Genomic DNA, 1,103,983 nt, shown 5'->3' on the forward strand with positions numbered 1-1,103,983 from the left:
TACTCATTATACCATGCTTGTAATCTAATACATCAGGTAGCTTTGATCTCATATTTTGAAAATATATCTTTTTGTAATTAAAATTCCAGAATTAGTAATATATAGACTTCTTATGTTTAATTCAAACATAATCGTATGTCAATAGCACATCCAATTTGATTGCAAGAACTGGAGAATAATAAATTTAACACTAGAGGTTAGCCTACAGCAGGATATTTTTTCTTTATTATCTTTTTTAACAGAATAAAACTAGAATCATTTTTCTCTTTCTTAGATACAGTGAAATATTTTTGTATAGATATACCTGAAGTCAAAGTAACTCTAATCAGTTGGTGTCATTGGTGTTTTAAGGAGGCACTCAAAAACAAATAGATTAAGCAATCCTCCAGTCGTCCAAAGGTGCTTTTTTGTTCAAGAGGCAACTGGACTGTCTGGGTTTTCTTTTATTTATTTATTTATTTATCACATTTATATACCGCCCTATCTCCCTAGGGACTCAGGGCGGTTCACAGGCAAGTAAAAAATACATATAAATACAAACTAAAATAACAGTTAAAAAAACTTATTCTACATGGCCGAATTATTAAAAAACAATATAAATAATAAAACCCATTAAAACAGTATAAATTTAAAATCTAATCCAGTCCTGCGCAGATAAATAAATGTGTTTTAAGCTCGCGACGGAAGGTTCGGAGGTCCGGAAGTTGACGAAGTCCTGGGGGGAGTTCATTCCAGAGGGTGGGAGCCCCCACAGAGAAGGCCCTTCCCCTGGGTGTCGCCAGACGGCACTGCCTAGCTGACGACACCCTGAGGAGTCCCTCTCTGTGAGAGCGCACGGGTCGGTGAGAGGTATTCGGTAGCAGTAGGCGGTCCCGTAAGTAGCCCGGCCCTATGCCATGGAGCACTTTAAAGATGGTTACCAAAACCTTGAAGCACACCCGGAAGGCCACAGGTAGCCAGTGCAGTCTGCGCAGGATAGGTGTCACACAGGAGCCACGAGGGGCTCCCTCTATCACCCGCGCAGCTGCATTCTGAACTAACTGAAGCCTCCGGATGCCCCTCAAGGGGAGCCCCATGTAGAGAGCATTGCAGTAATCCAGACGAGACGTCACGAGGGCGTGAGTGACCATGCATAGGGCATCCCGGTCTAGAAAGGGGCGCAACTGGCGCACCAGGCGAACCTGGTAGAAAGCTCTCCTGGAGACGGCCGTCAAATGATCTTCAAAAGACAGCCATTCATCCAGGAGGACGCCCAAGTTGCGCACCCTCTCCATCGGGGCCAATGACTCGCCCCCAACAGTCAGCCGTGGACTCAGCTGACTGTACCGGGATGCCGGCATCCACAGCCACTCTGTCTTGGAGGGATTGAGCTTGAGCCTGTTTCTCCCCATCCAGACCCATACGGCTTCAAAACAGCACTTCGATAGCTTCGTTGGGGTGGCCCGGTGTGGAAAAGTACAGCTGGGTGTCATCAGCATACAGCTGGTACCTCACACCGAAGCCACTGATGATCTCACCCAGCGGCTTCATATAGATGTTGAACAGAAGGGGCGAGAGAATCGACCCCTGCGGCACCCCACAAGTGAGGCGCCTCGGGGTCGACCTCTGCCCCCCTGTCAACACCGTCTGCGACCAGTCGGAGAGATAGGAGGAGAACCACCGATAAACGGTGCCTCCCACTCCCAATCCCTCCAACCGGCGCAGCAGGATACCATGGTCGATGGTATCAAAAACCGCTGAGAGGTCTAATAGGACCAGGGCAGAGGAACAACCCCTATCCCTGGCCCTCCAGAGATCATCCACCAACGCGACCAAAGCCGTCTCCGTGCTGTAACCGGGCCGGAAACCGGACTGGAACGGGTCTAGATAGACAGTTTCATCCAGGTGTAGGGGAAACTGATATGCTACCATACTCTCTACAACCTTCGCCGCGAAGCGAAGGTTGGAGACCAGACGATAATTACCTAAAACAGCCGAGTCCAGGGAAGGCTTCTTGAGGAGGGGCCTCACCACCGCCTCTTTCAAGGCGGCCGGAAATACCCCCTCCAGCAAAGAAGCATTTGTAATCCCCTGGAGCCAGCCTCGTGTCACCTCCTGTGTGGCCAGCAGCAACCAGGAGGGGCACGGGTCCAGTAAACACGTGGTGGCATTCAATCTACCCAACAACCTGTTCATGTCCTCGGGAGCCACAGGGTCAAACTCATCCCAAACAATGTCACCAAGACCACCCTCAGACGCCCCATCTGAATCGCCGCAATTTTGGTCCAGACCGTCCCGAAGCTGAACGATTTTATCGTATAGATAACCGTTAAACTCCTCAGCACGTCCCTGTAACGGGTCATCCCGCTCCCCCTGGTGAAGGAGGGCAGGTCACCGAAACAGGGCGGCTGGGCGGTTATCTGCCGATGCAATGAGGGAGGAGGCGTAGCAACGCCTCGCTTCCCTCAGTGCCACTAGGTAGGTCCTATTATAGGACCTAACTAGTGTCCGATCAGCCTCTGAACGGCTAGACCTCCAGGAACTCTCTAGGCGTCTTCTCCGGCGTTTCATCCCCCTCAGCTCCTCGGAGAACCAAGGAGCCGGTTTGGATCTACGCTGGGTCAGAGGCCGCAAAGGCACGACACGGTCTAAAGCCCCAGCCGCAGCCCGTTCCCAGGCCGTGGCTAGTTCCTCGGCCGTGCCGTGAGCCAGACCCTCAGGAAACAGCCCAAGCTCCGTCCGGAACCTCTCTGGGTCCATCAGGCGCCTGGGACGGAACCAACGTAGTGGTTCCGTCTCCCTGCGGTGTTGAGTGGCGGTCAGAAAGTCCAGGCGAAGGAGAGAGTGATCTGACCATGACAAAGGTTCTGTGACTACATCTCTCAAGACCAGATCCTTAAACCACTGACCAGAGATAAAAATCAGGTCCAGTGTGCCTCCCCCGATGTGAGTGGGGCCATCCACTACTTGAGTCAGGTCCAAGGCCGTCATGGAAGCCATGAACTCCCGAGCTGCTGTTGATGACGAACCGGAAGATGGCAAGTTAAAGTCCCCCATGACTAAAAGTCTGGGGGTCTCCACTGCCACCCCAGCAAGCACCTCCAGGAGCTCGGGCAGGGCAGCTGTCATGCAGCAAGGAGCCAGGTACGCGACCAGCAAGCCCATCTGACACCTATGACCCCATCTCACAAAGAGGGATTCACACCCGGCAATCTGAGGTACAGTGGTCTCCCTCGGCCCTAGACTCTCTTTAATAACAACCGCCACCCCCCCACCCCTACCCCACCCCTACCCTGAGCCCTCGGCTGATGGAATGCGCGGAAGCCCGGTGGGCACATTTCAACCAGGGGCACGCCCCTTTCAGTGCCCAACCAGGGCACTTTGAAGATGTTTTGCTTCTCATCCAAGAAGCTTCTTCAACTGAAGAAGCTCAAGACGTTTCTTGGATGAGAAGTGAAATGTCTTCAAAGAAAAATCAGAAAGTCCATTTACCTCTTGAAAAAAAAGCACCTTTGGGACAACCATGACTGAATGACTGAGAATCTCCATAGACAATCGTCCAGTCATTTCTTAAAAGGATATCTTTCCACGTTTAGACTTTTAAAAATGTCTATTAGTTTAATATGGGTGGTTTTTGAAAAGTTCTTTTCATCCATGGATGATGATAATGCCTAGTTCATTGTAGGGAATTCAATTGCAGAAAACAATCTATTTATCTATTGTAATTGTGATGATGACGCTACATATTTTCATATTTGGTGGACTTATAAGAATATTAAGGCTTTTTGGATAAGAATTTGGTAGATATGCATGCCATCCATATAATAAATCATAACCTTCTATATTCAAAATTCTCTCCTCCATTAGATTAAACCAATCACTTATTACAGAGCGAACAGCTGCTTCATAATATAATTTAAAATTAGGCATTTTTAAGCCTCCCCTTTCCCGTGAATCTTGAATTATTTTCATTTTAACCCTGGCTTTTTTACCTTCCAATATAAATTTGTTAATTCCAGTCTGCCATTCTTCCAAATTTTTATCTTTCTTAATTATTGGTATCATCTGAAAGAGGAAAAAAGTCTAGGTAAAACGTTCATTTTAATAGCAGCTATTCTCCCCAACAACGATAACTGCAATTTTTTCCAAACCGTCAAGTCCTTCTGAAATTTTTGCCATAAAACCTCATAATTATTTTTATACAATTTCACATTTGATGGTGTAATATAAACCCCTAAATATTTAAACTTTTTTACAATTTCAAATCCTGTTATTTCCTCTAATTTTTCTTTCTGTTGTTTGATCATATTTTTTATTATCACTTTTGTTTTATTCTGGTTTACTTTAAACCCTGAGACCTTTCCATATCGATCAATTGTTTCCAAAAGAGATACACTTGAATTTATAGGATTTGTTAAAATAATCACCAAGTCATCTGCAAAAGCTCTCAGTTTATATTCATGTTGTCTAACTTTAATACCCTCTATCTCCTTAGATTCTCGTATTTTATCCAATAATGGCTCCAAAGTTAAAATAAACAGTAATGGTGATAAAGGACATCCCTGTCTTGTTCCTTTCGCAATCTTAAAAGCTTCAGTTAAGTTACCATTAATTATTATCTGGGCTGTTTGCTCTCCATAAATTGCTCTAATTATTCTTACAAAACCATCTCCAAGTTGCATTTTTTCTATTAATTTAAATAAAAAATCCCAATGCAATCAATCAAAAGCTTTCTCTGCATCCAAAAAGATAAATGTTGATGATATAAAATTTTTCTTTTCTAAATACCCCACTAAATTAACAATCTGCCTAACATTATTCCTCATTTGTCTCCCTTTTATAAATTCAGATTGATCAGTATGAATTCTTCGCTGTAAAATTAACATTAATCTGTTAGCTATTATTTTAACAAAAAGCTTATAATCATTATTTAAAAGTGAAATTAGCCTATAATTCCAAGGTTTAGAACAATCCTGTTCCTCTTTTGGTATCAATGAGATAAAAGAAGTTCTCCATGAAGGGGGAATTCCCCCTCCTAATTGTATTTGATTAAATAATTCCTTAAGTGGATCTAACATCTCTTCCTGTAAATTCCTATAATAACTTACTGTAAACCCATCCGTACCAGAAGTTTTCCCCATTTTTAATTGTTTTTTTTTTTTAATTCAAAAAGTTTTACAAAAATTTTTCCCCCCCTTTCCCCCCTCCTCCCCTCCTTCACCCCTCCCCGACTTCCCGGAACGAGCACAAGGTATAGTTAAAATAAAACAAACATATGCTAAAAATTTTCGTCCCAACTTAATTATACCCTACAATCATCAATTCCTAACTTCCCCAAAAGCAATCAAAATAATACATCATAATCATTCAAAAACAGTCTGATAACTCTTAGTCTGATATCTACGTTGAATATAGTCAATCCATTTTTTCCATTCCTTTAAGTATCTTTCTTGCGTATTGTCTTTCAAAAAGGCTGATATCTTCGCCAGCCAAATTGGCAACTTTCAATATCCATTCTTCTATTGTTGGTACTTCTTTTTTCTTCCAATATTGTCCTATTAGTAATCTTGCTGCAGTTATTAGATTTAAAATCAATTTAGTCTCAATTACTGTACAATCCGTAATAATTCCCAACAAGAAAAATTGCGGCAGGAACTTTATCTTCTTTTTCAAAACATTTTGTAAAATCCACCAAATTTTTATCCAAAAGGCCTTTATGTCCTTACAAGTCCACCAAATGTGAAAATATGTAGCGTCATCACAATTACATCTCCAACATTTTGCTTGCATTTCTGGATACATACGATAATTTTTAGGATCTAGATGCCATCTATAAAACATTTTATAAAATTTTCCTCAGATTCTGTGCCTCGTGAATTTAACATTTCTAACCCAAACTTTTTCCCACGTTTCCAATAATATTGGCTCCTGAAAATTTTGTGCCCACTTTATCATACAGTCCTTTACCAAGTCCCTTTCAGAATCTATTTCAAGTAACACATTATACAATCTCTTTATATGCTCCTGAGACTGATTTCTAATTTGCTTTACCAAATTTCCTCGTTCTGCTCTATACCAATTTTCTGATCTCCTTCCATCTAGCGTAGTTGCTCATATTGAAACCAAGTATAATTTTCCTTCCTCTCTTAATACTTGCAGAGATTTTAACTGCAAATTACCTCTTTCAGTATACAAAAGATCTTTATATGTAATCATTTCCTGATTCTGTTCTATGTTTATATTTTCTACTGTATGTCTAGGACTTGCCCATATAGGAACCTTATAATTTAGTTTATAAGAGTATTTTTCCAAACATGAAGGGCATTTCTTAGCACATGATTTTTAAAGGCCTTATCCACTTTTTGTCATAAATTAAATATGCATGCCATCCATATAGCAAATCATAACCTTCTATATTCAAAATTCTGTCCTCTGTTAAATTAAACCAATCACTTATTGCAGAGAGCAGCTGCTTCATAATATAATTTAAAATTAGGCATTTTAAACCTCCCTTTCCGAGAATCTTGAATTATTTTCATTTTAACCCTAGCTTTTTACCTTCCCATATAAATTTGTTAATTCCTTCTGCCATTCCTCAAGATTCTTATCTTTCTTAATTATTGGTATCATCTGAAGAGGAATAAAAATCTAGGTAAAACATTCATTTTAATAGCAGCAATTCTCCCAGCAAAGATAATTGCAATTTTTCCAAACAATCAACTCCTTCTGAACTTTTGCCATAAAACCTCATAGTTATTCTTATACAATTTCACATTTGATGTAATATAAACCCTAAGTACTTAACCTTCTTTACAATTTCAAATCCTGTTACTTCCTCTAGTTTTTCTTTCTGTTGTCTGGCCATATTTTTATTATCACTTTTGTCTTTTCTGATTTACCTTAAACCCTGAGACATTCCCATATTGATCAATTATTTCCAACAAAGATTTACTAGAATTTATAGGGTTTGTTAAAGTAATCACCAAATCATCTGCAAAAGCTCTTAACTTATATTCATATTGTCTAACTCTAATTCCTCTATCTCCTTTACTTCTCGTATTTTATCCAATAATGGTTCTAGAGTTAAAATAAACAATAATGGTGATAAAGGACATCCCTGTCTTGTTCCTTTCAATCTTAAAAGGTTCTGTTAAGCTACCATTGATTATAATCTGTGCTGTTTGCTCTCCATAAATTGCCTTAATTATTCTTAAAAACCATCTCCAAATTGCATCTTTTCTATTAATTTAAATAAAAAATCCCAATGCAATCGATCAAAAGCTTTCTCTGCATCGAGAAAAATAAATGCTGCTGGAATAAAATTTTTCTTTTCTAAGTACTCCAGTAAATTAACAATCTGCCTAACATTATTCCTCATCTGTCTCCCTTTTATAAATCCAGATTGATCATTATGAATTCTTCGCTGCAGAATCAACATTAATCTATTAGCTATTATTTTAACAAAAATCTTATAATCATTATTTAAAAGTGAGATTGGCCTATAATTCCCAGGTTTAGAACAATCCTGTTCCTCTTTTGGTATCAATGAAATAAAAGAGGTTCTCCATGAGGGGGGAATTCCCCCTCCTAGTTGTATCTGATTAAATAATTCCTTAAGTGGACCTAACATCTCATCCTGTAAATTTTTAATTGTTTAATTGCCAAAATAATTTCTTCAGAAGTTATAGGCCGATTCAATTCTTCCCTTTCTTCTAGAGTTAAACTTTTAACCTTATAATCTTTCAAATAATTATCAATATTCATATTCAATATTTTATCTTTAGCATATAAATTTGTATAATATTCTAAGAAAGCTAATTATATCCTGTTGATATCTCTCTTTACCTTTATATTCTATTTTTTTCTATAATATGTTGTTTCTGTTTTTTCCTTAAAGTGTATGCTAACCACCTACCAGGTCTATTTGCATTGCAAAAAGTATTATGTTTGGCATATTGTATATTTGTTGTCACTTGGTCAGCCATTATCATATTAAATCTGTAATATCTTTATGCATCCTTAATTTTTTGGTCCTGTGGGTTATGTATTAATATTTGTTGTTTCTTATAAATCTCCTCTTCTAGATACCTACGCTGTCTTTGTTGCTTATTTCTCTGTCTATTATTAAGATATATTAACACACCTCTCATAAAAGCTTTTAATTTTATCCTGTTGATATCTCTCTTTACCTTTATATTCTATTTTTTCTATAATATATTGTTTCTGTTTTTCCTTAAAGTGTATGCTAACCACCTACCAGGTCTATTTGCATTACAAAAGTATTATGTTTCTAATATAAGTTCAGTAGCAAAATATCTTTCGTAAATATCTGCCTCTATTAACTTGGCTGGTATATCTTTTCTCAAATATACCACTATGCCATGTTTTTTGTCCAAAGCTGAGGCAGCAAAATGTTTACCTAACTTTAAGTTTATTAAGTATTTTTGATCTGATAATTTAATATGTGTTTCTTGTAAGCAAATCACATCAATTCTAAATTGTTTCAAATAATGAAATATTTTTCTTCTCTTCTGAGCTGAGTTCAAACCATTGACATTCCAAGTCAAAATTTTATTTGCCATTACTGGTCTGCTGAAGCCTTTGAGCGATCAGCTGAAGATCGTCCTCCCGTATCTTCGGCCTTGCTCCTCCCACCGCTTCTGTAGCAGAATCCTGACCTTTACTTTGAGTTTGTTGCTCCTTTTCTTTACGTTTGAGGACTCCCCTCGTCACTCTTTGCTCTTGTGGTTGTTCCTCAGATGGTAACATCACTGGGATCACCTCAGCTTCCACACCAATTTGAGTCTCTTGAATTCTTTTTCCTATTACTTCTATTTCAACTTTCAGCACAGTAGAAAGAAAATCTTTGGCCTTAAGCACAGTATCAATACGATATCTTCTTCCTTGATAATACACTGTCAAACCAACTGGAACTTCCCATCTAAATTGAATCTGGTGCTTCTTAAGTTCTTGTGTAAAAAATATAAAGTCTTTCCTATCCCTTAACATCTTGGGAGGAATCTCTTTCAAAACCTTCAGCTCCTGTTCTCCTATTTTCAAGTTTTTCTGATATGCAACTTGCAAAATCTGATTTCTCATTGTCCTTTTCAAAAAATAAACCACAATGTCTCTAGGAAGTTTCTTCTGCCTGGCAATCCAGGAATTAACTCCATAAATTTTGTCAATTTGATAAGCAACCTCTTGGGAATCAATTTCAATAAATTCAGCCAGGGCTTCTGATAAGATTTTTTTTAATCTTCACCTTTTTCTTCCTGTAATCCCCTAATTCTCAGAGCTCCTTCCACCATTCTATACTGCATCACCACTACTTGATTTTCATTTTTGTCCAATTTTATTTGCATTCCTCCCATTCTATTATCTAATTGCTGGTTTGACTGAGCAATTTCTTGCACCTCCTCCTCCACCCCCTCCAGTCTTTTTGCCAAACCTTGAAAAGCGATCGAAATATCTTCTCTTATCTTTTTATTATCTTCTTTTATATCTTCTCTTATTTTCTCATTATTATCCATCATCTCCTTAAACCTCTCTTCAAACACTTTCCCTTGCTTTTTAATCAAAGCTTCCAAAGCTACTTCAGATCCCCTTCTGCCAGCAGTCTTAGGTGGTTTAGTAACCATTTCAATTTTTAAAAGTCACAAAATTTAAGTTTAAAAACTTCTCTTTTCCCCTTTAAGTATAGAAGAGCTCAATTCGGTACAATCCACAAGTAATGTTTCTTAGCTTCTTAGTTACACAGCCTGCTCACTTTCACTTCACTTCACTTTCACTTCCTCTCAGACGCCATTTTAAGCAGTCAGTTAAAGCAAGGAGAAAAAAGTTTCTCTTTTTAAAAGGTAGAAGTCAGGAAATCAAAAATACTTGTTCACTTGTGCTTGTTCCGTCTGCATATAGAAATTCACACAAAAAATCGATTGGGCAGAGATGGACACTTTCTTCTTTTCCTGCTTTTGCAGGAGCGCGCTGAAGATTGGAGCTTGGCAGGATTTCAATGGGATTCAACCCTCCGGGGCTCTGCATAACAAAACAAAGCCCCTGGGGTGATCTACCACTCCCCCACCGCTCTATCCTCTCCCTTTCTCCCAGGGAGAGAAATTGAAGCCGGCAAACAGCTGTTCTTCACTGTTTCACTGGCTTTTATGATATTCATTGCGGAGTGCCTTAATTAGGCACTCAGCGAAGAAGGTGGCGCCACCAGAAGCCACAGTCTCACTGTTCTTAATAGATCTGTGTAGGTGTTCCAAGTCTTTAAAGCAAGGTTTCAATGAAACTTTCCTGGGATTAAACATAAATGCTTATCTGGAAAAGAATGAAAATATATTTGCTATGAACTAAAGGCAGGAATAAGTGGAATTAGAATTTGGTAGGCACAGTTCCAAATCTCAAGTGATAGAAATTCATGCTCCTCTTCCCAATTTCATATACTAAGCCTCCTCTATTGTTATACTTTGAAACCCAGAATTCTTAGCAATGACCACATTTGTGGGAAAAGTCCAAGAATTAAAGTCTATGCTTCCAGAGATGTCCATACTGGAGAAAACTACTTTAAACTTTCCTTCCTTAATCTGACTAATGTGTCAGCTGCATCTTCTATAATCCCCTGCATATTGGAAGGTGATGGAACTTAGTCTAACACAAATAAAAGATATTACACAACTATTTTCTTTCTCATTGCTCTGCAAACCGAAACAAAATCATTTGAATACTATTTTAAAATTATTTTGTGTACTCTAAAGTATTCTGAGTGGCCTGGCCTAGTGGATGCCCCTGGCCTAGTGGTGTAACAGCTTCCCCCATCCTCTTTTAACTACCCCTCGGGACTGTATAATGAGGGGTTGGTGAAACTGACTGAATCATGGCGGTGTTATCCATCTACCGCCCAAGAACTATTCCTCAACTGTGCTCACCTGGAATTGCCGGTATTATCAGTTGTCATCTTGACTGGTCCAGGATGGGCCTGTTTGCCGGACTCTTACTATGTGGACATTCACAGCAGCTGACCTTCTTGCCCTGTGAGATTACCCTCTCTCGCGGGTTTGGCCCCCTACACTATCGAGGGCCCATCTTGAGGACGGGTTTTGGAACCCCGAGAGGTAGCATGCCAAAAATAGGAGACTTAGGGGATTTTTAATTAACTGTTTTAACCGTTTTTTAAGGGGAGTTTTAATGGGAATTTTAAGGGGGGGGTGGATGGGTGGGGGGGCAGGGAGGGGGCTAGGTCCACCATGTGTTCGCGGCGGTAACTTAATAGGTCCTAGGATTGTGGAGAGGGGTGTCGTTCCAGTTTGTCAGGGTCGAGCTATTACTACGGTAAGTGGGAGAGACAGATATGATGGAAGGCACATCAGGTTTTGGGGGCTCGCTCGCGCTGTTTACGAGCGATTGCGTGCTCCGGACCCCCAGGAATTTCCCGTGACCCGAGTGGCCAGAGTAATCGGGACCTGGGCCTTCGGCTGATGTTATGTAATGCCAGGTCCGCGGTTAATAAAGCCCCCCTGATTTCAGATCTTATTCAGGAAGGGACCGCGGACATTATGGGCATTACGGAGACCTGGTTGGGCACCGAAGGGGGGTTCCCCCTAGTGGAGATGTGCCCACCAGGTTTCCGAGCATTCCATCAGCTGAGGGCCCAGGGTAGGGGTGGCGGGGTGGCGGTTATCATTAAGGAGAATCTGGAACCGAGGGAGACCACTGTGCCTCAGATAGCTGGGTGTGAATCACTCTACGTGAAGTGGGGTCATCGGACTCAGGTGGGCTTGTTGATCACGTACCTGGCTCCTTGCTGCATGACAACAGCCCTGCCTGAGCTGTTGGAGTTGCTGGCCGGATTGGCAGTTGAAACCCCTAGACTGTTGGTCATGGGGGATTTCAATTTGCCATCAGCCGGCGTGGCATCCTCGGCAGCTCAGGAGTTCATGGCTTCCATGATGGCCATGGACCTGATTCAATTAATTGACGGCCCTACCCACGTCGGGGGAGGCACCCTAGACTTGATTTTCATCTCTGGCCAGTGGTCTAATGATCTGGTTTTAAATGATTTAGTTGTCGAACCTTTGTCATGGTCAGATCATTTCCTCCTTCGCCTAGACTTTCTGACCGCTACCCACCACCGCAGGGAGACGGAACCAATGCGTTGGTTCCGTCCCAGGCGCCTGATGGACCCGGAGAGGTTCCTGATGGAGCTTGGGCCGTTTCCCGAGCACCTGGCCCACGACTCGACTGAAGAACTAGTTGTGGCCTGGGAACAGGCCGCGGCTGGAGCTTTGGACCGTGTCGTGCCTTTGCGGCCTCTGACCCGGCGTCGGTCTCAACCAGCTCCTTGGTTTTCCGAGGAGCTGAGGGAGATGAAGCGCCAGAGAAGACGCCTAGAGAGTGTCTGGAGATCCAGCCGTTCTGAGGCTGATCGGACACTAGTTAGGTCCTATAGTAGGACCTACCTAGTGGCAATGAGGGTTGCGAAGCGTTCCTACGTTTCCTCCCTCATTGCGTCGGCAGATAACCGCCCGGCCACCCTGTTTCAGGTAACCCGCTCGCTCCTTCAACAGGAGGGGCGGGAGGACCCCCTACAAGGGCGTGCCGAGGAGTTTAATGGTTATCTATATGACAAAATCGTTCAGCTTCGGGATGGATTGGATCAAAATTGGGTAGATCCAGGCGAGGGTTCTGAGACCCTTCTTGTTGAGGTGGTTTGGGATGACTTTGATCCTGTGACTCCTGAGGACATGGACAGGTTGCTGGGTAGGCTGAACGCCACCACATGTTTACTGGATCCGTGCCCCTCCTGGTTAGTACTGGCTACTCAGGAGATGACACGAGGCTGGCTCCAGGGGATTACAAATGCTTCTTTGCGGGAGGGGGTCTTTCCTGCTGCCTTGAAAGAGGCGGTGGTGAGACCCCTCCTCAAGAAGCCTTCCCTGGACCCAGCTGTTTTAGGGAATTACCGGCCAGTCTCCAACCTTCGCTTCATGGCGAAGGTTGTAGAGAGTGTGGTGGCATGTCAGCTACCGCAGTACCTGGATGAAGCTGTCTATCTAGACCCGTTCCAGTCCGGCTTCTGGCCCGGATACAGTACGGAGACAGCTTTGGTCGCACTGGTGGATGATCTCCTCTGCCCTGGTCCTATTAGACCTCTCAGCGGCTTTTGATACCATCGACCATGGTATCCTGCTGCGCCGGTTGGAGGGGTTGGGAGTGGGAGGCACCGTTTATCGGTGGTTCTCCTCCTACCTCTCTGACCGGACGCAGATGGTGTTGACAGGGGGGCAGAGATCGACTCCAAGGTGCCTCATGTGTGGGGTGCTGCAGGGGTCGATTCTCTCACCCCTCCTGTTCAACATCTATATGAAGCCGCTGGGTGAGATCATCAGTGGCTTTGGGGTGAGATACCAACTGTACGCTGATGATACTCAGCTGTACTTTTCCACCCCGGGCCACCCCAGTGAAGCTGTCGAAGTGCTGTCCCAGTGTTTGGAAGCCGTACGGGTCTGGATGGGGAGGAACAGGCTCAAACTTAATCCCTCCAAGACGGAGTGGCTGTGGATGCCGGCATCTCGGTACAGTCAGCTGCAGATGCGGCTGTCTGTCGGGGGTGAGTCATTGGCCCCGATGGAGAAGGTACGCAACTTGGGTGTGCTCCTGGATGGTCGGTTGTCCTTTGAAGATCATTTGGCGACCGTCTCCAGGAGAGCTTTTTATCAGGTTCGCCTGATCCGCCAGTTGCATCCCTTCCTTGACCGGGATGCCTTATGCACAGTCACTCATGCTCTCGTTACTTCTCGCCTGGACTACTGCAATGCTCTCTACATGGGGCTCCCCTTGAAGAGCACCCGGAGACTTCAGCTAGTTCAGAACGCGGCTGCGCGGGTTATTGAGGGAGCGGTTCGGAGCTCCCACGTAACACCTATCCTGCGCAGACTGCACTGGCTACCAGTTGTTTTCCGGGTGCGCTTCAAGGTATTGGTTACCACCTTTAAAGTGCTCCATGGCCTAGGACCGGGCTATCTACGGGACCGTCTACTGCCAGCCTCTATCTCCCATCGTCCGGTACGCTCCCACAGAGAGGGACTCCTCAGGGTGCCATCAGCCAAACAGTGTCGACTGGCGGCCCCCAGGGGGAATGCCTTCTCTGTGGGGGCTCCGACCCTGTGGAACGAACTTTCCCTCGGACTTCGACAACTACCTGACCTTAGGACCTTTCGCCGCGAACTTAAAACTTATTTATTTCGTATGGCTGGACTAGCTTGATTTTTATCTTTAAATTTTAAGTGAATTTGATGGGTTTTTAAAGTTTTGTAATTTTATGGGGGAGTGTGTTATTTTAACATTTGGGCAAATTTAATTTAGTTTTTTAAGGGATGTTTTTAACTATTGTGTGTATCTGTATTTTATCTGCCTGTTCACCGCCCTGAGTCCTTCGGGAGAAGGGCGGTATACAAATTAAAATATTCATTTTTATTCATTCATTCATTCATTCATTCATTTTATTCTGTGTATTGCTATCATTTTAACTGATATTACATTAGCAGCAAGTTGTACTCTAACTAACACAGGAGGAGAAAATGAAGTTATTCCAAGAAAATTCTTTCTAGTATTTTCAAGGTCTTATTTCCCAATTGTGCATTTAAATTTCTGATCCTCACTTTAGAATATTAGAATAGAATAGAGCTGGAAGGGACCTTGAAGATCTTCTAGTCCAGCCCCCTGCTCAAGAAGGAGAACCTATACTGTTTTAAATAAGTGACTATCCAGTCTCTTCTTAAAAACCTCCAGTGATAGAACGCCCACGATTTTGGAATGCAAGCTGTTCCACTGATTAATTGTCCTTATTGTTAGGAAATTTCACCTTAATTCCAGGTTGCTTCTCTGGTTAGTTTCTAGTCCTGCCCTCTGGTACTTTGTAGAACAATTTGACCACCTTTTTTTTGTAGCAGCCCCTCATATACTGGAATACTGCTATCATGTTGCCTCTAATTCTTATTTTCTTTAGACTAGCCAAACCCAAATCATGCAGCCTTTGATCATCTTAGTTGCTCTTTTCTGAACTTTTTCCAAAATCTCAACATCCTTTTTGTAGTATGGTGACCAAAATTGGTTGCAGTATTCCAGATGTGGTCTTACTAGGATTTTATAAAGTGGTACTAATACTTCACATGAACTTGATTCTATGCCTCTGTTTATACAACCCAGGATTGTATTAGCTTTTTTGGTGGCTGCTGCACATTACTGGCTCATATTCAAGTGATCATCCACTAGAATTCCAAGGTTCCTCTCACAGTTACTGTTTTTGAGCCAGGTCTCGCCTAATCTATGGACCTATCATCTAACTCCACACTTCGATTCATACTGTGCTACAGAGCCCCTGACTACCACATTACTCATGCTAATATTTTAACCTCACTACTAACATGGGCTACCTCTTGCCCATATCCCCTCATTTTCCTGGGTGACCTAAATTTACCTCTCATTAACTGGACAACAAATGAATGTACAACTGATCCAATCCATACTACAATATACAACACTGTTACAAACCTACGTCTTGAACAACTTGTAACTAACAGTACAAGACTCAACAACTGCCTTGACCTCATCTTCTGCAACAACACCAATACCATTTATGGACTACAAATAAAAGAACCCTTTTCCAACAGTGATCACTGCATGATTGACTTTCGTCTTAATATACGTCATGACTTAAATCGTCATATCAATAACATTCCTAACTACAACTTCAAAAAAGCCAACTATGACCTTATAAACAATGATCTTTCATCTCTGGACTGGCAAAATCTGTTCTCAACCTGTATAACTGCTGAAGACCACTATAGAGTTTTCCTACTTGAAATCAATAGAGTCATCAAACTATATGTACCACAAACTACCACCATGATCAGGAAAAGCAAACTACCCATATCAATAAAAAAGCTTCAATCTAAAAAAAAATCCCTCTGGAAAAGAAACAAAAAGGGCTATGTAGCAAATTTTAAAAATCGCTACAGAACTATATGCAACCAAATAAAAACCGAATGCACTAATTATCACACCAAGCAAGAAGAGGATCTTCTGTGCACAAATTCCAGTCGTGCCTTCTATAATTTTGTTAACAATAAGCTTAAAGACTCTAGATCCATTCCACCACTAAAAGATTCTAATGACAAAGAATACAATAACGAAACAACTAAAGCAAACCTCTTTAACAAATTCTTTGGCTCAGTTTTTGTCAACAGTGATGACACATATCCGACATTCCCAAATCGTACAAGAAATGAGTATGACGACTTAACAAATATAGATTTTACTGAAGATAATGTTGGAAAAGCTCTTCGCAACTTGAAACCATCTCTATCCATTGGACCTGATGGACTTTGTGTCTACTTCTTAAAAAAACTTTCTAGTAATTTAGCAGAACCCCTAAGTATAATCTTTAATAAAACTTTCACAACCAGTTACCTTCCCAATCTCTGGTCACAAGCCACAGTCATTCCAATTTTCAAAAAAGGCGACCCCAGCTTAGTTGAAAATTATAGACCAATCTCCCTATGCTGCGTCGCTTGCAAAGTAATGGAATCCATCATCAACCAATCCATTACCTTGCACTTAGAATTACACAACTTACTCTCAAATAAACAATTTGCTTCCGAAAAAAATTATCATGCAATTTACAACTTCTCCACTGTAAAAACCTATGGACTACAAATCTTGATCTAGGTAAAACAATAGATGCAATATACATAGATTTCTGTAAAGCTTTTGACTCAATAGTACATGATAAACTTCTCCTAAAATTAAAATCCTATGGCATTTCAGGACCCTTACACAACTGGATATCTGCTTTTCTGTCGAATGACAACAAGTGGTTAAGGTTGGTAGTGCTATATCAAATCCTGTTCCTGTCAAGAGTGGAGTTCCTCAAGGTAGCGTTCTTGGACCAACTCTCTTTATAGTATTCATAAATGATCTTTGTGATCACATCTCAAGTGACTGTGTTCTCTTTGCTGATAATGTCAAACTTTTTAACACCACTGACAATACATCTACAATTCAAAAAGACCTTGATCATCTAACCGCTTGGTCTAAAATTTGACAATTACGAATCTCAACCAGCAAATGCTCAGTCCTACATATTGGAAAAAAGAACCCAATCACTAAGTACATGCTTGATGGACATTACGTCACAGATGACCCCCACCCAGTCAAAGACCTTGGAGTTTTTATATCTAACGACCTAAGTGCCAAAGCCCACTGCAACTATATAGCAAAAAAGGCTCTAAAAGTTGTTAACTTAATTCTACGTAGCTTCTTTTCCAAAAACACCACGCTACTGACCAGTGTCGTGTCCCACTCCTCCACTGACAGCCGGGTCAGGGAAATCCAAATCAGGCGTGCCTCTGCAGCTCTGCCCAAAGTCCTAGCAAAGTTCTCAAGGCAGGCAGGAGACCAGGAAGTGACTTCAGCAATATAAGGTAGACTTTGCCTGACTCAGAGAATGCCAGAAAGCAGATCCTTTATATAGGCCATGGGGTGTGGCTCCATGACTTATCCAGGCCTGCCCCTCCCTTCCTTCTGTTGATGCCGCCTATCAATTCTCCTGAAGCGAGGGTCACTCCAGTCTGCAGCTGTTGGTAATTGATCTTCCTCAGGCTCACATGCTGTGGGGGAGGGGGAGGGGTCTAGTTGCTCCGTTTGCCTGGGCATGGAGCCAGAGCTGGGGGCTGGAGGCACTTCTTCCTCCTCGGCCTGTCTGGGCATGGAGCCAGGGCTGGGACCGGGAGGCATGCTAGGACATTACTCAGCGTTCAGAAGCAGATAAGACGGGCCCGGCTGCGGGGAAAGCAGATGAGGCACAACAACCAGAGCATATAAAACTTTTGCTAGGCCAATTCTTGATTACTGCTCGCCTGTCTAGAACCCATACCATATATCTGATATCAATACAGTTGAGCGTGTCCAAAGGTATTTTACAAGAAGAGTGCTCCACTCCTCCGTAACCAATAAAATACCTTATTCCACCAGACTTGATATCCTGGGTCTAGAAAACTTGGAACTTTGTCGCCTTCGACAGGACCTGGGTTTAGCTCATAGAATCATGCGTTATAATGTCCTTCCTGCCAATGACTACTTCAGTTTCAACTACAATAACACAAGAGCTACCAACAGATTTAAACTTAATGTCAACCGCACCAGTTTAGATTGCAGAAAACACGATTTCTGTAACAGAATTATCTATGCTTGGAATGCATTACCTAACTTTGTGGTCTCTTCTCATAACCCCAAAAGTTTTATTAAAAATCTATCCACTGTTGACCTCACCACATTCCTAAGAGGACTCTAAGGGGCGTGCATAAGAGCACAAATGTGCCTACCGTTCCTGTCCTATTGTTTCTTCCCCTATATATTTATATATGCTTATACTACCTTGTATCTCCTCATATATATGTTTATATATTGTAAAATCTTTTGTGTTATGCTTGTTATGCTTGTGTATATTATGACAAAATTAAATAAATAAATAAATAAAAAAATCTGTACTTATACCTTTGATTTTTCCTGTCTAAATGTAAAACTTCGCTCTTCTGCACATTAAAAATCATTTTGTTGAATAGGGCCCATTGTTCAAGTTTGTCAATATCTTTTTTGATCCTGAGCTTGTCTTTAGGAGAGTTGGCTATTCCTGCCAGTTTAGCGTTATCTGCAAATTTGATGACTTTCCCTTCTATTCCCTCAGCTAAGTCATTTATGAAGATATTGAAGAGTACTAGGCCTAAGATGGAGCCCACTTATTTCTCTCCATGTGGATGTAATACCATTTAGTACTACTCATTGAGTACGTTTAGTCAGCCAACTACAAATCCATCTGGTGGTGATGTTGTGTTTTCCACATTTTTCTAGCTTACCAAGAAGTAGGTTGTGGTCTACTTTGTCAAATGCCTTACTGAAATCTAAGTATACTATGTCCATATCATTTAGCTGGTGTACTAATTTAGTCACTTTATTAAAGAATGGAATAAGATTGGTTTGGCATGATCTGTTTTTAACAAACCCATGCTGGCTACTAGTTATAATGTCAGCGTTCCAGAAAACCCCTCCTGCAAACTTTATTTGCTTCTAATTCACAGATCTGTTTCTTGATTATCTTTTCCAGGATCTTCCCAGGTATTTATGTTAGACTGATTGGTCTGTGGTTTCCTGGGTCTGGTTCACCCCTGCCTTTCTTGAAGATGGGAACAACATCAGCCCTTTTCCAACCCTCAGGTACTTCCCCAATGCTCCAGGATTTTTGACAGATATGGTACAATGGTTCTGGAAAACCCTCCTCTCCTCCTTTCCCAAGAAAGTATAGACTCTTGAAACATGGTATTGCAAAAGGATTCTTTTATTGAGAAGAAGTTATAGCAGGACAAAGCGAAGCAGACTCTAAATTCCCTCCCAAACTATACAGTTAGATATAGGACTTTAGAATCCCTCCCTTCAGTCCAGTGTGGATTCAGCCAATCCACAGGTGTGAAGATGTTATTGTAACGGCCATCCTGAGAAACAGATAAGGAGCTGTACCCAGGGCCTTCTTCAGCTTTCAACAAACTGAAACAATCCACATGGCCCTCCCTCCTTATTACATTCCAAAAAAGGTGAGAATACTACAGGCTGCTTAGGCACGAGGAAAAAGGTTATAAAATACAGGTTATCCCCATGCTCCCCCCTCCCTCCAATTGAATGGCAGTATCACATTAGGGATCTGACAGGTTCTGGGATAACATCTGTCAGCTCCTTCAGAACTCTGAGATGTAATCTGTTGGGTCCTAGTGATTTATATTCGTCAAGGTCAGATAAATATTCTCTTATCATTTTCTTGCTTATTTTAATTTTAATTTCTAATTTGTCTTTTACAGTAGTATTTTTGGTACTTTGGGCTATAATTTCTTTTTGCATGAAGATTGATGCAAAGAACAAGTAAAGCAGCTCTGCTTTCTCCCTACTGCCTGTTACTAACTTGCCATCTCTCTCTTTAGCGAACCCTACTTGATTTTTTTTCTTGTTATTATGTTGAAAGAAACTTTATTTATTTTCTTTGACTTCTGTTGCAAGTCTTTGTTCATTCTGAGCCTGTGCTTTCCTGACTTCCATCTTTGCATGTTCTGGATGTCTGCTAATAATCAGCCTTAGTTATGTGTCCCTCTTTCCATTTTTTTTACTTTTACTTTTTGTCTTTCAGTCTATCAGAGAGATCTTTGTGCAGCCCTGCTGGTTTCTTCTTGGATTTCTTGTTTTTCTTTTTCAGTGGTATTGTGCTGGACTGGGCTTTTATGATCACATTTTCCCCACGTTGTTTTCTCCTTTAGAATTTTTGTCCATGGAATCTTTCCTGGCCTCTCTGGGTTTGTTAAAATCAGCTCTTTTAAAATTTAAGACACTGGTTGGATTATTTTCTATTGCTTGTGTTTGCATTAAATTGAATTCCACTTATCAACAGGGGTTCATTATTTGGAGTAGCACAGTCTTTCTTATGTCCTGTCAGACATGAGGTCCTAATATACCATGAGGTCAATCTATGTTGTGGCCCGCCAGTGGTCAGTGGAGCTGGCAGCAAAATTAGACAGCGATGAGGTTGGGGAGGAACATGGACCAGTCCTGGGGGCTGGGGAAAGCTTGGACGAGAGCTCTGCTTTGGAGGCAGAGAGAGAGCTAGACAGAAGTGAGGCAGAGGAACAGCTGGAGCCTTTTTCCAGTGTGTTGTGTCTCGTTCGCTTTCCCCGCAGCCAGTCCCTTCTTATCTCCTTCCGGATGCTGAGGAATGTCCTGGCATGCCTCCAGGCCCCAGCCCTGGCACCATGCCCAGACAGGCCGAGGAAGAAGAAGTGCTTCCAGCCCCAGCCCTGGCTCCATGCCCAGGCAAATGGAGCAAATAGACCCCTCCCCCTCCCCCACAGCATGTGAGCCTGAGGAAGGTCAATTACCAACAGCTGGAGCCTGGAGCGACCCTCGCTTCAGGAGAATTGATAGGCGGCGTCAACAGAAGGAAGGGAGGGGCAGGCCTGGATAAGTGCTGAGTCATGGAGCCACACCCCATGGCCTATATAAAGGATCTGCTTTCTGGCATTCTCTGAGTCAGGCAAAGTCTACCTTATATTGCTGAAGTCACTTCCTGGTCTCCTGCTGTCAGGCTGCCTCTGATTATATCTAGGAAAGAAATACACCTTGACTTCATTTGCAAATAAAGAAAAGTACTTTTACTAGATACATCGGGATAGCAGTTGCGTTTAGAGGTGGAAAGTTGAATCTGAGACAAAATATGGCTAACAATCTGCATCACCCTATTCCTCCCTCCCCTTTCCCAAAAGGTCATCAGGTCTGGTCCAATGCCAGCTCCTTCCCGGGGTCCCGTGGTAATCTTCTTCCGCAGGCCTCTGGTTGTCAATCATATCAGGAATGCAATGTCCGTTAGAGTTTGCGCCAAACATTTTTGTTGAATTCAAAATAGCAATCTCCCCTCCCACCTTTAATTATGTCAGACCGACACTCTTAAAGGGCTCTCTCTACTTAACTTGAATCCAATAGCTATGTACATTAGAAATACAATCCCATACTATCTACCACTAGATATAAGGAGTACAAAGAGATACGAAGGTTGGAGTGGAGGCTGACATTCGGCCCTCCTGCAACAAGGACGTCAGTCCAGAAGGTCTTCATCGGACTCTGACGTGGTTTTGCTGTCATCAGTTTCGGTCGATGCTTCGCAATCCTCCCTGATGGGCGTGCCCTCCTTGGCGACGCCCTCTCCCACTTTTGCCGGCTTTCGCGCCTTAGCCGTTGGTTTCACTGGTTCCTTTTCACCACCAGAGGTCGTCCTTGGCACCAGCTTCACCTGACAGTTGGCTGCTCAGTGGCCTTCTTTCCCACATCTGTAGCATGCAGTCGAACGTTGTCTCCCTCCCTCCGGTCTAGGAGCGTCCCTAGAAGAGCCTCCAGGAGAATGGGCAGGGTACGGTCTCCCCATGCGCTGTCTTTTTTTGTTGTTGTTGTTGTTTACATTTATACCCCACCCTTCTCCGAAGACTCAGGGCGGCTTACAGTGTATAAGGCAATAGTCTCATTCTATTTGTATATTTTTACAAAGTCAACTTATTGCCCCCCCCCAACAATCTGGGTCCTCATTTTACCTACCTTATAAAGGATGGAAGGCTGAGTCAACCTTGGGCCGGGCTTGAACCTGCAGTAATTGCAGGCTTTGTGTTCTTAATAACAGGCTTTACCAGCCTGAGCTATCCGGCCCCTTCTGCCACGGTCTTTCACCAGTTCGATTTCCATATCTGCTGCCAGGGTATACCAGCCGTACAACGTGGTTGGAGAGGCTCGTGCCCGGCACAGTTCATAGAGATCTCCATTCAGACCATCTTTGTAAATGTCGACCAGGGTCACCTCTGACCATCCTCTCATCAAGCGAACTACATCACTGAAATCCTGGTTGTAATCCGCCACCGGCCTTCTCCCTTGCCTGATGGTTTTCATCCGGCCTTTGGCCTTCTGCTCTGCTAGGGGGTCCACGAACCTTCTCCTCAGTGCAGTAATGAAATGTTCGTAGTTTTGCAGTAAGGGGGAGTGGTTGGTATATAGTGACACAAACCATGCAGCTGCTCTTCCGGTCAAGTTGTGGGTCACAGCTCTAACTTGTGCCGCCTGTGACCAATAATCTTCCCCCCAGTCTATCATGTGGTCATTCACTATCGCCAGGAACAGTTCCAGCTCCATAGCATTTCTGTTGTGACCCAAGTTCCTGGACCCGGACTCCTGGACTCGGATGATTCAGAAAGTGAGGGAGAAGACCTGGCCAGCCCTGCTTATCGTGAGCCCTTTCCCTCCCTGGCACCCACTCAAAGGGAGGAGGAGGGGCCGGCAAAGCCTGATTCCATGGAGCCTCCTTCTGATTTGGCAACGCCCCAAGAACAGTTTTGGAGTGATGCAAGATTACGAAGACGTGATCGGCGTGCGCAGCAGCGGAAGAGTTGGGACAAAGCCAAGTCATAATTGTCATGCAGTGACATCTGCAGAGACTATAAATAGGAGGCGGGACTTCCTGGTTTTTTGTCTTGGACAAAGTAATGAATTTGCGCGGGCAATCTGTATCAATGGAGGGAAGAATATATTCGTGAGTAATTCTGGCCTTATCGGTAATTTCCTTGTTATCTCCAGAAACTTGGCAGGCCCTTGGGTAGACGTAGCCAGGACATTTATATATATGTAAATAAATCAGAAAAGAGGCCTCTGACTGACTCTTTGCTGGGAGTATTGGGGGAAGGGAAACAGAACATTTTGTCCAAGACCTGACTAAAACATCTTCCACCAAAGATGGACCAGCAGCAGGTACAGCAGCAGTTACAGCAGCTACAAGCGGCTAATCAACAGCTCCAGCAGCAAGTGGCTCACTTGGCAGGCCAACTTGCTGCCAGGAATGTGCCTGCAGCCCCCCCCCATCCTCCCACTCCTCCTCGTCAAGTGCCCGATAACCGTGCGGATAAGTTTTCTGGGCAGCCTGAGATGTTCCCGACCTTCTTGGGACAGTGCCAGCTCTACATGGCTATGCGGCCAGAGGATTTCCCAGACGACCGTGCTAAGGTGGCCTCGTGATTAACCTTCTTTCCCGCTCGGCTGCTCGATGGGCCACGCCCTCTTGCTCCAGGACAGCCCCTGCTGGCGGACCAACAGCGTTTTGGCAGCACCTGCGCACCATGTATGAGGACCCGTTCGAATGCTGACGGCAACCAGGCGCCTTAAGGAACTCCGTCAAGGAAACGCCCCTGCAGGAGTACATCGCCGAATTTCGTCTTTTGTGCCAGGACTCTGACTGGAATGATGCAGCGCTGGACAGCGTTCAGGAGGGACTCTCAGAGGAATTGCAAGACGAGCTGGCCGCGTGGAGGCGCGGACCCTCGACAACTTGGTGCCCTTTGTCTCCGCCTCGATGCCCGTCTGCAACGGCGACCCGTCATCGCACCCCCCGGGACCCGCCATCGACATCTGCATCCCCACTTCCTGCGCCACCAGCGCCCCGGGTCACCTTGCATTTTGTGGCTGCGTGGCATGGAGTTGGGAGCGGCCAGACCTCACCTGATGGCCCAGGAGCAGAACCAGAGGTGCCAAGGGGGATTGTGCCTGTACTTCGGAGAGCCCGGCCATTTCTCCGCTTCTTGCCACAGAAAGTGAAGTGGGATGCGCATGCTGGTCCCCAAATCATGGCATGACCAACTGGGAAATGGACCAGGCCCAACCTCGGGGAAACCCTAGGTCAGGCACATACCAAACCCCCACTGGACGTTGTAGAAGTAGACTCTGGGCCCCCTCGGCATCTGATTCTGGACACATGGGTGTGGTTGGGGAACTGGTTAGATGGGCTTCAGGTACATGTCCTGGTGGACTCAGGGGCCACAACAAACTTTATGGACCAGGCCTTTGTGACCCGGTTTGTGGTCCCTGTGTTTCCGATGGACCCTCCAATGTGGGTAGAGACAATTGATGGGTGAGAACTGGTGGCTGGCCCCATTAAATTCGCCACCCAGCCTTTGCACTTGGCCATTGGGGACCATGAGGAGGCAATCCAGTTTTATGTCACAGTGGACCGTCATTTCCCCTTGGCCCTTAGGTTGGCCTGGCTTTGGACCCACGATCCTCAGGTGGCTTGGTTGCGGAACGCCATCTCTTTCCCGAATCTGCAGTGCATCGACCACATCCGCCACACCTGTGCCTGCCAGGATGTCTCCACCCCTGCTGTCTCCTTGCCTCTTGAGCTGATGGACTTCGCCAACGTGTTCAGCGAGAAGGAGGCGGACCGACTACCCCCGCATCGGCCCTACGATTGCTCCGTGGACCTTCTGCCCAACGCACCACTGCCTGTGGGATGCCTGTATTCCATGTCGGAGCCCGAGTTGGCCGCCCTCAGGGACTTCCTGGACAAAAACCTGGCCCGAGGGTTCATCCGGCCTTCAAAGTCCCCTCTCTCGGCCCCGGTCCTCTTCATGAAGTAGAAGACAGGGGACTTGCGCCTATGCTGTGATTACCGCCGGCTAAATGCCATTACGGTGCGGAATCGCTACCCCCTGCCGCTCATCCCGGAGCTACTGGAGAGGTTGCGGGAGGCCACGATCTTCACCAAGCTCGATCTCCGGGGGGCCTACAACCTGATGCGGATGCGAGAAGGAGACGAATGGAAGACGGCATTCGGCACCCGATACGGACACTACGAATACACTGTCATGCCATTTGGGTTGACCAACGCTCCCGCCGTTTTTCAGCACTTCATGAACGACGTGTTCCGAGACATGTTGGATCGGTTCGTGGTTATCTACCTGACCGACATCCTGATTTACTCCCGGTCCAGGGAAAGCCACCTTCGACACGTCGGTCTGGTTCTGCAACGCTTGGAGCAACAACTCAATGCGGCTGGAGAAATGCGTCTTCTTCCGGACTTCCATAGAATTCCTCGGGCATATCATCTCGCCCGAGGCATAGCCATGGACCCATGTAAAGTAGAAGCTTTGTGTAGCTGGGAAGCCCTCGTCGGGTGAAGGATGTTCAGCGCCTGCTGGGCTTCGCCAACTACTACGGACCTTCATCCCGGGCTTCGCCACACTGACGGCTCCACTTACCCAGCTCCTCAGGAAGAAGGTTGCGTTCGGTGGGGTCCCCGCAGCAAGAAGCATTCACAGCCCTCAAGAAAGCCTTCGTCACGGAACCCGTCCTGAGGCATCCCGACCCGCTCCGGCCTTTTGTGGTGGAAAGCGGGCGCGTCAATGTGGCTCTGGGAGCGGTGCTGCTACAGGCTCCGGACGAATGGTGGCACACTTTTTCCTGTGCTTACTACTCCCGGAAACTCAATCCTTCCGAGCGCAACTACACTATCTGGGAAAAGAGTTGCTGGCTATCAAGGCTGCATTCGAGGCTTGGCGACACCATCTGGAGGGCCCGACATCAGGTGGAGGTCGAGCGGACCATCGGAATCTCGAGCACCTCACCACAGCTCGGAAGTTGAACCAGCGGCAGATCCGGTGGTCGTTGTTTTGCCGGTTCAACTTCCGCGTGACCTACATTCCCAGCGGTCACAACTGGAGGGCGGATGCCCTGTCCCGCAAGCCAGAGTACCTCTGCGCCAAGGACCCCCTTCCTCCACGGACAGTGCTACCGGCAGAAGCCTTGGCCGCAGCACGGGAGCCAGTGGACTTGCGGGCCCAGGTGCGAGAGGCGCAGCGCCAGGACGCCTGGTCGCAGCAAAGGAGAGCGGAGGTGGGCCCCACGTCTCCTTGGACCTTGGAGGAGGACTTACTCAAGTTTCGGGGGCGATTATATGTGCCCACAGGACCACTCCGAGCCCTCGTCATGACCCAGTGCCACGACAACCCTGCAGCAGGACATTTTGGGTTCTTCAAGACCCTCCACCTGGTGACACAGATCTTTTGGTGGCCCCGAGTGCGGCATGATACACATGCCTACGTGACATCCTGCGTACCGTGCTGGCAAGCCAAGACCGCCACGGGGGCACCTCCCGGGTTCCTCCAGCCCTTGCCGACACCCGACAGACCCTGGGGGGCGATCTCTATGGACTTCCTGACAGACCTGCCGCTGTCCTCTGGGTTCACCACGGTGCTGGTGGTGGTGGACATGCTCACCAAGATGGCACACTTCATCCCATGCCGTGGACTGCCCACAGCCGCAAAAACGGCCCGTCTCTTTCTGCAGCACATCTTCCGCCTCCATGGTCTACCGGACAGGGTGGTTTCGGACCGCGGAGTTCAGTTCACAGCCCGCTTCTGGAAGAGCCTGATGGCCGCGTTGGAGGTGCAGGTATGTCTGTCGTCATCGCACCATCCGGAGACCGACGGGGGTACAGAGAAGGTCATCGGTATACTGGAACAGTATCTCCGTTGCTTCATCAACCAGCAACAGGACAACTGGGCCGACTACCTGTCCCTGGCGGAGTTTGCTTTTAACAACTCTCAGCACACCTCTACTCAGATGACCCCGTTCTTTGCCAATGTGGGGTACCATCCGCGGCTCTTCCCTCTGGCACCACCGGACTCTCCTGTTCCCGAAACGCAGACCTTCCTGACGGAATTGCATGCGGTCCAACAGTTGGTACGTCAGCAGCTGAATCGGGCAAAGGAGGACTACAAACGGTCCGCCGACCGCTCCCGACGGGCAACGCCCCCGCTGGCAGTTGGAGACTGGGTGTGGCTTTCCACCAAACACCTCCCGTCCGACCGCCCGGTAAAGAAGTTGGACCACCGATTCATCGGCCCGTTCCCTGTCGAGGCAGTCATCAACCCGGTAGCCTACCGACTGACCCTGCCACGATCCATGCGGATCCACCCCGTTTTTCACCGGTCCATTCTGGTTCCTGAGGCCACGCCGAGTCCCCTTCGGTGCCCAACAGCACCCGTCACTGTCGCCGAGGACGGATCGGAGGAATACAAAGTCCACAGCGTACGAGACTCCCGCTGGCTGAAGGGTCGTTTCCAATATTTGATCGCGTGGAAGGGATACGGGACTGATTTCTCCTGGGTAGATGCCTCCGACGTTCATGCCCCTGACCTGGTGCAGGCCTTCCATGAGCAGAACCCAGCCCGACCGCATCCCGATCGTCAGCCCCGGGGGAAGGGCCCTGCGGTGAGGATAGTGTTGTGACCCAAGTTCCTGGACCCGGACTCCTGGACTCGGATGATTCAGAAAGTGAGGAGAAGACCTGGCCAGCCCTGCTTCTTGTGAGCCCTTTCCTCCTGGCACCCACTCAAAGGGAGGAGGAGGCCGGCAAAGCCTGATTCCATGGAGCCTCCTTCTGATTTGGCAACGCCCAAGAACAGTTTTGGAGTGATGCAAGATTACGAAGGCGTGATCGGCGCAGCAGCGGAAGAGTTGGGACAAAGCCAAGTCATAATTGTCATGCAGTGACATCTGCAGAGACTATAAATAGGAGGCGGGACTTCCTGGTTTTTGTCTTGGACAAAGTAATGAATTTCTTGTGGCAATCTGTATCAACGGAGGGAAGAATATATTCGTGAGTAATTCTGGCCTTATCGGTAATTTCCTTGTTATCTCCAGAAACTTGGCAGGCCCGTGGGTAGACGTAGCCAGGACATTTATATATATGTAAATAAATCAGAAAAGAGGCCTCTGACTGACTCTTTGCTGGGAGTATTGGGGGAAGGGAAACAGAACAATTTCCATCAAATTTCTCTGATATGGGGGGAATTTTTGGCTTTTTCCTTCCCCTGCGCAGCCTTGCTTGATCAGTAGGTGGCGTGTGACCCCCCATCCAATTCAGCTTCCTCTGTGAAGAGGGTTCCCGGCTCTGGCCCTTCAGAAATCTCTCCGCCCTGGGAATCACCTCCAGCTGGCCCCTTTGTATTATCTTCCTCCTCTTCTCCCTCCCACCTGGAGGACCGAATAGGGGATTCATACCTTTGGCGAGCTGCTTGCCTTACTTTCACTTCACGGAAAAGACGCAAGGCCTCCTCCAACTGGAGCTTGTCCCTTATCTCTTGTTCTGCTTCCGAAAGTCTTTCTTTTTCTTTTCTTTTCTTTTCTTTTAGTTACTCCAGATGGAAGCTCTTCAGGATTTAGTTTCCACCCTTTCTCTTCCAGCTTTAATTGCTCTATCCACCGAGCTCTGCAATCTTTCAGTTCAGGGTTAAAAGTGTCAGCAGAAATTCCTCCAGACGCCTCCCTCGGCTCAGCTAGCGTCTGGCTTTCCATCAAATTTTTCCTGTTGGCCCCCTCGGTATTCTGGTTAGAATCCTGGATGGTCGACATGCTGTGAGATTCAACTTAATGTCAGGCTGCCTCTGATTATATCTAGGAAAGAAATACAACTTGTCTTTATTTGCAAATGAAGTCAAGGTGTATTTCTTTCCTAGATATAATCAGAGGCAGCCTGACACCTGCCTGCCTTGAGAACTTTGCTAGGACTTTGGCAGAGCTGCAGAGGCACACCTGATATGGACTTCCCCGACCCAGCCGTCAGCGGAGGAGTGGGACACGACACAGTGTGTGCATGCACAGAGCTGCTGGAAGACAAGTACAACTAAGAAAGCAGGGTTGATTTGGGAGTAAATCCACACCTTGGAGGTGATTGGCCCTTCCCATAGGAAACAAAAGAGGAGTGAATGGGGAGTGGGCTTTTGCAGGAAACAATTTGGTCATTCGGTCGTTTCAAGAGTGGAAAGTTCTATTCATGACTCTAAGAGACTCTGTGCCAAGTTTTGCCTTACACTGCTTTTTGAAACTAGTTATCTGGCAGCTTTCCAAGTGAGATAAGGTTTGTGTTGATAAATATTCCTCTGAACAACTGTTTGTCAAACCTTGCTGACTGTGAATGAATGGGATTCACAGTTGTGTAAATAAAAGTTTTGCCAGGACCAAGACTTTGCTTCATGCTTTTTAAGGAAGTCTAGGTCAGAACAATCTATTGTAGAACAGAGTTTCACCAAAAAGTAGAATATCTGCAATCCAGTAATTGACATGGTGAGTTTTATATGGTACTATATAAAACATAATCAGCATTTGAAAGTAAATCAATATGTGCTCCTGAAGAAAAGGTAAGTGAATTACCACTCATTTACTGTTGGCTTGTAACATACTGCTGTATGTGTGGAATAGAAGTAAGAAAAGTTACTCCCGGGAAAGTGGATTTTGGTTTTTAAAATAAATGACATGCAAATAATTTCTGGAATTCTATTTTTATGTAGACTGGCACTTTATATTTTAAAAAATAGAAGACAATTGTTCAATGTGTAAACATTGCTTAAATAAACAGATTCCTTATCTCAATGAACATGTATCAATCTCCTTATAACTTTTATTTGAATACAGTAAGAGTTAGGCTGTCTGTCATGATCTCTATGGCATTCAGTATCCATGTAGGTCATTTTCGGAACATCCTAGCTATGTTTACCATGATCTGAAAATCTAGCATAATTACTTAGTCAACCTCTGCCAAAAATCATCAAAGGCATGAATGATCTGTTTTCTTGTAGGTTTCTTGACAGAGTAATTAGTGGATTTTCAGATATGAAAAGTTGGAAACTAATGATTTAGATAATTTAGATACTGCCCATCTATACAATATACTGGATTTATATACTATATATTTATATACAGAAAGATAGTGTTGATAGATAGAATTTTATTAAATTCCAACATGGTCTACCTGTAGTAGGAAGCAAGTAGGAAATAAGGCAATACGTACAAGTAGAAATTGAAGTGAGAATCTGGATAGGAATATGTGTAATCTCATTGCCATTTTTACACATCTTGTTTATATTTTGATATGACTTTTTGTACAGTACATAGGCTAGAGAATCTTCAAGAGCTTTTCAGTTCTACCTTACTAAGAGAAAATACAAAACAAGACCCAGCACAGTTAAATTGAAAAGAGCAAAGTAATCCTCACCTGCTGGCAATGGTTACCAGAATATGCAAGCTGTGCAGTGGTGGGATCCTGCTGGTTTAGCAACCAGTTCGGTGATCACATTTCATGATTGTGTTTCACCCGAACTAGTCCGAAGCAGCTGAATCCCACTCCTGAAGATGTGGTAATCTTCTGATCAGGGCAGGGTTATGAATGGCTCTCTATTATAGCAATCTATAGTTAGGAATTGGGTTGGCCTGGAGAAAGACAAAGCAAAGTGGGTCAATTTTGCACTTGACAAGCTTTCAACTCTCATGGACCAACTAACATGTAGCTTAGTTCTTGCTCTAGGACGCAGTGCATCTACTTCAATGTTTTTGTATTTTGTCTTTCATATTGTAGCCCTTCCTCTGGGATTGTTTTCTATTATTGCTTTAAACATTTTTGTCCTTAAAAATGTAGGGCAGTTTTGCTGTATCAACGGGAGAAAGAAATGTTCCCTTTTTGACATTTGGGTTACATACCTCTATTGCTTAGAAACAGCAGGGACCAGAAAGAAAGTTAGAAGATTTATAACTGCAAGATTTTCTGTAGATTATGGAAACAGAGCAACCTGAAATATATTTGTGCATAATGACTGATCAGAAATGCAACCAATTCACAGTTATACAAAGAATTAAAGTGTTTATGTTAAAGAGTAGTGAGTGTTGATTTTTAGAGCTGTTCAAGTCCTTTACAGTAAAAGATAGAATAGAATAGAATAGAATAGAATAGAATAGAATAGAATAGAATAGAATAGAATAGAATAGAATAGAATAGAATAGAATTTTTTATTGGCCAAGTGTGATTGGATACACAAGGAATTTGTCTTGGTGCATATGCTCTCAGTGTACATAAAAAGAAAAGATACGTTCATCAAGGTACAACATTTACAAACACAATTGATGATCAGTATATCAATATAAATCATAAGGATTGCCAGCAAAAAGTTATAGTCATACAGTCATAAGTGGAAAGAGATTGGTGATGGGAACTCAAAAAAAAGATGTGGCTCAGAATGACACAAAAGCATTTGGAAACAGCTTTATCACTGTTAAAGCATTCATACAAAGACAACAAGGAGTAATTGTTAAAATTATTATCTGAATCAGAGCTTTTTCAAGGAGTGGGAGTTCATTCAATCAAACAGAAGCCCAGCTTAAGAGCTTCACTTTCCCAATGGAGGATGGAGGAAATGACTCAGGGTAGCCACATCCCTTTCAGGATTTATCTAGTAAGTTAGAAGTTACAGCTTTATTTTGGCAACATTCTGTCCATTAGGTGTAAGCAAATAAAGGATTGGGCTCAATTGGATAGTGTAGTGCCATCTTTGAGCTTGGACCTGACCTGACCAAAAGGATGCTACAATGTTCATAAGTATAAAAAACCAGTTGTAAGTCACTATTTCAGCTCAGTCATAACTTTGAATGGTTGTTAATCGAATGATCATAAATTAATGACTATCTGTTTTCTGATTCTTGAGTCTTCTTGCTTTCTACATTACTCAGACACTCTTATGAAACTTTATTCTTACTCATTGACATGATTCCAATTTAGCTCCCTCTTTCATCCCAACCATCTACTCCATGACAAGAGTCACCAAAGGACATTTATTGTAAGTTGATATTGTGAATTGTGTATTACAGTTGCACTGGATTTTCTGTTGTCTTCTGTTAAGACTGACTTGAACTTTCACCTATATTCCACTTTGCTCACAGTTTGACAAAGAATGGAGGGTGGATTGGAATGCAAGGATTGGAGGAATGGCCTCCAAATATCATTGGTTCCCATGAGTCATTGCCCTCTCTCAAGGACACCCAGAGTAGATGCCACAGCTGGTTCCCAAACTGGCTGGTTCCCAAAACAAAATGAACAGAAGTGATTGGTAGACATAATGGACTTTAGGTGGCCCATGAGGAAAGGGGAAGTGAACTATGCATTCATTTGTGCAGGAAGCCGAGAGCTGGTTTCGCTTCTTCTGTGCCAATATGGACTTATTCAGCAAAGTTTATGCTTTTGGTAAAATAACTCCCAGGAGTTTCTTTTTCTGGATTTGTCAGCTGAATAGCTGACATTAAACCAACTCTCCCAGTAGCTGCCTACCTAGACCCCACCAGTAATAGGGAGTTTCGGGATGTTGGCAACCAACAAAGGAACAGAAGGTGGGGCAAAGCCAAGGGAAGCCTCCTCTCGAGAGACCCCAGTGGTTGCCCAAGCTGAAGGTGGAATGCAAGCAACTGGCACATGCCCCAAACAGAAGCCTGAGAAGCCTGAGCAACAACCTGTGCTAAAGGGAGAGAGAGGGATGGATGGACCCTATTCAGGCCGCAAGGGCTGGTGGGTGAGCTATGTGGGAAAGGAGGTGGAAGCAGAGGATCAACCAATCCCCCCTGGTATCACAGTGACCTGGGAGAACAAGTGGAAGGTTAGGTGAGCAGCCGAGTGGGATGACCTAGCTGAGTGGAAGTTCCCAGCTGCAGCTTGAAGTCCATTGATAGACTTCTGAGGGTGAAGTACAGCAGGTTGGAGGTTTGGGGAGCCACCTCACTGAGGGTGGCAGTCACAGGAGTTGGGACAGGGGCCATGAAACTATTGTCTACCGCATGTCAGCCTCCACTCCAATCCTCACATCCTTTTGTACTCTTTATATTCAGTAGTTAGATTGCATGGGGTTTTTATGTGTAATGTACATAGCTCATGAATTCAGTTTAAGTAGAGACACTTTAAGAGTGTCGTCTGACATGAGATAAAGGGGAGGGGAGATTATTAGTTTGAATTCAACAGGAATGTTAGAGCGCGGGCTTTTAATGGACATTGCATTCCTGAGATGATTTACAGCCAGAGACCTGCGGAAGAAGATTACCACGGGGGGCCGAGAAGGAGCTGGCATTGGACCAAACCTGCTGATCTCTTGGGGAGAGGAGGGACTAATGATGGGATATGGAATGTTAGCCATATTTGGCTCAGATTCAACTTTATACTGCTGCAGTCATGAAGTATTTAGTAAAAGTACTTTTCTTTATTTGCAAATGAAGTCAAGGTGTATTCTTTCCTAAATATAATCAGAGGCAGCCTGACACCCCATCCCATCCCCTCCCCTCCTTCAGCCCATGGTGCCAAACTGACCTGGGGTGGTGGGAGCCCCAAACCAAGGGACAGCAGCTCCCACCCCAGCCACTGCTTCATTGGGGGGCAGGTGGCAACACATGAAGCCCCAGCGGCAGCTGATATTCCCATTCAAACACCCTTGGCCTCAATGGGGGTTGCCGTCTGGATACATCCTAATGCGAGTGTCAAGGTTCCAAGTAATAACCCCAAAGCAATCAAAAACAAACTGGCTATGTAGCTAACTTTAAAAACCACTACAAAAATATATGCCACCAAATAAAGACTGAATGCACCAATTACCACATCAAACAAGAAGAAAACCTTCTGCGCATGAAATCCAATTGCGCCTTCTATAATTTTGTAAACCACAAACTTAAAGACTCGAGATCCATCCCACCCCTAAAAGGACCTAACGGTAAAGAATGCAATGATGAAGCAGTTAAAGCAAACCTCTTTAACATATTCTTCGGCTCAGTCTTTGTAAACAGCAATGGCTTATGCCCAACATTCCCTAGTCGTACCACTAATGACTACAATGATTTAACACAGATAGATTTCACAGAAGATAATTTTGAAAAGGCACTACTTAGGATGAAACTGTCTCTATCTATTGGACCTGATGGACTATGTGCATACTTCTTACTTCTTAAAAAGCTTTCCACTGTTATAGCAGAACCCCTAAACATAATCTTTGAAAAATCTTTCAGGACCAGCTCCCTACCCAACCTATAGTCACTAGCCATGGTCATCCCTGTCTTCAGAAAAGGAGATCCCAGCCTAGTTGAAAATTATAGACCAATCTCTATATGCTGCATCACCTGCAAACTCATGGAATCAATCATCAATCAATCCATTACCCTCCACCTAGAAACAAACAACCTATTCTCTAACAAACAATTTAGTTTCAGAAAAAAATTATCCTGTAAATTACAATTTCTTCACTGCAAAAACATATGGATTACAAATCTTGATCAGGGCAAAGCAATAGATGCAATTTACATAGATTTCTGTAAAGCTTTTGACTCAGTGGTACACGACAAACTTCTCCTAAAACTAAAATCCTATGGCATCTCCAGACCCCTCCATAATTGGATAACAGCGTTTCTGTCAAACAGACAACAAGTGGTCAAAATAGGCAGTGCCCTATCAAATCCTGTTCCTGTCAATAGTGGTGTTCCCCAAGGCAGCGTTCTTGGACCAACATTCTTCATATACATTAATGACCTCTGTGACCATATTATAAGTAATTGTGTTCTCTTTGCCAACGATGTTAAACTATTTAACACTACCAACGAGGCTCCAGTGACGTCACCGCTCCTGCTGGGTGCTCTAACAGAGCACTCCGTGTTAGAAGATTGTAAAAGTCAGTGAAACAGAAAAAAAATCACTGTTCACTGAGCTTAGCATACCCTCTGGGCAAAAGAGGGTTATCAGAGTTGTGGGAAAGTGGCAGGTCTGACAGGGGGTTTGCTCTTAAGAGCGAATTTTCCTGGATTTATGACCCCACCGAATTCCACTCCCTCCAACTTCAACACGCTCCTTTTTTTATCAGGAAAAAGGAGTGGGAGAGTCGCTTCTGCTCAACAGGACTTATTAAATTGATTGATTTTCTAAGCAGACGGAATTTCTGGCGTTCGATCTTTGATGTAGAATCAGCACGGCAAGTACCGACTCCCTTTTTGAAACTTGAAACCTTTCTTTGTCTTTGATTAATTGACTTTTAAAATGGCGTCTGAAAGTGAAAGTAAAATTTTTTAGTACGATAAAGTAGCGTTATTTGTGGATTGTTACAAACGGAGTTTTTTTTTATACTGAAAGGAGGGAAGGAGAGTTATTAAGTTTGAATTCCTGATTCTTTTGAAGACAGAATGGCAGCTAAACCTTTAAAGCCTTCTGGAAGAAGGGGATCTGAACCAAGTCTTGAGGAAATATTGAAAGAACAATTAAAACTTTCTGAAGATAGGCAAAAAGAGATGATGGAGAATTTTAATGCAAAAATAAGAGAAGATATTCTCATGGCAGTTCAAGGACTGAGTAAAAAAATTGAGGGATTGGAAGTGGAAATGCAACAGATCTCTCAGTCAAATAAGCATTTAGAAGACAAAATGAAAGGTGTTCAGAAAAAAGTGGATCAAAATGAAGATCAGGTTGTGATATTACAATATAAACTTATGGAAGGAGCTCTTAGAATTCGTGGTATGCAAGAAGAGCGAGGAGAAGACTTAAGAAAAATTATATCAGAAGCATTGGCTGAATTTATTGAAGTGGAACCCCAAGAGGTAGCTTACCAAATTGATAAAATATAAAGAGTTAACTCCTGGATTGCAAGACAGAGAAAGCTTCCTCGGGACATTGTGGTTTATTTTGTGAAAAGGACTATGAGAAATCAGATTCTGCAAGTTTCATATCAGACAACTTTAAAAATTGGAGAACAGGAGCTGAAGGTGCTGAAAGAGATTCCTTCAAAGATGTTAAGAGATAGGAAGGAATTTGTTTTTTTTACACAAGAACTTAAAAAACATCAGATTCAATTCAGATGGGAGGTGCCAGTTGGACTGACAGTATTCTATCAAGGAAGGAGATATAGAATTGACACTGTTTTAAAGGCAAAGGATTTTCTTTCTACAGTTTTGAAAGTCGAAATAGAAGTGATAGAAAAACTTCAACAGATTCAAGAAGGCGTGGTGATCCAAGAGCCTTCATTGCTGCCAGTATTAGAGGAACCACAAGAGCAAAGGGTGACAAGAGGAGCTCTTAAGCGTAAAGAAGAGCAACAGTCTCAAAGTAAAAGTCAGGATCCCAGTATGGAAGCTGTGGGAGGAGCTAGACGGAAGATACCGGAGGAGGAGCTTCCGTTGTCTGCTTCAAAGCTTCAGGAGGCCAGTAATGGCAAATAGAATTTTGTCATGGAATGTTAATGGCTTGAATTCAGCTCAGAAAAGAAGGAAAATATTTCACTACTTGAAACAATTTAAAAATGATGTGATTTGTTTGCAAGAGACACATACAAAATTATCAGACCAAAAATATTTAATTAATTCAAAATTGGGTAAACATTTTGTTGCATCAACTTTGGAAAAGAAGCATGGAATTGTTGTATATATCAGGAAGGATATACCAGCTAAGTTAATTGAGGCAGATATTCAAGGAAGATTTATTGCTATTGAACTGGTGATAGATGCAAAAAAGACTTTGCTGATAGGTATTTATGCACCTAATCAGCAACAAGAAAAGTTTTACAAAATGTTACACGAGAGGTTGACCCTCTGGGATTATAGTTCGTTTATTTTATTAGGAGACTGGAATGGAGTAATTGATACAAGAAGGGATAAGAGAACCTCCTCCAAGAAGATACCTATACATGCAAAATTACCAAAATCCTTTTTTGAAATGATGGAAGACTTTGAGTTTAGAGACATATGGAGGTTACGGAATCCAGATGAGAGAGATTTTACTTTTTTTCCCGATAGGCATCAATCTTTTTCACGTATTGATTTTATTTTAATTTCTAATGACTTGCTTTCTAGGGTGAAGAAAATGAAGATATTTCCGAGGTGTTTAACTGACCATAGCCCAGTATGGATGGAATTATTACAAGGGAAAAAAGGTGGTAGAACATGGAGGTTGAATGAAAATCTGTTTAGATATGAGGATAATGTAAATTATTGTAAGAAACAGCTGAAAGAATTTTTTGATTTTAATATGTACAAAGGGACACCTATAGGAACTGTGTGGGAGGCGAGCAAAGCGTTTATTAGAGGGATATTGATTTATTTGGATAATAGGCAAAGGAATAATAAACAAAGGCAGCATAGATACTTGGAAGAAGAAATTCAAAGGAAGCAACAGTTATTAATTCAAAACCCACAAGATCATAAACTTAAAGAGGCTATAAAAATATTACAGAGTCAATTTAATATGTTAATGGCAGACCAGGTGGCAACGAATATACAATATGCTAAACATAATACCTTTTGTAACGCAAATAAACCTGGGAGATGGTTGGCATATAACTTAAGGAAAAAACAGAAAGCACGTGTCATACAAAAAATAGAATATAAAGGTAAAGAGATATATCAACAGGATAAAATTAAAAAGGCATTCTCAGAATTTTATACTGCACTATATGCAAAAGACAAAATATTGAATAGGGACATTTATGATTATTTGAAAGATTATAAGGTTAATATTCTAACATTAGAACAGAGGGAGGAGCTGAATCGATCGATAGCTACTGGAGAAATAGTGGAGGCAATTAAACAATTAAAAATGGGGAAAACCCCTGGTACAGATGGTCTTACAGCAACTTATTATAAAAAAACACAGGATGAAATATTAGGCCCACTTAAAGAATTATTTAATCAGATACAATTAGAGTGGAATACCCCGTCATGGAAAACATCTTTTATTTCACTGATACCAAAGAGGAGCAAGATTGCTCTAAATCTGGTAACTACAGGCCGATTTCACTTTTAAATAATGATTATAAGATTTTGTAAAATAATAGCAAATAGATTAATGTTAGTTTTACAACAAAGAATTCATACTGATCAATCTGGTTTTATAAAAGGGAGGCAGATGAGGAATAATGTTAGACAGATTATTAATATATTGGAATATTTGGAAAAGAAGAATACTTCAGCAGCACTTATTTTTTTGGATGTAGAGAAAGCCTTTGATCGATTGCATTGGGATTTTTTATTTAAATTAATAGAGAAAATGCAATTTGGAGATTGTTTTGTTAGAATAATTAAAGCGATTTATGGAGAACAAACAGCACAGATTATAATAAATGGTAGCTTGACAGAAGTTATTAAGATTGCGAAAGGAACGAGACAGGGATGTCCCTTATCACCATTATTGTTTGTTTTGACTCTGGAACCATTATTAGATAAAATACGAGAATTAACGAAAATAGAGGGAATTAAGATTAGACAACATGAGTATAAAGTTAGAGCTTTTGCAGATGATGTAGTGGTTACGTTAACAAATCCTATAAATTCAAGTAGATTTTTGTTGGAAGTAATTGATAAATATGGAAAGGTATCAGGATTTAAAATAAATCAGAATAAAACAAAAGTGATAATTAAAAATATGTCTATACAACAGAAACAAAAACTAGAGGAAATGACAGGATTTGAGGTAGTAAAAAAGATTAAATACTTAGGGGTTTATATTAGTTCATCGAACAAGAAACTTTATAAGAATAATTATGACTTGCTATGGCAAAAAGTTCAGAATGATATGAGTGTCTGGAAGAAATTGCAGTTATCCCTATTGGGAAGGATTGCGGCTATTAAAATGAATGTGTTACCTAGATTTTTGTTTCTGTTCCAGATGATACCAATAATTAAAAAGGATAAAAATTTGGAAGATTGGCAGATTGGGATTAACAAATTTATATGGCAGGGTAAAAAGGCGAGGGTTAAAATGAAAATAATACAGGACTCACGGGAAAGAGGTGGCTTAAGAATGCCTAACTTTAAATTATATTATGAAGCAGTAGCCCTTTCAGTAATAAGTGATTGGTTTAATTTAACAGAGGAAAGAATTTTGAATATACAAGGTTATGACTTGTTATATGGATGGCATGCGTACTTATTTTATGAAAAAAAAGTGGATAGGGCTTTTAAGAATCATGTGTTGAGAAGTGCTCTTTTACGGGTCTGGAAAAAATATTCCTATAAATTAGAATACAAGATTCCTATATGGGCGAGCCCTAGACATGCAATAGAGAATATAAATATAGAACAGAAACAGGAAATGATTACTTATAAAGAACTTTTGTATGCTGAAGGAGGTAGATTGCAATTAAAATCATTACAGGTATTAAATGAAGAAGGGAGGAATTATACTTGGTTTCAATATGGGCAAATAAGTGCTAGATGGAAAGAAGATCAAAAAATTGGTATAATGCAAAGGGAGGAAAATTTAATGAAGCAAATTAGAAATCAGACCCAGGAGCATATAAAGAGATTGTATAATGTGTTGCTTGAAATAGATTCGGAAAAGGATTTGGTAAAGGATTGTATGATAAAATGGGCACAGAATATTCAGGAACCAATAATGTTGGAAACATGGGAGAAAATTTGGGTTAGAAATGTTAAGTTTACACAAGCACAGAATTTAAGGGAAAATTTTTATAAGATGTTTTATAGATGGCACTTAGATCCCAAAAAATTATCATGTATGTATCCTAATATCCAAGCGAAATGTTGGAGGTGTGATTGTGATGACGCTACATATTTTCATATTTGGTGGACTTGCAAGAAAATTAAGGTCTTTTGGATAAGAATTTGGTGGATTATTCAAAATGTACTGAAGAAGAAGATAAAGTTCCTACTGCAATTTTTTCTTTTGGGAATTATAACGGATTGTACAGGGATTGAGACTAAATTGATTCTGAATTTAATAACAGCAGCAAGACTGTTGATTGGACAATATTGGAAGAAAGAAGAGGTACCTACAATAGAAGAATGGATATTGAAAGTCATTAATTTGGCTGAGATGGCTAAAATCTCAGCATTTTTAAAAGACAATACGCAGGAAAGATATTTAATTGAATGGAAAAAATGGATTGATTATCTACAAAACAGATATCAGATTAAGAAATATCAGATTGCCTTTGAATAATTAGAAAGTTATTTTATGTAATGGGGAGGGGGTTGGGAGATGAAAAGCTTTGGATGTGGTTATTTGGATTGGAAGGGAAAATTTTATTCTATGTTTGGTTTATGTATAACAATACCTTGTGATTGACCCGGGAAGCCGGGGAGGAGGGGGAAGGGGTTTTGGGAGGGGGGGAAAAAGGGGGAAAATGTTTTTGTTTTTTAAAACTCTTTCAATAAAAAAAAACAAAAAAACACTACCAACGATACAGCTACCCTCCAAAAAGACCTTGACTTTGTGTCGGAATGGTCAAAAATTTGTCAACTCCAAATCTCAACCAGCAAATGCTCTGTCTTACACATTGGAAAAAAGAATCTGAACACTAAATACAAGCTTGATGGACATTACCTTGTAGATGATCCCCACCCCATTAAAGACCTTGGAGTTTTCATATCAAATGATCTAAGTGCCAAAGCCCACTGCAACTACATCGCAAAAAAGGCTTTAAGAGTTGTAAACTTAATCCTGCGTAGCTTCTTCTCCAGAAACACTACACTACTAACCAGAGCATTTGTTAGACCAATTCTTGAATACAGCTCGCCTGTCTGGAACCCATACCTCATTTCGGACATTAATACAATCGAGCATGTCCAGAAATATTTACAAGAGTTCTCCACTCCTCTGATTACAACAAAATACCTTATGCGACCAGACTTGAAATCCTGGGTTTAGAAAATTTAGAACTCTGCCACTTTCGACATGACCTGAGTTTAACTCATAGAATCATCTGTTACAATGTCCTTCATGTTGAAGACTACTTCAGCTTCAATCGCAACAATACACGAGCACACAATAGATTTAAGCTTAATGTGAACTGCTCCAAACTTGATTGCAGAAAATATGACTTCAGTAACAGAGTTGTTAATACCTGGAATGCACTACCAGACTCTGTGGTCTCTTCCCCAAAGCTTTAACCAGAAACTATCTACTATTGACCTCACTGCATTCCTAAGAGTTCTGTAAAGGGCGTGCATAAGAGCACAAGCGTGCCTACCATTCCTGTCCTAATGTTCCCTTTACTTGTATCCAATTCGTATAGTTATTACATACTTATGCTTATATATATGCTTATATATCGTATGGTTATTTCATGCTTATGCCTATATATACTGTTGTGACAAATAAATAAAATAAATAAAAATAAAATTTTAATCATTGAAATTCTACCAATCATCGATATTTGTAATTTAGACCAGGTTTCTAAATCCTTTTGAATTTTTTGTGTAGCAGTGTGTCATAATTATCCTTTTTTATTGTGGTGCATTTTGCCAATATCTGTATTCCTAAATATTTAATTTTTTTGACTCTCGAAATCCCCACATTCTCCTCTAATTTCTCAATTTGTTCATTTGTTAGGTTTTTGGTCAACATTTTAGTTTTATCCTTGTTTATTTTGAGCCCTGCCACTTTGCCAGTTTGTTTTGTATCTTCAAATAATAATTGTCCAGATTTTAGGGGCTCCTCAACAATGAATACCAGATCATCGGCATATGCTTGGACTTTGTATTCCTGTGATTTAATTTTTAATCCTTTTATTTCTAAACACCACACATAGCTGTTAAGTGATATAATATTTTCTTTTTCCTTTTTTTCTATGCTTTTAATGTAAAAAAGTTCAATAAAGTATATATATATATATTTCTAAATTTTCTCTAATTTGTGACATTAATATTTCTTTTTTTTTTTTTATTACTTTTTTCCAACAAACAAAAAAAGAAAATACATTATTACACCCTTGTGCTATACATAAAAAAAAAGGAAGATTTGGCTCTTCGGATATGTCCTCATGATTGCCAAAATCCACATTCTCGAGGTACAGGTACCGAAGCATCCAATTTTCCAAGCGCAAAGTCTACAAATGGTTTCCAAGTCTTCCAGAAAATATCTTCTTTATACACACCACTTCTAATTTTAATATCACATGTCATTTTATCATTTATGGCTAATTTCCACATTTCAGAATTCCACTCTTCTATTCTAAAAATCACATCTAATTTCCAATATCTAGCTATTATAATTCTACCTATTATAATCATAATTCTAATCAATTCTTTTTCATATTTTGTTAATTCTATTTCCTTAATTACCAACAATAATATAGTTTCCACTCTCAATATTATTACTTTCCCCATCATTTCAAATATCATTTTCTCCAATTGTTGCCAAAACTTTTTAACCTTGTCACATTTACACCACATATGTTCATAAGTCCCCAATTCCATCTCACATCTCCAACATTTTTTACTAATTTTTTTATCCATTTGTGACAATCTTACTGGAGTCAAATACCATTTCCAAACAACTTTATAATTATGCTCTTTAATCCTTATAGATAAAGTTCTCATAATTCTACTATTCAATTCACATTCCAATCTGACTCTGGTATTTCAATATTAAGATCTTTTTCCCAATTTGTCCTCATCACTCTTTGTAATTTTTCATCAGAATTTATAATCTTATAAACCCTACTAACGAGTCCTTTTAGCCCAATTTCATCTTTCATAATCCGAGATACTAAATATTCAAATTCAGTTTCACATCTATTTATCAAGTAATTTTCCTTAATTTTTTGTCCATTTTCTATCTGTATTTTTCAAACCAACTTAACCCTAATTTTTCAATAATTTCTTTATTCCTCCTTTCATTTCCATAACTTTTATCCAATCTCTAATAATTTCTATATTTTCCTCTTTAATCACTTCATTCGTTTTATATTATTTTAATCGGCCAATTTCAATTGTCTCCCCAAAAGATTATATCCGAATTAAAATTTTAACAAATTTATTCCACATTTTACTTAATCCTTTAACCAATAACTTCTAATTACACATTTTGAGTTTGCTTTATCTAAAACCACCTTGATCCAAATTTCTCTATATCCTTAACTCTAAGTCTCTCCAATAGTTATCTTCACCTTTAAATATTTTTACCACTATCCGGATACCATACGCATAATAATTAAATAATTTGGGGATTCCTAATCCACCTTCCTTTTGATTTTGATACCACATTTTCTTCACTAATCTAGGTCTTTTGCCACCATTACAAAATTTGTCAAATTTTTCTGATATCCTTCAATATCTTTCTCTATCAAATTTAGCGGTAGCATCTCGAATAAAAAGTTGAACTTGGGCAGCAACATCATCTTACACATTGCAATTCTACCAAACCAAGACAACTTTAACATTTTATATTTATCTATCTTCTTCTCAATTTCATTAATCACCACATCATAATTAAGTTTTTCAATTCTTTAACCTTGGTGAAAGCACTATACCCAAATATTTCAATGTATTTTTAATCCTTATCCCAAATTGCTCTTGTATATTCTCAGACTCATTACCATTACTATCCATCAATAATTCTGACTTTGACCAATTTACTTTCAATCCTGTCATTTCCTCAAATTCTATCAAATGCTTATATATCTTTTCAGGTCTTTCTCTACATTTTCAAAATAATTAAAGTATCATCCGCATACAAATTTATCTTATACCCCTTATATCCTTCTAATTCTTCATCTTTTTCTATCATTTTTGTCAATATTTCCATAGCCAATAAAAATAATGTTGGGGACAGGGGACATCCTTGTCTCGTACCAGCTTCTAATTTTATCTCTTCAGTTAATATTCCATTCACCTTCACTCTTGCACTGCTCTTTTGGTACAATTTTGAAAAAACATATATAAACTTATTACCAAAACCTAAAGCCTCCACAATTACTTTAATAGTTTCCCATTGTACAGAATCAAAAGCTTTAAAAATATCCAATGATACTATACCAATTTTATCACCGTTATATTCAGCTACATCTATAATATTTAATACTCTTCTAACAATATCACTCATGTATCTACCCTTCACAAAACCTACTTGATTATAACTTATATATCTATCTATAAATCTATTTAATCTATTACTTATAATGGCAGTAAATATCTTTGCCTCCTGATTAATTAAAGAAATGGGCGATAGGACTCAATCCTTTCTAAATCTTTATCTGGTTTAGGAATTAGGGATATCACCGTTCTATTCCATGACGAAGGTACTTCTCCACCATGTAATATTCCATTGAATAATTTTTGCAATCTTGGTATTATTAATTCTTTAAATTCTTTATAAAACTCAACAGGTAATCCATCCTCACCTGGAGCTTTCCCTAATTTTAATTTTTGTATTATTCCATTAATCTCATCTTGTGTTATATCTTCTTCCATCAATTCCTTATATGTTTGATCAATTTTCACCACATACTTTTCTAAATAGCTTTGCAATTTTCCCCGATTAATTGGTTTCTTTGAATATAGATTCTGAAAAAAATTTCTAACCACTTCACATTTCTCTAATTTTTTATAACATCTTATACCTCTATCATCTATCAAAGCTCCAATTTCTCTCTTCTCTCTTTATTTTTCGCCATCTTTGCCAATAATTTAGAATTTCTATTACTAAATTCAAAAATTCCTATTTAAAATCTCAAATTTCTTTTTACTAACTCTGTATCCTCTTCTATCATTTTATTTCTTAACATATTAAGCTCCTGAAGAATTTTTTTCTTTAGTAAGCAAAATTGATTTTCCAATTCTTTAATCTGATTTTATCTCTTTCCATTTTAATTTTTATAATTTTTATATTTCCTACTTGATAATTTAATACTCTCCTCTAAACACCGCTTTCATCGCATCCCAAACAATTTCAAATTTAACCTCCCCGTTATCATTTAATCTCCAACTTTCCTCCAATTTTTTAAGTATCCATTTTTTATCCTTTTCATTTTTATACAGTTTCTCCTCATATCTCCAATAACTTCTTTTTTTCTCAAAATTAAAATCTAAATCCACCATAACTTCTGCATGATCAGAATCTTTAAAAATTCCCACATCTACCTTATCTACATTATTCAACAAATCTTTAGAAAGAAAAATATAATCAATTCTAGAATATGTATTATATATCTTAGAGAAAAAAGTATATATTCTTTCAATTCCTTTGACCTCTCTCCACACATCCACCACGCCGTTTCAAAGCATCCACGTATTTAAAATCCCCATTTTATTTGCTCCTCCACAGCGGGTGGGGTTAGTACTATCTATTTTATCTCTGATTAAATTAAAATCCCCAGCCACAATTACTTTCCCTACACTTTCCTTCTCCAAAATTTTTGTTATTTTTTCAAGAAATTCTCTTTGTTTTTCATTCGGTAAATATAAATTAACAAGTGTCACTTTTTCCTCATTAAGATTTCCAACAATTATTACATATCTTCCATCTTCATCCAAAATTACCTGATGTTTTTCAAAATACACCCTATCTGATATCAGTGTTGCAACTCCTCTGGCTTTTGAAGTTCCAAATGCTTTTTCATATATTTGCATACCTTTTATATACATTCTATTTGAATCTTCAGATTTCTGATGGGTTTCTTGTAAAAATAAAATATCTGGTAAATCTCTTTTAATCTTAAGTTCCAATCTTCTTCTTTTAATCTGATTCCCTGTACCCTTCACATTCCATGACATTATTTTTATGACTCCCATTTAAAATATAAATTTTCAATCCTATCCCCGCATCTTCCTTTCTGTGTCCACAACCCAACATTAAACTTCCATATAACCAACATTTAACATATAAAAAAAGATAAGAAAACCAAAAAAAAAAAAAAAAAAAACAAGACAAACAATAAAATACAAACAATCTTCTTCCCCCACATCCTCATCGGTTTCGCCTCTATAAAGAGAATGGGGGAGAGGGGACGTGCCAATGTCCGGGCCACTTCTTTCGGGCTGTCTATTTAAATTCATCACTCAAGAAAAAAGATAATGATGGTTCTCTCCCGCATTCGGCTTCATATTTTCCAAGACTCTTATCTGCTTCTTCTCCTGCTGTATCCTCGCGACTTTTCTTCTGTTCAACCAACACAGGTGATATTTCTTTCCTCTTTAACCCTTTAGGGTCTTGCCCTCCAATAGCCCCTTTTTGTTCTTCTGGGGTTGATGTTTCCGCGTATGTTCCACCCATCTTAAGCATTTGATCCTTTATCTCCATTAAATCCTCCATCTCAATCAGTCCAAGCTCCCGTAAATATAATAGTGCATCTATGTCTGGGGTAATTGTACGCATCTTTCCTTTATAAAAAAATTTCAATTGTTGTGGTGGCCTCCAATTATATTTAATTCCATTATCTCTCAAAACTTTTGTAATTGGTTTTAAAAAAAATCTCCATGCCCTTTCTTCTCTTGATATATCCAGGAAGACTTGAATAGTCTTCCTTCAAACTTCAAAGCATCTCCCAACTCTCTCACCTTGGCCATAACTTCCAACTTATCACCAAGATTTGCGAACCTGACAAGCACATTCCTGTTAGAACCATTTTGCCTTCTATATCCAATTCTAAAACACTTGCCAGATCTGCTATTGTAAACGTAAGTTGCGTATCAAGATCATTAATCCATTTCAAAACCCGCTGTTTCAATTTGTCCTCCTTTTTGTTCTGAAATCCTCGGATAACCAAATTATATTTCCTCATCTCTTCTTCCAAAGACAAATTCTCTTATCTTGCTGCTCATTTTTATAAAATATTTCACCAATTTGCCGGTCCACTTTTACCTCATATACATGGATCTGCTCCATTTCATCTTTAATAATTGTCATTTCCTCTCTTTGCTTTGCAAAATTTTCATTCATCTCTGTTTTCATCTTTTTCATTTCAGATGTCAGTTCCAATGTCATATTATCCATACGCTCTGATAGTCCTGCTATTTTTTCCCCAATTTTATTTAAAGCTGCAGCAAGTTGTTGCGTTTCTGAAAGTTGTTGAGTCATTTTGAAAAAACCTAAAAAAATTTCCAAACTAGTATTCCAAACCAATTTTACAGAGGGTCTTGATGAAGATCAAGGGACAGCAATCTTTTAATTGAAGCGAAGCGGCTTATTTGCACTCGTTATCTCTCAGTAGCGTGACTCATAGTCTCTCTCCACAAAGAAACACAGTTACCTCACAGCTTTTAAACATTAATCAGCGCCATTTTTTCTCCACGTCAGCAAAGGAGAAAGAAAAAAAAAACCAACTTAGACTTCAAAACAAAGTCCTTTTTTTGTTTTCTGTAATATAAACAAGCTATTAATTTCTTCTCAAAAGAAAAAAAAATTAAAAAAAATTATCTGCCCAGTGAAATCTTATTGCTGCCAGTCAGTCCAACACAAAAGATCGGTTTCTCTTCAGTTAAATTCTTCTCATTAACAAATTCAGTCTTTAATATTCACTCCTTAGCCTCAGCAATAAAAAAAAGTTTTTTTTAACACAGAACACGATAGTTATAATAGGGAAAGCAAAAGACAACAATTTATTCCACACTCATCGTGTCTGCCAGTCGGCTCGGTCACCCCCACGCTGTAAAAACTCCTTATTTCAAGCAGTTTCGGATGACCTACCAGTTTTAAATTCAGTCTGCTGGGCTATTAACACTTTCACTTCATGATTTATTAACTTTCATCCATAACGGTGCATTCCGAACAGCATTAATCCTCATAAATCTTCATTAATAAGCCCTGTGAAGTGAAGGAAAGGTCCTTACCCCACCACGGTCATGGCCACGCCCCGTGACATTAATATTTCTATGGACAGAATGAATAATAAGGGGGACAGAGGACATCCCTGTCATACTCTTTTTTCTATATTTATAATTATTTTTGCTCTTTTGGTGGAATAAATTGCTCTAATCATTTCTATAAAGTTTTTCCCTCAATCCATTTCTATTAATTGGTTAATCATAAAGTCCCAGTTCAGGTTGTTGAAAGCTTGTTCTATTGGGCATTTTGGTCTGATTTAATAATTTTGTTTAATATACCTTTAATCCTCTCTGCTATTATGGCCATACATATCTTATAATCAACATTTAACAGCGAGATGGGTCTATAGTTTTGAATCTTTTGTTTTTCGGTATTACTTTTGGGAATAAGTGTTATTAAAGCTTCTGTCCAGGATTTTGGTATCTTTGCATTCTCTAATACTTCATTGTATGTTTGTAATAATAACTTATCTAATAATTCTTGAAATTCCTTATAAATTCCTTTTTTTGTTTTTGTATTGCTCTTTTCAACTCAGCTGTCGTTATTTTCCCATTTAATATTTCTTTAGTTGGATCTGGTATAATTGGGTGACTCCTCTCTCTTAAATATCTCTTAACATCATTTTCATCTATTTTTTCTTCTCTATACAGAGCTTGAAAGTAATTTGTCACTATAGTTTTTATTTTGTCTTTCTGAAAGTGTACTGTCCCTTCTTCATCTTCTAAATTTTGTATTAATTTATTTTCCTTTTCTTTTTTTAATTTCTGAGCAAGCCATCTACCCTGTTTGTTGGCATTTTCGAAATAGTTTTGTCTGACTGCTCTAATCTTTTGCGCCACTTCTTCCTGTGTAATTAGATTTAATTTGTGTTTGGTAATTTCTTTCTGTTCTTTAATTTCCTGATTTAAAGGTTGTTCTTGTAGTTTAAGTTCTAATTCTCCCAGTTTTTCCTGAAGGTCTATATATTGCTTCTTTTTATTTTTATTTCTTCGGGCTGTATATGTAATCGATATACCCCTCACGTATGCTTTTAGTATGTCCCATAGGTTTTGGGTGGTAGTTTGTTCGTTCCAATTTTCTTTTAAAAATAATTCTAGCTCTTTTTTTACATATGTGACATAACTTTTTTCCTTAATCACCCTCTAGTTCATGGTCCACCTCCCTTTCTTTTTTATTTCTCTTTTCCATTTAATTTTTATTGGACTTTGTTCTGCCCAGATGTTTGTTGCCATTTCTATTTCCAATATTTCTTTTGCTGTTTCCGGGTCCATCCATACCATGTCTATTCTGGACCATGATTGGTGGGGATTGGAGAAGAAAGTATATTGGGTCTTTTGTGGATTATTTTCTCTGCATGTATCTTTCAGATTTAATTCTTGGATCATATCAAAAAATACTGTTGGTAGGGTTTTCCTATCGTGATTTTTTTTTGTTCCTGTTTTATAGTCTTTTTTTAGATCTACCATTCCATTGAAGTCTCCTAGTATACAAATATTATCAAATTCTAGTGTTAGTAATTGTTTGTGTATTTGCTATAATATTCTTTTTGTCCTATGTTTGGTGCATATATAATTGCAATTACTCTTTTTTGTTTTATATAAATTTCTATTAGTAATGTCCTTCCCTCTTTGTCTGCGAACAGTTGTTTAGGCCTTAGTCATTCCTTTATGTATGCTGCTATTCCCCATTTTTTGATTCAGCTAATGATGTAAATAACTTTCCTAACTTGGGGGCTTCCAAAATATGACTTTTTCCTTTTGTATGTGCACTTTCTGTAGGCATATGATATCCATATTTAATTTTTGTAACTTTGTTATTGTCTGTCTTCTTTTTATGGGTGAATTTAATACGTTTATGTTAACTGAAAACAAATTCACCTCTTCTTCCATCTTGCTACTTATTAGTCAGTCCTGCTTCTCTTATCTCCTTTTGGTGTCTCATCTGTACTCCCTCTGTTTCTTGGGGTCCCTGTTTTGTTGCCTCTCTCAATTCTTGGACTGTTTCGCTTTCCTCTGTCAGGTGTTCCTCTTGGTTCTTTGATTCAAGTTCCTCCCAATTCTTCTCCAAAATATTGTTCATAGAACTCCTGGGCTTTGTCAATCGTATCTACTCTTATTTTTTTCCCCGCCAGGATATTAACATTCCTTCGGGGACTAACCAATGAAACCTAATTCTTTTTTAAATTAATTTTGAGGAAAGGAACTGATAATTCCTTCTTTTATCTTGAATCCTTTTTGGTAGTTGTTTTAGTATAATAATTTCCTTTCCCTTACAGATTACTTGTTCTTCTCTCATTCTTCTATAAATTTCATCTCGTACTGATTTTTTTGTGAACCTTACGTGAACTTGATTCTGCGCATCCCCAAGATGGCGCTGTTTCCGTGAGTGTGAAGGGGAATGGAGATTCTTGCTTGGCCAGCCCAAACGGGGGAAGACCGTTTCAACTCTTTGGTCCCCCTGCCTGATTAGCTGAACATCTCGCCAGCCTGGGAGAGCAGGGCTGGTGAGAATTGTGGCCGAGGGAAGTCGAGGGAGGTCGGAGAAGCCGTGGCTCAGTTGGTGGGGCCTTTTGATGGCTGTGAGGGAGGTGCTCCTGGCGTTCCCGGGATGACGACGGCGTTACTTCCAGGGTGATGGAGGAGGAGGCGGCGGCGATTGCGACGGGGATGGTGGTTTCCCCCCCCCCCCCCGGACTGAGATCACGGAGCCTTGGAGCCCTGGAGGCTCAGTTTGTGGGGCCTTTTGACAGCCGTGAGGGAGGTGCTCCCGGCGTTCCCAGCGACTATGACGGTGTTGCTTCCATGGTGAAGGAGGAGGAGGCGGCGATGGTGGTGGCGACGGAGGTGGCGGTGTCCCCCCCCCACAGACTGAGTTTACGGAGCCCTGGAGGAAGCCCTGGAGGAACCCTCTTGGGGCTTGGGGGTGTGGCCGCCGTGGTGTGGCTGCTGCGGTGGCCGCGTCGTCGTCGTCATTGCCCGGCGGCGGTGGTTATATCGCCAAAGTTTTTGGTGACAGCGGCACTGTCCCTGTGGTGGTGGCGGCGGAGGCGGCAGCGATGGTGCTGGCGATCTTCCACCACCCCCCTGGAGCCCCAAGGAGTCCCAAGGAGCCCCCCTCTCCTTTATGGAGGGGGCCCCAGAGGCCTGAATGGCTGGACCGGGTGGTAGCTTTGGCTGCGGCGATGGTGACGGCGACGTCTTCTGGTGGTCAGCGGCGCTCTCGAGGCGGCGGTGGCATTAGTGGCAGTGCTGACATCTTTTTCCCCTTGGGGCCTTGGATTAAATGTCATCTAACTTTGTTCCTAATAGGAGATTTATCATCTGGACTGGCCAGGATGAGAACACTTGCCATTTCTCAACTCACATATGTACTCTGCAGTGGAACTCCTTGGTCTGCGAGACTCCCCCTTCTCGCAGAAGTGGCCCTCCACGTTATCGAGGGCCTACCTCGATGACGGATTTTGGAATCCCGAGAGGTGGCATGCGGCTAAGAAGAGTCTTCAGGGTTTTTTAAATAAAGGGTTTTTAAGGGGAGGGAGGGTAAGGATGGGTGTTGGGGGAAACCCATCGGGGAGAGGGCCAGCCCCTGCAAGGGCTCACGGCATAGCTGTAGTAGGTTCGGAGGTGAAGGAGGAGGCTCGATCTAAATTCTATGGGGGCTGTTCCATTGGCACGGTAATTGGGAAGGGCAGATATGGCGGAAGCAGGAGGCTGCATTTTGTTCGGGGAGTACACACTCTCTGTTTGCGAGCGATCGCGCATTCCGGTCCCTCGGACTTCTCTCGTTTCCCGAGTGGCTGGAATCCTCAGAGCCTGGACATTCGGCTGATGTTGTGTAATGCCAGGTCCGTGGTGAATAAAGCCCCCCTCATCTTTGATCTTATACGGGGGGGGGTGCGGACCTAATGGGCATTTCGGAGACCTGGTTGGGCACTGAAGGGGGGGTGCCCCTTGTGGAAATGTGCCCACTGGGCTTCCGAGCATTTCATCAGCTGAGGGCCCAAGGCAGGTGTGGGGTGGTGGTGGTTATTATTAAGGAGAGTCTGGATCCAAGGGAGGCCACTGTACCACAGATAACCGGTTGTGAATCCCTCTATGTGAAGTGGGGTCAGAGGATGCAGGTGGGCTTGCTGATCACGTACCTGACTCCTTGCTGCGTGACAGCAGCCCTGCCCGAGCTGTTAGATGTGATAGCTGGGATGGCGGTTAATACCCCCAGACTTATGGCTATGGGGGATTTCAACCTGCTGTCGACCGGTGAAGCATCAGTGGCAGCTCGGGAGTTCATGGCTTCCATGACGGCCATGGACCTGACCTAATTAGTTAATGGTCCCACTCACACAGGGGGAAACACTCTGGACTTGATTTTTGTTTCTGGAAAGTGGCTGAATGATCTGGAATTAGGGGAATTAGTTATTGAACCCCTGTCATGGTCAGACCATTCGCTCCTTCGACTTGACTTTCGTACCGCCATCCAACACTGCAGGGAGACGGGGCCAATGCGTTGGTTCCATCCCAGGTGCCTGTTGTGTCTCGCTCGCTCCCCCTGCCGTAGCCGGGCCCCTCTTATCTCCTGCTGGACGCTGATAGTTCGGAAGAATGTCCTGGCATGCCTCCAGGCCCCAGCCCTGGCACCATGCCCGGACAGGCCGAGCAAGACGAAGGGCCTGACGTGCCTTCAGCCCCCAGTCCTGGCACCATGCCCAGGCAAACTTAGCAACTAAACCCCTCCCCCACAGCATGTGAGCCTGAAGAATGTGAAGCCAGTCATGAGCTCAGATTACCAACAGCTGGAGGCTGGAGAGATCCTCACTTCCAGAGAATTGAGAGGCGACATCAAAAGGAAGGGAGGGGCAGGCCTGTATAAGTGCTGAGTCATGGAGCCACACCCCATGGCCTATATAAAGGATCTGCTTTCTGGCATTCTCTGAGTCAGGCAAAGTCTAACTTGGATTGCTGAAGTCACTTCCTGGTCTCCTGCCTGCCTTGAGAACTCTGATAGACTTTGGCAGAGCTGCAGAGGCACGCTTGATATGGACTTCCCCGACCCGGCCATCAACGGAGGAGTGGGACACGACAGTGCCTGATGGACCCAGAGAAGTTCCTGATGGAGCTTGGGTCATTTCCTGAGGATCTAGCCCACGGCTCGGTTGAAGAACTAGTTGCCACCTGGGAAAGGGCGGCGGCTGGGGCTTTGGACCATGTCGTGCCTTTGCAGCCCCTGACCCAGCGTCGATCTCAACTGGCTCCTTGGTTTTCTGAGGAGCTGAGGGAGATGAAATGCTGGAAAAGATGCCTAGAGAGTGGATGGAGGGCCAGCCGTTTGGAATCCGACCAAACACTAGTGAGGTCTTATATTCAGATCTATCTAGTGGCGATAAGGGCAGCTAAACATGATTATGTTTCTGCCCTTATTGCATCGGCAGATAACCGCCCAGCTGCCCTGTTTAGGGTGACCCGCTCCCTCCTTCATCAGGAGGCGCGGGATGATCCGTTGCAAGGGCGCGCTGAGGATTTTGGACAATATCTGCTTGATAAAATTGCTCAGATTCGGGATGGTTTGGACTCAAATTGGGTAGATTCAGGCGGGATGACGGAGGTAAGTCTGGATGATATTATCTGGGATGAGTTTGATACTGTGACTCCTGAGGACATAGACAGGATACTGGGAAGGCTGAATACGACCACATGTTTATTGGACCCGTGTCCCTCCTGGTTGGTACTGGCCACACAGGAGGTTACACGAGGCTGGCTCCAGGGAATTGTCAACGCCTCTTTGACTGAGGGTGTCGTCCCTACCGCTCTGAAAGACGCAGTGGTGAGGCCCCTCCTCAAGAAGCCCTCCCTGGACCCAGCTGTTTTGGTGAACTACTGTCCTGTCTCCAACCTTCGTTTTGTGGCGAAGGTTGTTGAGAGTATGGTGGCACGGCAGCTTCCACAGTACCTGGATGAAACTGTCTATCTAGACCCGTTCCAGTCCAGTTTCAGGTCTGGGTACAGCACGGAGATGGCCTTGGTTGATTGATGATCTCTGGAGGGCTCGGGACAGAGGTTATTCCTCTGCCCTGGTCCTATTAGATCTCTCAGTGGCTTTTGATACCATCGACCATGGTATCTTGCTGTGATGGTTGGGGAGTTTAGGAGTGGGGGGCACCGTTTTTCGGTGGTTCTCCTCCTATCTCTCTGACCGGTTGCAGACGGTGTTGGAGGGAGGGCAGAGATCGACTGCAAGGCACCTCATGTGTAGGGTGCCACAGGGGTCGGTTCTCTCACCTCTCCTGTTCAACATCTATATGAAGCCACTGGGCGAGATCATTCGTGGTTTGGGGGTGCAATACCATCTGTATGCTGATGATACTCAGCTATACATTTCTACCCCTAACCACTTCAACGAAGTCGTTGAAGTGATGTCCCGGTGTCTGGAGGCCATGCGGGTTTGGATGGGGAAGAACAGGCTTCAACTCAACCCCTCCAAGACTGAATGGCTGTGGATGCCAGCTTCCTGGTACAGTCAGTTGAAGCCATCACTGACTGTTGGGGGCGAGTCATTGGTCCCAATGGAGAGGGCGCGCAACTTAGGTGTTCTCCTGAATGGACGGTTGTCTTTTGAAGAACATATGACGACCGTCTCCAGGGGAACTTTCTATCAGGTACACCTGATCCGCCAGTTGCGCCCCTTTCTAGACCGGGATTCCCTATGCACGGTCACTCATGCCCTCGTTACTTCCCGCCTGGATTACTGCAATGCTCTCTACATGGGGCTCCCCTTGAAGAGCACCAGGAGGCTCCAGCTGTTGCAGAATGCGACCGCGCGGGGGATAGAGGAAGCGTCACGTAGCTCCCATGTAACACCCCTCCTGCGTAGTCTGCATTGTTTACCGGTGGACTTCCAGGTGCGATTCAAGGTTCTGGTTATCACCTTTAAAGCACTCCATGGCATTGGACCGGGATACTTATGGGACCGCCTGCTGCTGCCAACAGCCTCCCACTGTTCGGTGCGCTCTCACAGGAAGGGCCTCCTTAGGGTACTATCGACCAGACAGTGCCGGTTGGCAGCTCCCAGGGGAAGATCGTTCTCTATGGGGGTTCCGGCCCTGTGGAATGAATTACCCGTGGGGCTACGCCTTCTCCCTGATCTTCAGACCTTTAAACGCGAGCTCAAAACTTTCTTTTTTCATCAAGCATGGCTGGCCTACCGTTTTTATTGAGGGTTTTTAGTGGGGCTTTTAGTATTTTTAGAATTTTATATCCCTATTTTAATTATTTAAAGCATTGAATCAGTTTTTTAATCAATTTTGTATTTTAACTTTTTTGATATCTATGTTTTATTTGTGATGTACACAGCCCTGAGTCTTCGGAGAAGGGCGGTATAAAAATTTGAATAATAAAATTTGAATAATAAATAAATAAATGATCTAAGTGCCAAAGCCCACTGAACAACATTGCCAAAAAGATATTAACGGTTGTAAACCTAATCTTGTGTACCTTCTTCTCCGGTAATATTACACTATTAACTAGAGCATACAAAACATTTGCTAGACCAATTCTCGAATACAGCTCATCTGTCTGGAACCTGCACTGCATATCGGTCATTAATTAATTGAGCGCATCCAGAAATATTTCACAAGAAGAATCCTCCACTCCTCTGCTTGCAACAAAATACCTTATGCCACCAGACTTGAAATCCTGGGTTTAGAAAATTTAGAACTATGCCGCTTTCGGTATGACCTAAGCATAGTTCATAAAATCATCTGCTACAATGTCTTACCTGTCAAAGATTACTTCAGCTTCAACCACAACAATACATGAGCACACAATAGATACAAACTTAAGGTAAACCACTCCAAACTCGATTGCAGAAAATATGACTTCAGTAATAGAGTTGTTAATGCCTGGAATGCACTACCAGACTCTGTGGTCTCATCCCAACACCCCAAAAACTTTAATCTAAGACTGTCTACTGTTGACCTCACCCCAATTCCTAAGAGGTCTGTAAGGGGCATGCATAAGAGCACCAGTGTGCCTACCATTCCTGTTCTAATGTTCCCTTTAATTGTATTCAGTTTATGTATTCAATTCATGCTTATACTGATATATATTATCTAATATGTACTCGACAAAATAAAAATTAAAATAAATAAAACTCTGAGGCCTAGAGTTTCCTCAAAGCAAAATTTTATTTGGGATGTCATATTGCCATAGCTGGGGAAAACCTGACTCTGAAGGACCCAGGGATCTCCCCACCCAAATCAAAACCCAAAGTTCTTGCTCCTGGTCACATGTCCATCACATGGTCCAATCAGGTCATAGTCCCAACTTCGGCTGGCTTTGGTCCATGCCCTTCCAACATGCCCTGGTAGAGTGTCTTCGCTCCCATGGGAAAGATTACTTTTTTGGCTATACATCCCCCAGCTATTTCTACCTCCCCCTCATGTTCCCACAACTCCACCTAGCCTCACTTTGGCAGCCCTGAAGATGCTCCCAAAGTGGCTTCAGGGCTGACAGCAAGAGGACTGACTGCCACCTCTCCTAGCAGTCTGGTTTGATGGGAAACCTGACAACTTACTTCCTGACCCAAGTCTGGAACTACATGGAGTGCCATGGAGTAATGTACCCAGAGAAGTGTGTCCAGGTCAATGCCATTGCATTAAATCTGGAGGGAGATGCAGAGGGATGGTTGGTGTCATTCCACAATGAAGGGGCTCTGGAGATAAAAGACCTGAATGCTTTCATGCAGATGTTGAATCTAAAGACCCACAGTAGCCCAGTATGTAGAAACCAGTATCTGCTCCCGATGGCAGAGCAAGCAGCTGGTGGCAAAGTACATCCAGGATTTTCTGAGCCTGGTGGCTCACTTGAGCATTTGGCCTGAACATATGCTGGTCAATTCCAGGAGGGCTGAACAAGAAGCTGTATCACAACTGCCTGCCCCAGGGAGTGCCCCACGACCTTTGAGCATGGTACCAGCTAGCTACAAACATGGAGCTGAACCTGATGGAGTATCAGGAGCACATTGTGCATGAGAACTGGCCCTGCCAAATGCCCAAGAGATGCCCAGCACCACATGGAGGGAGAGGGGGCTCAACCCCTACTAATGGTCCCACTGAACAGCCTGGAAATGTCTTTCCAATGTGGGAAGGAAGGCCACTGGACAGCCAATTGCCTCATGCCACAGCTGGCATATGCATCACGAAGCCCAGTCCAACTAAAACCAAGAAACCCACCCACCAACCAACCAACCAACAAAGCCAAAGGAAAAAACACAGGTGGTTCAAAAGGTCATGGAAGGGGAAAGGACCTCTTAGACTCACAGAAAACCTGGCTTGATCTTCTACGAAAGCAACAGTGAAGGGGAAGATGCTAAATGGCACTATCACCCTTATGATGGCCCAGGTGAAAATTTTGGTGCCCTCCTCAGGAGTAAAAGGGGCCCTCGTGGCCTTTTTGTACTCAGGGTGCACTTGGTGCCTAATTAACCTTCAGACAGTAGATAAACTGGGACTGAGTCTGAGGAAGGTAAAGCAGCCCATGGGGTTCTCCCAATTAGATGGTTCACATATAGGAAAGGCATCAGCAACTTGCCTAATGGAGCCAATGAATCTCAGGGTTGGGACCCACAAAGAGATTATTTGTTTTATTTGGCTCCTGGAATGATGGAGACCATGGTCCTAGGACTTACATGGTTGAAGAAATGGAATTCCTCAATAGATTGGGACAGCAACAAGTGGCAAATGAGAAAGAAAGTGGCTAGCCAGCAGGAGCCAGTGAAAATGTAAAATGCCAGACATGAGCCAACAATTAGGAAAATGAAAGTAGAGTCAGAGAATGCAATAAAAGGGAGTGAGGTTAGAGCCACTCATTCCCTTTGACCTAGCAGAGATGTCCAATGAAAGGGAATGAGATGTGCTCCCATCTCATCATCCTACAGACTGTGCTACTGATATCCTGCCATGACTAAATTACCCAAGCCGATGTATTCCATGATGCCATGGAGATGGAGGAACTTTAGAAGTTCATAGATAAGAACTTAGCCAAGGGTTTTATCTAGCTAGTGAAGTCAATGATGGCTGCCCCTGGACTTTTCAAAGAAAAAAAAGATGGGTCTCTCAGATTATGCATGAATTGCAGGGGACTAAATTGCATCTAAATTATATCTCCTCCCCTTCATGAGGGACATGCTGGGCTATCTGTCAAGATTGAACCACTTTGCTTCTTTCAAATCTCAATTTGTCAATAAACTGGGGAGAGGGAAGGGTGAAATGGAGTGCTGGGAAAGTGTGCATGGACTGTGAGAACCTGGAAACCATCAAGGTCACAACCGCAGGTACCTGAGAAGGAGGTGGACTGTTCTCATAACAAAAAGACATCTCATAATTGAACAATGTGGTCATCCAGGGGTGGGAGAAAAAAAGGTAAGCTATTGTTCAACTAGACAAGCATTTGTGTGGGAAGATCAAAGCTGGTTTTGATTCTTCAGTACCAAAATGGTGTATCCATTAAAGTTTTACTTTTGAGAATTGGAAGCTCCCAAGAGTGTTTTCTTGTTTTGGACAGTCTAGTTGGACACTTGACACTACCTAGCCAAGGGGAAGATCTTTACTAAGATGAACTTATTATCGAGTGAGGATTAAAAAGGGGAATGAGTGGAAAACTGTATTCAACTGCTCTCTGGGATGCCAGCAGAATGCATGCAATTAATAAATTAGGTTCTGCATGAACACCTGTACAAAAGGGTGCTGGTATATCAGAGAGAGAGACACTCTAATTTATACCAAGGTCATGGAAGAGCATGTCAGGCTAGTGAAAGCAGTACTTGAGAAGTTGCTCAAAGCCAGCTATATGCAAAGCTATCTAAATGTGACTTCCATAAGACCAGTCTAGACTACCTGGGATATTGTATTTCCAAGGACGGGGTGGAGATGGACCTGGCCAAGGTGAGAGCGATCCTGGAATCGAAAGCCACTTGAACCAGAAGGCATTTACAGAGTTTCCTGGGATTCACAAACTTTTACCAGCAGTTCATCCTCACATTTGCCCAGATAGCCTTGCGCATAATCAACTTGCTCAAGACTCAAGGAGAGTAAAGCCCAAACCGAGTCAGTCACTAAATTGGTCCATCAAAGGCCAGGCAGCCTTCAAAAAGCTGAAGTGGCTCTTTTCTGATGATTCAGTCCTTTTGTGATCCAGGCAGATGCCCGTGATGTGGCAGGAGAGGCAGTTTCACTCCAGAGGACTGAAAAGTAAAAGTTGCAACCATGTGCCTGCACATCTCACAAGTTGTCTGATACTGAGAGGTGATGGACCATCTGGGAGAAGTAGGTTTACACAGCCAGATGGGCTCAACTGGAGGCAGTTCTTAGAGGGCAGTAAGATTCCATTTGAAGACAGACCACAAGAACCTGGAGGTGTTAAAGGCCCCAAGGAAGCTGTCCAGGCAGCTTGCAGTGCCAACACTCATGAGGCAGCAGAAAACAGTCTCCCCACAGCTGGCTGGGGACTCAGTGATGCAACCACTAAAAGATGCTTTGGGGATGGATGAATGGTTCCAGAGACATAAAGGTGAAGGAGGACTTGGCATAGAACAGGAGTAAAGTGTACATCCCAGCCAGTTAGAAAACTTTGGTCCTGCAAAGAAGCCACGATGCAAAATCTTCAGGGCATTTTGGGTTTGTGAATCTGTTGAAGAGACAGTTATGGTGGCCAAAGATGAAAAAGGACATAGAAACCTATGTGGTCAGCTGTCTTATGTGTGCCTCCATGGAACACCTACCTGGGAAGCCCCTAGGCTTACTACCTTGGTAGCCAGCCCAACTAATCCATGGGAGGAGATATCCATGGACTTTATCATGGAGTTGCCTGAGAGTGCTGGGAACACAGTAATTTGGACTGTCATCAACCTGTTTTCAAAGCAGGCACACTTTGTGGCATGTCCGAAGATTCCTTCTGCCCGAGCCCTAGACAAGATGTTTGTGCAACGTATCTACAGACTACATGGGGTTCCAAAATGCATTATCTCTGACGGGGGGGGGGTGAAATTCACGGCAAAATTTTGATGGGAATTTTTAAAATTGATAGGCTTAGCTCCATCTACCATCCAAGTATAAATGGAGCAGTTGAATGTACCAATTCAGTGCAATACCTGCATTGTTATATAAATTATCAGCAGATTAATTGGGCCAAGCTCCTGCCTTTCACAGAAGTGGCATATAACAACTTGGTGCACAGCAGTACAAGTTTTACCCCTTTCAAAGTGGCCATGGGAACTGAATTTGTGTTCATGCCAGAGCTCCCACAAGAAATTCCATCCTCAGTGTCATTAGCTGACTGTATGGACACTCTAAAAGCTATGTGGCCCGTTTTGTGTAAATAAAGTTAGGGAAAGCAAAAAAAGGCAAGCCGATTTGAAAAGAGGTATCAAAAGAGAATTTAGAGTGGGGAATAAAGTCTATTTGTCCATCAAGTATCTAAACCTGAGACAAGCTTGTAAAAAGTTGGATCCCAAATACATAGGGCCTTTCCAAATCATCAGGATCATGAATCCAGTGAGGGTGAGCTGAAGTTGCCAAGAAGCCTCAGGTAATCCGGTATTTCATTGCAGTCTTTAAAAACCCTTTTGGGAATCTGGCTTAAGGCCAGTTAAAGAACCACCTCCTCCCATCCTAGTTAAGGGAGAGGAGCACTTTGAGATCAAAAGGATTCTCAACTCCAAATATCACAAAGGAAAATTACCGTACCCAGTAATTACTGTGAAAAGGCTACCCGTTAGCAGATGCTGAGCTGCTGGCTACTCCAGATGTTAGGGCTGTAAGAGGTTTCACTCTAGGTATCCTTAATATCCCCAATGAGGAATGTAGCAGAAGTTGGATTGTAAGTATTAATGTGTATGTATGTTTATTGTTGTTTCAGGTCTACCCTTCTTTCGGGGGTTCGGCATGTCAAGACTGACTCAATCTTTCACCTATATTCCACTTTTTTCTCAACTTGACAAAGAGTGCTGGAGGGGTGGATTGGAATGAAAGGGTTGGGGGAATGGCATCCAAGCATCATTGATTCCCATGAGACACTGCTTTCCCCCAAGAACACCCAGGGCAGATGCCACAGCGTAATCAGCTGGTTCCCAAAGCAAAATGAACAGAAGTGATTGGTGGACGTAATGGAGTGTGAGTGGCCCATGGGGAAAGGTGAAATGAACTATGCATGTGTTTATGTGGAAAGCCCAGAGCTGGTTTTTCTTTTTCTGTGCTAATGTGGATTTATTCAGTAAAGTTTATACTCTTGGTAAAATAATGTCTCAGGAGTTTCTTTTTCTGGATTTGGCAGTTGGACAGCTGACACCTGGAAGATAACATAGAAAAAGACTTTAACAATATTTCAAAAGCTGGTCATCATTTTACCTTTCTCCCAGTTCTTAGAAAGACAACAAAATGCTTTAATAGACATTGGGATATGGGATACATTATTAACCCATAATTTGGGTATGGGTTAGTAATGGGCTATAAATGGGGTCTCCTGCCCAAGAAGTAAATATCAAATGATGTTTGGCTTACATTCTTGTTGAGTGGGAAACATTTCAGTCATCTTCAGACAAATGCCACTCAGTTGCTCCTGTTGGAATATTTTAAGAACCTTTCTCCAACCTAATTCCAATAACACAATCATATATAAAGGCCTGCAACACTGGCCTTTTGCCAGTAACACTGCAAGGACAAATAAAGGTGGCAACACAATCTAAACTTGATCCTGCTGTGTGTTAGTTGGCACAACTAGCCTAATGTAACCTTATCCAGTTTATATTCCTTCATTTCCTAGGGTGTTGATTCATGGAACTTGATATGTAATAAACTTTATGGAAGGGAAAAAAATCACTGAAGAATAATTTTACAAATATCTTTATATTTTCTTTTAGAAATTTTTTTGCAATTGTCATGAGTGAATTATTTTTCTTAAAGTGTTGGTTTCTTTCATGTTTTCTTTAAAAAAGAATGCATATGCATTGTCAGATTTCTGGGGCTTACAAGGTCAATACAATGATTCAAAGAGGCTGGGAGTAATAAAGACAGAGGTACTCAGAATATATTATCTTTGACCTTTACAATCCTGCACTCATTTGTTTCATCACAAATCCATGTGAAGGATCTGCACCATTGAAAACATCTCCAGAATATGGTCATCCCACAGCATCAGCAGTATTAGAATACTAAGTGATTTACTTCCATCTCAGCTGCAGAACAGCTGAAGCCCTGATTAAACTAGGATGGTTGTTTTGGAGACACTGTGGTTCCAATTCTTTATTGCAGAAGTTGGGGCAAGACCTCCTCATGCTCAGCAGCTTTGAAGTATGAATGATTACATATCATTCTTTATTTCTGATGGTTCTGATCACATGGTGAGAATGTTAAAGTATGCTTTGAAGTATTTACAATATTTTGTTCTCATTGGTACTTAAACTTGTACCATCTGAGTGGCATAAAAAATATGGAACCCCAGAAGCTTCACCACATAATCAATTTGCTAAGGGAGTATGGCAAACAAACTAGGGAGAGTTTCTCTGTGATTTATCATGTCTTTTGAAGCACAGATAGCAATTGGTTAAGAAGTTGTTAGAAGAAAGTTATGCAAATGCTTCTGATTTAACATGAAAAGCTAACACTTTACATTTATTGATGTTACTGTCTGCTTTCTATTTTTTCTGTTCCCAGTTTTTCATTGATTATTAGCAGCCACTTAAATTTTTAGATAGTTCTTTGTTTAAGAATATAAAAGGAGGGAAGTGAAGAAAACAAAGGGAACATATAGCAGAGAGAAACATTACTAACATGAATACATAACCAAGATTTAATAGATCTTTACTTTAGAGCAACACAATCTCAATAGTTTCTTAAATGAAAAAAAACCCACATGCTGATTCACGTTAGCTATTTTAGGATTATTGCATTAAGAACAATAAAGAAAACAATAAAACAATAAATGGTCTTTCCATGCAGTTTCAAAACTCTGTTTCAATAATATCAAAGTTGGGAGGGGTGGGAGTTGGAAGATTCACTTCCAGAAGCATCAATCTTCTGCTCATATAGTTCTGACCATTAGAAATTTAAAGAATTGAGAATTCCTTCTTTGTAGCTCTCATTGTTTCTATTCAGCTTTCTCCTGATGGAAATATTCATCTGGTTCAATTACAAGCCGGGAGAAAGACACTGGAAACATGGAGGCTGACATGGAGTTGAGAGTGGGGTTTTTTTATACTTTCTCTTGGGCTTTGCACTTGAGCTTCCTGTTCCTGTGCAAGAACATGTATGCTATTGGCTGTTGTCAGACTCCCATTGCGGTCATGTAGGGGTTATGTAAGGATCATAGGTGGTTCTATAGGCAAAGTACAAATACTAGGTGTTTTTCTGAGCTAAGTTTGGTTGAAGTTTGGATTGCTCTGAAAGGGTGTCAGGCAACTCTTGTAGCTTAATGGCTTTGCCCTGTGTTGAATCTTGAGTGAGGGCTAATCCTACCATTCAGCCTTTGTTTCAAAATATCCTGTCTTAGATGGAATAAAATGCAAATCTGCTTTTCTAAAATGTGGCCATCTCAGTTTGGTTTCTGAGTAGGCTGGCCCAATCTTTCTTAATGGGCACAAAATATCTGCTGGGGCTATTTAGAAAGTGGGGGTTGCTTTCTGCCTCTAATTTCTCCATTTCTCCCTTTGGGAAATACAATATTCTGCCTTTTAAAAAATATTCCTTAAAATATTTCATTTTTCTAGGTGGGGGGGGTGGCTTCCCACAGAGAGATGGATGTTTTTAGATTCTTCCTTTTGATTTTTCCTTAAGAAAAATTAGGATATTTGCTTTTTTATTTTTTTTATCCACATTCTATGAGGGCAGGAATTTCAGAGAAGCAGAAAGATGTAACTATCTTTATTAAGCCTGTTCTTGATTTATCCTTATTTATATACACACTCCTAATAAGTTTGGTTTCACTCTGCTAAGTACAGGATGAGAGGATTTCAACAAAAGTTACTTCAATATTTTCCTTACAGTAGGAGGGTCATGAATAATTTTCTAATTTTAATCATCACATTCCTGATACCAGCTAATGCTACAAGCAAATTCATTCATGCTATTGACAGATTGAAATACATAACCTCCTGGGGCCAGTAGGCCCACCAGTGGTATCAGTAATGCAGAACTTCTGTTGGACTGAAGGTTGCACAGTCTTTGAATAATATGTTGGAGACTACATCAAATGATATAAGAAATGGAAAAAGGATAAATCTGTATTAGCTTTAAGAGTTTCCCAATTTTTAGTATGCCACCATGAAATACTTTTTATAAGGTTGGCAATACACATCATCTCTGTGATTAAAGTGATTTAAGTCATTTTCTGCCATTATGCTATCAGTTTCTCCCTGAGTTTTGAGTTCTGAGAACTCATCTTTTCCAGTTCCTCTAATCTCTCTTCAAATACATTATTTCTGATTCCTTGATCACCTTCATTCATTTCTGTTAACCTATTCTCAAAGTATTAATTCTCAGAACAGATCAGAATATTTGGGGTGGAATTTGACCAGGGTAATATTTTTTAAAAAACTAATTCTATTGTTAATCCCTACTTACCTTTACTACTGGTTTGCAATGGGACTGCCTGCACGCACACTTCTGTGCTTGCACAGAAGCTTCCTGATGACATCTGGGTGGGTGGAGCCTCCCAACAGTTTTACTACTGGTTCTTGTGAACCAGTCTGAACTGGGGGCAACCCACCACTGATTCACATATATACTGTGTTTTTGAAAATACATATTTTAAATGGCTTTTTAAAATCTTAACTTATCAAAATAGCTACCTATAATTCAAGGGAAGAGTGCAGTTTGAAATTAACAGACATTGTGCCAGGGGTGACATGCTCCTCGATCGGACCGGCTCGTGCGATCCGGTAGTGATGGCGGTTGCTGGTTCAGAGGACCGGTAGCAAAAATCCCTGGCCCCGTCCCCTGCCTCTGCTGAGCCGCACCATCTGCAGAGGTTTGTTTTTTTACTTTTAAAAGCCGGTTTTGTTTCAGCCGAAACATGCCTTTAAAAGTAAAAAAAAGCCTTTGAGGATCCCGCCCCTCAGCTGAGATCGGCAGAGACTTTAAACTTTAAAAAAAAAATTAAAGTCTCCTCTGGCGATCTCACCTGAGTTCCTCATCAGCAGAACCTTACTTGTACTCTTGTAGAAAACATGTTTTCTACAAGTAAGAGTAGAGATTCTAAGGCACTTACCTGATTACTGATGAACGCATGGCTCTTTTTCCAGCCTGAAAGCTCTAGTTTCACTTTCAGCCAGACAGAATCAATCACTTAGCTAATCTATTTCCTCGGTGATCAACTGGCTGGCTTTGCTGGCTGAGGAACTCTGGGATTTGAAGTCCACAATAAAATAAAATAATAAAATAAAATATTTGTGCAGCTTTCTGAGATTTGGTGTGTTTCTGTAGTGTTTCACTCTAACTACACAAACACACAAAATCTCAGAAAGCTGTATGTGGCATTTTGTGTGTGTGTCAGTTGTGTGTGTGTAAAGTGTGAAAGTTGGTTTTTGAGCTTTTTGTGGCTGTGTGAAGTGTGAAGTGCAGCTGCTTTTACATTGTGTGTGAGTCAGTTGTGTTGTGTTGTGTTGTGTGTGTGTAAAGTGTGAAAGTTGGTTTTTGGTACCTCTTATTGTTTTTTATACTTTGTTAATTATTTTTATTATTTATTGTTATTGGCCACGCCCACCCAGTCATCTGACCACCAAGCCACGCCCACCAATTAAGCCATGCCCACAGAACTGGTAGGGAAACTTTTTAGATTTCACCCCTGCATTGTGCCCTTAAAACTGAGGACAAAATTCCTGTTGCTGGCATTGGTGTCATTTCATCCACCCACAGCTGCAAAGCTCAGCATTTAGAATGCTCAGTGCTTAGCAGCAGCAGAAGAAAAAATTCCAAATGAAACTGCAGGGAGAATGTGTGTAGGCAGAGTATAATTACTCAGATTAGAATGTAAGTACACTTCTGTGTACCTAGAATTTTAAAGCAAACTTTAGGTCTAATCTTGCCCTATCCTCAATAACAGTGAAACTTTCCAAGTGAATAAAATCCCATCCTAAATTATCTTATCCTGTATTATGATTGGTTCACATAGTCAGCCATAAATTTAGACTGGACCTATTCCTCCCAAGGACCTGAAACAGATAGGTGTTGTTTGATGATGTTAAAGGTATCATTATAAGATGGACATTGTTCCAATTGCCTTTTGCAATAGCCTGATGATGATTTTGTCCATGCAAGTTGGTGTTTAGGTGGTGGTCCACATTTTTGGGGTCACATATCCTACTGGCACCTATTATTATTACTACCTTTGCTTTCTATTCCCATTACTACAATTACTCCTACTGCAGGTCTTTGTATTTGGTGATTTTCTCCAGTGCTTTCTCTTCTATTTTGCTCTGTCCAAATACTGCAGGGTCGACTATCCAGATTTCTTTTTCTTATCAACAGTTGTTAAGTCTGGGGTGTTATGTGGGCTTGTCTGTTTGAATTCTAAAATTCCAGAGCACTTTAGCTTTTTCATTTTCTATTACTTTGTTTATGTTGTGGTTCCCACTGACCAATTCTTGCCTACAGACAGGTTATTTCTTGAACATATTCCAATGTACTCAGCCTTTGTTTGTGGTCAGTCTGAGTGATTTTTTTTTTTTTTTTGCAGCAGCTAAGTGGTCCACTGTTTCTTCACCTTCTTTGCAATGGCACAATTAGCTTTCTGTTGCTGTCTTTTCAATTCTGACTTGATATGCATTTGTTCTTAAGGCTTGGTTTTGTACAGCCAGAAATAGCCCCTTAGTCTCTTTCTTCAGCTTTCTAAGCCATTGCCAGGCTTGTTGTTAGCTGCTTTTCCTGCTGTTATTGTGGAGAGAAAAATTAGTGCAATGGCAAATAAGTTGTGATGAGAGTGACCTCCTTGAAATATTCCTCTCTTGAAGTTAACCTCTTTTTCTTTTTCTTCCTCTATTAAATCCTTTCATTATCAAAAGATGCTTTCTCTCAGTCTTCTTCTCCTTCTAACATTTATATTTTCTTCCAAAACCAATTTTAAGTCCAGATGGAACGTTGTTTCTTTTAGGGCTTTTGTCTTATAGATCCTCTTTACTGTTTGCTTCCTTTCACTTTAAGTTTCCGAATGCCAATTAGCCGCTAATTTCAAGCCGGAAAATTTTTGAGCTTTAAAAGTTTTTTTCTTCTTACCTGTGAGTTGGCCAATTGCTTGCCCAGTAACAATACTCTGTTCTGATCTCACCTCCTGTTCAATCTTCTTGTGTGGCTGTCCCGACTTTGGAAGATTCTAATGGCTGCCTTTCCTGTCATTGGGTCAAAGGCTGGATGCCAGTGCTGCAGGGAATTTGCAACTTCCCTGTTCACACCGGCCAGTGCCTTCTTTCTTCGCTGTCCCTCCATGACAGCTATGATTCATTGAGAACCCCCAAAATGGCAGGAATTTTGGCGTTCACCCCAGAGCATGGGGCACACCATCCCATTGTGATGCTGGCCACGCCTCCTCTCCGCAAAAAAAAAAAACACCTCTTGATTCATTATCAAGAAATCATTTCAGAGGTTTTTGTGGGGGTTTTTTAATCCCCCTCCATTGAATGAATTCCAATTTTGACTGAGAAAAATAAGGAACTTCTTGAATTATCATCATTGTAAGAAATCTGAAACAGATGCATTAGCTTTCTTGGGCATTGGGATGGGTGCCTATGGCAGTCAATTGGAGGGTGGAGAGTGATATTTCCTTTTCTCTTGAAATAAAATAAGATTCATTCTGCCACCACATTTAATTGAAGTTTAACTTCCACAGAATGGAAAAAAACTTTAGAAAAATAGGTGATTCCCTGAGGATTTTTTACTAACTTCTTCTCCTCCAGTTGCTCAATATCTTCTCATTGGGTTGTATGTGGAAGAAAATTTCCAGGTTAACCTGATATAATTTATAATTGGTGCATAATTAGATTTTTTCTAGCATTTCAGGGATAGAGAAGACAACTATTTGCAAAAATTTACTTTTCTAAATGTGATCAGTTGTGCAGTCCTGACTACTGTTTTCACATTGATCACCCTTCTATTATATACCCATTCATTTGGTCATCTTCATTTTTAATGATCAAGGTTGCTTAAGAGAATCAAATCATGTGTTCCTTCTCTGTTGCCCCACTCCCAGCTTGGTTTAACTTAGTAAATAATTTATCCAGAGTTCACTTAGTTCTTTTAAATGTCACACAGCCATAGACACACATGTGACTTGGAAGCCGCAATAAGCTTTCCTCATAGCCAAATGTTAACTCAATGACTCACTCTCTAAATTATACTGATATCATAGATTCATATTCTTATCTGAAAGTAAAAAAGTATTTCAACATAGAGCAGCAGCATTAACACAGTTTCTCCAAAATGGGAACAATATTTACTACTTGTACAGCCAAGAGACTCAATGTGTTTGCATACGAGGAGTTTGAAAAGAGCACATATTATAAAGCAGAGTACATGCTCTATTTAAGGTGTGCTTAACAGATGATCCAATAACCAAGGGCAAAAGTCAACAAAACAAAATATTTGAACAGTTTAAGTTTCATTCACAGAAATTCAATTAGAGGGTTGATCAACAGGAAAAATGTGATTTCAAAAGTGAAGTCCAAGAGCAGTCTAGGCATCAAGGTCAATAATCAGATTGGATCAAAAAAGAGGCAGAAACAAGTTTTTTAACAGAATCCAAAGTCAGCCCAGGAATCAAAAGTGAGGAACAGTGACATGATATGAACAGTCATGAGTACCACAAGGTCAAGAGCTTTTAACAGAACATTTTTCTTACACTGATAATTCAGAAAGAATAGAATAGAATAGAATTTTTTATTGGCCAAGTGTGATTGGACACACAAGGAATTTGTCTTGGTGCATATGCTCTCAGTGTACATAAAAGAAAAGATACGTTCGTCAAGGTACAACATTTACAACACAATTGATGATCAATATATCAATATAAATCATAAGGATTGCCAGCAACAAGTTATAGTCATACAGTCATAAGTGGAAAGAGATTGGCAATGGGAACTATGAAACGATTAATAGTAGTGCAGATTCAGTAAATAGTCTGACAGTGTTGAGGGAATTATTTGTTTAGCAGAGTGATGGCCTTCGGGAAAAAACTGTTCTTGTGTCTAGTTGTTCTGGTGTGCAGTGCTCTATAGCGTCGTTTTGAGGGTAGGAGTTGAAACAGTTTATGTCCAGGATGCGAGGGATCTGCAAATATTTTCACGGCCCTCTTCTTGATTCGTGCAGTATACAGGTCCTCAATGGAAGGCAAGTTGATAGCAATTATTTTTTCTGCAGTTCTAATTATCCTCTGAAGTCTGTGTTTTTCTTGTTGGGTTGCAGAACCGAACCAGACAGTTATAGAGGTGCAAATGACAGACTCAATAATTCCTCTGTAGAACTGGATCAGCAGCTCCTTGGGCAGTTTGAGCTTACTGAGTTGGCGGGGGTCTTATAAGATTAGCACAAGTGGGACTCTAATTATGCTCCAGCTGCCAAATATCAATTGTTTCAAGAGAAATTATGACTTGCAAAACCTAACTTACCAGTCATTCTCAGTCATTCAGGTCATGGTTGTCTCAAAGGTGCTTTTCTCAAGAGGCAACTTGACTTTCTTGTTTTTCATTTGGAGATGTTTTGCTTCTCATACAAGAAGCTTCTTCAGCTCTGACTGGATGGTGGGGAATAGAAGGATTTTTCATATTTTTCGGCACCTTAGTTTTTGGGGAGGAAAATAAGAAAAAAGCTGATTGGTGGTTGGATTGGCTTCCTGGAATACCCCCAATCAGCTGTTCCCAGAGGTGAATTTTAGTAACAGGTTCATTGGTTTTGAGCTCTGGGCCTTGCTTTTTTTTCTGCCTCTGAAACTTCTGAAACTCCATTTCCGAAAAAACTTTTTTCTGCCTCTGAAAGCCTCTGAAACAGAGCTTCAGAAAAAAAAGGCTTTTTTTTCTGAAGCTCTGTTTGGAAGCTTTTTTTCTGAAGCTTCTTTCAGATGCTTTTATTCTGAAGAACTATCTGTTCAATCTCCTTTCTTTGGTATTGGTATATAGATTAACCTCTTCTGATCTGTTGGTTATTGTGTCATTCTCCAGATTTGTTAGAATAGTTTGGTTAGAACTTTTATTGATTCTTCTTTTGTTGCTTGCCATATTATTTTAGATAAAAGCCTTTCAGAGGCTTTTTTTCTGAAGCTTCTTTCAGAGGCTTCTTTCAGCCTCTGAAACCTCTGTTTGCGAGGCTAGGCAGGGCTACATTCGGAGTATAAGATTCATCCAGGTTTTCACTCTCTTTTTTGGGGGGAAAAGGTGCATCTTATACTCTGAAAAATATTGTATATTCTTTTGCATAATGTCAAAAGAATTATGCAATTCTTTTGACGTTAAAAGGTGTATTATTTCCTAAATCTAATCAGAGACAGCCTTACATTAAGTTGGATCTGAGACAGAATATGGCTATCATCCCATATCCCCTCGTTAGTCCCTCCTTCCCACAAAAGGTCAGGCAGGCCTGGTCCAATGCCAGCTCCTTCTCGCCCCCCATGGTAATCTTCTTCTGAAGGTCTCCGGCAGTTTCTTATCTCAGGAATGCAGGGTACGTTGGAAAGCCCGCGCGTCTGCTGTTTATGCTGATTCAAACATTTGCTGCCCCCTCCCCTCCTTTTATGTCAGACGACACTCTTAACGGGCCCTCTTCTGTTAATCTGAATAGGATAGCATACATCTTAGGTTCATGGCTATTTTACATTAACATACTGACACTGCAATCTAACTACTGAATACAAATTGCACACATATAACACAAATAGAGTGAAACTTGTAGTGGAGGCTGACACATTCTTTTAGAGAGTTGTAGAGGCCACTTGGAGGTTTATCTGTGTTCTCAGGGTTACATCAGTAGTGCAAATGGATGTGGAACTTTCTTGGAACTGCTGAAATGACTGTGTTGTAGACTGGAGATAGATGATACTGTATCCCATCCCATCTGTTGAGAGAGGGCTGTTCAGTTTTGACACAGATGGTCTCTTTGAGCTCTTTCAAACCAACAGTCCTCTCTGTCCAAAATGTGCACTTTGCTGTCTTCAAAAGAGTGGCCTTTGTTTTTTAAATGAAGATGGTCCAAATCTATTCTAGAGGGCATGACAAGCAGGCACCCTTTGGATCTTTCAAATAGCTGGACATAATTGAAACTGGAGACTAATAATATCTGGAGAAGCACTGATTGCCCACTTATTCTACAGAGATACATTGTAAACTGTATTACCAACTTTCTCTCTCAAAATACCCAATTTTGAGCCCATCTCAAACAAAGGCTTTCTGAAGCCAAAATGTCAGCCAAACTTTAGAGTGCACTGAATCAATCTTGCAGTGGGATGGGGGATATGAAAGCACATTAATAAATGTGACTTGTAACAAGCAACAATGATCCGAGGAAGCAATATACATAGAAATGGTACAACTTCAGCTGCATGGTAGGACCAACATTTTGCCTCTTATACCCACTCTATAAACATTCTTGTGTGAATGAAAGAGTCCCATTTGAATGTTAAACTGAACTATGTTACTTTCAACCCAGTTTTCTAAGCTAGGCAGACATGTTTAATTTTATTTTCATCTTTTCACATATTAGCTTTTTCACCCAATATGATGTCTTCTGTAAATATTCTCTCCAGTCTTCAAGCAAGATATTAACAAAAAACAGTGAAGAGCATAGGACACAGGAGTAATCTTTGTGGGCATCTCCTCCAAAGTCCTATCTAGCATGATAAGGAATGACTTTGAGCATGTTCTGAACCAATTAATACACTTAATTGACAGACCATCTAGTCCACACTTATCTTTGGGTTCTTTGTCAAATAGTTTGCTCTCAGAATCTGTTAGGAAAATTACCCAGTCAAATATAAGGTAAGATTAGCCTGACAACTGTGTTTTTGACAAAGCCATACTGATTTTTGGTATTTTAGGCTCCAGCTAGTCCAGAATGCGGCTGCGCGGGTGATAGAGGGGGCACCGCGTTGCTCCCATATAACACCCATCCTGCGCGGCCTGCACTGGCTGCCGGTAGCCTTCTGGGTGCAATTCAAGGTGCTGGTTACCACCTTTAAAGCACTCCATGGCTTAGGACCGGGGTATTTGCGAGACCACCTTCTGCCACCGATTGCCTCCCAACGACCTGTGCGCTCCCACAGAGCGAGCCTCCTCAGGGTGCCGTTGACCAAACAATGTAGGCTGGCAGCCCCCAGGGGGAGGGCTTTCTCTGTGGCAGCACTAGCCTATGGAACGAGCTACCTCCGGGGTTATGCCAACTCCCTGACCTCTGGGCCTTCAAACGTGAACTGAAGACTTTATTATTTCATCGAGCGAGACTAGCCTAAGATATATTTTAGCAAAATTTTAATGGGTTTTAATCGGTCTTTGACCGTTTTAGTGATTCGGCCAATAAATATTTGTTTTTAATAGTTTTTTAAATATTGTTATTTATTATACTTATATTGTATTGGTGTGGGTATTTTAACATTGGCTGTAAACTGCCCTGAGTCCTCCGGGAGATGGTGCGGTATAGAAATGTAATTATAAATAAATAAATAAATAAATAAATTTGCTACATTCTTCTCTCATCTATTCGTGATCTGCTGTAAATTGTCCCAGTATCTATGCTGGACTGATTTTATATTTTACTGGGTCTTTCTTCACTCCCTTTTTGAAGGTAGGGACATTATTTGTTTTCTATCTCTTTAAAGCACTTGACCTGTTTATTATTTTTTCAGAAATAATATGTAATATGTATATAATGGCCAGGCCATTAGCTAATTCTTTTAAAGTACAATTTATTGATTAATTTGATTTCTATAGCTGCCCATCTCAACAAGCACTCTAGGAAGCATGCATCATAAAAACAATTAAAGCCATACAAAATAAATATGTATGGTCATGGGTAAACCTATTGCCATGAATGTAATATATACTCTAGTAGAGGACATTGCCTTCCAAACTCCAACAACTTGAAGTACTTGTGCACCAGTTATCCTGTGTTTAGGGCACTTTTCCTGAACATGTCAATATAACACTAAGACAGAAAGCCAGGCTAAAAAAGACCCCCACCTCTTCTCTTTGAAGCACAAGGCAGCAATAAGGTCCCCTTTCTCAAGCTGCATTTACTATGTTTAACAGTTTTTCTAAGGTTGACACAATGGCATTGGCTCAGGGATAATGGACAGCTGCCAATCTCCAGTGATAACAATAAACAACTGGCAAGGATGAGAAAGGATGTTCTGTCATCCCAGTTTTTGATAGGGATCTATTATGACAGCAATTATTCTGGGGAATGACTTTTTATATGCCAAATTATAAAGAGGTAAAGGCAGTGGTGGGATTCAGCCAGTTCACACCACTTCGGGAGAACCAGTTGTTAGTTTTCTGAGCAGTTTGGCAAACTGGTTTGTTGCAAAAAATCATTAGGGCAGAGAACCGGTTGTTAAATTACTTGAATCCTACCACTGGGTGAAGGTAATGACATATATTGGATTGCAATGGGTTGTATTGTAAAATGATAAGATATTTTCTTAAATAGATTTATTTAACATGAAGCTGACAGAATAGATTGACTCAGGAGGCAACATATTGATTCAATTTCCACTTTTGCAGAATTTTCTCCTATAAAATCATTGCTTTACCTGCTAGTAGACTACATTGCCCAGAAGTCTTTTTTATGCAGTGCCAATGATTTCTCAAAGCCTTTCATTTGGGTCTTTGGTGGTTTGGCATGTCATTACCTCTAGACACTATGGATTATTGGAAATCAGCCAGGAAAAATCATGGTTGGCACTCACCTAGAGTAAACCCATCAGCCATAGACTTCATATTTAATGAGTATGTGAAATGCTTCAAAAGCTCAGCATGAATGAACGTTTCCTCGGAGGTCAGTCAATTAAGCTCCGTTTCAGAGTGACATGGATTGTAGCAATACAAAGTGAATCCATCCTCTGAGGTGCTTCTGATAATACATACATGGGACCTGATTGTGATTGATTCTAATGGTATGCTTGAAGTTGCAGCCTTGAAAGATATTGTAACAATGGAAAATAACTCATGGGAATCCTTAACATTTTTCTAACTCAAGAGTCTCAATACATTTATGCTGTTGTTGGGAATAAATATGTGGGCAGAGTATAAGCACCAAGACATGTCTGTAGTTTAATAAAGGATTTCTCACTTGAATTTTAAATAGTCTCCTTTATTGGTACTTGAACTTTTCAGAACTTCCAAAGAGAAATAACACCTCTTAAAAAAAAAAAATCTTACCATGTCTTTGCTTTTGTTTTAATGACAGTTCCAAAGGAAGGAGCATGGCTTGAACTTGAAATTGATAGTTTATCAAATTCCCGGGTGTTCCTTGAATATCACTACTATCCTACAACAAACATAAAGCAACCCAAGAATGCATCATTGCCAGGAAAAAAAAAAACTTCAATGTGATTGAAACACCAAAAATTTTGATGATCTTTCCATTCTTTAGCCTCACATCTCTGTTAAATCATGTACAGTAATATGTATCACTTCCTACTTTCTTTGTCCACAGAATGCAGGAAGAGCCATATGTGCAGTTCCCTTACCTAATCATAACATAACATAACATCAGAGTTGGAAGGGACCTTGGAGGCCTTCTAGTCCAACCCCCTGCCCAGGCAGGAAACCCTACACCATCTCAGTCAGATGGTTATCCAACATTTTCTTAAAAATTTCCAGTGTTGGAGCATTCACAACTTCTGAAGGCAAGTCGTTCCACTTGTTAATTGTTCTAACTGTCAGGAAATTTCTCCTTAGTTCTAAGTTGCTTCTTTCTTTGATCAGTTTCCACCCATTGCTTCTTGTTCTACCCTCAGGTGCTTTGGAGAACAGCCCGACTCCCTCTTCTTTGTGGCAGCCCCTGAGATATTGGAACACAGCTATCATGTCTCTCCTAGTTCTTCTTTTTGTTAAACTAGACATACCCAGTTCCTGCAACCGTTCTTCATATGTTTTAGACTCCAGTCCCCTAATCATCTTTGTTGCTCTTCTCTGCACTCTTTCTAGAGTCTCAACATCTTTTTTACATCGTGGTGACCAAAACTGGATGCAATATTCCAAGTGTGGCCTTACCAAGGCATTATAAAGTGGTACTAACACTTCACGTGATCTTGATTCTATCCCTCTGTTTATGCAGTCCAGAACTGTGTTGGCTTTTTTAACAGCTGCTGCACATTGCTGGCTCATATCTAAATGGTTATCCACTAGGACTCCAAGATCCCTCTCACAGGTACTACTATTGAGCAAGGTACCACATATACGGTACTGGTGCATTTTGTTTTTTTGGCCTAAATGCAGAACCTTACTTTTTTCACTGTTGAATTTCATTTTGTTAGATAGCGCCCAATGTTCAAGTCTGTCAAGATCTTTCTGTAACTTGAGCCTATCTTCTGGAGTGTTGGCTATTCCTGCCAGCTTGGTGTCATCTGCAAATTTGATGAGTTCCCCATCTATCCCCTCGTCCAAGTCATTGATGAAGATGTTGAAGAGTCCTGGGCCTAAAACAGAGCCTTGGGGTACTCCACTGCATACTTCCCTCCATGTGGATGTAGTTCCGTTGAGGACTACACGTTGAGTGCGGTTGGTCAGCCAGTTACGAATCCATCTGGTGGTGGTGCTGTCTAACCCACATATTTCTACTTTATCTAGTAGTAGGTTATGGTCTACTTTATCAAATGCTTTACTGAAGTCCAAGTAAATTATATCGACAGCATTCCTCTGGTCTACTAATTTTGTCATTTTGTCAAAGAATGCGATAAGATTAGTCTGGCATGATCTGTTTTTGACAAACCCATGTTGGCTTTTGGTTATTACTTTGTTTGCTTCTAGGTGTTCGGTGATTCGTTGCTTGATTATCTTTTCCAGAATCTTCCCTGGTATTGAGGTCAGACTGATAGGTCTGTAGTTTCCTGGATCTGTTTTTTTTTCCTTTTTTGAAGATGGGAACTACATCAGCTCTTTTCCAGTCCTCTGGCAGCTCCCCTGTGCTCCAGGATCTTTGAAAGATATAGTTCAGTGGTTCTGAGATCACGTCTGCCAGTTCCTTCAGAACCTTGGGGTGTAATCCATCCGGTCCTGGTGATTTGAACTCGTCTAGGGTAGACAGGTGTTCACTTACCATTTTCTTCCCTATTTTAACTTGTGTTTCTAATCTGTTTTTTGTAGTGCTGTTTTTGATAGGTTGGATTGTTTTTTCCTTTTGTGTAAAGACAGATGCAAAATATGAGTTAAGTAGATCTGCTTTCTCCCTGTTGCTTGTCATCTTCTTGCCACTTTCTCCCAGCAATGGGCCAATTGTTTCCTTGACTTTTTTCTTGTTTTTAACATGTTGGAAGAAGCTTTTTGTTATTTTTTGCTTTTGTCGCTAGCCTTTGTTCATTGTGAGCCTTAGCTTTCCTCACTTCATCTTTACAGGCTCGGGCTATTTGCTGATATTCTGCCTTAGTTATTTGCCCCTCTTTCCACTTTTTATATTTGTCCTTTTTGTCTTTCAATTTGTCAGATAGTTCTTTATGCATCCATGCTGGTTTCTTTTGAGATCTACTATTTTTCTTCTTCATTGGTATTGTGTTAGACTGTGCTTTTATAATCTCACTTTTCAAAATTTCCCAAGCTTCTTGAGTTGTTTTCCCCCTGAGGATTCTCATCCATTGAATCCTTCTCAAGCTCTCTCTAAGTTTATTGAAATTAGCTCTCTTAAAGTCCAAGACTCTAGTTTGACTTTGTTCTACTACTTGTATTTGTTTAATGTCGAATTCCAATATTGCGTGGTCACTTGCCCCCAAGGTTCCTGTAGCTTCAACACCTTCTATAATTTCATCTCTGTTAGTGAGAATTAAGTCCAATATGGATGATCCCCTTGTCGCCTTCTCTATTTTTTGGGAAACAAAGTTGTCTGCTAGGTTTGTTAGGAACCTGTTGGATCTTCCATTTGGTGCAGGATTTGTTTCCCAGTTGATGTCAGGGTAGTTAAAATCCCCCATTACTACTGTGATGTGCTTCCTACATACCTTAATTAGCTGACTAGCAAAAAGTTCATCTACTTCCTCTGTTTGGTTGGGTGGCCTATAGTATAGACCTATGGCAATATCGTTTTTCACCCCTTTTATATTGACCCAAATACATTCAAGATGATTTTCATCATTGTTGTGCTCTATTTCTGTAGAGATGTAGTTATTTCTTATATATAGTGCAACTCCACCTCCTCTTTTATTTGGTCTATTTCTTTTAAATAATTTATATCCCTCTAGCTGTATGTTCCATTTGTCAGTTTCATCCCACCAAGTTTCCGTAATGGCAACAATATCATATCTACCCTCATTTACTTGGATTTCTAATTCACCCTGTTTATTCCTCATACTCTGTGCATTGGTGTATAGACATTTGAGTCCATTTGGATTGATCTTGTGTTTACTGTCTACATAACCTGTGTTGACTGCCCCTACTTTCTTGCCACCTGTTGGTTTAGTGCACATGGTACGGCACTCACTGTTAGGTGCTTGGTTTTGTTTGATAGCATGGTTGATAGTCTTACTCATACAGACATCTATGTTACATGCACTGATAACCCTTTTAGTTTTCAATTGCTGGGGACAGAAATTTTCTATATCAGTTAATTCTCTGTCCCCACTGTTCAGTTTAAATGTTTATCCAGAAAATCTGTGAATGTATTGCTAAGTAATTCAGTCCCTTTCTTTGATGGATGCAATCCATCTCTTTTGTACAATTTTTCATTGGACCGGTTGCAGACATATATATAATCTACATATAAGAAGGCATTAAATCAACATTGCAGTCAATTATAATTCAGGGCACCAGAAGCAATTGCAGTATTTTTAGGTTAGACTCTTAAATCTTGCCAGAGTGAAAACTAGACATTTTAAAATGTTGTATTTTTTCATTGTTTACACATTGACTCTGGTTTTATTTATGTTGATAAAATAAAAACAAAGGAATCATGTGGCACTTAAAATGGGTATTTAATAAGACATAAGCTTTGGTGACATCAGCTATAGTATTATAAAGTATTATACAATATTATAAAGTATAAAATATTATCCTGAGCTTGGAAGTTATACAATGATTGTGTCATGGTTCCAAGTAACACCCCAATGACTCAAAGGCCAGCATTTCCTCATATTGTCAGATTGGCAAATCTAGGGAAAACCCAAATCTGAAAGCTCCCGGGTTAGTTATAAACTATATACCGTTAGCTATAAACTATAAAGTCCATGGTGATTTCCTCCCATGGTCGGCTGGGGCTAGCCACTTGTTGGAGAAGTCCAGGAGGTTTCCCTGGTCTCATCTTCATGGCAGCCAGGTTACACAACTCCTTACATAGTCCTCCATGTCGGCCTTCATTTCTGATGACCAGAATTGTCATCGGGCCAGGTGAAGTGTTTTTAGGAAGCTGAAATTGCTGCCCAGCCGTGAATCTTGGCTGTGCTGTAAAACTTGCAGCTTCAAACTGGTGAGGACATACAGTTTGGACCCCTTCCAACTGATTTATTAGTTAATATACAAGATATAAATATTGAAGCAAAACACATGGGCAGATCATAATCCAATCACAATTATATGGAATGGACAAAAACAGAGATCAAGATGGACATTAAATCAAACAAAGAAAAAGAGTTTCAACAATTTATGGAGAAAGTATTGACTTTCTTTTTCAGAGAAAATAAAAAGTAAGATACATCATTTAAAAATGTGTGGGATACAGTGAAAGCATGCATTCAAGGATTGGCCATGACTTATTTGGGAAAAAGGAATAAAAAGAAAAGACAAACTCAAAAAAAATGGAAAAGGAGTATAAGAAATTAGAAATGAAACTACAGAAAGATACACAAAATAAGAGGATTAAAAATCAAATGGATCATAAAAACATGAATTGAATCTAATTGAAAAAGAGGATTTGGCACTCAAAATAAAAACTTCTGAGCAATTTTTTTTTGAAAATGCAAACAAGCCAGGAAGATGGTTGGTATACAAAATGAAAAAGAGAGAAAAAAAGTTAATCAATCAACTAACGGATGAGGAGGGAACTGTATGCTATCAAAATGAAGAAAAGAAGAAAATAATACAGAATTATTACGAGAAATCTATAAACAAGAGACAATATCAGAAGAAAGGATAAAACAATACCTCGAAAAATCTGAATCATCCAAGATACCAGAAGATTATAAAAAGGTATTAGAGGAAAGCATAATGATGATGGAACTAACAGAGGAGATTAAAAACAAAAGAATGGCAAAATGCCAGGTCCAGACGGACTGCCAACAAAACTATATAATACATTACAAGTTGCAATAAGCAACACAATGCTGGAACTATTTAATGAACTCTTTTTGCTACCAGTACTGTGGGCGTGGCTTGGTGGGCATGGCTTGGTGGGGGTCATGTGACTGGGTGGGTGTGGCTATGTGACTGAGGGATCAAAAGACAGAAACTCACTAACAATGTCCTGCTGGAGCAGGGTTGGACTAGAACCGAGGTCTCCAATCTTGGCCACTTTAAGACTGGCTGAGGAATTCTGGGAGTTGAAGTCCACAAGTTGTAAAGTGATCAAGGTTGGAGACCCCTGGATTAGATGACCTCCAGGTCCCTTCCAGCCCTGTATTATCCTCGAAGCTGCATCTAGTGCCAGGTTTGTACCCCTTCCTTCCTCTCCTCTTTCCTTCCTTCCTTCCCTGCCTCCCTCCCTCCTTTCTTATTCTCTTATTCTCTCTCTCTCTCTCTCTCTCTCTCTCTCAAAAATGACCCCCCCACACCCTGTTTTTCCTCCCAGCCTACCTGAAGCCTGCTAGCCACACCAAGAAACGGGGAGGGGGGAAGTCCGTTTTTCCTCCCAGCAGAGGAAAAATGGACTCCCCACCCCGTTTTTTGGCTAGCACCCAGCTGAGCCTTGCGATCATCAGAGGTTTGGTTTTTTTTACTTTTAAAAGCTTTTTTTTTTGGCAGAAGAAAAATGCTTTTAAAAATAAAAAAACCAAACCTCTGATGATTGCATGGCTCAGCTGGGGCGGGGGCGGGGCAGGGATTTTTACTGCTGGTTCTTTGAACCACCTGCCACTATCACTACTGGAGACCCCTGGATTAGATGACCTCCAGGTCCCTTCCAGCCCTGTATTATCCTCGAAGCTGCATCTAGTGCCAGGTTTGTACCCCTTCCTTCCTCTCCTCTTTCCTTCCTTCCTTCCCTGCCTCCCTCCCTCCTTTCTTATTCTCTTATTCTCTCTCTCTCTCTCTCTCTCTCTCTCTCTCAAAAATGACCCCCCCACACCCTGTTTTTCCTCCCAGCCTACCTGAAGCCTGCTAGCCACACCAAGAAACGGGGAGGGGGGAAGTCCGTTTTTCCTCCCAGCAGAGGAAAAATGGACTCCCCACCCCGTTTTTTGGCTAGCACCCAGCTGAGCCTTGCGATCATCAGAGGTTTGGTTTTTTTTACTTTTAAAAGCTTTTTTTTTGGCAGAAGAAAAATGCTTTTAAAAATAAAAAAACCAAACCTCTGATGATTGCATGGCTCAGCTGGGGCGGGGGCGGGGCAGGGATTTTTACTGCTGGTTCTTTGAACCACCTGCCACTATCACTACTGGATCGGGTGATCCGGTCCAAACCAGGAGCATTTCACCCCTGGATAAAAGCAAAGATACTAAACTCGTGGATGGAGGCATATATTACTCTTATACCAAAAGAAGATACATACCTGCAACAAATAAAGAACTATAGATCAATTTCCCTGTTAAATGCGGATTATAAGATATTTGCATCAATAATGTTTAGATTAAAGAGACTGTTAAATGAATTTATACACATGGACCAAAATGGTTTTCTACCCAAGAGACAGATTAGAGACAATATGAGAATATTATTTTTTTTAATTGAAAAAGTTTTACAAAATTTTCCCCCCATACATCCCCCCTCCCCCCAACCCTAACCCTTCCCCTCCCTCCTCCCTCTTTCCCCCATCCCCTCCCCTCCGACTTCCCAGAGCAAATACAGGGTATCGTATCTAACAATCATAAACTAAAATATGCTAATTAACATAAACTCCCATCCCTCTTCTTGAACCTCATCTCCCCTTTTCTATAAAAAAGAAGAAAAAGGAAAATATTAATACTAATACAATTACATTCTATTCATTTAAAAGCTATTTAGTATTTTGTTATTTCAATCCAATATTTTTTTAAAAAACAAACAAACCGTTTCCATTATATATATCTTTCAAAAATAATCTTTCAAATATGCTGATAATTCTACCTTCTCATCTAAATCCATTAAGTTTAAAGTCCAATCTTCTATAATAAACAATATTCCATCTTCCAATGTTGTAATATCAAAAATTATTCTTCAGTATACCTTATAATCCATCATATTTGTATATCCATCATACATAATAATAAACATCATCTTTTCTTATATAATTTTAACATTTACCTCATATTCTTCCCCATATTCCCCATACTATAAATTTCTAAACATTTTACACCCCATTTATCATACAATCCATAACTAATTATATTTCTTATCCCTACACAATATTACACTATGAAAAGGTTTCAATATATCTTATATTCTCTCAAATTTATATATCCATCATACCCTAAAAACTTTTGTACTATCTAGTTCAGCTATCCTTTTTTATATTCGGAAATATCCCTTATAATTTACCCTATCCCATGAAAGGAAAGTCTTTTCATTTGAAGATATTACTTCTTTACTCCTTGCTCTTTACGTTTAATAGTTACAATCATACTTTGATCCTCCCCTGCAGCTTTCTGTGTTTCTTCTCCCAAATTTACAGCCCCAATTTTAGGTTGTATTTGCTTTGCTTTCTTTTCCCCTTTTTTAACCATTCCCATCTCTTCTTCCATCTTAACTTCTAACAATGGCAAACTTCCAACCTTCAATACTTTAGTATAAAAATCTCTTGCTTTAAAAACTGTATAGCTTTAAAAACTATCCCTTATAGTTTATTGTTAATCCAGCTAGTACATTCCATCTATACTGTATCTGGAAATTTCTAAGCTGATCCACCAAAAAAGCATATTCTTTTCTATTTCTTAACATTTTAGAAGGAATTTCTTTCAATACCAATACCTCTTGTCCCAATATTTGAATTTTGTTTTTATAAGAAACTTGTGAAATTTCATTCCTAATCTTCCTAGATGTAAAATAAATTATTACATCTCTTGGCAAATATCTCTGCTTTGCAACCCATGAATTAACACGATAATTTTTTTCTATTTGGATTTCAAAGTCCACTGGTTTCTGTCAAATCAGCTGTGCAAAAGCCTCTGCAAAAAAATTTTTTAAGTCCTCTCGTTTATTTTCTTTCAGACCTCTTACTCTCAGTGCAAATTCCATAACTCTGTATTGCAATAAACCCCGCTCTTCTTCTGCTCTCTCCGCCTTGATCTGGAGCGCCTCTATTTTATTTTTTTAAGTCCAAATTAACTTGATTAATTTCTTCAACTCTATCATCCAACTGCTTTATATTCTCCATCTTGGTCTGAAATTCCTCTATTTTACTTTTTAAGTTCAAATTAACTTGAACAATCTCTTCCACTTTTTCATCCAATTGTTTTATATATTCAACCAGAGTCTTAAATGCTGCCACCACTTCTTCTCTTATCTCTTCATCCTCAGCTGCAACAAAATCTTTAATTTTTAATATTTTCTCCTCAATTTCCTTAATTTTTTTATCCCAAACAGAAATTTGAGCCTTCAGAAATTCCTTCAGCTCCTCTTGTAACTTATGTAGTTGAATTAATGGGGCTCCAACTTCCTTGAAGACAGCAGGCTGTATTTGTACAGAAGCCATCTTACTTTGATTTTATAATTTAAAACAAAGTCAAATCTTTTCGTAAACACAGTATTTAAGTTGAATAAATCAGTTGTATAATCATCCAGATTTCACTTTATAGTTTCTTCATATAAACGTAAAATCCAGCAAGTTTAAGCAAAGTTATAAACGGTAACAGTGTTAATAAACACTTCTTTGACTTTCACTTTCATGCCCATTATACTCAGACGCCATTTCATTTCTTTTCAAATGGAATCCACACATGGGGTTGAGGTCTGGTACTCACATCTACCTTGCCTTCTGACATTGCTCTGTCTTGTTAAATCAAAAATCCATTTAATCTCAATATTGATCGCAGATGTGGTCGCGGCATTTTGCTCTGCCAAAAAAGACAGAGCCGGAGCTCTTTGGGTTGCCAAGGGAGCTCTTCCCTTTAAGCCTCCAGGATCATTCCTGGTGCTGTTGGGGGGGAGCTCTACCTCCACCCGATTGCTCACCTTTCCCTCTTCAGCCCGGGGGAAAGGTTTCCAAGCTGCTAGACAGCTGATTTTCACTGTCTTAGTGGCTCTATGTGATCCAGGGCTGGCGGTCTAAAAAGACCATCCTCAACGACCAGCTGAGCCACAGGAAGTCAATATGAGAATAATTCTGAATACTTTGGAATATTATTATTATTATTATTTATTATATTTGTATACCGCCCATCTCCCGAAAGACTCAGGGCGGTTCACAGACAAAAAACAACAGAAAACATATAATAGATAAAAAACAGCTAAAGAATAGATAGTTAAATTCAATTGATGCTCTAACTTTTAAATACAAATTTAAAACCTCATTTAAATCCCCCTTTTTTTAAAAATCCAATTTAAAACTACATTCAGGCTAGTCCTGCTCTTCGAAACAGCAACGTCTTCAGCTCGCGGCGGAAGGACTTGAGATCGGGGAGTTGACGAAGCCCCAGAGGGAGCTCATTCCAGAGGGTAGGGGCCCCCACAGAGAAGGCCCTCCCCCTAGAGGTCGACAGCCGACATTGTTTAGCTGACGGTATCCGGAGGAGGCCCTCTCTGTGAGCGCACTGGTCGGTGAGAGGCTAATGGTGGCAGTAGGCGGTCCCGTAAATATCCGGCCCTAGGCCATGGGCGTTTTAAAGGTGATGACAAGTACCTTAAAGTGAACCCGGAAGACCACTGGGAGCCAGTGCAGATTACGCAGGAGGGGTGTTACATGGGAGCCAAAAGGTGCTCCTTCTATCACCCGCGCAGCCGCATTCTGGACCAGTTGGAGTCTCCGGGCACACTTCAAGGGGAGTCCCATGTAGAGAGCATTACAGTAGTCCAGGCGGGATGTAACAAGGGCATGAGCGACTGTGCATAAGGAAGCCCGATCCAGAAAGGGGCGTAACTGGCGTATCAGGCGAACCTGATGAAAGCCTCCCCTGGTGACGGCTATCATATGATCTTCTAAAGACAGCCGTGCATCCAGGAGGACGCCCAGATTACGAGCCCTTTTCGTGGGGGCCAATAGTTCGCCCCCAATGGTCAGTGATGGAATTAGCTGACTGTACCGGGCCGCCGGCATCCACAGCCACTCGGTCTTGGTAGGATTGAGTCTGAGTCTGTTCCTCCCCATCCAGACCCGTACGGCCTCCAGGCACTGGGACATCACTTCAACAGCCTCGTTGGGGTGGTTAGGGGTGGAAATATAGAGCTGAGTATCATCAGCGTATAGATGACAACTCACCCCAAGACCACGGATGATCTCACCCAGCGGCTTCATATAGATGTTGAACAGAAGAGGCGAGAGAACCGACCCTTGCGGCACCCCACATAAGAGGCGCCTTGGGGTTCCATCTCTGTCCCCCCGTCAACACCGTCTGCGACCGGTCGGAGAGGTAGGAGGAGAACCACCGATGAACAGTGCCTCTCACTCCAAGTCCCTCGAGTCGGCGCAGTAGGATACCATGATCGATGGTATCAAAAGCCGCTGAGAGATCTAATAGGACCAAGACAGAGGAACAACCTCTGTCCCGAGCCCTCAAGAGATCATCAACCAGCGCGACCAAGGCTGTTTCAGTGCTGTGACCAGGCCGGAAACCGGACTGGAATGGATCAAGATAGACAGTTTCATCCAGGTACTGGGGCAACTGTCGTGCAACCACACTCTCGACAACCTTTGCCAAAAAGCGAAGGTTGGAGACCGGACGATAATTTGCTAAACTAGCTGGGTCAAGGGAAGGCTTCTTGAGGAGGGGCCTCACCACCGCCTCTTTCAAGGTGGCAGGGAAAACACCTATGAAGCACATTTAGAAAAACAAATTACGTTGATGTTTCTTGATGCATAGAAGGCGTTTGACAACATGAATTGGCAATAAAATAACTACAGACTATGGATTTTGGGGGGAGATTTATAAATATGATTAAAACAATTTATTATAAACAATCAGCAAAAGTGATGGTAAATAGAGATATGACAGAGAAGGTTAGTATTATGAAAAGCACCAGACAGGGATGCCCTCTATCCCCATTATTATTTGTGTTGACATTAGAGGTATTAAATAGAAATATAAGACAAAATGAAGAGACTAAAAAGAATTAGAATTAAAAAAAGAAGAATATAAACTGCATGTATTTGCAGATGATTTAGTTTTTATTTTAGAAGAACTACAAGCAGTTGGGCCAAAATTAATGGAACAAATAGAGGAATATGGAGAAGTGGCAGGGTTGAAAATCAATAAAGAAACAGAAAAGGAGTTAATGGAGAAATTGGATATTCAGATTACTGAAAAAGTAAGATACTTAGGAATTCAGTTAACAGCAAGGTGTATTATGATTAAGGAGGATAATTACTATAAATTGAACAGACAAATTGAGACAGATTTCGAGAGATGGAAGAATCTATAATTAACATTAATGGGAAGAATAGCAACAATTAAGATGGATATATTACCAAGATTGTTGTTTTTATTTCAAACAATACCGATAAAAATAGAAAAAAAAGTATTTTGAAAATCTTAATAAAATAATAATGAAATTTATATGACAAGGGAAAAAAGCGAGAATTAATATAAAAATGTTACAAGATGCAAGACTCAGAGGAGGGTTTGGACTGCCAAATTGGGAATTATATTATCAGGCAGCAACATTATCATGGATGAAAGAATGGATTGAATTAAGGAACACAAGGTTATGGACATTGGAGGGTCATGATCTGCAACTCAGTTGGCATGCTTTTTTGTGGTATGGGAAGAATAAGATACATAGTTATTTTCAAAGACATTGTGAAAGAAATGCTTTATTATCAGTATGGGAGAAAGTTAGAGAAAAACATTATTTGAAAATACCAATATGGCTTTCAACAATGGAAACATTAGTACATCCAAATATTATTAACATGGGAAATATCATTAGATATAAAGATATTTTATCAGAAAAGGGGGAATTGAAAACGAAACAAGAATTAGAAGAACAAGGGATTGATATGGAGTGGTACACACAATTGCAAATAAAATCGAGATATGAAAAAGATGCAGAGTTATACAGTTTTTATTTGGAGATGACAGAATTGGATGAGATACAGGAACAGATGAGAGAATGATTAAAAAATTGTATAGTTACTTTCTATTAAATTAGATGAAGAACAAATGAAAGAAACAATGACAGCATGGCTATCATTTGGATATTTGGATACACAATAGCGTTAGATAAATGGCAGCAACTATGGGAAAGAAACTATAAGTTAACAATGGCAACAGCATAAAAAGAGAATTTGTATAAAATGTTTTATAGATCAGCGGTCACCAACCGGTGGTCTGCGGACAACTGATGGTCCACAAGAAAATTTTGGTGGTCCGTGGAGTAATCTTCGTATTTTTGCCGATGCACTCTGGTGGAGGAGCTGGTTCGGGATGACCAATGGCCCAGTCCTGTGAGTGAGATTACTACAGCTCTGGAATATGGGACTAGCCGTCGCAGGGCTGGAAATCTCTGCCCTGGGGTGGCACATGCAATACGCAAAAAGGAGTGCAGCTCTCTCCATCAGGAATGAAATAATGGTGCTGTTGCTGCGGTGGGGGAGGGGCAGTGCAAGCGGGCCGAAGCAGCGATTGCAATAGCTGGAAGCTGTGGGAGTGAAGCACTACTTGCACTTGCACAGCATCAGCATTCTGTCTCCGTATATTTGCCCAGCTGGTGGCACAAAGCAGCCCTCATCTCCTGCCACTTGGGACTCAGAGTGGTAAACAACGTGTGGTCTAGGGAGCAGCCAGATTTTGCTCTCCATTCCAGATGCCAGATCATCCCCATGCAAGCTCTTGTCTCTCGAGGAGTGCTCACTGAACTGTCGCAGGAAATTTCGGCCGGGCTCCTCGAGAGACAATCTGGCATCCACAATGGAGAGCAAAATCCAGCTTCTTCCCAGACCAGACGCTGTTTTTTTGTTTTTTTTTTACATTTATATCCCGCCCTTCTTCGAAGACTCAGGGCGGCTTACAGTGTATAAGGCAATAATCTCATTCTATTTGTATATTTACAAAGTCAACTTATTGTCCCCCCAACAATCTGGGTCCTCATTTTACCTACCTTATAAAGGATGGAAGGCTGAGTCAACCTTGGGCCGGGCTTGAACCTGCAGTAATTGCAGGCTACTGTGTTCTAATAACAGGCTCCTTACAGCCTGAGCTATTCCGGCCCGTTTACCGCTCCGAATCCCAAGTTGGCAGGAGATGAGGACTGCTTTGTGCCACCGGCTGGGCAAATATACCAAGGCAGAATGCTGATGCCGCACAAAATGAAATAGAGAAAAAGAGACAGAATGAAAGAGAGAGAATGAGAAAGAGAATGAGAGAGAGAGAGAGAGAGAGAGAATGAGAGAGACAGAATGAAAAAGAATCAGAAAGAGAGAGAATCAGAATGAGAGAGAGTGTGGGAGAGAGAGAGAGAAAGAAAGAGAGAGAATCAGAGAGTGATAGAGAATGAGAGAGAATCAGAATGAGAGAGAAAAAGAGACAGAGAATCAGAAAGAGACAGAATGAAAGAGAATCAGAGAGAGAGAGAATCCAAAAGAGAGAGAGGGGGGAGAAAGAGAGAGAATGAGAGAATGAGGGGGGAGAGAGAAAGAGAGAGAAAGAGTGGGAGAGAGAGGGGAGGGGGAGGGGGAGAGAGAGAGAAAGAGAGAATGAGTGGGAGAGAGAGAGAATGAGAGAGAATGAGTCAGAGAGAGAGAAAGAGAGAGGGGAGAGGGGAGAGAGAGAAAGAGAAAGAGAAAGGGAGAGGGAGAGTGCCTGAAAAACCCCATCCCATCACTGGGAGTCCACGCACTTCAGCAAGCGGCGCTCTGGATTCGTATTAGTAATCCGTGGGATTTAAAATTATGAACTTGGTGGTCCCTGAGATCCACAAGGTTGGGGACCCCTGTTATAGATGGCATATGTCACTGGAAAGATTGGCAAAAATGTTTAAAGATAAATCAACTAAGTGTTGGAAATGTCACCAGACACCGGGATCATATGTGGTGGACATGTGCAGAAGTGAGAAATTATTGGGCAAAAATTCGGAATTAGTTAGAGAAAATGACTCAGCAACATATTGATTTAAAACTGGAGCTGTTTCTGTTAAGTTCGGGAAGTAACGAGGCTGGAGACCAGGGTAGTGACAACAGCTCTTTAATATATGGTGAACCCAGCAACCTGGCTGGGGAAAAACCTCTCCTTATATACTGTTTAACCGGCGGCTTCAACCAATCAGCAACGTGCTTGTTTCCCGCCAAAACATTTAAAGATACATAACACTCCTCCCCTCCCAGAAAACACTTTACCTATATTTACATATTATTTACATGTTATTTTTCGACGTAGTCACGCAAATAACCTGGGCGTCTCCTGATTCTTTCGGACCTGCGCGGTTCAGTCCTTGGGAGTGGGTTGAGCTGGTCGGAGGGGCTGTTTGCTCCTCCCAGCTCTTTTGCTAGGCCATCCGGCCCTGGATTACTTGCAGACTCTTTTTCTAGGCCATCCGGCCTTGGATTACTTGCAGAGTCGTCCCTGCTGTTTCAAGGGGAACCTGATGGCGTCGCTGGACCTCCTGGGACTCAGCTAAGTCTTGCGCCTCTCCGGTTACGGTCAGCTGTGGGTTCAAATAATGTGTGGTCATGGTCTGTTTCATTTAGCTCGGATTGTTCGCTATTCGTTTCTTATTTGATCTATGTGGCGCCTCCATACTCGGTTGTCTTGTAACTCAACTAAGTATGACTTTGGACGGTTGCTTTTATGATTTGCCCTGCCAGCCAACTTGGGCCGTCCCCATAGTTGCGGCCCACACTCGTCGCCTATGCCCATTTCTCTAGTTTTTCCAGTTCCCCTTGTAACCCTCTGGTGTGTAGTGGGGGTTTAAGCGGTTGAGTGGGCACCGGAGCTTCCGTCCCATCAATAATTCGGCTGGGCTTCTGCCTGTTGCAGTGCTGGGGGTTCTATGCTGAACGGCCAGAAAGAAATCTATCTTTGTTTGCCAGTCGCCTGGCTTGAGTCTGACAATGCCTCTTTAGCGCCCGGACGGAACGCCTGCAAGGCCATTCGACGCAGGGTGGAAAGGCGCAGAGAGGGCATGTCGGATGCCCTCATCTGCCAAGTATTCCTCAAACTGGGTTGCCGTGAATTGCGGGCCGTTATCGGATACTAGCGTGTCGGGCAGCCCGTGGGTTGCAAACAGGTGCCGTAGGGCTGCGATTACCGCCTCGGCTGTCATGGATCTCATGAGAATGATTTCCAGCCATTTAGAGAAGGCGTCGACTACCACTAGGAAGGTTTGGCCGTGGAAGGGGCCAGCAAAATCAGTGTGGATTCTCGACCAGGGCCCTTGGGGTTTTTCCCATTCCCTGACTGGGGCTGTTGGGGGTAGTGGTCTGGATTCCTGACAGGCCAGACATTTCCTTACCTTCTCAGCAATTTCTGAGTCCATTAGGGGCCACCACACATAGCTTCTCGCCAGCCCCTTCATCCTTACGATCCCTGGGTGGCCCTCGTGGAGGATGTCCAATACCTTTGCCCTCAATTTCTCCGGGATCACCACTCGATCCCCCCATAGCAGGCACCCCCCTTGAGCCGATAGCTCCCCACGCTTCTTCACAAACTCCTTAAAACGCTCGCCCGGCGCAGCGGGCCACCCTCTTTGTACCCAACCCAGTACCGTTCTCAAGATAACGTCCCGGTAAGATGCCCGAGCCACTTCCTTAGATGTGACTGGGCCAGAGTCCAGAGAGTCAATTAATAGTACGGGCGTCCCCGGAGTGGGGTCCTCGATTGCCCCTGGTAGGGGGCATCTGCTTAATGCGTCTGCATGCCCCAACTCCTTTCCTGGTCGATGCAGCAGTTTGTAGGAGTAGGCGGCCAAAAAGATAGTCCATCTGGTCAATCGGGGTGAGAGTGCCACCGGCGTTGGGCGGTCGCCAGCCAATAACCCTAACAGGGGTCTGTGGTCTGTGACAATTTCAAAGTTTCTGCCAAAAAAGTATTCGTGAAACTTCTTGACCCCTGACACTATAGCTAGGGCTTCTTTGTCCAACTGGCTATAGTTCCTCTCGGTTGAGGACATTGTTCTTGAATAGAATGCTATTGGGGCTTCTGTGCCATTTGGAAGTCTGTGGCTGAGCACTGCCCCCACTCCGTAAGGGGAAGCGTCACAAACTAGAACCAATGGCAAATTGCTGTGATACTGGATTAGCAAGCTATTGCTCGAGAGCAGGTTTTTTACTGCTTCGAAAGCCTTTGCTTCCGCCTTCCCCCAAGACCATGCAGCATTCTTTCCCAACAATTTATGTAGCGGCTCGGCAATCGTTGCCTTATTTTTTAAAAAAACCGCGTAAAAGTTCACTAAACCCAGGAAAGCCTGTAGCTCTGTTTTGTTTTTGGGCGCTGGAGCCTTTCTTATTGCCTTGACCTTGCTCTCGGTGGGGTGAATTCCCTCTTTGTCAATTCTGTATCCCAAGAATTCTACGGATTCTACCCCGATTTGGCATTTGTTCACTTTAAGCTTTAGACCGGCTGACCGGAAAATGCCCAAAACTTTTCTCAATCGCTCCAATTCCTCTATATTTTCTGCCGATACCAAAACATCATCGAAATAGGGGACTACTCCGGGGAGCCCTTGCAAAAGTCGCTCCATTAAGTTTTGAAATAGACCTGGTGCCACACTCACCCCAAACTGTAACCGGGTACACTTGAAAGCCCCCCTATGAGTCACGATCGTTTGGGCTTCGGCGGTGGTTGCGTCTACGGGTAGTTGTTGATAGGCTTGTGCTAAATCTAATTTAGCAAAAATTTGCCCTTGTCCCAGTGAGTGCAGCAAGTGTTGCACTACGGGAACTGGGTAAGCGCTCTTTTGCAAGGCTTTGTTTAACGTTGCCTTGTAATCAGCGCAGATTCTAACTGACCCATCTGGTTTCACCGGGGTGACGATTGGCGTCTCCCATTTGGCATGGTCGACTGGTACCAGTATCCCTTGCCTTATTAGCTTGTCTATTTCCTTATCAATTTTGGGCTTAAGGGCAAAAGGTACCCTCCTTGCTTTTATCCGGATAGGGGCTACCTGGGGGTCTAGATTAAACGAGATAGGGGTCCCCTTGTACTTGCCCAGGCAGTCCTTGAACACATCTTCGAATTCACTCATGAGTGCATCTTTAAGGTTAACGTCACTTCGGTAGATGCCAGTCACTCCCATGCCCAATGCACGGAACCAGTCTAGCCCCAACAAACTTGGCAGGGTCCCTTCGACGATCGTGATGGGCAGGGTCTTCTTGTGTGGTCCGTACTCAACTCGGACGGAGGTGGTCCCTCGAACAGGGATGCGATTCCCTTGATAGTCGTGGACTCGTAGCCGTTGTGTTTGCAGGTGTCGTTTTGCTACTGTTGGCAAAGCTTTCGCAAGAGTGTCCCAGGACATGATTGTGATCACTGACCCGGTGTCCACTTCTAGTCGGCAAGGCACTCCTTCTATTTTGGGTTTGGTGAAGATTTTCTTCTCCACCTTGGTTGCGGCGCGGCCTATGATCACGGTCGTTCGATTCAAGTTTGCGCCTTTTTTGTTTGAGCCAATCACGGGTCGCCTGGCCGATCCCGCGCTCTGATTGGTCGGTTTGAATTTTCGGCGGGAAGGTTGGGGTGCTCGACAGACTTGAGCCAGGTGCCCCTTCTTCTCGCACCGCCGACATGTAGCGTCCTTGAATTTGCATTGTTGACGTGGGTGTTGTCCTCCGCAACTTCCGCATTCCTCCCGGTCTTCTTTGCCACGCTTCGGTACGACAAACCCCTTCCTCATCCTCGCCGCCTGATTCGGTCTGGATCTCTTCTTGGTGCACCGGGTTGCTTTTGTGTTTCGCGTGAGTGGCTTTTGCAGGGTCTCTGCCACTTGGGTGGACATTTCATGCGCTCTGGCTTCGTCCAGAGCGTTTGCCAGCGTTAGATTGCTTTTTGATAGCAGCCGCCTCCACAAACGCATGTCTCTGACCCCACGGATGAGTTGCTCTAGCAGCGCCTCGTCCAGGTCTCGGTACCCGCAGTCTTTGGAGGCTTTCCGCAGGGCGGCCATGTAGTCGCTGATGGATTCGCCTTCTAGCTGTCGGCGCTCTCCAAATTCAAAACGCCGCACGTATTTGGACGGCGTTGGCGCGAAATGGTTTTTTAGCAGGGTTTGCAGAGTTTGCCACGATACCGATTGTACCGGCGTTGGCTCTGCCAGGGCTTCCGCGATGTCAATGACCTCGGGACCGCAGTGGCTCAAGAAATATGCCCTTTTGCGGTTGTCTGGAACTCCTTGCAGTTCGTTTGCTTCTAGGAAGCTTTCGAAACGGGTCATGTACGTTCCCTATTTCTCTCTGGCTGGGTCAAACGGCGCGGGCGGAGTGTAACTGGCCATCTCCGCGTTTCTGCCCTGGGTTTGCTGGGTTCGGTTCTTCCGTGCTTCAGCTCGGTTCTGGTGCTCCTTAGCCTCGGAATCCCATCCTCGTCGCCAGTGTTAAGTTCGGGAAGTAACGAGGCTGGAGACCAGGGTAGTGACAACAGCTCTTTAATATATGGTGAACCCAGCAACCTGGCTGGGGAAAAACCTCTCCTTATATACTGTTTAACCGGCGGCTTCAACCAATCAGCAACGTGCTTGTTTCCCGCCAAAACATTTAAAGATACATAACAGTTTCTGTTGGGTATTTTACCTGGGAAAATTACTAAAGAAAATGTATATTTGATTATTCATGTAATAACTGCAGCGAGAATTGTATTTGCACAAAATTGGAAAGTGAAAAAAATACTTACAGAGGGAGAGATAATTAAGGAAATATTAGAATGTGCAGAAATGAATAGATTAATATTACCAATTAAAGGGAAGAAAGAATCGGAATATTATAACATACGGGGACAATTTTATTATTGGATAGAAAATGAAGATGGACAAAAAGCGGTGCAAAATTAAATAAATCCGGAAGAAAAATGTTTTAACAGGAGATATATTAAATTGAAATGTAAAAGCAAAGAAATATAAATATTATGATGGAACAAAATTTGTACCCAGATGACACACTGAATGATAAATGATTTAATGATTTTATATATATAAGGCACCGGCTCTTTTGGCTGGGTACCCTGTCAGTGCTCAGCCTTGATGGCTTCTGCCGCAGCCACCACAGCCTCAGAGGGGGGAGTATTTATTTAATTAATTTATTCATTTATTTATTTATTTATTTAAACTTTTATACTGCCCTTCTCCCGAAGGACTCAGGGCAGTGTACAGCCTACATTAAAACAATTAATATATACACTAAAATAACAATTAAAAAACTTATTCAATAAAGGCCGAAATTAAAACCGTCCAATTGACCATATAAAATACCCAATAAAATATTAAAATTGAAAAATTTAAAATTTAAAAATTTAAAAATCAGGCCAGTCCCGCTTGGATAAATAAATAAGTTTTCAGTTCCCGGCAAAAGGTCCGAAGGTCGGGCAATTGGCGTAAACCGGGGGGAAGTTCGTTCCAAAGAGTAGGTGCTCCCACAGAGAAGGCCCTTCCCCTGGGGGCCGCCAGCCGACACTGCTTGGCGGACGGCACCCTGAGAAGACCCTCTCTGTGAGAGTGCACGGGTCGGTGGGAGGCATGTGGTAACAGCAGGCGGTCCTGTAAGTACCCGGGCCCTAAGCCATGGAGCGCTTTAAAGGTAGTAACCAAAACCTTGAAGCGCACCCGAAAGACCACAGGTAGCCAGTGCAGACTGCACAGGAGTTGTGTTACTCAGGAGCAACGTGTTGCTCCCTCAATCACCCGTGCAGCTACATTCTGGACTAGCTGGAGTCTCCGAGTGCACTTCAGGGGTAGCCCCATGTAGAGAGCATTGCAATAATCCAGACGAGAAGTGACGAGAGCATGAGTGACCGTGCATAAGGTATCCCGGTCAAGAAAGGGGCGCAACTGGCGGACCAGGCGAACCTGGTAAAAAGCTCTCCTGGAGACGGCCACCAAGTGATCTTCAAACGACAGCCGTCCATCCAGGAGAACGCCCAAGTTGCGCACCCTTTCCGTTGGGGCCAATGACTCGCCCCCAACAGTCAGTCGCGGTTGCAGCTGACTGTACCGGGATGCCGGCATCCACAGCCACTCCGTCTTGGATGATTGAGTCTGAGTCTGTTTCTCCCCATCCAGACCCGTACGGCTTCCAGGCAACGGGACAGCACTTCGACAGCTTCGTTGCGGTGGCCCAGGGTGGAAAAGTACAGCTGAGTATCATCAGCGTACAGTTGGTAACTCACCCCAAAGCCACTGATGACCTCGCCCAATGGCTTCATGTAGATGTTGAACAGGAGAGGCGAGAGAATCGACCCCTGAGGCACCCCACAAGTGAGGTGCCTCGCGGCCGATCTCTGTCCCCCTGTCAACACCGTCTGCGACCGGTCGGAGAGGTAGGAGGAGAACCACCGATAAATGGTGCCTCCCACTCCCAACCCCTCCAACCGGCGCAGCAGGATACCATGGTCGATGGTATCAAAAGCCGATGAGAGATCTAACAGGACCAGGGCAGAGGAGCAACCCCTATCCCTGGCCCTCCAGAGGTCATCCACCAACGCGACCAAAGCTGTCTCCGTGCTATACCCAGACCGGAAGCCGGACTGGAACGGGTCTAGATAGACAGCTTCCTCCAGGTACTGGGGGAACTGCCATGCCACCACACTCTCTACAACCTTCGCCACAAAGCGAAGGTTGGAGACTGGACGGTAGTTACCCAAAATAGCTGGGTCCAGGGAAGGCTTCTTGAGGAGGGGTCTCACCACCGCCTCTTTCAAGGCGGCGGGAAAGATCCCCTCCATCAGAGAAGCATTTATAATTCCCCGGAGCCAGCCTCGTGTCACCTCCTGAGTGGCCAGCACCAGCCAGGAGGGGCATGGGTCCAGTAAACATGTAGTGGCATGCAGCCTCCCCAGCAACCTGTCCACGTCCTCGAGAGCCACAGAATCAAACTCATCCCAAACAACATCAACAAGTAGAGGGTCTCCATGAGGACCTAGGATCTGGTCCCGGTGGCTCCCTCAGTAGTCGCCATTCTTTCCTCCATCTTCCCTGAGTCTTTACACTGCCTGGTGAACAGGTCAGCGTTCGGAGCTCAGGACCCCAGATATGGTTTGAGTTTTAAAAGAGATTCGGGTTAATGTCAGGGTTCCAGGTACCACCCCCAACCAATGAAGACTCCAAGACCAGCAGTTCTTCAAAGTTCCATTTTATTAGAGATGTCATATGGGAAAATCACGAATCTGAAAGCTCCCAGGTTTTCCCCATCCAAAGGAAAGTTGAAGCCGCTTCCCCTGCACCCACATGGCAATCACATGGTCCAATCAATCCACCATCCCAACTGGAGATACCTCCCCGTCATGCCACTCCAGGTGCAGGCTCAACGTCCTTGACTCTCAGAGAAAAGAATGTTGTTATGGGACGATGTTTGATTGGAACATGTGATGGACTTGTAGGTGTTAGGCAAGGACTTGAACTTTTCTTCGGGTGGGGAAAACCCAGAAATTTTCAGATTCGGGTTTTCCCAGATGTGCCAATATGATAGCTCTAATAAAATGTAACTTTGAGGAAACTCAAGCCTCAGAGTATTCTTTCGCTGGGGGTGTTACTTGGAACTCTGACATTAACCCGAATCTGTTTGAAAAAAATACCACCTCCCCAGATACCAGGGTGCTGTCTGGAGTCCTGAGCCCCGAACACTAACCCAAAACTGGGCGGTGTGAAGACTCAGGGAAGATGGAGGAGAAGAAGACCATGGAGGGAACTATGAGGGATGGCACCACGACCTTCATTGAGACCAGCTACTACCATGCTTGGAATGTCAAGGCAGACAGGCTAGTAAATCAATTCCATTATAAGTTTCCTGATAAGCCAAAGGATCTCCTTGGGGGGGAGAGAGAGATGGTTAGTATACTGGCTGATTAACCACTGTTACTCTCATTTCAGGACACACTTTTCTGATGGGGGGCGCTGTCAAGCTTGGAAGCCATATTTTGCACTAGGCCCATGATAATGAACCTATGGCATGCACGCCAGAGGTGGCATGCAGAGCCCTCTCCACTGTCGCCCCAGGTCAGATCTCCATGGTGTTTCTTTCGTGAGCTTCTGTTTCCCTGCAAATAATGAAACAGAAGCTCATGAAATAAAAAGATCTTGCTGCACTGCCAGTATTGGGATGCCCCGCCTTCCGCCGACCAGCTGGTCTTTGGGTCTCTGCTGCGCATGCATGCACATGTCCGTGCATGTGCATGTCTGTGTGTGCATGCATTCGTGCATGCACACCTTTCAGCTTGGGTATCCTCGTGTGCACAGTTTGAGTACTTGGTGTCTAAGAGGTTCACCATCACTGCACTAGGTCTTCAGATCTGCCACGTTTACCACTGTGGAAAACTGGGAGGGGGGATTGAACAGAGCCGGGATGATATATAGTCATACTAACATTCCTTTCTCAGAAAGTTAAGGACAAATTGCCCTGCACCTGGAAGACTGGGTCTGGGAGGCATCTCCAGTTGGGATGATGTTTGATTGGACCATGTGATGGACTTGTGGGTGTTGGGCAGGGACATGATCTTTTCTTTGGGTGGGAAAAACCTGGAAACTTTTAGATTTGGGTTTTCCCCAAATGTGCTAATATGACATCTCTAATAAAATGTAACTTTGAGAAAACTCAAGCCTTGGAGGTTTTTTTCATTCATTACTTGGAACCCTGACATTCAAACCTTTTGGTCACATTCACTTTTTACATACATTATTTAATATATTTTCATAGAATAACTCACTTTTTGCTTTTAATTCATTTAAAAAGCATGGGGGGGGAATAAGGAAATTAAGATTCCTGTATTTAGATTGCCATTTATATACTGTATTTTTCGGAGTATAAGACGCTCCAGACTATAAGATGCACCTACCTTTTGGGGGGAGGAAAACAACAACAAAATCTGCCTCTGCCTCTGCCTCCCAGCCATTTGCCTCCTTGCAACAAACAGCAAACAGCCTGCTTTAGTTTCATTTTCATTGTCAGCTCAGCCTGATTAGCACAAGAAAAAAAATCTGCCTCCCAGCAATTTGCCTCCTGGCAGCAATAGGCAATGGCAATCCCTGCAGCCTGAAACAGCTGAGGATCAGGAGGCCGATCCAACCGACAATCAGCTGCTTGTGCTAATCAGGCTGTGCTGAAGCTGAAATAGGCTGTTTGCTATTTGCTGCAAGGAGGTAAATTGCTGGGAGGCAGAAGCCAAAGGGTGGGGGCTGGTGGGTGTGTGAGGCTACATTTGGTCTATAAGATGCACCCAATTTTCACCCTCTTTTGGGGGGGGGAAGTGCATCTTACACTCCGAAAAATATGGTAAGTAAGATGCTCTAGCCACAAAGTAATCATCAGAACTGTTTTAAACAAAGGCAATGTTTTCACCATGTACATTTAGAAGACATAATTTCCTGCCCTGCCTATTTGGATGGAGTCATTAACATTTTAAGTTTTGTACTATTTTTAATGTTTAAAGCTACATTAAATGATTAAATGAAAAGAGTGGGACAAATACTGTATAAAAATAGCAATATAAATAGAGACATGTAATCAAAATATAGTGCAGTTTTTCTCAGGACTATACCATTTAAAAATTAGACCGAAATATCTGGCTTTTTCATGTTAAAGAAAAATCATTTATTTATACCAGTATACAAGAGAGAAAGGTAGTTATATTAATCCCCCCCTCATGTTAATTTTACATTTACAGAAAAATATTTCTAAAATAAGAAAGTTACTAAAAAAAATACAATTCACTTCTTACAATTAAAATTCATGCAATTTAAAAACTGATTAATTTTGTTCTGAGACAAAAATTAAAGAAATTTAGCAGGTTTCTTGACTATCATATGACCACTATCAATGCAGCAAAGTTTAAAATTGAAGAATGCAAAAAAGGAGGAGAGTTGGCTATATTGATATATGATGAACCTGTTAAAATATTACTCATGCTTATGATTGAAAATCAGACTCTCTTGGAAAACTTGAATGGCTTGTACAATCAGTTGCATTACTTCATAATCTAAATATCTGACACATACAACATAATCAATCATCATGAAATTTCCTACTGTGTTATCAAAAGTTGAGACTTACTTGGATTTTCTAAGCCCTGGATAACAATAGCAATAGCACTTCACTTATACACCTCTTGCCTTCTCTAAGAGGTTTACAGAATCAACATATAGTCCCCAACAATCTGGTTCCTCATTTTACTGACCTCGAAGGATGGAAGACTGACTCAACCTTGAACCACTCAGAATCAAACTTTTTAGAAAAGCCACTAATCTCTAGTTATTTATATGTCATCTGGCTACTTTTGCTTTTCCATTCATATTCAAATTCAATCCATTAGTAATCTCTTGATACTTAACTATAAACACATTAGTTGGGAGGTTACAGTTTTAGGTATAATTTTGTCATCCTCCAAAAGGATTTGCATGTTGCTCTTGTGATTTGCATTCAAGTCACTTACTGTCAGATGCTTTGAACTGCACTCCTTGCAAAATGACTGCTTTATCCTTCCTCATTTGCTTACTCTCCCTCCCACCCGAATGCTTTCAGTTCAGCACTTGGACAGTTATGATAACATGCAATGTTTGCAGTCTATTCTGGTCACTGAGATATGATGATATCATATAAGCCAAAGGGCTCTAAAATGTATGACAAATTAAACCGCTGAGTAATTGTAGTATTTTGTTATCTTCTACTCCCAGGTTAAAGGTTTACATGTTCACAGTCTTCCTGCTCTTATCAATAGGTGCTGATTTGACTTTCAGTAGAGACTTCCTTCAAACAAGATCACCATACTTGGCTTGTTGCCTCATGGGAATAAGAGCTAAAATTGTCTAAGACTGAAATACAGAGCTCAGGCAAAAGCCACAGCAAAAAATAACCCTTTCTACTTTCAGATGCTTCCTGATGCACCAGCAAACCCAGAAGTTCTATTTAATCATCTATAAGAGAAAGAAAAGCCTTGAGAGATATCTGAGCTGATGAGAAGCTTCACTTAATGCCATCTAACTCTCAAATTGATCATCTGAGACTGACCTAATAAGAGCTCTTACATTTTGTGGATCAACTCTCTTTTAACAGGAAATAGAGGTGAGAGAAATACACGTTGAAGGATGATACTAGAATCAGCTTTATGAAATGAATGCATGAAATAATAACAGATGCTAAATTGAAGAGGAATGTAAAATTAGTATGTGAGTGTCTGTCATCAGGGGAAGAGGACATTTTTTCCCAAACCTGAACTTTGCACATTTCCCCCCTTCTTTCAACACTGGAGCATTTTGTGCTGCATAATGACTTATTTCTTGTCTTATTGCAAAGGACACTGCAGTGCTGTATTGTCTCAATACCAAACTCTCCGAAAGGAAGGCTTGCTCTGTGACATTCTGTTAAAAGTAAAAGAAAATGAATTTCCTGCACATAAGTCTTTGTTAGCCTGTTCCAGTGATTACTTCAAGGCCATGTTCAAGAGTTATACCAAAGAATCAAAGACTGCTATTGTTCATCTGCAAGTCATCTCAGCCACTGGGTTGCAACATGTTCTGGATTTCATTTATACATCCTGGCTTCCTTTGTCTTTTACCACCTTGGAAGATACCTTAGAAGCTGCCACCTATTTACAAGTACCTGACGCAATCTGTTTATGCAGCCAATACTTGAGTAACAATCTCAATCTGGAGAACTGTTGTTTTTCAGCCAATATTGCAACAAAATTTTATCTTCCAGATGTTGTATCTGCAGCAGAAAAATATCTTATTATTAACCTCTGGAAACTATTAGATCTGGATTTTGCAGGTCTGCTGGAACTGAATTTCCGGTCTTTGAAGGCAGTAGTTGAATCTCCTGATATACTTATGGTGAGAGAATCTAATTTGTTAGATCTATTATTAAAGTGGTTAGCATATGATAAATTGAGGCTCATCCACACTACTAATCTTTTGGAACATGTAAGATACAGTCTAATTTCTATGGAAGATCTGAGAAATATCTATACTCAGTCAGAAGTGCCTCTAATGACTCCTGTAAAATGTTTAATTAGAAAAGCAATAAACTATCATTCACTTATTTATAAACAACCTATCTTGCAGGATAAATACAGCACTTTGAGAAACCAGAAGATATGGATTATCCTGCTTGGAGGTATGATTGCACATGAAGGGCTTGTCACAGAAGTGATGGCTTTTGATGTTTACAATCACAAGTGGCAAAATTTAACACAGTTACCAGATAGGATACAAAATCATTGTGTATGTACTATTGGAAACTTTCTATATGTGCTTGGTGGAGAAATGGAAGATACGCAAAGTGATCCTATCTTGAAAGTTACAAATAACGTCCATCGCTATGACCCAAGATTTAATAAGTGGATACAAGTTACTGGGATGCTGGAAAAAAGGTGTCAATTTTCTTGTTGTATCTTAGAGAATGCAATCATTGCAATTGGTGGACAAAGTGAAGATAAAAAATTGCATTCATCTGTTGAAATCTATGACATTAGTAAAGACAGGTGGACAAAACTTCATGATTTGCCATGCAAAGTACATGGCCATGCGGGTACTGTTTGTAAGAATACTATTTATATATCAGGGGGCAAATACATGGGTCAAAGTAACACAAGTAAGGATATGTATGCTTTGAGTAATCTTGAAGGGGAATGGAGAAAACAAGCCCCAATGAGCATTGCTCGTTTTGGGCATAAGATGGCCACAATCCGAGATTCAGTTTTTATATTTTTAGGTTTTTATGAACCATTCTCTGAGATTGAAAAATATGACCCTGACCAGAATCAATGGACACGTTTAAGGCCATTGGTATACGATCGATATAGTTATGGTTTAGCACTAGTGGAAGAAACAGCTATCCTTATTGGAGGGAAGAAATGGCAAGACTCTCAGGAAATCCCAACTCAGGATGTTGTAGGTTATGATATTGATAATGACTGTTGGGAAGAAATCTGCAAAACTCCTTTGCCTTGGTATGGATTGCAGTGTGGAGTTCTAGAACTTTCTGAATTAGTAGAAGGTAAAGACATTCAACAATAAAAGTGACCAAATATTGAGATCATACCTCATTGAACTAAGAAAACAAGGATTATGGAAGGATACAACATCCATTATTAGGGATTAAACAATTATTTTATATACATATATTTAAATTATACAATCTACATCAGATGTGACAAACACATGGCCCACTGGCTGGGTCTAGCCTGCAATAGGCCATGGAGTTGGCATGCAGGGCCATCCTGAAGAGGGCGAGGGATCAGTCTCTGTTGCCCTTGGCCTGGCCATGCCCACCCCAACCCCGCCAAGGGCAAACAAACTCCTGATGTGGCCCACGATAGAATCGAGTTTGACAGCCCTGATCTATATGGTTAAGCATAGATATGTTACTGTTTAAAACAACAAGTTAGCATGTATGAAATTGTATTTTTTGTTGCTAATAGAGAATGGATGAATCTAAGAAATGCAATGTCAAGATTTTCACTATGCTATAATAAAACTGGTCTGAAATAGGGACAACATTATTGTTTTATTAAAAACAAGATACATACTTCTAATTTTGCAATTTTGTGTGGTCCACATTTTTAAACAATGCTGTCTAATTCATAGGAATATCAAACAGTACTTCCCTCATCTTTATTTAACCATGAACTGAACAAATAAATAAATATGATTGTAAGAGCTGTTATGATATTAGGGATTCTTAATTGTCTTTTTATTCTATTTAAAGGTGCAATTATTCTTTTCCTGATTTGCCAACTGTTCTTATTACAATCTAGTTTTATCCAAGTAGCCACATAACATCAACATGTTCTCAAGCCTATATAATTCATTTTTTACATGCATAAATAGGCTGTTCATCTCAGGAAAAATGCCACTTTTCGACTATTATTGAAATGCTAGGTAGAATTACTTTGTAAAATGTAATTATAAACACCATAAAACACCAGCAGAATAACTGTTGCAATAGACGAGTGGTGGCCGCTTGGGTTTGGAGGTGGAGTAGCGGCCCCATGGAGCCCTAGATGTCCGCGGTCCGTCCTGCCAGCCTGAGAGCCCGCTCTGCTGTGGTTGACACCTTGACCGGCTTTGACGGGCTGCTTACCGTACTTTTTGATATGCAAAGATTTTCAACTGCGGACCTTCTTGCCCTGCGAGATTCCCCTCTCTCGCAGGTTTGGCACTCCACACTATCGAGGGCCCACCTTGAGGACGGGTTTTGGAACCCCGAGAGTTGGCATGCTAAATCTAGGAGACTTAGGGGATTTTTAACTAATTGTTTTAATAGATTTTTTAAGGGGAGTTTTAATGGGGATTTTAAGGGTTGGGGGAGGTTGAGATGGGTGGGGGGGAAAACCCACCGGGGAGGGGGGGAGCGGGGGAGGGTTAGGGCGGGCGTTGGGGGTAGCCCGTCGGGTGGGGAGCCAGTCCTCGCGCGTGCTCGTGACGGCCCTTTAATGGGTTCGGAGGTTAAGGGGGGAGATTGCGTTCCTGTTGGTGAGGGTGGTCTGATTTGCACGGTAAGTGGGAGGGGCAGATATGGCGGAAGGGGGGGATCATATCGTTCTGGGGGGCGCGCGTTCGATGTCTGCAGGCGATCGCGCGCCCCGATCCCCCGTCCTTTTCCCGTTCCCCGGATGGTCAAGACCCTCAGAGCCTGGGCCTTCGGCTCATGTTATGCAACGCACGGTCCGTAGTTAATAAGGCCCCCCTGATACACGACCTTATTCAGGGGGGCGCCGCGGACCTTATAGGCGTTACAGAAACCTGGCTGGGCACGGAAGGGGGCGTGCCCCTTGCTGAGATGTGCCCGCCGGGTTTCCGTGCATTCCATCAGCCGAGGGCTCAGGGTAGGGGTGGGGGGGTGGCGGTTGTGATTAGAGAGAGCCTAGAGCCGAGGGAGACCACTGTACCTCAGATTGCCGGGTGCGAATCCCTCTTTGTGAGATGGGGTCATAGGTGTCAGATGGGCTTGCTGATCACGTACCTGGTTCCTTGCTGCGTGACAGCTGCCCTGCCCGAGCTTCTGGAGGTGCTGGCTGGGGTGGCAGTTGAGACCCCCAGACTTTTAGTCATGGGGGACTTTAACTTGCCATCTTCCGGCTCGTCATCGACGGCAGCTCGGGAGTTCACGGCTTCCACGACGGCCTTGGACCTGACCCAAGTAGTTGATGGCCCTACTCACATTGGGGGTGGCACTCTGGACCTGATTTTTCTCTCTGGTCAGTGGTTGAGAGATCTGGACTTGAAGGAAATAGTCATTGAACCTTTGTCATGGTCAGATCACTCTCTTCTTCGCCTGGACTTTCTGACCGCCATTCACCACCGCAGGGAGACGGAGCCGATACGTTGGTTCCGTCCCAAGCGCCTGATGGACCTGGAGGGGTTCCGGACGGAGCTTGGGCCATTTCCTGAGGGTCTGGCTTGTGGCTCGGCTGAGGAACTTGTTGCGGCCTGGGAACGGGCCGCGGCGGGGGCCTTAGACCGTGTCGTGCCTTTGCGGCCTCTGACCCGGCGCAGGTCCCAACCGGCTCCTTGGTTCTCCGAGGAGCTGAGAGGGATGAAGCGCCGGAGAAGACGCCTAGAGAGTTCCTGGAGGTCTAGCCGTTCGGAAGCTGATCGGACACTAATGAAGTCCTATACTAGGGCTTACCTAGTGGCACTGAGGGAAGCGAGGCGTAGCTACGCCTCCTCCCTCATTGCATCGGCAGATAACCGCCCAGCCGCCCTGTTTCGGGTGACTCGCTCCCTCCTACACCAGGGGGAGCGAGATAACCCGTTGCAGGGACGTGCTGAGGAGTTTAACGGTTATCTATACGATAAAATCGTTCAGCTTCAGGATGGTCTGGACCAAAATTGCGGTGACGCGGGTGAGACGGCTGAGGGTGGTCTTGGTGACATTTTATGGGATGAGTTTGACCCTGTGGCTCCCGAGGACATGGACAGGTTGTTGGGTAGACTGAATGCCACCACGTGTTTACTGGACCCGTGCCCCTCCTGGTTGGTGCTGGCCACTCAGGAGGTGACACGAGGCTGGCTCCAGGCAATTACGAGCGCTTCCTTGGTGGAGGGAGTCTTCTCGACCGCCTTGAAAGAGGCGGTGGTGAGACCCCTCCTCAAGAAGCCTTCCCTGGACCCGGCTGTTTTAGGTAATTATCGTCCGGTCTCCAACCTTCGCTTTGCGGCGAAGGTTGTAGAGAGTATGGTGGCATATCAGTTTCCCTTGCACCTGGATGAAACTGACTATCTAGACCCGTTCCAGTCCGGCTTCCGGCCCGGTTACAGCACTGAGACGGCTTTGGTCGCGTTGGTGGATGATCTCTGGAGGGCCAGGGATAGGGGATGTTCCTCTGTCCTGGTCCTATTAGACCTCTCAGCGGCTTTTGATACCATCGACCATGGTATCCTGCTGCGCCGGTTGGGGGGATTGGGAGTGGGAGGCACCGTTTATCGGTGGTTCTCCTCCTATCTCTCCGATCGGTCGCAGACGGTGTTGACAGGGGGGCAGAGGTCGGCTCAGAGGCACCACACTTGTGGGGTGCCGCAGGGGTCGATCCTCTCGCCCCTTTTGTTCAACATCTATATGAAGCTGCTGGGTGAGATCATCAGTGGCTTCGGTGTGAGGTACCAGCTGTACGCTGATGACACCCAGCTGTACTTTTCCACACCGGGCCACCCCAACGAAGTTATCGAAGTGTTGTCCCGGTGCTTGGAGGCCGTACGGGTCTGGATGGGGAGAAACAGGCTCAAGCTCAATCCCTCCAAGACAGAGTGGCTGTGGATGCCGGCATCCCGGTACAGTCAGCTGAGTCCTCAGCTGACTGTTGGGGGCGAATCATTGGCCCCGATGGAAGGGGTGCGCAACTTGGGCGTCCTCCTGGATGAACGGCTGTCTTTTGAAGATCATTTGACGGCCGTCTCCAGGAGAGCTTTCTACCAGGTTCGCCTGGTGCGCCAGTTGTGCCCCTTTCTAGACCGGGATGCCCTATGCACGGTCACTCACGCCCTCGTGACGTCTCGCCTGGATTACTGCAATGCTCTCTACATGGGGCTCCCCTTGAAGGGCATCCGGAGGCTGCAGTTAGTTCAGAATGCGGCTGCGCGGGTTATAGAGGGAGCCCCTCGTGGCTCCCGTATGACACCAATCCTGCGCAGACTGCACTGGCTACCTGTGGCCTTCCAGGTGCGCTTCAAGGTTTTGGTAACCACCTTCAAAGCGCTCCATGGCATAGGGCCGGGTTATCTACGGGACCGCCTACTGCTACCGAATACCTCTCACCGACCCGTGCGCTCTCACAGAGAGGGACTCCTCAGGGTGCCGTCAGCTAGGCAGTGTCGTCTGGCGATGCCCAGGGGAAGGGCCGTCTCTGTGGGGGCTCCCACCCTCTGGAACGAACTCCCCCCAGGACTCCGTCAACTTCCGGACCTCCGAACCTTCCGTCGCGAGCTCAAGACACATTTATTCATCTGTGCAGGACTGGCTTAGATTTTAAATTTATAGGGGTTTTAAATTGGTTTTAATATTTATATTTATATTTTTTAATAATTTGGCATTAGAATAAGTTTTTTAATGATTATCTTAATTTGTATATAAATGTTTTATGTGCCTGTGAACCGCCCTGAGTCCTTCGGGAGATAGGGCGGTATACAAATATGAATAATAAATAAATAAATAATAAATAAAACAGACTGTGCCTGACTGTTCCATCCTCACAATCTGTTGGCATGCACTTGCTTTGTAGGAGCCAGCAAGATAGCAATTTCTCAAGATGGTCAGATCCCTATAATGTCTCATGTTACACAAGTTTAAAGCTTTCTTATGCACTGCATTATCTCCCATTTTCCTATATGAAGTGCATTTGAAATGTTAGCCTACATCTATAGCTGTCTGAAGATGTGGCTGGTCACATTTTTCCAGATTATGCAAATATGCTAAAAAGCCATTAATGTTTTCAGCTTCTCAACAGACTTATCAAGAACCTAAGTACAGTTTCTTACAATAAGAATAATTGGTATAAACAAGTATTTACATGTAGTTTTCAAGATATTTCCCAAACAAATATATTTTCTGCATCAAAGAAACATAGAACACCACTTTCTCCACTATACTCAGTCATTCATAACTGCAGGTCGCTCTATTTGTAATAAATATTGAGATAAAAATGATTAATAAATATTGATCACAAACATATTTATAATATATGTCTTGGCAAAAGACTTCAGTGTACCACATACAATTAATACTAATAATAGCAATATCTGTTTTCTAACTTGATTCCTCATCTATGTGGAAGTCATGCAGCAATACATAAAAATTAGGCATTGAGACATTACAAGAAAAGCCCAGCAAGACTTTAGAATAAACATTGGAAACAGAATTAATTTGAGATCAAGCATTTTTAAGTGAGAAATATACAAAATATCACGAATTATAACGTCATGCAGTCACTAACTGTTTATACAAACATATTCTTCTAAATGATATAAACAGGTTACTGGATCTGGAATTTTATACAGTCTCAATGCATGGTTTTTCATTCTGAACTCAACTGAATAGATATGCACTTAAATGAACTGAAAAAGGCCGCTCTCCTGAATAATTGTGCAAAGTTCGCAAAACATTTGCAGTCCAAAATGCCTTTGAAAAGAAACAAACAACACTGCTCTTTATTTTGGTCCCAAGACCAGAATGTAATAGTGCTTTTAATTTTTTTAAAAATACATTCACTGAGCTGAATAGGCAAGAACTGGAAACAAGTTGAGAAAGAAAAGTACATTAACTTTTTTCCTTTAAAGGAAAGACTAACCTATGTCTTACAAGCTTGTATGTCAGTTCCTCACATGTGCAGAAAAGCATCAAAAAGCCACATGAACATTTTTGCCAGGATAAAATTCAAAGTGCTGATAAAGGCAAAAATATATATGTTTTCTTTTGCATCCCTAGCTAAGCACAAATTGGTCTTTCCAGAAACATTTGGACTTTTGTGATACTTTACATTGCTATATTGGGAATTTTGCTATATTATAGCAAGAATAATTTTGTGATATGCATGTTCTGGAGAATGCAGACATCACAACCATATGATTTTTCATAAACTCAACAAACTGAACACTGGCTTGACTGAAATATAATTGTGCAGTAGATGCTTCAAGCAATCAATTAGGATATAGTAAAGAAATGTAATGACACCCTTCTTCCTCTTTCTAAATGGACAACTGAACTTGCTGTTCATCCATCAACATCATTTTTAATCTCACATGATATAGATAGATAGATGTGAGAGAGAGAGAGAGAGAAAGAAAGAAAGAGAGAGAGGCCATTTTCCCTTAACAAAAAATCAAAACAACTGTTACAGGTTTATTATTCTTCATTGGATGAACTTTACTGCTCTTTTTCTTCTCCCTTTCCCCTCTGTTGCATTTCTTGTTGCTCTCTAAATGCACTTATGAATACAGAATCCCAGTCAGCTTTGTTTTAAAACAGAAAATAATACAGAAAAGTCTTGTCGTATTTGTTTGGGCCATTTTCCCTCTTTATTCTGGAAGAAGATCAATACTTAAGCAAGGATAGTGTGTGCATCCACATAAACAGAAGAATAAAACAAACTGGAATTGGCAGTGCTCTCTCTGTTCATTTCTGAACTCTAATTACAATTTCAGGACAAAATGTTCCCTTTGCTTTCTGTCTTAAAAATAATTGAATGTGCTATAGTCCCAATTCTAGAGCAAAGGCAGGAATAATCATGGCACAGAAGTGGTTAAGAAAGGGGTGGGGAAAAGCAATTGAACACTATGCATTAGTTCACACTCAAAAGGTATTTGCTTCATCTATGCTGGAAACTCAAGGGAGAACTATAAATTAATATTTAGAAAAAAACACCAAATTTATTATTATTTTTTTTTGTTTACATTTATACCCCGCCCTTCTCCGAAGACTCAGGGCGGCTTACAGTGTATAAGGCAATAGTCTCATTCTATTTGTATATTTTTTACAAAGTCAACTTATTGCCCCCCCAACAATCTGGGTCCTCATTTTACCTACCTTATAAAGGATGGAAGGCTGAGTCAACCTTGGGCCGGGCTCGAACCTGCAGTAATTGCAGGCTTTGTGTTCTTAATAACAGGCTGTTCTTAATAACAGGCCTTACCAGCCTGCGCCATTCACCGGCCCTTATTCATGACATCCTGAACAAACGGGCATACAAAAATTAAAATAAATATTGAATTTAATCGATTTAACCAATCTTTCTCTGTTCTCTGCACCTTTAGTAACTTGGTCATTTTTTTATGGCACCTTCCAGCCCAAGAATACCTAACAATTCCATTTAGTAGGTAATTAGAGCCAAATATAAAGAATCTCATGATGCCCCTGTGCTATGGTGCTATGCTATGGTGGATTTGGGAAGCACAGGAGTAATCACTTAAAATCAGTAGCAACTGAATTAGTAATAAATTATGTTCCAGTGATTTTGGGTCCACATTAAGGGTTGACCAAAATTATCCTTCAGACACTTGGGAATGGAATAAAGTTAGAACAACTAGATAATATTTCACTATGAATGTTCATAAGTTCTTCAATCTCATATGCCATGTATGTAATTTGCTACAGATTGTTCTAGATCTGATTGTTCTAACAATTAACAATTTACAATATTTAAAATGATCCCTGAGAAGCCTTTAAAATCTAGGACACTGATTTTATTGTGAATAATTATGCCTCTTGAAGCTGTTATATTGAATTAAGTATAACTTTCCCCCAAACATGGACTGTCTAGTAGATTAGCAAATAAAGGCCTTGTTAATAGTCAGTTTTTGAAGTTTTTTCAAAATTTAAAATATGGTTTCAGCTGTCATAATACTGAGGTTTTAAAAAATAAATTAATGAATGGGATACTTTGGTTGGTAAAGCAACATTTTTCAGTATAATAGCTTTAAAAATCACCCAATGATAGAGGTCAGTCATAGTGCTCTGAAGATTTGTGTTAAAATCAAAACAAAGTGAACCCTTTATCATTATTAATCTATGTTATAAATTGTCTGCTAATAACACCCCCCCCAAAAAACCTGGAAAAATTAAATTATTTTTTTAATATTCAAGCTTATGAAAGTACATTTTTCTTATTCCCTGACATTTTTCCTTAAATGTAATCATAATCACAGCATTATGCTTCTTCTCTAATTTATGAAAATATCTAAAATATCCCACTAAATATAAAAGTTTAATTGTCACATTGGCTAAAACAAAGGCTGCACTTTGAAAATGTAACTCATTACAACAATTACATATTATTAAAACAGGAAATAGAATTAATATTCAGTAGTAAACACTGCTCTTATGCCAATTTTTTCTTGAGAAATCAATGTAATCCTTTAAAATATATAATAATTATTTTTTTAAAAAGATGGTAAAGACAACGGATTTGATCCAAAGAAGCAATTTAAGAAATTCTGTTCCATTTAAAAAGTAAACTGACTTATCAGCAGTGAAGATTGTGTCAGTACCAACATCAAACAAAATGCCTATCATTCTATTCCATAAATGCACACTCCTTTGGATCATAGCCAGCATTTGTAAACATAAACATAAACTGAGCATCAGTAGCATAAAAAGGATATAAGTTTGTATTCCTACAATGACCATTAAATTGTACTTTACTCGTCATAAACATTAAAATAGATATCCTATAATGTGATATAAAATCTACTCTTTTGAGTAAAAGTCTGGAGTGTCAAAAAGGGCTGAAAACAAAGTATTAAGATGTTTAAAATTATTGTTATACATGTGTTTCAGTATAGGAATGGGTGTGTGCTAAAAAACCTAGAAACACATCAACGTCATCAGAATCATTTACTGGATCTTGTGCTGCATTGTTCTGAGAACTATCGAGGAAGAGATCAAGGTACATTCGTTTCCAGTCTTGAAAGTCTTTAGATGTCAAATCTGGATTATATAGAACCTTATCTATCATAGCTACTTCTTCTTTTCTGGCCTTGAAGAAACAAAAAAGAAAAAAATGAGAAACCCCCCCCCACATATTTGAATATTTAGGACACAGGTTTCCTTAGAACATTAATCCTATGGTCGTAATAATTGAGAAATAATTGACTTTGATGGAAGGTTTTAATCATTACTTTATATTTAAGAATTTTCTAGTTTTATGTCTTACAAAATAAGTAAGTTATATTAACAATACATTTGTTTCATTTTTGGTCTTCTCACTTTAATTGGTGTGTATATTAAAGAAACAGAAAATGTCAATCAAAAGAACACAAAAACCTTCTGTGGATTCAGAACCCTTGTTGGACATGCATTTACTTTGGAAAATTTCTTTTTTCATCTTACCTTTAAAGTGCTTTTCAGAATTCGCAATTGGTGCAATTTTTCATTGATTATTGGGTCACAGCATCTTTTAATGAAAGATTTTTTGTATTCCATTTTGGTAGAAATTTGTCGATCTCCTAGAGGAGACAAACTAGCTAGTTCCAAAGATCGGTACAAATCTTGCAATGAATCTGCAGGTTTGTCTTTTAAAATTTCAGCTGCAAGACATGAAGAAAATAAACTTCATAGCTTTAATATATCCATCTATATCACAGTTCTAATTATGACAGCATCTCTAGGTGAAATGCTATTTTAGCAATTCAAATGTACAAAACAATATTGCTTTGAAACCATTTCCTTATGAGAAAAATAAATTATGCTGAGATTTCATCAAAGGGTATTCATAATGAAGTACAGAAATTCATTTAGTATAGAAGAATCTCATATGTATAGTATTGTATTCAGCAAAAAGATGCTCACATGATTTTGTCAAATTGATGCTAAGTTGCAAACTAATTTGTTCCATTAAAACCAATTATAATGGTTTGCTTGATTAGAGCTTGAAACATTGACTCCATTTAGGGGTACCATGAAGGGGGAAAAAAACCCTATCAACATCTTAAAATGTTAGGAAACAATATTAAATTGTAATCCATACAGTGCTACAACATATTCACTGGGCTCTTAGGTCTCTTAGAGTTTAAAGACAACTTAGTTGAGTGTTCAGTATTAATGAGGGCATATACAGTGCTATTCTATAAGCTAAAAAAGAAATGTTGCATATTGGATTCTAAATATTTGTTTTATAATTAAAACCAACCACAGATAATAGAAACCAGAAAAATGGAATCTAAGGGATTTTCTTTAATATTCTAGGCAAACTGTATATAAAGTATAGTTTGTCAAGACTTTATTTCTAATCTTGTACTTTTCAAGACATCAGGAACAAAAAACAAAAACCACTTTAAATAGTAAAAAAAGGGCAACTGAACATTTATGTTTCATTAATCTCATGGCACTGAAAATATACAAAAGTCCAAAATGCTGATACTCTAGACCAGGGGTGTGGGTGATTAAATCTGGCCCACTGGGCTGGCCTGGAAATATCAAAGGACTGGCCCATGGTGTCTCTGCTGGCCAAAATGAGCTGGGGGGGGGCTGCGGCCCGTTTTTGGCTTCCAGAGCTTCCTGCAACACTCTGCTGGCCAAAAATGGGTCACATGGATGCCTCCCTGCAGCCTGTTTTTGGCCATCAGAATGCTGTTGGAGACTGAAAACAGGCCCTATGGAGGCCCCGTGGGGCCTCCCCGTGGCCCATTTTCAGCCAGCAGAGTGCTGCAGGAGGTGTTCATTCCATCCCACCCTGTGGCCCCACTCCCAGCCTGTGGAGAATGACAATGCTGATCCAGCCCTTGAAGAAATCCAGTTTGACAGCCCTGCTCTAGACATATTCCTCCTCCCTTAAAAATCTATTCTATGGGGGTCAAACACATCACATCATGTTGATGTCACATGACATATCACAATGTGTTTTGCCTTTATGGAGTTGGCCTGCATGTGATGCATCCAGCACGTGGGCCGCCAGTTTGACACCCCTGCTGTAAACTATACAAAATCTATACTATACAATACTATAGCCATCTTTTTCCAGCCTGGTGGCCATGAGCATATTGGGCACAATGCAGGGGGGAAATGCTCCCGGTTCGGACCGGCTCACCCGATCCGATAGCAATGGCTGTGGGTGGTTCGGAGAACCAGTAGCAAAAATCCCCGGCCCTGCCCCCTGCCGAGCTGCACCATCATCAGAGTTGTTTTTTTTTTAAACTTTTAAAAGCATCTTTTTTTCAGCCGAAAATATGCCTTTAAAAGTAAAAAAAAAGGCCTTTGATAATCCCACAGCTCAGCTGGGATCATCAGAACCCTTTAAACTCTTTTTTTTAACAACCTCTTCGGCCGAAGAGGTTGTAAAAAAAAAGATTTTAAAAGGCTCCTCTGGCGATCCCAGATGAGTTGCCTGATCATCACAGGCTTTTAAAATCATTTTTAACAACCTCTTACAACAGCCCTCGTCCATGCTCACCCAATACCCCCTCATCACTTACCTAATTACTGCTCCTTTCAGGCTCGCTAAAGCCTTGCTTTCAATCAATGCAATCAGTTGCATCAGCTAGCAACTGAATCTGCCTGCCTGCAATCCATTTCCTCAGTGAGCAACTCAATCTGCCTGCCTCCAATTGGTAAGTAAATGGGGGGAGCTTTAAAAAATAGTTAATTGGGATTTTATTAAGGAGTTGTTGTTTTTCAGACAGCAATTTAAAGTTAAGGAAGTTTTAAATTTAGCTGCTTTTATCTAAATCAGGGGTCTCCAACCTTAGTAACTTTAAGGCTTGTGGACTTAAACTCCCAGAGTTTCTCAGCCAGCTTTCCTGGCTGAGGAACTCTGGCAGTTGAAGTCCAAAAATCTTAAAGTTACTAAGGTTGGAGACCCCTGATCTAAAAAATATAAATAAATTAAAATAATAAAATAAAATATTTGTGCAGCTTTTGAGATTTGGTGTGTTTCTGTAGTGTTTCACTCTAACTACACAAACACACAAAATCTCACGAAGATGTATGTGGCATTTTGTGTGTGTGTGAGAGAGAGAGTCAGTTGTGTTGTGTGTGTGTAAAGTGTGAAAGTTGGTTTTTGAAGTTTTTGTGGCTGTGTGAGGTTCCTGCTGTTGCAAGGGTCATTTTGAGTGAAGTGCAGCTGTTTTTACATTGTGTGTGAGTCAATTGTGTTGTGTTGTGTGTGTGTAAAGTGTGAAAGTTGGTTTTTGGTACCTCTTATTGTTTTGTATACTTTGTTTATTATTTTTATTATTTATTGTTATTGGCCAGGCCCACCCAGTCATTGGACCACCAAGCCACGCCCACCAATTAAGCCATGCCCACAGAACCAATATGGAAAATTTTTAGATTTTACCCCTGGCACAATGGTGTCATCAGAATTCATCATGACATTCTATCTACGAATAAGAATTGGAGGGTGAAACATCTGGAAAGCACAGTCAGGATAGCCTATTCCTATAGTCTTATTTAATCTTCAGAAAACACGCTATTCCACATTCAACATCCCATAATCTCATAAATGAATGCAATAAACATTAAAGCTGAGAATCTAGTCTATTTCTTAATGTAAACCTTCAATATTCGATATTAAAGAATACACACACACACACACACACACACACCTGACCAATATGAACTGACTTCAAATGGAAATGAAAATGACAGAGACATTCTTATTTTCATAGATTATTTTCCAAACCCTAAATTCTATTTCTGTGGGAGCAATGGGGAAAGGAAAAAAGAAAAATAATAAAAAAGGAATAATAGAGAATATAATATAATATAATAATAGAGAATAATAAAATTATTTATTAATTTTGACTATTATTTTAAATAGTCAAAACTCTGCAATGGCATTATCATTATTTTTAATTAACTTGAAAAGCTCTTATGCTAAAATTTCATTGCCTTGCTTTTATTCCATGGATAAATATTTTTATTACCAAGTAAACTTTCGTCTGTCTTTCTCTATTTAAATGAGTATTTCCTCAGTCCATTTTCTATTAATCTTGTGACTTTCTGGTTTCCTATTATTATTATTATTATTATTATTTATTATTATTATTATTATTGTTTATATTTATATACCGCCCTATCTCCCAAAGGACTCAGGGCGGTTTACAGGCATTTAAAAAACAAAAAATACAATAAATACAATTCTAAAAACAATTAAAAAACTTATTCAAAAGCCTTAATTAAAAATATAAAAATTAAAACCCAAGATAAAACCCACAAACTAAAATCTAACTCAGTCCTGCATACTCTACATATTAAAGCATACTCTGTTCATTTTTGGAAAGGATAATACTCATGCTGTGTAGAAACATTCCATTTAACTCAGCTTTTTTGCCAATATAGCATTCCATTCCATCTGTTACTATAATACAATGAAATATTGCAATATGTTGCTTTTTGCCCTATTAACGTTTCATTTAAAACATTCATAAATATGCCTAAATTTTCAACAGTATGTCACAAGGAAATTATGTGGCTGTATTCAAATTAGTATTAATCTAATTAATTAATTAGTATTAATTAGTATTAGTATTAATCCTTCCGCCGCGAGCTGAAGATGTTGCTGTTTCGAAGAGCAGGACTAGCTTGAATGTAGTTTTAAATTAGGATTTTTAAAAAAGGGGTTTAAATGAGGTTTTAAATTTGTATTTAAAAGTTAGAGCATCAATTGAATTTAACTATCTATTCTTTTAGCTGTTTTTTATGTATTATATGTTTTCTGTTTTTGTTTTTTTTTTGACTGTGAACCGCCCTGAGTCCTTCGGGAGATGGGCGGTATACAAATATAAATAATAATAATAATAATAATAATAATAATAATAATAATAATAATAATAATAATAATAATAATAATAATAATAATCTACAAGTCTTATTATATGTTACTATATATCAAGCCTACTATAAGAAGACTCAAAACAAAATTGTCTAGCATTCTTATATTTCTGCAAAACACTTAGGACATGAGGATATTTTTAACTCATTACATTTGTCAAGCATCAAAGTATTACAGAACCATCTATAAATAACAGCTAATGCCTGTGGAGAAAGGTTTTAAGGACTTTTCTTTCAGTAGATATATTTAAGAATGAGTACATAATTTCAACATCATGAATATTCTTCTTAATGTTTGCTATTGTTTCAATAGTAAACATATCACTTTTTTACAAAAGTTTGCACCTTATTCAGAAAAAAACCTATGCAAAATAGAATCACAGAAGTCTCACTTGCTACATATCCACTGCAATTATTTTCCCCCTCTGCCTTTTTGAAAAACTACATAAATGTTGATTTAGGTACTAACAATACTTTAGCCTATAGCACTGATGATGAACCTTTTTGGCACTGAGTGCTGAAAAGGACACACGGAAAAGTCGTACGTGCATGCATGCCCTCGTCGGGGCTGCAATCTGGAAAAGCTGAACTTCCGGGTTTTAGCATGCCTGTGCGCCAGACAATCAGCTGGGCAGCGTGCATGCACACACCAGTTTTCGGCACTGCCATGCATGCAAAGGGATCGCACTTGGGAAAAGCCAAATTTTTGGGTTCTGGTGCGCATGCGCACCCGACAATCAGCTGGCCAGCATGCATGCGCACACCGGTTTTTGCCACTGCCATGCGCACAAAGGACAGCTGATCATCATGTGCGCCAGGAACCTGGAAGACAAACAGGCAAAGGCACACGTGCCAGGTGAAATGGCTTTGGATGGCACTTTGGGCATGCATACCATAGGTTCACCATCATGGGCCTATAGCAGGGGTGAAATCTACTTACCTTCCCTACCAGTTTGGAAGTGCATGTGTGTGCATCACATGCAATTTTGGACCCTCTGCGCATGCGCAGAGGGTAAAAAACAGGTAACTTCACAGTTAAAACCAGGAAATAATGACGTTTGGGTGGGTGACCAGAGCCTCACGCTGCAACTGCTACCGGTTCTCCGAACCATCCGCTGCCACCTCTACCAGTTCGCCCAAATCGATGAGAACCGATAGCGTTTCACCCCTGGCCTATAGTAAAACAGAGCAATAGGTATAGTCTTGTTTAAAGTCTTGCTATCAGTCTCCAAACTTTTCCAAGTCCGGTTTTAATTCACTTATTTTTTATTTCTTTATTTGATTTACACTATCCGCCACCTCAGTTCAGACTTAGTATAGTCAATAAGTTATTTGCACAAAAATGTATTAAGCCAATCAATATTCTGTAAAATACAAAACAGCAGGAAACCCACATGCTAAAATTTTTGTAATAAACTGACCACACTATTATAGTGTGTACTTCATGTGTTTTCTATATGAAAAAAACTGATATAAAAATTAGTTATTAGTTAATTAGCCTCGGGGGTGAGGTTGGACAGGCAGTTGGATACAGGAAAGATAGCCACTCAAATTTCATCTCCTAGCAAAATTAGGGGAAAAATCATTTATAATTTCCCATTGTAAAACTTACAAAATAATAATATAAATACTACTTTCTATCATATTTACAAAGATTTTGAAATCACTGATAGGCTTAATGGATCCTATCTAAACTGTTTTAAAAATAAAACTTTCAACTAAAGGACTTTTGATTATAAACAAATTTGAAATAAGAAATATTCCATATTCTCAAATTAGGGATATAAATGTATTGATTTGATATTAAACTGTAAATCCCTGACTGCCAGGCTGAAATCCAGCAGGTTCTGACAGGTTCTGGAGAACCGGTAATGGAAAATTTGAGCAGTTCATTGAACTGATAGCGGAAATTTTGAGTAGTTCAGAGAACCGGCAAATACCACCTCTGGCTGGCCCCAGAGTGGGGTAAGAATGGAGATTTTGCAATATCCTTCCCCTGGAGTAGGGTGGGAATGGATATTTTGCAATATCCTTCTTCTGAAGTGGGGTAAGAATGGAGATTTTGCAATATCCTTCCCCTGGAGTGGAGTGGAATGGAAAATTTTGCAGTATCCTTCCCTGCCACCCCACCAAGCCACACCACACCCACCAAGCCACGCCCAGAGAACTGGTAGTAAAAAAAACTGGATTTCACCACTGCTGACTTCCTAATCCCTAGTATACAATCTTCAAAAATTACTTAGCTGAAGTTTCAAAGTAAATGACTTAAGACCAGATTTGAGCCATGGCCATTTTGTATGTTAAGTCACATTGCAATTTACACAACATAAGATCTTGATCATGTCAGTACAGAGAAACAGCCAATGTTCTTACCTGAATGTCAAGAGGCAGCCATTAACAAAAAGTGCAGAGAATAATAATACAATTAAAATTTATATCAAATTAGCAGAAGACTAATAGGTTTCTAAAGAATGTGCCCGAGATCTAGCACATTTGTCAAAGCATTTTAAATAACATAAATACAATTAAGGTCATGGGAGTATTTAAAAATTGTATTTAAAGAATCACCTTATGACAAAAGGACTCAAATGTATATTATTTCAGTGAATCCCATTATATTTTGATGGCAAATTTCAGATTAATAATATAAATACTACTTTCTATCATATTTACAAAGATTTTGAAATCACTGATAGGCTTAATGGATCCTATCTAAACTGTTTTAAAAATAAAACTTTCAACTAAAGGACTTTTGATTATAAACAAATTTGAAATAAGAAATATTCCATATTCTCAAATTAGGGATATAAATGTATTGATTTGATATTAAACTGTAAATCCCTGACTGCCAGGCTGAAATCCAGCAGGTTCTGACAGGTTCTGGAGAACCGGTAATGGAAAATTTGAGCAGTTCATTGAACTGATAGCGGAAATTTTGAGTAGTTCAGAGAACCGGCAAATACCACCTCTGGCTGGCCCCAGAGTGGGGTAAGAATGGAGATTTTGCAATATCCTTCCCCTGGAGTAGGGTGGGAATGGATATTTTGCAATATCCTTCTTCTGAAGTGGGGTAAGAATGGAGATTTTGCAATATCCTTCCCCTGGAGTGGAGTGGGAATGGAAATTTTGCAGTATCCTTCCCCTGCCACCCCACCAAGCCACACCACACCCACCAAGCCACGCCCAGAGAACTGGTAGTAAAAAAAACTGGATTTCACCACTGCTGACTTCCTAATCCCTAGTATACAATCTTCAAAAATTACTTAGCTGAAGTTTCAAAGTAAATGACTTAAGACCAGATTTGAGCCATGGCCATTTTGTATGTTAAGTCACATTGCAATTTACACAACATAAGATCTTGATCATGTCAGTACAGAGAAACAGCCAATGTTCTTACCTGAATGTCAAGAGGCAGCCATTAACAAAAAGTGCAGAGAATAATAATACAATTAAAATTTATATCAAATTAGCAGAAGACTAATAGGTTTCTAAAGAATGTGCCCGAGATCTAGCACATTTGTCAAAGCATTTTAAATAACATAAATACAATTAAGGTCATGGGAGTATTTAAAAATTGTATTTAAAGAATCACCTTATGACAAAAGGACTCAAATGTATATTATTTCAGTGAATCCCATTATATTTTGATGGCAAATTTCAGATTAATTGGCAGGGTATTTTTTAATTTCTGAGATCAGATAAAATTTTTATTGACTTTATGGTACATCATCCTAGATGCCTGGTAGATAAAGATGCAATGTATAGTAAATAATATAAGATGGGGTTTTTTGGATGAATTTAGGCAACCACTGTTGCCTAAAACAAATATTCAGTTCAGAATAAAGAACATACATTTTTTCAGATCAGAAATGCTACTTCAGATACTGTAATATAGTTTATATATTTGGACATTGCCTTTTGCTCTGCATGTAAAAAAAGTTTCCTTAATAGAATAGCTGAGTTCAGCTTTAGTGAAGGGGAAATTATTTCCCTTCACTGATTCACTCACTCAATGAACCTGAGACATTTTCTTTATAAATATGGCAACTATATATATGATTCAAACACAAATATTTTTCATTTCTATAAGGTTAAAAAATCTGTTTGCCAGTCTGCATAATTTTACTGAACATACTAAATAAACTCATACAAGCAATCTGTAAATTATATTCCATGACAGTACTAAATGACTTAGCATAACTTTTTTATTGGGTATCAACACAGGTCATATATTGCTTCTATACTATTACTGTGGTTAGCTTTCTGCAGTATATTAGGCAGATGTTCCAGGAGTACATATCTAAGCAACTTAATAGCATGTGTATTCTTGCACGTTGCTTAAATAATATGCCTAGATTCATATGTTGGAGACACAATTAACAAGAACAAAAGGTGATAATAATCAGAAGACAATAATCCTTCAAAACCAAAACTATACTTCCTTTGTTTTGGATCGATAAGTCCAAGAGCTTATTGCTTTCATAGAAATGATGGGTGCAACATGTTGGAAATTCTATGTATAGACATTTTGCTAAGATTTTCCATGTCGAATAACAACCCAAAGCCTTTCATTATTTATACAGGAATTGTGCAAAAATACTTTGAGAAAATATATAGGTTATATTTCTTTTTAAAACTGGTTTAAGAACTACATCAAGAAAATTCTGAATCATTGTATGATACCCTGTCTCATCCACTAAGTGACAATACAAACATTCTTATTAATTTGTTTCCAAGATATAGTTATGAAGTAATTTATAATATCTTTTCGCCTTTGTAAAAACTGTTTTATCTCCAAAACAGTATAATACAAATTTTGTTACTGACAATACAGAGAAATTTGACAAAGTTAGGCACATTTAATGTAACAATCAGTTACATGCTCAATTTTGGAGGAAAAAAGCCTATTCTAAAATTTTAATACATTTTGATATCACTATGATATCATTTCTGCTTTTGACAGTGTAGCAAATGAGCCATTATCCAAAAGTAAAATGGCAATCTATATATTTTAAGTTCTAATTTGAAATTTTACCTCCCTAATCTTTTTTTCCATTTCTATTCAATTACAATATTTGGTCATAACGTTTCATGCCATTTTAGTGTTAAATTGTTCCATCTACAAAATCATGCATTAAGCAGTGATTTATAGAATCCAAATAAGGTATTTCAGTGGAAATTTTATATAAAGAACTAACATTTGCTTTTGCTCAGTAAAAGGCAGCAATAACTTAGAACATAAAGTGGTTCCTTAGAGTATATATTAAATAAAAACAGTCAGTATGCAACTTCATTCAATCAACAATAGTCAATGAACAAATAATTTAATAATGGCAACTAATGAATTTCATATTGCAACTAAGACTGGAATTGGAATTGAAAAATTTTGGTTTCCAGGGAAGTCTATTTTTACAAAAATGGCATCCAAAATGCTTAGCCTCAAACTGATCATGTCTAAATGTGATCAGTTTGTTCCTGTTTTAAATACCATGGAATTAATCATTTATTTCAATAAAACTGTACATTAAATTTGTGCTCATAAAAACTAATAGAAACTGAAGTTGTTTTTGTTTAAAAAAACAACACCTAAACCAGTCTAGTAATGCTGCATGTAAACTACAGGGATTGTAAAAAAATTCCCACTGGTTCTTCTATGATATACAGCCTTTTAAAATGCATATTAAATTGCTAGGATTTTCTTACATCTATGTCGTGTATGAGTATGCAAATGTATATGGATTCACTTACAAAAAAAAATTACAATTCACTATTCTAAAGAAAGTGAAATATTGTATAAATAACTATATATTTTATTGGTATCAACATAATGTAATACTGTACATGGACCTGACAGAAATAAAACATTTCAAAATACATTTTAGAATTTTCTGTCCATAGTATTGTACAAAATATCAAGAATTAGCACTGATATTACAGAATATTTTCAGCCAAAAAAAGAGAGAAAAAACAATATCCAGTCACGGAGTTACAGGCAAACAATGATTCATAGGATACTGTATACAATAATGCTAGACCATTCTCCAGCCTCATACCTTTCAGATGTGTTGAACTTCAATTAACGTAATTTCTAGTCAGTATGATATTTGGACAACTTGGCTAGTGATAATAAGAGTTTGAAATCCAATATACTTGGAGGAGAATAGATAGGGAATCTTTTGATAAATACGTTAAACCTGGCATTTGGATAAAAAACTGCCTGCAAATCTGTCTCTAATTAGACAGTAAACTGGTTAAATTAGAGAGCATTTCATGTAATTGATGCAAAGTGGCACCACTTGCATTAAAGTCCTACAGTGTACAGTGATATAAAGTTATCTGCACAGTTTAAAATATTTTATGGTGAACCTTCATAAATAGGAATCTGTGGATCATTTGTAAACTGATCCAAACTCCTAAATAACCTTATTTGAAAGCAACAGTTAAGCAAGAAGTAACAGTGATAGGTCTGTTTGTTTATAATTGGATCTATTCCAATCTCGAGTAAAGTTTTTAAATTGAAATGTGCACATGTATATCACTAGTATCTGCATATTTCCTTCTTCAGGCTCATCTCTGTTTCTCAATTTTGCCTTAAAAGAAAATCTGAGAATACAGAGTGCAGGAAGGAATCTATTAGCAAAACAGCTATGCTTCTTTCTTTCTTTTCTTTCTTTCCCTCCCTCCCTCCCTTCCTTCATTCCTTCCGCTTATCTTAGGTCTGTTGCATGTATAACTTTAGACCAAACCTTAATGAAAATAAAAGCATTTGATTCCCAGAAAATACAGTAGAAATACAGTGCACTTACAGCTGATTTTGACAGGATGCATTTAATTAGTATTATACAATAATTATTTTCCTTCACTAATGTGGAAAAAACTATTAGTTTTTTCCACTTTAGATGGAAGTCCATTTTTAAAAGAGGAGCTTTAACTGCATTTGATTCCTCTTTCCTTGAAGAATGCAGAACACACCTGAGTAACACCATAGTCTCTTTCCTCTAATGACCCTCTTTCCCCTTCTATTTTCCCCACACAGAAGGCTGAATTTTGTGTAAGTATATTTCATGTAGCCTTGATCTGATATTGTGCCTAGTTCCTCTGTAGAAAGGATGTATATTTGAAAATAAAATCAATACAACTGGTAACAGGCTTGCCCCTTTCCTGGAGGCCCCTTACCCAGGCTTTTGATTGTCTATATTTTAAAGTCAGTTCTTGCTTATTAACATCAAAGTTATTCAAGAAGAATTGATTGGCTTCTTGAATGCAGGATATTAGAGGTTGCTTGTAAGAGGCTGAAGATGAGTCTCCGTCGTGCCAATTCTTTCCGATATAAATTCTCTAACCAATACTTTATCAATCTCTGTGTCCAATCGATTCAGTGCCAAGAGAAGTGGATCCAAGTTGGCATGGAGAAGTTCTATCAACTCTCGTAGTGCTTTAGCCTAATACAATAAAGCAGTGATACAAGATGATGAAAGAATTGTGATGGCCCATTCTTATATTAGTACTGCATTATAATCATGCAATCCTAATTAAAAAAAAGAGAAAGGATATGTGACAAGATTGCTCCATGTGGGTTTAGCTCCACAGAGTTCTTTTGTATTAGCATGCAAACATTCTTAAGTAATAAAACCATGGCATATTTTAAAAATAGATTTTAAAAAATTCTGCCACACGGAAAAAAAACTAGCTGGACATAGATTTATATTTTCAATTTGCAGTAGCACTATTAATCAACAACTAGCACAAAAGTAAATTAAGTAGCAAATATATCATACCAGGCTTCCGAGCATTCCATCAGCCGAGGGCCCAGGGTAGGGGTTGGGGGATGGCGGTTATTATTAAAGAGGGTTTTGAGCCAAGGGAGGCCACTATTCCTCAGATAGCTGGATGTGAGTCCCTCTTTGTGAAGTGGGGCCAAGGGTTACAGTTGGGCTTGCTGATTACGTACCTGGCTCCTTGCTACGTGATAGCAGCCCTGCCCGAGCTACTGGATGTGATAGCCAGGATGGCGGTTGACACTCCCAGACTTATGGTTATGGGGGATTACAACCTGCCCTCGGTCGGTGAAACATCAGTGGCGGCTCAGGAGTTCATGGCTTCCGTGACAGCCTTGGACCTGACCCAGTTAGTTAATGGTCCCACTCACATCGGGGAAAACACTCTGGATCTGATTTTTGTCTCTGTACAGTGGGTGAACGATCTAGAATTAGGGGAGTTAGTCATCAAACCCCTGTCATGGTCAGACCATTCGCTCCTTCAACTCGACTTTCGAACCGCCAACCCCCACCGCAGGGAGACGGAGCTGACTAGTTGGTTCCGTCCCAGGCGCCAGATGGACCCAGAGTGGTTTCTGATAGAGCTTGGGCCATTTCCTGAGGATCTAGCTCATGGATTGACTGAAGAACTAGTGGCTGCCTGGGAAAGGACGGCCGCTGAGGCTTTGCGGCCTCTGACCCGGCACCGATCTCGACTGGCTCCTTGGTATTCTGAGGAGCTGAGAGAGATCAAGCGCCAGAAAAGACACCTAGAGAGTGGTTGGAGGGCCAATCATTCCAAATCCGACCAGACACTAGTAAGGTCTCATATTCAGACCTACTTAGTGGCAATAAGAGCGGCAAAGCGCGAGTATTTTTCCATTCTTATTGCATCGGCAGAGAATCGCCCAGCCGCCCTGTTTAGGGTGACTCACTCCCTCCTCCATCTGAGAGCACGGGAGGACCCCTTGCAAGGGTGTGCTGAGGATTTCGGACGATATCTCCACAATAAAATTGCTCAGATTCGGGATGGGTCTGGACTCTGACTGGGTGGATTCAGGCAGGGTGATGGAGATAGGTCTTGAGGATGTTATCTGGGAAGAGTTTGATACTGTTGCTCCTGAAAACTTGGACAGGATACTGGGGAGGCTGAACGCGACCACATGTTTATTGGATCCGTGTCCCTCCTGGCTGGTATTGACTGAATATGTAATTGACTGAATTACTGAATATGTAATTGTCAGTGCTTCTTTAACAGAGGGTGTCTTCCCTGCCCTCTTGAAAGAGGCCATAGTGAGGCCCCTCCTCAAGAAGCCCTTCCTGGATCCAGCTGTTCTAGCGGACTATCGTCCCGTCTCCAACCTTCGCTTTGTGGCGAAGGTTGTAGAGACTGTGGTGGCGCAACAACTCCCACAGTACCTGGATGAAACTGCCTATCTCGACCCATTTCAGTCCGGCTTCCGGCCTGGGAACAGCACGGAGACGGCATTGGTCGCATTGGTGGATGATCTCTGGAGGGCTTGGGACAAGGGTTGCTCCTCTGTCCTGGTCCTATTAGATCTCTCAGCGGCCTTTGATACCATCGACCATGGTATTTTGCTGCGCCGGTTGGAGGGGTTAGGAGTGGGGGGCACCGTTTTGCGGTGGTTCTCCTCCTATCTTTCTGACCGGTTGCAGACGGTGTTGGCAGGAGGGCAGAGATCGGCTGCGAGGCGCCTCATATGTGGGTTGCCACAGGGATCGGTTCTCTTGCCTCTTCTGTTCAACATCTATGTGAAGCCGCTAGGTGAGATCATCTGTGGTTTTGGGGTGCGATGCCATCTGTATGCTGACAATACTCAGTTGTACATTTCCACCCCAAACCATCGCAATGATGCTGCTGAAGTGATGTCCTGGTGTCTGGAGGCTGTGCGGGTCTGGATGGGGAGAAACAAGCTCCGACTCAACCCTTCCAAGACTGAGTGGCTATGGATGCCGGCGTCCCGATATAGCCAGCTGACGCCATCGCTGGCTGTTGGGGGTGAGTCATTGGCACCCACGGAGAGGCCTCGCAATCTAGGCGTCCTCCTGGATGCACGGCTGTCTTTAGAAGAGCATATGACGGCCGTTGCCAGGGGGGGCTTTTATCAGGTTCGCCTGATACGCCAGTTGCGTCCCTTTCTGGACCGGGATTCTTTATGCATGGTCACTCACACTCTCGTCACTTCCCGCCTGGACTACTGTAACACTCTTTACATGGGGCTCCCCCTGAAGAGCACCCGGAGGCTCCAACTGGTTCAGAATGCGGCCACGCGGGTAATAGTGGGAACAACCCGAGTCTCCCATGTAACACCTGTCCTGCGTGAGCTGCATTGGCTTCCGGTAGTCTTCTGGGTGCAATTCAAGGTGTTGGTCATCACCTTTAAAGCGCTCCATGGCATAGGACCGGGTTATTTACGAGACTGCCTGCTGCTACCAATAGCCTCCCATCGACCCGTGCGCTCCCATAGAGAGGGTCTCCTCAGGGTGCTGTAGGTCAAACAATGTAGACTGGTGACCCCCAGGGGGAGAGCCTTCTCTGTGGGGGCTCCTGCCCTCTGGAATGAGCTGCCTCCGAGGATACGTCAACTTCCTGACCTCCGGACCTTTCACCGCGAGCTAAAGACTTTTCTATTTCATCGTGCAGGGTTTGCTTAATGAAGTTTTTATTGGGGTTTTATTATAGTTTTATATTCCTTCAGCCTTTAATTTAAGTAGTTTTTAAATGTTTTTTAACTTTTTTGAGTTGTGCTTTTACCCTGGCTGTAAACCGCCCTGAGTTCTTCGGAAGAAGGGCGGTATATAAATTAAATTAAATTAAATTAAATTAAATTAAATATATTTATACAAAATATATTTACATATTTAATTTTAAGTAAAATTAATTTTAAAGAATTGCCTATTGTCAACAAATACAGTATGTCATATATACTGATCAACATAATGAAATTAACACTATAAAGGGTAAGAATAAAGCTGCAGGTTTTGGGTTTGGCTAATCTAAAGAAAAGAAGCATGAGGGGTGACATGATAGCAGTATTCCAGTATTTGAGGGGCTGCCACAAAGAAAAGGGAGTCAAATTATTCTCCAAAGCAGTGGAAGGCAAGACAAGAAACAATGCTTGAAACTAATCAAAGAAAGAAACAATCTGAAATTAAGGAGAAACTTCCTAACAGTGAGGATAATTAACCAGTAGAACAGCTTGCCTTCAGAAATTGTGGGCAATCCATCGGTGGAGGCTTTTAAGAAAAAACTAGACAGTCACTGTCTAGTCTCTTCTTAAAAAGTATAGGTTCTCTTGCTTGAGCAGGAGGCTGGACTAGAAGACCTCCAAGGTCCCTCCCAGCTCTGTTCTGTTCTGTTCTATTTCTTTGAGTCAGTAAGGATTTCTGATGACTTAATGACATATCCATATTACTTTTTAGCTACAACATGGAAATGGTTTACTATTGCCTCTTCTAGGGTGTTTCTCCAACTTTTAGTCCACCTTACATGTGTAGTCCTAGACTTACAACCACAATTGAGTGCAAAATTTCTGTGGTTAAGTAAGACATTTGTTAAATGAGTTTTGCCTATTTTATGACCTTTTTTGCCACAGTTGTTAGGTGAATCACTGCAGTTGATAATTTGGTAACCTGGTTGTTAAATGAATCTGTATTCTCCATTTACTTTGCTTGTCAAAGGATTGCAAAAGGTGATCACATTATCTTGGAACACAGCAATAGTCATAAGTATGAACCAGTTGCCAAGCACCTGAATTTTGATCACATGATCAGGAGGATGCTACAAAAGTTGAAACTGAAAAATGGTTATAAGTCACTTTTTGATCCATAAGTGTGAATCAAGGAACAACAGGACTTTGTTTGTTTTCCTTGAAGATGTTTTGCTTCTCATCCAAGAAGTTTCTTCAGTTTTCAGTTCAGCTTCTTGGATGAGAAGTGAAACGTCTTCAAAGAAAATAATGAAAGTCCAGTTGCCTCTTTAATCACTACACCAAATTGGCTCTCAGAGTAGTGATATAGAATTGCTAAAACTTCAACATATAACATATTTATGGAATCATAAATTTATAGGGCTGGAAAGGACCTTGGATTTTTTCCAATCCAACCCTCTGCTGCCCAATCTTTTCTTGAAGGCTTCCAGGAATGAAGCACCTACAACTCTGGGAGGTAAGTTGTTCTTATGTTGTTCTTACTGTCAAGAAATATCTCCTTACTTCCAGATTTGAACTCACTTTAACAAGCTTCCACCCTTTGCTTCATGCCTTGCTCTCAGGTGCTCAGGTCAACCCCCTCTTCCCTATGACTGCCCCTCAAGTACTAGAAGACAACTATCACATCACTCATATCCTTTTCTTCATAAGACTAGACAGTTCTTTAACCAGTCATCATATGGCTTAGCCTTAAGACCTCTTATCATCTCTTTTCTGCACTCTTTCTAAGGTCTCAGAATCTGTTGTGTTTTGTGGCAAACAGAACTGGAAACAATCTAAGTGTGGCTTTACTAATGCGGTATAGAGCAATACTATCACTTCATGTGATCTTGATGTTGGTGCAACTTAGAGCCAGTGGTGGGATTCATCCAGTTCAGTCCAGTTCGGGCGAACTGGTTGTTAAAATTCTGCATCGCCCTGCCCCGCCCAGTCACTCCTCATTTCGTCCGCTCACCCGGCATAGCTGCTGCTGCTCTCCATCTGGCTCCCTCACTTGCCTCGACCACATGGTCTCCGAGGGCCAGCCAGCTTACCTGCCTTTGGCTGCATCCCACGTAGCACTCTCCACGCGGCAGAGCTGAGCTGCCCTGATCTGCCTGGCAGCCTGGGTGAGCCTGCAAGCAGCAAGGCCCAAATCCTAGCCTAGCTGCCTCCCACATGGCCCAGCCAGTTTGCCTGCCTCTGTGCCTCACCCGCTTGTCTGACTTCACCGTGGCCTACCATGCCGGCCATACAGCCTAACTGATATCTGCACCTTGCCCACTCTGCTCACCACAAAGGCAAGCCAAAGAGCCATCTTGCGGGGGACATGGTGAGGCTTGGCCACCTTGTGGGCCTGGCTATCGCCATCCTTTCACCCACATGCTGCCCACTAGCCCTTCGTCTCAGGTTGGGCGATGCACCAGTTCCTGGTTCTGGCCCTTCCTGGAGCCTCTGCCCACATGCCACCCATTTGCCCTTCGCCACTTCTCACCCCCACCCCCCTGCTCGCTCCTGCAAATTTCCACTGCGGTATCACCCTTTGCAAAATCATCTTGCTTACCTCTGCCCTGTTTCCCCTCCTTCAGAGGCCCCTAACTCACTCTCCCTGCTTCTTCCCCATTACCGCCTCTTTCTTTGTCCCATGACCTTACCTTCCTCTGGCAGCTGGTGGCAAAGGGGAAGGTGAGCCAGGGCTGACCCGTTGCCACTCAGGTCCCGACCAGCCTGCATCTCGCCCCCCTGCCTGGATTCTCTGCATCTGCTGGGACTTGCCTGCTTGGGGGGCGGGCAGTGGGCAACAAGGGAGCCTGATGCGCCTCCCTCCCTCTCCTGCCTGCCATCACACACGCTTTGGCTGAGCGTGGGCCGCTGCTGTGAGAATGGTCTGAGCCCCATGGGCTGGAAGGTAATGGTGATGGCGGGGAGGGAAGATATGCTCTGGGCTTGCTGCACTCAGCCAAAGAGCTGCCTCGGTGTGTGTGTGGGGGAACAGCGAGGCTCAGCTGCCTTTCGGGCCCAGCTTCAGCTTCTGTGGGGCCTTCCAGGTGGGAGTCCTGAGAGAAAATGCCTCCCCTGATGATCACTCTCTTGCCCATCTGCCAGCCAGGCTGGCCTGGAAGCAGCATGTCCCCTTGTCGCTGGCTGGATGCAGGACCTGAGGTGGAGCAGAAGTCGAGCAGGTGGCAGCCCAGAGCAGGGCCCGAAAGGCAGTCAAGCATCACCATAACAGATCTTCCTTCCCCGCCATCAGCCTTACCTTCCAGCCCATGTGGCTCACACCATTCTCATAGTCGCAGTCCGTCTTTGGACAAAGCGCTCGGCCCGGAGAGAGAGGGGTGGCTGGCAGAGGGGCTATGCAGGTGACATAACCTCAAGCTCCCCCTGGCAGGCGAGCCCCAGCAGCTGCAGAGAAACTGGACAGGGGATGAGATGTGGGCTGGTGGGGAGTTGAGCAGCAATGGCTCAGCCCAGGCTGGTTAGCCTTCCTCTCTGTCACCATCCGTGGGCCGGAAGAAGGTATGGTCACAGTTCGGAAAGCCAAACCTCTGCCTAGCCCAGAGCTGCAGCGCATGCCTCGCTTGAAGTTTCCAGCCCTTTGTTTAAAAATCTCCCCAAAAGAGCCGCCGGGGCAGGCAGGGAGGCAGCAAACTCCCTGCAGCCCCGGTCTTCCCCCGCCCCCCAAGACCCACCGGGGAGGAATGGCAGCTGACATCAGCTGCCCCAAAGCCGGAGACAGCCATAAGAATTGGGCAGGAGAGGAAGCACAATTTTTTGGAAGAGATATCGAAGTCGGGTGAGTGATCATCAGCTCACCGGAAGGCATGGAAAGCAAATTTGCCAAAAGCAGGTTAAGAAAAAACATGAATAGTGGCTAATTGAAACAGGAAAAGAAAGTGGAAGGAAACAATTAAAGAAAATTAGAGACCTAAAACCTGGAATGAGAGTCTAGAACCTATCTCAAGGGTTTTAATTAATTTTGGAGAATTTTTTTAATTAAATATTTTAACTGCAACTGACTTTGGATAACTTTAAAAGTTTTTACTGGCTAACTAACTTTGGACAATTTTAAAACGGGGGGGGAGGGAAAAGAAGAAAAAATGGATTTGATTATGATTTTAAAACTTTAAAAATGGACTTTAATTGATTTCATCTTATTCTCCCTACTTGGCTCAAGTTTGACTATAAAGGATTACAATGTAACTAATTTTGGGACTGAAAGGAAGTTATAAATTGCAACAACTTGAAACAAGGGAATTTGGCTTCAAAATGGCTACTTTACTATTCTGCTTAACTACAGTATAAAGGAGACAAAGGATTGTGACTCTAAAATGGAAAGGAAAAGAAAAAGGAAAAGAAAAAATAGATCTGATCAGGATTTTAAAAATGGATTTTAATGGATTTTATCTTTACCTTTCGATTTTTTATAAAACTTTGAACATAAAGGATTACAAGAAATTGAAACAAACTGAAACAAAGGATTTTGCTATTTTACTATTTTGTTGCAGCATAAAGGTTGACATCTAAAGGCAGAAGAAAGAAAGCAGAAATAAATGACTTGACCTTAAAAGGGATTGTTTGTTAACTGTGGATGGCAATTGTAGTATAAAGACTGACACCTAAAGGCAGAAGAAGAAATGCAGAAGCAATAAATGAATTGAAACAAAAGACTTGATGATAACCTTGGACTGTAATTGTAATATAAAAAATTAGAGCATCCCCAAGGAAAGACTTTTATACTCAGATGTTTGATCTCTAAGATTGATAATATTAAATAAGATAGAAAATGAATCTAAACAACTATTAAAGTATGACACTTAAAGGTAGAAGATGATGTTTAAGAGGGGAATATCTTTGTGATTTCAGGGCATTCTAAGAAACAACACTTAGATAGTTGACTTTTAAGAATTATATTAATTGAATTGTTAAGAAAATACATTTCTGAGCACATGCAGTTTGAGCAATGTTTTTATGATTTTAGAACATTCCCAAGGAAAGACTTTTGTATTTAGAGAGTTGACCTGTAAGATTGACAATATTAAAAATAATATAGAAAATGATATTAAATAATTATTAAAGTATGATACGTAAGGGTAGAAGAGGATGTTTAAAAGGGAGATGCCTTTGTGATTTCAGGGCATTCTAAGAAATAATAAAGCACTTAGATGGTTGACCATTAAGAATTATACACAAACTTTGATAGTTAAGAAAATATACTATTTGAGCACAGGAGGAGGATGGGGGGCAAACAGGGAACTCAACAAGCAAAATTAAAAAAAACCTGATGATAAAGCTTGTAATGAATATTTGAATATGAATAATGTGAACACTGTTTTTTCCTTTATATTTACAGTTAGGCCGAAGATAGAAGAGAATTCTATTTTGCTGTTACTTTTTAGGATAGGGAGACTCTTACTTTTTCTTTTTCTTTTTTTATTTAAATTTGTTCCTTTTTATGTTGATCTTTACTGGAAGGGGATTTTTGAATGATATAAGCGTTGGGAGACCTTTTAATTAAGGTGAGAATGAAGGCAGAACAAATTTTTATTTTAAATATATTCGCTGTGTAGAGCTTGTGTGTGTGTGTGTGTGTGTGTGTGTGTGTGTGTGTGTGGTGTATGTCTTTGTAAGGTATTCCCATGCTGTTACTGCTTATGCTTCCAATCAACAACTGGACTTAGGAGAGCCTACTCTTAAACAATAAGCAACTAGATACAGAATAAAAACAAAATATGGATAAAAATATAATAAATTAAAGATAAAAGATCAGGAAAATCTGAAGAATTAAACATTATTTCAAAAAGTTATTTTATATATACTGATTTTTGTATTAAATTCTAGTAATTTTACTCATAAATGAAACTAAATTTAGTCAACGTTACATGTAACTGCAACACTACTATGACTTTGCAAGTTCAAAGTTAGTCTTAACAGATCACAAAAAACTCAATTTACTAAAGTAAATGATTGTCCCAGTCCATGTATTTATTTTTACTAATAAACATGCAAAATAAGGATCAATTTTAGTTACTAAGAAATAGTTAACAACATGGGTTGGATTTTATTTTTACCTGGGTACTGGAAGATTGTTTTATGTGTTCTCACTCTGTTCTCACTCACTGTTACCTCTAAAGGAAAATATTTGTAACTCAAGATTGAAATGGAGGATCCTTGGTGCTCTCTGAGTTTGCTCGTTTTCTTGCAGACATTTTATTACCCAAACTAAGTAATATCATCAGTGCTAGTAAGGAGTGCAGTTTGCTGTCAGTTTATATTCTGGTGACTTGCCTGTCAGTATTTGTGGGGGTGGTTTTAGAGATTCTTTGGTTGGGCTGTTTACTATTGGTTCTTTGGCAGTTTCTTGCTTGGGGTATTGTTTACTTGATTGTTGGTCTGAAGTTAACCTTGGAGTTAATCTATGCCACCAGAATATAAACTGATAGTAACAGCACTCCTTACTAGCACTGATGATGTTACCTGGTTTGGATAATGAAATGTCTGCAAGAAAACAAGCAAGATCAGAGAACACCAAGGACCCCCACTATTACCTCTTATCTTATATTCAAATTATAAGTAATGGAAACAACCAAATAAAGTTAAAAGAAAAGAAGAAAGTTCCCATTGTTATGTTAAATGCCGATTTTGCCTCATTTTTATTGCTATGACAATAAATTTAGCTGCTGTTTAGATGGTTTTGTGGTTTGAGTTTGAAAGTAAAAAGTGGGAGTAAAAATTGTCCATTCTCACAGGTGCACCTGGTAAAAAAGATGATTATGGTTTCCTTTCAAAGGAAATTAATTAAGCCCTGCTCACCATCTGGTTGTACGAGGTGGGGTGAGGCGCAGGCATAAAAAAAAAAGCTAGGGTAAGGGGGTGTGTGGAGCTGCCCCACATACCCTGCACCTGCTTACCTTAGGACAGTCACAGCAAGGCCTCCCACGCCCTGACATCTGTCACACAGCTGCCTTATTTCTTCTGCAGCCGCTTGTGACTGCTTGTGGCAGGATGCCAGATGGCGTATCGGGCTGGTGCTGCTGTTTGTGGCAGAATACCAAAAGCCTCGTTGGGCCAGTGCTGTCGCTCACAGTAGAAGAAGACACCATGAGGCTCATTGTTCCAGTGCTGCTGCTCGTGGCAGAACACCACAAGCCTCGTTAAACAGGTGCCATTGCTTGTGCATGCAATGGCACAGCACACTATGCAGCCTCCTGCTGCGAGTGATGCAAATGGCGCGATGAGCCATATGGCGTCTAGCCGCGAGCAGCTGCAAGCGAACGCAGAAGTCAGGCAGCAGTGCAATAGGTGTCGGGACATGGGAGGCATGGCTGCGGTTGTCCTAAGGTAAGTGGGTAAGACATCCCCCATAAATAAGACCTGATGCTTATTTTGGAGCCGAAAAGAAAATAAGACCCAGTCTTATTCCCGGGGAAACATGGTAGCAAATATCTGATATGATTTCTGTTTCACAAAAACTGGGTGTGCAAATAAATGTGTTTATACTATTACAAGCTGTCTGTACTTTTCAAATTTATTTTTGTAAAGCTGTTTTTAATTATCTGTTTTTCTGGTTTGACAATTCAATTTATCCTAAAAGGGACATAAAACTGCACATGCCATATAAAATTTGGTTAGTATTTTTAATTCTGTTAATAAATCTGAAACTAAAAGTATTTTATATTAATTGAAAGAAAAAGTTGATAGGTGACAGCTGTTTACATTTAGGCACTATTATAAAATCCCTATCAAACATTCTGCAAGAGCCTTGTTTTACATACTTATTAGTATACAAACTAGAAAGCTTCTAACTGAAGTTATTAAGAAAGCATCTGGATCTCAAAAATATAATATGCTACACTTAGCACTGTAATTAGAGAAAATCAGAAGTAGGGATTTTATTAGGATGCTAATTCTTATTACAGGATTCAAGTAACAAAATGTCATGACATCTCCAGTGTAGTATAACATTATTTAAAGATAGAAACAGCCAAGAGCATTGAGATTGGTCTCTGCCTTTGCAGCTTGTTTTTTTTCTGTTTACAAAACCATTTTTGCTATATAATCAAACCAATATATAAACAAAGAAACATTAAGGGGAAAAACAGAAGAAACATGTTAGGTAGCACACTGTTTTAATTTTGAGAAACCACCAGACACATTTTTAGGCATTCTATTTCACTGCATATAATTCTCATGATTATAGTAATCTTTAGCTCTAATTTCTAAGCTCTTTAGCTTAGAAAAAAGCTTTTTTTTTTTTTGCCTTTATCTGCTTCATTCCATCTCTTTCCTGAAACACCTTACAAACCTATAGGGAGAATTTAAGGTTCATATCTCTGTATATGTGCAGGTATGCGTCCATACTGATTAACTGGTTTGTAGGTACTCAGTGCTGTTGCACCATCTGCAGTCCATTGCCTTCAACCCTTCACTCTTTCCTCTGGCTCCATTTTTTCTATTCCATTTAAGCAATCCTATACATTTTCCTCCCTTTGTTCCTTTTCTCAGCAACTGAACATCCTGTCTGCTAAACAAGAGCACATTTGGTTCTAGGAATAAAGAACTTGAAATAAGGATTGTGAATGGAGTTTATTTTCATGGCTAACTACAGCTGGGCTTAAATAATGGCTTGCAATGAGAACACTTCAGAATCACAGCTGAGATATACTAAAATGGAACTAACTCCCAACATCTTGCACATTTACTTATGTCCACTGCATTACAGTGGACTGTAATCCACACTCGTGGGAAGGCCAAACAACAACCAAGGCATGCCTGAAATGACTCATTGCATCTAAAGCTGGGAAACAAACCTAAATCTAGGTCTCACAAACTCCAAATCTACATTATCAATTGGATTATATTGCCAATTCTTGTTTAAACATAGTCACAATTTATACAGCATCTACTCTTCTCTCCTAAATGAGAGCTGTATAAATACATAACTAAACAAAAATGAATAAAGCAGGATAATATTTACAGTGCTTAATAAAAATTACTATATTATAATATATGATATATTATATCATAAAAACTATTATACTGGTTTTCAGTTTTCTTAATTATTTCTCTTCATTCTAGGTTTTGGTTAGGCATACAGAGAAAAGGGGGGGAAAAGACTGCACAGATGCAGATTAGAAATGTAATTCAGGGCTTGTGTCTGAGAAGATCTTAACCTAAACATTCCCACCCCACCTCAGGACTGCAGGAAAGGAAAGGAAAGCTGCATAAACCCAGGAAAGGAAAGGAAAGGAAAGCTGCATAAACACAGCAAAAACCACAGCTTACATATGTGCCCATGCATATTTCAAATCACAGCCTGTCCTTCATATCTATATCTTTCCATAGCCCTGATATATAAGTCTGCAAAGAAATCAAGTTGTTTCTGAAAAAAAAAACTTTTTCATTATACAAGGCCTAACATGGCAAATATCTTCGAAGTAAGAACACATTTGTTAGTGTTCAAACAATCCACCTGAAATATTTGATCTCAGATCTCAATTATGGGGGCAGACACTTGTTGCCTTGGAGATGAGAAACTGAGTGGGAAAAACAGAAGAACGTTTCATAGTTCACCACAAAAACTAGCAGGGCACATTGTTTCCTATAACGCAGGAAATGATAAAGCCTAAGTGTCATCATGCTGTTATCTAAGAAATGCTGTCATGGCAACATTTAATACAACGTTTTTCTAACAATAAATTAGGAGAAATATACCCAGGCCTAAGTGTTGGCAACAAAAGGCCCACATTCTCTGACTTGCTTGTGTTTACTTAATTGATTAAAACCCCCAGAAGATAAGTATGAAGAAAATAATCACACAAAGATACTGTGTGCGACCAGAAAGTCTGCCGCGCCAGCATGCCAACCGCATTCAGAGCAAGCAACAACCGGGTGCCGCTACCGCACCGGACAAGAGGAAACCCAGCCCGTGGAAACCCAGGCCATGGAAACCCAAGCGCAGAGAGAAATCTCCTGCTGCTGACAGAGAGGCATACCAGACGAACATTAGAAAGACCTGCTCGTCAGACAAAAACATACATATAACCATACTGATCGAGGGGATGGAGTGTGAGATGGAAATCAACACGGGATCGTCCCTGACTATTTGTTCTGTTTCCCTCCCCCAATACTCCCAACAAAGAGTCAGTCAAAGGTCTCCTTTTCTAATTTATTTACATAGATAAATGTTCTGGCCACATCTACCCACGGACCTGCCAAGTCTCTGGAGATAACGAGGAAATTATAGATAAGGCCAGAGTTACTCACGAATATATTCTTCCCTCCATTGATACAGTTTGCCCGCGCAAATTCACTGCTTTGTCCAAGACAAAAAACCAGGAAGTTCCGCCTCCTTTTTATAGTCTCTGCAGATGTCACTGCATGACCATCATTCTTTGGCTTTGTCCCAATGCTTCCTCTGCTGCGCAGGCTGGTCACGTCTGCGCAGTCTTGCATCACTCCAAAACTGTTCTTGGGGCGTTGCCAAATCAGATGAAGGCCTGGGAGAATCAGGCCTTGCCGGCCCCTCCTCCTCCCTTTGGGTGGGTGCCAGGGAGGGAGAGGGCCCAGGAGAAGCAGGCCTTGCCAGGTTTTCTCCCTCACTTTCTGAATCATCCGACTCCAGGAGTCCAAGTCCAGGAACCTGGGTCACAACACTATCCCTCACCGCAGGGCCCTTCCCCCGGGGCTGACGATGGGGATGCGGTCGGGCTGGGTTCTGCTCATGGAAGGCCTGCACCAGGTCAGGGGCATGAACGTCAGAAGCATCTACCCAAGAGAAATCAGTCCCGTATCCCTTTCACGTGAGCAAATATTGGAAACGACCCTTCAGCCAGCGGGAGTCTCGTACGCTGTGGACTTCATATTCCTCCAACCCGTCCTCGGCGACAGTGACGGGTGCTGTTGGGCACCGAAGGGGACTCGGTGTGGCCTCAGGAACCAGAAGGGACCGGTGAAAGACAGGGCGGATCCGCATGGATCGGGGCAGGGTCAGTCGGTAGGCTACCGGGTTGATGACTGCCTCAACAGGGAATGGGCTGATGAATCGGTGGACCAACTTCTTTACCAGTCGATTGGACGGGAGGTGTTTGGTGGAGAGCCACACCTGTTCTCTGACCACTAGCGGCGGCGTTGCCCGTCGGGAGCGGTTGGCGGACCGTTTGTAGTCCTCCTTCGCCCAATCCAGCTGCTGACGTACCAACTGTTGGACCGCCTGCAATTCCGTCAGGAAGGTCTGCGTTTTGGGAACAGGAGAGTCCGGTGGTGCCAGAGGAAAGAGCACGGATGGTACCCCACATTTGCAAAGAACGGGGTCATCTGAGTAGAGGTGTGCTGAGAGTTGTTAAAAGCAAACTACGCCAGGGACAGGTAATCGGCCCAGTTGTCCTGTTGCTGGTTGATGAAGCAACGGAGATACTGTTCCAGGATACCGATGACCTTCTCTGCACCCCCGTCGGTCTCTGGATGGTGCGATGATGACAGACACACTTGCACCTCCAACGCAGCCATCAGGAACTTCCAGAAGCGAGCTGTGAACTGAACTCTGCGGTCCGAAACCACCCTGTCCGGTAGACCGTGGAGGCAGAAGATGTGCTGCAGGAAGAGACAGGCTGTTTTGGCGGCTGTGGGCAGTCCGCGGCATGGGATGAAGTGTGCCATCTTGGTGAGCATGTCCACCAGCACCGTGGTGAACCCAGAGGATGGCGGCAGGTCCATCAGGAAGTCCATGGAGATCGCCCCCCAGGGTCTGTCGGGTGTCGGCAAGGGCTGGAGGAGCCAGGAAGGGGCCCCCGTGGCGGCCTTGGTTGATGGTGGGTACACAGGATGTCACATAGGCATGTACATCCTGCTGCACTCGGGGCCAGCAAAAGATCTGTGTCACCAGGTGGAGGGTCTTGAAGAACACAAAATGTCTTGCTGCAGGGTTGTCGTGGCACTGGGTCATGACGAGGGCTCGGAGTGGTCCTGTGGGCACATATAATCGCCCCCGAAACTTGAGTAAGTCCTCCTCCAAGGTCCAAGGAGACGTGGGGCCCACCTCCGTTCTCCTTTGCTGTGACCAGGCGTCCTGGCGCTGTGCCTCTCGCACCTGGGCCCGCAAGTCCACCGGTTCCCGTGCTGCGGACAAGGCTTCTGCCGGCAGCACCGTCCGTGGAGGAAGGGGGTCCTTGGCGCAGAGGTACTCCTGCTTGTGGGACAGGGCATCCGCCCTCCGGTTGTGACTGCTGGGAATGTAGGTCACGCGGAAGTTGAACCGGGCAAAAAACAACGACCACCGGCTCTGCCGCTGGTTCAACTTCTGAGCTGTGGTGAGGTGCTCGAGATTCCGATGGTCCAATCGGACCTCCACCTGATGTCGGGCCCCCTCCAGATGGTGTCACCAAGCCTCGAATGCAGCCTTGATAGCCAGCAACTCTTTTTCCCAGATGGTGTAGTTGCGCTTGGAAGGATTGAATTTCTGGGAGTAGTAAGCGCAGGGAAAAAGTGTGCCACCATTCGTCGGAGCCTGTAGCAGCACCGCTCCAAGATCCACATTGGACGCGTCCATCTCCACCACAAAAGGCCGGAGCGGGTCAGGATGCCTCAGGACAGGTTCCGTGACAAAGGCTTTCTTGAGGGTTGTGAATGCTTCTTGCTGCGGGGGACCCCACCGGAACACAACCTTCTTCCTGAGGAGCTGGGTAAGTGGAGCCATCAGTGTGGTGAAGCCCGGGATGAAGGTCCGGTAGTAGTTGGTGAAGCCCAGCAGGCGCTGAACATCCTTCACCCGACGAGGGGCTTCCCAGCTACACAAAGCTTCTACTTTGCATGGGTCCATGGCTATGCCCTCGGGCGAGATGATATGCCCGAGGAATTCTATGGAAGTCCAGAAGAAGACACATTTCTCCAGCTTCGCATTGAGTTGTTGCTCCCGCAAGCGTTGCAGAACCAGACCGACGTGTCAAAGGTGGCTTTCCCTGGACTGGGAGTAAATCAGGATGTCGGTCAGGTAGATAACCACGAACTGATCCAACATGTCTCGGAACACGTCGTTCATGAAGTGCTGGAAAACGGCGGGAGCGTTGGTCAATGGCATGACAGCGTATTCGTAGTGTCTGTATCAGGTGCCGAATGGCGTCTTCCATTCGTCTCCCTCTCGCATCCGCACCAGATTGTAGGCCCCCCGGGGATCGAGCTTGGTGAAGATCGTGGCCTCCCGCAACCTCTCCAGCAGCTCTGGGATGAGCGGCAGGGGGTAGCGATTCCTCACCGTAATGGCGTTTAGCCGGCGGTAATCACAGTACAGGCGCAAGTCCTCTGTCTTCTTCTTCACAAAGAGGACCGGGGCAGAGAGAGGGGACTTTGAAGGCCGGATGAACCCTCGGGCGAGATTTTTGTCCAGGAAGTCCCTGAGGGCAGCCAACTTGGGCTCCGACATGGAATACAGGCATCCCACAGGCAGTGGTGTGTTGGGCAGAAGGTCCGCGAGGCAATTGTCGGCGAACTCCATCAGCTCAGGAGGCAAGGAGCAGTGGGGACGTTCTGGCCGGCACAGGTGTGGCAGATGTGGTCGACACACTGCAGACTGGGGAAAGAGATGGCGTTCTGCGACCAGGCCACCTCAGGATTGTGGGTCCGAAGCCAGGCCAACCCAAGGACCAAGGGAAAATGAAGGTCCGCCGTGACATAAAACTGGATCGCCTCCTCGTGGTCCCCAATAGCCAGGCGCAAAGGCTGGGTGGCGAATTTAATGGGGCCGGACACCAGTTCTCGTCCATCAATTGTCTCTACCCGCATCGGACGGTCCACTGGAACCACGGGGACCGCAAACTGGGTCACAAAGGCCTGGTCCATAAAGTTTGTTGTGGCCCCTGAGTACACCAGCGCATGCGCCTGGAGCCCGTCCGACTGCTTCCCCAACCATATCCGTGTGTCCAGAATCAGATGCCGAGGGGGCCCAGAGTCTACTTCCACAACGTCCAGTGGGGGCTTAGTATGTGCCCGACCTAGGGTTTCCCTGAGGTCGGGCCTGCTCCATTTCCCGATTGGTCACGCTGTGTTTCGGGGACCGGCGTGCGTGCCCCACTTCGCTTTCTGGGGCAAGAAGCGGCGAAGTGGCCGGGCTCCCCATAGTACAGGCACAATCCCCCTTGGCGCCTCCGGTTCCACTCCTGGGCTGTCAGGTGAGGTCTGGCCGCTCCCAACTCCATGGGCTCTTCCGCAGCGGTTACAAAACGTGGGGCAACCCGGGGTGCTGGTGGCGCAGGAAGCGGGGGTGCAGATGTCAACAGCGGGTCCCGGGGGGCGCGATGGGAAGGTCGTCGTTGCAGACGGGCATTGAGGCAGAGACAAAGGGGCACCAAGTTGTCGAGGGTCCGCGGCGCCTCCACCCGGGCCAGCTTGTCTTGCAGTTCCTCTGAGCGTCCCTCCTGGAATGCGTCCACCAGCGCTGCATCATTTCAGTCAGAGTCCTGGCACAAAAGATGAAATTCGGCGATGTACTCCTGCAGGGGGCGCTTCCCTTGACGGAGTTCCTTAAGGTGCCTGGTTGCTGTCAGCGTCTGAACGGGGTCCTCATACATGATGCGCAGGTGCTGCCAAAAACGCTGTTGGTCCGCCAGGAGGGGGCTGTCCTGGAGCAAGAGGGGCGTGGCCCATCGGGCAGCCGAGCCGGAAAGAAGGTTAATCACAAAGGCCACCTTAGCCCGGTCGTCTGGGAAATCCTCTGGCCGCATAGCCATGTAGAGCTGGCACTATCCCAAGAAAGTCGGGAACATCTCAGGCTGCCCAGAAAACTTATCCGGCACGGTTATCGGGCACTTGCGACGAGGAGGAGTGGGAGGACGGGGCGGGGGGGCTGCAGGCACATTCCCGGCAGCAAGTTGGCCTGCCAAGTGAGCCACCTGCTGCTGGAGCTGTTGATTAGCCGCTTGTAGCTGCTGTACCTGCTGCTGGTCCATCTTTGGTGGAAGATGGTTTAGTCGGGGTCTTGGACAAAATGTTCTGTTTCCTTCCCCCAATACTCCCAACAAAGAGTCAGTCAAAGATCTCCTTTTCTAATTTATTTACATAGATAAATGTTCTGGCCACGTCTACCCACGGGCCTGCCAAGTCTCTGGAGATAACGAGGAAATTATAGATAAGGCCAGAGTTACTCACGAATATATTCTTCCCTCCATTGATACAGTTTGCCCATGCAAATTCACTGCTTTGTCCAAGACAAAAAACCAGGAAGTTCCGCCTCCTTTTTATAGTCTCTGCAGATGTCACTGCATGACCATCATTCTTTGGCTTTGTCCCAATGCTTCCTCTGCTGCGTGCGCCGGTCACGTCTGCGCAGTCTTGCATCACTCCAAAACTGTTCTTGGGGCGTTGCCAAATCAGATGAAGGCCCGGGAGAATCAGGCCTTGCCGGCCCCTCCTCCTCCCTTTGGGTGGGTGCCAGGGAGGGAGAGGGCCCAGGAGAAGCAGGCCTTGCCAGGTCTTCTCCCTCACTTTCTGAATCATCCGACTCCAGGAGTCCAAGTCCAGGAACCTGGGTCACAACACTATTGTTGCATGGAACACCATGAAGAACACTGTTCCAGGCATCTGGAAAAGAGTTTTGAAACCGCAGCAATTGCAACTCAAAGACTACCAAGGAAACCGCATTCCCATTCTGGGCAGTGGGACATTCCAAGTACAATTTCGGGGGGTTTCCGGCCCTTTGAGGATCACCATGATTGAGGGGGCATTGCCAAGCTTGCTCAGCTTGGACTGGTTCGAGGCCCTGGGCATGGTTGTGACCGGCATCAACACCATCGCAGATGATGGCACTGAGGACCTCATGAAGGAATTTGAAGACGTATTCAGCAGTGGCCTAGGCAAGTACAAAGGAACACCTATTTCCTTCAGCCTAGACCCCCAAATAGTGCCCATTAAAATCAAGCCTCCCAGGGTTCCCTTGCAATCAGGCCAAAAATTGACAAAGAGTTAGACAAATTAATTGGCCAGGGGATCCTTGAGCCGGTTGACCATGCCCGTTGGGAGACCCCTATAGTCATGCCTGTCAAAGCAGACAGCTCGGTCCGCATCTGTGCAGACTATAAGTGTACAATCAACAAGGCCTTGCAGCAGAACACCTATCCTGTTCCCATCATTCAGCACTTACTGCATTCATTGGGAACTGGAACAATTTTCACCAAATTAGACCTCGTGCAAGTGTACCAACAACTCCCAGTCAATGACAGCACGGCTGAGGTGCAGACAATTGTCACCCACAGGGGTGCTTTTAAATGCCACTGCTTGCAATTCGGGGTCAGCGCGGCATCAGGACTGTTCCAAAGCTTAATGGAATGGTTGTTACAGGGCATCCTTGGAGTGGTGCCCTACTTTGATGACGTTCTGGTGTCCACTACAGATAAACCTGCCCTATTTGCCCAGGTCAGAACTGTCCTGACCAGGTTCAGGGAGGCGAGCCTTAAAGTAAAGCATGAAAAATGCCAAATTGCAGTGCCCCGGGTAGAGTTCCTTGGATACATGATCGACGGCTCAGGGATCCACCCAACGAAGAGCACTTGAAGAGCACCCGGAGGCTTCAGCTGGTCCAGAATGCAGCCGCGCAGGTGATAGAGGGAGCAAATCAAGGCTCCCATATAACACCACTCCTGCGTAGGCTGCACTGGCTTCTGGTGATCTTCTGGGTGCAATTCAAGGTACTGGTTACCACCTTTAAAGCGCTTCATGGCATGGGAACTGGCTATTTACGGGACCGCCTACTGCAACCAACGGCCTCCCAATGACCAGTGCGCTCCCACAGAGTGAGCCTCCTTGGGGTGCCGTCGGCTAGACAATGTCAGCTGGCGACCCCCAGGGGGAGGGCCTTCTCTGTGGGGGCCCAACCCTCTTGAACGAATTACCACCTGGTTATTCGCCAATTCCCTGATCTCCGGACTTTCCGACGTGAGCTGAAAACATGGCTGTTTCATCACGCAGGACTGGCCTGATAGTTTTAATTGGGAATTTTAAATGGGTTTTAAGGAATCAGCCTAAACTTAAATATTTCATTTTAAATCATTTTAGTGTTTGTAAAATTGTTTTAATATGGCTGTAAACCACCCTGAGTCCTTCGGGAGAAGGGCGGTATAGAAAGATAGATAAATAAATAAATAAATAAATAAATAAATAAATAAATAAATAAATAAATAAATAAACGAAATCCAAAATTGCCACCATTCAAAATGCTCCCACCCCTAAGAATAAACAGGAGCTTCAAGCCTTCCTTGGCTTACTAAATTTTTATAGTATTTTCTTGAGGCAAAAGGCCACCATGGCCGAATCCTTACATAAGCTGCTTGGAAAGAAGACTTCCTGGAATTGGGGCCCAGCTGAAGTGGCTGCTTTTGCCACCATAAAGAATTTGCGGACATCTGACAGCGTGTTGGTCCATTACAGTGACTCCCTGCCCCTAGTCTTGACTTGTGATGCCTCGCCATTCGGGGTGGTGGCTGTTCTCAGCCATCAGCTTCCTAATAGCTGGGAGGCTCCTCTCGCTTTCTATTCCCGCACTTTGTCTGCCGCCGAATGCAACTACAGCCAATTGGACAGAGAGGCGCTGTCTGCTGTCGCTGGGGTCCAGCGGTTCCATGACTATTTGCATGACAGACATTTCACCCTGGTTACGGACCACATGTCCTTGCTGGGATTGTTAGCAGGTGACCGTTTGACTCCGGCTGTCATGTCACCTTGAATGGTGCACTGGTTGCTATTCCTGGCTTCCTATAGCTACCGGCTAATTCACTGGCCCGGAAAGTCCTCGGACCATACTGACACACTGAACCGTCGCCCCCTGCCTGCCCTGGTGGAAGACCCTGTGCCGGTCCGCCAAGTCCTCCTGCTTGAGGACATAGCTTCAGGGCCTATCACTGCTGCTGAGATTGCTCGGCATACCGCTAAAGACTCTGAACTCATGCAAATCTTGAGCTATGTGTAGCGGGGTTGGCCCCATGCACCTGTTTTGGACTCTGCTCATCCATATTTTTTGCACCATGAATTATCTGTTTTGAAGGGTTTTCTTTTATGGGGGGAAAGGGTGGTCATTCCCTCTAAGTTATGAAGGGAAGTGTTGGAAGTTTTGCACGAGGGACATCCTGGCATTGTCAGGATGAAAGGGCTGGCCAGAAGCTACATCTGGTGGCCCAAGGTGGACCAGAACATGGCAGAATGGGTCACCATCTGCTCTCCGTGCCAGGAATCCCGACTGGCTCCACCCATTGCCCCAGCCAAAACAGGGGAAATGCCAGGCTCCTTGGGCCAGAGTGCATATAGATTTCGTGGGGCCAATAAAAGGGCAAACTTTCCTAAATGTGGTCGACACTTACTCTAAGTGGTTAGAGATAGTCCTAATGACTTCACTGCTGAAGCAATCATTAAGGCGCTTAGGAAACTGTTTGCCACACACGGCCTCCCCGATGTGCTAGTTTCTGACAATGGCCCACAATTAATGGCCATGCCCTTCGAGGCCTTTTTGGCAGAATTGCGCATCAGACATGCATTGCAATTTACTAAGGAGGCTTTGGCCAGAATGGGCCCGGGGGATTGGCAAGCCCAAATTGATAAATTCTTACTAATTCAGCATATCACCCTTTGTGCAGCCACCAATAGAAGTCCCTCAGAATTCCTCATGGGTAAGAGACTCCAATCTTAATTAGACCGATTGCATCCAAATTATGTTGCTGACACTCCACCCGATTCAATGGGAAAAATTCGACAATTTGAAATTGGGGACAGGGTCTATGCCCACAATTATTCCGATGGCACCCTCTGGATTCCTGGCACGGTTGTGGAAAAATCTGGTCCTCACTCCTACAAAGTTGAGCTGGAGGACAGGAGACTATGACGTCGGCACTTGGACCAACTCCGGGGCTGAATTGCAAACTCTCTGCTTTGCACACCAGACCCTGACTATCCAAAACTGTCACAGCAAATGTCTAATACTAACACAAACCCGAGTGTACAGCTTGATTGCCCACCTGTGGAAGCAAGACTCCAGCACAGACTTCCAGAAGGGTTGGGCCTTCAACTTCCTACCACACCCAGTGACGTGTTCCAGGAGGTTCCATTGGCAGATTCAGAGATTGCAACTAATCCACCCACTCAAGTTGACGCCCAGGAGCAAACTGAACTGCACAGATCAACTAGGCCTCGCACCAACCCCGCCCACCTGCATGATTACATCTGTAAATATGTACATAATTATTCAAAGTAACTTTATTCTAGGAGGGGAGGGGTGTTATATATCATATAAGGAGTGTGCATAGTTTTCACTCAAGTCCTCCAAAAAGGCGGGAAAATACTTGAATCTCATTGGCTAAGCTGTCCAGCAGCCCTCTATATAAAGAGGACACTCTGTTGGGTTGTACTGGTCTACTAATAAAGAGCTGTTGTTACTGAAAGAGCTGTGTCCGTCTCTTCCATCATCGGATCTAACAAATATAACCTTTAAACTGAAGTGAATACCCTCTAATTAAATATAATAAGCCTCTCAAACTAGATAGGTAAATATAAAAGTCTATAAGGAAGATCTTTAAACAAAATATTTAAAGTTAAAAAGTTAAAAAAGAACATCTTCCACTGATATTAGTCCATCTGAACATGGACTAATTTGTTCCAGTTTAGGTATTTGCTTTAGTTATTTCTCATTGACACCTGAAGTTAAGAAATCTTTTATATTAAAAAAAATAAAGAAAGAAGGAAACGAAAAAAAAATGGCTAAAAATTATTATTTTAAAAAATCAAACTATTATCAGGGAATGACAAAAGCATTAGTCAAAATTTCAAAATTAAAAACTCCTGCCTGTTTCACAATGCACATACCTGTTCAAACCAAAAGTATGGGGGACATTTATTAGAATTTTTAAATAATATTGAATAAATGTAAAGCAAGATATCTACTCTTACCTTAACAATTGTATTGGGATTTGCATGATAGGCACTTAAATATTGTAACTATCCTAAAAGATTACTTCCTTCTCATTAGGAAGCAAACCTATGATTTCTAACAGTTTTGGAAGGAAAAAAGCAAAAACAAAGGAAGGCTCACCTAAAGCCAAGTTATGATTCTCAGTCTTCAGAGAGGAGTCATCAGGTCAAATATTCAGTTACAATCTAAACAAGATCTTAGGTTCTACCTCATAGGCAGGAGTGTATTTAGGCCACATTACAAGATAACAAACAACTGCAAATAATTAAGATTTATTGAATAAAATTGGAAACCATAACCAAAGTGTATCAGTATTTCCAACAATTCAAAAATAAGTCCTGGTTATAGAAGCAACCATCTAATATTTTGATTTCCTTTCTACATTACATAATGGACCTCTTGTCCCTTTCTTTGCGATGGGCTGGTTTCTTTTGTCCATTTTTGTAAAATTCTGACTCATTAATCATTAGTCAGTTCTCCTGACTACATCAAAACTTTCATATTATCTCCTTCTAAATTACTTCTCTTTCCTCCCTTGTGCCTAGAATACCTTGAAACTTCCCTTGGTCCAGGAACTAAATGTGATACTCTAGTAGCTGTTCTCTGTATATTTGTAGAGGTTGCAAAACTCTTCCCTTTCCCTCACCTGTTCCAAAGATAACTGAAAGGTCTATTATTCAATCTTCACTTCCCAAAGAGTTGGGGAGGGGTCAAACCAGAATTTGTATCTTCCCCAAAGCGGAAAGTGAGGCATAAGATTTTCAAACATGCAGACCTTCTGATCACATTCATCTATCCCAAGGTCTAGCAGAAGGAGAAGGTAAAGTCTGTCAGGTGTGAATAAGAGCCAAGTAGAAAAGAAATGTAAAATCCAATTACAGGTTCAGTAATTTACTTATTTTCTCTTATTGCCCAAGAGCTTCTCTGATTGACATTGACTGGAATGAGTTAGGGTCATGCATTTATGGAATTGTAAACTTAATTGGTGAAGGAAGCATTCTGCTGCTTTGCATGTTCTGTCTCCAGACCAATGAATTGGATAACCCATTCTGGATTTTCTGCATTGGAAATCCAAGATATATTTTATCTCGAATTTCTTATTTCTAACTGTAACATGGAACAGAGGAATAAGGGGCACAGAGGATATCAAAGGAAGATTGCAATGGGTGGCGGAAACCTAAGTAGTCCCAAAGCAAAATCAGAATGTGGTCAGGAAATTAAATCTGAGAAGCCAACCTGGGAAGCTAATCCTCCCCAACACCTATTTAAGTGATAAAAAGGTATGTCACACATCTGAATTCTACTTAAATAGGACACTTTTAGTAAACTAATTGAAATTCTTCCAGAAGCTGAAAAATAATGTATGAAGTGGCAATGAAAGTTACAAAACCCTAAGGAGTTGTAAAACTTCTTAATATTTCTCAAGGGCAGAGGCAGAGTAGAACAAGGTGGAATCCACTTTAACACAATCCATTTGGATGTTCTGAGAAAAAAATCCCAAGCTGTGCTGTCATTTGTTCAGCAATCAATATGGTAGGGTATGTGGATGTGTGGGTTTATGTGTCAGTTGCTATCATCTGGAACGAACTTCCCCCCGGCTTGCGTCAAATATCTGACCTTCGGACGTTTCGCCGGGAATTAAAAACTTACTTATTTATCCAAGCGGGACTGGCCTGATTTTTAAATTTTTAATTTTAACCTTTTTAAATTTTATATGGGCTATTTTAGGTTGGGTCAATTGACGGTTTTAATTCGACCATTATTGAATATGTATTTTAAATTGATATTTTAAATCTGTATATTTTATTGTTTTTATCTTTGGCTGTACACTGCCCTGAGTCCTTCGGGAGAAGGGCGGTATAAAAGTTTAAATAAATAAATAAATAAATAAATAAATAAATAAATCATGTGGATTTAGTTACTCAAAGCCTGTTACAACTGAAAAAAGAAATTGCTGAAATTGTTACAATGGAAATAAAAAAATGCTGAAATTGGCTGTCAAGCTTCATAACACAGGTAGAAATGACCTCTTAGACCATTTCACATAAACCAAGACCTAGGTAAAATTTACTAAGGGAAATAAGAAACCACACTGCAAGAATATGAACAAGTTCAGTACATCAAGAATGAATGTTGGAAATAATGTTCAATTCTTCATTCCTGTTCTAAGAGATTATTTGGCCTCCTCTTTTTGGCCAGCCTACTTGTCTCTATCTGCCTTCAATTTTTCTTATTTTTCATGGCCGTGTGAGAATTTCTTATAACATAGTGACATCCCTGAAATTATAAAGGTATGGAGAAGAGCAACAAAGCCTATTTCAATCTAGGAAAATTTCAAACTCTACTTCAGGTATATTCAATAAAAACTTCAAAGTCCTTCACATTGAGAAATTATATATATTCTATGCATTTGTAGTGCATTTGTACACTACATTTATTTATTTATTTTGTTTTTGTTTACATTTATACCCCGCCCTTCTCCGAAGACTCAGGGCGGCTTTACATTACATTTTAGGGAGCAATTTATAATTTAAAACAGTGAAAGTCTGTGTATGAATACCTAGACTGGCCCAGAGATTAATGCAAGATTAGAAATGATAAACAGCATGTGAGAGGGATATTACTTGGATAAAGATCATTTACAAAGAGAATGTAAAAAAGCAGGTTAATGGCTTTTTAGATGGCATTTGAATGATACATGACTCAATTGTTTTAATGTTTAAATAGTAATTGTAGGAACCCCAGTCACAAACAAAATGTTGGATATAGAAGATTAGTTTAACACATTCTTTCATGCTAAAATCCTGGTGAAAACTGCTTTATTTTTCCCCTCTAGGAGGAATTTCTATTTGTGTCAGTGGAAATCTCATTAAATAGAGGTTATTGTGCACCCCTTACATCTCCATTGGGCTTCACCATGATTGAGGAATGATGGAATCCTTGTTCAGACTAGTTGGCAGATGTAGCTGCACTTTTGTTATATACAATCTGCCCTTGTGCTATGAGATTAGTAAAAATGATTCTATCCTTACCAATATATACTTGATAGGAATAATCCTGTCCATAATAGGTAGCGTATTACACATAATATGTAAAATGCCTTTTTGAATCTTTTCAAGAGGACTGACTATTCATGAGACTATTCAGGCAGTATTCTACTTACACTCTGCCCTATATTGCTTTAATATTTATTAACATTAATTTTTAGATATGTGTTGTTCTTAATATTAGACAAAAGTAATCTGTCATATAAAAGCCTAAAGTGAACTGAAACATTTCACAGTATGCTCTTGTATTCCAGGTCCATTCTAATAAATGCATAATCAACAGATTTAGCAGTTTATTGGATAATATGTGCAGTGCTTAAGAAAATAGGCTAGAAACTCATTAGGCACAAAGCCAGCTGGTAATCTAGGGCCATATTCCATCAGCCCTAGGAAGCAAGCAACGGCAAGCCACTTCTGAAATCTTGCCAAGAAAACTGTAGTAACTGGTCCAGTCAGTCAGTATGAGCCAACAGTGACTCAAAGGTAATAATAATAATAATAAAAATTGGTGAAACTGAGCGAGCTCAGTAGTTGGATGATCTTCTCTCCCACTATTAGCAGGAGATACTGTGAAGGATTAAATCGCACCTATAAAAAAGTGAGGGGGAAAAATATCCTAACAAAAATAAAAAAGCAGAATCAAATTATTTAATTTTGAATATGCTAAACTAAAAATGGCTTTTTAAAAGACAGACTAATATTAAGGATCCTGAAATTTATATTTATAAATCTAATTCTAAAATATATTTTATTATTTACAAATGTTATCAGAATTTGCAATGGATTTCCAAGTTGTGAAGTTCAGTTCAGTTCATCACATCTCCTGCAGGACCAATTGCTTCTGGTTTTCCAATTGTAACCTAGTGATAACTACGCTATTATGTTTTCATCATGTTAGTCATAATATGATTGTAACTTTAGGAATTAGCTGCTGCTTCATACCCCCTCCTCCGATCCTTTCCGTAAAAGTTACACTTTTATTTGTAAGCCTGAAGGTAGAGATTCATTTTTTATTGCTGCACCAGGACAATTTTTTTTTGCTAAAATGCAATATGAAAATTCTATAAAATTAAGCCCAAGATACTTATATATTTTACAGTTAATTCAGAAACATGTTGCAGTATATTCAAAAAAGCATATATGAAAAATACAGACTGTATTTTTGTACTTTGTACTAGGTGTGTGTAATTGTTCCAGGATGTTTCATGAGTATAACAGTTCCTGGAATTTTCTGAAGCTGTGAAGCAGCCAGAGTAAATCAAAGTTATGGTATGGCTGTTTCATAGCCCTCCCCCAATGTTTTCTATGCATATCCATGTGTGCCAGAAAACACTTTCATTGCGATAGATCGCAAAGCCATTTGAAACCTCTGCAGAATGGTTTAAACTTATACAGTGGTACCTCAGTCCTCATAGGTAATTCGCTACAGAAGAATACTAAAACTGCCAAGTAGCAGAAAATCACGTGACTTGCAATGTGGCCCACTATTTTGGCCAGAAGAAATAATGAGTCATGAGGCAGCCAACATCAGCAAGTTCTTTCTTATATGTCAACTATCAGGAGAAAGACAAGCATTGGGACAAGATTTCTGCTTCAAAATGCATTGAATACTGAATTTGAGGGCCGAAGTATGATTGTTGACGGCCGAAGTATGACTGTTCTAATCATATATGAAATCCCCACAATTCTAATTAATTTTTATACTATATACAGCCACTCCTAAAAATAAAAAGAAAATGTGTTTTTTAGTTTTTACATATATACTTTGGAAAAGTTTAATTCTAAATTATTGTATTGTGGAAGAGTGATTTTTGTACCATATGTTGTGCACTTTCAACCATGTACTATAACTTATTAGATATATGTGTATTTATATACATATCCATTATCCTAATCCATTTCATGGTAAGCAACATGATGCAAAGCACAGAAATATAAGGAGTGAACCAAAGAAATTATAGACATAAGAGAAAATAAAATCTAACCAAATTGAGTTTAAACTAACACCTTTCACTCTAGGTCTCCATACCTATTTAATTATCAAGCATGCTTATTTCTATCATGTCCATATTCTTCATTAGACATTGTCTTTTCTTCCCTACGTTTGTCTTTTCTCCTGATAATATGGATCAACTTAATTCCACCACATTTCCCCCTTTCCTCATAATCTTTTAATTTTTTCTACATTTATTTGCTTCGTAATTTGTTTTGTATCTCATACATTCAACCAAGTATCTCAATATATTTATTTTGTATTAATTATATTGTATTCAGTTGATATTCATTTATCACTCACACATTCTAAACAAACCAGGAACATCTCTATTCTATTACAATACATATTGCTTGGTACCATTTTATGACTTGGGGCATCCAAAACATTGTGTCATTTGTATATGTTTACTATACTAAAGTGATATATTATCACTTAAGTCTATCCTATCCAGAATTCAATAGGATAATTTACATACAGGTAGTCTTTGACTTTTTTGTTGTTAGTTGTGAAGTCGTGTCTGACCCCATGGACAACGTTCATCCAGGCCTTCCTGTCCTCTACCATCCTCTGGAGTCCATTTAAGCTCATGCCTACTGCTTCAGTGACTCCATCCAGACACCTCATTCTTTGTCGTCCCTTTCTTCTTTTGCCCTTAATCTTTCCCAGCATTAGGCTCTTCTCCAGTGAGTCCTTCCTTCTCATTAGGTAGCCAAAGTATTTCAGTTTCATCTTCAGGATCTGGCCTTCTAAAGAGCAGTCAGGGTTGATCACCTCTAGGACTGACTTGTTTGTTCGCCTTGCAGTCCAAGGGACTCGCAGGAATCTTCTTCAGCACCATAGTTCAAAGGCCTCAATTCTTTGGCGCTCAGCCTTTCTTATGGTCTAACTTTCACAGCCATACATTGCAACTGGGAAAACCATAGCCTTGACTATACACACTTTAGTTGGCAGGGTGATGTCTCTGCTTTTTAGTACGCTGTCTAGATTTGCCATAGTTTTTCTCCCCAGGAGCAAGCGTCTTTTAGTTTCTTGGCTACAGTCCCCATCTGCGGTGATCTTGGAGCCCAGGAAAATAAAATCTGTCACTACCTCCATTTCTTCCCCATCTATCTGCCAGGAATTGAGAGGGTGGGATGCTATGATCTTAGTTTTCTTAATATTGAGTTTCAAGCCAACTTTTGCACTCTCCTCCTTCACCTGCATCAAGAGGCTTTTTAGTTCCTCTTCGCTTTCAGCCATTAGAGTAGTATCATCTGCATATCTGAGGTTATTGATATTTCTCCCGGCAATCTTAATTCCAACTTTTGATTCCTCTAGCCCCACCTTTCTCATGTGCTCTGCATATAAGTTAAATAGGCAGGGCGATAGTATACATCCTTGCCGGACTCCTTTCCCAATTTTGAACCAATCAGTGGTTCCGTGTCCAGTTCTCACTGTTGCTTCTTGACCCTCATACAGGTTTCTCAAGAGACAAATAAGATGGTCTGGTACTCCCATTTTTTTAAGAACTTGTCACAATTTGTTGTGATCCACACAATCAAAGGCTTTAGCATAGTCAATGAAGCAGAAGTAAATGTTTTTCTGGAACTCCCTAGCTTTCTTCATGATCTAGCGTATGTTGGCAATTTGATCTCTAGTTCCTCTGCCTCTTCGAAATCCTGCCTGTACTTCTGGTAGTTCTTGATCCACATACTGCTGGAGCCTAGTTTGTAGAATTTAAGCATAACCTTACTAGCATGTGAAATGAGTGCAATGGTGTGATAGTTTGAACATTCTTTGGCATTGCCTTTGTTTGGAATTAGAATGTAAACTGACCTTTTCCAATCCTGTGGCCACTGTTGAGTTTTCCAAATTTGCTGGCAAATTGAGTGTAGCACTTTTATAACATCGTCTTTTAAGATTTTGAATAGCTCAGCTGGAATACTGTCTCCTCCACTAGCTTCGTTGTTGCTCAGATTTCCTAAGGCCCATTTGACTTCACATTCTAGGATGTCTGGCTCAAGGTCAGTGACCACCCCATCGTGGTTATCAGGAATGTTAAGCTTGTTCTTGTATAGTTCTTCTGTGTAAATTTGCCACCTCTTCTTAATCTCTTCTGCCTCTGTTAGGTCCCTGCTATTTTGGTCCTTTATCATGCCCATCTTTGCATGAAACGTTCCCTTCATATCTCCAATTTTCTTGAAGAGATCTCTGGTCCTCCTTATTCTATTGTTTTCTTCTATTTCTTTGCACTGTTCATTTAAGAATGTATTCTTATCTCTTCTAGCTATTCTCTGGAATTCTCCATTCAACTGGGTGTATCTTTTTCTTTCTCCCTTGCCTTTCGCTTCCCTTCTTTCCTCAGCTATTTGCAAAGCTTCCTCAGACAGCCATTTTGCTTTCTTGCATTTCTTTTTCTTTGGGATGGTTTTAGTTGCTACCTCTTGTACAATGTTGCAAATCTCCATCCATAGTTCTTCAGGCACTCTGTCTATCAGATCTAATTCCTTAAATCTATTTGTCACCTCTACTGTATATTCATCAGGGATATGATTTAGTTCATACCTGAGTGGCCTAGGGCTTTTCCCTACTTTCTTCAATTTAAGCCTAAATTTTGCAAGGAGAAGCTCATTATCTGAGCCACAGTCAGCTCCTGGTCTTCTTTTTACTGACTGTATAGAGCTTATCCATCTTTGTCTGCAGAGCACATAGTCAATCTGATTTCTGTGTTGACCGTCTGGTGATGTCCATGTGTAGAGTAGTCTCTTGGGTTGTTGGAAAAGAGTATTTGCTATGACCATTGTATTATCTTGACAGAATTCTATCAGCCTGTTCCCTGCTTCATTTTGTACTCCAAGGCCAAACTTGCCTGTGTTGTGATTCCAGCCCCCGAACCTGGCCCCATGCCCGGAAGTGACTTGGAGCCGGGCCTGCTGCCAGAAAGTGACTTGGACAGTGAGGGGGAAGGGCCATCAGGACTTACCTTGGGAGCACCAGCTTCCCTGGCTCAGCTCCAGGAGTCAGAAACAGGCCAGGTGGAAGAAATAATGCGGCCTAGGAAGTGCTGAGTCATGGAGCCACATCCCACAGGATATAAAAGGCAGCGAGAGCTGGTGTGTCTCTTTGTAACAGGCAAATCCACTGATTGACTAGAGCTGAAGTTTGTGACTCACCAGCGTCGTGGAAAATAACGAGGGCTCTTGGGAGATGCTGGCTTTTTTGCCGCCAGAGCTGATAGTGCCGGCTACTTAAGCCATCATTCGGACAGAGGCGGAGGAGGACAGAACAGCCTGATTCCGGTTATCTTTTAGCTTCTTACTTTAGTATTCCAATCCCCCATGATGATAAGGACATAATTTTTTGGTGTTAATTCTATAAAGTGCTGTAGAGCTTCATAGAACCAGTCAATTTCATCTTCTTCAGCACCAGTGGTTGGGGCATAGACTTGGACTACTGTGATATTGAATGGTTTGCCTTGGATTCGAACTGAAATCATTCTGTCATTTTGGGGATTGCTTTTTCTACTCTTTTATTGATTATGAAGGCTACTCCATTTCTTCTGAAAGATTCTTGCTCGCAGTAGTATATCTGATGGTCATCTGAATTAAATTCACCCATTCCTGTCCATTTTAATTTGCTGATTCCTAAGATGTCGATGTTCAGTCTTGTCATCTCTTGTTTGACCACATCCAGTTTACCTTGATTCATGGACCTTACATTCCAGGTTCCTATGGAGAAAAAATCTTTACAGCATCGGTCTTTCCTTTCACTACCAGATACATCCACAACTGAGCGTCCTTTCGGCTTTGGTCCAGTCGCTTCATTCTTTCTGACGCTATTGTACTAGCCCTCCGCTCTTCCCCAGTAGCATATTGGACACCTTCTGACCTGAGGGGCTCATCTTCCAGTGTTATATCTTTTTTCCTTTTGGTATTGTCCGTGGGGTTTTCATGGCAAAGATACTGGAGTGGGTTGCCATTTCCTTCTCCAGTGGATCACGTTTTGTCAGAACTCTCTGCTATGAACTGTCCATGTTGGGTGTCCCTGCATGGCATAGCTCAGCTTCATTGAGCTACGCAAGCCCCTTCGCCACGACAAGGCATTAATCCATGAAGGGAGTCTTAAAAAGTGACTTATGACTATTTTTCACACTCATGATTGTTGCAGCATCAACAGTGTTCACATGACCAAAATTTGGACACTTGGCAACTGGCGTAGATTTATGAGGGTTATTGTGTCTCGGGGACACGTGATCATCTTTTGTGACCTTCTGACAAGCAGAGTCAATGGGAAAGCTAGTTTCACTTAACAATCATGCTAGTAATTTAACAACTGCAGTGATTCACTTAAAAATTGTGGCAAGAAAGGTCGTAAAGAGAGGCAAAGCTCATAATTGTTTTGCTGAGCAATGGAAATTTGGGGCTCAGTTGTGGTCATATAGTGAGGACAACCTGTACTACTTACCTTTAGTAACGTTTTAGCCAACAATTCATAACATTCAAATATTCTACTAAATTCATAAGGGAGCTAGAAAAAAACTATGATTGTTCTAAGTGGGGAAGATGCTACTATTATTTTTTACATTCCTTTTTATAGCAACCATTTTCCTTCTTTGATGTACAGTGAGTACAATGTTGTTAGCCACAGAAAATATATGAAGATTTCAAACCTTCCTTCATGTGTGTGAAAATGCAATAGTTATAAGCTTGGAAATTATAACTAACTGTGTTTCTCAAAAATTTCCATTTGCTTTTGAATGCAAGGCTATTTTAAATGCATTCAGGCAGAACAACAAAAATGTAGCAGCCCAACTGCTACACATATGTGTATGTATGTATGTATGTATGTATGTATGTATGTATGTATATATATATATATATATATATATATATATACAGAGAAAGTAAGAGTCAGTAATGTGAATATAACATTGGTAACGATAGTAACAAGGCTTCAGCTTCTGCACTCAGCATTTAATATGTTTATACTTTATATTTGTTTTTTTTACTGAATTCAGCACATAGAACAGAAAATATTGTAATAGTGGAGAAAAAGCCTTTCATTGGATATTTACCTTTTAAATTAGCATCCAGTTAGAATTAATTATTTCCTTCATATGACTGTACAACTGTACAAATGCAACCGATAAATGATTCCAAGAAAACAACATGAAATATACGAGTTGCTTGTTAACTACTATGCTGTAATAGACTACAGGCATACTTTTCAGAAAGATATTACTTTACACCCTAAACTTCATTGTTTTATGAAATGAAACATTACCATATTCCATGAAACATTTATTTTCAAAAATTCTGCAGATCTTTTAAAGGAACAGAATGTAATTGTATTAGTATTAATATTTTCCTTTTTCTTCTTTTTTATGGAAAAGGGGAGTTGAGGCTCAAGAAGATGGATGGGAGTTTATGTTAATTAGCATATTTTAGTTTATGATTGTTCGGTATGATACCCTGTATTTGCTCTGGGAAGTCGGGGGGGGAGGGAATAGGGGAAGGAGGGAGGAGGGAGGGAAAGGGTTAGGGTGGGGGGAGGGGGGGCTGTATGGGGAAAAAAAATAAACTAAAAAAATAAACTACCATACTCAAATCATACATATGTCAGCAAACAAGGATGTGGCCAAACAAGAATAATTTAAAGTCTCACATAAAGTATGACAATGCCTTCATTAATTACTATGCAGTAAATAAAGTTTTGAAATATATTTTATGAAGTATTGTGCATAACTATATTTAAAGATATATTCTGCACCATGTGCAGAATGAAGTAAATTTGAAATTATATATTTAATCTAATTTTTTTCAGTATTCGATTATTTCTATGAAAATTGTTTTAATGATGGGAGTATGAGTCATGCTTACTTTCATCTACTTGATTTTCTTCTGCAATTTTTCCTCCTTGTTCCTCTTCTTCTTGCTCTTTTTGTGGCACTTCTTCTTGATGGCTTGAAGCACTGACAGAAAGTATATGGCAGCAATGATTGAACCCACCATCCCGTGGCAGAGTGTAACTACGGGGCTTTCCCCCATTCCCGTTTAAAACTTGTATTTGTTCACCCTCTAAAGGAAAAGGACCATAGTGATCCTGCAGATGACATTTCTGGGTAGGAAGAGTTGATTGCCGCCTGTGTTCTGGAGAGATAACAGCAGAATCAGAAAACACTGAATCCTCAAGGGGCAGAGTCTGAAGGTAATGTAACCCTGAGCTTGTCAGTGGGGTTTCTATTAAATCCTGCCAAGACCGACGCTGGCTTGCTGTTTTGTGGATGGGAGATTCAGTAGTACTCCCTACCAGCTCCTGACGGAACTCTTCATGTGAAGATTGAGACTGGGAAGTTTCAGTAGAAGACAGTCGACTGTGTTTTGTTTCCACAAAAGGGCTTGCACAACTCATCTGCAACAGAAATTTACATTCTGGCTTGAAGATAATGATAAAATAAGTATACAATATATATTTAAGTAACTGATTATAATTACAGCTCTCTTAGTTATACGTTGCTTTTTTAAAAAAGCATGCATAATAGGAATATGCATTAAAATAAACTGCTTTCATAAAGATAATTCAGAAAATGTCCTTCAGACTGCTCTGTTAATTGTAGATCACAGGAGAATTTAAAGCAAAATCATCCTTGCTATTTCTTGAGAAGATATGTCATATTTCCTAATAAGATATGTCACATAAAAATACACATTGGAAGAGACTAGAAATCATAAGTATTGGCCCCGAGGAGATGCTCAGCACTAGGAATGGTTTATGGGATAAGAAGAAGATTTCATTCCTCTGCCATTTAAATCTTCTTGATTCTAGTTCTTGATTTTTTATATAGTTTTTCAAATTTTAATTGTTTTTATACAGTATTTATCTTTTTGCTGTTTGTAAACTGTCCAGAGTCATCTTATTGGTGAGATGGATGGCATATACATTTAATTAATTAATTTTAAATTGCTTTTCACCTTCACCTATTGGCCTCTCCATTATTGATTATTTTATATATTTTAATTAATTGTATCTATCTTTCAGATAATGTTCTTAAACTTTAAGGTGCAGGATAAAATACATATAATCCAACAGATTTTGATTGATTAGGATGGTTATTTATTAAATAACAAATTAGCTTTTGGCTCCATCTGATACATCAATATAGATGATATGTTAATAAGAACCAGTAATTGGAGGATAGCCTATAATCATTGATTTCAGATTTGAAATCCCCATCAGAGCTCAAGAGATCCTTAGTTGCTATAGATCAGGAAGCAGACCCAGGAAAAGGATCTCAGTATTCATAAGTACCTTTGAAATTCTCTTGCACAAGTCCCCTTTTTAGCAGTTGAAGTTATTTTCATCTGTTTTCTTTGCTTTTTAATTTCTTTTATTTATGTAAAGATCACTGAAAATTACTTTGATTTGACTATTCAGAACAACGTCACTAAAAAAACTTAGTCACTTCTGTGGTACTGGTTTGAATGAAATTAAAAAGGAAACCCAACAGATAAAATTGAAATATTGAAGGCAAGAGTTGAGCAGAAAAGGACATCTATGTTTAATTAGACTGCTTAATTATCCAGTAAATTATATACTACTTTTGAATCAGGACCAGATGTACATTATTTCTGTAAATATTAGTAGTAGAATCATCACTTCTTTAGAACTGCTAAGTTAATAGCAATTTCTAAATTTATTAACTTCTTTAACTTTTTAAAAATAATAACTTTTAAAAAAATAACATTATTTATTGCAATGTCAAGATTTTTATACGGTAAAGAGTTCTTTAACAAAACTCCCTGGAAAGACCATGTTATCACAGTAATTGCTCCAGGAATTATGCGTAAGCATCACTTATCTTCATAAACTTGAATGCTGATGGAAATGGCTTTTAGAGTTGTTGTTTAAAATACAGAATACAACATCTGGCTATCTTGTAAGTTTAACATCCATCTTCCAAATTAACCTTTTTCCAAGTAAAAGGTTAAAGAAGTGATCTATTTTCATATGAAGATACATACATACATACATTTCTGAAAAATATTATATACTGGTCAAAGCCATCTTGCTTATATTTTAGTTAAGTTTGGCAATATGCAATAAAAACTAGTTCTTTTTTTGGATATTCTAAGATTTTAACAAATGCTGCTCTGCTATTTAAATGGGAACTGAAAGTTTTATCAGCTTTAGCTAACACTTTACAGGTAGTCCTTGAGTTATGAATGTAATGGAACCTGCCCATTCCATTCATAATCCAAGGATTCACAGGAGTGAATCTCGTATCTTGAACTCAATCACTCCCTCCTTTTGCCCACACATTCAATAATCAAATGAGTGGCTCATTAAGTGCACATGAGGTATCTCGGGATGGGAAGGCCATCGGGGAGTCTAATGATGGAACAGGCCACCTGCTTCAGACCACCCAAGGCTTTCCCCGACCCACAGTTGCCTCATTCTCCCTCTCCTGGGGTCCCCACAATTGCTTCCCCCACATCCTGCCATGCCAGGTGACTTATTTTATGAAGATCTGTCTCCTCTCCAGCCTGTTTCTTTGCTGCTTCCTCATTTCTCAACAGTAAAGGGCTTGATGAGGCCTCTGGTGATGAAAAAAGGAGCCAGGAAGGTCTCCTTTCTCACCAGCGATATGCTTGATGAGACTTCCACTTGACAAGGCCTCCTTTTTCGTTACTGGAGATCTCTTCAAGTGGATCACCAGTGAGAAAGGAAGCCCAGAAGGCCACATGTAGCCCTCTGTGCTGTTGTGGTCTGCAGCAGCCTGCGGAGCTGGCAATGGACAGCGATGAGGCCAGGGCCATCAGGGAGCAATGTGCAGACTACGGAGCCTAAGTACTGAGGCAGAGGAACAGGGGGAGCCTGTTCCTAATGCATACATGAGAAGAGCTGCCAGAAGGCAAGAGCAGCTAAAGCAAAGAGGACGACTTGGGAGTATGGCCAAGAGATGATTGGCCCCACCCATAAGGCTTAAAAGACCAGCAACAGCGTTTGGACTCTTTGTCGGAAAATAATGTTGATAGATTGGCTCCTTGTCTTGCTGCATTTATTTCTTGTCAGCGTCTTCTGCTTTTGAACTTTTGCTAAGAAAAACCTTTGGTAGTTTGCCTAATTAGACCAAGGTTGGTGATAAGACTTAGGAATTGTGTTATGAAGAATTTGCTTTGATTTGGTTTGGACTACGCTGAGAATGAGTTAATTCTCAGCTGTTCTAATAAAGTCTGTTTGTTTTTGAACTGATTGTGTTTACTACTACCTACTTGGGCCTGGGTCACAACAGCTCCTTTCTCATTGCCAAAGCGCTTGAGGATTGTATCCCTTTAGGCTTTGGCAGCCCTTTTCAGAAAGCCTTTGCCACGAGGAACAGAGCTTCAGAGGGACATGCCCGCTCCTCCCAAGCTCCACTGGTGCCAACAAAAGCTTTTTGCAAAGAGCTGCCAAAGCCTGCAGGAATCTAGGCTTTGGCAAGGAAAGTGCAAACGGAGGGAAGATCTGAAGGACCAAAGCTTTCCATCTGTTTACAAACATCCAGGCATCAATTGGCAAAGAATAGAGGCCTAAAGTGAGATCACACGAGATCAGTAGCACGAGATCTTGCACTACTGATTTCACATGATCTCACAGTACATTAGGCCTCATGAATGCACTCAAAACCTGAAGCAATGAAGCAGGCAAAGAAAGTGTGACAGAGAGGAGATTTCTGCAAGTTAAGTGAGTTTCCACAGTCAAAGTTCCTATGAAGACCTGGTTGGGAGGTAGGGGAAACAGGCGGAACAAATGTTGCAGAGCCTCTGTGATCATTTGTAACAGCGAACAGTGGTACTGCAATATTCATAATTTCAGGACTTGTTTGTAAATGCTAGGGGGCTCTAAGCACATAACTTCAAACGTTCGCTAAGGGAATGCTAGTAACCCGGGATTACCTGTACTTCTGTTGTTCTTGTTTCTGAACCAATTTAGGCTGTTTGCCTATATTTTGATAGAAAAATGTACAAGCAGGATTTCCTAGTAGCAAACATCTACAAAAGATAATTTGGATATCATCCACCATGAATGCTCATATGTGCTGTAAATATGTGGTGCTTGAATTTGAAAGCATTTCTAAACAAGATTTTTGCACACAGCTCTAAATAATGACAATTAATTATTATATATAATAAACTTACTGAAGGAGGTCGTGGATATGTGTCATATGGTGGAGGTGGACTGTCTTGTTTAGGTGTTGAAGGTGTGTCTACTTCTTCCTTATCACTTTCACTCCAATAATCTAAACAAATTAAAAAGCCAGAAACTTGATTTATTGTGAAGTAAACACAGATAGGTGTTTAAACAGCATCGAGCTATAAAAATGCCTTAAAAATAATTAATAATGAATACAGATTTGTAACATAAATGTGGCATGATTTTCCCATTAAGAAATCATATAGACAAATTATTTCAGCAATTCTTCTGAAATTTAAGATTGCAGATATGTCTCTATGTTAGACCTTCAGGTATTATCAGTTGCTGCTTAAAATAGAGAAGAATATATGAGACTTAACATACAGGTAGCTGTAGAGAAGAGTGATGTGTTTTGAAAATTTCACCAGATTTTTAAAATACAAAGAGGAAAAAATAAAAAGAAACTTATTTATTTATTTATTTAATCATATTTATATACCGCCCTATCTCCCGAAGGACTCAGGGCGGTTTACAGGCACTTAAAAAACACATAAACACATAAATACAATATAAAAACAATTAAAAAACTTATTCTATAAGCCCATTAATTAAAATATAAAAATAAAACCCAATTAAAACCCATAAATTTAAAATCTAGCTCAGTCCTGCACAATTAAATAGGCATGTTTTAAGCCCGTGGCGGAAGGTCCGAAGGTCCGGAAGCTGACGAAGTCCGGGGGGTAGTTTGTTCCAGAGGGTGGGAGCCCCCACAGAGACGGCCCTTCCCCTGGGCGTCGCCAGACGACATTGCCTCGCTGACGGCACCCTGAGGAGACCCTCTCTATGAGAGCGCACGGGTCGGTGAGAGGTATTCGGTAGCAGTAGGCGGTCCCGTAAATAACCCGGCCCAATGTCATGGAGCGCTTTAAAGGTGGTCACCAAAACCTTGAAGCGCACCCGGAAGGCCACAGGTAGCCAGTGCAGTCTGCGCAGGATGGGTGTCATGCGGGAGCCACGAGGGGCTCCATCTATCACCCGCGCAGCCGCATTCTGGACTAACTGTAGCCTCCGGATGCCCTTCAAGGGGAGCCCCATGTAGAGAGCATTGCAGTAATCCAGGCGAGACGTCACGAGGGCGTGGGTGACCGTGCATAGGGCATCCCGGTCCAGAAAGGGGCGCAACTGGCGTACCAGGCGAACCTGGTAGAACGCTCTCCTGGAGACGGCCGTCAAATGATCTTCTAGAGACAGCCGTTCATCCAGGAGGACGCCTAAGTTGCGAACCCTCTCCATCGGGGCCACTGACTCGCCACCGATGGTCAGCCGCGGATTTAGCTGACTGTACCGGGATGCCGGCATCCACAGCCACTCTGTCTTGGCGGGATTGAGCTTGAGCCTGTTTCTCCCCATCCAGACCCGTACGGCCTCCAGACACAAACTCATTATCAGATTCACAATAAAGATTCACAATAAACAATAAACAAAATAGAGATTCACAATAAAAATTAATATCAGGATTCACATTAGGTGAAGGGATGGTTGTGTATCTTTCCAGTCATGTAATATAGAAATTGGCTTACTATCCAGAATCCTTTTGGATGCTATTTGTTTAGATTCATGTCTTCATTAAAGACAAGAATGAAGCCAAATAAAAATATTTGTTGACATTATCATCTGTCTGTGCTCCAGAATTTTAGTTCTAGCTCCCCCCGCAATACCTTTCCAAGTCAACATTCTTGGTACCTTGGAAGTCATCTGGTCATAATGGCTTTTTCTATCATGAGAAGTATTTGTTTCTGCTTGCCACCTTATTTTCCTAAACTACTGCCTTCTATATTTTCTCCTTGCCTTCCACCTCCAAATCTAGATAATGTCAGGTGCTCCTCTTCCTGATACTTTCTGGATATGAGTGGCCAGGGGGCAATACTCTTCCTCACCCTTCTTCTTCAGAAGAATGAGTTCTTCTGCCTTTCAAACTCCTCTATTTCTCCCTTCTCCGAAATATAGTAGGAAGAGTGAGTGAGTGAATGAGTGAGTGAAATAGTAGGAACAGTAAGTGAGTGAGTGAACGAGTGACTTGGTCAGTCAGTGAGTTTCTGTCTGTCTGTCTCTCTCTTAATTGGAACTCTCCCATTCCAAAATTCTGTCATTTGGTGTGGGTGAGCGCATCCATAGATGGGATTTGCAAATGTGCTAAAGCAGAAAGAGAAGCATTTAAAGCCAAAAGTGAATTACAGGAAGCTGAGTGTTTTTATTCTTTGTTCTTTGTTCAAGTTACAGGCAAAAGACTACAGAATTGATCTTTGCATTAGTCAACTTGTGATACAGAAAAATCTGGTAGAAAATGAGAAGTAATCTATAGCAATGATTAGGGGATTTCATGAGGTTAGTCAGTTGCTTGAACAGTAGATCCTGGCTTGGAATGGTGGGGGGAGGGTTGCACAGATTTTTCTTGTGCATCATTTGAACCCAGTTCATGATTGGGAGGCTTTGTTCATGGTGACTTATAGCTTAGTGATCCTTTATTACTGTAATGGGGCTGACCTTGAAGACCACTTGCAAGTTGTAGTTGGTCCAAATATATTTACACTATGTGCACAATTAGGCAAGTTGTATTTTGGAGGATTAATTTTATTATTGAACAACTGCAATGCTGTCGGTCAATTCAAAATGTTAATAAACCTCAAACCTGAATATTTAAGAAAGTAAAAGTGAAATTTTGGCTTTCTTAGGAGAATATCTATATAGTACAATTATTGGGCAACTATTAATGTGCAGAATTATTATGTAACTAAATTAAAACAAAAATTTGCCCATTTCATTTATTTGCATTTGTTAAAATGAACATAATAAACAAGCAACTGAAGTGTGTGTGTGTGTGTAATATATCAGTGACCAATATAGCTATCCTTCTTTTCAATAACAGTCATAAGCCTTCCATTCATGGAGTCTGTCAGTTTCTTGATCTGTCAACTTTTTGTGCAGCAGCAACCACAGCCTCCCAGACCCTCCCAGAGAGGTGTACTGTTTTCCTTCACTATAAATTTCCCATTTAAGAAAAGCCCACAAGTTCTCAGTAGAGTTTAGGTCAAGTGAGGAAGGGGGCCATGTCATTATTCTTTCATTTTTAAGGCATTTACTGGCTAGCCACACTACGGAGTATTTCAATGCATGCAATGGAGCATTGTCCTGCATAAAAATCATGGTCTTCTTGAAAAATGCAGACTTTTTTCTGTATCATTGCTTGAAGAAAGTGTCTTCTAAAAACTGGCAGTAGGTTTGGGAGTTGCTTTTGAGTCCATCTTCAACACAAAAAGGTCTAACTACCTCATTTCAGTTGGTCCAACTACCGCATATCAGTACCCCATCTTGACTCCTTGTTGGTGTCTGAGTCAAAATGGAGCTCTGTGCCCATTACTGATCCAGTCATGGGCCCATCCATCTAGTCTGTCAAGAGTCACTCTCATCTTATCAGTCCGTAAAACCTCTGAAAAATCTGTCTTCAGATATTTCTTGGCCCAGTTTTGCTGTTTCAACTAATATGTCTGTCAGAGTATGAATATTCATAGACTGGAATAGATCAGCCAATGGGGACTGTTTAGAAACTGAAACAGTTTTGAAGGCTGGGTGTGGCTTAACTTCTGAGTCATCTCTGCTGTTTTCTCCTCTGCCTGTGTTGCGACCCAGGTTCCTGGACCCGGACTCCTGGATTCGGATGATTCTTTTTTTTTTTAAATTTTTTTATTACTTTTTTGCAACAAACAAAAAAAAAGAAAACACATTATTACACCCTTGTGCTATACATAAAAAAAGGAAGATTTGGGTCTTCGGATATATCCTCATGATCGCCAAAATCCACGTTCTCGAGGTACAGGTACCGAAGCGTCCAATGTTCCAAGCGCAAAGTCCACAAATGGTTTCCAAGTCTTCCAGAAAATATCTTCTTTATACACACCACTTCTAATTTTAATATCACATGTCATTTTATCATTTAAAGCTAGTTTCCACATTTCTGAAAGTTGTTGAGTCATTTTGAAAAAAACCTAAAAAATTTCCCAAACTAGGATTCCAAACCAATTTTACAGAGGGTCTTAGTGAAGATCAAAGGATGGCAGTCTTTTAATTGAAGCGAAGCGGCTTATTTGCACTCGTTATCTCTCAGGTTTTCAAGGATAATCTCTCAGTAACTTATGACTCATAATCACTCCACAAAGAAACACAGAATCTCACAGCTAACATTAATCAGCGCCATTTTTTCTCCACGTCAGCAAAGCAGAAAGGAAAAAGAAACCAACTTAAGCTTTGAAACAAAGTCCTTTTTTTGTTTTCTGTAATATAGACAAGCTATTAATTTGCTCTCAAGAAAAATAAAATAAAGAAAAAATTATCCGCCCAGTAAAATCTTCTTGCTGCCAATCAGTCCAACAAAAGATCAGTTTCTCTTCAATTAAATTCTTCTCATTAACAGATTCAGTCTTTAATATTCACTCCTTAGCCTCAGCAATAAAAAAAAATTTTTTAACACAGAACACGATAGTTATAATTGGAAAAACAAAACACAGCAATTTATTCCAAACTTATCATGTCTGCCAGCCGGCTCGGTCATCCCACGCTGTAAAAACTCCTTAATTCAAGCAGTTTCAGATGACCTACCAGTTTTAAATTCAGTCTGCTGGGCTGTTAACACTTTCACTTCATGATTTATTAACTTTCATCCATAACGGTGCATTCCAAACAGCATAAATCCTCATAAATCTTCATTAATAAGCCCTGTGAAGTGAAGGAAAGGTCCTTACCCCACCACGGTCATGGCCACGCCCCCCTGGACTCGGATGATTCAGAAAGTGAGGGAGAAGACCTGGCAAGCCCTGCTTCTCTTGAGCCCTTTCCCTCCCTGGCACCCACTCAAAGGGAGAGGAGGGGCCGGCAAGGTCTGATTCTCTGGAGCCTTCTTCTGATTTGGCAACGCCCCAAGAACAGTTTTGGAGTGATGCAAGGTCACGTGACGTGATCGCGCGCAGCAGCGGAAGAGTTGGGACAAAGCCAAGTCATAATTGTCATGCAGTGACATCTGCAGAGACTATAAATAGGAGGCGGACTTCCTGGTTTTTGTCTTGGACAAAGCAATGAATTTCTTGGCGCAAACTGTATCAATGGAGGGAAGAATATATTCGTGAGTAATTCTGGCCTTATCTATAATTTTCCTCGTTATCTCCAGAAACTTGGCAGGCCCATGGGTAGACGTGGCCAGGACATCTATCTATGTAAATAAAAGGAGAAAAGAAGGCCTCTGACTGACTCTTTGCTGGGAGTATTGGGGAAGGAAACAGAACATTTTGTCCAAGACCTGACTAAAACATCTTCCACCAAAGATGGACCAGCAGCAGGTACAGCAGCAGTTACAGCAGCTACAAGCGGCTAATCAACAGCTCCAGCAGCAAGTGGCTCACTTGGCAGGCCAACTTGCTGCCAGGAATGTGCCTGCAGCCCCCATCCTCCTCCTCCTCCTCGCATAGTGCCCGATAACCGTGCGGATAAGTTTTCTGGGCAGCCTGAGATGTTCCCGACCTTCTTGGGACAGTGCCAGCTCTACATGGCTATGAGGCCAGAGGATTTCCCAGGCGACCGGGCTAAGGTGGCCTTCGTGATTAACCTTCTTTCCGGCTCGGCTGCTCGATGGGCCACGCCCTCTTGCTCCAGGACAGCCCCTGCTGGCGGACCAACAGCGTTTTTGGCAGCACCTGCGCACCATGTATGAGGACCCCGTTCGAATGCTGACGGCAACCAGGCGCCTTAAGGAACTCCGTCAAGGGAAACGCCCCCTGCAGGAGTACATCGCCAAATTTCGTCTTTTGTGCCAGGACTCTGACTGGAATGATGCAGCGGACGTTCCAGGAGGGACTCTCAGAGGAATTGCAAGGCGAGCTGGCCCGCGTGGGCGCCCGGACCCTCGACAACTTGGTGCCTTTGTCTCCGCCAAATTTATCCAATTTTTCTGATATCCTTCAATATCTTTCTCTGTCAAATTTAGGTAGCATCTCGAATACAAAGTTGAACTTGGGCAGCAACATCATCTTACACATTGCAATTCTACCAAACCAAGACAACTTTAACATTTTATATTTATCTATCTTCTTCTCAATTTCATTAATCACCACATCATAATTAAGTTTTTCAATTCTTTAACCTTAAGTGAAAGCACTATACCCAAATATTTCAATGTATTTTAATCCTTATCCCAAATTGCTCTTGCATATTCTCAGACTCATTACCATTACTATCCATCAATAATTCTGACTTTGACCAATTTACTTTCAATCCTGTCATTTCCTCAAATTCTATCAAATGCTTATATATCTTTTCAGGTCTTTCTCTACATTTTTCAAAATAATTAAAGTGTCATCCATACAAATTTATCTTATACCCTTATATCCTTCTAATTCTTCATCTTTTCTATCATTTTGTCAATATTTCCATAGCCAATAAAAATAATGTTGGGGACAAGGGACATCCTTGTCTCGTACCTGCTTCTAATTTTATCTCTTCAGTTAATATTCCATTCACCTTCACTCTTGCACTGCTCTTTTGGTACAATTTTGAAATAACATGTATAAACTTATTACCAAAGCCTAAAGCCTCCACAATTACTTTAATAGTTTCCCATTGTACAGAATCAAAAGCTTTAAAAATATCCAATGATACTATACCAATTTTATCACCATTATATTCAGCTACATCTATAATATTTAATACTCTTCTAACAATATCACTCATGTATCTACCCTTCACAAAACCTACTTGATTATAACTTATATATCTATCTATAAATCTATTTAATCTATTACTTATAATAGCAGTAAATATCTTTGCATCCTGATTAATTAAAGAAATGGGCCGATAGGACTCAATCCTTTCTAAATCTTTATCTGGTTTAGGAATTAGGGATATCACTGTTTCTATTCCATAACGAAGGTACTTCTCCACCATGTAATATTCCATTGAATAATTTTTGCAATCTTGGTATTATTAATTCTTTAAATTCTTTATAAAACTCAACAGGTAATCCATCCTCACCTGGAGCTTTCCCTAATTTTAATTTTTGTATTATTCCATTAATCTCATCTTGTGTTATATCTTCTTCCATCAATTCCTTATATGTTTGATCAATTTTCACCACATACTTTTCTAAATAGCTTTGCAATTTTCCCCGATTAATTGGTTTCTTTGAATATAGATTCTGAAAAAAATTTCTAACCACTTCACATTTCTCTAATTTTTTATAACATCTTATACCTCTATCATCTATCAAAACTCCAATTTCTCTCTTCTCTCTTTTATTTTTCGCCATCTTTGCCAATAATTTAGAATTTCTATTACTAAATTCAAAAATTCCTATTTAAATATCTCAAATTTCTTTTACTAACTCTGTATCTTCTTCTATCATTTTATTTCTTAACATATTAAGCTCCTGAAGAATTTTTTTCTTTAGTAAGCAAAAATTATTTTCCAATTCTTTAATCTGATTTTTATCTCTTTCCATTTTTAATTTTATAATTTTTATATTTCCTACTTGATAATTTAATACTCTCCCCTCTAAACACTGCTTTCATCGCATCCCAAACAATTTCAAATTTAACCTCCCCGTTATCATTTAATCTCCAACTTTCCTCCAGTTTTTTAAATATTCATTTTTTATCCTTTTCATTTTTATACAGTTTCTCCTCACATCTCCAATAGCTTCTTTTTTTCCTCAAAATTAAAATCTAAATCCACCATAACTTCTGCATGATCAGAATCTTTAAAAATTCCCACATCTACCTTATCCACATTATTCAACAAATCTTTAGAAAGAAAAATATAATCAATTCTAGAATATGTATTATATACCTTAGAGAAAAAAGTGTATACTCTCTCAATTCCTTTAACCTCTCTCCACACATCAACCACGCCGTTTCGAAGCATCCACATATTTAAAATCCCCATTTTATTTGCTCCTCCACAGCGGGTGGGGTTAGTACTGTCTATTTTATCTCTGATTAAATTAAAATCCCCAGCCACAATTACTTTCCCTACACTTTCCTTCTCCAAAATTTTTGTTATTTTTTCAAGAAATTCTCTTTGTTTTTCATTCGGTAAATATAAATTAACAAGTGTCACTTTTTCCTCATTAAGATTTCCAACAATTATTACATATCTTCCATCTTCATCCAAAATTACCTTATGTTTTCAAAGTACACCCTATCTGATATCAGTGTTGCAACTCCTCTAGCTTTTGAAGTTCCAAATGCTTTTCATATGATTCTGGACACACGGATATGGTTGGGGAACCAGTCGGACGGGCTCCAGGCGCATGCGCTGGTGGACTCAGGGCCACAACAAACTTTATGGACCAGGCCTTTGTGACCCAGTTTGCGGTCCCGTGGTTCCGTGGACCCTCCAATGCGGTAGAGACAATTGATGGGCGAGAACTGGTGTCCGGCCCCATTAAATTTGCCACCCAGCCTTTGCGCCTGGCTATTGGGGACCATGAGGAGGCAATCCAGTTTTATGTCACGGCGGACCTTCATTTTCCTTGGTCCTTGGGTTGGCCTGGCTTGGACCCACGATCCTCAGGTGGCCTGGTCGAACGCCATCTCTTTCCGAGTCTGCAGTCGTCGATCACATCCGCCACACCTGTGCCGGCCAGAACGTCCCCACTGCCATCACCTTGCCTCCTGAGCTGGCGGACTTCGCCCGGCGTGTTCAGCGAGAAGGCGGACCGACTACCCGCGCCCCTCGATTGCCCGTGGACCTTCTGCCCAATGCACCACTGTGGGCGCCTGTATTCCATGTCGGGCCGAGTTGGCGCCCTCAGGGACTTCCTGGACAAAAACCTGGCCCGAGGTTCATCCGGCCTTCAAAGTCCTCTCTCGGCCCCGGTCCTCTTGTGAAGAAGAAGACAGGGACTTGCGCCTGTGCTGTGATTACCGCCGGCTAAACGCCATTACGGTGTGGAATCGCTACCCCTGCCGCTCATCCGAGCTACTGGAGAGGTTGGAGGCCACGATCTTCACCAAGCTCGATCTCCGGGGCCTACAACCTGGTGCGGATACGAGAAGGAGGCGAATGGAAGGCGGCATTCGGCACCGATACGGACACTACGAATACACTGTCATGCCATTTGGGTTGACCAATGCTCCCACCGTTTTCCAGCACTTCATGAGCAGCGTGTTCGAGACATGTTGGATCGGTTCGTGGTTATCTACCTGACCGACATCCTGATTTACTCCCGGTCCAGGAAAGCCACCGACACGTCGGTCTGGTTCTGCAACGCTTGCGGAGCAACAACTCAATCTGCTGGAGAAATGCATCTTCTTCCGGACTTCCATAGAATTCCTCGGGCATATCATCTCGCCCGAGGCATAGCCATGGACCCATGTAAAGTAGAAGCTTTGTGTAGCTGGGAAGCCCTCGTCGGGTGAAGGATGTTCAGCGCCTGCTGGGCCGCCAACTACTACGGACCTTCATCCCGGGCTTTGCCACACTGGCTGCTCCACTTACCCAGCTCCTCAGGAAGAAGGTTGCGTTCGGTGGGGTCCCCGCAGCAAGAAGCATTCACAGCCCTCAAGAAAGCCTTCGTCAGAACCCGTCCTGAGGCATCCCGACCGCTCCGGCCTTTTGTGGTGGAAACAGACGCGTCAATGTGGCTCTGGGCGGTGCTGCTACAGGCTCCGGCGAATGGCGGCACACTTTTCCCTCGCTTACTACTCCCGGAAACTCAATCCTTCCGAGCGCAACTACACCATCTGGGAAAAGAGTTGCTGGCTATCAAGGCTGCATTCGAGGCTTGGCGACACCATCTGGAGGGCCCGACATCAGGTGGAGGTCGAGCGGACCATCGGAATCTCGAGCACCTCACCACAGCTCGGAAGTTGAACCAGCGGCAGATCCGGTGGTCGTTGTTTTGCCGGTTCAACTTCCGTGACCTACATTCCCAGCGGTCACAACCGGAGGCGGATGCCCTGTCCCAAGCCAGAGTACCTCTGCGCCAAGGACCCCTTCCTCCACAGACAGTGCTGCCGGCAGAAGCCTTGGCCGCAGCACGGGAACCAGTGGACTTGTGGGCCCAGGTGCGAGAGGCGCAGCGCCAGGACGCCTGGTCGCAGCAAAGGAGAGTGGAGGTGGGCCCCACGTCTCCTTGGACCTTGGAGGAGGACTTACTCAAGTTTCGGGGGCGATTATATGTGCCCACAGGACCACTCTGAGCCCTCGTCATGACCCAGTGCCACGACAACCCTGCAGCAGGACATTTTGGGTTCTTCCAAGACCCTCCACCTGATGAACGGACCTTTTGGTGGCCCCGAGTGTGGCATGATGTACATGCCTACGTGACATCCTGCGTACCGTGCCGGCAAGCCAAGGCCGCCACGGGGGCCCCTCCTGGGCTCCTCCAGCCCTTGCCGACACCCGACAGACCCTGGGGGGCGATCTCCATGGACTTCCTGATGGACCTGCCGCCGTCCTCTGGGTTCACCACAGTGGTGGTGGTCATGCTCACCAAGATGGCACACTTCATCCCATGCCGTGGACTGCCCACAGCCGCAAAAACGGCCCGTCTCTTTCTGCAGCACATCTTGCGCCTCCATGGTCTACCGGACAGGGTGGTTTTGGACCGTGAAGTTCAGTTCACAGCTCGCTTCTGGAAGAGCCTGATGGCCGCGTTGGAGGTGCAGGTGTGTCTGTCATCATCGCACCATCCGGAGACCGACGGGGGTACAGAGAAGGTCAACGGTATACTGGAACAGTATCTCCGTTGCTTCATCAACCAGCAACAGGACAACTGGGCGACTACCTGTCCTGGCGGAGTTTGCTTTTAACAACTCTCAGCACACCTCTACTCAGATGACCCCGTTCTTTGCCAATGTGGGGTACCATCCGGCTCTTCCCTCTGGCACCACGGACTCTCCTGTTCCCAGCAGACCTTCCTGATGGAATTGCATGCGGTCCAACAGTTGACGTCAGCAGCTGGATCGGGCAAAGGAGGACTACAAGCGATCCGCCGACGCTCCCGGCGAACGCCCGCTGGCAGTTGGAGACGGGTGTGGCTCTCCACCAAACACCTCCCGTCCGACCGCCCGGTAAAGTTGGACCACCGATTCATCGGCCCGTTCCCTGTCGAGGCAGTCATCAACCCGGTAGCCTACCGACTGACCCTGCCACGATCCATGCGGATCCACCCGTTTTCACGGTCCCTTCTGGTTCCTGAGGCCACACGGTCCCCTTCGGTGCCCAACAGCACCCGTCACTGTCGCCGAGGGCGGATCGGAGGAATCTGAAGTCCACAGCGTCTGAGACTCCCGCTGGCTGAAGGTCGTTTCCAATATTTGATCGCGTGGAAGGGATGGGACTGATTTCTCCTGGGTAGATGCCTCCGGCGTTCATGCCCTGACCTGGTGCAGGCCTTCCATGAGCAGAACCCAGCCCGACCGCATCCCGATCGTCAGCCCGGGGAAGGGCCCTGCGGTGAGGATAGTGTTGTGACCCAGGTTCCTGGACCCGGACTCCTGGACTCGGATGATTCAGAAAGTGAGGAGAAGACCTGGCAAGCCCTGCTTCTCTTGAGCCCTTTCCTCCTGGCACCCACTCAAAGGGAGGAGGAGGGGCCGGCACAGCCTGATTCCATGGAGCCTCCTTCTGATTTGGCGCCCCAAGAACAGTTTTGGAGCGATGCAAGATTACGTGGCGTGACCGTCATGCGCAGAAGCAGCGTTGGGATAAAGCCAAGTCATAATTGTCATGCAGTGACATCTGCAGAGACTATAAATAGGAGGCGGGACTTCCTGGTTTTTTGTCTTGGACAAAGCAATGAATTTGCGCGGGCAAACTGTATCAATGAAGGGAAGAATATATTCGTGAGTAATTCTGGCCTTATCTATAATTTCCTCATTATCTCCAGAAACTTGGCAGGCCCATGGGTAGACGTGGCCAGGACATCTATTTATGTAAATAAAAGGAGAAAAGAAGGCCTCTGACTGACTCTTTGCTGGGAGTATTGGGGGGAGGGAAACAGAACAGCCTGTGTGTTTTGCCTATAACTCTCTACACATTGGAAGAATCTGCTGTTGGTATTATATGTGTTATTATGTATATAAAGAGAAGTTAATGAATCCTGCTGAATAAGTTATCTGTGTATTCTTTTCTGGATGTGATTTCTGCAACAAACTCTGATAAGTTATGGGCCCAGAGCATACGGAAAGACTGAAGTGTAATTAAGCTGAGAGACTGCCTGTGTTTAAAATGAGAAACAAGGAAGAGAAAGCTTGCAGGATGGCTGCTGTTGAATTCAAGGAGAGGTCTCTGCCTTGTTTGGGACAGAAGAACTATATAATTTGGGCTCTGAAGATGGAATGTTTCCTGAAGGCTAAGGAGCTGTGGGATAATATTGTTAATCCACCCCAGGCACCATTAACCTCTGCAGATCATAGGCAGCATGATAAAGCAATGACTTATATCATCTTAAGTTTAGAAGATGAACAATTTCTCAGTGTAGCCGGTCTGGCTGAAGTTGAGAAGTGTGCACGCGAGTGTGTCAGTATGCAATATTGTACAATTACCAAGAAAATTATACAGAGCCACCTTGAACCACATGATTCTGTGGAACAGCATTTTGTACAAATGAGAACTTTGTTTATGGAGTTAGAACAATGTGGAATGCAGTTTCCTAAATCTCAAAAGGTGTTGTTGGTGTTAAACAGTCTGGATGAAACATGGGACATTGTTTCTGCAGTATTTGAGTGCAAACCAGAGCAGGAATTGTATTTGGAGTATTTGAGTGCAAACCAGAGCAGAAATTGCTTTAAAGGCTTATTTGATTGCTGAGGAGAACTAGCGCCATTTTAGAAAGAGCCACAAGGAGAAATTCCTGAGGTGGGGGCCCAAGGAGCAGAGAATGAAGAGCAACAGAAAATTCCACAGACTGGATGTCTGCAAAGAGAAATGTAGCAACAGAAGATATCAAATTACAGCCCAGCAACAGAGGTGGAACATCATTTGTGGTAGAAAAACACATTTGAAGAAAAACTGTTTGCAAAGAAAAAACTGTTTGCAAAGAAGAAATTATTTGTAAGACAAAAATTGTTTGCAAGGAAGACAATTAACTGATGAACAAGTTGCTGTGGCAAAAGTCAGCTATTGCAATAGCAGAGACAAATGGTTGATAAGACAGTGGGGCAAGTCAAATAATTGTTAACAATTTTAAATTGTTTTACAGCATGGATCCAGCTGCTGAAGATACCTTGGCAAATGGCCAGAAGTCTAAAGTCATTGGAAGAGGAAGTGTGCACATTTCATATCTGGAAAAGAGGTTTAATGATATGTGTGCCTGAAATGGAGCATAATGTGCTGAGTGTCTCTAGTTTAGACAAGCAAGGATTTGAGACCCCATTTGCAAATGGGAGGTGTCTCATAAAGAGAAATGGGAATGGGAATGTATGTGCACAGGGCATGTATGTGCACAGGGCATGTATGTGCACAGGGCATAAAAGAGGATAATATTTATGTGTTGCAGGGACAAAAGGTTCAATGTGCACATTTCCAACATTTGGAAATGTGGCAAAGCACGATTCATGTCTTCATCTCTTGCACAGGAAACTTGGCCATGCCAGCTTCAGAGCTTTGCAACAAATGCAAGAATTTGAAGAATGGTTGAATTTAAAGGGATGTAAGGCATATTTGGACTGTGCAATATGCAAATCTTAGAAGTCCGAAGCGTTCCCAGTAAGCAAGAGTAGCACAAGGCAGACAACACTTCCTTGACCGGGGTGCCCTATGTACAGTCACTCATGCTCTTGTTACCTCTCGCTTGGATTACTGCAATGCTCTCTACATGGGGCTCCCCTTGAAGAGCACCCGGAGGCTCCAGTTGGTTCAGAATGCAGCTGAATATATGTATGTGCACAGGGCATGTATGTGCACAGGGCATAAAAGAGGATAATATTTATGTGTTGCAGCTACTCGTGGCTCCCATGTAACACCACTCCTGCGCAAGCTGCACTGGCTACCTGTGGTCTTTTGGGTGCACTTCAAGGTGCTGGTTACTACCTTTAAAGCGCTCCATGGCTTAGGGCCGGGTTACTTACGGGACCGCCTACTGCTACCGATTGCCTCCCACCGACCCGTGCGCTCTCACAGAGAGGGACTCCTCAGGGTGCCGTCCGCCAAGCAATGTCGGCTGGCGGCCCCCAGAGGAAGGGCCTTCTTGGTGGGGGCTCCCACCCTCTGGAACGAACTTCCCCCGGGACTCCGTCAACTTCCTGACCTTCGGACCTTTCGCCGCGAGTTGAAGACTTACTTATTTATTCGCGCAGGACTGGCATAGAATGTTTAGTAGTTTTTAATATTTGGATTCTAATTTTATTTAATGAGTTTTATTGTTTTAAACGGATTTTAATTTGGCCTTATATTTAATAAGTTTTTTAATTATTGTTTTCATTGTGTACTTCTTTATTGTTTTACTTGGCTGTGAACTGCCCTGAGTCCTTTGGGAGAAGGGTGGTATAAAAGTTTAATAAATAAATAAATAAATAAATAAAAGCTATAGAGCTGGTACATGCAGATTTGGTTGGGCCAATGCAAGCCAGTTTGGGAGGAGCAAAGTATGCGCTGGTCATTGTAGATGACTACAGCAGGTTTGGATTCTGCTATTTACTAAAGAGTAAAATAGAGGTGCTACAGAAATTTAAGCAATGGGTAAGCTTCGTGGAAGGAGATATAAACAACAGGTATGTCAGTTGCAAACTGACCGAGGTTCAGAATTCATGTCAACAAGTTTTCAACAGTGGTTGGGACAGTTAGGAATAAAACACAGATTTGTACAGACAAATCCGTACACAGCAGCTGAGAATGGTGTAGTTGAGAGGCAGAATGGAGTCTTACAAACCATGAAGGACTCACTGCTGGAGGATTCTGGTCTGAGTAGGTCATATTGGGGTGAAGCCATGTTGACTGCTAATTATTTAATTAATAGGCTGTGGAGTTCATCTATTAATGATACTCCATATGCAGTGCTATATGGGAGAAACCCATCTCTGGCACATTTAAGGGTTTTTGGAAGTAATGCAAAACCAATTAGAAGAAAGTGACAACCAAAGGCTAGAAAGCTCAGGTTTTTGGGCTATGAGCCAGGTTCAAAAGGCTATCGCTTTAGCAATTGAAGCAAAAGAATAGTCATTTCAAGGTCTGCAAGCTTTGCAGAGCAAAATTGGAACAGAATTGATGCAACTTTATGGAATGATCCACTTAGTGACAGTGATCCACTTAGTGATGGTAACTCAGTGACAGTAAGTCACTTAGTGATGGTGTCAGCATTCAGGGAGGAGAAACTGCAAAAGATATGAAGCAAGAGAGGGTTGAAGCACAGGAGCAGTCAATGCCACGCAGATCAGAGTGATGGAACAAGGGGATTCCACCTGACAGGTATTCTGCTAGTGAAGTTAAAGTGTGTAATGTATGGTATAAGCCAAGAAACTATAAGCAAGTATTGGCATTACCTAAAATTGAACAAGTAAAGTGGAAAGAAGCCATGGACAAAGAAATGATATCCATGGGTAAACATAACGTGTTCACATCTAGGACTTTGCCACAGGATAGCAAAGCTGTAGGTATCAAAAAAGAAAGTACTACCCAATAATGAGGTACAATATAAAGCAAGATGAAAAATGTGCACTATGATGAAGTATTTGCACCAACTGTAAAGAGTGAAAGCGTAAGGCTGGCACTACTATTGGCAACGGCACATGGCCGTAAAATTTGCATTCCTCAATGCAGAATTAGAGGAAGAAATTTACATGGTTCAAGCACCAGGGTATGAAAGTAAAAAGCCTAACACAGTATACAAATTGAACAAGGCCATTTATGGGCTGAAGCAGTCCACCAGGAATTGGAATATCTGTCTAGATATTGCACTGAAGGGTTTTGGGTTCAAAAGTTGCAAGGTTGATGGTTGTATATACACTGGAGATTGTCAATTATTAGCATTTGTGGATGATCTGTTTCATTGTAAAGGATGTATCACAGGTAGAAGAATTTGATAATAAGTTAGAGAAGAGCTTTACTACTGCACCAACGCAATTGGATTGGATAGGTATCAAAAGGAATTTTCAGGTAGTTGAAGGGAAATGTGAATTTGAGTCTTCAAATACAGGTATCTGAAGAATATTACTTGGATTTATTTCTATTCCAGTTATGAAGGGAGGCATGTCAGAGTATGAATATTCATAGACTGGAATAGATCAACCAATAAGGACTGTTTAGAAACTGAAACAGTTTTGGAGGCTGGGTGTGGCCTAACTTCTAAGTCCATCTGCTGAATTGAAACAGAAACTCATCTCTGCTGTTCTCTCCTCTGCCTGTGTGTTTTGCTCTCTACCACATTGGAAGAATCTGCTGTTGGTATTGTATGTGTTATTATGTATATAAAGAGAAGTTAATGAATCCTGCTGAATATCCGTGTATGCTTTTCTGGATGTGATTTCTGCAACAAACTCTGTCAATGTCTTCTTCAGTAGTGATTGGGTTTCAGCCTTCCTTATCTTGGCCTTGTCTCTGAGCACTGATCCCCTTGTACTTCTGAGCACTCCAGGTAGGTTGCAGTTCTGGAATATGACAGCACTGGAGGATAATGGGTTCCTGGTAGTTTCACATTTGATTCTTCTCAAATCTTTGGCAGTTAATGTGTGTCTTTTTTTCTCAACATGTTTCTTGCGACCTTGATGACTATTTGCAACAAAACATTTGATGGTTCTGTGATCACACCCCAATATCTTGGCAATTTCAAGAGTGCTGCATCCTTCTGAAAAACTTTGTATAGTTTTTGACTTTTCAGAGTCAGTTAAATCTCTTTTTTGCCCCATTTTGTCTGAGGAAAAGAAGCTGCCTAATAATTATGCACATCCTGATATAGGGTGGTGATCTCCTTAGGCCACACATTTCCCCATTACATAAATACACATCACCTGTTATGCTTATATTCACTAATTATTCAAATTTATATGGTTTGGAATTGGAAAATATGTATAAAAATTATGATCTGGTCAAAATACTCATTGTGTGCACAATTACTATTGCCTAATAATTGTGCACACAGTATAGTCAGAATAGAATAGAATAGAATAGAATAGAATAGAATAGAATAGAATAGAATAGAATAGAATAGAATAGAATAGAATAACAGAGTTGGAAGGGACCTTGGAGGTCTTCCGGTCCAACCCCCTGCTTAGGTAGGAAACCTTATACCACAAATGGTTATCCAACATCTTCTTAAAAACTTCCAGTGTTGGAGCATTCACAACTTCTGGAGGCAAGTTGTTCCACTGATTAATTGTTCTAACTGTCAGGAAATTTCTCCTTAGTTCTAAGTTGCTTCTCTCCTTGATTAGTTTCTACCCATTGCTTCTTGTCCTACCGTCAGGTGCTTTGGAGACTAGCTTGACTCCCACTTCTTAGTGGCAGCCCCTGATTATGATAAATGCTTTATTTTCTGCTGACATGTATTTTAATTTTGTATTTATTTTTTAAATTATGTTTGCTTATGTCAGTCACTTGGTGAGATGGGGTGGTCTACAAAGTTGACTGACTGACTGAATAAATGATTTAATTAATCTCATACATAATATTGCTGTTCCATGAGCTACGGAGATTCCCAGTAGGCTTCTGGGTACAATGTAAGATGTGGTCATCACCAATAAACCCCCTTCTTGGCACAATGTCAGACTACACACTTCTCATTTCTACTTACCCTACCAGATCTAGCAGAGAGACCCAGACTTACTCTGGGTCCCTTCTATGGAGCAATACCATATTGTTGTCTCTAAAATCATCTCTTCTCAATGGCAACTACTTAACCTGTGAAAATAGATTCAGATCATCCCAATCCCATTAGCTTCCTACAAGGCATTAAAGAACTGACTGTTCTCTCAGACATTTTCCTTACGTAGATATTATTGATGTCAAGTTTTTTTTCATTTTGTTTTGTGAGTGGAATTATTGTTTATTTTTGGATACTAGATTGGTGATGGGTTTTCTAAATTTTAATTTTTATAAGCCACCCAGAATCATTTGTATGAGAAGAGCAGCTCTCTCTCTCTCTCTCTCTCTCTTTATTTATTTATTTATTTATTAATCATACTTTTATACCGCACCATCTCCCATAGGACTCAGGCACAGGCATATTAAAATACAACAATATAATAAATAACCAATTTAAAACCCAATTAAAACAAAATATTATAATAGCCAAATCACTAAAACAGTAAAGACCGATTAAAACCCATTAAAATTTAACTAAAATATTTTATTCTTAGGCTAGTCCAGCTCGCTGAAATAATAAAGTCTTCAGTTCACGCCTGAAGGTCCGGAGGTCAGGGAGTTGCCGTAGCCCTGAAGGAAGCTCGTTCCACAGGGCCGGTCCTTCCTCGCTGGGTGCCTAATTAAGGCGCTCCGCACTGGATATCGTAAAAGCTGGTGAAAACAGCAAAGAACAGCTGTTCCCGGCTTCAATTTCCCTCTCTGGGTGAAAAAGAGAGAATAGAGCAGCAGGGGAGTGGTAGATTCCCCCAGGGGCTTTGTTTTTGTTATGCAGAGTCCCGAAGGGTTGAATCCCATTGAATCCTGCTAATCTCCGGTCTTCAGAGCACTCCTGCAAAAGCAGGAAAAGAGGAAGGTGTCCACCTCTGCTCAATTGATTTCTTTTTGTGGATTTCTACATGCAGACGGAAGAAACATGAGTGAACAATTATTGGATTGCAAGTATTTTTGATTTCCTGACTTCTACCTTTTAAAAAGAGAAACTTTTTTCCCCTTGCTTTAACTGACTGTTTAAAATGGCGTCTGAGAGGAAGTGAAAGTAAAGTTAAGTGAAGTGAAAATGAGCAGGCTGCATAAGTAAGAAGCTAGGAAACATTATTTGTGGATTGTAACAAATTGAGCTCTCCTATACTTAAAGGAGAAAGAAGTTTTTAAACTTAAATTCTCTGACTTTTAAAAATTGAAATGTCTTCTAAACCACCTAAGACTGCTGGTAGAAGGGGTTCTGTAGTAGCTTTGGAAGATTTGATTAAAGAACAAGGGAAAATCTTTGAGGAGAAGTTTAAGGAGATGATGGAGGACATAAAGGAAATAAAAGAAGATAATAAAAAGATAAGAGAAGATATTTTGATCGCTTTTCAAGGTTTGGCAAAAAGATTGGAGGGGATGGAGGAGGAGGTGCAAGAAATTGTTCAGTCAAACCAGCAAATAGATAATCGAATGGGAGGAATGCAAATAAAATTGGATAAAAATGAAGATCAAGTGGTGGTGATGCAGTATAGAATGATGGAAGGAGCTTTGAGAATTAGGGGGTTTAAGGAAGAAAAGGGGGAAGACCTAAAAATTTTTTTATCAGAAGCCCTGGCTGAATTTATTGAACTTGATCCACAAGAGGTTGCTTATCAAATTGATAAAATTTACAGAGTTAATTCTTGGATTGCCAGGCAGAAGAAACTTCCTAGAGACATTGTGGTTTATTTTTTGAAAAGGACAGTGAGAAATCAGATTTTACAAGTTGCATATCAGAAAAACCTGAAAATAGGAGAACATGAGCTGAAGGTTTTGAAAGAGATTCCTCCCAAGATGTTAAGGGATAGGAAAGACTTCATATTTTTTACACAAGAACTTAAGAAGTATCAGATTCAATTTAGATGGGAAGTTCCAGTTGGTTTGACAGTGTATTATCAAGGAAGAAGATATTATATTGATACTGTGCTTAAGGCCAAAGATTTTCTTTCTACTGTGCTGAAAGTTGAAATAGAAGTAATAGAAAAAAGAATTCAAGAGACTCAAATTGGTGTGGAAGCTGAGGTGATCCCAGTGATGTTACCATCTGAGGACCAACCACAAGAACAAAGAGTGATGAGGGGAGCCCTCAAGCGTAAGGAAAAGGAGCAACAAACTCAAAGTAAAGCTCAGGATTCTGCTACAGAAATGGTGGGAGGAGCAAGGCCGAAGATATGGGAGGATGATCTTCAGCTGATCGCTCAAAGGCTTCAACAGGCCAGTAATGGCAAATAAAATTTTGACTTGGAATGTTAATGGTTTAAATTCAGCTCAGAAGAGAAGAAAAATATTTCATTATTTGAAACAATTTAGAAATGATGTGATTTGCTTACAAGAAACATATTAAATTATCAGATCAAAAATACTTAATAAATTCAAAGTTAGGTAAACATTTTGCTGCCTCTGCTTTGGACAAAAAACATGGTATAGTTGTATATTTGAGAAAAGATATACCAGCCAAGTTAATAGAGGCAGATATTCACGGAAGATATATTGCCATCGAACTTATATTAGAAACAAAAAAGATTCTTTTGCTTGGTATTTATGCACCCAATCAGCAACAAGAAAAATTTTACAGAATGTTGTATGACAAGTTGATTCTATGGGATTATAAATCATGTATTATATTAGGAGATTGGAATGGAGTAATAGATACATGAAAGGACAAGAGAATTTCTTCTAAGAAGATACCTGCACATGCAAAGCTGCTTAAATCTTTTTTTGAGATGACAGAAGATTTTGAGTTGAGAGATGTATGGAGACTGCAGAACTTGGAGGAAAGAGATTATACTTTTTTCTCTGATAGGCATCAATCCTTCTCACATATTGACTTTATTTTAACTTCTAATGATTTGCTTTCTAGGGTGAAGAGAATTAAGATATTTCCAATATGTTTGTCTGATCATAGTCCTGTCTGGATGGAATTGCAACATGGAAAAGAAGGCAGAAGAACATGGAGATTAAATGAAAATTTGTTTAGATATCAGGAAAATGTAAATCAATGTAAAAAGCAGATGAAAGAATTTTTTGATTATAATTTGAATAAGGAAACATCGATAGAAATGGTTTGGGATGCCAGTAAGGCCTTTATGAGAGGTGTATTTTATTTTTTTTTACATTTATATCCCGCCCTTCTCCGAAGACTATTAATATATATTAACAATAGACAGAGAAATAAGCAACAAAGACAGCATAGGTACTTAGAAGAGGAGATTTATAAGAAACAACAATTACTAATACATAACCCGCAGGACCAAAAGATTAAGGATGCAATAAAGATATTAAAGAGTCAATTTAATATGATAATGACTGACCAAGTGGCAACAAATATACAATATGCCAAACATAATATCTTTTGTAATGCAAATAGACCTGGTAGGTGGTTAGCATACATTTTAAGGAAAAAACAGAAACAACGTATTATAGAAAAAATAGAATATAAAGGTAAAGAGAGATATCAACAGGATATAATTAAGAAAGCCTTTTTAGAATATTACACAAATTTATATGTTAAAGATAAAATATTGAATATGGATATTGATAATTATTTGAAAGATTACAAGGTTAAAGGTTTAACTTTAGAAGAAAGGGAAGAATTAAATCGGCCTATAACTTCTAAAGAAATTATTTTTGTAATTAAACAATTAAAAATGGGGAAAACTCCTGGTACAGATGGGCTTACAGTAAGTTATTATAGGAACTTACAGGATGAGATGTTAGGTCCACTTAAGGAATTATTTAATCAAATACAATTAGGAGGGGGAATTCCCTCTTCATGAAGAACTTCTTTTATTTCATTGACACCAAAAGAGGAACAGGATTGTTCTAAACCTGTGAATTATAGGCCAATTTCACTTTTTCACTTTTAAATAATGATTATAAGATTTTTGTTAAAATAATAGCAAACAGATTAATGTTAGTTTTACAACATAGAATTCATACCGATCAATCTGGATTTATAAAAGGGAGACAGATGAGGAATAATGTTAGGCAGATTGTTAATTTATTGGAATATTTAGAAAAGAAAAATTTTATATCAGCAGCATTTATCTTTTTGGATGCAGAGAAAGCTTTTGATCGATTGCATTGGGACTTTTTATTTAAATTAATAGAAAAAATGCAATTTGGAGATGGTTTTGTAAGAATAATTAGAGTAATTTATGGAGAGCAAACAGCCCAGATAATAATTAATGGTAATTTAACAGAAGCTTTTAAGATTGCGAAAGGAACAAGACAGGGATTTCCTTTATCACCACTATTGTTTATTTTAACTCTGGAGCCATTATTGGATAAAATACGAGAATCAAGAGACAGAGGGAGTTAAAGTTAGACAACATGAATATAAAGTGAGAGCCTTTGCAGACGATTTGGTGATTACTCTAACAAATCCTATAAATTCAAGTGTATCTCTGTTGGACATAATTGATCGATATGGAAAGGTCTCAGGGTTTAAGGTAAACCAGAATAAAACAAAAGTGATAATAAAAAATATGACCAAACAACAGAAAGAAAAATTAGAGGAAATAACAGGATTTGAAATTGTAAAAAAGGTTAAATATTTAGGGGTTTATATTACACCATCAAATGTGAAATTGTATAAGAATAATTATGAGGTCTTATGGCAAAAAGTTCAGAAGGACTTGATGGTTTGGAAAAAATTGCAGTTATTGTTCTTGGGGAGAATAGCTACTATTAAAATGAACATTTTACCTAGATTTTTATTCCTCATTCAGATGATACCAATAATTAAGAAAGACAAAAATTTGGAGGAATGGCAGACTGGAATTAACAAATTTATATGGGAAGGTAAAAAGGCCAGGGTTAAAATGAAAATAATTCAAGATTCACGGGAAAGGGGAGGCTTAAAAATGCCTAATTTTAAATTATATTATGAAGCAGCTGTTCTCTCTGCAATAAGTGATTGGTTTAATCTAACGGAGGAGAGAATCTTGAATATAGAAGGTTATGATTTATTATATGGATGGCATGCATATTTAATTTATGATAAAAAAGTGGATAAGGCTTTTAAAAACCATGTGTTAAGAATTGCTCTCTTGCGTGTCTGGAAGAAATATTTTTATAAATTAAATTATAAGGTTCCCATGTGGGCAAGTCCTAGTCATACAATAGAAAACATAAATTTAGAACAGACTCAGGAAATGACTACATATAAAGATCTTTTGTATACTCAAAGCGGTAGTTTGCAATTAAAATCTCTGCACGTATTAAAAGAAGAAGGGAAAAATTATACTTGGTTCCAATACGGGCAATTAAATGCTAGATGGAAGGAAGATTAGAAAATTGGTATAGTCCAGAATGAGGAAAATTTGGTAAAGCAAATTAGAAATCAATCTCAGGAGCATATAAAGAGATTGTATAATGTGTTACTTGAAATAGACTCTGAAAGGGATATGGGAAAAGACTGTATGATAAAGTGGGCACAAAATTTTTAGGAGCCAATATTATTGGAAACTTGGGAAAAAATTTGGGTTAGAAATGTTAAATTTATACAGGCACAGAATTTAAGAGATATCAATAAATCAGAAACAAATGCTCCTTATTGCAATATATGCCCCAAATAATAAACAGGAAGATTACATAAAAAATAATAGATATAGACTATGAAAACATATGCTTAGGAGACTTCAACACAGTTGTGGATGCTAAAAAAGACTACAGAAGTAATAAAAGAAATTTTTAAAAACGTAGAATACTTTCAAACACATTCTTTGAGATGATGCAGGAATTAGACTTACAAGATGCATGGAGAGAACTAAATTTAAAAACAAATCAATATACATTCTATTCAAATACACACTAATTGTGGTCAAGAATAGATATGGTATGAGAGTAGACATCTAAGAGGTAGACATAACAACAAACACTTGGGCAGACCACAACCCCATAAAAGTGATATGGAGGGGACAAAAGAAGAAGCGGAGATGGATAATGAATCAAAACATTTTAAAAGATAAGGAATACATACAAATGGTGGAAAAAGAAATGAAATTCTTTTTCAAGGAAAATAGGAAAGCAGAAGCATCATTGCAAAATGTATGGGATACGGCAAAAGCATATAGTCAAGGATTAACAATAACATACATCGCAAGGAGAAATATGAAAAAGAAACAACAGCAAAACATACTACAAGATGAACTCAAAACACTAGAGCTAGACCTACAGAAAGACCCCCCAAAAAATAAAATAAAAGAGAAAAGGGATTTAATAAAACACAGATTGAATTTAATAGTACAAGATGAAATGGCACAAAAGATTAAAATGGCAAAACAAAATTTATTCGAATATGCGAATAAACCAGGTAGATGGTTAGCATATAAGGTAAAAAAGAGGAGAAAATGATACACTAACTGCAGGACGAGAAGGGAACCCTTCATCATCAGAATGAAGACAAAAAGAAAATAATCCAGGATTTTTTTAGGAACTTGTACAGCCAAGAAAACATACAGCTCTGTGGGAGCTCCTACGCTCTGGAACGAACTTCCTCCTGGACTACGTCAAGTGCCTGATCTTCGGACCTTTCGCCGTGAGCTGAAAACGCATTTATTTATTCAAGCAGGACTGGCATAATATTTTTAATATTTTTAACATTTTAAATTTTAACTGGGGTTTTATCATTATATGGTTTATAATTTTAAATTTTAAACTTTCAAATGTGGCCATTTTTTCTAATATGTTCGGTTTTAAATTGTCGTTTTAATTGTACATTTTGTTGTTTTTTACCTTTGGCTGTACACCGCCCTGAGTCCTTCGGGAGAAGGGCGGTATAAAAATTTAATAAATAATAATAAATAATAATAATAATAATACCAGAAGACACTACTAAACAATATTTGGAAAAAGCTGGTCTAATCAAAATAACTGATAGAATGATGTTAAATGAAAGAATAACAATGGAAATAGCAGAGGCAATTAAGAAACAAAAAAAACAATAAAACTCCTGGTCCAGACGGATTTCCCGCAGAACTGTACAAAACCATGCAAGAACTGCTAGAACCTTTACTGTTGGAGGTCTATAACGATGCATTATTAGGGGCCAAATGACCTAAATCATGGTTAGAAGCATACATTACACTAATACCAAAAGAAGATACAGATCACAAACAGATAAAAAATTATAGACCAATATCACTGCTAAATAAATGTTGACTACAAAATATTTGCCTCCATAATTTCAGAAAGACTAAAAAGATTTTTTTTTTTACAAAAAAAATTCCCCCCCCCCTTCCCCACCAACCCCTCTCCCTTCACAAACCTCCTCCCCCCTCCCCCCCGGCTTCCCGGAACAAACACAAGGTATAATTAAAAATAAAACAAACATATGCTAAAAAAAATTTTTTTCCCAAAACTATTATACCAATTCTCCCTCTCTAGCTCTGACTTCCTCCTTACATAACCAAAATCCTTCAAAAAATTAACAATAAACAGTAATAAAATATATAGATCAGTAGAACAAATTAATCCTAAAACATTTAAAACCAGCTAAAGCATAAAAATCCAATCCAATTCAGAGAATATCTCCCTTATAGCTTCTATAACCATATAATTTTCCCCCCAAGTCTTTCTCACATAAGATCTTTCGAGAATATTCTATTTAAAATTCAGTACAACAGATTATTAAATTTCAATACAGGGAAATTACAATATCTATTCAACTTTAGTCCTTCCTCGTCAAAATCCAGTATAAATCCAAATATCTAGTCTTTTATGATGGTTATAAAACATATAATCAACCCATTTCTTCCAAATCTTCCTTACGTATTGTCTTTCAGAAACGCTAAAATCTTTTTCTGTTAATATTTCAAAAAAAAAAATTCTTTCAAAAATGATACTTTTGTCTCTTGCCATTTTTGATGCATTAGTCTCTGTCTTTCCTTCATTACTCCTTTTGAAAAGTCAGTCACAATATTTCCTAATAGTTCCTTATGTCCAAGAATCCACGAGTTACTGCCGTATATTCCCTCAATCCGAAAAGAGAACTCTTGGAAAGCATTAACCCTGTGAATTTTTCCATTTCGGGAGACAGCCTCCTGTAGCACAAATTCAGGCTTTTCATCCAAACTTTTTAAAAAAGGCTTCTTTACATCCATTCCATATTCCAAGTCCTGATTACTTTGGTTAATTTCCTCCAAACTCTCATCCAAAACGCCTCCATTTTTTTCCAATTCGTATTGTTGAGTAATTAAATACATTCTTTCTGTATAATCCTGTATAAAGTCACGAATCCATTCTTCTGAAAAAACCTTCATGGCAAAGTTCTTGCTGAAAATCCCCTTATAAAATACTTAAACAAACTAAAATAATCCAACAATCCACAGTCCAGTACAATAAGATAAAATCTCCATTCAGTTTCACTTTCTCAACAAGTAAACGCCATTTTATTTCATTGTGTTGATTGTAGATGAGAGAAAAAAAGATTATTTTTTTTAAAAAAGAAAAAATAGAAGTCAGATTTAATACTTGCAATTTAAATGACTGATCTCCTGTGTTTTATTCCGTCTGCTTATAAATATCCATAACAATCAATTGAAGCAGAAGTGGTCGCTCTCTTCTCTGTCTGCTTAAAGCAGAAACACACTGGGGCTGGAGCTTTGCAGAAGGAATTCCAGGGAACTTTCCCTTTCGAGTCCCCCAAACAGGGCCTCTAGAGAGAGCTCTACCTTTCCTTCTTCTGCTCTTTCCCTTCTCCTTACCGGGGAAGGTACTTTCAGCCTTTGATTTCGCCGGCTTTTACAGAATCCCAGCGCGGGCGCCCTTAGGGCGTTCTTCGGAGAGAGCGGAGCCACCAGAAGCCTCAAGACTAAAAAGATTTTTAAATGAATTTATACACCCCGACCAGAATGGTTTTTTACCTAAAAGACAACTGAAAAATAACATGAGAATTATTATGAATGTCCTGGAATACTACGAAGCCCACCCCGAAAAGCAACTAGCATTGATCTTAGATGCACAAAAAGTGTTCGACAACATATGCTCTCAGTGTACATAAAAGAAAAGATACGTTCATCAAGGTACAACATTTACAACACAAATTAAAATTAAAATTAAATTAAAAACGAAACAGGAATTAAAGTTGACTTTGTAAAAATATACAAATAGAATGAGACTATTGCCTTATACACTGTAAGCCGCCCTGAGTCTTTGGAGAAGGGCGGGATATAAATGTAAATAAAAAAAATTTAAAAAAAAAGATCAGGGAATTGATTTGGACTGGTGGCCTTATTTGCAAATACAGCAGAAAACTGGATTTTATAGTGAACCACAAGAAATAGACAAGATATTACACGGGGCAGATGAAAAACTGATAAAAATGTTTTACAATTACTTATTGAGGTTTAAAATGGAAGAAGAAACAGTAAAGGAAACTATAATAATGTGGGCAAAAAATTGTGGGTACATTATAGAATTAGATAATTGGCAAAAATTGTGGGAACGAAATTACAGATTGACAATGTCAGCAGCATATAGAGAAAACTTATATAAAATGTTCTATAGATGGCATCTACTGCCAGCAAGACTGGCAAAAATATTTCCAAATAGGTCACCAGAATGTTGGAAATGTAACAGACACAGGAAAATACTACCATATATGGTGGACCTGTCCATTGGCAAAAAAATATTGGGCAAAGATTAAAAAGTAGCTAGAGGAAATGGTAAAACAACAAATAGACTTAAAGCCAGAGCTATTTTTATTAGGCATACTAACAGGGAAATATCATAAAAATACTTAATATTTAATGCTACATGTAATAACAGTGGCTAGAATTATATATGCACAAAATTGGAAAAATGAAAATATACCTACAGAGGAAATGGTAATACAGAAAATATTAGATGGCACCAAGATGGACAGGTTGAAATTAAAGATAAAGGAGAAACAGAATATTATTTAATTTGGGATGTATGGCACAATTGGTTAGATAATAGATGCAAAGATTAGAAAATTAATGATGAAAGATTATTAACAAAACAAGAAATAAGTACAAGTATAACGATAGAAGAATATTTACTGTAAGCAATATTATGGCAAGATGGTATAAAAGTATAAAGTAAAATATTTAGAATGATAGATATATAGAGATTTATGTTAGAAATATGGATATTGTAGGAACAAGATTTAAATGGTTGCAACTAGGAGGTATAATAGTATGCATATTGTAAAAAAATGCTGATACAACCAGAATATTGCTGTTGCAAAGTTGAAACTGTGATGCAAAACGAAGAAAAACGCTTAATAAAAATATTTTTTTTTAAAAAATAGTACTGGACACACTCCTTTTCAAATAGCTACAGGAGTGGAATTTTTACCTATGCCAGAGTACCCAAGAGAACCTCCCTCATCAGTAACCCTAACGGAGTGGGTAGATTCTCTCCAGAATGCATGGGGCAATATAAAAAAGGCCCTAGCTAAAGCAACAGAGAGTCAAAAAAAAACAAGCCGATAAGAAATGTATTCCCCAAAGGGAGTTCCACATAGGAGACAAGATGTATCTGTCCATGAAGTACTTAAAACTGAGGCTACCTAGCAGGAAACTGGGTCCCAAATATGTAGGGCCCTTCCCCATAGTGAAGGTGATCAACCTGCTCATGACAGAATTAAAATTGCCCAAGATATTGGGAAAGGTGCATCCAGTATTCCATTGCACTTTGCTGAAACCAGCCCAAGCATTTAACTTAAGGCCAATGGAAAAAGATGTCCCAGGTCCAATTACAGTGGGAGGTGAAAGACACCATGAGGTTAAAAAAAATCTTAGATTCCAGGCATTATAAAGGAATGCTGCAATACTTGGTGCAGTGGAAAAACTATCCAATTTCAGAGGCAAGGTGGATCAAGACCCACAATATTAAGTTAGAGCACATAATAGGCAGATTCCATGCAAATTACCCTCAGAATAGAATAGAATAGAATTTTTTATTGGCCAAGTGTGATTGGACACACAAGGAATTTGTCTTGGTGCATATGCTCTTAGTGTACATAAAAGAAAAGATACGTTCATCAAGGTAAAACATTTACAACACAAATGATGGTCAATATATCAATATAAATCATAAGGATTGCCAGCAACAAAGTTACAGTCATACAGTCATAAGTGGAAAGAGATTGGTGATGGGAACGAAGAGAAGATTAATAATAGTGCAGATTTAGTAAATAGTTTGACAGTGTTGAGGGAATTATTTGTTTAGCAGAGTGATGGCCTTCGGGAAAAAACTGTTCTTGTGTCTTGTTGTTCTGGTGTGCAGTGCTCTATAGCATCATTTTGAGGGTAGGAGTTGAAACAGTTTATGTCCTGGATGTGAGGGATCTGTAAATATTTTCACGGTCCTCTTCTTGATTCGTGCAGTATACAGGTCCTCAATGGAAGGCAGGTTGGTAGCAATTATTTTTTCTGCAGTTCTAATTATCCTCTGAAGTCTGTGTCTTTCTTATTGGGTTGCAGAACTGAACCAGACAGTTATAGAGGTGCAAATGACAGACTCAATAATTCCTCTGTAGAACTGAATCAGCAGCTCCTTGGGCAGTTTGAGCTTACTGAGTTGGCGCAGAAAGAACATTCTTTGTTGTCCTTTTTTAATGATGTTTTTGATGTTAGCTGTCCATTTTAGATCTTGCGATATGATAGAACCTAGAAATTTAAAGGTTTCTACTGTTGATACTGTGTTGTCTAGTATTGTGAGAGGTGGAAGTATGGAAGGGTTTCTCCTAAAGTCTACCACCATTTCTACGGTTTTGAGTGTGTTCAGTTCCAGATTGTTTTGGTTGCACCACAAGGCTAGTCGTTCGACCTCTCGTCTATATGCGGATTCGTGATTGTCTCGAATGAGACCAATCACTGTTGTGTCATCTGCGAACTTCAGTAGCTTGATAGATGGATCGTTGGAGATGCAGTCATTGGTATACAGAGAGAAGAGAAGTGGGGACAGCACACAGTCCTGGGGGGGCCCTGTGCTAATTGTACAGGTATTTGATGTGATCTTGCTTAGCTTCACCTGCTGCTTCCTGTTTGTTAGGCAGCTTGTGATCCACTTACAAGTCTGTTCCGGAACTTGTAGCTGGTTTAGCGTAGTTAGAAGAGTGTCTGGAATGATGGTATTGATTGCTGAACTAAAGTCTACAAAGAGGACCCTTGCATAGGTCTTTGGAGACTCAAGATGTTGTAGGATGTAGTGCAGAGCCATATTAACAGCATAATCTGTTGATCTATTTGCTCGGTATGCAAATTGCAAGGGGTCTAACAGCAGATCCGTGATGGTTTTCAAGTAGGAAAGCACTAGCCTTTCAAAGGTTTTCATGACTATAGATGTTAAAGCAACTGGTCTGTAGTCATTCAGTTCCTTGATGGTGGGCTTCTTCGGCACTGAGATGATGGTAGAGCATTTGAAGCAAGAAGGAACATAGCACATCTCTAGTGATTTATTGAAAATATGGGTGAAGATGGGGGCCAATTGGTCAGCACAGACTTTTAAGCAAGAAGGAGTTCTCTTGTCTGGGCCTGGAGCTTTTCCTGGCTTTTGTCTGTGAAATAGGTCCTGCACTTCCTTTTCTGAGATCACTAGGGGTTGTGAACCCAATGAAATGGGGTCAGTTCAGGGGTGAAATGCTCCCGGATCAGACAGGATCGCACGATCCGGTAGCGATGGCGGCTGCTGGTTCGGAGAACCAGTTGCAAAAATCCCTGGCCCTGGCCCCCCTGCCTCTGCTGAGCCGCACCATCTGCAGAATTTTTTTTTTTACTTTTAAAAGCCGGTTTTGCTTTAGCCGAAACCTGCCTTTAAAAGTAAAAAAAAAGCCTTTGAGGATCCCGCCCCTCAGCTGAGATTGGCAGCCTTTAAACTTAAAAAAATAAATAAATTTAAAGGCTACTCTGGGGATCTCACCTGAGTTCCTCATCAGTAGAACCTTAAAAAACATGTTTTCTGTAGAAAACATGTAGAAAAACTCCTTTTAAAAGAGTCTAAGCCACTTACCTGATTACTGGTCGATCTCATGGCTTTTCTCACAGCCGGAAAGCCCCAGATTCGCTTTTAGCACTAGACTGAACTAATCTAAATTTAGCTAATCTATTTCACCACAGAGTGATTAATGCTGTCTGGCTGAGGAACTCTGGGAATTGAAGTCCATAATAAAATATGAAGTGTGAAGTGCAGCTGCTTTTACATTGTGTGTGAGTCAGTTGTGTTGTGTTGTGTTGTGTGTGTGTAAAGTGTGAAAGTTGGTTTTTGGTACCTCTTATTGTTTTTTTATACTTTGTTTATTATTTTTATTATTGTTATTGGCCACGCCCACCCAGTCATCTGACCATCAAGCCATGCCCACCAATTAAGCCACGGCCACAGAACTGGTATGGAAAATTTTTAGATTTCACCCCGGGTCAGTTGTAGGAGGTTTGGCTGTTGTTGGTGTGTCTGAGATGGGGGTTGTGGAGATAGGTGGCTGTAGTTTCCTTTCAAACCTGCAGTAAAACTCATTCAGGTCATCTGCCAGTTGTTGATTACCTTCAGCCTGGGAAGGAGATTTGCCATAGCCGGTGATATTTTTAAGAGTTTTCCACATGTTTGCTGGTTCATTTGCTGAAAACTGATTCTTTAGCTTTTCAGAGTAGCTTCTTTTTGCTGCTCTGATCTCCCTTGTTAGTGCATTTCTGGCCTGATTGTACAGCATTTTATCACCTTTTTATCACCTTCCTCTTTGGAATGTCGTAGCTGCTTAAGTTTAGGTGTGAACCAAGGTTTGTTGTTACTGTATATTCGCAAGTTCCTTGTAGGCACACATAGGTCTTCACAGAAGCTGACATATGATGTTACAGTATCTGTGAGTTCATCCAGGTCTGCAGAGGTATCTTCAAAAATATTCCAATCAGTGCAGTCAAAACATGCCTGTAGCTTTAATTTTGATTCCTCCGTCTAGGTCTTCACTGATTTAATTGTTAGTTTTGTGATTTTAAGTCTTTGCCTGTAAGCAGGTACAAGGTGAATCATGCAATGATCAGAGTGTCCTACAGCTGCACGTGGTAAAGACCGATAAGCATCTTTTAGTGTTGTGTAGCAATGGTCTAGAGTATTCTTGCCTCTGGTGGGACAATTGACGTGCTGAAAGTATTTTGGTAGCTCTTTCCTTAAGTTTGCCTTGTTTAGATCTCCCAAAACAATGGCCACTGAATCAGGGTGTTTGGCTTCAGCCTCCATGATTTGGTCAGCTAGAGTTCGTAATGCCTTGTTTACACAGGCTTATGGTGGGACAGAAACAGCAATTAGAAGAAATGAGGAAAATTCACGAATAGAATGGTTTGCAGTTGATAATTAAAGTCTCTAAATTGTTGTCACAGAATTTGTAAATTATTTTAAAATCTTGACACCAGTTGCTTTTAATATATAGGCATAAGCCTCCTCCTTTCTTTTTACCAGATGTTTCTGGAATCCTGTCTGATCGTTCAATCTGAAACCCTGGAATGTTCAGGCTGCTATCTTCAATTGATTCCTTTAACCAGAAGCTATGGCCCCTCCATGGAGGGCTTCACAGTAAATGATAATAATATATAATTATTGTTTTCCAGGTACCTCCTACATTTTAGGGGGGGTCCATCTGTCAAGTTTTAAAGTACGCTTTTGCTGTTGCAACCATTATCACTTCTCAGCTGGCCAATGAACTAGGGAGGAGGGAAGGGGGAAATGGAATGTAGGCTCCAGACATCAAGAAGACAGACGTGAGAACCAAAGACACTTTGGTTGGTGTTCGCCAGAGCCAAAGACATTTTCTCATAGCAATATTGTTATGGGGCTACGCCCACATTTCAATTGAAAGAGAAAAGACCACGAAGGATTGGAGAAACAGGAATTATTTATTTAATTATCTGTGCAAATAGGTACAGACTTCCACTTGCGTGAAAAAGCACAGTCTGGACACCTGGCACTGCCCAAGTCTATACTTTTATAGCTTCTGATACAGAAAGTAGAAAACAGGAAAATACCAAATGATACATAATTGGTTTACAGTTAACTTGTCTATATATGGAATTATCTTACACCTTATGTCACCTTTCATGACACGAGACATCCTCTGACACGTGTCATTAGTCACCTTCAGTATCCTATTCTTGTTCAGTATGTTCCAGGGGTTAAAATGTTAAGAAGTAAACAGTTACAATATGTAGAAATATTCCTTTAAGTTTGCAACACATGCCTCTGCCAAGCAAGATAACTTCTGCTTTTACATAGAGGTAATTTTCCATCAGCATTACAAAATTATATGAACAGTAAAGGTACACACAGAACTTATTGGTGTTTTAGGGTTGCATAGATATTGGGGTCCCTTATCAATATAATGAGACTCAATTGGACAATCTGACCTGCTCTAATAGGGGGAGAGAGAATCTATACTTTAATTATGTGGGTTTGCGTGGGAATTAGTTAGATCTGGTTTTGCCCTAACCAGTGCTGAAATTATGTACTCAATAAAGTTTTGCATTCAGAGATTGGATCATCTCGCTCATGCTTGCTTGATTGGGTTTGTCTGTCGGAACATTGACATGTGCACTGAAAATGAATTTGAATTCTAACACATTGCTATATAATGCTAATCTGTCTGCATGTGAAGGAATATTATAATGCATTTTCTAAAACAATAGTTCATTTTCACTAGAGGGTAAACTGAAGCCGTTAACTTTTTACCTTGTTCTTGTTTGATCCTTTCCCTTTCTGCATATCCAGCAGCAAGCATATTAATTCTGTTCAACCATCTGAAATAACATGTTTATTGAATTACTGACATGACTGACACATTTATAGGACATTTATTAAAACTAAAACATCTGAATAAGATCAAGACAGAAAAGCTCCTTGCTAAATTTATAATTAGGTCTTCAGTAAGTTAAACTTTAAAAATGGTTTAAGATATTGAAAGCTTCTCTAAGTTATTTTTTTACAGATGCTAAATTATCTAAACTATTGTTCATCATACCAACAAGAAGTTTAAATATAAAATGGTTTTGTATGTTCCTTTTAATGCTAAAGTTCATGAATCAAGTATTAAAACAACACAGATACAACTGAAAGCATTAAACAGGGAAAGGTAAGGAATCCCTTCTATGTTAAACGTAATAACTTCTCTATGAAGCATGAAGTGAAGCAATACTGATGGTACTGAGAGAGATAACAAGTCTATTACTCTAACCTGCACATTTTTGGTATTATCATTATCCAGAAAGTACAATTAAATAAGGTTCTGAGCACCCAATACTTCTGTCAACAAGACAGTCATATGTAGTAAAATTAGACTCTTTTTATATAGATTTGTCAGGAATATAAATTTACTATTATTATTATATTTCTATTCTGCCTTGAGAGAGACAGAGACAGGGACAGAGAGAGGGAGGGAGGGAGGGAGGGAGAGAAGAGAGAGAGAGAGAGAGAGAGAGAGAGAGAGAGAGAGAAAGAACTCAAGATAGTGAACATACAACCATCCTATGAAGTGGGCTGGGTTAAGAGAGTGACTGGTCCAAAGTCACCCAATTTGGAGGTCTAGAACTCAGTTTCCAGTTTCTTAGCCAGCACCTTCCATTCTATTTGTGACACATGTCATAGAAAATTAAAGTAATAATACCACCAACATTTCTTTAGCATTTTATGTTCTTCTAACACAGGAGTGTCAAATTCAAGGCTCGCAGGGCCTGCAGGGCCAGCCTGGAAATATCCAAAATGGGGTGCGGGGGCTGTGTGTGGCCCCCCACACCCTGTTATCTGCCTGGATGACCTCCTGTAGCACTCTGCTGGCCAAAATAGAGCATAGGCCAGCAAAGTGCTGCAGGAGGCCATCTAGGCAGAAAATGGGGTGCAGGGGAGCCACACACACTCCTGAGCCCATTTTGGCCAGCAGAGTGCTGCAGGAGGCATCTGTCCCATCTCCCCCCATTGGCCGGCCCACGGAGGAGAACTACAATGCTGATCCAGTTTGACACCTCTGTTCTAACAGTAATATTTTCCCCTTTGTTGTAGACATTTTATATAGAAATATTATAATATAATAGTTTCAGAAATGAAAGGTAAGTCTTACTCCATTTTGCCATGAATGAAGAAAGCGGACTCTATTGGTTAAGCTGAATACTTATAATCATGAATGGAAACTTACAGAAGACTTAATGACTTCTATTGGTAAAAAAATGATAATGCAACAAAATTTTGAGGATTTTTTTTTCTGCCAAAGTATGCAATAATGTGTCCATAGACCCTTACCTTGACATCTCTTAGTTTCTATACCATGGTTATTTTTAAACACTATTTTAAACAAACTACAAAAATAAAATAACAAGCTTGCCTGCTGCAAAACAGCTGTTCAGAAAAAAATAGAAAATAGGCTAAGGTAATAAGGAATGGGGGGGGCTAAAACAACTTGTGAGAAGCAAATAGATCAGTGTGCTTCCTTGTAAATGTTTCATGACAAATATACTGTAGCTTCTAGCCCTTTGTGAAGCATCACATGAAAGCTACTGTGTAAGAGGGTATTGTAACAGTAGCGGGTTTCAAATCCCATTGCTACTGGTTCGCTCGTGGGTGCTCGTGGGCGCATGCGCAGAAGCGTCCGGGTGGAGCCTCCTGCCGCTGCTGCTACCAGTTTGCCCAATACAGGGCGAACCGGTAGCAACCCACCACTGTATTTTAGATAACTAAAACTAAAATCCTACGGCATCTCTGGACCCCTCCATAATTGGATAACTGCATTCCTGTCAAACAGGCAACAAGTGATCAGAATAGGCAATGCCCTATCAAATCCTGCTCCTGTTAATAGCGATGTCCCCCAAGGCAGCGTTCTAGGACCAACACTGTTCATATTATACATAAACAACCTCTGTGACCATATTATAAGTAACTGTGTTCTCTTCGCCGATGATGTTAAACTATTGAACACTACCAACAATTTGTGTTGGAATGGTCAAAAATTTGGCAACTCCAAATCTTAACCAACAAATGCTCTGTCTTACACATTGGAAAAAAGAATCAGAACACTAAATACAAGCTTGATGGACATGACCTTGTAGATGACCCTCACTCTGCCAATGACCTTGGAGTTCTCATATCAAATGATCTAAGTGCCAAAGCCCACTGAACTACATCACCAAAAAGGCATTAAGAGTTGTAAACCTAATCTTGCATAGCTTCTTCTCCGGAAAGATTACACTACTAACCAGAGCATACAAAATATTTGCTAGACCAATTCTTGATTACAGCTCATCTGTCTGGAACCCATACTATATATCAGACATTAATACGATTGAGAGTATCCAGAGATATTTTACAAGAAGAGTCCTTATGCCACCAAACTTGAAATTCTGGATTTAGAAAATTTAGAACTATGCTGCCTTCAGCATGACCTGAGCATAACTCATAAAATCATCTGCTACAATGTCCTTCCTGTCGAAGACTACTTCAGCTTCTACCACAACAATACATGAATACACAATAGATTCAAACTTAAAGTGAACCGCTCCAATCTTGACTGTAGAAAATATGACTTCAGTAACAGAGTTGTTAATGCCTGGAATGTACTACCTAACTCCATGGTCTCATCCCAAAATCCCCAAAACTTTAACTTAAGACTGTCTACTCGTGGCTCCCATATAACACCTCTCCTGCGCAAGCTGCACTGGCTGCCTGTGGTCTTCCAGGTGCACTTCAAGGTGTTTCCATGGCTTAGGAGCGCTTTAAAGGAGCGTTTATTTACGGGACCGCCTACTGCTACTGTTCGCCTCCCACCGACCCGTGCGCTCCCATAGGGAGAGCCTCCTCAGGGTGCTGTCAGCCAAACAATGTCAGCTGGCGGCGCCCAGGGGGAGGGCCTTCTCTGTGGGGGCTCCCACCCTCTGGAATGAACTTCCCCCAGGACTTCGACAACTTCCTGACCTCCGGACCTTCCGCCGCGAGCTGAAGACGTATTTATTCTTCCCCGCAGGACTGGCATAATTATTATAATTATTATAATTATCATTATTATTATTAATTTTAATGGGGTTTTTATGGTTTTAATGTATTTTAATTATGGGCCAAATTTAATAGGTTTTTTAATATTGGTTTTAATTGTATTGTATCTATTTATTGTTGGTTTTATCTGGCTGTAAACCGCCCTGAGTCCTTCGGGAGAAGGGCGGTATAGAAATTAAATAATAATAATAATAATAATAATAATAATAATAATTATTATTATTATTATTATTATTATTATTATTATTATTATTATTATTATTACTGTTGACCTCACCCCATTCCTAAGAGGTCTGTAAGGGGCGTGCATAAGAGCACCAGCATGCCTACCGTTCCTGTCCTAATGTTCCCTTTGATTGTATTCACTTTGTGTGGTTATTTCATGCTTATAATTATACATATTGTTGTGTTTGACAAAATAAAATAAATTAATAATTATAATAATAATTTATAAATAAATAAATAAATAAATAAATAAATATTTATTTTATTTTATTTATTTATCAAATTTATATACCGCCCTATCTCCCGAAGGACTCAGGGCGGTGTACAGGCATTTAAAACACATAAATACAATGTAAGAAATATAAAAACAGTTAAAAAACTTATTCTAAACGCCTATTAATTTAAAATTAAAAATATAAAATAAAAGCCAATTTAAAAACCAGTAATTTAAAATTTAAAATTTAGCTCAGCCCTGCACAATTAAATAAATGTGTTTTAAGCCCGCGGCGGAAGGTCCGGAGGTCTGAAAGCTGACGAAGACCGGGGGGTAGTTCATTCCAGAGGGTGGGGGCCCCCACAGAGAAGGCCCTTCCCCTGGGCGTCGCCAGACGACATTGCCGCGCTGACGGCACCCTGAGGAGACCCTCTCTGTGAGAGCGCACGGGTCGGTGAGAGATATTCGGTAGCAGTAGGCGGTCCCGTAGGTAACCCGGCCCAATGCCATGGATAAATAAATAAATAAAATAAATAACCTCAAAGATGCCTTGGAGAAAATATTTGGTAACGTTACAAAAACAGGCATTTTTTAAGCTCAGGAAAAGAGAAAATGTGAGAAAGAAACTCAGTAAGCTAAAATGAGAAAGTGGGGGGAACAGGCAGTCAGGCTCTCAAGTTTCTGTTACTATAACCTCCAGCAGTAAAGCAGAATGCCAGTGAAACCTGTGGAGACTGATTTAATCCATCTTTTTTTTAATACAAGTTTTATTAGTTTTTTAAATTCCCCCCCTCCACACAGACACAATTCATGAACAGAGTATTGAGATTGTCTTATTTTATACAATTCAAAATATTCAAATATATTTTTCTTAGTTACAATTTTTGCCAAAATATTCTTTTTTCCATAGTTTTTTATTCCTTTCCTAATATTTCCTTGCTCATTTTATTAAATCACATCTTTTTTCACCCTTCGTTTTCTAATTTCTCCATTTTTATTCATATTCATTCCCTTTCATTCCTTGTTTTTTTAACTATTTCAATTTTTATTCTTCAAATATTTTTGGGGTTGTCTTCCCTCCATTTCCTTTTCACAGCAATCTTTTCTTCTTCTTACACTCCTTTCCCTCCCTCCTTTCTTCGTACCTACTTTCTTCTCCCCTCCCCTCCTACTCCTTCTCTACTTCCCTTTCCCTTCTCCTCCTCCTCCCTACTTTCTCCCTATCTAACTTTCTCTCCTACACTTATTTCCCTTAGCTTTCCTCCTCTCCTCTTCCCTTTCTTCTTTCTCTCTCTCTCTTTCTCCCTTCTGTCTCTCTCCTTCTTCTTATCTCTCTCCATTGCTGTATCTATTTTCAATATCTCTAATGTCCAGACATCCCCAATTCTCTCATTTATTACACATATTTTTCAAACCTCCTCTCCTATATTTTAAACCTTAACATTGTCTTCATCTTATTCCATTTATATCATACAGTCAATTAGTACAACTTTCCACCTCTTATTTTCTTAATATTTCTATTCAAGATTCAATACTTATTATTTTCTTCCAACAATGTACATCATTTACTAACATTTCAATTTTATTCCCTTTTACATCTTAAATTTCAATCATCTTAATTTGTAAACCGTGCCATTCCAAATTTCCTCTGCTGGGTTTCCATTCTTTTATAAATTTAAAATTTTTCTTAATCATCAACTTCAATTTTTTCTCATTCCATGCATTGTTCAACACACACAAAAGAAAAGAAAATGAAGGAAGCAAATCCATCACTACTTTGATTTCTTTTCTTTTATTCATTTTTCTCCTATTTCTAACCATTTTCTTTCAGTCTCTCCCAGATCTCTTAATATTTTTCTCCCTTTCTTCCCTTCTTTCATTTTCTTCTTTCTCCCTTTCTTGTTTCCTCTTTTCCACTTTTCTCCAACTTTTACTCTTTTGATGTCCCCCCTCAATTTTTCTCTATTTCCTCCTCTTCTCTTTAATCTTTCACTGCTAATCCCAATGTAATCATGTTTTTTTCACTTTTTAAATTTTCCTTTTCAATCTTTTCTTTTTCGCTCCCCCCTCTTTTTTAAAGTTTCTTTCCCTCTCTCCATTTTTATTTTTTTACTATCAGTCCCAATATGGTCATCTATATTGTCCTCATTAATTTCTTTTCCAGCATTATATCTCATAATTTCCTCATCTTCTCTTTTTTTATTTTTAAGCCATAATTCTGCTTGCTTGTTTCCATTAATAGACTCTCGGACGATCAAAAGCATCTCCCATAATTCCTCCCAATTCTCCATATTTTCAATACAAGGAGAAAGACTTTTTAAATTTATTTATCTTAATTTATGTATAGTCTAAATTCCAGTTTATTACTTTAACAGCCCAAATTCAAGTCCATATATCTCTTTTCTTCTTTGTTTGTTTATTTATTTATTTATTTTATTAATTTGATTTCTATACCGCCCTTCTCCTGAAGGACTCAGGGCGGTTTACAGCCAGAATAAAACAGCAAAGACATAAACAAAAATTAAAACATTTTAAAAAACTGATTTTAAAATTGACCATAAGTTAAAACTATCATAAAAACCCTCATAAAACCCCCAATTAAAAATTTCATTAGGCCAGCCCCGCACGGTGGAACAAAAAGGTCTTAAGCTCACGTTTGAAGGTCCAGAGGTCAGGGAGTTGGCGTAACCCCGTAGGCAGCTCATTCCAAAGGGCAGGAGCCTCCACAGAGAAGGCCCTCCCCCTGGGGGTCGCCAAAATATTTTAAAACTGTTTCAGTTTAAGTCTATTTGTTCTACTCCCGCTTTTTCTTTTACAATCTCACTAGCTGTTAAAACAACTTCTTTCTGATTTTCCCACGTTGATCTGGATGGTGTGATACTTTCTATCCTCCAGCAGATGTCTCCTTCCAATTCACAAATACTTCAGCAACAAAATGTCTGTTGTTAATCCACAAAGTTTTTTATTCTGTTTTAGTTCTTTTGTTAGCAAACAATGTTTTCTTTCAATTTTCTGTTCCTTTTAGTATTTAATCTCTTCCAAAACCAAATTAAAATTCAGATGGAAAGTCCTTTTTGGGGCTTTAATTACAAAGTTCCGTTTTACTTTTATTTTCTTTATTTATACTTCCACATGCCAATTCAGCCACTGATTTCCAATTAAGAACTTGTTTTAAGCTTTAATAGGTTTTCTTCTTACCTATGCGTTGGCAAATCACTTTTCTGGTAAGAATACTCCGTTCAATCGCCTCTCCTGCTCCAATCTTTTGGTGTGGCCACCTCAATTTGTGACAGCTCTAATGACTGTCTTCCCATACCGCTGAGTCGGAGGCTAATGTCGGCGCTCTAGGGAATTTGCCACTTCCCTGTTCGCGCCGATCCGTGCTTCCCTTCTTCGCTGTCTCTCCAAGACAGCTATGGTCCATGAAGGACCCCCAAAATGGCTGGAATATCGGCATTCCTCCGGAGCCCCGGGGAATTGCCATCCTGCAGCAGCGTTGGCCAAGCCTCCTCCTGATTTAATCCATCTTGAAGAGCTAACATACGTATATATTTCCGAAGGTCTATTCATAGGCAAAACAAAATGGAACAAAGCAAACTAAACAAAAAAAGTCAATCTGAATTTTAGATCTCACCCTTATGAACCTATTTCTTTAAATTTGATAGGCTTCATATCCAGTGAAGTGTACACTGTGCATTTATTTTCCTATCCATCCATCCATCCATCCATCCTGTAATGTTGCTAGGAGTTTTGCCAGTGATTACATTCCAAGAAGAGTAGAAAGAAATTTAAACAATACTTGAAAAGACAGTGTAACCCTCTTTTCCATAATCTGAGATTTCTAACATGATGTGATATACATAATTTTTATTATTGTTTTATAATAAATTAGTGGTCCAAAGAACCACTAAGGACAATATTATTAGTAAAGGTAATTTGTAATACTGTGCTTCCCCAAAAATAGGACATGTCCCAAAAATAAGGCCAAGCCTGATTTTTGGGGTGGGCGTAAATATACGCCCTCCCCTGAAAATAAGCCCTAGTGACAGGGTGGGCGTGGCCAGCAGAGGACCACTTCCCTGGTCATCTCAGGGCTTCTTGGCCCCTTAATCTGATCAGCTGAGCAGCTCAGACCTTCATTCACAGCTGATTCATGGGTGCCATTCAGGCCGCCGCCTCCAGCAAGTGCAGCTGCTTTTGAAGCCAATTGCAGCTGCAAAAGAAGCCGGAGGCCAAGCAATGCACCCCATATGCCTCACACCCTCCTTACCTAATGATGACAATCACAGCAGGCAGTTCGGGTCCACAGAACAGCTGCCTCATGGGTGCTGCTCTGACCGGCACCTCCAGCAAGCACAGCTGTTTTTACCATAGATTGCAGCCACTTCTGCAGCAGGAAGCCAAGCGATGCACTCCATGTGCCTCATGCCGGCCTTCCAAAAGGTACTTTAGCAGCAGCTATCCACATTTTTTTTACCCTTATTTCATCCTGACCGTAATGGGCCATGTGGGTTGGGACAAAATAAGGATTAAATTGTGGATAGCTGCTGCTATAATACCCTTCGGAAGGCTGGCACAAGGCACGAGTTTCCTGCTGCAGAAGTGGCTGAGCCTGAGGAGCTCTTTTGGGAGAGAAGGCAAAGAGAAAGCAATTGCTTGCACACTCTTGCCCCACTCCCACCTCTCCACCAGCTGACTCCTGGCAGCCCCAGATGCCAAAAGCCCGCACCCGCCCAGCTCCCTTTTCCACAGTGCCTGAATCTTTATCGAGGGTGGTGGCAGGTGGGGTGGGAGAGAAGTGAGATGCATGGAGTGAGACAGGGATCGCTCCTCTTGCTGTCTCTTCTCTCCCTCTCACCAGGTATGGCAGGGCTTCCTGCCCCTGCCCAAACTAGATGAAATTTGGGGGTGGCAGATGGGGAGGTGTGGAACTGGGGAGACATGAGATATGTCTTACCTGCGTTGTAGCTCCGTCGTGTGTCTCACTATTGTCTGCAGGCAAATAGGGTAAAAAACTCATGAGTTCAATCAAACTTCTCGAACTTGTGAGAAGTTTGGTTTTACCCCACAATGTGTTTGCCTGCAGACAATGGTGAAACATGCAACAGAACTGCAAGGCAGGTAAGACGTGTGTCTCTCGTCTCCCCAGCCCCTGGTGAGAGAGGGAGAAGAGACAGCAAGAGGACCGAACCCCGTCTTGCTCCACACATCTTGCTTCTCCCCCACCACACATGTTACCTCCTTCAATAAAGAGCTGGGTGCTGTGGAAAAGGGAACTGAGGATTTGACCAGAAGCGTCACGGCAAGACAGTTGGGGATGAGCGAGCTCCGCCGAGCTTCACGAATTCCCAGGCTGACAAACTGTTGTTGAGGGGTCTTCGGACCAGATCTGTCCTGTAGGGACAGAGAAGAAGGAGAGGCACCTCGGATGACCAAGAGGAACCGGCAAGTTCCTCAGAGGTCAGAGGAAACTTTTTGACTTGGTGGCAGGGGACGGTGGCCATAGCGGCCATAGTGCCCCATAAGCTGGGGCAACTGGACCAACATTTTGAGCAGGAGCAGTAATTTGGATGGAATATTGAAGCCGGATGAGTGAACACCAACTCACAAGAAAAGACTTTAATTTTAATTTGGAAAAAAATATCTTAGCGGTGGAATAGCAGCTAAATTGAGAGAGAAACGTAAACACAGCAAGAAATAAGAGAAATGGAACTATTTACCCTAAAACCCGAAAGGAACTTGGCTTTTTGAAATTGAATTGGAGATTCCCCAAGTAGAAATAAAAGAAAAAAACCCCCTCAAATAGAGCTTGAGAAGTTTGGAGATTTTCAGAACACTTTTGCAGATTATAAAAGAAAGCTGGGGGATTTAAAACTACAACTTGGTGAAATTTCTCTGACTTTCTTTTTCAACTGTTAGTTGGACTTAATACAAATTTGGACATAGATTTTAAACTGAATTTTTGGGAGAAGTAAAAAGAAAAAGAAAAACAAAGTACAGGCTTAAGACTTAAGGCATATGACTTTAAAGCGAGAAATAAAAGAAATAAAATAAAATAAAATAAAAATAAAAGAAATAAAAGAAATAATTACAAGACCTTATGGACAACTGAAACCAGAAGAATTAGGAGCTACACTGGAACTTACATAAGAAAATTGAGAAACCATGAAGCAAGAGAGTGTTTTGGAAGACAAAGAAAAAATACTGATTGTGAAACACTAAATGATTGTATGGGGGGAGATGAAGGGAAAAATAAGGAGGGGGAAAATAGAAAGGGTGCAAAGAGGCAAAAGGAGAAAGAAGGGGAAAGAAAAAGCACAAAAAATTTAGAAGATTACACTGGGATTGACAGTGATAAAAGAGGAATTCTTAAAAGGGGAATAATGAGAGTAACTGGAAAATATTGCAAATTAGGAGGGCAAACAAAAACAAGGAGGGAAGGAAGAGACAAGGAGAGAAAGAAGGAAAGAGAAATACAAAGTTAAATACAAAGTTAAAGGATCATACTGGGATTAACAGAGAAAAGATAAAAACGAGAAGAGGAGAAGAGGAGAGGAGATGGAAATACAGGAGAAGCAAAGAGAGTAGAGAATTTTAAGAGAAAAAAAGAAAAAAGGAGAAAGAAAAAAAGGAAAAGAAAAAATGATTGAAACATATATTGGTTGAAGCATTAATGAATTTTAAAGCATAAAAAAGAGTTGGCAATATATTAAGTGAGCTAAACATTAATAATGGAATTTGAAATCATAAAAAGTGTTTAAAGGTTATTATGGAATTTACTAAAAGTATTAGAAATGACATTATGAAGAAAAACTGAGTTTTCTCCTTTTTTCCTTTCCTTTCCTTTCCTTTCCTTTCCTTTCCTTTCCTTTCCTTTCCTGTCCTTTCCTTTCCTTTTTTTGATTATGGTTAATATTATATGAATTGTCATTGAATTGCAAATATATGATTTATCTTGATGTTTGATTAATAGAAGATATAAAAAGTATAAATATTAAATGGGAATAAAAGGTTTTAAAATAATGGGAGTAGAAATGGGGGAGAAGAGAAAAGGTTTGATAAAGAATCAAAATTCAGGGTGAAGGGTAAGATTAAATATACAAAGATAAATAAAAGAAGAAGAATAAAAATGAGAGAAAATATATCAATGAAAGCATGTAAGATGTGTTGGAAAATAACTAAACTTTGTATGAATATGAAACCTGGCCGATATTCTGTTCAGAAAAAAATGCATTGTATGTTGTTGTTTGTGTGTTAAAAAATAAAAATAAAAAACTTTACTAAAAAAAAGAAAAAAGAAAAGGGAACCGGGAACCGGATGGTCACAGGCTTTGGGCGTCTGGGGCTGCCGGGGATCAACCAGCGGAGAGGGTGGAAGTTTCCAGGTGATGGGGATGGATGGATGGATAGATGGATGAATGGGAGGCGGGCAAGTGTCAAGAATGCTGGGGAGATTCCCACCTTTGGTTGCTCCAGTGAACAGCTAATGAGCGGCTGTGTTGCGCTGCCACCGCAGCACAACACAGCAGCAACCATGAGGTGGTCAGGCTCGTCGCCTCCTGCACCCCCAAAATAATAAGACACCCCCACCGATAGTAAGGTCAAGCCCTTATTTTGGGGTTCAAAAAATATAAGACAGGGTCTTATATTCAGGGAAACACGGTAATATTTTAACTATAAGAGTAAAATACACATTTCATTATAAAAGCTAATTTCATTTCACAAATGGAGGAGGTGTTTGCCTTCTGTCGGGGTACCAGTGCTGTTTTCAGTGTTCCGGGTGGGGAAACCTTTATCTTCCAGGTGGATTGCTCTCCTTCTAATCCTGTTGTAACGGAAACCTGAACAACTGGGCAGGAATGCCGGTGCCGTGAGGGACCAGGAATACAGTGCACTGTCTCAGAGTGAGTATGCATTTAGCTTATGGATAACTTCTCTGGGGGTTCTGACTCCTTGAATGTCTGGTGCTGTGTGCAGGTTGAGGAGCGGTAGCTGTGGTTAGTACACAGGTCAAAACCGCTAATTTGAGCTTTTCTCTGGGGTTCTATATTTTGGGGGACTGGAGTGAAGAGAGGCTAAGTGTGTTGAATGTGTTCAAGGAGGGTGGCGTCGGCATTTGTGATTTGAACAATTGGAACAATATAAAAATAGAATACAGGATAAGCAATCATGGGGCTCCATAATGCAAAGTTAGCTGAGGATCCTAGGAATACTACTAGTAGTGAAATACCCTCCGTTCCCCCTCTTTCTCCCATGTGGGGGAAGTTATTACAATGGAGATAAATTTACAGGAGGAAACATATGGAAATTCCTTCAATGTCCCCTATACTACCTTGATGAAGGGAATATAGGTTCTGTTCTGTTTCCCTCCCCCAATACTCCCAACAAAAAGTCAGTCAAAGGCCTCCTTTTCTAACTTATTTACATATATAAATGTTCTGGCCACGTCTACCCACGGGCCTGCCAAGTCTCTGGAGATAACTAGGAAATTATAGATAAGGCCAGAATTACTCACGAATATATTCTTCCCTCCATTGATACAGTTTGCCCGTGCAAATTCACTGCTTTGTCCAAAACAAAAAACCAGGAAGTTCTGCCTCCTTTTTATAGTCTCTGCAGATGTCACTGCATGACTCATCATTGTTTGGCTTTGTCCCAACACTTCCTCCGCTGCGCGCGCCGGTCACGTCTGCACAGTCTTGCATCACTCCAAAACTGTTCTTGGGGCGTTGCCAAATCAGAAGAAGGCCCGGGAGAATCAGGCCTTGCCGGCCCCTCCTCCTCCCTTTGGGTGGGTGCCAGGGAGGGAGAGGGCCCAGGAGAAGCAGGCCTTGCCAGGTCTTCTCCCTCACTTTCTGAATCATCTGAGTCCAGGAGCCCGAGTCCAGGAACCTGGGTCACAACACTATCCCTCACTGCAGGGCTCTTCCCCCGGGGCTGACGATTGGGATGCGGTCGGGCTGGGTTCTGCTCATGGAAGGCCTGCACCAGGTCAGGGGCATGAACGTCGGAGGCATCTACCCAGGAGAAATCAGTCCCGTATCCCTTCCACGCGATCAAATATTGGAAACGACCCTTCAGTCAGCAGGAGTCTCGTACACTGTGGACTTCGTATTCCTCTGACCTGTCCTCGGAGACAGTGACGGGTACTGTTGGGCACCGAAGGGGACTCGGTGTGGCCTCAGGAACCAGAAGGGACTGGTAAAAGACAGGGTGGATCCGCATGGATCGTGGCAGGGTCAGTCGGTAGGCTACCAGGTTGATGACTGCCTCGACAGGGAACGGGCCGATGAATCGGTGGTCCAACTTCTTTACCGGTCGGTTGGACGGGAGGTGTTTGGTGGAGAGCCACACCCAGTCTCCGACCGCCAGCGGGGGCGTTGCCCGTCGGGAGTGGTTGGCGGACCATTTGTAGTCCTCCTTCGCCCGATCCAGCTGCTGATGTACCAACTGTTGGACCGCATGCAATTCCGTCAGGAAGGTCTGCGTTTCGGGAACAGGAGAGTCCGGTGGTGCCAGAGGGAAGAGCCACGGATGGTACCCCACATTGGCAAAGAACGGGGTCATCTGAGTAGAGGTGTGCTGAGAGTTGTTAAAAGCAAACTCCGCCAGGGACAGGTAATCGGCCCAGTTGTCCTGCTGCTGGTTGATGAAGCAACGGAGATACTGTTCCAGGATACCGGTGACCTTTTCTGTACCCCCGTCGGTCTCCGGATGGTGTGATGACAACAGACACACCTGCACCTCCAACGCGGGCATCAAGCACTTCCAGAAGCGAGCTGTGAACTGAACTCCGCAGTCCGAAACCACCCTGTCCGGTAGACCGTGGAGGCAGAAGATGTGCTGCAGGAAGAGACGGGCCGTTTTAATGGCTGTGGGCAGTCCACGGCATGGGATGAAGTGTGCCATCTTGGTGAGCATGTCCACCACCACCAGCACCGTGGTGAACCCAGAGGACGGTGGCAGGTCCGTCAGGAAGTCCATGGAGATTGCCCCCCAGGGTCTGTCGGGTGTCGGCAAGGGCTGGAGGAGCCTGGGAGGGCCCCCCATGGCGGCCTTGGCTTGCCGGCACGGTACACAGGATGTCACATAGGCATGTACATCGTGCTGCACTCGGGGCCACCAAAAGGTCTGTGTCACCAGGTGGAGGGTCTTGAAGAACCCAAAATGTCCTGCTGCAGGGTTGTCGTTGCATTGGGTCATGACGAGGGCTCGGAGTGGTCCTGTGGGCACGTATAATCGCCCACAAAACTTGAGTAAGTCCTCCTCCAAGGTCCAAGGAGACGCGGGGCCCACCTCCGCTCTCCTTTGCTGCGACCAGGCGTCCTGGTGCTGTGCCTCTCGCACCTGGGCCCGCAAGTCCACCGGTTCCCATTGTGTGGACAAGGCTTCTGCCATCAGCACCGTCTTTGGAGGAAGGGGGTCCTTGGTGCAGAGGTACTCCGGCTTGCAGGACAGGGCATCCGCCCTCCGGTTGTGACTGCTGGGAATGTAGGTCACGCGGAAGTTGAACCGGGCAAAAAACAACGACCACCGGCTCTGCCGCTGGTTCAACTTCCGAGCTGTGGTGAGGTGCTCGAGATTCCGATGGTCCGTTCGGACCTCCACCTGATGTTGGGCCCCCTCCAGATGGTGTCGCCAAGCCTCGAATGCAGCCTTGATAGCCAGCAACTCTTTTTCCCAGATGGTGTAGTTGCGCTCGGAAGGATTGAGTTTCCGGGAGTAGTAAGCGCAGGGAAAAAGTGTGCCGCCATTCGTCGGAGCCTGTAGCAGCACCGCTCCAAGAGCCACATTGGACGCGTCCATCTCCACCACAAATGGCCGGAGCGGGTCGGGATGCCTCAGGACAGGTTCCGTGACAAAGGCTTTCTTGAGGGCTGTGAATGCTTCTTGCTGCAGGGGACCCCATCGGAACACAAACTTCTTCCTGAGGAGCTGGGTAAGTGGAGCTGTCAGTGTGGTGAAGCCCGGAATGAAGGTCCGGTAGTAGTTGGCGAAGCCCAGCAGGCGCTGAACATCCTTCACCCGACGAGGGGCTTCCCAGCTACACAAAGCTTCTACTTTGCGTGCGTCCATGGCTATGCCTCGGGCGAGATGAGATGCCCGAGGAATTCTATGGAAGTCCGGAAGAAGACGCATTTCTCCAGCTTCGCATTGAGTTGTTGCTCCCGCAAGCATTGCAGAACCAGACCGACGTGTCGAAGGTGGCTTTCCCTGGACCAGGAGTAAATCAGGATGTCGTATAGGTAGATCACCATGAACTGATCCAACATGTCTCGGAACACGTCGTTCATGAAGTGCTGGAAAATGGCGGGAGCGTTGGTCAACCCGAATGGCATGACAGCGTATTCGTAGTGTCTGTATCGGGTGCCGAATGCCGTCTTCCATTCGTCTCCCTCTCGCATCCGCACCAGGTTGTAGGCCCCCCGGAGATCGAGCTTGGTGAAGATCGTGGCCTTCCGCAACCTCTCCAGCAGCTCCGGGATGAGCGGCAGGGGGTAGCGATTCCGCACTGTAATGGTGTTTAGCTAGTGGTAATCACAGCACAGGCAGAAGTCCCCTGTCTTCTTCTTCACGAAGAGGACCGGGGTCGAGAGAGGGGACTTTGAAGGCCGGATGAACCCTCGGGCCAGATTTTTGTCCAGGAAGTCCCTGAGGGCGGCCAACTCGGGCTCCGACATGGAATACAGGCATCCCACAGGCAGTGGTGCGTTGGGCAGAAGGTCCACAGGGCAATCGTAGGGCCGATGCGGGGGTAGTCGATCCGCCTCCTTCTCACTGAACACGTCGGCGAAGTCCGTCAGCTCAGGAGGCAAGGAGGGGTGGGGACGTTCTGGCCGGCACAGGTGTGGCAGATGTGGTCGACACACTGCAGACTCGGGAAAGAGATGGCATTCTGCGACCAGGCCACCTGAGGATTGTGGGTCCGAAACCAGGCCAACCCAAGGATCAAGGGAAAATGAAGGTCCGCCGTGACATAAAACTGGATCGCCTCCTCATGGTCCCCAATAGCCAGGCGCAAAGGCTGGGTGGCGAATTTAATAGGGCCGGACACCAGTTCTTGTCCATCAATTGTCTCTACCCGCATTGGACGGTCCACCGGAACCACGGGGACCGCAAACTGGGTCACAAAGGCCTGGTCCATAAAGTTTGTTGTGGCCCCTGAGTCCACCAGCGCATGAGCCTGGAGCCTGTCCGACTGCTTCCCCAACTATATCCATGTGTCCAGAATCAGATGCCGAGGGGGCCCAGAGTCTACTTCCGCAACGTCCAGTGGGGGCTTAGTACGTGCCCGACCTAGGGTTTCCCCGAGGTCGGGCCTGCTCCGTTTCCCGATTGGTCACGCTGTGATTCGGGGACCGGCATGCGTGCCCCACTTCGCTTTCTGGGGCAAGAAGCAGTGAAGTGGCCGGGCTCCCCACAGTACAGGCACAATCCCCCTTGGTGCCTCCGGTTCCGCTCCTGGGCTGTCAGGCGAGGTCTGGCCGCTCCCAACTCCATGGGCTCTTCCGCAGCGGTTACCAAACGTGGGGCGACCCGGGGTGCTGGTGGCGCAGGAAGCGGGGGTGCAGATGTCAACAGCGGGTGCCGGGAGGCGCGACGGGATGGTCGTCGTTGCAGACGGGCATCAAGGCAGAGACAAAGGGGCACCAAGTTGTCGAGGGTCCGCGGCGCTTCCACCCGGGCCAGCTCATCTTGCAGTTCCTCTGAGAGTCCCTCCTGGAACGCGTCCACCAGCGCTGCATCATTCCAGTCAGAGTCCTGGCACAAAAGACGAAATTCGGCAATGTACTCCTGCAGCGGGCGCTTCCCTTGACGGAGTTCCTTAAGGCACCTGGTTGCCGTCAGCGTCCGAATGGGGTCCTCGTACATGATGTGCAGGTGCTGCCAAAAACGCTGTTGGTCCACCAGCAGGGGGCTGTCCTGGAGCAAGAGGGGCGTGGCCCATCGGGCAGCCGAGCCGGAAGGAAGGTTAATCACGAAGGCCACCTTAGCCCGGTCGTCTGGGAAATCCTCTGGCTGCATAGTCATGTAGAGCTGGCACTGTCCCAAGAAGGTCGGGAACATCTCAGGCTGCCCAGAAAACTTATCCAGCACGGTTATCGGGCACTTGCGATGAGGAGGAGGAGTGGGAGGATGGGGCGGGGGGGCTGCAGGCACATTCCCGGCAGCAAGTTGGCCTATCAAGTGAGCCACTTGCTGCTGTAGCTATTGATTAGCCGCTTGTAGCTGCTGTACCTGCTGCTGTACCTGCTGCTGGTCCATCTTTGGTGGAAGATGGTTTAGTCCGGGTCTTGGACAAAATGTTCTGTTTCCCTCCACCAATACTCGCAACAAAGAGTCAGTCAAAGGCCTCCTTTTCTAATTTATTTACATAGATAAATGTTCTGGCCACGTCTACCCACGGGCCTGCCAAGTCTCTGGAGATAACTAGGAAATTATAGATAAGGCCAGAATTACTCACGAATATATTCTTCCCTCCATTGATACAGTTTGCCCGTGCAAATTCACTGCTTTGTCCAAGACAAAAAATCAGGAAGTTCCGCCTCCTTTTTATAGTCTCTGCAGATGTTGTTTGGCTTTGTCCCAACACTTTCTCTGCTGCACACGCCGGTCACGTCTGCACAGTCTTGCATCACTCCAAAACTGTTCTTGGGGCGTTGCCAAATCAGAAGAAGGCCCGGGAGAATCAGGCCTTGCCGGCCCCTCCTCCTCCCTTTGGGTGGGTGCCAGGGAGGGAGAGGACCCAGGAGAAGCAGGCCTTGCCAGGTCTTCTCCCTCACTTTCTGAATCATCCAAGTCCAGGAGTCCGAGTCCAGGAACCTGGGTCACAACAGGGTCCCTGCATGCGCTGCTCAGGGTAATAATTTAATAATCCTGTTTGAGGAGATGGAGCATCCTCAGGGCAGAGACAGGTAGATAAAACTGAGATTACTGTTAAGAAATAGTGATGTGTGACAGAAAATTAAGAAAACCTCTTGGCTTGAGCTTGGAGCTGTGGGAAATGGGCAGTGGTTAGGACCCGAAATCATATTTTTTATTAAAAACCATGTCCCAAGGTTTCCCACTGCTTGAAGAATAAGTGTTGTGTCCTCCTCGACTCCATCTGAACGATGGCTTAATTAGCCAGCTCTTATCAGCTCTGGCAGCAAAAGAATCAGTGTCTGCCAAGAGCCCTTGTTGGCTGCCAAGATGCTGGTGAGTCACAACCTTCAGCTCTAGTCAATCCGTGGATTTGCCTGATACAAAGAGACACACCAGCTCTTGCTGCCTTTTATATCCTGTGGGGTGTGGCTCCATGACTCAGCACTTCCTAGGCCTGCCCCTCCCCTGCTTCTGTTGTTCTCTTCTCTCCTGCCTACAAAACCTGGGATTGAGTCAAGCCTGATTGCTGTCAGCTGGATCTGCAGGCATGGCCTGGGCGGGGGGAAGAGTCAGGAGAAGGAGGCCTCGTTATCCTTTTCGCTTAGCCTGCTTCTGGCTCCTGGAACTGATCCAGGGAGGCCGGTTGTCACGTCCCACTCCTCTGACGGCCGGGTCTGGGAAGTCTTTATCAAGCGTGGCCACGAAGCCTCTGCAGCTTTGCCCAATTCCTGTCAGAGTTCTCAGGGCAGGCAGGAATCCAAGGTGTGACTTCAGCAACCAGATGAGACTTTGCCTGACTCAAGGAATGCCAAAAAGTTTAAGGGAAAATTTTTATAAGATGTTTTATAGATGGAACTTAGATCCCAAAAAATTATCATGTATGTATCCTAATATCCAAGCGAAATGTTGGAGGTGTGATTGTGATGATGCTACATATTTTCATATTTGGTGGACTTGCAAGAAAATTAAGGTCTTTTGGATAAGAATTTGGTGGATTATTCAAAATGTACTGAAGAAGAAGATAAAGTTCCTGCCACAATTTTTCCTTTTGGGAATTATAACGGATTGTACAGGGATTGAGACTAAATTGATTCTGAATTTAATAACAGCAGCAAGACTGTTGATTGGACAATACTGGAAGAAAGAAGAGATACCTACAATAGAAGAATGGATACTGAAAGTTATTAATTTGGCTGAGATGGCTAAAATCTCAGCTTTTTTAAAAGACAATACGCAGGAAAGATATTTAATTGAATGGAAAAAATGGATTGATTATCTACAAAATAGATATCAGATTAAGAAATATCAGATTGCCTTTGAATAATTAGAAAGTTATTTTATGTAATGGGGAGGGGGTTGGGAGATGAAAAGCTTTGGATGTGGTTACTTGGATTGGAAGGGAAAATTTTATTCTATGTTTGGTTTATGTATAACAATACCTTGTGATTGACCCGGGAAGCCGGGGAGGAGGGGAAGGGGTTTTGGGAGGGGGGAAAAAAGGGGGAAAATGTTTTTGTTTTTTAAAACTCTTTCAATTAAAAAAAAAAAAGGAATGCCAAAAAGCAGATCCTTTATATAGGCCATGGGGTGTGGCTCCATGACTCAGTACTTATCCAGGCCTGCCCCTCCCTTCCTTTTGCTGACATCGCCTCTCCATTCTCCAGAAGCGGGGATCTGTCCACTGTGTCTTTTTGTCCTCCTGCTCAGCTGCCGGCAATTCTAGCTCGTGGCTGGCTTCGTGCTTACACGCTGTAGGGAGGTTTGTTTGCTCAGTCTGTCCGGGCATGGCTGGGGGCTGGAGGCATGCCAGGCCATTCTTCTTCACTATCAGTCTCTGGCTCAGATAGCAAGAGATGGGAGGGGTTGGGAGATGAAAAGCTTTGGATGTGGTTATTTGGATTGAAGGAAAATTTTATTCTATGTTTGGTTTATGTATAACAATACCTTGTGATTGACCGGGAAGCCGGGGAGGAGGGGAAGGGGTTTTGGGAGGAGGGGAAGGGGTTTTGGGAGGAGGGGAAAAAAGGGGGAAAATGTTTTTGTTTTTTAAAACTCTTTCAATTAAAAAAAAAAAAGGAATGCCAAAAAGCAGATCCTTTATATAGGCCATGGGGTGTGGCTCCATGACTCAGTACTTATCCAGGCCTGCCCCTCCCTTCCTTTTGCTGACATCGCCTCTCCATTCTCCAGAAGCGGGGATCTGTCCACTGTGTCTTTTTGTCCTCCTGCTCAGCTGCCGGCAATTCTAGCTCGTGGCTGGCTTCGTGCTTACACGCTGTAGGGAGGTTTGTTTGCTCAGTCTGTCCGGGCATGGCTGGGGGCTGGAGGCATGCCAGGCCATTCTTCTTCACTATCAGTCTCTGGCTCAGATAGCAAGAGATGGGAGGGGGCCGGCTGAGGAGAGGAGGGTGGGCGAGGCACAACACCGGTGCTTCCAAGGTAAGTCCTGATGGCCCTTCCCCCTCACTGTCCAAATCACTTTCTGGCAGCAGGCCTGGCTCCAAGGAACTTTCGGGCATGGGGCCAGGTTCGGGGGTGGAAGCCAAAACAATAAGCTACAAGATGCCAAGAACTGAAACAAAATGAAAAGTTGAAGAGATAAAACCTCCCTAGGTTTTATTCCAGGTTGGGAAATATTGTTTATGTTATATATGTGTGACTGCATGTATGTGTAATAATTTCCTGACCTGACAGGAAGATGAGACCCTGCATAGTTTGATTTCAGGACGAATGTGAGTGTGTGTGAGAAGCCCTCACACAAGAGTGATAAAGTGATCCCGAAACTTGTGAATGCTTGTGTGCTGTTTCCTTCGGAGGGTGTCCTTTTGTATAGAGAGACAGTAAGTGGCAGGGGTTTCTTGTTAATGTTGTTGTTGTGAGGGTGATAGCAAGGGAGTGAGAGAGATTCTATAGTGATGGCGGAGAGAGAAATTGGGATATGTCCGTGAGTTAAAAATAATTATTTGTGATGTTGAATGATGAAAGGAGTAGTATCCTTCCTCCTTGTATACCCCCCTTCTTTTTGCTATAGAAGAAAGAAGTAGGAAAGGGGGGGGGTGCAGTTTGTTTTCACTTTTACACATTTTTTTCTATGCTGAGTCTGTCTGAGAGAGAAAGGCAGGGCAAATGCAAATTCCTGCAAATTTGCTTTTGACTGCATATGGCAGCTATTCAGATATGAGTCCTTCGGGAGAAGGGCGGTATAGAAATCTAATAAATAATAAAATAATAATAATAATATATTTTCAATCCTGCTCTGAACTATGGTTCTGATTTTTGAGGTGTTTAAAATCATCTTAGATAATAGAGACTTTATGTTAAAATTTGGGACGAATATATTTCAGAGCAGAGACCCAAAATATAACGTGACCAGACGTCCCGCTTTTGGCGGGACAGTCCCGCTTTTTAAGAATTTGTCCTGCGTCCCGCGTCATTTTAAAAAAGTCCCGATTTTCGGCGGCACTATAATTTTGGAGCAAGTGGGTGGAGCACTCTGTCCATACTCAGGGGCACTGCGCCGGGGTCAATGGGTGATTTCTTGATTGACTCTGGCTCAATGAGCCTCTTCGCCCTGCCTACTGCAATTCCTATTGGCTGAGGGCGATGCCTGTCTAATTCGAATCTTTTTCCCACCTTTCACAGCCTGTCAATCACTGCCGAGCACCCGATTGGCCGGCCGAGATATCAGCCGCCTCCCGGTGCTTGCCCGGTGATTCGCTGCGAGGCTCGCGGCTCCTCCCCGGGGGCGGAGGAGGCGGCGAGCAGGAAAGAGGCCGCTGGCCGTGCCTGACCCCAGCACTTCTACCCTCGCCTTCCTCGGGCCGCCTGGCTCAGCTCCTCGCACCTCCCCATGTCGGATACACGTGGCGGCAGTGACAGCTGTCCCGACGAGACTGGCGTCGAGAAACAGGTGAGGGCGGGGAGAGGCCGAAAAGCGCTGGTGGGGGAAAGTGTGCAGAACGTCTCCAGACAAAAACTATATCGCAAACATGGTTTCAAGTTCATACCAAATACAAAACAAAAGCCAAGATGAATGAATATGAAACATTTCCCCCCCTTAAATGAAGATGATATCCACATATTGCTACTTTTTAGTAGACTGACTGTATCCATCTATATTGTAATGTCCCAGGTTTTCAGGCCTCTGATATAGTCCTTCCATCTTTAGAGGAACATCATTTCAAGTACCATAGTTGTTCAGGAAAATATTCAGCCCATATAGATACTATTTGCCAAAGTATACTACAAACAGATACATTGTTTTTAGGTGCATAGGGAATAAATTAAAATACTGGAAACTGCTTTCAGGGAAGGCATTTATTTGCTGCATCTAGTTCTGTATTGTCTACATACTGATTGTAAGAGCTCCTCACTGTTTCAGAGATGGTCCTATTAAAATTGAATTGCATATTTGAATGTGCTACTCATTAAAATTGGAATTGTTATCATACCAGATTTTCATGCATTATTCTGTTTGTGAATTAAAAAAGAGGAAAAACCATTTTTGTTTGTCACTTGCAAATGTTTATAATATATGTAAGTATAACTTTTTCTACTATGTACCTTAAAAATGTATTTATTCCTGATATAGTGGTGGAATGTATTTCAGAATTGCAGGATTAATGTTAGGCACACGGAACCAAGAATGACACACACAAGGAGTTACTCCAGAGTACAGTAATTTCTTCATTATGGAGCCCTGGTAGCACAGTGGTTAGAATGCAGTATTGTAGGCTACCCATAGCCAAGGGTTCAATTCTGACTGGCTCAAGATTGACTCAGCCTTCCCTCCTTCCGAGGTCAGTAAGATAAAGATCCAGATTGTTGGGGGCAAAGAGCCCCTCCCTGCTGCAACTCCCAGACTACATTTCATCACAGATACTACTTTTAAGATTATGCCTGTTGTATATACTTAAGCCTAAACTAGGGGCTGTGGCTCGTCTCAGGCGAGACTGAGACTGATCAAAAGTGCGAGAACCTGTCAGAAATCACTTTTTTCAGTCCTCTGGCTGAAAAAAGTGATTTCTGACAGGTTCTCACACTTTTGACTAATCCTCACACTTATGACCAGTCATCATTTATGCCTGTTTCAGCATTTTGTGCATAGGGACTACTCAGAGGGCTGAAAAAGTTATTTTTGACCTGTCCTCACACTTTTGACTGGTCCTTACACCTACAACAACATTTTACATTTTGCACCCTATCTTGTAACCATGGTGAAGAGAAGCAGTTGTGAAATGAGTGATATGGTTGTTAAAAATGCTTCAATGGGCACAAATGTGAGGATGGTCATAAGTGCGAGGACCGGTCAAAAATTACTTTTTTTAGCCCTCTGAGTAGTTTCTATGCCCATAGCCAGGGCCACCCAGTCACATGAGCAGCTAGCCACGCCCACCCAGTCACATGAGCAGCTAGCCATGCCCACCCAGTCACATGACCACCAAGCCACACCCCAAAATAAGCCACGCCCACAGAACCGGTACTAAAAAAAATTAGACACCCCCCCCCCCCCGGTCAATGCTGTCCCACTTTACCAATGTTAAAATCTGGTCACTATACCAAAATACCTCATGTAGGTGATTTCTTTTTAATTTTGGGGGGGTGTTCTTTTTATCACCCTCTTCTTTTATGTTTTTATGTCTGTGCATTTTGAATGCTAAAGGGTTGAGGAGATTTCTAGGATAGTCTGGATGTACAAGGGGATGGATTTTGAGGGTCTTAACCCATATTCCTCAAAAATGCTAGCTCCTACCCTAATGGATGTTCCCTTGAGGAGAACTTACTTTGTTTTGTGGATGGAAAGAGAAAGTAGTGGAAGGTAGGGATGGATGTTTGGTTTGGCTAGCTAGGAAGCTACCTGTGATTAGTCTGTACAGACTTGTAAAGTATATGCCTTAAAACAAGCTTCGCATTTCTTTGAAGCTTGAGGCAGTAGTGTAGCTGGCTTGTGATAGATATGTGACAACCCTCAAAAGTTAGGTATTTATTGATGATACGTAAGTACAGTAATAAGGAAAAAAAGGGGGGGTTAAATTCCTGTATGAGGAATTGCTGAAAGAAGAGTCATAGGAAGGAAAGTGATATGGATATACTAGAGGTGTTAAAGAAGGCTATGATATGGGCTCCGGTGTTGAGCCTGCCTAATTTGAAAAAAAAGTATTTTCACTTGTTTTTAGCAATGGAGGATGGTATTGTGAAGAGAGTGTTGGCCCAGATATGGGCTGGGAAAAAGAAATCTGTAGCGTTTTTGTCTAAATGGATGGTGAGAGGTTGGCCTTTGTGTATACAGGCGGTAGCTGCTATTGCTATATTAATTGAAGAAATTAGGAAATTAACTTTTGGAGGGGCATTGGAAGTGAGTAGTCCATATCAGGTGCAGACGATCTTGATGCAGAAAGTCCAAAGGTGGCTTACCAATGCTAGGCTTTTGAAATATCAGATTATTGTATTGTCTCAAGAGAACGTGGTTCTCTCGACTGATAAGAATTGAAATCCAGCAGAATTCCTGACACGGGAGAGGAAAGAATGGGACAATGTGGAACACAATTGTGTGGAAGCAATTGATTTACAAGCAAAAGTCCGAGAGGATTTGGAAGATAGACCTATAGAGGGTGGTATCAATGTATTCATTGATTGGTCTTCCTGGGTGGAGAAGGGGAAGAGATTAAACCAGTGGTGGGATTCAGCCAATTTGCACCACTTTGGGAGAACCGGTTGTTAACTTTCTGAGCAGTTTGGCAAACTGGTTGTTGGAAGAAATCATTAGGGTAGAGAACAGGTTGTTAAATTACTTGAATCCCACCACTGGATTAAACGGATATGCAGTGGGTGAATGGAGACACCACTGAAGTACTGGAAGCAGAATGGTTGCCATCTGATTGGTTGGCACAAATATGTGAAATGATTGTTTTATTGTAAGAGTGAAAGTTGTTAACAAGTGAAGTGGTTAATATTCATACTGATTAAAAGTATGTGTATGGAATATTACACACCTTTGGAAAATCTGGGTAAAACTAAAGCAAGTGAATTTTATAATAGCTTTATTAAAGGTGGCCAAAGGCCCAGAATGGCTGGCTATAATGCACATTGAGGCACATAAGAAGGGGACTTCTAGATTAATAAAGAAACATAATTGACTGAGTGAACCTAATTGGGAACAAAAGTGTTATTAATTTTGTTAAAAGGAAATACATTTGTAAAGGCATGCATACGATAAGCAAGTGGGAGAACTTGTATACATCGTGTATTAATAAATGAATAATAATAAAAATTAAAAATATGTGTAAACAAGTAACTGAGGGTTAGAGATTGGGCCATGTGGCCAATTCAAAGAATTCAAGTGAATTACACTGATATGCCAGCTGTAGGAGCACTGATATATTTGCTGGTACTAATGGACTGTTTAACTGGATGAGTGGAAGTATGTCTATTACAAGGGAAAATTGCAAGTGCGTGCTGAGGATTTTGGACAATATCTGCACGATAAAATCGCTCAGATTCGGGATGGTCTGTACTCTGACTGGGTGGATTCGGATGGGATGACGGAGATAGGTCTTGAGGATGTTATCTGGGAAGAGTTCGATACTGTTATGTCTGAACACATGAACAGGATACTGGAGAGGCTGAATGTGACCTCATGTTTATTGGACCCGTGTCCCTCCTGGCTGGTATCAACCACCCGGGAGGTTACACGAGGCTGGCTTCAGGGAATTGTCAACGCTTCCTTGACAGAGGGTGTCTTCCCTGCTGCCTTGAAAGAGGCTGTAGTGAGGCCTCTCGTCAAGAAGCCCTCCCTGGATCCAGCTGTTCTAGCGAACTATCGCTTTGTGGCGAAGGTTGACAACTCCCACAGTACCTGGATGAAACTGCCTATCTTGACCAGTCTCAGTCTGGCTTCCGGCCTGGGTACAGCACGGAGACGGCATTGGTCGTGTTGATTGATTATCTCTGGAGGGCTCGGGACAGGGGTTGTTCCTCTGTCCTGGTCCTATTAGATCTTTCAGTGGCCTTCAATACCATCGACCATGGTATTTTACTTCGCTGGTTGGAGGGGTTAGGAGTGGGGGGCACCGTTTTGCGATGGTTCTCCTCCTATCTTTCTGACTGGTCGCAGACAGTGTTGGCAGGAGGGCAGAGATCGGCCGCGAGGCACCTCATATGTGGGATGCCACAGGGGTCGGTTCTCTCGCCTCTTCTGTTCAACATCTATGTGAAGCTGCTAGGTGAGATCATCCGTGGTTTTGGGGTGCGATGCTATCTGTACGCTGACGATACTCAGCTGTACATTTCCACCCCAAACCATCCCAACGTTGAAGTGATGTCCCGGTGTCTGGAGGCCGTGCGGGTCTGGATGGGGAGAAACAAGCTTCGACTCAACCCTTCCAAGACTGAGTAGCTGTGGATGCTGGCGTCCTAGTATAACCAGCTGACGCCATTGCTGGCTGTTGGGGGCGAGTCATTGGCACCCACGGAGAGGGCTTGCAATCTAGGCGTCCTCCTGGATACACGGCTGTCTTTAGAAGAGCATATGATGGCTGTTGCCAGGGGGGCTTTTTATCAGGTTCACCTGATACGTCAGTTGCGTCCCTTTCTGGACCGGGATTCCCTATGCATGGTCACTCATGCTCTCGTCACTTCCCGCCTGGACTACTGTAATGCTCTCTACATGGGGCTCCCTTTGAAAAGTACCTGGAGGCTCCAACTGGTTCAGAATGCGGCCGCGCGGGTAATAGTGGGAGCAACTCGAGGCTCCCATTTAACACCTATCCTGCGCGAGCTGCACTGGCTTCTGGTGGTCTTCCGGGTGCAATTTAAGATGTTGGTTATCATCTTTAAAGTGCTCCATGGCATAGGACCGGGTTATTTACGAGACCGCCTGCTGCTACCAATAGTCTCTCATCGACCAGTGCGCTCCGATAAAGGGGTTTCCTCAGGGTGCCGTCGGTCAAACAATGTAGACTGGCGACCCCCAGGGGGAGAGCCTTCTCTGTGGGGGCTCCTGCCCTCTGGAATGAACTGCCTCCGAGGATACGTCAACTTCCTGATCTCTAAGCAGTTCATTCTTTTGTGCAGAGGGAGAGACTACAGTCTCTGATATAATGTTTTGTAGGGGTGCCAGTTCCTGGGAATTCTTATTTGAGGAAGCAAAGATCACCATAGGACCTAATAATTATAATGTATCACAAGTAATTACAATGTTTGGAAGTCCACCAAAGTATAATAAATGGACTAACAAGAAAAATTTGGTAATTGCAATAAAAAACATATTGCCAGCTTATGATTGCGTGCTTCACAACCAGCTAGAAAGGGGACATGAAAAAGTGGTATATGTAGCTGTATCTACTGAGTATGAGTTTATTTGTTCTGAAATGGAGGAAGTAGAGGATAGGTTGGGTTTTTTTTTTTGGTGGTTTATATGCTTATGCATACATACCTGCTAATGCAATAGGTGGTCCATGTACTATTGGACATCTGGCTACCTTTATGGCAGTTGCACATTTCAAAGATATTAAGCAGGATAAAAATCAATGGGGAAGCCAGATTCACTTAACAAGCGAATTACTAACTTATCAACTGCAGTGATTCACTTAACAATTGTGGCAAGAAAGGTTGTAAAATGGGGCAACACTCACTTAACAAATGTCTCTCTTAACAAAACCGTTGGGCTCAATTGTGGTCGTAATTCAAGGATTGCCTGTGTGTGTATCAGATGTTGGGAGACAATGAGATAATATGGGAGTTTAAATTGTGACATCACTATGCACTATTTTCTATCATCAGAGCTAGCTGTGGATGCTTATTGAATTTTGCTACTCGTGAATATATCAGGATTGTTTTTTTGTTTTTTTTTCATAAAAAAGTTTTATTTTTACAATCATATCAAACAGCTCATCCAATGTACAGTTATATACAATTAGTCGGGCTTGCCCAGTCACCACCCCCCTTTTTAACACTCTTCCCGCTTCTACCTTCTACTTTCCAGACCTTCCTCTCCTTCTCTTATCTACATCCTCTCCTCCCTCCTCCCTCCACCCTACACCTTCCTTCTCCCTCTTCTACCCCTCTTCCTTCCTCTTCTCCTCTTTCCTACCTCCTACTCTCTTCTCTTTTCTCCCTCCCCACCATTCTAAAATGGTAACTGGGCCGACCCGACCCTACATTAATTATATTTATACATCTTCAATAATCCCTGTACATTAACCATCATTCCATCCTTTACCCTCAACCCCCCAATTCCCCTCCCCCTTACCCCCCACCCCGACTTTCCAGAACAAAATGCAGGGTATCAAAACTAACAATCATAATCCATAATAATTCCTAAATTATAATCTCTAGTCACTCCACACATAATCACACTCTCAATTCCCCTCTCCTTCAGAAATATATCTAATACAAAATATTTCCTAAATTTACTCATATGCTATTCGATATTTTTTTATCTGAATATAGATAAAAAAATATATCAGGATTGTTGTACCCAAAATCACCCATTAAATCCAGAAGATTTTTGTCCTTCCAGAAAGTTTAATACTCAAAAGTTATATTTAACAGATGGTTATGTATGTATCTGTTATACGTGTTACACTGTGTACATGTATATAGATAAAAGCACACACACACACAAATAGCATTTTTTGAATGAAATATAATTATCTTACATATTTTCCTATATTTTCATAGCTGGTCTTAATATGTAAAACTATATATTTTCTTGAATTATACACAACACAAAATATAACATAAAATTTATAAAATAAAAAGATTATGTTATTTTTTTAGGATGAATTACCTGTTCAAGTCATCTTGATGTTCAGCAGCAAAGTAAAAGCTTTTGATTTTGGGATGACAGGCCTTGAATGCACTACAAAAAAAATATGAAAAAATCATAACAAAATACTAAATACATTTTGTATTTTCTGCATTCTTTCTGCATTTCATGTTCATGTTCTCTTTTTGTAAAAAAAATCTGCTTTCATAAATTGATGTTAATAATATTTTTATGTCTATTTCTAGTTAAAAAAAGTTAAACTGAAATATGAATGTATAATCACATAATACTCTTAAAATATAATGATATGTGTCTACTTAAGAACACAGAAAATTCAATAGGCCTGATGTTGCATTAGTTGAAGAGGAGAATAAAGTTTTTGACAATCTATTAAACATAAAATCATCCACAGTAATAGCAAATTCCATAGAACTGTTTTCTTTCAATAAAATAGAACAATAATATCTTCACATTTACACAAGGATTTTTCAAACTGCATCTCATGGAAATTAGGCTTTTATGAGAATTTGAGAGGGTTCCATGACAGATAAGTGGGTGTGGGGAGGGATTCACTCAAATGCAGCTAATTTTCTAACACTTGAGGTTTGCCTCTCAATCAGAGGTACTCAGGATTATTTTTAGCAGGTTCCATAGCCTGAAAATATTTGAAAACTTAGTCCTGAGTTAAATTATCAAGCCTAGTTCTAAGGTATTAAAAAGAAATAAATGTCTGTTAATATAAACAAATCATTTTTAAAATATCTTGCTAATGTAAAAATTAGCTAGAGATCCATATTACATTTTTAGTTATACTATTTATTTTCACCTTCTAAAAGCACTGTAAGAAGGAGCAATAATAAACCTTTATAGGTTTATCTAGTATTATATAATACACATTAAATAATAATAAAGACCCAGTAAGTGGATAAACATGCAAAATCCAGATAAACTTCAGCTTGTTGTGTACCAACCATAATAATAAAGGAATTCCAATAAATAAAAGTTAAAATAAAAATATATCATTTTTGTCTTACTGTTTCTAACTGTTAATTTACAATACTTACTATTTCTTGCGACATTCATTAGCTCTATCAATTTTAAATTCTGGTAGACTGATGAATCCTTCTGCTTTTTCATCCTGTGAAAATGAATATATTAAAAAACAAAAGCAGGCAAATAATAAACAAACAAATGCAAGTATACTTATAACCTATTTGGCTCTGAGAGGAGAGAATTCAATTTAATAATCACTTCAGCTAGAACCACTTTAAAAATCTTGTTAAAAAGTGGATCAGTGACAGTTTATTAACAAAAAAATGTGTGACTTGTGTTACAGATAAGAGTAAAAAGTATGAAATAACAGTTTTATTTTGGCTTACTGATGTGAGAGAATTTAGATGATGGAATGATTAATAGTGGCATAATATATGAAATAAGTCATAATGGCTTACCAAAATATCTTGATTAAATTAATTTTTTGTGCAAAAGATGTTACTTAAATTCTACTAACCTAAGAATTCTGTGGGTAGAATATTATGACAAATATTGTTGGAAGTATAATGCAGATCTAGACCTAAAGATATTAAAAGTCTACTGTCAAAATATTACCTTATTATTTCAAAACAATACTGAGTTCAGGAAACAAATTAATCCATGATGGTTTAATCACACTGCCTGCACTTGCACAACATCTTAATTATGCATGGTTTACTAAATGGATGGACTCATGGAACACATGATGTAAAATCCAGAATACCCATATAAAATTTGAAATTCACATCTATTTTTGCTATTGCTTCTTCTCAGAATTAAATTTCTTGTGTCACTATTACATTTAGAATCGCAATCAGACTTTTCTTTCTGAGATCCAGTTTCTAGATCTAGCAGTTCTATATTTCTTTGTCCTTGCCTTGCCTATCATATTTTTTACAAGATTACACAGCTATCTGAGCTGTAAGAAGTTATGTGAATGTTTATTCTGAATATTCTTTTCCTCAACTGTATATTCACAACATATTGAGCTATCATGACCTTACTTTATAGGTCAATTTTCTCTTTAATTACTGTCTTTTGAACAATCTTTTATTTTTGTCTTCCTATCTTTTGCCCTCTTTTTCTTTTCCATGTTATACTCAAGTATATATTTTAGACTCTATTTTTACTTCATTGTTCTCTCCCAGTCACAGTCTTCTATGCTTCATTCTAATCAATCTAACAATATTAAATTTTCCAAGAAGCGGAACTAAAAGAACAGTTAAGTTCTTTGAAAAAAAAATACTTATACCAAAAATCACATTTGTACCCAAATTGAAATTTTTATGTAGGACAGTGAATTCTGCATATGACTACTAAAAGTAGGCAACTTGTACTTATTTATTTATTTATTTATTTATTTATTTATTTATTTATTTATTTTATTTGATTTTTATACCGCCCTTCTCCCGAAGGACTCAGGGCGGTGTACAGGCATAATAAAACCGACAATACAATATACAAGTTTAAAATACGATTTAAAAAACTTATTTAAATTAGCCCAGTGATTAAAATTTACCATACTAAAAAAAACCGTTTAAAATTAATAAATTTAACATTAAAATCCCAATTTAAGCCAGCCCCGTGTGGATAAAAAGATGAGTCTTGAGTTCGCGACGAAATGTCCGAAGGTCAGGTATTTGGCGTAACCCGGGGGGAAGCTCGTCCCAGAGTGTGGGACCCCCCACAGAGAAGGCCCTTCCCCTGGGGGCCGCCAGCCGACATTGTTTGGCGGACGGCACCCTGAGAAGTCCCTCTCTATGGGAGCGTACGGGTTGGTGGGAGGCGTGTGGTAACAGCAGGCGGTCCCGTAAGTACCCAGATCCTAAGCCATGGAGCGCTTTAAAGGTCATAACCAACACCTTAAAGTGCACCCGGAAGGCCACAGGCAGCCAGTGCAGTCTGCGCAGGAGTGGTGTTACATGGGAGCTACGCGTAGCTCCCTCTATAACCAGCGCAGCTGCATTCTGGACTAACTGAAGCCTCCGGCGCACTTCAAGGGAGCCCCATGTAGAGAGCATTACAGTAATCCAGCGAGAGGTAGCAGGCGCGCATGAGTGACTGTGCATAAGGCATCCCGATCAAGGAAGGCGCAACTGCGAACCAGGCGAACCTGGTGGAAGGCCCTCCTGGAGACGGCCGTCAAATGGTCTTCAAACGACAGCCGATCATCCAGGAGGACACCCAAGTTGCGCACCCTATCCTTTGGGGCCAGTAACTCGCCTCCAACAGCCAGCGCGGCTGCAGCTGACTGAATCGGTGCCGGCATCCACAGCCACTCCGTCTTGGAGGATTAAGCTTGAGCCTGTTTCTCCCCATCCAGACCCGTACAGCTTCCAAACACGGGACAGCACTTCAACAACTTCATTGGGGTGGTCCGGGGTGGAAAAGTACAGCTGGGTGTCATCAGCGTACTGCTGGTATCTCACCCGAAACCACTGATGATCTCACCCAGCGGCTTCATGTAGATGTTGAACAGCAGGGGCGAGAGAATCGACCCTGTGGGACCCCACAAGTGAGGCCCCTCGCGGTCGACCTCTGCCCCTGTCAACACCGTCTGTGACGGTCGGAGAGATAGGAGGAGAACCACCGATATACGGTGCCTCCCACTCCCAATCCCCCCAACTGGCACAGCAGGATACCATGATCGATGGTATCGAATGCCGCTGAGAGGTCTAATAGGACCAGGGCAGAGGAATATCCCCTGTCCCTGGCCCTCCAGAGATCATCCACCAATGCGACCAAAGCTGTCTCCGTGCTGTATCCGGGTCGGAAGCCGGACTGGAACGGGTCTAGATAGACATCTTCATCCAGGTGTTGGGGCAGCTGTCGCGCCACGGCACTCTCTACAACCTTCGCAACAAAGCGAAGGTTGGAGACTGGACGATAATTACCTAAAATAGCTGGGTCCAAAGAGGGCTTCTTAAGGAGGGGTCTCACCACCGCCTCTTTCAAGGCGGCAGGAAAACCCGTCCAACAAAGCGTTGATAATCCTCTGGAGCCAGCCTCGTGTCACCGCCTGAGTGGCCAGTACCAGCCAGGAAGGGCACGGGTCCAGTAAACATGTCGTGCCGTGAAGCCTCCCCAACAACCTGTCCACGTCCTCGGGAGCCACAGGGTCAAACTCATCCCAAATGTGCTCAACAAGACGTGCCTCGTCTCCCTCGCTTGGATCATCCCAAATTCGGTCCAGACTGTCCCTCAGCTGAGCGATTTTATCGTATAGATAACCACTAAACTCCTCGGCTTGTCCCTGCAAAGGGTCATCCCGCACCTCCTGATGTAGGAGAGAGCGGGTCACCCGAAACAGGGCGGCCGGGTGGTTATCTGCCGACGCAATGAGGGTGGAGGCGTAGGAGCGCCTCGCTTCCCTCATTGCCACTAGGTAGGTCCTAGAATAGGTCCTAACTAGTGTCCGATCAGCTTCGGAGCGACTGGACCTCCAGGTGCTCTCTAGGCGTCTTCTCCGGCGTTTCATCTCCCTCAGCCCCTCGGAGAACCAAGGGGCCGGACGAGATCTACGCCGGGTCAGAGGCCGCAAAGGCACGACACGGTCCAGGGTCCCGGCCTGCTCCCAGGCCACGACCAGTTCCTCAGTCGTGCCGTGGGCCAGATCCTCAGGGAATGGCCCAAGCTCCGTCTGGAACCTCTCAGGGTCCATCAGGCGCCTGGGACGGAACCACTGTATAGGTTCCGTCTCCCTGCGGTGGTGAATGGCGGTTCGGAAGTCTAGGCGAAGGAGAAAATGATCCGACCATGACATTGGTTCTGTTACTAAATCATCTAATACCAGATCATTTAACCACTGTCCAGAGATATAAATCAGATCCAGCATGCCTCCCCCTGTGTGCGTAGGGCCATCATTTACCCGAATCAGGTCCAAGGCCGTCATGGAAGCCTGGAACTCCCGAGCTGCCGTCGATGACAAGCCAACTGATGGCAAGTTGAAATCCCCCATGACTATAAGTCTGGGGGTCTCAACCGCCACAGCAGCCAGTACCTCCAACAGCTCGGGCAGGGCTGTGGTCACGCAGCAAGGAGCCAGGTACGCGATCACCAAGCCCAACTGATTCCTATAGCCCCAACACACACAGAGGGATTCGCAGCCGGCAATCTGAGGAACAGTGGTCTCCCTCGGCTCTAGATCTTCCTTAATAACAACCGCCACCCCCCACCCCTACCTTGGGCCCTCGGCTGATGAAATGCTCGGAAGCCTGGAGGGCACATCTCAACAAGGGGGACCCCCCCTCAGGGCCCAACCAGGTCTCTGTAATGCCCATGAGGTCCGCGGACCCCCCCTGAATAAGATCACAAATCAGGGGAGCCTTATTAACCACGGACCGGGCATTACATAACATCAGCTGAAGATCCAAGCTCTGAGGATCATGGCCACCCGAGGAACGGGTAGGGACTGAGGGGCCGGAGCACGTGATCGCTCTCAGACATCGAACACGTGCTCCCACAACTCGATACGGCCCCTCCCCCCCGCCATATCTGCCTCTCCCACTTACCGTACAGATCGAACAGCCCTCTAAACCTGGAACGTCCTCCCCCCCGCCTTCAGACAAGATGGCGTGATGTCGCGAACTAGCACAGGGGCTGGATCCCTCCCCGATGGGTCCTCCCCACCCGTCAAATCCTCCCCTTAAAAACCCTTATTTAAAAAACTATTTAAAAAACCCCACAAATTCTTCTTGGCCGCATGCCACCTCTCTGGGTCCCAAGACCCTTCGTTAAGGTAAGCCCTCGATAGCTTGGAGGGCCATTCCTGCGAGGCGGGGGAACCTCGCAGTCATAGTAGTTTGGCAAATGAATATCTCATGGAGAAGTTGTCCATACAATTGCGGAAAAGTGTCCATCCTTAGCCGTCGGAGATGTTATCGTCGTATCCAAAAAAATCGCCGGAACCCACCCTTAGATAGATAACCATGTGGGTCCTAGTCCGTAGGAGTCTGTGGGACCACAAGCTAAAAAGGTCTCCCTCGAATTCTCGGTTACGCATCCTTAATTGAAACGACTCCGCCGGTGCCCTCATGCCGTCCATGCCTCCCCCACTAAGCCGGCAGATCAAACCTCCGTGGGGGAAACGCGATGTTCCAGTCCATGCAGGGAGGGGGCGATGTTCCTACCCCCCCATTTTGACAGGCCAAGGCAAAAGTCAGCAATGGGGGAGACGCGGTGTTCCAGTCCAAGCAGGGAGGAAGGGAGGGAGGGGGGGGCGATGTTCCTACCCCTCCAAGTTCTTACCCCTCCAGGTTCCGTCCCAGCAAGCACAATTAGCAGCAATCCGAAACACCCGGTATCCAGCATACCACCTTCAATGCCCTCCGTCGGTGTTCGGAATGCTCCTTCGTTGATATCCTTCCACGGCCCGAACGGCCGGAAAATCAGCTGAATCATGCCGGGCGTCTCTTCAAACCCCCCCCAACATGGCCGCTGCCATTCGCTGCTCCAAAACCTCTCCGGCTCCGTACTCGGCAGCCGAGAGTTCAATGAGGCCCCGGGACCTCACTCTCGGCGGCCGAGATGATCGTAAATGCGGGACCAGAGCGCAGGCAGCTAGGCAAGCGGCTGAACGGCATCACGGCCCAAGGACTTTCCGACCGCCGTCTCCATGAGTTTCAAAACGCCGCCATAACGCGCATGCGCAGAAGAACAATCTCATTCAAGCTTTACTACTCTGGTAACCAGTTTATGCAAGCCCATCCACTGGCAGTCATTTTACAAGACGACCTCTAACCTGCTCTAAAAATCCCAGATGTGTTCTGCTACAAAAGCTTGTTACAATGTATAGGATTCATGCTTGCCTTATACACAATGGGATATGTGTGTACAGAACACTCAGAGAATCTTGAAAATGCATGTCTTTCAAATAATGACTACAGTATTTTCCAGTTCCTCCTAAGATACATGCATGGTGTTTTTCTTTAAAGCAAAGACAAAGGTTTCATTTGCTTCAATTCATTATGATTAAATATTAATTTTAATATATGCATGGAAGGAACTGTATACAATCTGTGATCCATTCATTTTTTTATGCTATAAGAGTATTTACAGCTGAAGAAATAAGTGCTGATTTTTGGAGTACTTCTTAGTTGTAAAAATAATAATAAAAAATTCTAGAGAAGTATACATTGTATCTTCAATATTTATATATTTGTTAGTTTGGATAAAAGAGAAATAGCCATGTCTATTTCTTACCTCCTCATTGATATACCAATACAGGGAGGTTTCCTTTAGAACGAACCAGTATTTTTTCCATTTTTGTGAAAAGTAACTTTTAGCATCTTTCTTTTTCCACAGCCAGCCTTCACAATCTCCACGACCTAGATCTTTACAAGAAATCCGTCGCTTACTCTTACTAGATGCTAGACCTGGAAAAAGAATTGTTTCAACATTTATATAAATATATTTAAAATGGAAAATGAATTAACATGCACATATACAAAGTTATGCCATCTACAAAATATAAACCCTAAACAAAAGGGTACCTGCTGATGCGTCTGAGCTACTAAGGAGTGGAGAAATGGAAACTTCAACTAGTGTGCATAAAAGCAAAGAATGCTAACAGTTGCTAGTCATAAGGGCTATATAATTGAGTGGGGATGCTATTCAGTCATTTTTGCTATGATCTTGCCACAGTTTGATTATTTGAATCTAATACAGCAAAACTATATATATATATTATTTTTTTTTAGTTGAATTTATATCCCGCCCTTCTCCGAAGACTCAGGGCGGCTTACAATGTGTTAAGCAATAGTCTTCATCCATTTGTATATTATATACAAAATCAACTTAATTGCCCCCAACAATCTGGGTCCTCATTTTACCTACCTTATAAAGGATGGAAGGCTGAGTCAACCTTGGGCCTGGTGGGATTTGAACTTGCAGTAATTGCAAGCAGCTGTGTTAATAACAGACAGACTTAGTCCGTTGAGCCACCAGAGGCCCTTATTCTGACCTTTATAAAGCTTCCAGTCTAACATTAATCTTTTTTTCTGCCATGTATTATTATTAAGGCTAAATTCTGGAAACCCCCCTCACCCCCGCACTAATAAACAGTTATGTCTGAGGCACAACATATTTCTCTGATAGCAAAAATATTTAAGGATGTGGCTTGTTATAATTATGTAAAGCTCACATATCTTATAAATCACATGTGCTCTGAAAATAATAATAATAATAATAATAATAATAATAATAATAATAACAACAACAACAACAACAACAACAACAACAACAATAACAACAACAACAACAACAATAACAGAGTTGGAAGGGACCTTGGAGGTCTTTGACCTATAGATCAAAAAGAAAATCAGTGAAAAGGCTGTTTTTGTAGAAATAGACTGAAAATTAGATTTCCTGAATAAAACTCATGACTTCCTGTATATTTATTTTAAACTTAAAATGTTTTTATATAACTTACAATATTATTTTATTTACCACCAGATGTACAAGAAGTATTTCACATAATATTTACCTTTGTTTTTCTTTTTAGACTTATGCTGAAGAGAGGATTGTTGAAATGTCTGGGAAAAAAACATACATGTGGTTTGGTTAATATATGCCAATCTAATCACAGTCCTGTAATATAATTATCAAACGTTTAGAGGGAAGGAAAAAAATTCTGTATCAACCAATTTTAGAGGGTGGGAGAATAACAGGGTCTTAATGAGATATTATATTCTAGGTACATTCTTGAACCTCATCTGGTTTTGTATGTTTTTCCCTCTCCATCAATAAGGATTTAAAAAACCTATTTTATATTGTACTATGCTGGTTTTTTACTGTTGTAAAGTTTACATTTCAAGTTTCATGCAAATAGAAAAGGAAATGAAAAGTTTATGAACTAATTAAATTTAACTTCTAGAATTATTTATGTGCACATTCTGGATAAGTGTGATATAAATGTGGCTGAAAAGGGTTATTATTGTATAAAAATTACTCATTGTTTCATTTGTTTCATTTCAACAGTAATATTTTTTAAACATTTTAAGGAAGAACTTGGAACAACCACTTCTGTCAGGAAAAATATCCGTCAGTAGAAGAAATTAGAAATTTATGCCTGGCGTTCCAGATATATTAGCCAAGGGGCTGATCGCTATGAAACTGGAAAGAAGTATAAATGAACTATAACTGCAAAGAAAATCAATACCTTTCATCACAGACCTTTAACTCTAATTCAGTTAAATCTGTATTTATTTTTAAGTAAGACTATATGACATTTGATTTTCCTGAAAAATATTATACTACCCAAGCATATATTTAATATCATATTTCGCAGGAAAATCAGATGCCATACAGTGCTATGTATAAATAAGTAAATATTATATGATTTCTTAGTACTTTCATGCTCTCTATTAATCTGCCTGGGGAAATTACTATTCTTCATTCCTCCTCTGCACTGCAAAGGCTTGATATAATTGCATCAAAATGTTACACTTAGTTTCTATAATATCTCAGCTGTTTATCTCTTCTTGCCTCTTCTGAACAATTTCATCAGTTGGATTTAGATCTAATAAATTAAGGCATGATAATTAATTCTGTACTTCTTCCCCTGTAAATTCTAATCATAACTGTTACAATTTGTTAAATACCAACTTTCCAAGAAATTTTATATTTTTAAAGGAGTCTTTGTGTTTAATTGCTGATTCAAGCCATGACATGAAAGCAAACCTAGTGTCAGGGTTCCAAGTAACAGGCCCATTGCAATAAATACTCCAAAGCAGGGGTGAAATCTAAAAATTTCCCCTACCGGTTCTGTGGGCATGGCTTAATTGGTGGGCGTGGCTTGGTGGTCAGATGACTGGGTGGGCGTGGCCAATAACAATAAATAATAAAATAATAAACAAAGTATAAAAAACAATAAGAGGTACCAAAAACCAACTTTCACACTTTACACACACACAACACAACAAAAACACAACTGACTCACACACAATGTAAAAGCAGCTGCACTTCACACTTCACACAGCCACAAAAAGCTCAAAAAACAACTTTCACACTTTACACACACATAACACAGCACACACACACACACACACACACACACAAAATACCACATACAGCTTTCTGAGATTTTGTGTGTTCATGTAGTTAGAGTGAAACACTACAGAAACACATCAAATCTCAGAAAGCTTCACAAATATTTTATTTTATTATTTTATTTTATTTTATTTTATTGTGGACTTCAATTCCCAGAGTTCCTCAGCCAGCAAAGCCAGCCAGCATTAGTTGATCACTGAGGAAATAGATTAGCTAAGCAATTGATTCTGTCTGGGCTGAAAGTGAAACTGCTTTCGGGCTGTGGCCATGTGTTCATCAGTAATCAGGTAAGTGCCTTAGAATCTCTACTCTTACTTGTAGAAAACATGTTTTCTACAAGTAAGAGTACAAGTAAGGTTCTGCTGATGAGAAACTCAGGTGAGATCGCCAGAGGAGACTTTAAATTTTTTTTTTAAGTTTAAAGGCTCTGCCGATCTCAGCTGAGTGGCGGGATCCTCAAAGGCTTTTTTTTTACTTTTAAAGGCATGTTTCAGCTGAAGAAAAACTGCCTTTAAAAGTAAAAAAAAAAAAAAAACCTCTGCAGATGGTGCGGCTCAGCAGAGGCAGGGGGGGCGGGGCCAGGGATTTTTGCTACCGGTCCTCCGAACCACCGGCCGTCATCGCTACCAGATCGTGCGAGCCGGTCTGAACTGGGAGCATTTCACCCCTGCTCCAAAGCCAAGGTGGTCCTCAAAGTCCAAATTTATTAGGCATGTCATATTGGCACACCTGGTGAAAACCTAACTTGAAGGTCCCAATATGGGCTGTGGGAAAGAATAAAGTTCTTTCCCACAGCCCATATGTCCATCACATGGTCCAACCAGGTCACAGTCCCAACTCCAGTTGGTTTCAGTCCATGCCTCCCCAGCACCTGGTGAGAATGTCTTTGGTTCTCAGGAGAAAAAAATTATTTTGGCTACAAGTCCCCAGCTATATCTATTCCCCCCTCCCATCCCCACAGCTCCAACCAGCCTTGCTGTGGTAGCCCTCAAGATTGTCCAAAATGGCTTCAGGGTTGACAGGCTGCCCCCCCCAGTTGAAAAGGACCTCTTGCAAGAGAGAAAATTCGAGGGAAGTTAATCCACACCAACTTCAGCCTCCCCTCCCCCCCCCTCAGGTGGCTCTATGGGCTTTTAAGGGTATTTGTCATGACACTGTTTAACCAGTCTGTCAGCCGGTCCCAACTCTTGACCCAAGTAGCCTCGGATAAGGGATATCCCTTCCAGTGAACTAGGTATTGTAAGCAACCCTGATGTAAGCGGAAGTCTAAAATCCTTTTCACTTCATAATGAGTCTCCCCCTGTACTACGACAGATTTGGGGCTGCCCAATCCACCAGCCTTAGCTCTACCATGGCATTCACTCGTTCAGCTGCATCATTCATGCTCAGATGAAAAGCTGAGCTAAGCACCTGTGTGGACCCTATGGCCCTCAGGAACTCCCTCCAAAATTTTGCTGTAAATTGGACCCCTCTATCAGAAATTATTCTGCAGGGCACCCCACATAACCTATAGATTTGCTTTATGAACACGCTAGCTAGCTTCTTGGCCAAGGGCAACCCTGAGCAGGCAATGAAGTGAGCCTGCTTTGAAAATAGGTCAATCACGGTCCAAATCACCATGTTCTCACCACTCTCTGGGAGCTGTACTATAAAGTCCACAGCAATTTCCTCCCTGGCTGGCTTGAGTCTTCCACTTGCTGGAGAAACCCAGGGGGCTTTCTGGGTCTTTTCTTCATGGGACCGCAAGTGGCACAGCTTTTTACATAGTCCTCCACATCTTTTTTCATCTTTGGCCACCAAACTGCCTCCTGGTTAGGTGCAGGGTCTTCAAGTAGCCAAAATTTATTTATTTTTATTTATTTATTTATTTAGTCAGAACAATATATGTAACTATCATACAGAAAGGTTATATAGTATATAAAGGTATAAGTATATATATATATATATATATATATATATATATATATATATGTATGTATGTATGTATGTATGTATGTATGTATGTATGTATGTATGTATGTATATATGAAGAAGAAAAGAAAAACAATAGGACAGGAACGGTAGGCACATTTGTGCACTTATGCACACCCCTTATGGTCCTCTTAGGAATGGGGTGAGGTCAATAGTAGAAAGTTTTTGGTTAAAGCTTTTAGGATTATGAGAAGAGACCACAGAGTCAGGTAAAGTATTCCAAGCACTGATGATTCTGTTACAGAAGTCATATTTTCTGCAATCTAGATTAAAGCGGTTGACATTAAGTTTAAATCTATTGGTTGCTCTTGTATTATTGCAATTAAAGCTGAAGTAGTCTTTGACAGGAAGGACATTACAATAGATGATTCTATGAGTTAAACTTAGGTCTTGTCGAAGGCGACGGAGTTCCAAGTTTTCCAAGCCTAGGATTTCAAGTCTAGTGGGATAAGGTATTTTGTTGTTTACAGAGGAATGGAGAACTCTTCTTGTAAAATATTTCTGGACACGTTCAATTGTATTGATGTCAGAGATATGGTGAGGGTTCCAAACAGGTGAGCTGTATTCTAGAATTGGTCTAGCAAATGTTTTATATGCTCTGGTTAGTAGTGTAGTGTTTTTGGAAAAGAAGCTACGCAAGATTAGGTTTACAACTCTTAGAGCCTTTTTTGCTATGTATTTGCAGTGGGCTTTGGCACTTAGATCATTTGACATGAAAACTCCAAGGTCTTTAATGGGATGGGGGTCATCTGTAAGGTAATGTCCATCAAGCAAGTACTTAGTGTTTGGGTTCTTTTTTCCTATATGTAAGACTGAGCATTTGCTGGTTGAGATTTGGAGTTGCCAAGTTTTAGACCAAGCGGTTAGATGATCAAGGTCTTTTTGAATGATAGATATATTATCACTGGTGTTAAATAGTTTGACATCGTCAGCAAAGAGAACACAATTACTTGAGATATGGTCACAAAGATCATTAATGTATAGTATGAAGAGTGTTGGTCCAAGGACACTGCCTTGAGGAACGCCACCCTTGACAGGAACAGGATTTGATAGAGCATTGCCAATTTTGACCACTTGTTGTCTGTTAGACAGAAAAGCAGATATCCATTTGTGAAGGGGTCCTGAAATGCTGTAGGATTTTAGTTTTAGGAGAAGTTTATTGTGTACTACTGAGTCAAAAGCTTTGCAGAAGTCTATGTAGATTGCATCTATTGTTTTGCCTTGATCAAGATTTGTAGTCCATATGTTTTTACAGTTTAGAAGTTTTAAGTTGCATGATAATTTTTTCCTGAAACCAAATTTTTTATTGGAGAGTAGGTTGTTTGCTTCTAAGTGTGAGGTAATGGATTGGTTGATGATTGATTCCATGACTTTGCAGGTGACGCAGCATAGAGAGATTGGTCTGTAATTTTCGACTAAGCTGGGGTCTCCTTTATTGAAGATAGGGATGACTGTGGCCAGTGACCACAGTTTGGGAAGGGAACTGGTAGTGAAAGCTTTATCAAAGATTATGCTTAGGGGTTCTGCTATATTAGTGGAAAGTTTTTTTAAGAAGTATGCGCATAGTCCATCAGGTCCAATAGATAGCGATGGTTTTATGTTATGAAGAGCTTTTCCAACATTTTCTTCTGTGAAGTCTATATGAGTTAAGTCATCATGTTCATTGCTGGTACGTTTGTGGAATGTCGGATATGTGTCATCGCTGTTAACAAAAACTGAGCCAAAGAATATGTTGAAGAGGTTGGCTTTAACTGTTTCGTCATTGCATTCTTTGTTGTTAGAATCTTTTAGTGGTGGGATGGATCTTGTGTCTTTAAGTTTATTGTTAACAAAATTATAAAAGGCACGATTGGAATTTGTGCGCAGAAGGTCCTCTTCTTGTTTGGTGTGGTAATTTGTGCATTCAGTTTTTATTTGGTTGCATATATTTCTGTAGCGGTTTTTGAAATTTGCTACAAAGCCTTTTTTGTTTCTTTTCCAGAGGGATTTTTTTTTGATTGAAGCTTTTTTATTGATATGGGTAGTTTGCTTTTCCTGATCATGGTTGTCATTTGTGGTACATATAGTTTAATGACTCTATTGATTTCAAGTAGGAAAACTCTATAGTAGTCTTCAGCAGTTATGCAGTTTGCAAACAGATTTTGCCAGTCCAGAAATGAAAGATCGTTGTTTATAAGGTCGTAGTTGGCTTTTTTGAAGTTGTAGATGGGGATACTATTGTTATGACAATTTGAGTATGGACGTATATTGAGATGAAAATCAATCATGCAGTGGTCACTGTTGGAAAAAGGTTCTTTAATTTGTGGTCCATAAATTGAGTTTGGGTTGTTGCAGAAGATGAGATCAAGGCAGTTGTTGAGTCTTGTATTGTTAGTTACAAGTTGTTCAAGACCTAGGTTTGTAACAGCGTTGTATAGTGTAGTATGGATTGGATCAGTTGTACATTCATTAGTTATCTAGTTAATGAGAGGTAGATTTAGGTTGCCCAGGAAGATGAGAAGGTATGGGCAAGAGGTAGCCCATGTTTTGCAGTGAGGTTAGCATATTTGCATGGGTAATGTCATAGTCAGGGGCTCTGTAGCATAGTAAGAATCGAAGAATGGTGTTAAGGGATAGGTCGCATACAATAGTTTCAGGGATAGAAAGTTTGTGTGAAACTTGAATATTTTTTAGATTCAGTGACTTTTTGTAAAAGATAGCCACTCCATCACCTCTTCGGATTTCACGATCTGATCGATGAACTTGATATTCTTTGTTTGAGATAATGGAGTCAGGAAGGGATGAGTTCAGCCATGTTTCACAAACAAAAATGATATCGAATGTACCACTGTTTAACAAGAGGATAAATTCAGGTAATTTGTTAACAATGCTTCTCGCATTTATCAATTTGCATTTGATATCTGTAGTAATTGGTGTTGAAGAGGTAAGGGGCGTGTATAACTAGTTTTGGATGTTGGTGGGTTGGGGGTTGTGTACAACAAGTGATTGTATAGATAGTTGGATGGGTGGATGGATGTTTTGGGAGGTGAGTGTTTGGATGTTGGGTACTTGATTGTTTATTGAGATGTTTGGTTGAGTGGTTGGTTGGTTGGTTGGTTGGTTGGATGGTAGTTTGGCTGGTTGTTTGGATGGCTGGTTGGATGGCTGGTTGGGTGAATTGTTGGGTGGCTGTTTGGATGGTTGTTTGGATGGCTATTTGGATGGCTGATTGTATGGCTGGCTGAATGGCTGTTTGAATGGCTGGTTGGGTGGTTGGTTGGATGGATGGTAGGGTGATGGGTACTTGATTGAATGTTGGGATGGCTGGTTGATTGTTATGGGTGATGGGGGGTTTGGAGGTGATTTTTTGATTGTAGGTCTTATTTTTTATGCAATCAGCCCGATAGTCAATGTATAGGTTGGATTCACCGTTGTCTTGTCTACATTTAAGTTCTGTGCGAAGTTCACGAGAACATATCCGTTGTAGAAAAGATAGATCGGGACGTGATCTAAGTTTACTGTAGGCAGGGTTGGTTTTAGCGATTGAGTTTATAGTATAAATGAATTTACGTTTGCTGTCCTCATTTATACATGTGACTCTACAAAATCTTGGTGCTGTTGATCCATCACTGTTTTTATATTCTGGTCCATCTCTGGAGAAAGAAATTATTTGGGAAGATGGTTGATGAGATATAATTTCCAATGATGTTGTGAATCTTATTGATATCAGGTTCGTTGGTGTTTTCTAGTCCAAATAATATTGCATTATTTATTTTTTGTCCTCTCTCCATGGCATCTCTGATTAGTTGGTTAGTAGATATTTGTTGCTTAGGTTGTGTTGTATTTATTTGTTGTCTAGGTTGAGTTGTAGGTTGTGTATTATGTAGTGATAGATGAGTTGGGAGGAGATTTGGATCATTTCAGTTTTCATTTTTTAGTGTTGAAATTTGTTTTATCAAGTTTGTGAAACTTTGTTCAATAACTGTTAGAATTTTTTTTTCTAAGTTTTGTTCAATATCTTGTATTCTTTCTTCTAGGTTTTGTTCAATAACTAGTAATCTTTTATCTAAGTTTTGTTCAATAGTTATTAATCTTGTTTCTAAGATTTTATCAGTGTTGGATTTTCTGGCTGGCATAATGATATTTTGAGTTTTTATGTAATTGGTAATGAAGTAGTATCTTTCTTTGTTTTATTACACACTCTTTCTAATTTTAGTAATGAGGAAGTATTTCTGCAATTTTTCTTGTATTTTTTTTTCTTTAACTTTCTATGTCTCCAATTTGTATTTTGTATTTCTTTGTATTTCTCCAATTTCCTTGATTTTTTTTTTAACTTTCTATGTCAATCACTTTGGTAATTGTTATGGTAATGGGGAAATCACTATGGTAACGGTGAAATTCGGCGGGAAATTTAAAATGATGAGATTGGATGGTTGAAGAAGCCACTTTAGGGGTGGCTACAATGGTGGATTTTTCAAATAGACAATAGCTACAATGGCAGGAATTTCAAATAGTCTGAACTCACCAGAGGTCCTGTAGTGGTACTGTCAATTGGTGGCTTAGTAGTTTTAAATCGGGTTTTAAATCCAGGTATAAGTCCAGCTTTAAATCAGTGTGGGGATCGCAGCTGGAGCGGTCTTCTGGGTCAGCCACCTGGTTCCCCCTCTCAGCCGCCCGGATTGCAGCAGCGGCGGTCTCCTGGGTCCTCTTCACGGCCTCCTGGGTCCTCTTCACAGCAGTCCGGATAGCAGCGGTGGCAGCCACCTGGGTCCTCTTCACGGCCGCCTGGATAGCAGCGGCGGTGGCTTCCTGGGTCCTTGGCCACCCGGATGGCAGCAGCGGTGGCCTCCTGGGTCCTCGGCCGCCCAGATAGCGGCGGCAGCTTCCTGGGTCCTCGGCTGCCCGGATGGCGGCGGCGGCGGTTTCCTGGGTCCTTGGCTGCCCGGATGGCAGTGGCGGCGGCTTCCTGGGTCCTCGGCCGCCCGGATAGCAGCGGCGGCGGCTTCCTGAGTCCTCGGCCACCCAGATGGCGGTGGCGGCGGTTTCCTGGGTCCTCGGCCACCCGGATGGCAGCAGCGGCGGCTTCCTGGGTCCTCGGCCGCCCGGATGGCAGTGGCGGCGGCCTCCTGGGATCTCGTCGGTCCTCGTCGCGGCCGCCCGAATCATAGCGGTGGTGGGCTCCTGGGATCTCGTCGCGGCCGCCGGGATCGCAGTGGTGGCGGTCTCTTGGATCCCAGCAGCGGTGGCGGCAACAGCTCTATTTTAAAATTTGCTTTTGGCCAATTTGAAGCCTCGGGGATTGCCCTCCTAAAGAGCTTTCGCTCTTTTACAGAGAGCGAAACCTCTTTTACTACACGGCCTTTGAATTGAGTTAGTCTTAGTCAGTTTCACTGCTGAATATTTCTGCCACTAAGAAAACTAAACTAACCAGCTGCCCTGTTCTTTCTACCAATTGACCAGCTAGTTTAGAGTTATGGCTGAGCTGTAGGATTTGAAGCTGATGGGGACATACAGCTTAGCCCCCTTCAATGCCTGTCCATCTTTGAGGGTCAGGGCATCAGTGTTATTGAAAAATGGATCTGCTGGAAGTGCCACTTTAGTTTTTTGTCCTTTGGTCTCTCCTGGTGGTGTCTTGACATTTGACTTGGCCATGGGTGATGGCTTGGGCCGCTGGTTGGGAGGGGGGATGATGGCATGGATCACTTCTTCATGAGGGCTATTAAACTGGCTTCCTGGACAAGGTGTCAGCAATCAGGTTCTTCCCCCCTGGGATGTATTTTAATTCGAAGTTGAATCATTTTAAGTATTGTGCCCAGCAAACTTGCTTGGGGGAGAGTTTTCGGAGAGTTTTTTTTATTATTATTAAAAAAGTTTTACAAAATTTTTCCCCATAAATCCCCCCCATCCCTCCCACCCTAACCCTCTTCCCTCCCCCTTCCCTCCTTCCCTCCCCCCCCCCCGACTTCCCAGAGCAAGTACAGGGTATAATGCCAACAATCACAAACTAAAATATACTAATCATCCAAAAGCTCCCACCCCTCTCTAAACCCTTAACTCCCCTTTTCCATAAAAACGAAGAAAAGATTGTAGCAATACAATTTACAGTCTTTCCATTCATAAACTATTTAACTTTTTAATCTTTCAGTCCAGTTTTTAAGTATCAGTCTATCTTCTCCATTCCTGTATATATCTTGCATAAGCAGTCCCTCATATAAGATATTTCCACGTTGCCATCTAAGATCATAAATTTTACTGTCCATTCTTCAACAATAAGTGGTATTCCAACTTCCGATATTACACCATCAAGAGTTATTCTTCAATATACCTTATAATCCATGTTTGCTTTCTAAAGTGTATTTGGCAATCAAAAATCAATTAGGAAATATACTTATAGTCCCTATTTGTATGTCCATCAAATAAACATCATCCTTTTAATTTGTTTAAATCTAACATTTAACTCCAGTTCATTCCCATATTCCCAACATTGTATTCTAAGCATTTTCTAAATAATCTCGGCATATATAATTCCAACATTTAAATTAATAAGCATTTTCTAAATCCTTAACCAATTACTTTTCTTAACAATAAAATTCCAGTTATATCTTTCACTCTTAATTAATCAAATAACATTACTAAAATTACATCTCCAACTTATATCCAAAATAAATCAATTATTAACAATTAAACCATATATAATCAAATAACATCTTTACATCTCATCAGATCTCCAACATTTAAATTATTATTTTAACTTTCTTCTTTTATTATATTCAAAAAAAATTTTTTTATCCTTTCCCATAGACAGAAACACCCTTTGATTTAGAAGCTACACAAATATCTCCTTGTTCTTTTAATTCCCCTGTTTTCTCCAATATTTCTCCTACCCTCATCTTATCTTGTATTTGTATTACATCCTTATCCCATTTTTTTGCCATCTCGACACCACTCAACTTAGCTTCTAGCAACAAAGGATTTCTAGCCTTTAATACATTAATATAAAAATCTTTTGCTTTAAGAACTGCATTAAGGCAATACTTTCTTCCTTTATAATTCACTGTTAAACCAGCTGGAACTTCCCATCTAAACTGTATCTGATATTTCTTAAGTTCATCCACTAAAAAAGCAAATTCTTTTCTCTTTCTTAACATTTTACGAGGAATTTTCTTCATCATTATTATATCTTGTCCTAATATTTGAAATTTATTTTTATAAAATGCTTGTAAAATTCCATATCTAATCTTCTTAGTTGTAAAATAAATCACCACATCTCTTGGTAATTGCCTCTGTCTAGCCAGCCAGGAGTTAACACAATAAATTTTTTCAATATTAACTTCAAAATCTTCTGGATTCTCTCCAGTTATCTATGCAAAAGCCTGTGTAAAAATCTTTTTTTAAATTCTCCTGCTTACATTCCTTCAATCCTCTCACCCTTACGGCATACTCCATTAGCCTACATTGTAATATAACCATTTCTTCATCTGCCCTATCCACCTTAACCTATATTCCGTCTAGTTTGTTTTCTAAATTCAAATTAACTTGATTCATTTGAACCTCCTCTATTTTGAGTCTTCGGAGAAGGGCGGGATATAAATGTAAATAAAAAAAAAACTTTCCTGGGGCTTTCTGGGGGGCTCTACTTCAACTCAAATGCTCACCTTTCCCTCTTTACCCAAGGGAAAAGTTTCTGAGCTGCCAGACAGCTGATTAGCGCTGTCTGAGCGGCTCTATGTGATCACGGAGCTAGCGGTCTAAAAAAAAGACCGCCATCAACACGGCAGAGCCACCAGAAGCTCTCAGTTTTCAGAGAGTTTTCAGTGGTTCTAGGTTTATGTGGTCAGTCCAGACTTCAAACGGCACTCGGCTCCCCTCTAGGAAGTGTTGCTGAGTGAGGAGGGCCCATCAGACTGCCTAGGCTTCTATTTCCCACAATCCCATCATCTCTTGGTGTCAGTGAGCTTTTTGGAAGTATAAGCACAGGGTTGCAGCTGCCCTTTGGCGTTCACTTGCAGTAGGACCACTGCTACAGCCATGTCACTGGTGTCTGCCTGGACCATGAATGGTTGTTTGGGATTGGGATGCTTGAGAACTGACTCCTCAGCAAACAGTCTCTTAAGCTTTTCAAAGGCACACTAACAGTCCAGGGACCATGCTAGTGGCTGGCTGGGTCGTGGCTTGCCCCCCTGTCTTTAATAGGTCTGTGATGGGTAGTGCCACCTCAGCAAAAGCAGGGAAAAATTGTCCGCAGAAGTTGGTGAACCCAAGGAAACTCTGGAGTTGTTTGTGGGTGCGTGGGGGTTGCCAATCTAGCACCACTTTTACATTTCTTGGGTCCATTTCAATTCCTCTGTTTGACACTCAGTAGTCCAGGTAGGTTTTGTGGAACTCATATTTTGACAGCTTCACATATAGCTTGGCCGCAAGGAGTTTCTTCAAGACCTGGCACACCAATTTAATGTGCTCCTCCAGGGTTTCACTGAATATAAGAATGTTGTTCTGATAGACTAGAACCCCTTGTAGAGGTGCTCATGTAGCACTTCATTAATCAGTTGCATGAACACTGCGGAGCGGGGGGGGGGTGTAGTCCAAACAGCATCTCTTTAAACTGGAAGCTGCCTAATGGGCAGTTGAAGGCTGCCTTCCATTCATCTCCTTCTCTAATTCACCCTATAGTATGCTTCTCTTAGGTCTAGCTTGGTGAACATTTTTCCTTTCACCAGGTGAACTAGCATGTCCTTCATTAAGGGCAGGGGGTAGGTGTTTTCCATGCACACAGCATCCTCTAATACCAATGCAGAGCCTCATCAACCAATCTTTCTTCTCTTTGAAGAGTACGGGGCAGCCACCTTGGATTTTGCTGGTTGAATGAAACCCCTCACTAAGTTATTGTCAATGTATTTGATCTGTCCCAAAATGATGTACGTTCTGTGCAGAATGATTTCCAGAGCTTGGGGTATGAACTTAGTAGTATAGGTTGTAGGCTTATCTTCTCAGAGGTTTTACCAGTATATAAGGAACAAAAAGGCAAAGGCCAGCATGTAGTGGAGTATAATGTGTGGCTAAAGGAGTGGTGTAAAAGGGAAGGCTTTGGTTTTATTAGTCATGATGTCTGCAACTGGTCCAATGAAAAACTGTACAAAAGAGATAGACTGCATCCATCAAAGAAAGGGACTGAGTTACTTAGCAATAAATTCACAGATTTTCTGGATAAACATTTAAACTGAACAGTGGGGACAGAGAATTAATTGATACAGAACATTTCTGTCCCCAGCAATCCAAAATTAATTGGGTTATCAGTGCATGTAACATAGATATCCGTGTGGGTAAGTTTATCAGCTCTGCTGTCAAGCAAAACCAAGCATTTAATAGTGAGTGCCATGCCATGTGCACTAATCAAACAGGTGGCAAGAAAGTAGGGGCAGTCAGACACAACACAGGTTATGTAGACAGATAACACAAGGTCAATCAAAATGGACTCAAATGTCTATACACCAATGCAGAGTATGAGGAATAAACAGGGTGAATTAGAAATTCAAGTAAATGAGGGCAGATATGATATTGTTGCCATTACAAAAACCTGGTGGGATGAAACCCACAAATGGAACATACAGCTAGAAGGATATAAATTATTTGAAAGAAATAGACCAAATAAAAGAGGAGATGGAGTTTATTTTTTATTTTTTTATTTATTTATTTATTTATTTAATTTATATACCGCCCTTCTCCCGAGGGACTCAGGGCGGTTTACAGCCAAATAAAACAAAGTTACAAAAATTAAAAAACATTTTAAAAATCTAAATTCAAATTAGGCCAAAACGGATAAAACAATTATAAAACCATAAAAAACCCACATTTAAAATACATTAGGCCAGCCCTGCACGATAGAACAAGAAGGTCTTAAGCTCGCGTCGAAAGGTCCGGAGGTTGGGGACTTGACGCAACCCCAGAGGCAGCTCATTCCAGAGGGCAGGGGCCCCCACGGAGAAGGCCCTCCCTCTTGGCGTCGCCATTCGACATTGTTTGATTGATGGTACCCTGAGGAGGCCCTCCCTATGGGAGCGCACAGGTTGTTGGGAGGCTATTGGTGGCAGCAGGCGGTCCCGTAAATAACCCGGTCCTATGCCATGGAGCACTTTAAAGATGGTAACCAATACTTTGAATTGCACCCGGAAGACCACCGGAAGCCAGTGCAGGAGAGGTGTTACATGGGAGCTTTGAGTCACTCCCTCTATTACCCGCGCAGCCGCATTCTGGACCAGTTGGAGCCTCCAGGTGCAATTCAAGGGGAGCCCCATGTAGAGCGCATTATAGTAGTCCAGGCGGGAAGTGACGAGGGCATGAGTGACCGTGCATAGGGAATCCCTGTCTAGGAAGGTGGTGAATCAGGCGAGCCTGATGAAAAGCTTCCCTGGAGACGGCTGTTATATGATCTTCTAAAGAGAGCCGTACATCCAGGAGGACGCCTAAGTTGCGAACCCTCTCCATAGGGGCCAATGACTCGCCCCCAACAATCAGCGATGATATCAGCTGGCTGTACCAGGATGCCGGCATACACAGCCACTCAGTCTTGGAAGGGTTGAGTCGAAGCCTGTTCTTCCCCATCCAGACCTGCACGGCCTCCAGATACCGGGACATCACTTCAACGGCATCATTGGGGTGGATCGGGTGGAAATGTACAGCTGAGTATCATCAGCATACAGATGACAATGCACCCCGAAACCACGGATGATCTCACCCAGCGGCTTCATATAGATGTTGAACAGAAGCGGCGAGAGAACCGACCCCTGTGGCACCCTGCACATGAGGCACCTCGCAGCCGATCTCTGCCCTCCTGCCAACACCGTCTGCAACCGATCAGAAAGATAGGAGAACCACCGATAAACGGTGCCCCTCACTCCTAAATCCTCTAGCCGTCACAGCAAGAGACCATGGTCGATGGTATCGAAAGCCGCTGAGAGATCTAACAGGACCAGGGCAGAGGAACAACCCCTGTCCCGAGTCCTCCAGAGATCATCAACCAACGTGACCAATGCTGTCTCCGTGTGTACCCAGGATGGAATCCAGACTGGGACAGGTCAAGATAGACAGTTTCATCTGTCAACTGTCATGCAACCACACTCTCAACAACCTTCGCCACAAAACCAAGGTTGGAGACAGGACGATAATTCGCTAAAACAGCTGGATCCAGGGAGGGCTTCTTGAGGAGGGGCCTCACCACCGCCTCTTTCAAGGCGGTAGGGAAGACACCCTCCTTGACAATTCCCTGAAGCCAGCCTCGTGTAACCTCCTGTGTGGCCAGTACCAACCAGGAGGGACACGGGTCCAATAAACATGTGGTCGCATTCAGCCTCCTCAGTATCCTGTCCATGTCCTCGGGAGCCACAGTATCGAACTCTTCCCAGATGACATTCTCAAGATCTACCTCCATCACCCCACCCAAATCTACCCAATCTGAGTCCAGCCCATCCCGAATCTGAGCGACTTTATCGTGCAGATATTGTCCGAAATCCTCAGCACACCCTTGCAGGGGGTCCTCCTGAGCTTCCTGATGAAGGAGGGAGCAGGTCACCCTAAACAAGGTGGCTGGGCGGTTATCTGCCAATGCAATAAGATTGGAAAAATACTCACGTTTTGCCGCTCTTATCGCCACCAGGTAGGTCTGAATATGAGACCTTACTAGTGTCCGGTTGGATTCGGAACGACTGGCCCTCCAACCACTCTCTAGGCATCTTTTCCAGCGCTTCATCTCTCTCAGCTCCTCAGAGTACCAAGGAGCCAGTCGAGATTGGCGCCGGGTCAGAGGCCGCAAAGGCATGACACAGTCCAAAGCCCCCGCCGCCGCCCCTTCCCAGGCGGCCACTAGTTCTTCAGCTGAGCCGTGAGCTAGATCCTCAGGAAATGGCCCAAGCTCCGTCAGAAACCTCTCTGGGTCCATCAGGCACCTGGGACAGAACCAACGAATCAGCTCCAACTCCCTGCGGTGTGGGTTGGCGGTTCGAAAGTCAAGTTGAAGAAGCGAATGATCTGACCATGACAGGGGTTTAATAACTAAATCCCCTAATTCTAGATCATTCAACCACTGTCCAGAGACAAAAATCAGATCCAGAGTGTTTCCCCCGATGTGAGTGGGACTATTAACTAACTGGGTCAGGTCCAAGGCCGTCATGGAAGCCATGAACTCCCGAGCCGCCACAGATGCTTCACCGACCGATGGCAGGTTGAAATCCCCCATAACCATAAGTCTGGGGGTATCAACCGCCACCCCGGCTATCACATCCAGCAGTTCGGGCAGGGCTGCTGTCACACAGCAAGGAGCCAGGTACGTAATCAGCAAACCCACCTGTATCCCCTGACCCCACTTCACAAAGAGAGATTCACATCCGGATATCTGTGGTACAGTGATCTCCCTCGGTTCCAGACTTTAGTTAATAATAACCGCCACCCTCCCCACCCCTACCCTGGGCCCTCGGTTGATGAAATGCGCGGAAGCCTGGTGGGCACATTTCAACAAGGGGCACCCCCCCTTCCGTGCCCAACCAGGTCTCCGAGATGCCCATCAGGTCCGTACTCCCCTTTTGTATAAGATTGAAAATAAGGGGGGCTTTATTCACAATGGACCTGGCATTACATAACATCAGCCGAAGGTCCAGGTTCTGAGGATTCCAGCCACCCAGGGAACGAGACAAGCCAGAGGGACCGGAGTGTGCGATCGCTCGCAAACAGTGAGCACGCACTCCCCGAACCTGATACGGTCCCCCGCTTCCACCATATCTGCCCCTCCCAATTACCGTGCCAATGGAATAGCCCTCATAGCTTAATGATCTGGATTTAGGGGAGTTAATTGTTAAACCCTTGTCATGGTCAGATCATTTACTCCTTCAGCTAGACTTTCGAACAGCTACACCCCACCGCAGGGAGACGGAGCCGATTCGATGGTTCTGTCCCAGGCGCCTGATGGACCCGGAGAGGTTTCTGACGGAGCTTGGGCCATTTCCTGGGGAATTAGCCCACGACTCGGCTGAAAAACTGGTGGCCGCCTGGGAGGAGGCAGCCGCCAGGGCTTTGGACCGCGTCGTGTCTTTGCGGCCTCTGACCCAGCACCGAACTCGACCAGCTCCTTGGTATAACAAGGAGCTGAGAGAGATGAAGCACTGGAAAAGATGCCTAGAGAGTGTTTGGAGGTCCAGCCGCACCAAATCTGACTGAACACTAGTTAGGTCACATATTCAGACCTATCTAGTGGCGATAAGAACGGCGAAACATAACTATTTCTCCGCTCTTATCGCATCGGCAGATAATCGCCCAGCTACCCTGTTTAGGGTAACCCACTCCCTGCTTTTGCAGGAGGCCCGGGAGGACCCCTTGCAGGGTTGTGCTGAGGATTTTGTATAGTATCTGTCTGATAAAATCGCTCGGATCCGGAGTGGTCTGGACACTGATTGGATAGATCCAGGCGAGATGACGGGGCCGAGTCTTGTGGACATTACCTGGGTTGAGTTTGATCCTGTGACTCCTGACGACATGGACAGGCTGTTGGATAGGCTGAATCCCACCACATGTTTATTGGACCCGTGTCCCTCCTGATTGGTACTGGCCACACGGGAGGTGACACAAGGCTGGCTCCTGGGAGTTACCAACGCTTCTTTGCTGGGGGGCATTTTCCCCACCACCTTGAAAGAGGTGGTGGTGAGGCCCCTCCTCAAGAAGCCTTCCCTGGACCCAGCTGTATTGGCGAACTATTGTCTAGTCTCCAACCTTCACTTTTTGGTGAAGGTTGTTGAGAGTGTGGTGGCATATCAGCTTCCCCAATACCTGGAGGAATCTGTCTTTCTAGACCCATTCCAGTCCAGCTTCAGACCTGGGTACAGCACTGAGACGGCTTTGGTCATGTTGGTGGATGACCTCTGGAGGGCTCGGGACAGGGGATGTTCCTCTGTCCTGGTCCTTTTAGATCTCTTGGCGGCTTTTAATACCATCGGCCATGGTATCCTGTGCGGTGGTTGGAGGGATTGGGGGTGGGAGGCACTGTTTATTGGTGGTTCTCCTCCTATCTCTCTGACCGTTCGCAGACGATGTTGGCAGGGGGGCAGAGATCGACTTCTAGGTGCCTCACTTGTGGGGTGCCTCAGGGGTCAGTTCTCTCACCTCTCCTGTTCAAAATCTACATGAAGCCGCTGGGTGAGGTTATCCGTGGTTTTGGGGTGGATTATCATCTGTACACTGATGATACTCAGCTGTACATTTCCACTCCAAACCACCCCAACGAAGCTGTCGAGGTGATGGCCCAGTGTCTTGAGGCCGTGCGGGTCTGGATGGGGAGGAACAGGCTCCAGCTCAACCCCACCAAGACAGAGTGGCTGTGGATTCCGGCGTCCTGGTACAGCCAGCTTTCGCCTTCGCTGACTATTGGGGGGGAAGTATTGGCCCTCAGGGGAAGGGTGCGCAACTTGGGCGTTCTCCTGGACGATCGGCTGTCGTTAGAACACCTTACGGCCGTCGCCAGGGGAGCATTTTATCAGGTTCGCCTGATTCACAGTTGCGCCCCTTCCTTGACCGGGACTCCTTACGCACGGTCACTCATGCCCTCGTTACCTCTCGCCTGGACTATTGCAATGCTCTCTACATGGGACTCCCCTTGAAGAGCACCAGGAGGCTCCAGCTAGTCCAGAATGTGGCTGCACGGGTAATAGAGGGAGCACCACGTTGATCCCATATAACACCTATCCTGCGTGGCCTGCGCTTGCTGCCGGTAGCCTTCCAGGTGCAATTCAAGGTGTTAGTGACCACCTTCAAAGCGCTCCATGGCTTAGGACCGGGTTATCTACGAGACCGCCTTCTGCCACCGATAGCCTCCCAACGACCTGTGCACTCCCACAGAGTCGGCCTGCTCAGGGTGCCGTTGACCAAACAATGTCGGTTGGCGGCCCCCAGAGGGAGAACCTTCTCTGTGGCAACACCGGCCTTTTGGAACAAGTTACCTCCGGGGTTACGCCAACTCCCCGACCTCCGAACCTTCAAGCAGGAATTGAAAACTTTATTATTTAATCATGTGGGACTAGCCTAAATGCATTTTAATTATAGTTTTTAAATTTTAAAGGGTTTTATGTCGGTCTTGACTGTTTTAGTAAATTGGCCAATTAAATATTCATTTTAAATGTGTTTTAAATTTGTTATTTATATTATGTGTACTCTTGTGTTTTTAATATGGCTGTAAACCGCCCTGAGTCCTTCGGGAGAAGGGCGGTATAGAAATTGGATTATAAATAAATAAAAATAAAATAAATAGAATCAAGTTCCACTATATATAAGAAATAACTACATCTCTACAGAAATAGAGCACAATGGTGAAAATTATCTTGAATGCATTTGGGTCAATATTAAAGGGAGGGGGAAATGATATTGCCATAGGTCTATACTATAGGCCACCCAACCAAACAGAGGAAGTAAATGAACTTTTTTGCTAGTCAGCTAACTAAGGTATGTAGGAAGCACATCACAGTAGTAATGGGGGATTTTAACTACCCTGACATCAACTGGGAGACAAACTCTGCACCAAGTGGAAGATCCAACAGGTTCCTAACAAATCTAGCAGACAACGAATCACCAAACACCTAGAAGCAAACAAAGTAACAACCAAAAGCCAACATGGGTTTGTCGAAAACAGATCATGCCAGACTAATCTTACTGCATTCTTTGACAAAGTGACAAAATTAGTGGACCAAAGGAATGCTGTCGATATAATTTACTTGGACTTCAATAAAGCATTTGATAAAGTAGACCATAACCTACTACTAAATAAAGTAGAAAAATGTGGGTTAGACAGCACCACCACCAGATGGATTCGTAACTAGCTGACCAACCGCACTCAATGTGTAGTCTTCAATGGAACTACATCCACATGCAGGGAACTATGCAATAGAGTACCCCAAGGCTCTGTTTTAGGCCCAGTACTTTTCAACATCTTCATCAATGACTTGGACAAGGGGATAGATGGGGAGCTCATCAAATTGCAGATGACACCAAGCTGGCAGGAATAGCCAACACTCCAGAAGGTAGGCTCAAGATACAGAAGGATTTTGAGAGACTTGAATATTGGGTGCTATCTAACAAAATGAAATTCAACAGTGGAAAAAGTAAGGTTCTACATTTAGGCAAAACAAACAAAATGCACAGGTACCGTATATGTGGTACCTTTCTCAATAGTAGTAATTGTGAGAGGGATCTTGGAGTCCTAGTGGAGAACTATTTAGCTATGATCCAGCAGTGTGCAGCAGCTGCCAAAAAAGCCAACACAGTTATGGGCTGCATAAACAGAGGGATAGAATCAAGAACACGTGAAGTGTTAATACCACTTTATAATGCCTTGGTAAAGCCACACTTGGAATATTGCATTCAGTTTTGGTCGCCACGATGTAAAAAAGATGCTGAGACTCTAGAAAGAGTGCAGAGAAGAGCAACAAAGATGATTAGGGGACTGGAGGCTAAAACATATGAAGAACGGTTGCAGGAATTCAGTATGTCTAGTTTAATGAAAAAAAGGACTAGGGGAGACTTGATAGCAGTGTTCTAATATCTCAGGGATTGTCACAAAGAAGAGGGAGTCAAACTATTCTCCAAAGCACCTGAGGGTAGAACAAGAAACAATGGGTGGAAACTAATCAAGGAGAGAAGCTACTTGGAACTAAGAAATTTCTTGAGAGTTAGAACAATTAATCAGTGGAACAACTTGCCTGCAGAAGTTGTGAATGCTCCAACACTGGATTTGGGATTTGCCATGAGGTTGAAGTAGCAACGGTCCCATGCCTAGCCTCAACTTCCTATAGCCATCCTCCCACATGAAGCCAGGTGCCCATTTCTCAAGCCAGGCTAGTCCCAGAGGCTAGAATCTGTCATTTTTTGTGCCCCCACAAAACAGATGAGTTCCCAGTGGTGGCCCATCTCCAGCCTCACCGGCTCGGTGACTAGGGTGGCTGGAACTCTGCTTATTAGTGTTCCATTGATCTGCTCAAAGCATATTGGGTGCGCCAGTGGCATCATGATTATCTCTAGTTTTTGGATGGTGGGGAGGCTCATTAGGCAGTGGGTGCATCCGGTGTCTATGATGGCCTCTATGTCCCCCTGGGCTCCCATCCTGGGTACTACTATTCATGACTTTATGGTGAAGGGTCAGATGGCTTCACTTACCATCAGGCCATCTTTGCTGTCACTGCTGCTGTCACTAGTGATGGCTGGCAGAGCTTCTGGGGCCAAAGTTCCCTCGCCCTCGAGAGCGAGGGATACCTCAATGGCTTTCCGGGTAAGCTTCCTTTTCTTGGCTGGCTTCCGCAGGGTCAGCTTTGCCACTGCAGGGGACTGGATCTGAGGAAAGGGGGCCAGAGCCAGACACTCCAATGCTCAGTGGCCTTGTTGGCTGCATCTAAAGCACTTGATTGATCCAATTGGGATCAGCCTTGGCTCCTCTGGATGTCTTGAGCTGGAATGACAACCCAACGCTCTCTTGGGTTTCTTCTCTGGAGCTGCTTTTTGATGTGGGCAGATCTCGAGGTCCCTGGTCACTGCTACTCAGTATCACTTGTGTATGTGTTCAGGGACACCCAGCAGGCACACGCTTGCCAAAGGTCTGGGTCTAGGGCCTCCTTGAAGTAATGAACAAAGAGGTGCTCAGACCAGTACCACAGTTTTCCTGCCACTCTACGGAATTCCTGCACCAATTCCTTTGCAAGGGGTCCTTTTGCTTGAGGTTTCTGGTGTCAGATTCTGCCTCTTGTCCTTGGGCCATGTCTTCAAACCATTTTCTCAGTTACTGCAGGAACCCATTGGCATCTCCAAGCTTGGGAGCCCCTTCATCATGCAATTGGGCCACCCATTCGGCCACTTCACCTTCATGTTGTCAGTGATGGCTGAAATCATCTTCTGGTCAGATTAGTACTGGTCCCCGTAGCAATCAATGTGATCCCAGATCCAGTTCAGGAAATAAATCAGCTTCTCAGGGCTTCCATAAAAGGTGACCTGAAGCATGGTGGGGCAGCTGGTGGGGCAGCCGGTGGCCGTGCAGGGGTGGGTGCCGATGCCTATTGGCACTGGACCCATCCCTGGCCAGGATAGTATGCCCAGCCAGGGGGGATCTGGTCTGCTGGTGGCAATTGGAGGAGTGGTTGACATGGCAGGATGACTAGCCTTGGCAGACTGAAAACACCCTGCTTCAGCCCCGGGCTGGACTGGCCCAAGTAAGTCGAAGACTGTTTGGTGGCTGTCAGAGTTTGAGGTGTCAAACCAGTAGATCGGGCCCACCAAGAGAGACCTGGGCATGATCCACTCTGCACTGAATGGAACAAGGAGGAAACTCTGCTCAGGATGGTCATGTTCCGCAGGGTGGGGAAGGTGAATGTCAGCTGGGCCAGAGCCATCACGGTTTGGCTGGCTTGGTGATGCTGACTGACACTTAGTTGGCTGAACCTCTCTGGCAGCCCCTTCAAGGTCTGGTTGGGTGCCCCATTCATGGGACTGAGGTCCAGAGACCACTCGAGAATAGTGGTATGCTCCACACTAAGGCGATCTGGCATTCCTGGAGTGTTGGGCAGTTGGTTAGGTCCTCCTCAGTCCAGTAGAGCTCTTCACAAGCTCCGGGTGCTCCTGGATCCTGACATTGCCACCAGAGCCACCAGAGCCATCACTCCACTGGTGGAACTCTTGCATTGATGGCCAGGGGATGTGCTCCTTGGGTCAGGTGTTCGACCTCTGCTGCTGTGGCCACTGATTGTTTGGCTGCTGAAGGGAAACTGAAGCTCCCAGAGCTGTCTCCGCAGACCCCGCCAGTCCCCGTAGCTCCACTGGCGTCAGTCGGCCTCTCTTCTGCCCTCCTCTCTAACTTCCCTGAATCTTCCCACTGCCTGGTACTGGGTAAGCGGCCAGAGCTCAGGACCCCAGACAGCAGCCCCACAAGAGTGGGGAGCCTCTTAATTTATTATTGAGGAGAGTTGGGTTAATGTCAGGGTTCCAAGTAACAGACCCAATGCAATCAATACTCCAAGGCCAAGATGGTCCTCAAAGATGATCCTCAAATTTATTAGGCATGTCATATTGGCACATCTGGTGAAAACCCAACTCTGAAAGTCCTGAAGCTTTCCCGACCCAAATTAAAAAATAAAGTTCTTTCCCACATCCAAATGTCCATCACATGGTCCAACCAGGTCACAGTCCCAACTCCAATTGGTTTCACTTCACGCCTCCCCAGCACCTGGGGAGAACATCCTTGGTTCCCAGGAGAAAGAATTTTATTTTGGCTACAAGTCCCCAGCTATCTCTATTCCCCCCTCCCATTTCCACAGCTCCAAACAGCCTTGCTTGTGGCAGCCCTGAAGACGTTCCAAAATGACTTCAGGGTTGACACTTAAATTTTTGTATAATTTTCGAGGGGTGTCACAAAAAACCCCACAACCCTATATGGGCTGAGATGGTGTCCTGTGGACAAGGGTTGTTGACACTACAGCTCATGTCCTACTATACTGTGTCTTCTATAAGGACTCATGGCCCAGCTTTATAACACCTCACCTAATAAAATACCGAAAGTAGTTTCTTTGAATGTGGCCAAATTTTGATATACTGTATGCAAAATTAGGCAGATTTTAACTACCCACTGATAAGCCACCACTAATCATAACAAATGATTTTGTCTCTTTTTAATTATTTTTTACTATTTTTTACTATTGTTATTGTTAATGCTTTTACTTGTAATGCTGGTCCATAATAAAAATTGATTGATTTATATATCTTTACAATATTTGTATATAAATTGCACTTATATGACTGATATATCAGTTTCTATTTTCATAAGCTTAGTATTCTAAAGCAAAATTCAATTTATTTAAAGATAATTCATGTTTAAAAATTATTTTATACAAACTGATCATTTTCAGTTTATACAAAGAATATGAAGATACATAAACACAACATCTGTAAACTTTCTAACAATTTCAAGTTAAATCTTGGTGTAGAACTCAACTCTTTGTGACTTCATAAACATATCTAAGTAGCTTGTTGGCAATGCTGCAATGCTCTCTACATGGGGCTCCCCTTGAGGGGCATCCGGAGGCTTCAGTTAGTCCAGAATGCAGCTGCGCGGGTGATAGAGGGAGCCCCTCGTGGCTCCCACGTGACACCTATCCTGCGCAGGCTGCACTGGCTACCTGTGGCCTTCCGGGTGCGCTTCAAGGTGTTGGTGAACGTCTTCAAAGCGCTCCATGGCATAGGGCCGGGCTATCTACGGGACCGCCTGCTGCTACCGAATACCTCTCACCGACCCGTGCGCTCTCACAGAGAGGGACTCCTCAGGGTGCCGTCGGCGCGACAGTGTCGTCTGGCGACGCCCAGGAAGGGCCTTCTCTGTGGGGCTCCGCCCTCTGGAACGAACTCCCCAGGACTCCGTCAACTTCCGGACCTCCAACCTTTCGTCATGAGCTTAAAACTCACCTATTCATCTGCGCTGGACTGGGTTAGTTTTTAAACTTATGGGTTTTTAATGGGTTTTATTCTAAATTTTAATCATGGCCAATTTAATAAGTTTTTTAATTATATTTTAATCGTATTTATATTGTATTATTTTGTATTTTTTATTAGGCTGTGAACCGCCCTGAGTCCTTCGGGAGAAGGGCGGTATAAAAATTTAAATAAAAAAAAAAAAAAAAAAGTGATTCATGATTACTTTCTTCAAATTTTTTTTTTTAAAAACTTCCTAGTGTAGTTTATAGTCCTATTTTTTACTTGAACATCTGCTTCGCAAGTTCTAATTCCCAAGAATGACTAGTTTCCAAACAAAAAATATCAGCCAGGACTGCCACTGACCAATATTCAAATTCAAAACCTATGTCTTAAAAGGTGGATATGCATGTGCAACTCCATTATATCACCTTTCTTTGTATATTCAGCAACAGTATACATGTTTTAGAGAATGCAACAAAAATGTTTTCTATTAGAAGATAAATGCACCATAAAATTATATGTATGTATGTATATATACATACATACATATACATGCGTGTGTGTGTGTGTGTGTGTGTGTGTGTGTACTTCCTCCCTTTTCCAGCACCTTAAAGCAACAGGAAGGAACCAAATTAATCTCCAAAACTGAACACTACCACAAGAGAATAATTATGGAAGCCATTGAAATAAAGGAACACCCCCACAACATGAATAAACGTGATGATACCTCCAGCCTACCAGATATCTGGAAACTAGCCCTAGTCACCAAACGAATCCCAGCCACGAAAACTGACATCGGACCCAGGATAATATATGACACCACCACCAATCATCCTCACCAGATTCAAACCCAAACCCACCCCATAGACGAAATACAACCACCATCCAGAAGCCAGACCACAGCAGCATCACCAGCTGCTGCACCCCCCTCTGATCCCCATGCAAAGCAAGCTGACACACGCCATGAACACATGACAGGACCTCAGATTCAGAGCCAGACCAGGGCCCGGGATGCTGCATCATAGCCATCTACTCAGAATGTTGCAGCCCAGTACTCAGGATGTCACAGCACTAGGGCTCCGGATGTTGCAGCACAGCCCATTACCCATGTCGTTAAGACTAATGAGCATACAGCTAGGACCATTACTCAGATCGTTAAGACTAATGGGCACACAGCTAGGACCACACCCACACAGGATGCTACGAAACAGCTGACCAATCTGCAAACATCAACTCCATCAACCAATCAAGATGTAACAATACAGCCAACCAATCTGCTTACAGCAACAAAGCCAGCACTCCCCACCTCCCCACCAGTATTTATAGAGAGACAGCTCTGACCACACTTTGCTCCCACAAGCACGAAGCCGAAAGCACCAGCCTGAAGATGATGAGTGGACCTTGTCGAAACGTCGCCAAGATACTCTCAATCTTACATGGGAAAAGACCCGAATATGCCAAGACATGTGTGTGTGTGTGTGCAGTGTTAAATTTGTATTTGCTGACAAAGAAATAAAGGGAGACTAGTATAGATCTATTTTAAGCTATTTAGCTCTCATCAGTTAGCCATACCCTTCTGGGATTCAGATGGCTATCTGATAAGAACTAAATAGCTTGAAATAGATCTATACTAGTCTCCCTTTATTTCTTTGTCAGCAAATACAAATTGAACACAAAATAGTTTGTCGTGAAAGCATCAGCCTGTGAGGGCTTCTGGATTGGGGCTGAAAGGCGAAAGGGAAGCAGTATACTCCCACCCGTATTTGGATAGACCAGAGCTTGTCTTGCCCTCATTCTAACAAAGACTCATGGTTTAATGTTCTTTTAATGGTCATTCAAAATAAAAAAAAATGTTAGTAATTCCTGAAATCAAAAAGATTTATATGAATTTAATTGCCAGATTTAAGCTGAATATATTTGACCAGGTTTCCTGGGAGCCACTTATTTATCTTTGACATTTTTCTTCATGCAAACCAGGGGTGGTATTCACTTACCTTCACTACCGGTTCACAAATGGGAGTGTGTGCGCACACAGGACCTTCTGCGCATGCACAGAGCGTCAAAAAAGGGATGTGATGATGTCTGGGCGGGTGGGCAGAGCCTCCCACAGCCACACTGCTACCGATTCGTCCAAACCGGATAGAACCAGCTGAATAGCACCACTGATGCAAACCAATAACTTTAGTTCCATTTATATATAATTGTTAAAAAATGTCCTCGAGTTATGACCACAATTGAGTCCAAAATTTATGCTGTTAAATGAAAGATTTGTTACGTGAGTTTTGCCCCATTTTACAATTTTTCTTCCCACACTTGTTGGCCAGTTGCTTGTCAGATGTCGCAAAAGGTGATCACATAAACCCAGGCCACTGTAGCCATCGTAAATATGAACCAGTTGCCAAGCAACTGAATTTTGATCACATGATCAGTGGAATGCTGCAATGGTGTGAAAAACGATCATAAATCACTTTTTTCAGTGCCATTGTAACTTTGAATGGTCACTAAAAGAACTGTTGAGGACTACCTGTACACATGTAATACTACTCCCCAGTTTCCTATCTTCACAAAAAATAGTAAGAATAGTGCATTACAAATTAAACCACTGAAGAGTCAGACTTTCCCATTTCATTTAATATTAAAATAATAATATTTAATAATAATCCAAACAGCCAGTTTGGTGTAATGGTTAAGGCATCAGGCTGAAAAACAAGAGAGTATTAATTCTACTTCTGCCTTAAGTGTGAAAAACTGGCTGGGTGATTCTGAGCCCGTCAATTTGTCAGGCATAGGGAAGAGACAAAAACAATTTCACTTCTAAAAAAACCTTGCCAAGAAAACTGAATTGACCTGTGCAGGCACTTTCTACAACTCAACACTTATTTGAAGGAATAACAGTAATGACATTGTGGCAAAATAAAACAAAAATAGTATCAATAGTGATAGGCACCTTGAGTGCAGTGGGTGAACACCACTGGCATTGACAAAAATCATAATCAATTACAAAAAGCAGCTTTACTTGGAACAGCTTACATCCTGAGACAATACCTTTAACACCATTATTCAATAACATGTCAGGTCCTTGGGAAAGATTTAATAGGTGGATAAAAATGTTACATCCAATCTAAACATCTAACAGAATGTGTGATGAATCATAATAATAATAATAAATAAGGTTGGAAATAATATTTCAAACAAAAGAACATATATGGTTGTGATGGTGAACCTGTGGCATGCATGCGACAGGTGGCATGTGGAGCCATATCTGCAGGCACGTGAGCTGTTGCCCTAGCTCAGTTCCAGTGCACACCAGCCAGCTGATTTTCAGTTGCCCCCCCACCATGCCGCCCCTCCCCTCCGCTCCCAGGAGTCTCTAAGTGGCCCGTTTTGGATGTCAGGTAAGTACAGGGCTCACGTGGAGGCTCTGGGAGGGTGTTTTTGGCCTCTGGGGGGTAGGAGACGTCATTTTCGCCCTCCCCAGGCTCCAAGAAAGCCTCTGAAGCCTGGGGAGCCTGGGGAGAGAAAAATCAGGCCTGCCGAGCCCACCAGAAGTCAGGAAATGGGCCATTTCTGGCCTCCAGAGGGCCTCCAGGACAGGAGGAGGCCATTTTTGCCCTCTCCAGGCTCTAAGAAAGCCTCTAGAGCCTGTGGAGGGTGAAAAACGGGCTTGCTGGGCCCACCAGAAGTTGCAAAATGGGCCATTTCTGGCCTCAGGAGGGTCTCTGGGGGCCCAGGGGATGCTGTTTTCACGTATCCCAGCCTCCAAGAAAGCCTCTGGAGCCTGGAGAGGGTGAAAAATGGGCCTACCAGGCCACCGGAAGTCGGGAAATGGGCCATTTCCGGCCTCCAGAGGGCCTCTGGGGGGCATGGGGGAGGCCGTTTTTACCCTCCCCAGGCTTCGGAAAGCCTCTGGAGCAGGGGTGGGTTCTTCTTACCCTTACTACCGGTTCACAGCGGGATCACGCAGAAGCTTTCTGATGATGTCAGGGTTGGTGGGCAGAGCCTCCCCCAGTTTTACTACCGGTTTGCAAGAATTGGTCTGAACTGGGGGAACCCACCACTGCTCTGGAGCCTGGCGAGGGTGAAAAACGGGCCTACCAGGCATACCGGAAGTCTGGAAACGGGTCGTTTCTGGCCTCCAGAGGCTTCAAAGAGGCCTGCTAGGCCCAAAACGGGACGCAGGGGTATTGTGCGTGCATGCACAGGGCTGTGTGGTGTAGGGGGCATTGAATTATGGGTGTGGGCATGCACGCACATGCTTTCGGCACCCGTGGAGAAGAAGGTTCACCATCACTCATATAAGGTGTTTACAAATACGTGTAGTCATTTGAGTTATTTAGCAACAGTATCAACAAAGAATGAAGTGTTTTATCATTTTACTTACATGGTACAAAGTTGTTTCAGGCCCAGGTGTGCTCATACTGTCTTGCCTTAATGATTCCATTTGTAAACTAGGTAATAGAGAATAATGACTAGGACTGTTATTCTTGTCTTTCTTTTTAGATTTTTTCCCTGTGTCCTTTTTGCTGTTCCTTTGGAACATGTAATCTTCTTGAGCTATTTTCTCATTACTTATATATCGAAGAAGTGAATTTTCTAGACGGGAGGTATAAAAATGTATTACAAAATTATTTCTTAAATACTAACAATTTAACATAAGTCTAACTAAAAGAAGTTGCATAATAAACATACTTGCCTCTCAAAAACCAATAATGTTGCGAATAAAGTACAAAAATGTTTCAATTATATAAAATCTGATTAATAATGCTGTATACTCATTTCAAAATTTAATCCAAATTATTCTAGAATACAAAAAATACCTGAGCATTTGAATACTCTTGAAGTACCCTGCAAACTGGTTACTTCATGTTGAATATATTTATTTTCAAACTATAATTCTCAAGCTGAATGATTCTTTTTTCATATGAATCATAACTAAAGTTTTAATTACACCATTTTAAAATCAGAAGAATCATGTCTTTGCTTTATTTCCAAAATGTTGACTTTTACTTCATTCATTTTGCTTTTTATCTGCACAAATTCAGTCTTTCTAAAAGACTGCAAATCATAAGAAACAGATTTTAAAGAAATAAAGATCCCCATATAGCTCCCTCCCATTTATTTTCTGTATTCTGCTGTGGGTCAGCAATTAAATCAGTATTTGACTGTATTTGACTGTTCTTCAGCTTTGACAAACTGTTCCCATTTCCATTCAGATAAGAAAGAAGTGGTTTTGCCTTCTCTCTCTTTTACTTCAAACCAGAGAACAGTAATTTAAGAAAGTAAATACAAGATGAGTTTTCTGCTTAGTAATTAGAGGCAATAAAGCAGTCAAAAGATGAAGGGATACTTTTTAAACTGCAGAGAACCAATTTCAGGACATTGCCAGTACAGATCAGTGCAGTTCTAAGTATTCAGCTTGCTCTGATTAAATGATCCTTGTTATAAGTTGGATCAAAGGAATTTCATTTAACTTTTCCTTCAATTTCCCTGAAATTTGAAATACAACAAATTGTATTTCACTGGCACTAGTGATAATCAAAATAATAGACAGGAGAAATGAACAAAGAAAACAACCTGGAAGAATAGAGCCTCAGCTAGACCCATGCTAAATTGGAAAACATGGAACCAAGAAGACCAATCAGAGGAAGGAAGACAACGGTCAGAAAGAAGAGCATTGATTGCCATTGGGCAAATCAACAAAAGATTGAAGTGAAATGAACAGAATGTATGACATACACTTTGGCAAAGGATAAAAGAACAAGCTTGTAAGTTTGAATGAGTGAATGAATATGTATTTGGATTTTTCTTTTACAAACTTAAATCAATAAAGTTTTATTGTTGCTGAATCTCAGTATCCTGCTCATGGCATAGAATTTGAGTACATATCTGGAGTCTATAAAGCTACACTTTATGTCGCTGAACTAAGGTGCTAACCTAATTGTATGAGAAGCAAGGGTCTTCTCCTTGGGGTTAAATTTTCTTCTTCATTCACAATAGCTTTCTTATTAGTAGTAGTTTCCATTGAAAGAACAATTACAATAGTTAGGAAAGCATGCGTAACACACATACACCTTTAACAGATTAACAGAGTTGGAAGGGACCTTATAGGTCATCTAGTCCAACTCCCTGCTCAAGCAGGAAACCCTACACTGGGTGTCAGCCACCTGCAGCTCCAAAGCCGCTTGGGGTTCTTTGGGTCCTCTGCTCTGGCTCCCTGTCTCATCACTGGCTTGCCCCTCCCCTTCCTGTCACTCCTCGCCTGGCTTGAGAAGCTAAGGGCAACTGTGTGGGATGGAGAAGCAGCTGGGGCTGATTCTCCAGTGCCTCACTCTTACTGGAGCTTCTCCCGACCCTTGTTGGTGCTTAGCGTGCCTCAATCACTTGGGGAGATGTGCAACCTGTTCTCTGCCCCAAGACACTGGCCTGACACAGCCGCAACCAAAGCCGGCCTCACTAACACGAGGGCTGGTGGGGTGGGAATAGGATCTGGGAGGATAGGACGGTGGAAAGGGGAATGGGCCCACAGTACCCAATCAAGGCTTTAAGAAGCTAAAAGCACTGGGAAAAGGGGCTGGCCCCACCGAACCTCACCCACCCCAGGGGTCAGAAAGCCGAAGCTGGACCAAGCTAGCAAGCTCTTCTTAGGGCTCTTCTTTTCTTTCTTCCTTTTGGAAATCTGGGCTGGCTGAAGATTGAGTGTGAACCGAAGCAGAGGCTTCCCTTTGGGCGACCCTCCTCCTCTTGCAACACCCTGGCCGGCTGTGGTGGGGCCAGGAGGGTGCACATGCATGGGGAGACCCTCCTCAGGTAGAGTGGGCAGGCTCAGCCAAAGCACAGCAAAGGTGCGTGCAGGGCAGGCGGCCGCTCACTTGGGGAGGGTCTCCCTGCTCATGTGCACCTTCCCAGCCTTGCCACAGCTGACCAGGCAATTGCAAGAGGAGGAGGAGGAGGAGTGAAGCCTCTGCTGCAGTTCACACTTGTTATTCAGCCAGCCCAAATTTCCAAAAAGAAGAACGAAAAGGAGTAGTGAAGAGCCCCAAGGACAGCTTACTGGCCTTTCTGAGAGAATGAGAAGAGACACAGACACAGATACAGAGAGAGAGATACACACAGAGAGAGAAATAGAGAGAGAGACACACACAGAGAGATACAGAGAGAGGGGGAGAGAGACAGAAAGAGAGACACAGAAAGAGATACAGAGGGGGAGAGATACAGAGGGAAAGAGAGATACAGAGGGGAAGAGATGGGGGAGAGAGAGACCCAGAGATATGGAGAGAGAGGGGAGATATAGAGGGAGGGGGAGAGAGACAGAGAGGGGGAGAGAGAAGCAGAGAGATAGAGAAAGGAAAGAGAGACAGAGAGACAGAGAAAGGGGAAGACAGAGAGGGAGGGGAGAGAGAGATACACAGAGAGAGATTCAGGGAGGGAGAGAGAGAGAGAGACGTAGATACAGAAAGAGGGGAGGGAGAGAGAAAAGGATAGGTGTGGCTTGGGAGTCATGTGACTGGGAGTAAGTGATGTCGAGTTGGCCATGCCCACCCAGGTTTTGTGGCTCCCTGTGGTTTTTTTTCCCCTGTGGGAAATGGTCTGAATGGCTCTGAGTGTTTAAAATTGCAGATCCCTGCCCTACACCATTTCTGACAAATGGCAGTCCAAACTTTTCTTGAAAGTCTCAAGTGATGAAACTCCCACAACTTCTGAAGGCAAGCTGTTCCATTGGTTGATTGTTCTCACTGTCAGAAAGTTCCTCCTCATTTCTAGGTTTCTACGGGACTGCTTACTGCCACCAGTAGCCTCACACCGACCAGTGCGCTCTCACAGAGAGGGCCTCCTTCGGATACCGTCAGCCAAACAATGTCAGCTGGCAACCTCCAGGGGGAGGGCCTTCTCTGTGGGGGCTCCTGCCCGCTGGAACGAGCTGCCTCCAGGGCTTCGTCAACTCCCCGACCTCCGGACCTTCTGCCGCGAGCTGAAGATGTTGTTGTTTCGACGTGCAGGACTAGCTTAAACGTAGTTTTAAATCGGGGTTTTAAATTGGGGTTTTTAAATGGGGTTTTTAATCATATTTAAATTTTTTAGGCCATATATCGAATTAGTTTTTTTATACTGTTTTTTAATCTGTATTATATGTATTTTGGTTTTTATTGGCTGTGAACCGCCCTGAGTCCTTCGGGAGAAGGGCGGTATGCAAATGTAATAAATAAATAAATAAATAAATAAATAAATAAATAAATAGGTTGAATCGCTACTTGGTCAGTTTCCACCCATTATTTATTGTCTGGCCTTCAGGTGCTTTGGCATATAGCTTGACCCCCTCCTCTCTGTGGCAGCCCCTCAAATATTGGAACACTGTTATCATGTCTCCCTGGTTCTCCTCTTCACTAGACTATTCCTGTAATCATTCTTTATATGTTTTAGTCTCCAGTCCCCTAATCATCCTGGTTGCTCTCCTCCACACTTTTTCTAAAGTATCAACATCTTTTTTATAATGTGGTGATCAAAACTGGATGCAGTACTCTAGGTGTTGTCTTGCTAGGGCTTTATAGAGTGGTATTAGTAGCTCACTTGATCTTGATTGTATCCCTGTTAATGCAATTTAGGATTGCATTGGCTTTTTTGGCTGCTGCTGCACACTGCTGGCTCATATTTAGCTAAGACTCCAAGATCCCTCTCAGTCAGAAAAAAAAGAAAAGAAAGAAATTTACTACCACTATTTTAATTTCTTTTCTACTATTCATTTTTCTCCTTCTTTTAACCATTTTCTTTTATTCTCTCCCAGATCTCATCTCTTAATATTTTTCTCCCTTTCTCCCGTTCTTTTATCTTCTTCTTTCTCCCTTTCTTGCATCCTCTTTTCCACCTTTCTCTAACTTTTACTCTTTTAATTTTCTCCCTCAATTTTTCTCTATTTCCTCCTCTTCTCTTTGTTCTGTCACTGCTAATCCCAGTGTAATCATCTATTTTTTTCACTCTTTTAATTTCCCCCCTCATTCTTTTCTTCTTTTCTTTTTTCCCTTTCTTTTTTAAAATATCTTTCCCCCTCTCCATTTTTATTCTTTCCCTATCAATCCCAATATGATCATCTGTATTATCCTCACTCATTTCTTTTTCAATATTATATTTTTGTTTTTCTTGCTCTCTCATAATTTCATCATTTATTTTTTTATTTTTAAGCCACAGTTCTGCTTGTTTGTTCCCATTAAAGGACTCTCGCACCATTTGAAGCATCTCCCATAATTCCTCCCAATTCTCCATGTTTTCGATGTGAGGAGAAAAACTTTTTAGCTTTATTTATCTTAACTTATATATAGTCCAAATTCAAGTCCAAAAGATTGTCTCTCTTCCCCCCGCTTTTTTCTGTTTCCAAATGCAAGCCAGTTCAAATATTTTTATTTTTCCCTGTCATCCAAATTCCAATCTTGATTTTCCCAGTTCCAGTTTTCCAGATTTTCCAGTTCTTACCACAGCTGTTCAAACAAGACTCCTTTGATGTCCTTTTCCTCTTAGACTAAACAGTGCAATGTTGTTGTTTTTTCTCTTCTTCTCCAGCAATGATTCTCTCCAATCCACGATTACTGGCAACAAAATGTCACTCGCTATTCACAAAAGCAGTTTCTTTTTCTTCCTCTATTAAATACTTTTGTTAGTAGAAGATGCTTTCACTCAATCTTCTGCCTTTAATATTTATATTTTCTTCCAAAACCAATTTTAAATCCAGATGGAACGTTGTTTCTTTTAGGGCTTTTGTCTTGTAAATCCTCTTTACTGTTTACTTCCTCTCACTTTAAGTTTCTGCGTGCCAATTAGCTGCTAACTTCAAGCCGGAAAATTTTTGAGCTTTAAAAGTTTTTTTTTCTTTTTACCTGTGAGTTGGCCAATTGCTCGCCCGGTAACAATACTCTGCTCTGATCTTCCCTCCTGCTCAATCTTCTTGTGTGGCCGTCCCGATTTTGGCAGCTTCTAATGGCTGCCTTTCCTATCGTTGGTTCGAAGGCTGGATGCTGGTGCTGCAAGGAATTTGCAACTTCCCTGTTCATGCTGGCCGATGCCTTCTTTCTTCGCTGTCCCTCCAGGACAGCTAAGGTTCATTAAGAACCCCCAGAATGGCAGGAATTTTGGCATTCACCCCAGAGCCCTGGGGCACACCGTCCTGTCGCGACTCTGGCCATGCCCCTTTTCCCCATCCTGGAGATCCTAAAGGCTGGTTGCCCACCCCCTCAGTTTTAGTTTAAAGTCCTCCTGATAAATTGAGCCAGTCATTTTCTGAGAATATTCTTCCCAGTCTTTGTGAGGTACAATCCATCTCTTTCCAAAAGCACATTTTGGAGGTAGTATAGACCATGGTCCTGGAATTTAAAGTTTTTTCGTTGACACCAACTCTTTAGCCAGTGGTTCACTTCTAGAATTTTTTGTTCTCTTATTGGATGTTTTCCTTTCGTTGGCAGTACAGATGAAAAAACTACTTGTGCACCTAAGTCCTTGACTTTCTTGCCTAGCTGCTCATAATCATTCAATATTGTTTTCAAGTCCTTTTTTATGTCATTCATCCCTATATGAAATAGTAGAAAGAGGTAGTAATCTGTTAGTTTTATTATTTTGGTTAGGTTCTCATCCACATCTTTGATTTTTGCTCCAGGGAGACAACATACCTCTCTGGACTGACTGTCTGGTCTACAGACAGCAGGTTCTGTTCCCTTGAGAATTGAATCTCCTATCAGCAACACTCACCTTTTTTTCCCTAGGAGGTTACCGATACACACAAAATGACTATGAACTCTTTGAACTTCTTACTATGTTACAGAGCCCCTGATTATGACCTCGTACATGTGAACAAGCTAACTTCACTACGAATATGGCCAGCCTCCTGCTCACACCCTCTTATCTTTCTTGGTGACATCAATCTACCTCTTATTAATTGAACCCTAAATGGATGTACAACTGAACCCATACATACAACCCTGTACAATGCCATTGCTAATCTGGGACTGGATCAACTAGTAACAAACAACACTAGATTCAACAACTGCATTGATCAACTTAATTTATGGTCTACAAATAAAAGAACCCTTTTCCAACAGTGACCACAGCATGACTGACTTTTGTCTCAATTTAAATCCTTACAAAGATGATCATAATGACAGAATCCCAAATTATAACTTTAAAAAAGCCAACTATGATCTCATAACTGCCAACCTCTCATCTCTTGATTGGCAAATTCTGCTCACTGACTGTAATAACTGCCGAAGACCATTATAACACTTTTTTGCTCAAAGTCAAAAGAGTCATTAAACTATACGTACCACTAATAACCCCAAAACCAGAAAAAACAAATTACCCATAACAATAAGAAAGCTTCAATCAAAAAAAAATCTCTGGCAAAAAAACAAAACTGGCTATGTAGCTAATTTTAAAAGATGCTACAATATCTTATGCCACCAGATAATGGCAGAATGCATCTATTACCACAGCAAACAAGAGGAAAACCTTCTATGCACAAAATCCACCCGCAACTTCTATAGTTTTGTAAACAACAAATTTAAAGACTCAAGATCCATCCCACCTCTAAAAGGACCTAAGGGGAAAGATTGTAATGATGAAACTGTTAAGGCCAACCTCTTCAACATGTTCTTTGGTTCAATCTGTAAACAGCAATGGCTCACGCCCCACATTTCTTTGTCATACCACAGTCACCATTGCTGACTGTGGGGGACGAGTCATTGGCTCACACAGAGAGGGTCCGCAATCTGGGCGTCCTTCTGGATGCACGGGTGTTGTTGGAAGAGCATATGACGGCCGTCACCAGAGGAGCTTTTTATCAGCTTCGCCTGATTCGCCTGATTCGCCAGTTATACCGGGATTCCTTATGCACAGTCACTCATGCACTCGTCACTTCCCGTCTGGACTACTGCAACGCTCTCTATATGGGGCTCCCCTTGAAGAGCACCCGAAGACTCCAACTGGTTCAGAATGCGGCCGCGCAGGTGATAGAGGGAGCGACTCGTTGCTCCCATATAACACCCCGCCTGTGCAGGCTGCACTGGCTTCCGGTGGTCTTCCAGGTGCAATTCAAGGTGTTGGTTACCATCTTTAAAGCGCTTCATGGCATAGGACTGGGTTATTTACGGGACCGCCTGCTGCAACCGGCGGCCTCCCATCGACCAGTGCACTCCCATAGGGAGGGTTTCTTCAGGGTGCCATCGGCCAGACAATGTCGGCTGGTGATCCCCAGGGGGAGGGCCTTCTCTGTGGGGGCACCAACTCTCTGAAATGAGCTACCACCGGGTATTCGCCAACTCCCTGATCTCCAGACCTTTCGACGCGAGCTGAAAACATTTCTGTTTCATTGCGCAGGACTGGCCTAATGGTTTTAAATGGGGTTTTTATTGGTTTTAATTGGTCCAGCCAACTTTGAATTTTTGCTTTTAAATTAGTTTTAACTTTTATATTGACTGTTTTATTTTGGCTGTAAATCACCCTGAGTCCTTCGGGAGAAGGGTGGTATAGAAATTTAAATAATAAATAAATAAATAAATAAACTAATTACAACGATCTACTACATATCGATTTTACAGAAGATAATGTTGAAAAGGCACTACACAGCCTAAAACCATCTCTATCTATTGGCTCTGATGGATTATGTGCCTACTTCTTAAAAAAGCTTTCCATTGTCATAGCAGAACCTCTAAGCATAATCTATAAAATATATTTCAGAACCAGCTTCTTGCCTAACCTATGGTCACTAGCCATGGTCATCCCTATCTTCAAAAAGGGTGACCCCAGCCTAGTTGAAAATTAAAGACCAATCTCATTGTGTTTTGCCACTTTCAAAGTCATGGAATCAATCATAAACCAATCCATTACCCTCCACTTAGAGTCAAATAAACTACTCTTTAACAAGCAATTTGATTTCAGGAAAAAGTTGTCCTGTAATCTGCAACTCTTATACTGCAAAAACATATGGACGACACAACTTGACCACAATAAAACAACAGATGCAATTTACATAGACTTCTGCAAAGCCTTTGATTCAGTGGTACACAACAAACGACTTTTAAAACTCAAATCTTATGGCATTTCCGGATCCCTGCATAAGTGGTTATCTGCGTTCCTGTCAAACAGGCAACAAGTGGTCAAAATAGGGAGTGCCCTATCAAACCCTGCACCTGCTAACAGCGGTGTCACCCAAGGCAGCGTTTTAGGACCCACACTCTTTATACTTTACATAAATGATCTTTGTGATCATATTTTAAGCAACTGCATTCTCTTCGCTGATGATGTAAAACTATTCAGCACCACCGACAATGCTGCTACCGTACAAAGAGACCTTGACTATGTGTCAGAATGGCAATTCCAAATATCAACCAGCAAATGCTCTGTCTTACACATTGGCAAAAAAATAAATAAATCAGAACATCAAATACAAGCTGGGTGGATATGACCTCATAAATGACCCTCATTCTGTCAAAGACCTTGGAGTACTCATCTCAAAGGAGCTAAGCGCCAGAGCTCACTGCAACAACATTGCTAAAAAGGCATTAAGAGTTGTTAACCTAATCTTGCAAAGCTTCTTTGGTAATATTGTACTGCAAATTAGGGCATACAAACCTTTGCTAGACCAATTCTCGAATACAGGTCATCTGCCTGGAATCCGCACTGTATATCGGACATTAATACAATTGAGCAAGTCCAGAGATATTTCACGAGGAGCATCCTCCACTCCTCTGCTCACAATAGAATACCTTATGCCACCAGGCTTGAAATCTTGGGATTAGACAATTTAGAACAATGCTGCCTTTGGTCTGACCTAAGCATAGTACACAAAATTATCTGCTACATCCTACCCGTCAATGACTACTTCAGCTTCAACCACAATAATACACGAGCACACAATAGATACAAACTTAAGGTAAACCTGTTCTGACCTAGGCTTCCTGAGATAGTAAAAAGCACATGCTTAGTCCCAAAAACCCTCTTTTTATTTCTTGGGGGTGGGTGGGTTATTTTTTTTAAAAAAAAACCACATACAATATGTTTTTTGAACAAAATATCAGCCAGGTACATAATCAAATCCAATTCAATTTTTCCCCACCCTCTTGTATATTTTATCAATATATTTCCCTTCCCCCCTTTTTAATTTCACTATTTGCATATCTCTAATATAAAAAAGAAATTCTAGTCTAACCCTCTGTCCTGAATTTTACTCTTTGATCAAGTCCATCCACCCCTGTTTTTGCCCCCTTTCTTATCTCTTCCATGTATATTAAAACCCTATATTCCCATTTACTAATTTCTTCCTTTTCAGTCTTTATAACATCAACATCCATAATCTCATTATATTTCAATAAACATTTTTAAAATCATTATTCTTAATCATATAAAAGAAAAAACAAAAACAACAAACAAAAAAAATGATACAGGCTAACATTCATTATTTCAAAAAAATCTCTTATGCATTAACTCTCATCTCTGATATTTCAATCTTGATCTATATTAATTCCCTTTTTGTTTTTCTTTAAAGTTCCTTGCTTTACAAACAATGTATCTTATGTTTCTATCAATTCTGCCCATTTCCATGACATCAATATCAATCACTTCTTTATCAATGAAAGTTTTAAGGTCATTATTCTTAGTTTTATAACAAAAAGTAAAAAGGAGCAAACATTTCTCTTATTTCAAAAAGTTTCATGCTTATATTTATGTATTCTCACCTCTTGGAAGTTTTAATCTTAAATTATTTCAATTCCATTCTTATTTTCCTTTAAAATTCCATGCTTTCTTAATTTATCCTATTTTTCTATTAATTCTCCTTTTTGCCCCTTCCCCCCTTCTTTATTTCTCTCTATTAACCTCTAAGTAATCCTTTAAGATTTATTTTTTAACATCATAAATTCTTTATTCACTATCAATTCTAAAACAGCTCTTGTTTTTTCTGAATCTTATTTTCCATTCATTCTTGTAATTATTTCTTGTATTCCTTGCTTAAAAATCATTTGTGTGTTTCTCTTGTTTTCAGTTGTTCTCTGCTTTGATCTTTGAAGTTGTAGCTCTTGTTCTTGTGAAGGTCAAACAGCTTGTTGATAGAGACCTTCCTTAGAATTCTCACCAGTCTTATCACGGCGATAGAAGGTTTTCAACAATGACCAAAGTGCTTGTAATTTCTCTTCCGCTTTTAGGTGTCATTTTGCAGTCCACAAATCCAATCCACAATTAACAAAAGTATCCCTTTTGTTTCCTTTACTTAAAACTGCACCTTGTTTTGTTTCAATTTATTTTTACTTTCTGCAATTAGTCCAATTAGTCCCATTTAAAACATACTTTTAATTTTAAAGTTTGCTTAATTCCAATCCATAGAGGAAAAAGGAAGTCAGAGGTATTCCATCAAAGTCAAGTTTTAAATCCTCGGTTTTTTTCCTTTTTTCCCTTTTTATGATCTTTAATCAATTATTAAAAGCTTCCGAATTGTCCAAATTCCAGCTTTAGTTAATGGTTTCATTTTTTCCTTTTTATTTGAGGGATCTTTCAAAAGTCAAATTTTTGTCAGGTCTTTGGGTACTGCTTCCGTTTCTTTTACTCTATTGTGGTAACAGTCCTTGTCAATTTAGCTGCTATTCCAGGGTTTTGAAAATTTGTTGCTCATATCATTTTTAAGGTGCCTCATCGTGAGTTGGTGTTCACTCACCCGGCTTCAATATTTTGTCCAATTCAACTCTCTTCAACCGCTTCAACTCTCCAGCACAATCTTATGCGGCCATCCCGACTTCGGCAGCTTGAAATGGCTGCGGTCCTCATCGCTGGGTCGAAGGCTAAAAGGCCGGTACTGCAGGAATTTGCAACTTCCCTTTTCGCTTCGGCGGTTCCTTCTTTCTTTGCTGTTCCTGCAGGACAGCTATGGTCCATTATGGACCCCCATATCGATTGGGATATCAGCACTCCCCCCAGAGCTCCCGGAGTTTGCAACTGTCTCGTCGCGATGATGTCCACGCCTCCTAAACCCTCTTTTTATTTCAACGGAATTATGTTCATTCACAGCCCGTAATGAGTCTGACAGAAGTCTGCCAGTCTTTCAGGATAAGGCTGATAAGCACCCACCTTTATCTCCCTTGACACGCTGCCAAAGACCTAATTGGCAATTAGCTTTGCAAGGCCACACAGCGCACAGAGTCAAAATGGAGCTTCAGAATTCAAACCGACCACAATGAACGAAGTTGCTTCCTGAAAAGGATCATGTGCCTTTGTTCCTCTATTATGTCTTATGGGAGAGGCCAATCATCTCCAAGCCCTACTCCTGAGTCATCCCTTTTGTCTTAACTGTTCTTGCCTCCTGGCAGCTCTGTGCATATGCACACTGGGAACAGGATCCCCCTGTTCCTCTGCCTCGCTGATGTCTGACTGGAGGTCCGGAGGCACCACATAACTCCTAGATGGCCCTGGCCCCCTCTCTGCCTCCGAACCAGAGCCCTTGTCCGAGCCTTCCCCAGACTCCAGGACTGGCCCATGTTCCTCCCCAACCTCCTCATTGTCCGACTCTGTTGCCAGCTCCATAGGCTGCCAGCAGACCACACTTTAACTCACCGCAGGGCCCTTCCCTCAGGACTGGTGATATAGATGCAGCTGTGATGGGAATTGGTCATGGAGTGCTTTCACCAAAGCAGGTGTATGCACAGAGGTTGCATCCTCCCAGGTGAAATCCTCCAGCCCATATCCCTTCCACTCAATGAGATACTGGAACCATCCTTTCAGCCACCAGGAGTCCCAAATGCTGGTGACCTCATACTCAGGTGATCCATCTCCATCACCTGGTGCTGGCTGGGGATGGTCTGGTTGGCGGAGCAGACAGGCTGGCCATACTGGAACAAGGAGGGATCTATGGAAGACCGGATGGACTCGCATCAAGCGTGGTAATGTCAGATGGTAGGAGACTGGGTTGGTGACTGCTTCCACAGGGAATGGGCCAAGGTAGCAGTGGTCTAACTTCCTGACTAGCCGGTCTGAGGGAAGGTGCCTGGTGGACAACCATACCTGATCCCCCACAGCCAATGGGGGCATCGCCTGCCGAGATCGGTCCGCAACTCTTTTATAGTCCTCCTTGGCTTTCGCCAAATACTGTTGCACCAATTGATGGATGGCCTGCAACTCGAACAGATAATCAGTAGCCACTGGAACTGGTGAGTCAAGTTGCATGAGGGAAAAGAACAGAGGATGATACCCACCATTGGCCAAGAAAGGGATTGTTTGTGTGGAGGTGTGCTGCGCGTTGTTGAACACAAACTCTGCTACTGTCAGATAATCTGACCAATTGTCTTGCTGTTGATTTACAAAGCAGCTCAGGTATTTTTCCAGAATCCCGATGACTTTCTCAGTCCCACTGTTGCTTTCCAGATGATGCGCTGACGACAGGCAGATTTTCACATCTAAGGCCGTCATCAGCCCTTTCCAAAACTGGGCTGTAAATTGAGCCCCTCTCTCCGAAATGACCCTATCAGATAGGCCGTGCAGTTGGAGGATATGTTGGATAAACATACAGGCTGTGGCACGAGCCGTCAGTAACCCACGACATGGAATGAAATGCGCCATCTTCGTCAGCATGCCTACCACCATAAACAGTCATGAATCCAGAAAATGGAGGCAAATCCATCAAGAAATCTGTGGAAATGGCGCCCCAGGGTCTCTCTGATGTCAGCAATGGTTAGAGCAGCTCAGGGGGCAGGGGGGTGTCCCATTGCTGATTTTGCCTGTTGGCATCGAACACAGTACGTGACGTACATCTGGGCATCCTGTTGCAATCAGGGCCACCAGAAGATACAAGAAACTAGGTTCAATGTCTTAAAGAGGCTGAAGTGCCCTGTCACGGGATTATCATGACATCGCGATAGGATAAGTCCCCAAAGTGGCCTCACTGGCATATATAGCCTGTCTCAGTACTGCAAGAGGTCCTTGGTAAACATTAATAGAGAGGTGGGCCCTAACTCTTCCTTCCATTGCTCCATGTAAGCATCGTGCCACTGTGCTTCCTGTATCTGAGCCCATAAATCCACTGGTTCCTGAACCATGGAGAAAGACTCTACAGGCAAAACTGTCCAGAGTAGAAGCAGGTCTTCAATGTGGGAATACTCCGGTTTCCACAAAAACGCTTCCACCCTTTGGTTGCGACCACTGGGGATGTAGATGATGTGGAAATTGAATCTGGCAAAGAAGAGGGACCACCGAATCTGGCATTGGTTCAGTTTCCAGGTGGTCTGCAGTTTCGCATACAAGTGATGCTCCAGAAGCTGTTGCAGAACCAGACAGAGGTGCTGTTGGCGGCTCTCACAGGAGGAAGAGTAGATCAAAATGTTGCCTAAGTAAATCATGACAAACTGGTCCAAGATGTCCCAGAAGATGTCATCATAAAATGTTGGAAGATGGCAGGAGCATTGGTCAACCCAAATGGCACGACTGTATATTTGAAATGTCCATACCTGGTGCTGAACGCCATCTTCCATTCATCCCCAGGCCGATCCGAACAAGATTATAAGTTCTGTGCAGGCAGGTCCAATTTGGTGAACACGGTAGCCTCCCAGAGCCACTCCAACAGTTCAGGAGTAAGGAGCAGAGGATACCAATTGTGCACTGTGATGGTGTTTAATTTATGTTAGTCGGAACAAAGCCTGAAGTCTCTGGTCTTCTTTTTCACGAACAGGACTGGGGCAGACAGTGGCGATGACAAGGGCCAGATAAAACCGCAAGCCAATTTTTGTCCAGAAAGTCCCGCAATGGAGCCAACTCGGGGTCCGATAATGAATACAAATGCCCCACTGTGAGTGGCACATCTGGAATCAAATCAATGGGCAATCATATGGCCGGTGCAGGGGAAATTGGTCCAACTCCTAGTCGCTGAAGACTTCTGCAAAGTCCATTAGGTTGGAAGGCAAGGACACACCAGGTGGACTCAGCAACTGGCCTGCACAGACTTGGCAGGTATGGTCCACGCATTGCAGGCTCAGGAAAGAGATGAAGTTCTAGGACCAGTAGATTTGCGGATTGTGCGTCTGGAGCCAAGCCAAGCCAAGCCAAGCCAAGCCAAGCCAAGCCAAGCCAAGCCAAGCCAAACCCAAGACCATGGGAAAATGCAGGATGGAGGTAATATAGAGCTGGCTAGCCTCCTCACGAGAACCAATGGTCAGGCACAAGGGTTGCGTGGCAGCCTTAATAGGCTCAGACAGAAGCACCCGGCCATCAATGGTCTCCACAAGCATATGAGGATCCACTGGACACTGAAGGACTGCATATCTGGCTGCAAATGCTGCATTCATAAAGTTTGTTGTAGCTCCAGAGTCAACCAAGGTATGAGTGGAATCTCCTGGGAACTACTGGACAGGAATACTTGTGCCACCAGGATCAAGTGCCGGGGGGGGGGTGTCCAAGGTCCAGGTCCATTGTGCGTGACTTGGTGTTGGTGCATGCCTGACTCAGGGTCTCCCCTAAATTGAGCTCAGGGCATTTCCCAACAGGGTTTTCTGTGGCTGTGTGGCAGGCTCAGGAGCCAACTCCCCTCATTGCTTCTTGGGCAAAGAAGCGGCCATGTGCCCAGGTTCCTCACAATACAAATACAACCCCTCCTGAGCACCATCTGTTTTTCTCAGTCAACAACAGGTGGGGTCTGGCTGTGCCTATTTCCATGGGCTCCTCTCATGGAGCCAGGGTCTCACACATGACTGGTGTCACCTGGGTCTCCTGTGAGGCACGGCGAGTGGTCCATCTCTGCAACCGGGCATCGATTCTAAGGCAAAGATGACCAGCACCTTGAGTTTCAATGGAATATCAACCAGACCCAGCTCGTCCTACAACTCCTCTGACAACCCATTCTGGAACACGTCCATGAGGGCAGCGTCATTCAAGGCCGAATCCTGGCTAAGCAGCCAAAACTCGCTGATATATTCCTGCAGCAGTTGCCGGCCCTGCTTCAGGGTCTTCAGACATTGGGTAACAGTCTATGTTTTGATGGGGACCTAATACATAAATCTGAGATGATAGCCTGGACAAGCAGGGGCATGGCCCAGAAAGCTGCAGAGTCACAGAGTAGGCTAATCATAAACCCCACTTTATCCCGGTCAGTGGGGAAGTCGACAGCTCTCAGGATGATAAAAAGCTGGCATTGTCCCAAAAAAAGCAGGAAACATGGCCTGGTTGCCATCAAACTTAACTGGCACAGCTACTGGGCATTTTCTCGGTGGAGGTGGAACAGCATGAGCTTGGAGTTGAGCCACCTGGGCTGCCAGCAAAGCTACTTGCTGATGAAGTTGAGCATTCTTGGCACAAAGCTGCTCCATCTTAATAGAGGTTTGTTTGTAATTAGTGGGCAGGAAGCAAACTGTTCTAACCTAGGCTTCCTGAGATACTAAAAAGCACATGCTTAGTCCCAAAAACCCACTTTTTATTTCAAAGGCTGTGAATTATGTTCATTCACAGCCCATAATGAGTCCAGCAGAAGTCTGCCACAGTCTTTTGGGATAAGGCTGATAAACACCCACCTTTATCTCCCTTGAAATGCTGCCAAAGACCTAATTGGCAATTAGCTTTGCAAGGCCACACAGCGCACAGAGTCAAAATGGAGCTTCAGAATTCAAACCGACCACAATGAATGAAGTTGCTTTCTGCAAAAGATCATGTGCCTTTGCTCCTCCCTTATGTCTTATGGGAGGGGCCAATCATCTCCAAGCCCTATTCCTGAGTCATCCCTTTTGTCTTAACTGTTCTTGCCTCCTGGCTACTTTGCGCATGCGCCCACTGGGAACAGGCTCCCCCATTCCTCTATCTTGCTGATGTCCGATTTTGGAGGCTCTGAAGGCAGTACATAGCTCCCAGATGGCCCTGGCCCTCTCTCTGCCTCTGATGCAGAGCTCTCATCCGAGCCTTCCCCAGACTCCAGGACTGGCCCATGTTCCTCCCCAACTTTCTCACTGTCCGACTCTGCTGCCAGCTCCGCAGGCTGCCAGTGGACCACAACAAAACCGCTCCAAACTTGATTGCAGAAAATATGACTTCAGCAACAGAGTGGTCAATGCCTGGAATACACTATCTAACTCTGTGGTTACTTCCCCAAACCCCCATAACTTTAACCTTAGATTGTCTACTATTGATCTCACCCCATTCCTAAGAAGTCTGTAAGGGGTGTGCATAAGCGTACAAACATACCTACTGTCCCTGTCCTACTGTCCCCATTTATTTGTATGCTTATCCTGCATTCATAATCATGTTTATACTTATATTTGTTATCTTTATTTATTTGAAAAATAAATAAACTTTGGAACTTGTGGGAAAAAACATAATTTTTTATAAAGTGCTTTGGGTCTTGCATTAAAATAACACCAATTTCATGACCTCTTCATTTATTTGGTTGGTTGGTTTTTATTAGATATATATCCTGCCTTTCTTTCAGAAGCAACACAGCAACCTTTTTTTTTCCAGATCTACATTGATACATGAAAGCAGTTGGACTTGTTTAATTAATAACACAGAGATACTGCACTTCCATGTGTTCCAAAGCACCATGTGTTGTCAAAGCATATACAATACTAACATAGAAAAAGAGGAAGATATATCCTTCTGAGGATAAAATGAGATTGTTGGGGGCAATATGCTGATTCTAAACTGCTTAGAAAGGGCTGTAAAGCACTGTGAAGTGATATATAAGTCTAAATGCTATTGGTATTGCTACAGAGTATTTTTTTAACAAGGCCCCACTAATTTTATCTTGCATTTTTGTTTTAATATAAATAAAAGTTACTGATATTTTTCTACCGAGGTAAATAGAACAGACAGGCAACAGTAACCATCAGTTTTTCTCCTGCAGATATCTGTACATTACTGCATTTATTTAGCTCTTCCAGAGTATTAAAGTTTTCAGAGAAAATATGATTATAACTTGCCACAGTTTATATCCCCAAGTACTAATTTACACCACAGTGCCCTGATCTGAAGGCCCACATGCAATGTGATGTACTCTATAGATAAAGTGTTTTGATGTGCAGTATATTCTAATCATTTAAATTGGGGGGGGGAGGATAATCAAAGAGGAACATTTTAAGTGCATGGTGAGAGAGAACATCAATGGAAAGTTTCAGTTATGTTCTTCTTGATTCAATATGACACACATTCTTATAAAATTGATAAGTTAGGAAACAGCAATTTGTAATTTAGGACATTAATTAAATATAAACAACATATATGCTTAAATGTCAACCAAATCAAGTGTGATCCCATTTAATAAAAAGCATCCATGAAAGAGAGCTAAAACAAGATGGATTGATGACATCAGCTAGTATTATGGGCCAAACTGACAAAAGAAAGCTCAGGATTAAATTGGCTGGAAACATGCAGAAGAGGCCTTCATCCTGCAGTGGATAGACAATGGCTAAAATGATGATGATGGTGATAATGATGATGATCAACCAAATATATTAACAAGGCATTTTTTTCAAATCTATGTGTATCATAATAATTGTTGAATAGTTAATGAAAATATATAGTTAAAGATTATCTACTTTGAAATGAAATTATTTCTAATAAATAATCAAATAATGCTACGCATAATTTGTAATCGGAATTACTTACCTCTCCTACTATCTCTTTTTGTTTTGCTAGGTTCTTCATAATCCCCTACCCAGTTATATTCTACTGGCATAGATATAGGCCTTAATTTCCCTGCAACAAAATAAATCAGATTGCTTGGACTTGAGCATACTTGGGGCAAACTTGCAAAGTTAAGATGTAACTGAATTTTATTCAGGCACATGCATAAAATTTGATGTGATTGAATGTCATCAAGTGTATATTTTTACAAATCTTTTACTGAACCTATAAGGACAAAAAAAACCTCAATTTAATATACATATCAATTATTCAAAATCACCTATGATACCTTTCATAACTTTCGTATGTAATACATTTGCATGGAACATAGTCATACATACGTCAGCATTACTGCTGTTTTTAAAATAAAACTGAAAATCATATAATACAGTCAACAATTATATGACTTCTTTGCAAAAAACGTAAATAAAAACCACCACAATTATTTATTTTTCAGTGTTAAAACAGACACAGTCAGATAATCCAACAGTTCTGAGTTCTGTTCCTAGACACATATTTATATATTTAAAAATAAAGATAAGATTAATAAGTGTAAATTTTTACAGAAATAATATAAATAACTTATTATCAAAAACAAATGGAGATTTGAAAAGTTAACTGTAGTAGTCAAACATTTTGTAAGCAAATTCAAGAGGATTTATGTTATATGACAGTTGGAAAAATTATCTATAACATTATAGTTTGGTATGACACGGCAAAACTGATATCATTATTACAAATCTTGGCATATTATAAATATCAAATCAAAATCTGAATATTCTGAAATGAAATTACCAAGTAATCAGTATAGAGTTTGAGAGAGCCAGCTTGGTGTGGTGATTAAGACACCAGCTTCAAAATTAAGTTCTAGTCATATTTTTGGCATGAGTCCAGTTAGAGGACTTAAGGCCAATCCCTCTTAGCTCTAGGAAGGAGGCAAGCCACTTTCAAAAATCTTGCCAAAAAAACGGGAGAAACTAGCTCACACAGTTGTCTATCCAGGATGTTCCCAACCTAAGGGAATTATTATTATACATCGTACAGACAGACAGATGATTAGACTGGATTTGTCATTTTTATCCACCTATCAAGACCTTCCCAAGGATCTGGGATTATTGCATTTATTGTGCTTCCTTACTATGTTGTATTTTTGTGTGCCACATGGATTTCTAAAATAATTAAAATAACTGCAAAAAATAGAAATTCATTTATAGAAGCAAAATATTTCCTTCTGGTAACAATATTAAGAGGAGACTGTTGATCCACATATACCAAAATAACGCACCCACATATAAGCATGAGGTCTTTGCATGCTTAAGGATTTAACAGATTATCCTCTTGCACAAAATCTCTCCCTTTTTTAGACTGAAATAACCAGCTTTTACATCTGCTGTGAGAATAGAAACTGTCTTAATGACCCCATCTGATATTAATCTGGAGAGGGATAGTGGCAATGGTATTGGAATTGTTTTCCTGGATTTTTTTATTACATCAATTATGAATATTTATGTCCATAATAGGACTGAGTGGAAGCAAAAGCAGTCTGTTAGAATCATTCAATAGGCTTTTATATTTGTTTCTCTATTTATCTACTTGTTCTATCTGTGCAATGCTTGCAAATTAAGTCAAAACTTTAAATGTCCAGATATAGTCTGAAGTTGAAATCACAGCATACAATTATAATTTTCCAGTTTTAGTTTATCTAATTAAATAAATGAATGCAACTTTGTCCAAATGAAAATGGAACTTATGCAAATTAGTAGTGCTCAAATATCCACCAACTTTCATTCACTTTCCTCCTTATCTTTGAACCAACCTAAAACTGTCAAGAATTGTATTTCAATGAACAATCCTAGGTCAATTCAGGTTTCAAAAACTGACTTCTGCAGCTGGGTTAAATTTAGTGAAACACAAAAGAGGATAACATAGCTTTTTTAGGCATAAACAATGTTTACACCTTTGGGATTGGAAATATATAAATAGAAACAAATCTAAAAAAATAGCTTTTAAATAATACATACCATATGTTGGTGTGCTTTCTCTTCTTCCAGAACTACTTGTTCTTCCTTTTTCATATTCATAACAATACAAAACGGCATCTTCTTCAACAACATTAAAACGCTTTCGATACTCTTGGTCGAGAAATGAATTTGGAGATTCAGATCCTTTATGTACTGGCTTTCCCACTAAGTGTCTTCCAGTATCATCACATGGAAGGTTCCCCTTCTCATCTCTGTAAGAAATTATATTTTTAGATGATTAAAAATTGAAAATGATCATTAGAAAAGTATTGGATTGGAGATGGACAAAATGAACTTGAATTGAAAAGATTGATGGATTCAGATTTTTATGTAATATGGGAGAAATGGTACAATTGGATCGAAAATAGAAAAAAGGGGAAATAGTAGATTTTGTAAAATTGTTTAGAGTATAGGAGAGCACTAGTGTGATGATAAGTAAATGGTCATAGCCATGCACAAGAGCTGAATAAGAATTGTTTAATTGTTAAAACTTAATAAAAATAAATAAATAAATAAATTGAAAATGATTGTTATTGCTTATGCTGTGCTATATTATTATTATTGTATAAATATTGCACAAATTTTCATTAACTAACATTAAATTTCAGTAACTCGTATTTAACCTATACTGAAGTTGTTTATTACAAGCAGTTTTAAGATTCCTGAAAAGCAAATAATTCTGCTTAGACTTGTTCTGTACCTAGGGATTTTTCAATGGCAAGTATTTGGAAGGACTGTACAATTTATGTTGCAGTATGAATCCAATAGGACCTTTTGATTTGTTTAACAAGGTATATCTAGAAATGGTTGCTGCAATCAATCACATTATACAGTGAGGAACTTATTTGCCCTTTGGAACTTGAATATGCAGCACACTATAGTAAAATCAGTAATTACAGACACACGGACAGGTTTTTCCCCCAGGCCATCACTTTGCTAAACAACTAATTCCCACAACACTGTCAAACTACGTAGTAGGGCTGTATTACTATTATCCTTTTCATGTTTTCTATTACTTATTCCTTATTTATCTTCTTATCATTATAACTTTGTTGCTTGTATCTTACAACCTGGTGAGACAACCCAGGAGCAAAATACAGGACACAGGTTTGTCTTACAAACAGTGGTTTATATATAAGACTTCTATATACATGCATACACGTGGTAGGCACATACCAGGCAATCAATCAATCTTCAACTCTACATGGAGAACTATAATGCAAATAGAATACCACGAGGAGAGAGATGTATGATATCTCGTGGCCTTCTTTATATAGACCACTTCTTAAAGCAGCCATAACCCTGCTGGCTCATCCTGGTCCACAGCCTTACAGCAGCTAGTCAGCTTTAAATCTTCATTACCCTGACACTTCTCCCATTTGAAGCTGAACAGCTGATAATTCAAATGCTTTAACATATTCCTGATGTTTGTCCACAGATACAGGCTTTGTTAATATATCAGCTATATTATGGTCAATAGAACATTGCTGTAATCTTATTAGTTTCTCCTTTACAGCCTCCCTAACATTACAATATTTGATGTCTACATGTTTACTCTTACTTCCAATGTGATCTCCTGTTCTCATTTTTATACATGCAACATTGTCTTCAAACACTGGTACGGCTTCTTTTACATTCACATTTACATCCTTTAGTAATTGTACATATTATACAATTGTTCAGGTTATTTCTGAACAAGCTTCAGACAATGCTATGAATTCTGCTTCAGCAGTAGAGAGTGGTACTGAAGGTTGTTTAGTGGATCTCCATCCAATTACAGTGTCAACAAATAATACGACAAATACTGTGTTTGATTTTCTATCCTGTAGAATCATTTGCCCAGTCACTATCTACATAGCATTTTAATATTCTTTTTACTCCTAACCAGTGGTGCTGTTTTGGTGCCGTAGTGTGCTGACTTAATATACTAACAGCACTGGTTATATCAGGCCTTGACCACTGGGATAGATATAATCAGTGGTGGGATTCAGCGGTTCAGGATGGGTTGGGTGAACCATTTGTAAAAATTATGGCTGGCCCTGCCCACCTCACCCTGCCCGCCCACTCACCCTACCCTGCCTGGTCACTCCTCATCTCGCCCGCTCACCCGCCATTGCTGCCTGCCTTCCACCGTGGCTCTGATCTCCCTGGGTGAGGGAGCCTGCAAGCAAGCCCCGATCAAGTTGACTCCTGGCCTGGCCTAGGCTGCCACCGCCAGCCCAGATTGAGTTAACTCCCAGCCCAGCCTACCTCCTCTGCCTCCACCAGCCCTGGTCTAGTGTCGACTCCTGGGCCGGCCTAGGCTGCTGCCTCAGGGTGGACACTGTGAGACTTCGCCGCCTTTCGGACCTGGCTCTTGCCGTCCTTCCTCCTGCATGCTGCCTGCTCACTAGCCCTACACCTCTGGTCAGGGGACACACCAGTCCCTGGCTCAGGCCTTCGCCCTCATGCCACATGCTCACACTCTGTCTCGCTCACCTTCCAAAGGACCACCTTGGTGAGGGGGACATGGTGAGGCTCGGCTGCCTTTTGTGAGAAGCCTCCAGCCACCGGTAGTTTTCGGCATAAGAAGAAGCCTCCAGCCATGCTTTCCTCTAAGTCTCATCTGGAAAGCTCTGTGCAGAGAGAAGCACCTGTTTCACTCTGCCGCCTGCAGTGCTTTCCAGATGAGACTTAGAGGGAAGTGCAGCTCATGGCTGCTAAATTTCCCCTGCTGCATCAAACGCTTTCCCATAAAGAGCAATAAAGTAGAGAAACAGCCGTTGACCTGGAGAACATGTGGAGCTGCTCCATGTGCTCTCTGCTGGCTGTTTCTCCCCTTCACTGTTTTTGGTGGGAAAGCGCTTTGTTCAGCACAGTGAAATTAAGCAGCCATGAGTTGTGCTTTCTTCTAAGTCTCATCTGGAAAGTTCTGTGCAGAGAGAAGCACCTGTTTCTCTCTGCTGCCTGCAGCGCTTTCTGGTTGAGACTTAGAGGAAAGTATGGCTCATGGCTGCTAAATTTTGCTGTGCTGCACAAGACACTTTCCCATGGCCCCGAGGGCCGCCCACCCAGAGTGCCTCTGTCACCACTTGGAGTTTTCCTGCCACCACCACTGCCACTCTGGAACTCAACATCAGTAAGTTCTTGCTTTGCTCCCTGATAAGGGGCCCATCGTGGAGGACTGTCTGGGGCACTTTCTCTTAGGCTTCCTGCCTCACATGGGGCAGTAGGAGGAGGAAGTGTGTGGTGGGGAAGGCTGCAGTTCTTGCAGCCAAAGCCAGGATGTTTGTGAACCTGTGTATGTATGAGGTCTTCTGCCTTGAACAGAAGGTTGAACTTTAAGACCTCCAAGGTACCTTCTGATTCTAAAGTCTCAAAAACAAGGGAATTTGCTTAAAGTGTGTGTGAGAGAGGGGGGGGAAGGAGGGAGAGAGAGAAACTGAAGTCATGGAATTGTATTGGAAAGCTTTTTAGCAAGGTCTGTCCATAAATGAGATTATTCCATTCTGTTTCCATTGCAGTGATACCGGATCTATTTCACAAGATTCAAAGCTGTGAATATAAATCCTTACACACCCAGTAAGATTCTCGATCCTAGAAATGGTAGCAGTAAAATTTTGTGGGTTCCTCTATCTTGCTACAACAATATCTGTGTCAGCCTCCACTCCAACCTACTGTCGTGTCCCACTCCTCGACTGACAGCCGGGTCAGGGAAATCCGAATCAGGCTTGCCTTTGCAGCTCTGCCCAAAGTCCTAGCAAAGTCCTCAGAGCAGCCAGGAGACCAGAAAGTGACTTCAGCAAGATAAGTTCGACTTTGCCTGACTCAGAGACTGCCAGAAAGCAGATCCTTTATATAGGCCATGGGGTGTGGCTCCATGACTCAGCACTCATTAAGGCCTGCCCCTCCCTTCTTTCTGTTGCCTCCGCCTATCCAGTCTTCTGATGCGAGGGTCACTCCAATCAGCAGTTGGTGGAAATAAACTTTCCTCAGGCTCACATGCTGTGGAGGAGGGGGAGGGGTCTAGCTGCTCCGTTTGCCTGGGCATGGAGCCAGGGCTGGGGCCGGGGGGTGCTCCCTCCTCTGCAGCCTGCTTGGGCATGGAGCCAGGGCTGGGACCGGGAGGTGCCCCCTCCTCTTCAGCTTGTCTGGGCATGGAGCCAGGACTGGGGCCTGGAGGCATACATTCCTCCGTGTTCGGGAGCAGATAAGAAGGCCCCGGCTGCTGTGAGAGCGGGCAAGACACAACACCTACGTATCTCTTTGTACTCCTGATATCTAGTGGTAGATAGTATGGGATTGTATTTCTAATGTACATAGCTATTGGATTCAAGTTAAGTAGAGAGAGCCCTTTAAGAGTGTCAGTCTGACATAATTAAAGGTGGGAGGGGAGATTGCTATTTTGAATTCAACAGGAATGTTTGGCGCAAACTGTAACGGACATTGCATTCCTGATATGATTGACAACCAGAGGCCTGCGGAAGAAGATTACCACGGGACCCCGGGAAGGAGCTGGCATTGGACCAGACCTGATGACCTTTTGGGAAAGGGGAGGGAGGAATAGGGTGATGCAGATTGTTAGCCATATTTTGTCTCAGATTCAACTTTCCACCGCTAAACGCAGCTGCTATCCTGTATCTAGTAAAAGTACTTTTCTTTATTTGCAAATGAAGTCAAGGTGTATTTCTTTCCTAGATATAATCATAGGCAGCCTGACATTAAGTTGAATCTCACAGCATGTCGACCATCCAGGATTCTAACCAGAATACCGAGGGGGCCGACAGGAAAAATTTGATGGAAAGCCAGACGCTTGCTGAGCCAAGGGAGGCGTCTGGAGGAATTTCTGCTGACACTTTTAACCCTGAGCTGGAAGATTGCAGAGCTCGGTGGATAGAGCAATTACAGCTGGAAAAGAAAGGGTTGAAACCAAATCCCGAAGAGCTTCCGTCTGGAGTAACTAAAAGAAGAAGAAAAAAGAAAAAGAAAGACTTTCGGAAGCAGAACAAGAGATAAGGGACAAGCTCCAGTTGGAGGAGGCCTTGCGTCTTTTCCGTGAAGTGAAAGTAAGGCAAGCAGCTCACCAAAGGTATGAATCCCCTATTTGGTCCTCCAGGTGGGAGGGAGAAGAGGAGGAAGATAATACAAAGGGGCCAGCTGGAGGTGATTCCCAGGGCGGAGAGATTTCTGAAGGGCCAGAGCCGGGAACCCTCTTCCCAGAGGAAGCTGAATTGGATGGGGGTCGCACGCCACCTGCTGATCAAGCAAGGCTGCGCAGGGGAAGGAAAAAGCCAAAAATTCCCCCCATATCAGAGAAATTTGATGGAAATGCTAAGGAGCTGGAACTGTTCCTGGCGATAGTGAATGACCACATGATAGACTGGGGGGAAGATTATTGGTCACAGGCGGCACAAGTTAGAGCTGTGACCCACAACTTGACCGGAAGAGCAGCTGCATGGTTTGTGTCACTATATATCAACCACTCCCCCTTACTGCAAAACTACGAACATTTCATTACTGCACTGAGGAGAAGGTTCGAGGACCCCCTAGCAGAGCAGAAGGCCAAAGGCCGGATGAAAACCATCAGGCAAGGGAGAAGGCCGGTGGCGGATTACAACCAGGAGTTCAGTGATCTAGTTCCCTTGATGAGAGGATGGTCAGAGGTGACCCTGGTCGACATTTACAAATATGGTCTGAATGGAGATCTCTATGAACTGTGCCGGGCACGAGCCTCTCCAACCACGTTGTACGGCTGGTACACCCTGGCAGCGGAGATGGAAATCGAACTGGTGAAAGACCGTGGCAGAAGACAGCGCACGGGGAGACCGTACCCTGCCCATTCTCCTGGAGGCCCTTCTAGGGACGCTCCTAGATCGGAGGGAGGGAGACAACGTTCGACTGCGTGCTACAGATGTGGGAAAGAAGGCCACCGAGCAGCCGACTGTCAGGTGAAGCTGGTGCCAAGGACGACCTCTGGTGGTGAAAAGGAACCAGTGAAACCAACGGCTAAGGCGCAAAAGCCGGCAAAAGTGGGAGAGGGCGTCGCCAAGAAGGGCATGCCCATTAGGGAGGATTGCGAAGCATCGACCGAAACTGATGACAGCAAAACCACGTCAGAGTCCGATGAAGACCTTCTGGTGAGTTGGACACGGGGTCCCTTGGACATTCCAGTCAACCTGCATGTACCCTCTTCGGGTAATAAGGGGGAAATGTTAGCACTACTAGATTCTGGATGTACTAGATGCATGATCAGTCCCGAACTAGTAGAGAAAATGGAACTAAAACTGAGAACCCTAAGTAGGCCCATAGCATTTGCCCAGTTGGATGGCTCTGTGGCAGGGGGAGGACCCGCCCATTTCGTAACAGAACCCATAGAAATGATAATAGGAGACCATCGCAAGATCCTAAACTTCATAGTAGCCCCAGGGATGGACCAACCCCTGTTGCTAGGGTTGTCATGGCTGCGGAAGTGGAACCCCCATATTAACTGGAGGACGGGAGTCTTACGTTTCCGCTCTAGAACATTAAAAGGAAAAAAAAGAGAAACCAAGGAGGGATCTACCGTGGCCCTGTTCCAAGATACGATGGGGGCAATGATTGAACAGATAGACGGGGAGGAGAGGATACCTAAGGAATACTGGGACTTGCGAGAAGTCTTTAGTGAGAAAGCATCAGACGTTCTACCTCCCCATAGGCCTATTGACTGTGCCATAGACATCCTTCCGGGGGTAAAGCTTCCAAAACCAAAAGCTTACCCCATGACCCAAAAGGAATTGGGGGAGCTACGTAAATTCATAGACAAAACTTAGAGCGGGGGTTTATCCAACCGGCTAGGCCTTGTGTGGCTGCACCAGTGATGTTCCGAGAAAAGAAAGATGGCTCTTTTTGTCTTATAGTTGACTATAGAAACCTAAACGCCGTGTGCGCCGAAAACGTATACCCCATGCCGCTCATGAAAGATATGTTGACACATTTAGCAAAAGGGAAATTTTTCACCAAATTGGACCTACGAGAGGCTTACTACAGAGTTCGTATAAAGGAAGGGGATGAATGGAAAACCGCTTTCAACTGCCCCCTAGGGTGTTTCCAGTTTCGAGTTTTACCATGTGGACTGCAGGGAGCGCCCGCAGTTTTCATGCAACTGATAAATGAAATACTCCATCAACATTTGTTTAAAGGAATTCTAGTCTACCTTGACGATATACTTATCTATACAGAAACAATGGAAGAACATATTAAACTAGTAAGAGCAGTTCTTAAAAAGTTACTATCTGCAGAACTTTATTGCAAACTCTCCAAATGTGATTTCCATCAAACCAAAATAGACTACTTAGGGTATCGCATATCGGCGGATGGACTAGAAATGGACCCAGAGAAAGTAAAAGCTGTCTTAGAATGGGCCCCCCCATGCACACGCAAACAGTTGCAAAGTTTCCTGGGATTTGCAAACTTTTATCGTCAATTCATCCCTTCCTTCGCTCAAATTGCTTTACCTATCACCAACCTCTTAAAAACTGAAGGAGATACAAAACCCAAACCATCATTACCTCTTGAATGGACAATGGAATGTCAAGCGGCGTTTGAGAAGTTAAAAAGATTATTTGCCGCTGAACCTATCTTAAAACACCCAGACATGGATGTTCCTTTTGTGATACAAGCTGATGTAAGTGATGTAGCAGTCGGCGCCGTTTTACTTCAAAACAATTCCGATGGTAAACTACAACCTTGTGCTTTCACTTCTCGAAAATTAATTGAAACGGAAAGACGATGGGCTATTTGGGAAAAGGAAGCATTGGCTGTCCACTGGGCTCTTCGCACATGGAGACAATTCCTAGAGGGTTCTAATCATCCTTTTGAAGTTTGGACAGATCACAAAAATTTAGAAGCGCTAAAAACTCCTAAAAGACTTTCTCCCAAACAAGCCCGGTGGGCGCAATATTTTAATTGTTTTAATTTCTCCTTACATTACATTCCGGGAGGGAAAAATTTTTTGGCAGATGCTCTTTCACGTTTGCCCCAATACAATGGTACTCGCTCCGAAGTGGTTCAGCCAATACTTCCCATTCAACAATTAGCAGCTCCAGCTATAACCCGAAGACATACCAAGACCGAGTCATCCCTACCAGATGAACTAGCTAACTTGTTTAAGAAAGCTTTGAAAACTGATGACTGGTTCTTGACGCATTCTCATGAATGCACACTCCGTGATGGACTAGCTTGGATAGGGCCAAAGCTGTATGTTCCTTTGTCACTTAGAGAAACCATCCTATAACGGTGCCATGATGCCAAAATGGCAGGACATTTTGGATTTGTAAAAACCCTACATTTTCTTAAAAGACAATTTTGGTGGCCAAGTCTGAAAAAAGATTTTCAATCATATATCTCAAGTTGCCCTACTTGCGCATCATCTAAAAGGCCTCCAGGAAAACCTCCTGGACTACTTCAAACAGTAGCCCGACCAGGAGCTCCATGGAAAGAAATATCCATGGATTTCATAGTGGAGCTACCCGAAAGTGCTGGCAATACTGTGATTTGGGTAGTGACAGACCTTTTCTCCAAACAAGTTCATTTTATTCCATGTTCAAAGATACCCTCCTCAAAGACTCTAGCGAAGTTGTTTGTGCAACACATTTGTAGACTACACGGCGTGCCTGACCGCATCATCTCAGATCGCGGAGTTGTTGTTGTTGTTGTTGTTGTTGTTGTTGTTATTATTATTATTATTATTATTATTATTTATTTGATTTTTATACCGCCCTTCTCCCGAAGGACTCAGGGCGGTGTACAGGCAAAAGTAAAAAACAAGCAATACAATATACAATTTAAAATGCAAATTAAAAAACTTATTTTATAATTGGCCTAAAAAGTTTAAAATATATAATAAACTAAAACCTCGTTTATAATTATTAATAGAAAATTTAAAATCGATAAAATTTAAGCCAGCCCCGCGCGAGTGAAAAGATGTGTCTTCAGTTCGCGACGGAAGGTCCGAAGGTCAGGTATTTGGCGTAAACCCGGGGGAAGCTCGTTCCAGAGTGTGGGAGCCCACACAGAGAAGGACCTTCCCCTGGGGGCTGCCAGCCGACATTGCTTGGCGGACGGCACCCTGAGAAGTCCCTCTCTGTGAGAGCGTACGGGTCGGTGGGAGGCATGCGGTAACAGCAGGCGGTCCCGTAAGTACCCAGGCCCAAAGCCATGGAGCGCTTTAAAGGTCGTAACCAAAACCTTATAGTGCACTCGAAAGGGCACAGGTAGCCAGTACAGTCTGCGCAGGAGCGGTGTTACGTGGGAGCTATGCGTAGCTCCCTCTATCTCCCGCGCAGCTGCATTCTGGACTAACTGAAGCCTCCGAGTGCACCTCAAGGGGAGCCCCATGTAGAGAGCATTACAATAATCCAAGCGAGAGGTAACGAGCACATGGGTCAGCCTGCCCCAGATCAGTGTTTGAGAAAATAAAAACCCAACTTCAGCATGTTGAAGAATTTGGTAATCTTTATCATACAAGTCTGGATGCGGTGAAAGCAAAGCTGGAACTGGAAGTAAATCAAATCCCCAGAGTCATATTCTCTCCTGAACCCTCCCCCTACTAGAGGTCATACAATAATAGTCCAATGTCTTCTTTCTCCTCAGCCACATGTAGTTTCACTTCCGATATTCTCCCTCTGTCAATCTTCCGAATGGAATGTGGAATCAGCAGCTGCCGTTACATTCACGCGCCAACACAATTCAAACCTCTGGTTTTGAAAATGGCATTTCCCCTCTCCCCCACATACAATGTCAGCCGACGCTGGGAACAGTGAAAACCTCCCCCCCCTTCTCCATAAAGCATGTAAGACAATCAGTAGAGCAAACTTTTAACAAGGTAATAAAATAGTCAGATAATCTAGTAGGAGAAATACACTAAATTAAAGCGGAGGCTGACATTCGGCCCTCCTTCGAAAGAAGGACGTTAGTCCTGGAAAAGAAAAAGAAAAGTTAGGGTTTATCAGGATATTTGTTATAAAATTGTGCCAGTTTTTTGGGGGCCTGCATATCTTCTTTGTTAACCCATTCAGCTTGTGATAGAGGGAAGTGTTTCCATGCTACCAGATATTGGATTTTATTTCTATGTTTTCTAGAGTCTAGAATTTCTTTAATTTCAAAATGTTCTTCCCCGTTGATGAGGATAGGTACAGGGGCCTTAGTAGGATTTGGTCTAAAGGGGGATGTGTGCTCAGGTTTGAGCAAACTAACGTGGAAAACTGGGTGAATTCTTTTGAGAGATTTAGGTAGTTCCAGTTGGACCGTTACCGGATTTATGATTTTCACGATGGGGAATGGGCCCACATATTTTGGTCCAAGTTTTTTAGATTTTTGAGTTGTTTGTAAATATTTAGTAGATAAGAAAACTTTATCTCCTACTTGGAACTTTTTCTCAGGAGCTCTCTTTTTTCTGCTGGTTTTTTGTGTGAGTGATGAGCATCATCAATAGCTTTTCGTGTAATCTTCCATGTACTTTGCAATTGTTCTATCCATTCAGCCAGGGACGGAATCAATGGTTTTTGTTCAGGGAGTTCGGGAATGGGGACAAATTCTTGACCAGAGGCAATTTTAAATGGGGTGAATCCAGTGCTGCTATGAACAGAATTATTGTAAGCCACTTCCGCAAATGGTATTAAATCTGCCCAATTATCTTGTTGATAGTTAATGTAACATCGTAAGTATTGTTCCAGTACTGAGTTTGAGCGTTCACAGCCGCCATTAGTTTGAGGATGATGGGAAGAGCTTAAACCTTGGGTGGAGCCTATCAACCGCAAAAATTCTCTCCACCACCTCGGGGCTTAAGATACATCGGGTACACCCAGAGTCTAGGAGGGCTAGCATTTCCCCTTGCATTCCTGAGGATGGGATATGCAGTTGTACAGGAACGGTAAAGGGCCCCCCTTTCCAACTCACCAAGAGGTCCTCATCCGATTCCGAAGATGGCTCGGTGTCATTTGACCCGGTCGGAGTCCCAACTTCCTTCTCGATGGGAGGAGCGTACTTTGCGTCATCTGTTCCCCTCTTTGCGACCTCTCGTGATTTTGGTTCCACCTGCGCCGTTGTTTTTTTGCCACTAGGGGTCGCCTTCGGCGGCAGCTTTGCCTGACAATCAGCGGCTCGGTGGCCTTCTTTTCCACATCTGAAACAGCCTGTGGGTTTCTTCTTCCCACTCTCCACTGCAACAGAATCCTTGGTTGGTTCCCTCTGGAATTGAGGTTGAGTTTGCCTCCAACTACGATCGCTTCGCAGGCGGTCCTTGGCTAGGTCTGTCTCCATTTCTGCTGCCAGGGTGTACCAGCCATGCAGGGTAGTCGGGGATGCTCAGGCTCTACATAATTTATATAATTCTCCATTTAGGCCGTCTTTATATAAGTCCAAAAGAGCCACTTCCGACCATCCTCTCATGAGAGGTACCAGATCACTGAACTCTTGGTTGTAGTCGGTCACTGGTCTCCTCCCTTGTCTGATGGACCTCATGCGAATCTTGGCCTTTTGTTCTGCCAAGGGGTCCTCAAATCTCATTCTCAGGGCGGCCATAAAATGATGGTAGTTCCTTAGGAGAGGGGAATCCTCTTGGTATAAAGTCACGTACCAGGAAGCCGCCCTACCGCTCAAGACTTGAGTCACGCTTCTTACTCTAGAGGCTTCTGACAGATAATCTTCCCCCCATTCTTGCATGTGGCTATCCACCATAGCCTGGAATAAGCCTAATTCTTTGGGGTCCCCATCAAACTTTCTGGGAATTGGTGGAATTTTAGGTTTTTTTCTTCTGCGAGGCAACATTTGTGGAGTGGGGACCCCCTGACCCGTGGCCATATCTGCAGCTCCTGGAGAACGCAGCTCAGGCTCTCGGTCCTCCTGAAACTCTCTGGTGTATGCTGCATCACCGGTGGCCATTGAAATTTCTGTTTCCACCTCTTCCCTCTCCCCCCAGGGCGTTTGGGTGGGGTTTTCATACCTTTCACGATATCTCTGTCGCTCTTTCGCCTCACGATACAGTCTCACAGCTTCTGCAATCTGTAACTGATCTTTGATTTGCTGCTCTTGTTGCCAAGCAGAGAGTTTTCTTTGTTGTTTACGTCTAGTAACTCCGGATTGTGGTTCCCCTGGGTCTGGAAAACTTTTAAAATCCAGTTTGGCCTTCTCTTGTTTTTCCTCTAGTTGTAATTTCTCCAGCCACTCTGCAGAAATTCCTGAATATTTGGGAGGGCCCGACGTGGCTGCCAAAGCTGCTTCTGACTCCTCCAGCTCATCTTCTGAGATTGGCTTTTTTCCCAGAAAATATTTTTTATCAGCTTGTCTGCGATGGTCCTGGGATGAGATGTCTGCCAGCTGTTCCTCATCAGGTTTGTATTCGTGCTCCGACATCGTTATGGGGAAAAAAAATTTCAGTCCCCTCGGTTGTGATCCGGGATGACTGATTTTGGGTGAGTTCCAGCTTAATGTCAGCCTGCCCCAGATCAGTGTTTGAGAAAATAAAAACCCAACTTCAGCATGTTGAAGAATTTGGTAATCTTTATCATACAAGTCTGGATGCGGTGAAAGCAAAGCTGGAACTGGAAGTAAATCAAATCCCCAGAGTCATATTCTCTCCTGAACCCTCCCCCTACTAGAGGTCATACAATAATAGTCCAATGTCTTCTTTCTCCTCAGCCACGTGTAGTTTCACTTCCGATATTCTCCCTCTGTCAATCTTCCGAATGTAATGTGGAATCAGCAGCTGCCGTTACATTCACGCGCCAACACAATTCAAACCTCTGGTTTTGAAAATGGCATTTCCCCTCTCCCCCACATACAATGTCAGCCGACGCTGGGAATAGTGAAAACCTCCCCCCCCCTTCTCTATAAAGCATGTAAGACAATCAGTAGAGCAAACTTTTAACAAGGTAATAAAATAGTCAGATAATCTAGTAGGAGAAATACCCTAAATTAAAGCGGAGGCTGACAGCATGAGTGACTGTTCAATTCACTTCTCAATTTTGGAAAGAGTTTTTACGACTGATTGGCTCCACCCAAGGATTAAGCTCCTCCCATCATCCTCAGACTAATGGAAGTTGTGAACGCTCGAACTCGGTACTGGAACAATATTTACGTTGCTACATTAACTATCAACAAGACAATTGGCAGACCTACTACCTTTTGCTGAAGTCGCTTACAATAACTCAATTCATAGTAGCACGGGATTTACTCCTTTTAAAGTAGCTTCAGGCCAAGATTTTGTCCCCATTTCAGAACTTCCCAAGGAGAAAACCACTGTTTCCTCCTTATCTGAATGGATAGATCAAATACAAAGCACATGGAAAATGACTCGCAAGGCGATCGATGACGCTCACCATGCACACAAGAAACAAGCAGATAAAAAAAGATCCCCTGAGAACAAATACCAAGTTGGTGATAATGTTTATCTCTCCACCAAATATTTACAAACCACTCAAAAATCTAAAAAACTAGGACCTAAGTATGTGGGACCTTTCCCGATAGTGAAAATCATCAACCCCGTAACTGTACAACTTGAATTACCAAAAACTCTTAGAAGAATTCATCCTGTGTTCCATGTCAGTTTGTTGAAACCAGAACACACATCCACTTTCCTTGCTGATCATGTACCCCCTCCTATACCAATTCTCATTGAGGGCGAACAACATTTTGAAGTAAAAGAAATCTTGGATTCCAGAAAGCATAGAAATAAGATTCAATATCTTATTGCTTGGAAGCACTTCCCTTTATCCCAGGCTGAATGGGTGAACAAGGAAGATGTTCGTGCTTCAGAAAAAATAGCTCAATTCTATAAAAAATATCCTGACAAACCCTAACTTTTCTTTTTCTTTCTAGGACTGACGTCCTTGTTGCAGGAGGGCCGAATGTCAGCCTCCACTCCAACCTACGTATCTCTTTGTACTCCTGATATCTAGTGGTAGATAGTATGGGATTGTATTTCTAATGTACATAGCTATTGGATTCAAGTTAAGTAGAGAGAGCCCTTTAAGAGTGTCGGTCTGACATAATTAAAGGTGGGAGGGGAGATTGCTATTTTGAATTCAACAGGAATGTTTGGCGCGAACTGTAATGGACATTGCATTCCTGATATGATTGACAACCAGAGGCCTGCGGAAGAAGATTACCACGGGACCCCGGGAAGGAGCTGGCATTGGACCAGACCTGATGACCTTTTGGGAAAGGGGAGGGAGGAATAGGGTGATGCAGATTGTTAGCCATATTTTGTCTCAGATTCAACTTTCCACCGCTAAACGCAGCTGCTATCCTGATGTATCTAGTAAAAGTACTTTTCTTTATTTGCAAATGAAGTCAAGGTGTATTTCTTTCCTAGATATAATCAGAGGCAGCCTGACAATCTGAAAATAAAATGGCTCCAATAAAGGAGAATATTTGTACCTCAGTTTTGAAATGAGGGGTCCTTTGTACTCTCTGAGCTTGGTTGTTTTCTTGCAGACATTTCATGAACATAACTAGGTAATATTATCTAGTGCATACTGATGTGCAAGAAAACAATCAATGTCAGAAAGTACCAAGGACCACTCAATAAAATAGCCCTCCTTCCTCATTCTATAAAACATTAAATTTTCCATTTTAAAGCCCTCCTCCTCCAGGTTTCTTGTAAGTGGATCATAAGCTTCCTAACAAACAGGAAGCAGCAGGTGAAGCTAAGCAGAATCACATCAGATACTTGTACAATTGGCACAGGGTCCCCTCAAGGCTGTGTGCTCTGCCCACTTCTCTTCTCTCTGTATACCAATGACTGCAACTCTAATTATTCATCTGTTAAACTACTGAAGTTCGCAGATGACACAACAGTGATCGGTCTCATTCGAGACAATGATGAAGTCTCGAATGAATGAACGAGACAATGATGATACAGACAGGGGGTTGAACAACTTGCCTCGTGATGCAACCAGAACAATCTGAAACTGAACACACTCAAAACCGTAGAAATGAAGATAGACTTTAGGAGAAAACCTTCCATACTTCCACCTCTTACAATACTAGAGAGCACAGTATCAACAATAGAGACCTTCAAATTTTTAGGTTCTACCATATTGCAAGATCTAAAATGGACACCTAACATCAAAAATGTCATCAAAGAATGTTCAAAGAATGTTCTTTCTGCGCCAACTCAGAAAGCTCAAACTGCCCAAGGAGCAGCTGATACAGTTCTACAGAGGAATTATTGAGTCTGTCATCTGCACCTCTATAACTGTCTGGTTTGGTTCTGCAACCCAACAAGACAGACAGAGACTTCAGAGGATAATTAGAATTGCAGAAAAAACAATTGCTACTAACCTGCCTTCCATTGAGGACCTGTATACTGCACAAGTCAAAAAGAGGGCTGTGAAAATATTTACAGACCACTCGCATCCTGGACATAAACTGTTTCAATTCCTACCCTCAAAACGATGCTACAGAACATTGCACACCAGAACAACTAGACACAAGAACATTTTTTCCCCAAATGCCATCATTCTACTAAACAAATAATTCCCTCAACACTGTCAAACTATTTACTAAATCTGGACTACTATTAATCTTCTCATCATTCCCATAACCCATCTTTTTCCACTTATGACTGTATGATTGTAACTTTGTTGTTTGTATCCTTACGATTCCTATTGTTATTGTTTCCTGATTGCTTATTTGTACCCTATGACTATCATTAAGTGTTGTACCTTAGAATTCTTGATGAACGTATCTTTTCTTTTATTTACACTGAGAGCTTATGCACTGGGGAAAAATTCCTTGTGTATCCAATCACATTTGGCCAATAAAGAATTCTATTCCTATTCCTATTCCTATTCCTATTCCTATTCCTATTCCTATTCCTATTCCTAATCCTAATCCTAATCCTAATCCTAATCCTAATTCTATTCCGTCCCGTCCCGTCCCATCCCATCCCATCCCATCCGTATTCCTGGATGTCCCTTCTGGCAACAAGTGTCTAACAAATTCACTTCTAATAGGATTAATACCGTGTTTCCCCAAAAATACAACCTACCCTGAAAACAAGCCCTAGCATGATTTTTTGGGATGGGCTTAATATAAGCCCAACCCCCAAAATAAGCCCTAGTGAAGGGGGTGAGAATGGCCAGCACAGGAGACAGCCCTCCCCTTCCCCAGTCATCTCATGGGGGCTCGGCCCCTTAATGGCAGCTCCACAGATCAGCTGAGCCAGGAAGGGCCAGGAGCTGCCTCTCATTCTGCCTCTCTGGGCACCTGGAGGTGTTTCCGGTGCACTCTTGCCAGCCCGGCCCTGCCTGTGGCACCAGGCAATCTTGCTGCCAGCATTCCAAGTAATGTACACATAGCTAACAGAATTCTGAGGCAGGTAGATTCCTTGAAGAATAATTTTATTTGAAGATATCATATTGGCACAGAGTGGTAAAAACAAACTCTGAGAGTTTTCAGCTAATTAAAAAGTGAAAATTTCCCTTTCCCCCAAACAATAAGTCACATTGTCCAATCTAGGCGCTGGCTGATTGCCTAGTTACTTCTCTCCTCCTCCCCTCTCCAGCCAGTTGTTGGAATGTCCTTGGTTAACAGGAGAAACTATTTTGTTTTTGCTACAAAACCCCAGCTATCTCTATTCCCCCCTCCCTATCCCTTAGCTCCAGTGTGACAATACTGAAGCCCAAAAAATGGCCTCGGTGAGGCCAGCTTCATGGTTGAGACTTGTAGCCGAGGGCCTGTCTCTTCCTCTAGAGCCACCTTGTGGCTCTGGAACAGGAAGAGACCACAGTTTGCACTCCACCAGGCCTGGAGCTCAGCTCTTGCTCAGGCTGCTGCTACAATAAGACAGAAAGCTGTGCAGTACATCAGAATCGGCTCCCCCTCGCATATCCCCAAAATGCTCCCTCCGCACATCTTCGGCACAAGGAAAGGACGATCAGCAGGAAAATGGAGGGGGGCAGGTTTCCTCCCAATCATCCTTTCCTTGGGAAGTCCTGAACAGACACACATCCACAGTGTCAACCCTCAAAACGACTTACTTTTGTTTCATTTCTCAATTGCCACTTGAGGGGGGAGTCAGAAGATAATGGAATGTGGTGACTTAACCTGCTAGGCAAAACATCGACCAGAATCTGTGTGAGAGCCAAGGTCATGGCAACGAACATCTGCTGAGACCAAGGGGGAAGCTGCAGCCAGACTGATTGCTTAATGTGATCCAAGAAACCTGAGGGGGTGGGAAGTTTCTAGTCTTTTAACTACCCTAAAGCATGGGAACTACTTACAGCTAGCTTCAACTTTCTATGTGCCAACATCATGTACTCAGTAAAAGGTGTTTAGAGCTTGACTGAAGCCTCAGTCTTGATTCAATTGGGTTCATCAGTCAGAACCATGACACCAGGATTGCAAGACTGAAGGCTTTGGAGGGAGCATTTTTGGGATCTGTATCTGTGCAGGACTCTCCAAGGAAAGGACAATCAGCAGGAATATGGGAGGGAGATTTTCCTGCCAATTATCCTTTCCATGGGGAGCCCTGCACAGATGCATATCTTAGGATTCCAAGACTGAAGGCTTCAAAGGGAGCATTTTTGTGATGTGCGTCTGCGCAGGGCTCCCCAAGGAAAGGACGATGAGCAGGAAAATGGGGGGGGGGAATTTCGCTGCTGATCGTCCTTTCCTTGGGGAGCCCTGCACAGATGCACATCCCAAAAATGCTCCCACTGTGCATCTTTGGCACAAAGAAAGGACAATCAGCAGGAAAATTGAGGGGGCTGTGGGGAGTTCTAAGAGTTGAAATCCACAAGTGTTAAAGTGGCCAAGCAGCTACCCATACTGCTGCTGGCCTCGTGTGGGCTCTTTACCCTCCTGGCATTGCTGCTCTCGGCCACCCTGCTGGGATGCTCCTGCCTGGCACGGGGTGAATCATCCCAGAACTTTCAGCCTGCCACCAGCCTGCCAGGGCTCCTTCATGACCAGCTACTGGTGGAGCCACCTATGGTGCCTCACCCGCCACCACCTTTGGGCTGTTGATCACTGGCCTGTATGCCTACTCGGTGCTGCAGGCACCGGGCTTACAGCTACAGTGAGCCTGGTCAATTCAATTCAAACCTTTATTATCAGTGCATAGCAAATATACAATGATATTGGTTGAGCTCCCTCAGTGCACCCCCTGCAACATAATACAACTCACAGTGAAGACAGAAAATCCCTAACCCAGTAAATCATATTAACAAAACACCTAGTCCTATTGCACCAATGTGAACAAGTTACACATTGAGCTGGCCCTGCAGTCCATCATACTACATAGTTATAATGTTATTCCTCATTCAGGAGTCTGACAGCCCACAAATAAAACCTGTTCTTCAGCCTGTTTGTGTGGCTGGCTATACTTCTATATCTCCTTCCCAATGGTAGGAGTGTGAGAATCATCCCTGAAAATTTTCCTCACTCTTCTAAGGCAACAAGCCCTAGAGATCTCATCTAGTGGTATTAGGGGACAATCCATGATGTTTTGTGCTGTACTCATCACCCTCTGCAATTGTTGTGCCTCGCCCACCCTCCTCTCCGCAGCCGGGCCCCTCCCATCTCCTGCTATCTGAGTCAGAGTCTGATAATGAAGAGGAACGGCCTGGCATGCCTCCAGCCCCCAGCCCTGGCACCATGCCCGGACAGAATGTCAGGAATGAGCAAACAAACCTCCCTTCTACAGCGTGTGAGCACGAAGCCAGCCACATGCTAGAATTGCCGGCAGCAGATCAGGAGGATGGAAAGTCAAAGTGGATGGATCCCCACTTCCGGAGAATAGAGAGGCAACGTCAGCAAAAGGAAGGGAGGGGCAGACCTGGATAAGTGCTGAGTCATAGAGCCACACCCCATGGCCTATATAAAAGACCAGCTTGAGTCAAGCAATTTGAGTCAAGCAAAGTCTCATCTGGTTTGCTGAAGTCACACCTTGGATTCCTGCCTGCCCTGAGAACTCTGACAGGAATTTGGCAAAGCTGCAGGGGCTTAATGGCCATGCTTGATACAGACTTCCCAGACCCAGCCGTCGGAGGGGGAGGGGGACATGACAGTAATGTTTTTCTATTCGCGGCTGTCAGACCAGCATGCCATACTATGATGCAGTAAGTAAGGACACTTTCTATTGTAAAAGGAGGTCATCCGTTGTTGTTCCACCCTTTTTTTACACAAGATCCTAAGGAAATAGAGTCTCTTTTGTGCCTTCCTGGCCACCTGGATTATGTTGTTTTTCCAGGTGAGGTCTTCGCTGAGATGGACTCCCAGGAATTTAAAGGAGGAAACTTTCTCTATACAGCCCTCCTCAATGTAAAGTGGGGCAGGTTTCTCTCTCTTCCTCTGGAAGTCCAACATCATCTCCTTGGTCTTGCTGATGTTCAGGTGCAGGTTGCTTTTTAAGCAACATGTGAAAAGTTTTTGAACCTCCCTCATATGCTGTTTCGTCTCCATCTGTAATAAGACTCAGTATAGTGGTGTCATCTGCGAACTTAATGATCAGATGGGTCTGACGGTACACAATCATGTGTGTACAGTGAATACAGGTAGGGACTGAGCACACAGCCCTGTGGGGAGCCAGTGCTAAGCTTCAGGGGGGTGGATATGACAGACCCAACCCTCACTGTTTGTGGCTGGTCTCGGAAAGTCTTTGATCCAGTCACAGATAGAAGAGGGAAAATCCAAGTCAGTCAGCTTTTCGATAAGGAAAGCTTGGGAGAATGGTGTTGAAGGCCAAGCTATAGTCTATGAAAAGCATCCTGACATAGATCCCGTGTTTTTCCAGATGGCTCATTACAGAATGTAAAGCTGTAGCTATGGTATAATCTGTTGACCTACTCCCCCTGTAGGCAAACTGATATTTGTCAAAGTCCAGTGGGAGGCATGTCCTAAGGTGTTGGAGAACCAATCTCTCGAAGCATTTCATCACTACAGACGTTAATGCAATAGGTCTGTAGTCATTTAGGCAGTTAATTGCTGTTTTCTTTGGGACTGGGACAATAGTGGCTGCTTTCAAGCATGATGGAACACAGACCGTTTGCAGGGAGATATTAAAGATCCTTGTTAGGGCCCCTGCTAATTGAAAAGGTCCTTGTTAGGACCCCTGCTAATTGATCGGCACAATTCTTTACCACTATCCCACTATCCCCAGCCCCCCATCTTGGCCTGCACAGCCCTCAATACAGCTCTCACTTGGTGTTCGTAGAAAGTGAGTGGCTGGGAAGCCAAAGACCAGCAGGCAGCAGCTACGGGATCTGGTCTTTTCACCTCGTAGCGGGTGAAGGTGTTCAACTCCTCTACCAACAATGATGGTAAAGAAGGATGCTCTTCAGACCCTTGAGGGCACTGCAGCTTTCTTGCCGGCTGTGTGTGGGCTAGCTCCAACAAGAGGTAGTGGAGGCTGCTAGGTAGCAGCTGGGGCTTGGCATGGACTGAGCCGGGCCGGGCAGAAGGCAAGATGGCTGCAGAGCTGCTGCAGATGAGGCACATGCCGAAGGCAACCAGGGGCAGCCCCATGCCTGCCTCACACAGCCAATAAGATAGCTGTAGCACTCACCAGGGCCTGAAAGCACCAGGCTCAGTGTAGCTGTAATCCCAGCACCTGCAGCACCAAAGGGGCCTCTGCTAAAACAGTCTGTTATTAACACAGCTGCTTGCAATTACTGCAGGTTCTAGTCCCACCAAGCCCAAGGTTGACTCAGCCTTCCATCCTTTATAAGGTAGGTAAAATGAGGACCCAGATTGTTGGGGGCAATAAGTTGACTTTGTATATAAATATACAAATAGGATGAAGACTATTGCTAACATAGTGTAAGCCGCCCTGAGTCTTCAGAGAAGGGCGGGATATAAATGCAAATAATAAAAAAAATAGGTGTGCAGGCCGGTGCTCAGCAACCCAAAGCTGGTGGTGGGAGAGGCAGCACAGGTGACATGGCTCCACCGGCAGCTGCTTGCAAAGGGGCCTTGGCAGGCTGGTGGCAGGCTGCAGGTTTTTGATCTGGGATGACTCACCCCACACCAGGCATCAGCCCAGCAGGGTGGCCAAGAGCAGCGCTGTCAAGAGGGTGAAGAGCCCGCACAAGGCCAGCAGCAGCATGGGCAGCTGCTTGGCAGCTAGTTGGCACCAGGCGCAGCTGAGAAATGTCCCAGCAACATCTGGGCCAGCAGGCAAGGATGGTGGAGGCCAGGGCGTGCTGAGACTTTGGCCTGTTGTAGCCGTGGGCAAGCAGACAGTGGGATGGAGAGGGTGGGGCCAGCTGCAGCTGCGCTCCCATTTCTGTTGGCACTTGCATTCACCACCTCCTGCAATTAAAATAAAATAAGACCTCCCCGAAAATAAGCCTGAGTGCTTATTTTCAAGCCCAAAAGAAAATAATCCTGTTTATTTTCAGGGAAACACGATATATTCATTTTCTTTCTTCATTCATTGTGTTCTGTATTTATCTTTCTAACCAGATGAATCAAATCCTGATATAGCAGTAATATTCAGAAGATCCTTGAAATATTTTCAGTTGTGAAAATAACAAAGCTAGCATGTCACATTCTTCATTGAATGAGTCTGGAGTATGCATTCTTTTTCTGACTTCCTTGGTGGAAGGATAGGTTATACAACAGAATCATGTTATTGTCTGAAAGTTTGTATTGTGAAATTAAGAGCTGCTATTGTAAACATTTCTCTAAGTAAAACAAAATGCTCTAGTCGCTACTGGGATTTCCTCTCCCCTTTTTGTGATGTAAGGTGTTGTTGTTGTTGTTTTTGCTATCCTTTATGGTTTATATTTTCCTTTATCTCCAAACTAGTTATACAACAATTCTTCTAACTTTAATTCAGAAATAATAATATGCAACTTACAACTCTGAGCCAGATATTTGCATTTATCTAGCACAGTATACAGTGACCAGGTATAGCCTTTCCAATTGCAACAAAGAGCATTAGCATTACTATTATTTTTTAATGAAGGACCCTTTTTAACAAGTGAATAAATTTGTTCTATGAGTTAATATTTGAATATTGTGCCCACTAATAGTTTTGTTTTTCACTATCAGTTCCATATAAGTGTATTGAAACTTTTTAAAGTAGGTGAGCTAGCTTTGGGGGCGGGGGTATGGATGTTTAAACCAATTAATATCCACTTGCAAATAATGCAAATTGAAAGAAATCAGAAATATGTGTATTTTACTGATATAATGTGTCCAAAACCATGCACCAAAATATAAAAAGGAATTAAGATGATATATGGGTTTTGGACACTGAATGTTCAATGAATTGTTAATGCCTTTCTTCTTTTACTTATAGGTACTGCTACTGTCGTAATATGGTAATGTTGGTTTCATGTCCTATTTTCCCCCTAGACATGGATCACTGCACATTCTTATAACCCTGAGTAAAATTAAGATTATGATCAATTGTGATGCTTCACCTGGGAATATAAGGCTCTGCTGGAGGTGGTGGTATGTAGAGGTCCTGAAGGGCTGAACTGTCTCTTTTAGTAGGTGTGCTGACAGTACTGGATGGTGTTGCCACACTGCTTGTAGGACTTCTAGATACAAGTGGCTGGTTAAAACAAAACAAAATGATTTTAAGTCATATCTAGTACCTTTTTATGTTAAAATAAATTAAGCATATATAACCTATATATTGGAAAAGGTTGATGTTAAAAAATTAAGAAACTTCAAATTCAGCTTAACTGGGGAGAACTTTTCAATATTGTACATTTGAACTGCTGCCATTCTCCATTTATATGTTGCAGATTTCCTCTACTGGAGCATCTGTTCTTCATGCCCTAAAATCAAATCTAATATAAATTGATCTGTAACTATTCCCAACATGACATATTTTGATTTTTTGACTTAATAGAAATTACATAAATTACATTTTGGCAGGTTTACCCAATAATCTTGCTCAAATTTCACTTCTTTAATTATTACCATGTTTTAATTCCAATAATCTACATAGCTGGCTAATCAAAGTGTTTGCTTTTGGGGAATATATTATTATATCCAGCTGTTAAAATACAAATATCATTTTAAGATAATGGTTTTGTTACATGTGAGCAGATACTGGTTTTATGACTGCTAGATATTCATGTAATCAGAGAAGCCATTTAGGAAAATATTTATTGGGATTTTCTGAACAGTATACAAGTGGATAAATGTATAGAAAGACAAGAGAACACAAATATTACATTTTGGAAACAGACAATAGAATAATTGTGAACCCAGCTTTCAGAAATAGAAAGCATAGATAGGGATGTCAAACTTGATTTGAGGGCCGCATCAGGGTTGTGTTTGACCTCAGAGGGCCGGAGTGGGCATAGCCAGGTGACCATGGCCAGCTCGACATCACTTGTTTTAGGGGCACCTGTAGTGGTCAAGTCTTCCCTCAGACCCTCCCTTCCTCTCATTATAATCTCCTTCCTTCCTTCCTTCCTTCCTTCCTTCCTTCCTTCCTTCCTTCCTTCCTTCCTTCCTTCCTTCCTTCCTTCCTTCCTTCCTTCTCTTCTTTTTCCTTTCCTCTTCATTCTCTTTTCTTTCTTCCCCTTTCCTTCTTTTTCCTTCCTTGCTCTCTTCCCATCTTTCCTTTTTGTTTGTCTTTCTTCTTTCCCTTTCTCCTTTCCTGTCCCTTCTTGGATGCTTAAATGCAAAAGAGGAAACATTTCTCCTTTCGTTTTGTTTCGCTTTTAGTTTGTTTTGCCAGCCCTCTGCCAGTGAAAACAGAGTCTGGGGGGACCGCACACAGCTCCTCTGGCCCCCCAATTTGAGTTTGACATCCCTGGCATAGATGAATGCAAATCAGGCTTCATTATTATTATTATTATTATTCAAATTTTTATACCGCCCTATCTCCCGAAGGACTCAGGGCGGTTTACAGCCTTATAAAAACATAAAAAACATAAGAATAAATACAAGTTAAAACAACATTTTAAAAAACTTATTACATTAGGCCAAATTTAAAAATATCAATTAAAATAATACAAAACCCCATTTAAAACTAATTTTTTAAAAACTAAACCCTAGGCCAGCCCCGCACAAATAAATAGATGTGTCTTAAGCTCGCGGCGGAAGGTTCGAAGGTCAGGAAGTTGGCGCAGTCCTGGGGGGAGCTCGTTCCAGAGGGTGGGAGCCCCCACAGAGAAAGCCCTTCCCCTGGGTGTCGCCAGTCAGCACTGCCTGGCGGATGGCACCCTAAGGAGTCCCTCTCTGTGGGAGCGTACGGGTCGGTGGGAGGCAGTCGGTGGCAGCAGGCGGTCCCGTAGATAACCTGGCCCTATGCCATGGAGCACTTTAAAGATGGTAACCAAAACCTTGAAGTGCACCCGGAAGGCCACAGGTAGCCAGTGCAGTCTGTGCAGGAGAGGTGTCACATGGGAGCCACAAGGGGCTCCCTCTATTACCCGCGCAGCTGCGTTCTGAACCAACTGAAGCCTCTGGATGCTCTTCAAGAGGAGCCCCATGTAGAGAGCATTGCAGTAATCCAAGCGAGATGTGACGAGCGCATGAGTGACTGTGCATAGGGCACCCCGGTCTAGGAAGGGGCGCAACTGGTGAACCAGGCGAACCTGGTAAAAAGCTCTCCTGGAGACGGCTGTCAAATGATCTTCAAAAGACAGCCGTCCATCCAGGAGGACGCCCAAGTTGCGCACCCTTTCCATTGGGGCCAATAACTCACCCCCAACAGTCAGCTGCGGCTGCAACCAACTGTACCGGAGTGCCGGCATCCACAGCCACTCCGTCTTGGAGGGATTGAGTTTGAGCCTGTTTCTCCCCATCCAGACCCGTACGGCTTCCAGGCACCGGGACAGCACTTCGATAGCTTCATTGGGGTGGCCCGGGGTGGAAAAGTACAGCTGAGTATCATCAGCGTACAGATGGTACCTCGCCCCAAAGCCACTGATGATCTCACCCAGAGGCTTCATATAGATGTTGAACAGGAGGGGCGAGAGAATCGACTCCTGCGGCACCCCACAAGTGAGGTGCCCCGGGGACGACCTCTGCCCCCCCCCGTCAACACCATCTGTGACCGATCGGAGAGATAGGAGGAGAACCACCAATAGACGATGCCTCCCACTCCCAATCCCTCCAACCGGTGCAGCAGGATACCATGGTCAATTTAAATTTCATCAATTTAGAGTTCTCAAAATATATTATTTTGGGGTTACAATTCACATTATTCCCCAGTAAGTTAACCTCATAAAATATATATATATATTTCAAGCTATTGTGATTTTCCATAAAGAAAAATCAGGTCTTATTTCCCAAATATTATCATTATACTTTTGTAGCAGATATACTAGTTGTCCAAAGTTTAAAGTTTAATCCAAAGATTAAAGTATAAAATCTGCATTATCTTGTAGAATAGATTTGAATATAGAATTGTGAAATGTAATGTAATGGAGACGCATACAAAAATGGAATAGATATATATCAGTATGAACTTAAAAGTGTACATCAATAATCTAAAGAAGAAAATAGAGCTTCCCCTGTATACTTCATTTGGCTAAATAGAGAAACACTTGCTCCTCTGTCCTAGTCCTATTAGATCTCTCAGAGGCTTTTGATACCATCGACCATGGTATCCTGCTGCAGCGGCTCAGGGGACTTGGAGTGGGGGGCACTGTTTATCGGTGGTTCTCCTCCTCCCTCTCTGACCGGTCACAGACGGTGTTGGCAGGAGGGCAGAGATTGGCTCTGAGGTGTCTCTTGTGTGGGGTGCCGCAAGGGTCGGTTCTCTCGCCTCTTCTGTTCAACATCTATATGAAGCTGCTGGGTGAGATCATCCGTGATTTTGGGGTGAGTTGTCATCTGTACGCTGATGACACTCAGCTGTACATCTCCACCCCTAACCACCCCAACGAGGCTGTCGAAGTGATGTCCCAGTGTCTGGAGGCCGTACGGGTCTGGATGGGGAGAAACAGGCTCCAACTCAATCCCTCCAAGACCGAGTGGCTGTGGATGCCGGCAGCCCGGTACAGTCAGCTGATTCCATCGCTAACTGTTGGGGGCGAGTCATTGGCCCCCACGGAGAGGGTTCGCAACTTGGGCGTCCTCCTGGATGCACGGCTCTCTTTAGAAGAACATATGATGGCCGTCACCAGGGGAGCTTTTTATCAGGTTCACCTGATATGCCAGTTGCGTCCCTTTCTGGACCGGGTTTCCCTTTGCACGGTCACTCATGCCCTTGTTACATCCCGCCTGGACTACTGCAATGCTCTCTACCTGGGGCTCCCCCTGAAGGGCACCCGGAAGCTCCAACTGGTCCAGAATGCGGCTGCGCGGGTGATAGAGGGAGCACCTCGCAGCTCCCATGTGACACCTCTCCTGCGCAGCCTGCACTGGCTCCCAGTGGTCTTCCGGGTCCAATTCAAGGTGTTGGTCACCACCTTTAAAGCACTCCATAGGATAGGATCGGCATAGGATCGGGTTACATACAGGACCGCCTACTGCCACCAGTAGCCTCCCATCAACCTGTGTGCTCCCACAGAGAGGGCCTCCTCTGGGTACCGCCGGCCAAACAATGTCGGCTGGAGACCCCCAGGGGGAGGGCCTTCTCTGTGGGGGCTCCTGCCCTCTGGAATGAGTTGCCTCCGGGGCTTCGTCAACTCCCCGACCTCCGGACCTTTCGCCGCGAGCTGAAGACGCTTTTGTTTCAGTGCACAGGGTTAGCTTAAATGTAGTTTTTAAATGGGGTTTTTAAATGGGGTTTTTAATTTTATTCCAATTTTTACGTCATATATTGAATTAGTTTTTTATATTGTTTTTTTTTTATTGAAAGAGTTTTAAAAAAACAAAAACATTTTTCCCCCTTTTTTCCCCCTCCCTCCCAAAAACAAAACAAAACACCCCCCTCCCTCCCCCACCCCCCGGCTTCCCGGGTCAATCACAAGGTAAAGTCCAATCCAAATAACCACATCCAAAGCTTTTCGTCTCCCAACCCCCTCCCCATTACATAAAATAACTTTCTAATTATTCAAAGGCAATCTGATATTTCTTAATCTGATATCTGTTTTGTAGATAATCAATCCATTTTTTCCATTCAATTAAATATCTTTCCTGCGTATTGTCTTTTAAAAACGCTGAGATTTTAGCCATCTCAGCCAAATTAATAACTTTCAATATCCATTCTTCTATTGTAGGTATCTCTTCTTTCTTCCAGTATTGTCCAATCAACAGTCTTGCTGCTGTTATTAAGTTCAAAATCAATTTAGTCTCAATCCCTGTACAATCCATTATAATTCCCAAAAGGAAAAATTGTGGCAGGAACTTTATCTTCTTCTTCAGTACATTTTGAATAATCCACCAAATTCTTATCCAAAAGACCTTAATTTTCTTGCAAGTCCACCAAATATGAAAATATGTAGCATCATCACAATCACACCTCCAACATTTCGCTTGGATATTAGGATACATACATGATAATTTTTTGGGATCTAAATGCCATCTATAAAACATCTTATAAAAATTTTCCTTAAATTCTGTGCTTGTGTAAACTTAACATTTCTAACCCAGATTTTCTCCCATGTTTCCAACATTATTGGTTCCTGAATATTCTGTGCCCATTTTATCATACAATCCTTTACCAAATCCTTTTCCGAATCTATTTCAAGCAACACATTATACAATCTCTTTATATGCTCCTGGGTCTGATTTCTAATTTGCTTTATTAAATTTTCCTCCTTTGCATTATACCAATTTTTGATCTTCTTTCCATCTAGCACTTATTTGCCCATATTGAAACCAAGTATAATTCCTCCTTCTACATTTAATACCTGTAATGATTTTAATTGCAATCTACCTCCTTCAGCATACAAAAGTTCTTTATATGTAATCATTTCCTGTTTCTGTTCTATATTTATATTCTCTATTGCATGTCTAGGGCTCGCCCATATAGGAATCTTATAATCTAATTTATAGGAATATTTATTCCAGACCATAAAGAGCACTTCTCAACACATGATTCTTAAAAGCCCTATCCACTTTTTTCCATAAAATAAGTACGCATGCCATCCATATAACAAGTCATAACCTTCTATATTCAAAATTCTTTCCTCTGTTAAGTTAAACCAGTCACTTATTACTGAAAGGGTTACTGCTTCATAATATAGTTTAAAGTTAGGCATTCTTAAACCACCTCTTTCCCGTGAATCCTGTATTATTTTCATTTTAACCTCGCCTTTTTACCCTGCCATATAAATTTATTAATCCCACTCTGCCAATCTTCCAAATTTTTATCCTTTTTAATTATAGGTATCATCTGGAACAGAAACAAAATCTAGGTAACACATTCATTTTAATAGCCGCAATCCTTCCCAATAGGGATAACTGCAATTTCTTCCAGCCACTCATATCATTCTGAACTTTTTGCCATAGCAAGTCATAATTATTCTTATAAAGTTTCTTGTTCGATGAGCTAATATAGACCCCTAAATATTTAACCTTTTTTACTACCTCAAATCCTGTCATTTCCTCTAGTTTTTGTTTCTGTTGTATAGACATATTTTTAATTATCACTTTTGTTTTATTCTGATTTATTTTAAATCCTGATACCTTTCCATATTTATCAATTACTTCCAACAAAATCTACTTGAATTTATAGGATTCGTTAACGTAACCACTACATCATCTGCAAAAGCTCTAACTTTGTACTCATATTGTCTAATCTTAATTCCTCTATTTTCATTAATTCTCGTATTTTATCTAATAATGGTTCCAGAGTCAAAACAAACAATAATGGTGATAAGGGACATCCCTGTCTTGTTCCTTTCGCAATCTTAATAACTTCTGTCAAACTACCATTTACTATAATCTGTGCTGTTTGCTCTCCATAAATCGCTTTAATTATTCTAATAAAACAGTCTCCAAATTGCATTTTCTCTATTAATTTAAATAAAAAATCCCAATGCAATCGATCAAAGGCTTTCTCTGCATCCAAAAAAATAAGTGCCGCTGAAGTATTCTTCTTTTCCAAATATTCCAATATATTAATAATCTGTCTAACATTATTCCTCATCTGCCTCCCTTTTATAAAACCAGATTGATCAGTATGAATTCTTTGTTGTAAAACTAACATTAATCTATTTGCTATTATTTTTACAAAAATCTTATAATCATTATTTAAAAGTGAAATCGGCCTATAGTTACCAGGTTTAGAGCAGTCTTGCTCCTCTTCGGTATCAGTGAAATAAAAGATGTTTTCCATGACGGGGTATTCCACTCCTAATTGTATCTGATTAAATAATTCTTTAAGTGGGCCTAATATTTCATCCTGTGTTTTTTATAATAAGTTGCTGTAAGACCATCTGTACCAGGGTTTTCCCATTTTAATTGTTTAATTGCCTCCACTATTTCTCCAGTAGCTATCGGCCGGTTCAGCTCCTCCTCTGTTCTAATGTTAGAATATTCACCTTATAATCTTTCAAATAATCATAAATGTCCCTATCCAATATTTTGTCTTTTGCATATAGTGCAGTATAAAATTCTGAGAATGCCTTTTAATTTTATCCTGTTGGTATATCTCTTTACCTTTATATTCTATTTTTTGTATGACACGTGCTTTCTGTTTCTTCCTTAAATTATATGCCAACCATCTCCCAGGTTTATTTGCATTACAAAAGGTATTATGTTTAGCATATTGTATATTCGTTGCCACCTGGTCTGCCATTAACATATTAAATTGACTCTGTAATATTTTTATAGCCTCTTTAAGTTTATGATCTTGTGGGTTTTGAATTAATAACTGTTGCTTCCTTTGAATTTCTTCTTCCAAATATCTACGCTGCCTTTGTTTTATTATTCCTTTGCCTGTTGTCCAAATAAATCAATATCCTCTAATAAACGCTTTGCTCGCTTCCCACACAGTTCCTATAGGTGTCCCTTTGTACATATTAAAATCAAAAAATTCTTTTAACTGTTTCTTACAATAAGTTACATTATCCTCATATCTAAACAGATTTTCATTCAACCTCCATGTTCTACCACCTTTTTCCCTTGTAATAATTCCATCCATACTGGGCTATGGTCAGTTAAACACCTCGAAATATCTTCGCTTTCTTCACCCTAGAAAGCAAGTCATTAGAAATTAAAATAAAATCAATGCGTGAAAAGGATTGATGCCTATCAGAAAAAAAAGTAAAATCTCTCTCATCTGGATTCCGTAACCTCCATATATCTCTAAATTCAAAGTCTTCCATCATTTCAAAAAAGGATTTTGGTAATTTTGCATGTATAGGTATCTTCTTGGAGGAGGTTCTCTTATCCTTCTTGTATCAATTACTCCATTCCAGTCTCCTAATAAAATAAACGAACTATAATCCCAGAGGGTCAACCTCTCATGTAACATTTTGTAAAACTTTTCTTGTTGCTGATTAGGTGCATAAATACCTATCAACAAAGTCTTTTTGCATCTATCACCAGTTCAATAGCAATAAATCTTCCTTGAATATCTGCCTCAATTAACTTAGCTGGTATATCCTTCCTGATATATACGACAATTCCATGCTTCTTTTCCAAAGCTGATGCAACAAAATGGTTACCCAATTTTGAATTAATTAAATATTTTTGGTCTGATAATTTTATATGTGTCTCTTGCAAACAAATCACATCATTTTTAAATTGTTTCAAGTAGTGAAATATTTTCCTTCTTTTCTGAGCTGAATTCAAGCCATTAACATTCCATGACAAGATTCTATTTGCCATTATTGGCCTCCTGAAGCTTTGAAGCAGACAACGGAAGCTCCTCCTCCGGTATCTTCCGTCTAGCTCCTCCCACAGCTTCCATAATGGGATCCTGACTTTTACTTTGAGACTGTTGCTCTTCTTTACGCTTAAGGGCTCCTCTTGTCACCCTTTGCTCTTGTGGTTCCTCTAATACTGGCAGCAATAAAGGCTCTTGGGTCACCACGCCTTCTTGAGTCTCTTGAAGTTTTCTATCACTTCTATTTCGACTTTCAAAACTGTAGAAAGAAAATCCTTTGCCTTTAAAACAGTGTCAATTCTATATCTCCTTCCTTGATAGAATAGTGTCAGTCCAACTGGCACCTCCCATCTGAATTGAATCTGATGTTTTTTAAGTTCTTGTGTAAAAAGCAAGTTCCTTCCTGTCTCTTAACATGTTTGAAGGAATCTCTTTCAACACCTTCAACTCCTGTTCTCCAATTTTTAAAGTTGTCTGATATGAAACTTGCAGAATTTGATTTCTCATAGTCCTTTTCACAAAATAAACCACAATGTCCCGAGGAAGCTTTCTCTGTCTTGCAATCCAAGAATTAACTCTATATATTTTATCAATTTGGTAAGATACCTCTTGGGGGTCCGCTTCAATAAATTCAGCCAATGCTTCTGATATAATTTTTCTTAAGTCTTCTCACGCTCTTCTGCATACCACGAATTCTAAGAGCTCCTTCCATAAGTTTATATTGTAATATCACAACCTGATCTTCATTTTGATCCACTTTTTTCTGAACACCTTTCATTTCGTCTTCTAAATACTTATTTGACTGAGAGATCTGTTGCATTTCCACTTCCAATCCTTCAATTTTTTTACTCAGTCCTTGAACTGCCATAAGAATATCTTCTCTTATTTTTGCATTAAAATTCTCCATCATCTCTTTTTGCCTATCTTCAGAAAGTTTTAATTGTTCTTTCAATATTTTCCTCAAGACTTGGTTCAGATCCCTTCTTCCAGAAGGCTTTAAAGGTTTAGCTGCCATTCTGTCTTCAAAAGAATCAGGAATCCAAACTTAATAACTCTCCTCTCCTCCTTCCGGTATAAAAAAACTCAGTTTGTAACAATCCACAAGTAACGCTGCTTCATCGTACTAAAAAATTTTTACTTTCACTTTTAGACGCCATTTTAAAAGTCAATTAATCAAAGACAAAGAAAGGTTTCAAATTTCAAAAAGGGAGTCGGTACTTGCCGTGCTGATTCTGCATCAAAGATTGAACGCCAGAAATTCCGTCTGCTTGGAATATCAATCAATTTAATAAGTCCTCTAGAGCAGAAGCGACATTCCTCTCCTTTTCCCTGATAAAAACAGGGGCGTGCTGAAGTTGGAAGGAGTGGAATTCGGTGGGGTCATAAATCCAGGAAAATTCGCTCTTGAGAGCAAACCCCCTGTCAGACCTGCCACTCTTCCACAATTCTGATAACCTCTTTCACCCAGAGATTATGCTAAGCTCAGTGAACAGTGATTTATTTTCTGTTTCACTGACTTTTACAATCTTCTAACACGGAGTGCTCTGTTTGAGCACCCAGCAGGAGGGTGACGTCACTGGAGCCATTTTTTTTTTTATATTGTTTTTAACCTGTATTATATGTATTTTTTGTATTTTTATTGGCTGTGAACTGCTCTGAGTCCTTTGGGAGAAGGGCGGTATACAAATCGAATTAATAATAATAATAATAATAATAATAATAATAATAATAATAATAATAATAATAATAATAATAATAATAATAAAATTATACTTACTAAAATATATTATTCTATACACCAGACAAATAAAAATCAGCACTAAAAATATTTTGTTCTGGTGAATAGGAAGAGAGAAAAATCTCACGCAAAAAGTATTAAATTCCTCTTGATTCTTAAATCTTTTCATTGGAGAGTACATAATTAGCAGTCATGTAATGCTATCTATCATAAATTATTATCATTAAATAGGAGGGAATTTATTAATGTGCTTCTGCATTGTGATTAAAACCACTTTAAAGTATTGGAGCAATATGTGGAATAAAGAATTAGCCTAAATTTGTGAATTATTTGATTTTTTTGGGGGGGGTATTTGTTTTCATCATTATGAATTTTTATAACATATAAAATTACATAAGCATTTGAGCAATCTTTTTAGAAAGACTTAGAAAGACTTCAGGTTGGGAGAAGATTCTTTTCAACAGCCAGAGTAAGGCAAAATGGCATAGTCTTCTAACTTCTTTTCCAGAAAGAATCAAAAAGCCACCTCCCCCCACCAAAAAACCCCCTATTAACTGGACTTCTAGCAACTATATTGTATATAGCTTGTCATTAGGATTAAGGTTAGAGTTACAGTTTCATACTTTCCACCTCAAGTAATTAAAAAGGTTTAAAAACAAGTCAATGTCAGATGGAGCTTATAAATTAAAATTTATACTAATAAAGCACTGATTTAATCTGAACCATAGCCTAAACCCAGATAATAAAGTCTCTTTTAGGTTTATATTAGAAGAATTTAAATATTTGAACATTTTCAATCTTAGCCTATCTTTCCAATAATTAAAACAGGAGTTGATTGAAGCTGAAATCAGTATATTACTACCCAGACAGACTTCAAATGGGAATTATCAGACTAGACAGAGAAAATGTGTTCTGTACACCATTTGAGCTTCAAATAACAATGATGTCTCCAGGAGCACCCCTAAAGTTGAGCCTCTATCCTTTTGGGAACATACTAGATCTTATTCCATAGATGGATAAACTGCCCTTCAACATTTTTGACTTGCTTCTATAAACATTAACTGTCCATTCTGGTGACAGAAAGAAGAAATAAAACTGGTTGTCATCTAATATGAGTTACTCTGCAACTGACAGGTAATTTAGCACTGTAGTTTTCAAGTAATTACTTTTCAAGTAATAGTACATGATTTTACAACAAATTTTCCTCATTTTTCCTGTAGCATTCCAGAATGCAGGTACAGGTAGTCCTCAATTTATGACCACAATTGAACCTACAATATGTTGTTCAAGTGAGGCATTTGTTAAGTGAATTTTGCTCCGTTTTACAACTTTTCTTGCCACAGTTGTTAAGTGAGTCATTGTAGTTGGTAAATTAGTAATCCAGTTGTTAAATGAATCTGGCTTCCCTGTTGACTTTGCTTATCAGAAGATCACAAAAGGTGATCATATGACCTTGGGACACAGCAAGGGTCATAAATATGAACCAGTTGCAAAGCATCTGAATTTTAATCACATGATTATGGGGATGCTGCAAAGATCATAACAGTGAAAAATGGTTATAGGTCACAGTTTTCAGTGCTGTTGTAATTTTGAATGGTCACTAAATGAACTGTTGTAAGTTGAGAACTACCTGTAGTCCTTGACTTATGACCACAATTGGGACTGGAATTTCCTTCACTACAGATGTGCTCATTAAGTGAGTCACACAAATTTTACAATATATTTTGCCTTGGTTATTAAGCAAATCTGGCTTCTCCTATTACTTGGCTTGTTGGAAACCCTCTAGGATGGTGATCATTTGACCCAGCTGTAACTGTTTTAAATTATTGTAAATTCATGTCCCCCTTCATGGATTACTGCCTTGTTGTGGCGAAGGGGCTTGCATAGCTCAATGAAGCTATGAGCTATGCCGTGCAGGGCTACCGAAGACAGACAAGTCATAGCAGAGAGCTCTGACAAAACATGATTCACTGGTGAAAGAAATGGCAACTCAGTCCAGTATCTTTGCCATGAAAACCCCATGGACAGTACCAAAAAGAAATAAGATATGATGCTGGAAGATGAGCCCCTCAGGTCAGAAGGTGTCCAATATGCTACTGAGGAAGACCAGAGGGGTAGTACTAGTAATGCCAGAAAAAGTGAAGTGACTGGGCCAAAACTGAAAGGACACTCGGCTGTGGATGCATCTGGTGGTGAAAGGAAAGTCCAATGCTGTAAAGATTTTTTTATCCATAGGAACCTGGAATGTGAGATCCATGAATCAAGGCAAGCTGGACATGGTCAAACAAGAGATGACAAGACTGAACATTGACATCTTAGGAATCAGTGAACTAAAATGGACAGGAATGGGTAAATTTAATTCAGATGACCATCAGGTATACTACTGCGAGCAAGCATCTCTCAGAAGAAATGGAGTAGCCTTCATAGTCAATAAAAGAGTAGGAAAAGCAATACTGGGATACAATCTCCAAAATGACAGAATGATCTCAGTTCAAATCTAAGGCAAACCATTCAACATCCCAGTAGTCCAAGTCTATGCCCCAACCACTGGTGCTGAAGAGGATGAAATTGACTGGTTCTCTGAAGCCCTACAGCACCTTATAGAATTAACACCAAAAAATTATGTCCTTATCATCATGGGGGATTGGAATACTAAAGTAGGAAGCTAAAAAATAACCGGAATAACAGGCAAGTTTGGCCTTGGAGTAGAAAATGAAGCAGGGCACAGGCTGATAGAATTCTGTCAAGAGCATACAATGGTCATAGCAAACACTCTTTTCCAACAACCCAAGAGATACATGGACATCACCAGATGGTCAACACAGAAATCAGATTGACTATGTGCTCTGCAGCCAAAGATGGAGAAGCTCTATATAGTCAGTAAAAACAAGACCAGGAGCTGACTGTGGCTCAGATCATGAGCTTCTCTTTGTAAAATTTAGGTTTAAATTGAAGAAAGTAGGGAAAAGCACTAGGCCACTCAGGTATGAACTAAATCATATCCCTGATGAATATACAGTAGAGGTGACAAATTGATTTAAGGAATTAGATCTGATAGACAGAGTACCTGAAGAACTATGGACGGAGGTTCGCAACATTGCACAAGAGGTAGCAACTAAAACCATCCCAAAGAAAAAGAAAAGCAAGAAAGCAAAATGGCAGGAGGTTTGGCCAGTGTTGCAGGCGAGACGGTTGCAAACCCCGATGGCTCCGGTGTTTGCGCCGATACCTCCCCGATCTGGGGGTCCATCCTAATTTAGGATCGGACCACAGCTGCCCGATAGGGGCAGCGAAGAGTGGGGGAGTCGCCGGAGCGAACAGGGGGGCTGGAAACCCCCTGCAGCTCCGGACTCTTTCCCCCAGACCCAATGGGGAGGAATGCAGCCGCCATCGTCTATCATGGTGGCGGCACCAAAGCCGTGGCAGCCACAAGAATGGGCAGAAGGGAGAAGCATCAGGAGACAAATTGTTGAAGTCAGTGAGTTGTGAGCTCATGAAGAAAAAATATTTTAAAATAAGTGCAAGCACTGGGAGAAACTTTCAGTCGGGCGGCTAATTGAAGAGGAAGTGAAAGTGGAAAGAATCAATTTAACGAATACACACACTGGAATTGAATTAGCTCTGGGGGCTTGGAATGGAAGTAGAGCCCTATTTAAATAAGGAAAGGAAAAATAAGTTTTTTACTAAGTAATGGTTTGGAAAACCCTGGAAGTGTTAATGGAGTATAAATGGAAATTAAAGATATACTGAGAAAAGTATAAGAGAAATATTTGAACTGTTATTAAATAAATGTCTCAAATCCCTCTACCCTAACTCTATGGAATATTAAAGCAACCTACAAGAGAAAAATCCTGGAAGATAAATAAGTTGGACACAAAATGAAAATGAATATTTTAAATTGAGAATGCAATTTAAGAGAAGATACATTAAAGATGGAAGAAAAATGGGGAAAAAATTGTTGTTTTGGACTTAAAAGACTTAATCAACTTTCAATACAGTTAAAGAAAAACTTGGGAAAATTAACCTTCATGTACTGAAGCATTTGAGAACAAAGAAACTTCGTCACCAAAATGGCTTCTCATTATTTGTGAGCTGCAACTGCTTCAAGATGATACCTAGAGGCAGAGGAAGATAGTAAGAGTAGAATAGTTTTCTTGTGACTATTCCCACGAATGATTGGCGTTTTTGGGACTGTGCAACAGTTTTGAAAGAGAATTTTAGATGGTGGACTCTTAGATTACATATCTGGAGAATTTGTTATTTAAGCAAAGATCCAAAGGCAGAGAAAGACTGTAAGAATGGAATAGCAGACTATTCCCCCAGAGAAGGTCCTGTTGACGTGGGCATATAACATCGCTTTGAAAGGAACTAATGGCTGCTTTTAGAATCATCTAAAGAATTTAAAATAGAAAATGTTAATATTTATCTTAAAATATAAGTGACAAATGTAATAAAAATAAATTGATTTTTTGGGAAATTGAGGGAAAGATATTAGAATTGGAAGAAGAGGGAAATGAGGGTTTTTATGTTTGGGCAAAAGTTGTTTTTTCTTGTCCCTTTTTTTCTTGTCTTATTTTGGTCTTATTGAGGTAATGAAATTTGATAATAACTTCTAAGGGAATAACTAAATATATTGTAGAAACAATTGGTGGAAATAATTAGTGAACCCCTTTTAAATGTTACATTTTTTGTTTGGTATTATATATGATTAGATTGGAATTTTGAATATATGTTATTTGATTTAGAGGCAGAGGATGAAGAGAAGGGAAGAAAGAAATTGCCTATGTGATTTCTGGGCAGTTTTCAAGGAAGAGATTTTAGGTGGTCTGACCTTTGATCAATAATGTAAATGTAAAATTGAGACGGATGAAACTTAAAAAGAGAAGACTTATTATGGATGTTTTGGGGAAGCAAACACGGGGACTAAATTTTATTTAAATAACTTTTAGAATGTGTTGAATTTGGAATATTTTTATAATTAGTATATCCTTCTTAAATATTAATTTTTTTGTTTGGTATTATAAAGGATTCGATGGGAACTTTGAATATATGTTATTTGATTTAAAGGCAGAGGATGATGAGAAGGGAAGAAAGAAACTGTCTATGTGATCTCTGGGAAGTTTTCAAGGAAGAGATTGTAGGTGGTCTGACCTTTGATTAATAATGTAGATGCAAAGTTGTGACTGATGAAATTTAAAATGTAAACAGAAGATTTATTATTGATGGTTTGGGGAAGTAAGCACGAGGACTAAACTTCATTTAAATAATTTTCAGAATGTATTGAATTTGGAATATTTTTTAATTAGATTTGCGCAAATAATTAAATTTAAGAAGGAAGTGAATATATTGTATTAGACTATAAATTTTGGTGAAATTTGATATGTTTAAAGATGTACTTGACCAATAATTTGTTCACAATTATTTTTATTATTATTATGTTTATTAAAAAAAATTGGCCAAAAAAAAGAAAGAAAGAAAAATGGCTGTCTGAGGAAGCTTTGCAAATAGCTGAGGAAAGAAAGGAAGTAAAAGGCAAGGGAGAAAGAGAAAGATACACCCAATTGAATACAGAATTCCAGAGAATAGCTAGAAGAGATAAGAATGCATTCTTAAATGAACAGTGTAAAGAAACAGAAGAAAACAATAGAATAGGGAGGACCAGAGATCTCTTCAGGAAAATTGGAGATATGAAGGGAACGTTTCATGCAAAGATGGGCATGATAAGGGACCAAAATGGCAGGGATCTAATAGAGGCAGAAGAGATTAAGAAGAGGTGGCATAATTACACAGAAGAACTATACAAGGATGAGTTTAACGAGACTTCTGGTTGGCTCCATAGGTAATGGCGGCGATCCTTTTGATCGCCAACCTCTGGATCGTGTGGAACTGCTAGGACAGTGAAAACCGGCTGCCCAGCAGTTCGTAAACCCCCCTCTTCGGGCAAAGAAGAGAAGGTGAGTGGTAGGGGTAGAGGTAGAACTTCCCCAGAATCCCTGGAGGATACCAGTGGGCTTGAAGGGTTAAGCTCCCTCAGAACGCCAAAGTGCTCCAGATCCGAGGATTTTTTCCTGTTTTGGCGGATCTAATTACCGCGACCAACGCTGGGACCAATTTTGGCTTATAGAAGAATATACCGGACCAAACAGAAACGGGAGAACTTTAACTTTAAAAGCAAGTAATAAAAATCAATTCCCTGCTATTTTATTTTAAGATTTGGAACTGACTTTAAAGTGAAAATGGCGGCTGGTCCCTAATGAGCTAACGAGCTGAAAACGAAAGTGTTAGAACTTTTACTGCTTGCTGTGTATTGCTGAGGAATTGCTGGAGACTTTTTAAAACATTGTAACAAAAGGGGGGAAGAGATATCGAGACTGTTTCTTTTTCTTTAAAAGACTTAGAAGATTTATAAGCAATATTAAGTTAAAGAGAAATTTTTTAGAAGATAGCAGCAAAACAATTAAAGACAACTGTAACAAAAAGCTCAGGAACATCTACACTGGGAGTTTCTCCAGCACATACAGCAGACACAAAATCATTAAATTTGGAAGCACTACAGGATAATTTGAAAGATTTCATGAGAGAATCCCTTAATGATGCTATAAATTTGCAAACTTCTCTGATAGAAGAAAAGCTTAAATTAATTACAGATGAAATGTCAGAAATGAAAAATCAGATGTTAGAAATCCAAATTGGAAATAAAGAAGTTAAGGAAGGTTTGGTGTCAGCTGTACAGGGTTTGGCATCAAATGTGATTTTGTTGGAGGAGGAAGTACAAGAAATAAAGCAATTTAATTCAAAGTTGGAAAATAAGATGGAGGAAGCTCAAAGTAAAATGGACAAAGCAGATGATGAAATTGTTTTGGTACAATACAGAGCTATGGAATTTGCTTTAAGAATCCGGAGTCTAAAAGAAAATAAACAAGAGAACTTGAAAGAAATTTTTTCTGAGGCCTTTGCAGAGATTTTGGCAGTTCACCCAGCAGATTTGGCTATCCAAATTGATAAAATTTATCATGTGAATTCCAGGATAGCAAGACAAAGAAATCTTCCGAGAGACATTGTTATTTACTTTACTACTAGAACAGTGAGAAATGAGATTTTACAAGCTTCCTTTAAAGGAGTAAAGATTCAAGCGGCTGGTCAAGAAATTTTAATACTAAAGGAAATCCCTTCAAAAATGCTGAGAGGCAGGAAGGAATTTGCTTTCTTGGTGAATGAACTTAAAAAATTGAGTACAGATGGGATATTCCAACTGGTATAATAGTTTATTATGAAGGGAAAGCACATTGTCTTAACACTGTTGGGAAAGCAAGAGAGTTTTATGCTTATGTGCTCAAAGCTGGAAGTCCACCATCTTCAGATGGTACGAGAAAGGAAGGTGAAATCAAGGAAAGAGAAATGATAGTAATGGAAGAAGATTTTTTACAAGTGCTGGATACATCTAAGATGGGATCAGAGATTCCAAGAGAGCAAAGGTTGACAAGAGTGGCTGCCAGATGCAAGGAAGAAGTAAAGGCCCAACAGGCTCAATTAGCAACTACTAAGTCAGAAATACTGGGAAGAGCAAGGCCCAAAGAAAAATATGATTTGCGGCTGGTGCTTCAAAAGTTTCGGATTGCTGATAATGGCAATTAGACTTTTATCATGGAATGTTAATGGTTTAAATTCACCACAAAAGAGAAGAAAGATATTTCATTATTTGAAGCAATTTAAAAATGATATTGTATGTTTACAAGAAAAGCATATTAGAATACTAGATCAGAAATACTTGATAAATTCAAGATTGGGGACACATTTTGTTGCCTCTGCTACAGAAAAGAAGAATGGACTAGTTATATATATAAAGAGTAATTTATCTGCAAAACTAATCGAGGTGGATAATCAAGGAAGATATATTGCTATTGAACTTTTACTGGAGGGGGGGAAAAGATACTTTTAACAGGAGTTTATGCGCCAAATCAACAACAAGAAATTTTATTTTTTATTGAAAAGTTTTAAAAACAACATTTCTTTTTCCCCTCCTCCCAGAAAACCTCCTTCCCCTCCTTGCTTCCCAGGTCAATCACAAGGTATTGTTATACATAAACCAAACATAGAGTAAAATTTTCCTTCAATCCAATTAACCTCATCCAAATCTTTTCATCTCCCAACCCTCCCATTACATAAAATAATACTTCCTAATTATTCAAAGGGAATCTGATATTTCTTAATCTGATATCTATTTTGTAAATAATCAATCCATTTTTCCATTCAATTAAATATCTTTCCTGATTGTCTTTTAAAAGCTGAGATTTTAGCCATCTCAGCCAAATTAATGACTTTCAATATCCATTCTTCTATTGTAGGTACCTCTTCTTTTCTTCCAGTATTGTCCAATCAACAGTCTTGCTGCTGTTATTAATTCAGAATCAATTTAGTCTCAATCCCTGTACAATCCGTTATAATTCCCAAAAGGAAAAAATGTGCAGGAACTTTATCTTCTTCTTCAGTACATTTTGAATTATCCACCAAATTCTTATCCAAAAGGCCTTAATTTTCTTGCAAGTCCACCAAATATGAAAATATGTAGCATCATCACAATCACACCTCCAACATTTCGCTTGGATATTAGGATACATACATGATAATTTTTTGGGATCTAAGTGCCATCTATAAAACATCTTATAAAAATTTTCCCTTAAATTCTGTGCTTGTAAACTTAACATTTCTAACCCAGATTTTCTCCCATGTTTCCAACATTATTGGTTCCTGAATATTCTGTGCCCATTTTATCATACAATCCTTTACCAAATCCTTTTCCGAATCTATTTCAAGCAACACATTATACAATCTCTTTATATGCTCCTGGGTCTGATTTCTAATTTGCTTTATTAAATTTTCCTCCCTTTGCATTATACCAATTTTTTGATCTTCTTTCCATCTAGCACTTATTTGCCCATATTGAAACCAAGTATAATTCCTCCCTTCTTCATTTAATACCTGTAATGATTTTAATTGCAATCTACCTCCTTCAGCATACAAAAGTTCTTTATAAGTAATCATTTCCTGTTTCTGTTCTATATTTATATTCTCTATTGCATGTCTGGGCTCACCCATATAGGAATCTTGTAGTCTAATTTATAGGAATATTTTTCCAGACCATAAAGAGCACTTCTCAACACATGATTCTTAAAAGCCCTATCCACTTTTTTCATAAAATAAATATGCCATCCATATAACAAGTTATAACCTTCTATGTTCAAAATTCTTTCCTCCGTTAAATTAAACCAGTCACTTATTACTGAAAGGGCTACTGCTTCATAATATAGTTTAAAATTAGGCATTTTTAAACCACCTCTTTCGCGTGAGTCCTGTATTATTTTCATTTTAACCTCGCCTTTTTACCCTGCCATATAAATTTATTAATCCCAATCCAATCTCCAAATTTTATCTTTCTTAATTATTGGTATCATCTGGAACAGAAACAAAATCTAGGTAACACATTCATTTTAATAGCCATAATCCTCCCCAATAAACAACTGCAATTTTTCCAGACACTCATATCATTCTGAACTTTTGCCATAACAAGTCATAATTATTCTTATAAAGTTTCTTGTTCGATGAGCTAATATAAACCCTAAGTATTTAACCTTTTACCACCTCAAATCCTGTTATTTCCTCTAGTTTTTGTTTCTGTTGTATAGACATATTTTAATTATCACTTTTGTTTTATTCTGATTTATTTTAAATCCTGATACCTTTCCATATTTATCAATTACTTCCAACAAAATCTACTTGAATTTATAGGATTTGTTAAAGTAACCACTACATCATCTGCAAAAGCTCTAACTTTGTACTCATATTGTCTAATTTTAATTCCTCTATTTCGTTAATTCTCATATTTTATCTAATAATGGTTCCAGAGTCAAAACAAACAATAATGGTGATAAAGGACATCCCTGTCTGTTCCTTTCGCAATCTTAATAACTTCTGTCAAACTACCATTTATTATAATCTGTGCTGTTTGCTCTCCATAATCGCTTTAATTATTCTAACAAAACAATCTCCAAATTGCATTTTCTATTAATTTAAATAAAAATCCCAATGCAATCGATCAAAGGCTTTCTCTGCATCCAAAAAATAAGTGCTGCTGAAGTATTCTTCTTTCCAAATATTCCAATATATTAATAATCTGTCTATTATTCCTCATCTGCCTCCCTTTTATAAAACCAGATTGATCAGTATGAATTCTTGTTGTAAAACTAACATTAATCTATTTGCTATTATTTTAACAAAAATCTTATAATCATTATTTAAAAGTGAAATCGGCCTGTAGTTACCAGGTTTAGGGCAATCTTGCTCCTCTTTGGTATCAGTGAAATAAAGATGTTTTCCATGACGGGGTATTCCCCCTCCTAATTGTATTTGATTAAATAATTCTTTAAGTGGGCCTAATATTTCATCCTGTAATTTTTTATAATAACTTGCTGTAAGACCATCTGTACCAGGGGTTTTCCCCATTTTTAATTGTTTAATTGCCTCCACTATTTCTCCAGTAGCTATCGGCGATTCAGCTCTCCTCTGTTCTAATGTTAGAATATTAACCTTATAATCTTTCAAATAATCATAAATGTCCCTATTCAATATTTTATCTTTTGCATAAAGAGCATTATAAAATTCTGAGAATGCCTTTTTATTTTATCCTGTTGATATATCTCTTTACCTTTATATTCTATTTTTTGTATGACACGTGCTTTCTGTTTTTCTCCTGTTATATGCCAACCATCTCCCAGGTTTATTTGCATTACAAAATTATGTTTAGTATATTGTATATTCGTACACCTGGTCTGCCATTAACATATTAAATTGACTCTGTAATATTTTATAGCCTCTTTAAGTTTGTGATCTTGTGGGTTTTGAATTAATAACTGTTGCTTTTTGAATTTCTTCTTCCAAGTACCCACGCTGCCTTTGTTTATTATTCCTCTGCCTATTGTCCAAATATATCAATATCCTCTAATAAAAGCTTTACTCGCCTCCCACACAGTTCCTATAGGTGTCCTTTGCATATTAAAATCAAAAATTCTTCATCTGTTTCTTACAATGATTTACATTATCCTCATATCTAAACAGATTTTCATTCAACCTCCATGTTCTACCACCTTTTTCCCTTGTAATAATTCCATCCATACTGGGCTATGGTCAGTTAAACACCTCGAAATATCTATTTTCTTCACCCTAGAAAGCAAGTCATTAGAAATTAAAATAAAATCAATACGTGAGAAAGATTGATGCCTATCAGAAAAAGTAAAATCTCTCTCATCTGGATTCAACCTCCATATATCTCTAAACTCAAAGTCTTCCATCATTTCAAAGAAGGATTTTGGTAGTTTTGCATGTATAGGTATCTTCTTGAAGAGGTTCTCTTACCCTTCTTGTATCAATTACTCCATTCCAGTCTCCTAATAAAATAAACGAACTATAATCCCAGAGGATCAACCTCATGTAACATTTATAAACTTTTCTTGTTGCTGATTAGGTGCATAAATACCTATCAGCAAAGTCTTTTGCATCTATCACCAGTTCAATAGCAATAAATCTTCCTTGAATATCTGCCTCAATTAACTTAGCTGGTATATCCTTCCTGATATATACAACAATTCCATGCTTCTTCCAAAGCTGATGCAACAAAATGTTTACCTAATTTTGAGTTAATTAAGTATTTTTGGTCTGATAATTTGATATGTGTCTCTTGCAGGCAAATCACATCATTTTTAAATTGTTTCAAGTAGTGAAATATTTTCCTTCTTTTCTGAGCTGAATTCAAACCATTAACATTCCATGACAAGATTCTATTTGCCATTACTGGCCTCCTGAAGCTTTGAAGCAGACAACGGAAGCTCCTCCTCCGGTATCTTCCGTCTAGCTCCTCCCACAGCTTCCATACTGGGGTCTTGACTTTTACTTTGAAACTGTTGCTCTTCTTTACGCTTAAGGGCTCCTCTTGTCACCCTTTGCTCTTGTGGTTCCTCTGATGCTGGCTGCAATAAAGCCTCTTGGATCACCACACCTTCTTGGATCTCTTGAAGTTTTTCTATCACTTCTATTTCGACTTTCAAAACTGTAGAAAGAAAATCCTTTGCCTTTAAAACAGTGTCAATTCTATATCTCCTTCCTTGATAAAATACTGTCAGTCCAACTGGCACCTCCCATCTAAATTGAATCTGATGTTTTTTAAGTTCTTGTGTAAAAAAAAACAAATTCCTTCCTATCTCTTAACATCTTGGAAGGAATCTCTTTCAGCACCTTCAGCTCCTGTTCTCCAATTTTTAAAGTTGTCTGATATGAAACTTGCAGAATCTGATTTCTCATAGTTCTTTTCACAAAATAAACCACAATGTCCCGAGGAAGCTTTCTCTGTCTTGTGATCCAGGAATTAGCTCTATATATTTTATCAATTTGGTAAGCTACCTCTTGGGGTTCCACTTCAATAAATTCAGCCAATGCTTCTGATATAATTTTTCTTAAGTCCTCTCCTCGCTGTTCTTGCATACCACGGATTCTAAGAGCTCCTTCCATAAGTTTATATTGTAATATCACAACCTGATCTTCATTTTGATCCACTTTTTTCTGAACACCTTGCATTTTGTCTTCTAAATGCTTATTTGACTGAGAGATCTGTTGCATTTCTTCTTCCAATCCCTCAATTTTTTTACTCAATCCTTGAACAGCCATAAGAATATCTTCTCTTATTTTTGCATTAAAATTCTCCATCATCTCTTTTTGCCTATCTTCAGAAAGTTTTAATTGTTCTTTCAATATATCCTCAAGATTTGGTTCTGATCCCCTTCTTCCAGAAGGCTTTAAAGGTTTAGCTACCATTCTGTCTTCAAAAGAATCAGGAATTTAAACTTAAAAACTTTTCTTTACTCCTTTCAGTATAAGAGAACTCCGTTTGTAACAATCCACAAATAACGCTACTTTGTTGTACTAAAAAAAATCACTTTCACTTTGAGACGCCATTTTAAAAGTCAATTAATCAGAGACAAAGAGAAGTTTCAAATTTCAAATGGGGAGTCGGTATACTTGCCGTGTTGTTTCTACTTCAAAGATCGAACGCTTGTGAAATTCCCGTCTGCTTAGAAAATCAATCAATTTAACAAGTCCTTTTGAGCAGAAGTGACTCCTACTCCTTATTCCTGAAAAAAACAGGAGCATGTTTGAAGTTGGAGATAGTGAAGTTCGGTGGGACCATAAATCCAGAAAAATTCGCTCTTAAGAGCAAACCCCCTGGCTAGATCTACCACTCCCCCACAGCTCTGCGTAAACCCCCCTATGCCTGAGGGGTATGCTAAGGTCAGTGAACAGTGATTTATACTGTTTCACTGACTTTTACAATCTTCTAACACGGAGTGCCCTGTTAGAGCACCCGGCAGGAGCAGTGACGTCACTGGAAGCCCAACAAGAGAAGTTTTTTAAGTTTTTACACAAAAGAATAACATTTTGGGATTATAAAACTCATATACTAATGGGTGATTGGAATGGAGTGATGGATATTCAGAAAGATAAAAGAACTCTTAGAAATATTTCAAGTCATGTCAAACTGCCAAAGGCCTTCTTTGATATGATGGAAGATTTAGAATTAAGAGATGAATGGCATGAACGTAATGAGGAAGAGAGAGACTTTACTTTTTTTCCCGATAGACATCAATCATTTTCTAGGATTGATTTTGCTTTAACTACTAATGATTTGTTTTTCAGAGTGAAAAAGACTAAAATTTGTTCAGAACTTTGTCTGATCATAGTCCGGTTTGGATTGAACTTAATCGAGAAAAGGAGGCCAGGAGGTCGTGGAGGATGAATGAGAATTTGTTTAAATATGAACAAAATGTAAATGAATGTAAAATTCAAATGAAGGAATTTTTTTCTCTGAATATGAATAAGGGCACACCTATAGAGATGGTTTGGGACACAAGTAAGGCTTATATGAGGAGAATTTTACTGCATAAAAGGTAAAAAGGTAAAGGTTCCCCTCACACATACGTGATAGTCGTTGCCGACTCTAGGGGGTGGTGTTCATCTCTGTTTCAAAGCCGAAGAGCCAGCGCTGTCCAAAGACGTCTCTGTGGCCATGTGGCCGGCATGACTCAACGCCAAAGGCGCACGGAACGCTGTTACCTTCCCACCAAAGGTGGTTCCTATTTTTTCTACTTGCATTTTTACGTGCTTTCGAAACTGCTAGGTTGGCAGAAGCTAGGACAAGTAACGGGAGCTCACCCCATTACACGGCAGCACTAGAGATTCGAACTGCTGAGCTTCCGACCTTTCGATCGACAAACTCAACATTCTAGCCCCTGAGCCACCGCGTCCCTTTTATTGCATATGAATACTAAATATAGAAATAGATTGCAGAAAAAGAGAAAGGAATTAGAAGAGGAAATTAAAATGAAAGAGCAGTTATTGATATGTAATCCAGGAGATAGAAAAATAAAAGAGTCAATAAATGTATTAAGAGGTCAGTTTAATATGATGATGGCAGAGCAAGTGGCAACTAATTTACAACATGCAAAGCACAATTTGTTTAATAATGCTAATAAGCCTGGAAGGCGTTTAGCATATTTATTAAGGAAGAAACAGAAGCAACGTACAATTGATAAAATAGTATATAGACGTAAGGAAGTATAGCAGCAAAATTGATTAAAAAAGCTTTTTTAGAATTTTATACTTAGTTATATACTAGAGATGTGATTAATGATAAAGGTATAGATAGGTATTTACAAGACCAAGGTATTCTTGAACTTACAGTTGATCAAAGGGAAGAGTTGAATCAATTAATCACTTCAGAGGAAATACTGTTTGCAATTAAGCAGCTTAAAGTGAATACAGCACCAGGTACATATGGTTTAACAAATATTTATTATAAAAATTTACAAAATGAGATGATTGAACCACTTAAGGAGTTATTCAATAGAATACAAATGGGAGGGGAAGTTCCTCCTTCATGGAGGACAGCTTTTATTTCATTAATACCTAAAGAAGACCGAGATGGCACTAAACCAGAGAATTATAGGCCAATATCACTTTTAAATACTGATTACAAGATATTTGCTAAAATATTAGCGAATAGATTGATGCCATTGATGACCCAAATAATACATAATGACCAATCAGGATTTATGAAGGGGAGGCAGATGAGATATAATATGAGACAAATTGTAAATTTACTTGAGTATTTGGAAAGAAACAGCCAGGTCTCAGCAGCACTCTTTTTTCTGGATGCGGAAAAAGCTTTCGATAGATTGGATTGGCAGTTTTTATTTAAAGTAATAGAAAAAATGCAATTTGGGGATCATTTTATTCAAGCAATTAAGGCTATAAATCGGAAGCAAACAACACAAATAATAGTAAATGGTGGATTAACAGAATCTTTTATGATTGAGAAAGGGACTAGACAAGGATGTCCTTTGTCACCGTTATTATTTATTTTAACTTTGGAAATATTATTGAACAATATATGTGTCTTAGACTGAATAAAAGGAATTAGAATTAAAAATCAAGATTATAAGTTAAGAGCATTTACAGATGACTTGGTTGTTACCTTATCTCAACCAACATATTCAGCTATATAATTAAAGGAGACAGTTGACCAGTGTGGTAAGGTATCTGGGTTTCAAGTGACTCAACAGAAGACAAAAATGATAATTAAAAATATGAATACACACCAAAAAGAAGAACTAGAAAGAATAACTGTGTCAGGTCTCCAGAGGTTTCCAGACGCTGCCACATTTCTCCCCTGAGGGGGAGAAGGGGGGGGCGATGGGTATAGTTACATTCTTCAAGCGGTCAAGGTCAGATTGTGTTCGCATCTGCAGAAGGAATGGCAAGAAGAGGTTTTTCTGGAACCTTGACAAACTGGATATGAAGTAGTTAAAAAGGTTAAATATTTAGGAGTATATATTACAGCATCGAATGTGAAATTATATAAAAATAATCATGAGGTATTGTGGCAGAAAGTAATTAAAGAAATGGAGAATTGGAAGAAGTTACAACTATCAATGTTGGGAAGAGTGGCAGCTATAAAAATGAATGTTTTGTCTAGATTTTTATTCTTGTTTCAAATGATAACAATATTGAAGAAAGATGCAAATTTACAGGAATGACAGAAAGGGATTAGTAATTTTTTTCCCCCCCCGACTTCCCAGAACAAACACAAGGTATAGTTCAAAAAACAATCATTCGCTAAATTTTCCCTAACACAAATTATAATCCTCCTGTCAGCCTCCACTCCAATCCTCACATCCTTTTGTACACTTTATATTCAGTAGTTAGATTGCAATGGGGTTTTTATGTGTAATGTAAATAGCTCATGGATTCAGGTTAAGTGGAGAGGGCCCTTTAAGAGTGTCGTCTGACATGAGATCAAGGGGAGGGGAGATTGATGGTTTGTAATCAGCAAGAATGTTAGAGCGCGGGCTTTTCAACGGATGTTGCATTCCTGAGATGATTTACAGCCAGAGACCGGCAGAAGAAGATTACCACGGGGGGCCGAGAAGGAGCTGGCATTGGACCAGACCTGCCTGACCTCTTGGGGGAGGAGGGACTAACGAGAGGATATGGAATGTTAGACATATTTTGTCTCAGATCCAACTTTATACTGCTGCAGTCTGGATGTATTTAGTAAAAGTACTTTTCTTTATTTACAAATAAAGTCAAGGTGTATTCTTTCCTAAATATAATCAGAGGCAGCCTGACACCTCCCCTTCTTCTCAAATCCTAACTTCCCCCATACAAATCAAAGATAAATACATCCTAATCATTCAAAAGCAATCTGATATCTCTTAATCTGGTATCTATTTTGCGTATATTCAATCCATTTTTTCCATTCAGTTAGATATTTTACTTCTGTAGTGTCTTTCAAAAAGGCTGAGATTTTAGCCATCTCAGCCAAATTAGCAACTTTCAATATCCATTCTTCTATTATAGGTTACTCTTTTTTCTTCCAGTATTGTCCTATCAATAGTCTTGCTGCTGTTATTAAGTTTAAAATCACGTTAGTCTCAATTACTGTACAGTCCGTAATAATTCCCAATAAGAAGAATTGCGGTAGGAACTTTATCTTCTTTTTCAAAACATTTTGTATAATCCACTAGATCCTTATCCAAAAAGCCTTAATCTTCTTACAAGTCCGCCAAATATGAAAATACGTAGCATCATTACAATTACATCTCCAACACTTCGCTTGCATATCTGGATACATACATGATGATTTCTTAGAGTCTAAGTGCCACCTATAAAACATTTTATAAAAATTTTCCCTTAAGTTCTGTGCTTGCGTAAATTTAACATTTCTAACCCAAATTTTTTCCCGTTTCCAATAATATTGGTTCCTGAATATTTTATGCCCATTTTATCATACAATCCTTTACTAAATCCCTTTCAGAGTCTATTTGAATCAACACATTATACAATCTCTTTATATGCGGCTGAGTTTGATTTATAATTTGTTTTACCAAGTTTTCTTCATTCTGCATGATACCAATTTTCCGATCTTCTTTCCACCTAGCTCGTAATTGCCCATATTGGAACCAAGTATAATTTCTCCCTTCTTCTTTTAATTGTTGCAAGGATTTTAATTGTAAATTGCCTCTCTCAAAATATAAAAGTTCTTTATAAGTAATCATTTCCTGTTCTGTTCTATATTTATATTCTCTATTGCATGCCTGGAGTTTGCCCAAATAGGAACTTTATAATTCAACTTGTAATAGTATTTCTTTCAGACACGCAGAAGAGCAATTCTTAACACATGGTTCTTAAAGGCTCTATCCACTTTTTTATCATACAATAAATATGCATGCCATCCATATAATAAATCATAACCTTCTATATTCAAAATCCTTTCCTCTGTTAAATTAAACTTATTACCGAAAGAGCAGCTGCTTCATAATATAATTTAAAATTGGGCATTTTTAAACCTCCTCTTTCCCGTATGTCTTGAATTATTTTTATTTTAACTCTCGCTTTTTTACCTTCCCATATAAATTTATTAATTCCAATCTGCCATTCTTCCAAATTTTTATCTTTCTTAATTATTGGTATCATCTGAAACAAAAATAAAAATCTAGGTAAAACATTCACTTTAATGGCTGCTATTCTCCCCAATAATGATAATTGTAATTTTTTCGAACCGAGCATTTCCTTCTGAACTTTTTGCCGTAATATCTCAAAGTTATTCTTATACAATTTCACATTTGAAGAAGTAATATAAACCCCTAGGTATTTGACCTTTTTTACAATTTCAAATCCTGTTGTTTCCTCTAATTTTTCTTTCTATTGTCTAGTCATATTTTTTGTTATCACTTTTGTTTTGATTTACTTTAATTTACTTTAAACCCTGAAATTTTTCCATATTGATCAATTATTTCCAACAAACATACACTTGAATTTATAGGATTTGACAAAATAATCACCAAATCATCAGCAAACCCTCTCACTTTATACTCATGTTGTCTAATTTTAATTCCCTCTGTCTCCTTTAACTCTCTTATTTTATCCAATAATGGCTCCCGAGTTAAAGTAAACAATAATGGTGATAAGGGGCACCCCTGTCTTGTTCCTTTCGCAATCTTAAAAATTTCTGTCCAACTACCATTAACTATTATCTGGGCTGTTTGCTCTCCATAAATCGTTCTAATTATTCTCATAAAACAATCTCCAAATTGCATTTTATCTATTAATTTAAATAAAAATTCCCAATGCAGGCTTTCTCTGCATCCAAAAAAATAAATGCTGCAGAAATCTGATTGTTCTTTTCTAAATATTCCAATAAATTTACAATCTGTCTAACATTATTCCTCATCTGTCTCCCCTTTATAAATCCAGATTGATCAGTATGAATTCTTTGTTGCAAAACTAACATTAATCTATTCGCTATTATTTTAGCAAAAATCTTATAATTGTTATTCAAAAGTGAAATCAGCCTATAATTCTCAGGTTTAGAGCAATACTGTTCTTTTTTTGGTATCAATGAGATGAAAGTAGTTCTCCATGATGGGGGTATTTCCCCTCCTAATTGTATCTGATTAAATAATTCCTTAAGTGAACCTACTATCTCATTCTGTAAATTTTTATAATAGATTGCTGTAAGTCCATCCGTACTGGGGTTTTTCCCCATTTTTAATTGTTTTATTGTCAAAATAATTTCTTCAGAAGTTATAGGCTGAGTCAATTCTTCCCTTTGTTCTAAGGTTAAACCTTTAGCCTTGTACTCTTTCAAATATTTATCAATATCCATGTTCAAGATTGTATCTTTAGCATATAAATTTGTATAATATTCTAAAAAAGCTTTTTTAATTTTATCCTGTTGATATCTCTCTTTACCTTTATATTCTATTTTTTCTATAATACGTGCTTTTTGTTTTTTCCTTAACATATATGCTAACCACATACCAGGTCTATTTGCATTACAAAAAGTATTATGTTTAGCCTACTGAATATTTGTTGCCACCTGGTCTGCCATTATCATATTAAATTGACTCTGTAATATCTTTATTGCATCTTTAAGTTTTTGATCTTGTGGATTATGTATTAATAATTGTTGTTTCTTTTGAATTTCCTCTTCTAAATACCTACGCTGTTTTTGTTATTTACTTCTCTGTTTATAGTTCATGTATATTAAGATTCCTCTCATAAAAGCCTTACTCGCATCCCAAACCATTTCTATCGATGTTCCCCTATTCAATTATCATCAAAAATTCTTTCATTTGAGACTTCCGGGTGGCGCCACTTTTCTCGCTGGGTGCTAATTTATGGCACTCCACACTGGATATGGTAAAAGCCGGTGAAAACAGCAACGAACAGCTGTTCCCAGCTTCAATTTCCCTCTCTGGTTGAAAGAGAGAGAAAGAGCAGGCGGGGAGAGTGGTAGATTCCCTTAGGAGCTTTGTTTTTGTTATGCAAAGTCCCGAAAGGTCGAATCCCATTGAATCCTCCCTTATCTCCAGTATTCACTGTGCTCCTGCAAAAGCAAGAAAAGAGGAAGGTGTCCACTTCTGCTAACAATTGATTTCTTTTTTTGGATTTCTATAAGCAGACGGAAGAAGCATGAGTGAACAATTATTGGTTTGCAAGTATTTTTGATTTCCTGACTTCCACCTTTTTTAAAAAGAGATTTCCCCCCCCTTCTTTTAATTGTTTATAATGGCGTTTGAGAGCAACTGAAAGCAGAGCGAATGAAAGGGAGCCTTGCTGCGGAATCGAAACTGAATGGAGATTTTATCTTATTGTGTTGGACTGTGGATTGTTGGATTATATTACATTGTTTAAGTATTTCACAAGGGGATTCTCAGCAGGAACTTTGTCATGAAGGTTCTTTCAGAAGAATGGATTCGTGACTTTATACAGGATTACACAGAAAGAATGTATTTAATTATTCAAAAATACGAATTGATAAAAAATGGGGACATTTTGGATGAAAGCTTGGAGGAAATTAACCAGTGCAATCAGGACTTGGAAAATGGAATGGAGGAGATACAAACAAAAGTGGATAAATATGAAGATATGATCGTGAATAAACAAGTTGATGTAAAGAAGTTTTCTTTAAATAGTTTGGATGAAATGCCTGAATTTGTGCTACAGGAGGCTGTCTCCCGAACCGAAAAAACTCACAGGGTTAATGCTTTCCAAGAGTTCTCTTTTTGGACTGATGGAATACACGGCAGTAATTTGTGGATTCTTGGACATAAGGAACTACTAGGAAATATTGTGACTGACTTTTCAAAAGGAGTAATGAAGGAAAGACAGAGATTAATGCATCAAAAAAAATGGCAAGAGACAAAAGTATTATCCTTGAAACAAGGTTTTTTTGAAATATTAACAGACAAAAATATTAGTGTCCCGGAAAGACAATATGTGAGGAAGATCTGGAAGAAATGGGTTGATTATATGTTTTATATCTATCATAAAAGACTAGATATTTGGATCTATACTGGATTTTGACGAGGAAGGACTAAAGTTGAATAGATATTGTAATTTTCTGTATTGAAATTTTATAATGTGTTGCACTGAATTTTAAATAGAATATTCTCGAAAGATCTTATGTAAGAAAGACCTGGGGGGGAAATTATATGGTTATAGAAGCTATAAGGGAGATATTCTCTGAATTGGATTGGATTTTTATGCTTTAGCTGGTTTTAAATACTTTAGGATTAATTTGTTCTATTGATTTATATATTTTATTACTGTTAATTGTTAATTTTTTTTTTGAAGGATTTTGGTTATGTTAGGAGGAAGTCAGAGCTAGAGAGGGGAAATTGGTATAATAGTTTTGGGGGAAAATTTTCTTAGCATATGTTTGTTTTATTTTTAACTATACCTTGTGCTTGTTCCAGGAAGTCAGGGGGGAGGGTATTAGTGTAGGGAGGGGGTTGGGGGGAAAGGGGGGGTGTGAAATTTTTTTTTGGTAAAATTTTTTGAATAATAAAAAAAATTCTTTCATTTGTTTTTTACATTGATTTACATTATCTTCATATCTAAAATTTTTTTCATTTATTCTCCATGATTTTCTTCCACCTTTTTCTTGTTGCAATTCCAACCATACTGGACTATGGTCAGATAAACACCTTGGAAATATCTTTGTTTTCTTCACCCTAAGAAACAAATCATTGGTGATTAATATAAAGTCAATACGTGAAAAAGATTGATGCCTATCAGAAAAAAAAGTAAAATTTCTATCTTCAAGATTCCGCATTCTCCATACATCTCTCAACTCAAAATCTTCCATCATCTCAAAAAAGGATTTGGGCAGCTTTGCATGTGTAGGAATTTTCTTAGAGAGAATTCTCTTATCCTTTCGGGTATCTATTACACCATTCCAATCCCCTAGTATAATAAACAATTTATAATCCCAAAGAGTCAGCTTATCATGCAACATTCTATAGAATTTTTCTTGTTGCTGATTAGGTGCATATATACCAATCAAGAGTGTCTTTTTTCCTTCTAATACAAGTCCAATAGCTGTCGTGTCCCCCTCCTCCTCCGACGACCGGGTCTAGGAAGTCCATATCAAGCGTGGCCATGAAGCCTCTGCAGCTTTGCCAAATTCCTTTCAGATTTCTCAGGGCAGGCAGGAATCTAAGTTGTGACTTCAGCAAACTAGATGAGACTTTGCTTGACTCAAGGAATGCCAAAAGCAGGTCCTTTATATAGGCTGTGGGGTGTGGCTCCATGACTCAGCATTTATCCAGGCCTGCCCCTCCCTTCCTTCTGCTGACGTCGCCTCTCAGATCTCCGGAAGTGAGGATCCTCCCACTTTGAATTCTCTTCAGCTGGATCTGCTGTCGGTAATTCCAGCACGTGGCTGGCTCCCTGCTCACATGCTGTACGAGTGAGGTTTGTTTGTTCATTCCTGACATCCTGTCAGGGCATGGGGCCAAGGCCAGGGGCTGGAGGCATGACAGGCCGTTCATCTTCATTATCAGACTCAGAGTCTGATAGCAGTCCCAGGACGAGACGGGAGGGGCCCGGCTGAGGAGAGGAGGGACGACGAGGCACAACAATAGCGATATATCTCCCTTGGATATCTGCTTCAATTAATTTAGCTGGTATATCTTTTCTCAAATATACCACTATACCATTTTTCTTATCCAAAGCTGAAGCAACAAAGTGTTTACCTAATTTTGAGTTTATTAGGTATTTTTGGTCCAATAGTTTAATATGTGTCTCTTGTAAACAAATCACATCATTTTTAAATTGTTTCAAATAATGGAATATTTTTCTTCTTTTCTGCGCTGAATTCAAACCATTAACATTCCAAGTCAGGAATTTATTTGCCATCAATGGCCGCACGAAGCTTTTGAGCAATCAGCTGAAGATCCTCACTCCCCCTTGTCTTCGGCCTCACTCCTCCCACTGCTTCTGCTTCTGTAGTAGAATCCTGACTTTTTCTTTGAAGTTGATCCTCCTTTTCTTTACGCTTAGTAGCCGCCCTTGTCATCCTTTGTTCTTGTGGCTGCTCTTGGGATAATAACATCAAAGAGGCCACGTCAGCTTCCATACTCATTTGCCTCTCTTGTGGGCTTTTATCTGTTGCTTCGGGATCAACTTTCAGCACATTGAAAAGGAAATCTTTCGCTTTCAACACAGTTTCAATACGATATCTTCTTCCTTGAAAAAACAGTGAGACCAGCTGGAACCTCCCATCTAAATTGAATCTGGTGTTTCTTAAATTCTTGTGTAAAAAATATACACTCTTTCCTATCTTTTAACATCTTAGGGGGAATCTCTTTCAAAACCATCACTTCTTGTTTGCAACTTTTTCTGATATGTGGCTTGCAGAATCTGATTTCTCATTGTTCTTGTTAAAAAATAAACCACAATGTCTTTTGGCAATTTTTTTTGTCTAGCAATCCAAGAATTAACCCTATATACTTTGTCAATTTGAAAAGCAACCTCTTGTGGGTCACATCCTAGCATTTCAGCCAAAGCTTCTGATAGGATTTTCTTAAGATCTTCATCCTTTACTTCCTGCAAGCCCCTGATTCTCAAAGCCCCCTCCATCGCCCTGTATTGTAACACCACCACCTGATCTTCATTTTTATCCACTTTTATTTGCAGTTCTCCCATTTTATTTTCCAAAGGCTGATTAGACTGATTAATTTCTTCCACTTTCTCTTCCAAAACCTCCAAGTTCTTTTCCAAGCCTTGAAAAGCCATCAAAATGGCCCCTATGGCTCAGACTGGTAAGACAGTCTGTTATTAACACAGCTGCTTGCAATTACTGCAGGTTCTAGTCCCACCAGGCCCAAGGTTGACTCAGCTTTCCATCCTTTATAAGGTAGGTAAAATGAGGACCCAGATTGTTGGGGGCAATAAGTTGACTTTGTATATAAATATACAAATAGGATGAAGACTATTGCTAACATACTGTAAGCCGCCCTGAGTCTTCGGAGAAGGGCGGGATATAAATGCAAATAAAAAAAATGTCATCTCTTATTTTTTTATTATTTTCTTTCATTTCCTCTCTGGTCAATTCATTCACCTCAGAAATATGGTTCATAACTTCTTTAAATCTTTCTTCAAACATTTTTGTCTGTTCTTTAAACATATCTTCCATACCCACTTCAGATCCCCTTCTTGTTGTAGGTTTAGGTGGTTTAGAAGCCATTTCAATTTCCAAGTTAAAATTCAGTTATAAAGTCAGAATCAAAGATTTAAAGTAAAAAAAGACTTTCTATCTTTCTTCCTTTCAATATAGGAGAGCCTCCACTTTGTTACAATCCACAAATACAGTCTCCACTTGATTACACAAACAGCTTCCATCTTTCACTTCCTCTCAGATGCCATTTTCAGCAATCTTAATTAAAACAATAGAAAGTTTCTTTTCTTAAAGGGTAGAAGTCAGTTTTAATACTTTAAATCCCAATGATCGATCACTTGTGTTTGTTCCGTCTGCATCCAGAGATCCAAAAAAAAAAAAATCACTTGAGCAGAGGTGGACGCTTTCTTCTTTTCCTGCTACTGCAGGAGCATGCTGGATTCGGAGCTCAGCGGAGTTATGCAGGACTTGACCCTCCGAGGTTTCACTTTCACAAAGCAAAACCTCTGGGGAGTTCTACCGCTTTTCTGCTGCTCTTTCCCTTCCCTTTCTCCCAGGGAGGGTACTTCAAGCCGGCGAGCAGCTGATTTTAGAATAGAATAGAATAGAATAGAATTTTTATTGGCCAAGTGTGATTGGACACACAAGGAATTTGTCTTGGTGCATATGCTCTTAGTGTACATAAAAGAAAAGATATGTTCATCAAGGTACAACATTTACAACACAATTGATGATCAATATATCAATATAAATCATAAGGATTGCCAGCAACAAGTTATAGTCATACAGTCATAAGTGGAAAGAGATTGGTGATGGGAACTATAAAACGATTAATAGTAGTGCAGATTCAGTAAATAGTCTGACAGTGTTGAGGGAATTATTTGTTTAGCAGAGTGATGGCCTTCGGGAAAAAGCTGTTCTTGTGTCTAGTTGTTCTGGTGTGCAGTGCTCTATAGCGTCGTTTTGAGGGTAGGAGTTGAAACAGTTTATGTCCAGGATGCGAGGGATCTGCAAATATTTTCACGGCCCTCTTCTTGATTCGTGCAGTATACAGGTCCTCAATGGAAGGCAAGTTGGTAGCAATTATTTTTTCTGCAGTTCTAATTATCCTCTGAAGTCTGTGTTTTTCTTGTTGGGTTGCAGAACCGAACCAGACAGTTATAGAGTGCAAATGACAGACTCAATAATTCCTCTGTAGAATTGGATCAGCAGCTCCTTGGGCAGTTTGAGCTTACTGAGTTGGCGCAGAAAGAACATTCTTTGTTGTCCTTTTTTAATGATGTTTTTGATGTTAGCTGTCCATTTGAGATCTTGCGATATGATAGAACCCAGAAATTTGAAGGTTTCTACTGTTGATACTGTGTTGTCAAGTATTGTGAGAGGTGGAAGTATGGAAGGGTTTTTCCTAAAGTCTACCACCATTTCTACGGTTTTGAGTGTATTCAGTTCCAGATTGTTTTGGTTGCACCACAAGGCTAGTCGTTCGATCTCTCGCCTATATGAGGATTCGTCATTGTCTCGAATGAGACCAATCACTGTTGTGTCATCTGCGAACTTCAGTAGCTTAACAAATGGATCATTGGAGATGCAGTCATTGGTATACAGAGAGAAGAGAAGTGGGGAGAGCACACAGCCTTGGGGGGCCCCTGTGCTAATTGTACAGGTATTTGATGTGATCTTGCTTAGCTTCACCTGCTGCTTCCTGTTTGTTAGGAAGCTTGTGATCCACTTACAAGTCTGTTCCGGTACCTGTAGCTGGTTTAGCTTAGTTAGAAGAATGTCTGGAATGATGGTATTGAATGCTGAACTAAAGTCTACAAAAAGGACCCTTGCATAGGTCTTTGGAGACTCAAGATGTTGTAGGATGTAGTGCAGAGCCATATTAACAGCATCATCTGTTGGTCTATTTGCTCGGTATGCAAATTGCAAGGGGTCTAAGAGCGGATTCGTGATGGTTTTCAGGTAGGAAAGCACTAGCCTTTCAAAGGTTTTCATGACTACAGATGTTAGAGCAACTGGTCTGTAGTCATTCAGTTCCTTGATGGTGGGCTTCTTCGGCACTGGGATGATGGTAGAGCGTTTGAAGCAAGAAGGAACATAGCACATCTCTAGTGATTTATTGAAAATATGGGTGAAGATGGGGGCCAATTGGTCAGCACAGACTTTTAAGCAAGAAGGAGTTATCTTGTCTGGGCCTGGAGCTTTTCCTGGCTTTTGTCTGTGAAATAGGTCCTGCACTTCCTTTTCTGTGATCACTAGGGGTTGTGAACCCAATGAAATGTAGGAGGCTTGGCTGTTGTTGGTGTGTCTGAGATGGGGGTTGTGGAGATAGGTGGCTGTAGTTTCCTTTCAAACCTGCAGTAAAACTCATTCAGGTCATCTGCCAGTTGTTGATTACCTTCAGCCTGGGAAGGAGGTTTGCCATAGCCGGTGATATTTTTAAGAGTTTTCCACATGTTTGCTGGTTCATTTGCTGAAAATTGATTCTTTAGCTTTTCAGAGTAGCTTCTTTTTGCTGCTCTTATCTCCCTTGTTAGTGCATTTCTGGCCTGATTGTACAGCATTTTATCACCTTTTCTGTAGGCTTCCTCTTTGGAATGTCGTAGCTGCTTAAGTTTAGGTGTAAACCAAGGTTTGTTATTACTGTGTATTCGCAAGTTCCTTGTAGGTACACATAGGTCTTCACAGAAGCTGACATATGATGTTACAGTATCTGTGAGTTCATCCAGGTCTGCAGAGGTATCTTTAAAAATATTCCAATCAGTGCAGTCAAAACATGCCTGTAGCTTTTATTCTGATTCCTCCGTCCAGGTTTTCACTGATTTAATTATTGGTTTTATGGCTTTAAGTCTTTGCCTGTAAGCAGGTACAAGGTGAATCATGCAATGATCAGAGTGTCCTACAGCTGCACGTGGTAAAGACCGATAGGCATCTTTTAGTGTTGTGTAGCAGTGGTCTAGAGTATTCTTGCCTCTGGTGGGACAATTGACATGCTGAAAGTATTTTGGTAGTTCTTTCCTTAAGTTTGCCTTGTTTAGATCTCCCAAAACAATGGCCAGTGAATCCGGGTGTTTGGCTTCAGCCTCCATGATTTGGTCAGCTAGAGTTTGTAAAAACAGTTTTAGCTGTTTTTGCTGGCTTTTACGATACCTCAGCATGGGGCGCCTTTACAGGAGTCCAGCGAAGAAAGCGGAGCCACCTGAAGTCCCAGGGATTAGTAATTTTGTATGGAAGGGTAAAAAACCAAGAATAAAGCTAAAAATAATACAAGATATTAGGGAAAGAGTGGGTTTAAAAATGCCTAACTTGAAATTTTATTATGAAGCAGTCGCCTTATCCTTAACTTCTGATTGGATTAATTTAACAGAGGAAAGGGTTTTGAATATAGAAGGTTATGGTTTGTTATACGGTTGGCATGCATATGTATTATATGATAAGAAAATTGATAAGACATTTAAGAATAATATAATTAGAAGTGCTTTGCTGAGGGTTTAGAAAAAATATCAATATAAGTTAGATGGTAAGATACCAATATGGGCAATCCCCAGACATATGATAGAGAATATAAATATACTTCAAAAAGTGGAGGTAGTTACCTATAAAGAACTTTTGATTATAGAAAAGGGGGAATTACACCTAAAATCTAGGGATAAATTAGATGGAAAATAGATCAGAAAATTGGTATTAGGCAAAGTGATGATAACTTGGTAAAACAAATAAAAGACCAAGGCCAACAGCATTTTAAGAGATTATATAATGTATTGGTAGAAATTGATTCAGAAACAGAGTTGGTTAAAGATTGTATGGTAAGATGGGCACAAAATTTTCAACAACCTATGTTAGAAACATGGGAAAAAATTTGGGTGAGGAATGTTAACTTTACACAAGCACAAAACCTAAGAGAAAATTTTTATAAAATGTTTTATAGGTGGCATTTAGATCTGAAAAAATTGTCGTGTATGTATCCAAATGTGAAAGCAAAATATTGGAGATGTGATTGTGAGGATGCTACTTATTATCATATATAGTGGACCTGTAAAAAAGTTAAAGCTTTTTGAATTAAAATATGGTGGATTATGCAGAACATGTTGAAAAAAAAGATTAAGTTTACTCCACAGTTCTTCTTATTAGGAATAATTTCAGACTGTACAGTTAAAGAGACTAAATTGATTTTGAACTTAATAACTGGTGCGAGACTATTGATTGCACAATATTGGAAGAAAGAAGATTTACCTACAATTGGAGAATGGACAAGTAAAGTATCAAATCTAGCAGAAATGGCAAAAATTTCTGCGTATATGAAAGACTATACACAAGAAAAATATATTTTGGAATGGAGAATGTGGATTGATTATATTCAAAATAAATTAAAAAATAGATTAAAAAATATAAATTAGTTTTTGATTGAAGTTATTGATTTGTTTTTTATTAGTATGTTTAAGAAAGAGGGGAATTGATAGTGTGAAGGTGTGAAGTGATTGAGGATTATGTTTTATGTTTTATTTTAGATTATGTTGGTTAGACATTATACCCTGTATTCTTTTCTGGGAAATTTCTGGGAAAGGGGAGGGGAAGGGGGAAGATTATAAACTGATTGATTGCCAATGTACAGGAATAATTGAAGAATTAATTAAGTTGGAATGGTGCAAAGTCAGGGCTGTTCAGCAACCACTCCAGAAGGGAAAGGGTACGGAGAGAGGAGTAGAGAGAAGGAAGAAAGTAGGTAGGTAGGTAGGAAAGAAGGGAGGGGGAAGAAGGGATAGGAGGAGGAGAAGGAGGGGAAGTGAGAGGGTTAGAAAGAGTGGAAGTGAGAAGTGGAAGGAGGAGAGGAAGTAGGAAAGTGAGGCGGAGGAAGGATGGAGAAAGTAGAAGAAGATAGAGAAGGGTAGAAAGGATTAAGAAAGGGAGTGGCGGCTGGGCAGGCCCGATTGAGTACAATTTAAGGGAAGGAATAAATGTTGGATAATTGATTGTACTGTACACTGGTTAAATTGTTGGAAATACTATGGAAAATAAAAAAAAGATGAAAAGAAAAAAAGAGAATGAGTTTAACATCCCCAATAACCATGATGGGGTGGTCACTGACCTCGAGTCAGGCATCCTAGAATGTGAAGTCAAATGGGCCTTAGGAAGTCTAAGCAACAACAAAGCTTGTTGAGGGGACAGTATTCCAGCTGAGCTATTCAATATCTTAAAAGATGATGCAATAAAAGTGCTACACTCAATTTGCCAGCAAATTTGGAAAACTCAACAGTGGCCACAGGATTGGAAAAGATCAGTTTACATTCAAATTCCCAATAAAGATAATGCCAAAGAATGTTCAAACTATCACACCTTTGCACTCATTTCATATGCTAGTAAAGTTATGATAAAATCCTACAAGCTAAGCTCCAGCAGTACAGATCGAGAACTATCAGAAGCATAGGCAGGATTTCGAAGAGGCAGAGGAACTAGAGATCAAATTGCCAAAATACGCTGGATCATGGAGAAAGCTAGGGAGTTCCAGAAAAACATCTACTTCTGCTTCATTGACTATGTTAAAGCCTTTGATTGTGTGGATCACAACAAATTGTGACAAGTTCTTAAAGAGATGGGAGTACCAGACCATCTTATTTGTCTCTTGAGAAACCTATATGCCGGTTAAGAAGCAACAGTGAGAACTGGACACGGAACCACTGATTGGTTCAAAATTGGGAAAGGAGTATACTCCTATACAGCAAGACTATATACTTTTGCCCTGCCTATTTAGCTTACATGCAGAGCACTTCATGAGAAAGACGAGGCTAGATGAATCAAAAGTTGGAATTAAGATTGCCGGGAGAAATATCAACAACCTCAGATATGCAGATGATACCACTCTAATGGCAGACAGTGAAGAGAACTAAAAAGCCCCTTGATGCGGGTGAAGAAGACTTAAGATCATGGCATCTGGATCTCTCAATTCCTGGCAAATAGATGGGGAAGAAATGGAGGTAGTGACAGATTTTATTTTCCTGGGTTCTAAGATCACCGCAGATGGGGATTGTAGCCAAGAAATGAAAAGACACTTGCTCCTGGGAAGGAAAGCTATGGCAAATCTAAACAGCATACTAAATAGAGACATCACCTTGCCAACAAAAGTGCGTATAGTCAAGGCTATGGTTTTCCCAGTTGCAAAGTATGGTTGTGAAAGTTGTACCATAAGAAAGGCTAAGCACCAAAGAACTGAGGCCTTTGAACTCCGGTGCTGGAGAAGACTCCTGCGAGTCCCTTGGACTGTAAGGCAATCAAACTGGTCAGTCCTAGAGGAGATCAGTCCTGACTGCTATTTAGAAGACCAGGTCCTGAAGATGAAGATGAAACTTAAATACTTTGGCCACCTAATAAGAAGAAAGGACTCACTGGAGAAGAGCCTAATGTTGGGAAAGATTGAGGGCAAAATAAGAAGGGGACGACAGAGAACAAGGTGACTGGATGGAGCCACTGAAGCAGTAAGCATAAGCTTAAATGGACTCCAGAGGATGGTAGATGATGGGAAGGCCTGGAGGAACATTGTCCATGAGGGTCACAATGAGTTAGACATGACTTCGCAGCTAGCAACAACAAAATTTGTGTTAGTTGCCAAGTGCCCTGATTTTGATCAAATGATCACAGGTATGTAGTAAATATCCTAATCATTTAATATAACATTACAGTTTCATTTTATAGATAAAAAAAACAATGGTTACCCAGAAGAAGTTAGAACAAAATACCTGTTGTGAACCAGGCCCAAGTAGATAGTAGGAAACTGAATCCGTGAAAAAATTTTTTTTATTCCAACAGCTGAGAATTACTTCATTCCCAGCGTAGTTCAACTAAATTAAAACAAATTCCTCCCAACACAAATTCCTCAGTCCTATTGCAAACCTTGGTCCAATTAGGCAAACTGCCAAAGGTATTTCTTGGCGAACGTTCAGAAGTCACAAAAATAAATGCAAGACATAGACAAAGCAAGAAGATGAAGCTACCAATGTTGTTTTCCAGCAAGGCCCAAATGCCGTTGCTGGTCTGTTTTAAGCCTTATGGGAGGGGCCAATCATCCCTTGACCTTACTCCCGAGTTGTCCTTTTTGCTTGAGCTGCTCTTGCCTTCTGGCAGCTCTTCTCATGTGAGCATTAGGAACAGGCTTCTCCTGTTCCTCTGCCCCACTACTCACTCATTCCAGTCTCTGGAGGCTCTGGAGTCCACACCTCAGTCCCCGATGGCCCTGGCCTCACCTCAGCCTCATCGCTGTCCGACTCTGTTGCCAGCTCCGTAGGCTGCTGGCGGACCACAATACCATACACATACTCACAAACAAATACCCAATATAAATAGGTCCCATTCAATAATACTATGATATTGTATTGGAAACAGACTGATAGCGGCTATGAAAAGTACATGCTTTCCCATATATTATTATTATTATTATTATTATTATTATTATTATTATTATTATTATTATTATTATTATTATTATTATTATTATTATTAATTAAATTTCTAGACCGCCCTTCTCCTGAAGGACTCAGGGCGGTGTACAGCCAGGCTAAAAACATACACAATATACAATATTAAAAAACTATATTAAAACATTTATTACACAATTGGCCGAAAAATTAAAATAATTAAAATCTAAAAAACCCCAATTTAAAATATAAATAGAATTTAAAATTTAAAAGCTAAACAGTTTAAAAACGTTTAAGCTAGCCCCACGCGAATAAACAAATATGTTTTCAATTCGCGACAAAAGGTCCAAAGGTCAGGTATTTGACGTAATCCAGGGGGAAGTTCATTCCAAAGAGTAGGAGCCCCCACAGAGAAGGATCTTCCCCTGGGGGCTGCCAGCCGACATTGTTTGGCTGACGGCACCCTGAGAAGTCCCTCTCTGTGAGAGCGTACGGGACGGTGGGAGGCATGAGGTAACAGCAGGCGGTCCCGTAAGTACCCAGGTCCCAAGCCATGGAGCGCTTTAAAGGTGGTAACCAAAACCTTGAAATGCACCCGGAAGGCAACAGGTAGCCAGTGCAGTCTGCGCAGGAGAGGTGTTACATGGGAGTTACGTGGAACTCCCTCTATCACCCGCGCAGCTGCGTTCTGGACCAACTGAAGCCTCCGAGTGCATCTCAAGGGGAGCCCCATGTAGAGAGCATTGCAATAATCTAGGCGAGAGGTAACGAGAGCATGAGTGACCATGCATAAGGCATCCCGATCAAGGAAGGGGCGCAACTGGCGAACCAGGCGAACCTGGGGAAAGGCTCTCCTGGAGACGGCCGTCAAATGATCTTCAAACGACAACCGTGCATCCAGGAGAACACCCAAGTTGCGCACCCTTTCCCTTGGGGCCAATAACTCGCCCCCAACAGCCAGCTGCGGCTGCAGCTGACTGTATCAGAGTGCCGGCATCCACAGCCACTCCGTCTTGGAGGGATTGAGCTTGAGCCTGTTCCTTCCCATCCAGACCCGTACGGCCTCCAAACACCGGGACAGCACTTCGACAGCTTCGTTGGGATGGCCTGGGGTGGAAAAGTACAGCTGAGTGTCATCAGCGTACTGCTGATAACTCACCCCGAAGCCACTGATGATCTCACCCAATGGCTTCATATAGATGTTGAACAGGAGAGGCGAGAGAATCGACCCCTGCGGCACCCCACATGTAAGGTGCCTCGCGGTCGACCTCTGCCCCCCTGTCAACACCGTCTGCGACCGGTCAGAGAGGTAGGAGGAGAACCACCGATAAACGGTGCCTCCCACTCCCAACCCCCCCCAACCGGCGCAGCAGGATACCATGGTCGATGGTATCGAAAGCCGCCGAGAGATCTAACAGGACCAGAGCAGAGGAATAACCTCTGTCTCTGGCCCTCCAGAGATCATCCACCAACGCAACCAAAGCTGTCTCCGTGCTATATCCAGGTCGGAAGCCGGATTGGAACGGGTCTAGATAGACGGCTTCATCCAGGTACTGGGGTAGTTGCCATGCCACTGCACTCTCTACAACCTTCGCAATAAAGCGAAGGTTGGAGACCGGACGGTAATTTCCTAAAACAGCTGGGACCAGGGATGGCTTCTTGAGGAGGGGTCTCACCACCGCCTCCTTCAAGGCGGCAGGGAAAACCCTGTTGTGTCTTGCCCGCTCTCACAGCAGCCGGGCCCTTCTTATCTGCTCCCGAACACGTAGGAATGTATGCCTCCCGGCCCCAGTCCTGGCTCCATGCCCAGAGAAGCTGAAGAGGAGGGGGCACCTCCCGGTCCCAGCCCTGGCTCCATGCCGAAGCAGGCTGCAGAGGAGGGAGCACCCCCCGGCCCCAGCCCTGGCTCCATGTCCAGGCAAACGGAGCAGCTAGACCCCTCCCCCTCCTCCACAGCATGTGAGCCTGAGGAAGGTTTATTTCCAACAGCTGCTGATTGGAGTGACCCTCGCATCAGAAGACTGGATAGGCGGAGGCAACAGAAGGAAGGGAGGGGCAGGCCTTAATGAGTGCTGAGTCATGGAGCCAGACCCCATGGCCTATATAAAGGATCTGCTTTCTGGCAGTCTCTGAGTCAGGCAAAGTCGAACTTATCTTGCTGAAGTCACTTTCTGGTCTCCTGCCTGCTCTGAGGACTTTGCTAGGACTTTGGGCAGAGCTGCAGAGGCAAGCCTGATTCGGATTTCCCTGACCCGGCCATCAGCGGAGGAGTGGGACACGACAAACCCCTTCCAGCAAAGAAGCGTTAATAATCCCCTGGAGCCAGCCTCGTGTCACTTCCTGAGAGGCCAACACCAGCCAGGAAGGGCACGGGTCCAGTAAACATGTCGTGGCATGCAGCCTCCCCAGCAACCTGTCTACGTCCTCGGGAGCCACAGGGTCAAACTCATCCCAAACAATCTCCACAAGACGCAACTCCGCCCTCTCATCCGGATCATCCCAATTTCGGTCCAAGCCATCCCGGAGCTGAACGATTTTATCGTATAGATAACCGCTAAACTCCTCGGCACGTCCCTGTAACGGGTCATCCCGCACCTCCTGATGCAGGAGAGAGCGGGTCACCCGAAACAGGGCGGCCGGGCGGTTATCTGCCGACGCAATGAAGGTGGAAGCATAAGAACGCTTCGCCTCCCTCATTGCCACTAGGTAGGTCCTAGAATAGGACCTAACTAGTGTTCGGTCAGCTTTGGAACGGCTGGACCTCCAAACACTCTCTAGGCGTCTTCTCCGGCGTTTCATCTCCCTCAGCCCCTCGGAGAACCAGGGGGCCGGTCGAGATTTACGCCGGGTCAGAGGCCGCAAGGGCATGACATGGTCCAAAACTCCAGCCGCGGCCTGTTCCCAGGCCGCAACTAGTTCTTCAGTCGTGCTGTGGGCCAGGTCCTCAGGAAACGGCCCAAGCTCCGTCAGGAACCTCTCCGGGTCCATCAGGCGCCTGGGACGGAACCAGCACGTTGGTTCCGTCTCCCTGCAGTGGTGGGTAGCGGTCTGAAAATCTAGGCGAAGGAGAAAATGATCTGACCATGACACTGGTTCTGTTTCTAACTTATCTAGTTTCAGATCATTTAACCACTGTCCAGAGATATAAATTAAGTCCAGTGTGCCTCCCCCTATGTGCGTAGGGCCATCACTTACTTGAATCAGGTCCAAGGCCGTCATGGAAGCCTGGAACTCCCGAGCCGTCGTTGATGACAAGCCCGTCGATGGCAGGTTAAAGTCCCCCATGACTATAAGTCTGGGGGTCTCAACCGCCACCCCGGCAAGCACCTCCAACAACTCGGGTAGGGCTGTAGTCACGCAGCAAGGAGCCAGGTACGCGATCAACAGCCCAACTGATTCCGGTGGCCCCACTTCACAAAGAGGGATTCACAACCAGCAATCTGAGTTACAGTGGCCTCCCTCGGCTCTAGACTTTCCCTAATAACAACTGCTACCCCCCCACCCCTACCTTGGGCTCTTGGTTGATGAAATGCTTGGAAACCTGGAGGGCACATCTCCACAAGGAGAACCCCCCCCTCTGGACCCAGCCAGGTCTCCGTAATGCCCATAAGGTCCGCGGCTTCCCCCTGAATAAGATCACATATCAGGGGGGCCTTATTCACCACGGACCGGGCATTACATAACATCAACCGGAAACCCAAGCTCTGAGTACCATGACCTCCCGGGGAACGAGTGAAGACTGAGGGGCCAGAGCACGTGATCGCTTTATAACAGCGAGCACGTGATCCCAACACTCGATGCGGCCCCCCGCTTCCGCCATATCTGCCTCTCCCACTTACCGTACAGATTAAACAACTCTCTACTCTTGGAACGGACCCCTCCACCTCTGCCTTCGGACCAGATGGCGTAGTGCTGCGAATGGGCACGGGAGCTAGACCCCTCCCCGACGGGTTATTCCCCCCACCCGTCGTATCCCTCCCCCCCTTAAAAGACCCCTCCTTAAAAACCTATTTGAAAAACCCCAAAAATTCTTCTTGGCCGCATGCCACCTCTCTGGGTCCCAAGACCCTTCGTTAAGGTAGGCTCTCGATAACCCAGAGGGCCATTCCTGCGAGGCGGGGGAACCTCGCAGTCGTAATAGCTCGGTGGACGAATATCTCATGAAAGAATAACAATTAGGACAGCAAAAAGTGTACATCCCAGGCCGGCGAAGATGTTAAACGTGTTCTAATAGTCCATCAAGAACCCGCAATAAGATGGTAAAATCGGGTCTTGGGAACATAGACCACCAGATTGTCCGCTTCGCACCTGTCCTCATCACAGACGGAGAAGGGAGGCTAAAATGCCAACCCATAATCCGTTGAATTCCGGGGAGTCAGAGAACTGGTCCAAGTCCAGATGATCCAGGAAACAACCAAAGGGTCCAGAGGTCCGGCCAAGCCCACTGGCCTCCCCCCAAAGGTGGTACAATAATATCCACTTTGGTTGCCGACCGCTTAGATAGAAAGATCTCCCTCGGAATCCCGGGTTAACTCCGTCCTGAAGAAGGAGCTCATGCCGCTTGGTGGTAAGATGGAATACCACACGCCCCAATACCGCCAGTACCGCCATTGCCGTCAATGCCGCCGCCGCTTCTAGGCCGCCATTAATCTCGCTGGAACCGTATTAACTTCATGTTCCAGCTTGCCGCTGATGAAAAAAACAGGCCAGACCGCCAATGTGCCACTGATGAAAACGCAGCCCAAAGAATCCTGCCGCTGATGGAAATTGCGGCAGGGCTAAGCCTAATCTGAAAGTCAGCTGAGGGGGGTGGCGATCTTCAGGCCCTCCAAAACTCCGAAACCAAACGGCCCTCCACGCTGCCACCGACCTTGTGCACAGCCGGGGATCACGCCGAGAGTCACACCAAGGCCGTATCTTCGGACCCTCCAGCTCCAGCCCGAACGGCCCTCCACGCTGCCACCGATCTTATGCACAGCCAGGGATCGCACCAAGAGTCACCCCAAGGCCGAACCTTCGGGCTCTCCAACTCCAGCCCGAATGGCCCTCCGCGCTGCCACCGACATCGCACATGGCCGGGAATCGCGCCAAGGCCCGTCTGGAACGGCAACCCCACCCCCAAAATGGCCGCCACCATCCGCTGCTCGCCCAAGACTCAATCAAGGCTCCGGCCCCGTTCTCAGTAGCCGAGAGCTCGTCGAGGTCCAGAGACCTCGCTCTCGGCTGCTGGCACGCAACAACCGGGGCAGGAGTCCACGCAGCCCGGCGGACGGCCAAACGACATCTCGGCTGGGAGCACCAGCCGCCCTTGCCATGAGAATCAAAACGCCACCGCCATTACGCGCATGCGCAGAAGAATATTAACTGGTATACGCCTTGATTTGATGAATTACAATTTATGTGGTAGAGCAGATTTATTCCCTAATATTTTTCATTTCTTTTTCATCAATACTGCACAGTAAAATTTGTTGTGGGCATAACATAATTTGTGTGCTAGGAATCTATGTAAGTAAATAAAGCAGTCAAATGTACAAAAACAAAGATTTGGCCTCCTGGAATACCCTCAATCAGCTGTTCCCAGAATTTTAGCAACAGGTTCTGTTTTGTCCCCCCTTCGCCTCCGTCCGAGTGATAGCTTAATTAGCCGGCACTATCAGCTCTGGCAGCAGAATAGCGAGCGTATGCCAAGTATCTCTGTTATCTCCCTCGACGCTGATGAGTCACCCAGGAACAAACTTCAGCTCTTAGTTAATCAGTTGATTTGCCTGCTATGAAGAGGCACAGCAGCTCTGGCTGCCTTTATATCCTGTGGGGTGTGGCTCCATGACTCAGCACTTCCTAGGCCTGCCCCACCCCTGCTTCTGTTGTTCCCTCCTCTCCTGCCTACGATACCTAGGGTCCAACCAAGCCTGATTGCCATCAGCTGGGTCTGAAGGCGTGGCCTGGGGGGGAAGAGTCAGGGGACGGAGGCCTCGTTATCTCTTCCACCTGGCCTGCCTCTGGCTCCTGGAGCTGAGCCAGGGAAGCCAGTGCTCCCGAAGTCCTGACAGCCCTTCCCCCTCACTTTCCAAGTCACTTTCTGGCAGGAGGCCCGGCTCCGAGTCACTTTCTGGCAAAAGGCCCGGCTCCAAGTCACTTTCTGGCAGGAGGCCCAGCTCGGGGGGCACAGACACAACAGGTTCCTTGGTTATTATTGGGATGCAATTTGGTGACAAATTTATAGAAACGATTAAGACAATTTATTTGAAGCAGACACCAAAAATCATGGTCAATGGAGATCTCACAGAAGAAGTTGAAATATATAAAAGGGTTAGACAAGGCTGTCTAATATCCCCCCTTTTATTCATTCTTGCATTGGAGATATTATTGGTGCAAGTAAGGGGAAATAAGGAAATTAAAGGGTTAAAAGTCAAAAAGGAAGAATATAAAACACAGGCCTTCGCAGACCACATGGCATTCATATTAGAGGACCCCTTGGAAACAGGAGAAAAGCTCTTACAAGAAATGAGAAATGTGGAGACTTCCGGTGGCACAGTTGGAAGTTGAAGATGGTCTTTTCAGACCGCCAGCCCCGCGATCGCGTAGAGCCGTTCAGACAGCGCAAATCAGCTGTTTGACAGCTCAGAAACCTTTCCCTTGGGAGAAGAGGGAGAGGTGAGCAATCGGGCAAAGGTAGAGCTCCCAAAAAAGCCCCAGGAACAATTCTGGGGCTCAAAGGGTGAGAGCTCCCTGGAAAGCCTGAAGAGCTCCAGTTCCGGGACATCTCTGCATTTAATGCAGAGCAAAACACTGCGACCACCTCTGCATCAAGATGAAGATTTAATTTGATTAAAGCAGACAGAGCGATGACATGAGCGCTGACAATGGCAAGTTCCAGACCTTAACTCCGTTTTCGGACTGCAATTAAGAAGAACAAAGGAAATGGCGCCTGCACTTAAAAGGGTGTAAAAGTGAAACTTAAGGAAGACTTTGTTAACACTGTTGCGTTCTCAGTCTTCTTTAAACTTGCCGGATTTTACATTTACATGAAGAGATTTTAAAGTAAAAAGTGGAAGGACTATAGCATTGATTTACCTAACCCAAATACAGAGTTTATGGAAAGATTTGAAGACTTACTGAATTTATTGAGCTTACTGTTGTAATGTATAAAATTAAAGTGAGAAATGGCTTCTAAGCAAACAAAGCTTGGTGTTATTAAGGACGTTGGAGTTTTGCCAGTTCAAATGCAAAAGCTACAAGAAATTTTGAAGGAATTTTTAAAAGGTCTTTTAAAAGAAGCTCTAGACTCTCAAACCTCTGTTATAGATCAAAAATTTATGGAGCTTGAAGAGAAATATCCCAAATAAAAAATATTATCAAAACTAGGAATAAGGATATAAGGGAAGATGTGGTGGCAGCACTTCAAGGCTTGTTAGATTACACGGTTCAGTTGGACGGAAGAGTGGAAGAAATTAATCAAGCTAATGTGAATTTGGAAAATAAAATAGAGGAGGTCCAGATCAAGATGAAGAGGACAGATGAAGATTTGGTTTTGCCCCAATATAGATGGATGGAGTTTGCCCTGAGAGTGAGAGGTCTTAAAGAAAATAAGCGCGAGAATCTAAAAGATATCTTTGCAGATGCTTTTGCACACATATTTGGAGAACAACCAGTGGATTTCGTAATTCAAATTGAAAAAATTTATCGTGTTAATTCCTGGGTTGCCAAACAGAGACAGTTACCAAGAGATGTTGTTATCTATTTTACAACTAGGAGGATTAGGAATGAAATTTTACAAGCATCTTATAAAAATAAAATCCAAATATCAGGACAAGAGATATTAGTGTTTAAAGAAATTCCTCCTAAAATGTTAAGATCTAGAAAGGAGTTTGCTTTCTTGGTGGATGAACTTAGAAATCGTCAGATGCAGTTTAGATAGGATGTTCCAGCTGGACTAACAGTAAATTATAAAGGAGGAAAATATCATCTTAATACAGTTTTTAAAGCAAGAGATTTTTATACTAATGTATTAAAGGCTGGAAGTCCACCACTGCTAGAAGCTAAGATGGGAAGCGAAGTCGAGATTGGAAAAAAGCGGGAGAAGGAAGTAAAGCACACACAATTTAAAGTTGAAATGGCAACTACTGAAGAAGAAACACTGGAAAAAGTAGGGGATGTAAATGAGCAAAGAATGATTCGAAGAGATACTAAACAAAAAAAACAAAGAGTAAAGCAGCAATATCAAGTGAAAAGAGTTTCTTTTTATGGGAAAGGGTAAATCATAACTGAAATTTTTGAATATACTTAAAAAATTATTGTGTATGTGTTTAAATTTTGAAGAAGAGTTTGTAGTAATGTTATTCAATTATATGTGGTGGGTCTGTGAGAAACTAAGTTAAAAATTGATTTTGGGAACATTTATTTATTTCATTTATTTATTTATTTATTTATATTTCTAAAGTGTTGATAAAAATAGAATAAGGAATGGAACTAGTTAAGCTCTGTAAACCAGATAAATATAAAAATTTAAGAAAAATTTTTTATAAAATGTTTTGTAGATGGTATTTGGAATTTAAATGCAATATTATTTGATTATATATGGTGGATTTGTTAAAAACTAAGTTATTCTGAATAAAAATAGATTTGGGGTTATATAAGGTATTGATAAAAATAGAATAAGAAATGGAATTAGTTAAGGATTGTATGATAAAAGGGGAAAATTGGGTTAAATGTTAAATTTATATAAGTTAAGAATTTAAGAGGAAAATTTTACAAAATGTTCTAGAGATGGTATCTAGATTCTAAAAATACTGGTGTGTATGTATTTGAATTTACAATTTAAATGTTGGAGATTTGGTCGGGATGATACTATTTATTATTATACATGATGAATACATAAATTTGGTGGATTATACAAAATATTTTGAAGAAGAAGACAACGTTTAAGGGCGTAAATTGATTTTAAATTAAATATTAGTAGCTAGACTACCGGCAGTGCAATATTGGAAGATGGAACATTTGCTTATCATTGAAGATTGGACGCTAAAAGTAGTGAACTTACGGGAGATGTCAGAAATTTTAGTGTACCAGAAAGACTATTCACAAGAAAGATATATATTGGAAAGGAGAAGATGGATCGACTATTTTAAAAACAAATATTGGATTAAGAACTATCAAATAGTCTATGAATGAATAGAATGTATTGTATATTTTCTTTTTTTCCCCTTTTTATGGAAAAGGGGAGTTAATGTTCTTGGGGAGGGATGGGAGTTTATGGATAGTTTGCGTATTCTAGCTTATGTTTGTTAGATATTATACCCTGTATTTTGCTCTGGGAAGTCTGGGGTGGGGGAGGATTGGGTGAAGAGGGGAGGGGGGAGGGGGAGGGGGAGGGGGAGGGTTGGAGGAGGAGGAGGGGATGTATGGGTAAAAAAATTTTGTAAAACTTTTTAATTAAAAAAAAAAGAAATAGAGAAATTTGGAACTGTAGCAGGCCTGAAAATAAATAAAAACAAAACAAAGATAATTACAAAGAATCTCATGAAAAGACAGGATAAGAAATTAGAGGAGAAACAAATTGTCAAAAAGGTAAAGTACCTGGGCATTTGGTTTACAGCAAAAATATCTTCAATAAAAGAAGACAATTGTTCTAAATTATTGCAACAAATTCAAAAAGACTTAGAAAATTGGGCAAAACTACAAATTTCATTGATTGGGAGACTCGCCACGATAAAGAACATCTTACCTAAAGTTTTATATTTGTTTCAAACAGTACCTATAAAATTGGGGAAAATATTTTTTAACAAACTGAATAAAATTATTAGTAAATTTATTTGGCTAGGAAAAAAGCCCCAAATCAAATTTAAAATGTTACAAGATGCCAGAAGTAAGGGTGGATTTGGCCTCTCAGATTGGGAACTATATCACCAGGCTGCAATATTGTCATGACTCAGAGAACGGATAAACTTGAAGAATGGAAGAATTTTAACAATAGAGGGCCATGACTTGCAGAAAGGTTGGCATGCCTTTATTTGGGATGGAAAAGACAAAGCCAATAAATATTTCCAGAGGCATCAAGTGAGGGAAGTACTATTAGAAACCTGGACAAAAATTAAAAGGAATTTCAATCCAAAAATTCAAAGATGGGTGTCGACAATGGAAGCCTTGGTCTACCCCAGGGGTAGTCAAACTTTTTATACCTACTGCCCACTTTTGTATCTCTGTTAGTAGTAAAATTTTCTAACTGCCCACTAGTTCCACAGTAATGTGCCGTGTATCGTTGTCTGCACATGCCTCTCGCCCATCATGGATTGGGTTGGGGGGGCACCGGCTACCAGCTCTGCTTGTCTGTTACAGCTGGGCGGTGTGGAGGAAGATGTGCGAGCTATTCTGGGACAAGGCTCTTTTGTTTGTGGTCACACTATAGCACCATCTAGTTTCACTTATGTAATGTGTATTAAACTTATGCGCGGGCGATACAAATAGTATATTTTCAGAAATTTAAATTGTCACAGGGAATTTTATGAAAACCTAATGAAAATGTTTTTAAATAATGCTATGAAAAATGTTTAAAAAGTCAATTAAATTTAAAAAAAAACCTGTTTCAGTATCGGACAAAACCCTTACCGCCCACCATGAAAGCTGGAACGCCCACTAGTGGGCGGTAGGGTCCAGGTTGACTACCACCGGTCTTCCCTAACTTAATTGACCTGAATAAAATAGGAACTGTTAGATAGATTAGGGAATTTGAAATCTAGACAAAAATTATTAGAAGAAGGAATCAAAATTGATTGGTAGCCCTATTTACAAATTCAAACAAAATACAAAAAAGACTTAGAATTATATGGATTCCAAACTGACCAACAGGAAGTAGATAAGATAGAATAGAATAGAATTTTTTATTGGCCAAGTTTGATTGGACACACAAGGAATTTGTCTTGGTGCATATGCTCTCAGTGTACATAAAAGAAAAGATACGTTCATCAAGGTACAACATTTACAACACAATTGATGGCCAATATATCAATATAAATCATAAGGATTGCCAGCAACAAAGTTACAGTCATACAGTCATAAGTGGACAGAGATTGGTGATGGGAACGATGAGAAGATTAATAGTAGTGCAGATTTAGTAAATAGTTTGACAGTGTTGAGGGAATTATTTGTTTAGCAGAGTGATGGCCTTTGGGAAAAAACTGTTCTTGTGTCTAGTTATTCTGTTGTGCAGTGCTCTATAGCGTCATTTTGAGGGTAGGAGTTGAAACAGTTTATGTCCTGGATGTGAGGGATCTGTAAATATTTTCACGGCCCTCTTCTTGATTCGTGCAGTATACAGGTCCTCAATGGAAGGCAGGTTGGTAGCAATTATTTTTTCTGCAGTTCTAATTATCCTCTGAAGTCTGTGTCTTTCTTGTTGGGTTGCAGAACCGAACCAGACAGTTATAGAGGTGCAAATGACAGACTCAATAATTCCTCTGTAGAACTGAATCAGCAGCTCCTTGGGCAGTTTGAGCTTACTGAGTTGGCACAGAAAGAACATTCTTTGTTGTCCTTTTTTGATGATGTTTTTGATGTTAGCTGTCCATTTTAGATCTTGCAATATGATAGAACCTAGAAATTTAAAGGTTTCTACTGTTGATATTGCGTTGTCTAGTATTGTGAGAGGTGGAAGTATGGATGGGTTTCTCCTAAAGTCTACCATCATTTCTACAATTTTGAATGTGTTCAGTTCCAGATTGTTTTGGTTGCACCACAAGGCTAGTCGTTCGATCTCTCGCCTATATGAGGATTCGTCATTGTCTCGAATGAGACCAATCACTGTTGTGTCATCTGCGAACTTCAGTAGCTTAACAGATGGATCGCTGGAGATGTAGTCATTGGTATACAGAGAGAAGAGAAGTGGGGAGAGCACACAGCCTTGGGGCGGGCCCTGTGCTAATTGTACAGGTATCTGATGTGATCTTGCTTAGCTTCACCTGCTAAGATATTAAGATATTAACTGGGACTGAAGAGAAAATAATTACCAAAATATATATGCCTCCTTCAGTTTAAAATGGAGGAGGAAATGGTGAAGGAAACGATAATTTGGGCAATTTTTTTTTGATATAATATTGAATTGGAGGAGTGGGAAAAATTATACGGAATATGCGCAGAAGCAGATAAATTAACAATGGAAATAAAAGACCGCGAGGAAATGATATATTACAAAACATGGAATAGATGGTATAACTGGCTGGAGAAAGAATCTAAAATTAATGTATAAATGTATAAACATAAGAGAAGATCTTATAGAGGAATGAAATAGATAATGTGTAATAGATAGCTATAAAGTGTAATGAATATAGAAATTATTTAGCAATATATAAAATGTATATGTATATAGTTTGGTTAAAAGATTAAATGGATGTTATCAAAGATGCTGGTATCGGAATGCTGCAAAAATGTAACAATGATTTTAACGACATAAATGCTGAATAAAAACTATTTTAAAAAAAGAATTAGAAGAGAAAATCTTATCAGCAGACTGTGCCCATTTATTTTTTTATTTGAATTTATATCCCGCCCTTCTCTGAAGACTCAGGGCGGCTTACACTATGTTAGCAATAGTCTTCATTCTATTTGTATATTTATATACAAAGTCAACTTATTGCCCCCAACAATCTGGGTCCTCATTTTACCTACCTTATAAAGGATGGAAGGCTAAGTCAACCTTGGGCCTGGTGGGACTAGAACCTGCAGTAATTGCAGGCAGCTGCTGTTAATAACAGACTGCATTAGTAGCCTGAGCCACAGAGGCCCACTTATGAGGGCCACTTATTTCTACTTACGAGGAATTCCCATATGTGTAGTGGCGGGAAATGTTAAAATGAGTAATTGTAAAATATTTGGCAAAGTGCAAGGAAGCTCCGGTAGAAAACCAGCGGCAATTTAAAAGGACGAGCTGTGATTTATTCAAAACAACTGCCAATAGAGAGGAACTGAAAGAAAAGAAAGATTGGAATTGGATTGTAAAAGTGAGAGTGAGAACGGGTGAGCATAAGACAACAGAAGAAGGAAAGAAGGAAGAGAAGGAGAAAAGAGGAATATTTGGATAATTGATAGGAAAACTGGTGGCTAGAGAAAGATGATCTAAGACAGAAAAAGAATGGGCAATTAGGGAAAGTACAAGAGCTAAGGAGAGAACTCTGGAGAGGAGTAGAGGATTAGACAGAGTTATGAACAAATAAACTGAGGGAAACAGTGTTTGGTAGAGGAGAAGGGGGATATACAATGGAAAAGTGAAAACAGTGGTTGGAGCGATCCAGATTCTAACAGTGAACATAAAGATAAAGACGCTTAAAAGAGGTAGTGAGAAGGCGGTGAGGAGAAGAGAAGATAGAGATACTGTAAAAACTGAGAAATCCAGACATAATAGAACATCGGAAAACTTGGAAAAACTAAAAAGTTAAAATAGAGAGTTTGCAGAATAGCAAATAGATTGTTATATTATAGACTGTGATTAATATTCTGGTAATATGATCTTTCCTGTATAGTGATTTTATGATATTGTTTTTGTAGCTTTTGTAGTAAGGTTGTATTTACAAACATATAGATGGACATTGATATTGATAGTAATTTATGATTAGTCAGATTATGTTGAAGGTATTATATTTAATATAAAACCATTTATAATTAATATTTATTAGAAATTAGGGATATCTAATATAGTTAGATATACAGTTAGTTTAATTTAATTCAATCAACTAAAATAATTTAATTGGTTAAATATAGAGGAATTATTTGGAGTGATTTATAACTATATTGTATTGTATGCTTTTATAATTGATTTATAGCTATAAACTTTTGGGTAGGCAATTAATGATAATAGGAACCAAAATTAGAACCTAAAATAAAAAAAATGTGAAAGAAGGACATACTACAATATTGATAGGGAAAGAAGAAAGACCTTGAGGTATAAAAGAAAATACTAGTAGTGATAAAAACAGTGGATGGTAATTTGGGAAAAGATTTATAAAATTTTGGGAGAACAAAGTAAAATTTTAAAAGAAATGACAAGTATTACTACTACAACATTGAGAACAGGGAAAAAGGCGGCAACCAACCCGACAGTGGCAATGACCTCTCCATCAACTCAGAGAACAATAGAAGGGATGCTCCCCACAGAAAAATCAAGCTCCAATTTAACTTCTCAATCAATGCAGTCTACCCTTGTTATGATACAGGAAACCATGGTGAAACTTCAGAAGACGATGATCAAAAACCATGGAGAACTGAAAACTGACATACATAATTTAGATAACACAGTGAATTCAATCCAAGAGGTGATACAAAGAAATGAACAAAAAATTAGGTCTGTGGAAATAAAAACTGAACAAACTGAAAAAAAAATTAGAACAGATAGATCAAAAACTGATGGCGCTAAACAAAGATTTGGAAAGTTTGTTAATACATCTTGAAATGGACCAATCCTCCTTTTATCTGAGGTTCCAAAATGTGGTGGAAATGAAAGAAGATGATCTAGGAGAGGTAACGGCGGGACTGATTGCAGAAGCTCTCCAGAGAGATAAAAAAGAGATTATAAATGAGATGGATGAAATGTACAAAGTCCAAACTAATTATGCAAAGTGCCACCATCTACCCAGAGAAGTACACATCAGGTTTGCATGTAAGAAAGTCTGAGATATCATTTACAGAATTACAAAAGACGAACCTATGATGTACCATGAAAAAGAAATCATAACGTTCAAGCAGGTCCTCAGATGGATTCGGGAACAAAGGAAGGATTATTGGTTTTTAGCTTCTCTACTGAATAGAAATAAAAATAAATAAAATATATAAAATAAAATATAAATATAAATAAAATATAAAAAAATATAAAATAAAAAGGGACGTGGTGGCTCAGGGGCTAGGACGTTGAGCTTGTCGATCAAAAGGTCGGCAGCTCAGTGGTTTGAATCCCTAGTGCTGCCGTGTAACAGGGTGAGCTCCCGTTACTTGTCCCAGCTTCTGCCAACCTAGAAGTTTCAAAAACACATAAAAATGCAAGTAGAAAAAATAGGAACCACCTTTGGTGGGAAGGTAACAGCGTTCCGTGTGCCTTTGGTGTTGAGTCATGCCGGCTACATGACCATGGAGACGTCTTCGGACAATGCTGGCTCTTCGGCTTTGAAACAGAGATGAGCACCGCTCCCTAGAGTCGGCAACGACTAGCACATATGTGCGAGGGGAACCTTTACCTTTACCTTTACTGAATAGAAAGAAAATATTATTTCGGTGGATCACTCCAGAGGGAATGTCAATAAACTGGCAGGGCAAAACAATCAAAGTCGATGATCTAGACAAATCCAAAGAACTATATGATCAACTGATGGGGATGGAAGAAGATTCTAGTAGTAGAGAAAGATTGGAAATACCCAGTTTAGAAGAACTGAGACAAGAATCCAGGGGTGAAGATGTGGAAGAAAGAACTAAGATGAAGAAGAGGACTCAAGATTAAGAAAGGGGTACTAGGACTAGAGCACAAAGAACTATAAGAACAAATAGAAACCAGAGACCAGCAGATAATTAAGACAATGGAGAAAGAAACCCAACTATTGACAATAAATGTGAACAAATTGAATGATCAGGTGAAAAGGAAAAAAATATTTACGAAATTAATGAAACAGAATATACATATGATATTTCTCCAAGAGGTGCACATTAAAAAGCAAGAGCAGAAATATTTCAAATATTACGATATGGGGAATTTGTTTGCAGCACTGGCAGAAAAAAAAAAGAGGGGCTGTGGTATATATTAGAAAAGAAATAAAATTAAATGTAATATATGAAGATCCTAAGGGAAGGGTATTATCACTCGACTTAATAATAATTAAAATAATTATAATTAAAATTCTATTAGTTAATATACATGCTCCTAATAAAAATCAGAGGGAATTTTATAAGAAAACACACAAAAGTATCATTGAGACAGGTTGTAAAAATATATGTATTGTGGGTGACTACAATGGAATAATAGATATAAAACTATATTAGTGAGAAGAAAAAGCAAAAAAAAAAAAGCTTTATGAAGATATAAATCCCTTTCATCCAAACGGTCAAAATATAGAAACAGCATCCCCAAACAGGCTGAATAAATCAGTTTGTACATGCAAAGTCATGCAAAACATTGGCATCTTGATCTGCTGTAGTAGAAAAGTATCTACTGTAAAACCTCAATAAACTTTACTGCACAAATTACAGTATATCAGCGCCTTACATACAGGGAACACAGAATAAGCTTGTATATAGATCACAATATCCATGACCATATAGCAAGTGGAAAGATGCATTTGCCTGTTCTTCTGTCAATAGATTATGTTATTTATTTATTTATTATACAAAGTATAACATCTTTCCTACTAGCGCTGTCATTAAAAATCATAGGAATACCCTAGAATCAATATCATAAAATCCATGTAATCTTTCAGCACAACCTTCTCTAATTTGTTGTTTGGGCAGAAACACAATATTCAGCACCATTTAATAGTCTAAGGATAAGATGACTCCTGCTGACAATTCCAAAAGGACTTTGCTATTTCCACTTTTGCAGACAGGAATTCTTTGGATAGATAAGTATATGAATGGTGAAGTTGATATTAAACTATAGCTGATTTCCAAGATACAGTAGATACACTTCGTGGTTACCCAGTATTATTCAAGCCCACTTAAAAATAAATTATTACTGGAGAAATTCTTACAGTTCTTAGAAAACAAACTAGAAATATCAGCAATGGACTTGCAATCATAACTTTCAAGCCAGCCATGATTATGTATTCTCTAAAAGAAAAAATTCTGGAATAAGCTTGTATTTCTTATAAGGAAAGATATTACAAACAATGCTTACTAAATGTTATGTTTAATAAATAGTGATTGCAAATTAATTTAGATGATGAAATGCTAATTCATATGGTGCAGTTATTTTCTACTCTTTCTATATTTTGATCTGAAAATTTTAGGCATTTCTATATTTTAATCCGAAATTTTTAGCTGTTGTAAAACAGCTGAGTCTGCCGTAATTTGGGTATCTCAATCTTCTCATAACATCTTAATGATTTTCACTATGTGTGTGAGATATAAGACTTTATCATCCTACTATAGCTCATTCTTTAAAATAAAAACAAATGCAAAAGTCAAAATAATATAATTAATTCTACCTCCTGACTATATAGCATTTTAGCATATGACAGGAGATATTAAGTATTCCCCCTCTTCTTGGAAGATATTACAACCAAAAATAAACAAAATCATATGTTAGTTTTAAAAGACATAAAATAGTCTAAAAACTTTTAAAAAATGTTAAACCTTAAAATGCCTTCATTCAACATTGCATAGTTGTTTTTGCTGAGGTCAGCAGCTAAAGCAAAAATCTACATAAAATATAAAGTAAGTGTTCCAGAGACACCAAAAAGTGTCTATGGGACGGGAATAAATACAATACAATTTAATACAGAATATACCAGAAGATTATAAATAAAAATAATATTTTGTTGCCTAGACTGAAGACAGTACAGGTAGTCCTCCACTTACAAGAGCTCATTTAGTGACTGTTCAAAGTTACAACAGCACTGATAAAAGTGACATGACCATTTTCACACTTATGACCCTTGTAGCATAGTCACATGATCAAAATTCAGATGCATGGCAAGTGGTTCATATTTATGATGATTGCAGTGTCCACAGGTCATGTGAGGCCCTTTTGCGACCTTCTGACAAAGTCAATGGAGAATTCAGATTCACTTAACAACCATGTTACTAACTTAACAAATGCAATGATTCAACTTAACAACTGTGTCAAGAAAAGTGATAAAATGAGGCAAACTGACTTAACAAATGTTTCACTTAGCAACATAAATTTTGGGCTCAGTTGTGGTCGTAACTTGAGGACTGCCTGTAATGAAAGGCTTAGAGAATGCAATCAGTTTTTCTAAATTGTTCATTAAACCTTTGTTAGCAATACAGAAAAAAAATATTCTAATAGAAATCCTAGGTGTAGCGTATATTTTTTTCTACAGAAAAAGCATTTTTTTCTTGAACCAGAAACCCTTTACAACCTTTTGCCTAAAAATTTGAACGTTAAGAGGAGAGCAGTGATCTCCTCTTAGTTTCAATCCACATCATTTCCTTCAATTTCCTCTGCCACTGTTACCTCTGCATTTTTAAAAGATTCGGTGAAATGTAGAGAACATCTCTATATCTAATTGCAAATTCCTTGTGCCAATGTGGATTGGTTTGGCGTTAACAACAGAATAATTGCTTCCTATTAAAGACTCTTGATCCCGGTGGTGGGTTTCAATTTTTTTTACTACCAGTTGTGTGGTGTGGCTTGGTGGGCATGGCAGGAGAAGGATACTATAAAATCTCCATTCCCTCCCCAATCCAGGGGAAGGTTACTGCAATATCTCCATTTCCTTCCAATCAGCTAGGACTCGAGAGGCAGAGAATAGATAGGGATGGGGCCAGTCAGAGGTGGTATTTACCGGTTCTCCAAACTACTCAAAATTTCTGCTACCAGTTCTCCAGAACTTGTCAGAATCTGCTGAAACCCACCCTGCTTGATCCCCATTTACAACTTAGGAAGATATCAAAAATTCTGGACTTTCAAATCTGGTAGAAAAGTACTCAAAACAGTTATATATCCATAACTTATTTATAACAATGAATTACTACAGTGTTCTTTGTCAACATCTGAATATTTTTCACGAGAAGGTTGTCTTTTTAATAAATTAAATTTATTAAATTTAAAAAATGAGTTGTTTTGTTTTTAAAGTTTCATATAAATATGAAGTTTATATTTCAATTTTCTCAATTTAAATCATTTAGTTTGTTGACATTTATAAGTATGGAACTTAGTATTTTCATTTTTATTACTGCGATTATATACCGTATTTTTTGGACTATAAGATGCACCTGAGTATAAGACGCACCTAAACCAACAAAAAAAAAGTTTTTGGCCTCTGCATGCCCCATTTTTGGCCCTTTTTTTGGCCTGTTTTGTTTTTTTTTTGGCACATTTTCAAGGCTTTTTTGGGCCCATTTTTCAGGCTTTCTTCAGCCCATTTTCAAGGCTTTTTGGGCCCATTTTTGAGGCTTTTTACAGCCTGTTTTTGAGACTTTTTTCAGGTTGTTTTTTTCTGAGAATTCCAGGCAAAAGCTTCAAAAATGGGCCAAAAAGCATCCAAAATGGGCTAAAACAAGCCCCGAAAATGGGCCAAAAAAGACCTGAAAAAGGCCGAAAAAAGGCCCAAAAATGGGCCATGAGGAGACAAAAAACAGCCGGTGGGTGGGCAGGGCTTCAGCAATATTTGGTCTATAAGATGCACAGACATTTTTACTCCCTTTTTGAAGACAAAAAAGTCTGAAAAATATAGTAATACATTTTTATTAGTCTATATCAGTGGTGGGATTCAACTGGTTTGTGCTGGTTCGACAGAACCGATACCTAATTCTTTGTTGAGTTCGGTGAACCAGCTCTGAAATGGCTAGACTAGTATGCATTCACATGCCTCTGAATGCACACTAGTCTGTGAACTGGCTCAATCCCACCATTGCTAGTCCGTATGCTTTGAAATGCTGAGTGCCTTGCACAGATGGTTATTAGCTGCAGCAGGATTTTGAGTTCAGATTATAAAAAAAACTGCATTCCCAAAATAAAGTTTTCCCCTTTTCCCACTTCCTTCAGCTCTCTCACTTTGGTCCAGCAGCATTTTTCTTGCATTGTCCTATCCAAAATGAAAGGGGGTGGGTGGGTGGATCTTATCAGCTTTATAGCTGGTATAGAGGCGGTGGTGAGGCCCCTCCTTAAGAAGCCCTCCCTGGACCTAGCAGTATTACCTAATTATTGTCTGGTCTCCAACCTTTGTTTTATTGCGAAGGTTGTTGAGAGTGTGGTCGCATGGCAGCTTCCCCGGTACCTGGAGGAAACTGTCTATCTAGACCCGTGCCAGCCTGGGTACAGCACGGAGACAGCTTTGGTCGCGTTGGTAGATGATCTCTGGAGGGCGCAGGACAGAGGTTGTTCCTCTGTCCTGGTTCTATTAGACCTGTTCTATTAGACCATCGACCATGGTATCCTGCTGCGGCGGTTGGGGGTGTCAAGGTTCCAGAAAAACCTCTTCTGCATAAAGAAAACTCAGAAGCCATTGTCTTTAAGAGTTCTTTACTAGCATGAGGAAACTGGCACACGATGAGTGAAATTCCAAAACGGAACTTCCGGATTCTTTTCCCAGTTATACAAACCCCAAGAGTCCCACCCCCCTGACCCCTTTGATGGTCACATGGTCCCACGTTCTCCCAGTTCATTCGAATATCTTCTCGCCACTCTTCCTGCAGATGTGAACACCATCTGACCTTGACCGCCTGAAGAATGTTACCATACCCCTCAGCCCCCCTTCTTCCCCTCAGGGGAAAAATGTGGCAGCGTCTGGAAACCTAAAGTCTAGTATGGTTTCCAGGCCTGACAGGCGTCCCCCCTTGGAAAAGAAGCTATATCCTAGGAAAGAAAACAAAGAGTTGATAAAGAAGAGTGTCAATGGTCTACACTTCCCTTCTACCACCCCCCTCTCCAAGAGGTTTTTTAGGTTTGTCAGGGAAAGTGTTGTGAAATTGTTTAATCAAATTGTCCGCATTTACTTTCCAACTTTTGACCCAAGTAGATTCAGATAATGGATATCCCTTCCAGTGGACTAAATATTGTAATTGACCTCTGTATAGTCTAGAGTCAAGGATTTTCTTGATTTCATAGTGGGTTTCACCTTGGATTATCAAGGGTGGTGGGGGAGCGGCAGGTTGAGGGAAAAGAATCCGGAAGTTCAGTTTTGGAATAATGTCAAGGTTCCAGAAAAACCTCTTCTGCATAAAGAAAACTCACTTGGGAGCGGGGGGCACCGTTTTTCGGTGGTTCTCCTCCTACCTCTCTGACCGCTCGCAGATGGTGTTGGCAGGAGGGCAGAGGTCAGCCGCACGGCACCTCACTTGTGGGGTGCCACAGGGGTTGATCCTCTCACCTCTCCTGTTCAACATCTATATGAAGCTGCTGGGGGAGATCATCTGTGGTTTTGGGGTTAGTTGTCAACTGTACGCTGATGATACTCAGCTGTACATTTCCACCCTGAACCACCCCAACGAAGCCGTTGATGTGATGTCCCGATGCTTGGAGGCCGTCCGGGTCTGGATGGGGACAAACAGGCTTCGACTCAACCCATCCAAGACGGAGTGGCTGTGGATACCGGCGTCCCGGCACAGTCAGCTGGTTCCATCGCTGACTGTTGGGGGGGGTGAGTCGTTGGCCCCCAGGGAGTTGGTTCACAACTTAGGCATTCTCCTGGATGTGCGGCTGTCTTTAGAAGAACATTTGACGGCCGTTGCCAGGGGAGCTTTTTATCAGGTACGCCTGATTCGCCAGTTGCATCCCTTCCTGGACCGGGACTCTTTATGCACGGTCACTCATGCCCTTGTTACCTCCCGCCTGGATTACTGCAATGCTCTCTACATGGGGCTCCCCTTGAAGAGCACCCAGAGGCTCCAACTGGTACAGAATGCGGCTGCGTGGGGGATAGAGGGAGCATCTCGTAGCTCCCATATAACACCTCTCCTGCGCAGGCTGCACTGGTTGCCAGTGGTCTTCCGGGTGCAGTTCAAGGTGTTGGTTATCACCTTTAAAGCGCTCCATGGCTTGGGACAGGATATTTACGGGACCGCCTACTGCCACCAGCAGCCTCCCATCGACCTGTGCGCTCTCACAGGGAAGGCCTCCTTAGGGTGCCGTCAGCCAAACAATGTCGGCTGGTGGCTCCTAGGGGAAGAGCATTCTCGGTGGGGGCACCTGCCCTGTGGAATGAACTACCCGTGGGGCTACGCATACTCCCTGACCTCCGGACCTTTAAGCGCGAGCTCAAGACTTTCTTATTTCATCGAGCAGGGCTGGCTTAATGGGAATTTTAATGGGGTTTTATTGGGTTTATAGGGTCTTTTATAATTTTTATCTTATTATTTTTAACTTTTAGCCAAATTGAATTAGATTCTTATTGATATATTGTTCTTAACTATTGTGTTACTGTTTTATTCTGGCTGTACACCGCCCTGAGTCTTCGGAGAAGGGCGGTATAAAAATATAAATAATAAATAAATAAATAAATAAATAGAATCCTTATAACATTCCCCTTCCCAATGCCTTTTATTTTGTGCCACTTCTTCTATGAGTCTCATGTTCCCACCTGATCTTCTTTTCCCTCAAATTCTCCATCATCTTTTTCCTTAACTTACTTTCACAGCTATGTTGCAGTCTGGCAAATCTGCATTATAAAATGCAAAAAGAAAAAAAAGCAGCAGCAGAAAGGTGGTGCCTCCTTTCAAACTAGCCATTCAGGAGGAGGGACAAGAAGAGGAATTCAGTTGCAGCTTTGGAGGAAAAAAATATTTCTGACTCCATCTAGGAAGCCTAGCATGGTCATTTTAACCCCTTCAATCTCTGAGATAAACAAAAAAGAAAGTAACAGCAGTTCAATTAAGTGTTATTTTCAACTTAGCAAGCTTTCTTTCTTGTGATCCCTAGTCAAAACAACTATCTTGAGTGGGCTGAAGTCAAATCTATCAACCAATCAATCAGAATAGAGTTGGAAGGGACCTTGAAGGTCTTCTAGTTCAATCCCCTGCTCAAGCAGGAGACCCTATACCATTCCAGATAAATAGTTGTCCAGTTTCTTCTTAAAAACCTACAATGATGGAGCACCCACAACTTCTAAAGGCAAGCTGTTCCACAGGTTAATTGGAACCAGTAGAAATAAATCCATTCTGTAGCTTTGTTAAGTTTGCAACTCCCAGTTGTATTTTGAAAAAGTACATTTGGGACAGCCATGGCTTGGATGACTGAGAATCTCTAAAAACACACAGCTACTAACCAAGAATGATAAGAAGTATGCTCCCTCATAACTGAGGACTAGATGCATGTTCAACCCTAAATTATGTATACACAAATTCATTTTAATGCATTGTAACTCTTTTCTTGTAATTTAGGGTAGAACGTAACCTAGCATGGTCTTCACCTAGGCTTTGGGAGAAGGAGATTCAGTGGTGGGATTCAGCCAGTTTGCACCTGTTTGGCAGAACCAATACCTAATTTTTTGTTAAGTTTAGCAAACTGGCTCTGAAATGGCAGACTAGCGTGCATTCACATGCCTCCAATCCCTTGCTAGCAGCAAGCAAAGAAATTGGAGCAGGGGTGAAATGCTCCCGGTTCAGACTGGATCACCCAATCCGGTAGCGATGGCAGCGGGTGGTTCAGAGAACCAGTAGCGAAAATCCCTGCCCCCCCATGCCCAGCTGAGCCACATGATCATCAGAAGGTTTTTTTTTACTTTTTACTTTTAAAAGCATTTTTTCTTCGACCCAAAAAATGCTTTTGAAAGTAAAAAAAAGCCTCTGATGATCACGTGGCTCAGCTGGGATTATCATAGCCTTTTAAAAGCTTTTTTTCTACAATCCCTTCGGCAGAAGAGGTTGTAGAAAAAATGCTTTTAAAAGGCTCCTCTGATGATCTCAGCTGAGTTGCCTGATCATCAGAGGCTTTTCTTTTCTTTTAAAGACAAAAAAGTGCTTTTAAAATAAAAGAAAAGCCTCTGACGATCAGGCAACTCAGCTGGGATCATCAGAGCCTTTTAAAAGCATTTGCTGAAGGGCTGAAGGAGTTGTAGAAAAAATGCTTTTAAAAGTAAAAGAAAGTTGGCCACACCCATCCAGTCCCATTACACACACACACCCCGGCCACGGCCACAGAACCAGTAGTAACAAATTTTACATTTCACCACTGGGTTGGAGGCATGTGAATGCACACTAGTCTGGCATCTGAAAAAAAAGGAGGGGCTTCCTCACTCCTGGATTTTCACTGCCAGACTGTTTAACTTTCTTTAAAGTTTACTTGATGCAGAATGGGAAGGATCCACATTTTGCATCAAGTAAACTTAAAACAGACTCTGGCAGCGAAAATTCCTCCCTTTACATGAGACTGCGTTTTTTCCCTCTCACTCCTGGATTTTTGCTGCCAGACAGAATTAATTAATTTAATTTAATTTAAGTAATTTAATTAAGTAAGAGAACCAGTTGTTAAATTATTTGAATCCCACCACTGGTCTATATGGAGTGTGCAAGAACTAATAAGCTTCATTTCTCTACCACTTTATCCATTATCAGATTGAAGCAATTTAAATTCACCAATAAAACAGGGATAGACAGCAGTATTTTTACATTCCTAATCTAAATTGTAAAATCCTTAACATCACATTTCAGTGGGTGGAAATGACATTCTTATCAAATGTTTAGAAAACATCTCATCTTACAAGCATCTGAAAATTTAGTCACAGCACTTTTTTAAGTCAAATTGGAGAAGGTACAGAATATGGATGAAGTTGTTTAGTTTTGTGAATGCTTGATCAAGATAATATAATAATTATCTTAATATGTAATTAAGATAATATACCTGTAATTATTTTTCAGTTTTTGCATACTTTTTCTACTTTTTTGGTCTATGACCTAAACTAATTTTCTATCACTTGTATTCAATGTATCTGCTACTCTTTATTTATTTATTTATTTATTTATTGAAAAACTGTCTTGTCAGGATAACATTTACAAATAGTGAAAAACCAAAGAAAAATTAATTGTAAATCTTAACACACAAACTAATAACGATAATAATAATATAGCACTAATCAGGGGTGAAATGCTCCCAGTTAGGATCGGATCGCCCAATCCGGTAGCGATGGCGGCAGTTGGTTCAGAGAACCGGTAGCAAAAATCCCTGCCCCCCCCGCCCCCCCATGCCCAGCTGAGCCGCACGATCATGAGGTTTTTTTAAAAACTTTTAAAAGCATTTTTTCTTTGGCCGAAAAAATGCTTTTAAAAGTTAAAAAAAAGCCTCTGAGGATCAGGCAACTCAGCTGGGATCGTCAGATGCTTTTAAAAGCATTTTTTTACAACCTCTTCGGCCAAAGAGGTTGTAGAAAAAATGTTTTTAAAAGAAAAAAAAGTTGGCCACGCCCACCCAGTCACATTACACCCCCCGCAGAACCGAGAGTAACAAATTTTACATTTCACCACTGCCACTAATTATAATAGTATAACAAAAAAACTTAAACTAAATTTCTTCTTCCATTATTTCAAAGCCTGTTTAAACATTATTTTAAACTCCTGTTTAACTCCTGCTAAAGATAGTTATTTTTTTATTTTTATGTCTATTAAACAAGCATGGAATTGCAATCATATTCCTCTTGATATTACTACTCTTAATGTGTCAATAGCCCATCACAATGCACCCACAGAACAAGGCTTCTCATTAAATGACAATATTTTAATAAATACATATTGTTAGAGAATATGAAATTAATTTTTCACAATAATATAGATGGTGAGAAAAGTTTATTTCTCTCAAAACTTAAAGAAACGGCATAAAGTTAATTGCAGAACAGAACATAAAATTGTTTACCAAAAATAATTTTGGATACTCATATTATTCATATTATTTAATTGCGAATATTATATACAGCTCAAAAGAAATATATATAAATATAAAATGAAGCACAGTAGCAGTTTGAGAATGTATATTTAAACTCTAGATAAAAGAAAAATTATGGTTATGGATAAACAACCAACATCAAAAAAAAAATCACTTAAGGCTATACCAGTCTTCATTTACAGGAGATTTATCCAGAGAATTTTTATTCAGGAATCTTATTTTTCTCTTTAAACATTATACTCTCTTGAAATAATATTACATATGAATTATTTTCTTTAAGGAAGATTAATAAAAGGCAGTCTAGCAACTTCAACCCCTGAAGCATAATTCATTAATTAATTTTTCATTCATTTCTATCAGTAGGTCTATTTGAATTCTTAGATTCTATCACAGGTTAAAAAACTCTTTCCCCAAAAACAGAAATATTGAAATTGGGACCTGAATATATGCCAATGTGATATGAAAGAAGGATGATATAAAATACAATAAGTTTAAGACTATAAAATTTTGAAAAAGTGGACTTCCGCTTGGCACCACCTTTCTCGCTGGGTGCTAATTTATGACACTCCACACTGGATATTGTAAAAGCCAGTGTAAATAGCTACGAACTGCTGTTCCCGACTTAATTTTCCCTCTCTGGTTGAGAGAGCAGGGGAAAGAGCGGGGGGGGAGAGAGGTAGATTCCCCTAGGGGCTTTGTTTTTCTTACGCAAAGTCCCGAAAGGTCGAATCCCTTTGAATTCCTCCTTATCTCCATTATCCAGCGCGTCTCCTGCAACAGCAGGAAAAGAGGAAGGTGTCCAAGTTCTGCTAACAATTGATTTCTTTTTGTGGATTTCTATAAGCAGGTGGAAGAAGCGTGAGTGAACAATTATTGGTTTGCAAGTATTGTTGATTTCCTGACTTCCTCCTTTTTTAAAGAGAGAAAAAATATTTTTTTCCCTTCTTTTAAAATGGTGTTTTAGACTAACTGCAAATAGACCAGCCTTGCTGCAAAATCGAAACTGAATGGAGACTTCATCTTATTGTGTTGGATTCTGGATTGTTGGATTATGTTACGTTGTTTAAGTATTTCATAAGGGGATTTTCAGCAAGAACTTTGCCATGAAGGTTTTTTCAGAAGAATGGATTCGTGACTTTATACAGGATTACACAGAAAGAATGTATTTAATTATTCAAAAATACGAACTGAAACAGGACTTAAATGCAATGGAGGAGATACAAATAAAAATGGATAAATATGAAGATATGATCATGTATAAACAAGTTGATGTAAAGAAGTTTCCTTTAAATAGTTTGGATGAAATGTCAGAATTTGTGCTACAGGAGGCTGTTTCCCGAACTGAAAAAATTTACAGGCTTAATGCTTTTCAAGAATTCTCTCTTTGGATTGATGGAATATATGGTAGTAATTTGTGGATTTTTGAACATAAGGATCTATTAGGCAATATTGTGACTGACTTTTCAAAAGGAGAAATGAAGGAAAGACAGAGATTAATGCATCAAAAAAAATGGCAAGAGACAAAAGTATTATCCTTTGAATTATTAACAGACAAAAATATTACTGTCCCTGAAAGACAATATGTGAGGAAGATCTGGAAGAAATGGGTTGATTATATGTTTTATATCTATTATAAAAGACTAGGTATTTGGATTTATACTGGATTTTGACGAGGATGGACTAAATTTGAATAGCTACTGTAATTCTTGGTATTGAAATTTTATAATGTGTTGTATTGTATTTTGAATAGAATATTTTTGAAAGAGTTTATGTAAGAAAGACCTGGGGGGAAAATTATATGGTTATAGAAGCTATAAGGGAGATATTCTTTGAATTGGATTGGATTTTTATGTTTTAGTTGGTTTTAAATACTTTAGGATTAATTTGTTTTATTGATTTACATATTTTGTTATTCTTAATTGTTAATTTTTTATTTTTTATTTTTTTCTTGAAGGATTTTGGTTGTGTTAGGAGGAAGTCAGAGCTAGAGAGGGAAAATTGGTATAATAGTTTTGGGGGAAAATCTTCTTAGCATATGTTTGTTTTATTTTTAACTATACCTTGTGCTTCATCCGGGAAGTCAGGGGGGAGGGGGGAGGGATTAGTGAAGGGAGGGGGGTTGGGGGGAAAAGGGGGGGAATTTTTTTTTTTTTTGTAAAACGTTTTGAATTAAAAAAAAAAAATTTGAAAAAGTGATTGAACCTGCAGTTTATTTGCCAAAAAGAAATCAATAAGCAATGATCGCATGAACAACAAAAGGACAATTATATCCCTGAAAAGCAAGTGTAGCAATAATTGTTTTCAGAAAAACCATGCATTCCCTCTGAAATTTCAGTTTTAACAAATGAAGGCTATAGTGAATATTTTAAGATGGAAAACACTAAAAATTCACATAAACAGAATATAACATCATAATACTCCAGATGTTTCCAGGAGTAAAATTACTAATAATTGGCAGCTGATATCTAACCTGATTTAGTTGTACAGGAAATTTATCTGACTACCTGAAACCAGCTGAACTCTAGATAGTTTATCAAATTTATTGATAGATACTAAAACAAAACAAAATGATTAAAATAATAACAAAAATATCAGGCAAAAAATATAAACTAATAAGAAGGAGAACTGCTAATACAGTTATTATAAATATTATGGCTGAATATTATAAAAATACCTTTTATATGGTTTTTTAAAAAAACTGTTTTAATGCCATTATTTATATAGGTGTTATTATCTTATTTTAGGATAAACTTTAATTCTTGATTGTTCTTATTTTTTCTTTTGTGCACAATTCTGGCTCCTCTAGGAAGTAGAGCAGTGTAACAGCAAAACAACATATTTGTATACATAAATTAATTATGTACAGGTAATTCTCATTTTATGATCACAATCAAGCCCAAAATTTCTGTTGCTAAGCAAAGCAGTTGTTAAGTGAGTTGCACCCCATTTTATGACATTTTTTACCACAATGATTAAGCAAATCACTGCAGTTAAGTAAATTATGTGGTAGTTCAGCAAACCTGGATTCTTCCATTGACTTTCTTTATCAGAAGCCAACTGGGAAGGTTACAAATGGTAATCATGACCGCAGGAAACAACTATCATATATATCCGTTTCCCCAAAAATAAGTTTGGGTCTTATTTTCTTTTGGGTCCCAAAATAAGCACTAGGTGTCAGAAGTCATCTTTTACTTTTGAGCCTTCAGGCCTGCCACAAATTCTACTGTGAGAAAATGGGAGGGGTGATTGTATGAAGTGAAGATGATATGTAACCAAAATAACATTCTTTCCAGAAAGCCAAGCCGTTGTGCCCTGCGGCTGTGCTGAGCAGAATGAGGAGATATCTTCTGTTCCGGAGGGTACCTGATTGGCTCATGTGATGGATATGTGGGTGAAGGGGAAGGACTTGAACTTTCTTTTGGGTGAGGAAAACCTTGAAGATCTCAGATTCGGGTTTTCCCAGATGTGCCAATATGACATCTCTAATAAAAATTAGCTTTGAGGAAACTCAGGCCTTGGAGTTTGATTTCGTTGAGGGTGTTACTTGGAACCCTGACATTAATCCAAATCCCCTTTCCAACTAAAGCAGCTCCTCCAAATTTTGGGGTGCTGTCCAGGGTCCTGAGCTCCAAGCGTCAACCTGACACCGGGCCGCGCAAACACTCAGGGAAGATGGAGGAAGAAAAGAAGGCAACGGAAGGAGTAGCAGACAAAGGCTCAGCAACTTCTGTTGAGACCCTCTCCTCTCCTTCCCCAGACATGGAGGAAGCCATAAAAGCTGTAGAAGCCAAATGCCAACTGGGCACCCGACGCAAGGAGCCGATGCCAGAACAGAGATTGCGACCGGACCTGATTCTGCAAGGCAAAGCTGCAGGAGTTACCCCAATCCAGGAATTGCTGTTGGAATCACGAGTGGAAGAAGGACAAGCCTTGACCCTTGGTTGGGGAGTGCCACAGCAGACATGCTGCAGGCTTCCCGCCACTGTTGCACAGCCAGTCACTGGCCGGTCTCCTGGAGCAGTTGAGCCAACTCAGCATAAGTGGGATAACTCAGCCCCCCGGCACTGGGCAGCTTAGATGGACATTGGCACAACCGACGTTCACCTTTCCAGGCAAGGGAGTTGCTGCACAATGGAGCAGAGTGTCAGCCTCTTTCCATTCAGCACCAAGTGACTCGACTCACAGCCTTATTGTTGTGTCTGCACCCCCCGAGCCAGCCCTCCTGCCAGAAAGTGACTTGGAGCCGGGACTGCCGCCAGAAAGTGACTTGGACAGTGAGGGGGAAGGGCCGTCAACACTTACCTCAGGAGCACCAGCTTTCCTGGCTCAGCTCCAGGAGCCAGAAACAGGACAGGTGGAAGAGATAATGAGGCCTCCGTCCCCTGACTCTTCCCCACCCCAGGCCATGCCTGCAGACCCAGCTGACAGCAATCAGGCTTGGTTGAACCCTAGGTTTCGTAGGCAGGAGAGGAGGGAACAACAGAAGCAGGGGTGGGGCAGGCCTAGGAAGTGCTGAGTCATGGAGCCACACCCCACAGGATATAAAAGGCATCGAGAGCTGCTGTGTCTCTTTGTAACAGGCAAATCCACTGATTAAGAGCTGAAGTTTGTTTCTGGGTGACTCACCAGCGTCATGGAAGATAACAAAGGCTCTTAGCAGACACTGGCTATTCTGCTGCCAGAGCTGATAGTGCCGGCTAATTAAGCCATCACTCAGATGGAGGTGAGGGAGGACAGAACACTTATGCCCCAAACCAGGCTGGCTGTGGGCTCCATTCACCCTGGGGCACAAGTGATCCAGCAACCAGCCCTATTGAGACAGCCCAGCCACGGAATGCAGGGCCTGCCAAAGGGATTCTGGAGTCTATCTGCCCTGCAGCATCAACCTTGCCACCAGCAAGCCAAATCCCTCCCAGATGGGCTTTCTACCCAGGACAAGGATGGGTGCAATGCCAGTGGATGCCAGCCCTGATCCAGCAGCCAATGCCGTTCCAACAGCTAGGTCCTTTCCAGTAGCCAGCTGTTGTACCACAGCAAGCTCCTGTCCAGCCACAGCCACACCTGCAACCTCAAGTTGCGATCCCACAACATGTCCAGGCTCAACAACAGTTGCTGGTGGCTCTGCAACACATCCTGGCCCAGCAGAAAGGGCCTGGCCAACCACCCATGGAAGCCCAGCTGCCGGTCTTGCCAGCTGTTCCTTCCCCATGGTTTCAGGCAACTTTCGATGGGACTCCTGGGAAGTTGGTATACTTCCTCAACCATGTCTGGGCCCACATCGACCAATATGGAAATCAATATCCATCTGATCGGGAATTGATTTCCATCATCGCGGATGGCATGAATGAAGGAGAGATATTGGAATGGATAGTGGAGCTACACGATGAAGAGGCCCCTGAGCTAGAAGACACCAATGAATTCATCTAACTGATGCGGGTCAGATTCAACAACTGGAAGCCGAAATCCAAATTTTTAATGTTTCTTTTTTATGGTTTTAATGTGTATTTTAATTAATGGGCCAAATTGAATAGGTTTTTTAAAATCAGTTTTTAGCTGTATATTGTATGTTTTCATTGTGTTTTTTTACCTGGCTGTAAACCGCCCTGAGTCCTTCAGGAGAAGGGCGGTATAGAAATTAAATTATTCATTATTCATTCATTATTCAAATTAAAGCCCTGAAGCAAGCTGGTAAACCCACAAAAGAATTAATATGGGAGTTTCAGAGGGTAGCCAGAAAGCTGAGAGACTGGCCAGAGCACCTAATGGTGCACATCTTCAAAGAGGCCCTGGACCCAGACCTCAGGCAAGCCTATGGCATTAGGGGAATACCGGACCAGATACAGTCATGGTACAACACTGCCATCATTCTGGATCTGGAGATTCATCCTCACAGGAAACCAGCTGTGGATAAGCCTGCCAGGAGACTGCTTGGGCATCAGACCCAGGCAAAGAAAACCGAAAGGCCTCCTCCCACACCATCTGGGACTGTCAAATGCCACCAGTGTGATCAGCATGGGCACAAGCCTTGCGTCAACATTTCAGAAAACCCCTCCTGCAGAAAAGATTCCGAAACCAACATCTTTCAAAGTTCTTTTACTGGCATAGGTAAACTGGCACAGTTGGATGAAAACCGATGGAATCAATGCCGTGTGCATGGAAAATACCTAACCCCTCCCACTCATGAAAGACATGCTAAACCACTTGTCGAAGGGGAAGGTATTCACCAAATTGGACTTAAGGGAAGCATACTATTGCATAAGAATCGGAGAGGGAGATGAGTGGAAAACTGCCTTCAACTGCAGCTTCCAATTTAAAGTGATGCCATTCAGATTACAAGGGCCCGCCACAGTATTCATGCAACTCATTAACAAACTGCTACATGAGCACCTATACCAAGGTGTTGTTGTTTACTTAGATGACATTCTAAGTACATAAGATGCTATGTGGATTACCAACAAGAGAACTGGGCAGATCTGTTATTGTCTGCGGAGATGGCTTACAACAATGCAGTGCACAGCAGCACTGGACTGACCCCTTTCCAGGTCACCAGTGGCATGGAGTTTGTCTCCATGCCTGAACTGCCCAGAGAACCCCCTTCTTCCATGACTTTGGCAGAATGGATGGAATCTTTAAAAAAAGGGGTGGGAAAATACCAAAAAAGCGCTTTCAGAAGTGGCAGAATAATATAAAAAACAGGCAGGCAATCACTGTTCTCTCCAACCCCCCTTAAGGTTTTTCTATCAACCAAATATATATGGTTGAGGCTGCCTAGCAAGAAATTAGGACCAAAATTCCTAGGTCCTTTCCCAATAGTTAAAATAATTAACCCAGTAACAGTTCAGCTTAGCCTCCCCCACATCCTAGGGAAAATATACCCTATATTTCACTGTAGCCTGCTGAGATCAGCAGTTGGGTCCAGTCTAAGATCACAAACCCAACCAACTCCTCCTCCTATAGTTGTACAAGGAGAAACCCATTATGAAGTCAAGAAAATTTTGGATTTTAGGCTATATAGGGGTCAATTACAATACTTAGTACACTAGAAAGGGTACCCTTTGTCTGAAGCTACATGGGTCAAGAGTTGGAATGTAAAGGCAGATAGGCTAGTCAAACAATTCCATGATAAATACCCTGATAAGCCAAAGGGTCCCCCTGTGGGGGGAGAGGTGGTTAGGAGCATGATTAACCCCCTGTATTATTCTCTTTCCAGGTCATGCTTCTCTTCTGATGTGGGGAAGCCTGATAGACCTGGAAGCCATCTTCTACCTTTGAGCCTTCAGGCCTGCCACAAATTCTACTGTAGGAAAATGGGAGAGGTGATTGTATAGAGTGAAGATGATATGTAGTCAAAATAACATTCTTTCCAGAAAATCAAGGCCATTGTATCCTGCAGCTTTGCTGAGAAGAATGAGGAGGTGTCTTCTGTTCTGAAGGGTACCTGATTGGTTCATGTGATGGACATGTGGGTGAAGGGCAAGGACTTAATGGTTCCAACAGATGCTCTAATTAAATCATGAGTCTTGAGCCATGTTTCAAAAGGAATCCAATGATTTATTAGGAGCAACATGCCGGCATCTAATCGAGTGAGGTTTGCTCTGCCGCATGTAAGTTACACCTTTGATTCTGTTCCCCCCCTCCTTTTAGTCTGTGTCATAAATCACATTCTCCAACAAGGCACTCCCATGGGCTGTAGACAAGCCTCACACCCTGGCTTTGGTAATCTGAGATTCACTGTTGGAAGAAGGTATGTGTGGAATGTGCTCCCCCCTTGATTCTAATGGCAACTCAAGAGCAGACTAGAAATGCTTTTTCGAGTTGACATTTTCTTTTGGTGGGGAAAACCCAGAAGCTCTCAGATTCGGGTTTTCCCAGATGTGCCAATATGACATCTCTAATAAAAATTAGCTTTGAGGAAATTCAAGTCTCAGAGTTTGATTTCGTTGGGGCTGTTACTTGGAACCCTGACACTAGGGCTTATATTCTGGGGGTCTTACTTTTTTCCCCGTGTACAGGAGGCCCACTTCTTCTGCTTGCTCATGGTGGGGTAGAGGCTGCACAACTTTCCACTGCCACTGCCACGAGTCAGGGGGGATGGAGCTGCCCCACGCATACCACACTGGCTTACTTCAGGGCCCCCACAGCCAAGCCATCCATGCCCCGATACCTGCCTCACCTTGTGGCTGCAGCACCAAATGCTTGGCCTCCCGCTGTGTTGCAGCCACAAGCAAGCAGAAGAAATGGGCCAGTTGCTATGTGGGCTCCTGCAGCACATGGCTGCTGGTGCTGTCACTGTGAGGTAGGTGTTGGGGCATAGATGGCCTGGCTGTGGGGGTCCTCAGGTAACCTGGTGTAGGGCACATGGAGCAGTTCCACCCCACCACCTTGCCTTGGTGCTGTGGCAATGTGAGCAACCAGATGGAATGGTTGGGTGGCCAGCTGTGCAGGGTCTTAAGCAGGGTGTCAGCTCTGGTGCGCCCAGCAGCCCAGGGCTGCCATTCCAGCAGGGACAGCAATGGGGAACATAATTAAGCCTTATGTTGGGGGGCAATCATCTCTTGGCCCTGCTCCCAAGTCGTCCTCTTTACTTGAACTGCTTTTGCCTTTTGGCAGCTCTTCTCATGCGTGCATTAGAAACAGGCTCCTCCTGTTCCTCTGCCTCACTACTGTCAGTCTCTGGAGGCTCTGGAGTCCGCACCTCACTCCCTGATGGCCCTGGTCCCACAGAGTCCTCATCCAGGCCTTCCCCAGTCTCCAGGACTGGCCCACACTCTTCTTCAGCCTCATCGTTGTCCGAGTCGTTGCCAGCTCCGCAGGCTGCTGGCAGGCCATAACACTGGGTGAGCCCAGAGGACATGGGTGTCCAAGGGTGGGTGGAACAGATGCAGCATGTGTTGCGGGTGGTATGAGGGGTGTTACAACAATCAGCCGCGGAATATAAACAGCAAGCGGACAAAGATGGAGATTACAACCCTCTTTCCATATAGGACAGCTAGTATACCTTTCTACAAAATATCTAAAATTGAGCATGCCCTGTAGGAAACTTCGTCCTAAATACATCGGCCCGTTTCCCATTGTACAGATTATTAATGCTGTTACAATACAACTCCATCTACCCTGGCTGTTGGGTAAAACCCAACTTGTCTTCCACTACAGACTGCTCCGTCAGCTGGCATCTTGAAGCAAGCAGCAAAAGTGTTCTCAAACAGCTGAGAGGCGGAATGCTGTGGCCACAGGTGAGCCACGGAGAAGTGAAGATGCAGTGGCACACCCAGCTGGGAGGTGGGCATAAGGAATTTCCGGGTCATGAGGGCTGGGACCACATGTATGGATGGGACGGTGTTAGATGCTTTAAAAGATGGCAGGGAGCACAGAGCAGTGGGTCTAACAATATCTTAATTTGATTAATCGTGGTGGTCAGTACGAGCCAGTTTGGATAAACAGGATTCTAACCAGGAGTAAAATGCTCCCGGTTCGGACCGGATCAAGTGATCCGGTAGCGATTGGGGCGGGTAGTTTGGAGAACTGGTAGCAAAAATCCCTGCCCCCCCCACCCATGCCCACCCAATCACCGGGTCCCCACTTGCCTACTTGGAAGCTTCCTACTTCTTTTGGGCTCACTCACTGCCTTGCTTTGCTTCGGCTGCTGCAATCAATTGCATCAGCCAGCAACTCAATCTGCCTGCCTGCAACCCATTTCATTGGTGAGCAACTCAATCTGCCTGCCTTATCCCTTGAATTGGGTAAGTAACTGGGGGGGGGGCTTTAAAAATAGTTAATTGGGGTTTTTTAGGAGTTTTATTTTTTTTTAGACATAGCAATTAACTTTAAATTGCTATGTCTAAATTTAAAAGTAAGTTTTAAATTTAACTGCTTTTATCTAACAATATAAATAAAATAAAATAAAATAATAAAATAAAATAAAATAAAATATTTGTGCACCTTTCTGAGATTTAGTCTGTTTCTGTAGTGTTTCACTCTAACTACACAAACACACAAAATTTCACAAAGCTTTATGTGGCATTTGTGTGTGTGTGTGTGAGTCAGTTGTTTTGTGTTGTCTGTGTGTATAAAGTGTGAAAGTTGGTTTTTTGCACCTCTTATTGTTTTGTGTACTTTGTTTATTATTTTTATTATTTATTGTTATTGGCCACGCCCACCGGGCACCTGACCAACAAGCCATGCCCACCAATTAAGCCATGCCCACAGAATTGGTAGGGAATTTTTTTAGATTTCACCCCTGATTCTAACCATCATTTGTGTTTGGCGTCTTTACTTTCCATCCAGAACCTGACATAGGGCTTATTTTGGGGTAGGGCTTATATTAAGCACACTCATAAAAACATGCTAGGTCTTATTTTCAGGAAAACAGAGTACATGCCAACTGTCAAGTCCCTGAATTTTGATCATGTGACTATGGGGATACTGTAATGTTCATAAGTGTGAAAACTGATTATAAGGCATTTTTTTCAGTGCCATTGTAACTTCAAATGTCCACTAAATGAATAGTTGTAAGTTGAGGACTACCTGTACAATAGTATAATGACTGGTATACATATTGATCTTTTCATAACTTTCAGGGATTATATAAGAAAGTCACAAAGATTTATTTATTTCACTTACACATTAAAGTATTTTTTAAGATCTAAAACAAATCTCACCACTAACATCCCAGTTTCTAATAGACAGGAAGAGAGAGCAAATGATAAAATGAATATTGTGATAGCACTACCACACATACTTAAGAGTGCAATTTGCTTTATGACATCACAGTATGCATGCCAACTTTTTGTTAATCGCTCTCTAGCTTCTCAGTTTCAAGGTACTATTTGAATGTGGGACCTATCTAATATCAGAACTATTGGATAGTACCAAATAATTGTACTAATTAATGAAATTCTGCCCATCCAATTTTCCATACAAAGCCAGGAACATTTTTCTTATTCATTCCTTCAAATGCATTAAATAAAGTTGAGGGTAAAATATTCTAAGGAAAAACTATGACATAAATATTATGTAATGGAATCTGTTATTATTGAAATTGCTTTTATGTGTTTATACATTAACTAGAAGCATTTACAAATACGTTCCAGAAAGTTTAGCAATGCCACACCTCAAACTTAAATTACACAATAGCTCCATTTCCATGTCAACTTATTATTCATGTAATATATTGTGTGCACCTATACTGCAAAAGTACAATTCTCTTAATTCATATTCCATTTTATTATTTTTGATTCTGGAAATAGACAAACATAGTGTACAAGTGCTGTTTATAAGAGCAACAATATTTCAATATATGGCAACAACCTACTAAATGATCCTCAAAAATAAAAGTAAATATTTTTGCAAGTCCCTAACTCTTTTAAGCAACTTCTCCAAAAATCTACACATGGTATCTACAACATGGTGAAAAGAGTAAATGTCACTTGGCTTGGAGCCAATGTACAAAGAAAGGTTATTTTCTTTTGCCTGGAAAACTGAAATAATCCATGTACCTAGGACATCTTCCTTCTAGTGATATAGCAACAATTTAAAATCTGAATCATTTCAAGCTAAAAACAATCCAGTTCAATTTCTGGACAGCTTAAGCACAGAACATTCCTAAAATGTTGAAAACAGCATCAAACACTTCTACCAAAATTAAGACAACTCATCTTTAACTCAAGCAACTTGAAATTTGGTTTGCACCCACTGATTTCCTTCTATTCTGCAAAGTATCACTGATCGCTAAACAGAGGAAAGAGATTCACAATTAAAAAATGAACAAACCAAAAGACAGAACCATGAGATTAGTATTTTATTTTTACTTAATATTAAATTATTTATTTAATAAGCCATATAATTTTATGCATTTTAAAAAGCATATGTAGAATTCAGGTTATATATACATGTAAAACTGAGGAATAAAAGATCCCCTCAAGTTTGCAAGCTATGGATTTAATATTTATTTAAGATAGCAAATAAATCTGCAGATATTTCACAAAGCATTTTCAAAGCATACAAGATTAAATCCATATATGCTGCTGAAATGAAGCACAATAAGGCAGCACTGAGATAATCTAAAGCTAAAATGATGGTGTATGATTTATGATTAAGCATTGTTACCTGCAGAGCAAGGGGCTTCCATCTCATATTTTTCAGTAAAGCTGGTGCTGAGGTAAGCATGCTCTGAGGTCGCTTTTTCAAAGTTAAGATAACACCACTCGGATCCTCTCGTAGTGCATTCACCAAATTTTTCAACTGCCACCCCACCTGGTAACCAGCAAAATTATTACAATAAAGTTGAGATATATTATTCACAGTGTAATCCTCCCCTTTTAATAAGATTAGTAGAATCATTAGATTTTGAAGACTGCTGTTTAAAATTTCACAGTTGACATCACTAAAGCATGCTGTTTAAAATCAGTATTACTGGAATGCATTAGAATGGGTTATCTGATTTTTAAAATTAGAGAATATATCACTGATGCAAACTGGGGAATTTATTCTTTATTTTTATGAGTTATTTCAATAATTAGTTCAAACCAGTTAAGAGTTGAGCAGTGGAACACTCCCTGATAGAGCTAAAAATAAATATTTCCCTACAACTTAGCTAGCATTATTTTAGCTTCACAGTCACATTTAATTATGCTCTTAAATTAACCATGCTATTAATCCATCATTTCAGTAGGCATTAATGTTATAAAATTAATCATTAAAATATTATTCTTTCAGACTGACCAAAGGAAAGGAAAAAAACAACCACTAAAAGGCCCGTCTTTTTGTAACAAAAATCTAACTTTCAAATTGTTCAAAATGTATTAATAAGTGCACACACACACACACACACACATATATAAATTAGCTTTGGTTATGTGAACATTGTAGTATTGCAGATACAGGACAGGAAGTCCTTGACTTATGACCACAACTGAGCCCAAAATTTCCAATGCTAAGCAAGACAGTTATTACTGGTTAAGTGAATTTTGCCCATTCTTGCCACAGCTTGTAAATTAATCACTGCAGTTTTTAACTTAGTAACATGGTTGTTAAATGAATCTGGTTTCCCTATTGATTTTGCTTGTCAGAAGGTCACAAAAGGTGATCACTCCCCACAAAGAACACTGCAACTGTTATAAATACATGCCAATTGCCAAGTGTTCAAATTTTGATCATGTGACCATGGGGATGCTGCAATGGTCTTAAATCTAAAAAATGGTCTACGTTACTTAATTCCATGCCATTGTAACTTTGAATGGTCACTAAATGAATGGTTATAAATCAAGGACTACCTGTATGGAAATTTGGAATTCATGGTAACTTTACAATAGATCTAAGGCAGGTAAGGTCAGAATAAATGTTTTATGAAAGAATACATTGATATCACTCTGCTAACATTTTTGGAGTCATTCATATGAAGATACAAAAAACAGTGATACGTGTTGAATGATCTTTGACATATATGACAACACACATGTTCTGGGCTAATTTCTCAATACTTTCCGGCACTGTACACAAAGAGAACTGGTGGGTCTAAAGTTAAATTTGCTTTTAGATTTCAAAGACTCTGGACATAAAATGCACTTTTTTTTTTAAATAGTGGGAAGTAGCTTTCTACATTACTGATTTAGTGCTAAAATGCCACTTGATACTACTATTGCTGGATGTATAATTCTATCTTTCCCCTTTTAATGCATTTATAAGTAGATGATTTGAAAAATGAACCAAGATCATTATGAAATGTTTTGCCTTGAAGTACCAAGCAATAAGCACACTGAATTTGAAAAACTTATTTAATTCATTTCCCCTTATATACTAAAAACCAATACTTAAAACTAACAGCAACAAGAGTGGTCACAGCAATAAATGTTACTATCTAAGAAATATACAAACAACTTTCCAAATAACGCTTTAGGAGGTGACTAGACAAGGGACTACTTAAGCTTGCTGAATTGAATACAAAATAACTTTTTAAACTACAATAGACTGGCAACTTACAGTAAAATTTTCAAACATTTTCAAAAGATAATGTGAGTTGTCAACTGTACGCTGATGACACTCAGCTTACATTTCCACCCCGAACCACCCCAACGAAGCCGGGCGGTATAAAAGGGCGGTATAAAAATGCAAAAAATAAATAAATCAATAAATCAATGAAATACTTATGGCTACAGTAAAGATCACTTATACTATTTCCTATTGAATCCCTATAATGAATGGACATATAGTCTTGAAAACTGTAGAACAGAGAACTATATGATTTTTCTTAAAATCCTTATTAATTTCCCCCAATCATTTGATTAAGCACCAGCATAAAAAGACTCAATACGTCTAATAATGGGATAGTGATCTAAACAATAGAAACATTCTTGAATATCTAGGCAAAATTTCTCCAACCCTATGTCCTTCAAAAATATTGGACTACTACAGCTTCCAGAATTTGAGAAAACTTAGCTTATAGATTCAATTATATCAAGTCAGATTTTTTATTATTAACTGTTCACTGAAGCCTCGTATATTTTATATATTATTTTTTCTAACGCATCTAGACATCAAATATGCAAATTTGAGTTTAACATTTATATACTCTCTCCAGCTCTTCTCAAAATCTGAAGTCAATTTAACTAGCAGTTTTAAGTATCAAAAATCTGACCCAAATTGAAATAGATTTCTGCTGATAGTCAGAGTTAAGAGTAAGGTTTGTTGCTGAAGCAGGGGTGAAATCTAAAAATTTTCTCTACCGGTTCTGTGGGCGTGGCTTAATTAGTGGGTGTGGCTTGGTGGTCAGGTGACTGAATGGGCATGGTCAATAATAATAAATAATAAAAATAATAAAGTATACAAAACTTGGGAGGCACTGGTCTACCTTCTTTAAAAATAGAGGCCCCAGTCTACCAATTGCCTTTTATCGAGAGGCATCGGTCTACCTTCTTTAAAAATAGAGGCCCCAGTCTACCAATTGCCTTTTACTGAGAGGCACCGGTCTACCAAGTGCCTTTTTTTGGCAGGCACCAGTCTACCTTCTTTAAAAATAGAGGCACTGGTCTACTAGCTGCCTACAGCACTGATCAACTGTAGTGCGGCCCTTTAAAGTGCCGTGGCAGTCATTTAAGGCCGTTTGCAGCTATATCACCAAGTGCTTCAGGGACAGAGAAGAGGAACAGCGAGGCGTGGGCAGTGGGGGGGGGCAGGGATTTTTGCTACCGGTTCTCCGAACTACCTGCCCCCATCGCTACCGGATCACGTGATCCGGTCCGAACCAGGAGCATTTCACCCCTGTGCTAAAGGTAAAAAAATTCTGACAAAACTTCACAGTAACAGGTGGACACAAAGGTAACGGCACAAATACAGTAATAGATTCTCATAGACAGTTACTCCATTATTTATGTGGCACTTTAAGTACAAGAACCCGAAGTCTCTCTTTCCCAGAATACATTAGTTCCAGGATACTTCCAAATTGGCCTTCCTGTACCAGGTACTTTTCTGTGAGCCAATTACCCACTTTGTTGCCCTTGACACTAAATAAAAATAATCGCCTTCCTAGGAATTGGGTGTTATGAGTTGGTCAAAGAGTTAGTCCTGATGTCATCTTACTACTGCTGCTAAAACCAAAATATTCTCAATCTCCTTTTGGGAGATTTGGGAGAATAAATTCTCATTCAAAAGATTTCATCAAAATCATCTGATTTTTTTTAATTAAAAAGTACTCAATTAGCAATATTAAAATGATTTTTTGAATGTATTCTAATAAAAAAAGATGCTCTATTAGAAATTTTATTAACTCAAATGTCTGATTCAGTCAAATAGCATGTCAGTAAGGATGCATCACTTATATGCAAAAATAAGAGACACAGAAGCTTAGGATGAAGAGAGCTATAGTTCTGCTCTTGTGCTTAATTGTGAAAAATTTGATTATTAGCATAGGAACAACCTAATATATGAATCATATTTTAAACAAACAATTTAACTGTATATTTTATTAGCTAGTTTGATTATCAAATTCATTTTAAAATGGATAAGATAAATACAGTCCATTCCTGTATGGGGTTACTCCTCTGCCCTGGTCCTATTAGACCTCTCAGCGGCTTTTGATACCATCGACCATGGTATCCTGCTGCGCCGGTTGGAGGGGTTGGGAGTGGGAGGCACCGTTTATCGGTGGTTCTCCTCCTACCTCTCTGATCGGACGCAGACGGTGTTGACAGGGGGGCAGAGATCGACTCCAAGGTGCCTCATGTGTGGGGTGCCGCAGGGGTCGATTCTCTCACCCCTCCTGTTCAACATCTATATGAAGCCGCTGGGTGAGATCATCAGTGGCTTTGGGGTGAGATACCAACTGTACGCTGATGACACCCAGCTGTACTTTTCCACCCCGGGCCACCCCAGTGAAGCTGTCGAAGTGCTGTCCCGGTGTCTGGAAGCCGTACGGGTCTGGATGGGGAGGAACAGGCTCAAACTTAATCCCTCCAAGACGGAGTGGCTGTGGATGCCGGCACCTCGGTACAGTCAGCTGCAGATGCGGCTGTCTGTCGGGGGTGAATCATTGGCCCCGATGGAGAAGGTACGCAACTTGGGCGTGCTCCTGGATGGTCGGTTGTCCTTTGAAGACCATTTGGCGACCGTCTCCAGGAGAGCATTTTATCAGGTTCGCCTGATCCGCCAGTTCCTGGACCGGGATGCCTTATGCACAGTCACTCATGCTCTCGTTACCTCTCGCCTGGACTACTGCAATGCTCTCTACATGGGGCTCCCCTTGAAGAGCACCCGGAGACTTCAGCTAGTTCAGAATGCGGCTGCGCGGGTTATTGAGGGAGCGTCTCGGAGCTCCCACATAACACCTATCCTGCGCAGACTGCACTGGCTACCTGTTGTTTTCCGGGTGCGCTTCAAGGTATTGGTTACCACCTTTAAAGCGCTCCATGGCTTAGGACCGGGCTATCTACGGGACCGCCTACTGCCGGCTTCTATCTCCCATCGTCCGGTACGCTCCCACAGAGAGGGACTCCTCAGGGTGCCGTCAGCCAAACAGTGTCGACTGGCGGCCCCCAGGGGGAGGGCCTTCTCTGTGGGAGCTCCGACCCTGTGGAACGAACTTCCCCTCGGACTTCGACAATTACCTGACCTTAGGACCTTTCGCCGCGAACTTAAAACTTATTTATTTCGTATGGCTGGACTAGCCTGATTTTTATTTTTATTGGATGGGTTTTTAAAATTTTGTGATTTTACGGGGGAGTACATTTTTAACATTTTGGGCATTTAAATTAGTTTTTTAAGGGATGTTTTTAATTATTGTGTGTATTTATATTTTATCTGCCTGTTCACCGCCCTGAGTCCTTCGGGAGAAGGGTGATATACAAATTAAAATATTATTATTATTATTATTATTATTATTATTATTATTATTATTATTATTATTATTATTATTATTATTCCAACTCTCAACGGTATTCTGCTGCCTGAGTTCATTATGAAAAAGATGCCTATTTTTAAATTGTCTATTGTCTCCAATGTATCACTGTTAATTGTTAAAGATGCCACAATTGGTTGCCACAATGATGAGGTAGTATTTATAAACAAAGTAAGGTTAGTGGAATTTGCAATAAAGTATGGCTGATTCTGTTCTATCTACTAAACATATAATTGTGCTTTAAATGAATATTGACAAATTAGAGTTAGAATTATCCTTTATATTTTTTTCTATGCATACCTTAACTCAATAATGCAATACATTCCTGAGAAACAGAACTACAGCAGATGACTTTAAGTTTGCATTTCTCTAGACTCAGAAGTGGATTTGTTTAGGACTTCAGGACTTTAGCAAGGAACATAATTATTTTATTTTTGCCTGCCCCTCAAGTCTATACAAGTATTTTAAACTGCTTTTGTTAAACACAGAGCCAATGGTCAGTAATAAAACCTGAAGTTTACAATTCAAGCAGCATTCCTAGGCCCAAACCTTATATTTTATATCTGTGACATCTAAGATTAAATAACAGTGCCTGATATTCAGGACTTCTTTCTCATTAAAATCAATTCACATTTCAAAGATGTATCTATGTTATCAGAAAATATTAACTATAAAACTGCAGTTCAACATTTCTCAGACTTAGTCAAATGGAAACACAACCTTGCTTTCTGGATAACTAAGATGCCATAATGTAGTACGCCCTAGGAAATATATTGAAATTATTTCCCTAAGCACGTGATGCTACCGGTACAATAGATAGCTCTAGGGCTACCTAGTATACTTCCTGTCTTTTCTTTGGTGAGATGGTTTTAAGTTTATTTTATGTAAGTGGAATATGTATGACTGAGGAAAGTTGTATAGCAACCAGGGAAAAGTTGCTATTTCACTGTTTAGCACTTGAATAAATAGTTAATATATCAGAACACTTTTACCAGTTTTACTCTAACTGGGAAAATCTTATTTATAATAGTAATATTATTTTCAAGTGCATCAGCTCAGCAGCTTTTAAAGCTCTGCACTAATGTATGTTGAATATGTATTATTGCCAAGAATCTATTCAGTGGATTCCCAGGAATATGCTAGCAAAGTATTATACTGTATCTACATCACTCAACTGAAAATGAACAGCACAAATAATGTTAGCTTAAATCCCAGTCTCAGACTTTGTTTATGTGTCTGTTAAGCTGATGTTTTGTCCTTTTAACAAAAAACAAAAAAAAGAGATTGTAGCTAAAAAAATACTCTTTTTGAATGTATGAGAATGAAATCTACGATGCCAACTAATTCTCTACTCCACCATAGCTGGATATATCACATCTTAACCACATTGCATGCATAATTAGCATATAGGAAATTTGGTAACAAAAATGATTGAGCACTTCGTTCAAAAGAGCATAGCTTGAGAACAGATATAAAAAGCTACTGCCATCCAGATATTGCCACAAATAATCAAATAAATTAGATAATAAATTAGATTCAGCTTGTTCAATGTTAAGATGACTTTAAAATATTAGGAATATTAGGAATCTCTGGCATTAGTCAAAATGCAGAGGACCTAGCTTTATTATCAAAACTGCAATATATGAATCAGACTTGAAAGAACTTAGAAAACCACTCAGTGCATGACAGTAGAGACAAATAAAATTAGAAAAACATATTTTAGCTTAAGATTTCTAGAAAAACTATCTTTTGCTGGATTTCAGCAATCATCCTAATCAGTGATGAGTTTCTACCAGTTTGCCATGATTCTGCGTACCCACCCACCCAGACATCATCACAAACACTTTGCACAACCGCAGAAGGTTCTGCGCATGTGCAGGAGCACCATGTGCAAGCACGCACAAGTGTTCCTGATTTCAAACCACTAGCGAAGGTAAGTGGAATCCACTACTGATCCTAATTCATATCAAGTACTCATATTTCATTTAAAATTCTTTGAATGTAGCAATTAATTACAGCATTTGGTTTACAGTCTGATTGCCTCTTGTTTTACAACCAGCTATATAACAATGAACTCTCATTTTTGTATTGATTTGCCTTGTTAACCGAGAACTGAAACTTCAGGTGTGGGAGATGATCACTATGCTGACTAGTACAGTTAACATGTATGTTAGAACTGAGTTGTAACTTTTTAACAATTCTTAGTCTAAAATTCACCAATATGGTCATCATTTAAATGTTACCTGAAATATAAATTATAAATACATTCATACATATTCTTCCTGAAATATAGTAATATTTTTTAAAATGAAGCAAACTTACAAAATTTACTGCTCTGTCTTAAATAATCACTATGTTAAAATCAAATGAATAAAAAAATTCTCATCTTTAGTTTAGTATTCCAGTAAAATAAATCAAAGGAAACAATAAAGCATCCCACAATCAAGTTCCCACATTACAAAAATATATTGTCCAAATTTTCCAATAAATGTTATTAGTCTCCAACACTACAATTCTAAGCATATTCAAAAAAAGCAAACACTGATTTATTCTAACAATAAAACTAAGTTTATTCAAAAGCAAGTTCCATTAAATTCAGTGAGACATTCACTCAAGTATATACTGTATAGCATAACATCTTTTTAATATAATTTTTTATAATGTTTTCTTTAACATCCATAAGTGCTTAATGAACAGTGTATTATCTGGGTCAATGTACTTTATAGACAATAATAATAACAATAATAATACTGTTTATGTATACATAATAATAATCTTTCAACTTCCAACATTTACATATACATAGTAATTATAATGTATTCTATTAAATATCAGTATACATAATACTGTTTTCCCACTTTCTACTTTCTACCTCTATCTTCTAACCCTTAATGAAGCAATTACTATATTAAGAAGCTCTATATCTATCCATCATCTCTTGCCCTTTTTAGTATTTCAACTATTGACTTTTTGACAAATCTCCCATGCGTCTCCCTTGAGGTCTTGTATCTCCTTACTTCACTCATATTTAGTCGAAGTATTTCATCTGCCTCAACACCTATCTTTTGCTGTTAAATCTCTAGAGCATCCGTCAGTAACTCTTTCATCACTTCTGGGATATCTTTCTCTTTATTCTCTTCTATATTTTGGCCTCTTAAAGAGTAATCTATCTGTTCCATTTTATGAATTATTACTATCTCTTCTGTGTCTTAATCTGCTTGGGTCATTTGTTGATTTATCTCCTCTATTCTTTCCTCAGCTCCTTCTAATTTCTCCTCTATTTTCTGCATTTTTAAAAAAAAAATCATATTTTTATATTTTTATGAAATTTTATGAAAAAAAAATTTCAACATATTCAGGAAATGAGCTCCCACTCCACACAAACCCCCTTTTTTTGTACAGCAATATTTAAGTCTATCTTTCTACAGTTGTCATGAATGCTTCCTTTGCACAGGCTACTATCAGAATCTGCCTCAAAACACATACAAGTTAATATTTATGAAATTATAGTCAAACTTTAGACACATAATATGCTATAACATCTTCACAATAAATTGAAATCAACAATAACATTAACAAAAACTAAAATTGAATTAAAATTTAAATCACAAATCAATGTTAAACATGAAAAATGGTCCAGCACAGTAAAGATATTAAACCCCAAATGCTCTACAGAAAACCAAACTTCTAACATTTGCTAAAATGTTAAAAGTGTAGGATTAATCTAAATTTTGAGCTACAAAGTTTTTTTTATAAATCAGAATTTACAATCATAAATAAAAAAAGAAAAGAACCCAAACCTCATACTTATTTCCCTAGATATACCCTCCTTTCATTAAGCTATACCAGGATTATAAAACAGTTTTCCCCAATCTTACTCTGAATCTCAGCAGCAAAGTGGATCAAATCATCTCCACAGCAACCCACACCAGATCCTATTTTCAAAACTATAAAATCTAGTACTAAACTAGATACCATACAGTAATCCTCAATTTATGACTGTTCATTTAGTGACTGTGCGAAGTTACAGCAGCACTGAAAAAAGTAACTTATAACTATTTTTCACACTTTTGACTGCTGCAGCATCCCCTTGGTCACATGATCAAAATTCAGAGTTTGAAAACTGACTGATATTTATGATGGTTGCAGTGTCCTAGGCTCATGTGATCACCCTTTGCAAACTTATAGTTTTATTTATATTTTTTTCTTTAACATCCATAAGTGCTTAGTGAACAGTATATTATCTGGGTCAAAATATCTTGCATACAATTCTAATAGTGATATTACCATTTAAATACACATAATCATACTTTACTATGTATATATTTGTGTATACATAGTAATCATAATATGTTCTATTATATTGCAGTATACATAATATTAATTTCCCAATTTCTACTTTCTACTTCTTTTTTCTAACACTTATTATAATAACCACCATGTTAAAAAGTATTCTATGCCTATCCATCATCTCTTGCCCTTTTTAGAATTTCAACTCTTATTAAATTTTTGGTGAATCTGTCCTGCTTCTCCTCTTTTGTCCTTTTGATTTAAACTAAATATTTCCGCTGCCACAGCATCTATCTCTTGCTGTTGGATCTCTAGAGTACCCATCCTCAGTTCTCCCATCATTTTAAAAAAATCTTTCTCTTTATTCTCTTTTCTATTTTGAATTCTTAAAAAATATTCTATTTGTTCCGTGTTCAAAATTATTGCTACCTCTTCCATCTCTTTGTCTATTTGTATCACTTTTGGAATTATCTTCTCTGTTTTTTCCTCAACACTTTCTGGTTTTTCCTCTATTTTCTGAAGTTTTTGTTCATTTTTTATTGTCCTTTGCTGTGGTTTTCCTAATTTTACCTTATCTTGCATCAATTCCATCATCTCCTTATGATTCCTTGTTATATCTTCCTTAATACATTGAAATATCAACAGTATTTCTTCATAGACTGCATTTATTTTCTCCTGCTGAGACATTTTGTGCTGATATACTACACTAATCATGGCTGAATATTCCACCAAAATTTCAATATCCCAAATGTCCAGAAACACCAAACACACCAGTATTAATAAAATTTACATGGTCCTGGAACTGTTCCTCAAACAGCCCTAAATTTATAGTTCTTAAAATCTTCCAATTTGTACTCCCTGAATTTTTCAAACTTTAAGTCATTAAATTTTTCTTCTCTCTTCTTAGTATTCCAAAATTGGCCTACCAAATTTCCCTAAATGCCTTGAATCCACAAAGTTAGATATGCAGTTTCAAAAATGTTTCTTGTTAATTGTAATCCACCTTGCCTTAAAAATCTTCAAATGGCTCCCAAATACTTCCAGGCACCCAAAACTCCAGTTGATATGGAACCAAAATAAAAAGGCCTTCCAGGTGTTGTTTGTCTTTCAGTACTCCTCTTTTTGCTATTCTTGTATTGTATTAAGTAATTCTTAGTCCAAGGTTATTCTCACACAACACTGATAATAATATCTCCTTTAACCAGTAGATGGTGCCCCCGCCCTAAAATCCAACTTTAATCACAGTAAAACTAGGGGAAAAATAGGAGAAATGAGAAGCGAAATTTGTTGTGGTCTACCAGCAGCCTGCAGGCCTGGAAGTGGAGTCGGACAGTGAGGAGGCTGGGGAGGACAATGGGCCAGTCCTAGAGTCAAGGGAAGGCCCGGATGAGGGGTCTGCATCAGAGGCAGAGATGGGACCAGGGCCATATGGGAGCAATGCGCACACTCCAGAGCCTCCAGAGGTGGACAGCAGAGAGGCAAGGGAACAGAAGGAACCCATTCCTATTGCACGCATGTGAAGAGCTGCCAGAAGACAAGAGCAGCTGAAGCAAAAAGGATGACTCAGGAGTAAGGTCAGAAGATGATTGGCCACTCCCAGAAGGCTTAAAAGAGCAGCAACGAGCCGTTGGGTTCTTTGTGGAAAAGCAATGTTGATTCCCTTGCTTCTTGTCAGCGTCTCTTGAACTTTGTGGGCTTTTTGCCAAGAAAAGCCTTTGGCAGGCTGCCAAAGACAACAAAGGTTGGAGATAAGGCCAAAGGACTGTTTATAAAGAATTTGTTTTGGACTAGGCTGAGAATGAATTAATTCTCATCTTTTAATAAAATAAGTTGGTTCAGGACTGAATTGTGTTTGGTAATCATTACTTGGGCCTCGGTCACAACAAAATTCCTCTTTCTTTGCATGAGTTCTTCCAATAATCAAGTAATACTATCCACAAATTATATCCCTTTTCACACTGCTAATAGTTCCAGTCCTTCTTTATTTTAAAGCTTCACAATCTTCCCCTGATAGTTTGTTTCACTTTTAGGTCTGTGATCTTTCTCCATGTAATAAATCACTGCTTTCTTAAGTTTTTGGAGAATCTTTTTTTGAAAGTTCTTTTATTTGGGTTTAAGTCTCTAATATAGAAAATTAAAGTTATATTACCCAGTTTCAATCCAACTTGCTGCAGCACATATTAATATAATATTATAATATAATATAATATAATATAATATAATATAATATATAATATAATATAATATAATATAATATAATATAATATAATATAATATAATATAATATAATATAATAATATAATATTATAATATAATATAATATAATATAATATAATATAATATAATATAATATAATATAATATAATATAATATAATATAATATAATATAATATAATATAATATAATATAATATAATATAATATAATATAATATAACAACAGAGTTGGAAGGGACCTTGGAGGCCTTCTAGTCCAACCCCCTGCCCAGGCAGGAAACCCTACACCATCTCAGTCAGATGGTTATCCAACATTTTCTTAAAAATTTCCAGTGTTGGAGCATTCACAACTTCTGCAGGCAAGTCGTTCCACTTATTAATTGTTCTAACTGTCAGGAAATTTCTCCTTAGTTCTAAGTTGCTTCTTTCCTTGATCAGTTTCCACCCATTGCTTCTTGTTCTACCCTCAGGTGCTTTGGAGAACAGCCGACTCCCTCTTCTTTGTGGCAACCCCTGAGATATTGGAACACTGCTATCATGTCTCCCTAGTCCTTCTTTTTATTAAACTAGACATACCCAGTTCCTGCAACTGTTCTTCATATGTTTTAGCCTCCAGTCCCCTAATCATCTTTGTTGCTCTTCTCTGCACTCTTTCTAGAGTCTCAACATCTTTTTTACATCATGGCGACCAAAACTGGATGCAATATTCCAAGTGTGGCCTTACCAAGGCATTATAAAGTGGCACTAACACTTCACGTGATCTTGATTCTATCCCTCTGTTTATGCAGCCCCGAACTGTGTTGGCTTTTTTAGCAGCTGCTGCATACTGCTGGCTCATATCTAAATGGTTATCCACTAGGACTCCAAGATCCCTCTCACAGGTACTACTATTGAGCAAGGTACCACATATACGGTACCTGTGCATTTTGTTTTTTGTTTTTTGCCTAAATGTAGAACCTTACTTTTTTCACTGTTGAATTTCATTTTGTTAGATAGCGCCCATTGTTCAAGTCTGTCAAGATCATTCTGTAACTTGAGCCTATCTTCTGGAGTGTTGGCTATTCCTGCCAGCTTGGTGTCATCTGCAAATTTGATGAGTTCCCCATCTATCCCCTCGTCTAAGTCATTGATGAAGATGTTGAAGAGTACTGGGCGTAAAACAGAGCCTTGGGGTACTCCACTGCATATTTCCCTCCATGTAGATGTAGTTCCGTTGAGGACTACACATTGAGTGCGGTTGGTCAGTCAGTTACGAATCCATCTGGTGGTGGTGCTGTCTAACCCACATTTTTCTACTTTATCTAGTAGTAGGTTATGGTCTACTTTATCAAATGCTTTGCTGAAGTCCAAGTAAATTATATCGACAGCATTCCTCTGGTCTACTAATTTTGTCATTTTGTCAAAGAATACAATAAGATTAGTCTGGCATGATCTGTTTTTGACAAACCCATGTTGGCTTTTGGTTATTACTTTGTTTGCTTCTAGGTGTTCGGTGATTCGTTGCTTAATTATCTTTTCCAGAATCTTCCCCGGTATTGAGGTCAGGCTGATAGGTCTGTAGTTTCCTGGATCTGTTTTTTTTCCTTTTTTGAAGATGGGAACTACATCAGCTCTTTTCCAGTCCTCTGGCAGCTCCCCTGTGCTCCAGGATCTTTGAAAGATATAGTTCAATGGTTCTGAGATCACGTCTCAGAACCACTGAACTATATTCTTTTTTTTTTATTTATTTACATTTATATCCCGCCCTTCTCCGAAGATTCAGGGCAGCTTACAGTGTATAAGGCAATAATCTCATTCTATTTGTATATTTACAAAGTCAACTTATTGCCCCCCCAAACAATCTGGGTCCTCATTTTACCTACCTTATAAAGGATGGAAGGCTGAGTCAACCTTGGGCCGGGCTTGAACCTGCAGTAATTGCAGGCCGCTGTGTTTTAATAACAGGCTTCTTACAGCCTGAGCTACCACGGCCCTTCCACTGAACATATTCTTCTTTTACCAGTTGTCACAGCTTCAGTCTTGCCAAAAATGGCCATCATCTCAGCTGCCAATCAGGAGGGTTTTCTATGGATCAAATGAGGAAATTGCTGTTTTCTCGCGATCTACAAAGCATCTCTCCTTACTTTACCACCCCTCCAGGGTGGCTTTATGTTGTGGTCCGCCAGCAGCCTGTGGACCTGGCAGCAGAATCAGACAGTGAGGAGGCTGGGGAGGACAATGGGCCAGTCCTTGAGTCAGGGGAAGGCACAGACAAGGGCTCTGTGTCGGAGGCAGAGATGGGCCAGGGCCATTTGGGAATGATGCATGGACTCTGGAGCCTCCAGAGGCGAACAGCAGAGAGGCAAGGGAACAGGAGGAGCCTATTCCTAGTGCACGCATGCGAAGAGCTGCCAGAAGGCAAGAGCAGTTGAAGCAAAAAGGACGATTCAGGAATAAGACCAGAAGATGATTGGCCACTCCCATAAGGCTTAAAAGAGCAGCAATGAGCCGTTGGGTTCTTTGTGAAAAGCAACGTTGATTCCATTGCTTCTTGTCAGCATCTCTTGAACTTTGTGGGGGTTTTGCCAATAAAAGCCTTTGGCAGGTTGCCAAAGACAACAAAGGTTGGTAATAAGGCCGAAGAACTGTTTATAAAGAATTTGTTTTGGACTAACCTGAAAATGAATTAATTCTCAGCTGTTTTAATAAAATAAGTTTGTTCAGGACTAATTGTATTTGGTAATCACTACTTGGGCCTTGGTCACAACATTTTGGCCCTGTAGGGTCTCCTGGCAGGCAGGTATCAACTAGGTTTTGTGAAGCCTCCACAGAGCTCCATTGGCCCATAACTATCCCGTTGCGATGCCAACTGGTCAAAATCCTACTTTCTGCATTTTTTGTTCATCTTTCATTGTAATTTGCTGAGGGTTTTCTAGTCTCACATCAGTATCCTGCATCAATTCCATCATCTCCCTATGATTCCTTGTCATAGTTTCCTGAATACATTGAAGCATCAATAGTGTTTCTTTTTGAATTTGTTTTTCCCTGTTGAAACATTTTGCATTAATTTAATAGGCTGAAGGTTACTCAATAATCCATCAAGATCCCAATGTCCCAAGTGCCCAGAAACAAACAAAAAAGCCAATATTAGTAAAATTTGCTCAGTCCCGGAACTGTTCCTCAAAATCCACAAAATTTATAGTCCTCAGAATTTTCCAATTTGCAGTGGAAGTTATCCAAATTTATAAGTCTTGTTTAATTTTTCTTCTTTCTTCTTTTGCCTCATAGAATGTTCTTTCAGATAGTATTAATAATCCAGAGTAGCCCACCACATTTCTCAAATCTCATTAATCCACCAAGTCAAGGATAATTCTTGTTAATTATAGTCCACACTGCCTTAAAAATCTTTAAAAGTCTCATCAATTACTTCCAAGCAGCCAGAAACCAAATAGATATGAAACCAAAATAAAAACGCCTTCCAGGTGTTTTTTGCCTTTCATTATTTTCTTTCTCCTCCTCCTTGTTTCCCTTCTGTTATCAATCCTCATCTTCTCTGAAGGCCCTTTCCCACCATGTAATAGTATAGTATCTTTTTTCACCAGTAGGTGACACCCTCACTCTAAGTTCCAGCATTAAATGAAGCATATAACAGCATATTGTCAAAAGATAGATAGATAGATAGATAGATAGATAGATAGATAGAGAGAGAGAGAGAGAGAGAGAGAGAGAGAGAAACCCATTTTTCTTTATACGATTTCTTCCATTAATCAGACAGTATTATTTGCAAATTAAGTCACTTTTCACAATATTACAAGTTCCAATCTGGTCTTTCAGTATTTTAAAACTTCATAGTCTTCTATTAAGATGTGTTTTCTCTTTGGGGTCTGTAATTTATCTCTTGTGTTAACTTGCCTCTTTCTCAGCATTTTGGAGAGTCTTTTTTTAAAAAAAAAATATTTTATTTGGGTTTAACTCTCTAACATAGAACTTGAAAATCATCTCACCCAGTTCCAATCCTCTGTTCACAATCCGCTCCCGTTCATAATCTTCTTCTTTTTAACAAAAGTGTTTTATTTTTTTTAAACAAACAAACAATACATCCTTAATCATTCAGTGTTTCATCTGAGTGCATATTTTATATCTTCTACTCCCTCCTCCATCATTTTCATATTATATTTCTATCATACCTTTATATTTTCCTTTAGATTGTTACATCATTCTTCCCAAATTTCTTATATTTATATTAATTCATCAATTATATAAATTTATTTATTTTTATATATATATATATATATATATATATATATATATATATATATATATATATATATATATATATATATATATATATATATATATATATATATATATATATATATATATATATATTCTCTGTTGTCCATGGGGTCGTGATGGGTCGGACACAACTTCGCAACTAACAACAACATATCTTCTCTAACCATTGATATAATTGCCCCCATATTTAAAATACTCCGATTCTTCCTTTTCTTTAATTACCAATGTTAATAGAACAGAGTAGAGTAGAGTAGAGTAGAGTAGAGTAGAGTAGAATAGAATAGAATAGAATAGAATAGAATAGAATAGAATAGAATAGAACAGAACAGAACAGAATAGAATCTTTTATTGGCCAAGTGTAATTGGACACACAAGGAATTTGTCTTGGTGCATATGCTCTCAGTGTACATAAAAGAAAAGATACCTTCATCAAGAATTCTAAGGTACAACACTTAATGTACCTTAAAGTCATAAGGTACAAATAAGCAATCAGGAAACAATCAATATCCATCGTAAGGATACAAGCAACAAAGTTACAGTCATACAGTCATAAGTGGAAGGAAATGGGTGATGGGAACAATGAGAAGATTAATAGTAGTGCAGATTTAGTAAATAGTTTGACAGTGTTGAGGGAATTATTTGTTTAGCAGAGTGATGGTGTTCAGGAAGAAACTGTTCTTGTGTCTAGTTCTGGTGTGTAGTGCTCTGTAGCATCATTTTGAGGATAGGAGTTGAAACAGTTTATGTCCAGGATGTGAGGGGTCTGTAAATATTTTCACAGCACTCTTTTTGATTTGTGCAGTATACAGGTCCTCAATGAAAAGGAGATTGGTAGCAATTGTTTTTTCTACAGTTCTAATTATCCTCTGAAGTCTGTGTCTGACTTGTTGGGTTGCAGAACCAAACCAGGTACAGATGACAGACTTAATAATTCCTCTGTAGAACTGAATCAGCAGCTCCCTGGGCAGTTTGAGCTTTCTGAGTTGGTGCAGAAAGAACATTCTTTGTTGTGCTTTTTTGATGATGTTTTTGATATTAGCTGTCCATTTTAGATCTTGCGATATGGTAGAACCTAGAAATTAGAAGGTTTCTACTGTTGATACTGTGTTGTCTGGTATTGTGAGAGGTGGAAGTATGGAAGGGTTTCTCCTAAAGTCTACCACCATTTCTACGGTTTTGAGTGTGTTCAGTTCCAGATTGTTCCGGTCGCACCTCAAGGCTACTTGTTCAACTTCCCATCTCTATTCATCATTTTCTTGAATGAGACTGATCACCGTTGTGTCATCTGCGAACTTCAGTAGCTTAACAGATGGATCATTAGAAAGGCAGTCATTGGTATACAGAGAGAAGAGAAGTGGGGACAGCACACAGCCTTGGGGGGCCCCTGTGCTAATTGTACAGGTATCTGATGTGATTCTGCTTAGCTTCACCTGCTGCTTCCTGTTTGTTAGGAAGCTTGTGATCCACATACAAGTCTGTTCAGGTACCTGTAGCTGGTTTAGTTTAGTTAGAAGAGTGTCTGGAATGATGGTATTGAATGCTGAACTAAGGTATACAAAGATGGCCCTTGCATAGGTCTTTGGAGATTCAAGAAGTTGTAGGATGTAGTGCAGAGCCATATTAACAGCATCATCTGTTGATCAAATGTTAGAGCAAATGGTCTGTAGTCATTCAATTCTTTGATGGTGGGCTTCTTTGGCACTGGGATGATAGTAGAGCATTTGAAGCAAGAAGGAACATAGCACATCTTTAGTGATTTATTGAAGACACGGGTGAAGATGGGGGCCAATTGGTCAGCACAGACTTTTAAGCAAGAAGGAGTTATCTTGTCTGGGCCTGGAGCTTTTCCTGGTTTTTGTCTGTGAAATAGGTCTTGCACTTCCTTTTCTGTGATCACTAGGGGTTGTTAACCCAATGAAATGGGGTCAGTTGTAGGAGGCTTGGCTATTGTTAATCTATTCATTTCTGCACATTCCAATATTTTCTTAATTACTTCTCCCTCTAAAGGGATTTTCTGCTTTCCAATTTTGCACAAATGCAATTCTCACTGCAGTTACAATATGTATAATCAAATAAGTATTCTCTTTACTATATTTCTCTGGTAAGATACCCAATAGGAACAGTTCAGGGTTTAAATCAATACCTTGTTGTATCATTTCTTCTAGCCATGTTCTAATTTTAATCCAGTAGTTCCTCACTTCTGGACACATCCACCACATATGATAATATGATCCTGGTATCTGATGGCATTTCCAGCATTTAGCTGATTTATCTTTAAACATTTTTGCCAATTTTTCAGGTGCCATGTACCATCTATAGAACATTTTTATTGCTTTCCTTTATATGTTGTGGACATGCTGAATTTATAATTTCTTTCCCATATTTGCTGCCATTTATCTAACTCAGTTGTATATCCAAAATTCTTAGCCCATGCTATTATTCTTTCTTTTACCTGTTCTTCTTCTAGCTTAATACTCAATAAGTAATTATATAGTTTTAAATCATTTTTTCATCTGTTCCTATGAATATCTCATCCAGCTCTGTCATTTCTAAGTAAAAACCATATAGTTTAGCATCTTTTTCATATCTTGTTTGTATCTGTAATTGCGTATGCCAATCCATTTCAGTCCCTTGTTCTTCTATTTCTTGTCTCTTTTTCAATTCCCCCTTATCTGTTAGTATATTTTTATATCTAAGCATAGTCCCCATATTAATATTTGGATGTATTAACGCTTCCATTGTAGATAACCGTATTGGTATTTTTAAGTAATATTTATCTCTAACATTCTCCCATGCTAATAATAATGCATTTCTTATATAGTGTCTTTGAAAATATCTGTGCATTTTATTTTTGCCATATCATAAAAAAGCATGCCATCCCAATTGTAAATCATGTTCTTCCATAGTTAATAGTCTTGTATTTTTTAATTCAATCCATTCTTTCATCCATGTCAATGCCACTGTCTGATAGTATAGTTCCCAATTAGGTAGTCCAAAGCAGGGGTGAAATGCTCCCGGTTCAGACTGGATCGAATGATCCAGCAGTGATGGTGGTGGGTGGTTTGGAGAACCAGGTAGCAAAAATCCCTGCCCCCCTGCCCATGTCCACCCAATGTCCAGTCGCCTGCTTCCCCACTTGCTGCTTCTTTTAAAAAAGGCTTTTAAAAGGTTAAAAAAAGGCTCTGACGATCATAGCTGAGCCGCGCGATCATCAGAGCCTTTTTTTTTACTTTTAAAAGAATTTTTACAATCTAATAGGTTGTAAAAAAATGCTTTTAAAAGGTTAAAAAAAGGCTCTGATGATCCCAGCTAAGCTTCCTGGTCATCAGAGCCTTTTGTTTTACGTTTAAAAGCATTTTTTTACAATCTATGCAGCTGAATAGGTTGTAAAAAATGCTTTTAAAAGTAAAGAAAAAGATTGCGCACCACAGATGACCATCCCCCCTATGCACACTGTTCTACTTACCCCATGCCTCCTTTTGGCATACACTGCGCATGCGCACACCTTTTATTTGGTGCATGGTGCACACTGCGCATTTCACCACTGGTCCAAAGCCTCCTCGAAGTCTCACATCTTGTAACATCCTCATGTTAATTCTCGCTTTTTTCTCTTGCCATATGAATTTCATTACTATTTTATTTAATTGTTCAAAACATTTCTTTTCCACTTTTATCAGTATTGTTTGAAATAAAAATAAGAGTCTTGGTAATATATTCATCTTATCGCAATCCTTCCCATTAGTGATAACTGTAGATTTTCCCATTTCTCCAAGTCTTTCTCAATTTAATTTTTCAGTTTATAATAATTATCCTTTAATCTTTAATCGTTACACATCTTGAAGTTAATTGGATTCCCAAGTATTTTACTTTCTTCACAATCTGAATGTCTAGTTTCTTCATTAAGTCTCTCTTCTGTTTTTCCATATTTTTCACCAATATTTTTGTCTTTTCTTTATTTATTTTCAGTCCTGCTACATCTCCATATTTTTCTATTTGATCTATTAATTTGGACACTGTTATTTGAGGTTCCTCCAAGATAAATACTAAATCATCTGCGAAGACTTGTAGTTTATATTCTTCTTTTTTGATTTTCAATCCCTTTATTTCTTTATTTTGTCTTATATTTCTATTTAATACTTCTAATGTCAAAACAAATAATAATGGGGATAAAGGGCATCCTTGTCTTGTTCCTTTCATTATATTAAACTTTTCTGTCATAGCTCCGTTCATCATTACCTTTGCTGACTGTTTGTTATAAATTGTTTTTATCATATTTATAAATCTCCCCCCAAGTCCATAATTTGTAACTGTTTTATCATAAATTGCCAATTCACATTGTCAAATGCTTTTTGCGCATCCAAGAATATCATTGTCATTTGCTTATCTGAACGCACTGCGTAATATTCCAGAGTATTCAAAATTGTTCTCATATTATCTCTAATCTGTCTTTTAAGTAAAAAACCAATTTGATAAATTCATTTAACAACTTTTTTAATCTATTTGCCATTATCGATGCAAATATTTTATAATCAGGGTTCCACAGTGAAATCGGTTGTAATTTTTAATTTGTTGTAAATCTGTATCTTCTTTAGGTATAAGAATAATATATCCCTATATACCATGAATTTGGTATCTTTGCATTTACTAAGAGTTCATTAAATACTTCCAGCATTACATTGCTTAATACAGTGGTTCTCAACCTTTATAGTGCTGCGACCCCTTTAATACAATTCCCCACGATGAGGTGACCCCTTTAATACAATTCCCCATGATGTGGCGACCCCAACCATAAAATTATTTTCATTTTGAATTTATCATGCCTGAAGCCGTATTGGCTAGCGATCTGAACTGTACAATTGCCTTGAGGAAGGAGACGTTAAAGCGGAGACTCCTCCCCTATTAAGTTTATCGCGCTTGAAGCCAGATTAGGCTAGCGATTGGGAGTGATTGCAGCTGGCTTGAGAGGGAGACATCAGAGCAAAGATTTCTCTCTTTTTTAATTCATCGTGCCTGAAGCCGAATTCGGCTAGCGATTTGAAGAGCCTGCAGCTGGCTTGTGGAGTCAACCATTGGAGCGCGATTCTTCGACTCGCAAGTATCCTTCCCATATTTCCAATGGTCTTAGGCGACCCCTGGCAAATCGTCATTCGACCCCCAATGGGGTCCCGACCCACAGGTTGAGAACCGCTGGCTTAATACATCTTGCAGTTTCTTATATAGTTCCATCCGGGCCCAGTGTTTTCTCATTCTTTTGGTTTTTTAATTGCTTAATTCCATCATTGTTATTCTTTCTTCTAGTGCTTTTTTATGATTTTCAGGTATTTTAGGTAAGTTGGATTTTCTTAAATATTGTTCTATCTTTTCTCCAGCTATTATTTCTTGTTTATATAGTTTCTCGTAATACTTTTGAACTATTTTTTTCTTTTCTTCATTCCTTTTTCATCTGTTAATTGGTTGATTAGTTTTTTTTTCTTCTCTTTTTTCATTTTATATCCAACCATCTGCCTGGCTTATTTGCATTTTCAAAAAGAATTTGTTTAGAATCTCTTAATTTATTTGCCAAATTTTCTTGTTCACTTAAATTCATTTCATGTTTTTTCAAGTCCATTTGTTTTTTAATTTTCTTATTTTGTGTATCTTTTTGCAATTCCTTCTCCAGCTTTTTATATTCCTCTTCTAACTTTTTCTGTTTTTGTCTTTTTTTTTTATTCTTTTTTCCCAAGTATGTCATTGCCAGCCCTCTAATGTATGCTTTCACTATATTTGCTTTCTTTGTGAATCTTGCATGAACTTCTCTTGGTAGTTTATTTCTCATTGCATATCTTGTCTGTACCCTAAATATTTCATCAATCCCATTTAATATCTTCACTTTAGGTTCTTCCATCATTTCTGCCAGCATTTCTGCTATAAAGTCTGCCAAGTTTCCCCCCTTCTCTTCCTCTACATTTTGAAATCTTAGATAATAATCAGGTCCATACATTTTTAATGAATAATTGTTCTTTTGTGATTTTTGTCCATTGATGTCATTCTTTCCTCAAGTTTTCCCACTTTTTTCTCTGTCTGATCTGCTTTTTCCTCTATTTTTTGAATTCTTTCTTCAGTTTTCCCCATCATCTTCTTGACCTCTTTTAAGTCTTCTTTCAGATCTTCATGAAAAATCTGTATCATATTTTTAAGCTCCATAATTTCTGATGTTTTCTGTGGCTCTGCAGAAGAAGGAGTTGCCATTGAATGCAGATGTGCAGTAAATTTCTTCATTTCTTGAATTTGAGAGCCACTCAAATTGTAATCCACAAATGGTTCAATTTCTAATCCAAATATCTAATCCCCCCCCCTTAGGTGGATTAGAAAAAAATATAGGTAAAAATAAGACCACCACAACCACCTCAAAAAGAAGAGGAAAAAATAAAAATAAAGAGCATTTATTTAAAAAGGAAAAGAAAAAAGAAAAAAAGAAAAAGAAAATCAATTATCCTCCTTCAAGTTCTTCTTGCCTTAATCCCAATTCTCTGTAGTGAAACCCAGTCAAAATGACTCTTTCTGAAGTTGCCCTCCCAAAAAAAACCAACAGAGAGGGGGGGGGAAAGCAAACAAAAAAGAAAGAAACAAAAAATCTCAGCTCCAAAAGTCTTCTATTCCCACCAATATATGGTAAACAATAAAGTCAAATCACAAGTTCCAAAAAGTACTTCAAAGATAGCGTATCCACAAGAAAGTTGAAAAGTAAAAAAAAACCCCAATATAAAATAGAAATCCAAAAAGTAAAATAAAATCAGCCAGCCAGTTCATTCTTTAAATCTTTCAAAAGGTTCACTATTTATCTTGCATTAAAAAAACCACTCCCAAAGTCTCTCTTTTTCTTTAACATCTGTTTTTTTATCAGTCAAGATAAGATAAGGTCAGCCTTATTTTTTTCTTCAATTTAAAGTATTTGCTCTTATGCCACCAGATGGCACTGCAGCTTTAGTTTCAGTTAGCAAAAATAGAAAAAATTAAAATTAAAGGTTTCAAAATACGCCGTTCAGTTATAATTCACTTAAATTCATTTGTCCATACAAAAAAAATACTCAATCAGGTTCTCTATCTTCTCTTATTTTCAAATCAAATCCTTTCTTTCAGTTCATTCTGTAATTTGTTCTTTTCTTTAGATTTACTTGCTTTCCTCACCGCTCTAATACTGGAAGAGGAGAGCTGTCATAGACCCGCTTTCCCTCCCCTCTTTGCTCCCAATCAGCAACAAGAAAATTTTTACAGAATGTTGTATGACAAATTGATTCTATGGGAATATAAATTGTGTATTATATTAGGAGATTGGAATGGAGTAATAGATACACGAAAGGACAAGAAAATTTCTTCTAAGAAGATACCTGCACATGCAAAGCTGCCTAAATCTTTTTTTGAGATGATAGAAGATTTTGAGTTGAGAGATGTATGGAGACTGCGGAACTTGGAGGAAAGAGATTATACTTTTTTCTCTGATAGGCATCAATCCTTTTCACGTATTGATTTTATTTTAACTTCTAATTATTTGCTTTCTAGGGTGAAGAAAATTAAGATATTTCCAAGATGTTTCTCTGATCATAGTCCTGTCTGGATGGAATTGCAATATGGAAAAAAAGGCAGAAGAACATGGAGATTAAATGAAAATTTGTTTAGATAACAGGAAAATGTAAATCAATGTAAAAAGCAGATGAAAGATGTTGCTGTTGGTCTGCAACACGTATTTGTTGTCCTAGGTTCCCTGTTGATGTTGTCCTGGGTTCCCTGACCGGGAACGAGTCTCAGCCCTCGCTGAGACAATTTAGGAGGTCCTCGCAAGGACGAAAGAAGCCAAATAAAAGACACCACACCAGAAGTTTTTCAAGATGAGAGAGCACGAAGAAAGGGGTTGTTAAAAAAGGGGTCGTTAAAAAGGGGGTCCCCTTTAGATCGCAACAGTCTCTTTTATTATCCAGTTTTAGCAGGGAGGGGTAACTACAGCAAGGAGGGAATTAGCATATAGAAAGTTACCAATACCAATCAGCGAGCGTTTAGAGTATACGTATTAGCAAAATACCACGTGGTTTTCAGGAAATCATACATTTTACCTGAATATAAACCTAACTCAGGAAAAGCAAAACTAACTCAGGGAAAGTTCAGCGGAATAGGGACCTGACTCAGGGAAAGCAAAACTAGAAACTTAAGGAGCAATGCTATGGGTACTATAAATCATGTCTGTCATGTAGCACCGAAAAAGGTCAAGTCAAGTTCTCCCGGCTGTGAGGCCTAAGAAAACCTGAACCAATGATATATCCATAGAAAGAATTTTTTGTTTATAATTTGAATAAGGAAACATCGATAGAAATGGTTTGGGATGCCAGTAAGGCCTTTATGAGAGGTGTGTTAATATATATTAACAACAGACAGAGAAGTAAGCAACAAAGACAGCGTAGGTACTTGGAAGAGGAGATTTATAAGAAACGACAATTACTAATACATAACCCGCAGGACCAAAAGATTAAGGATGCAATAAAGATATTACAGAGTCAATTTAATATGATAATGGCTGACCAAGTGGCAACAAATATACAATATGCCAAACATAATATTTTTTGTAATGCAAATAGACCTGGTAGGTGGTTAGCATACACTTTAAGGAAAAAACAGAAACAACGTATTATAGAAAAATAACATCTGTTTTTTATCAGTCAAGATAAACACTGTCAAGTTCAGCCTTAATTTTTTCTTCAATTTAAAGTATTTGCTCTTATGTCACCAGATGGCCCTGCAATTTTAGTTTCAGTTAGCAAAAATAGAAAAAATTAAAGGTTTCAAAATACTCCGTTCAGTTATAATTCATTTAAATTCATTTCTCCATACAAAAAAAAAAAAAATACTCAATCAGGTTCTCTATCTTCTCTTATTTTCAAATCAAATCCTTTCCTTCAATTCATTCTGTAATTTGTTCTTTTCTTTAGATTTACTTGCTTTCCTCACCGCTCTAATACTGGAAGAGGAGAGCTGTCATAGACCCGCTCTCCCTCCCCTCTTTGCTCCGTTTCACTTTTTCACTTTCTATTTATTCCAAGTGAGTATGAAAAGAAACTTTAGTATAAAGAGCCAATTTCTCACCCAGATGATGCACTTTGTCTTTAGATTCCTCGCTCCAGTTGCGGCTGCCTCAGCTTCTTAGCAGCACAGTATGGCCACTTTTTCAGTCACTCAGTGTGAGAAGCTGTATCTGACTAACCATGTACTTTGTGGAATCCCTGTGTTAGTCTGCCTGTGCCTCTCTTGTATGACGACCCTATGAGTCGGTTTAGGTCAATGAAGACTCCCAAACAGCTGAGATATCAATGATTCCCCCAGGAGTGGAGGAACTCATTGTCTCACCACGACACTGGCCACACTCCCTCCTAGCTCAAAATCTTGTCCTGGTTGTCACAGCTTTGGTCTGGCCATAATGGCCGTTGTCTCTGCTATCAGTCAGGAGGGTTTCTTTGGATCAAGCAAGGAAATTGCCATTTCCTCACAATCGACAAAGGGTCCCTTCTATCTTCATCACACCTCCAAGGTGGCTTTGCCCCCTTAGGGTCTCCTAGCAAGCAGGTATTCACTGAGTTTCATGGAGCCCCCCTAGCCCATATCCGTCCTACTGCAACGCCAAACAGTCAATCCTGTATAGCATAACATCTTCATCTGCCCTTTACATAGTGTCATAGAACTTATTTCATTTCCTATGGGTCAGGTTTTTGTCCATCACTACAGAAATGTAGGAGCATCAAAGTTATATAGCTTTCATTGCCAGACTAAATAAATTTACAAAATCACTCAATTGACCTCAGTTTCTGCATACTGAATCTATAATAGTGGGGGGGGGCGATTTGTACAGTGTTACAGATGTTTGCCATTGTTTTCTTCCAGGACACACACACACACACACACACACACACACACACACACACACTTTACAATCAGGAAAACAGACTTGAATTTCCTAGGTCAACTTTCATACAAGTGCTAATTTAGCCTGATCTTGCTTATCTTCAGAGAACAGCCATAGTCAGCTAGATTTTGCTAACTGCTGAGGCCCACTGAAAAGTTTGTTAATATTATCTCATCCTAATAGCTAAAATATTTTCCTCATATCATAAGGAATGAAATAAAGTATATATTATTCCATTAAAGTATCAAAAACAAAATAAATTAATGTAATACTTCCAATTATAATTTTTATGCCATAGCATTTATACCAATACTATGAAAGTAAGAAATACGCCAAGCCTTTAAATGTTCAATATCCTAAGATTTTGTCCTGTTAGAGGTTTCTTTATACAAATGCTCCTGTATGAATATTAGCAAATATGTATTGATAGATAAATGTTTTAGTTGCATAAGGTAATGTCGTAGGAGTGGCTGAAATTCACTGGTGCTTTTCTCATGATATATTCAGCTGCTATTTCTAGGAAAGTAATATTCTGTAGCAATAGCACTTAAGCTTATATACTGCTTCAAAGTGTTTACAGCCCTCTCTCAACAGTTTACAGAGTCAGCATATTGCCCCCAATAATCTGGGTTCTCATTTTACTGACCTCAAAAGGATTGACTGAGTCAACCTTGAGCCGGTGAGATTTGAACTGCCGAACTGCTAGCAATCAGCAGTCAGCAGAAGCAGTATCACATTCTAACCACTGTGCCATCACGGCTCAATATACCCATTAAGTAGCAGCAAATAATCATGAAAAACGAAACTTTTTTTTAAGAGGGAGCATCTAGCTTTTATAAACTGGCCAGCTACAGTTTTTTTTTTAATTGTTGAAGAAATGGCTACATATAAACATCACAAAAATATTAATTTTTAAATACTTCATGCAGATGCTCAACATAATAAACCAAATTTGTTAACATGAGTTGCTGATAAATGAATGCATCTTCATGTTCAAATGAAAATAAGTCAGTTATACATACCACAGTTTGGTGATTAACTTGAATCACTTCATCGCCAGCATGGATTTTCTTACATCGATCTGCAGGTGACTGAATTTAAAATAAAAGAGATGATAAAGAATACAATTCTTACAGATTATCATCTCTCCTTTTGTAGGAAAATTGTATTTAAATTTTCAAGTAAATAGTTTTGTAAATGTGTAAATTTATTTTAAAATTTTAAAATATGTAAGCTTGGAATTATTGGGCATATGTCAATTTTTATTATTTTCCAGTTTGGATGTAATTTTTGAAAACAAATAGAAAATCAAAAATATAAAATCACAATTAAGCAATTAAGTAAATCCGTAATTGCTCATAGAAACTATTATTTCTAAATAACTCTTAAACATTCAAGTTTAACTCATTATCTTCCATTGTTCTTCCCCCCCATTCTTTTTAAATACTATCTTTCAACAGTCAGAACATTTTCTTTAGGAATTTGAGGGGGGGCAGAGGAATATTTTAATATAATTTTATTAATAGTTGCAATATAATGAATCTTTTTAATATGGTTATCCAGTTTGCTAACTTGACCACCAATTAGATATTTGCCAATGGGGCTGCTCACTTGATGTGTATTGCCTAATCCAGAGTATTTGAGAGATAGCCTTTCACATTCCATGCTGCTTTTCTAGTAATTAAATGTTTAAAGAACAAAAAGTAAAATCTGCATAGATTGCAAAATATTTCTAAAATGTTTATTTCTGTAATTGTTTTTTAATTTGAACATGAATGTTCATTATCTTTTTTCCTGTACGTGAAAATTCTAGTAAAGTACTTGTTTGTGAGATAAGTAGGAATCTGTTCATACCAGCTCATGAAAGTAACAAAATGACTCAAAAACCTCATCAATAAAAATCCAATAATTGCCAAGACAGTATTTTTAAAAAATTTAAAACACAGCAATATCTGCTTTAAAAACCAAACAACAGGAGAAAGGCAGAACAACAGACTTCAGTCAAACTGAAGCAGTATGCTACCATTACCGTAGCATCTCCAACTGAAAAAGTTATGTTTTTCAGCTCCAGGTGGATTGCTGTATTTAATCCTGAAAAAACTACCTATGTAATTTGTAAATGTAAATAAATAAATCTGAAATAGGCTGAAGAAGTAAGAAGTCATTTCCACTAGTTCATCTGCCATCTACTTTTTGGTACTGTATAGCAAATAAAATTTGGGTGGACATAGAGTAATCAGGTCGTAGGAATTCCATCTCATTAATCAGGTACTTTGTTCAATATTCTATCCATTCTGAATGCTGGTTATTGGATTCTAAGGGTAAATTTTGAATTAACTTTCTAATAGGAATTTTGTTTAAAGATCCCCTTCAAAAATCCACCTGTGGCTGGTTAGAAGCTTTTTTGCTTAAGTGGTAATATCAGCTAGAAAAAGGAAATCTCACAAGCTGTAGCAAACAACTGAATCTATAAGACCGTGTTGGCAAACCTATGGAACACATGCCGGAAGCGGCACACAGAACCATCCCATGAGGAATGCATGGCCTCGCTGTCTCCTTTTATGCATTCCTGTGCACACACGCGCACCAGTCATCTGGCCATCGTGTGTGCAGGAGCAGCAACACCTGGAAAAGTGATGTTCCATCACGCATACGCAAGCCGGCACCCAAACATCTGGGTTTACGTCACGCGCATGCGCGATGTGCAGCTGTTTGTTGGGCATGCATCTGTGCTGGAAACCAGAAGTTAGGGTGCCAGCTCACACACGCGTGATGGCCCACCACTATTTTGGGTATTGGTGCTCCCACGAGTGCCAATACCTGCGCGATGAGGCCGCGCAGTCCAGGCAGGATGGTTTCACGTGCCATTTCCGGCATGCAGGCTGGCACGCGGTGACGTAAAAGGTTAGCCATCACTGCTATAAGATATAAGGATGGAGATCTCAAACTTTCTTCATAAGAAGGCCTTCACATCCTATTCTTTCTTCCAGTTTTGGGATACTGACTTATTAATTCCTGTTGTTACAAGTTATATTCTGGGGCTGCTCACTTGATGTGTATTGCCTAATCCAGAGTATTTGAGAAATAGCCTTTCACATTCCATGCTGCTTTTCTAGTAATTAAATGTTTAAAGAACAAAAAGTAGAAGTAATTTCAATTTTGCAATCTCCTGATCATGTAATGTACAGGCACATCTAGAGAATAAAATCCTTCTTCCCTCATGGGAGGCAGATCAATTTTAGAAGAGGAAAACAAAGTATAAACTTTATTGTACAAAATGAAAGATAAAAAGTTCATTTTTAATTATAAGTATTAGAAATCCAATGCACAAAAATATAAAAATATAAATTACAGAGCTGCCCAAATCATGATGGTACAGCTGACTATTTTTTTAAAAAAAGAAAAAAGAAAAAAAGAAGATGACAAAATGTTGTAGATTTGATATAAATGAGTATTAATTATCCCAACATTTCCTTAAAGGAAAAAAAATCTGGCCCTTTAGTACTACACAGCAAACATAAATCAATCTAGTACTAATTCCTAGATAAATATTTTGCCAGGAAATAAAACAATTCCTGTAATGCATGTTTCCTCTGCACCAATTATCTGACTTCTCCAGATACTTGGAAATTCAGTTTTTATCAGGGGTTGCTAGGAAAATGATAAACTGCACTTTTCTAATGTCAATACATATATTTTTAGTATTTGTTTTAAAATAACCAACCTTCGCTATCTTTCATAAAAGGAAGGTTTGGGTATCTCATTCTGTACATGACTGAAAATACCTTTTACTTGCTGGGGATGTACACTGAATGTCTAGCATGAAGGCTGCCCTTTATGTGGAGATATGGATTGGTATGAGAGGCTGGAAGGCAACTTACCTTTACAATCATATCTACAAAGAAACATTAACATGATCATGGTTTTGTGAACAAAGGTGGGTAATTTTCAGTCCTCTATATTAACTGTTTCAAAGGCAACTCCTTGACATCACTGATTTTCCCTCCACAGAATAAATAAAGTGCTAAGAATATCACATGCAATTTCATTTATAACAGACACACTAAGTGTATCCCAAATGAAAAGGCATTTTGAATTGTTTATAACACAGAATCCCACAGTTTATACAATAAGGATATTTAGAAGAGACAAATAAATGGAAACTGTTCTCAGAATGCAACAAATATTAGACTCACTTAAATTGGATATATTAAATTTAAAAGCAAAAGGCATTTTCTGTAGCTTCCATAGCATTTCTTAACAATAAGAAAAAACGTATAATTTTCAGTTACACTATAATATATATTTTTCTACAATTTATTCAACTTATTCTAATCCATGAAAACACAAATATGTTTCACAAGAATGTCTCTCCAAAGAAAATTTATAATACAAAAGCTTCTATTTAATTTCTGTTATTTGAAAGCATTTTTTTAATTCTAATGCTAAAACTGCCTTTTAAAGTTTGGATTCTTTTACATAAACTACCAGTGATAGCTCATTTAGTTGTAAGTAATTAATTTACAGTTCTCTTATTATATGTGTTTTGGATCTCTGACTGCATTAAGTTTTGTTGTTGCTACAATGATAACATAAATTTTCACAATTTTTAGGCAATAGTTTTAAATGCAAATGATCTTAAAATACAGTCAGAGGATTATTATGAATGTAACAGAGTTTTATACAGTTTTGCTATTCCTTATATAATTTCTATATATATCCTAGGATTGACCTACCCATCTGGAAATTACAAAATCTATTTTAAAATTACAAAAATATGGCTTATCCTAGCAGTATTTTATACCCGCACTTACTGACTTCTAACATATGATAAAAATAAAATAAATGAAGCACATTGAATGTATCTTTTCCATGCCCTTTTACCAGCAATAGCTATATCTTTGTATAATTGTATGACTTGGAAAATACATGGAAAACTGAAATGCTCTTTTTACATTATGTGATTGAGAGGAATGAAACTTAGAATGGAGCAGTTGCTAATATTCAAAGCTCAGCTTGGCACCTCAGACGCATCCTGCCATCAAAGGCTAAAAAGAGGTGGGGTAGATTGTCAATAAAGTTGTGTATGTGATGGGAAATACGGAGGGGGGAATGACAGGTGATAAAGACCAGAGAAGCTTGGAGCCAGTCTATACCAACATCCAAGACCAGGCACCCTGAGAAAGAATGTGGATTACACCAAAACATCTCGGCATTCTCAAAACATTTTGACTTTGAGTTCTGATTAGCTGAAGAAAGACTGGTCACAGAGGGAGGGCTGGGATAAGGGGAAACCTTTCTGTATCTTTTGAGCATTGGAAACCCAGAGCTCACCTGACATTACTGCAGCCAACATCTTTTAGTAAAAAGAATCTTTTGTTTCAACCAAATCAAAAGGGCCGGAATAGCTCAGGCTGTTACGAAGCCTGTTATTAGAACACAGTAGCCTGCAATTACTGCAGGTTCAAGCCCGGCCCAAGGTTGACTTAGCCTTCCATCCTTTATAAGGTAGGTAAAATGAGGACCCAGATTGTTGGGGGGGCAATAAGTTGACTTTGTAAAAAATATACAAATAGAATGAGACTATTGCCTTATACACTGTAAGCCGCCCTGAGTCTTTGGAGAAGGGCGGGATATAAATGTAAACAAAAAAAACAAAAAAAAGTATTTCTTCCCTAAGGGATCAGATTGAAGTAGGTCTGACATTAGATGAGCTCTGCAGTTGTGGTCAACATGGAGAGGAAATTGCCTCTACCATGGAGATCATGCAAATAATGTCAGCTCAAGGAAGTGATCAGGAAGAGATCAAAGCCTGGGAGGAAGCATCCTCGAAAACCTGAAGGGCTGGATCTATCCGAATGGCTGGGAGACGATGACCCACTAAGACCCTGATGGGCCCTTGGGGTCAGGAAAAAGGAAGAATGGGAAGAGAGGTCCATGGAAGTGACATTCATCCCTGGGAATTGTAGCAGCTGCTTGCAGGGGACACGAGTGGAGCTGGAGAAGCAGGAAGAAGAAGCAGAGATCGGCCGCAAGGCGCCTCATGTGTGGGGTGCCACAGGGGTCGATTCTCTTGCCGCTTCTGTTCAACATCTATATGAAGCCGCTGGGTGAGATCATTCGTGGCTTCGAGGTGCAATGTCATCTGTACGCTGATGATACTCAGCTGTACATTTCCACCCCCACCCACCCCAATGATACCATTGAAGTGATGTCTGGAGGCCGTGTGGGTCTGGATGGGGAAGAACAGGCTTCGACTCAACCCTTCCAAGACTGAGTGGCTGTGGATGCCGGCATCCCGGTACAGCTAGCTGATACCATCGCTGATTGTTGGGGGCGAGTCATTGGCCCCTATGGAGAGGGTTCGCAACTTAGTCATTCTCCTGGATGTACGGCTGTCTTTAGAAGATCATATAATGGCCGTCGCCAGGGGAGCTTTTCATCAGGTTCGCCTGATATGCCAGTTGCGTCCCTTCCTAGACCGGGATTCCCTATGCACGGTCACTCATGCCCTCATCACTTCCCGCCTGGACTACTGTAATGCTCTCTACATGGGGCTCCCCTTGAAGAGCACCCGGAGGCTCCAACTGGTCCAGAATGTGGCTGTGTGGGTAATAGAGGGAGTGACTCGAACCTCCCATGTAACACCTCTCCTGCGCAAGCTGCACTGGCTTCCGGTGGTCTTCCGGGTGCAATTCAAGGTGTTGGTTACCACCTTTAAAACGCTCCATGGCATAGGACCGGGTTATTTACGGGACCGCCTACTGCCTCCAATAGCCTCCCAGCGACCTGTGCGCTCCCATAGGGAGGGCCTCCTCAGGGTACCGTCAATCAAACAATGTCGATTGGCGATGCCCAGGGGGAGGGCCTTCTCTGTGGGGTCTCCTGCCCTCTGGAATGAGCTGCCTTCGGGGTTATGGCAACTCCCCGACCTCCGGACCTTTAGGTGTGAGCTTAAGACCTTCTTGTTTTATCATGCAGGGCTGGCCTAATGTATTTTAAATGTGGGTTTTTAATTGGTTTTATTATAGTTTTATTCGTTTCAGCCTATTTGAATTTAGATTTTTAAAATGTTTTTAATTTTTGTAACTCTGTTTTATTTGGCTGTAAACCGCCCTGAGTCCTTCGGGAGAAAGGCGGTATATAAATTTAATAAATAAATAAATAAATAAATAAATAAATAAATAAATAAATAAATAAATAAGAATCGATTGCAGGAACAATAGAAAATATAAATTTAGAACAGACTCAGGAAATGACTACATATAAAGATCTTTTGTATACTGAAAGTGGTAGTTTGCAATTAAAATCTTTGCACGTATTGAAAGAAGAAGGGAAAAATTATACTTGGTTCCAATACAGGCAATTACGTGCTAGATGGAAGGAAGATCAGAAAATTGGTATAGTCCAGAATGAGGAAAATTTGGTAAAGCAAATTAGAAATCAGTTATTGTGACCCAGGTTCCTGGACCCGGACTCCTGGACTCGGATGATTCAGAAAGTGAGGGAGAAGACCTGGCAAGCCATGCTTCTCTTGGGCCCTCTCCCTCCCTGGCACCCACTCAAAGGGAGGAGGAGGGCCCGGCAAAGCCTGATTCTCTTGAGCCTTCTTCTGATTTGGCAACGCCCCAAGAACAGTTTTGGAGTGATGCAAGACTGCGCAGACGTGACCGGCGCGCACAGCAGAAGCAGCGTTGGGATAAAGCCAAGTAATGATTGTCATGCAGTGACATCTGCAGAGACTATAAATAGGAGGCGGGACTTCCTGGTTTTTTGTCTTGGACAAAGCAATGAATTTGCACGGGCAAAACTTCTGGTATGGCTCCGCTTCGTGGAGAGCAGCTATGATTTAGCTGCTAACTCCCTAGTCAGTAGAGCTGTCAGGACATCGTAAATCTGGGTCCGACAGCTTGGAATTCTCTCCTTCGGGCAAAGAAGGAAAGATGAGCATTCAGGTTTGAAGTTGAGACACCCTAATAAGCTTATAAGGCTTACGGGGAGTTCTCCTTCCATAGCCTGATAAGCTCCTGGCTGGGTGAGGCTTCTGCCTTTATGGCGGACAAACGAAGCGTCCAATTTCCACGGCTGGAGTTGATTTATGATGGACTGTAACGTGGACGGAGCAGAAACTGGAGTTTTAACACTTGTTTGTAAGAAGACTGCAAGCCCCTGAGGATATATTTGCTGCGAAGATAGGAGAGAAGAAAGCAAATGGCGGTTTTGTGGAATGTGTGTGTTGAAAACGAAAGTTAAAGCTAACAGCTAGTGTCGAAATAGAAAATATATAGGAATGATTAAATGGAAGAAACGAGAATCTTATGATTTATATTTTTTCTTCTTCTTTGGGATTATAGTGATTTAGAAGAAAAGTTTTTTGAATTTTTCTTTTTGAATTTTTTTCTTCTTCTTCTTGGTCCATTATCAAGCCATTTTTTTTTTAAATGGCTTTTAAGCAAATAGTGCCAAAAGTCATTAAAAACTTTGAAATTTCTTCAGCTCAGATTTAAAAATTAAAAGAAGAAATTAAAAAGGAATTAAGAAATGCTTTACAGGAGTTTTTGGAGAGTCATTTTTTAGAAATAGATCAAAAATTTGATGAAATAGAGAAAGAGATGTTGGATTTTAAGGAAGTGGTGGAAGAGCAGAAGAGGGAAATGAAAATGGTAAAGGATGCAATTGCGCAAATATTGAGCTCTTGTATTCAGATGGAGGATGATATTGCAGAAATTAATAAAGCTAATTTAGAGTTGCAAAGGAAAATAGAAGAAACTCAAAAAAATCAAAACAATTGGAACTTAGATAATAAGATGGAAGATATACAGGCAAAGGTAGATAGGGCAGATGAAGAAAGAGTAATATTACAATATAGATTAATGGAATATGCTATAAGGGTGAGGGGGTTGAAACAAAATAGGAAGGAAAATTTAAAGGAGATTTTTACGCAAGCCTTTGCTCAGATAAAGGGTGTGGAGCCGGAAGATTTTGAGACTAATATTGAAAGAATTTATCGTGTTAATTCTTGGTGGGCAAGACAAAATAGAGTACCGAGGGATGTGGTTATTTATTTTACAACTAAAAAGGTTAGGTATGAAATTTTGCAAGCCTTTTATAAAAATAAATTCAAAGTATTGGGACAAGATATAAAAATGATGAAGGAAATTCCTCCTAAAATGTTAAGAAAGAGAAGAGAATTTGCTTTTTTAGTGGATGAGTTTAAGAAACATCAGATATATTTTAGATGGGAAGTCCCAATGGGTTTGTCAGTGAATTTTAGAGGCAGAAAGTATTTTCTTAATTCAGTTATGAAAGCGAGACATTTTTATATTAATGTTTTAAAGAGTGGGAATCCTTTGTTGTTAGATGCTAAGTTAATTGGTTTGGAAATGATGGAAAATAGAATGGGAGAGGGGAGGAATGTTTAAGATGTGAATATGATGATTATGGTTAATTTTTGGAATTGATTTGTTTAGGATATAAATTATAGGATTTTTGTTATTTGCTATTCGTATGGTATAAATTTATGGGATGATATTATTCAATTGTGAAGGATGGAAAGTGAAATTTATGAATTTAGATAATGTGGATGTAATGATTTTAACTGCTTACTGTTATATTGTGGATGTAGTTTAAATGATTATTTGTTTTAAATGATACATTTATAGATAGTAAAAGTTACAAAGTTAAGCTGGAAATACTATATTTGAGAGATTTTATTCAAAATGATATTTGATTGATGGAGTAGTATTGGAAGATTGGATATTAAATCTTATGACAATTGAAGAAATATATAAGTGATGAAAATTTGAATTTGAGAAGCTGGATTGTAAATTAAGAAATGGACATGAAATTTGAAGGCATATACAAGTGGCTGAAAAAAAATTGAACTTTAGAAGATGGACTAATTTTTAAAATGGACTGTAAGAAGAACGGACATTAAATGTTATGGCAATTATAAGTGATGAAAATTTGAGTTCGAGAAGATGGACAGTAATTTGAGAAATGGACTTATGAAATTTGAAGGAATATACGTGGAAAAAAATTGAATTTGAGAAGATGGATTAATTTTAAAAATGGACTGTAAGAAGAAGTAATATGTGAAGTTGGTATTGCTTCTCTTCTTTTCTTTTTTTTTATTATTCTATCCTATCTTTTTATTTTTATTGTGAGGGGATCTAAAGTTTTAAATTTTTAAAGGTGGGAGGTTATGTATATTTTGTATACGTTAGTTTGTGATTGTTGGTCATAATACCCGGTATTTGCTCTGGGAAGTCTGGGGGGGGGGAAGGGGGAGGAAATGATACATGGATTGATTATTAATGTACAGTAATTTTTGAAGATATGAAATTAAAATTTTTTAAATGATATTGGGGATGCTCAACTGCCATTTCAGGAAGAAAAGGAGAGAGGAGTAGAAGGAGGGAAGAAAGTAGGTAGGAATGAGTAGAGAAGGAGGAGGGGAATAAGAAGGTTAGATAGGGTGGAAGAAGGGAGGAGTGGAGAAGGAGGAGAGGAAGTAGTAAAGTGAAGGAGATGAGGATGGATGGGAAAGTAGTAGAGGGTAGAGAGGGAGGTTGTGAAGAAAGGAAGTGGCAATCGGGCAGGCCTGAATCAGTAATAAATAAAAATTTAATGATTAATGATGGATAATAGTTTGTACATAAATATGATGTTGGAAAATGAAAATAAAAATTATTTATATAACAAAAGAATTTGCGCGGGCAAACTGTATCAATGGAGGGAAGAATATATTCATGAGTAATTCTGGCCTTATCTATAATTTCCTCGTTATCTCCAGAAACTTGGCAGGCCCGTGGGTAGACGTGGTCAGGATATTTATCTATGTAAATAAAAGGAGAAAAGGAGGCCTGTGACTGACTCTTTGCTGGGAGTATTGGGGGGAGGGAAACAGAACATTTTGTCCAAGACCCCGACTAAAACATCTTCCACCAAAGATGGACCAGCAGCAGGTACAGCAGCAGTTACAGCAGCTACAAGCGGCTAATCAACAGCTCCAGCAGCAAGTGGCTCACTTGGCAGGCCAACTTGCTGCCGGGAATGTGCCTGCAGCCCCCTCCCGTCCTCCCACTCCTCCTCCTCATCGCAAGTGCCCGATAACTGTGCCGGATAAGTTTTCTGGGCAGCCTGAGATGTTCCCGACCTTCTTGGGACAGTGCCAGCTCTACATGGCTATGCAGCCAGAGGATTTCCCAGACGACCGGGCTAAGGTGGCCTTCGTGATTAACCTTCTTTCCGGCTCGGCTGCTCAATGGGCCACGCCCCTCTTGCTCCAGGAAAGCCCCCTGCTGGCGGACCAACAGCCTTTTTGGCAGCACCTGCGCACCATGTACGAGGACCCGGTTCGAATGCTGACGGCAACCAGGCACCTTAAGGAACTCCATCAAGGGAAACGACCACTGCAGGAGTACATAGCTGAATTTCGTCTTTTGTGCCAGGACTCTGACTGGAATGATGCAGCGCTGGTGGACACGTTCCAGGAGGGACTCTCAGAGGAATTGCAAGACGAGCTGGCCCGGGTGGAGGCGCCGCGGACCCTTGACAACTTGGTGCCCCTTTCTCTCCGCCTCGACACCCATCTGCAATGGCGACCGTCCCGTCGCACCCCCCCGGGACCCGCCTTCGACATCTGCATCCCCACTTCCTGCACCACCAGCACCCCGGGTCGCCCCACGTTTTGTAACCGCTGCGGAAGAGCCCATGGAGTTGGGCGCGGCCAGACCTCGCCTGACAGCCCAGGAGCGGAACTGGAGGCGCCAAGGGGGATTGTGCCTGTAATGTGGGGAGCCCGGCCACTTCGCCGCTTCTTGCCCCAGAAAGCGAAGTGGGGCACGCACGCCGGTCCCCGAATCACAGCGTGACCAATCGGGAAATGGAGCAGGCCCGACCTCAGGGAACCCCTAGGTCGGGCAGGTACTAAGACCCCACTGGACGTTGCGGAAGTAGACTCTGGGCTCCCTCGGCATCTGATTCTGGACACACGGATATGGTTGGGGAACCAGTCGGACGGGCTCCAGGCGCATGAGCTGGTGGACTCAGGGGCCACAACAAACTTTATGGACCAGGCCTTTGTGACCCAGTTTGCGGTCCCCGTGGTTCCGGTGGACCCTCCGATGTGGGTAGAGACAATTGATGGACGAGAACTGGTGTCCGGCCCCATTAAATTCGCCACCCAGCCTTTGTGCCTGGCTATTGGGGACCATGAGGAGGCGATTCAGTTTTATGTCACGGCGGACCTTCATTTTCCCTTGGTCCTTGGGTTGGCCTGGATTCGGACCCACGATCCTCAGGTGGCCTGGTCGCGGAACGCCATCTCTTTCCCGAGTCTGCAGTGCGTCGACCACATCCGCCACACCTGTGCCGGCCAGAACGTCCCCACCGCTGCCATCACCTTGCCTCCTGAGCTGACGGACGTCGCCACAGCTCGGAAGTTGAACCAGCGGCAGATCCGGTGGTTGTTGTTTTTTGCCCGGTTCAACTTCCGCGTGACCTACATTCCCAGCGGTCACAACCGGAGGGTGGATGCCCTGTCCCGCAAGCCAGAGTACCTCTGTGCCAAGGACCCCTTTCCTCCACGGACGGTGCTGCCGGCAGAAGCCTTGGCCGCAGCACGGGAACCAGTGGACTTGCGGGCCCAGGTGCGAGAGGCGCAACGCCAGGACGCCTGGTCGCAGCAAAGGAGAGCGGAGGTGGGCCCCGCGTCTCCTTGGACCTTGGAGGAGGACTTACTCAAGTTTCGGGGGCAATTATATGTGCCCACAGGACCACTCCGAGCCCTCGTCATGACCCAGTGCCACGACAACCCTGCAGCAGGACATTTTGGGTTCTTCAAGACCTTCCACCTGGTGACACGGACCTTTTGGTGGCCCCTAGTGCGACATGATGTACATGCCTACGTGACATCCTGCGTACTGTGCCGGCAAGCCAAGGCCGCCACGGCGGCCCCTCCCGGGCTCCTCCAGCCCTTGCCGACACCCGACAGACCCTGGGGGGCAATCTCCATGGACTTCCTGACGGACCTGCCGCCATCCTCTGGGTTCACCACGGTGCTGGTGGTGGTGGACATGCTCACCAAGATGGCACACTTCATCCATGCCGCGGACTGCCCACAGCCGCAAAAACGGCCCGTCTCTTTCTGCAGCACATCTTCCGCCTCCATGGTCTACCGGACAGGGTGGTTTCGGACCGCGGAGTTCAGTTCACAGCTCGCTTCTGGAAGAGCCTGATGGCCGCGTTGGAGGTGCAGGTGTGTCTGTCGTCATCGCACCATCCGGAGACCGACGGGGGTACAGAGAAGGTCATCGGTATCCTGGAACAGTATCTCCGTTGCTTCATCAACCAGCAACAGGACAACTGGGCCGATTACCTGTCCCTGGCGGAGTTTGCTTTTAACAACTCTCAACACACTTCTACTCAGATGACCCCGTTCTTTGCCAATGTGGGGTACCATCCGTGGCTCTTTCCTCTGGCACCACCGGACTCTCCTGTTCCCGAAACGCAGACCTTCCTGATGGAATTGCATGCGGTCCAACAGTTGGTACGTCAGCAGCTGGATCGGGCAAAGGAGGAGTACAAACGGTCCGCCGACCGCTCCCGACGGGCAACGCCCCTGCTAGCGGTTGGAGACCGGGTGTGGCTCTCCACCAAACACCTCCCGTCTGACCGCCCGGTAAAGAAGTTGGACCACCGATTCATTGGCCCGTTCCCTGTCGAGGCAGTCATCAACCCGGTAGCCTACCGACTGACCCTGCCACGATCCATGCGGATCCACCCCGTCTTTCACCGGTCCCTTCTGGTTCCTGAGGCCACACCGAGTCCCCTTTGGTGCCCAACAGCACCCGTCACTGTCTCCGAGGACGGGTCGGAGGAATACGAAGTCCACAGCGTACGAGACTCCCGCTGGCTGAAGGGTCGTTTCCAATATTTGATCGCGTGGAAGGGATACGGGACTGATTTCTCCTGGGTAGATGCCTCCGACGTTCATGCCCCTGACCTGGTGCAGGCCTTCCATGAGCAGAACCGCATCCCGATGGTCAGCCACAGGGGAAGGGCCCTGCAGTGAGGGGTAGTGTTGTGACCCAGGTTCCTGGACCCGGACTCCTGGACTCGGATGATTCAGAAAGTGAGGGAGAAGACCTGGAAAGCCATGCTTCTCTTGGTCCCTCTCCCTCCCTGGCACCCACTCAAAGGGAGGTGGAGGGCCCGGCAAAGCCTGATTCTCTTGAGCCTTCTTCTGATTTGGCAAAGAACAGTTTTGGAGTGATGCAAGACTGGGCAGACGTGACCGGCGCGCGCAGCAGAAGCAGCGTTGGGATAAAGCCAAGTAATGATTGTCATGCAGTGACATCTGCAGAGACTATAAATAGGAGGCAGGACTTCCTGGTTTTTTGTCTTGGACAAAGCAATGAATTTGCGTGGGCAAACTATATCAATGGAGGGAAGAATATATTCGTGAGTAATTCTGGCCTTATCTATAATTTCCTCGTTATCTCCAGAAACTTGGCAGGCCCGTGAGTAGACATGGCCAGGACATTTATCTATGTAAATAAAAGGAGAAAAGGAGGCCTGTGACTGACACTTTGCTGGGAGTATTGGGGGGAGGGAAACAGAACATCAGTCTCAGGAGCATTTTTATTTATTTATTTACATTTATATCCCGCCCTTCTCCGAAGACTCAGGGTGGCTTACAGTGTATAAGGCAATAGTCTCATTCTATTTGTATATTTACAAAGTCAACTTATTGCCCCCCCAACAATCTGGGTCCTCATTTTACCTACCTTATAAAGGATGGAAGGCTGAGTCAACCCTGGGCCGGGCTTGAACCTGCAGTAATTGCAGGCTATTGTGTTCTAATAACAGGCTCCTTACAGCCTGAGCTATTCCGGCCCTTACAATATAAAGAGATTGTATAATGTGTTACTTGAAATAGATTCTGAAAGGGATTTGGTAAAGGACTGTATGATAAAATGGGCACAAAATTTTCAGGAGCCAATATTATTGGAAACTTGGGAAAAAATTTGGGTTAGAAATGTTAAATGTTAAAACATGCCACCACATGTTTTTTGGACCTGTGTCCCTCCTGGTTGGTGCTGGCCACACAGGAGGTGACACGAGGCTGGCTCCAGGGGATTATAAATGCTTCTTTGATGGAGGGTGTTTTCCCCGCCGCCTTGAAAGAGGCAGTGGTGAGGCCCCTCCTCAAGAAGCCCTCCCTGGACCCAGCTGTTTTAGGAAATTATCGTCCTGTCTCCAACCTTCGCTTTGTGGCGAAGGTTGTTGAGAGTGTGGTGGCACGTCAATTACCCCAATACCTGGATGAATCTGTCTATCTAGACCCGTTCCAGTCTGGCTTCCGACCCGGGTACAGTACGGAGACGGCTTTGGTCACGTTGGTTGATGATCTATGGAGGGCCAGAGACAGGGGTTGTTCCTCTGCCCTGGTCCTATTAGATCTCTCAGCGGCTTTTGATACCATCGACCATGGTATCCTGCTGCACCGGTTAGGGAGTTTGGGAGTGGGAGGCACCGTTTACCGGTGGTTCTCCTCCTATCTCTCTGACCGGTCGCAGATGGTGTTGACAGGAGGGCAGAGATCAACCGCGAGGCACCTCACATGTGGGGTGCCGCAGGGGTCAATTCTCTCACCTCTCCTGTTCAACATCTATATGAAGCCGCTGGGTGAGATCATCAATGGCTTTGGGGTGAGGTACCAACTGTACGCTGACGATACGCAGCTGTACTTTTCCACCCCAGGCCATCCCAACGAAGCCATCGAAGTACTGTCCCGGTGTTTGGAAGCTGTACGGGTCTGGATGGGGAGAAACAGGCTCAAACTCAATCCCTCCAAGACGGAGTGGCTGTAAATGCCGGCACACCGGTACATGTGGCCCCAGTGGGAAGGGTACGTAACTTGGGCGTCCTCCTGGATGGACGGTTGTCTTTCAAAGATCATTTGACGACCGTCGCCAGGAGGGCTTTCTACCAGGTTCGCCTGGTTTGCCAGTTGCGCCCCTTCCTCGACCGGGATGCCTTATGCACGGTCACTCATGCTCTGGTTACCTCTCGCTTGGATTACTGTAATGCTCTCTACATGGGGCTCCCCTTGAAGAGTGCCCGGAGGCTCCAGTTGGTTCAGATAGTGGGAGCCACATGTTGCTCTCATGTAACACCTCTCCTGCGCAGTCTGCACTGGCTACCTGTGGTCTTTCGGGTACACTTCAAGGTGTTGGTGATTACCTTTAAAGTGCTCCATGGCTTAGGGCCAGGGTACTTACGGGACCGCCTGCTGTTACCGAATATTTCCCACCGACCTGTACGCTCGCACAGAGAGGGACTCCTTAGGGTGCCGTCCGCCAAGCAATGTCGGCTGGCGGCCCCCAGGGGGAGGGCCTTCTCTGTGGGGGCTCCCACCCTTTGGAACAAACTTCCCCCTGGACTTCGGAAACTTCCGGATCTTCGGACTTTCCGCCGAGAGCTGAAGACCTATTTGTTTGTTCGCGCAGGACTGGCATAGGATTTTAAATAGGATTTTAATTAGTTTTAATGTTTTAACATTTTATAATTCGGGGTTTTATTTTAAATGTTTTAATTCGGCCATTTGTATAATAATTTTTAATTATGGTTTTATGTGTATATTGCTGTTGTTTTTTATTATGGCTGTAAACCGCCCTGAGTCCTTCGGGAGAAGGCGGTATAAAAATTTAATAAATAAATAAATAAATTTACACAGGCACAGAATTTAAGGGAAAATTTTTATAAAATGTTTTACAGATGGCATTTAGATCCTAAGAAATTGTCGTGTATATATCCAGATATGCAAGCAAAATGTTGGAGATGTAATTGTGATGATGCTACATATTTTCATATTTGGTAGACTTGCAAAAATATTAAGGCTTTTTGGATAAGAATTTGGTGGACTCTACAAAATGTTTTGAAAAAGAAGTTCCTGCCGCAAGTTTTTTTGCTGGGAATTATCACGAACTGTGATTGAGTAATTGAGACTAAGTTGATTTTAAATTTAATAACAGCGGCAAGATTACTAATAGGACAGTATTGGAAGAAAAAAGAAGTACCTACAATAGGAGAATGGAGATTGAAAGTTGCCAATTTGGCTGAGATGGCAAAAATCTCAGCCTTTTTGAAAGACAATACGCAAGAAAGATATTTAAGTGAATGGAAAAAATGGATTGACTATATTCAAAACAGATATCAGACTAAGAGTTATCAGACTGCCTTTGAATGATTAGGATGTATTATTTTTTATTGTTTGGGGGGAAGTTAGGAATTGATGAGAATTGTAGGATTATAATTTAGTTAGGAAGGAAAAATTTTTAGTATATATTTGCTTTATTTTTACTATACCTTGTGTTTGTTCCGGGAATTGGGGAGGGAGGGAGAAAGGGAAATTTTGTAAAACTTTTTCAATAAAAAAAAAAAAAGAATTGATTGTAGGCAAGCTGGATTGAGAGGACTGGATGCTGGGGCAAGCCTTAATGTTCCTGAGGATGGCTTTTGGCAACCTTAAAGCACAAGAAGACCGGCCCAGGTGGAAAACCTTGCTGACCAGCCAACTTCAGCCATGGCAAGAGATGAGGCAACAACTTCTGCTGCCCCAATGGCAGCAGCAGTGGGACCCATGGCAGCAGCAGCTTCTCCTGCACCTGGCCCCACAGCCCAGGCTGCACTTGCTAAAGGAATAGTGGCAGAGAGGATGCAAAACACAACCCTGGGCATAAAGTTCAATGGAGACCCCAAGCAGTTGCGGTTCTTCCTGGTGCATGTTTGAACATACATGCAAGAGTATGGTCCAGAAATAACCATCAAAGGTGCTAAGGTATGGTGTGTGGAGGGGACCATGGTTGAATGGATGGCCACCATCCACAACGACAATGCCTTAGAGCTGAGAAACTTTGTCGGCTTCATGGCCACCCTTTGGAAGCACTTCAAAGTCCCCTTAGCTGATTGCAAAGCCAGAGACCACATAAAAATCATCAGATAAGGGTGCAGGGGAATGGCCAAGTACACCCAGGAGTTTTGCAACCTGGCCTGCCAACTGACCGACTGGCCAGAAGACATCTTGATCAGATGCTTCTGAGACAGGTTAAATGACAAGGTCTACAACAACTGTGTCTCCAGGTGAGACACCCCCTCCATAGCTGGTATGTCCTTGCTTGACCTGGTTCGATCCACATACTGGCCAAGTTGTGGATGGCGAAGATTCCATCCTGAAAAGAAGGAGCCTCAGAAACAACTGCCACAGATCGCACACTGATGATCTGCTGGCTGCTTTAGGTGCGGGAAGGAGGGGCCCTGAACTGCTGATTGCTGAGCTGCATGCCCAACCCAGAAGGCAACTCTGGGTCCTGCCAAAAAATTGGCAAAACCACCATAGAGAACCTATGAGATAGCCCTGAAAGGAATATAAGTCATAGAGTTCAACACATCTCCCAAGGATGTGTTCAACCAGCCTGGTGGACAGTCCAGTGGAAAACATATCAGATTACAACACTGATCCCTTGGTAAATCACCTGGTCAACCCAGTGATCATCCCTATAGAACTGGTCATTCAATCCAAGGGGAGCCTAGTAGCCCTCTTGGACTTGGGGTGCACCAGATGTCTGGTTAACCCTGCCCTGGTTGAGAAATTATGTGTGACACCCACCTGATCACTCATACGTGTATGAAGGAGCAACCCAAATAATTTGATCTGGTATCATTTCCACCCTAAGATAAATGTTAACCAAGTAATATAAACCAACAGAAAAGAAAACTAGATTGGGCATTCATGTTTATTGTGCTGACCTAAAAATGGAGCATTAGAAGCCCTCTCAACTACTCATGAGGATTCAAATTATATGAAAAGGTGAGACAACTGTAGCATCAAGCTTTAACTCTGGCTTACATACATTCAGTTAAATTCATCCATGTGTTCAACTGTACAGCGATGGGGATCCTTCTAGTTTTGGTAAATTGGAAATAAATATTTAAACAAGGATCTTCTATAACAAAATAAACCATATGATGACTGCTAAGATGATTGTTAAAGTAGTTTATATTTAGAGATGTTAGGTCTTTATCAGAATTCAAAAGTCTGATCTTTCTTTTAAGAAGACAATGTCCATATCATATATATATAATTGTATCATATCATATCATATCATATCATATCATATCACAAGCCAGATTTATCAATGCACATATCTATGTGCAGTGACCCATTTATCCCCTCAAGTCTGTGGATTGGTCAGCCAGTCATAGGATTTACTATGTACTGTGTGAATTTAGTGCAAAAATAACTTGTGGAAAAGAACATAGTCATAAATTTAACCTGAGCTAGAGACCCCTCCATTATTTATTCCTACTGGAAGTTTCCAATGTGCTTCATTTGCATGACATAGTAAGCCCTTACAAATTAAAGATCATTATTTCCCAATGTGTGGTACAGGAGTGAAGGAACAATCTATAATGTTTTATGCATAAATTAATGTCAAATCAATCTGTTTTGTATTATTATTTGAACTGCACAAGTGGATTTAGATGAGAGCTGTAGAGTTTCTGAAATTCCAACTACTGCACTATATACAGTATTTAGAGTGGCTATTATATAAATTATTACAGTAGACAGGGATAATTTAATCTAAAGTTAAATTTAAAAATGTTCCACACCTCAGCAAAATATATTATCAATACTTACATTTTCTGTTGTTCCAGTAATTACATGGAGACCATCGTATGTAGATTTAATGTACATACCCTAAGAAAAAGACATCATGGGAAAGAATTTGAAAAATTTTTCCATACTAACATCCAACATACATTTCTCATCTATTTAAAATTCATCTGCTAACGGTTGAGTGATACAATAGAATACTACTATGAATAATTAAAAAAAGGGATTTTATCCCATTCCTCAAAAAAACCTCAAGATCAATATATATTAGATGTAAATTATTTTAAATTTTGTGGCAACTATCTTAGGATGGTATTCATTTATTTGTAATTATTCATTATCTGACTTAGATTTGTGTGATATGAAAGCAACAACTGTAATGAACCATAAAATTATTTAAAATAATTCTATATGGTAGCATGTTCATGTCTACTACCCTGGAGCGGGACACATAATCTCACCTTTATAAGTGCAATCTATAGGTACACCATTATAAACCATAAAGGCAATAAAAATACTAGGCAAATCCAGATTTGTACTGAATCAAACCAGGCATACTTTTCAGATGTGTCAATCATTTTATACTGTACAACATATGGTTTCATGGTAACAGGAAGCTATATAGGGTTTCCCATAATTATTTGAAGTGATATCTTAATGTTTTTAAAAATCCAAAGTTTCAAGAAGTCACCATGAAAGAAAATGGGGAAAGATTGTAAAAGGTAAGGCCATCTTTTCATGATAAAAAATAGGTCAATTCTTCTTCAATAAAGTAAGAAGAATGTACTGATTTCGGAGGATTTAATATATAATATTTTAATAAACATGTTAATTGAAATATATGCTGATTGAAACAAAAAATAGGTAATTATGCAGAGAATTATTATAAAGCATTTCAAATTACAATCACTGAACTATTTACTTACAGTACTAACAGGATCAATAAAAAGGTTTCTAATATATGTAAGCATTTATTTCGCAAAGTTATAAATTTGAACTTTACTGAAAAAGTTGTATTCTTTATAATTTACAATATTCCCAATGTTCAAATGAATATAAAGCCTACAGTGAACATAAACTTCCAAATTCATGCTGATATAAATGTAGGTTATATTTTTCCATTCTAATTTTTACAGTACCCATTGATACATTTCTTAAATGACAGATCCAGTCTGTCTCTCTATGGTTTTAATATTTTTGAATGCCTAATTGGTAGATAGGTCTAGGGTGCCAGGTGAAGAAGCTGATTTCCAGTTTTACTCATGTTGAACTCATGATTTGATCAGCTGAACCAAGCATCTATTTATTTGTGTTTTTATACCCCTGGTAAATAGAAATGACCAGACATAGTTGGCTCTCCTGTTGATGTGGGAGAGGAATTCTAAGGAAGGTGTGGTAGAAACTTTGAAAAAAGTATTTCCATGTATCATTGCACATAATTATAATCAGTCTCCAATTTTTTTTCAGTAAACAAGACTCTTGAATAATAAGTCTGAATTTACCTTTAATTGTTCTTTGATGAAAATGAATAAGTAAATTTTCTTAATTTAAACTGTTATTTAAAATCTGCTTTAAGAACACTTCAATATGTCTTATAAACAGCTCTAATACTTCCTTTTACTGAACTCTGTCAATTTCTCTTCCTGAAGAAGTTAGCTTCATATATCAAATTACCTTGGTTAAATATATTTTTATCCTATTTTAATTTTAAGGAGTTTTTTTTTTAACTAGCTCTGTTCTTTGTGTGATTTTTAAAAATCGTTATTATTATCATCAACTTCTTTGTTTTTCTGTCTTAACATAACACAGTTATGTGTCTGGCTTTTTTTAAACTGCAACTATCCGTTAGAAGAAAATGCCCTCTGTCTTAAATTACACAGACAATTTGGAGGGATATAGCTTGTTAATTTAAAATAAATAAAATTTGGTCTAAATCTCTTGTCCTCCATATTATTTTATACTAATTGTTAAATGGCTTCCAAGATAAAGGATTATTTGCTCTTGAATATATAGTTAAAACTTCATATTTATTTTCCATAAAACTGTCATTTTTTTAAAATGACTTTTCAGGAAATTGCAACATGATTTTATAGAGTTCTAGCTGACAGAACTTCCTTTGGTGCCTTATTTCTTGATAACTGCCCTGCATCAGATTTCTCCTTTGTTTCCCCTCCTTTTAGTTTTAATGGGCTCTTCATTTGGGGGATCTATAACAATTAGCTGCAGCCATCTTGCCATGGTCAACTCATCATGGGACCAACTAGCCACAGCCAACTCTCCATGAGACAACTCACTGCAGGACAAGAGTTACACCAATATCAAAGAAATGGTGGAATAGAATAATTAAGGAAAGGAGCAAAAGGAGGGACAAAATGAAATGTGAATGACAAAAATTAGAATAACGTTTATTTTAAATAATTGAATTGTTAAATTGTTGCACAGAGAGTTGGCTATGGTGAGTTGTCCTGTGGCAAATTGGCTGCGTTGAGATGTCCCATTCTGGATTTTGAAGCTATCAATCTGTGTATTTTGTTACTACTAGACCTAGTTCTTTTCATTAAGCAGCAAAATATAACCCCAATCTTTAAAATTTGCAATGCAGATTCATCTTCCTATTCTGTAGAAATGTTTTGTTGCAATTTTTTTAGAAAAAAATTGTTATGAGCCGGGGGGGAGGCGGCCTCTTGACCAGAGACCAGTTATCCTACCTATGTGGTTTTGTCTAGCCAGCCTGAGGCTCCACCTGGCACAGACTACAGCAGGTACCAGGAACCCCAGCCAGTGAGGGAAGTGGTGATGGGGTTAGCGTCAGCAGAACCAGGACTGCAAAAGGAACCAGTTACTGAGAAGATGGCAAGGTTAGCAGTCACTCCCAGCGGATGAGGCAGCAGCCTATTTCCGCCCACCCCCATCAGCAGCAAGCACTGCCCCTTGGAGGGCCTGACAATAGGCTGGCTGGCTTGGCTCCCTCAGGCCAAGGGGCCCCTATAGGCTATTGGCAGCCGCAGCCATGCCCCTGGACCCACCACACCTGAGGACTATTTTGATAGTGAACCCACCGAGTTGGTTTTGTTTCTGAACCAGGTTGTTAGCCACCTGAACCACTTTGTCCACTTATAGCCCAGCCATGGGCCATGATGACAGCAGCATTGGAAGGGGAAGCTGCAAACTGGGTAGCGGATCTTTATAGTGAGAATGCTTGGAAGTTGGGGGATGCCAGTCTATTGTTGGAAGCCTTGCAAGACCGTTTTGAGGATGTGACCCAGGCCAGTGGCCAAAGGGGAATTTATGGTGCTAAAGCAGGGAACCTGACCAGTGCCAGACTATATCCAGAAGTTCCACCGGCTTGTCAGGAAGTTAGAACAATGGCCGGAGCAGTTGTTGGTCCATCAAGACAGATCTTGATCAGGAGTCTGAGCCAGGCCTGTGCATACTAGGGCCTACCTCCTCAGCTGAATGAGTGGTACCGGGCAGCCACCGAGTTAGATGCTAAATTGAGGAAATGCTGCCCCAAGGGCATGGAGATTCCCTGAGAGACAGCCGACCATCAAAGGGCCGGCCCCACCTGCAATGGCCAGTCCCCAAAGAAACCCCCCTGCCCGCCTATGCAGTGCTTTAGATGCAGTCAGCCAGGCCACCAGGCTGCTGAATGTCTGACCTCTACACTGAAAGGGGGAAGCAGGGAGCTAGGGAAGGCCAAAAAACCATCCCAGAAGGCCCCTGAGAAATCCAGGGCAGCATACCAGGTGGTAGAGTCACTGCCAGATGAGGAAGAGGCACCAATCGAGAGGAAAAACCCACAGCTCCCATATGACAGTGATGATGAGTGCCCCCATCCAGCTTTTCATGGTCCAGGTGTCTTTCACAGCCCCTAGATTGGGGGTTCATGGAATGTTTGAGGCCTTGATAGATTGCAGGTGTACTCCATGCTTGATTAGCCTATTGACGGCCACCAAATTGGGGATTAGGACAAGCAGGTTGGCCAAGCCTCTGCAGTTTGAGCAGGTGGATGGTTCCCTGATGGGGAGGGGGTGTCCCAGCCACACATATCACAGAGCCGGTGCAATTGGAAATGTCCAGGCACTGGGAGATGATCCATTCTCCGTTATGGTGGAGACAGCAGTCAGAGTGGGTGGAGCTCCTCTGTTCAGATTGGATAACTGAGTCTGTTGAAGCTGAAAGTCCCGCCCCTTGCTGCTGGGAACCCCAGATTTTGACTCAGTTGTTCAGCCTGGACAGTTGCGTTGTGGATTTCTCCCTGCCTGACTTGCAGGATACATACTTGTGAGTAACATTTTTCTTATTTTTTCTCCGCTGGCTGCAGAAGTGATTATTACTTCTGCTTCAATCCTGTTGAGCTGCAGGCGTTCCAGGATATTTTTGGTGGGGTTTTTAGCGCCCCCGAAGCCAGCAGGGATTGGATGAGTGGAGTTATTCACTCCCAGTATCGTTGGGGCAGCTTCTAGCACTGCCGAGGGCTTGCTGTCGTCATATCCAGAATGACTGAAACGGTGATCCTGGACTGAAACGGTGATCCTGGACTGAAACGGTGATCCCCACTTGTCCACTAGTTGGACAAGTGGGGCCTGACCATATGGTGGGAGGGAGGGTACAGGAGGCTGAGGATAGGTGGGGGTCCCCTCCCTCCACTGCACGAACAGTTCCACAGGGAGAGGACCTATGCTGGAGCAGTGAGGCTCCAGAAATCGGAAGCCTTCCCTACCCTTTGGTGTACACAGACTTAGTGGACATGTTCAGTAAAAAGAAATGTGATGTCCTGACTCCTCACCATCCAACTAACTGTGCCATTGAGATCATCCCTGGGATGAAATTGCCCAAACCCAAGATATACTCAATGACATCCCAGGAGATGGAGGACTTGTGGTGCTACATTGATAAGAACCTGGCCAGGGGGTTCATTCAGTCAACACGCTCCAGGATCGCTGCCCCTGTATTGTTTAAGGAAAAAAAAAAGATGGATTGTTGCATTTGTGCATGGACTTTAGAGGCATAAACAGGGTTTTTGTGTAAAATATGTACCCGCTATCCCTGATGAAGGGCATGTTGACCCACCTGACTAGGGGCAAAATCTTCACTAAACTGGACTTATAGGAGGCATACTATAAGGTTCTCATAAGGGATAGGGACGAGTGTAAAACTGCCTTCAACTGTCCCCCAGGGAGCTACCAGTTTAAGGTGATGCTGTTTGGATTGCAAGAGGCCCCTGTGGTGTTCATGAAGCTCATTAACAAGGTGCTGCATGAGCACCTGTACAAGGGCATGTTGGTTTATTTGATTGATATTCTAGTATATACTATAACAATGCATGAACATATCTAACTAGTACAGTTGGAAAAATTATTTGTGGCATATTTGTACGCAAAACTATCCAAGTGCGAGTTCCACCAGATCCGTTTGGACTATTTGGGATACTGGATATTTGGCATGGGGGTGGAGATGGATCCCACAAAAGCTGTCCTGGAATGGCAGGCACCCAGGACACATAAGCAGTTGCAGAGTTTCCTGGGGTTTGCAAATTTCTATAGACAGTTCATTCCCTCATTCGCCTGGGTAGCTCTGCCAATCACCAACTTACTAAAGACCAAACCTGCCACAATCAAGCCCTGTCCCAATCAACCCCTCCAGTGGACCATGGAGTGCCAGTGGGCTGACACTCTGAAGGCCCTGTTTGCCCAGGAGCCAATCCTCAGACACCCAGATCCCAACCAACTCTTTGTCATCCAGGCTGATGCAAGTGACATAGCTGTTGGAGCCATCCTTTTGCAGCACAACAACAAAGGCAAATTGCAACTATGCACATATACCTCCAGGAAGCTCACTGATGCAGAACGAAGGTGGGCAATTTGGGAAAAGGAATCATTCACAGTGCATTAGGTGCTGCTGACATGGCAACATTTCCTGGAGGGGAGTAAGGTGCCATTTGAGGTGTAGACGGACCATAAAACCTTGAGGCCTTATAGACCACATGGACGTTATCATCAAAACAAGTGCGGTAGGCACAGTACTTTAGGAGCTTTCAATTCGCTTTTAAATAACATAACTGGTGGGAAGAACTTCTTAGCAGATGCCTTGTCCTGGTTGCCACAATACAAAAGCAGTCAGGAGGAAGTAGTACATGTGATCATTCCTCTGGCCCATCCAGTTGTGAAAATTGTAGCCAGCTAACAAGCTAAGGGAGGGGCAGGGTCTGAAGCAAATGACCTGACCCAAACCCTGAAAACTGTGTTGTTAACAGACCTCTGGTTCCTAAGGGACCAAAAGTTGTTAACCCACAGGAAGGGGTTAGCATGGAAGGATACTAAACATTCCTGGTGTACTGCAAACACAGGTCCTACAAAGTTGCTATGACATTAAGCAAGCCAGTCACTTCGGCTACCTGAAGACATTAAACCTGGCCAATAGGCAGTTCTGGTGGCCACGGATGAAGAGAGATATCAAGGCCTACGTTGCCTGACCTGTGCCACCATGAAAAAGAGGCCGGGGAGGCCTCCAGGTCTCCTGAAATCAGTAGCCAATGTCACTGTTCCGACTCTCCAAAACCAAGAAACAGAAATAAAAGGTTCGATTAACTGCTTTTAATTCTTGCAGGCCTGGAAACATCAGCACATAGCAACCAAAACAAAGGCAGCAAGAACTGATGCTGCTTTCCCACCAATAACACCCCCCCACCAGTGCATGCCTGCCCCACCCCACATGGCTGTAGTACTTCTTGAGAGGCCTGAGAGGCCTGGAATCTTTCTGTTGGGCCTAGTTCTTTCTTCTGCTGCCGGCCTGCTCTCCAGTTGATTGTCAGCCACCTGCTTCTTTGTCATCAACTTCCCATGCCATGAGTCTACCGTTTTTCATTATCCCGGTGAGAGTCCCCCCCCCCGCCACCAGAATGGCAACCCTTAGATGGTCCACTGGAGGCTTGCCGTTTCGAGGGTTGACAGGCAGCTCCCCTCTACCATGGAGATGGCATCTGGAAGGTAAGCAAAGACCATAATTACTTGCTTATTGAGCAGGGTCTCACGCAATCATTCCTGCCCGGTTTTCAAGGGTGCTCCCAGTGGAACCATCTCACCAACCATGCAGCCTTCACCCCCAACTCCTCACCCAAGGTGCCTCTGACAGGAGATACCCCTTCCATTATACCAGGTATTGTAGGGCCCCCCTATGAATGCAAGAATTTAAGATCTGCTCAACCTCGTAGTGCACCTCCCGCCCAACTTGAATGGCCCCAGGTTCATGCTTCAAGATCTCTCTTACATCTGAGGTCTCTACATGTCTCAAAACACTACTGTAGAATACTGGGTGTATTCTCCCCAATAGATGATGGAATTTCAGTTCCACTATGACTGGGTTGAGTATATGGACTATGGGAAATAGACCTAGGAATGTAGGGGCTAATTTATGGCAGGGCACCTTTAGACATAGGTATTTGATGGAGAGGTACACCTTCTCACCAACCCAGAATGGGATATGGGGGCTCTGCTTCTTGTTGGCCTGGATCTTTTGGGTTTCTGCCACCTTCCTTAATGCTACTATCACCTCCTACCATACCCTTTGCATGTTGTCCACCCAATCAGTTAGGTGAGGGGGACTCCCAAGGATACTTGGGAATGGGGATGAATTCTATCCCATTGGCCACTTTGAAGGGTGTGAACCCGGTGCTGCTGTACACTGTGTTGTTGTATGCTACTTCTGCAAAGGGTAGGAGGTCAGCCCAATCAATCTGTTGGTAGTTTACATAACATCTCATGTATTGCTCAATCATGACATTGTCTCTCTCTACCAATCCATTGGTAACTGGATGAAATACGTAACTCAGGCTTGAGAAGACCCAATCATTCTAAGGAACTCCCACCAGAATTTGGCTGTGAATTGCACTCCCTGGTCCGAGATGATCCTTTGTGGGATGCCGTGGAGGCGGTATATATGGGTGATGAACATCTTTGCCAGCTTACATGCTGACGGGAGGCTTGGACAGGCTTGGTTTCAGAATAGGTCAATAATTGTCCATATAATAGTATTCCCGTTATTCTTAGGGAGCTTTACAATGAAATCCATGGTCAAGTGATATTAGATACAGGTTGCAAGAGGTCTGGTGATTTCCCTGGTCATTTTTTCATTGTTGCACAGATTGTACAGCTTCGGACATAGCCCTCTAGATCTTTTTTCAATTTTGGCAAGCAAAATTGACAGTTGACCAGATGTAGGGTTTTCAGGAACCCATAGTGACCAACTGACTTTGCATCATGGCACCACTGCAGCACAGCCATATGCTGGGTGTGAGGGACATATAATTTGCTCCCCTTCCATGCCAGGCCATCTCTCTGGGTTAACATCTGCTGGTTCTCCTGAAACCATGGGTTGGTGGGCAGACCCACCTTCAAGGAGTAGGTCATCTCATCCAGTCCCTCTTCTGGTTGTTGCATTGCCTGCATTCAGGTTGTGGCTTGAGCCATGGATTACTGAGGAGGTATAATGGCATGAACTACGTCTCCCCATCCACTATTGTATTGCAGCATCCTTGATAGGGCACCACTAGAAAATTCCTCCCCCTAGGAATATATTTCAGAGTAAAATGGAAGTGTTTAAAATACTACACCCACCTGACCTGTTTGGGGGACAACTTGCACGGAGTTTGGAGGGCTTCAAGGTTCTTGTGATCTGTCTACACTTCAAAGGGTACACGACTCCCCTCCAGTAGATGCCACAATGTCATCAGTGCTCACTGGACCTTGTAGGCTTCCTTTTCCCAAATTGCCCACTGCCTTTCGGTGTCGTTGAGTTTGTGTGACATATAGGCATGCGGTTGCAGGTTACCCTGCTTGTTGGTTTGGAGAAGGACATCTCCCATGGCCATGTCGCTGGCATCGGCTTGGACCACAAATACTCGCTCCAGATCTGGATATTTTAGGACGGGCTTCTTAGCCAACAGCACCTTTAATGTTTCAAAGGCTCTTTGACATTCCATTGTCCATTATATTGTACATTATATGGTTGGTTGGGTCTGATTTTCCCCATTGTGTGCTTTGTCTTAAGAAGGTTGGTTAGCAGTAGGGCCACCCATGCAAACAAAGGGATGAACTGCCAGTAAAAGTTTGCAAAACCTAGGAAACTTTGCAAATGCTTGCAAGTTCATAACCAATTGCACCTTCGCTGGATCCATCTCCACCCCAGTGTTCAACACACAATATCCTAAGTAGTCCAAACAGGTCTGGTGGAACTCGCATTTGGACAACTTTACATATAAATTTGCCACCAACAGTTTTTCCAGGACACTGCACACCAACTGGATATGCTCATCCATGGTTTTGGTATAAATCAGGATGTCAGCAAAATATTCAAGTACTCCTTTATATAAATGCTCATGCAAGACCTCGTTAATTAATTGCATAAGCACTGCTGAAGTTTATTGCAAGCCAAATGACATTACTCTGAATTGATAACTTCCTAGGGGACAGTTGAAAGCAGTTTTCCATTCGTCCCCTTCCTTGATCTGGACCCGGTAATATGCCTCCCTCAAATCAAGCTTGGTGAAAATATGTCCCTCGGCCAAACAGGACAGCATGTCCTTCAGGAGAGGAAGGGGTATGTATTTTTAAAGCACACTCCATTGAGTTCCTGAAGTCTACACACATCCTTAGTGTCCTGTCCTTTTCCCTGAACAGCACTGGGGCTGCGATCTAGGACCTAGCCAGCTAGATGAATCCCCTAGCCAAGTTTTCCCATGGTGTCATTGATTACATTTTTGGCTTTGGCAGTTTCTCCACTGGACAGATTTCTATGACACAGTCCATGGGCCAGTGCAGAGGAAGGACATTGCACTCCCTCTCACTGATTATGATGGCAAGATCTCTATACACGGGGGGTGGGAGGGGGAGGCCGGATTCTTTACAGACTTGGCCTGCATGTTCACAGGCTTGTGTCTCGAAGTGGGCCCAGCCCATGTCAAGCCACAAGCCCAGTTATTGGCCCAGCCACAAGCCCAGCAATTGGCCCAGCATTGAGATCCCGTTTCCATGGTTGTTCATGCTGAGGGGTTTGGGGCCATTGCCTATCCTCAAGTGCTGACATCCACCCTCCCATCAGACAGTTGGACCCCACTTGTCCAACCACATTAATCCCAATATCACCGATTCAGTTATTTTCAGGACAATGATGAATTGGATGAGTTCCCAATGCTGGGCCAATTCCAGTTTCACTGGTTCTTTTATATGGGTTGCAGGTAACCCTTCTAGCAATGAACCATCTACTTGCTCAAATATTAAGGGCTGTGACATTCTCTTTGCCTTTACCCTCAATTTTGCAGCAGTCACCCAGATAATGAAGCATTGGGTACACCTATTATCTATTAGAGCCTCATAGGTACCACATCTCTGGGCTGTAATACCACTGGAACAACAAAGGGGAGATGGTATTACTTACCATTGGGTCATTTTCCCATTGGCTGTCATAACTGGCTGGGTTGGGTTCCCCTTCCACAGTCACTCCTCCACAATCTGCTGGTGTTTCTGGTGACTGTCATAGCCTGCAGTGACCCTCTGGACCTCTTCTGGCTCTTCCAGGATGACTTTTTTTGGTTTCACCATCCCTGGGGCCCCAGCCTTGGCTTTTGGACTAGAGACTGGGCACTCAGCCATTTGGTGGCCTGGTTGATCACAGCGGAAGCACAGGATGGGCATCCTAGTGGATATGGGTCTCTCTGGTGTTGGCACTCTTGAGGGGAGTCTCACCTAAGTGATGGTTGTTGCTCTGTCTGGGAATTGCCTTGGTCTTGTAGTCACCTCCCCCTTTGGGTGATACTTCTGCAATTCGGCATATAATTCGGTAACCACTAGGTACCATGCTGCAAGCCAGGGGGATAGGCCTCAATATGTGCACACTTGGCACAGTGTGGCTCAAGGCTCACCTTAAAGTAATGAACTAACAGTTGTTCTGGCCAACCCCGCAACTTGCCAGCAATCCGGTGGAAGTCATGCATATAGTTTGCTACCAGCCAAACATTTTGCCTCAACTCCAGGATTTCCCCTTCCACCTGCTGAGCCCTGACTGTATTTGAGAAGAGGAAAAGGAAAATGGGTAGGAGCAAACAGATTTCTTTCTGTCACTGTTCTGACTCTCCAAAACCAAGAAACAGAAATAAAAGGTTCAATAACTGCTTTTAATTCTTGCAGGCCTGGAAACATCAGCACGTAGCAACCAAAACAAAGGCAGCAATAACCGTTGTTACTTTCCTGCCAATTTAACCCTGCCCCCCGCATGTGCCTGCCCTACCCACATAGCTGTTGGACTTCTCGAGAGGCCTGGAATCTTTCTTTTGGGCCTAGTTCTTTCTACTGCTGCAGGCCTGCTCTCCAGTTGATTATTGATCAGCTGCTTCTTCGTCATCAACCTCCCATTCCATGAGTCTACTGTTTTTCATTATCCCTGTAAGCCTCCCCCCCAAATGAGAACTTTGAGACAGTCCGCCAGAGGCTTACTGTTTCAAGGGTTGACAGCTGACCCCGTTAAGCCCCAGGAGGAGATTGACATGGACTTCACTGTGGAACTCCCAGAGAGGCACCACAACATGGTGACAGGGACAGTGATAGATCTCTTCAAAACAGGCCCACTTCATCGCATGTCCAGGCCTACCCTCAGCCCACAAGCTAGCCAAACTGTTCCTGACATATATCTACTGCCTAAGTGAGGTGCCAAGGAGGATAATCTCAGATTGAGGAGTCCAATTCACAGCCAAATTTTGGAGGGAGTTTGTTCAAGCAATCGGGCCATCACAACGGCTTAGCTCTGCCTTCCATCTGAGCACCAGTGGGGTCATAGAGAGAGTTAATTCAATGGTGGAACAGTCCCTATGGTATTACATCACCTACCAGCAGACTAATTGGGCAGAGTTTCTGCTGTTTGTGGAGATGGCATACAACAATGCTGTACACAGCAGTACAGGTCATACTCCCTTCAAGGTGGTGAACAAGGTGGAGTTTGTGCCAATCCCTGAGTTCCCTCAGGAGGTCCCCTCCTTAAGCAGCTTGACAGAGTGGATTGATAACCTGCATGGGGTCTGGGGGGATGTCAAGCAGGCATTAGTAAAAGCAGCCAGGCCTAGAAACTCCATGTGGACAAGAAAAGGTCACCACAAAGACCATTCAATGGGGGGAAAGTGTACCTCTCCACCAAATATTTGAAACTGAGACTACCATGCAAAAAGCTGGGTCCAAAATTCTTGGGTCCATTCCCCATAGTCAGGGTGATTAATCCAGTTACAGTGGAATTGAAGTTCCCTTGCCTATTGGGAAAGGTCCATCCAGTCTTCCATAGCAGCTGACTAAAGCCGGTGATAACATCAAAAAGTGGACCCTTGACCCCACCCCCACCTAGACCCATAATGGTGGAGGGGGAATCCCACTATGAGATAGACCAGATATTGGATTCCTGAGTGTTTAAAGGGAATTGCAATACTTAGTCTGATGGAAAGGGTACCCCGTGTTCGAGCCCTCATGGGTGAGAAGTCAGGATGTACAAGCAGAAAGATTGATCAACAGGTTCCATAGGAAAAACCCACTTAAGCCCAGGGAGGGAACCCTTGGGAACCGGGCCTGACTGCATATACACTAACTCGTACATGTGCTTGCTCTTTTCCAGATGTGTTTCCCCTTGGTAGAGGGGAGCCATCTGTCAACATCCAAGATGGTGACATTGAGTCTATGCCCCTGCACGCCATTTCTGAGTTGCCATAAGCGAGAAGGGGGAAGGGGGGTTGCATGATGTGCACTGCTGGGTGTCGGGTGCTGGGTGTTGCAATGGACTCATGGAGGGGAGCCCAATAGACATGCTGAGAAGCTCCAGAAGAGCGAAGCAGCAGTGGAGAGTCTTTGCTGGAACAAGTCCCGGAAGAGCGATGCAGCAGGGGCCGGAGAGTCTTTGCTGGAGCAAGCCTGGAGCAAGCCATGCCGCGCCCTCATAATCAGCTAGCAGGCAGAAGCCGGTAATGCTGGCCAGATTCCAAATTTCACTGTGTGTGAGTCGAGAGCCCAGTAAAGGGGAATTGCTCTACCAACAAATGGTATGGCCTCGTTTATTACTGGCTAGGCTCGGAACTGTGAGAATTATTGTAACTAAATTGAGCTATATTTATTTTTTTTAATTACCTGATAGTGCAATGTGAAGACTTCAAAGATAATGTAGTGTAAATATATAATGTCATTTTGAAGACATATTAATCAGTTAATAATAAATTTTCTAAGTCAGTCAATAAAAGTGAGTCTAAGAAGAAATATCTTGATTAAATGTTTACATTCTTTTGACATACATATCAATGATTTGACAAATTAACTTAAGACAATGGAATTAGATATAGTATGCCTCTCCAGTGTGTCATAAGATTAAGATAACTTTCCTTCACCAATTATATGCAGTCCAAAAAATGCACCTTTTTTTATATAGTTGCATGCTTTCTGGTTACAAATGTTGGTTACAAATGTTGAAAGCACTAATTTATATATTTAATTCTCAATGTTATATTGCAAGAAAATATAAACATACACATACATGCCCATATCAACATACATACACACAGAAAGAGCTCTTATGACTAATTCTTCTAACTTGGAAGGCACCATCTGTGGGCCAGAGGAAAGGATAGTGGGGCAATTTAGAGATCAGATAAAAATAGCTATCTAAGATATTCAAAGTTCCATCTCACCTCACATTCATACCAAAGGAAGATTTAAACCATAATTACTCATAATTACCTATTTCTCTGCCTGATCCTACAAAATTCTTTGTTTAGATACTGCTTATCAAAACAATATATTTAGTGTTATGAAAGTTAAACTTAATTGTATAACTTGTCTAACAACTTATTTTACTAGTAAAATAATGCAAATAATCTTTTAAACACTTTTAAGGTATGCTTCAGATTGATATAAAATATTTAACCATAGCTAATTATTAAAATACATTACAATGATTTAAAAAGTTAACTTCCGGTTGGCGCCACCTTCCTCGCTGGGTGCCTAATTAAGACGCTCCGCACGGGATATTGTAAAAGCCGGTGAAAACAGTGAAGAACAGCTGTTCCCGGCTTCAATTTCCCTCTCTGGGAGAAAGAGAGAGAATAGAGCAGCAGGGGAGTGGTAGATTCCCCCAGGGGCTTTGTTTTTGTTATGCAGAGTCCTGAAGGGTTGAATCCCATTGAATCCTGCTAATCTCCGGTCTTCAGAGCACTCCTGCAAAAGCAGGAAAAGAGGAAGGTGTCCACCTCTGCTCAATTGATTTCTTTTTGTGGATTTCTACATGCAGATGGAAGAAGCACGAGTGAACAATTATTGGATTGCAAGTATTTTTGATTTCCTGACTTCTGCCTTTTAAAAAGAGAAACTTTTTTCCCCTTGCTTTAACTGACTGTTTAAAATGGCGTCTGAGAGGAAGTGAAAGTAAAGTGAAAATGAGCAGGCTGCTTAACTAAGAAGCTAGGAAACATTATTTGTGGATTGTAACAAACTGAGCTCTCCTATACTTAAAGGAGAAAGAAGTTTTTAAACTTAAATTCTCTGACTTTTAAAAATTGAAATGTCTACTAAACCACCTAAGACTGCCGGTAGAAGGGGTTCTGAAGTAGCTTTGGAAGTCTTGATTAAAGAACAAGGGAAAGTGTTTGAGGAGAGGTTTAAGGAGATGATGGAGGACATAAAAGAAATAAAAGAAGATAATAAAAAGATAAGAGAAGATATTTTGATCGCTTTTCAAGGTTTGGCAAAAAGACTGGAGGGGGTGGAGGAGGAGGTGCAAGAAATTGTTCAGTCAAACAAGCAACTAGATAATCGAATGGGAGGAATGCAAATAAAATTGGATAAAAATGAAGATCAAGTGGTGGTGATGCAGTATAGAATGATGGAAGGAGCTTTGAGAATTAGGGGGTTTAAAGAAGGAAAGGGGGAAGACCTAAAAATTTTTTTATCAGAAGCCCTGGCTGAATTTATTGAACTTGATCCACAAGAGGTTGCTTATCAAATTGATAAAATTTACAGAGTTAATTCTTGGATTGCCAGGCAGAAGAAACTTCCTAGAGACATTGTGGTTTATTTTTTGAAACGGACAGTGAGAAATCAGATTTTACAAGTTGCATATCAGAAAAACCTGAAAATAGTAGAAAATAGGAGAAGAGGAGCTGAAGGTTTTGAAAGAGATTCCTCCCAAGATGTTAAGGAATAGGAAAGACTTCATATTTTTTACACAAGAACTTAAGAAGTACCAGATTCAATTTAGATGGGAAGTTCCAGTTGGTTTGACAGTATATTATCAAGGAAGAAGATATCGTATTGAAACTGTGCTTAAGGCCAAAGATTTTCTTTCTACTGTGCTGAAAGTTGAAATAGAAGTAATAGAAAAAAGAATTCAAGAGACTCAAATTGGTGTGGAAACTGAGGTGATCCCAGTGATGTTACCATCTGAGGACCAACCACAAGAACAAAGACTGACGAGGGGAGCCCTCAAGTGTAAGGAAAAGGAGCAACAAACTCAAAGTAAAGCTCAGGATTCTGCTACAGAAGCGGTGGGAGGAGCAAGGCCGAAGATACGGGAGGATGATCTTCAGCTGATCGCTCAAAGGCTTCAGAAGGCCAGTAATGGCAAATAAAATTTTGACTTGGAATGTTAATGGCTTGAATTCAGCTCAGAAGAGAAGAAAAATATTTCATTATTTGAAATAATTTAGAAATGATGTGATTTGCTTACAAGAAACACATATTAAATTATCAGATCAAAAATACTTAATAAATTCAAAGTTGGGTAAACATTTTGCTGCCTCTGCTTTGGACAAAAAACATGGTATAGTTGTATATTTGAGAAAAGATATACCAGCCAAGTTAATAGAGGCAGATATTCACGGAAGATATATTGCCATCGAACTTATATTAGAAACAAAAAAGATTCTTTTGCTTGGTATTTATGCACCCAATCAGCAACAAGAAAATTTTTACAGAATGTTGTATGACAAATTGATTCTATGGGATTATAAATCGTGTATTATATTAGGAGATTGGAATGGAGTAATAGATACATGAAAGGACAAGAGAATTTCTTCTAAGAAGATACCTGCACATGCAAAGCTGCCTCAATCTTTTTCTGGGATGACAGAAGATTTTGAGTTGAGAGATGTCTGGAGACTTGGAGGAAAGAGATTATACTTTTTTCTCTGATAGGCATCAATCCTTCTCACATATTGACTTTATTTTAACTTCTAATTATTTGCTTTCTAGGGTGAAGAAAATTAAGATATTTCCAAGATGTTTCTCTGATCATAGTCCTGTCTGGATGGAATTGCAATATGGAAAAGAAGGCAGAAGAACATGGAGATTAAATGAAAAAATTTTTAAATATCAAGAAAATGTAAATCAATGTAAAAAACAGATGAAAGAATTTTTTGTTTATAATTTGAATAAGGAAACATCGATAGAAATGGTTTGGGATGCCAGTAAGGCCTTTATGAGAGGTGTGTTAATATATATTAACAACAGACAGAGAAGTAAGCAACAAAGACAGCGTAGGTACTTAGAAGAGGAGATTTATAAGAAACAACAATTACTAATACATAACCCGCAGGACCAAAAGATTAAGGATGCAATAAAGATATTACAGAGTCAATTTAATATGATAATGGCTGACCAAGTGGCAACAAATATACAATATGCCAAACATAATACCTTTTGTAATGCAAATAGACCTGGTAGGTGGTTAGCATACATTTTAAGGAAAAAACAGAAACAACGTATTATAGAAAAAGTAGAATATAAAGGTAAAGAGAGATATCAACAGGATATAATTAAGAAAGACAAAAATTTGGAGGAATGGCAGACTGGAATTAACAAATTTATATGGGAAGGTAAAAAGGCCAGGGTTAAAATGAAAATAATTCAAGATTCACGGGAAAGGGGAGGCTTAAAAATGCCTAATTTTAAATTATATTATGAAGCAGCTGTTCTCTCTGCAATAAGTGATTGGTTTAATCTAACAGAGGAGAGAATCTTGAATATAGAAGGTTATGATTTATTATATGGATGGCATGCATATTTAATTTGTGATAAAAAAGTGGATAAGGCTTTTAAAAACCATGTGTTAAGAATTGCTCTCTTGCGTGTCTGGAAGAAATATTTTTATAAATTAAATTATAAGGTTAAAAGTTTAACTTTAGAAGAAAGGGAAGAATTAAATCGGCCTATAACTTCTGAAGAAATTATTTTGGTAATTAAACAATTAAAAATGGGGAAAACTCCTGTACAGATGGGCTTACAGTAAGTTATTATAGGAACTTACAGGATGAGATGTTAGGTCCACTTAAGGAATTATTTAATCAAATGCAATTAGGAGGGGGAATTCCCTCTTCATGGAGAACTTTTATTTCATTGATACCAAAAGAGGAACAGGATTGTTCCAAACCTGCTAATTATAGGCCAATTTCACTGTTAAATAATGATTATAAGATTTTTGCTAAAATAATAGCAAACAGATTAATGTTAGTTTTACAACGTAGAATTCATACGATCAATCTGGATTTATAAAAGGGAGACAGATGAGGAATAATGTTAGGCAGATTGTTAATTTATTGGAATATTTAGAAAAGAAAAATTTTATAACATCAGCATTTATCTTTTTGGATGCAGAGAAAGCTTTTGATCGATTGCATTGGGACTTTTTATTTAAATTAATAGAAAAAATGCAATTTATAGATGGTTTTGTAAGAGTAATTAGAGCAATTTATGGAGAGCAAACAGCCCAGATAATAATTAATGGTAACTTAACAGAAGCTTTTAAGATTGCGAAAGGAACAAGACAGGGATGTCCTTTATCACCATTATTGTTCATTTTAACTCTGGAGCCACTATTGGATAAAATACGAGAATCAAAGGAGTAAGAGGGAATTAAAGTTAGACAACATGAATATAAAGTGAGAGCCTTTGCAGATGATTTGGTGATTACTCTAACAAAACCTATAAACTCTAGTAAATCTTTGTTGGAAATAATTAATCAATATGGGAAGGTTTCAGGGTTTAAGGTAAATCAGAAAAAGACAAAAGTGATAATAAAAAATATGACTAAAGAACAGAAAGAAAAATTAGAGGAAATAACAGGATTTGAAATTGTAAAAAAGGTTAAATATTTAGGGGTTTATATTACACAATCAAATGTGAAATTGTATAAGAATAATTATGAGGTCTTATGGCAAAAGGTTCAGAAGGATTTGATGGTTTGGAAAAAATTGCAGTTATCATTGTTGGGGAGAATAGCTGCTATTAAAATGAACGTTTTACCTAGATTTTTATTCCTCTTTCAGATGATACCAATAATTAAGAAAGACAAAAATTTGGAGGAATGGCAGACTGGAATTAATAAATTTATATGTGAAGGTAAAAAGGCCAAAGTTAAAATGAAAATAATTCAAGATTCATGGGAAAGGGGAGGCTTAAAAATGCCTAATTTTAAATTATATTATGAAGCAGCTGTTCTCTCTGTGAAAAGTGATTGATTTAACCTAACAGAGGAGAGAATTTTGAATATAGAAGGTTATGATTTATTATATGGATGACATGCATATTTAATTTATGATTAAAAAAAGTGGATAAGGCTTTTAAAAACCATGTGTTAAGAATTGCTCTCTTGCGTGTCTGGAAGAAATATTTTTATAAATTAAATTATAAGGTTCCCATGTGGGTAAGTCCTAGACATACAATAGAAAACATAAATTTAGAACAGACTCAGGAAATGACTACATATAAAGATCTTTTGTATACTGAATGCGGTAGTTTGCAATTAAAATCTTTGCACGTATTAAAAGAAGAAGGGAAAAATTATACCTGGTTCCAATACGGGCAATTACGTGCTAGATGGAAGGAAGATCAGAAAATTGGTATAGTCCAGAATGAGGAAAATTTGGTAAAGCAAATTAGAAATCAATCTCAGGAGCATATAAAGAGATTGTATAATGTGTTACTTGAAATAGACTCTGAAAGGGATTTGGTAAAGGACTGTATGATAAAGTGGGCACAAAATTTTCAGGAGCCAATATTATTGGAAACTTGGGAAAAAAATTGGGTTAGAAATGTTAAATTTACACAGGCACAGAATTTAAGGGAAAATTTTTATAAAATGTTTTACAGATGGCATTTAGATCCTAAGAAATTATCATGTATATATCCAGATATGCAAGCAAAATGTTGGAGATGTAATTGTGATGATGCTACATATTTTCATATTTGGTGGACTTGCAAAAATATTAAGGCTTTTGGATAAGAATTTGGTGGATTCTACAAAATGTTTTGAAAAAAAAGATAAAGTTCCTGCCACACGTTTTTTTGCTGGGAATTATCACGGACTGTACAGTAATTGAGACAGTTGATTTTAAATTTAATAACAGCGGCAAGATTACTAATAGGACAGTATTGGAAGAAAAAAGAAGTACCTACAATAGGAGAATGGAGATTGAAAGTTGCCAATTTGGCTGAGATGGCAAAAATCTCAGCCTTTTTGAAAGACAATACGCAAGAAAGATATTTAAGTGAATGGAAAAAATGGATTGACTATATTCAAAACAGATATCAGACTAAGAGTTATCAGACTGCCTTTGAATGATTAGGATGTATTATTTTTTATTGTTTGGGGGGAAGTTAGGAATTGATGAGAATTGTAGGATTATAATTTAGTTAGGAAGGAACATTTTTTAGCATATGTTTGCTTTATTTTTACTATACCTTGTGTTTGTTCCGGGAAGTCGGGGGAGGGGTTTGTGAAGGGAGGGGAGGGGAGGGGAGAGGGGAGGGGGAGGGGGGAAAGGGGGAAGGAAAATTTTGTAAAACTTTTTCAATAAAAAAAAAAGTTAAAAAATTATGTCCTTCAACTTAAAATAAATTAGAATATGACACTTAACTCTTTAAAAGGCACAAACCCAAAATTTAAGAAATATAATGTAAGTATCAAAACAAAGTGTATGTGTCTTTACAGGCATTCACACATATGCAATGAATCTGGCATGTATGTCCTAATGGAAAGATTGCCCATCAGTGGCTCAGCTGAAGTATATAAAAATTAATTTGCTTTTGAAACATTGCAATCCCTATTATTTCACACACATGAGAGTGAATAGGAAATTCACTGCATCAGAAAGCGCCTGCTTTATCAACTAATGAAACAACATTGTTCTTTTCAGAAGCTCAACACGTTATGATAAACCAGTGACACAAAACCTTCTCCTACAGATATTTACATCTTTACCCAGTTGATGGAAAATTTCTATGAATTGATTACATATAAGGAATCTTGAAAGGTTCTCCACTGAACATTTCCATGACTATTTCTTAAAAATTCTACCAAGATCTAATACAAAAAGTTTTGTATCCTGCTTATGAATTGTTAAAACATTCACAAATAATATATAGTCAATATACATAGCACATTCAATACCAGTTGTATTGGACAAAAATATCCAATTTATTTTACTATATCAACCAGGTTCACAAATAAGTATTAATTGTCAAGTTTTTCAACTTGGACTTGGCAATAAATCTCATATTGCCTGGTATTTGACCACTTAACTTGATTCCTCAGGGTGACTTCACAGAAGATATGTCTCTGCAAAATTAAAATCCTTATTGCAGAGAAGAATGAAGCCAAACACAAGAGTTGATTGCCATGAAAAAGAAGGAATAACTTTTTATAACCTTGGGGTTTTAAAATCATGGTTTCTTCCTCACCCATTAATGGATACTTGGTATAGTTCTTGGTAGCCTTGAAATGGTTGTTATATCTCTACACGATGATCATCTCTGCCCTGAGAACTATTTAAAGCCTTTTATTAGCCTTTCCATTTCTAGGCTAATAAAAGGTTAATGTTACAACTTACTATTTGATTCCAAAATAATATGTTCCAGTAAGAAATAGACAAAATGACCACTACTCAAAATAATTTACATAATTCATTTGAAAAAAGACATATGAGCTCATTTTTAAAAAATCTGAAAATCCATTCTGATATATATTTTTTTTACTTAAAGAATTGGTTTTATTGTACTATATACAGTACAACTAAACTGTTAATAAGTATTTCCGTATAGGAACAGTCTTAAAATCTAAGCAAATAAAAAGAGGAAAATCTTTGACAGAAACAGGGGTGAGGGTTGTCTTTACAATTAAAAAGAGAATGTGGTCATCCTTCAAAAGCATTTCTAAAAGGATAGACTGGAGTAGGAAAGCTTTACAAACATCCAATGAAATTATGAAAGTGCAAACATTTTAATCAGATTATGACATAAGACATGGAATAAATTACAGATGGTGGAATAGAAAATGACTTTAATATGGTACTATGACAGTGAGACAAATACAAGATTTAGAACAAGGGACTACAGAGTAGCATAGTAGAAGGCAGATTAAAGATGAGATTGAGTGCAAAGGATATTGTGAAATTTAGAAAACAATGATTTCAGGATTTAAAATATTTTAGGTAAAACCAAATACATATCCAAAAAAATTAAAAGTGTTATTCTTTGTTTCATAACAAATTTACAGAGCATAACTGTGCGGAAATTAAAGCAACAATATTTGGGGAAAACAGTATCAATAATATCAATATATTTGGATAAGCAGACTTGTAACTGCATTATTTATATCGAAGGCATTTTCATAAACTAATTATGATTATTTTTTCAAGTATTAATACCTCACAAGTTATTATTAATATATTAACAATCAGAGACACAATAAAGTTTACAGTATTCTGTAATTTAAACTTGGAAACCAATTCTAGAAAATTGCAGAATACAATCCAGTACAGTACTTTAAAGATAGTTTCAATTGATACTATTTTCTTAAGGATTTTATAAAATAACTGTTAACATGCAATACTGACCATGGTATATCTGACTGCTTCATACAGATTTGCAGTAAAGGGTCTAGATATGCCAAATAAACATTTTATTCAGAAAATGTATTTGTTTCATCCTGGATGAAGTTTTGATTAACTGTGTACATCTTACCAGCCCTTCACTTGGCTTGATGTTTGCTAGCTGAATCACTTCCAGGTGAGCAGATTGAGACACAAGGGGGTCAGATGAAAGTGATATTATATGATCACAGACACTAGATAAAGTCTTACACTAGAAAACAAAACAAAACAAAAAAGTATATTAACGGAGGAACTTTACATCTAACACAGCAAACTTGGGCATAGTAGTTAAAGATACAATTTTACTCCCTTATAAGATTGCAATTATGATAAAATAATTGATCAGATAAAAAATTCAAAAAGAAAAATTTGTTTAGAGAGTGGGGATTTTTCTCTTTCTCCTCCCTGTTTCTGGGAGCATTAGCAAATATATGGCTGATGAATACACATATATACACAAACTTATTTTACAACCATAATAATAAATACAATCCAGATTTTTTTCCATATATATATTATATATTATTTAATAACACATTTTTAAATTTATAATGCTAATGATCTAATAGCTGACTTAATCATGTAAAAGGAAAAAAATATATAAAAGCACACATCCCCAGTAAGAGCAAATAGGGAAATGAAACTAGTTTGCTGCAAAAATACATAATACAGTTTGTTTGTTTGTTTGTTTGTTTGTTTGTTTGTTTGTTTGTTTGTTCATAAATTTTATTGGCCACCTATCTTACAATAAGGTAACTCTGGGTGGCTTACAGTCACATCTAAATTAAAACATAAAAAGTTAAAACCAAACATTAAAACCAAAGACACATGGGGAGGACAGTGGGGGAGTGGGGGAGAGGTGGGATCTCCATTGTGCTGTTCCCCCACTGGGGCCCCAAGATGACTTGGAAAACATCTTTAGATCCTTACAAAAAGATAGGAGAGTTGGGGCCAACCTCACATTGGTGTGTGTGTGTGTGCAATACGTTCCAGAGGGCATGAGCAACAGCAGAGAAGATCCTCCTCCTGGACCCCACCACCTGGAGTAATCAGGTTGATGGGTCCCACAGCATGCCTCCTTGGCCAGCAAGAGTAGTACAGGCCAATCCCAATGGGGTATGACGGTCCCTCAAGTAACCTGGACCCCTACCATGAAGGGCTCTAAAGGTGATTACTAATTGCACCAGAAGCAGACTGGCAACCAATGCAGCTCATGAAGCAGTGACATTACAAAGGCCATTCTTGCCCCCCCTCCCCACGAACTATCTGTTGTGGTCCGTCAGCAGCCTATAGAGCTGGCAACGGAGTAGGACAGCGATGAGGCTGAGGTGAGGCCAGGGCCATCGGGAAGTGAGGTGCGGACTCCAGAGCCTCCAGAGACTGATAGTAGTGAGGCAGAGGAACAGGAGGAGCCTGTTCCTAATGCACACATGAGAAGAGCTGCCAGAAGGCAAGAGCAGCTCAAGCAGAGAGGACAACTCAGGAGTAGGGCCAAGAGTTGATTGACTCCTCCCATAAGGCTTAAAACAGACCAGCACCGGTGTTTCAGCTTTGCCGGAAAACAACGTTGTAGCTGCGTCTTCTGCTTCGTCTTCGCTTCTTCTACGTCTTTGTTTTTGTGGCTTCTGGATGTTTGCCAGGAAGAGCCTTTGGCAGTTTGCCTAATTGGACTAAGATTTGTAAGCTAACTGAGGAATTTGTGTTGGGAGGCATTTGTTTTACTTTGAGTTGAACGCTGTTGAATGAAGTAATTCCCAGCTGTTTTGAATAAAGTTTGTTTTTCCACGGACTAAGTTTATTACTACCTACTTGGGCCTGGGTCACAACACTACCTCCCTGCTGCACTCTGCACCAGCTATAGCTTCTAAATGTTCTTCAAGGGTAGCCACATGTAGAGTGCATTACAATAGTCAGCCATGAGATGACTAGGAACTGAATGACTTAGTGCATGCCAGCAAAATAAATCTCCAAATGCTATAGCTAGGTGCAACGGTAGAATGAAAAACTATAGGACAGTTTTTTGTAAAGTGAACCAATATATAGTAGAAGCATAATATGCATAGATAAAAGTACATATCTTACAGATCATTAGATGGACTACTGTTTTTGCTGTACAAAAGAAAAATAATTGACACCAGTCTTAAAATAAAAGAGCTCCAAAAGGTAGTTAAGATAAGAAGGATCCCATTCTTCTTAGGAATAGTAAAATAATACATTCTCTTGGGTTTGGAACATTATCCACTATTCATATAGTGCTGGTATAGTCTTGGTGGTTCCAAGTGGAAAGATTAGCAAAGAAGAATGCTAGCATGTACCTTGTTCCCTTAAGTGCACAGTACATGGAAATCTATATGGTTTTATATTTTTAGATACTAGTTCAATATGTAGGGCAGAATTAAGCAAACTGTACCCTTAGTAAAACAACTGTGTGGAATAAAGCTAGAATGTAAGTAGACTGTATAGATGAACCAAGAGCATTTGACTATATAAGAATTAACATTTAGTTAATGAGTTCACTATTAATATCTATGATGATGCAATAAATGCTACTTACCACATGCAGAATTTTGTTCTCAGTTTCATGCACTGTGCAGTCCTTGAAAGATAAGATGAACTGAAATTAATTTAATTAAATGAAATATTTAGGGGAAAGTGGTTACTTTTTAATACTTCAATAATATAAGAGAGAGAGAGGAAAAGAAAGAAAGAAAAAGACAGAAAGACAGAAGAAAGAAAGAAAGAAAGAAAGAAAGAGAGAGAGAGAAAGAAAGAAAGAAAGAAAGAAAGAAAGAAAGAAAGAAAGAAAGAAAGTCAGTCAGTCAGTCAGTCATCATTTGGAGATAAGAAATATCAGTTCTTTCCTTTGATAGCCATAACTCTGAAATTATCCTCCCCATAACCATAGTCCATTATCCACAACTCCTCACATATTTAGTTGGTTTACTAAATAAAGAAAGGAGTGTGTGTGTGTGTGTGTGTGTGTGTGTAATAAAATAAATGAAATATATGAACTAAGCTAATATAATACATGAATTAAATTAATATAAGAACGAATTACAAAATGAATACAGGCATCACTATTCACTGTCCTACAAATGATAAAATAAGTAGTGAGGTATATAGTCATGCCAATAAACATAAATTTAAATTTATATTGATGGAAGTCAAGCAGCTTGCTTTAGTAATTTAATCATTGAATATTTTCAATAAATTATGAATGTTTTTATAAACTAATTTACACATCATTGAATATGCAACATATATAACAACAAAATCTCACATTTCACTATTTAGGTCTTTAAAATATTATTAATATAACTATTATTATAATATATGTATATATATTTATTTATTTATATATATATTATATATATAATTATTATAATATATGTAAAATAAATGTTATGAATATCTGAAAATAATCAAAATTCAGTGTTCATTTATAATTACTATATGATTCACTGAAATTTAAATAACCAAAGTACCCTTAATTTTCTAGTGAAATCTCATTGTCCCATTGAAGCTTATTCTAAAGCAAGAACAAAAAGTATTCATGTGTGTATACATATATTTTCTATATAATTTGAACACCAAATAATCTAAAAAGTGAAGAAATCATAAGGAAAGGGAGAGAGAGAAATCCCATTTTCTATGAAATGTCTTTTCAGAATGAATTTGTTCTGAAACTGAAACAATTTGCGTCCTGGAAATTCTTATAGTATTACAAAGCATTTTGTCCAGTGGTGAAATGTAAAATTTGTTACTACCGGTTCTGTGGGTGTTGCTTGGTGGTGGGGGTAATGTGATTGGGTGGGCGTGGCCAATTTTTTTTTTACTCTTAAAAGCATTTTTTCTACACCCTCTTCGGCTGAAGAGGTTGTAGAAAAAATGCTTTTAAAAGGCTCTGACGATCCCAGCTGAGGCTTCTTTTCTTTTAAAAGAACCTTTTTTTTGCCTTTAAAAAAAAAAAGCCTCTGACAATCAGGCAATTCAGCCCCAACATATCAGAGTCTCTCCCTCTACCCACACTCATAAAGGAAGTCCTGGAAGGTGCGCTTGCTCTTATCCAGCAGCAGACACACACACACACATGCTCAGAAGGTGCACCCGACTCTCAGCACTCCAGATTCTAAGAAAGAATTCCAATAATGCTCCTGACAGGATTCAGAAGTTCAGAATATCAGTGGCTGACTGACAGGAGATGAATAGTTGTCTGTCACGGCTATTTGTCTCCGCCCCCTGCCTTTTATCCCCAGAACTAGGGTGTGGCTTAGTGGTGGCTCTTCCATCCCCAGGACCAGCTCAGAGCGTCCCGCTGCTCTCTTTTCCTCTGCCTTGTGTGCATCCCCAGTCCCAGCTGTTCCTTCTCTTCCTCAACAACCACCTCCGGACCTGGGGCTGTTGCCTTTCCATCTGGGGGCTGATGGATGGCCCAGACTCTGCCTCTTCCTCTATCTCTGACAGCTCCATTCCCTCTCTCCCCTCGGGCTCTCAGATTGCCTTGATGCTGGCCCTGACTCCCACTCTGCCTCCTCATCTGATTTGGCAGCCAGAGGGGCTGGTGGCCAAGAGGCCACAACACCTCCACTGATTCTGCTGCTGCTACGATCTCCCCTCTATGGATTCTGCTGCTGTATTTCTCCCCTCCTCTGATTCTGCCACCATCAATTTCTCACAGCCACCGGTTCCTTTTGTTGGATGTGTTGTTCCAGGCCCTTGGTCCTCTGCCAGACAGGCCATTGGAAAGGGCTAGCAGGCTAGCAGGAGGCAGTGTTGATCTTGCTGGGGAGGGAATGTTGATCAAGTCCTCCACAAGTCCTCCACCTGGGGCAGGTCAATGGGGAGGCCTGGAAGTTCGCCAGGGAAGGCTATGATAGTCAGCTGCCTCACGTTTGCTAGACACTGGTCCCTGGGATGCCTGGTTGCCCCTCAAGCCAAGCTGCCTAGATTGAAGTATGAGTCTAGGCAATTATTGAATATATTGTGACCCACTGGTTCGCTGCCTCCAATAACCTTCCTTCTTCTCTGCTGATCAGCTACTGGTTCGCTGCTCTCAGTTGCCTCTTTTCCAGCATTGGTCTGCTTAGTTGGGCTCCTGAGCTGGATCTGTTGTTCTCTGTTGCCAGCTGCTTCCAACTCAGCGTGCAGCCATTCATTCACTGTGTTGCTGTTTTCATGATGTTTACATGATGAATACGCCTTAATTGCACAACACATGGGCAGACTTCATCATAGTTTCAACTAGGAATTGTGAACATCCTAGACCAAACTAAAGTTTAAAAATTGTAGAAAATTCCTGGAAGCATGGCACTCCTACAAATTCAGTCAGCTGCAGCCGCAGCTGGCTGTTGGAGGCGAATTATTGGCCCCAAAGGATAGGGTGCGCAACTTAGGTGTCCTCCTGGATGATCGGCTGTCGTTTGAAGATCATCTGACGGCCGTCTCCAGGAGGGCCTTCCACCAGGTTCGCCTGGTTCGGCAGTTGCGCCCCTTCCTTGATCGAGATGCCTTATGCACAGTCACTCATGCGCTCGTTACCTCTCGCTTGGATTACTGTAATGCTCTCTACATGGGGCTCCCCTTGAAGTGCACTCGGAGGCTCCAGTTAGTCCAGAATGCAGCTGCGCGGGTGATAGAGGGAGCTACTCGTAGCTCCCATGTAACACCGCTCCTGCGCAGACTGCACTGGCTGCCTGTGGCCTTCCGAGTGCACTTTAAGGTGTTGGTTATGACCTTTAAAGCGCTCCATGGCTTAGGACCTGGGTACTTACGGGACCGCCTGCTGTTACCACATGCCTCCCACCGACCCGTACGCTCCCATAGAGAGGGACTTCTCAGGGTGCCGTCCGCCAAACAATGTCGGCTGGCGGCCCCCAGGGGAAGGGCCTTCTCTATTGGGGCTCCCACACTCTGGAACGAGCTTCCCCCAGGTCTACGTCAAATACCTGACCTTCGGACATTCCGTCGCGAACTAAAGACACATCTCTTTATTCGCGCGGGGCTGGCCTAAATTGGATTTTTAATGGGAAATTTTATTAATTTTTAAACAGGGTTTTTAGTTTATGGTAATTTAATTTCAGGCTAATTTTAAATAAGTTTTTTAAATGATATTTTAACTTGTATATTTGTATTGCTGGTTTTATCTTGCCTGTACACCGCCCTGAGTCCTTCGGGAGAAGGGCGGTATAAAAATCAAATAAAATAAATAAATAAATAAATAATAAATAAATAAAAAGACCAAACACCTTCTTGCCAGCCATCAGCACTCAGTTAAGCAGAGATTAACACCAAGATTAATATTAGATTGACAATCAAGCAGTAAGCAATAACTCAATCAAGAAACTTCCAATTCAGACAAAAAAACATCATTTTTGATTTGCTTCCATTAATTACAAAATTAAACCAACAATTTTAGAACTTGATTATGGTTAATATTATATGAACTGTCACTGAATTGCAAATATATGATTGATTTTGATGTTTGATAAGTAGAAGATATAAAAGAGTATGAATATTAATTGGGAATAAAAGGGTTTAATATAAGGGGAGTAGAAAAGGGGGGATAAGAGAAAATGTTTGATAAAATATTAAAATTCAGGGTGAAGGGTAAGTTCAGATGTATAAAGAGAAATAAAAGAAGGAAAATAAAAATGAGAGAAAATATATCAATGAAAGCATGTAAGATGTGTTGGGAAAGAACTAAATTTTGTATGAATATGAAACCTGGTCGATATTCTGTTCAGAAAAAATGCATTGTATGTTGTTTGTGTGTTAAAAAATAAAAAACTTTACTAAAAAAAAAAGAGAAACGCAGGGCCAGATCCTGAGAGTGTTCTTTCATGTGGCTGCTGAGCTTCTTCCAACTCCAAGTTAGACACCTAATGGGGCCCATGGGCAGAGGCGCACTGGCTGCCAAAATGAGAACACTTTGCACCCTTTCACTTTCCACAGACTCCATATTGGTCCCTCCAGGCCTGTAAAAGAACCCACCCCCATCCTCACCACCTATGTCAAGCGGGCCATGCCTACCCAGCCACACCCACCTGGTTGCGGTGACCTGACTGTGATAAATGATACTTATAGCAATGTGGAAGTCAATGAGATTGTGAGACATACTGATTTTCAAAAATATATACAGAATCTGTAAACACAGATTACTTTTTATATAGTGGATTCAGTCCACCAAGGATAGACTTGGCAGTAAAAAAACAAAAAGGGACTCCCTCACTTCTAATCACTCCAGTAACACAAAGGATATATGCTTTGGTTTTTTTTAACCAAGGACAACAGTAGGTGTTTTGCCTTTGTAACATCGCCAACACCATCCAGCAAAACTAGAATTTCAAGTGGGCTTTGCAATTAGTTTCAGAAAAGAAATTGGAATCTGCCTGACATTAAGAACTTGAAACTATTCATCACTTCCTGGTTGGCTCCGTAGGCAATGGAGGTGATCCTCTTGATCACCAACCTCTGGATCGTGTTGGACCGCTAAGACAGCGACAATCAGCTGCCCAGCGGTTCGGAATTCCCCCTCTTCGGGCAAAGAAGAGGAGGTGAGCATAAGAAGCAGAGGCAGGGCTTCCCCAGACCCCTGGAAGACACCAGGGGCTCGAAGGGTTAAGCTCCCTCAGAACTTCAAAGCGCTCCAGATCTGAGGCTTTTTTCCTGCTCCGGCAGACCTAATTGCCGGGACCAATTTTAACTTAAAGAAGAAAATACCAGACTGAACAGAAACAGGAGAGTTTTAACGATAAAAGCAAGTAATTAAATCAATTACCTGTTATTTTTTTTAAAGTTTTGGAGTTGACTTTAAAATGAAAATGGCGATTGTTTTTTAATGAGCTACGCAGTTGAAAACGAAAGTGTTACAACTCTTACTGCTTGCTGTTTATTGCTGAAAACCAGTTGGGGATTTATTTATTTTTTAACATTGTAATGAGAAGGGGGAAGAGATATTGAGACTGTTTGTTTTTTTTTAAAAAAAAGACTTAGAAGATTTATACGTAATATTAAGTTAAAGAGAAATTTTAAGAGATGGCAACAAAACAATTAAAGACAACTGTTACAAAAACCCCAGGAACATTAACACCGGGAGCTTCTCCAGCACATACTGCAGATACAAAATCATTAAATTTGGAAGCACTTCAGGATAATCTGAAAGAATTTATGAAAGAATCTCTTAACGATGCTATGAATTGGCAAACTTCCCAGATAGAAGATAAGTTTAAATTAATTACAGAAGAAATGTCAGAGATGAAAAAACAGATGTTAGAAATCCAAATTGGAAATAAAGAAGTCAAAGAAGGTTTGGTGTCAGCAGTACAGGGTCTGGCATCAAATGTGATTTTACTGGAGCAGGAAGTAGAAGAAATAAGAAAGATAATTTAAAATTGGAAAATAAGATTGAGATAGTTCAAAGTAAAATGGATAAAGTTGATGATGAAATTGTTTTGGTACAATATAGGGCGATGGAACATGCCTTACGAATACGTGGTATGAAAGAGCATAGACAAGAGAATTTGAAGCAATTTTTTTCTGAGGCCTTTGCGGAGATTTTGGCAGTTCGGCCAGTAGATGTGGCTTTTCATATTGACAAAATTTATCGTGTGAATTCCTGGATAGCAAGACAAAGAAATCTTCCGAGAGACATTGTTATTTATTTTACTACTAGAACAGTGAGAAATGAGATTTTACAAGCTTCTTTTAAAGGAGACAAGATTCAAGCGGCTGGTCAAGATATTTTAATACTAAAGAAAATTCCTCCAAAAATGTTGAGAGGTAGGAAGGAGTTAGCTTTTTTGGTGAACGAACTTAAAAAACGTCAGATTGAGTATAGATGGGACATCCCAACTGGTATAATAGTTTATCATGAAGGGAAAGCACATCGTCTTAATACAGTTAGTAAAGCACGAGAGTTTTATGCCTATGTGCTTAAAGCTGGAAGTCCACCATCTCCGAATGGTAGGAGAAAGGAAGGCGAAATTAAAGAAAAAGAAGTGATAGTAATGGAAGAAGACCTTTTACAAGTGTTGGATGTATCTAAGATGGGATCAGAGCTTCCAAAAGAGCCAAGGATGACATGAGCGGCTGTCAAACGCAAGGAACAAGAAGAAAAGGCTCAACAGGCTCAATCGGCTATTACCAAGACGGAAACAGTGGGAGGAGCAAGGCCCAAAGAAAGATATGATTTGCGGCTGGTGCTTCAAAAGTTTCCGATTGCTGATAATGGCAATTAGACTTTTATCTTGGAATGTTAATGGATTAAACTCACCACAAAAGAGAAGAAAGATATTTCATTATTTGAAGCAATTTAAAAATGACATTGTATGTTTATAAGAAACACATATTAGAACATCAGACCAGAAATATTTGATAAATTCAAAATTGGGAATACATTTTGCTGCATCTGCCACAGAAAAGAAGAATGGACTAGTTGTTTATATAAAGAGTAATTTATCTGCAACATTAATTGAGGCGGATAATCAAGGAAGATATATTGCTATTGAACTTTTATTGGAGGGGAGAAAAATACTTTCAATAGGAGTTTATGCACCAAATCAACAACAAGAAAAATTTTATAAGTTTTTACATAAAAGAATAACATTTTGGGATTATAAAACTCATATATTAATGGGTGATTGGAATGGAGTGATGGATATCCAGAAAGATAAAAGAAGTCTTAGAAATATTTCCAATCGTGTAAAACTGCCAAAGGTTTTCTTTGATTTGATGGAAGATTTAGAACTGAGAGATGTTTGGCGAGAACGCAATGAAAAAGAGAGAGATTTTACATTTTTTTCTGACAGACATCAATCCTTTTCTAGGATCGATTTTATTTTAATTACTAATGATTTGTTTTTCAGAGTGAAGAAGACCAAAATTTGTTCTAGAACTTTGTCTGATCATAGCCTGGTTTGGATTGAGCTAGATCGGGAAAGAGGCCAGGAGGTCCTGGAGGATGAATGAGAACTTGTTTAAATATGAACAAAATGTAAATGAATGTAAAATTCTAATGAAGGAATTTTTTTCTTTGAATATGGATAAAGGGACACCTATAGAGATAGTTTGGGACACCAGCAAGGCCTATATGAGGGGAATTTTATTAGATATGAATAATAAATATAGAAATAGATTGCACAAAAGGCGAAAAGAATTAGAAGAGGAAATTAAAAGGAAGGAGCAGTTATTGGTATGTAATCCAGGAGATAGTAAAATAAAAGAGTCAATAGATATATTAAGAGGTCAATTTAAAATGTTAAGGGCAGATCAGGTGGCGACTAATTTACAATATGCAAAACACAATTTGTTTAATAATTCTAATAAACCTGGAAGGTGGTTAGCATATTTATTAAGAAAGAAACAGAAACAACGTATAATTGATAAAATAGAATATAGAGGTAAGGAAGTATATCAGCAAAATTTGATTTAAAAAGCTTTTTTAGAATATTATATTAAGTTATATTCTAGAGATGTGATTAATGATAAAGATATAGATAGATATTTACAGGACCATGGTATTTTAGAAATTACAGTAGATCAAAGGGAAGAGTTGAATCAATTAATCTCTTCAGAGGAAATAGTGTTTGCAATTAAGCAGCTTAAAGCGAATAAAGCACCAGGTACAGATGGTTTGACAACTACTTATTATAAAAATTTACAAAATGAGATGATTGTACCACTTAAGGAGTTATTTAATAGAATACAAAGGGGAGGAGAAGCTCCTCCCTCGTGGGGGACAGCTTTTATTTCATTAATACCTAAAGAAGATCGAGATGGTGTTAACCAGAGAATTGTAGGCCAATATCGCTTTTAAATACTGATTATAAGATATTTGCTAAGATATTAGCGAATAAATTGATGCCACTGATGACTCAATTAATTCATAATGATCAAACAGGATTTATTAAGGGGAGACAGATGAGATATAATATGAGACAAATTGTAAATTTACTTGAATATTTGGAAAGAAACAGCCAGGTCTCAGCAGCGTTCCTCTTTTTGGATGCGGAAAAAGCTTTTGATAGATTGGATTGGCAGTTTTTGTTTAAAGTAATAGAAAAAATGCAATTTGGGGATTATTTTATTCAAGCAATTAAGGCTATATATCAAAAGCAAACAACTCAAATAATAGTAAATGGCGGATTAACAGAATCTTTCAAGATTGAGAAAGGGACTAGACAAGGATGTCCCTTGTCACCATTATTATTTATTCTAACTTTAGAAATATTATTGAGTAATATACGTGGTCTAGATCGAATAAAAGGAATTAGAATTAAAAATCAAGATTATAAATTAAGAGCGTTTGCAGATGATCTGGTTATTTCTTATCTCAACCAATACAATCAGTTGTATACCTAAAGGAGACAATCGATCAGTATAGTAAGGTACCTGGGTTCAAAGTGAATCAACAGAAGACAAAAATGATAATTAAAAATATGAATACACATCAGAGGGAAGAACTTGAAAGAATAACTGGATATGAAGTAGTTAAAAAGGTTAAATACCTAGGAGTATATATTACAGCATCGAATGTAAAATTATATAAAAATAATTATGAGGTATTGTGGGGAAAAGTAATTAAAGAAATGGAGAATTGGAAGAAGTTACAATTATCATTGTTGGGAAGAGTGCAGCTATAAAAATGAATGTTTTGCCTAGATTTCTATTTTTGTTTCAAATGATTCCAATATTGAAGAAAGATGCAAATTTACAAGAATGGCAAAAAGGGATTAATAATTTTGTATGGAAGGGTAAAAAACCGAGAATAAAGTTAAAAATAATGCAAGACGTTAGGGATAGAGGGGGTTTAAAAATGCCTAACTTGAAATTGTACTATGATGCAGTTGTTTTAGCTTTAATCTCTGATTGGATTAATTTAACAGAAGAAAGGATTTTGAATATAGAAGGTTATGGTTTGTTATATGGATGGCATGCATATGTAATATATGACAAGAAAATTGATAAGACATTTAAGAATAATATGGTCAGAAGTGCGTTGTTGAGGGTTTGGAAAAAATATCAATATAAGTTAGATGGAAAGATACCAATATGGACTATCCCCAGACATATGATAGAGAATATAAATATATTACAAAAAATGGAGGTTATTACTTACAAAGAGCTTTTGACTATGGAAAAAAGGGAATTACAGCTAAAATCTAGGGATAAATTGAGGGATGAAGGGAGAGATTATACATGGTTCCAGTATGGACAATTGCAATCTAGATGGAAAATAGATCAGAAAATTGGTATAAGGCAAAGTGATGATAATTTGGTAAAACAAATAAAAGATCAAGGTCAACAGCATATAAAGAGATTATATAATGTATTGGTAGAAATGGATTCAGAAATGGAGTTGGTTAAAGATTGTATGGTAAAATGGGCACAAAATTTTCAACAACCTATAATGCTAGAAACATAGGGAAAAATTTGGGTGAGGAATGTTAAATTTACGCAAGCACAAAATTTAAGAGAAAATTTTTATAAAATGTTTTATAGATGGCATTGAGATCCTAAAAAACTGTCATGTATGTATCCAAATGTGAAAGCAAAATGTTGGAGATGTGATTGTGAGGATGCTACCTATTATCATATATGGTGGACTTGCAAAAAAGTTAAAGCCTTTTGGATTAAAATATGGTGGATTATGCAGAACATTTTGAAAAACAAGATCAAGTTTGTTCCACAGTTCTTTTTATTAGGAATAATTCCAGAGTGCACTGTTATAGAGACAAAACTGATTTTGAATTTAATAACTGCGGCAAGACTATTGATTGCACAATATTGGAAGAAAGAAGACTTACCGACAATTGGAGAATGGATTAGTAAAGTATCAAATTTAGCAGAAATGGCAAAAATTTTCTGCCTATTTGAAAGATTGTACACAAGAAAAATATATTTTGGAATGGAGAAGTGGATTGATTATATTCAAAATAGGTATCAGATTAAAAAATATCAATTAGTTTTTGAGTGAAGTTAGGAATTGACATGTATTATAGTTTAAGAAAGAAGGGAATTGATAGTGTGATGGTGTAATGGTGTGAAATGGAATATGTTTTATGTTATATTTTAGATTATGTTTGTTAGTTACAATACCCTGTATTCTGTTCTGGGAAGTCTCGGGGAATGGGGAGGGGAAGGGAAGATTATAAATTGATTGACTGCCATTGTACAGAAATAATGGTAGAATTAAACAAGTTGGAATGGTGTAAAGTCGGGGCTGCTCGGTAACCACTACCGAAGGGAAAGGGTAAGGAAAGAGGAGTAAAGAAGGAAGAAAGTAGGTAGGTAGGTAGGTAGGTAGGTAGGAAAGAAGGGAGGGAGAAGAAAGGATAGGAGGAGAAGAAGGAGGAGAAGATAGAGGGTTAGAAAGGATGGTAGTGAGAAGTGGGGAAGAGGAGGGGAAGTAGAAAAGTGAGGAGAAGGATGGTGGGGAAAGTTGAAATTATGAGAAGGGTAGAAAGGATTAAGGGAGGGAGTGGCGGTCGAGCAGCCCGGATTGAGCATAATTTGAGTATAGGATCGATTGTTGTATAAGTGATTGTATTGTACACTGGTTAAACTGTGGGAACTATTATGGAAAATAAAAAATGATGTAAAAAAAAAAAAGAACTTGAAACTATTCTTTTTCTTGCTGCTTTTCACACACACACTACTTCCTTTCATAAACATTGGCATAGCCTAGAGAAAACTATTTTTCTCTTCCCCTAAATTAAAATATCTTCGCTTTGTCAATTTTGTGTCAAGTAAAATTAAAAAATAGAGTAAGAGTATGTAAAACAGTTCAAATTTATAATATTTTGAGCTCAAAATGCTTTATTGCACACCTGATAGCTTTTTGATATTAACTTTATATCTAAATGCAGTGATAAAATTTACTTTAAGGAATATATAAGGAATTTGCAACATAGCTTAGTAAACTGGTAAATAGAAATATTTTTAACTCTAAGGAAATTATGTGTGCAAAATCTTTACCTAGAATACTTTTTAAATAGTAACATATAATATTATGTAGTTTCACACCTGTTGCACAATTGTTGTTAATTCGAGGCAGAGTTGTATGACATTGTTCCTTGTGACAGAATAATCTGTTACAGCAGCAAAAGGTGATCTGGAAAAATAAAATATGGTAAATATAAATCTTGTTAATATTGATCTGCTACAATGCTAACTATATAACATTTTAACAATACAACTGAGAGCATATGCACCAAGACAAATTCCTTGTGTCTATTCTATTCTATTCTATTCTATTCTATTCTATTCTATTCTATTCTATTCTATTCTATTGAATATTAAAACTGGTCATCTGTTTGTTAAGCTGGAGCTGTGTTCCCAGAAAGATCCCCAGGTAGCACAGCTCTCTCTAATGGAGAATGCAGCCCCATCCAAGATTAAGGAGGGAGATCTAAGTTGTGCTTCCATCATGAAAAATGCATTAACTACTATAACTAGATTGATTCTCTAAGAACTAGCTATTTTAAGCATGAAGAAAGAAAGAAAAACAATTAAAAATATCTATCACACATTTTTATTGTTTTCTCATTTCTTCTATTGATTGTCTGTAAACTCAAAACAGCATTACAATAAAAAGCAGAAGACAGATCATGTGGAATATAATTTTGCATCGGCTATTTTAGGTTGCTTTTTACAAAAAATCTTTAGTGTAAAGTATTCTAAATTTAGTTTGCTTAAAAATAATAAAGTGTCTTTAAAAATAATTATTTTATAACACTATCCTCCTATATAGCAGAATTTAAATTTAAAATGGAAATCTCCAGACTACAAAGCTACCTTTTCAGTTATTACATTATTATATAATAAATATATAATATTGCTAAAATTATTTGACAATCATCTATCTTTAATATTAATTATCTGTAATGCTTGGCCCACATGTACTCTAAGTGCATATATTTTATAATATCTGTTCATGTTAAATCACAGAAAAGCAGATGTTCTGTTTTTAGTATGTCTTGTTAAGCACTCAACTTTTTTTTTAGTTGCGTATTTAAACTGTGTTTATTTTCTTTAGAATAGAATAGAATAGAATTTTTATTGGCCAAGTGTGATTGGACACACAAGGAATTTGTCTTGGTGCATATGCTCTCAGTGTACATAAAAGAAAAGATACGTTCATCAAGGTACAACATTTACAACACAATTCATGGTCAATATATCAATATAAATCATAAGGATTGCCAGCAACAAAGTTACAGTTATACAGTCATAAGTGGAAAGAGATTGGTGATGGGAACGATGAGAAGATTAATAGTAGTGCAGATTTTTATGTTTTGTATTTTCTTCATTCCATGTCTATGATTTTCTTGAAACACACTGAAGTGATTTGCCATTCATTTCTGGTGTGTTTGATTTTGGAATTGGTTCTCAGGCCAATAGGGTTGGCCTCTCTCATGCTTTTCCCAGTTGTTAAGGTAAAGCATGAGGGAAGCTCTTTCCTCTACTAGCAAAAGTAACCCTACCAGGAACTCCCATTCCCACTGGTATTGTTCTCTGGGTCTTTGAAGCTACAGAACCCTTCCACTTCCACTTGGATAAGGACATTTCCATTAAAACATCAAAGATTATTTTCAGTGGCAATAATGGTTATAAAAGCTGGAGAGAAATCAGGCAGATGCATTGAGATAAATCTGAAAACAGGGCATTTGCTGTAAGATCCAATCAATCACTTTCCTGGACTAAATATAAGCTGGCTACTCCCTTGATCATATAGCAGAAGCTCACACATATCACATTTATATTCATTTTATATTCACATTTATATTCATGTGATATAAAAAAATAATGGTTTAGAAGCAATGATTTTGTTGGGGTAGGTTAAATATAAAAAGTAGTAGTAGGTAGATGGACCAAATCAAAAATTCATTTAACGACCTAGTTCAGCAAATATTCAAACTTCTGACAGCACTAAAAAGTGGTACTTTCAACTGTCTCAAATTTTCAGCCATTGTAGCATCCCCATAGAATCACATGATCATGATCCATGCCCCTAGCAACTGTCCTGGGCATTCCTTTCCTGATAAGCAAAGATAGGAGGAAGTTGGAACTTGTATCATATGAGATCCTTGCTTAATGACCCACACAATCCTTACTTAACAATGGTAACCAGGGAATACCAGGGAATACCTTCAATAAGCAGTTTAGTCACACGACATTAAGTTTTATGATTTCATCACTTAGCTATGAAAATGCTGAGTTCAATTGCCACTGTTAAGCAAGGACTACCTATAAAGTCACTGGAGAAACTATTGGCTATTCTTAGAAGCATGTTGAAATGGCATCACAAGTCAAATTCACCTTGATGACAATTTTGTGTTTGTATCATGTAATGTAGAAGATAATAATGATCTTTTACTTTTTCTACAATCACTAACAACTATAAATTTGTGATAAGTTCTAAATTGTTTTGACTCTTGAAAAAGTGCAAGAAAAATTCCCACATCTACCTTATCCACATTGTTCAACAAATCTTTAGAAAGAAAAATATAATCAATTCTAGAATATGTATTGTATATCTTAGAGAAAAAAGTGTATACTCTCTCAATTCCTTTAACCTCTCTCCACACATCAACCACGCCATTTCGAAGCATCCACATATTTAAAATCCCCATTTTATTTGCTCCTCCACAGCGGGTGGGATTAGTACTGTCTATTTTATCTCTGATTAAATTAAAATCCCCAGCCACAATTACTTTCCCTACACTTTCATTCTCCAAAATTTTTGTTATTTTTTCAAGAAATTCTCTTTGTTTTTCATTCGGTAAATATAAATTAACAAGTGTCACTTTTTCCTCATTAAGATTTCCAACAATTATTACATATCTTCCATCTTCATCCAAAATTACCTTATGTTTTTCAAAGTACACCCTATCTGATATCAGTGTTGCAACTCCTCTAGCTTTTGAAGTTCCAAATGCTTTTTCATATATTTGCATACCTTTTATATACATTTAAAGATTCTGATCATGCAGAAGTTATGGTGGACTTAGATTTTAATTTTGAGAAAAAAAGAAGCTATTGGAGATATGACGAGAAATTGTATAAAAATGAAAAGGATAAAAAATGGATACTTAAAAAATTGGAGGAAAGTTGGAGATTAAATGATAACGGGGAGGTTTAGATGATAAGGGCCGGTTTAGCTCTGCCTGGTAAGGCCTGTTATTAAGAACACAAAGCCTGCAATTACTGCAGGTTCGAGCCCGGCCCAAGGTTGACTCAGCCTTCCATCCTTTATAAGGTAGGTAAAATGAGGACCCAGATTGTTGGGGGGGCAATAAGTTGACTTTGTAAATATATACAAAATAGAATGAGACTATTGCCCTATACATTGTAAGCCGCCCTGAGTCTTCGGAGAAGGGCGGGGTATAAATGTAAACAAAAAATAAATTAAAAAAAATTGAAATTGTTTGGGATGCGATGAAAGCGGTGTTTAGAGGGGAGAGTATCAAATTATCAAGTAGGAAATATAAAAATTATAAAATTAAAATGGAAAGAGATAAAAATCAGATTAAAGAATTGGAAAATCAATTTTTGCTTACTAAAGAAAAAAAAATTCTTCAGGAGCTTAATATGTTAAGAAATAAAATGATAGAAGAAGATACAGAGTTAGTAAAAAGAAATTTGAGATTTTAAAATAGGAATTTTTTTGAATTTAGTAATAGAAATTCTAAATTATTGGCAAAGATGGCGAAAGATAAAAGAGAGAAGAGAGAAATTGGAGTTTTGATAGATGATAGAGGTATAAGATGTTATAAAAAATTAGAGAAATGTGAAGTGGTTAGAAACTTTTTTCAGAATCTATATTCAAAGAAACCAATTAATCGGGGAAAATTGCAAAGCTATTTAGAAAAGTATGTGGTGAAAATTGATCAAACATATAAGGAATTGATGGAAGAAGATATAACACAAGATGAGATTAATAGAATATATCAAAATATAAATTTAGGGAAAGCTCCAGGTGAGGATGGATTACCTGTTGAGTTTTATAAAGAATTTAAAGAATTAATAATACCAAGACTGCAAAAATTATTCAATGGAATATTACATGGTGGGGAAGTACCTTCGTCATGGAATAGAACGGTGATATCCCTAATTCCTAAACCAGATAAAGATTTAGAAAGGATTGAGTCCTATCGGCCCATTTCTTTAATTAATCAGGATGCAAAGATATTTACTGCTATTATAAGCAATAGATTAAATAGATTTATAGATAGATATATAAGTTATAATCAAGTAGGTTTTGTGAAGGGTAGATACATGAGTGATATTGTTAGAAGAGTATTAAATATTATAGATGTAGCTGAATATAATGGTGATAAAATTGGAATAGTATCATTGGATATTTTAAAGCTTTTGATTCTGTACAATGGGAAACTATTAAAGTAATTGTGGAGGCTTTAGGCTTTGGTAATAAGTTTATACATGTTATTTCAAAATTGTACCAAAAGAGCAGCAAGAGTGAAGGTGAATGGAATATTAACTGAAGAGATAAAATTAGAAGCTGGCACGAGACAAGGATGTCCCTGTCCCCAACATTATTTTTATTGGCTATGGAAATATTGACAAAATGATAGAAAAGATGAAGAATTAGAAGGATATAAGGGTATAAGATAAATTTTGTATGCGGATGATACTTTAATTATTTTGAAAAATGTAGAGAAAGATCTGTAAAAGATATATAAGCATTTGATAGAATTTGAGGAAATGACAGGATTGAAAGTAAATTGGTCAAAGTCAGAATTATTGATGGATAGTAATGGTAATGAGTCTGAGAATATGCAAGAGCAATTTGGGATAAGGATTAAAAATACATTGAAATATTTGGGTATAGTGCTTTCACTTAAGGTTAAAGAATTGAAAAAACTTAATTATGATGTGGTGATTAACGAAATTGAGAAGAAGATAGATAAATATAAAATTTTAAAGTTGTCTTGGTTTGGTAGAATTGCAATGTGTAAGATGATGTTGCTGCCCAAGTTCAACTTTTATTCGAGATGCTACCACTAAATTTGACAGAGAAAGATATTGAAGGATATCAGAAAAAACTGGATAAATTTTGCAATGGTGGCAAAAGACCTAGATTAGTGAAGAAAATGTGGTATCAAAATCAAAAGGAAGGTGGATTAGGAATCCCCAAATTATTTAATTATTACTGTGCGTATGGTATCCGGATAGTGGTAAAAATATTAAAGGTGAAGATAACTATTGGAGAGACTTAGAGTTAAAGGATATAGAGAAATTTGGATCAAGGTGGTTTTAGATAAAGCAAATTTAAAATGTGTAAGTAGAAGTTATTGGTTAAAGGATTAAGTAAAATGTGGAATAAATTTGTTAAAATTTTAATTCGGATATAATCTTTTGGGGAGACAATTGAATTTGGCGATTAAAAATAATATAAACGTAATGAAGTGATTAAAGAGGAAAATATAGAAATTATTAGAGATTGGATAAAAGTTATGGAAAATGAAAGGAGGAATAAAGAAATTATTGAAAATTAGGTTAAGTTGGTTTGAAAAATACAGATAGAAAATGGACAAAAAACTAAGGAAAATTATTCGATAAATAGATGTGAAACTGAATTTGAATATTTAGTATCTCGGATTATGAAAGATGAAATTGGGCTAAAGGGACTCGTTAGTAGGGTTTATAAGATTATAAATTCTGATGAAAATTACAAAGAGTGATGAGGACAAATTGGGAAAAGATCTTAATATTGAAATACAGAGTCAGATTGGAATGTGAATTGGAAGAGTAGAATTATGAGAACTTTATCTACAAGGATTAAAGAGCACAATTATAAAGTTGTTTGAAATGGTATTTGACTCCAGTAAGATTGTCACAAATGGATAAAAAATCAGTAAAAATGTTGGAGATGTGAGATGGAATTGGGGACTTATGAACATATGTGGTATAATTGTGATAAGGTTAAAAGTTTTGGCAACAATTGGAGAAAATGATATTTGAAATGATGGGGAAAGTAATAACATTGAGAGTGGAAACTATATTATTGTTGGTAAATAAGGAAATAGAATTAACAAAATATGAAAAAGAATTGATTAGAATTATGATTATAATAGGTAGAATTATAATAGCTAGATATTGGAAACTAGATGTGATTTTTAGAATAGAAGAGTGGAATTCTGAAATGTGGAAATTAGCTTTAAATGATAAAATGACATGTGATATTAAAATTAGAAGTGGTGTGTATAAAGAAGATATTTTTTGGAAGACTTGGAAACCATTTGTGGACTTTGCGCTTGGAACATTGGACGCTTCAGTACCTGTACCTCGAGAACGTGGATTTTGGCAATCATGAGGATATATCCGAAGACCCAAATCTTCCTTTTATGTATAGCACAAAGGTGTAATAATGTATTTTCTTTTTGTTTGTTTGTTGCAAAAAAAGTAATAAAAAAAAAAAAGAAAGAAAAAGTGCAAGAAATTGGATCTTAAATTAATTAGCTATGTTTAATAAATAGAATAAAAATGTTCTTATTTGAAAATACCAGTAGATGTTATTTCATGCTGTACAACATTTTCATTTCCAAAAGTGTTGGGTAAGATTACACTATTATTTCAACAGAAATGTTGTTTATATATATAGCACAGTACTCTAACAGGAAAGTCAAAAGGTCCTGACCATATTTGCTACTCCACATCCCTATCTGCCCTAACTGCCCTGAAATTGAAGCTATGAAGGACTGTTTCATCAACCAAAAAGGGTGCTGGAATCCTAAGCTTTAAGCAGAGAGGTCCAATCTTGGCAACTTTAAGACCTGTGAACTTCAGCTCCCAGAATTCCACAGCCTGTCTGAAATTCTGAATTCTGAAAGTTGATGTCCACAAGTCTTAAATCGCTCAGCTTCGGGATGGTCTGGACCAAGATTGCGGTGATGCGGGTGAGATGCTCGAGGGTGGTCTTGGCGACATTGTTTGGGATGAGTTTGACCCTGTGGCTCCCGAGGACATGGACAGGTTGTTGGGTAGGTTGAATGCCACCACGTGTTTACTGGACCCGTGCCCCTCCTGGCTGGTGCTGGCCACTCGGGAGGTGACACGAGGCTGGCTCCAGGCGATTACGATCGCTTCTTTGGTGGAGGGTGTCTTCCCGGCCGCCTTGAAAGAGGCGGTGGTGAGGCCCCTCCTTAAGAAGCCTTCCTGGACCCGCTGTTTTAGGTAATTATCGTCCGGTCTCCAACCTTCGCTTATGGCGAAGGTTGTAGAGAGTATGGTGGCATATCAGTTTCCTTGCACCTGGATGAAACTGTCTATCTAGACCCGTTCCAGTCCGGTTTCCGACCCGGTTACAGCACGGAGACGGCTTTGGTCGCGTTGGTGGATGATCTCTGGAGGGCCAGGATAGGGTTGTTCCTCTGCCCTGGTCCTATTAGACCTCTCAGCGGCTTTCGATACCATCCGCCATGGTATCCTGCTGCGCCGGTTGGGGGGATTGGGAGTGGGGGGCACCGTTTATCGGTGGTTCTCCTCCTATCTCTCCCCCCGGCCGCAGTCGGGGTTGGCAGGGGCAGAGGTCGGCCCGAGGCGCCTCACTTGTGGGTGCCGCGGGGTCGATCCTCTCGCCTTCTGTTTAACATCTACATGAAACCGCTGGGTGAGATCATCAGTGGTTTCGGTGTGAAGTATCAGCTGTATGCGGATGATACCCAGCTGTTTTCTACACCGGACCACCCCAACGAAGCTATCGTAGTGCTGTCCCGGTGTCTGGAGGCCGTACGGGTCTGGATGGGGAGAAACAGGGTCAAGCTCAATCCCGCCAAGACAGAGTGGCTGTGGGTGCCGGCATCCCGGTACAGTCAGCTAAATCATGACTGACCATCGGTGGCGAGTCATTGGCCCCGATGGAGAGGGTCCGCAACTTGGGCGTCCCCCTGGATGAACGGCTGTCTTTAGAAGAGCATTTGACGGCCGTCTCCAGGAGAGCGTTCTACCAGGTTCGCCTGGTACGCCAGTTGCGCCCCTTTCTGGACCGGGATGCCCTATGCACGGTCACTCACGCACTCGTGACGTCCCGCCTGGATTACTGCAATGCTCTCTACATGGGGCTCCCCTTGAAGGGCATCCGGAGACTACAGTTAGTCCAGAATGCGGCTGCGCGGGTGATAGATGGAGCCCCTCGTGGCTCCCATATAACACCCATCCTGCGCAGACTGCACTGGCTTCCTGTGGCCTTCCGGGTGCGCTTCAAGGTTTTGGTGACCACCTTTAAAGCGCTCCATGGCATTGGGCTGGGTTACTTACGGGACCGCCTACTGCGACCAAATACCTCCCACCGTCCTGTGCGCTCTCACAGAGAGGGTCTCCTCAGGGTGCCGTCAGCGAGGCAATGTCGTCTGGCGATGCCCAGGGGAAGGGCCTTCTCTGTGGGGGCTCCCACCCTCTGGAACGATCTACCCCCCGGACTTCGTCAGCTCTCGGACCTACGGACCTTCCGCCGCGGGCTTAAAACATACCTATTTAATTGTGCAGGACTGAGCTAGTTTTTAAATTTTGGGTTTTAAACTGGGTTTTACTTTCATATTTTTAACTTTTAATTTGACGGGCGTTAGAATAAGTTTTTTAAATGTTTTTATATTGTATCTATATTGTATTTATTTGTTTTTAATGCCTGTAAACCGCCCTGAGTCCCTTGGGAGATAGGGCGGTATATAAATACGATTAAATAAATAAATAAATAAATAATTAAAGTTGCCATAGTTGGACACTCCTGACCTAAAGGAATGGCAGCCCATTAATAAAACAGTATTTGGTTCTACCACTAGTAATCAATCTGCCTCTAGGCAGAGTTTAAAAGCAGTTGCCAAATGGGACTAGCTTTGGTGCTAATTCTTCTGTATAGAACTAAGTTTTATCTGTATTTAAGCTTAAATTATATGTTGTGATTTTTACTGATGTTTCAAATAAAGAAAGCAGATGATTTGTAATTAATACTTTAATACAACTGGACTTCCAGTGGCTCCGCTTCGTTAAAAATAGACCGCCAGTTCTGTGTGATTCTGTAGAGCTGCTCAGACAGCGTTAATCTGCTGTCTAGCGACTTGAAATCTCTGCCTCGGGCAAAGAGGGAGAGGTGAGCATTCGGGCTGAAGTAGAGCCCCCAGGAAAGCCCCAGGAAGATTTCTGGTGGCTTGATGGGAACGCTCCTTCTATAGCCTGAAAGAAGCTCCGGAATCCGGAACGTTTCTGCCAAATGGCGGAACAAAATGCAGCGCCCATCTCTGCGACTGAAATGGATTAGTGAAGGACTGCTAACGCGGACAGAGCTGAAACAGGAGTGTTGGCAGTTGATTGTAAGAAGATTTTAACTCCCTGACAGAGAATGTATTCGTAGTCAAGATTGGAGATGAGGAAAGTAAATGGCGTTTTGTGTATTGAAAGTAAATGGCATTTTGTGTATTGGAAGTGAAAGCTAAGGAAATGCTTATTACAATTGCTGGCGTGGAACCTTTAATAAGATATTTTTTAAAATGGAATTTTTTGTCTCTCTCTTTTATTTTTTTATTACAGTGTTTAAGAAGAAAAGTTTACTGATTTTTTTTCTTTTTCTTTTTCTTTTTTTGGTATTACTTAGTTTAAAAATGGCTTTTAAGCAAAGAGAATTAACCACTTCTAAAATACTGGAAATTTCTTCAGTTCAGATACGGAAATTAAAAGAAGATATCAAGGAAGTTTTAAGGAATTTTTTACAGGAGCTTATGGAGGCTCATCTTTCAGAAATAGATCAAAAATTTAATGAAATGGAGAAAGAAATACTGGATTTTAAAGATATGGTGGAAGAGCAGAGGAGGGAGATGAAAAAATTAAAGGAATCAATTACTCCATTATTGTTATCTAGTATTCAGACAGAGGAAAGACTGGAAAACCAAATTAATTTAGATTTGCAAAGGAAAATAGATGAAGTTCAAATTAATTTGAATTTAGAAAATAAAATAGATGATATTCAGGTTAAGGTAGATAGAGCAGATGAAGAACGGGTTATATTACAATATAAATTAATGGAATATGCTATAATGGTGAGGGGATTAAAAGAATGTAGGCAGGAAAATTTGAAAGAGATTTTTACACAGGTCTTTGCTCAGATAGATGGAGTGGAACCAGAACATTTTGAAGTTAATATTGAAAAAATTTATCGTGTTAATTCTTGGTTGGCAAGAAGCGTTTACTGAGAGATGTGGTTATTTATTTTACAAATAAGAAGATTAGGTATGGAATTTTGCAAGCATTTTATAAAATAAATTCCAAATATTAGGACAAGATATAATAATGATGAAGGAAATTCCTCCTAAAATGTTAAGAAAGAGAAAAGAATTTGCCTTTTTAGTGGATGAGCTTAAGAAACATCAGATATATTTTAGATGGGAGGTTTCAGCTGGCTTAACAGTGAATTATAAAGGAAGAAAGTATTTTCTCAATACAACTTTCAAAGCACGAGATTTCTACACTAATGTATTAAAGATTGGGAATCCTTTATTGATAGATGTTAAGTTGATTGGTGAATAGATGGTGGAAAATGTGTAAGATAGAAGATAATGGGAGGAAGAATGTTTAATTCTATTATATATGATTATGGTTAATTTTTGTAAATGATTTATTTTGGATATAAATGTGTAATTTTAGGGGTACTATTTGATATATTTGAGGTATAAAGGAATAAGAAGATGGAATATTGTTTAATTTTGGAGGATAGATAATAAAATTTAGGAATTTGGGTTAAATATTATATTTGAGAGATGGATGTAATGTTGTTATTTGGTTAACTAGAATTTAATTGTTATAACTGATATATTTTGTATAACTTATAGGTGTAATTTTAATAATGTTATTTGATATAAGCAAGGTAAAGTGAAGATTTTAATTATTACAATTGACATATTGTGGAGATAATATAGGATTAACAATATTAGTAATATTACTTGATATATGTAAATGATACCAAAGATATGAAAAGATGGATTATTATTTACCTTTGGAGATTGGACAGTAAAATTTAAGAAATTAAGTTGGAAATATGAACTATTCTTGAGAGACTGCTTAAGGAAGAAAGACATTACAGAAGAATCCTTGGTGAATATTGGAAGATAGAATGTTGTTTTGGCATTGATTGATGAAGGTTGGATATTAAAAACTATGTACTTTATTGAAGAACAAACACCAACTCAATCCGAAATCTCTGAGAATTCTAGGAGTGGAATGGTTTGATATATAATGGATTGGAAGAAATGTATTTTCTTTGTTTCTGGAAGGGGAGTTAAGGTTTTAAGGAGTGACTATGGATTATGATTTGTGTTATATTTTAATTTTTGATTGTTAGTTTTATACCCTGTATTCGGTTCTGGGAAGTCCCGGGGGGAGGGGAGGGGAAGGGGAGGGGATGAGGGTAGAAAATGGATTGATGGTTAATGTACAGGGATGATTGAAGATGTATAATTAATGTAACGTCGGAGCTGCCTGGCTACCATTTCAGAATGATGGGAAGGAAGGAAGGAGAAGAGAGAAGGAGGTAGGAAAGAGAAGAGGAGGAAGAGGAAAGGAAGGAAGAGGGATAGAAGAGGGAGAAGAAAGGAGTAGGGAGGAAGGAGGAGAGGATGTAGATAAGAGAAGGGGAGGATGGTCGTGGAAAGTAGAAGAAGGTAGAGAAGGGAAGAGAATTAAAGGAAGGGGGTGGTGACCGGGCAGGTCTGATTAATTGTATATGACTGTACACTAAATATGTTATTGGATATGAATGTTAAAATAAAACTTAAAAAAAATACTTTAATACAACTTATAATGCATTACATTTATTTATAAGAACAATAAGGTAGTCATCCTTGGAACAACTGAAATGGTTTTACCTGTCTAGCCATGCTAGGAGACTTTTTGCTGCTCCAATCAAATCCACCACTGAGGTAAGGAAATCATTTGGTAATTTTCTGCTACTTCTACCATCATAATGACCGCTCCTCCTTCTTCCTGTGATAAAGTTCTGAAGGTTTTTGGCAGATGCATTTAGCTTGTGAGAAAGTGTTTTTAGGTTCTCAGTTTCTAATCCGTAATTCTGCATTTTAAAAAAGGGCACAAAAAGGTTATTCTTATTAATAATATTTTAATGCTTAGCCCATGAATGCATCAATTATTATTTCTTGCATAATTTTATTTCTGTGTTAAAAGTAGAAATTAAAAATCTACCAACTATAAATTTAGTTGGTATAAATTTAGCCACCTCTCGTGGCTCAGACTGTTAAGACAGTCTGTTATTAACACAGCTGCTTGCAATTACTGCAGGTTCTAGTCCCACAAGGCCCAAGGTTGACTCAGCCTTCCATCCTTTATAAGGTAGGTAAAATGAGGACCCAGATTGTTGGCATAAGTTGACTTGTATATAAATATACAAATAGGATGAAGACTATCTTCATATGTAAGCCATGAGTCTTAGGAGAAGACATATAAGTAAATAAATAAATAAATAAATAAATAAATAAATAAATAAATGTCAGTATATTTCCATAGTAAAATGGTACTTTTTAGTTAAAAGAAACAAATATTTATGAAATAGTTTAAAGATTTATTTGAAAAATATGTAAGAAACATTCAGTTAACAATTTAGGAATTATATATGGCTATATAAGTTTAAGTATTGTTCTGAATCTTTAATACATTACAGTATAGGATATTTTCAATATCCTTATTTTTTGAAAATTAACGTTTAATCTGCTTTTCTGGATCAGAAATTCCCACGATTCCTTAACTCATTTGCTTCTTTTTATAAAACTTTGTTTCCTAGAAAACTTTCTCCTTAGTCATTCTAAGACACATTTGCAATAAAATCTTTAAAATATGTCTAATAATGTAGAATCTCTTTCCATAGAGTAGAAAATTCATAAAATTCAAGTAATACTTGCATGAGATCAGTCTTATCTTCAGGCAACAGAAAAATCTGCTGGCAAAATGTTCGTGCAGCACGAATCACTTTGTCAAGATTGAACCATTTTGCTTCTTTCAAACCTTAATGCTTTTCAACTTGCCAATAAACTGGGGGAGGGGGGAGGGGGCAAATTGAATGCTAAGAATGTATGTGGAGATCGTGAGAGGTTAGTAACCATCAAGGTCACCATTAAAGGTGCTGGAGAAAGAACAGTTATGGGACTGTTTCCATAACAAAAGGACATCTCATAATAAGACAATGTGATCACCCAGGGGTGGGGAGAAGAGGAAGCTATAGTTTAACTAGGCAAGTATTTGAGAGGTAAAACCAGAGCTGGTTTTGTTTCTTCAGTACCAAAATGATGTATCCAATAAAGTTTTACTTTTGGGAATTCAAAGCTCCTGAGAGTGTTTCCTTATTTTGGGTTCACTACTCAGACAGTTGATATTTAACCAGCTCTCCCTAAATTAACACAACATACTCATATGCCTCTGAGAGAGTTGTAACCTAACAATGTCTCGACGGCAGCAAAAAATTAATGCTACAGTGAAGCCTGGATTGCTCCCTCCTCAGGAGGCACTGGCAGCCGCCCAAGCTAACTTGGGCACAGACGGTGGTGACACAATCCAAGATGAGGCTGGAGAAGGTAGAGCAGCCACCAGAGTGTGAGGAAGGAGTCATGGCCTGATCCATTTGCCTTGAAAGACATATAACAGATAAGGCACTAAATTAAGCTTCTTGGTCCCACCTGATTGGTCAGAATCAGGAAGAAATCCCAATTGGACTAGGAAAAAACAGGGGAATGGAAATTCCTGCAGCATGTTGTAGCCCTTCTGTGGAGCAGCTGCACAAAAGTGTAGTCAGAATGGAGATGCAAGGAGCAGTGTCAATAAAATCCTCAGTCCTGGGAGCAGGGATTGAATGGACCAAGCTTCAGCAACCCCAACCCTGTCTCCACCCTAAAGGGTGAGATTGGGGAGTCTGGCTCAAGGAGCTGAGGTCCCCCCAGGGGGATTGCCATCTCTTCCATGACTGCAAGAAAAGCCCAGGGATCCCTGCAACAGCAGGAGCTCAGACTCAATCATGCATTCACATGTGCTAGTTATGATCACTGTCCCCCTCTAAAGCCATGTTTGATAGACCAAAATAGCCTATTTGAACCAGGTATGGAACTATTAGCAATCAGCAATATACCATGAATTGACTACTTAAATTTTTTCGAATCTAGAAGAAGAGGCAACAGATTGGGTGATGTACCTCCATGTCAGATCCATGTATCTGCCATTCTTTGGAGGAGGAGGTGGGGAGTTTGGAGTTTGATACATTTAGTTTCTCTTTCCTTTCTATGTACCTGAGATATCCTATTTCTTGCATTGTCTTTTGTATAACCTTTCACCTGATTTATAGCCATTGTCTGGCACCTTGGATGCCTAGAAAATTCTCAACTCTTGGAGAATGTAAGGGAGGGAGGGCCATGTAGATTTCAATGCCAGAAGATGGCCTTGAGAAACTTTTCTTATCTCTTTCTCAGAGAGGCCAGTACAATAACATCTTAACACCTATGGATTGGCAGAATCCACATCGGACTGTTGGGAGGGGTTCCTACTTTTCTTTATCCTAGTTGTATGCTCTGAGGGACCTCAGAACCTGCTTTGAATCTCTCCTGCTTTTACTCCTTTTCAATAAAAGGTTCCTTTTGAAATACAAAGTTTCAAGTGTCTTCACTTTCTTGAATAAGGGGGCAAGGCTGGGCCTTACACTCCATGATGAAGGGGCGCCAGAGTTGGGAAATGTGGATGCCCTCCTGGCGGAGCTTTGGGACAGGTTTGGAGACCCTGTGCAAATCAACTGAGCAGAATCCAGGATCTGTGCTATAAAACAGGGGAATAGGTCAGTAAACAAATACATCTGGGAGTTCTGCAGCCTGGCTGGAAGCTGAGAGGGTGGCCAGAACATTTGCTGGTCTACCACTTCTGAGATGGACTAAACAAGGAGCTGTAACAAAACTGCCTGCCCTGAGAGACTCCAGATAACCTCGAGACATAGTATCAGCTGGCAAACACAGTGAAAAAAGACCTGTTGAAGTATTGGCAGCACATGGTATTTATTATTTATTTATTTATTTTATTAGATTTTTATACCGCCCTTCTCCCGAAGGACTCAGGGCGGTGTACAGCCAGATAATAAAAACCCACAATATACACATTAAAACAGAAACTTAAAACCAAGCATATTACAAAGATGGCCGAAATTTAAAAAATTTAAAACCCTAAAATTCATAAATAACCCCAATTAAAATTTAATAAAACTTTTAAGCCAGTCCCGATTGAATAAATAAATGCGTTTTCAGCTCACGGCGAAAAGTCCGAAGATCAGGCACTTGGCGTAAACCAGGGGGAAGTTCTTTCCAAAGCGTAGGAGCTCCAACAGAGAAGGCCCTACCCCTGGGGGCCGCCAGCCGACATTGTTTGGCGGACGGCACCCTGAGAAGACCCTCTCTGTGTGAGCGTACGGGTCAGTGGGAGGCATAGGGTAACAGCAGGCGGTCCCATAAGTACCCGGGCCCTAAGCCATGGAGCGCTTTAAAGGTGGTAACCAAGATCTTAAAGCGCACCCGAAAGACCACAGGAAGCCAGTGCAGACTGCGCAGGAGTGGTGTTACATGGGAGCAACGAGTGGCTCCCACTATTACCCGTGCAGCTGCATTCTGGACTAGCTGCAGCCTCCGGGTGCACTTCAAGGGCAGCCCCATGTAGAGAGCATTGCAATAATCCAAACGAGAAATGACAAGAGCGTGAATGACCGTGCATAAGGCATCCCGGTCAAGGAAGGGGCACAACTGGCGAACCAAGCGTACTTGGTGAAAGGCCCTCCTGGAGACGGCCGCCAAATGATCCTCAAACGACAGCCACCCATCCAGGAGGACACCCAAGTTGCGTACCCCCTCCATTGGGGCCAATAACTCGCCCCCAACAGTCAGCTGCGGTTGCAGCTGACTGTACCGGGGTGCCGGCATCCACAGCCACTCCGTCTTGGAGGGATTGAGCTTGAGTCTGTTTCTCCCCATCCAGACCCGTACGGCTTCCAGGTACCGGGACAGCACTTCGACAGCTTCGTTGGGGTGGTCTGGGGTGGAAAAGTACAGCTGCGTGTCATCAGCGTACAGATGATAACTCACCCCGAAACCACTGATGACCTCACCCAGCGGCTTCATATAGATGTTGAATAGGAGAGGCGAGAGAATCGACCCCTGAGGCACCCCACAAGTAAGGCGCCTCGCGGTCGATCTCTGCCCCCCTGTCAACACCGTCTGCGACCGGTCAGAGAGATAGGAGGAGAACCACTGATAAACGGTGCCTCCCACTCCTAAACCCCCCAACCGGTGCAGCAAGATACCATGGTCGATGGTATCAAAAGCCGCTGAGAGATCTAATAGGACCAGGGCAGAGGAGCAACCCCTATCCCTGCCCTTCCAGAGGTTATCCACCAATGCGACCAAAGCTGTCTCCGTACTATGACCGGGCTGGAAGCCGGACTGCAACGGGTCTAGATAGACAGCTTCATCCAGGTACTGGGGAAGCTGCCATGCAACTACACTCTCTACAATCTTCGCCACAAAGCGAAGGTTGGAGACTGGACGATAATTCCCCAAAATAGCTGGATCCAGGGAAGGCTTCTTGAGGAGGGGTCTCACCACCACCTCTTACAAGGCAGCGGGAAAAACCCCTTCCACCAATGAAGCATTTATAATTCCCCGGAGCCAGCCTCATGTCACTTCCTGAGTAGCCAGTACTAACCAGGAGGGACACGGGTCCAGTAAACATGTAGTTGCATGTAACCTCCCCAGCAACCTGTCCACGTCCTCGAGAGCCACAGACTCAAACTCATCCCAAACAACCTCAACAAGACGTGTCTCCGTCATCTCGCTTGGATCATCGCAATTTTGGTCCAAACTATCCCGAAGCTGAACGATTTTATCGTATAGATAACCGTTAAACTCCTCAGCACGATGAAGGAGGGAGCAGGTCACCCGAAACAGGGCGGCCGGGCGGTTATCTGCCGATGCAATGAGGGTGGAAACATAAGAACGTTTCACCTCCCTCATTGCCACTAGGTAGGTCTTAGTAAAAGATCTCACTAGTGTCCGATCAGCTTCGGAACGGCTAGACCTCCAAGTACTCTCTAGGCGTCTTCTCCGGCGTTTCATCTCCCTCAGCTCCTCAGAGAACCTAGGAGCCAATTGAGATCTGTGCCGGGTCAGAGGCCGCAAAGGCACGACACGGTCCAAAGCCCCAGCCGCGGCCCATTCCCAGGCCGCAACTAGTTCTTCAGTCGTGCCGTGGGCACGATCCTCAGGGAACGGCCCAAGCTCTGTCCGGAACCTCTCCGGGTCCATCAGGCGCCTGGGACGGAACCAACGCATTGGCTCCGTCTCCCTGCGGTGGTGAGCGGCGGTCTGAAAGTCTAGGCGAAAGTCTAGGCGAAGGAGAAAATGATCTGACCATGACACCGGTTCCGTCACTAAATCTCCTAATTCCAGATCATTAAACCACTGTCCAGAGATAAAAATCAAGTCTAGTGTGCCTCCCCCAGTGTGTGTAGGACCATCAGTTACTTGAATCAGGTCCAAGGCCGTCATGGAAGCCTGGAACTCCTGAACCACCGTTGATGACAAGCCGGCCGATGGCAAGTTGAAATCCCCCAACACCAAAAGTCTGGGAATCTCAACCGCCACCCCGGCAAGCACCTCTAGTAGCTCAGGTAGGGCTGTAGTCACGCAGCAAGGAACCAGGTACGCGATCAACAGACCCATCTGATTCCTATGGCCCCACTTCACAAGGAGGGATTCACAACCAGCTATCTGAGGCACAGTGGACTCCCTTGGCTCTAGGCTTTCTTTAATCACAACCACCACCCCACCACCCCTACCCTGGGCCCTCGGCTGATGGAATGCACGGAAACCTGGAGGGCACAGTTCAACCAGGGTTACACCCCCCTCTGTGCCCAACCAGGTCTCCGTAATGCCTGTAAAGTCCGCGGACTCCCTCTGAATAAGATCACAAATCAAGGGAGCCTTATTAACCACGGACCGGGCATTGCACAGCATCAGTCAAAGACCCAAGCTCTGAGGGTCCTGGCCATCTGGGGAACGGGTAAGGACCAAGGGGCTGGAGCACGTGATCACTTTTAAACATCGAACACGTGCTCCCAGAGAACGATACAGCCACTTGCCTCCACCATATCTGCCTCTCCCACTTACCATACAGATGGAATGACACTCTATGCTCTGAGCACCCCCCTCCCCCCCGTCTTCGGACCAGATAAAGTAATGCCGTGAGCACGCGCTGGGACTGGACATGCCCTCCCCGACGGGCTTCGCCCCCTACCCGTCACTCCCCTCCCCCCCCTTAAAAACCCCTTATTTAAAAACCTATTAAAAAACCCCCAAAGGTTCTTCTTCGATGCATGCCATCTCTCTGGGTCCCAAAACCCGTCATTGAGATAGGCCCCCGGTAACGTAGAGGGCCATTTCTGCAAGGTGGGGGAACCTCGCAGACGATGGAGTTCCAACGAAGAATATCTCATATCTCATATTGGGCCAACTTGGCATAAAAAGAGTTCGTCCAATGTCACTCGTGGTAATACAGCAGTCAATATTAAGGGCCGAAAAACGTGGAGCCCACAGATGATAAAAGTGATAAAACAAGATGATAAAAGCAAGATGGATGATCTCAATGAAATCCTAAGAAGATGTTAAGGAAAACACAGCTGCCAATCTATTTCCCCGTTTAAAGGTCCTCACCCCCGACCAACAAAAAGTATGGGGTGGGAAGGGGAGTCCAGGAAGAGGCTGATCTTATCATGGATTAGTCAGAGTAGGCCAGAGTAGGTACATGAGGGTCACCCCGATGAGACCAAAAGAGATGCCTGCCAGCATGCAAGGGAATAACAGTCCCTCCCTCTAACCCAAAGGAGACCCCATGGCACTTTCTCAGGCTTGCTTCCGATGTGGGAAAGAAGCCATTGCAGTCCTGCAGTCCATGTCAGTGCCCAGGGGTCTGGGCAAGTCAAAGTCCAAGAAGGTGGCAAGGAAGAGAAAGGAGATGTAGGTGGCACAGCAGGTCATGGAGGTCTCTTCCCCTTCCAGTGAGAAGGAGGAAACTCTGACTCCCAGCAAACCCAACCTGGTCTTCTACAAGAGTGACAGTGAAGGGGAGGGCAATCTGATAGTAAGTGGAACCATCCCCCCTTTGACTGCCCAGGTGAAGAGTGCCCACTCAGGAGCAAGGGAAATATTTACAGCACCTGCTGCTTGGTTAGCCTACAAACTGTAGAAAAGATGGGTTTGAGACTTAAAAAATTGAGGCAGCCTATAAAATTTGAGCAAGTTGATGGCTCCCTCATTGTGGGAGGGAGCTGCCCATCACGTACCTAACCAAGCCAGTAACCCTGAGAGCAGGGAGACACAAGGAGACTATTTGGTTCATAGTAGCCCCCAAAGTGGCAGACTATGATATTGGGGTTGACGTGGCTGAAGAAGTGGGATCCAGTGGTTGACTGAAAAGACAACAATTTGTGCTGGAGGAGTACAGTAGGCAGATTTGCAACATGTAGGGACAATGCACAAAGACGGAGAAACACCAGTGGTGGGAGGGGAAAGATAGACTCCTGTTAATGCATTAGCTGAGAGTGACCAAGTGGAGCCAGCCATCCAGGGGTGAAATGCTCTCAGTTCGGACCAGATTGCCCAATCCAGTAGCAATGGTGGTGAGTGATTCGGAGAACTGGTAGAAAGGGATGCTGGTCTTACTGTGATACGTCCTTTCTCATAGGGGTGATGGGAGGTGCCACATCGGTTATTCTAGGCTCTAGCTCTATGGTCTGAGTTGAAAAAATTCTGAGGATCCGCCTCCCTGGTGACGTTCCCCAGCTTTGACAATGAAACCGAAACGAATGGAAATCCAGCTGAAAAATAGAAAAACAGGAAAACACACCCCACCCATGGGAGTCGGACCAGACAGAAACAGGATGGGACTGACACCTCCATCGCCCTTATGAGAAAGGACGTATCACGGTAAGACCAACGTCCCTTCTCCATAGTGTGGCGATGGGAGGTGCCACATCGGGATATACCAAAGACTGGATAGCACTACGGGCGGGAACTAGTCTGGGCCGATGACCCTGACTCTTCTTGGACCCTCTGCAAGACCCTCCGCCCAAATGCAGCCTCTGCCGAGGCATACGCATCCAGTCTAAAATGGCGTATGAAGGGAGAAGGATGTTGTGGCTCCAGCTCCTGAGCCTGTCCTCACAGAGGAAGATGACTCTGTAAGTGATGGGGAGGAACTGACAAGGCCTCCCTCTCCAGGACCCTCCTTTCTGGCAATGCCTCAGGTTCCAGCTGAAGACCAGGAGGAGCTGACAAGGTATTGTGACCCAGGTTCCCGGACTCAGACTCCTGGAGGAGGATGATTCAGAGAGTGAGGAGGAGGAGCTGGCAAGGCCTGCTTCCCCTGGGCCCTCTCCCTCCCTCGCACCGACCCAGGAGGAGGAGGGGGGGCTGGCAAGGCCTGATTTCCCTGGGCCTTCTTCTGATTTGGCAACGCCCCAAGAACAATCTTGACTCGATACGAGACTGCGCAGACATGACTGGCATGCGCAGCAGAGGAAGCTTTGGGACAGGCTCAGGGAATGATGAGTTACGGAGCGACACCCACAGGGGATAAAAGCAGGAGGCTGAGCTTCTTGGCTTTTTGTGTTGGACAAAGCAGTGAATTTGCGCGGGCAAACTGTTTCATGGATGGAAGAATCTGTTCGTGAGTGACTCTTGCTTTATCCATAATTTTCTAGTTATCTCCAGAGATTTTGGCAGGTGCGTGGGGAGATGTGGCCAGAACATCTCTGTGCCAGAAGGAATCCAGCCAAGTGTAAATAAACTTGAAGAAGGCCTTTGACTGACTTTTTGTTGGAGTGTTGGGAGGGGGAAACAGAACACAAGGCCTCCCTCTCCAGGATCCTCCTTTCTGGCAACACCTCAGGTTCCAGCTGAAGGCCAGGAGGAAGGCATGTCAGAGCACCCACTAATAGGGAGTGATGAAGATCAATCTTGGATTGATCCCAGGCAGCGTCGGAGGGAGATGTGTGCGCAGCAAAGGAAGAGGCATGGAAGGGCCAGAGATTGCTGAGTCACTGAGCTATGCCCCACAGGGAATAAAAGTGGGTGGGGTTGCTCTGCAGGCTCTGTGACGGACAAAAATTGCATATTGTGAGTTTCAGATGGGATATTTTTTGGAATTAAGATTGGACTTTGTGAATGACTTCTGACTACTCTTTGAACTCTTGGTTGCTCAAGCAATGGACTAGAGATACGCTGACACCTGTTTCTAGAGGTGATAAGAAACTTGGCAGACATCCGGAAAGTAGCTGCCAGAACTTTTATCTGCTAAAGGGATTCAGGTCGGCTTGTAAAAATAAATTACTGGTAGACGTCGTTTGCTCATGTGTTGTAGGTGGGGGGACAGAACAAAGGAGAAGTCCATGTAGCTGCCCTACAAATCTTCTCCACTGAAGCCTGGGTAGCCCATGCTACCGTTGTAGCTGCACTGCGAGTAGAGTGGGCCGTTATCCCCTGAGGCACCGAAAGAGCTTGAAGCTCAAAAGTACGTGCTATACATGACCTACACCCCACAGTGGAAGATGTCACACTGTGGCCAAGAGTTGATGGTTGATAGGAGACAAACAGGGATTCAGTCTTCCGAAAGGAAGAGGTCCGTGAGATATAAATACAGAAGGCCCGCCTAACATCCAACGTATGCCAGGTCTGCTCCAAGGCATGCCGAGGTCTTGGACAGAAGTCTGGCAGGACCAACTCCTGTGCTCGGTGAAACATTGAGTTGACCTTTGGTAGAAAGGCAGGGTCCAGCTGCAGGACCACCCTGTTGGAGTGAGAGATATACAGGTCCTTTCTCACCGATAAAGCCGCCAAATCCGATATCCATCGGGCAGACGTGATGGCCACAAGGAAAACAACCTTACATGATAGGAGCTGCAGACTGGCTTCCCTCAATGGTACAAAAGGGGCCTTGGTTAATGCCTGCAAAACCTTAGCCAGGTCCCAAGTTGGATAATGGTGCAGAGGCGGATTAGAAGTCCCCACATGAAAAATGTAGCATCTGCAGCCACCTGCCTCCTCAAGGTATTAGGAGGAAGCCCCCGCTTAAGGCCTTCCTGTAAAAACTCTAGCACCTCCACCACTGAGGCCGAAGTAGAGTCCCAATGTCTTGAACTACACCACTCCATAAAGGTGGTCCATATGGTGTTGTAAATGCATGTGGTCGAAGGCCACCTGGCCGCCTGGTTCGTCCAGATGACCCTGGAAGAAAACTGCTCCCATTTCAAGAGCCTCCACTCAACCGCCAAATGGCCAACTGGAGCCGCTGGGGTTCGGGATGAAGCACCAGTCCTTGGCTGAGGGAGACAATGTCCAGGGGAATTCTCCAGGGCTTGGCAACTGACAGGCCTACCAGGTCAGTGAACCACGGCCTCCTGGGCCAATGGGGAGCTACCAATAGTATCTCTGCCCTCTCCAACAGCACCTTCCTGATGACCGCCGGGATCAAAGGTAGGGGAGGGAAAGCATATAGGAGGCCCTTGGACCATGGGGTCCTCAGAGCGTCCATCCCCTCTGCTCCCGGGGCTGGGAATCGTGACAAGAACTGGGGGAGGTGAGTGTTCGTTGGAGATGCGAAAAGATCGATCACCAGTTGACCAAACCGGTTGACAAGGGCTGCAAAGAGACTGGGATGGAGCCTCCACTCTGATGGATGCACAGTTGCCCGACTCAGCCAATCTGCCCTGATGTTGTCCATCCTGGCAATATGGTCTGCCGTCAGGGACAACAGATGAGTTTCTGCCCATTGGCAAAGTGCCTCCGCCTCGAGCATCAGGGCACGTGCCTTTGTCGTTGTACTGTCTGTGAGAAGAAGAACATGTCTCCCCCTCACCAGTGGCAGAAAAACCTGAAAAGTCAGACGCGTAGCCCACAGCTCCAGCCAGTCAATCTGCTGATCAAGCTCCAGCTGAGTCCAGCGTCCCTGGGTCACCTGGGACCCGCAACGTCTGCCCCAGCCGAAGAGGCTGGCGTCCAACGTCACCGTCACTCTGCAAAGCTCCCTGAAAAAACAACCCCTCCTGATGGCCCCCGATTCCCACCAAGAGAGAGAGAGCAGCACTCGTGGCAGCACCCTGACTCAAGGAACTGGTGCCCGCCCTCTGAAAGGGAAGCAAGAACCACTGGAGTGGTCAAGCATGGAACCTTGCCCAAAGAACTATGGCCAGGCAGGAGATCATTTTCCCTAGTAGTTGGGACAACCGGGCCACTGGCACCATCTGGTCCTGCCGAATCAGCTGAATTAAAGCCCATATGGTCTCCTACCGGTCCTGGGACAGGAACACCTGACCCGCCTGAATGTCTATCAGAGCCTCCAGATGCACTAACCTCGTGGATGGTATGAGCTGACATTTCTCCAAATTCACAGAAAACCCATGATCCCTCAGAGCACCTAAGGTCGTAGCTGAGGTATGCCACCAGGATGGATAAAATCTTGGTAAACATTCGAGGGGCCGAAGCCAATCCAAACGGAAGGCCCCTGTATTGGAAATGCCGGCCGGCATAACAAAATCTCAGGTAGTGACGATGGTCTGGATTGATAGGGACATGGAATTACGCTTCTGTGAGGTCTATGGAAGCTAAGAAGTCCCCCTCCCTGATCCCCACTAAGATAGAATGCAGGGAGTGCATTTTGAACCTCCTGTACCTGATGTAATAGTTGAGTCCCTTCAAATTGAAAATTGGTCTCCACCCACCCACCCACCCCCCGAGGCCTTTGGGACGATGAGCAAGATTGAATAAAAACCCTGCCACCTTTGCTCCAGTGGAACCGACTGAATGGCCTGAATATCCAGCAAATGCTGAATAGTCCCCATGAGTGACAGACTCTGGCATAAAATGGGCAAATAGCCTAGGAGGAGGAGAGAAATTGAGAGCCCTGCTGTTTTAATTTTATCCCAGCGATCTGCAAACAGGCCCAGCCTGTCCCAATATTGTATTCAATTCCTTCAATACAGGTGCTTTCTGTCTCTTTAACATATAAGCCAACCATTCTCCCTGACTTATTGGTTGTCAAAAAGTATTATGTTTAGTATATTGTATATTGTTGCCACCTGATCTCTTGTCCCTGGTTTCAATTAGTAAAGGGTCCAGAGACTGGCCAAATAAATGTCCCCCTTCAAAAGGGGCAGAAGCAAGCTTCCATTTATGCTTAGTGTCCATGCGCCAGTGATGTAGCCAAATCAGACGTCTAGCAGTGACAGATGCTGCCATGGCCCTGGCAGAAAACTTGGTAGAGGCCAAGATTGCGTCGGCGGTGTATTCTGCAGCAGCTAAAATCTTGGAGACGTACTGGTGAGCATGTATATCATTCAGTGCTAAGTGAGACTGAAGTTGTCGCAGCCATCAAACTGACACCCTGGTAAGGAAGGACGCCGCTGTAGAGGCTCTAATAGCCCAAGTATCTGCTAGGTGAGCCCGGAGCAAGGCCGTCTTCTCTTTCTTTTCCTGTGCCCGCAAGGCATCCTCAGCATCAGGCGGTAAAACAGAAGAGGTCAGAGCAGCCACCAGAGCATCCACCTTAGGAATGTCCAGTAACTTAAGTAAGGCTGCATCCACTCCAAAGAGTTGATTCTCCAACCCAGCGGCCCTGGAAGCCATAACCGATGAGGTTCACTGCCTTTGTATTAAGTCCAAAAACAGCTCAGAATAGGAATGGTAACTGCTTCCACTGCCTGCTCAGTGAACAGGAAATCATCCTGTTCCCTACAATCTAAAGTGGATCTAGAAGTTGCAGGTGCCTGATCCATACGTGCTCTAGCCCAAGCCTTCGCCAACAAAGGTTTCAGAAGGGCAGGATTGAACAGACCCTTGAAGGAAGATTTTGGGTGGGCATCCTGCTCTGATACAGAAAAATCCTCCTCATCTTGCCATTCCCCATCATAATAGTTAATTCCAGAAGGAGCAGGAGACACAGGTGCCTGGTACTCAATCACTGGAGGCATAAATCTCTGAGAGGCCATTCCCTGCTCCAAAGGATATAAGTAGGCAGGTGGTTGAAACTGCTGGTGCATTTCCTCCACAATGCCTCTCTTAATGGCCTGATCAATCCACATCTTTATAAACTGTGGCATGTCTTGTTCTCCCACATCCCCTTGGTGGAGTCCCGCAGTGGTGGAAGTCCACGTTGCCTCAGGGGCCCTAAGTGGTACCCCAGAAGTCCCAGGCCGAGGGAGAGGGTCAGTGAGGTGACCAGGGCCTGGTAGCTGCAGGTTGAAATGGTATGTTCAGATCCTGCTGAGGAGGCAAATCTGGGGTTGGAGAAGCCTTCTGATGTTCAGAAATGGCAGAGTCTGAAGGGGCCTGAGATAAAAACTCTGCTGAAGCCTTGGCAAACTCTCTATCCATGGCTTTCTGTCGTGCCCAGTCAGTCTTTACTTCAGCCTTGGATGTGCCAGCACGGACATTGGTCCTGGTACAAATCTTAGCAGTTGCAGCAAGGCTGGCTGTTCTAGGCTTGACTGGTGCTCTGCCCCCTCTATCTGGCTGAGGTGACCAAAAACCCTCTGCAGAAAATGCAGCCTGCCTATCAGAGTCTCCCATAGTAAGTTAGATATTAGGACAAAAGCCTCTGTAATCCACAAAGGCAGGACAAACTATTTGCCAAATGACCAACCCCCCTCAAGGAAGTAAAGGTCCCAAGTCCAGTTTCTCTTTCTATTTGCAAACAGACAGGATAGAAAGGAAAAAATATACAAGCCTGATCCCACGATGCAGACAAACTGGAATTTTGCAGATCACTGTAGATATCAGGCTCTGGTCCTGCAAAGCTAGCCAGCAGGCACAAAACAAAGGGCTGGAAAATTACCAGGGCTCCCATCCACTGATGCAGAGAGCCCTGCCAGCCCTGTGGCCACAAAATAATGCCAGGGGACCAAAGCCACCCAGACCGGAAGCCGCATTTGTACAGGGCGGGAAAAAGGGGCGCTCAATTAACTCCTTCCTTCCCAGGGCTGCACTAGGCTAAGAAAGGCTAGGGCAGCCCAGCGGCTCTGCCACAGTTCCTTCCTGGGACAAAAATCCAGGAAGCAATAAAATGGCCCAAGCCCAGGCTGCAAGAGGCTGGCATGGCCGACAAACTTGAAAACAGCCCCCAGCTGTAAGCAAGAAACGTGCTCCACAGCTGATCGGCGCTGAAAAAACTCCTGAGTAAAATGCAGCCATGGCAAGGCTCCTAGAGGCTAGCACAGCTCCAGCGACGTTTATCAGGGCGCTCTGAGACAATGGAGGCCAGCTGCAAACTTTGGGGTGAAAGCAAACCCCTGCAGCACCCCCCAGTTACCAGCCCGGTACCTGAGAGGAAAGGGGGAGGGTGGGAGGCATCGGAAAGGACAACCCCCCAGCTCCAATCCATATCAATGGAGAGCCCTCCCTAGCTGCAAGCAACAATCATAGATCCAAGAAAAATCAAGATAAAAGAAACAACTTTTACCTGAAAGGAAAGGAAAGAGAACCAAAATCCAAAATAGGAAAAGGATATCCAGGGAATAATATTGTTCAACTCTAAAGTTCTGGAGCTAAAAATTAAGCGACCATAGCTGAGGCTGAGTTGAAAAATGCCGGGGAACGTCACCAGGGAGGCGGATCCTCAGAAGTTTTTCTTTCAACTCAGAGACCATAGAGCTAGAGACTGGAATAACCCAAATGGCACCTCCCATCGCCACACTATTGTCGTGTCCCACTCCTCCGCTGACGGCTGGGTCCGGGAAATCCGAATCAGGCGTGCCTCTGCAGCTCTGCCCAAAGTCCTAGCAAAGTCCTCAGAGCAGGCAGGAGACCAGTAAGTGACTTCAGCAAGATAAGTTTGACTTTTGCCTGACTCAGAGACTGCCAGAAAGTAGATCCTTTATATAGGCCATGGGGTGTGGCTCCATGACTCAGCACTCATTAAGGCCTGCCCCTCCCTTCCCTCTGTAGCCTCCGCCTCTCCAATCTTCTGATGCGAGGGTCACACCAATCAGCTGTTGGTAATAAACCCTCCTCAGGCTCACCTGCTGTGGAGGAGGGGGAGGGGTCTAGCTGCTCCGTTTGCCTGGGCATGGAGTCAGGGCTGGGGCAGGGAGATTCTCCTTCTGCAGTTTGTGTGGGCATGGAGCCAGGACTGGGACCGGGAGGCATACATTCCTCAGTGTGCGGGAGCAGGTAAGAAGGCCCCGGCTGCTCTGAGGGCGGGCAAGACACAACACTATCCCTCACCGCAGGGCCCTTCCCCCGGGGCTGACGATCGGGATGCGGTCGGGCTGGGTTCTGCTCGTGGAAGGCCCGCACCAGGTCCGGGGCGTGGACGTCGGAGGCATTGACCCAGGTGAACTCGGTCCCGTACCCTTGCCACGCCACCAGGTATTGGAAGCGCCCCTTCAGCCAGCGGGAGTCGCGTATGCTGTGCACCTCGTACTCCTCCGCCCCGTCCTCGTCGACAGCGACGGGTGGGGCCCGGGCGCGGAGGGAGACGGCGGGGCCTCAGGGACCAGCAAGGACCGATGGAAGGCAGGATGGATCCGCATGGAGCGGCAGGGTCAATCGGTAGGCCACGGATTGATGACCGCCTCGGCGAGAGCGGACCGATGAACCGGTGGTCCAGTTTCTTCGCCGGCGGTCGGACGGGAGATGCTGTGGAAGCCACGCGGTCTCCGACCACCAGCGGGGTGTTGCCCGTCGGGAGCGATCGGCGACCGCTTGTAGTCCTCCGCCGCCCGATTCAGCTGCCGGCGCACCATCTGCTGGACGCGTGCAACTCGGAGAGAAAGGACTGTGTCTCGGGAACCGGGAGTCCGGGCGCCAGAGGAAGAGCGCGGATGGTACCCCAAGTTGGCCAGGAGCAGGGTGGTCTGGGTGGAGGTGTGTTGGGAGTTGTTGAATGCGAACTCCGCCAGGGACAGGTAATCGGCCCAGTTGTCCTGCTGTTGGTTCACGAGCACGGAGGTACTGCTCCAGGGCGCCGATGATCTTCTCCGTCCGCCGTCGGTCTCCGGATGGTGCGCCGGCGACAGGCACACCTGCACCTCAATGCGGCCATCAGGCTCTTCCAAAAGCGGGCCGTGAACTGCACCCCACGGTCCGACACCACCCTGTCCGGCAGGCCGTGGAGGCGGAAGGCGTGCTGCAAGAAGAGGCGGGCTGTCTTGGTGGCGGTGGGCAGCCAGCGGCAGGATGAAGTGTGCCATCTTGGTGAGCATGTCCACCACCACCAGCACCGTGGTGAACCCGAGGGCGGCAGGTCCGTCAGGAAGTCCATGGAAATCGCCCCCCAGGGTCTGTCAGGAGTCGGCAAGGGCTGGAGGAGACCGGGAGGGGCCCCCGTGGCGGCCTTGGCTTGCCGGCACGGCACGCAGGGCGTCACATAGGCATGGACATCATGCCGCACCGGGCCACCAGAAGGTCCAGCGTTACCAGGTTGAGAGTCTTGAAAAACCCGAAATGGCCCGGCAGGGTTGTCGTGGCACTGGGTCAGGACGAGGACGGAGCGGCCCGTGGGCACATACAACCGCCCCGGAACTTGAGTCGTCGTCTTCCAATGTCCACGGAGGCGTGGGGCCCGCCTCCGCTCGCCGCTGCTGAGACCAGGCGTCTTGGCGCTGCGCCTCGCACCGGGCCCGTAAGTCCACGGTTCCCGGGCGGCCAAGGCTTCCGCCGGCAGTACAGTCCGTGGAGGAAGAGGGTCTTGGGCGCTCAGGTACTCCGCTTACGGGACAGGCGTCCGCCCTCGGTTGTGGCCACTGGGGATATAGGTGGCGGAAGTTGAACCGGGCAAGAACAGCGACCACGGATCTGCCGCTGGTTCAACTTCCGAGCCGTGGTGAGATGTTCGAGGTTCCGATGGTCGTTCGGACCTCCACCTGATGCCGGGCCCCTCCAGGTGGTGCCGCCACGCCTCGAGCAGCGGCCTTGATAGCCAGCAACTCCTTTTCCCAGATGGTATACTTGCGCTCGGAAGGGTTGAGCTTCCGCGAGTAGTACGCGCAGGGAAAAAGAGTGCCGCCATCCGCCGGGGCCTGTAGCGGCACCGCTCCGAGGGTGACGGTGGAGGCGGCCGTCTCCACCACGAAGGCGGTGCGGGTCGGGATGTCGCAGGATGGGCTCCGTGGCGAAAGCCTTCCTGAGAGCCGTGAAGGCTTCCTCCTGCGGGGACCCCACGGGCAGGACCTTCTTCTGGAGGAGCTGGGTGAGCGGAGCCGTCAGCGTGGCGAAGCCCGGGATGAAGGTCCAATAGTAATTGGCGAAGCCCAGCAGCCGCTGGACATCCTTCACCCGACGCGGGGCTTCCCAGCTGCTCAGGGCCTCCACCTTGCGCGGGTCCATGGCGATCCCCTCGGGTGAGAGGATGTGCCCGAGGAACTCGATGGACGACCGGAGGAAAAAGCACTTCTCCAGCTTGGCGTAGAGCTGGTGCTCCCGCAGGCGCTGCAGGACCAGGCGGAGGTGCTGGAGGTGACTTTCCCTGGACTGGGAGTAGACCAGGATGTCACCACGAACCGATCCAACATGTCCCGGAACACATCGTTCATAAAATGTTGGAAGACGGCGGGGGCGTTGGTCAGCCCAAATGGCATGACCGTGTACTCGTAGTGTCCGTACCGGGTGCCGAACGCCGTCTTCCACTCGTCCCTTTCATGCATCCGCACCAGGTTGTAGGCCCCCAGAGATCGAGCTTGGTAAAGATGGAGGCCTCCCGCAGCCGGTCCATCAGCTCCGGGATGAGCGGCAGGGGGTAGCGATTCCATACCGTGATGGCGTTCAGCCGGCGGTAGTCGCAACACAGGCGCCAAATCCCGTCTTCTTTTTACGAAGAGGACCGGGGCCGACAGAGGGACTTGGAAGGCGGATGAACCCTCGGGCCAGATTTTTGTCCAGAAAGTCCCTGAGGCGGCCAACTCGGGCTCGGACATGGAATACAGGCGCCCGTGGGCAGCGGGCGCCGGGTTGCAGGTCCACGGGCAGTCGTGGGGCGGTGCGGGGTAAGCGGTCCGCCTCCTTTTCGCTGAAGGCGTCAGCGAAGTCCTGCAGCTCAGGGGCACGGCGCGGCCGGGTGAAGCGTCCTGGCGGGCGCGGGTGTGGCGGATGTGGTCGACACACTGCAGGCTGGGAAGCGAGATGGCGTTCGCGACCAGGCCACCTGAGGGTCGTGCGTCCGCAGCCAGGCCAGTCCGAGGATCACTGGGAAGTGGAGGTCCGCCGTCACGTGAAGCGAATCGCCTCCTCGTGGTCCCCGATGGCGGCGCAAGGGCTGCGTGGCGAAGTTAATGGGTCCGCCACCAGCTCCCTCCCGTCGATGGTCTCGGCGCTCATCGGAGGTCTACGGAACCAAGGGACACCAAAATGGTCCACGAAGGCCCGGTCCATAAAGTTCGTGGTGGCCCCAGAATCCACCAGCGTGTGCGGGATCCCTTCCGGCGGTCACCCACCACACCGGGTGTCCAAAATCAGGTGCCGAGGGGCCCGGGGTCCACGTCGGCCATGTCTGGCGGGGCTTGGTCCGTGCCCGGCCTAGGGTTTCCCTGGGCCGGGCCTGCCCGTTCCCGACTGGCCAGGCGGGATTCGAGGACGGGCGTCGTGCTCCGCCGCGCTTCCTGGGGCATGCGGCGGCGAAATGGCCGGGCTCCCCACAGTACAAACACAGCCCCCCTTGGCGCCTCCGGCTCCGCTCCTGGGCCGTCCGGCGAGGCCTGGCCGCTCCTAACTCCATGGGCTCCTCGGCGGCGGCCACGGCGGGTGGCCGGGACGGGTCAGCAGGTCGAGGGAGGCGACGGTCTTTGACGGTTGCGGGCGGCGACAGGGCGGGCGTTGCTGGAGGCGGGTGTCGAGGCGCAGGCAGAGGGCACCAGGTCAATGAGGGTCCGTGGCGCCTCCACCGAGCCAGCTCGTCCTGGAGCTCTTCCGAAGGCCCCTCTTGAGCGTCCGCTAGTGCCGTGTCGTTCCAGTCCGAATCATGGCACAGCAACGAATTCGCGATGTACTCCCGGGCGGGGCCCTTGTTGGATCTCTCTAGGTGCCGGCAGCCGTCTGGGCCCGCACAGGGTCTTCATACATCAGGCGTGGTGCCCCAGAACCCCTGGTAGTCCGCCAGCAAGGGGCTGTCCCTGAGCACCAAGGCGTGGCCCACTGCGCAGCCTGGCCAGACAACAGGTTCATCACGAAGGCCACCCTGGCCCGGTCATCTGGAAAGTCCCCGGCCGCATTGCCATGTAGGTCTGGCACTGGGCCATGAGGCCGGGAACATCTCCATCCGTCCTGAGAACTTCTCCGGCACCGGTACCGGGCTGTGGCGCTGAGGAGGAGGAGGAGGAGGAGGTTGGACTGCTGGGGCATTCCCAGCAGCCAGTTGAGCAGTCAGCTGGGCGACTTGCTGTTGCAGTTGCTGGTTGTCTGTTTGTAGCTGCTGCACAATCAGCGCCAGCTGTTGCTGATCCATCTTGTAGATGTGTGGGAGTCAGGCAAGATGTCGTGTCCCACTCCTCCGCTGACGGCTGGGTCCGGGAAATCCGAATCAGGCGTGCCTCTGCAGCTCTGCCCAAAGTCCTAGCAAAGTCCTCAGAGCAGGCAGGAGACCAGTAAGTGACTTCAGCAAGATAAGTTTGACTTTTGCCTGACTCAGAGACTGCCAGAAAGTAGATCCTTTATATAGGCCATGGGGTGTGGCTCCATGACTCAGCACTCATTAAGGCCTGCCCCTCCCTTCCCTCTGTAGCCTCCGCCTCTCCAATCTTCTGATGCGAGGGTCACACCAATCAGCTGTTGGTAATAAACCCTCCTCAGGCTCACCTGCTGTGGAGGAGGGAGGGTCTAGCTGCTCCGTTTGCCTGGGCATGGAGTCAGGGCTGGGGCAGGGAGATTCTCCTTCTGCAGTTTGTGTGGGCATGGAGCCAGGACTGGGACCGGGAGGCATACATTCCTCAGTGTGCGGGAGCAGGTAAGAAGGCCCCGGCTGCTCTGAGGGCGGGCAAGACACAACAACTATGGAGAAAGAAGAGGGCCTTCTCCCTAAGCCCAGGGATGATTGACAGTTTGCAAGCTCGGATGTGAATAAAATTCTCCAAGATTGGAAAGGGGTGTGTACGTGTGTGTGCATGTGCACAGCATGCCAAAGGAAACATTCTTCTCCCAATCCCAGACATTGTTGCTGTTTCCCTGTCCAGTGTCTCCTCCAAGCAAAGCAGGAGGTGGAGGATGATGATGCTGTGTGTGGAAGTGCAGAGGACAAAGTTTGCAGGAAGTGGTTTCCTATGAGTCCAACTTCTGCCTTGACAGATCTCTGGAGAGCAAGAGGAGGAGGTAGGGGAGCAGCGGTCCCCGGTCCTGCATGAGGGAAGCTGGCCCTTCTCCAAAGGGAATCCCCATTTCCAATCATGTGTGGTAAGAATGCTGGCTTGTTGGGGCAGCCCACTCTCATGCAGCTCCCCTGCCACCTGCTCCTCCTCTCCAGAGATCTGTCAAGGCAGAGGTTGGACTCATAGGAAACTGCTTCAGTGTCATCCTCCACCATCTGTGGGGCACCAGGCAAGACTGGGAGGTCTCCAGTGGAGGAAGGCGAGACTATGGCAAGCACCAAAGCCTCATCCACCAGAGGAGCCTCACTGTCCTTCTCAGCCCAAGTGGAATACCTCTGAATGGCAGCACAGGCTGCCCAGAGCCCTGGGCAGCATAGTTCAAGAACCAACTCTGGCTCTCAGGCCACTGGAACCCCACCTGGTTCTCAGGCCACTGGAACACCACAGTCCAGCCCAGCCCTGTTTCTCCAAGAGGGCACCCGGCAGTGTTTACTTTCTCCTCGAGGCTGCTGCTGCTGTGCTCAATCTCCTTGGCCAGGTTGCTCATGGTAGGTGTGGGAAGACAAAGTGTGTGGATCAGAGGGAAGCCCACTCCTTCTCCATTCAAGGAGACCCAGCTTTGTAAGCAAAGAATCCTCAGCAATAGGATGAAAGGCCAGAAGGAGGGAGCAAGGGGATGGCGAGAGGACAGTAGGGCTGCTGTGGCCAAGTGCTAAGGCAGGATTCCTTCAGACCCTCCCTCCTTCTCATTCCAATCTCCCTCTTTCCTTCCTTCCTTCCTTCCTTCCTTCCTTCCTTCCTTCCTTCCTTCCTTCCTCCCCCCTCCCCATTCCTTCCCAATGGTGTGATGGAACAAACTAACACAATAGTGGAGTAATATCTATATTGCTATGTAAACTATCAGCAAACCAACTGGGTGGAGCTCCTACCTTTGAAGAAGTGGGTTATAATAATTCAGTACATAGAAGCATTGGGTTCATCCCCTTTAAAGTGACCATGGGAGTTGAGTTTATGCCAATGCCAGAATTTCCAAAGGAACCCCCTCACTCAGTAACATTAGCTGAATGGATGAATACCCTGAATACAGGGAAATAGACATTTCCTTGATTGGGAAAATGTGCAGAAAACCCTGAATAAAAACAGGGAGTCACAAAAGAAACGCAAATCAGAAGCGAGCCAATCAACTTGCAATGAACTGGGGGTGGGGTGAGGGTAAAGTGGAATGCTGAGAATGTATGCGAAGATCATGAAGCTTGGCAACCATCAAGATCACCACTAAAGGTGCTGGAGAAAGAACAGTTCCCATAACAAAAGGACTTCTCATAATTGGATAATGTGATCACCCAAGGGTGGGGAGAAGAGGAAGCTGTTGTTTAACTAGGCAAGCATTTGCATATGAAAGCCAGAGCTGGTTTTGTTTCTTCAGTATCAATATTGTATATCCAATAATGTTTTATTTTCAAATTCAAAGCTCCCAAAAGTGTTTCCTTATTCTGGGTTCACTAGTCAGACAGTTGACATGCAAATACTTATTTTAGAGGGCCTTTCAAAATATTCAAACGGTTGCTTCAGCTGCAGTAATATCACAAATGAAGCTCTCCTCTTTAAAGTGCTGAGGAGTTTACAGCTTTTCAAAAATTCAGTATGGCTACTTTCCAGGTAATATGCCGTCACATGTGCATGCACAGAAATTATGTCCAAAAGGATTGGCAGTGAAATGCTAATTGCACATAAAGCTAAGCTATAATTTGATTTGGTTTTGTCTTAGGATATTTTGTAACTCACCCATTGCAATTTATTCACCAAATCATAAAGGGGCCGTAATAGCTCAGGCTGTAAGGAGCCTGTTATTAGAACACAGTAGCCTGCAATTACTGCAGGTTCAAGCCTGGCCCAAGGTTGACTCAGCCTTCCATCCTTTATAAGGTAGGTAAAATGAGGACCCAGATTGTTGGGGGGGCAATAAGTTGACTTTGTAAAAAATATACAAATAGAATGAGACTATTGCCTTATACACTGTAAGCTGCCCTGAGTCTTCGGAGAAGGGCGGGATATAAATGTAAATAAATAAAAAATAATAATAAAATAAAATAAATAATTAAAACTACCATTTAATATGAGGTATGAATCCACTCAGGGGTGGGATCCTACCATTTTAACAACCAGTTTGCTAAGCATGTGCTGTGCGCATGTGCACGGTTTGGAGAAAACTCACCTTCTACATTGCTGCCAGCAAGGAAAACAGCTGAGGCGCGAAAATCCACTCTGCCATACTGATGCTTCAGAAACGGAAATACAGGCGAGTATAACACAGGGGCAGGCGGGCGGGCCCACTTCAAAATCAGAGTGAACCAGTTCGCTCACGGCTGAAAGTCAGAGCTAATGATTCACCCAAACCGGTCCGAACCGGTAGAATCCCACCACTGAATCCAGTCAAAGTGCCCTGTTTTGTATTTTGAGAAGAAGGCATTTTGCTTGCTGTTGTAAAAAGTAAGTATGATTTACAAAGAAATCAATGCTTCTCCTTTTGGAAACAAATTATTTTTGCAAACAAAATAGTCATTTTCAGTTCAATAAAAATACTTTTTCTTTGAAAAAAGCTAACTTTGATTTTGAAATGAAAGACTTTTCAACTATGATTTGTACTACAATTCTATTTTTGTATCACTAAAATATATTAGTATTACTCAAAATCCTTGAAATAGTTTTGCACAATCCCATTGATTATACAATTTTCATAAAATTCAGAACCCTGTTCTTCATTCTCAAAATATTTACCAATGCACAGAGTAAGTCAACTGCTTCCAGGATAAGCTCTTGATGACCAATTCTAGTAACTCCCAGATCCTCCAATTCTTGATGAGTAATACGTAATAGCTGGTCTCCACCAATCTTTTCCCTCTCAAAATTCTTGATATATTGTTGCAGGCAGTCATCAAGGCCTAAGACAAAAAAAAACAATAAACACAATATTTACAAATTGGTACTTGAACTGTGTTATTTATCAACGTTAGATTACCTGACATTTTTTTCGTATTTTCTTGCTTCGTTTCTTAGTTGCCATACTTATGGGGAGGAGGGGGACTTATGAAATGTAGACTATTTTTCTCCAATGTGCCAGACATAACAATGATAAGGAGCCTGAAAAGCAAGGCCAAATCAGCATGCCCTAGCAATGGCAGGAGGGAGTGCTGAGAAGTTCATCACCTGCTTGGTTGGCTAATGTGACCTGTAATACACAGGGGGTTGACACTATCTATTCTTTAATTATACCAAAAATGCAGAAATTACTCAGTGTTGACTTAACCTTTGACCGTGGCAATATGATGTACTCAATAAACAGGATTTTTGAGGAAGCCAAGACCTCGGAGTCCTCTGTACCAGCTGGAGGTAACAGAGGAGTTGCTCCACCAAGCTACCCAGCCACTTCTGGGACGACGGAGCCCCAGTCCTCCTCTCAGATTCTGCCTCATCAGCCCAAAGTTCCTACTGATGATGCTGGGGGGGAAGCCTGGACCAATCCACTCCATTGCAGCAGAGAGCCGTGGTGGACAACCCCCAGAAGAAGCTCCCCATCCTCACTAGCACCAGCAATGAGGGTGAGCCCCAGTTTCAGTCGGGGCCCAGCAGCCACCAGGGACGGTCAGCCGATCTCAGCAGCCACCACAGCCCCTCCCCCACAGCCCTGGGGCCTGGGTGGCATCCGGGATATTGGCCACACACCCACTACATGAAGCCTCCCCCACAATCATCACGTCTAACAGGAATCACCAAGGGGAAGGGAACTCTGGCCGAAGGAAACCAGTCACCCACCTCATATGACAGCGAGGATGGGGCAGAAAGAGACCCGATGGTGAGTAGAGCCAACCGCCCTTTTGCGATCCCTGTGAGAATTGTGACACCCCACTCGGGAACTCAAGGGGACTTTGAGGTCTTAATAGGTTCAGGCTGCACCTGATGCTTAATAAGCCTGTCCACTTTGCCGAGGCTGGGAATCGGGGAAAGGAGGCTATCCAGGGCCATGAGGTTTGAACAAGTCGATGGCTCACTAATAGGAGGGGCCCCAGTGACCCATTTGATTGACCTTGTGAAGCTGGAGATGGGTCAGCACTGGGAGATGATCCAGTTTGCGACTGTCCTGAAGATGACAGAAACTGTGATCTAGCCTAGCTGGACAAGTGGGGCCCGATGTTATAATGGGAAGGAGGAAACAGGAAGTTGAGTTTGGAAAAAGGCCCTTCCCTCCCCCATACAACTGAGTCATGCAAGCCTCTCTGTAGAGGATGGGAGCCAAGGGCCCAGAAGATTCAAAGGCTGGGTCAGATCAGCCGCTGGAGATCCAAACCATTTCCAGAGAATACCATCACCTGGTGGAGGTGTTCATGGAGGAGGAATGCGACATGCTATCCCCTTACAGGCCTATGGACTGTGTGATTGAGATCCTTCCAGGGGCAAAACTACCCAAGCCCAAGATGTACTCCGTGACCCCCCAAGGAGATGAAGGAGTTGAGGGAGTACATCGACAAGAACCTAGCCAGGGGCTTCATCCAGCCGGCTAAATCCCAAGTAGCAGCCTCAGTCCTTTGCAGCAAGTAGCCAAGTCCACCCAACCCTGGGAAGAGATTGTGATGAATTTCATAGTTGAGCTGCTGCAAAGTGTAGGGAATATCATGATTTGAACAGTGATCGACCTATTTTTCAAGCAGGCTCATTTCATCGCCTGCCCAGGATTACTGTCTGCCCACTAACTGGCAAAGTTGTTCCTGAGGCATAGCTACTGGCTGCATGGGGTTCCAAACAGAATTATTTCAGATCAGAGAGTCCAATTCATGACTAGGTTCTGGAGGGAGTTCTTAAAGTCCATTGGGTTCTCCTGGGGCTTAGTTTGGCTTTTCATCTGAATAGCAATGGGGTGGTGGAGAGGGCTAACACCATGGTGGAGCAGTACCTAAGGTGTTGTGTCAACTACCAGCAGACTAATTGGGCAGAACTACTGCCTTTTGCTGAAGTGGCATACAATAACACAGAGCACAGCAGTGCTGGGCTTACCCCCTTCAAGGTGGTCAATGGGGTAGACTTCATCCCCATGCCAGAATACCCCCAGGAGCCTCCCTTTCCTATTAGTCTAAAGGAGTGGGTTGATTCGTTGCAGAATCAACCCACTCCAGAAGTAAGTAAGGCAAGTACTGTAAGTCCAGTAAGGTGAGCATTGGCAAAAGCAACAGAAGCCTATAAAAAGCAGGCTGAAAAGAAATGGGCCTCGCAGACACCATTCCAGGTGAGGGAGAAAGTTTATCTCTCCACAAAGTACTTACTGACAGGCTAAACTTGCCCTGCAAAAAATTAGGTCCTAAATTCTTGGGGTCATTCCCCATCCAAAAGGTAATCAATCCAGTTACCATGGAACTAAAACTTCCTATAAGGACTTGCCTCTCCTCCCTCCTCAAGAAAGTAGAAGTCTTGAAACGGTTGGCATTTCAAAAGGAAACTTTTATTGGGAGAAAGTGATAGCAAAACAAAGAAGGCAGGATCTGAAGATTCCCATATATAAACGTAGATTAAAAGAGATAGAAACCCCTCCCCTCAGTCCGATGCAAGGCAAGCCAATCCGCAGGTGCAAAGTTGTTTTGAGAACTTAAGAATTTCAGGCTGAGAAGGTGATAAGAAGTTCTCAGGCGTCGCTTGCTGGAGGCTTTGGTGTTGAGACAAAACAATGCCCTCTAGACATTCCTTCCTCCTTTACATTCCCAGGTAGGTAAATCAAAGTAGAGGATAGGCATGCAACAGGAACAGGGTTATAAAGTGATGAGTGCATCCAGGCCCTCCCCACCCAAATGGCAGTGTCCCGAAAGGGATCTATGGGACCTGACACTTTCCCACCTTTTGGGGAAGGTGCACCCGATGTTCCACAGTAGCTTGTTAAAACAGGTAGTCGGCGTTACACTGAGACCAATAGCTTCAGTGGCACCAAAGCTCATAGTGGTTGAAGGGGAGACCTTTATGAAGTGAAGTGGATTTTAGATTCTAGGCTCTATAAGGGGAAGTTACAGTATTTAATGCAATGGAAAGGATATCCTTTATCAGAGCCACCTGAGTTAAGAGCATCAATGTGAGAGCAGACAGGCTAGTAAATCCCGTGATAAGAACTCTCAAAAACCCAAAGCATCAATAGATGGGAGGAGGGATGACTGAAAGGGGTTTAATTGCTGTTTGTGATTCATATCTTACAGATATTCTTTTCCACTGTCAACTCTAGAAACAACTCTAGCCGAAGCAATATTTTTCTTGTTTCGTTTCTTAATTGCTATATTTATGGTGGGGAGGGAGACTTATGGAACGTAGAATGTTTTCCTCCAATGTGCAAGACATAACAGTGATAAAGGTGCCTGAGAAGTAAGGCCAAATCAGCATGCCCTAGCAACAGCAGGAGGGAGTGCTGACAAGTTCATCACCTGCTTGGTTGACTAATGTGACCTGTGACACAAGGGGAGTAGACAGAATCTATTCTTTTTTTTTAAAAAAATTATTAAACAGTTTGTTTTTCATATCTCATTCTTAGTACATACGTGGATTATTCTTTTACACTGGCAATAAGCATCACCCATTATTGCTACCATAAATTAAAAAACAAAATAAGATGTTTTAAAATTTGATTTTAAAGAACTGCTCAAATCATCCCCATCCCCATCCCCATCATCAGACTTCAATCTAAATGACTAAAGGGCTTGAATAACTCCTCCAATAACATTTATGAATTAACCCCTATCTGTTTGCGTTTATTTTATTTTTATTTATCAAACTTAGAGACTACCCATCTCACTCTCAGAGTGACTTAGGATTAATAGCAGTTAGAAACAGTCCTACTGATGTATGTTTGTTATTTCTCAAATAACCAAGAAAGAATAGATTTAAATATTTTTGCTACCTTGGACTATCCTGGCTCATGCTGAAAGAAAATTAGAATAATTCATTCAAGTTGCATTTTCAAAAACGTATCAATAGTAAAATTAATTTATTTGATAAAATAATAATTTATTTGATAAATATTTATCAAATAAATATTGTAGAGAACAGGGAGAGGACAGGTATGCTGTGGCACCATCTATCCCTGTCTTTCATAGCTTTTGAGCTAAACAATATGCTACCACCCATCTTCTTGGTGGGGAGACATGGCTTGACCAAACTCTATTGCTTTAACCGCAACTGCAGGAGTGCTTATGTATCAGAATTCATAAAGCACTGGTCTACCTTAAAAACAATGGAATTTTATTGCAAATTTTTGCCTACAGCTTTTAGTTTACCTCAGAGAGGAGAGTTAACTCAGTTCTTCAGTTCATGTGTTTTGACTAATCTCTGACTCCCTTATATTACAATCTTTAATTCAGATTTTACCAGAGCTTAATCTTAGCTATTGTTTGCTCCTAGAAATTTTGGATTTGCAGTTTAGTTTCTTTTCTCATCTTTAAGCAAGAGAAATATGGTTCTGTTCCTACCATTGGCCCCAAACAATCCAATCTGTTCACCTAGATTTTCTGCTTCTTCTCTGTTGAAGCAAGCACTCCTTGCTCCCTAAACATGTTCTTCTATGCATATGTTGTGTCTTAGGACAGGGGTCTCCAACCTTTGCAACTTGAAGACTTGTGGACTTCTACTCCCAGAGTTCAATTCTGGGAGTTGAAGTCCACAAGTCTTCAAGTTGCCAAGGTTGGAAACCCCTGTCTTAGGATAAGAAGGGATTTATACAATTCCAGTCACTCTGTATTATTTATGAGAATCGAAGAAGCTAATGAAAGTTAGGTGTGTTTTTTTCACCTTAGGAAGCAAGTAAATGACGCAACTTATGCCACTGCTGTCCAAATGAGAAGAAGGACTCCTGAGAATGGCAGATTTTAAATAATACGGGAATAATTTTTATAAAATACTAGATTTATAAATAAAGAAACAAGAAGTACATAGTGGTATTCAGATGAATATCTGAAGTGGTGTACATTGAATTCACATCCCAGAACCATATCCATCCAATACTTTTTCTTTGTATATCCCTCTAAGCTAATTTACTTCATCAAACATAATGGAAGATGCTAACATTTGAATGTAGAAGCAATTTGTTGGAGATAGAAAATCTATGGTCCTTACTGATTTCAATCACCAATGGCCATGAGGGTTGCAATTTCATGAGTTGTAAATCCTTTCCCCCGAGGTGAGATTAGTTCCATCTCTGCACACTCTAAAATCTTTCTTATCACCATTTGATCTGATGGTGTGTTGTTATTCTTCTAATTTTGTGCATATGTTATTCTCACTGCTGTATAATGTATAATTAAATTAAATGATCTGGAATTAGATGATTTAGTAACAGAACCAATGTCATGGTCCGATAATTTTCTCCTTCGCCTAGACTTCCGTACCGCCACTCACCATCGCAGGGAGACGGAACCTATACATTGGTTCCGTCCCAGGCCGCCTGATGGACCCCGAGAGGTTCCTGACGGAGCTTGGGCCATTCCCTGAGGATCTGGCCCACGGCACGACTGAGGAACTAGTCGTGGCCTGGGAACAGGCCGCAGCTGGGGCCTTGGACCGTGTCGCGCCTTTGCGACCTCTGACCCGGCGCAGATCTCGTCCGGCCCCTTGGTTCTTTGAGGGGCTGAGGGAGATGAAACGCCGGAGAAGACGCCTAGAGAGCACCTGGAGGTCCAGTCATTCCGAAGCTGATCGGACACTAGTTAGGTCCTATTCTAGGACCTACCTAGTGGCAATGAGGGAGGCGAGGCGTTCCTACGCCTCCACCCTCATTGCATCGGCAGATAACCGCCCGGCCGCCCTGTTTCGGGTGACCCGCTCCCTCCTTCACCAGGAGGTGCGGGATGACCCTTTGCAGGGACGAGCTGAGGAGTTTAGTGGTTATCTATACGATAAAATCGCTCAGCTCCGGGACGGTCTGGACCGAAATTGGGATGATCCAAGCGAGGGAGAGGAGGCACGTCTTGTCGAGTCTGTTTGGGATGAGTTTGACCCTGTGGCTCCCGAGGATGTGGACAGGTTGTTGGGGAGGCTTCACGCCACGACATGTTTACTGGACCCATGCCCTTCCTGGATGGTACTGGCCACTCAGGAGGTGACACGAGGCTGGCTCCAGAGGATTATCAACGCTTCTCTGTTGGAAGGGGTTTTCCCTGCCGCCTTGAAAGAGGCGGTGGTGAGACCCCTCCTCAAGAAGCCCTCCCTGGACCCAGCTATTTTGGGTAATTATCGTCCAGTTTCCAACCTTCGCTTTGTGGCGAAGGTTGTAGAGAGTGCTGTGGCGCGACAGCTACCCCAATACCTGGATGAAGATGTCTATCTAGACCCGTTCCAGTCCGGCTTCCGACCCGGATACAGCACGGAGACAGCTTTGGTAGCATTGGTGTATGATCTCTGGAGGGCCAGGGACAGGGGGTACTCCTCTGCCCTGGTCCTATTAGACCTCTCAGCGGCTTTTGATACCATCGACCATGGTATCTTGCTGCGCCGGTTGGGGGGATTGGGAGTGGGAGGCACCGTGTACCGGTGGTTCTCCTCCTATCTCTCGACCGATGCATGAGCAGTGTTGACAGGGGCAGAGGTCGACCGCGAGGTGCCTCACTTGTGGGGTACCGCGGGGTCGATTCTCTCGCCCTGCTGTTCAACATCTACATGAAGCCGTTGGGTGAGATCATCAGTGGCTTCGGTGAGATACCAGCAGTACGCTGATGACACTCAGCTGTACTTTTCCACCCCAATGAAGTTGTTGAAGTGCTGTCCCGGTGTTTGGAAGCCGTACGGGTCTGGATGGGGAGAAACAGGCTCAAGCTTAATCCCTCCAAGACGGAGTGGCTGTGGATGCCGGCATCCCGATTCAGTCAGCTGCAGCGCGGCTGACTGTTGGAGGCAGTTACTGGCCCCAAAGGATAGGGTGCGCAACTTAGGTGTCCTCCTGGATGATCGGCTGTCGTTTGAAGATCATTTGATGGCCGTCTCCAGGAGGGCCTTCCACCGGTTCGCCTGGTTCGCAGTTGCGCCTTTCTTGATCGAGATGCCTTGTGCACAGTCACTCATGCGCTCGTTACCTCTGGCTTGGATTATTGTAATGCTCTCTACATGGGGCTCCTCTTGAAGTGCACTCGGAGGCTTCAGTTAGTCCAGAATGCAGCTGCGCGGGTGATAGAGGGAGCTACCCGTAGCTCCCACGTAACACCACTCCTCGCAGACTGCACTGGCTACCTGTGGCCTTCAGTGCACTTTGAAGTGTTGGTTATGACCTTTAAAGCGCTCCATGGCTTAGGGCCTGGGTACTTACGGGACCGCCTGCTGTTACCACATGCCTCCCACCGACCCGTACGCTCTCACAGAGAGGGACTTCTCAGGGTGCCGTCCGCCAAACAATGTCGGCTGGCGGCCCCCCGGGGGAGGGGCTTCTCTGTGGGGCGCTACACTCTGGAGCAGGCTTCCCCGGGTTTACGCCAAATACCTGACCTTCGGACTTTCCGTCGCGAACTGAAGACACATCTTTTTATTCGCGCGGGGCTGGCTTGAATTGAATTTTATTAATTTTAAATTTTTATTAATTAATTTTAAATGGGGTTTTTTAGTCTAGTATATTTTAACCTATCAGGCTAATTTTAAAATAAGTTTTTTTAATCTGCTTTTTAAATTGTATATTGTATTATCTGTTTTATTTTTGCCTGTACACCGCCCTGAGTCCTTCGGGAGAAGGGCGGTATAAAAATCAAATAAATAAATAAATAAATAAAAATAAATAAATATTGCATTTTTTATCATAATTCCCTGGAAGTATTCCTAACAAAAACAATTCTGGCTTCATATCTATTTGTTGTTTGGTTATCTCTTCTAAATATATATTTATTCTATTCCAATACTGTTTTTTGGGGGGCAGGTCCACCACATATGGTAATATGTTCCTTGATTTTGTTTACATTTCCAATATGTTGATGGGGTATTCAGAAACATTTTAGCCAGTCTCGCTGGTGGAAGATGCCAGCTATAAAACATTTTATATGAGGGACTTCCTGGTTGGCTTCGTTGGCAATGGAGGTGATCTGTCTGATCACCAACCTCTGGATCGTGTTGGACCGCTAAGACAGTGACAATCAGCTGTCCAGCGGTTCGAAATTCCCCCTCTTCGGGTGAAGAAGAGGAGGTGAGCGAAAGAAGCAGAGGTAGAGCTTCCCTAGAACTCCTGGAAGACACCAGGGGGCTCGAAGGGTTAAGCCCCCTCAGAACTTCAAAGCGCTCCAGATCTGAGGCTTTTTTCCTGCTTCAGCAGACCTAATTGCCGCGACCAACTGCCGGGACCAATTTTAACTTAAAGAAGAAAATACCGGACTGAACAGAAACAGGACAGCTCTAACTATAAAAGCAAGTAATTAATCAATTCCCTGTTATTTTTTTTTAAGTTTTGGAGTTGACTTTAAAGCGAAAATGGCGGTTGTTCTTTAATGAGCTACACAGCTGAAAACAAAAGTGTTACAATTCTCACTGTTTGCTGTTTATTGCTGAAGGCCAGCTGGAGATTTTTTAAAACATTGTAATGAGAAGGGAGAAGAGATATTGAGACTGTTTGTTTTTTAAAAAAAAGACTTAGAAGATTTATACGTAACATTAAGTTAAAGAGAAATTTTAAGAGATGGCAGCAAAACAATTAAAGACAACTGTTACAAAAACCCCAGGAACATCAATACCGGGAGTCTCTCCAGCACATACAGCAGATACAAAATCACTAAATTTGGAAGCACTTCAGGATAATCTGAAAGATTTTATGAAAGAATCTCTTAATGATGCTATGAATTGGCAAATTTCTCAGATAGAAGATAAGTTTAAATTAATTACAGAAGAAATGTCAGAGATGAAAAAACAGATGCTAGAAATTCAAATTGGAAATAAAGAAGTCAAAGAAGGTTTGGTGTCAGCAGTACAGGGTCTGGCATCAAATGTGATTTTACTGGAGCAGGAAGTAGAAGAAATAAAGAAAGATAATTTAAAATTGGAAAATAAGATTGAGGTAGTTCAAAGTAAAATGGATAAAGTTGATGATGAAATTGTTTTGGTACAATATAGAGCTATGGAACTTGCTTTATGAATACGTAGCCTGAAAGAACATAAACAAGAGAATTTGAAGCAGAGGCTCCAGTGACGTCACCCTCCTGCTGGGTGCTCTAACAGAGCACTCCGTGTTAGAAGATTGTAAAAGTCAGTGAAACAGAAAAAAAATCACTGTTCACTGATCTTAGCATACCCTCCGGGCGAAAGAGGGTTATCAGAGTTGTGGAAAAGTGGCAGGTCTGACAGGGGGTTTGCTCTTAAGAGCGAATTTTCCTGGATTTATGACCCCACCGAATTCCACTCCCTCCAACTTCAACACGGTCCTGTTTTTATCAGGAAAAAGGAGTGGGAAAGTCGCTTCTGCTCAAAAGGACTTATTAAATTGATTGATTTTCTAAGCAGACGGGAATTTCACAAGCGTTCGATCTTTGATGTAGAATCAGCACGGCAAGTACCGACTCCCTTTTTGAAACTTGAAACCTTTCTTTGTCTTTGATTAATTGACTTTTAAAATGGCGTCTGAAAGTGAAAGTAAAATTTTTTAGTACGATAAAGTAGCGTTATTTGTGGATTGTTACAAACGGGGTTTTTTTATACTGAAAGGAGGGAAGGAAAGTTATTAAGTTTGAATTCCTGATCCTTTTGAAGACAGAATGGCAGCTAAACCTTTAAAGCCTTCTGGAAGAAGGGGATCTGAACCAAGTCTTGAGGAAATATTGAAAGAACAATTAAAACTTTCTGAAGATAGGCAAAAAGAGATGATGGAGAATTTTAATGCAAAAATAAGAGAAGATATTCTCATGGCAGTTCAAGGACTGAGTAAAAAAATTGAGGGATTGGAATTGGAAATGCAACAGATCTCTCAGTCAAATAAGCACTTAGAAGACAAAATGAAAGGTGTTCAGAAAAAAGTGGATCAAAATGAAGATCAGGTTGTGATATTACAATATAAACTTATGGAAGGAGCTCTTAGAATTCGTGGTATGCAAGAAGAGCGAGGAGAAGATTTAAGAAAAATTATATCAGAAGCATTGGCTGAATTTATTGAAGTGGAACCCCAAGAGGTAGCTTACCAAATTGATAAAATATATAGAGTTAATTCCTGGATTGCAAGACAGAGAAAGCTTCCTCGGGACATTGTGGTTTATTTTGTGAAAAGGACTATGAGAAATCAGATTCTGCAAGTTTCATATCAGACAACTTTAAAAATTGGAGAACAGGAGCTGAAGGTGTTGAAAGACCGACCCGTGCGCTCTCATAGAGAGGGTCTCCTCAGGGTGCCGTCAGCGCGGCAATGTCGTCTGGTGACACCCAGGGGAAGGGCCTTCTCTGTGGGGGCTCCCACCCTCTGGAACGAACTACCCCCCGGACTTCGTCAGCTTTCGGACCTTCAGACCTTCCGCCGTGGCTTAAAACATACTTATTTAATTGTGCAGGACTGAGCTAGATTTTAAATTTATGGGTTTTAAATTGGGTTTTATTTTTATATTTTTAATTCTTAATTACCGGGCTTTTAGAATAAGTTTTTTAATTGCTTTTATATTGTATTTATGTGTTTTTAAGTGCCTGTAAACCGCCCTGAGTCCTTCGGGAGATAGGGCGGTATATAAATATGATCAAATAAATAAAAATAAATAAATAATAAATAAATAAATAAATAAAGAGATTCCTTCAAAGATGTTAAGAGATAGGAAGGAATTTGCTTTTTTTACACAAGAACTTAAAAAACATCAGATTCAATTCAGATGGGAGGTGCCAGTTGGACTGACAGTATTCTATCAAGGAAGGAGATATAGAATTGACACTGTTTTAAAGGCAAAGGATTTTCTTTCTACAGTTTTGAAAGTCGAAATAGAAGTGAAAGAAAAACTTCAAGAGATTCAAGAAGGCGTGGTGATCCAAGAGCCTTCATTGCTGCCAGTATTAGAGGAACCACAAGAGCAAAGGGTGACAAGAGGAGCCCTTAAGCGTAAAGAAGAGCAACAGTCTCAAACTAAAAGCCAGGATCCCAGTATGGAAGCTGTGGGAGGAGCTAGACGGAAGATACCGGAGGAGGAGCTTCCGTTGTCTGCTTCAAAGCTTCAGGAGGCCAGTAATGGCAAATAGAATTTTGTCATGGAATGTTAATGGTTTGAATTCAGCTCAGAAAAGAAGGAAAATATTTTACTACTTGAAACAATTTAAAAATGATGTGATTTGTTTGCAAGAGACACATATAAAATTATCAGACCAAAAATATTTAATTAATTCAAAATTGGGTAACCATTTTGTTGCATCAGCTTTGGAAAAGAAGCATGGAATTGTTGTATATATCAGGAAGGATATACCAGCTAAGTTAATTGAGGCAGATATTCAAGGAAGATTTATTGCTATTGAACCGGTGATAGATGCAAAAAAGACTTTGCTGATAGGTATTTATGCACCTAATCAGCAACAAGAAAAGTTTTACAAAATGTTACATGAGAGGCTGACCCTCTGGGATTATAGTTCGTTTATTTTATTAGGAGACTGGAATGGAGTAATTGATACAAGAAGGGATAAGAGAACCTCCTCCAAGAAGATACCTATACATGCAAAACTACCAAAATCCTTTTTTGAAATGATGGAAGACTTTGAGTTTAGAGATATATGGAGGTTACGGAATCCAGATGAGAGAGATTTTACTTTTTTTTCTGATAGGCATCAATCTTTTTCACATATTGATTTTATTTTAATTTCTAATGACTTGCTTTCTAGGGTGAAGAAAACGAAGATATTTCCGAGGTGTTTAACTGACCATAGCCCAGTATGGATGGAATTATTACAAGGGAAAAAAGGTGGTAGAACATGGAGGTTGAATGAAAATTTGTTTAGATATGAGGATAATGTAACTTATTGTAAGAAACAGTTGAAAGAATTTTTTGATTTCAATATGTACAAAGGGACACCTATAGGAACTGTGTGGGAGGCGAGCAAAGCGTTTATTAGAGGGATATTGATTTACTTGGACAATAGGCAAAAAAATAATAAACAAAGGCAGCGTAGGTACTTGGAAGAAGAAATTCAAAGGAAGCAACAGTTATTAATTCAAAACCCACAAGATCAGAAACTTAAAGAGGCTATAAAAATATTACAGAGTCAATTTAATATGTTAATGGCAGACCGGGTGGCAACGAATATACAATATGCTAAACATAATACCTTTTGTAATGCAAATAAACCTGGGAGATGGTTGGCATATAACTTAAGGAAGAAACAGAAAGCACGTGTCATACAAAAAATAGAATATAAAGGTAAAGAGATATATCAACAGGATAAAATTAAAAAGGCATTCTCAGAATTTTATACTGCACTATATGCAAAAGACAAAATATTGAATAGGGACATTTATGATTATTTGAAAGATTATAAGGTTAATATTCTAACATTAGAACAGAGGGAGGAGCTGAATCGGCCGATAGCTACTGGAGAAATAGTGGAGGCAATTAAACAATTAAAAATGGGGAAAACCCCTGGTACAGATGGTCTTACAGCAACTTATTATAAAAAAACACAGGATGAAATATTAGGCCCACTTAAAGAATTATTTAATCAGATACAATTAGGAGTGGGAATACCCCGTCATGGAAAACATCTTTTATTTCACTGATACCAAAGAGAGCAAGACTGCTCTATACCTGGTAACTACAGGCCGATTTCACTTTTAAATAATGATTATAAGATTTTTGTAAAAATAATAGCAAATAGATTAATGTTAGTTTTACAACAAAGAATTCATACTGATCAATCTGGTTTTATAAAAGGGAGGCAGATGAGGAATAATGTTAGACAGATTATTAATATATTGGAATATTTGGAAAAGAAGAATACTTCAGCAGCACTTATTTTTTTGGATGCAGAAAGCCTTTGATCGATTGCATTGGGATTTTTATTTAAATTAATAGAGAAAATGCAATTTGGAGATTGTTTTGTTAGAATAATTAAAGCGATTTATGGAGAGCAAACAGCACAGATTATAATAAATGGTAGCTTGACAGAAGTTATTAAGATTGCGAAAGGAACGAGGCAGGGATGTCCCTTATCACCATTATTGTTTGTTTTGACTCTGGAACCATTATTAGATAAAATACGAGAATTAACGAAAATAGAGGGAATTAAGATTAGACAATATGAGTATAAAGTTAGAGCTTTTGCAGATGATGTAGTGGTTACGTTAATGAATCCTATAAATTCAAGTAGATTTTTGTTGGAAGTAATTGATAAATATGGAAAGGTATCAGGATTTAAAATAAATCAGAATAAAACAAAAGTGATAATTAAAAATATGTCTATACAACAGAAACAAAAACTAGAGGAAATGACAGGATTTGAGGTAGTAAAAAAGGTTAAATACTTAGGGGTCTATATTAGCTCATTGAACAAGAAACTTTATAAGAATAATTATGACTTGCTATGGCAAAAAGTTCAGAATGATATGAGTGTCTGGAAGAAATTGCAGTTATCCCTATTGGGAAGGATTAAAATGAATGTGTTACCTATTAAAATGAATGTGTTACCTAGATTTTTGTTTCTGTTCCAGATGATACCAATAATTAAAAAGGATAAAAATTTGGAAGATTGGCAGATTGGGATTAACAAATTTATATGGCAGGGTAAAAAGGCGAGGGTTAAAATGAAAATAATACAGGACTCACGGGAAAGAGGTGGTTTAAGAATGCCTAACTTTAAATTATATTATGAAGCAGTAGCCCTTTCAGTAATAAGTGACTGGTTTAATTTAACAGAGGAAAGAATTTTGAATATAGAAGGTTATGACTTGTTATATGGATGGCATGCGTACTTATTTTATTGAAAAAAAAGTGGATAGGGCTTTTAAGAATCATGCTCTTTTGCGGGTCTGGAAAAAATATTCCTATAAATTAGAATACAAGATTCCTATATGGGCGAGCCCTAGACATGCAATAGAGAATATAAATATAGAACAGAAACAGAAAATGATTACTTATAAAAAACTTTTGTATGCTGAAGGAGGTAGATTGCAATTAAAATCATTACAGGTATTAAATGAAGAAGGGAGGAATTATACTTGGTTTCAATATGGGCAAATACGTGCTAGATGGAAAGAAGATCAAAAAATTGGTATAATGCAAAGGGAGGAAAATTTAATAAAGCAAATTAGAAATCAGACCCAGGAGCATATAAAGAGATTGTATAATGTGTTGCTTGAAATAGATTCGGAAAAGGATTTGGTAAAGGATTGTATGATAAAATGGGCACAGAATATTCAGGAACCAATAATGTTGGAAACATGGGAGAAAATTTGGGTTAGAAATGTTAAGTTTACACAAGCACAGAATTTAAGGGAAAATTTTTATAAGATGTTTTATAGATGGCACTTAGATCCCAAAAAATTATCATGTATGTATCCTAATATCCAAGCGAAATGTGATTGTGATGACGCTACATATTTTCATATTTGGTGGACTTGCAAGAAAATTAAGGTCTTTTGGATAAGAATTTGGTGGATTATTCAAAATGTACTGAAGAAGAAGATAAAGTTCCTGCCACAATTTTTCCTTTTGGGAATTATAACGGATTGTACAGGGATTGAGACTAAATTGATTTTGAATTTAATAACAGCAGCAAGACTGTTGATTGGACAATACTGGAAGAAAGAAGAGGTACCTACAATAGAAGAATGGATACTGAAAGTCATTAATTTGGCTGAGATGGCTAAAATCTCAGCCTTTTTAAAAGACAATATGCAGGAAAGATATTTAATTGAATGGAAAAAATGGATTGATTATCTACAAAACAGATATCAGATTAAGAAATATCAGATTAAGAAATATCAGATTGCCTTTGAATAATTAGAAAGTTATTTTATGTAATGGGGAGGGGGTTGGGAGATGAAAAGCTTTGGATGTGGTTATTTGGATTGGAAGGGAAAATTTTATTCTATGTTTGGTTTATGTATAACAATACCTTGTGATTGACCGGGAAGCCGGAGGAGGGGGAAGGGTGTTTTTTTTTTTTTGGGAGGGAGGGGGGAAAAAGGGGGAAAATGTTTTTGTTTTTTAAAACTCTTTCAATAAAAAAAAAGAGAGAGAATTTGAAGCAAATTTTTTCTGAGGCCTTTGCAGAGATTTTGGCAGTTCGGCCAGCAGATGTTGCTTTTCATATTGATAAAATTTATCGTGTGAATTCCTGGATAGCAAGACAAAGAAATCTTCCGAGAGACATTGTTATTTATTTTACTACTAGAACAGTGAGAAATGAGATTTTACAAGCTTCTTTTAAAGGAGAAAAGATTCAAGCGGCTGGTCAAGATATTTTAATACTAAAGGAAATTCCCCCCAAAATGTTGAGAGGTAGGAAGGAGTTAGCTTTTTTGGTGAACGAACTTAAAAAACGTCAGATTGAGTATAGATGGGACATCCCAACTGGTATAAGAGTTTACTATGAAGGGAAAGCACATCGTCTTAATACAGTCAGTAAAGCATGAGAGTTTTATGCTTATGTGCTCAAAGCTGGAAGTCCACCATCTCCGGATGGTAGGAGAAAGGAAGGCGAAATTAAAGAAAAAGAAGTGATAGTAATGGAAGAAGACCTTTTACAAGCGTTGGATATGTCTAAAATGGGATCAGAGATTCCAAAAGAGCCAAGGATGACAAGAGCGGCTGTTAAACGCAAGGAACAAGAAGAAAAGGCTCAACAGGCTCAATCTGCTATTACCAAGACGGAAACAGTGGGAGGAGCAAGGCCCAAAGAAAGATATGATTTGCGGCTGGTGCTTCAAAAGTTTCCAATTGCTGATAATGGCAATAAGACTTCTATCTTGGAATGTTAATGGATTAAACTCACCACAAAAGAGAAGAAAGATATTTCATTATTTGAAGCAATTTAAAAATGACATTGTATGTTTACAAGAAACACATATTAGAACATTAGACCAGAAATATTTGATAAATTCAAAATTGGGAATACATTTTGTTGCATCTGCTACAGAAAAGAAGAATGGACTAGTTGTTTATATAAAGAGTAATTTATCTGCAACATTAATTGAGGCAGATAATCAAGGAAGATATATTGCTATTGAACTTTTATTGGAGGGGAGAAAAATACTTTTAATAGGAGTTTATGCACCAAATCAACAACAAGAAAAATTTTATAAGTTTTTACATAAAAGAATAACATCTTGGGACTATAAAACTTATATATTAATGGGTGATTGGAATGGAGTGATGGATATCCAGAAAGATAAAAGAATTCTTAGAAATATTTCCAATCGTGTAAAACTGCCAAAGGCCTTCTTTGATTTGATGGAAGATTTAGAATTGAGAGATGTATGGCGAGAACGCAATGAAAAAGAGAGATTTTACATTTTTTTCTGACAGACATCAATCTTTTTCTAGGATCGATTTTATTTTAATTACTAATGATTTGTTTTTCAGAGTGAAGAAGACAAAAATTTGTTCTAGAACTTTGTCTGATCATAGCCTGGTTTGGATTGAGCTAGATCGGGAAAAAGAGGCCAGGAGGTCGTGGAGGATGAATGAGAACTTGTTTAAATATGAACAAAATGTAAATGAATGTAAAATTCTAATGAAGGAATTTTTTTCTTTGAACATGGATAAAGGGACACCTATAGAGATAGTTTGGGACACCAGCAAACTTATATGAGGGGAATTTTATTAGAGATGAATAATAAATACAGAAATAGATTGCACAAAAGGCGAAAAGAATTAGAAGAATAAATTAAAAGGAAGGAGCAGTTATTGGTATGTAATCCAGGAGATAGTAAAATAAAAGAGTCAATAAATATATTAAGAGGTCAATTTAATATGCTAATGGCAGATCAGGTGGCAACTAATTTACAATATGCAAAACACAATTTGTTTAATAATTCTAATAAACCTGGAAGGTGGTTAGTATATTTATTAAGAAAGAAACAGAAACGACGTATAATTGATAAAATAGATTATAGAGGTAAGGAAGTATATCAGCAAAATTCCATAATTTCTCCCATTTCTCCAATTCAGTATTGTAGCTGAATTTTTTAGCCCGTTATAATTTTTCTTTAACTACCTCCTCTTCCATTTTGTACCTCAATAAATAATTGTAAATTTTCTTAATCAATTTGTCCTCTGAGCCTTGTAGAATTTTATCTAATTCGTATGAATCTTTTTGAAATCCATATTTATTTATTTATTTATTATTCAAATTTTTATACCGCCCTATCTCCCGAAGGACTCAGGGCAGTTTACAGCCTTATAAAAACATAGAAAACATAAGAATAAATACAAGTTAAAACAGCATTTTTAAAAACTTATTACATTAGGCCAAATTTAAAAATATCGTTAAAATAATACAAAACCCCATTTAAAACTAATTTTTAAAAACTAAACCCTAGGCCAGCCCCGCACAAATAAATAGATGTGTCTTAAGCTCATGGCAGAAGGTTTGAAGGTCAGGAAATTGGCGCAGTCCTGGGGGGAGCTCGTTCCAGAGGGTGGGAGCCCCCACAGAGAAAGCCCTTCCCCTGGGTGTCGCCAGTCGGCACTGCCTGGCGGATGGCACCCTAAGGAGTCCCTCTCTGTGGGAGCGTATGGGTCGGTGGGAGGCAGTCGGTGGCAGCAGGCGGTCCCGTAGATAACCCAGCCCTATGCCATGGAGTGCTTTAAAGATGGTAACCAAAACCTTGAAGCGCACCCGGAAGGCCACAGGTAACCAGTGCAGTCTGCGCAGGAGAGGTGTCACATGGGAGCCATGAGGGGCTCCCTCTATTACCCGCGCAGCTGCATTCTGAACCAACTGAAGCCTCCGGATGCTCTTCAAGGGGAGCCCCAGGTAGAGAGCATTGCAGTAATCCAAGCGAGATGTGACGAGCGCATGAGTGACTGTGCATAGGGCACCCCGGTCTAGGAAGGAACGCAACTGGCGAACCAGGCGAACCTGGTAAAAAGCTCTCCTGGAGACGGCCGTCAAATGATTTTCAAAAGACAGCCGTCCATCCAGCAGGACGCCCAAGTTGCGCACCCTTTTTTTTTTTTTATTGAAAGAGTTTTAAAAAACAAAAACATTTTTCCCCCTTTTTTCCCCCCTCCCTCCCAAAAAACCCCCTTCCCCCCTCCCTCCCCGGCTTCGGGTCAATCCTGAGGTATTGTTATACATAAACCAAACATAGAATAAAATTTTCCCTTCCAATCCAAATAACCACATCCAAAGCTTTTCATCTCCCAACCCCCTCCCCATTACATAAAATAACTTTCTAATTATTCAAAGGCAATCTGATATTTCTTAATCTGATATCTATTTTGCGCACCCTTTTCATTGGGGCCAATAACTTGCCCCCAACAGTCAGCTGCAGCTGCAACTGACTGTACCGGATTGCCGGCATCCATAGCCACTCCATCTTGGAGGGATTGAGTTTGAGCCTGTTTCTCCCCATCCAGACCCATACGGCCTCCAGACACCGGGACAGCACTTCGATAGCTTCATTGGGGTGCATTTCTATGGTGTATTATTCCTTCCTCATCCTGTAGTTGATGCATTATTCTTTTCTCTTTTTCTTTTTTTAATTTATATGCTAACCACCACCCCGGCTCATTTGCATGCTCAAAAAATTTTTGCTTTGCCATTTTTATTTTTTTGTGCCATTTCATCTTGTGTAGACAAATTTAACTTATGTCTTATTAAATCTCTCCTTTTTGTTGTTGTTGTTATTTTGGGGCTCCTTCTGTAAATCTAATTCTAATCTATTGAGTTCTTCCTGTAGGTTATCTTGTTTTGCTTTCTTTTCCTATTTCATTTTGCCATATATGCTATTGTGAGCCCTCTTATGTATGCTTTTGTGGTATCCCACAGGTTTTGGAGCAATGTTTCTTCCTTTATATTTATCTTTAAAAATGCTTTCAATTCCCTTTCAAACATTTGTGTGTATTCTTTCTCTTTCAGTATTTCTTGGTTCATAGTCCATCTCTTTTTTTTCTTCTGCCCCTTCCATATCACCCTTAATGCAGGGGTGAAATGCTCCTGGTTCGGACCGGATCGGGCGATCTGGTAGCAATGGGGATGGGTAGTTCGGAGAACCGGTAGCAAAAAATGCTTTTCTCCCCCACCCCGCCCATGCCCACCCAATCGCCCAGTCCCCACTTGCCTACTTGCTGCTTCTTTCAGGCTCACTCCTGCCTTGCTTTGCTTCAGCTGCTGCAATCAATTGCATCAGTTAGCAACTGAATCTGCCTGCCTGCAATCCATCTCATCGGTGAGCAACTCAATCTGCCTGCCTCCAATTGGGTAAGTAACTGGGGGGAGCTTTAAAAAAATAGTTAATTGGGTTTTTTTAAGGAGTTTTATTTTAAAGTTAATTTAAAGTTAAGGAAGTTTTAAATTTAGCTGCTTTTATCTAAAATATAAATAAAATAAAATAATAAAATAAAATATTTGTGCAGCTTTCTGAGATTTGATGTGTTTCTGTAGTGTTTCACTCTAACTGCACAAACACACAAAATTTCACAAAGCTCTACGAGGCATTTTGTGTGTGAGAGAATCAGTTGTGTTGTGTTGTGTTGTGTGTGTGTAAAGTGTGAAAGTTGGTTTTTGAGCTTTTTGTGGCTGTGTGAGGTTCCTGCTTGTTGCAGGGGCCATTCTGAGTGAAGTGCAGCTGTTTTTACATTGTATGCGAGTCAGTTGTGTTATGTTGTGTTGTGTTGTGTGTGTGTGTAAAGTGTGAAAGTTGGTTTTTGGTACCCCTTATTGTTTTGTGTACTTTATTATTTTTAATATTTATTGTTATTGGCCATGCCCACCCGGTCACCTGACCACCAAGCCACGCCCACCAATTAAGCCATGCCTACAGAAGCTGTAGGGAAAGTTTTTAGATTTCACCCCTGCCTTAATCGATTATGATCCGTCCAGGTGTTGGTCATTATTTCTATCTCTTCAATCTCTTTTCTGAGCCCTGGCATCATCCATGCCATATCAATCCTTGACCATGATTGATGTGGATTTGTAGAATGTGTATTGATTATTTTTCATATTTATTTCTCTCCATGCACCCTGTAAACTTAGTTCTTTCGTCATTTCATGGAATGTGTCTGGTAAAGTTTTCTTTTGTCTTATTTTTCTTATTACTTTTATAATCCTTTTTGATATACGTAATTGCATTAAGATCTCCAATTAAACATATATTTTCATATTCCAATTCCCTTATTTTATTATATGGATATATCATTGGTTCAGGTTTTCTTAGGCCTCACAGCCGTAAGAACTTGACTTGACCTTTTTCAGTGCTACATGATATCTAATGCCTGACAGACATGATTTATAGTACCCATAGCATTGCTCCTCAAGTTAAGTTTCGCTTTCCCTGAGTTAGGTTTCTAGTTTCGCTTCCCCTGAGTTAGGTTTCTATTCCACTGAAATGTATGATTTCTTGTAAATCAGGTTCTCGCTGTCTGGTAACTTTCTATATGCTAATTCCTTTCTTGCTGTAGTTACCCCTCCCTGCTAAAACTGCATAATAAAAGAGACTGTTGCGATCTGTTCAGGGGACACAACATCACCCCGGGCACTTTGTGCTCTCTCATCTTGAGAAACTTCTGGTGTGGTGTCTCTTATTTGACTTCTTTCGTCCTTGCGAGGACCCCCTAAATTGTCTCGGCGAGGGCTGAGACTCGTTCCTGCGGGAACCCAGGACAACATCAACAGGGAACCTTGGATAACGAATACTTGTTGCAGACTCGCTGCGACATCTGGGGGCTCGTCCTATCCTGTTGTGTTGTCCAGAGGCGCGATCGTTGTCTAGTGGTGCGTCACCTTCACCCTCATTGCTTACCCGTCCGGACACGACATGTGCACACGTAAGTAATGGGCTCCTCGAACTCGAAAGTCTCATCATTGCATAGGCATGAGCTTTACTCTCTGGTGAAGAAGGCTAATTGTTTGCAAAAGGTTAATGGCACCACTGTCTATCCTCTTTCCAAGAAATCTCTTACCTCTTTTCTAGTCTCCTACTGTCTCTGTAGCTGCCTCTGCTCCCCCTGCAGACACAGCTCTTTCTGCTCCTGCAGCGTCTCCCCCTCCGCCGGAGGATACAGACACGGCTGCAGGAACCCTTTCTGCCTTGGTTGCCTAGAAATTAACTCTGTGCTTGCTATCCCTTCAGCCCCTTGCTTTCAACTCTCAAAGCATATTGAACCAGAAGTTAAACCTATACCTGTTTCTTCCATCCCTGCTTTGACAACTGCCTTCTTTCCCCTGCCTGCCTCCCTTCCCCCAGAGCACCCCTCCCTTTCCCCCATGGGTGCTCAGACTAACCAGCAACTGATTTGGTTCAATTACTTCTCTATATCTGGAAACAATCTGGAAAAGGATTTGCTCACAGCGACTACATGGAAAAAATTGGGAACCTTTTTCCATGAAAGTCCAAGAGCCCCTGTAAAAATTTTGTCCATCTGGCACATGATCTTTGAATGCCTCATTTTACTTGCAGACGTCACTTAGAGAGTTGTCAGGACCTCTGCCTTATCAAAAATGACTTAAAAGGATCCACAATCACAGTCATGATTTAAACTGCTGAGTTTTCTCAGACAAGTTCCCCAGGTCTGTAAATGTTGTTTGATGATGCGTGTGCTTGTGTATGTATGTATGTGATCATTTTCAGACCTGCATAAGAATTGTAGAGATAATTGTGATGCTTGATTTGCATGGAATGTGTGTATGTGCAAAACTCATTGAGAAGGTGTGAAATTTCTGTGTTGTCTTTTGGATTTGCAAGAAATGTATGCATGTGTGAGAAATTGTCTCTGCATGTGTGTGTGTGCATGTGTGTGTGTCCAGTGTGTGTGTCTTTATGTGTATCTGTCTGCATAAATTCCGTATGCAAGCAGCCAGGTACTTTTGGAAAAAAAAATAAAACATTTTTTTTTCCTTTTGCAAGCAAGTGAGTTACTTTTGGACATTTTTTTTTCTCTTCATATGCATGAGAGTGTCTTTCCAGTGAGTTACTTTTAACATTTTTTCTCTGCCCTCTGGCTTATCTTAACTACTCCCCCCTTCGTTCCTTGTTGTGCCAGGGAAAAGGGTGGGCTACGGGGGAGAACCATTCACCCCCACTCCATTTTTTTTTCTTCTCTCTCTTCTTTCTTGTCTGAGAAGGGAGGGGCAATTAGGCTCTCTGGAAGCATTGCTTTTGCAAAGAGCTATGTAAAAACTATGCAGATATATTTTCTTTTCCACCCTGAAAACAATTTTGATTTTAATTTTCAACCCTGAAAACACTTTTGATTTTACCTTTTAACCATGAAAACAATTTTGATTTTAACTTTTAATCATGCATACAATTTTGATTTTGCTTTTAATTTTAATTTTTTATCTTTTCTGGAACTTTTTGAGGTTTAACCTGCCTGATTAAACCTATACCTTTATAAATGTTTTCAAAGCACTGAGTTGACTAAAAATGTTTCATTTAGCTTTGTATTTTTGCAGCTGTTAACATACATAATAAGAGTTGGAAGGGACCCTTGGAGGTCTTCTAGTCCAACCCCCTGCCCAGGCAGGAAACCCTACAGCATTTCAGACACATGGCTATCTTCTTATGTATGGATGCATTTTTTTTTAAGCGTAAATCTGTTTTTTGGAAAATGCACTCAGGTTTTCCACATAAACAGACTCACCCTAAGCTTCTGCCATGTTTTTCTTTTTTGAATCTGACTCAGTGTGCCCCTTATTTGCTGTTTGTATTGTTTCTTTTTCTTTTTTAGCAGCACAATATGTGCCCTGTTTTAGGAACTATTTCAGAGATGAGTTAGAAAGTTATAGGATGTGATAAGTTAGAAGGTTACAGAATGTGAAGAGAGAGTTAAGAGGAAGTTTTGATACTAGTGCTGATGAGTAAAGTAAGACAGATGGTGATTTTGCTAAGAATGTGGTTTGTTTTTGGAAGTTTTTGATAGCATGGATTTGTTAGTGACCAACTTCCACACATGAATAAAAAGGGTGGGAGTTGGGTTTTTATTGATTGATTGTCTTTTTCTCTGTCTTCCACATAGTACCTTTGTTAAAAAAAACAAAACTGAGATTTGTATGTAAACCCCCTCCCCAAGTTGTGTCATCTCTTCTTTGTCCCTGCTTTTATGTGAGTATGAATTTTAAAAGTGCTGGAAAGAAGAAAAATGACTTTTTCTCCAGGATGGACCGGCTGCCCAGACAGAGTGAAGAACAGAGTTCAACTTTCTTTCTTCTCTGTACTTTCAGACAAATGGCTTTTCAAAACTTTTCTGATGAACCTTTCAACCTCATCTTAGATAGTTGTATGTTACTCAAATTGTTAGCTCTCTCTATGAGTCATATCTGGCTCCCTCCCTCGATGCAGAACTGCTATCTTTGTTTCTCAAACTACAAACACTCATTTCTGCTCGACATCTTCCTTTTCATGTTTCACACATTCGAAGCCACCAGCCTCTGCCTGGAATACTTCAAAAAGGCAATAATGTGGCCGATGCTGCAGCTGCAGCTGCCTCTGCTAGTACCTTACTATCTGTTCTGTCTCTCTCTCCCCAATCTCCATGGGAGAGTCACGCTTATTTTCATCAAAATAAAAAGGCGCTCATGAAACAATTTGGCTTAACGGCTGCTGAGGCATCTGATAATACAACAATGCCCTACCTGCAGCCGCCAAGGTAACTCTCTTCCGATGGGGGTCAATCCCAGAGGAACAGTGGCCTGTCAACTTTGGCAAATGGATGTTACTCAATATCCATCCTTTGCTCCATGGAAATTTTTGCATGTATCAGTGGATACCTGATACCTTCTCAGGCTTCATCATGGCCACCCCTCAAAGGGGAGAAGCCACTAAACATGTAATCAATCATTGTATTCGGACCTTCGCAACGCTGGGATGCCCAAAAGAACTAAAAACAGACAATGGCTCTGCTTACATTAGTGCACCTTTTGCGACATTTTGTAACCAATGGTCCATTGTACACAAATTTGGTATTCCATACAACTCCCAGGGCCAGGCATTAGTAGAGCGCGCTAATAGCACATTAAAAACAGCCCTGGATAGATATAATCAGACACAAGGGAAAATTCCCCCTAGCCTCCCAGCTTTGCAAAACAGGCTTAACCTGTGTTTATTAATCATTGTATTCGGACTTTCGTAACGTTGGGATGTCCAAAAACTCTAAAAACTGACAATGGACCAGCCTATACGAGCTCTGCCTTTGCACAATTTTGCCATCGCTGGTCAATAATCCATAAATTCGGCATTCCTTTCAATAGCCAGGGCCAGGCCATTATAGAGAGAGCGAATTTGACTCTTAAACAGGCCTTGGACAGACACTTGGGGTCAAAAGGCATCAGCCCCCCGACACTCCCGGCGTTGCAAAATGTATTAAATGTTTGCTTGTATTCATTGAATTTTCTTAATCTAACTGGATCTCCTGCCTCCACTGCTGCCTCGAGACATTTTTCCACTCCTCCCCTCCCCTCTTCTCGTCCTCTGGTATATTATAGGCATCTTCCGGATCCAGCTTAGAAAGGTCCAGCTCAATTGATTACCTGGGGAAAAGGCTATGCGGCAGTTCAATTGCCTGATCGAGTCCTGTGGGTTCCGGCTCGCTGTGTTCGCCCCTGTCATATCAATCAACCAAAAAACAAAGATGAAGATCCTCCTGATCCTATCCCTGATCTCTCTTGCCTCTTCTGTCTAAGAATGGATATCCAATCCATCCCTCTAACAATACTTACATTATATCCTCTCCCTGTTCCACTTCTCTGTTAATTTTTAACATTTCATCTGAAGACTACGGCACTTATGTATGCTCCCTGTTTTTCCCAAAGCAAGAAAGATCTTTTGACATGAAAATTTCCCTTCTCTCTGCTACCCATTTCTCCTCTGGCGTATTTCGCTCCTTGCCCTCTTCCCACATTTCTACCCCTGCAGCTCTCCGTTCGCGGCGCTCCTTATCCGGAGCACAGCAGAACCTGCATCGTACCGCAAATTATACTTGGACTATTTTGGACTTCCAAGGAAACGTCCTTCATTCCATCTCTAATCGAACTCTGTGGCCTTGGTTTCCTGCACTTTACTTTGACTTTGCTGAAATGCTGGTCGGCATCCATGGATTTAAACATAAAACAAAATGTGATCCTTCCCCTCGGGAAGTCTGGAACACTGGTCCAGGCCTGTATATATGTCCAGGACATCTTACTGATCTCTCCCACCTAGATAAATGTGGGACCATCTCTGATTGGTACTGCAAGTCCTGGCAATGTGTGTCAACTGGAAAGATTTGGTGGACTGCTCCCTATACTACTGACTATATCAAAGCTATACTAGGCCCTGATAACAATTTGCCTTGGAATTCCTGCACCAATTGGGCCTGCTGCGGCGTTCGCCTTAATCCTATGACTGTTACTTTTACATCTCATGGAAGGAGTCTTCCGATTACTGAATGGATTAAAGGGAAAGATGGGGGAAGGTCGAGCGATCATTCAAAACAGTCATCCAGGAAATATATTCATAATTCGTCTTACCATGTCCTTAGAAACATCCCCACCTGTGGGCCCAAACAAACAAGTCAATTCGCCCTTTTTACAGCCCTTGACTAAAAGCAACAATCCATTGGTGTCCTTGGTCTCCTCTGCGCATGATGCCCTTGTGGCAGCCCGTACTTTTCCTAACAATGATAGTAGGTGTTGGCTGTGTATGTCTTCTCAACCCCCTTTTTATGAGGCCATAGGTTCCGCCTTACCTTTTGCCAATAGCACCTCAGATACCGGTTGCAGGTGGTCTAACTCTTCTATAACGGTATCCTCAATTGAAGGTCAAGGTTGTTGCCTTGGGTATGTACCCTCTAACTTTTCTCACTTTTGTGCTCCTTGCATGTACAATTGGCCCATGTGTCATGGGGAGAGTTCTAGCATTCTTGAAACAACGACTAAACAGTATTGGAGATGATGTCCTCTTGCTAAAGCACACTGTTGAAAATGAATATAAACAACCTCTTTTAGAATTAGCCTCTGAGGCTGATGCCGACTCTGAATCGGGAACCATTCCTTTGGAAAAGCGTACTGGCTCCCTGCGGGCTCTCCCGGAGGGGGGATCCACTGGGGATGCCATAGCTTTAGAAGAATATTACCCATCTTAAAAAATAAAAATAGAGGACATATGGATATATCATTGGTTCAGGTTTTCTTAGGCCTCACAGCCGTGAGAACTTGACTTGACCTTTTTCAGTGCTACATGATATCTAATGCCTGACAGACATGATTTATAGTACCCATAGCATTGCTCCTCAAGTTAAGTTTCGCTTTCCCTGAGTTAGGTTTCTAGTTTCGCTTCCCCTGAGTTAGGTTTCTATTCCACTGAAATGTATGATTTCTTGTAAATCAGGTGATTCTCGCTGTCTGGTAACTTTCTATATGCTAATTCCTTTCTTGCTGTAGTTACCCCTCCCTGCTAAAACTGCATAATAAAAGAGACTGTTGCGATCTGTTCAGGGGACACAACATCACCCCGGGCACTTTGTGCTCTCTCATCTTGAGAAACTTCTGGTGTGGTGTCTCTTATTCGACTTCTTTCGTCCTTGCGAGGACCCCCTAAATTGTCTCGGCGAGGGCTGAGACTCGTTCCTGCGGGAACCCAGGACAACATCAACAGGGAACCTTGGATAACGAATACGTGTTGCAGACTCGCTGCGACATTATTATGTACCTTTCTGTAAAACTCACTTTGGTGCATATATTGTACATATATTGTGGCCAACAATATTTGTTTTTGCTCTGTTTCTAGATCAATCATTAGCATTCTCCCCTTCTCAACTGTGTATACTTGTTTCGATTTTAATCTTTCTTTGATAACGCAATTACTCTTTTTTGTTAGGCTAATGGAATAGGCACATGGAATTTGCCTATCCTTGAATATTCTAGTAATTTACTGTACTGTTTTTTAATATGTACTTCCTGCAAGCATGATGTCCATATCCAATCTTTGTAATTTTGTGAATATTTGTGTTTTTTTAACTGATGAATTTAGTCCTTTTATGTTTATTGAAACCATTTTAATTTCCTCCTCCATTTCCTTGTTTATTTATTCATTGTTCTTAATTTCCTTGTATTTCTTGTCTCTCTTTGTATTCTTCCTCTTGCACCTTCTCTTTCTATTAGTTCTTTTTGCCGTTCTCTCTTTTCTTCTTGTACCCCCCCCCCCATTTTCTTCTGTTTGGTATTCCTCCTGGCTCCTGCTCTCAACTTCTTCTCTGCTCTCTTGCGCCTCTTCAACTGCAAAGTGGTGCTCAAAAAACTCTTGTGCTTTGTCAAGTGTATCTATTTTGAATTTTTTCTCCTGCCAGGAGTTCAGAATACCTTCTGGCACCAGCCATCAGAACATCGCATTGTATCTGTTTAATTGTGAGGTTAGGAACTGATTGTTTTTTCTTTGATTTCTCACTCTTCTTGGTATTTGTTTTAGAGTTATTATTTCCATTCCTTTGTATGATATTGTTTCCTCCCTCATTTTTTTATATATTTCGTCCCTTATCACCTTTTTTGTAAATCTCACGTGGACTTCCTTCGGTAATCTGTGTCTATGTGCATAGTTTGTATGAACTCTGTACATCTCATCTATATCTCTCTGTACATCCTGCTTATCTTTCTATAGTGCCTCCGCTAGTATTTCTGCCATGGTCTCACCTACGTCTTCCTCTTTATCTTCCATGATATTTTGAAATCTTAGAAAGAAGGATGATTACTCCATCTCTAAAAATACTATCAATTCTTCTAAATCTCTGTTGGCAAGTACACATTTCTGTTCCATTGTCTCCATCTTTTTATCTACTTGTTCCATTTTTGTCTCTACTGTTTTTATTCTCTGTTCATTTTTAAGGGTAGTTTGCTGGATGTTTCCAATTTTGTCATCCATTTTTTAAATATCTCCTCTGATTTCTTCCATTTTGTGTTTGATTTCTTCATGATTTCTTTTTGTCTCTTTGTGATTATTTGCTATTGCTTCCTATGTTTTGGTCATTGCCTCTCGTATCATTAATAGTGTGATTTGCATACTCTAGATATTCAATGTTGAGCCTGATTTCTCTGTTCCCAACCTGCTCTCTATTGAGTGTTGATGTGCAGGCAAAGAGGTTATAGAGGCAGGGTTAAAAGCTGTTTTCTTACTTATCTTGGTAATGGTTGTTGTGCTCGTCATTTTTCCTACCCGAAAATTTTTTTTCAAGAATAACATACAATATTTTAGCTATGCAAATATTTCCTTTAGTCCTCCACAGTTTTATATTTATTAAACTAACTTTATACAGTACTAATAATGAAACATTCAATATACCTTTAATTATAAATATAAGTATAAATATAGGTATAGCTATAAATATATATGTAGATATATGGGTGTATCTATTTTGCTATATATGTAAAATCCTTAATTTCTGGAATCCGTTATATAGATATGTATGTATGTAAATATATAAAAATTATATACACTTATTAGTTAGAACTGATATATAAAGTTTAATAACCTAAGCTTTACCACTTTAAGCCCACTTTATATTAATTTACAAATAAAGATAACTAAGTATATCTATATAGATAAATAAATATAAATGTTTTCTGAGGTTTTCGCGGGTGTTTGTATGTAGGTCTTTGGTTATTCGGGTTGTCTCCCGCGTAAAATTGGAAGTGTCTTGGTGACGTTTTGACGAAATCCCATTCGTCATCTTCAGGCTAGGTGTTTACAGCTTCGTGCTTCTAGGAGAAATGAAATTTTCCTAGAAGCACAAAGCTGTTAACACCTAGCCTGAAGATGACGAATGGGATTTCGTCGAAACGTCGCCAAGACACTTCCAAATTTATGTGGGAGACAACCCGAATAACCAAAGACCTACATAAATATAAATATATATACAAACTATATAACCTTATTAGATTAAAGGTTTAGCAACTCTATCTTAAATACTTTAAGTTAAGCAATTATTTTATCCTTTACAATCAATTCTATTTTTTTCTTTTAGTATTATTTGTATTTGTTTATAAGTGTCTTCTTTTTTACTTTATATTTTATTCTCCTTCAATGTCCTCCAAAGTCCTTCAGCAATAATCCTTTTCTTTTGTTGCTTCAACAATTTAGTACAATCACACCTCAGTCTTGCATCATTCTTTATGTTCACTACTTTTTTTCCCTATTGTTTCTTTGGCCTCCAGATGGCACTCTTTTCCTCCTTACACAGCACCAATGTTCTATTTCATTACCATTCCAAATTATAAAGTTATAAAGGTCCTCCAACTCTGTCCAAATGTAGCAGTTTTAATCTCCAGTCCTGTTATTTTTCGCTTTTAATCCATCCACCAAGTCACCATTCAATATGCAATTATCTAATCCAATTTTCCCACATGATCTTAAAATGTATCCACCCAGAGTTTCCTTCCTCTTCTTGTCTACTTTAACTTTAACCTTTTTGCGCTGTCACTGCTTAGCTATTGATTTCATCTGCTCCTCTCCATCTTTCTAATCGCTGCTACTTTTGGGCAGAATTTCTGCCTGAGGTTTTGAAGTCTCAATATTTCAGCTCCACCATTCAGCAGTCAAATTGTACCACCTTTTTGGGATCTCCTCCTGTACCAATGTTGTTATGTTGCTTTTTCAATTTTTACTTCCTGCTCCATGGCTGTCAGCATTTTGAACCAGCCAAAATGGCTGGTTTCTTCCCTGCTAGAATCAAGGGGATTCTCCTGAACCTTCAGGGGGATTGCCTTTTGCCCTGAGGTCTTCTGAGTTTCCACTTTCTCCTATCAATCTCTCCAGGATTGATAGCGCCTTTTAGGGACTTCCTGGCTTGAAAATTCGGACTTCAGGAATGGAGCCCCATTCCTTCACTCCACTTCACAATGACTTCACCACCAGAAGTTCGAATCTATTCTTTAATTATACAAAAGTGTTGGCTTCACCTTTGACCGTGCTGATATGATGTACCCAATAAAGAGGATTTTTGAGGAAGCCAAGGCCTTGGAGTCTTGAATTGGTTGGGAGCATTACTTGGAACCATGACATTATTTTAAGAAAAATTTAAAAAATAATTATAAAAAGCTACAAATTAAGATCAGCCATTCTAAACAAAGTAAAGCTAGCAATACATATGAACAATAATTCTAAAACTACTAAATTCATAAAAATACATTTCAAAAGCATATTAGTCTATTTCTACCTCTCTGTTTTGTTCTCGGAGACCAAAGGGAATAATCAACATAGAATCTCTTCTTGTGTAGTAACAGCAATTTGTTCCAGAAAAATGATCACTGAGCAAAATGGTCAGTAACTTTGTGACACACATATACTGTTCACACATAGAGACAGAGAGGGAGACAGAAAGAGGCTGCAAAGATCTCTGGTTGCTGCCATCACATTTAGATAGATAGATAGATAGATAGATAGATAGATAGATAGATAGATAGATAGATAGATAGATAGATAGATAGATAGATAGATAGATAGATAATTTATTGTTATTTTCTACTGTGGGCACACTGCCATGCATTAAAAATAAAATTTTGTTGCCTGCTCTCAAAAGTGTACTCATACATAACACACATTCTTCCTCCAAGATGGCGGCAATGGAAGAAGCATAGTTACATCACAGGGAGTTAAAAGAAGAGAAAAGTTTCTATAAAACTAAGATAAACTATAGGAGGAGAGGTGGAGAGGGAACGGTGAATCATAGAATAAATCACAGAGAAAGAAAAGAAGTGGAGAAAGGAAAAGGAGAGGAAAGATTGGAGAAATAAGAGGAAAACACCACCAAGGGCAGTGCCCCAAAGTGAACTTGGTCTGCTGAGAGAAGCCCAGCTTCACCCAAGAGGCCTATCCAAGAGACCGGAGGCCCATTGAAGTGAGATGAGCGGAGAGGCACAAAACGAACTGGCAGGGAACAAGCCCGCAGGCTGGTGAGCGAGTGGGGTCAGCTGTGAAGCTAGGAGGAAAATCATGCATGGGGCAGAGAGGTGAGCCAACTGAGGGCAAAGCAATGACCAGCAGCGAAGAAAAAAGCAAGCCGGTGAGAGAGAGGAGCAGGGAGGAGGAGAACAGGCTGTAGAGAGAAGACAAGAGGCAAGCTTATTGTAGGCCATCCAGGAGGTCCTGTTTGCTGGGAGAAACAGTGCAAATGGGAGCCACATGGCTGAGGAGCAAAGAGCAGAGGAAGTGTAATTGAAAGGAAAGTCAGAAGCAGACTTCCGATGGTGACATCATCGTGAAGAGGGTGAAGGGGCTTCCAGTGACATCACCGCTCCTGCTGGGTGCTCTAACAGGGCACTCCGCGTTAGAAGATTGTAAAAGTCAGTGAAACAGTATAAATCACTGTTCACTGACCTTAGCATAACCTTTGGGCAAAAGAGGGTTATGCAGAGCTGTGGAAAAGTGGTAGATCTAGACAGGGGGTTTGCTCTTAAGAGCGAATTTTCCTGGATTTATGATCCCACCGAATTCCACTACCTCCAACTTCAAACGCGCTCCTGTTTTTTTTTTCAGGAAAAAGGAGTAGGAGAGTCGCTTCTGCTCAAAAGGACTTATTAAATTGATTGATTTTCTAAGGCAGAATTTCTGGCGTTCGATCTTTGATGTAGAATCAACACGGCAAGTACCGACTCCCTTTTTGAAACTTGAAACCTTTCTTTGTCTCTGATTAATTGACTTTTAAAATGGCGTCTGAAAGTGACAGTAAAAATTTTTAGTACAATAAAGTAGCGTTATTTGTGGATTGTTACAAATGGAGTTCTCTTATACTGAATGGAGTAAAGGGAAGTTGTTATTAAATTCCTGATCTTTTTGAAGACAGAATGGCAGCTAAACCTTTAAAGCCTTCTGGAAGAAGGGGATCTGAACCAAGTCTTGAGGATATATTGAAAGAACAATTAAAACTTTCTGAAGATAGGCAAAAAGAGATGATGGAGAATTTTAATGCAAAAATAAGAGAAGATATTCTCATGGCAGTTCAAGGACTGAGTAAAAAATTGAGGATTGGAAGAGGAAATGCAACAGATCTCTCAGTCAAATAAGCATTTAGAAGATAAAATGCAAGGTGTTCAGAAAAAAGTGGATCAAAATGAAGATCAGGTTGTGATATTACAATATAAACTTATGGAAGGAGCTCTTAGAATTCGTGGTATGCAAGAACAGCGAGGAGAAGACTTAAGAAAAATTATATCAGAAGCATTGGCTGAATTTATTGAAGTGGAACCCCAAGAGGTAGCTTACCAAATTGATAAAATATATAGAGTTAATTCCTGGATCGCAAGACAGAGAAAGCTTCCTCGGGACATTGTGGTTTATTTTGTGAAAAGGACTATGAGAAATCAGATTTTGCAAGTTTCATATCAGACAACTTTAAAAATTGGAGAACAGGAGCTGAAGGTGTTGAAAGAGATTCCTTCCAAGATGTTAAGAGATAGGAAGGAATTTGCTTTTTTTACACAAGAACTTAAAAAACATCAGATTCAATTCAGATGGAAGGTGCCAGTTGGACTGACAGTATTTTATCAAGGAAGGAGATACAGAATTGACACTGTTTTAAAGGCAAAGGATTTTCTTTCTACAGTTTTGAAAGTTGAAACAGAAGTGATAGAAAAACTTCAAGAGATTCAAGAAGGTGTGGTGATCCAAGAGCCTTTATTGCTGCCAGCATTAGAGGAACCACAAGAGCAAAGGGCGACAAGAGGAGCTCTGAAGCGTAAAGAAGAGCAACAGTCTCAAAGTAAAAGTCAGGACCCCAGTATGGAATTTGGCTGAGATGGCTAAAATCTCAGCTTTCTTAAAAGACAATACGCAGAAAAGATATTTAATTGAATGGAAAAAATGGATTGATTATATACAAAACAGATATCAGATTAAGAAATATCAGATTGCCTTTGAATAATTAGAAAGTTATTTTATTTAATGGGGAGGGGGTTGGGAGATGAAAAGCTTTGGATGAGGTTAATTGGATTGGAAGGGAAAATTTTATTCTATGTTTGGTTTATGTATAACAATACCTTGTGATTGACCCGGGAAGCCGGGGGGGGGGGGAAGGGAGGGGGGAAGGGGGGTTTTTTGGGAGGGAGGGGGGGAAAAAGGGGTGAAAATGTCTTTGTTTTTTTAAAAAACTTTTTCAATAAAAAAAAAAAGAGGGTGAAGGAACGGAGCGCCGTAACTGAAACCCAAAACTTCTTCAGCAGGAGCTGTTTTTAGGGAATTTTTGATCCTATAGAGATCGAGAAATAAAAGGGGAAGATCCGAAGCCCCTAGAAAACACACAATCATCAGGGAGGAAAAGGAGCAATCCTCTTAAATCCGGTGGAGAAAAAGTCAGCCTGTAGGCTGACTAGGAGAGATGGCAGCCGTATAGTGTGGAAGCAAAGAGTGATAATAACAATTTTGAGTGACGGAAGGAGTGGACTTGTAAGGAGATGAGAAGAAATTGGAGAAGCAGAGGCACAAAACGATAGAAGCACAGAGGGGGAGGACAGCATAAGTCCAACAAAGCGACGACAGAAGCGATTGAGAGTACAGTGTGAAAGAGACTGAAAAGAAGGTTAGTGTGAAAAAAGGAGGATCCCAGAGAGTGGAATAATAAAAGAAGGGAAGATCTGTGGTGGAGATAGGACCCCTGGGAACGTAAATCGTGACTGGTGATTGTTAAAAAACTGAGATATAAATTTAAAAAGAAAAGAAGAAAAGCGGACAGACGGATTGGAGGGTGGAGCAAAAGTGCTGAAAGAGACTGAAAGAGACTGATGTAATAGCATGGCAGAAAATTACAGTCTGAAACTTAACGTGAGAAGAGAGAAGAGTGACAAAGAAGTATAAAACGAAAACAAAAAATATACTGTAATATCTGTATAAGCAGATATATAAGCAATTAAGTAAGGGAAAGTAAATCTGTTAAACTTATAAATAATTATTATACTGTTATACTAGATTGGAAAATTGTGAGAAGTATAAGAATGGAATGATATATAATATAAAAGATTATTGAATGATATAAGATATACAAAGTAGTACATATAATATATATATATAGTAGTATATAAAGAACAAATAGGAATAGTAGAAAAGTAATTAGATAAATTGCACTGTTGAATATAGTAGAAACTAACAGGTAAAAACATTGTATAATAGATGAATTATTATTGAATAAGTATTATAGAAATACAGTAAATGTATTGTTAATAATTAATAATTATATGATAGTATGACAAAAGCTTACAACTGTTTTAAAAATGTCAACTATACCAACCATAGCTAAAACAGAGAAAAAGCCAACCACAAACCCTATACCTACAGTGGCATCACCATTACACCAGAGAACAATAGATAAGATGATAGGAAAAGAAAAGGAAAAAGAAAAATCGGAAGCGACAGTAAATAGTTTGCAAAACATGTTTCAGATGATCCAAGAAACTCTATTAAAAACACAAGAGAAAATTGTGGATAATCACGAAGAAATGAAAATATTCCATACAGAAATAAAAAATGAGATTGGAGAAGTAAGCGAAAACATTAAAAATATGAATGATAAAATTGGGGAGATCCAGCAAACAATGACAGAAAATGAACAAAGAATTAAAAAGATGGAAATGAAAGTAGACCAAATAGAGGTGAAGATGGAGACAATGGATCAGAAATCTTTCCAAATAAATAAATAACTTTCAGACTCCATAGCAATGTTGGAAATGGAGAAAGCTTCATATTACTTGCATTTCCAAAACATAGTTGAAGAGAAAGATGAAAATCTGGGAGAAAAGATGGTAGAAATAGTGTCAGAAATAATACAAAGAGATAAGACAAAAGTAAGAGGACAAGAAGAATAAAAAGAAATACTAAACAGGCCAATAACTAAACTGGAGTTTGAATGGGCGCTGAAAACACAAAAGAATAATAAAACACCTGGCCCAGATGGATTACCGGTGGAAATTTATAAAAATCTACAGGAAAAATTGGGAGATACTATATTAGAAGTATATAATGAAGTCCTGGAACACGTAAAAATTACGACAACCTGGACGGAGGCAATAATCACTATAATTCCCAAAGAAGATACAGACCAGCATTTAATACAAAACTATAGATCAATCTCTTTACTAAATACTGACTATAAGATATTTGTAGCAATTATAGTGGAAAGAATCAAAAAATTTTTGAATAACTACATACATCCAGATCAAAATGGATTCCTACCAGGCCGACAAATTAAGAATATAAGAACAATAATAAAAACATTTGAATTTTATGAATCACACCTGGAAAAACAAGCTTCACTGGTTTTCCTTGATGCTCAAAAGGCATTTGATAATTTGAATTGGAATTTTTTAAAAGAAAAACTACAATTTATGCAATTTGGGACAAAATTTGAAAAAATGGTAGGGGAAATCTATACATAACAAACAGCAAGAGTAATCATAAACAATGATGCTACAGAACAAATTGAAATAATAAAAGGGGGTAAGACAAGAATGCCCACTTTCTCCACTATTGTATATATACTAATGTTGGAGATACTCTTGAAGAATGTTAGAGAAGATCAAGAAATAAAGGGTTTAAAAATAAAAAATGAGGAATACAAGATCCAGGCTTTTGCTGATGACTTGGTATTTATAATAGAAGACCTGCTAGAATCAGGACCAAAATTAATTTAAAAAATACAAGAATTCAGAGAAGTTGCAGGATTTAAGATTAACAAAAATAAATCAAAATTAATAACTAAAAATCTTACAAAGAAACAGGAAAGAGAATTGGAAATTAATACACAAATTCAAATAACTAAGAAGATAAAATATTTAGGAATTTGCCTAACGGCAAGAGGCTTCTCTATTGAAGAAGACAATTATGATAAAATAGTAAAACAGATTACAAAAGATTTGGATAATTGGAGAAATTTACAGATATCACTATTGGGTAGGATAGCCATCATTAAAATGAAATATTGCCAAAACTGCTATTCTTATTTCAAGTCATTCCAATAAAATTAGAAAAAAACATTTATGAAACATTAAACAAAATAACAGCCAAATTTATTTGGCAAGGAAAACAATCAAGAATAAGACTCAATTTTTTTCAAGATACAAAGGACAGAGGGGGAGTAGCACTTGCAGAATGTGAACTATATTATCAAGCCGCTGGCATAACCTGACTAAAAGAATGGACAGCATTAAGGGACAAAAGAATATTAACAATCGAAGGGCATGATTTACAAATTTGGTTGAAGTTTAAAAAACAGCACTATATGAAAATCCCAATTTGGCTTTCACCAATAGAAGCACTAAAACACCCAAATTTAACAGAATTAAATAAAATAAAAAGATATAGAGACCTAATAGAGCAACAAGGGAAACTAAAAACAAAACAAGAATTGGAATTAGATTTGAACAGAGATATAGACTGGTGGACATATTAGCAAGATATACAAATTCTTATTGTGTTATAAAATGGATGAGGAGATAGTGATTAACAACAATGATTAAATTGGCACAGAACTTTAAGTATACAATCGATTTGGAGAGATAGGAAACAATGTGGCAAGTAAATTCAAAATTAATATTATCTGCGGCATATAAGGAAAACCAGTTGAAGATGTTTTACAGATGCCACCTTCTACCTACAAGACTTGCAAAGATGTTCCCGAATAATAACATGTTGGAAGTGCAAGAAAACTCATGGAACATATTACCATCTATGGTGGATGTGCCCGGCAGCAAAAAAATTCATAAAGAAATGGCTAGAAAAAATAACAGAACAACCAATTGAAAATAAGCCGGAAACATTTTTACTAGGAATTCTTATGAGAACATACAACAAAGAAATAAAATGTTTGATTTTAGACAATTTAATGTAAATTAAAAAATGGGATAAGAAAGAAAATAAAATAATAAATGAGAAATGTGGGGAAAGGTATAAAAGTGAAAGAAGACCACTAAGAAACATTGTTTAAAAATAGGAGATATTTATATGTTGTATGTTTGTCAGATTATGTATCACAATAAAAAAAGAAAAGAAAGAAAGAAAGGAGAGCCAGAAGCAAGGAGCAGCACAGCTAACCCAGAGAGCAGTGAGGAAAGTGATGGTAGAGCATCAGTGGAACCTGCGGCTGTCGATGGTGGTTGAGCATTTTAGCACAGCGAATCAGCAAACTGGTGACTGAGAATGGTGACAGAGCAATGTGGCAGGCCAACAGACCGGGGGAGGGGGGGCCACACCATGAACTGAGAAAAGCAGGGAGAGCTGAATATCTGGTAGTAGCACGAGAAAAGCAAATAGGAAGAGAGGATAGAAAGACAACATAGGACACAAAGCAAAAAAAAATCAAAGTCTAGTAGACAATAACAAGTACCAAACATATAAAGGCAGAAAAGAAAGAGATAAATTAAGCCCACAAGAAGGCAGGGAGGGAAAGAATCATAAGAAGGAAGGGCAGTACAAGCTAAGATCGAACCTTGCACTTAAGTCCACTAAGCACTGAAAATGTTAAAATTAGACAATTTAAATGATCTACGAAAACTTTAAATTTTTAAACTAGACAATTTTGAACTATAGAACTTTAAATCCTTAAACTAGACAACTGTTAGTACTTTAAATTTTTAGCTAGACTTTTCCTCCCAAATTTGAAATTTTAAATGATCTTTTAGAATATCAAAATTCTAACTTGGACATTTTCCCTTTTAAAAATCTGTGGTAAAACCTTCTACGCTTTCATTTTTATTTTTTAAATCCACTCATGGAAAAAGAAACTGACACTGTCGTGATCTGGAGAACATGTTCCATCTATACACTTATGCCCATAGAATACCCAAGCTATATATACACCAAATGTAAACTAATCAAGTTACTAGAAGAAAAAGTAAAGGGTCTAGAGCAGGGGTGTCAAACACAAGATCCATGGGCCATGGGGCCATCCTGGAAAATGTAAGGGGCCGGTCTGCATTGCTTCAACCCGGTCTACCCAATGCGGCTTTGGCCTGGTCTAACCAATGCAAAGAGAAAGCATCAGACCATTGTGGCTTCAGCCCAGTCTACCCAGTGCAAAGAGGAAACATGCCAGCAGTCTGGGGAGTGGCATCAAGCTGGCCATACCTACTCAGTTGGCCACACCCACCCAGGTGGTCACAGCCCTGATGCTGCCCTCAATGAAACTGAGTTTGACACCCCTTGTCTAGAGGAAACTCTAACCACTTTGAAACTCAACCTACAAAATGAGAAACCCCAAACCTTGCAAAAAAAACTATGCCTAAATTGAACATAATGATCAAACATCTTCTAAAATAATTGACCCCTTAGAGGAAGAAAAAGACATATGGAAACATGTCACTCATAGAAAAAAACACAAACTGTTAAGTTCTGGAAGTAACGAGGCTGGAGACCAGGGTAGTGACAACAGCTCTTTAATATAGGGTGAACCCAGCAACAGGCTGCGGGAAAAACCTCTCCTTTTATACAGTTCTGCTGGAGGCTTCGACCAATCAGCAACGTGCTGATTTCCCGGGTCATTGTCAGCTGTGGATTCAAATTGGTATTGGTCATGATCTGTTTCATTTGGTTCGGTTTGGTCAGTTATTCGTTTCCTTAACTGATCTATGTGGCGCCTCCACACTCGGTTGTCTGTAGCTCTACCACGATGATTTTGGGCGGTTATCTTTATTATTTGTCCTGCAGCCAACTAGGGCCGTCCCCATAGTTTCGGGCCCACACCCGGTCGCCTATGCTCATTTCCTTGTCTTTCTAGTTCCCCTTGTAACCCTCTGGTGTGTAATGGGGTTCAAGCGTCAAGTGGGCACGGAGTTTCCGTCCCATTAGCAATTCGGCTGGGCTTTTCCGGTGGCCGTGCTTGGGGTTCTGTGCTGGACGGCTAGGAAAAAGTCTATTTTGTTTGCCAGTCACCTGGCTTGAGCCTGGACAATGCCTCCTTAGCGCTCGGACGGGCAGCTCTGCAAGGCCATTCGGCGCAGGGTGGAAAGGCGCAGAGAGGGCATGTCGGATGCCTTCCTCTGCCAGGTATTCTTCAAACTGGGCTGCCGTGGTGGGGCCCATTGTCGGACACCAGAGTGTCCGGCAACCCGTGATTGCGAATAGGTGGCGCAGGTTGCGATTACTGCTTGACCGTAGTGGATTTCATGATTATGATCTCCAACCATTTAGAAAATGCATCACAACCACTAGGAATGTTTGGCCGTGAAAGGGCCAGCAAAATCAATGTGGATTCTTGACCAGGGCCCTTGGGGCTTTTCCCATTCTCTGACTGGGGCCGTTGGGGGGTGAGGTCTGGACTCTTGGCAAGCTTGGCATTTCCCTACCCTCTCAGCAATCTCTGCGTCCATGAGTGGCCACCATACATAGCTTCTAGCTAACCCCTTCATCCTTACGATGCCTGGGTGACCCTCGTGGAGGTCCAATACCTTTCCCTTAACTTTAACAGGAATTATTACACGATCACCCCATAACAGGCACCCCCTTGAGCCGAGAGCTCATCTCGTTTTTAACAAATTCTTTGAACCGTTCGCCCGGCGCGGCCACCCTCTCTGTACCCATGTACAGTCCTTAACACAATGTCGGTATGATGCCGAGCCACTTCCTTTGATGTGACTGGGCCAGAGTCAACGAGTCAATAAGTAGGATGGGCGTCCCGGGTGGGGTCTTGATCGCCCCTGGTAGTGGGCATCGGCTTAAGCGTCTGCATGCCCCACTTCTTTTCCTGGTCGATGCTGCAGCTTATGCGAATAAGCGGCTAAGAATATAGTCCATCGGGTCAAGCGTGGCGAAAGTGCCACAGGCGTTGGTGATCGCCAGCCAGTATCCCAGTAGCGGTCTGTGGTCAGTCACGATTTCAAAATTCCGCCCAAAGACATACTCGTGGAATTTTTTGACCCCTGACACAATGGCTAGTGCTTCTTTGTCTAATTGGCTGTAGTTCCTCTCTGGGGAGGACATCGTTCTAGAGTAGAATGCTATAGGGGCTTCTGTGCCGTTTGAAGTCTATGGCTGAGTACAGCCCCACCCCATAAGGGAGGCATACATAAACCAGCACTAGGTGTAATGAGTCGTGATATTGGATGACCAGGCTATCACTTGAGAGCAGGTTCTTTACTGCTTCAAAAGCCCTATTTTCTGACTTTCCCCAAGACCACACAGTATTTTTTCCTAAGAGCCTATGCAGCGGTTCCGCATAGCGGTTGCTTTGTTCTTTAAAAGACCGCGTAAAATTAACCAATCCCAGGAATGCCTGCAGCTCTGCTTTGTTTTTGGGCGCTGGAGCCTTCCTAATTGCCTTAACCTTGCTCTCAGTAGGGTGAATTCCTTTCTTGTCTATCCGGTAGCCCAAGAAATCGTGATTCGACCCTATCTGGCATTTGTTTGTCTTGACTTTTAATCCGGCTGTCGGAAAATGCTCAAGACCTTTCTTAACCGCTCCCCAATTCCTCCATGTTTTCCCTGAAATTAGGACATCATCAGTAGGGAACTACCCTGGGAGCCCTGCAGTAGTCGTTCCATCAGGTTTTGGAACAGCCCTGGTGCCACACTGACCCCAAATTGCAATCGGGTGCACTTGAAGGCCCCCTGTGCGTTACAATCGTTTGGGCTTGCTGTCCGTCTACGGGCAGTTGTTGGTAGGCTTGGGCCAAGTCTAACTTTGCAAAGACTTGCCCTTGCCCCAAGAGTGCAATAAGTGTTGCACCACGGAACCGGGTGGCGCTTTTCTGTAAGGCTTTGTTAAGCGTCGCCTTGTAGTCAGCGCAAATTCTAATTGACCCGTCCGGTTTTATGGGGGTGACATTGGCGTCTCCCACTTTGCGTGATCGACTGGCACCAAAATCCCTGATTTATGAGCTTATCCAGCTCCTTATCGATTTTTGGTTTTAGGGCAAAGGACTCTCCTCGCCTTAAGCCTAATGGGGGCTACCTGGGGTCTAAGTTGAAGGAAATAGGGGTCCCCTTGTACTTGCCCAGGCAGTCCTTGAAGACATCTTGAACTCGTTAAAGAGAATGTCTTTCAGGTTACAGTCACTTCTGTAGATGCCAGTCACTCCCATGCCCAGGGCACGAAACCAGTCTAGTCCCAACAGACTGGGCAGAGTTCCTTCGGCGATCGTGATGGGCAGGGTCTTTTGTGTGGACCGTACTCGACTCGGACGGAGGTGGTCCCTCGAACAGGGATGCGATTCCCTGGTAGTCGTGGACTCGTAGCCGTTGTGCTTGCAGGTGGCGCTTGCGACGGACGGCAGCGACTTCGCCAAAGTGTCCCAGGACATGATGGTGATCGCTGATCCGTGTCTACTTCAAGCCGGCACCGTACTCCCTCTATTTTTGGCTTGGTGAAGATCTTCTTCTCCACTTTGGTTGGCGCCTATGACCACAGTTGTTTGGTTGGAATCGCGCCTTTTTGTTTGAGCCAATCGCGGGCCGCCTTGCCGATTCCGGCGCTCTGATTGGCGATTTGAATTTCGGCGGGAAGGTTGGGCCGCTCGACAAACTTGAGCTAGGTGCCCTTTCTTCCCACACGCCGATGTCCGTCTTTAAACTTGCAGCGTTGGCGCTGGTGTTGACCCCCGCAGCTTCCGCATTCGTCTCGGTCCCCTTTGTCGCGTTTCTCGGTGCGGCAGACCCCTTCCTCGTCTTCACCGTCGGATTCGGTCTGAACCTCCTCCTGGTGCACCGGAGTTGCCTTTGGGCTCGCCTTTTGTGGGACCGGCTTCTGGAGTGGCTCTGCCGCTTGGTGGACATTTCATGTGCTCTGGCTTCGTCCAGGCGTTGGCCAGTGTGAGGTTGCTCTTTGCTAGCAGCCGTCGTGCAACGGATATCTTTGACCCCTCGGATGAGTTGCTCGAGGAGCACCTCGTCTAGGTCGCGGTATCCGCAGTCATGGGCGCTTTTCTTAGGGCGGCCATGTAGTCACCGATGGATTCGCCCTCCATCTGCCTTCGCTCTCCGAATTCAAACCGCCGCACGTATTTGGACGGCGTTGGTGCGAAGTGATTTTTTAGCAAAGTCTGCAAAGTTGGCCATGACACCGACTGCAACGGTGTTGGCTCTGCCAGGGCTTCCGCGATGTCGATGACCTCCGGACCACAGTGGCTTAGGAAATAAGCCCTCTTTCGGTTATCTGGAACTCCGTGCAGTTCGTTGGCTTCTAGAAAGCTTTCGAAACGGGTCATATACGTTCCCCATTTCTCTTTAGCCGGGTCAAACGGTGCGGGCGGAGTGTAACTGGCCATCTCCGCTTTTCTGCCCTGGATTTGGTGGGTTCGGGTCTATCGTGCTTCAGCTCGGTTCTGGTTCTCCTTAGCCTCGGTATCCCACCCTCGTCGCCAATGTTAAGTTCTGGAAGTAACGAGGCTGGAGACCAGGGTAGTGACAACAGCTCTTTAATATAGGGTGAACCCAGCAACAGGCTGGGGGAAAAACCTCTCCTTTTATACAGTTCTGCTGGAGGCTTCGACCAATCAGCAACGTGCTGATTTCCCGCTCAAATATTTAAAGGTACAAACATGAATACATAACACAAACCTAGTACAAAACCCCTGTCCAAATCAACCAACTCTGATGCAGCCCCACTGGTGCTAAGCAATCGATTTCATGGACTCTCTCTAGAAGAAAACATGCAGAAACAAAGAAAAGAAGCATCATCAAATGTCCTTAAAAAAGTAGCACCATCAAATGCTTCTGTGATAAATAAAAAAATACCCCAAACCTCTCTAGGAAAAAAAAAGGTGAGTGTTGGTGATAGGGGATTCAATTCTCAAGGGAACAGAACCATCTGTCTGTAAGACTAGACAGTCAATCCAGAGAGGTATGTTATCTCCCTGGAGCAAAAATCAAAGATGTGGCTGAGAACCTAATAAAACTCACAGATTACTACTCTTGTCTACTACTACATGTAGGAACTAATGACACACAAAAGGACTTGAAAACAACATTGAGTGATTATGAGTAGCTAGGCAAGAAAGTCAAGGACTTTGGTGCACAAGTAGTTTTTTCATCTCTATTGCCAACATCCGGTAAGAGAACAAAGAATTCTAGAAGTGAACCACTGGCTAAAGGGTTGGTGTTTGTTTGTTTGTTTGTTTGTTTGTTTGTTTGTTTATTCATTCATTCATTCATTCAATCAATCAATCAATTTATATACCGCCCTTCTCCCGAAGGAGTCAGGGCGGTTTACAGCCAAGTAAAAACAAATTCCACAAAAATTAAAAACATATTAAAAAACTAATTCAATTAGGCTGAGAATAGACTAAAAATGTAATAAAACCCATATTAAAACTACGATTAAGCCAGCCCTGTGCGATAAAACAAAAAGGTCTTTAGCTTGCATCGAAAGGTCCGGAGGTCAGGGAGTTGACATATCCCCAGAGGCAGCTCATTCCAGAGGGCAGGAGCCCTCACAGAGAAGGCCCTCCCCCTGGGGGCCGCCAGTCAACATTGTTTGACTGACGGCACCCTGAGGAGACCCTCCCTAGGGGAGCGCACGGGTCGATGGGAGGCTATTGGTAGCAGCAGGCGATCCCGTAAATAACCCAGTCCTATGCCATGGAGCACTTTAAAGGTGGTAACCAACACCTTGAATTGCACCCGGAAGACCACCGGAAGTCAGTGCACCTTGCGCAGGAGAGATGTCACATGGGAGCCTCGGGATACTCCCTCTATTACCCATGCAGCCACATTCTGGACCAGTTGGAGCCTCCAGGTGCTCTTCAAGGAGAGCCCCATGTAGAGAGTGTTGCAGTAGTCCAGCAGGGAAGTGACGAGGGCGTGAGTGACCGTGCATAGGGAAACCCGGTCTAGGAAGGGACGCAACTGGCGAACCTGATAAAAAGCTCCCCTGGCGACGGCCGTCATATGCTCTTCTAAGGACAGCCGTACATCCAGGAGGACACCTAAATTGTGAACCCCCTCCACGGGGGCCAATGACTCACCCCCAACAGTCAGCAATGGAGTCAGCTGGCTGTACCGGGATGCCGGCATCCACAGCCAATCAGTCTTGGAGGGGTTGAGTCGAAGCCTGTTCTTCCCCATCCAGACCCGCACGGCCTCCAAACACCCGGACATCACTTCAACAGCCTCGTTGGGGTCGTTAGGAGTGGAAATATACAGCTGAGTATCATCAGCGTACAGATGACATCGCACCCCAAAGCCACAGATGATCTCACCTAGCGACTTCATGTAGATGTTGAACAGAAGCAGTGAGAGACCTGACCCCTGTGGCACCCCACACATGAGGCGCCTTGCGGCCGATCTCTGCCCCCCTGCCAACACCGTCTGCGACTGGTCAGAAAGATAGGAGAACCACTGGAAAACGGTGCCCCCCACTCCTAAACCCTTCAGCCGTCGCAGCAAGATACAATGGTCGATAGTATCAAAAGCCGCTGAAAGATCTAATAGGACCAGGGCAGAGGAACAACCCATGTCCCAAGCCCTTCAGAGATCATCTACCAACGCGACCAATGCCGTCTCCGTGCTGTACCCAGGTCGGAAGCCGGACTGGGATGGGTCTAGACAGTTTCATCCAGTTCGCTAACACAGCTGGATCCAGGGAGGGCTTCTTGAGGAGGGGCCTCACCACCGCCACTTTCAAGAAGGTAGGGAAGACACCCTCCATCAAAGAAGCATTGACAATTCCCTGAAGCCAGCCTCCTGTAACCTTTCGGGTGGCCAGTACCAGCCAGGAGGGACATGGGTCCAATAAACATGTGGTCGCATTCAGCCTCCCCAGTATCCTGTCCATGTCCTTGGGAATCACAGTATCAAACTCTTCCCAGATAACATCCTCAAGACCTACCTCCATCCTCTTGCCCGAATCTACCCAATCTGAGTCCAGACCATCCCGGATCTGAGCAATTTTATCGTGCAGATATTGTCCAAAATCCTCAGCACGCCGTTGCAAAGGGTCCTCCCGCACTCCCTGATGAAGGAGGGAGCGGGTTACTCTAAACAGGGCGGCTGGGCAGTTATCAGCCGATGCAATAAAAGCGGAAAAATACTCACGTTTTGCCGTTCTTATCACCACTAGGTAGGTCTGAATGTGGGACCTTACTAGTGTTCGGTCGGATTCAGAATGACTGGGCCTCCAATCATTCTCTAGGCGTCTTTTCTGGCACTTCATCTCTCTCAGCTCCTCAGAATACCAAGGAGCCAGTCGAGATCGGCGCCGGATCAGAGGCCGCAAAGGCACGACGCAGTCCAAAGCCCCTGCCGCCGCCCTTTCCCAGGTGGCTACTAGTTCTTCAGACAAGCCGTGAGCTAGATCCTCAGGCAATGGCCCAAGCTCCGTCAGAAACCTCTCCGGGTCCATCAGGCACCTGGGACGGAACCAACGAGTCAGCCCCATCTCCCTGCGGTGTGGGTTGGCGGTTCGAAAGTCGAGTCGAAGGAGCAAATGATCTGACCATGACAGGGTTTTGATGACTAAATCCCCTAATTCTAGATCAGTCAACCACTGTCCAGAGACAAAAATCAGATCCAGAGTGTTTCCCCCAATGTGAGTGGGACCATTAACTAACTGGATCAGGTCCAAGGCCGTCATAGAAGCCATGAATTCCTGAGCCGCTGCTGAAGTTTCACCAACCGATGGCAGGTTGAAATCCTCCATAACCATAAGTCTGGGGGTATCAACCGCCATCCCGGCTATCACATCCAGTAGCTTGGGCAGGGCTGCTGTCATGCAGCAAGGAGCCAGGTACATAATCAGCAAGCCCACCTGCACCCCCTGACCCCACTTCACAAAAAGGGACTCACATCCGGTTATCTGTGGTACAGTGACCTCCCTCGGTTCCAGACCTTCGTTAATAATAACTGCCACCCCCCACCCCTACCCTGGGCTCTCGGCTGATGAAATGCATGGAAGCCCGGTGGGCACATTTCAACCAGGGGTACCCCCCCTTCCGTGCCCAACCAGGTCTCCGAAATGCCCATCAGGTCCGCACCCTCCTCTTGTATAAGATTGAAAATAAGGGGGGCCCTGGGGATTCAAGCCACTCGGGGAATGAGGAAAGTCAGGGGGACCGGAGTCAGGGGGACCGGAATCAGGGGGACCGGAGTGCACGATCACTCGCAAACAGCGAGCGCACACTCCCCGAACATGATACGGGCCCCCGCTTCCACCATATCTGCCCCTCCCATTCACCGTGGAGATGGAATAGCTCAAATAGAATTGAGTTCCAGCCTCCTCCTTCGCCTCCAAACCTATAGCAACTATACAACGAGCCTTCGCAGGGTCCAGCCATAGCCCTAACCCTAATGGGTTTCCCCCAGAACCCATCCTAACCTTCTCTCCCCTTAAAAACCCTTTAAAAAATGATTTTTAAAAAGTTCCTTCTTTGCAGCATGCCACCTCTCGGGATTCCAAACTCCGTCATCGAGGTAGGCCCTCGATAAAGTGGACGGCCACATCTGCGAGAGGGGGGAGTCTCGCAGACCAAGAAGTTCCACTGGCGAATAGATCATGATTTCGAAGAATGGCGGGTAATTTTATCCCGGCCAGTCCAGATGATAACACAGCAGGTCTCCGGCTGGGAACAGGATTAGATGACAATAGCTCCGAGGTGGAGAATGATGTCACAGGATGGCAGGTCATCTAGGATGGACACCCTCCCAGGCAAAGATGGAATACTGCCAATGATGATTCTACCAACTGCTCTGAGCGCAGGACCAGGATTGCCGGCTGGTGACCAAGCACCTCCCCTGCCATAATCGCCCACATTGGTCGCCGCCACCGGCGCAGCTGGATGGCAAAAAACACCGCCATCGCCACAGCCGCCACGACAGCCACAACTGCTCGACCACTGAGAGGGCTCCAGGGGAGGGAAAACGTCACTGCCGTCGTGAAAAGACACTGTCGCCACCGAAAATGCCGCCGCCGCCGTCACCACAGCCACCGCCCAGTCCAGCCCCCCAGGCCTCCAGGAGGGCTCCAACGAGGAAGAAGCTGCCGCTGCCGTCGAAAAACGCCACCGCCACCATGGCGGCCACAACTGCGGCAGTCACAATCGCCCCAAACCTCCAAGAGGGCTCCGTTGTCAAAAAAAACCTTTGGATTCCTGGACCATAGTCTGTAGTATCTCCATGATGGGCTTCTGGCAAGGGATGGGCTGCACCTCAAAAAGACTGGGAAGAATGTTTTCAGAAAATGACTGGCTCAACTGATCAGGAGGGCTTTAAACTAAAATTGAGTGGGGGAGGGTGACCAATCTTTAGGATCTCCAGGAGCTAATTCTAAGCAAAAACAACCCTAGAAAGCAAGTCAAATAATGAAGTAAGGAGGGATGGGAAGGAAGACAAAAACAAACACCAAATAGGAGACATAGGAAGCATACCCAGAGTCAGACATAAAGACCTCAAGTGCTTATATACAAATGCACAAAGTCTAGAGAAGAAATAGGGTGAATTTGAATTATTAATACATGAAGGTAGATATGACATAGATGGAATAACAGAAACATGGTGAGATGAAACCCATGACTGGAACATACTAATAGAAGGATACGAACTGTTCAAAAAAACCAGACCCCATAAAAGAGGAGGTAGAGTTGCACTGTATGTAAAGGACCACTATATGTATATATAGCACCACTTCCGGTAGTGAATGGAGGAGGAAGAGGTGCTTCATCGTCCCACAATCTGGAGCCCTTTGTATTCAAACAACCCTCCACTACCTGGACCTAAAGTTATCTTTCCTTCGGCAAAACTCCAAGGGATCCGAGGGAAAAGATCCAAATGATCCACTAAAATTTTCAGCTGATACTGGCCAATGCCACTATCTCCAACCGCCGCCACCACCATCTTTAGCCTCTGTGTCCATTCACCCTCCCTCCAGCAACCCTACTACTACCTGAACACATGGAGATCTTTTCATCCCATGAAGTTGCTTAAGATCTGAGGTAAAAAGATATAAACAAGCCTCTACCCCACGGGGATCTTTCCTTCTCGCCCACTCCACTCATATACAAATACATGTGGATCTTTCCTTCCACAAGATCCTGAAGATCCTAACATTAAAATTAAGATGAAATAAAAATTAAGGTGAAAGTACCTTAAAAGTAAGATACTTTTATTTGAAAAACTTTCAAGAAGTATAAAAGTTTTGTTGGAAATCTCGATCTAAACAAAACAAAGCAGACGAGCAAACTATTAAAAACAAAACAGGCTAGCTAAAAACAGCAGGAAGCGGGTTGCTGCTGATTTCAAAACAAAGCAGGCGAGCGAAAAGCATTGGGAAGCAGACTTCTAATCTGCTGCTATCTTTTAAAACGATGCTGCTACTGCCCTTATAGCCAACACCGCTGCTGCCTTTCTAAACTGACGCTGCTGCTACCTTTAAAACCACCACTATCCCACCCTTTCATTACTGTCTTTCAATAATATTGATTAACTAAATTGATTCACTGATTACTGATTTATATAATTAATTGATAGTTTTTTCTACTTTATCATTAATTGTCTAGTTATTTTTGTCATACTACTATATTTCATTAAGTAAGGATTAATAATAGAAGTTTTAAAATTATTATATAATAAAAATTCTAATATTACTGATCATTAATTAGTTAATTAGCACTGTTTAGCTGAATATTCAATTGTCTAGTTAATTATTAACAATTCATTAATTGATTAGATTGACATTATTTACTGATCTATGTTAATTGATTTATTATTGACATTAATTAATTTGTTTACTGATTAATTACTTGCTAGATATTGATTTATTATTGATATTGACTAATTAATTTTGTCAAATATTGATTGAATATTGACCATGCCAGACAGAAACTCCAACAAATCCACCAAACACCCTCAAACGAAAGTTATCACTATAAACAAGGATCCAAATGACTCCAGAATATGCTATAAATGTAATGAATCTATTAACAAATATGATGAATTCAAGAAATGCCGATTATGTACCAGTTATGCGCACCACACCTGCCTGAAAATAAACAAACAGGTAGCCAATTTCCTGCAAGCATATCCTACGTTTATCCATATATGTCCATCTTGTTTTCCAAAATTTGACTACTTAATTGCCATGTCTGATAGGGTCCATACCATGGAAATAACTATAAAGACACAACAAACAATCATCGACTCCATAGAAACAAGCTTAGAAACATGTGTACTAGTATGTTTAGAACCACGTTTTACATATCTTGGGGAAAAAATTACAGCACAAAAAAATGAAAACTCAGCAGATCAAAATCTTATCCCAATTCAACAAACATTACCTCAACGACAACCAAAACCACAAATATCTGCCAACCAACCAAACAACTTAGCCATACTCGTCAAAGATACCATTGAGAGAGAATAAAAACGTCAAAATGCTATTTTATTTGGATTAGATGACACCAGTGAATCAGATATCACTAATGTTCATAACATCATTAGAAGCTATAATACACCAACCATCTCCACTGATGAAATCATCAATGTCTCCAGAGATGGACCAGAATACAAGAACAGAGATGGCTTAATGGCCCCAAGATTCTGTAGAGTCATTTGCAAAAATGAGACCAGCAAACGAAAGTTCATTTATACTATAAATTCAATATTCAGAACCAATCCCAACCACAGCAAACTTCGATCACGGCCTGACCTATCCTTACTACAACGGATCCGCTCCCGTGAACTCCGCACAGAACTCAAAAGACGCCAAGATGAAGGCAAATCTAACCTATACATCAACTACTGCGCTGACTGCATAAAAAGTAAAACCTACAATCATTTGCCCAACATCCAACCCTCCATCACCCAAAACATCCAACCATCCATCATATAGAACTTTCAACCAGCCGTCATCCAAAACTAGGCCCCTTATTTCCTCAATACCAACCACTACTGAACTTAAATGCAAACTAATAAATGCAAGAAGCATCATAAACAAAATGCCCAAATTTCTCCTTTTATTAAATACTGGTACATTTGACATTATATTTGTCTGTGAAACATGGCTAAACTCATCCCTCCCTGACTCCCTCATCTCAGTAAGAGAATATCATGTTTTCCGGTCAGATCGCAAAACCCGCAGAGGACGTGGAGTACCTATCTTTTACAAAAAGTCACTAAACCTAAAATATATTCAAATTGCACATAAACTCGCTCTTCCAGAAACTATCATCTGCGAATTGTCCTTTAACATCACGCTTTGCTTCTTACTATGTTACAGAGCCCCCGACTATGACATTGCACATGCGAACAAGTTAACCACACTACTAAGATGGGTAGCCTCTTGCCCTTACCCTCTCATCTTTCTAGGTGATATCAATCTATCTCTTATTAACTGGAAAATAAACGAATGTACAACTGAACCCATCCATACAACCCTATACAATGCTGTTACAAATCTAGGTCTAGATCAACTAGTAACTAACAACACTAGACTCAACAACTGCATCAATCTCATCTTCTGCAACAACTTAAACTCAATTTATGGACTACAAATAAAAGAACTCTTTTCCAACAGTAACCACAGTATGATAGACTTTTCTCTCAATGTATGCCCTTACAAAAATTTCCATGATAATGGGATACCAAATTACAACTTCAAAAAAGCCAACTATGATCTCATAGACACCGACCTCTCATCTCTTAACTGGCAAATTCTATTTTCTAACTGTATCACTGCCAAAGACCACTATAGTATTTTCTTGCTCGAAGTCAATAGAGTTATCAAACTATATGTACCACAAATCACCACCAAAACCAGGAAAAACGAATTACCCATATCAATAAGAAAGCTCCAATCCAAAAAAAAAATTCCCTCTGGCAGAAAAAACAAAATTGGCTATGTAGCTAACTTTAAAAGCCACTACAAAAATATATGCCACCAAATAAAGATTGAATGCATCAATTACCACATCAAACAAGAAGAAAACCTTCTGCACACAAAATCCAACCACCTTCTATAATTCTGTAAACAAATTTAAAGACTTGAGATCTGTTGTGCCTCGTCCTCCCTCCTCTCCTCAGCCGGGCCCCTCCCTTCTACACCCGGGCCTGCTATCAGACTCCGAGTCTGATAATGAAGATGAATGGCCTGTCATGCCTCCAGCCCCCGGCCCTGGCCCCATGCACAGACAGGATGTCAGGAATGAACAAACAAACCTCACTCATACGGCGTATGTTCCTTTGGCTCAGCCATCAGAGGAAGTCAGCCACGGATTAGAATTACTCGGGCCTACTCCTTCTGACCCCTCCCTTTCTCAAACAGCAGAAGACAATTCAAAGTGGGAGGAGCCTCGCTTCCTGAGATCTGAGAGGCGACGCCAGCAGAAGGAAGGGGGGGGGCAGGCCTGGATAAATGCTGAGTCATGGAACCACACCCCACAGCCTATATAAAGGACCTGCTTTTGGCATTCTAACTTTGAGTCAAGCAAAGTCTCATCTAGTTTGCTGAAGTCACAACTTGGACTCCTGCCTGCCCTGAGAAACCTCGGAGGAATTTGGCAAAGCTGCAGAGGCTTCGTTGCCACGCTTGATATGGACTTCCTAGACCCGGTCGTCGGAGGGGGAAGGGGACACGACAAGATCCATCCCACCCCTAAAAGGATCTAATAGTAAAGAATGCAATGATGAAGCAGTTAAAGCAAACCTCTTTAACACATTCTTTGGCTCAGTCTTTGTTAACAGCAATGGCTCATGCCCAACATTCCCTAGTCGTACCAATAATGACTACAATGATCTAACACAAATAGATTTCACAGAAGATAATGTTGAAAAGGCACTACGTAGACTAAAACCATCTCTATCTATTGGACCTGATGGACTATGTGCATACTTCTTAAAAAAGCTTTCCACTGTTATAGCAGAACCCCTAAGCATAATCTTTGAAAAAGCTTTCAGGAACAGCTCCCTACCCAACCTATAGTCACTAGCCACGGTCATCCCTATCTTCAAAAAGGGAGACCCCAGCCTAGTTGAAAATTACAGACCAATCTCTTTATGCTGCATCACCTGCAAAGTAATGGAATCAATCATCAACCAATCCATTACCCTCCACCTAGAAACAAACAACCTACTCTCTAATAAACAATTTGGTTTCAGAAACAAATTATCCTGTAATCTACAACTTCTACACTGCAAAAACATATAGACTACTAATCTTAATCAGGGCAAAGCAATAGATGCAATTTACATAGACATCTGTAAAGACTTTGATTCAGTAGTACATGATAAACTACTTCTAAAACTAAAATCCTACAGCATCTCCGGACCCCTCCATAATTGGATAACTGTGTTCCTGTCAAACAGGCAACAAGTGGTCAAAATAGGCAGTGCCCTATCAAATCCTGCACCTGTTAATAGCGGTATCCCCCAAGGAAGCGTTCTAGGACCAACACTCTTCATATTATACATTAACGACCTCTGTGACCATATTATAAGTAATTGTGTTCTCTTCACCGATCATGTTAAACTATTTAACACTATCAACAATGCTTCTACCCTTCAAAAAGACCTTGACTTTGTGTCAGAATGGTCAAAAAATTGGCAACTCCAAATCTCAACCAACAAATGCTCTATCTTACACATTGGCAAAAAGAATCAGAACACAAAATACAAGCTAAGTGGACATGACCTTGTAAATGACCCTCACTCTGTCAAGTACCTTGGAGTACCCATATCAAATAATCTAAGTGCCAAAGCCCACTGTAACAACATCGCCAAAAAGGCATTAAGAGTTGTAAACCTAATCTTGCATAGTTTCTTCTCAGGTAAGATTACACTACTAACCAAAGCATACAAAACATTTCTAGACCAATTCTCGAATACAGCTCATCTGTCTGGAACCCACACTGCATATCGGACATTAATACAATTGAGCACATCCAGAAATATTTCACAAGAAGAGTCCTCCACTCCTCTGTTCGCAACAAAATACCTTATGCCATCAGACTTGAAATTCTGGGTTTAGAAAATTTAGAACTCCGCCACTTTCGGTATGACCTGAGCACAGCTCACAAAATCATCTGCTACAATATCCTTCTTGTCAATGACTACTTCAGCTTCAACCACAACAATACACTAATACACAATAGATACAAACTTAAAGTGAACCGCTCCAAACCCGACTGCAGAAAATATGAGTTCAGTAACAGAGTTGTTAATGCCTGGAATGCACTACCAGACTCTGTGGTCTCATCCCAAAATCCCCAAAACTTTAACCTAAGACTGTCTACTGTTGACCTTACCCCATTCCTAAGAGGTCTGTAAGGGGCATGAATAAGAGCACCAGCGTGCCTACCATCCCTGTCCTAATGTTACCTTTAATTATATTCATTTTATGCTTATATATATTAATATGTACTCACCAAAATAAATAAATTGTGTGTGTGTGTGTGTGTGTGTGTGTATGTATGTATATATATTTTCATAGGTTTTCACAGGTATAGGTTTATTTATTTTATTTATTTATTTATTATATTTGTATATCGCCCTTCTCCCGAAGGACTCAGGGCGGTTCACAGCCAGTAAAAACAAAATACATATAATACAAATTAAAAACAATATAAAAAACTGATTCGATTAATAGCTTAAATTTTTTTAAATACAATTAAAACCCCGTTTAAAACCCCTAATTCAAAACCCCAATTTAAAACTATGTTCAAGTTAGTCCTGCACATCGAAACAACAGCGTCTTCAGCTCGCAGCGGAAGATCCGGAGGTCGGGGAGTTAATGAAGCCCCGGAGGCAGCTCGTTCCAGAGGGCGGGAGCCCCCACAGAGAAGGCCCTCCCCCTGGAGGTTGCCAGCCAACATTGTTTGGCTGACGGTATCCGGAGGAGGCCCTCTCTGTGAGAGCGCACTGGTCGGTGTGAGGCTACTGGTGGCAGTAGGTGGTCCCGTAAGTACCCCGGTCCTAAGACATGGAGCGCTTTAAAAGTGATAACAAGTACCTTGAATTGAACCCGGAAGACCACTGGGAGCCAGTGCAGACTGCGCAGGAGAGGTGTCACACGGGAGCTGCGAGGTGCTCCCTCTATCACCCACGCAGCTGCATTCTGGACCAGTTGGAGCCTCCGGGTACCCTTCAAGGGGAACCCCATGTAGAGAGCGTTGCAGTAGTCCAGGCGGGATGTAACAAGGGCATGAGTGACTGTGCATAAGGAAGCCCAGTCCAGAAAGGGGCGCAACTGGCGTATCAGTGCCCCCCACTCCAAGTCCCCCAAGCCGGCGCAGCAGGATACCATGGTCGATGGTATCGAAAGCCGCTGAGAGATCTAATAGGACCAGGACAGAGGAACAACCTCTGTCCCGAGCCCTCCAGAGATCATCAACCAACGCGACCAAGGCTGTTTCCGTGCTGTAACCAGGACGGAAACCGGACTGGAATGGATCTAGATAGACAGTTTCATCCAGGTACTGGGGCAACTGTCGTGCAACCACACTCTCAACAACCTTCGCCACAAAACGAAGATTGGAGACAGGACGGTAATTTACTAAAATAGCTGGATCCAGGGAAGGCTCCTTGAGGAGGGGCCTCACCACCGCCTCTTTCAAGGTGATAGGGAAGACACCCTCCATCAAAGAAGCATTCACAATTCCCTGGAGCCAGCCTCGTGTCACCTCTTAGGTGGCCAATACCAGCCAGGAGGGACACAGGTCCAGTAAACATGTGGTCGCATTCAGTCCCCCCAGTATCCTGTCCATGTCTTCAGGAGCCACAGAGTCAAACTCATCCCAGATAGTAACCCCAAAACCTGCCTCTCCCACCCCGCCCAGATCTACCGAATCTGTGTCCAATCCTTCCCGAATCTGAGCGATTTTATCAAACAGATATTGTCCAAACTCCTCAGCTTGACCCTGTAAGGGATGCTTCACCGCTCCCTGGTGAAGGAGCGAGTGGGTCACCCTAAACAGGGCGGCTGGGCGGTTATCTGCTGATGCAATGAGAGTGGAAAAATATTCCCATTTTGCCACCCTCATCGCCACTAGATAGGTCCAAATTTGAGACCTAACTAGTGTCCGGTCAGATTCGGAGCGGCTGGCCCTCCAGATACTCTCTAAGTGTCTTCTCCGGCACTTCATCTCCCTCAGCCCCTCAGGTTTGTAGGTTTTGACATATTTGGGTCTTTTTTTTTTTGTTTACATTTATATCCCGCCCTTCTCCGAAGACTCAGGGTGGCTTCCCGTGTAAGGTTGAACAAAGCCTGAAGATGATGAATGAGACCTCATCGAAATGTCACCAAGATACGTGTGTGTGTGTGTGTGTGTCTTGGCATTTTCGAGATTACCCCTCTCACCCGTCATCGCAAACCTATACATGGAATACTTTGAAACCAACGCTTTAGATAAATCTGAACTCAAACCCAAACTCTGGCTTAGATACATAGATGATACTATTGTAATTTGGCCACATGGAAAAGAGAAACTGGACAACTTCCTCACACATCTCAAGAGCCTACACCCCAAAATACAGTTCACTATGGAAATAGAAGCTAACTACCAACTCCCCTTTCTGGATGTCCTAATCTACAAAAAACCCAATGGCTCCCTAGGACACACCATGTACCAGAAAAAAACACACACCAAATGGTACTTAAACGCACAATCACATCACCGCCCTGCACAGATTAGCTCCGTAGCCAAGACTTTCATCTCCAGGACCAAACACCTAGCCGACAAAGACCACCTGAAAACTGAATTACACACTCTCAAAAACGTATTAATGTCCAACGGATACCAAAGAAACACAATTACCAGTCTAATCCAAAGGGAGACACCGCCCAAGAACCAAGACATAGAATAAGATAACAGCATCACCCTCCTCCCGTACATCAAAGACACCACAGATAAAATCAGCAAAATTCTCCACAAACACAACATCAAGACAGCCTTCTGCACAGACCAAAAAATAGCCAACATCTTAAGAAACCCCAAAGACAAGATCCATCTAGAAAACCAAAGAGTCTATGAAATACCATGCAAAATCTGCCCAGCCACATACATTGGACAAATAGGAGAATAAATGCACGCATCGCAGAACACAAAAACACAGTCAGAAAAGAAGAAAAAACCTCCTCCCTTTTCCAGCACCTTAAAACCACAGGATATGAAATTGATTTTGAAGGAACCAAATTAATCTCCAAAACTGAACACTATAACAAGAGAATAATTATGGAAGCCATTGAAATAGAGAAACACCACCACAATATGAACAAACGGGACGACACCTCCTGCCTACCAGACAAATGAGTCCCAGCCACGAAAATTGACCCCAAACCCAGGACAACACACAACACCACTACCAATCATCCTCACCTCATTCAAACCCAAGCTCATCTCACAGACGAAACACAACCACCATCCAGAAGCCAGACCATGCTGACACCACTGGCTGCTGCGCCCCCCTCCGATCCCCACACACAAAGCAGGCTGACACACACCAGGAACACATGACAGGACCTTGGACTTGGAGCCAAACCAGGGCCCGGGATGCTGCATCACAGCCATCTGCTCAAGACATCACATCACAGAACTTCAGAGGCCACAACACCAAAACTCAGGAACAAAAGACCAGGACCACACCCACACAGGATGCTACGAAACAGCCAACCAATCTGCAAACACCCACTCCATCTACCAGTCAGGATGCAACCACAGAGCCAACCAACCCGCTCACAGCAACACTCCCCACCTCCTCACCAGTATTTATAGAGAGACAGCAGCTCCGACCCCTCTTTGCTCGAGAAGCACAAAGCCGAAGACATCAGCCTGAAGATGATGAGTGAGACCTTGTTGAAACGTCGCCAAGGTACTCTCAACCTTACACGGGAAAAGACCCGAAAATGCCAAGACCTACATACCTATACCTGTGAAAATCAATGAAAACGAATTTTTATATACACACACACACACACACACACACACACACACACACACAGAAATGCACCAAAAAAAAAACCCCACCTCTTAGAATGGGTGTTGGTCTTACCTGATACACCCCTTTTCTGACGAGAAGGAGTGACTCCAGTGCATGGGTATCACTCTGTGTCTTCTGGCTCTATGGACAGGGTTCAAACTTAAGAGACGCCCCCTTTGTAGACCTCCCACTTTCAACGATGTTCAACGAGGGTTCCGAATAATGTACCTGTAACAACACCCCACGGACACCTCCCTGACCAGACCCTTTCATTAGGGTGGGGCTGGAGTCACTCCTTCTCGTCAGAAAAGGGGTGTATCAGGTAAGACCAACACCCATTTTCCTGCCTGAGAAGTCGTGACTCCAGTGCATGGGACTTACCCAAGCTGTCAGTCCTCATGGGTGGGAAGCCGTCTGGTCACCTCCTTGTAGTACTCTCCGACCAAAGGCCGCCTCAGCCGATGCATATGCGTCAATCCGATAATGACGTATAAAAGGTGACGGAGTCGACCAGGTCGCTGCCCTGCAAATCTCCTCCACCGGCGCCAGTGGCCCATGCAGCCGATGTGGCCGCACTCCTCGTTGAATGTGCCGTAATAGCCTTAGGCCTTGGTAAAGCCTGAGCCTCGTAGGCTCTGGCTATGGTGGCTCTGAGTAACCTGCCCACCGCCGAAGCGGAAAGCTTCTGTCCCATGGTGGATGGTTGGAATGACACAAAAAGTGCCTCTGTCTGTCGGAAAGCCCTAGTTCTTTTGATGTAAACCCTCAGAGCCCGTCTTACATCCAGAGTGTGCCACACACGTTCCTTCGCGTGTGATGGATTAGGACAAAAATCCGGAAGAACCAACTCCTGGGCCCGGTGGAACCAGGAGTTGACCTTCGGCACAAAGGCTGGGTCCAAACGCAAAACCACCCTATCGGAGTGGAACACACACAAGTCTTCTCGCACCGAGAGTGCGGCCAGTTCCGAAATCCTGCGGGCCGATGTGATGGCTACCAAAAACAGCGTCTTGTAAGTCAAAAAACTGATGTGAACTGTCCTAATCGGTTCAAAGGGAGCCTTGCAAAGTGCCTGCAAAACCTTCTGAAGGTCCCAGGTGGGATAACGGTGAACCACTGCCGGTCTCAGGTTGGTCGCCCCCCTCAAAAACCTCTTTACCTCTGGGTCCTTTGTCACCGACCGCCTACCCGCAGAACCTAACACTGACGCTATCACTGCCACCTGCCTGCGTAACGTCCCTGGTGCCAGCCCTTTCTTCAACCCAGCCTGCAAAAACTGCAACAACTGTGGAACCTTTACCTTGGTTGGCTGAATGCTCCTACCAGTGCACCAAATCACAAAGGTTCTCCAAGTGGAATCATAAATTCGTGTAGTAGACGGTCGTCTAGCCGCCTGCATTGTCGTTATCACATCTGAGGGAAATTTCCGTCTTTCTAGCAGTCTCCGCTCAACAGCCACGCGGTCAAGTGCAACCACTGGGGACCCGGGTGATGAACCGGTCCCTGACTGAGAGACACCCTGTTGGGTGGAATCCTCCATGGTGCGGCGACCGACAGACGTACCAGATCCGCGAACCACGGCCTTCTGGGCCAGTATGGTGCCACCAGAATGACCTGTGCCCTGGTCTGCAGAATCCGACCAATTACCCGAGGAAGGATAGCCATCGGCGGGAAGGCATATAGTAGACCCCTGGGCCAAGGAAGACGGAGGGCGTTTACCCCTTCCGCCCCTGGCACTGGGGACCTGGAGAAATACCGAGGAAGTTGATGGTTCGCTGGAGATGCGAAGAGATCGATGACCGGCTGTCCGAATCGCCTCACAATCTCCTTGAATAACTCCGGATCCAGTCTCCATTCTGCAGGATCCAGAGGTGCCCTGCTCAACCAATCTGCTCTGACATTGTCTATCCCGGCAATGTGTTCCGCCCTGATGGAAATCACATTGCGCTCGGCCCAGCGACAAAGGCGATCTGCCTCCGCCATGAGCCCCCTGGATCGAGTGCCTCCCTGCCTGTTGATGTGGGCCTTCACTGTGATGTTGTCTGTCAGGAGAAGCACATGTCGATCCCTCAAACAGTGCCTGAAATGTCTGAGCGCTAACCTGGCCGCTCTCAGCTCCAGCCAATTTATGCTCCTCTTTGTCTCCCCCCTTGACCAAGAGCCCTGGATCACCTGGTCCTGACAATGAGCCCCCCAGCCTATCAGACTGGCGTCCGTTGTCACCGTGATGCGGTCCTGTTCCAAAAAATGGCAGCCCCTTTCCATGTTCCTGGACTTCCACCAGCGTAGAGACATTAGAACGTCTCCCGGGACCCTGACCTTGAACTGCGACGTGTCCCTGCCTGACCTCTGAAACGGTAACATGAACCATTGTAGAGGCCTTGCATGAAACCTTGCCCATGGGACCACCTCTATGCAGGAAATCATCTTGCCCAGCAGAGATGAGAGTAATGCCAGTGGAACTCTCCTCTGTGAGCGAATCTGCACTACCAGGTCCTTGATGCTCTGAAGTCTGTCTGGGGACAGGAAAACTTGACCCTTCAGCGTATCTATTACTGCCCCTAAATGTAACAGCTAGTTCGTGGAATGACGTGACTCTTTCCCATGTTTATGGAGAAACCATGAGTCTGCAGACAAAGTATCGTCTCCCTCAAATCTTCTATTGCCTGTCTGTGAGACTGACTGCACCAAAATATTGTCCAGGTATGCCTGAATCCATATTGACGAGCCCTGAGAAGCGCTCCTAACGCCGCCAGGATCTTCGTAAAAACCCTGGGGGCGAAGCAAGGCCAAATGGGCGCTCGGTACTGCAAATGCTTGCCGTCGTAAAGAACCTCAGGAACCTCCTGTGCTTCCGATTTATCGAACATGAAGGTATGCCTCCGTAAGGTCTATGGAGGTCAAGAAGTCCCCCTTCCGGACATTCGTAAGGATTGACCGCAGGAGTGCATCTTGAACCTCCGATACTTCACATACCTGTTCAATCCTTTTAGGTTGAGAATTGGTCGCAGCCCCCCCGAGGCCTTCTGGATGACGAACAACATTGAGTAATAACTGCTCCATTGTTCGTGAATCGAACGGGCTCCACCGCTCGATGTTCAGCAAGTGCTGAACCGCAGTGTCCATGATCTCTCTTTTTGTCGCATCTCGAGACCTGGGACATCGAAATAAGACCGTCGGAGGGGGTGCAAGAAATTCTAGTGAGAGACCTGATGAAATGGTCTCCCTTATCCATAGATCGGAGGTGGTTTTCTCCCACTGGTCGGCAAACAGCCCTAGACGGCCACCAATGGGAGCCTGATGCCTGCCGTCAGCGGTGTCTGCGGAAGGAGCGGTTGCCCTCCCGAAAAGGACGCCGCGACTGGCCGCGGGACCTGCCTTTGTCAGAGGACCCCTCCTCTGAGTGATGATAGTGGCCCCACTGACCTCCCTGTGTTTGAAAACCTCTCTGATATCTGCCAAAGGCCGACCCCCAATAGGGACGAAAATAAGACTTCCAAAGGAGGGGAAACCTGTATCCCCTCTCCTTGACAAGGCAGTCAACACCTTCTTCTTCCCCTTAGTTTCCACCAACACGGGCTCCAAAGCCTCACCAAACAACTTTGCACCTTTAAATGGCACAGAGGCCAATCGCCATCTGCGCTTTGTGTCTGCCTGCCAATTTTTTAACCAAAGAAACCTCCGTGCTGTGACCGAGGACGCAATCGACTTTGCCACATATTTCGCGGAGGACATAGTGGCATCCGCTGTGTATTCCACAGCTGCCACTATCTTGTTGGAATCCTGGTGAGTCCTCAGATCGGTCACCCGCACCTTCTCCTGCATTTGTTTAAGCCACAGGAGGACGGCCCTGCTGAAGAAGGATGCTGCTGTGGCCGCCCTTATACCCCAGGCTGCCGCCTGATGCGTCTTCGTGAGGGCCTGCTCCAACTTCCGATCCTCTGGCTTCAAAACTTCCTCAGGTTCAACCAAGGTGGCCGAAGAGGAAGCCAGGGCCAAAACCGGGTCATCCACCTCAGGCACTCTCAGGAGTTCCATCAGGTCAGAAGCCGTGTTAAAAAACCGTCTCTCAAGGGAGGACATGTTCGGTAATGCGGCCGGGGCTTCCCATTGTTTCTTAATCATATCTAGAAATAATTTAGGAGCAGGAACTGTCTCCGTCTCCACCGTTGGTTCAGAAAAAAGCATGTCTGCAGGGTCCTGCTCTGGACAGGTGCCTTGTTCCCTAGGAGTCCCTGTTTAGTAACCGCCTTAGCTTTACTCAACAAGGCCTTAAAAAGATGAGGCCTGAACAGCCCTTTAAACATGGGCTGCTCCGGTAAAAAACCTTCCTCCTCAGACAATTCCTGGTCCCATTGTTCATCCTCCATGGATGGGGAACTCTCTGCCTCTGAAGGCGAATCAGAGCTGTCAGAACGCGACCCCATGTGTCCGTCTGCTGGTTCTGTTTCTACCTGATCCCTATCCTGTGACTGGGCTTCCGCCCCAAGAACAGATTGCCTGTTACGACTTTTGCCTGCCTCAAGTTCCCGGTGAACCGCCTCTGCGATCCATTTCCGCACTAACTCAGGCATTTCTGTCACCTGGTCTATGGTCTGCCTATCCCCTTGTGATGCTACCAAGTTGATAGGTGTAGAACTGGGCCTCCCTGTATTGGAGCCACTCCCTGATGGCTGGGGCGACAGGGCCCTGGCCAGAAAACTGGAAGAAGGATCCGGTTCCACCATTGGATCTTTCTCCATAGGCTGTACCTGATCCCTAATAAATGTGGACTTAGTGGCCTTGTTGGTGTTCCTCTGTACCTGTCTTTCCAGCGCCTTCTGGCGGCGTTTTTCCGCCTTCTCCTGCGCTTTAGTGGGCCTTTTAAGCGCCAAGGCTTTTGCTCTAAGTTTTGCAGCTGCTTCCGAACTGCCACTCCTTGTCTTATGACAACGGCTCTTCGAGCCTTCAGTGGCAGCTCTCTGAGGTTGAGAAGCATCAGTGACCTCCATCTGGTCACTAAGTGAGGCATCCGACGCCATATTTCTAGAACACATATAGAAATAAAATTACATATAAGTAAGCACCTTTTATAATTCCATGAAATTAAAAAAAAATAATATTTTTTTAAATTATTATTATTATTATTATTATTTATTATTATTGTTATCATAACAAATTCTATGTAATACATATACATGTCAATGTACAAGCCTCAATAACCAGTTACCATCTTAAGAACTCAGCAGCATTACAAGGGTTAATTCCCTAAACTGTTGGTCCTTTCCCTCTGCAGGTCAGAACGCCTGCTCAAAACTCCAAAGCCATGCAGCCTGGAAACAGCTGCCTCAGGCTAAATCAGGCCTCTTCACTTCTTTACTCCAAAGGCCTATGCTGTACTGGAGGGCCGATCACCGAAACCCCATGACAGCCTCTTTTCTTTCTTCAGTTCAATTTTTATTTTTATTTTTTTTATTTTTTTATTTCTATTTTTATTTTTCTGGTATTATTATTATTTAATTTTTATTTATTTATTTTTTCTTTATTATTATTATTATCCTATTATTCCTGTTTATTTTCCATATATATATATATATATATATATCTCATTCATGTATTTATTTTCATCATCTTCTCTATACATATAAAGTCAGCCAGCTCCCAAAATGGCCACCGCCCTGGCTAGCCCCATGTGGCTTCCAACATGGTGCTCAAGAGCTTGTTCCTTCCTGTGCCTTCCCCACATATGGTGGGTATTCCAGCAAAGGCACCTGAAATCCGGAGCTTAAAATAGCAGCACAAACAAAAAATAAATAAATTGGAGGCAATGTGTTCTCAAACTTCCCCCGCTGCTCTGAGTCTCCCCCAAAGGAGTAACCATGTGGAATCAGCAGCTTGATTTAAATCTCCTGGTACTCACACCATGTGCTCCCGGTACAAACAAGTTAAAATGGAGACCAACAAAATAAACTTTCCTTGCAGCTCCAAATAATAGTTTCCCCCGCTGCTCTCCACACACACACACACACACTTTAACGATCCTCAGCCTTGTAATTAAACTCATCAAACACTTAAATAAGGTTCGCTCATTCCACTCAGCTTCTACATTTTCATAGAGGCTCCAAGAAAACTCCTATTAATAAAAAAAAACAAAAAAAACCCTCAAAGATAGCTCATTTACTTACTCAGTTGATGCCATTTCAAAGAGAAAAGCACAAATTTCCAAACTTCAACTCCTGCTAAATCCAAACACACAGGAGTAAACCCAGAAAATGTCCTCATGAGCTCAGGACAGAGTTGAAAGAGGGAGGTCTACAAAGGGGGTGTCTCTTAAGTTTGAACCCTGTCCATAGAGCCAGAAGACACAGAGTGATACCCATGCACTGGAGTCACGACTTCTCAGGCAGGAAAATGCATGCGGGTCAATATAAAAGAAAAAAAAATGACATGGTTATAGGGGTATACTATAGGACACCCAATCAAGCAGAAAAAGTAGATGTCCTTTTTTCTAACCAACTAACAAATATATGTAGGAAATGCACTAAATAGTAACAGGGACTTCAATTACCCTGACATCAATTGGAAGACTAATTCTGCACCAAGTGAAAAATCAACCAACCTAGATGACAACTTTGTTTCCAAAAGGTAGAAGAGGGAACTAGAGGGACGGCCATAGTGGATTTAATTCTTAAAAACAGAGAAGAAGTGATAGAGTTGAAATAGCAGGAACCTTGGGTGAGAGTGACCATGTCATACTAGAATTCAACATAATGCAAACACAAGCAATAGAACATAATGATACCAAAGTCTTAGATTTTAAAAGAGCTGATTTTAACAAACTCAGAGAGAACTTGGGAAAGAGTCCTTGGATGAAAATCCTAAAGGGGAAAACAACTCAAAAATCTTGGGAAACTCTGAAAAATATGATCATAAAAGCTCAGACCAGCACAATACCAATGAGAAAGAAAAACAAGAAATTCAAGAAGAAACCAGCATGGCTGCATAAAGATCTGTCTGACAAATTGAAAGGACAAGTACAAAAATGGAAAAAGGGACACACATAAGGCAGAATATCAACTGATAGCCAGAATCTGCAAAGACAAAGTCAGGGAACAAAGGCTCAAAATGAACAAAGACTTGCAACAAAAGTCAAAGATAACAGATAATAAGGCCCAATACTCTTCAATATCTTAATATAGACTTAGATGAGGGAGTAGAAGGGGAACTTAGCAAATTTGCAGATGATACTAAGCTGGCAGGAATAGCAAACACCCTAGAACCATGATGGCACACAGAGCCCTTTCTGTGGACATGCGTGTCCTCACCCCAGCTCAGTCAGCTTGTCATCAGGTTTCTGAGGTGCACATGCATGCTAGCCAGATGGTCGTCGAATTTCCAAGGTGTGCATGCACACCAGCCAGCTGGGTTTCAGGTTTCCGAAGCATGCATGCATGCTGCCCAGCTGGTCATTGAGTTTCCAGCACTCTGGTGCGCACACGCATGCACATTGCAGTTTGGGTCCTCTGTGTCTAAAAGATTCACCTGATTGTTGGAACTTTTTTTTTTACATTTTTTACTACCGGTTCGGCAAACCAGTAGCCTTTTTTACTACCGATACGGGTGAACTGGACCAGACCGGGAGAATTTCACCCCGATTAGCACCAGTAAATGGTATTTGTGATGTTCAGTTGGCTGAGTTTCATTTTTAATGAATAAAATTAATAATTATAATTATAAACAACATTCATATTTTACTTAATTATAACAATACTCTTTTTTCATAATTTCTACCTCTTATCTCTAATCATTGATAAAACCTATTCCACATTAAATAATATTCTGTGTCCCCTTTATCATACAATCCTTTACCAAATCCTTTTCCGAATCTATTTCAAGCAACACATTATACAATCTCTTTATATGCTCCTGGGTCTGATTTCTAATTTGCTTTATTAAATTTTCCTCCTTTGCATTATACCAATTTTTGATCTTCTTTCCATCTAGCACTTATTTGCCCATATTGAAACCAAGTATAATTCCTCCTTCTTCATTTAATACCTGTAATGATTTTAATTGCAAACTACCTCCTTCAGCATACAAAAGTTCTTTATATGTAATCATTTCCTGTTTCTGTTCTATATTTATATTCTCTATTGCATGTCTAGGGCTCGCCCATATAGGAATCTTATAATCTAATTTATAGGAATATTTATTCCAGACCATAAAGAGCACTTCTCAACACATGATTCTTAAAAGCCCTATCCACTTTTTTCCATAAAATAAATCGCATGCCATCCATATAACAAGTCATAACCTTCTATATTCAAAATTCTTTCCTCTGTTAAGTTAAACCAGTCACTTATTACTGAAAGGGTTACTGCTTCATAATATAGTTTAAAGTTAGGCATTCTTAAACCACCTCTTTCCCGTGAATCCTGTATTATTTTCATTTTAACCTCGCCTTTTACCCTGCCATATAAATTTATTAATCCCACTCTGCCAATCTTCCAAATTTTTATCCTTTTTAATTATAGGTATCATCTGGAACAGAAACAAAAATCTAGGTAACACATTCATTTTAATAGCCGCAATCCTTCCCAATAGGGATAACTGCAATTTCTTCCAGCCACTCATATCATTCTGAACTTTTTGCCATAGCAAGTCATAATTATTCTTATAAAGTTTCTTGTTCGATGAGCTAATATAGACCCTAAATATTTAACCTTTTTTACTACCTCAAATCCTGTCATTTCCTCTAGTTTTTGTTTCTGTTGTATAGACATATTTTTAATTATCACTTTTGTTTTATTCTGATTTATTTTAAATCCTGATACCTTTCCATATTTATCAATTACTTCCAACAAAAATCTACTTGAATTTATAGGATTCATTAACGTAACCACTACATCATCTGCAAAAGCTCTAACTTTGTACTCATATTGTCTAATCTTAATTCCTCTATTTTCATTAATTCTCGTATTTTATCTAATAATGGTTCCAGAGTCAAAACAAACAATAATGGTGATAAGGGACATCCCTGTCTTGTTCCTTCATAATCTTAATAACTTCTGTCAAACTACCATTTACTATAATCTGTGCTGTTTGCTCTCCATAAATCGCTTTAATTATTCTAATAAAACAGTCTCCAAATTGCATTTTCTCTATTAATTTAAATAAAAAATCCCAATGCAATCGATCAAAGGCTTTCTCTGCATCCAAAAAATAAGTGCCTGAAGTATTCTTCTTTTCCAAATATTCCAATATATTAATAATCTGTCTAACATTATTCCTCATCTGCCTCCCTTTTATAAAACCAGATTGATCAGTATGAATTCTTTGTTGTAAAACTAACATTAATCTATTTGCTATTATTTTTACAAAAATCTTATAATCATTATTTAAAAGTGAAATCGGCCTATAGTTACCAGGTTTAGAGCAGTCTTGCTCCTCTTTTGGTATCAGTGAAATAAGATGTTTTCCATGAATATTTACTCCTAATTGTATCTGATTAAATAATTCTTTAAGTGGGCCTAATATTTCATCCTGTGTTTTTTATAATAAGTTGCTGTAAGACCATCTGTACCAGGGTTTTCCCATTTTAATTGTTTAATTGCCTCCACTATTTCTCCAGTAGCTATCGGCGGTTCAGCTCCTCCTCTGTTCTAATGTTAGAATATTCACCTTATAATCTTTCAAATAATCATAAATGTCCCTATCCAATATTTTGTCTTTTGCATATAGTGCAGTATAAAATTCTGAGAATGCCTTTTTAATTTTATCCTGTTGGTATATCTCTTTACCTTTATATTCTATTTTTTGTATGACACGTGCTTTCTGTTTCTTCCTTAAATTATATGCCAACTATCTCCCAGGTTTATTTGCATTACAAAAGGTATTATGTTTAGCATATTGTATATTCGTTGCCACCTGGTCTGCCATTAACATATTAAATTGACTCTGTAATATTTTTATAGCCTCTTTAAGTTTATGATCTTGTGGGTTTTGAATTAATAACTGTTGCTTCCTTTGAATTTCTTCTTCCAAATATCTACGCTGCCTTTGTTTATTATTCCTTTGCCTGTTGTCCAAATAAATCAATATCCTCTAATAAACGCTTTGCTCGCTTCCCACACAGTTCCTATAGGTGTCCCTTTGTACATATTAATATCAAAAAATTCTTTTAACTGTTTCTTACAATAAGTTACATTATCCTCATATCTAAACAGATTTTCATTCAACCTCCATGTTCTACCACCTTTTTCCTTGTAATAATTCCATCCATACTGGGCTATGGTCAGTTAAACACCTCGGAAATATCTTCGTTTTCTTCACCCTAGAAAGCAAGTCATTAGAAATTAAAATAAATCAATGCGTGAAAAGATTGATGCCTATCAGAAAAAAAGTAAAATCTCTCTCATCTGGATTCCGTAACCTCCATATATCTCTAAACTCAAAGTCTTCCATCATTTCAAAAAGGATTTTGGTAATTTTGCATGTATAGGTATCTTCTTGGAGGAGGTTCTCTTATCCTTCTTGTATCAATTACTCCATTCCAGTCTCCTAATAAAATAAACGAACTATAATCCCAGAGGGTCAACCTCTCATGTAACATTTTGTAAAACTTTTCTTGTTGCTGATTAGGTGCATAAATACCTATCAACAAAGTCTTTTTTGCATCTATCACCAGTTCAATAGCAATAAATCTTCCTTGAATATCTGCCTCAATTAGCTTAGCTGGTATATCCTTCCTGATATATACAACAATCCCATGCTTCTTTTCCAAAGCTGATGCAACAAAATGGTTACCCAATTTTGAATTAATTAAATATTTTTGGTCTGATAATTTTATATGTGTCTCTTGCAAACAAATCACATCATTTTTAAATTGTTTCAAGTAGTGAAATATTTTCCTTCTTTTCTGAGCTGAATTCAAGCCATTAACATTCCATGACAAGATTCTATTTGCCATTACTGGCCTCCTGAAGCTTTGGAGCAGACAACGGAAGCTCCTCCTCCGGTATCTTCCGTCTAGCTCCTCCCACAGCTTCCATAATGGGATCCTGACTTTTACTTTGAGACTGTTGCTCTTCTTTACGCTTAAGGGCTCCTCTTGTCACCCTTTGCTCTTGTGGTTCCTCTAATACTGGCAGCAATAAAGGCTCTTGGGTCACCACGCCTTCTTGGGTCTCCTGAAGTTTTTATCACTTCTATTTCGACTTTCAAAACTGTAGAAAGAAAATCCTTTGCCTTTAAAACAGTGTCAATTCTATATCTCCTTCCTTGATAGAATAGTGTCAGTCCAACTGGCACCTCCCATCTGAATTGAATCTGATGTTTTTTAAGTTCTTGTGTGGAAAAAGCAAATTCCTTCCTGTCTCTTAACATCTTTGAAGGAATCGCTTTCAACACCTTCAACTCCTGTTCTCCAATTTTTAAAGTTGTCTGATATGAAACTTGCAGAATTTGATTTCTCATAGTCCTTTTCACAAAATAAACCACAATGTCCCGAGGAAGCTTTCTCTGTCTTGCAATCCAAGAATTAACTCTATATATTTTATCAATTTGGTAAGCTACCTCTTGGGGTCCGCTTCAATAAATTCAGCCAATGCTTCTGATATAATTTTTCTTAAGTCTTCTCACGCTCTTCTCGCATACCACGAATTCTAAGAGCTCCTTCCATAAGTTTATATTGTAATATCACAACCTGATCTTCATTTTGATCCACTTTTTTCTGAACACCTTTCATTTTGTCTTCTAAATGCTTATTTGACTGAGAGATCTGTTGCATTTCCACTTCCAATCCTTCAATTTTTTTACTCAGTCCTTGAACTGCCATAAGAATATCTTCTCTTATTTTTGCATTAAAATTCTCCATCATCTCTTTTTGCCTATCTTCAGAAAGTTTTAATTGTTCTTTCAATATTTCCTCAAGACTTGGTTCAGATCCCCTTCTTCCAGAAGGCTTTAAAGGTTTAGCTGCCATTCTGTCTTCAAAAGAATCAGGAATTCAAACTTAATAACTCTCCTTCCTCCTTTCAGTATAAAAAACCCCCGTTTGTAACAATCCACAAGTAACCCTGCTTCATCGTACTAAAAAATTTTTACTTTCACTTTTAGACGCCATTTTAAAAGTCAATTAATCAAAGACAAAGAAAGGTTTCAAATTTCAAAAAGGGAGTCGGTACTTGCCATGCTGATTCTGCATCAAAGATTGAACGCTTGTGAAATTCCCGTCTGCTTGGAATATCAATCAATTTAATAAGTCCTCTGGAGCAGAAGCGACATTCCTCTCCTTTTCCCTGATAAAAACAGGGGCGTGCTGAAGTTGGAAGGAGTGGAATTCGGTGGGGTCATAAATCCAGGAAAATTCGCTCTTGAGAGCAAACCCCCTGTCAGACCTGCCACTCTTCCACAATTCTGATAATCTCTTTCACCCAGAGATTATGCTAAGCTCAGTGAACAGTGATTTATTTTCTGTTTCACTGACTTTTACAATCTTCTAACACGGAGTGCTCTGTTTGAGCACCCAGCAGGAGGGTGACGTCACTGGAGCCCCTGTCCCCTTTATCTTTTATTTTCAATGTCAATCTATTCATTTCTGCACAATCCAATATTTTCCAGATTATATTTTCATCTGGTGGGGTGTTCTCATTTTTCCAATATCATACAAATACAATTCTCACTGCTGTCAATGCATGTAACATTAAATATATAGTCCCTTTGTCGTAACTTTCTTGTATTATACCTAACAAAAATATTTCTGGTTTTAAGTCTATATGTTCCTTAGTCATCTTCTCCGACCATATGTGTATTTTTGTCCAATATTTTCTATGTCTACCACATATGATAATAAATTCCTGGAGTCTGGTTGCATTTTCAACATTCGGTGGACATGTTGTTAAATATTTTTGCTAGTCTTGCCGGTGGCAAATGCCACCTATAAAACATTTTATAAAGATTTTCTTCATATGCAGTAGCTATTGTCAGTTTATAATTTCTATCCCAAAGTTTTTGCCATTTGTCTAATTCTATGGTATAGCCAAAGTTTCTTGCCCATACTATCATTGTTTCTTTTACTAGTTCATCTTCCATTTTAAAATTTAATTGTTATATATTTTTCTTATCAATTTTTCATCTGTCCCTAATAACATCTTATCAAGTTGAAGGGACATAATAATAGGATATGTAGAATTAGTGGGACATAATAGTAGAGTCAGTAGAATTGGTTTGATTTGCTGTTTTGCTTCTGTAAGAATTACTTTGCTAAGAATTGGAATTGCCTCTGCCATTTGCTTCTACCAGTGATCTCACTTCTGTTATCTTGTTTTTGTGTACAACTCAGAGCCTGGTGCGGATCATGTCATGGCTTGGCAGGGTTACATTGGGCAAATACCTGTGTTACTAAGCACCCAGCCCCTCTGCTGCTAAGCACTCAGTGCCCCCGTTTCTTGCTGCACAGCCAGTGGGGGGATTCAAGTAATTTAACAACCGGTTCTCTGCCCTAATGATTTCTTCCAACAACCAGTTTGCCGAACTGCTTAGAAAGTTAACAACTGGTTCTCCCGAAGGGGTGCAAACTGGCTGAATCCTACCACTGTGTACAGCCAATGCAGGGCTACAAGGAAGGCATGGGCCAGAGGGCCAGAACTGGGTACTAAGTTCATGTCTCTGAAGGTATAAAAGGATGCCATACCTTCCCCAAAGTGTGGCCTTCCTTACATGCACCTTGTCTGTATGTTCCTGGAACTGTCTACCCAGCCTTTTGCTTTAATCAAAATAAACCCTGATTCTTTCTCAAGCCTCCACTTACATTCTTCTTTTGGCTCATTGTTAACTTAAGCATATCACCAAACCTTACATTGTATTGTTGGTTTTTTATAAAAAACCTGTTTTTGCATCTTTCGCATATCTTGATTGTATTTGCAAGTGTGGCCACTATATCAACCCCTTGATTTTGTAATTCCTGTCTGATTTTAAATTCCCCATTCTCATTTAAAATGTCCTTATAAGATACAATTTTTTCCAAGTTGACAACATTTGGATGTGACAATGCTTCCATTGTAGAAAGCCCAACTGGTATTTTCATATAATTTTGTGATTTAATTTTTTCCCATACTAAAAGTAAAGCATTTGTCACATAGTGTCTATGAAAATATCTGTTTACCGCACTCCTTCCATACCATAGAAAGGAATGCCACCCTAATTGGAGATCATGTCCCTCCAGTATGTCTCAAATTTATTCATTCTTTTACCCATGTAAGTATAGATGTCTGCAGAGGTGAAATGCGATCAGATGGGACCGGATCGGGTGGCAGCGGAGATTGGTTCTGGTTCAGCGATCCGGTAGCAATCGCTAGCTGGCCATGCCCCCGAACCAGTCCACGGCCCGCAATCCAGCCTTCGCAAGCTGAACACTGGGAAACCAGGAAGGCAGCTCGCCACTTGCTCGCCTGTAGGTCAGGGGCCGGGGCCCATTCCCCGAGGCCCCAGAGCTGCTGCCTGCCCCAACCGGGTCAGGGAACGCACCATTCCCCAACTCCAGCCTTTCCCTGGAGCAGCCACCCGCTCTTCCTTCACCCACTTGCTGCCCACTCGCCGCCTGTTCGCCCTTCACCTTTGGTCAGGACTCAGAGATACCTCATTCCCCTGAGACCCCGGAGCCACCCCCTGCTCACCGCTTGCCTCAACCAGGTCGGGGAATGCACCATTCCCCGACACCAGCCTTGTCCCAGAGCCACCACCCACTCTTCCTTCGCCACGCAGCGTATACTTACTTTCTTCCAGTGGCTGGCTGCCAGGAAAGGCAAGTGTCCAAAAGTTACTGGAGTCCCTCTACTTGAATATGCCACCACCATTGCTGCTTGTTCCATGCACTGGCTGTACAAGCGCACACCATTTATTTCATTTATTTATCAGCAGCAGGTTGGGTGTGCGCTTGCGCAGCCGGCGCACAGAACAAGGCGGCATATTCAAGGAGAGCAACTCCGGTAACTTTTGGATGCTTGCCTTTCCTGGCAGCCAGTTGCTGGAGGAAAGTAAGTATATGCCGTGTGGTGAAGGAAGAGTGGGCGGCGGCTCCGGGACAAGGCTGGTGTCGGGGAATGGTGCATTCCCCGACCTGGTTGAGGAAGCGGTGAGCAGGGGGTGACTCCGGGGCCTCAGGGAATGGGGCGTCCCTGGGCCCCGGCCCCTGACCAAAGGCGAAGGGCGAGCAGGCGGCGAGCGGGTGGTGAGTGGGTGACAGCTCCGGAGAAAGGCCGGAGTTGGGGAATGGTACATTCCCTGACCCCATTGAGGCAGGTGGCAGCTCCAGGGCCTAGGTGAAGGGAGAACAGGTGGCGAGGGAAAGGGAAAAGGCAGAATAGAAATTATTTTTTTTCCCTACTGAGTTCTGTGGGCGTGGCTTGGTGGGGAGGGTTGTGACTGAGTGGGCATGGCTGTGAGTGACATTGAGTTGGCCACGTCCACTCAGTCACAGGACACACCACCCACCAAGCCACACCCACAGAACAGGTAGCAAAAAATTTTAGATTTCACCCCTGGATGTCTGATAATATCGCTCCCAGTCCGGTAGCCCATAACCCCCATTCCTTTTTCATTCCTGTAGCATTTTCAACTTTATTCTTGCTTTTTTTTCCTTGCCAATTCCAAAAGTCGTTATTATGCATGTTCATGAGAAAAGATGGATGAAAATGGAATGAGAGTATGAATTGAAAAAGTGTGGTCCAAACATCCTGGACAGCTTCTGAAAAAAACTGCTTTATTATTGCTTAACCAGTTTAAAGCACATATTAGCAAAACCACAAAAAGAGATGTAAAGAAGTGAAGACTCATCTAGCTGTAATTCCTGGGGTCTTACCAGCCAGTTGCAACCTCTTGACATTTCCATTAACAAACCATTTAAAGTCTAGATGAGAGAAGAGTGGAACAAATGGATGGCTGCTGCTAATCATGATCTGACATCTATTGGAAGAATGAAGAGGCCCACTATCACTCAAGTTTGTGAATGGGTTAAAACATTATGGCACTCAGTGAAGGACGAAATCGTTGCACAGACATTCAAAAATTGTGGCATTAGCAATTCCTTAGATGGAACTGAAGATAGTGAAGAAAGTGATACCAGTGATTGTGAGCAACTGAGCTTCCTAAATTCTGACACTAGCGATGATGATTTCTTGGGGTTTCTAGAAAATTAGAAGAGTGCTTAAACCTTAAATTTGTTAATGTCAGTGATGATGGTTCTTAATACCGCTGTTGACTTTACATGGTTGAAATATTATTCTGCTACATTTAATTAAATATATTACTATACCATTTGGTTCAGAATTTTTTTTTCTTGTTTTCCTCCTCTAAACCTAGGTGTGTTTTATAGTCAAGTGTGTCTTATAGTCCGAAAAATACGGTATATTGATTTTTCCCTGGATTTTCCTCAAATATCCTGTATATACATTTCTTCCACCATGTTAAAAAAAGGTTCTAGGTAAAATCTTTCTTACTTTTTTACTTTATTTGTTATTTTTGTAGTCAAGCTTTGTATCTACAATTGCATTGAAATCTCCTATAAAACAAAAATTCTCATGCTCCGTTTCAAATATCTTTCTGTGTAATTTTTGGTAGAATTCTTCCTGTCTATTGTTTGGTGCATATATTGCTACTAAAAATTCTTCCTGTCTATTGTTTGGTGCATATATTGTTACTGTCACTTCCACCATCAAAATTCTCCCATCTTCATCTATAAAAATTTGCTTACCATTTATTGTTGCCTTGACATATAACACCACACCTCCTTTTTGTTGCACAAGTGAAAAATATAGTTTCCTCAGTTTGGGGTACTCCAATAGTTTATTATTATGTTTTTTAATATGCACTTCTTGTAGACAAATTATATCTAGTTTTAGTTTTTGTAGCTTTGTAAAGATTTTTTTTTCCTTTTCATGGGGGAGTTCAGTCCATTTATATTGGTTAACAGCATCTTTGTTTCCTCTTCCATCATTTCACTTGTATATAGGTCTTGTTCTCCTAGTTGTTTCATATTTCTCTCTGGTCTTTAGCTCTTGCTCTTTCTTGCTCTGCTCATTCTTTTTTCTTCACTTTGCTTTCTTCTTGTTGTGTGCTCCTTTCTTCTGTTGTTAATTTTTCTTGACTTTTATATTCTACTTCTCCCCTCACTTCTTGAACTTCATTTGTATTAAAATGGTGATCATAAAATTTCATAGCTTTGTCTAGCGAATCCAGTATGTATCTTTTATGATTCCAATTGATTAGGATTCCCTCAGATATCAGCCATCTGAAGTTTACATTATATTTAATCAGCACTGCAGTCAAGAATTGATATTGTTTCTGTAGTTCTCTCACTCTCCTAGGAACCTGCTTCAAGACCACCCATTCTTTTCCCTTGTATTGTAATGGTTCATCTCTTGCCTTCTTGAGAGCAAGAAGGCATCTCTTATTGACTTTTTCAAAAATCTCACATGTACCTCTCTTGGAAATTTATATCTTCTCACATAACTTGTGTGTATTCTAAAAGTTTCATCTATCTCTGCATCCATTTCCTGCTTATCAATCCTTAATGCATTCGCTAACAGCTCTTTCATGGTGTCTGGTAGGTCTTCCCTTTTTTCCTCTTCTATGTTCTGGAATCTTAAAAAGTGGGTTGCCTTCTCTGTTCCAACATTGTCGTTGTATTTTCTTGTTTGCTTGAGTCAATCTTTAGTGTATTTCATCAACTTTTTCTCTGCTTGTTCTGATTTCTCCTCCATTTTCTGAATCCTTTGTTCATTTTTTATCATTTGCTGAAAGTTCTCTAATTTTCCATCCGTATTTTGAATTTTTTCTTTTATCTCTCCCATATCATTCTTCATCTCTTCATCTCCTTTTTCATCTCGTTATGGCTTTTTTGTCATCGCCTCCTGTATCAAATGAAGCATTGTTTGCATTTTCTTTTGAAATGTATTTATTTTATCTTGCTGCAACATAATTTCTAATGACCTCTGACTCGATGGATTTGAGGCAGCTGATGACAGTGTAGATGATGCTTTCTTTCCTATTCTGGTTAGATTTGGAACACTTGTCATCTTAGCACCTAATATTAATATTTTTTTGTTTTTTCCCTTTAAATACACGAAGGGGAAACCCACCAAAGGCACCAACGTCCCAAACAACCTATCTACAAACAACCCACCAACCCTTCAATATCCCATATGTCAAATAGAAAAAGATCAGATCAAAAATCCAATTCCCCCAAACATCGACCATTCTTTATTTTTTTCCATAAAAAAGTTTTATTTTTACAATCATGTCAAACAACTCATTCAATGTACAGTTATATACAATTAGTCAGGCCTGCCCAGTCACCATCCCCCTTTTTAACACTCTTCCCTCTTCTACCTTCTTTTACTTTCCAGACCTTCCTCTCCTTCTCTTATCTACATCCTCTCCTCCCTCCACCCTACACCTTCCTTCTCCCTCTTCTACCCCTCCTCTACCCCTCGTCTCCTCTTTCCTACCTCCTACTCTCTCCTCTTTTCTCCCTCCCCACCGTTCTAAAATGGTAACTGGGCAGACCTGACCCTACATTAATTATATTTATACATCTTCAATAATCCCTGTATATTAACCATCACTCCATCTCTAGCCTCAACCCCCAATTCCCTCCCCTTACTCCCCACCCCCACCCGACTTCCCAGAACAAAATGCAGGGTATCAAAACTAACAATCATAATCTAAAATAATTCCTAAATTATAATTTCTAGTCTCCACACTTAATCACACTCTCAATTCCCCTCTCCTTCAAAAATATATCTAATACAAAATATTTCCTAAATTTACTCATATGCTATTCGATATTTTTTTATCTGATACTTATTTTGAATATAATCAATCCACATTTTCCATTCTAAAATATATTTTTCTTGTGTATAGTCTTTCAAGTAAGCAGAGATTTTTGCCATTTCTGCCAGATTTGATACTTTAATTGTCCATTCTTCAATTGTAGGTAATTCTTCTTTCTTCCAATATTGAGCAATCAAAAGTCTTGCGGCTGTTATTAAGTTCAAAATCAATTTAGTCTCTATAGCTGTACAATCCATAATTATTCCTAGTAAAAAGAACTGCGGGGTAAACTTAATCTTCTTTTTCAAAATATTCTGCATGATCCACCATACTTTAATCCAAAATGCTTTAACTTTTTTACAAGTCCACCATATATGGTAATAAGTGGCATCTTCACAATCGCATCTCCAACATTTAGCCTGTACATTAGGATACATACATGACAATTTTTTGGGGTCTAAATGCCATCTATAAAACATCTTATAAAAATTTTCTCTCATATTTTGCGCTTGTGTAAATTTAACATTCCTCACCCAAATTCTTTCCCAAGTTTCCAACATTATTGGTTGCTGAAAATTTTGTGCCCACTTAATCATACAATCCTTAACCAATTCAGTCTCTGAGTCTATTTCTACTAATACATTATACAACCTCTTAATATGCTGTTGGCCTTGATCTCTCATTTGTTTTAACAAATTATCCTCAATTTGCTTAACACCTATTTTTTGATCTAGTTTCCACCTAGCTTGTAATTGTCCATATTGGAACCATGTATAATTTTTCCCTTCTTCCCCCATCTTTTCTCTAGATTTTAATTGTAATTCCCCCTTTTCCATACAAAGAAGTTCTTTATAGGTAACTACCTCCATCTTTTGATATATATTTATATTTTCTATCATGTGTCTCGGGATTGCCCATATTGGAATCTTTCCATCTAATTTATATTGATATTTCCTCCAGACCCTCAATAATGCATTTCTAATTATATTATTTTTAAATATTTTATCTACTTTCTTATCATATAATAAATAGGCATGCCACCCATATAACAAACCATAACCTTCTATATTCAAAACTCTTTCCTCAGTTAAATTAATCCAATCAGTAATTAATGATAAGACAACTGCTTCATAATACAATTTTAAGTTAGGCATTTTAAGACACCCCCCCCTTTCCCTTGTATCCTGCATTATTTTTAATTTTATTCTTGGTTTTTTGCCCATCCATACAAATTTATTAATCCCCTTTTGCCATTCCTGTAATTTAATATCATTCTTAAGCACCAGTATCATTTGAAAAAAAAATAAAAACCTGGGCAAAACATTCATTTTTATAGCCACTATTCTTCCCAACAAGGATAGTTGTAACTTCTTCCAACTCTCCATTTCTTTCCATACCTTCTGCCACAATACCTCATAATTATTTTTGTATAATTTAACATTTGAAGCTGTAATATATATTCCTAAATATTTAACCTTTTTAACGATTTCAAAACCTGTAGTTCTTTCTAACTCTTCTTTTTGTTGTATATTCATATTTTTAGTTATCATCTTTGTCTTTTGCTGATTCACCTTAAATCCAGATACTTTGCCATACTGACCAATTATATCTTTTAAGCCAGTAACTGAGTATATTGGTTGAGATACAGTAACAACCAGGTCATCTGCAAAAGCTCTTAATCTGTAATCTTGATGTTTAACTCTAATTCCCTTTATTCAATCAGAACCACGTATTTTATTCAGAAGAATTTCTAAAGTTAAAATAAAAAGTAATGGGGACAAGGGACATCCCTGTCTCGTCCCTTTCCCAATTTTAAAAGTTTCTGTTAACCCACCATTTACTATTATTTGTGCTGTTTGCTTCTGATATATTGCTTTAATTGCATGGATAAAATAATCCCCAAATTGCATTTTTTCTATTACTTTAAACAAAAACTGCCAATCCAATCTATCAAAAGCTTTTCAGCATCCAAAAAGGAATGCTGCTGAGACTTGGTTGTTTCGTTCCAAATATTCAAGTAAATTTACAATTTGCTCACATTATATCTCATCTGCCTACCCTTAATAAATCCTGACTGATCATTATGAATTATTTGATTCATCACTGGCATTAATCTATTAGCAAGTATCTTGGCAAATATCTTGTAATCAGTATTTAAAAGTGATATAGGCCTATAATTCTCTGCTTTAATACCATCTCGATCTTCCTTCGGTATTAACGAAATAAAGGCTGTCCTCCATGAAGGGGGAACATCCCCTCCCATTTGAATTTTATTAAATAACTCTTTAAGTGGTTCAACCATCTCATTTTGTAAATTTTTATAATAAACAGCTGTTAAACCATCTGTACCTGGTGCTTTACCGATTTTAAGTTGCTTAATTGCTAACAAAATTTTCTCTGAAGTAATTAATTGATTCAGTTCTTCTCTTTGATTTTTGTAAGCTCACAAATATTTTGTTGTTGTAAATATCTTTCTATCTCTGTATCATCAATCATATCCCTAGTATATAATTTACTATAATACTCTAAAAATGCTTTTTAATCAAGTTCTTTTGATAACCCACCTTACCCTATATTCTATTTATCAATCGTTTGATTTTCTGTTTTCCCTTATTAAATAGGCAAGCCATCTTCCTGGCTTATTGGCATTATTAAACGTATTATGTTTTACATATTGTAAATTAATTGCTACTTGATCTGCCATCAACATATTAAACTGACCTCTTGATATATTTATTGATTCTTTTATTTTACTATTTCCTGGACTATTTATCAATAATTGTTCTTTCTTTTTAATTTCCTCTTCCAGTTCCTTTTTCTTTTTCTGCAATTTATTTTTGTATTTAATATTCATTTGTATAAGATTTCCTCTCATATAAGCCTTGCTAGCGTCCCAAATCATCTCTATAGATGTCTCTTTTTTCATATTCATAATAAAAAATTCTTTCATTTGCTTTTTACATTCATTTACATTTTGTTCATATTTAAACAAATTCTCATTCAACCTCCATGATCTCCTAGCCTCCTTTTCCCGATCAAATTCAATCCAAACCGGACTATGATCAGATAGAGTTCTTGAACAAATCTTAAGTCTTCTTCACTCTAGAATACAAATCATTAGTAATCAAAATAAAATCAATCCTCGAAAATGATTGGTGCCTGTCAGAAAAGAAGGTAAAATCCCTCTCTTCTGTATTATGTTCTCTCCAAATATCTCTTAATTCCAAGTCCTCCATCATTTCAAAAAAAGCCTTTGGTAATTTCGCCCAGCTTGATATCTTCCTTAAACTTTTTTTGTCTTTTTGAGTATCCAACACACCATTCCAATTAACCCATTAATATATATGATTTATAATCCCAAAATACTATTCTTTTATGTAAAAACTTGAAAAAATTTTCTTGTTGTTGATTCGGAGCATAAACTCCGATTAATAATGTCTTCTTTCCCTCCAACAAAAGTTCAATAGCAATGTATCTTCCTTGCTTATCCACCTCAATTAATTTTGCTGATATATCCTTCTTTATATATATAACTAAACCATTTTTTTTCCAAAGAGGAGGCAACAAAATGTACTCCCAGTTTTGAATTTATCAAATATTTCTGGTCTAAAGATCTAATATGTGTTTCTTGTAAACAGGTAATGTCATTTTTAAATTATTTCAAATAGTGAAATACTTTCCTTCTCTTCTGCGGTGAATTCAAACCATTAACATTCCAAGATAATAGTTTAATTGCCATTATCGGCCAAAGGAAACTTTTGGAACACTAGCCGCAGATCACATTTTGCTTTAGGCCTTGCTCCTCCCACTGTTTCCGTTGTAATAGTTGCCAGTTGTTGTTGTGCCTTCATCTCTTGTTCCTTGCGTTTAGCAGCAGCTCTTGTCAGCCTTTGTTCTTTTGAGTCTGAACCCGTCGTAGGTATTTCCAACACTTGTAATAAATCTTCTTCCATCACAATCTGTTCTTGTACCTGCTTCACTTCTCTTTCCTTCACTTCAGTCTCCTTTCTTCTAGCTTCCAATGGGGAAGACTTCCAACTTTAATGCCTCAACATAAAATTCTCTTGCTTTTCCAACTGTATTGAGGCGATGTACTTTCCTGCATAATATACTATTATACCAGTTGGAATATCCCATCTATATTCAATCTGACGTTTTTAAGTTCATTCACCAGGAAGGCAAATTCCTTCCTAGCCCTTAACATTTTTGGTGGAATTTCCTTTAATATTAAAATATCTTGACCAGCAATCTGAATCTTCTCCCCCTTATATGAGGCTTGCAAAATCTGATTTCTCACTGTTCTATTTGTAAAATAAATAACAACATCCCTTGGCAACTTTTTTTGCCTTGCTATCCAAGAATTCACACGATATATTTTATCAATTTGATAAGCCACATTTGCTGGACGAGCTGCTAATATCTCAGCAAATACTTCAGAAAAAATTTCCCTTAAATTCTCTTCTTTATTCTCTTTCAAACCACCGATTCTTAGAGCAAATTCCATATTTCTATATTGTATCAAAACTATTTCATCATCTGTTTTTTCCATTTTACTTTGAAATTCAGCCATTTTATTTTCTAATTTTGAATTATGTTGCTTAATTTCGTCAACTTCCTCTTCTAATAAAATCACATTTGTTGCCAAACTTTGTACTGCAATTACAAATCCTTCCTTAACTTATTTCCCACTTGAATTTCTAATATCTGCTCTTTCATTTCAGACATCTCATCAGTTATTACTTTAAATTTTTCTTGCATAAAGTCTTTTAAGTTCTCTTGTACCGCCTCTAAGTTCAATGTTCTAGTCTCTGCTGTATGAGCTGGAGAGGCACCAGCTGATGAAATTCCAGAGCCCTTTGTTACAGTAGACTTTAATTGTTTGGCTGCCATCTTCTATAAAATTATTTATTTATTTCCAACTTAATATTCACTTTAAATCTTTTTAACCTCTGAGAAACACAGTCTTTTAAAGCAATATTTAAAAATCTCCCCTAGATTCGATCAGCAGGCAGCAAAGAGTTAAAGAGTTAAAGTAGCAAATAACATGCAATTTACCAGCAGCAGACGGCAAACGCTAAAAGTATCACTTTCGCTTTCCACTTGTTAACTTGTTAACAATTCGCCTCCATTTTCTTGCTGTTTTCAAACTTGTTACAAAGTAACGGGGAATTGGCTTGGCTACTTGCATAAAGTTCTCCCACTTTCGTTCTGTCCGGTATAATCCTTTATTGTCCAAAATAAATCTCGGTGTTTGGTTGTGGTGATTGGCCAAGCAGAAAGCAGAAAAATCCTCGGATCTGGAGCACTTCGGGTTGCTGGAGGGAACTTAACCCTTCAAACCCCTTTTTTCTCAGGGGCTTTAGGGAAATTCAACCTCTGCCCTCAGCTCACCATCTCTTCTTCTCCCGAAGAGAGGGTTTTTCGAACCGCTGGACAGCAGATTTAAGCTGTCCTAGCGATTCCACATAATCCGGAGGTTGGTGATCGTAAAGATCACTGCCATCACCTACGGTGCCAAGCAGGAAGTCACATCGACCATTCTTTAAAGTCACAATCAATTAGATTTGTATTCCACAAAGTCAATTCACTCTGTTATAAAAAGAGAAAAAAGAGAGAATAAAATATTTGTCTTTGGAGGCAACCATTGTTCTATCTTGTCCTCTGTCAGTTAGTATTTGTAATCCAAAAGGCCTGCTGAGTCCCCAGCTTTTAATAATCCAATAATCCAAAGTATCTGGCTAGTCCAAAGGTCTTTTCCCAGATTCTCAACAAGTTCAGGTCATTCCACTGTTTCAGTCAGTCAGAAATATTTATAATCCACAGAGAGTCAAAAGTTTTCATTATAGCCACCATCTATCTCCTCCTTTTTTCAAGTCACTTTCCCAAATTCCGGCTTCAATATCTATCTCTAAACACCAGGTGTGGCAATTTCCCAATTATGCAGATTTACAGCTGTTGTTTGGCTTCAGTCTTTTATCTGTCTGTCACTTTCAAAATATTTTCTTTCCTTTTCTTTGTTCTGTGCCCCATTTTCCTTGTATACTGTCTTTGGCTAATAGCTGTCACCCTTATTCCTTATTCCTTTTCTCTGTCTTTACTACAAACTTTTAAAGACTAAAAGAGAGAAAAAAGAATCTTCCATGCCCTATGGCCAAAAGTAAAAAAAAAGGCTCAAAAAAGGAAATATTGTCCATATTTTAAGTAAATTTATCTTGTTGAAACAACCAGTCCCATTTTCCCCTTTAATTTTAAGTTTAACTTCCCATTCACTTCTCTCTTCACACAGATCTGTCATCAGCTCTAACTTTCACTTGCCGCTTTTCTTAGGAGGAGGAAAAACAATCCCTTCCCTCCTACTCTCTAGAGTCCCAGTTTTTTTAAAGAATTACTTCTGGAGGACATAGTTCTGGGTAGAAATTAGACAATTCTTACCCAGATTGAATACACTGTTTCTTCTTCATCTCTTCATGCTTCCTTCATTATGGTTGTCACAGCCTCAGTTCAACCATAATGGGTGTCCTCTTCTCTGCCTGTCAAGAAAGTTTCTCTGGATCTAGCAAGGGGACCGCCATTCCCTTGTGATCAAAATAGAGTCCTTCCTATCTTAAGGGTGACTTTGGCCCCATAGGACCTCCAAGCAAGCAGAAATCAGGTGAGCTTTGCGGAGCTCCACTAGCTACTACCGTCCTGCCGAGACATCAACCGGAAACTCCAAAGAGCAAACAGGATGATTAGAAGACTGGAGGCTAAAACATACAATGAATGGTTACAGGAACAGGGCATGACTAATCTAGGGAATAGAAGGGACAGAGGAGACATGATAGCAGTGTTCCAATATTTGCGGGGCTGCCACAGAGAGGAAGGGGTCAAGCTATTTTCCAAGGCACCTGAAGGCCAGACAAGGAATAATGGATGGAAACTGATCAAAGAGATTCAACCTAGAAATATGAACAGCTTGCCTTTGGAAGTTGCGGGAGCTTCATCACTGGAGACTTTCAAGATTGGACTGCCATTTGTAAGAAATGGTGTAGGGTCTCCTGCTTGGGTGGGGGGTTGGACTAGATGACCTACAAGGTCCCTTCCAACTCTGTTAATCTGTAATCTGTAAACATATACACATGCTATATACATACATTTAGATGAATTCACTCATGCAGCAATGTTATTGTTACTCTCATTTTAGTGTGTGTTGTCAGGCATAGAAATTTAACTATAAGTGCACATATTGATCAAAAAATTATTTTTTGCTGTTTGCTATCATTTATGACCATCATATTTGCAAATCATTACTGAGCTCGCTAAACAAGGACTGACTGTATTCAATCTTTATTATTTCAAATGATCATGCCTGTACATTTTGTTTCAAGTGATCATGCCTGTACATTTAAAAAAAAAATTGCATTATGTAAATCTCAGAATTCATCCCTTCATCAGAAACAATAATTTGTCAATTACCCTGCTTTCAAAATATACCACATTAAAAAATATCAAAAATAAATATTCTGTCAAACATATTCTGATAAATAATTCAGATTGTCTAGTATTATTTGCATATTTTTTATTTATTTATTTATTTATTTATTTATTTATTTATAATTTAATTTCTATACTGCCCTTCTCCCGAAGGACTCAGGACAGTTTACAGCCATATTAAAAATACATAAAATAAACAATATAAATCACAAATTTGAAACAAATATAACCCCCCCAAGCACATCCTAGATCTGACCAACCACTGCCTATCCAACACATACTTCATCTATAACGGACAAAAATACAAACAAATAGAAGGAGCACCCATGGGATCACCCCTCTCACCTGTCATTGCCAACCTCTACATGGAACACTTTGAAACCCAAGCTCTAGAAAAATCTGATCACAAACCCAAACTCTGGCTCAGATATGTAGACGACACCTTCAAAATCTGGCCACACGGGAAAGAAAAACTTGACAACTTCCTCACACACCTCAATAGCCTACATCCCAAAATACAGTTCACCATGGAAACAGAACTTAACAACCAACTTCCCTTCCTAGATGTCTTAGTCTACAGGAAACCCAATGGCTCCCTAGGACACACTATCTACCAGAAGAAAACACACACAAACCGCTATCTGCACGCACTCTCACACCACCTCCCAGCACAGATCAACTCCGTAGCCAAGACACTCATCTCCAGAACAAAACGCTTAGCTGACGAACAACACCTAAAAACCGCTCACTACACACTCTCACTAACGTACTAACATCCAATGGATTCCAGAGAAATAAGATTACCAAACTAATCCAAAAAGAACCCCCCACTAAAATCCAAGACAGAGAACAAGAAAACGGCACAGCCCTCCTCCCATATATAAAAGGCACCACAGACAGAATCAGCAAGATCCTCCACAAACACAACATCAAGACAGCATTCTGCACAAACCAAAAAATATCCACCATCCTAAGAAACCCCAAAGACAAAATTAAGTTAGAAAATCAAGGAGTATATGAAATCCCATGCACCGCCTGCCTCACCACATACAGACCAACAGAAGAATAAGTGCACACGCTGAAGAACACAAGAACTCAGTCAAAAAAGAGGAACAAACTTCTTCCCTGGTCCAACACCTTAAAGCCACAGGACACGATATTGACTTTAAAAAGACCAGAACTATCGCCAAAACTGAACACTTTAACAACAGAATAATCAGAGAAGCCATCGAGATAGAAAAACGCCCACACAGCATGAATAAACGAGATGATACCTCCCGCCTACCAGCCATTTGGAAACCCGCCCTTATTGACAAACGAGTCCATAACACGAGGAATGACACCAGACCCTCACTCACGAGGTCCACACAGGATGTCACCACCACACATCCACCCAGAAAGCAGACCCAAACCCACACTGATCATGAAGCACGACCAAGGACCAGAAGCCAGACCGCAGCTGCAACATTAGCCATTTCAAACCCCTCCAATCCATACATGCAGCAGACTGACACCCACTATGAAGATGTAGCACGACCACGACCATGAAGCCAAACAACAGCAATGCAGCTCACCAGCTCAAATCCCCCTGCAACTCAGACTAATCTGAGCACAACCAAGCCCCCACCCAAACAGGACACACCCCCAGCCAATCAGAGCACAAAAAAACCCCTATCCAATCAGAGAACAGCCAAGCTCCCACCCAATCAGTTCAAACCCCCACTAGCAGTTAAAAAGGAAGAAACAGCTGCAATCACACATTGCTCCCAGAAGCACGAAGCTGAAGCCTGAAGATGACGAATGAGACTTCGTCGAAACGTTGCCAAGACACTTCCAATTTTACGCGGGAGAAAACCCGAATAACCAAAGACCTACATACAAACACCCATGAAAACCTCAGAATATATATATGTATGTATGTATGTATGTATGTATGTATATGAAGCTTGGGAGTTTGAGGCACTGAACACTTCTAGACAGAGAGCTCTAATGCTTTTCCTGTGGTCTGTTGGAGTCATTCTCCCCACTTAGGAGTCACATCCCAGTTGCTTTTACTACCACTGAGATCAGTCTGGCCTTTACTTTCCCTATCCTAATTAGTTCTTCCTTCAGACTTCCTTCTTCCTTCAGACAGTATTTCTCCAACTTCTTCTAATCTACTAACACAATGTCTGGTTCATTGGCCAGTACCTGCCTGTCCAATGGTGGAATTCAACCAGTTCACACCTATTCACTAGAATCGGTTGTTAACTTTCTAAGCAGTTCGGAGAACCGTTTGTTGGAAGAAATATTTTGGTTTTTTCCACTTTACAGGGCTAATCCTGTAAGGAAGGCAGGAAGGAAACATTCTGGTGGTGTTTCTAGCCTAATCCTTATTGCCCTGTTTACAGAAACTGCCTCTCAGTTAACTCTTATTGCTGATAACAGCTAAAGGTTCTTGGCAGTATGCCCAGACTTACTGTCATCTGAGCTTCTCCTGAGGGTTTTTTTTCTTTGCTGGTACGTGACTTTGGTTTAAAACTGGTTTTTGGTGAAGTTTAATCTGTGCTTGGTGACCTTTAATCCTGTGCTTATTGATGATATAATTTTCCCTATTCAGCTTCGTTTGGAAGGAAAACGGTTAATCTCTGTCCCTGAAGAGAAGCAGGGTTCAGAAATCTGGCTAGCTAGTTCCTGTGTCTATTTGTTAACAAGCAACAGTTACTGTGTTTGCTTTTTCCCCCCTACATTCTAGTGCTAATTGCTTTCTTTATAGCTAGGCTTATCTCAAGTGTTTAAACTTGAGTTTGCCTAGGGTGTGAGATCTGGCAATGAGCCAGACAAGGCTAGTATTTTAGTTTTAAAAGGATTTAAACTGTTGTGATTTAATTATTTGTATTGTTTTTGAATTTCTTCCTGCCTCATGGTTTCTTTTTCTATCTGGGGAGGGGGTCTTCCTTCACTGCTTTATTTATTTATTTTTATTTATTTATGAAATTTTTATACCGCCCTTCTCCCAAAGGACTCAGGGTGGTGTACAGCCAAAATAAAACACAATATATATACAATTAAAATCAAAATTTAAAATAGAGCATATTACAAAAAAGCCGATAGTTAAAAATTTAAATTTAAAGTTTAAAAAATTTAAAACCCCAAAACAATAAAAAACCCAGTTTAAAATATTAAAAACTATTATGCCAGTCCCGCTTGAATAAATAAGTGTGTTTTTAGCTCACGGCGAAAGGTCCGAAGATCAGGCACTTGGCGTAGGCCAGGGGGGAGTTCATTCCAGAGCGTCGATGCTCCAACAGAGAAGGCCCTACTCCTGGGGGCCGCCAGCCGACACTGTTTGGCGGACGGCACCCTGAGGAGACCCTCTCTGTGAGAGCGTACGGGTCGGTGGGAGGCATAAGGTAACAGCAGGCGGTCTCGTAAGTACCCGGGTCCTAAGCCATGAAGCACTTTAAAGGTAGTAACCAAAATCTTGAAGCGCACCCGAAAGACCACAGGAAGCCAATGCAGACTGCGGAGCAGGGATGTTACATGGGAGCCACAAGGCTGCCCTCACTATTACCGCAAGAGCCGCATTCTGGACTAACTGTAGCCTCCGGGTGCACCTCAAGGGCAGCCCCATGTAGAGAGCATTGCAATAATCCAACCGAGACGTGACCAGAGCGTGAGTGACTGTGCATAAGGCATCCCGGTCAAGGAAGGGACGCAACTGGCGGACCAAGTGAACTTGGTAAAAGGCCCTCCTGGAGACGGCCGCCAGATGTTCATCAAAGGACAGCTGTCCATCCAGGAGGACGCCCAAGTTGCGAACTCCCTCCTTTGGGGCCAATAACTCGCCCCCAACAGTCAGCTGCGGATGCAGCTGACTGTACCGGGGTGCCGGCATCCACAGCCACTCCGTCTTGGAGGGATTGAGCCTGAGTCTGTTTCTCCCCATCCAGACCTGTACGGCTTCCAGGCACCGGGACAGCACTTCGATAGCTTCGTTGGGGTGATCCGGGGTGGAGAAGTACAGCTGAGTGTCATCAGCGTATAGATGATAACTCACCCCGAAACCACTGATGACCTCACCCAGCGGCTTCATATAGATGTTGAACAGGGTAGGCGAGAAAATCAACCCCTGAGGCACCCCACAAGTGAGGCACCTCACGGACGACCTCTGCCCCCCTGTCAATACCGTCTGCGACCGGTCAGAGAGATAGGAGGAGAACCACCGATAAACGGTGCCTCCCACTCCCAATCCCTCCAACCGGCGCAGCAGGATACCATGGTCGATGGTATCAAAAGCCGCTGAGAGATCTAATAGGACCAAGGCAGAGGAGAAACCCCTATCCCTGGCCCTCCAGAGGTCATCCACCAACGCGACCAAAGCCGTCTCCGTGCTATAACTGGGTCGGAAGCCGGACTGGAACGGGTCTAGATAGACAGCTTCATCCAGGTACTGGGGAAGCTGCCATGCAACCACACTCTCTACAACCTTCGCCACAAAGCGAAGGTTGGAGACTGGACGGTAATTCCCCAAAATAGCTGGGTCCAGGGAAGGCTTCTTAAGGAGGGGTTTCACCACCGCCTCTTTCAAGGCGGCGGGGAAAACCCCTTCCAACAAAGAAGCATTTATAATCCCCTGGTGTTGTATCTTGCCCGCTCTGGAGCCAGCCTCGTGTCACTTCCTGAGCAGCCAGCACTAACCAGGAAGGGCACGGGTACAGTAAACATGTAGTTGCATGTAACCTCCCCAGCAACCTGTCCACGTCCTCGAGAGCCACAGAATCAAACTCATCTCAAATAACTTCAACAAGACGTGTCTCCGTCATCTCGGTTGGATCATCGCAATCTTGGTCCAAACTATCCCGAAGCTGAACGATTTTATCGTATAGATAACCATTAAACTCCTCAGCTCGTCCCTGATGAAGGAGGGAACGGGTCACCCGAAACAAGGCAGCCGGGTGGTTATCTGCCGATGCAATGAGGGTGGAAACGTAAGAACATTTCGCCTCCCTCATTGCCACTAGGTAGGTCTTAGTAAAAGACCTCACTAGTGTCCGATCAGCCTCGGAACGGCTAGACCTCCAAGTGCTCTCTAGGAGTTTCATCTCTCTCAGCTCCTCGGAGAACCAGGGAGCCAATTGAGATCTACGCCAGGTCAGTGGCCGCAAAGGCACAACACGATCCAAAGCCCCAGTCGCGGCCCGTTCCCAGGCCGCAACCAGTTCTTCAGTCGTGCCGTGGGCAAGATCCTCAGGGAACGGCCCAAGCTCCGTCAGGAACCTCTCCGGGTCCATCAGGCGGCTGGGACGGAACCAACGCATTGGCTCCGTCTCCCTGCAGTGGTGAGCGGCGGTCTGAAAGTCTAGGCGAAGAAGAAAATGATCTGACCATGACACCGGTTCCATCACTATATCTCCTAAATCCAGATCATTAACCCACTGACCAGATATAAAAATCAGGTCTAGTGCGCCTCCCCCAATGTGTGTAGGGCCATCAGTTACTTGAATCAGGTCCAAGGCCGTCATGGAGGCCTGGAACTCCTGAACCATCGTTGATGACAAGCCAGCCGATGGCAAGTTGAAATCCCCCAACACCAAAAGTTTGGGAATCTCAACCGCCACCCCGGCAAGCACCTCTAGTAGCTCAGATAGGGCTGTAGTCACGCAGCAAGGAGCCAGGTATGTGATCAACAGACCCATCTGATTCCGATGGCCCCAGTTCACAAGGAGGGATTCACAACCAGCTATCTGAGGCACAGTGGACTCCCTCGGCTCCAGACTCTCTTTCATCACAACCGCCACCCCCCCACCCCTACCTTGGGCCCTTGGCTGATGGAATGCATGGAAACCTGTGCTCAACCAGGTCTCCGTAATGCCCGTAAAGTCCGCGGACTCCCTCTGAATAAGATGACAAATCAGGGGAACTTATTAACCACGGACCGGGCATTGCAAAGCATCAGCCGAAGGCCCAAGCTCTGAGGGTCTTGACCATCCGGGGAATGAGTAAGGACTGAGGGGCCGGAGCACGTGATCGCTTGTAGACATCGACCACGTGCTCCCAGAGAACGATACGGCCCCTTGCCTCCGCCATATCTGCCTCTCCCACTTACCGTACAGATGAAATAACACTCTCTGCTCCGAACACTCCCCTCCCCCCCCGTCTTCGGACCAACTAAAGTAATGCCGTGAGCGCGCGCCAGGACTGGACATACCCCCCCCCGACGGGTTCCCCCCAACACCCATCACTACCCTCCCCCCTTAAAAAAACCTCTTTAAAAAACCCCAAAGGTTCTTCTTTGACGCATGCCACCTCTCCGGGTCCCAAGACCCCTCGTAGAGGTAGGCCCTCGATAGAGAGGAGGGCCATTCCCGCGAGATGGGGGAATCCCATAGGCCAAGAAGTTCGATCGGAGAGTAGCGCATATAACGCAAATCAGCATACGAATGAGTTCATCCCTATTGACCACGATGTTAAAACAGTCCGGATTGAACCGATCTTGAAAGAACCAGCATTTGATGTCATTAGGATGGCAGCTCCTCCATGGTAGGCCCCCTTCAAGCCAGCATTCTCCACCCTACAACCCACTCCACAAGAAGGGGGAGGGGAGCAGGTCCAGGCAGGCACCGGGAAATAGTCCAACCTCAGCCGGGTCCTACAGATCTTACGACCCTGAGCTGGCAGTCCTGATGGTCAAACCCTCCCTCAAACCCCAGAGTCCAGACGCCAACACAGAATCTGGAATCCAGAGTCCAGGGGGAGGAAGGAAGGGAGACCACTGAGGCAGAGCACACCAATTCCTATCACCTCTCTCCCAGCCTGGTCCATTTGGTCCAAAAGTCCGGAACATAGGCAAGCAGATAGCAATGTAAGGCCAGATGGAAAATATACCCAGGGGAAGGGCGAAGAGGAGGTAATTAGCCGGAACCACAGCCGAGGGAGCTTCACAGCCGCCATCACCACCCAGAGGCTAATTTCCCCAGATGATGCCGCGGCCATCTTCACCACCCCAGCTGTGGCCTCGGTATCCCCCCCTCCAACACGCTCTCTCCGCATGGGGGACCTTACTGGGGCTGCCTCCTCCACCGAATCCGTCGCTGCTGCCCTCCATGCTGGACCGGAGGGCGCCGTCATCGTCGTTGCCGGCCAAAGAAGCTGGGAAAAACGCTGCTGTGGCGGAGTTCAGCCTCTTCTGCCTCCTCCGCCCCCGCAGCCCTCTACGATGGACCGAAGGGCTCCATACGTCGTTCCCGGCAAAAACGCCGGGAAACAATTCCATTGAGGTGGTTCTCAGTTGAGGCACCGCCCCCTCCAGGCCCTGCACCAAAATGGCCGCTGCCAGTCACCGTTCACTCCCCTCGGCCTTGTTCTCGGCAGCCGCGGACCCTGAGAGGGCAAAAAACCTCTCCCGCGGTTGCCTGAATGATCTTATCGCTGGGCCTGAGGGGAGAATCGGCCAGGTCGGCGGCCAAGATGTTCCGTCGGCCGGGGATCGCTCATTCTGCTGCTCCAAGATCTCAGCAAGCGGCCATCTTGGACATGCGCAGAAGAACCAGCTTAGTGATTCCTGGCACTATCTTTCTGGGGTGTACTTCCAAGATGCAGGATGCTAGCTTGGCATTGATTTTTTTACTGCATTTCTGGGGGACATGTGATCTTTCCTTAAATCTGGATTACGATATTTTGTGAGGTGAGACCAGCTGTGCTTGACAAACTTGGGAGGGCAGAGAATTGAACCTGGGTCCTCTACATAATTCGTTAATTTGTCTCTTTAGCTCAGCAGTTGGTAGCCCAAATAAGCCCACCCATTTTCTTGAGAGCTTAAATTACCTCTCTGCTAAAGGGTTTATCTTAATGAGCAAGAGTTGGCTTCTGATAGTTATCATTGCATTTTAATTTCTCAAGGTTCTCTGGCACCCTGCCTGATTTGTAACTCCAGCTTGCAGGTATTTCTAATTAATGATTGGTATTTAAGGTAACTTTTTGCAAGCAAAAAAGCTTTTTGTATTTTTGTACAGGTAATCCTTGACTTACAACAGTTCATTTAGTGGCCATTCAAAGTTACAATGGCACTGAAAAAAGTGACTTATGAGTTATGACTGTTTTTCACACTTACGACCGTTGCAGCATCCCCACGGTCATGAGACACCGGGCAAGGAGAAGCCCCCCTCAATGTGAGTGATGTCGAGTTGACCACACCTATCCAGTCACATGATGACCCAGCCACACCTACCGAGCTGGTCATTAGGCAGAGAACCAGTTGTTAAATTATTTGAATACCATGACTATGCCTGTCCATCTGGATCTGGAACTCCCACAGGATAGTAGCCATGTTATTTCCTTGACGCTTTGTGGAATAGCCCATCTCCCTAGACTTACAAAGGCCTAGCTCATACACTGTGTAGATATTCCTATATACCAGACATGTCAAAGACAAGGCCCACAGGCCAGATCGGGTGTCAGTTTTGGAAGACCATTTTCTTTTTTGCTTCTTAACTGCCACATATTTTAGCTGGGGAAGTTGGGAGGGGGTTGTTGTTGGAGTGGTAGAAAGTTAGTCATAACAACATTCCGTATTCAAGGACTTTTGCCTGTGTCTGATGGAGACTGCCTAAAGATTGTATCCGGTTGACTGTGAAGAGTTGATTGGACAATGTGATGAACTTGTGGGTGTGGGGCAGGGCTGTGACATGTTAGCTGGATGTGGAAAACCTGGAAGCTTTCAGATTCAAATTTTCCCAGATGTGCCAACATGACATCTCTAATAAATTGGAACTTTGAGGAACCTCAAGCCTCAGAGCTTTATTTCTTGCCAGTGTTCCTTGGAACCCTGACATTAACCCGAATCTCCTAAATAACTAAGCAGCATCCTGAAAGTGGGATGAATGGGGGTGCTGAGCCCCAGCACCAACCTAAGGCTTGGGTGATGCAAAGACTCAGCGAGGATGGAAGGGAGAGAGGAGATTGCAGAGGGAGCCATAGGAGCACATACCGGAAGGTTTATTGAGATCCAGTATTCTCCTTCTGAAGGCATGGTACGAGCCCTTGAAGCTGCAGAGGTGATGCAAAGCCTAGGCACTCAGTCCAGGGAGATGGATTCTGGAAAAAGTTGCCAGTCTGATCCAATTCCAGAGATGGGACTGAAAGAATGATCACCCGGATATCATCCTATATCCAGCCCTCATCAACCTGCCTTCATGCTACCCCCTGCGGAATTTATGCCCCCAGGCTGGGGAGTCTATCCCGGCCAGGTGTGGGCCCAGTGCCAGTGCACGCCAGCGCCTTCTGCTCCTCCTCTTACGGGATCACCATGGCCAAATTTGCCCCAATGATCCCAGCACTGCTGTGGGGTCTGTGCCAACAGCCAGCAGCGCTGCCGCTGCAGGTTCCAGTTCAGCCGCCGACATTCACCCTGCCGCCCGCCGCAGCACCCCAACAGGTCCCTGCCCCACCTCTAGTCACTGTGGTGATTCTGCCAGTTCGTTTTAGAGCGACGTTTGACAGCAAGCCTACCAATGGCCTATTTCCTCACATGAGTATGGGTGCATATAGATCTGTATGGAAAGCAATATAAAACTGATCACGATTTAATATCAGCGATCTCAGAGGGGATGAATGAGGGAGATGCTGCTGACTGGATAGCCCAGCTGCATAATGAGGGGGTTCCTGAATTAAATGATGCTGAAGGTTTTGTTGAGCTGCTCTGGGCCAGATTCGAAGACCGAGACCAAATCAACACGAGTGAAGCCAAGATAAAGATGATGGTCAAGGAAATCAACCCATAAAGGACTTCGTATGGGATTTTAGACAGGTCGCGGGGAACCTTGGACATTGGCTGGACAGAATATTTCTGCATTATTTTAAAGAAGCCATTGATCAAGAAGTCAGAACTGCCTGTGGAATCTGGCGGGTGCCAGGGTGACTGCAAGACGGGTATACCATGTCAATAGCTCTTGATAGAGAAGTTCACCCATGCCACAACTCCTCAATGGAGAGGTCCCAAGGGAGAACTTTGGGTAGACATCCTCTGACAAACCCTACTGAAACCCCTCCTGCTCAATCTACAGGGGTAATCAAATGCTACCGTTGCAGACAAGTGGGTCATTGAGCTGCAAAGTGTCTGGCACCTGTGCCAGTTCCACAACCGCACCCTGCCACATCAGCAAGAGGTAGAAGGGACCCACAAAAGCCCCCGATGCCAGCAGAATTGCCCAGCAGCCAGTCATGACTTCCCCTTCCCCTGGATAGAGCGAAGAGACCTCAACCAAAGACCTGCCACCCAGCAGTAGCAGCGGCGAAGACGACCCAATAGTAAGTGGAACCATCCACCCCTTTGTGGTCAAAGTCAAGCTGACAGTGCTAGAGACAGGGGTGCATGGAAAGATAGCAGCAATAATAGACACCGGCTGCACCCATTGATTAATTACCTTCCCCATTGTTGAGCAGCTAGTCATAAAGCCACACCTCTTAAGCCGCCCCATATGCTTTCAGCAAGTAGACAGTACCTTAATAGGTGGCATCCCTGCTACATGGGTCACTGAGCTTGTCAGATTGGAACTGGGGATCCACGCAGAACTCATTCGATTTGTAGTAGCCCAAAAAATGGCAGAGTCAATCATCCTGGGACTCACCTGGCTAGACAAATGGGTCCCTACAATCAAATGGGAGGACAGCTACTGAAAAGATATGATAGTGGGGCCCTTGCCACCCATCCCTCTTAAAGCCGAACCCACTGAGACGAGCCCTCAGGGGCCCCACCAATGAGAGGCAGCCACAACAGCCATCAAAGACCTACCTGGGACTCCCCAGGTCCCCAGGGAATACAGGGACCTGGCTGAAGCATTCAGTGAGGAGGAATGCAACATCCTTCCTCCTCATTGCCACACTGACTGTGCAATTGAGATCGAGCCCAGGGTCAAACTCCCTAAACTAAAGATGTATTTAATGACCCCAAAGAGATGGCTGAGCTGAGGAAGTACATCAATACTAACCTAGCCCGAGGGTTCATCCAACCTGCAAAATCCAAAGTAGCCACCCCGGTGCTATTTAAGGAAAAGAAAGATGGGGGAATGAGACTCTGTGTGGATTTTCATGGAATAAATGTGGTATGCATGGAAAACATCTACCCCCTTCCCCTCATGAAAGACCTACTGAACTACCTTTCAAAAGGAAAAGTGTTTACTAAACTTGACTTGAGAGAAGCTTACTACAGGGTGCACATAAAGGAAGGGGATGAATGGAAGACTGCTTTCAACTGCCCATTAGGTAGGCTTCCAATTCAAAGTCATGCCCTTTGGTCTCCAAGGAGCCCCTGCTGTATTCAAGCAATTGATTAAAGTGCTGCATGAACATTTATACAAGGGGGTTCTAGTCTACTTGGCAACATTCTCATATTCAGTGAGACATTAGAAGAACATGTGAAACTAGTCCAACAAGTACTAAAGAAACTGTTAGCCGCAAAACTTTATGTGAAGCTGTCCAAATGTGAGTTTCACAAAACTTCTCTGGACTACCTGGGCTACCGAGTGTTGAACGAAGGCATTGAGATGGATCCCGGGAAAGTGAGAGCTGTACTTGACTGGCAGCCCCCTCACACCAGGAAACAGCTTCAAAGTTTCCTGGGGTTTGCTAACTTCTACTGGCAATTCATCCCAGCCTTCACAGAAGTGGCTCTGCCGCTTACCGAACTACTAAAGACAGGACCCTCCCCCACAAAGCCACGGCCAACACAGCCGTTAGCCTGGATGCTAAGCTGTCAAAAAGCGCTTGAAAGCTTGAAACGACTGTTTGCAGAGGAACCCATCCTTCAGCACCCGGACCCAGATAGGCAGTTCATTGTCCAGGCTGATGCCAGTAACGTTGCAGTGGCAGCAGTGCTCCTCCAGAAAGACCCCAGGGACGGCTGCTTCCTAGCACATATGTGTTCAAAAAACTCAAGGACACCGAGCGGAGATGGGCAGTATGGGAGAAGGAAGCCTTTGCTGTTTCTTGGGCTCTTCTATCATGGCGGCACTTCCTAGAGGGAGCCAAGATCCCCTTTGAGGTATGGTCAGACCATAAAAACCTTGAAGCCTTAAAGACCCTATGAAGGCTCTCCCCCAAACAGGTCCGCTGGACGCAGTAATTCAAGCGGTTTGATTTCAAGCTGAAATACATCCCAGGGGGAAAGAACCTGCTTGCAGATGCTCTCTCAAGGAAACCCCAATATAACAGCCAGAGGGAGGACATCATCCATGCCATCATCCCGGATACGCAGAGTGTGGCACAAGTCACTACCAGGAGTCAGGCCAGCAGGCAGACTGTTCCCATCGATGGGAAGCTAACTGCTGACTTGAAGGCAGCACTATCTACTGATCCATGGCTAGCTGACAATCGAGACACTTTGACGACCTTCTAAAGGTTCGAAAATTTACGTCCCCAACAGCATGAGACTCATGGTGCTCCAGCGTAGCACCAGGCAAGCACTGTAGAGAATACAGCGTGATTCTCGATTGGCTGGTCACTTTGGATTTCTAAAGACCCTTCATCTGATTAGACAACAGTTTTGATGGCCAAAGATGAAAGCTGATGTGGAGGACTATGTAAAAAGTTGTGTCACATGTGACAGCAATAAGACAAGACCGGGGAAGCTCCCAGTTTACTTCAACAGGTAGCTGAGCCCAGCCGCCTGTGGGAAGATATGGACTTTATAGTAGAGCTCCCGGAAAGTGGCGGAAATACTGTAATATGGACTGTGATAGACCTGTTCTCCAAACAGGCCCATTTTATTCCTTGTTCTGGACTTCCCTCAGCTAAGAGATTAGCCAAGATGTTTGTCAAACAGATCTACTGGCTGCATGGAGTTCCACAATGGGTGATCCCCAATCGAGTAGTTCAGTTCACCGCTAAGTTCTGGAGGGGGTTCCTGAGGTCCATCGGGTCATCTCAGGGGCTTAGCTCAGCTTTCCATCTGAGTACAAACGGAGCCGCAGAATGTACTAATGCCATGGTGGAACAATACATCAGATGTTATGCAGATTACCAGCAAGATAATTGGGCTGACTTGCTTCCTTTCACAGAAGTGGCTTACAATAATGCGGTGCATAGTAGTACGGGACTGACACCTTTTCAGATTACGAGCAGCATGGAATTTGTCCCTATGCCAGAACTGCTGAGAGAACAGCTTTCTTTTATGACTCTGAATGAATGGATGGAGTCATTAAAGAAAGGCTGAGAGAATACCAAAAAAGCCCTGAATGAAGCAGCCAAAGCATACAAAAAGCAAGCGACAAACACCAATCTCTCCAACCCACCTTTCGGGTGGGAGATAGGGCACTGGCTTACCTGAACGCATCTTCTATCGATTGCAGGGCCAGCAGTCAGATTGGGGAGTGACTCATGCCTGATGACAACTGAGTTTGCCAGATGAGAAGCTCCTCCTCTTCCTTCCGCTTCCCATCTTTCAGATGAAGGAGATACGGCTGACTGACATGCTGAGCTGCAATGATATTGTTAGTGCCACCCACCCCTCCAAGCAAGATCTATCCGGGGCCCCCTCCTGACCCGGAGGACCAGAAAAAACAAAACAGGGTGGGGCTGACTGCTGGCCCTGCAATCGATAGAAGATGCGTTCAGGTAAGCCAACGCCCTTTCTCCTCAATTGCCGGGCCAGCAGTCAGATTGGAGACATGCCAAAGCTCCTACCCTATAGGGAGGGATGAACTGGGTCCGACGGGGCAGATCCCTGAAGAACCCTTTGGAGAACCCTACGGCCAAATGCTGCCTCGCCTGAAGCAAATCTGTCCAGTTTATAGTGACGGATGAACGGGGACAGAGAGGCCCAAGTAGCCACTTTGCAGACTTCCTCTAAGGAGGCCTGCGTGGCCCAGGCAGCCGAGGTAGCGGCACTGCGAGTTGAGTGTGCTGTCATGTGCCGAGGGGCGGGAAGGCCTTGGGAAGTATAGGCTGTGGCGATAGTTGCCCGAAGCCATCTACCTATAGTGGGAGAGAATACCTTCTGACCCAAGGTCGCCGGCTGGAATGAAATGAAGAGTGCCTCCATCCTATGAAGAGAAGAGGTCCATTTAAGATATATAGAGAGGGCCCTTCAGACATCCAGCTTGTGCCACGCGCGTTCCAGGGCGTGCGATGGATTGGGACAGAAATTGGGAAGAATCAGTTCCTGGGCTCTGTGGAATGGTGTGTTGACTTTGGGTACAAACGTGGGATCCAACCTGAGGATGACCCTGTCTGTGTGGAATATGCAAAGGTCCAGCCTCATGGAGAGGGCTGTCAGTTCTGAGATCCAGCGTGCCGATGTGATAGCCACCAAAAAGGCCACCTTATAGGATAAGAACTTTAGTCCCACCTCCCATAAAGGCTCGAAGGGAGTCTTGGTGAGGGCATTGTGGACCTTGGGGAGGTCCCACGAAGGATAGCGGTGGATAGGCGATGGACTAAGGTTGGAAGTGGCCCATAGAAATTCCCGGATGAGACGAACTTGCGAAAGAGGACCCTTTGACCTGCAGGACCGAATAGATGAAAGTGCGCCGACTTGCCTGCGTAATGTATTCGGAGCCAGTCCTGCGTCCAGTCCGTCTTGAAGAAAATCCAATATTCGAGTGGTGGGAGCTTCTGAGGGAACCAAACCTTTCTTGGTGCACCAGGCCGTGAACATAGACCATGTGGAGTCGTAAATCCGGTTCGTGGATGGCCTTCGGGCTGATTGCAACGTGGAAACTACCCGCGATGAGACGTCTGCTTCCGTCAGAAGGCGCCGGACAACCGCCAAGCGGTTAGCTGAAGCCAACTGGCCGATGGGTGAGTGAGGGATCCAAGTGAGCACTACTCTATGAGAGGGAATCCTCCATGGGCTCTGCGCCGATAGAGCTTGAAGGTCCGCAAACCAGGGCCAACGAGGCCAATGGGGCACTATCAAGATGATTTCTGCCTGTTCTTCTATCAGTTTCCTGACTACCCTGGCTATCAATGGAAGGGGCAGAAAGGCGTATAAAAGGCCGGGAGGCCACTGGGTGCATAGAGCGTCCACGCCTTCCGACCCCAGAGCTGGAAACCTGCTCAAGAACCTTGTTGTCGGGACTTCCTGTTTGGCACCGTAGGGGATGGCGGTGATCTTTACGATCACCAACCTCTGGATTATGTGGAATCGCTAGGACAGTTTAAATCTGCTGTCCAGCGGTTCGAAAAACCCTCTTTTCGGGAGAAGAAGAGATGGTGAGCTGAGGGCAGAGGTTGAATTTCCCTAAAGCCCCTGAGAAAAAAGGGGTTTGAAGGGTTAAGTTCCCTCCAGCAACCCGAAGTGCTCCAGATCCGAGGATTTTTCTGCTTTGGCGGAACCAATCACCACGACCAAACACCGAGATTTATTTTGGACAATAAAGGATTATACCGGACAGAACGAAAGTGGGAGAACTTTATGCAAGTAGCCAAGCCAATTCCCCGATACTTTGTAACAAGTTTGAAAACAGCAAGAAAATGGAGGCGAATTGTTAACAAGTTAACGAGTGGAAAGCGAAAGTGATACTTTTAGCGTGCCGTCTGTTGCTGGTATTGTTATTTGCTACTTTAACTCTTTAACTCTTTGCTGCCTGCTGCCTGTTGATAGAATCTAGGGGAGATTTTTAAATATTGCTTTAAAAGACTGTGTTTCTCAGAGGTTAAGATTTAAAGTGAATATTAAGTTGGAAATAAATAAATAAATAATTTTATAGAAGATGGCAGCCAAACAATTAAAGTCTACTGTAACAAAGGGCTCTGGAATTTCATCAGCTGGTGCCTCTCCAGCTCATACAGCAGAGACTAGAACATTGAATTTAGAGGCGGTACAAGAGAACTTAAAAGACTTTATGCAAGAAAAATTTAAAGTAATAACTGATGAGATGTCTGAAATGAAAGAGCAGATATCAGAAATTCAAGTGGGAAATAAAGAAGTTAAGGAAGGATTTGTAATTGCAGTACAAAGTTTGGCAACAAATGTGATTTTATTAGAAGAGGATATGGAAGAAATTAAGCAACATAATTCAAAATTAGAAAATAAAATGGTTGAATTTCAAAGTAAAATGGAAAAAACAGATGATGAAATAGTTTTGATACAATATAGAAATATGGAATTTGCTCTAAGAATCCGTGGTCTGAAAGAGAATAAAGAAGAGAATTTAAGGGAAATTTTTTCTGAAGTATTTGCTGAGATATTAGCAGCTCGCCCAGCAGATGTGGCTTATCAAATTGATAAAATATATCGTGTGAATTCTTGGATAGCAAGGCAAAAAAAGTTGCCAAGGGATGTTGTTATTTATTTTACAAATAGAACAGTGAGAAATCAGATTTTGCAAGCCTCATATAATGGGGAGAAGATTCAGATTGCTGGTCAAGATATTTTAATATTAAAGGAAATTCCACCAAAAATGTTAAGGGCTAGGAAGGAATTTGCCTTCCTGGTGAATGAACTTAAAAAACGTCAGATTGGATATAGATGGGATATTCCAACTGGTATATCTGGTACAAACTGGTACAAACTGGTACAAACACGGAGGAGATTCTAACACAGGAGGAGGCAATTCCCACGGAGCCATGGATTACTAAAAAAACCAAACGACGGAAACGAAGGTAAACGATCTGGGATCTTAATCAAGCTAAGAACTCGCACTAAAACTCCTCTGCCTTCAATTTTCCTAACAAATATACGCTCACTTGCAAATAAGATGGATGAAATACTCCTCTTAAACAAATACTATTCTGATTTTCGCAATTCAGCAGTCCTATGCTTCTCTGAAACCTGGTTAAATGAATCAATTGAAAATAGCAGCCTGAACATTCCAGGATTTCAGATTGAACGATCAGACAGGATTCCAGAAACATCTGGTAAAAAGAAAGGAGGAGGCTTATGCCTATATATTAACAGCAACTGGTGTCAAGATTTTAAAATAATTTAAAAATTCTGTGACAACAATTTAGAGACTTTAATTATTAACTGCAAACCATACTATTCGCCTCGTGAATTTTCCTCATTTCTTCTAATTGCTGTTTATGTCCCACCACAAGCCTGTGTAAACGAGGCATTACGAACTCTAGCTGACCAAATCATGGAGGCTGAAGCCAAACACCCTGATTCACTGGCCATTGTTTTGGGAGATCTAAACAAGGCAAACTTAAGGAAAGAACTACCAAAATATTTTCAGCATGTCAATTGTCCCACCAGAGGCAAGAATACTCTAGACCACTGCTACACAACACTAAAAGATGCCTATCGGTCTTTACCACGTGCAGCTGTAGGACACTCTGATCATTGCATGATTCACCTTATACCTGCTTACAGGCAAAGACTTAAAGCCATAAAACCAATAATTAAATCAGTGAAAACCTGGACGGAGGAATCAGAATTAAAGCTACAGGCATGTTTTGACTGCACTGATTGGAATATTTTTAAAGATACCTCTGCAGACCTGGATGAACTCACAGATACTGTAACATCATATGTCAGCTTCTGTGAAGACCTATGTGTACCTACAAGGAACTTGCGAATACACAGTAATAACAAACCTTGGTTTACACCTAAACTTAAGCAGCTCCGACATTCCAAAGAGGAAGCCTACAGAAAAGGTGATAAAATGCTGTACAATCAGGCCAGAAACGCACTAACAAGGAGATAAGAGCAGCAAAAGAAGCTACTCTGAAAAGCTAAAGAATCAATTTTCAGCAAATGAACCAGCAAACATGTGGAAAACTCTTAAAAATATCACCGCTATGGCAAACCTCCTTCCCAGGCTGAAGGTAATCAACAACTGGCAGATGACCTGAATGAGTTTTACTGCAGGTTTGAAAGGAAACTACAGCCACCTATCTCCACAACCCCTATCTCAGACACACCAACAACAGCCAAGCCTCCTACAACTGACCCCATTTCATTGGGTTCACAACCCTAGTGATCACAGAAAGGAAGTGCAGGACCTATTTCACAGACAAAAGCCAGGAAAAGCTCCAGGCCCAGACAAGATAACTCCTTCTTGCTTAAAAGTCTGTGCTGACCAATTGGCCCCCATCTTCACCCATATTTTCAATAAATCACTAGAGATGTGCTATGTTCCTTCTTGCTTCAAACGCTCTACCATCATCCCAGTGCCGAAGAAGCCCACCATCAAGGAACTGAATGACTACAGACCAGTTGCTCTAACATCTGTAGTCATGAAAACCTTTGAAAGGCTAGTGCTTTCCTACCTGAAAACCATCACGAATCCGCTCTTAGACCCCTTGCAATTTGCATACTGAGCAAATAGAACAACAGATGATGCTGTTAATATGGCTCTGCCTACATCCTACAACATCTTGAGTCTCCAAAGACCTATGCAAGGGTCCTTTTTGTAGACTTTAGTTCAGCATTCAATACCATCATTCCAGACATTCTTCTAACTAAGCTAAACCAGCTACAGGTACCGGAACAGACTTGTAAGTGGATCACAAGCTTCCTAACAAACAGGAAGCAGCAGGTGAAGCTAAGCAAGATCACATCAAATACCTGTACAATTAGCACAGGGGCCCCCCAAGGCTGTGTGCTCTCCCCACTTCTCTTCTCTCTGTATACCAATGACTGCATCTCCAATGATCCATTTGTTAAGCTACTGAAGTTCGCAGATGACACAACAGTGATTGGTCTCATTCGAGACAATGACGAATCCGCATATAGACGAGAGGTCGAACGACTAGCCTTGTGGTGCAACCAAAACAATCTGGAACTGAACACACTCAAAACCGTAGAAATGGTGGTAGACTTTAGGAAAAACCCCTCCATACTTCCACCTCTCACAATACTTGACAACACAGTATCAACAGTAGAAACCTTCAAATTTCTGGGTTCAATCATATCGCAAGATCTCAAATGGACAGCTAACATCAAAAACATCATTAAAAAAGGACAACAAAGAATGTTCTTTCTGCGCCAACTCAGTAAGCTCAAACTGCCCAAGGAGCTGCTGATCCAATTCTACAGAGGAATTATTGAGTCTGTCATTTGCACCTCTATAACTGTCTGGTTCGGTTCTGCAACCCAACAAGAAAAACACAGACTTCAGGGGATAATTAGAACTGCAGAAAAAATAATTGCTACCAACTTGCCTTCCATTGAGGACCTGTATACTGCACGAATCAAGAAGAGGGCCGTGAAAATATTTGCAGATCCCTCGCATCCTGGACATAAACTGTTTCAACTCCTACCCTCAAAACGACGCTATAGAGCACTGCACACCAGAACAACTAGACACAAGAACAGTTTTTTCCCGAAGGCCATCACTCTGCTAAACAAATAATTCCCTCAACACTGTCAGACTATTTACTGAATCTGCACTACTATTAATCGTTTCATAGTTCCCATCACCAATCTCTTTCCACTTATGACTGTATGACTATAACTTGTTGCTGGCAATCCTTATGATTTATATTGATATATTGATCATCAATTGTGTTGTAAATGTTGTACCTTGATGAACGTATCTTTTCTTTTATGGACACTGAGAGCATATGCACCAAGACAAATTCCTTGTGTGTCCAATCACACTTGGCCAATAAAATTCTATTCTATTCTATTCTATTCTATTCTATAATCGTATATTATGCAGGGAAAGTACATCGTCTCAATACAGTTGGAAAAGCAAGAGAATTTTATGTTGAGGCATTAAAAGTTGGAAGTCCTCCTCCATTGGAAGCTAGAAGAAAGGAGACTGAAGTGAAGGAAAGAGAAGTGAAGCAGGTACAAGAACAGATTGTGATGGAAGAAGATTTATTACAAGTGTTGGAAATACCTACGACGGGGTCAGACTCAAAAGAACAAAGGCTGACAAGAGCTGCTGCTAAACGCAAGGAACAAGAGATGAAGGCACAACAACAACTGGCAACTACTACAACGGAAATAGTGGGAGGAGCAAGGCCTAAAGCAAAATGTGATCTGCGGCTAGTGTTCCAAAATTTCCTTTGGCCGATAATGGCAATTTAACTATTATCTTGGAATGTTAATGGTTTGAATTCACCGCAGAAGAGAAGGAAAGTATTTCACTATTTGAAACAATTTAAAAATGACATTATCTGTTTACAAGAAACACATATTAGATCTTTAGACCAGAAATATTTGATAAATTCAAAACTGGGAGTACATTTTGTTGCCTCCTCTTTGGAGAAAAAAAATGGTTTAGTTATATATATAAAGAAGGATATATCAGCAAAATTAATTGAGGTGGATAAACAAGGAAGATACATTGCTATTGAACTTTTGTTGGAGGGAAAGAAGACATTATTAATAGGAGTTTATGCTCCGAATCAACAACAAGAAAATTTTTTCAAGTTTTTACATAAAAGAATAGTATTTTGGGATTATAAATCATATATATTAATGGGTGATTGGAATGGTGTGTTGGATACTCAAAAGACAAAAAGTTTAAGGAAGATATCAAGCCGGGCGAAATTACCAAAGGCTTTTTTTGAAATGATGGAGGACTTGGAATTAAGAGATATTTGGAGAGAACATAATACAGAAGAGAGGGATTTTACCTTCTTTTCTGATAGGCATCAATCATTTTCGAGGATTGATTTTATTTTGATTTCTAATGATTTGTACTCTAGAGTGAAGACGAAGAAGATTTGTTCAAGAACTCTATCTGATCATAGTCCGGTTTGGATTGAATTTGATCGGGAAAAGGAGGCTAGGAGATCATGGAGGTTGAATGAGAATTTGTTTAAATATGAACAAAATGTAAATGAATGTAAAAAGCAAATGAAAGAATTTTTTATTATGAATATGAAAAAAGAGACATCTATAGAGATGATTTGTGACGCTAGTAAGGCGTATATGAGAGGAAATCTTAAAGAAATGAATATTAAATATAAAAATAAATTGCAGAAAAAGAAAAAGGAATTGGAAGAGGAAATTAAAAAGAAAGAACAGTTATTGATAAATAGCCCAGGAAATAGTAAAATAAAAGAATCAATAAATATATTAAGAGGTCAGTTTAACATGTTGATGGCAGATCAAGTAGCAATTAGTTTACAATATGTAAAACATAATACGTTTAATAATGCCAATAAGCCAGGAAGATGGCTTGCCTATTTAATAAGGAAAAAACAGAAATCACGAACGATTGATAAAATAGAATATAGGGGTAAGGAAGTTTATCAAAAAAGCTTGATTAAAAAAGCATTTTTAGAGTATTATAGTAAGTTATATACTAAGGATATGATTGATGATACAGAGATAGAAAGATATTTACAACAACAAAATATTTGTGAGCTTACAGAAAATCAAAGAGAAGAACTGAATCAATTAATTACTTCAGAGGAAATTTTGTTAGCAATTAAGCAACTTAAAATCGGTAAAGCATCAGGTACAGATGGTTTAACAGCTGTTTATTATAAAAATTTACAAAATGAGATGGTTGAACCACTTAAAGAGTTATTTAATAAAATTCAAATGGGAGGAGATGTTCCCCCTTCATGGAGGACAGCCTTTATTTCGTTAATACCGAAGGAAGATCGAGATGGTATTAAAGCAGAGAATTATAGGCCTATATCACTTTTAAATACTTATTATAAGATATTTGCCAAGATACTTGCTAATAGATTAATGCCAGTGATGAATCAAATAATTCATAATGATCAGTCAGAATTTATTAAGGGTAGGCAGATGAGATATAATGTGAGGCAAATTGTAAATTTACTTGAATATTTGGAACAAAACAACCAAGTCTCAGCGGCGTTGTTTTTTTTTTGGATGCTGAAAAAGCTTTTGATAGACTGGATTGGCAGTTTTTATTCAAAGTAATAGAAAAAATGCAATTTGGGGATTATTTTATCCATGCAATTAAAGCAATATATCAGAAGCAAACAGCACAAATAATAGTAAATGGTGGGTTAACAGAAACTTTTAAAATTGGGAAAGGGACGAGACAGGGATGTCCCCTGTCTCCATTACTTTTTATTTTAACTTTAGAAATTCTTCTGAATAAAATACGTGGTTCCGATCGAATAAAGGGAATTAGAGTTAAACATCAAGATTACAGATTAAGAGCTTTTGCAGATGACTTGGTTGTTACTGTATCTCAACCAATATACTCAGCTACTGGTTTAAAAGATATAATTGGTCAGTATGGCAAAGTATCTGGATTTAAGGTGAATCAGCAAAAGACAAAGATGATAATTAAAAATATGAATATACAACAAAAAGAAGGGTTAGAAAGAACTACAGGGTTTGAAATCGTTAAAAAGGTTAAATATTTAGGAATATATATTACAGCTTCAAATGTCAAATTATACAAAAATAATTATGAGGTATTGTGGCAGAAGGTATGAAAAGAAATGGAGAGTTGGAAGAAGTTACAACTATCCCTGTTGGGAAGAATAGCGGCTATAAAAATGAATGTTTTGCCCAGGTTTCTATTTTTGTTTCAAATGATACCGGTGCTTAAGAATGACACCAAATTACAGGAATGGCAAAAGGGGGTTAATAACTTTGTATGGATGGGCAAAAAGCCAAGAATAAAATTAAAAATAATGCAGGATATAAGGGAAAGGGGGGGTCTTAAAATGCCTAATTTAAAATTGTATTATGAAGCAGTTGTCTTATCATTAATTACTGATTGGATTAATTTGACTGAGGAAAGAGTTTTGAATATAGAAGGTTATGGTTTGTTATATGGGTGGCATGCTTAATTATTATATGATAAGAAAGTAGATAAAATATTTAAAAATAATATAATTAGAAATGCATTATTGAGGGTCTGGAGGAAATATCAATATAAATTAGATGGAAAGATTCCAATATGGGCAATCCCGAGACACATGATAGAAAATATAAATATATATCAAAAGATGGAGGTAGTTACCTATAAAGAACTTCTTTGTATGGAAAAGGGGGAATTACAATTAAAATCTAGAGAAAAGATGGAGAAGAAGGAAAAAATTATACATGGTTCCAATATGGACAATTACAAGCTAGATGGAAATTAGATCAAAAATAGGTGTTAAGCAACTGAGGATAATTTGTTAAAACAAATGAGAGATCAAGGCCAACAGCATATTAAGAGGTTGTATAATGTATTAGTAGAAATAGACTCAGAGACTGAACTGGTTAAGGATTGTATGATTAAGTGGGCACAAAATTTTCAGCAACCAATAATGTTGGAAACTTGGGAAAGAATTTGGGTGAGGAATGTGAAATTTACACAAGCGCAAAATATGAGAGAAAATCTTTATAAGATCTTTTATAGATGGCATTTAGACCCCAAAGGTTGTCATGTATGTATCCTAATGTACAGGCTAAATGTTGGAGATGCGATTGTGAAGATGCCACTTATTACCATATATGGTGGACTTGTAAAAAAGTTAAAGCATTTTGGATTAAAGTATGGTGGATCATGCAGAATATTTTGAAAAAGAAGATTAAGTTTACTCCGCAGTTCTTTCTACTAGGAATAATTATGGATTGTACAGCTATAGAGACTAAATTGATTTTGAACTTAATAACAGCCGCAAGACTTTTGATTGCTCAATATTGGAAGAAAGAAGAATTACCTACAATTGAAGAATGGACACTCAAAGTATCAAATCTGGCAGAAATGGCAAAACCTCTGCTTATTTGAAAGACTATACACAAGAAAAATATATTTTAGAATGGAAAATGTGGATTGATTATATTCAAAATAAGTATCAGATAAAAAAATATCAAATAGCATATGAGTAAATTTAGGAAATATTTTGTATTAGATATATTTCTGAAGGAGAGGGGAATTGAGAGTGTGATTAAGTGTGGAGTGACTAGAGATTATAATTTAGGAATTATTTTGGATTATGATTGTTAGTTTTGATACCCTGCATTTTGTTCTGGGAAGTCGGGGTGGGGGGGTGGGGGGTAAGGAAGAGGGGAACTGGGGGGGGTTTGAGGGTAGAGATGGAGTGATGGTTAATGTACAGGGATTATTGAAGAATTAATGTAGGGTCGGGTCTGCCCAGTTACCATTTTAGAACGGTGGGGAGGGAGAAAAGAGAGAGTAGGAGGTAGGAAAGAGGAGAAGAGGAAGGAAGAGGGGTAGAAGAGGGAGAAGGAGTGTAGGGTGGAGGGAGGAGAGGATGTAGATAAGAGAAGGAGAGGAAGGTTTGGAAAGAAGGTAGAAGAAGGTAGAAGAGGGAAGAGAGTTAAAAAGGGGGGTGGTGACTGGGCAAGCCCGACTAATTGTATATAATTGTACATTGGATGAATTATTTGATATGATTGTAAAAATAAAACTTTTTTATAAAAAAAAAAAAAAAAAGAACCTTGTTGTCTGAGTGGCAAATAGATCTACCTGTGGAGTGCCGAACTGACTTGATACCTCCCTGAACAGGTCCGGGTGAAGACGCCACTCCCCGTGGTCCACCGTGGCTCAGCTGAGCCTGTCTGCCCTAACATTTGCCACACCTGAAATGTGTGTGGCCTTTATGGATTTCAGATTTCTCTTCACCCAGAGACCCAGGCTCTCTGCTTCCTGCATCAGGTGGCGGGAGTGGGTGCCCCCAAGGCGGTTGACATGGGCCTTGGCAGCCATGTTGTCTGTCTAGATTAAAATGTCCTGATCCTGGATCCTGTCCTGAAATACCCGCAACGCAAGATGTATGGCCCTTAACTCTAACCAATTGATGTTGTGAGCTAAGTCCTGAGCTGTCCACCTGCCCTGAGCTAACTCTGTCTCTAGGTGTGCTTCCCAGCCGTAAAGGCTGGCGTCGGTGGTGAGGACTAACCGACTTGGTTCCTTGAAAATCGTGCCCTTGCAAATCACTGGGGAGAACTACCAGCGTAGAGAAAGAAGTGTCTTGGGTGGAATGATGACCTTGCGAAGGGATGTCCCCTGACGCTTCCGTTGGAAGGGGAGAAGAAACTGCTGCAGGGCCCTGCAGTGGAGGCATGCCCATGGGACAATCCCTATGCAAGAGACCATCTTCCCTAGGAGCTGTGACAGTGACTTCAGGGAGACAGGTCTCCCCGACGTGACTGACCTGGCCAGTGACCGCAAACTGTCCAGGTGTTCCTGGGAGAGGAATACTGTGTTGATTGAGGTATCTATTATGGCTCCCAGGTGTTGGATGCAAGTAGTCAGTACCAAGTGGCTCTTGGCCATGTTGATGGAAAAACCGTGGGCTCTCAAGACCCGAATGGTTGTAGTCAGGTCTTGCTGTGCTAGACTCTCCGAGCTGGACTGGATAAGGAGATCGTCCAAGTAGAACTGAATCCTTATGAGCAGCATACGAAGGTGGCCCGCTAGCGCGACCATCAGTTTGGTGAACACTTGAGGAGCCGAGGCCGGACCGAATGGTAGAGCCCAATATTGGTAGTGCCAACTCGCATAACAAAACCTCAGAAACTTCTGGTAAGCGGGATGAATAGGGACATGGAGGTAGGCCTCTGTCATATCGACCGATGTTAGAAAGTCCCCCTTGCGAAGTCCCTCCAAGATGGTCTGGAGTAACTGCATCTTGAACCGCCGATAAACTATCCGATGGTTCAAGGATTTGAGGTCCAGAATTGCCCTCCATCCCCCCGAGGATTTCTGGATAACGAACAGGCGAGAGTAATAGCCTTGTCCGTGCTGTTCCTGAGGAACCGGCTGAATTGCCCGAACTTCTAGCAAGTGGTTTATAGCCGATTCCAGCAAGAAGCGCTTGGACCGATCCCCCGAGAGAGGGCATTGCAGAAATCGAGTCACGGGGGTGGTGGTGGTGAAGATGAATTCCAGAGAGAGGCCCATGCAGACCATCTCCAGTACCCAGGCATCTGAGCTTGTGACTTCCCACTGGCTGGCAAACAAGGCCAGGTGGCCCCCAATGGGAAGATCTGCTAATCTGTCAATGGTAGCGTTGGTAAGGGTGCCCTCTGCCACCCCAAAATGGGCATTTGGAGGACCCACATTGGCCAGAACTCTCTTGCCTATCCTGCGGCCGACCCTGACTGGGAGGGAAATAGTGTTGGACTCTGCTACGTGAACTCCCCTGGTCTGAGGCTCGAAAGGGCCATTATGATGTGGAGGTGGATGGACGGGCCTCCCTTCTGCGAGATAGACTGGGCAGAATATTCCGCTTATCCTTGGTCTCAATAAGAAGAGGCTCGGGAGGAGCTCCGAAGAGCTTATCTCCTTGAAAGGGTGCCGATGCTAGGCACCATTTGCTTTTGGCATCCGCTTGCCACTGACGAAGCCACAAAAGATTCTTCTTCTGCGCATGCCCAAGATGGCCGCCTAACAAGGTCTCGGAGCGGGCGTTGGTGAGATGTCCCGTGTCCAGAAGCAGCGTTGGACGTTCTAGCGGACTTGGCTCTGTTTGGCCGGATAGATCATCTACTCAGCAACCGCAGGAGGGGTTTTTCGCCCTCGAGGAGTTCGCGGTTGCTGAGTACCGAGCCAGTCGAATCAAGTCGGCAGAAAGGGCGGAAGGGCGGTGAAATGGTGGACGGCTCTGTTGGGGCGGGGCTGCGAGGCTCCGGCCTGCTTTCCCGACCTTCTTTCCCGGCAGAGATTTCCTGTTCGCCGACTGCTGAGGCTGGTATTATGCTGGAAATCGATCGGACCGACCTGCCTGCCTGGCTGGATGGATGATCTGCTTGGCGACCATGGGAGGGTTTTGCCCTCGAGGTATTTGCGGTCACCGAGTTCCGGGCCAGGAACAGAGCAGAGTCGGCGGAAGCGGGGCGGTGAAATGGCGGCGGTTTCGATGGGGTGGGGCGGTGATGCCCGGCCTATCGTCCAACCTGTTTTCCAGCCCGTTCTCAGGCAGCGTTTATCCCAGCTTCTCCGGCCTTTTGGGGCGACGGTATTTGCAGTTTGGATGAGGGTAATCTTGAACTGCCCCTTAACAACTCGACTCAGGAATTCCGGCTTAACCTGGGTTTAACTTTGGTTTAAGTTTCGGATTTTCAACATCCCGTCGAGGCCCCCCCCATGGGCCCTGTGGAGTGGAGGATGTCATCTGGGCCGTTGGGATGGGATGTTTATTAGACCGGCTATTTCTACCTTTCTACCTTGATGGTCTGCGGAAGAGATTATGCTCAAGGACTGCTTTGAGAGCATTTATCCTGCTTTTTCATCTTGTTTTATCATCTTATCTTCTGTGGGCTTCACGCTTCCCGTCCTCAAAAAAATGACTGCTGTATTACCATCAGTGACATTGGACAAACTCTTGTTATGCCCGATATGAGATATGAGATATTCTCCGTTGGAACTCCGTCATCTGCGAGGTGCCCCCGCCTCGCAGAAATGGCCCTCTACGTTATCGGGGGCCTACCTTAATGACGGGTTTTGGGACCCAGAGAGATGGCATGCATTGAAGAAGAACCTTTGGGGGTTTTTTAATAGGTTTTTAAATAAGGGGTTTTTAAAGGGGGGGAGGGGTGTGACGGGTAGGGGGAGAAGCCCGTCAGGGAGGGTATGTCCAGTCCCAGCGCCAGCTCATGGCAGCACTTTATCTGGTCCGAAGATAGGGGGGAAGGGGATGTTCCGAGCGTAGAGTATTATTCCATCTGTACGGTAAGTGGGAGAGGCAGATATGGCGGAGGCAAGGGGCCATATCGTTCTCTGGGAGCACATGGTCGATGTCTACAAGCGATCACGTGCTCCGGCCCCTCAGTCCTTACTCGTTCCCTGGATGGTCAGGATCCTCAGAGCCTGGGTCTTCGACTGATGTTATGCAATGCCCGGTCCGTGGCTAATAAGGCTCCCTTGATCTGTGACCTTATTCAGAGGGAGTCCGCGGACTTTATGGGCATTACGGAGACTTGGTTGGGCACAGAGGGGGGTGTACCCCTGGTTGAACTGTGCCCTCCAGGTTTCCGTGCATTCCATCAGCCGAGGGCCCAAGGTAGGGGTGGGGGGGGTGGCGGTTGTGATTAAAGAAAGTCTAGAACCAAGGGAGTCCACTGTGCCTCAGATAGCTGGTTGTGAATCCCTCGTTGATCGGTTGTGAATCCCTTGTTGATCGGGTACCTGGCTCCTTGCTGCGTGACTACAGCCCTGCCTGAGCTACTAGAGGTGCTTGCCGGGGTGGCAATTGAGATTCCCAGACTCTTAGTCATGGGGGATTTCAACTTGCCATCGGCCAGCTTGTCATCAACGGTGGTCCAGGAGTTCCAGGCTTCCATGACGGCCTTGGACCTGATTCAAGTAATTGATGGCCCCACACACATCGGGGGAGGCACACTAGACTTGATTTTTATCTCTGGACAGTGGTTTAATGATCTGGAAGTAGGAGATTTAGTGACAGAACCGGTGTCATGGTCAGATCATTTTCTCCTTCGCCTGGACTTTCGGACCGCCGCTCACCATCGCAGGGAGACGGAGCCAATGCGTTGGTTCCGTCCCAGGCGCCTGATGGACCCGGAGAGGTTCCAGACGGAGCTTGGGCCGTTCCCTGAGGATCTTGCCCACAGCACGACTGAAGAACTAGTCGCGGCCTGGGAACGGGCCGCGGCTGGGGCTTTGGACCGTGTCGTGCCTTTGCGGCCTCTGACCCGGTGCAGATCTCAATTGGCTCCTTGGTTCTCCGAGGAGCTGAGGGAGATGAAACGCCGGAGAAGACGCCTAGAGAGCACCTGGAGGTCTAGTCGTTCCGAGGCTGATCGGACACTAGTAAAGTCTTTTACTAAGACCTACCTAGTGGCAATGAGGGAGGCGAAACGTTCTTACGTTTCCACCCTCATTGCATCGGCAGATAACCGCCCGGCCGCCCTGTTTCGGGTGGTCCGTTCCCTCCTTCATCAGGGGGGACGGGATGACCCCTTACAGGGACGTGCCGAGGAGTTTAACGGTTATCTATACGATAAAATCATTCAGCTCCAGAATAGTCTGGACCAAAATTGCGATGATCCAAGTGGGATGACGGAGCCTCGTCTTGTTGAGGTTATTTGGGATGAGTTTGATTCTGTGACTCTCGAGGACGTGGACAGGTTGCTGGGGAGGTTACATGCAACCACATGTTTACTGGACCCGTGTCCCTCCTGGTTAGTACTGGCTACTCAGGAGGTGACACGAGGCTGGCTCCAGGGAATTATAAATGCTTCTTTGATGGAAGGGGTTTTCCCCGCCACCTTGAAAGAGGCGGTGGTGAGACCACTCCTCAAGAAGCCTTCCCTGGATCCAGCTATTTTGGGTAATTACCGTCCAGTCTCCAACCTTCGCTTTGTGGCGAAGGTTGTAGAGAGTGTGGTTGCATGGCAGCTTCCCCAGTACCTGGATGAAGCTGTCTATCTAGACCTGTTCCAGTCCGGTTTTCGGCCCGGTCATAGCACAGAGACAGCTTTGGTCGCGTTGGTGGATGACCTCAGGAGGGCCAGGGATAGGGGTTGTTCCTCTGCCCTGGTCCTATTAGATCTCTCAGCGGCGTTCGATACCATCGGCCATGGTATCTTGCTGCACCGGTTGGGGGGTTTAGGAGTGGGAGGTACCGTTTATCAGTGGTTCTCCTCCTATCTCTCCGACGATGCGCAGTGTTGACAGGGGCAGAGATGGGCCGAGGCGCCTCACTTGTGGGGTGCCGCGGGGTCGATTCTCGCCTCTCCTGTTCAACATCTACATGAAGCCGTTGGGTGGTCATCAGTGGTTTTGGGGTGAGTTACCATCTATGCGCTGATGATATGCAGCTGTACTTTTCACCCGGATCACCCCAGCGAAGCTGTCGAAGTGCTGTCCCGGTGTCTGGAAGCCGTACGGGTCTGGATGGGGAGAAACAGACTCAAGCTCAATCCTCAAGGCGGAGTGGCTGTGGATGCGGCACCCCGGTACAGCCAGCTGCAGCCGCAGCTGGCTGTCGGGGGCGAGTTATTGGCCCCAATGGAAAGGGTGCGCAACTTGGGCGTCCTCCTGGATAGGCGGCTGTCGTTTGACGATCATTTGGCGGCCGTCTCCAGGAGGGCTTTTTACCAAGTACGCTTGGTCCACCAGTTGCGCCCCTTCCTTGACCGGGATGCCTTATGCACGGTCACTCACGCTCTTGTCACTTCCCGTTTGGATTATTGCAATGCTCTCTACATGGGGCTGCCCTTGAAGTGCACCCGGAGGCTACAGCTAGTCCAGAATGCAGCTGCATGGGTAATAGTGGGAGCAACGAGTGTAACACCAATCCTGCGTGGCTTGCACTGGCTTCCTGTAGTCTTTCGGGTGCGCTTTAAGATCCTGGTCACCACCTTCAAAGCGCTCCATGGTTTAGGGCCCGGGTACTTACGGGACCGCCTGCTGCTACCTTATGCCTCCCACCGACCCGTATGCTCACACAGTGAGGGTCTTCTCAGGGTGCCGTCCACCAAACAATGTCGGCTGGCGGCCCCCAGGGGCAGGGCCTTCTCGGTGGGAGCTCCTACGCTCTGGAACGAACTTCCCCCTGGATTACGTCAAGTGCCTGATCTTCGGACCTTTCACCATGAGCTGAAAACACACTTATTTATTCAAGCGGGACTGGCCTAATATTTTTTTATTTTTAACTGGGGTTTTATCATTTTAGGGTTTGAAATTTTTAATTTTTAATATTGGCCATTTTTTCTAATTTGCTCGGTTTTAAATTGTTGTTTTAATTGTATATTTTTTATATTTTTTACCTTTTGGCTGTACACCACCCTGAGTCCCTCGGGAGAAGGGCGGTATAAAAATTTAATAAATAAATAAAATAAATAAATAAAATAAAAAGGCAACGTGAAGTTACAGTGGCACCTATGGCCTTAGCGGAGAAATGTGAAGCGTTCATAGTGGCATCTGCTGAATACTCCAATGATGCCACAATCTTATTTATATCCTGATGGGATCTTACATCAGAACTGGGTAATCTGTCCTGCAATTGCTTAAGCCATAGGAGAGCTGCCCTGTTGAAGAAGGAAGAAGCTAGGGAGGACCTAACTGACCAAGCAGACGCTTGGTGAGCCTTGACTAGGGAATATTCTGACCGTTTATCTTCTGGCCTCAGATTTTCCTCAGGTGGTCCCGTAGTGACCGTGGGTGAAAGCAACCCCACCGCTGGGGTGTCTACTGGAGGTACTTGAAGGAGATCAGAAAGTTCGGAGGCCAAATTATACAATTTACTATCTAAAGGAGAGGGATTAGGGCCCGATGATGGTGCCTTCCATTGCGGTGAATTACATCTTGGAATAATTTGGGGGCTGGGATCTCCTCTGATTCCAGAGTAGGTTCCTCAAACAAAGGAAGTGAAGGTTGATCAGATTTACCAACCTGGTCAGAAGTACGAGGAGTAGCCAGACCCGTGGTAGCCTTAGCCTTGTGTAAGAGAGATTGGAATAGTTGGGGCTTAAAAAGGCCTACAAACGATGGCTGGTCTGGTGTCAGATCCTCATCGTTCGATAAATCCAGATCTCTCATATCCCCCACTTCTGAAGAAGTCTGACTGGGGGAATCTCCAGGGAAGACATGTCCCCGGGAGCGGGACTGATCTAGAGATAAATGTGACTGGCATTCTGCAGCACTATCGCATTCAGATACCCAGGACTCCGTTCTGCGCTGTAATTCTGTAGCTAAGCTTTTTTGGATAGCAGCCTGGATCATAGTGGCCAATTCAGGTGGAATAATAGGCTCAGTCTCGGGTACCCCCCTGGCTTCCCTTTCCTCAACCCTCTTAGAATCAGACTGATGAGGGATGGGGGGTGGGGCCTGTGAAGGAGATGGATTGGTCTGTGAAATAGGCCCAAAAAGCCTCTCATTTATCCCCCCAGTCTGTGGGAGAGATGCATCGCCCCCATCTGGGGACATGGCTGGGAGAACTTCTATCCCTGTGATAGCCACAGGACTCTGTGTTGAAGGAACCAAAGCTGATGCAAAAGAAATTGGGTTTGTCTGATGAGGAGGGGTCTCCTTGAGGGCAAATAGACGGACCACCTTCTCTATGGGCTTTTCAAGTGCTTTATGGCGCTTAAGGGAGTCCTTGTCAACTGCAGAAGATTTGGATGACTTGGAGGACTGTGACTTGGAAGATCTTTGTTGATTGAGAAGGTCCCAGGGACTCTCTAGAATCCCTCTTATTGGAGCGATGAGTGGCAGGATCGGCCATTTTGAAATTACGGTAGGCCTCTATATTGCCACGTGGCAATCCAAAATGGCGGCCGGCTCCCGCTCTAACTATTCCTACCAGGCCAGCAAAATTGAAGATAAAAGAACTTTAAATATACCCCCAAATGCCTGAATACCCCAACTGGGGTGTAATTGGGAGGATCTCACCTTTGGAAGTTCATCTGGCTCTGTCCTTCCGACCCTCCAGGTAAATAGGCTAATTCTTAGCCATGCAGCACTTCCGAAGCTTTTCCTCAGCCAAGGGAAACCGCCAATCACCCACGAGGCTTGTAGCAAAGCCGAGTGTGAGATAGCTCCCAGGAGCAGCCCAAAACTGGCATTCCAATCTCCTCCTCCGAAGAGGAATGCAGCCGGCCACCCACGAGGCTCAGAAAAAAAGCCAAGGGCAGTTTGCGCTCTGGCACGGTAAAAGCTGGTGCCGGCAATCAGCTGGGCGCAGAAGCCTCCAGACGCCCACGTGGCTATCGGGCGTGAGGGAAAAGCCCAAAAAAGCCGGTAGAGCAGCCGCTGGTCTTGCACTCCGAGCGGTCTGCGGCGTGAGCAATTCCCGCTGTTAAAAAGCAGAGCCTGCAGCCTGGTATTGAGGGCTCTGTTTCCCCGCCTGAAGCAGCTTCAGGCGTGAGCCCTTCTCACTGGAAATAGGCAGCCCGATAAATCAGCTTGGGGAAGCCTCAAAAAGAATTAAAATCAAATAATTCATCCAATGTACAGTTATATACAATTATATACATTATTTGATATGATTGTAAAAATAAAACTTTTTAAAAAAAAGAATTAAAATCTAGATAAAAGGCGATTTTAAAGAAAAACACTGAGCAGCTCAGCCAAATATGTCTAAAGTTGATGACTGAGTCTGAAAGATGGGAAGCAGAAGGAAGAGGAGGAGCTTCTCATCTGGCAGACTCAGTCATCATCAGGCATGAGTCACTCCCTAATCTGACTGCTGGCAATCGAGGAGCACGTGTGTATCTTTCCACCAAATATATATGTTTGAGTTTGAAGAGTAAGAAGTTAGGACCGAAATATTTAGGTCCTTTCCCCAAAGTGAAAGTGATTAACCCAGTGACTGTACAGTTAAATCTCCCCCACATACTGGGAAAAATTCATCCTGTTTTCCATTGCAGCCTGTTAAAGCCTGCTGTGGGATCTAAATTGAGACACCAACCTGCTGTTCCCCCAAAGCCGATTGTGGTGCAGGGTGAGACTCATTATGAGGTGAAGAAGATTTTGGACTCTAGATTGCAGAGGAGACATTTGCAATATTTGGTTCATTGGAAGGGATAACCCTTGTCTGAAGCCACGTGGGTGAAGAGTTGGGATGTTCAGGCAGACACCTTAGTTAGGCAATTTCATGATAAATTCCCTGATAAGCCTAAGGGTCCTCCTTGGGAGGGGAGAGGTGGTTAATGTGCTAATTGTGTTAACCCCTGACTTCAGTCTTGTCCCAGGATGCATTCCTTTCCTAAGGGGCGGGGGAAGCCTGTCAGTTTTGGAAAACAATTTTCTTTTTTGCTTAACTGCCACATACTTTAGCTGGGGAAGTTGGGAGGGGGTTGTTGTTGGAGTGGTAGAAAGTTAGTCATAACAACATTCCGTATTCAAGGACTTTTGCCTGCATCTGATGGAGACTGCCTGAAGATTGTATCCGGTTGAGTGTGAAGAGTTGATTGGACAATGTGATGAACTTGTGGGTGTGGGGCAGGGCTGTGACATGTTAGCTGGGTGTGGAAAACCTGGAAGCTTTCAGAATCGGGTTTTTCCAGATGTGCCAACATGACATGTCTAATAAATTGGAACTTTGAGGAACCTCAGGCCTCAGAGCTTTATTTCGTTGGCGGTGTTCCTTGGAACCCTGACATAAGGCCCATGATGTGGTTAGATGTGGCCTGCAGAGCTGTCCTGGAAACAGCAAAGGACCAGTCCGCAATACCTTGGCCTGGCCTAGGCCTGGGCGCTGATCGACAACTTGGTGGCAACCATCCGGGCTGGAACATGGTCAGACTTAGATTTGACTGGCAGGGCCACCCTGGAACCAGCAAAGGGCTACCCCCACCCCACGCCTTGGGCGTGTGCACAGGAGGTGGCAAGCACGTGGGGCCTGGCATTCCTGAGGACCGTCTTGCCTCACAGGTTGACTGCGTTCTTCCCTTTCATACAGGATGCCAGCACTTGCCACCTCCTGTGTGCACACCAAGGTTGTAGGGTGGTCCTTAACTGGCTCCAGGGTGGCCACACAGGTCAGATCTAAGGCTGACCACATTCTGGCCCAGATGGCTGCCACAAGCCTTCATGCCCCATTTGCTGGCCTGGCCTTGCAGTATGTAAGGCTTCCCTTTCACCGGGACTTCCCTGCCCTCACATGGAAAAGCCACAGCTGCTGGCAGCAAAGCCACTGGCAGTGCTGCTAATCTCTCCCCCTCCCCTCATCCTTTCCTGAGCGCAGAGGAAGGAAGGAGATGGGAATAGGAGGGAGGGAGGGAGGGAGGGAGGGAGGAAGGAAGGAAGGAAAATGAGAATAAGGGAGGGAGGAAGGAAATGGGAATGAGAGGAAAGGGAGGGAGGGAGGGAGGGAGGGAGGGAGGGAGGGAAGGAAGAAGGAAGGAAGGAAGGAAGGAAGGAAGATTATGAGAGGGAGGGTCTGAGGGAAATCATGCCTTAGCACTTGGCCATCAGCAGCCGTGTTATTTATTATTTATTATTATTTATTTTATTAGATTTATAAACCGTCCTTCTCCCGAAGGACTCAGGGCGGTGTACAGCCAAGGTAAAAAGAAACAATGTACAGTTAAAAATAAATTAAAAAACTTATTATACAGTGTGGCCGAAATTAAAATTAAAATACCTGACCTTCGGACATTTCGTCGTGAACTCAAGACTTATCTTTTTATCCACGCGGGGCTGGCTTAAATCGGGATTTTAATGTTAAATTTATTAATTTTAAACGGGGTTTTAGTATGGTAAATTTTAATCACTGGGCTAATTTAAATAAGTTTTTTAAATCGTATTTTAAATCTGTATATTGTATTGTCGGTTTTTTATTATGCCTGTACACCGCCCTGAGTCCTTCGGGAGAAGGGCGGTATAAAAATCAAATAAAATAAATAAATAAATAAATAAAATAAAATAGTTAAAAATCTAAAAGACCCCAAATTAAAACTAAATGAAATTTAAAATTTAAAATCTAGACAATTTAAGAAAGCCCCGCGCGAACAAACAGATATCTTTTCAGTTCGCGGCGAAAGGTCCGAAGGTCAGGTATTTGACGTAAACCAGGGGGAAGTTCATTCCAAAGAGTAGGAGCCCCCACAGAGAAGGATCTTCCCCTGGGGGCCGCCAGCCGACATTGTCTGGCGGACGGCACCCTGAGAAGGCCCTCTCTGTGTGAGCGTACGGGTCGGTGGGAGGCATGAGGTAACAGCAGGCGGTCCCATAAGTACCCAGGCCCCAAGCCATGGAGCGCTTTAAAGGTGGTAACCAAAACCTTGAAATGCACCCAAAAGGCAACAGGAAGCCAGTGCAGTCTGCGCAGGAGAGGTGTCACATGGGAGCTACGTGAGACTCCCTCTATCACCCGCACAGCTGCATTCTGGACCAACTGAAGCCTCCGAGTGCATCTCAAGGGGAGCCCCATGTAGAGAGCATTGCAATAATCCAGGCGGGAGGTAACAAGAGCATGAGTGACTGTGCATAGGGCATCCCGATCAAGGAAGGGGCGCAACTGGCGAACCAGGCGAACCTGGTGAAAGGCTCTCCTGGAGACGGCTGCCAAATGATCTTCAAACGACAGCCGTGCATCCAGGAGAACACCCAAGTTGCGCACTCCCTCCTTTGGGGCCAATAACTCGCCCCCAACAGTCAGCTGCGGATGCAGCTGACTGTATCGGGGTGCCGGCATCCACAGCCACTCCGTCTTGGAGGGATTGAGCTTGAGCCTGTTCCTCCCCATCCAGACCCGTACGGCTTCCAAACACCGGGACAGCACTTCGACAGCTTCGTTGGGGTGGTCCGGGGTGGAAAAGTACAGCTGAGTATCATCAGCGTACAGATGATATCTCACCCCGAAGCCACTGATGATCTCACCCAACGGCTTCATATAGATGTTGAACAGGAGGGGCGAGAGAATCGACCCCTGTGGCACCCCACAGGTGAGGTGCCTCGCGGTCGACCTCTGCCCCCGTCAACACCGTCTGAGACCGGTCGGAGAGATAGGAGGAGAACCACCGGTAAACGGTGCCTCCCACTCCCAACCCCCCCAACCGGCACAGCAGGATACCATGGTCGATGGTATCGAAAGCCGCTGAGAGATCTAATAGGATCAGGGCAGAGGAATGACCCCTGTCTCTGGCCCTCCAGAGATCATCCACCAACGCGACCAAAGCTGTCTCCGTGCTGTACCCGGGTTGGAAGCTGGACTGGAACGGGTCTAGATAGACAGCTTCATCCAGGTAATGGGGTAGCTGCCGTGCCACAGCACTCTCTACAACCTTCGCAATAAAGCGAAGGTTGGAGACCGGACGGTAGTTACCTAAAATAGCTGGGTCCAGAGAAGGCTTCTTGAGGAGGGGTCTCACCACTGCCTCCTTCAAGGCGGCAGGGAAAACTCCCTCCAACAAAGAAGCAATGGTAATCCCCTGGAGCCAGCCTCGTGTCACTTCCCGGGAGGCCAGCACCAACCAGGAAGGGCACGGGTCCAGTAAACATGTCGTAGTGTGCAGCCTCCCCAGCAACCTGTCCACGTCCTCGAGAGTCACAGGATCAAACTCATCCCAAACAACATTCACAAGACGGGACTCCGCCCTCTCACCTGGATCATCCCAATTTCGGTCCAAGCCATCCCGGAGCTGAACGATTTTGTCGTAAAGATAACCACTAAACTCCTCGGCACAGCCCTGCAATGGGTCATCCCGCACCTCCTGATGCAGGAGGGAGCGGGCCACCCAAAACAGGGCGGCCGGGCGGTTATCTGCCGATGCAATGAGGGTGGAAGCGTAGGAATGTCTCGCCTCCCTCATTGCCACTAGGTAGGTCCTAGAATAGGACCTAACTAGTGTTCGGTCAGCTTCGGAACGGCTGGACCTCCAGACACTCTCTAGGCGTCTTCTCCGGCATTTCATCTCCCTCAGCCCCTCAGAGAACCAAGGGGCCGGTCGAGATCTACGCTGGGTCAGAGGCCGCAAGGGCACGACACGGTCCAAAGCTCCAGCTGCGGCCCGTTCCCAGGCCGCAACTAGCTCTTCAGCCGTGCCGTGGGCCAGGTCCTCAGGAAACGGCCCAAGCTCCATCAGGAACCTCTCCGGGTCCATCAGGCGCCTGGGACGGAACCAACGCATTGGCTCCGTCTCTCTGCAGTGGTGGGTAGCGGTCCGAAAATCTAGGCGAAGGAGAAAATGATCTGACCATGACACAGGTTCTGTTTCTAACTTATCTAATTCCAGATCATTTAGCCACTGACCAGAGATATAAATTAAGTCCAGTGTGCCACCCCCTGTGTGCGTGGGGCCATCAATTACTTCAATCAGGTCCAAGGCCGTCATGGAAGCCTGGAACTCCCGAGCCGTTGTCGATGACAAGCCCGTCGATGGCAGGTTAAAGTCCCCCATGACTATATGTCTGGGGGTCTCAACCGCCACCCCGGCGAGCACCTCCAACAACTCAGGTAGGGCTGTAGTCATGCAGCAAGGAGCCAGGTATGTGATCAACAATTCCAGCTGTTTCCGATGGCCCCACTTCACAAAGAGGGATTCACAACCGGCAATCTGAGGTACAGTGGCCTCCCTCGGCTCTAGACTTTCCCTAATAACAACCGTTATCCCCCCCACCCCTACCTTGGACTCTCGGCTGATGAAATGCTCGGAAACCTGGCTGGCATAACTCCACAAGGGGAAACCCCCCCTCCGGACCCAACCAGGTCTCCGTAATGCCCATAAGGTCCGCGGCTTCACCCTGAATAAGATCACCAATCAGGGGGGCCTTATTAACCACGGACCGAGCATTACATAACATCAACCGGAGACCAAGGCTCTGAGGACCATGACCGCCCGGGGAACGGGTAAAGACTGAGGGGCCGGAGCACGTGATCGCTTTAAGACAGTGAGCACATGCTCCCAACACTTGATATGGCCCCAGCCCACCAAAGTCAACCACAACCCTGATGTGGCCCTCAATGAAATCAAGTCTGACACCCATGCTGTATACAATGCCAGCTACTTGGTTATGCTATTCAGTGTATACTGTTTCTGCCTACATCTTTACAACCTGCCACTACACATTGGGATTGTCTCTGAGGTCTGTATAGGAGTTAATTCTCCAATATCTTAAAACAATAGATTTTAAAATAGTTTAATAAATAGTTTAACAGAGTAACAGAATAAGAGTTGGAAGGGATCTTGGAGGTCTTCTTGTCCAACCCGCTGCTCAGGCAGGAAGCCCTATACAAATTCAAATAAACTGTTGTCCAATCTCTTCTTAAAAACTTCCAGTGTTGGAGCATTCATAACTTCTGTAGGCAAGTTGTTCTATTGATTAATTGTTGTAACTGTCAGGAAATTTCTCCTTAGTTCTAGGTTGCTTCTGACTTCAGTGGAGATAGCAAAATAAACAACATGCCCAGGGAAAGATCCATGAAGGGCTTTTCCTTCACTGTTGCTTTTTCAACTTACCAGCAGAAGGAACTGATATTCCTTTAGTTTATATGACTATCCTGGATTAGAGAAATTCCTAGAATCATCCCACAAGATCTTCCAATACAGCAAAGGTCTGCAAGTAGCTTCAGGAACTGTGGTTTGAAGCAGCCTGTGTGCTGATAGCTGGAAGGGAGGGGGCAGGACTGAAGTCAGTTTGTTGTTGAAGAAGCAGGTTTGGAATTTATTTTTCAAATGGACAGTAAGTTGTCGTTTTATTTCTTAATCATTTTAAGGATTATTAATCTTTATTAAGGATGGATTTTTGTCAGTGTAATATTTGTAATTGAAAGAATTTTTTTATGTAATGTAGGTCTGAAAATGTGGGTTTTCCCCTTTATATATAATGATAAAATGATTCTTAAAGCTTGTAAAATATTAGTGAAAATGTATTTGAAAGTATCTATGTTAAGAGAAAGTTAAAGAAAAAGATGTATTAGGTTAAAGAAAAGTTTTTAAAAGGATATATACAAAAAAAATTTTATTTTGAGGGTAACTTGAGGTGGTTTAAATTTAATGAGAATTGGAACTTTATTAGTCTAACTGAAAGTGCACTTTAAAAAGAAAGTTAAAAGGATGTTTTTAAAGAAAAGTTTAGTGTTTTCAAATAGATTTTAAAAGTATTTTCCATTTAAGATTAAAGAATCTGAAAGAATACAATGAATTTTGCTAATACAAATGATGATAGTAAAAGGCTGTAATGTTGTTATCTTCTACTGTGCTAAAAAGAGTTGGAAGTCAACACTTTTTTCTTTTTTCCCTTGTACCCCATATTTTCTTTTCCCACCTTTTTTTTCCTTCCCCTAATTTCCTATTTCTATTTTACTTTATATTTTATATTTGAATAACATAATTAAAGTCGGAGTTTAAAAAACAGTTCTAGGCGCTTCCGGTTTGGCACCGTAGGTGATGGCGGTGATCTTTACGATCACCAACCTCTGGATTTTGTGGAATCGCTAGGACAGCTTAAATCTGCAGTCCAGCGGTTCGAAAAACCCTCTCTTCGGGAGAAGAGGAGGGGGTGAGCTGAGGGCAGAGGTTGAATTTCCCTAAAGCCCCTGAGAAAAAAGGGGTTTGAAGGGTTAAGTTCCCTCCAGCAACCCGAAGAGCTCCAGATCCGAGGATTCTTCTGCTTGGGCGGAACCAATCACCACGACCAAACGCCGAGATTTATTTTGGACAATAAAGGATTATACCGGACAGAACGAAAGTGGGAGAACTTTATGCAAGTAGCCAAGCCGATTCCCCGATACTTTGTAACAAGTTTGAAAACAGCAAGAAAATGGAGGCGAATTGTTAACAAGTTAACGAGTGGAAAGCGAAAGTGATACTTTCACCGTTTGTCTGCAGTTGGTAATTTGCATGTTACTTGCTGCTTTAACTCTTTAACTCTTTGCTGCCTAGAATCTAGGAGAGATTTTCTTTTTAAATATTGCTTTTCAACTTACCAGCAGAAGGAACTGATATTCCTTTAGTTTATATGACTATCCTGGATTAGAGAAATTCCTAGAATCATCCACAAGATCTTCCAATACAGCAAAGGTCTGCAAGTAGCTTCAGGAACTGTGGTTTGAAGCAGCCTGTGTGCTGATAGCTGGAAGGGAGGGGGCAGGACTGAAGTCAGTTTGTTGTTGAAGAAGCAGGTTTGGAATTTATTTTTCAAATGGACAGTAAGTTGTCGTTTTATTTCTTAATCATTTTAAGGATTATTAATCTTTATTAAGGATGGATTTTTGTCAGTGTAATATTTGTAATTGAAAGAATTTTTTTATGTAATGTAGGTCTGAAAATGTGGGTTTTCCCCTTTATATATAATGATAAAATGATTCTTAAAGCTTGTAAAATATTAGTGAAAATGTATTTGAAAGTATCTATGTTAAGAGAAAGTTAAAGAAAAAGATGTATTAGGTTAAAGAAAAGTTTTTAAAAGGATATATACAAAAAAAATTTTATTTTGAGGGTAACTTGAGGTGGTTTAAATTTAATGAGAATTGGAACTTTATTAGTCTAACTGAAAGTGCACTTTAAAAAGAAAGTTAAAAGGATGTTTTTAAAGAAAAGTTTAGTGTTTTCAAATAGATTTTAAAAGTATTTTCCATTTAAGATTAAAGAATCTGAAAGAATACAATGAATTTTGCTAATACAAATGATGATAGTAAAAGGCTGTAATGTTGTTATCTTCTACTGTGCTAAAAAGAGTTGGAAGTCAACACTTTTTTCTTTTTTCCCTTGTACCCCATATTTTCTTTTCCCACCTTTTTTTTCCTTCCCCTAATTTCCTATTTCTATTTTACTTTATATTTTATATTTGAATAACATAATTAAAGTCGGAGTTTAAAAAACAGTTCTAGGCGCTTCCGGTTTGGCACCGTAGGTGATGGCGGTGATCTTTACGATCACCAACCTCTGGATTTTGTGGAATCGCTAGGACAGCTTAAATCTGCAGTCCAGCGGTTCGAAAAACCCTCTCTTCGGGAGAAGAGGAGGGGGTGAGCTGAGGGCAGAGGTTGAATTTCCCTAAAGCCCCTGAGAAAAAAGGGGTTTGAAGGGTTAAGTTCCCTCCAGCAACCCGAAGAGCTCCAGATCCGAGGATTCTTCTGCTTGGGCGGAACCAATCACCACGACCAAACGCCGAGATTTATTTTGGACAATAAAGGATTATACCGGACAGAGCGAAGTGGGAGAACTTTATGCAAGTAGCCAAGCGATTCCCGATACTTTGTAACAAGTTTGAAAACAGCAAGAAAATGGAGGCGAATTGTTAACAAGTTAACGAGTGGAAGCGAAAGTGTTACTTTCACCGTTGGTCTGCAGTTGGTATTTAGCATGTAACTTGCTGCTTTAACTCTACAACTCATTGCTGCTTAGTAACTAGGTGAGATTGTCTTTGTAAATATAGCTATAAAAAAGCTTTAAAGGACTGTGTTTCCCAGAGGTTAAGAAGATTTAAACTGAATATTAAGTTGGAAATAAATAAATAATTTTATAGAAGATGGCAGCCAAACAATTAAAGTCTACTGTAACAAAGGGCTCTGGAATCTCCTCAGCTGGTGCCTCTCCAGCTCATACAGTGGAGACTAGAACATTGAACTTAGAGGCGGTACAAGAGAATTTAAAAGACTTTATGCAAGAAAAATTTAAAGTAATAACTGAGGAGATGTTGGAAATGAAAGAGCAGATATCAGAAATTCAAGTGGGAAATAAAGAAGTTAAGGAAGGATTTGTAATTGCAGTACAAAGTTTGGCAAATAATGTGATTTTATTGGAAGGAGGTTGAAGAAATTAAGCAACATAATTCAAAATTAGATAATAAAATGGCTGAATTTCAAAGTAAAATGGAAAAACAGATGATGAAATAGTTTTGATACAATACAGAAATATGGAATTTGCTCTAAGAATTCGTGGTCTGAAAGAGAATAAAGAAGAGGATTTAAGGAAATTTTTCTGAAGTATTTGCTGAGATATTAGCAGCTCGTCCAGCAGATGTGGCTTATCAAATTGATAAAATATATCGTGTGAATTCTTGGATAGCAAGGCAAAAAAGTTGCCAAGGGATGTTGTTATTTATTTTACAAATAGAACAGTGAGAAATCAGATTTTGCAAGCCTCATATAAGGGGAGAAGATTCAGATTGCTGGTCAGGATATTTTAATATTAAAGGAAATTCCACCAAAATGTTAAGGGCTAGAAAGGAATTTGCCTTCCTGGTGAATGAACTTAAAAACGTCAGATTGAATATAGATGGGATATTCCAACTGGTATAATAGTATATTATGCAGGAAAGTACATCGTCTCAATACAGTTGGAAAAGCAAGAGAATTTTATGTTGAGGCATTAAAGTTGGAAGTCTTTCTCCACTGGATGCTAGAAGAAAGGAGACTGAAGTGAAGGAAAGAGAAGTGAAGCAGGTTCAAGAACAGATTGCGATGGAAGAAGATTTATTACAAGTGTTGGAAATACCTATGACGGGTCCAGATTCAAAAGAACAAAGGCTGACAAGAGCTAAACGCAAGGAACAAGAGATGAAGGCACAACAACAACTGGCAACTACTACAACGGAAACAGTGGAGGAGCAAGGCCTAAAGCAAAATGTGATTTGCGGCTAGTGTTCCAAAAGTTTCCTTTGGCCGATAATGGCAATTAAACTATTATCTTGGAATGTTAATGGTTTGAATTCACCGCAGAAGAGAAGGAAAGTATTTCATTATTTGAAACAATTTAAAAATGACATTACTTGTTTACAAGAAACACATATTAGATCTTTAGACCAGAAATATTTGATAAATTCAAAACTGGGAGTACATTTTGTTGCCTCCTCTTTGGAGAAAAAAAATGGTTTAGTTATATATATAAAGAAGGATATATCAGCAAAATTAATTGAGGTGGATAAGCAAGGAAGATACATTGCTATTGAACTCTTGTTGGAGGGAAAGAAAACATTATTAATAGGAGTTTATGCTCCGAATCAACAACAAGAAATTTTTCAAGTTTTACATAAAAGAATAGTATTTTGGGATTATAAATCATATATATTAATGGGTGATTGGAATGGTGTGTTGGATACTCAAAAGACAAAAAAGTTTAAGGAAGATATCAAGTAAATTACCAAAGGCTTTTTGAAATGATGGAGGACTTGGAATTAAGAGATATTTGGAGAGAACATAATACAGAAGAGAGGGATTTTACCTTCTTTTCTGATAGGCACCAATCATTTTCGAGGATTGATTTTATTTTGATTACTAATGATTTGTATTCTAGAGTGAAGAAGACGAAGATTTGTTCAAGAACTTTATCTGATCATAGTCCAGTTTGGATTGAATTTGATCGGGAAAAGGAGGCTAGGAGATCATGGAGGTTGAATGAGAATTTGTTTAAATATGAACAAAATGTAAATGAATGTAAAAAACAAATGAAAGAATTTTTTATTATGAATATGAAAAAAGAGACATCTATAGAGATGATTTGGGACTCCAGTAAGGCTTATATGAGAGGAAATCTTATACAAATGAATATTAAATACAAAAATAAATTGCAGAAAAAGAAAAAGAAAGAGGAAATTAAAAAGAAAGAACAATTATTGATAAATAGCCCAGGAAATAGTAAAATAAAAGAATCAATAAATATATTGAGAGGTCAGTTTAATATGTTAATGGCAGATCAAGTAGCAATTAATTTACAATATGTAAAACATAATACGTTTAATAATGCCAATAAGCCAGGAAGATGGCTTGCCTATTTAATAAGGAAAAAACAGAAATCACGAACGATTGATAAAATAGAATATAGGGGTAAGGAAGTTTATCAAAAGAACTTGATTAAAAAAGCATTTTTAGAGTATTATAGTAAGTTATATTCTAGGGATATGGTTGATGATACAGAGATAGAAAGATATTTACAACAACAAAATATTTGTGAGCTTACAGAAAATCAAAGAGAAGAATTGAATCAATTAATTACTTCAGAGGAAATTTTCTTAGCAATTAAACAACTTAAAATCGGTAAAGCACCAGGAACAGATGGTTTAACAGCTGTTTATTATAAAATTTACAAAATGAGATGGTTGAACCACTTAAAGAGTTATTTAATAAAATTCAAATGGGAGGAGATGTTCCCCTTCATGGAGGATAGCCTTTATTTCGTTAATACCAAGGAAGATCGAGATGGTATTAAAGCAGAGAATTATAGGCCTATATCACTTTTAAATACTGATTACAAGATATTTACCAAGATATTGGCTAATAGATTAATGCCAGTGATGAATCAAATAATTCATAATGATCAGTCAGGATTTATTAAGGGTAGGCAGATGAGATATAATGTGAGGCAAATCGTAAATTTACTTGAATATTTGGAACGAAACAACCAAGTATCAGCGGCATTCCTTTTTGGATGCTGAAAAAGCTTTTGATAGATTGGATTGGCAGTTTTTGTTTAAAGTAATAGAAAAAATGCAATTTGGGGATTATTTTATTCGTGCAATTAAAGCAATATATCAGAAGCAAACAGCACAAATAATAGTAAATGGTGGGTTAACAGAAATTTTTAAAATTGAGAAAGGGACGAGACAGGGATGTCCCTTGTCCCCATTACTTTTTATTTTAACTTTAGAAATTCTTCTGAATAACATACGTGGTTCCGATCAAATAAAGGGAATTAGAGTTAAACATCAAGATTATAGATTAAGAGCTTTTGCAGATGACCTGGTTGTTACTGTATCTCAACCAATATACTCAGTAACTGGTTTAAAAGATATAATTGGTCAGTATGGTAAAGTATCTGGATTTAAGGTGAATCAGCAAAAGACAAAGATGATAACTAAAAATATGAATATACAACAAAAAGAAGAGTTAGAAAGAACTTCAGGTTTTGAAATCGTTAAAAAGGTTAAATATTTAGGAATATATATTACAGCTTCAAATGTTAAATTATACAAAAATAATTATGAGGTATTGTGGCAGAAGGTATGGAAAGAAATGGAGAGTTGGAAGAAGTTACAACTATCTTTGCTGGGAAGAATAGCGCTATAAAATGAATGTTTTGCCCAGGTTTTTGTTTTGTTTCAAATGATACCGTGTTTAAGAATGATATTAAATTACAGGAATGGCAAAAGGATTAGTAAATTTGTATGGATGGGCAAAAACCAAGAATAAAATTAAAAGTAATGCAGGATATAAGGAAAGGGGGTCTTAAAATGCCTAATTTAAAATTGTATTATGAAGCAGTTGTTTTATCATTAATTACTGATTGGATTAATTTAACTGAGGAAAGAGTTCTGAATATAGAAGGTTATGGTTTGTTATATGGGTGGCATGCCTATTTATTATATGATAAGAAAGTTGATAAAATATTTAAAAATAATATAATTAGAAATGCATTATTGAGGGTTTGGAGGAAATATCAATACAAATTAGATGGAAAGATTCCAATATGGGCAAACCCGAGACACATGATAGAAAATATAAATATATATCAAAAGATGGAGGTAGTTACTTATAAAGAACTTCTTTGTATGGAAAAGGGGGAGTTACAATTAAAATCTAGAGAAAAGATGGGGGAAGAAGGGAAAAATTATACATGGTTCCAATATGGACAACTACAAGCTAGATGGAAATTAGATCAAAAAATAGGTGTTAAGCAAATTGAGGATAATTTGTTAAAACAAATGAGAGATCAAGGTCAACAGCATATTAAGAGGTTGTATAATGTATTAGTAGAAATAGATTCAGAGACTGATTTGGTTAAGGATTGTATGATTAAGTGGGCACAAAATTATCAGCAACCAATAATGTTGGAAACTTGGGAAAGAATTTGGGTGAGGAATGTTAAATTTACACAAGCGCAAAATATGAGAGAAAATTTTTATAAGATGTTTTATAGATGGCATTTAGACCCCAAAAAATTGTCATGTATGTATCCTAATGTACAGGCTAAATGCTGGAGATGTGATTGTGAAGATGCTACTTATTATCATATATGGTGGACTTGCAAAAAGTTAAAGCATTTTGGATTAAAGTATGGTGGATCATGCAGAATATTTTGAAAAGAAGATTAAGTTTACCCGCAGTTCTTTTACTAGGAATAATTATGGATTGTACAGCTATAGAGACTAAATTGATTCTGAACTTAATAACAGCCGCAAGACTTTTGATTGCTCAATATTGGAAGAAAGAAGAATTACCTACAATTGAAGAATGGACTCTTAAAGTATCAAATCTGGCAGAAATGGCAAAATCTCTGCTTACTTGAAAGACTATACACAAGAAAAATATATTTTAGAATGGAAAATGTGGATTGATTATATTCAAAATAAGTATCAGATAAAAAATATCAAATAGCATATGAGTAAATTTAGGAAATAATTTGTATTAGATATATTTTGAAGGAGAGGGAATTGAGAGTGTGAATAAGCGTGGAGAGACTAGAGATTATAATTTAGGACTTTAGATTATGATTGTTAGTTTTGATACCCTGCATTTTGTTCTGGGAAGTCGGGTGGGGGGTGGGGGTAAAGGGAAGGAATTGGGGGTTGAGGTTAGTGATGGAGTGATGGTTAATGTACAGGATTATTGAAGATGTATAAATATAATTAATGTAGGGTCGGGTCTGACCAGTTGCCATTTTAGAACGGTGGGAGGGAAAAAGAGAGTAGGAGGTAGGAAAGAGGAGAAGAGGAAGGAAGAGGGGTAGAAGAGGGAGAAGAGTGGAGGGTGGAGGGAGGAGAGGAGGTAGATAAGAGAAGGAGAGGAAGGTTTGGAAAGTAAAAGAAGGTAGAAGAGGGAAGAAGGTTAAAAAGGGGGGTGGTGACTGGGCAGGCCCGACTAATTGTATATAACTGTACATTGGATGAATTATTTGATAAGATTGTAAAAATAAAACTTTTTTTATAAAAAAAAAACAAAAAAAAAACAGTTCTAGGTTGCTTCTCTCCTTGATAAGTTTCCATCCATTGTTTCTTGTCCTGCCTTCAGGTGCTTTGCAGAATAAGTTGACTCTCTCTTCTTTGTGGCAACCCCTTAGATATTGGAACAGTGGTATCATGTCACCCCATGTCCTTCTTTTCATTAAACTAGACATACCCAATTACAGCAACCATTCTTTATATGTTTTAGCTTCCAGTCCCCTAATCATCTTTGCTGCTCCTCTCTGCACTTTTTCTAGAGTCTCAACATCTTTTTTACATTGTGGCAACCAAAACTTGGTGCAGTATTCCAAGTGTGGTCTTACCAAACACTTCACATGATCTTGATTCTATCCTCTTGCACACATTGCTGGCTCATATTTAAATGGTTGTCCACTAGGACTCCAAGATTCCTCTCACAATTACTCCTATTGAGCCAGATACCACGTATACTACCCTGTCCATTTGGTTTTTCTTGCCTAAATATAGAACCTTGCTCTTTTCACCATTGAATTTAATTTTGTTAGATAGGGCCCGATGTTCAAATCAGTCAAGATTCTTCTGTATTTAAGCCTATCATCTGGAATGTTGGCTATTCCTGCCAGCTTGGTGTCATCTGCAAATTTGATGAGTCCCCCTTCTATCCCCTCATCTAAATCATTGATGAAGATACTGAAGAGTACTGGGCCTAAGACAGAGACTTGGGGTACCCCACTGCATACTTCCTTCCATGTAGATGCAGATACATGTTGAGTGCAGTTGGTCAGCCAGTTACAAATCCATTTGGTAGTGAAGCTGTCTAACCCACATTTTTCTATATTATTTTAGTTTATCTTATTTTAGTTTAACATACTTAATTAAATAAATAAGAAAAGATGCTGAACTTCTGCTTATTCCTTTGTGAAAACATTATGTGGTATCATACTAAAGCCAATCAATATTTTATAAATATTAACATTTATCCAAACCAAAAATGTAAGCATTGATTTAAGAAAGTAAAAATTCTTCGATTTAAAAGTAAAGTCCTCATCAAATTGTCAATTTTATTTTATTTTCTCAAACCTAACCTTTCTGCATTCAATATTTTATTCCAAATGTGCATATAATTAACTTTCCATGCCTCATGTTATCTTTAATGTTTTTATTTCACTCTAAATAAGAAATATACAATATTAATTTTGCTATGGCAACCCAGCTATATATGAATAAACATAAGCTGTGTTTTATTCAAACATGTAATTTCATTAAAAATGGTACTTGTAATTTAACAGCTGCTTAGAAACTTATTACTTATTAGCAGGCAGCGTTAATGAATTAGGATCACATAAATATATACAAGAAAGAAATATAGGTCTCAAAAAGAACAAGATTTTTTTTTTAATATTCAAAGAACTGAAAAGTTTAAGCCAGGGGTGTCAAACTCAAGGCCTTAAATCTGGCCCGTGGGGCCAGCCTGGAAAGGAGCATTGGTCTCACCTGACACGCACCTTCTCGTCAAGTGGAGACAGCATCCAGGATGGGTTGACTTTGTGTGTTTATTTATTTATTTATTTTATTTATTTATTATTTAGATTTTTATACCGCCCTTCTCCCGAAGGCCTCAGGGCGGTGTACAGCCAGATTAAAACAATTCAATATACAAATTAAAACAACAATTAAAATACATATTCTATAAGTGACCGAGAATTAAAACCGTTGAATTGACCCATACTAAAATATCCCAGTTAAAATTATTAAAAATCAAAAATTTAAAAATCAAGCCAGTCCCGCTTGGATAAACAGATACGTTTTCAATTCACGGCAAAAGGTCCGAAGGTCAGGTAATTGGCGCAAACCGGGGGGAAGTTCGTTCCAGAGGGTAGGTGCTCCAACAGAGAAGGCCCTTCCCCTGGGGGCCGCCAGCCGACATTGCTTGGCGGACGGCACCCTGAGAAGACCCTCTCTGTGTGAGCGTATGTCGGTGGGAGGCATAAGGTAACAGCAGGCGGTCCCGTAAGTACCCGGGCCCTAAGCCATGGAGCGCTTTAAAGGTGGTAACCAACACCTTGAAGCACACCCGAAAGACCACAGGTAGCCAGTGCAGACTGCGCAGGAGCGGTGTTACCCGGGAGCAACATGTGGCTCCCTCAATCACCCGCACAGCTGCATTCTGAACTAACTGGAGCCTCCGAGTGCACTTCAGGGGTAGCCCCATGTAGAGAGCATTGCAATAATCTAGACGAGACGTGACGAGAGCATGAGTGACCGTGCATAAGGCATCCCGGTCAAGAAAGGGGCGCAACTGGCGAACCAGGTGGACCTGGTAAAAGGCTCTCCTGGAGATGGCCGCCAACTGATCGTCAAACGACAGCCGTCCATCCAGGAGAACGCCCAAGTTGCGCACCCTTTCTGTTGGGGCCGATGACTCGCCCCCAACAATCAGCTGTGGTTGCAGCTGACTGTACCGGGGTGCCAGCATCCACAGCCACTCCGTCTTGGATGGATTGAGTCTGAGTCTGTTTCTCCCCATCCAGATCCGTACGGCTTCCAGGCACCGGGACAGCACTTCAACAGCTTCGTTGGGGTGGCCCGGGGTGGAAAAGTACAGCTGAGTATCATCAGCGTACAGCTGGTAACTCACCCCAAAGCAATAATCCAAACGGGAAGTGACAAGAGCGTGAGTGACCGTGCATAAGGCATCCCGGTCAAGGAAGGGGCGCAACTGGTGGACCAAGCGTACTTGGTAAAAAGCCCTCCTGGAGACGGCCGCCAAATGATCGTCAAACGACAGCCGCCTATCCAGGAGGACGCCCAAGTTGCGCACCCTTTCCATTGGGGCCAATAACTCGCCCCCGACAGCCAGCTGCGGCTGCAGCTGGCTGTACCGGGGTGCTGGCAACCACAGCCACTCCGTCTTGGAGGGATTGAGCTTGAGTCTGTTTCTCCCCATCCAGACCCGTACGGCTTCCAGACACCGGGACAGCACTTCGACAGCTTCGTTGGGGTGGCCCGGGGTGGAAAAGTACAGCTGAGTATTATCAGCGTACAGCTGGTAACTCACCCCAAAGCCACTGATGACCTCGCACAATGGCTTCATATAGATGTTGAACAGGAGAGGCGAGAGAATCGACCCTTGAGGCATCCCACAAGTAAGGCGCCTCGCGGTCGATCTCTGCCCTCCTGTCAACATCGTCTGCGACCGGTCAGAGAGATAGGAGGAGAACCACCGATAGACGGTGCCTCCCACTCCCAAACTCTCCAACCGGTGCAGCAGGATACCATGGTCGATGGTATCAAAAGCCGATGAGAGATCTAACAGGACCAGGGCAGAGGAACAACCCCTATCCCTGGCCCTCCAGAGGTCATCCACCAACGCGACCAAAGCTGTCTCCGTGCTATATCCGGACCGAAGCCGGACTGGAACGGGTCTAGCAGGAGGACTGAGTCAGCAAAGTTGTTAAGCTCTGCCTCTGTTGCTAGGTATCCCCAGCCTTTGACGAAGCATAAGGGCAGACTCGACGTGTCAATAAAAGGAAAAGAATAGTCATATACATTAAGACCAGAGCAATGAATCTTAAAGGTGGGGCTGGATGCTGTCTCCATCTGATGAGAGAGTGCGAGTCAGGTGAGACCAATGCCCCTTCTCCCTCAAGGTGGAGAGAGCATCCAGGATGGGACATACCAAAGCCACTGTCCCAAGTCTTACGGGTGGGCCCCGGTCTGGTCGGTGGTCACTCCCTCCATATGGACACTTTGTAGGACCCAATGGCCAAATGCTGCCTCCACCAAAGCATACATGTCAAGTTTATAGTGCCTGATGAAGGGAGAAGGCAATGTCCATGTAGCTGCTCTGCAAATCTCTGCTAACGATGCCTGCGTGGCCCATGCTGCTGTTGTAGCCGCACTCGTGGAGACCTTGGCAACAACTGCAGGTCGTAGGTTTGGAGATGGTCAGAAGTAACCAGCGGCCAATGGTAGCAGAAGATACCTTGGAACCTAAAGAGGCAGGCTGAAAAGATATAAACAAAGATTCTGTCCGTCTCAGGTTAGCAGTGCGTTTCAAGTAAATATGGAGTGCCCTTCTCACATCTAGCTTATGCCATCGTCTTTCCAAGGGTTGGACAGGGTGAGGACAGAAATTGGTAAAATCAGTTCCTGTGCCCTGTGAAATGGCAAGTTAATCTTGGGCAAAAAGGAGGGGTCCAATCTTAACACTACTCAATCCATGTGAAAGACACAGAGATCACTTTGCACTGTTAGTGCCGCCAGCTCCGAAATTCATCTAGCTGACGTGACTGCGACTAGAAAGGCCACCTTACAAGATAATAGGCTTAGGCTGGCGGTTTGTAATGGCTCATAAGGAGCTCCAGTAAGCGAGTTCAAAACCTTGGTCACGTCCCAGGATGGATATCTATGTATGACAGGTGGACTTAAATTAGTCACCCCTCTAATAAAACGACGGATATATGTATCCAGATATGCAAGCGAAATGTTGGAGGTGTAATTGAGATGATGCTACATATTTTCATGTATGGTGGACTTGTAAGAAAATTAAGTCTTTCTGGATAAGAATTTGGTGGATTATGCAGAATGTTCTGAAGAAGAAGATAAAGTTCCTACCGCAATTTTTCCTTTTGGGAATAACAACGGACTGTACAGTGATTGAGACTAAATTGATTTTGAATTTAATAACAGCAGCAAGACTGTTGATTGGACAATATTGGAAGAAAAAAGAACTACCCACAATAGAAGAATGGATATTGAAAGTTTCCAATTTGGCTGAGATGGCTAAAATCTCAGCCTTCTTGAAAGACAATACTCAAGAAAAATATTTAAAAGAATGGAAGAATTGGATTGATTATATTCAAAATAGATATCAGATTAAGAAATTTCAGATTGCCTTTGAATGAAGGACGTTGTTTTTGATTTTAATGGAAGAAGTCAGGTTATGTGAGAGAGAAGGATTATAATTGTGTTAGATTTTAAAAATTTAATGTATGATTGTTTGTTTATTGAACTATACCTTGTGTTTGCTCCGGGAAGTCGGGGGGAGGGGGGTTTTGGAGGGAGGGGGGAAGGAGGGGGAGGGGGGAAGGGAGGGGGAAAAATTTAATTGTTGTTGTAAAACCTTTTCAATAAATAATAATAATAATAATAATAATAAAAAGGATAGTGGGATGCTGGACCAGAGAATCTAGCGACCCGTAAGTCAAGACGGAGGACAAGGCTGCCACCTGTCTCCGGATGGTGTTAGGAGCCAAACCAGCATCTATTCCGTTCTGTAGAAAATCTAAAATGTGACCCATGGAGACATGGAGAGGAGACACTCCAATCTGATTACACCATTTGCAAAAGGTCCACCAGGTTGCTGAGTAAATGCGTTCAGTGGAAGGCTGCCTAGAGACCTGGATAGTCTTGATTACCCTGGAAGAAATATTGTCCCCCCTCAGGGCTTGCCACACAAGTGCCAGGCAGTCAGTTGGAGCCACTGCGGGTCCGGGTGGACCAATGCCCCCTGGCTGAGTGACAGCTTGCCCCAAGGAATCCTCCAGGGTGGGGCCACTGATAGAGTCATGAGGTCTGAGAGCCACGACCTCCTGGGCCAATGTGGAGCCTAAAGCAACACCTCCGCCCTCTCCAGTAGAATTTTCCGGATGACACGGGGAAGAAGAGGAAGAGTGAGAATGCATACAACAGGCCCGGTGGCCATCTGGTATGAAGAGCATCCACCCCCTCTGCACCTTGTGTTGGGAACCAAAAAAAGAATCTCGGGAGCTGCAAATTTTCTGGGGTGGCAAACAAGTCTATCTCCAGGTTTCCGAATCGGTCTACCAACTCCTGAAAAGTAGCTGGATGCAGGCGCCACTCCGCGTGGTCAATCGTTGTGCGACTTAACCAGTCCGCCTGCACATTGGATACCCGAGATGTGTTCTGCCATTAGCAACTGCAAGTGACGCTCTGCCCAAAGGCATAGTCTCTTGGCCTCTAACATCAAGGCCCTTGACCTAGTGTCCCCCTGGCAATTTATATGAGCCTTTACAGCTACATTGTCTGTAAGCACCAGTACTTGCTGGTCCATTACTAATGGACAAAATTGGAGGAGAGCCAGGGACACTGCTCGTAGTTCCAGCCAATTGATGTTTGCCCTGCGTTCTTGATGGGACCATGTGCCCTGCGCTACCTGGGATTGGCAATGTGCTCCCCAACCAGAGAGACTTGCATCAGTTGTAACTACTAGATGCTGAGGCTCCTGAAAGAGGTAACCTTGGGCCACGGCCGCTGATCACCACCAGTTGAGCGACCGAATAACCTCTTTGGGCACCAGAATCTTGGTTGTAGAACTGCTTCTGCCTGCTTTCTGGAAAGGCAAAAGAAACCAATGAAGGTCCCTAGCATGTAACCGTGCCCAGGGTGTGATCGAGATGGTGGAGACCATCTTCCCCAAGAGCTGTGACAGTAAGGCCACTGACACCCTGCACTCTCTCTGAATTCTACCTGCTAGGTCTCGTAAGCTGTCCAGCCTCTCCTGGGACAGATATACTCTGCCTTCAATGGTATCTATCATAGCCCCCAGACGTAAAATATGGGTAGTCGGTGTCAAATGGCTCTTCTGAATATTAATCGAGAAGCCATGCCATGTGAGAGCCCTGTTATCTGGAGATCCTCCCTGGCATTGGAAATGGAGGATGACTGGATCAAAATGTCATCCAGATAACATTGTCTGCAGATGCCCTTAGTTCTGAGATGGGCTGCAAGGGCCCAGAACCTTGGTGAATACCCAAGGGGCTGAAGACAGTCTGAAGGGCAAGGCCCTATATTGGTAATGATTACCTGAGTAATAGAAACGAAGGTACTGCCGGTGTAAGGGCAGAATTGGTATGTGTAAGTAGGCCTCCGTAAGATCAATGGAGCTGAGGAAGTCGCCAGGCCGCACAGAGGCCAAAATAGACAAAAGGGACTGCATCTTAAACCATCTGTAGATGATATAGTGGTTCAGTCTCTTGATGTCTAGAATAGATCTCCACCTGCCCGAGGCTTTAGGCACAACGAACAAGTTAGAGTAGAATCCTTGCCCCTGTTGTGCTGCCAGTACCAGTTGAATCGCTCTAATCTTGAGCAGATGAATGATAACCGCCTCCATAATTGCCTTTTTTGAAGGGTCCCACGATACCGGGCACCTAATGAAAAACCTCGGGTGGGGTAGAGAGGAACTCTAGAGGGAGACCAGATCTTATCATCTTCCTAACCCAAGCCTCCGATGTTAGCTCTCCCCATCGGTTGGCAAAGATTTTTAAATGGCCACCAATGGGAGGAAGGACTGTGCAGTTACTTGCGACGCTGGAAGACGTGACTTCCTCCCCCTCTAAAGGGCCATCTAGCTGGGAAAGGTCTACCCCTAGTTGCCCTGTCCTGCTGGAATCTGAAGCATTGGGAAAAATTTCCCTGTGACTGGCCCCCATCTCCAATCCCCTAAAGGGCTTCTACAGTAAAAAGGGTAGAAACGATAATCACCCCTGCATTGGGTGGAAGGCAAAATCTTGCGCTTATCCCTGGTCTCTATTAATAATGGGTCCAGCGCCTCTCCAAACAATTTTCTCCCAGTAAAGGGTGCAGAAGCCAATCGCCATTTATGGCGGGCATCTGCCTGCCATTGTCTAAGCCACAGTAGACGCCTAGCCACCATCAAAGATGCCATGGCCTTAGCAGCAAACCTGGCCGAATTCAATGTGGCGTCAGCAGAAAACTGGACAGCCGCTACTATCTTATTGATGTCCTGTTGCATTCGGACATCTGTTGCTGACACCCTCTCCTCCAATTGGCTCAGCCAGACTAACGTGGCCCTGTTAAAAAAGGAAGCCATGGTAGCCCAGGCATTCCCCTGGTGGGCTCTCTGCAATGAGTGTTCTGCGTGTTTGTCATCTGGCCGCAGGCCTTCCTCCGGATCTCCAGGGAGAATAGAAGCCAAAACCAGAGCTGCCACTAGTGGATCCACCTGAGGCATTTGTAACATGGATGCCATGTCCTGACCACATTAAAGTAATGTCTGTCCAGAGGTGTAGGCAGAGGAGCAGTGCCTGGAGCAGACAATTGTCTCTCGACCACATCTATAAATAGGCGTGGGACTGGAACTGTGTCTACCGCCCTGCCAGGCTCTGAAAAAGGTGGATCAGCGGAGTCTTGACCGTCCTTATCAATGTCACTCTCCGTCCGCGACCTCAGATGAGCCGCATTGGTTGCCTTAAATAGGAGAGATTTAAAAACATTTGGAGGAAACAGTCCTGTGAAGGCAGGCTGTTCAGGTGTGAGACCTTCGTCATCTGAAAGGTCAAATTCCCGCTGTGCCTCCTCCCTGATACAGATGATAAATTTGTCAGAGATGGAGCTGGCGAAGCCTGGCCATGATCTGGAATGAAATCTTCCTCATCAGCACCTGCTAGGCTGTTGGGATAAGCTGAAATGTCTGAATAAGCCCTTGCAGGCTGCTGGCCAGATTCAGCTAAGCTGCTTCTGATAGCCTCCATAATAAAATATTTTATATTGACAGACAGGTGATCGTCCCTGCCCTCATTTGGGTGCCTCTCTGTAGTCACTGAAGCAACTTTGGCAGAAGTGGTTGCTATAGGGAGTTCACTGTGAGAGTGACAATCATTGGGAGAAGAACCCCATAGATTCACATCTGAAAGATGTATAGGAAAACTCTGCAGAGATACTTGGTCAGGAGCCCCATCTAATGACAAATCTCTGCTGGTATGACTCTTGTGAACAGAGGGCTCAGAGGCTTTCTTTATAGAAGAAATAGTCTTTTTGCCTGCTTTAGTACAAGTCTTTGGCAGAGCCCGCCTCTCATCCTTTTTGGATGCCACAGAGGTCTTAACATGCTTATCCTACCTGCAGTCCTTATTAGAGGAGGAAATCTGGTCTCTGGTCTTAGTGGATGCCAAAACAGGCAAATCAGAAGGGACTGATCCAGCCCCTGACATATCATCAGCCCCGGCTTTCTTGCCATGCTTTGATTTAAATAGGGCTTTAGGCATTCTGTTCAGATGAAACTGTTGCCAACAGATAATTTTTTCTGTAATTGAAAGCGCAGAAGCTCTCAAAGATCAAAAATCGCTGGGCAATAGCAGAGGGGCAAATGTAAAGAACAGCTCCCTCACATTCAGGTAATCAGCAGTGCAGCTGTCAAAAAAGGCGGGAACTTGCCGCCAAAGGCACAATGCTCCTCTCAGCAGCTCTAGCCCTCAGCGATATTCCAAACAGCACCTGAGAAGCTTAAAAGCCCCTATTGCGCTCTGCTGCGGATTTTAGTAAGCTCCACTGCAACCTTGAGGCAGACAAGGCGTTTTGGGAGCACACAGCTCCACTAAATGTACTCTAAAAGGTCAGACGGCCATGAGCAGTAAAAAAAATGGCCGCCTGACTCACACCGGCTCAAAGCAGCAGCTGTCAAAAAAGCGGCTTCCTCCGCTTTTCCTGGGAGCACGGAGCTCCACTCCTCAACCCCCTGCTTCAGTGGGGAGTGCTGGACTCCACTCTTAGTATGTCTGGAGTGCCTTCTACTCAACAGAAGGCTTTTCAGTGATCTGACAGCTAGCTGTCAAAGATCACCACAGGGGGTCCTGTCAATGGCTCGAGCCAAAGCTTTCGCCGCTGAGGGAAACAAAAGTATCAGAAATTCAGCACTTTCTCTTTCTAGCAGGGAAAGTGCTGATAGACTCAATATGCAAGGAAAAAAACTTGAATGCTCACTCAAATTTTAAAGATCAGAAATTTTTTGAAGAGAGACCACCTTGACACGTGTGTCCAGGTTGAATGGACTGAGTCGAAGGCTGGGGATACCTAGCAACAGAGGCGGAGCTTAACAACTTTGCAGACTCAGTCCTCCAGCTGAATACACAAAGTCAACCCATCCTGGATGCTGTCTCCGCCTTGAGGGGGAATATCAAAGGACCAGCCCATGGTGCCTCTGTCGGCCAAAATGCAAGGCCTCCATGCAGCCCATTTTCAGCTGGCAGCATGCTGCAGGATGACTGGATTGGACTAGATTACAATTATGTGGCCTCAAGTAAGTGCTTGATCTGGATAGAAAACAAGCAACATCCTATGTTAATACTTCAGTTTAAAGCCAGATTTTAAATACTATAGGTCCACTTAATCTACAATCAGCAATCTATAATTGGCAGCCATTTCTATTTATTATCCTGGAAATTTATTTCTGCTGTTGGATCTTGTATTATCGTGTTATTTATGCTATTGTATTTTTATTATTAGTTGAATAATAAAAATACAATAGTATAAATAGCTTTTCTGCCTGGAAAAGCAATTTACTATTAAACAATGGGGTATAAATTTAGAAATAAAAAGTTTAGTGGAGTATGAAGAATAAATGTTTGCCAGTAATATCTGGTAGAGGAGATGGGAAAATGTTTATAGTAAAGAACTATGGAAAGACGGAGGGGAAAAATGCATCTTGAGCCTGTGTCAAATGTCCACCATTGCCACGCCCACCCAGGCCACACACCACCACACACACACACTGGCCCTCCAAAGTCAAACACAACCATGATGTGGCCCTCAATTAAATTGAGTTTCACACACCTGGTTTAAGCCATCCAATCCAACTAACTTGCTCAGTACAGAAATATTAATTCAAGCATTACTGGTAGCTAATGTTGCCTTCCTGTATACATCCAGTTTTGTGTTCTGGGAAGTTGATTCTCTATTAGAAATTCTCTTAATCTTCTAGAAATGTTTTTATAATATTCAGTTGGAATCTGCCTTCCTGAAATTTAAATCCATTATGGCATATCCTGCACTGTGGCATTTCCTTCCTCTGTATAACATCTTTTCAAATATTTTAGACATGTATCATAAACCCTTCAGTATTTATTCTGAAAGCTAAACAGTTTAAATTCTTTCATTTTCTCTTCATGGGCCTGCTTCTAATATAACACTCCTTATTGGTTTTCTCTGGTGCTGTTCGAGTTTGCCTGAATTCTTCTTTAAAAATTTTCAGGCTTTTTTATTTAATTATTTACAGGTTGCCCACTTCATATGAACACTGTACAATTTCTACTCATCATTCTCAATATACACTAAAACAATCCAAGCTAAGGTAAATAACTGAGCAGTCCATGAACCATTAGCAATAGTTTGGAGGAATATGAATAATTGATTCCAGTGTATATTATACAATGCATTGATGTTCAATTCTAAAATCCAAAACGTAGTCTCTGTTTAAATTCTTTCTTTGATGAACCTCGAATATCAAAACATTCTGGGATTTGTGATACCTTTAGCCAACCCTGAATGGATTGAAAGAACTTACAGAATACAATTGTTGCACTGTACTTTAAACAAGACCTAAACATTTTTCTGTACATATTTCTACAATATCAGTCCAAAACTTTGATCCTCACCTTTTAATCTGCTCTTCGGTTTCCTCATAGAGAAAACATACTTTTTATGAAGAGTGATCCAAAACAGGACTTTAGCTCTGCCCTTTCATAGGTAACTATTAGAATTTTACTTTCTTCACTGAGAAGCTTGTGTACTTCTCTGGATACCAATATAAATACATACATACATACATACATACATACATACATACATACATACATACATACATACATACTGTTTTTTCTTTTCCATTTATTATAACAATATCAAAAAAGTCCTTTTTTAATTCTTACTATCCTACAATAACCTTCTTTGCTTTCATGCTACAAGCTATAAAGTTCCAGGATACCTGTCCACTTCATTTGTGACCTAGCCTTTTAATTTTATTTTTGCGTCTTTTTTTGCCAACATTTTTACTAAGCCTTTTGTGTAGCCACATTAACTTTTTTTGCCCCCTTCCATTTTTTAAGGAATGGAATGTAGTTGTTTGAAATGAGAGCTTGTTTTCTCATTAGCTTCTGTTACCATATTTACCTTACCTGTGTGGTGGCTCCGCCCCCCGGGCCTGGCCTCCTGGAGCCAGATGACTCGGAGAGTGAGGAGGAGGAGCTGACAAGGCTTCCTTCCGCCCCCTGGACCCTCCTCCTTCCTGGTACCATCCCAGGTTCCAGCTGCAGGCCAGGAGGAGGAGGAGGAGGAGCTGACAAGGCCTCTTTCCCCTGACCCCTCCTCCTCCCTGGCAACGCCCCAAGAGCCAGCTGCTGAGGACCAATCTTGGCTCCATCTGAGACAGCGACGTTGAAATAGGCGTGAGCAGCAGAGAAAGAGGTGGGGCAGGCCCAGGGTGTGCTGAGTCATGGAGCCACACCCCACAAGGGATAAAAGCGGGTGGGGTTGCTCTGTAGGCTCTTGTGTCGGACAAAGTTACAAGCTACTAGGGTGAACTGCTTCTTGCTCTTGGATTGAAGGCTGGGATTTCTTTGTGAGTAACTTTTGGATTATTCTGCGGGCTCCTGGTTGCTTTGGCAACAGATTGTCAGCACTCTGCTACTTGATAAAAGACTTGGCAGGCACGTGAAGAAACGGTGCCAGAACTGTTATCTGCCAAATGACACTCGGCCGATTGTAAATAAATTGTTGGCAGAAAGCCTCGGCTGGCGTGTATTCATTGGAGAGGTGAGTGAGGAGACAGAACAACCTGGCAATTAAGAGGTGCAGTTTATTTGTTCACTTTCCCTGAATACATCTCTAGTTTTAGTTTTCTCAATTAAGGCTTCCTATTAGTATCAAGATAAAGACTCCAACGGAGAAAGTTTCATCAACATAAGTGAGAAATTTTCTACAAAGATCACATTTGGCAGAGTTTGCTTTTCAATAAATGCTGGGATAATTACAATAGTGGCCAAACCTTTTGGGAAAAGTGTATTTTTGAGGTTTGATGGCTAATAACACCACTTTTTTTTTTTTTTTTTGAGTTTCAAGATACTCATATTCCACTGTTGGAATGGCCTGGGAATAGCCCAGGTCTTAACCCAATTGAAAATATATGGAGCCAACTGAAGAAACCTGTTAGTCAGGAGCAACCCATTTAATAGAAGCAATCATTCAATCTTGGTTTTAGATTATAACAGCTGCAGAACTAAAAGACTTGGTTCACTCCATGGGAAGATGTTGTAAAGCTGTAATTTATGCTAAAGGTTACCCAACTAAGTATTAACTGACGTGATAATTTTTGTATATCTTGTTTTTTCTATGGTGATATAGAAAATTTTTGTATATCTTATTTTTTCTACGTGTTTCACTTTCTTCTTTATACTGTAACTGTTATTCTTCTAGCAAGTCCTTCATAAAAGTTACTGCATTACATTCTTGATTAAATTATCTTTCCATAAATATATAACGTTATGGTAGTACTCCAAAAAAAAGTTGTGTTATTAACTAGTTTTAGAAAATAAACTTTTCCCAAAAGGTTTCAACAATTTTGCCCACTACTGTATACTTCAGGAACAGTACAATTTTTGTAGAATCCTGCCTTTTGCTTTTGTAAGGCATCATAATCATCATCCTTTACTTTTTACTCAGCTACTCTCAACAGCAGGGTGGGCAATTAATTTCCTCAAGGGGGCCCATGAGAAACTGGGACTGCTGTGGAGGCCAGAACAAATTGGGCTGTGAAGGTGTGTAGGCATGCTGAGACATGCATATGAAATTGGGGGGAGTAAATAAAAGCCACATAGGATGAACAGTAAATAAAAGCCACATAGGATGAACAGGGACAGCCAAAGGGTCAGATGTGACTTGAGGGCTTTAAAATGCCAGGTCTGCTCTACAATAAAGCCAAGTTCATTCTTTCTGCTTTCTATGTACAAATGAATATGTTTAAGATTCAGTGCAATTTCTCCATCTTTTCTATGGTGAACAATAATAACGTCAGTTGAGACTTCTGGTGGCACCATAGGTGTTGAAGACGGTCTTTTAGACCGCCAGCCCCACATTAAGAGCCATTCAGACAGCGTAAATCAGCTGTCTGATGGATTGGAAACCTTTCCCTCGGGAGAAGAGGGAAAGGTGAGTAGTCGGGTGAAGGAAGAACTCCCCGAAAGCCCCAGGAATAATTCTAGGGGCTTGAAGGGTGAGAGCTCCCTGGAAACCCTGACAGACTCCGCATCCGGGACATTTCTGCTTTAAAATAAGCAGAAAAAAACATCGCGACCACCTCTGCTACATTAAATCTTAACTGGACTTTAAAGCAGACGGAGCAAAGACAGGAGCGCTGGCAATTGCAAGTAATAAACCTTAACTCTGTAGCTACGTTGTTTCCTGCTGAGACAACTTAAAAAGATCAAAGGAAATGGCGCTCGTGATTTAAGAGGGCATAAAAATGGAAGTGAAGAGAGTTCTTGTTAATGTTGTTAGCGCCCTTACCGCTATTCAAGGTTGCTGGATTTTAAACTTAAGTGAAAAGGACTATAGAACTGTGTTTATGAAAAGGTTTAAGGAGATAGAAATAAATACCAGATATTTTATTTCTACAAGAAACCCATCAGAAATCTGAAGATTCAAATAGAATGTATATAAAAGGTATGCAAATATATGAAAAAGCATTTGGAACTTCAAAAGCCAGAGGAGTTGCAACATTGATATCAGATAGGGTGTATTTTGAAAAACATCAGGTAATTTTGGATGAGGATGGAAGATATGTAATAATTGTTGGAAATCTTAATGAGGAAAAAGTGACACTTGTTAATTTATATTTACCGAATGAGAAACAAAGAGAATTTCTTGAAAAAATAACAAAAATTTTGGAGAATGAAAGTGCAGGGAAAGTAATTGTGGCTGGGGATTTTAATTTAATCAGAGATAAAATTGATAGTACTAACCTCACCCGTTGTGGAGGAGCAAATAAAATGGGGATTTTAAATACGTGGATGCTTCAAAACGGCGTGGTGGATGTGTGGAGAGAGGTCAAAGGAATTGAAAGACTATATACTTTTTTCTCTAAGATATATAATACATATTCTAGAATTGATTATATTTTTCTTTCTAAAGATTTGTTGAACAATGTGGATAAGGTAGATGTGGGAATTTTTAAAGATTCTGATCATGCAGAAGTTATGGTGGATTTAGATTTTAATTTTGAGAAAAAAAGAAGTTATTGGAGATATGAGGAGATATGAGGAGATATGAGGAGAAACTGTATAAAAATGAAAAGGATAAAAAATGGATACTTAAAAAATTGGAGGAAAGTTGGAGACTAAATGATAACGGGGAGGTTAAATTTGAAATTGTTTGGGATGTGGTGTTTAGAGGGGAGAGTATTAAATTATCAAGTAGGAAATATAAAAATTATAAAAATAAAATGGAAAGAGATAAAAATCAGATTAAAGAATTGGAAAATCAATTTTTGCTTACTAAAGAAAAAAAATTCTTCAGGAGCTTAATATGTTAAGAAATAAAATGATAGAAGAGGATACAGAGTTGGTAAAAAGAAATTTGAGATATTTAAATAGGAATTTTTTTGAATTTAGTAACAGAAACTCCAAGTTATTGGCAAAAATGGTGAAAAATAAAAGAGAGAAGAGAGAAATTGGAGCTTTGATAGATGACAGAGGTATAAGATGTTATAAAAAATTAGAGAAATGTGAAGTGGTTAGAAACTTTTTTCAGAATCTATATTCAAAGAAACCAGTTAATCGGGGGAAATTGCAAAGTTATTTAGAAAAATATGTGGTGAAAATTGATCAAACATATAAGGAATCGATGGAAGAAGATATAACACAAGATGAGATTAATGGAGTTATACAAAAAATAAAATTAGGGAAAGCTCCAGGTGAGGACGGATTACCTGTTGAGTTTTATAAAGAATTTAAAGAATTAATAATACCAAGATTGCAAAAATTATTTAATGGAATATTACATGGTGGAGAAGTACCTTCATCATGGAATAGAACGGTGATATCCCTAATTCCTAAGCCAGATAAAGATTTAGAAAGGATTGAGTCCTATCGGCCCATTTCTTTAATTAATCAGGATGCAAAGATATTTACTGCTATTATAAGTAATAGATTAAATAGATTTATAGATAGATATATAAGTTACAACCAAGTAGGTTTCGTGAAGGGCAGATACATGAGTGATATTGTTAGAAGAGTATTAAATATTATAGATGTAGCTGAACATAATGGTGATAAAATTGGTATAGTATCATTGGACATTTTTAAAGCTTTTGATTCTGTACAATGGGAAGCTATTAAAGTAATTGTGGAGGTTTTAGGCTTTGGTAACAAGTTTATACATGTTATTTCAAAATTGTATCAAAAAAGTAGTGCAAGAGTGAAGGTGAATGGAATATTAACTGAAGAGATAAAATTAGAAGCAGGTATGAGACAAGGATGTCCCTTGTCCCCAACATTATTTTTATTGGCTATGGAAATCTTGACAAAAATGATAGAAAAAGATGAAGAATTAGAAGGATATAAGGGGTGTAAGATAAATTTGTATGCGGATGATACTTAAATTATTTTGAAAAATATAGAGAAAGACCTGAAAAAGATATATAAGCATTTGAAAGAATTTGAGGAAATGACAGGTGTGAAAGTAAATTGGTCAAAGTCAGAATTATTGATGGATAGTAATGGTAATGAGCACGAGAATATGCAAGAGCAATTCGGGATAAGGATTAAAAATACATTGAAATATTTGGGTATAGTGCTCTCACTCAAGGTTAAAGAATTGAAAAAACTTAATTATGATGTGGTGATCAATGAAATTGAGAAGAAGATAGACAAATATAAAATGTTAAAGTTGTCTTGGTTTGGTAGAATTGCAATGTGTAAGATGATGTTACTGCCCAAGTTTAACTTTTTATTCGAGATGCTACCGCTAAGTTTGACAGAGAAAGATATTGAAGGATATCAGAAAAAATTGGACAAATTTTGCAATGGTGGGAAAAGACCTAGATTAGTGAAGAAAATGTGGTATCAAAATCAAAAGGAAGGTGGATTAGGAATCCCCAAATTATTTAATTATTACTGTGCGTATGGTATCCGGATAGTGGTAAAAATACTTAAAGGTGAAGATAACTATTGGAGAGACTTAGAGTTAAGGGATATAGAGAAATTTGGATCAAGGTGGTTTTTAGATAAAGCAAACTTAAAATGTGTAATTAGAAGTTATTGGTTAAAGGGATTAAGTAAAATGTGGAATAAATTTGTTAACATTTTAATTCCGGATATAATCTTTTTGGGGAAGACAATTGGAAAATTGGCGATTAAAAATAATATAAAAGCGTAATGAAGTGATTAAAGAGGAAAATATAGAAATTATTAGAGATTGGATAAAAGTTATGGAAATGAAAGGAGGAATAAAGAAATTATTGAAAATTAGGGTTAAGTTGGTTTGAAAAATACAGATAGAAAATGGACAAAAAATTAAGGAAAATTATTCGATAAATAGATGTGAAACTGAATTTGAATATTTAGTATCTCGGATTATGAAAGATGAAATTGGGCTAAAGGGACTCGTTAGTAGGGTTTATAAGATTATAAATTCTGATGAAAAATTACAAAGAGTGATGAGGACAAATTGGGAAAAAGATCTCAATATTGAAATACCAGAGTCAGATTGGAATGTGAATTGGAATAGTAGAATTATGAGAACTTTATCTATAAGGATTAAAGAGCATAATTATAAAGTTGTTTGAAATGGTATTTGACTCAGTAAGATTGTCACAAATGGATAAAAAATTAGTAAAAATGTTGGAGATGTGAGATGGAATTGGGGACTTATGAACATATGTGGTATAAATGTGATAAGGTTAAAAGTTTTGGCAACAATTGGAGAAAATGATATTTGAAATGATGGGGAAAGTAATAATATTGAGAGTGGAAACTATATTATTGTTGGTAATTAAGGAAATAGAATTAACAAAATATGAAAAAGAATTGATTAGAATTATGATTATAATAGGTAGAATTATAATAGCTAGATATTGGAAATTAGATGTGATTTTTAGAATAGAAGAGTGGAATTCTGAAATGTGGAAATTAGCCTTAAATGATAAAATGACATGTGATATTAAAATTAGAAGTGGTGTGTATAAAGAAGATATTTTCTGGAAGACTTGGAAACCATTCGTGGACTATGCGCTTGGAAAATTGGACGCCTCGGTACCTGTACCTCGAGAACGTGGATTTTGGCAATCATGAGGACATATCCGAAGACCCAAATCTTCCTTTTTTATGTATAGCACAAGGGTGCAATAATGTATTTTCTTTTTTGTTTGTTAGAAAAAAGCAATAAATAATAATAATAATTAAAATTATTAGGGTGGGAGTTTTAATGGAAATTTTAAGGGGGGGAGGGAAACCGACGGGTTTGGGTTGGGGTGGGTGGGAGGTTAGGGGGGGTGATGGGGGTAGCCCGTCGGGAGGGAAACCAGTTCCAGCGCATGCTCGTGGCGACTATCAAATCGGTTCGGAGGTTATGGGGAGTGTGTTCCTTTGTGTGAGGGTGAGTCCATCTGCACGGTAAGTGGGAGGGGCAGATATGGCGGAAGGGGATCGATCGTTTAGGGGTCACGCGTTCGATGTATACAGGCGATTGCGTGCCCGATCCCCAGACTTCTCCGTTCCCGGATGGTCAAGACCCTCAGAGCCTGGGCCTTCGCCTGATGTTATGCAACGCACGGTCCGTGGCCAATAAGGCCCCTAATACATGATCTGATTCAGGGGTGCCGCGGATATTATAGGCGTTACGGAGACCTGGCTGGGCACTGAAGGGGTGCCCTGGTTGAGATGTGCCCACCGGTTTCCGTGCATTCCATCAGCCGAGGGCCCAGGGTAGGGGTGGGGGGTTGTTAAAGAGAGTCTAGAGCCGAGGAGACCACTGTACCTCAGATTGCGGGTGTGAATCCCTCTTGTGAGGTGGGGTCATAGATGTCAGATGGGCTTGCTGGTCGTACCTGGCTCCTTGCTGCGTGACAGCGGCCCTGCCCGAGCTCCTGGAGGTGCTTGCGGGTGGCAGTGGAGACCCCCAGACTTTTAGTCATGGGGGACTTTAACTTGCCATCTGCTGGCTCGTCATCGACAGTAGCTCGGGAGTTCATGGCCTCCATGACGGCCTGGACCTGACTCAAGTAGTGGATGGCCCTACTCACATCGGGGGAGGCACACTGGACCTGATTTTTATCTCTGGTCAGTGGTTGAAGGATCTGGACTTGGGAGATATAGTCACAGAGCCTTTGTCATGGTCAGATCACTCTCTCCTTCGCCTGGACTTTCTGACCGCTACCCAACACCGCAGGGAGACGGAACCATTACGTTGGTACCGTCCCAGGCGCCTGATGGGCCCAGAGAGGTTCGGACGGAGCTTGGGCCATTCCTGAGGGTCTGGCTCACGGCACGGCAGAGGAGCTGGCGCCAGCCGGGGGGCGGGCGCCGGCGGGGGCTTTAGACCGTGTCGTGCCTCTGCGGCCTCTGACCCGGCGCAGATCCCAACCGGCTCCTTGGTTCTCCGAGGAGCTGAGGGGGATGAAACGCCGGAGAAGACGCCTAGAGAGTTCTTGGAGGTCCAGCCGTTCAGAGGCTGATCGGACACTAGTTAGATCCTATACTAGGACCTACCTAGTGGCACTGAGGAAGCGAGGCGTTGTTACGCCTCCCTCATTGCGTCGGCAGATAACTGCCCAGCTGCCCTGTTTGGTGGCCCGCTCCTCCTTCACCAGGGGAGCGGGATGACCCGCTGCAGGGACGTGCTGAGGAGTTTAACGGTTATCTATACGATAAAATCGTTCAGCTGGACGGTCTGGACCAAAATTGTATTCGGACGGGGCCTGAGGGCGGTCTTGGTGATATTGTTTGGGATGAGTTTGACCCTGTGGCTCCCGAGGACATGGACAGGTTGCTGGGTAGATTGAATGCCACCACGTGTTTACTGGACCTGCGTCCTCCTGGCTGGTGCTGGCCACCAGGAGGTGACACGAGGCTGGCTCCAGGGATTACGAGCTTCTTTGGTGGAGGGAGTCTTCCGCCGCTTGAAAGAGGCGGTGGTGAGGCCCTCCTCAAGAAGCCTTCCTGGACCCGCTGTTTTAGGTAATTATCGTCCGGTCTCCAACCTTGCTTGTGGCAAGGTTGTAGAGAGTATGGTGGCATATCAGTTTCTGCACCTGGAGGAAACTGTCTATCTAGACCCGTTCCAGTCCGCTTCCGGCCCGGTTACAGCACTGAGACGGCTTTGGTCGCAGGATGATCTCTGGAGGCCAGGATAGTTGCTCCTCTGCCCTGGTGCTATTAGAGCTCTCAGCGGCTTTCGATACCATGGTATCCTGCTGCGCCGGCTGGAGGATTGGGAGTGAGAGGCACCGTTTATCGGTGGTTCTCCTCCTATCTCTCCGACCGGTCGCAGACGGTGTTGGCGGGGGCAGAGGTCGCCTGGCGCCTCACTTGTGGGTGCCGCAGGGTCGATTCTCTCGCCTTCTGTTCAACATCTACATGAAGCCGCTGGGTGAGATCATCAGTGGCTTCGTGTGAGGTACCAGCTGTACGCTGATGACACCCAGCTGTACTTCTCCACACCGGCCACCCCAATGAAGCTATCAGGCGTCCCGGTGTCTGGAAGCCGACGGGTCTGGATGGGGAGAAACAGGCTCAAGCTCAATCCTCCAAGACGGAGTGGCTGTGGATGCCGGCATCCCGGTACAGTCAGCTGAGTCCACGGCTGACTGTTGGGAGCGAGTCATTGGCCCGATGGAGAGGGTGCGCAACTTGGCGTTTCCTGGATGAACGGTTGTCTTTGAAGACCGCCTGACGGCCGTCTCCAGGAGAGCTTTCCACCAGGTTCGCCTGGTGCGCCAGCTGCGCCTTTCTAGACCGGGATGCCTTATGCACAGTCACTCACGCCTTGTGACGCCTCGCCTGGATTACTGCAATGCTCTCACATGGGGCTCCTTGAGGGGCATCCGGAGGCTCAGTTAGTCCAGAATGCAGCTGCTGGTGATAGAGGGAGCCTCGTGGCTCCCACGTGACACCTATCCCTGCGAGGCTGCACTGGCTACCTGTGGCCTTCCGGTGCGCTTCAAGGTGTTGGTGAACGCCTTCAAAGCGCCCATGGCATAGGGCCGGGCTATCTACGGACCGCCTGCTGCTACCGAATACCTCTCACCGACCCGCGCTCACAGAGGGACTCAGGGTGCCGCGACAGTGTCGCCTGGCACCCAGGAAGGGCCTTCTGTGGGGCTCCGCCTCTGGAACGAACTCCCCAGGACTTCATCAACTTCCGACCAACCTGTCATGAGCTTAAAACTCACCTATTCATCTGCGCTGACTGGGTTAGTTTTTAAATTATGGGTTTTAATGGGTTTTATTCTAAATTTTAATATGGCCAATTTAATAAGTTTTAAATTATATTTTAATCGTATTTATATTGTATTATTTATTTTTATCAGGCTGTGAACTGAGTCCTTCGGGAGAAGGGCGTATAAAATTTAAATAAATAAATAAATAAAAAAAAAAAAGAACTGTGTTTATGAAAATTTAAGGAGGATCATTGACTCGGTATGGCTTCAGAGCAGCTATGATTTAGCTGCTAACTCCTAGTCAGTAGAGCTGTCAGGACATCGAAATCTGGGTCCGATAGCTTGGAATCTTTCCTTCGGGCAAAGAGGAAAGATGAGCAATCAGGCTGAAGTTGAGACACCCTAATAAGCTAAAGGCTTACAGGAGATCTCCTTCCATAGCCTGATTAGCTCCTGGCTAGGCATGCCTTATGGCAAACAAATCCCAATTTCCACGGCAGGAATTGATTTATGATGGATTGTAACGTGGACGGAGCAGAAACTGGAGAGCATTTGTTTGTAAGAAGACTGTAAGCCCTGAGGATATATTTGCTGCGAAGATAGGAGAGAAGAAAGCAAATGGCTTTTGTGGAATGTGTACTGAAAACGAGTAGAAATGCTTACTAACAGCTAGTGTTGAAATAGAAGAAAGAAGATACATAGAAGATACTGACTAAATGGAAGACATGAGAATTTTATGATTTATATTTTTCTTTTCTTTGGGATTATAGTGATTTAGAAGAAAGTTTTTGAATTTTATTTTTTTTTTCTTGGTCTGTTATTGTTATATTTTAATCGTATTTATATTGTATTATTTTGTATTTTTTATCAGGCTGTGAACCGCCCTGAGTCCTTCGGGAGAAGGGCGGTATAAAAATTTAAATAAATAAATAAATAAAAATAAAAAATAAAAAAAAGAACTGTGTTTATGAAAAGGTTTAAGGAGGATCAGCGGTTCGACTTCCGGTATGGCTCCGCTTCGTGGAGAGCAGCTATGATTTAGCTGCTCACTCCCTAGTCAGTAGAGCTGTCAGGACATCGTAAATCTGGGTCCGACAGCTTGGAATTCTTTCCTTCGGGCAAAGAGGGAAAGATGAGCAATCAGGCTGAAGTCGAGACACCCTAATAAGCTTTAAAGGCTTACAGGGAGATCTCCTTCCATAGCCTGATAAGCTCCTGGCTGGGGGAGGCATTTGCCTTTATGGCAAACAAACGAAGCGTCCAATTTCCACGGCAGGAATTGATTTATGATGGATTGTAACGTGGACGGAGCAGAAACTGGAGCTCCAGCATTTGTTTGTAAGAAGACTGTAAGCCCCTGAGGATATATTTGCTGCGAAGATAGGAGAGAAGAAAGCAAATGGCGGTTTTGTGGAATGTGTGTACTGAAAACGAAAGTAGAAATGCTTACTAACGGCTAGTGTTGAAATAGAAGAAAGAAGATACATAGAAAGATACTGACTAAACGGAAGACATGAGAATTTTATGATTTATATTTTTTCTTTTTCTTTGGGATTATAGTGACTTAGAAGAAAAGTTTTTTTTAAAAAAAATTTCTAAATATTTTTTTTCCTCTTGGTCTGTTATTAAGTTATATTTTTTTAAAAAAATGGCTTTTAAGCAAATAGTGCCAAAAGTTATTAAAAACTTTGAAATTTCTTCAGTTCAGATTCAAAAATTAAAAGAAGAAATCAAAAAGGAACTAAGAAATTCTTTACAGGAGTTTTTGGAGAGTCATTTTTTAGAAATAGATCAAAAATTTGATGAAATAGAGAAAGAGATGTTGGATTTTAAGGAAGTGGTGGAAGAGCAGAAGAGGGAAATGAAAATGGTAAAGGATGCAATTGTGCAAATATTAAGCTCTTGTATTCAGATGGTGGATGATCTGGCAGAAATTAATAAAGCTAATTTAGAAATGCAAAGGAAAATAGAGGAAATTCAAAAAAATCAAAACAATTGGAATTTAGATAATAAGATGGAAGATATACAGGCAAAGGTAGATAGGGCAGATGAAGAAAGAATAATATTACAATATAGATTAATGGAATATGCTATAAGGGTGAGGGGGTTGAAACAAAATAGGAAGGAAAATTTAAAAGAGATTTTTACGCAAGCCTTTGCTTAGATAAAGGGTGTGGAGCCAGAAGATTTTGAGATTAATATTGAAAGAATTTATCATGTTAATTCTTGGTGGGCAAGACAAAATAGAGTACCGAGGGATGTGGTTATTTATTTTACAACTAAAAAGGTTAGGTATGAAATTTTGCAAGCCTTTTATAAAAATAAATTCCAAATATTGGGACAAGATATAAAAATGATGAAGGAAATTCCTCCTAAAATGTTAAGAAAGAAGAGAATTTGCTTTTTAGTGGATGAGTTTAAGAAACATCAGATATATTTTAGATGGAAGTCCAATGGGTTTGTCAGTGAATTTTAGAGCAGAAAGTACTTAATTCAGTTATGAAAGCAGACATTTTATATTAATGTTTTAAAGAGTGGGAATCTTTGTTGTTAGATGCTGTTAATTGGTTTGGAAATGATGGAAAATAGAATGAGAGAGGAATGTTTAAGATGTGAATATGATGATTATGGTTAATTTTGGAATTGATTTGTTTAGGATATAAATTATAGGATTTTGTTATTTGCTATTTGTATGGTATAAATCTATGGGATGATATTATCAATTGTGAAGGATGGAAAGTGAAATTTATGAATTTAGATAATGTGGATGTAATGATTTTAATTGTTTATTATATTGTGATGTAGTTTAAATGATTATTTGTTAATTGATATGTTTATAGATAGTAAAAGTTAGGAAGTTAAGTTGGAAATATTATATTTGAGAGATTTTATTCAATGATATTTGATTGGGAGTAGTATTGGAAGATTGGATATTAAATGTTATGACAATTGAAGAAATATATAAGTGATAAAATTGAATTTGAGAAGCTGGATTGTAATTTAAGAAATGGACTTATGAAATTTGAAGGAATATACAAGTGGTGAAAAAATTGAACTTAGAAGATGGACTAATTTTAAAATGGACTGTAAGAAGAATGGACATTAAATGTTATGGAATTATAAGTGATGAAAATTTGAGTTCGAGAAGATGGACTGTAATTTGAGAAATGGACTTATGAAATTTGAAGGAATATACAAGTGGAAAAAATTGAATTTGAGAAGATGGATTAATTTTAAAATGGACTGTAAGAAGAAGTAATATGTGAAGTTGGTATTGCTTTTTCTTTTCTTTTTCTTTTATTATTCTTTCCTATCTCTTTATTTTATTGTGAGGATCTAAAGTTTTAAATTTTTAAAGGTGGGAGGTTATGTTTATTTTGTATACTTTAGCTTGTGATTGTTGGTTATAATACCCGGTATTTGCTCTGGGAAGTCTGGGAAGGGGAGGAGGGGGAAGGGGGAAATGATACATGGATTGATTATTAATGTACAGTAATTTTGAAGATATGAAATTAAAATTTAAAATGATATTGGGGATGCTCGACTGCCATTTCAGAAAGAAAAGGAGAGAGGTAGAAGGAGGGAAGAAAGTAGGTAGGAAAGAGTAGAGAAGGAGGAGGGAATAAGAAGGTTAGATAGGAAGAAGGAGGAGTGAGAAGGAGGAGAGGAAGTAGTAAAGTGAAGAGATGATGAAAGTAGTAGGGTAGAGGGAGGTGAAGAAAGGAAGTGGCAATCGGGCAGGCCTGAATCAGTATGATTAATGATTAATGATAGATAATAGTTTGCACATAAATATGATGTTGGAAAATGGAAATAAAAATTAATTATACAAAAAGAAAAGGTTTAAGGAGAACTAGACTTCTTGATTTTATTGTTGCAAACCACAAATTTAAAGTAAGATGGCATCTAAGCAAATAAAGCCTGGCATTTCCAAGAGTGCTGGAGGTTTCCCAGCTCATTCGGCTGACCCAAAAGCATTAAATTTGGATGCTTTACAAGAATCCTTGAAAGAATTTCTAAAGGAATCTCTAAAAGAAGCTTTAGAGTTGCAAACTTCTGTTATCGAGGAAAAATTTAAGGAAATTGCAGAAGAGATATTGGAAGTTAAAGATGTCGTTGAGGCTCGGAATAAGGAAACAAGAGAAGACATCGTGGTAGCATTTCAAGGTTTGGCAAAAATATGATCCAGCTGGACAAAAGGGTGGAGGAAATTAATCAATCTAATTTGAAGTTGGAAAATAAGATGGAGGAGGTTCAGATTAAGGTGGAAAGGGCAGATGATGAAGTGGTTTTGTTACAATACAGATTGATGGAATTTGCCCTGAGAGTGAGAGGATTGAAAGAAAACAACCGAGAGAACTTAAAAGAGATTTTTTCAGACGCCTTTGCACAGATGGAGAGCAACCAGCAGATTTTGTACTCCAAATTGATAAAATTTATCGTGTTAACTCCTGGGTTGCTAGACAGAGACAGTTGCCAAGAGATGCTGCGATTTATTTTACAACCAGGAGGATTAGAAATGAAATTTTACAAGCATCTTACAAGAATAAAATCCAAATAACAGGTCAAGAAGTATTAGTGCTGAAAGAAATTCCTCCAAAAATTTTAAGAAATAGGAAGGAGTTAGCTTTTTTGGTGGACGAACTTAGAAACTGACAGATGCAGTTTAGATGGGATGTTCCAGCTGGACTAATAGTGAATTATGCAGGAGAAAGATATCGTCTCAACACAGTTTGGAAAGCAAGAGATTTTTACACTAATGTATTAAACGCTGGAAGTCTACCATTGTCAGAGGCCAGGAGGAGAAGAGAAGTGGAGATGGCAAGAGAGCAGGAGAAGGAAGGAGAGCAGGCACAAGTTCAAGCTGGGGCTGCAGGTTCATTGCAACTTCCAGATACTCCTCAAGCTCCAGAACCACAGGAAAAAACAAAAGGTGCAAAGGAACAAAGAGTGACTCGAGCAGCCATTAAGCGCAAAGAACAAGAAGAAAAGATGCAACTATCTCAAGCGATAATTCAAGACATTACTCAAACAGAAGCTGGGGGGGGGGGGCAGGCCGAAAAGGAAGATTAAGGAAAATACTCAGCTGATGCCCCAAAAGCTTCGAGGTGCCAAGAATGGCAAATAGATTTTTAACTTGGAATGTTAATGGCTTAAATTCACCACAAAAGAGAAAGAAGATATTTTATTATTTGAAACAATTCAAAAACGATGTAATTTGCTTGCAAGGAACACATATTAGAATATTAGATCAAAAATATTTGATAAATTCAAGATTAGGTAAACACTTTGTCGCATCGGCTCCAGAGAAGAAGAAGAATGGTATAGAATAGAATAGAATAGAATAGAATAGAATAGAATAGAATAGAATAGAATAGAATAGAATAGAATAGAATTTTTTTTTTATTGGCCAAGTGTGATTGGACACACAAGGAATTTGTCTTGGTGCATATGCTCTCAGTGTACATAAAAGAAAAGATATGTTCATCAAGGTACAACATTTACAACACAGCTGATGGTCAATATATCGTTCCTCAAGGCAGCGTTCCTCAAGGCAGCGTCCTTGGCGTTCCTCAAGGCTTTCCTCAAGGCGTTCCTCAAGGCGTTCCTCAAGGCAGCATACTTGGACCAACACTCTTTATACTATACATTAATGATCTTTGTGACCATATCTCAAGTAATTGTGTTCTCTTTGCTGATGATGTCAAACTAATTAACACCACAGACAATACTTCTATCATTCAAAACGATCATCTATCCGCTTGGTCTAAAAACTGGCAGCTCCAAATTTCAACCACCAAATGCTCAGTCTTACATATAGAAAAACACTAAGGAGAACTCAAACACTAAGTACATACTAGATGGACATTACCTTACAGACGACCCCCATCCCGTTAAAAACCTTGGAGTTTTCATGTCAAATGAGCTAAGTACCAAAGCCCACTGCAACTACATAGCAAAAAAAGCTCTAAGAGTTGTAAATCTAATTTTGCGTAGCTTCTTTTCCAAAAACACCACACTACTAACCAGAGCATATAAAACATTTGCTAGACCAATTCTAAAATACAGCTCGCCTGTTTGGAACCCTCACCACATCTCTGACATCAATACAATTGAACGTGTCCAAAAATATTTTACAAGAAGAGTTCTCCATTCCTCTGAATACAACAAAATACCTTATCCCACCAGACTTGAAATGCTAGGCTTAGAAAACCTGGAACTCCGTTGCCTTCGACAAGACCTAAGTTTAACTCACAGAATCATCTATTGTAATGTCCTTCCTGTCAAAGACTACTTCAGCTTTAATTGCAATAATACAAGGGCAACCAATAGATTTAAACTTAATGTTAACCACTTTAATCTAGATTGCAGAAAATATGACTTCTGTAACAGAATCATCAGTGCTTGGAATATTTTACCTGACTCTGTGGTCTCTTCTCATAATCCTAAAAGCTTTAACCAAAAACTTTCAACTATGGACCTCACCCCATTCCTAAGAGGACCATAAGGGGCGTGCATAAGCGCACAAACGTGCCTACCGTTCCTGTCCTATTGTTTTTCTTTTCTTCTTCCTATATATATATATATATGCTTATACCTCCTAATATTTACTCATATATATGTTTATATACTATATAATCTTTTTGTACGATGTTGTGACAAAATAAATAAATAAATAAATAAATATCAATATAAATCATAAGGATTGCCAACAACAAGTTATAGTCATACAGTCATAAGTGGAAAGAGATTGGTGATGGGAACTATGAGACGATTAATAGTAGTGCAGATTCAGTACATAGTTTGACAGTGTTGATGGAATTATTTGTTTAGCAGAGTGATGGCCTTCGGGAAAAAACTGTTCTTGTGTCTAGTTGTTCTTTTGTGCAGTGCTCTATAGCGTCGTTTTGAGGGTAGGAATTGAAACAGTTTATGTCCAGGATGCGAGGGGTCTGTGAATATTTTCACGGCCCTCTTCTTGATTCGTGCAGTATACAGGTCCTCAATGGAAGGCAGGTTGGGAGCAATTATTTTTTCTGCAGTTCTAATTATCCTCTGAAGTCTGTGTTTTTCTTGTTGGGTTGCAGAACCGAACCAGACAGTTATAGAGGTGCAAATGACAGACTCAATAATTCCTCTGTAGAACTGAATCAGCAGCTCCTTGGGCAGTTTGAGCTTTCTGAGTTGGCACAGAAAGAACATTCTTTGTTGTCCTTTTTTAATGATGTTTTTGATGTTAGCTGTCCATTTGAGATCTTGCGATATGATAGAACCTAGAAATTTGAAGGTTTCTACTGTTGATACTGTGTTGTCTAGTATTGTGAGAGGTGGAAGTATGGAAGGGTTTCTCCTAAAGTCTACCACCATTTCTACGGTTTTGAGTGTGTTCAGTTCCAGATTGTTTTGGTTGCACCACAAGGCTAGTCGTTCGACCTCTCGTCTATATGCGGATTTGTCATTGTCTCGAATGAGACCAATCACTGTTGTGTCATCTGCGAACTTCAGTAGCTTAACAGATGGATCATTGGAGATGCAGTCATTGGTATACAGAGAGAAGAGAAGTGGGGAGAGCACACAGCCTTGGGGGGACCCTGTGCTAATTGTACAGGTATTTGATGTGATCTTGCTTAGCTTCACCTGCTGCTTCCTGTTTGTTAGGAAGCTTGTGATCCACTTACAAGCTGTTCCGGTACCTGTAGCTGGTTTAGCTTAGTTAGAAGAATGTCTGGAATGATGGTATTGTATGCTGAACTAAAGTCTACAAAAAGGACCCTTGCATAGGTCTTTGGAGACTCAAGATGTTGTAGGATGTAGTGCAGAGCCATATTAACAGCATCATCTGTTGATCTATTTGCTCAGTATGCAAATTGCAAGGGGTCTAAGAGCGGATTCGTGATGGTTTTCAGGTAGGAAAGCACTAGCCTTTCAAAGGTTTTCATGACTACAGATGTTAGAGCAACTGGTCTGTAGTCATTCAGTTCCTTGATGGTGGGCTTCTTCGGCACTGGGATGATGGTAGAGCGTTTGAAGCAAGAAGGAACATAGCACATCTCTAGTGATTTATTGAAAATATGGGTGAAGATGGGGGCCAATTGGTCAGCACAGACTTTTAAGCAAGAAGGAGTTATCTTGTCTGGGCCTGGAGCTTTTCCTGGCTTTTGTCTGTGAAATAGGTCCTGCACTTCCTTTTCTGTGATCACTAGGGGTTGTGAACCCAATGAAATGGGGTCAGTTGTAGGAGGCTTGGCTGTTGTTGGTGTGTCTGAGATGGGGTTGTGGAGATAGGTGGCTGTAGTTTCCTTTCAAACCTGCAGTAAAACTCATTCAGGTCATCTGCCAGTTGTTGATTACCTTCAGCCTGGGAAGGAGGTTTGCCATAGCCGGTGATATTTTTAAGAGTTTTCCACATGTTTGCTGGTTCATTTGCTGAAAATTGATTCTTTAGCTTTTCAGAGTAGCTTCTTTTTGCTGCTCTTATCTCCCTTGTTAGTGCATTTCTGGCCTGATTGTACAGCATTTTATCACCTTTTCTGTAGGCTTCCTCTTTGGAATGTCGTCGCTGCTTAAGTTTAGGTGTGAACCAAGGTTTGTTGTTACTGTATATTCGCAAGTTCCTTGTAGGAACACATAGGTCTTCACAGAAGCTGACATATGATGTTACAGTATCTGTGAGTTCATCCAGGTCTGCAGAGGTATCTTTAAAAATATTCCAATCAGTGCAGTCAAAACATGCCTGTAGCTTTAATTTTGATTCCTCCGTCCAGGTCTTCACTGATTTAATTATTGGTTTTGTGGCTTTAAGTCTTTGCCTGTAAGCAGGTACAAGGTGAATCATGCAATGATCAGAGTGTCCTACAGCTGCACGTGATAAAGACCGATAAGCATCTTTTAGTGTTGTGTAGCAATGGTCTAGAGTATTCTTGCCTCTGGTGGGACAGTTGACATGCTGAAAGTATTTTGGTAGCTCTTTCCTTAAGTTTGCCTTGTTTAGATCTCCCAAAACAATGGCCAGTGAATCAGGGTGTTTGGCTTCAGCCTCCATGATTTGGTCAGCTAGAGTTCGTAATGCCTTGTTTACACAGGCTTGTGGTGGGACATAAACAGCAATTAGAAGAAATGAGGAAAATTCACGAGGCGAATAGTAAGGTTTGCAGTTGATAATTAAAATCTCTAAATTGTTGTCACAGAATTTGTAAATTATTTTAAAATCTTGACACCAGTTTCTATTAATATATAGGCATAAGCCTCCTCCTTTCTTTTTACCAGATGTTTCTGGAATCCTGTCTGATCGTTCAATCTGAAACCCTGGAATGTTCAGGCTCCTATTATATATTGGCGAAACTTTCACTTTAACAACAGAATAATCAGAGAAGCCATTGAGATAGAAAAACGCCCACACAGCATGAACAAACGAGATGACACCTCCCGCCTACCAGCCATTTGGAAACCCGCCCTTATTGACAAACAAGTCCCTAACACGAGGAATGACACCAGACCCACACTCACAAGGTCCACACAGGATGTCACCACCGCACATCCACCCAGAAAGCAGACCCAAACCCACACTGATCATGAAGCACGACCAAGGACCAGAAGCCAGACCGCAGCTGCAACATTAGCCATTTCAAACCCCTCCAATCCATTCATGCAGCAGACTGACACCCACTATGAAGATGTAGCACAACCACAAAGCCAAACAACAGCTATGCAGCTCACCAGCTCAAATCCCCCTGCAGCACAGACCAGACTGAGCACAACCAAGCCCCCACCAACACAGGACACACCCCCAGCCAATCAGAGCACAGAAAAAACCCCATCCAATCAGAGCACAGCCAAGCTCCCACCCAATCAGTTCAAACCCCCACTAGCAGTTAAAAGGAAGAAACAGCTGCGATCACACATTGCTCCCAGAACCACGAAGCTGAAGCCTGAAGATGACAAATGAGACTTACGTCGCCAAGACACTTCCAATTTTACACGGGAGAAAACCCAACAACCAAAGACCTATATACAAACACCGTGAAAACCTCAGAAAATATATATATATATATATATATATATATATATATATATATATATATATATATATATATATATATATATATATATATATATATATATATATATATTTATTTTCTAGTATTTGTTTTCATATTGATTAATGGATTTTCTCCAGCTTGATAATCTTCAGGCTTCTATATATATATATATATATATATATATATATATATATATATATATATATATATATATATATATATATATATATATATATATATATATAGTGATATATTTAAAGAAAGAACTAACAGCTAAGTTAATTGAGCCGGATGCTCAAGGAAGATATATTGCAATTGAGCTTCTAATGGAAGGGAAGAAAATACTTTTACTTGGAGAATATGCACCTAACCAACAGCAAGAAAAAATTTTGCATAATAAAATGATACAGTGGAATTATAAATCGTCTATATTAATGGGTGACTGGAATGGAGTATTGGATACCCGAAAAGATAAAAAAGGCTTATCTCAAAATATTTCAAGCCATGCGAAATTGCCCAAAGCTTTTTTTGATATGATGGAAGATTTGGAGCTGAAAGATATTTGGCAAGAATGGAATGCTGAAGAAAAAGATTTCACTTTTTTTTCTGATAGACATCAATCTTTTTCTAGGATTGATTTTATACTAATTAGTAACGATTTTCTTTCTAGGGTGAAGAAGACGAAGATATGTTCAAGAACTTTGACCGATCAAAGTATGGGTGGAATTTGATCAGGATAAGGGAGCTAGGAGATCTTGGAGGTTAAATGAAAATTTGTTTAGATATGAAGAAAATGTAAAAGAATGTAAAAGACAAATGAAAGAATTTTTTGTTATGAATATGCATAAAGGTACATCTATGGAAATGGTTTGGGATGCAAGTAAGGCATACATGAGGGGAATTTTAATATATATGAATAACAAACATAGAATTAGAAAGCAGAAGAAGCGGATGAACTAGAGGAGGAAATAAAAAAGAAAGAGCAATTACTTATACTTAGCCCAGGAGATAAAAAAGTAAAAGAAACAATAAATATACTACGAGGGCAGTTTAATATGTTGATGGCAGACCAGGTGGCAACTAACTTACGATATGTTAAGCATAATAAATTTTGTAACGCTAATAAACCAGATAGGTGGTTAGCATATGTAATAAGGAAAAAACAGAAATTACGTACTATTGGAAAGATAGAGTATAAAGGTAAAGAGGTATCAACAGAATATGATTAAAAAAGCTTTTTTAGAATTTTATGCAAAATTATATGCTAGTGATCCAATGCAAGGTATAGATATAGATAGATACTTACAGGAAGAAAATATTTGTGAACTTACACCAGAACAAAGGGAAGGACTGAATCAAACTATAATTTCTGAGGAAATTATTTTAGCAATTAAACAGTTAAAAACGGGTAAAGCCCCAGGAACAGATGGACTAACAGGTGTCTATTATAAAAATTTACAGTTTGAAATGGTAGAACCGCTTAAAGACTTATTTAACAAAATTCAATCTGGAGGAGATGTGCCTTCTTCATGGAGAATGGCATTTACTTCATTGATACCAAAGGAAGACCAAGACTGTAGTAAACCAGAAAACTATAGGCCGATATCGCTTTTGAACACTGATTACAAGATTTTCGTTAAATATTAGCAAATAGATTAATGTTAGTCATGAGTCAAATGATTCACAGTGACCAATCAGGATTATAAGAGGGAGACAAATGAGATATAACATAAAACAAATTGTAAATCTATTGGAATATTTGGAAAGAAACAACCAAGTCCCAGCAGTGCTCTTTTTCCTGAATGCTGAGAAGGCATTTGATCGATTGAACTGGCAATTTCTACTTAAAATAATAGAAAGGATGCAATTTGGGGAATATTTTACACAAGCAATTAGAGCACTATATCAGAGACAAACAGCACAAATAATAGTTAATGGTAATTGACAGAAGCTTTTAGAATTGAAAAAGGGACAAGGCAGGGATGTCCCTTGTCCCCATTACTGTTTATTTTAACTCTAGAACTTTTACTGAATAAAATAGGTGGCTCAGACAAAATAAAGGGAATTAAAATTAGACACCAAGATTATATATTAAGAGCATCTGCAGATGACTTGGTTGTTACTTTATCTCAACCAACACAATCGGTTATATACCTGATGGATATAATTAGTCAATATGGGAAGGTATCCGGATTTAAAGTAAATCAACAAAAGACAAAGATAATAACTAAAAATATGATCAAACATCAAAAAGAAGAATTAGAAAGAGTAACAGGATTTGAAATAGTAAAAAAGGTTACATATTTAGGAATATATATTTCAGCTTCAAATGTGAAATTATATAAAAATAATTATGAAATCTTATGGCAAAAAGTGCAGAAGGAAATGGAGAACTGGAAAAAACTACAATTATCTTTATTGGGAAGAATACCACTAATAAAAATAAATGTTTCGCTTAGGTTTGTATTTCTGTTCCAAATGATACCAATACTTAAAAAAGACGCAAATTTGCAGGAATGGCAGAAAGGTATTAACAATTTTATTTGGAAGGGGAAAAAACCGAGAATAAAGTTAAAAATAATACAGGATACACGTGAAAGAGAGGGTCTTAAAATGCCTAATCTAAGATTATATTATGAAGCAGCTGCCCCTGTCACTAATCAGTGATTGGTTTAACCTAACAGAAGAAAGAACACTAAACATAGAAGGTTATGATTTGTTATATGGATGGCATGCTTATTTATTATATGATAAGAAAGTGGATAAGGTTTTTAAAAGCCATATACTTAGAAGTGCTTTGTTGCGGGTTTGGAAAAAGTATCAATATAAGTTAAATTATAAAATACCTATATGGGCAATCCCCAGACATGTGATAGAGAACATAAATATAGAACAAAAACAAGAGGTGATTACCTACAAAGAGCTTCTTTTTATGGAAAAGGGTAAATTACAATTGAAACCTTTAAATATAATGAAAGAAGAAAGAATAATTCATACTTGGTTTCAGTATGGACAGCTGCAAGCTAGATGGAGAGAAGACCAGAAAATTGGTATCATGCAAAATGAGGAAAATTTGGTAAAACAAATTAGAGATCAAAGTCAATCGCATATTAAAAGATTATATAATGTGTTGATAGAAATAGAAACGGAATTAGTTAAGGATTGTATGGTAAAATGGGCACAAAATATTCAGCAACCTATAATGATGGAAACATGGGAAAAAATTTGGGTTAGGAATGTTAAATTTACACAACCACAAAATTTAAGAGAAAACTTTTACAAAATGTTTTATAGATGGCATCTAGATCCTAAAAAACTGGCCTGTATATATCCGAATTTGCAAGATAAATGTTGGAGATGTGATTGTGATGATGCTACTTATTATCATATATGGTGGACTTATAAAAAAATCAAAGCATTTTGGATAAAAATTTGGTGGGTTATGCAAAATATTTTGAAAAAGAAGATAAAGTTTACTCCGCAGTTGTTTTTATTGGGTATAATTACGGATTGTACGGCAATAGAGACTAAATTGATCTTTAATTTAATATCAGCAGCTAGACTATTGGTAGTGCAATATTGGAAGAAGGAATATCTGCCTACCATGGAAGAGTGGATATTAAAAGTAGCGAATTTAGCGGAGATGGCAAAAATTTCAGCATATATGAAAGACTATTCACAAGAAAGATATATACTGGAATGGAGAAGATAGATTGCTTATATTCAAAACAAATATCAGATCAAGAAGTACCAAATAGCTTATGAATGAATAGAAAGTAAAAATTGTATTTGTATATTTTTCTTTATGTAAAAGGGGAGTTAAGGCTCTAGCGGAGGGATGGGAGTTTATGGATAGTTAGCGTATTCTAGCTTATGATTGTTAGATGTTATACCCTGTATTTTGCTCTGGGAAGTCCGGGGGGAGGGGGGAGGGGGGAGGGAGGGAGAGGGTAGAAAAAAATAATAATAACATCAGTTAAAACCAAATACAAACGCAATATAGAGGGAGAGCAGGAGAGAAAGAATAGAGACAGAGATAATAACAGCGATATACGATCAGTGGTGGGATTTAATATTTTTAACAACCGGTTCTGTGGGCGTGGCTTATTTTTGGGTGTGGCTAGCTGGTCATGTGACCGGGAGGGCGTGGCCGGCTGGTCATGTGACCAGGTGGGCGTGGCCGGCTGGTCATGTGACTGGGTGGGTGTGGCTATGGGCATAGAAACTACTCAGAGGGCTAAAAAATGTCATTTTTGACCAGTCCTCGGACTTTTGATCAGTCCTCGGACTTTTGACCGGTCCTCGCACTTATGACAATTCACACATTAATGCCCATTGCAGCATTTTTAGCAACCATGTCACTCATTTCACAACTGCTTCTCTTCACCACAGTTACAAGACAGGGCGCAAAATGTAAAATGTGCAGTCGTAGGTGTGAGGACCGGTCAAAAGTGTGAGGACAGGTCAAAAATAACTTTTTCAGCCCTCTGAGAAGTCCCTATGCACAAAATGCTGCAAACAGGCATAAATGATGACCGGTCATAAGTGTGAGGACTGGTCAAAAGTGCGAGAACCTGTCAGAAATCACTTTTTTCAGCCCTCTGGGTAGTCCCTATGTGCAAGGGACTACTCAGAGGGCTGAAAAAGTTATTTTTGACTTGTCCTCGCACTTTTGACCAGTCCTCGCACTTACAACTGTCCTCACATTTTATGTTTTGCACCCTATCTTGTAACCGTAGTGAAGAGAAGCAGTTGTGAAATGAGTGACACGGTTAAGAATGCTGCAACAGGCATAAATGTGAAGATGGTCATAAATGCGAGGTCTGTTCAAAGGTGTCAGAACCTATCAAAAATCACTTTTTTCAGCCCTCTCGGTAATCCCTATGCACATAGGGACTACCCAGAGGACTGAAAAAAGTGATTTCTGACAGGTTCTCACACTTTTAACCAGTCCTCACACTTATGACCGGTCATCATTTATGCCTGTTGCAGCATTTTTAATAGCCATGTCACTCATGTCACAATTGCGGTGCTTCATGTGACCGGGTGGGCGTGGCCAGGTGGTCATGTAACATAGCTTCTTTGCCCTAATGACAGTTTGCTACAATGTTCATAAGTGTGAAAAACGGTCATAAGTCACTTTTTCAGTGCCATGCTTGTTAAACCAATTACCAGAACAAATCCATTCTCCCTCCCTCTTTCTCTCCATCTTTCTCCCCCCTCTTTCTCTCAATTTTTCCTTAATCTCTCCTTCTCCCTCCTTCTCTTTCTCTCCATCTTTCTCTCCTTCATCTTTCTCCCCCTTCTATCCTTCATCTCTCTTTCTCTCCTTCATCATTTTCTGCCCCCCTCTTTCTCTCCATCACTCTTTCTCCAAATGGGGTAGGATAGGCTGGCCCTACCCTGGTATTCTAACATTTCTTGCCTGAGAATTTCCTGTATATGAATCCTGTTGTGGACTCTCATAAAATGACACTGTTTTCCCAATCAAGCAGTTATGTACGATTTTTTATTTAAAATGCATCACAGTAATTGTCAATTACACCAAAGAGTCATCTCAGTTCTTCCACAATTGTTGTGGCTGAATTTATAACCTGGCCTCTAAGTTAACTCAGTTTCTTAACAATAAATCGGCTGAGTTCACGCCACATTCTGAGCCCTCCAAAAACTTTACTTGCATCCAGTTACAACTCCAAGCTGGAGAAAGCTAAAGGGTGTGTGTGTTAGCGGGAGAGAAATATGAGCAAGGAATCAAATAGGGGGGGGGGGGGGGTTTACGAAGAAACAAAGATAAGAAGGGAGAAGAAAGAAAACTCGTGTTGCCGGAGGGAGCAGAAGCACCGTTTGGGAAGAACGGAGGGAAAGAAATGCAGGAGAAGAGATGGGGGCTACGATGGGGACAGAGATGAGGCTGCAGTGAGTGATGGGTGGCTGAAGCCAGAAGTTGTTGCAAAAAGGGATGCTGCCTAAGGAGCTGGCGACGCCGCTGGGCCAAGGAGAAGGGGTGGGGGGAGAACGGGAAAAGTGTGGGGAGGGCAGGAGGACGAGGGGCTGGGTAGGAGGGGGAGAGAAATAGTGAAAGGGGGGCTTCGAAAGGAGGGGGCGAGGAGAGGGGCGACGAACGGTAGAAGAAAAGGGAGGGCTTGGTTCAGGATGGGTGCGGGGAAGGGAAGAAGCGCTGGTGGAGGAATGCGAGGGGCTTCGCTCCTTCTATGCCCACCACCCCCTCCTTCCTTCCTTCCTCCCTTCCTTCCCTCACTCCCTCTGTGGCCTGCATTCCTCTCCGCTTCCCACGCCCCCCTTTCGCACCCAGGTCGAGGCAGAATTAGCAGGCCAGCGCCGACTCCCCCTCCTCCTCCCGCCCCCGCCCCCATCACCACCACCGGCCTTCCCTTCCCTTCCTGAAGCCGGGGTCTCCCTGGGCTGGGCCATGACCGAGTCAGCTCATCCCCGTCATGCTGAGGCCGGGTTCGCTACATCAGAGATGAAGCCGAACACATCTTGACAGGCGAAGGGGCGGGGAATCGGCGGTGGCAGGAAGGAGGGAGCACGAGCGGCTGCTCATGCGGCCGATGGCGCCAAATGCTATGGGGAGAGAGGAGGGGGGAGGGTTTTTACCGTGCTGAGGGCTCACAGCCTAGCGGAGTGTACAAGCTGCAGCAGCTCCCTGTTTGTCAGGGTGATGGAAGTGGCTGCTAAATTGTGGGGGGGAAATTGAATGGAAAAAGCTGGGATGAAGGTGCCCCTCCCCACCATTACTTACCAGTGTCTGTTGGCGGCCGCGTGGCGCTTGGATCGGGTGGGCTGTGAGGCCACCATACAAGCGTCTCTCTCCTTAATCGCTGGCTAGAGAGACGCCTGAACGGAGGCCTGCTTCGGTTGGCGTCCTCACCGCCCACCCGATCCAAGCGCCACGCGGCCGACAGACACCGGTAAGTAATGGTGGGGAGGGGAGGGGCAAGGGGCGGGGCGAACCGGCAATTTAACAAACGGTTCGGCCAAACCGTCTAGAACTGGTAGAATCCCACCACTGGATATAGGTAGTCCTCAACTTATAGCGACAATTGAGCCAAAATTTCCATTATTAAGCAAGGCTGTTGTTAACTGAATTTTGTTCCATTTAAGACCTTTTTTCTTGGTTGTTAAGCAAATCACTTCAGTTGTTAAATGAATCATGGTCATTAAGCAAATCTGGCTTTCCTATTGATGTTGCTTGTTGGAAGCTAGCTGAGGTCACAAATGGTGATCACATGTCTTAAATACATGCCAATTGCCAAGCATCCAAATTTTGATCACATGACCATGGAGATACTGTAATGGTCATAAGTGTGAAAAATGGTCATAAGTCCCTTTGTTCACTGCCATTGTAATGTGGGAAGAAATATCCATCTGGTTCAGTTCCAAACTGGGAGAAAAGCACTGGAGACAAAATGGAGACTGGAGACTGATTGGAAAGAGGATCCATTTATTGATGAAGCAGAACCACCAAACACATGTGATTCTGGGCAGCTGACCACATGGAGTTGAGAGGGGGTGGCTTTTATACCTTCTCTGGGCTTTGTATTTGGGCTTCCTGTTCCTGTGCAAGAACATGTCTTCTATTGGCTGCTGTCAGACTCCCATGGGGCCATGCAGGTCATAGCTGGCTGTATAGGCAAAGTACAAATCCCAGGTGTTTGTCTGAGCTCCCAGGTTTGGTTGAAGTTTGCTGGGGGTGATGCAATATCTGAAAGGGTGTTGGGTAATTCCTACTGTAGCTCAATCCTGGTTTGGCTCTTGGATGAGGGTATTTGCTTATGAATAGAGCTGTCTAGTTTTCATAAGCTCTTTATCTCTTAAGTGCTAACATCTGCTGAGGATTATTAAGAAAGGTGGGGGCTGCTTTCTGTCTCCAAGAGCATGTTTTTCCATTCCTCCTTTAGAGAAATATAATATTCTGCCTTTTTAATATTCCTCAAAATACTTCATTCTTCTAGGAGGGAAGTGGCTTCCCACAGTAACTTTGAACAGCCCCTAAACAAATGTATGTCAAATACTACCTATAGAAATAACAGAAATACAGAAGAGAGGGATAAGACAGAGACACAGAGAGAAAGACAGAGATCTTAGCAAGAAAGCCAGCTATGTGACTGGCTCAGTTACTTGCTCTCAGCTCTAGAAAGGAGGCAATGGCACATCATGTCGGAAAAACTTTGACAAGAAAACTTCAGGGACTACTAGATGCAATCTCTGAGAACCAGACACAACTGAAGAGAAGAAAAATAATATATAGTAGCCAAGAAAAATTATAAATCTCAATATAACCAGGAAATGGGGCCTTTAACTGTCAGGGCCTCAAGCCTGGACACATAACCAGGTCTTCAAGGTCTTATGAAAGGCCAACAACATTATGCCCATCCTGATCTCTGGAAAGAGAATGTTGCAGAGGGCATATATATTTCTCTGCCATAGGCCTCCAAGCACCCTTCAGCCAAAATTCCCTGGACCTACCAGGACCTGTAACATGCCCAACCTGCTGGACTAAATTGGACAGGTGGAAACGTGGGAGAAGATAATATTAAGTTTGTGTAAATACAATCACTTTTAAGAGGACGAAGTAGACTATTATGCAATCAAAAGACACAGTAGGGAAATAATTTAATTGAGAGAAAAAAAGAAACCTTTTTAAAATTTACTTAAAAACCAAATTGTAGCAGAATCAAATTGGACATTTCTTGAATTCCAACAGAAATGCTTCAACCAAAATTAAAACAGAGAAGATAACAGAAAAATGTGTAACAGTAAAAAACATCGGTTCCCTCTACTGCTTCGAAACTTTGAAATAAAATCCAGTAAATTTCTTAAAAACTGAAACAATAAGATTGATTTAAAAAACTTGTTTTTTTAGAAAGAAAACTTTCAGGAAATTGGAAAACAAATTTCAATACAAAATTACTTAGGAACCTGCAAAGACAAACAGCAATTTAGAACTGATTCTCCGCCTCCATTTTCCACCTGTTTAGTGATCAGTTAATAATCGAAAATTAACTCATGTCTCAGTGTATTTTAGAATTTTGAGCTTCTTCAAATATACAAATCCAGACATAATGTCAAACCACAATTAGTACAAAGGCAACCACAAATAGTACAAAATGTGGTTCACAAATCAGTTTCAATGTTTAAATGATTCGAAATTCATTTGGGCTCTAAAGATCATGTTTTAGCATTATTTCATTTACTGACATATTTCAGAAATCTTTATAACATTAAAGAAAAACTATTTGCAGTTCTAGTAAAATATAAACCTAAAATCTGCTTTTATGAATTTCAAAACATAACTTTAGCTATTAATCAAGATTTTCTAATTGTTTCATGTGAAATATTTATGGCAATTATAGCATACATTTTTAGTACTGAAGAACAAAAGATCAGAATATTAAGATTTTATTTATTTATTTATTTATTTAATCACATTTTTATACCGATCTTATATAAGATAAACAGTATATCTAACTAGTATCATTGTATTTATGAATACTGCTCAATATAGTTGACATTTTCATAATTAGACTGTTTGGGATACAAATTTTGGTGACTATACTTCCTTTCTGCAGCCTCCATGTCACATAATAGAATAGACAAAAATTAATCTTCTTTCCCGGTACAAATCTGGGTCATAGTTGCTAATGAAAACCAAATTGGACATAGCAGGCTAGTTTGTTTAGTGAAAATGCTGGAGGTTAAACTTGTACACACACTAAGAAATGCAATGCAAAACAAACTTTTTTTAAAGTTTCTGGGAGCAAGAATTAATGCAGGAGTATAAAAAAAAATCTGGACTTTACTAGTACTAGATGATTTACAGCAGAAAAACAAGGATTCTCTTGTTGAAATGAAACAACTGAAATGTTTTCCTACTTATTTAGATAAAGTTATTAGATCACTGAGATTAGATATACATATGTACTAATATCTGCCAATCCTTAAAGTACAGAAAGCATTGAATACATTAGATAGGTAAACCTATCCTCAAAATCATTAATCTGTACTTAGATTTGTTCCGGGATTTTCTTAATATGAAAGATTATCAAGATGTAACTTGAATGTATCTTCAAATCAGTTTGTTGAATGATGAATCTGATTATTCTTGATATATACCATGAACTAAACAGATTCAGTTTATTTGATTTTAGAGGGAATTTTCATTAATTCCAGGACAATTAACTACAGTATTTTTGTGCCAATCAATTTTAACTTTACTTAAAGGTATAATTTTAAAATAGCTCTGTCCTTCCTGAAGAGATGATTTCAAAAGGTAGCGATTCAAGATCTTGGTTCAGAATTTTATTTTAGTTTCTCGTGCTATCTAATGTATACATAAAGCCATGTCATTTCTTCCAGTAACTATGGTGGTGTTAGGGTTAGGTTGAAGTTTATCAAACAAACATGAGAGTTTTAGTAGTGCATAAATAACTTAAAATACTAACTAAGCTGTGCTTAAAATGTTTTCTGCACAGTCTTTATTAGAAACCAAGCTGTTTCATTTTGTGTAATGAAACCTGATGTTCTGAAAACGAATTAATTTAGTTACGTAAAAAGTGTTTAAGATTACCCATTTCAACCTAATGAATATTACACAACCGAAAAGTCAAGAAATTAAAAAGCTGTGAGAGACTTCCGGTTGGCTCCGTTGGCAATGGAGGTGATCTTTCTGATCACCAACCTCTGGATCGTGTTGAACCGCTAAGACAGCGACAATCAGCTGCCCAGCGGTTCATAATTCCCCCTTTTCGGGCGAAGAAGAGGAGGTGAGTGGCAGGAACAGAGGTAGAGCTTCCCTAGAACCCCTGGAAGACATCAGGGGGCTCAAAGGGTTAAGCCCCCTCAGAACTCCGAAGCGCTCCAGTTCCGAGGCTTTTTTTCTGCTTAGGCAGATCTAATTGCCACGACCAATGCCGGGACCAACTTTAGTTTATAGAAGAAAATACCGGACTGAACAGAAACAAGAGAACTCTAAATATAAAAGTAAGTAACTAAAATCAATTCCATTTAAGTGTTGGAAGCTGATTTCAAAGTGAAAATGGCTACGGGCTCTTAACGAGCTAACGAGATGAAAACGAAACTGTTAGAATTCTCACTGCCTGCTGTGTATTGCTGAAGAATTGCTGGAGACTTTTTAAAACGTTGTAACAAGAAGGGGGAAGAGATACTGAGACTGTTTTTTTTGAAAGACCTAGAAGATTTATTAGTAACATTTAGTTAAAGAGTAACTTTTTAGAAGATGGCTGCAAAACAATTAAAGACAACTATAACAAAAACCCCAGGAACATCTACACTGGGAGTTTCTCCAGCACACACAGCAGATACAAAATCACTAAATTTGGAAGCACTTCAGGATAATTTGAAAGACTTTATGAGAGAATCCTTTAATGATGCTATTAATTTGCAAACCACTTTGATAGAAGAAAAGCTTAAATTAATTACAGATGAAATGACAGAAATGAAAAACCAGATGTTAGAAATTCAAATTGGAAACAAAGAAGTCAAGGAAGGTTTAGTGTCAGCTGTACAGGGTTTGGCATCAAATGTGATTTTATTGAAAGAGGAAGTAGAAGAAATAAAGAAATTTAATTCAAATTTGAAAAGTAAGATGGAGGAAGCTCAAAGTAAAATGGACAAAGTAGATGATGAAATTGTTTTGGTACAATATAGAGCTATGGAATTTGCATTAAGAATCCGCGGACTAAAAGAGAATAAAGAAGAAAACTTAAAAGAATTTTTTTCTGAGGCCTTTGCAGAGATTTGGCAGTTTGCCCAGCAGAGGTGGCTTTTTACATTGATAAAATTTATTGTGTGAATTCGAGGACAGCAAGACAAAGGAATCTTCCAATAGACATTGTAATTTACTTCACTACTAGAACAGTGAGAAATGAGATTTTGCAAGCTTCTTTTAAAGGAGAGAAGGTTCAAGCGGCTGGTCAAGAAATTTTAATATTAAAGGAAATTCCTCCAAAAATGCTGAGAGGCAGGAAGGAATTTGCTTTTTTGGTGAATGAACTTAAAAAATGTCAGATTGAGTACAGATGGGATATTCCAACTGGTATAATAGTATACTATGAAGGGAAAGCACATCGTCTTAATACAGTTGGCAAAGCACGAGAATTTAATCCTTATGTGCTTAAGGCTGGAAGTCCACCATCTTCGGATGGTAGGAGAAAGGAAGGTGAAATTAAGGAAAAAGAAGTGATAGTGATGGAAGAAGATCTTTTACAAGCGCTGGATGCCTCTAAGAAGGCACCAGAGATTCCAAGAGAGCAAAGATTGACAAGAGCTGCTGTTAAACGTAAAGAACATGAAGAAAAGGCCCAACAGGCTCAACTTGCAACTACTAAGACGGAAATAGTGGGAGGAGCAAGGCCCAAAGAAAGATATGATTTGCGGCTGGTGCTTCAAAAGTTTCCGGTTGCTGATAATGGCAATTAGACTTTTATCATGGAATGTTAATGGTCTAAACTCACCACAAAAGAGAAGAAAGACATTTCATTATTTGAAGCCATTTAAAAATGATATTGTATGCTTACAAGAAACACATATTAGAATATTAGATCAGAAATATTTGATAAACGCACGGTTAGGAAAACATTTTGTTGCCTCTGCTACAGAAAACAAGAACGGAATAGTTGTTTATATTAAGAGTAATTTAACTGCAACATTAATTGAGGCGGATAATCAAGGAAGATATATCACCATTGAACTTTTATTGGAGGGGAGAAAGATATTTTTAATAGGAGGTTATGCGCCAAATCAACAAGAAAAATTTTATAAGTTTTTACATAAAAGAATAACATCTTGGGACTATAAAACTCATATATTAATGGGTGACTAGAATGGAGTGATGGATATTCAGAAAGATAAAATAGTCTTAGAAATATTTCCAGTCGTGTTAAATCGCCAAAGGCCTTCTTTGATTTGATGGAAGATTTCGAATTGAGAGATGTATGGCGAGAACGTAATGAAGAAGAGATTTTACTTTTTTTTCTGATAGACATCAATTATTTTCTAGGATTGATTTTATTTTAATTACTAATGATTTGTTTTTTAGAGTGCAAAAAATTAAAATTTGTTCCAGAATTTTGTCTGATCACAGTCCAGTTTGGATTGAGCTTGATCGGGAAAAGGAAGCCAGGAGATCGTGGAGGGTGAATGAGAATTTGTTTAAATATGAACAAAATGTAAATGAATGTAAAACTCAAATGAAGGAATTTTTTTCTTTGAATATGGATAAGGGGACACCTATAGACATAGTTTGGGACACTAGCAAGGCTTATATGAGGGGAATTTTATTGGATATGAATAATAAATATAGAAATAAATTGCAGAAAAAGCGAAAGGAATTAGAAGAGGAAATTAAAAGGAAGGAACAGTTATTGGTATGTAATCAAGGAGATAGTAAAATAAAAGAGTCAATAAATATATTAAGAGGTCAATTTAATATGTTAATGGCAGATCAGGTGGCAACTAATTTACAATATGCAAAGCATAACTTGTTTAATAATGCTAATAAACCTGGACGGTGGTTAGCATATTTATTAAGAAAGAAACAGAAACAACGTATAATTGATAAAATAGAATATAGAGGTAAGGAAGTATAGCAGCAAAACTTGATTAAAAAAGCCTTTTTAGAATATTATACTAAGTTATATGCCAGAGATGTGATTAATGATGAAGATATAGATAGATATTTACAAGATCAAGGTATCTTAGAAATTACAGCAGATCAAAGGGAAGAGTTGAACCAACTAATTACTTCAGAGGAAATAATGTTTGCAATTAAGCAGCTCAAAGCGAATAAAGCACCAGGTACAGATGGTTTGACAACTACTTATTATAAAAATTTACAAAATGAAATGATTGAACCACTTAAGGTGTTATTTAATAGAATACAAAGGGAAGAAGTTCCTCCCTCATGGAAGACAGTTTTTATCTCATTAATACCTAAAGAAGATCGAGATGGTGTTAAACCAGAGAATTATAGGCCAATATCGCTTTTAAATACTGATTATAAGATATTTGCTAAGATATTAGCGAATAGATTGATGCCACTGATGACTCAATTAATACATAATGATCAAACAGGATTTATTAAGGGGAGACAGATGAGATATAATATGAGACAAATTGTAAATTTACTTGAATATTTGGAAAGAAACAGCCAGGTCTCAGCAGCACTCTTTTCTTGAGATGCGGAAAAAGCTTTTGATAGATTGGATTGGCAGTTTTTGTTTAAAGTAATAGAAAAAATGCAATTTGGGGATTATTTTACTCAAGCAATTAAGGCTATATATCAAAAGCAAACAGCACAAATAATAGTAAACGGTGGATTAACAGAATCTTTCAAGATTGAGAAAGGGACTAGACAAGGATATCCCTTGTCACCGTTATTATTTATTTTAACTTTGGAAATATTATTGAGCAATATACGTGGTTTAGATCGAATAAAAGGAAGTAGAATTAAAAATCAAGATTATAAATTAAGAGTGTTTGCAGATGACCTGGTTGTTACTTTATCTCAACCAATACATTCAACCGTATATCTAAAGGAGACAATAGATCAGTATAGCAAGGTATCTGGGTTTAAAGTGAATCAACAGAAGACAAAAATGATAATTAAAAATATGAATACACATCAGAGAGAAGAACTAGAAAGAATAACTGGATATGAAGTAGTTAAAAAGGTCAAATACCTAGGTGTATATATTACAGCATCGAATGTAAAATTATATAAAAATAACTATGAGGTATTGTGGGGAAAAGTAACTAAAGAAATGGAGAATTGTAAGAAATTACAATTATCATTGTTGGGAAGAGTGGCAGCTATAAAAATGAATGTTTTGCCTAGATTTTTATTTTTGTTTCAAATGATTCCAATATTGAAGAAAGATGCAAATTTACAAGAATGGCAAAAAGGGATTAATAATTTTGTATGGAAGGGTAAAAAACCGAGAATAAAGTTAAAAATAATGCAAGACGTTAGGGAAAGAGGGGGTTTAAAAATGCCTAATTTGAAATTGTATTATGATGCAGTTGCTTTATCTTTAATTTCTGATTGGATTAATTTAACAGAGGAAAGGGTTTTGAATATAGAAAGTTATGGTTTGTTATATGGTTGGCATGTATATGTATTATATGATAAGAAAACTGGTAAGATATTTAGGAATAATATGGTTAGAAATGCTTTGTTGAGGGTTTGGGAAAAATATCAATATAAGTTAGATGGTAAGATACCAATATGGGCAATCCCCAGACATATGAAAGAAAATATAAATATAGTACAAAAAATGGAGGTTATCACTTACAAAGAGCTTTTGATTATGGAAAAGGGGGAATTACAATTAAAATCCAGGGAGAAACTGAAGGATGAAGGGAGAAATTATACATGGTTCCAGTATGGACAATTGCAATCTAGATGGAAAATAGATCAGAAAATTGGTATTAGGCAAAGTGATGATAACTTGGTAAAACAAATAAAAGATCAAGGTCAACAGCATATAAAGAGATTATATAACGTATTGGTAGAAATTGATTCAGAAATGGAGTTGGTCAAAGATTGTATGGTAAGATGGGCACAAAATTTTCAACAACCTATAATGTTAGAAACATGGGAAAAAATTTGGGTAAGGAATGTTAAATTTACGCAAGCACAAAATTTAAGAAAAAAAATTTATAAAATGTTTTATAGATGACATTTAGATCCGAAAAAACTGTCGTGCATGTATCCAAATATGAAAGCAAAATGTTGGAGATGTGATTGTGAGGATGCTACTTCATATATGGTGAACTTGCAAAAAAGTTAAAGCTTTTTGGATTAAAATATGGTGGATTATGCAGAACATTTTGAAGAAGAAGATCAAGTTTGCTCCACAGTTCTTTTTATTAGGAATAATTCCAGATTGCACTGTTATAGAGACAAAATTGATTTTGAACTTAATAACTGCTGCGAGATTATTGATTGCACAATATTGGAAGAAAGAAGACTTACCTACAACTGGAGAATGGATTAGTAAAGTATCATATTTAGCAGAAATGGCAAAAATTTCTGCCTATTTGAAAGACTATACACAAGAAAAATATATTTTGGAATGGAGAAAGTGGATTGATTATATTCAAAATAAGTACCAGATCAAAAAATACCAATTAGTTTTTGAGTGAAGTTAGGATTTGCTATGTATTAGAGTTTAAGAAAGAAGGATATTGAAAGTTGCCAATTTGGCTGAGATGGCGAAGATATCAGCCTTTTTGAAAGACAACACGCAAGAAAGATACTTAAAGGAATGGAAAAAATGGATTGACTATATTCAACGTAGATATCAGACTAAGAGTTATCAGACTGTTTTTGAATGATTATGATGTATTATTTTTGATTGTTTTCGGGGGAAGTTAGGAATTGATGATTGTAGGGGTATAATTAAGTTGGGACGAAAATTTTTTAGCATATGTTTGTTTTATTTTTAACTATACCTTGTGCTCGTTGCGGGAAGTCGGGGGGGGGTTGTGAAGGGAGGGGAGGAGGGGAAAGGGGGAAAATTTTGTAAAACTTTTTGAATTAAAAAAAAAAAAGAGTTTAAGAAAGAAGGGAAATGATAGGGTGATGGTGTGAAATGACTGAGGATTATGTTTTATGTTATAGTTTAGATTATGTTTGTTAGATACTATACCCTGTATTCTGTTCTGGGAAGTCTCGGGGGAGGGGAAATGGGGGGAGGGGGAAGATTATAAATTGATTGGTTGCCATTGTACAGGAATAATTGTAGAATTAAATAAGTTGGAATGGTGTAAAGTCGGGGCTGCTCAGTAACCACTCCGGAAGGGAAAGGGTAAGGAGAGAGGAGTAAAGAAGGAAGAAAGTAGGTAGGTAGGAGAGAAGGGAGGGGGAAGAAAGGATAGAGGAGCAGAAGGAGGGGAAGATAGAAGGTTAAAGGATGGAAGTGAGAAGTGGGAAGGAGGAGGGGAAGGAGGGAAGCGAGGAGGAGGAAGGTGGGGAAAGTAGAAGAAGGATGAGAAGGGTAGAAAGGATTAAGGAAGGGAGTAGCGACTGAGCAGACCCTATTGAGCATAATTCAAGTATACAATTGATCGTTGGATAAGTGATTGTACTGTACACTGGTCAAATTGTTGGAATTATTATGGAAAAATAAAAACTTTTTTTGGTAAATTCTTATTTCTAAAAAAAAAAAAATTACAAAGCTGTATAGCATGAGGACAGAATAACTGTTTATATCAATGGTATATCCAGACTTAGGTTTGAAGCCAACAATAACATTTCTAATGAATAGCGATGGAAACACTTTCATTCATTTTTTCATTCTATTCAGCCAAATGATTTACTAAGACAGAAACTAGAATAGTTTTGTAGAATAAGATTTATTGTCAGAGAAATACTCTTGACTGAAATGTTTCAGAAAGGAAACTTTAGTTACAATGCCATTCACCTGGAATAAGTCCAAAATTCAGCAAACTTTATTTCTAAGTAGAAATAATCATATTACATAGAACAATGGGAGGAGAGCATTGCTACTAGGAAGAAAACATTGTTATTACTGTCAAACAATGTAAAACTTACAGCAGAGACTTAAAAAATTAGAACTCTTGCATTCTATAAGGGGATGCATGAAACATGGCATAAATTTCATTTAATCTTTCTCTACAGATTCATATAACAGAAATTTAGCTTAACTACTGTATTTTTTGGTGTATAAGACGCAGTTCCCCCCAAAAAAAACATGTGGGTGGAAATGTCTGTGTGTCTTATACAGCAAATGTTGCCAACGCCCCACCCACCCACTGGCCCCCACACCCTTTGGCCTCTGCCTCCCAGCAATTTGCCTCCTTGCAACAAACAGCCTGATCAGCTTCAGCACAGCCTGATTTAGCACAAGAAGCTGATTGGTGGTTGGATCTGCCTCCCGGAATAGCACCTATCAGCTGTTCCAGGCTGTGGGGATTGCCACCGCCCGTCACCACTGTCACCACCTATCACCGCCTCCGCATATACTCCCTTTTTCAGCCTCCCCACATCCTGTTTTTGGCCTCTGTACACCCCATTTGCGCCACTGCCTCTCCCCACCACCTGGGTCAAAAATGGGGTGTGCAGAGACCAAAAGCGGGATGCACAAAGGCCAAAAATGGGGCACGCAAAGGTGGTGATAGGCAGCTGTGGTGATGGGCAGCAGCAGTGGAGATAGATGGTGGCGATCTCTGCAGCCTGGAACGATCCAACCACCAATCAGCTGCTCTGCTAAATTAGGCTGTCAGCTAAAACTGACCAGACTTTTTGCTGCAAGGAGGCAAATTGCTGGGAGGCAGAGGCAGATTTTTTTTCTTGCTTTCCTCCCCAAAAGCTACGTGTGTCTTATACTCTGGAGCATCTTATAGTCTGAAAACTATGGTAAGTATTTAATTAAAACCTGCAATCATTTCTTTCATACATTTAATAATAAATGATATTATTTGCAGAAATAATGCTTATTTAGCTAAATAAAAAGGTTTAACTAAATTTTATAAATGCATTTACACAAAATCTAGTGAAGACAATGAAATTAATATATTGTACAGTATTTCTAAAGAAGTTATTACCATTAATGCTCATTTGTAGAAGTGAATTCAATATTGAAACTAATGTTATCTTTTTTTGTTCATGTTTGTCAACAATGTAAATTATGCAAATGGAAACTGGAAGATTCATTTTGAAAATGCTAACACATATTATGAGATCTGAAGCCAACTACATCAGCTTCTCAGAAATATCAGGCTTGTTAGATGCTACATCTTTTCTATCCTGCTCTATGGAGTAGAGAGTTGGTCTCTGACAGAAAGCCACTTGAAGAGACTAGAAGCATTTGAAATGTGGATTTACAGGCAGCTGTTACATATAAGTTGGATTGACAAAATCAGAAATGAGAAGGTGATAAGCTGCCTGGGAAAGCCAAGGGAAATCATTAAAACCATAAAAAAGCAAAAGTTAGAATATTTTGGACATGTGATGTGACACTCCAAAAAATATGACATACTTCACTTAATCCTCCAAGGAAAGATTGAAGGCAAATGAAGTCCAGGCAGAGGAAGAACATCATGGCTTCAAAATCTAAGGGACTGGTTTGGACAAAACTCAACAGCACTTTTTTGTGCGGCTGTTGATAAAAATAGGATGTCCAACATGATCACCAACGTCCAATGACGGCTATGGAAGGAGGAGGAGGAGGAGGAGGAGGAGGAGGAGGAGGAGGAGGAGGAGGAGGAGGAGGAGGAGGAGGAGGAGGAGGAGGAGGAGAAGAAGAGTGATACTTGTAGATGATGTGGGAGCAAGTTTCTTTTATCCATTAGAGCAGGGGTGTCAAACTCAAGGCCAGCAGGCCACATCTGGCCCACTATATGGTTAGATCTGGCCCATGAGGCCACCCTGGAAACAGCAAAGGACTGGTCCACAGCACCTCAGCCGAGCTCACGATGACTGGGCGTTTATCTGCAATCTGGTGGTGACCATCCAAGTCAGAACGTAATCAGCCTTAGATCCATGGGGCTGGCCTGGAACCAGCAAGGGCCACACCTATCCAGCCCCCTGGGCGCATGCACAATAGGCAGTGAGTATGGAGAGCCTCACATCCCTGGTGACCATCTAGTCCTGCAGGCTGACTGCATTCTGAGCACATCCATTTCACCCAGGATACCAGCTGCAGCACACTCGCCACTTCCTGTGCACACACCCAGGGAGCTGGGCTGAGGTGGCAGGGTAGCCTCTCGCTGGCTCCAGGCCAGCTCTGGGAGGCAGATCAAAGGCTAACTGTGTTCTGGTCCAAATGGACACCACCAAGTTGTAGATCAGTGCTGTGCCCATACCAGTGGCACCATGCCCTGCTCTCTGGCTTGGCCTTGCAGCCCGCAAGGCTTCCCTTTCACCAGGACTGCCCCCACCATGTGGGAAAGCCACAGCTGCAAGCAGCATGGCCAATCTTTCCCTTGTACTTTCCTGAGCATGGAGGAAAGAAAGAGATGGGAATGAGAAGCAGGGAAGAGAGGGAGGGAGGGAGGGAAGGAAGGAAGATTATGAGAGTAGGGAGGGAGAGTCTGAGAGAAGCCCTGCCTTAGCACTTGGCCACCAGCAGACGTACTGCCCCTCCTCTTCTTGTGGTCTCCCATCCTATAGCTTGTTTTGGTTACAAAGGTGGATCTTCTTGCAAGGAGAGGGAGTGGGCCTCTGACCCACACACTTTGCCCTCCTTCACACACCATGAGCAACCTGGACAAGGAGAGCGAGCACAGCAGCAGTAGTCTTGAGGAGGTAAATGCAGACCGTCACCCCTCAAGGAAGCAGGGCTGGGCTGTTGGGTCTCAGTACCCTGGGAGCTCAGGGGCCAGTTTGCCCTCCACTGCCCAGGACTCCAGGCAGCCCGCACTGCCATCAGGGGCCTCCGCCATGTGGCCTGAGAGAGACAGAAAGGCTTCTCTGGTGGACAAGGGTTTGGTACTCACCTTGGTCTCACCTTCCCCCACTGGAGACAATGGATCCCTCCAGCCCCACCCAGCCACTACAGCCCCCCCCCATGCGAGCAACACTGAGCTGGCCATGCCTACCTTACCACGCCCCCCCCAATCAGATGTGACCATCCAGCCACAGCCACACACACGCACACCCCAGAGGTCAACCACAACCTTGATGTGGCCCTCAATGAAAGTGACTTTGACACCCCTGCATTAGAAGCTCATATTGATCTATTTTAGGCAATTATCAAATACTAAGTGGTTTTCCTCACTATCCCCTATCATTTTTTTATTTTATTCTAGATTTTTTTTATTCTAGTCTAAAATGCTTTCACATTTTGTGAAGTTTCACAGTACCTTGCATCTACCTGGGAGGCATAATTTTATATTCAGCAATACATTTCATAACCAAATATTGGTTTCCAATCCTTCCCTTTACTATAAAACAGAAGCACCTTGTTATGAAACACGTAAGATGAAACTGATCTTAACTAACCAAACATAAATCAATATAATAAATATTAAATCTTAACACTTTTAGAAAACATTTGAAAAATGAAAGCAGTTTTAAAAATGAAAAATGGAAACATGAAATGAAGAAATGTTTAAAAAGTTAAACCCCCGTTATATTCAACCAGATATCTTTTTGGGTATAATTATGAAAGGCTTAATTTTGCCACTTACCAAAATTATGTTAACCCAAAAATCCAATTCAAAAATATAAATTAAATTGCCTTTCTTTGTTGCATCTTGAGTAGGCTAAACATAAGCAAATCTTATAGGATTTCTCCCTCCCTTTCTCTCCCTCCCTCCCTTTCTCCCTCCCCCCTTCTCTCTATCTATATAAATAAAATTTTTTGAAATAGTTAAGCTTGCTTCAGCTAGCAGCTTTTAATGATGAATATTGTTTTAGAAATTAACTGACATTATTTGAGTGGTATTTTCTATGAAAATTTAATATTTTACATTAATTTTATTTTTTATTCAAAAGGCATTAAATCCTATTGATATTCTGAAATCACTGGTCATGAAAACAAGTATTAGAAAGAATTTAAAAAAAATAAATGCAAAAAAAAGCAAATGTATCACTCTCCATAGCTACTATGTTAGTCACTTCCAGAGTTTCCCAATTTATGTTTGTATGTGTGCATGTTTATGCCTTTCCATCAGGCCAAGTCTACGCAGTTTTCTTGTTTGGAAGTGGTTTGCCATTGCCTTCTTCCTAGGACTGACAAAAAGTGACTCTTCCAATCATCCAACTAGTTTCATGATTAAAGTAGGATTACAACCCAATGATTTCCGAGTTTCTAGCCTAGTGCCTTGAGCCACTAATTTAATATTTGCTACTATGGTTACAAAGCAGCCAGATACAATTTAGCGGTATTTAATTTTGCCTATACATTAACCATGAACAAATATACATTTCAGCTGTTTCATTGAAGTGGTAAGAAATGGAATCACTTTCCTAATTTCATGTCAGAAAAGGCAAAATATTTGTGCTAATTATGCAATTACTACCCTCATTAATAAGGGTTGCAATGGCCTGGGATCAATGTTTCAGTTATTAAAAAGTCATGCTGATTACAATTGGTGGAACAGTTTCTGGTTGATGTAATAAAACAGAAAAAATGGAATTACTGGAAAAGTTTTAGAGATTAAAAATAAAGAAAGCTGACTGATACAGATTTTAAAAGAAAGAGTATGCTACTATTAGAAGTGGAGGAATGTCAGCTGGGCTAAAAGTTAAAACAGGACAGTTGCTGAAAGTGAGTCACAGTGAGTCAGTTGTTGCTTTAAAAGTAGAGTGAAATGACAGCCTGGCTTCTTCTCAAGCTACAAGTGCATCAACAGAATGACTGACTGCAAAGGAAAACAAGTGGCATATTCAACAGTAGCAAAGTAAATCGTTCCATGTAAGGTTCTAATGAATGCCATACAGATTGTCACTTATTGCAGAATATTCTGCCTACCTAGAGAACATACCTAGAGAAATTAACACCACACAGCACTTCTTTATGTTGACACTAAGGACCTGCCTCCAAGATCTGTGATGCCACTAAGCTTCCAATCCAACACTGTCCCCACAATATTCCAGAACACTGTTTTCTGGTTGTCACAACCATGTTGATCGTTGTTTCAGCTTCTTGCTAGGTCATGCTGACACTGGATTCACTGTTCCCTGACAGGATGACATGCTGCCATTTCAGCCCCTCTCCTCAAGAGGCACTGCTGTGTCCTGGTACCTGGTCTCTATTATCTCGCAAGTCCTCCTCCTCCTCCTCCACCCCACCTCAAGGATTGTTTTATCGTTGTGCAATGTGCAATCCCTATTGGCTTTAGGGATTGGTCGTTCTCCCATGGCTTACATCACCTCATCAGCTGCAAGACCCCTTACAAATATTCCCACGGTTATTTCTTCCCTGTCTTTAGAATGCAACACTGCATTCTTTTTCATCCCATTATTCTGAACTGTCGTTTTGCAGGATTCGACTATGCCTTCGTGAAAAGTTTTAATAATCCAGCCAATTTAACTGCTGGATCACTGCCTAACAAGGCGCGGCAACGGCAGAGAATTGTTGAGTGGGGGACCCCTATATTGTGCTCTCGAGTAAAATAAGAGACATAAAAAAAGATACAGAAAAATAATCTTAAAATGTTGGGAGGGCTCCGCTCATCTTCCCGCAAGGTGTCTGTCTATCTGTCGTGGGCGCCCAAAGGAAGGGGGGGGGAACCCTAACTAAGCAAAATGGAATGCAATGCATTTCTCCCGGAGCAGAGCGCTCGCCTGCACTCTGCCTTCTACTTATAATCTAACGCTGAGAAAACCTGCGAAGAGTTGCTCCGCACACTGTCTGCAACCCGTTTGTTATCGAGGTTTCAACTCTCACAACCGAATGATACCGAACACGTAACAGGTATGGCAAGAAAAAATAATAATTAGAAGCCAAAGACTAGTAGCAGGAAACGATAACCACAAGCCACCCTCTCGGCAACAGGCGAAACCCCGCCGTCTAGGCTCTCTCTTTACCTTTCATCCAATCCACCACTTGATTCGGCGTCCATTTACTGACAGGTTCCATAATGAGCGCCATGGGGGGGGACGACTACGAGAAGCACTTCTAGGGGGCCGCGGAAAGGGCGATGGAAGCGAGCAGCGTCCGGCTGGGCTCGAAGGACGGTGGGCGTTCAATACAGCTCCCAGCGTTTACAAGACTACGTCGCGTTTGTAAAATGCGCCTCGAAATAGCCTTCTTCTTCTCCAGGCTCCTCTGCGTGCCTCCGTGGGCGCGCGGTGCGTGTGGATGAGTGTGTGCCTCTGGAGCTTTCAGTTCCTGTTGGTGCTTCAGCGGGAGCCGGAGAAAGCGGCTGCTGCACGCTCCGCCGCCTACAGCCTGCCGCGCCCCCACACGCGACCTGCAGAGCCAGGATGCTGAAAATGGGTCCTGGCGCTGCTCCGACCGCGGCTGTGAAAGCCTGAAGGCTCACGAGACTTAACCACCCCGCGGCGCAGTCCGCCGCTCGAGTCCGGCTCTCTTCGCGCCTTTTTTCTCCCTGCAATGAATGGCCCCCCCGTACTGTTCCCTCGCCAGCTTTCCCTCCGGAGCTGCCCGCTTGTCGCACGTTCTCTGCTCCCCTCCCCCTCCACAGCGCCCACCTTTCCCCCACTGGCGGAAATGACGAGGATTGGAGCCGAAAATATCTGAAGCCAAGCGGCCCCTCTTGTGCTTCTTGGGGAGCGGGTCGCCCGTGTGATTTGCGAGCGGCAGCGTTTCAAAGGAAGAGAGACAGGGCTAGAAAAGCGTCCCTCTCCCGCCGCCGCGTGGAGAAAGCAGTCGGCGGGAGAGGGGCGCTTTTCTAGCCATGCCTCTCTTCCTTTGAAAGGCTGCCGTTCGCAAATCACACGGGCGATCCAACCTTCCTGCCCGTATTTGAGGGGTGGGGAGGGGGAAAGATCCCCGACTGAGCGAAAGCTTCTGATCAAAAACTGTTCAGAAGCGGTGGGGGTAGGTACAGCACCTGTTTCGTTACATTTGACGGAGCGAGCCGCCTACTTAGTCCCGGTTTTTCCTGACTGCTGCTCTTCCAAAGAGAAAGGAGGAGGGGATCGGCGTCCCGCCGGCGGATTGGGGATTGTAGTATTTTTAAACTTGTCACTGAGAATGTGGTGTATGTGTGTTTGTGTTTATATATATAAAACTAGTCTAGAGAAACGAGACTTGAAAGAATCAACTGTTTTCCCATGCTCAGCATGACCCAGACTTTAAACAAATGCTGTCTTTCAACGGTTCTGACGCGAGGAGACATATCCTTGCCGTTATTGAGGACTTCGTTTTCAGCAGACCCTATTGCTAAAATTCAACAGTAGATATTCCCACTGGTACTATATGGATTCGCCAAATTCTTGGAAGTCGGCAGATTTCATTACGTACTAAATTCCTGATTGTAAGTGCATGTTAACTTCCAAAAGTGAATTCAGAGGATCAAAAGTGGAGGGAAAAGATGCGGCACGAAAGAGGTGGAACAAGGATGAGATCTTGAAGAATGCAATCTTAATTATCTGCCATAACATGCAAATAAAAGTATGGGATGAATAAAGATGAAATGCTACATTGGCTTACAAGGAATGTATTTGTTCAGTGGAGAAGGAGAAAGAGATGAGTGGAAAAAAAGTAACTAAGACCAGAAGAGAAAAAAATAATTGAAGAAAAGGGAACAACACATATAGGATCATAATACTTAAAGGCCTTCAGATTATTATACTGAGATTTATACTGAAAAACAAGTTTATCTGAATTCTTCATGATGCCATGTTCATTCCTTCCCTGTATATGACTTATAGCTTTTTTAGGACTCCTCTACCAAGTAGCCTCAAAATGGGTTCCTCTATTAAGCTAGAGAGGTAATCCTGGGTTTTTATTATCTTTTTATTATAACCTTTTATTATCACCATTTAGAATCAGGTTTTCCAAAAGCCAGAATATTAAATATGATAGTAGTAAAATAGCTGAAGTTTCTTGTGATTAAAACTGCAATCTTTCACATAGTAAACACAGCAGAACTTACTTATGAGTAAACAAGCAGAGAGTTCAACTTCATATCCTATTGAAGCAATTAAGTTTCAAACTGCACGAGTTTAAATTGATTGGAACATAATCTATATGTATTTGAATATTAATGCTAGTGAATTTTGTGGTTTTCTATTATGTAAATTTACTTTACAATAAACAAATGTTCCAGGGCTGTGTGTCAGAGATACAATAAACAAATGTTCCAGGGCTATGTGTCACAGCCAGATCCGTGGCTCTTCATAGCATTTTATCATGTTTAATATGTATCCATGTACTATACCTGTGATGGCAAAACTGTGGCTCGCGCGCCATCGCTAGCTGCTCTTCTGATTTCTAGTGCGCACATGCGTAACCACCAGCCGGAATGCCAGAAAATGGCCTGAAAAATGGCCAAAAAACAGGCATGCGTGTACAGGCCAGCTGGTCTTTGGGTTTCTGGTGTTCTGGCATGTGCAAAAACCAGCTGGGTGTTCTCTGGGCCATGTCCAGCCACTGGGCTGGTCCTCCAAGAAGCAGGCATGGTGGGGGCAGTACCAGCAGCAGGCAGAGTCAGAGGAGGCATGTGATGCAGACCACTGGATGCACGTGCTCCATCCCACAAGGCTGGGATGTGGCAGGCAGCTGCCTGGTGCATCCAGCAGACCAGACTGCATGCCTCCCCCCAGGCCTCTGCTTCCAGCTACTGCCACTGCCATGGGCCAAGGCAAGGTAAGGCAGGGGGTGGGGCGGCTAATGCCGGACGCCATCAACTCACCTAATCTGTCCCAGCTTTTTTTGCTTGCGGTTGGAGAACAGGTCACTACTGGTCATCTTGGCCCCCTCGTGGGTCTGACCCTTGGCCCATGCGCGGAGCGTATTCCCTTCATGCACCCGATGCACCTTGGCACCACTGTGGGCCATTGCCACCACAGAGGCCACCAGCAGCTCATGCAGATCCATTAGGCTGCTGCCATCACCACCTGGAGCACCTGGCACACCCAGTCCAAAGGAGGTGAAGTGGCCAGCTAGAAAGCCCAAGTAAAGGTGGTAGAGCACGCCCAGGCCCAGCAGGTAAAAAAACAGCTAACCTGAGTGGGGAAAGCCAGAGCCAGGAGGCTACATAGCCATGTTAGCCAGAAAGAGGCTTGCCTGTCTGGCCAGGAAGCTCGCGCTGGCTGGAAGGACTCTTGCCCCACGCAACACTGCTCAACTGTCCAGTTTCAGAAGAGAGGGATACAGAAAAGTTTGGCCAAGTCTTCTCCTCCTTCTTGGCCATAATGTGAGCAAACACACACACCTCACGTGTACCTTCTGGTGCTGGTACCTTGAGGTGTGTGTGTGGAAGGGGAAGTCCAGAGTGCAACAAAGTGAATGGCGATCACTTGTTGCATGGAAGGGCACCCCTGTCAAACCAATGTGAATCTGCCTGCCATCACGTTATGGCAGACCCAAGGCTGCAATGATCCAGAGAGCAAAGGGAAGAGAAGATTTTCATAGCAGACTGTGACATTTGGAATGACTGATTAACCTGAAAACTGCAAGGCTGACAATTGCTTGGAAAAGTGAGTCTGTTTACTTGGTTAAAAGAAAACTCCTGTTGTGAGAGTGGGCGGCAACTCAGCGGGAGGAGCAGTGAATACATCTAACCACTAAAGTGGTGAAGAAAAGGAAAGACAAAAATGTTTGTGACAGTGATACAGCGGTGAGAAGGGGAGACATTCTGGTGAGAAATTGAAGGAAAGGAGAAGTTGAGGTAGCTGCCATCCTAGAGCGACAGGAAAAGAAAGGAGAGGAACAGAAGTAGTGAGAGCAGACAACAGCACGCCATGATGGCAAGAGAGGCTTGAGGAGAAGAGTACCCAAGCCAGAAAGTTGAGAAAGAACCTGCCGCTTTAACAGAACTTTTGAACAGAAGAATCAGAAAACTCCAAGGCTGAATAAAGGTGGAGAAAGACAATAATAATTTATAATAAATATAATTGAGACAGTAAAGATTCAGGAGGAATAAAAAGAGTTATAATCGGGAGAAGATACAACGATTCATACTCTCTTAGAATCAAATGTTTGAACTCTGCATTTAAGGCATATTTACTATCTCTTATTGACTATTTCCAAGCTAACTTAGAAGAACTAAAGGAGCAATTATACCTATATATTTCATATACAAAAAATAGTGGTAATTGTAAGTACTTATGAATCAGTAATATTGATAAAAGATGTATTTTAGGGAGAGTTTAAGTATAATATATTTATATTTGGATATATTTATTTGTTTATAACCTGGTATTTTTTATTCAATTCTATAGATACTCTGAATTGTTAACACTTTAATAATTGTAACTACATTTCTGTGCAAATTGATAACTATATTTAGAATTAACTTTAGATATATACTGATTAATTGATTATCAACACCCACTTTTATATCTATACAGGCCTGCATATTGATATAATTTAAAACCCTAGTTGGTATATTCTGTTTAATCTACATAGATTATGGATAGTAATATTTATGTCATAACAGCTAAACTTTACTACTGTATTCATTATTTATATCTACTCTTATCTTAATATTAATACGTATTAATATTGATATTTATATGTACACTCAGATCTCCTTTGATAGTTAGATAGCCATTGGTTTTGGTTTTGCTTCTGTCTTTGCTTCTGTCTTTGTTGATAGTTAGTTGTTATATACGTTGATTAAGTTGTCAAGGTTGATTAAGAATAGAGATAGTTCACATTAGTGGAATTGATTACCTAATAGCTAATATTTAACATCATAAGAAGGGTAAAAAATGGGATATATATATATACAACAATAACTATAAAAAGACATATAGTCAATGGTTGATGATAGTGTGGAAAAACATCTATAGAATACTGGGAGAACAAAGTAGGGTATTGAAAGAGATGACCAGTCTTACAACAACAACTTTGAAATCAGGGGGAAAAAACTGCATCAAACCCAACGATAATGACGGCTTCCCCACTAAACTAACAGTTGACAGAGGGATTACCAAAGGTGGAAAAAACTAATACGACCCCAAACATGCAAACAATGCAAACCACTCTGACATTGATCCAGGAAACAATGACAAAGATGCAAGAAACATTGTTTTGCAATCACGGAGAAATGAAACTCGATATTCAGAAATTGGATAAAAAATGAATTTAATTCAGGAAACAATTCAAAAGAATGAACAAAAAATAAAAATAGTAGAAGCCAAAACAGAACAAAATGAAAAAGAAATAGACATGGTAGATCAGAAAATGATGGCAATAAATAAAGATCTCCAAGACTCAGTAATCCAATTAGAAATGGACCAGGCATCATTTTATTTAAGATTCTAAAATGTGGTCGAGACAAAGGATGAAGACCTAGGACAGATTATGGCAGGCATTATAGCAGAATCTCTACAAAGGTATAAATAAGAAATTATGAATGAATTAGACGAGGTATATCGGATCCAAACAAACTATGCTAGATGCCACAAATTGCCTAGAGAGGTCCATATTAGATTTGTCAGAAAGAAAATCCGGGATATAGCCTACAGTATCACCTGAGAAGAACCATTGATGTACAAAGAGAAGGAAATAGTCACATTGAAGCAAATCCCTAGAAGAGTGTGAGAACAGCATAAAGACTATCGTTTCTTGGCAATACAATTGAATAAATGAACTATTTTCTTTAGGTGGATACTTCCAGAAGGAATGCTTGTATCATGGCAAAGCAAGAAGAAAAGCAAGAAGAAGAAAAAAAAGGTTAAAATCAATAGTTTAGTGATGGCACAAGACTTTTTCAACCAACTGATGGGAAATGAAGAAGATCAGAGTAGTAAGGAGGAGTTGGAGACTGTGAGTCAAGAAGACGAATCACTGTAACATCAGGAAGCCAAAAGAGGAGTCCAGGAAGAGAGAAGCAAAGAGAAAAAAGGAAGCCAAGAAGTAGGAGGAATAAAAACAAGAAACCAAATAGTCACAAGGGCCAACAGATACTAATACTTGGTAGATAGACAATAGAATGAAAGATTTGAAATTAATATCAATAAATGTTAATGGACTAAATGCAGTGGCAAAAAGGAGACAAATATTTACAAAGCTAATTAAATAAAAAATAGACAAAGTATGCCTCCAGGAGGTACATATCCGAAAGCAGGATGAAAAATACTTGGAATACACTAAACTAGGGAAACTTTATATAGCATTGGCAGAGAAGAAGAAAGGGGTGGTGATATATATTAAGAAAGGAATAAAGGCCAACCAAATTTACGTGGATCCAAAAGGAAGAATAATTAATATTGGAAATAAAGATAAATAATATTAAATAAATTAATATTGGAAATAACTACCAATCTTGGTAGTTATTTACACGCCTAACAAAAATCAGGGGGAATACTATAAGAAACTACATGAAAAGATAATTATGACAGGCTATCGGAATATATGCATTGTGGGCGACTATAATGGGATAATGGAAACCAAAAAAGACTATGCCAGCGATAAAAATAATAAGAAAAAAAGAAATATATTACCCAAAACTTTCTTTTTTTTAATTAAAATTTTTACAAAATTTTAACAAATATCTCCCCTCCTTCCCCCTCCCCCCGCCCCCAAAATTCCCCCTTTTCCCCCTACCCTCCTTTCCCCAAACCCCCCCCCCCAGACTTCCCAGAGCAAAATACAGGGTATAACAAACATCTAACAATCATAAGCTAAACTTATGCTAACTATCCATAAACTCTCATCCTCCCCAGGACCTTAACTCTCCTTTTACATAAAGAAAAATATAAATATAATTCTTGCAGTCTGTTCATTCGAAAGCTATTTGATATTTCTTGGTCTAATATTTATTTTGAATATAGTCAATCCATCTTCTCCATTCCACTATGTATCTTTCTTGTGAACAGTCTTTCAAATATGCTGAAATTTTTGCCATCTCTGCTAAATTTGCAACTTTTAATATCTATTCTTCAATCATAGGCAGATGTTCCTTCTTCCAATATTGCGCTACCAATAGTCTGGCTGCTGATATTAAATTTAAAATCAATTTACTCTCTATTATCATACAATCTGAAATTATACCCAGTAAAAACAATTGTGGAGTAAACTTTATCTTCTTTTTCAAAATATTTTGCATGACCCACCAAATTCTTATCCAAAATGGTTTGATTTTTTTGCAAGTCCACCATATATGATAATAAGTAGCATCGTCACAGTCACATCTCCAACATTTAGCTTGCAAATTCGGATACATACAGGCTAGTTTTTAGGATCTAGATGCCATCTATAAAACATTTTGTAAAAATTTTATCTTAAATTTTGTGCTTGTGTAAATTTAACATTTCTCACCCAAATTTTCTCCCAAGTTTCCATCATTAGAGGTTACTGTATATTTTGTGCCCATTTTATCATACAGTCCTTAACTAGTTCCATTTCTGAATCTATTTCTAGCAATGCATTATACAACCTTTTAATATGCGATTGACTTTGGTCTCTAATCTGTTTTACCAAATTTTCCTTGTTTTGCATGATACCAATTTTCTGGTCCTCTTTCCATCTAGTTTGCAGCTGTCCATGCTGAAACCAAGTATGAATTATCCTTTCTTCTTTCATTATATTTAGAGATTTCAACTGTAATTTACCCTTCTCCATAGAGAGAAGCTCTTTATAAGTAATCACCTCCGGTTTTTGTTCTGCACTTATGTTCTCTATTGTATGCCTGGGACTTGCCCATATAGGTATTTTGTAGTTTAACTTACATTGATACTTTTTCTAAACCCGCAACAGAGAATTTCTAAGTATATGAGCTTTAAAAACTTTCTCCACTTTTTTATCATATAGTAAGTAAGCATGCCATCCATATAAGAAATCATAACCCTCTATATTCAATATTCTTTCTTCTGTTAAGTTAAACCAATCACTAATTAGTGATAGGGCAGCGGCTTCATAATATAATCTTAAATTAGGCATTTTAAGACCCCCTCTTTCACGTGTATCCTGTATTATTTTCAGTTTTATTCTCGGTCTTTTACCAACCCATATAAATTTATTAATTCCATTCTGCCATTCCTTCAAATTTGCATCTTTTTTAAGTATTGGTATCATTTGAAAAAAAATAAAAACCTGGGCAAAACATTCATTTTTATTACTGCTATTCTTCCCAATAAAGATAACTGCAACTTTTTCCAATTCTCCATTTCCTTCTGCACTTTTTGCCGAGATGTAGCAGCAAAGTCCAAGTGTCCAGTTACTGCCACATGTTGCCAAGAGAAAGACTCGAGACCAGGAAGGTGAGAGAATCAGACTTTATTGATGCATCAGAGCCCAGTGTGTTCAAACACTAAAATCTGGACTGCCTGGGATACGCCCAGGCAGGTGGTTTTAAAAACTCTAATTCAAAAAGCAGAAGTAACTATGGAAAAGTACAAAAAGTACAGTTTCATGTCTTAATAATACTTCAGCTGCCTTTTTAGTTCTCGTGGGAATAGCCTCAGGCCAGCCAGTATAGGTACAAACAATAACTAACATAGCAATATAGGACCCCTGTTCTGTTTCCCTCTCCCCAATACTCCCAGCAAAGAGTCAGTCAGAGGCCTCCTTTTCTCCTTTTATTTACATAGATATATGTCCTGGCCACGTCTACCCACGGGCCTGCCAAGTTTCTGGAGATAACGAGGAAATTATAGATAAGGCCAGAATTACTCACGAATATATTCTTCCCTCCATTGAAACAGTTTGCCCGCGCAAATTCATTGCTTTGTCCAAGACAAAAAACCAGGAAGTCCCGCCTCCTATTTATAGTCTCTGCAGATGTCACTGCATGACAATTATGACTTGGCTTTATCCCAACACTGCTTCTGCTGCGCGCGCCGGTCACGCCTGCGCAGTCTTGCATCACTCCAAAACTGTTCTTGGGGCGTTGCCAAATCAGAAGAAGGCTCCAGAGAATCAGGTCTTGCCGGCCCCTCCTCCTCCCTTTGAGTGGGTGCCAGGGAGGGAAAGGGCTCAAGAGAAGCAGGGCTTGCCAGGTCTTCTCCCTCACTTTCTGAATCATCCGAGTCCAGGAGTCCGGGTCCAGGAACCTGGGTCACAACAACCCCGATCTTGGCATGTCCGTAAAGTCGATCATGAGAGAATCAAAGGGATAACAGCCGTTAGGTTGGTGGCCCTGGGGCAAAGATGGTCCGTGACGAGGATTGTTGGCGACACAAATAGAACAACGAAGAACAACATTAGCTGCCAGACTATGGATCTTATCAATATACACCTTACGCAGCAAGGCCTTTGCCAAGGCAGACTTCCCCAAATGTAATTGTTGATGCAATGAAGAAGCAACGTCCCAGGCCAGGTGTTGGGGAACAAAGACACGATCATCCAGAAGGATCCACCAACCATCTATGAAGGAGGCCTCCAAAGATTTGGCCTGGCGCAATTCCTCCAGCGTATATGATGGGGAGGCATTAGATGGAGGGGTCCATAAAGGACAAAGAGTCTGAGCCAGCAAAAAAGCAAATGCGACAGAGCGAGCGGTGCGGTCAGCCTTGTTATTGCCACGATCAATATCAGAAACCCCTTTTTGATGGCCTTTACAGTGCATTATTGCAACTTTTCGGGGAGCCCATACACTGTCCAAGAGCCGCAGAATGTGAGATCCATACTTTATATCCTTGCCGCCTGCTGTTAACATCCCACGCTCTTTATAAAGGGCACCGTTAACTTGGACAGTAAGAAAAGCATACTTAGAGTCCGTATAGATGTTGACCCGCAAATCATAGGACATTTCAAGGGCCCTTGTCAAGGCATGTAGTTCAGCCAATTGGGCACTAGTGCCAGGGGGCAGTGGCTGAGCTTCCCAAACGTCTTCCAATGTCACGACCGCATATCCAGCCTTCCAGACACCATTATGAAAGAAACTAGAACCATCAGTGTAAAGAGTATAGTCTGGGTTAACAAGGGGAACATCCTTCAAATCAGGACGACTTGAGAAAGTCTCCTCAATGGTTTGAAGACAATCATGGGACACCCAAGAGTCAGGTTCCAGAAGTAAGGTTGCAGGATTCAAAACAATAGAATGAACTAGACGAATTAAGGGGTTATGTGTAAGCATAGCTTGATATTTCAACATGCGAGGGCTAGTAAGCCAGAGATGCCCTTTATTCTCCAAGACGGCCCGTAAATCATGTTGAGTATGAATTTCCAAGTCATGGCCAAAGGTCAATTTATTGGCCTCATGCGTGAGAAGGGCCGCTCCAGCAACTGCTTTCAAACAGGTCGGCCATCCTTTCGCAACATTGTCCAGCTGCTTAGACAGGTACGCGACGGGGCGAAACCATGTCCCCATCTTCTGCGTAAGCACACCAACTGCCATGTTTTGTTTCGTATCGACAAAAAGTTGAAAAGGTTTCTCCAAGTCAGGCAAGCCAAGGGTGGGGGCCTGAGTCAAAGCGAACTTCAGAGTTGTGAAACTTTGCTGTTCCTCTTTCTCTCACTTCAATGGTTCTTTATCACCCCCCTTAATAGCTTCATACAACGGCTTGGCTAAAACGGCGAAATTAGGAATCATCAGGAGGCATTGTTGGTTCTTGCATTTCAAAAGCCAGGAGGGGGGCCTTCTAAGAAGGTTATACCAGACATCAATATAAGGAGCCTGGTCTGGATGGCCCTCAGCTGGATGAAACACCAATTGGTGGACCTTAAGGGCAATATTGGGATCTAAAGTGCCCTTATCAGGCCAGCCGAGGTCAAAGGTCGGCCATTCTGCCTCACAAAAACGCCTCAAATCGCTCCTACTCCACTCAATGCCATAGTCCTGAGTCATGTAACCTGCCTTAAAGTTCTTGAGCATACATTGTAAAGGCGTCAAGGGGACACTCTCTCCACCTCCCATGATCCACCCAGGGTCCCAGACAAAACAACAAGGGAAAAGGGATGAGAGAAAGGTAAGGGGTCCTTTTCTCTCGGGAAAACAAGAAGGTGTCCTGTCCACACAAACTCACCCGACACAAGGACCTGGAAATCACGGCCTCCGTTGGGAACTGCGGATGACACTCACGCACACACACACACACACACACCCCTAAAGACAAGCCACCCATCTGTTTCTACCAATGCGTACTACCCTGGAGAGAGAGGGAGATCAGGCCTCTCTGTCCGCTCTACCTTCTGAGCACGGATTAGTACAATAACCCCAGATACTTGCCTTTTGGGGGTCCCACCACCAACGCAGCTAGCTGCTAACAGGGCCTGGTCTCTGCGCCTTCTCAACTGGTTCTTGGAGATGTCAGCCGCCGCTGCCGGAGTCACCCCGTCCCCAGGAAGTCCCTCGGATCAAGTCCGTGCGCGCTAGGAAGTTCCTCTTGACAAGATGAACCCTGACACCGGGGTGGACAGTCCAGAGGGTCCCAAGACCCCTCAGAGTTTCCCAGCCAATGCACCAGAGATGTAGCAGCAAAGTCCAAGTGTCCAGTTACTGCCACATGTTGCCAAGAGAAAGACTCGAGACCAGGAAGGTGAGAGAATCAGACTTTATTGATGCATCAGAGCCCAGTGTGTTCAAACACTAAAATCTGGACTGCCTGGGATATGCCCAGGCAGGTGGTTTTAAAAACTCTAATTCAAAAAGCAGAAGTAACTATGGAAAAGTACAAAAAGTACAGTTTCATGTCTTAATAATACGTGTCATACAGCAAAAAGCACCTGATATCCAAATACGGTAAGGGTTGAGCAAGTATCATACATCACCCATATGGCTTCCTGTTATGTTCCATCTCTTGTAGGATTTAGCAATGTTCCTGTTCAGCTGGCACATTCAGTTCCTCATTTATATTGAGGTTACAAAGCAGACAATCATAAGATATAAAATATAAGGTAGTTGAATATAAAGAGATATGTTAAAAATACAGGTATCATATTAGAAAGGAGGAATAATGGATTTATGGATTATTCCAATCCTCCCGCCACAATAAGACTTCATAATTATTTTTATATAATTTCACATTTGAAGCTGCAATATACACTCCTAGGTATTTAACCTTTTTTACTATTTCAAATCCCGTTATTCTCTCTAATTCTATTTTTTGCTGTATAGTCATATTTTTAGTTATTATTTTTGTCTTTTGTTGATTTACTTTAAATACAGATACCTTTCCATATTGACTAATTATATAATAATAATAATAATAATAATAATAATAATAATAATAATAATAATAATAATAATAATAATAATAATAATAATAATAATATTTTAATTTGTATACCGCCCTTCTCCTGAAGGACTCAGGGCGGTTAACAGCCAAATAAAACAACAATCAGGACAAGTACTATACAAATTAAAAGTAATAGCTAAAAAACTTATTTAAATTTGGCCCAACTATTAAAATTGTGTATTGTTGTGGTTGAAGCTGAAGGTGTGACTTCTGGCTGCCCAAATCTTGTCCATACCTGTTTTGATGTATCTTTTCACTTGGGTGGGTGAGTAGGTTGTGTCTTCATATCAGGACAAACAGGTATTTTTTATTTAGATTTGGAAGGTGGCTTATAGAGTTAAGAAGACAAACACCTGAACAAAATTATCCATTGTGTTGCAAAAGAACATAGAGGCTCAGCAAGTGTCAGCCCTTTGGGGTAGTGCAGACAAGAAACGCCAACCCTGAGGACTAACACTGTCTTCATTGGAAGGTTATAGTAACATAATTTTTCAAGTCTGAAAGTACCTCTTCTCTTCCTTACTTTTAGTCTCCTGAAAACTTGGGAAAGTCCCTTCTGAAGTGCTTCCTCTAAACTATGCCTTCCCCTCTGACTCAGTTTTCATCAGACTGTTGTCTAGGCTGCAGCTCTTTCTCCTGTCTCTCAAAATCATTCCCGCATAAAATTAAAACAACAAGCAACCAAATCCAAACTTGCAGGCAAAGCCACACTTCCAAAGCCTTTTGGAACCTTTGTAGGGTGGGAACTGCACATATCTCCATGGAGGGGATGGGGGGACAGCATCCAGAGGCCAGACACTTTGATAGAGAAGACATCTTCTGGGGTCCCACTAGACGATTTATTTATTTATTTATTTATTTAATTAGATTTTTATACCGCCCTTCTCCCGAAGGACTCAGGGCGGTGTACAGCCAAAATAAAAACAGTAACAAAATACAATTAAAATAAACAATTAAAAAACTTATTATAAAATTGGCCAAAATTTAAAACATATTAAAATTTAAAACCCTTTAAAATACTAAAATCTAAATAACCCCAGTTAAACTTAATAAACTTCTAAGCCAGTCCCGCTTGAATAAATAGGTGCGTTTTCAGCTCACGGCGAAAAGTCCGAAGATCAGGCACTTGACGTAAGCCAGGGGGAAGTTCACTCCAAAGCGTAGGAGCTCCAACAGAGAAGGCCCTACACCTGGGGGCCGCCAGCCGACATTGTCTGGCGGATGGCACCCTGAGAAGGCCCTCTCTGTGTGAGCGTACGGGTCGGTGGGAGGCATAGGGTAACAGCAGGCGGTCCCGTAAGTACCCAGGCCCTAAGCCATGGAGCGCTTTAAAGATGGTAACCAGAATCTTAAAGCGCACCCGAAAGACCACAGGAAGCCAGTGCAAACTGCGCAGGATTGGTGTTACATGGGAGCAACGAGTTGCTCCCACTATTACCCACGCAGCTGCATTCTGGACTAGCTGCAGCCTCCGGGTTCACTTCAAGGGCAGCCCCATGTAGAGAGCATTGCAATAATCCAAACGGGAAGTGACCAAAGTATGAGTGACCGTGCATAAGGCATCCCGGTCAAGGAAGGGGCGCAACTGGCGAACCAAGCGGACTAGGTAAAAAGCCCTCTTGGAGATGGCCGCCAAATGATCGTCGAACGACAGCCGCCCATTCAAGAGAACACCCAAGTTGCGCACCCTTTCCATTGGGGCCAATAACTCGTCCCCCACAGTCAGCCACGGCTGCAGCTGACTGTACCGGGGTGCCGGCATCCACAGCCACTCCGTCTTGGAGGGATTGAGCTTGAGTCTGTTTCTCCCCATCCAGACCCGTACAGCTTCCAGACACCGGGACAGCACTTCGACAGCTTCGTTGGGGTGGTCCGGGGTGGTGAAGTACAGCTGCGTGTCGTCAGCGTACAGATGGTAACTCATCCCGAAACCACTAATGACCTCACCCAGCGGCTTCATGTAGATGTTGAACAGGAGGGGTGAGAGAATCGACCCCTGAGGCACCTCACAAGTAAGGCACCTCGCAGTCGACCTCTGCCCCCCCTGTCAACACCGTCTGCGACCGGTCGGAGAGATAGGAGGAGAACCACCAATAAACGGTGCCTCCCACTCCCAAGCTCTCCAACCGATGCAGCAAGATACCATGGTCGATGGTATCGAAAGCCGCTGAGAGATCTAATAGGACCAGGGCAGAGGAACAACCCCTATCCCTGGCCCTCCAGAGGTCATCTACCAACGCGACCAACGCTGTCTCCGTACTATGTCCGGACCGGAAGCCGGACTGGAACGGGTCTAGATAGACAGCTTCAGCCAGGTACTGGGGAAGCTGCCATGCAACCACACTCTCTACAACCTTCGCCACAAAGCGAAGGTTGGAGACTGGACGATAATTTCCCAAAATAGCTGGGTCCAGGGAAGGCTTCTTGAGGAGGGGTCTCACCACCGCCTCTTTCAAGGCAGCGGGGAAAACCCCTTCCAACAATGAAGCATTTATAATTCCCTGGAGCCAGCCTCGTGTCACTTCCTGAGCAGCCAGCACCAGCCAGGAAGGACACGGGTCCAGTAAACATGTGGTTGCATGTAACCTCCCCAGCAACCTGTCCATGTCCTCGAGAGCCACAGACTCAAACTCATCCCAAACAACCTCAACAAGACGTGCCTCCATCATCCCACTTGGATCATTGCAATTTTGGTCTAAACTATCTCGAAGCTGAACGATTTTATCATATAGATAACCATTAAACTCCTCAGCATGTCCCTGTAAGGGGTCATCCTGCCCCTCCTGGTGAAGGAGAGAGCGGGTCACCCGAAACAGGGCGGCCGGGCAGTTATCTGCCGATGCAATGAGGGTGGAAATGTAAGAATGCTTCGCCTACCTCATTGCCACTAGGTAGGTCTTAGTAAAAGATCTCACTAGTGTCCGATCAGCTTCGGAATGGCTAGACCTCCAAGTACTCTCTAGGCATCTTCTCCGGCGTTTCATCTCCCTCAGCTCCTCAGAGAACCAAGGAGCCAATTGAGATCTGCACCGGGTCAGAGGCCGCAAAGGCACGACACGGTCCAAAGCCCCAGCCGCGGCCCATTCCCAGGCCGCAACTAGTTCTTCAGTCGTGCCGTGGGCAAGATCCTCAGGGAACGGCCCAAGCTCCATCCGGAACCTCTCCGGGTCCATCAGGCGCCTGGGACGGAATCAACGCATTGGCTCTGTCTCCCTGCGGTGGTGAGCGGCGGTCCGAAAGTCTAGGTGAAGGAGAAAATGATCCGACCATGACACTGGTTCCGTCACTAAATCTCCTAATTCCAGATCATTAATCCACTGTCCAGAGATAAAAATCAAATCTAGTGTGCCTCCCCCCGTGTGTGTAGGGCCATCAGTTACTTGAATCAGGTCCATGGCCGTCATGGAAGCCATGAACTCCTGAGCTACCGTCGATGACAAGCCAGCCGATGGCAAGTTGAAATCCTCCATGACCAAATGCCTGGGAATCTCAACTGCCACCCCGGCAAGCACCTCCAGCAGCTCAGGTAGGGCTGTAGTCACGCAACAAGGAGCCAGGTACGCGATCAACAGACCCATCTGATTCCTATGGCCCCATTTCACAAGGAGGGATTCACAACCAGCTATCTGAGGCACAGTGGACTCCCTCGGCTCTAGGCTTTCTTTAATCACAACCGCCACCCCCCACCCCTACCTTGGGCCCTCGGCTGATGGAATGCACGGAAACCCAGAGGACACAGTTCTACCAGGGGTAGACCCCCCTCTGTGCCCAACCAGGTCTCCGTAATGCCCGTAAAGTCCACGGACTCCCTCTGAATAAGATCACAAATCAAGGGAGCCTTATTTACCATGGACCGGGCATTGCACAACATCAGCCGAAGCCCCAGGTTCTGAGGATCTTGGCCAACCGGGGAACGAGTAAGGACTAAGGGGCCGGAGCACGTGATCGCTTTTAGACATCGAGCACGTGCTCCCGGGGAACGATACGACCCCTTGCCTCCGCCATATCTGCCTCTCCCACTTACTGTACAGATGGAATAACACTCTACGCTCTGGAGGCTGAATGAAAATCTGTTTAGATATGAGGATAATGTAAATCATTGTAAGAAACAGCTGAAAGAATTTTTTGATTTTAATATGCACAAGGGGACACCTATAGGAACTGTGTGGGAGGTGAGTAAAGCTTTTATTAGAGGTATATTGATATATTTGGACAATAGGCAGAGGAATAATAAACAAAGGCAGCGTAGGTACTTGGAAGAAGAAATTCAAAAGAAGCAACAGTTATTAATTCAAAACCCACAAGATCACAAACTTAAAGAGGCTATAAGAATATTACAGAGTCAATTTAATAGGTTAATGGCAGACCAGGTGGCAACGAATATACAATATGCTAAACATAATACCTTCTGTAACGCAAATAAACCTGGGAGATGGCTGGCATATAACTTAAGGAAAAAACAGAAAGCACGTGTCATACAAAAAATAGAATATAAAGGTAAAGAGATATATCAACAGGATAAAATTAAAAAGGCCTTCTCAGAATTTTATACTGCTCTATATGCAAAAGATAAAATATCGAATAGGGACATTTATGATTATTTGAAAGATTATAAGGTTAATACTCTAACATTAGAACAGAGGGAGGAGTTGAATCGGCCGATAGCTACTGGAGAAATAGTGGAGGCAATTAAACAATTAAAAATGGGGAAAACCCCTGGTACAGATGGTCTTACAGCAAGTTATTATAAAAAATTACAGGACGAAATATTAGGCCCACTTAAAGAATTATTTAATCAGATACAACTAGGAGTGGGAATACCCCCGTCATGGAAAACATCTTTGATTTCACTGATACCAAAAGAGGAGCAAGATTGCTCTAAACCCGGTAACTACAGGCCGATTTCACTTTTAAATAATGACTATAAGATTTTTGTAAAAATAATAGCAAATAGATTAATGTTAGTTTTACAACAAAGAATTCATACTGATCAATCTGGTTTTATAAAAGGGAGGCAGATGAGGAATAATGTTAGACAGATTATTAATATATTGGAATATTTGGAAAAGAAGAATACTTCAGCAGCACTTATTTTTTTGGATGCAGAGAAAGCCTTTGATCGATTGCATTGGGATTTTTTATTTAAATTAATAGAGAAAATGCAATTTGGAGATTGTTTTGTTAGAATAATTAAAGCGATTTATGGAGAACAAACAGCTCAGATTATAATAAATGGTAGTTTGACAGAAGTTATTAAGATTGCGAAAGGAACGAGACAGGGATGTCCTTTATCACCACTATTGTTTGTTTTGACTCTGGAACCTTTATTAGATAAAATACGAGAATTAACGAAAATAGAGGGAATTAAAATTAGACAATATGAGTACAAAGTTAGAGCTTTTGCAGACGATGTAGTGGTTACTTTAACAAATCCTATAAATTCAAGTAGATTTTTGTTGGAAGCAATTGATAAATATGGAAAGGTATCAGGATTTAAAATAAATCAGAATAAAACAAAAGTGATAATCAAAAATATGTCTATACAACAGAAACAAAAACTAGAGGAAATAACAGGATTTGAGGTGGTAAAAAAGGTTAAATACTTAGGGGTTTATATTAGCTCATCGAATAAGAAACTTTATAAGAATAATTATGACTTGTTATGGCAAAAAGTTCAGAATGATATGAGTGTCTGGAAAAAATTGCAGTTGTTGTTATTGGGGAGGATTGCGGCTATTAAAATGAATGTGTAACCTAGATTTTTGTTTCTGTTCCAGATGATACCAATAATTAAGAGAGAGAAAAATCTGGAGGATTGGCAGATTGGGATTAATAAATTTATATGGCAAGGTAAAAAGGCGAGGGTTAAAATGAAAATAATACAGGACTCACGGGAAAGAGGTGGCTTAAAAATGCCTAATTTTAAACTATATTATGAAGCAGTAGCCCTTTCAGTAATAAGTGACTGGTTTAATTTAACGGAGGAAAGAATTTTGAACATAGAAGGTTATGACTTGTTATATGGATGGCATGCGTATTTATTTTATGAAAAAAAAGTGGATAGGGCTTTTATTTATTTATTTATTTATTTATCAAACTTATATACCGCACCATCTCCCGTAGGACTCAGGGCGGTTCACAGGCATATTAAAACAATATAATAAATAACCATTAAAACCCAGTTAAAACTAAATATTATCCTGGCCTGATCACTAAAACAATAAAAACCAATAAAAACCAATAAAACCCCCATTAAAATTTAACTAAAACATTTTATTCTTAGGGTAGTCCCGCACGCTGGAATAATAAAGTCTTCAGTTCCCGTCTGAAGGTCCGGAGGTCGGGGAGTTGTCGTAATCCCGGAGGAAGCTCGTTCCACAGGGCTGGTGCCACCACAGAGAAGGCCCTCCCTCTGGGGGTCGCCAACCTGCATTGTTTGGTCGACGGCACCCTGAGGAGGCCCACTCTGTGGGAGCGCACAGGTCGTTGGGAGGCAATCGGCGGCAGAAGGCGGTCTCGAAGGTATCCCGGTCCTAAGCCATGGAGCGCTTTAAAGATGGTAACCAAAACCTTGAATTGCACCCGGAAGACTACCGGTAGCCAGTGTAGGCCGCGCAGGATAGGTGTTATATGGGAGCAACGCGGTGCTCCCTCTATTACCCGCGCGGCCGCATTCTGGACTAACTGGAGCCTCCGGGTGCTCTTCAAGGGGAGCCCCATGTAGAGAACGTTGCAATAGTCCAGGCGGGAAGTGACGAGGGCGTGAGTGACCGTGCGTAAGGTGTCCCGGTCAAGGAAGGGGCGCAACTGGCGGATCAGGTGAACCTGATAAAAAACCCCGGCTGTCAGTGACGGCTGTCAAATGTTCTTCTAAGGACAGCCGATCGTCCAGGAGAACGCCTAAGTTGCGCACTCCCTCCCTGGGGGTCAATACTTCTTCCCCCACAGTCAGCGATGGTGTAAGCTGACTGTACCGGGACGCCGGCACCCACAGCCACTCTGTCTTGGAAGGGTTGAGTCAGAGCCTGTTCCTCCCCATCCAGACCCGCACGGCCTCAAGACACCGGCCCATCACCTCAACGGCTTCATTGGGGTGGTTCGGGGTGGAAATGTACAGCTGAGTATCATCAGCGTACAGATGATAATCCACCCCGAAACCACGGATAACCTCACCCAGCGGCTTCATATAGATGTTGAACAGGAGAGGCGAGAGAACAGACCCCTGAGGCACCCCACAAGTGAGGCGCCTAGGGGTCGACCTCTGCCCCCCTGCCAACACCGTCTGCGAACGGTCAGAGAGATAGGAGGAGAACCACTGATAAATGGTGCCTCCCACCCCCAATCCCCCCAACCGTCGCAGCAGGATACCATGGTCGATGGTATCAAAAGCCGCCGAGAGATCTAATAGAACCAGGACAGAGGAACAACCCCTGTCCCGGGCTCTCCAGAGGTCATCCACCAACGCGACCAAAGCCGTCTCGGTGCTGTAACCGGGTCTGAAACCGGACTGGAACGGGTCCAGATAGACAGTTTCCTCCAGGTGTTGAGGAAGCTGATTTGCCACCACACTCTCAACAACCTTCGCTAAGAAGCGAAGGTTGGAGACTGGACGATAGTTCGCTAAAACAGCCGGGTCCAGGGAGGGCTTCTTGAGGAGGGGCCTCACCACCACCTCTTTCAAGGCGGCGGGGAAGACACCCTCCAACAAGGAAGCGTTGGTAACTTCCTGGAGCCAGCCTCGTGTAACCTCCCGAGTGGCCAGAATCATGTGTTGAGAAGTGCTCGTTTGCGGATCTGGAAAAAATATTCTTATAAATTAGACTACAAGATTCCTATATGGGTGAGTCCCAGACATGCAATAGAGAATATAAATATAGAACAGAGACAGGAAATGATTACTTATAAAGAACTTTTGTATGCTGAAGGAGGTAGATTTCAATTAAAATCATTACAGGTATTAAATGAAGAAGGGAGGAATTATACTTGGTTTCAAGATGGGCAAATAAGTGCTAGATGGAAAGAGGATCAAAAAATTGGTATAATGCAAAGGGAGGAAAATTTAATAAAGCAAATTAGAAATCAGACCCAGGAGCATGTAAAGAGATTGTATAATGTGTTGCTTGAAATAGATTCGGAAAAGGATTTGGTAAAGGACTGTATGATAAAATGGGCACAGAATATTCAGGAACCAATAATGTTGGAAACATGGGAGAAAATCTGGGTTAGAAATGTTAAGTTTACACAAGCACAGAATTTAAGGGAAAATTTTTATAAGATGTTTTATAGATGGCACTTAGATCCCAAAAAGTTATCATGTATGTATCCTGATATCCAAGTGAAATGTTGGAGGTGTGATTGTGATGATGCTACATATTTTCATATTTGGTGGACTTGCAAGAAAATTAAGGCCTTTTGGATAAGAATTTGGTGGATTATTCAAAATGTACTGAAGAAGAAGATAAAGTTCCTGCCACAATTTTTTCTTTTGGGAATTATAACGGATTGTACAGGGATTGAGACTAAATTGATTCTGAATTGAATAACAGCAGCAAGACTGTTGATTGGACAATACTGGAAGAAAGAAGAGGTACCTACAATAGAAGAATGGATATTGAAAGTCATTAATTTGGCTGAGATGGCTAAAATCTCAGCTTTTTTAAAAGACAATACGCAGGAAAGATATTTAATTGAATGGAAAAAATGGATTGATTATCTACAAAATAGATATCAGATTAAGAAATATCAGACTGCCTTTGAATAATTAGGAAGTATTATTTTATGTAATGGGAGGGGTTGGGAGATGAAAAGATTTGGATGAGGTTAATTGATTAGAAGGAAAATTTTACTCTATGTTTGGTTTATGTATAACAATACCTTGTGATTGACCCGGGAAGCCGGGGAAGGAGGGGAAGGGTTTTCTGGGAGGAGGGGAAAAAGGGGAAATGTTTTGTTTTTAAAACTTTTCAATAAAAAAAAACACTCTACGCCTGAACATCCCCTCCCCGCTGCCTTCGGACTGGATGAAATAGTGCCGTGAGCGCACGCTGGGACTGGACATACCCCTGTTCCCTCCCCACCTTTAACCCCCACCCGTCACATCCCCTCCCCTTCCCAACCCTTAAAATCCCCATTAAAACTCCCCTTAAAAAATCTATTAAAACAACTAATTAAAAAACCCCTAAGCCTCCTATTTTTAGCATGCCAGACGATGTGTTTAATTGACCCAGGAGCACCTGTATTTTACTTAATCTTGCTGAGACCACTGAAGACAGGTGGTCTCCCTCAAATAATCAGGCTGTATGTCACAAGAAGCTCTATAGGTTTTCACCTACCCCCTGAATTGTACTCAGAAGCCAACTGCCAGTCGCAACCAGTGCAGTTTGCAGAGCAGTGATAATATCCTTCTGCGCATGCTCCAAGATGGTGCTGTGAAAATTCCGACTGAACGGGATGGCGGCCTTTCCTAGGGGGTTGGGACCAAGAGGGGTTTGTTTTCTGACCTTCTGGTCCCAGACCCTGCTGGGGGAACATCTTATCCAGCGTTCGTGGTAAGGTTGGCCGAGCTGGTGGTCTGGGACGAGTGGCAGACCCAGCGTTTTTTTTTTGTTGTTTACATTTATACCCCGCCCTTCTCCGAAGACTCAGGGCGGCTTACAATGTATAAGGCAATAGTCTCATTCTATTTGTATATTTTTACAAAGTCAACTTATTGCCCCCCCAACAATCTGGGTCCTCATTTTACCTACCTTATAAAGGATGGAAGGCTGAGTCAACCTTGGGCCGGGCTCGAACCTGCAGTAATTGCAGGCTACTGTGTTCTTAATAACAGGCTTTACCAGCGTGAGCTAAACCGGCGTTGCCTTCGGTTTTCTGCTGGGGTGGTGGCCGCGGCAGCCGCGGCATGACTTCTGGTTTGCGGCGGCGGCGGCAGCGGTGGCGGCCTCCCCCAGGGGCTGAAGGTTTTCTTTCATCGATGCTGGAGAGGCAGAGGGTCAGACGAGGCATCTGGAGGGTCCAGCCCATTGAAGAGGGAGTTGGAAGTCGAGGCTGGCCCCTTTTACAGACCCTCTGCAGTTCGGCGCAGGATGGCGGCGGCGGCAGTGGTGGCAGCACAGAGTTCCAGTTGATGGCGGTGCGGCAGCCTTTCCTCCTGATGGATCTATCCTGGATGGTCGAGGCCCTCACCAAGGCTATGTTTGAAGAGCCAGAGGAGGTTGGAGGAAACAACCTGAGGGTGGAACCTGCCGAAGAGTGGGCTTGAGGCAGGTTCGGGCCCTCTTCCTGGTCCCCGCCTTCGGGGGGGGGTGTCGGCGTCGGTGTCGGCGGCATCGGCGATGGACTTTTGCTGGCGGCGAGGGCAGCGACGTTGGCCTTTCCGTGGCTGGATTTAGGCCTGGACCCCCGACCTCTGGTTTCTTTGGTGCCTGGTATTGGGTCCCTGGCCCATATTGGATTGGGCCTACTGGATTGGCTCGGAGGAGAGTGGCTGGTTTCATCTGGACCTGGGGCAAGTGGTGGCCAATTTGGGTTTGGTGGTAGAGTAACGGCCCCATGGAGTCCTGGAAGTCCACGGTCCATTTTGCCAGCCGGGGAACCTCGTTCTGCTGTAGTGACATCTTGACCGGCTAGGATTTATTTATTTTTATTTTTATTTATTTGATTTTTATACCGCCCTTCTCCCGAAGGACTCAGGGCAGTGTACAGGCAGAATAAAACCAACAAAGAACAATATACAATATACAAAATTAAAATCAGTTAAAAACTTATTAAATGAGCCTGAAAAATTTAAGAAATTTACCATAAAACCAATAACCCCATTAAAATTGCTAAAAATTTAAGTTTAAAATTTCATTCAAGCCAGCCCCGCGCGAATAAAAAGATATGTTTTCAGTTCGCGACGGAATGTCCGAAGGTCAGATATCTGGCGAAGCCCGGGGAGTTCGCTCCAGAGTGTGGGGGCCCCACAGAGAAGGCCTGCCCCTGGGGCCACCAGCCGACATTGTTTGGCGGATGGCACCTGAGGAGTCCCTCTGTGAGAGCGTACGGGTCGGTGGGAGGCATGTGGTAGCAGTAGGCGGTCCCGTAAGTACCCAGGTCCTAAGCCATGGAGCGCCTTAAAGGTCGTGACTAACACCTTAAAGTGCACCCGAGAGGCCACAGGTAGCCAGTGCAGCCTGCGCAGGAGAGGTGTTACATGGGAGCTGCGTGCAGCTCCCTCTATCACCCGCGCGGCTGCGTTCTGGACTAACTGAAGCCTCCGGACGCACTTCAAGGGGAGCCCCATGTAGAGAGCATTACAATAATCCAAGCGAGAGGTAACGAGCGCATGAGTGACCGTGCATAAGGCATCCCGATCAAGGAAGGGGCGCAACTGCCGAACCAGGCGAACCTGGTGGAAGGCCCTCCTGGAGACGGCCGTCAAATGATCTTCAAACGACAGCCGATCATCCAGGAGGACACCCAAGTTGCGCACCCTATCCTTTGGGGCCAATAACTCGCCCCCAACAGCCAGCCGCGGTTGCAGCTGGCTGAATCGGGATGCCGGCATCCACAGCCACTCCGTCTTGGAGGGATTAAGCTTGAGCCTGTTTCTCCCCATCCAGACCCGTACGGCCTCCAAACACCGGGACAGCACTTCAACAGCTTCATTGGGGTGGCCGGGTGGAAAAGTACAGCTGGGTGTCGTCAGCGTACTGCTGGTATCTCACCCCAAAGCCACTGATGATCTCACCCAGCGTTCATATAGATGTTGAACAGCAGGCGAGAGGATCGACCCCTGCGGGACCCCACAAGTGAGGCCCTCGCGGCCCACCCCTCCCCCCCCGCCAACACCGTCTGCGGCCGGTCGGAGAGATAGGAGGAGAACCACCGATATACGGTGCCTCCCACTCCCAATCCCTCCAACCGGCGCAGCAGGATACCATGGTCGATGGTATCAAAAGCCGCTGAGAGGTCTAACAGGACCAGAGCAGAGGAATAACCCCTGTCCCTGGCCCTCCAGAGATCATCCACCAATGCGACCAAAGCCGTCTCTGTGCTGTATCCGGGTTGGAAACCGGACTGGAACGGGTCCAGATAGACATCTTCATCCAGGTACTGGGGTAGCTGTCGAGCCACAGCATTCTCTACAACCTTCGCAACAAAGCGAAGATTGGAGATCGGACGATAGTTACTTAAAATAGCTGGGTCCAGAGAAGGCTTCTTGAGGAGGGGTCTCACCACCGCCTCTTTCAAGGCGGCGGGAAAACTCCTCCAACAAAGAAGCATTGATAATCCTCTGAGCCAGCCTCGTGTCACTCCTGAGTAGCCAGTACCAGCGAGGAAGGGCACGGGTCCAGTAAACATGTCGTGGCATGGAGCCTCCCCAATAACCTGTCCACGTCCTCGGGAGCCACAGGATCAAACTGATCCCAAACAGACTCAACAAGACGTGCCTCCTCTCCCCCGCTTGGATCATCCCAAATTCGGTCCAGATCGTCCCGGAGCTGAGCGATTTTATCGTATAGATAACCACTAAACTCCTCGGCACGTCCCTGCAAAGGGTCATCCCGCACCTCCTGATGAAGGAGGGAGCGGGTCACCCGAAACAGGGCGGCCGGGCGGTTATCTGCCGACGCAATGAGGGTGGAGGCGTAGATACGCCTCGCCTCCCCCATTGCCACTAGGTAGGTCCTAGTATAGGACCTAACTAGTGTCCGATCAGCTCCGGAGCGACTGGACCTCCAAGTGCTCTCTAGGCGTCTTCGCCGGCGTTTCATCTCCCTCAGCCCCTCGGAGAACCAAGGCCAGACGAGACCCACGCCGGGTCAGAGGTCGCAAAGGCACGACACGGTCCAGGCCCCGCCGCCTGTTCCCAGGCCGCGACGAGTTCCTCAGTCGTGCCGTGGGCCAGATCCTCAGGAAGGCCCAAGCTCCGTCAGGAACCTCTCAGGGTCCATCAGGCGCCTGGGACGGAACCAACGATAGGTTCTGTCTCCCGCGATGGAGAATGGCGGTTCGGAAGTCAAGGCGAAGGAGAAATGATCGGACCATGACATTGGTTCTGTTACTAAATCATCTAGTACCAGATCATTTAACCACTGACCAGAGATATAAATCAAGTCCAGCGTGCCTCCCCATGTGCGAGGGGCCATCATTTACTCGAGTCAGGTCTAAGGCCGTCATGGAAGCCTCAAACTCCCGAGCTGCCGTTGATGACAAGCCAACTGACGGCAGGTTGAAGTCCCCATAACTATAAGTCTGGGGTCTCAACCGCCACAGCGGCAAGCACCTCCAACAGCTCTGGCAGGGCTGTGGTCACGCAGCAAGGAGCCAGGCACGCGACCAACAAGCCCAACTGGCTCCTATGGCCCCACCGCACATAGAGGGATTCACAGCCGCAATCTGAGGAACAGTGGCCTCCTCGGCTCTAGATCTTCCTTAATGACAACCGCCACCCCCACCCCTACCTTGGGCCTCGGCTGATGAAATGCTCGGAAACCTGGAGGACACATCTCAACGAGGGAACCCCTCTGGGCCCAACCAGGTCTCCGTAATGCCCATAAGGTCCGCGGACCCCGCCTGAATAAGATCGCAGATCAGGGGGGCCTTGTTAACCACGGACCGGGCATTACACAACATCAGCCGAAGGTCCAAGCTCTGAGGATCATGGCCACCTGAGGAACGGGTGGGGGCTGGGGGGCCGGAGCACGCGATCGCATTTAGACATCGAACACGTGCTCCCAACTATCGATACGGCCTCCCCCCCCCCCCATATCTGCCCCTCCCACTTACCGTACAGATCGAAAAGCCCTCTGGACCTGGAACATCGCCCTCCCCCGCTGCCTTCGGACAAGATAGCAAAGTGCCGCGAACTAGCACAGGGGCTGGATCCCTCCCCGACGGGTTTTCACCCCCACCCGTCAGATCCCTCCCTCCCCTTAAAAACCCCTTATTAAAAAATCTATTTAAAAAACCCCATAAGTTCTTCTTGCTCGTGTGGGCTGCTAACCGTAAGGATGGGCTGCTAACCGTACTTTTTGTCATGCGGATATTTTCAACTGCGGACCTTCTTGCCCTGCGAGATTCCCCTCTCTCGCAGGTTTGGCCCTCCACACTATCGAGGGCCCATCTTGAGGATGGGTTTTGGAAGCCCGAGAGTTGGCATGCTAAATCTATGAGGCTTAGGGGATTTTTAACAAATTGTTTTAATCGTCTTTTTAAGGGGAGTTTTAATGGGAATTTTAAGGGGAGGAGGGGAATTGACGGGTCTGGGTTGGGAGGGAGGATGGGTGGGGGGGGAAACCCGTCGGGGAGGGAGCCAAGTCCAACATGTGTTCGCGGTGGTAATTTAATAGGTCCGAAGGTGGCGGGGGAGGGTTTCGTTCCAGTTTATCAGGGCTGTGTTATCAATACAGTAAGTGGGAGAGGCAGATATGGTGGAAGGGGGGGGCACATCAGGTTTTGGGGGTACGCCCTTGCTATTTAAGAGCGATCGTGCGCTCCGCCCCCCCCAGAATTTTCCCATTCCCCGAGTGGCCAGAGTACTCAGAACTTGGGCCTTCGGCTGATGTTATATAATGCAAGGTCCGTGGTTAACAAAGCCCCCCTGATTTCAGATCTAATTCAGGAGGGGACCACGGACGTTATGGGCATTACGGAAACCTGGTTGGGCACCGAAGGGGGGTTTCCCCTAGTAGAGATGTGCCCACCAGGTTTCCGAGCATTCCATCAGCCGAGGGCCCAAGGTAGGGGTGGCGGGGTGGCGGTTATCATTATGAAGAATCTGGAACCGAGGGAGACCACTGTGCCTCAGATAGCTGGGTGTGAATCGCTCTACGTGAAGTGGGGTCATAGGACTCAGGTGGGCTTGTTGATCACATACCTGGCTCCTTGCTGCGTGACAACAGCCCTGCCCGAGCTGTTGGAGTTGCTGGCTGGGCTGGCAGTTGAAACATCAACTGGCGCGGCATCCTCGGCGGCTCGGGAGTTCATGGCTTCCATGACAGCCATGGACCTGACTCAATTAGTTGACGGCCCTACCCACATCAGGGGAGGCACTCTAGATTTGATTTTTATCTCTGGCCAGTGGTTGAATGATCTGATTTTAAATGATTCAGTTGTTGAACCTTTGTCATGGTCAGATCATTTTCTCCTTCGTCTGGACTTTCCGACCGCTACTCACCACCGCAGGGAGACGGAACCAATGCGTTGGTTCCGTCCCAGGCGCCTGATGGACCCAGAGAGGTTCCTGATGGAGCTTGGGCCATTTCCTGAGAATCTGACCCGCGGCACGACTGAAGAGCTAGTCGGGGCCTGGGAACAGGCCGCGGCTGGAGCTTTGGACCATGTTGTGCCTTTGCGGCCTCTGACCTGGCGTCAGTCTCAACCAGCTCCCTGGTTTTCTGAGGAGCTGAGGGAGATAAAACGCCGGAGAAGACGCCTAGAGAGTGCCTGGAGATCCAGCCGTTCTGAGGCTGACCGGACACTAGTTAGGGCCTATAGTAGGACCTACCTAGTGGCATTGAGGGATGCCAAACGTTCCTACGTTTCCTCCCTCATTGCGTCGGCAGATAACCGTCCGGCCGCCCTGTTTTGGGTGACCCGCTCTCTCCTTCAACAGGAGGGGCGGGAGGACCCATTACAAGAGCGTGCCAAGGAGTTTAACGGTTATCTGTACGATAAAATCGTTCAGCTTTGGGACGGATTGGATCAAAATTGGGTAGATCCAGGCGAGAGTTTCGAGACCCGTCTTGTTGAGGCTGTTTGGGATAGTTTTGACCCTGTGACTCCCGAAGACATGGACAGGTTGCTGGGAAGGTTGAATGCCACCACATGTTTACTGGACCCGTGCCCCTCCTGGTTGGTGCTGGCCACACAGGAGGTGACATGAGGCTGGCTCCGGGGGATTACAAATGCTTCTTTGCGGGAGGGGGTCTTTTCCGCTGCCTTGAAAGAGGCGGTGGTGAGACCTCTCCTCAAGAAGCCTTCCCTGGACCTCACAGGTGGACTCTTTTCTTAGACAGTTAAAATCTGTAGAGGGAGATTAGAATTCTGGCATATATAATTAATTAATCAAATGTATATGCTGGCTGAAATCCAACAACTCTGGGTGATTTCCAAATGATTTAAAAGATAAAAACAAGATTATAAATTGAACCTCAAAGTTAGTTTTTTGCCACCTTCAACCTTATAAAGCTTTGTGTTGACTGTCCAACTAGTGAACCCAAAATAAGGAAACACTCTCAGGAGCTTTGAATTCCCAAAAGTAAAACTTGATTGGATACACCATTTTGGTACTGAAGAAACAAAACCAGCTCTGGTTGTCCTGCTCAAATCCTTTTGTTATGGGAACAGTCCATGGGGTCCTAGGGGGACCCCAGCTCCTTGGGCCATGCTCCCCAGCCTTACCCATTGGGGAGGAGATGGAGATGGGGTCGGTGATGCTTGGCCAGTCCCAAGTCCTGCTCTCAGGACTGACTATTTCATTGACACTACTCCCCACATCTCCATTCTGACAAATCTATCAGGGGGTATTCAGACCGAATCCATCTTGTAGGGATGGTGAAGAAGGAGAGGCACCTTGGATGACCAAGAGGAACAGGCAAGTTCCTCGGCGGTAGGAGGAAACTCTTCGATCAGGAGGTGGAGGTGGCAGCCATCATGAATCATCATGATGAATCATCATGAAGCTTGGGCAACTGGAATAAGATTTATGCAAGAGTGGTGTTTTGGATGGAGTATTGGTACTGGGTGAGTGATTGGCCAAATCACAGGTAAAAAAGAAGTATTTTAAAATTTTCAAAAGAAGTCCCAGCAAGGACCTAGCAGCTAATTGGCACTGGGGAATGTTAATGGAGGGAGAAGAACAAAATGGAAGTTAAAGCATAAAGCCCAGAACAGAGCTTGGTATTTGGATTGGCAATTGGATTTGGAGATATTAAAATTATTATAAGGAAAAGAAACCTGAAAGAAAATAGTTTCTGAATAAGATTGGACATAATTTTAAAAGTTTTGAACTTTAAAGGAAGAACAAAGAAAAATTCAAAATAGAAAAGCCCTGTAAAGGAAATTTTTCAATTGGATTTGAAATTGGATTTTAAACTGGAATTTGGGATATATAAAATTAAGAAGAGTGGATGACCTCTGGAGGGCTCGGGACAGGGGATATTCCTCTGTCCTGGTCCTTTTAGATCTCTCAGCGGCTTTTGATATCATCGACCATTGTATCCTGCTGCGGCGGTTGGAGGGATTGGGGGTGGGGGGCACCGTTTATCGATGGTTCTCCTCCTATCTCTCGGACCGTTCGCAGACGGTGTTGGCAGGGGGGCAGAGATCGACCTCGAGGTGCTTCACTTGCGGGGTGCCTCAGGGGTCGGTTCTCTCGCCTCTCCTGTTCAACATCTACATGAAGCCGCTGGGTGAGGTTATCCGTGGTTTCGGGGTGGAATACCATCTGTACACTGATGATACTCAGCTGTATATTTCCACCCTGAACCACCCCAACGAAGCTGTCAAGGTGATGGCTCGGTGTCTTGAAGCCGTGCAGGTCTGGATGGGGAGGAACAGGCTCCAGCTCAACCCCTCCAAGACGGAGTGGCTGTGGGTTCTGGCGTCCCGGTACAGTCAGCTTACGCCATCGCTGACTGTTGGGGGTGAAATATTGACCCCCAGGGGGAGGGTGCGCAACTTGGGCATTCTCCTGGACGATCGGCTGTCCTTAGAGGAACATTTGACGGCCGTCGCCAGGGGAGCATTTTATCAGGTTCGCCTGATTCGCCAATTGCACCCCTTCCTCGACTGGGACTCCTTGCGCACGGTCACTCACGCCCTTGTTACTTCCCGCCTAGACTATTGCAATGGTCTCTACATGGGGCTCCCCTTGAAGAGCACCAGGAGGCTCCAGCTAGTACAGAATGCAGCTGTGCGGGTGATAGAGGGAGCACCTCATTGCTCCCACATAACACCTATCCTGCGCAGCTTGCACTGGCTGCCGGTAGCCTTCCAGGTGCAATTCAAGGTGCTGGTTATTACCTTTAAAGCGCTCCATGGCTTAGGACAGGGCTATTTACGAGACTGCCTTCTGCCACCAATAGGCTCCCAACAACCTGTGCGCTCCCACAGGGTGGGCCTTCTCAGGGTGCCGTCGACCAAACAATGTCGGTTGGCGGCCCCCAGGGGGAGAGCCTTCTCTGTGGCGGCACCGGCTCTTTGGAATAAGCTGCCTCCAGGGTTGCGCCAACTCCCCGACCTCCGGACCTTCAAACGTGAACTTAAGACTTTATTATTTCATTGTGCGGGACTGGCCTAAGAGTAATTTTAAATTGCAATTTTAAATGGGTTTTACGTTGGTCTATGACCGTTTTAGTTTGATTCGGCCTATTAAATATTTGTTTTTAATTTTGTTTTCAACTTGATGTTTATATTTTGTGTTTTTAAATATGGCTGTAAATTGCCCTGAGTCTTTCGGGAAAAGGGCGGTATAGAAATTAAATTATAAATAAATAAATAAATAAAAAAGAGAAAGAACCTTAAAAAGCATTTGATAAGTGGATTTAATACACAAATTGGATATTTTGTGACTGTTAATTTGAAACTTATGAATTGGAGAGAGACATCTGCTGGCAGAAAAAAAGCACTACAATGAACAATTTGAAATTTGGAAAAAATTAAGTGACCTTGAGCTACAAGAGCCATGAGAAGTTTGAAGGAGGATTTGTTTTCTTTTAAGCTGTTTGATCTCGACAACCAAAGGAAGTGGAAAATAACAAAACTGTAAATTGGAGTTAAACTCCAGAACATCAAAATGTGGCAGGAACTAATTGAGATGGTCAAAATGATGCATGTATCATTTAATCTTGATAGAAAACGAGAAATTGTGTCAGAACATATTCAATTGGATAAAGAGGCTAAGAACGAGAAGCAAGAAAACAACACTGAAGATAAAGATATTGATGATGGAAAATTAAATGATTACATTGGGAGTAACAATGAAAAAAAGAGAAGGGATAGGGGGAAACAACCTACAAAAAAAGAAGCAAACTAAGGGAAGAAAAGGAAAGGGGAAAAGACTAAAGGAAAATATTTTAATGATTACACTGGGATTAACAGTGGCAAAAATAGAGAAGATAGGACGAAGCAAGAGAGAAAAATAGGAAAATAGAAAAAATAGGGACCACCTTGGTGGGAAGGTAACAGCGTTCCATGCGCCTTTGGCATTCAGTCATGCTGGCCACATGACCACGGAGACGTCTTTGGACTCTTTGGTTTTGAAACGGAGATGAGCACCGCCCCCTAGAGTCAGCAATGACTAGCATGTATGTGCGAGGGGAACCTTTACCTTTACCTTAGACGTGTAAAGGATTTAAAAGTCAAAGGAAGGATATGGAAGAAAAGATATAATAATTATAAAAAGAAAAAAAAGAAAATGAGAGAATGAGATAAAGGAGGGAAAATTTTAAGAGATGGATTGCTAGATGGACCAAGAGAAAATGGTTAAAAGGAGTAATTAATGCAAAGGAGAAAGGGTAATATTATATATACCTATACTAATAAGTGAACTGTATTATTGTTAATATTTGTGATTGTAATATGAAATATATTGTGTAATCAGAATGGTAGAATAGAGAAAAACAAGGGAAAGGAGGAAAGGAAATATGCTATATACCTAAAGAATTAAAAGAATTGTATTAATATCAGCATTGTACATATTTAGAAGGGGTTAAGTAAGATATGGAAATTCAAATGAAATTGAAATTGAATAAGATATTAATAGAAATTAAGAAAAAGAAGATGATTAAGAGATTAAGGTAATGTTTGTATCTGAAAAAGGTGGTGTGAAAAACAAATTTGAAGAAATATATTGTTTTTGTAAAATGGTAAAATAATTAATAGGGAAATAAGAAATGAGAAATTGGTCCACCTTAGAAAATAATTGACTTTAAGAGACAAATGTGAAATATCAAGCTATAATAAAAAAAATATAAACTAAGGATGGAAATTACTATGTTTAAATTAAAAGGTTTCAATAGAAAAAAGGAAATAAGAGAAAACAAATTGATAATTTACAAATGTGGTGATTTTGAGAAATATGTGTGATAAATGGAGAAATAAGATAATGAAATTAAATAAGATTAAGATAGGAAGTTAAGGTGGATGGTAATATTGTTTATATATTAAATATAAGTAGAGATGAAAAATAAAAAAGTAGAAAAAATAATATTATGGCAGAAATTAAAATATATATATTTGGGAAATACGTTACAAGCTGTATAAATGGTCAATACTCTATTCAGAAAAAATGTATTGTTTGTATGTTTGTTTGTTTTTTAAAAATATAAAAAAGAATATAAAAAAGAATAACATTGGGATGAATCAATGCTTCCATTGTTGAAAGCCAAACTGGTATTTTCAACTAATATTGTTCTTTAATTTTGTTTCACACCAATAATAATGCATTACTTATATAATGTCTCAAAAATATCCATGTATCTTATTTTTCCCATACCATAAAAATGCATGCTACCCCAATTGTAAATCATGTCCTTCCAAGGTCAATAATCTTATATTCCTCAATAACAAACCATTTATTTATTTATTTTGTCACAACATCATACAAAAAGATTATATAGCATATAAACATCTATATGAGTAAATATTAGGAGGTATGAGTATATATATATATATAGGAAGAAGAAAAGAAAAACAATAGGACAGGAACGGTAGGCACGTTTGTGCGCTTATGCACACCCCTTATGGTCCTCTTAGGAATGGGGTGAGGTCAATAGTAGAAAGTTTTTGGTTAAAGCTTTTAGGAGTATGGGAAGAGACCACAGAGTCAGGTAAAGTATTCCAAGCACTGATGATTCTGTTACAGAAGTCATATTTTCTGCAATCTAGATTAAAGCGGTTAACATTAAGTTTAAATCTATTGGTTGCCCTTGTATTATTGCAATTAAAGCTGAAGTAGTCTTTGACAGGAAGGACATTACAATAGATGATTCTATGAGTTAAACTTAGGTCTTGTCGAAGGCGACGGAGTTCCAAGTTTTCTAAGCCTAGGATTTCAAGTCTGGTGGGATAAGGTATTTTGTTGTTTTCAGAGGAATGGAGAACTCTTCTTGTAAAATATTTCTGGACACGTTCAATTGTATTGATGTCAGAGATGTGGTGAGGGTTCCAAACAGGCGAGCTGTATTCTAGAATTGGTCTAGCAAATGTTTTATATGCTCTGGTTAGTAGTGTGGTGTTTTTGGAAAAGAAGCTATGCAAAATTAGGTTTACAACTCTTAGAGCTTTTTTTGCTATGTAGTTGCAGTGGGCTTTGGCACTTAGATCATTTGACATGAAAACTCCAAGGTCTTTAACGGGATGGGGGTCGTCTGTAAGGTAATGTCCATCTAGTATGTACTTAGTTTTTGGGTTCTTTTTTCCTATATGTAAGACTGAGCATTTGCTGGTTGAAATTTGGAGCTGCCAATTTTTAGACCAAGCGGATAGATGATCAAGGTCGTTTTGAATGATAGAAGTATTGTCTGTGGTGTTAAATAGTTTGACATCGTCAGCAAAGAGAACACAATTATCAGCAAAGAGAACACAATTAAATACAATCCACTCTTTCATTCATGCTAGTACTGCAGCCTGATAGTACAATTCCCAGTTTGGTAGTCCAAAGCCTTCTCTACTTCTTATATCTTGCATCATTTTCAAATCAATATTTGCTTTTTTCCCTTGCCAAATATACTTATGTATTATTTTATTAAGTTCCTCAAAATATTTCTTTTCCAGTTTTATCAGAATTGTCTGGAATAAATGCAAAAATCTTGACAATATATTCATTTTGATTGTTGCTATTCTTCCTACCAGAGATACAGTATTTTTCAGAGTATAAGATGCACCTTTTTACCCCCAAAAAGAGGGTGAAAATCTGGGTGTATCTTATAGTCCGAATGTAGCCCTGCCCACCCACCAGCCCCCACCCTTTGGACATTTTCGACCTCCACATGTCACATTTTCGGGCAGTTCCAGGTGGCGGGGATCGGGATTGGGGCACAGCCTGAGAAACGAGCCTCTTTGGGACGGTCTAGGGGCAGGGGAATCTGCCTGGTGGCTTCGACAAAAAAGGAGGGCCCCATGGTTTGCGGTTGGTCCCCCCTCTGGCTGCCCAGCGGGCAGCTTAGGGCCGATAATAGCCACAGTGACTTCACTCCCCAGCAATGTGAGGAGCTGCTGCCACCACCTAAGCCGGGAGCCCCTAAAGCGAAACATCCCTCCTTTCCAGCACCACCACCCATTGGCCCAATGCAATTTGCAGAGCTGTGTTTCAGGCGGCAAATGGTTTCGTTTCAATGTGCTTTGGGGAACCAGGAAGGAAAAGCATTTTCAGGTGGCAGCACCAGCCACACGGTGTGCTTTTGGATTCAGGAAGGAAAGTGCTTTGCATAGCATAGCTGGGAATGGGGGTGGGGGTGGGGGTGGTCGATCAGTCCTTCTTCCTCCCACCCAGGAAGAGTTGGGGACTCTGACCACTTCCGATGACAGCGAATCTACTTCCGAATCTGATGAAGATCTTCTGGTGAGTTGGAAAGGGGGGCCCCTAACGATCCCAATTAAATTGCATGTCCCGTCTTCGGGAGCACAGGGGGAAATGCTAGCCCTCTTAGCCTCAGGATGTACCGGGTGTGTCATCAGCCCAGAGGTGGTGGAGAAAATGGAACTGAATTAATTATCAACAAGATAATTGGGCACACCTACTACCTTTTGCCGAAGTGGCTTACAATAACTCCATTCAGAGTAGCATGGGTTTCACTCCGTTCAAGGTAGCTTCTGCTCAAGAGTTTGTCCCCATCGCCGAATTTCCCCAAGAGAGGTCTTCTATTCCATCATTGGCTGAATGGATAGAGCAAATACAAAGTACCTGCTCTATAAAATAATTTGCAAAGCTATTGATGATGCGCATTGTTTGCACAAGAAACAAGGTGATAAAAAAGGGCTCCTGAAAAGAAGTACCAAGTAGGAGATAAAGTTTACCTATCCACCAAATATTTACAAACAATGCAAAAATCAAAGAAACTGGGACCTAATATGTAGGACCTTTCCCCATTGTGAGGATTATTAATCCAATGACTGTCCAACTAGAACTACCAAAAGCCTTAAGAAGAATTCACCCGGTTTTCCATATTAGCTTACTGAAGCCTGAACACACATCCCCTATTAGAGCTAAGCCTACCAAACCCCCAGTACCTATCCCCATAGAAGGGGAACAACATTTTGAGGTTAAGGAGATCCTGGATTCTAGAAAATATAGAAATAAAATCCAATATTTAGTAGCTTGGAAACATTTCCCTTTATCCCAAGCTGAATGGGTGAACAAGGAAATTGTTTGCGCCCCCAAGAAGTTGGCACAATTTTATGAACAATATCCTGATAAACTTTAACATCTCTTTTTTCTTTTCTAGGACTAACGTCCTTGTTGCAGGAGGGCTGAATGTCAGCCTCCACTTATTACTTTAAGTGTTTATTTACTTAGAGTTTGAATGTTTTATTACTGTGTTAAACTTTTTATTGCTGCTAGTTGTTAGGTGTGATTAATGTGTTGATGGCCCCTTTAAGCACTCTGGCTGACATAATCAGAGAAGTGGGAGGGAAGAAGGATTCAAACAAACAGACGTGCACAGTTTTAATGAGCACTGCATGCCAGACATTCCAACCAGAAGATTGACAGAGGGATAACATCGGAAGTAAAGTACCACATGGCCAAAGAGGAGAAGGGCAATGGACTAGAACTGTTTGACCTTTAGAGGGAGGAGGGATAAATAAGGGGAAATGTATCTGTAAGCCATATCTATTTCGAGTTTAAGCTTTGCTTCTATTGCAATCTGACATGCTTAGTAAAAGTTACTGATCTCTAAATCAAATGGAGTCAGGGTCATTCTTTCTTAAGCATTGATCGGAGGCAATCTGACACTTGGTTTGTTAGCATGTTCAAAAAAGTTTTGTTTAACACTTTTAATTTTCTGTGCTAATTCTTCTTTGTCCATTAAGATCATTGTTTGTTTCGTTGTTTGGTTCTTTATTTTCTTTCTTTTTTTTGTGGATCTTTTTGTAATTCTATCTTTAATGTTTTATATTCTTCTTCTAATATTCTTTGATTTTGTTTCTTCTTTCTGTTCTGTTTTCCTCTGTATGTTATAACTAATCCTCTAATATTTGGCTGTATCCCATACTTGTAATGATGTTTCTTCTTTTCTAATTTCTTTGAAGAAAAAATCTAATTCTCTTTCCATAAATTGAATACATTCATTTTGAATGTATTCAATTTATGAATACATTTATGAATGTATCAGCATTCCATTTCTTTTAATATTTCTTGGTTCAATGTCCATCTCAATGCTCTTTTTTGTCCTTTCCATATAACTTTTATTGAATTATGATCCACCCAATTGCTTGTTTCAATACTTATTGCTTGTACATTAGTTTTCAATTTTGCTGTAATCCATATCATATCTATCCTTGACCAAGACATATTTCTGTTTTAGAAAAATGAGTATATACCCTCTGGAACGAGCTTCCCCCAGGACTTCGACAACTTCCTGACCTCCGGACTTTTCGCCGTGAGCTGAAGACGTACCTATTCTTCCAAGCAGGACTGGCTTGATAGGGGTTTTTAATTCGTTTTTAAATGGGGTTATTTTATATCATGTATTTTATATCTAAATTTAGGCCACATTGAATAAGTTTTTTAAATAGTTTTTATTGTAATATATTGTATTGTTTTTACTTGGCTGTTCACCGCCCTGAGTCCTTCGAGAGAAGGGCTGTATAAAAATTAAATTATTATTATTATTATTAGTAGTAGTAGTAGTAGTAGTAGTATTGGTTTTCTTTGGGATGCATTTCTTGCCAAACATCTTGAATAGCTAATTCTTCCGCTATTCTTAAAAAAGCCTTAAGAAGTGTTTTCCTTGCCTTTTTATTTACTTTTCTAGTTTATAATCCATTTCTGCATCCACAATTGCATTAAAGTCTCCCAGAATATAAATATTTTCATGCTCCAATTCTGTTATTTTTTTATGAAGTTTTCTATAAAAATCCTCTTGGTTAACATTTGGTGCATCTATTGCTACCAAAAGTATCATTTTGTTATCCATCATTATTTCCATTATCAAAATTCTCCTTTTTTCATCTCTAAAAATTTGTTTAACATTTATTGTTTCTTTTAAATATAAGGCTATTCCCCTTTTCTTTTGTAGTGGTAAGAAATAAAGGCTAGCATTGCGGTAAGACAACACATTCCTTAGGAGCTCCGGGGGACAGTGCCGAATCCATCTGCTGGATGGTCCATTGGGACAGGAATCACCTTGAAGGGGTGAGGAATGAAGAGAGCACGGTCTGCTGATCTTGATCCAGAGAAGGCTCCCAAACCTGATGGAATGGAAAAGGCAGCCATTGTGTGCCGAACCAAAACTGGGGCAACCACAGGAAGGAAGTAAATAAAGATATGAATTGACTGCTAGAAATAACCTTGGTGTTACAAGTTTGTCAGATTGAAAACTGAAGTGAGATGAGAGTGTGAGACTTAAACTTGTTATTTTTAAATAGCTTGACTCTGGAAACTCAAAGGGAGATATATGCAATAAAAGATCTTATTTTTTTTCTTTTTTCTGGCTCTGTGTACTCTGTGAATACCTTCCTAGATAATATAAAATAACTGGGTTTGGTGGGCCTATGAGGATTACAATTTATTGATATACTATCCTTTTTGACTGGATATTAAAGGATTAGGGTCTGAAGAACCTGAAGAAAACAACAAGCAGAAAAAGGGCATCAAAAGATTTAAATTTTGGAACCTTTTTGGATTTTTGGATTATAAGTGATTTGTGGGTTGTTGTTGTTGTTTTTTTTTTTGTCTACTCTGTTTTTTTATTACAATTGGAGACTATAATTTATTTTTGTGGTGGATTACAAATACTAAAAAGATTCAAAAAGTTTCAAGATGAGGAAAGCAGCATCAGCACCATCGTCAGCACCATCATCAGCAACCTTGAGTCCCTCTGGACAGAAGACCTTGGTTGCTCTAGTTCATCAAGAGAAAGTAAATGCAATACAGTCAGAACTGAAAGAAATGGTCCAAGCGCTGCATGATGATTTCAAAGAAGTTAAAGAAAAAAATGAAAGTAGATGATAAATTAGAGAAAGTAGAAGATAAACTAGAGAAAGTCCAACAAATGATGGCAAATAATGAGCAACATATACAGAAAGTAGAAGAAAAATTTGAACATGCAGAGAAAAAAGTGAATGAAGTTGATGATAGACTTACATTGGCAGATAAAAATAAAGAAAGAACAATAATTTTACTGGAAATGGACAGGGCTGACTATTATCTGAGATTCCAGAATATGGAGGAAGAAAAAGGAGAAAATCTAGCAGAAATAATGACAGAGTTATTGACAGGAGTCTTAGAGGTGGACAAAGAAAATAATCTGGCAGATATCAATAAGATATTCAGAGTCAACACTAGATATGCAGCAAGACACAAATTTCCTAGAGAAGTCCATGTGAGATTTATAAAAAAAGCAATGAAGGCAGAAGTTTTACAGAGAGCGAGAGATGAGCCTCTAGAATATAAGAAGGAAATTGTAGTATTAAAACAGGTTTTGAGGAGAGTAAGAGAAATAAGGAGAGAATACCAATTCTTAACCTTTTCACTTTGCTGGGGCTCGTGGGAGGAGCTGGTGACTGTGACTGGGGAGTGAAGAAGGTGAGCACAAAGGAAAAACAGACTGCTTCATATAACTATAAATCAAAAATTGAACTATATATTCAGGGTTACTCCACTTGAGATTGTGATTTTATTCTATTTCAGAATGACTGGCATAGTTCAATGTAATATTTGTTTTGCAGCTGTCTTTTGCAGTACTCTTTTCAAATTTGGGTACTGTCCTCTTTGTAAACAAATTAGTAGTCTACGTGGACAGATTACCTATCTAGAATCTCAAATATGTGCTCTCCAAGCAGAAATTAGGTGCCCAATTCAGCCATTCCACTCTATTGAGCTGCCATCCCATCAGTCCCCTCTTCTACAAAGATCCTGCAGGAGAAGGGCAGTATGGACAACCGTGGGATCTGGCAGGCTGAGAGCTGTGAATCATAAACACAAAGCTTTTGCAGTGTCCCAGGATAACAGATATAGTGCCCTTGCTGACCTTAATAGGGACACTAAAGTGACAGGTCAAGGTAGTTGTGATACTGATAACTCAAACAAGCAGGGGATCATGGTCCATGATGAAGAACTTACTTTGGAAAGGGGAAAGTGTGAATCTGGTATTACACATCGGTCACACAAGAAGAGCACAGTATCCAAAAAGAGAAGCCACCTTCTAATTGGTGATTCAATTGTAAGGGATGTAAATTTAGGAAAGGATATGAAGGTTTTGAAAGAGGTCAGGTATCTGCCAGGTGCTACTGCCAGCAGAGACAGGAGGCGTATTCTTAAGATAGTCAAGAATGCCAGCAAGGATTGTGATGTTGATGCTATTATACATCTTGGCACAAATGATCTGTCCCAAAAGGATGCACTTTTTGTGCAGAATGATTTCCAGAGCTTGGGGTATGAACTTAGTAGTATAGGTTGTAGGCTTATCTTTTCAGAGGTTTTACCAGTATAAAAGGTAAAGGCAAGCGTTTAATGGAGTTTCATGTGTGGCTAAAGGAGTGGTGTAAAAGGGAAGGTTTTGGTTTTATTAGTCATGATGTCTGCAACTGGTCCAATGAAAAACTATACAAAAGAGATGGATTGCATCCATCAAAGAAAGGGATTGGGTTACTTAGCAATAAATTCATAGATTTTCTGGAGAAACATTTAAACTGAACAGTGGGGACAGAGAATTAATTGATACAGAACATTTCTGTCCCCAGCAATCCAAAATTAATAGGGTTATCAATGCATGTAACATAGATGTCTGTGTGGATAAGATTATCAGCCCTGCTATCAAGCAAAACCAAGCATTTAATAGTGAGTGCCATACCATGTGCACTAATCAAACAGGTGACAAGAAAGTAGGGACAGTCATGCACAACACAGGTTATGTAGACAATAAATACAAGGTCAATCAAAATGGACTCAAATGTCTATACACCAATGCACAGAGTATGAGGAATAAACAGGGTGAATTAGAAATTCAAGTAAATGAGGGCAGATATGATATTGTTGCCATTATGGAAACTTGGTGGGATGAAACCCACAAATGGAACATACAGCTAGAGGGATATAAATTATTTAAAAGAAATAGACCAAATAAAAGAGGAGGTGGAGTTGCACTATATATAAGAAATAACTACATCTCTACGGAAATAGAGCACAATGATGAAAATTATCTTGAATGCATTTGGGTCAATATTAAAGGAAGGGAAAATGATATTACCATAGGCATATACTATAGGCCACCCAACCAAACAGAGGAAGTAGATGAACTTTTTGCTAGTCAGCTAACTAAGGTATGTAGGAAGCACATTACAGTAGTAATGGGGGATTTTAACTACCCTGACATCAACTGGGAGACAAAGTCTGCACCAAGTGGAAAATCCAACAGGTTCCTAACAAACCTAGCAGACAACTTTGTTTCCCAAAAAGTAGAGAAGGGAACAAGGGGATCAGCCATATTGGACTTAATTCTCACTAACAGAGATGAAATGATAGAAGGTGTTGAAGCTATAGGAATTTTGGGGGCAAGTGATCACGCAATATTAGAATTCAACATTATGCAAACACAAGTAGTAGAACAAAGTCAAACTAGAGTCTTAGACTTCAAGAGAGCTAATTTCAATAAACTCAGAGAGAGCTTGAGAAGGATTCCATGGATGAGAACTTTCAAGGGGAAAACAACTCAAGAAACTTGGGAAATTTTGAAAAGTGAGATTATAAAAGCCCAGTCTAGCACAATACCAATGAGGAAGAAAAATAATAGATCTCAAAAGAAACCAGCATGGATGCATAAAGAACTATCTGACAAATTGAAAGACAAAAAGGACACATATAAAAAGTGGAAAGAGGGGCAAATAATATCAGCAAATAGCCCAAGCCTGTAAAGATGAAGTGAGGAAAGCTAAGGCTCACAATGAACAAATGCTAGGGACAAAAGTAAAAAATAACAAAAAAAGCTTCTTCCAACATGTTAAAAACAAGAAAAAAGTCAAGGAAACAATTGGCCCATTGCTGGGAGAAAGTGGCAAGAAGGTGACAAGCAACAGGGAGAAAGCAGATCTATTTAACTCATTTTTTGCATCTGTCTTTACACAAAAGGAAAAAACAATCCAACCTATCAAAAACAGCACCACAAAAAACAGATTAGAAACACAAGTTAAAATAGAGAAAAAAAATTGTAAGTGAACATCTGTCTACCCTAGACGAGTTCAAATCACCATGACCGGATGGATTACACCCCAGGGTTCTGAAGGAACTGGCGGAAAAAATCTCAGAACCACTGAACTATATCTTTCAAAGATCCTGGAACACAGGGGAACTGCCAGAGGACTGGAAAAGAGCTGATGTAGTTCCCATCTTCAAAAAAGGAAAAAAAAACAGATCCAGGAAACTACAGACCTATCAGCCTAACCTCAATACCGGGGAAGATTCTGGAAAAGATAATCAAGCAACGAATCACCAAACACCTAGAAGCAAACAAAATAATAACCAAAAGCCAACATGGGTTTGTCAAAAACAGATCATGCCAGACTAATCTTATTGCATTCTTTGACAAAGTGACAAAATTAGTGGACCAGAAGAATGCTGTCGATATAATTTACTTGGACTTCAGTAAAGCAACTGATAAAGTAGACCATAACCTACTACTAGATAAAGTAGAAAAATGTGGGTTAGACAGCACCACCACCAGATGGATTAATAACTGGCTGACCAATCGCGCTCAACGTGTAGTCCTCAATGGAACTACATCCACATGTAGGGAAGTATGCAGTGGAGTACCCCAAGGCTCTGTTTTAGGCCCAGTACTCTTCAACATCTTCATCAATGACTTAGAGGAGGGGATAGATGTGGAACTCATCAAATTTGTAGATGACACCAAGCTGGCAGGAATAGCCAACACTCCAGAAGATAGGCTCAAGATACAGAAAGATTTTGACAGACTTGAACATTGGGCGCTATCTAACAAAATGAAATTCAACAGTGAAAAAAGTAAGGTTCTACATTTAGGCCAAAAAAACAAAATGCACAGGTACCGTATATGTGGTACCTTGCTCAATAGTAGTAACTGTGAGAGGGATCTTGGAGTCCTAGTGGACAACCATTTAAATATGAGCCAGCCGTGTGCAGCAGCTGCAAAAAAGCCAACACAGTTCTGGGCTGCATAAACAGAGGAATAGAATCAAGATCACATGAAGTGTTAATACCATTTTATAATGCCTTGGTAAGGCCACACTTGGAATATTGCATTCAGTTTTGGTCACCATGATGTAAAAAGGATGTTGAGACTAGAAAGAGTGCAGAGAAGAGCAACAAAGATGATTAGGGGACTGGAGGATAAAACATATGAACAACGGTTGCAGGAACTCGGTATGTCTAGTTTAATGAAAAGAAGGACTAGGGGAGACATGATAGCAGTGTTCCAATATCTCAGGGGTTGCCACAAAGAAGAAGGAGTCAAACTATTCTCCAAAGCACCTGAGGGTAGAACAAGAAGCAATGGGTGGAAACTAATCAAGGACAGAAGCAACCTAGAACTAAGGAGAAATTTCCTGACAGTTAGAACAATTAATCAGTGGAACAACTTGCCTCCAGAAGTTGTAAATGCTTCAACACTGGAAATTTTTAAGAAAATGTTGGATAGCCATTTGTCTGAAATGATGTAGGGTTTCCTGCCTGGGCAGAGGGTTGGACTAGAAGACCTCCAAGGTCCCTTCCAACTCTGATATTATTATTATTATTATTATTATTATTATTATTATTATTATTATTATTATTATTATTATTATTATTATTATTATTATTATTATTATTATTATTATTATTATTATTATTATTATTATTATTATTATTATATTAACAAGACAACTAATTAAGTAAACTTCAGACGGCTGATTCCAGAGGGAATACTGGTGACCTGGATGGAGCAAAGACACAGATTGGATTCCAAAGAGAAAGCAGAACAATTTTATGAGCAATATTTTGGATTGCAAGAGGAAATGAGAATAAGTGATAAAGAAGAGCCAAGATAACAAGAAGAAGGGATGGAAGAGAAGAGCATGCAAAAAAAAAGACAAAAGAGACCGGGAGGAAATAGCGATAAGAGAGGGAGCAAGAGCAAAATAACCAAGAGAGATAAGAACTAGAATGACAAAACCTATCTATAAATAACTATGGAAGAAAAAATTACATTAATGTCAATCAATATAAATGGACTGAATTTGGAAATAAAAAGGAAAAGGATTTTTAATAGATTAGAAAAAGTAAAATTAGATAAAATTTGTTTGTGAAAAGTTCACATAAAATAACAACTTATGAAAGTATTGACATATCCTAAAATTGGGAAGTTATATACTTCTTTACAACAAAAGAAAAGGGGAATATCCTTCAATCCCATCTTTGAACTTCAGAGTGCTCTGCATCTCTACCACTTCACTAAGGGTTCACTTCATTTTTAACATCAGTTCCCATTGGAAAGCCAAATGGGTCACTGAATGCCCAGACATAGAAAGCCATATAAATGACCCCACAAAAAAGGTGCCAGGATTAACAGATGGGCTTTGGTGGAAAGTTTACTAAGGCTATAGAGGCCATATACCAGAAACAATCAGCTAAAATAATGATTAATGGGGAATTGACAGATTTGATTCAAATCAAAAAAGGCACAAGACAAGGCTGTCCACTGTCACCTTTCCTGTTTGTCTTAACACTGGAAGTTTTAAATAGAAAGATAAGAGAGGATGAAGAAATAAAAGGCATGAAAATTCAAAAAGAAGAGTATAAACTATAAGCCTTTGCTGATGACTTAGTATTTCTCATGGAGGATCCATTAGATTCTATAATCAGATTGATAGACAAGATAGGAGAATACGGTAAAGTGGCAGGACTGAAAATAAATTTTTAAAAAATGAAGATTTAAAAAAAATATGTTAACAAAACAAAAAATTGAATTGGCAGAACGCTCAGAGATGCAGATTACAAACAAGGTTAAATACCTTGGAATATATTTGACAGCAAGATGTAGTACACTTAAAGAGAATAACTATAATAAATTAAAACAACAAATTATATTTGATCTGGCAAGATGGGAGAATTTGCAATTAACATTGATTGGAAGAATTTCAACAATTAAGATGAACATATTGCCTAGAATTTTATATCTGTTTCAGACTATTCCAATTAAGTTGGGTAAAGGTTACTTTGAAGAATTGAATAAGATAATATTGAAATACATTTGGCAGGGCAGGAAAGCAAGGATAAAATTAAAACTGTTGCAAGATGCAAGGTTAAGAGGTGATTTTGATCTGCCAAACTGGGAGTTATACTATCAAACTGCAAGCTTAATGTGGATAAAAGAATGGATAAATTTAGGAAATACTAGAATTCTTACATTGGAAAGTCATGACTTACTATTGGATTGGCATGCATTTGTGTGGTATGGAGAAGTGAAAACACAAGGGTACTTTAGAAGACACTTTATAAGAGAGGCTTTATTACTAAATTGGGAAAGAATCAAGAAAGACCACTATCTAAAAATTCCACTTTGGGTATCAACGATTGAGGCATTCTCATATTCATTAATATTTAAAAAAGAACAAATTGTTAGATATAATGAACTGTTGAATGAAAAGGGTGAATTAAAAACAATTCAGGATCTAGAAACACAAGGTATAAAATTGAATTGCTTCTCATATTTGCAAATACATTCTAGATATGATAAAGACATTAAAATAGAAGATTTCTATAATAATTTGACCAACCTAGATAAAATTTTAACAGGTACGGATGACAATTTAATTAGAAAGTTATACAGTTATTTATTAGAGATTAAATTAGAAGAACAAGTGAAAGAGACTATGATTGCTTGGGGGGGAAATTTGGGCATGGTATTGACCTAGAAATATGGAAGAAACTGTGGACACAAAATTATAAGATGACAATGCCTACTGCATATAAAGAAAATTTGTATAAGATGTTTTACAGGTGGCATTTACCCCCAGCAAGAATAGCTAGGATGTTCAAGAATAAATCCAGAAAATGTTGGAAATGTCAACAGATACCTAGATCCTACTATCATATGTGGTGGACTTGCATGGAAGCTAAAAGATATTGGACTAAAATACATATATGGTTGGAGAAAATAATAAAGAAACATATAGACTTTAAACTAGAAGTCTTTCTATTGGGAATTATACCTGAAACCTATAGTAGAGAACTGAGATATTTGATTGTGAATGTAATTACAGTAGCTAGAATTGTATTTGCAAAGAATTGGAAAAATGAGAAATTGCCATTGCAGGATGAAATTATAAAGAAAATTATGGACTGTGCAGAAATGAGTAAATTGAAGTTTGAAATTAGAGAACAGGAAGATAAACAATTTTATAAAGTATGGGACTTATTCTATCAGTGGTTAGAAGGGAAATTATGATAAAGAAATGTGTAGTTTTTAATAGGTTAAAAATTATTGAACAATATAATTCTTTTAAAATGATGGATAAAATAGAGTAATAAGATAAAATGTTGTTGTAGAAGGATTATTAGAGATTGATTAGCCAAAATATTTGATTACAATTTGATGATAAAATGGAGGAATAAATAAATTAATGATAGGCAATTTCTTGTTTGCACAAAAATGTCATACACCCCCCCCCCGACACATTGTATTTGGAATTTGAATGGATGATGTTTTTATGTTTGTATGTTTTCAAAAAAATAAAAAAAACTTTTTTTTAAAAAAGTGCCAGGATTTAAACTACTACATCAGCAATGGACAATCCTGAACAGGATTTGCACCTCACACTGTGTCTGCTGGGACTCTCTATATAAATGGGGCATTGTATCCTCCCCTCAGTGTAACCGCAGGGTCCCATGTCAAATTGTAGATCACATTGTGACTGGCTGTAAGCTGAGGGCATATACTGTTCCAGTATCTGATCTTTTAAATATAAAAGATGCTGCGCTTCAATGGTTAGATGGCTTTAATATTGGTATTTGAACATAGCTCTTTTGAACATGTATATTTTGTTGTGTTTCATTAATGTAGGTGAAATGTTAATATATATTGCTGGTCCATGTATGATATGCCATATGCTAAATAAATAAATACTTCACTATGGAAGTAGTTGTAATTCAGTTTGTTGTTTCCTCATTTTTGAACTTAAAATTCTTGCTTTGAAGTCCCATGCACACACAAAATTCAACTGGAATTCCTAAATACATACTAGAAAAACCTATCCAATTCCAATAGCTCCTGATGTTTGCTCTCTGATGTGGCATTTTCATGATTAGAACATTCTGTTTAATACTATCATTTTTATTTACATAAAATAGCATGGTACTCCCAGCAAGCTGGTAGCATCCCTGCTCCGCCATTGGACAGCAGTGAGCCAGTGGTGGGTTGCCCCTGGTTCACCCTGGTTCTGTAGAGCTGGTAGTAAAAATCTGCTGGCGTTCGGAGAACCAGTAGTAATGGCTGGCTGGCCATGCCCCCGAACTGGTTCCCTGATCATCAGAGGTTTGTTTTCTTTTTTACTTTTAAAAGCATCTTTTCTTCAGCCAAAAGAGGCCTTTTAAAAGTTAAAAAAATCCTCTGATGATCACGTGGCTGAGCAGAGATCATCAGAACCCTTTAAAAGTTTTTTTTTTAACAACCTTTTTGGCCAAAGTGGTTGTTAAAACAAAAGGTTTTAAAAGGCTCCTCTGGTGATCTCAGCTGAGTTAAGAGCTTCTGGGCTGCTATTAGGCAACTTCAGCTGGGATCCTCAGAGGGGCCTTTTAAAATCTTTTTTTCCTCTGGCCCACCCAATCCCCCTATCCTTATTTACCTCATTACAGTTTCTTTTGGGCTGGCAAAGCCATGCTTTACATCAGTTGCATCAGCTAGCAGCTGAATCTGCCTGCCTGAAATCCATCTACTCAGTCAGAAACTGCTTTGCTGGCTCAGGAACTCTGGAAATTGAAGTCCACAAACCTGAAAGTTTGAAAGTGTTAAGGTTGGAGACCCCTGATCTAAAAAATATAAATAAAATAAAATAATAAAATAAAATATTTGTGCAGCTTCCTGAGATTTGGTGTGTTTCTGTAGTGTTTCACTCTAACTACACAAACACACAGAATCTCACAAAGCTGTATGTGGCATTTTGTGTGTGTGTGAATCAGTTGTGTTGTGTTGAGTGTGTAAAGTGTGAAAGTTGGTTTTTGAGCTTTTTGTGGCTGTGTGAGGTTCCTGCTGTTGCAGGGGCCATTTTGGGTGAAGTGAAAGTGCTTTTACATTGTGTGCGAGTCTGTTGTGTTGTGTTGTGTTGTGTTGTGTGTCCGTGTGTCCCTTTGCAAGGACTTGGAGGCATCTCCTCTGAGGAAAAGAGGAGGCAGCAAAGCTCTGGCTGTCCCCTGGGAGAAATCGCCCTATCTCTGCAGCATTGGTCATGTGACTGAGTGGGCGTGGCCAACTTGATGTCACTCACAGCAAGGTGCCGCCCCATTTGCCCTGAGTGACTTCAAGTTGGCCAAGGCCACCAAATCACATGACCATCAAGCCACGCCCAGCAAATAAGCCACGCCCACAGAACCGGTAGTAAAAAAAATTGGAACTCACCCGTGTAGGGAGCATATCTAAAGCATTACATAGAGCTTATTGAGTAGTAATTAGATCTTTCTGCTATATATTGTTGTTCCCAATTTGGCTCTGAGCCTGGTGCCAATGCTGATGGAGAACACCATACACAAAATGCAGGTTTTGCTTCCTTTTATTGTAGTGCTTCAGCAAAAGAGGCCCCAGCCAGCAAAATGCCAGAACCCAGAACAAAGAATTCACAAGCTTTTATATAATTTTTCAGCGTGGGATAAACAAATTTGTCTAATAGGCATTCTGAAAATTATCTAAAGGGTCCTCTACTAGCTCCATGTTATCCTTATTTCTAAAACTAATAAACACTTTAAAAGTTATGTAACAAGTATTCTATTGGCTCTATTTCAACCCTATTTCTAAAAACTAATAGGCATCCTAGAAGACTTTTAGCAAGTCTTCTATTGGCTCTGTTTAGCCCTATTCCTTATCTTAGCAATATGTCCTAATGTGCCTGACAGTCAGCTCTTGTTTTCTACATTAAAAAGGGGCCCACCTGTCCATACTCCCTTTTCCTTTATCTTTGTTATGCAGGCCTTGCGAATACACATCTCCTCCTTTCCGAGTTCATGCCATAACATTTTTACAGCAGATGGCCCATCATTATAGATTTTTCATGTAGGGATTAAATGAAGGAAGCCCTTTACATCATGCCACCCTGAGTTCATTAAAATGGGATGTATATTAAAATGATAACAATAACAACAGGATAACAATAACAACGTTTCTTATTTTATGTAATTCTGACATATAATGAAAGTTTATAGAAATTCATATCAAAATCTCTCACAAACACTAAATGTTTCAGGTTCACCAAGAATGTCAGAGTATTAAAATTTTCACACAACTTGTTATTATTCTGCAATGCTAGTGTAAATAATTTAAATATGCAAATATGCTCTCTTGTAGAATATTTGTAGATCAGACAAACATGCAAAGGTTACTAAAAGTCTTTTTTTTTCCCAAAATGGAAATGTGGGAGTATAACAAATTTGTGGCATAAGAAACAGCAGGATCTGGATTCTGGCCTAAATACAAGTAGATAATGTTTCCTAGGAGATAGCTTTAAAAATCAGGCACATGCTTAAAGATCCTCTGCATATGAATCTTACTTGATTTTCAGAATAAATGCTGAGCAGAAATGCTATATTGCTTATGGTATTGACCTAATTATGTACCTTAAAATGTCATAGAATAGAATAGAATAGAATTTTATTGGCCAAGTGTGATTGGACACACAAGGAATTTGTCTTGGTGCATATGCTCTCAGTGTACATAAAAGAAAAGATACCTTCATCAAGGTACAACATTTACAACACAATTGATGGTCAGTATATCAATATAAATCATAAGGATTGCCAGCAACAAGTTATACAGTCATAAGTGGAAAGAGATTGGGGATGGGAACTATGAAACGATTAAAAGTAGTGCAGATTCAGTAAATAGTCTGACAGTGTTGATGGAATTATTTGTTTAGCAGAGTGATGGCCTTCGGGAAAAAACTGTTCTTGTGTCTAGTTGTTCTGGTGTGCAGTGCTCTATAGCGTCGTTTTGAGGGTAGGAGTTGAAACAGTTTATGTCCAGGATGCGAGTGATCTGCAAATATTTTCACGGCCCTCTTCTTGATTCGTGCAGTATACAGGTCCTCAATGGAAGGCAGGTTGGTAGCAATTATTTTTTCTGCAGTTCTAATTATTCTCTGAAGTCTGTGTTTTTCTTGATGGGTTGCAGAACCGAACCAGACAGTTATAGAGGTGCAAATGACAGACTCAATAATTCCTCTGTAGAATTGGATCAGCAGCTCCTTGGGGAGTTTGAGCTTACTGAGTTGGCGCAGAAAGAACATTCTTTGTTGTCCTTTTTTGATGATGTTTGTGATGTTAGCTGTCCATTTGAGATCTTGTGATATGATAGAACCTAGAAATTAAAGGTTTCTACTGTTGATACTGTGTTGTCTAGTATTGTGAGAGGTGGAAGTATGGAAGAGTTTTTCCTAAAGTCTACCACCATTTCTATGGTTTTGAGTGTGTTCAGTTCCATATTGTTTTGGTTGTACCACAAGGCTAGTCGTTCGACCTCTCGTCTATATGCGGATTTGTCATTGTCTCGAATGAGACCAATCACTGTTGTGTCATCTGCGAACTTTAGTAGCTTAACAGATGGATCGTTGGAGATGCAGTCATTGGTATACAGAGAGAAGAGAAGTGGGGAGAGCACAGAGCCTTGGGGGGGCCCTGTACAGGTATTTGATGTGATCTTGCTTAGCTTCACCTGCTGCTTCCTGTTTGTTAGGAAGCTTGTGATCCACTTACAAGTCTGTTCCGGTACCTGTAGCTGATTTAGCTTAGTTAGAAGAATGTCTGGAATGATGGTATTGAATGCTGAACTAAAGTCTACAAAAAGGACCCTTGCATAGGTCTTTGGAGACTCAAGATGTTGTAGGATGTAGTGCAGAGCCAGAAGATAGCTTGGAACTTTCCATGTTCACACAAGAAAACTTGGAAGAAAATTCTGTATATGGAGCAAAAAAGGAAGTGACATTATTCACTGTAGGGTTGCATTACCGTATTTTTTGCACTATAAGATGCTCCAGACCATGACAGACCTAGCTTTTGGGGAAGAAAACAAGAAAAAAAAATCTGCCTCTGCTTCCCAGCAATTTGCCTCCTTGCAGCAAACAGCAATCAGCCTGGTCAGCTTCAGCACATCCGGATTTAGCACGAGCAGCTGATTGGCAGTTGGATTGGTCTCCCAGAATATAACCTGTTCCAGACTGCGGGGATTGCTGCCGCCTATTGCTGCCATTGCCTCCAAACACCTCTGCCTATTGCCACCTCTGCATGCTCCATTTTCGGCCTCCGCATGCCCCATTTTCGGCTTCTGCATCTCCCATTTTTGGCTTCTGAGCACCCTATTCTTGGCTTCTGCGCATCCTGTTTTCAGCCAGTGGGGATTGCTGCCCCCTATTACTGGTGAATGGCAGTGGCAGCGATCTGCAGTGGTAGGCTGAAAACGGGATGCACAGAGGCCAAAAATTAGATGCCCAGAAGCCAAAAATGGGATGCATGGAAGCTGAAAATAGGGCACGCAGAAGCCAAAAATGGGGTGCGTGGAGGCGGCAATGGGCAGTGGTGGCGATTGGTGATGGTGATCCCCACAGCTTGGAACATCCGATAGGCGGTATTCCAGGAGGCAGATCCAACTGCCAATCAGCTGCTCGTGCTAAATCAGGATGTGCTGAACCTGACCAGGCTGCTTGCTGTTTGCTGCAAGAGGCAAATTGCTGGGAGGCAGAGGCTGAAGGGTGGGGGCTGGCGGCTGAGCAGGGCTTCAGCAACATTTGCTCTATAAGACACACAGACATTTCCACCCATTTTTTGGGGAGGAAAAAGTGTGTCTTATAGTGTGAAAAATACAGTAATTACTTTTCCTAACGAGACTAGAAGGAGAAAATGACATTTTAGCACTTTCAGTAACAGTGGGTAAATACAGACAGTCATTCACAAAGAGTACATTATGGGTGTATTCATCTATATATAAATTGTATATATTGTTAAACTGGGTAGTAAAGAAATGTGACCACATGTTTGCACCTAGTAGAAATCCAAGGAATGGGTAAAGTTGGTAAGATAACACATACAACCTGTAAAACAAATCATCATGTTCATCATTTATATTTCCACATTCACTGTAAGGTTGGCTGGCTTCTCCATGTTTCTCCAAAAGTTGCAGAAATACATTCAGTAGATTCTTCCACATCATTCTTTCAATAACTTTAGTTATATGCATATATATGCTATACAGATGTATAACAGATACTTGAGACTTCACTGACTTTCTCAGGGAGGATGCCACAGCAACTAAAATAAATTGAAATAATAACAGAAGATGTTTTAGTATACCTTGAGACAGTGCACCATAACAAATATTAGGGTACTAATGGATCCTCACCCAAGATTCCTAGAGTTCAAAAGTAAAATTGCAAACAGTGGCTTGTCAGTCAAGTTGCATTCAGTGGCAGAAGACTGGTTAGTGGACAATGACAAGTTTTTCTTAAAGGTTTTTATGAAAATTTTAGCACAGTTAGGATAAATTTCTTGCCCCAGGAAAATTTGTAAAATTCTTTTTTTTTTTTAAATAGAGGCTATAGAGCAGGGGTGTCAAACTCAAGATGCTTAGATCTGGCCCATGGGGACACCCTGGAAACAGCAAAGGACTGGCCCACAGTGCTTCAGCCAGTGAAAATGAAGCTTGGGACTGTAATGTATTTGAATTTTAGGAGGGAAATTTGGGTGGGAAAATGCACGTTGCTGATTGGTTGATGCCTCAGCCAAAATACTATTTAAAGAGGGGTTTTTGCCTGTTGGTTTTTGCTGGGATCACAATAAACTACAGAGCTGTTGTCACTTGTATCGTCTCCTGCCTCGTCATTGCCCAAACATAACATTGGCGACAAAGGTGGGATTTTGAAGGCAGTGAGACTAGGAAAAGAGCTGAAGGAGCAACTTAGTTTAAAACCCAGCCAGTATTAAGAGCGGATACATAGCGATGTCTAGCTATACGCCGCCAGCGCCATTCGACCCAGCCAAGGAGAAATGGGGGTCGTACATGGCTCGTTTCGAGTGTTTCCTCAAAGCTAACGAACTGCAAGGAGTATCGGATAATCGGAAGCGTGCTTACTACCTGAGCCACTGTAGGCCAGAAGTCTTCGATACCGCTGAATCGCTGTCAGAACCAATGCCGGTACAGTTGGTGCCATGGCAAACGCTACAGACGATGCTACGAGCACACTACGCGCCGGTGCCATCAAAGTTTGTACAATGGTTCGAGTTGAGGCAAAGAGTTCAGCGAGAGGGCAAATCGATAAGCATGTACATGGCCGCATTAAGGAAAGCCGCAAACCACTGTGAGTATAGAGACTTGGAGGACTCTCTATTAGAACAACTCATTTGTGGGGTCAGGGACATCCGACTACAGAGGCGGCTGCTGTTGAAAAGCAACCTAACCCTGGCGATAGCCCTGGATGAGGCCAGGGCACACGAGATGTCCACCAAAGCGGCGGAGACCTTACAAAAGCCGAACATGCTGAATGCCACAGCGAAAGCAACGCCAGTCCACAGCGAAGAAATCCAGGCCGAATTGGACGGTGAGGAAGAGGAAGAGGTTTTCCACACCGGGAGGCCAGAGAGGGGCGACCGGAACGAGTGCGTGAGTTGCGGAGGCCAACACCAACGACAGAATTGCAGGTTCAAAGACGCGATTTGTCGGCGGTGTGAAAAGAAAGGACACATAGCTCAGGCCTGTTGAGCCTCCCAACCTTCCCGCCAAAGATTCAAACCGGCCAATCAACAGGGCGCCAGTTCAGTGAAGCGGCCAGGGATTGGCCAATTCAAAAAAGGCGCAAAGTTGAATCAGACCACTGTGAGAGTGGGCCACGCATCGACACGGCTAGAAAAGAAAATATTCACCAAGACATACATCGAAGGAGTGCAGTATAAAATGGAGGTGGATACCGGCTCATCAATCATGATTATGTCTTGGGACACAATCGCAAAGGACCTGCCAGACGTCGCGAAACGCCAGCTTCAACCCCAAAAGCTGAGAGTGCAAGACTACCAGGGGAACTGAATCCCTGTTCGAGGAGTCACGTCCGTCAGAGTGAAATATGGACAATTCAAGAAAACCCTGCTAATCACCATCGTAGATAGAATAGAATAGAATAGAATATTTTTATTTATAGACTGCCCTTCTCCCGAAGGACTCAGGGCGGTGTACAGCCAAGAATAAAATACAGAAAGAAAACAACAATACAAAATTAAAAACAACCCTTAAAAAACCTATTTGATATGGCTACTTATAGATAAAATATTACCCTCAAAAAATTTAAAACCCATAAAATCAATTTGATAATTTAAAATTTAAGCAGAAACCTGCCCAGTTTGCTAGGTCTGGACTGGTTCAGAGCCTTGGGCATGGAAGTAACCGGGGTTCACAGACGACGAAATGTTGAGAGAATTCGAGGACGTTTTCCAAGACTGCCTGGGCAAGTACGTGGGGACCCCCATCTCATTCAATTTGGACCCTCAGGTGGCTCCCATTAGATTAAAGGCTAGAAGGGTCCCGTTCGCCCTCAAACCCAAGATTGACAGGGAACTAGACAAATTAGTAAGCCAGGGAATACTAGTCCCCGTCGACCATGCAAACTGGGAGACACCAATAGTGACCCCAGTCAAACCGGACGGATCAGTCCGGATTTGTGCTGACTATAAGGCAACACTTAACAAAGCATTGCAAAAGAGTGCTTACCCCGTTTCCGTAGTGCAACATTTGTTGCACTCGTTAGGGCAGGGACAGGTCTTTGCCAAACTCGATCTGGCTCAAGCCTACCAACAATTACCGGTAGACAACGGGATGGCTGAAGCACAGACGATTGTCACACATCGGGGCGCTTTTAAATGCACTCGACTTCAGTTCGGAGTTAGTGTAGCCCCCGGGTTATTCCAAAACTTAATGGAGCAACTCCCACAAGGTCTACCAGGAGTAGTTCCATATTTCGACAATGTACTGGTATCGGCAGAAAACTTGGAAGAATTAGGGATCAAATTGCGGAAGGTTTTGGGCATTTTCAGGTCTGCGGGGCTTAAAGTTAAACTCAACAAATGCCAGATAGGAGTTGAATCTGTAGAATTCTTGGGTTACCGGATAGATAAGGAAGGCATCCACCCAACGGAGAGCAAAGTGCGAGCCATTAGAAAGGCCCCAACCCCAAAAAACAAAACAGAATTACAAGCATTTTTGGGGCTTGTAAATTTCTATGCGGTATTTTTTAAAAATAAGGCAACGGTAGCCGAACCGCTACATAAACTGCTAACGAAAAAAGCTGTTTGGACTTGGGGCAGGGTTGAGGCTAAGGCATTTGAAGGAGTTAAGAATCTCTTGTCCAGCGATAGCCTTCTTATTCAGTACAATGGGACATTGCCACTAGTACTAGTTTGTGATGCATCACCATATGGGGTAGGGGCTGTCCTCAGCCACAGGTTACGGAACGGTTCAGAAGCCCCTATTGCATGTTTTTCCCGCACGATGTCCGCAGTGGAAAGGAACTATAGCCAACTAGACCAGAAAGCCCTGGCTATAGTTTCTGGGGTTAAAAAATTCCACGAGTACCTGTTTGGGTGGCAATTTGAAATAGTCACAGACCACAGACCCTTATTGGGACTATTGGCGGGGGACCGTCCAACACCGGTTGCATTATCACCCAGGCTGACCCGTTGGACTATTTTCCTGGCAGCATATTCGTACAAACTGTCTCACCGACCAGGCAAGGATTTGGGACATGCGGACACTTTAAGTAGATGCTCATTGCCAGAGACTATTGAAGACCCGACCCCAGGGATGCCCGTCTTGTTAATTGACTCTTTGGACTCTGGCCCAGTCACATCTACGGAAGTGATTAGGGCATCTTACAAAGACATTGTCATAAGAACTGTGATCGGTTGGGTGCAGAGGGGATGGCCCACTGCACCGGGGGATCGTTTCAAAGAATTTACAAAAAAGCGTTCGGAACTGTCGGTACAAGGGGGTTGTCTGTTATGGGGGGATAGAGTGGTTATTCCGGAGAAATTATGAGGGCATGTGTTGGAACTATTGCATGTGGGCCACCCGGGGATTGTAAGGATGAAAAGCCTAGCGAGACGTTACATGTGGTGGCTACAAATGGATAAAGACATTAGCCACCGGGTAGGGAAATGCCAAGCATGTCAAGAATCAAGGCCATTACCCCCAACAGCCCCCATAAGGGATTGGGAGAAACCCCAGGGTCCTTGGTCCAGGATCCATATAGATTTTGCAGGGCCGTTCCATGGGCAGACCTTCTTAGTTGTGGTAGATGCCTACTCGAAGTGGTTAGAAATTTTACTCATGAAAACCACAACAGTGGAAGCTGTAATCACAGTATTGAGGCATCTATTTGTGACACACGGGTTGCCTGACACTCTAGTATCCAATAATGGCCCACAATTTACGGCCACCCAGTTTGAGGGGTACTTGGCAGAAGAGGCCATCCGACATGTCCTCTCGGTGCCTTTCCACCCGGTGACGAACGGACTTGCAGAACGTTTCGTACGCAGTGCCAAGGAAGCACTATCTAGAATTAGCCCAGGAGATTGGCAATCCAAAATTGATACCTTCCTGGCAGTCCAACATAGAACTCCCTGTGTGACCACCGGCCGCAGCCCATCAGAGTTATTAATGGGTAGACGACTCCGGTGCCCCCTAGATCAGTTAAACCCAACATACTCCCCTGATGGGTACCAAGGCACAAAGTAAAAAACCAGAACAATGACAACTGGTGACCCGGTATGGGCACATAACTATAGCGAGGGCCCAGCGTGGCTAAAGGGAACAATTGTAGGAGTGACGGGCCCAAAGTCATACATAGTGGACATGGGGGATGGCCGAGTGTGGAGACACCACATAGATCAATTACGAAAAAGAATACAAAACAATCCAGAAACCAAACAGCCAGACCCTGACTACCCAATATTTGAACCAACAGCTAACTCAACCCCAAGGCGATTGGAGGACTTAGCTGAGTCTGAAGAAGTCCAGCGACACCAACCGGCTCTTCCAGAGGACAGCAGGGACGACTCTGCCAATAATCCAGGGCCGGATGGCCCAGAGGAGGAGCTGGGAGGAACAAACAGTCCCTCCGACCAGCTCGACTCACTCCCAGGGAATGAATTGCACAGGTCAGAAAGAGTTAGGAAACGCCCTGTCTACCTGCGTGACTATGTGGAAAAATAACATGCAAATGTTATGCAAAAAAACTATGTAAATATGGTACAATGTGTTCTGGGAGGGGAGGAGTGTAATGTATTTGAATTTTAGGAGGGAAATTTGGGCGGGAAAATTCACGTTGCTGATTGGCTGATGCCTCAGCCAAAATACTATTTAAAGAGGGGTTTTTGCCTGTTGGTTTTTGCTGGGATCACAATAAACTACAGAGCTGTTGTCACTTGTATCGTCTCATGCCTCGTCATTGCCCAAACGTAACAGGGACAGTCATGCGTGGCCGTCCCAGGCTCTGTTTTCAGCCACAATGGCCTCCTGCAGCCTTCTGCCAGCAAAAATGGAGGTGGGGGGGGCGGTGTGCAGCCACCTGGGCCCCGTTTGTGGCCATGATAGCCTCCTGAAGACCTCTGCCAGCACAAATGGAACTTGGTGGGCCTGCATGCACCCCCCAGTTCTGTTTTCACTGGCAGAAGGCTGCAGGAGGCCATTGCAACTGAAAACAGGGCCAGGGCAGGGGGAGGGAGGTATGTGCCTCCCAAGCTCCATTTTTGCTGCAGAAGGCTAGCAAAACAAACTAAAAGCAAACCAAAACAAAAGGAGAGATGTTTCCCCTTTTGCATTTTAGCATCCAAGGAAAGGAGGGAGAGAAAGGAAAGACAAAGAAAAAGAAAAAGAAGGGAAAATGGAAAGAGAGCAAGGAAAGAAAAAGAAGGAAAGAGGGGAAGGAAGGAGAAAGGAGAATGAAGAGGGAAAGAAAAAGAAGAAAAGGGAGGGAGGGAGGGAGGGACGGAGGGACGGAGGGAGGGAAGTCCTGCGCTAGCACTTGGCCACCAGCAGCCCTGCTGCCCTTTCGCCATCCCCTTGTCTCCTTCTCCTGACCTCTCCTGGTGGTCTTCGGAGCCTCCAGAGACTGATAACAGTGAGGAAGAGGAACTGGAGGAGCCGGTCCCTAATGCACGCATGAAAAGAACTGCCAAAAGACAAGAGCAGCTCAAGCAGAGAGGACAACTCAGGAGTAAGGCCAAGAGATGATTGGCCCCTCCCATAAGGCTTAAAACAAGACCAGCACCCATGTTTCAGCTTGCTGGAAAACTACGTTGTAGCTGCGTCCTCTGCTTGTGTTTTCACGATTTCTGGACATTTATCAGGAAGGACCTTTGGCAGGTTGCCTAATTGGACTCAGGTTTGTGATAACTGAAGAATTTGTGTTTGGGAAGCCTTTGTTTTACTTTGAGTTGAACGACACTGGGAATGAAGTAATTCCCAGCTGTTCGAATAAAGTTTATTTTATCATGGACTGAGTTTGTTGCTACCTACTTGGGTCTGGGTCACAACAGTTTGTCCTCCCACACACACAATGAACAACCTAGCCAAGGAATGCGAGAACAGCAGCAGCAGCCTCGAGGAGGAGGTAAATGCAATTGGGCTCCCTCTAGGGGGAAGTGGGACTGGGCTATGGGGCCCCTGTGCCCCTCTGCTGCCTAGGGCTCTGGACAGCCTATGCCGCTGTCCGGGGTGCTCCATGTGGCATGAGAGGGATGGCGAGGCTCCTCTGGAAAACAAGGGTTTGGCACTCTCCCTGCTCTCACCTTCCTTCACTGAGGACAATGGATTCCCCCAGGCCACCACAGGTGCTCCCAACATGAGTGATGTCAAGTTGACCATGCCCACCCCAGCCATGCCCACCTGGCCATGCCCCCCCCAAACCCGCCAAGGTCAAACACAACCCTGATACAGCCCTCAATGAAATAGAGTTTGACACCCCTGCTATAGACGAACAAGCTTTGTTAAGATCAGCATGCATTCTGCAAAGGTAAATCCTACCTCTTTCACATGTTTCCAACCTATAAGGTCCTGAGCTTTCTTTTGCCAATTGGGCTTGCAATATTTAGTGATATCATTGATCCATCTTATTTTAGGTCTCTTTCACTTTTTATCAAGTGGGATCCATTCTATGACTGCCTTGGTTCACCTGCCATCAGTTCTTCTTGCTATGTGACCAGCCCATTTCCATTTCAATTCTTTTACTCTCTTGATGATATTGTATACTTTTGTTTGTTCTCTAATCCATGTGCAGGTGTTTTTATTTTGTCTTGTAAGGCTGGTCATGTATCTTTCCATGGCTCTTTGCACCCCTCATAGCTTTTGTGAGGTTAGTGTCCATGTTAGACCAGCATATGTTAGAGCAGGTAGCACACACTGAGAGAATATTTTTCTCTTCAGACATCGGGGGACATAGTTTTTGAAAGTTATGCTTAGCTTGCTGAATGTCTGCCAACCACATTTAACACACCATTCAATTTCTTTTATTGAATCATCTTCCACTGAGATCTGTTGGCCAAAATATATGTAGTAGTCTACTATATCTACTTCTTACCCAGATATAATTTTTTTCTTTCTTTAATTAATTTATTAAACATAATCTGGTTCTTTTTCAAGTTTATTTTTAAATCAAATGATTCTCCTGCTTCATACAGCTCTTGTATGTCTTCTGCGTCTTTTGAGAAGAGAACAACATCATCTGTAAATCTTAAGTGATTTAAATAGGTGCCATTTATTTTTATTCCATCTTTTGCCCTGTTTAGTTTGTGAAATACTTTTTTAAGGCAGGCTGAGACAGGTGATATTGCATTGCCTTGTTGTACACTTTGTTGTATGTTGATTTCCACTTTAAGATCATTAAGGCAAATTGTCATCATTGTTTTTTCATATATTGATTGTAGTATGTTTATGTAAACAGTGTCTAGACCTTGGCTGAGCAATGCATTAATTATTGCTTTCTGGAATACTGAGTCAAACACCTTTTTGTAGTCAATTAAAGCCATGCATAGAGGCATGGTGAACTCGTTGTGCCTTTCAATGACTTGCTAAACAACCTGGATGTGATCCTTTGTGCTATAGACACTTCTGAATCCTGTCTGCTCTTTTGGCTGTGCATCATTTAATGTTCTCAATATTCTTTTTGCTATTATCTTGGTGAAAACTTTGTAGATGACTGAAAGAAGGCTTATAGTTCTTTAAATCATCTTGGGCCCCTTTCTTTTGTGTAAGAATCACTTCAGCATTTTTCTATGCATCAAGTATTCTTCTATGAGGCATCTCAACTCTAGTTTTACTAGTATCTTGTGTAAACTGTGACCCCCAGCTTTCATTTCCTGAAGTGTTGTCATTTTTCATTGATTTTACAGAACTTTATACTTCTTCCGCTAGGATATCTGGCATTTTCTTTTTCATGGTGTTGTTACTTTTGAGTGATCTTGAAGTTTGTATAGCTCTGCATAGAATTTTCCAATTATTTCTAACATTTCCTGTCTTGTTCTACACACAGGCATTTCACATTTTAATGCAAAACTTTCTTGTATTTATAAGCTTGCATTTTGTGCTATTAATCCCTTTGTTTTCTTCAATTGCCTTTTTCACACATTTTACATTAAATTGATGAGGGTTTTTTTGGATACATTTTCTTATGGTCTTGCAAAGTTCAATTTGCAAATATCTTGCAAAGTTCAATTTGCAAAAATGAGTTCATCAAACACATATTCATACATACGATAAATTCAATCGCCAAAACCAACATCAGCCATAACAAACTTCACTCACATGATCTCTATCTATTGGACCTGATGGACTATGTGCATGCTTCTTAAAAAAGCTTTCCACTGCAATTGCAGAACCTCTAAGGATAATTTTTGAAAAATCTTTCAGTACCAGCACCTTGCCCTATTGACCACCTTGGTCACAAGCCAAGATCATACCTATCTTCAAAAAGTGAGACCCTAGCCTAGTTGAAAATTACAGACTGATCTCTTTAAGTTGCATCACCTGCAAAGTCATGGAATCACTCATTAGCCAATCTATTACCCTCCACCTAGAGACAAACAATCTACTTTCTATCAAACAATTTGGTTTCAGAAAAAAATTATCCTGTAATCTACAACTACTACAGTGCAAAAACATACGGACTACACATCTAGATCAGGGCAAAGCAATAGACGCAGTTTACATAGACTTCTGTAAAGCTTTTGATTCGGTGGTACACGACAAATTACTTCTTAAACTAAAATCCTATGGCATTTCTGGACTCCTACATAAATGGATAGCTGCCTTCCTGTCAAACAGGCAACAAGTGATCAAAATAGGAAGCGCTCTATCAAATTCTGTACCTGTTAATAGTGATATTCCCCAAGGCAGTGTTTTAGGTCCAACACTCTTCATACTTTGTATAAATGACCTTTGCGATCATATTAAAAGCAACTGTTCTCTTCGCTGATGATGTTAAACTATTCAACACCACAGACAATGCAACTACCCTTCAAAAAGACCTTGACTATGTGGCAGATTGGTCTAACAAGTGGCAATTTCAAATCTCAACAAACAAATGCTCTGTCTTGCACATTGGCAAAAAAAAATATCGAAACATAAAATACAAATTAGACGGACATGACCTTATAGATGACCCTCACTCAGTCAAGGACTTTGGAGTACTCATTTCTAAAGATCTAAGTGCCAGAGACCACTGTAACAACATTGCCAAAAAGGCACTAAGAGTTGTTAAGCTAACCTTGTGTAGCTTCTTTTCTGGTAATATTGTACTACTAACTAGAGCATACAAAACATTTGCTAGACCAATCCTTGAATACAGCTCATCTGTCTGGAACCCGCACTGCATATCAGACATAAATACAATTGAGAGAGTCCAGAGGTATTTCACAAGAAGAGTCCTCCACTCCTCTGATCGCAATAAAATACCTTATGCCACCAGACTCCAAATTTTGGGCTTAGACAATTTAGAACTACACAGACTTCAATCTGACCTAAGCATAGTACATAAAATTATTTACCACAATGTCCTACTTGTCAATGATTATTTCAGCTTCAACCACAACAATACATGAGCAAATAATAGATACAAACTCAAGGTAAACCGCTCCAAACTTTATTGCAGAAAATATGACTTCAGTAACAGAGTGGTCAATGCCTGGAATGCATTACTTGACTCTGTAGTTTCTTCCCCAAATCCCCAAAACTTTAAGCTTAAACTGTCTACTGTTGACCTCACCCCATTCCTAAGAGGTCTGTAAGGGGCATGCATAAGTGCACCTACCGCCCCTGTCCTACCGTTCCTTTTTTTTACTTACTGTTTTCATGTATCCAAATTATGTTTATACTTTTACCTGTTATCTTATATGTGATTGACAAAATAAATAAATAAATAAATAAATGTACGCCAGTTTATTAGTGAAACTTCTGGTATTCTTCATTGTACATTATTTTTTCATTAAATCAATAGTTTCGTCAGATTTTTGACTGTACCAAGTGTTTTTCCAGTGGTGCTATAGATGTAGCAGATTAAAGGATGCTTTTGATTATTTGTTCATTTTGGTCCATAATGTTCATCTCTTCCAAATCTTGTAATAGAGCAAAGCAATTTGATAGATTAATCTCAAAATCACTGCTATCGTCTAGCAGCTTATCACTCTTTATTTTTGTTTTTCGTGATGTTTTTATCATTTTCATACATTCTTTTTGACAGTCCACCTTCACTTTACCCAGTGGTGGAATTCAGCCAGTTCGCACCACTTCAGGAGAACCGGTTGTTAACTTTCTCAGCAGTTTGGCAAACTGGTTGTTAGAAGAAATCATTAGGGCAGAGAACCAGTTGTTAAATTACTTGAATCCCACCACTGACTTTACCTCATACCATTCTATGGTCACTTCCAACATTAAAACAACTTATGACATTACAATTGTAGAATATGGTATTATCATTTGACATGATGTAGTTAATTTCATTTGTGTACTCAGATGGACTCTTCCATATCCATTTTCTGTTAGCTTTTTTCTTGTAAAATGAGTTCATGATATTGTAAAATGAATTCATGAGTTCCTGTCCTTCAGCAAAATCTACTAGTCTGTCACCTCTATTATCTTGTTCACCACTTCTATACAGGCCATTCACTTTTTCTCCAAGTATTGTTCTTCCTATTCTTGCATTAAAGTCACCCATTAGTATTTTGTATTAGCATTTTTCTTTGTCTTGAAGGCTGGCCACCTTCATAAAACTCTTCAATCTCATCACTATAGTTTATTGTTGGCATGTAAGCCTGGATGATTTGAAACTTGTAGTGTTTGTTCAATTGAATGAAGCATTGGGTTATTCTGTCTGATACACTTTCAAATGTTACTACAGAGTCTTTCAGCTTTTGATTGATGAGAAAACCAACTCTGCCACATCGTGTCCTATGTCCAAAGTCAATGCGGCCGGGGGACTTTCCAGATGACCGGGCCAGGGTGGCCTTCGTGATGAACCTGTTGTCTGGCCAGGCTGCTCAGTGGGCCACACCTTTGGTGCTCAGGGACAGCCCCTTGCTGGCGGACTACCAGGGGTTCTGGGGGCAACTGCGCCTAATATATGAGGACCCCGTGCGGGCCCAGACGGCCACCTGGCGCCTAGGAGAGATCCAACAAGGGCCCCGCCCCCTCCGGGAGTACATCGCGGAATTCCGGTTGCTGTGCCACGATTCGGACTGGAACAACACGGCACTGGCGGACGCGTTCAAGAGGGGCCTTTCAGAAGAGCTCCAGGACGAGCTGGCTTGGTTGGAGGCGCCACGGACCCTCGTTGACCTGGTGCCCCTCTACCTGCGCCTCGACACCCGTCTCCAGCAACACCCGTCCCGTCGCTGCCAGCAACCGTCAAAGACCGTCACACTCCCTCGACCCGTGCCACCCCCGTCCTGTGCCGCCCCACACTTCATGGCCGCCGCCGAGGAGCCCATGGAGTTAGGAGCGGCCAGGCCTCGCCTGACGGCCCAGGAGCGGAGCCGGAGGCGCCAAGGGAGGCTGTGCTTGTACTGTGGGGAGCCCGGCCATTTCGCCGCCGCATGCCCCAGGAAGCGCGGCAGAGCACGTGCGCCCGTCCCCAAATCCCGGCCTGGCCAGTCGGGAAACGGGGCAGGCCCGGCCTAGGGGAAACCTTAGGCCGGGCACGGACCAAGCCCCCACCAGACATGGCTGACGTGGACCCCGGGCCCCCTCGGCACCTGATTTTGGACACCCGGGTGTGGGTGGGTGACCGGCCGGAGGGGATCCCGGTGTCAGGCCTGGAAACCATATTAAACTTTAGGTTTCCAGACGCTGCCACATTTTTATCCTGAGGGGAGGAGGGGGGGTTGAGGGGTATGGTAACATTCTTCAAAGGGTCAAGGTCGGATGGTGTTCACGTCTGCAGGAAGAGTGGCAAGAAGTTACTCGAATGAACTGGAAGAACGTGGGACCGTGTGATCATCAGGGGGGTGGGACTATGGGGGTTTGTATAACTGGGGAAACGAATCCGGAACTTCAGTTTTGGGAATTGCACTCATCGTGTGCCAGTCTCCTCATGCTAGTAAAGGACTCTGAGAAAAAGAAAAAATGCCTCTGAGTTTCTTTTACGCAGAAGAGGTATTTCTGGAACCTTGACATTATTCCCAAAACTCTAAAAACTTTCTTTTGCTAACGGTACCCTCTCCTCCTCTCAGAGGGGGCCCGTTAGAGGGGTGCTGGGCCCCAGTCTCCGCAACCTCCACAGCGGTGCAAAGACCCAGTGAAGATGGAAGAGCAGCAAGTTGAAAGCATAGAAGGAGCCATGAAACAGGATTCTAACGATTTAGTAGAAGTCACCTATTTCCCATCTGACGACAGGACCCGAAGCCCCGAAAAGGAAGAGCCTGCTTGTCCGCTTGGAGCACGCCCCAAGGACTTTGATTCATGGGTGAGCTGCCAGTCAGGAGAAAACATTTGCCCGGGGGGGAATGGAGAGCCCCCTCCCTCTTCTCAACCTCACTGGGGGGCAATAAAACCTGGAGAATCGGGAGAGTCCCTGGATTGGGACCTGAGAAACCCCCTGAAATCCCAGTCTCTATTAGACCTCCCTGAAACTTTTGAGCGGCTGGAGGTGAGACCTCGAGAGCCTTTAGCTCAGCCTAGATTCACCTTCCCTCCCACCAGAGAGAGAGAAACTACTGAAGCTCGAAGCCGTTCCGATGAACGCAAGAGAACCCCCCCTCCCTCTTTCAAACAGCAGGGAATTCAGGCGGCACCAGAAGCCTGGGGGGGATCGCAACTCCCCCCTACAATTGATCTTTCCCGCCAGCAGAGGCCTACGCTGCCTCCAGCAGCGTCTATCCCGCCTGGGTGGGTGTTCTATCCGGGACAAGGGTGGATTCAGTATCAATGGCAACCAGCTAGTTCAGCCCCTTCCTTTCCTGTGGGCCTCACGCCGATGGTTGTTTCATCTGCTGAAGCGTTTCAAGGACTTTCTTCTCAGCAGCCAGGGGGAATGCCCCCCTTTGCAGCCCAACAGCCAGCTACAACAGCAGCAGCCCCACCCCGCAAATCCTCTGCAGCCGCAAGCAGGCCAGCTAAACCCCCTGCACCCCCACCAACCCTCCCCTTTCAAACCAACCTTTGATGGGAATCCACACCACCTGACTTACTTTCTCAGCAGAATTGAGGCTTACGCTGAACAATATAGACATCTATACCCATCAGAAAGAAGCCTAATCAACGCCATCTCAGATGGAATGAATGTGGGCTAGCTTCAGAGTGGATAGCACAGCTATACAATGAACATGCACCAGAACTGAATAATGTTCACGAATTTATAACACTGCTTCGCAACCGGTTTCAAGATGATGACCTAATTGCAGAATGTGAAACCACCTTAAAAACAATGAAACAGGGCAACAAGCCGCTCAAACAATTTGTATGGGATTTCAGAAGAGTTGCTGGCAATCTTAGACATTGGCCAGAAGCCATTGTTCTTCATTACTTCAAAGACGCGATTGATCAAAACATCAGAAAAGCCTGCTCCACCAGAGGAATCCCAGAACAACTGAATGCCTGGTACAACGTGTCCATTGCTCTGGACAGAGAATTCAACCCCTCAAAGCCAATCACCAACTACAGCTCCACAAAGACCACCTACAAGATCCTCCCCCTCCAGACCAACCACACCCTCCACCTTTCAACCTTCAACAATAATCAAATGCTACCGTTGTGGGAAACTAGGTCATCGGGCGTCAGTTTGCCTAGCCCCAACACCCCTCCCACAGTATCGACCACCAACTGCTACCCGACCACGCAACCCCCCTCGAAAGAATCCTAATACCACTCACTTCGCGAGGCAAGCCACAGACCTCCTCACTGACCTTCCATCGTCCAATTCGCCTGCCGACGACTCAACCCAACCAGAAAACGACCCAATGGTGAGTGCACCTATTCCTCCTTTTGCCATCAAAGTAAACTTAATAATTCCAGGGGGAGGAGCCAAAAAACTTTTAGACGCTATTGTGGACACAGGATGCACCAGATGCCTGATTTCAACCTCCACAGTCGCCCAACTCCGTATAAAAACATTTCCCTTGAAGCACCGAATTAAATTCCACCAGGTAGATGGAACCTTGATTGGTGGCGTTCCAGCAACCCAAATCACACAAATGGTTCGCTTAGAAATTGGTGCCCATCATGAACTTATAAGATTCATAGTAATTCCTAAAATGTCAGAATCCATCATCCTGGGTTTAGCTTGGTTGGACAAATGGGAACCCACAATTAAATGGGAGGATGGATTCAGGAAAATTATATGGACCTTTGGACCCTTAGACCAAATCCCCCCCCCGCCAACAAAAAAAACCCTTACCCAAAATGACCACCAGATGGAACCAACAACCACCATGTCCAAGCCATCTCCTAAAGAACCCCGCATCCCTAAAGTATACATGGATTTATCAGATGTTTTTAGCGAGGATGAATGTAACCTCTTACCCCCCCACCGGCAAACTGATTGCTCAATTGAATTGCACCCAGGGGCAAAATTACCAAAACCCAAAATGTACTCAATGACGCCAGCAGAAATGTCTGAACTAAGAAAATACATTGACACTAACCTAGCCAGAGGGTTCATTGAACCAGCAAAATCACCTGTAGCTGCGCCTGTGCTATTTAAACAAAAGAAAGATGGTTCGCTTAGATTATGTATTGACTTCAAAAATATCAATGCAATTTGCATACAAAACACTTACCCGTTGCCACTTATGCACGACTTGTTGAACCACCTATCAAAAGGCAAAATTTTCACCAGATTGGATTTAAGAGAAGCCTATTACCGTGTCCGTATCAAGGAAGGTGATGAATGGAAGACGGCTTTCAATTGTCCCTTGGGTAGTTTCCAATACCGTGTCATGCCCTTTGGCCTCCAAGGGGCTCCAGCTGTTTTTATGCAACTAATTAATGAAACCCTGCACCCCCATCTCTACAATGGGGTTCTTGTCTACTTAGATGATATTCTTATCTACTCAGACAATATGGAACAACACATCAAATTGGTCAGACAAGTTCTTAAAAAGCTCCTAGCCGCCAAGCTATATGTCAAACTTTCCAAATGCGAATTCCATAAGGAATCCCTGGACTACCTAGGTTACCGGATATCAAACAAAGGTATCGAAATGGACCCGGGCAAAGTAAAAGCAGTGTTGGATTGGCAACCGCCACGCACACGTAAGCAACTTCAAAGTTTCTTGGGATTCGCAAATTTTACATAAATTCATTCCTTCTTTCGCAGAAGTAGCTCTACCATTAACGGAATTACTAAAAACTGGACCATTACCCACAAAACCCAAACCTAACCAACCCCTACCTTGGACAATGGACTGCCAACATTCCTTTGAACACCTGAAACGCCTCTTCTCGATGGAACCGATTCTTCAACACCCGGATCCAAATAAACCTTTTGTGGTCCAAGCTGATGCAAGTGATGTAGCAATAGCCACTGTCTTATTACAACGGAATACCGAGAACAACCTTATGCCCTGCGCGTACGTGTCTAAAAAATTGACAGACACGGAACGCAGATGGGCAGTTTGGGAAAAGGAAGCCTTTGCGGTATGTTGGGCACTCCTCTCCTGGAGGCACTTCCTTGAAGGGGCGAAAGAACCATTTGAGGTGTGGACTGACCACAAAAACCTCGAATACTTAAAAAAAACCCGAAAGCTTTCTCCCAAACAAGTTCGATGGGCTCAGTTTTTCAAGCGCTTCCATTTCACCCTCAAATACATCCCAGGCGACCAAAATCTACTGGCTGACGCTCTATCTAGGAAACCACAATTCGACAGCCAACGCGAAGAGGTGATACATGCGATGATCCCCGATAGCGAACCAGCAAGCCAAGCACTTACTCAACCGCGATCACACCGCACGACTAACATCCCACCAAACAAACTGCTAATGGACTTAAAATCAGCACTCACTGATGATGCTTGGTTTAAGGAAAACTCGCCACACCTCACCTTAAGGGATGGGATACCCTGGAAGGGCACAAAAATTTATGTACCCGTCACTATGCGGCTGTCAATACTACAGAGAAGCCACGACTCTCGCCTAGGAGGTCACTTTGGGTATTTAAAAACTCTCCACTTGGCCAGAAGACAATTCTGGTGGCCGAAAATGAAATCAGATGTTGAAGACTACGTCAGGAGCTGTGCTACCTGCGCCACCATGAAGTCCAGACCAGGGAAACCCCCTGGACTCCTACAACCCGTAGCCGAACCCACCCGACCATGGGAAGAGATTGCCATGGATTTTATTGTTGAACTCCCACCTAGTGGAGGAAATACAGTGATATGGACCGTAGTGGACTTATTCTCTAAACAGGCCCATTTCACTGCGTGCAGCGGATTGCCATCGGCTAGAAAATTAGCAAAGCTCTTCCTCAAACACATCTACAGACTGCATGGAGTTCCTAAAGGATAATATCCGACAGGGTGTTCAATTCACAGCCAAGTTCTGGAGAGTTCCTACGGTCCATTGGGTCGTCTCAAGGACTTAGTTCTGGTTTCCATCCGGAAACTAACGGAGTGGCTGAAAAACTTAATTCCATGGTGGAACAATACATACGGTGTTACGTAAATTACCAACAAGAAAACTGGTCCGACTTGTTACCATTTGCAGAGGTTGCATATAATAATGCGGTACACACCAGCACGAGGTTAACCCCTTTTCAAGTAACCAGCGGCATGGACTTCGTTCCAATGCCTGAACTCCCCGTTCAACCCCCCACTTCAGTCTCCCTAACAGACTGGATGAATTCATTAAAAAAGGTTGGGAAAATACAAAAAAAGCTTCAGCTGTAACAGCTCGAAATTACAAAGCCCAAGCTGACAAACACCGTTCCCTTCAACCCCCTTTTCGCATTGGAGATAAAGTCTTTTTGTCTACTAAGTATCTAAGATTACGAATACCCACCAGGAAATTCGGTCCAAAATTTTTGGGTCCTTTCCCCATTGTAAAAATTATTAATCCCGTTACCGTCCAACTCAAACTCCCTCGCATGTTGGGAAGAATACACCCGGTATTCCATACCAGCTTACTAAAACCTGCTAAACAATCCCGCCTAAGGCCTCACCCTACCGCTCCCCCACCCCCCTTGATAATCCAAGGTGAAACTCACTATGAAATCAAGAAAATTCTTGACTCTAGACTCTACAGAGGTCAATTACAATACTTAGTCCACTGGAAAGGATAGCCATTATCTGAATCTACTTGGGTCAAAAGTTGGAAAGTGAATGCGGACAATTTAATTAAACAATTTCACGACACTTTCCCTGACAAACCTAAGAAACCTCTTGGAGAGGGGAGGGGGGGTAGAAGGGAATTGTGGACCATTGGCACTTTTCTTTATCGACTCTTTGTTTTTCTTTCCTAGGATATAGTTTCTTTTCTAAGAGGGGACGCCTGTCAGGCCTGGAAACCATATTAAACTTTAGGTTTCCAGACGCTGCCACATTTTTATCCTGAGGGGAGGAGGGGGGGTTGAGGGGTATGGTAACATTCTTCAAAGGGTCAAGGTCGGATGGTGTTCACGTCTGCAGGAAGAGTGACAAGAAGTTACTCGAATGAACTGGAAGAACGTGGGACCGTGTGATCATCAGGGGGGTGGGACTATGGGGTTTGTATACCTGGGGAAGCGAATCCGGAACTTCAGTTTTGGGAATTGCACTCATCGTGTGCCAGTCTCCTCATGCTAGTAAAGGACTCTGAGAAAAAGAAAAAATGCCTCTGAGTTTCTTTTACGCAGAAGAGGTATTTCTGGAACCTTGACACCCGGCGCACACGCCGTTGGATTCGGGGGCCACCACGAACTTTATGGACCGGTGTGGACCATTGGCACTTTTCTTTATCGACTCTTTGTTTTCTTTCCTAGGATATAGTTTCTTTTCTAAGAGGGGCGCCTGTCAGGCCTGGAAACCATATTAAACTTTAGGTTTCAGGCGCTGCCACATTTTATCCTGAGGGAGGGGGGGTTGAGGGGTATGGTAACATTCTTCAAAGGGTCAAGGTCGGATGGTGTTCACGTCTGCAGGAAGAGTGACAAGAAGTTACTCGAATGAACTGGAAGAACGTGGGACCGTGTGATCATCAGGGGGGTGGGACTATGGGGGTTTGTATAACTGGGGAAACGAATCCGGAACTTCAGTTTTGGGAATTGCACTCATCGTGTGCCAGTCTCCTCATGCTAGTAAAGGACTCTGAGAAAAAGAAAAAATGCCTCTGAGTTTCTTTTACGCAGAAGAGGTATTTCTGGAACCTTGACACCCGGCGCACACGCCGTTGGATTCGGGGGCCACCACGAACTTTATGGACCGGGTCTTCGTGGACCATTTTGGGGTCCCCTTGGTACCGGTAGACCCTCCGATGTGCGTCGAGACCATCGACGGGAGGGAGCTGGTGGCAGGACCCATTAACTTCGCCACGCAGCCCTTGCGCCTCGCCATCGGGGACCACGAGGAGGCGATTCGCTTCTACGTGACAGCGGACCTCCACTTCCCGGTGATCCTCGGACTGGCCTGGCTGCGGACTCACGACCCTCAGGTGGCCTGGTCGCGGAACGCCATCTCGTTCCCCAGCCTGCAGTGTGTCGACCACATCTGCCACACCTGCACCGGCCAGGACGTCTTCACCCCGGCCGTCGCCATGCCCCCTGAGCTGCAGGACTTCGCTGACGTCATCAGCGAAAAGGAGGCGGACCGCTTGCCCCCGCACCGGCCCTACGACTGCCCCGTGGACCTGCAGCCCGGCGCCCCGCTGCCAACGGGATGCCTGTATTCCATGTCCGAGCCCGAGTTGGCTGCCCTCAGGGACTTTCTGGACAAAAATCTGGCCCGAGGGTTCATCTGGCCTTCCAAGTCCCCTCTGTCGGCCCCGGTCCACTTCGTGAAAAAGAAGATGGGGGATTTGCGCCTGTGTTGTGACTACCGCCGGCTAAACACCATCACGGTGCGGAATCGCTACCCCCTGCCGCTCATCCCGGAGCTGATGGACCGGCTCCGGGAGGCCTCCATCTTTACCAAGCTCGATCTCCGGGGGGCCTACAACCTGGTGCAGATGCGTGAAGGGGACGAGTACACTACGAGTACACGGTCATGCCGTTCGGGCTTACCAACACCCCCGCCGTCTTCCAACATTTTATGAACGATGTGTTCCGGGACAAGTTGGATCTGTTCGTGGTGATCTACCTGAACGACATCCTGGTCTACTCCCGGTCCAGGGAAAGTCACCTCCAGCACCTCCACCTGGTGCTGCAGCGCCTGCGGGAGCACCAGCTCTACGCCAAGCTGGAGAAGTGCTTTTTCCTCCGGACGTCCATCGAGTTCCTCGGGCACATCCTCTCACCCGAGGGGATCACCATGGACCCGCGCAAGGTGGAGGCCCTGAGCAGCTGGGAAGCCCCACGTTGGGTGAAGGATGTCCAGCGGCTGCTGGGCTTCGCCAATTACTATCGGACCTTCATCCTGGGCTTCACCATGCTGACGGCTCCGCTCACCCAGCTCCTCCAGAAGAAGGTCCCGTTCCGGTGGGGTCCCCCGCAGGAGGAAGCCTTCACGGCTCTCAAAAAGGCTTTCGTCATAGAGCCCATCCTGCGACATCCCGACCCGCACTGGACTTTCGTGGTGGAGACGGACGCCTCCAACGTCGCCCTCGGAGCGGTGCTGCTACAGGCCCCGGCAGATGGTGGCACTCTTTTTCCCTGTGCGTACTACTCGCGGAAGCTCAACCCTTCCGAGCGCAACTATACCATCTGGGAAAAGGAGTAGCTGGCTATCAAGTCCGCGTTCGAGGCATGGCGGCACCACCTGGAGGGGGCCCGGCATCAGGTGAAGGTCCGAACGGACCTTCGGAATCTCGAACATCTCACCACGGCTCGGAAGTTGAACCAGCGGCAGATCCGGTGGTCACTGTTCTTTGCCCGGTTCAACTTCCGTGTCACCTATATCCCCAGCGGCCACAACCGGAGGGCAGATGCCCTGTACCGTAAGCCGGAGTACCTGAGCGCCCAAGACCCTCTTCCTCCACGGACAGTACTGCCGGCGGAAGCCTTGGCCACTGCCCGGGAACCGGTGGACTTACGGGCCCGGGTGCGAGATGCGCAGCGCCAAGACGCCTGGTCTCAGCAGTGGCGAGCGGAGGCGGGCCCCACGTCTCCGTGGACATTGGAAGGCGACGTACTCAAGTTCCGGGGGCGGTTGTATGTGCCCACGGGACTGCTCCAGTGCCTCGTCCTGGCCCAGTGCCACGACAACCCTGCCGCGGGCCATTTCGGGTTTTTCAAGACTCTCAACCTGGTGACGCGGACCTTCTGGTGGCCCCGGGTGCGGCATGACATCCACGCCTACATGATGTCCTGCGTGCCGTGCCAGCAAGCCAAGGCCGCCACGGGGGCCCCTCCCGGGCTCCTCCAGCCCTTGCCGACTCCTGACAGACCCTGGGGGGCGATTTCCATGGACTTCCTGATGGACCTGCCGCCGTCCTCAGGGTTCACCACGGTGCTGGTGGTGGTGGACATGCTCACCAAGATGGCACACTTCATCCTGTGCTGCGGGCTGCCCACCGCCACCAAGACGGCCCGTCTTTTCTTGCAGCACGTCTTCCACCTCCATGATCTGCCGGACAGGGTGGTGTCGGACTGTGGGGCGCAGTTCACGGCTCGCTTTTGGAAGAGCCTGATGGCCGCATTGGAGGTGCAGGTGTGCCTGTCATCGGCGCACCATCCGGACACCGACGGCGGGACGGAGAAGGTCATCGGCGTCCTGGAGCAGTACCTCCAGTGCTTCGTGAACCAACAGCAGGACAACTGGGCCGATTACCTGTTCCTGGTGGAGTTCGCCTTTAACAACTCCCAACAAACCTCCACCCAGACCACCCCGTTCCTGGCCAACTTGGGGTACCATCCGCGGCTCTTCCCTCTGGCGTCCCCGGACTCCCCAGTTCCTGAGACACAGTCCTTTCTCTCCGAGTTGCACGCGGTTCAGCAGATGGTGCGTTGGCAGCTGAATCGGGCGAAGGAGGACTACAAGCGGGTCGCCGATCGTTCCCGATGGGCAACACCCCCAATGGTGGTCGGAGACTGCGTGTGGCTCTCCACAAAGCATTTCCCGTCCGACTGGCCGGCGAAGAAACTGGACCACTGGTTCATCGGTCCGTTCCCCGTCAAGGCGGTCATCAATCCGGTGGCCTGCCGGCTGACCCTGCCGCGTTCCATGCGGATCCATCCCATCTTCCACCGGTCATTGCTGGTCCCTGAGGCCCCGCCGTCTCCCCTCCGGCACCCGGCACCGCCCGTCGCTGTCAACGAGGACGGAGCGGAGGAGTACGAGGTGCATAGCATATGCGACTCCCGCTGGCTGAAGGGGCGCTTCCAATACCTGGTTGCGTGGCAAGGGTACGGGACCGAGTTCACCTGGGTCGATGTCTCCGACGTACACGCCCCGGACCTGGTGCGGGCCTTCCACGAGCAGAACCCGGCCCGACCGCATCCCGATCGTCAGCCCCGGGGGAAGGGCCCTGCGGTGAGGGATAGTGTTGTGTCTCATCCGATCTCACCACAGCCGGGGCCTTCTTATCTGCTTCCGAACATGGAGGAATGTCCTAGTATGCCTCCCGGCCCCAGCCCTTGCTCCATGCCCAGACAGGCTGAAGAGGAGGAAGTATCTCCAGCCCCCAGCTCTGGCTCCATGCCCAGGCAAACGGAGCAACTAGACCCCTCCCCCTCCTCCACAGCATGTGAGCCTGAGGGAGGTCAATTGCCAACAGCTGCAGACTGGAGTGACCCTCGCGTCAGAAGACTTGATAGACGGAGGCAACAGAAAGAAGGGAGGGGCAGGCCTGGATAAGTGCTGAGTCATGGAGCCACACCCCATGGCCTATATAAAGGACCTGCTTTCTGGCAGTCTCTGAGTCAGGCAAAGTCTAAACATATCTTGCTGAAGTCACTTTCTGGTCTCCTGCCTGCCCTGAGGACTTTGCTAGGACTTTGGCAGAGCTGCAGAGGCACGCCTGATTCAGATTTCCCTGACCTGGCCATCAGCGGGGGAGTGGGACACGACACATATACGTATACATACATACATACATACATATATATATATGTATGTATGTATTTGTTTTCTGAGGTTTTCATGTTTGTATGTAGGTCTTTGGCTATTTGGGTTTTCTCCCGCGTAAAATTGGAAGTGTCTTGGCAATGTTTCGACAAAGTCTCATTCGTCATCTTCAGGCTTCAGCTTCGTGTTTCTGGGAGCAATGTGTGATTGCAGCTGTTTCTTCCTTTTTAACTGCTAGTGGGGGTTTGAACTGATTGGGTGGGAGCTTGGCTGTGCTCTGATTGGATGGGGTTTTTTTGTGCTCTGATTGGCTGGGGGGGTGTCCTGTTTGGGTGGGGGCTTGGTTGTGCTCAGATTAGTCTGTGTTGCAGGGGGATTTGAGTTAGTGAGCTGCTTTGCTGTTGTTTGCTGTTGTGAAGAAAGATGGACTCAGAAGAATAAATAAAAATTAAAATATTAATAGTTTGCCATATACAGCTTTTGTATTTAAAACTGTATTTTACAGTTTTAAAATACATTAAGTAGCCATACAAAACAAATAACAAAACACATGAAGTCAAAGAATCAATTTCCATTGACTGCTTCGATAGCACAATTACGTAGTAGTATACATATGTATATAGAGTTTCATGAAACAATTTATTCAACACAGAGCTGAAAACATCTGTGCCAATTTACTTAGTATAAACACTACTCAACAGTAATGTTGGAATGGTGAGAGAAAACAATCCAGCTGTAATAAACACAAGGAATACAAAGTACAAGAAATGATATCACAAGAGTGTGTGTTCCAGCTTGTTACAAAAATATTACAATAATTTTTATACTCGCTGGGGCGAGCGGGGAGGTAGCAAACTCCCCGCAGTCTCAGTCTTTTTCCCCCGCCCCACCGGGGAGGAATGGCAGCCGACATCAGCTGCCCCAAAGCCGGAGACGGCCACAAGAATTGGGCAGGAGTGGAAGCACAATTTTTTGGAAAGGATATCGAAGCCAGGTGTTCACCGGGAGGCATGGAAAGCAATTTGGCCAAAAAAAGGTTAAGGAAAAATATAAACAGAGGCTAATTGAAACAGGAAAAGAAAGCGGAATCAATTAAGAAAATTAGAGACACCTAAAACCTGGAATGAGAGTCTGGAACTTATTTTAAGGATTTAATTAACTTTAAAAAAAAATTCCAACTAAATACTTCAATTGCAACTGACTTTGGACAATTTTAAAAGTTTTTAGGTAAAGGTAAAGGTTCCCTTCGCACATACGTGCTAGTTGTTGCCGACTCTAGGGGGCGGTGCTCATCTCCATTTCAAAGCCGAAGAGCCAGTGCTGTCCGAAGACTTCTCCATGGTCATGTGGCCGGCATGACCACCGACCCGTACGCTCTCACAGAGAGGGCCTTCTCAGGGTGCCGTCCGCCAAACAATGTTGGCTGGCGGCCCCCAGGGGCAGGGCTTTCTCTGTGGGAGCTCCTACGCTCTGGAACGAGCTTCCCCCTGGGTTACGTCAAGTGCCTGATCTTCGGACCTTTCGCCGTGAGCTGAAAACACACCTATTTATTCAAGCGGGACTGGCCTAAAATTTTATTGGGGTTATTTATATTTTATGTTTTAAATGGTTTTAAATTCGGCCACCTTATAATATGTTTGTTTTAATTTAATATTTTAATATTTATACTGTGATTTTTTACTTGGCTGTACACCGCCCTGAGTCCTTCAGGAGAAGGGCGGTATAAAAATTGAATAAAATAAATAAATAAATAAATGACTAGACACCAAAGGCGCATGGAACGGTGTTACCTTCCCACCAAAGATGGTCCCTATTTTTTCTACTTGCATTTTTACGTGCTTTCGAAACTGCTAGGTTGGCAGAAGCTGGGACAAGTAACAGGAGCTCACCCCGTTACACAGCGGCACTAGGGATTTGAACCGCTGAGATGACGACCTTTCGATCAACAAGCTCAACGTCCTAGCCCCTGAGCCACCATGTCCCTGTAAAAGTTTTTACTAGCTATTTTAACATCTAAAATTGAGAGGGGGGGAGAAAAAAGAAAGGGGAATATAGATTGGACTAAGACTTTAAAATAGATTTTTAATTGACTTTACTTCAATCCCTATATATCTGATAAATCTTGGCTACAAAGGATTATAGTAATTACAAGAAATTGAAACAAACTCAGCTAAAGAACTTTGGCTTTAAAATGGAATTACAGTAACTATTGGTGAGATGGAAATGAGACAAGAAAATGATACAAATTGAAGCAAAGGATCTACAAAGGATTTTGGCTGTGAAATGTAAAGAAAGAGGAAGGGGAAAAACAGACCTGATCAGGACTTTAAATGGATTTTAACTGACTTTGTCTCTACCCCTCTATTTTTTTATAAATTTTGAATACAAAAGATTGTGATAACTATTTGTGAAGGATAAGAAATTGCAGCAAACTGAAACAAAGGATTTGTATTTCAAAATGGAGATTCTCCTAATTCTGGATTATAACCATATTGTAAACGTTGACACCTAAAGGCAGAAGAAAGAAAGCAGAAATAAATGATCTGACCTTAAAAGGAACTGTTTGCTAACTGTTGACTGCAACTGCAGAGTAAGAAATGCAGAAGCAACAAATTGAAATAAAGTGAAGCAAAGGACTTGATTATAACTGCGGACTGTAATTGCAATACAAAGATTGAAGCTTTACAAATTTCTCAAGGAATGTTTGACTTTTAATGATTGATAATATTAAGAATAAGATGGAAAATGATATTAAATAATTATTAAAGTATGATACTTAAAGGTATAACAACTTTCTTTTTCTAGGACTACTTTTCCCTCACTCTAAATTTAAGTAGAATAATTTTATGGAGAAAGTTGTTTTTGATGATTTGAAATTTCAAAGATATATTGTTACTTATGTTCTGTAATTATATTAAATAATGACTCTATAGGCAGAGGAAGATAGTAGGAACTAAATAGTCTTGATGATCTCAGGACTATTCCCACATAGATGGATAGGTTGATGTGATTGCACAACCGCTCTAAGAAAGGATGTCAAAAGGCTGTCTTTAGATTTATATTAAAGGTTTAAAAGATTCATGTAAAATATAAATGATAAATGATAAATATAGAATTTTGAAGGATGTTCTGGGGAATGATGGAAAGATTATAGAAAATTGTTTTCGACGATTTGAAATTTTAAAAGAAATATATTAGATAGTGATCTCTAGAGATAGAGGAAGATGGCAGGAACTGAATAGTTCTTTTTCTAGGATTGATTGTATGACTGCTTTAAGAAAGGATTTTAAAAGGCTGTCTTCAGATCTATATCAAGATTTTAAGAGATAATTGTAACTATGCAAAATATGAATGATAACTATAGAATTGTTAAGGATATTTTGGGGAATGAGGGAAAGACTATAGAAAATTATTTTTGATTTGGAATTTCTAAAATAAATATTGTTATTTAAGATTTGTAATGATAATAGACAGTGATTTCTAGAGACAGAGGAAGATAGCAGGAACTGAATAGTCTTTATTTTAGGACTATTCCTATGTAGATGGATAGGTTGATGTGATTGCATGACTGCTCTAAGAAAGGATATTATTGACTGCCTTTATACTAAATGTTCTAAAAAGAGAATTGTATCCATGTAAAATATAGATGAAAACATTTTCATAAAGAGATGGAAAGTGGTTTAAAAAGAAAAGGGCTATCTCAAAATTTGAAAAGGGGAAAATATTGGGTAAATGATGTAATGAGAGTATGAAATTCAAAATATGTTTGAGTACGTACACAACTGATATCTTTTTCAACAAAGATTTGTATGTTTTATTTTGTTTTTTTTAAAAAATTGGTTTTTAAAAAAAATAATTTTTGTACTCTTTATTTTGGTGAGGAGTGGTGGCAGACTACAGCATCAGGTAGCTACACATAACATAACATAACATAACATAACATAACATAACATAACATAACATAACATAACATAACATAACATAACATAACATAACATAACATAACATAACATAACATAACATAACATAACATAACATAACATAACATAACATAACATCAGAGTTGGAAGGGACCTTGGAGACCTTCTAGTCCAACCCTCTGCCCAGGCAGGAAACCCTACACCATCTCAGACAGATGGTTATCCAACATAAGGATGGTTTTCTCCACAGGGCATCTATACTTAGGCAAATGTCTGTGTTTTTGCAGGGACATGTTTGTAGCAGCCATCACTCTGCAAGTAAATCACTCTCCACTTGCAATGATGCTGTTACCATAACTGAGGGAAAGTTGAATGGCTGAAACCTGGGGCACCTCGGTTCTTGCAGCAAGCCTGATTGCTCTGCTAGTAAAGGAAATTGCTAAGGTAGACAATTAATGTGCTCCAGGTGTTGAGACTGAGAGGGAACTGCAGCAGAGCAACTGCATGGGAATCCTCTAATGCTGGGGTCTGCAACCTTAAACATTCAACCATTTGGGCCTGTTTCCCACAGAAAAGAAAACACCGGGAGCCAATAATTTAACAACTGTGTGATTAGGTGGGCCCCAGCCTTGCCTACCCAGCTGGTCATTAGGGCAGAGAACCAATTGTTAAATTATTTGCCCCACCTGGCCCTACCTCACACCTCCCCTCCCAGCCATCTTGTCATACCCAGTCTCGAGTGTGTTGTTCACCTTTTTCTCTCTGTCTCTCTGTCTCTCTGTCTCTCTGTCTCTCTCTGTATCTCTCTCTCGTCCCTCCTTCTTACTTTCTCTCTCCTTTCTTTCTCTCTCTCTCTCTCTGCATCTCTCCCTCTCTGTGTGTGTCTTTTCTCTCTCTCTCAAAAAGCTGAGGCTTGACCGACCCAACGAGCTCTACTTCGCTACTCCTTTTCTTTCTACTTGGTAACATTTCAGAAACCCTGGCTAGCTGAGAAGCAATCTCAAGCCATGGAGGAGGCTTTCCCAAAGATGAACCTCCTCCTCTTCCTTCTCTCACTACCCCCTGGCGAACTGTGGTGGAACCAGGAGGGCCATGGAGGAGGATGAGTGGCAAGATGTTGCTCAAGCAAGCGGCTGGGCTCAGCCAAAGTGCAGCAAAGGCATGCAGAGTTGATGGGTTGACTGGCTGACAGACAAGTGTCTTTGGTGAGGGTGCTCCAGCTTTCTGTGAGCCTGACCCCTGGGATGGGCATGTGAGGTCCAGCAAGGCCAGCCCCCTTTTCCCGCTGCCCTGAGTTTGTTTACTCCTCCAGCAGAGTGGTGCCACCAGCGACGTTGATTGAAAAGCATCCTCCGGGCAGTGAAAGTCCCCTGTGCGAGGTTTAAAGCCATGACCGGGCACTGCGGGCCCTTCCCCTTTCTGTTGTCCCCACCACCTGGGTCCCATTCCCCCCCCCCACAGCCCTCAGTTAGTGAGGCTGGTGTCAGTCATGGCTGGGTCAGGCTAGTGTCTCAGGGGAGAGAGCAGGTCACACATCTCCCTGAGTGACCAAGGCATGTCCACCACCAACAAGGGCTGGAAGAAGCACCCGTGAGACCCAGCAAAAGATGAGGCACCAGAGAATCATCCCCAGCTGCTTCTCCATCCCCCACGGTCACCCTTACCTTCTCAGGCCAGATGAGGAGTGACCGGGAGGGTCGGGGAGAGGGTCGGGGCAGGGCCAGCTAGTGGTGGGATCAGCCAGTTCACCGAACTGCAGTTTGGCAGGGAGCCGCAGCAGAGAGGTCAAAGAGCCACATGTGACTCCAGAGCTGCAAGTTGCTGACCCCTGCATCTATTGGGATAGCTAAAGAACTCTGGAGGTTAGGGAAAGCAGAGTATAACTGGGTGTCGGCAACCTGCGGCTCTGGAGCTGCATGCAGCTCTTTGGGCCCCTTGCTGTGGCTCCCTGCCAAACTGAATTCCATCACTGGCTGGCCCTGCTCCAGATATGCAACTTTCTCTCTGCCCTGAGACACTGCGCCTTGCACAGCACATTTAAATTTAGGGTGCTTCACAATGTCCCCTGCTCCTCTTGGAGCCCATTATGACATGGAACGTTGGTCACTCAGAGAGATGCGCAACTTTCTCTCTGCCCCAAGACACTGGCCTGGCCTGAATGAAGCTGATGCTCCAAGTTGTAATGGGCTCCAGGAGGAACAGGGGACGCCATTTTCCACATTGTGAAGTGTGCTAAATGTCAGCTTTGGAAGCCATACTAGGCCGAAGGCTTCCACACACTGCCACATTCTCCTCTGTGGGAAAGGTGGGGAGGAGGATGGTAGTGCAAAGGGATGATTAGACATAACAACATTTTTCCTGCCGGTCAAGGTCAGGCTGGGTTCGCATCAGGAAAAGTAGTGATTGGAGTGATGCTTCGACATGGGACAGTTGCGGATTGGAGCATGTGACTGGCAGAGGGGTCATGAGGGTGGAGATCTTGGAGTTTGTATTACTGAGGGACAAACCGGAATCCCCAGTATCGGTTTTTCATCCAACTGTGCCAGTTTACCTATGCTAGTAAAAGAGCTCTGAAAGATGTTGGCTTCAGAGTCTTTTCTGCAGGAGGGGTTTTCTGGAATGTTGACATTAAACCGAAACTGTTTGAGCATGGCGGCACCCCCCCCAGGGGGGCCGTTAGGGGTGCTGACCCTCAGCATCCGCCAAAACCCCGAGGTGGTGCAAAGACCCAGTGAAAATGGAAAGAAAAGAAGAAGTCCTGGAGGGGGCAGTGGGGCCAGAGGCTCAGGAACTTATCGATACCAGATTCTCCCCATCGGAAGAGGTGGAGTGGGGCCTCGAGGCTGCAGAAACTGCTTGAGAGCTAGGAGCACGGCCAAGGGATCTGATTCCTGGAGAAGTTGCCAGTCTGACCCGACTCCTGAAAGGGGACCAAAGATGAGATCTCCAGAGGCTCGCGAAGTCCCCCCTCCTTACTTTCCAATCACAATGGAGAACTGGAAAACCTGGGGGGTCTGGAGATTCAAGGGAATGGAGTCTGGCCACCCCCATAAAATCCCAGTCACTTACAGGTCTCCCAGAAAGGTTTGAACGTTTGGAAGTTGGGAGCCATGTTAGCCCCTATCACCCTTCCCGAGAAACAACCTGTCCATAAAAGCCACCAGGGGGAGCCAGCAGCCACTGGATGCTCACCTCCAGGTGAACCACGCATCCCTAAAGCATATGTAGATTTGGCAGAAGCCTTTAGCGAAAAGGAATGTAACCTCCCCCCCTCATCGGCCCACTGACTGTGCCATTGAGTTACAACCTTGGGCGAAACTACCAAAACCCAGAATGTACTCAATGACACTCGCTGAAATTACTGAATTAAGGAGGTACATTGACACCAACCTAGCCAGAGGGTTCATCAAGCCAGCAAAATCACCAGTGGCCACACCCGTGCTGTTTAAAGAGAAGAAAGACAGATCTCTAAGGCTATGCATTGACTTTAGAAACCTTAACTACCTTTGCATACAAAACACCTACCCATTATCACTAATGAAGGACTTATTAAACCATTTAGCAAAAGGCAAGGTTTTCACCAAATTGGATTTAAGAGAGGCCTATTACCGGGTCCGCATTCATGAAGGGGATGAATGGAAAACTGCTTTCAACTGCCCCCTGGGCAGTTTCCAGTTCTGGGTCATGTCTTTTGGGCTCCAGGGGGCCCCAGCAGTCTTCATCCAGCTGATCAATGAAACCCTGCATAGCCACTTATATAATGGGGTTCTTTTTTTTTATTATTGAAAAAGTTTTACAAAAACAAATGAATTTTCCCCCCCATCCCCCCTCCCTCCAAAACCTCCCTCCCCCCGCAGACTTCCCTGAGCAAACACAAGGTATAGTTCAAGAAACAAACATTCATACATTAAATTTTTGAAATCTAACACCAATATAATCCTTCTCTTTCACATATCCTGACTTCCTCCATTACAATCAAAAATTACAATCTTCATTCAAAGGCAGTCTGATATCTCTTAATCAGATATCTATTTTGAATATAGTCAATCCAGGTCTTCCATTCATTTAAATATTTTTCTTGAGTACTATCTTTCAAGAAGGCTGAGATTTTGGCCATCTCAGCCAAATTGGAGACTTTCAATATCCATTCTTCTATTGTAGGTAATTATTTTTTCTTCCAGTACTGTCCAATCAGTAGTCTTGCTTCAAAATCAATTTAGTATCAGTTACTGTACAATCCTTCATAATCCCTAACAAAAAAAATTGTGTTTGGAACTTAATCTTCTTCTTCAAAACATTCTGCATAATCCACTAAATTCTTATCTGAAGACTTAATTTTCTTACAAGTCCACCCTACATGAAAATATGTAGCATCATCACAGTTACATCTTCAACATTTCGCTTGCATATCTGGATACATACATGATAATTTCTTAGGATCTAAATGCCATCTATAAAACATCTTATAAAGATTTTCCCTTAAATTCTGGGCTTGCATAAATTTAACATTTCTAACCCAAATTTTTTCCCATGTTTCCAACATTATTGGTTCCTGAATATTCTGTGCCCATTTTATCATAAAATCCTTTATTAAATCTCTTTCAGAATCTATTTCTACCAACACATTATACAATCTCTTTATATGCCCCTGAGTTTGATTTCTAATTGGTTTTACCAAATTTTCTTCATTTTGAATAATACCAATTTTCTGATCTTCTTTCCATCTAGCCTTATTGAAACCAAGTATAATTCCTCCCTTCTTCTTTTAATATTCAAAGATTTAAGTTGTAAATTTCCCCTTTCATTATATAAAAGATCTTTGTAGGTAATCATTTCTTGTTCCTGTTCTATATTTATATTCTCTACTGTGTGTCGAGGACTCACCCATATAGGAATTTTATAATTTAACTTATAATAATATTTTTTTCCAGACACGCAAAAGAGCAATTCTCAACACATGATTCTTAAAAGCTTTATCTAGTTTCTTATCATACAATAAATATGCATGCCAACCATATAATAAATCATAAACTTCTATATTCAAAATCCTTTCCTCCGTTAAATTAAACCAATCATTTATTACAGAGAGAACAACTGCTTCATAATACAGTTTTAAATTGGGCATTTTTAATCCTCCTCTTTCCCGTATATCTTGCATTATTTTCATTTTAACTTACACTTTTTTCCCTTCCCATATAAATTTATTAATTCCAATCTGCCATTCTTCCAAATTTTTATCTTTCTTAATTATTGGTATCATGTGAAACAAGAACAAGAATTTAGGCAAAACATTCATTTTTATAGCTGCTATTCTCCCCAACAAAGATAATTGTAATTTTTTCCAAGTATTCATTTCCTTCTGAATTTTTTGCCATAACACTTCATAATTATTCTTATACAATTTCACATTTGATGAGGTAAGAAAAATTCCTAAATATTTAATCTTTTTTTACAATTTCAAATCCTGTTATTTCTAATTTGTTTAACCAAATTTTCTTCATTTTGAATAATACCAATTTTCTGATCTTCTTTCCATCTAGCCTTATTGAAACCAAGTATAATTCCTCCCTTCTTCTTTTAATATTCAAAGATTTAAGTTGTAAATTTCCCCTTTCATTATATAAAAGATCTTTGTAGGTAATCATTTCTTGTTCCTGTTCTATATTTATATTCTCTACTGTGTGTCGAGGACTCACCCATATAGGAATTTTATAATTTAACTTATAATAATATTTTTTTCCAGACACGCAAAAGAGCAATTCTCAACACATGATTCTTAAAAGCTTTATCTAGTTTCTTATCATACAATAAATATGCATGCCAACCATATAATAAATCATAAACTTCTATATTCAAAATCCTTTCCTCCGTTAAATTAAACCAATCATTTATTACAGAGAGAACAACTGCTTCATAATACAGTTTTAAATTGGGCATTTTTAATCCTCCTCTTTCCCGTATATCTTGCATTATTTTCATTTTAACTTTCGCTTTTTTCCCTTCCCATATAAATTTATTAATTCCAATCTGCCATTCTTCCAAATTTTTATCTTTCTTAATTATTGGTATCATCTGAAACAAAAACAAGAATTTAGGCAAAACATTCATTTTTATAGCTGCTATTCTCCCCAACAAAGATAATTGTAGTTTTTTCCAAGTATTCATTTCCTTCTGAATTTTTTGCCATAACACATCATAATTATTCTTATACAATTTCACATTTGATGAGGTAAGAAAAACTCCTAAATATTTAACCTTTTTTACAATTTCAAATCCTGTTATTTCCTCTAATTTTTCTTTCTGGTTCTTAGTCATATTTTTAGTTATCACTTTTGTTTTATTTTGATTCACTTTAAACCCTGAAACCTTTCCATATTGATTAATTATTTCCAACAAATATATACTTGCATTTATAGGATGAATCAACATAATCACCAGATCATCTGCAAATGCTCTCACTTTATATTCATGTCTTCTAATTCTAATACCCTCTATCTCCCTTAACTGTCTTATCTTATCCAATAATGGCTCCAAAGACAAGATAAACAATAAAGATGATAAGGGACAACCCTGCCTCATTCCTTTTGCAATTTTAAAACTATCTGTCAAACTACCATTAATTATTATCTGAGCTATTTGCTCTCCATAAATTGCCCTAAGTATTCTTATAAAACCATTTCCAAATTGCATTTTATCTGTTAATTTAAATAAAAATTCCCAATGTAATCGATCAAAAGCTTTCTCTGCATCCCAAAAAATAAACGCTGCTGGAATCTGATTTTTCTTTTCCAAATATTCCAATAAATTCACTATCTGCCTAACATTATTCCTCATTTGCCTCCCCTTTATAAATCCAGACTGGTCAGTATGAATCCTTTGTTGTACAATTTCCATTAACCTATTTGCCATTATTTTTGCAAAAATCTTATAATCATTATTCAAGAGTGAAATCGGTCTATAATTCCCAGGCTTAGTACCATCCTGATCCTCTTTTGGGATCAATGTAATAAAAGTAGTTCTCCATGATGGGGGCACTCCTCCTCCCATCTGTATCTGATTAAATAACTCCTTAAGTGGACCTACTATCTCATTCTGTAAATTTTTATAATATATTGCTGTAAGTCCATCTATACCTGGAGATTTCCCTGTTTTTAATTGCTTTATTACCAAAATAATTTCTTCAGAAGTTATAGGCCGATTCAACTATTCCCTTTGTTCATTAGTTAAACCTTTGACCTTATATTCTTTCAAATAAGTATCAATATCCATATTCAATATTGTATCTCTAGCGTATAAATTTGTATAGTATTCCAAGAAAGCTTTTTTAATTTTATCCTGTTGAAATCTCTCTTTACCTTTATATTCTATTTTTTCAATAGTATGTGCTTTCTGTTTTTTTCCTTAACATATAAGCCAGCCATCTCCCTGATTTATTGGCATTACAAAAAGTATTGTGTTTAGCATATTGTATATTTGTTGCCACCTGATCTGCCATTAACATATTGAATTGACTCTGTAGTATCTTTATCGCATCTCTAATTTTTGAGTCATGTGGATTATGTACCAATAATTGTTGTTTCCTCTGAATTTCCTCTTCTAAATACCTACGCTGTTTTTGTAGTTTTCTCCTCTGTCTATTGTTCATATATATTAAAATTTCTCTCATAAAAGCCTTACAAGCATCCCAAACCATTTCTATTGAAGTTCCCTTATTTAAATTATAATCAAAAAATTCTTTCATTTGTTTTTTACATTGGTTTACATTATGCTCATATCTAAACAGATTCTCATTTATTCTCCATTATCTTCTGCCTCCTTCTTGTTGCAGTTCCATCCATACTGGGCCATGATCAGTTAGACACCTTGGAAATATCTTTGTTTTCTTAACCCTAGAAAGCAAGTCATTAGTAATTAATATAAAATCAATACGTGAAAAAGATTGATGCCTGTCCAAAAAATAGGTATAATCTCTGTCTTCAAAATTCTGCATTCTCCAAATATCTCTCAGTTCAAAATCTTCCATCATCTCAAAACAAGATTTGGGCAATTTTGCATGCGTAGGAATTTTCTTAGAAAGAGTTCTTTTGTCTTTTCTAATATCCATTACACCATTCAGATCTCCTAATATAATAAACGTTTTATAATCCCAAAAAGTCAATTTTTCATGTAACAATTTATAAAATTTTTCTTGTTGTCGATTAGGTGCATATATACCAATCAGAAGTGTTTTTTTTTCCTTCTAGTGTCAATTGAATAGCTATATATCTTCCTTAAGTATCCGCTTCAATTAATTTAGCTGGTATATTTATTTTCAAATATATCACTATGCCATTTTTCTTGTTCAAAGCTGAGGAAACAAAGTGTTTACCTAATTTTGAGTTAATCAGGTATTTCTGATCTGATAGTTTAATATGTGTCTCTTGCAAACAAATCACATCATTTTTAAATTGTTTCAAATAATGAAATATTTTCCTTCTTTTCTGTGCTGAATTCAGACCATTGACATTCCATGTCAGAAATTTATGTGCCATCACTGGTATCTTGAAGCTTTTGAGCAATTAGCTGAAAGCTCTCACTCTTCGGCTTAGGTCCTCCCACAGCTTCAGAAGTAGGATCCTGTTCCTTTCTTTGAAGTTGTTCCTCTTTCTCCTTACGCCTAGTAGCTCCCCTTGTCATTCTTTGTTCTTGCGGTTGTTCTTGAGATAATGACATCACAGGTGCCATTTCAGCTTCCCCTCTCATTTGTCTCTCTTGAAGGCTTTCATCCACTGCTTCTACATCCATTTTCAACACATTAAAAAGAAAATATTTTGCTTTCAGCTCTGTATCAATTCGATATCTCCTGCCCTGGAAAAACAGTGTTAAACCAATTGGAACCTCCCATCTGTATTGGATCTGATGTTTCTTAAGCTCTTGTGTAAAAAATCTAAAATCCCTCCTATCCTTTAACATTTTAGCTGGGATCTCTTTCAGGACCAACACCTCCTGTTCTCCTATTTGTAATTTCTTTTGATATGTAGCTTGCAAAATCTGATTTCTCATTGTGGTAGTCAAAAAGTAAATTACAATGTCTCTTGGTAGCTTTTTCTGCCTTGCTACCCATGAATTAACCCTGTATGCCTTATCAATTTGAAAAACAACATCTCGAGGATCCATTCCTAACATTTCAGCTAGAGCTTCTGATATAACTTTTTAAAGATCTTCTTCCTTCTGTTCCTGAAGGCCCCTAATTCTCAAAGCCTTCTCCAATGCCCTATATTGCAACACCATCACATGATCTTCATTTTTATCCACTTCATTTTGCAGTTCTCCCACTTTATTTTCCAAATACAGATTTGCTTGACTGATTTCTTCCACTTTATCCTCTATTACTTCCAAATTTTTTGCCAAACCTTGAAAAGCCATCAATAAATCTTCTCTGATATTTTATTATTCTCTTTAATTTCCTCTCTAAGCTGGTCCTTCACCCCATAAATATTATTGATAAGTTCCTTAAATCTTTGCTCAGAAACTCTGTTCTGTTCCTTTAACATATCTTCCAGATTTGTATCAGACCCCCTTCTCGGTATGAGAGCTTTAGGTGGTTTAGAAGCCATTCTAATTTAAATAAAGTCTCTAATTAAAGTTGCAAAATGAAAACTTTCACCTTGTTTCCTATGGAGAGCTTCAATTCTGCTGGAATCCACAAAGACACAATTCACTTTCACTCACAAGCAGCTTCCAAACCACTTCCTCTCAGACATGAGAAAAAGTTCTTTCCTTTAAAAAAAGGAGTAGAAGTCAGCTTTCTTCTTGCTGCCCCAATAATTGATCATTTGTATTTGTCCCGTCTGCATCCAGTATTCAAAACGGAATCAATCGAGCAGAGGTGGATGTCTTCCTCTCGTCCTCTAGTCCTGCCTAAAGCAGGATCGCGCCGAGTCCGGAGCGGGGCTGGATTAGGCAGGCTCCCCTCCAAGGCTCCGCTAAACAAAGCAGAGCCCCTGGGAAGATCTTCTGCTCTCCGGCCGCTCTTCGCTATTCCCTTCATCTGTAGTCATGAAAACCTTTGAAAGGCTAGTGCTTTCCTACTTGAAAACCATCACGGATCCGCTGTTAGACCCCTTGCAATTTGCATACCAAGCAAATAGATCAACAGATGATGCTGTTAATATGGTTCTGCACTACATCCTACAACATCTTGAGTCTCCAAAGACCTATGCAAGGGTCCTTTTTGTAGACTTTAGTTCCGCATTCAATACCATAATTCCAGACATTCTTCTAACTAAGCTAAACCAGCTACAGGTACCGGAACAGACTTGTAAGTGGATCACAAGCTTCCTAACAAACAGGAAGCAGCAGGTGAAGCTAAGCAAGATCACATCAAATACCTGTACAATTAGCACAGGGCCCCCCCAAGGCTGTGTGCTGTCCCCACTTCTCTTCTCTCTGTATACCAATGTCTGCATCTCCAACGATCCATCTGTTAAGCTACTGAAGTTTGCAGATGACACAACAGTGATTGGTCTCATTCGAGACAATGACGAATCCGCATATAGACGAGAGGTTGAACGACTAGCCTTGTGGTACAACCAAAACAATATGGAACTGAACACACTCAAAACCATAGAAATGGTGGTAGACTTTAGGAAAAACTCTTCCATACTTCCACCTCTCACAATACTAGACAACACAGTATCAACAGTAGAAACCTTTAAATTTCTAGGTTCTATCATATCACAAGATCTCAAATGGACAGCTAACATCACAAACATCATCAAAAAAGGACAACAAAGAATGTTCTTTCTGTGCCAACTCAGTAAGCTCAAACTGCCCAAGGAGCTGCTGATTCAGTTCTACAGAGGAATTATTGAGTCTGTCATTTGCACCTCTATAACTGTCTGGTTCGGTTCTGCAACCCAACAAGAAAGACACAGACTTCAGAGGATAATTAGAACTGCAGAAAAAATAATTGCTACCAACCTGCCTTCCATTGAGGACCTGTATACTGCACGAATCAAGAAGAGGGCCGTGAAAATATTTACAGATCCCTCACATCCAGGACATAAACTGTTTCAACTCCTACCCTCAAAACGATGCTATAGAGCACTGCACAACAGAACAACTAGACACAAGAACAGTTTTTTCCCGAAGGCCATCACTCTGCTAAACAAATAATTCCCTCAACACTGTCAAACTATTTACTAAATCTGCACTACTATTAATCTTTTCATCGTTCCCATCACCAATCTCTTTCCACTTATGACTGTATGACTGTAACTTTGTTGCTGGCAATCCTTATGATTTATATTGATATATTGACCATCATTTGTGTTGTAAATGTTGTACCTTGATGAATGTATCTTTTCTTTTATGTACACTGAGAGCATATGCACCAAGACAAATTCCTTGTGTGTCCAATCACACTTGGCCAATAAAAAATTCTATTCTATTCTATTCTATTCTATTCTATTCTATTCTATTCTATTCTATTCTATTCTATTCTATTCTATTCTGAAGCTGACTAACAGCTGATATTCGCTGTTTCGCCGGCTTTTTACGGGATCTTGGTTCGGGGCGTCTTTCCAGGCGTCCTCTGAGGAAGATGGAAGCCACCGGAAGTCATATAATGGGGTTCTTGTCTACTTGAATGACATTCTTATATACAGCAAGAATATGGAAGTCCATATAAAATTAGTTAGACAGGTCCTGAAAAAACTCCTAGCTGCCAAACTATACATGAAGCTGTCAAAATGCGAATTCCATAAGGACTCCTTGGACTATTTGGGCTACCGGGTGATGAACCAGGAAAAGTAAAGGCAGTACTGGACTGGCAACCCCCATGCACGTGTAAACAGCTTCAAAGTTTCCTGGGATTTGCAAACTTTTACCGCCAATTCATCCCTTCCTTCACAGAAGTTGCTCTCCAGTTGACGGAATTGCTAAAGACTGGTCTGTCTCCTGGCAAGCCGACACCTAGCCAGCCTCTAGTTTGGACTGTTTGTGAAGCACATTTACAGACTACATGGAGTTCCAAAGAGAATAATATCAGACTGCGGAGTCCAGTTTACAGCTAAGTTTTGGATGCAGTTCCTGCAATCCATTGGGTCATCTCAGGGGCTTAGCTCCACATTTCATCAACAGACTAATGGAGCTGCAGAAAAATTGAAAGCGATGGTGGACCAGTATATTTGGTGTTATGTAAACTACCAGCAAGAGAACTGGGCAGACCTGTTACCTTTTGCAGAAGTGGCATATAATAAGGGCCGTAGTAGCTCAGGCTGTTAGAAGCCTGTTATTAGAACACAGTAGCCTGCCATTACTGCAGGTTCAAGCCCGGCCCACGGTTGACTCAGCCTTCCATCCTTTATAAGGTAGGTAAAATGAGGACCCAGATTGTTGGGGGGGGCCAATAAGTTGACTTTGTAAATATACAAATAGAATGAGACTATTGCCTTATACACTGTAAGCCACCCTGAGTCTTCGGAGAAAGGTGGAATATAAATGTAAATAAAAAAAAAAAAAAAAATAATGCCGTACACAGTAGCAAGGGTTAACTCTTTTTGGATAACCACCGGCATGGCTTTTGTGCCGATGCCTGAGCTCCCCACTTCCGTGTCCCTGACGGACTGGATGAACTCATTGAAAAAGGGGTGGGAGGACACAAAAACAGCTGAAGCTGCTGAAAAATATAAAGCCCAAGCCGACAAAAACCGATCCCTTCAACCCCCTTTTCGGGTGGGGGATAAAGTGTATTTGTCTACTAAATATTTAAGGTTAAGATTACCTAACAAAAAATTTGGTCCTAAATTTTTAGGTTCTTTCCCCATTGTAAGGGTAATTAACCCGGTAACTGTCCAACTTAGCCTCCCTCAAATATTAGGGAAAATACACCCAGTGTTTCACAGTAGCTTATTGAAACCGGCTAGGGGAAGTGAGACCCTTACCAACTGCTCTCCCCATCCTTTGGTAATCCAGGGGGAGACCCACTATGAATTAAGACCTTTGCCTCTAGACTATACAGTCTAGAGTATACAGAGGTCGCTTACAATATTTGATCCACTGGAAAGGATACCCATTGTCTGAAGCTACTTGGGTAAAAAGCTGGGATGTAAATGCTGATGCTCTAGTCAAACAATTTCATGATAGATTCCATGACAAACCTAAAGCTCCTCCTTGAGGGGGGAGAGGGGGTTAGCGGGGTACATACTGGGCGTTAACCCCATCTTTTGCTTTTTGCCTGTTTTGTTTTCTAGGATGTGTTTTCTTCTGCAAGGGGGGACACCTGTCAGCTTTGGAAGTCATACTAGGCTGAAGGCTTCCACACACTGCCACATTCTCCTCTGTGGGAAAGGAGGGTGGTAATGCAAAGGGATGATTAAACATAACAACGTTTTTCCTGCCGGTCAAGGTCAGGCTGGGTTTGCATCTGGAGAAGGAGTGGTTGGAGTGATGCTTCAACATGAGACTGTTGAGGATTGGAGCATGTGACCAGCAGAGGGGTCATGAGGGTGGAGATTTTGGAGTCTGTATTACTGAGGGAGGAACCGGACCCCCAGTTTTGGTTTTCATCCAATTGTGCCAGTTTACCTATGCTAGTAAAAGAGTTTTGAAAGATGTTGGCTTTCTGCAGGAGGGGTTTTCTGGAACATTGGCATTAAATTTAAATGTGTGGAGAAAGTGACTGAGTGACTGAGTGACTGAGGTGTGTGCAGCACCAACAAAGGCCAGAAGAAGAGGCATGTACAGGGCTGCTTCATTCCCGCTCTGGAATATGGAGTGAGTCTCCATCTGCTGCCATTGCCCTTAACTTTTCAGGTGAGGAGTGACTGGGAGGGTGAAGGGCAGGGTGAGGGGCAGGGCCAGACAGTGGTGGGTTCAACCGGCAGCAAGCCACAGCAGTGGGACTAAAGAGCTTGAAATGACTCTTGATTTAAATCATATGGTAAAAAGCACCCAAAGTAGAAGAAAGAACAACATCAACAAAAAAACCTGTTTTTGCCTGTTTTTGGAATTGGTGGAAACCCATACAGACACACACACAAAAGAGAGAGAGAGAGAGGGAGATGGAGAAAGAGCGATATGACAGAGAAATGGGAGGGAGGAAGAGGGAGGAAGAGGGAGATGAGAGAGACAGTGTGTGTGTGTGAGAGAGAGAGAGAAAGAGAGAGAGGAGAGAGAGGAGAGACAGAGACAGAGGGAGAAGGAGATGAGAGAGATGAGAGGGAGGAAGAGAGAGGAAGAAGGAGATGAGAGAGAAAGGTGTGTGTGTATGTGTGAGAGAGAGAAAGGAGAGAGAGGAGAGGGAGAGAGACGAGAGAAAGAGAGAGAGGGAGAAAGAGAGAGACAAGAGAGATGAGAGGGAGGAAGAGGGAGATGAGAGAGAGAGATGTTGGTGGGTGTGAGAGAGATGAGAGAGAAAGAGAGAGAGAGGGATAAAGAAAGAGAGAGAGAGAGATGAGAGGGAGAGAGATGAGAGAGATGAATGAGAGAAAGAGAGGGAGAAAGAAGAAGAAAAGAAAGAGAGACAGAGAGAGAAAGAAAGAGAGATGAGAGGAGAGAGATGAGAGAGAAAAGAGAGAGATGAGAGAGAGAGGTGAGAGGGAGAGGGGAATGAGAGAGAGAGGAGAGAGAGACTGAGAAAGAGAGAGAGATGAGAGAAAAGAGATAGACACACAGAGAGAAAGAGGCAGGGATGAGAGGGAGAGAGAGATGGAAGAGAGAGATGAGAGAGAGATGAGAGAGAGGCATGAGGCAGAGAGATGAGAGAGGGAGAGAGAAAGAGAGACATGAGAGATGAGAGAGACACAGAGATGAGAGAGAAATGAGAGGGAAAGAGAGAGGAGAGAGAGAATGAGAGAGAGAGGAGAGCGAAGAGAGGGAGAGAGAGGGAGAGAGAGATGAGAGGGATGAGAGAGAGACACTGAGTGATGAGAAAGAATGAGACAGAGAGGGAGAAAGAGAAAGAGGAGAAAGAGAGATGAGAGATAAAGAGAGAGGGAGAAAGAGAGACAGATGAAAGAGACAGAGACAGAGAGATGAGAAGGAGAGATATGAGAGAGAGAAAGAGACAGAGACAGAGAGATGTGTGTGTGTGTGTGTGTGAGAGAGAGACCCGTTTCTCTCAGAAAATACCGGAAGCCACAAAACCTGGCTGGCGGGGTTCATGTGACTTGGTGGGAGTGAGTGACTTTGAGTTCGCCACGCCCACCCAGGTTTTGTGGCTCCGGTGTTTTCTTTTCTGTGGGAAACAGGTCCAAATGGCTCTTTGGGTGTTTAAGGTGGCAGACCCCTTGTATAAACCCATATAGAGGAATAATGCCACCTATCATATAAGATTATAACCAGGCATGATGCAGGGACTATGTCAATCGTAGAAAAAAGAAGAGAAACAATGGTGTCAGAAAAAAGCAGATGGCAGAAAGAAGGGAGGCACCAAGCCAAACCAACTATCTCCTTCCTAATACAAATTTGCATATATCATCCCAGGCAGTGTAGGACCTTTGGGTTAGCATTTGTATCAGTCAGAATAATGTGTGTAGGTATTTCTTTTGTTTGTCATATTTGGGGCCTGTTATATATTTTTTGCAATAAATCTGTGCCTTTCCTGGGATCTAAGATTCATAGTTAGGAAACCATTAGTTGCAATATGTTGCAGGTAGTAATGCCCATTCATGTCAGAAGTCAAGGACTATGTTAAATGAAGCACATAATTAACTCCCTCTCCTTCCCTGCTTTTTCCCAATGCATTTGTTACATAATTGCACACATTGTTAGGTAGAGCATGGGTGACTCAGGGGTGGAGGAAAATGTGAGAGGCCTAGCACAGGCAGAGGTGTACCCAGGAGGCCTCCCCCACCCTCTGAGATATACTGTGCCTCCTGTCCCTATGGTACCCCTAGGGCTTGTCATTTAATTGTGTGAAAATTAATTTTTGCAAATTTTTTTTCAGTGAGGGGTTCTAAAAATATGTGTTTTTACACCAAGAATTTAAATCTGCTGTTATTTTTGCAACTGCACAATGTTTAGCTTTGTATGGTAAATCCACGTCTGATCATATATCCCATAAAAGTCTCTTGTAACCCAAATATTGTTAATTTTATCTTTTCAAAATTACACTTCATGGTACAAAAAATAAAGTTTTTTCTGCATGAATCTTATCTAGCTAAGCAAAAAAATAATAATAATCTATGCAATCATAAATTAACATTGGAAACAATTATCTGAGTTACAAAAATGTTTAAGTGAGTTTCATCAAGTCTTTTTTTATTTGATCTTCGACATCAGCCGCTGACTTGCTTCTTGGCCTCATGTTTCTCATATGTGCACACTCTGCTTGCTGCCTCTGAGACCTGGTTCACACATCTGTCTATTGATTGGGCATGACAGGGCCACTGTGGTACTTGTATTGGTTCATTAATGAACTTTTTTATTTCCGCTGTGGTCAGTTTGCATGTCAAAGGTGGCTCATATACACCCAGTATATCCAACCCAGTGCTATGTACACCAAGCTGCACAGCAATAAATCCAGCAGGGCAAATCAAGGAGTTCAGGAAGAAAGGATCCACGTAATTAGTCCAGAAAGTTGGAAAGAATGCAAGGACTCTTGGAAAGTTGAAATATCAGCACTCCACACTTCAGGAATTCAGCATTTGTTCCTGAAAAATGTCCCTCCCCACAGCATCTCCTTAAATCTCATTCCCCAGGTGTGCCTTGCAGGGGTAGGTTCTAATTTTTTTGCTACCGTTTCTGTGGGCGTGGCTTATTTTGTGGGTGTGGCTTGATGGTCATGTGACAGTGGGTGTGGCTTTATGGTCATATGGCTGGGTAGGCGTGGCCAACTCAATGTCTCTCATGTCAAGGAGTACCTTGCCTGGCCCCTCTCCTCCCAGCCATTCTTTGTCACACCCAGCCTCAACGTATCTATAGTTTTGCAAAAATGTTGTTCACCCTTTTTCAACTTTATTATCTACATACTATAGATCAGGGGTCTCCAAACTTGGCCACTTCAACTCCCAGAATTCCCCAGCCAGCTTTGCTATCTTAAAGTCTTAAAGTGGCCAAGGTTAGAGACCTCTGCTATAGATGCACTTTCATGGACCAATGAAAGGAGGAAATGACTCACATGCTTTGCCCAAGAGTGTGATAGACAACAGGCTTTTAAGGAGCTGCTAGAAAGAAGGGGAGAGGAAGTATTTTCCAAAGCACCAGAAGGCAAAACAAGAAGCAATGGATGGAAACTCAACAAAGAGAGAAGCAACTTAAAACTAAGGACAAACTTCCTGACAATGTGAACCTATATAGGTTTCAGTCATAATTTCACATATAAAATAGCCATTCATGTAATACAACCTGCATATTGTTCAAAACAATCATTAGTATTATGGCTGATGTTTGACAGCAAGCCTAAAGTCCCCATTCCCTCCGCACTCCAGGGGAAGGTTACTTCAAAATCCCCATTTCCTCCCCACCCCACTAATCTGTTCTGGAAAGGAATCAAACTCCCCCCTCTTATTTCCCAAATAAAATATTCCAGATAATTAAGGAATAATCAAGCTGCTAGCAAGGAACCTGCCTGGAATTCCACATTCCTGCCAGCTGCATAAAGGAAACTTTGGAAGCAGAAAATAGCTACCGGTGCTTACAGATAATATAAAGTAGAAGCCGGAAGTTCAGCTCCATTTACAAGCAGGCAGAAAACTCATTCAAGACAGGATACTTCACAATGGAAATCGCCCAAACCTTTTTAGAAACACAAAGCCCATGTTGCACAAACCCCAAAACTTCAAAAACATTGAACCATATAAGAATTCCTCCTCGGGACTTCCTGTTTGGCACCGTAGGTGATGGCAGTGATCTTTATGATCACCATCCTCTGGATTATATGGAATCGCTAGGACAGCTTAAATCTGCTGTCCAGCGGTTCGAAAAAACCCCTCTTCGGGAGAAGAAGAGGAGGTGAGCTGCAGGGTAGAGGTAGAAATTCCCTAAAACCCCTGAGAAAAAAGGGGTTTGAAGGGTTAAGTTCCCTCCAGCAACCCGAAGTGCTCTAGATCCGAAGATTTTTCTGCTTTGGCGGAACCAATCACCACGACCAAATGCCGAGATTTATTTTGGACAATAAAGGATTATACTGGACAGAACGAAAGTGGGAGAACTTTATGCAAGTAGCCAAGCCAATTCCCCGTTACTTTGTAACAAGCTTGAAAATAGCAAGAAAATGGTGGCGAATTGTTAACAAGCTAATGAGTGGAAAGCAAAAGTGATAGAACTTTTATTGCTTGCCGTCTGCCACTGGTAAATTGCATGTTATTTGCTACTTTAACTCCTTGCTGCCTGCTAATAGAATCTAGGGGAGATTTTTAAATATTGCTTTAAAAGACTGTATTTTTCAGAGGTTAAGAAGATTTAAAGTGAATATTAAGTTGGAAATAAATAAATAAATAAATAATTTTATAGAAGATGGCAGCCAAACAATTAAAGTCTACTGTAACAAAGGGCTCTGGAATTTCATCAGCTGGTGCTTCTCCAGCTCATACAGCAGAGACTAGAACATTGAATTTAGAGGTGTTACAAGAGAACTTAAAGGACTTTATACAAGAAAAATTTAAAGTAATAACTGATGAGATGTCTGAAATGAAAGAGCAGATATTAGAAATTCAAGTGGAAAATAAAGAAGTTAAAGAAGGATTTGTAATTGCAGTACAAAGTTTGGCAACAAATGTGATTTTATTAGAAGAGGAAGTTGAGGAAATCAAGCAATTTAATTAAAAATTAGAAAATAAAATGGATGAATTTCAAAGTAAAATGGAAAAAACAGTTGATGAAATAGTTTTGATACAATATAGAAATATGGAATTTGCTCTAAGAATCTGAGGCTTGAAAGAGAATAGAGAAGAGAACTTAAGGGAAATTTTTTCTGAAGCATTTGCTGAGATATTAGCAGTCCGTCCAGCAGATGTGGCTTATCAAATTGACAAAATATATCGTGTGAATTCTTGGATAGCAAGGCAAAAAAAGTTGCCAAGGGATGTTATTATTTATTTTACAAATAGAACAGTGAGAAATCAGATTCTGCAAGCCTCATATAAGGGGGAGAAGATACAGGTTGTTGGTCAAGATATTTTAATATTAAAGGAAATTCCACCAAAAACGTTAAGGGCTAGGAAGGAATTTGCCTTCCTGGTGAATGAACTTAAAAAACGTCAGATTGAATATAGATGGGATATTCCAACTGGTATAATAGCATATTATGCAGGGAAAGTACATCATCTCAATACAGTTGGAAAAGCAAGAGAATTTTATGTTGAGGCATTAAAAGTTGAAAGTCTTCCCCCATTGGAAGCTAGAAGAAGGGAGGCTGAAGTGAAGGAAAGAGAAGTGAAGCAGGTACAAGAACAGATTGTGATGGAAGAAGATTTATTACAAGTGTTGGAAATACCTACGACGGGTTCAGATTCAAAGGAACAAAGGCTGACAAGAGCTGCTGCTAAACGCAAGGAACAAGAGATGAAGGCGCAACAACAACTGGCAACTACTACAACGGAAACATGGGAGGAGCAAGGCCTAAAGCAAAATGTGATCTGCGGCTGGTGTTCCAAAAGTTTCCTTTGGCCGATAATGGCAATTAAACTATTATCTTGGAATGTTAATGGTTTGAATTCACCACAGAAGAGAAGGAAAGTATTTCATTATTTGAAACAATTTAAAAATGACATTATCTGTTTACAAGAAACACATATTAGATCTTTAGACCAGAAATATTTGATAAACTCAAAACTGGGAGTACATTTTGTTGCCTCCTCTTTGGAAAAAAAAATGGTTTAGTTATATATATAAAGAAGGATATATCAGCAAAATTAATTGAGGTGGATAAGCAAGGAAGATATATTGCTATTGAACTTTTGTTGGAGGGAAAGAAGACATTATTAATCGGAGTTTATGCTCCGAATCAACAAGAAGAATTTTTTTTCAAGTTTTTACATAAAAGAATAGTATTTTGGGATTATAAATCATATATATTAATGGGTGATTGGAATGGTGTGTTGGATACTCAAAAAGACAAAAAAAGTTTAAGGAAGATTTCAAGCCAGGCGAAATTACCAAAGGCTTTTTTTGAAATGATGGAGGACTTTGAATTAAGAGATATTTGGAGAGAACATAATACAGAAGAGAGGGATTTTACCTTCTTTTCTGACAGGCATCAATCATTTTCGAGGATTGATTTTATTTTGATTTCTAATGATTTGTACTCTAGAGTGAAGAAGACGAAGATTTGTTCAAGAACTCTATCTGATCATAGTCCAGTTTGGATTGAATTTGATCGGGAAAAGGAGGCTAGGAGATCATGGAGGTTGAATGAGAATTTGTTTAAATATGAACAAAATGTAAATGAATGTAAAAAGCAAATGAAAGAATTTTTTATTATGAATATGAAAAAAGAGACATCTATAGAGATGATTTGGGATGCTAGCAAGGCTTATATGAGAGGAAATCTTATACAAATGAATATTAAATACAAAAATAAATTGCAGAAAAAGAAAAAGGAATTGGAAGAGGAAATTAAAAAGAAAGAACAGTTATTGATAAATAGCCCAGGAAATAGTAAAATAAAAGAATCAATAAATATATTAAGAGGTCAGTTTAACATGTTGATGGCAGATCAAGTAGCAATTAATTTACAATATGTAAAACATAATACGTTTAATAATGCCAATAAGCCAGGAAGATGGCTTGCCTATTTAATAAGGAAAAAACAGAAATCATGAATGATTGATAAAATAGAATATAGGGGTAAGGAAGTTTATCAAAAGAACTTGATTAAAAAAGCATTTTTAGAGTATTATAGTAAGTTATATACTAGGGATATGATTGATGATACAGAGATAGAAAGATATTTACAACAACAAAATATTTGTGAGTTTACAGAAAATCAGAAAAGAATTGAATCAATTAATTACATTAGAGGAAATTTTGTTAGCAATTAAACAACTTAAAATTGGTAAAACACCAGGTACAGATGGTTTAACAGCTGTTTATTATAAAAATTTACAAAATGAGATGGTTGAAACACTTAAAGAGTTATTTAATAAAATTCAAATGGGAGGGGATGTTCTCCCTTTATGGAGGACAGCTTTTATTTCGTTAATACCAAAGGAAGATCGAGATGGTATTAAAGCAGAGAATTATAGGCCTATATCATTTTTAAATACTGATTACAAGATATTTGCCAAGATACTTGCTAATAGATTAATGCCAGTGATGAATCAAATAATTCATAATGATCAGTCAGGATTTATTAAGGGTAGGCAGATGAGATATAATGTGAGGCAAATTGTAAATTTACTTGAATTTTTGGAACGAAACAACCAAGTCTCAGTGGCACTCTTTTTTTTGGATGCTGAAAAAGCCTTTGACAGATTGGATTGGCAGTTTTTGTTTAAAGTAATAGAAAAAATGCAATTTGGGGATTATTTTATCTATGCAATTAAAGCAATATATCAGAAGCAAACAGCACAAATAATAGTAAATAGTGGGTTAACAGAAACTTTTAAAATTGGGAAAGGGACGAGACAGGGATGTCCCCTGTCCCCATTACTTTTTATTTTAACTTTAGAAATTCTTTTGAATAAAACATGTGGTTCCGATCGAATAAAGGGAATTAGAGTTAAACATCAAGATTATAGATTAAGAGCTTTTGCAGATGACTTGGTTGTTACTGTATCCCAACCAATAGACTCAGCTACTGGTTTAAAAGATATAATTGGTCAGTATGGTAAAGTATCTGGATTTAAGGTGAATCAGCAAAAGACAAAGATGATAACTAAAAATATGAATATACAACAAAAGAAGAGTTAGAAAGAACTACGGGTTTTGAAATCGTTAAAAAGGTTAAATATTTAGGAATATATATTACAGCCTCAAATGTCAAATTATACAAAAATAATTATGAGGTATTGTGGCAGAAGGTATGGAAAGAAATGGAGAATTGGAGAATTGGAAGAAGTTACTTGCTGGGAAGAATAGCAGCTATAAAAATGAATGTTTTGCCCTGGTTTCTATTTTTGTTTCAAATGATACCGGTACTTAAGAATGATATCAAATTACAGGAATGGCAAAAGGGGGTTAATAACTTTGTATGGATGGGCAAAAAACCAAGAATAAAATTAAATGTTGGAGATGCGATTGTGAAGATGCCACTTATTACCATATATGGTGGACTTGTAAAAAAGTTAAAGCATTTTGGATTAAAGTATGGTGGATCATGTAGAATATTCTGAAAAAGAAGATTAAGTTTACTCCACAGTTCTTTCTACTAGGAATAATTATGGATTGTACAGCTATAGAGAATAAATTGATTTTGAACTTAATAACAGCCACGAGGCTTTTGATTGCTCAATATTGGAAGAAAGAAGAATTACCTACAATTGAAGAATGGACACTCAAAGTATCAAATCTGACAGAAATGGCAAAATTTTCTGCTTACTTGAAAGACTATACACAAGAAAAATATATTTTAGAATGGAAAATGTGGATTGATTATATTCAAAATAAGTATCAGATAAAAAAATATCAAATATCATATGAGTAAATTTAGGAAATATTTTGTATTAGACATATTTCTGAAGGAGAGGGGAATTGAGAGTGTGATTATGTGTGGGGTGACTAGAGATTATAATTTAGGATTTATTTTGGATTATGATTGTTAGTTTTGATACCCTGCATTTTGTTCTGGGAAGTCGGGGTGGGGGGTGGGGGGTAAGGGGGAGGGGAATTGTGGGGTTGAGGGTAGAGGATGGAGTGATGGTTAATGTACAGGGATTATTGAAGATGTATAAATATAATTAATGTAGGGTTGGGTCTGCCCAGTTACCATTTTAGAACGGTGGGGAGGGAGAAAAGAGGAGAGAGTAGGAGGTAGGAAAGAGGAGAAGAGGAAGGAAGAGGGGTAGAAGAGGGAGAAGGAAGGTGTACGGTGGAGGGAGGAGAGGATGTAGATAAGAGAAGGAGAGGAAGGTCTGGAAAGTAGAAGAAGGTAGAAGAGGGAAGAGTGTTAAAAAGGGGGGTGGTGACTGGGCAAGCCCGACTAATTGTATATAACTGTACATTGGATGAGCTGTTTGATATGATTGTAAAAATAAAACTTTTTTATGAAAAAAAAAAATTCCTCCTCTTATCCAATTTGTTGTTCAGATGACAGAGAAAGGAGCTTCTAGCCGCTCTGTCAATTTAAAACAACAGCATTTCCCCCCCCCCTTCTTCTTTGCCAAGTGATCTCCTGGCTAAGAAGCGAGCTGATCAGTTGGGAGGCTTCTTGGCTTCTCAATTTAAAGGGACAGTGTCTTGTTTTTTTTCCTCTTCTTCGACAAATGAGTCTTGATTTTTTCCTTCTAACTGATCAGCTGGGAGTCGGGAGGCAGCAATAGATTGGGAGCAGGGCGAGGCAGAATTTTTACTACCGATTCTCCAAACTACTCAAAATGTTTACTACCTGTTCTTGCGAACTGGGGAGAACCGATAGCAACCCACTACTGTCCCAGTCCCTAACAGAGCTCCCAGAGAGTTTTGAACGGTTGAGAGTGGGAAGCTATGTACCTTCCTCCCACCCTCCTGAAACAAAGTGGAACTTAGCCCAGTCGATGTTCACCTTTCCTCCTCGCACAGAGGAGGAAATTAGGGGGGCTCAAGCCCTTTCCAACAAGCCCATAAATTATCCCATCAGCACCCAAGCGCAGCAGGGAAGTTACACAGCTGGGATGCATCAAGCACAGCTGTCTTGGGGAATGCACCTGCCCGTTGCACTCCCCCCTGCTAATTCCATCCCCATAGGCTGGGGATTCTACCCTGGACAAGGATGGGTCCAATGCCAGTGGCAGCCAGCATCCTCTGCTCACATTTTCCAGGGATCTCCCTGGCCTCTGTATGGCCCATCGATCCCAGCAGCACAAGGGGGTTTGATCCAGCAGCCAGTTGGAATTCCACCCCCACCCCCCCGCAGCCCAGCAAGCAACTCCGGTGTCGTCAGCCCCTCCCCCTCAGCAGGGCCCCATCCAGCAACCCGCAATGGCTGTGCCTCAAATTCCTCCCCTACTGCCTGCAGCAGAGCAGGCGCCCCCCTCCCCTGCCCCCCCAACCAGCCCCCCTCACTTCAGAGCAACTTTTGATGGCACACCCCACAAACTGGCTTACTTCCTCAGCAGAGTCTGGGCTCACGTAGATCAATTTGGAGATCAATACCAATCAGAACGCGACTTAATAATCGCTATCTCTGATGGAATGAACGAAGGAGAAGCCTCTGAGTGGATTTCTCAGCTCCACAATGAACATGTTGCAGAATTGAATGACATTGCAGGGTTTATTGCACTGTTCAGAGCTAGATTTGAAGACCAGGATCATATTGCAGACAGTGAAGCCATCATTAAAAACAATGAAACAAGGTAACAAACCCTTAAAAGACTTTGTATGGGACTTTAGATGAGTAGCAGGAAACCTCAGGCATTGGCCAGATGCATACTCCTCCACTATTTCAAAGAGGCAATCAATCAAGAAGTCAGAAAAGCCTGTGACATCCGGGGCATGACTGAATGACTGCAAGACTGGTACAATATGTCCATAGCTCTGGACAGAAAAAGCAACCCCCACCCCCAACTACCAGCCAAAAAGCCTCCCCAAGGACCATTGACCAGACAGCCCCTCTCACGACCTGCAATACTCTCAACCCCTCAATCAACAAGTTATGAAATGCTACCAGTGTGGCAAAATGGGACACTGGGCTTCTGACTGCCTGGCTCCAGCGCCCATCCCACAACAGCATCCAGCACAGCTGCCCAAGGAAAAAAGCCTCCAAGAAGAAACCCAGACACCAGTCGATTTGCAAGACAAGCCATGGATGTTTCCCTCCCCATTGAAGAGAGTGAGGGACCTCCATCTGCTGAAATGGCTCCCGATGACCCTAGCGGAGAACATGACCCGATGGTGAGTGCACTCATTCCCCACTTTACTATCAAAGTGAACTTAGTAATTCCACTGAGTGGGGAGTGGAGAGAGTTGCCAGCCATTATAGATACCAGCTGTACCAGATGTCTAATTGGGATGTCAATTGTGAACCAACTAGGTATCAAAACACTAACCTTAAAACACCCAATAAAATTCCACCAAGTGGATGGAACATTAATTGGCAACATCCCAGCCACCCAAATCACAGAACTGATTGGCCTAGAAATTGGAAAACATCATGAACTTATAAGATTCATAGTAATTCCAAAGATGTCAGAATCTATAATACTAGGCCTAGCCTGGGTGGACAAATGGGCCCCCACAATCAAGTGGGAAGATGGGTTCCAAAAAATCATATTGGATGTCAGCCCCTTAGCCCCTATCCCCCCTCCCAAGAAACAACCGATCCATGAAAACCACCAAGGGGAGCCAGCAGCCACTGGATCCGACTCACCTCCAGGGGAACCATGCATTCCTAAGGCATATACAGATTTGGCAGAAGCCTTTAGCGAAAAAGAAACCTCCCCCCCCATCGGCCCACTGACTGTGCCATCAAGCTAGAGCCTGGGGCTAAACTACCAAAACCCAGAATGTACTCAATGACACCTGCCAAAATTACTGAGTTAAGGAAGTACATTGACACCAACCTAGCCAGAGGGTTCATCAAACCTGCCAAATCACCAGTGGCCACCCTCGTATTATTTAAAGAGAAGAAAGATGGGTCTTTAAGATTATGTGTTGATTTTCATAATATCAACGCTGTTTGCATACACAACACCTACCCATTACCACTAATGAAGGACTTACTAAACCACCTGTCGAGAGGCAAAATTTTCACCAAGTTGGATTTAAGGGAGGCCTATTATCGGGACTGCATAAGTGAAGGGGATGAATGGAAAACTGCTTTCAACTGCCCCTGGGCAGTTTCCAGTTCCGGGTCATGCCCTTTGGACGGCAGGGGCCCCCAGCAGTCTTCATGCAGCTAATCAATGAAACCCTGCATAGCCACCTATATAACGGGGTTCTTGTCTACTTGGACAATATTCTTATATAAAGGAAAAGTATGGAGGAGCATATCAAATTAGTTAGAAAAGTTTTGAAAAAACTCCTAGCCACCAAACTATACGTGAAGCTGTCAAAATGCGAGTTCCATATGGAATCCTTGGACTACCTGGGCTACCGGGTGTCGAACCAGGGGATTGAAATGGATCCAGGGAAGGTAAAGGCAGTGCTAGACTGGCAACCCCCACGCACACGTAAACAGCTTCAAAGTTTCCTGGGATTTGTGAACTTTTACTGCCAATTCATCCCTTCTTTCATGGAGGTTGTTCTCCCTTTGATGGAATTGCTAAAGACTGGTCCATCTCCTGGCAAGCCGAAACCTAGTCAGCCCCTTGCTTGGATGATGAACTGTCAAAAATCCTTTGAACAGCTAAAACACCTATTCGCAATGGAACCAATTCTCCAGCACCCAGACCCAAATAAACCATTTGTGGTCAGGCAGATGCGAGTGATGTGGCAGTAGCAGCTGTTCTAATGCAAAAGAATGCCCAAAATGAACTAATGACGTGCGCTTACATCTCAAAAAAATTGACGGGCACAGAACGCAGGTGGGCGGTGTGGGAGAAAGAAGATTTTGCCATACGATGGGCTCTCCTATCCTGGAGACAGTTCCTGGAGGGGATGAAAGAACCGTTCTAAGTGTGGACAGACCACAAGAAGCTCGAAGTTCTAAAAACCCCTCAAAAGCTTTCCCCTAAGCAGGTTCGATAGGCTCAGTACTTCAAGCAGTTTAACTACAACCTCAAATACATCCCAGAGGGGGGGGAAACCTACCCCCTTATCAAGAAAGCCCCAGTTTGACAGCCGGCGAGAGGAAATAGTTCACGCTATGATCTCCAAAAGCCAACCAGCAGGCCAAGCTCATGCTTGGGCCAAGCCATGCCAGGGTTCCAACTTCCCAGAGGGCAGGTTGTTAACAGAGCTAAAATCAGGCCTCGCAGCAGATGTCTGGCTCAAAGACAACCTAGCAAACTTTACCCTAAGAGAAGGACTGGCTTGGAAGTGGAGTAAGATTTATGTACCAGCCAGTATGCGACTAATGGTACTGTGGAAAAGTCATGACTCTCGGCTTAGAGGCCACTTTGGTTTTTGAAAACCCTCCATTTGACTAGGAGACAATTCTGATGGTCAAAGATGAAAGCAGATATAGAAGACTACCTAAAGAGCAGCGCCACCTGCACCACCATGAAATCCAGACCAGGAAAGGCCCCTGGGCTTCTCCAAACCGTGGCCGAACCCACGAGGCCCTGGGAGGAGATTGCTATGGATTTCACCCTTGAGCTCCCTGTCAGTGGAGGAAATAGAGTGATTTGGACGGTTGTTGATTTATTTTCCAAACAGGCTCACTTTACTGCCTGCAGCGGATTGCCTTTGGCAAGGAAATTGGTGAAACTGTTCGTGAGTCACATTTACAGACTACATGGAGTTCCAAGGAGAATAATATCAGATTGTGGAGTCCAGATTACTGCTAAATTCTAGAAGGAGTTCCTACGGTCCATTGGGTCATCCCAGGGACTTAGTTCTGCCTTTCATCCAACCACCAATGGAGCTGTTGAGAAATTGAATGCAATGGTGGAGCAGTACATTAGGTGTTATGTAAACTACCAGCAAGAGAACTGGGCAGACTTGTTACCATTTGCAGAAGTGGCATATAATAATGCAGTGCACAGTAGCACGGGGCTCACCCCTTTTCAGATCACCACGGGCATGGATTTTGTGTTGATGCCAGAGCTCCCTATAGAACCTCCCACTTCCATGTCCCTGATGGAATTGATGAATTCATTGAAAAAAGGGTGGGAGGACACTAAGAAAGCTTTAGCTGAATTGGCAGAAAAATATAAAGCCCAAGCCAGCAAACACTGATCTCTTCAACCACCTTTCTGGGTAGGAGATAGAGTGTATTTGTCAACTAAATACCTAAGATTGAGGTTGCCTAGCAAAAAATTTGGTCCCAAATTTATAGGTCCTTTCCCTATAGTAAAGACAATTAACCAGGTGAATGTCCAATTTAGCCTCCCTCAGATATTAGGGAAAGTGCACCCAATGTTTCACAGTGTCTTATTGAAACCAGCTAAGGGATCTTGCTTGAGACCCTTACCAACTGCTCCCCCCTTCCTTTGGTAATCCAGGGGGAGACCCATTATGAAATTTAAAGAATCTTTGACTCTAAACTATACAGGGGTCGCTTAAAATATTTGGTCCACTGGAAGGGGTACCCGTTGTCTGAAGCTACTTGGTTGAAAAGTTGGGATGTAAATGCTGATGCTGTAGTCAAGCAATTTCATGATAAATTCCCTGAGAAACCTAGGGGTCCTCCAGGAGGGGGGAGAGGGGGTTAGGAGAGTATGTGCTGGGTGTTAACAACTTATTTTGGATTTTTGTCTGTTTTGTTTTCCAGAGTGTGTTTTCTTTTGCGGGGGGAGGGGGGGAGACGCCTATCAGATTTGGAAGCCATACTAGGCTGAAGGCTTCCACACGCTGCCACTTTCTCCTGTGTGGGAAAGTAGGGGAGGGGTGGTGGTACAAGGGATTATTAGACATAACAACATTCTTCCTGCCGGTCAAGGTCAGGCTGGGCTCACATCTGGAGAAGGAGTGGCCAGAGTGATGTCTTGAGATGGGATGGTTGTAGATTGGAGCATGTGATCAGCAGAGGGGTCATGAGGGTGGGGATTTTGGGGTTTGTATTACTGAGGGAGGAACCCGGATCCTCAGATTTGGATTTCCACCATCTGTGCCAGCTTACCTATGCTAGTAAAAGAACTTTGAAAGATGTTGGCTTCGGAGTCTTTTCTGCAAGAAGGGTTTTCTGGAATGCTGACAGCATCTTTTGCTAACAAAAGGATTTAATAGAGGAAGAAAAAGAAACTGCTTTTGTGAATTAATGAGTGACATTTTGTTGCTGGGAGTTGTGGATTGGAGAGATTCATTGCTGGAGAAGAAAAAAAGAGATAACATTGCATTGTTTAGACTAAGGGGAGGAGGAACATTGAAGGAGTACTTGCTTGAACAGCTGTGGTAAAGATCAAGATTGAAGCTTGGATGACCTAGGAAAAAAACATTTGAACTGTCTTCCATTTGGAAATAGAAAAAAAAGGGGGGGGGAGACAATATTTTGGACTTGAATTTGGACTACACATAAGTTAAGATAAATAAATCTAAAAAGTTTTTCTCCTCATATCAAAAACATGGAGAACTGGGAGGAATTATAGGAGATGTTTCAAATGGTTTAATGGGAACAAACAAGCAGAACTGTGGTTTAAAAATAAAAAAAAGAAATTATGAAGAAATTATGAGGAAACAAGAAGAACAAAAATATGATGTTGAAAAAGAAACGAGTGAGGATAATATAGACGATCATATTGGGATTGATAGTGAAAGAATAAAAATGGAGACAGGGAAAGATATTTTTAAAAAGAAAGGGAAAAATAAAAGATTGAGGGGGAAAATTAAAAGAGTGAAAAAAATAGATGATTACACTGTGATTAGCAGTGACAGAAAAAAGAGAAGAGGAAGAAATAGAGAAAAATTGAGGGGCAAAATTAAAAAAGTAAAAGAGAGAAAGGAGGTGGAAAAGAGGATGCAAGAAAGGGAGAAAGAAGAAGATAAAAGGACAGGAGAAAGAGAGAAAAATATTAACAGATGGGATTTGGGAGAGACTGAAAGAAAATGGTTAAAAGAAGGAGAAAAATGAATAATAGAAAAGAAATTAAAATAGTGGTAGAATTTTTGTTGTTGTTGGAATAATGGAAATTAGAAGAAATATATAGAGTATTGTAAAAAGGTAATAAAAAGGTTGAAATGAAGTGAATGAAGGAAATAAAAAAGAGAAGGAGGAGAAATAAATTAAATGTGGAAGATATAATGGATATATGTTTTCTTTTTCTGTTTGTGTCTGAGAATGCATGGAATGAGAGAGAATTATAGTTGATGGTAAGGAAATAAATTTTAAATATATAAAGAATTGGAAAATCCAGCAGATGAAATGTGAAAGATAGTATGGTTTTTAAGTGAAAATGATTGAAATTAAGATGTAAAAGGGAATAAAACTGAAATGTTAGTAAATGATGTACACTATTGAAAGAAGATAATAAGTATTGAATTGTGCACAAAAACTCTAAGAAAATAAGAGGTGGAAGGTTGCATTAATTGATTGTAAGATATAAATGGAATAAGATGAAGAAAATGTTAATAGCTAAAATATAGGAGGGGAGGTTTGAGAAATATGCATAATAAATGAGAAAATCGGGGTTGTCTGGACACCAGAAATATTGAAATGAAAACAAATACAGCAATGGAGAGAGATGGAAAGGGAGAAGGAGGGAGAGAGAAAGAAGAAAGGGAAGAGGAGAGGAGGAAAGGTAGGGGAAATAAGAGTAGGAGAGAAGGTTAGATAGGGCGGAAGTAGGGAGAAGGGGGAGAAAGGAAGGGGAAGTAGAGAAAGAGTAGGAGAGGAGAAAGTAGGTAGGATGAAAGGAGGGAGGGAAAGGAGAGAGAAGGAGAAGAAAGGGTTGCTGTGAAAAGGAAAAGATGAAATGGAAGAAAGGCAACCCCAAATATATTTGAATATATTGGGATAAAATTGAAATAGTTAAAAAAAAAGAAAGAGAATGAACACTAATAAAAATTGAGAAATTAGAACTTGAGGGCAAAAGAAGATGTGATTTAATGAAATGAGCAAGGAAATATTAGGAAATGTATAAAAATTATGAAAAAAGAACATACTGGCAAAAATTGTAACTAAGTAAAATATATTTGAATATATTGAATCGTATAAGATATGATATGGCCAATACTCTGTTCACAAATCATGTATGTGTGTAGAGGGGAAACTAAAAAATCAATAAAAACTTGTTCTAAAAAACAACAACACAGAAATCAGATTGACTATGTGCTCTGCAGCCAACGATGGAGAAGTTCTATATAATCAGTAAAAACAAGACCAGGAACTGACTGTGGATCAGATCATGAGCTTCTCATTGCAAAATTTAGGCTTAAATTGAAGAAAGTAGGAAAAAGCACTAGGCCACTCAGGTATGAACTAAAACATATCCCTGATGAATGTACAGTAGAGGTGACAAATAGATTTAAGGAATTAGATCTGATAGAGTGCCTGAAGAACTATGGATGGAGGTTCACAACATTGTACAAGAGGTAGCAACTAAAACCATCCCAAAGAAAAAGAAAGGCAAGAAAGCAAAATGGCCGTCTGAGGAAGCTTTGCAAATAGCTGAGGAAAGAAAGGAGGTGAAAGGCAAGGGAGAAAGAGAAAGGTACACCCAACTGAATATAGAATTCCAGAGAATAGCTAGAAGAGATAAGAATGCCTTCTTAAATGAACAATGCAAAGAAATAGAAGAAAACAACAGAGTAGGAAGGACCAGAGATCTCTTCAAGAAAATTGGAGATATGAAGGGAACGTTTCACGCAAAGATGGGCATGATAAAGGACCAAAATGTCAGGGACCTAACAGAAGCAGAAGAGATTAAGAAGAGGTGGCAAAATAATACAGAAAAATGGCGAAACAATTCTGGGCCAAAATTAAAAAGTGGTTACAGGAAATAAGACAGAAACCAATAAAGGGAAAACCAGAACAATTTTTATTAGGGATTCAAATAGAAAATTATACAAACGATACACAATATTTAAAATTCCATATATTAACTGCAGCACGTATTGCCTATGCCCAAAATTGGAAGAATGAAAATCCGCCAACAAAGGAAGAACTAATTAAAAAAATATTAGAATGTGCAGAGATGGACAAACTTACAAAAGAAATTAAAGAGAAAGAAGGCACAGAATATTATAAGGTCTGGAGCAAAGGGTATCAAAGGTTAGAAAATAGGAACGGTAGATAAATAAAAGTAGAGTAAGATAGAACTAAAATATGTGTAAATAATAGGAAAGGACTGTCTTGAATAGCTGATAAACAGTGATATTTATATAAATGTTGTATGTTTTGTATTTCATTTTAATGTGTTTTAAAAATAAAAATTTTAGACTTCCGGTGGCTCCGCCACGTTGATGGCGGTCTTTTTTAGACCGCTAGCTCTGTGATCGCGTAGAGCTGCTCAGACAGGGCAAATCAGCTGTCTGGTGGCTCAGAAACCTTTCCCTCGGGTAAAGAGGGAAAGGTGAGCATTCCAGCTGAAGTAAAGCCCCCTGGAAAGCCTCAGGAAAGTTTCTGGAGGCTTGAGGGTGAGTGCTCCTTCCTAAGCTCGGAAAAGCTCCGGATCTGGAGTGCTTCTACCCTAATGGCAGAACGAAATGCTGCATCCACTTCTGCAATCAATATGGACCTGTGAATGGATTTTTAACGCAGACGGAGCAAAACAGGAGTACTGGCAGTTATTTGTAAGGAAATTCTAACTCCCAAACCAGAGGATACTTTGTTGGAAAGATCGGAGACGAAGAAAGGAAATGGCGCTTTGTTCTTTGAAAGCGAAAGTTAAGGAAGTGCTTGTTAAAGCAGTTGGTGTTGAAGCTACACGAAGTCTATAAGAAGAGATTAAGTAAATGGAATGAACAAGAACTGATTTATTTTTTATTATAGTGTTCAAGAGGAGATGATTTACTGAATTTTTCCATTTTTAAAAAATTTATCCTTGCCATTTGGCAGATTATAGCTTAACAGGAAATGGCTTTTAAGCAAGCAAAGCCAAATGTTATGAAGGACTGTGAAATCTCTTTAGCTCAAATACAGAAGTTAAAAGAAGATTTTAAGGAATATTTAAGGGCTTTTTTTAAGGAACTCTGGGAGGCTCACATTTCTGTAATAGATCAAAAATTTAATGAAATGGAAAAAGGAATACTGGATTTTAAAAATACAGTGGAAGTTCAGAATAAGGATTTGGAAAGTGTAGTGGATGCATTTAAACACTTAGTAGATTATACTATTCAGATGAATGGAAGAATGGAAGAACTTAATCAAATTAATTTGGATTTGGAAAGGAAAATAGAGGAGGATCAAATGAATCAAATTAATTTGAATTTAGAAAAGAGGGAATACAGGTTAAGGTGGATAGGGCAGATGAAGAAATGGTTATATTACAATATAGGTTAATGAAGTATGCCGTAAGGGTGAGAGGATTGAAGGAATGTAAGCAGGAGAATTTAAAAAAGTTTTTTACACAGGCTTTTGCACAGATAACTGGAGAAAATCCAGATTTTGAAGTTAATATTGAAAAAAATTATTATGTTAACTCCTGGCTGGCTAGACAGAGGCAATTACCAAGAGATGTGGTTTTATTTTACAACTAAGAAGATTAGGTATGGAATGTTACAAGCATTTTATAAAAACAAATTTCAAATATTAGGACAAGATATAATAATGATGAAGGAAATTCCTCCTAAAATGTTAAGAAAGAGAAAAGAATTTCCCTTTTTAGTGGATGAACTTAAGAAACATCAGATACAGTTTAGATGGGACGTTCCAGCTGGTTTAACAGTGAATTATAAAGGAAGAAAACGGGAATTAAAAGAACAAGGAGAGATTCACGTAGCTTCTAAATCAAAGGGTGTTTCTGTTTATGGGAAAGTATAAAAAATTTTTTTTTGAATATAATAACAGAAGAAAGTTAAAATAATAATTTAAATGTTGGAGATGTGATGAGATGTAATGATGTTATTTGATTATATATGGTTTAATTGTTAATAATTGATTTATTTTGGATATAAGTTGGAGATGTAATTTTAGTAATGTTATTTGATTAATTAAGAGTGAGAGATATAATTGGAATTTTATTATTAAGAAAAGTAACTGGTTAAGGATTTAGAAAATGCTTATTAATTTAAATGTTGGAATTATATATGTCGAGATTATTTAGAAAATGTTTAGAATACAATGTTGGGAATATGGGAATGAACTGGAGTTAAATGTTAGATTTAAACAAATTAAAAGGATGATGTTTATTTGATGGATATACAAATATGGACTATAAATATATTTCCTAATTGATTTTTGATTGCCAAATACATTTTAGAAAGCAAACATGGATTACAAGGTATATTGAAGAATAACTCTAGATGGTGTAATATCAGAAGTTGAAATACCGCTTATTGTTGAAGAATGGACGTTAAAATTTATGAACTTAGATGGCAACGTGGAAATATCATATATGAAGGACTGCTTATGCAAGATATATACAGGAATGGAGAAGATAGACCGATACTTAAAAATTGGACTGAAAGACTAAAGGAATCCTTTACCCGATTTTAAGCTCTAGGGAGCATGCGCAAGATGGCGGTGTGATGAATCGGGGCAGAGGCTGGTGGTCCGTTCCTGGGGAGGTTGGGCTGAGGAGGGGGCTTTTTGTCAGCATGGCCCCTGTACCTTGCTGAGGAACACCTTGCCGCCACGATGAGGGTTGTCTTGCCCTCGAGGACGATCGGGGCGACAGAAACGGAGGCATGGAAGACATGGACTGAAACGGAGGCATGGAAAGCGGCGGTTCCTGGGCGTGATTTCCAGGCGCGGCAGGCCTGATTGGGGTGGTGGCTGGCCGCTGGCGGCTTTTCCGGCGTTTCCTGGTGCTCCCCGACGTTCTCTGTTCGCGGCTGCAGTGGCGTGTGGCGGCTGGCGGAGGCGGCGTGGACGACTGATGGTGGCAGCGGTGAGGCCATCTGGGGCAGCGGAGGTGATGGAGTGGCCGAGGACATGCTGAGGCGGTGAGCCGGGATGGCGAAGATCAATGAATTAGGCCTTTGAGGAGGACTGGGGGCCTGTGGGCTTGAAGGGGGAGTGGCTGCTGAGGTTTCTTCCGGATCATTTCGGCCTGTCTCGGCCTGTTTATACTGGCATGTTTGCTTTGCCAGTGAGGGCCGGGCAGCTGGGGTGCCTGGGGAGCTGGCGGTGCTCACCCCTTGAGAGCCAACAGAGCCCACAGCCTTGGTGGAAGGCGCTTGGGCCTTGGTGCCTTAATCAATTTAAACAATGATTAAACAACTCTAGAGACTTTTGGAGCCCTGCTGGGTACCCAGCGGACCCCCTCGAGCCTTGGGGCCCTTGTTGATTGGGGGTTGTTGTGTTTAGGGGACGGTGGTTGCCTTTAAACATCTATGACGCCGGCAGCGATACCCTGATGGGGATGGCGAAGACGGCGATGACGACGGTGACTGTCCCCCTTCCCCCCAGGGGGGCTCTATGGTTTCCCGGGGGCTCCTCTGGGGTCCTTGGGGGGCTCCTTGAGTGGTGGCTAGATGCCAGGGCGGTGACGATGGCGATGGCAAGGCTATCGTGGAAGACGTCCCGCGGTGGCGACGGTCACTGCTCTTTTCTCTCCTTCTGATGGAACCTCCGTGAGAACCTGGGTGGTGGACCATCTTGTTCCACCCAGGATTATGCTGTTTGAACCATGCACTTTTTAAGATCTCCTTGTTTTCCAGCTGGCAGTTTCTGCCCAATAACTGTCGTTTAAGAGCTCGACAAACCAGGATACCACCATTTTCTTCAATCTCTGATGACTTTTTCACATAATCAGCTTCTTGCACTGCGAGATGCCCCCCTCTCGCGGGTGTGGCCCTCCTCTTTACTGAGGGCCTACCTCGATGACGGATTTTGGAATCCCAGGAGGTGGCATGCTTCTAAGAGAGGGTTAAGGAGGTTTTTAAATTCATCTTTTTGTAAACTTTTATCTAATTCAAATAAGGGGTTAGGGGGTGGGGGGGGGGCATGCCCACAGGGGATTAGGCTAGTCCCTTCTATAGTTCACGATCTGGAGGTTTGTAAATCGGAGGTCTTGGAGGAGGTTAAGGCTGTACGGGCACTTCCATCTGCACGGTACTAGGGAGGGGCAGGTATGGCGGAAGCAGGGGCTCGTATCATGTTCGGGGAGTGCGTTCTCGCTGTTTGAAAGCGATACCGCACTCCGGGCCCCTAGGCTTCACTCGGGTCCCGAGTGGTTATATCCCCCGGAACCTGGACCTTCGATTGATGTTGTGCAATGCCAGGTCCGTCATGAATAAGGCCCCCCTCATATTCGATCTTATTCAAGAGGGGGGAGCGGACCTAATGGGCATTACGGAGACCTGGCTGGGCACGAAGGGGGGGTTTCCCCTCACTGAGATGTGCCCGCCGGGTTTCTGTGCGTTTCATCAGCCGACAGCCCAGGGTAGGGGTGGGGGGGTAGCGGTTGTTATTAACGAGAGTCTAGATCCGAGGGAGGTCGCTGTCCCGCAGATAGCCGGTTGTGAAACCCTCTTAATGAGGTGGGGCCGGGGGGTGCAGGTGGGCTTGCTGATCATGTACCTGGCTCCTTGCTATGTGATGGCAGCCCTGCCCGAGCTGCTGGAGATGATAGCCGGGACGGCGGTTGAGACCCCCAGACTTATGGTCATGGGGGATTTCAACTTGCCATCAGTGGGCGATTCATCAATGGTAGCTCGGGAGTTCATGGCTTCCATGACGGCCTTGGACCTGACCCAAGTAGTTGCGGTCCCCACCCACGTCAGGGGTAACATACTGGACTTGATTTTCGTCTCGGGACAGTGGCTAAATGATCTGGAGTTAGGGGAATTAATATCTCAACCCTTGTCATGGTCAGATCATTTACTCCTTCAGCTAGACTTTCGGACCGCTACACCTCACCGCAGGGAGATGGAACCGTTTCAATGGTTCCGTCCCAGGTGCCTGATGGACCCTGAGAGGTTTCTGACGGAGCTTGGGCCATTTCCGAGGGAGTTAGCCCACGGCTCGGCTGAGGAGCTGGTGGCCACCTGGGATGAGGCGGCGGCTGGCGCCTTAGACCGCGTCGTGCCTTTGCGGCTTCTGACCCGGCGACGAACTCGACCAGCTCCTTGGTATAACGAGGAGCTGAGAGAGATGAAGCGCCGGAAAAGAAGCCTAGAGAGCGCCTGGAGGTCCAGCCGCTCCGAACCTGACCGAACACTAGTAAGGTCATATATTCAGCCCTACCTAGTGGCGATCAGGGCGGCAAAACATAACTATTTCTCCGCACTCATCGCATCGGCAGATAATCGCTCAGCCACCCTGTTTAGGGTGACCCGCTCCCTGCTCACGCAGGAGGCTCGGGAGGACCCCTTACAGGGACGCGCTGAGGATTTTGTTCAGTATCTGTCTGATAAAATCGCTCAGATTTGGGACGGCTTGGACACTGATTGGATAGATTCAGGTGGGATGGCGGAGACAAGTCTTGAGAATGTTATCTGGGCTGAGTTCGATCCTGTGACTCCTGAGGACATGGACAGGTTGTTGGGTAGGTTGAACTCCACCACATGTTTATTGGACCCGTGTCCCTCCTGGATGGTGCTGGCCACTCGGGAGGTTACACGAGGCTGGCTCCAGGAAGTTACCAACGCTTCCTTGTTGGAGGGTGTCTTCCCCGCCGCTTTGAAAGAGGAAGTGGTGAGGCCCCTCCTCAAGAAGCCCTCCCTGGACCCAGCTGTTTTAGCGAACTATCGTCCAGTCTCCAACCTTCGCTTCTTAGCGAAGGTTGTTGAGAGTGTGGTGGCAAATCAGCTTCCTCAACACCTGGAGGAAACTGTCTATCTGGACCCGTTCCAGTCCGGTTTCAGACCCGGTTACAGCACCGAGACGGCTTTGGTCGCGTTGGTGGATGACCTCTGGAGAGCCCGGGACAGGGGTTGTTCCTCTGTCCTGGTTCTATTAGATCTCTCGGCGGCTTTTGATACCATCGACCATGGTATCCTGCTGCGACGGTTGGGGGGATTGGGGGTGGGAGGCACCGTTTATCGCTGGTTCTCCTCCTATCTCTCTAACCGTTCGCAGACGGTGTTGGCAGGGGGGCAGAGGTCAACCCCTAGGCTCCTCACTTGTGGGTGCCTCAGGGGTCTGTTCTCTCGCCTCTCCTGTTCAACATCTATATGAAGCCGCTGGGTGAGGTTATCCGTGGTTTCGGGGTGGATTATCATCTGTACGCTGATGATACTCAGCTGTACATTTCCACCCCGAACCACCCCAATGAAGCCGTTGAGGTGATGGGCCGGTGTCTTGAGGCCGTGCGGGTCTGGATGGGGAGGAACAGGCTCCGACTCAACCCTTCCAAGACAGAGTGGCTGTGGGTGCCGGCGTCCCGGTACAGTCAGCTTACACCATCGCTGACTGTGGGGGAGGAAGTACTGACCCCCAGGGAGGGAGTGCGCAACTTAGGCGTTCTCCTGGATGATCGGCTGTCCTTAGAGGAACATCTGACAGCCGTCGCCAGGGGAGCTTTTTATCAGGTCCACCTGAGCCGCCAGTTGCGCCCCTTCCTTGACCGGGACGCCTTACGCACGGTCACTCACGCCCTCGTCACTTCCCGCCTGGACTATTGCAATGCTCTCTACATGGGGCTCCCCTTGAAGAGCACCCGGAGGCTCCAGTTAGTCCAGAACGCGGCCGCGCGGGTGATAGAGGGAGCACCGCGTTGCTCCCATATAACACCTATCCTGCGCAGCCTACACTGGCTACCGGTAGTCTTCCTGGTGCAATTCAAGGTTTTGGTTACCATCTTTAAAGCGCTCCATGGCTTAGGACCGGGATACCTTCGAGACCGCCTTCTGCCGCCGATTGCCTCCCAACGACCTGTGCGCTCCCACAGAGTGGGCCTCCTCAGGGTGCCGTCGACCAAACAATGCAGGTTGGCGACCCCCAGAGGGAGGGCCTTCTCTGTGGCGGCACCAGCCCTGTGGAACGAGCTTCCTCCGGGATTACGACAACTCCCCGACCTCCGGACCTTCAGACAGGAACTGAAGACTTTATTATTCCAGCGTGCGGGACTAGCCTAAGAATAAAATGTTTTAGTTAAATTTTAATGGGGGTTTTACTGGTTTTTATTGTTTTAGTGATCAGGCCAGGATAATATTTAGTTTTAACTGGGTTTTAATGCTTATTTATTATATTGTTTTTAATATGCCTGTGAACCGCCCTGAGTCCTACGGAGATGGTGCGGTATATAAGTTTGATAAATAAATAAATAAATAAATAAAAAGTTAAATAGTTTATGAATGGAAAGACTGTAAATTGTATTGTTACAATCTTTTCTTCGTTTTTATGGAAAAGGGGAGTTAAGGGCTTAGAGAGGGGTGGGAGCTTTTGGATGATTAGTATATTTTAGTTTGTGATTGTTGGCATTATACCCTGTATTTGCTCTGGGAAGTCTGGGGGGGGGGAGGGAGTGGGGGAAGGAGGGAAGGGGGAGGGAAGAGGGTTAGGGTGGGAGGGATGGGGGGGATGTATGGGGAAAAATTTTGTAAAACTTTTGTTAATAAAAAAAATAAAAAACTTTAACAGGAAAACATTTTGTAAGTATTTCCTTGTAGGTGGCCGACAACATCATCTGATAATTTGTTCCCCATATTTTTTCCCAGTCCTCTGATTCAATATTATACCCAAAAATGTTTGCCCAAATTATCATTGTTTCCTTCACCATTTCCTCCTCCATTTTAAACTGAAGGAGGCATTTATATATTTTGGTAATTATTTTCTCTTCAGTCCCAGTTAATATCTTATCCATTTCCTGTTGGTCAGTTTGGAATCCATATACTTCTAAGTCTTTTTTGTATTTTGTTTGAATTTGTAAATAGGGCCACCAGTCAATTTTGATTTCTTCTTCTAATAATTTTTGCCTAGATTTCAAATTCCTTAATCTATCTAACAGTTCCTTGTATGTTACTATTTTAGTAACATTGTCGATTGTTTCCATTGTTTCCATTGCTTCCATTGTCGATACCCATCTTGGAATTTTTGGATAGAAGTTCCTTTTAATTTTTGTCCAGGTTTCTAATAGTACTTCTCTCACTTGATGCCTCTGGAAATATTTATGGGCTTTGTCTTTTCCATCCCAAATAAAGGTGTGCCAACCTTTCTGCAAGTCATGGTCCTCTATTGTTAAAATTCTTCCATTCTTCAAGTTTATCCATTCTCTGAGCCATGACAATATTGCAGCCTGGTGATATAGTTCCCAATCTGGGAGGCCAAATCCACCCTTACTTCTGGCATCTTGTAACATTTTAAATTTGATTTGGGTATTTTCCCTAGCCAAATTAATTTACTAATAATTTTATTCAATTTGTCAAAAAATATTTTCCCCAATTTTATAGACACCGTTTGAAACAAATATAAAACTTTAGGTAAGATGTTCATCTTTATCGTGGTGATTCTCCCAATCAATGAAATTTGTAGTTTTGCCCAATTTTCTAAGTCTTTTTGAATTTGTTGCAGTAATTTAGAGTAATTGTCTTGCTTTATTGAAGATATTTTTGCTGTAAGCCAAACTTTATCTTTTTGACAATTTGAATTCCTAGTTTCTCTCCTAATTTCTTATCCTGTCTTTTTGTGAGGTTCTTTGTAATTATCTTTGTTTTGTTTTTATTTATTTTCAGGCCATCTACAGTTCCAAATTTCTCTATTTCGTGTAAGAGCTTTTCTCCTGTTTCCAAGGGGTCCTCTAATATGAATGCCATGTCATTTGCGAAGGCCTGTGTTTTATATTCTTTTTGATTTTTAACCCTTTAATTTCCTTATTTCCCCTTACTTGTACCAATAATATCTCCAATGAAAGAATGAATAAAAGGGGGGATAATGGACAGCCTTGTCTAACCCCTTTATTTATTTCAACTTCTTCTGTGAGATCTCCGTTGACCATGATTTTTGCTGTTTGCTTCAAATAAATTGTCTTAATCGTTTCTATAAATTTGTTGCTAAATTGCATCCCAATAAGTTGATTAATTAAAAACTGCCAATTCAAGTTGTTGAATGCCTTTTGTGCATCTACCATTATCACTGCCAATTGTTTTTCTGGGTGCGCCTCATAATATTCTAGAATATTCATTATCATCCTTGTATTGTTTTTAATTTGTCATTTGGGTAAAAACCCGTTTTGATCCGAATAATTTTGTTTAATATCTTTTTTAATCTTTCTGCAATTATAGTTGCCAGGTTTTTATAGTTGGCATTTAATAGCGAGATTAGCCTATAATTTTGAATAAATTGATTATGCGTGCTTTCTTTGGATATTAATACTATATATGCTTCCTTCCAAGTATTTGTCATTTTGGCTTTTTCTAGTACCTCATTATACGTATCCAACATAATTTCTTCCAAAACTCGCTGAAATTTTTAATATATTTCTGCCGGAATTCCATCTGTCCCTGGTGTTTTGTTATTTTTCTGTTTTTTAATTGCCTCTCTTAACTCTGTTAAGGTAATTTCCCCATTAAACATTTCTTTGTCTTCTTCTGTTATATTTGGCAAATTTCTCCCCTGTAAGTAATTTATAATATTTTCTTCTTTAATATTTTCTTGACTATATAATGTTTGAAAGTAATTTTGGATAATTTTTTTTTCTCCTCAATTCTGTGGTGGAAGTTCCCTTGTTCATCTTGTAGATGTATTAATTTTTTTGCTTTTGCTTTTTTTCAATTTATGGGCGAGCCATCTCCCTGGTTTATTCGCCGATTCAAAATAATTTTGTTTTGCCAATTTAATATTCCTGTTGTAGTAAACTAATTTTATGTTTCATTAGGTCTATTTGCTTTTTTATTTCCATATTTTGGGGATCTTTCTGGAGTGATAGTTCTAATTTTTTCAGCTTCTCCCATGTTAGTGTTTGTTGCTCCTTCTTCTCTTTATTTCTCCTTGTGGTGTACGCGATAGTTATCCTTCTCATGTAGGCTTTGGCAGTGTCCCATAAGTTTTGTAATGTAGTGTCTTCATTCCTATTCTCTTTAAGGAACATCTTCCCATTGTTTGTGAATATTGTTTTTCTTTAACAATTCTTTGATCTAATGTCCATCTCTTCTTTTTTGCCCTACCTTTCCATTTTAATACTAAGGGACTATGGTCCGCCCAGGTGTTTGGCTTGATGTCCATCTCTTCTAGATTATTGATCAATTCTGAAGTCATCCAGGCCATGACTATGCAAAACCAAGAGTTATGCAGATGAGACAAGAAGGTGTATTGTTTTTCCTGCTTGTTTAATTGTCTCCATGTGTCACCTAGATTGAATCTCTTGCCATTTCAAAAAAAGCATTTGATAGTTTTCGTCTTTTATTTTTATTTTCTTTCATTTTTTTACAGTCCAATTTGTTAACTACCACTCAGTTAAAGTCCCCTATTATACAAATATTTGTGCCCTCTAGTTCTGTTAATTTCCTATGTAATTTATTATAGAATTTTTCTTGTTTTATACTTGACTTGATGCATAGATTGTTACGAACAGTATTTTCTTATAATTTGTACTTATTTCCATTATTAGAATTCTTCCATCCCTATCGCCAAATATTTTCCTGGGATTTAACCAATCTTTTATATATATAGCAATCTCTCTTTTTTTATTTTGTGCCAATGCCAAAAATACTTCCCCTAATTTGGGACACCTTATGAGATCCCTATGTTTTTCTTTAATGTGTACCTCCTGGAGACAAATGATATCCATTTTTTTGTAGTCTTAATAATATTTGTTTACATTTGGTAGCTGTGTTAATGCTGTTTATATGTAATGACAGCATCTTTATTTCATTTTCCATCTTCTTACTTCTCTGCTAATTTCAGTCCTCTCTTTGCTCTGTTCTCAGTCTGTGCTTTGGTTCTGACTCCTTTCTCTCTTGTTGGTCTGTTTCCTTGTGGTCTCTTATGTCCTGTTCTACATTTTTTTCTTCCGATGTCTGATCTTCCTGACTTTTACTTTCTCCTTCTTTCCTACTGTCTTGTTCATCTTCCCTGCTTATATAGTGATCATAGAACTCCTGGGCCTTTTCCAATGTGTCGATCTGAAATTTTTTCTCCTGCCACGATATCAACATCCCCTCTGGGATGAGCCATCAGAACATCACTCTATATTTTAGTAGTTGTGAAGACAGGAAATGATAACTTCACCTTTGCTCTCTTACTCTTTTTGGAATCTGTTTTAATACAATGATATACTTCATGTCTTATTTTCTTCCTGACAAATTTAACATGGACTTCTCTCAGAAGTCTGTTCCTTCGTGCATAGTTTGTATGGATTCTGTATGCCTCAACAATTTCATTTTTCAGTTCAAGTTTACTTTTTTGCACTATTTCCGCTAGCAGCTCAGCCATCAATGCCGGGAGATTTTCTTCTTTGTTTTCAGGAACATTTTGAAAGCAGAGATATACCATCGATTTCTCCATCTCCAGATTTATTATAGCTCCTTCCAATTCCCTATGTTCTGCCATCATTTTATTTGTTGCCATGTCCATTTTTTTCCATATGTTCCATTTTAGCCTCTACCAATTTTGTTCATTTTTACTTATCGTCTCTTACATTTTACCAATTTTATCATTAAGCTTTCTTATCTCCTCCTTTATCTCCCCCTTTACTTCTCCCATGTCAATTTTGATGTCTTTGTGATTAGTTGTCATAACCTCCTGCATTTTTAGCATTGTTTCTTGTATAGCTAATAGAGTTGACTGCATCTGTTGTAAATTAGCATAGAGCCAGCTTTTTCACCCCCCAACATTGCTTCCACTGACTTTGATCCTGAGGGGGAAGCTGTCATTGAAGTTATTTTTTTCACCTCTGCTTTAGAGATTGTAGTAGTTATGCTAGTCATTTTGATATTCCTGAAAATTTTTTTCCACAATACCATATACTTTCCCCCCCTTTTTTCTTCCCCTTTAACTGTTATGATATTTCCCAATAATAACCTCTTATTTATATTATTCTGTAATAATATAGTCCTTATTTAAATAGATTCCAATTCTTAAGCATCAATTTACAAGTAGGCTATTAATATTTAATTAATTACTATCAATATATAAATATTTATATAGATATATAAATCAGTAATTTATTTATCAATAATAATACTGTCCTTCCTAAGCTTCTATAGCCTTTACAGATGGCAACCTTAATTATATTCCTACATTTCTATGCCTACTACTCTATTCACTTACAATTAAGTATTAACAATAAATATATCTGAGTATATAATAAGTACAAATATAAATATTGATTGATTATAATTAATTGTAGATATTTCAGTAAATGTGTGTATGTGTGTGTGTGTGTGTGTACGTGCATGTATGGAGTATTAAAAGTTCTTCAGTAAATTGTTATCAAATATAAAGATTTTTTTATTTGTTTTTTAAGACAAATAATAAAACAAAGTTTTTTGATCCTTTCCTTCAAGATGTCTTCTTTATTCAGAACTGCACAGTCATGTTCATTGTCAGTAGCTCAGCAGTAACTCCATTTTACTCTGTTGCTCCAGCATATCCTTCAAGTCCAACACTTTCTCTCTTACCCCCCAACTGCAATAACTAGAGTTATAAAGTTTCTTCTGGCACCAAAAAAGTAGCAAACACTTTCCAATCCACTTGTTTGCTCCACTCACCACAATAAGTTCCTTCCTGTTTGACAGCTCTCGATTTCCACTCCCACCGCTGTCTTGCCATTCAAACTCCTCCTTGGAATCTCACTTTGCCGCTTCTCTTTCAAGTCCTTTGACAATCTCTGAGAGTTTCCCCTTTCTGGCACTTTTCTTCTCCTTTCTCTGAATCTTCAAGCTGCTTTCCACTATTCTCTCCCTGTATAGCTCATTGGGACCTCACACCTCTGGATCTGCCATTCTTAAGCGGATTTCTCTCACGCTTATCCGGAGGGCTGTTCTCGCCAAACGGGCACTCGCACTGCTCCATATTCAGCTCCGAAGAAACCCTTCCACCTCACTGATCCCTCCAGGATCCGACCTGCTTCCAAAGGCTTCAAAAGCACAAAAATTCAGGCACAAACTAGTGGAGCTCTGCTCATTTGCCCTGCTGCAGCGTGATGTCACCTCACACATGTGAGCCATCTGTTGCCTGATAAAATTTACACCTCAAAGTCCCATTTTGTGAACTGTTCAAATGATGCAGACTGTCTTCCCAAAACAAAAAGACTGCATTGGATTGGTGAAGGATGAACTGTGGATGGCCTGTTGGGGGGAAAAGGGGAATTTATCTATGTTGGCTTTTGCAGGGAAACTTTAGAACTGACTTTGCTGCTGCTCTGCCTAAATGGATCTTTCATTGAAGTTGAAAGTAACTTTTATGTGCCAGGAGGTTGTTGTTGTTTTTTTGTTTTGTTTTTTTGAATATGCCAAATGGGACAGTTGACACTACCATATTATACACATACAGTATGTGACAGGCAATCACAGAATACATATTATATATTTATTTGAATGTATATCATAATCTTACCATGAGTTCAACAGTTGCTCTAACATCTGTAGTCATGAAAGCCTTTGAAAGGCTAGTCCTTTCCTACTTGAAAACCATCATGGATCCATTGTTAGACCCCTTGCAATTTGCATACCAAGCAAATAGACCAACATATGATGCTATTAATATGGCTCTGCACTACATCTTACAACATCTTGAATCTTCAAAGACCTATGTAAGGGTCCTCTTTGTAGACTTTAGTTCAGCATTCAATACCATCATTCCAGATACTCTTCTAATTTCTAAGCTAAACCAGCTACAAGTACCTGAACAGACTTGTAAGTGGATCACAAGCTTCCTAACAAACAGGAAGCTAAGCAAGATCACATCAGATATCTGTACAATTAGCACAGGGGCCCCCCAAGGCTGTGTGCTCTCCCCACTTCTCTTCTCTCTGTATACCAATGACTGCATCTCCAATGATCCATCTGTTAAACTACTGAAGTTTGCAGATGACACAACAGTGATTGGTCTCATTCAAGACAATGACAAATCCGCATATAGACGTGAGGTCGAACGACTAGCCTTGTGGTGCGACCGAAACAATCTGGAACTGAACACACTCAAAACTGTAGAAATGGTGGTAGACTTTAGGAGAAACCCTTCCATACTTCCACCTCTTACAATACTTGACAAAACAGTATCAACAGTAGAAACCTTCAAATTTCTAGGTTCTATCATATCGCAAGATCTAAAATGGACAGTTAACATCAAAAACATCATCAAAAAAGGACAACAAAAAATGTTATTTCTGCACCAACTCAGTAAGCTCAACCTGCCCAAGGAGCTACTGATCCAGTTCTACAGAGGAATTATTGAGTCTGTCATTTGCACCTCTATAACTGTCTGGTTTGGTTCTGCAACCCAACAAGAAAGACAGACTTCAGAAGATAATTAGAACTGCAGAAAAATAATTGCTACCAACCTGCCTTCCATTGAGGACCTGTATACTGCACAAATCAAGAAGAGGGCCATGAAAATATTTACAGATCCCTCACATTTATTTATTTTATTTATTTATTTATTACATATTTATACCGCCTTTCTCCTGAAGGACTCAGGGCGGTGTACAGCCAAAACAAAATACAAAACATATACAATTAAAACGAATTAAAATGTAACAATTATTAAATGGCTCAGAATTAAAATGAATTTAAAATTTAAAATATTAATAAAACCCAATTTAAAATCAATCTATTTATGCCAGTCCTGCTTGAATTAATAAATATGTTTTTAGCTCACGACGGAAGGTCCGAAGATCAGGCACTTGACGTAGACCAGGGGGGAGTTCATTCCAGAGCGTCGATGCTCCCACAGAGAAGGCCCTACTCCTGGGGGCCGCCAGCCGACATTGTTTGGCGGACGGCACCCTGAGGAGACCCTCTCTATGAGAGCGTACGGGTCGGTGGGAGGCATAGGGTAACAGCAGGCGGTCTCGTAAGTACCCGGGTCCTAAGCCATGGAGCGCTTTAAAGGTGGTAACCAGAATCTTGAAGCGCACCTGAAAGACCACAGGAAGCCAGTGCAGACTACGGAGCAGTGGTGTTACGTGGGAGCCACGAGCGGCTCCCATTACTACTCGCGCAGCTGTATTCTGGACTAACTGCAGCCTCCAGGTGCACCTCAAGGGCAGCCCCATGTAGAGAGCATTGCAGTAATCCAGCCGAGACGTAACCAGAGCGTGAGTGACTGTGCATAAGGCATCCCGGTCAAGGAAGGGACGCAACTGGCGAACCAAGCGGACTTGGTAAAAGGCCCTCCTGGAGACGGCCGCCAGATGTTCATCAAAGGACAGCCGTCCATCCAGGAAGACGCCCAAGTTGCGAACCACCTCCTTTGGGGCCACTAACTCGCCCCCAACAGTCAGCTGCGGATGCAGCTGACTGTACCGGGGTGCCGGCATCCACAGCCACTCCGTCTTGGAGGAATTGAGCTTGAGTCTGTTTCTCCCCATCCAGACCCGTACAGCTTCCAGGCACCGGGACAGCACTTTGACCGCTTCGTTGGGGTGGTCCGGGGTGGAAAAGTACAGCTGGGTATCATCAGCGTACAGATGATAACTCACCCCAAAACCACTGATGACCTCACCCAGCGGCTTCATATAGATGTTGAACAGAGTAGGCGAGAGAATCGACCCCTGAAGTACCCCACAAGTGAGGCACCTCGAGGACGACCTCTGCCCCCCTGTCAACACCGTCTGCGACCGGTCGGAGAGATAGGAGGAGAACCACCGATAAACGGTGCCTCCCACTCCCAATCGCTCCAACCGGCGCAGCAGGATATCATGGTCGATGGTATCAAAAGCCGCTGAGAGATCTAATAGGACCAGGGCAGAGGAACAACCCCTGTCCCTGGCCCTCCAGAAGTCATCCACCAACGCGACCAAAGCCGTCTCCGTGCTGTAACCGGGTCGGAAGCCGGACTGGAATGGGTCTAGATAGACAGCTTCCTCCAGGTATTGGGGAAGCTGCCATGCAACCACACTCTCTACAACCTTCGCTAAAAAGTGAAGGTTGGAGACTGGACGATAATTTCCCAAAATAGCTGGGTCCAGGGAAGGCTTCTTCAGGAGAGGTCTCACCACCGCCTCTTTCAAGGCGGCGGGGAAAACCCCTTCAACCAAAGAAGCATTTATAATCCCCTGGAGCCAGCCTCGTGTCACTTCCTGAGCAGCCAGTACTAACCAGGAAGGACACGGGTCCAGTAAACATGTAGTTGCATGCAACCTCCCCAGCAACCTGTCCACGTCCTCGAGAGCCACAGAATCAAACTCATCCCAAATAACCTCCACAAGACGTGTCTCTGCCATCTCGGCTGAATCATCACAATCATGGTCCAAGCCATCATGAAGCTGAACGATTTTATCGTATAGATAACCGTTAAACTCCTCAGCTTGTCCCTGTAGGGGGTCATCCCGACCCTCCTGTTGAAGGAGGGAACGGGTCACCTGAAACAAGGCGGCCGGGCGGTTATCTGCCGATGCAATGAGGGTGGAAACGTAGGAACACTTCGCCTCCCTCATTGCCACTAGGTAGGTCTTAGTAAAAGACCTCACTAGTGTCCGATCAGCCTCGGAACGGCTGGACCTCCAAATACTCTCTAGGCGTCTTCTCCGGCATTTCATCTCTCTCAGCTCCTCGGAGAACCAGGGAGCCAATTCTGGCCATAAACTGTTTCAACTCCTAACATCAAAATGACGCTATAGAGCACTGCAAACCAGAACAACTAGATACAAGAACATTTTTTCCCTGAAGACCATCACTCTGCTAAACAAATAATTCCCTCAACACTATCAAACTATTTACTAAATCTACACTACTATTAATCTTCTCATCGTTTCCATCACTAATCTCTTTCCACTTATGACTGTATGGCTGTAACTTTTTGTTGCTATCATTAAGCGTTAAATTGTACCCTATGACCATCATTTGTGTTGTAAATGTTGTACCTTGATGAAGGTATTTTTTTCTTTTTCTTTTTCTTTTATGTACACTGAGAGCATATGCACCAAAACAAATTCCTTGTGTGTCCAATCACACTTGCCCTATAAATTGTATTCTATTCTATGAGTTCCCAACAAGAACAGTATCGAGCCCATCATCTCACTCAACACAACAGGGAAGAGAAGGAGAAATGGAGGCTGCTGAAATGGCTGGATGCACAATGGGGTGTCATTTCATGGAGTGCAGTGATGGTGGCACTGGGTGTAGGCAGTTGGGAACCCAGAAGAAAGGAATGGAGCGTATCGGAGAAAGGAAAAGAGGGGATCGATGCCATCACAGGGCCATTGGAGAGGAATTGCGGGTTCATTTGAAAATGCTTCACAACTGAGGAAAGTCCATCTGATCATCGGGGTGTGAGAGGAGGGGCGGTGTGGCTCTATAAACCATGCTCAGAGGTGGATGCTTTCAGCGCTGATTTTGAACTGTTTGAACTCCGTTTTTCCTTGGATCTAATTTAATTTAGTCACTTTCTGGCAGGGGGCCCAGTTTGGGGTGCGCAGACACAACAGGGACTTTTGAGTCGACCTGCAGACCACCATTCTGGTGTTTGTAGTGTAATCAACTTGGACATAGAGTGTTGGATTGTCCCCTCCTTTCACCACAACCTTGGTGGCATGGACACCGGTGTCTGGCGGGAAAGCCCAAGACCCAGCACATGCAACCCCAGAGCTGTCTAGGATAGCATCACTGTTGTGTCTGCACCCCCCAAGCCGGGCCCCCTGCCAGAAAGTGACTTGGAAAGTGAGGGGGAAAAGCCATTAGTACTTACCTTGGGAGCACCGGCTTCCCTGGCTCAGCTTCAGGAGCCAGAGGCAGGCCAGGTGGAGGAGATAACGAGGCCTCCATCCCCTGACTCTTTCTCTCCCAGGCCACGCCTCCAGACCTGACTGATGGCAATCAGGCCTGGCTGGACCCTAGGTTTCGTAGGCAGGAGAGGCGGGAATAACAGAAGCAAGGATAGGGCAGGCCTAGGAAGTGCTGAGTCATGGAGCCACACCCCACAGGATATAAAACCAGCGAGGACTGCTATGCCTCTTCGTAGCAGGCAAATCAACTGCTTAACTAGAGCTGAAGTACTGTTTGTTCCTGGGGACTCATCGGCATCAAGGGAGATAACAGAGTCACTTGGCAGACTCTTGCTAGTTTGCTGCCAGAGCTGATAGTTGCCGGCTAATTAAGCCATCACTTGGACGGAGGCGAGAAGGGACAGAAAAGTCACAGACTCTTCCATCTGAAGTCGGGACACCTTCCAAAGAGGTCGAAAGTACATCAGGACCCAGAGATCTATCAGTGGTAGTGGGGACAGTGATGAGGACAACCTGAATGACCCAATGGTAAGTCCTCCCATACGCCCGTTTGTAATCCAGATTACCCTTAAGAAGCAAAACCATGCTGAAGGGATCCAGCAGGGGGCATTCATTGATTCTGGGTGCACCCACTGCCTGATAAGAAAATCCGTAATAGTCGAATTAGGGTTACATATGAGTCAACTAAAGAACTTCATTAAGTTCAAGCAGATGGATGGGTCAACGCTGTGGGGGACGCTGGCTATGCACTTTACTGAACCGTCATGTTTGAAATAGGCGAACACTGGGAGCACCTTTGCTTTGTGGTGGTGGATGTAATGATCGAACCCATTATCTTAGGATTGGCCTGGTTAGACAAATGGAAACCAACAATATGATGGGAGGGCGGATATAAAAAGCTCTGACTTGAGTTCTGTCCCAAACTGGCAATGAGTGAACCTACTGAACGAGCAGATGAATGATGGCATAAGGCACCTTTGAAGGATAGCAGGTCTCCAATGCTAGGGGTCCTGGATGTATACTCGGATTTGGCAGAAGTGTTCAGCAAAATAGAATGTGAATCCCTACCACCACATTGGTCAATGGATTGTGCCATAGAACTGGTACCTGGGGCCAAACTGCCAAAGCCCCGTATGTATTCTATGACTCCAAAGGAACTGGAGGAACTACATAGGTATATAGATAAGAACCTTGCCAGAGGGTTTATTCAACCTAGTAGGGCTCATATGGCCACTCCAGTCCTCTTTAGGGAAAAGAAGGATGGTGGTCTCCATCTCTGTGTTGATTTCTGTGGCCTAAACACGGTAAGCGTAGAACCTTTATACCTGTTCTGTCCCCCCCACCTGGCCCCACCTGGCAGGTCGGCTGAAAAAAATGCTTTTAAAAGTTAAAAAAAGCCTCTGATGATCACACAGCTCAGCTGGGATCATAAGAACCCTTTAAAAGCATTTTTTTCTACAACCTCTTTGGCTGAAGAGGTTATAAAAAAAAGCTTTTAAAAGGCTCCTCTGGCGATCCCAACTGAGTAGCCTGATTGCCAGAACCTTTTAAAAGCATTTTTTTACAATCTCTTCAGCCGAAGAGGTTGTAGAAAAAATGCTTTTAAAAGTTAAAAAAAAAGTTGGCCATGCCCACCCAGTCACATTACCCCCACCACTGCCAAGCCATGCCCACAGAACCTGTAGTAACAAATTTTACATTTCACCCCTGTCCTGCATGAATATTTATAATGGGGCCTGTTGGTGTGTATCTTGGTGATATCCTTATCTATGCTGACACAATGGAGGAGCTTTCAAAGCTAGTAGAGGGAGCTCCGCGTAGCTCCCGTGTAACACCGCTCCTGCGCAGACTGCACTGGCTGCCTGTGGCCTTTCGGGTGCACTTTAAGGTTTTGGTTACAACCTTTAAAACGCTCCATGGCTTAGGGCCTGGGTACTTACGGGACCATCTGCTGTTACCTTATGCCTCCCACCGACCCGTGCACTCTCACAGAGAGGGACTTCTCAGGGTGCCGTCCGCCAAGCAATGTCGGCTGGCGGCCCCCAGGGGAAGATCTTTCTCTGTGGGAGCTCCCACCCTCTGGAACGAACTTCCCCCGGGTTTACGCCAAATACCTGACCTTCGGACCTTCCGCTGCAAATTGAAAACTCATCTATTTATTCGCGCGGGGTTGGCCTAAATTTTATTTAAATTTTATTTAAATTTTATTTTTATTGGTTTTAAATTTATTATTAATTTTAATGGGGTTTTTAGTTATATATGGCCATTTTTATAATAAGTTTTTTAATTAGTATTTTAAATTGTATATTTTGTACTGTTTGTTTTTATTTTGGCTGTACACCGCCCTGAGTCCTTCGGGAGAAGGGCGGTATAAAAATTGAATAAATAATAATAATAATAATAATAATAATAATAATAATAATAATAATAATAATAATAATAATAATAATAATAATAATAATAATAATAATAGTATACCATGTATTAAAGAAACTGCTGGAGGCCAAGTTGTTTGTTAAGGTGTTGAAATGTGAATTCCACCAGACAGAACTGGATTACCTAGGGTGTAGAATATCGCAAGAGGGTTTGTGATGGATCCTAAGATGGTCGCAGCAGTATTGGAGTGGCAAGCTCCAGGAACTAAGAAGCAGTTGCAGAGTTTCTTTGGTTTTGCTAATTTTTATTGGCAATTTATCCCATCATTTGCCCAAATAGACTTACCCCTTACTGATTTTCTATGCACGAGAGAGGTCACCATGAAACCAAAGCCAGGCCAGCAAATAGTATGGACTCCCAAGTGTCAGAAGGCCTTTGAGGACTTGAAGGCACAGTTCGCATGTGATCCCATACTGCAACACCCTAACCAGCAGAGGCCATTCATAGTTCAGGCAGATGCCAGTGATGTGGCTGTCGGGGCTGTGCTGTTGCAGACCAATGAAGGCGGCCACTTACAATCATGTGCGTATATATTTAAGAAGTTTATGCCCACAGAGAGAGGGTGGACGATCTGGGAGAAGGAGGCATTTGCTGTCCGCTGGGCACTCCTTACTTGGTGACATTTACTGGAAGGGACAAAAAATCCTTTTGAAGTCTGGACGGATCTTAGGAATTTAATGGCATTACAAACCCCTAGGAAACTATTGCCCAAAAAAGTACGATGGGCACAATATTTTCAAAGATTTCGTTTTGTTTTGAAATACGTACCTGCAGGCAGGAACTTCCTGGCTGATGTGTTGTCACACATGCCACAGTTTAAAAGAGATAATATAGTACAGGCACTGATACCCAACGGGCAACCAGCTAAGAAAGCGGCCAATACCAATGCACCTCATGATTGTGAGGAGGGGATACAGAATGCCTTGAGTGCAGATACCTGGTTAAGAGAGAATGGAAACCTATTAACCCATAGGAATGGGTTAGCCTAGAAGGGTGACAGACTGTATATCCCAAAAGAACTGCGAGACTCTATTGTACAAAGGTGCCATGATGTCAAGTCTGCTGGTCACTTTACAGCTCTACATCTTACATTATGCCAATTCTGGTGGCCGTAGATGTGTATTGACATAGAAAACTATGTGAAAGGTTGTCGTGTCTGTGCCAAGACCAAACTGAGACCAGGAAAACCTCTTGGACTGTTGCAATCTGTAGCCAATCCTAGTACGTGGAATGAAATTGCCATGGACTTCATCATGGACCTCCCGGAAAGCAACGGCAACACAATAATATCGTGTCATAGACCTGTTCTCCAAACAGGCACACTTTATACCATGTAGAGGGCTACCATCAGCCAGCCGGTTAGCAAAACTATTCATCCAACATATATACCTCTTACACAGAGTACCCCACCGGATTATCTCAGATAGAGGGGTACAATTTACGGCCAGGTTCTGGAGGAATTTCATACAGTCGATAGGGCTGACGCAATGACTCAGTTCAGTCTTCCACCCTAGCACCAATGGTTCAGTTGAGAGAGCCAACACTATGGTGGAACGCTACTTGAAATGAACAATCAGACTGGTCGTACTTGTTGCCATTTGCTGAGGCAGCTTATAATAATGCGGTATACCACAGTACTGGACTTACCCCTTTTCAGATAGTTACAGGATGGGAATTCCTGGCTATACCAGAGCTGGAGATGCTATCTGATACAGGAACCCTACCTAGTGAATGGGCTGATTGGATACAAACACTATGGCTGCAAGTCAAGACAGCTTTAGATAAAGCCGCAAAAGAATACAAGTATCAAGCAGATAGGAAGAGAGCAGATATATCTAGCTACTAAATACATAAAATTAAGAATACCAAACCAAAAACTGGGACCGAAATATTTGGGCCCATTCACCGTGACCAAAGTCATTAACCCTGTGACTGTAACCCTAAAACTTCCACCACTATTGGGTAAAATCCACCCTGTTTTCCATAGCAGTCTCTTAAAACCTGTGACAGCAATAAGGGACACCCCAGAACACCCTGGACCCATAATGGGTGAACATTTTGAAATAGATGAGATCTTAGACTCCAAAATTTAATCATGTATCTTGTACGGTGGAAGGATTACCCTTATGAAGAGGCCTCCTGGGTGGCAGCAGAGGATATTAATGCCAATTGGCTAGTAAGATGATTCTATAGGGAGAACTCACAGAAACTGAGAGCTGCTGTTAATATGCCCACTTTATCTCTTACAGGGGGACTCCTGGTAAAGGAGAGCCACCTGTCGAGCCCATCGTCTCACTTGACACAGCAGGGAAGGGAAGGAGAAATGGAGGCTGCTGAAATGGCTGGATGCAGAGTGGGGTGTCATTTCATGGGGTGCTGTGATGATGGCACTGGGTGTAGGCAGTCGGGAAGCCGGAAGAAAGGAATGGAGTGTATTGGAGAAAGGAATAGAGGGGATTAATGCCATCACAGGGCCGACACAGAGGAACGGCAGTTCGTTTGAAAATGCTTCACAGCTGAGGAAAGCCCATCTGATCATTGGGGCATGACAGGAGGGAGGGAGCAGCTCTATAAAACGCGCTGAGAGGCAGATACTCTCAGTGCTGATTTTGAACTTTTGAACTTCACATTTCCTCGGATCTAATTTACAGCAGCAGTAAAGCATTATTCCACACTGGCTATCATTAGTGTCAGCATGGTTTGTGTTTGCTGACAAGATTTGTCCAGGAAGGCTGAGAAACAGTTTCATAGTCACTCAAAAAGGTGATCAGTTCCCTCTCTTTGGATATGTTTAAGCAGAGGCTAGTGAGCCATTTCTTACAGTGGATTTAATTTAGATTTACAGAGGATTTAATTTAGATTTAATTTAATTTAGATTCTCAGTATAGCTGGACTCAGTTGCTAAATAGCCATCCCAGCTGTTACAATTCTGCTTAAAGAAAAAGAATAAAAAACAAAAGTACACATAGCACAAAATGTTCCATTTTAAAATAAGAAAAAAGGAGATACAACCATTAACATTGTTCACCAGCTTGGTGGGCGTGGTGTGGCTTGGTGGGTGTGGCTTGGTGGGCATGGCAAGGGAAGGATACTGCAAAATCTCCATTCCAACCCCACTCCTATTCCCTCCCCACTTCAGGGGAAAGGATATTGCAAAATCTCCATTCCCACCCTCCCCTGGGGCCAGCCAGTGATATTTGCCGGTTCTCCAAACTACTCAAAATTTCTGCTGTTGGTTCTCCAGAACCTGTCAGAACCTGCTGAATTTCACCCCTGGTTCAGATTCTTGTAAAAAGTGTTAGTGTGCACATATTCATTTTAACTGCTTTGGCTCCTGATTTCTTATGCTTAACACCAGATGTATTGACCCAGCAAGAAGCAAAATAAGAAAAAAACCCAAAATATTTTAATGTTGCTTTAAAAACCTTTGGAACTAATATCTTTTATGTTTCAACATCAAAATCCCACCCTCTGACTCCTCTATTATAAGATAATTAAAATAATTAAAAATATCTGCCTATGATTATAACTTATTTTGATCTCCACAACCTCTGAAGCAAAAGCAAAAGAGCATAGTGTCTTCATTTAAACTGTTGTCCATCTGAAACAGTGGGATTCATTTTACAAAGAGGACATAAAAAGCCATGACAATATAGGATATTGCCACTGCTGAATGAAGTTTGGTACCAATGACTGCCGCCTTGTAAAATACACCCCATACGCCCCTCTTCTCTGAGAGAAGCCAGGTTTTCAGGCAAGGCACCTTCCGGAAATAGGCACAGGTGCAAATGAAGAGCAAGCCAAAGACCAAGAGCCCATCCAAGGAATACACATTAGCCATGATGGCTGCCCGACGAGCCAAAGCCCAACTCATCACCGCATCTCCAGGAGGAACAAACAGCCAGTGCGGCAACCTTTTGTATCCTGAGTGGATCTATAAATTGAGAGTAACTTGCAGTTACGAATTTGAAGACTGGAGCTGTGATCTAGTCGGGGGCTGGGGGGATTCGGGTTCAGTGAATTGACCAGACAAATAGATAAAAGTAAAGGATATAATATATAAGATGGCTGGCAGGCAACAAAGTTTGTTATAAAGTTCTATTATTCAAGGTGCATTAAGATTAAAGAACAAATGAAATTATAAACCATCAAGATTTGTAATGTAATGTCTTTGCTACATAAATCAACCTGAAATTCCATTAGATTAGAGCAGCCTGTATATTTAGAGGATTATTGTTTGTTCAATATATATTTATATTTATTTAATAGACTTCTATACTGTCTATCTCACCTAAGCCCTCTGAGTGGTTTACAACAACATAATAAAACAATATAAACATATGAATAAAATCACACTTAAAAATAAAGTTAAGGACAAAGTTAAAATGTACAAGTTGAAAGTGAAAATCAAATTTTAAAAAATCAGAACGCTAAAAGAATAACAAGTCAGAAGGAGTGCTCTCTAGCCAGCAACTATCCCCAGAGTTGTATCACACTCTTAGAGCTGATCCTAATTAACAGAGCCAAATCTTAACACTCTTTCGGACAACCACAAGAGTGGTTGCCTCACCTTTGATGGTAAGGTATTCCAAAGGGCAAGGGCAACAGCATAGAAGGTCCTCCTCCTCAATACTGCCAGTCTAAATTATTTGACAAAAATATATACAACATGCCATCCTGCTTGACTGGGTGGGATGGGTCAATGTAATTGAGATAGCTCCTCAGGTATCCTGATCCCATGCCATTAAAGGCTTTAAAGGTAATGACCAACACCTTCAACTGAATCCAGAAGCAAAGTGGTACCCAGTGCAGCTGACATAGCAGAGGTATTAAATTTGCCGCTGTAAAGGTGCCCAGAACAGCTTAGGTTACTGCATTCTGTACCAGTTGCAGCTTCCAGATTCTATCCATTAGTAGTTCCATGTATAGCACATTGTTGTAGTTCATCTGGGAGATGATCAGGGCATAAGTGACTGAAAGGAGAACTCTCAATCCATGAAGGGATCTAATTAGCACTCAGCCCATATAGTTGAGCAATGGCTCACCTATCCATAATTGCCATTTGTTCCTCAGGTAGAAGATGTGAGTCTAGGGGGACTCCCAGATTACACACTGGATCTGTCTGGGGCAGTGGAACCCCACTCAAGACCAAAGATGGCAAACCCAGTGTCAGGCCTGGAAGCCATCTTTTGCATTGGGCCTTCAGGCCTGCCACATTTACTACTGTGGGAAATTGCGAAGGAGGATTGTATGGAGCATGGGTGATAAATGGTCATAATAACATTCCTTTCTCAGAGAGTCAAGGACATCTTACCCTGCACCTGGAAGGCTGGAACTGGGAGGCATCTCCAGTTGGGACGGTGCTTTGATTGGACAATGTGATGGACATGTGGGTACTGGGGCAGGGACTTGGACTTTCCTTTGGGTGGGGAAAACCTGGAAGCTTTCAGATTCAGGTTTTCCCAGATGTGCCAATATGACATCTCTAATAAAATGGAACTTTGAGGAACTTCAAGCCTCCAAGTCTTCTTTTGTTGGGGTGTTACTTGGAACCCTGACATTAATCCAAATCTCCCTTTAAAAATTCAACTAGCTCCCCAGTTGAATTTTGTCCTGAGCCTCGAATGTCAACCCAAAACCGGGTGGCATGAAGACTCAGGGAAGATGGAGGAAAACAAGGTGGCCACAGAGGGAACCACAGGGGATGGTTCGGCAAGATATGTTGAGACCATCTACTCCCCTTCCCAAGCCTTCCAAAGTGGTGGAAGCAAAGGAGGCCCAGAAAGGGAATGCCAGCTGGGTGTCCAGCCCAAAGAGGTGGTGCCTGAGTAAGCCACGCAACTGGATCTAACCCTGTGGGATGAAGCTGCAGAAATCATGTCACTCCAAGAGATGATGACCAGGGCAATGCTGTTGGAGATGCGGATGAGTGGAGGCAGGGTGGAACAGATCCCAACCCTTAGATCTGGTTGCGCAGCTTGCTTGGGCACCAGTTCTTTGGGCCGGGCATCCAGCTGGCATTCCCTTTCTGCAGCCTTCTCCACTTTCACCACAACTTGGGAAGGGGAGTAGATGGTCTCAACATAGCTCGCTGAACCATTCCCTGTGGCTCCCCCTATGGCCGCCTTGTTTTCCTCCGTCTTCTCTTCCCAATATTGGGTATTCCCAATATTGAATATCCATCAGATCAGAATTGATTTCAGCTTTTGCAGATGGCATGAACGGGGGAAAAGCAGCAGAGTGGACAACAGAACTTCATAATAAGGAAGCTCCCAAGTTGGAAGATGCTGACGAGTTCATCCAACTGCTCTGAGGCCAGTTTGAGGACATGGCCCACAAAGTAGAAGTGGAGCCGGACAGCCTCCCAAAGAGCTAGTTTGGGAGTTTCGAAGTCTGGTCAGAAAGCTGAAGGACTGGCTGGAGTGCCTTCTCATCCAACACTTCAAGGAGGCTATCAAATCCAGACCTTAGGCAAGCTTGTGGCATAAGAGGGGTTCCGGAACGTATACCAGCATGGTACAGCACAGCCATTGCCATGGATCAGAAAATCCACCCCCACAGAAAGCCAACCACAGAGAAACCAATGAAAAGACCCCTAGGTCTCCAATCCCCAGCCAAGCTGCTATAGTGCCACCACCAGCACCGTCCAGGACTATCAAATGCTACCGGTGTGGTCAACATGGGCATAGGATTTCCAAATGCTTGGCTCCAGCCCCAGTCCCCAAGTCCTGGACTCCAGCCACACCCCAGGTGAGGAAGACCCTGTGGAAATTGTCAGACAAGGGGAGAATCATTAAGCAGGCTGTAGAGGTTCCACTCCTTCCCAATGAAATTGAGGGAATTCTAGCCAGGGAAGTCCCTCCTAGCTCCACCAAAGGGAGCAGTGACAATGACAACCCAATAGTAAGTGAAGCCATCCATCCCTTTACTATCAAAACCAGGATAGTGGTGCCAGAAATGGGGGCCCAAGGGGAAGTGGAAGCTGCCACAGACACTGGCTGCATTAGATACCTAATCAGCCTCCCCATAGTTGAGCAGCTAGGTATATATATGAAATCCCTAGTGTGCCCCATCTGTTTGAGCAAGTTGATGGGCCTCTCACTGGTGGAGCCCCAGCCATCAGTGGAGCCCCAGACACGGAACTTGTCAGACTAGGAATGGGTTGTCACATAGAACTTATCTAATTCATCATAGCTCCAGAAATGACTGAATCAATCATATTAGAGCTCACATGGCTATACAAATGAGGCCCGACCATCACCTGAGAGAATGGCTATAGAAAGCTAAATATAGGCATCAGACCACTACCACCCATAAAGCCAGAGTGAGGCCAAAATACCACAGACCCCAACAACACCAGTGAGCACAAAGCCACAGCCCCCATAACAGATGGACTGCCCGGCAGCCCAAAGGTGACCTATCGGGAGTCTTTAGCAAGGAAGATTGCAACTTCCTCCCCTCACCACATGACAGATTGCGCGATTGAATTAGTGCCAGGAGCCAAGTTAGTTTGGGACCATCTACTCCCCTTCTCAAGCCTTCCAAAGTGGTGGAAGCAGAGAAGGCCCAGAAAGGGCTGTGCCATCTGTGTTGCCATGAAAATGAGACCAGGGAAACCTCCTGGGCATCTCCAGCAAGTAGCTAGCTCCAGCCGACCCTGGGAGGAGATTGCAATGGACTTTATAGTTGAACTCCACAAGAGTGGGGGAAATACAGTCATTTGGACAGTAATCAACTTATTTTCCAAGCAAGCCCACTTCACAGCCTGTTCCAGGTTACCACCAGTGAAAAAACTGGCAAAGATGTTCATCAAATAGATTTACTGGCTGCACGGAATAACCCACTGGGTCATCTCAGACTAAGGAGTCCAATTCACAGCTTAGTTTTGGGGAGAGTTCCTGAGATCAGCCAGATCCACATAAGGACTTAGCTCAGCTTTCCATCTGAGTACGAACTGCGCTGCGGAATGAGCGAATGCAATGGTGGAACAATATATAAGATGCTATGTGGATTACCAACAAGAGAACTATGCAGACCTGCTGCCATTTTCAAGTGTGACTTACAACAATGCTATGCACAGCAGCACCAGATTAACCCCTTTCCAGGTCACCAGTGTCATGGATCTTGTACCCATGCCTGAACTGTCCAGAGAACTCCTCTCTTCTATGATCTTGACTGAGTGGATGGACTCGCTGAGAAAGGGCTGAGAGAACACTAAAAAAAGTGCTAACAGAAGCTGCTGAGGCATATAAAAAACAAGCAGATAAACACCAGTCTCTTCAGCCTTCCTTCCATTTGGGAGATCGGGTTTATCTATCAACCAATTACGACTAAGACTAAAGCTGCCTAGTAAGAAGCTGGAACCTAATTTTTTTCCAATAGTAAAAGTAATTGACCCAGTGACAGTTCAACTTAACTTCCCCCGCATTTTTTTTTATTGCTTTTTTCTAACAAACAAAAAAGAAAATACATTATTGCACCCTTGTGCTATACATAAAAAAAGGAAGATTTGGGTCTTCGGATATGTCCTCATGATTGCCAAAATCCACGTTCTCGAGGTACAGGTACCGAAGCGTCCAATTTTCCAAGCGCATAGTCCACGAATGGTTTCCAAGTCTTCCAGAAAATATCTTCTTTATACACACCACTTCTAATTTTAATATCACATGTCATTTTATCATTTAAGGCTAATTTCCACATTTCAGAATTCCACTCTTCTATTCTAAAAATCACATCTAGTTTCCAATATCTAGCTATTATAATTCTACCTATTATAATCATAATTCTAATCAATTCTTTTTCATATTTTGTTAATTCTATTTCCTTAATTACCAACAATAATATAGTTTCCACTCTCAATATTATTACTTTCCCCATCATTTCAAATATCATTTTCTCCAATTGTTGCCAAAACTTTTTAACCTTATCACATTTATACCACATATGTTCATAAGTCCCCAATTCCATCTCACATCTCCAACATTTTTTACTAATTTTTTTATCCATTTGTGACAATCTTACTGGAGTCAAATACCATTTCAAACAACTTTATAATTATGCTCTTTAATCCTTATAGATAAAGTTCTCATAATTCTACTATTCCAATTCACATTCCAATCTGACTCTGGTATTTCAATATTAAGATCTTTTTCCCAATTTGTCCTCATCACTCTTTGTAATTTTTCATCAGAATTTATAATCTTATAAACCCTACTAACGAGTCCCTTTAGCCCAATTTCATCTTTCATAATCCGAGATACTAAATATTCAAATTCAGTTTCACATCTATTTATCGAATAATTTTCCTTAATTTTTTGTCCATTTTTCTATCTGTATTTTTCAAACCAACTTAACCCTAATTTTCAATAATTTCTTTATTCCTCCTTTCATTTTCCAAAACTTTTATCCAATCTCTAATAATTTCTATATTTTCCTCTTTAATCACTTCATTACGTCTTATATTGTTTTTAATCGCCAATTTTCCAATTGTCTTCCCCAAAAGATTATATCCGAATTAAAATTTTAACAAATTTATTCCACATTTTTACTTAATCCTTTAACCAATAACTTCTAATTACACATTTTAAATTTGCTTTATCTAAAAACCACCTTGATCCAAATTTCTCTATATCCCTTAACTCTAAGTCTCTCCAATAGTTATCTTCACCTTTAAATATTTTTACCACTATCCGGATACCATACGCACAGTAATAATTAAATAATTTGGGGATTCCTAATCCACCTTCCTTTTGATTTTGATACCACATTTTCTTGACTTATCTAGGTCTTTTCCACCATTACAAAATTTGTCCAATTTTTTCTGATATCCTTCAATATCTTTCTCTGTCAAATTTAGCGGTAGCATCTCGAATAAAAAGTTAAACTTGGGCAGCAACATCATCTTACACATTGCAATTCTACCAAACCAAGACAACTTTAACATTTTATATTTATCTATCTTCTTCTCAATTTCATTAATCACCACATCATAATTAAGTTTTTTCAATTCTTTAACCTTGAGTGAGAGCACTATACCCAAATATTTCAATGTGTTTTTAATCCTTATCCCAAATTGCTCTTGCATATTCTCACACTCATTACCATTACTATCCATCAATAATTCTGACTTTGACCAATTTACTTTCAGACCTGTCATTTCCTCAAATTCTTTCAAATGCTTATATATCTTTTTCAGGTCTTTCTCTACATTTTTCAAAATAATTAAAGTATCATCCGCATACAAATTTATCTTATACCCCTTATATCCTTCTAATTCTTCATCTTTTTCTATCATTTTTGTCAAGATTTCCATAGCCAATAAAAATAATGTTGGGGCCAAGGGACATCCTTGTCTCGTACCTGCTTCTAATTTTATCTCTTCAGTTAATATTCCATTCACCTTCACTCTTGCACTACTTTTTTGATACAATTTTGAGATAACATGTATAAACTTATTACCAAAGCCTAAAGCCTCCACAATTACTTTAATAGTTTCCCATTGTACGGAATCAAAAGCTTCAAAAATGTCCAATGATACTATGCCAATTTTATCACCATTATGTTCAGCTACATCTATAATATTTAATACTCTTCTAACAATATCACTCATGTATCTACCCTTCACAAAACCTACTTGGTTGTAACTTATATATCTATCTATAAATCTATTTAATCTATTACTTATAATAGCAGTAAATATCTTTGCATCCTGATTAATTAAGGAAATGGGCCGATAGGACTCAATCCTTTCTAAATCTTTATCTGGCTTAGGAATTAGGGATATCACCGTTCTATTCCATGACGAAGGTACTTCTCCACCACGTAATATTCCATTAAATAATTTTTGCAATCTTGGTATTATTAATTCTTTAAATTCTTTATAAAACTCAACAGGTAATCCGTCCTCACCTGGAGTTTTCCCTAATTTTATTTTTTGTATAACTCCATTAATCTCATCTTGTGTTATATCTTCTTCCATCGATTCCTTATATGTTTGATCAATTTTCACCACATACTTTTCTAAATAGCTTTGCAATTTTCCCCGATTAATTGGTTTCTTTGAATATAGATTCTGAAAAAAATTTCTAACCACTTCACATTTCTCTAATTTTTTATAACATCTTATACCTCTGTCATCTATCAAAGCTCCAATTTCTCTCTTCTCTCTTTTATTTTTCACCATCTTTGCCAATAATTTAGAATTTCTATTACTAAATTCAAAAAAATTCCTATTTAAATATCTCAAATTTCTTTTTACTAACTCTGTATCTTCTTCTATCATTTTATTTCTTAACATATTAAGCTCCTGAAGAATTTTTTTTTTCTTTAGTAACCAAAAATTGATTTTCCAATTCTTTAATCTGATTTTTATCTCTTTCCATTTTAATTTTATAATTTTTATATTTCCTACTTGATAATTTAATACTCTCCCCTCTAAACACCGCTTTCATCACATCCCAAACAATTTCAAATTTAACCTCCCCGTTATCATTTAATCTCCAACTTTCCTCCAATTTTTAAGTATCCATTTTTATCCTTTTCATTTTATACAATTTCTCCTCATATCTCCAATAGCTTCTTTTTCTCAAAATTAAAATCTAAATCCACCATAACTTCTGCATGATCAGAATCTTTAAAATTCCCACATCTACCTTATCCACATTATTCAACAAATCTTTAGAAAGAAAAATATAATCAATTCTAGAATATGTATTATATATCTTAGAGAAAAAGTATATACTCTTCAATTCCTTTGACCTCTCTCCACATCCACCACGCCGTTTGAAGCATCCACGTATTTAAAATCCCCATTTTATTTGCTCCTCCACAGCGGGTGGGGTTAGTACTGTCTATTTTATCTCTGATTAAATTAAAATCCCCAGCCACAATTACTTTCCTACACTTTCATTCTCCAAAATTTTTGTTATTTTTCAAGAAATTCTCTTTGTTTTCATTCGGTAAATATAAATTAACAAGTGTCACTTTTTCCTCATTAAGATTTCCAACAATTATTACATATCTTCCATCCTCATCCAAAATTACCTGATGTTTTTCAAAATACACCCTATCTGATATCAGTGTTGCAACTCCTCTGGCTTTTGAAGTTCCAAATGCTTTTTCATATATTTGCATACCTTTTATATACATTCTATTTGAATCTTCAGATTTCTAATGGGTTTCTTGAAGAAATAAAATATCTGGTAAATCTCTTTTAATCTTAAATTCCAATCTTCTTCTTTTAATCTGATTCCCTGTACCCTTCACATTCCATGACATTATTTTTATGACTCCCATTTAAAATATAAATTTTTCAATCCTATCCCCGCCTCTTCCTTTCTGTGCCCAAAACCCAACCTTAAACTCCCATATAACCAACATTTAACATAAAGAAAACGATAAGTAAACCAAAAAAAGACAAAAAACAAGACAAACAATAAAATACAAACAATCTTCTTCCCCCACATCCTCGTCGGTTTCGCCTCTATAAAGAGAATGGGGGAGAGGGGACGTGCCAATGTCCGGGCCACTTCTTTCGGGCTGTCTATTTAAATTCATCACTCAAGAAAAAAGATAGTGATGGCTCTCTCCTGCATTCGGCTTCGTATTTTCCAAGACTCTTATCTGCTTCTTCTCCTACTGTATCCTACTGTATCCTCACGACTTCTGTTCAACCAACACAGGTGATATTTCTTTCCTCTTTAACCCTTTAGGGTCTTGCCCCCCAATAGCCCCTTTTTCTTCTTCTGGAGTTGATGTTTCCGCATGTATTCCACCCATCTTAAGCATTTGATCTTTTATCTCCATTAAATCCTCCACCTCAATCAGTCCAAGCTCCCGTAAATATAATATTGCATCTATGTCTGGGGTAATTGTACGCATCCTTCCTTTATAAAAAAATTTCAATTGTTGTGGTGGCCTCCAATTATATTTAATTCCATTATCTCTCAAAACTTTTGTAATTGGTTTTTAAAAAAATCTCCATGCCCTTTCTTCTCTTGATATATCCGGGAAGACTTGAATAGTCTTCCCTTCAAACTTCAAAGCATCTCCCATCTCTCTCACCTTGGCCATAACTTCCAGCTTGTCACCGAGAATTGCGAACCTGACAAACACATTCCTGTTGGAGCCATTTTGCCTTCTATATCCAATTCTAAAAACACTTGCCAGATCTGCTATTGTAAACGTAAGTTGCGTGTCAAGATCATTAATCCATTTTAAAACCCGCTGTTTCAAATTGTCCTCCTTTTCTTCTGGAATCCCTCGGTTAACCAAATTATATTTCCTCATCTCTTCTTCCAGGAGACAAATTCTCTTGTCTTGCTGCTCATTTTTATAAAATATTTCACCAATTTGCCGATCCACTTTTGCCTCATGTACATGGATCTGCTCAAGTTCATCTTTAATAATTGTCATTTCCTCTCTTTGCTTTGCAAAATTTTCATTCATTTCTTGTTTCATTTTTTTCATTTCCAATGTCATTTCCAATGTCATATTATCCATACGCTCTGATAGTCCTGCTATTTTTTCCCCAATTTTATTTAAAGCTGCAGCAACTTGCTGCGTTTCTGAAAGTTGTTGAGTCATTTTAAAAAGTCTTAATTTTTTTTTTCCAAACTAGTATTTCAAACCACTTTTGCAGAGGGTCTTAATGAAGATCAAGGGACAGCAGTCTTTTAATTGAAGCCGAAGCGGCTTATTTTGCACTCGTTATCTCTCAGTAGCTTGTGACTCATAGTCACTCCACAAAGAAACACAGATACCTCACAGCTTTTAAACAATAATCAGCGCCATTTTTTCTCCACGTCAGCAAAGGAAAAAGAAAAAAATATATATAAGAAATTTACTGCTTCATTCCAACTTAAACTTCGGGAAAAAGTCCTCTTTTGTTATCTGTGATATAAACAAGCTATTAATTTCCTCTCAGAAGAAAAAAAAAATTGTCCGCCCAGTAAAATCCTACTGCTGCCGGTCAAGTCCAACACAAAAGATCGATTTAATCTTCAGTTAAATTCTTCTCATTGACAAATTCAGTCTTTAATATTCACTCCTTGACCTCAGCAATAAAACACAGAACACGATAGTTATAATAGAAAGAGCAAAAGACAACAATTTATTCCAAACTTATCGTGTCTGCCAGTCGGCTAGGTCACCCCCACGCTGTAAAAACTCCTTAATTCAAGCAGTTTCAGATGACCTACCAGTTTTAAATTCAGTCTGTTGGGCTGTTAACACTTTCACTTCATGATTTATTAACTTTCATCCGTAACGGTGCATTCCAAACACATAGATCCTCATAAATCTTCATTAATAAGCCCTGTGAAGTGAAGGAAAGGTCCTTACCCCACCATGGTCATAGCCACGCCCCAACTTCCCCCGCATTTTAAGGAAAGTGCATCCCTTTTTTCACTGCAGTCTGCTGAAGCCAGACATAGGGTCCAGATTAAGACCGCAGGCTCAATCACTCCCCAAGCCTATGGTGGTGCAAGGAGAAACCCATTATGAAGTAAAAAAGATTTTCGACTCCAGATTGTGAAGGGGTCGATTATAATATCTAGTACATTGGAAGGGGTACCCTTTGACTGAAGCTACCTCATTCCCTGTTTTAAGACTTCCGCTCCCACACTAATGTTTATGCTGGAGTTGCTTTAGAATCAGCTAAAAGGCCATAATTACCTCTACATCTATGTGCATCGAAGTCTGTGACAAGTAGTATTGAATTTATCAAGAGAAACCAAGATCCTTAATACAGAGAGAATAAATGGTAAAGTACAGTGAGGAGAGGGGATGGTTCAACATGAGTGGTGGGCTAGTACGTGCACGCAGCTCCATTTGCACAAACATCAGGCACACGCCCCAGCAACTCACATAAATGGAGCATAGTGCTCATCCACTGCTCGTGCAAGTGGACCTACACACACGATCATGGTCGCCTGCCATTTCTGTGGTCCAATTCCAAATGGGCCAAGACCTGGCACTAGTCCATGCACCAGGGGGGTTGGGTACCCCTGCAATAGAGTGAATATAGAGAGAACCTATTAGGTTTTACTGTTACTCATTTTCACCTTCATACCAGATTTCGATCCCAATGAAAAGGTCCTCAGCTTTTATCTGTATGGGTCAGGTGTCAGACAATAATTTTTTATTTATTTATTTATTTATTTGTCACAACATTATATACAGGAACATATATTGAAAGGAAACAATAGGACAGGAATGGTAGGCACTTCTGTGCACTTATGCACGCCCCTTATAGTCCTCTTAGGAATGGGGTGAGGTCAATGGTAGACAGTTTTTGGTTAAAGCTTTTAGGAGTTGGAGAGACCACTGAGTCAGGTAGTGTATTGTAACACTTAACATGACAGACACACTCCATAAATTCAAAGCACTCTGCAGACATTGTCTGAAGACTTTATTTATTTATTTAATTAGGAGAAAAATCTCTTTTTCACAAAAAAATAAAAATAAGATAACGCAGATGGATATGATCATTTGTGGCTGGTGTTGTTCTCTCACTATATTTTTATTGGAGATGCTTTCATTCCAAGTAAGATGGTTAATGTTCGGCTATTACAGCAGCTAATTTCACTATAACTTCTTTTTGAAGAAGTGGGAGGGTAGACTTGAATCATTTATGAGCATGTCTATTCTAATATTGGAACCAGAGGTGAAATGCTTCCGGTTCGGACAGGATCGGCCGATCCAATAGTGATGGTGGCGGGTGGTTTGGAGAACTGGTAGCAAAAATCCTTGCCCCCACCCCCCGCCCATGCCCACCCAATTGCCCGGTCGCTCACTGGCCCGCTTGTGCTACTTCTTTTAAAAATGCTTTTAAAAAGTTAAAAAAGGTTTCTGAAGATCACAGCTGAGCCACACGATCATCAGAGCCTTTTTTTACTTTTACTGGCATACGCAGCCAGCAAACCGGTAGTAAACCAGTTCAGATTTCACCACTGATTTCACCACCATATGACACCCACCCACTCAACTTGAATGCTCCAAAAAAAGTTAATGAGCACTACCAAACCTTGTAAACATTACCACTGTGGGCAAGTACTTGTTTATCCAAATCCTCCAAAAATCTCATACTTAAGATATATTCATTTGGGATTGGGGGAAAAGTTTATGTTATTAATCTAGAAATGACTGAAATCATTATAAAGCTTATAAAATAATAACAAGCTTTGCCTTTTTTGAGGAGGTCCTTGGTGCTCTCTGAGCTCAGTTGTTTTGTTGCAGTCATTTCATTACTGAAACAAGATAATATAATTAGTTCTATCTTGTTTCTCCAAAAATAAGACCCTGTCTTATATTTTTTTGAACCCTGAAATAAGTGCTTGACCTTATTGCCATGCACTCAAAAGCCTGATTGGGCTTATTATTAGGGGATGTCTTATTTTGAGGGAAACAAGGTAATAAGGGTGTTTATATTCTAGTGGCTTGTCCTGTCAGTATTGGTGGGAAAGATGTTTTTTGGTTGGTTTGTATGTTAGTTTGTCTGACAAGTTCCTTGACTGGGGTACTGTTTACTTCTTGATTGTTGGCACAGATGAGCATAGATTAACACCAAATTAACATCAGACCATAGGTCTAACATTAACTTGGTGTTAATCTATACTCACCTGTGCCAAAAATCAGACCATAGGTCTCAATATAGGCCTGCTATACCCTATTACTTTTAATAGGGTTTAGCAGGCCTGTATATCCAAATAACGTTGTGCATGTTTTCTGCTATATATTATTTAATAGGGTATAGCAGGCCTATATTGAGACTATAGGCGTGCAACCTTACTTGGATAAAAATGGACTTTCATGTATTTTGGTCTAGGTTTTATAGCTTAAAAATGTAATGTGCTTTATGCAGGCTGCTTTTAAATATTATTTGGATTGTTTTTAAGGTACTGATGTTTGAAAACTTCGGAGCGTTGGGTTCAGAACATTTGAAACCTTAATTATATCAACCATTAGCAGAGGTAGACCTGCTAGCACGACTAATTACAGCAATGGACTGAAGAGTTCCAATTTTCTTCTTAAGGTAGTCTCTTTATCTTGAACTATTTGAATCAAGAAACCTGCTTATAATTTGGATACATCATTATTAAATTAAAATTAAAATCATAAAGCATTTGATTATACATATTGCCACTTGTCCATATAACCTAGTGGTGAAATCTGACTCAGTTTGCTACCGGTTCTCTGGGCGCACTGTGCACCAAGTGTGTGCTACATATGCACATGCATAGTACGCACCAAAAGGAGGCTTGGGAAGGTAAGTAGAACAGTGGGGGGAATCAGCTGTGGCTCGTGATCTCGGGAACCTTTTTAAAAACTTCTTTAAAGTTATAAAACTACCGGTTTGGGTGAATAGGTAGTAAAAAATGCTTTTAAAAAGTGAAAAAAGGTTCTAATGATCACAGCTGTGCCGCATGATCATTGGAACTTTTGTTTTACTTTTTAAAAGCATTTTTTCAATGAAGCAGAAGTAGATATTTTTCTGGAACTCCCTAGCTTTCTCCATGATCCAGCGTATGTTGGCAATTTGATCTCTAGTTCCTCTGCCTCTTCGAAATCCTGCCTGTACTTCTGGTAGATCTCGATCCACATACTGCTGGAGCCTAGCTTGTAGGATGTTAAGCATAACCTTACTAGCATGTGAAATGAGTGCAATGTTGCAATAGTTTGAACATTCTTTGGCATTGCCTTTCTTTGGAATTGGAATGTAAACTGACCTTTTCCAATCCTGTGGCCACTGCTGAGTTTTCCAAATTTTTTGACAAATAGAGTGTAGCACTTTTACGGCAGCATCATTTCAGATTTTGAATAGCTCAGATGAAATACTGTCTCCTCCACTAGCTTTGTTGTTGCTTAGATTTCCTAAGGCCCATTTGACTTCACATTCTAGGATGTCTGGCTCAAGGTCAGTGACCACCCCATTGTGGTTATCAGGGATGTTAAGCTCGTTCTTATGTAGTTATTCTGTGTAATTTTGCCACCTCTTCTTAATCTCTTCTGCCTCTGTTAGGTCCCTGCCACTTTGGTCCTTTATCATGCCCATTTTTGCATGAAACGTTCCCTCCAGATCTCCAATTTTCTTGAAGAGCTCTCTGGTCCTCCCTATTCTATTGTTTTCTTCTGTTTCTTTGCACTGTTCATTTAAGAATGTATTCTTATCTCTTCTAGCTATTCTCTGGAATTCTGCATTCAACTGGGTGTATCTTTCTCCCTTGCCTTTCGCTTCCCTTCTTTCCTCAGCTATTTGCAAAGCTTCCTCAGACAGCCATTTTGCTTTCTTGCCTTTCTTTTTTTTTGGGATGGTTGTAGTTGTTACCTCTTGAACAATGTTGCAAACCTCTGTCCATAGTTCTTCAGGCACTCTGTCTATCAGATCTAATTCCTTAAACCTAATTGTCACCTCTACTGTATATTCATCAGGGATATGATTTAGTTCATACCTGAGTGGCCTGGGACTTTTCCCTACTTTCTTCATTTAAGCCTAACTTTTGCAAGGAGAAGCTCATGATCTGAGCCACAGTCGGCTCCTGGTCTTGTTTTTACTGACTGTATAGAGCTTCTCCATCTTTGGCTGCAGAGCACATAGTCAATCTGATTTCTGTGTTGACCGTCTGGTGATGTCCATGTGTAGAGTCGTCTCTTGGGTTGTTGGAAAAGAGTGTTTGCTATGACCATCGTATTATCTTGACAGAATTCTATCAGCCTGTGCCCTGCTTCATTTTGTACTCCAAGGCCAAACTTGCCTGTTATTCCAGTTATCTTTTGGCTTCCTACTTTAGCATTCCAATCCCCCATGATGATAAGGACATCATTTTTTGGTGTTAATTCTATAAGGTGCTGTAGGGCTTCATAGAACCGGTCAATTTCATCCTCTTCAGCACCAGTGGTTGGGGCATAGACTTGGACTACTGTGATATTGAATGGTTTGCCTTGGATTCGAACTGAGATCATTCTGTCATTTTGGGGATTGTATCCCAGTATTGCTTTTCCTACTCTTTTATTGACTATGAAGGCTACTCCATTTCTTCTGAGGGATTCTTGCTCGCAGTAGTATACCTGATGGTCATCTGAATTAAATTCACCCATTCCTGTCCATTTTAGTTCACTGAGTCCTAAGATATTCAGTCTTGTCATCTCTTGTTTGACCACGTCCAGCTTACCTTGATTCATGGATCTTACATTCCAGGTTCCTATGGAGAAAAAATCTTTACAACATCGGACTTTCCTTTCACCACCAGATACATCCATAGCGGAGCATCCTTTCGGTTTTGGCCCAGTCACTTCTTTCTTTGTGGCAGTACTACTACTAGCCCTCCGCTCTTCCCTAGTAGCATATTGGACACCTTCCAATCTGAGGGGCTCATCTTCTGATGTCATATCTTTTTTACTTTTTGTACTGTCCATGGGATTTTCATGGCAAAGATATTGGAGTGGGTTGTCATTTCCTTCTCCAGTGGATCACATTTTGCCCTGTCCGTCTTGGGTGTCCTGCACGGCATAGCTCATAGCTTCATTGAGCTACACAAGCCCCTTCACCATGACAAGGCAGTAATCCATGAAGGGGGACTAGATTAGTAAACTGAGGGAACTCTGTAGGGTACCAAAACTTCCGTAAGGAATTTGATTGAACAATGTAGGATGGATGGTCCCACTATTACCGTGTTTCCCTGAAACTAAGACATCTCTGGATAATAAGCCCAATTGGGCTTTTCAGTGCATATGTTAAAATAAGCCCCCCTTCTCACAAAAAACCCTTTCTCGTGAGTTCAATAAAGTTATTTTTTTTACAACATGTTTCCCTGGACACAATGGCGAGGAATGTCACAGAGCTTGAAAGATAAGATGCACATCCCACTTCTCCCCCACCCTACTTGACACCCCCAAATTGCATCCTTAAAGGGGGTGGGTGGCTAAGCAAGGGGCAGGAGCCCTGCCTGGTGAGTGGGGGGGAGAAGAGACAGCAAGGGAAGCCACATCTTGCTTCATGCATCTTGCTTCTCCCCCACCCCACCTGATACCCCTCTCAATATAGAGATGGCAGGGAAGGGAAGCAGTCAGGCTGCTGTTGCCATTGGGGTGGGGTGGGACATGATAGGCCCTGAGATGAGCGTCTTACCTCTCCAGCACTGTGGCATTCCTCACCGTTGTGTCCAGGGAAACATGTTGTAAAAGAAAACTTCTCGCAAGTTCAAGAAGTTTGATTGAACTTCTAAGAAGGAGGTTTTTTTACAATGTGTTTCCTTGGACACAATGGCAAGGAACGCCACAGAACTGGAAACGTAAAACACATGTCCGCTTCTCACCCACCTTACCTGCCACCCCCAAATTGCATCCCTAAAGGGGCAAGAGCCCTACCATGCTCAGAGAGGCAGGGAGAAGAGACAGCAAGGGGAGCTATGTCTCGCTCCACGCGTCTCCTCCCTTGCCCCACCTGTCAGAAATGAGTCTTTTTGAGACTTGGTGCACCACCTCTGCCACCTTGTGAAGCAGGACTCTGCAAGGCTTGTGCTTTTGCACACATGAAGGGCAGCACTGCCATGAAGTTCAACATACTGGTGTACCCATGAGTAGCAGGTCACCAGCTGTGCCGGTATGATGAAGCTCACGGCGGTGCTGCAGTTCGTGCATGCAACAACACAACAAGCCTTGCAGAGTCATGCATCACAACATAGTGGCAGCAGTGGGACATATCAGGGCAGCAGCAGCCAGTCACCCAGCCAGCGCGAAGAACAGGGTGGGGAGGTGGTCAGGACAGGACATCCAGTCCCATGCTCGCCTCCTCCTCAATCCGTAAAATAATAAGACAACCCCCCCTCTCTGATAATAAGGCCAAGCCCTTGTTTCGGGATTCAAAAGAAAATAAGACCCTGTCTTATTTTTTGGGAAACATGGTAGGTGAATCCCTACTTGTTTAAACAACCATACCTAATATGTGATGCTTAATGGATCTGTTTTACTTTGAGAGATGTGTACAATAGGTTACCTCAAATTCTGACCTGAGCCAATGCTCTTCAACACTTTTGTAAATTATGTATAGGGGATAGAAAAAAATTTCAGCAAATTTGCATATGACACAGAATCAGGAATGGAGGCAGATTGCTAATACCTCAGAAGACAGGGTCAGGGTTCGAAAGGATATTGATACAATGGACTTTTCGAGCAAACTACAGTTCAGTAAGAAAGGTAAGATTCTGCACTTAGGTAAGAGGTAATAAGTGGTACTTAACTTTTTTACAAGTAGTCCTTGTAAGAAAGATATGGTATCCTGGTAAATCACAGATTTACTGGATCATGCTTAGCCTTCTGAGGCTGCCCAAAAGCCTTTGTAATCTTGGGCTGCATCAACAAGATTATGAAAAGGATAAATTAGATTTTCAAAGAATGGACTTGTTTGACTGAACTTTATATGATTAACTAGATAGTTTTAAGCAATGGATATATATTCATTTCATAGCAATATTGGGTGACCAGACTGAATATTTATTAGGGCTATGTGTACTTAAACTGATTTGAAAAAAGTATTTTGAACTGTTATGAATAAAAGCACAGTCTCTCTCCATTCTTCATTAAAGCAGGTTTCCCTTTTTCCAGGTTTCCCAACCTGAAAAATGATGCAGCTGCTCTAAGATTTGTATTATAATGGATCAACTCCTTGAAACAGATGCACTGCTTTTTAGGTTCTTGTGGAAGCCTGGAAAAAAATGGGGGGTGCTTTAATGAACAGCAAAGGGGTGCCGCTGCTATTCAAAATCTGAAGCACTTCTTCCAAATAGTTTCTGAAAAACGCAATCCTACTGAAGAATCTTTATTTCAGATAATTATACCTTTATAGCAGGTGATTTGGTTGTTTCAACAGAGAAAATAGTTATCAGCAGGGAGGTTGGAGCAGCATATTGTTATCCCTTAACACAGTGTTTTTATTCAAGTAAAAATCAATGATAAAATATTACTTGTAATGAAGTGATAAAAGCAGAACTTCAGCCTTCAGTAGTTTTATGGGCTTGAGAGAATAATACAATAATGGTTAGAAGTCAACAAATTTACTATACCACTAAAATTTTGCAACATTAACATCCACAAGTGAAGCTGCATTCTGTTTTCCTCCTATTAGCAGAAAAAAGCAATGAAGATGCAAATGAGGCAAATGAAGCAAATGGCACAAATGAAGTGTTGCCAAAACTGACGGACATCAACAAATAAAAAAGTGAGACAAATATTTCAGGCCACTTGGATGAATTCTACAACTGTAATTTCCTGAGTGAGGACAAGTAGTGTATTCATCTGAGTTAATGAGTAAAGATTTACTACTTTGAAGATCTCCAAGAAATATTAAACTTGCCCATTATTCACTCACAGTTGCTTGTTTAGTTACAGTTCCTCTTAATTAGAGTTGCTTTATTTATTACAGGGTAATAAATTAATTAAAAAGATTAAACAATAATTTAGCATATCTGCTGCTTATAAACTGCTTTGTTTTCTATATTGAATGCCTGTGCTTTATATTATTTTTCTCTTGATCCATTGCCCCGAATTTTTTAACCCTAAATATACTTTATTACTATTTCTCCACTATACCCCTATTCAGATGTTAAAAACTGAGTTTATTCAACATGATAATATTCCTGATCATCTTTGCTTCCTCTTTTTTTATAGATATCAATGCACCCTGCACATATACCCAAAGGAGTATAGCCTGCCAGTAGAAAAGAATATGTGTAGCTCAGGATTGACCTATAGAGTGGAACTCTCTAAGCTGGTTGTTTTTTGCAGATGTTTCATTACTTGACTAGATAACATAATCAGTGCTAGAGAATATGGGGGTTGTTCCCTTATATATAGTACCTTGCCTTCCAGTGTTGGTGAGGGTGTGGTTTACTTCTTGGTAGTTCCTTGATTATAGTTTTCTGCTTGGTTATTTGTCTGCTATTAATTGCTGCTTACCTGGGTGTAGACTACTGAATAGGATGTGTTCTGGTCTTTTTGTTTCCTTCTTAGTTTTTTTATTGTTTTTTGAATGGTGTGATTTCTCTATGACTATTATTGGCTGATGTGTCAGGCTTTCAGGAATTCCCTAATGTTTTGGGATTTTACTTGTTCTGGGATGCTCACATTAAGGAATCCATGGAGGAGAAGCCTTCATATATAGAAAGGTATGTGTACTGGCTTCAATATAAGCAATGAGCCTGAGAGAAAAGAATGTTGCTTACTCTTTCTTCCTACCAAGAGAACATTTGTGCCAAATATGTATTTATAGAAAGGTGGTCTTATCAGGAGAAACACATGATATCAGGAAATGCCCAGCCAGGAAGGGAGGAGGAATCAAATGGGAAATTAGTTATGAATTGTTGTGCAGCCACAAGAGAACTAGGATTAACACCTCCCCTCCCAAGCTCCATAGAACCTTATCTTCCTAAGGGAAGACAAGCAGTGTGGGGAGGTTCCTATACTAGAAGCAGACTACAAAGAAGTTGTTAACTTAAACTCTACACATGCGGATCTGGTCACTTGCACTTGACACATGACAAGTCTTCCAAATTTTATGTAATTTTGAAATAGGCTTAACCACCAAAACATGTTTGCACCCAATCTATCTCTTTCCCATTTTTTCTACTTTCTGCAGCTCCTCCAACTGAGTTATCCCACTAATAAATCATCATAGGACAAAAAGAGACATCCTGGACTCAGTTCTATTTGCCTGAAGTCTCACACATGGTTGGGAGTTTAGGGAGAGAACAAGTTCCTTCTCCTTCTAAGCCTGTAGCTTAGACAGGTCATATTGAAGATCCTTCTAGCTTCCCACCTACCCTACCCCATCTTATTCCTGCCAAGCTTGCAGCATAGCTGAGGGATAGTGGAATGATATACAGAATCACAAAGGACAGAATTTCAAGACCAGATTTCTGGGAGTAAAGATTTATTCAGGAGTTGCATAGGATGCCATTTTCTATGAATTTGTATAGAGTGCTATTCCTACATATAAGCTTTGAATGGTGGGAACAATGGTTCTTTTCATTGCTTTGATTCAGTTTATTTCTCTGGCTCGCTGAATGTAAATTAATCTCTATATCTGTTATTTTATGCCTGTTGCACTAGATTTATGACTAGTCTTATTGCTTTTTCTTTCCTGTAGTTGTCTCCTCTACAGGAAGCTGTAGGTGTCCTCCTCTTAGCAAGCGATATATTTGAGTTGTTCCCATTATGGCAGACACCAATTTACTACTATCTGAGAATATGCCATGCTAACACTGTTTACTAACTGTGGATGCCTGTAGGGGACAAGCAACATCAAGTGAATCCTAACATTAACACAAACTGACACAAATTGTCAGCCTTGACTGAAAAAAAAATTACATTATTTTGTTTTGCATGATTATATCATGACATGCATAAAGTTAACATAGCTTGTATCAGATGCCAATATTGCTAACTCTTTTAGGTAGATGCTAACCTACCCATAACACTTGAATTTAGGTTGTTTATAAAAACTAATATCTTTACAGAGAGAATGAATTTGATAGGTACTAATAGTAGGTTGGATAGCATCTGTACTTTTTAAGACAATATTGCTGAGTAGCATTTGGGTAGACTTTTAATTTTTGTTTGTGTGCATGGATTCAGTAAACAGAACAATTAACTATGTCTCTGTAGTTTGTTCTCTCTCTCTGTGTGTGTGTATATATATATGTGTGTGTGTGTGTGTGTGTGTGTGTGTGTGTGTGTGTGTATGTAGGTCTTTGGTTATTGGGTTTTCTCCCGCGTAAAATTGGAAGTGTCTTGGCGACGTTTCAACAAAATCCCATTCGTCATCTTCAGGCTAGGTGTTTACAGCTTCGTGCTTCTAGGAGAAATGTGTGATCGCAACTGTTTCTTCCTTTTAACTGCTAGCGGGGGTTTGAACTGATTGGTTGGGAGCTTGGCTGTGTTCTGATTGGGTGGAGGTGTGTTCTGATTGGTTGAGAGTTTGGATGTGCTCTGATTGGGTGGGTGGGTGTTCTGTTTGGGGGGGGGCTTGGTTGTGCTCAGGTTGGTCTGAGATGCAGGGGGATTTGAGTTGGTGAGCTGCATTGCTGTTGTTTGGCTTCACGTTCATGGTCATGCTACATCTTCATGGTGGATGTCAGTCTGCTGCATGTATGGATTGGAGGGGTTTGAAATGGCTAATGATGCAGCTATGGTCTGGCTTTTGGTCCGTGGTCGTGTTCAGTTTTGGCGATAGTTTTGGCGATAGATACTTTAACAACAGAATAATCAGAGAAGCCATTGAGATAGAAAAACGCCCACACAGCATGAATAAACGAGATGATACCTCCCGCCTACCAGCCATTTGGAAACCCACCCTTATCGACAAACGGTTCCCTAACATGAAGAATGACGCAAGACCCACACTCACGAGTGTCACACAGTATGTCACCACTACACATCCACGTGGAAAGCAAACTCAAACCCACACCGATGATGAAGCATGACCACGGAGCAGAAGAAACTGAAACAGATGACAGAACAGATGTTAGAAATTCAAAAAGGGAACAAAGAGATTAGGGACAGTCTTGTGCTAGCAGTTCAAGGTTTGGCAACCAATTTGAATTTGTTAGAGGAAAATGTAGAAGAAATAAAGCAATCTAACTTAAAGCTGGAAAATAAGATGGAAGAGGTTCAGGCTAAAGTAGAAAAAACAGATGATGAAATTGTATTGGTCCAATATTGGGCTATGGAATTTGCTTTAAGAATTAGAGGACTTCAGGAAAATAAGAAGGAGGATTTGAAAGAAATTTTTTCTGAAGTATTTGCAGAGATAATAGGAATGCAACCAGATGAAGTGGCATATCATATTGATAAAATTTACCGTGTGAATTCTTGGATTGCCAGACAAAAGCAGTTGCCAAGAGATGTGGTTATTTATTTTACAACTCGAAGAATGAGAAATGCAATTCTGCAAGCATCTTATAAGGGGGAAAAATTCAGGCAGTTGGACAAGAAATTTTAATTTTGAAAGAAATTCCCCCTAAAATGCTGAGAAGCAGAAAAGAATATGCATTTCTGGTGGAGGAGCTCAAAAAAAGGCAGATTGAATATAGATGGGATATCCCAGTGGGGATAATTGTGTATTATGCAGGAAAATCACATTGTCTTAATACAATTTGGAAAGCAAGAGACTTTTATGTTAATGTATTGAAAGCTGGAAGCCCATTGTCACCAGAATGTAGAAGAAGGGATGTTGAAGAAATAAGAAAAAGGGAAACAATGAAGTAGGCACAAGACCAAGCTGCAGTTATAGTTATGGAGGAAGATTCCTTACAAGTGCTGGACATATCTAAAGGGGGAGAAGTACCAAAAGAAGGAGTAAAAGAACAAAGGATGATGAGAGCAGCTACTAAACGCAAGGAACAGGAAGTTAAGCTCCAACAAATTCAAGTGTCAGAGGCTACTAAAACAGAAGCTGTGGGAGGAGCAAGACCCAAAGAAAAAGCGGAGCTACGTTGGGTGTTCCAGCTTCCGACTGCCAAAAATGGCAACTAGTTTTTTATCCTGGAATGTTAATGGTCACCACAGAAAAGAAGAAAGATACTTCATTATTTGAAACAATCTAAAAATGATATAGTTTGTTTACAAGAAACACATATTAGATCTTTGGACCAAAAATATTTGATTAATTCAAGGTTGGGTACACATTTCATTGCTTCGGCTTCAGAGAAAAAGAATGGTATAGTTGATTATATAAAGAAGGACTTAATAGTGAAGTTAATTGAGACAGATAATCAAGGAAGATATATTGCAATTGAACTGTTATTGGAAGGGAAAAAGACACTTTTAATTGGAGTTTATGCTCCTAATCAACAACAAGAATTTTTTTTTAAATTTTTACATAATAAAATAGTACAATGGGATTATAAATCATATATATTAATGGGCAACTGGAATGGAGTGATGGATATCCAGAAAGATAAAAAAGGTTTACAGAATATTTCAAGTTGTGCAAAATTGCCAAAGGCTTTTTTTGATATGATGGAAGACTTGGAATTAAGAGATGTTTGGTGCAAATGCAATACGGAAGAGAAGGATTTTACCTTTTTCTCTGATAGACATCAATCTTTTTCCAGGACTGACTTTATATTAATTACCAATTATTTGTTTTCTAGGGTGAAGAGAACCAAGATATGTGCAAGAATTTTGTCTGATCATAGTCCGGTTTGGATTGAATTTGAATGTGGAAAGGAAAGAAAATTGTGGAGACTGAATGAAAATTTGTATAAATATGAACAAAATGTAGAAGAGTGTAAAAAACAAATGAAAGAATTTTTTATTATGACTATGCAAAAAGGCACATCTATTGAGATAGTTTGGGACGCAAGCAAGGCCTTTATGAGAGGTGTACTTATACAAATGAATAATAAATACAGAAATAGGTTGCCAAAAAAAATGGAGTTAGAGGAGGAAATTAGAAAGAAGGAACAGTTACTTATAAAGAATCCAGAAGACAAGAAAACAAAAGAATTAATAAATATCTTAAAAGGACAGTTTAATATGATGATGGCAGATCAAGTGGCAACTAATTTACAATATGGTAAGCGTAATACGTTTAATAATGCTAATAAACCTGGAAGGTGGTTAGCTTATTTAATAAGGAAGAAGCAGAAATCACGTATAATTGGTAAGATAGAATATAGAGGTAAAGAAGTATTTCAACAAAATTTGATTAAAAAAGGCTTTTTAGAATTTTATACAAAATTATATGCTGGAGATTTGATTAAAGATATAGATATAGAAAGTTACCTACAAGAGCAAGGTATATGTGAGCTTACAGTAGAGCAAAGGGAAGAATTGAATCAACTTATTACTTCAGAGGAAATAATTCTAGCAATTAGACAGCTTAAAATTGGGAAAGCGCCTGGAACAGATGGTTTAACGGCCATTTACTATAAGAACTTGCAAAATGAAATGGTAGAACCATTGAAGGAACTATTTAATAGAATAAAATTAGGAGGGGAAGTGCCTCCTTCATAGAGGACAGCTTTTATCTCATTAATACCTAAGGAGGAGCAAGATTGTAATAAACTGGAAAATTATAGGCCAATATCACTATTGAATACTGATTATAAGATTTTTCTAAAATATTGGCAAATAGATTAATGCCAGTTATGTGTCAAATAATTCATATTGATCAATCAGGATTTATTATTGGTAGACAAATGAGATATAATATGAAATATAGTGTAAATCTATTGGAATATTTGGAAAGGAACAGCCAAGTCTCAGCAGTGCTCTTTCTTCTGGATGCTGAGAAGACTTTTGACAGATTACACTGGAAGTTTTTATTTAAATTAATAGAAAAAATGCAATTTGGAGACTATTTTATACAAGCAATTAAAGCAATATACCAGAAGTAGACAGCACAAATAATAATTAATAATAGTTTAACAGAGCCTTTTAGAATTGAGAAAGGGACAAGACAGGGTTGTCCTTTATCTCCATTATTGTTTATTTTAACTTTAGAAATTTTATTGAATAATTATGTGGTGCAAGCCAAATAAAGGGAATAAAAATTAAACATCAAGACTATCGATTAAGAACGTTTGCAGACGACCTGGTTGTTACTTTATCTCAACCTATTCATTCTGCTATATATTTGAAAGAGATTGATCAATATGGTAAGGTATCTGGATTTAAAGTGAATGAACAGAAGACTAAGATAATAACTAAAAATATGAATATTAAACAAAAAGACGAATTGGAAAGAGTAACTGGATATGAAATAGTTAATAAGGTTAAATATCTAGGAGTATATATCACAGCATCAAATGTGAAATTATATAAAAATAATTATGAAGTATTGTGGCAGAAAGTACAGAAGGAAATGGAACATTGGAAGAACTTATAATTATCCTTGCTAGGAAGAATAGCAGTAATAAAAATGAATGTTCTGCCTAGGTTTTTATTTTTGTTTCAAATGATACCAGTACTTAAGAAGGATGCAAACTTGCAGGAATGGCAAAAAAGGATTAGTAATTTTATTTGGATGGGTAAAAAACCGAGAATAAAATTAAAGATAATGCAAGATACACGTGAAAGAGGGGGTCTAAAAATGCCGAATTTGAAATTGTACTATGATGTAGTTGTTCTCTCATTGATCAGTGACTGGTTTAATTCAACAGAGGAAAGAACTTTGAATATAGAAGATTATGATTTGTTGTATGGATGGCATGCCTATTTATTTTATGACAAGAAAGTGGATAAGATTTTTAAAAGTCATATTCTTAGAAATGCTTTGTTAAGGGTGTGGAAGAAATATCAATACAAGCTAGATTATAAAATACCAATATGGGTAATTCCTAGACATACGATAGAGAATACAAATATAGAACAAAAACAAGAGGTGGTTACTTATAAAGAACTTCTTTTTGTAGAAAAGGGTAAGCTACAACTAAAATCTTTAAACAAACTGAGAGATGAAGGCATGAATTATACTTGGTTTCAGTATGGACAGTTGCAAGCTAGATGGAGATTAGATGAGAAAATTGGTATTATGCAAAATGAGGAAAATTTGGTAAAACAGATTAGAGATCAAAGTCAAATGCACATTAAGAGGTTGTATAATGTATTGATAGAAATAGAATCTGAAACACACAATATTCAACAACTATAATGATGGAAGCATGGGAAAAAATATGGGTTAGAAATGTCAAATTTACACAAGCACAAAGTTTAAGAGAGAATTTTTATAAAATGTTTTATAGATGGCATTTAGACCCTAAAAAATTGGCATGTATGTATCCGAATATGCAACCTAAATGTTGGTGATGTGAATGTGAGGATGCTACTTATTTTCATATATGGTGGACTTGTAAAAAAATAAAAGCATTTTGGATTAAAATATGGTGGATTATGCAGAATATTTTGAAAAAGAAGATAAAATTTACTCCACAGTTGTTCTTATTGGGTATAATTACAGACTGTACAGTTATAGAGACTAAGATGATTCTAAATTTAATAACAGCAGCGAGACTTTTGGTTGCACAATACTGGAAGAGAGAAGATTTACCTACGATTGAAGAATGGACACTTAAAGTATCAAACTTAGCAGAAATGGCAAAAATTTCAGTGTATTTGAAAGAACATTCACAAGAAAAATATTTATTGGAGTGGAGAAGGTGGATTGATTATGTTCAAAACAAGTATCGGACTAAAAAGTATCAAATAGTTTATGAATAACATTATGAATGGCATATATTAATGTATATGTTTAAATGGGAAAGGGGAGTTAAGGAGATGTTGAAAGAGAGTGGATATGAGTTAAGATTTTTGTGGCATTTTAACTTATGATTGATAAATGTTATACCCTGCATTTTGTTCTGGGAAGTCTTGGGGGGGTTGGGGGGGAGATGGAGGAGGGAGGGGGAAGTGGGGGGGAACAATGGTTTAAAAATTTGTTCTTTGTAAAAAAATTTCAATAAATTCATAAAAATGAGTTAAGAAATAAACTATTTTGGAGGTGGGCAATAAATCTCTTGATATAAGGATACTGTCAGAAATCAATATTTTTTTCAGATTTAAGTCTCTCCATGTATCTTTTTATTATTATTTTATTATTATTTATTTGATTTTTATACCGCCCTTCTCCTGAAGGACTCAGGGCGGTGTACAGGCAAAAGTAAAAAACAGGCAATATAATGTACAATTTAAAATGCAGATTAAAAAACTTATTTTATAATTGGCCTAAAAAGTTTAAAATATATAATAAACTAAAACCCCATTTAAAATTATTAATAGAAAATTTAAAATCAATAAAATTTAAGCCAGCCCCGCGCGAATGAAAAGATGTGTCTTCAGTTCGTGACGGAAGGTCCGAAGGTCAGGTATTTGGCATAAACCCGGGGGAAGCTCGTTCCAGAGTGTGGGAGCCCCCACAGAGAAGGACCTTCCCCTGGGGGCCACCAGCCGACCTTGCTTGGCGGACGGCACCCTGAGAAGTCCCTCTCTGTGAGAGCGTACGGGTCGGTGGGAGGCATGCGGTAACAGCAGGTGGTCCCGTAAGTACCCAGGCCCTAAGCCATGGAGCGCTTTAAAGGTCGTAACCAAAACCTTAAAGTGCACTCGAAAGGCCACAGGTAGCCAGTGCAGTCTGCGCAGGAGCGGTGTTACGTGGGAGCTACGTGTAGCTCCCTCTATCACCCGCGCAGCTGCATTCTGGACTAACTGAAGCCTCCGAGTGCACCTCAAGGAGAGCCCCATGTAGAGAGCATTACAATAATCCAAGCGAGAGGTAACAAGCGCATGAGTGACTGTGCACAAGGCATCCCGATCAAGGAAGGGGTGCAACTGCCGAACCAGGCGAACCTGGTGGAAGGCCCTCCTGGAGACGGCCATCAAATGATCTTCAAACGACAGCCGTTCATCCAGGAGGACACCTAAGTTGCGCACCCTATCCTTTGGGGCCAGTAACTCCCCTCCAACAGTCAGCTGCGGCTGCAGCTGACTGAATCGGGATGCCGGCATCCACAGCCACTCCGTCTTGGAGGGATTAAGCTTGAGCCTGTTTCTCCCCATCCAGACGCGTACGGCTTCCAAACACCGGGACAGCACTTCAACAACTTCATTGGGGTGGCCCGGGGTGGAAAAGTACAGCTGGGTGTCATCAGCGTACAGCTGGTATCTCACCCCGAAGCCACTGATGATCTCACCCAACAGCTTCATATAGATGTTGAACAGAAGGGGCGAGAGAATCGACCCCTGCGGCACCCCACAATTGAGGCACCTCGCGGTCGACCTCTGCCCCCCTGTCAACACCGTCTGTGACCGGTCGGAGAGATAGGAGGAGAACCACCGATACACGGTGCCTCCCACTCCCAATCCCCCCAACGGGCGCAGCAGGATACCATGGTCGATGGTATCAAAAGCCGCTGAGAGGTCTAATAGGACCAGGGCAGAGGAGTAACCCCTGTCCCTGGCCCTCCAGAGATCATCCACCAATGTGACCAAAGCTGTCTCCGTGCTGTCTCCGGGTCGGAAGCCGGACTGGAACGGGTCTAGATAGACGGCTTCATCCAGGTATTGGGGTAGCTGTCGCGCCACCGCACTCTCTACAACCTTCGCAACGAAGCTAAGGTTGGAGACTGGACGATAATTACCCAAAATAGCTGGGTCCAGGGAGGGCTTCTTAAGGAGGGGTCTCACCACCGCCTCTTTCAAGGCGGCAGGGAAAACCCCTTCCAACAGAGAAGCGTTGATAATCCTCTGGAGCCAGCCTCGTGTCACCTCCTGAGTGGCCAGTACCAGCCAGGAAGGACACGGGTCCAGTAAACATGTCGTGGCGTGAAGCCTCCCCAACAACCTGTCCACGTCCTCGGGAGCCACAGGGTCAAACTCATCCCAAACAGACTCGACAAGATGTGCCTCCTCTCCCTCGCTTGGATCATCCCAATTTCGGTCCAGACCGTCCCGGAGCTGAGCGATTTTATCATATAGATAACCACTAAACTCCTCGGCTCGTCCCTGCAAAGGGTCATCCCGCACCTCCTGATGAAGGAGGGAGCGGGTCACCCGAAACAGGGCGGCCGGGCGGTTATCTGCCAATGCAATGAGGGTGGAGGCGTAAGAATGCCTCGCCTCCCTCATTGCCACTAGGTAGGTCCTAGAATAGGACCTAACTAGTGTCCGATCAGCTTCAGAACGACTGGACCTCCAGGTGCTCTCTAGGCATCTTCTCCGGCGTTTCATCTCCCTCAGCACCTCGGAGAACCAAGGGGCCAGACGAGATCTGCACCGGGTCAGAGGCCGCAAAGGCGCGACACGGTCCAAGGCCCCAGCCGTGGCCTGTTCCCAGGCCACGACTAGTTCCTCAGTCGTGCCGTGGGCCAGATCCTCAGGGAATGGCCCAAGCTCCGTCAGGAACCTCTCGGGGTCCATCAGGCACCTGGGACGGAACCAACGTATAGGTTCCGTCTCCCTGCGATGGTGAGTGGCGGTTCGGAAGTCTAGGCGAAGGAGAAAATGATCGGACCATGACATTGGTTCTGTTACTAAATCATCTAATTCCAGATCATTTAACCACTGTCCAGAGATATAAATCAGATCCAGCGTGCCTCCCCCCATGTGCGTAGGGCCATCATTTACTCGAATCAAGTCCAAGGCCGTCATGGAAGCCTGGAACTCCCGAGCTGCAGTCGATAACAAGCCAGCTGATGGTAGGTTGAAATCCCCCATGACTATAAGTCTGGGGGTCTCAACCGCCACAGCGGCAAGTACCTCCAACAGCTCAGGCAGGGCTGTGGTCATGCAGCAAGGAGCCAGGTACGCGATCAACAAGCCCAACTGATTCCTATGGCCCCACCGCACATAGAGGGATTCACAGCCGGCAATCTGAGGAACAGTGGCCTCCCTCGGCTCTAGATCTTCCTTAATGACAACTGCCACCCCCCCACCTCTACCTTGGGCCCTCGGCTGATGAAATGCTCGGAAACCTGGAGATTTAGTTCTTGTATCATCTCAAAGAATGTGTTTGGCAATGTTCTTCTTTTATCTTATTTTTTTTATTGCTTGTGTAGTCTTTCTTAATATCCATCACTGCACTGAAATCACTCACTAGACAAATGTTTTCATACCCTGTCTCTATTATTTTTCTATGCAGTTTGCAATAGAATTCTTTCTGGTTATTGTTAGGTGCATAGATTACCGCGAGCAATGTTTGTTTCTGGTTTGTTACTATTTCAATCATTAATATTTTTCCATCCTCATCAGAGTAAATTTGCTTGGGTTTTAACCACTCTTTGATGTATACCGCTATTCCTTTCTTCTTTTGGTAAGCAAGAGATAGATGGCGTTTCCTGATTTTAGAATATTCTAAAATACTACCATGTTGCCTCTTAATATGTATTTGTAGACAAACAATGTCCATATTCTATTTTTGTAGATTTACTAGTGTTTGTTTCCTTTTTGCTGGTGAGTTCATTCCATTTATATTAATTGATATCATCTTCCTCTCTTCCTCCATCTTATTTATATGTAGGTCTCTATTTGTCCTTGTTTCTCTCTGTGCTCTTGTTCTGGCACCTTCTCTTTCAACGCATTCCATTTCTGCCCATTCTCTTTTATCTTGATCGATCTCTTTTCTTCTACTTGCTGTTCTTGCTGACTTATACTGTCTATCTCATCTCTACTATCTTGGTCTTCATCCGTCACTAAATAGTGGTCATAAAATTCCTGTGCTTTGTCCAAAGTATTGATTTTAAATTTATTATCCTGCCACGAAATCAACATTCCTTCTGGTATAAGCCATCTAAGCAACATCTTGTATTTAACCAATTGCGAGGAAAGGAAACAATAATCTCTTCTTTGTTCCCTAACCCTTCTTGGGATTTGTTTTAAGGTTTGAATTTCTTTTCCTTTATAGATCAGTGGCTCATCCATCGCCATCTTGTATATTTCATCTCTCTTTGTTTTCCTAGAGAATCTCACATGGACCTCCCTTGGTAATTTATGCTGTCTTGCATAGTTATGTAACTATGCATAGGTATGTATTCTCTATATCTCATCTATATCACCTTGAATCTCCTGCTTACTTTTCTGTAGGGTGTCTGCTTGTAATTCTGTCATGATCTTTAATAGGTCTTCTTCTTTATTTTCCATTACATTTTGAAATCTCAAGAAGAAAGCTGCTTTTTCCATTTCTAGATGGACAATTGTCTCTTCCAGATCTTTGTTTGCTGCCATCAGTTTCTGTTCCATTATTTCTAATTTCTTTTCAGTTTGTTCTGTTTTAGTTTCCATCTGTATTTTCTGTTCATTCTTAGCTATTGTCTGTTGTATTGTCCCTATTTTGTCATCCAGTTTACGAATATCTCCCTTCATCTCTCCCATCTCATTTCATGATTTCTCGCTATAGCCTTTTGCATTCTTGTCATTGTTTCCTAGATCATAAAGAGAGTCATCTGCATGGTCTGCATATTCAATGTAGAGCCTGTTTTCTCGTCACTCAGCATACTTGCTATTGAGCATTGCTGTTTTCGATGATGCTTTTGACGTTGTTATCTTCCCTATTTTTGTGATAGTTGTTGTACTTGTCATTTTTAAAACCCTGAAAATATTCTTCCACAGTACCATCAATTGACTACCGTATAGTTTCTGCTTATGCACTTATCCTATACAGAGTTCTCTCACTTTGTACACAGGTTACCATTCAATATTAAGTATTATAATATGGTACTAATCCAATGTTACTATATTCACTCTCAAATTTGTGGTCATATATTCCTACAATATAATATAATGCAATAATCACTAATATATATTTTCCTCTAGGTAGGTTAATGGACAATATCAGTAATATCAGTAATATAATAAAGATAATATAAATAATATTTAAATTACAATCTAAAACAGATTCAAATATATAGAAATAGCTAAGAGTAGGAATAGATAGAAAATTAATTTCCAATTATTTAGTCAGATATAAGTTCATGTATACATGTGTTCTGCTTATAAATATATATATGTAACCAATATTATACTATACACTAATCTCTAAATTAATTATTTGTAATATGAGTAGTAATATAATAGAGGTCTGTCTAGTTAATCTATGCACCTATAAATATAAATTATATTTAACTTAAAGAATGTACTATTGTTTTGTTTGTTTGTTTGTTTGTTTGTTTGTTTGTTTACATTTATACCCCGCCCTTCTCCGAAGACTCAGGGCGGCTTACAATGTATAGGGCAATAGTCTCATTCTATTTGTATATATTTACAAAGTCAACTTATTGCCCCCCCAACAATCTGGGTCCTCATTTTACCTACCTTATAAAGGATGGAAGGCTGAGTCAACCTTGGGCCGGGCTCGAACCTGCAGTAATTGCAGGCTTTGTGTTCTTAATAACAGGCCTTACCAGGCAGAGCTAAACCGGCCCTGAGTATTTCTATACTTTGAGTATAGAAATGAGTATTTCTATACTTTTGTGCAGAATGCTGTGAAATGTTCTCTACTCAGATGGATATTTAAAGTCAGTAGGTCCACAAATATTTACAACTATTTTCTGTCCGATCTCCAAATGTGGCATCAGTCACTATTCATCTTCTTGCCACTAGGTTTTTCTTTCCACCTATTTAGCATGGTCCCTTCTCCAGTCAAATATAAGTTCTTCTCGCAAAACTCTAGACAGTTAGAAGTACTCTATTCCAGCACAGTCCCAATCCAAATTGCTAATATGTCTTAAGGATTGATTATCCCTATCCAGGGCTTCCCCACATTCTGTTTCTCTCAGTCTGACATTCTCAATCTTCTAAAAGTCTCCGCTCCCACCACCAAATCACTGCTGCATCCGGAGGCCACTTCTCCCCTCACCTTGGAGACTTACTCTCACCATAAACATTCTTTTCAGGTCCCACTTTCCTTGGGCACAAACTCCTCAAATGCTAGATCCACCAAATCTCCACCAATGCCTTCACACTGCTTTTGTCTTTCTTTCTTCCTAGTCCACAGCTGGGAGTTATGGCTCTGTATCCACCATAATGGCTGAATTGCTTCTTGTCAAGTTTGAGGGGGTTTCCTTTTTCATAACGGGAGGTCACTTTCCTTCTTGTTACCCCCCAGGCTTCCCCTCTATTCCATAGATCCCTCCAGGATTAATGGCACCTCAGTAGGACTCCAGAAAAGAAAATCATGCAAGGGGAATGGAGCTCTGTCCTCCTTGCTCCGCACTGCCATGACGTCACCACCGATCTGAAAAAGAATCAATACACTTTCTATTCAAGCCCTCATAATTCATGGTCAAGGATAGATATGGTATGGATGAACCCAGAATTGGGAAGAGACATAGGGGAAATAGAAATCATGATAAATATTTGGGTGGATCATAATCCCCTGAAAATGAGATGGAAAGGACAGAAAAAAAGAAGGAGATGGACGTTGAACCAAAAGATTTTGAAAGAAAAAGATTATGTCCAAATGATCAAAAAAGAATTGGAACTATTCTTCAAAGAAAATAAGATAGAACAAATAATGTTGCAAAATTTGTGGGACACCACTAAAGCACATGTTCGAGGATTAACAATAGTGTATGTAGTTTGAAGAAACAAGGAAAAGAGGAAACAACAAACTTTGCTTCAGGAACAGCTTTAAAAATTGGAATTAATTCTACAAAAAGAACCTCAGAATGGCAAAATCAAAAGAGAAAGGGCTTTAGTTAAACAAAAAATAAATTTAATAACTCAAGAAGAGAGGGCACAAAATCTTAAAATGCCAAAACAATTTTTTTCAAACATGCAAATAAACCAGGGATATGGCTGTCACATAAATTTAAAAAAGAGAAAGAGAAAAAACTAGCACAACAATTATTAGATGAGAACTGGAATCTACACTATCGGATGGAAGAGGGGAAAAAATTAGAGAAAAAATTTATGAAGGTCTGTGTAGTCAAGAAATATCAGAAGAAAGCATAAAACAGTGCTTAAGGGAGAAGGGCCTAACCATAATACTGGAAACTAAAAGGAAAATGTTGAATGATAAAATAACCTTGATGGAAATAAAAGAGGAAGTCAGGAAAAAAAATACAATAAAACATCGGGACCTGATGGACTCCCCACCCAGACCAAAACGGGTTCCTACCAAAAATGCAACTGAGAAATAATATGAGAACCTATTTGAGTCCTGGAATTCTACAAAGCCCACCCCAGGAAATGAGTAGCATTGGAATTTTTAGACGTGTAAAAAGTGTTTGACAATTCAAATTGGCAGTTTCTTATTCAGCAATGAATTTTTGGGGTGGAGGGGGAATTTGTGGGGATGATAACTGCAATATACTCTATCCAAACAGCAAACATAATACTAAATGGGGAAATAACAGGAAAATTTAATATAGCCAAGGGTGTAAGACAGGGATGTCCGTTGTCACCTTTACTTTTACTTTTAATACCTCTAACAAGAGAATGAAAGGTAAAGGTGACAACGGACATCCCTGTCTTACACCCTTGGCTATATTAAATAAGTAAAAATAAAAAGAAAGAATATAAAATACAGGCATTCACGGATGATTTAGTATTCTTTATAGAGGAGCCCTTAGAATCAGGAACTAATTTAATACGAGAAATAGCAGAATTTGGCAAGGTGGCAGGACTTAAAATAAATAAGGATAAGACAAAGATAATAACTGGCCGTATCTGCAAATTCAGGCAAGATATAAAAAGGATCTAGAAAAATATGGCTATTACAAGGAACAACAAGAGCTTGATAAAATAATAAGGGAACAGAGGAAAAAATGACAACAAAAGCATGTAACTATTTCCTGAGATTTAAAATGGAAGAAGAAATGGTCAAGGAAACTATGATAGCCTGGGCAAAGAATTTTGGCTATAATATTGAATTAGAATATTGGGAAAAATTATGGAGGAAAAACTATAAATTAACAATGTCAGCAGCCTATAAAGAAAATCTATATAAAATGTTTTATTGTCGGCATTTACCCCCAGTTCAGTGGTGGGTTTCAAAATTTTTTACTACTGGTTCTGTGGGTATGGCTTGGTGGGCATGGCATGGCTTCGTGGGCGTGGCGTGGCTTGGTGGGCATGGCTTTAGTCGGCGTTGCAGAGCAAGGATACTGTAAAATTTCCATTCCCTTCCCACTCCAGGGGAAGGTTACTGCAAAATCCCCATTCCCTCCCAATCAGCTGGGACTTGTGAGGCAGAGTATAGATGGAGGCGGGGCCAGTCAGAATTTTTACTACCGGTTCTCCGAACTACTCAAAATTTCCACTACCTGTTCTACAGAACTGGTCAGAACCTGTTGAAACCCACCTCTGCCCCAGTTAGATTGACAAAAATGTTTCCAAATAGATCTGTGGAATGCTGGAAATGTAAATACAACCAAGGTACATTTTTTCATATGTAATGGTCGTGCCAGGAAGTACTGGACTAAAATAAGAAAATGGTTAGAGGAAATCCCGAGTCAATGAACTGAGTTAAAACCCGAATTATTTTTACTAGGGATAATAAGAGAAAACTATAGTAAGAAAATTAAATATATTATGTTAAACATAACAACTGCGGCCAGAATTGCTTATGCGGAAAACTGGAAACAGGACAGCATGCCTTCCAATGGAATGGTGATAAAAAAGGTGTTAGATTGTGCGGAGATGGACGAGATGATACTTCCCACCTACCAGCCATTTGGAAATCCGCCCTTATCAACAAACGAGTCCCTAACATGAAGAATGGCACAAGACCCACACTCACGAGTGCCACACAGCATGTCACCACCACACATTCATGCGGAATGCAGACTCAAACCAACTCCAATGATGAAGCATGACCACGGACCAGAAGCCAGACCGCAGCTGCATCATTAGCCATTTCAAATCCATACATGCAGCAGACTGACACCCACCATGTAACACGACCACGAACGAGAAGCCAAACAACAGCAATGCAGCTCACCAACTCAAATCCCCCTGCAACTCAGACTAACCTGAGCACAACCAAGCCCCCCCCCAAACAGAACCTGAGCACACCAAGCCCCCCCACCCAAACAGAACACACCCCCATCCAATCAGAGCACAGCCAATCCCACCATCCAATCAGAGCACAGCCAAACACCCAACCAATCAGAACACACCTCCACCCAATCAGAACACAGCCAAGCTCCCAACCAATCAGTTCAAACCCCCACTAGCAGTTAAAAGGAAGAAACAGCTGTGATCACACATTGCTCCTAGAAGCACGAAGCTGTAAACACCAGCCTGAAGATGATGAATGAGACTTCGTCGAAATGCTTCCAATTTTACGCAGGAGAAAACCTGAATAACCAAAGACCTACATATGTGTGTGTGTGTGTGTGTGTGTGTGTGTGTGTGTGTGTGTGTGTGTGTAGGTCTTGGCATTTTCGGGTCTTTTCCTGTATAAGGTTGAGAGTATCTTGGCGACGTTTCGACGAGGTCTCACTCATCATCTTCAGGCTGGTGTCTTCGGCTTTGTGCTTCTTGAGCAAAGAGTGGTCGGAGCTGCCGTCTCTCTATAAATACTGGTGGGGAGGTGGGGAGTGTTGCTGTGAGCGGGTTGGTTGGCTGTGTGGTTGCATCCTGATTGGTAGATGGAGTGGGTGTTTGCAGATTGGTCGAGGTGGGGAGTGTTGCTGTGAGCCGGTTGGTTGCCTCTGTGGTTGCATCCTGATTGGTAGATGGAGTGGGTGTTTGCAGATTGGTTGGCTGTTTCATAGCATCCTGTGTGTGTGTGGTCCTGGTCTTTTGTTCCTGAGCTTTGGTATTGTGGCCTCTGAACATCTGTGATGTGATGTCTTGAGCAGATGGCTGTGATGCAGCATCCCGGGCCCTGGTTTGGCTCCGAGTCCAAGGTCCTGTCATGTGTTCCTGGTGTGTGTCAGCCTGTTTTGTGTGGGGATCGGAGGGGGGCGCAACAGCCAGTGGTGTCAGCATGGTCTGGCTTCTGGATGGTGGTTGTGTTTCGTCTGTGGGATGGGTTTGGGTTTGAATGAGGTGAGGATGATTGGTGGTGGTGTTGTGTGTTGTCCTGGATCTGGGGTCAATTTTCGTGGCTGGGACTCGTTTGTTGACCAAGGTTGGTTTCCAGATGTCTGGTACGCAGGAGGTATCATGCCGTTTGTTCATATTGTGGGGGTGTTTCTCTATTTCAATGGCTTCCAAAATTATTCTCTTGTTATAGTGTTCAGTTTTGGAGATTAATTTGGTTCCTTCAAAATCAATTTCATATCCTGTGGTTTTAAGGTGCTGGAAAAGGGAGGAGGTTTTTTCTTCTTTTCTGACTGAGTTTTTGTGTTCTGCAATGCGTGCATTTATTCTCCTATTAATTTGTCCAATGTATGTAGCTGGGCAGATTTTGCATGGTATTTCATAGACTCCTTGGTTTTCTAGCTGGATCTTGTCTTTCAGGTTTCTTAAGATGTTAACTATTTTTTGGTCTGTGCATCAGCTTGAAGATGATGAATGAGACCTTGTCAAAACATCGCCAAGATACTCTCAACCTTACACGGGAAAAGACCCAAAAATGCCAAGACCTCTACATACCTCTACCCGTGAAAACCTACGAAAACATATCTATCTATCTATCTAGGAGAAGCACTAAGCTGTAAACACCTAGCCTGATGATGACGAATGGGATTTCATCGAAACATCGCCAAGACACTTCCAATTTTACGCGGGAGAAAACCCGAATAACCAAAAACCTACATACAAACACCCGCGAAAACCTCAGAAAACAAATATACCCCACCCAAACAGGACACACCCCCAGCCAATCAGAGCACAAAAAACCCACCCATCCAATCAGAGCACAGCCAAGCTCCCGCCCAATCAGTTCAAACCCCCACTAGCAGTTAAAAAGGAAGAAACAGCTGCAATCACACATTGCTCCCAGAAGCACGAAGCTGAAGCCTGAAGATGACGAATGAGACTTCGTCAAAACGTCGCCAAGACACTTCCAATTTTACGCGGGAGAAAACCCGAATAACCAAAGACCTACACACACACACACACACACACACACACACACACACATATGTATGTATGTATGTTCAAAATTAAAATTGTCAGACAGCTGATTGCCATCCTCACATTAATATGGAAAGGTGTTCTACATTGGATGGGTCTAAAGTCCCTTTCAATGCTCTATGAAAGGATTGAAGAAATTAGCTCCCTTTTACTTTGTATAGACACAAACACTACAAAACCACTTTCAAAATCTTCCGAATAGCTCCCAGAAGGGATCTATGATAGCTCACCACAGCCAACTCACCATGGGACAACTCGCCATGGCCAACTAAAAATGGCAAGTTACACAAATATTGAAGAAATAGTGGAATAATTAACGTCGGCAAGACACTTCCAATTTTACGTGGGAGAAAACCCGAATAACCAAAGACCTACATACAAACACCCGCAAAAACCTCAGAAAACATATATATATATATGTGGGTGTAGGTCACTGGGTTGTAGGTTTTGTTTCTTTATTGTTTTGATGAAGTGGAATGAGTTTTGTATGTGTGAGGTGATGGATTCTGCGTAAGGCTGAAGATGTTTGGCAAGGAATTTGGCAAGATTCTGTAGAGGTGATCCTATGGAGCTGACTATGGGTCTGAGTGGTATTCCTTCTTTGTGTATCTTGGGGAGGCCATTAAGTGTGGGGCATATGGATGATTTCTCTCTGGGGATGATTCTTCGCTGGATCTCTTCACTGATGGGGGAGGCTTTTATTTTGGATTTGATGGTTTTTTCCAGGTAGGTGGTGGGGTCTGTGTTTAGAGGTTTGTAAGCAGAGTCTTGGAGTAGCTTGGCTAGTTTGGATTGGTAGTCAGATATGTTCATCACCACTTGGCGTTGCCTTTGTCTGCTGGGAGAATGATTATATTATTGTCTTTCCTCAAATCGGTGAGTGCTTTTTGTTCTTCTTTGTGTAAGTTGCTTCTGGATGGGTTGCTGGAGCAGAGGACGTTGGTGACTTCAAGTCTGTTTTTATTGGCTTCATCTGGGTTGATTTTGGTTAGGTTAGCTTCAACTCCGCATATGATGTTTTCAGTGGGGATCCGTTTGGGGGCAACTGCAAAGTTGATCCTTTGGAGAGAACATTGGTTTCTGCTGTGGTGAGGCTCCTGTCTGATATGTTGTATACTGTTTGTTTCATGAGTTGCTGTGGAATGGGGTTGGGTTTCTGGCATTTTTCTAGTCTATGGAATTTGTTGGTGTGTGTGTCAGTCTTGTGGGAGGTTTCGGTTTCGGCTCTCCGGAGGGCTAGTTGTTTTGATTTGTCCCAGAGTGCTGGATGGATTTTGTTGCTGAGTTTAAGGTGCAGAGAAAGTAGGTTCCTGTTGGTTTGGTCTAGTAGGAATCTTTTTCTGTGGATTTCATTTCTGATCAGGGCTAATTGAGTCCTTTTCAGGATCCTTTTGGTGGCTGAGGTTTTAGAATGGAATTTTAGCTGGAAGCTTGTGGGGATCACATTTTTGTCTCGGCAGTTGCGTAGGAATGTGAGGTCGCATAAGATGGTGGCTCTTTGGACTTTGAGTTTCTCATAGGTCCTGGTCAGTTGGAAGGTTTCCTCCCCGTAGAGGTGGGATATTAGTTTTCGTAGGTTTTCACGGGTATAGGTATGTAGGTTTTGGCATATTTGGGTCTTTTCCCATGTAAGGTTGAAAGTATCTAGGCGACGTTTCAACGAGGTCTCACTCATCATCTTCAGGCTGGAGTTTTTGGCTTCGTGCTTATGTGAGCAAAGCGTGGTTATAACTGCCGTTTCTCTATAAATACTGGTGGGGTGTGTGTGGAATGCTGGCTTAGTTGCTGTAAGCTGATTGGTTGGCTGTGTTGTTACATCTTGATTGGTTGATGGAGTTGACATTTGCAGATTGTTCAGCTGTCTCATAGCATGACAGCATGGGATGCAGCATCTTGGGCCCTGTCTGGTTCCGAGTTCGAGGCCCTGTCATCTGTTCATGGCATGTGTCAGTTTGCTTTGCGTGGGGATCGAAGGGGGGTGCAGCAGCTGGTGATGCTGTCATGGTCTGGCTTCTGGATGGAGGTTGTATTTCGTCTGTGGGATGGGTTTGGGTTTGAATCTGGTGAGGATGATTGGTGGTGGTATATATATATATATATATATATGTGTGTGTGTGTGTGTGTGTGTGTGTGTGTGTGTGTGTGTGTGTTTTCTGAGGTTTTCGCGGGTGTTTGTATGTAGGTCTTTGGTTATTCGGGTTTTCTTCCGCGTAAAATTGGAGGTGTCTTGGCGACGTTTCAACGAGGTCTCACTCATCATCTTCAGGCTGGAGTTTTGGCTTCGTGCTTATGTGAGCAAAGCGTGGTTATAACTGCCGCTCTATAAATACTGGTGGGGTGTGTGTGAATGCTGGCTTAGTTGCTGTAAGCTGATTGGTTGGCTGTGTTGTTACATCTTGATTGGTTGATGGAGTTGACATTTGCAGATTGTTCAGCTGTCTCATAGCATGACAGCATGGGATGCAGCATCTGGGCCCTGTCTGGTTCCGAGTTCGAGGCCCTGTCATCTGTTCATGGCATGTGTCAGTTTGCTTTGCGTGGGGATCGAAGGGGGGTGCAGCAGCTGGTGATGCTGTCATGGTCTGGCTTCTGGATGGAGGTTGTATTTCGTCTGTGGGATGGGTTTGGGTTTGAATCTGGTGAGGATGATTGGTGGTGGTATATATATATATATATATATATATATATATATATATATGTGTGTGTGTGTGTGTGTGTGTGTGTGTGTGTGTGTGTGTGTGTGTTTTCTGAGGTTTTCGCGGGTGTTTGTATGTAGGTCTTTGGTTATTCGGGTTTTCTCCCGCGAAATTGAAATGTCTTGGCGACGTTTCAACGAGGTCTCACTCATCATCTTCAGGCTGGAGTTTTGGCTTCGTGCTTATGTGAGCAAAGCGTGGTTATAACTGCCGCTCTATAAATACTGGTGGGGTGTGTGTGAATGCTGGCTTAGTTGCTGTAAGCTGATTGGTTGGCTGTGTTGTTACATCTTGATTGGTTGATGGAGTTGACATTTGCAGATTGTTCAGCTGTCTCATAGCATGACAGCATGGGATGCAGCATCTTGGGCCCTGTCTGGTTCCGAGTTCGAGGCCCTGTCATCTGTTCATGGCATGTGTCAGTTTGCTTTGCGTGGGGATCGAAGGGGGGTGCAGCAGCTGGTGATGCTGTCATGGTCTGGCTTCTGGATGGAGGTTGTATTTCGTCTGTGGGATGGGTTTGGGTTTGAATCTGGTGAGGATGATTGGTGGTGGTATATATATATATATATATATATATATATATATATATATATATGTGTGTGTGTGTGTGTGTGTGTGTGTGTGTGTGTGTGTGTGTGTGTGTTTTCTGAGGTTTTCGCGGGTGTTTGTATGTAGGTCTTTGGTTATTCGGGTTTTCTCCCGCGTAAAATTGGAAATGTCTTGGCGACGTTTCGACGAAGTCTCATTCGTCATCTTCAGGCTTCAGCTTTGTGCTTCTGGGAGCAATGTGTGATTGCAGCTGTTTCTTCCTTTTTAACACCTAGTGGGGGATTGAACTGATTGGGTGGGAGCTTGGCTGTGCTCTGATTGGATGGGGTTGTTTTGTTTTTTTGTGCTCTGATTGGCTGGGGGTGTGTCCTGTTTGGGTGGGGGCTTGGTTGTGCTCAGATTAGTCTGAGTTGCAGGGGGATTTGAGCTGGTGAGCTGCACTGCTGCTGTTTGGCTTTGTGTTCGTGGTCGTGCTACATCTTCGTAGTGGGTGTCAGTCTGCTGCATGTATGGATTGGAGAGGTTTGAAATGGCTAATGTTGCACCTGCGGTCTGGCTTCTGGTCCTTGGTCCTGATCAGTGTGGGTTTGGGTCTGCTTTCTGGGTGGATGTGTGGTGGTGACATCCTGTGTGGACCTCGTGAGTGTGGGTCTGGTGTCATTCCTCATGTTAAGGACTCATTTGTCAATAAGGGCGGGTTTCCAAATAGCTGGTAGGCGGGAGATCAAATCAACAAAGATCTCCTCACACTTCACCTCAAACTCAGCAACAAGATCCACCCTGAACTTTGGGACAAATCCAAACAACTCGCCGTCTGGAGAGCCGAAACACAGACCACCCTTAAGACAGACACACACACCAACAAACTCCGAAGACTACAAGAATGCCAGAAACAAACCCCTCCACCCTCACAGCCACACATGAAACAAACAGTGCATAACATTTCAGATAGGATCCTCACCAAAGCTGAAACCGATGTCCTTTCCAAAGGATTCAAGTTTGCAGTCACTCCCAAATACATTCCCACTGAAACCATTATATGCGGAGTTGAAACCAGTCTGATCAAAATCAACCCCGATGACGCTAACAAAATCCGACTCGAAATCACCAACATCCTCTGCAGCAGCAAGCCACCCAAAAGCAACTTACCCAAAGAGGAACAGACAGCACTACTTAACCTGAAAAAAAGTCACCAGCATAATACTCCTACGAGCAGACAAGGGCAACGCCACGGTGGTTATGAACACATCTGACTACCAAACCAAATTAACCAACCTACTCCAAGACCCTGCATACAAGCCCCTAAAAACAGACCCCACCACCTACCTAGAAAAAGCCACTAGATCCAAAATAAAAGCCTCCCCCATCAGCGAAGAAATCCAATAGAGAATCATTCCCAGAGAGAAATCATCCAGATGCCCTAAGCTCTACGGCCTCCCCAAGATACACAAAGAAGGAACCCCACTGAGACCCATAGTCAGCTCCATAGGCTCACCTCTACAAAACCTAGCCAAATGTCTCGCCAAACAACAACAGCCCTCCATCGCCTCACACATAAAAAACTCATTCCAGTTCATAGATATCATAAAGAAACAAATCTTACAGCCCAGCAACCTACTCGTGAGCTTTGATGTCATATCCCTCTTCACCCAAGTGCCAATCAAAGAAGCCTTAACAGCTATCCAAAACAAATATAACCCCCCAAGCACATCCTAGATCTGACCAACCACTGCCTATCCAACACATACTTCATCTATAACGGACAAAAATACAAACAAATAGAAGGAGCACCCATGGGATCACCCCTCTCACCTGTCATTGCCAACCTCTACATGGAACACTTTGAAACCCAAGCACTAGAAAAATCTGATCACAAACCCAAACTCTGGCTCAGATACGTAGATGACACCTTCATAATCTGGCCACACGGGAAAGAAAAATTTGACAACTTCCTCACACACCTCAATAGCCTACACCCCAAAATACAGTTCACCATGGAAACAGAAGTTAACAACCAACTTCCCTTCCTAGATGTCTTAGTCTACAGGAAACCCAATGGCTCCCTAGGACACACCATCTACCAGAAGAAAACACACACAAACCGCTATCTGCACACACTCTCACACCACCACCCAGCACAGATCAACTCCGTAGCCAAGACACTCATCTCTAGAACAAAACGCTTAGCTGACGAACAACACCTAAAAACCGAACTACACACTCTCACTAACGTACTAACATCCAATGGATTCCAGAGAAATAAGATTACCAAACTAATCCAAAAAGAACCCCCCACTAAAACCCAAGACAGAGAACAAGAAAACGGCACAGCCCTCCTCCCATATATAAAAGGCACCACAGACAGAATCAGCAAGATCCTCCACAAACATAACATCAAGACAGCATTCTGCACAAACCAAAAAATATCCACCATCCTAAGAAACTCCAAAGACAAAATTGAGTTAGAAAATCAAGGAGTATATGAAATCCCATGCACCGCCTGCCCCACCACATACATCGGACAAACCAACAGAAGAATAAGTGCACGCATTGAAGAACACAAGAACTCAGTCAAAAAGGAGGGGCCGGAATAGTTCAGGCTGTAAGGAGCCTGTTATTAGAACACAATAGCCTGCAATTACTGCAGGTTCAAGCCCGGCCCAAGGTTGACTCAGCCTTCCATCCTTTATAAGGTAGGTAAAATGAGGACCCAGATTGTTGGGGGGGCAATAAGTTGACTTTTTAAATATACAAATAGAATGAGACTATTGCCTTATATACTGTAAGCCGCCCTGAGTCTTCGGAGAAGGGCGGGATATAAATGTAAATAAAAAAAAAAGAAAAAAGAAAAGAAAAACCAACTTCTTCCCTGGTCCAACACCTTAAAGCCACAGGACACGATATTGACTTTAAAAAGACCAGAACTATCGCCAAAACTGAACACTTTAATAACAGAATAATCAGAGAAGCCATCGAGATAGAAAAACGCCCACACAGCATGAACAAACGAGATGACACCTTCCGCCTACCAGCCATTTGGAAACCCGCCCTTATTGACAAACGAGTCCTTAACACGAGGAATGACACCAGACCCACACTCACGAGGTCCACACAGGATGTCACCACCACACATCCACCCAGAAAGCAGACCCAAACCCACACTGATCAGGAAGCACGACCAAGGACCAGAAGCTAAACCGCAGCTGCAACATTAGCCATTTCAAACCCCTCCAATCCATACATGCAGCAGACTGACACCTACTACGAAGATGTAGCACGACCATGAACACGAAGCCAAACAGCAGCAGTGCAGCTCACCAGCTCAAATCCCCCTGCAACTCAGACTAATCTGAGCACAACCAAGCCCCCACCCAAACAGGACACACCCCCAGCCAATCAGAGCACAAAAAAACCCCATCCAATCAGAGCACAGCCAAGCTCCCACCCAATCAGTTCAAACCCCCACTAGGTGTTAAAAAGGAAGAAACAGCTGCAATCACACATTGCTCCCAGAAGCACGAAGCTGAAGCCTGAAGATGACGAATGAGACTTCACAAACGCCGCCAAGACACTTCCAATTTTACGCTGGAGAAAACCCGAATAACCAAAGACCTACATATATATATATATATATATATATATATATATATATATATATATATATATATATATATATATATATATATATATACATATACATACATATGTATATAGAATAGAATAGAATTTTATTGGCCAAGTGTGATTGGATACACAAGGAATTTGTCTTGGTGCATATGCTCTCAGTGTACATAAAAGAAAAGATACGTTCATCAAGGTACAACATTTACAAAACAATTGATGGTCAATATATCAATATAAATCATAAGGATTGCCAGCAACAAGTTATAGTCATACAGTCATAAATGGAAAGAGATTGGTGATGGGAACTATGAGAAGATTAATAGTAGTGCAGATCCAGTAAATAGTTTGACAGTGTTGATGGAATTATTTGTTTAGCAGAGTGATGGCCTTCAGGAAAAAACTGTTCTTGTGTCTAGTTGTTCTAGTGTGCAGTGCTCTATAGCGTCGTTTTGAGGGTAGGAGTTGAAACAGTTTATGTCCAGGATGCGAGGGGTCTGTAAATATTTTCACGGCCCTCTTCTTGATTCATGCGGTATACAGGTCCTCAATGGAAGGCTGGTTGGTAGCAATTATTTTTTCTGCAGTTCTAATTATCCTCTGAAGTCTGTGTTTTTCTTGCTGGGTTGCAAACCGAACCAGACAGTTATAGAGGTGCAAATGACAGACTCAATAATTCCTCTGTAGAACTGAATCAGCAGCTCCTTGGGCAGTTTGAGCTTACTGAGTTGGCGCAGAAAGAACATTCTTTGTTGTCCTTTTTTAATGATATTTTTGATGTTAGCTGTCCATTTGAGATCTTGCGATATGATAGAACCTAGAAATTTGAAGGATTCTACTGTTGATACTGTGTTTTCTAGTATTGTGAGAGGTGGAAGTATGGAAGGGTTTCTCCTAAAGTCTACCACCATTTCTACGGTTTTGAGTGTGTTCAGTTCCAGATTGTTTTGGTTGCACCACAAGGCTAGTCGTTTGACCTCTCGTCTATATGCGGATTCGTCATTGTCTCGAATGAGACCAATCACTGTTGTGTCATCTGCAAACTTCAGTAGCTTAACAGATAGATCGTTGGAGATGCAGTCATTGGTATACAGAGAGAAGAGAAGTGGGGACAGCACACAGCCTTGGGGGGGCCCTGTGCTAATTGTACAGGTATTTGATGTGATCTTGCTTAGCTTTACCTGCTGCTTCCTGTTTGTTAGGAAGCTTGTGATCCACTTACAAGTCTGTTCCGGTACCTGTAGCTGGTTTAGCTTAGTTAGAAGAATGTCTGGAATGATGGTATTGAATGCTGAACTAAAGTCTACAAAAAGGACCCTTGCATAGGTCTTTGGAGACTCAAGATGCTGTAGGATGTAGTGCAGAGCCATATGAACAGCATCATCTGTTGATCTATTTGCTTGGTATGCAAACTACAAGGGGTCTAACAGCGGATCCATGATGGTTTTCAAGTAGGAAAGCACTAGCCTTTCAAAGGTTTTCATGACTACAGATGTTAAAGCAACTGGTCTGTAGTCATTCAGTTCCTTGATGGTGGGCTTCTTCGGCACTGGGATGATGGTAGAGCATTTGAAGCAAGAAGAAACATAACACATCTCTAGTGATTTATTGAAAATATAGGTGAAGATGGGGGCCAATTGGTCAGCACAGACTTTTAAGCAAGAAGGAGTTATCTTGTCTGGGCCTGGAGCTTTTCCTGGCTTTTGTCTGTGAAATAGGTCCTGCACTTCTTTTTCTGTGATCACTAGGGGTTGTGAACCCAATGAAATGGGGTCAGTTGTAGGAGGCTTGGCTGTTGTTGGTGTGTCTGAGATGGGGGTTGTGGAGACAGGTGGCTATAGTTTCCTTTCAAACCTGCAGTAAAACTCATTCAGGTCATCTGCTAGTTGTTGATTACCTTCAGCCTGGGAAGGAGGTTTGCCATAGCCGGTGATATTCTTAAGAGTTTTCCACATGTTTGCTGGTTCATTTGCTGAAAACTGATTCTTTAGTTTTTCAGAGTAGTTTCTTTTTGCTGCTCTGATCTCCCTTGTTAGTGCATTTCTGGCCTGATTGTACAACATTTTATCACCTTTTCTGTAGGCTTCCTCTTTGGAATGTCGTAGCTGCTTAAGTTTAGGTGTGAACCAAGGTTTGTTGTTACTGTATATTCGCAAGTTCCTTGTAGGTACACATAGGTCTTCACAGAAGCTGACATATGATGTTAGAGTATCTGTGAGTTCATCCAGGTCTGCAGAGGTATCTTTAAAAATATTCCAATCAGTGCAGTCAAAACATGCCTGTAGCTTTAATTTTGATTCCTCCGTCCAGGTCTTCACTGATTTAATTATTGGTTTTGTGGCTTTAAGTCTTTGCCTGTAAGCAGGTACAAGGTGAATCATGCAATGATCAGAGTGTCCTACAGCTGCACATGGTAAAGACTGATAAGCATCTTTTAGTATTGTGTAGCAATGGTTTAGAGTATTCTTGCCTCTGGTGGGACAATTGACATACTGAAAGTATTTTGGTAGCTCTTTCCTTAAGTTTACCTTGTTTAGATCTCCCAAAACAATGGCCAGTGAATCAGGGTGTTTGGCTTCAGCCTCCATGATTTGGTCAGCTAGAGTTCGTAATGCCTTGTTTACACAGGCTTGTGGTGGGACATAAACAGCAATTAGAAGAAATGAGGAAAATTCACGAGGCGAATAGTATGGTTTGCAGTTAATAATTAAAGTCTCTAAATTGTTGTCACAGAATTTTTAAATTATTTTAAAATCTTGACACCAGTTGCTGTTAATATATAGGCATAAGCCTCCTCCTTTCTTTTTACCAGATGTTTCTGGAATCCTGTCTGATCGTTCAATCTGAAATCCTGGAATGTTCAGGCTGCTATTTTCAACTGATTCATTTAACCAGGTTTCAGAGAAGCATAGGACTGCTGAATTGCGAAAATCAGAATAGTATTTGTTTAAGAGGAGTATTTCATCCATCTTATTTGTAAGTGAGCGTATATTTGTTAGGAAAATTGAAGGCAGAGGAGTTTTAATGCGACTTCTTAATTTGTTTAAGATCCCAGCTCGTTTACCTCTCTTCCGTCGCTTTCGTCATTTGTTTTTTTTGATAATCCATGGCTCCGTGGGAATTGCCTCCTCCTGTATTAGAATCTCCTCCGTGTTTGTAAAGACAGGTGGGGGTGAGATCAAAGAAAGCTGCTCCTTAAAGAAATGTTCCTTAATTTTTAGCAGATGGTCTCATGAGTAGGAAATCCGCAGTGAGTCACAGAGAACAATTAGAAATAAAGAAACAATTAGAGAGCATTTCACCGAGGCAGCCTTCGTCGGCGCCATCTTGGAATATATATATATATATATTCCAATATATATATATATATATATCTTGGAATATATATATATATGTATGTATGTATATAATCAACCAAGTTGGTTCTTTCTTGGAATCAAAGTAGTGAGTATTAAAGAATTGCTAGAATGTTCCTATCTCTTTTGAGGGACATAACAGTGATTTCAAGTACAGGTAGTCCTCAATTTACAACAGTTCATTAGTGACCAAATGAAATTATAGTTTCACTTTACGTGCAATTAGTGTTTCACTGTCAATCTATTGGACATGGCTTCTTAATATGCACATGTGTCAGCAGATTGCCTGGAAAATACTGTACAGAATTTTTGAAAAGCTGTAAAGTCCTCAGCACTTTACAGAAGAGAGCTTCATTTGTGATATTATTGCAGCTGAAACGACCCTCTAAATATTTTGAAAAGCTCTCTAAAATAAGTATTTGCATTTTTAAAAATCTACAGCAGATTCCGCTGTTGCCTGAAGACAAGCGGGATCTCATGCAAGCATTACTTGATTTTTATGAATTTTCAGTTTTTATAGAAAGAGATTCTGCATCATTAGACATGATTTTTTAAGATTTTATTGCAAATGTGTCTTAGAATGATTAAGGAGAAAGTTTTCTAATAAACATAGTTTTATAAAAAGAAGCAAATAATGAATGATGGGAATTTCTGGTCTTAGAATAACAGAGTTGGTAGGGTCTTGTAGGACATCTAGTCCAATTCCCTTCTCAAGCAGGAGATCCTATGCCATTTCTTAATTATTAATAATTCATATCATATACCTGTATAGGATGTTTTCAATAGAATTCTTATTTTAATTTGTTAAAAATTAAAATAAAAATTCTATTGACAATATCCTATACAGGTAGTCCTTGACTTAAAACAGTTCATTTAGTGACCATTGAAAGTTACAATGGTACTGGAAAAAGTGACATGATAATTTTTCACAGTTACAACCTTTATAGCATCCCTATGATCATGTGATCAAAATTCATATGCTTGGCAACTGATTTATATTTATGACCATTGCTGTGTTCCAAGGTCATGTGATCACCTTTTGCAACCTTTTGACAAGTAAAATCAATTGGGAAGCCAGATTCACTTTTTTTTTTCATAAAAAAGTTTTATTTTTACAATCATATCAAACAACTCATTCAATGTACAGTTATATACAATTAGACTAGGCTTGCCCAGTCACCACCCCCCTTTTTAACACTCTTCCCTCTTCTACCTTCTTTTACTTTCCAGACCTTCCTCTCCTTCTCTTATCACATCCTCTCCTCCCTCCACCCTACACCTTCCTTCTCCCTCTTCTACCCCTCTTCCTTCCTCTTCTCCTCTTTCCTACCTCCTACTCTCTCTTTTCTCCCTCCCCACCGTTCTAAAATGGTAACTGAGCAGACCCGACCCTACATTAATTATATTTATACATCTTCAATAATCCCTGTACATTAACCATCACTCCATCTCTAGCCATATATATGTATGTATATGTTTTCTGAGAATATATATATATATATATTTTCTGAGGTTTTCGCGGGTGTTTGTATGTAGGTCTTTGGTTATTCGGGTTTTCTTCCGCGTAAAATTGGAAGTGTCTTGGCGACGTTTCGACGAAGTCTCATTCGTCATCTTCAGGCTTCAGCTTTCTGCTTCTGGGAGCAATGTGTGATTGCAGCTGTTTCTTCCTTTTTAACTGCTAGTGGGGGTTTGAACTGATTGGGTGGGAGCTTGGCTGTGCTCTGATTGGATGGGGTTTTTTTGTGCTCTGATTGGCTGGGGGTGTGTCCTGTTTGGGTGGGGGCTTGGTTGTGCTCAGATTAGTCTGAGTTGCAGGGGGATTTGAGCTGGTGAGCTGCACTGCTGTAACATAACATAACATAACATAACATAACATCAGAGTTGGAAGGGACCTTGGAGGCCTTCTAGTCCAACCCCCTGCCCAGGCAGGAAACCCTACACCATCTCAGTCAGATGGTTATCCAACATTTTCTTAAAAATTTCCAGTGTTGGAGCATTCACAACTTCTGCAGGCAAGTCGTTCCACTGATTAATTGTTCTAACTGTCAGGAAATTTCTCCTTAGTTCTAAGTTGCTTCTTTCCTTGATCAGTTTCCACCCATTGCTTCTTGTTCTACCCTCAGGTGCTCTGGAGAACAGCCCAACTCCCACTTCTCTGTGGCAGCCCCTGCGATATTGGAACACTGCTATCATGTCTCCCTAGTCCTTCTTTTGTTAAACTAGACATACCCAGTTCCTGCAACCGTTCTTCATATGTTTTATCCTCCAGTCCCTAATCATCTTTGTTGCTCTTCTCTGCACTCTTTCTAGAGTCTCAACATCTTTTTACATCGTGGCGACCAAAACTGGATGCAATATTCCAAGTGTGGCCTTACCAAGGCATTATAAAGTGGTACTAGCACTTCACGTGATCTTGATTCTATCCTCTGTTTATGCAGCCCAGAACTGTGTTGGCTTTTTAACAGCTGCTGCACACTGCTGGCTCATATCTAGATGGTTATCCACTAGGACTCCAAGATCCCTCTCACAGGTACTACTATTGAGCAAGGTACCACATATACGGTACTGGTGCATTTTGTTTTTGGCCTAAATGTAGAACCTTACTTTTTCACTGTTGAATTTCATTTTGTTAGATAGCGCCCAATGTTCAAGTCTGTCAAGATCTTTCTGTAACTTGAGCCTATCTTCTGGAGTGTTGGCTATTCCTGCCAGCTTGGTGTCATCTGCAAATTTGATGAGTTCCCCATCTATCCCTCGTCCAAGTCATTGATGAAGATGTTGAAGAGTACTGGGCCTAAAACAGAGCCTTGGGGTACTCCACTGCATACTTCCTCCATGTGGATGTAGTTCCGTTGAGGACTACACGTTGAGTGCGGTTGGTCAGCCAGTTACGAATCCATCTGGTGGTGGTGCTGTCTAACCCACATTTTCTACTTTATCTAGTAGTAGGTTATGGTCTACTTTATCAAATGCTTTACTGAAGTCCAAGTAAATTATATCAACAGCATTCCTCTGGTCTACTAATTTTGTCATTTTGTCAAAGAATGCGATAAGATTTGTCTGGCATGATCTGTTTTTGACAAACCCATGTTGGCTTTTGGTTATTACTTTGTTTGCTTCTAGGTGTTCGGTGATTCGTTGCTTGATTATCTTTTCCAGAATCTTCCCGGTATTGAGGTCAGACTGATAGGTCTGTAGTTTCCTGGATCTGTTTTTCCTTTTTGAAGATGATAATTACATCAGCTCTTTTCCAGTCCTCTGGCAGTTCTCCTGTGCTCCAGGATCTTTGAATGATATAGTTCAGTGGTTCTGAGATCTCGTCTGCCAGTTCCTTCAGAAACTTGGGGTGTAATCCATCCAGTCCTAGTGATTTGAACTTGTCTAGGGTAGACAGGTGTTCACTTACCATTTTTTTCCTTATTTTAACTTGTGTTTCTAATCTGTTTTTGTAGTGCTGTTTTGATAGGTTGGATTGTTTTTCCTTTTGTGTAAAGACAGATGCAAAATATGAGTTAAGTAGATCTGCTTTCTCCTGTTGCTTGTCATCTTCTTGCCACTTTCTCCCAGCAATGGGCCAATTGTTTCCTTGACTTTTTCTTGTTTTAACATGTTGGAAGAAGCTTTTTATTATTTTTACTTTTGTCGCTAGCCTTTGTTCATTGTGAGCCTTAGCTTTCCTCACTTCATCTTTACAGGCTCGGGCTGTTGCTGATATTCTGCCTTAGTTATTTGCCCTCTTTCCACTTTTTATATTTGTCCTTTTGTCTTTCAATTTGTCAGATAGTTCTTTATGCATCCATGCTGGTTTCTTTTGTGATCTACTATTTTCGTCTTCATTGGTATTGTGTTAGACTGTGCTTTTATAATCTCACTTTTCAAAATTTCCCAAGCTTCTTGAGTCGTTTTCCCCCTGAGGATTCTCATCCATTGAATCCTTCTCAAGCTCTCTCTAAGTTTATTGAAATTAGCTCTCTTAAAGTCCAAGACTCTAGTTTGACTTTGTTCTACTACTTGGATTTGCTTAATGGCGAATTCCAATATTGCGTGGTCACTTGCCCCAAGGTTCCTGTAGCTTCAACACCTTCTATCATTTCATCTCTGTTAGTGAGAATTAAGTCCAATATGGCTGATCCCCTTGTCGCCTTCTCTATTTTTTGGGAAACAAAGTTGTCTGCTAGGTTTGTTAGGAACCTGTTGGATCTTCCACTTGGTGCAGAGTTTGTTTCCCAGTTGATGTCAGGGTAGTTAAAATCCCCATTACTACTGTGATGTGCTTCCTACATACCTTAGTTAGCTGACTAGCAAAAAGTTCATCTACTTCCTCTGTTTGGTTGGGTGGCCTATAGTATAGACCTATGGCAATATCGTTTTTCACCCCTTTTATATTGACCCAAATACATTCAAGATGATTTTCATCATTGTTGTGCTCTATTTCTGTAGAGATGTAGTTATTTCTTATATATAGTGCAACTCCACCTCCTCTTTTATTTGGTCTATTTCTTTTAAATAATTTATATCTCTCTAGCTGTATGTTCCATTTGTCAGTTTCATCCCACCAAGTTTCCGTAATGGCAACAATATCATATCTACCCTCATTTACTTGGATTTCTAATTCACCCTGTTTATTCCTCATACTCTGTGCATTGGTGTATAGACATTTGAGTCCATTTGGATTGATCTTGTGTTTACTGTCTACATAACCTGTGTTGACTGCCCTACTTTCATGCCACCTGTTGGTTTAGTGCACATGGTATGGCACTCACTGTTAAATGCTTGGTTTTGCTTGATAGCATGGTTGATAGTCTTACCCATACAGACATCTATGTTACATGCACTGATAACCCTTTTAGTTTTCGATTGCTGGGGACAGAAATTTTCTATATCAGTTAATTCTCTGTCCCCACTGTTCAGTTTAAATGTTTATCCAGAAAATCTGTGAATGTATTGCTAAGTAACTCAGTCCTTTCTTTGATGGATGCAATCCATCTCTTTGTACAATTTTTCATTGGACCAGTTGCAGACATCATGACTAATAAAACCAAAGCCTTCCTTTTACACCACTCCTTTAGCCACACATTAAACTCCACTACACGCTGGCCTTTACCTTTTGTTCCTTATGTACTGGTAAAACCTCTGAAAAGTTAAGCCTACAACCTATGCTATTAAGTTCATACCCTAAGCTCTGGAAATCATTCTGCACAGAAAGCACATCCTTTTGGGACAGATCATTTGTGCCAAGGTGTATAATAGCATCAACATCAGAATCCTTACTGGCATTCTTGACTATCTTAAGAATACGCCTCTTGTCTCTGCTGGCAGTAGCACCAGGTAGACACCTGACGCCTTTCAAAACCTCCATATCCTTTCCTAAATTTACATCCCTTACAATTGAATCACCAATCAGAAGGTGGCTTCTCTTTTTGGATACCTTGCTCTTCTTGTGTGACCGATCTGTAATACTTGATACACACTTTTCCAAAGTAGGTTCACACTTTTCCAAAGTAAGTTCTTCATCTTGAACCATAATCCCTTGATTGTTTGAGTTATCAGTATCACAACTACCTTGATCTGTCACTTTAGTGTTCCTATTTAGGTCAGCAAGGGCACTATATCTGTTATACTGGGACACTGTAAAAGCTTTGTGTTTATGGTTCACAGCTCTCACCCTGCCAGATCCCACGGTTGTCCATACTGCCCTTTTCCTGCAGGATCTTTGTGGTAGAGGGGGCTGATGGCTCAGCAGCTGGAATGGCTGAATTGGGTACCTAATTTCTGCTTGGAGAGCATAGATTAGAGATTCTAGATATGTAATCTGTCCACATAGACTGCTAATTTGTTTACAAAGAGGACAGTACCCAAATTTGAAAAAGGTACTGCGAAAGACAGCTGCAAAACAAGTATTGCACTGAACTAAGCCAGTCATTTTGAATAGAATAAAATCACAATCTCAAGTGGACCAACCCTGAATATATTATTGCTATTTTTTATTTATAGTGATTAGACGGCGCGCGGGTTGTGAAAATGAGAAAGAAATGCAGAAATTTTCCACCCCCAATTCACCTTAAAGCAGCAGCTCAAACTCACGTGCTTTTCTGAAGCAAATCAGGAAGAAATGCAGAAATTTTCCACCCCCACTTTACCTTAAAGCAGCAGCTCAAACTCACGTGCTTTTCTGAAGCAAATCAGGAAGAAATGCAGAAATTTTCCACCCCCACTTTACCTTAAAGCAGCAGCTCAAACTCACGTGCTTTTCTGAAGCAAATCAGGAAGAAATGCAGAAATTTTCCACCCCCAATTCACCTTAAAGCAGCAGCTCAAACTCACGTGCTTTTCTGAAACAAATCAGGAAGAAATGCAGAAATTTTCCACCCCCAATTCACCTTAAAGCAGCAGCTCAAACTCACGTGCTTTTCTGAAGCAAATCAGGAAGAAATGCAGAAATTTTCCACCCCCACTTTACCTTAAAGTGTTGTAGTTTGCTGTAGTTTGGCTTTGTGTTCGTGGTCATGCTACATCTTCATAGTGGGTGTCAGTCTGCTGCATGTGTGGATTGGAGGGGTTTGAAATGGCTGATGTTGCAACTGTGGTCTAGCTTCTGGTCCTTGGTCGTGCTTCCTGATCAGTGTGGGTTTGGGTCTGCTTTCTGGGTGGATGTGTGGTGGTGACATCCTGTGTGGACCTCGTGAGTGTGGGTCTGGTGTCATTCCTCGTGTTAGGGACTCGTTTGTCAATAAGAACGGGTTTCCAAATGGCTGGTAGGCGGGAGGTGTCATCTCGTTTGTTCATGCTGTGTGGGCGTTTTTCTATCTCGATGGCTTCTCTGATTATTCTGTTGTTAAAGTGTTCAGTTTTGGCGATAGTTCTGGTCTTTTTAAAGTCAATATCATGTCCTGTGGCTTTAAGGTGTTGGACCAGGGAAGAAGTTGGTTTTTCTTTTCTTTTTTCTTTTTTTTTAATTTACATTTATATCCCGCCCTTCTCCGAAGACTCAGGGCGGCTTACAGTATATAAGGCAATAGTCTCATTCTATTTGTATATTTACAAAGTCAACTTATTGCCCCCCCAACAATCTGGGTCCTCATTTTACCTACCTTATAAAGGATGGAAGGCTGAGTCAACCTTGGGCCGGGCTTGAACCTGCAGTAATTGCAGGCTATTGTGTTCTAATAACAGGCTCCTTACAGCCTGAGCTATTCCGGCCCCTCCTTTTTGACTGAGTTCTTGTGTTCTTCAATGCGTGCACTTATTCTTCTGTTGGTTTGTCCGATGTATGTGGTGGGGCAGGCGGTGCATGGGATTTCATATACTCCTTGATTTTCTAACTCAATTTTGTCTTTGGAGTTTCTTAGGATGGTGGATATTTTTCGGTTTGTGCAGAATGCTGTCTTGATGTTGTGTTTGTGGAGGATCTTGCTGATTCTGTCTGTGGTGCCTTTTATATATGAGAGGAGGGCTGTGCCATTTTCTTGTTCTCTGTCTTGGATTTTAGTGGGGGGTTCTTTTTGGATTAGTTTGGTAATCTTATTTCTCTGGAATCCATTGGATGTTAGTACGTTAGTGAGAGTGTGTAGTTCGGTTTTTAGGTGTTGTTCGTCAGCTAAGCATTTTGTTCTGGAGATGAGTGTCTTGGCTACAGAGTTGATCTGTGCTGGGTGGTGGTGTGAGAGTGCGTGCAGATAGCGGTTTGTGTGTGTTTTCTTCTGGTAGATGGTGTGTCCTAGGGAGCCATTGGGTTTCCTGTAGACTAAGACATCTAGGAAGGGAAGTTGGTTGTTAACTTCTGTTTCCATGGTGAACTGGATTTTGGGGTGTAGGCTATTGAAGTGTGTGAGAAGGTTGTCAAATTTTTCTTTCCCATGTGGCCAGATTATGAAGGTGTCATCTACGTATCTGAGCCAGAGTTTGGGTTTGTGATCAGATTTTTCTAGAGCTTGGGTTTCAAAGTGTTCCAAGTAGAGGTTGGCAATGACAGGTGAGAGGGGTGATCCCATGGGTGCTCCTTCTATTTGTTTGTATTTTTGTCCGTTATAGATGAAGTATGTGTTGGATAGGCAGTGGTTGGTCAGATCTAGGATGTGCTTGGGGGGTTATATTTGTTTTGGATAGCTGTCAAGGCTTCTTTGATTGGCACTTGGGTGAAGAGGGATATGACATCAAAGCTCACGAGTAGGTTGCTGGGCTGTAAGATTTGTTTCTTTATGATATCTATGAACTGGAATGAGTTTTTTATGTGTGAGGCGATGGATTCTGCATAGGGCTGTAGTTATTTGGCGAGAAATTTGGCTAGGTTTAGTAGAGGTGAGCCTATGGAGCTGACTATGGGTCTCAGTGGGGTTCCTTCTTTGTGTATCTTGGGGAGACCATAGAGCTTAGGGCATCTGGATGATTTCTCTCTGGTAATGATTCTCTATTGGATTTCTTCACTGATGGGGGAGGCTTTTATTTTGGATCTAATGGTTTTTTCTAGGTAGGTGGTGGGGTCTGTTTTTAGGGGCTTGTATGCAGGGTCAAGGACCAGAAGCCAGACCGCAGCTGCAACATCAGCCATTTCAAATCCCTCCAATCCATACATGCAGCAGACTGAAACCCACTATGAAGATGTAGCACGACCACGAACACGAAGCCAAACAGCAGCAGTGCAGCTCACCAGCTCAAATCCCCCTGCAACTCAGACTAATCTGAGCACAACCAAGCCCCCACCCAAACAGGACACACCCCCAGCCAATCAGAGCACAAAAAAACCCCATCCAATCAGAGCACACCCAAGCTCCCACCCAATCAGTTCAAACCCCCACTAGGTGTTAAAAAGGAAGAAACAGCTGCAATCACACATTGCTCCCAGAAGGCCGAAGCTGAAGCCTGAAGATGACGAATGAGATTTCGTCAAAACGTCACCAAGACACTTCCAATTTTACGTGGGAGAAAACCCGAATAACCAAAGACCTACATATATATATATATATATATATATATATATATATATATATATATATATATATATATATATATAGCCCCACCTTAGAGCTTCCTGTTCCTATGTACAGGCAGGTATCCCATTGGTTGCTGTAGGGGTTATGTGCAAATCCTAGGAGTTTGTCTGAGATAAGTCTTGTTGAACTGTGGGCTGATATAATATGCCTAGGTGGTTTTGCAATGCAGTGAGCCCTGCTGTTAGATGGGTAGAGAGCTAATCCTATCAAATCCTGAGGGCCATGTCTTAATCCCATCACCCTGGAGCTGAAGTGGGAGGCAGGGAGCTACAGGGAGCTGCTTTGTCTTTAAAAAGATGTTTCTCCTTTTCTTATCCAGGGAAATATAATATTTTGCCTTTTTAATATTTTCTAGAATATTTCCTTCTAAGAGGGGTGCTAACTTTCTTCAGAGGTTTATGTTCTATTTTCTCCAATATTACTCTCCATGAATGGCACTAATCTAAGTTAGTGCAGCATAATAGTCTTTAATAGATCTTTAATTCGGTATTTTCTTTCATTTATGTAGGAGTGGCTACCATGTTTTTTTATGTAAAAAGTTTTTTTTTAACACACACACAAATATACAATACATTTTTTCTGAACAGAATATTGGCCAGGTTTCAGATTTAAACAACTTTTAGTTCTCTTCCAACTCATTTTATATGTTTACATTAATATATTTTTTCCTTTTCTCTCTCATTTTTGTTTTCTTTCCTTTATTTATGTTGTATATCTAATCTTATCCTTCGCCCTGAATTCTAATCATTTATCAACTTTCCTCTTTCCCCCCCCTTTCTCATTACTCCCTCAAAATTAAACCCTTTCTTTCCAAATCAATCGTTATCAAAATTGATATTTATGAAATTTTATATATAAAGGTAAAGGTAAAGGTTCCCCTCGCACATATGTGTTAGTCATTCCCAACTGTAGGGGGCAGTGCTCATCTCCGTTTCAAAGCCGAAGAGCCAGTGCTGTCCAAAGACATCTCTGTGGTCATGTGGCCAACATGACTCAATGCCAAAGGTGCACAGAACGCTGTTACCTTCCCACCAAAGGTGGTCCCTAATTTTCTACTTGCATTTTTTACGTGCTTTCGAACTGCTGGGTTGGCAGAAGCTGGGACAAGTAACAGGAGCTCACCCCATTACGCGGCACTAGGGATTCGAACCGCTGAACTGCTGACCTTTCGATCTACAAGCTCAGCATCTTACCCACTAAGTCACCGTGTCCCTACTAATTAATATATACTACTTGTCAAACATTAAAATCATTCATATACTTACAATTCAAAACAATTAATGTAATATTCAACTGTTTCTTTTTATAACTCTTTATAATAAATTATAATCAAAAAAGAAGAAAAAAACTTAGTTAATCTTCATAACATATCATTTCTAATGCTTTAAGTGAATTCTATAATTACAATTAAAAACTTTTTATATTTTCAAATTCCATTATTAATACTTAAACCATTCAATATATTGTCAGCTATTTTTTTTAAATTTTCTTCTTTTCTCTCTTTCTCTTTTTATTCTTTCTCTTAAAATCTTTTGCTCTCTTTATTTGCCCTGTTTTTCTATCCACTCTCCTCTTTCCCTTTCCCTTTCCCTTTTCCTTATATTCTTACTATTACTCCCAAAGTGGTCCTTTAACTTTTTTTTCCTCCCCCTTTTTTTCCTCCTTGTCTCTTTCTGCCCTCTCTATTTAAAGTCCATGTCCAAATCTATTCATTTTAAAGTCCAATCCAAATCCAGTTTGAAGGGAAAAGTAAAAAGAGATTTCACCAGGCTTTTAATTATAATTCCCCCAATTTTTTCTTTTATAGACAAAAAAACATTCTGAAAGTTCTCAAGCCTCTCCAAATCTGTTTATGGGGTTTTTTTCCCCTTCTTTTGTTTTGGGTATCTCCACAAATTATATTTCAAAAAACCAAATTCCCTTTCGGGCTTAAGAGCTTAATATTTCTGTTTCATTTTTTCCTACTGTATTCACATTCCCCACTCAATATGGCCGCTACTTCACCACCAGGACATCTTTTGCCAAATTAAAGTTAATTTCACCTGCCTGTGAGTTGGTATTCACTCACCTGGCTTCAATATTCCATCCAAATCATCGCTCCTGCTTAAAATCTTGGTCCGGTTGCCCCAGCTTAAAGATTGCCGCTATTGCCACCTCCCCGCTGCCAAGTCAAAGAGTTTTCTCTGACCTCTGAGGAACTTGCTGGTTCCTCTTGGTCTTCCAAGATGCCTCTCTTTCTTCCCTGTCCCTACAGGACAGGTCTGATCCAAAGACCCCTCAGCATCAGTTCGTCAGCCCGGGATTTTGCGAAGCTCATCAGAGCTCGCTATTCCCCAACTGTCTCACTGCGACGCTTTCGGTTGACTACCATGTTTGGTTTAGATGGTTGGTTGGTTGGATGGATGGATGGATGGATGGATGGACAGAAATGTGATCAGAAGGCTAACTACCCAACATCACATTATTTCTATTGTTATAGATTCTTTTAACTGATTTGGATGGCCATACTTTTTAACTGATTTTTGGGGTATGCCTCTTTTGCACATGTAACCAATCTATAGACTTGTAATCACGCATGCAGAGCTTCTGTTAGCTCCAAGTGGACAGACATATAATATTCTAGTTAAAATGTGCTTGCACTCATATCATAAAGCTTTAATCTTTCTCCTTCCACCTCCACTACAAAAAAATTTGGTTGGTGCCACCAGGCACCAACCATATTTTCCTTATTTTTAACTGCAGAGGTAATGAGAATTTATATCCAAGTTCACAGCAGAGAAAGAATAATATTTCTATTACATACCACAGTATCTAGAGAAATTATTCATCCAATTCTATGCCCAGAATAATCTGTGATTAGGCACTTAATTCTTTACTTATTCCACAGGGAATATTTTATGAAAATATATGTTCATTCTGTCAGGAATTAATTGAACAAAGTCTGTAGAAACTATCTGGTTATTCTTCTTTAACTTTCTAGCACAATCACATAAAGTTCTTATATAATTCAAAGCTAAACAGCTTGTGGGTGAAGCCAGGACATTCAGAACAGACAGAAAAGCTGACTCACTTTGACTATATAACTGTTTGTCACATTTTTAACAATGCTGTTTAAGAATCTACTCTGTTCTTTAAAAGAGGACAGTTTGGTTTTACAAGTAAAACTGTTCTTAGTTACAGGGGCACTGGAAAAAGCAATTTATGACCAATCTTTGTACTTATGACCACTGCAATGTCCCACTAGTCATGTGATCAAAATTCAGGGACTTGGCAGCTGATATGTATTTCCAACAGTTGCAGCTTCCAAGGACCATATGATTATCATTTGCAAATTTCCTAGATGCCTTCCAATAAGCAGGATCAATGGGGGAAGCCAGTTTCACTTAACAACTATGTAATTCATTTAACATCCATGACTAACAATGTTCACCCTTATGATACTAGCATAGCAATCTAAAGCTGTATATTTCAGCTTCATAATCTCTTTTACAGCTTTAATATTGATATAATAGTATTAATAATTTGAAGTCATGAAAAGTATTTCATGTTATTTTATAATGTTTATATTATTGTCAGCCATTTGAGGTGGACCAACTCTGAAAACAACGCAAGAAATATAGAAATACTTTATTGTTTTAGTTCCCTCGCATCCTGGACATAAACTGTTTCAACTCCTACCCTCAAAACGACGCTATAGAGCACTGCACACCAGAACAACTAGACACAAGAACAGTTTTTTCCCGAAGGCCATCACTCTGCTAAACAAATAATTCCCTCAACACTGTCAGACTATTTACTGAATCTGCACTACTATTAATCGTTTCATAGTTCCCATCACCAATCTCTTTCCACTTATGACTATATGACTATAACTTGTTGCTGGCAATCCTTATGATTTATATTGATATATTGATCATCAATTGTGTTGTAAATGTTGTACCTTGATGAACGTATCTTTTCTTTTATGTACACTGAGAGCATATGCACCAAGACAAATTCCTTGTGTGTCCAATCACACTTGGCCAATAAATTCTATTCTATTCTATTCTATTCTATTCTATCTTTCTCATGCCTTTCCATTTCCCAGGATATAATTCTCTCCTCTTTTCTTTTTAATTTTGCTTTAAATAATCCTGCATTTCTTTAAGTTTATGTATGCATTCCTCTACAAATATTCACCAGAGATGGTCAGCAAAAAAGCACATCTTCTCATATATTGATGACACATAGGTAGCCAGTACAAATATTAAAGGACCTATGCAATAGGATCTCATATCACTAGACAAACCAACATTTTTAGTTGTAAAGGATTGTTCACCTAGAATATGTTACAATAGGTGAACTGGGAAATTATTAGAATATGAAAACGGTGGGCAGACTATAATGCATCTGTCCTAGAACAATTCTCTAGGGCAGAGGTCCATAACCCTCAGTCCATGGACCAATATCAATCTGCGGCCTGTTGGGAACAAGTGAGCATGTTAAGCTCTATTTGCACAGGTGCAAGAAACCAACCCCTCCTCTCCCATGCCACTGCCACCTGCCCCTGCTGCTACTGCTGGTCCAAGAGATGGCAAGACTGGGGACCATTGCTCTAGCACCGTGATGGTGAACCTCTGGCATGCATGCCAGAGGTAGCATGCAGAGCCCTCTCTGCTGGCACGCGCGCTTTCGCCCCAGGTCAGCTCCATGGCATTTCTTTTGTGAGCTTCTGTTTCCCTGCAAAAGAAAAAGATCTTATCTCTTGCCACGCTGCCAGTATTGGGATGCCCCACCTCCCACCAGTCAACTGGTCTTCTGGTCTCTGCTGGGCATGCACAAATATCTTCGCATGTGCACATTCATGCATGTCTGTACATGTGCACCTTTCAATTTGGGCATGCATACATGTGCAGTTTGGGCACTTAGTGTCTAAAAGTTTCGCCATCACTGTTCTAGCACCTTCCCTGATAAAGTAGAATCAAGGAACACCATCAGATTATACTCTTCTCCTTTATTTTAATATACAATCAACAGATCTTCATGAAACTGCTTGCAATACCCACCAGTTGTAGAAGTTGGCAGTTAACAGTTTAAAAGAATAGTGTTAAATCAAACAAGACTCTACATGCATATTGTGCAGTCTTCCAGCCTCTCAGCTAGATTATTGCTTTTCTTCCTGTCAAGTAGATTTTTTTTCTTTTAAGCAACATCAAATTGATAACACAGCCTTGTCTCTAAGAAATGGTTATTCTTACAGCACTCTGAAGAATTGATGAGACTGCTCTTATATTTGTTCTTGAGAGTTGATATATGAGAAGGGAGATTTGGAAATCACAGAAAGATTTAGGATAGCATTAGAGGGATTATAATGAGAACCAGGTGAAGCATGTACCTCTGATAATAATATTAAGGCTGCTTCTGGTTTACTTCAGTTTTCCTGCAGGCTTTCTGTTAGTGTAGGATTTTCTATGAAACCTCTTTTTCTGAAAAGGTGTCAGGAAAATCAAAACTATGCCTGGTACACTTAATAATCATATGAACATAAAATAGCAGCATAAAATAGATTTTTTACACTGTGGATCCTGTATCCAAGACTCTTCCTTAGTGTACCATTATTATTATTTTTAATGAAATTATAGGAGCTAGGTTCCATATTGATTTTCTAAAAAAAAATACAGATGTCCTTGTCAGTCTGCATCTTTTCTTTCTTGCCAGCTTGCTACCAGATGCTATGGAAATGGTGGGAGAAGGAGCAATGGGCACTTTGGGAGGGAACCGTGCAGGAGGTGAAAATGAAAATTTTCAAGCTTTGAAACTGCCAGCTTGGATTTTATTTACCATCTTCAAGGCCAACTGTCCTAGCTTCGGTATGCAGAAGGGAAGAACAGTGCATCTGAATCAGAGACTTTCCCAAAACATCTTCTTGGTCGATGATTAAACTCTGGTTGCCTGGCTACAAGAGGGATGGGCTCTAGGATTTGATTCAATTTTATACTTTTCATGTTTTTGCATCAGATCTTGCCTGACCTAGCTGTATTCACTTCTTTCCTAGTAAAAGTACCTTTTCTCTAATTCTATGAAGTCAAGGGTTTTGCTTTCCTAGAGATTGAGTAGAGGCAGCCCTGACAGTACCACTTAATTATTTTCTCTGTTACTACAGCTCTAACATGAGAGAAGAAGAATGAATTCCTTTTCTGAAGGAATAAAAAAACTTAGTAGAGTAGGTTGTTACTCTACCAGTCAGGGTTAATCAGTTTTCTCAGGATGTCTCTTTTCAATTGAAATCTAGAAAAAGATGAAAAGGAAGATACTTTGGATTTTTTATTCCAAAAGCTCAGAAATACAAATTTTTCAAAAATTCTGAAAACACAAGAAAGAAAAGTAATCAAACTAAGTTTATCGAATAACTTCTTTAGTAGGGTCTGAATTCTAGAACTATACAATCATTTTGTGTGATGCTTGTGTATATTGTTGTGACAAAAATAAATAAATAAATATAAATAAATAAATGTAGGGTTTATTGCAATGATAATGGCAAAGGAGAGAAGGGAAATTAAAAAGTTTTTGTTTGGATGCCCTTTTCTTGTTTCTTTTATTATTTAACTATATTTTTGCAGTAAATAAATGATATTTTATCTTTTAACATAAGAAATAAATGGCAATTAGCTGGGAAAGAATATTAACTGCTATTTTGCCCCATTAAATGCAGTTTTATATTGAATTTCTTATGCTGCTTAAATTTTATAACTACACTGAGTCTCTTGTTTTGGTGGCCTATAAACCTAAATAGTCGTACATTACATTGCATCTCTGATGTCAGAATATAATCATAAAGACTCTTTGTGGCTAAAGCTGAACAATCATATTGTTGAATGACAAAGTGATTGATCAATTTTCATTAGTTAAAATTTTATGTCAAAAAAAGAGTATGCTGGAGATAAGTTTGGACAAAGAAAATTCAAGAGATAAGCCACACATGTTTTTATTTTATTTAGATATTAATACAAGTGCAATGGATGAGTATTAATATACCAAATATAATGCCAAATTTTACTACAGGTAGTTCTCAATTTACAACCAGTCCCTTAGCAAATGTTTATAGTTACAATGGACCCAAAGTGCTACCTATGACCCAATTTTGAAGTTCTGATGTTCAGTTCTATCAGAGTTTCTTGCAAAAATCAAATCCAGAAGCACACACAGATAAACTGATTCAGCAGGATTCATTAACTTCTTTATATACAAGTATATATATACAGTATCAATATAGAAGATTCTTCCAATGTAGCAGTTACAAGCAGAACACAAGGCAGGAGAGAACAGTTAGTTTCATTTCAGCAGAGCAGACAAGTTTGCAGCTTCAGAGCTCAGAGTTTAACACCGAGCCACGCCCAGGTTCTTTCCAGTTTCAGTTTCTCTGCACAGACTCAGAAGCTGCAAACTGAGACACGCCCTGACTCCAGTCTGTCTCAGCTCCCAATTGGCTGACTTAGTTGCTATGCCTATTCATTGGCTGACCTTGTTACCATGTCTTCCCAGTCATGAATATTCTGAAGTTCCACTCCCGTGGTCACATGACCACATTTTGGGCACTGGGCCACCATCCTTATGAGGTGAAAGAATTGGCTGTGACTGCCGCCAGGCCCAGAAAAGGAGAGCAAGGAGTTGGAGTTGGTGGCAGCGAGCTCCTGGGACAAGAGAGAACAATGCCCCTTTAAGGAAAAGGTGGAAGAGCCATAATCAGAAAAAGAGACATGGTTGTTGTTCAGGATGCAAATTAAATTGAGGGCTAGTCTACATGCACCGTTTCCATCTGTCTTGTTTGCCAATGTTTGCTCCATAGAGATTAAAATGGATGATCTGAATCTTGAGCTAGCCACGAACAGGGAGGTGAGAGACTGCTGTGCTATAATCTTGACAGAGACATGGTTAAAGTCTTCTATTCCATACAATGCCATCAGTATGATGGGTTTTTCAGTATTTCAGCTGGACAGGAGCTGTTCTTTGAGTGGAAAATCCTGTGGTGGGGTGAATGTATTGATTTGAATGTACAGCTGATTTGAGATGTGCTATAAAAGCAAAGTGGGCATATAGGCAGAACATACAGATTTTTTTTTCAAGATCCTATGGACTCTAAACGGATGTGACAAGTCAGATTATTACTTACTAGAAGGTAGCTTCCCTGACATCTAAGGATGACGTGGTGTTTCTCAATAAGCTAAATATGTTTTTTTGGGTGATTTGAGGATCAATGTTCCAGCAAGGAAGACTGTTCCCCTTCCTGATAAACAGATGCTCAGGTTTGATTCAGCTACTGTTTGGAAGGTCCTGTAGAAAGTCAACATTCAAAAGGCTGTGGTTCCTGATAATATCCCTGGGCAAGTACTTAAGTAGTATTCTGATTAGCTGGCCATTGTTCTTACAGATATCTTCAATCTTTCTTTGCATCAGGCCATGGTTCCATCATGTTTTAAGACTGCAATCATTGTACCAATGCCCAAAAAAATCTATAATCACATTCCTTAATGATTACCGTCCAGTTGTACTCACTTCCATTATGATGAAGAGTTTTAAGAGATTGGTAAAGGACGACATTGTTTCATGCCTTCCCCGTACATTTGACTCATTAGTTTGCCTATCAGAAGAACTGCTCTATAGATGGTGCACTATATGCTTCATCTTAGCTTGGTGCACCTGGAGGAGAAGAATACTTATGTGTGAATGCTGTTTATTGATTCAGCGTTCAACACAATCATTCCTCAGCATTTGGTGAACAAACCGGGCCTATTAGGTTTTAATACTCCTTTATGTAACTGGATACTTGATTTCCTTATTGATAGGCCCCAGTTTATGCAACTTAGAAGAAAAGTTTCCAACTCCATATCTTTGAGAATGGGTTCCCCACAGGGCTTGAGTCCAGTGGTGGGATTCAAATTTTTTAACAACTGGTTCTGTGGGCATGGCTTGGTGTCATGTGACTGTGTGGGTGTGGCTGGGTGGTCATGTGACTATGTAGGTGTGGCTGGGTGGTCACGTGACTGAGTGAGCATCACTCACATCAAGGGACACCTCGCCCAGTGCCTCCCCTCCCAGCCACTCCTTGTCACGTCCGGCCTCAACGTATGTATTGTTCTGTAAAAATGTTCTTCACCTTTTTTCGACTTTCTTATCTGCATCTACATACTATAGATGTCAGGCCTGAAAGCCATCTTTTTCATTGGATCTTCAGACCTGCTACATTTACTACTGTGGGAAAGTGGGAGGGGGGATTGTATGGAGCCAGGGTGATATATAGTCATAATAATATTCCTTTCTCAGAAAGTCAAGGGAATCTTGCCCTGCACCTGGATGGTTGGAACTGGGAGGCATCTCCAGTTGGGACAATGCTTTGATTGGACCATGTGATGGATATGTGGGTGTTTGGGTGGGGAAAACCTGCAAGCTTTCAGATTCAGGTTTTCCCAGATGTGCCCATATGACATCTCTAATAAAATGGAACTTTGAGGAAACTTAAGCCTTGTAGTTTTCTTTCATTGGGAGTGTTACTTGGAACCCTGACATTAACCCAAATCTCCTTTAAAATTCAACCAGCTCCCCAGATACCAGGGTGCTGTCCAGGATCCTGGACCCCAAATGTCAACCCGAAACCATGCGGCATGAAGACTCAGGAAAGATGGAGGATGACAAGAAAGCCGTGGAGAGAACTATGGCAACTGGCTCGGTGACTCTCTACCATCTACTCCCCTTCTCAAGCCATGGTGGAAGTGGAAGAAGCAGCAGAAATAGAATGCCAGCTGGATGCCCTGCCCAAAAAGCCGGCACCTAAGCAAGCTGCACAACCAGATCTAACCCTATGGGGAGAAGCAGTGGGAGCTGTGGCACTCCAAGGAGTGGGTGCTGGAGCAGCACTGTTAGAACCATGAATGGGTAGAAGTGAAGCAGAACAGATCCCAACCTTCAAATGTACAACACCAGACCAGTTGTGCTGCAAACACTGCAGAGAATGGGGATTCCCACCGCCATCGCACATCCAGTTGCTGGCCGGTCTTCTGGAGCAGTTTCGCCAACTAAGCAAGAACTGTTGGAACTGAGCAGCCCGAATAGACCCTGGCTCAGCCTACGTTCACCTTTGTGAGCCAGGAAGCTACAGCATCACTGAGCGGGGCATCTACCTCCTTTCATTCAGTGCACAGCGGGTCATTCCAGAGCCTCCCACACTGGGCCCGAGCTACTGAAGTGACAGCCACTGTACGGATCAAAATGGCACACCAGCAGAGCTTACTGAACCAGCTAAGCATGGTGTTGCAAGTACCGTAACTGGGGCTACTGGGACCAAGTATTCTACCCCAGCAACTGGTCTTCAGGCTACCTCTGGCAGACCAGATCCCTCCTGGATGGGTGGGTGCAGTATCAATGGATGCCTGCCCCAATCCTGCAGCCTACACCCATCTATCAACCGGCACATTTCCAGCCACCGGTCCTGGGGCCCCTGCCAGTACCACCTCAGCAACTGGTTCGGCAACCACCTGTGCAGCTCCAGCAACCAGTCATGGTCCCACAACAGATTCCAGCCCAGCAGCCAGTGCCGCCCAGCAGCCTGTGCAAGATCAGCAACCAGCCCCGCCAGCAACACCCCCCCCCCATGTTTCAGGGCAACCTTTGGCAAGACTCCAGGGAAGCTAGCCTATTTCCTCAACCGAGTTCGGGCTTACATCAATATGGAAATCAATACCCATCAGATTAGTAATTGGTTTCAGCCATAGCAGATGGCATGAATGAGGGAGAGGTGGTGGACTGAATAGTGGAGCTCCATGACAAAGAAGCCCCTGAGCTCGACAATGCCAACAAATTTGTCCAACTATTCCAAGGTCAGTTTGAAGACATGGCCCACAGAGTAGAGGCTGAGTCCCAGATTAAGGCATTGAAGCAAGGTCGCTGGGCCCCCAAGGATCTAATTTGGGAACTTCAGGGACTGGCTGGGAAGCTGAGAGACCAGAATGCCTACTGGTCCACCATTTCAAGAAAGCCCTCGATTCAGACCTTAGGCAAGCTTGTGGCATCAGGGGAGTACTGGAACACATACAAGCATGGTACAATACCACTGTGGCCATAGATCTGGAAATTCACCCCATAGAAAGCCCACGACAGAGAAACCAATGAGAAGGCCTCAGGGTCACCGAATCCTGATGAAGCCACCAGGAGCACTGCCCCCCACACCATCTGGGACTGTCAAGTGCTACCGATGTGGACAGCACGGTCACTGGGCTTCCGAACGCATGGCTCCAGCCCCAGACCCCCAATCCCAGGCTTCAGCCATGCCCCAGGCAAGGAAGACCGTGTGGAGACCACCCAATAAAGGAAGAATTGCCAAGCAGGCTGTGGAGGTTCCACTCCTTCCCACTGAAGTTGAGGAAACTCTAACCAAGGAAACCCTTCTGGCCCTCACTGAAAAAAACAGCTGTGATGACAACCCAATGGTTAGTGAAGCCGTCCACCCCTTTACTATCAAAACCTGGATAGCAGTGCCAGAAACAGGGGACCAAAGGGAAGTAGAGGCCATCATAGACACCAGCTGCACCAGATGCTAATCAGCCTCCCCATAGTCGAGCAGCTAGGCATATGTACGAGACCCCTAGCATGCCCCATATGCTTTGAGCAAGTCAGTGGGACATTAATCAGTGGAGCCCCTGCCACTCTAGTCACAGAAGTTCAGACTAGAAATGGGCCATCACCAAGAACTCATTCAATTCATCATAGCTCCAACAATGACTGAATTGATCAACTCGCATGGCTAGATAAATGGGAACCAACCATCACGTGGGAGGACAGCTATAGGAAGCTAAATATAGGCATCAGACTACTACCACCCATAAAGCCAGACTTATGCCAAGATGCCTCCAGCAAGTGGCCAGCCCTAGCGGACCCTGAGAGGAGATCGTGATGGACTTTATTGTCAGAGTCCCAGAAAGTGGGGGAAATGCAATCATTTGGACAGTAATCGACTTATTTTCTTTTTTTTTTTCATTGAAAAAGTTTTAGAACAACAATTAAATTTTTCCCCCTCCCCCACCTTCCCCCCTCCCTCCAAAAACCCCTTCCCCCCCCCCGACTTCCCGGAGCAAACACAAGGTATAGTTCATTAAACAAACAGTCATACATTAAATTTTTAAAATCTAACACAATTATAATCCTTCTCCCACATAACCTGACTTCTTCCATTAAAATCAAAACAACATCCTTCATTCAAAGGCAATCCGAAATTTCTTAATCTGATATCTATTTTGAATATAATCAATCCAGTTCTTCCATTCATTTAAATATTTTTCTTGAGTACTGTCTTTCAAGAAGGCTGAAATTTTAGCCATCTCAGCCAAATTGGAAACTTTCAATATCCATTCTTCTATTGTGGGTAATTCTTTTTTCTTCCAATATTGTCCAATCAACAGTCTTGCTGCTGTTATTAAGTTCAAAATCAACTTAGTCTCAATCACTGTACAGTCCGTTGTTATTCCCAAAAGAAAAAATTGCGGCAGGAACTTTATCTTCTTCTTCAGAACATTCTGCATAATCCACCAGATTCTTATCCAGAAAGACTTAATTTTCTTACAAGTCCACCATACATGAAAATATGTAGCATCATCACAATTACATCTCCAACATTTCACTTGAATATCTGGATACATACATGATAATTTCTTAGGATCTAAATGCCATCTATAAAACATCTTATAAAAATTTTCCTTTAAATGCTGCGCTTGCATAAATTTAACATTTCTAACCCAAATTTTTTCCCATATTTCCAACATTATTGGTTCTTGAATATTCTGTGCCCATTTTATCATACAATCCTTTATTAAATCTCTTTCAGAATCTATTTCTATCAACACAGTATACAATCTCTTTATATGCCCCTGGGTTTGATTTCTAATTTGTTTAACCAAATTTTCTTCATTTTGAATAATACCAATTTTCTGATCTTCTTTCCATCTAGCCTTTAACTGTCCATATTGAAACCAAGTATAATTCCTCCCTTCTTCTTTTAATGTATCCAAAGATTTTAATTGTAGATTTCCCTTCTCATTGTATAAAAGATCTTTATAAGTAATCATTTCTTGTTCCTGTTCTATATTTATATTCTCTACTGCGTGCCGAGGACTTGCCCATATGGGAATTTTATAATTTAACTTATAATAATATTTTTTCCAGACACGCAGAAGAGAAATTCTCAACACATGATTCTTAAAAGCTTTATCTAGTTTCTTATCATACAATAAATATGCATGCCAACCATATAATAAATCATAACCTTCTATATTCAAAATCCTTTCCTCCGTCAAATTAAACCAATCACTTATTACTGAAAGAACAACTGCTTCATAATACAGTTTTAAATTAGGCATTTTTAATCCTCCTCTTTCCCGTATATCTTGCATTATTTTCATTTTAACTTTCGCTTTTTTCCCTTCCCATATAAATTTATTAATTCCAATCTGCCATTCTTCCAAATTTTTGTCTTTCTTAATTATTGGTATCATCTGAAACAAGAACAAAAATTTAGGCAAAACATTCATTTTTATAGCTGCTATTCTCCCCAACAAAGATAATTGTAATTTTTTCCAAGTATTAATTTCCTTCTGAATTTTTTTCCATAACACATCATAATTATTCTTATACAATTTTACATTTGATGAAGTAAGAAAGACTCCTAAATATTTAACTTTTTTTACAATTTCAAATCCTGTTATTTCCTCTAGTTTTTCTTCCTGGTTCTTAATCATATTTTTGGTTAAGACTTTGGTTTTATTTTGATTCACTTTAAACCCTGAGACCCTTCCATATTGATTAATTACTTCCAACAAATATACACTCGAATTTATAGGCTGAGTCAACATAACAACCAAATCATCTGCAAATGCTCTAACTTTGTATTCATGTCTTCTAATTCTAATACCCTCTATCTCCCTTAACTCTCTTATCTTATCCAATAAAGGTTCCAAAGAGAAAATAAACAATAAAGGTGATAAAGGACACCCCTGCCTTGTTCCTTTCGCAATTTTAAAACTATCTGTCAAACTACCATTAATATTATGTTACAAACGGAGTTTTTTTATACTGAAAGGAGGGAAGGAAAGTTATTAAGTTTAAATTCCTGATTCTTTTGAAGACAGAATGGCAGCTAAACCTTTAAAGCCTTCTGGAAGAAGGGGATCTGAACCAAGTCTTGAGGAAATATTGAAAGAACAATTAAAACTTTCTGAAGATAGGCAAAAAGAGATGATGGAGAATTTTAATGCAAAAATAAGAGAAGATATTCTCATGGCAGTTCAAGGACTGAGTAAAAAAATTGAGGGATTGGAAGAGGAGATGCAACAGATCTCTCAGTCAAATAAGCATTTAGAAGACAAAATGAAAGGTGTTCAGAAAAAAGTGGATCAAAATGAAGATCAGGTTGTGATATTACAATATAAACTTATGGAAGGAGCTCTTAGAATCCGTGGTATGCAAGAAGAGCGAGGAGAAGACTTAAAAATTATATCAGAAGCATTGGCTGAATTTATTGAAGTGGAACCCCAAGAGGTAGCTTACCAAATTGATAAAATATATAGAGTTAACTCCTGGATTGCAAGACAGAGAAAGCTTCCTCGGGACATTGTGGTTTATTTTGTGAAAAGGACTATGAGAAATCAGATTCTGCAAGTTTCATATCAGACAACTTTAAAAATTGGAGAACAGGAGTTGAAGGTGTTGAAAGAGATTCCTTCAAAGATGTTAAGAGATAGGAAGGAATTTGTTTTTTTTACACAAGAACTTAAAAAACATCAGATTCAATTCAGATGGGAGGTGCCAGTTGGACTGACAGTATTCTATCAAGGAAGGAGATATAGAATTGACACTGTTTTAAAGGCAAAGGATTTTCTTTCTACAGTTTTGAAAGTCGAAATAGAAGTGATAGAAAAACTTCAACAGATTCAAGAAGGCGTGGTGATCCAAGAGCCTTCATTGCTGCCAGTATTAGAGGAACCACAAGAGCAAAGGGTGACAAGAGGAGCTCTTAAGCGTAAAGAAGAGCAACAGTCTCAAAGTAAAAGTCAGGATCCCAGTATGGAAGCTGTGGGAGGAGCTAGACGGAAGATACCGGAGGAGGAGTTTCCGTTGTCTGCTTCAAAGCTTCAGGAGGCCAGTAATGGCAAATAGAATCTTGTCATGGAATGTTAATGGCTTGAATTCAGCTCAGAAAAGAAGGAAAATATTTCACTACTTGAAACAATTTAAAAATGATGTGATTTGTTTGCAAGAGACACATATAAAATTATCAGACCAAAAATATTTAATTAACTCAAAATTGGGTAAACATTTTGTTGCATCAGCTTTGGAAAAGAAGCATGGAATTGTTGTATATATCAGGAAGGATATACCAGCTAAGTTAATTGAGGCAGATATTCAAGGAAGATTTATTGCTATTGAACTGGTGATAGATGCAAAAAAGACTTTGCTGATAGGTATTTATGCACCTAATCAGCAACAAGAAAAGTTTTACAAAATGTTACACGAGAGGTTGACCCTCTGGGATTATAGTTCGTTTATTTTATTAGGAGACTGGAATGGAGTAATTGATACAAGAAGGGATAAGAGAACCTCCTCCAAGAAGATACCTATACATGCAAAATTACCAAAATCCTTTTTTGAAATGATGGAAGACTTTGAGTTTAGAGACATATGGAGGTTACGGAATCCAGATGAGAGAGATTTTACTTTTTTTTTTGATTGGCATCAATCTTTTTCACATATTGATTTTATTTTAATTTCTAATGACTTGCTTTCTAGGGTGAAGAAAATGAAGATATTTCTGAGGTGTTTAACTGACCATAGCCCAGTGTGGATGGAATTATTACAAGGGAAAAAAGGTGGTAGAACATGGAGGTTGAATGAAAATCTGTTTAGATATGAGGATAATCTAAATTATTGTAAGAAACAGTTGAAAGAATTTTTTGATTTTAATATGTACAAAGGGACACCTATAGGAACTGTGTGGGAGGCGAGCAAAGCGTTTATTAGAGGGATATTGATTTATTTGGACAATAGGCAAAGGAATAATAAACAAAGGCAGCGTAGGTATTTGGAAGAAGAAATTCAAAGGAAGCAACAGTTATTAATTCAAAACCCACAAGATCACAAACTTAAAGAGGCTATAAAAATATTACAGAGTCAATTTAATATGTTAATGGCAGACCAGGTGGCAACGAATATACAATATGCTAAACATAATACCTTTTGTAACGCAAATAAACCTGGGAGATGGTTGGCATATAACTTAAGGAAAAAACAGAAAGCATGTGTCATACAAAAAATAGAATATAAAGGTAAAGAGATATATCAACAGGATAAAATCAAAAAGGCATTCTCAGAATTTTATACTGCACTATATGCAAAAGACAAAATATTGAATAGGGACATTTATGATTATTTGAAAGATTATAAGGTTAATATTCTAACATTAGAACAGAGGGAGGAGCTGAATCGGCCGATAGCTACTGGAGAAATAGTGGAGACAATTAAACTATTAAAAATGGGGAAAACCCCTGGTACAGATGGTCTTACAGCAACTTATTATAAAAAAACACAGGATGAAATATTAGGCCCACTTAAAGAATTATTTAATCAGATACAATTAGGAGTGGGAATACCCCCGTCATGGAAAACATCTTTTATTTCACTGATACCAAAAGAGGAGCAAGATTGCTCTAAACCTGGTAACTACAGGCCGATTTCACTTTTAAATAATGATTATAAGATTTTTGTAAAAATAATAGCAAATAGATTAATGTTAGTTTTACAACAAAGAATTCATACTGATCAATCTGGTTTTATAAAAGGGAGGCAGATGAGGAATAATGTTAGACAGATTATTAATATATTGGAATATCTGGAAAAGAAGAATACTTCAGCAGCACTTATTTTTTTGGATGCAGAGAAAGCCTTTGATCGATTGCATTGGGATTTTTATTTAAATTAATAGAAAATGCAATTTGGAGATTGTTTTATTAGAATAATTAAAGCGATTTATGGAGAGCAAACAGCACAGATTATAATAAATGGTAGTTTGACAGAAGTTATTAAGATTGCGAAAGGAACAAGACAGGGATGTCCCTTATCACCATTATTGTTTGTTTTGACTCTGGAACCATTATTAGATAAAATACGAGAATTAATGAAAATAGAGGGAATTAAGATTAGACAATATGAGTACAAAGTTAGAGCTTTTGCAGATGATGTAGTGGTTATGTTAACAAATCCTATAAATTCAAGTAGATTTTTGTTGGAAGTAATTGATAAATATGGAAAGGTATCAGGATTTAAAATAAATCAGAATAAAACAAAAGTGATAATTAAAAATATGTCTATACAACAGAAACAAAAACTAGAGGAAATGACAGGATTTGAGGTAGTAAAAAAGGTTAAATACTTAGGGGTTTATATTAGCTCATCGAACAAGAAACTTTATAAGAATAATTATGACTTGCTATGGCAAAAAGTTCAGAATGATATGAGTGGCTGGAAGAAATTGCAGTTATCCCTATTGGGAAGGATTGCTATTAAAATGAATGTGTTACCTAGATTTTTGTTTCTGTTCCAGATGATACCAATAATTAAAAGGATAAAAATTTGGAAGATTGGCAGATTGGGATTAACAAATTTATATGGCAGGGTAAAAAGGCGAGGTTAAAATGAAAATAATACAGGACTCACGGGAAAGAGGTGGTTTAAGAATGCCTAACTTTAAACTATATTATGAAGCAGTAACCCTTTCAGTAATAAGTGACTGGTTTAACTTAACAGAGGAAAGAATTTTGAATATAGAAGGTTATGACTTGTTATATGGATGGCATGCGTACTTATTTTATGAAAAAAAAGTGGATAGGGCTTTTAAGAATCATGTGTTGAGAAGTGCTCTTTATGGTCTGGAAAAATATTCCTATAAATTAGAATACAAGATTCCTATATGGGCGAGCCCTAGACATGCAATAGAGAATATAAATATAGAACACAAACAGGAAATGATTACTTATAAAGAACTTTTGTATGTTGAAGGAGGTAGATTGCAATTAAAATCATTACAGGTATTAAATGAAGAAGGGAGGAATTATACTTGGTTTCAATATGGGCAAATAAGTGCTAGATGGAAAGAAGATCAAAAAATTGGTATAATGCAAAGGGAGGAAAATTTAATAAAGCAAATTAGAAATCAGACCCAGGAGCATATAAAGAGATTGTATAATGTGTTGCTTGAAATAGATTCGGAAAAGGATTTGGTAAAGGATTGTATGATAAAATGGGCACAGAATATTCAGGAACCAATAATGTTGGAAACATGGGAGAAAATTTGGGTTAGAAATGTTAAGTTTACACAAGCACAGAATCTAAGGGAAAATTTTTATAAGATGTTTTATAGATGGCACTTAGATCCCAAAAAATTATCATGTATGTATCCTAATATCCAAGCGAAATGTTGGAGGTGTGATTGTGATGACGCTACATATTTTCATATTTGGTGGACTTGCAAGAAAATTAAGGTCTTTTGGATAAGAATTTGGTGGATTATTCAAAATGTACTGAAGAAGAAGATAAAGTTCCTGCCACAATTTTTCCTTTTGGGAATTATAACGGATTGTACAGGGATTGAGACTAAATTGATTCTGAATTTAATAACAGCAGCAAGACTGTTGATTGGACAATACTGGAAGAAAGAAGAGGTACCTACAATAGAAGAATGGATACTGAAAGTCATTAATTTGGCTGAGATGGCTAAAATCTCAGCGTTTTTAAAAGACAATACGCAGGAAAGATATTTAATTGAATGGAAAAAATGGATTGATTATCTACAAAACAGATATCAGATTAAGAAATATCAGACTGCCTTTGAATAATTAGAAAGTTATTTTATGTAATGGGGAGGGGGTTGGGAGATGAAAAGCTTTGGATGTGGTTATTTGGATTGGAAGGGAAAATTTTATTCTATGTTTGGTTTATGTATAATAATACCTTGTGATTGACCCGGGAAGCTGGGGGGGGGAGGGGAGAAGGGGTTTTTTTTGGGAGGGGGGGGGAAAGGGGGAAATGTTTTTGTTTTTTAAAACTCTTTCAATAAAAAAAAAAAAGATGTGTAGCTCAGCGACAATAAACAAAAGAGGCAAAAAAGCAGCCACAAATATTACACCAATAGAATCTCCCACAATCCAGAGATCGATATTGACTATGATAGGGAAAGAAAGAACAGGAAACAAGTTCACAAAATATGCAGATAACGTTACAATTGATACAGGAAACAATGTTGAAGACCCAGGAAGTAATAGCAGAGAATCATGAGGAGACAAGGTACATCACAAAGAAATTAAAGAGGAAATTGGGGAAATGAGAAATGAGATAAAAAATATGAATGATAAGATAGGGAACATATAGCAAACAATGATGGAAAATGAACAGTGAACCCAAAAAGTGGAAACAAAAATAGAGCAGATGGATAATCAAAGGGAAATGTGAGAACAGAAAACCATGCAAATAAATAGAGAGCTGGCAGAATCGATCGTATTTTTGGAATTAGAGAAGGCTTCTTATTTCCTTAGATTTCAAAATATTGTCAAAGAGAAAGAAGAGGAGAGGAGAGGAGAGAAAATGGCAGAAATTGTGGCGGAGATACTAGGGAAAGTAAAACAGGAAATAAGACGAGATATTGATGAAACATATCGAGTATATAGGAACTACTCATGAAGGTATAGGTTGGCGAGGGAGGTACACATTAAATTTATGAAATGAACAATAAGGGCTGAAGTGTATAAGAGGTCAAGAGAGGAAACACTAACTAATAGAGGTAAAGAAATTATAGTATTGAAACAGGTTCCACAAAGAATAAGAGACCAAAGACGTCATTATCAATTTCTATCAACCAAATTAATTAAATATAAAATAATGTTTCGATGGCTGATACCTATGGGCTTACTCGTGACATGATAAGAGAAAAAATACAGAATTGACAAATTGGAGAAAGCAAGGGAATTTTATGAAAATCACTTTGTGCAGGGGGAAGATCAAGAGAGCAGAGAAGAATTAGAGACTAGAAGTCAGTTGCAAGAGAACTCGGAAGAAGGAGAAAGAGAGAAAGACACACACAAAAAACAAGGAAAAGGAAGGATAGAAAGAGAGGGAGAAAAAAAAACAGTAGTAAGAGAGACTAGAAGCACAAAAAGGCAGATCAAGTAGAGAATGGGAGAAAGAATTAAGCTTTTTTCGGTAAACATCAATGGATTAAATATTCCAAAGAAGAGGACACAAATATTTAATAAATTAAGGAAATTGGAAGCTGAAGTGATATGTCTCCAAGAGGTACATATACAAAAAGGATATGGAAGATTATTAGAGAATAGGAAATTAGAAACATTATGCACAACTTTAGCAGATAAAAAGACTGGTGGTATTGCCATTTATGTCAAGGATAAAATAAAAGCAAACTAAAGATATGCAGATGATGAAGGTAGAATTTTGATGCTGAAACTGGAGATAGAACAAAAACAAATGTTACTCATTGTAATATAATATAGCAATTCTTTAAAGAGGTACATAAGAGGATATTGGATATGAAGTATGAAAGGATTTGTATGATTGGAGATTTCAATTCTGTAGCAGATGCTCAGAAAGACTATAAAAATAGTAAAAAAAACAAAAAGAAGAAAAGTGTATTACCAAGAGCCTTCTTTGATATAGTATCTGAGTTTAATCTGCGAGATATATGGAGAGAGACACATAGAATTCATAAACAATATACATTCTACTCATACCCACATCAATCATGGTCCAAGATCGATATGGCCTGGACAACAGCAGAAATCCAAAATGAAATAGAAGTTGAAATTGGAGTAAATGATTGGGCAGACCATAATCCGATTATATTAAAACAGTGAGGCTAAAAACAAAACAAAATATGGACAATGAATCAAAATTTGTGCAAAGATAAAAAATATATACAGATGTTAGAGAGGGAATTGAAAATATTTTTTCAAATAAACAAAAAGGAAGATACCTCAATACAGAACCTGTGGGATACTACAAAAGCCTATATAAGGGGATTGACTATTGCATATAATGCCAAGAAAAATAAAGAAAAGAGAGAGCAATTAGAAAGGTTGTGGGAAGAATTAAAAAATATAGAATACAAAGTACAAAAAGACCCACAAAATAAAAAGATAAAAGAGAAATGGAACATTATCAAACATAAGATTAATTTGATAACACAAAAAGAAATAGCACAGAAAATTAGGATAGCAAAACAAAACCATTTCAAAAATGCGAATAAAATAGGACGATGGTTAGCTTATAAACTAAAAAAAGAAAAAGGAAAGAAAATAATACAACTACAAGATGAAAATGGTATAATGCAATCTGGACGAGAAGAAAAAAAGGAAATAATACAAAACTTCTTTGAAAAGCTATACAAGCAGGAAGATATAGAAGCGGAGAAAATTAATAAATATATAGAGATGACCAAAAGAATAAAATTTCTAAAGAACAAAAAAAAATGCTAAATAGGCCAATAACAATAAGTAAATTTGAAAAAGCCCTGAGCAAACAAAAGAATAATAAGTCACCAGGCCCAGATGGGATACTGATTGAACTATATAAAAAAACACAAGAGGTAGTATAGTGGATAATGTGAGAGACATATAATGAAGCAATAGAAGCAGCAAAAATCCCGGTAAACCTGGACTGAGGCAATTATTACCCTTATTCCTAAGGAGGACACTGATACACAACAAATCCAAAATTATAGACCAATTTCTCTCCTAAATACAGATTATAAAACATTCACAACAATAACAGCAGAAAGACTAAAATAATTGTTGAACAACTACATACACTCAGATCAAAATGGGTTTCTGACAGGGCAGCAAATTAGAACTAATATGAGGATAGTGATGAATATGTTTGAATATTATGAGAGTCACCCGGAAAAACAAGCAATGCTGGTTTTCCTTGATGCCCAAAAGGCATTTGATAATCTGAATTGGAAGTTTATCGCAACACAAATAAACTATATGGAAGTGGGGGAAAGATTTGAAAAAATGGTGGGGAAATATATTCTAAACAAACAGCTAGGGTAGTTATAAATGAAGGGTTAACAGGGAAAATTGATATAACAAAAGAGGTAAGGCAAGGCTGTCCTCTTTCTCCTCTTCTATTTATTTTATCACTGGAGATTCTTCTAACCAAAATTATAGAAGATCAGGAAATAAGGGGCTTAAAAATTAGAAAGGAAGAATACAAGACTCAAGCATTTGCTGATGATATGATATTTATTTTGGAAGTCCGATGGAAACAGGTCCTAAATTGATACAAAGGATAGAAGAATTTGGAGAGGTAGCGGGACTCAAATTAATAATGATAAATCTAACTTGATCACAAAAAAATTAAGAAAGGAGCAAGAAATTGAATCAGAGGATAAAATAAAAATGAAGACAACCAAGAAAATAAAATATCTTGGAATCTGCCTTACCGTGAAATGTTCCTCAATTAAGGAGGACAACTATGGCAAATTGATGCATCAAATAAAAAAAGATTCAGGAAATTGGGAAAAGTTGCAAATCTCATTGTTAGGGAGAATAGCAACAGTGAAGATGAACATATTGCCGAGAATATTATTTCTGTTCCAAGTGATACCATTGAAATTAGGAAAAATATTTTTTCAAGAATTAAACAAATTAATTTCCAAATTTATATGGCAAAGGAAAAAGCCAAGGATTAAAATGAAATTACTCCAAGATACAAAGGATAGAGGGGGTGTGGCGCTACCAGAATGGGAAATGTATCATCAAGCGACGAGTCTAGTCTGGTTAAAAGACTGGATGGAGCTGAAAAACAATAGAGTGCTAACAATAAAAGGACACGATCTACAAGTAGGGTGGCATGCATTCCTGTGGGACGAGAAGTATAAAATTCATAAATATTTTCAAACACATTGGAGCAGGAATGCACTGTTACAGATGTGGAAAAAGAAAAAACAAAAACATTATACAAGAATCCCAATGTGGTTATCGCCAACAAAAGCATTGATATATCCAAATTTACTGGAGAAAATAAGATAATTATTTATTTATTTATTATTTTATTTATTTATTTAATCGCATTTTTATACCGCCCTATCTCCCAAGGGACTCAGGGCGGTTTACAGCCTGATAAAAACATATATATAGATACAAAATAAAACACCAATTAAAAAACTTATTAAATAAGGCCGAATATTAAAAAATTACAATAAGATAATAAAACCCCGTTAAAACCAAATTTAAAATTTAAAATTCTAGTCCAGTCCTGCGCAAATAAATAGATGTGTCTTAAGCTCGCGGCGAAAGGTTCGAAAGTCAGGAAGTTGGCGAAGTCCTGGGGGAAGTTCGTTCCAGAGGGTGGGAGCCCCCACAGAAAAGGCCCTTCCCCAGGTGCCGCCAGCCGGCACTGCCTTGCTGACGGCACCCTGAGGAGTCCCTCCCTGTGAGAGCACATGGGTCGGTGGGTGGCAATCGGTGGCAGCAGACGGTCTCGTAAGTAACCCGGCCCTATGCCATGGAGCGCTTTGAAGATAGTTACCAAAACCTTGAAGCGCATCCGAAAGGCCACAGGTAGCCAGTGCAGTCTGCGCAGGAGAGGTGTCACATGGGAGCCACAAGGGGCTCCCTCTATCACCCGTGCAGCTGCATTCTGGACCAACTGGAGCCTCCGGGTGCTCTTCAAGGGGAGCCCCATGTAGAGAGCATTGCAGTAATCCAGACGAGATGTCACGAGAGCATGAGTGACCATGCATAGGGCATCCCGGTCTAGAAAGGGGCGCAACTGGCGGACCAGGCGAACCTGGTAAAAAGTTCTCCTGGAGACAGCTGTCAAATGATCTTCAAAAGACAGCCGTCCATCCAGGAGAACGCCCAAGTTGCACACCCTCTCCATTGGGGCCAATGACTCGCCCCCAACAGTCAGCCCCGGCTGCAGCTGACTGTATCAGGGTGCCGGCATCCACAGCCACTCTGTCTTGGAGGGATTGAGCTTGACCCTGTTTCTCCCCATCCAGACCCGTACGGCCTCCAGACACCGGGACAGTACTTCGATAGCTTCGTTGGGGTGGCCCGGTGTGGAAAAGTACAGCTGAGTGTCATCAGCGTACAGTTGGTAACTCACACCGAAACCACTGATGATCTCACCCAGCGGCTTCATATAGATGTTGAACAGGAGGGGCGAGAGAATCGACCCCTGCGGTACCCCACAAGTGAGGCGCCTCGGGGTCGACTTCTGCCCTCCCGTCAACACCATCTGCGACCGGTCAGAGAGATAGCAGTAGAACCACCGATAAACGGTGCCTCCCACTCCCAATCCCTCCAACCGGTGCAGCAAGATACCATGGTCAGTGGTATCAAAAGCCGCTGAGAGGTCTAATAGGACCAAGGCAGAAGAATAACCCCTATCCCTGGCCTACAGAGATCATCCACCAACGCGACCAAAGCCGTCTCAGTGCTGTAACCGGGCCGAAAGCCGGACTGGAACGGGTCTAGATAGACAGTTTCATCCAGGTACCGTGGTAATTGACATGCCACCACACTCTCTACAACCTTCGCCACAAAGCGAAGGTTGGAGACCGGACGATAATTACCTAATAAAGCTGGGTCCAGGGAAGGCTTCTTGAGGAGGGGTCTCACCACCGCCTCTTTCAAGGCAACAGGAAAAACCCCTTCCAACAAAGAAGCATTAATAATCCCCCGGAGCCAGCCTCGTGTCACCACCTGCGTGGCCAGCACCAACCAGGAGGGGCACGGGTCCAGTAAACAAGTGGTGGCATTCAACCTCCCCAGTAACCTGTCCATGTCCTCGGGAGCCACAGGATCAAACTCATCCCAAACAGTCTCAACAAGACAGCTCTCCAACATCTCACCTGGATCCACCCAATTTTGATCCAGACCATCCCGAAGCTGAACGATTTTATCGTATAGATAACCACTAAACTCCTCGGCACGTCCCTGTAACGGGTCATCCCGCTCCCCCTGTTGAAGGAGAGAGCGAGTCACCCGAAACAGGGCAGCCGGGCGGTTATCTGCCGACGCATTGAGGGAGGAGACGTAACAACGTCTCGCTTCCCTCAATGCCACTAGGTAGGTCCTATTATATGACCTAACTAGTGTCCGATCAGCCTCCGAACGACTGGACCTCCAAGAACTCTCTAGGCGTCTTCTCCAGCGTTTCATCTCCCTCAGCTCCTCGGAGAACCAAGGAGCTGGTTGAGACCTACGCCAGGTCAGAGGCCGCAAAGGCACAACACGGTCTAAAGCCCCAGCTGCAGCCAGTTCCCAAGCCGCGACTAGTTCCTCAGCCGTGCCATGAGCCAGACCCTCAGGAAACGGCCCAAGCTCCATCCGGAACTTCTCCGGGTCCATCAGACGCCTGGGACGGAACCAACGTATTGGTTCCGTCTCCCTGCGGTGTTGAGTGGTGGTCAGAAAGTCCAGGTGAAGGAGAGAGTGATCTGACCATGACAAAGGTTCAGTGACTAAAACCCTCAAGTCCAGATCCTTCAACTACTGACCAGAGATAAAAATTAGATATAGGATTAGTTCCGTCTTGCTGGACTGGCTTGAATTTTAATTTTTTAGTTGATTTTATGGGTTTTAATTTTATTAATTTCTATCGGGATTGATTGTATTTTAAAAATTGGGCCAAATTTAATAAGTTTTTTAATGTATGTTTTTAGTATTGTATTTGTCTTTACTGTTTTTATCTTGGCTGTAAACCGCCCTGAGTCCTTCAGGAGAAGGGCGGTGTACAAATTAAATTATTATTATTATTATTATTATTATTATTATTATTATTATTATTATTATTATTATTATTATTATTATTATTATTATTATTATTATTATTATTATTATTATTATATAAGGATAAATGATCAGGGAGAACTGAAAAAGAAATAGGAATTAGAACAAGATATGGGAAGGGTGATAGATTAGTGGACATTCACACAAATTCAATCTAAAGTGGTAAGAGATAAAAAATGGTATGAGGAACGAAAAGAACTGCAAGAATTGGATAAAATCATTTATGGAACAGAAATAAAATTAATAAGCAATAGATACAAATATCTACTTAGATATAAAATGGAAGAAGTAGTAGTTAAGGATACCATGAGTAGATGGGCAAATTTTTTTGGCTACAATGTAGAATTGGAGAAATGGGAAAAATTATGGGAAATAAATATTAAATTGACATTATCAATGGCTTACAAGGAAAATCAGCTAAAAATGTTTTACAGATGGCATTTTACACCAGTACGGCTAGCTAAAATGTTTCCTAATAATTCGCCAAACTGCTGGAAATGTAAAAAAACCCTCCTAGAACATACTATCACCTATGGTGGACATGTCCTAAGGCAAAAAAAAATTGGTCCAGAATCAAAAACTGGACAGAAGAGATAAGTGGACATAAGGTGGACTTGAAAACAGAGAAGTTCTTACTTGGGATACTAACCAGAACTTATAGTAAAGAGCTTGGATCTTCGGCTGATGTTATGTAATGCCCGGTCCGTGGTTAATAAGGCTCCCCTGATCTGCGATCTTATTCAGGGGGAGTCCGCGGACCTTATGGGCATTACGGAAACCTGGTTGGGCCTAGAGGGGGGGGTCCCCCTTGTTGAGATGTGCCCTCCAGGTTTCCGAGCATTTCATCAGCCGAGGGCCCAAGGTAGGGGTGGGGGGGTGGCGGTTGTTATCAGGGAGGATCTAGAGCCGAGGGAGACCACTGTTCCTCAGATTGCCGGCTGTGAATCCCTCTATGTGCGGTGGGGCTATAGGAATCAGTTGGGCTTGGTGATCGCGTACCTGGCTCCTTGCTGCGTGACCACAGCCCTGCCCGAGCTGTTGGAGGTACTCGCTGCTGTGGCGGTTGAGACCCCCAGACTTATAGTCATGGGGGACTTTAACCTGCCATCAGTTGGCTTGTCATCGACGGCAGCTCGGGAGTTCTTGGCTTCCATGACGGCCTTGGACCTGATTCGAGTAAATGATGGCCCTACGCACCCGGGGGGAGGCACACTGGATCTGATTTATATCTCTGGACAGTGGTTAAATGATCTGGTGTTAGATGATTTAGTAACGGAACCAATGTCATGGTCGGATCATTTTCTCCTTCGCCTAGACCTTCGAACCGCCATTCACCATCGCAGGGAGACGGAACCTATACGGTGGTTCCGCCCCAGGCGCCTGATGGACCCTGAGAGGTTCCTGACGGAGCTTGGGCCATTCCTGAGGAACTGGCCCACGCACGGCTGAGGAACTGGTCGTGGCCTGGGAACAGGCGCGCCGGGGCCTTGACCGTGTCGCGCCTTTGCGGCCTCTGACCCGCGAGGTCTCGTCCGGCCCTTGGTTCTCCGAGGGGCTGAGGGAGATGAAACGCCGGAGAAGACGCCTGGAGAGCACCTGAGGTCCAGTCGCTCCGAAGCTGATCGGACACTAGTTAGATCCTACTCTAGGACCTACCTAGTGGCAATGAGGGAAGCGAGGCGCCCTATGCCTCCACCCTCATTGCGCCGGCAGATAACCGCCCGCCGCCCAGCTGGGTGACCCGCCTCTCCTACATCAGGAGGTGCGGGATGACCTCTGCAGGGACGAGCTGAGGAGTTTAGTGGTTATCTATACGATAAAATCGCTCAGCTGAGGGACGGTCTGGACCGAATTTGGGATGATCCAAGCGAGGAGAGGAGGCACGTCTTGTTGAGCCCTTTTGGGATGAGTTTGACCCTGTGGCTCCCGGGGACGTCGACAGGTTGTTGGGGAGGCTGCACGGCACGACATGTTTACTGGACCCGTGTCCTTCCTGGCTGGTACTGGCCACTCAGGCGGTGACACGAGGCTGGCTCCAGAGGATTATCAACGCCTTTGTTGGAAGGTTTTCCTGCCGCCTTGAAAGAGGCGGTGGTGAGACCCCTCCCAAGAAGCCCTCCTGGACCCAGCTATTTTGGGTAATTATCGTCCAGTCTCCAACCTTCGCTTTGTTGCGAAGGTTGTAGAGAGTGCCGTGGCGCGACAGCTACCCCAATACCTGGATGAAGACGTCTATCTAGACCCGTTCCAGTCCGGCTTCCGACCCGGATACAGCACGGAGACAGCTTTGGTCGCATTGGTTGATGATCTCTGGAGGGCTAGGGACAGGGGTTATTCCTCTGCCCTGGTCCTATTAGACCTCTCAGCGGCGTTCGATACCATCGACCATGGTATCCTGCTGCACCGGTTGGGGGGATTGGGAGTGGGAGGCACCGTATATCGGTGGTTCTCCTCCTATCTCTCCGACCGGTCGCAGACGGTGTTGACAGGGGGGCAGAGGTCGACCGCGAGGGGCCTCACTTGTGGGGTCCCTCAGGGTCGATTCTCTCGCCTGCTGTTCAACATCTACATGAAGCCGCTGGGTGAGATCATCAGTGGTTTCGGGGTGAGATACCAGCAGTACGCTGATGATACCCAGCTGTACTTTTCCACCCCGGGCCACCCCAATGAAGTTGTTGAAGTGCTGTCCCGGTGTTTGGAAGCCGTACGGGTCTGGATGGGGAGAAACAGGCTCAAGCTTAATCCCTCCAAGACGGAGTGGCTGTGGATGCCGGCATCCCGATTCAGTCAGCTGCAGCCGCAGCTGGCTGTTGGGGGCGAATTATTGGCCCCAAAGGATAGGGTGCGCAACTTAGGTGTCCTCCTGGATGATCGGCTGTCGTTTGAAGATCATCTGACGGCCGTCTCCAGGAGGGCCTTCCACCAGGTTCGCCTGGTTCGGCAGTTGCGCCCCTTCCTTGATCGAGATGCCTTATGCACAGTCACTCATGCGCTCGTTACCTCTCGCTTGGATTACTGTAATGCTCTCTACATGGGGCTCCCCTTGAAGTGCACTCGGAGGCTCCAGTTAGTCCAGAATGCAGCTGCGCGGGTTGATAGAGGGAGCTACTCGTAGCTCCCATGTAACACCGCCCCTGCGCAGACTGCACTGGCTGCCTGTGGCCTTCCGAGTGCACTTTAAGGTGTTGGTTACGACCTTTAAAGCGCTCCATGGCTTAGGACCTGGGTACTTACGGGACCGCCTGCTGTTACCACATGCCTCCCACCGACCCGTACGCTCCCATAGAGAGGGACTTCTCAGGGTGCCGTCCGCCAAACAATGTCGGCTGGCGGCCCCCAGGGGAAGGGCCTTCTCTGTGGGGGCTCCCACACTCTGGAACGAGCTTCCCCCAGGTCTACATCAAATACCTGACCTTCGGACATTCCGTCGCGAACTAAAGACACATCTCTTTATTCGCGCGGGGCTGGCCTAAATTGGATTTTTAATGGGAAATTTTATTAATTTTTAAACGGGGTTTTTAGTTTATGGTAATTTAATTTCAGGCTAATTTTAAATAAGTTTTTTAAATGATATTTTAACTTGTATATTTGTATTGCTGGTTTTATCTTGCCTGTACACCGCCCTGAGTCCTTCGGGAGAAGGGCGGTATAAAAATCAAATAAAATAAATAAAATAAATAAATAAATAAATTCAGTATTTGATATTACACATAATTATGGCAGCAAGGATTGCTTACGCACAGCTCTGGAAAAATGAAAAGATACCAACAGAAGAAGAAACAATCAAGAAAATTCTGGATTGTGAGGAGATGGATAAATTAACAAAAGAAATAAAGGAAAAGGAAGAGACAGAATATTATCAAATATGGACCAAATGGTATGAGTGGTTGTAGAATAAGAAAACTGAATAGAAAAAAAAGGATGGAGAAGAGAAGATAAAAAAATGTGTAAAATATTGTAAATATATGAAACTAGATGTAAAGGGATGATAAAGTCAAGGATAGTAAAAAAGAAGGGAAAAAGGGAATGTATAAAGCAGAAAGCTGAAGGAACGAAACCGTCATATAAAAAGAAAACACAGATTATTTGTCTATGTTATGTATGTTTGTCTTGTGTTGTATTGTTGTAATAAAACCTATAAAAACTTCAAAAAAAATGCTAAACTTGGAGGCCTGATTACTAGGAATGAATATAGCTCACAATTCTTTCGATTAAAATAAAAACTATCCTGGTCTTTCTTTGTTCCAGCAATGTTATTTAAGGCAAAGACACTGTGTTCTATTCTAAAACAGAAACCAGAAATCTTTGTTGATATACTTCCAATCAGCAAGAAATCCTCCTTCTTCTTATTGGGGGGTAGCTAAATATAAAAGTATGAACCCATCTAAACAACCTGTCCAAAATGCTAGATTTTAGATGGATTTCTTGCATTATATAATGATGAAAAAAAACCACCACTAAATCAAATCCCCTGTATTTCTGGTATTGATACATTTCATGAATTAGATGCAATTTTCTCTCAGTTTAACCAACCCATTTTTCTTCTCATTTGTTGCATAACTGATAGCCTGAGTATCAAAATATATAATGTGACAATGCTAGTAGATATTTGTCTGTTAATCTTAATTTCTCAAGGTTATTTTTCACTGGTAAATCCATCCATTCCTAACATTTTCTTGAAAGAGTGTAACAGATTAACAGAGTTGGAAGGGACCTTATAGGTCATCTAGTTCAACCCTCTGCTCATACAGGAGACCCTACACCATTTCTGAGAAATGGCAGTCCAATCTTTTCTTGAAAGTCTCAAGTGATGAAGCTCCCACAAAAGCTGATCCATTGGTTGATTATTCTCACTGTCAGAAAGTTCCTCCTCATTTCTAGGTTGAATCTCTCCTTGGTCAGTTTCCACCCATTATTTCTTATCTGGCCTTCAGGTGCTTTGGAAAATAGCTTGACCCCTTCCTCTCTGTGGCAGCCCCTCAATATTGGAACACTGCTATCATGTCTCCCCTGGTCCTTCTCTTCACTAGGCTAGTCATGCCCAGATCATGTAACCGTTCTTCATATGCTTTAGTCTCCAGTCCCCTAATCCTGTTGCTCTCCTCTGCACTTTTTCTAGTCTCAACATCTTTTTTATAGTGTGGTGACCAAAACTCGATGCAGTACTCTGGGTATGATATATCACTACTGTCTATACTGCAATTTTTGACATGTATAAAGCATAGTAGCTTATAGATTTGTTGCCTATTCATGGAAAAAAAATCTTTTACATATTCATGAAAAAAAGTTTCTGTTACTTTGATTTTTATTTGCAAGGTGACGTGACTCCATCTCAACATGGTAGTTCCTGTCATGGAAGCAATGCAATACTCTTCATCAATAGGGAGAAGCAACATTTATTTATTTATTTATTTATTTATTTATTTATTTATTTATTTATTTATTTATGTCACAACAATATACATAAGCATCACACAAAATGGCTGTATAGTATATAAACATATATATGAGGAAATATGAGGAAGTATAAGCATATATGTATAAGAATAAAAAAACAATAGGACAGGAATGGTAGGCACGTTTGTGCTCTTATGCACACCCCTTACATTCCCTTTAACAAACTGTCTGCTCAGGTTCTCATCAAAAGTTTCATTAGTCAACAAAGGCTTCTTTTAATGTGCAGTGTATTATTTCCCAAGCAGTTTCAAGATGGTGCATGTCATATAGAATGAAATTACTTTGTATAAGCCACAGACATCTCACACTTACAACTACTCTGTACAGGTAGTCCTTAAATTATGACCACAACTGAGACCTTAATTTCCATTGTAAACTGTTGAGGTCATAGATCACCTAACCATGTGATTGGGCCTGATTTTATTACCATTTTTACAGCAGTCATAAAGCAAATTACCATGGTCATTAAGTGAACACATGGTTATTAATTGAATCCAGCTTCTCCATTGGGTAAAAAAGGGCACAAATTATGATAACATAACTGTAGCACACTACAACCAGTCATAAATGGAAACTGGTTTTCAAATGTCCAAATTGTGATCATGTGACCATCACGATGGTGCAACAGTAATAAGTGAAAGTACAGGTCATAAAGCACTTTTTTCCAAGGCTGTCATAGCTTTGAACTGTCATTGAAAGAGGCGGTGGTGAGACCCCTCCTCAAGAAGCCTTCCCTGGACCCGGCTGTTTTAGGTAATTATCGTCCGGTCTCCAACCTTCGCTTCGCGGCGAAGGTTGTAGAGAGTATGGTGGCATATCAGTTTCCCTTGCACCTGGATGAAACTGTCTATCTAGACCCGTTCCAGTCCGGCTCCCGGCCCGGTTACAGCACTGAGACGGCTTTGGTCGCGTTGGTGGATGATCTCTGGAGGGCCAGGGATAGAGGATGTTCCTCTGCCCTGGTCCTGTTAGACCTCTCAGCGGCTTTTGATACCATCGACCATGGTATCCTGCTGTGCCGGTTGGGGGGATTGGGAGTGGGAGGCACCGTTTATCGGTGGTTCTCCTCCTATCTCTCCGATCGGTCGCAGACGGTGTTGACAGGGGGGCAGAGGTCGGCTCCGAGGCACCTCACTTGTGGGGTGCCGCACGGGTCGATCCTCTCGCCCCTTCTGTTCAACATCTATATGAAGCCACTGGGTGAGATCATCAGTGGCTTCGGTGTGAGGTACCAGCTGTACGCTGATGACACCCAGCTGTACTTTTCCACACCGGGCCACCCCAACGAAGCTATCGAAGTGTTGTCCCGGTGCTTGGAGGCCGTACGGGTCTGGATGGGGAGAAACAGGCTCAAGCTCAATCCCTCCAAGACAGAGTGGCTGTGGATGCCGGCATCTCGGTACAGTCAGCTGAGTCCTCAGCTGGCTGGTGGGGCGAGTCATTGGCCCCGATGGAAGGGTGCGCAACTTGGGCGCCCTCCTGGATGAACGGCTGTCTTTGAAGATCACTTGACGGCCGTCTCCAGGAGAGCTTTTACCAGGTTCGCCTGGTGCGCCAGTTGCGCCTTTCTAGACCGGGATGCCCTATGCACGGTCACCACGCCTCGTGACGTCTCGCCTGGATTACTGCAACGCTCTCTACATGGGGCTCCCCTTGAAGGGCATCCGGAGGCTGCAGTTAGTTCAGAATGCGGCTGCGCGGGTTATAGAGGGAGCCCCTCGTGGCTCCCGTATGACACCAATCCTGCGCAGGCTGCACTGGCTACCTGTGGCCTTCCGGGTGCGCTTCAAGGTTTTGGTAACCACCTTCAAAGCGCTCCATGGCATAGGGCCGGGTTATTTACGGGACCGCCTACTGCTACCGGATACCTCTCACCGACCCGTGCGCTCTCACAGAGAGGGACTCCTCAGGGTGCCGTCAGCTAGACAGTGTCGTCTGGCGACGCCCAGGGGAAGGGCCTTCTCTGTGGGGGCTCCCACCCTCTGGAACGAACTCCCCCCAGGACTCCGTCAACTTCCGGACCTCCGGACCTTCCGTCGCGAGCTCAAGACACACTTATTCATCTGTGCAGGACTGGCGTAGATTTTAAATTTTATAGGGGTTTTAAATTGGTCTTAATATTTATATTTCTAGTTTTAATAATTTGGGCATTAGAATAAGTTTTTTAATGTTTATTTTAAATTGTATATAAGTGTTTTATATGCCTGTGAACCGCCCTGAGTCCTTCGGGAGATAGGGCGGTATATAAATATGAATAATAAATAAATAAATAAATTAAACTAATAGACATAAGGAAGTCAAGCAGAGGTGGGTTTCAGCCGGTTCTGACCAGTTCTTGCAAACCAGTAATGGAAATTTTGAGTAGTTCAGAGAACCGGTAAATACCACCTCTGCCTGGCCCCGCCCCCAATCGATTCACTGCCTTCCAGTCTCCCAGCTGATCAGCTAGAAGGAAAAAATCAGGACTCGCTATTCAGTGGGGAGATCACTTGGCAAAGAAGAAGAAGAGAAAAAAAACAAGACGCCGCGCTTTAAAATGACAAGCCAAGAAGCAGCTGCTGGAAGGAGGTTTTTACTTGAAGAAGCAAAGTGACATTCAGCAGTTCATTTCTGGGTCAGCTGAACAACAAACTGGGTAAGAGGAGGGATTCTTATATGGTTCTGTTTTTGGAGTTTTGAGGTTTGTGCAACATGGGCTTTGTGTTTCTAAAAAGGTTTGGGTGATTTACATTGTGAAATATCCTGTCTTTCTATTGAAAGAGTTTTAAAAAACAAAAACATTTTCCCTCTTTTTCCCCCCCTCCCAAAACCCCTTCCCCTCCTCCCCGGCTTCCCGGTCAATCACAAGGTATTGTTATAAATAAACCAAACATAGAATAAAATTTTCCCTTCCAATCCAAATAACCACATCCAAAGCTTTTCATCTCCCAACCCCCTCCCCATTACATAAAATAACTTTCTAATTATTCAAAGGCAATCTGATATTTCTTAATCTGATATCTGTTTTGTAAATAATCAGTCCATTTTTTCCATTCAATTAAATATCTTTCCTGCGTATTGTCTTTTTAAAACGCTGAGATTTTAGCCATCTCAGCCAAATTAATGACTTTCAGTATCCATTCTTCTATTGTAGGTACCTCTTCTTTCTTCCAGTATTGTCCAATCAACAGTCTTGCTGCTGTTATTAAATTCAGAATCAATTTAGTCTCAATCCCTGTACAATCCGTTATAATTCCCAAAAGGAAAAATTGTGGCAGGAACTTTATCTTCTTCTTCAGTACATTTTGAATAATCCACCAAATTCTTATCCAAAAGACCTTAATTTTCTTGCAAGTCCACCAAATATGAAAATATGTAGCGTCATCACAATCACACCTCCAACATTTCGCTTGGATATTAGGATACATACATGATAATTTTTTGGGATCTAAGTGCCATCTATAAAACATCTTATAAAAATTTTCCCTTAGATTCTGTGCTTATGTAAACTTAACATTTCTAACCCAAATTTTCTCCCATGTTTCCAACATTATTGGTTCCTGAATATTCTGTGCCCATTTTATCATACAATCCTTTACCAAATCCTTTTCCGAATCTATTTCAAGCAACACATTATACAATCTCTTTATATGCTCCTGGGTCTGATTTCTAATTTGCTTTATTAAATTTTCCTCCCTTTGCATTATACCAATTTTTTGATCTTCTTTCCATTTAGCACTTATTTGCCCATATTGAAACCAAGTATAATTCCTCCCTTCTTCATTTAATACCTGTAATGATTTTAATTGCAATCTACCTCCTTCAACATACAAAAGTTCTTTATAAGTAATCATTTCCTGTTTCTGTTCTATATTTATATTCTCTATTGCATGTCTAGGGCTCGCCCATATAGGAATCTTGTATTCTAATTTATAGGAATATTTTTTCCAGACCCGCAAACGAGCACTTCTCAACACATGAGCTCCTCCCACAGCTTCCATACTGGGATCCTGACTTTTACTTTGAGACTGTTGCTCTTCTTTACGCTTAAGAGCTCCTCTTGTCACCCTTTGCTCTTGTGGTTCTTCTAATACTGGCAGCAATGAAGGCTCTTGGATCACCACGCCTTCTTGAATCTGTTGAAGTTTTTCTATCACTTCTATTTCGACTTTCAAAACTGTAGAAAGAAAATCCTTTGCCTTTAAAACAGTGTCAATTCTATATCTCCTTCCTTGATAGAATACTGTCAGTCCAACTGGCACCTCCCATCTGAATTGAATCTGATGTTTTTTAAGTTCTTGTGTAAAAAAAAACAAATTCCTTCCTATCTCTTAACATCTTTGAAGGAATCTCTTTCAGCACCTTCAGCTCCTGTTCTCCAATTTTTAAAGTTGTCTGATATGAAACTTGCAGAATCTGATTTCTCATAGTCCTTTTCACAAAATAAACCACAATGTCCCGAGGAAGCTTTCTCTGTCTTGCAATCCAGGAATTAACTCTATATATTTTATCAATTTGGTAAGCTACCTCTTGGGGTTCCACTTCAATAAATTCAGCCAATGCTTCTGATATAATTTTTCTTAAGTCTTCTCCTCGCTCTTCTTGCATACCACGAATTCTAAGAGCTCCTTCCATAAGTTTATATTGTAATATCACAACCTGATCTTCATTTTGATCCACTTTTTTCTGAACACCTTTCATTTTGTCTTCTAAATGCTTATTTGACTGAGAGATCTGTTGCATTTCCTTCCAATCCTCAATTTTTTTACTCAGTCCTTGAACTGCCATGAGAATATCTTCTCTTATTTTTGCATTAAAATTCTCCATCATCTCTTTTTGCCTATCTTCAGAAAGTTTTAATTGTTCTTTCAATATTTCCTCAAGACTTGGTTCAGATCCCCTTCTTCCAGAAGGCTTTAAAGGTTTAGCTGCCATTCTGTCTTCAAAAGAATCAGGAATTTAAACTTAATAACTTTCCTTCCCTCCTTTCAGTATAAAAAAACTCCGTTTGTAACAATCCACAAATAACGCTACTTTATCGTACTAAAAAATTTTACTTTCACTTTCAGACGTCATTTTAAAAGTCAATTAATCAAAGACAAAGAAAGGTTTCAAGTTTCAAAAAGGGAGTCGGTACTTGCCGTGCTGATTCTACATCAAAGATCGAACGCTTGTGAAATTCCTGTCTGCTTAGAATATCAATCAATTTAATAAGTCCTTTAGAGCAGAAGCGACATTCCCACTCCTTTTTCCTGATAAAAACAGGAGCGTGTTGAAGTTGGAGGGAGTGGAATTCGGTGGGGTCATAAATCCAGGAAAATTCGCTCTTAAGAGCAAACCCCCTGTCAGACCTGCCACTTTCCCACAACTCTGATAACCCTCTTTTGCCCAGAGGGTATGCTAAGCTCAGTGAACAGTGATTTTTTTTCTGTTTCACTGACTTTTACAATCTTCTAACACGGAGTGCTCTGTTAGAGCACCCAGCAGGAGCGGTGACGTCACTGGAGCCTGAAATATCCTGTCTTGAATGAGTTTTCTGCCTGCTTGTAAATGGAGCCGAACTTGCAGCGTCCATTTTCTTTATCTCTAAGCACTGGTAGCTGTTTTCTTCTTACAAAGTTTCCTTTATGCAGCTGGCAGGAATGTGGAATGAGCCTCAGGCAGGTTCCTTTGTCAGCAGCTTGATTTTTCCTTGCTTTTCTGGGAGCCTTTTCTTATGAGTAATATTTTATTTGGGGAAACGAAGAGAGGGAGTTTGATTCCTTCCGAGAGCAGGTTAGTGGGATGGGGAGGGAATGGGGATTTGCAGTATCCTTCCCCTGTCACGCCCACCAAGCCACGCCCACCAAGCCACACCCACAGAACAGGTAGTAAAAAAAATTGAAACTCATCACTGAGTCAAGCCTGTAGTAATTTGCAGATGAAATCACTGTACAGTTGAGTAGGTTCCATAAAAAATAACATGCAGGTTCATTGTCACTTGAATCTTTCATACCTACTGTATACTGTATATTGGAATGAGAAACCTGTGTGCTTTCCAATAGTCTCACCATTGGTCATGCTGAGAACAAGACTGGGAGTTTTAGTTCCACCATAAATTTCTCATTCTTGCTTTATTTATACCCAAAATATTCTGGGTATAATCAGGTATAATCAAGACTATCTGACTTTACTTCCAGATAAAAATGCTTAGAAGGCAAGTAGCTTTTTTGTGAAAAGTTACAAGTGTTATCTATTTATTACTGTATTTGTTCAATATGTGAAATAGTAAAAAAAAAAAAGAGATTACACTGTTGCAGGGGTCTGTTACATTTGAGTATTTCAGATACAAAAAGAAAAAAACTACTTGAAATGAACTAGACATATGCTTATGATAAAATATTCATGAAATAATATACTGTGATGGATAAATGATTTCTTTGTCTTTGTTGTTGTTCTGATTTGCATTTCCTTTTCTCTTTTTTTCTCTTTTTTTTTTCTTTGTTTCAGTTAGGTGACACAAATAGAAGCCAGGTAAGATAGAAAGAAAATGTTTTTTTCAGATAAAGGTGATATGATTAAAAGTTAGAATAAGTGATAGAAATAAGAGAAAGAGGAATGTTAGTGTTGACACTTTTATATAATAAAATTAAGTAACAATAAGAGAAAACATGGAATAATTGAACAATGACAGATAGCAAGTTATTATAATTGTGTATAATTATTAGAAATATATAAGTTGATTGAATGTAATAACTATGATCAATTTTACTAATTTTACTTGTATTAGAATGTATGACACTCAGGTGCCACACGGTTCACACATTGATTTGATATGTTTGTAAAAAAAAATAAAAAATAAAACACTTTTTTAAAATATACTGTTCTCATTTAGCTATTAAATAGGATAGACTAGAGCATGGTCTATTGAGAGATATTTTTAAAGTCAGTAGTTTTACTAGCATTCTTGTATAATCAGTAGACCTTTGCATTTCATGCATCTAAAAAAATAATTCAGGAATCTAAAAAATGGCTTCTCTCATCATAATTGGTCCAAATTATCCATAATTATGCCAAAAGTTATTGCACATAATGAAGTATTTAGTTCCAGATGAATCAGAAATAAGAAAGAGAAAGAAACTGTGCATTTTTCCATCTGGCACTAGCCAGATAAAAACCAGTTATGGAATTCAAATGAAAAATAATATTAAGATACTTGCCATCTCTTCTTGTTTTACCTCCCACCCTTTTTATGTTTTATGTTTCTTCTAATATATCCAATTCTCATTTCAATACTAAGTGGGCTAAGGTATATTCTTTTTTTTGCAACGAATTTCATTTTAATGTATGCCAAGTAGTGTACATTCAAAGTGACAACAAAGTTATTATACTATTCTTTCTATTCTATTCTTGCCAAGCTGTATTTCTGCCCTCCCCCAGTTTTTAATTTTTTAAAAAAATTTTACAAACATATTGATGTGTGAATAGTGTAGCACCTGACTCTCTTCCATTTTAGTACAAATAAAGCAGTTGAAGTTTTGGAGCTTGGAGTCATCTGCATTATGGAGCGTCACCATCCATCTCTGTTATGCCCCCATCAGACCCTGAATCTGTGAAGAAAGATGAGACAGAACTGAGCTAACAGAGATCGAGGGGGCAGTTTTGTTGGCTTCAGAGGAAAATGGGGAGGAGCAGGCCCAGTCAGGCCAGGGCCTTTCAGGATTGGGCCAGCTTGTAGGCAGGGAGGAAGGAGGCCAAGAGAGACTAAGCAATAAACATGAGAGACAGAGCTCAGGTGATGAGCAAGGACCACTCCCTCCTAATCCTCGAGCACGGAGAGTGGAGAGAAGGTGAGAACAGCGCAGACTGACCAACTATTCAGGAGGAGAGCACCTTGCCCCTCTTCACAAGGCACACCTGGGAACTGAGACTTAAGGAAACACTGTGGGGAGGGGCATTTGTCGGGAACAAATGCTGAATTCATGGAGTGGGGTTTTTTCCAAGTTTTTTTTAAAAACAAACCTATCAATGCATGGACAGTGTGGCACCTGAGTGTCTTACATTTTAGTACAAATAAAATAATATTCATCATATTTCCTATGTTTGACAAGCTTATATAATTCTGATAATAGTACACATATTTATGTTGTTATAATCTTTGATTATTTAATTATTCAATATTTCAATATGTTATTTTTATGCCAATCACCATATTATTCAAGCATACTTGATAATACCATCATTCAAATTCTGATTTCTCCTCTTATTATTACTTCACTCTATTATACCACCTTGAGGACGGGCTTTGGAGTCCCGAGAGGTGGCATGCGAAAAATAGGAGGCTTAGGGGTTTTTTAGTCAGTTGTTTTAATAGATTTTTTAAGGGGAGTTTTAAAGGGGATTTAAGGGGGAGGAAACCGACGGGTTTGGGTTGGGGGTGGGGGTGGGAGGGTTGGTGGTAGCCCGTCGGGAGGGAGACCAGTTCCTGCGCGTGCTCACGGCGATTATTTAATGGGTTTGGAGGTTAAGGGGGGAGAACGCGTTCCTCTCTGTGAGGGTGGTTCCATTTGCACGGTAAGTGGGAGGGGCAGGTATGGCGGAAGGAGGATCGACGGTTTAGGGGGCACGCCCGATGTTTGCAGGCGATCGCGTGCCCCGATCCCTCTGACTTTTCCCGTTACCCGGATGGTCAGGACCCTCAGAGCCTGGGCCTTCGGCTTATGTTATGCAATGCACGGTCCGTGGCAAATAAGGCCCCCCTAATACATGATCTTATTCAGGGGGGCGCCGCGGATCTTATAGGCGTTACGGAGACCTGGTTGGGCACTGAAGGGGGCGTGCCCCTGGTCGAGATGTGCCCGCCGGGCTTCCGTGCATTTCATCAGCTGAGGGCCCAGGGTAGGGGTGGTGGGATGGCGGTTGTTATTAAAGAGAGTTTAGAGCCGAGGGAGACCACTGTACCTCAGATTGCTGGGTGTGAATCCCTCTTTGTGAGATGGGGTCATAGGTGTCAGATGGGCTTGCTGGTCACGTACCTGGCTCCTTGCTGCGTGACAGCTGCCCTGCCCGAGCTCCTGGAGGTGCTTGCTGGGGTGGCAGTGGAGACCCCCAGACTTTTAGTCATGGGGGACTTTAACTTGCCATCTGCCGGCTCGTCATCAACAGTGGCTCGGGAGTTCATGGCTTCCATGACGGCCTTGGACCTGACTCAAGTAGTGGATGGCCCCACTCACATCGGGGGAGGCACACTGGACCTGATTTTCATCTCTGGTCAGTGGTTGAAGGATCTGGACTTGAGAGATATAGTCACAGAACCTTTGTCATGGTCAGATCACTCTCTCCTTCGCCTAGACTTTCTGACCGCTACCCAACACCGCAGGGAGACGGAACCACTACGTTGGTACCGTCCCAGGCGCCTGATGGACCCGGAGAGGTTCCGGACGGAGCTTGGGCCATTTCCTGAGGATCTGGCTCACGGCACGGCAGAGGAACTAGCCGCAGCCTGGGAACGGGCTGCGGCTGGGGCTTTAGACCGTGTCGTGCCTCTGCGGCCTCTGACCCAACGCAGATCCCAACCGGCTCCTTGGTTCTCCGAGGAGCTGAGGGGGATGAAACGCCGGAGAAGACGCCTAGAGAGCTCTTGGAGGTCCAGCCGTTCAGAGGCTGATCGGACACTAGTTAGATCCTATACTAGGACCTACCTAGTGGCACTGAGGGAAATGAGGCGTTGCTACGCCTCCTCCCTCATTGCGTCGGCAGATAACCGCCCAGCTGCCCTGTTTCGGGTGACCCGCTCCCTCCTTCACCAGGGGGAGCGGGATGACCCGTTGCAGGGACGTGCTGAGGAGTTTAACGGTTATCTATACGATAAAATCGTTCAGCTTCGGGATGGTCTGGACCAAAATTGTGGCAATTCGGACGGGGCGTCTGAGGGCGGTCTTGGTGATATTGTCTGGGATGAGTTTGACCCTGTGGCTCCCGAGGACATGGACAGGTTGCTGGGTAGATTGAATGCCACCATGTGTTTACTGGACCCGTGCCCCTCCTGGCTGGTGCTGGCCACTCAGGAGGTGACACGAGGCTGGCTCCAGGCGATTACGAGCGCTTCCTTGCTGGAGGGAGTCTTTCCGGCCGCCTTGAAAGAGGCGGTGGTGAGGCCCCTCCTCAAGAAGCCTTCCTGACCCGGCTGTTTTAGGTAATTATCGTCGGTCTCCAACCCGCCCAGCGAAGGTTGTAGAGAAATATGGTGGCATATCAGTTTCCCCTGCACCTGGAGGAAACTGTCTATCTAGACCCGTTCCAGTCCGGCTTCCGGCCCGGTTACAGCACTGAGACGGCTTTGGTCGCGTTGGTGGATGATCTCTGGAGGGCCAGGGATAGGGGTTGTTCCTCTGCCCTGGTCCTATTAGACCTCTCAGCGGCTTTTGATACCATCGACCATGGTATCTTGCTGCGCCGGTTGGAGGGATTGGGAGTGAGAGGCACCGTTTATCGGTGGTTCTCCTCCTATCTCTCCGACCGGTCGCAGACGGTGTTGACGGGGGGGCAGAGGTCGACCCCGCGGCGCCTCACTTGTGGGGTGCCGCAGGGGTCGATTCTCTCGCCCCTTCTGTTCAACATCTATATGAAGCCGCTGGGTGAGATCATCAGTGGCTTCGGTGTGAGGTACCAGCTGTACACTGATGACACCCAGCTGTACTTTTCCACACCGGGCCACCCCAACGAAGCTATCGAAGTGCTATCCCGGTGTTTGGAAGCCGTACGGGTCTGGATGGGGAGAAACAGGCTCAAGCTCAATCCTTCCAAGACGGAGTGGCTGTGGATGCCGGCATCCCGGTACAGTCAGCTGAGTCCGCGGCTGACTGTTGGGAGCGAGTCATTGGCCCCGATGGAGAGGGTGCGCAACTTGGGCGTTCTCCTGGATGAACGGCTGTCTTTTGAAGACCACCTGACGGCCGTCTCCAGGAGAGCTTTCCACCAGGTTCGCCTGGTGCGCCAGTTGCGCCCCTTTCTAGACCGGGATGCCTTGTGCACAGTCACTCACGCCCTCGTGACGTCTCGCCTGGATTACTGCAATGATTTTAAATTTATGGGTTTTAATTGGGTTTTGTTGTTTTTGTTGGACTAGAAGGCCTCCAAGGTCCCTTCCAACTCTGTTGTTATGTTATGTTATGTTAAAGTCACTTCTCAAAAAGTTCAATATTCATGAATCTTTATCTCCCAAAACTGATCAACCTGTTCCTCTGGATACTCCCAAGAATTTTTCCAGAATCTTCATAAGTCCCTCTATAAATTCGGTCTTGTATTGTAGCCTTCAGGGGTCACTTTAATAATAGTGTATTTCTTATTCTCACATCTAAATCTCCAATAGCCATATATTTCCAAGATTTTGGGAATGTGTTATGCTTTCTTTTTGTCAGCAGGTGGCACTCTTAAGTCAAATTTCAATATTAACCAGTTTTATTCAATTTTAATGGTAACAATCCAAAATATAAAGATGATGTTAGTTTGTTAAGTAAATAGTTCCAGCATTTTAAAATGCCTATCCAAAACAACACCTGTCTAATTTAAAAATCCAATTTTGTGTATTTTTAAAGGTTTTTGGCTTTCTCCTTTTGATTCTTTTTTCCTTCAATTTTGAAATTCTTCTCAAAATGTTAAATCACTGCTTTTAAAAATAGCAGTGAGCCTCTCTTTTTCCTGGATATTCTTTTGGAGTTGAGTTTTAAATAAAAAGGATTCTTCTCACCCAGGTCCAGACACTCTTCACCAACTCTGCTCCAGTACAGTTCTTAGATGTTTCTCAGCTGTCCCAGCTTCATGGCAGCCATCTTTAGGCTGCCTCTTCTCCTTGCCATGGCATAGAGGAAAAAAGCCTGGGGTTCAGCATGAGAATTACAATCTCTCCTGTGACCTCCAAGGTAGCCACTCTTTAGCTTTGCCGCCCCTACATGGCAGCTTTGGCTCCTCTCAGAGCCCACAAACAGGGAGAACTAAGTATAGGGAACGCAGAGACCCGTTCCCTGCATCTGATATTGTCGCAACATCAGCCGGAAGCCAGGCTGAGGTATATTCTTGTGCATAACCCTTTTCATTACTTTTAACAAGCATTTGTTCTATTTGATCTATAGTATTATGTGTACAATAGTCCACACTTGCCTTTTGACCAGCATTTGCACATCTTAAAATTTTCTCTTCCTTTCTCCCATCCTACATAACATCCTACCAAAATACCAATTAATTCACTCTTCTTTTATATAAACCCACAACAGTTCAGACAACACCAATAAATATTGTATTCCATATACTGAATTCAGTACTTGGAGATATCTGGATAGCCAAATCACTTAAATCTCTCCTAACTGTGGAACTGTCAGATTCCAAGTAATGGAATCAAATTCAGGCTTGACAGGAACATTTTCTTATGAAGTTTGTATGGGATAGTCTTATGCCTAAACACAAATACTTTAACATCAATGGACAGTAGGCAAACTGTCAGTCAAATGTCTTGACAGAATGAAAAGCAGGTAATATATTCAATATCAAAGTATATGAAATATGTTCTTTTAGTAACATGACTTCAAAGGTAACATTGCTCCTTCTGCTAGTTAGCACACCTATTGACAAAACAATACTGGCCAAAAGCAATTACCAACTGGTTTATTAAAGAAATATGTTGATATGAGCCACTAATGGTTAAGGCACCATCTTAGAAACCAGGAGATTATGAATTCTAGTCCCACTTTAGGCATGAAAACTGGGTCACCCTCTCTCAGTCCAATCCACCTTATTTATTTATTTATTTATTTATTTATTATTTAAATTTGTATACCGCCCTTCTCCCGAAGGACTCAGGGCGGTTCACAGCCAAGTAAAAATACAATACTATAAATACAAATTAAAATACAGTTAAAAAACTTATTAAAATTGGCCACAATTAAAATTTAAAACTAAAACCCATTAAAACCCATAAACTTAAAACACTAACCCAGTCCAGCGCAGATGAATAAGTAGGTTTTAAGCTCATGCAAAGGTTGAGGTCCGAAGTTGACGAAGTCCTGGGGAGTTCATTCCAGAGGGCGGAGCCCCCACAGAGAAGGCCCTTCCCTGGGTGTCGCCAGACGACACTGTCACGCCGATGGCACCCTGAGGAGTCCTCTCTGTGAGAGCGCACGGGTCGGTGAGAGGTATTCGGTAGCAGCAGGCGGTCCCGTAAGTAACCCGGCCCCATGCCATGGAGCGCTTTAAAGACATTCACCAACACCTTGAAGCGCACCCGAAGGCCACAGGTAGCCAGTGCAGCCTGCGCAGATAGGTGTCACTCGGGAGCCACGAGGCTCCTCTATCACCCGCGCAGCTGCATTTTGACTAACTGTAGCCTCCGGATGCCCTCAAGGGAGCCCCATGTAGAGAGCATTGCAGTAGTCCAGACGAGACGTCACAAGGGCGTGAGTGACTGTGCACAAGGCATCCCGGTCTAGAAAGGGCGAACTGGCGCACCAGGCGAACCTGGTGGAAAGCTCTCCTGGAGCGGCCAAATGGTCTTCAAAGACAGCCGTTCATCCAGGAGAGCATGCGCACCCTCTCCATCGGGCCAATGACTCGCTCCCGACAGTCAGCCAGGGACTCAGCTGACTGTACTGGGATGCGGCATCCACAGCCACTCCGTCTTGGAGGATTGAGCTTGAGCCTGTTCCTCCCCATCCAGACCCAGACGGCTTCCAAACACCGGGACAGCACTTGATAGCTTCATTGGGGTGGCCCGTGTGGAAGTACAGCTGGGTGTCATCAGCGTACAGCTGGTACCTCACACCGAAGCCACTGATGATCTCACCCAGCGGCTTCATATAGATGTTGAACAGAAGGCGAGAGAATGACCCTGCGGCACCCACAAGTGAGGCACCGGTCGACCTCTGCCCCTGTCAACACCGTCTGCGACCGGTCGGAGAGATAGGAGAACCACCGATAAACGGTGCCTCCACTCCCAATCCCCCAACCGCAGCAGGATACCATGGTCGATGGTATCGAAGCCGCTGAGAGATCTAATAGGACCAGGGCAGAGGAATAACTATCCTGGCCCTCCAGAGATCATCCACCAACGCACCAAAGCCGTCTCAGTGCTGTAACTGGCCGAAGCCGGACTGAACGGGTCCAGATAGACAGTTTCCTCCAGGTGCAGGGGAACTGATATGCCATATTTCTACAACCTTCGCCACAAGCGGGTTGAGACCGGATTTACCTAAAACAGCGGGTCCAGGAAGGCTTCTTGAGGAGGGGCCTCACCACCGCTCTTTCAAGGCGGCTGGAAGACTCCTCCAACAAGGAAGCACTCGTAATCCCTGGAGCCAGCCTCTGTAACCTCCTGAGTGGCCAGCACCAGCCAGGAGGGGCACGGGTCCAGTAAACACGTGGTGGCATTCAATCTACCCAGGAACCTGTCCATGTCCTCGGGAGTCACAGGGTCAAACTCATCCCAAACAACATCACCAAGACCGCCCTCAGACGTCCCGTCCGAATCGCCACAATTTTGGTCCAGACCGTCCTTCAGCTGAACGATTTTATCGTATAGATAACCGTTAAACTCCTCAGCACGTCCCTGCAACGGGTCACCCCGCTCCCCCTGGTGAAGGAGGGAGCGGGTCACCAAACAGGGCAGCTGGGCGGTTATCTGCCGACGAATGAGGGAGGAGGCGAGCAACGCCGCCTCAGTGCCACTAGGTAGGTCCTAGTATAGGATCTAACTAGTGTCCGATCAGCCTCTGAACGGCTGGACCTCCAAGAGCTCTCTAGGCGTCTTCTCCGGCGGTTCATCCCCTCAGCTCCTCGGAGAACCAAGGGCGGTTGGGATCTCCGGGTCAGAGCAAAAGGCACGACATTAAGCCCAGCCGCAGCCCGTTCCCAGGCTGCAGCTAGTTCCTCTGCCGTGCCGTGAGCCAGACCCTCAGGAAATGGCCCAAGCTCCGTCCGGAACCTCTCTGGGTCCATCAGGCGCCTGGGACAGTACCAACGTGATGGTTCCGTCTCCCTGCGGTGTTGGGTAGCGGTCAGAAAGTCCAGGCGAAGGAGAGAGTGATCTGACCATGACAAGGGTTCAATGACTATTTCCTTTAAGTCCAGATCTCTCAACCACTGACCAGAGACAAAAATCAGGTCCAGTGTGCCATGTGAGTGGGGCCATCCACTACTTGAGTCAGGTCCAAGGCCGTCATTACACAATTGTTATGGTAAAAATAGGAAGAGAAAGAAGTAGGAAGCTTTGCTTCCTGAAGTTACTTATAAAGTAATAAAATACAATAAAATCTGATAGATAAAAATATTCTTGTATAGCAATTAAACCTAAGAGGTGGAAATTCACAAAAGCGAAGAAGTAAGAACTTTTGGGGTTTTGTTTTTTAAAAAAAGTTCTCAGCAGAGCAGTTGTGGATTGACCTAAAACTATGAGAGCGCCATACCTATTAAAAAGCTCCTGCAGGCAAGCATGAGAAAAAGAATAATTAGAAAATAAATTGTTCTCTCCAAAATACTTCAGAATCAACTGAGCAAGTTTATCACGTGAGATTCAGGCAGCAGCATCAGGGATAGGTTGGAATTGTCGGAAGAAGACATCATAGATTCATACAGCTGGAAGAGACCTTGGTGGTCTTCTATTTCCATCCCCTGCCCAAGGCAGGAGTCCAGGACAAATCATTGTCCTATCTTTTCTTGAAAACCTCCAACAATGGCTCTGAACTACATCCTACAACATCTTGAGTCTCCAAAGACCTATGCAAGGGTCCTTTTTGTAGACTTTAGTTCAGCATTCAATACCATCATTCCAGACATTCTTCTAACTAAGCTAAACCAGCTACAGGTACCGGAACAAACTTTTAAGTGGATCACAAGCTTCCTAACAAACAGGAAGCAGCAGGTAAAGCTAAGCAAGATCACATCAAATACCTGTACAATTAGCACAGGGGGCCCCCACGGCTGTGTGCTCTCCCCACTGCTCTTCTCTCTGTATACCAATGACTTCATCTCCAACGATCGATCTGTTAAGTTACTGAAGTTCGCAGATGACACAACAGTGATTGGTCTCATTCGAGACAATGACGAATCCGCATATAGACGAGAGGTCGAACGACTAGCCTTGTGGTGCAACCAAAACAATCTGGAACTGAACACACTCAAAACCATAGAAATGGTGGTAGACTTTAGGAGAAACCCTTCCATACTTCCACCTCTCACAATACTAGACAACACAGTATCAACAGTAGAAACCTTTAAATTTCTAGGTTCTATCATATCGCAAGATCTCAAATGGAGAGCTAACATCACAAACATCATCAAAAAAGGACAACAAAGAATGCTCTTTCTGCACCAACTCAGTAAGCTCAAACTGCCCAAGGAGCTGCTGATTCAGTTCTACAGAGAAATTATTGAGTCTGTCATTTGCACCCTTATAACTGTCTGGTTCGGTTCTGCAACCCAACAAGAAAGACACAGACTTCAGAGGATAATTAGAACTGCAGAAAAAATAATTGCTACCAACCTGCCTTCCATTGAGGACCTGTATACTACACGAATCAAGAAGAGGGCCGTGAAAATATTTACAGATCCCTCACATCCAGGACATAAACTGTTTCAACTTCTACCCTCAAAACGATGCTATAGAGCACTGCACAACAGAACAACTAGACACAAGAACAGTTTTTTTCCCGAAGGCCATCACTCTGCTAAACAAATAATTGCCTCAACATTGTCAAACTATTTACTAAATCTGCACTACTATTAATCTTCTCATAGTTCCCATCACCAATCTCTTTCTTTTTTTTCTTTTTTTCTTTTATTCAAAAGGTTTTACAGAAAAATTTTCCCCCTTTCCCCCCACCTCCTCTCCCCCCTCCCTTCTCCCCGACTTCCTGGAACGAGCAGAAGGTATAGTTAAAATAAAACAAACATATGCTAAAAATTTTCGTCCCAACTTAATTATACCCTACAATCATCAATTCCTAACTTCCCCAAACAATCAAAATAATACATCATAATCATTCAAAACAGTCTGATAACTCTTAGTCTGATATCTACTTTGAATATAGTCAATCCATTTTTCCATTCCTTTAAGTATCTTTCTTGCGTATTGTCTTTCAAAAGGCTGATATCTTAGCCATCTCAGCCAAATTGGCAACTTTCAATATCCATTCTTCTATTAGGTACTTCTTTTTCTTCCAATATTGTCCTATTAGTAATCTTGCTGCTGTTATTAGATTTAAAATCAATTTAGTCTCAATTACTGTACAAGTCCTTAATAATTCCCAACAAAAAAAATTGCGGCAGGAACTTTATCTTCTTTTCAAAACATTTTGTAAAATCCACCAAATTTTTATCCAAAAGGCCTTTATATCTTACAAGTCCACCAAATATGAAAATATGTAGCATCATCACAATTACATCTCCAACATTTTGCTTGCATATCTGGATACATACGATAATTTTTAGGATCTAGATGCCATCTATAAAACATTTTATAAAATTTTCCCTCAGATTCTGTGCCTGCGTGAATTTAACATTTCTAACCCAAATTTTTTCCCAAGTTTCCAATAATATTGGCTCCTGAAATTTTTTTGCCCACTTTATCATACAGTCCTTTATCAAGTCCCTTTCAGAATCTATTTCAAGTAACATATTATACAATCTCTTTATATGCTCCTGAGACTTATTTCTAATTTGCTTTACCAAATTTCCCTCGTTCTGCTCTATACCAATTTTCTGATCTTCCGTCTAGCACGTAGTTGCTCATATTGAAACCAAGTATAATTTTTCCCTTCTTCTTTTAGTACGTGTAGAGATTTTAATTGCAAATTACCTCTTTCAGTATACAAAAGATCTTTATATGTAATCATTTCCTGATTCTGTTCTATATTTATATTCTCTATTGTATGTCTAGGACTTGCCCATATAGGAACCTTATAATTTAATTTATAAGAATATTTTTTCCAAACACATAAAGGGCAGTTCTTACACATGATTTTTAAAGGCCTTATCCACTTTTTGTCATAAATTAAATATGCATGCCATCCATATAGCAAGTCATAACCTTCTATATTCAAAATTCTTTCCTCCGTTAAATTAAACCAATCACTTATTGCAGAGAGAGCAGCTGCTTCATAGTATAATTTAAAATTGGGCATTTTTAAACCTCCCCTTTCCCGAGAATCTTGAATTATTTTCATTTTAACCCTAGCTTTTTTACCTTCCCATATAAATTTATTAATTCCCTTCTGCCATTCCTCAAGATTCTTATCTTTCTTAATTATTGGTATCATCTGAAAGAGGAATAAAAATCTAGGTAAAACATTCATTTTAATAGCAGCTATTCTCCCCAGCAAGGATAATTGCAATTTTTTCCAAACAATCAACTCCTTCTGAACTTTTTGCCATAAAACCTCATAGTTATTCTTATACAATTTCACATTTGACGATGTAATATAGACCCCTAAGTATTTAACCTTCTTTACAATTTCAAATCCTGTTATTTCCTCTAGTTTTTCTTTCTGTTGTCTGGCCATATTTTTTATTATCACTTTTGTCTTTTTCTGATTTACCTTAAACCCTGAAACCTTCCCATATTGATCAATTATTTCCAACAATGATTTACTAGAGTTTATAGGGTTTGTTAAAGTAATCACCAAATCATCTGCAAAAGCTCTCAGCTTATATTCATGTTGTCTAACTTAATTCCCTCTATCTCCTTTACTTCTCATATTTTATCCAATAATGGTTCTAGAGTTAAAATAAAACAATAATGGTGATAAAGGACATCCCTGTCTTGTTCCTTTCGCAATCTTAAAAGGTTCTGTTAAGCTACCATTGATTATAATCTGTGCTGTTTGCTCTCCATAAATTGCCTAATTATTCTTAAAACCATCTCCAAATTGCATCTTTTCTATTAATTTAAATAAAAAATCCCAATGCAATTGATCAAAAGCTTTCTCTGCATCAAGAAAAATAAATGCTGCTGGAATAAAATTTTTCTTTTCTAAATACTCCAGTAAATTAACTATCTGCCTAACATTATTCCTCATCTGTCTCCCTTTTATAAATCCAGATTGATCATTATGAATTCTTCGCTGCAAAATCAACATTAATCTATTAGCTATTATTTTAACAAAAATCTTATAATCATTATTTAAAAGCAAGATTGGCCTATAGTTCCCAGGTTTAGAACAATCCTGTTCCTCTTTTGGTATCAATGAAATAAAAGAGGTTCTCCATGGGGGGGGGAATTCCCCCTCCTATTTGTATCTGATTAAATAATTCCTTAAGTGGACCTAACATCTCATCCTGTAAATTCCTATAATAACTAACTGTAAGCCCATCCGTACCAGGAGTTTTCCCCATTTTTAATTGTTTAATTACCAAAATAATTTCTTCAGAAGTTATAGGCTGATTCAGTTCATCTGTTTGTTCTAAAGTTAAATTTTTAACCTTCCTTCAAATAATTATCAATATCCCTGTTCAACATATTATCTTTAAGATATAAATTTGTATAATATTGTAAAAAAGCTTTTTTAATTTTATCCTGTTGGTATCTCTCTTTACCTTTATATTCTATTTTTTCTATAGTACGTTGTTTTTGTCTTTTCCTTAAGGTATATGCTAACCACCTACCAGGTCTATTTGCATTACAAAAAGTATTATGTTTGGCATATTGTATATTTGTTTTTTTTTTGTTTTTTTTTGTTTACATTTGCACCTGATCAGCTATTATCATATTAAATTGATTCTGTAATAACTTTATTGCATCTTTAAGTTTTGATCATGCGGTTATGTATTAATAATTGTTGTTTCTTATAAATTTCCTCTTCTAAATACCTCGCTGTCTTTGTTGCTTATTTCTCTGTCTATTATTAAGATATATTAATACACCTCTCATAAAAGCTTTACTGAGTCCCAAACCATTTCTATCGATGTTTCGTTATTCAAATTATAATCAAAACATTCTTTCATCTGCTTTTTACATTGATTTACATTATCCTGATATCTAAACAAATTTTCATTTAATTTCCAAGTTCTTCTACCTTCTTTTCCATATTGCAATTCCATCCAAACAGAACTATGATCAGACAAACATCTTGGAAATATCTTAGTTTTCTTCACCCTAAAAAGCAAATCATTAGAAATTAAAATAAAATCAATACGTGAGAAGGATTGATGCCTATCAGAGAAAAAAAGTATAGTCTTTTTCCTCCAAATTCCGCAGTCTCCATACATCTCTCAACTCAAAATCTTCTATCATGTCAAAAAAGAATTTAGGCAACTTTGCATGTACAGGTATCTTCTTAGAAAAAATTCTCTTGTCCTTTCGTGTATCAATTACTCCATTCCAATCTCCTAACATAATATACAATCTATAGTCCCATAGAATCAACTTATCGTACAACATTCTGTAGTATTTTTCTTGTTGCTGGTTAGGCGCATATATACCAAACAAAAGGGTCCTTTTGTTCTATTGTAAGTTCAATAGCAATATATCTTCCGTGAATATCTGCCTCTATTAACTTGGCTGGTATATCTTTTCTCAAATAAACCACTATGCCATGTTTTTGTCCAAAGCTGAGCAACAAAATGTTTACCTAACTTTGAGTTTATTAAGTACTTTTGATCTGATAGTTTAATATGTTTCTTGTAAGCAAATTACATCATTTCTAAATTGTTTCAAATAATGAAATATTTTCTTCTCTTCTGAGCTGAATTCAAACCATTGACATTCCAAGTCAAGATTTTATTTGCCATTACTGGCCTGCTGAAGCTTTTGAGCGATCAGCTGAAGATCGCCTCCCGTATCTTGACGTGCTCCTCCCACCGCTTCTGTAGCAGAATCCTGAACTTTACTTTGAGTTTGTTGCTCCTTTTCTTTACGCTTAAGGGCTCCCCTCATCAGTCTTTGTTCTTGTGGTTGTTCCTCAGATGGTAACATCACTGGAATCACCTCAGCTTCCACCCATTTGAGTCTCTTGAATTCTTTTTTCTATTATTTCTACTTCAAGTTTCAGCACGAGAAAGAAAATCTTTGGCCTTAAGCACTGTATCAATACGATATCTCCTTCCTTGATAATACACTGTCAAACCAACTGGAACCTCCCATCTAAATTGAATCTGGTATTTCTTAAGTTCTTGTGTAAAAAATGTAAAGTCCTTTCTATCCCTTAACATCTTGGGAGGAATCTCTTTCAAAACCTTCAGCTCCTGTTCTCTATTTCAAGTTTTTCTGAAATGCAACTTGCAAAATTTGATTTCACTGTTCTTTTCAAAAATAAACCACAATGTCTCTAGGAAGTTTCTTCTGCCTAGCAATCCAGAATTAACTCTATAAATTTTGTCAATTTGATAAGCAACCTCTTGTGGATCAAGTTCAATAAAGCCAGAGCTTCTGATAAATTTTTTAAATCTTCCCTTTTCTTCAAGCCCCTAATTCTCAGAGCTCCATCATTCTATACTGCATCACCACCACTTGATCTTCATTTTATCCAATTTAATTTGCATTCCCCATTCTATTTTCTATTTGTTGATTTGACTGAGCAATTTCTTGCACCTCCTCCTCCACCACCTCCAGTCTTTTGCCAAACCTTGAAAGCCATCAAAATATCTTCTTATTTTTATTATTCTCTTTATTTCTTCTCTTATTTTCTCATTATTATCCATTATCTCCTTAAACTTTTCAAAGACTTTCCTTGTTCTTTAATCAAATCTTCTAAAGCTGGTTCAGAACCCTTCTACCCAGTCTTAGGTGGTTTAGTAGCCATTTCAGTTTTAAAATTCACAAAATATAAGTCTAGAAACTTCTTTTCCCCTTTAAGTATAGGAGAGCTCTTCACTTCATTAGAATCCACACATAACATTTCTTAGCTTCTTAGTTACACAGACTGTTTAGAATTCCATTCACTTTCACCCCTTCAGGCGCCATCTTAAAGAGTCAATTGAAACAAAGAAAAGTTTCTTTTTAATAGCAGCTCTCCCCAGCAAGATAATTGCAATTTTTCCAAACAATCAACTCCTTCTGAACTTTTGCCATAAAACCTCATAGTTATTCTTATACAATTTCACATTTGACGATAATATAGACCCTAAGTATTTAACCTTCTTTACAATTTCAAATCCTGTTATTTCCTCTAATTTTTCTTTCTGTTGTCTGGCCATATTTTTATTATCACTTTTGTCTTTTCTGATTTAAACCCTGAAACCTTCCCATATTGATCAATTTCCAACAAAGATTTACTAGATTTATAGGGTTTGTTAAAGTAATCACCATCATCTGCAAAAGCTCTCTTATATTCATGTTGTCTAACTTTAATTCCTCTATCCTTTACTTTCATATTTTATCCAATAATGGTTCTAGAGTTAAAATAAACAATAATGGTGATAAAGGACATCCCTGTCTTGTTCCTTCCAATCTTAAAAGGTTCTGTTAAGCTACCATTAATTATAATCTGTGCTGTTTGCTCTCCATAAATTGCCTAATTATTCTTGTAAAACCATCTCCAAATTGCATCTTTTCTATTAATTTAAATAAAAATCCCAATGCAATCGATCAAAAGCTTTCTCTGCATCAAGAAAATAAATGCTGCTGGAATAAAATTTTTCTTTCTAAATACTCCAGTAAATTAACAATCTGCCTAACATTATTCCTCATCTGTCTCCCTTTTATAAATCCAGATTGATCATTATGAATTCTTATCAAAATCAACATTAATCTATTAGCTATTATTTTAACAAAAATCTTATAATCATTATTTAAAAGAGATTGGCCTAGTTTAGGTTTAGAACAATCCTGTTCCTCTTTGGTATCAATGAAATAAAGAGGTTCTCCATGAGAATTCCCCCTCTATTTGTATCTGATTAAATAATTCCTTAAGTGGACCTAACATCTCATCCTGTAAATTCCTATAATAACTAACTGTAAGCCCATCCATTACCAGGAGTTTTCCCATTTTAATTGTTTAATTACCAAAATAATTTCTTCAAGTTATAGGCGATTCAGTTCATCCGTTTGTTCTAAAGTTAAATTTTAACCTTCCTTCAAATAATTATCAATATCCTATTCAATATATTATCTTTAAGATATAAATTTGTATAATATTCTAAAAAGCTTTTTAATTTTATCCTGTTGATATCTCTTTACCTTTATATTCTATTTTTCTATAGTACGTTGTTTTGTCTTTTCCTTAAGGTATACTAACCACCTACCAGGTCTATTTGCATTACAAAAGTATTATGTTTGGCATATTGTATATATGTTGCCACCTGATCAGCCATTATCATATTAAATTGATTCTGTAATAACTTTATTGCATCTTTAAGTTTTGATCATGCGGGTTATGTATTTGTTGTTTCTTATAAATTTCCTCTTCTAAATACCTCGCTGTCTTTGTTGCTTATTTCTCTGTCTATTATATATTAATACACCTCTCATAAAAGCTTTACTGTCCCAAACCATTTCTATCGATGTTTTTATTCAAATTATAATCAAAAATTCTTTCATCTGCTTTTACATTGATTTACATTATCCTGATATCTAAACAAATTTTCATTTAATCTCCAAGTTCTTCTACCTTCTTTCCATATTGCAATTCCATCCAAACAGGACTATGATCAGACAAACATCTTGGAAATATCTTAGTTTTCTTCACCTAAAAGCAAATCATTAGAAATTAAAATAAAATCAATACGTGAGAAGGATTGATGCCTATCAGAGAAAAAAGTATAGTCTTTCCTCCAAATTCATAGTCTCCATACATCTCTCAACTCAAAATCTTCTATCATGTCAAAAAAGATTTAGGCAGCTTTGCATGTGCAGGTATCTTCTTAGAAAAATTCTCTTGTCCTTTGTATCTATTACTCCATTCCAATCTCCCAATATAATACCGATTTATAATCCCATAGAATCAACTTATCATAACATTCTATAAAATTTTCTTGTTGCTGATTGGGTGCATATACCAAACAAAAGTCCTTTTTGTTTCTATTGTAAGTTCAATAGCAATATATCTTCCGTGAATATCTGCCTCTATTAACTTGGCTGGTATATCTTTCTCAAATAAACCACTATGCCATGTTTTTTCCAAAGCAGCAACAAAATGTTTACCTAACTTTGAGTTTATTAAGTACTTTTGATCTGATAGTTTAATGCGTTTCTTGTAAGCAAATACATCATTTTAATTGTTTCAAATAATGAAATATTTTTCTTCTCTTCTGAGCTGAATTCAAACCATTGACATTCCAGGTCAAGATTTTATTTGCCATTACTGGCTGCTGAAGCTTTGAGCAATCATGAAGATAAATCCTCCGTATCTTGCTCCTCCGCTTCTGTAGCAGAATCCTGAACTTTACTTTGAGTTTGCTCCTTTTCTTTTCGCAAGGGCTCCCTCATCAGTCTTTGTTCTTGTGGTTGTTCCTCAGATGGTAACATCACTGGAATCACCTCAGCTTCCACCATTTGAGTCTCTTGAATTCTTTTTCTATTATTTCTATTTCAAGTTTCAAACTGAAAGAAAATCTTTGGCCTTAAGCACTGTATCAATCGATATCTCCTTCCTTGATAATACACTGTCAAACCAACTGGAACCTCCCATCTAAATTGAATCTGGTATTTCTTAAGTTCTTGTGTAAAAATGTAAAGTCCTTTCTATCCCTTAACATCTTGGGAGGAATCTCTTTCAAAACCTTCAACTCCTGTTCCTATTTTCAAGTTTTTCTGAAAAAACTTGCAAAATTTGATTCTCACTGTTCTTTTCAAAAATAAACCACAATGTCTCTAGGAAGTTTCTTCTGCCTAGCAATCCAGGAATTAACTCTATAAATTTTGTCAATTTGATAAGCAACCTCTTGTGGATCAAGTTCAATAAATTCAGCCAGAGCTTCTGATAAAATTTTTAAATCTTCCCTTCTCCTCATTCAACCCTAATTCTCAGAGCTCCTTCCATCATTCTATACTGCATCACCACCACTTGATCTTCATTTTGTCCAATTTGATTTGCATTCCCCCATTCTATTTTCTATTTGCTGATTTGACTGAGCAATTTCTTGCCTCCTCCTCCACCACCTCCAGTCTTTTGCCAAACCTTGAAAGCCATCAAAATATCTTCTCTTATTTTTTATTATTCTCTTTTATTTCTTCTCTTATTTTCTCATTGTATCCATTCTCCTTAAACCTTTTCAAAGACTTTCCTTGTTCTTTAATCAAATCTTCTAAAGCTGGTTCAGAACCCTTCTACAGTCTTAGGTGGTTTAGTAGCCATTTCAGTTTTAAAATTCACAAAATATAAGTCTAGAAACTCTTTTCCCTTTAAGTATAGGAGAGCTCACTTCACTTCATTAGAATCCACATAACATTTCTTAGCTTAATTACACAGACATTCTTCTTTCACTCCTTTCAGGCGCCATCTTAAGAATCAATTGAAACAAAGAAAAAAGTTTCTCTTTTAAAAGGTAGAAGTCAGGAAATCAAAATACTTGCAATCCAGTAGTTGTTCCTGTGCTCATTCCATCTGCTTATAGAAATCCATAAAGATAAGACAATTAGAGATGGACACTTTCTTCTTTTCCTGCTTTTGCAGGCACTGAAGTCAGCTTGGCAGGATTATTTATGGGACTCTCGACCCTCAGGGCTCTGTAATAAAACAAAGCCCCTGGGAGGTCTACCACACCCATCTCTTATCTCCTTTCATCCAGGGAAAGATTAAACTTTTCTGGCTTTTACAGTTCAATACTCTTGAACTCAGCGAAGAAGGTGCCAGGAAATCCAATCTCTTCCACTTATGGCTGTATGACTGTAACTTTGTTGCTCAATCCTTATGATTTATATTGATATATTGACCATCATTTGTGTTGTAAATGTTGTACCTTGATGAATATCTTTTCTTTAAGCCTAATAGCTACCTGGGGTCTAAGTTGAAGGAAATAGGGGTCCCCTTGTGCCCAGGCAGTCCTTGAAGACATCTTGAACTCGTTCAAGTGTCTTTCAGGTTAGTCACTTCTGTAGATGCCAGTCACTCCCATGCCCAGTGCACGAAACCAGTCTAGTCCCAACAGGCAGTCCCTCGGCGATTGTGATGGGCAGGGTCTTCTTGTGAGGTCCGTACTCGGCCGGACGGAGGTGGTCCCTCGAACAGGGATTGATTCCCTGGTAATCGTGGACTCAGCCGTTGGGATTGCAGGTGGCTTGCGACTGAAGGCAGTGACTTCAAAGTGTCCCAGGACATGATGGTGATCGCTGACCGTGTCCACTTCAAGGCACCTTCTCCCTCTATTTTGGTTTGGTGAAGATCTTCTTCTCCACTCGGGTTGGTGACCTATAACCGTCGTTTGGTTGGTCCGCCTTTTTATTTGAGCCAATCGGGTCGCCTTTCCGATCCAGCGCTCTGATTGATTTGAATTTTCGGCGGGAAGGTTGGGGCTCGACAGACTTGAGCTAGGTGCCCTTCTTCCACACCACCCATGTTGCGTCCTTAAACTTGCAGCGTTGGCGCTGGTGTTGACCTCGCAGCTTCCGCATTCGTCTCGGTCCTCTTTGTCGCTTTCTGGTTGGCAGACCCCTTCCTCATCCTCACCGTCGATTGTCTGAATCTCCTCCTGGTGCACTGGGGGTTGTGCTCGCCTTTGGTGAGGCTTTTGCAATGTCTCCCGCTTGGGTGGACATTTCATGTGCTCTGGCTTCAGGCGTTTGTAGTTGCTCTTGCTAGCAGCCGCGCCGCAAGCGGATGTCTTTGACCCCTGGATGAGTTGCTCAGCACCTCGTCTGTCTCGTATCCGCAGTCCTTGGGCGCTTTCTTAGGCGGCCATGTAGTCGATGGACTTATCTCTTGCTCCAAATTCAAACCGCGTATTTGGGCGGTTGGGTGCATGGTTCTTTAATAGTTTGCAGAGTTGGCCACGATACGATTGTATCGGCGTTGGCTCTGCCAGCTTCAATATGACCTCGGACACAGTGGCAGAAATAAGCCCTTTTGCGGTTATCTGGAACTCCTGCAGTTCGTTGGCTTCTAAGCTTTAAAGCAGGTCATCGTTCCCATTTCTCTGGCTGGGTCAAGCGGTGCGGCTGTAACTGGCCATCTCGCTTCTGCCCTGTTGCTGGGTTCGGTTCTATTCGTGCTTCAGCTCGGTTCTGGTTCTCCCCTATATCCCACCTTCGCCAATGTTAAGTTCTGGAAGTACGAGGCTGGAGACCAGGGTAGTGACAACAGCTCTTTAATATAGGGTGAACCCAGCAACAGGCTGGGGAAAAACCTCTCCTTTTATACAGTTCTGCTGGGCTTCGTCCAATCAACAGCGTGCTGATTTCCGCTCAAATATTTAAAGGTACAAACATGAATACATAACACTCCTCCCTCCCAGAAAACACTTGCCTCTATTTACATATTTATTTACATGTTATTACGTAGTCACGCAAATAACCTGGGCGTCTCCTAGTTCTTTCAGACCTCGCGGTTCAGTTCTGGGTGGTGTTTGAGCTGGTCGGAGGCTGTTTTCTCCTCCAGCTCTTTCTCTGCCATCGGGCCTGGATTATTTACAGACTCTTTTCTTGGCCATCCGCCTTGGATTACTGTGATTTTCCCTGTTTCCTCGAACCTGATGGCGTCGCTGGACCTGGGACCTCAGCTAAGTCTTGCGCCCCGGGTTATGGTCAGCTGTGGGTTCAAATGGATTGGTCATATCTCTGTTGGTTGGTTGTCAGTTATTCGTTTCCTTATCTGATCTATGTGGCCTCCATACTCGGTTGTCTTGTAACTCACCAAGTATGACTTTGGACGTTGCTTTTATGATTTGCCCTGCGGGCAACAGGCCGTCCCCATAGTTCGGGCCCACTCGTCGCCTATGCCCATTCCTCTGTTTTTTCTTCCCCTTGTAACCCTCTGGTGTGTGGGATTCAAGCGGTCAAGTGGGCACAGTTCCGTCCCATCAAATTCGGCTGGGCTTCTGCCTGTGGCAGTGCTTGGGGTTCTGTGCTGGGGAAAAAATCTACTTTGTTTGCCAGTCACCTGGCTTGAGCCTGGACAATGCCTCCTTAGCGCTCCGGACGGAGCTCTGCAAGGCCATTCGGCGCAGGGTGGGCGCGAGAGGGCATGTCGGATGCCCTCCTCTGCCAGTATTCTTCAAACTGGGCTGCCGTGGAATTGCGGGCCATTGTCGGACACTAGAGTGTCAGGCAACCCGTGGGTTGCGAATAGGTGGCGCAGGGCTGCGATTACTGCCTCGGCCGTAGTGGATTTCATGATGATCTAACCATTTAGAATGCGTCGACAACCACTAGGAAGGTTTGGCGTGGAAGGGCCAGCAAAATCAATGTGGATTCTTGACCAGGCCCTTGGGGTTTTTCCCATTCCTGACTGGGGCCGTTGGTGGTAGAGGTCTGGACTCTTGGCAAGCCTGGCATTTCCCTACCCTCTCAGCAATTTCTGAATCCATGAGTGGCCACCACATAGCTTCTTGCTAGCCCTTCATCCTTACGATCCCTGGGTGACCCTCGTGGAGGAGGTCCAATACCTTTCCTTAATTTATCCGGAATCACCACACGATCACCCCATAGGCACCCCTTGAGCCGAGAGCTCATCACGCTTTTACAAATTCCTTAAACCTTTCGCCCGGCGCAGCGGGCCACCCTCTTGTACCCAACCGAGTACAGTCCTTACACAATGTCGGTATGATGCCCGAGCCACTTCCTTAGATGTGACTGGGCCAGAGTCAAGAGTCAATCAGCAGGATGGCGTCCCGGGGTGGGGTCTTGATCGCCCTGGTAGTGGGCATCTGCTTAAGCGTCCGCATGCCCCACTTCTTTCCTGGTCGATGCTGCAGCTTGTAGAATAAGCGGCTAAGAAAATAGTCCATCGAGTCAATCGTGGCGAAAGTGCCACAGGCGTTGGTGATGCTCCTGCCAGTATTCCTAATAGCGGTCTGTGGTCAGTCACAATTTCAAAATCGCCCAAAACATATTCGTGGAATTTTTCACCCTGACACAATTGCTAGCTTCTTTATCTAACTGGCTATAGTTCCTCTCTGGGAGGACATCGTTCTAGAGTAGAAGGCTATAGGGGCTTCTGTGCCGTTTGGAAGTCTGTGGCTGAGCACAGCCCCACCCGTAAGGAGGCATCATAAACCAGCACTAGGGCAATGAGTTATGATATTGGATGAGCAGGCTATCGCTTGAAAGCAGGTTTTTACTGTTTCAAAAGCCCTACTTTCCGACTTTCCCAAGACCAAACAGTATTTTTCCTAGAAGCTTATGCAGCGGTTCAGCAACGGTCGCTTTGTTTTTAAAGACGCGTAAATTCACTAACCCCAGGAATGCCTGTAGCTCTGCTTTGTTTTTGGGCGCTGGAGCCTTCTGATTGCCTTGACCTTGCTCTCAGTGGGTGAATTCCTTTCTTGTCTATCCGGTAGCCCAAGAATTCGGATTCGACCCCTATCTGGCATTTGTTTGCTTTACCTTTAGTCCGGCTGTCCGGAAAATGCCCAGAACCTTTCTTAACGCTCCCCAGTTCCTCTACGTTTTCTGCTGATATTAAGACATCATCTAAGTAGGGAACTACCCCTGGGAGCCCTTGCAGGAGTCGTTCCATTAAGTTTTGGAACAACCCCGGTGCCACACTCACCCCAAATTGTAGTCGGGTGCATCTGAAGGCACCCCTGTGAGTTACAATCGTTTGGGCTTCGGCTGTGTTGGCGTCTACGGGCAATTGTTGGTAGGCTTGGGCCAAGTCTAACTTTGCAAAGACCTGCCCTTGCCCCAAAGAGTGCAGTAAGTGTTGCACCACGGGAACCGGGTAAGCGCTTTTCTGTAAGGCTTTGGTTAGCGCCTTGTAGTCAGCGCAAATTCTAATTGACCCATCTGGTTTTATGGGTGTGACGATTGGCGTCTCCCACTTTGCGTGATCGACTGGTACCAAAATTCCCTGATTTATGAGCTTATCTAGCTCCTTGTCAATTTTTGGCTTAAGGGCAAAAGGGACTCTCCTCGCCTTTAGCCTAATGGGAGCTACCTGGGGGTCTAAGTTGAAGGAAATAGGGGTCCCTTGTACTTGCCCAGGCAGTCCTTGAAGACATCTTGAACTCGTTCAAGAGTATGTCTTTCAGGTTACAGTCACTTCTGTAGATGCCAGTCACTCCCATGCCCAGTGCGAAACCAGTCTAGTCCCAACAGCAACTGGGCAGAGTCCTTCGGCGATTGTGATGGGCAGGGTCTTCTTGTGAGGTCCGTACTCGACTCGGACGGAGGTGGTCCCTCGAACAGGGATTCGATTCCCTGGTAGTCGTGGACTCGTAACCGTTGTGTTTGCAGGTGGCGCGCGACTGATGGCAGTGACTTCACCAAAGTGTCCCAGGACATGATGGTGATCGCTGACCCGGTGTCCACTTCAGTCGGCACCTTACTCCTCTATTTTGGTTTGGTGAAGATCTTCTTCTCCACTCGGGTTGAGGCGCGCCTATAACTACAGTCGTTTGGTTGAATCGCGCCTTTTTGTTTGAGCCAATCGCGGTCGCCTTTCCGATCCAGCTCTGATTGGCGATTTAAATTCGGCGGGAAGGTTGGGGCTCGACAGACTTGAGCTAGGTGCCCTTCTTCCACACCACCGACATGTTGCGTCCTTAAACTTGCAGCGTTGGCGCTGGTGTTGACCTCCGCAGCTTCGCATTCGTCTCGGTCCTCTTTCTCGCGGTTCGGCAGACCCTTCCTCATCCTCACCGCCGGATTCGGTCTGAATCTCCTCCTGGTGCACTGGAGGGCTTGCGCTCGCCTTTGGTGGGGAGGCTTTGCAGTGTCTCCGCCGCTTGGGTGGACATTTCATGTGCTCTGGCTTCGTCCAGGCGTTGGCCAGCGAGGTTGCTCTTGCTAGCAGCCGCGCCGCAAGCGGATGTCTTTGACCCCTCGGATGAGTTGCTCGAGCAGCACCTCGTCTAGGTCTCGGTATCCGCAGTCCTTGGACGCCTTCCTTAGGGCGGCCATGTAGTCACCAATGGACTCGCCCTCCATCTGCCTTCGCTCTCCAAATTCAAACCGCCCATATTTGGGCGTGGTGAATGGTTCTTAATAGGGTTTGCAGAGTTGGCCACGATACCGATTGTATCGGCGTTGGCTCTGCCAGGGCTTCCAATATCGATGACCTCCGGACCACAGTGGCTTAAGAAATAAGCCCTTTGCGGTTATCTGGAACTCCTTGCAGTTCGTTGGCTTCTAAGCTTTCGAAGCGGGTCATATCGTTCCCCATTTCTCTCTGGCTGGGTCAAACGGTGCGGGCGGAGTGTAACTGGCCATCTCCGCGTTTTCTGCCCTGAATTGCTGGGTTCGGTTCTATCGTGCGTGCTTCAGCTCGGTTCTGGTTCTCCTTAGCCTCGAGATCCCACCCTCGTCGCCAATGTTAAGTTCTGGAAGTAACGAGGCTGGAGACCAGGGTAGTGACAACAGCTCTTTAATATAGGGTGAACCCAGCGACAGGCTGGGGGAAAAACCTCTCCTTTTATACAGTTCTGCTGGAGGCTTCGTCCAATCAGCAACGTGCTGATTTCCCGCTCAAATATTTAAAGGTACAAACATGAATACATAACATAAATGTACAGTCTTTTATCCATTGTTAATCATATATATACTCTACCTATATTCTGTTCCCTGAGTTTTGCAATTTACCATCTGTTAGGTCATCAATCAGGAGTGCACTTTAATCAGTCAGTTGATATTCATTACAGTTGCCTTTCCCAAGCAGAAGTGGTAAAGATCTGATAGAGAAGCTGTTGCTTGATGAATCATTCTTTTCATGTCAGGAACGTTGTTTCTGTTGCAATTAGTCAAGAATTATCTATTGAAAGGGTAAAAGCATGACCACTGCCACTCTTCTGGCCACTTCATTTTGCACCTTGCTGTCTATTATTCTATTTATCTTTTTTCTGGTTTATGCAGCTGGTTACCCAGAGAAGGAAACTGTTAGGTTCGGGCAATGACGAGGCAGGAGACGATACAAGTGACAACAGCTCTGTAGTTTATTGTGATCCCAGCAAAAACCAACAGGCAAGTGAGTCGAGCTGGTCAGAGGGACTGTTTGTTCCTCCCAGCTCCTCCTCTGGGCCATCCGGCCCTGGATTATTGGCAGAGTCGTCCCTGCTGTCCTCTGGAGGAGCCGGTTGGCGTTGCTGGACTTCTTCAGACTCAGCTAAGTCCTCCGATTGCCTCGGGGTTGAGTTAGCTGTTGGTTCAAATATTGGGTAGTCAGGGTCTGGCTGTTTGGTTTCTGAATTGTTTTGTATTCTTTTTTGTAATTGATCTATGTGGCGTCTCCACACTCGGCCATCCCCCATGTCCACTATGTATGACTTTGGGCCCGTCACTCCTACAATTGTTCCCTTTAGCCACGCTGGGCCCTCGCTATAGTTATGTGCCCATACCGGGTCACCTGTTGTCATTGTTCTGGTTTTTTCCTTTGTGTCTTGGTACCCATCAGGGGATTATGTTGGGTTTAACCGATCTAGGGGGCACCGGAGTCGTCTACCCATTAATAACTCTGATGGGCTGCGGCCGGTGGTCACACAGGGAGTTCTATGTTGGACTGCCAGGAAAGTATCAATTTTGGATTGCCAATCTCTTGGGCTAATTCTAGATAGTGCTTCCTTGACACTGCGTACGAAGCGTTCTGCAAGTCCGTTCATCGCCGGGTGGAAAGGCGCCGAGAGGACATGTCGGATGCCCTCTTCTGCCAAGTACCCCTCAAACTGGGTGGCCGTAAATTGTGGGCCATTATCGGATACTAGAGTGTCGGGCAACCCGTGTGTCACAAATAGATGCCTCAATACTGTGATTACAGCTTCCGCGGTTGTGGTTTTCATGAGTATAATTTCTAACCACTTCGAGTAGGCATCTACCACAATTAAGAAGGTCTGCCCATGGAAAAGCCCGGCAAAATCTATATGGATCCTGGACCAAGGACCCTGGGGTTTCTACCAATCCTTTATGGGGGCTGTTGGGGGTAGTGGCCTTGATTCTTTTTTTTTTTTATTGAAAAAGTTTTAAAAAAACAAAAACATTTTCCCCCTTTTTTCCCCCCTCCCTCCCAGAAAACCCCCTTCCCCCCCCTCCCCCCCCCCGGCTTCCTGGGTCAATCACAAGGTATTGTTATACATAAACCAAACATAGAATAAAATTTTCCCTTCCAATCCAATTGACCTCATCCAAAGCTTTTCATCTCCCAACCCTCTCCCCATTACATAAAATAACTTCCTAATTATTCAAAGGCAATCTGATATTTCTTAATCTGATATCTGTTTTGTAGATAATCAATCCATTTTTTCCATTCAATTAAATATCTTTCCTGCGTATTGTCTTTTTAAAAAGCTGAGATTTTAGCCATCTCAGCCAAATTAATGACTTTCAGTATCCATTCTTCTATTGTAGGTACCTCTTCTTTATTCCAGTATTGTCCAATCAACAGTCTTGCTGCTGTTATTAAATTCCGAATCAGTTTAGTCTCAATCCCTGTACAATCCATTATAATTCCCAAAAGGAAAAATTGTGGCAGGAACTTTATCTTCTTCTTCAGTACATTTTGAATAATCCACCAAATTCTTATCCAAAAGGCCTTAATTTTCTTGCAAGTCCACCAAATATGAAAATATGTAGCGTCATCACAATCACACCTCCAACATTTCGCTTGGATATTAGGATACATACATGATAATTTTTTGGGATCTAAGTGCCATCTATAAAACATCTTATAAAAATTTTCCCTTAAGTTCTGTGCTTGTGTAAACTTAACATTTCTAACCCAGATTTTCTCCCATGTTTCCAACATTATTGGTTTCCTGAATATTCTGTGCCCATTTTATCATACAGTCCTTTACCAAATCCTTTTCCGAATCTATTTCAAGCAACACATTATACAATCTCTTTATATGCTCCTGGGTCTGATTTCTAATTTGCTTTATTAAATTTTCCTCCCTTTGCATTATACCAATTTTTTGATCTTCCTTCCATCTAGCACTTATTTGCCCATATTGAAACCAAGTATAATTCCTCCCTTCTTCATTTAATACCTGTAATGGTTTTAATTGCAATCTACCTCCTTCAGCATAAAAAAGTTCTTTATAAGTAATCATCTCCTGTTTCTGTTCTATATTTATATTCTCTATTGCATGTCTGGGGCTCGCCCATATAGGAATCTTGTAATCTAATTTATAAACCTTGATTCTTGACATGCTTGGCATTTCCCTACCCGGTCGCTAATGTCTTTATCCATTTGTGGCCACCACACGTAACTTCTCGCTAGGCTTTTCATCCTTACAATCCCCGGGTGGCCCACATGCAATAGTTCCAACACATGCCCTCGTAATTTCTCCGGAATAACCACTCTATCCCCCCATAACAGACAACCCCCTTGTACCGACAGTTCCGAATGCTTTTTTGTAAATTCTTTGAAATGATCCCCCGGTGCAGTGGGCCATCCCCTCTGCACCCAACCGATCACAGTTCTTATGACAATGTCTTTGTAAGATGCCCTAGTCATTTCCGTAGATGTGACTGGGCCAGAGTCCAAAGTGTCAATTAACAAGACGGGCGTCCCTGGGGTCGGGTCTTCAATAGTCTATGGCAACGGGCATCTACTTAAAGCGTCCGCATGTCCCAAATCCTTGCCCGGTCGGTGAGACAGTTTGTACGAATATGCTGCCAGGAAAATAGTCCAACGGGTCAGCCTGGGTGATAATGCAACCGGTGTTGGACGGTCCCCCGCCAATAGTCCCAATAAAGGTCTGTGGTCTGTGACTATTTCAAATTGCTGCCCAAACAGGTACTCGTGGAATTTTTTAACCCCAGAAACTATAGCCAGGGCTTTCCGGTCTAGTTGGCTATAGTTCCTTTCCGCTGCGGACATCGTGCAGGAAAAAAATGCGATAGGGGCTTCTGAACCGTTCAGTAACCTGTGGCTGAGGACAGCCCCTACCCCATATGGTGATGCATCATAAACTAGTACTAGTGGCAATGTCCCATTGTACTGAATAAGAAGGCTATCGCTGGACAAGAGATTCTTAACTCCTTCAAATGCCTTAGCCTCAACCTGCCCCAAGTCCAAACAGCTTTTTTCACTAACAGTTTATGTAGCGGTTCGGCTACCGTTGCCTTATTTTTTAAAAATACCGCATAGAAATTTACAAGCCCCAAAAATGCTTGTAATTCTGTTTTGTTTTTTGGGGTTGGGGCCTTTCTAATGGCTCGCACTTTGCTCTCCATTGGGTGGATGCCTTCCTTATCTATCCGGTAACCCAAGAATTCTACAGATTCAACTCCTATCTGGCATTTGTTGAGTTTAACTTTAAGCCCTGCAGACCTGAAAATGCCCAAAACCTTCCGCAATTTGACCCCTAATTCTTCCAAGTTTTCTGCCGATACCAGTACATCATCGAAATATGGAACTACTCCTGGTAGACCTTGTAGGAGTCGCTCCATTAAGTTTTGGAATAACCCGGGGGCTACACTAACTCCGAACTGAAGTTGAGTGCATTTAAAAGCACCCCGATGTGTGACAATCGTCTGCGCTTCAGCCGTCCCGTTGTCTACCGGTAATTGTTGGTAGGCTTGAGCCAGGTCGAGTTTGGCAAAGACCTGTCCCTGCCCTAACGAGTGCAACAAATGTTGCACTACGGGAACGGGGTAAGCACTCTTTTGCAATGCTTTGTTAAGTGTTGCCTTATAGTCAGCACAAATCCGGACTGATCCGTCCGGTTTGACTGGGGTCACTATTGGTGTCTCCCAGTTTGCATGGTCGACGGGGACTAGTATTCCCTGGCTTACTAATTTGTCTAGTTCCCTGTCAATCTTGGGTTTGAGGGCGAACGGGACCCTTCTAGCCTTTAATCTAATGGGAGCCACCTGAGGGTCCAAATTGAATGAGATGGGGGTCCCCACGTACTTGCCCAGGCAGTCTTGGAAAACGTCCTCGAATTCTCTCAACAATTCGTCCTTCAGGTTGACTCCGCTTCTGTGAACCCCGGTTACTTCCATGCCCAAGGCTCTGAACCAGTCCAGACTTAGCAAACTGGGCAGGTTTCCATCTACGATGGTGATCGGCAGGGTTTTCTTGAATTGTCCATATTTCACTCTGACCGACGTGACTCCTCGAACAGGGATTCGGTTCCCCTGGTAGTCTTGCACTCTCAGCTTTTGGGGTTGCAGCTGGCGTTTCGCGACGTCTGGCAGGTCCTTTGCGATTGTGTCCCAAGACATAATCATGATTGATGAGCCGGTATCCACCTCCATTTTACACTGCACTCCTTTGATGTATGTCTTGGTGAATATTTTCTTTTCTAGCCGTGTCAATGTGTGGCCCACTCTCACAGTGGTCTGATTCAACTTCGCGCCTTTTTTGAATTGGCCAATCCCTGGCCGCTTCACTGAACCGGCGCCCTGTTGATTGGCCGGTTTGAATCTTTGGCGGGAAGGTTGGGAGGCTCGACAGGCCTGAGCTATGTGTCCTTTCTTTTCACACCGCCGACAAATCACGTCTTTGAACCTGCAATTCTGTCATTGGTGTTGCATCAAAGGAGTGCAGTGTAAAATGGAGGTGGATACCGGCTCATCAATCATGATTATGTCTTGGGACACAATCACAAAGGACCTGCCAGACCAACTCACGCACTCGTCCCGGTCGCCCTTCTCCGGCCTCCCGGTGTGGAAAACCTCTTCCTCTTCCTCACCGTCCGATTCGGCCTGGATTTCTTCGCTGTGGACTGGCGTTGCTTTTGCCGCGGCATTCGGCGTGTTCAGCTTTTGTAAGGTTTCCGCCACTTTGGTGGACATCTCGTGTGCCCTGGCCTCATCCAGGGCTATCGCCAGGGTTAGGTTGCTTTTCGACAGCAGCCGCCTCTGTAGTCGGATGTCCCTGACCCCACAAATGAGTTGTTCTAATAGAGAGTCCTCCAAGTCTCTATACTCACAGTGGTTTGCGGCTTTCCTTAATGCGGCCATGTACACGCTTATCGATTCGCCCTCTCGCTGAACTCTTTGCCTCAACTCGAACCGTTGTACAAACGTTGATGGCACCGGCGCGTAGTGTGCTCGTAGCGTCGTCTGTAGCATTTGCCATGGCACCGACTGTACTGGCGTTGGTTCCGACAGCGATTTGGCGGTATCAAAGACTTCTGGCCCACAGTGGCTCAGGAAGTAAGCGCGCTTCCGATTATCCGATACTCCTTGCAGTTCGTTAGCTTCAAGGAAACACTCAAAATGAGCCATGTACGACCCCCATTTCTCTTTGGCTGGGTCGAATGGCGTTGGCGGTGTATAGCTAGACATCGCTATGCATCCGCTCTTAATACTGGCTGGGTTTTAAACTAAGTCGCTCCTTCAGCTCTTTTCCTAGTCTCACTGCCTTCAAAATCCCACCTTCGTCGCCAATGTTAGGTTCGGGCAATGACAAGGCAGGAGACGATACAAGTGACAACAGCTCTGTAGTTTATTGTGATCCCAGCAAAAACCAACAGGCAAAAACCCCTCTTTAAATAGTATTTTGGCTGAGGCATCAGCCAATCAGCAACATGCATTTTCCCGCCCAAATTTCCCTCCTAAAATTCAAATACATTACCGAAACTTTATTTATTGAGAGACCTGAAAGATCACATGCAGAGTTCTTTAAAAAATAATCCGGCATGCCAGATTTATATCCTAGTCACTCATGATGAATGCCACTCCAGGTATGCAGGGATTAACAGATCTTTCATCACTGCTCTCTAAATCTCATTCTGATATCTGACTTCTTTTCTTTTTTCTTTTCTTTCACACTATCACTCCCAATATCAATTACCTTCAGCTAGATGTGTAACCTGACATTTATAAATCCACTTTCAACTCAGTCTTGTCAGGTAGAAAATCTTTTTACATAACATCTTTTACACGCAGTCTCTCCATAGAGGCAATGTCTCTTTGAAAATATTAAAATTAACTTCTGAGTCCATTGTTCAAAAGCATTCTTCAAAATATCTAATGTTAGAACATTTTTCTTCATTGTGGAATTATAAATCAAGTCTTTAATTGTAATCTTTAGTTCCCTCTAATATTCTCTAGTGTCTAATTTTTAAAATCATTTTTTTAAAAAAATCAAAACAAAAGCATTTTTCTATGGGAAGGATGCTTTATAATTAACTTCAAAATCTTATTTAAAATTTATCTGAGCCCTTAGTCTGTTTGTAACTTGCTACAATCATAGTTTTAATAACTCTTTTGCTGTTTATTTTCAGCAAAACCACTGTAAAAAATAATCATGTGAACTTGGGATGCTGTAAATGTGGCCATGTAGCCAAGTGCCCAAAATGTAGTCAAATTAGTATTAGTATTAGTATTTATTAAATTTCTATACCGCCCTTCTCCTGAAGGACTCAGGGCGGTTTACAGCCAACATAAAAACAATATTTATAAACAGAATTAAAAGACAATATAAAAATCTAATTCAATTTGGCTAGTACCTATTAAAAATTATCCAAAAAATCATGATAAAACCCCACTTAAAACAATAGTATTTTAGGCCAACCCTGCTCGGTGGAATAAAAAAGTCTTGAGCTCGCGTCGGAAGGTCTGGAGGTCGGGGAGTAATCGTAACCCCAGAGGAAGTTCATTCCAGAGGGTGGGTGCCCCCACAGAGAAGGCTCTCCCCCTGGAGGTCGCCAGCCGGCATTGTTTGGCTGATGGCACCCTGAGGAGACCCTCTCTGTGGGAGCGCACAGGTCGATGGGAGGCTATCGGTGGCAGCAGGCGGTCCCGTAAATAGCCCGGTCCTGTGCCATGGAGCACTTTAAAGGTTGTTACCAACACCTTGAATTGCACCCGGAAGACCACCGGCAACCAGTGCAGCCTGCGCAGGAGAGGTGTTATATGGGAACCACGAGTAGCTCCCTCTATCACCTGCGTAGTTGCATTCTGGACCAGTTGGAGCCTCCGGGTGCCCTTCAAGGGGAGCCCCATGTAGAGAGTATAAATGATCTACAAGGGGTTATTATTGGAATAATTATGTCTATAGCATATGCAAACTCATATCTCCATTATCTTGAACATTTGATGAGGTATTCATACTGCATTTATTTATGAAAAACTTATACTGATACATATTTTTGCTATTATATTTTTATACTTAAATTTATAGTGTAAATATTTCACTTGTTCTGTAATAAGAGAAGTCTACAGAGTTCTTGAGAGATGGTTCTTTTGCCAGTGAATAAATGCAATATCCAAGAAATGATACATTCTGATATCTATATCAGTGTTAGCCAATTGTATCAATCTCCCATATCCTCTGGGTGGTGAGAAATGACTGCTTACTAATATTCTATTATTAGTATTGAGCAGTTTATCCCTCCCTTTCATAAATTCTGGAAAGCAAAACAGAAATCTATAATGGGCTTAAATACACAAATTTCAAACCCACAATAACACAAGGGACAAAATATTGTGCTATTTACTCCTACTTTGTATACTTCTTTACACTTTCAGCATTTGAAGTGTAATGCTTAGTTTTTAGCAGACTTTTAATTTTCACTCATTTTTTTCCATGAAGGAGTTATACATATTCTAGCAAAGAACATGGAGGAAGTAAATTGTATCTAAAATAGCAAGAAGTAGAAAACATGGATAACAAAACAAAGAACAGAAATAGATCTTTAATAATCCTAAAAAGATCCCACACAGTCTTGCTTAATGAAAGTTCTTTCATAGGCCCTAAGACTGATAACTTTTGCAGATTCTGCACTCTTCATGGAGAATTACATTCTTCTAAAAATGTCCTTCTGATCTGAAGCCAATATATTCCTAATTTGCTCTCATGATCCCTTCATCCATCCCAATAGTTTATGAGATAAAATTAGTACATCCAGGAGATTCTTCGTTTTAGATTTTATTGTGATTAGTTCTCAATATCTCTACTATTCTACTGGTGCTACATAGCTACTGGAATTGGGGGCACAACATAAATTTTCTGTTCAAAAAGATTGTTGAACAATCTTACAGTAGCAGCAAATAGCCCACACCCATTTACCCAAGCCTAATCTCATTTCAGTTGCAAAATTCAGTTGCCAAAATTGGCATGTGGGAGGATATCATACGTACTTTATACATTCAAAATCGTGCCTCCCTCCCACTGAGACATTTTAAAACGCCCCACACATTTCTGTCATCCTTAAAATATTCTTTTTTGCCAGTATTTTTCATAGCAGGCAACTGCCTATATAGGGGGTTGGTCCTGTCAAAAAAAGTTCTGGGGGTGTGGACGGAAAGATAACTTATTGGCATGACTGAAAATGTCAGGAAGTATTGCTGTTTCACCTGAATTTGCCCTTCCCCCCACAATACGGTGTACATTGGGTGTATATTTTACAGGCAGCTTCTGCTTTAAACCAGCTTTTGAGACAATTGTCAGCTTCTGAAAGGTCAGAATTAGAAAATTTTGTTGTTTTAGTTGCAGAGTCATGTCCGACCCATTGCATCCCCATGGACAATGTTCCTCCAGGCTTTCCTGTCCTCTACCATCCTCTGGATAGGACTGGCCAGGCAGCTCATGGTGGGGCTGTAAATCTCCGCTTTTGAGGGAGGTTCAGGCAATTTGTAACTTTGCAGCACAGCCCTCGCCTGCTGGAATGAGGTAATGGTGCAAGAGGGGTGGCAGTGCAGGCAGGCCGAAGCCACGGGTGGCGGGAACCCCAGGCTGTTTCTTCCCCCTGCTATAGCTTCCTGTTGGCTGAATTCACCAGTGGCTGTCCCTGCCCCTTACCCTCCCTTCCCAGTGACTCCTCGCCTGGCAAGGGAAGGGGATGGAGATTTACTTTATAGTCCAGAATGGGAGCGAAGCTTCGTTTCTTGCTGGATCTTTCTCTCTCTCTCCCACTCTTTCTCATGGGCCAACCAGTGTCTTGGGGCTGAGAGGAAGTTGAGCGTCTTCCTGAGAGACTGAAGTCCAGGAGCACCAACAAGGGTCGGAAGAAACAGTTGCGAGATCCAGCTCCTGCTCTGGAATATGGAGCAAATCTCTATTCCCCCCTCCCCTTCCCTTGTCAGGCGAGGAGTGACTGGGAAGGGAGGGTAAGGGGCAGGGACAGCCACTGGTGTATTCAGCTGACAGGAAGCTATAGCAGGGGGAAGAAACAGCCTGGGGTTCCCACCACCCGTGGCTTCGGCCTGCCTGCACTGCCACCCCTCTTGCACCATTACCTCATTCCAGCTGGCAAGGGCTGCATTGCAAAGCTGCAAGTTTATTCCATCCCTTGTTGGTGCTCCTGCATCTCAGTCTCTCGGGGAGTTGATTGACTTCTTTTCAGTCCCAAGATACTGGCTGGCCCATGAGAAAGAGTAGGGGAAAGAAAGAGAGAAAGAGGGGGGGAGAAAGAGAATGAGAGAGAAAGAGTGGGGGAGAGAGAAAGAATGAGAGAGAAAAAGTGGGAGAGAGAGAGAAAGAGAATGAGGGGGAGAGAGAAAGAAAGAGAAAGAGAGAAAGAGAAAGAGAGAAAGAGCGGGGAGAGAGAGAAAGAGAGGGGGAGAGAAAGAGAATGAAAGAGAAAGAGTGGGGAGATTGAGAAAGAGAATGAGAGAAAGAGCGAGGGAGAGAGACAGAGAAAGAGAGGGAGAGAAAGAGAATAGGAGAGAAAGAAAGGGGAGAGAAAGAATCAGAGATAAAGAGTGGTGGGGAGAGAGAGGGACAAAGGGGAGAGAGAAAGAGAGAATGAGAGAGAAAGAGTGGGGAGAGAAAGAATGAGAGAAAGAGCAGGAAGACAGAGAGACAAAGAGGAGAGAGAGAGAAAGAGAGGGGAGAAAGAGAGAGAAAGAGAGGGGGGAGAGAAAGAGAGATGAAAGAATGAGTGGGAGAGAGAGAAAGGGGGGGAGAATGAGAGAGAAACAATGGGAGAGAGAGGGGGGAGAAAGAGAGAAAGAGAGAGGAGGGACAGTGCTTGAAGGACCCCATCCCATCACTGGGAATCCAGGCGCTTCAGCAAGCGGTGTGCTGGATTCGTATCAGTGGTCCCCGGGATTTAAAATTATGGACTTGGTGGTCCCTGAGGTCCAAAAGGTTGGGAACCCCTGCTCTGGAGGCCATTTAAGCTCACACCTATTGCTTCAGTGACTCCATCCAGCCATCTCATTCTCTATCATCTGTTCTTCTTTTGCCCTCAATCTTTCCTAGCATTAGGCTCTTCTCCAGTGAGTCGTTACTTTTCATTAGGTGGCCAAAGTATTTGAGTTTCATCTTCAGGATCTGGCCTTCTAAAGAGCAGTCATGGTTGAACTCCTGTAAGACTGACTGTTTTGATTGCCTTGCAGACCAAGGGACTCGCATAGTTCAAAGGCCTCAATTCTTTGGTGCTCAGCCTTTCTTATGGTCCAACTTTCACAACCATACATTGCAACTGGGAAAACCATAGCCTTTACTATATGCACTTTTGTTGGCAGGGTGATGTCTCTGCTTTTTAGTATGCTGTCTAGATTTGCCATAGCTTTCCTCCCCAGGAGCAAGCGTCTTTTAATTTCTTGGCTGCAGTCCCATCTGCGGTGATCTTGGAGCCCAGGAAAATAAAATCTGTCACTACCTCCATTTCTTTCCCATCTATTTGACAGGAATTGAGAGGGCCAGATGCCATAATCTTAGTTTTCTTAAAGTTGAGTTTCAAGCCAACTTTTGCACTCTCCTTCTTCACTTGCATGAACAGGCTCTTTAGTTCCTCTTCACTTTCTGCCATTAAAGTGGTATCATCTGCATATCTGAGGTTGTTGATATTTCTCCCGGCAATCTTAATTCCAATTTTGGATTCACCTAGCCCTGCCTTACTCATGATGTGTTCTGCATATAAGTTAAATAGGCAGGGTGACAATATACAGCCTTGCCGGACTCCTTTCCCAATTTTGAACCAATCAGTGGTTCCATGTCCAGTTCTCACTGTTGCTTCTTGACCCACATATAGGTTTTTCAAGAGACAAATAAGATGGTCTGGTACTCCCATCTCTTTAAGAACTTGCCACAATTTGTTTTTTTTTAATTTTATCATATTAAAAAAGGAATTGGACATGGTGCAACCATCCTGGCATTATCTCCGCCATATACACTAAAGCATGGGTCCTCAAATTACAGCCCATGGGCCACATGCAGCCCACTGAAGTCATTAATCTGGCCTACCCAGGACTACGAGGCTGCCCCGCCCACCTCACTCTGCCCACCCTTCAGCTGAATGCAGGACTTACCTTCACAAGCCTCGCAGGCTGGAACTGAAAGGTAAGGCCAGCAATTTTTGCCTGCAGAATGCTGCTAGAGGTAGGGAAGGTGAACGATGGGGTGGACAGACACCCCAGGAGGCAAAAAACCAGGTGAAAACAGCCCATTTGGGGCCAAAGAATGGCCTGGTTTTGCCTGGTTTTGGCCTGCGCAATGCTGCTGGAGGTGGGGGAGGTGAAAAATGGGCGAAAACTGAGAGAGAGAGAGAAAGAGAGAGAAAAGAGAGACATACACAGAGAGAGACTTGAATGTAAGCTCCTTGGAGCTGAGAAGAATTGCTGCAAAACTGAGTTTTCTGAAGTGGACCACTAGACTACTAAACAACTGAAAAAATGATCTAATAAAAAGAAAAGTCAACCAATAGAGCAACATGAAAACAAAAGCATGTAAAACACTCCCAGGAGCAAAACAAATTAAAGTTTAATTTGTGTGCATTGTTTAATGGACTGTTAAATTGGCCACACCCACCCAGCCATGAGCACCTAGCCACGCCTGCCCACCCAGTCCGCCCCTCTCCCCACAGTCTGAGTGACCATGAATTGGTCCCCTGTTTAAAAAGTTTGAGGAACCCTGCACTAAAATATAACACAAGTATCTTATTTACTCAGCATACTGAAGGGAACATATATACTGAAATACTAGAATTAGGAATGTAAGGGAAGAGATATACCTGCATGATGTCTTTGCACGCTGTAAATATGTGTTTCCTGTGGCACTGACATAAGACAAACATGCCACACTGATATATGTATTGTGCCTTTGAAGCTGTAAGACAGACGTGCTGGCGTCCTGGAATGTTGAGGTCACATTAAGTAAATTCCTGGATTGTTATTGGGACCTCATCCCGAAAGTGTCTGGCAATTGTCAGGATATATATCCCATCATTTGATCAGAGCCTATCATTTGATCTCTCCCCACCCCACTCTGGCTGTATGTCATCCTCCAGGGGACCAAGTGGCTAATTTAGAAGACAAAGGAGGAAAAGATAAACAATGCAGAGGGATGTAAATCTGGAGTTAGATTACATTCACTGACTTTTACTATGGGAGATACACAAACCAGATTCCAGAATACGCAGATGACAGAGTTGAGGATTTATGACCTTTTTGGTATAAGAAGACATTGCTTTCTCTCATCAGTTTGTTGCTTCCTTCTTTGCATGTATGTATCATATTATGTGTTTGGAACGACTGTCCATTTGAACCTGATCAGGATTAAATGTTATTTTACTCAAGCCTCTGTTTAAGTCTCTTGATTGGCAGTTATGAGCTTAGACATATTAATAAGTGAACCTTTCAATACTTTACTAATTATATACACATATTTGACCCCCTATATACCCATTATTTACATATATTACATCTTTGGTCTACATATCCTAGTTTTTTTCTGTTCAGACTTCCATTTCTCAAATCCAACATTGATGAAAACTATTCCAAATCTCATAGTACTCTGTCTCTTTTTTTCTACTTTTAGCGTCAGTCTATCACATTCTGCACAATCTGCACAATCTAATATTTACTTTATTGTCTCCCTTTCTAGAAATATATTCTCATTCTTCCATTGTTGGGCATATACCATTCTCACTGCTGTTGTGATATGCTATATTAAATACTGTAACCTTTACTGTATGCTTCTATTATGATTCCTAATAAAAATAGTTCTGGTTTGAATTCCTATCTTTGTCCAATCATTTCTTCCAGCCACCTCTGAATCCTTCACCAATAATCTTGCTTTTCTACATGTCCACCACATGTGGTAGTAGGTGCCTGGTAATTGGTCACATTTCCAGCATTTTGGTGATAAATTTCTATACATTTTGGCCAATCTTGCTAGTGGTAGATGCCACCTATAAAACTGGGCTCATGACCTTACCTTCCTCCCATGGCTGGTGGCAGAGGGGAAGGCATGCCAGCACCCATGAGGAATGTTGCTGTTAAGGAGGAGTACTCCTTGGTCCCAGCCATGTGTTTTCAAGTCCAGGCTACTGCAATAGCTTTTTACTCCAAGCAGCCCCAGCAAAAGAGCGGTGGAGAGAAGAAGCAGCTGCTGATCACATGGAGTGTTGTTTTCCAACAACCTGTTTTCTCTCCCCCACTCTCTTGCTGGGGAAGCGTCTTTCACAGCACAGCGCTTTGGATCCTGTAAGTGTAAGTCCCATCCAGAAAGTCAGGCAGAGAGAAAAGGATTGAATCCTGTTGCTCTCTGGTGCAGCACTTTCCAGATTTACTAGGACCCAAAGTGCAAAAAATTCTCTCTCTCACCCAGCAAGAGAGCGGGGGAGAGAAAACAGGATGCCAGAGAACATGTGGAGGGCTCCATCATGTGCTCTCCAGGTCAGTGGTTGCCTCTTCTGTCCTCTGCTGCTCTTGCCTGGGAGAGAAAGTCTTTTGCACACAGCACTTTGGGAGTTGGATTCCTATAAGTCCCATCTGGAAAGCTTGCGCTTTCCGAGGGCCCCGAGAGCTGCCCCCTGCCTGCCACTGCCTGAAGCTCCCATTTTGCCAGGCACTTTCCACCTGCCACTGCCAGGCACTTTCTCTCGGCCCTCCCAGTCTCACTCTCCTAAACTTTGAAGGAGGAAGGGAAGGGAGGGAGAGTGAGTTTTGGCAGAATGTTCATTTTTATTGCCACTATTCTGCCCATAAAGGAGAGTTTGATGGTCTTCCATCTCTCCAGATCTGCCTTTATTTGATTTATTAATTTAATATAATTGTCCTCCTTAATCGATGTACACCTTGCCATCAAATATGATGGCAAGATACTTCACCTTCTTCACTAATTGAATATTTATTCCCTTGGTCAAATCATCTTTCTGTTTATTTGTCATGTTCTTGGCTATCATTTTAGTTTTCTCTTTGTTTACTTTTAGTCCGGCTACTTCTCCATATTCCTCCAATACCTCCATAAGTCTCAGACCCAATTGCAATGGCTCCTCTAAAATGAAGACTAAGTCATCCACAAAAGCTTGCAATTTATAACTTTCTCTTTTAATTTCCAATCTTTTAATCTGCATATCTTGTCGAATTATTCTTGTTAATACTTCCAAAGTCAGTATAAACAACAACAGTGATAACAGACATCCTTGTCTTATTTATTTATTTATTTATTTATTTGATTTTTATACCGCCCTTCTCCCGAAGGACTCAGGGCGGTGTACAGGCAAGATAAAACAATACAATATACAGATTAAAATACCATTTAAAAAACTTATTTAAATTAGCCTAAAATTAAAAATTTCCATACTAAAAACCCCGTTTAAAAATTGATAAAATTTCACATTAAATCTAATTTAAGCCAGCCCCGCGCGGATAAAGAGATGTGTCTTCAGTTCGCGACGGAATGTCCGAAGGTCAGGTATTTGACGTAAACCCGGGGGAAGCTCGTTCCAGAGTGTGGGCGCCCCCACAGAGAAGGCCCTTCCCCTGGGGGCCGCCAGCCGGCATTGTTTGGCGGATGGCACCCTGAGAAGTCCCTCTCTATGGGAGCGTACGGGTCGGTGGGAGGCATGTGGTAGCAGCAGGCGGTCCCGTAAGTACCCAGGTCCTAAGCCATGGAGCGCTTTAAAGGTCATAACCAACACCTTAAAGTGCACTCGGAAGGCCACAGGCAGCCAGTGCAGCCTGCGCAGGATCGGTGTTACATGGGAGCTACGTGTAGCTCCCTCTATCACCCGCGCAGCTGCATTCTGGACTAACTGAAGCCTCCGAGTGCACTTCAAGGGGAGCCCCATGTAGAGAGCATTACAGTAATCCAAGCGAGAGGTAACGAGTGCATGAGTGACTGTGCATAAGGCATCCCGATCAAGGAAAGGGCGCAACTGCCGAACCAGGCGAACCTGGTGGAAGGCCCTCCTGGAGACGGCCGTCAAATGATCTTCAAACGACAGCCGATCATCCAGGAGGACACCTAAGTTGCGCACCCTATCCTTTGGGGCCAATAACTCGCCTCCAACAGCCAGCCGCAGCTGCAGCTGACTGAATCAGGGTGCCGGCATCCACAGCCACTCCGTCTTGGAGGGATTAAGCTTGAGCCTGTTTCTCCCCATCCAGACCCGTACGGCTTCCAAACACCGGGACAGCACTTCAACAACTTCATTGGGGTGGTCCGGGGTGGAAAAGTACAGCTGGGTGTCATCAGCGTACTGCTGGTATCTCACCCCAAAACCACTGATGATCTCACCCAGCGGCTTCATGTAGATGTTGAACAGCAGGGGCGAGAGAATCGACCCCTGCGGGACCCCACAAGTGAGGCCCCTCGCGGTCGACCTCTGCCCCCCTGTCAATACCGTCTGTGACCGGTCGGAGAGATAGGAGGAGAACCACCGATATATGGTGCCTCCCACTCCCAATCCCCCCAACCGGCGCAGCACGATACCATGGTCGATGGTATCGAACGCCGCTGAGAGGTCTAATAGGACCAGGGCAGAGGAATAACTCCTGTCCCTAGCCCTCCAGAGATCATCCACCAATGCGACCAAAGCTGTCTCCGTGCTGTATCTGGGTTGGAAGCCGGACTGGAACGGGTCTAGATAGACGTCTTCATCCAGGTATTGGGGTAGCTGTCGCGCCACGGCACTCTCTACAGCCTTCGCAACAAAGCGAAGGTTGGAGACTGGACGATAATTACCCAAAATAGCTGGGTCCAGGGAGGGCTTCTTAAGGAGGGGTCTCACCACCGCCTCTTTCAAGGCGGCAGGGAAAACCCCTTCCAACAAAGGTCTTGTACCTTTCTGAATTCTAAAGTTTTGTGTCGTCTCTCCATTCACTTTTACTCTGGCCTCCTGTTTAGAATATATTGCCATAAACATGTTTATAAATTTATCACCAAAATCCATGTATCTTAGTTGTTGTAACATAAAATTCATTATCAAAGGCTTTTTGAGCATCTAAAAACATCAAAACCACTTGTATTTTGTAATATTCTAAAATGTCTAATCTTATTCTCATGTTATTTTTTATTTGTCTTTTTGGCAGAAAACCATTTTGATCCACATGTATAAACTTATTTAGAAACCTTTTCAATCTTTCCGCTATTATTGACATAAATATTCTATAATCCGTATTCAACAGAGAAATAGGCCTATAATTTTTAATTAATGTTAAATCAGCATCTTCTTTCAGTATCAACGTAATATTCGCTTCTATCCATGCAGTTCATTTAGAACTGCATTATATACCTCCAGTAATATTTGTCCAAGCGTATCTTGTAGTTCTTTGTACATTTCTGTTGGCAACCCATCCGGGCCTGTTTTGTTGTTGTTTTTGTTGTTGTTGTTGTTGTTGTTGTTGTTGTTGTTGTTGTTGTTGTTATTATTATTATTATTATTATTATTATTATTATTATTATTATTACCTCTATTAATTCTGGCATCCTTATTTCTTCATTTAACATATTTTTTGTTTCTTCTGGAACTTTAGGTTAGCAAGGCTTTCTTTAGACATTGTATTGCTTTGTCTTCTAAGTAACTTTCTTTATTATCATACAACTTCTTACAGAACTCCTAAACTATAATCTTTTCCCCTCATTCTGATAACATATATCTCCTTCTTCATTTTGCAGCTTGCTAAATCACCTTTTCTCCTTCTGCTTCTTCAATTTATAAGCTAACCATCTCCCTGGTTTATTTGCATTCTCAAAGAAATTTTGATTGGTCTTCTTTATATGTTGCGCCAACTCCTCCTGCTCAAGAATATTCAGTTTATGTTTAATTAAGTCCATTTGTTGTTTTAGCTCTCTTTTTTGATGTTCCCTTTACAACTGTGCCTCCACTCTTCTATGTTCTTCTAGGTATTTCTGTTGCTGTTTCTTCTCTTTGTTTTTATTTGCCGTATATGCTATAGCAACTCCCCTCATGTATGCCTTTGCAGTGTCCCATATATTTTGTAAGAATGTATCTTCTTTCTAATTTTCTTTTTTAAAAGGCCCATTTGTTTTTCCATTGTTAATTTGAATTTTTCCTCCTTTAGAATCGACCTATTTAAGATCCATTTTACAGGGGGGGGGTTTGTTTGTTTGTTTTGCCCTTTCCAACTACCTCTCAGATTATGATCTGCCCAAATGTTTATATCTATTTCTATTTCATTCACTTCTACATTTAGTTCCATTAACATCCATACTATGTCGATTCTAGACCAGGATTGGTGCCTATTGGAATAATATATATATTGACTCTTCCCTGATATCTGTCTCTCCAAATATCCTGTATGTCTAGTTCATCTGCCATTTTAAAGAAAGTTCTAGGTAATGTTCTTCTAATTCCTTTTTTTAATTTATTACTTTTGTAATCTATTTTTTTGTCTATTATGGTATTGAAGCCTCCTAACATACAGAGATTGTCCCACTCTATGCCTCAAATAATTGTAATGTATTTGAATTTTAGGAGGGAAAATTGGGCGGGAAAATGCACGTTGCTGATTGGTTGATGCCTCAGCCAAAATACTATATAAAGAGAGGGTTTTGCCTGTTGGCTTTTGCTGGAATTCACAATAAACTAAAGAGCTGTTGTCACTTGCATCGTCTCCTGCCTCTTCATTGCCCAAACTTAACATTGGCGACGAGGATGGGATATTGAAGGCAGTGAGACTAGGAAAAGAGCTGAAGGAGCAACTTCGTTTCAAACCCAGCCAGTCATTCAGAGCGGATACATAGCAATGTCTAGCTATACGCCGCCAGCGCGATTCAACCCAGCCAAAGAGAAATGGGGGTCGTACATGGCTCGTTTCGAGTGTTTCCTCAAAGCCAACAAACTGCAAGGAGTATTGGATAATTGGAAGCATGCTTACTTCCTGAGCCACTGTGGGCCAGAAGTCTTCGATAACACCGAATCGCTGTCGGAACCAACGCCTGTCCAGTCAGTGCCATGGCCAGTGCTACAGATGACGCTACGAGCACACTACGCACCGGTGCCATCGAAGTTCGTACAACGTTTCGAGCTAAGGCAAAGAGTTCCGCGAGAGGGTGAATCGATAAGCGTGTACATGGCCGCATTAAGGAAAGCCGCAACCCATTGTGAGTATAGGGACTTGGAGGACACTTTATTAGAACAACTCATTTGTGGAGTCAGGGACATCCGACTACAGAGGCGGCTGCTGTCGAAAAGCAACCTAACCCTAGCGATAGCCCTGGATGAGGCCAGAGCGCACGAGATGTCCACCAAAGCAGCAGAAACCTTACAGAAGCCAAACGCACCAAATTCCTCAGCGAAAGCAATGCCGGTCCACAGCGAATAGATCCAGGCAGAATGGGAAGATGAAGAAGAGGAAGAGGTTTTCCACACCGGGATGCTGGAAAGAGGCGACCGTGACAAGTGCTTGAGTCGCGGAGGTCAACACCAACAACAGAATTGCAGGTTCAAGGACGCAATTTGTCGGCGGTGTGAAAAGAAAGGACATATAGCTCAGGCCTGCCGAGCCTCCCAACCTTCCCGCCAAAAATTCAAACCGGCCAATCAACAGGGCGCTGGTTCCGCGAAGCGGCCAGGGATTGGCCAGTTCAAAAAAGGCACGAAGTCGAATCACACCAATGTGCGAGTGGGCCACGCATCGACACGACTAGAAAAGAAAATATTCACTAAGACCTATATCGAAGGAGTGCAGTGTAAAATGGAGGTGGATCATCAATCACGATTATGTCTTGGGACACAATCGCGAGGGACCTGCCAGAAGTCGCGAAACGCAGCTGCAACCCCAAAAGCTGAGAGTGCAAGACTACCAGGGAAACTGAATCCCTGTTCGAGGAGTCACGTCGGTCAGAGTGAGATATGGACATTTCAAGAAAACCCTGCCGATCACCATCGTAGATGGAAACCTGCCCAGCTTACTAGGTCTGGACTGGTTCCGAGCCTTGGGAATGGGCATAACCGGAGTTCACAGAAGTGGCGTCAACCTGAAGGATGAATTGCTGAGGGAATTCGAGGACGTTTTTCAGGACAGCCTGGGCAAGTACGTGGGGACCCCCATTTCATTCAATTTAGACCCCCAGGTAGCTCCCATTAGATTAAAAGCTAGGAGGGTTCCGTTCACTCTCAAACCCAAGATTGACAGGGAACTAGATAAATTAGTAAGCCAGGGAATATTAGTCCCCGTCGACCATGCAAAATGGGAGACACCAATAGTGACCCCAGTCAAACCGGACGGATCAGTTCGTATTTGTGCTGACTATAAGGCAATGCTTAACATAGCATTGCAAAAGAATGCTTACCCCGTCCCCATAGTGCAACATTTGTTGCACTCGTTAGGGCAGGGACAGGTCTTTGCCAAACTCGACCTGGCTCAAGCCTACCAACAATTACCAGTTGACAACGAAACAGCCAAAGCACAGATGATTGTCACACACCAGGACGCTTTTAAATGCACTTGACTTCAGTTCGGAGTTAGTGTAGCCCTTGGGTTATTCCAAAACCTCATGGAATGGCTCCTACAGGGTCTACTGGGAGTAGTCCCATATTTTGACGATGTACTGATATCAGCAGAAAACTTGGAAGAATTAGGGGTCAAATTGCGGAAGGTTTTGGGCATTTTCAGATCTGCAGGGCTTAAGGTTAAACTCAACAAATGCCAGATAGGGCTTCCGGGTGGCGCCGCTGCGCTAAATGGCGGACAATCTCAGTCCGCCCGTTCTTTGTGATTCTGTGAGAGCTGTTTAGACAGCGTTACTCTGCTGTCAACAGCTCGTAAATCTCTGCCCTCGGGCAAGGAGGGGGAGATGAGCATTTGAACTGAAGTAGAGCCCCCAAGAAAAGCCCCAGAATGATTTCTGGTGGTTTGATGGGAACGCTCCTTCTATAGTTCAAAAAAAGCTCCAGAATCCAGAACGCCTCTGCAAAAGCAGAGCAAAACGCAGCGTCCATCTCCGTGACTGAAGAGGATTACTGATAAATTGTCAACACGGAAAGAATCGAAAGCAGGAGGGCTGGCATTCGTTTGTAAGATGATTTTAACTCCCTGACAGAGAAGTTATTTGAAGAGTGGAGATGAAGAAAGATGGCGTTTTGTGTTTTGAAAGTGAAAGCTAAGGAAATGCTGATTACAATTGCTGGCGTGGAACCTCTAAGAAGAAAATAACAAGATATTTTTTTTTCTAAATGGAATTCTTTTTTTAAAAAAATCTATTCTTTTTTATTATCTTTTCTTTCAGTGTTTAAGAAGAAAAATTTATTGGTTTTTTTCTTTTATTCCCCCCTTTTTTTGCTTCTTCTTGATATTACTTAGTTTAAAAATGGCTTTTAAGCAAAGAGATTTAACCACTTCTAGAATATTGGAAATATCTTCACTTCAGGTACGGAAATTGAGAGAGGATATTAAAGAAAGTCTAAGGAATTTTTTACAGGAGCTTATGGAGGCTCATCTTTCAGAAATAGATCAAAAATTTAATGAAATGGAGAAAGAAATACTGGATTTTAAAGATTTGGTGGAAGAGCAGAGTAAGGAGATGAAAAAATTAAAGGAATCAATTACTCCATTATTGTTATCTAGTACACAGACAGAAGAAAGATTGAATGAACTTAACAAAATTAATTTAGATTTGCAAAGGAAAATAGATGAAGTTCAAATTAATTTGAATTTAGAAAATAAAATAGATGATATTCAGGTTAAGGCTGATAAGGCAGAAGAAGAAAGGGTTATATTACAATATAAATTAATGGAATATGCTATAAGGGTAAGGGCTTAAGAGAATCTAAAGAGGAAAATTTGAAAGAGATTTTTATTCAGGCCTTTGCCCAGATAGAGGGAATGGAACCAGAAGATTTTGAAGTTAATATTGAAAAAATTTATCGTGTTAATTCCTGGTGGGCAAGGCAGAAGTGTTTACCGAGAGATGTGGTTATTTATTTTACAAATAAGAGGATTAGGTATGGAATTTTGAGCATTTTATAAAAATAAATTTCAAATATTAGGACAAGATATAATAATGATGAAGGAAATTCCTCCTAAAATGTTAAGAAAGAGAAAAGAATTTGCCTTTCTGGTGGATGAGCTTAAGAAACATCAGATATATTTTAGATGGGAGGTTCCAGTAGGTTTAACACTGAATTATAAAGGAAGAAAGTATTTTCTCAACACAATTTGTAAAGCACGAGATTTTTATACTAATGTATTAAAGATTGGGAATTCTTTGTTAACAGATGTTAAGTTGAATGGTGAATAGATGGTCGAAAATGTGTAAGATAGAAGAAGGGGAGGGAGAATGTTTAACTTTATTACATATGATTATGGTTAATTTTGTAAATGATTTATTGTGGATATAAATGTGTAATTTTAGGGGTACTATATGATATATTAAAGGTATAAAGGAATAGGAAGATGGAATATTGTTTAATTTTGGAGGATAGATAGTAAAATTTAGGAATTTGGATTAAATATTATATTTAAGAGATGGATGTAATGTTAATTAGAATGTAATTGTTATAATAGATATATTTTGGATAAGTTATAGGTGTAATTTTAACAATGTTATTTGATATAAGTAAGGTAAAGTGAAGATTTTAATTACTACAATTGATACTTTGGATATTTGTAATATTATTTGTTGTATATATAAATGTTAAAGATGTGAAAAGATGGACTATTGCTTACCCTGAAGGTTGGACAGAAAAATTAAAGAAACTAAGTTGGAAATATGAACTATTTTGAGAGACTGCTAAGGAAGAAAGACATTTTAGAAGAACCCTTGGTGAATATTGGAAGATGGAACGTTGTTTTGATATTGATTGATGAAGGTTGGATATTAAAAGCTATGTACTTTATTCAAGAATAAACACTAACTCAATCGAAACTTCTGAGAACTCTAGGAGTGGAATGGTCTGATATATAATGGAGTGGAAGAAAAGTATCTTCTTTGTCTTTGGAAGGAGTGGAGGTTTTAAGGAATGACTATGGATTATGATTTGTGCTAGATTTTAATTTTTGTTGTTAGTTTTATACCCTGTACTCGGTTCTCGGAAGTCCTGGGGGTGGGGGAGGAAGGGAAGGGAGGGGGAGGGGGAAGAAAATGGATTGATAGTTAATGTACAAAGATGATTGAAGATGTATAATTAATGTAAGATCGGACCTGCCTGGCTACTACTTTAGAATGAAGGGAAAGAAGGAGTAGAAGAGAGAAGGAGGAAAGAGAAGAGGAGGAGGAGGAAAGGAAGGAAGAGGGGAAGAGGGAGAAGAAAGGAGTAGGGAGGAAAGAGGAGAGGATGTAGATAAGAGAGGGGGAGGATGGTTATGGAAAGTAGAAGAAGGTAGAGAAGGAGAGTAAAAGGAAAAGGAAGGGGGTGGTGACCGGGCAGACCCGATTAATTGTATATGATGGTACATTAAATATGTTATTGGATATGTTATTGGATAAGAATGTCAAAATAAAACTTTTTTGAAAAGAACAAATGCCAGATAGGAGTGGAATCTGTAGAATTCTTGGGTTACCGGATAGATAAGGAAGGCATCCACCCAACTGAGAGCAAAGTGCGAGCCATTAGAAAGGCTCCACCCCCAAAAAACAAAACAGAATTACAAGCATTTTTGGGGCTTGTAAACTTCTATGCGGTATTTTAAAAAAATAAGGCAACGGTAGCCGAACCACTACATAAACTGCTAGCGAAAAAATCTGTATGGACTTGGGGCAGGGTTGAGGCTAAGGCATTTGAAGGCGTTAAGAAACTTTTGTCCAGTGATAGCCTTTTAATTCAGTATAATGGGACGTTTCCATTAGTACTAGTTTGTGATGCATCACCCTACGGGGTAGGGGCTTTCCTCAGCCACAAGTTACCGAATGGTTTGGAAGCCCCTATCGCATATTTTTCCTGCACGATGTCCGCAACAGAAAGGAACTATAGCCAACTAGACCGGGAAGCGTTTGCTATAGTCTCTGGGGTTAAAAAATTCCACGAGTATCTGTTTGGGCGGCGATTTGAAATAGTCACAGACCACAGACCTTTATTGGGACTCTTGGCGGGGGACCATCCAACACCGGTTGCATTATCACCCAGGCTGACCCGTTGGACTATTTTCCTGGCAGCATATTCGTATCAACTGTCTCACCGACCGGGCAAGTACTTGGGACATGAGGACGCTTTAAGTAGATGCCCATTGCCAGAGACTATTGAAGACCCGACCCCAGGGACACCTGTCTTGTTAATTGACTCTTTGGACTCTGGCCCGATCACATCCACGGAAGTGACTAGGGCATCCTACAAAGATATTATTGTAAGGACTGTGATCGGTTGGGTGCAGAGGGGATGGCCCACTCCAAGGTCTTTAACGGGATGGGGGTCGTCTGTAAGGTAATGTCCATCTAGTATGTACTTAGTGTTTGGGTTCTTTTTTCCTATATGTAAGACTGAGCATTTGCTGGTTGAAATTTGGAGCTGCCAATTTTTAGACCAAGCGGTTAGATGATCAAGGTCGTTTTGAATGATAGAAGTATTGTCTGTGGTGTTAAATAGTTTGACATCATCAGCAAAGAGAACACAATTACTTGAGATATGGTCACAAAGATCATTAATGTATAGTATAAAGAGTGTTGGTCCAAGGACGCTGCCTTGAGGAACGCCACTCTTGACAGGAACAGGATTTGATAAAGCATTGCCAATTTTGACCACTTGTGTCTGTTAGACAGAAAAGCAGATATCCATTTGTGAAGGGGTCCTGAGATGCCGTAGGAGAATAGTTTTAGGAGAAGTTTATCATGTACTACTGAGTCAAAAGCTTTGCAGAAGTCTATGTAGATTGCATCTATTGATTTGCCTTGATCAAGATTTGTAGTCCATATGTTTTTACAGTGGAGAAGTTGTAACTTACATGATAATTTTTTCCTGAAACCAAATTGTTTATTGGAGAGTAGGTTGTTAGTTTCTAAGTATGAGGTAATGGATTGGTTGATGATTGATTCCAGCATTCTGAGAGCCTTTTTCTAATGGTTATAAATGTTTGACAGTATATAGACATGCTGCAACAATATAACTGGGTATCCAAATTTCATTCCAGTGTCTTTCCTGCCTTTTAATATTCAACGTGGGAAGAGAAGCTTCTTTCTACATGGTCTATTTTTTTCTACATGTTATCTTTCCTATACTGCAATAGGAATTTAGTGACAGTGGTAATATACTGTATCTAATAGTAAACATGTATATTTATTTATTTATTTATTTTATTTATTTATTGGAATTTGTCAAACAAAAACGAGACCAAAAATAAGAGAATAAAAATACAATGACAGGAGCAGTAGGCACCTTAGTGCACTTATGCACACCCCCTCTACTGACCACTTAAGTATGAAGTAAGGTCCAAGGAAGTCAATTTCTGACTGGAACTGAAAATGTATAGCTGAGACAACTGAATCAGGTAGGGCATTCCAGACTTTGACAACTCTATTACAGAAATCATATTTTTTACAGTCAAGTTTAGAACGATTTACATTGAGTTTAAAGCGGTTGTTTGCACACATATTATTGCAATTAAAACAGAAAAAGTCATTTACAGGTAAAACAACACTACGTATAATTTTGTATGCAATACTTAGGTCTGACAGCAAGCAACACAGTTCTAAATTATCCAAACCAACAATTTCGAGCCTAGTAGCATAAGGAATTGTATTGTGTAAGAAGGGTGCAAGATTTTTCTCATGAAGTACTTCTGAACCTGCTCAATTGTATTGATATCAGATGTACGGTGGGAATTCCAAGCAGTTGAACAATACTCTAAAATGGTCTGGCATAAGTTTTAAAAGCTCTAATCAGCAATACAATGTTTCCAGAAAAAAAGCTTCGCAAAATTTCGATTACAACTCAATGCTTTTTTAGCAACGCTGTTATAATGAGCTTTGGAGCATAAATCATCAGAGATAAGTACACCTATGTCCTTAACAAAGTGAAGGTTATCTGCTATATCAATGCCACCTAGCTTATACTTGACATTCTGATTACATTTTCCAATATGTAAGACAGAGCATTTATTAACTGAAATTTTAAGTTGCAAATAGATGACCATTTAGACACATAGTTGAGATTATTTTGCAAAACAACAGAACTATCTGTAGAATTGAATAATTTTATGTCATCGGCAAAAAGAAGACAATTGCTTTTAAGTTATCACATAAATCGTTCATATAGAGCAAAAAAAACATGGGACCTAAATGCTGTTTCAGGCCTGGAAGCCATATTAGCTTGGTGCCTTCAGAATCCAGGCCTGCCATAATCCTACCATGGGAAGTTGGGAGAGAGGGTTGCATGAGTGAAATAGAATTAGCCATAACAAAACTTTGCAGAGAAGTTCAAGGCCATGGTGTCCGACAGCTGCGCAGAGAAGAAAGTGGAGGTTGCCTTCTGTATGTGAAGGAACTGATTGGAGCAGTGGTGGACATGTGGGAGAAGCGGGCAAAGTCATGAACTTTCTTTTGGGTGCGAAAAACCCAGAAGCTCTCAGATTTGGGTTTTCCCAGATGTACCAATATGACATCTCTAATAAAAGTTAGCTTTGAGGAATTGCAAGCCTCGGACTTTGATTTCATTGGGGGTGTTACTTGGATCCCTGACATTAATCTGAATTGCTCTTCAATTTAGAACTGCTTCCTTGAACCTTGAGGAGCCGTTTGGGGTCCTGAGCCCCAAGCGCCAACCTGATCCCAGGCGATGCGAAGACTCAGGGACGATGGAGGAGAAGAAGAAACCTGTGGAAGGAGCAACAGGCACGGGCTCAGCAGCTGTTACTGGGATCCTCTTCTCTCCCTTCCATGAGATGGAAGAAGCAATCAAGGCCATGGAGACTGCCCGCCAGATGGGTGCCTGACCTAAGGAGCAGCCACTGAAGTGGAGCTTGCGGAAGGATCTGGCCACACTGGGTGAGGTAGCAGGGGCACCCTGATTCAAGGAGTGATGTGGGGACCACAATGGGAATTGCCACAACCACCGCGCCACTGACATTCCAAAGAATGGGGATTCCTGCCGCCATCTCACAGCCAATCCCTGGCTGGCCTTTTGGAGCAGTTGAGCCACCTCAGAGTAAGTGTGATGCCCCAGCACTTCAGCCTGGGGCCAACGGGGTGGACTCTAGCACAGCTGACATTCACTTTTCCGAGCGAAGGGCCCGCGCCTCAAGAGACCGGAATGGCCACCCTTTACCACTCGGTTCCAAGTTGCTCGACGCCCAGCCTGACGCAGCATGCCAGCCCAACTGCAGATCCCCACTGCTCTGGGATAACCACCCTCTCAGCCAGCCAAGCAGGCCATGCAGTCCCCGTCCAGCCGCCCAGGGACAGGACCCTGCCAGGCTGTCAACCACCACCCGGAATGGGATTCCCACCAGTGAGCCAAATCCCTCCTGGGTGGGCTTACTACCCAGGCCAGGGGTGGGTGCAGTGCCAGTGGATGCCATCATAGATGCAATTTCTGAAGCAAGAACCTGGCCAACAGCCTGCGCCCACCGTGGCGGCCCCTCTTTCTGAGTGACTTTTGATGGGATCCTGGGGAAGCTGCCATCTCTCCTGAACCACATCTGGGCCACATCAATCAATATGGGAACCAGTACCCCTCTGACTGAGAGTTGATCTCAGCCATCACAGAGGGCATGAATGAGGGGAGGTGTCAGAGTGGATAGCCGAACTCCATGATGAAGGGGAACCAGAGCTAGACGATGCAGATGAGTTTGTCCAGCTGATGAGAGTGAGGTTCAGCAATGTCACCCAGCAAGAGGAAGTGGAGTCCCAAATCACTACGCTAAAGTAGGCTGGGAGGCCTGCCAAGGAGCTAGTGTGGGAATTTCAGAGAGTTGCTGGGAAGCTAAGAAACTGGCCAGAGAGACTGGTGGTCCACACTTTCAAAAACGTGTTGGATCTGGACTTGCAGCAGGCTGCAGCATAAAAGGGAGTCCAAACCCAATACAGGCATGGTACGAGAATGTGGTAGCGATGGATTTGGACCTCCACCCTCCAAAAAGCTGATTGCGGAGAGACCAGCCAAATGGCCCTCGGCAGCCACATGCTGCCAAAGAAACCTGAGGAGCTGCTGCCAGCAAAACCCGGGACATCAAGTGCTATCGGTGCAGCCAACAAAGCCATCGGACATCTGAATGCGCCAGCACTGTTGTGGCTCCAGCCCTCCCGGGCCTGGCCCCCTGCCAGAGAGTGACTCAGAGAGTGAGGAGGAAGGGCCGTCAGGGCTCCCTTCTGCAGGGCCGGCTTCCCTGGCTCAGCTCCAGGAGCCAGAGGCAGGCCAGGTGGAAGAAATAACGAGGCCTCTGTCTCCTGTATCTCCCCCCGCCCAGGAAATTCTCCCAGACCCAGCTGAGGACAATCAATCCTGGTTGGACCCTAGGTTTCGTAGACAGGAGAGGCGGGAACAACAGAAGCAGGGATGGGGCAGGCCTAGGAAGTGCTGAGTCACGAAGCCACACCCCACAGGGTATAAAAGCAGCAGAGGCTGCTATACTTCTCCATGGCGAACAAATCAACTGCTTAGAGAGAACTTGAGCTGAAGTGCTGTTTGTTCCTGGTTTCCTGGTTGACTCACTGGCATCAAGAAAAGATAACAGAGAAACTTGGCAGACGCTCTCTAGTTTGCTGCCAGAGCTGATAGCTGACATGAACTGAATTGCCGGCTAATTAAGTCATTGCTCGTGCCTCCCGGACTGAAGTGGGGGGGACAGAACAAGCACCTGTGCCCCAAGCGAAGTCCCCCACATGGGCTGGGTCAAAGAGAACACTGCAGAAGCCACCGGACAGAGGACAAAGCATGAAGCCAATGATGGAGAGCTCCATCCAGCCCGCAGAATTGGAAAAGAACCCAGCTGAAGAATCACCTCCTTCCTCTCTGGGGAAAAGCAGCAGCAAGATAACCTGATGGTGAGTGGAGCCATCTGTCCCTTTACCCATAAGATCACCCTAATGTCCCCTGAGACAGGGACCCATGGGGAAGTGGAGGCAGTCATAGACACAGGCTACTCATGATGCCTAATCAGTCCCCACATAGTCGAGCAACTAGGCATATGCACGCATCTCCTACACCAGCCCATCAGCTTTGAACAAGTGGAATGTTCGCTAATTGGTGAGGCCCCAGCCACCCGACTCACGGAGCTCATCAGATTAGAACTGGGGCACCACAAAGAGCTTCTCTGGTTCATAGTCACCCCAAAAATGACAGACCCTGTAATCCTGGGCCTCTCCTGGCTCAATAAATGGGGACCCACAATTTCCTGGGATGGCACCCACAGAAAGATAGTCATTGGACTGGGCCCATTGCCACCAGTGAGGCATGGATACCCCACCCCAGAGATGGTGACCCCAAAAGGACAGAATCTTTCAGAGCCAGCCACCCCAGCCTGGGACGTCCTGCTGGGCAGCCAGCAGATGGCAAAGGAATACCGGGATTTGGGGAGGTGTTCAGTGAGGAGGACTGTAAATTCCTCCCCCCCCACATCGCCCAACTAACTGCATGATAGAATTTGAGCCAGGGGCAAAACTACCCAAGCCAAAAATGTACTCAGTGATGCCAGCCAAGATGGGAGAGTTGAAAAAGTACATAGATGCAAATGTGGCACGGGGGTTCATAGAGCCCACCAAGTCCAAAGTGGCAGCCCCGATGCTATTTTTTTTAAAAAAAGATGGTGGGATGAGATTCTGTGTGGATTTTCATGGAATCAATGCTGTATGCATGGAGAACACCTACCCTCTACCCCTTATGAAGGACATGCTCAACCACCTGTCAAAGGGCAAGGTGTTCACCAAGCTGGACTTATGGGAAGCCTACTACTGCATAAGGATTTGGGAGGGGGATGAGTGGAAGATGGCATTCAATTGCCTGCTTGACAGCTTACAGTTCAAGGTGATGCCATTCGGACTGCAAAGGGTCCCCACCGTCTTCATGCAGTTCATTAACGAGATTCTGCATGATCACCTATACAAGGGGGTTCTGGTCTACTGGATTGACATTCTTATATTCAGCAAAACACTGGAGGAACACATAAAACTCATCTGACAAGTGCTGAAAAAACTGCTTGCTGCCAAGCTCTATGCAAAGCTGTCAAAGTGCGAGTTTCACAAAACTTCGCTGGACTACTTAGGCTACTGAATTTCCAGTGAAGGGATAGAAATGGATCCCGGCAAAGTTAGGGCCATTTTAGACTGGCAACCCCCATGCACCCGAAGACAGCTTCAAAGCTTCCTGAGCTTTGCCAGCTTCTATAGGCAGTTCATTCAGCATTCGCTGAGGTGGCTTTACCCCTAACTGAACTGTTAAAAACGGGTCCCCAACAGTGAAGCCGAAGCCATCACAGTCCAATGCCTGAACTACGGAGTGCCAAATGGCATTTGTGAACCTAAAGCACCAGTTCTCAACCTGTGGGTCGTGACCCCATTGGGGGTCAAATGACGATTTGCCAGGGGTCGCCTAAGACCATCGGAAATATGGGAAGTATACTTGCGAGTCGAAGAATCGCGAATTCGGCTTCAGGCACGATGAATTATGTCTCCCTCTCAAGCCAGCTGCAATCACCCCCAATCGCTAGCCTAATCTGGTTTCAGGCGCGATAAACTTAATAGGGGAGGAGTCTCCACTTTAATGCCTCCATCCTCAAGGCAATCGCAAGCAGTTCAGATCGCTAGCCAATACGGCTTCAGGCGCAATAAATTCAAAAAAACAGTTTGCCGCTTTTTTCCCCTTCTGTGGCTGCTGAGGCGTGCTGAGATCGCTGCCTAAAAAAAAATAATTTTACGGTTGGGGTCGCCACATCGTGGGGAATTGTATTAAAGGGGTCGCAGCACTATAAAGGTTGAGAACCACTCACCTAAAGGGACTTCTCACACAAGAACCTATATTGCAGCATCCAGACCCGGAGCGGCAGTTCATCATCCAAGCCAATGCCAGTGATGTGACCGTTGCCGCCGTGCTCCTACAGAGGGACCCCAAGGAGCAATTGCTGCCATGCGCTTACGTGTCCAAAAAACTCAACAACACGGAGAGACAATGGACCATCTGGGAAAAAGAGGCATATACCGTTCAAGGGGAATTCCTATCCTGGAGACACTTCCTGGAGGGCGGAAAAATAGCTTTTGAGGTCTGGACTGACCACAAAAACCTAGAGGCCCCTAAGGACCCCCAGGAAATTGTCCCCAAGCAAATCCGCTGAGCTCAATACTTCAGGTGCTTCAAATTTGAGTTGAAGTACATACCAGCAGGAAAAAAAGTGCTGGCAGACACGCTTTCCAGAAAACCTCAATTTGACAGCCGCCAGGAGGAGGTGGTCCACGCCATAATCCCCCCCTCCCAGTCAATCACCCAAGTCACCACCAGGAGCCGGATCAGGCGACCATCTGACCCCAGCCATGAGGGATCGGCAGCAAAATTAAAAGCAGAGCTGCCCACAGACTCTTGGCTCAAAGACAACCAAGGTGTCCTCACCATGAGGGAGGGACTGGCATGGAAAGGATCCAAACTGTATGTCCCAGACAGCCTAAAGCTCAAGATGCTCCAACATAGCCACGACTCCAAACAAGCTGGTCACTTCGGATTGTAATATCCTGTTTCTAGTTCTAGCACTTTTCTTACCTACAAGACACATTTTAGCTTTTGATTCTTTACATACAGAACAATCAATTACATTTCTTTAATTTCAGCCCTTCAGCTATGTCCGGCATTTTCCTCATGCAAGTTAAAACTTGGATGCCCTAATCTTCTATGCAACAGGTGTATACAGTTGTCATGTGTAGAAACATGAGTACATGTGCACAGTTATGTTCTTGGATTCCCAGAACATACCGACCATCCTTTTTAACACCTTGTGCACATATATGTCTATTCTTCTTAATTGTATATAGTCCACCAGCAAATATTATTTCATACCCCTGCCAGTCTAACATGGATATACTTAATAAATTATGCTCTAAAGCAGATATATATAACACGTTGTACAATGTAGCATCTATGTCTGGTACATACACATTACCTTCCCCTTTTACAACAGCTTTCTGTCCATCAGCCAGACTAGCCCACATTTTCCTTGCTGGTTTCAAACCAGAAAACACATGGATTATTAACAATATTTTGGCTTGCCCTACTGTCCAACAACCACATATTCCTGTTGTATTCAATCATTGATGCTGCCAGGGAAAACGACACTGGAGAACCACTCCATGTTGGCTGATTAATTCTGCTCCCTTGTCTCGCTGCCCCTCCTCCCAGGACAGCGTCTCTGGAGATGTTCAGTAGAACCACACATGTAGTATCTGTTCGCAAAGTTAACTCTTTCAGCTGCCCTTCAGGCATTCTGGACTGTTGCAGTTGCTGGTTTTTGCTGAATGCTCTCTCCTCCCTTTCCTGGTCTCTCCAGCCATTTCTGCTCTTGCTGCAACAACTGACCAGTCAAGTATGCCATTGTTAAGTCCTGTTCTTGCATGGACTCAAGGCTGTTCACAAGAATGTCCCATGAACTGTCCAAGGAACTAAGCACTACATACATATACTAGGAGGCTGTATAAGGCACAGCTGAAGCCAGGAGAGTGTGCATCCGTATATTTCATTCCCCTTTCTTCCAACTCGAGGAATGTCCATCTCATATTCTGCAAATGTGTGGACACACACTCTCCTGGCTTCAGCTGTGCCTTATACAACCTCCTAGTCAGCAACACTTTACTGCCTGCAGTCTCTCTCACATACACACTGTGCAGCGCCTCCCAGCACTCTTTTGCAGACTGGAGACCCCTCATGTGTATTAGCTGACTAACTTACATGGCAAGGATTATGCTGGCTAATGCCTTTTCATTTTTCCTCTGATCCCCTTCATCTAGGACTGCTGGTGGATTAATAACAATTATCCACAACTCCTCCCACTGCAGGTACATCTTCATCTTCACATTCCAGGAGAGGTAATTAGTCTCATTCAGCCAAGACACCAGGAAACCTCCTACCATTACACCGATGGAGGCCATGCTGCCTGCTAACCACGATTTAAACCACTTACTCTGGTGTAAGCTTATACTGGGATTCTCTTTCCTCTATATTCACTAATCACTCTGGACTTCTCTCTGGACTGGGCCCATAACCTGTCAGAGTTTAGGCAGCGTAACTAGTATAATGAGATAAACCCAGGAGCAAAACACACACACAGAGCCTTTAGATAAATAACAGTTGTTTATGTGAAGCTAAATATTTACAGACTTATGCATGGTTAAATACCTTATCATACAGCTACAGAAACACGGAGAGCAATGAGATACATGATGCGAGAGAACATGAGGAGAAGGGAGACACCCTCTAATGGCATCCCTTATATAGGCAGCTTCTTACCCAGCTTCTTGAAGTGGCAGTAACTCTGCTGCCTCATTCCCATTGCATCAGCTTCCTGTTGCCTCTGCTTACAACCTCTCATCAGCTTACAGCTAGTAAATCTTCATTCCCTGAGATGGTGAACAATGGATTGATTTATAATTGATTCCATAATTTTGCATGTAACACAACACAAAGAAATTGGTCTATAATTTTTGACTGAACTAGGGTCACCCTTTTTAAAAATTGGTATAAATATAGCTAATGACACATACAATAGATCAGGCAGGGAACTAGTTCAAAACAATACTTCAAAAATTGTACACAAATGTTCAGCTAGTTTAAATCTTATTAGTTTACATAGGATAAAAAGAGATGTTAGTGAGACATATTAATGTCTCAGGCAAGATTATATTATTAATCAGATGAGGTAAAAGATAATTTAGCCAGAAGATCTGGTTGGGAGGAGGAAGACATGAAGGCAGTAGGAGGAGAAGCAGTAGACCAGATTCAAATGGGGAAGGGATTAAACAAGCATGAAAAAGAGAGTGACAAAACTTCTTTTTTATTTTTTATTTTTGTTTGTTTTTTTGAAAAAATGTATTACTTTTATTTCTCATAAACATGTCTTATGTTTATGTCTTAAGGTAGGGGTGGCGGGGTGGCGGTTATTATTAGGGAGAGTCTGGAACCGAGGGAGACCACTGTGCCTCAGATAGCTGGGTGTGAAACCCTCTATGTGAAGTGGGGTCGTAGGACTCAGGTGGGCTTGTTGATCATGTACCTGGCTCCTTGCTGCGTGACAACAGCCCTGCCCGAGCTGTTGGAGTTGCTAGCTGGGTTGGCAGTTGAAACCCCTAAACTGTTGGTCATGGGGGATTTCAACTTGCCATCAACTGACACGGCATCTTCGATCGCTCGGGAGTTCATGGCTTCCATGACGGCCATGGACCTGACTCAATTAATTGATGGCCCTACTCACATTGGGGGAGGCACCCTAGACTTGGTTTTTATCTCTGGTCAGTGGGTTAATGATCTGATTTTAAATGATTTAGTTATCGAACCTTTGTCATGGTCAGATCATTTTCTCCTTCGTCTGGACTTTCAGACCGCTACCCACCGCCGCAGGGAGACGGAACCAATACGTTGGTTCCGTCCCAGGCACCTGATGGACCCTGAGAGGTTCTGACGGAGCTTGGGCCGTTTCCCGAGAACCTGGCCCACGGCACGACTGAAGAGCTAGTCGCGGCCTGGGAACAGGCCGCGGCTGGAGCTTTGTACCATGTCGTGCCTTTGCGGCCTCTGACCCGGCGTCGGTCTCAACCAGCTCCTTGGTTTTCCGAGGAGCTGAGGGAGATGAAACGCCAGAGAAGACGCCTAGAGAGTGCCTGGAGATCCAGCCGTTCTGAGTCTGACCGGACACTAGTTAGGTCCTATATTAGGACCTACCTAGTGGCATTGAGGGATGCGAAACGTTCTTATGTTTCCTCCCTCATTGCGTCGGCAGATAACCGCCCGGCCGCCCTGTTTCGGGTGACCCGCTCTCTCCTCCAACAGGAGGGGCGGGGGGACCCATTACAAGGGCGTGCCGAGGAGTTTAATGGTTATCTATACGATAAAATTGTTCAGCTTCGGGACGGATTGGATCAAAATTGGGTAGATCCGGACAAGAGTTTCAAGACCCGTCTTGTTGAGACTGTTTGGGATGGTTTTGACCCTGCGACTCCCGAGGACATGGACAGGTTGCTGGGAAGACTGCCTTGAAAGAGGCGGTGGTGAGACCTCTCCTCAAGAAGCCTTCCCTGGACCCGGCTGTTTTAGGAAATTATCATCCGGTCTCCAACCTTTGCTTTACGGCAAAGGTTGTAGAGAGTGTGGTGGCATGTCAGCTACCCCAGTGCCTGGATGAAACTGTCTATCTAGACCCGTTCCAGTCCAGCTTTTGGCCCGGATACAGTACGGAGACGGCTTTGGTCGCATTGGTGGATGATCTCTGGAGGGCCAGGGATAAGGGTTACTCCTCTGCCCTGGTCCTATTAGACCTCTCAGCGGCTTTTGATACCATCGACCATGGTATCCTGCTGCGCCGGTTGGGGGGATTGGGAGTGGGAGGCACCATTTATCGGTGGTTCTCCTCCTACCTCTCTGACCGGACGCAGACGGTGTTGACAGGGGGGCAGAGATCGACTCCGAGGCGCCTCATGTGTTGGGTGCTGCAGGGGTCGATTCTCTCGCCTCTCCTGTTCAACATCTACATGAAGCCGCTGGGTGAGATCATCAGTGGTTTTGGGGTGAGATACCATCTGTACGCTGATGACACGCAGCTGTACTTTTCCACCCCAGGCCACCCCAATGAAGCTATCGAAGTACTGTCTGGAAGCCGTACGGGTCTGGATGGGGAGGAACAGGCTCAAACTTAATCCCTCCAAGACGGAGTGGCGGTGGATGCCGGCACCCCGGTACAGTCAGCTGCAGCCGCGGCTGTCTGTTGGGGGCGAGTCATTGGCCCCGATGGAAAGGGTGCGCAACTTGGGCATGCTCCTGGATGGGCGGTTGTCTTTCGAAGACCATTTGACAACCGTCTCCAGGAGAGCTTTCTATCAGGTTCGCCTGATCCGCCAGTTGCGTCCCTTCCTGGACCGGGATGCCCTATGCACGGTCACTCATGCTCTCGTTACTTCTCGCCTGGACTATTGCAATGCTCTCTACATGGGGCTCCCCTTGAAGAGCACCCGGAGACTCCAGTTAGTCCAGAATGCGGCTGCGCGGGTTATTGAGGGAGCGGTTCGGAGCTCCCATGTAACACCTATCCTGCGCAGACTGCACTGGCTGCCTGTTGTCTTCCGGGTGCGCTTCAAGGTGTTAGTTACTACCTTTAAAATGCTTCTTGGCTTAGGACCGGGATACTTACAGAACCGTCTACTGCCAACGTCTATCTCCCAACGACCGGTGCGCTCTCACAGAGAGGGGCTTCTCAGGGTGCCGTCAGCCAAGCAATGTCGACTGGCGGCCCCCAAGGGGAGGGCCTTCTCTGTGGGGGCTCCTACCCTATGGAACGAGCTTCCCCCTGGACTTCGACAACTACCTGACCTTGGGACCTTCCACCGTGAACTTAAAACCTACTTATTTCGTCTTGCTGGACTCGCTTAAATTTTAAAATTATCAAATTGATTTTAAGGGTTTTAAATTTTTTTGTAAATTTTATAGGGAAATATTTTATCTAAAGTAGCCATATTGAATATGTTTTTTAAGGGTTGTTTTTAGCTTTGTATGTGTTGTTTTTTTCCTGTATTTTTATCCTGGCTGTACACCGCCCTGAGTCCTTCGGGAGAAGGGCGGGGTATAAATTAAAATATTCTATTCTATTCTATTCTATTCTATTCTATTCTATTCTATTCTTAAATGTACAGTGTCTTATCTATTGTTAATCATACATATTCTCTTTTAACTTTCATATTAGTTCATTCTTCATCCTAAAAAAATTGAGTATACTTGGGGTTGCTCTTCTACCATTCCATCTCCCTTATTTTACAACAATCTTCTTCTCCTCTCTTTCCCTTCCTTCCCTTCTATTCTCTTCTACATTCTTCTTTCCTCCTCTCCTTCCCCTTCTCTCCTTCCCCTTCCTTTCCCCCACTCCTCCCTTCTTCCTCCCTTTCTAACCTTCTCTCCTACTCTTATTTCCCCTCCCTTTCTTCTTCTCCTTTTCCTTTTCTTTTGTTCCTCTCTCTCCTTCTTCTCTTCTCCCCTCCTATGTATCCCTCTACTCCTCTTTCCATTCTCTCTCTATTGTTGTATTCATTTTCAATACAATATTTTCCAAAGTGGTATCCGAGCAACCCTAATTTTCTATTTATATACACTTTCTTTTCAATTTCTTTTCTATTTTACTGATTTCACACGTATCATCATAAATGTACATTTATATAGTAACATTTGTTTCATTTTTCATTTTCATTTTCATTTACACATGTGTCATCTGGGTTTCTATTCCTTTTTTGTCTTTTCTCTCGTTTACTTTTACCCTATCTAATGTATTAATCTCTAATCTTTTATTCATATTTCTTTTCTAACCACTCATAAAAACATCCCCATGTCTTTAAATACACTGATTACTCTTTATCTTTTATTCTTAATGTTAGTCTGTTCATTTCTGCACATTCTAAAATTTTCTTTATTATCTCTTCTTCTAATGGGATTTTTTCTGCTTTCCAGTTTTGTATAAACACTATTCTAGCCGCTCTCATTATATGTATAATCAAATATGTATCTTTGCCATATTTTTCTGGTAAAATTCCCAATAAAGATGTCTCTGGTCTTAACTCTATATGCTGGTGTAGCATTTATTCTAACCATGTTTGTATTTTAACCCAATAATTCCTTGCTTTCTTACATGACCACCACATATGATAATATGATCCTGGCGACTGATGACATTTCCAACATTTAGCTGATTCATCTTTAAACATTTTTGCTAATCTTTCTGGAGGCATATGCCATCTATAAAACATTTTATATAAATTTTCTTCATATTCTGTTGCCATTGCTAATTTATAATTCCTTTCCCATAGTTGTTGCCATTTCTCTAATTCAATTGTATAGCCAAAAATTTTTGCCCATGCTATCATTGTTTCTTTTATTTCTTCATCTTCTAATCTAATTTGCAATAGATAATTATATAATTTCTTAATCATTATTTCATCTGTTCCCATCAGTATCTTATCCAATTCTGATTTACCCATGTTAAAACTATGCTGTTTAAGATCTTTTTCGTATCTTGATTGTATATGCAATCATGTAAACCAATCTGTCTCAATCCCTTGCTTTTCCAACTCTTGTTTTTGTTTTAGTTCTCCCTTTTCTGTTAAAATATCCTTGAATCTAACAATATTTTTCATATTAATAATATTTGGATGTGTCAAAGCTTCCATCATCGAAAGCTGCATTGGTATTTCCATATAATGGTTTTCTTTCACTCTCTCCCACACTGTTAATAAACCATTTCTTACATAATTTCTCTGGAAGTATCCATGTATCCTGTTTTTTCCCATACCATATGAAAGTGGGCCAACCTATTTGCAAATCATGTCCTTCCAAAGCCAATAGTCTTGTATTTCTCAATAAGATCCATTCTTTAACCTATGTTAGCATTGCACTTGGTAATACAGTTCCCAATTTGGAAGTCCAAACCCACTTCTAATTCTAGAATCTTGTAACATTTTTATGTTGATTCTTGCTTTTTTCCCTTGCCATATATATTTCCACATTGTCCTGTTCAAATTCTCAAAGTACGTTTTCTCAATCTTTATTGGTATCATTTGGAAGAGAAATAAGATTCTTGGTAATATGTTCATCTTAATTAACACTATCCTTCCCATTAATGATAATTGCAAATTTCTCCATTTCTCCAAGTCTTTTTCAATTTGATTTCCTAATTTATAGTAGTTATCTTCTTTGATGGTTACGCGTCTTGAAGTTAGCTGAATGCCCAAATATTTCACTTTCTTCACTATTGGAATATTTAGTTTCTCCATGATTTCCTTTTTTTGTTTTTCTATCATATTTTTAACAAAAAAAATGTCTTATCAATTTTCAGTCCCACTACTGCTCCATATTCTTCTATTTGTTCCAGTAACTTTGGGCCTATTTCTATAGGAGCTTCCATAACAAACACTAAATCATCCACAAATGCTTGCAATTTATATTATTTTTCATTTTCATTCCTTTTATTTCTTTATCTTGTCTTACCCTTCTATTTAAAATCTCTAATATCAATATAAATAATAATGGAGATAACAGACATCCTTGTCTGATTCCTTTTCTAATATCCACTTTTTCTGTCATTTAGCCATTTACAGTTATCTTTCCCAATAGTCATTTGTATATAGTTTTGACCATATTTATAAACTTATCCCCAAAGTCCATCATTTGCAATTGTGTTATCATAAATTGCCAATTCACATTATCAAACATTTTCTGTACATCCAAAAATAACAATGCCATTTGTTTCTCTGGATGCACTTCATATTATTCAAATGTATTTAATATAATTCTCATATTGTCTGTAATCTATTTTTTAGGTAAAAAACCATACTGATCTGTGTGTATAAATTCATTTAGCAGTTTCTTTCATCTTTCAGCCATGATTGATACAAACATTTTGTAATCTGCATTTAATAGGGAAATTGGTCTATAATTCTTTATTTGTTGAAGATCTTATTCTTCTTTTGGTATAAAAGTTATGTATGCCTCCATCCACGAGTCCAGGATCTTAGCTTCTAATAATAAGTCATTAAATACCTGCAACATTACCTTACTTAATACATCTTGCAACATTTTATATAGCTCTGATGATAATCCATCCGGTCCTGGTGTTTTACCATTCTTTTGTCTCTTAATTCTTTTTTTTTAATTTGAATTTATATCCCGCCCTTCTCCGAAGACTCAGGGCGGCTTATATTGTGTAAGGCAATAGTCTCATCCATTTGTATATTATATACAAAGTCAACTTGTATTGCCCCCCCAACAATCTGGGTCCTCATTTTACCTACCTTATAAAGGATGGAAGACTGAGTCAACCTTGGGCCTGGTGGGACTCAAACCTGCAGTAATTGTAATTGCAGGCAGCTGTGTTAATAACAGACTGCATTAGCCTATTGAGCCACAATTCCCTCTATTAGTTCCATCATTGATATTCTTTCTTCAAATAACTTTTTTAATTTTTCTGGAATTTGGGTATTCCAGCTTTTTCTAGATATTGTTTTATTTTTCTCTGCTACTGTCTCTTGCTGGTATATTCGTTTGTAATATTTCTCAATTACTTTTTTTCTTTTCCTCATTTTTTTTTAATTTGCATTTATATCCTGCCCTTCTCCGAAGACTCAGGGTGGCTTACACTATGTTAAGCAATAGTCTTCATCCATTTGTATATTATATTATTTTGGTAGCATATATTCCCATCTTGATCTATTAGTTGGTTTATTAAGTTCTTTTCTTTCTCTTTTTTCATTTATATGAAAACCATCATCCTGGTTTATTTGCATTTTCAAAAAAGTTTTGCTTTGTTGATTCTTTGCCAAATCTTTTGCCAAATCTTTTGCCAATTCTTTGCCAAATCAAAGGGCAGACATGGTGGCTCAGGCTGTAAGATAGCCTGTTATTAAAACACAGCTGCCTGCAATTACTGCAGGTTCTAGTCCCACCAGGCCCAAGGTTGACTCAGCCTTCCATCTTTTATAAGGTAGGTAAAATGAGGACCCAGATTGTTGGGGGGGGCAATAAGTTGACTTTGTAAATATACAAATAGAATGAGACTATTGCCTTACACACTATAAACCGCCCTGAGTCTTCGGAGAAGGGCGGGATATAAATGTAAATTTAAAAAATAATAATCTTCATTTTCCATTAAATTCATTTTATGTTTATGCAAATCCATCAAATTCTTAGTCTTTTTATCATGTAGATTTTTCTGTAGTTCCATCCCTAACTTCTTATACTCTTCCTCCAGTTTCTTTTGTATTTCTCTATTCTGTTTGTTCTGTTTTCCTAGATAAGTCATTGTCAGTCCTGTAATATACGCTTTACTGGTATCTCACATATTTTGTAAAGATGTATCCTCTTTTTTATGTTATTTAAAGAAATAGGTCAATTCTTTTTCCATATACTGCTGAAAATTCAGTTAAGAAGTTAAGAAAGATTCAATGTCTATCTTATTCTTTTCCTCTTCTCCTTCCATGTCATTATTATTGGTTGTGGTCTGCCCATGTACTTATTACTATATCAATCATGTGTATCTTAGATACTAATTCTGTTGACATCCACATCATATCTATTCTTTACCACAACATATGTCTGTTTGAGTAAAATGTTTACTGCTTTTCTTTCAGGTATCTTCTCCTCCGAGCATCCTGCAAGCTCAATTCATCTCTCATTGTAAAAAATGCTCTAGGAAGAATCTTTCTTAACTTCTTATTCATTTTTGTGGATTTGTGATCTAATTCATTATTCACAATCTCATTAAAATCTTCTATTATACATATATCTTCATATTCATATTCTATTAGGTTTCTATGTAATTTTGCATAAAATTCTTCTTGATTTTCATTCAGAGAATATATCGCTACTAACAATATTTTTTTATGGTACATTACTATTTCTACCATTAATACTCTTCCTTCCTCATCCTCAAAAATTTGTTTGGATTGAATTGTCCTTTTAATATATAGTGCTACTCAGGGGTGAAATCTAAAAATTTTCCCTACTGGTTCTGTGGGTGTGGCTTAATTGGTAGGCATGGCTTGGTGGTCAGATGACTGGGTGGTCATGGCCAATAACAATAAATAATAAAAATAATAAACAAAATATACAAAACAATAAGAGGTACCAAAAACCAGCTTTCACACTTTACACACACACACAACACAACAGACGTAAAAAAGATATTGAGACTCTAGAAAGAGTGCAGAGAAGAGCAACAAAGATGATTAGGGGACTGGAGATTAAAACATATGAAGAACGGTTGCAGGAACTGGGTATGTCTAGTTTAATGAAAATAAGGATTAGGGGAGACATGATAGCAGTGTTCCAATATCTCAGGGGCTGCCACAAAGAAGAGGGAGTCAAGCTATTCTCCAAAGCACCTGAAGGCAGGACAAGAAGCAATGGGTGGAAACTAATCAAGGAGAGAAGCAACTTAGAACTAAGGAGAAATTTCCTGACAGTTAGAACAATCAATAAGTGGAACAACTTGCCTCCAAAAGTTGTGAATGCTCCAATACTGGAAATTTTTAAGAAAATGTTGGATAGCCATTTGTCTGAAATGGTGTAGGGTTTCCTGCCTGGGCAGGAGGTTGGACTAGAAGACCTCCAAGGTCCCTTCCAACTCTGTTATTATGTTATGTTATGACTCACACACAATGTAAAAGCAGCTGTACTTCACCCAAAATGGCCCCTGCAACAAGCAGGAACTTCACACTTTCACACTTTACACACACACAACACAACAAAACTGACACACACACACACAAAATGCCACATACAGCTTTGTGAGACACCAAATCTCAGAAAGCTGCACAAATATCTTACTATTTTATTTTATTTATATTTTTTAGATCGGGGTCTCCAACCTTAGTAACTTTAAGGTTGTGGACTTCAACTCCCAGAGTTCCTCAGCCAGCAAAGCAGGCAGATTGAGTTGCTCACTGAGGAGATGGATTTCAGGCAGACAGATTCAGTTGCTAGCTGATGCAACTGATGTAAAGCATGGCTTTGCAAGCCCGAAAAGAGCAGCAATAAGGTAAGTGGGGAGGGGGAGGGGGTGGGCATGGGTGGGGGCTCTCGTAAGAGGTTATTAAAAAATTATTTTAAAAGCCTGTGATGATCAGGAAACTCATCTGGGATCGCCAGAGGAAAAAAAGATTTTAAAAGGCTCCTCTGACGATCCCAGCTGAAGTTGCCTGCGCAGCCCAGAACCTCTTAAAAGGATTTTTTCTACAAGCTCTTCAGCAGAAGAGCTTGTAGAAAACATGTTTTTTAAGGTTCTGGTGATGAGGAACTCAACCGGGATCGCCAGAGGAGCCTTTTAAAACCATTTTTTTCGAGCGAAGAGGTTGTTAAAAAAAAGAGTTTAAAGGATGATGATCCCAGCTGAGCCACGGGATCATCAAAGGCTTTTTTTTTACTTTTAAAGGCATTTTTTCGGCTGAAGAAAAGATGCTTTTAAAAGTAAAAAAAAAAACACCTCTGATGATGGTGCGGCTCAGCAGGGGCAGGGGGTAGGGGCAGGGATTTTTGTTACAAGTTCTCCAACCACCAGCCACCTTCACTACCGGATTGGGTGAGACAGTCTGAACCGGGAACATTTCACCCTGGTGCTACTTCTCTTTTACTCTGACAGGCAATTGCTGTATATAATGTTCCCAATTTAATCTGTTCCAAAAATTTCTTATGTTGTTTTCTAATATGGACTTCTTTTTTTTTTTGATTGAAAAAGTTTTACAACAAACAATTTTTTTAAAAAAAAATTCCCCCTTCACCCTCCCCCCCTCCCTCCCCTCCCCCTCTTCCCCCAGAGACCTCCCAGAGCAAAATACAGGGTATAACATCTAATAAACATATGCTAAAATACTACAAAAACCATAACCCATAATCCCTTGTCCCCCATTGATCCCTTAACTTTCCATTCCCCTTTTAAGCAAATACACAAATACAATACATTCCCTACCATCACTCATAAGCTATTTGATACTTTTTACTCTGATACTTATTTTGAATATAATCAATCCATTTTCTCCATTCTACTATATATTGTTCTTGTGAGTAGTCTTTCAAATACGCAGAAATTTTTTTCATTTCTGCTAAGTTTGAAACTTTAAGTGTCCATTCTTCAATTGTAGATAGTTCTTCTTTCTTCCAATATTGCGCCACCAAAAGTCTCGCTGCTGATATTAAGTTCAATATTAATTTAGTCTCTATTACTGTACAATCCATGATTATACCTAGTAAAAACAATTGTAGTGTAATCGCCCTGTATTGTACCAAACCAACTTCATCATCTGTCTTCTCCACCTTAGTTTGAATTTCTTCCATTTTATTTTCCAACTTTAAATTAACTTGCTTAATTTCCTCTACACTTTCCTCTAACTGTATCATGTTTGATACCAGACTTTGGATTGCTATATTAATTCCTTCTCTTATTTCCTTGTTTCCTTCCTTAATTTCTGAAACCTCCTCTTTAATTTCAGAAATTTACCACACCATCTCTTTAAATTTCTCCTCAATAAGGGAGGCTTGTGAACCTAGAGATCTTTCACAAAATCCTTCAGATTATCTTGTAATGTCTCTAAATTTAATACTTTAGTTTCAGATGTATGAGCTGGGGATGCCCCAGCTACTTTAGTAGAACTTGCTTTAATTTGTTTAGCTGCCATCTCTAAACTTATATTTTAATCAAAGTCAATAAAAGCCTTTAAACTTCTTCAATCTTCCACCACTTTCAAAGTCTCTCCTTTTTCCTTTCTTTTTATTTTTTTAAAAAGCACTCCAACAGTGAGTCTCTGGTGACTCAGCACTTCAAACAATAAGAACTTTCTCACTTTCGCTTTCAGCCTATTACTTCAATGGCTGTGTTTCCATTCTTGTCTTTAGCAAAAAAAAAAAACCGAAGTATCGGGAAGGTAAGGATTTGTTACTTGCCACAGCTCGTCCTCCTGCTTCTGCTCCACTGGTAATGATTCAATTTATAATCCAATATTGGTCCCAGGAGTGGATGTTGTGATTTGTTCTGCTAGCCAGCAGAAAAGCCTTGGATCCAGAGTTTTCCTGGGGCTTCCTAGGGAGCCCTCCCCTCTGAACCCCTGGAATTGTTCCAGGGATTTTTGGGGCGTTCTACCTCTGCCCCTTAAGTCACCTTCCCCTCTTCTCCCAAGGGGAAGGTTTTCCAAATCGCTTGACAGCTGATCGATGCTGTCTTCACGATTCTTACAAGATCCCAAGGCTGGCGGTCTAAAAGACAGTCGCCATCATGAACAGCGCCACCCGGAGGTCCTAATATGGACTTCTTGTAAGCATATTATCTCTAATTTTAACTTCTCTAATTTATTAAATATTCTTCTTTTTATTGCCGAATTTAGTCCATTTATGTTTATTGATATCATTTTTATTTCTTCTTCCATATCTTACTTATTTACTTGTTTAGTAGATCTAGTCACTCTTATCTCCTTTTGTTCTTTTGCTTCTTTTGCTCTTGCGCTTTCTCCTATTGCTCTTTCTTCTTGTTCTTTAGCTGTCTCTTTTGGTTGTTCCTTTTTCTCTTCCTGATATCCAGCCCCTCTTTCTTCCCTCAATCTCTCTTCTTAGAATCCTATATATTGTTCATAAAATAGTTTCACCTTCATTATTGTATTCAATCTATTGTCTGTTCCTGCCAGTTCACCAAAAGTCCTTCTGGAACCAACTATCTAAAATTCACTCCTCTTTTAATCAAACATTTTGTCAGGAACTGGTATTCTTTTCTTAAGTCTCTAACCTTCTTGGAACTTGTTTCAATGCCACTATCTCTCTACCTTTGTGTTTTATTGTCGTATTTCTCATAAGTTGCAAAATCTCTGTTCTCAGTGTTTTCTTGGTAAATCTGACATGTATCTCTCTAGGCAAATTATTTCCATTGCATATCTTAGAATGGAATGGAATGGAATGGAATAGAATAGAATGGAATGGAATGGAATAGAATAGAATAGAATAGAATAGAATAGAATAGAATTTTTTATTGGCCAAGTGTGATTGGACACACAAGGAATTTGTCTTGGTGCATATGCTCTCAGTGTACATAAAAGAAAAGATACGTTCATCAACATTCAAAGGTAGAACACTTAATGATAGTCATAGGGTACAAATAAGCAATCAGGAAACATCAATATCAATATAAATCGTAAGGATACAATCAACAAAGTTACAGTCATACAGTCACATGGGTGATGGGAATGATGAGAAGATTAATAATAGTGCAGATTTAGTAATAGTTTGACAGGGTTGAGGGAATTATTTGTTTAGCAGAATGATGGCGTTCGGGAAGAAATTGTTCTTGTGTCTAGTTGTTCTAGTGTGCAGTGCTCTGTAGCATCGTTTTGAGGGTAGGAGTTGAAACAGTTTATGTCCAGAATGTGAGGGGTGTGTAAATATTTTCACAGCCCTCTTTTTGACTCATGCAGTATGCAGGTCCTCAGTGGAAGGCAGGTTGGTAGTAATTGTTTTTTCTGCAGTTCTAATTATCCTCTGAAGTCTATGTCTGTCTTGTTGGATTGCAGAACCGAACCAGACAGTTATAGAGGTGCAAATGACAGACTCAATAATTCCTCTGTAGAACTGAATCAGCAGCTCCTTGGGCAGTTTGAGCTTTCTGAGTTGGCGCAGAAAGAACATTCTTTGTGTTTTTTTGATGACTTTTTGATGTTAGCTGTCCATTTTAGATCTTGCAATATAGTAGAACCTAGAAATTTGAAGGCTCCTACTGTTGATACTGCATTGTCTAGTTTTGTAAGAGGTAGAAGTATGGAAGGGTTTCTCCTAAAGTCTACCACCATTTCTACGATTTTGAATGTGTTCAGTTCCAGATTGTTCCGGTCTCACCATGAGGCTAGTTGTTCAACCACCTGTCTGTATGTGAATTCATCATTGTCTCGAATGAGACTGATCACTGTTGTGTCATTTGCGAACTTCAGTAGTTTAACAGATGTTTCGTTAGAGATGCAGTCATTGGTATACAGAGAGAAAAGAAGTGGGGAGAGCACACAGCCTTGTGGGGCCCTGTGCTAATTGTTCAGCTATCTGATGTGATTCTGCTTAGCTTCACCTGCTGCTTCCTGTTTGTTTATAATCTAAATATCCAATTTAATTTTAATCCACCTTTGTTATCTTGAAATTGATCCCATTCCACTGTTCCACCACCAGGCAATCAAATTCCTCTTTCAAATTAAATCCAAATTTAAGATCAAAGTCAAAATCAAAATTAAAATTCAATCTAAGATCTTCAGGTTCTTGTTACCTTAATCCACATAAGTTTGAAGGAAACAGAAAAGAAGCAAAGAAAAAAAAAGATATCCCACAAAACAAAAGGAGAAAGAATGTAGGAAGTTAGCACCCATCCCTCTCCTGGGAAAATGAAATATTCTAGGAAATATTAAAAAGCCAGAATATTATATTTTTCCTAAAGGAGTAACTTGTTTCTAAAGACAAACTCAGAGCCTCAGCTCCCTGTCCCCCCAGCAGATATTTTGGTGCCAACCTATCTACAAGACAAAGGGTGGGCCAGCTGATCTACAACACAAAAGATATGGCCCTCAGGACATGATAGGATCAGCCCTCACTCAAGATCCAAACCAGGACAAAGCCATTAAGCCATAATAGGAATTGCCCAAAGCCCCTTCATTACATAATCACCCAGCAAGATTCAACCAGGCCTGTGACACAGACAGCCTACAAAGTTAGCTAAGACCCCCACCTCCTGGGAGTCTGGCAGTCAATGGGATACATTTCTTGTACAGGAACAGGAAACTCTAAGGCAGGTCCCAAGAGAATATATAAACATATCCCTCTCTCCACTCCATGTGCTCTTTTTGCCCAGGACCCAAAAAACCCATGTGGTCCTATCCACCATTAAACCATCTTTCCAAGCAGTATCCATGTTTCCAGTGTCTTTCTTCCCGCTTGGAACTGAACCAGATGGACCTTTCTTCCAACACTTCTATCTGAATCTTGCAAGAAACGGATGCTATAGTGAGAATTTTGTAAAGGAGTACAGAGGGTTTGATTAATTACATGCCAGCAAGTCACTGTCAACTATTAGTGATCACATAGATATATTATTATTATATTATTTCCATCATGATCTATCTCTAACCTGGTCCTTCAGTTCTTCCAATGGTGAATAAGGGTTGTTGAATTGAATATGTCCACACTGCTGTCATTCTCTTCTCTTTCCTTCCACGTTTCACAGCATTAAAGCCTTCTCTAGAGAAGCTACTTATTTAAAGATATGGAAGTTAGCAGATGCACTTCAGATTTTAAGCAATGACAATTCAGAAGTTTCATTAACTTTAAAGGGATAACTATTTTAGAATGGACTTTTAAGATACAATTAACACATTTCTTACTATGATTAGATTTCATACCTAGTATTTGTCAAAGTTTTAATTCCTAAAGAGGTTTTTTATATGAATGGCTGTCCCTTACATTAATTTTTCTATATCATTCATGTTATCAATAGTGTAGTCCAAAAGTTTATTACATTTTACTACAGCAGTTATTTTTAAATCTACTGTATACTATCTTAGGCAGAATGAATTCAAAAATTTTGGATTTGTAACAGCCAGGTTTATATTCTTGTCTAGTGCTGCATCTCACTTTATATTTAACCTTCTACCCACCCACAATTAAAAATTCCATCTCCTTTTTATAATTACTTGAAATGTATAGTTTCAAAACAAAGCAAGAACACTGCAGGAATCAATAATGTTATTTCATCATGAAATAATATCTGCTCCACTCAGAAACTCCAATAGTTGTATTAAGTATTGGAAGTATGAGGAAATCCATTTCTCAAAAAGCAGAAATTATAAGACAGAGCACTGAACAGCCCACTTCATTGAATTGTTATAGACTATTCCGTGCCAATCAGAAGGACATTTTAAATTAAGGTAATTGATTAAAATCAATATTTCAACACTTAATTGGTCTCCAAGTTTAATACTTTCATGTCTCTACTATATTAAATAAGAAATATTCTTATCTTGAAATGTAATAGCTAAACTACTAAATGATAACTCTCAGACCACAAAACTAATCCTGTATGTAAAATGTGGGTTAAGTAGAAAGAATGACAGTTGAATTCCTGAGCTTAAGGTTAGATCCAGGGGCAAGCTTCTGCTTAATTATGGACCTAATTGGGTGATATGGGTTAGTCAATCTATCTTGGTTTTTCCTACTCCTCATGACTGTTGCTGTGGATGTAATTGAAGGGAACCACCTTATCATGTATACAATATTTAAGGTTCCGAAGGATATCAATCTATATATATAAAAGTGAAAACCACTCACACATTAATCATGAAATATCCAGAACTGTAAAGCCTACAGACTTGAAATTTGCCACATAAAAAAGGGACTCAACCCCACCAAGACAGAGTGGCTGTGGGTTCCGGTGTCCCAGTACAGTCAGCTTACACCTTCGCTGACTGTTGAGGGTGAAGTATTGGCCCCCAGGGGAAGGGTGCGCAACTTAGGCATTCTCCTGGACGATCGGCTGTCTTTAGAAGAACATCTGATGGCGGTCGCCAGCGGAGCATTTTATCAGGTTCGCCTGATCCGCCAGTTGCGCCCCTTCCTTGACCGGGACTCCTTGCACACGGTCACTCACGCCCTCATTACTTCTCGCCTGGACTATTGCAATGCTCTCTACATGGGGCTCCACTTGAAGAGCACCAGGAGGCTCCAGCTAGTCCAGAATGCAGCTGCGCAGGTAATAGAGGGAGCACCACGTTGCTCCTATATAACACCTATCCTGCGTGGCCTGCATTGGCTGCCGGTAGCCTTCCGGGTGCAATTCAACGTGTTAGTGACCACCTTCAAAGCGCTCCATGGCTTAGGACCGGGCTATTTACGAGACCGCCTACTGCCACCGCTGGCCTCCCAACGACCTGTGCGCTCCCACAGAGTGGGCCTGTTCAGGGTGCCGTCAACCAAACAATGTCGGTTGGCGGCCCCCAGGGGGAGAGCCTTCTCTGTGGCAGCACCGGCCCTTTGGAACGAGTTACCTCCGGGGTTACGCCAACTCCCCGATCTCCGAATCTTCAAGCGGGAACTGAAGACCTTACTATTTAATCGTGCGGGACTAGCCTGAGTGCATTTTAATTATAATTTAAAATTTTAAGGGTTTTTATGTCCGTCTATGACTGTTTTAGTTAAATTAGGCCTATTTAATATTTGTTTTAAATTTGTTTTAAATTTGTCATTTATATTATGTATTATTTGTGTTTTTTAAAAAGGCTGTAAACCGCCCTGAGTCCTTCGGGAGAAGGGCGGTATAGAAATTAAACTATAAATAAATAAATAAAATAAATAAAACATATGTTCCTCTTGGCTTCTAGGTGCTCACTAAGAAAGGATTTTTTGAAATGACCATCAGAGCATTAGTATTTCCTATATTATTATAACACACTCTGAATCTAATTAGTTAGATGTTCTACTCCCCCTCCCAACTTGAAAATAACTGTGCAGAGAATGGGATAGCATAGGACAGGCTTCTGTGGGGTAAGCCTCATGGAGAGAAGGGGCTAGAAAGCCTGAGGGGGAGAAGGGGGTAGGATAAGAGACATTATTGTAGGGCAAGGCTGAGGGAGAGAAGGGGAGAGGCTTCTGTGGGGCCAGCTTGAGGGAGAGGAGAGGAGAGGCTGATTTTAACTACTCATTAATTTTCAAATTCTAAGTGTCGATTTATCAAGCCCAATCACATAGTTTCGTAGCAGAGCACAGGTATTCAGCTAATGCAACAATAAACACACCATAGTTCCCAAACAAAAGACATTAAAAGTTGCCTTATAGTTATTTCAGCATTGCTTACTGAATCCAGAGTGGAGCCTCTCCCAGCATTGAACTAGAGGCATTCTATGGGTAAAGTGGAAGAAATTCTACCATTATACTACAGTTTGTCTCATGGTTCATCCCAGATCATAGGGCTGCCTTCTTTCACTACAGTGAGCCCGCTGTCTGCATAGAGCTGTAGAAAAGCATTAGGACTATGATACTGCACTAGCTTTGCTTGCAGAAAGTCCTACTTTCAAAGCTAAGCAACCCACAAACAATGGGAAAGAATTGTGCTAAGTAAACAAATCAACTGATACACAAGGAGTTGACTTATCAGGTTTCGTGGTCATACTCTAGCTAAATAGGAGACTACCATGATGAAATCGATCAAGGTTTTCTATTTTTCTGTCAGCACTGCTATACTTCCAGCTGCTATACTTTTTGAAAGTCAGAATCATCAGGCTTCAAACTCTCACAAACAACCTCCCACAGGATATTTTACATGGGTAATGCAGGAGCCATGGATTATTCTACAGCCTTCAATTTGCTTTTACTTTATACCAAAGCTCATGAGTAGGCGTTATAAATCTCACTAATTTAAAAAAAGAAAAATCTAGCAAACAGGAGGTGATAAATGCTGTGCTGCCTACTCAGGTTCTGTCACATAATATGTCAATTTTTTTATTTTATTTTATTAGCTGACAAAAGACAAGCAGTTTTATTGAATATTTTTCCAGCTTTGTAATATATTTTTCTATAGTCTCTGCTTATTGTTTCTGAGTTTTGAAATAACAATAACAATAGCAATCATTTCTTCCTGAGACAATATCCTTCTGTCAAAGTAGATAGGCATTTTGGATAAAATGCTAATACTTAATTCTATAATGTTTGTTTTCTACACAAATGACCACATTGCTATAATGAATAAGCCAAAAAAAAGGGACTAACATAAATAATTATTGATTATAAGCTACTGTGGGAGGCAGGCCCTATATAATGAAATAACTAAAGAAAAGACTATAGATGTACATGTTTCTATTTTCCCATGACATGTTGGTACTTATAGCAGATAATTCAAATTATAATCCTCTTGTTGGTAAACATATTTAAAACATCAGTGTCTATATGTGGGTGTTTTTTGAAATTACCTAGCTCAAGCCATTTTTTAACTTTCCCTGGCAGGAAATAATTAAAGACAGCTTCACTTGTGTCAGTTGAACTGGCAGAATTTCTGTAATTTTGTAGTCCAAATGTAATCTTTTTCTCCATTCAGTCATGTCCAATTCTTAGACTATCTGGACAACTCCTTGCAATTTTTTTGCCAAAATTTCAGAAGTGGTTTATCATTGCCTTCTTTCTGGGACTGAGAGAAAATGACTGGCTCATTGATAACTGAATTTGTGTCAAGGCTGGACTCACAGTCTCCTAGTTTCTTGCTGAAGCTTTAACTTTTACGCTAGGCTCTAGGATTCTGGGATTGTTCTAAAGATAGATCACAAATGACACTTAAAGATAAGTAGTCAGCTGAGCACATCTGGTCCATATACTGCTGTGTTTTAGCTTCAACAGATCTCCACCTCAAAAATGCCCCTTTTGGACACACTCAGGGTACCCAATTGCATATCCATTTCTGCTTTGGATATCTTTGAAGTGATGCTAAGTGGACTATAGAAGTATCTTTCTAAACTGGAAGGATGAAATGCTTTTGGTCAAGCTTGCAGTGATATTAAGTTTTCATAATCAATCAGCCTTTAGCTGGGGCTCATTAGATTGCCAAGGAATGCTTACAAAGTAAGTGGCTGTATGTTTGTTGAGCAATTATGTCATTCCAACACTGCATGAGTCTTATCGGAGAAGAAACAAACTCCAGGGAGCAGTGCAATAGTGGACAACTTCTAGAAAAGATTTTCAGAGCAATAGTGGAAAGTCCAAAGTATGGTTTAGTGCCTCTGAGACCTCACAGACTGGTTTTGCAACTCAGCGTTGAGAAATATCATTGAAAGCACTATCTTCAGCCAACTAGTAGCCTGTTGGGTTTTTTTTCCCCAATGTCCACTTCTTTTGGCAGGGATAACTTTTTTTAAAACCAGGAAAAAGGGGAAAATCTGATACTCGAATTTTTCTTTTCCCAAGAGCCTCGGTGGTGCAGTGGTTAGAGTGCAAGCTACTTCTGCTGACTACCAGCTGCCTGCAATTTGGCAGTCCCACCAGGCTCAAGGTTGACTCAGCCTTCCATCCTTCTGAGGTGGGTAAAAGGAGGACCCAAATTGTTGGGGGCAATATGCTGACTCTGTAAAACCACTTAGAGAAGGCTGTAAAGCACTGTAAAGCAATATATAAGTCTAAATTCTATTGCTATTTCCAGAAATAGGTGATCTTGTAGGGGCAGGGAAACAGATTTCAGACTAGCTAATTAGGTATTAAACCTTGATATGTGCTTTGTCAGCACACATTTTCAACTTTCAAAAACCCCAACATATTATTTTTAGATGTTTTTCTTTTCTAATGTTTATTTGCAGAAATTCCAAAGTATATTTTATTATTCTCATGGGAATCAATAGGTCTTAGTTTCAAATATGCATAGGGCTGAAGCCTTGATCCCAACATTTTCTATTATTAGATAATTATTTTAAAAATAATTGTGTACTGCAATCATATTGTCAGAGAAATCTCTAAGAAAAAAATGGAAATATACCTATACCAATTTTAAAAACCGGATAAATTACTAAAACAGAATTAAAAGTTTTAAAAGCAATCTTTAAAAAATTAATGCTATATCACCCCCATGTGCTCACACAAAGACACATACACATACATATTATTCAGATCCTCAGAGAGCTTATTCCTTTAACTTATGATCATAAACTGATAGATATTAACAGTCAAGATGGAATGATATGTAAATTAAAATAAAAGGCATGAATCAAATGTATAAAGTTAGCTCCTCTATTTAAAAAAACCTGCTTCCTCAATTAAACAGGTATTCAACAGAAGTTCACTATATCTCAACAATTGTCCAGAAGTTTGAGCATCTCTGTTCATTTGTTAGACTAACATATCCCCTTCTCCAGGAACCTAGTACAGCTTACTTGGGATTGGGAATAAATGGTGCACTGTAACATAGTGAGTTTACATGGCTGAGGTGGGCTTGAACCTGAGTGTTCCTGGACAACCTTACTTAGCCACACACCATGCTGGTCTTCTATGGAGCAGATTGTGACTGGAATGGGGGTGGAAAGAGGGAGGAAGGGGGAAGGGGAGGAGACTATAGAGGGAAGGAGGGAAGATCTGACTTCAGAATTTCATTATATCTAAAATCTCTTCCATCCTGTTTTAAGGAACCTTGAAGATGATTCTTCATAATATCCCCCATCTCTGCATTGTGCATAATACAGTAAAAAATATTCCTGATTCTATCATAATGCAGATAAAAAATGATAAAATGTATAATTCAATTGTCAGCTATGTTCTTATTGATATTAATTTTGCTTATATAGTATATAGAGCTGTCCAGAATTGCCTCTAAATGAGATGGACAGAATGTAAATCAAATAAATAAATAAATAAATAAATAAAAATTTTTAAAAAAACATTATGCTTTGTTATGCCGTGTAATAACCAATATGCTAGAAAATGCGAACTGCATACCAATACCCCTTTTGTTCTTGAAGAGTTATTAAAGGTTATCTACAAATTAGTTTTGGGAGCTCTCTGGTCATCATTAGCAAAGCTTTTATTACATGCAAATTATATGTTCTGTGTTGAGGAAAAGGGGGAAATGAATATTTGTGACAAATAAAGGAGAATTATTCTGCTTTTTGAAAAAGAGTAATTAAACTATGCAAACGGGTGAAACAAATTTAAAATAGAAATTTTTATAACATTCAATGCATAGTTGACTAATCAATTAATTTGGTAGTGTCATTAGCAAAAGAAAATATTTAATGGAGTATGCATAACAAACCAATATATGCTGTGTCTGGATACTAAGAACAAGCATTTTATTCAAAACTCATAAGCTAATTGCATTGTATTCAATAGAGCTTCCTTTCTACTTAATCTTTCTTATCTTGATTGACAACTAGGTGTCCTTTAACATCAGAGTTGTTAAAGGAGTAGGTGACATACATACAGCCCTCATCTTACAATCATAATTGAGCTGAGAATTAAATCATGCTAATCTTCAAGCAGGTCAGTAGGTGATACATCTAATTGTACAACCTTTTCTTTCAGTGGACATTAAGCAAACACCATAGTTGTTAAACAAACCCATTGACCACTAGCAGTAAACAGCAGTATCCAGCAAAAAATATTGTAAATCATGGTCGTGACCACAGACACTGCAAACAGCTATAAATGAAAGCCAGTTGCCAAGAACCCAAAATGCAATCATGTGACCAGAAGATATCCCAGCCATCAGGACTTTGAATCCAGGTTATAAGTCTTTTCTATTAGGTCCATTGTAACTCTGAACTATGGCTAAGTGATTGGTCATGCCAAGGATTACCTGTAAATGTTTTCTAAATAAAAATGAGTATCTTAGACTTTCCAGCCAGCATAGCTTTTAACTGTAGAGTGAGGAAAATGGCCATTATAGCAATTTTTAAATGTTTATTAATTAGAAGTCTAAGCCTTAGTGGCTAAAGATTATGGAAGTTAAAATCTGACATATAGAAAGCATCCCATGGAATAATGATGATTCATTTAGGAGATAAAACCAACCAATTCTTCAATTGATTCCACATCTTTGCTTTACTGAAGCAAAGATGTGGAATCAATTGAAGAAGACCATGATGACCATGAGTCCAAAGAATTAAAAAACAAATAACAGACTATGACAGTGTGAATAGATGCTATTCTTGATATCACAAGCATGATATTCTAAAAACTCAAACTGTCAGACAATCTTGGAATTGCTGGTTAACCCTAACCCTAACCCTAACTCTAACCCTTACCCTAGTTTAGTTTTCATCGTCAATGGGATTTTCCCATATATTTCACTGCAGCCCACAAGAGACAGCAAAAGCTGTCAGGTTCTCTTTCCTTTGAGAACCTCCAACAATCAAACCCGAACATTGTTTTTCAACCTTGACTCCAAGGAGACCTAACCCTAACCCCAGTTTCATTTTCATTGTCCATGAGATTTCCCTATGTATTTAACTGCGATGGCACAAAAGAGTCTGAACGAAAAGCTGTCATTTATTTATTTTATTTATTTATTTATTATTTAAATTTCTATACCGCCCTTCTCCCGAAGGACTCAGGGCAGTTTACACCCAAAATAAAACAGTCAATATAAAAGTTAAAACCAATTTAAAAGCAAAAATTCAAAGTTGGCTGGACCAATTAAAACCAATAAAAACCCCATTTAAAACCATTAGGCCAGTCCTGCGCGATGAAACAGAAATGTTTTCAGCTCGTGTCGAAAGGTCTGGAGATCAGGGAGTTGGCGAATACCCAGTGGTAGCTCATTCCAGAGGGTTGGGGCCCCCAAAGAGAAGGCCCTCCCCCTGGGGGTTGCCAGCCAACATTGTCTGGCCGCTGGTACCCTGAGGAGACCCTCCCTATGGGAGCACACTGGTCGATGGGAGGCCGCCGGTTGCAGCAGCCGGTCCCGTAAATAACCCAGTCCTATGCCATGGAGCACTTTAAAGGTGGTAACCAACACCTTGAATTGCACCCGAAAGACCACTGGAAGCCAGTGCAGCTTGCGCAGGAGGGGTGTTATATGGGAGCAACAAGTCGCTCCCTCTATCATGCGCGCTGCCGCATTCTGAACCAGTTGGAGTCTTTGGGTGCTCTTCAAGGGAGCCCCATGTAGAGAGCATTGCAGTAGTCCAGACTGGAAGTGACGAGGGCATGAGTGACTGTGCATAAGGAATCCCGGTCTAAAAAGGGATGCAACTGGCGAATCAGGCAAACCTGATAAAAAGCTCCTCTGGCGACGGCCGTCATATGCTCTTCCAACTACAGCCGTGCATCCAGAAGGATGCCCAGATTGCGGATCCTCTCTGTGGGGGCCAATGACTCGTCCCCCACAGTCAGCGATGGCCTCAGCTGATTATACCAGGATGCCGGCATCCACAGCCACTCGGTCTTGGCAGGGTAGAGTCGGAGCCTGTTTTTCCCCATCCAGACCCGCACAGCCTCCAGACACCGGGACATCACTTCAACGGCTTTGCTGGGGTGGTTAGGGGTGGAAATGTACAGCTGAGTATCATCAGCATACAGATGACACCGCACCCCAAAACCACGGATGATCTCACACAGCGGCTTCATATAGATGTTGAACAGGAGAGGCGAGAGAACCGACCCCTGAGGCACCCCACACAAGAGGCGCCTCATGGTCGATCTCTGCCCCCCTGCCAACACTGTCTGCGACTGGTCAGAGAGGAAGGAGGAGAACCACCGAAGAACAGTGCCCCCCACTCCTAACCCCTCCAGCCGTCGCAGCAAGATACATGGTCGATGGTATCAAAAGCCGCTGAGAGAACTAATAGGACCAGGGCAGAGGAACAACCCCTGTCCCGGGCCCTCCAGAGATCATCCACCAGCGCAACCAACGCCGTCTCTGTGCTGTACCCAGGCTGGAAACCGGATTGGAATGGGTTCAGATAGACAGTTTCATCCAGGTACTGAGGGAGCTGATGCACTACCACACTCTCAACAACCTTCACCACAAAACAAAGGTTGGAGATCAGACGATAGTTCGATAAAACAGCTGATCCAGGGAGGGCTTCTTGAGGAGGGGTCTCACCACAGCCTCTTTCAAAGCAGTAGGGAAGACACCCTCCCTCAGAGAAGCGTTAACAATTCCCTGAAGCAGGAAGAGGAAAGGAAGGAAGAGGGATAGAAGAGGGAGAAGAAAGGAGTAGGGAGGAAGGAGAAGAGGATGTAGATAAGAGAGGGGGAGGATGGTTGTGGAAAGTAGAAGAAGGTAGAGAAGGGAAGAGAATTAAAGGAAGGGGGTGGTGACCGGGCAGGTCCGATTAATTGTATATGATGGTACATTAAATATGTTATTGGATATGAATGTTAAAATAAAACTTTTTTAATAAAAAAAAAAAAACCAATTCCCTGAAGCCAGCCTCGTGTAACCTCCTGTGTGGCCAGTACCAACCAGGAGGGACACGGGTCCAATAAACATGTGGTTGCATTCAGCCTCCTAAATATCCTGTCCATGTCCTCGGGAGCCACAGTGTCAAACTCCTCCCAGATGACCGTCTCAAGATCCACCTCCATCATCCCATCCAAAACTACCCAGTCTGTGTCCAGCCCATCCCGAATCTGAGCAATTTTATCGTGCAGATATTGTCCAAAATCCTCAGCACAACCTTGCAAGGGATCTTCCCTAGCTCCCTGAGTAAGAAGGGAGCGGGTCACCTAAACAAGGCTGTTGGGTGGTTATCTGCCGATGCAATAAGAGCGGAGAAATACTCATGCTTCGCCGCTCTTATCACCACTAGATAGGTCTGAATATGAGACCTTACTAGTGTTCAGTCAGGTTCAGAACGGCTGGTCCTCCAACCACACTCTAGGCATCTTTTCCGGTGCTTCATCTCTCTCAGCTCCTCGGAATACCAAGGAGCCAGTCGAGATCGGCGCCAGGTCAGAGGCCGCAAAGGCACGATGCGGTCCAAGGCCCCCGCCGCCGCCCTTTCCCAGGCGGCGACAAGTTCTTCAGCCAAGTCATGGGCTAGGTCCTCAGGAAGTGGCCCAAGCTCTGTTAGAAACCTCTCTGGGTCCATCAGGTGCCTGGGACAGAACCAATGCATCGGTTCCGTCTCCCTGTGGTGAGGGTTGGTGGTTCGAACGTCCAGCCGAAGGAGCGAATGATCTGACCATGACAAGGGTAAAGTAACTAGATCACTTAATTCCAAATCATTCAGCCACTGTCCAGAGACAAAAAATTAAGTCCACAGTGTTTCCCCCAATGTGAGTGGGACCATCAACTAACTGGGTCAGGTCCAAGGCTGTCATGGAAGCCATGAACTCCTGAGCTGATGATTTACCGAGCGATGGCAGGTTGAAATCCCCCATAACCATAAGTCTGGGGGTATCAACTCCAGCAGTTCAGGCAGGACTGCTGTCACGCCGCAAGGAGCCAGGTACGTGATCAGCAGACCCACCTGTATCCCCTGACCCCACCTCACAAAAAGGGACTCACATCCGGCTATCTGTGGTACAGTAACCTCCCTCGGTCGCAGACCCTCCTTAATAATAACCGCCACCCCGCCACCCCTACCATGGGCTCTCGGCTGATAAAATGCACAGAAACCTGGTGGGCACATTTCAACCAGGGGTACCCCCCCTTACGTGCCCAACCAGGTCTCTGAGATGCCCAACAGGTCCATGCCCCCCTCTTGTATAAGATCGTAAATGAGGGGGGCTTTATTCAAAACGGACCTGGCATTACACAACATCAGCCGAAGGTCCGGGCTCTGAGGATCCCGAACACCCGGGGAACGGAAAAAGTCAGAGGGACCGGAGTGCAAGATAGTTCGTAAATAACGATCACGCACTCCCCGAACATGATATGGTCCCCTGCTTCCATCATATCTGCCCCTCCCAATTACCATGCCGATGGAATAACCCTCCTGGCACCGAGCACTCGCCTCCCCACCCCTGTCCCCGAACCTGTGATAGTACCGACGCGAACCCTCGCAGGATCTGGCCGTATCCCAAACCCTATCCCTCCCCCAGATGGGTTTCCCTCCAAAACCCACCCTGACCCTCCCTCCCCTTAAAAGCCTATTAAAACGTAATTTTAAAAAGCCCCTAAGATCTTTTTTTGCCGCATGCCACATGTTCTCATTCCTTTGAGAACATCCAAGAATCAAACCCTAACACCGTTTTTAGCCCTGACTCCAAGGAGACCTAATACTAATCAGAATGCAGCTCTGCATTTTAATGCAGAAGTTGTGAATGCACCAACACTGGAAATTTTTTAGAAAATGTTGGATAGCCATTTGTCTGAAATGGTGTAGGGTTTCTTGCCTGGGCAGGGGGTTGGACTAGAAACCTCCAAGGTCCCTTCCAACTCTGTTATTATGTTATGTTGTGTTAATCCTAACTGTTAACCTAACCCAAGTTTCATTTTCATTGTAAGTGGGATTTTCCCATGTATTTAAATGCAGCCCAGAAAAGAGTCTGAATGAAAATCTGTCATGTTCTCATTCCTTTGAGAACTGCCAAGAATCGAACCCTAACACCATTTTTCAGCCACGACTCCCAAACAGACCTAACTCTGACCCTAACCCAGTGGTGGGATTCAGCCAGTTCGCCCCACTTCGGGAGAACCGGTTGTTAACTTTCTGAACAGTTTGGCAAACTGGTTGTTGGAAGAAATCAGTAGGGCAGAGAACCGGTTGTTAAATTATTTGAATCCCACCACTGACCTCACCCCATTCTTAAGAGGACTATAAGGGGCATGCATAAGAGCACAAAAGTGCCTACCGTTCCTGTCCTAACGTTTCCTTTCATTATATCAAATTAATACAATTATTACATACTTTTTCTCATATATATGCTTATATGATATTTTGCTGATTTATGTTGATGCTTGTGTATACTGTTGTGACAAAAAAAAATGACTTCAGTAACAGAGTTGTTAATGCCTGGAATGCACTATCAGACTCTGTGGTCTCATCCCAAAACCCCAAAAACTTTAACCTAAGACTGTCTACTGCTGACCTCTCCCCATTCCTAAGAGGTCTGTAAGGGCATAACAGCACCAGGGTGCCTGCAGTCCCTGCCCTAACGTTCCCTTTAATTGTATTCACTTTATGTATTTAATTCATGCTTACACTTATATATATTATCTAATATGTACTTGACAAAATAAAATAAATGAATAAATAAATGAATGCAACAGCACACAAAACTCCATGAATTCAGCATTTTTTCCCTGACAAATGTCCCTCCTCACAGCGTTTCTTTAAGTCTCAATCCCCAGGTGTGCCTTGTGAAGAGGGGTGGGAAGCTAAGTCTCAATCCCCAGGTGTGCCTTGTGAAGAGGGGTGGGAAGCTGTCCTCCCAAGTAGTTGGGTTCGCCTGTGCTGTTCCCGCCTCCACTCTCCATGCTCTGTGCTCTCTGAACTCAGGCAATGAGGAAATGCTCCTCATTTCCACTGCCTGCCCTCTGTTGGTCATCCTGGCTGCTAGCAAGCCATACCACCCTTGAGGGACCCTGGCCTGCCTCCTCCCCACATTCCTCTGAAGCCAACAAAGCATCTCCCTCAGCTCCAGCTCTGGCTCATCTTCCTCTGCAGATTCAAGCTCCAATGGGGACATGACATTCATTTTTATTGTCAATGAGGTACCCATGTTTTCACTGAGACCAACAATAGTCTGTACAAAAAGCTATCAGGTTCTCTTTCCTTTGAGGACCTATCAGAATTTAACCATAACAACATTTTCAGCCTGACTCCAAACACACCTAACCCTTACCCCAGTTTCATGAAACTTTCCCATATATTTCACTGCTGCCCAGAAAAGATTCTGAATGAAAAGATGTCACATTCTCTTTCAGGGTTTATCTAGATACCTAGATAAAATACCAGATTAACAGAGTTGGAATGGATTTTATAAGTCATCTAGTCCAACCCGCCACCCAAGCAGGAGACCCTACACCATTTCCAACAAATGGCACTCCAATCTCTTCTTGACAACCATCAGTGATGAAGCTCCAACAACTGCTGCCACACACTGCTGGCTCATATTTAATTAGTTGTCCATTAAGACTCCAAGATCCCTCTCACAGTTATTATTATTAAGCCTGGTTTCACCCAGTCTATATGAGTACTTTTGGTTTTCTTGCCTAAGTATAAGATTTTATTTTTCTCTATGTCGAATTTCATTTTGTTAGATAGGGCCCAGTGTTCAAGTCTGTCAAGATCCATCTTCTTTTGCTGCCAGCTTAGTATCATCTGCAAATTAGGTACGTTCCCCTTCTATTCCCTCATCTAACTCGTTTATGAAGCTATTGAAGAGTGGTAGACAAGACAGAACCTTGTGGTACCCCACTGCTTCTGGTTTGGCACCGTAGGTGATGGCGGCGATCTTTACGATCGCCAACCTCTGGATTATGTGGAATCACTAGGACAGCTTAAATCTGCCGTCCAGCGGTTCAAAAAAAACCCTCTTCGGGAGAAGAAGAGGAGGTGAGCTGCAGGGTAGAGATAGAACTTCCCTAAAACCCCTGAGAAAAAAGGGGTTTGAAGGGTTAAGTTCCCTCCAGCAACCCGAAGTGCTCCAGATCCAAGGATTCAATCACCACGACCAAACGCCGACATCTATTTTAGACAATAAAGGATTATACCAGACAGAACAAAAGTGGAGTAGCTATTTTTTACAAAAAATCACTGAACTTAAAAAATATTCAAGTTGCACATAAACTCTCTCTACCTGAAACTATTGTATGTGACCTATCCACCAATACCACACTAAGATTCATACTATGCTACAGAGCCCCTGACTACGACATCGCTCATGCAAATATGTTAACCTCACTACTAACATGGGCTACCTCTTGCCCATATCCTCTCATCTTTCTGGGAGACCTAAATCTACCTTCTATAAACTGGATAACAAATGAATGTACAACCGAATCAATCCATACTACACTATACAACGCAGTTACAAACCTTGGCCTTGAACAACTAGTAACTAACAATACTAGACTCATGAACTGCCTTGACCTCATCTTTTGTAATAACGCAAACTCAATTTATGGACTACAAGTAAGAGAACCCTTTTCCAACAGTGACCACTGCATGATAGACTTTTATCTAAACATACGTCCTTGCATAAATCGTCTCCACAATAGTACTCCAAACTACAATTTTTAAAAAGCCAACTATGACCTTATAAACAATGATCTCTCATTTCTTGACTGGCAAAATCTATTCTCAACCTGTATTACTACAGAAGACCACTATAAAGTATTCCTACTCGAAATCAATAAAATCATCAAACTATATGTACCACAATTCATCACCAAAATCAAAAGGAAAAGCAAATTTCCCATATCAATAAAAAAGTTGCAATCCAAAAAAAAATCCCTCTGGAAAAAAAACAAAAAGGGTTATGTAGCAAACTTAAAAAACTGCTACAAAAATATTTGCAACAAAATAAAAACAGAATGTAACACTTACCACACTAAACAAGACCTTCTACGCACCAATTCCAGCCGTGCTTTTTATAATTTTGTGACCAATAAACTTAAACAAACAAGATCCATTCCACCACTAAAAGAACCTAACGGCAAAGAATGTACTGACAAAACAGTTAAAGCAAACCTTTTTAACACATTTTTTGGCTCAGTCTTTGTAAACAGTGATGGCTCACATCCAACATTGCTCAATCATATCAAAAACGTTAACAATGAATTAACTCAAATAGACTCAACAGAAGATAACAACAACCTATCACATATAGACTTTACAGAAGATAATGTTGAAAAAGCCCTTCACAACCTGAAACCATCATTATCTATTGGACCAGATGGACTATGTGCATACTTTTTAAAAAAACTTTCAATTAATATAGCTGAACCCCTAAGCATAATCTTCAAAAAAGCCTTCAAAACTAGTTCCCTTCCAAAACTCTGGTCTATCTTCAAAAAAGGAGATCCAAGCTTTGTTGAAAATTACAGACCTATCTCTCTATGTTGTGTCTCATGCAAAGTAATGGAATCCATCATAAACCAATCCATTACACTCCATCTCGAAACAAACAACCTTCTCTCTAATAAACAATTTGGTTTCAGAAAAAAATTGTCTTGTAACCTACAACTCCTCCACTGAAAAAATATATGGACTACCAACCTTGATCAAGGAAAAACAATAGATGCAATCTACATAGACTTCTGCAAAGCTTTTGATTCAGTAGTACATGATAAACTACTCCTCAAACTAAAATCCTACGGCATTTCGGGACCTCTTCACAATTGGATAAATGCCTTCCTGTCAAATAGACAACAAGTGGTCAAAATTGGCAACGCTATATCAAATCCTGTTCCAGTCAAAAGTGGCGTTCCCAAGGTAGTATTCTTGAACCAACACTGTTCATACTATACATAAATGATCTCTGTGACCTCATCTCAAGTTATTGTGTTCTCTTTGCTGATGATGTCAAACTATTTAATACCACTAATAATACCTCTACCCTTCAAGAAGATCTCGACTTAATTTCCGATTGGTCTAAAACTTGGCAACTCCAAATCTCAACCAGCAAATGCTCAGTCTTACATATTGGAAAAAAGAACCCTAACATCAAGTACAAACTTAATGGACATTACCTAACTGACGACCCCCACCCTGTCAAAGATCTTGGAGTTCTCATATCAAATGACCTTAATGCCAAAGTCCACTGCAACTACATAGCAAAAAAGTCCCTAAGAGTTGTAAACCTAATTTTACACAGCTTCTTTTCTAAAAACTCTACACTACTAACTAGAGCATACAAAACATTTGCCAGACCTATTCTTGAATACAGCTCATCCATCTGGAACCCATACCACATCTCTGACATAAATACAATAGAATGAGTCCAGAAATATTTCACTAGAAGAGTTCTTCACTCCTCCAAAAACAACAAAATACCTTATACCAACAGACTTGAAATCCTGGGATTAGAAAACTTACAACTCCGTCGACTTCGACATGACCTGTGTTTAACACACAAAATCATCTATTGCGATATCCTTCCTATAAAAGACTACTTCAGCTTCAATCGCAATATTACAAGAGCAAAAAATAGATTCAAGCTAAATGTCAACCGCTTCAAACTTGATTGCAGAAAATATGGCTTCTGTAACAGAGTTGTTAATGCTTGGAACTCATTACCTGACTCCATAGTCTCTACTCAAAATCCCAAAATCTTCAACCAAAAACTGTCTACTATTGACCTCACCCCATTCCTAAGAGGACTATAAGGGGCGTGCATAAGAGCACAATAGTGCCTACCGTTCCTGTCCTATTGTTCCCTTCATTATATCAAATTAATATAGTTGATGCATATTTTTTACTCATATATATATATATTTTCTTCAAGACATGTTGTTTTATCTATGACAATTGTTTGTGTATACTGTTGTGACAAAAATAAATAAATAAATAAATAAATAAAAGAAAGTGAGAGAACTTTATGCAAGTAGCCAAGCCAATTCCCCATTACTTTGTAACAAGCTTGAAAATAGCAAAAAAATGGTGGCGAATTGTTAACAAGCTAACGAGTGGAAAACGAAAGTGACAGAACTTTTACTGCTTGCCGTCTGCCGCTGGTAAATTGCATGCTGTTTGCTACTTTAACTCCTTGCTGCCTGCTGATAGAATCTAGGGGAGATTTTTAAATATTGCTTTAAAAGACGGTGTTTTTAGGAGGTTAAGAAGATTTAAAGTGAATATTAAGTTGGAAATAAATAAATAAATAAACAATTTTATAGAAGATGGCAGCCAAACAATTAAAGTCTACTGTAACAAAGGGCTCTGGAATTTCATCAGCTGGTGCCTCTCCAGCTCATATAGCAGAAACTAGAACATTGAATTTGGAGGCGTTACAGGAGAACTTGAAGGATTTTATACAAGAAAAAGTTAAAGTAATAACTGATGAGATGTCTGAAATGAAAGAGCAGATATTAGAAATTCAAGTGGGAAATAAAGAAGTTAAAGAAGGATTTGTAATTGCAGTACAAAGTTTGGCAACAAATGTGATTTTATTAGAAGAGGAAGTTGAGGAAATCAAGCAATTTAATTAAAAATTAGAAAATAAAATGGATGAATTTCAAAGTAAAATGGAAAAAACAGATGATGAAATAGTTTTGATACAATACAGAAATATGGAATTTGCTTTAAGAATCCGTGGCTTAAAGGAGAATAGAGAAGAGAACTTAAGGGAATTTTTTTCTGAAGCATTTGCTGAGATATTAGCAGCCCGTCCAGCAGATGTGGCTTATTAAATTGACAAAATATATTGTGTGAATTCTTGGATAGCAAGGCAAAAAAAGTTGCCAAGGGATGTTGTTATTTATTTTACAAATAGAACAGTGAGAAATCAGATTCTGCAAGCTTCATATAAGGGGGAGAAGATTCAGGTTGCTGGTCAAGATATCTTAATATTAAAGGAAATTCCACCAAAAATGTTAAGGGCTAGGAAGGAATTTGCCTTCCTGGTGAATGAATTTAAAAAACGCCAGATTGAATATAGATGGGATATTCCAACTGGTATAATAGTATATTATGCAGGGAAAGTACATCGTCTCAACACAGTTGGAAAAGCAAGAGAATTTTATGTTGAGGCGTTAAAAGCTGGAAGTCTTCCCCCATTGGAAGCTAGAAGAAGGGAGGCTGAAGTGAAGGAAAGAGAAGTGAAGCAGGTATAAGAACAGATTGTGATGGAAGAAGATTTATTACAAGTATTGGAAATACCTATGACGGGTTCAGATCCAAAAGAACAAAGGCTGACAAGAGCTGCTGCTAAATGCAAGGAACAAGATGTAAAGGCACAACAACAATTGGCAACTACTACAACGGAAGCAAAACGTGATCTGCAGCTGGTGTTCCAAAAGTTTCCTTTGGCCGATAATGGCAATTAAACTATTATCTTGGAATCACCACAGAAGAGAAGGAAAGTATTTCATTATTTGAAACAATTTAAAAATGACATTATCTGTTTACAAGAAACACATATTAGATCTTTAGACCAGAAATATTTGATAAACTCAAAACTGGGAGTACATTTTGTTGCCTCCTCTTTGGAAAAAAAACCGGTTTAGTCATATATATAAAGAAGGATATATCAGCAAAATTAATTGAGGTGGATAAGCAAGGAAGATATATTACTATTGAACTTTTGTTGGAGGGAAAGAAGATATTATTAATAGGAGTTTATGCTCCGAATCAACAAGAAGAAATTTTTTTCAAGTTTTTACATAAAAGAATAGTATTTTGGGATTATAAATCATATATATTAATGGGTGATTGGAATGGTGTGTTAGATACTCGAAAAGACAAAAAAAAAAAGTTTAAGGAAGATTTCAAGCCAGGCGAAATTACCAAAGGCTTTTTTTGAAATGATGGAGGACTTGGAATTAAGAGATATTTGGAGAGAACATAATACAGAAGAGAGGGATTTTACCTTCTTTTCTGAAAGGCATCAATCATTTTCGAGGATTGATTTTATTTTGATTTCTAATGATTTGTACTCCACAGTGAAGAAGACAAAGATTTGTTCAAGAACTCTATCTGATCATAGTCCGGTTTGGATTGAATTTGATCGGGAAAAGGAGGCTAAGAGATCATGGAGGTTGAATGAGAATTTGTTTAAATACGAACAAAATGTAAATGAATGTAAAAAGCAAATGAAAGAATTTTTTATTATGAATATGAAAAAAGAGACAATCTATAGAGATGATTTGGGACTCTAGTAAAGCTTATATGAGAGGAAATCTTATACAAATGAACATTAAATATAAAAATAAACTGCAGAAAAAGAAAAAGGAATTGGAAGAGGAAATTAAAAAGAAAGAACAGTTATTGATAAATAGCCCAGGAAATAGTAAAATAAAAGAATCAATAAATATATTAAGAGGTCAGTTTAATATGTTGATGGCAGATCAAGTAGCAATTTACAATATGTAAAACATAATATGTTCAATAATGCTAAGCCAGGAAGATGGCTTTATTTAATAAGGAAAAACAGAAATCACGAACGATTGATAAAATAGAATAAGAAGTTTAGATTGTTATTATTTTATTATTATTATTATTTATTAGATTTCTATACCGCCCTTCTCCCGAAGGACTCAGGGCGGTTTACAGCCAAAATGAAAACCCAAACAATACAATATACAATTATAACAAAATTAAAAAGTATTATACAATGAAACTTTAAAACATTTAAAATTCTAAGAACCCATTAAAATTCATATAAATTTAGAAATATAAAATATAAATTTAAAATTACAAAAAATTTGCCAGTGGAGTAAATAAATACGTTTTCAATTCGCGGCGAAAGGTCCGAAGGTCAGATATTTGGCATAAACCAGGGGGAAGTTCGTTCCAGAGGGTAGGAGCCCCCACAGAGAAGGATCTTCCCCTGAGGGCCGCCAGCCGACATTGTTTGGCAGACGACACCCTGAGAAGTCCCTCTCTGTGTGAGCATACGGGTCGGTGGGAGGCATGAGGTAACAGCAGGCGGTCCCGTAAGTACCCAGGCCCTAAGCCATGGAGCGCTTTAAAGGTAGTAACCAAATTAAAGTGCAGAGAACAGGCAGCCAGTGCAGTCTGCACAGGAGTGGTGTTATACGGGAGCTACGTGGAGCTCCCTCTATCCCCCGCCCAGCTGCATTCTGGACTAACTGAAGCCCCCGAGTGCACTTCAAGGGGAGCCCCATGTAGAGAGCATTGCAATAATCCAAGCGAGAGGTGACAAGAGCATGAGTGACTGTGCATAAGGCATCCCGATCAAAGAAGGCGCAACTGGCAAACCAGGCGACCTGTAAAAGCCCTCCTGGAGGCGGCCGTCAAATGGTCTTAAATACAGCCGCTGAGAGATCTAACAGGACCAGGAAGAGGAATAACCCCTGTCTCTGGCCTCCAGAGATCATCCACCAACGCGACCAAAGCTGTCTCCGTGCTGTATTCGGGTTGAAGCCGGACTGGAATGGGTCTAGATAGACAGCGATCCAGGTATTATTAAAGATTTACAATGCAACAAAAGAAGGTGGAGACTGGATGATAATTATCAAACTGGGTCCAGGAAGGTTTTGAGGAAAGGGCAGGAAATTCCAACAAAGAAGCATTGATAATTGAGCCAGTATTGTGTGGCCAGCACAACCAGGAAATAAAACAGTATTCTCAAACCTGTCCACTGGAGTCACAAGATCATCATAAACAATCTCAACAAGAATGTCTCACCTGATCATAAATTGGTCCAGATAGCTGAGCGTTTTATCATAGATAACCATTTAAACTCATGCAATCATGCACCTGATGAAGGAAAGCGGGTCAAAATGCTTATCTGACAATGATGGAAGTGTAAGATTTTTCCTCATTGACAGGTATCTTAGAATAAGACCTAACTAGTGTCGATCAGCTAAACTGAAGGTATCTAGGTGTCTTATTTCATCTTGTAAAAGAGGAGAATAAGGTCCTGAATAGTTCTTCAGTGATGGGCCAGATCCTCAGAAATGGCCCAATTAGGAACCTCTCATCCATCAGGCACCTGAGGAACCAAGATTTTTGTCTCCTGAATATGGTTTGAAAGTCCAGGCAGGAGAAAATGATCTGACCATGACATGTTCTGTTACTAAATCATCTAATTCCAGATCATTTAGCCACTGTCCAGATATAATATTAGACTGTCCAGATATTTAGACTGTCCAGGCCTCCCATGTCTATCATTTACTTGAATCAGGTCCAAGGCATGAAGTGAACTAGAGATGATTCTGATTTGAAATTATGACTATTAGTCTTCTCAAAATTGGCAAGAAACAACTGGTAGGGCTGTAGTCACGCAGCAAGGAGCCAAGGATCAACAAACCCAACTGATTATGACCTCACAAAGAGGGATTCACAAGATGAGGAACAGTGGCCTCTTTCTAGATCTTCTAATAACAAGGATAAATTGGGCCTCGGTTGATAAATACTTGGAAAGAGGCACAACTCAACAATTGCCCAACCAGTCTTAATGCCATGAGGTCATGGACTCTGAATAAGATCACAAATCAGAGCTATTAACCATGGACCGAGCATTACAACATCAACCAAGACCCAGGCTCAGGATCATGAAAATAATTACACATCGCTTTTAAATAGAGCATTAACAGATGAATCTACCATATCTGCCTACTTAGATAGATTGAAGATCTAATCCTGAACAAATTCTGCCTTCAGACCAGATGATAGTGACAAGCACAACTGGATTTATTTTTACCTGTCATATTTAAAAAAATTAAAAATCTATTAAAAATTAAAGTTCTTCTTTAGAAATTTGGGTAAGAATTAATAATATACCATTCCTAGATAATTATCAATAGCTCGGCAGAAATATTTAAGAAAACAGATAAAATGGCAGAAATGTCTAATGAGATGTTAATTAATATTAAAGAATAAGATGGTAATCCATTTAAGTTCAATTTAGAACAGATCTCATAATAGTTATCAGTGAGAAATATGGGTCTAAATCATAGACCATCTGTTGTCTTATGTTCATCATAGATAGAAAAAGACATGGGAAATAGTCCATTAAAAATGAACCAAAAAAATAGAAGTCCAGAGGGTAAAACAAGGGTCTGAGATAGTAGTGATTAAGCTGGCATGGTAATATTTGATCAGAAAATGGAAAGGTCTTGGATGATAGAGAGGACAGGGGCTCATTGAGGAATTAGAGGATAATACAGTGATCAATGGATGAAAAAGAGACTTATAGTTAGAAAGCAATGTGTGCCACTGTGAAAATTCAGATAAGATATGTATGGAAGACCAGAAAACATGCCGCTGAACTTATAAAGGCCAGATGGCCAAAAGTCATTGATAAAATATTGTTGAGGATTGAATTGAACATGGTTATGCGGCTGAGAATGGCCAAAAACAGCTGAGAGTGAGCGTTCATCAAATGTAATCCGTTGTGAGAATTTTACTCAGCAGCCGAGAGAAGAGGTAAGACTCTCGCTGCTGGCATGATCGCAAATGAGAGGAAGCATGTTGTGTCTTGTCACAGCAGTTTATCTGTAACATGAGGAATGTATGAGTCCTGGCTCCATGAGACAAGCTGAAGAGAATTGTAGCCCTGGATGTAAGCAGGCTGCAGAGGAGGGAGCAGAGCCCTGGCTATGAGGCAAACGGAGCAGCTAGAATCCTTAAAAATGAGCCTGAGATTTATGCGCTGATTAATAATCAGAGACAGGCGGAGGCAACAGAAGGAAGGAGAGGCCTTAATGAGTGCTGAGTCATGGAGCCACATGGCCTATATAAAGGATCTGCTTTAGGCAGTCTCTGAGTCAGAAAGTCAACTTATCTTGCTAAGTCATGGTCTCCTGCCTGCTCTGAGGACTTTGTTAAATTTTGGGCAGAGCTGCAGAGGAAGCCTGATTATTTTGAGCCATCAGCAAAGGACAGATAATGCTGGCAGGTGGCACTTAAAGATTAGAGATCAAAAATTATTATAAGATGCAGAAGAAAAAGAATTTGATTAAAAAGCATTTTAGAGTATTATAAAGTTATATACTAATATGATTGATGATACAGAGATAGAAAGATATTTACAACAAGATATTTGAGCTTACAGAAAATCAGAAGAATTGAAAATTATACTTCAGAGGAAATTTTTATTAGCAATTACAGCTTAAAATCAGTAAAGCACCAGGTACAGATGGTTTAACATGTTTATTATAAAATTTACAAAATGAGATGGTTGAACCACTTAAAGAGTTATTTAATAAAATTCAAATGGGAGGATGTCTTCATGGAGGAGCTTTATTTCATTAATACCAAAGGAAGATTGAGATGGTATTAAAGAGAGAATTATAGGATATCACTTTTAAATACTGATTACAAGATATTTTACAAGATAGAGACTTGGTTTGGCACCAGAGGTGATGTATCACGATCACCAACCTCTGATTGTGGAATCAGGACAGCTTAAATCTGCTGTCCAGTGAAAATTCTTGAGAAAGAATGAGCTGAGGCAGAGGTTGAATTCCTAAAGCCCTGAGAAAGGGGTTTGAAGGTTAAGTTCCTCCAGCAACTCAAGTGCTCCAGATCCGAGGATTCTTCTGCATGAACCAATCACCACCACCACAGATTTATTTTGGACAATAAAGGATTATACCGACAGAAAAAGTGGGAGAACTTTAAGCAAGTAGCTTATTCCCGATACTTCAAGCTTGAAAACAGCAAGAAAATGAGGCGAATTGTTAAGTTAACGAGTGGAAAGGAAGTGATACTTAGCTGTGCCTCTGCAGTTGGTAATTGATGTTACTTGCTGCTTTAACTCTTTGCTGAGATAGAATCTAGGGAGATTTTTAAATATTGCTTTAAAAGACTGTGTTTTTCAGAGTTAAGAAGATTTAAAGTGAATAAGTTGGAAATAAATAAATAAATAATTATAGAAGATGGCAGCAAACAATTAAAGTCTTGTAACAAAGAGCTCTGGAACTTATCAGCTGGTGCCTCCAGCTCATACAGCAGAGACTAGAACATTGAATTTAGAGGCTTACAAGAGAACTTAAAAGGCTTTTAGAAGAAAAATTTAAAGTTATAACTGATGAGATGTCTGAAATGAAAGAGCAGATATCAGAAATTCAAGTGGGAAATAAAGAAGAAAGAAGGATTTGTAATGGCAGTACAAAGTTTGGCAACAATGTGATTTTATTAGAGGAGGTTGAAGAATTACAATGTAATTTAAAATTAGAAAATAAAATGGCTGAATTTCAAAGTAAAATGGAAAAGACAGAGGATGAAATAGTTTTGATACAATACAGAAATATGGAATTTGTTTAAGAATTGTGGTCTGAAAGAGAATAAAGAAGAGGATTTAAGGAAATTTTTCTGAAGTATTTGCTGAGATATTAGCAGTTCCAGCAGATGTGGCTTATCAAATTGATAAAATATATCGTGTGAATTCTTGACAGAAGGCAAAAAGTTGCCAAGGGATGTTTATTTATTTTACAACAGAATGAGAAATCAGAAAAGCCTCATATAAGGGGAGAAGATTCAGATTGCTGGTCAGATATTTTAATATTAAAGGAAATTCCACCAAAATGTTAGAGCTAGAAAGGAATTTGCCTTCCTGGTGAATGAACAAAAAACGAGATTGAATATAGATGGATATTCCAACTGGTATAATAGTATATTATGCAGGAAAGTACATCGTCAATACAGTTGGAAAAGCAGAGAATTTTATGTTGAGGCATTTGTTGGAAGTCTTTACTGGATGCTAGAAGAGAGACTGAAGTGAAGAGAAGTGACAGGTTCAAGAACAGATTGGGAAGAAGATTTATTACAAGTGTTGGAAATACCTATGACGGTCCAGATTCTGAACAAAGGCTGACAGCTGCTAAAAATAAGGAACAAGAGATGAAGGCACAACAACAACTGGCAACTACTACAAGGAAACAGTGGAGGAGGGCCTAAAGCAAAATGTGATTTATGGCTAGTGTTCCAAAAGTTTTGGCCGATAATCAATTAAACTATTATCTTAAATGTTAATGGTTTGAATTCACAGAAGAGAAGGAAAGTATTTCATTTGAAACAATTTAAAATGATATTACTTGTTTACAAGAAACATATATTAGATCTTTAGACCAGAAATATTTGATAAATTCAAAACTGGGAGTACATTTTGTTGCCTCCTTTGGAGAAAATGGTTTAGTTATATATATAAAGAAGGATATATCAAATTAATTGAGGTGGATAAGCAAGGAAGATACATTGCTATTGAACTCTTGAGGGAAAGACATTATTAATAGGAGTTTATGCTCCAAATCAACAACAAGAAAATTTTTCAAGTTTTACATAAAAGAATAGTATTTTGGGATTATAAATCATATATAATGGGTGATTGAATGGTTGATACTCAAAAGAGAGGAAGATATCAAGCAAATTACCAAAGTTTTTGATATGATGGAGGACTTGGAATTAAGAGATATTGAGAGAAATATACAGAAGAGAGATTTTACCTTCTTTTCTGATAGGCAAATCATTTTCGAGGATTGATTTTATTTTGATTACTAATGATTTGTATTCTAGAGTGAAGAAGAGGATTTGTTCAAGAACTTTATCTGATCATAGTCCAGTTTGGATTGAATTTGATCGAAAAGGAGGCTAGGAGATCATGGAGGTTGAATGAGAATTTGTTTAAATATGAACAAAATGTAAATGAAAAAAACAAATGAAAGAATTTTTATTATGAATATGAAAAAGAGACATCTATAGAGATGATTTGGGACTGTAAGGTTTATGAGAGGAAATCTTATACAAATGAATATTAAATACAAAATAAATTGCAGAAAAGAAAAGGAACTGGAAGAGGAAATTAAAAGAAAGAACAATTATTGATAAATAGCCCAGGAAATAGTAAAATAAAAGAATCAATAAATATATGAGAGGTCAGTTTAATATGTTGATGGCAGATCAAGTAGCAATTAATTTACAATATGTAAAACATAACGTAATGATAAGCCAGGAAGATGGCTTGCCTATTTAATAAGGAAAAACAGAAAATCACGAACGATTGATAAAATAGAATATAGGGAAGTTTATCAAAAGAACTTGATTAAAAAGCATTTTAGAGTATTATAGTAAGTTACTAGGGATATGGTTGATGATACAGAGATAGAAAGATATTTACAACAAAATATTTGAGCTTACAGAAAATCAAAGAGAAGAATTGAATCAATTAATTACTTAGAGGAAATTTTAATCAAACAACTTAAAATCGTAAAGCACCAGGAACAGATGGTTTAACAGCTGTTTATTATAAAATTTACAAAATGAGATGGTTGAACCACTTAAAGAGTTATTTAATAAAATTCAAATGGGAGGAGATGTCCTTCATGGAGGACAGTTTTATTTCGTTAATAAAGGAAGATCGAGATGGTATTAAAGCAGAGAATTATAGGCCTATATCACTTTTAAATACTGATTACAAGATATTTACCAAGATATTGGCTAATAGATTAATGCCAGTGATGAATCAAATAATTCATAATGATCAGTCAGGATTTATTAAGGGTAGGCAGATGAGATATAATGAGGCAAATCAAATTTACTTGAATATTTGGAAAGAAACAACCAAGTATCAGCGGCATTCCTTTTTTGGATGCTGAAAAGCTTTTGATAGATTGGATTGGCAGTTTTGTTTAAAGTAATAGAAAAATGCAATTTGGGGATTATTTTATCCATGCAATTAAAGCAATATATCAGAAGCAAACAGCACAAATAATAGTAAATGGTGGGTTAACAGAAACTTTTAAAATTGAGAAAGGGACGAGACAGGGATGTCCTTGTCCCCATTACTTTTTATTTTAACTTTAGAAATTCTTCTGAATAAATACGTGGTTCCGATCGAATAAAGGGAATTAGAGTTAAACATCAAGATTATAGATTAAGAGCTTTTGCAGATGACCTGGTTGTTACTGTATCTCAACCAATATACTCAGTACTGGTTTAAAAGATATAATTGGTCAGTATGGTAAAGTATCTGGATTTAAGGTGAATCAGCAAAAGACAAAGATGATAACTAAAAATATGAATATACAACAAAAAGAGTTAGAAAGAACTTCAGGTTTTGAAATTAAAAGGTTAAATATTTAGGAATATATATTACAGCTTCAAATGTTAAATTATACAAAATAATTATGAGGTATTGTGGCAGAAGGTATGGAAAGAAATGGAGAGTTGGAAGAAGTTACAACTATCTTTGCTGGGAAGAATAGGCTATAAAATGAATGTTTTGCCCAGGTTTGTTTTGTTTCAAATGATACCGGTGTTTAAGAATGATATTAAATTACAGGAATGGCAAAAGGGATTAATAAATTTGTATGGATGGGCAAAAACCAAGAATAAAATTAAAATAATGCAGGATATAAGGGAAAGGGGGTCTTAAAATGCCTAATTTAAAATTGTATTATGAAGCAGTTGTTTTATCATTAATTACTGATTGGATTAATTTAACTGAGGAAAGAGTTTTGAATATAGAAGGTTATGGTTTGTTATATGGGTGGCATGTTATTATATGATAAGAAAGTTGATAAAATATTTAAAAATAATATAATTAGAAATGCATTATTGAGGGTTTGGAGGAAATATCAATATAAATTAGATGGAAAGATTCCAATATGGGCAAACCCGAGACACATGATAGAAAATATAAATATATATCAAAAGATGGAGGTAGTTACTATAAAGAACTTCTTTGTATGGAAAAGGGGACAATTAAAATCTAGAGAAAAGATGGGGAAGAAGGAAAAATTATACATGGTTCCAATATGGACAACAAGCTAGATGGAAATTAGATCAAAAATAGGTGTTAAGCAATTGAGGATAATTTGTTAAAACAAATGAGAGATCAAGGTCAACAGCATATTAAGAGGTTGTATAATGTATTAGTAGAAATAGATTCAGAGACTGATTGGTTAAGGATGATTAAGTACAAAATTTTCAGCAACCAATAATGTTGGAAACTTGGGAAAGAATTTGGGTGAGGAATGTTAAATTTACACAAGCGCAAAATATGAGAGAAAATTTTATAAGATGTTTTATAGATGGCATTTAGACCCCAAAAATTGTCATGTATGTATCCTAATGTACAGGCTAAATGTTGAGATGTGATTGTGAAGATACTTATTATCATATATGGTGGACTTGCAAAAAGTTAAAGCATTTTGGATTAAAGTATGGTGGATCATGCAGAATATTTTGAAAAGAAGATTAAGTTTACTGCAGTTCTTTTTACTAGGAATAATTATGGATTGTACAGCTATAGAGACTAAATTGATTTTGAACTTAATAACAGCCGCAAGACTTTTGATTGCTCAATATTGGAAGAAAGAAGAATTACCTACAATTGAAGAATGGACTAAAGTATCAAATCTGGAAATGGCAAAAATTTCTGCTTACTTGAAAGACTATACACAAGAAAAATATATTTTACAATGGAAAATGTGGATTGATTATATTCAAAATAAGTATCAGATAAAAAAATATCAAATAGCATATGAGTAAATTTAGGAATAATTTGTATTAGATATATTTTGAAGGAGAGGGAATTGAGAGTGAATAAGCGTGAGAGACTAGAGATTATAATTTAGGAATTATTTTAGATTATGATTGTTAGTTTTGATACCCTGCATTTTGTTCTGGGAAGTCGGGGGGTGGGGGTAAGGGAAGGGAATTGGGGTTGAGGTTAGTGATGGAGTGGTTAATGTACAGGATTATTGAAGATGTATAAATATAATTAATGTAGGGTCGGGTCTGACCAGTTGCCATTTTAGAACGGTGGGGAGGAAAAAGAGAGAGTAGGAGGTAGGAAAGAGGAGAAGAGAAGGAAGAGGGGTAGAAGAGGGAGTGTAGGGTGGAGAGAGAGGAGGTAGATAAGAGAAGGAGAGGAAGGTTTGGAAAGTAAAAGAAGGTAGAAGAGGAAGAAGGTTAAAAGGGGTGGTGACTGGGCAGCGACTAATTGTATATAACTGTACATTGATGAATTATTGATAAGATTGAAAAAAACAGAAACTTTTAAAAAAAAGGGACAGACAGGATGCCCTTGTCTCATTACTTTATTTTAACTTTAGAAATTCTTTTGAATAAAATACGGAAAGAGAATTAGAATTAAACATCAAGATTATAGATTAAGAGCTTTTGCAGATGACTTGGTTGTTACTGTATCTCAACCAATATATTCAGCTACTGGTTTAAAAGAAATAATTGATCAGTATGGTAAAGTATCTGGATTTAAGGTGAATCAGCAAAAGACAAAGATGATAACTAAAAATATGAATATACAACAAAAAGAAGAGTTAGAAAGAACTACGGGTTTTGAAATCGTTAAAAAGTTTAAATATTTAGGAATATATATTACAACTTCAAATGTCAAATTATACAAAAATAATTATGAGGTATTGTGGCAGAAGGTATGGAAAGAAATGGAGAACGGGAAGAAGTTACAACTATCCTTGCTGGGAAGAATAGCAGCTATAAAAATGAATGTTTTGCCCAGGTTTCTATTTTTGTTTCAAATGATACCGGTACTTAAGAACGATATCAAATTACAGGAATGGCAAAAAGGAATGGCAAAATTTTGTATGGATGGGCAAAAAACCAAGAATAAAATTAAAAATAATGCAGGACACAAGGGAAAGGGGGGGGTCTTAAAATGCCTAATTTAAAATTGTATTGTGAAGCAGTTGTCTTATCATTAATTACTGATTGGATTAATTTAAGAGGAAAGAGTTTTGAATATAGAAGGTTATGGTTTGTTATATGGGTGGCATGCCTATTTATTATATGATAAGAAAGCTGATAAGATATTTAAAAATAATATAATTAGAAATGCATTATTGAGGGTCTGGAGGAAATATCAATATAAATTAGATGGAAAGATTCCAATATGGGCAATCCCGAGACACATGATAGAAAATATGAATATATATCAAAAGATGGAGGTATTTACTTATAAAGAACTTCTTTGTATGGAAAAGGGGGAATTACAATTAAAATCCAGAGAAAAGATGAAGAAGGAAAAATTATACATGGTTCAATATGGACAATTACAAGCTAGATGGAAATTAGATCATAGATATTCAAAACTGAGGATAATTTGATAAAACAAATGAGAGATCAAGATCAATATATATTAAGAGGTTGTATAATATAATATAATATAATATAATATAATATAATATAATATAATATAATATAATATAATATAATATAATATAATATAATATAAATACAATACTATAAATACAATACTATAAATACAAATTAAAATACAGTTAAAAAACTTATTAAAATTGGCCACAATTAAAATTTAAAACTAAAACCCATTAAAACCCATAAACTTAAAAAATCAAATCAGTCCATAGATGAATAAGTGTTTTAAGTCACAGAAGGTCTGGAGGTCCAAGTTGACTCCTAATCTGTCCAGAAAGACAGAGAATTCTTGTCGCCAGACGGCACTGCCTAAATTGACGGCACTGAGGAGTCCCTCTAGAGCGCACTCGGAGAGGTATCTAGCAGAAGGTAGAATAGCCCAGCCCTATGCCATGGAGCGCTTTAAAGATTGTTACAACCTTGAAGCGCACTAAGGCCACAGGTAGCCAGTAGTCTGAATATGTCAGGGAGAGATCCATCACAGATTCTATCAGCCATTCTGACTAACAGATTCAAGGAGCCCCATGAGAGCATGTAAAGACGAGACGCCACACTATGATGCATAAGCATCCTGAGAAAAAACCAGAATGAAATTTTCTGGAGACAAAATGATCTTCAAAGACATCTCATCCAGGAGGACAAAGTTAAATTTCCATCACTGATATTTCAACAGTCAGCCATGGAAGCTGACTGTATTGCATCCAGCCACTCTGTTAATTGATTGAGTACCCATCCAGATATGGTTAAACAGGGACAGCACTTGAGTTGTGAAAAGTACAGCTGGTGTCATCTACAGCTGGTATCACAGAAGCCACTGATGATCTCAAGCTTCATATAGATTGAACAGGGCGAGAATATATGATCACAGGTGAGGCGCCTCATGCCCTGTCAAGACTGCATGTCAGATAGAGGAGAACCAAGATAAAGTAAATCCTCTAATCTAGAGCAGGATACCATGGATGTATCAAAAGCCGCTGAGAGTCTAATAGACCAGGGCAGAGGAACAATCATCCCTGTCCAGAGATCACCAGCAAAAAGTCTCAGTGCTGTAACTCAAACCGACTGAACGGTAGATAGACAGTTTCATCCAGGCAAAACTGATATAACCATACTCTACAACCTATATATTATAATATAATTGTTAATATATTAATAATATTTAATATTATAATAATAATATTATAATAATATAATATAATATAATATAATATTATAATATAATATTATAATATAATATAATATAATATAATATAATATAATATAATATAATATAATATAATATAATATAATATAATATAATATAATATAATATAATATAATATAATTATATAACAACAGAGTTGGAAGGAAAGGCTTTAGTCATGCACAGGCAGGAAACCCTACACCATCTCAGTCAGATGGTTATCCATTTAAAAATTTCCAGTGTTGGAGCATTCACAACTTCTGCAGGCAAGTCGTTCCAATTATTAATTGTTCTAACTGTTTTCTCCTTAGTTCTAAGTTGTTTCCTTGATCAGTTTCCACCATTTCTTGTTCTACCCTCAGGTGCTTTGGAGAAGGACTCTCTCTTTGTGGCACCTGAGATATTGGAACACTGCTTATGTCTAGTCCTTCTTTTATTAAACTAGACATACCCAGTTCCCAACCATTCTTCATATGTTTTAGCAGTCCCTAATGTTGCTCTTCTGCACTCTTTCTAGAGTCTCAACATCTTTTTACATCAGACCACCTGTGGACAAGGCATAAAGTGGCACAACACTTCACGTGATCTTGATTCTATCCTCTGTTTATGCAGCCCAGAAATGTGTTGGCTTTTTAGCAGCTGCTGCACATGCTGGCTGATCTAAATGGTTATCCACTAGACTCCAAGATCCTCTCAGGTACTACTATTGAGCAAGGTACACATATATGGTAAGCATTTTATTTTGTTGCCTAAATAGAACCTTACTTTTTCACTGTTGAATTTCATTCTTTAGATAGCAATGTTCAAGTCTGTCAAGATCTTTCAACTTGAGCCTATCTTCTGAGTGTTATTATTCCTGCCAGCTTGTCATTGCAAATTTGATGAGTTCCATCTATCCCTCGCCCAAGTCATTAAGATGTTGAAGAGTACTGGGCCTAAACAGATTTTGGGGTACTCACTGCATACTTCCTCCATGTGGATGTAGTTCTTGAGGACTACATGACTGTTGGTCAGCCAGTTACGAATCCATCTGGTGGTGGTGCAGTTTAACCCACATTTTTCTACTTTATCTAGTAGGTTATGTCACTTTATCAAATGCTTTACTGAAGTCAAATTATATCGACAGCATTCCTGGTCTACTAATTTTGTCATTTTGTCAAAGAATGCAATAAGATTACTCTGGCATGATCTGTTTTTGATAAACCCATGTTGGCTTTTTGGTTATTACTTTGTTTGCTTCTAGGTGTTCGTGATTCTTGTTGATTATCTTTCCAGAATCTTTTTTTTTTTCAAGGCAAATTTTTTATTTTATTTTCCATAATAATTCCCACAATTTGACCAGTGTACAATACAATCACTTATCCAGCAATCGATCCTATACTCAAATTATGCTCAATCAGGGCTGCTCGATCCCTTAATCCTTTCTACCCTTCTCATCCTTCTTACTTTCCCCACCATCCTTCTCCTCGCTCTACTTCCTCCTCTTTCCCACTTCTCACTACCATCCTTTCTAACCCTCATCTTCTCCTTCTTCTCCTCCTATCCTTTCTTCTCCTCCCTTCTACCTACCACCTGCCTACCTACTTTCCTTCCTCTTTCCTTACACTCTCCTTCGGGAGTGTTACCGAGCAGTCCCGACTTACACCATTCCAACTTGTTTAATTCTACCATTATTCCTGTACAATGGCAATCAATCAATTTATAATCTTCCCCCATTTCTCCCGAGACTTCCCAGAACAGAATACAGGGTATTGTAACTAACAAACATAATCTAAAATATAACATAAAACATATTCCATTTCACACCATCACACTATCAATTCCCTTCTTTCTTAAACTCTAATACATAGCAATTCCTAACTTCACTCAAAAACTAATTGATATTTTTAAATCTGATACTTATTTTGAATATAATCGATCCACTTTCTCCATTCCAAAATATATTTTTCTTGTGTACAGTCTTTCAAATAGGCAGAAACTTTTGCCATTTCTGCTAAATTTGATACTTACTAATCCATTCTCCAATTGTAGGTAAGTCTTCTTTCTTCCAATATTGTGCAATCAATAATCTTGCAGCAGTTATTAAATTCAAAATCAGTTTTGTCTCGATAAGTGCAATCTGGAATTATTCCTAATAAAAAGAACTGTGGAACAAACTTGATCTTCTTTTTCAAAATGTTCTGCATAATTCACCATATTTTAATCCAAAAGGCTTTAACTTTTTTGCAAGTCCACCATATATGATAATAGGTAGCATCCTCACAATCACATCTCCAACATTTTGCTTTCACATTTGGATACATACATGACAGTTTTTTAGGATCTAAATGCCATCTATAAAACATTTTATAAAATTTTCTTAAATTTTGTGCTTATGAATTTAACATTCCTCACCCAAATTTTTTCCCATGTTTCTAACATTATAGGTTGTTGAAAATTTTGTGCCCATTTTACCATACAATCTTTAACCAACTCCATTTCTGAATCAATTTCAACCAATACATTATATAATCTCTTTATATGCTGTTGACCTTGATCTTTTATTTGTTTTACCAAATTATCATCACTTTGCCTTATACCAATTTTCTGATCTATTTTCCATCTAGATTGCAATTGTCCATACTGGAACCATGTATAATTTCTCCTTCATCCTCAATTTCTCCCTAGATTTTAACTGTAATTCCCCTTTTCCATAGTCAAAAGCTCTTTGTAAGTGATAACTCCATTTTTGTAATATATTTATATTCTCTATCATATGTCTGGGGATGGTCCATATTGGTATCTTTCCATCTAACTTATATTGATATTTTTCCAAATCAACAAAGCACTTCTGACCATATTATTCTTAAATGTCTTATCAATTTTCTTGTCATTATATATGCATGCCATCCATATAACAAACCATAACCTTCTATATTCAAAATCCTTTCCTCTGTTAAATTAATCCAATCAGAAATTAAAGTTAAAACAACTGCATCATAGTACAATTTCAAATTAGGCATTTTAAACCCCTCTTCCTAACGCCTTGCATTATTTTAACTTTATTCTCGGTTTTTTACCCTTCCATACAAAATTATTAATCCCTTTCTGCCATTCTTGTAAATTTGCATCTTTCTTCAATATTGGAATCATTTGAAACAAAAATAAAAATCTAGGCAAAACATTCATTTTTATAGCTGCCACTCTTCCCAACAATGATAATTGTAACTTCTTCCATTTTGCCATTTCTTTAATTACTTTTCCCCCCAATACCTCATAATTATTTTTATATAATTTACATTCGATGCTGTAATATATACTCCTAAGTATTTAACCTTTTAACTACTTCATATCCAGTTATTCTTTCTAATTCTTCCTCTGATGTGTATTCATTTTTAATTATCATTTTTGTCTTCTGTTGATTCACTTTAAACCCAGATACCTTACTATACTGATCAATTGTCTCCATCAAATATACAGCTGAATGTATTGGTTGAGATAAAGAACAACCAAATCATCTGCAAACGCTCTTAATTTATAATCTTGATTTTTAATTCTAATTCCTTTTATTCAATCTAAACCACATATCTTACTCAATAATATTTCCAAAGTTAGAATGAATAATAATGGTGACAAGGGACATCCTTGTCTAGTCCCTTTCTCAATCTTGAAAGATTCTGTTAATCCACCATTTACTATTATTTGAGCTGTTTGCTTTTGATATATAGCCTTAATTGCTTGAATAAAATAATCCCCAAATTGCATTTTTCTATTACTTTAAACAAAACTGCCAATCCAATCTATCAAAAGCTTTTCTGCATCCAAAAGAGAAGCTGCTGAAACCTGGCTGTTTCTTCCAAATATTCAAGTAAATTTACAATTTGTCTCATATTATATCTCATCTGTCTCCCTTAATAAATCCTGATTGGTCATTATGAATTAATTGAGTCATCAGTGGCATCAATCTAGTCGCTAATATCTTAGCAAATATCTTATAATCAGTATTTAAAAGCGATATTGGCCTATAATTCTCTGGTTTAACACCATCTCAATCTTCTTTAGGTATTAATGAAATAAAAGCTGTCCTCCCCTTTGTATTCTGTTAAATAACTCCTTAAGTGGAACAATCATCTCATTTTGTAAATTTTTATAATAAGTAATTGTCAAACCATCTGTACCTGGTGCTTTATTCGCTTTAAGCTGCTTAATTGCAAACACTATTTCCTCTGAAGAAATTAATTGATTCAACTCTTCCCTTTGATCTACTGTAATTTCTAAGATACAGTGGTCCTGTAAATATCTATCTATATCTTTATCATTAATCACATCTCTAGAATATAACTTAGTATAATATTCTAAAAAAGCTTTTTAAATCAAATTTTGCTGATATACTTCCTTACCTCTATATTCTATTTTATCAATTATACGTCATTTCTGTTTCTTTCTTAATAAATATGCTAACCACCTTCCAGGTTTATTAGCATTATTAAACAAATTATGTTTTGCATATTGTAAGTTAGTTGCCACCTGATCTGCCATTAACATATTAAATTGACCTCTTAATATATTTATTGACTCTTTTATTTTACTATCTCCTGGATTACATACCAATAACTGCTCCTTCCTTTTAATTTCCTCTTCTAATTCTTTTCGCCTTTTCTGCAATCTATTTCTATATTTATTATTCATATCTAATAAAATTCCCTCAAAAGCTTTGGTGTCCCAAACTATCTCTATAGATGTCCCTTTATCCATATTCAAAGAAAAAAATTCCTTCATTAGAATTTTACATTCATTTACATTTTGTTCGTATTTAAACAAATTCTCATTCATCCTCCACGACCTCCTGGCCTCTTTTTCCCTATCTAGCTCAATCCAAACCGGGCTAAGATCAGACAAAGTTCTAGAACAAATTTTGGTCTTCTTCACTCTGAAAAACAAATCATTAGTAATTAAAATAAAATCGATCCTAGAAAAAGATTGATGTCTGTCAGAAAAAAAAGTAAAATCTCTCTCTTTTTCATTGCGTTCTCGCCATACATCTCTCAATTCTAAATCTTCTATCAAATTATTATTATTATTATTATTATTATTATTATTATTATTATTATTATTATTATTATTATTATTATTAATAATTAATTAAATTTTTATACCGCCCTTCTCCCAAAGGACTCAGGGCGGTGTACAGCCAAGGATAAAACTCAATATATATACAATTAAAACCAGAATTTAAAACAAAGCAAATTACAAAAAAGGCCGACATTAAAATTTAAATTTAAAATTTAAAAATTTAAAACCCTAAAACAATAAAAACCCAGTTTAAAATAGTAAAACTATTATGCCAGTCCCGCTTGAATAAATAACTGTGTTTTTAGCTCACAGCGAAAGGTCCGAAGATCAGGCACTTGGCGTAAGCCAGGGGGAAGTTCATTCCAGAGCATCGGTGCTCCAACAGAGAAGGCCCTGCTCCTGGGGGCCGCCAGCCGACACTGTTTGGCGGACGGCACCCTGAGGAGAACCCTCTCTGTGAGAGCGTACAGGTCAGTGGGAGGCATAAGGTAACAGCAGGCGGTCTCATAAGTACCCGGGTCCTAAGCCATGGAGCGCTTTAAAGGTGGTAACCAAAATCTTGAAGCACACCCGAAAGACCACAGGAAGCCAGTGCAGACTACGCAGCAGTGATGTTACATGGGAGTCATGAGCGGCTCTCACTACTCAATGCAGCCTGATTCTGGACCAATGCAGCCTCCGGTGCACCTCAAGGCAGCCCAGAGAGCATTGCAATAATCCAACCATATGACCAGAGCGTGAGTGACTGCATAAGGCATCCCGTCAAGGAAGGACGCAACTGGCAACCAAGCATAAAGGTCCTGGAGACGGCCGCCAGGTGTTCATCAGGACAGCCATCATCCAGGAGGACGCTGTTGCACCACCTCCTTGGGACCAATAACTCACCCAACAGTCAGCTGTCGATGCAGCTGACTGTCCTTGCCGGCATCCACAGCCACTCATCTTGGAGGGATTGAGCTTGAGTCTGTTTCTCCCATCCAGACTACGGCTTCCAGGCACCGACAGCACTTGATAGCTTGGGGTCCGGGTGAAAAGTACAGCTGAGTATCAGCAGATGATAACTCACCAAACCACTGATGACCTCCCCAGTTTATAGATGTTGAACAGGAGAGGCGAGAGAATCGACCCCTGAGGCACCCCACAAGTGAGGCGCTGATCCACCTGTGCCCCTGTCAACACTGTGCACCGTCAGATAGGAGGAGAACCACCGATAAACGGTGCCTCCTGCTCCCAATCCCTCCAACCGGCGCCGCAGGATACCATGGTCGATGGTATCAAAAGCCGCTGAGAGATCTAATAGGACCAAGGCAGAGGAGCAACCCCTATCCCTGGCCCTCCAGAGGTCATCCACCAATGCCAAAGCCGTCTCCATACTATAACCGGGTCGGAAGCCGGACTGGAACGGGTCTAGATAGACAGCTTCATCCAGGTACTGGGGAACTGCCATGCAACCATTATTTTACAACCTTCGCCAAAAGCAAGGTTGAGACTGACTAATTTAAAATAGCTGGGTCCAGGGAAGGCTTTTTGAGGAGGGGTCTCACCACCGCCTCTTTCAAGGTGGCGGGGGAAACCCCTTCCCACAAAGAAGCATTTATAATCCCCTGGAGCCAGCCTCGTGTCACTTCCTGAGTAACTAGGAAGGACACGGGTCCTGTAAACATGTAGTTGCATGCAACCTCCCCAGCAACCTCCCCAGCAACCTGTCCACGTCCTCGAGAGCCACAGAATCAAACTCATCCCAAATGACCTCGACAAGACGCGTCTCCGTCATCTCGGATGGATCATTGCAATTTTGGTCCAAACTATCCCGGAGCTGAACGATTTTATCGTATAGATAACCGTTAAACTCCTCAGCTCGTCCTTGTAAGGGGTCATCCCGCCCCTCCTGATGAAGGAGGGAATGGGTCACCCGAAACAAGGCGGCCGGGCGGTTATCTGCTGATGCAATGAGGGTGGAAACGTAAGAACATTTCGCCTCCCTCATTGCCACTAGGTAGGTCTTAGTAAAAGACTTCACTAGTGTCCAATCAGCCTCAGAACGGCTAGACCTCCAAGTGCTCTCTAGGCGTCTTCTCCGGCGTTTCATTTCCCTCAGCTCCTCGGAGAACCAGGGAGCCAATTGAGATCTACGCCGGGTCAGAGGCCGCAAAGGCACGACAGGGTCCAAAGCCCCAGCCGCGGCCCGTTCCCAGGCCGCAACCAGTTCTTCAGTCGTGCCGTGGGCAAGATCCTCAGGGAACGGCCCAAGCTCCATCAGGAACCTCTCCGGGTCCATCAGGCACCTGGGACGGAACCAACGCATTGGCTCCGTCTCCCTGTGGTGGTGAGCGGCGGTCCGAAAGTCTAGGCAAAGAAGAAAAATATCTGACCATGACACCGGTTCCATCACTATATCTCCTAATTCCAGATCATTAACCCACTGACCAGAGATAAAAATCAAGTCTAGTGCGCCTCCCCCAATGTGTGTAGGGCCATCAGTTACTTGAATCAGGTCCAAGGCCATCATGGAGGCCTGGAACTCCTGAACCACCGTTGACGACAAGCCGGCCGATGGCAAGTTGAAATCCCCCAAGACCAAAAGTCTGGGAATCTCAACCGCCACCCCAGCAAGCACCTCTAGTAGCTCAGGTAGGGCTGTAGTCACATAGCAAGGAGCCAGGTACGTGATCAACAATCCCATCTGATTCTGATGGCCCCACTTCACAAGGAGGGATTCACAACCAGCTATCTGAGGTACAGTGGACTCCCTCGGCTCCAGACTCTCTTTAATCAAAACCGCCACCCCCCCATCCCTACCTTGGGCCCTCAGCTGATGGAATGCACGGAAACCCGGAAGGCACAGTTCAACCAGGGGTACAACCCCCTCTGTGCCCAACCAGGTCTCAAAGAAGGCCTTTGGCAGTTTTACACGATTGGAAATATTTCTAAGACTTCTTTTATCTTTCTGGATATCCATCACTCCATTCCAATCACCCATTAATATATAAGTTTTATAATCCCAAGATATTATTCTTTCATGTAAAAACTTATAAAAATTTTCTTGTTGTTGATTTGGTGCATAAACTCCTATTAAAAGTATTTTTCTCCCCTCCAATAAAAGTTCAATAGCAATATATCTTCCTTGATTATCCGCCTCAATTAATGTTGCAGATAAATTACTCTTTATATAAACAACTAGTCCATTCTTCTTTTCTGTAGCAGATGCAACAAAATGTATTCCCAATTTTGAATTTATCAAACATTTCTGGTCTGATGTTCTAATATGTGTTTCTTGTAAACATACAATGTCATTTTTAAATTGCTTCAAATAATGAAATATCTTTCTTCTCTTTTGTGGTGAGTTTAATCCATTAACATTCCAAGATAAAAGTCTAATTGCCATTATCAGCAATCGGAAACTTTTGAAGCACCAGCCGCAAATCATATCTTTCTTTGGGCGTTGCTCCTCCCACTGTTTCCGTCTTGGTAATAGCAGATTGAGCCTGTTGAGCCTTTTCTTCTTGTTCCTTGTGTTTGACAGCTGCTCTTGTCATCCTTGGCTCTTTTGGAATCTCTGATCCCATCTTAGACACATCCAACACTTGTAAAAGGTCTTCTTCCATTACTATCACTTCTTTTTCTTTAATTTCGCCTTCCTTTCTCCTACCATCCGGAGATGGTGGACTTCCAGCTTTAAGCACATAAGCATAAAACTCTCGTGCTTTACTGACTGTATTAAGACGATGTGCTTTCCCTTCATAGTAAACTATTATACCAGTTGGGATGTCCCATCTATACTCAATCTGACGTTTTTTAAGTTCGTTCACCAAAAAAGCAAACTCCTTCCTACCTCTCAACATTTTGGGGGGAATTTCCTTTAGTATTAAAATATCTTGGCCAGCCACTTGAATCTTGTCTCCTTTAAAAGAAACTTGTAAAATCTCATTTCTCACTGTTCTAGTAGTAAAATAAATGACAATGTCTCTCGGAAGATTTCTTTGTCTTGCTATCCAGGAATTCACACGATAAATTTTGTCAATATGAAAAGCCACATCTGCTGGCCGAACTGCCAAAATCTCCGCAAATGCCTCAGAAAAAATTTGCTTCAAATTCTCTTGTCTATGTTCTTTCAGGCCACATATTCGTAAAGCAAGTTCCATAGCTCTATATTGTACCAAAACAATTTCATCATCAACTTTATCCATTTTACTTTGAACTACCTCAATCTTATTTTCCAATTGTAAATTAACTTTCTTTATTTCTTCTACTTCCTGCTCCAGTAAAATCACATTTGATGCCAGACCCTATACTGCTGACACCAAACCTTCTTTGACTTCTTTATTTCCAATTCGAATTTCTAACATCTGTTTTTTCATCTCTGACATTTCTTCTGTAATTAATTTAAACTTATCTTCTAGCTGAGAAGTTTGCAAATTCATAGCATCATTAAGAGATTCTTTCATAAAATCTTTCAGATTATCCTGAAGTGCTTCCAAATTTAGTGATTTTGTATCTGCTGTATGTGCTGGAGAGACTCCCGGTGTTGATGTTCCTGGGGGTTTTTGTAACAGTTGTCTTTAATTGTTTTGCTGCCATCTCTTAAAATTTCTCTTTAACTTAATGTTACGTATAAATCTTCTAAGTCTTTTTTTAAAAAAACAGTCTCAATATCTCTTCTCCCTTTTCATTACAATGTTTTAAAAAATCTCCAGCTGATCTTCAGCAATAAACAGCAAACAGTGAGAATTGTAACACTTTTGTTTTCAACTGCGTAGCTCATTAAAGAACAACCGCCATTTTCGCTTTAAAGTCAACTCCAAAACTTAAAAAAAAATAACAGGGAATTGATTTAATTACTTGCTTTTATAGTTAGAGCTCTCCTGTTTCTGTTCAGTCCGGTATTTTCTTCTTTAAGTTAAAATTGGTCCCGGCAGTTGGTCGCGGCAATTAGGTCTGCCGAAGCAGGAAAAAAGCCTCAGATCTGGAGCGCTTTGAAGTTCTGAGGGGGCTTAACCCTTCGAGCCCCCTGGTGTCTTCCAGGAGTTCTAGGGAAGCTCTACCTCTGCTTCTTTCACTCACCTCCTCTTCTTTGCCCGAAGAGGGGGAATTTCGAACCGCTGGACAGCTGATTGTCGCTGTCTTAGCGGTCCAACACGATCCAGAGGTTGGTGATCAAACAGATCACCTCTATTGCCAACGGAGCCAACCAGGAAGTCTGTCAATCTTCCCCGGTATTGAGGTCAGGCTGATAGGTCTGTAGTTTCCTGGATCTGTTTTTTTTTTTCCTTTTTTGAAGATGGGAACTACATCAGCTCTTTTCCAGTCCTCTGGCAGCTTCCCTGTGCTCCAGGATCTTTGAAAAATATAGTTCAGTGGTTCTGAGATCACGTCTGCCAGTTCCTTCAGAATCTTGGGGTGTAATCCATCCGGTCCTGGTGATTTGAACTCGTCTAGGATAGACAGGTGTTCACTTGCCATTTTCCTCCCTATTTTAATTTATGTTTCTAATCTGTTTTTTGTGGTACTGTTTTTGATAGGTTGGATTGTTTTTTCCTTTTGTGTAAAGACAGATGCAAAAAATGAGTTAAGTAGATTTGCTTTCTCCCTGTTGCTTGTCATCTTCTTGCCACTTTCTCCCAGCAATGGGCCAATTGTTTCCTTGACTTTTTTCTTGTTTTTACCATGTTGGAAGAAGCTTTTTTTGTTATTTTTTACTTTTGTCACTAGCCTTTGTTCGTTGTGAGCCTTAGCTTTCCTCACTTCATCTTTACAGGCTCGGGCTATTTGCTGATATTCTGCCTTAGTTATTTGCCCCTCTTTCCACTTTTTATATTTGTCCTTTTTGTCTTTCAATTTGTCAGATAGTTCTTTATGCATCCATGCTGGTTTCTTTTGAGATCTATTATTTTTCTTCTTCATTGGTATTGTGCTAGACTGCGCTTTTATAATCTCACTTTTCAAAATTTCCCAAGCTTCTTGAGTTGTTTTCCCCCTGAGGATTCTCATCCATGGAATCCTTCTCAAGCTCTCTCTAAGTTTATTGAAATTAGCTCTCTTAAAGTCCAAGACTCTAGTTTGACTTTGTTCTACTACTTGTATTTGCTTAATGTCGAATTCCAATATTGCATGGTCACTTGCCCCCAAGATTCCTGTAGCTTCTATCATTTCATCTCTGTTAGTGAGTATTAAGTCCAATATGGCTGATCCCCTTGTTGCCTTCTCTACTTTTTGGGAAACAAAGTTGTCTGCTAGGTTTGTTAGGAACCTGTTGGATCTTCCACTTGGTGCAGAGTTTGTTTCCCAGTTGATGTCAGGGTAGTTAAAATCCCCCATTACTACTGTGATGTGCTTCCTAAATACCTTAGTTAGCTGACTAGCAAAAAGTTCATCTACTTCCTTTGTTTGGTTGGGTGGCCTATAGTATAGACCTATGGCAATATTGTTTTTCACCCCTTTTATATTGACCCAAATACATTCAAGATGATTTTCATCATTGTTGTGCTCTATTTCTGTAGAGATGTAGTTATTTCTTATATATAGTGCAACTCCACCTCCTCTTTTATTTGGTCTATTTCTCTTAAATAATTTATATCCCTCTAGCTGTATTAGTAGAAATAGACTCAGAGACTGAATTGGTTAAGGATTGTATGATTAAGTGGGCACAAAATTTTCAGCAACCAATAATGTTGGAAACTTGGGAAAGAATTTGGGTGAGGAATGTTAAATTTACACAAGCGCAAAATATGAGAGAAAATTTTTATAAGATGTTTTATAGATGGCATTTAGACCCCAAAAAGTTGTCATGTATGTATCCTAATGTACAGGCTAAATGTTGGAGATGTGATTGTGAAGATGCCACTTATTACCATATATGGTGGACTTGTAAAAAAGTTAAAGCATTTTGGATTAAAGTATGGTGGATCATGCAGAACATTCTGAAAAAGAAGATTAAGTTTACTCCACAGTTCTTTCTACTAGGAATAATTATGGATTGTACAGCTATAGAGACTAAATTGATTTTGAACTTAATAACAGCCGCAAGACTTTTGATTGCTCAATATTGGAAGAAAGAAGAATTACCTACAATTGAAGAATGGACACTCAATGTATCAAATCTGGCAGAAATGGCAAAAATTTCTGTTTATTTGAAAGACTATACACAAGAAAAATATATTTTAGAATGGAAAATGTGGATTGATTATATTCAAAATAAGTATTAGATAAAAAAATATCAAATAGCATATGAGTAAATTTAGGAAATATTTTGTATTAGATATATTTTTGAAGGAGAGGAGAATTGAGAGTGTGATTATGTCTGGAGTGACTAGAGATTATAATTTAAGATTTATTTTTGATTGTGATTATTAGTTTTGATACCCTGCATTTTGTTCTGGGAAGTCGGGGGGGCGGTAAGGGGGAGGGGAATTGGGGGTGTTGAGGGTAGAGGATGGAGTGATGGTTATTGTACAGAGATTATTGAAGGTGTATAAATATAATTAATGTAGGGTCGGGTCTCCCCAGCTACCATTTTAGAATGGTGGGGTGGGAGAAAGGAGGAGAGAGTAGGAGGTAGGAAAGAGGAGAAGAGGGGTAGAAGAGGGAGAAGAGGAAGGAAGAGTTGTAGAAGAGGGAGAAGGAAGGCATAGATTGGAAGGAGGAGAGGATGTAGATAAGAGAAGGGGAGGAAGGTCTGAAAAGTAGAAGAAGGTAGAAGAGGGAAGAGAGTTAAAAAGAAGGGGTGGTGACTGGGCAAGCCCAACTAATTGTATATGACTGTACATTGGATGAGTTGTTGGATATGAATGTAAAAATAAAACTTTTTTATAAAAAAAAAAGAGTCTGAACAAAAAGCTGTTCTCTTTCCTTCCAGAACCTCCAAGAATGAAACCCTAATCCTAATCTTAATCCTAGTTTCTGTTTCATTGTCACTGTACTGACTCTTTTGTAGGCTGCAATGAAATGTATGATAACATCCATAGTGGGATTCAAATAATTTAACAACCGGTTCTCTACCCTAATGACCAGCTGGGTAGGCATAGCCAATCAACATTTTATTTAGGGGCGCTTCTCCTCACCTGGCCTCTCGTGACTATGGAGTTGCTGCAACAGTTGTAAGTGTGAAAAATGGCCATAAGTCACGTTTTTCAGTGCCATTGTAACTTTGAATGGTCACTAAATGAAGTCAAGGATTACCTGTAGAAAAATACAAAAAGCTTCTTTGCTTGCAAAAAGCTGCCCTAAATACCAATAGATTAGAAATGCCTGCAACCCAGAGTTACAAATCAGAGGTGCCAGAGCACCTTGAGGAATTAAAGTAGTTAAAATGCAATTATGACTATCAGCAGCTAACTCTTGTTCATAAAGTGTTTACCCTTTAGCAGAGAGGTCATTTAAGCTCTTCAGAAAGTAGGTGGGCATATTTGGGCTACAAAATGCTGAGCTAAAGAAATTAACAAATTATATAGGTAACCCAGGTTCAAGTTTCTGCCCTCCCAATTTTGTCAATTTTGACAGCTGATCTCACTCACCTCACAAGATATCCTAATCCAGATTTAAGGAAAAATCACATGCCCCCCAGAAAGGCAGTAAAAAAATCAGTGCCAAGCTTGCATCCTGCCTCTTGGAAGTACATCCCAAAAGGACAGTGTCAGGAACCACTAAAGCAGTGAAGGAAGACCCCCTCCTCAGATAGAAAAAGAAACCATGAGGCAAGAAAAAATTCAAACATAACACAAATAATTAAATCACAACAGTTTAACTCCTTTTAAAACTAAAATACAAGACTTGTCTGTCTTATTGTCAGAACTCACAACCCAGGCAAGCTCAAGTGTAAACACTTGCGATAAACCTAATTACAAAGAAAGCAATTAGCGCTAGAATGTAGCAATAAAGCTAACACAGTAGCTGTTGCTTGTTAAACCAATTACCAGAACAAATAGACACAGGAACTAGTTAGCCAGTTTTCGGAACCCTGATTCTTTTCAGGAACAGAGATTAACCAAACAAAGCTGAATAGGGAAAATTATCCCATCAATAAACACAGGATTAGGATGATGTCGCGGTGGTACAGACACAGAGGAATGGGTCTCCGCATTCCTTGTGCTGAATTCTTCCTGTTTGTGGACTTTGGAGGGAGCCAAAACCACTCTGTAGGGGCAGTGAAGCAAAGAGGGGCACTCTGTGAGATCAGGGAGAGTCTTAACTCTCCTGTCTGGCCCGTGGTTTTTTCTCCCTCTCAGCCATGGCAAGAAGCAGCAGCCTAAAGATGGCTGCTACAAAGCTGGGACAATTGAAGAAAAACAGCTAAGACTGGTGCTGGAGAGAAGAAGGTGAGCCATGTTGGAACTGGGGGAGAGGATTTTTCTTTCACTTTAAATCTAACCCCAAGAAACAATTCAGAAGTATTTGCTCAGAACTATGTGTTAAAGTGGCATTTAAGCATTTTAGGGGCACTTTGAAGAAATATCTAACCAGAAATGAAGGGCATTTTCTGTTTTCACAAGTGTTTTATAACCAAAATGATGATGGATTAGTAAACTGAAATCTAAGGAAGAGTGCCACTTGCTGACAAAAAGGAAAATTACAAGCCTTCTACTTATACGAAAGACAGTGAAAATTCCATTGGATTATTTTTAGCTATCCTATGAGTACTGGAGATTCAAATATGAATGTGAGGAAGTGACTCAATTAAAGAGACATTGGAATATTATACTAGAGGATTGAATTAGCAATGAGGACATAAAGGGGCTTTTGATAACCTCTGGGACTACTTAAACAGAACTGATTGTTAGCCTATGAGACATAAAGAACTGGGACTAGTGTACTCCTTGGCAGGTAATTCAAAGACTGAATAAATAGTTCTTGGAATGTTGGATAAAATCATTTAAAAAACAAAAACAAAATAAGATACTTTAAAAGGAAAAAAATGAATGGAATTGCATAGGAGATGGATTTACTTTTTCAAAATACAAAAGACATTACAGACAAAGGATTTAAGGAGATTATAGAAAAAATGGAAAATACCTAACAAGGGATGATGAGTACAGACCAAGGCACCCAGGAAAAGGAGTCGTCACAAGAAGAAATGAAGAAGGAAGAAGATAAAAAGGAGATAACAATGAAAATAATAGTGATTGATGAATTAAACCAGGGGGAAACATATTAAAAGAGTCGGAAGATATGTTTGAAATGAAGGCAGGGGCCTAGGTAGAAATTCTAGAAATTAGGCATTGGAACAGGGTAGAAGTGGGGGTAATACTTCGATTGGACATCCAAAAATAGACATAGACGGAGATTTAAGAGAGGAATTTGAGAGGCAAGTTTTTTAAAAAAGCAAAGGAATTTGAAGTATTGAAGTGGACAAGAGACGATGGATAGATGATTTTTTTTGTTTATTCTGATTTGCCTTTCCCTCTTCCCCTTTCTTTTAAAGCATAGCAATTAAAATATGAAGTGGGCAAGTTATGATGAATGGATGATTCCTTTTTATTTTTTGTTGCTATGTTGAATTGCTTCTACCCCTCTCTCTCTCTATTCCTTTTTTTCTCTAGGCAGGTAACATGATTAGACAGGAAAGAAAGAAAAAGTTTTGTAGTAAAGGGTGGCATGGTTAAAAGCTAGAATAAGTGATAGAAATAAGGGGAATATTAAAGTATACATTTTTATTTTATAAAAAGAAAGTAAGAATGAGAAAATGTGGAATAATTGAATAATGATAGACTGCAACCTAACATAGATGTGTATTGTTATTAGAAATACACAAGTTAATTGAATGTAATAATTATGTTTATTCTAATCAATTTCATTTGTATTGGAATGTATGGTGCCCAGGTAACACACTGTTCACACATTGATTTGACATTTTTATAAAAAATAATAAAAAAGAAAAAAGTGGGGAAAAAATAAAAATAAACACAGAATAAAACTTCACCAAAAACCAGTTTTAGACCAAAACTCAGAAAGGGTATGTAAACTCACGTTTGAATGTCAATTTTTCTAGCTAGCCAAGAACCCTTGCTGAATGTCACTCACCTTGGTTCCTTGTCATTAAAAGCTTCTTTCTGGCAGCTCTGCTTTATTTCTTCAAAGTGCTGATCACTGCATCCCAGCTGGAAGAACTCCAATAGGGGAGTATGTCCCCCCAACAGCAGTATAAAAAGCTTAAAACAACCCTTCCCTTTTAAGAAAATCAAGCCCCATCAAAGTACCAGTAGAGGGGGGGAAAAACCTCCGGAGAAGCTCAGGTTACAGTAAGTCTAGGCGTACTGCCAAGAATGTAATAAGTGTTAACAGAGAGGCGGTTTCTGTAAGCAGGGCAATAAAGATTAGGCTAGAAACAACACCAGAATGTTTCCTTCCTGCCTTTCTTACAGGATTAGCCTTGTAAAGTGGAAAACAACAAAAGGAGATTTCTTCCAACAACCGGTTTGCCGAACTGCTTAGAAAGTTAACAACAGATTCTAGCAAATAGGTGCAAACCGGTAGAATCCCACCCCTGGGAATATCCCATTGACAATGAAAATGAAAGTCAAAGCTTTTGACTCAGTAGTACATGATAAACGTCTCCTAAAACTAAAATCCTATGGCATTTCAGGACTCCTTCACAAATGGATATCTGCTTTTCTGTCTAACAGACAAGTAGTCAAAATTGGCAATGCTCTATCAAATCCTGTTCCTGTCAAGAGTGGCGTTCCTTAAGGCAGCATTCTTGGACCAACATTCTTCATACTATACATAAATGATCTTTGTGACCATATCTCAAGTAATTTTATTCTCTTTGCTGATGATGTCAAACTATTTAACACCACCGACAATATATCTACCATTCAAAAAGACCTTGATCATCTAACCGCTTGGTCTAAAACTTGGCAACTCCAAATCTCAACCAGCAAATGCTCAGTCTTACATATTGGAAAAAAGAACCCAAACACTAAGTACATACTTGATGGACATTACCTTACAGATGACCCCCACCCTGTTAAAGACCTTGGAGTTTTCATATCAAATGATCTAAGTGCCAAAGCCCACTGCAACTACATAGCAAAAAAGGCTCTAAGAGTTGTAAACCTAATCTTGCGTAGCTTTTTTCCAAAAACACTACACTACTAACCAGAGCATATAAAACATTTGCTAGACCAATTCTAGAATACAGCTCGCCTGTCTGGAACCCTCACCACATTTCTGACATCAATACAATTTAACGTGTCCAGAAATATTTTACAAGAAGAGTTCTTCACTCCTCTGAAAACAACAAAATACCTTATCCCACCAGACTTGAAATCCTAGGCTTAGAAAACTTAGAACTCCGTCGCCTTTGACAAGCCCTAAGTTTAACTCATAGAATCATCTATTGTAATGTCCTTCCTGTTAATGACTACTTCAGCTTTAATTGCAATAATACAAGAGCAACCAATAGATTTAAACTTAATGTTAACTGCTTTAATCTAGATTGCAGAAAATATGACTTCTGTAATAGAATCATCAGTGCTTGGAACACTTTACCTGACTCTGTGGTCTCTTCCCATAATCCCAAAAACTTTAACCAAAAACTTTCTACTATTGACCTCACCCCATTCCTAAGAGGCATGCATAAGAGCACAAACGTGCCTACTGTTCCTGTCCTATTGTTTTTCTTTTTCTTTTTTCTTCTTATTTATATATATGCTTATACCTCCTTATATTTCTTCATACATATGTTTATATACTATATAATTTTTTGTGTGTGATGCTTATGTATATTGTTGTGACAAAAGAAAGAAAGAAAGAAAGAAAGAAAGAAAGAAAGAAAGAAAGAAAGAAAGAAAGAAAGAAAGAAAGAAAGAAAGAAAGAAACTAAAGTTAGGGTTAGTTAGGGTTAGAGTGAGTGTTATAATTAGGTCTGTTTGGAATCAGGGCTGAAAAATTGTATTAGAGTTAGAATCTTGGTGTTATCAAAAGAAAGAGAACTTGATAACTTTTCATTTAGACTCTTTTGTGTGCCACAGTGAAGAACATGGGAAAATCCCACTGAAAATGAAAATGAAACTAGGGTTAGGGTTATGTTGGTTTGGAGTGAGGCCTGAAAAGAGATACTTGGATGTTTTCTAAGGAAAGAGAACCTTACAGCTCTTTGTACTGATTCTTTTGTGAGCCGCAGTGAAATGTATGTGAAAATCCTATTGACAATTAAAATGAATTTAGGGTTGGGGTTAGGGTTGGGGTTAGGGTAAGATCTGTTTGGAATTAGGGCTGAAAAATGGTGCTAGTGTTGGATTATTGGATGCTCTCAAAGGAAAAAGGACTTGACATCTTTTTATTCAAACTCTTTTGTGCATCACAGTGAAACAATTAGGAAAATCCCATTGACAATGAAAATCAAAGGTTAGGGTTAGATTAGAGTTAGATATTTTTGAAGTAAGAGCTGAAGAACGGTGTTAGGTTTGACTCATGGAAAGTGATCATGACACTTTTTTGTTCGGGTTAGGGTTAGGGTGCAGTGAACTATCATGTTCGCCTTAGATTCTTGGATGTTCTCAAAGGAAAAAGAACCTGACAGCTCTTTCTATTGTGTCTTTTTTGGGCTGCAGTGAAATACATGGGAAAATCAAATTGACAATGAAAATAAAACTAGGGTTAGGGTTAGAGTTAGTGTTAGGTCTATTTGGAATCAAATCTGAAAAATGGTGGTAGGGTTAGTGTTAAGTTCTGGAAGTAACGAGGCTGGAGACCAGGGTAGTGACAACAGCTCTTTAATATAGGGTGAACCCAGCAACAGGCTGGGGGAAAACCTCTCCTTTTATACAGTTCTACTGGCGGCTTCGTCCAATCAGCAACGTGCTGATTTCCCGCCCAAATATTTAAAGGTACATACATGAATACATAACACTCCTCCCCTCCCAGAAAACACTTTGCCTCTATTTACATATTATTTACATGTTATTTTTCGACGTAGTCACGCAAATAACCTGGGCGTCTCCTAATTCTTTCAGACCTGCGCGGTTCAGTCCTGGGTGGTGTTTTGAGCTGTTCGGAGGGTCTGTTTTCTCCTCCCAGCTCTTTCTCTAGGCCATCGGGCCCTGGATTACTTGCAGACTCTTTTTCTTGGCCATCCGGCCTTGGATTACTTTTGTAATTTTCCCTGTCGTTTCCCTCGGGAACCTGATGGCGTCGCTGGACCTCCGGGACCTCAGCTAAGTCTTGCGCCTCCCCCGGGTCATGGTCAGCTGTGGGTTCAAATAAGGAGTGGTCATGATTTGTTTCATTTGGCTCGGTTTGTTCAGTTATTCGTCTCCTTATCTGATCTATGTGGCGCCTCCATACTCGGTTGTCTTGTAATTCGACCAAGTATGACTTTGGACCGGTTGCTTTTATGATTTGCCCTGCGAGCCAACTTGGGCCGTCCCCATAGTTGCGGGCCCACACTCGGTCGCCTATGCCCAATTCCCTTGTTTTGTCTATTTCCCCCTTGTAACCCTCTGGTGTGTAATGGGGATTCAAACGGTCAAGTGGGCACCGGAGTTTCCGTCCCATCAATAATTCGGCTGGGCTTCTGCCGGTAGCAGTGCTTGGGGTTCTGTGCTGAACAGCCAGAAAGAAATCTATCTTTGTTTGCCAGTCACCTGGCTTGAGCCTGACACGCCTCCTCCTTAGCGCCCGGACGGAACGCCTGCAAGGCCATTCGACGCAGGGTGGAAAGGCGCAGAGGCATGTCGGATGCCCTCCTCTGCCAAGTATTCTTCGAACTGGGCTGCCGTGAATTGCGGGGCTGTCGGACACCAGAGTGTCAGGCAACCCGTGGGTTGCGAATAGGTGGCGAGGGCTGCGATTACTGCCTCGGCCGTAGTGGATTTCATGAGTATGATCTCCAACCATTTAGTGAATGCGTCGGCAACCACTAGGAAAGTTTGGCCATGGAAAGGGCCAGCAAAATCAATGTGGATTCTTGACCAGGGCCCTTGGGGGTTTTCCCATTCCTGACTGGGGGTAGAGGTCTGACTCTTGGCAAGCCTGGCACTTCCCTACCCTCTCAGCAATCTCTGCGTCCATGAGTGGCCACCACACATAGCTTCTTGCCAGCCCCTTCATCCTTACGATCCCTGGGTGACCCTCGTGGAGGAGGTCCAGTACCTTTCCCCTTAATTTATCAGGAATTACCACACGATCGCCCCATAACAGGCACCCCCCTTGAGCTGAGAGCTCATCACGTTTCTTAACAAATTCCTTAAAACGTTCGCCCGGCGCAGCGGGCCACCCTCTTTGTACCCAACTGAGTACAGTCCTCAACATAATGATGCCCGAGCCACTTCCTTAGATGTGACTGGGCCAGAGTCCAAAGAGTCAATAAGCAGGATGGGCGTCCCCGGAGTGGGGTCTTCGATCGCCCCTGGTAGTGGGCATCTGCTTAACGCGTCCGCATGCCCCACTTCTTTTCCTGGTCGATGCTGCAGCTTGTAAGTATAAGAAAATAGTCCATCGAGTCAAACGTGGCGAAAGTGCCACAGGCGTTGGGCGGTCGCCAGCCAGTATTCCTAACAGCGGTCTGTGGGCAGTCACAATTTCAAAATCCCGCCCAAAAACATATTCGTGGAATTTTTTTATCCCTGACACAATTGCTAGCGCTTCCTTATCTAATTGGCTATAGTTCCTCTCTGGGGAGGACATTGTTCTAGAGTAGAAAGCTATAGGGGCTTCTGTACCGTTTGGAAGTCTGTGGCTGAGTACAGCCCCACCCGTAAGGGGAGGCATCGCAAACCAGCACTAGGGCAATGAGTTATGATATTGGATGAGCAGGCTATCGCCGAGAGCAGGTTTTTACTGCTTCAAAGCCCTGTTCTCCGACTTTCCCCAAGACCAAACAGTATTTTTCCTAAAAGCTTATGCAGCGGTTCAGCAACGGTCGCTTTGTTTTTAAAAACCGCGAAAATTCACTAGCCCAAGGAATGCCTGTAGCTCTGCTTTGTTTTTGGGCGCTGGAGCCTTTCTGATTGCCTTGACCTTGCTCTCAGTGGGTGAATTCCTTTCTTGTCTATCCGGTAGCCCAAGAATTCACGGATTCGACCCCTATCTGGCATTTGTTTACTTTGACTTTTAATCCGGCTGTCCGGAAAATGCCCAGAACCTTTCTCAACGCTCCCCAATTCCTCTCGTTTTCCCTGAAATCAGACATCATCAGTAGGGAACTACCCTGGGAGCCCTTGCAGAAGTCGTTCCATTAAGTTTTGGAACAGCCCTGGTGCCACACTCACCCCAAATTGTAATCGGTGCACTTGAATGCCCCCTGTGAGTTACAATCGTTTGGGCTTCGCTGTGTTGCGTCTACGGGCAGTTGTTGGTAGGCTTGGGCCAAGTCTAACTTTGCAAAGACTTGCCCTTGCCCCAAAGAGTGCAGCAAGTGTTGCACCACGGAACCGGTAAGCGCTTTTCTGTAAGGCTTTGTTTAGCGTCGCCTTGTAGTCAGCGCAAATTCTAATTGACCCATCTGGTTTTATTGGGGTGACGATTGGCGTCTCCCACTTTGCGTGATCGACTGGCACCAAAATCCCTGATTTATGAGCTTATCTAGCTCCTTATCAATTTTGGTTTTAGGGCAAAGGACTCTCCTCGCCTTTAGCCTAATGGGGCTACCTGGGGTCTAAGTTGAAGGAAATAGGGGTCCCTTGTACTTGCCCAGGCAGTCCTTGAAGACATCTTGAACTCGTTCAAGAGAATGTCTTTCAGGTTACAGTCACTTCTGTAGATGCCAGTCACTCCCATGCCCAGTGCGAAACCAGTCTAGTCCCAACAGACTGGGCAGAGTCCTCGGCGATCGTGATGGGCAGGGTCTTCTTGTGAGGTCCGTACTCGACTCGGACAGAGGTGGTCCTCGAACAGGGATTCGATTCCCTGGTAGTCGTGGACTCGTAGCCGTTGAGTTTGCAGGTGGCGCTTGGCGACTGATGGCAGTGACTTCGCCAAAGTGTCCCAGGACATGATGGTGATCGCTGACCCGTGTCCACTTCGAGTCGGCACCTTACTCCTTCTATTTTGGTTTGGTGAAGATCTTCTTCTCCACTCGGGTTGGCGGCCTATGACCACAGTCGTTTGGTTGAATCGCGCCTTTTTGTTTGAGCCAATCGCGGGTCGCCTTGCCGATTCCGCTCTGATTGGCCGATTTGAATTTTCGGCGGGAAGGTTGGGCGCTCGACAAACTTGAGCTAGGTGCCCTTTCTTCCGCACCGCCGACATGTTGCGTCCTTAAACTTGCAGCGTTGGCGCTGGTGTTGACCTCCGCAGCTTCCGCATTCGTCTCGGTCCTCTTTGTCGCGTTTCTCGGTTCGGCAGACCCTTCCTCATCTTCACCGTCGGATTCGGTCTGAACCTCCTCCTGGTGCACTGGAATTGGCTTTGTGCTCGCTTTGGTGGGAGAGGCTTTTGCAGTGTCTCCGCCGCTTGGGTGGACATTTCATGTGCTCTGGCTTCGTCCAGGCGTTGTGGTGTAGGTTGCTCTTTGCTAGCAGCCGTCGCCGTGCGGATGTCTCTGACCTCGGATGAGTTGCTCGAGCAGCACCTCGTCTAGGTCTCGGTATCCGCAGTCCTTGGGCGCTTTCCTTAGGGCGGCCATGTAGTCACCGATGGATTCGCCTCCATCTGTCTTCGCTCTCAATTCAAACCGCCGCACGTATTTGGACGGCGTTGGCGCAGTGGTTTTTAGTAAAGTTTGCAGAGTTGGCCACGATACCGATTGTATCGGCGTTGGCTCTGCCAGGGCTTCCGCGATATCGATGACCTCCGGACCACAGTGGCTTAAGAAATAAGCCCTTTTGCGGTTATCTGGAACTCCTTGCAGTTCGTTGGCTTCTAGAAAGCTTTCAAAACGGGTCATATACGTTCCCCATTTCTCTCTAGCCGGGTCAAACGGTGCGGGCGGAGTGTAACTGGCCATCTCCGTTTTTCTGCCCTGTGTTTGCTGGGTTCGGGTCTATCGTGCTTCAGCTCGGTTCTGGTTCTCCTTAGCCTCGAGATCCCACCTTCGTCGCCAGTGTTAAGTTCTGGAAGTAACGAGGCTGGAGACCAGGGTAGTGACAACAGCTCTTTAATATAGGGTGAACCCAGCAACAGGCTGGGGGAAAACCTCTCCTTTTATACAGTTCTACTGGCGGCTTCGTCCAATCAGCAATGTGCTGATTTCCCGCCCAAATATTTAAAGGTACATACATGAATACATAACAGTTAGAACTTTGGATGTTCTCAAATGAAAGAGAACATTACAGCTTTTTGCTCAGGCTTTCTTCTGGGCTCCAGTGAAATACATGGGAAACTCCTATTGACAATGAAAATGAAACTGGGGTTAGGGTTAAAATTAGCATTAGGTCTTCTTGAAGTCAGGGGTAAAAAAAAAGGTGTTGTTGTGGTTCGCCAGCAGCTTGCGGAGCTGGCAACTGAGTCAGATAGCGATGAGGCTGAGGAAGGGCGAGGTCGTCCTGGAGGCTGGGGAAGGCCCAGATGAGGGCTCTGCGTCGGAAGCTGAGGTGGGGCCAGGGCCATCGGGGAGTGAGGTGTGGACTCCAGAGCCTCCAGAGACTGACAGTAGTGAGGCACATATGAGAAGAGCCGCCAGAAGGCAAAAGCAGCCCAAGCAAAGAGGACGACTCGGGAGTAGGGCCAAGAGATGATTGGCCCCCCCATAAGGCTTAAAGGACCAGCAATGGTGTTTGGGCTTTGCTGGAAAACAACGTTGATAGCTTCGTCTTCTTGCATTTATTTTGTATCGGTGTCTTCTGAACTTTTGCCAAGAAAGGTCTTTGGCAGTTTGCCTAATTGGACCAAGGTTGGTGATAGGACTGAGGAATTTGTGTTGGGAGGAATTTGCTTTAATTTAGTTGAGCTATGCTGAGAATAAAGTAATTCTCAGCTGTTCGAATAAAGTTCGTTTGTTTTTACACTGACTGAGTTTCCTACTACCTACTTGGGCCTGGGTCACAACAGGTGTTAGGGTTTTATTCTTGGGGGTTCTCAAAGGAAAGTGTATGTGACCGCGGTGAAAATCCCCTAGACAATGAGAATGAACCTAGGGTTAATGGTTAGGGTTAGGGTTAGGTCTCCTTGGAATCAGGGCTGAAAAATGGTATTAGCCTTAAGTTCCTGGTGGCCCTCAAAGTAAATAGACTATGACATCTTTTAGTTTGGACTCTTTTGTTCAGCTCAGTGAAATACATGGGGAAATTGCATTGACAATGAGAATGAAGGGTTAGGTTTGTTTGAAGTCAGGGATGAAATCTTTTATTTATTTATTTATTTATTATTTATTTATTTTATTTGTCACAACAGTATATATAAGCATAAGCAAGAAATAACTATACGATATATAATCATATATATAAGCATAAGTATGAAATAACTATATGAATTGGATACAATCAAAGGGAACATTAGGACAGGAATGGTAGGCTGGTTGGTGCTCTTATGCACGCCCCTTACAGACCTCTTAGGAATGGGGTGAGGTCAATAGTAGATAGACTTTGGTTAAAGCTTTGAAGATTTTGGGAAGAGACCACAGAGTCAGGTAGTGCATTCCAGGCATTAACAACTCTGTTAACTGAAATCATATTTTCTCCAATCAAGATTGGAGCGGTTAACATTAAGCTTAAATCTATTGTGTGCTCGTGTATTGTTGCAATTGAAGCTGAAGTAGTCTTCAACAGGAAGGACATTGTAACAGATGATTCTATGAGTTAAACTCAGGTCATGTCAAAGGTGGCGGAGATCTAAATTTTCTAAACCTAGGATTTCAAGTCTGGTGGCATAAGGTATTTTGTTATAAACAGAGGAGTGCAGAACTCTTCTTGTAAAATATTTCTGGACACATTCTGAACATGCTCAATTGTATTAATGTCCGAAATGAGGTGTGGGTCCCAGACAGGCAAGCTGTATTCAAGAATTGGTTTAGCAAATGTTTTATATGCTCTGGTTAGTAGTGTAATCTTTCTGGAGAAGAAGCTACGCAAGATTAAGTTTACGATTTTTTGCGATGTAGTTGCAGTGGGCTTTGGCACTTAGATCATTTGATATGAAAACTCCAAGGACTTTAACAGGGTGAGGATCATCTACAAGGTAATGTCCATTGAGCTTGTATTTAGTGTTCTGATTCTTTTTTCCAATGTGTAAGACTGGTTGAGATTTGGAGTTGCCAAATTTTTGACCATTCTGACACAAAGTCAAGGTCTTTTTGAAGGGTAGCTGTATTGTTGGTAGTGTTAATAGTTTACATCATTGGCGAAGAGAACACAATTACTTATAATATGGTCACAGAGGTCGTTAATGTATAATATGAAGAATGTTGGTCCTAGAACGCTGCCTTGGGGGACACTGCTATTGACTGGAGCAGGATTTGATAGGGCACTGCCTATTTTGACCACTTGTTGTCTGTTTGACAGGAACGCTGTTATCCAATAATGGAGGGGTCTGGAGATGCCGTAGGATTTTAGTTTTAGACGAAGTTTGTCTTGTACCACTGAGTCAAAAGCTTTACAGAAGTCTATGTAAATTGCATCTATTGCTTTGCCCTGATCAAGATCTGTAGTCTCAGCTTTTTTGAAAGACAATACGCAGGAAAGATATTTAATTGGATGGAAAAAATGGATTGATTATTTACAGAGTATCAGATTAAGAAATATCAGATTGCCTTTGAATAATTAGGAAGTATTATTTTATGTAATGGGGGGGTTGGGAAATGAAAAGATTTGGACGAGGTTAATTGGGCCGGTTTAGCTCACGCTGGTAAAGCCTGTTATTAAGAACACAGTAGCCTGCAATTACTGCAGGTTCGAGCCCGGCCCAAGGTTGACTCAGCCTTCCATCCTTTATAAGGTAGGTAAAATGAGGACCCAGATTGTTGGGGGGGCAATAAGTTGACTTTGTAAAAAATATACAAAATAGAATGAGACTATTGCCTTATACACTGTAAGCCGCCCTGAGTCTTCGGAGAAGGGCGGGGTATAAATGTAAAAAAAAAAAAAATTGCATTAGAAGGGAAAATTTTACTCTGTGTTTGGTTTATCTATAACAATACCTTGTGATTGACCCGGGAAGCCGGGGGGGGGGAGGGAGTGGGGAAAGGGGTTTTGTGGGGGGGGGGGAAGGGGAAAATGTTTTTGCTTGTTAAAACTTTTTCAATTAAAAAAAAAAGATCTGTAGTCCATATGTTTTTGCAGTGAAGAAGTTGTAAATTACAGGATAATTTTTTTCTGAAACCAAATTGTTTATTAGAGAGTAGGTTGTTTGTTTCTAGGTGGAGGGTGATGGATTGGTTGATGATTGATTCCATTACTTTGCAGGTGACACAGCATAAAGAAATTGGTCTGTAATTTTCAACTAGGCTGGGGTCTCCTGTTTTGAAGATAGGGATGACTGTGGTTAGTGACCATAGTTTGGGAAGGGAGCTGGTCCTGAAAGATTTTTCAAAGATTATGCTTAGGAGTTCTGCTATAATAGTGGAAAGCTTTTTTAAGAAGTATGCACATAGACCATCAGGTCCAATAGATAGAGATGGTTTCAGTTTGCGAAGGGCCTTTTCAACATTATCTTCTGGGAAATTTATTTGTTTTAGATCGTCATAATCATTTTTGGTACAACTGGGGAATGTTGGGTATGAGCCATTGCTGTTTGTTTGTTTATTTATTTATTTATTTATTTATTTATTTATTTATTTATTTATTTTTATACTTTTATACCGCACCATCTCCCGTAGGACTCAGGGTGGTTCACAGGCATATTAAAAATACAACAATAATAAATAAGCAATTTAAAACCCAATTTAAAACAAAATATTTCAATCGCCAAATGACTAAAACGGTAAAGACCGGTTTAAAATCCAATTAAAATTAACTAAAATATTTCATTTCTTAGGCTAGTCCCGCTCGTTGAAATAATAAAGTCTTCAGTTCACGCCTGAAGGTCCAGAGGTCTGGTAGTTGCCGTAACCATGGAGGAAGCTCGTTCCACAGGGCCGGTGCTGCCACAGAGAAGGCCCTCCCCCTGGGGGTCGCCAAACTGCATTGCTTGGTCGACGGCACCCGGAGGAGGCCCGCTCTATGGGAGCGCACCGGTCGTTGGGAGGCTATCGGCGGCAGGAGGCGGTCTCGTAGATACCCCGGTCCTAAGCCATGGAGCACTTTAAAGATGATGACCAAAACCTTGAATTGCACCCGGAAGGCTACCAGCAGCCAGTGTAGGCCGCGCAAGATTGGTGTTATATGGGAGCAACGCGGTGCTCCCTCTATCACCGCGCGGCTGCATTCTGGACTAACTGGAGCCTTCTGGTGCTCTTCAAGGGGAGCCCCATGTAAAGAGCATTGCAATAGTCCAGGCGGGAAGTGACGAGGGCATGAGTGACCGTGTGTAAGGCATCCCGGTCAAGGAAGGGGCGCAAGTGGCGAATCAGGTAAACCTGATAAAATGCTTCCCTGGCGACGGCTGTCAAATGATCCTCTAAGGACAGCCGATCGTCCAGGAGCACGCCTAAGTTGCGCACTCGTCCCCTGGGGGTCAGTACTTCCCCCCCCCCACAGTCAGCGATGGTGTAAACTGGCTGTACCGGGACGCTGGAACCTACAGCCACTCTGTCCTGGAAGGGTTGAGTCGGAGCCTGTTCCTCCCCATCCAGACCCGCACAGCCTCAAGACACCGGTTCGGGGTGGAAATGTACAGGTGTGTATCATCAGCGTACAGATGATAATCCACCCCGAATCCACGGATAACCTCACCCAGCGGCTTCATATAGATGTTGAACAGGAGAGGCGAAAGAACAGACCCCTGAGGGACCCCACAAGTGAGGTGCCTCGGGGTCGATCTCTGCCCCCCTGCCAACACCGTCTGCGAACGGTCAGAGAGATAGGAGGAGAACCACCAATAAACGGTGCCTCCCACCCCCAATCCCCCCAACTGCTGCAGCAGGATACCATGGTCGATGGTAACAAAAGCCGCCGAGAGATCTAATAGCACCAGGACAGGGGAACAACCCCTGTCCCGGGCCCTCCAGAGGTCATCCACCAATGCGACCAAAGCTGTCTCGGTGCTATATCCGGGTCTGAAACCAGACTGGAACGGGTCTAGATAGACAGTTTCCTCCAGGTATTGAGGAAGCTGATATGCCACCACACTCTCAACAACCTTCGCCAGAAAGCGAAGGTTGGAGACTGGATGATAGTTCGCTAATACAGCCGGATCCAGGGAGGGCTTCTTAAGAAGGGGCCTCACTACCGCCTCTTTCAAGGCGGAGGGGAAAACACCCTCCAACAAAGAAGCGTTGGTGACTCCCAGGAGCCAGCCTCGTGTAACCTCCCGTGTGGCCAGTACCATCCAGGAAGGACACGGGTCCAATAAACATGTGGTGGGATTCAGCCTACCCAACAACCTGTCCATGTCATCAGGGGTCACAGGATCGAACTCAGCCCAAATAATATTCTCTTTGTTAACAAAGACTGAGCCGAAGAATGTGTTAAAGAGGTTTGCTTTAACTGTTTCATCATTACATTCTTTACTGTTAGATCCTTTTAGGGGTGGGATGGATCTCGAGTCTTTAAGTTTGTTGTTCACAAAATTATAGAAAGCGCAATTGGATTTTGTGCGCAGAAGGTCTTCTTGTTTGATGTGGTAATTGGTGCAGTCCATCTTTATTTGGTTGCATATATTTTTGTAGCGGTTTCTGAAGTTGGCTACATAGACAGTTTTGTTTTTTTCGCCAGAGGGATTTTTTTTTGGATTGGAGCTACATCTTGGATGTTCTAGATATGATAAAGATTTTAAAACAGAAGGTTTCTATAATAACTTGACCAATCTAGATAAAATTTTAACAGGTACGGATGACAATTTAATTAGAAAGATATATGGTTACCTATTAGAGATTAAATTAGAAGAAGAACAAATTAAAAAGACTATAATAGCTTGGGGGAAAAACTTTGGGCATGGGACTGATTTAGAAATATGGCAGAAATTGTGGACGCAAAATTATAAGATGACAATGTCTACTGCATATAAAGAGAATATGTAGAAGATGTTTTACAGGTGGCACTTACCCCCGACAATAATAGCCAGAATGTTTAAGAATAAATCTGAAAAATGTTGGAAATGTCAACAGATACCTGGTTCCTATTACCATATGTGATGGACTTGCGTAGAAGCTAAAAGATACTGGACTAAAATACATACATGGTTGGAGAAAATTATAAAAAAGCAGATAGACTTTAAACCAGAAGGTTTTTTTATTAGGAATTATACCTGAAACCTTTAGTAGAGAATTGAGATATTTGATTGTGAATCTAATAACAGCAGCTAGAATTGTATTTGCAAAGAATTGGAAAAATGAAAAATTGCCATTGCAAGATGAAATTATTAAGAAAATGATGGACTGTGCAGAAATGAGTAAATTGACGTTTGAAAGTAGAGAACAGGAAGATAAGCAATTTTATAAGATATGGGACTTACTTTATCAATGGTTAGAAGGGAAATTATGACAAAGAAGATTGGAGTTCTTAATAAGGTAAAGATTATTGAATGATATTATTGCTTTAAAATGATGGTAAAATAGGGTAATAAGACAAAATATTGTTCTAGAATGACTATTAGCACTTAATTGATTAAAATATTTGATGACAATTAGATAATAAAATGGATGATTAAACAAATTAATGATAGGTAATTGCTGTTTGCACTACAAATATAACCCACACACCAACACATTGTATAAGAAACTTGAATGGAAAATGCTTTTATGTTTGTATGTTTCTAAAAAATAAAAAACTTTTTTCCAAAAAAAAAAAAGAAAAAATGGAGATAATGGACATACTCGTCTAGTTCCTTTTCTGATATCTACTTTCTCTGTCATTTCGCCATTTATTATTACCTTTGCCTATTGGTCTTTATTTATAGTCTTAACCATGTTTATAAATCTATCCCCAAAATCCATATTTTGTAATTGTGTGGTCATAAATTGCCAATTCACGTTATCAAATGCCTTCTGCGCATCTAAAAATAACAATGCCATTTGTTTCTCTGAATGTGCTTCATAATATTCCAATGTATCCAATATAATTCATATATTATTTCTAATTTGTCTTTTAGGCAAAAAACCATTTTGATCTGAATGTATAAATTCATTTAGCAACCTCTTCAATCTTTCCGCCATAATTGTTGCAAATATTTTGTAATCTGCATTTAATAGTGAAATTGGTCTTTATTTCTTTATATAAATTCTTTATTTGTTGTAAATCTGTTTCTTCTTTTGGTATAAGAATTATATATGCCTCCATCCATGAGTTCGGAGCCTTGGCTTCTATTAATAATTCATTAAATATTTGTAACATTTTATCACTTAGTACATCTTGCAATTCGTTATAGTTTTACTGGTAGTCCATCTGATCCTGGGTTTTTCCATTCTTCTCTCTTTTAATCCCCTCCATCAATTCCATCATTGATATTCTTTCTTCTAGTATTTGCACATTTCTATCATAAAATCTGTTCTATTCCTCTATCCTGAAATTAACATTTAAATCAAGCCTAGTCCCCACAATTTTCGCCCCCTTTCTTATCCCTCCCTTCTTCCTTAAAAATGTATATTCCCACAAGTTTTTTTCTTTTCATTCTTTTATAATTACTATCTATTATCCTTACATTTCACAAAACAAAACAATAATTATCCCCTAATTTTATCAGACAGACCAATAACAAAAAGAAAAAAAGAACAAGGTATTATCTATAAAAATCTCTCCTACATTTAGTTCTCACCTTAATTTCAAAAAGGTCTCCCATCACTTATTATTTCATAAACCAATACCAAAAAAGTAAAAGTAAAATAAAAGACAAAATAGAGTGTACAAAATTCTCTCATTACATTTAGTTCAAAAAGGTCTCCCATCACTTATTATTTCATCCTTAAAGAAATCAATGTGTTTTCATATTTCAATAAATTCCATTCATATTTGTAACTTCCTGCCATTCTTTTCTTATTCAATAATAATCAACATTATCTATTCTTAGTAAAAGAGCAAGATAAAAAGCAGCAAACATTTCTCATTTCTCAAAAAGTTTCATGCTTGTATTTGTATATTCTATTAGAAGTTGTTATCTCAAACTATTTCAGTTTAATTACATATGCTTGAAAGTTTCATATTTTCTTAGCTTATTAAATTTCTTGACTCTCCCTCTTTTCTCGCCTTTTTTTTATAATTCTCTAGTAATCTTAGCTTTATATTATAACATCATGATTTTTATATTCTTCACTGTCATTGCTGCAAGCAGCTCTTATCTTTTCTTAAGTCATTATTAATGACTTCCAATTCTGTAGTTGTTTCTTATGTTCCTTGCTTAGATGTCGTTTTTATATTTCTCTTGTTGCCAGTTGTTTTCTGCTTTGTTCTTTGATGTTGTAAATCTTAAAGGTCAGACATCTGGTTGATAAAATCCTCCCTTGAAGCTCTCCTGTAATCGCAGAGACTTTTCAATCTTGTATTTCCTCTTCTGCCTTTATATGTCACTCTTTTTTTTTTATTTTTTATTTTTATTCAAAAAGTTTTACAAAAAATTTTTTCCCCTTTCCCCCTCCTCTCCTCCCTTCACAACCCCTCCCCCGACTTCCCGGAACGGGCACAAGGTATAGTTAAAAATAAAACAAACATATGCTAAAAAATTTTCATCCCAACTTAATTATACCCCTACAATCATCAATTCCTAACTTCCCCCAAAAACAATCAAGAATAATACATCATAATCATTCAAAACAGTCTGATAACTCTTAGTCTGATATCTACGTTGAATATAGTCAATCCATTTTTCCATTCCTTTAAGTATCTTTCTTATGTATTATCTTTCAAAAGGCTGATATCTTCGCCATCTCAGCCAAATTGGCAACCTTCAATATCCATTCTTCTATTGTAGGTACTTCTTTTTCTTCCAGTATTGTCCTATTAGTAATCTTGCTGCTGTTATTAGATTTAAAATCAATTTAGTCTCAATTACTGTACAATCCGTAATAATTCCCAACAAAAAAATTGCGGCAGGAACTTTATCTTCTTTTCAAAACATTTTGTAAAATCCACCAAATTTTTATCCAAAAGGCCTTTATGTCCTTACAAGTCCACCAAATGTGAAAATATGTAGCGTCATCACAATTACATCTCCAACATTTTGCTTGCATATCTGGATACATACACGATAATTTTTAGGATCTAGATGCCATCTATAAAACATTTTATAAAAATTTTCCTCAGATTCTGTGCTCATGAATTTAACATTTCTAACCCAAATTTTTCCCAAGTTTCCAATAATATTGGCTCCTGAAAATTTTGTGCCCACTTTATCATACAGTCCTTTACCAAGTCCCTTTCAGAATCTATTTCAAGTAACACATTATACAATCTCTTTATATGCTCCTGAGACTGATTTCTAATTTGCTTTACCAAATTTCCTCGTTCTGCTCTATACCAATTTTCTGATCTTCCTTCCATCTAGCACGTAGTTGCTCATATTGAAACCAAGTATAATTTTTCCTTCCTCTTTTAATACGTGCAGAGATTTTAATTGCAAATTACCTCTTCAGTATACAAAAGATCTTTATATGTAATCATTTCCTGATTCTGTTCTATATTTATATTTTCTATTGTATGTCTAGGACTTGCCCATATAGGAACCTTATAATTTAGTTTATAAGAGTATTTTTCCAAACACGAGAAGAGCAGTTCTTAACACATGATTTTTAAAGGCCTTATCCACTTTTTGTCATAAATTAAATATGCATGCCATCCATATAACAAATCATAACCTTCTATATTCAAAATTCTTTCCTCTGTTAAATTAAACCAATCACTTATTGCAGAGAGAGCAGCTGCTTCATAATATAATTTAAAATTAGGCATTTTAAACCTCCCTTTCCGAGAATCTTGAATTATTTTCATTTTAACCCTAGCTTTTTACCTTCCCATATAAATTTGTTAATTCCTTCTGCCATTCCTCAAGATTCTTATCTTTCTTAATTATTGGTATCATTTGAAAGAGGAATAAAATCTAGGTAAAACGTTCATTTTAATAGCAGCAATTCTCCCCAGCAAAGATAATTGCAATTTTTTCCAAACAATCAACTCCTTCTGAACTTTTTGCCATAAAACCTCATAGTTATTCTTGTACAATTTCACATTTGACAAAGTAATATAAACCCTAAGTACTTAACCTTCTTTACAATTTCAAATCCTGTTATTTCCTCTAGTTTTTCTTTCTGTTGTCTGGCCATATTTTTATTATCACTTTTGTCTTTTCTGATTTACCTTAAACCCTGAAACCTCCCATATTGATCAATTATTTCCAACAAAGATTTACTAGAATTTATAGGGTTTGTTAAAGTAATCACCAGGTCATCTGCAAAAGCTCTTAGCTTATATTCATGTTGTCTAACTCTAATTCCCTCTATCTCCTTTACTTCTCGTATTTTATCCAATAATGGTTCTAGAGTTAAAATAAACAATAATGGTGATAAAGGACATCCCTGTCTTGTTCCTTTCGCAATCTTAAAAGGTTCTGTTAAGCTACCATTGATTATAATCTGTGCTGTTTGCTCTCCATAAATTGCCCTAATTATTCTTATAAAACCATCTCCAAATTGCATCTTTTCTATTACTTTAAATAAAAAATCCCAATGCAATCGATCAAAAGCTTTCTCTGCATCGAGAAAGATAAATGCTGCTGGAATAAAATTTTTCTTTTCTAGATACTCCAGTAAATTAACAATCTGCCTAACATTATTCTTCATCTGTCTCCCTTTTATAAATCCAGATTGATCATTATGAATTCTTCGCTGCAGAATCAACATTAATCTATTAACTATTATTTTAACAAAAATCTTATAATCATTATTTAAAAGTGAGATTGGCCTATAGTTTCCAGGTTTAGAACAATCCTGTTCCTCTTTTGGTATCAATGAAATAAAAGAGGTTCTCCATGAGGGGGGAATTCCCCCTCCTAGTTGTATCTGATTAAATAATTCCTTAAGTGGACCTAACATCTCATCCTGTAAATTCCTATAATAACTAACTGTGAGCCCATCCGTACCAGGAGTTTCCCCCATTTTAATTGTTTAATTACCAAAATAATTTCTTCAGAGGTTATAGGCGATTCAGTTCTTCCGTTTGTTCTAAAGTTAAATTTTTAACCTTATATTCCTTCAAATAATTATCAATATCCCTATTCAATATATTATCTTTAAGATATAAATTTGTATAATATTCTAAAAAAGCTTTTTTAATTTTATCCTGTTGATATCTCTCTTTGCCTTTATATTCTATTTTTTCTATAGTACGTTGTTTTTGTCTTTTCCTTAAGGTGTATGCTAACCATCTACCAGGTCTATTTGCATTACAAAAAGTATTATGTTTGGCATATTGTATATTTGTTGCCACCTGATCAGCCATTATCATATTAAATTGATTCTGTAATAACTTTATTGCATCTTTAAGTTTTTGATCATGTAGGTTATGTATTAATAATTGTTGTTTCTTATAAATTTCCTCTTCTAGATACCTACGCTGTCTTTGTTGCTTATTTCTCTGTCTATTATTAATATATATTAGTACACCTCTCATAAAAGCTTTACTGGCGTCCCAAACCATTTCTATCGATGTTTCGTTATTCAAATTATAATCAAAAAATTCTTTCATCTGCTTTTTACATTGATTTACATTATCCTGATATCTAAACAAATTTTCATTTAATCTCCAAGTTCTTCTACCTTCTTTTCCATATTGCAATTCCATCCAAACAGGACTATGATCAGACAAACATCTTGGAAATATCTTAGTTTTCTTCACCCTAAAAGGCAAATCATTAGAAATTAAAATAAAATCAATACGTGAGAAGGATTGATGCCTATCAGAGAAAAAAGTATAATCTCTTTCCTCCAAATTCCGCAATCTCCATACATCTCTCAACTCGAAATCTTCTATCATGTCAAAAAAGGATTTAGGCAGCTTTGCGTGTGCAGGTATCTTCTTAGAAGAAATTCTCTTGTCCTTTCGTGTATCTATTACTCCATTCCAATCTCCCAATATAATGCACGATTTATAATCCCATAGAATCAACTTATCATATAACATTCTATAAAATTTTTCTTGTTGCTGATTGGGTGCATATATACCAAACAAGAGAGTCCTTTTTGTTTCTATTGTAAGTTAGAATGCAGAATGCAGCTGCGCGGGTGATAGAGGGAGCTCCGCGTAGCTCCCATATAACACCGCTCCTGCGCAGACTGCACTGGCTGCCTATGGCCTTTCGAGTGCACTTTAAGGTGTTGGTTATGACCTTTAAAGCGCTCCATGGCTTAGGGCCTGGGTACTTACGGGACCGCCTGCTGTTACCACATGCCTCCCACCGACCCGTACGCTCTCACAGAGAGGACTTCTCAGGGTGCCGTCCGCCAAGCAATGTCGGCTGGCGGCCCCCAGGGGAAGGTCCTTCTCTGTGGGGGCTCCCACACTCTGGAACGAACTTCCCCCGGGTTTACGCCAAATACCTGACCTTCGGACATTCCGTCGCGAACTGAAGACGCATCTTTTTATTTGCGTGGGGCTGTCTTGAATTTTATCTTTTATCAATTTTTAAACGGGGTTTTTAGTATGGAAATTTTTTAATGTTAGGCTAATTTAAATAAGTTTTTTAAATGGTATTTTAATCTGTATATTGTATTGTTTTATCTTGCCTGTACACCGCCCTGAGTCCTTCGGGAGAAGGGCGGTATAAAAATCAAATAAATAAATAAATAAATAAATAAGTTCAATAGCAATATATCTTCCGTGAGTATCTGCCTCTATTAACTTGGCTGGTATATCTTTTCTCAAATAAACCACTATGCCATGTTTTTTCTCCAAAGCTGAAGCAACAAAATGTTTACCTAACTTTGAGTTTATTAAGTACTTTTGATCTGATAATTTAATATGCGTTTCTTGTAAGCAAATCACATCATTTTTAAATTGTCTCAAATAATGAAATATTTTTCTTCTCTTCTGAGCTGAATTCAAACCATTGACATTCCAAGTCAAGATTTTATTTGCCATTAGTGGCCTGCTGAAGCTTTTGAGCGATCAGCTGAAGATCGTCCTCCCGTATCTTCGGCCGTGCTCCTCCCACCGCTTCTGTAGCAGAATCCTGAACTTTACTTTGAGTTTGTTGCTCCTTTTCTTTACGCTTAAGGGCTCCCCTCGTCAGTCTTTGTTCTTGTGGTTGTTCCTCAGATGGTAACATCACTGGAATCACCTCAGCTTCCACACCCATTTGAGTCTCTTGAATTCTTTTTCCTATTATTTCTACTTCAAGTTTCAGCACGGTGGAAAGAAAATCTTTGGCCTTAAGCACTGTGTCAATACGATATCTTTTCCTTGATAATACACTGTCAAACCAACTGGAACCTCCCATCTAAATTGAATCTGGTATTTCTTAAGTTCTTGTGTAAAAAATGTAAAGTCCTTTCTATCCCTTAACATCTTGGGAGTAATCTCTTTCAAGACCTTCAGCTCCTGTTCTCCTATTTTCAAGTTTTTCTGAAAAGCAACTTGCAAAATTTTATTCCTCACTGTTCTTTTCAAAAAATAAACCACAATGTCTCTAGGAAGTTTCTTCTGCCTAGCAATCCAGGAATTAACTCTATAAATTTTGTCAATTTGATAAGCAACCTCTTGTGGATCAAGTTCAATAAGTTCAGCCAGAGCTTCTGATAAAAATTTTTTTAAATCTTCCCCTTTCTCCTCATTCAAACCCCTAATTCTCAGAGCTCCTTCCATCATTCTATACTGCATCACCACCACTTGATCTTCATTTTTGTCCAATTTGATTTGCATTCCTCCCATTCTATTTTCTATTTGCTGATTTGAGTGAGCAATTTCTTGCACCTCCTCCTCCACCACCTCCAGTCTTTTTGCCAAACCTTGAAAAGCCATCAAAATATCTTCTCTTATTTTTTTATTATTCTCTTTTATTTCTTCTCTTATTTTCTCATTATTATCCATAATCTCCTTAAACCTTTCTTCAAACACTTTCCCTTGCTCTTTAATCAAATCTTCTAAAGCTGGTTCAGAACCCCTTCTACCCCAAGTCTTAGGTGGTTTAGTAGCCATTTCAGTTTTTAAGATTCACAAAATATAAGTCTAAAAGCTTCTCTTTTCCCCTTTAAGTATAGGAAAGCTCACTTCACTTCATTAGAGTCCACACATAACATTTCTTATCTTCTTAGTTACACAGGCTGTTTAGAATTCCATTCGTCACTTTCACTCCCTTTCAGGCGCCATCTTAAAGAGTCAGTTGAAACAAAGAAAAAAAAAGTTTCTCTTTTTAAAAGGGAGAAGTCAGGAGATCAAAAATACTTGCAATCCAGTAATTGTTCGCTCGCACTCATTCCGTCTGCTTAAAGAGATCCATAAAGATAAGACAAATAGCAGAGATGGACACTTTCTTCTTTTCCTGGGACTTCCGGTGGTGCCACCTCTTCGCTGAGTTCCTAATTAAAGGGGCTCCGCACTGAACATCGTAAAAGCCAGGAAAAGCCGGCTTTAATCTCTTTCCCTGGATGAAAGGGAAAAGATAAGAGCTGCGGGGGGGGGTGTAGTGGTAGACCTCCCCAGGGGCTTTGTTTTTAATTAAGCAGAGCCCTGAGGGTCGACGGTCCCATAAATATTCCTGCCATAAGCTCCGACTTATATGTCACTCTTTAGTCTACAGTTGCAATTCACAATTAACAAAGTATCTATTTTGTTTCTGTAACATAGAGCCGCACCTTTTTTGTTTCAATTTGTTTCTCTTTTTATCCAATTTGTCCCGTTTAAATAGCGTCATTTTAGTCTTTACTTGATCCAAATTTATAGAAAATAGAGGATGTTGGAGATGTTTCATTAAAGTCCAGTTTTAAATCCTTCTTTAATTCCTTTCTTCTTTCCCCTTGTATGTAATCTTTAAATAATCAATAAAAACTTCCAAAATTCTCCAAAATCTGTTTTAATTAAAAGTCTTATTTTGGGCTCTAGACTTCAGTTCCAAGCCAAATTTTGTCAGGTTTTAGGTATCATTCCAATTATTTCCTTCTGGTTTCACTTCCTATCTAATTTAGCCACTGTTTCACAATTTTTTTCCTTAAAAGCTTTTTGCCAAATTCAATAAAAGTGCCTCCTCGTGAGCTGGTGTTAACTCACCTGGCTTCAGTATCCTGTTCAATTTCTCCACTTTAACCTCCTGCCCATTCTCTATGGCTGTCCCGACTTTAGGCAGCTGGTGATGGCTATAGTCCTCATCGCAGACTGGGCCTCTGGTGGCTCAGACTGCTAAGACAGTCTGTTATTAACACAGCTGCTTGCAATTACTGCAGGTTCAAGTCCCACCAGGCCCAAGGTTGACTCAGCCTTCCATCCTTTATAAGGTAGGTAAAATGAGGACCCAGATTGTTGGGGCCAATAAGTTGACTTTGTATATAATATACAAATGGATGAAGACTATTGCTTAACATAGTGTAAGCCGCCCTGAGTCTTCGGAGAAGGGCGGGATATAAATGCAAAAAAAAAAGAAGAAGAAGAAGGACAATGGCCAGCGCTACAGGGAATTTGCAACTTCCCTGTTTGCACCAGCAGCTCCTTCTTTCTTCGCTGTCCCTGCAAGACAGCTATGGTCCATAGTGGATTCCCATATGATGGGATCTTCGGTGCTCACCCAGGAGCTCTCAGGGTTTCCGTCCGTCTCATCGTGATGCTGGCCATGCCTCATCCTCTCCTTGTGTTTTGTTTGTATTTACTACCATGTTCGAAAACCTGCTTTTGATATTGTATATTTACTTCATGTGTTATATTATATATAAAGAGAAGTTATTGAATCCTGCTGAATCAGTTACTTGTGTGTGTTTTCTGGATGTGATTGCTGCTGCAAACTCTGACACATCCTTGCAGCAAATAGCAAACAGCCAGGTCAGCTTCAGCACATTATTGCAGGCTGATTCAGCATGAGCAGCTGATTGGTGGGTGGATCAACCTCCTGGCATACTGTTCCAGGCTGCCGGGATTGCCACAGATGGCGGTGCGCAAGTAGGAAGGTAAAGCTCTCGCTCCTGCTGGTCAACAGATCACAAGTGAGGCTCCCATCGTGTCCCTACCTTGAAGCCTTGATCGATGAAAAAAATCATTTAGTTTAGTTTTAATTTTTTGTTGCCAAAAAAGCCAACACAGTTCTGGGCTACATAAACAGAGGGATAGAATCAAGATCACATGAAGTGTTAATACCACTTTATAATGCCTTGATAAGGCCACACTTGGAATATTGCATTCAGTTTTGATCGCCACAATGTAAAAAAGATGTTGAGACTCTAGAAAGAGTGCAGAGAAGAGCAACAAAGATGATTAGGGGACTGGAGGCTAAAACATATGAAGAATGGTTGCAGGAACTCAGGATGTCTAGTTTAATGAAAAGAAGGACTAGGGGGACATGATAGCAGTGTTCCAATATCTCAGGGGTTGCCACAAAGAAGAGGGAGTCAAACTATTCTCCAAAGCACCTGAGGGTAGAACAAGAAGCAATGGGTGGAAACTAATCAAGGAGAGAAGCAACTTAGAACTAAGAAGAAATTTCCTGACAGTTAGAACAATTAATCAGTGGAACAACTTGCCTGCAGAACTTGTGAATGCACCAACACTGGAAATTTTTAAGAAAATGTTGGATAGCATTTGTCTGAAATGGTGTAGGGTTTCCTGCCTCGGCAGGGGGTTGGACTAGAAGACCTCCAAGGTCCCTTCCAACTCTGTTATTATGGTATGTTATGTTAATTGATCAACAGATCATCCCGGAACAAACCCCATGACGGAGGGCCTGATCCTGGAGCGCTGGAGCCCAAAATTCCCTGACGAGCAATCCCCCTGGTGGAACACTTGATTTCAGTAAGTAACCTGGGAGTGCTGGAGCCCCTGATTCCCTGGTGAGAGATCCTCTGGCAGAGTGCTTAATTCCCATGAGAAAGAGCACCTGAGCGCTGAAGCCTCTGATCCCCCAGCGTGTAAAACAGATTGCTGGATCATCTTTCCCAGAGCCCTGAAGCCCCTGATATCGATCCTGATCCCAGTATCTGAGAAAGATCCCCAGCGTGATAGAAAAATCCTAATCCCAGCGTGTGAGAGAGATCCCCAGCATGTGAGAGATCCCAGCATGTGAGAAAAATCCCCAGCATGTGAGAGAGATCACCAGATCATCAGATCATTTTCCCACCACAAAATCAAGGCAGAGCTTCATCCCCAACACCAAGGCAAGGCTTCTTGGATATTGTATAAATATTGACAGGCGAAATAATCCTTATTCGAAATGGCTGTGCTGGCTACCTTCAAACACTCCATTAAACTCCCCCATTTTAAACTGGATTGGATTTAAATCTAGTACCATTTTAAAAACCCTCCCACCAGAAGGCTACAAAAAGCACGCTAGCTAAAAGCTGCAGGAAACGGGCTGCTGTTTGTCTTCTAAACAAAGGAGTCAAGTGAAAGGCATTCGGAAGCCGCTAACTTTTAGAATGGAGCTGCTGGTGCTCAAATAACAAACTCTGCTGCTTTTCAGACTAACACTACTGCTGCCCTTCTGTTCCGAAGCTGCTGCTGCCGCCTCTGAAGACAACAACACCCCACACTTTTATTGCTATCTTTCAATTAGCAATTCATCTACTAATCTAGCGCCTGGTATAATTAATTTGATACTTATTTTCTATGTATCCTTAATTGCCTAGCTATTTTTGTCATACAACTATATACCATTAAGTAAGGGTTAACTCTAATATTATTGATCATTAATTATCATTATCATCATTTATCCATTATCAACTATCAATTATCATTAGTCATTAATTAATTAGCACTGAATAGCTGAATATCCAATAATCTAATTAACTAATTATTAGCAACTCAGTTAAGTTAATTGACATTATTTACTGTTCTATGTTAATTGATTTATTATTGTCATTAATTTGTTATCTGATTAATTACTTGCTAGTTACTATTTCACTATTGATATTGACTAATTAATTTTGTAAAATACTTACGGAACATTGATCATGCCAGGCAAAAACTCCAACAGATCTGCCAAACACCCTCAAACAAAAGTTTACAAAATATAAACAATGACCCAAACGACTCCAGAATATGCTATAAATGTAACGACTCCATAGATGAATGTGATGAATTCAAGAAATGCCGATTATGTACCAATTATGCCCATCACACCTGCCTGAAAATAAACAAATCGATAGCCAATTTCCTACAATCAGATCCTACATTTATCCATATATGTCCATCTTGTTTCCCAAAATTCTACCACGTAATTGCCATGTCTGATAGGATCCACACCTTGGAAACAACTATAAAGTCACAACAAACTATCATTGACTCCATTGAAGCAAGCTTAGAAAAAAGAATACTAGCATGTTTTGAACCACGTTTCACAAATCTTTAAAAAAAAATTACAACACAAAAAAATGAAAACTCAGCAGATCAAAATCTTTTCCCAATCCAACAAACATTACCTAATCCACAACCTAAACCACAAATATCTGCCAATCAACAAACAACGTAGCCATACTCGTAAAAGATACCATTGAGAGAGAACAAAAATGTCAAAATGCTATATTATTTGGATTAGATAATACCAGTGAACCAGATATCACTACGGTTCGTAACATCATTAAAAATTATAATTCACCCACCATCTCCCCTGATGAAATAATCAAAGTCTCCAGAAATGGACCAGAATACAAAAACAGTGATGGCTCAGTGGCGCCTAGATTCTGTAGAGTCATCTGCATAAATGAGACCAGCTAACGAAAGTTCATTTATGCTATAAACTCAATTGCCAGAACCAACCCTATCCACAGCAAACTTAGATCACGGCCTGATCTATCATTTCTGCAGTGGATCTGCACCCGCAAACTCCGCACAGAACTCAAATGACGGCAAGACGAAAGCGAATCCAACCTATACATTGACTACTGTGCTGACTGCATTAGAATAGAATAGAATAGAATAGAATAGAATAGAATAGAATAGAATAGAATAGAATAGAATAGAATAGAATAGAATAGAATAGAATAGAATAGAATTTTATTGGCCAAGTGTGATTGGACACACAAGGAATTTGTCTTGGTGCATATGCTCTCAGTGTACATAAAAGAAAAGATACGTTCATCAAGGTACAACATTTACAACACAATTGATGATCAATATATCAATATAAATCATAAGGATTGCCAGCAACAAGTTATAGTCATACAGTCATAAGTTGAAAGAGATTGGTGATGGGAACTGTGAAACGATTAATAGTAGTGCAGATTCAGTAAATAGTCTGACAGTGTTGAGGGAATTATTTGTTTAGCAGAGTGATGGCCTTCGGGAAAAAACTGTTCTTGTGTCTAGTTGTTCTGGTGTGCAGTGCTCTATAGCGTCGTTTTGAGGGTAGGAGTTGAAACAGTTTATGTCCAGGATGCGAGGGATCTGCAAATATTTTCACGGCTCTCTTCTTGATTCGTGCAGTATACAGGTCCTCAATGGAAGGCAAGTTGGTAGCAATTATTTTTTCTGCAGTTCTAATTATCCTCTGAAGTCTGTGTTTTTCTTGTTGGGTTAAATTAATTAAATTAATTAAAAGAAAAACCTACAATCAATTGGCCAACATCCAACCCCCATCACCCAAAACATCCAACCATCCGTCGTACAGAACTTTCAATCAGCTGTCATCCAAAACTAGGTACGCATGCTCCTTATTTCCTCTATACCAACCACTACAGAACTTAAATGCAAACTGATAAAAGCAAGAAGCATTGTAAACAAAATGCCCGAATTTCTCCTCTTGTTAAATACTGGTACATTCGACATTATATTTGTATGCGAAACATGGCTGAACTCATCCCTCCCAGACTTCATCATTTCAGACAGAGAATATCATGTTTTCCGGTCCGATTGCGAAACCTGCAGAGGAGGTGGAGTGGCTATCTTTTACAAAAAGTCACTGAATCTAAAAAATATTCAAGTTGCACATAAACTCGCTCTTCCAGAAACTATTGTCTGTGAACTATCCCTTAACATCACACTTCACTTCTTGCTATGCTACAGAGCCCCCGACTACGACATTGCACATGCGAACATGTTAACCACACTACTAACATGGGCTGCCTCTTGCCCTTATCCTCTCATCTTCCTGGGTGACCTCAACCTACCTCTTATTAATTGGATAACAAACAAATGTACAACTGAAGCCATCCATACTACCCTGTACAATGCTGTTACAAATCTAGGTCTTGATCAACTAGTAACTAACAATACAAGACTTAACAACTGCCTTGACCTCATCTTCTGCAACAACGCAAACTCAATTTATGGACTACAAATAAAAGAACCCTTTTCCAACAGTGACCACAGCATGATAGACTTTTGTCTCAATATACGCCCTTACAATAATCTCCATAATAATGGTATTTATTTATTTATTTATTTATTTATTTATTTATTCGATTTTTATACCGCCCTTCTCCCGAAGGACTCAAGGCAGTTTACAGCCAAATAAAACAACATAAACATAGACAAAAATTAAAAACATATTAAAAAACTGATTATAAAATGGCCTAATAGAATTAAAACTAAGATAAAACCATCATAAAACCCCCACTTAAAAATTTCATCAGGCTAGCCACAAACGGTGAAATAAAAAGGTCTTGAGCTCGTGTTTAAAAGACTGGAGGTCGGGGAGTTGACGCAACCCCGGAGGCAACTCATTTCAAAGGGCAGGAGCCCCCATAGAGAAGGCCCTCTCCCTGGGGGCCACCAGTCGATGTTGTTTGACTGACAGCACCCTGAGGAGGCCCTCCCTATGGGAGTGCACAGGCTGATGGGAGGCTATAGGTGGCAGTAGGCGGTCCCATAAGTAACCCAGTCCTGTGCCATGGAGCGCTTTAAAGGTGATAACCAACACCTTGAATTGCACCTGGAAGACCACTGGCAACCAGTGCAGGCTGCGCAGGAGAGGTGTTATATGGAAGCATCGTGGTGCCCCTTCTATTACCCACGCAGCTGCATTCTGGACCAGTTGGAGCCTCCTGGTGCTCTTCAAGGGGAGCCCCATGTAGAGAGCATTGCAGTAGTCCAGGCAGGAAGTGACAAGGGCATGAGTGACCGTGCGTAGGGAATCCAAACTACAATTTCAAAAAAACCAACTATGATTTTATAGACACCGACCTCTCATCTCTTGACTGGCAAATTCTATTCTCTAACTGTATCACTGCTGAAGACCACTATAGTGTTTTTCTACTTGAAGTCAATAGAGTCATTAAACTATACGTACCACAAACCACCACCAAAATCAGGAAAAACAAATTACCCATTTCAATAAAAAAAGTTCCAATCCAAAAAAAAAAATCCCTCTGGTGAAAAAAAACAAACAAAACCAGGCTATGTAGCCAACTTTAAAAACCGCTACAAAAATATATGCCACCAAATAAAAACTGAATGCACCAATTACCACATCAAACAAGAAGACCTTCTGCACACAAAATCCAATTGCGCTTTCTATAATTTTGTAAACGACAAACTTAAAGACTCGAGATATATCCCACTCCTAAAAGGATCTAACGGTAAAGAATGTAGTGATGAAACAGTTAAAGCAAACCTCTTTAACACATTATTCGGCTCAGTCTTTGTTAACAGTAATGGCTCATACCCAACATTCCCCAGTCATACCAACAATGATTATGACGATCTAACACAAATAGATTTCCCAGAAGATAATGTTGAAAAGGCCCTTCGCAGACTGAAACCATCTCTATCTATTGGACCTGATGGTCTATGTGCATACTTCTTAAAAAAACTTTCCACTGTTATAGCAGAACCCCTAAGCACAATCTTTCAGGACCAGCTCCCTTCCCAAACTATGGTCACTAGCCACGGTCATCCCTGTCTTCAAAAAAGGAGACCCCAGCTTAGTTGAAAATTACAGACCAATTTCTTTATGCTGCGTCACCTGCAAAGTAATGGAATCAATCATTAACCAATCCATCACCCTCCACCTAGAAACAAACAACCTACTCTCTAATAAACAATTTGGTTTCAGAAAAAAAATATCCTGTAATTTACAATTTCTTCACTGCAAAAACATATGGACTACAAATCTTGATCAGGGCAAAGCAATAGACGCAATTTACATAGACTTCTGTAAAGCTTTTGACTCAGTGGTACAAGACAAACTTCTAAAACTAAAATCCTACGGCATTTCCAGACCCCTCCATAATTGGATAACAGCGTTCCTGTCAAACAGACAACAAGTGGTCAAAATAGGCAGTGCCCTATCAAATCCTGCTCCTGTCAATAGCACTGTCCCCCAAGGCAGCGTTCTACGACCAACATTCTTCATATTATACATTAACGACCTCTGTGACCATATTATAAGTAATTGTGTTCTCTTCGCCGATGATGTTAAACTATTTAACACTACCAACAATACAGCTACCCTTCAAAAAGACCTTGACCTTGTGTCAGAATGGTCAGAAATTTGGCAACTCCAAATTTCAACCAGTCTTACACATTGGAAAAAAGAATCAGAACACTAAATACAAGCTTGATGGACATTACCTTGTAGATGATCCTCACCCTGTTAAAGACCTTGGAGTTTTCATATCAAATGATCTAAATGCCAAAGCCCACTGCAACTACATCGCCAAAAAAGCTTTAAGAGTTGTAAACTCCAGAAAGATTACACTACTAACCAGAGCATACAAAACATTTTCTAGACCAATTCTCGAATACAGCTCGACTGTCTGGAACCCACACCTCATTTTGGACATTAATATAATTGAGCGTGTCCAGAAATATTTTACAAGAAGAGTTCTTCACTCCTCTGTTTACAAAAAAATACCTTATGCCACCAGACTTGAAATCCTGGGTTTAGAACTCTGCCACCTTCAGCATGACCTGAGTATAACTCATAAAATCTGCTACAATGTCCTTCCTGTCGAAGACTACTTCAGCTTCAATCGCAACAATACATGAGCACACAATAGATTTAAACTAAATGTGAACCGCTCCAATCTTGATTGTAGAAAATATGACTTCAGTAACAGAGTTATTAATGCCTGGAATGCACTACCTGACTCTGTGGTCTCTTCCCAAAATCCCCAAAACTTTAACCAAAGACTATCTACTATTGACCTCACCCCATTCCTAAGCGGTCTGTAAGGGGCGTGCATAAGAGCACCAGTGTGCCTACCGTTCCTGTCCTAATGTTCCCTTTGATTGTATCCAATTCGTATGGTTATTTCATGCTTATACTTATATATACTGTTGTGTTTGACAAATAAATAAAATAAATAAATAAAAAGTTATTGAATCCTGGTGAATCAGTTACTTGTGTGTGTTTTCTGGATGTGATTGCTGCTGCAAACTCTTGACACATCCTTACAGCAAATAGCAAACAGCCAGGTCAGCTTCAGCACATTATTGCAGGCTGATTCAGCATGAGCAGCTGATTGGTGGGTAGATTGGCCTTCTGGCATACTGTTCCAGGCTGCAGGGATTGCCACAGACCATTGCCACCTCCGTGCTTCGCGTTTTTGGCCTCGTGGCCAGAGCTACATTCGGTATATAAGACGCACCCAAATTTTCATCCTCTTGGGGGGGGAGTGCGTTTTATACTTGGAAAAATACAGTAAATGAAAAAGTGCTTCCTGTGAAAAAATAAATCTATGTTAGTCATAGTTATACCACATAAAAATATTTGTTTATAAGGAAAGGCATAATCAATATAGCCACTTAACAGATTTACAGAGTTGGAGGGACCTTGTAGGTCATTCTAGTCCAATCCCCCATCCAAGCAGGAGATTTCTGACAAATGGCAGTCCAATCTCTTCTTGAAAGCCTCCAGTGATGAAGCTATCACAACTTTCTGTTCCATTGGTTGATTATTCTCACTGTCTGGAATAGGTGCCTTGGAAAATAGCTTGACCCCTTCCTCTGTGTGGCAGCCCCTCAAATATTGGAACACTGCTATCATGTCTCCCCTGGTCCTTCTCTTTACTAGACTAGCCATGTCCAGTTCCTGTAACCATTCTTCATATGTTTTAGTCTCCAGTCCCCTAATCATCCTGGTTGCTGTTCTCTTCCCCCTTTTTTAGAGTCTTTTTTATAGTGTGGTGACCAAAATTGGATGGGACTCTAGGTATGATCTTACTAATGCTTTATAGAGTGGTATTAGTATCTCACCTGATCTTGATTGTATCATTCTGTTAATGCAGTTTAGGATTGCATTGGCTTTTTTGGCTGCCGCTGTGCACTGCTGGCTCATATTTAACTGGTTGTCCACTAGGACTCATAGATCCCTCTCACAGTTACTATTATTAAGTCTGGTTTCACCCAGTTTATATATGTACTTTTGTTGTTTCTTGCCTAAGTGTAAGACTTTACTTTTCTCTATGTTTAATTTCATTTTGTTAGATAGGGTCCAGTGTTCAAGTCTGTCAAGATCCAGATGAATCTTGAGCCTATCATCTAGGATGTTAGCTATTCCTGCCAGCTTAGGATCATCCGCAAATTTGGTAAATTCTCCTTCTATTCCCTCATCTAAGTTGTTTATGAAGATACTGAAGGGTACTGGGCCTAAGATGGAACCTTGTGGTACCCCATTGCTTACTTCCCTCCATGTAGATGTAGACCCATTAAGAATTACTCATTGAGTACCGTTTGTCAGCCTGTTACAAATCCATCTGGTGGTGATGCTATCTACCCCACATTTTTCTAGCTTATGAAGAAGTAAGTTGTAGTCTACTTTGTCATATGCATTACTGAAGTCTATTATGATCTGTTTATTATCTTTCCAGTATCTTCCTGGGTATTGATGTTAGGCTGATTGGTCTGTAGTTTCCTAGGTCTGTTTCCCAGGTCTGTTTCCCTCCCCCTTTTTTTGAAGATTGGAACCACATCAGCTCTTTTCTAGTCCTGTTGTACTTCCCCGGTGCTCCAGAATTTTTGAAAGATGTGGTACATTGGTTCTGAGATGACATCTGCCATCTATCCTTTAGAACTCTGGGATATAATTGATCATGTATTTATCGAGATCAGACAGGTCTTGTTTTATTTCTTATTTCTTATTTTAACTTATTTCTAGTCTGACTTTTACAGTTATGCTTTTGGTAGGTTGGGCTACAGTTTCTTTTTGCGTGAAGACTGATGCAAAGAATGAGTTAAGCAGCTCTATTTTCTCTCTGCTGCCTGTTATTTCCTTGCTGTCTTCTCTCTTTAGTGGACTGTTTCCTTGATTTTTTTTTTTTAAGTTTGGAAGAAACTTCATTATTTTTGACTTTTGTCTTCGTTCATTCTGAGCCTTTGCTTTCCTGACTTCACCTTTGCAGATTCTGGCTATCTGCTGATATTCTTCCTCAGTTGTGTCCCTTTTTCCATTTTTTGTACTTGTCTTTTTTGTCTTTCAATTTCTCAGAGAGAGCTTTGTGCAGCCATGATGGTTTCTTTTTGGATTTCTTGTTTTTCTTTTTCAGTTGCATTGTGCTAGTCTGAACTTTTATGATCATATTTTTCAAAGTTTCCCAAGCTTCTTAAGTTGTTTTCCCCTTTAGGATTTTCTCCAAGGAATCTTTCCCAAGTTCTGAATTTATTAAAATCAGCTCTTTTAAAATCTAAGACTCTGGTATCATTATGTTCTATTGCTTATGTTTGTGTTATGTTGAATTCTAGTATGACATGGTCACTCTCACCCAAGATTCCTGCCATTTCAACTCCCTCTATCACTTCTTCTCTGTTTATAAGAATTAAATCTAGTATGACTGTCCTTTTAGTTCCCTTCTCTACCTTTTGGACAACAAAGTTGTCACTGGTTGGTTGGGAACCTATTTGATTTTTCACTTGTGCAGAATTAGTCTTCCAATTGATGTCAGGGTAATTGAAGTCCCCATTATTATTGTAGGGTGTTTCTTACATATATTTGTTAGTTAGTTAGCAAAAAGGATATCTATTTTTTCTGCTTAATTGGGTGGCGTATAGTATCCACCTATGGCAATGTCATTCTTTTTTTCTTTTATATTGACCCATATACATTTCTGTAGCAATATAGTAGTCCTTTACATACAGTGCAATTCCATTTCCTCTTTTATGGGGTCTGGTTTTTTTGAACAGTTTGTATCCTTCTATCAGTATGTTCCAGTCATGGGTTTCATATCACCAAGTTTCTGTTATTCCAACTATATCATATGTATTAATTGTTGAAGTTCACCCTGTTTGTTTCCCAGACTTTGTACATTTGTATATAGGCACTTGAGATCTTTATGTCTGACTCTGGGTATGCTTCCTATGTCTCCTATTTGGTGTTTGAGTTTGTCTTCCTTTCTATCCCTCCTTACTTCATTATTTGACTTGCTTTCTAGGGTTTTTTGCTTAGAATTAGGTCCTGGAGATCTTAAAGATTGGTCACCCTCTCCCCCAATTTTAGTTTAAAGCCCTCCTAATAAGTTGAGCCAGTCGTTTCCCAAAAACATTCTTCCTACTCTTTGTGAGGTGCAGCCCATCCCTTGCCAAAAGCCCATCATGGAGCTAGTACAGACCATAATCCAAGAATCCAAAGTTTTTTTGGTGATACCAACCCTTTAACCAGTTTCAGATTTTAGAAAATATGATAGAAATACTTAGTATGAGAATCTAATGGCACTGGATCATATTAGTTAATACTACCAGAAGAAGGATAAAGAACTGCTCATAGCAAGATCCTATGACTGAAGACTCACGGTGGCTCAGGGGCTAGGACGTTGAGTTTGTCGATTGAAAGGTCGGCACTCAGCGGTTCGAATCCCTAGTGCTGCCGTGTAATGGGGTGAGCTCCCGTTATTTGTCCCAGCTTCTGCCAACCTAGCAGTTTTGAAAGCACATAAAAAATGCAAGTAGAAAAAATAGGGACCACCTTTGGTGGGAAGGTAACAGCATTCCGTGTGCCTTTGGCGTTGAGTCATGCCGGCCACATGACCATGGAGACGTCTTCGGACAGCGCTGGCTCTTCGGCTTTGAAACGGAGCTGAGCACTGCCCCCTAGAGTCAGCAACGACTAGCATGTATGTGTGAGGGGAACCTTTACCTTTACCTTATGACTGAAGAACAAGCAAAATTTCCTTGATTTAATTCAAGTCCATCCAAAATCAATACTTGGTAACAATTTTATTAGAATCAATGAAAAAAATTGCAACAAATGTGTACAAACTTTTGAGTTCTCTAAAACTACGTATCAGTTAAGAGCAGGAAATTAAGAAACAGAAAATCACCATACACTTTTAATATCATTTTGATCAGTGGTGGGAATCACTGGTTGTAACAACTGGTTTGTTTCGCGTGCCGGTAGGCCCAGTTTTTGCCCTTCCTAGGCTTCAGAGGCTTTCCTGGAGCCTCCAGGAGAACAAAAATAGCCTCCCCCGGCCTCTGGAGGTCCTCCAGAGGCTGGAAATGGGCCCATTTCTGGACTTCCAGTAGGTCCGATTTTTGCCCTCCCCAAACTCTGGAGGCTTCCCTGGAGCTTCCAGGAAGGTGAAAGCGACCTCCCCCGGGGTGTAGAAGCCCTCTGGAAGCTGGAAATGGGCCCATTTCCAGATTTCTGGTAGGCCTGGTTTTCGCCCTCCCCAGGCTCTGGAGAGTTTCCTGGAACCTCCAGGAGGGCGAAAACATCCTCCCTTGGGCTGCAAAGGCCTTTCAGAGGCCAGAAACAAGCCCATTTCTGGAATTTTGGTACTTCTGGTATGTTCTGTTTCCCTCCCCCCAATACTCCCAGCAAAGAGTCAGTCAGAGGCCTTCTTTTCTCCTTTTATTTACATAGATATATGTCCTGGCCACGTCTACCCACGGGCCTGCCAAGTTTCTGGAGATAATGAGGAAATTATAGATAAGGCCAGAATTACTCACAAATATATTCTTCCCTCCATTGATACAGTTTGCCCGCGCCAATTCATTGCTTTGTCCAAGACAAAAAACCAGGAAGTCCCGCCTCCTATTTATAGTCTCTGCAGATGTCACTGCATGACAATTATGACTTGGCTTTATCCCAACACTGCTTCTGCTGCACACGCCGGTCACGCCTGCGCAGCCTTGCATCACTCCAAAACTGTTCTTGGGGCGTTGCCAAATCAGAAGAAGGCTTCAGGGAATCAGGTCTTGCCGGCCCCTCCTCCTCCCTTTGAGTGGGTGCCAGGGAGGGAAAGGGCTCAAGAGAAGCAGGGCTTGCCAGGTCTTCTCCCTCACTTTCTGAATCATCCGAGTCCAGGAGTCCGGGTCCAGGAACCTGGGTCACAACATGGTATGCTTGTTTTTCACCCTGCCCAGGCTCCAGAGACTTTCCTGGAACCTCCAGGAGGGTGAAAACGGCCTCCCCCGGGCAACGGAGGACTTCGGCTGAAGAGGTTGTAGAAAAAATGCTTGTAAAAGGCTCTGACGATCCCAGCTGAGCCACGCGATCATCAGAGGCTTTTTTTTTTACTTTTAAAAGCATTTTTTGGCTGAAGAAAAAATGCTCTTAAAAGTAAAAAAAACCCTCTGGGTGTGGAAGGGGGGAGGGATTTTTGCTACCGGTTCTCCGAAACACCTGTCACCATCGCTACCGGATCAGACGATCCAGTCCGAAGTGGGAGCATTTCATCCCTGGCGTGGAGACTCCTATGAGGGGAAGGGTGGTCAGAGTCAGCCAGTCCTTGGAACAGCTGGTTCACCAAACCAGATTAAAATTAACATCAGATTTGCCTGAACCAGTCCGAACCGGCTGAATCCCACCCAATTTTGATGAGTTCTAGAAATCTCAAAGCTCCTTAGCTTATTTTTACACTTGTTTGACCTAGAAATTGTGTTATATAACTACAATTAGATTTTACTTATATATTGAACCAACAAGGCTGTGAAATTTCTGAAAGATGCCCTAATTAATTCATGACCCTCGAGCCAAGTTTCAAAAGAAATCCAGTCATTTATTAGGAGCAACATTCCGGCAATTACTCAAATGGAGTCAGCTCTGACCCCACGTAATTTGCGGGGCCCCATGACCCTGTTTACCCCCTCCCTCCTTGGACATGTCATAAATCACACTCTCCAATGGATCATTTGGTGGGCTGTAAAAACCCCACCCCTCCTGCTGACTCCAGTAACCTAGGATACAATCTGGAGAAAGGCATGTGTGGAATTTATTTTCAGTTGGAGCAGCAAAGCAGCTCTATCAGCTCTCCCCCCTCCTGCTTATGGCAACTTGAAAGCTGGTCTGGAAAGCTTTGCAAGTTGACAAAGGCTTTCTTTAATAATGGTCCTAGTTATTCAAAGTACTAATGCTAGCAATACTTCAACTTTCATTATTCTTAACCAGTATATAGTATCAAAAGCTGCTCCAGGTTGTCACTGACATTTGAGAAAGTACACTATCTTCTTCAAACAGCCAAAATATAAGTTTATGCTAAACTCCATGACTTGTGGTTAATATAATCTCATCCATCACACCCAGAGTCACTTTGCAGTGAGATAGGTGGCAAAAAAAAAAAAGAAAACCTGGTTGGAATTTATTATAGTTAACCTACATATTGATAAAAATTATTATTTGAGGGGGGGAAACTATTTGGTTTGTTGATAATATTTAAAAAGGAGAGGTTATAAAAAATACAGAAACTTAACTTTAAGGAATTGTTTGGATAATTTTGAAAGGATTAAAGAGGAGGATAATATCTTGATTATTTGAAAACATATAATAATTACAGTGAAAATATTTGAATTAACTGATTATCAATTCATCGATTAGCAAATCTGAAGCAGGGGAAATGGAGGGGAGAGACTGTTAAAGAGTATCTGAAGGGTAAAACTTGATCTGTGTGGTGAATTAAATAATTTAAAGGAATTGATATATATAGGAATTAGTGGTAAGAAGTAAATATTAAGTAGTAGAAAATTATCACTTTTTATGATATTGTGGAAAAAATTTACTAGAAATTTAATAATGTCAACCACATCAATAGTAACAAGAACAGGAAAAAAGCTAATCTCTAACCCAACATCTACAGCATCTCCCACAACTCATCAGTCAAATGAAACTATGTCAGAGAAAGAAAAAGATAAAACAGAATCAACAATGCAGAGTATGCAAAATACCATCCAAATCATTCAAGAGACACTGATGAAATTCCAAGAAAAAGTGGCAGATAACCAGGAAGAGGCTAGGAAATGCCACCAAGAAATTAAAAATGAGATAGGAGAAGGAAGATTTGGAAAATATGAAGGAAAAAATGGAAAATATGCAATATACAGTTGCAGAAAATGAGCAAAAAGTTATAAAAATAGAAACCAAGGTGGACCACTAGACCTTAAGGTAGAAATGGTGGAGCAGAAGACATTACAATCAAATAAAGAACTAATGGATACAATCGCCTTTTTGGAAATGGAAAAGGCATCATTTTTCCTACGCTTCCAGAAGAAAAAGAGGAAGACCTGGGGGGAAAATGGCTGAAATCATAGCAGATATAGTACAGAGGGATAAGTCAGAAATAAGAGTTACCATAGATGAAACTTATCGCGTTCACAATAATTATATAAGAAAACATCGTTTAGCACAAGAGGTGCATATAAGATTTACAAAAAAAATTATGAGAGATGAAATTTATAAAAAATCAAGAGAAGAGACTATAACCTATAAAGGAAAAGAAATTATAGTATTAAAACAAATCCCACATAGAATTCGAGAGCAAAGACAGCAATATCATTTCCTAACATCACGTCTTACAAAATATAAAGTAATGTTTAGGTGGCTTATCCCTGAAGGTATTTTAATCACATGGCAAGATAAGAAGTTTAAAATAGACTCAATAAGGAAAGCTCAAGAATTTTATAAAAATTACTTGGAGGAAGAACAAGAAAGTAAGGATGAATCAGAAAGTAGAAGCCAGGAGGACGACTTACAGGAGGAATTAGAAAGAGAAAGAGAGTTAAAGAGAACCCAAGAAAAAGAGCGAGAAGAAAGAGAAGGAGCAGGAAAAAAAGAAAACAAGGAAACAAAAAACACCGAGAAACAAACACAGTAGGAGATGGAAGAGACATTATCCCTATTTTCAGTCAATATCAATGGTTTAAATGCATGGAAAAAGAGAACACAAGTATTTACAAAATAAAAAAAATTAGATATAGATGTGATACGTTTGCAAGAGGTACATATAAAAAAAGGATTCAAAAAATTATTGAAAAACAAGAAACTAGGAAGATTATATGTATCATTATCACAACAGAAAAAAAGAGGAATAGCAGTATACATAAAAGAAAAAATAAACTCAGAATTAGTGTATGCAGATGATGAGGGGAGAACTTTAATGATAAAATTAAACATGGAATATAAACAAATAGTACTAGTAGTTGTATATGGTCCAAATAAAAATCAACAGGAATATTACAAAAAATTGCATGATACAATAATAGAACAAGAAATTGAAAATCTATGCATAATAGGCGACCTTAATGCTGTAGTTGACAGTAAAAAAGATTATTACAGTAATAAGAAAAAATAAAAAAAAGAAAGAAATATTACCCAAAGAATTTTTCAATATGGCGTCAGAACTAAGGTAAGAGATATATGGAGAGAAATACACAAGGAAGAAAAGCAATATACATATTATTCCAATCCCCATCAATCGTGGTCCAGGATAGATATGGCCTGGATAACAACACAATTACAATTATAAACAGAAAAAATAGAAATAGGAACAGATGAATGGGCTGACCATAATCCAATAATCATGCATTGGAAAGGACAAAAAAGATACAAAAGATGGACCTTAAACCAAAATATATGTAAAGAGAAAGAATATAAGAAATTTCTGGAAAAATTGAGGTATTATGGCAAAAAGTTCACAAGGAAATGCTCGGTTGGAAAAAATTACAATTATCATTACTGGGGAGAATAGCAGCTATTAAAATGAATATTTTACCTAGATTTTTATTTTTGTTTCAGATGATACCAATAATTAAGAAAGATAAAAATTTGGAAGAATGGCAGATTGGAATTAATAAATTTATATGGGAAGGTAAAAAAGCGAGAGTTAAAATGAAAATAATTCAAGACATACGGGAAAGGGGAGGTTTAAAAATGCCCAATTTTAAATTATATTATGAAGCAGCTGCTCTTTCGGTAATAAGTGATTGGTTTAACTTAACGAAGGAAAGGATTTTGAATATAGAAGGTTATGATTTACTATATGGCTGGCATGTATATTTATTGTATGATAAAAAACTGGATAGAGCCTTTAAGAATCATGTGTTAAGAATTGCTCTTCTGCGTGTCTGGAAGAAATACTATTACAAGTTGAATTATAAAATTCCTATTTGGGTAAACCCCAATCATGCAATAGAGAATATAAATTTGCCTTATACTGTAAGCCGCCCTGAGTCTTCGGAGAAGGGCGGGATATAAATGTAAAACAACAAAATATATATATATATAGAACAGACACAGGAAATGATTACTTATTTATTTATTTTTTATTTATTTATTAAATTTTTATACCGCCCTTCTCCCGGAGGACTCAGGGCGGTGTACAGCCAGAGTAAAATACAAAATATATACAATTAAAACGAATTTAAAATATAAAATTACTAAATGGCTCAGAATTAAAATGAATTTAAAATTTAAAATACTACTAAAACCCAATTTAAAATCAATCCATTTATGCCAGTCCCGCTTGGATGAATAAATATGTTTTTAGCTCACGACGGAAGGTCCGAAGATCAGGCACTTGACGTAGACCAGGGGGGAGTTCATTCCAGAGCGTCGATGCTCCCACAGAGAAGGCCCTACTCCTGGGGGCCGCCAGCCGACATTGTTTGGCGGACGGCACCCTGAGGAGACCCTCTCTATGAGAGCGTACGGGTCGGTGGGAGGCATAGGGTTGCAGCAGGCGGTCTCGTAAGTACCCGGGTCCTAAGCCATGGAGCGCTTTAAAGGTGGTAACCAGAATCTTGAAGCGCACCCGAAAGACGACAGGAAGCCAGTGCAGACTGCGGAGCAGTGATGTTACGTGGGAGCCACGAGCGGCTCCCATTACTACTCGCGCAGCTGCATTCTGGACTAACTGCAGCCTCCGGGTGCACCTCAAGGGCAGCCCCATGTAGAGAGCATTGCAATAATCCAGCCGAGACGTAACCAGAGCGTGAGTGACTGTGCATAAGGCATCCCGGTCAAGGAAGGGGTGGACCAAGCGGACTTGGTAAAAGGCCCTCCTGGAGACGTACTTTTATATTTTGAGAGAGGTAATTTACAATTAAAATCTTTGCAACAATTAAAAGAAGAAGGGAGAAACTATACTTGGTTCCAATATGGGCAATTACGAGCTAGGTGGAAAGAAGACCAGAAAATTGGTATCATGCAGAATGAAGAAAACTTGGTAAAACAAATTATAAATCAAACTCAGGCGCATATAAAGAGATTGTATAATGTGTTGATAGAAATAGACTCTGAAAGGGATTTAATAAAGGATTGTATGATAAAATGGGCACAAAATATTCAGGAACCAATATTTTTGAAAACTTGGGAAAAAATTTGGGTTAGAAATGTTAAATTTACGCAAGCACAGAACTTGAGGGAAAATTTTTATAAAATGTTTTATAGGTGGCACTTAGACCCTAAGAAATTATCATGTATGTATCCAGATATGCAAGCAAAATGTTGGAGATGTAATTGTGATGATGCTACATATTTTCATATTTGGTGGACTTGTAAGAAGATTAAGGCTTTTTGGATAAGGATCTGGTGGATTATACAAAATGTTTTGAAAAAGAAGGTAAAGTTCCTACCGCAATTTTTCTTATTGGGAATTATTAAGGACTGTACAGTAATTGAGACTAAGTTGATTTTAAATTTAATAACAGCAGCAAGACTACTGATAGGACAATACTGGAAGAAAAAAGAGTTACCTACAATACAAGAATGGATATTGAAAGTTGCTAATTTGGCTGAGATGGCTAAAATCTCAGCCTTTTTGAAAGACACTACACAAGAAAAATATTTAACTGAATGGAAAAAATGGATTGAATATACGCAAAATAGATATCAGATTAAGAGATATCAGACTGTTTTTGAATGATTAGGATGTATTTATCTTTGATTTGTATGGGGGAAGTTAGGATTTGAGATAAATTTGTATATAATTTATACAAATTTGTGTTAGGGAAACTTTAACGAATGATTGTTTTTTCTTTTGAACTATACCTTGTGTTTGTTCTGGGAAGTTGGGGGGGGAGGGAGGAGGGTGGTTTTGGAGGGAAGGGGGAGGGGATGGAGTGGGGGGGAGGGTGGAAAAAAGGGGGGTTAAAATTTTTGTAAAAACTTTTTCAAAAAAAAAAGAAATTTCTGGAAAAAGAACTAGAGATTTTCTTAAGTGTAAATAAAAAAGAAGATACGTCGATACAAAACCTCTGGGACACATTAAAAGCATTTGTTAGAGTGGTGACAACTGCATATAAGACAAAAAAAAAAAAGGAAAGAGAAAAGGTCCCAACAAAATAAATTACAAGAAGAGTTTAAAAAAGCAGAAGACTTGCCAAAAAAAAAAACCCAAAATAAAAAAATAAAAGAGGAAAGGAGAATAATTAAACATAAATTAAATCTGATAACTCAAGAGGAAGTGGCAATGAAAATAAAGATGGCCAAACAAAATTATTTTGAGCATGAAAACAAAGTGAGCAGATGGTTAGCATATAAATTAAAAAAAGAAAAAGAGACAAGAACGATCCAATATCTGAAAGATGAGGAAGGGGAAATCCAAACCAAAAGAGAAGAGAAGAAACAAATAGTACATGCTTTCTTTTCAAAACTATACACACAGAAAGAAACGACAGAAGCAGAAATCCAAAAATACTTTGAGGAAACAAATGTATGCAAATTGACAAAAGAAGAGAAAGAAATATTAAACCGACCAATCTCTGAAACAGAATTTGGAACTGCAATAAAAAGACAAAAAAACAGTAAAACGCCGGGCCCAGATGGAATACCAATGGAATTATATAGGAGCATTCAAGAACTAAAAGGAGAATTAATGTTGAAAATATTTAATGAAGCATTACAGTATACAAATATACCCCAAACATGGACAGAAGCTTTAATTACATTTATACCTAAGGAGGATACAGATCAGCAATCAATACAAAACTATAGGCCCATCTCTTTATTGAATTCCGATTATAAAATATACATGTCAATTATTGCGGAAAGGTTAAAAACAATTTTAGATAAATACATACACCCAGACCAAAATGGTTTCCTCCCTGGTCAACAAATTAAAAATAATACCCGGACCATAATCGATATATTAGAGTATTATGAAGTACACCCAGAGAAACAAGTTTCACTGGTTTTCCTTGATGTCCATAAAGCTTTTGATAATTTGAATTGGAGATTTATGATACAACAAATTAAAAAAATGGAATTCGGATCCAAATTTGAAAAAATGATTGAAAAAATATATTCAAAGCAAACTGCAAGGGTAATTATTAACCAAGATACAACAGATAAATTTGAAATAACAAAAGGTGTAAGACAGGGATGTCCACTCTCCCCACTTCTCTTTATACTATCATTGGAGCCACTCTTAAAAAAAATTAGGGAAGATCGGGAGATAAAAGGATTGAAAATAAAAAATGAGAAGTACAAATTGCAAGCCTTTGCTGATGATATGGTTTTTATTATTGAGGAACCCTTAAAATCAGGCCCCAAATTGATAAAAAAAATAGAAGAATTTGGCATAGTAGCAGGCTTAAAAATTAATAGGAAGAAATCTAAACTATTAACAAAAAACCTTACAAAAAAAACAGGAGATAGAATTAGAAAATAACATGAACATTCAGATAACAAAAAAAATAAAATATCTAGGGATTTGGTTAACAGCAAGAGGCTCCTCAATTAAGAAAGATAATTATGATAAATTAATACAGCAAATTGGGAAAGATTTGGAAAATTGGAAAAATTTACAAATTTCATGGATGGGAAGAGTGGCAGCAATAAAAATGAATATCTTGCCCAAAATTCTGTTCCTCTTCCAGGTTATACCGATAAGAATAGAAAAAAGTTTCTTTCATTCATTACACAGATTGGCCTCAAAATTTATATGGCAAGGACGAAAACCTAGGATCAGATTGAAAACATTACAGGATACAGGGAATCGGAGCCGGCGTTGGATGATTTTCTCAGGATGGCAGCCTCTGGGTGATTTGCCGAGCTGCTCTTACCCCCCGGCCCGTTGGATCATCTTCTCGGCGGCCGCAGGAGAGGTTTCCTGACCTTCTCGGGTTCGCGGCTGCTGAGAACGGGAGCCGAGGGAAAAGTGGCGAATGGCGAATGGCGGCCATTTTCTGGGTGCATGGTGAGGCCCGCTGTTTATCTTCGGCTTCGGCTTCGGCTTCGGCTTCGGCTTCGGCTTCGGCTTCAGCTTCGGCTTTGGCCCGCCTTGTCCATCGGCGCTTTATCGCGCACGGCGAGGCCCCGGCGGGCTGTGAGGTGTCCCATCTGTGTCCTGTGTCCTGTGTTCCATCGGCGTGAGGCGAGGCGAGACTGCGGTGGGAGGTGAGGCCCCAGACGAGGCCTTGAGGCGTGGCTGCGGCTTATCCTTTTTTTCCAACGGCACCTTCCATCGGCGCTTTCCATCCGCGTTTTCCATCGGTCTTCTGCCCTCCCCCCCTGACTTTTGAACATTGAAGGGGTGAAGGATTGTTCCCGGCCTGCAGTCGCCTTCTCTGCCTGGTATTCTACAGCTTATGGGCCCCTTTGAGGAGATGTCTGGCCAGGCCTGCCCCTTGAAATGGCCTGGTCTTGGGGATTGATCAGGCCTTGGACAGGGTATGGCCTTTTGGAATCAGTAGCTGGCTGTGGACAGGCCTTTGGCCTGGAGCAGCTTGCTCTCGGAGCAGTTGGTGGAGTGGGCAATATGGCAGGCTTCGAAGGAGTCCAGAGGAGTCCTGGCCTATTTTGGCTTGTTTCTTCCAAATCAATGCAATATCATCTGCACTTATACGGCCTTTTGAGATGCTTAGGCCGTGAGTAGTTCTCGGTGACCACTGCGGAAGAGGCTATGAGAACTGGTTTGAGATCTGCCGGGGGACCCTTCCGATAATTAATGACGGGCATCGATGGCAGGGACGGTAACACCATCCACCTTATACCCAATGGTTTTTTGGACTGGATTATGGACAGATTGGCAGTATTTCCTTGACTTATTAAGATCTTTTACAAGGACCTTATTTATGGATTATTTAACATGGATGCTATCTGACTATTTCCTTTTGTTATATCATCTTTGTCATCATGTTCCAGCCCCTATTTGTCTCATTTGACAACTGGACATCCATTGGAGGATCCATCATTTACTAATGTTCTGCCAACCTGGGATTTTATCATCTTTCGCTGATTCTCATTTTTTCTATGCGTTACTCTGCACATGAACTCTTGCACCTGCGAGGTGCCCCCACCTCGCAGGAATGGCCCGCTTCGTTACCGAGGGCCGGCCTCAATGACGGGTCTTGGGACCCACAGAGGTGGCATGCGTCGAGAAAGAGCCTTTGGGGATTTTTAGAGAGGGAATTTTTAAGGGGAGGGAGGGTTAGGGCGGGTGCTGGGGGGAACCTGTCGGGGGGGCAGTTCCAGCATGTGCTTGCGGCAGTTATTTAATAGGTTCGAAGGTTATGGGGGATGATTGCGTTCCTTTTAGTGAGGGTGGTCCTATCTGTACGGTAAGTGGGAGGGGCAGATATGGCGGAAGTGAGGGCTTGTATCGTTTTCTGGGGGCGCGTGCTCGATGTTTGAAGGCGATCACGTGCCCTGATCCCTCAGACTTTTCCCGTTCCCCAGATGGTCAAGACCCTCAGAGCCTAGGCCTCCGGTTGATGTTGTGCAACTCACAGTCCGTGGCCAATAAGGCCCCCCTAATCTGTGATCTTATTCAGGGGGGTGCCGTGGACGTTATGGGCATTACGGAAACCTAGTTGGGCACAGAGGGGGGCGTGCCCCTTGTTGAAATGTGCCCACTGGGTTTCCGAGCATTTCATCGACCGAGGGCCCAAGGTAGGGGTGGTGGGGTGGTGGTTGTTATTAAAGAAAATCTAGAGCCGAGGGAGACCACTGGGCCTCAGATTGCCGGCTGTGAATCCCTCTTTGTGAGGTGGGGTCATAGGTGTCAGATGGGCTTGCTGGTTACGTACCTGGCCCCTTGCTGCGTGACAGCAGCCCTGCCCGAGCTCCTGGAGGTGCTTGCTGGAGTGGCAGTTGAGACCCCCAGACTTATGGTCATGGGGGACTTTAACTTGCCATCGGCTGGCATGTCATCGACAGTAGCTCGGGAGTTCATGGCTTCCATGATGGCCTTGGATCTGACTCAAGTAGTTGATGGCCCTACTCACATTGGGGGAGGCATGCTGGATCTGATTTTTATCTCTGGACAGTGGTTGAAGGATCTGAACTTGAGAGATTTAGTCACTGAACCTTTGTCATGGTCAATTCACTCTCTCCTTCGTCTAGACTTTCGGACCGCTGCTCAACACTGCAGGGAGACGGAACCAACACGATGGTTCCGTTCCAGGTGCCTGATGGACCCGGAGAGGTTCCGGACGGAGCTTGGGCCGTTTCCTGAGGGTCTGGCTCACGGCTTGGCTGAAGAACTAGTCGCGGCTTGGGAACTTGCCGCAGCTGGGGCTTTAGACCGTGTTGTGCCTTTGCGGCCTCTGACCCGCCGCAGTTCTCAACCAGCCCCTTGGTTCTCCAAGGGGCTGAGGGAGATGAAACGCCGGAGAAGACGCCTAGAGAGTTCCTGGAGGTCCAGTCGTTCGGAGGCTGATCGGACACTAGTTAGGTCATATAATAGGACCTACCTAGTGGCACTGAGGGAAGCGAGACGTTGCTACGTCTCCTCCCTCATTGTGTCGGCAGATAACCGCCCGGCCGCCCTGTTTCAGGTGACTCGCTCTCTCCTTCAACAGGGGGAGCGGGATGACCCGTTGCAGGGACGTGCCGAGGAGTTTAGTGGTTATCTATACGATAAAATCGTTCAGCTTCGGGAGGGCTTGGATCAAAATTGGGTGGATCCAGGTGAGAGGTCGGAGAGCTGTCTTGTTGAGACTGTTTGGGATGAGTTTGACCCTATGGCTCCCGAGGACATGGACAGGTTATTGGGGAGGTTGAATGCCACCACATGTTTACTGGACCCGTGCCCCTCCTGGCTGGTGCTGGCCACACAGGAGGTGACACGAGGCTGGTTCCAGGGGATTACGAATGCTTCTTTGTTGGAGGGGGTCTTCTCTGCCGCCTTGAAAGAGGTGGTGGTGAGACCTCTCCTCAAGAAGCCTTCCCTGGACCCAGCTGTTTTAGGTAATTATCGTCCGGTATCCAACTGTTGTGACCCAGGTTCCTGGACCCGGACTCCTGGACTCGGATGATTCAGAAAGTGAGGGAGAAGACCTGGCCAGCCCTGCTTCTCTTGAGCCCTTTCCCTCCCTGGCACCCACTCAAAGGGAGGAGGAGGGGCCGGCATAGCCTGATTCCATGGAGCCTCCTTCTGATTTGGCAACGCCCCAAGAACAGTTTTGGAGTGATGCAAGGTTACGTAGACGTGATCGCCGTGCGCAGCAGCGGAAGAGTTGGGACAAAGCCAAGTCATAATTGTCATGCAGTGACATCTGCAGAGACTATAAATAGGAGGCGGGACTTCCTGGTTTTTTGTCTTGGACAAAGTAATGAATTGGCGCGAGCTAACTGTTTCAATGGAGGGAAGAATATATTCGTGAGTAATTCTGGCCTTATCTATAATTTCCTCGTTATCTCCAGAAACTTGGCAGGCCCGTGGTAGACGTGGCCAGGACATGTATCTATGTAAATAAAAGGAAAAAAGGAAGGCCTCTGACGGACTCTTTGCTGGGAGTATTGGGGGAAGGGAAACAGAACACCAACCTTCGCTTTGTGGCGAAGGTTGTAGAGAGTGTGGTGGCACGTCAATTACCCCATTGGGTAATTGGGGATGAAACTGTCTATCTAGATCCGTTCCGGTCCGGCTTTCAGCCCGGATACAGCACGGAGACGGCTTTGGTCGCGTTGGTTGATGATCTCTGGAGGGTCAGGGATAGGGGTTATTCCTCTTCCTTGGTCCTATTAGACCTCTCAGCGACTTTTGATACCATCGACCATGGTATCCTGCTGCACCGGTTGGAGGGATTGGGAGTGGGAGGCACCGTTTATTGGTGGTTCTCCTCCTATCTCTCTGATCAGTCGCAGATGGTGTTGACGGGAGGGCAGAGGTCGACCCCAAAGAACCTCACTTGTGGGGTGCCGCAGGGGTCGATTCTCTCGCCCCTCCTGTTCAACATCTATATGAAGCCGCTGGGTGAGATCATCAGTGGTTTCGGTGTGAGTTACCAACTGTACGCTGATGATACTCAGCTGCACTTTTCCACACCGGGCCACCCCAACGAAGCTGTCGAAGTGCTGTCCCGGTGCCTGGAGGCCGTACGGGTCTGGATGGGGAGAAACAGGCTCAAGCTCAATCCCTCCAAGACAGAGTGGCTGTGGATGCTGGCACCCCGGTACAGTCAGCTGCAATTGCGGCTGACTGTTGGGGGCGAGTCATTGGCCCCAATGGAAAGGGTGCACAACTTGGGCGTTCTCCTGGATGGACGGCTGCCCTTTGAAGACCATTTGACGGCCGTCTCCAGGAGAGCTTTTTACCAGGTTCGCCTGGTTCGCCAGTTGCGCCCCTTCCTGGACCGGGATGCCCTATGCACGGTCACTCATGCTCTTGTGACATCTCGCCTGGATTACTGCAATGCTCTCTACATGGGGCTTCCCTTGAGGAGCACCCGGAGGCTCCAGTTAGTCCAGAATGCGGCTGCACGGGTGATAGAGGGAGCCCCTCGTGGCTCCCATATGACACCACTCCTGCGCAGATTGCACTGGCTGCCTATGGCCTTCCGGGTGCACTTCAAGGTTTTGGTAACTATCTTGAAAGCACTCCATGGCTTAGGGCCGGGCTACTTACTTACTTATGCTGCCACCGATTGCCTCCCACCGACCCATGCGCTCTCACAGGAAGGGACTCCTCAGGGTGCCGTCTGCCAGGCAGTGCCGACTGGCGACACCCAGGGGAAGGGCTTTCTCTGTGGGGGCTCCCACCCTCTGGAATGAACTTCCCCCAGGACTCCATCAACTTCCTGACCTTCGAACCTTCCGCCGCGAGCTTAAAACACATCTATTTATTTGTGCAGAACTGGACTAGAATTTTAATTTTAAATTTAATTTTAATGGGGTTTTATCATTTTAATTGTAATTTTAAATTTTGGCCTATTTAAATAAGTTTTTTAATTAATGTTTTATCTTGTATTATATTTGTATTTTTATCAGGCTGTAAACCGCCCTGAGTCCTTCGGGAGATAGGGCGGTATAAAAATTTGATTAAATAAATAAATAAATAAATAAATAAATAAATAAATAAATAAATAAATAAATAAATAAATAAATAAATATAAGGATAGAGGAGGAGGAGCCCTACCAGACTGGGAAACTTATTATCAAGCAGCATGCCTGACATGGTTAAAAGAATGGATGGAGCTGGGAAACAAAGGAATCTTAACAATAGAAGGCCATGACCTACAGGTAGGATGGCATGCATTCTTGTGGGGTGAAAAATACAAAACCCACAGATATTTTAAAAGACATATAATTAGAAATTCATTACTAATAATTTGGAATAAAACCAAAAAAACAACATTATATGAATATACCATTTTGGGCCTCCCCCAATGAAATACTAATACATCCAAATTTAATAGATGGGACTAAAATAATTAGGTATAAGGATATATTAAATGAATTGGGAAAATTAAAAATGAGACAAGAATTGGAACAAGATTTGAATAGACAAGTCGAATGGTGGACATATCTCCAAATCAGATCAAACTATTTAGAAGTCTCTAAAACTAATCAGATTCAATTGGAACAAAATGAATTAGATAAAATAATATATAGGAAGGACAAAAAATTAATTAGTAAAACATACAATTTCTTATTACGGTATAAAATGGAAGAGGAAATAGTGAAAGATACCATGATTAAATGGGCAAGAAACTTTAACAAACAATAGAATTAGAGAAGTGGGAAAAGATGTGGAGAACAAACATGAAATTGACAATATTGACAGCATACAAGGAAAACCAGATGAAAATGTTTCATCTACCACCAGCCAGAATAGCAAAGATGTTCCCCAATAACTCACCAAAGTGTTGGAAATGCAAGAACAATTATGGAGCATATTATCATCTCTGGTGGACCTGCCCAGTGGCGAAACAATTCTGGGCCAAAATTAAAAAGTGGTTACAGGAAATAATACAGAAACCAATAAAGGGAGAGCCTGAACAATTCTTATCAGGGATTCGAACAGAAAATTATACAAATGATACACAATATTTAATATTCCATATATTGATAGCTGCATGTATAGCCTATGCCCAAAATTGGAAGAATGAAAACCCACCAACAGAGGAAGAACTAATTAAAAAAATATTAGAATGTGCAGAGATGGACGAACCTACAAAACAAATTAAAGAGAAAGAGGACATAGAATATTATAAGGTCTGGAGCAAATGGTATGAATGGTTAGAAAATAGGAATGGTAGATAAGTAAAAATAGAGTAAGATAGAACTAAAATATGTGTAAATAATAGGAAAGGATTGTCTTGAATAGCTGATAAACAATGATATCTACATAAATGTTGTATATTTTGTCTTTATTTTAATGTGTTTTAAAAATAAAAAACTTTACCAAAAAAAGAGAGATAGGTGGCAAACAAATTTAATAAATGAATAAATCCTAGCTCCATGGATTTCTCATTAAGCATTCTTCTCCAGCAATAAGGAAAAAGAATATGGTTTACTTTCTGCTATTTTTAAAACAAAGTTCTAACCATCACTAGCCAGAATTTTAATGAACTCAATAGTATCTTCTGAATTTTCTTAAAAAAAACCCCATAAATCATGAAGATAAATTCAGAAAACAACATACGGAATAGACAAATGTACCCTAAAAAGGAGGACTTTCCCTTTTCTGTACTACTGATTATCATGTTTGGGTACTTTGGGAGTTAAGGTCCAACATATCCAGAAATTGTCACAAAACGAAAGCTTACATCTTATTCACTTCTCAGAATGTGATCTAATGAACATTGGAGGTTTGATCATATTGAGGGTCTTTTGTTGCATTTTATAACATCTCCTAACAAAAGGGATATATTGTTATTTATTTATAAGAATGCATTTCTGTTTAGAATGTTCCTCTAACATTTATTTATCTATCTTTATTGCTTGTGTGCTCCCTTCCAAAACCAAATTTTCCCAGAGCAGCTAGTGGAAACACTGTAATGCTGGCTAGCTACATGTCTCAGATACGATCAGTGGTGGGATTCGAATTTTTTAACAACCGGTTCTGTGGGCGTGGCTTATTTTGGGGTGTGGCTAGCTAGTCATGTGACTGGGTCGGCGTGGCCGGCTGGTCATGTGACCAGGTGGACGTAGCTGGCTGGTCATGTGACTGGGTGGGTGTGGCTAGCTGGTCATGTGACCGGATGGCCATGGCTATGGGCATAGAAACTATTCAGAGGGCTAAAATGTCATTTCTGACCAGTCCTCGCACTTTTGACCGGTCCTCGCACTTATGACCATCCTCACATTAATGCCCATTGCAGCATTTTTAGCAACCATGTCACTCATTTCACAACTGCTTCTCTTCACCACGGTTACAAGATAGGGCGCAAAATGTAAAATGTGAGGACAGTCGTAGGTGTGAGGACCGGCCAAAAATGTGAGGACAGGTCAAAAATAACTTTTTCAGCCCTCTGAGTAGTCCCTATGCACAAAATACTGCAAACAGGCATAAATGATAACCGGTCATAAGTGTGAGGACTGGTCAAAAGTGTGAGAACCTGTCAGAAATCACTTTTTTCAGCCCTCTGGGTAGTCCCTATGTGCAAGGGACTACTCAGATGGCTGAAAAAGTTGAGGGCTGAAAAAGCTGACCTGTCCTTGCACTTTTGACCAGTCCTCGCACTTACGACTGTCCTCACATTTTACGTTTTGCACCCTATCTTGTAACCGTAGTGAAGAGAAGCAGTTGTGAAATGAGTGACACGGTTAAGAATGCTGCAACAGGCATAAATGTGAAGCTGACTTTGTAAAAAATAAGTTGACTTTGTAAAAAATATACAAATAGAATGAGACTATTGCCTTATAGACTGTAAGCCGCCCTGAGTCTTCGGAGAAGGGCGGGATATAAATGTAAACAAAAAAAAAAAAAAAAAAGATGGTCATAAATGCGAGGTCTGTTCAGAAGTGTCAAAACCTATCAGAAATCACTTTTTTCAGCCCTCTCGGTAGTCCCTATGCACATAGGGACTACCCAGAGGACTGAAAAAAGTGATTTCTGACAGGTTCTCACACTTTTGACCAGTCCTCACACTTATAACCGGTCATCATTTATACCTGTTGCAGCATTTTTAATAACCATGTCACTCATGTCACAACTGCGGTGCTTCATGTTACCGGGTGGCCGTGGCCAAGTGGTCATGTAACATAGCTTCTTTGCTCTAATGACAGTTTGCTGCAATGTTCGTAAGTGTGAAAAACGGTCATAAGTCACTTTTTCAGTGCCATGCTTGTTAAACCAATTACCAGAACAAATCCATTCTCCCTCCCTCTTTCTCTCCATCTCTTTCTCCCCCTTTCTTTCTTTCTTTCTCTCCTTAATCTCTTTCTCCCTCCCTCTTTTTCTCCTTCATCTTTCTCCCCACTTTCTCTCCTTCATCTTTCTCCCCCTTCATCTCTTTCTCTCCTTCATCTTTCTCTACATCTTTCTCTCCTTCTTCTCCCTCCTTCTCTTTCTCCCCCCCTTTCTCCCCTTCATCTTTCTCCCCTTCTATCCTTCATCTCTTTCTCTCCTTCATCTTTCTCTACATCTTTCTCTTCTTAATCTCTCCTTCTCCCTCCTTCTCTTTCTCCCCCCTTTCTCTCCTTCATCTTTCTCCCCCTTCTATCCTTCATCTCTTTTTCTCCTTCATCTTTCTCTCCTTAATCTCTCCTTCTCCCTCCTTCTCTTTCTCCCCCTTCTCTCCTTCATCTTTCTCCCCCTTCTATCCTTCATCTCTCTTTTTCTCCTTCATCATTTTCTGCCCCCCTCTTTCTCTCCATCACTCTTTCTCCAGATGGGGCAGGGTAGGCTGGCGCTGCGTGGGTGGGAGGCGGCCGCAGAACAGTCCTGCTGGGTGGGCAGCAGGCCGAGGCGATTGACACATGCTTCGCTGGCCACCCGATCCAAGCTCCTCACTGGCCGCGCTTTAATCGCTGGCTAGAGAGAGGCTTGGATCCAGGCGGATCGTGGAGGGAGGATTAGCAGGCCACCAGGTGCGCGAGGGAGGCTGAGCGCCTTTGAAGTGACAACTGGCAAAGCAAACATGGGGGAAGGGCTTCTTCCCTCCTCACAGAAGCCCCACAGCCAGCGCCCCTCATCCCCATAGAAACACCTCCCGGTTTAAAGGCCCCTCTCCGCAGACTCCCAGGCCCCACCCTCCGCCTCTCATTCCCAAACCCCCCTCCCCTCCCCAACAGTCCCGGGGGGGGGAATCACTCACCGGCCCCCTCCCCCTGCAGGCCCCAGGCGACTCCCTCACACACCCCCACGTGGTTGGCTTGGTTGGCTTTGGTTTTGAAATGAAGTTCCGAACGGGCAAGACGCAGGAGGAGCCAGGCCCGCGCCCCGTGACGTGTTTCCGGAAACCGGTAATGCTGCAAAAAACCACGTGACAGGAAGGGAGGGAGGGAGGCCGGGGCTACCACGGTGCGTGGAGAGACGCCCCCCCACCTACCCCACCCCCCTCAGTCGAGTAAGGATCATGTGAGATCGGTGCAGAAGAGGAGGAGCAAAGGAAGGGCCACGTGGCCAGCAAGGCGCTTTAATCGGTGGCTAGAGAGACGCTTGCATGCAGGCAGGCTTTTGTCGGCGGCCGTGGGGGGCTTGGATCAGGTGCACTCCCAAGACGAACCGTTTGTTAAATTGCCGGTTCTCCCCGCCCCTTGCCCCTCCCCTCCCCACCATTACTTACTGGTGTCGGGTGGGCAGGGAGGTGCATGGATCCGCTGCCCACTTACCCAACACCGGTAAGTAATGGTGGGGAGGGGAGGGGCAAGGGGCGGGGCGAACCGGCAATTTAACAAACGGTTCATTCGAACCGCCTAGAACCGGCAGAATCCCACCACTGGATACGATAAACTACTAATATCGTTTCTAGCTCTTTTTTCACCGGCGCTGACAATCCAATTGTAAAAATGAAGCTTGTTCTAGCTAATGGCACACTCTGTCACCACCCGTCACTCCCCGCTTATAGGTTCTATAGATCTTGGGTTCTAGCTATAGGATACTTGTGGGTTTGTTGTCCTAGTTATACACTGAATTTAATAATCTGGGTGTAAGTATTCTGTGAATCAGATTTTCCCAACTTGGTAAAGCTGGTTAAAATTAGTATGAGAGCATCTTGTCTACAAATTCTAGAAGCTGCAATCACTATATACCTGGAAAATGCAAAGTTGGGGAAGAGTAATATAAATAACTGATATGATATGCAAAAAAAATCTCCCAGGAAAAATATTTTAGCTAGATTATTTACATCTGAAGCAGAGCATAGTTAAGTAACAAAATGAGATGTTTCAAACTTCCCTATTCTTGATGTCATAAAGTGGTACAATATAATAGAAACACTCTTTTCTAATCCTGTATTTTATAATAATTTTACAGCTGACTGGAAAGTCATGTTTACATTTATCAAAATAAAAATTTGGAATGTAAAATAAGAGTAAATGAAACAAACCTGCCATTTTAAAAGATGTGAACTTAGATTCCTCTAATCAGAGACTGTAAAGCTGCACTCATGGATCTGTTTGTGAAAATGGATGAACATAAAAAGTTGTGAAAAGTGTAGTCACAACACATATCAAACTGATAACAAGTCAGCTAATTTTTCATAATCTTTGATCATGATTATTTCTGTATTTCAAAAGGAATTTAGGGCACTTTGAAGGCTAGGAGATTTCTTACAACATAAGGTTTTGTGGATTAGGAAGCTCTGCTCTAAAACCTTTCCATGAATAGATATCACACTGATTGATCTTCCTTTAACTGGATCATCCATCTCCCCCTTTTAGAAGGCAGGGACATTTGCTGTCTGCCATTTATTTGGTATTTCGTCAGTTCTTTAGGATTTCCCAAAGCCAATGTATAAGAATTAAGCCAGATCATAAATTACTTCCTTCAATATAGTAGGTTTAAATTCATTTGGGCCTGGGCTTCAAAGTAAATATTATTGTCAGTTTCTATGAATTTCAAGTTATAATCCTGCTTCTTCTCCTTATGTGTAATAGCATATACAATCTTTTTTGAACCATGCTGTTTTCTTTTGAGAGCTATTATTTTTCTTCTTCACTGGTATTGTGCTAGCCTGGGCTTTTATAAACACACTTTTTAAAAATTTCCAAGCTTCTTGAGTTGTTTTCCCCTTGAGGATTCTCATCAATGGAATCTATCCCAAGCTCTAAATTTATTGAAATTAGCTCTCTTAAAGTCCAAGACTCTAGTCTGAATTTGTTCTATTGCTTGTGCTTGCATAATGTTGAATTCCAATACTGCATGATCACTTGCCCCCCAGGTTCCTGTAGATTCAACACCTTCTATCATTTCATCTCTGTTAGAGAGAATTATGTCCAATATGCCTGATCTCCTTGTTCCCTAAGTTGTCTGCTAGGTTTGTCAGGAACCTGTTGGATCTGCCACTTGGTGCAGAGTTTGTCTCCCAGTTGATAATCAGGGTAGTTAAAATCCCCCATTACTATTGTGATGGGTACTACATACCTTAATTAACTGACTAGCAAAAAGTTCATCTATTTTCTCTGTTTGGTTGGGTGGCCTATAGTATACACTTATGGCAATGTCATTTCCCCCCTCTTTAATATTGACTCAAATGCATTCAAGATAATTTGCATCACTGTTGTGCTCTATTTCTATAGAGACATAGTTATTTCTTTCTTTTCATTAGCTTTCTTTTCCATTTCAGAATTTGGGCCATGCATTTTGAGACAGACAAATCACACCAATTTTATCCCGCTTTTACATTCTGGTTTTTCCACTCAAAATTTAAGAAGGTCTGTTCTTTCAATGTGTTCACTGTCAAAATTATAACTTGTTTGAAGAAGGGTCTTCCTCCTTCCGAATCTCATTATTTTTAAATTATTTTATTTTCCAAAGTGTTTAAAAACTAGTTATCTACCTATCTGATAGGATTGCATTAGTTTTGGTCATTTGTTCCTATTTCTCCTGAACCAGATTAGCCACTAAATTATATGTACATTGTAAGTCTAGACTAGTTTTAAACACATAATTTTCCTCCAAGAGAGAATGTGAATTGCAATTTGATAGTTGAAAGTTATAAATGTTTGAAATTAGGATATAATCTCAGTTATAAATGAAGATAAATAAGTGAAAATAACATACAAGCTGAAGTACATGATGTTAATTCAGTCTAAGAAGACTATCAGTGGCAGAATCCATGGCACAATCCATTTAATCCAATTTCCTGGATTGCACCACGTTTAACTAATTATATAAAGTTAGCTAGTATTTGTTTCAGAGTATTCAGTCTATTGGTATTCTTATTGAATTGCATATTGGTGTTTATATTTGTTATTTTATCTTTCATTATGCACCAAATGTTACTGATGGGTAACTATACACATTTCACTAAATACATACAAATATACTATATGCTTACATATAACAGGTTTATTGAAACACCACTGTGCTACACAGCGAAGACTACATAGTTGTAATATATTTTGGTTTTTTTATCACCTTTATTATTTCTTGTAATAAAGAGTCTCATTGTTTTTCTTTTCGTCTTTGAAGTTGCAAATGGAGCAGCTTTGTGTGTTTGATATCTTTTGTTTGGTCATATCACAGACAATTTGTCCTATAAATAAAATAGGATTACCTATATGAAGTACTGATTTTTATCTATTAATATTATTTCATGTTAAATATAACATTTTCCTCAAAAGCATCAGAGAAAACAATTTCTTCCCCCACCCCTCAACACCTTTCAATAATAGATTGTCTTTGTATTATAGGAAGTCTCCACATTTAGAGGCCATTCAGATTAATATTCTTTTGTGCGCAGACACTCATATACAATGCTGAGAGAGAAAATAAATGTTTTATGCATAATATACAGCTAAGGGCTACTTTTAAAGGGGGGGGGTTCTTAAGTTTCTTTTTTCCAAATATCACATATACAGAAGATAGGGGTTTAAATATACCTTAATAGCCATTAATTTCTGTAAAATGGGATGAACAACTTTGACAAATAAGAGACCTAGGAAAGAGAATAGAATAGAATAGAATAGAATTTTTTATTGGCCAAGTGTGATTGGACACACAAGGAATTTGTCTTGGTGCATATGCTCTCAGTGTACATAAAAGAAAAGATACCTTCATCAAGGTACAACATTTACAACACAAAGGATGGTCAATATATCAATATAAATCATAAGGATTACCAGCAACAAAATTACAGTCATACAGTCATAAGTGGAAAGAGATTGGTGATGGGAACGATGAGAAGATTAATAGTAGTGCAGATTTAGTAAATAGTTTGACATTGTTGAGGGAATTATTTGTTTAGCAGAGTGATGGCCTTCAGGAAAAAAATGTTCTTGTGCCTAGTTGTTCTGGTGTGCAATGCTCTATCTTCAAGATGAAGATGCATAAAAAGGATGCACTTTTCAGGAAATGTCAGGAAGGCTGGAATTCAGCTTAAAATTTCAACATATTTCTCCAAAATGGCTACATGATTCTATGGAGGAGGAACAGTGGCTGCCTGGAGTTGATGCAATTGCAAAGATCAACTCTAATGATCAACTGATAGAATTGCTTCTTTAATTTGACAGTTTTTCAATACTTTTTTTGGCATATTTCTAACAGGCTTTTCCAATCTAGTAACATTTTGTAATTTCAGCTCATGTAACTTCCAAACAATAGAAAGTGTAAGAACTGTTACATTCATTCATCCATTTTTCAATACAGGATTTCCAAATCACCTTATCAAAATCACTACAGCATACAGGTAGTCTGTGATTTACGATCACAGTTAAGCCCAAAATTTCCTTTGTTAAGCAAGACAGTTGTTAAGTGAATTTTACCCCAATTTACATTTTTTCTTGCCACAGTTGTTAAGTTAACCCCTGCTGTTAAATTAGCAACACAGTTGTTAAGTGAATCTGGCTTCCCCATTGACTTTGGTTGTCAGAAGGTCTCAAAGTGGGATCAGATGACCCTGGGACACTGCAACTGTCATAAATACATGCCAATTGCCAAATGGCTGAATTTTGATTACGTGACCATGGGGATGCTGCAATGATTGTAAATGTAAAAAAAATGGTCATGTCACTTTTTTTTTATTGAAAAAGTTTTACAAAGACTTACCCCTCCTTCCCCCTCCCCCCTCCCCAACCTCCCCTCTTCCCCACTCCCTCCCTCTCCCAAACCCGCTCCCCCCCCCCGGACTTCCTGAAACAAAATATAGGGTATTAAATCTAACAATCATAAGCTAAATTATGCTAACTATCTGTAAACTCCCATCCTCCCCTAGAACCTTAACTCTCCTTTTAGAAAGAAAAAACATAAACGTAATTCTTGTAAACTGTTCATTCAAAAGCTATTTGGTATTTCTTAGTCTGGCTTCTATTTTGAATATAGTCAATCCATCTTCTTCATTCCAATATGTATCTTTCTTGTGAGCAGTCTTTCAGGAATGCTGAGATTTTCGCCATCTCTGCTAAGTTTGCAACTTTTAATATCCATTCTTCAATTGTAGGCAAATGTTCCGTCTTCCAGTATTGCGCAACCAATAGTCTGATATCAGATTTAAAATCAATTTAGTCTTTATTTTCATACAATCCATAATTATACCCAATAAAAACAATTGTGGAATAAATTTTATCTTCTTTTTCAAAATATTTTGTATAATCCACCAAATTCTTATCCAAAATGGCTTAATTTTTTTACAAATCCACCATATATGAAAGTAAGTAGCATCATCCCTATCACATCTCCAACATTTAGCTTGCAAGTTCGGGTACATACACGCTAGTCTTTTAGGATCTAAATGCCATCTGTAAAACATTTTATAAAAATTTTCTCTTAAATTTTGTGCTTGGGTAAATTTAACATTTCTAACCCAAATTTTCTCCCAAGTTTCCATCATTATAGGTTCTTGTATATTTTGTGCCCATTTTATCATGCAATCCTTAACTAATTCCGTTTCTGAGTCTATTTCTAACAATGCATTATACAATCTTTTAATAAGCGATTGGCTTTGATTTCTAATTTGTTTTACCAAATTTTCTTCATTTTGCATGATACCAATTTTCTGATCCTCTTTCCATCTGGCTTGCAACTGTCCATACTGAAACCAAGTATAATTTTCAATATATTTAAAGATTTCAGTTGCAGCTTACCCTTTTCCATAAAAAGTTCTTTATAGGTTAGGGTTAGGGTTAGGGTTAGGGTTAGGGTTAAAACAAAAACCTCTTGTTTTTGTTCTGTACTTATATTCTGTATCGCATGTCTAGGACATGCCCACATAGGTATCTTGTAGTTTAACTTATATTGATACTTTTTCCAAACCCATAACAAAGCATTTCTTAATATATGAGCTTTAAAAACTTTATCCACTTTTTTATCATACAGTAAGCAAGCATGCGAACCATATAACAAATCATAACCCTCTATATTCAATATTCTATCTTCTGTTAAGTTAAACCAATCATTAATTAGAGATAGGGTAGCTGCTTCATAGCATAGTCTTAAATTAGGCATTTTAAGACCCCCTCTTTCACGTACATCCTGTATTATTTTCAATTTTATTCTGGGTCTTTTACCAGCCCATATAAATTTATTAATTCCATTTTGCCATTCTTTCAGATTTGCATCTTTTTTAAGTATTGATACCATTTGAAACAAAAATAAAAACCTGGGTAAAATATTCATTTTAAAACCGCTATTCTTCCCAATAAAGATAACTGCAGCTTCTTCCAATTCTCCATTTCCTTCTGCACTTTTTGCCATAAAACTTCATAATTATTTTTATATAATTTCACATTCAAGGCTGCAATATACACTCCCAAATATTTAACCTTTTTTACTATTTGAAATCCCGTTATTTTCTCTAATTCTACTTTTTGCTGTATAGTCATATTTTTAGTTATTATTTTTGTCTTTTGTTGAGTTACTTTAAATCCAGATACCTTCCCGTATTGACTAATTATATCCATCAAATATATAACCGATTGTATTGATTGGGATAAAGTAACCACCAGGTCGTCTGCAAATGCCCTTAATCTATAATCTTGATGTCTAATTTTAATTCCCTTTATGTTAATTGACCCACGTATCTTATTCAATAAAGGTTCTAACGTTAAAATAAACAATAATAGAATAGAATAGAATAGAATAGAATTTATTGGCCAAGTGTGATTGGACGCACAAGGAATTTGTTTTGGTGCATATGCTCTCAGTGTACATAAAAGAAAAAAAAAACCTTCATCAAAGGTACATTTACAACACAAATGATGGTCATAGGTTGCAATTTAACCCTTAATGATAGCAACAAAAAGTTACAGTCATACAGTCATAAGTGGAAAGAGATTGGTGATAAAAATGATGAGAAGATTAATAATAGTGTAGATTTAGTAAATAGTTTGACAGTGTTGAGGGAATTATTTGTTTAGCAGAGTGATGGCCTTCGGGAAAAAACTTCTTTTGTCTAGTTGTTCTGGTATGCAATGCTCTATAGCATTGCACACCATATATAATGGCGACAAAGGGCATCCTTGCCTTGTTCCTTTTTCAATTCTAAAAACTTCTGTTAAACTACCATTAACTATTATTTGAGCTATTTGTCTCTGATATACTGCCCTAATTGATTGTATAAAACATTCTCCAAATTGCATCTTTTCTATTACGCTAAATAAAAATTCCCAGTTCAATCGATCAAAAGTCTTCTCTGCATCTAAGAAAAAAAAAGCTGCAGGGACCTGGTTGTTTCTCTCTAAATATTCTAGTAAATTCACAATTTGTCTAACATTATTTCTCATTTGTCTCCCTTCTATAAATTCTGATTGATCATTATGAATCTTTTGTTGTATAACCAACATTAATCTATTGGCTAGTATTTTAGCAAAGATCTTATAATCAACATTCAAAAGTGATATTGGCCTATAATTTTCTGGCTTAGTACAATCTTGATCCTCCTTTGGTATCAGTGAGATAAAAGCAGTTCTCCAGGATGTAAGTACGTTTCCTCCGAGTTGAATTTTATTAAATAATTCCTTAAGAGGGTCCACCATTTCAAGTTGTAAATTTTTATAATAAACAGCGGTTAATCCATCTGTTCCTGGGGCTTTACCTATTTTTAGCTGCTTAATAGCTAAAATAATTTCTTCTGTTATAGATTGATTCAATCTTTCCCTTTGTTCTAACGTAAGTTCATCAATATTCCCTTCCTGTAAATATTTATCTATATCTATACCTTGAATTGAGTCACTAGCATATAATTTTGTATAAAATTCTAAAAAAGCTTTTTTAATCAAATTCTGTAGATATACTTCTTTACCTTTATATTCTATCTTTCCAATACACGTGATTTCTGTTTTTTCCTTATTACATATGCTAACCACCTGCTTGCTTATTAGCATTACAAAACGTATTGTGCTTAACATATTGTACATTAGTTGCAACCTGGTCAGCTATAAGCATATTAAACTGTCCTCGCAGTATATTTATTGCTTCTCTAACTTTTTCGTCCTCTGGATTAAGTATAAGTAGTTGCTCTTTCTTTTTTATTTCCTCTTCTAGTTCCCTATGCTGCTTCTGCTGTCTAATTCTGTGTTTATTATTCATATATATTAAAATTACCCTCATATATGCTTTACTTTCATCCCAAACTATTTCTATCGGAGTACCCTTATTCATATTCATTACAAAAAACTCTTTCATTTGTCTTTTACATTCCTTTACATTTTCTTCATATCTAAACAAATTCTCATTTAATCACCAAGATCTCCTATCTAACTTTTTGTCAGCCTGCCCCAGATCAGTGTTTGAGAAAATAAAAACCCAACTTTATCATGTTGAAGAATTTGGTAATCTTTATCATACAAATCTGGATGCGGTGAAAAGCATAGCTGGAACTGGAAGTAAATCAAATCCCCAGAGTCATATTCTCTCCTGAACCCTCCCCCTACTAGAGGTCATACAATAATAGTCCAATGTCTTCTTTCTCCTCAGTCACGTGTAGTTTCACTTCCGATATTCTCCCTCTGTCAATCTTCCGAATGGAATGTGGAATCAGCAGCTGCCGTTACATTCACGCGCCAACACAATTCAAACCTCTGGTTTTGAAAATGGCATTTCCTCTCTCCCCCACATACAATGTCAGCCGACGCTGGGAACAGTGAAAACCTCCCCCCTCTTCTCCATAAAGCATGTAAGACAATCAGTAGAGCAAACGTTTAACAAGGTAATAAAATAGTCAGATAATCTAGTAGGAGAAATACACTAAATTAAAGCAGAGGCTGACATTCGGCCCTCCTTCGAAAGAAGGACGTTAGTCCTGAAAAAGAAAAAGAAAAGTTAGGGTTTATCAGGATATTTGTTATAAAATAGTGCCAGTTTTTTGGGGGCCTGCATATCTTCTTTGTTAACCCATTCAGCTTGTGATAGAGGGAAGTGTTTCCATGCTACCAGATATTGGATTTTATTTCTATGTTTTCTAGAGTCTAGAATTTCTTTAATTTCAAAATGTTCTTCTCCGTTGATGAGGATAGGTACAGGGGCCTTAGTAGGATTTGGTCTAAAGGGGGATGTGTGCTCAGGTTTGAGCAAACTAACGTGGAAAACTGGGTGAATTCTTTTGAGAGATTTAGGTAGTTCCAGTTGGACTGTTACCGGATTTATGAATTTCAAGATGGGGAACGGGCCCACATATTTTGGTCCAAGTTTTTTAGATTTTTGAGTTGTTTGTAAATATTTAGTAGATAAGAAAACTTTATCTCCCACTTGGAACTTTTTCTCAGGAGCTCTCTTTTTATCTGCTTGTTTTTTGTGTGAGTGATGAGCATCATCAATTGCTTTTCGTGTAATATTCCATGTACTTTGCAATTGTTCTATCCATTCAGCCAGGGACGGAATCAATGGTTTTTGTTCAGGGAGTTCGGGAATGGGGACAAATTCTTGACCAGAGGCAATTTTAAATGGGGTGAATCCAGTGCTGCTATGAACAGAATTATTGTACGCCACTTCATAAATGGTATTAAATCTGCCCAATTATCTTGTTGATAGTTAATGTAACATCGTAAGTATTGTTCCAGTACTGAGTTTGAGCGTTCACAGCCGCCATTAGTTTGAGGATGATGGGAGGAGCTTAAACCTTGGGTGGAGCCTATCAACCGCAAAAATTATCTCCAAAACTTAGAAGTGAATTGCACCCCTCTGTCAGAGTTTATTCGTTTAGGAACCCCATGGAGTCTGTAGATGTGTTGGACAAACAGTTTTGCCAACGTTTTTGAAGAAGGAATTTTGGAACATGGGATAAAGTGTACTTGTTTGGAGAACAGGTCAGTAACCACCCAGATTACTGTATTTCCTCCACTTTCAGGTAATTCCACTATGAAGTCCATGGATATTTCTTTCCATGGGGCTTCTGGATGGGCTACTGTTTGTAGCAACGCAGGAGGCTTCCCTGGTGGTCTTTTAGCTGATGCACAAACAGGACAGCTTGCTATATAGGATTCAATGTCTTTTTTAAGACCTGGCCACCAAAACTGTCTTTTCAGGAGGTGTAAGGTTTTGACGAATCCAAAATGGCCAGCCATTTTAGCATCATGACAACGTAGAAGTATGACCTCCCTCAGAGATGCAGGCACGTATAACTTTGCTCCTACCCAAGCTAGTCCATCGCGAAGAGTGCACTCGTGCGAATGGGCTAAGAACCAGTCATCTTTGTTTAAGGCTTCCTTGAGCGAATTGGTGAGGTCGTCTGGTAACATCGGATCGGTATGAATTTGGGTACGAGTAATCGCTGGGGCTGCTAGCTGTTGCACTGGGAGTATAGGCCGTGCTACTTCCTTGCGAGTACTGTCATACTGAGGTAAACGGGAAAGGGCGTCCGTGAGGAAGTTCTTTCCCCCAGGAATGTAGCGCAAGGCAAAATTAAAGCGGTTAAAGTATTGGGTCCATCGAGCTTGTTTTGGTGATAGCTTTCTGGGAGTTTTCAGGGCTTCTAAGTTTTTATGATCAGTCCATACTTCAAAAGGGTATTTGGCCCCCTCTAAGAATTGTTTCCATGTTTGAAGAGCCCAGTGCACTGCAAAAGCCTCCTTTTCCCAGATGGCCCATCTCTGTTCTGTTTCAGTGAGTTTACGAGATGTGTAAGCACATGGTTGTAGCTCACCTTTAGCATTGGTTTGGAGTAAAACTGCTCCAACTGCTACGTCACTAGCATCAGCTTGAACCACGAATGGGGATTCCATGTCAGGGTGTTTGAGGACAGGCTCGGCGGCGAACAATCGCTTCAACTTTTCAAAAGCGGCCTGACACTCCATTGACCACTCCAGTGGTAAGGATGGTTTGGATTTAGTATTTCCTCTTGTTTTGAGGAGATTGGTGATTGGCAGGGCAATGTCAGCAAAAGAGGGAATGAATTGGCGATAAAAATTAGCAAATCCCAGAAAGCTCTGTAATTGTTTGTGGGTGCGAGGAGGAGCCCACTCTAGTACTGCTCGGACTTTGGCAGGGTCCATCTCCAAGCCATCAGAGGAAATACGGTATCCCAGATAGTCAATTTTTGATTGGTGGAATTCACATTTTGACAATTTTGCATAAAGTTCAGCGGCCAGCAATTTTTTAAGTACTGCTCTTACTAGCTTCACATGCTCCTCCATGGTTTCAGTGTAGATAAGTATGTCATCAAGATAAACAAGAACCCCTTTAAACAAGTGTTCATGGAGAACCTCGTTTATTAGTTGCATGAAAACTGCTGGGGCCCCTTGCAACCCAAATGGTAAGACTCGGAATTGGAAGCAACCAAGGGGACAATTGAACGCCGTTTTCCATTCATCCCCTTCTTTTATGCGTACTCTGTAATACGCTTCTCGTAAGTCCAGTTTAGTAAAGAACTTTCCGTTGGCTAAGTGGGCGAGCATGTCTTTCATAAGAGGCATGGGGTATATATTTTCCACGCACACAGAGTTCAGATTTCTATAGTCAACTATCAAGTGAAAGGTGCCATCTTTCTTTTCCCGGAACATGACTGGGGCTGCAACTCGAGGCCTAGCCGGTTGAATGAATCCTCGTTCTAAATTTTTATCTATGAAGTTCCGTAATTCCCCTAATTCTTTTTGGGTCATGGGGTAAGATTTCGGTTTCGGGAGTTTCACTCCTGGTAGAATGTCTATTGCACAGTCTGTGGGCCTATGGGGAGGCAGTACGTCAGAGGCCTTTTCACTAAAAACCTCTCGTAGGTCCCAGTACTCTTTAGGAATTTTTTCCTCCCCCTCTAGGCGCTCAACCATCGCCCCTAGTTTCTCAGGGCAATCAGGATCAGGGGTTTTTAAAATTATGTTCTTCTTCTTTAGTGCCGTTGTGCGGAGTCGCACCACCCCTGTTCTCCAGTTTATTTTAGGGTTCCATTTTCGGAGCCATGAGAGACCCAGCACGAGAGGTTGGTCCATTCCTGGAGCAACTATGAAGTTTATGATTTCTTTATGGTCACCTATGGTCATCTCTATGGGCTCTGTCACAAAGTGGGCTGGGCCTCGCCCCGCTATCGATCCATCTAGTTGGCAGAAGGCTATGGGCCTGCTTAATGTTTTTAGTCTCAGTTCCATTCTCTCCACCACCTCGGGGCTTAAGATACATCGGGTACAACCAGAGTCTAGGAGGGCTAGCATTTCCCCTTGCATTCCTGAGGATGGGATAAGCAGTTGTACAGGAACGGTAAGGGGCCCCCCTTTCCAACTCACCAAAAGGTCCTCATCCGATTCCGAAGATGGCTCGGTGTCATCTGACCCGGTCGGAGTCCCAAGTTCCTTCTCGATGGGAGGAGCGTACTTTGCGTCATCTGTTCCCCTCTTTGCGATCTCTCGCGATTTTGGTTCCACCTGTGCCGTTGGTTTTTTGCCACTAGGGGTCGCCTTTGGCGGCAGCTTTGCCCGACAATCAGCGGCTCGGTGGCCTTCTTTTCCACATCTGAAACAGCCTGTGGGTTTCTTCTTCCCACTCTCCACTGCAACAGAATCCTTGGTTGGTTCCCTCTGGAATTGAGGTTGGGTTTGCCTCCAGCTACGATCGGTTCGCAGGCGGTCCTTGGCTAGGTCTATCTCCATTTCTGCTGCCAGGGTGTACCAGCCATGCAGGGTAGTTGGGGATGCTCGGGCTCTACATAATTTATATAATTCTCCGTTAAGGCCGTCTTTGTATAAGTCCAAAAGAGCCACTTCCGACCACCCTCTCATGAGAGGTACCAGATCACTGAACTCTTGGTTGTAGTCGGTCACTGGTCTCCTCCCTTGTCTGATGGACCGCATGCGAATCTTGGCCTTTTGTTCTGCCAAGGGGTCCTCAAACCTCATTCTCAGGGCGGCCATAAAATGATGGTAGTTTCTTAGGAGAGGGGAATCCTCTTGGTATAAAGTCACGTACCAGGAAGCCGCCCTACCACTCAAGACTTGAGTTACGCTTCTTACTCTAGAGGCTTCTGACAAGTAATCTTCCCCCCATTCTTGCATGTGGCTATCCACCATAGCCTGGAATAAGCCTAATTCTTTGGGGTCCCCATCAAACTTTCTGGGAATTGGTGGAATTTTAGGTTTTTTTCTTCTATGAGGCAACATTTGTGGAGTGGGGACCCCCTGACCCATGGCCATATCTGCGGCTCCTGGAGAACGCAGCTCAGGCTTTCGGTCTCCCTGAAGCTCTCTGGTGTATGCTGCATCACCGGTGGCCATTGAAATTTCTGTTTCCACCTCTTCCCTCTCCCCCCAGGGTGTTTGGGTGGGGTTTTCATACCTTTCACGATATCTCTGTCGGTCTTTCGCCTCACGATACAGTCTCACAGCTTCTGCAATCTGTAACTGATCTTTGATTTCTTGCTCTTTTTGCCAAGCAGAGAGTTTTCTTTGTTGTTTACGTCTAGTAACTCCCGATTGTGCTTCCCCTGGGTCTGGAAAGCTTTTAAAATCCAGTTTGGCTTTCTCCTGTTTTTCCTCTATTTGTAATTTCTCCAGCCACTCTGCAGAAATTCCTGAGTATTTGGGAGGGTCCGATGTGGCTGCCAAAGCTGCTTCTGACTCCTCCAGCTCATCTTCTGAGATTGGCTTTTTTCCCAGAAAGTATTTTTTATCAGCTTGTCTGCGATGGTCCTGAGATGAGATGTCTGCCAGTTGTTCCTCATTAGGTTCGTATTCGTGCTCCGACACCGTTATGGGAAAAAAAAAATTCAGTCCCCTCGGTTGTGATCCGGGATGACTGATTTTGGGTGAGTTCCAGCTTAATGTCAGCCTGCCCCAGATCAGTGTTTGAGAAAATAAAAACCCAACTTCATCATGTTGAAGAATTTGGTAATCTTTATCATACAAGTCTGGATGCGGTGAAAAGCATAGCTGGAACTGGAAGTAAATCAAATCCCCAGAGTCATATTCTCTCCTGAACCCTCCCCCTACTAGAGGTCATACAATAATAGTCCAATGTCTTCTTTCTCCTCAGTCACGTGTAGTTTCACTTCCGATATTCTCCCTCTGTCAATCTTCCGAATGGAATGTGGAATCAGCAGCTGCCGTTACATTCACGCGCCAACACAATTCAAACCTCTGGTTTTGAAAATGGCATTTCCTCTCTCCCCCACATACAATGTCAGCCGACGCTGGGAACAGTGAAAACCTCCCCCCTCTTCTCCATAAAGCATGTAAGACAATCAGTAGAGCAAACGTTTAACAAGGTAATAAAATAGTCAGATAATCTAGTAGGAGAAATACACTAAATTAAAGCGGAGGCTGACACTTTTCCTGATTGAATTCCACTCACACCGGACTATGATCAGTTAAAGTTCTTGGACATATTTTGGTCTTCTTCACCCTGGAAAGAAAATCAATAGAAATTAGTATAAAATCAATCCTAGAAAAGGATTGATGTCTATCAGAAAAAAAGGTAAAATCTTTTTCTTCAACATTCCTTTCTCGCCAAATATCTCTTAGCTCCAACTCTTCCATCATATCAAAAAAGCTTTTGGCAATTTCACACAACTTGAAATATTTTGAGAAATACTCTTTTTATCTTTCTTAGTATCCAACACTCCATTCCAGTCTCCCATTAATACAAACAATTTATAATTCCACTGTATTATTTTATACACTGTATAAAAATTTTCTTGCTGCTGGTTAGGTACATATACTCCAATTACAAGTATTCTCTTACCCTCTATTAAAAGTTCAATAGCAATATATCTTCCTTGAACATCTGCCTCAATTAATTTGGCTGTTAGTTCTTTCTTTAGGTATATAACTACGCCATTCTTCTTCTCTGGAGCCGATGAAGCAAAATGTGTACCTAGTCTTGAATTTATCAAATACTTTTGGTCTGTCACTCTAATATGTGTTTCCTGTAAGCAAATTACATCTTTTTAAATTTCATGAAATATCTTTTTCCTTTTTTGTGGCGAGTTCAGGCCGTTAACATTCCAAGTTAAAAATCTATTTGCCATTCTTGGCACTGTGAAGCTTTTGGAACCTCAGCTGAAGATCTTCCTCAATCCTCTTCTTTGGCCTGCCCCTCCCACAGCTTCTGTTTTAGGAGTTTCTTGAGTTTTTGTTTGAGATTGCTGCATTTTTTCTTGTTCTTTAAGTTTAGTAGCTGTTCTGATCAGTCTTTGCTCTTTTGGATCTTTAATATCCCCTATATTTTCCCCTACTTCTGATATTTGAAAAATAGCAAGTGATTGCGACAAATCTTCTTCAGTAATTGCAGCTTCCGCTTGCACTTATATCTGTTTTCCTTCCTTCTCATACTTTTTTACTAACTCTGCTTCTCCTCTCCTCCTAGCATCTGGTGATGGTGGACTTCCAGCCTTTAAAACATTGGTATAAAAATCCCTTGCCTTCCAAACCTTGTTAAGGCGATATCTTTCTCCAGCATAAGTTAACGTTAATCCAGTTGGAACATCCCATCTAAATTGCATCTGTTGATTTCTAAGCTCATTCACCAAAAAAGCAAACTCCTTTCTATTTCTTAGCATTTTAGAAAGAATTTCTTTCAAAACTAATATCTCTTGTCCTGCTTTTGCATTTTATTTTTGTAAGATGCTTATAAAATTTCATTTCTAATCCTCCTAGTTGTAAAATAAATCACAATGTCTCTTGGCAATTGTCTTTGTCTAGCAACCCAGGAATTAACACGGTAGATTTTATCAATTTGGAATTGAAAGTCTGCAAAGGCTTCTGAAAAAATCTCTCTTAAGATTTCCTGTTTGTTTTCTTGCAACCCGCACACTCTTACAGCAAACTCCATCGATCTATATTGTAACAAGACCATTTCATCATCTGCTTTTTCCACCTTAGTCTGAACCTCCTCCATTTTATTTTCTAAATTCAAATTAGATTGTTTAATTTCTTCCACCCTTTCCTCCAACTGGATTATGTTGTTTGCCAAGCCTTGAAATGCAGTCAGTATGTCTTCTCTTATATCTTTATTGTGAGCTGACATCTCCTCTGAAATCTATTAAAATTTTTCTTCCATAACAGCAATATGAAGCTTTAGTGATTGTTCTATAGAATCTTTTAAAAATTCCTTCAAAGATTCTTGTAAAGCTTCCAAGTTTACGGCTTGTGGATTAGCCGTATGAGCTGGAGAGCCCCCAGCACTTTTAGAGAGTTCAGGCTTTAATTGTTTAGAAGCCATCTTGCTTTAATTATACTTAAACACCTTCAATAAGTCCAATTCTCCTTGATTCTTCCAAAGGCACGATGATTAAATTAAGTAAATATAAATCTTTCAATTACCATTTTCAAACTGTCCAGATTAATGTAAAAAACATAGCTCTGAGGGCGCTAAAAGCTTTAACAAGCAGTTCCTTAACTTTCACTTTCCCGCCCTATTTATAACAAGTGCCGTTTTCTTTATTCTTCTCGAGTTGATTCAAAAGGAAAGAGTTTGGCAACAAAGGTTTGTTACTTGCAATCACAGATGCCAATTCTCGTGCTTTTGTTCCGTCTGCATTGAAATCAATTTGAAGCTAATCATAGAGGCAGAGGTGGTCACAGCTTCTTGTTCTGCATAAAGCAGAAGCGCTCTGGGTGCGGAGCTCTGTCAGGCTAAAGAGGAGCTCTCACCCTTCGATCTCCTGGCTTTTCCCCAAGAAATCTCGGGGAGCTCTACCCACGCCCGACTGCTCTGCTTTCCCTCTTCTTCCGAGGGAAAGCTTTCCAAACCACCAGACAGCCAATTTGCGCTGTCAAAACGGTTTTAAACGCAACCACAGGGCTGGCGATCCGAAGGACCATTCCCCATTCACACAATATAAAATAGTCACATTTATTTTGAAATTTAAGGAATTTACAACTGATTTAACATAATATAGTACTTCATTTTTCCCCCAAATGAGTAATAAGAGTAGTATGTCCTTGTTTATTCAAATGACCTTTATTCTAACCCTCTCATTTATGGCTGAACAATCCCATCCACCTCCACATCCCCAAAATTACATCAGAACATCCTGGCAGAAATTCTAAATTCCTGGTGTATGTCAATTATACATCAAGGACCCAAGAACAGAGGAAGTCACTCATCGGATAAAATGACTGTGTAAATTATAAATGAGATACCACAGTTGATACTTATTTTTATAGTCTTCATGCGCAGCATTCAATAAAGTCATATAAACATGCCTTTCTATGAGTTCCTCTTTCTACCACAAATTTCTTAAAAAATTATACTTGACAAAGTTCAGTTACTTTGAGTTTAGCTCATACAAAAAACAAGGTAAGAACTGTTATAATATCCCCTGATGTAACCTTTTAAGTTTAACATTTGTAATCTCTCTGAAAGTCAAACTTGATTTAAATATACTTAAACACCTTCAATAAGTCCAATTCTCCTTGATTCTTCCAAAGGCACGATGATTAAATTAAGTAAATATAAATCTTTCAATTACCATTTTCAAACTGTCCAGATTAATGTAAAAAACATAGCTCTGAGGGCGCTAAAAGCTTTAACAAGCAGTTCCTTAACTTTCACTTTCCCGCCCTATTTATAACAAGTGCCGTTTTCTTTATTCTTCTCGAGTTGATTCAAAAGGAAAGAGTTTGGCAACAAAGGTTTGTTACTTGCAATCACAGATGCCAATTCTCGTGCTTTTGTTCCGTCTGCATTGAAATCAATTTGAAGCTAATCATAGAGGCAGAGGTGGTCACAGCTTCTTGTTCTGCATAAAGCAGAAGCGCTCTGGGTGCGGAGCTCTGCCAGGCTAAAGAGGAGCTCTCACCCTTCGATCTCCTGGCTTTTCCCCAAGAAATCTCGGGGAGCTCTACCCATGCCCGACTGCTCTGCTTTCCCTCTTCTTCCGAGGGAAAGCTTTCCAAACCACCAGACAGCCAATTTGCGCTGTCAAAACGGTTTTAAACGCAACCACAGGGCTGGCGATCCGAAGGACCATTCCCCATTCACACAATATAAAATAGTCACATTTATTTTGAAATTTAAGGAATTTACAACTGATTTAACATAATATAGTACTTCATTTTTCCCCCAAATGAGTAATAAGAGTAGTATGTCCTTGTTTATTCAAATGACCTTTATTCTAACCCTCTCATTTATGGCTGAACAATCCCATCCACCTCCACATCCCCAAAATTACATCAGAACATCCTGGCAGAAATTCTAAATTCCTGGTGTATGTCAATTATACATCAAGGACCCAAGAACAGAGGAAGTCACTCATCGGATAAAATGACTGTGTAAATTATAAATGAGATACCACAGTTGATACTTATTTTTATAGTCTTCATGCGCAGCATTCAATAAAGTCATATAAACATGCCTTTCTATGAGTTCCTCTTTCTACCACAAATTTCTTAAAAAATTATACTTGACAAAGTTCAGTTACTTTGAGTTTAGCTCATACAAAAAACAAGGTAAGAACTGTTATAATATCCCCTGATGTAACCTTTTAAGTTTAACATTTGTAATCTCTCTGAAAGTCAAACTTGATTTAAATATAGCTGAGTTCCATATGTGGATTGACCGAAAGCTTTCTTTTTTCCCAATACCTACATTGAAATGAACTGCTTTCATAATCCAAATAGATGTGTTATGTTTATATCAGTTAAAAAGGGGAACAGTTTATCCCCAAGCACTAACAACTTCTTTAAAACTTCAGATAAGATTTATTAACACTGTAGAATATTGCATTATTTGTTCAAAATATTATAAATTATAGATTCTAGTAAACATGTTTCAAAGTGTTGGAAGAAATATCCATCTGGGTTCAGTTCCAAGTGGGGACAAAGACACTGGAAACATGAAGACTGCTTGGAAAGATGGTTTAATGGTGGTCAGGATCACATGGCTTGAGTTCCTGAACAGAAAAGGGCTGAGATCCTGTGTGCTCCCTGGTTTTATGCTTTTTCTGAGCTTTGAACTTTCTGGGGCACAGGAAGAGTACCCTGATTGGCTGTCAGACTCCCAGGGGGTGGGGGTCTTAGCTAGCCTTGCTGGCTGATGTAATCTTCCCAGGTGCCATGTGGTGAGTTTCAGTTGCTAGATGGGTTCTATTATGATGCAGATGATGGTTGACAAAGGTGGGGGGAAATGAGTGAGCTTAGCTGAGGCTTTAATGGCTCATTGACAAAGGTAGGGGGGGAGTCAGGAAGCTGCTTTGTCTTTAAAACATGTTTCTCCATTTCTCATTCAGGGAAATATATTCTGGCTTTTAAATATTTTCTAAAATATTTCATTCTTCTAGGAGGGGGGTGGGTGCTAAATTCCTACAATCCCTACTTTTTTTTTTTTTTCAAAACGTGAGTTTTGAAACATGCTCTTGGCAAAAAATTAAAATTGATCAAATCAGGGAGGCTTGATGGGTGCTTTTAATTTTTCTGATGCAAAGGAAGCCATTGATAGAGACAACAGAAAAAAGATTCCTTCAGTGGCTCCCAAAAGCT

The 1,103,983-nt window shown here is 41.3% G+C and overlaps 4 protein-coding genes and 1 long non-coding RNA gene across 9 annotated transcripts; 2 read left to right on the forward strand and 3 right to left on the reverse strand.

The window, feature by feature from the left end:
- Positions 1 to 99,004: 99,004 nt before the first annotated feature.
- Positions 99,005 to 102,600, forward strand: KLHL34 (kelch like family member 34). 2 transcript variants are annotated; one of them, XM_058185525.1, is made up of 2 exons: positions 99,005 to 100,165; positions 100,397 to 102,600. In XM_058185525.1, the coding sequence occupies exons 1-2, from the start codon at positions 99,602 to 99,604 to the stop codon at positions 101,348 to 101,350; spliced, it is 1,518 nt and encodes a 505-aa protein (XP_058041508.1). In that variant the 5' UTR covers positions 99,005 to 99,601; the 3' UTR covers positions 101,351 to 102,600. The 2 variants fall into 2 exon arrangements, with proteins under 2 accessions (XP_058041508.1, XP_058041507.1); XM_058185524.1 differs by having other exon boundaries at positions 99,005 to 99,398; positions 99,630 to 102,600.
- A 7,117-nt stretch (positions 102,601 to 109,717) lies between these two features.
- Positions 109,718 to 683,851, reverse strand: CNKSR2 (connector enhancer of kinase suppressor of Ras 2). 4 transcript variants are annotated; one of them, XM_058186954.1, is made up of 22 exons: positions 683,314 to 683,851; positions 498,006 to 498,169; positions 474,724 to 474,926; positions 462,875 to 462,962; positions 451,407 to 451,448; positions 448,944 to 449,063; positions 426,937 to 426,996; positions 408,251 to 408,319; positions 381,243 to 381,389; positions 302,132 to 302,265; positions 279,741 to 279,952; positions 277,702 to 277,791; positions 259,490 to 259,701; positions 231,119 to 231,167; positions 229,837 to 230,009; positions 223,668 to 223,741; positions 222,625 to 222,696; positions 194,228 to 194,295; positions 160,702 to 160,802; positions 156,403 to 156,934; positions 110,655 to 110,851; positions 109,718 to 110,301 (listed from the first exon to the last, which is right to left on the reverse strand). In XM_058186954.1, the coding sequence occupies exons 1-22, from the start codon at positions 683,375 to 683,377 to the stop codon at positions 110,086 to 110,088; spliced, it is 3,087 nt and encodes a 1,028-aa protein (XP_058042937.1). In that variant the 5' UTR covers positions 683,378 to 683,851; the 3' UTR covers positions 109,718 to 110,085. The 4 variants fall into 4 exon arrangements, with proteins under 4 accessions (XP_058042937.1, XP_058042939.1, XP_058042938.1 ...); XM_058186956.1 differs by lacking the exon at positions 381,243 to 381,389; XM_058186955.1 differs by lacking the exon at positions 277,702 to 277,791.
- On the forward strand, positions 160,165 to 232,370 carry LOC131200296 (uncharacterized). The gene is made up of 3 exons (XR_009155569.1): positions 160,165 to 160,246; positions 215,478 to 215,745; positions 231,613 to 232,370. It is a non-coding gene; the product is annotated as an uncharacterized LOC131200296 (long non-coding RNA).
- A 111,878-nt stretch (positions 683,852 to 795,729) lies between the features above and the next one.
- On the reverse strand, positions 795,730 to 806,134 carry LOC131199947 (uncharacterized). Its single transcript, XM_058186237.1, has 2 exons — positions 806,086 to 806,134; positions 795,730 to 796,430 (listed from the first exon to the last, which is right to left on the reverse strand). The coding sequence occupies exons 1-2, from the start codon at positions 806,132 to 806,134 to the stop codon at positions 795,730 to 795,732; spliced, it is 750 nt and encodes a 249-aa protein (XP_058042220.1).
- A 10,925-nt stretch (positions 806,135 to 817,059) lies between these two features.
- Positions 817,060 to 817,284, reverse strand: LOC131200294 (protein kish-B-like). The gene has a single exon (XM_058186958.1). It carries the CDS (start codon positions 817,282 to 817,284, stop codon positions 817,060 to 817,062), a length of 225 nt encoding a protein of 74 aa, XP_058042941.1.
- Positions 817,285 to 1,103,983: the final 286,699 nt, after the last annotated feature.

This window comes from Ahaetulla prasina, chromosome 5, assembly GCF_028640845.1.
Source record: "Ahaetulla prasina isolate Xishuangbanna chromosome 5, ASM2864084v1, whole genome shotgun sequence".
Lineage (NCBI taxonomy): Eukaryota > Metazoa > Chordata > Lepidosauria > Squamata > Colubridae > Ahaetulla > Ahaetulla prasina.

Bases quoted from the DNA above. Each gene is read 5' to 3' on its own strand.
- KLHL34 (XM_058185524.1), top strand. From the start codon at position 99,770: ATGTTCAAGAGTTATACCAAAGAATCAAAGACTGCTATTGTTCATCTG.
- CNKSR2 (XM_058186954.1), bottom strand. From the start codon at position 683,377: ATGGCGCTCATTATGGAACCTGTCAGTAAATGGACGCCGAATCAAGTG. The intron at 462,963-474,723 runs GTAAAACCATTT...TTATTTTTCCAG, and splicing joins CTCCTAGCATGGCTAGACAG to ATCACCTTTTGCTGCTGTAA. The intron at 449,064-451,406 runs GTAAGTAGCATT...TTTGTTTTCTAG, and splicing joins AGAACAAAATTCTGCATGTG to TGTAAGACTTTATCTAGTGT.
- LOC131200294 (XM_058186958.1), bottom strand. From the start codon at position 817,284: ATGGCTAATGTGTATTCCTTGGATGGGCTCTTGGTCTTTGGCTTGCTC.
- LOC131199947 (XM_058186237.1), bottom strand. From the start codon at position 806,134: ATGGAGCAGTGCGAGTGCCCGTTTGGCGAGAACAGCCCTCCGGATAAG. The intron at 796,431-806,085 runs GTGAGAGAAATC...AAATTGATTAAG, and splicing joins GAACAGCCCTCCGGATAAGC to GCACCAAGGCCCAAGCGCCT.